The sequence below is a fragment of the Lissotriton vulgaris genome, chromosome 9 (assembly GCF_964263255.1).
Source record: "Lissotriton vulgaris chromosome 9, aLisVul1.2, whole genome shotgun sequence".
In the NCBI taxonomy this organism is placed as follows: Eukaryota; Metazoa; Chordata; class Amphibia; order Caudata; family Salamandridae; genus Lissotriton; species Lissotriton vulgaris.
Window position 1 is genome coordinate 1159475883 of NC_141697.1, and position 1153433 is coordinate 1160629315.

The following is a 1153433-nucleotide window of genomic DNA, read 5'->3' on the forward strand; positions in this document are numbered from 1 at the left end:
TCTACGCCGGAATGAACAAAAACCTCACTCACAAGCTACAGAACATCCAGACGCAAGACTGGTCCTCGACTTGCCAAGACACTGCCACATCTCCCAGTACCTGGGCACACTTCACTGGCTCCCCATCGAAGCTAGAGTCACCTTCAAGATGCTTACCCAAGCCCACAAGGCCCTCCACGGCACATACCAGCATACATGACAGCTGACTCAAATTCCACACACCCAGAGGACCCTACGATCTGCCCAGCTCTCCAATATTGTGGTCGCGCACCAGAAAGACCAGATCGGGAGGCCGCTCCTTCTCCTTCCTCGCGGCCCGAGCCTGGAACGCCCTTCTGCTCCACCTCAGACAGAGAATATTACTCCCCATCTTCGCAAGAAACCTCAAAACCTGGCTCTTTGACAGACCCCTCACTTGATGGACTGGAGCCTGCTAACCCCCCCCCCCCCTCCCACCCCCCTCCAGCGTCTTGAGACCTTTACGGGTAAGAAGTCACGCTTAACAAATGCCCAATTGAATTGATTGAACCATACTGGTCGCAAATTGCGACTTGTAAATAGCAAACCTGGCCCAAGGACTCACAGAATCAGACTATCCCATATACAAATAATATCTTTGTCAGGTCAAATTCATTAGATCCAAGGAGTAGGGAAAAGAGACAGAAAAAAACATAAACACGTGAATTAATGGATGTGATTTGGATTGAACACAGGGAAAAGGAGAAAAGGGAAGAGTGAAATTGAATGATTGCTTTAAAAGATGAGAGGAGTGTGAATAATGATAAGGAGTAGGGAGGTGACTAAGAAAACAAAGTAAGCTAAAGGAGCAGCAAGATAGAGTGCTAAGGAATACTTTAGAGAAAAAAGATGTGGCTACAGTGAGAAATGGAGAAAAAGAAGCAGAGAATAGGAGACAAAATGAAGGAGAATATGTTGAGATGGAGAGAACGGAGTCTGAAGGAGAAAGAGATAGAAACAGAACGGTCAGTGGTGGCTCGCAATTTGGATGAATATTGCGGCAGGCAGACATGTACATACTCCCTTCGGCCCATCCTCTCACAAAGTGCACACATACTCACATGCGCACTTACTCGCACCCACCCATACACTAATCCCTTCATAAGCACATAAACATGCAGATACCCTTTCACAACACACATAGTGTCAGAAGTTGCTAGAGGCTTCTGGAGGGAAGGGGCACATGGAAGACCCCAAAGCCACCTCTCATTAGCAGGAGTATATGAGAATTGCTGACTCCACACCTCTCAATGTCAAGGTGTCATTGACAGACAGTCAGCCCTGGGCATTTTTGGCCTTAAACCTGAAGCGCCCAGGGCTGACTATCGGTGACGCTGCCACTCATCTTTAGTGGGGGAACCTCTCAAGGTTTGTGCTGATGAGGTCACTGCCCTCAGGGCTATGAGGTCTTCACTCTACCAAAGCCAGGCTCAGTCTGCTAGGAGGCTGTGTATTAGCACATGTAAAGTGCCTGACTGCCTGACCCTGACGAGATGAATGCCTGTCAGGTTGACCTTTGACCAGCCAAACAGACACTCATCATACTTTGGAAAAGGATGGGGAACAGAGCCCCGGCGCCAGTAATGCCAGTCCGCCACTTCGAGAGATGTAAAGAATAAATGGCTGTAACGGAATCAGACACAGAGACAGTAGCAATTACAGACAGATTAACTGTGAGACAGATAGACAGGCAGGACAAGCATGCACACGAATTACAAGGTTCAGTGGCAAGTGTAATGCGACATTCATTACCGCTCTTTAGTAGTACGTATTGATGAGATATTACACTGCTCATTAGTGAACACACTGATAGTAAATGTGACAGGCGCAGTGCAGGTGATTTAGTGGCGGTAAGAATTATCAAAGACATGTTATGAAGTTTCAGACACTTGCAGTTATGTGTCTTGGTCACATGTTTAGGTTTCTGCTTGTTTTTTTTATTTTATAGACTTTTATATAGCACAAACTTGACTCAAAGCTATCGGGTATCAGAGCGCTTTACACGAGCACCAGTCATCTTACATAGGGTCACATTCATTTTTTTATTTTTGTTAGGTACGGGGAGATTAAGTGATTTGCCCAGAATCACAGGATGTCGCGTGTACTCGCCGAGACTCGAACCCTGTTCCCCAGATTTGAGGTCGACCGCCCTAGTTAGGCCAACTCCTCTCCTGCCTGTGAGCCCTTATTGAGAGCTCGATGAAATGTATCACGTGATGTGCATTAAAAGTGTTTTCAATTCAAAGGTTTTCAGTGCAATGATCAGGATGTTTCACCAAAGTGGTAAACAAGTAAAGCACATCCGGTATTCACGGTTACTGGCGAATCACTTAATCAGTCCCATTTTTGTCTAGCCTTCAGAAACATAAACATACTACCTTGGTATTTCAAGTGTTTTGAGGTATCTGAGCACACAAATACATATGCACCAAGGTTATTGGCAAAGTCATAAGTACACGAACATACATAAGAACAAAAGTGAAAAAACACTAAAACTGAGTGTGATTAAAAAAAATTGAATTCGATACAGCTAGACCCAAAGCTTCCCCTCTTTTTGATAACCGGCCAACATCTGAAAGGAAAATGAAGAAATTAGAAATCGGGTATTGACTTAAAAATCATTTGAGGAAGAACTTGAAATTAATTTTTGCGTTTGTCTTCTAATTCTTCTGATTTTATCTTGCAAATGCAATTTGCCTTTTCTGTCTGTGCAAAAGGCTGTTTGCTGAAAGATTATTTTACTGAAAGTAAAGGGCAGCTATTTATTTGACTTGTTAAGCATGTACTTGCATAAAACAACATCAGTGTCCTATGCTTACACCAATATGAAGTAAGGCAAGATGCACAATAATAAATGCAACATTTTGCAGAACAGTGAGGCATAAAGCCACTAGCTGCTCCTTCTCTCCATATATCACCCACGCAGCAGCTTGTCCCTAGTTTTGTTAAAGCCGCTGGCATAACAAAAGAATTATGTGCAATAGTCGAATTGTCTCAGCAGAGTGTGTGCGTGTGTGTGTGTGTGTACACACCCATTATTTACAGATCGGGCATTCATGAATTACAATCTATTTCTCTTAGTTCTAGGCAAACCTACTATAATGGGTGGGTAATTAAAAATATATATATATAGAATTTCAGAGTATACATTTGCAAATTCCATCAAAAATCCGTGAAATAGATTTATGCTTAGGACTGAATTAAAAAAGCCCAGGCTCCAAGCAGACAGGGCCTGTGCAGGTAAGAGCGGTGGGACGGGCATGGTGGGGGGAGAAGCCGACATACAATGACGAGAGAAACAGATTAAAAAAAAGATAACCATGGTTTTCATTTCTTTTCCATTTACGATTCCCTCTTCGTCAAATGTCGACTTTCGCCCCACCCCGTCGCACCGCTCTTACCTGCACGGGTCGCACCTGGGTCCAAGAACTTGCTTGCTCAGGCATTTTCAGGGAGTATGTGTGGTTCTGAAACAGTAAAATAAGGTATAGAGAAAAACACAATGAGCTTGAAAACTGCTTGGTACTTCAGCGGATGATTCAGAAAAGGGGTGGTGATGAACAGAGTGTCTGAATTAAGCAGACCACTCTTACCCAGTCCAAAGATCAGGGATTGATCCATCACCGCTTTTTAGCTCACTGCACCATCCCAGCTCAGAACCTGGCTACATGCAAATTAGTCTGTTCCTGTCCCAGTGCATGATGGGAACAGGGCAAACCAAACTACCAAGCCAATTCTTATACTGGGAAGGAAACAAGCTACCGGGGACCGGTTTCTGGCATTTCAGCCGTCGTCGGCCCGGCTTGCTTGAATCCTGATGGTGCAATGAGCAAGGGACTCACATCTGAGTATACCCTTCCACGCTTACTGGTACTTCAGCGGGTCAGCCAGTTCTTGTGGTCTCGCGGGACAGCGTCTTGCCAGGGAGCTGCACAAAGTGTCTGACTCAGAAATCTGCCAATTTTTCTGGTTTGTTGATGGGACGAATTTGTGGGTGCTTTGTAGCCAGTTTTACAAAACTATTGGCAGGAGTCTCCTAATTCACCTTGTGCTAACGAGTTTCGGCCACTAATGATCTCTAGGCCAGTGATTTAGGACTCTAGGCAAACATCTAACAGGTCAAATAGCACAAGTGTTACAGCTCTAGTAGCTGACTAATTTCAGATCTCCATGTCCACTAGCTTCATGGAAAAACACACACTTCGGGCAGTAGGGCTGCTACCGGGGAGTAGTGGTGAGGCGGGTAATGGGGGAGTTGTTAAAAACAAGTAAAAAGAAAAGGGAAAAAAGAAAGAAAAATGCTCTTACCTTCTCGACATCCGGCTCCTCTCCATCATCTTTGTCTACAACGCAGGAACAGGAAGCACCCGGGCTCCCAGACTTCCTTAGCCAATCACAACGCTGTCTTACAGCAGAGTTGTGATTGGTCTGAGCGCCGTGGTTTGGCACTCAGATGGGGACTAGGAACGTTGGCATGTTCCCCACGAGGCTGTGTATTACATAATGGTGAAGACATGCAAAATGTGCATGACTATTTGGCTGACCCAAGATGGCCGGTCAAACCGTCCCGCACACTTTACAGAGTACCCAGCCCCCCTCCCCTTACTCTTTTGCAGTACAGACCCACCCCACCTGCACCTTTACAGCACCAGCCAATAGTGAAAAATAAAAAGATAATAACATTGCTCTTATAATTTTATTTTTCCAGTAGGACGATGCTGCTCCACCTTTGTGGAGGAGCCGCCACTGACGTAGGGGCAGATTTATGTAGAATTCACAGAGTACAGCAAGTCACCTTGCTACGCTGCATGACAGGAACGTGCTGAATTTAACACTCCGGCCTTTTCCCAGCACTCTTGCACAATGCGCTGCCAAGTGCCAATGCAGGCACTCTTAAACTATGGTGGAAGAGTGCCTGCGTTGTAAGCAGGATTGTTTTTGTGCAGGAAAAGGCACCTTCCTGAACAAAAGCAATCCTCTGAGACATTTTCCTCTTTTTATGCTTGGTGTCAAATACAGCACACTTAGAAAAGAGGGAAAAATGAGGAGAAATACAGATATTTCTCCTCGTTACAACCCCCCTTCTGAAGGCTGAGCATTTTGGTGCATTCTCAGGTCTACCTGTAATAGTAAATCTGGGAATGCGTTAAAATCCATGGGTGTTGCATGGGAACACCCACGCAACACGGATAGATCACACCCCTTGGGCAGAGTCACGCATGCAGAAATCTGCGTTGCCTTACTCTGGATTTGTCAAACCACTGTGGGTCCTGCAAGGTGGCCTTGCATGGCTCGATAAATCCCATTGTAGGGTTGCTTCGCCTCACATGCACCCCGTTGCCTGGTGCAAAAACGATGCAAACCGTACATAAATATGGCCCTAAATTTTAGCACAACAGTCATGTCCTCATGAAATCTTCTTAATGTTCTCTTTGTAAGCACCTTTCTATTTTTATGGTTCTTAAAGTACATTAGCTTTAAACTTTGCAGCTGCTTTTCCAAACACCGAGTTAATCACTTTTATTTACACAATCTCTTTCTCTTTACTCAATCAATATTTTTTATCTTGACATCAATTTCCCAGTTCTTGTACAATCTTTTTTCTTTTGCAGGCATTTACTCTGACTAATGGGGTTTTTCTAACCTTTGCTTTTCGCTCACCTTTCCCCATAACACTATGGTTTAATCGTATTGCTGTTTGATTAATATTTACAGATAATACTGTTATTCCCTAGGTGTACAGTGAATTATTTTAACATACCCTAATGTTAATCAAATTCTATTGTCTGGTCTATGCTACTGTACAAGTGTAGATTGAACACTGTAGACACTAGGATTAGGTTTGTGGCCAAGATTCAGACAGGCTGACAACTTCCAGGGCTTCCTCTGCAAAGATTTGCTCTTTTCCTGTACATGCCTCAGAGGTAGCCTATATTGTTCTTCTGTGGGTTTAGCATGAGGACTTTTACTTGGGCTGTTTCCTGTCTAAGGTGGGTAAAAACAAAACATATTGTACTGGGTTGTTTCCCAAAGTGTTAACTAGTGCCTGAGATTATTCTAGCAATTCACCCATCGCTTTATTGTTGTCCTAAATGCAACACCCTTAGTGTGACAGGTATGCCCAAACATAAGTCTTGTGCTCAAAATGCCTTAGGAGTCAATCTGTACCCTTTGAATGAGACCCAAGTAGGTTGAAACCAGTCTAAGGTTGCTTGTGTTACTGTTCAGAAGGGACATGCCTTGCAGTTCAGGCTGTACTGTTCTCATTGGAGCAGGACCAGTGCTGATTTTCAGTTGGCTGGATCATGTTTGAGGTGGTACGGCTGGCTAAAAAAAAGATGGATGGGATTGATAGTGGCTGAGATTGACTTAAACATTCCACCTGCTAATTTTATGTTGTCCTTAGTGCAATACCCTAAGTGCAAGGGGTGCGCCCAGAAGGGGTCCCATGCGCATGGTACTATAGGACTGAAACAGCGCCCAACTGATGAGGACCTAATAGACTGAAACCAGTTGGGGTTTGCTTCTGTTACCGTTACAGAGGGTACCTCGCCTGGCAGTTTGGGCTGGACTATTACTATCAGAGCAAGACCAATGCTGATTTGCAATTGGATGGCTCCAGTCTGAAGAGGCATGATGGTTAAACACATTATGGACTGGGTTATGGCCAAGAGTATTTAAAATTTCCTAAGATTAATTCAAGAAATTCACTTATCACGTTTTTGGGGTTCTTGCTTGGGCTCGGTACCTGACCGAGTTAAATAAACATATAAATAAAATGAGAATTTTTAAGGGCATATAAGGCATTATCCCCCTAAACTTAATATATTTTCATTTCCAAAACAGGTGTCAGAAATTTATAATTTCATTAATACATATTTTAGATGAAATGTCAAGCTTTTTTAAGGTCCTATAGTCATTTGCACACCTACTGGTGCTATAGGTGCGACTTCATGTGTTCCATACTGACTGCTAGGGCACATGGTCTATGAAAAAAAGCTGAACTTACACCAGCACTGCAGGGGATGCTTAAGTCTTTGTCCAGGCCTTTCAATATAGGTGTTTTGCATGTTTGTGTGGGGAAACATGCCACTGGGAATTTCTTAGAGAGGGTGCCTGAACCCAGATATTTGGGGCTCAGCACATTTGGAATTTGGCACAGGAAGGTCATTCCTCGTGGTGCTTTGTGGATGTGGAGCAAAAGTTTCAAGGTTTTTCCTGTATTTGAAAAGGCAACATGAGAGCCAACACCTTGGGGCAGGAGAAGCATGAAACCAGAGATGATGAAGAAATATAATACAAGGAACATTTGATGAGTGAGTGAATAACACTGATGGATTTGTAGAAAAGAGGTATGACGGGGGTGATTCACATGAGAACATCAGAAATGCTAACTGTATTGCACTAGCCTGATGATAAAGCATAATCACAAACAGAAATCAGGCTGAATTTTAAAACTGAAAATGTGGAAAATAAGAGCCTTTAACACATAAAGTATATATAATGGCCCATTTACAAAAGCAAATTTACATGTGTAAATCTACTACTGCACCAAGTAGTAGTTGTGCAATTAAGTGACATTTTAGGAAAATTACATGTAATTATGCAAAATGCAACTCTGCCATTCAGTGTTCTCTTTTAACGTAAACTTCTTCCTAATGTAAATTTTTTAAATTAGCACTCATTACACACAAAACAAATAGTGAGAAAAACACACTTGTGAACAACAGCCAGTTGCATTCAGTTTTTTCCTGTTGTTCCCATGGTACAGTGCTATAATCTTGCAATGCAATGCAGTGTAATTATGCGGTGTTGCATAATGACATAATATCTGGAATTGTGATTTACAAACGTGACACAAGTTTTCCGAAATTGCCTGCATTACACTTGCATAAGTTGAATTTCACTCTGGCGTAGTAGTCATTTTACACTCTTTGCTTTTCCCTATTTAGGAGTGTAAAGTTATTCTTAGATGCAGACTTATATGTCCCCCACCCCTCCTACATGTATGTCTGATTCTACCTGGGTATTCTCTTTAGTTCTAATGGTTCCTGGATCAAGCATAGAGGAAATAACAGGCTAAAGATGATGTGTGCCTGTGAGGGCATTTGTAGGTTTGCCACCAAGTTAGGTTGAAAACCAGTTTGGGAGATGGTCTCAATATATAGAGCCAAATGTGCATCTGTGGCTTCTCATAGGAGCGGGATATGGGGCTTCACAGAATCCTCTACTTCACAAATGCAAGAGAATATATGTTTTTTTCGGCAACTAGTTGCCACCCCCAATCTACATCAACCTGCATAGTACACAGGGAGTTGGGCATGCAATATTTGGAGGATCTATTGGCAATAAAGCCCACCCAGTTATGCATGCTTTGGCACAAAGAAGAGACCAAGATCACAAAAGCAATTATAAGGGAGTCTTTAGGTTTACACAATGCATTGAGAATTCTGTGGCTCAAGTATATCTCCAGCCAGATTGCCCAGTGCAATGGTCCTCCATTATTGAATGAACCTAATAGCATAATGCACTAGAGTAAAATGGAACAAAACCCTTTACTACTTAAAAAGAAGACTGATACTAGATGAACCAAATATAGTACTAAACCCTCAGTTGTTAGATACCTCTCTGTGCCACAAAAGGAGGGCCCCAGATGTTTATCACACTTATATCTAATACCCAGGATTGATTTGTCATTATAAAGCTACGATTGGGTACGTACAGCCAATGCTCTGGCAGCCTTTCCAAAAAGGAAACAAAGGCCTGCAGCAGCTGTCAAATGCCCATGTGATGCTAGTTCCACTCAATCAACAATGCATTTTATCCTAAATTGTTGCCTCTATACTGGAATCAGGAAATTCTATTTAAACCCATTGTTTCTAGCTAATAATATTAGGAATTACAATGATGCATGTTTATTTCTATGTTTTTGGAGGATCCAAACGTATTTTAGTTTTGCCTACTTAATATAGAAAGTTATTTCTATTGGGAAACATCCTAATACTTTGCACTAAGCTCTCTCTTGGCATTTTATCTGATTCGCTAATGGCCAAAAACTTTCAGCTACCTACACTCTGCAATTAGCGCCCCGCTGTGGGGTAGCGGCCCGGCAGTTTAGCCATAATGTTCCATTTTTATGAAAGGTAATAGCATGACTAAGTGGGACCGAAAGATTGCAGTGCTGCAGTGACTGTTTTTTGAAAGTCGCGTTTCAGCAGGTTTATCGCTTTATTTTATATTAACATAGCGGACCCTAATTAGAGGGTTTGGGTTTATAGAGTATAATGGCTAACCAGGGTTCATCATAGCACTGCAATCTCATTAGCTGTTGATAGGTTCTAACCAGACTTATTTTTAATGCATCAAGCTGCACAGGCACTTTGAAACCCTAGAGGTCCAGTCTAAACTTACTAAATCGCATTAGCACTTCACAATGAGCTGGCTGCCCTTACTTCTCGCAAACTTAAATTCACGCTGTTATTTTTTTTTTTGCTACAGCTGACGAGTCTTGGAATATGTCAAGAATCGCGAGATATTCAGTTTTTACTGACAGTAATTTATTATTTTATAGTTTTTTTATATTATAATTAATATTTCGCCATCTATTGACCCTGAGCCTTGAAACATTGTACTGCATTATGACAAATTGTGCACTCAGTGTTAGTGTACTATGTCCGTTACAGCACCAATATGACAAGGTATTTCTTTTTAAGCATTTTGGTAATTGTTAATTGTACTTTTATTTTTTTATTTTAAAACCAAATAAATATTTGAAATCAATCAATCAATCAAGTCTAATGTTACTGAACTCTCAACCCATAGGTAGGTATCTCTTCCACTGTGGGGAAAGTATAGAATATTTTCATAGGTTTGTAAAGTATTAATGTAAAATAAATGTCAATATTTATTTTAAAACTACAAATAATAAAATAAAATATAACAGCAACCTAACAATTACATAAAATGCATTTATTTGTTAAATAATATTTGTTGACGGATCATTATAAAATTCTCACCTACACATTTTTATATATTATGTATTAAAAATAATTAACCGTTACATATGGATTTTTTTTAAACTTTTACTAAAGTTAAAAATTCAGATTTTATTTTAATAATCAAATTTGATTATTATTACATTTTATATTTGGACAAACAGACTGAGATATCCATCCGACATTTATAGTAAGAAAATATTTAGTAGCTATGTATACATGTTTTAACATTGAACAATATATATGTGTATCTGTGTGTATACTTATATATATACATATATATATCAATATATATCAATATATATCAATATATATATATATATATATATATATATATATATATATATATATATATATATATATATATATATATATATATATATATATATATATATATATATTATATCAATATATATATATAGCGGGTCCATGCTGACGCCAGGAGCTGTGGGCATTTGGATACAAGGCGTTCTCTAATGTTAGCACTGCTATCAAGGGTAACTACAATTGTCGAAGCGATTTTGCCATATATGTCCTGACGTGTACCTGTGGCTTGCGGTATGTGGGCAGCACGAAGCTACAGGTACACGTCAGGATACTGCAGCATCTGAGGGCAATAGTAAAAAACGACAGTACTTACCCTGTAGCACGCCATTTTAGATCCACCCACAACAATGACCTGGCGTGCCTTACGTATTTTGTAATTGATGCTGTGGCCCCACTTCGAAGGGGAGGGGATAGAGAAAAAATACTCAGGAGAAGAGAAACTCATTATATAGTCGAACTCGATACCAAATATCTCAATGGGCTCAATACAACTGAAGATCTGCATAATTTCCTATAAACAAGACAGGGCAGTGCCTAATAGCATCTTAATCCGCCATTTCAATTTCCGTTAATAACAAAATGAACTGAATACCTAGGTCCTGAACACGAGGAGTTTCAGTAGGTTAAACACAATAGCTGTAGTGTGACCCGGTGTTTAATCTTGCATCAATTTATGATATGAAGCTGAGTTATTTGTCCCGCAACATAACAGACTTTGTGTACACATGTACGATAATATTACGTTTTTTCCTTCTTTTTTGCTTTGTTTTTCTTTTTATCACGTGTTAATATGTGTATATACACAACATTTAAAATTTTGTTTCATTACTATTATTTTTTGGAATAAGTGCTGATGGGTCTGAATAAATCGATTGAGTGAAATAGTCATATTTCACGGCATATATCAATTGACCGCTGTAGATATTGGTTTAAGGGTATCATGTAGTATAGTCACTTATTTTTATACACACATGTCCGTCCAGGTCCATAGTTTGGAATTGTGATATTGAGTGATCATCATCTCAGCGAGAAATTTATTTACGACATATGGTGCTGACTTTTAGTAATATGATTTAGCTATGTACTAGATGCATGTCCAATGAATTTTGCGATTGTAAGGTAATTTTAGAGTAATTAGATGCACATCTTGTTACAATATTATGCATTCAAGCAGACAGAAAGACTAAACAACAATGACTTGTAATACAAACAAATATATTTTTGTATTATCTTTGTAACATTTTAGAGTTTTGTACATAGAATGTAAATTTCTTGTAACATATTGTATTATAATTATGAACTACTAAGTCAAAACTAATGCATAGGTTGCTACAAGTGCATTTATGCAGTGATAATTACTTTGTCTGTGATTTTCATTGGATCAGTCACACATAAAATAATTTTGTCTTAATAATAGCAATGTGAACTTGTCACATACATTTTAGGTAAAAATTTGGTAACAAATGCGACGACTCAACTGCTGAAACCAATTAAATGTATTTTTTCTATGTTCACGGCGGATCATGTGACTCACTAAAGAGGTGGAACACCCAAGCAAAAAAAAGTATTTAAAATCTGAGCTGATTAGGTGTAAGATGTGTGAACAAGAGCACCTAGTTGCTCAAAACGCGTCGCCCGTGAGAGGTAAAATAAAATCTTACCTTGCCTGATGCCGTGGGGTCTGTCTCTTCATTTTGCTGCAGTGGTGGAGGAAGTGAATATTGCTGTTACATATATATATATATATATATATATATATATATATATATATATATATATATATATATATATATATATATATATATATATATATATATATATTTAGGAGGAGCATGGTGTTTGTATAATGGTGTGCGGCCACAGCGCACTTTGAGCCCCCACCCCAAAAGACGTTCGGCGGGAAAAGTGGCAACTTGTTGGTATTCCTAACGGACTTGGGAACCGCCGAACCGCCGCTCTTCCCAACTACAATTTGTCCAATGGTTGGAAGCGTGACTACACGAGGAAGCGTCGCTTACCTAGGTGACGCCTACAAGTTGAAGCTGGGTTTGTTGCGGCGGGGTGAGGGTGCAGGAGAGTCGCTTTTGCCCACAGTAGGTGTAAGGTGGAGTGGAGAAGAAGCAGACACAGCCCACTGGGGGAGCACAAGCGCTGATTATCAGCTTGACTCGAAGGAGCGGGTCTCTGGACACACCTCCCTCTACCTGCTTGTGACGCTGTGGCCAATCGTAACACGGCATCCATGTACTTAAGGTGGACACTTGTGGATATCCTAATTGCAAAGCGGCAAGCGGCATTTGAAAAAGTCACATTGACGAAACGCGTCATGCCGACGCTTGGATTCACATTAAAGGGATTTTCCTGAAGCACCCGTGTGTGGCTTGTTCTTTTCAGAGGAAGAGAGCATGGTGTTTATATATATATATATATATATATATATATATATATATATATATATATATATATATATATATATATATATATATATATATATATATATATATATATATATATATATATATATATACATATATATATATATATATATATATATATATAATATTTCCAACAAACATCTCCTCAAAAGAAAAGAATGAGGGCCACAGCGGGGAACACAAAGAGGCAACTTTATTGCAAGCTTGGCGAATGCATTTCGGCTTCAGGTAAACCTTTTTCTGCGCCAGATGATTGCAGGAGCAAATGAGCACACTTGTGGTTGGCTGTTATTAAAAGTATCCTGCCTTCAACACATTGGTTGCTAGCCTGCTCCGCCCCTCAGCAAGTGCATAGGTTCAACTGCTGCATGCCATTAGAACGCAGGTGAACTACCATACCCAGAATGCAATATGGTTTCCAGGTAGGTATCGGTTTCGGCGGAGATTTTCCTCGGCAAACAGGGCACCACAGAGTTTGATAAATGCCGCTCTCTGCATGCAAACAAAGCCCCCTCAAGTCCACAACCGCAACAACCACCAATGCCACGTAGTCCAAATAGCGGGGGAAAGTGTGAAAGTTCACCTCGCCCAACGAGGAGCCGTATAGCCCCTACACCACTGCTGTTTTCCTGGCCATGGGGTTGGTCTCAGCGATTCCAGACACCTGGACAGTCTTAATTTTCATGGAAGTGAAAGAACCAGCGGGTCTGAGTCCTCTTGACGTTGCGGAGGCCCCCAAGTGCGCCACTGGAACTCGCGCTAACAATATCCAACAAACATCTCCGCCGAAGAAAAAAATGAGGGCCACAGCAGGGGAACACAAAGAGGCAACTTTATTGCAACCTTGGCGAATGCACTTCTGCTTCAGGTAAGCCTTCTTCAGCACCAGATAATTGCAGGAGCAAATGAGCACACTTGTGGTTGGCTGTTATTAAACGTGTCCTGCCTTCAATACATTGGTTGCTGCCTGCTCCGCCCCTCACCAAGTGCATAGGTGCACCTGCTACATGCCATCATATATATATATATGAGTAGTTCTCAAGTTTAGGTGGAAACCAGCCCTTGTATAGAGCTCCCTCAACACCAGCGACACTCTTGATCTGCTCACTTCAAATGTCTGCTTTTCTACAAAGACTTTAAGCACAGGATTAGCACAGTGCCATCCACGCTGAGATAGAAAGGGAGAAAGTCTTTTGCCATATCCACAGCAAAGTTTTTAAGCATAGGACTAGCACAGTGCTGTCCATGCCGAGCTGCAAAATCACAAAAGACTGTTACCACTCCAGGCACAGTATTACAGCTTCGAATTGGTAAAATACCAACCAAGCCAACCTGAAATGAACAAAGGCAACCCCTGACATAGGTTTTGCTCTCATTAACCATCTTTAGAGAAGCACCCAGAATAAGTCAAAACAATACCCTTTGAGGCATAGAGTGGCGCTTAAATTATGGAAAAAGGAAGCAGAGAACTCTGGGTAGTTCTCAAGTTTAGATGGAAAGCAGCTGCTCTGTAGAGCACCCTCAACACCTACGACACTGTAGAGCTGCTCATCTCAAGTGTCTGCTTTTCTATCAAAGTCTTTAAGAATAGAATTAGCACAGTGCTATCCATGCCAAGCTGTAAAATGACAAAAGCCATTTACCAACCCAGGCACATTATTACATTATTGAATTGGTCAAATACCAACCAAGCCAACCTGAAATGAATAAAAGCATCTTTTCCCCTATAGTCATCTTTATTCTCTCCCCATCGTACATTTTTGTTCATTTGATTTTTTAGTTTTTGCTGTTTGTTAATGTAATTTAAATTCCCCCTCACCGTACACGACAGTTTTTCACACCTCTCAAAAGTCCCCGGAGAGACGCGCAGTGCCTCGTTCTCAGGTGGTTCTGCTGGCAGGAGCACGAGGCAGCATTCACACCTCTACGCTGAACAGTAAGTACAGTCACACCTAAAACTGCATTAGTGTTGGCAAATTCCAGGTTGTTTCCAGGTTACAAAACTCATAAATGGGACATATTAAATTGCACTTTAGACTGATGATTTTACATGAGATCTCAGTTACAAACTACACCCGACAAAGCCCGCGGGCCCTTCCCAGTCCAGGCAGCAGAGTACTTCACAGCTCAGCTCAGCTGTAGAAACGGAAATATAACAGTTATTAAAGTACTTTGGATAGCGCTGAGATCCAGAAGGAAGTTACAGCGCTGTTATGAAAAGTTAGTGTTATTACCCAACTCAATATATCTTACTGTATAACCTTTGAATGATAAAAGGCGGAGTCTGCTTCAACGGGCGTTAGTGTTATCACCCAACTCAATATATGTTACTGTATAACCTTTGAATGATAAAAGGCGGAGTCTGCTTCAACGGGCGTTAGTGTTATCACCCAACTCAATATATCTTACTGTATAACCTTTGAATGATAAAAGGCGGAGTCTGCTTCAACGGGTGTTAGTGTTTTTACCCAACTCAATATATCTTACTGTATAACCTTTGAATGATAAAAGGCGGAGTCTGCTTCAACGGTCGTTAGTGTTATTACCCAACTCAATATTACTTAATGTATAACCTGTGAATGATAAAAGGCGGAGTCTGCTTCAACGGGCATTAATGTTATTACCCAACTCAATATTACCTAATGTATAACCTTGGAATGATAAAAGACGGAGTCTGCTCCAACGGGATTTCAGCTGCATCTCAAGAGAAACGTGTCAGCAGCTGTTGTGCATGACCGTTTTACTTGAACCATCAGGAAATAAAAGTACAAGCAAATAGTTTTTGTAAATGTTTCGTAATTCTTTCTTATTTCTATATTTCGGCACATTTGCCAGTGACTTTTATCAATTTCTTAACTCTTTGCTAAAATACACTCTCTGCTTTAAATGAGTGAGTGTGCAGTCAGTATCCACGAGTCATAGTCCCAGAGCCTCACTATCTGTGTGATCTTGGTCAAATTTTCATCTGAGTAGACCTCATAAAGTCAAATGAGAGTGATTGGAAATAAAAGAAGGTCTGTGTCTTCTATTAAAAAATGGGTTCTTTATTTACTCTGTCAGTCACATAAACTGAGATAAACAAAAAGTGGATGGTGAAAAAGCAGTGACAGGATTCAAAAAGTTCACATCTGAAAAACTGTGAAAGCAAAAAAATACAAGATTGGAGAATGCCTGCTGTGTTACAGTAGACCATGGAACAGATAGGCTAGGTAATTCGCAGACCCACATCTACCATTAATTTCTTTGCATGAATGCCCCTTTAAACGTCTGCATTAAAAAGTGCCATTAGCGTATGAACACATGTGTGTTATTGTATGACATACACACTGGCCTTATGTTGCCCACTAGCCCCCTCGCCCATTAATCACAAATTAGGCGAATCTTCCTCCAGTTCCTCAGATGGCTGGGCCAGCCTGAGCTACAGATGACATTTCGCCCACCACATATTTCATTTTTGACATTTCGTTTTAAGTTTGCCATTATACCTTTGTGCCTAAAGCTTCAGCATGCAAAGAGTGATAGCTTAAAAGTCAGCACTTTCTGACGATGCCACACATGAGATGCCTCTATTTGACAGCTTTTAACTTACTAAACATTTCTGCAAAGTGCCCCCCCACCCTTTCAAGAGGATTCTCTTAGAAACAGGATCAAGCTTGATCATCCCAAGCTCTTCAGCTCAATATCATTTTATGTTAACCAAAAATCTTGGAATGGAATTCAGTTTTGAATAGCGACTGAATAAAACCCTACAGAGAAATCAACATGGAAATCAAACTTCAAAATATCCATGTGCAAATATCCCTTTTTAACACATAATGGAAGAAAGGTGTGACGGTGTGTATTGTGTGCTGTGCCCTGAAAAGAGCTTGTGTGTTCAGTCCTAAAATTATATTATGGAGGTAGCGACTCACTTGAGCACCCCTTGAAAGAGCTTATTGGACTGGGGCGGGAAAGGGCCTGACACCTAGCAGCAGGGAACGCCGCTACAGCTACTTCGAGTGGATTTGGACACCTGAGGCGATGCCGCGAGAGAAGATGTGAGGGAAAACTCTTGAAGAATCAATTGGGGCAGAACAACCTGCAGGGTACCCAATCCCTCCTACCTCAGTGCGATCGACCACTTTCCTAGCTGACCTCATTCATCTGTGAGAGTGAGAGGTAGTGTATTTACTATAATGTCGAACGCTTTTATAGATGTAAAATTACTCCGAATAAAGCTGCCTTGACTTGACTTGAGAGGTGGTCTGCAACTATTGACTGCGTGGTCCTGCAGTCATTAATATAATAGTAGACTGAAACACATCTGAATACACAAAAGCAGTTGACCCAGGGAACTTTCTAGAAGCATTTGACAACAATGTGTAGAAAAGTAGAACAAACCTTCACAATTGTATATGACACATGATTAACCTCATCACTGCGGCGCAAATTCCGCCGCAGTGCTGAAGATTCCAACCGCGGGCGTGGTCATGACGGATCCTGGCAGTCATCAGCACACGCCCACCATGACTCATGATGGCCGGGAGCCGTCATCAGCATCAATGAGGTTAACTTTGTTGATACTGAACAACCAACCACACTCACAGTAAACAGACTCGGGTGACCCGTAGAGATTCCCACATCATATCCTACGGACACTGGTGAAAGATATAGATAATTCGAGTTCACCTTTGAAAGGAGAATCCCGAACAGGATATCTGTGCTTCAAAAACCTCCTTCTCCTCTTCTCCTCCTGAATAGCTTACTGTTGATTACCATTACTCAAGAGATGCATTTTCATTGAGTTAGTTAGGGTTTGCATGTTTACTCTGAAATTACCACTCAAGTATGAGCCATGTAAGCATACTTGTGTTTGCGCTACATAACCTGAGAAAGATGCAAGTACGTGTGCCTTCTATGTCCTATTTATGCGCCTAAACTATTACACATGCAGAGCAGACACAATTACAGAATCATAAAAATAACATATTTTTTACTGAAACTTTACTGGCTCCAAATAGGAGCCACTTTCAATCTGGAATCCCCGGCCTCACAATACACCGCCAATACTTTCATTTTGCTTTGATGCCATAGTGGTCATAACCATCACCCCTCATTCTTGGACCTTTTATAATTCTAAACTCCTGACAGTATGTACGTGTGCTACAGGAGATGGCCAATAGCATTGAAGGTGACTTACTTGGCCCCTCCATTTATTCCCCTTTCCTCTCTCTGCACCCTACACTCTCTATGAAGAGGTACTGCATCATCCTGCCAGATTTCATAACAATCGTATCTCATTCATGCTGTTGAATAGGAGCTACTTTAATCCAAGCTCAAAGACAAGGGGACCGATTCACAGAATGAATTTACTACTTTTGTCTTAAGTTTGTCTTAAGTTTGTCTTAAGACAAACTTAAGACAAAATCCTAACTTCTGTGAATACCAAAAGTAGTAAGTGCATTCTGTGAATACCAAAATAGTAGTAAGTTTAGGATTGAGTCTTAATTTCATTCTGTGAATCGGGCCCAAGGTTATTCTAATACATGACTGAGATGAAGCGGTAGCTGGTTGAACAGATGGGAACTTAACATATTTAAACAACATTTTTCAAATCTTTCTTTAAACCATTTATTAGCAACTTGTAAACAGTTCCTGAGCCCCCAGAAGACCCAGGTTTGTTGATCTCAAGTTGCAGATAGGAGTATGTCTGATTAATCATGTTTATTAACGTAATCAAATGCATCAGCAACTGGGCTTTGAGAGTGAGGCACCCACACAGTGGTTATTGGGTGCCAATCTAGTGAGTTCTGAATGCTTGACAACTGTCTAAGCATCTATAACAATCTGACTGCTATATTATGAGTCATCTGTAAATATTGAAGAAGAAAGTGGTCTAAAAAGAATGACCTCCAATTTGCCATCTTGCCGCTACTGCCATCTTGATGTAATAAAGGACTCAATATGGATGAGCCTCCTCCCGGGATATATTTGATTGTTCTAATTTACCATCCATGAAGGGCTAGATCCGAGAATCTTCTCTCAAAGAACTGAACCGCAGACCACCGAAGCCAAGACATATGGGAGAGGAGTGATTGAATTATTAAAAACATGGGCTATAGCGGGGAGGCTGAGGAATGAAGCAATCCACCCCATCAGGTAAAGAACCAGAAATTCAGTTCTTTTATTGTCCAGAGAAGTTGTTTCATTTGATACTGACAAGGCATAGTCCAGAGAACCAAGGGAGACCTACAGATCTAGCGAAGATTTTATGTATATTCACCAGGCTATGGCTTTCTCTGATATTTCAGTTCAGATTGTCCTTTGTCCCAACAATTGAAAAAAATTTCAAATGCACAGCACAAAGCTCTTCATCAACAATCAAATGAGCCTGAAGCTGGTTCACCAACCCCTTAACCAACACTGGCAGAAATGTGAATGGGTGAAATTCAGAACGCCCCCTCGAAGTCATCCCAGGTATATTAAACAATGGTTTAAAATGTTTAACCTTAAACTCAGTTGTAACTACTTCATCTTATGGAGAGGTTAATGATGCCCCTAAGCAATGAAAAGAAGTTGGTAGCACAGGCATGACTTGTTGAAGAAGGAATACGATCAACCGACGGGTTCAACAGCATATGAAAGAGGAAAAACCTTGAAGGCAAACTATGGTCTGTTCTGTTGGGATGAGGGCTGTAAAAAGGTGTTGGGAAACTGAAGAAAGACTGACCATAAATCAGCTGTTTCTGTGTATCATGCACTGGATTTTACATGTAATCATGAATTTGACTGGCTTCAAAGGCATGTCTCAGTGTTTGAGCAATGTGCCTTTTAAGTTTGATTTTACAAGAAAGGTGGACGACCTTATTTTGGCACACTTTGGAAACAGCTAAGTTCATCATGAGGTCAAACCATATACATGGCAGGTAGACAGTTCTAACCTTGCCATGGCTATGACTGTTATGCAGTATTGTGTGAATAGGAAATAGAGGGAATCCTGGGAGACTCCAAAGGTGATAGGTATCTTTTGAGACCTGGACATACCATGCGAACGAGCTGGTGTCAGTTGGATAGATAATTGGAGAACCAGTGAAGGACACTTACAGTAAATACTATTTGAGACATAAATTTGTGGTTGAGGATGAGATGATCAACAGGAGTGAAAATGGCTGAGGGGTCAAGGAATATCAGAAGGCAGAGAACATCAGTATCAGTGGTTAGGAAGGAGTCTGCCAGGCCCAGCAGTATCAGAAACATGTGGTAATCTTATCTGAGGTGAGAAGGGCACCATGTCTGGTTTGTAACATACCTGTATCTGGGAAACAACCTTTACAACGCAACTTTTACAACGCACTACCATTACAACAAAACTTTTACAACACAACATCCATTACAATGCATGAATTTACAACGCAACGATTACAACGCATGACACTACAACGCACACCACTACAACGCATGCCATTACAATGCAGTCATTATAATGCATACCATTACAACGCATAGCATTACAACACATAGTACCCTTACACTATCCAACACTTACCCTACTGTTGCACCCCCTGGAGTTAGAATAGTAATTTTTACCCCTACACTATCCAATACTTACCTTACATGCAATGTAATGTTATGCGTTGTAATGGTATGTGTTGTAAATGTAGTATGCGTTGTAGTGGAATGCGTTGTAAAGGTAATTTCAAAGAATTCGTTGTAATGGCATGCGTTGTAATGGTATGCGTTGTAATGAATGTTGCGGTGTAAAAAATGCGTTGTAAAGGTAGGCGTTGTAAAAGTATGCGTTGTAACATCATACATCCCTGTATCTGCACTGCAGCATAATCTGAGATAGATGTGGTCACACCAGAGATAGCTGAAGTTGATGATGGTGATTTTGGAGTTATAGCTGATGAAGCAAAGGTGAATGATGGACTGTAGGTAGCGAGGTAGGTTCTTGCGTGAAATGACTTCTTTTCCACACTGATTTCTTGTGCATTTTTACAAAATTATTCAAGTACCTAAAAGGGTTGTGAGATGCACTTATTCATAACAAGCAAGGCCATTCATCATAAATAATAAATTGAAGCAACAGTAAGTGGATGTGAAGTTAGGGAATGGACATTAGCTACAGCATACACTACTCTGATTCACATTACACATTAGACAATGCATTAGCAACAGAGGATGGATTAGCTAGTAAAAGGTGACTCTGCTATTTACATCCTGTTCAATGGTCGAAAAACTTTAAATTGTGCCTATAAAGTGTTGCAAAGGTTGCAATGTTTTGTTAATTTTCTAAAGCCTGCAAAGTTCAGATGTGTGCAATAAAGCACCGATAAGCGTAGGGTTATCCTCGCATTTTTTTCTCGGAAAACTCCTTTTGTGTTATTTTATTTCTGGAATTTCATTTACATTTTGCAACTTTTGAAAGGGGTGTGCAAGCAGCGAGAATGGAATGAGTCGGTAGTCTAGGCTAATAGGAAAAGACATATATTTGGGTAATCATAGCGTCACTATCATAACGCTACAGACCCAAACCTTGTGCTTGAACATTAGACATGGCCTTTACATATTTCTCTCTGGCACTTCCCTAGGGCGGCTTTGCTAAGTCTGACAATGCTGATTTTGGTCTCAGTAGACAGAGTGACGCCAGCACTAATGCACAGGAAGCTTTTATATGCTATGGAAAAGCCAAGCATCCTTCTAACACTTAAGACAAAACACCAGCTGGTGAATATTGATTCCATATATGAAGGTTACTTATGGGGACCTTCTGTAAATGCTTTATTCGCAGCCATTCTTCAGTCTTCTATAGACACCTGGCCTTAAGTACACAAGTCCAGCAGGGCTCCCTCTTGGGAGTCTGGCTTCAGTCAGTGCACTTAGATCTGGACACAATGATGCACGACCAGGCCTGGATAAGGATGCAAGTGCAGACAAGGCTTTTGGGGAGGCCTTTAAAATTGTCCAATAACAAGTGAATCTGATATTTACAGAGATCATCTATTGAAAACTTGACCCCTTAGAAATGGCCACCAAGTACTGGTCCAGGAGCACACTCCCTGCGGTCAGGGGACGCGGGTCCTTTCCAGACCACCCCATGTTAGGTGCGCTCCACACACGTCAATACCAGCATCCAGGATTCTGTGTAAGAATTGCTATTGATGCAAAAACAACTAGCTCTAAATCTTGGCCTTCTCTTGTATCCGTACTGGGTTAACTAAAAAATTAGGGAACACACTTCCTTCTATAATTTACGATTTTAAGCTTAGCAAATTGTTCGCTTTTTTGATATAATAGGAGCTTGACATATATAAGATCCAACGCAAGTCGAGTAAAGGGATGGAACATTTACAAAACGTGCCCCATCCCTACAGGATTTATGACAGAAAATGTGTTTTTATGTAGTTCTTTTAGCACTCAGACACCATAGGCCATGGGATTCCACCAGAGAGGAGACTAAAAATGGAAAAAAACTGGAAAGTAGATACAATCATAAACTTGGCCATAGCGATGAAAAATCAATAAAAGGCAAGCTGACTAATTATGAAGACAACTGACCTCATCAAAAGTCCTATCTTACCTGTTATTGCAAGGGTTAACTCGTTCAGCATAGGTTGAAGCTAGGACATGATCTCTGGCAGTAACGCCGCAAGGATGCCCTGAGCTCTGGTGGAAGCAAAAAATTGGTCCCTTTGGCTGTTGTTGGGGTAGTAAAATACAGCAGTTATCAGGGTTCAGTCGGCCCCTCAGGGCTTTGGGCCCCGGTGCACTGCACCTGCTGCACACATGTTAGTTATGCCCCCTCATCCCTGCCATAATATTTTCTATTCATTTTCAATGTTTATTTTATTAAAATTATTGACGTATTGGTATTTCACTACAACACTCCAGATACTTGGATTTTGCATTTCTGCTAAATTAGAGTAAATGTCTAACTAACTCGGTTTCTGTTTTTGTCAAGTACGTTCTACATATGTGTGTGGGCTATGCAAACAAAGAGAACAGTTAATAGTGCGATGCAACGCAAGGCAGAGCATTCGATTGACCATCCAGCACAAGGGTTTTTTTTGCACTGAAATGTGCACATTTCGCTTTGCACAACTTTGCGTCAAGCAAGTGTTACTGGGTGGATGGGCACAAATACCCACAGGTTTTTATATACATTTCATTGTACGAAGGTAGCCACAGCAGAATGGGTGTAAAAAACGAATGTCTATTTGGAGCAGTTGTAACCAAACTGATATGCGTCCGTTTCTCAAAAAATAATGCATTGCATGCGTGCTGCAAAGCACATCACACAATCCAGTGCATAGGATCTGTCAGAGACTGTCTATGCCAAGTAACTAACATATACCATAAGGGTACACATCCAGTACAAATCCTATCCTAGACAGTGCACCCTCACCTCTTGCATGCGTGCCGCAGAGCACATCACACAATCCAGTGCATAGGATCCGCCAGAGACCATCTACACCAAGTAACGTATACTGGAAGGGTACACATCCAGTACAAATCCTATCCTAGACAGTGCACCCTCACCTCTTGCATGTGTGCCGCAGAGCACATCACACAATCCAGTGCAGAGGATCCGTCAGAGACTGTCTATGCCAAGTAACTAACATATACCATAAGGGTACACATTCAGTACAAATCCTATCCTCGTCAGTGCACCCTCACCTTTTGCATGTGTGCCGCAGAGCACATCCCACAATCCAGTGCATAGGATCCGCCAGTGACCGTTTACGCCACGGAACATATACCGCAAGGGTACACATCCAGTACAAATCCTATCCTAGACAGTGCACCCTCACCTCTTGCATGTGTGCGGCAGAGCACATCACACAATCCAGTGCATAGGATCCGTCAGAGACTGTCTATGCCAAGTAACATATGCTGGAAGGGTACACATCCAGTACAAGTCCTATGCTAAACAGTGCACACTCATGTCTGCTCCATGATGCAACGTAGTGCAGCACACAAGGCAGTATTGTTTGAGTGCCAGTGCCGAGCACTACACCAGTGGCACGTTAAGCTTTGCAGATATGGTGCTGCACTATTCGTTCACCCTTGTGAACTGCTGCATTATCAAAAGAAATGAAGAAATGCATTGCCTTCACTGGCAAAAAATGATCAAGCTGAGCCTAGATTTGTGGCAAAAACAGAGTGGTCTGTTTCCTAATACAAATGAAGAATGAATAATGCAATAATGTTTTTCCTCATTTGATAAATGTGCATTAAGCACGAAAACATGTATGAGCAGACAATGTTTTATATATATTTTTGCAATTCATTGAAAATGTGTTTTCTCCAAGTACTCCTAGTGAAAAAATGTTTATGCAACATAAGTGGACCAAGATGTGCTTTCTCCTTTCCTTTATTCGCAAACAGCTCAATCTCTGCAAAAGGTGTTTTACCCATTTTTGCACCAGTGCCAAATGTATCTAGTCTGCCACAAGTTGTATATATTAGTAGCAAATATCTGAACAAACCAAGCAACGTGCTAGGGCCTTCATCAAGAAGCATTAGATGTTGACATACTTAATTATATTTTAGCCTGATTCGATGCTATCATATTTTATGTGCCCATGTGGCATTTGGAAAAGGCAACATTATGATTCATTTGTGCTCATTTCACCCAAAGGTTTACAATAATAACGCTTGAGGTCACTGATGGTAATGTGCCTGGAGGTCATTGACTGAACTGTATTTCTTGTATCTCATGTAACAAAAGCGTCCTTCAAACTTACCAAAATCGACTTACTCACCCAGTTGTGATGATGCCCATAGCCATATTTATTCTTATTCTAGATAGCTGTTAGGTCCACCTTAATATGAACATTATTGCATACTTATGTCCAAATATCCGATTTTTCTGCAATTTAATATAGCCTTAGAGCCTGCCTTAGCGGGCTCTACCGGCCATTAAAGGCCTGATCCAGCATTTCGGCTCAGACCTTTAACAAGGGAGCATGCTTTTAATGGCCTGTCGAGCTCACTATGGAGGGCTCTAAGGCTATTAGAACATTTCGTCTGTAGAGGGCAGAATGTTCTAATTATTGTTGGATGGAGAAAACCTGTATTACTAGGGAAACAGCGAGGTAGAGACTTCCTGCAGTACATCCTCTTGAGTGGGTGCAAACAGAGCCATCACCTGGCCATAAGGGCTTAACCTTCATGTGCTTTTTCTGTTCACGGACAGGTGCAGATACCCTCAGCGCCGAATCTTCTCCTAACATGTGTTTTGAATGGAAGCAGATACCCTCAGCGCCGAATCTTCTCCTAACATTTGTTATGAATGTAAGCAGATACCAAGTAATCAAAGGAAGAGTGTCCGTAAAGGAAGGATATACAGAAAAGTGGTTGCCGCACGTGAAGTCTGAGGCCAGTTGTAAGTGGTCAGATAGTAAGACCAATTTCATGAAAAAATACACTGCTTTTTCAGGAAACCCTCACTCACCCTAGTGGTGACATGCTTCATCATCGGGTCCACCGGGAGAGATCGAGTACCTCCCCGGTGTGCTGCGACGCCAGGAGACTGCGGAGCAGGTTTTTGTGTGAGGATGAAGTGTGAAAAATAATAGGGTAAAAAATGTCAGGGGTTGTACCAAAAAGATTTTTATTGGTTGGTCAACCTGACATGTTAAAAACTGGTTATGTGTAGGGAAACTAGCCAATTACAATATACTGGTGTTTACCCTGAGAAGAAGGTCAACATGTTTCTGCCCGTTCTATGTGTTATTTTACTGGGCTTTCATCAGGACCGGTAAGCGAGTGTGCCAATGACAGGAGGGGCGCGCTAAGGCCCGCCCTGCCAATGGTCGTGAAAGTTAAAAATAGCACTATGTGTAAAATGGTGAAAAGAAAGAAGAAAAACAAACTCATAAGTTTGGGGTTTTACCTCTTTTGCGAGGAACCTAGGAGTCTGTGAAAAGAAAAGTGACAAACAGACAAACAGATACATAAACACAAAGATATAAAATCAATGGTTTGTACTCACGTACAGTGGCCATAAAGAGTGACTTTGTGGCATGACACGTGCTTGCATACCTATCAAAGGCCGTGGCCGGTATGCATGAGATGCGCAGTTGAGGTAGTGCCATTATCCGTGGTGGAAGGGCCTCAACTAGCGCTGAAGAAATATATTAAGCGCGGTCTGTTGCGTATGCAAGGTATAACAGCAGCAGAGTGAAAGGAGACTTAACGTGTCTAAGTCTATCCGTGAGGTAGGCCAGGTAAGTAACAAGCTACCTATAGTGGGGTGTCAGGGAATAATCCCCGAGGTGAAAATAACGTAAAAGCAGGGTTCCGGTGCAAAGCGCCGTAACACTGCTGGCCGTGGCATGTAACTTGATCAGGCACACAACACTATGAACGTAATAAAGGAAATTATCCTCACTTGTAAAAAGATAGAGCCACGCCCCATAGAACTCAGGAGGGGGGTGGGAGCGACAATGGCACACCCTAATCATGAAGGGAAGAAAAACAAATACACACAGAGGAGGTTTTAGGAACTAGCATGATCCCATTCACACGACTTATCTGATATAAAGATGTCCGATAGTAAGGTTTCTTACGCCCGCAACGCTCAGCACCAGCTCGGCACCTAGCTGCACCCTCGCTGGATCTCGTGGATCCTTAGCGAAGGGCAAGCTCGGCATTAAAGGAGCGGTGGCTGGGCGTGGGCCAATCGGGGACCTGGGATCCAAGCGAGGCTTGGAATCCAAAGCGTGCAGGCCAATCGGGGACCGGGATTGAAAGCGAGGCTTGGCTGGCAACTCGCGTAGTCCCGCGAGAGGTCGGGAACCCGAGATTAGTATAGAATGGCACTGAGGCTTGAAACGCAAGCTTGGATGAAACGCAAGCTTTGTTCAATGGGCTGGGTGGGGCCAGCCCTCGGATATTGACAAAACGTTGTGAAGCAGGGAGCTGGCCTGAGTAAATCACCCAGTAATGTTAAAACTTCACGATACTGGCGTTAATAAAGTATCACAAGTAATGTTTTAGTGATCCACATTGAATAATGATTAACAGAAGTGGGATTTATAGGCAGGAAATGCCTATGTCAGCACTTGTTGGACAGTCAGTGCCACTCTGTTTAGTTCTAATATTTACAGCAGGGAATCGAAGATTGCATGATAACTATGGTGAATTAATGTTTCAGGACACTAGTCCATGGAATTTGATCGTTAAGCCCATCGACATGGGTCCTGAGTCTATAGACCCAGCGCTGTTCTTTTTCAAACAAGATGTTGTCTCTGTTTTTTACACAGTCGACCTGTTCGATCACTGTCCAGGTCATATCATTAGGGGTATGGTTGGCTTGCAGGTAGTGTTCACTGAGTTTGGTAGTGATTTTTTTGCATCGGATGTTGCTACGGTGTTCACCAATGCGTGTTTTTACTTTCCTGGTGGTCATCCCCACGTAGCGTTTGGCGCAGGGGCAGGTGATCAAGTAAATGATGTTTGTCGAATTACAGTTTGTGTGGGATTTTTGCGTCCACACTTTTCCAGGTTCCAAGTTAAGTTGTTTAGAGTGAGTGGTAAGATGGCAGACACTACAGTCTGTACATGGAAAATGGCCCGTAATTGGGGGTAGGTGCCAGGATTTCATTAAAGGCCCGATCCAGCATTCCGCCCTCAGGCCTTTAACAAGGGAGCATGCATTTAATGGCCTGTCAAGCTCACTATGGAGGGCTCTAAGGCTATTAGAACATTTCGTCTGTAGAGGGCAGAATGTTCTAATTATTGTTGGATGGAGAAAACCTGTATTACTAGGGAAACAGCGAGGTAGAGACTTCCTGCAGTACATCCTCTTGAGTGGGTGCAAACAGAGCCATTACCTGGCCTTAACCTTCATGTGCTTTTTCTGTCTGTCCATTCACGGACAGGTGCAGATACCCTCAGTGCCGAATCTTCTCCTAACATGTGTTATGAATGGAAGCAGTTACCCTCAGTGCCGAATCTTCTCCTAACATGTGTTTTGAATGGAAGCAGATACCCTCAGCGCCGAATCTTCTCCTAACATGTGTTATGAATGTAAGCAGATACCCTCAGCGCCGAATCTTCTCCTAACATGTGAATGGAAGCAGATACCCTCAGCGCCGAATCTTCTCCTAACATGTGTTATGAATGGAAGCAGATACCATCAGTGCCGAATCTTCTCCTAACATGTGTTTTGAATGGAAGCAGATACCCTCAGCGCCGAATCTTCTCCTAACATGTTTTATGAATGGAAGCAGATACCCTCAGCGCCGAATCTTCTCCTAACATGTGTTATGAATGGAAGCAGATACCCTCAGTGCCAAATCTTCTCCTAACATGTGTTTTGAATGGAAGCAGATACCCTCAGCGCCGAATCTTCTCCTAACATGTGTTATGAATGGAAGCAGATACCCTCAGCGCCGAATCTTCTCCTAACATGTGTTTTGAATGGAAGCAGATACCCTCAGTGCCGAATCTTCTCCTAACATGTGTTTTGAATGGAAGCAGATATCCTCAGTGCCAAATCTTCTCCTAACATGTGTTATGAATGGAAGCATATAGGCTCAGTGCGGAATCTTCTGCTGACTTGTGTTAGCAATAGAACCATATAACCTCAGCGCTGAATAGAAGCAAATACCCTTAGTTCTGTTTTTTTAAAACCTTTTTTATTGGATTTTGTACAGAGAAAAGACAATACAATACATAAGACATCAACCCCCCCCCTCCTCTGATCGGGCAGATTAAATGTGGAACAGAAAGAAATTCAAAAGCATATATATATATATATATATATATATATATATATATATATATATATATATATATATATAATAAAAGAATAAAGTAAATAGATGAATTAGCACATGATTATTCAAAGACAAATAAACATTGGGTTAGATAGGTGCACATTACAACTAGATGATTGTAGCCAGGTTATTGTTATATAAGTCACTCGGATTCAGACCATTCTATTAAGGGTGACCACATTTTTAACCCTTTTATTCTACGTTTCCTAGCTTTAGTTTTATATATTGCCATTTCTAGATTAAAAATTGCTAACAGTCTTGAAAACCACTATTGGTATGAGGGGGCAATAGGATCTAACCAAGCTGATGCTATACAAATTCTTAATACAGCCATCGAGATAAAAATCAATTCATGACCGATATTCTGATTAGAGCAGTTTGTTAGGCCCAGGACAACTGTTTGATCAGATAGAGTGAGCATGATTTTGAGGATCAATGAAAGGAAATGTTCAATTTTTGTTTTGAGAGGAATTAAAGAGGGACAGGATGAAAAAATGTGTATACAGTCTGCATCTTGTAGGTTACATCGGAAGCAGCATGTGCCTCTCCCATTACCCCATTTGGCGATTCTATCTGGAGTATAGTACATAAAAAAAATTAAAAAAATACCCTCAGTTCTGAATGTTCTGCTGTCTTGTGTTAAGAATAGAAGCAGATACCCTCAGCGCTGAATATTCTGCTGCCTCGTGTTATGAATAGAAACAGATACTCTCAGTGATCTATGTTCTACTGCCTTCTGTTATGATAAGAGCCAGATACACTTTGCCTTGAATGTTCTGCCCTGAATCTTCTCCTAACTTGTTACGAATAGAAGCAGATACCCTCAGTGATCTACGCTTGGCTGCATTGTGCTATAAATGCGCTGAATGCTCTGCTGCCATGTTCTATGGATAGACACAGATACCCTCTGTGCTAAATGTTCAACTCCCATGTATTATGGATAGATACAGGTTCCCTCTGTGCTGTATATTCTGCTACCATGTGTTCTGAATGGAAGCAGATATACCCTGCCCTGGATATTCGGCTACCATGCAATATGGATAGCCACAGCTACCATCTGCGCTGACTATTCTGCAACAGTGTGTAATGAATAGAAGCAGATACCTTCTGTGCTAAATGTGCTGCTGCACGGAATATTGTGCTACCATGTGTTATGGATAGATACATATATTCTCTGTGCTAAATATTTTGCTACCATGAGTTATTATGATTGTTGCAGATATCTTCTGTGCTAAATATTATGCTACCATGTATTATGGATAGATACAGATACCCTCTGTGATGAATGTTCAGCTCCCTTGTATTATGGAAAGAAACAGATATTCTCCGTGCTAAATATTTTGTTACCATGTGTTATGGAAAGATACAGATATCCTCTGTGCTGAACCTTCTGCTACCATGTTTTATGGATAGATACAGACATTCTCCGTGCTAAATATTATGCTACCACGTATTATGGAAAGATACAGATACCCTCTGTGCGGAATGTTCAGCTCCCATGTTTTATGGATAGATACAGATACCCTCTGTGCTGAATGTTCAGCTCCCATGTATTATGGATGGATACAGATACCTTCTGTTGTGAATATTTTGCTACCAGGTGTTATGGATAGTAAGACCTGACATCCTTGGTGTGGTGTTCCCTGAATGTTTGCCTCTCCTGTATTTTTGATGCTGTGCTGGATTTCGTTTTTGCTAGTTTAGAAGCTTTGAGCACTTTGCCACTGCAGATCAGTGCCAAAGTGCAAGGGCTCTGTGTGTAAATTGTGATTTTGATTGTTTTTCCATGATGGGCATATTTGATTTACTGCTAAGTCCTTGGTTAAGTGCACTGTGTGTTCCCAGGGCCTGTAAATCAAATGATGCTAGTGGGCCTGTATCACTGATTGTGCCACCCACCCAAGTAGCCTTTCAAATGTATCTCAGACCTGCCATTGCAGTGTCTGTGCAGGCTGTTCTCAACGGCCAAATTGACCTGGTAAGTGCACCCACTTGAGAGATTAGTCCATGCACACCATGTTTACACTTTTTTAACATGGTTAATATTCTGAGCAATTATGCGTGCTTGCTTGTTGCATGCCTTGTCCCAGTTAGCACCTTTATAAAATTCCAAATCAGACTGGGGCAAATCTTCGCACCAGTCACAAGCTGCACAGCGTGGGTTTGTTGAATGAAAAATATAACTTGATTTTCTTTCATAAAAATCATTTTTATTCATTGCTCTTTAAGCTTTTACAAATCTTAAATGGAGGCTACTTATTTCAGGCTTCAGATGCTGTATACATGCCCATCCATGCTCTATCATGCAGCACAATGGAATTAACAATACAGCCTGGTTAATTGCACAAATATTGACCTGATGCATTTTGGGCTCAAAGCCCTTCTTCAGGGGAAACTGAAATTTATAAGAGGTTCATTAGCATTCTATAAAATCTTAAGGGACAGAATTAAAAAAAAACTTTAAAAAAAGTACATAACCTGAGTATTCAAGCACATACCAAGTATACACCATGAATTACATGCAAACCTAGCCTAAAAACCACTACAATAACCCTGTACCCTGTAACTAACTGTACAAAAAATATATGTGCTATCCCACTGAAAACTCATCATGAACTGTGCCTCATACCCAAATCAAATAAAAATACCAAAGTCATCTTAAACTTAGTTTACAACTTCCTTTGCCTCAAATGTAAAGCCAAAAAGGCTGCTTGGTACACATGCTTGCAGTTCCATAATGGTTCACCCAAGTGAAAACAAATGCGTGTTTTGAACCCTTAAGATTTGTAAAAGCTTGAGGAACAATGAATAAAAATTATTTATTAAAAGGAAAATCAAATTACACTTTTCATTCAATAAACCCACGCTGTGCAACTTGTGGCTGGAGCAAATATTTGCCACAGTCTAATTTGGAAGTGCACCCACTAACCATGCCATTACCATCCCTTTTCTTACATGTGAGTCACCCCTAAGGTAGGTCCATTGTACCCCCATGGGCAGGGTGCAGTGTATGTGAAAGGTAGGACTTGCGCTGGTGCGTTTTATATGGCCTGATAACGAAATACTGCCAATTTAATTTTTCTCTATTGAAAGGCTATCTCTTCCATAGGTTAACATTGGAGTGGCCTTGTAACATATTACAAGTGTAACTTTCAATTGGGACGCGACAGAGATTTGGAGTTTAGGCTGCCTGCACTCAGAATTTTAAAATACATCTTTTAGTGAAGTTGTTCTTTAAATTATATGTTTGAAAATGCCACTTTTAGAAAGTGGACATTTTCTTTTTTAACCATCCTGTGCCTCTTCCTGCCTGTGAAATCAACGTCTGTTTTTTAACTGAGTGGGTCTGTTTTGTGCATTTACGCTAGATTGTCATACAATGGGAGCTGAGTTGTGCCCCGTATATCCAGATGGGTCTTACTGGGCTAGTATGGTGGGAGCAGTTGTCACTGAGCACTTGAATAGGCGGCAGCTGCCTTCACAATGCTGTCTCCACCTCCTGTGACCAAAGATGACAGAACTGGTTCTTGTGTGCAAGAGAGAATTTTCTTTGTGCTGACTTCAAAGAAAAAAGTAGTATAAATATGGAGGCTGAATCTAACTTTCCCTTTGTGAATCTGGCCCATGGTTGACAGGGAGCCGGTAGCAGATTGACCTTTCTAGATTCATTGCGAGAGGTACATGAGGTTCAGAAGCATGCTCTAAATACTGTGTGACCAACTGGTACCTGCGTATAAGCATTATGAAAAGTAGTCCATGTTACTTGTGTCGGCTTCCCTGCACTGCTATTCGATGCAAGCGCCAGCCCCTGCGACAGGTGCAGAACTCAGGGCTGTCTTTGTTCTGAGATGTGTGTTATAAATAGGAGCCGCTGTCCCAGATTCTGAATGCGTACCTCTCTCTGCACCACTGTCTCTTTATCAGCCGCAGACCATGTTGCTGGTGGTGAATGTGCAGCTATCTTGGTGCTGTGGTGTGTTATGAGTTGAAATTGATGTACAGCCTGGCTATAACTAGCCATCATTGTCCCAGTTGCCTCATGTTCAGTTATCTAGCAGTTGCTGTGTCCTATGAGTAAGAGCTTATTTTCTGATGCTAATTTTTCATGTGTATCACACAAACAGGTGGAGCGCGGGGACCCTGCAGCATGGCGCGTTTGATGACAACAACATAAATCACCTCAAGACAGCTTGAACAATAGGAGCTTGATGAGGTACCCATGTAAAACCTGAGAGACAGGTGCAGGCTGCACTTTGCTTTTGGCAGTGCCGGGGCTTGCAGTAGTGAGGATAGAACAGCACAATCTGGGCTAAAAGAAACTGACATACTTTATTTTAGGAGTCCTGGAGGTGGATCATGGGTGGAAGAGAGATCCTTGCTACTCGTAAATGCCCTTTGTGAATACCGAAAGTCGTAAAGTTCAACTTTTCATATTTGCAAAGGGCATTTATGATTAGTAAATGCCCTTTGTAAATACCAAATGTCATAAAGTTAGACTGTCATCTCACTTTACCTTTGTAAATCAGGCCTTAGGTGTCCATGTGTGACAATTTGTACCCTGTTGCAAGCCGCTCTCTTATCGAGAGAGGTGCTATTGCATGGATTAGTAAATTATTGTTTTTTTCATTGATCATTGAGTTTCAGTGATTCTGTTTTGGTGAATTGACCATGTGACCACTGACTACTAAGCTGGCTCGACTGGTGAGATATTTGGAAGTTAAGATGGATTGCAAGGGTGACCAGCTTAGAATATGTTATTAGTCTACACTGTACAAAACAACAAAGAAGGGAAGGTAAAGAAATGAAAACATTTTAAATAGCCAAGTTCATCTCGTCAATAACCAATTAAATTAGTCTCAAGGCTAAAATATAAATGTTATTAATTTACAACTTTTATTAAAAATTAACTGCCTTCTGAGCGGACTCATCATCAATTTCTTGAAATAAAGGACATAACAGAGGTTTCTTGTTAATTCCAATTTCATAAAGTAAAGAGTCTGTTGATAATATCTTGTATGCCTTGATTACATCTCAAGGAATAAGTGCAATGCTCCCACTTAGGGGTATCTCAGCAACAGAGGTAGTTTTAATTTACAAAGACTATTTTAATTTCCCCACACAGTACTTTTTATATACATCTCCGAATATATTGAGGGCACGCAGAACAGCAGGCTCTTATTATTTATGATGTTTAAGTAGAATTTGCTAGGTTACCTAAAATGCTGACTTCAGCTATTTTCTCCAAAGGATCATTTATAATCTTATTTTTATGGCCTGTTTCCTATTTTTCTGTGATCTACATTTAGCGGCACACATTTCTGTCGGTCTTTTATTCCATTTAAGAGATGTGGCTTAAGGGCCAGAGCCACCAATTTTGGAAGGTTCGAGTCATGGCGTCGGCTCAATAGCCTATGATTCTGGATGGGAAAATCACCCAATCTGACTTTAGTAGTGTTATCTAATGCGCATGTAAAGCATTCTAATGGCCTTGGGCTACGTTCACACTATATAAAACTGCAAATAAATAAAATAAACTAGATTTTCACTGTATTGCATGCTTCACCACTTGCTTGTGTCCCTGGTAAATGTTATAGTCCAAGCTCATCTTCAGGAGGAAAGAAGGCTTTACCTGGAGCACCCAAAATACTTCTTGTAAATTTACAGCTGGTTTAGAGTGCTTCTACCTGAGTGCTTCTACCTGACTGCTTAGGACAGATACCTCACGTTTCTAGAATCCTCCAAAGTGATCCATGGTATAGCCTTCAATTTTCTAGATACCGTTTTCTACTTCACGTAAAGCCCTTTAAACAAGTGTAAAGTTTGCATCCTGAAGATACAAAGTTGGAATATTCTAACTGGCAGCAAACTGTGCCCTCGTGTAAATGTTCCTGCTTCTGTTTATGGCATAAGTGCAGCTGCTAAACATCTGCTTCCCTGTGTTTTGCTATGTAGGTACCATCAACACTTTTGGATGTTCCACTCTCTTGATGCTGCTATGTATGAGTATTACTCCTTCGCCCAGGTGCCAGGAGTCAATCTCTTCCATTCACCGTGTGGGTCTTTGGCACACAAGTCATTATTCAGCGTTGCAAATATTCAGCAGTCTTACTGCTACCTGTATGTTGTGAATACATGCCTACGAAGCCAGTATCTCAAGGCTATTGTGCATACTCTTGTTTGTTTCATTGATTGTACATTTACCTCAGTAGTGGGATGTTTGTGAGGCATAAAGGACACCTATAAGCTGAAGGTGCATCTATCTAAGTGGCCTTGTGTCTGAGGTTTGTCATAGGCTGCTGGTAAGCAGGCTAAATATGCAGCTACCAGAGATTTGTTGTGGATCTGATGCACATTAGAGTGCTGTCCCATGCACTGAATGTGCGGTTATCTCTGTGCTGTTCTGTTTGACGTGTGTATTAGACTGCTGTTCTGTAAGCTTCATGGCCATGCATATGTCACGGTGCTGCTGTGCATGTTATGTGTCATAGTGCTGTACTATACATTCAATATACAGTTGTCTCTGTGCCTTTGTGCTTGTGATGTTCAATAGGCTGCTGTTCTGTGTGCTGAATGGACAACTCTAGCAGGGACTTGTAATGTTTAATAGGGCGTTGTTTCTTACACATATGTTACTGCTAGCCTAATTCACTGGATAGCTATCACAGCTCTGTTCTGAATATTTTGAATTATAGATTGCTGGTCTATAATCTGAAAATGCAGTTATCCCCTTGCTGGTGGACAGGTAAAGTTCAGTAGAAGACTGCTTTGTACATTGAATGTGCAAGCATATGCTCTGTGCATTAGAGTATTGGTCCATAAACTGAAGATGCAGGCATTGCAGGGCAGTTGTAATGTCCAGTTGAGCATTGGTCCATATACTGAAGATGCAGGCATTGCAGTGCTGTTGTTATGATCAGTGGAGTATTGGTCCATAAACTGAAGATGCAGGCATTGCAGGGCAGTTGTAATGTCCAGTTGAGCATTGGTCCATAAACTGAAGATGCAGGCATTGCAGAGCAGTTGTAATGTCCAGTTGAGCATTGGTCCATATACTGAAGATGCAGCATTGCAGTGCTGTTGTTATGATCAGTAGAGTATTGGTCCATAAACTGAAGATGCAGCATTGCAGTGCTGTTGGTATGACCAGTAGAGCACTATTGGTCCATAAACCGAAGATTCAGGCATTGCAGTGATGTTATAATGACCAGTGAAGTGGTATGAATCTATGACAAAATATCGACTACAAAAATATCTACCTACAAAAATATCGCAACAAAAATTTCGATTACATTAATATCGAGATCCTATCTCTAACAAGGTAAGTACAAAAATATCGAGAGAAAAAATATCCATGTCAAAAATATCGTTTTAAAAAAAATATTTTTTTAATTAAAAAATATGGAATATTAACAAAATAATACTTACAAATGTAATAAACATAGTTAAAAATACATTATAATATTTAAAATTAGTAAATAATGTTATAAAAACTAATAATAATAAAAATATAATACATAGTATATACTTCATTAATAATACCTCTAATAAATTGTTTTAATAACTTATAAATAAATGAAAATATAATAAATTACAAATACATTTATTTAGATCAAATAATAATATAAATAAAAATTAACAAAAATGTAAAACAAATTAAAAAAATTAAATACATTTTGGATAGGGTACGGGTAAAAATTACTATTCCCACTCCAGAGAGTGCAACAGTAGGGAAAGTGTTGGTTAGCGTAGGGGTAAAAATTACTATTCCAACTCCAGAGAGTGCAACAGTAGGGAAAGTGTTGGATAGCGTAAGGGTAAAAATTACTATTCCCACTCCAGAGAGTGCAACAGTAGGGAAAGTGTTGGATACGTAGGGGTAAAAATTACTATTCCAACTCCAGAGTGTGCAACAGTAGGGAAAGTGTTGGATAGCATAGGGGTAACAGTTACTATTCCCACTCCAGAGAGTGCAACAGTAGAGTAAGTGTTGGATAGCGTAGGGGTAACAATTACTAATTCAACTCAAGAGAGTGCAACAGTAGGGAAAGTGTTGGATAGTGTAGGGATAACAATTACTATTCACACTCCAAAGACTGCAACAGTAGGGAAAGTGTTGGATAGCGTAGGGGTAACAATTACTATTCCCACTCCAGAGAGTGCAACAGAAGGGAAAGTGTTGGATAGCGTAGGGGTAACAATTACTATTCCCACTCCAAAGAGTGCAACAGTAGGGAAAGTGTTGGATAGCGTACGGGTAAAAACTACTATTCCAACTCCAGAGAGTGCTACAGTAGGGAAAGTGTTGGATAGGGTAGGGGTAACAATTACTATTCCCACTCCAGAGAGTGCAACAGTAGGGAAAGTGTTGGATAGCGTAGGGGTAATAATTACTATTCCAACTCCAGAGAGTGCAACAGTAGGGAAAGTGTTGGATAGCGTAGAGGTAACAATTACTATTCCCACTCCAGAGAGTGCAACAGTAGGGAAAGTGTTGGATAGCGTAGGGGTAACAATTACTATTCCCACTCCAGAGAGTGCAACAGTAGGGAAAGTGTTGGATAGCGTAGGGGTAAAAATTACTATTCCAACTCCAGGGAGTGCAACAGTAGGGAAAGTGTTGGATAGAGCAGGGGTAACAATTACTATTCCAACTCCAAAGAGTGTAACAGTATGAAAAGTGTTTTTGATAGCGTAGGGGTAACAATTACTATTCCAACTCCTAAGAGTGCAACAGTAGGGAAAGTGTTGGATAGCGTAGGGGTAACAATTATTATTCTAACTCCAGAAAGTGCAACAGTAGGGAAAGTGTTGGTTCGCGTAGGGGTAAAAATTACTATTCCAACTCCAGAGAGTGCAACAGTAGGGAAAGTGTTGGATAGCATAGGGGTCAAAATAACATACTTATAAATAAACGTATTTTTTTAAATAATAAAAACTTAACTATTAAATAAATATAAACCATTTACAATTACCAATACATAATTATTAAAGACATGACTAGCAAAATATATTTAACTAAAAAAACTTAATAAAAAATACCATTTAATAATATTTATTTACCAATTAAAAATAATTAAGAATTATATATTTAACAAAACAATGAATTAAAAAACTTTTTTACTTAATTACATTTAAACTACTTCCCACCCTATTCCCCTATAAACCCACAACCCGCTAAAGAACATAATTATCAATTAATCAATTAATTAAAATTAATTAACAATTAATTAAAAATAATTACCAATTAATTTAAATTAATTTATAATTCCTACTAATTAATAATTAATTTAACATAATTAAATTACTTCTCACCCTATTCCCCTATAAACCCACAACCCGCTACAGAACATAATTATCAATTAATCAATTAATTTAAATTAATTACCATTTAATTAAAAATAAGTACCAATTAATTAAAATTAATTTATAATTCCTACTAATGAATAATTAATTTAACATAATTAAATTACTTCCCACCCTATTCCCCTATAAGCCCACAACCCGCTACAGAACATAATTATCAATTAATCAATTATTTTTTATTAATTACCAATTAATTATAAATAATTACCAATTAATTAAAATTAATTTATAATTCCTACTAATTAATATTAATTTAACATAATTAAATTACTTCCTACCCTATTCCCCTATAAACCCACAACCCGCTACAGTACTAAAATACAAATTTACATAAAAATACATTAAAAAATAATAAATACATATTAATATACACAAAAATAATTAAAAAATCGATATTAGTAACATCGAAATTATTAACATCTATATTACTAACATCGATATTTAAAACTTCGATATTACTAATATCGATATTAAATCTATCGATATTACTTACCTTCTATATTATGTCCCATCGATATTTAAACTTTGATATTATTGTATATCGATATTTAAATATCGATATTTTGTCTGCATACCAAACTGAATATGCAGGCTTTGCAGTACCATTGATATGACCAGCAGAGTACTATTGCTCCATAAACCGAAGATTCAGGCATTGCAGTGCTGTTGTTATGACCAGTAGAGTATTATTGGTCCATAAACCGAGGATTTTGGCATTTTAGTGCCGCTGTAATGATCAGGAAAGTACTATTGGTGGATACATTCAAGATGCAGGTATTGCAGGGCTGTTGTAATGTCCAGTAGAGTATTGGTCCATAAACTGAAGATACAGACACTACAGGGCTGTTGTAACGTCAAGTAGAGTATTCGGCCATAAACTGGAGATGCAGGCACTGCAGTGCTCTTGTTATGACCAGTGAAGTACTATTGGTCCATAAACCAAAGATTCAGGCATTGCAGTGCTGTTGTTATGACCAGTGAAGTATTGGTGCATAAACTGTAGATTCAGGCATTGGTGTGCGGTTGTAATGACCAGTGAAGTTTTGGTGCATAAACTGGAGATGCAGGCATTGCAGGGCTGCTGTAATGTCCAGTAGAGTATTGGCCCATAAACTAAAGATACAGGCACTGCAGGGCTGTTGTTATGACCAGTGAAGTATTGGTCCATAAACTGGAGGTGCAGGCATTGCAGGGCTGTTGTTATGACCAGTAAAGTACTATTGGTCCTAAACCAAAGATTCCGGCATGGCAGTGCTGTTGTAATGTTCAGTAAAGTACTATTGGTCCTAAACCGAAGATTCAGGCATGGCAGTGCTGTTGTAATGTCCAGTGTACTATTGGTCCACAAACCGAAGATTCAGGCATTGCAGGGCTGCTGTAACGTCCAGTAGAGTATTTGCCCATAAACTAGAGATGCAGGCATTGCAGTGCTGTTGTAATGACCAGTGAAGTACTATTGGTGCACAAAGTGAAGATGCAGGCACTGCAGAGCTATTGTAATGACCAGTAAAGTATGATTGGAGTATAAACTGAAGATACAGGCATTGCAGTGCTGTTGGTATGACCAGTAGAGTATTGGCCCATAAACTGAAGATGCAGGCATTGCAGTGCTGTTGTAATGACCAATAAAGTAGGATAGGTTCATAAACTGAAGATACAGGCATTGCAGTGCTGTTGCAATGACCAGTAAAGTATTGGTCCATAAACTGAAGATGCAGGCATTGTAGTGCTGTTGTAATGACCAGTGAGGTACTATTGATCCATAAACTGAAGATACAGCATTGCAGTGTTGTTATTATGACCAGTAGAGTATTGGTCTATAAACTGGAGATGCAGGCATTGCAGTGCTGTTGGTATGACCAGTAGAGTATTGGCCCATAAACTGAAGATGCAGGCATTGCAGTGCTGTTGTAATGACCAATAAAGTAGGATAGGTTCATAAACTAAAGATGCAGAAATTGCAGGGTTGTTGTAATGACCAGTAAAGTATTGGTCCATAAACTGAAGATGCAGGCATTGTAGTGCTGTTGTAATGACCAGTGAGGTACTATTGATCCATAAACTGAAGATACAGCATTGCAGTGTTGTTATTATGACCAGTAGAGTAATGGCCGATAAACTGAAGATGCAGGCATTGCAGTGCTGTTGTAATGACCATTGAGGTACTATTGGTCCACGAACCGAAGATTCAGGCATTGCAGGGCTGTTGTAATGACTAGTAGAGTATTGACCCATAAACTGAAGATGCAGGCACTGCTTTGCTGTTGTTATGTCCAGTAGAGTACCTTGGGTGCTTAACCTGAAGATGCAGGCATTGCAGGACAATTGTAATGACCAGTGAAGTAGTATTTGTCCATAAACTGAAGATGCAGGCATTGCAGTTCTGTTGTTATCGCTAGTAAAGAATTCGTCCATAAACTGAAGATGCAGGCATTGTAGTGCTGTTGTTATCGCTAGTAAAGAATTCGTCCATAAACTGAAGATGCAGGCATTGTAGTGCTGTTGTTATCGCTAGTAAAGAATTCGTCCATAAACTGAAGATGCAGGCATTGTAGTGCTGTTGTTATCGCTAGTAAAGAATTCGTCCATAAACTGAAGATGCAGGCATTGCAGTGCTGCTGCAATGCCCAGTAGAGTATTGTCTTTAGATAGAAGTGCTGCTGTGCATGTATTGCTTGTCTGAACAGTGTTCCGTGTACTGAATATACAGTGATCTCTTTTACTTGCAGTGTTTACTAGGGCACTCACCCATAAACTGAATGTTCAATCACCTTGGTGCGTCTGTGTATGCACTGTTTAGTGCAGCACTGTTACATCTACTGTGTATGCAGCTATCTCAGTGCTGTTGTACAGATATTCAGAGACATAGTTGTAAGCTTAATAAGTTGTTATCTCACCTTTTTCTCAATGTGTAGGATAACATTGGTGTTCCATGAGTAGAGTGTGCAACTATCGTTTTGCTTTTGTGCTTCTAATGTTTAACAGACTGCTGCTAGGCAGCTCTCGGGTCTGTTGCTCTTCTGATGTGTAACAGACTGCTTCTAGGCATCTCTCTAAGGGATATTGTGCTCCTGTTTATCTCAGCTCTGCTTCTTACCTCTAACCAATGCTAACCCTATGCTATTCTGTATTAAAGTAGTGCTGTCATATCTCTGTTATGAAAGCACTGGAAAGCAGGTTCCTGCTCTGTAAGCTGAATATAGAGGCGAACAACCCACTGAAAGCTCGAGTCAGACGCAACCCTGGAGGCTGGCTCTGGCTCAGCTTGAGGTCCTGTTGGAATCTCAACCCCATATTGAGTCAAGCTTTCATGTTGTTCCTGCCTGCTATCCTCATGCTACCGAGGATGTAGTGTTACGGTCAGAGCTGCCAACTGTGAAACCAGGTTCGAGTCTTGGTGTCTGCTCAGCATCCTGTTATTCCTGGCAAATCACTTCAACTACCCATGGATATAAACAATGCATGTGACCTTGTGTAATGCAACTGGTGCTCATGTGAAGCGCTCGGACTTCGTGCGAGTTTGAACTTTATTTAAAATGTGCAGAAAATAAACTAAGAGGTAAAAACAAAACAATAACATAATGAAAAACAATGAAAATTGGGAAGTTTTTGGCAGTAGGATTTAGTTTGGTGAAAGAGTACTTTGTCAGGATTCTTGCTATCTATGGAAATGCGTGCACTGTCTTATTTATGATCTCGAAATGTTTGATACATACAAGTTGTAATATGTGTTATTTTATCTAATGGGGGAGCTAAAATTAATTTTGTTTAATGTCATGGCCTCAATAATAGGAAGAAAATTCGAGCCATTGAGTCATGGATTAGGACTGAGAATCCCGCTGTTATTATGTTACAGGAGACTCCGCCTCTAAAAAGGAGGATTTTCCGATGTTTAAAGCATGGGCTATGTTCCGGGGTTTTTCATGCGCCATCAGTTCACAACGTGGAGTTGCTCTTTTTTAAAATAATAACTTGGAGGCTGAAATTACTCAGACGGAACAGGATGGCCTGGGTCGTTGGTGTTGGGTCTCATGCAGTTTCAAAAATCGACAAAGGCCCATTACCTTTGTCAGCTTTCACGCTCCTATAGAAGATAATTCTCAGATTTATGACGTTATGTTTCAGTCTTTGTTATTGGTGGGAGGGGATATTCTTATAGGTGGCGATTTTAATATACTTATGAACCCTAACTTAGATTCTAGCTCATCCTCCAAAAGACAGTCTAAGCCTAAATCCCTTAGGACTATGTTAAATAATATGTCAATTCTTGATTTATGTGACCCATGGCGCTTGAAAAATTCATGGAAAACTGATTTTACTTGTTGGTCGGGTAGTTTTAAATCATCCTCCCGTATTGATTTTCTTTTGGTTTCCAGACAGCTAAACTTTTCTTCTCAGAAAATTTGTCATAATGGTTTCTCAGATGATGCAATGGTGGTTAGTAATTTTGCTGTGGGAGACAATACTAGAACTCCTAAACGATGGATCTTCAATAAAGCTTATTTACTGGAGATAAATTGGGTTACTGCTCTTAAATTAGAGATTACAGATTTCATTGCTCGAAACACCGGCACAGCTCCCGTACATATGATTTGGGATTCCCTGAAGGCTTTTATTCGGGGTATAGTCATAAGCAAAGATGCGGCTGAGTGGCTCGTCGTAAAAAATATTAGGAATACGTTGCTACAAAAAATTCAGGACTTAACAACACAACGATACTCCAACCCAACTTGTAATGTTCAGAAACAACTTAGTGAAGCTAAGCGTGAACTTAGTGCCCATTATTTCTCACAGAGCGAAGAGGTTTTTCGTAGACAATCTCAAAAAGTCTATGAAGAAAGTAACTTTACGGGGAAATTCTTAGCCTGGCAGGTGAAAGAACAAGCTGCCACGAATAGGATACATTCTCTAAGAAGTCCAGTTACTTATATTGAGTCATCAGACCAGGCTGAAATAAGTTCAATGATGCTCTCCCACTATCATAAAATCTATAGTACACAGTATTCCATCGACCACCAACATTTGTCTGATTTTCTGGGGAGACATGCAGTTCCCAGCTTATTATTAGAGGATCAACTAATCATCCGAAGCCCATTTTCTAGGGAGGAAGTTAATGTGGTCGTAAATGATCTTCCACTGGGTAAAGCCTGTGGCCCGGATGGCTTTCCTGCAGATTTTTTCAAGTTTTTTTTTAGTTCTTTCTGTGGTCTGTTTTTGTTATTATTAAACTCTATGCTCGATGGCGGGCAAGTTCCCACATCTTTTCATGAAGGCACGGTTGTTAGTTTTTTAAAAAAGGGGAACGATTCTAAGGATCCTAATTCATATAGACTGATCATGTTATTAAATTCGGATTATAAAATCGCCACCAAATTACTGTCACTTCGTTTTAATAATATCACATCGAATTACGTTCATCCCGATCAAAACGGGTTTATTATAGGCTGGCAATTATTCACAAATACAAATTTTTTGATTGAGGTACTAGATTATTTTGAGTCACAGGGGTTTCAGGCTTTGGTTCTATTATTAGATGCAGAAAAAGCTTTTGATTTGGTGGTCTGGGATACACTTTTTATTATTTTGAAATATTTTGGGATCCCACAACAAATCATTAATTTAATACAGAATTTGTACACAGGTGCCACAGTTAATATAATTATTAATAAGCTTTAGCAGGTTCAATTTTAGTTCAGCGGGGAACTAGGCAAGGATGCCCCTTGTCTCCTATCCTTTTTGCCTACTTCATTGAACCTCTTGCTGTTGCTATTCAGAATTGTGTACAGATTGTTCCACCGGTCATTTCTATGGCCAAGATAAAACTTTATGCGGATGACATTATGCTATTAATGAAACCGGATCTTCAATCACAGACACAGGCTCTTCAGATTTTTGAAGAATTCGAGGTTTTAGGGGGCTATCGAATTAACAAAAAAAAGACCGAAATTCTGGTTTGTGGGGGTGCAGACCCAGTATTACATCCAGATCTGAAAGGCTGCATTAATTCTAAACCTAAAAGATACTTGGGGATCTTATTTTCTCCTACAATTCAGGATTTATATACACTCAATTATGTCCCTTTGCTTCGGAAGGTCCGCACTATGTTCGCTCGCTGGGATCCACTACCGTTATCTATTCTCGGTCGAATTGCCCTGATTAAAATGTCAATATTTCCTCTTTTCAACTTTTTATTTACTACTATCCCAGTTTTTTTGCCTGGCTCTTTTTTTGCTAGCGTAGAATCTATGGTTTCCGCATTTGTCTGGGCAAAAAAACCTCCTAGAATCGATATACGCACTTTATATGAAGAAACTGAATATGGAGGCCTCTCATTACCAAATTTAAAATATTACTATAATGCATACTTTGCGCAGTACCTAGACAGATTTAAAAATACAACTCCAGGTGCGGGCTTATTTATAAATTTTTTCTTTGAGTTATATGCTTAGAAATTCAGATTTCATCCCCTCTCCTTGTGCCTAAATCACCCAAATTTGTTTGATACAAGACCCTGAATTGGTTTTTCAACCGACGGGATGCTATGCTTAAGAGATATTCCTTCCCCCTTTTCAATTTAACAACTCCCCTAATTGGTGCTTTTGCTTTCTTGAGTATTAAAATTGAACCTTCAATCATTGAAAACTGGGGGCATGCTGGGTTTAAAACGTTAGCCGATTTTATGGGGAATGGGTCCTGGTTATCTGTTGATGCAATGACACGCTTAATTCCTGGTAACTATTTATTAATAGGGTCCTATATTGCGATCTATAAAACTCTGGCGCAATTAGACCTCAGCCATATTAGTATTCCATCTCGGTTGGCAGAAGATCTCTTTGTAAATGTTTCAATAAAGAAGCCTGGGGAATGGAAACATTGTTTGGCACAGAGTCGGGAGGAAGAGTTGAGCTCTAAAGCTATACGAAAATGGCACACTCAGGAAAATTTAGTGTTATCTATCGATATATGGAAAACTATTAATAAGTTCAACTTTGGTTCATTACGTGGTGCCAACTGGCGTAGAATGCTATTTTTTAGCAAATGGCTTTTGTACCGCACTCCTGCAATTATTGCCAAAATGTACGATAATACGTCTGCCAATTGTTTTAAATGTTTTCAGTGCGACCAAGCTAATTGGTCTCACATTATGGCTTACTGTCCAAAAATTAAGCCTTTTTGGGATGAAATGTTTGATTTTCTAAAAACCTATTACGTGATTCCAATTTCTTGTAACGTAAAATTAATACTGTTTGGTTTTGATCCTGATTGCAAACTTTCAGATTATTTGGCAAAATTGGTTTATATTGCAATGGCCGTTGCTAGATCTCTGTAATGGCAGAATTGGCGGATATCACAGGTTCCGGTGTTTCAGGCGTGGTTTGACAATACGAAAAGGGTCAGGAAATATGAACATATGTACGCAAAACGGGTTAGGGGGATAAAAATGTTTGCAAAGATCTGGGGATTGTATTTGGAGTAACTTCCTTTATATTGTGTTATTTCGGAAAGAATGATAATGTATATTTGTGAGATTTTTACTTTCCGTATCTGATTTAAGAGACTGCAAACAACTTCAATAAAAATCTTTAAAAAAAAAAAACATAATGAAAAACAAATAGATATCCATCCATTTCCTGGCTGACTTGTACAAAGTGAAAACAGAAAACCTGAATAACTCATGGCTTCCTTGCTTAACTTGTGTGATCTTAGGCAAATATTTTGTTCCACCAAAACTCTTTTTCTTCATTATTGTGCATGAAAGCACTTTCAAATACGTGATTTCAGTCTACCAGTTGTACAACATTCTCACTTTTAATAGGTTCTTTCGGTGCTTTTAATGTCAAAGCATCCACATGTTAAAGAAATAAACTTTTTTTTAATTTTGAAGAGACTTTGTCACATAAAGGGTTGTACTTGTACTGTCAAATGGTGTATTTTTCCACAAACTGAACGAGCAGGCGCCCTAATGCTGTTGTGCATGTAATGTTTAGTAGAGTCCTGTTCCATAAGTTGAAGCTCAGTGCTGGTGTACAGGTACTGAAAGATGGACCGCTGTTGTATACTATGTATCTAAGCATTGTTCCTAATGCGTAGACTAGCAGACTGCTGTTCCTTTAGTGGAGTGTGCATCTATACATGTGCTTTTATGTTTGTAATGTTTAATTGTTGCTGGGCTGCACACTCAGATCTGTTGTGTTTCTAATGTATAACATAGTGTTGTTTTTTATTGCTAAAGTAGAAATATTCCTTATATAGTGCATAACTACCACAGCTATGTTCTCAATGCATCAGATAACACATTTCTTCTCCAAAAGCTGAATGTGCATTTATCTCTGAACTGTTGTACAGATAAGGATTAAAAGAGCTCTCCCTCATGTACTTGTAGAGTACCGTTTAATAAACTGAAGGTTCATCCAACTAAGAGATGTTGTGCATGTACTCTTTGGTAGAATACTGTTCCATATATTCAATAATCAGTTATATCTATGTTGTTGTACAGCTAAAAATAAGTAGAACTTTCGAATGTTGAGAGCTCCATTGAAGACAGTGAAGTGACTCTATGCTAATGATGACTAGTACAAGCCTTCACACCAATATTCCGATATTTGTCTTTCTGTTTCTCTTTTTTTAATTTAGAACATTCTACACTTAGTGGCGGAATGTTATAATAGGCTTATAGCCCTCTCGCCTTGAGTTAGTTATACCTGTTGTTAAAGGCCCTCGCCCTTTTTATGAGCCCTCACCTGCGGCTGGGGCTTCTAATTCTGGTTCAGGGACTTAAACAACCAGTACAGCCCTCTGCAGCGGGCTACAAGGCTGTACTAGAGCACTGATCCATAAGCTGAATATGTCATTATCTCAGTGCAGTTGCATTAGTATTGATAGATGGGCTCCTGGTTTTTAGGTAGGCTGTGTGTGTAGGTATCTTACCATTGTGCATAATGTATAAAATAACAGTGTTCTATTCCAAGGTGTGTGTGCACTGTGCAGTTGTCACAGTGGTGCTGTATGTGTAAAGTTTAGTAATATTGTCACATAAGCTGATAAGCCTGTGCTGTTGAGCTTGCATTGTTTAATAGAATGATGTTCCACCTCAGTGCTGTTTATGGCAGACCATGGTCTGCGTGCTGAATAGGCAGTTATTGAACTGTTGACTTGAATGCATTTGATAAGAGGCTGCTGATGAGTGGGATGTGCAGCTACCCCAGATTTAGTGTCTCTATTGCATAAAGCCTCCTATTCCGGGCACAGAATGCGCTCCTATTTGAGTGCTGTCAAGCGTGCAACGTTTTATAGACTCTTGCTCAGTCAGCTGAATGTGCAGCTGTTACAGCGCTGCTGTGTATTGCAACAGCTATCTCTCTGCAGCTGCCCATGAGAGAAATAGATTGTGCAGCTCTTAGTTGTGTGGTCTGTCATATGAACAGCAGCAGCTCTTAGTTGTGTGGTCTGTCATATGAATAGCAGCAGCTCTTTTTGTGTGTTTAAAATGTGTCTTCTTGTTTGACAGTTGGTCAAGTTTAAGAATTGTTGCCCTTGCACTACATGCATAGCTAAGGCTGATGTGTATTATGAACAAGAACTGCTCCCAAATCTTAGATAGGCATTCATTCTTGTGCTTTGGTGTGCTGCATTTGGGCACCTCAGTCCTGGTTGCTGAATTTTCAGCTGCCTCTGTTTGGCTATGAATGTTATGCTGGGAGCTGCTCTTCCGCGTGCCACCTCTGTACAGATGTATTTGGCTTGATGGGTGGTCACTGTCTTGAGTGCTGAGTATGCAGCTCTTTCTTTGCTCTCTTTGCTAGCAAAAGCTGGTGCAGTTGTGCTTCTGTATGCACAGCATTCTCTGTTTAGTTACCTATACTACGACCCAGTGCCTATCTTGCATGCTGAATGTGAAACTCTTACTTTGGTTGTATATGCAGTGACTAACTGCTGTTCCCAGGAGTTGGTTGTGCAGCTTTATTTGTGCAACTGTCTATATTTTGGTTAGATCTTGCTTTTCCTGGACTGAATGTGTAGCTCTTAGTTTTGCTGTGCTTGCCTTGAACAGCATCTTCTGACCCAGGTGCAAGCTATTACACAACACCACTGCCTATTTTATGTAACAATGGGCGTAGTTCGCATAGTAGCGCTACACGTAGCTAAGCGAAGTGCACTTTGCACTACGCAAGCTACTCGTAGCTACGGGAACTACGTAGTGCACTGTGCAAAATGCTGTTCGCACTGATTGCACAGTGTGGTTGTTTTCTGCCGCTCGAGTAAATTTGTACTCGATCGGTAGCTTTCTCAAAGCGGACTGGCAGTTTCTCCTTGCGAGCGGTCGCGAGCATACGTGAACACTCGCAAAAGGAAACCTGATCTCCCCGCATCGCGAACAAGGAAAAAGTCTTGCAAGGTTGTTATTTTGCTTGCTTGCGGTCTCTAACTTGACGATGAGGACCGCAAGCAAGCAAGAAATGCCAGCTACACCACACTATGCGTTTTTGCACTGTGACACGTGCAATTTGCATAGCACGTAGTTACACAAACTACGCAAACTACGCGAGCATAGCATAGTCATATGCACAGGCCTAATTTTAAAGAGACTAAGGATCCGATTCACAAACTTCATTTTGTGGTACGTAAAATAATACTTCAGCAGCACTTCTCACACACTACAATATTCTAATTACAAACGCACTTCTGGAGACATCCATCTCTGCCTCTCCTATCATTCCTAAGGAGAGATCTCCTCCGCAATGGCAGGGAACTGCACCCAGGTAGGTACATGCCTTTAAGGGAAATGTCAGTGGTATAAGGAAGAGTGTCTAGAAAATGGGGAATAGCTAGAACTAAATGGGAGAGGTTTAGGGGAATTTAAGGTGGGAGTTAGGGATGCACCTGTTATACAAGCATACATCCATTTAAGAGTAAGAACATTGATAGTCACAAACTGAATTTTCAAAGTTACTGTAACTCTGAAGGTGTCAAAACAGGTTCAAGTACACTACATCCAAGCTTTGGGGTAAGTCAAGCACGACATATGGCCGCTCACAGTTACTGCTTTAACACGTTCCCATTAGAAAACATTGAGGCAGGAAATAAAATAACACCCTAAAGGAACTTATGTTTAATAGTGTGTATTATTTAATAATTTGAACATTATATATATATATATATATATATATATATATATATATATATATATATATATATATATATATATATATGTATATATATATATATATATATATATATATATGTCCAAATCCTGGTTACACAGTCCTAGCAGGAAAAACCAGAGTCGAAGCCCAATTCATGTTCGAGTGCTCAAAGATTTATTTTGGCATGAAAAAAACAACCCTACGCGTTTCGAGGTACGCCTACCTCTTGCTCACGGGTGCAAGAGGTAGGCGTACCTCGAAACGCGTAGGGTTGTTTTTTTCATGCCAAAATAAATCTTTGAGCACTCGAACATGAATTGGGCTTCGACTCTGGTTTTTCCTGCTAGGACTGTGTAACCAGGATTTGGACGTATTAAGGGTTTGGCGACCCTGTCGAATGCCCGCTGTACAAGCGGCGGGAGAACGCTATCCGTGTACCTTTTATATATATATATATATATATATATATATATATATATATATATATATATATATATATATATGTTGGAATGATTAAGTATAAGACTGTTTTACTGCATGCATTTATTACATATTAAAGATACAAAAGTTAGTGATGGTGGGAATATGTTTTATTATTATATAAATAAATTTACAAATGAAAGGAATGTTTTTAAATGAGTTAGTGATTTAATATAAATATAATTTGCTGAGTTAATATGCTAAATATGTTAAGTGTATTACATTTATATTATGCAATATATATATATATATTTTTAAAAGAAAATCACACTATAAAATTATTTATTTCTGATAACCATCAGGGTCCTGGAGATCTTCACCTAATGTGTGCAAGGTTACTAGCACTAACTTTATACTCATACGACCATTTGTAAGAAGCTCCATGCCCTGATTTGAGTAGATGGAGAAATGTAAGTGCACACCTCAGTGTAAATTTACACAAAAAAATAATTAGTAGCACAAAAGTATAGATTTACAGTTAGGTATAGTAGTATATATAAATGGGAGTAAATATAAATATACAAGTGCATATTTTTCTTTGCAAATAGACTCTAAAATGTGAGCAGATTGGTTTTGCGGCCCTGATCATTTTCAGCAGCTTCTATCCCAGGTACTGAGCATGTAGGTATTGCTTTAAAGGTGCCTTTGTTATAGCTAAGAGTTGTGTTTCCAGGAACTGATTGGCCAGTTGTTATCTCTGTTGTACTGGTCTTGAATAGCAGCAGTTGCTGTCCCCGGTGCTGAATGTGCAGTGGTCTGGGTGCTGTTCTACTCTACTTCCAGAAGTCCTTGTGACAGTCAATGTTGGTGCAGCTATCTCTGTGCTATTGTGCATGGTATCAATGGGATGAGCTGCCTCAATGTTCTGCTGTCTTGGACATGCTTTCTGCAATAAAAAGGCACAATCCTCCCATTTGTTGAACATGCAGACATTTTGTACAATTTCCATGGTGGCTCTATTTAACTCTATTTATTTCTATTAAGCAGCCATATCCAATGTTTGTATTTTGTCTAAATGGACTAAATACAAACAGTGATTTTTCCTACCACAAAGCAGCGTTGACCACCACAAAAAAACCCAATGAGAAATAGCATGCACAAGTGATATAAGTAACATGGTGCTAAATAGCACACTGCTGCAGTATGTAATATGATGTTCAATAGCACTTTGGCCCAAATTAGCACTACCTGGGCAGCTGATATAGTAAGAGCCCTAGTGTTGCTTTGTCAGTATGTTAATGGATTATGGCTGCTGCCAGGATCTTGAAGTTGCAGTCCTCCCAAAGCTCTTGCCTGATGTATGTGAATTAATAGGAAAACGAAAACTGAGAATTCTCATTGAAGGATCCCAAATCATGGAAAAATAATTTTAAGTAAAGACAACCTTAGGGAAATAAAAAAAAGTAAAATGTGTTACCTCTTGTCACATAAGCTGGCTGCGCTGGGCTTTAAATGCCCTGCTATCTCGACCTGCCCGTCCCTCTCACTGCAACAATCCGTTCATCTGTGTTTTGAAATTACAATTTAAGACCACCTCCCCAACAAATTTCTTTCTTTTAAGGCAGCCATTACTCTTGATTCTAGTGCAATAATGAACTACGTCAACTTGTGTCAAGCCCCACTCACTGTGCAGACCATACTTTGAACCTGCTATTTTATAACACTACTCTGTCCACTGTCACAGTGATTTGGGAATTCCATTGGAGAGACCATAGATCGATCTTGTTTGCCTTAAATCTTCCCTCCACTCATCCCGGATCCACTGCTGTTCTCCCACCTCAACTAGGATGGCTCAATCCAATCTCTCAACTAGTCATTTTACATCCCTCCTACCCGGCTGCAATTATTGAAACCTCCTATTAGTGAGGATAGAGATTATTACTTCATTTTGTATCCTTTCAATCTCGTACGTTTAGATAACCTTATTCAATTGAAACCTATTCCCTCATGTAGTGTGATGCCATATGTCAATTGGTTCTCTTCTAAGTTGGCTGAAGGCAAGATGTATCAACACATTAGGGTGCTGGGAAGGATCCCAATACCTAGAGGGTTTTGAGAGGTAAGTATAACCAGAGTATATCCTCCCTAAGTAGTAACAAAATACAAAAAATTCTCCAATTGACCACGAGTGGTCAGTGGTGCTAGTGAACTAGCTGTACCCGAAGTTGGTGACAAACGAAATAGAGAGGAAGGAAAACTCTCTAGTAAAAGGTTGTACCTAACCCAACCCTGAATATGGGGAACAAAACAATTTTTGTTTTAATTACCCTCACACACCCTAGTGGTGTCATGCTTCATCATTGGGTCACCCTGACCCCTACAAGTCAGGGTGGGCTTGGCTGGTAGGGGTCAGGTTGACCCAATGATGAAGCATGACACCACTAGGGTGTGTGAGGGTAATTAAAACTAAAATAGTTTTGTTCCCCATATTTACTCGGTTGAAAGTTGATTTATTTTTTTCATCAGACTGAGCCTTGTCCATATTGTATAGTCTTTTAGGCTATTGATTTATTTAAATTTCGTATCCTTGGTATTTATGTATCCTTCTACTTCTGTCAAGCGCTTTGGCGCCGCTCAGCCGTCCATGTGCTAAAATCAACCTTAAATGTATAATCCAACAGAGCTGAGCAAGAACATCCATCCTGGGTGCTGGATTTGCAATCTCTTAAAGTTAATGGATACCTGTAAAAGCTGGCACTGCCTTACACACCAGAATGCATACTCTAGTCTGGCACATAGGCCTCATCCCCCATACCTAACTTTACAGAATCGAAAATGGGAATGTTTATTTATTTTATTTTTAGAGTTTTCTATAGCGCGAACCAGACCCAGGGTTGGGTAACAGTGCGCTTTACATAACGAGCAAGGTGATAAACAATTTAGTGAAAACACATTGTATAACAAAGAAAAGCAAAAAAGTAACAGCATCAAGTAGAAGGGTTTGTGTGGATCGCCACATTGAGCATTGTTCTGAGCGCTCAAAACACGTTTGCGATCGTATAGGTCTTAGCTTACTTTCATAACTCTAATAGAGGTAGTTAGGATGTTGAATAGCTGGGGTTGTGATTGTTCAGATATAAGGTAGGGATTTGTCCTTAAGAATGATTTTGCCTCCTTTTTGGAGAGAGGCGAAGAGGGGATTTTTCTGCAGCTGTCTCGGCGCTGCTGCTTATAACCATAGAGTTGATGTCCCACTTGCTACATATGTGCCGATCACGATGATATGCATGTCATGACATGTGCCTACATGCTTTTATGTGGATGTGCGGCTATTTTGCGGCTACCTCGAGTGCTGATTTCCCTGCTGCTGAATTGTAGCTGCCAGGATAGTGTGCATATTATGCAACGGAATTGCACCCTCTTTGCTTCATGTCCAGCTGTGTTGCACAGATCACCTTTCCGCATTTGTTAGGGACAAGAGCTACTGTCCATGGTGCTGACGAGCCCATATGTGAATCTGGCATTATCAAGTGAACGAGCTGCTGTTCAGTGCTGAAAGTGCTTTACCTTTACATCCCAGGTCTGAGGCTTCATGGGAGCTGCTGTCCATGGTGCTGAAAAGCATATATGTGATGCTGTTATTATTGAACGAGCTGCTGTTCAGGTGGTAAATGTGCTTTAACTTTGCATTTCAGTTCAGAAACGTAATAGCAGCTGCTGTCCATGGTGCTGAAAAGCCTTTATGGGAAGCTGGTATTATCAAGTGAATGAGCTGCTGTTCTGTTGCTGAAAGTACTTTAACTATGCATCTCCGTTCAGAAGGTTAATGGGAGCTGCTGTCCATGGAGCCCAAAAACCCATATGTGAAGCTGTTATTATTATGTGGATGAGCTGCTGTTCAGGTACTGAAAGTGCTTTAACTCTGCATCTCACTTCTGGGGCTTAATCGGAGCTGCTGTCCATGGTGCTGGAAAGCCAATACGTGAAGCTGTTATTATCAAGCGAGCGAGCTGCTGTTCAGGTGCTGAAAGTGCTTTAACTTTGCAACTCTGTTCAGAGTCTTTATAGGAGCTGCTGTCCATGGTGCTGAAAAGCCCACATCTACAGCTTTTATTATTAGGTGAACGAGCTACTGTTCTGGTGCTTAAACTGCTTTAACTTTGCTTCTCAGTTCAGAAGCTTAATAGGGACCGCTGTCCACGGGGCAGAAAAAGCCCATATGTGCAGCTGTTGTTACCAAGTGACCGAGCTGCTGTTCAGGTGCTGAAAGTGCTTTAACTTTGCATCTCCATTTAGAGGCTTAATAGGAGCTGCTGTCCCATGTTGAAAAATGTCAGCATTGACTCTGCAGCTGTGTATAACAGGCACAGCAGTTACTCTCTTTCTTTCTCTCTCTCGCTGACCCTCCAGCTACACCAGTACTCCCTTGTATGTTGTGATTCAGCGCGCAGTGACCTGTGTGCTGACTGTGCAGCGGGACTGCTGAGCGCAGAGCTTCCGAGAGCTGCTGAACATTTTCTCAGCTTGGTCTAAAAATAGCACAAAAAGAACCTGCTTTGGCAGGGACCAATGTATACACTTTTTTCTATTGTCATCTTTGTGACTGTTAACCAATACATTAAATTAGAACAAACACTGCGTGTCTACATGCACCTTAGATTGTTTTAAAGAACAATAACAGCATTTATCTACAAGTTTGTATCACCCAGGGGGCTCATCATAACACATTTGCGCATTTAACGTTGTTACTGCTTTGAGAGAAGCAAAAATATTGCATATAACTATGTGAGAGTAGTCACTTAACTAACAGCTTATCCGTCTGGAGGAATAGGAGCAGGGTGAGGGAGGTAGAAGGAGGACTTTGTGGGAGGAGAGCTCATTATCCACACTAAAAGGAGAGGGTATTGATGAGCTTTCTACAGGTAAGTTTACATGCAGTCATGGGTCCGTCCTTGCATCAGTCAGTTATTGGCACCTGCTGGGTATACATTACTCAATTCTTGTCTAGCGAAGAGCAGACTTGATGATGAAGCATGCCATTCAGATTGGTAAGGGTCCTGCATCCTATTAGCTGGTGACCTGCATTGACAGCTCACCATATGGTTCCATTCTTCTTGGGTGCACATTATAGTGGTCCCCTTTCTTTTAGGAAAATTATACATTTTGGAATCTAGAGTCTGGTGGAGGAGCAGGGGAAATGGAAAGAGGTGGAAATAAAGAGCTAGCAGAGGATGGGGGAAGTAACTAGCAAGGTTGTCAAAAAGTCACAGGGCAAGTAACATATGTTTACACCTAAGTCTAGTTATAAATGGGTTGTTCAACTCCAAGGTCGGGCTTGCTCCCATAATCTGAAGCTGGGAGGGCAGAAGACAGTGTCAAAGTTAAGATTGCAAGTGCCCCCAATTGATAGGGAGTCTTTGCATTAGTTCTGAGACAGAAAGGTGGGCCTACAAAGCCTCATTGCTAGCTTGCTGTATCAATCAAGGGCTAGTTCAAGCAAAGTGGTGTAAAGGTTGATCGAGCTAAAGTCTAACATATTTCACTAATACTTACACAGTACACATCAATGCCCAGTCAAAGTTACCTCCTGAAAGAGAATAACACCTTCATATGCAAGCCAGAATGAAAGAACAGCAATAAATCAAAATAAAAGTGAAAGATTGGAGTCTCCAACACTACCTGTTAAAGCAATTTAAATATATATATATCGTTGGGGCTACAGCCCTCTTCTTTGCTTCTCGGGTCGTTGCCCTCTATATTTCACAGAAGTCACTTGCATACATGACAAGAGACAGATGTTGTCCAACTCGAGAGTAATCATGGATAGCTCTGTAGTTTTCCTTAGAGCTCAAATATGGTCACATCTGAGTCAGTGCTGAAGGGGTTCTTTGCCAAATAAGATGGGGTGGGAGATTCCACTGGCACAATCATTGGTGTTTTTGTATGCTGCTCTTTGTTGGTTTAAGGTTTGATAAATATCTTGACAAAAACTTGAATAATCTCAATTCCTTAAGGACGTTTTGGATTGGCTTACGGCAGTGATACATTGTGCTGCACAATAGTTGTTGAAATATTACAGAGCCCTGCAAGGTATTGGAAAACTGGCCAAGCACTTAAATAATATGACACAAAACTCAAAACTGTTATGTTTTCTAAGTCCCTGGTTGCACATAGAGTACTCCAAAGTAATCGACATGCGGAAAGCACAGGCTGTCCTAAACTCTGAATCACGAAAGGATGATATCCAAGGAACTGCAGATGATAACCAGAAAGGTACAACATACCTAGTTTCTGGTCGGACTCTCAAGTCAAAATTTGAAATCCTGCAACTAATTTGTCTAAAGTAAAATGTAGTCCTTGAAAAAATGAGGCCTTGAAGTCTCTTTGTTGAGATCTGAGTTGGAAGATCCAAAGGTCTAAATGTTATACAAGGCAGGACAGGAACCTAAAGGTGGCTCCAAGCACTATGACAGTGTTTGTGCAGGATGTAGTAATGCAGTCCACGCTCAACGCCACACAAGGCAGAGAATAGAAGTGACCTGAGAATAGTGGTTGACACAACAGAGGTTTTCAATGGGGCATGGAAGCATATGGATCAGTGCTGCGTCACTACTCTGGAGATTGCTGAACTGCACTTTAATTCAACATTGTCCTCTGTGGCTCTCACGACAGTCAAGGGCTTGAAGGAATGTCGTTGGGGCCTCCGGTGAGTGTCTTCTTGGTGTCAGGGTTTCCCTTGGCCAGCAGGCAGGCAGTCATTGCTCTAGGGTCTGTTGAAAAGTTTGCATTCATACCCGAACAGGGTTTTCAGTGGGATCGAATGATGGACTTTCCTTGCAGGCTGATAGTAGAAAAGTAGCCTTTTCTGTAGTATCACCTACGATTTTGTGCCCTTTTCTGGTCCTTATTTTTGCTGGCATTGAACCGTTGTACACTGGGGCACTGCTATTCACTACCACAAGATGTGTGCTCTGGGCCTAAAATGTAATTGGTAAAATTAGTTTTACCCAATTCATTTGTTTAACCCTCCTATAAGGCTGTAGTTATAGTAACAGTTGAATGGGATGATAAATGTCATATCTGAGCTGCAATGTGTATTTGCACCACCTCCATATATCACAAAAGTCTGTCTGCCAGGGGCACCACTTTGCTCTTCTTGGGCTTCAGTGTAAAGCCCCTGAAGCAACACATGGCAAGGCAAAGTGCCCTTGTCATGTAGGAAGACCTATATTTATATATTAATAAGTCACTTCTTTTTAGACCCAGCGGTTTGGGGCTGAAAAAGACACATCAAAGCCAGTCAGAATCCACCGTTTCAAATAGGATGAGTACGATGCACTTGTCTGATAACCTGTGCTCACCCTCTGGTAGCTTGGCACTGAACAACCAGGCTTATCCTCAGGGCACATGTGTAAAGTATTGACACAACACCCCCGCTTCCAATACACTGCATATGCTACAAAAAGACTCCACACCATATGTATAAAAACCTTTGTATTACACATACCCACTGAAATCAAAACAAAATACACATTGTATATACAGTCAACAGTCATACGCAATTGTCAAACTTCTCTATTGAAACCAAAATGGAACATGCATTGTATATACACTTTATAGTTATATGCAGTTGTTGGACTTTTGCAGAAAAGTCAAACAATCACCAGACTCTGACTACCATTCGGGACCCAGCCCCTTAGTACTTCAACTCCTCCAGCCAATGATACGCATTGCCCTGGCTGGCACCCTGTTGACTAGACAGTCGGAACCATCTAACATAGAAAGAAAGAGTAACTTAGTTTTATCCATCTGTATTAGACCTCAGGCACTCAACGACACCAGCAAAAGTGCAAGTTCACTATCCGCCCGTAGACAGAAGGTTGTGACCCATGAAGCTGGTGTGCTTCCCCGTCGGTTGAAATACTTTGCCGTCAAGCAGAGGTGTGACCTGCAATAGACCCCCAAAAGTCAGCTGCAGATGCCCACAAGGGGCATTGAACCCCTTTGGTCTCATCACACAGTTTTCTAAAACAAAGCACCCTGCGGCGTGGGTCCAGGGAGAGGGTGCAAACGACCTTGGACAGAGGCTGCAATGTCATTTACTTTCGTCCTCCCAATCTGGAGGCCAAAGACAGTCTAAGCTCCCGGCTCAGGTTCCCCAAAGACCTCTCGGACACCATGTGCTCTGGAGCGCAAGCGAGCATAGGTCCCGTCCTCTTGCACAGTGCAATGATCGTGTATGTCAGTATGGTCCTTGTCCCAACCACAAACACTTCCACCTGTCTCTGCAGCATGCAAAGCGCTCCTTACGATCTTGTGGAGACATTGATATCTTTTGTGACCCTGAGATCTTGTGGACAGAAGGTCATCTCACCAGGCCTTGGAGAGTACTTTGAGACCTAGGCCATGATTGTTGGCACTTAGCTGCAGCCCAGGAACGTCGAGGCAAAATCCACCAAGTGATAATCCCTTCTTTGGGCACAACAAGCTCCAATCTACCACAAGTCTGTGGATAGTCAAGTTGCAGTCCCTCCTGCCCTAATGATTCCTTGTGCAAATGTCCCAGTATCAAACCAGCATAGTATAGTTCCAAATCCAAGAGTGTCTCCAATTTCGGAGGCCGAAATACCAGTTGGTATATCCACCATGGCCTTTGAAGCTACGATCAGTTCAAAAGGCCACCTATGACATGAACAGGCCCTCTCTAAACGTTGTACTTTCTGCCATCCTACCCTGGGTGGTCTGAACACAATCTTTAGCGGGGCAATACCCTGCCCTTGGGATGCAGGTGCCAATTCCACCCCCACATAACTGTTCGAAAAAGGCTCCTTTGAGTCAAAGGTATGCAGTTTCCCATGAACCCCTTATTTATGGCCTTCTATCAGGAATGCACAGATGTGGCTCCCCACCCCAGCACCAAGTTGTGTATAAGGAGACAGGCTGCCAGGCACACAGAGCCCCGAGCATCAAAATGCGCATTTTCCCAAAGTGACATTTTCAAAACCGTAATGTCAATACCCCTCCCACTGCTGTAAAGGATTCGCTATTATGAACTCATTAATACTAACCCCGGGAGGAGAACTCTGCTCCACCAGCGGAGTTTAGGGAGTTTTGCCTACTCTGCGCTCCACTGAGAACCCGGAGTTCAGGCAAATTTTCGACTCTGTGGAGGAACGGAGTTAGCCGGCACCTCCACCCTCCAGAATTCTTTTTTTTTTTTTAAAGGCACAAACCTGCTGTGGGGTCTCCGAGCTGCCTCCTCCTCACCATGGTCTCTCTCCCCTCCTCGTTCTCGCCGTACTCGTCCACGCATACCCCTACATTGTACATCTTGCAGACAGGTTCCATTGTACCGGACAAGCCATCTGATGTCATTCATGACTCTTGCAGATAAGGCCTACACCCACCCGCCCAACTTCTTTCCAATACAGCACCCTGTAACCATGGAGAACTCTGATAGGAGACATGCAGAACCTTGGCACGTAGATTTTTAAATGCCAAACCAAGTGACAGTAACCTGTGTACAAAGGCCCCACGAGGGCAAATCTGTGACACAATCAATGAGCTTCCTCTGTGGTGGCACAACCAGCGTAACAGGCTCAATGAGGCGCATTCGAGATGCATGTTCCTGGTGTAGGTCTTGGCCCATGACAAGGGACTTACAGTTAACTCAAATTAGCCAATCATGTGTGCTGCACAATGCAGCACACATGGAAACAGCAAAAACGAGGAGAAATGTAACACTGCTCTTTGCCTTTGCACTCCCGTCCATAATATGGAGTAGGCGCAGTGGCTATCCCTTTAGGATAGTGCCATCACTACATGTGGACCGGCACCATCTACATTACAAATGTAGCCACACAAGCATCTGTGGTCCCTTCTGTAATACCAAGGTGCCCTAGGGTCACCAAAAGTGGGCACAATCACTCATTTTGCACCTGGGGCACATTATATATTATGGGCCCTGCTGTGTTTTTACACATACAAAGCAAACAACTAGATAACCCATGATTATAAAAGACACCACTCCCATTTCAATTATATGAATGATTTACCATTGTGTGCTAGACTGGGCAACATACTGACATGGCCACAGATTGACACCGCTGTTGTTTTCTGTGTTGGCTCACCTCCACTTCTACACCCTTTTCAGCCATAACAATCGATCATGTAAGCTGACGTTTGCAAAGGTCCACTGCTAAGGTCATTACATAGTCTTAGTCATAGGCAGATAACTAATACCTCCTTTACTTTTAGATCCTCAGTCCCAGGAAATTTCAAGCCAATCTCTTAGTTCCCCCCTTCTGAGTTCAACTACTACAATATCCCATGCCAGAAAAAAATCCAGATATCTGTTCAACCTGAAGCCTCTGCAAGTGAGTCTTGTCCTGCATGGAATGTGTGATGGTCTCATTTAGGTACCAGACAGGGTTACCTCAAGTTGGTAATTAAGGACAGTGTCATTGGCTCGAGAAGAGGCCATAAACCATGAACAGAAGGCAGCGATCTTGTTCATGGGATCATGATGAAAATCTAGGCTGCACCTGTCACTCTGCATTGTGCCCAGTATAAACTTGCATGAAAATCCCAGAGCCTGGGCAGGCATGTAAGGTGTGGGCCCATTGACCCACTCTCTATTAAGAAGCCAATATATTTACGGGAGACACACTGAAAGAAGGGGATCTTTCACATACAAAACGGATCAGACATTATTTCTTACACATGACCCATTCCAAAAAAATATAATTTGAATTATAATATTTGACCTTGTGCGGCACTCCACTGCCTCGTGACTAGGTTTCATATATGCAAATACCATATATATATATATATATAATATCTATATCTATATCTAATACCACCTGCACCACTGCCCCAACCATACTACCGTGCATCTGGTCTGATCATGCCCTCCTTCAATTTAACCTTTGCATCTCCCCTGTGACCACTGCCGCACCTGCCGGAGGCGGGTCAGCCAGGAATTGGAACTCAATCCACAAACCAGCTTTTTTAGAGTCATTAGCCAACACCATCCCACCTACTCAAGGCGAGATCAATTCCTCGGTCTCCTCGCTCACCAGCTGGCTCAACACGGCCAGGGATTCTCATGCCCCTCTTAAAAAAATCAAACGGACGAGACTTGCGGACGCCAACCGGTGGTTTTCCACTGACTTAAAAGCAAGGAAATTGGCCTTACGACAACTAGAACGCCATTGGCGCAGGAAGTACGACCCTGACCTAAAAAAGACCTTTATGAAAGCTAGGAAAGAATACATGACGACCATCCTGATGGCGAAAGCGTCCTACTTTTCATCTAAAATTCTGGAATCCACAAATAAGTCTAAAGACATCTTTTCCATCCTCAATGAACTTACAAACCTTGACACAGTCCGACCCAAGATCACCCCCACCCAGTCGTTATGTGACTCACTTAACGTTTACTTCATCAACAAAATACTGGACATCAAAACCAGCATTCCTCGACCAGTGTCCCCCCTCACTTCTGGCATGTCAATCAAGCCGAATCACTACACCTTGAGCAGTTTCCCACCCATCACCCAGGACCAATTTCGGGAACTACTATCTAGAGTAAAATCCGGTGCCCCTTCAGATAGCTGCCCGCCCCACATCCTAAAAGAGTGCTTCCTGACCCACCCAGCCCCTGCCCTCACAATCTTGAACAAATCCTTGACTCTCGGTCTAGTCCCCACAGCTTTTAAAGAAGCTATAGTCATTCCGCTTCTAAAAAAAACGGGAGCAGACCCAGCCTGCAAAGCCAACTTTCGGCCGATCTCACTGCTGCCCTATTTGGCAAAAGTCCTTGAGGCACACGTGGCCAAATGTTTATCTAATTTCCTCGAGGAATCCTCCTGCTTCGACCCCCATCAGGCAGGCTTTTGGCCTGCGCACTCTACCGAAGCAGTAGTCACGACAGTTCTGGACACCCTGTGCGACTGTGCTGACAGACGCTCTCCACAAGCCCTGGTGCTCCTAGACCTCTCGGCCGCTTTTGACACGGTCGACCACAACATCTTGGTCGACCGTGTCGAACAAGCCGGCGTCAGGGATCTAGCAGCCGGCTGGCTGAGATCCTTCTTGACTGACCGCAACCAAACTCTGCGCCTCTGTGACTTAATGGGCACCAAACAGGCCATCACTTGTGGAGTGCCACAGGGCTCCTCCCTGTCTCCTCACCTATTTAATCTGTATATACTCCCTCTGATCCAGACCCTAAGAGACAATCAGGTGAGAGTCTTCAACTATGCAGACGACTTACAGCTGCTGTTCACCATCGATAACACAGAAGACTCCATACGGCACTTCCAGTCCACCATGAGCTTCATCAAAACTTGGATGGACCAGAACCAGCTCAAATTAAATCCGGGTAAAACGGAACTAGTCCTGACCGGCAAAAGCAGCAAGTACTGGGGCCCGCATTACTGGCCTTCTGAATTAGGCCAAGCCCCAACACCTTCCCTGTCAGCCAAAACACTAGGAGTCACTGTGGACCGTGACTTATCTCTCAAAACTCAAGTTGGTCAAGTGGTCTCCAAGTGTTTCTTCCAACTGAAGAAAATCCGGAAGGTACGCCGCCTGCTCACACCCGAGGCACTCACCCAGGTGGTGATTGCTACTGTATTGTCCCATCTGGACTACGCAAACGCCATCTACCTAGGTCTTCCCATCTACCTAGTTAAGCGACTCCAGATGGCACAGAACCATGCCGCAAGGTTAATTCTGAACCAACCTAGGCGCCAGGCAGCCACCCCCCTCCTTAGGAAACTACACTGGCTCCCTGTGGCCCAGCGATGTGCCTTCAAAACGGGCTGTATAATCTTCAAGTCCCTACACTGTAAAAGTCCATCATTCATCAACAACCTGATTTCCAAATACACTCCGTCCCGCAACCTTCGCTCACTCCATCAGAACCTCCTGCAGTCGCCTTCTTTCAACTTAAAGCGTGCAGGAGGTCGCAGGTTTGCCACCCTCGCTCCCTGCTTGTGGAACTCTCTACCGACAGAGACCCGGAATTGTCAAGACCTCCTCTCCTTCCGGAAAGCCTTGAAGACCTGGCTATTCAGACAAGCATTTTCATAATCCTCTTCCCTCTATGTTCATGTTATTGCTGATCACAGCGCCAAGCAACCAATCGGTGATAGTGCGCTCTAGAAATATTTTAATAACATAACATAACATATATATATATATATATATATATATATATATATATATATATATATATATATATATATATATATATATATATATATATTCTGTTTCTCTCTTTCCATCAACCGTCGCTCCTCTTTACACCTCGGGTGCCTCCTTACCACACAGTGGGGTGCGTCAATATTTAGAAACACACGGTCCTGACTCCTCGGACCGCTCCTCAATTAAGGACACTCCAAGCTGTGTCATATAGTTTTTATTGCCATATTTATTTTCAGCGCTGCAAAATCAAGTCAAACATCATTATTGTGGCGGCCATCTTGTAGTGTTGTAGTGTCTAAGTGCTTTCAAAATATTATTAATTTATCTCCATTTATCAATATCACACACTCTTTAGAGACAATGCAAGTATAGATCACATTGATATCATTTTATTCTAATCTCATTATTTTGCCCTGAATGGGCTATTTCTTGTTATCATCACAAGATTATTTGAGTCGCCAATACAGGCCTAACTCTGTGGCCTATTTTCAAATGACCGCTATATCAAGCTTTATAGTTCCCATCCTGCTTAGAATAGGCGGTCTTCCCATTTTTACACAAGCATGATCATTCTGATAATTTAGTTCTCAGGGTGGGGAAGGAAAAGAAAGGAAGGAAAAGAAGGGGGGAGGGAGAGGAAAGGAGGAAAAGGAAAAGGAAAAGAAGGACAGAAATATGGGAGAGGCTTGGAATTGGCTCCCATCCTGCAGAGAAATTTAACTACTTTGATTCAGATTCCATCTATCCTATATGCACCCACATCTCCTCCATATATATATATATATATATATATATATATATATATATATATATATATATATATATATATATATATATATATATATATATATATATATATATATATATATATATATATATATATATATATATATATATATATATATAAAAATATTTGTAGTATTTGCAACAAACAACTCTCCAGCTCGCACCTCAAAGGGTAAGAGAGACACGGACACCAGAAAAAAATAAAAAATAAATAAGTAACTATATGGATGAGTATTAGTGTGTAACAGGATGTATAGGTGTGTGAGTACATGTGATGAGTAAGTACATGCATGAGTGACTATATAGAACTGTTGGTGAATGAGTGGATGTGTATGCAGATGTTGGAATTACCTAATAAGTTGTTGTAATTGGTATTGGTTTCCCCTTTTTTAAGAACATGTTAGTTTGTATTTTTGAATGTGTGTGTCAAAGGTTATTTTATGCTGATAGGAGGTCTGCCACTTTGTCACAAGGATGTTGTCATCAGTGATGTCATTTGAGATGTCATCAGTGATGTCATGAGTGATGTCACTGACCATGTCATGAGATGTAATATGTGACGTCATCAGCAGTGCATTGCACGCGCAAGTTATAGTGAGTCCAACTAACTATAACGTTGGAATTTCAATGGTTTTATGTGAGTAAAATTTCCACCTAACTATAACTGGTGTGAAACCTATGGTTTTTTCAGTGAATTTAATAGGTTTTTTAAATGCTAATTCCTAACTATAACTGGTGTGAAACCTATGGTTTTTTCAGTGAATATATATATATATATATATATATATATATATATATATATATATATATATATATATATATGTATATATATATATATATATATATATATATATATATGTGTGTATATATATATATATATATATATAAAATTTCTATGGCAAAATGAAACCCCTCATTTTGTTCCTTTTCAAATTAAATGTATTAAGTGTTACCACTTTATACTAATCAAGATGACTTCAGGTGTGCCATACTTTTGTCATAAGTAAGACTGTTAGCGTTCTAGTTGTTCTTTAGAACACTCTGGGACATTCTGTCATTGGGCTTTAGTTGGGCTACATCTGGCTGATATTTGGGCTCCCCTTTGGCTCTTTTGTCTCTGGTGGCCATCTTGGGAGACTGCATATCAGAATTGTTTTGATGAAATATAAGAGGATTTGAGAAGTCACTCAAAATGTGCCCTAATTTTTCTTTCTTCAGCACTAATCATAATTTCTATGGCAAAATGAACCCCCTCATTTTGTTCCTTTGCAAATTAAATGTTTTAAGTGTTAACAGTTTATTCCAATCAAGATGACTTCAGGTGTGCCATACTTTTGTCATAAGTAAGACTGTTAGCGCTCTAGTTGTTCTTCAGAACACTCTGGGACATTCTGTCATTCGGCTATAGTTGGGCAACATCTGGCTGATATTTGGGCTACATTTGGTTTTTTTTTGTCTCTGATGGCCATCTTTGGGCTACATTGGGCTACATTAGGCTACATTTGGGCTCTAACATATATATAGCCCAATGTAGCCCAATATATATTTTTTCAAAGTTAATTTTCGTAAAAACCACTGGAGCATATATCTTGAGACATAGCAAAGGCACATCGGGGTACCAGTCCCTACAATTTTGCCAAGTTTGGTGGAAATCCATTCAGCCATTCAGGCTAAAAGTGAGGTCGGCCGCCCTATGGAAATTAACATCGGGAAAACACGTTTTAGGACCCCCTTTTATCTCAGCCCCCGCTTTACAAATCCCCCCAAACTTCCAGGGAAGGACCGGGGCGCCACGAGGCAAATTTGAGGACATTTTCAGGCAGATTCCTCAACCGGCGCCAAAGTTATTCACAATAGAATGCTGAGATTTTGCATTGAAAATAATCCTAACTATAACTACCTACTGGCAATCGCCAGTAGGATATATATATATATATATATATATATATATATATATATATATATATATTACCTACTGGCTATCGCCAGTAGGTATATATAGTTAGAATTTTTTCCCTATGGGACTTTTGAAAATTCTATGTCTAATAACTTTGGCGTTTGTGGACGGAATCGGCTGAAATTTTCAGGAAAATGGCACATTTTGTTTCTGAGCAGCCCCTGAAAATTTGGTGGGGTTTCGTCAAGGGGGGGCTGAGAAAAAAGGGGGGTCCCAAAACGCGTTTTTCCCATTCATTTTTCCATAGGGCGGTTGGACTCACTTTTAGCTCGAACGGCTGAATGGATTTGCACGAAACTTGGCAAAATTGTAGGGACTGTTAGCCCGATGTGCCTTTGCTAGGTCTCAATATATGTGCTCCAGTAGTTTTTGAGAAATTAACGTTCAAACCAAGATATATATCTGTAACAGCGCTCTGGGCAGCGATCCGGTCCGCTTACTTTTCGCTTATCGGAACTTTGCGCGCAGAAAGCTGATTGGCTCTCCGGTGTCTGTCAACATTCTAAACAGTCCGGAGCGGACGCCATCTTGTCTCTCGGTAGGATCGAGAGAGAAGAAGAGGTGGAAAACGAAGGGGGAATTTAATGAAAGGGGGCAAGGTATCCCCCTCTTGACCCCCTAGGAATGTTGTTGGGGTTATTAAAGGGTCCCGTGGGGAAAATAAAAAAAAAATGATTTTTCACGGTAGAAGCGCGGCCGCGAACTGGTAGCGAAACGGGAATTCGCCATTTTGTGCTTCGTAAATTAAATTACTAGTTATAAGTGGGTGCGGGAGACGTATCCTAATCCCCTATGTTTCCTGAGGGTGGGTGAGGAGGCTGATATATGTTGATACATCTCTTCCAGCGGCTGTGCGTGAGCTTTTTTTTTTTTTTTGCTGCGTGACAGTCCGGAGCGGCCGCCATCTTGTCTCTCGGTAGGATCGAGAGAGAAGAAAAGGTGAAAAACTAAGGGGGAATTTAATGAAAGGGGGCAAGGTATCCCCCTCTTGACCCCCTAGGAATGTTGTTGGGGTTATTAAAGGGTCCCGTGGGGAAAATAAAAAAAAAATGATTTTTCACGGTAGAAGCGCTTCACGGGCCGCGAACTGGGCCGCAAACTGGTAGCGAAACGGGAATTCGCCATTTTGTGCTTCGTTAATTAAAGTACTAGGTATAAGGGGGTGCGGGAGACATATCCTAATCCCCTATGTTTCCTGAGGGTGGCTGAGGAGGCTGATATATGTTGATATATCTCTTCCAGCGGCTGCGCCATCTTGCCTTTTTTCGAATGCCACAATTTTGTCGTGCACGGCAGCCATTTTAGATGCCAGGCTGGTCCCAGGCTATCACCTACCCCTGCGGATGTAGTTTATGGCCCCAGCTGTAGAGAATTCAGACATGCCAATCCTCCTGATTCAGGCGTGTGAGTACTGATTTCAGTGCTAGTCTCCCGCCTCCCGATTTCTGCAAGCAAAAACCCGGGGGCATATTACGAACAACTAGCGATAATTTTTGTCTATAACTTGTTTAGAGACAAAAATTATCGCCGCACATCGGCGATTTTTATCGCAGATAAACCTTGCTATTATCGCAGAAAAGTCAGCGATATTCATGTATTATCGACCTAATGCTCTTAGCCATGTTATCCACCTCCCATTGGATAACATGGCTAAGAACTGCTCAGGGCAGGTGTTAGATTTTGGAGATATTCGCGCTTAGCGCGAATATCTCCAAAAGTTGGTAATAGAAGGTAGCGATGTTAGGGACTGTTTCCAGTCGCTAACATCTTGGCACGCCACTTTGCATGTCATTAGTGATAAGTATCACTGACATGCAAAGCCGGGCCCAAGATGGTCGCTATCTCCTTTTAGGTGTCACTAACTGGTGTTAGCGACAGCTTGATAATAGGGAAATAATTTTATCTCCGCTTTCATGGTTTTTAAAGCCAAAAAAGCGGAGATAAACCCCCTTGATAATATGCCCCACGATTCCTTGGGGGTTTCAGCTGACAGGGCTTGGTATTGTGTTACATGGTAATTTTTCCATGAAACGTCAGAGGGTCGATGTAGGGGTTCTAGAAGAGGTGATAAACCATTTAAGCCTCATGAACAAGCGCATGGTCTTTGAAAGATTTGTGAAGTACTCGGGGCGGCGGTGTGTGTGTGCCCTCTTTCAGGAGCGGGCGGGGGGGCACTGCCAGCAACTTGCCAGGTCAGGTAGTGTTCAACACGTGCATCACCCTTTCTCTGCCTGCTATTGCGCTCCATGCTTCGGAAAGGTAAGAAAAAGAACGTGCATTTGAGTTTGAAATGTCCGATCCTGCAGCAGCACACTTCCAAAGCCCACACATGACAATATCCCGATTCAAGGCCCCATTCACCCGTTTTTCAAAAAATAGATAACACTCCAACAAATTAAGGTTATAAAACTTTATTAACTTTTAACGATAATGAACAGAACAAAAACTAAAAACATTTAAACATTTATTAACACAAAAAGCAACAATGGTTAGAAGCTGTCTTTTGTGCGAATAGTCCCAAGGCAGCACAACGTGCAGAGTTCTGGACGGCACCCAGGTGATGTCGCCTGGGTGCCGCACTGGTTTAGGGATCCTACAATGCTGCTCCGAAAATTGGCGTGGGGCGTCCCGGGTGGGGCGGGGGGAGGCCTCGTCAGTAGCGGTCTGTTGTGCGAATAGTCCCAAGGCAGCACAACGTGCAGAGTTCTGGACGGCACCCAGGTGATGTCGCCTGGGTGCCGCACTGGTTTAGGGATCCTACAATGCAGCACAGAAAAACAGCGTGGGGCGTCCCGGGTGGTGCGGGGGGAGGCCTCGTCAGTAGCGGTCTGTGTCCAGTGTCACATGGCTGACACAACATGTACGACAGGCACCCAGGTGATGTCCAGTAAACTGCCGCACTGGTTTTGGTATCCTACAATGCTGCTCCGAAAATTGGCGTGCGGCGGCCCGGGGGGGGGGGGGGGGAGGCGGCGTGAACGGGCCTCCCCAGGTGGCGGCCATCTAGCTGAGTTGCGCTCGCTCTTGCGGCCACAGCGTCTCGCTCACCATGTTGTGGAGTTGCTCCCACTCTTGCAGTGCAGCGATAGGCGGCTGCCACATGGCTGTCAAAATGGCGGACGGCTCTTCGGTTTTGGGCCTGGTCCACTGAAATGGCCCTGGGACACCTTGGAAGTCGGACGCTTGCCTGCTAGGGCTTGGGCTCCATTCTCGAAAAGCGTCCCCTCAGCCGTGAAGATTGTATAAAAGTCTTGGGGGCCCCCGACTCCCGCAGGCTTCCGGTGGGGAGCGGCTGACATGATTGCTCGCGGAATGACCACGACGGAGCCAAGAGATGGTGGTGCTCTCATGCTGACGCCAGCTTCAGTCTGAATGATCCAGAAACAAGGTGGGGCTTTCATCGTTTGGGAAAAAAAAATGTTCTAAACCAATGAAAAGTGTTATTTTTAGGTCATATGACCAAGCCTTCCATCTTTAGGAAACCAAAAGTAAAATGAACCAATGAAAAGTTTTATAAACAAGTCACATGACCTGTTATGCGACATAGGGCTACAAAAAGCGTAGAAAATCCGTTGGCACGTGAGGCGGCGTCAGTAGCGGACCGATGTGCGAATAGGCCGAAGGCAGCACAACGCGCCGAGATCCGGATGGCACCGAGGTGGTGTCCAGCAAATTGCCGCACTGGTGTGGCCATCCTACAATGCTGCGCCGAAAGACGGCGTGTCCAGCTGAATTGCGGTCACTGTTGCGGTACAGTGACTCGAACGCGCCGAGATCCGGATGGCGCCGAGGTGGTGTCCAGCAAATTGCCGTACTGGTGTGGCCATCCTACAATGCTGCGCCGAAAGACGGCGTGTTCAGCTGAGTTCCGGTCACTCTTCCGGCACAGTGACTCGAACGCGCTGAGATCCGGATGGCACCGAGGTGGTGTCCAGCAAGTGGCTGCACTGGTGTGGCCATCCTACAATGCTGCGCCGGAAGTCGGCGTGGGGTGCCCCGTTGGCTTATGAGGTGATGTCAGTAGCGGACCGATGTGCGAATAGGCCGAAGGCAGCACAACGCGCCGAGATCCGGATGGCACCGAGGTGGTGTCCAGCAAATTGCCGCACTGGTGTGGCCATCCTACAATGCTGCGCCGAAAGACGGCGTGTCCAGCTGAATTGCGGTCACTGTTGCGGTACAGTGACTCGAACGCGCCGAGATCCGGATGGCGCCGAGGTGGTGTCCAGCAAATTGCCGTACTGGTGTGGCCATCCTACAATGCTGCGCCGAAAGACGGCGTGTTCAGCTGAGTTCCGGTCACTCTTCCGGCACAGTGACTCGAACGCGCTGAGATCCGGATGGCACCGAGGTGGTGTCCAGCAAGTGGCTGCACTGGTGTGGCCATCCTACAATGCTGCGCCGGAAGTCGGCGTGGGGTGCCCCGTTGGCTTATGAGGTGATGTCAGTAGTGGACTGATGTGTGAATAGGTCGGAACCAGCACAAGGCGCCAAGATCCGAATGGCAAGTCCTGGATGTTGAGTGCCTCAGTTGAGATTTCTGAGCAGTGCTTGTAGAACTGTCTGAAGCTTATTTGCACCTGCTGCAGCTTCACTAGGTCCGGCGGAACTTGTTGCCTTTTCCTTTCTGCTTCTTTTCCTACAATGCGTTTCTTCTGAAGACACGACCAGGTCCCTGAATGTGTGCAGGGGGACGCTATTGAATGAATGAACGCGCCGAGATCTGGATGGCACCGAGGTGGTGTCCAGCAAATTGCCGCACTGGTGTGGCCATCCTACAATGCTGCGCCGAAAGTCGGCGTGGGGTGCCCCGTTGGTTTAAGAGGTGATGTCAGTAGCGGACCGATGTGTGAATAGGTCGGAACCAGCACAAGGCGCCCTGCACTGTTGAGCCTTTTTCAATGTCTGTTTTTTGTTCTTTCCCCTCCATCAAAAACAAAACAAAAATACAAGGCGCCAAGATCCGAATGGCAAGTCCTGGATGTTGAGTGCCTCAGTTGAGAGTTCTGAGCAGTGCTTGTAAGACTGTCTGAAGCTTATTTGCACCTGCTGCAGCTTCACTAGGTCCGGCGGAACTTTTTTCCTTTTCCTTTCTGCTTCTTTTCCTACAATGCGTTTCATCTGAAGACACGACTAGGTCCCTGAATGTGTGCAGGGGGACGCTATTGATTGAATGAAAATGGCGGCTTGACACAAAGCTGACTCAAGCGTTACTGTTGGTGCTATACAGACAAAAATTGGTTTTCAGTTTGTACATTCTTCAGGTTTTTTTTTCCATCCAAGTCTGATTGAGAGTTTGTAGAAAAATGGCTTCAGATTTTCCACATACTACTCTTCAACATTCTTCCTAAATGTAACAATGTGAAACTCACTAGGAGAACGGCTGTTTCTGTTTCCTTTCAAAATGCTGCCACCAATATTTTCTGAATGGAAGACACCATCTTGTAACATAAAGGGCCGAAAGGGGTTCTGGTCTGGCCGATGGTTGGTGGAGACATTTTGACTATATCTTGGACCTGCCCGGCCTCGCCCAAAATGGCGCCGGTATAAATGGGACTCGTAACTCTTTGCCCGCAAATGTATATCTAGAAAATGTTATTGTAAGTGGCCCTGTCGTATTTTAATTACAAAATGTACGTCCACCGATTCCGCAACTGTTAGACACCTTTGTTCTTGTCACCTAATGGCCCGCTCGTTACGTTCTTCTACAGTGTAAATGTCTCCTCATCATATACGATTTGAGTTTGCTCCGTGGCCGGCCCACGTGGTTATAGGCCCGTATTTGTATACTGACATTTTCACAATAAAGGTTTTTAAAACAAAACACGGTAGTAGTATTTTCATTTGTAAAGTTTTTACTTTTAGTGACTGTTTTCGAATCAGTAAAAGGCAAGTGAAATAAAGCAGTCCAATTACATGACGGATAAAAGGTATAATATGTAGGAACGCAGTAAAGATAAATGGTCAAGGGCAGTTGTGTTTTTCATGTCTGCAACATAAAGTGATCGATAAGAATCTGATAATCAGGCGTATCGGCGACTAAGACAGCAGGCCGAATCTCTTTTACTCAACGGCTCCGTCATGGAAGGAAGAAACGCCCTTTTTCTCGAAAAAGGAATATATTTTACTTGCAAGACAGTTGTAAATTTTCCGGGAAAGTAGATTAGCCTGGAATATTATAACATATGTTTGAAAAAAAAATATTGTTCGAAAAAAATAAAAAGCGTAATTTTTAGGTCATATGACCAAGCTTTTCATCATTAAATTAACAAAAGTAAAATGAACCAATGAAAAGTTTTATTAACAAGTCACATGACCTGTTATGCTTACGTTACGCGCTGCGCGCCGCGCCTCGGATCACTTCCGGGTGCGCTAACGCAGCGTGTCATAAAACGCATTACGCGACAACGTAGGTCAAGAATATAGTCTAAATGTCTCCACCAACCAGCGTTCAGAACACAACCCCTTTCAGCAGTCCAAAAAGTTCTGTTAAATGACAACAGAGGGGACAGGCAACAAGAACCATCAGTCAAAGAGGGGAGGGCAAGTTCTTCTCTTCCGGGTCATGTTGGGGCGCTACCGGAACTGATCGAATTGGTAGTCTACAGTGTTTCTGGATGTTTCAGACTAAAGCTGGCGTCAGCATGAGACCACTACCATCTCGTAGCTCCGTCGTGGCCATTCCACGAGCAATCATGGCAGCCGCTCCCCACCAGAAGCCTGCGGGAGTCGGAGGCCCCCATGACTTTTGTAGAATCTTCACGGCTGAAGGGACGCTTTTCGAGAATGGGACCCAAGCCCTAGCAGACAAGCGTCCGAGTTCCAAGGTGTCCCAGGGCCATTTTAGTGGACCAGGCCCAAAACCGAAGAGCCGGCCGCCATTTTGAGAGTCCTGTGGCAGCCGCCTATCGCTGCACCGCAAGAGCGGGCGCATCTCAACTACATGGTGAGCGAGACGCTGTAGTCGCAAGAGCGGGCGGAAAACAGCTGAATGGCGGAAGAGGCACAGTGTAGCAAAAGCGGGCGGAATGGCAACTAAAACGATAAAGGGGCGCCTCACTACAGCTTGTCTTCAGGTCAAACGGATTGTGGGACAAGGTCCAGAATTGAAGAGTCATCAAAAGGCAAAAAGTACCGCCGGACCCCGGGAGCCGGCCGCCTATGTCGGGGGCGATCTCAGGCTACACCAGTGCTATCAGACTTGGGGAGGGTGTCGGAGCCAAGCGTCTTCTCCGAGTCCATGGCCATCACAGCGCCCCTCAGGGGCCTCCGTCAAGCTGTTTAGGAAGGTAACATATGACATTGTTTTCTAATGCAGTCAGGTCCACAAACGACACTCACTTACTTTGAGAATAGTGAAGCTGCAGTAGGTGGAAATAAGCTTCAGACAGTGTTACAAGCGCTGCTCAGAACTCTTAACTATGGCACCCAACATCCAGAACTTATGCTATTTGAGAATGGTAGTGACATCGAAGCATCTCAGGGACCAAAACCATTAACGTACTTTCACGTATGAAAATCTTACTTGGGGAGGGGGCAGGAGCGAAGCGCCCCCTCCCAGTCAGCGCCACCACACCGTATGTTGAAAATCTGAAGCCATCGTTCTACAAAGTCAACCAAACTTGGATTGAAAAATCTAGAAAAATGTACAAACTGAAAACCAGTTTTGGTCTGCATTGCATCAGTAACAACGCTTGAGTCAGCTTTGTGTCAAGCCGCCATTTTGATTCAACAAAGCACAGGCATTGAAAAAGGCTGAAATTTAGAACTCTAAACTATGGCACCCAACATCCAGGAGCTTGCTATCCGGATCTTGGAGCCTTGTGCTGTTTTCGATCTATTCACACATCGGTCCACTACTGACATCATCTTATAAACCAACGTTATGTAAATAGTTTTTTAATAAAATGTTTTACCCTGTTTCTTTGCTGGTGTGTTGTCTATATTTTTAATATTTGCATAGGGTTTGTCATTATTTTGTGCGGGATGGGTGATGGAGCCGAGCTGTCTTGCAGCCCTCATGGTGTGGAGCTCAGTTCATCTCACTATTTTCGTATTTCTCAAGAAGGGTTGTTCCTAATATTTCTATTTTAGCGAGGTCAAAAAGAGATCCAATTAGTGGCCTACTGATTTTGCTCGATTACTTTTATTTTTTTACACGATTTTTCACTATCTGCAAAGACTAAACAGAGTATTGCGACTTTGTGCTTGTTTGTAAATAGAGAATGATCCAAAGAGAACCAATTCTAAAACCGTAAATGCTTGGACAACAATCAATCAAATGGAGAGACAAGGAGGTACGACGGATTACAACGGGGGTAAAGGCCTGCGTTAACTACCCTTCTGTATCTGCAAAGAGAGAGTACTACTAAGGCAAAAGAGGGGAGGGGGGGGGGCAGCGTTCAAAGCACATCAGCGTGCATAAATACGAAAATGTTTTTATCTATCACGTACTTGACATTTTAAAGCTTTTCATATTTGCTATTAAAAAACCAATGAAATTCACAGAAAAAACCATAGGTTATAGTGGATATATAGTTAGGAATTTGCATTTACAAAACCTTGAAAATTCAATGAAAAAACCATAGGTTATAGGCCATATATAGTTAGGAATTAGCATTTACAAAACCTTATTTTACTCGCATAAAACCATTGAAATTCCATATATAGTTAGCTAACTATAAGCGCTAACTATATATCGCGCACCCGCAATCCACTGCTGATGATGTCACATATTACATCATTCATGACATGGTCAGTGACATCACTGATGACATCACTGATGACATCTCAAATGACATCACTGATGACAACTCAAATGATATCAATGATGACATCTCAAATGACATCACTGATGACATCACTGATGACAACTCAAATGACATCACTGATGACATCTCATTTGTCATCACTGATCACATCACTCATGTGATAATACAATGAACCTCTTCAGACTCTAATATAACCTTACATACACTCAGTATAAACAGACACTCACAGACTGTCACTCATCCATGGAGTTACTCACACACCTAGTCAGTCATGCAAAGAATCAATCACACCTCCATTTCCTCAACTATACAGTTATACACATCTTACTTATTCAAACATATAATAACACATATTTACTCTCTTATATAATCCCTGATACAAGCTCACAGTGATCGATACAGCCACTCACACATTCACTGGCTCTTATGTTCAGTTATTTATATATCTCAACTCTCACATGTATTGTGTTTTACATACGTACTTACTTGCACATGTAGCAATGAGAAATCCATTCACTCACCAACACACCCATGCACAGTCAACCGCCCATATAGCTGTTTCCACATGCACTCTTGAACTCATACTCCTAGTGAATCAACTGCTTACACATCTATGCACAGAGTCACGCACCTCCCAGCCACCCACACACACACTCAGCCTCCCATTCAAATACTTGGGCAACCAATCAATAACCCATATGGCCACTCTTATAGCTACTGATCAACACATGCAGCAGCTTACACAACAACAAACATACTGATGCACAAATTAAGACAGTTTAGTCACTAACCCATGCACTCAGTGAGACACATTTAATCACTGTTTCATACAGTCAGTCATGCACCTACTAAATTCTTCATCCAGACATTTATACATCCACTCATTCTTCAATATGTAAGACATATTTTAACTTTACAGAAACATACAGTCACTGGATGTTGTCATCAGTGATGTCATCAGTGATGTCATTTGAGATGTCATCAGTGATGTCATCAGTGATGTCACTGACCATGTCATGAATGATGTAATATGTGACATCATCAGCAGTGGATTGCGGGTGCGCGATATATAGTTAGCGCTTATAGTTAGCTAACTATATATGGAATTTCAATGGTTTTATGCGAGTAAAATAAGGTTTTGTAAATGCTAATTCCTAACTATATATGGCCTATAACCTATGGTTTTTTCATTGAATTTTCAAGGTTTTGTAAATGCAAATTCCTAACTATATATCCACTATAACCTATGGTTTTTTCTGTGATATATATATATATATATATATATATATATATATATATATATATATATATATATATATATATATATATATATATATATATATATACATACATACATATATGATGTGCTCCTATGTATACCATTTGCATACAATTCTTACGTAAACTGCTTATATGCATTTCGAACTTGTTTGAATATAATGTTCCGTGCCACAGATTTTGGCATTGTTCACACTATACAATATGCAAAGAAAAACAAACAAATATAAATGTGCATATGCACAAAAATGCATTGTTTATGGCAACCAGTGACAGGTTCAAACAAGTTGATTTAAAATAGTGAAGTTTCAACTAAATGGTTTGAAAAGTAATGAATGTGCAGACTAACAGTGGATATGGAGACAACACTGACATATGACAAGCAGACAATGTTACTGCTAAGGCTAGGGGAAGGCAGAGGATGAGAAATAGGTTTACTGTTAGGGATACATTACTGTTTAGGGTTAGCACTACCACCACTGCTCGGTTGAGAGATGAGACTAGGACTAAGGTAAATGTTAGGGTTTTCATCAATATTCAAATTGGGAACGCTGTGGGTGAGGGTTAGGATACCTTAATGGTGAGAATCAAGGGAATCAGGGGAAAATAATCAGCACTAAAAATACACTTAGACCAAATGACTCAAACTATTGCCTAATGAAATGGTCAATGTCCTACCATTGGTGTAGAAGTAAATGCTTTTCTCTCAATTTAATTTAAAGGCTTGACAGAGAATCAATGTTTCTATTCTAATGCCTGAAATAAGAGTAATTGATCATGCAATTACAGGCATCCTGCAAGTGAGAGAGGTGTCAATGAGTATTCTACCTTTATTGAGACAGCATCACATCATCCCACAATCAATAGTTACGCAAGAAATGTACGCTTGTGTTATCCATGAATTCTATTACATTTTCAGTCCATACAGCTCTTCCTAGGGTGGAATTTATTTTTTTATAATTAGTTTCGGTTTTTAAGTGTGGTAAATCATTATTATTTGGCCTTCATCAGGACTTTGTTTGTTCTCCCAGTCATTTGATAAACGACTACATCTTAAACACAGCCGTGACGATAATCCCAGAAACGTTTCAGAGAGTGGAGACAGCGCTAGACTAATTTCTACTTTATTTTCTCCATGTCTGTAGAGGATGAGACATAATCTCCAAGGATACCATTATTTTTGATACACCTAATTATTGTACAATAATCTTGCGTCAGTGTAGACGAACGCAAGATCGTTTCCGCAAGAAGCTGCCTTCTTTTGAAGGATTATAGAAAGAAATCTAGACGAAGGTGCTTGCTCAAATACCACTCTTTATCATTGATTATAACAGATACATTTTAGTTTGTGAAAGTCACCGACCATTGGAGGTCTTCAGTTACTGATGAGCAGACACGTAAATGTGAGGCAGCTTAGATCCAGTTTTTTAATGAGGGTTCAATGTGTGGTGGTGGTGCACAAATTGGTCATTAGTCATGTTCAGTTTCCTAGTGTTCACCTGTGGGTGTAGGCAATCCCTCTTAACAAAGATATTAAAAAGCCTTTCTGAGAGCCTTTGTCGTTTTATGTTTCTGAGCCATATTCAGGGACAATACGGGTGAACCCTTTATTGCAATATACTTTCAATGTGATCTTTTTCAGCAATGTGCTGTCGTTTTGCAGTTGACTGCTGTTCTATTCGTGCACCTTTACTATGCACACAACATATAGGCAAGGAAAAGCCGCACTGGAATATATTCAAACAAGAGATTCAAAATGCATAGCAGGGTCAAAATGCAAAGAATGCTAGGAAGCAAACCCAAGCATGATCAATGGGAAAATGTGAATGGGACTGGACCATGGTTATACAGTAAACAAAATGTACAAATGTGAACAAGAGAAGAGAGGCAGACCAAAGTGAGATAAAGAACTGAAAAAAGAACAATCACAAAAGACCACTGAAAAGGGCCATTACTGGGTAGTCTAAGGGAAAAGGCAATGAAATATAACAATAAGACTGAACTCAGAAGACCCTCCAACGGTGAATGGAATGGCAATTGGTGCCCTGAATGTCCTCATACATTGAATTACTTGAGCATATTCATTTGTTTGATGGATCTCTGCTTGAGACGCAAAGTAAATGGTTGACATTGCCTGAGTATGGCTCTATGTCCAGGGTGATGAGTTTGTGGTGGAGGACTGTAGATTCTGCACTCTGCTAGGCGGCTGCTAGTGCTGGAGGTTCTCTTTTGGTTACACATCTGCATTGTCTTCTATACAGGTTAGAGCCAGGAAAAGGCTGGGTAATAGAAGAATATTATGTTATGTTACATTTATGTTACATTATTGGCATTTGAATGGTGCCCATATTGAGTCTAGCATGGCCTCAAAGCGATTTCCGCTCTTCGACCATTTTCGATATGGTTGTCATTGCAAAATGACATTGTATTCAGCTTGTAATGATGTGTTATCGGCATCGTGTTATGCGCATATTGTTCATCAGGTGGCTTTCACTTGTTAAGCTATTGGGGTAGGATACTTGGTGTGTAAAGGTTAGTGCTGAAGTGCCTTGCCACTTCTTCAACGTCAACAGACATGCCAGTCGCCCACAGGATGGAATTGTATGTCTGTGGTGCTAATCTGTGACCAGTGCTGTTGCATTTTATGCTAGCCGGGGTTATTGTCTTCCTGGTGTAAAAATGAAGGTTCTAGACCCCATCTGCAGCAATGCAATCTTTGCCATTTTCCCCTTACCCTCTTAGTTTTCCCTTCAGTTCTGCCTTTGGCAACATTTGGGGGGTTTCTGGTTATATGAGACTCCTGAAACAGTAATCTGACGCTCTTCAAAGACACCACTGATTTGAACACCCTCCATTTGCCTCCCCACTACAGTCCCAAGGGTTAGACCTGTTATCTCCCACCTAACAGGCTCTGGCTGGGGGCACCATTATAGATTGGGGTACCAGAGCTGTTTGCAGTTGAGATGTCTCTTCAGATTCAAGTCTGGTGTCCTGGGAGAAACATGGTCCACTTTTGTTTCTAATTAGTCTTTACTGGAAATATTTGCGAACATTATGTGCACTGATTGTAATAAAATGTTTGACAACATTGCAAGATGTGGATACATGAGATCGTTTGCTAACATTGCAGCTCTTGTTAAGCATACCTTGGCTGATCACACACATTTAAATATTTATGACAATAGAGAAGCTTATTTACAAGCTTCTTGCGCCAATGGTAAAACACTTTTTCCCATGTTAAAAGTGACGCACCGGCAGTGCAAGGGGCCTTGTAAAAAACCCCCAGAGTTTGCAAAATGGAGAATGGATGCTGCCCATAGAAGATAACAAGGACTGCCCATCTGCCGCTCTTCCTTCTTCTCCTGTTTCCTTCTTCACCTGCACCTCCCTAAGGGGAATGCAGATTATATTTGCAGAGTTGGCCCTGGGTGGATGCATATAGTGACCATCACACTGTCTTCTGAGAAGAAGTTATGAGGTCCCTTCTAAATGTAGTGGCAGCTGGCAAATACGGAATGTGGAAGGACAGGCCAATGGGTGAATACATTAAACTAAAATATATAAATATATTATTAAATGCATAAATGAAATAAATAAGTAGGTACGTACCATGCTTTCCAGAAACTCGTCCTTCTCACTCTGGTTACCTATTTCCCCTAATATCACGTCCAGCTGAGCTTAACCAATCCTGGTGCTGCTCCCATGCTGTTAACCAGCATGAGAGCAGTGCCAGAATTGGAGGTAGCTGCCTCTCTTGATGTACCCAACAACACTGTAATCCTATGCTTGCTCCCAACCCAGCGGTCTTGGACCGCTGGGTTGGGAGGCTTATAGTGTACTTGTCAGGCTGGCCATCGCAATGCGGCCAGCCAAAGGGACATGTGCACTATAAACGAATGCGCAGGCGGTCCACCACTTCTGCCACTCAGTGGGCTCTGCCCCATCTTGGCATTTGGTTCAGAATGGGCTGACAAAAAAAAAGGTAATGAATTAACTTCATCACCATTTTATTTTTCGTGTCTGGCCATTTCTGGGGGTAAATAAGCAACGCTAGTCCACTCAGATGGAGGCGCGACCCTTGTCCAAATGCTCCACCAAGAATGGAAATTCTGCCTCTGCCTGGTTGGCTGGATTCACAGACTTTAAGTAAGCAGTGACTCTAATTTGCAGTGGGATACTTCCAACCTTCATACACTGTAAGAATGAGCTGGAGCTCCTCTCCTATCACTGAACGTCTTCCTTCCATATCACTGCGGACTCTGATGCGGATGCACTTCCTTTTCGCATTGAATAAGCCTATACCCTCCTTAAGCTCTGCTGGCCTGCCTTAGACCGAACCTATTGATTCAGAAAAGGGGGTGGTGATGAACAGAGTGTCTGAATTAAGCAGACCACTCTTACCCAGTCCAAAGATCAGGGCTTGATCCATCACCGTTATTTAGCTCACTGCACCATCCCAGCTCAGAACCTGGCTATATGCAAATCAGTCTGTCCCTGGCCCAGTGCAGCATGGGAACAGGGCAGACTAAACTACCAAGCCAATTCTTCACCAGAAAGGAGACAAGCTTCCGGGGACCGGTTTCTGGCATTTCAGCCGTCGTCGGCCCGGCTTGCTTGAATCCTGATGGTGCAGTGAGCAAGGGACTCATGTCTGAGTATACCCTGCCACACCTATAGTGCCGAACCTGGCACTCTTGCGTGGTGACTTTATGTAAGAGGCACACCCACAAACCACTCTTCTCTGTACTTTAACTCCAAAGAAAACCACTTTTGTGGCGAAGAAGAGGGGACCAAGAACAATAATCTAGCCAAATGTACAGGTACTAGAGGGTGCCCTATTCAGTACCCAGAGAATTCTCCTTTCCCCTACCTGAGCAAGGAAAGTGACAAGCGAAATAGACATGGTGGCATTTGGACTATTGGCATTCCCAGGGTGGCCTGGTGAGCGGTGACGAGGCTTTCCCTGTGGTTGACCCTTTGCTCTGGCACGCTCTCCATGGCCATCCGGTCCGTCTGGCCCCCCATACTCTCTGGCAAGGGGGCTCGAGACCTTTAGTACTTCACTTGCTTTTTTCCCTGTATCCCATGCCGCTAAGTGCAGCAGTGTGCCAAAAATGAGCAAACTGGCACAGCCTTGCAGATCTATGAAGCATTTAATTCACCCTAGAGTTTCCTGCGCAACAGGCTCATGTTTTAATCAATCCAAGTACTGCGTCTTTTGCATTTCAGGGTCTTTGCTGCTTGTGCAAGGAGGAAGACAAAAGATATTGTTTAGACAAGTAAACATCACATTGTCATGATGCAGTCTTATTTTTAGCCTTCAGTGCACATAACAATATATACGTGCCTTTATTAAAATGGATGACAGGCGTTTGTTTCCATTCTGTCATTTCTTTTGTACTCTGGGCTGTCATTCTCTTCGTCTCTGCTTTTTTCGAATGTTTATTTATGCTTTGTTGCTTTCCTCTTTTGTTTTATTTTCGACATCGCTGCCTCTCTCTAATTTGATTTTGCGTTGTCAAACAGTTTAGGTCTCTCCATCTCTCTCCCTCTCTCGCCCACTCCCTATATCCCTCTCTCTCCCTCTCTCTCTCCCTCTCTCTCTCTCCCTCTCTCTCCCTATCTCCCTCCCTCTCTCTCCCTCTCTCTCTCCCTCTCTCTCCCTCTCTCTCACTATCTCTCCCTCTCTCTCCCTATTTCTCTCTATCTCTCTACCTCTCTCTCCCTATCTCTCTCCCTCTCTCTCTCTCCCTCTCTCTCCCTATCTCCCTCTCTCTCCCCATCTCTCTCCCTCTCTCTCCCTCTCCCTATCCTCTCCCCCTCTCTCTCTCTATCTCTCTCCTTATCTCTCTCCCTCTCTCTCTCCCTCTCTCTCCCTCTCTCTCCCTCTCTCTCTCCCTCTCTCTCCCTCTCTCTCCCCCTCTCTCTCTCCCTCTCTCTCCCTATCTCCCGCTCTCTCCCTCTCTCTCCCTCTCTCTCTCCCTCTCTCTCCCTATCTCTCTTCCTCTCTCTCCCTCTCTCTCCCTCTCTCTCTATATCTCTCTCCCTCTCTTTCCCTATCTCTCTCCCTCGCTCTCCCTCCCTCTCTCTTCCTCTTTCCCTCTCTCCCTCTCTCTCCCTCTCTCTCCCTATCTCTCCCTCTCTCTCCCTATCTCTCTCCCTCTCTCTCCCTCTCTCTTTCCCTCTCTCCCTCTCTCTCCCTATCTCTCTCCCTCTCTCTCTCGCTCTATCTCTCTCCCTCTCTCTCCCTATCTCTCTCCCTCTCTCTCCCTCTCTCTCTCCCTCTCTCTCCCTATCTCACTCTCTCTCCCTCTCACTCTCTCTCCCTCTCTCTCTCCCTCTCTCTCCCTATCTCTCTCCCTCTCTCTCTCTCCCTATCTATCTCCCTCTCTCTCCCTATCTCTCTCTATCTCTCTCCCTCTCTCTCCCTATCTGTCTCCCTCTCTCTCCCTCTCTCTCTCCATATCTCCCTCTCTCTCCCTCTCTCTCTCTCCCTTTCTCTCGTTATCTCTCTCCCTCTCTCTCCCTCTCTCTCCCTATCTCTCTCCCTCTCTCTCTCTCCCTATCTATCTCCCTCTCTTTCTCTATCTCTCTCTATCTCTCTCCCTATCTCTCTCCTATCTCTCTCCCTATCTCTCTCCCTCGCTCTCCCTCCCTCTCTCCCTCTCTCTACCTATCTCCCTCTCTCTCCCTATCTCTCTCCCTCTCTCTCCCTCTCTCTTTCCCTCTCTCCCTCTCTCTCCCTATCTCTCTCCCTCTCTCTCCCTCTCTCTCTATCTCTCTCCCTCTCTCTCCCTATCTCTCTCCCTCTCTCTCCCTATCTCTCTCCCTCTCTCTCCCTCTCTCTCTCCCTCTCTCTCCCTATCTCACTCTCTCTCCCTCTCCCTCTCTCTCCCTCTCTCTCTCCCTCTCCCTATCTCTCTCCCTCTCTCTCTCTCCCTATCTATCTCCCTCTCTCTCCCTATCTCTCTCTATCTCTCTCCCTCTCTCTCTCTCCCTATCTATCTCCCTCGCTCTCCCTATCTCTCTCTATCTCTCTCCCTCTCTCTCCCTATCTGTCTCCCTGTCTCTCCCTCTCTCTCTCCATATCTCCCTCTCTCTCCCTCTCTCTCTCTCCCTGTCTCTCGTTATCTCTCTCCCTCTCTCTCTCCCTCTCTCTCCCTATCTCTCTCCCTCTCTCTCTCTCCCTATCTATCTCCCTCTCTCTCCCTATCTCTCTCTATCTCTCTCCCTATCTCTCTCCTATCTCTCTCCCTCTCTCCCCCTCTCTCTCTCCCTCCCTATCTCTCTCTATCTCTCTCCCTCGCTCACAAACTCTCTTGTTAGCTGTACAGCTCGCTCATTCTCCCGATTTTTCTCTTCTTCACTCTGATCATTTTGGAAGCTTCTCCCCGCTCTTTGTTCTGTATAATATCTCATTACCCTACTCTCTCTTTTTCTCTCATCATTAGGGATCTCTGTCTCTTTGTTTTTGTGTTGTTACTTTCTACTTCTTTGTTATGTAAATTACCGTAGATTCTGCTATATACTCTCTATGTACTGTCTCTGTTCCCTCAGTGGTGCTGTCTCCGTTTCCTCGCTTTCCTTTACTTTCCTCTGTTTTTTTTAGCAGGATCCTTTTTCAGTCTGTCTGCTCTCTCCCCTTCTCTGTGTGTCTGTCTCTTTTTATCTCCTGCTTTAGTGCTGTTTATTTATACTCTCGGTGTGATGTTACTACTGATTGATTACAACGCCCTTCCTCTCTGTGCTGTCTCCTACAGGCTGTGCAAATAGCTCAATTACCACTTTTTGTGCTTTCTCTTTTACATTATTTGTTCTGTCTCTAGTTTACATTTTTATTTGACCAATTGTTCCTTTTTCTGTGATATTCCTTCTCATTGCCCTTTCTGATTCTGTTCTGCCTCGTATCAACACTTTGTGTGCTGCTCAGCTCCCTTTTGCATGTGATACACCTCTCTGTGGGGCACATTTACAACAGAATGGAGAAGCGTGGCGTTAAGCAAACATTGCTAATGCCACGCTTCTCCATTCTGAAACCGCAGGGATGGGCCGTATTCACAAAAATGCGCCGTGTGCCGTGGTTCCCCAAGCCCTGGCGCTGAGTTCAGCTGCCTAGCGCCAACGCATGCACCCTTGCACCATAGTATAAGGGTGTGTGTTGGGCGAAATGATTGTTTATGTGCAGGAAGGTGTCCCTTCCTGCACATAAACAATCATTCATTGTGTTTTGAAACTTCTACGTGTACTGCTAATGCAGCGCACCTAGAAGTTGCAAAACATAATGTTTTTGATTATTTATGTGCAGGAAGGGACACCTTCCTGCACATAACCACTCCATGGCAATTTACTATTTCTATGTGTGCTGAGCAAGGCAGCTCACATAGGAACAGCAAAATTGAGGAGTAATAAAGCATTTCTCCTTGTTTTGCCTGTTTAAGACCAGGTTTTCCCTGGTCTTAATGTTGGCGCTGCCTCCTATTTACGCTGCCGTTGTAAATAGGGGGCAGCAACACAATCAATGGGTCTTACGGTGGAATGCCCACCGCAACACCCATTGCCCTCCCCTTTCATGCTAAGTACAGTGTGAAACTGTGTCTTATTTACAAGCCCTATCGCCACCCCAGCGTCACTTTTAGTGACGTTGTGTTGGTGAAAGACGCTTGCCTTATTTACGAGGCAGCGTTAAGCCATTTGGGGCCCGATGTAGGTGGCAAATACCGGTCGGAAACGGCCGAAATCGGTATTTGGCACTTTGAGATGTAGGGGGCCAGTATTTACCTATTCGGTATATTTACCGAATCGGTAAATTTACAGAATCTGTAAAATACCGAATCGGTATCTTTATCGATTCGGTATCTTCCAGATGTAGGTGGGACTCTTCTGAGTCCCACAGGCCTTTAAGATTCGGTATTTTAACACCCAATTGGGTGTTAAAATACCGAATCCAGGTGTGCATGCACATGTGTGCATGCACACCTATGCCATGTGACAGACAGACATGCCCTTAAGGCATGTCTGTGTGCCACATGGCAGACAAGCCAGTATTGGGGGTGCTAGAGGGTGTCAAAGTGACACCCCCTGCATCCTTGCAGAAATCGGCAATTACCGAATCGGTAAATACCGATTCGGTAATGCCCATTGATTCCTATGGGCTTCAATGCCCATAGGAATCAATGGGCATTACCGATTCGGTATTTACCGGATCGGTAAATACCGATTCCTTCCGATTCGGTAATATTTAAAATAAAATTACCTACATCTGCCCTTCTCTTTTTTACCACTTCTTAATACCAATTCGGTATGAATCGGTATTTATGAAGTGGTAAAAAAGATTTACCTACATCGGGCCCTTAATGGCTTAACGCTGCCTCGTAAATAAGGCAAGTGTCTTTCACCAACACAATGTCACTAAAAGTGACGCTGTTGTGGCGATAGGGCTCGTTCTAATCTGTGTGCTGCCTCCCATACTCTATGTATCTATTCACTTTTTATGCTGTGTCTCTTTCATTATTGATAAGGTCCCCATCTTTCCCTTTTAGGCTGTTCAAATCTTCTTTCTGTGTGATGTTCCCACTCAATCATTCCGCTTTCTCCCTTCTGGCTGTTGTCTCTAGTCTATCGCTGCTGTTTTCACTCACTCTGTCTCCCCTCTTCCTACTGTGTCTTTCTATCCACTGCTGCTTTCGTTGTCTTAACTTTTAGGCTCCCACTACGAGTGGCTTTTTAATATCGGTTGGCCCTTGAACAGTATTAGGCTCAAGGCGAAACAGAGTGAAGGAATGGGGAATTACAGGGTGAATTGGTCCCAACATTACCAATTCACCTGGTAAATCCCCATTTCTCAGTTGGAATTCGGGGTTTCACTCAAAATACCCACTGGACACGTTCTCAATGTTATGATACCCCAGATAATGTGAAACCAAAGGTCAAGACTGAATGGGGCAGGCATCGCACCAGCCATATTGGAATGTTTTTGCTAATGCTGCAGGAAAATATATTCGAGCATGGCTGCTGCTGATGCATGTGCACAAATGCTGATCATCCGGAAATGATTCTTGGATTGCTTTGAGAAATATTGTACCAGTATGTCCACTGTGTATGTGTGCACAGAAGTGGCACCCATCTTAGAAAGATTATTCTTAAAACAAAAGAAAGAAATGATGCCAAGATGGCGGCTGCTACTGCATATGTATGCACTATGGACCGCCTGTCAAAAAGCAAGCACTAGCAAAACCAATAGGTGTAACACGTGAGCCCTAAAGGCTTTGCTTGACATCATAGCTGATATCTCTATAATGTCCCTTTGTGCCTTCCATATCTTCTGTTTCTGCTGTCTCCCTCTATGCGCTGTCTTCCTCTCACCATTGGTGGTGCCTCTATCTCATCTGTTTGTGCTGGCCACTTCTTTGCATTCATTCTGCAGTCTCCCAATGGAGTATTGTTTCTTTTTCATCACTGCTGCTGGCTCTATCTTACCTCTATTTTCTAACCATTTATTCTCTCTATTATCAGTCTCAATTATCAATGATGCTCCCGCTGTCTCTGTCTTCTCCTTAGCAGCTGTCACTCTCCTTATTTGCGGTGTCTTTCAGCCCATACTATTAGATAAATTTAGATTATTTAACAGGTGTGTTTATTTTGACTGCAAAAATGAGAAACATAGGTAATTTATACAGATGCCTTGTTTACCAAGCATTCTGGTTTGAAAAAGCAGACAGAATAGCATGATTTTCCAACTGAGAGGGAATTTAATGTAAGACATCAGCATGCCCCAGGAGTAATAAAAAAGCTTTTCAGCATATAGTCACAATTCCACACTAATAGCATGGCACTCCCTGAGGCGCGCGTTGCACCTCCCACTCACTGCAATGTTGACAGCTGCATACGCGGCTGATGAGAAGCGGGTGAATGAGACATGGCCTCGCTTCTTGCGCGGTCCTCTCCCACTTCTAGCGGGTAGCTGGTTCGGGTCTCTGTTGTGCCTATAATAGTGAAGAAGGGCTTTGAAGAGCTCATTGGTGCCCTTGTCTGTGTGGATGTCACTGGCAGGGTCTACTGGTATCAGAGCAGTTGAGTGCTGTTGGTTCCCCAGTCCAAAGCAATAGACCAAACACCGGAAATGAGAAGAGACTTCAGAAAAAGTGACTTTTAGCTGGCCAATAGGGATGCAAGTAACATGCCGGTAGACCACTGGTAACGGAACCAAGGATGTATGGAAGTGTTTGCGGAGTCTCAACCTATATTTACTTCTAACAGAGTCCACCTATTTCTTTTTACTAGAATATTTGCACTCATAACAGCCTACAGCAATATTTGTGGAAATAATGCATTGCCTCTGCTTTTCCTAACTGCAGTATTTTCAAGTGCATGTGGAATTACCTAAGAAGTCTGGAAAATTACCATAAATTGCGTGAGAGAGAGTAATTTTTCAATTAGCATTATTTTTTAGCTAGAAAATGGCCCCTTGTGTCCAAAATGGACGCAAAGATGCAAAATAGCGATAAATGCAACAGAACATAAACGGCAAGAGTGAGCACCTGCTCACACTCACTCACTATATGTTCTCTTGAGGCAGAGGGAGGCAGAGCTACCCTCATCTTGTTAGATCTGACTGCAGCTTTTGATACTGTAAATCATGCAGTACTGCTGCGTTGATTGAGGGATGAGGGTATTGAATATGTGGCTCTGACTCTACTTACATCATTTTTAACAACACAAGACCAACTGATCCACTGGAATGGCCTGCAATTGGGAATTTTCCATCTCCCATGTGGAGTCCCATAGGCCTTGTCTCCGACATTATTTAATCTATATGTCAGCCCCCTGGCTCGGGTAATCAAAGAGCATGGCATAATGTTGGTGTTGTATGCTGACAACACTCAAATAGTGGTCTCTGTGACACAAAGTGTGGGGTTAACAGCCAAGAGGTTGTGTAAATGCCTCACAGAATGTAATGACATGGATGAATTCAAACTTTTTAAAGATGAACACAGAAAAAACCGAGGTCCTAGAGTTTGGGCAACTGTCTTCTGTATGAAGCCAAGCCTGGTGGCCTCCTGAAGCAGGCATCTGCCCAGTCCCTGTGCCCAAGGTCAGGAACTTGGGATTTGTGCTTGATAAGGACCTCAAACTTACCTCACAAATAAATCAAGTTTTCTCATCATGTTTTTTCACCTTAAAAATTCTGCGGAAAATTCTGCCCTTCATTCCTCTGTCACTTCGGAAAACAGAGGTCAGAGCTCTGGTTTTGTCCAGAATCGATTATTGTAATGCCCTATATTTAGGAGTTGGCAAGGGACAGACCAAAAAACTTCAATCGCTTCAGAATGCAGTGGCTCGGGTTCTACTTGGCCTACCCAAATATCACCCGACGTCAGCGGTGATTAAGGAGTTACATTGCCTCCCAGTCCATCAGAGAGTGAATTTTAAAGCCCTATGCCTACTGCACAAGGCTATATATGGAGGAGGGGCTGCAGATATTCAAACTTTGTTTTCGGTATACCAGCCCTAACGCTCTCTCAGGTCAGCCAACACAGGATTGGTATGTGTCCGTAGAACAAAAAGAGTTAGATGGAGAGGAACAGGTTTCTCTTACCAAGCATCCATCTTATGGAGCTCCCTCCATGTGACAATCAGGTTAGAATCCAAAAGGGCCGTTTTCAGGAAAATGATAAAGACCTGGATCTTCTCAAGGTCCTTAAATCTGTTGCTGTCTGCACCATATTTAGCCAGGGCCAAGACGCCTTGGCATAAGTGTGCTTTATAAGTACCTCAGTCAGTCAGTCAGGCAGTATTCTACCCCTACTTACTCCCAGCATTTAGAACGTTTTCTTAGCGCATAATGCACTTTCCCATCCAAAATGGATGCGAGGATGTATTTTTGCTTAGAAATAGCTCTAAATGCAGCTGAACATGAATAGCGAGTGTGAGCGGCAGCTCATGCTCTCTAAATGTGCTTGTGTGGTAGGATTGTTTCATCAAAATTACTCTTACCTATGCAAGCAGGAGTAATTGCATTATTATAGGTAAAATGGTAACGTAGAATTACCAAAATTAGTCCATTTACTCTGAAATCATTGAAATTCCGCCCAGGCCTACTATCGTTGTGCACTGACCTTAAAATTATTAATGCCAATTGTTAAAAAAACTAAACCCACTGGTGCTCAAAACTGAGCATTGAGTGGCGTACCCACACAGTTGCAGACTCAAGTACTCAATGCACCTGTGTGGGAGAGAATTTGGTGCTGTTTTTACAAAAAGAAATTGAAATCAAAGATTTAGTACTTTTATTTTTGAGGACATGTGTTGATTTTAGTGACACTACTCCAGCCCATTGATCATGGCAACAATATCAAAATGCATTACATGCAGCAGCTCATCTTGCTCAGGGGAGGGATTAAATTCATGAGCTTCTTCTAGGCTTAAATAAAGCCGCTCTGATAAGCTTATGGCCAACCTAAGTATGTGTCATCCATTTTCTCCTAGGCCCCATCTTTTTTTCCATGACTCTGTAACAAACACTGAATGAAGAATAAATGCTGCAGTGCCAGGCAAGTCTTCTGGAGTAGAAGTGCTTGGAAGGCTCAGGATAAGTTGCCACCCTGACTACTCTTGAGCAAAGATCCATCAACGCGGGTCGAAGAGATGCATGTGATTGGACATTATGGGACTTTTGGTCTAATAGTAGGACCTGTGCGTTTTAGGTAAACGAAGCCTCAGGATGCATGCCACCATGGTCTGAAATGACCAACCTCAACCTTTCACACCCCGATTATAGACGGACCAGATGGGGCCTGGGTGTTTACCCCACCCAGTAAACACTGTCACTGTAGGGTAAAAGATTTACTATTGTGGTAAATACAACTTCTTTTACTCGGAATGTGGGGACAAACAAGAGGAAGTTTGTGATTACCAAACCAAATTATGCATGTTTTGTTATTTTCATTACTCTTTCTCCCAGTAAATGTCCTCAACTTTGACCTTCTGAAAGGTATCTTTGGAAGAATGCTGATGTGCAAAAATAACACACATCTCAAAATACCAATCCCTGAGAAAGGAGGCATCTGAACAAGGTTTCTTTCTAAACTTCTCTCCCTAGTCCCACCACACCTCCTTCTCTTTGTTAGCACCTTGGCAGTGCCTAGAGATGTCTCTACAAATGTGCTCACTCACCTTTTAATAGTTGATGGCTGGTTCACTAAAGCAGATGTTTACAAAGAAGTGCGTCTGTATCTCCCACACGCGTCACCAACCAGGCTTCTGTAGCTAGTACCAAGTCCAATGACACAAAAGCATGTTTCAGCCCGTCTTGGTTTGTCAAAGCATGCTCAAACTTGTAGTTTGACTATTCCATTAATACGCTTGGCACACAAGCACCACTATTCTTAGTTCTGTGGAATGAAAAATAAGCAGTGACTGGTCCCCACTGGCATAGGACCACTTGACAGCTATAAGCTTTAATAAATATGGAAATAATTCTGTTAGGAGCCCAATAAAGACATGAGTGTTTTACTCTACTTTATTAAAGATGTAAATTAAATGTACATCATGATGGACACTATATCTCTTAGCCTTTTTAGCCATGCACGGTATGAAATATGTGCCATATTATGTATTTCATTTTTAATTCTATTATAAAAGGTCTTCATGTAGGGTAACTTTTCGATGCCAAATTTAAATACGTGCAGAGTTCTGTCGCAATAGTGTACCATCCTGTGACTTTGTTGGTTTACGGAGTTTCTGGCTTTTTCTACACCTACTCACTTGCATAGTTTTCCATCATAAGTATCAATTGGTGCTGGAAACTCATGAGCATTGGGTATGCGAGTGTATACCTTGTTTGGCTTTTTCATGGGAGTGCTCTAAAAGCAGTAACTCCCATGTCTTTTGCACCTTAGTGCATAACTTGCTTGGTAGTCATTGCCTAAACATTGTGGATGCATGCTTACAATAAAAATAAAATTAAACAAATCAATGGGTGGTCATATGGCAATGGTATTGTATTTAGAGCCCTGGTACTGAAGTCCTGATGAAAGCCCTGGACCTTTTGACCTTTTTGAGGTAGGGCTGAAACATGTTGGCACTTACAGGCATGGTGTAGGACTATTACCTCTAGAGACACCCCTTATACATTTGTAATCCTACCAGGAATACAGCAAATAAAAGGGATACCTATGGTGTTATGAGGTATTTTAAGTTTAAGACCCCGGCACGAAACATTATCCAAAGTGCTCCCTGGAATATGGTCGCACCCATCCTGGTTTTTAGGGACCAGGAAGACACCCGAGGATGAAGTAGGACACCAACAGGGTGTATGGGTCTGTACCTAACAACACAATGTGATGTCCTGATTATGGGTACAGCTTCAATAGTACCAGGGAAGGCATATCCGATACATCCTACCGCTCATCCCCTCCGGTACTCTGGATTATATTCCTGAGCCTTCTGGTATGTGGCTGCATTGCCTAAACATGGTATATGATTGTTTGCAATAAGAAATAAAAGTAAACATATCAATGGGTGGTCGTACGGCAATCGTTTTATATATAAAGCCCTGGTACTGAAGCCCCACTCATTGTCAAGTAGATGTGCACATGTGATCAGGCGAAATGTCGGTACCTACAGAACAATAGAGGCAATGGCTGAAGTGGGCTCACCCATTGCAGTATACTGTCGTGAATAGGAGCCAATGTGAATGACATTCGAACTGCCCAATGGCAGAAGATGGCTGACTGAAAGCCCTTCTACATGTGAATATATGTATGTATATATTTATAAATGCATTTTTTATGTTTTTTTATTAAAAGAGGCTAGCACACCTCTAAACCTGTTATGCCCTCCTAAAGGCGGTCTTACATGGGTTATTACAAATCAAATCTTCAACCTCCAAACTTTGGCAACACCAACACCCTTGCCTACCAAGGTAATCTGTGAGAATCCATGTAGCAAAATACCTGTCTACAGATTTATTAACTCAGTTTAAAGATAATCCACCCTTAAAGGCCTTCAAGCTGTACATATGATTTTCGGTACAGATAAGCCTGGCCGACTGCCTTTGTCATTATATTTCATAATAAACTGATCCAATCTATGGCATGATACATCATTTTTCACAGTGAACCAATCGGGGCAATAACCGGTAAAACTGGCTTGTCACCATAATCAAATAAGGCTGTTAGATTGAGCATAAACTTCCCACAAGTCAACCATCAGGCATACAATCATAAAATTACAAATCTAAACAAAGTTACAGTTGGCAAAACAATGTCTTGCCTAACCCTGGGTGAAGCACTACGCTACGCTCGCGTAGTTTGCGAAGTTTGCGCAACTTTGCACTACGCGAGCTACACATAGCACAGTGCGAACACGCGTAGTGCAGCGTAGCGTAGTGCAGCTATCATTTTTTGCTTGTTCGCTGTCCTCAATGTCATGTCGCGACGGCGAGCAAGCAAAATCACATCCCAGCGAGATTCTCAATGCGGGGAGGTCAGGTTTCTCATTGCGAGTGCTTGCACATGCTCGCGACCGCTTGCGATGAGAAACTACCAGTTCCCGTTGAGAAAGCTGCCGCTCGAGTAAAAATCTACTCGAGCAGCAGAAAACTCGCACTGTGCAAGATGCCGTTTTCAAGGATTGCACAGTGCCGGATGCTTGTCCGCACTGTGCAATCATTGAAAACGCATCTTCCACAGTGCGAACATGCTACTACGCAGCTCGCGTAGAGCTACGTAAAGTTCGTGTAGTGCAAAGTGCACTTCGCGTAGCTTCGCGTAGCGCTACTTCGCGAGCTATGCCCACCCTTAGTCTTGCCAACAACTAGCCTCCTTGCAAAACAATGTAAAAGACCTTTTAAGAGAACCTAACATAATGTCTCACAGTGCAAATCTTCTACAGCAAGATTTTGTCACAGAGGATAACCAACACCAATACCCTTGACCAAAAACCTTTGACCAAATATGGTAATCTTTTATGTTCTATGAATCAGAATACCTTCCGCTTAAATGTATATTGGCTTTAACATATGCTTTTCACAATAAAAATAAGTCAGGCCTATTCCCTATAACTAAACCTTTCATGATAAACAGATCAGGCCTGTAGCCTTGTTCACTGGCCACTAAATCCAACTGAGCCCTGCTGCACTGAGCATATCTTTCCTCAAGCAAAACAGAAAATACATACACTCTTTTTTGATGGAAGCACACAGCTTCTACTCAACCAAATGCTGCCCTCAAGGATATAAATATGTGGTGTGAAGACAAATCCACTCTCTCCGTAGTGCTTCTAAAAGCTTATTTTCTCTTCATAAGGTAATGGTTGGAGACAGCTGCATTGTCTAGCCAGGCCTGAAAATGCAGTGTGAGGTGCATAGAAATGAAAAGCCAGGAACAGCCATCCACACATTACTTAACTGGATCTTCGGTCAGAAAAAAACAAACCTATTTCCCTCACTCTCACCTTCTTTCACTCTTGGTTTTTAACTATTTCTCTTTCACTTTCCCTCTCTCTCTCCAACACTCTCTCTCACTGTTTGTCTTTCTCTTTCCACCTTTCCCTCTCTCCTTGCCTTCCTTTGTCTCTCATTCTTTCTTCTCACCCTGTTACACTCCCTCAGAACATTCTGCTCTCCTCTCACACTCATTTCTTTCTTTGACTGCCTCACACACTCCTCCTGTTGCATTCTCTTGCTTTGCATCTCTGTCCTGGACCTTTTCTAGGTACCTCCACAATTATTTCTCTCTTTTGACCCATCTCTTGCAGTGCCTTGCTCAAGCTGTCTCCTCTGTTTGCCCTCTCTCATTGAATTTCTGCTACTCACTCTCTTCCTAGCCATTTGACTTTCACACCTCCAGGCTCCCTCCCTCACAAAGTTTCTCACTTTGTCGTCTCCTCTTAATGTGTTGGGACGCTCTCCTGAGCGCACTCTTCTGCTCTCGCGTGCACTCTCTCTTTTGCCCCTTTCCTCTACTCAAGGCCGGACTGAACGTGCCGGGCAACAGGCATTTCCCTGGATGGCTGGAAGGGTGGGGGCCGGTTTTGCAGTGGTGCCGCAATTGCGTCTCCCAGTAACAAAAGCAGCAATCAAGCATTTCCAAACTCCCGGGCCAGACAGTGCTTCCCCAGGGGCTGTTCCCAGAAAATTGCCAGGGCTGCTTTGGGTTCCCAGTCCGTCCCTGCCAACGCTTTCTCTATCTCACTCTATCTGTCTCTCTCTCCCTCTCTCCATTGCTTAGCTTCCAACTCCCCGGTTTTCCCTGTCTGTGACAGAACGGCAGGTGAACTGCAGTCTAACTCATAGCACTGATCCGCACATTGAGGACGGGATGGCAGGTTATACATGGCACACAGTTTCCATTACACATTCAGTGTGTTGGAAGGGAGGCGAGAAGACAGCGTAGGTGACAACCTGAGAGCTGAGAAGCTGAGGCGAGGCAGCGGCAGGGGGTGTTTATAAGCACAGCAGGAGAAGTTTGGGAAACTGCAAGCAGAGAAAAATGAGAGGGAACTGGGGAAAGTTGAGCTGAAGGATTTAATAGAAAGAATTGAGTATTGATGTGAAGCAAAAAGGGCTCCTTAAAGACCTGATATGAGGAAAAGGTTCAAAATATGAGAAAAAAGGTTAGAGGCCTCTGCTAAGAAACAGACTGCAGGATAGTAACTTTGAGAGACAGGGCTGTCGGAAGGGGGGAGAAAATCATGTGGAAAGCAAGGAGGCAAGAGAACAGTCTAACAAAAAAAGACATAGGGTTAAGAGAAATGGCTAGGGTGAGATGCAGCAGTTAAATAGAGAGAAAACAGTTTCAGGCACAATTGTAGGCTGCTGGTGTCCTTATTAGTTGAAGAGCTGAATCAGTTGTATTTTACCACCTTAGGCAGTGATTGCTTTTCATTGGTGTTTTGAAGGAATGTGCTGCTTTGGCTGTAAATGGAGCAGCAGTTGTTGACAGATCTAAAGTAATTGAAAAGCACAACAGAACAGAACACAACAAGGGTTAAAACAGGACACAACAACTGCAGGACAACACAATGTGATAATGCAGAACAAAAACCCAACAAAACACAGAACAATGGCATGAACATAAACTGAAGTGACTTAAATGACCTTGTCTAGCGAAGACTGTCTTGGCTATAGCTCTCCACCCTTAAGTAAGTAGTAAGCATTTTCTGTAATGTACTTTCTCAGCCATAATAATTACGTTGCACAATTGTTATATTGTGTTTAAACCCTCTATAAGATGTGGCACTTGTATGCAAATATTTTAATTAATTTTGCATAATAAATTTAAGTTGACTTGAAAACACAGAACAACATACAGACACCATAACAAAATGCAAAACAGCAAGTCTGCATAAATATTGTTGTCGTCAGTAGATAATTTGTAAAAACATTAATGTTGAGGCTCTCGTCAGGATGCAGCTTGCACCAGCCCATTTCTTACTAACCATGAAAGTGGGAGAGGGTGGGGCATAATGGCCAGAGCTGACAACTTCAGAGCGGGAGAACCAGGTTTGAGGCTCTGCCTCGGCTCAAAATCCTGTTCTGGGCAAATCACTGTATACCACAAATTAATGTTTCCTTACCTGGTGCTCATGAAAAGTGACCCAGTGTTGATGATTAAGTGGGGGAGCTGAGCACCGGAAACTTCTGGCTCAAATTAAGCACTGGTTGTCGCACATTACCACTTCCACAAACTATTTTTCATAATACAGTGCAAGATGCTGTTTGTACCAACCACTACCTTACTTACCACCAAGGGCATGTAAAAGCGAAAGTCAACAATATTTTGTTATTTTGCCTGAAATCTGTAGAGCTTTTAAAGTAAAGTAACTAAACTCAGAGTGAACACTGTGGGGCTAAAGGCTCTAACCAAAAGAAGTGACAAGCAGCCCATTGGAGGAGAATCTGTACTGCTGGGCTGAAGCGTGTTCATGGAAAATGTCCATTAAGAGCATAGGACCTAAACATTAGAACACCCTATGTACTAACCATATTAAAGGTAATTGAAATATATTTGTGTATGGGAAGCTAGTGCTAGGAATGCAAGCTTGGTAAGACTTTGAATTTGTAGAGATGTTTAACGTTTGTGTTCTGAGTGCTTTTGTGGAGGATGATGGTGGGATTCTGGAAGAAAATATATGTCACGCCACAGTAATGACTGTTACAATCAATGACCAGAGATGAAAAGAGCAAAATACCATTCAGATGTCTAAGATGGGTAAAACAAGCCTTCGCCAATGCAGCAAGCTTGACTACCAATTGTATCAAATGGGCCCAGGCCATTCATTATTATAGGGAGAGGTTATCTGTGGATGCAGATTGACTTCCAGAAAGGTGCACTAGGCGGTGAGAGTAGAATCGCATAAATGGCCGAGTTCATTGTAAGGTAAGGTACCTGCCATCCAGCATCACAGAGTACTGAGGAGATGATAGCTTTGGAACTGCGTGATTCTTTCATCAGATTGTGAACCAGATGCCTGTTATCAACATATATGAAGATCCTGATCCAGAGGGAGAAGTGGCACTAAGAGGGCCATGGGATACTTGTATATAAAGCAGTCCAGTATGGGTAAGCGTTTGATAACGCTGGATGGAAATATTTGGGAAAGCAATAATGATCCTCTTTTGCATTGTCCGGAAAAGAATGAGGCTACAAATCTACAGGAGAGTAACTTGGATCCCAGCTTCCACCAGAGGATGGGGGATTGCTGATGTTCAACGCAGAAATAGATACAGAGGAGGCATTAAGTTGAGGCATATTGAAGAGAAAATGAGTTTGGAGAGTGAGATTGAATAGGGGGTTTACGAAGAAAGAGATACAGAGGAGACGGTGAGTTAGGGTACGGAAGAGAAAGGGAGTTTGGAGAGTGAGCCTATGAACAGGATGTTACATAGAAAGAAATACAGTGGAGCCTGTGAGTTGGAATTTGTTGAAGGGAAAGGGAGTTTAGTTAGATTGACGTGACAACGAGTAGAGGGAAAAGGAGAACCGTATTCATGGTTCAAGCAAGATAATATGGTGCTAGGCGTTGGACTACGAGTTAGGGTATATAGCAGAGAAAGAAGGAGTATCTCATTGAGCTGTGGTAAATAGAAAAGGAAGTAAGAGGAGTGAAGCTGGGTTGGGTTAAAGGGGAGGTAGTTAATATCAACTATGTGGTATGTATTAGAGAAATGTAGGAGGTGTGTCTGTCTTCTTATGTATAGAGAGTAGATCAAGAGAGGCAACTGAGGCTGAGTTGGGGTAGAGAGCAGAGAAGGGCAGAGAGTGGCTCTGTGAAAGCACTGAATATGTAGTTGAGAAGACAGAGAGTAAATCACACTGAAACAATGGAAAGGTCTTACCAGAGAGAATCTGATGGCCTAAGGTTGGACAGTGACAATCAAGTGACGTAATCAGAGGGAATGCAATACAGATGGCTAAGGATGGAATCTGAAAGAGGAGGAGACTTGTGGTGGAAAACTAGCAAAAGCAAGGTGAGAACATTCTGCAATTTCCCATAAAAACGTAGACTAGGAGAATTGTGGCTCAGGGATTAGAGGCGGCAGACCCGGAAGCTGAGATCGGCCCTGGACCAGGGTTCAATTCCCCGCCTCGACGGGGGTTGGGCTCAATAATTCCACGGACTCGATAATTCTCGCTCCGGTGCCTACTCGACTCACGGGTTCACACTCTGCGACTCTGGGCAATAGCTTGCTTAATCTCCACAACGGCCCCTCGCGGCGGGATGCCTGGCTTTCACCTTGTGGATACCCTGCCGGGGTTATCTCACAGGGGAATACCAGGACAGGTTCCCTAAGCAAGCGCATAGATGTGGGCGATTTGCGCTATATATGTACATTTACATTTACAATGTGAGACAGCAAGTGTGAAAAATAACTTGATAATTCTTCATCATGAACAGAGTAGATAGGGAGCAAGGGGGCAAAGTTAAGGAGAGTGAAGCAGGCAGTTTTCAAATGAGGAGGCGAGAAACCCCCGCTTGTGGAAAGAGGGCTGCAGTTGTCTGAGCTGCAGCAAATGATGCTCTTGTCTTAAGCACTTCCCGCCCTCGTTATCCTAAAGTACCGCTTGGTCTGCCATCCGACTGATGTGGTATCTTCAGGTTAAAGATCCATACAAAGAGTGTTAACAGGCTTGTTGTATTCCCCACAGAGACATTTACAAATGTTACAGTCTTAAATATCAATTGATTTTGGGGCATCATTTAAGCTTTCATCAATATTAGAGGGATGTAATAACTTGGCCATGGGAAACTTAAGAGGCTGCCTTTTAACTCCGGTAACACAACGACTTAAAAAATACAATATCTTATCGAATCATTTCCTTCCCTAATCCAATAATTTCCATTTCTGCTCACATGTGAAAGCAGTGCATTGGAGAGGGCTGCAAACTAATTGCAAACAGATGCACTGAGGGCTGAACTTTGAAAAAAAAAGCCAAACGCCACAGGAGGGTACCAGCCATGTAGGTGAAATATTATAGTCTGTTAAAAAGGTCATGCCTTATGTTAGCTTTAGCAAACCTTAAATCATTAGATGGATACACAAACTTTGGCCCATTAACCAGTCATATTTGCAGCACTCAAGATGAGATGTAGAATTTTCTATAATGCTAAATTATCACCCCAGCATTTGGGGCATAGTGTTCATTTATATTTTATGCCCTATTACTCTTCTATGAAACCTGTGTCAGGGAACAAAAGTAGCAGCATCACTGGACGACATTGAAAGGAATTGCTCAACACTAACAAAATAAGGGTGGTCAATCTCACTGAGTGTCCTACCTCCCCAAAAGGTCTAAACGTCCAATAAGATTGACAATCCTGCCATCTTACTGTGAACTGTGTCACAGTCACATTCATGATGTCATGAGGCCCCTGCCAACAGTAGCTGGCAGAAATTTCCCTACTTGAGGGTCGCTTCCTTCTGGCAAATCCTAGGATAGAATCTGGTGCCTTTTTATGTTTAAAAAGATTGGGCAATTAAGAGAGTTTTGGTAAACTAGTAAATTTCTTATCCAATTTAAGACAAACTACATGCATCTCAATCAGTTCTGTACTTACTCTTCGCGTCTGATGCTTTTCAGGCAGACAGGACACTGTTGAAGGTGAAGGAAGTGTACTCTTTGTGTACAACTATTAACTGAGCTTCAGGGAGACTTAGGCAAGGAAGTGCCTCCCACACCCGGATATGACCATTAACAGCAAAAAATGTATTTCACCTCAGACCCAAGAACAGAGATTCTAAATTTGGGGAGAAGAAGGAAGAAATGAATGTTTACAGAGACAAGCACCCACAAGGATGATGAAACTCTATCAGAGAATTTGACCATTCAGGGCACACGGTGGTAGATGTGGCACAGGAGAACCCGTATCTCAAACTTTCGATTCCCCATAGGTTTCGGTGAAGAGGGTCCAATATCTAAAGAGGAGTGAGCAGCGTCAGTACATTGTCTATATGAGCAGGCATGCCATGGGAGGGCAGAAACAGGATTAACTATTTTCTTGCGGTTTTTGGGCAAAGGATGAAAACCGATTTGGTAGTTAACATTTGCCCGACACCCGTGGCATCTTAGTCAACACAGGATAAGCAGGACCAGCCTATGTCCCCTGAACCTGGCATGGGAAACACCGTTTGCAGCTTTACCTTAAGAGCTCTCTCTGGATTCGAATGGGCCCAACATAACAGATTCTTTAACAAGCCAACAAACAATACCCTCAAGAAAAAGTTTATGACCCTGTGATTCTCTTGAAAAAACTCATGGCTAACTGTTGGAAAGGTAAATCATTTCATAGATGGGGCCGACACAGAAATAAAGATTCTCTAGAGAAATGCCCCACCAAATTATTGTATTATATCTTCTCAGTTTAAGAGCAGGCATCGCCAGAGAATTATCCAACCAGTCCTTTTGCCCCTTGCACAGGGGAGCCAGTGGAACACCACTGATTACCAGGAGCGGTTTGTGTCGGGGGATGGAGGCAGGGCGGGGTTGGGGTCGGTGTGGGACGACAGAGACAAATCGGGAAAAAAATATAAAGAATTTACGTGCCGCCCTCCAGCATTGCGTTTTGCTCTTCTGTTACTCTTTGCTCCGCTGCAGGCAGGCGCAGGCAGGAGGAGCTTCAGGATTGTCCTGAACGCCGATGAGTTGCGCTCCAAGACAGACTGTGAGCCTGTGCCTGCTCTCAATGCAGCTTGGGTTGGAGAGAGCTTCATTGCGCATGTGGGTTGGAGAGAGCTTCATTGCGCATGTGGGTTGGAGAGAGCTTCACTGCGCATGTGGGTTGGAGAGAGCTTCATTGCGCATGTGGGTTGGCGAGAGCTTCACTGCGCATGTGGGTTGGAGAGAGCTTCACTGCGCATGTGGGTTGGAGAGAGCTTCACTGCGCATGTGGGTTGGAGAGAGCTTCACTGCGCATGTGGGTTGGAGAGAGCTTCACTGCGCATGTGGGTTGGAGAGAGCTTCACTGTGCATGTGGGTGGGAGAGAGCTTCACTGTGCATGTTGGTTTGTCTGGCCTCAGACGGCCTGCCAAACTCACATGCGCAGTGAAGGCATTACCCACCACTCCACCTCCAGCCTGCCACCCCCTGGTCCCATCCCCAAGACTTAGCATAAGAAAAAGAAAACACGTTTTATACCCATTTTACTATCGCTTTATTTTTCACATTTTTGAAAGTGCTGGCAGGGGGTGACAGTCCTCCACCATAGCGGAGGAGCCGCTGCTGCTGATTACCTTAAAAACCTTCCTTCTTCTTCCTTATCTCGATATTGCCTCGGCAACAGGTCATTTGGCCTCAGACTCAGACCCACATAATGCAAGCTTTTCCTTCACCCTCAAGTGCATCCTTTGACTTTCTATCAGCAGAAGGCAGATACAGCACCTTCCAAATTGTGACCAAACTTAAATGAGCTAAAGAGGCAAGGCCAGTCAGTGGAGGATCAGTGTCTCTGGGAAGGTTGGGTGGATGCAAAGAGCTGCAAAAGCAAATGCAGTCAAAACAATCAAGGTGAGTGAAAAAAAAGATTGGACCGGCAAGGTGGAAACAAAGATAAAAAGGTGCTGTAATTTTCAGTGCTGCCATTGACACAAATAGGTGGTGCCTTGTGTACTGGGTTTTAAGGACCCACATCTGCACCAACCCGACAGTGAACTAGTTGAAGCTCCACCGTCAGATACACAGCACTTCCCTGACCTGTAAAGGGGGGGGGAATGAAATACATATGGACATTGGCAGATGCCCCACGAATGCAACTTTTAAATGCAAGCGCCTTGAGACCTAGCGGTGATATCTGCGTTATACAAGATCTTTTCACTTTGACTTTTGACTTTACGTTTCTGATTACAGAAAATTCAGGGTTACTAAGCTGGCATGGAAATCCTCAATTCTGAAACAGAAACTGCTTAAGTAAGTGAAGAGCGTATTGGTTGTAAATTATGGGGGAGAAAGCAGTAGGCCCGGGCGAAAAGTTAATCATCCCCGCATGATGAATATCATTTCTGAATTTGGTAAAATTTTAGGAAATGTTGCATTACACAATTTCAAGGAGTCTTTAAAGACAATTTTAAGGCGTCTTTAAAGACATGTTAAAGACATGTGAGGGAGGGGTGGAGATGTTATGCAATGTCACAAAGTAATTCCATCAGCTTATGTATATTTGTAAATTGGTGCATAGTATTGAGTGGTGTGTGTGTTTAATAAATGTACTCTTACTTTTATAAAGCAAAGTACAGACTGGACAATCAATTATTGAGTGTTATTTTTGTGCACCTGCAAATGGCGATTACTAGCCCACACCACCTCCCTTGAGTAAGCCTCAGACTGCTCTGCAACGCTACCCTCTGAGAGTCAGGCGCTGCCCTAGGGTGTTTGGTTCCCAGTGAAGGATAAATGTGTCTTGTTATTTGTGCCGTCCTCACAGATGCTGCCTCGTTTTCCAACATGCCCACTCAACATCTTCTTTACTACGACTCCCACCCGGACTGTCTCACTGTTTTGCTATTTGTTCTCCTCTCTTTTACTCGCTTTATTGTAATGTGTTGTGCTCTCGCATGTTTTTTTTTAAGTTTGAAGTTTATTAAGGAATGAAAATAGAAAAGCAGTACAGGAAGAAACAATCATAAGTTATAAAAACACAACTTTTCTCTTACATTACAGTGGAATTATTCATGAAAAATAACGTAAAAAGAACAATATGTATTGAAGAGATGCAAGAATATTGAGGAGAAGGGAAAATCATTAAAAGTAAAAATCGTAGAAATAACAATAAGAAAACATAATGTGTATCAATAAATTCATATATATTAAGACAAAACATTCATGGTGGTTTTTGAACTTCGACATTGCGTAATGGAGAAATGGGAGGTGGTCTGGAGATCTGGGATAGATATTCGGTAAGGGGGATCCATAGTAGGTCACGTTGAATTGCTAGGGAAATAGGGGATACAAAATTTGTGTCTAGACGATGGTTAAAACACACTGCGTTCCACCATGCAGTGAAGGAAACATCATTAGCCTGTTTCCAATGTGATGTAATATGATGAAAGGCTATGGCAATCAGGAGGTCCAGTAGTTTGAGTTTGAGGTGAGATCCAGGAAGATCAGGGGAAAGGGAACCTAGAAAAATATGAAGGATGGAAAAGGGATGAGTGATATTGAAAAGTTTTTGGATTTGAGACCAAACTAAATGCCAGAAATGGAGAATGGGAGGGCATTCAAAGAGCATGTGTTTCAAATCAGCTATAGGACAAGAACATGACCAACAGGTGGAAGGAGTGTCTGATGAGAAAGATGATAGAATAAAGGGAGTGTATAATGTACGATTGTAAATAAAAAATAAGGTTTGGGTAGTATTGGCAGCTCTAGACGTTTTGTGAATTTTAGACCAAATCTTATCCCAAAAAATAGGGAGCCAGTTTTGAGACAAGTCTTCTTCCCAAGCCAACTCAACCTTAGATTTAGAGCGTTCAGTCGATGATTGTAGAGTTTTATATAGAAAAGAAGCAGAGGGGGATTGGTCAAGGGCATTAGAGATGGAAAGATGAGGTATAGGAATAGAATTGGTAGAGGGAAGATCGGAGAGATATTGGAGAGGGGAAGGGATCAGCGATAAATATTGTGTACGAGAAGAGGAAGGTAGTGAAAATTGTTCTTGAAGGAGGTGAAAGGGGAGAGGATCAGCATCAGAAAGAAGTTGAGAAACCCATTTTAAACCACGAGAGTGCCAAGATTTCCAATAGAGAGAGCGATTGCGAATTTGAAGATGCTTATTATGCCAAATAGGTTGAGTGTGAATAGAAGAAGTAGAAGGATAAGAAGATAATAAGTAAGGCTGAAGAAGGGAGCGAGTGCGAGAAATTATAGGGGATCGAAGAGAGGAGACATTAGAGGAAAAGGAAAGAACTTCACTGAAGTCATAGGGATGAAGGAAGGATGATTCTAGCATGAGCCAAAGTGGAGGATAATACGGAAGATCTGAAGAGAGCCAGCGTAAAGCTTGTTTTAATGAAAAGGCAGTATGATATGCTTTAAAATTGGGGAATTTGACCCCGCCCATAGATTTGTCTCTCTTCAAAACAGAAAGAGCTATTCGAGATCTTTTTCCTTTCCATAAAAATTTCAGCAAAATAGAATCTATTAACTTGAAGTAATGATTTGGGATATGAATAGGAGTCATAGAAATGGTGTATAGAACCAAAGGCGCTATCATCATTTTTATGGAGTCCAATCGTCCCCACCAAGAAAGAAAGAGAGGATTCCAACGTGTGGTAGAAGTAGTGATCTTAGTAGAGAGAGATTCAAAATTAAATTTGAGGGTATCCGAAAGGCGAGGGGCGAACCAGACACCCAAATATTTAATCTTAGAGGGTTGCCAGGAGAAACCAGAGGTGTCAAATAGATGTTTGTGGCATAATGGGTTCAGGGGGAGTATTTCACATTTGTCCGTATTTAGTTTATATCCAGATACGATAGAGAAAGCAGATACTTGATTAAGGAAGGAAGGTAGAGTTGTTTGAGGGTCGGAGCAGTAAAATAAAATATCATCCGCGTAGACCGATAACTTAATCTGTTGTTGGGGGCCATATTGAAAACCAGAAATGTGTTCATCTCGTCTAATTTTAGTTAAGAAGGGCTCTAAAGCTAGGATAAATAAAAGAGGAGATAGAGGACATCCTTGACGGACTCCTCTTCGAAGAGGAAAATAATCAGAAGTGATACCGTTGGCAAAGATGGAGGCATGGGGACTGGAATAAAGTAAAGAAATGAGAGAAATGAATTTAGGTGGAAAACCAAACCAACGAAGAGCTTGAAACATAAAATCCCACCCTATTCTATCAAAAGCCTTTTCGGCATCGAGAGAAATGGCAGCTAGAGGAGATGGAAGAGAGGACGCTTTACTTAAAATGTTAAAGAATACACGAGAATTATCGGACGACAAGCGACCTTTAACGAATCCGGATTGTTCCGGGCCGATAAGTTCTGGTAGTAGAGGGTCGAGTCTAAGGGCTATAATTTTGGCGAAAATTTTATAATCAGTGTTTACCAGAGAAATTGGGCGATAATTTTTACATAACGTATGATCTTTATCTGGCTTGGGTATGAGACAAATTAACGCTTCCTGAAAAGATCCCTGAGAAGATCCAGATTGGACAAAGGACTGAAATAATAGTAAAAGCTTAGGGAGGAGAAGGGAGGAGAAGTGATTGTAAAACTCAATAGTAAAACCGTCCGGTCCTGGGGCTTTGCCTCTACGGAGGATCGGAACCGCATGTGAAATTTCAGAGGGGGAAATGTCCAAATCCAAGGATTGAAAATCTACATGAGAAGATTGAGGGGAAGGGATATCTTGGAAATATGATAAAAGGTCATCAGGATCAGGGCTAGACTCAGGAGTGTATAAAGTTTGGTAAAATGAGACAAACTGAGCTAATATATCTTTGTCTTTGAACAGAGAAACACCGGCAGAATCTAGCAAGGACTCAATCTTTGTTCTTTCTTTGCGTATTTTTAGGTAGTTAGCTAGAAGTTTGCCCATTTTGTTTTGACCTCCATAATAGCGGGAGTTACATTTAAGAAGAGAGTTGGAAGCTGCGTTAGTAGTAAACCTATTAAATTCAATTTTGGCAGAGATAAGTTCACGAAGTGAAGATTCAGAGGTAGATTTATAATATGTATATTCTAGTTTCTTTATTTTATCCAAAATTTGAGTTGACTTGAGAATCGACTGTTTTTTCTTTTGAGAGACAAAATTAATGATAAATCCTCTAGCAGCTGCTTTGAAAGAGTCCCAAACCGTGACAAAGGAAGACTCAGGGAGGTGATTTAGTGTAAAAAATTCAGAGGCAAACTCTATAAATTTAGTGGTGAAAATGGGGTCCAAAAGTAGAGAGTTATTAAATCTCCAACGTCCCGAATTAGGGGAGAAGGGAATAAGGTCAATATCGACAAAAACGGGGGCATGGTCTGAGATTAGAATGGAACCTATTTCTGAATGGGTGACTAGTTGTGCTAGGGATTTACTGAGAAATAGATAATCTATACGAGATTGAGAATGATGGGAGGGGGAATAAAACGTGTATTCTTTAAGGTCAGGATTACATAATCTCCAAATGTCAACTAGAGCATAATTTTGAATCGAGGTAATAAATTGGGAATGCATCTTGGAAGGGATAAATTTAACTTTGGAATTTCTATCAAGGAAAGGGTCTAGGACTTGGTTGCAATCACCACCAAAAATAACATATTGTTCATTAAGAGTAACTAATTTATCAGAAATAGCAGGCCAAAACAAATTATCAACACCTGTAGGAGCGTAAACATTAAAGATAACAATAGATATTTTATCAATAGGGAGCTTAGTAATAACCCAACGGCCACTATCATCATTTTCTTGAGTTACAACAGAAACATTTAACTTCTTATGACATAAAATAACAGTACCATTTTTCTTACCTAAAGCAGGAGAGTGAAAAACATGTCCTACCCAGCAACGTTTAAGTTTAGTAGCTTCTGCGTCTGAAAGGTGGGATTCTTGTATTAGAGCTACATCGGCCTTGAGCCGAGCCAAGTGGGTGAGGACGCGCTGACGCTTAATGGGGTTATTTAACCCTTTAACATTCCAAGTAACTACTCGGAATTTATAAGATTAGTAAAATGATATGAGGTAAGATATAGTAAGAGATAAGCGAGAATGTGAAGCGAAGTAGAGTAAAAATGCGAAAAACATGAAATATAAGAGAAAAAGAGCAAGAGAGAATATAGATGATAAAGTAAAGGAATAGAAGAGAAAGAATTGAGTAAGGAAAGGGAAGAGAGAAGTGATAGAAAAGATAGAGCGATGAGGACAGAGAGAAGTAACATCGTAACTAACAACGAATAAATCAAGAGAGTTGAGGGATGACGACGCCAGAAGAGGACGACATCAACAACGGAGACTCACATCGTCGAACACCTTAGGAACCAGCGAAGGAACAAATGAATGGAAGCACGGATACACCGGGATGGAGAGACACAAGGTTGGGATCTGTGGAGAGATAAAAATTGGAAAGAACATTAGAAGTACATATGAAGAATAAGAGAAGAAGAGAGTACCAGAGAAATTGAACAACGGGGGTAGGATGTAGAAATATAGGAGGTATTCAGTAAAATACAAACATTAGAAACAAGGGACGACAAGGGACCTTGAGGGAGACAAGTCTAGAGAGCAAGATAAAACAAAGATGGTTAAACAGGTCTTGCAGTGTCCATGTTAACAGTTTCATGACGACGAAGGAATTCTTCCAGGACGAGTGGGTCTTCAAAAGTGGTTGTTCTGTCCTTGTAGGTCACCTTGAAGAGGCATGGATGAAGCAGTCCATAACGAGCGCCAAGATCTCTCAAACGTGGTCTTAAATCAAGGAACTGCTTTCGACGATCAGCTGTGACTTTAGCAACGTCCTGAGAGAGGTATAGCCTGCGACCCTCCCACATAATTTGTTTTTTAGTCTTTGCTGCTGATAATACTTGAAGAAGATCAGTGTATTGGAGGAACAGCATGATGACTCCTCTGGGCTTGGTGGAGACTTTAGGGCCAAGACGGTGCGCACGTTGAATATTAAGAGAGGTGGAAGAAGGAAGATCCAAAATTTTTGGCAAAAATGTTTGGAAGAAAGCTGTCGGATCGGATCCTTCTGTAAGTTCCGGAAGATTATAAAGGCGAAGGTTATTCCTCCTGTTACGATTTTCCAACTCTTCCGACTGTCGCTTCAAAAGAGAAATATCCTTTTCCAAGAGTGTAATTTTTGCACAGGAGGTTTGAAGAGATTCTGTAGATTGTTCCACCAGTAAAACCCTTGATTCCAGAGTAGACCATTTGTCGTGAAGGAATTGTAAAGTTTTAGTCGTTTCAGCCATGAAGGGTTTGAGTGCACGAAGCTCCTCCAGAATAAGATCCATTGACGCAGAATGCGCCGAGGAATCCGGAGATGGAGGGTCTTTTTTCAGACGTTTGATTGAAGCAGGTTGAAGAAGCTTATTAGGTGTAGTCGATTTAGGAATTGCGCCTTGAGCTGTGGTCGGTTTGACAGGAACAGAGTCATCCATGACGTGAGACGTAGAGTCAGAGTCTGAGGAAAGCTGTGGTTTAGCTTTGGGGGCTGTAAGCTTGAGTTGTCGAAGCTTCCCCATAAATAACGGGAAAAAGAAGTGTATTGAGACCACAACTTGTGCAGGAGTGCAGAGAATGAGCACAATGTTCGTCCACAAAATTTATACTGCCTTCTCAAAGAAATCAGGAAGATTGTGTAGGAAGAATATCACCTCATGTCAGGGAGAGAACATATTGAAGCGCTGGCGTAACAGAAGAGTTAATGTAGAGCAGTGTGACAGAATATTGTAGAAAGTATGATAACATACATGAGGAACTAGCGTTCAGTTATGAGATAAGAAAATACCTCATTGCTTCCTGTCACAGAGCCATTAAATACACTTTACAAATGAGGTGGTAAAGTGGTGAAGAAGAGATAGGAAAAGCAAGAGTCCGGTGCTTGTAACAACCGCGTTGCATATGGTGCATTGGAAAAGCGGCGTTTTGAGGAAGGGAACGTTGCGCATCAAGACTGGCGAAAATGGCGGCCGCTGAAGAGCGAAGCGCGTCACAGATGTTATAATCTGACACCGCCGGTTCCGAGGAGAGCAGATTAGTTCCCCCTGCTCACCTCATGTTCCGGCGGCGGATTCCAGCGACAGCGCTCGCATTTGCTTGGGAAAAGCGGAGAAAATCGCCGGTTCCGGTGGACGGCTGACGGAGCTCCGAGATCAGTCCGCCATCTTGTACGGCGTTCAAGCCACGCCCCCTGCTCTCGCATATTTTGCTAGGCAATTGCTGTGAAGCGCTCCAATACCCTCCGGTCAGGCTAGCGCTATACAAAACTTCGTAAATACATAAATAAATAAATGAATAAAATGTTTTGGTAGCACCAGTAGTTTGCATGTACTTCATGAGACATTTTCTGCACGCATGAAAAAAGTTACAGGAGAGACCCGCAAAATACATTTAGCTCTAAATGAGCAATTTTGCAATATTTTATGGAATTTCACGCTAAAGCTGCGGTAATAAATAAAAATGGGTATTTAATACCTTCATCGGAAATGGTCTCATCGGAGCTGTTGTCTGAGCGATTGGCTTTTTTCATATGGGCTTCAGAGTGGATATTAAAGTTCTGGAGACTGAAAATCTTTCTAGTGATCACTCTGATGTAAATTATTGATGTTTCTTGTTCAAGTATGTTTTATTTTAGCTGATACGTAAACGCTGTATTTTTTACATGTCAAATGCCGAACAATTATAAAAGGTTAAATAATCACGAAAAGACTGAAGGACTTTTCATAGAGCAAGGCTCGAACTCACAGGTTGCACGTGCCTCTGCTGCGGATACCAAAGGGCACTCACTCATCAGAGAGGTGCCGCTATAGAGAACAGGAAGGGTGAATGAGTGACATTTCCTGTCAAGTGGACTGTGTTAAATGTCCCACCGCTCATTGCTTGACAGATGAATGCGTCCACAGGGGAAAGTTCATTGTAGACTAAGATAAAGGTGTTAAAGGTGCATTTCAGTTTCACGTCGTGGCGAGATGGTCTGGATTATAAAAGAAAGCATTTTTTGGCGCGTATTCTTCCTGTCATTACACGTGACCCCGCCCCCAATGTTCTGAAATCGGATGTTATGAATGGGTTGAAGGTGCTGACTAGCAAGCCCTCCATGTTGTGAATGAAGTACTTAGCAAAATGGCTACGAATGCACGCGGGGTTAAATTAGTACTAATACTACTTGGTGCCTTTACAACGCGCCCGCTGTGCCACACGTTTCATAGATGCAGTCAGTTTTGCACGCATAGCCATTGCAATTAATGGATAGGAGGCTGGCATGTCCCGAATGTGGTGGGGCAGGTGAATTAAAAAAATAAATAGACATTCCTTCCTTTACAGAGCAACATCCTCCTCCTTCGGTCTTTGATGGAAGACTCCACGCAGGACCCAGCAGCTCTGCTAATCAATCCTGTCACTGCTCTCACCAGCATGAGATCAGCACTAGTATTGGAGAAAGCGGATTCACTCAGCGCTCTCAAGACCACTGGAGTCCTGTACTTTCTCTAACCCAGCTGTCCAAGACAGCTGGGTTCGAGAAATTTGAAATGTGCATGCCTTGCTAGCCGACGCAAGACATCCGGCCAATGGGACATGCAAATTTTAAACTCAACCCCACAACACCCTGCTGCCACTCGGTAGCACTGGCCCCAGCTTGTCCTGACACTTTTTCGGGACGGGTTGGTAATAAATAAACTTTATTACCATTTTATTTTTCAGCTCTGGCCTGGGACTTTTCTTAGTTTGGCGACGCTCCCCCACTCAAACGACGGTACCACCCATGCAGCCTATGTTCTTCTCCCACTGGCATCCGCTTTGTGCCTTTTATTTGAGGCCGGCTTCTGGCAATCCTGTGATCCGCTGAGGTGCTGGTTTCTCCACCCCACTAGAATCATATTTCGGCTTATGCCACTGTGCATGCTGAACACTATCCAAGCTTCATGTGTGTGCCTTTGTTGTCTGAGCCCTGCGATTGTCGTATACAAGCACCACCACTGGTCACTTGTCACTGTTCCAACACTGCATGACTTCCTGACATGCCACCCAATGTGTGACACTCCCGGAATCTACCCAGAGGTCTATCACACACCTAGGTCAGGTTTGACATCCTTGTGTATAACCAAGCCATAAGAGAGTAGACTTTGGATACAGCACATAACTAGTGTTGAGTCACCCAAATCTCAGTAACCCGTAACTTCTAATTAGATAGAATCTCTATAAAATTCAGCCTTTGGTTGAGAACCAGTCCACCTGCCTGGAATGACAAGTATTGACTCCATCTCCTGGTACCACTTTCCTGTGAGATTCTGAATGAAGTGGAGGAAAGTAATGTGCTTGATTTTAGGTCCTAGGATGAAACTAGCAAAATACACTGAGCAGGTATGAAGCTGTTGATTGTGTATGTCAAATAATTGTAGTGATACTTAATTTGAAGGCATTATTACTAAGGGCACACAAACAGTTCAAGGTACTAACACATGTCTACAAAGCCCTCCATGACCAAGGACCAGCATACATGAACGTGAACTTCCACCAGCCAGCCAGAAACTATTGATCTGCCTCAACCCCCCTGGCACAGACACCGCGCATCCACCACAGCCACAGTGAAGGACGCTCCTTCTCCAAACTCACCGCCAAGTCCAGGACTGCCCTCTCCTGCCACCTCTGAACATCATCAACGCTGACAGACATCAGAGAGAGACACCTGGCTCTTCGACTGAGCCCAGCAACTTAGCGCCTGGATATCCTCATGGGTGTTAAGCCACGCTCTACAAGTACAAATTGATTGATTGATTGATTGATTAATTGATAAAGTTATTGCTCTGATTTTGTGATAGACAACACCTTTCTGGGTGAAGCATAAGTCACATTTGACCCCAAAAATGAACATGCGTCTTCTTGCGATAATTAATTGATAGTCAAGATCATCTGTTAAAATGTCCTTGAGATATCAGAATGGGCCACAGAACAGAGGCAAACAATGGGCAAACAGTAACTCTTCCCCCGGCCTCACCCTGCGAATATGAATCACCCCCTTGGAGCCTGTTGCACTGTTTTTTTCAGGCATCTTCAATATGCCAGATTGGCCTTGACCAATCTTGGATGGCCTCAGCGCAATTAGACAGGGTATTTTACTGGTTAGGAAGATGCCACAATCAGTATTTGCTTAGAGAGCTACCGAAACATGTGGGCCCCTCCAACTCATATATTTTTTTCTCTAGAAGCAAACCTTCACGTCTGCCACATTATTTGTCCTGATGAAGGGTAAGAAGCACTCCCTAAGGCCATTCTCAAGTCTTGTGCAAAGGATGCCACATCATGACACTTTGAAACATACTGACTTTTGCAACATCACCCCGCAAGAAATAACAAACAAAGTTTCAGAGAAGATGCATCGTCAACTTTCCAGGGAGCGTGTTGATTCCTGTCTGGGAAGCTGTGCACCTGTCACTGCGGCAGTGACATCTCCGGAGTGAGAGGAGGCCGGTCCCCTCCTGGTGACAGGATGACAGCTGTCGCGCTAGGGGGGAGGCAACAACTGATTTCCCACTCGGAAGATCTTCAGATCGCGGAATCTTTAGTGTCATAACTTAATGAGCGCTGCCTTGAAGTGTCAGCTGTCACATCCTTAGTCCCAGGATGATGGTCCCACTGCCACCCTCCCCACTGACATACACACTCTTCACTCTACTGGCTCGCCTCCTACCACTCAAATACCTCCCGCGCACAGACAAACAGCATCTCTTCAATTTATTTCCAACAACACGCCAGAAAAGTAGGACTGTTCTACGCAGGTCGCTCATTACCCTCAACGGAAAATGAGTCCCCAGCACCGCAGTTTGACACCTGCATATTCTTATCTGAATGTGTCACCTATATTTGTATGTATGTGTATTTTATTTCTATTGTGAAAACCCATCTAAAAGGCAGCGGAGAGCTGTGCATGGTCAAAGGCGACCTTACAGGGCCCGGGACCAGGGTTCGATTCCCGGCGCGGCAGGTTTCTGGACCAGGGTCAGCGGACTCGATAATTCTCTCGCCTCGGTGCCCACTCTGATCAGCGATCACACTCGGCAACTCTAGGCATTAGCTTGCCTCATCTTCACTAACGGCCCCACCAGACCGCCGGGGATGCCTGATCTCACCCTGGAGATACCCATTAAGGGACCATCTCTCAGGGAAGCCAGGAAGGGTTTCCCAGCGGTCGAAGCGCCTTGGGACCCTACGGGTAAGTAGTGCGCTATATAAATGCCAATACATTTACATTTACATTACATACAGTCAATGAGTAATAGGAGAGGAAGCTGAGCTGTGGATGGTTAATGCATATGTATTTAAGACATAAATTAAAAAAAAATATTCAAGGCACCATGAATCCTAGAACAGCAAACCCCGTTTTTCGTTGAACGGAAAAAGACAATAGAAAGTAAGAACAGGGCGGTGAACTGGATGATAGAAATTCATAAGTAATAATTAAGTTGTAGTTAACGGGAGGGGTGCAGTGTTTTAGTGAAGTAAAGCTGTGTTTTTTTAAAGAGTTGCCTACTGGGTGAGGGTAAAGCATCTAATTGTTTTCTAACCTAAAATAATAGAACTCTGCCTAATTAGATGCCAAAAGGGTACCACTGTCTTGAGGGAAGCACAGAGACGTCAGATTGGAGTTTTCAAGAATTATTTTATTCTTGATGAGATCCATGGAGATTCGGAGTTGGATGTCTGCCTGAGTTGGCCTTGAACATGCCCAACCAACAAAAAGGTTGTTTTTGTTCCAACTATGCCATCTGTCCAGTATGGATACCAAGGGAAACCATTTCAGACAGCAGGATCGATTAGCGTAAACTGCTGTTTCTGTTGATGTGATGGACCCAACATTTGTAGTCCTTGAACCTCAGACTCTGCATGTTAAGATTGCCATCGGAGACTGTGCCAAACTCTTCTAAGCTTACAATCATCTGTTTGCAACTTTAATTCACAAATTATTTTTAAGTGATTCACTAGGCATCAAGAAGATCAATAATTATTCATGGCATTGATGAAGAGGTGGAGAAGTGTGGAGAAGTGTGGCTCACTGGTTAGAGCAGGCAGACCCTGAAGCAAAAGTCAGACCCGGGACCAGGGTTCAATTGCCGACGCGGCAGGGTCTTGAGCTCAAATGTCCATGGACTCGACAATTCTCGCTTCGGTGCCTGACCTAATTATGGGTTCACACTCTGCAACTCTGGGCATTAAGCTTGCTTAATCTCCACAACGCCCCCCCCCGTGGTGGGATGCCTGGCTTTCACCTTGGGGATGCCCTGTAGGGGCTATCTCACAGGGAAAAGCCAGGACATGTTCCCAAGGCAAGCGCCGAGATACCTCCCCAGGTGATCGAGCGCTATATAAGAACATACAAAAAAAATGTTTTTCAGAATTGATGGTAATTGGAAAGGATGCTATGTTGGCGTGATTAGGTTCTTAAAGTTTTGCAAAGAACAGCCATTAGAAGATCTAGTCTACTGGTGTGCAACTCTCTGTAAACCGAAGTAATTCTCTGATATTTGCAAAGACCCCTTTAGATCCAGTCCGTCTCACTTTAAACACCTGATCAAACTATAGTTTGCATACCATGCTCATCCAGATTATTATAAAGTGTATGTATTCACAATACCAACAATTTATGGACCACCAACTCATTCTAGTCAGTTTCCAATCAGATTAACAAGACAAACAGGGCACAGACCCCACCTGTGTACCAATACTTGTTTTTCATCTCCAGACTTTGACCCTTGGTAATATGTAGATAAATGTAAGATAAGATAAATGTAGGAAAATAGTAACAAAGTGAGAAAGTAGCTAGAAGGAGACCAAATGAGAGGAGGGCGGTGGAAGAAAGTGGCAGACTTGGTGTTCAATAACTTGGTAAAGGTCCCTCAGGTGGTGGTCTCTGAAGGAAACCTTGGCCTCTGCACTATTTTCTTTTCTTTCTTTTTTACTACTTAAGCACTGGATACTGGACCGGTAGGCTTTCTTCAAACATGGCTTCCCAAAGTAAACCCATTATCATCTGTAGATAGGCAAGAATGTCTCTCAGGACCAATTGCATGATGGTTCAGAACAGTCATGAGAAACCATGATTCATTGGATAAACCTAGGTCCTCCTGCTCTGAATTGTGACACAGAGTACAACTACGGCACTCCAATTTGCCTTTAGGGTTCACTATAGTTGTGCTACACCTCATGGTCCTAATTCTGCATCTCTACCTCTTCTTCTATTACTTCGCCAAGAGCACATGGGAGTGACTGAAGAGCATGTAGGCCACAAATCAAGAGTGCTGATAGATCCTAAAGGCAGGAGACCTCTAAAACTGACCTTTGGAGATGGAAAAGGAATGGAATTGGTAGGCAGAATATCATGAAAGGTTGCAAGCTCAGTTGTGATGATCTGGGTTTATAAAACAGTGGATGGATAGAGCGGGGCGTAAGATAATTGCCTCTTAAATTGATGGTTTCCTAATAATGTTGCAGTTCACTTACTTGATCAACCATATAAGCAAATAGGCTCTGAAATTCTAAAATGTCACATTTAGCCAATGAGAGGTTGGAAGCAACAAGCAGGCATTTGCTCTTCCTGGATAGCCATATTTATTTCCCTATGCACAATTTCCTAAACCATTTTTCATCCTTGCCAAAACTAAAAATCTTAAGAGCCAAATTATTCTTGATAACATGCCTTCTCTCCCAGTCATGAAGCACAATATTAAGCCCTCGAACAGATTAACATATTTCCTCTTTCCTTGTACATATTACTCTTGAGGTTAGTATGTAGGTAGTATGAATATATGTATGTATGCAAAATTCTATAGCATGAACTAGCCAAAAGTCAGTGGAGCACAGTACAGTGTCAGAGACACAAATAAACTCAATGAATGATAAGAGAGGTAGCTGGTCTGTGGACATTTAATGTACTTTGATGTAGTGTTCTTTAACCCCTTGTCTGCTGATGACGGAACCGCTCCGTCATCAGCTGCGGTGGCGCTGTGATGATGAAGGAGTGGTTCCGTCATGGCCCGCTCGGAGCGCCTGTGCGGCGCGAATTCCGCGCCTGCGCGGCGCGAATTCCGCGCCTGCGCTGAGCGTTCCATTGAGCGCGGCGGGCCATGATGGAACCGCTCCGTCATAAGCACAGCGCCACCGACGCTGGTGACGGAGCATTTCCGTCACCAGCATGCGGCCGCGGTGCGGCCGCCCCGCCCCCTTAGCACTGCGGCGGAATAGCCGCCGCAGAGAAGGGGTTAAAGATGTGAATCTGCAGCTCTTTCCAAAACAGGATACAAGTAGTTGTTCCAGATCCTGAGTGATAAAACCTGCTGCATTGTTTTTTCTCATTCTACACTTCTTAGTCTGCAGTCCGATGATGTCCTGGGTGTGGGTATTATGAGAACCACCAGAGATGGTGAACTTGTGTGCAATATAAGTGGGGCTGCTGGTGGAGATGATTTTTACTTAATTGAACTGATTTTTAAGACAATACATGCCAGAAAGCAGAGACACTGCCGTTCCATCTGGTTGGTTTGATGTGATCATATTTCTTCAGACCCTGGAAGAGACATGCTTTGGTATGTAGGAGTCTCTTAAGGAGTGCCAGAGTGGAGTCTAGGAGGCTATGAGGGAGGGCATTATCACCATTCAGATGCAAGTATACCAAGGTTTGATGTCCCAAATATTCCATCTCATTCATGACTAGGGTTGGGCAAACTTGACCCCTTCCACCACAGCGAGTCAAAATGGTGACCCATGGTGCCCATTTTCTGGAGGCAGAAGGACATAGTGGGGTCCAAGACTGGTAAGCCTGCCTCTGCTCAATGGAATACGGAAATGAGCATGAATGATGTTCTGTAATTTGAGTGGCCTGATTGGTCAACTTTTCAGCAAGTCTTATCTTTATGCCTTCTGGTAGGTGCATTCTGTGCAGTGGTGGGCAGTGCAACCCACCACTAATCTATAGTTCTAAACATGTTAATGCAGATATTCTACTCACTCCTTTTTCTTTCGAACCTATGTATTTTCACTACAACATATCAGATTGCTTATTTATCATATATCTTTACTCTTCAGCTAAGTTATTCTTTTCAGTCCTAAACATTGCAGTCAAATTACCTTCCTTAGTCTGGTGGTGTAAAACTAGAAGGTGGGCGAGTCACTGAAAGCTCGAGCCAGACTCGAGCCTGAAGCCTCAGCTCGAGGTCTTGTTGGAACCTCGAGCCCATAACAAGTCGAGCTTTTAAGTGGCTTCTGTTGGCCAGTCCCTGCTCTACCCAGGATGTGGTGTTACGGCCAGAGCTGCTGACTTTAGAACTAGGGAACTAGTTTCAAATTTTGGCACTGGCTCACCAGCCTGTGGTTCTGGGCAACTCACTTAATCCATGGATAAAAAAATAAATGAGTGTACTGTAACTGGTGCAAACCCAAATCAGCTCAAATATTTTTAGGTTGAGTTCAGGCTTTCTGCACAAAGAGATAAAATCAAAGCATTAACTTAAAAAAGGAAAGAGACAGAAATATCTATTTAGTGGTTGATTTGTATATAGTAAAACCAGACAACCTGGATAAATCGCAGCTTCCCCACTTAAATTGTGTGATCTTTTGTAAATATTTTATTTCACTAAAACTCCTTTTACTTATTATCTCATATGAAGGCACTCTCAACTAAGTGAGTTCAGAATACCAGCTGTGCAAAAACCTATTGTGCTTCATGTAACCCCTCCCATGCTCATGACGAGCTCAGCTCAGACGAACAACCGTTACAACGCAACTATTACAACGGACTACTTTTACAACGCAACTACTACAACGCAGGATCCTTTACAACGAATGCCTTTACAATGCATGACATTACATCGCAGATGCTATTACAACGCATGCCATTACAACGTAAGTATATGTAAGTATATCATTTTATTAAAACATTAAAAAATATATATTAATAAATAAATAAATATTAAAAATAAAAATAATTATTAATAAAAAAAGTACTTTAAATAAATTAAATAAATTAATTTAAGTAATTTTAATATTTATTTAAAAAAGTTCTTAAAATAAAAAAATATAAGTAATTTTTACCCATACACTATCCAGCTCTTACCCTACTATTACACCCCCCTGCAGTTAGAATAGTAATTTTTACCCCTACACTATCCAGCACTTACCCTACTATTACACCCCCCTGGAGTTAGAATAGTAATTTTTACCCCCACACTATCCAGCACTTACCCTACAATTACACCCCCCTGGAGTTAGAATAGCAATTTTTACCCCTACACTATCCAGCACTTACCCTACTATTACACCCCCCTGGAGTTAGAATAGACATTTTTGCCCCTACACTATCCAGCACTTACCCTACTATTACACCCCCCTGGAGTTAGAATAGTAATTTTCACCCCTACACTATCCAGCACTTACCCTACATTACACCCCCCTGGAGTTAGAATAGTATTTTTTTCCCCTACATTATCCAGCACTTACCCTACTATTACTCCCCCCTGGAGTTAGAATATTATTATTAAACACCTACACTATTTTAAAAAATATATATATATATTTACAAATACATTAAAAAAAAATAATTAATACAATTAATTTAATATTTATTAATTACATTTTTATTTAAAATTATATACTTACCTATACTTACGTTGTAATGGCATGCGTTGTAATAGCATCTGCGATGTAATGTCATGCGTTGTAAAGGCATTCGTTGTAAAGGATCCTGCGTTGTAAAAATTGCGTTGTAATGGTATGCGTTGTTAAAGTATGCGTGGTAACGTCATACATCCGCTCATGACGAGCTGTGCTCTTCATGGCCGTTAGAACGCTCACACGCGGGTATAATTCCCCTGCTGTGCTGAGCGTTCTAAGGAAAACGGGTGTGGCCGTGACGAGCTCAGCTCGTAATGAGTACACGAGTACGAGCACCGGGGCGCTCGTGCGCCCCCCAGCCCCCGAGCACAGCGGGGGAATAACCCCTGCAGCCAAAGGGTTAATGGACTTTAATGTTGTTCTATAATAATCTGAGCCAAGGGCAGGGTTTACTTGACACCTGGTATGCCTCTTCGTTCACTAATGGTTCATGTGTAAAAGCTATCACTATTAAGTGCTTCTCAGTGCAGGGCTATAATATACAAATGTGAGAGCTGTTAGAGAAATGCACTATTAGGAATTATGAAGACACTATCATATGTTATGTGATTTTTGTTGTATGATTTACATGCCAAACATTTACAGGGCTCGGCTCGCGCACAGGCTCGAAGAGCCGAGCCAGACCCTCGGCTTGGCTATGACTCGGCTCTCCCTGTTAATTTGCTGGCTCGCCCACCTGTAAGTGAAACACGACTCTCGGCTCCCCCTGAGCGGTCACCGTCCATCTGGCGCGCGCACTCCCCTCGCGCAGCTTGGGAGCAGCAGAGAGAGTGAGGTGCCGGCTCGGAGTTCATTTATTTACGCAAGAAAAACATGTGGGAAAACCAGGCGAGAGAAAGGACTAAAAAAAATGAGCATTATTGAGCTGAGAGCGGGAGATGTAAGTGGCTCCAATCATGGAATGTCAACACACTAAGTAGTGTGTGGGGAAACAGAAGTGGCTGCGTCATCTCCGGGTGCAGCACGCGCAGCACAGCTTTATTACCTGCCAGCGGCCCCGAACCTGCTGAAATTGCATTAAAAGGAGTCTTAACATGACGGATCAATTCTCAGCTCGAGGAGGAGCTTTTACAAATCAAATAAATTATGAATTCTCCTAATCAGTCACTTAAGCCATTATTAGTTTTCATTGATTAGCGCTTCCTGCTCGTGTGCTGTATAATGCAAGAGCCGCAGATGCCTCTGATTATACAGTATGTTGAAGGGGATTGGGGGGGGGGGGGGGGGGGGTGCATGAGAAGGAGAGCACGAGAGGCCCTGGGGCAGGAGTGACAGTGGATGGGGAAGAGACTAAGGGAAATTAAAGGGCAAGGGAATGAGTGCACGTGACTGTCAGGTGTGTTCATGGCTGCTAACTTGATGAATATCGTAGCGGTCGGTTTAAGCTAGTCCAGCACTGCATTCTGGGATTTGTAGTTTCAGATTCCCATTATAGGTTTGGAGCTATATATCTCACGTTACGAAGTGCTTTTAGCTAAAAAATCAGGACTGGATGGGGGTGGCAAACTGAACTCGAGGATAACCTTTAGTATGGGTCTGAGATGTATGAGGAAGAACGAAAACAGAAGCAAAGAGCTCGCTTTTTTTCCTGCTACTTAAAACCTTTAAACCTTTTAGGACTGGTAAGTTTCAGAGTTGGCTTTGGGGACATATACAAAGGCGTTGCTTTTTAGTAGGTTCAAACATTAAAACATGTCTTCTAAGCAAATCCTTTTTCTCGTATGTTACCAGCCTCAATTTAGCGGTGTTGGATAAAAGAAAAACAGAAAGATTTTCCAGTTTAATACACAATATCGTGCCACTATATTTTGAAGTGACCTTTTCAGCTTCAATGAAACCGAGCAAAAGTAGCAATTTACTTCTTACTGCAGCCAAATGGACTTTCATTGTGCGACACCTTTTGAATGTTGAAATGACCAAAGACCCTGCAAACTTCCTTCAGTTTCCAACTCACAGGCTTATGTGTGATCTGGATTGTCGTAGCAGCATTCCTTTAGGTAGATTTCCATTCCTGCTTCACTTGATAACCTTTCAAATTTCACTTGGCACCCTTTTCTCTTTCAAAAGCCAAACTTGTTTATTTCAGTAACTGTCTTAGCCCATTTTACTTGTTTTTTCACCAGATTCAGTTGAAACCACTATTCATTTCAATAAATCCCTCCAAATTAAGGGCCTTAAGGGTGACAAAGCAGCGATGCAACACTTCTCAGTGTGAGCTCCTTGCGACACCATAGATGCGCCGTATTTACAGTATGGCTCATCATGTCACTGGAGTTACAGATATCTCAGTATTACTGACGTATGTGTAGGCACAAAAGTGACGCATTACTAAGGTGTGTCTGAAAACAGATGAAACTCCAGCAATATTTTCAGCTTGCGTCACTCTTACGCCTGCAGGCGGAAGGTTATGACACTATGGCGTCCTAGAAATGGCGCCCTAAAATCTTATAGATTTCAATGTGCTACTTCTACGAGGCTTTGGTGAACCCACCCTGCATACATTATACCTGATGCAGGAATCATTTAGCACAGGGGTTTACGAAGTGACGCATCTGCCTAGATGCATCTCTTCGTAAATATGGCTCAACGTGGCGCATTATTTACATCAGCGCAATGTCACAAAAAGTGGTGTCAGTGTGAGGCAAGGCTTCATAAATAAGGCCCTGATTGTGTAGCCATGTCTGTTTCAGTAGATATCTTTTGCTGTTACAATACTTATCCATGCCAGTTCCAGTACATTTATCACTCTATTTCAGTACTCATTTTTAACAGCAATACTTATCTTTCCCGTTTAGAAATATTGACATGTATGTCATTACTATGTATGAGGAGTGGGTGCATGTAACCATGTTGCCCCAGGGTGTCTGCTTTGGATTACTGATGAATGTGTGTTACCTCTGTACGCGCATGTACATTTATTTTGGGTGTAATATGTGTGTGTGTGTATTTGTGTGTGCCTGTAGGCACATGCGTCTGTGTGTACATTGTGATTGTGTGTTTGTGCCTGGAGTGTTGCTCGCTCTTCCCTATCCTTCGTTCATGTGCAGCTCACTGCCTGTTACCCATCCTGGCAGTTATACATTTGCATATCTGAATATCCTAATTTGCATACGGGATGAGTGCATATAAATTCTTCTTACAGCGGAGACGCTTTCTTAACTACGTGTTTTATTGTGAAACGCCTCCTGGGGAGGAGAGATACCAGGAAGCCTGATTTACTGACCCCCACTCTCTGAGCACTCAATCATCCTCTCTAAAAAAGAACTTCAAGTTCAGACAAGGAAATTACATTTATTCCAGAATATTCTGAGAGGGAACCCCGAGAACTAGTTTCAGATGCAAATTTCTGCTTGATTTCCTCTTCCTTCCGAGCTGTCCCCATACAAAACGGAATCACCTCTAGGCGCTTAACCGAATGCAGACATGCGTTCGGAGATTTTAGAAGGCTTTACCTTCACAATGGTGTCAAGTAAACATTTCTGCCTGCTTGCATTATTCCTAATCGACCTTCCATGGCACCCTCAAACTCCCTCAGATGAGTGAGATGGGTATCACACCGCCAACAGGGCTGCCAGTGTTGTGCCAACTGTGATGGTGGTTTGAGGGGGAAACAAAGTGCGGCAAAGCGAAGTACATACCAGCCGAAACGCATTCCTGCGACATGGGACACATGTAGGAGGCATGGTGGGGACGTAGCCATATCTCTTGTTTAAACCTGCACTCTCTGACAACTGTCAGCTTTATCAGCTTCTGGTGCCAAAGGTAAACTATCATCTGGGTGTTGGCAGGAGAACATGAACAAGCATTGGCGAAACTAATAGGTCTCACCTATGTAAGAGCTATTGGCTTCAGCAATGTGTTTTAGCCATGTTTTACACCAGCGTGACTGCTTTTCAGCATTGCTAAACATTAGTGGCAGAAAGTAGAGTGCCATAGAGTAGAGTGTCGTAGAGTAATGCCATAGAGTAGCGTGTCGTAGAGTAGAGTGGAGTGTCGTAGAGTGTCAGAGAGTGGACTAGAGTTTTGTGAAGGACATAGAATGGAGTTCAGAGTCAGAGAGTTGAGTGGCGTAGACTGGAGTGGCACAGAGTAGAGCGGAGTAGATTATGGTAGATTAGAGTGGGGTACAATGGAGTATAGTGTCATAGATGACAGTGGCATAGAGTGTTGTAAAGTGGCATAGCATGGTGCAGAGTAGAGTGGCGTAGAGTGGAGTATCGTAGAGTGGAGTAGATTGAACTGGCAGCGAGTGTCATAGAGTGGAGTAGTGGCATTGAGTGGAGAGCTGTGTCGTGGTGTAGAGCAGAGGGGTACATAGTGGAGTTAAGTGACGTAGAGTGGAGTATAGTGTTGTGGAGTGGGATACCGTGGAATGGCATTTAGTGGAGCGAAGTGTCTTAGAATGGAGTGGCATAGAGTGGAGTTGCATAGAGTGTAGTGGAGTAAAGTGGCATAGAGTGATGTGGTGCGGAGTAGAGTGTAGAGTAGAGGGGCATACAGTGAATTGGCATAAAGTAGATTGGTGTTGAGTGGAGTAGAGTGTCATAGAGTGGAGTGAAGTGCTGTAAAGTGGAGTGGAGGAGATTGAAGTAGAACGTTGTGGAGTGGCATGGAGTGTTGTAGAGGGGGGTGGAGAAGAGTGGAGTAATGTGTTGTAGAGTGGAGAGCCGTAGATTGGAGTAGAGTGTCACATAATGGAGTGTCATAGAGTCAAATGGTTTAGAGTGGTGTAGTTTAGGCTGGAATATAGTGTCATCGAGCAGAGTGTTGTGAAGTGGCATAGAGTGTCGCGAAGTGGAGTGGCATAGAATGGAGTAAAGTATCTTATAGAGAAGGGGAGTAGAGTGGAGTATGCATGCAGTGTTAGTCAATTGCTATTACAGACAACACATTTTCAATTGGAATTAACTTTTCATTTGCACAGACATACAGTAATATTGATAAAACTATACAGCGCACAAAGGACAATGTGTGGGAATCTGCATCACCTAGTGTATTGATTTGTTTTGGTCCTATTAAAATATTTGTTTCCATCTTTATTCAGATTTTTTAAAAATGTGCATTATTTGTGCTTTCCTAATTCTGATATATTTTGTAATATATGTACAGTTCATTTACTGGCATGTCGTTTTTGATATATGCTAGAAAAAAATCCTAAATCCCCTTTACTTTCATCTGCTAGTATCTAGTGAGATTGTCACATAAATCCACTCACTTTGCAGTAAGGGAAAGAACAGTAAACACCAACCTCCCTCCGAAGACAGAGCCTGACATTTGACAATTGTCTTTGAATGCACAGCATATGTGACAAGATTTAAAGGCCAGTTTATTGGCTTCTGAACTCCAGCATGGCTAAGGTGGAAATGCTTCAGCATCCCCCACTGGCCTGAAATTGAGGAATAGGACAATATGTTATTAGTAAAGAGCACTGACCAAAATAAACAAGTTCATAGACAGAATAGTGTTCCTCATATACATGCCAAAGATAAGTAGAATCAGTCAAGCAGAAAGATAGGAGACAGGAAACCTTTTCAAAGAAATACAGCTGTGAACTAATGAGACAACTGAATACACATGAACTCTTGTGGACAGCCTCATGAAAAGAAAAAAGAGTTCCCAGAAGATGAGCACCCATGAAAGAATACAAGGAGCCATTTGGAGAAGTAGTATACAGGCCATGCTCCACAGGAGGGTTAAAGACATGCTGGACAGCCTAAAACAAATAAAACCAACATATAGAAACCAAGTAAATGTGAGTTGCAAAAAACAAAGCCAATAGTGAGCAATGAGCACCCATGCATTCATAGGGAAGCTTTTAGCATGTCTTCAGTATGTCTTTGCAACCAGATAGCTGCACTGTCTGGTAGGCTTAGACCTAAAAAGGAACAGTATTACACAATTTCAATGACAGATTGAGGGTAATATGTGGCCTTCCTGAAAAACAAGCTAAACACAAATAAGGACAACCCAATAATTTTACCAGTGGATTGGGTATGTGCAAGTGAAGCATCTTCTTTTATACTTTACATTTTGAGAAACAGGCTAAAACCTGCTTGAGACTGTATGGCATCAAATGCAAAAGAAGGTAGACCAAGTGCAACAAAATGGTGAAGATTTACCAAGCACTGGAAGAGACCATCAGGATCAAGAGTAATGTGAAGAAGGGATAGTACCCTTTTCCTTATTCTGACATCAATGATATTTACCTGCCCGTGTCCTGTCCTGCATAGCCCTCTGAGGAAGCTTATTGAGAAAACTGTAAATGGAGGACATAATGGCAGGTATGGTGGCTCTCACCGCATAGGGATGCTAATGGGTCCAGACTGACTAGACATTCTGAGCAACCACTTGGGTACTCAAATTGTAGGTGTGGTGGCCTCTCACAATTGCAAGTGTTGGATATAAATTATAAATGGTTATACTCACTCACTAACTTTACCACCTATTGCGTACAAATCGTGATACACCATATCACCTCCACGTGAGATCACCAGTCTTTTTCCCTCTGCAGTAATGATAAAGTCACTCTTCCTGGATCAATCTAGGCCTCGCACAGGGTTATGATCTGAAGTCAGATTGATGAAATCAGGCTGTGGGAATGCATAGCACCCTACTTGTGTTTAGAAGGGGTCTGGAATGGGGAAAACTGGCTTCCCCATTAGCCACAATGGACAGAATCATACCACCCCTTTTTCTCAAAATACTTGTTATCAAATGATTGCTTTATTTGCTTTATTTTTCTGTTTTGGGGCTTTTGTGAAGCATTAAATGCTGCCAAACACTTCACAGGTCTCAGTACCACTCACAGACACGCAGGTGATACTTTCATTTTAATACTGATCTCATATTGCTTCCACAGAACTACGTCTGATATAAGCGTGAACCACGTTCCATCATATGATTTTTGAACAGTTTAAAATTCATATTCAGCTAATAAAATATGCAATGTTCTTCCCATCAGCCTTTATGAACAAGTCAAATAAAGCACCCTGCATGGTTGAAATCCTTCCTACTGTGCTTAGAATGAAATACATTAATTTTAAAAACATGACTTCTAAGTGAATTGTGGGCGAGGCTCACACTGCTGTATCACCATTCAATGTATGGCATGTGCCATCTGTTCCTTTTGGCACCTTGGCAAAAGACTTGCAATGATGAGGCTGACATTTGCAGCTTCAGATACCAGCCCCCCCACAGGAGGGTGTCATCATAATATACTAAATGATCTTCAGGATCAAACTTGATACCGGTGCTGCAGTGGCTTCCGGGTCCTGCCATCTGTTCAAAGATCATGAAGACCGCCCCGGGTGCCTATGGCATGTTAGAAGCAGGGCCGACAAGCTGTGGTTCAAGTGATAATTATTTTTGCCACCCAGTGACACCCACCCTTGAAGTATGGTATTCACAGCTGCCAACTTGCCTCTTCTTCAAAAGTGCCAAGTTTTGTGAACATGCTACTATTGGATGGCGTACCAGTGGCAAACAGTTGCATGCTTTATAGGAGAGATACAGAACTGATACAGAACTCACAGATGGTGCCTTCTTGGGGCATGAGAAACACACAGATGTGGCACCTTTGCCACAGCTAGTGAGTGCAATTCAAAACTTCAAACCTGTTGATCAATCAATCAATCAGGGTTCTTATAAAGTGTGACTACTCACCCGTGAGGGTCTTAAGGCGCAGGGGGAGGGGTGGGGGGGATATGTGGTACCTGTGAGCTCATCTACCCACCTATGCTCAGCTATGCATGGTATTGATGACTGTCTACCTGTGAAAGCTGCTTAGAGAGAGCCTCACCCCCCATAATCTAATTTAAAGCAGAATTTACATTTTTCACTACCACACTGTGTCTTTCTCTGTAGCCACTACTGAGGGTAACATCTCTGATCCTCTTCATTTAGACAGGTTCAATGGTGCCAGTTTAGCACAGGCTTTATCATGGTCCATCAAGGCTGACACCCACTTTGAGGTCAATAAATGATGACAACCTCACCTCAGGGAGACAGATTTGTGGGGCTAGGGAATGCTATCCTTCGTACAAGCTATGTTGTCCCTTATATGGGGCTCAGGGCTGGTAGATGATGCCATCTCAGGGTGGTGAGGTCAGAAATGATTGCCCTTTCTATTCTCCTTGAGTGGGAGTCAGCTTCCAGCAGATTTTGTTCCATACGAGGTAGGTTGTTGACTTCTACAATATGCTATCCCACAATAAGGAGAACCAGTGTTGGTAGATAGAGTCATCCCTCAAGAGGAAGAAAGAAGGAGACAAGTTTGTGCTTCTCCTCAGCTTTATCTCTGATGGAAGTTCTGAGCTTGTGGATGGTGCAACCAGTTGTAAGATCAGCAGTTCCATCTTTAGCATCCTATGCCATCTGTCTTCAGCAAGATTTAAGGAGCCCAATCTAAGCTCTTCCATTTGAGACAGGTGCAAGAGTGCCAATAGGTTCTGCTCCATGCGACAGAGATCCTGCACTGACTAATTCTGTCAATCCTTACCGGTGAGAATTGTAGATAGATTGCCAAGCTTCACATTGCCCTAGTAGTGAGATTCAGAGTTACCAACTTACACCTCTTCAAGCTTGATAAGATTCTTCTGCATTTTGATGAAACTAGAAATTGAAATTGATTTGATTGTCTGCTTTGCTTTTAGTGGGGCAGGACGAAAGTTCAAAGATAATTGAGGTGAGAATCACTCTCAATATGACATATGAAAGATGCACAAATGAGGGTGACTTGCCTCTGAAAATATGGCCTAAAAATGAAGGGGTATATTTACTAGGAAATAGCGCAGCACTGCGAGAACTTCTGCAGCGCCACACTGGGTCATTTTAAAAATGCAGGGATGCGCTGTATGTACAAGAATACGGTGCACACCAGTCTTTTCCCTTGCGCCAAAGAAAGGTGCGTAGCGCCAACACAGACAGTTGTGTGCCATAGTGCAAGGTTGCCTGCATAACAGGGGTCATTAGGTGTCTGCGTTACAGGGATTCCACCAAGTAATGCAGGCTCCCTTGCACCGTGGCGCAAGGATGTCTGTTTTGCAGGGAATGATTGTTTATGTGCAGGAAGGTGTATTTAAGGGTGATTTTCCCTTTCTATGTGTGCTGCATATCTGTGCTGCAGAATACAGCGCACATAGACAAAGCAAAAACGAGGAGAAATGAAAATATTCATCCTTATTGCGTCAATCTATCGCCTGCTTTCAATGGCGTTTGTTTTTGGTGCTGCTTCAGTTTTACAGATCCTTGTAAATCTGGGGTTGCATCAAAAAGCAATGGTAGTTGTGGTGGAACGCCCACAGCAACACCATTTGCACGCCCATTTCACGCAGAAAACTGCGTGAACGGGTACCATATTTCTGCGGCTTTGTAAATATGGTGCAGGGTACTACACCACCTGAAACACAGAAAAAGTGACATTCTAGAGGCACAATCCCCTTGTAAATATGCCCCTAAATTAGTTAATTCATTAGCATTTGTGTCACACTGGTGTAAAGGCTTTGTGGATTAAAATCTGTTTTTTTGACATTGGTTACGAATGTTTGTCATTACTTAACAATCTAGTGGACTTGCTAACCTTCATTCTTTTTTTCACAGACTAGAAATTGGGAAGAACACAAGGAAGTGCGTCCTCTCATATTGGACCAATTGGATTAGGCCTTGTTGGACATAATCCAGTGAAAATGAGGTTGCTATGGAAACTGCTGGTGTTGCAGCTGCTGGTGTTGGGCCTTGCAGGTAAAGTTCTATTTAAAGAAAATCTTTTTAAGAAACATCTTCCTTTTATTTGCATGTTGTATTGAATCTAGTCGAGCACGAGTTTCTTCTAGCCAGGATCATAATTAGAGCTGTGGGTGTCTTGGTCTAGCCCAGAGGCCTCATCTTGAGCATCAGGGGTTCTTCCATAAGATATACATTTTGTTGTGGGAGAGAACTCACAGGAATTAATAAGCCAAAGCATTTGAAGCACTTGATATGAAACAGGAATGGTATTGGGCACCATCCCATTTTAAGAAGGAGGTTTCTGATATAGGACTGACATGATGCTGTTGCTGAAACTGTTTCTCAATTGTGGAGGTCTCTCAGCTCTTGGGGCATGTCACTGGGATACATGTGGTTGGGGAGGATGTCTTCCTAGATAGCAGAGTTCTCATCTTTTTGAGGTTTCCAGGGATGAAAGATGAAGTGCAGAAAGACAAGGCCAAATCTGGTTGGTTGCAAATTATATCGCTGGATTGTCTGACCATGAAGGTGCGCTGGTGATTCTATACTCAGTGTGTCTGCATTATGTTAGAGGATTTTGAAGTTTTGTGAATGCCAATTTCCAGATTGAAAACTTGCCAATTCCAAGTGATATTTCGAGGAGTATTTGCTTTTCCTATTTGTGCTGACATGACCAAGGGAAGAAATTTAAGACATAATCCTAACATAAGTCTGTCTTAAGTCTGTCTTAAGACAAACTTAAGACAAAATCCTAACTTCTGTGAATACCAAAAGTAGTAAGTTTAGGATTTTGTCTTAAGTTAGTTCTGTGAATCGGGCCCTCAGTGTATAAACCAGTGCGGTCTTCATAGCACAACTATGCACTTCTTATCTGTACCGCCTGCCTTCTTTTTAAGGCTCTATAAAGCAACAATACAATTTGTCACGGCTATTAGCATTTTACTGATATAAAAATTGCCTACTTTAGTTGTTTACACTAGAACTTTTTAAAAGTTTTTCTTAGTTTTAGTATTGATTTTCCAAGATTCAATAACAGGAATACACACCAGATACACTATAGGATTGCACAGGTCTGCACTGGAACTTTACATGCCTTTCTTAGCCCAACACTTGGCGTGGGTTATTGCATCACTGTCCATTAACTGTGATGTTAATAACAATGATGTAAGAAAAGAGGTGTGTGTGGTCATACTGACGAGACACATGCAGTGCATTGAAAGTTGTGGGTTTATCTCCTTCACCACCTCCCAAACTACCACACATTTACACTTCAAAAAGTATCAGAATCTTAATAAATATTCGTTGTGTTCCCACAAGATGTGATTTGCCAGTGTCTGCTGTAAAGATGTATTTTCTTCATTAATAGTAATGAAAAAAATGTATATATTTCATGTGCTTTCTTAGTAGGCAAAAATGCTGTGATCTTGAAAAGCGTTCTAGAAAAGATCTGGCTCCTGGACTTGTTTTGTTGTAGCCTGCTAAGCATAGGGACTTGACATGGTAAAGCTGAAACCACATAAAGTCCTGCGGATTAGACATTATTATCTTTAATTTCTACCCTCACCTTGACCATTATCTCTGACTGCACTGCAGTGCTGCTTCATAATCCCCCGGAATGGACACATAAAAACTGCAGAAATCTCTGGATGAAATCCACAAAACACAAGAGTTCGCCCAATATCTTGCTCAGATCAAATGCAAGTTTTATTCAAAACAGATACACTGTATATTGTGAGCCAACGATCCATGTCTTCTGAGGCTCTGTCAAGGTCTGGCAAACGTACAGTGCCTCGCAGGCCTTATATATTTAACTAAAATAGATTTTTTTCTAAGTACCATTATTTCCTTTAATTAATTGCCAGGCTCATTAAGCGAGCTGTAATTAATTAGCAAATTCACAAGTAATTTAATGAATTTTCTTTGTAATTAATAACTACCTTAAAAGTTTACAGATCAGCAAATTGAATTGCAACATAAAACTCCACTTTATGGATCAAAGTTGATGATCACTGTACCTTCCACTGTATGTTGTTTACTCACTAAGAGGCGGCTACAGCAGCTTGTTGGGTGGCTATGGGGGCATGTGCTATCTTAGTGTGAGCAAAGTGATGATTTCTAGTGCATCATCAGAGGGGTGTTGGCTTCCCAATGATTGTGGAGGGGCAGATGGGTGCTCAGTTATTAGTAGGCCTGGGCAGCAAATTCCGCCCCGTTCGCGGAATTTGGGTAATTTGGGTAATTTCGCGTTCCGCGGAGAACGCGAAATTGCTCAAAATTCTGCGTTACGCGACTCCGTGAAATTTTTTGCTTGTTTGCGTTCTCAAATGTGTGTTCGCAAGATATTTCCCCCCGAGCACGCACACAGTGATTGCGAACAGTAAAAAAACATCGCGAACAAGCAATTCTGCGTGTTCGCGGAATTTCTGCGTGTTCGCGGAGATTGTTACCGGTTTGCGGAGATTTGTGTAACGAGATTACGCAAATTCCCCCCAACCCTAGTTATTAGGGACAGATGAGGCTTGTTCACTCCCTGGGGTTAAATTTTGAAACGTTATTCATTGGTGAATGTTGTTGGTTGCTCACTCATTAGGATGGGTATTGATCGATCCCTCGTTACTGATAGGGTTTTTTGCTCATGACTGGTGAGGGGTGCTGATTTCTGAGCTTAATTTGTGCTGGTGTTTGCAAGAGCTTGGCACTGCCACTTAATTGCAAACACCAGCCCTTACTTATGACAGTCTCCCATATCACGGCGCTCTTGCTCTATTTCTGAATTAAGCACATCAGGTTTACAATTAAATACACATTTAAAAGACACTTCTAGAGAGTCAAGGCCATACATACTGATTTTGGGGGGCATGGATTAGTCCAAATTGTGATGAGAGTGAGTTTTAATAAGGAGTGTTTATACAGGCATGTGTCAGTAGTAGCAGTTCCAATTGGTGAGGCAACCTGCCTCCTTAGCAATACCTTTAGACATGGCACTTGATTATTTACAAATTAAGCCCTGTCTGTTCACTCGTTGAATATGGAGGTTGATTGTTTACTTGTTAAGATTTTACAAACATCTTGGAGAGGTTTGGATTACCCCTCACAGGGAGGGGAATTATTTTTGACTCTGTGAAGGAGGACTGTAGGTTGCTCATTTATTGTGTTGTTATGCAGATTTCTAGTTGCGCTATGACTCGGGAGAGTATCCTGGCGCTGAGCAGATGTGTTGCTAAGCACACCACGGGCCTCGTATTGCTACTCAAGAAGGCAAGTCTTCAGACTCTTGCGAAATTCATGAAGTGAAGTGGAGGCACATGTGTAGTGGTAGGTCGTTCCACGCTTTAGGAGCAATATAGGAGAAGCCTCGACCCCCAGACCTGGTTTTCCATATGCGTGGGATTTGTGCAAGTAGGAGTCCAGATGAGCAGAAGTGTCTGGAATGTTTTTGAAAGCAGATGAAATTGGTGGGTATGCTGGGCCACTGTTATGTAGTGCCTTGAAAGTGTAGAGTAGTTTGAATTATGCTTGTTTGGGAATGGGGGCCATTGGAGCTCCTTCAGGTGTGGTGAGAAATGAGTGTGGTATGGGAGGTTGAGATTGATTCTGGCCGCCAAGCTCTGAATGGTCTGCAGCCTTATGGTGAGGTATTTGTTGATCCTGGCATTATGGGTGTTCTCGTAGTCCAGTTTACTTTGGACTAGGGCATGCATGATGGTTTTCCGGGTGCTGATTGAGCACCATTTGAAAAGGTTCCTCAGTATCTTCAGGGTGGGGAAGCGTGAGGGAGGGACTGCATGGCCTTGGGTGGATATGCCGAATTTGCTGTTGATGATAATCCTGAGTTTATTGGCATGGGTGGTGGGGATGGGTGTCTGTCCTAGCTCTGATGGTCACAAAGCAGATATTGATGTGCTCTTCCCAAAGATTGAGATTTTAAACTAGTCAGTGTCCAGCTTTAGACAGTTTGTCTTCATCCAGTGAGCGATTCCAGTCATGTTGAGAAGATATTTTATTTGATTGATTATTTGGGGATGCATATGGGTTGCCATATTTGAATGTTGAATTTGAGCAGGGTCTTGGTTGATCAGTCATTGAGAATTAGAAACAATTCCACAAGCATCAGAGATGGCTGTCAGTTGGACAGTTACTTGAAGCAATTAACAGATCACTTACTAGAGGAAGGATGTTCGTTCCTATCTTTTTGAGGAGCCCTCAATAAAACTGATTAATTGTAAAATGTAAGCACAGACTTTTAATTTCCTGCAAAATCTATTGTGATGCTGACATTTGTTTTAAATTATTGCAGTAGAGAAACAGCTTTACTTCAAAAAATATATTCTGATAGAAAGTTGCACTAATCTAATCATCTCTGGCATTAAATACCATTCAAACTCACGGATAGAGAGTGCATAGTAAATGGAGAATAATACAGAAATAAACAAAGAATCATTTTAATTTGATAACATAATCAATGAACACTTATGAACCAAATCATGCAAATTTATTTTTTCTGCACAAAAAAGGAACATTTAGTTGTGCTCATATAATGATGCATGCACTGCAGTAGATTTGTTTGGTGGGGGGAGAAATTTAGAGTTTATTTATAGTCAGATGGGTGATATCAATGGAGATTCAGAGAGTGAGGTAATCATTTGATTGAAAGATTGCACAGATCACAAGGTATGCAGGTGACCATATTTAGGGGTGGTTCTATAATGATGTTGAATGTGATCATTAGGAATCTGAAATGGCCTGTAGGCACCTTGGATGGTCATAATTAATGTGGAAGATGTTGGAAAGTTGGACACACAGAATGTGGTGAATTAAATGGTATTATGTAAAAATACGGATTGGAAAAAAACTTGTACTACAAAACACAAATACTGAAACACAGGTAAAAAACAATTATTCATGTCTCAATACTTACATAGTCTTATTCATAAAGGTAAATTTCGTTGTAAATCAATAAATATGGCCATGTTTACCTGTTTTATGCTGCTGAAGAATTCACAAAGTGAAGGGTAACATCATTTGTATGCCCAAAGATCTCAGCCACACTTGCAGAGAGCTCCCATAAATCTCTCTCTAGGGTGGGAAAATAGGCATTCTCAGGAGCAGGGAACCTTGGAAATCTGTCACCATGTGCGTTTGTGGGCACTTACAAACTCCTCTCCCTCCCCTTTCTATCCTGGAAATTATAGGAATTTTTGCTCTAGCCTGGGGCTAGTGTAAATCCTGTTCCAGAGCAGAAAAGCGAGTGGATCACACCTTGATTTGGTGGGTGTGTAGAGAAAAGGATTTTTCAAAGGGGAAAAATATTTCTTCATGTACAGAAAAAAATACAAATATGTGTTTGTATAGAGGGTGCTATTCTACCTGTCTCGGCTATGCAGAACTCCTCACAGATGGATTAGTTCCTGATGGAACGACACATGACCTTCTCAAGAACACACATGGAAACCCACACCCCACACAGAGTCCCCTGCAGATTCCTGTGTAATTTGTTTGCTCCTGGATGTGCTAAACTTACAATTGTGAAATGTGCACTCTACAAATGTAGATTTATTACTGTCTTTGTGAAGAATGTGCACAGGTGACAGCAAGAGTTGTCTTGAATAGGGAGATACATGGGTAATGCTTAAGGATACTTTATCTTGACTAAGGTCGTCTGATGAAGGCACTGCCAGAAAGGATGACAGAATAGAATGCAGCCCATCCTATGGGCATCGCAGTTCACATAGAGGCCACCCAGATGTATTTGGGTGGCCTGCCTCTCTCTGATCAGAAGCCACCCAATGGGGAAGGGCACAGTAGAACCAGTCCTTAATTTGAGCTGGTGGTTTCCGGTGTTCCGCTCCTGCACTCAATTGTCAACTCTGCTGCTTGACAGTCTATCAAAAGGTGGCACTGTCTGGCTAATTTAGAGATGACCACACAGCAGTTCATTATTATTTCTATCCACATTAAAAATTACTATTACCAGATTCCCAAGCCTTTCTTAGAGCTTTGTGTTCCTGAAATGGTCTGAATTGTCACTCTTGTAAGAGTGTGACGGTTAGTAGTTGTGTTGTTACTATCATTGGCAGCATGACAGGGGGAATGGGTGCTGCAAGCTTCAGTGCAGGGCCGGACTGGCTACCGGGCATTATGGAATGCTGCTGAGCTGGGGGCTGATTTCATTGATGGGGACCTGCTTATACTGAACAAAATTAGTCTTGCTTTAATTACTTCGAAGTACAACAGGTCTCCATGAACGAAATCAGCCCCCACCGCAGTGCAAGCAGCCCCAGGCTCGGCAGAATTCCAAAACGGCCGGTAGTCAGTCCGGCCCTGCTTCAGTGGCCTCCTGCTGAGAGCCCTGGCACTTATTTTTTTTTAGGTCGAGCATTCGAGACCTCTTCTATATAACTTAGTTTATACTTATTTTATACTTATATATGTATGTACTTTGTGGGCTCTGGAGATCAGCCATAGGACTTGTCTGCTTCTGCTTAGGGACTTCTTTTGGTTCCACTGCCTCTATTTAACAGTCTTGTTAGAAAACGACCAGCAGAGGTCAGTAAAATATGAGAATTGCTTTCCGCTGAGAGACTTTCTTTTTTTTCTTTTTCTGGCAACTGCCTCTATTTAACTTTCTTGATAGAAAACGACCAGAAGAGGTCAGTAAAATACCAGAATCACTTTTGCATTCTCTAGATTCCAGTCCATAGAAATTGTCTACCTTGAGCACCCGTAGACAATAATATTTTTATCAAATCTTGTATTTTCACTGTTATGACCACCAAAGGCCCTGATTTTATATTAAAAACCGAGCTTAGAACTATACCATTTCCCTTTGAAAGGCAATATTTCTCTCTATGTGTTCCCATACCTGGCGTGTCACGCAGTTTGGTGCTTACTTTCCCTCCATGTTAAAGAACAGTAGATTTTTCAGCACCCAGGCTAATGTGCTGCACAGCTAAATACATATAAGGTCCCAAAGGCGAGACTGATTGCATTGCAAATGCTTGTTACTAATTAGGCACTCAGAAGAACGCCATTTTATCTTAGGCAAGCACTGTCCCTGCAGTAGTCCTTCATCTGTTTCTCTTCCCTCTGTGCTAAGTGCCTCGCTGCTGAGCTGTGATCACAAATAGGCAAAGGGCGTATGTGCCTCTGAATGGTGGGCAGGGAGCCAGCTCTACAGACTTCGGCTACAGTGAGAGCGCCAAAGCAGCCTGGAGTCGCGTGACTGAGACCTGCTGCCTCTTACCCGGAGGGGAGACGGCAAAAGCCTGTCTCTTCTCCCCAGAGAATGGTGTGGTTTCTGAGGCGGATGAACCAGGTCAGGGAAGCTATTGATGACAGAACATGGCTTTCAGTAAGTAAGAGAGCAGGGAGGAAAGTGCAGAAGCACCGCGCTCATTCACACGTAAAGACTGGCTCACGCACTTCAAGTGACTGAGGGCTTTTAAAGAGCTGCTGGTTTTCAGTCATATGTAGAAATGTATGTGAAATGTGCTCTGTAGGGCCAGCACCTTATGGAAATATGAAACGCATATTTTAACAGCAAATAAGGTTCGCCAGGCTTTGCCATGCTCCATTCCTAGTAACATACTTACACATTCCTAACATACATCTCCTATATGGTCTTCAGCTGGATCCTTGCTTCCGCCAATGCTGACAGAAAATGAATTATTTATTTAATTTTCCCTCTACATCGTCCCTCGAAATCTCCCCTTACCCGGCCTCACCGCGCCCTCCCCCCGCTGTTACCTCTATGGACCGCGGCTGGCTTCCGGGTTCAAAATTTAAAGATCATTTTTATTTTTACCAATCTTGCTGTTAGATAGTTCAGTGCCTTCTTTGCCCTTTCTGTCTAATCGAATTCTCGAGTATTACTACTAGTCCATTCCCTTCCTCCAGTCTGATATTAAAATATAAATGTAAGTCCACTAACATAGCTCAGCTATATCATCTTGTTGACTTCAAGGTGCTGGCCTCTGCTTCGACGAATCCTCTCCCAAAGATAAATATTGACCTGGCATGCTGTGTGAAATGTCGGGGTTTTGTGACATTTTTTAGATTTCCTTTGCAAAATGTTCAATTACAAAAGCCACAAGTACCTGTATTTCAGCAGGAGGCATGATTCCTTCCACACGAACACTGGGGCTTTTCTTGAGCACACGGCACTCAAGAGTTACTTGTTGTGAGTCTCAATGTATGTTATTGCATCCAAGACCAGGAGGCAGATGTACCTAGTGTATGCTTTGCGATTACCAAATACCACATTTTTGTGACTCGCTATTTGATAATCTCAAATACCAATGCACATATGTGCCTTTGACACCCTTTTGCGATTTCTAGTGGGTCGCAAATAGACCTACCTCATTAACATTCATGAGGTAGGGCCCATTGGAAATCGAACAAATCACAGTGATGATTGTGCCTGTGATTGGTTTTTCTATATAGCTATGTTGCTAAATTTAATGCAGTTTGTTTTCCTTAAAGGAAGACATGATGCCTTTTAAAAGGAAAAATGTTAAGTTTTCTTTTAATTTTTAGATGTCGCAGACCTGTGTTGCAGCGCGCATGCGCTGTTCGCTCTGCGAGGCTTCTTGTAATCGGGATATTTCAGAAGTGGAGTTGAAGGCCCTCCCATCATTCTTATTGGCTGGGGTCATCGTTTATGGTAAACGCGGGCTTCCCATTGAAAATAAGGCTTCTTTATTACTGCCCTGTCTCCTTTTGGCCCCACCCATCCGGACTGGATTGTTTACTTGCGGCGCTTTAGTTAGTCAGGGAACACTATTTTCTTTAATAAATAATGTGGAACAATGGTGGCACTTGAATTTGCAGCGTGCCCGCACAGCACTCGCGGGACAAAGGCGGGTGCTAATTGCATGCGGAGCGAAGCACGCAATGCGCTCTTTTACTTTAATATTAGCCAACATCACTCGCTGGACAATGGAGACAGGGTTGACTTCTGGATGTTGGCCTTCACTGTCGCCATCCGGCAGGCTCTTGCCTTTTTCCTGAATTCAGTGCCATTTCCGTGCACTACTACTTGAAGCCATTAGTAGCCAGCCATCTGCAGCTGTAAGACAGGCAGCAGAGGAGATGTGCTGCCACTGTTAGTAATATCATACCATCAGGCGGAGCCGAGTCCCATGCACGGCCATGACAGAGTTAGTCAGAACTCAGCAGGCTTCGGGACTGTGTAGTGTTTTTCCTATATTTGTACAATTGTTTTGCACATGTACTACAGATATGCCCCTTTGTTTTAACTATATGTATTTCCACTGCTAGTAACACCTGACTTACAGCCTCATTCAGTAGTACAGGAAGTCAGTCACAATTAGTTGGGCTGCATTAACATAAAAGAGAGACTGTATCGCTTGTTCATGCGCGAGCTTCCATTTCTATGGTGAAGAGTGAGCACGTTGACGTGTGTGATGCGCATTTCATTGCCCGCGCAGTATAAGATCTTACTCAGCCAATGAGAAGAGTTGTTTAAAGAAGGTCATCCGTTGTCTTAATCTAGTCTTTGTAAAGCTATCGTTAGAGGCGCATCATTTGAATCGTACTTGTTAGCGCTATAATAAGCGAAAGCAGTAATATAAGTTCGGGACTTGTGGTTGTGTAGAAAACGCGGATAGCTGGCTAACAGATGAGGCAATTTAGGTGCTGTCTGGGCGTCAGAGTGAGTAGGACTTCAATGACGCTAATTCCGGTTGGGGACACCGATACAGAATACCATGCTAGAATCAGTGCTTTCGAGCCAAATCAGGCATGTTATTTGCTAATTTTAACCAGAATATCACCCAGACATTTTGCTTGCTTTTTATTTTTAACTTTATTTGTAATTTTCTCACATGCATAATAAGATTAACTTCAGAGACAGATGTGAATGCTGGAACACAGCATTTTAACAATCTAGGCAGCCGTCCGGCTTGGTTTTCTGTCACTGAAGTAGTTTTACTAAAACTACACGCACAAAGTGCATTGTTTCTTTCTGGCTTTGCCAGTGCTTCATGCTACGGAACAGCAAGGTAAAATGCTTAGAAATCAAAAATATAACTAAAAAACTTTGTAATTTACAGCACCAATAGCTCTAACTTTCACAAAAGCGAGACCTATGCCATTGCAAATGCTTTTTTAATAGTAGACAATGGTCCTTGGAACCACTTTCGGCTCTTAAAAATGATATCACAAACATTCACAAAGAGTAAGGTGTCCCTTGGGACCCCTACACATTTGCGAATGGGTTACCACCTTTGAAGTAGGTTGTAAAATGGGAATGTTTTGTGACCGTATTTTGGTCTCAAAACATTCACACATACCACTGCGATTCGGTATTAGGAAGTGGCCTCTAAACACGTCCCTTCCTAAAACCGAATCGCAAACCCAATTTACGATTCATTAATAAGTTACAGGATCGCAAATTGGGCCTTTGTTCACTAGAAAGGCCTTTTTACGTTTTCAAATGGCCCAATTCTTTGAATTGGGCCATTTGCAAAGAAAAAAATCCTTTGTACATCTGGTCCCAGATGCTTGTGAGTTACCAGTTCAGCAAGATGTCAGAGAACTCGAAAAAAGCTGCTGAGCAAAGAATGAAGCCCCATACCAAATGCTTGCAAGCTGCCAGCACCAACTAACACTGATGACGCAAATCTACACAAGTGCGTAAGTGTAGGAAAAGCAGAAAACTTTGTACGCTACAACTAGAACAATTATCGTCAATCCAGCAAGACTATACTTGCTAGCATCAAAATCTACCTGTCCCATAACAGGATTTTAATGGCCCTCTGCCAGGTTGTTTGGAAACCTCTGTGCTATCTTCAACCTGAGTTCAATGTTTCGGGTGATGTATGGTCAGAAAATGAGCACTGCAGTGAACACACAATCTCCTTTTTATTGCTGGATATATGTCTACTTCTGCACTTTCCCACTGTTGCCCTCCCAAGGAGGTGAACACTGTTAAGCTGCTGTACACTCGCTCATCACATTGGTCAAGAGTTTTATTTGATTCTCTGATTGTTTCGGCCACCTCTATCCGCCGTTTGAATCTTATAGTAGATTCCCATACTTTCTACCTCCTCTGTGTGTCTTCCAGGAGCTCTACAGAAATTCACAATCAACAAACATTTGTAGAGAACAGCCTTTCCCAGCAGTTCGATCCAGGTTGCTATAAAAAGTGGACACCTGGCCGCTCCTCATTTGATAAACCAGTCTCAAGAAGCATCTCCTGTTTGTGGGATCCCCCTGCACACGTTTTCTATTTGTATCTTCCACGTTCTCAGTTTACAAAAGCCTTCGAAGGCATACTATTCCCAGTCGCCCCTGCTCGGTCCAGTCTGCTCCATATGATTTCAAGTAGGATACGTATTTTATCATCAGTTTGTAACATTCTATTTAATTTCCAAACAGAACTACTTATCCTTGGTTTTCGAAAATTTGACTTCTACCAGATTTAAAGTATTTTTCGACTGTGGTGGCATTCACAAAGGATCCCCGAATACTTCTAGAAAACTAAGACTGCTGAACATTACACCCAAGTACTCCAATATGTAAATCTCTTCCCTCACACCCTCATTGGATACAAAGCTGTTTCCTCCCTATTACCAGGACAAAAATCTTGCTTCTTTCAAGAGAGGATTTCCATGTGTTTCTAGTGCAGGAGAGTAGCTGCAAGAGGCCAACCAATTCTTACACATTCATGTGCTTGTGAGTGGTCACTTTCGTTTGCAAACCTGAACTTCAGAGAAATCCACAACTGATAATATATCTAAATTGTGGAAAATACACAATTCTAGCAGATGTAATGCTTCCACAAATGCACTTTGCACATTCTAAACTGAAACAATAAATAGGAAAACTGCTGTCCCTAAATTCAATTGTGTCTTGCAAATTATTTCAATATCTAGTTCAGTGTGAGTTTTTTCGTACCTCCACAAACCTCTTGCTAAAGTCATGAACCTTTTGATTGCCCTACAAATGAGCCAATACAAATTAGACCTTGTTTTGTAAATATGTTAATGAATGACCAAGCAAACTTAATACTGGTCTCCCTGTGGTACTTTCAATGTTGTCCAGCTGTTCACACCTTTCCATTTTCCATGTTTCTCAGCTGCAAAGTAATTGTGATATTTGAGATGTAACAATATAATGAAACCTGAAAGAATGGTGGAGATCTCTTGTAATATTGTGTCAAAAGTAGACAAACATTGGGGCCTATTCACAAAAATAGATTAACATATGAATAGTTGGTACTACAATGAGGTGTAAATCTACACTTTTTTTCCTACTCATCATTTCCGAGTGGAGATTTACACCTAGGTGTAGACTTATGTGTCTCCAACCACTTAAATTAGGAGGCAATCAGACTAAGGAGATTCTTGAGGTGTTTCAAGATTTTTATAGTTCTCTATATACCGCCACTAATCAGTCGTCGTTTGAAGATTGCCAAGAATTTTTAAAAACTATTCCTCTTCAGTCTGTTTCTACGGCGGATGGGGAGAAATTGGGTGGCCTGATTACATCTGATGAAATTATACATGCAATCAAGTCTACTCAGTCTGGTAAAACCCCTGGGCCGGATGGATTTCCCATCATGTTCTATAAAACCTTTCTCCCTTCTATGGTTCCTCGCCTTAAAGCTGTTTTTGATGTGTTTATTTAGGAGAGCGCGGTTTCAGGTACTGCGGCGGATGCTACTATTGTAGTAATTCCAAAAGAAGGAAAAGATGTCTCAGACCTGAAATGTTTTTGCGCTATTTCCCTTCTTAATATGGAGGCTAAAATCTTTGCTACGATTCTTGCTAAAAGGTTAGAATCTTATATTCCGTCTTTGGTACACTCAGCTCAGACGGGGTTTGTGAAGGGTAGACTTGCTAGAGATAATATCCGTACCTTCTGCCATATTCTACAGCTAAATGGTCTACCCTTCCAGCTGCTGCTCTAGCCTTAGATGCAGAGAAGGCTTTTGATAAGGTGTCTTGGCCTTTTCATCATGCAGTTCTTTGTGCACATATTTTTGGTGACTCTTTTGTTAACATGGTTATGTCCTTATACGCCCAACCTAAAGCGAATATCCAAGTCAATGGGACTACCTCTGAGTTTTTCAGTCTTTGTCAAGGTACTCGTCAAGGCTGTCCCTTATCCCCGCTTTTGTTTTTATTAACTATTGATCCCCTTCTTAGGTTAATTGATCTTCATTCAGATATCAAGGGGTTTACTTTTGGTTCGCATTGCATAAAAACATCTGCTTCTGCGGATGATGTTCTTATTTTTTCAGATGATGTGGTATCAGCTATTCCCGCGGTTATAGATATTATTGCTCTTTTTTCTAAGATCTCTGGTAATACTCTTAATAGGGACAAGACTGAGATGTTCCCCCTGAATGCCTATTGTTTCCCAGCGCATATGGGTGACGCTGGTTTTAAGTGGCAATCTAAACATCTTAATACCTAGGGATTTGGTTCTGTGCTACTCTCTATGATACGGTGGCATATAATGAGGCGCAAACTTTACTCAAAGTTCATCAACTATTAGATACTTGGTCCCCTAAAGATATTTCTTGGTGGGGTCGTATCCAAACTCTAAAAATGATGATTACTCCTATCATTAACTTTGTTTCTTCTATGCTTCCGGTGAAATTGTCCTCTTCCTTTTTTCGTGAGATTGATTCCATTACTTCTAAGTTTCTTTGGAGTGACAAAAGGGCTAGAATTGCATATAAGTCCTTGAGAAAACCTTATGAGATGGGTGGTTGTAATTTTCCTGATTGGGAGAGATATCAGGTGGCTTTTTTAGCTTCCCAAGGTGCTTTATGGTTTTCCTCGACTCCTGTTCACACTCCTTCCTGGATATTTATTGAGCAACATCTCTCATTTCCCTTACCAAGTTCTTCCTTTTTAACCACATCCACATTATCTATTCGGTTTTCCCGCTCAATTATCTTGGATACTATTGCAGCAGTTTGGTCTGTGGATAAGAAAATAGCTACCCCAATTCATAAATCGAGGTGGTCTTCTTTGTGGCATAATCCTACATTAAAATTTGTTATTGATCCCACGTTGACCCCCATTGGACTTCCAAAGGAGTATCTTTAGTTCGTCATCTATATGACTCTAATAATGATCCGTTGCCCTTTTTCTCCTTAGCTCAACAGTTCTCGCTCTCCAATTTGGATTTCTATACTTTTCTAAAAAATAAAGTAGCTCTTGCTAAATTACGCCTGGAGCCCAATTCTCCCACTAATATGTTATTTTCCTTGTGCCTTAGATCTGGTCATGTGGCTTCCAAAATCTATAAACTTTTGTCTTCTACTTCTTCTGCCGTACATACTGTTACCCAACAAAAATGGTTACATCATTTTGATAAGGATCTTACTGAGCATATATCTCCGGAAACCTGGCAGTTGATTGGAAAGTCTTCTCTTCATGATAAGATTGCCCCTTCTTTAACGCAATCCAATTTTTTTTCCATTAACCTTCTCCATTGGACTCCTGTGCGTTTGCATTCGCTGAACTTGAAAGATGATGATCTCTGTTGGAGCTGTGGTCTGGCTACTGGTGATTATCCCCATATGTTTTTTACCTGTTCCCTTTTGCAACCCTTCTGGGATCTCATAAATAAACATCTTATATTAATTTTTAATACTGATTTCCAGCTTTCCTTTCCCATGGTGCTGTTGGGCCCATTAGCTTCCCGAGTGCCTTTACCATTGGATACCTTAGACTTGCAATTATTGGATCTTTTATTGACAGTTGCTGTTAAGGTAATTCTTATGGAATGGAAGTCTTTTTCTTCCGTATCATATCATACTTGGTGGGCATGGGTTTCTTTTTTACGAAGTGCACACATTTTAGTTGATGTGGCTCATCTTACCCCTACTATCTCTAGTAATGTGTGGAAAGCTCTGGACACGTATATGGATTTGGCTTCAAAGGGACTGGTTGACCTCTTCTAATTGATTGCTGTTTATTACTTGTATGGTATGTTTTTTGAGGTGCTGCAGTGGATCCTTCCCTTCCTTTTCTTCATGTCCACCTCTTTCCTCCCCCCCTTGTAATTCTTTTATTCTTCTCTTTTTCCTTCTTTTTGCTGTCTTCCTTTCTACTCTCTTTCTTCTATCTTACTTTCCTTTTCTATTTTCTTCCATTCATAATAGTGAATCCATTCACGGATATTTTGGTTCACCGACATATCCCTTATGGGTTTCTTATATTTCACTTAAGTATTATTTCCGGGAATTCTTTGTCATTGGATCAAACATAGTCCTGGACTTATGAATTCCTTTAATTGATTGTATCACTCTACATTGTATTTAACTATTTGTTATACTTTTAAAATTTAATAAAATTATTGAACAAAAAAAATTAGGAGGCAAAACGAACTACAACAGGACTGACATCAGTGGCATAGCAAGGGGTGGCGGGGGCTGTGGTCCGCACTGGGTGGCATGAGTTTTGGGGGTAGCAGCCTCCCCCGCTCTTACCTGCCATTCCCGGGCAGCAATAGATCCCACCCCGGCTCTTCAATCAGCCGTTGAGGGGCGGCAAATAGAAAAAAACCATGCTAGAACCACCCCCACCGTGCTCTTTGAATCATCCACAGCGAGGCAGTAAACACGAGGACCACCAGGGGCGACCAAAATGCACCTGTATACAGTTACTATTAGTAACTATCTTTACACATGTAGGTGGAGATCTCTGCAAACATCTTGGAGAACTTCCTGTGGAAAAATATAGGGAAACTCGTTATAATCTATTACAATTTAGTAAAAAAAAGGCTGAAATATTTTAACGCAAAATATAAATGTAATGAATTGTAAAAAATATTTTGTAATCCAGAGCTAAAAAAATAAATCTTTACATACATTTTCCTCAAGAAATTATATGTACAATAAATAATGTTTTAATTAAATCCTTTCTATATTATAAATAAAGACTTGTCTGGAGTACATTTGCACACCTTTTGACATCTTCATCTTTAAGTTTATAGTAATGTTAAAAGTAGAGCTTGTAAATACTAATAGTCCCACTCATTTGTGTTAACATGCCTCTTCTAAGAGCTCTGCTAACGCTTCCTTAATCACCTCTTATGAAGGAGTAAGTGTTCACCATTTTCCAGCCACCCACCTTGTCCTTCTCACACCTAATAAACCATTTGTCTACATATGCGGAGGTTTTGTAACTGTAACCGAAATCACTGCACAGAATAGATGAATTAATTAATGAATTTAAATTTGTATAGCGCATAACCACCCTGAGGCCTCGCAGCGCTTATGGACCAAAACAGGCAGAGGGACAGAAACGTTAGAGTGATGCCGTGACGAGATGGGTTTTCAAAAGTTTGCGGAAAGCCAGTAGATTAGTTTCCCTCAGCAGAGTTGAAGGGATAGAGTTCCAAAGGTTGGTTGCGTTCAAGGTCCGCCCCATCTGGTTCTTCGTATTTTCTTCGGGGTAGCCAGGAAAGAGAGGCTTGAACGGAGATTCCTGGGGGGGGTGAAAGGGGGTGATGAGGGAGTGAGGGATGACCGGACCGGTCTTCCAAATGGCTCTTTGAGCCAGGCACATGGCTTTGAATTGTATCCCGGCCGAAATTGGGAGCCAATGGAGCCTCCTTAGTGCTGGTTTTGCAGAATGTCTACGTGGAATCTGGCGGAGTTGACGGGCCGCACAGTTCTGGATCATTTGGAGTGAATGGATGGTAGATTGGGGAGCTCCCAAGTACAAAGCATTCCCATAGTCCAGGCGGGAAAGTATAAGGGTGTGTACCATAATTCTTCTCTGAAAGAACAATAGAAATGAGGTGCACTCACTCGATAATCTTGTGTATTTTCTAAGTTATCGGCTATAACCTATATTCTGTTGCGGGTGCTACACCACAGAATTGTGTTGGCTACACAATATTAATACAATATAGAGATGAAGACTCTGGCATGCAAGCAGTGCACCTCTATATTCCATAATTCTTTTCACCAGGAAAGGAAGAAGAGGTAGGATTGTATGCAGCATTCTCAGCAGGCCAAAGCAGGTGGCTGAAAGCTTAGTGGCCTGATGGTTAAAGTTAAGGGAGCTGTCGAGCCACATGCCAAGGCTCTTGATCTGTGTCTTTTGAGCTGGAGCAGGTCCAAGACATACCGGCCACAAAAGGGCAAGGTTGGAAGAGGGGGAGTTGCCCAGGAACATAAGCTCAGAGAGCGTTCGAGCTAGAGGCCTCTGCATAAAGGTTTGTCTTGGAAACTGGCCCCCACTAAAGAAAATTACGTTTTTGTTTTTTTATTGCCGTATGCTCATGCTATCGTAAGTATCCGAAATTTGTTTTTCTAGAAGTTGTTTGAGTAGGTTGTGTTTAAACTATTTCATAGCATTATTTGAAGATTTGTTTGAAATGTTATGCTCCAGGAGCTTCGGGCTGTATCTCGCAAGTGTGGTGTTGTGGTGTCTAGGGTATGGGTAAGTCTTCACTGCTGTTTCTTGTAATCGTTCCTCTGTGGAGATGCAGGGGAGTACTATGTAGTATAGGCAAGTGATTGTATAATGTGGGCAAAAGAATGTGCTAGGGGTCAGGGTGTCCTAGGATCACAAGGGCCTGAGGGTTAGCATAAGAGCAAGCAGTGCTTCGTTTTCTAGACAGTAGATTATGACTAGGAATTCTTATGTGCTATGTATAGGTTATATATGGAGGGTGGAAGGGTTCTGCAGTGTGTAAATAGATGCTTGCCAAGTAGGTGTTTTGTATTCAGTTCAGTAACAGGAGTGGATTGCGAGGTGTAATGGGTTTGATTCTACCTGTGGGGAAAATACTGTTACCCCTTGATCGCCCAATGTTGGTTACTTTCCTAATAATTTAGAGAGGGAGCCATCAATAGAAAGAGGTCTGTCCATGTAGTCCTGCTTTTGTTCAATCTTTCAAAGCAGTAAGATCAGGTAGTATCCTTTAAATTTATGATTGTAGAGGCATCCCCTATTACTGTAGGGAGGGGGCATTCAAAGTGGTCAGCCCCTTTTTAGACCTGTTTTTGTGATTCTGTCTGCTTCCTTTACAAGTGCTCCCAATGATTTACATCAATGTGCGGTTTTTGAAACCAATTAGATGCTGAAGCCATACACTTTTTATTATTCTCCCTCAGATAGCAATAGGACTGATCATGTGATGGCCAATCAGGCTTTTTTTCAGATTGTTGTAGAGATGAATTAACCATATTTACTCAAGAGGTTTTAGTAAGTGATTTTAATTTGCACTGGTGCGAGGTGAAGGATTGCCCTTTCTGCCTTGGGGAGATTTGGATCCAGTGGACAATCCCCATGTGGAACATTCCACGGATGGGGAATACCTTAAGATAATTCTGAATTAATTAATTTTATGTGTAGTACACTTTTAGAAAGAGTCCAGTAGATCACTCCTTTTCACAGCATCCTACTTTTATTGGAAGAGGTCAATCCTCAACAGTTACCTTTATTTGTATCTCCTTCCCCTTTCCTCCCTAATAACTCACTTTACGGTTCTAGAGCTAGGATTCAGTGACCACAATCTCTTAATTTTCTCAACAAGATGGGCTAAGTCCTCACCACGGGTTAGGGTTAACAGCTCAATTGTTCCCCCTCTGGCTGATGAAGTCTTAGCCCCTGCATGCAGGGACGCAGGCTGAAGGTGTTCAAAATAACCATGGGGACCTTCCAAAGGACCTTGATTGCTTCTTGTATTACAGATTTTTAAAAATACCTTCATAAGGGGTCTGGTGATACTGACATTTTAGCTGCCTTTAGAATTATCTGTAGTAAAGTGGGTTCTACCTTAAGTAGCAAAGTCTCACAATCGCCTCCCCCTCACCTAAGATGGTTTGACAGTAGGTGCTCTTGGGCACATAGGGATCTGTAGAAGGCAGGGTCAGATGGTTGGTTGCAATGTGTCAGCAGGCATATCAAAGAGCTTTTAAGGAGAGCAAAAGACTTTTGAAAGAAGCAGAATGGGATCTACTCTTGCCAGCTTTTACATTTCCCAGAGTGCCTCTTTCTGGGAAATTGTTAAATGCACTCTGTTTACACATGATGCTAGGTATAGTGTATGCTCCCATATCTTGCCTGACAGTTAGTTAGATTAAACATTTTAAAGGGGTCTATAATTGGGGCTGCACCCCTGCCCGTAAACTGGTATCAGGATTGCTGGATGCCGCTTCACATATTGTATTCTGTTTAGAGGAAGTGACTGAGGTTGTTGTTTTCCTAGCAACGTACACGGCTCCTGGTCAGGATGGTGACCCATTTTATGGGCCCCACTGTTTACCCAGGTCCTTAATGCTACAGCTAGAAAGTGTCTACCTAGTTCCTGGTAACAGTCCATTTTAGTGGGTAAGGCAGTGCTTAATTTGAGCCAGTGGTTTCCTGTGCTCTGCTCTAGCACTTAATTGTCAACACCAGTGCTTGTGGCAGTCTGTCACAAGGTGGCACTGTCTGAGATGACTACAACAACAGTCAATTATTAATTCAGTATACATTAAAAATAACTATTACTTGCCACCCAAGCCAATCTGATTGCTTTGGAGACCTGGATTAGTCTGAATTGTCACACTTGTAGGAGTGTGATGGTTAGTAGTTGTGTTTTTACTACCATTGGCAGCATGTCAAGGGCAATGCGTGGTGCAAGCTGCAGTGGCCTCCTTATGGGAGCCTTGGCACTTATCTTTTTTCCAACTTAGGCCCTGGATAAAGGTGATCCGCTTTGCTACAGACCTGTTTTGTTAATTGACTCAGTAGTCAAAGTGGTTGGTAGTGTGGTATGCTGGGGAGTCTATATATGGCTTTCATTGACCTCACATCCACATTCGATCAAGTCAGCATGGACAGACATTGTACTTGTTGATATCAATAAGGGTGGATGTTGACATCATCCTTTTATTAAGAGACTTGCATAAGGATATGTCTTCTACAATAAGATAGGGCACGAAAGGTCAATGGAGTGAGAGTTTTGGGGTTGAGAGAGGGGTCAGACAGGATGTATGTATCCTTGCTCCTTTCTGTTCACATTAGATCTCAACCGGTTATTATTGGCCTTACTTCAGGACCTTTAGTTGGTGGTAGGCCCATCCCAGCGTTGCTTTAGGCTGATGAAGTGGTCCTGTTAGTCTACACATTCCTTGGTTTAAAACATCTATTATAATAATTTGCACAATTTATGGCCTCCCTGGATCTATCTATAAATTCTAATACATTTTATAATATGATAGTCGGCTCCAAATCCACAAAATCTTGTTGGCACTATATTTCAGGTTGTGAAATTACAAGGGTGCCTGTGCTCTCCTATTTGGGGATCCAGTTTGACCAGAAAAGTCCTTGGTTACTACTTTAGCTATCAAAAAACTATCAAAGATCAGATCCTTTTCACTAGTTTATGATTTTGCATCTATGCTGGGCACCAAACCACTTCCTACTTTGATTATTATTTATCAGGCCAAATGTATCTCAGCTATTGCTTATGGAAGTGAAATCTGGGGCTACGTAAACAACCACATTCTTCAGACGATGAACAATTCCTGTTTTAGATGTCTCCTCTCTCTCCCGCTGAGTATCTCAGGAAGTAAAGCCCACAAAGAACTTGGAGTGGTTTATATTTCTGATGTATTCGCTCTCCGCCACTTTCTCAGATTGCTCTCTGTCTGGGTAGCGATTGGACCCTCCATTAATAAAGACATTATAAGGGTCTGTTTGAGAATGTATTGTCTCTACCAAACAGTAGAATGAGACTCAATAGAGAGTGCGAGAGGTGGTGAATAACAAAGGGTGAGAGCAAAGAAGGCTGAAACTGGAGTGCTGTGTCACTTGCGGCTGAGGTGTTACATTCCTTGAATTTAGTGTAGCTTAAAGCTGGATTGATGCATTGCTCAAAGGGGTTCCATCTCTTTTGGCTGAGGTCTTACCTCAAAGGAAGCTAGAGAGCTCCATCACTTTGTGTTAGGTGTTTGCCTCATCTAGGGCTGAGGTCATGCATCTTTTAATAGTTGAGTGCTGCAAGTCTTTGAGCTGGAGTGATGCATCGCTTGGAGGTGAAGTGATTCATCGCTTGCATCTAGAGTGATGTGTCATTTGCAGCTAGAGTGTGGCATAGCCTGGAGCTCTAGTAAGGGGTCAATTGGAGATGAAGCAATGCATTACTTGGAGCTGGACTGATGCCTTGCTGGGGTCAGGATTTATGCATCACATGGAGACATAGTGCTAGAGTGACGCCTTGCTTGGAGCTGGAGAGATGCATTGCTTGGAGCAGGAGAGCTGCATTGCTTAGACCTGGAGTCCTGCATCGATTAGGGCCAGAGTGATGCATCACTTGGAGCTGGATTGATGCCTTGCTTACAGCTAGATTGACATCTTGGTTCTTGGGGCTGGAGTGAGGCATCTCTTGGAGGTGAAGTGATTCATCGCTTGCATCTAGAGTGATGTGTCATTTGCAGCTAGAGTGTGGCATAGCCTGGAGCTAGCGTAAGGCGTCTCTTGGAGATGAAGCAATGCATTACTTGGAGCTGGGCTGATGCCTTGCTGGGGCAGGATTTAGGCATCACATGGAGACATTGTGCTTAGTGACGCCCGCTTGGAGCTGGAGAGATGCATTGCTTGGAGCAGGAGAGATGCATTGATTGGAGTTGAAGAGATGCATTGATTGGAGCAGGAGAGATGCATCGCTTGGACCTGGAGTCCTGCATCGGTTAGGGCTGGAGTGATGCATCACTTAGAGCTGGATTGATGCCTTGCTTACAGCTAGATTGATATCTTGGGGCTGGAGTGATGCATCCCTTGGAGCTAGAGTAATGCATCGCGTGGGGGTGGAGTGATGCATCACTTGGAGCTAGATTGACGTCTTTCTTGGAGCTTGAGCGATGCTTGGCTTGCAGCTTGAGTAATGCATGGCTTGGAGTTGGAGTGACGTCTTGTTCAGAGCTGGAGCGTTGCATCGCTTGGAGGAGTGATGAAAAGCTTGGAGCTGAAGTAATGCAATGCTTTGAGCTGGAATGAAGTATCACCATGAGCTGGATTGATGTTTTGCTTGAAGCCGGGGTGATGCATGACTTTGAGCAGGAGTGAAGCCTTGCTTGGAGCTGGAGTCCTGCATAGCTTAGGGTTGGAGTGCTGCATCACTTGAAGCTGGATTGATACCTTGCTTGGAGCTGGAATGATGAATCACTTGGCGCTGGATTGATGCCTTGCTTGGAGCTGGAGGGATGCATGACTTAGAGCAGAAGTGATGCATTACTTGGAGCTGGAGTGACGCCTTGCTTTGAGCTGGAGCGATGCATCGCTGGGAGCTGGAGTGATGCATCGCTCTGATCTGGAGTCCTGCATGGCTTAGGGCTTGAGTGTTGCATCGCTTGGAGCTGTATTGATGTCTTGCTTGGAGCTGGAGTAATGCAACACGGTGAGCTGGAATGATGCATTACTAGGAGTTGGAGTGATGCATCACTATGAGCTGAATTGATGTTTTGCTTGTAGCCAGGGTGTTGCATCACTTAGGGCTGGAGCAATGCATTGCTAGGCGCTGGAGTGACACCTTGCTTAAAGCTTCAGAGATGCATCACTTGGAGCTGGAGTGATGCATCACTTGGATCTGGATTGATGCCTTGCTTGGAGCTGCAGAGATGCATTGCTTAGAGCAGGAGTGATGCATTGCTAGGAGATGGAGTCCTGCATCGCTTAGGGCTGGAGTGTTGCATCACTTGGAGCTGATTGATGCAGTGCTTGGAGCTGCAGAGATGCATCACTTGGAGCAGGAGTGATGCATTATAAGGAGCTGGAGTCCTGCATGGATTAGGGCTTGAGTGTTGCATCACTTGGATCTGGATTGATGCCTCGCTTGGAGCTGCAGAGATGCATTGCTTGGAGCAGGAGTGATGCATTATAAGGAGCTGGAGTCCTGCATCGCTTAGGGCTGGAGTGTTGCATCACTTGGAGGTGATTGATGCATTGCTTGGAGCTGCAGAGATGCATCACTTGGAGCTGGAGTGATGCATCACGTGGAACTGATTGATGCAGTGCTTGGAGCTGCAGAGATGCATTGCTTGGAGCAGGAGTGAAGCATTATAAGGAGCTAAAGTCCTGCATGGCTTAGGGCTTGAGTGTTGCATCACTTGGATCTGGATTGATGCCTCGCTTGGAGCTGCAGAGATGCATTGCTTGGAGCAGGAGTGATGCATTATAAGAAGCTGGAGTCCAGCATGGCTTAGGGCTTGAGTGCTGCATCGCTTGTAGCTGGATTGATGCCTTGCTTGGAGCTGCAGAGATTCATCACTTGGAGCTGAAGTGAGGCCCTATTTGGAGCTGGAGCAGTGCATCGCTTGGAGCTGGGGTGTTGCACTTTTTTATGCAGTTGTGCTGCCATGTTTGGAGCTGAGATTTGTCTCCCTTAGTCAGTGGCGGATTCTATTTAATGGTGGTGGGGAGGCGGGTCGCAGGGGGGAGGTAATGAAAAAATTGTTAAACAATCACTTACCTGTGTGCCGCTGCCTCTCGGGTCCTCTTTGTCCGTTTCCAGGACTCAAGGGCAGGAAGAAGGAACAGGAAGCACCCAGGATTCCGGGCTACATTAAGCCAATCACAATGTTGCAATGCAGAGTTGTGATTGATCTGAGCGCCGTGGTTCAGCACTCAGGTGGGGACATAGAGCCTGGGCATATTTTCCACCCAGGCTGTTATGCAGCCTGGGTGGAGAACATGCAAAGTGTGCATGATGGTTTAACCTGCACGAGACGGCTAACCAAACCATCATGCACACTTAAGAGAGTGCAAACCACTTCTCCTCCAGCTCCTCTGTGGGACCCCAGCCCTGCCCCGCTCCTACCCAGCTGAGCAACAATGAAAACATAACATGATAATAACAATGATTTATTAGCATTTTATTTTTTCCTTTTTGACCTGCTCAGGGGGCGACGCTCCTCCGCCCTAGGGGCAAAGCCGCCCCTCCTCTTAGTGCTGTTGTGATGCATTCCTTGGAGCCCGAGTAATGTATCTCTTCTAGCAGGAGAGATACATCACACATGTAATATGACTTGGAGTTGCAGTGCTGCATGGACTGGAACTGGCTGTTATGTCTCTTAGAGCTTGAGTGATGCATGACTTTGAGTAGGCGCGATGCATAGCTTGTGGCTGGAGTAATGAGCACTTTGACCTGCAGTGGTATGTCCTTTAGAGCCGGAGTGATGGATCTGGTGTAGCTGGGGCTTGGTTTCAACTGAAATTGGAGTTCTGCCTCACTTTCATTTCTGCCTCCCTTTCAGTACTGCCTCAAACTGCTCACTTTCAGTTGTTCAACCTCACTTGCAGTTCTGCCTCAAACTGCTCACTTTCAGTTGTTCAGCCTCACTTGCAGTTCTGCCTCAAACTGCTCACTTTCAGTTCAGCCTCACTTTCAGTTCTGCCTCACTTTCAGTTCAGCCTCACACTTTCAGTTCTGCCTCAAACTGCTCACTTTCAGTTCTGCCTCACTTTCAGTTCAGCCTCACACTTTCAGTTCTGCCTCAAACTGCTCACTTTCAGTTCAGCCTCACTTTCAGTTCAGCCTCACTTGGAGCTTTTGTTCTTTGTACCTCTACAGCGCTGCCTGCTGAGACCTTTGCTCAGTTGTGCAACAGGTGTAACTTCACATTCTCACACTCCCCTGGGTCTCCTTACTGATTATTAAATACGTCTGCCTGGTGGTCATTCATCAGTAAAGCTAACTGACAGATACGGACTTAATTATTTCAAGAAATTCAGCTCTTTAAGCTTCATTGAATAAAAGGCTTTTTAGAAATCTATAATCCGATATGTTTCTTTATTGCCTTTTTAGATGTTTATAAATAGGTTCTTGTACTGCAGGTCAACTATGTAGTGCAGGTTTGGGTGGAGTCCAAACTGACGCAAACAACAAACCACACAAGCGCCTTATCTCACTCTTCCTTTTTAGGTCTGGCTCGACAGTGCAGCCGATACTAGAGACCTATTGTTGACAATTCATTAAAATATGTATGGTGAGTGTTGGCTTCACCTGGGGGAGGCAGGGGAGTACTACCCTCTCACATCATGCTTTTGGCTGTTTGGTGTCTCATTCCTCCTCCAATTGAATGCTTGCATTGCAGCAGGTCAAGGACACATTTACAACTCAAGTGTGCACAGACTTATACATTTACTCAACTCAGAGATGTATCCTATCCAAAGAGAATCCCTATTTGTTTTGTATTTTTCACTGCAGCAGATCTTTTTTAACTTTTAGTCAGGGCTCACAATGCAAGCCAGACCTAGAGGCTTGGTTAATGCTTGTCTCTACCAGTATTGCTCTGTCTCTGTGTCTCTTAAATTGAAATCAGATTCCATTCAGCTTTATTGAAACAGCAAGTTTTGATCGTCTTACAAAAGTTATTACACAATGCATTAAAATATCAAAATAAATGTGCACATGCCTATCATTCGCTTTTTGACAGAGGCCACAATGCAAAATCCTATCAGCAGAGTCTCTCTTCCTTTTATTACCAGAGTATCTCTTCCTTTTATTACCAGAGTCTCTCTTCCATTTATTACCAGAGTATCTCTTCCCAGTAGCGCTGGCAGGGAATGGCGATGGAGGGGTGGGCGAGAGGGGAGTTGGGGGACAAAATAAAAAAATACCACTTACCTGTATCGCTGACTGCGTCTCTCCTCTGTTTCTTGAGTCCTGGGACCAGGAAGAACCCAGGCTCCCCATAGCCAAACACAATGCTGCAATGCAGCATTGTGATTGGTCTGAGCGTCTGTGTAATGTAGCCTGGTGGGGAACATGCAAACTGCACATGGCTGTTTGGCCAGGCCAAGCTGGCCGGCCAAGCAGGCATGGGCACTTGGAGTGTGCAAACTACTCCTCCCCTTGTGTCTCAAGCCCCGCCCGCCCTAACCCAGCCCCAAACCTGGCAAAAATAAAATGATAATAACTATTTTATTATTGGTTTACTTTTCCTGCTCAAAGAGCAGTGGGGCGACGCTCCTCTGCCTTAACGAAGGGCCGCCCCTGTCTCTTTCTTTTATCACCAGTGTCTCTTCCTTTTATGGCCAGTCTCTCTCTTCCTTTTCCCCAGCATGCCTGCCCAGGCCACATTAGAGTGACGGTATTGACAGGGTGCTGTCTCCCCTTCCTTGCTGTGCGGAAGCAGACGTGGTCTGTACGGTGGCTGCCACAGCGCAGTACGATCCAGTGCCAGTGGGTGGGGCTTGAGCCCGATCACATCTGCATGACTCGCTTGCTTTTGAAATTGGGGAGATTTGAACCCATTCTTTTTATGAGCACGGTGCTGACTTCGGAATCTGGCTCTGATAATCTACAGACATTTATAACGCCATACCACTCTCTGTTAGATACAAGGCTACTGGAATTATGTGGCAGTGGAGGACCAAATTATGCAGCATGATTGACTAATTTATGAGGAAAGAAAATGCTAATTGTGCTGCAAGAAAAAGCGAATTAGTGAGCAAATTATGTAACATTTGATAGGGAATAATTATTTAGTTCTTTTGACATTTTAATACACATTAAGCAGAGAGGGATATCAATGCTATTAGCAAAGAAATTATAAAGATTCTTGAGACCACATTCCAAAAGTTATTCAACAACAAACAAACAAACAAAATAGGCTTGGGTGGAAACACAATAATTCTATTTTATGTATTTTCAAAAGTAAAATGGTTGTTAAAAAAATAAAAATCTTTACACCCTACAGAAAATAAGCCCACGTGTACTCATGTCTTTTATTAAAAGGTGAATCTCAAATATTCAGGGCTTCCTCACAATCCTCTAAAACTTGTCTTCAGTATTGGGTTAATAATTTGTTGAAATTATTACGACTCTGTGAGCATTACATTCCATTAAGAAATAATCCTGCAAACGAGTCTTGTACATTCAGATTTTTATATATGTCTCACGAGGAGGTTCATTGGGATTCAGAACATCACACCTTAAAAATAGATTCAATGTGTGTAGAATTCTTCTGAAGACTCTGTGCCCTCGTTAAATAACTGTAATTATGAGAACAGTGCCTGAGATGTAAATATGAATTTGTGCGAATAGCAGAATATTATATTTTCATGATGAGGATAGTATTATTCTTTCCACCCCATTACCAAGTGGACGAAATAGGTACCATTTTAAATGCTATAAACAGTAGTCAGTGTCAGGGAGGTGCTTGGTTAACTTTTACAGTGTTGGGAGCTGTGTTTTGCCTCTGTGCAGTCAATTCAATTCAATTCAATTAACTTTATTGGAGCTTAACCATTAAGATCATAAAAGTGTAGAAGTCATACAAGCAATCGATTAATATATCTAATTTTCATAATATAATAATCAGTAATTACAGATAAGAACAAAGTACAAAAAGTTGAGTTTAGAAATACAGTATTAAAACTGGTAAATTCATTTGAAATATAAAAAATACATACAAGCAAGTACCATCATCAGTTAAGGTGCAAACTATGGGCTAATCGATCTCCGATTTACTAAAGCCAAACATAGATAGGACGCAAGGGAGAAACATACATAAAGATCAGGTAACGTTTGGAGGAAAAACAATGCTGAACAGCAATGGCCAAGTTTATATATTTCTCAAATATTGGGCGGATATACCTTTTACGCTCAGTAATATGAAATTTACGAAAAAATATAAAATTAAGATTGGACTGAGAAGTACCGTCACATGGGCATACTGGCAGTTCACTAATTAAATACACTCCTGAGGGGAAGCCCAAAATACAAGGGATAACATTTAATCTAAAACGTATTAATACATATCGGTGGCGCATGTTGGTCACAGCAACCAAGCATGAATTTGGGCACACAGAAGCAGACAGTAATCCCAGGTATACTACTACCATGGTTTTGTCACAGTTTGATGTCACAAATGGGGGTAGATTTGCCACTTTTAAACTTTCTGAGAGAATTGTACTCTAAACCCTCCGCCAGAGTCCGTTTTGGCACAAAGGGCGAGCTGTCGACGTCATTTAGAGTAGAGCGTGGAGTCAGACAAGGATGTGTCCTGGCACCTTTCTTATTCTCCCTCTACACTAACAACTTGGAGGTTGAGCTTTTGAAGGGTGCCCAGGACCTCCCACAGGCAAAACAACGCCCGATTCCCGCTCTACTCTATGCGGACGATGCCATCCTGCTGGCACGGACTCCTCGCGAACTCCAGAAGGTACTTAGCAGATATTCTTCGTTTACGGGCAGCCTCGATCTCCATATAAATGTGACGAAGACTTTTGTAATGACGGCAGGCACAGGGAGGAAACACCCCAAAGACTTAATCCTTAAAAATCAAAAAATTGAGTTTACATCCGATTATTGTTATCTGGGCATTACGATAGATGATAAATTGTCCTGGAAAGTGGCAGTCGAAGCAAGGAAACATTGCTTTAAGAGAGCTATAGCAGCCCTGGTGTCCTTCTCGCAAAAACTGGGAAAACGACCACCCCTGGAACTACTAGCAATTTATAGAGCCAAATGTCAGTCAACAGCTCTTTATGGGGCTGGCGTATGGGGTCATACAGATGTCTCTGCGCTACAGGTTGCAGAAAATGCTTTTTTGAGGTTCCTCCTGATGGCCCCAAAGTGATCCTCAACGTACGCATGCCATGCTGAACTAGGCGTCCCATACGTTGAAGATCTGGCAAGAATACAACCTCTGCTCTTATGGCGCCGCATCTGGACCTCGGAAAAAAATGCTTTCACTAAGACGATAGTGACAGATGCTATGACATTAGATCACGCTCTAAAAATAAAATGGCTAGCCTACATTAAGAACTTTTTCATCGACCTAGGGTTGGAGAAATACTACTCCACTCCTGAAAAGATCTGTGAAATTTCGAAAAAAGAGCTAAAAGATCTGGCCCTGGGACACTTGGACAACCTAAGGCTTCTCTCTGAAGCAGGCAAACCCTCTGTCCACCATGCCATAATGGTTCAATCCACTTTTTCCATTCAGCCCTATCTAAATCTTGAAATGAGTATGTTTGATCGTTTCCTTCTGACAAGATTCAGATTAAACCTATTTCACAGACTAGTAGCATTCCCAGTAATGAATGCATGGGATCCAACCCTACCCCCCTGTCCTTGTGACGAAAAGTCAGTACAATCCACCCTACATGTAGTCATGTTCTGTAAATTTTATAATGAACACCGTAAATTGTGGTTACTGTCCCTGCTAAAATCTTGGGGTTTTGGACAGTGCCGTCCTGCCATGCTGTGTCTACAGTTCCTAGACAAAGAAATCACCTGCTATCACATTCTTAATTTTTTGAAATGCATACTTAGACACAGGAAAAACCTGTAAAGTAATTTCCATTAATCAGTGTACTCTAAATGAACTGTGAAAATAATTATTGTATGTGAAATTGTACTGTATTGTAAAATTTTATGCTCACAATTTTTAAAGGAAGAAATTATTATGTATTAATATTGCTTTTATGGATTTCTAATTTTTAAATTCCGAATAAAGAAATTTATTATTTAAATGCTATAAACAGTAGTCAGTGTCAGGGAGGTGCTTGGTTAACTTTAACAGTGTTGGGAGCTGTGTTTTGCCTCTGTGCAGTCAATTCAATTCAATTAACTTTATTGGAGCTTAACCATTAAGATCATAAAAGTGTAGAAGTCATACAAGCAATCGATTAATATATCTAATTTTCATAGCATAATAATCAGTAATTACAGATAAGAACAAAGTACAAAAAGTTGAGTTTAGAAATACAGTATTAAAACTGGTAAATTAATTTGAAATATAAAAAATACATACAAGCAAGTACCATAATCAGTTAAGGTGCAAACTATGGGCTAATCGATCTCCGATTTACTAAAGCCAAACATAGATAGGACGCAAGGGAGAAACATACATAAAGATCAGGTAACGTTTGGAGGAAAAACAATGCTGAACAGCAATGGCCAAATTTATATATTTCTCGAATATTGGGCGGATATACCTTTTACGCTCAGTAATATGAAATTTACAAAAAAATATAAAATGAAGATTGGACTGAGAAGTACCGTCACATAGGCATACTGGCAGTTCACTAATTAAATACACTCCTGAGGGGAAGCCCAAAATACAAGGGATAACATTTAATCTAAAATGTATTAATACATATCGGTGGCGCATGTTGGTCACAGCAACCAAGCATGAATTTGGGCACACAGAAGCAGACAGTAATCCCGGGTATACTACTACCATGGTTTTGTCACAGTTTGATGTGTATCTCTTTTTTTCCCTAATCGTTTGGAAGCGAGATTTAATTTCAGCTTTGGGAACTTTCTGGCAATTAAGAGGATCATTGTATAATGCTTCTAGGCCCAGACTTACCAATATTTCTCTTACACAATTGAGCCAAGGGCCTTGTGAGCCTGTTCACAATCAAGACAATCCTTAATGATGTTTTGGGTTAGGCCCACCGTATCCCTTTGCCAGATTGAAAGACATAGTAAAACTGGCGCAAGAGATATAATGTCAGTTATATATGGTAAATTCAATTTGTGATGCATTGTATAGCTTGAACAACTATTAGGTAGAGATAGTAGTTTTTTAAAGAAACCATCTTCTTGTCCTTGTAGGTGATCAGCCTTTGATATTCCCCAAACTCCAGCTCCATATGTTGCGTATAAAATGGCCTTAGCTGAATAAATCTTTTTAATTGGCTCTAATGGCTTACCGCCCAGTTTTTTTTAAAAAGGAGAACATATGCACTTCTCAAGGGCATTGCATCTGTTTAAAATCATATTTGCCCATGTTCCCCTACTGTTAAAAGGTACTCCCGGGTATAAAAAGGACTTTGTAATCTCAACTTTGCATCCTGCAATATAAAATGAGGGTTTTTTCTGGGTTGCTTTCCCACAATCAAAATAAAGGTTTTCGCCTTGTTCACCTTTAGATGCAAGGAGACCACATAAGACACATAGTTATCAATCAGTTTTTGAAGAGCTAAGCCAGTCCTTGCAACTAAGACGGCCTCATCGGCGTAAGGCAATATGTAGACCCATTTTTTATTAATCATGGGCACATCAGCTGCGGGTTGGTCAACTGCTGCTTTAATGCCATTAGTATACAATGAGAACAGGAAGGGGGCTAACACGCACCCATGCCTGACACCTCTAAGTATTGGGAGGGAATGATCTAGAGCATTCGCCCTGGCTACCAAACCTAACCCATGCAGTACATTGGGAACATAATTGACGGATGAAAAACAGTATATTCTCATCAACCCCCATGTTTCTCAAGATAATCCATAGTTTGCTTTGTAGCACAGAATCGAAAGCTGCCGACAGGTCCATAAACCCCATGTAAATGGATATTTCTTTAATTTGGGTGTATTTAGCTGTGATTAAATTCAGGTTTAATGATCAACAAAAAGTGAGCAACCCAAAATACCCTTGAGGGCTTGGGTGATTAGATAAAGGGGTAAAGATGCCTTCAAGGGAATTTGTTTACAAAACAATTAGTAATTCAAGATAATTTTGGAGGATAAATTAATGATCCTTACAAGTAATCAATTCAACAAAATAATTATTTGATTGAATATAAAGCCTCTATTCGGTCAAGACATATAAACAACATATAAACAACAAACAAAAAGGTGTATTATGAAAATAGAATTTTATCAAGAAATCAACAAAATGAATAATTTCATATACAGATGAGAAAAAATACAGAAATGATTAGGACTGTAGGTACACAAAAAAAGTAAATTAATGAGTGACTCAACAGAACCTAAAAGCACCTATCCCAAATCAGAATGAGTGAAACAAGGCAGGGATAAGATGAAGGTCGACGTTTCGGTTTCCTAAATAGCAATTTCAGAAACCATCTTCAGGACTGATGTCAATTATGAACCGTATAGAAGCAATTGTAATCTCGATTGTGGTGCTGCAGGTTTTGAGATGTGGTCACTCAATCACACTACCGTGTATGGTAAGGATACTGGCGCTGCTCCTAATTGTATGTCCGGCCCACTCCTTTGTAAATTATTCAAGGCAGATTGTTGAATTCGTGCCACAAACCGGTAATCTATCAATCAGAAATAAGGCGGATTAATTCCAAAACCGAGTGGTGTATTCTTCGTAAATCGTGGGGTTATGTACGGACATAAGGATGAGTCTAATTAAATCGCATAGTTGAGTAGACTCAGAAAAATCTTCAATTAGGCAGGGGTAACTTCTCTGGTATCACAAAATTGATCGAAGTGCAACGCGGCGTGCAGCAATCTGTTGTTTATATGTCTTGACCGAATAGAGGCTTTATATTCAATCAAATAATTATTTTGTTGAATTGATTACTTGTAAGGATCATTAATTTATCCTCCAAAATTATCTTGAATTACTAATTGTTTTGTAAACAAATTCCCTTGAAGGCATCTTTACCCCTTTATAAATTCAGGTTTAGGCACTGATCTCAGGTGCCTATCCCTTTCTTAAAACATCACTGCACCGGTATTAAAATGTCTTTTTCCGCTGCCCATTCTTCTAATCTGTTTAAAAGCAGACAACCCATTAATATTAAAGTACCATCTAGTAGTGAAATAGATCTATAGTTCTTAGGCAGGGACTTATCCCCTTTCCTATGGATTGGCACAATGGTAGTCGTTTTCCATGATGCCAGAGGGCCCGCTATATTAATTGTGGTAAATACATTTGTTAGAAGCGGGACCCAAAGATCAGGGATATCAAAGAAGAAATCAACAGGGGCCCCGTCCGAGCTTGGGGCTTTAGAGCCAATGCATTGCATCAGGCCACATTTCAGTTCTGCCATAGAGAAAACAATGGGGGCACATACTTCCATGTGCAGTTATTTTACCATCTGATCTGCTGGACTTGAAACTCACTTTTTTGCTGAATTTTGCAAAATATGCAGCAGATAATGGATTACGTGGGAAATGCGCACATTCTTATGTATATGTAAAAATGTGTCATCTGTGTAATCACCTTTTTCCTGCTTCCTGTACATACAGTAGACAGAAGGTAGGGTCAGAGGCATTTTGGTGGGTAATGAAAATAATCTATGTATAGGTTCTAGGTCCCCTTTTCTCTTTTGCTGCAGAGTTTAGCCTCACTGAGTTTACACTTAGTTTGCGTTAATCATTTTGATCGTTTATTTTACTCTCACTGAGTTTGTATCTGGTAGGATTTTTTTGTGTACTCCGTACTGAGGTGATACTGTCTGCTGGACCGGTTTGTCTCTGCAGGGTTCATCCATGATTCACTTTGATACCTTTCACTAGTTACTCTTGAGTGCTGCATATTACACATCAGGGTTGAAAAACAGATACAGTGCCCATCATGTTCCTCACATAGCAGGATCTGGACCTTTGCCTGCTGGAGAGCGAGAAATGGTAAGCAGGAAGTCCTGTCATGGGACTTCCAGTAGGAGGGGAAGGCCTAGACAGCTCAGAGTATTAGAGCGCTTTACAAATCTCATTTGCATTTTATTTCAAGTGCAGCATGTTGCTTAAAGCACCGGAAGAGGGGATGATGATTAGTGTCCTCATGGCCCCACATTGCAGCGGGAAAATTGGTACCCACATTTTTTGTATTCTTTAATACTTTGCAGCTTGGACAGCCACTAACTTAAAACAAATGTGTGAGGTCGAAAAGGTGTAGACATTTACAGTTTTGCAAAACCCTTGTGTTGACATTTGAGGGGACTGAGAAGACATGACCAGAGGAACTGCTCAGAAAGAGCTCTAAAGTAAGCCTGGTTCAGTGTACCTAGCCATGAAAACCCCCACAAATTATACTGTGGACTTTGTAGTTTATCCTAAAGAATTAAAATTAAAGAGGCATAGGCTGCTTCTGTATTGAGAAGACATTTGAGCCAGTTAGTCCCTCCTCGAGCCGCCTTACCCAGTCTGACCCTTCCTCATAGCAGTAGCCGCGTACAATATGGACAGCCCTTTGGACATTTCGTGTCCGGGCACATCCCCTCTACCACTTACCACCCCAATATGATCCTTGCTGCACCCATGACCAACCCATATCAACCCTCCCGCGGATCTACATGCTTCCCCACTCTCCAACGATTTGCAGCTAGTTGTATGTTTTACCGGTCCGTATGCACACATGCATAATGAGTGATTGATTTTTGAATATTTAAGCACAGGTGTCTCACTCCAATGAGACCCTCAAGGACTCTTGACTGCTTCAATCTAGCAGTAGTATTTTATTTATTTTAATAATCTCAGGCTATTTTTTACATTCTGCAAGCAAAATGATGTTTTTAGAATTTCCCTATTTAAATACACCGCCCATGATGAAGGACTTTTGTCAGCAAATAACGATGAAATTAAACTATGGTAAGCATCTCTTTTTTCCAATCATATCTCCTCCATCATCATGAAAAGTCCAAATTGTCCCGAGCATCATCTTCGTGTCACCAACGACCCTAAAGAAGCCTTTAAGATATCTTTCAATTTCTGTCTTTGCTTCTCTTAGTTTTCTTTCTAGTCCTTTACTTTACATAGTATGCTCACTGAAGGACAGCCAGGCCTTCATTTCTTCATCCACTCTTCAAGTCACTTGAATGCCCTTATCATTCATGCTTTTGCAGGCAGAACATTTGTGTTCATTAATAGTATCTTAGTCCTTTTTCACATATTATTTCCCATATATTTTTCTTTTTGTCCAAAAATCTTTTTATTGCACCCTACTTCCCTTCAAAGCAGTGCTGTCAGAATAGTAAGATACAGGGTTGTCTTTACCCTAGGCCCTGCTCATTCTGGAGTCCCACAACTAACTTTCAACATATTTTTAAATAATGAAACAGATGGGTTGGCTTGTTCCTTCTTAATGATCTAATGCATTAACTCCAGTACATGGTCCCAAATACTGTGTTTTCCCTCTCCCCAGAGTATGTCATTTCAATTATCAACTATTTGTGTGTCAGGAAACTAAGACAGCATGTCATTATGTCTTGTGAAAGATTATTCGAAAGCTACCTGTTGCTGATGGTGTCATTGCTGCTTCTTATTAAAATATATAGATTTTACCTGCCTAGTTGCTTTTTTCACATGCTGTGTCAATTAGTTGTCCCTGTGGACGACCAGGAGTCTCACACCCTTCTCTCTGCTGCCGATATCCCCTCCCTTCTTCATTTCTTGATAGTTAAATGTCCCCATTACAAACACAGTGTGCCCCCAGGAGATGTTCTCTCGTTGTGATTTAGAATATCAGCATAATTTTCCACACAAGCATATGGCGGTTATAGCAGGTTTACACGTTGTTTTTAAGGTTTCATGCTGCATCTCATTTATACTTGTTTCTTTTCGCCACCTGCCTCCCCACTCCTAAATACCCCTTCTCATCAGAAGATTTACGTTTATTGAAAAATACAATGAGTATTCAACACTGCTTTTTATGAGATAACTCCACCTTCAGTATTTTACACAAACGTTGAACAAAGCCTATAAGTGGAATAAAACATAGATTCTACTGAAAATAAAAACCACAGCCCTAGGCTCGAATTCTTCTTACTTTTGCCTTTTTATGTATCTGTGTTTGAATCCGTCACTTTTTGCTATTTTTTAGTGTGAAATACATCCTCATTTCCAAAATGGATGCATTTTAAGCTTAAAATGTAGCACCAAAAGGCAGTTTGCATTTTGGGTATTTACACGTAATTTTGCATTTTTCCTTTAAAACAACCTGCCATTGCAGCCTGAATGCAGTATAAAACTGCCATGTCAACTTGGCATTGAAACCCCCTTGCCAAGCCTTAATCTCCCCTTTTATTACATATTACGAATAAGTCACAACTAAGGTAGGCCATAGTTATCCCATAGGGCAGGGTGCTGCATAATTAAAAGGTTGGACATGTATTATTAAGTTTTACACGTCCTGGTCATGAAAAACTCATTTGTTTTTCACTACTGTGAGGCTTACCTTTCAATAGGATACCATTGGGTTACCTTATTACATTTAATAAACTGAAATTTCCAAATGAGAGCTGGTGGTTATGTCATGTTTGGTGTCTATAAAATTGGGATAGTAAATCTTCTTTAATGGTAAAGTCAGACTTGTTATTACAATTATGAAAATACCTCTTTTAGAAAGTTGGAACTTTCATGCCCTTTGCCCATTTTGTGCTCATAGCCTGGCCTGGGTCACATAACAGGGTTTAACTGACAGTTGGACTTTGAAAATTTTCCCACATTTAGTCACACAATGGAGGGATTAGGTGTGCCTAGATGGGTCATCTGCTGGCAGGATGAGGGGCGGAGCTGAGCACTGCCCCACTTAAAACTAAATAACCTGTGCTCTGCCGTCATGCAAGGGCCTAACGACCTTGCATTTTCACTTCAGCAAGCTTGGAGTCAAGGCAGGGGAGGTAGCAAATTCCATTCACTTCAAATCCACTGTCTAGAAGCTTCTCCCACCTTCTAGAACCAGGGCACCACGGTATAAAAGTAGAACCTCTGACACCAACTCTTCATTACACTCCTGAACCTGTGGATACTCTACCAGGAAGAAGGACGGCTGTGACCCTGGACCCTTGGTGTGGCTCACAGTCTCTTTAAATCAAGCTTTTCATTTCTGCGAGCCAACCTGTTTGCACTAGAACCACACTGTTTGCACTGAAAATAAGCGCGAGCTGCCGCCTGGCCATCTCTTCACACAGAAAGCATTGATCGCCCACTGAGGACCACCAACGAGAAGCTCCAGCCCTCCCGTCTGCGATGCTCTACCTTCACTTCGTGCCACACTGACCTCAGCCAGAGATGCTCTCACTGCTCTTCACAACCATTCCAAAGTGAACGGGACACTTGCCACAAACCTTTACAAGGTAGAACTTCAAGCAGACTGATCTGGGACTGTATTCGAACTGCACTGCATCACAGTCGGCTGAAGGTTTGACTTTGACCCGGTCCAGCATGACCAAATATCCCAAGTTGGCACTTTTTGCTTTTTGGCACTATATTCATATCTCTGTTTCAGCTGATTAACACCTTGGCTGCTTGGTGTTTTCCCCTCCTATGCTGAATTATCGTCATTTCCATCATTTCATGACGAGCTCAGCTCGTCATCAGCACAGCTCAACCGTGCATCATGACGAGCTGAGCTCGTCATGAGCATGGAAAGGGTTAAATATTTGTTGTTTTGGTCTATTTTTGTTACCTGGTGTGGGAACATTTTTGTGTAGTGTTTTTACTGTTTTACTATTTAAAGTGTTGAGCAAATACTTTACACATTGCCTTGAAGTTACGTGTGATTGCTCTCTACCAAGCTACCAGCGGATGGAACACAGGTCAATTTGGGGTTTTCTTGTGCCTTACACTAACTAGGATTGTGGTTGCTACTTGATCAAGGCTCACACCCCGGTCAACCAGTAACCCAATTTTCAAATTCTAACACATGCCTCAACACATGTTTAACAGAGTCTTGCTCATATCCTTGGAAGTGTCAAAATTTGGGACTGTGATTTTGTATGCACATATGGTTAACATAAAATAAATGAGTTATTGAGAGCTATAACATGTAAATATTCAATCATTTAAAATAATAACATTTAGAGTGAGGTTTTGTTAATATGTATAGATAATCAATTTATTGAAAATCATATACTAGATTCCGCCTTTGAATTTGAGTGTTTTACGTCAATTATGCACCATGTCTTTAAATTCTAAAGGGTATGTGAGTTGGTGATCAGTCTGCTTGTCTTTTTTTCTTGCTTGCTTGCTAGATTCTGCTTATTTCTTGTGGATGTGATTAGCGAGGTTTTGTTTTTTAGATGGTTTTCTGATGTTGTGCTTGTGCTGTTAGCCATTAGTACGGCAGAGATTTTGCAAAAAAATATCTTATTTAAAGCATTGTTCTTGTGAGTAATTGTTGGAAATTAGGTTATGTTGTTGGCTCATGACAATGGTGCAACAGTTGTGATCAGAAACATGTTGCTCAATGTTGCTCCCCAGTCAGGAAATCTAGATCCAGTAAATCTTTATAGGCAGTTGCATTTCATTTGCCATTTCCCTTTATTGGTCTGCGGAGTTGGGTTGAATCAAAGGATTTGCTATATTTTGATGGCATAAATATTATCCTGCACAGCTTATATAAGTGCAGTAGGATAATATCATTGTGTGTGTCATGCATGCATGTTTGGCCCATAGGGACAGTGCTGTTCAAGGAAATGTCCCACCGATGATGCCGTATTTCTGGGAAAAGATGAATAAGGTTCAATGAATCTTTGCAAACTGCTTTTATTATAGGATGGTTAGATATTAGAGTGTGATGCTTTTGCTCTTGATGGCTCTAGATACATGGATTCTGATGTGTGTAATCCACGTGTTGGGATATATATACATAGCACAATTCAATTTGGAGAGCAGTGCATTGCTGCACATGATGGGGTCTGGGACCTGATACAAGGTCAGAAGCATACTTAAAGTGGAGATTTACACTTTTTGAATTATATAATTAAATAAGGTTTTATATTATTCTCATTTTCATCATTTGGATATTAACGGTGTTGCCTAGAAAGTTGGAATTGGGATCACCATTCAAAGTTAGCAGTACTCCCGCCCTGCTGAACTCTCAGTTACTGTGCCTAACTTGGAGTCAGTAATATAAACAACAGAATGGGCAACCCTGTACTCCACGAAGGAAACCGATGGCCTGATTCACAAAGGGCCTATGCACTCGTGGCTAAGGCTCCGCAGTTGTGTGGAGTCTCTGCACCCTGGGCAGAATCTCTCATTGCAGAGATTTCACCCCATGTGGGGAGACTCCCTCCCCCCTCCGACCGCGGGGCATCGGCCATGAGTGTGTAAGTCCTTTGTGAATCGGACCCTCAGTATTTATAAAATACAACAAACATGACTCCAGTGGGAGCACTTTACAATGCACATATCAGGCGACAGTAAATCAGATTAAGGGTTATGATAAAAAGAAATCATATAAATACATTTTTTACTTCATTAAACAATCTATTATTTGTAGAAACGTCTTAGACAACAAAGTTCATTGACTTTGAGGAAGAAGCCACACACACTTGTATATCAAAATCACAATAAAAAAATGCACTATATATATATATATATATATATATAATATTGTAAAAAAGTGTATTGTAACTAACGATGAAAATCATTGTAAATATGCGTGTATATATATTGACATAAATGCAATGTGTAAGTCCATCATCAGTTTTTACCCAATGTATGTAAGGTTTGAAAAGAACCAATCACTATTGAGCACTGTGCACTTTAAATATGTCGAAAAAACAAGGTTACGCTGTCATGTGATCAAGGCTTTTCAGCCGAAACGTTATGGCGGCAGCTGAATAAATACAAACTAACCAGCATCCTGAGTGTGGTCCGTGTCTGTATCCAGCGCAATCAGGGCAGAGGAGATTGTGGCGGGAGAACGGAGGTTTTCCATTTATACAGCCGTTACGATATCACACGGCTTAACACGGACCCCTTTCGTTAGCCAGCTTGAAAGGAAAAAAAGACTGGCTGGTCGACGCGAAGTGATATCGGATCCGAGGCGTTTCTCGGATTTTGTTGGTGGCTTCCGGTAACGGAGATTAGCGTCGGACCCCCTTGGAGTACGCAGATTGGAGACGTAAGTCCAGTCCTCCCGGAAGCGGCACAGTGAGAAAGTGCGCGACTACAGGAGTAAGGACGGAGGACTACGCGGCAACAAACAATCGAGGTACCGGTGGGAGAAAGGAACGGATGCGCGGGGTTACCTGTGGAGGGAAGTTAAAATAGCCACAGAGTAACGTGACGCCCGCATTATAAATATCAGCGTAATAAAATGTCGGCCGACAGCGTAAGAGAGCGAGAAGCTAGGGCAAGTACAATGTTCTCGGACAAACAAGCGGAGAAACCGGCTAGTGAGACACACGAACAGGCGGCCAGTAGCTCTAAAAATGTATCCCTGACTGACAAGATCAAAATACTTGAAAAGAAATCCCGTCAGGAACAGAGCAAATGGTGGGAGTCGAAATCCCTGCAAAGTTACATTGACGTAAAGAGGATCCCACGTGGCTTACGCATCCTAACGGCTCCCAGTTACGAGAATCCGAACCCGGACCTAATGAAGGAGTGGGCCGAGATAAATCTAGAAGCCTCAAGACAGCAGGTCCTAGTCCTAATAAAATATGCTGATATCGACAGAGCACGACTACTGGAGGAAATATCTAGCATATATGAGGAATTAGAGGGAATGGGTCCGGAAGAGGAAAAAGAAAAACTAATTAAAGAAATGAAAACCAGGTTGAAAAAAGAGGAAGAGAAAATCATAGACCGCAAAACTTACAAGTTTCAAAGAGATCGTAGAGATTACGAACTAGGACAAATTTTCACATTCTCTAAGAGATATGATTCTTTACGCAATGCGTCAGCAGGCAAAAGTCAGGCAATCAAACAACCCAGGGGGTCTCAAGCAAGAACACGAAAAGATCAAACTGACTCAACAATGTCAGATTTCAGCTCGGAAGGTGGGAGCGGATCAGAGTCAGAACAAAGAGAGATAAATGGAGATGTACAACAAAAAAGACCCTCTCCAGGTGAAGAAATTGTTTTTTTATGCCAAAACAGACTGCAATCACTAAGACCTGGGACACGAAAAAATTACAGCGAAGTAGGAAGAACTACATCTCGAGGAAGAGGTGGAGGGCAAGGCAGCGGAGGCAAATCAAATCAAGCCACGTGGAGAGGCCGGGGCAAATGGGACAAGAAACAATAACCCCGCAAAATAATACGGTGATTAACTTAACCAAAATGAATCTGACACAAAAAGAGGAAAAAATCTTACAGCTTGGATTATCGTTCGCCCCCAGATCGAATTTGGATTACGCCAAAACAAGGATAGACATATATAAAGCGGTAAGGAAGTTAAAACTAAAAAAATACCATAAGCAGAGGCAAAAGAAGGGAGAAGCCTGCCAGGATGAGGAACAAGGCACTCTAACACAGGAAATGGAGGACTTATGGTTGAATGAAGGTGAAGAAACGCAACCGCCTCTGCCAGATATCTTTGGTGGCACAAGAAGGAAACAGAAGGAGGGCGAAACTGGGCTAACCAAGTTGAAACCACCATCAACGTTTTGCCCGATACTACCACGAGATGGAATAGATATCTTCCATGAGAATGTGACCAATGATCTCAAAGAATTACAAAAACGCACAAACAAGGAACGCTATAAAAATAATGATCAGACCAAGGAATATGAAAAACTAATAACAAAACTGAGCAAGGACAAAAACATAGTAGTTCGGCCAAGTGACAAGGGTGGCAACGTAGTCTTGCTCACCAAGGAAATGTATGAGAAGGAAGCATTCAAGCAACTGAACAATCGACAACATTATGAGAGAGTAAATATGGCAACAGTCAAAGGCTGGCAGACGGAATATCATGGCTGGTTGTCAAAGTGGAAAAGGAGGAATCTCATATCGGAAGCTGAATACAGGTATCTAAAGGTGGACTATCCGGTGATGCCATGTATTTACTTTATTCCAAAAGTACACAAAGATCGTGAAGAACCCCCGGGGAGACCTATCATCAACGCAATAGGGGGATTGCTTGAAAATACATCGGTGTATATTGATCAATTTCTACAATCCTTTGTCAAAAACTTGGACTCATATATCCGGGACTCAAGTGATTTCCTTGGCAAAATGCGAAATATTGAATGGCAACCTGGAGACTGGCTGTTGGCACTAGATGTAAGTTCTTTATATACAAGTATTAAACATCTAGATTGTATAAATGCGGTCAAATACTATCTATCCAGAAGATCTGCTGACTGTAAAGACCATACTGAAATGTTACTAGTCATGTTGACTTACTGCCTTGAACACAATGTCTTCATATTTAACAATCTTTTGTACCGACAATGTCAGGGGGTGGCAATGGGGGCCAGTTTTTCACCAAGCGTGGCATGTTTACACATGGGGGCTTGGGAAGAACTGGTCCTCAGACCCAACTTTGAAAAAGAAATGAAAGACAACATTGTATCTTGGTATCGTTTTATTGACGATTTGGTTGTAGTGTGGAGAGGGACGCAGGGAGATGCAGAAAGATTCATTGAAAATCTAAACAAAAATGATTTGAACATCAACTTTACCTATACAATGAGCCAGTTTAAGATCCCTTTCTTGGACATAGAAATATACGTCAGTGAGAACAAGCTAGCAAGCAGACTATTCCGCAAAACAACAGCAGGGAATACGATCCTACACGCCAGCAGCACTCACCCAGCTCATCTTATACGGAGTATTCCGTACGGTGAGATGCTGAGGATACGCAGGTTGTGTAGTGAACCCAGTGAGCTGCAAAAAGCACAAGATGAATGTGCCGAGCGGTTCATGGAGCGAGGCTACAGTAAAGGGATCATCAAACAGGCGATTACAAAATCTATGGCCAAAGACCGTAATGATTTGTTAGGTATCAGAGAGACCTCGGCTGAGGAATCAAATGATAAACCCGCATCTAACCCTGATCATAACAAGCAGCCGGAACCCTTCCGCATAATAGTGGGGTATTGTAATCAACATCAGGCAGTACGTAAAATCATCAACAAAAACTGGCCGATTGTCAGCAGTGATCCCTTAATAGGGCAAGATCTCCCTAAAAAAGCCTCCTTAACCTTTAGTAAAGCCCCCAATATGAGACAGAGACTAGTGATAACCTGTCCAGAAATTATTGACAGCAGCTCTTGGTACCAGAACAATCAAGGCTTTTTCAGGTGTAAAACCTGCAAAGCATGTGTTCATGGAGTGAACAAAAAAGTGTATAAAGATGGATTCAGTGATCAAGAGCACCGTATCACCAAAGTCTTGACCTGTAAAACGGACTTTGCCGTTTATGTCCTTGAATGTCCCTGCAAACGGCAATATGTGGGAAGTACAAAACTTCCAGTGCACAAAAGAATATTGCAGCATTTAAGGGCAATAACCACGCAGGATAACACCTATCCCGTGGCGAGGCATTTCAAAAGTCATCACCAGAGCAATAACAAGGACTTACAATACTGGGTGGTGGATGCAGTAAGTATGAGTAGGAGGGGAGGCAATAGGGAAAATAAACTGCGTAAAATGGAAACCAACTATATACTCAAATTTAACAGTAAACAGCCGGTAGGTTTGAACCTGACAGAAGATCTGTATACATGTTTGCACGACTAAGGATAGCTAAGGATGGAAATGCCCAAAGGAGAGAAACAAAATAGAACCAATATAATGAATATGTAAATAGGATGTGTGTATATATATGAATTGGAAAATATAGAGGTTGTATATATATTTTTGAAAACTGTGCTATATATATTTGTAATGAAATGCAGTTGTATATAGATGATTTAAACTTAAGATGTAAATAATGAATTTTATAGAGCTAGTTGGGCAACTATCATAGTTATCATGAAAATCAAATAATGTGTAAAAGGAGTATGAAGTTGGAGGACCATTTTCAAGGATAGAAAATGTAACTAACAACAACCTAAGGTAAATGAAATAGGATATGAAGAGTTATGTAACTGGGAACAATGATGATAAAAAGAATAATCAAAATATACCTGTCGTGTGAAGCAGAATGTAGAAACAAAACACGGGTGTTTAAACAACTAATACCGTGTAAAGTAATTGTCAAAAAACACAAGGTATAGCCCTGGTTTGAATAGTTTTTATATATGGTTTTGCACAGGAGCACTTTTTATGGGGCACGGGTTAAAACACATATAATACACAAAAGGTAAAAAATGAAAAGTAGTTTGTAAGGTATATTGGGATTTAGCCCAGAACTGCATCAAATATGGCAACAACGTAAAAATGTAAAAAATCTACATATATAGTCTTTTTCTATATATACACAAATTCTAAGGAAATAGCGATGAAAATCATTGTAAAAAAGTGCATATTAAGACACAATGCAATCGTGAAAATGTGAAAAAAGTGTGAAAACTTTATAAATATTGGTTTATACATAAACAGGGATTTAACCCGCTATTGTGCAAAAACACTTAGGGATTCATCCCAATATTGTAAAAAAGTGTATTGTAACTAACGATGAAAATCATTGTAAATATGCGTGTATATATATTGACATAAATGCAATGTGTAAGTCCATCATCAGTTTTTACCCAATGTATGTAAGGTTTGAAAAGAACCAATCACTATTGAGCACTGTGCACTTTAAATATGTCGAAAAAACAAGGTTACGCTGTCATGTGATCAAGGCTTTTCAGCCGAAACGTTATGGCGGCAGCTGAATAAATACAAACTAACCAGCATCCTGAGTGTGGTCCGTGTCTGTATCCAGCGCAATCAGGGCAGAGGAGATTGTGGCGGGAGAACGGAGGTTTTCCATATATATATATATATATATATATATATCCAGACTGAGGATATACTGACAGGACTTATGCCATAGTGAAAATAAAAGCAAATGACAATTGCAAAGATTTTGTACCAAACAGTAATGAGAAGTCAAGGTTTCTTTTCTGTCTGTACTATTTTATATGGCTATCTTCAGTATGGATGTGTACTCCTAAGAGTTTGTTCCTTAGAGCTTTTATAATCAAGAGCAAAGGCAGCCTGGCACAGTTTTGTGGATTAGAAATAGCTGATTACAATGTAGTGTCTTTAACCAATCATTAGTCCAGGAATTATAGCATCATACACATTTGGATCTGAACCTCAATACAATGATGTAGTTTATCATGTCAATCACCGGAAAATGAATCCCAAGTAAAAGTGTTCCATATTAGTTTTTCCAGCATTGAGCTTGGATATATTTGTCTCTAAAAGTCACCAAATAAATTGCAACCTAGAGTAGATTTGGCAATTAAATGGCAACTGATCGGACAGAATTTATATATATTTTTCCTTCTGCCATGCTAGCTCTCTTTGGTGTGCCTATATTGATGTCCCCAAACACCCCTTTCATGCTTACTTCTTTCTCGACCTACTTTAGTTCCTCCTGCTTTTACCCTGTTAGAGGTAGCAGATGGCAGAGTCCAGGTGCAGGTGCAAGGTGGTCAGAAACATGTTAGGTCCTTCAGGCATAGGTCAGGAAGCCAGCCAACAAGCCCTTGGAGTCACTCTAGGTTCTGGGTTCAAGAGATGCAGGTACAGATCTTCTCGCCGAGGCAAAGTGTAGTAAGCAGTAGGTCTGCACAGCAAAGCAAGAGCCTAGCAGAGTAGCAGTCCAACAGAATGGCAGTCCCATCAGCAGCGCAGCAGTGGACTGAAGTGGTGCGGTCTGAGGTCCAGTACTTATACCCAGTGCTGTCTTTGAAGCGGGGGAGATTTCAAAGACATGCCTTTGAAATTCACAGATGTCCTCCATTCCTGCCCTGGCTCCAGACTCACAACAGGGTGTATACAGCCAGTGGTGTGTGGACAGGACAGGTGTAACTGAGGCTGTGCCCAGATCTTCCTTCCCATTCTGCCAGAGATGGTCCATTGAGACACACCAAAGCTCCCAATGTCAGTGGCTGTCTAGGAGTAAAACACAAAGGCCAACTGCCAACCTCACTCAGTCATGTGATAATGGACAGGCTACAGGCACCAAATGGCTAAAGCAGAACAATGCCAACTTTCTAAAAGTGCTGTTTTCAGAATTGCTTCATAAGTTTGGATTTTTAAATTGTGATGCCAGAGACACTAGACTTGTAGGGTTTTTCTCTTCCCAGTTGTAAATTACACTTATAAAATATAAAAGGTAATCCCAATGTAATCCTATGAGAGATATAGGCCGTGCAACAGTGAAAATCGAATTTAAGAGTTTTTCACTACCAGGACATGTAAAACTTAAAAGTCCATTTCCTAGTTTTTAAAAACTTTGCACCCTGCCCTCTGGCTGTCCCAGGCCTACCCATTGGGTAACTCATATGTATGATAAAGGAAGGTTTGGGTCTGGCAGCTTATTTATTTTGCCAGGTCAATATGACAGTGTAAACTGTACCCTCATGAGCTGCAATGGCAGACCTGAGACATGGTTAAAGAGCTACTTAAGTGAATGACACAATCACTGTGGAGAAGTGTGGCTCACTGGTTAGAGCGGCAGACTGTGAAGCAGAGATCAGGCCCGGAGCCAGGGTTCAAGTCCCGACGTGGCAGGGTCTTGGGCTCAACGTCCGCGGACTTGATAATTCCCGCCTCGGCGCATGCTCTAATCATGGGTCCCACGCTGCAACTCTGGGCAATAGCTTGCTTAATCTCCACAATGGCCTCAACAACACTGGGATGCCTGGCTTCACCTTCGGGGTGCCCAGGAGGGGCATCTCACAGGGAGAGCCAGGAAGGGTTCCACAGCGTTATACAGCGCCGGGACGCCCCGTTTCTGGGGCAGCTGTGCGCTTTACAAGTATACTACATTTACATTTACATTTACTGCTGCAGGCCAAATAGTAGCATTCATTTATAGGTCCAGGGTTCATAGGTACGAGGGACTTATAAGTAAATTAAATATGCCAATTGGGTATAAGCAAATATTACCATGTTTAGAGGAGAGAGCACGTGCAGTTTAGTACTGGTTAGCAGTGGTAATGTTTTCAGAGTCCTAAGGCCAACAAAGGAAAAGTTGAGGAGGAAGGCAAGAGAGTTTGGGGTGACCTTGCGGAGGGAGCCATTTCCAACAAATACCTCAAAGAATCTGTCTATTATTTCTATCTAACAGAACTTCCTCCCAGCTGGCAGCCCTTCTGTGCCCTCTCAGGATGTATGCCAGTTGTACTTCTCATAGCACCTTTATCTGACCACACAACTATCACATATGTCTCAGAAGTTAATTAAAAGATTTCATATATTTTGTAAAATGTAAATAATGCATTTGCACTGCAGATGCTCCTTTTGTGCGAGTTAGTTTTGTGTAAGGCTGGCTTACAATGCTTCCGCCCATGCTAATGTCTTTCTGTGTGTTAGGAACAATCTGAGTAATTCTACTCGATTGTACCTTCTCTTTGTGACTGAGGATATTGTGCATTTGTTTCAGCCTTGCTACACCCACTGTGCGCCTTTTGAAAGGGGCTTTACAACAATGTTGATGTCCTTGCTTTACCTCTTCTGTTTGTGTTAGGTAATCTTGCCCTAAGATTGTCTGTTCCCGAACTTTCTCCTGCAAATGTGGCTCAAGTGCTGTTTTTGTGTGCTGTCTGTGCTGCTCTTATTCACTGTGCAAAAAGAACAATTGATGGACAGAATGCAGACCAATGTCATACATTCACCCCAGTACAGAGATCTGGACCCAAATCCATTGTTTTTTTGCTCCCCATGCCATTCCAGTTTGAACCCAGCCATATGCAAATCAGTCTTGACCCTGTGCCCAATGGGCACAGTCAAGCCCGAACTGCCAGGCCAGGTCCTCCCTGGACTGGAAACAAGCATCGTAGGACCGGTTTGGGTTTCTAACCCTCTTCAGTCAGGATAGCTTGACTTCCAGTGGCATGGAGAGCAAGGGAACCAGGACTGGGCATACCCGTCCCACTCAGGGCGACAAATGCAAAAAGAACAATTGATGGACAGAATGCAGAACAATGACATACATTCACCCCAGTACAGAGATCTGGGCCAAAATCCATCGTTTTCCTGCTTCCCATGCCATTCCAGTTGGAACCAAGCCATATGTTAATCAGTCTTGACCCTGTGCCTGATGGGAACAGTCCAGCCCGAACTGCCAGGCCAGATCCTCCCTGGACTGGAAACATGCATCCTAGGACCGGTTTCTGTTTTTCAACCCTCATCAGCCAGGATAGCTTGACTTCCAGTAGCATGGCAGAGCACGGGACCGGCGTTTGGGCATACCCGTCCCACTCGGTGTGACAAATGCAAAAAGAACAATTGATGGTCAGAATGCAGATCAAGTTCATACATTCACCCCAATACAGAGATCTTGGCCGAAATCCTTCATTTTTTGCTCCCCATGTCATTCCAGTTTGAACCCAATCATATGCAAATCAGCCTTGACCCTGTGCCCAATGGGAACAGTCCAGCCTGAACTGCCAGGCCAGGTCCTCCCTGGACTTGAAAAAAGCATCCTAGAACCAGTTTCAGGTGTTCAAATCTCATCAGCCAGGATAGCTTGACTTCCAGTGGCATGGAGAGCACGGGACCGAGGTCTGGGCATACCCGTCCCACTCGGGTGACAAATGCAAAAAGACCAATTGATGGACAGAATGCAGAACAATGTCATACATTCACCCCAGTAGAGAGATCTGGGCCCAAATCCATTGTTTTTTTGCTCCCCATTCCATTCCAGTTTGAATCATCCCTATTCAAATCAGTCTTGACCCTGTGCCCAATTGGAACAGTCCAGTCCAAACTGCCAGGTCAGGTCCTCTTTAGACTTAAAACAAGCATCCTAGGACCGGTTTTGGGTTTTCAACCCTCATCAGCCAGGATCACTTGACTTACATTGGCATGGAGAGCGCCAGACCCACGTCTGGGCATACCCGTACCACTCGTGGTGACAAATGCAAAAAGAACAATTGATGGACAGAATGCAGAACAATGTCATACATTCACCCCAGTACAGAGATCTGGGCCCAAATCCATTGTGTTTGTGCTGCCTATTCAATTCCAGTTTGAACCCAGTCACATGCAAATCAGTCTTGACCCTGTGCCCAATGGGAACAATCCAGCCTTAACTGCCAGGCCAGGTCCTCCCTAGACTTGAAACAAGCATCCTAGGACCGGTTTCGGGTTTTCAACCCACATTAGCCAGGATAACTTGACTTCCAGTGGCAAGGAGAGCAGGGGACCCACATCTGGGCATACCCGTCTCACTCGGGGTGACAAATGCAAAAAGAACAATTGATGGAGAGAATGCAGAACAATGTCATACATTCACCCCAGTACAGAGATCTGGGCCATAATCCATTGTTTTCTTGCTTCCCATGCCATTCCAGTTTGAACCCAGCCATATGTTAATCAGTCTTGACCCTGTGACCAATGGGAACAGTCCAGCCCGAACTGCCAGGTCAGGTCCTCCCTGGACTGGAAATAAGCATCTTAGGACTGGTTTCTGGTTTTCAACCCTCATCATCCAGGATAGCTTGACTTCCAGTGGCATGGCAGAGCACGGGACCGACGTTTGGGCATACCCATCCCACTTGTTGTGACAAATGCAAAAAGAACAATTGATGGACATTATGCAGAACAATGTCATACTTTCCTCCCAGTACAGAGATTTGGGCCCAAATACATGTTTTTTTTGCTTCTCATGCCATTCCAGTTTGAACGCATCCTTATGCAAATCAGTCTTGACCCTGTGCCCAATGGGCACAGTCCAGCCCAAACAGCCAGGCCAGGTCCTCCCTGGACTGGAAACAAGCATCCTAGGATTGGTTTGAGTTTTCAACCCTCATCAGCCAGGATAGCTTGACTACCAGTGGCATGGAGAGCACAGGACCCACGGCTGGGTATACCCGTCACACCCGGGGTGACAAATGCAAAAAGAACAATTGATGGACAGAATGTAGAACAAGTTAATACATTCACGCCAATACAGAGATCTAGGCCCAAATCCCGCGTTTCTTTGCTCCCCATGCCATTCCAGTTTGAACCCAGTCATATGCAAATCAGCCTTGACCCTGTGCCCAATGGGAACAGTCCACCTCGAACTGCCAGGCCAGGTCCTCCCTGGACTGGAAACAAGCATCCTAGGACCGTTTTGGGGTTTTCAACCCTCATCAGCCAGGATCGCTTGACTTACATTGGCATGGAAAGCACCTGACCCACGTATGGGCATACCCGTACCACTAGGGGTGACAAATGCAAAAAGAACAATTGATGGACAGAATGCAGAACAATGTCATACATTCACACCAGTACAGATATGTGGGACCAAATCCTTTGTTTTTTTGGTCCCCATGCCATTCCAGTTTGAACTCAGTGATATGTAAATCAGTCTTGACCCTGTTCCCAATGGGAACAGTCCACACTGAACTGCCAGGCCAGGTCCTCCCTGGACTGGAAACAAGCATCCTAGGACCAGTTTCAGGTTTTCAACCCTCATCAGCCAGGATAGCTTGACTTCCAGTGGCATGGAGAGCACAGGACCCACGTCTGGGCATACCCTTCCCGCTCCAGTAACCAAATGCAAAAAGAGCAATTGATGGACAGAATGCAGAATAATGTCATACATTCACCCCAGTACAGAGATCTGGGCCAAAATCCATCGTTTTTTTGCTCCCCATGCCTTACCAGTTTGAACTCAGTGATATGCAAAACAGTCTTGACCCTGTTCCCAATGGGAACAGTTCACACTGAACTGCCAGGCCAGGTCCTCCCTGGACTTGAAACAAGCATCCTAGAACCAGTTTCAGGTGTTCAACCCTCATCAGCCAGGTTAGCTTGGCTTCCAGTGGCTTGGAGAGCACGGGACCCATGTCTGGGCTTACACGTCCCACTCGGGTGACAAATGCAAAAAGAACAATTGATGGACAGAATGCAGGACAATGTCCTACATTCACCTCAGTACAGAGACCTGGGCCCAAATCCATCTTTTGTTTGCGTAGCACTTATTCACTGTGTGACAAAGAACTTTTTGCAGCCTGCTGTGCATCTGTTCACAAATATACTGACTTCAGTTACTTCTGCTGGGACTTATGCAACTGGTGGTTCCCAGTAGACTTTCCTGTATACATTAAGGTGTTGATGTAGATTTTAAAGTTAATATATTTAAGTTTTCATGTATTTAGGACTTTCTGGTACATTTTCAGCAAAGGGGACTGGAAGCATAATTAGCATTTTTGTCCCTTTTATTGCTGCATGGCCACTTTGGTTTTGCAGAAATTGGATTTGACTTTTCAGCTGCCCCTTTTACAATGCTCATTCTGTTGCTACATAATGGGAAATGATCATTCCATCACCTGGAAGGGGGCGTGGCTACAAAGAAAAAAGGAGGTTATTAGCATGTGCACCGTGTTGAAGTTGCAGGGGTAGTGGTAAAAAGGTTGAGGAATGAAGACCATCCAGCAGGTGGCATACAGCTAATGTGTCCCCAGGCGTCTTTTTCAGGGGGGGGACCTTTGTTCCTTTATCGTCTGAGGTAAAATCTCTGACCCCCTCTCCTGAGGAGTGCCAAAGGTGCCAAGGACCCTGATGCAAGCAAGAAAGCAAGAACGGCCAACATCCATTATTAGAGAGCAGTGTCACCCCGACCCCGACTCCCCAGGGTCCTAGTGCCTCTGCATCTGCGGCACTATTGATGGATATGCCATAGCCCCTTTGCAAAGAAGTGACGTCACTGTCCCTGCATACATTCTGAAGACGCAGCAGCAATGCTGTCATTGTCTTTGCAGTAGCACCCTACGCCCCATCCGCTGAATGTGTGACTGTGCCATGGAGTCCTTCTAACGACCCACAAGAGAGACACATGCAGCACATGCACTATTACCCAAAATAATACTTTTTTGCTAATGCTTTTCAGTACCACAGTGTACATGGGTCACACAAGTTCAGCCTGATGATATGCATGTCCCCAAATGAGACCAGGTGCCCCTTCAATAACATGCCCCTTTTCTAGCATTGCACTGAAGTTTGTCACTCTATTCAGCTGAGTGAATATGGTTGCTCTGAGCGTACAACCCCATTTTGAATCATAACATTCACAAGGGAAATGAGAAAATTGAAGGGTTCATCCTATCTAGCTCTGATTTTCATGGATATACTTTGGGATGCATTGTTCCTTGAGGTTTTTCCTGGAGGAACGTGTATGGTGAGTTCACTACAGCTGTGAATTGCCAGCGCCAGTGAAGCACATCTGATATTTTTAAGCATTTATAAAAAAAACAAAAAAAACGCTTGTGATGTTCCTCATTTTATTGCTGCTGCGTTGGTTCTCAAGTCACACGGCATCAATAAAAAGAAAACAGCCTCTGCTTTATGTCCCAATAACCAGTATCTGATCCCTATTAAAATATGCAGGCTTGCTTCTCCCAGTATACCTGTTATTTGTCATTTAGTGCATCATCAAATCCTAAAGTAAAATAAATGTCGTAGAATGTGTCTGGTGTGAAAAATCACAGACGCTGCTGAATTTACATGAGGTGTCTAGAGAAGGGGATTTCACTGCTGAGTAAAAGAAGAGAAAAAAGTTGAGGTGCTTTTGCATTTTAAGACTAAACTCCAGGGATTAAGGTCTTCCATCCCTGGGAAATTCATTGATTCAGGGTTAAACATGCAAATAAATCCAGAATAAACTGTGTACGCTTTGCATTTTTTGTGAACCCCATTAAGGTGGTAATACTGCACAAATCGTACGAGGACACCTATGAAGAGTGCACATTTTAAAAACATTTTCATGAGTCTGGAACTGAATATAAATACCCTTTAAGAATGTGTGCTGTCTTTAAACTAGTGTTCATCATTAGTTCTCTTTTTCAATATTCGTATTACTGAGGCTTATTACTACACCCATTTCTACTGCTAGAAGGTAATCTTCCACTTTTTACAGAATACATTTTGTGCCCATGATCTCTAAGGGGTATATCAGCGACAGACAGCGATAAATATATCAAAGCGCGCTTAGCGCTTTTTTTTTCGCTGTCTATTGCTGGAAAACCAGCGATGTTGTACTCAAAACGGCGATAGCCTTGGTGATATGAACCTGTGGTCGTATCACCATAATCCACCTCCCATGTTAGGTATGCCTTAGTCAGGAATTTTAACAGACGTTAAATTCCTGCGTTAAGGCATAGTTAACTCGATGATTATTATCGCTAAGGCTCTTTGCTGATATCGCAAAGCTGCCTTAGCTATATTTTCCCATTTAGTTTTCCCAGCCACACCTACTTTGCATCTCATTAGCGATGTTTATCGCTGAGATGCATGTTAGCGCCGCCTTGTTGATACAGAAAAGGGGGTGGTGATGAACAGAGTGTCTGAATTAAGCAGACCACTCTTACCCAGTCCAAAGATCAGGGCTTGATCCATCACCGTTTTTTAGCTCACTGCACCATCTCAGCTCAGAACCTGGCTACATGCAAATTAGTCTGTTCCTGTCCCAGTGCATGATGGGAACAGGGCAAACCAAACTACCAAGCCAATTCTTATACTGGGAAGGAAACAAGCTTCCGGGGACCGGTTTCTGGCATTTCATCCGTCTTCGGCCCGGCTTGCTTGAATCCTGATGGTGCAATGAGCAAGGGACTCACATCTGAGTATACCCTTCCACGCTTATGGTGGACAAAATGATTCAGAAAAGGGGGTGGTGATGAACAGAGTGTCTGAATTAAGCAGACCACTCTTACCCAGTCCAAAGATCAGGGCTTGATCCATCACCGTTTTTTAGCTCACTGCACCATCCCAGCTCAGAACCTGGCTACATGCAAATTAGTCTGTTCCTGTCCCAGTGCATGATGGGAACAGGGCAAACCAAACTACCAAGCCAATTCTTATACTGGGAAGGAAACAAGCTTCCGGGGACCGGTTTCTGGCATTTCAGCCGTCTTCGGCCCGGCTTGCTTGAATCCTGATGGTGCAATGAGCAAGGGACTCACATCTAAGTATACCCTTCCACGCTTATGGTGGACAAAATGATTCAGAAAAGGGGGTGGTGGTGAACAGAGTGTCTGAATTAAGCAGACCACTCTTACCCAGTCCAAAGATCAGGGCTTGATGCATCACCGTTTGTTGATAGGGCGTTAGAATTATCGCTGCTTTAGTGGCAAAAAGTGCCACTAAAGCGGTGATAATGCCCTTGATGATATGCCCCATGGTGCGTTTGTACATTTATGTTTCAGTGTCTTTTATTTTTATATTTCATTTTCCATATATTGACCATTTTTGCATTTGGTAAATCGATACCTTCCCTGTTTAGTGTCTTCAAACTCTGAATGAAGCTCATTTTAAAAATCTATTTTTTCTCTTTCTTTTTTTGAGCATCCTTATTGTGTCCTGTCATATACCTTTTCCCTATGATTGCTTTGTTTAAGAATACTACCCTGTTTCAAATGGGTGGTTTTCGATTGCCAAATTGCATTTTAGTCAATTGAATATTCTATTTGTGACTAGTTCTTCAGCCACGCTAAATTTAATTAGCAGTAATCCTAATGTTCTTTGTGATTTTCTAGTTCGTGGAAATCAGTTATTTTTGTTTTTTGTTTGTGATTGTGGTCTTCAATTAGGTGTTTCTAGGGATTTGATATATGGCAACTTCAAACCTGCCTCTATCTTAATCTTTGAGATCGTCTAGGAAATAATTATCTTTAAACTTATTATAGGATTATTTTATGTCTTTCTGCATTTTCATCAAGTAAGTTGAAAGACTGCATGAGGGTAACTCCATAGGATGTCAACAGTAAGCCTGGCGGTGCACTCCACTCCGCTCATGGAGTTTGTGGCGTTTTCTGCACTCCGCGTTACACGGAGCGTGCGGAGCTCAGAAAAAACTCGCTTATGCTCGTCAACATCAAGTTGGCGAGCGAGGAAAATCAACCTCCCGGCGACATTTTCAACACGGGCCATCGGATTTCTCAATGAAAGTGGCCGCATTAACAAACTGTCCGTTCGCGTTGAGAAAGCTGATGCTGGAGTAGAAAATCTACTCAAGCAGCAGAAAGGAAGCAGTGCCCGCTTGTGCTGTGCATGGTGCTGTTCGCAATAATTTCACAGCAAGGACAAACACCCGGTGCTGAAAATGAGAGTGAACAGCATTTTATTACTCTACCGCTTGTGGAGCTCCGCGTAGTGCGCCAGAGTTTTTTTTTTCACTTTGCTGAGTTCCACATAAACGAACTCCGCAAACTCCACCCAGGCTTAGTCAATAGTTTCAAAGTCTAGTTGATGCTGCCTCCTATGGTGTCACCAAGGAGTCAAATAGTGTGTTACATCACTTCTACCACCCTTTAATTATGGTGAAATTATGCCAGTAATCTTGAGTGTGGGCTCTCATTTTCTTTAACTCTCTTTAATCTATATTTTATGCATATCCTGTGGAAATGATGGAACAGTGACTGAGGCACAAACACAAGTAACTTGTAGGTGCCCCCAAAACCTGTTGTGTGAAATGATCCAAGGTAGGGAAACCTCACACCATCATAACAAGGAAGGTGCCATCCATCAAGAGACATCTGGGAGCAGAAATCTTCTTTTAATTTAATTTGTATCTTTCTTACTTAGCTGACAGTTTGTTTGACAACAATACACTGAAATAAATCAAACACAGGCAAGGTTCTCCTGTAGTCTCTATCATATTAATTAAGTTCTGGGATAAGGCAGCGTAAACGACCATTTGTAACGAGCTTGGCATAAGTTGCTAATCAATGGGAAAGCAACTAATTAGGAGTGCAACACTCAGCATATTAAGGAGAAGTTGGTGACTTTCAGCGTAATTAAGCTTTGCGCATGTCATTGAGGATAAGAAAGAAGTTTTACTGCGTGTTAAATGCATCTTAATTCCTCCTGGATCTTTTAGTCGGTCTCCCCTGATATCGCAGACACGGGAAGAAGCTAATGAGGAGCTCCTTCCAGCGGGGTACGGTTCTGAATTATAGGATGAACAGCAAGAAGATGAATAGCAGCCCTGGGCTGAGCAATAACAGCTTGGCCGAGCGCCATGGCGTGGAGAGAAAAGCTGAGAGGGCAGGTTGTTGCTCCAGGCCAAACAGCAGAAGTTTTCCCGCTCTAAAACTGCACTTCAGACCTCCGGCCACTAGGGAGAGTGTTTGATGTATTGCTTCCTCTCACAAGTTGTGCTGAGCCTACCAGTGTTCCAGTGTTTCTCTTTGATTTGGAGAGCATTTAAATATCACAGTAAAAGGTTCAGTAGCCATCAGTATACATCATTCTTACACCCGCACAACAGGCATTGCCACTAACATTCCATATTCTATATAAATCCTGTGGACACAGCTTTGTTATTCTGCAAGATGGAACAAGAAAACAATATGCAGCAGAAAAGTTCATAGTAGAGACAAAACCCAGCTGGAGAGAATCCGCAAAGGAGACACTGGGATCAGAATAAGCAAGAATAAAATATTGGATAAGATGAACAAAGTCACTATCTAACTGGTTGTCAGAATATCAATGTCATGAATATTGACTAACACTACATCATCATCATCAAGATAGGTGTACATAGTTAAGTTAAAATCTTATATGCGTAACTCCACATCTAATTTCCTATATGATGTCATAGATGTAAGTTAGGAATAATGAATCTTTTTACCTATATATATATTTACACTGAAGATATATTAGTAGTCAATACTCTGCACTCAATTTATTCTTGAAGGGAATTATTAAAAACTAGATAATTTGGTAGTACCCCAAGTGACTACTATAAGCCAAGCAAACGTGCTGCAGTTTGTATGAGGCAACTGGAGAAAACGATACTGAAAACAGCGATATTAGATACAAAGTACAAACGAACGAGGCATAGATTGAACATAAAGAGGAATACAGACTGAACAGGAAGAGGAAAACAGACAGATACTGTGTAGGCATGCAGAATACTAAGTTGAACTTGAGGTATGAGAACTGAAAGCATGATTTGAGTGAACTTCTTATTTCATGGTATAGTGCACTTTGGGAAAATGCTATGGCCGGGTAGTCCGTGAACTGTTACGCCTTATTTATGAGCATGGGGCTAAAATCTAATCCCTGTGCAAACACGTTTGCACAGCAATTGGAATTACGAGTTTAGTGATAACTATCACACCCTTGCACTTTTCCTCTTATGAGTTCCAGCAGTGTCAAACCTAGCAAAACTTACATGGGGAAAATGTGCATATAAAGGGCCAACCATTTGTACTCTGGTCTGTTAAATATTGATTGTTATCTTACCAATTTTACAGGAGAGAGCCCACGCACTTTAGCACTGATTAGCAGTGGTAAAGTGGCAACAGTCACAACACCAACAAACACAGGTCTGAATAGTTCCAGGAGGGCAAAATGTTCGGGGATAACCCTAAAAAAAGGGCCAGTTCCAACTCTGATGCTACACGTTATGCCTCATTTTCAAGACACAAGTGCGACCAATGAGGATTTCACTCTGAGGTAGTGGTACTTACTATGTGTAGTGAATACCTCAGGTATTTCGCATAACTTGTACTGATGGCCTTCGTCTCTTGCCCACCATCTGCCAGTCAATCACTCTGGTGCTTGCAAATCTCAAAGGATATAGCATTTTAAATGTCCCTTTATCCTTAACAGTAGTCATTACTATTTAGAATTGTTTTCAATAGCATATTAACCAAACTGTACATTAGCTATCATTCCAAACTAAATTGATGGCCACCATTTTACTTTTTCTCCAGACCTGGTTCACCAAACCTGAATGACGTTGATTCACTTGAATTGTGGCGTTATTAACAATTTACCAAACTATAAAAAAAAATAGTATTAATGTGTGAGGAGGCACGAACTATAAATTTGCAGTTTCAGTTGTGCATGCAAACATTTATTTTTACTACTTGGTAAGGCATATTCAGAGGTCAAAGTGCTCTGAATAACCCACAATTGTATTACAAATCATTCATATTAAGGATAGCTGAGTTCAGAGCATCTTGGTTTGTGGATAGCTGTCGAATTTCTCAAGCCTCTTCTAGTGATTCTAGGGGTCGACGGATCACAGAGTTTGCACTTGTCTGATTTCACATGCTATAAGTCTTGTCTTCAGTCCTACATGAATTCGGAACATTATGTGGCATTGTACTTGCCTTACAAGGCTCAGTGACAGTGACCTCCTCAGACTAACAGAAGTAGAAAGTTAGCTGTCATGTTTTCCCCCTGCCTCTCACACCTGAAATCCGAGTCTTCTTTTCTGAATCCTCTCAAGAAAGGTTGTGCATTTTTTTCCTTTCCTTACATTTTCAGTCTGTTTGCCAGTAAATCGCCTTGTACTGTAATGTGAGCCACTTCCGAAAAGAGCCGGCTATGATCAAACTACAAAGGGATCAAATGAAAGATTGTACAATTAAATATTGATGTAAACAATCCTTTTTTAGTAGTTCCAACAATCTGAGTGTGTTTTAGCCATCAGACAAATGGCATGTTGTACAAAATAAATACCTTGATCTTTCCACAGTCCCCATATGAACCTCCCTACTGGCACATTTCCTCTCACAAAAAAATAATCCCTTTTTAAGAATAGCGGACAGAATGTATATTCTAGTCTGTGAAAGTAATGATGCAGTTATGAGCATTTCAATAACAATATAAACAACATTTTAATTCTTGGCGACCCCAACTCTATTCACCACTGCTAACTTTATCTCCCATGCTGAAATGTCCTCAAAATGTAAATGTGTGTCATTTAAATGTTCTATACTGTGCTGTAGCTTGTCTCTTCTATCAGATGTAATACATCTATAATGCATCTCTTTAAAGTCTGCATTTCAATTTTTTTAAATCCTTAATCTCCCTCTATTGTACATGTAACCTGTTTTATTCGGCTCTTCAGTTCAAGGGCTCCTAAATCACAATAAATACAACTTTCATCTACACCCACTAAAGGAAGAAATTTCTGTTTTTACATCATTCGTTGATAAGAACATTACACATTCTTTCTCAAAGAGCTCCCCCTTTTTTGTACAGCAGGGCTTTTTGCATGAGCGTTTATAGTCTGATTTCCTCTCTTCTTCTGAAAATGTTAATAATTACTGTGAGTCTTTCTGTTTCTCATCACAGTCTGGTGCACATGGATGTAGTCCACCCCTAAAGTCAGACATGTCAATACTAATTAAAAAAATTATTTTATACCAAACTTCACCATCCACACAGATCTACTAAGCTTACCAAGCTGTAATCATAAGATCAAAGGTGCAAGAGCACCCCAGTGCCGGCGGGAGCTTTGCCGAAGGATGAGAATGAAATACAAGGATTGGTCAAGATTGTTGGTAAATAATCGGGCATTACTACTCTTTTTACACAGTTTTTATCATGTAAGGATACACAAATTACCTTTGATTATATATCATAGCATACTAAAGATATTTCTACACAAATAAAATATCAATACATAAGCCAGGATTGTCCCAAAAGTCACAGAGGAAGGCTCATAGCTAGTCTGCACTGAGACACAAAGGTATCAGGTGATCTCCAAGTAGAATTCTTGCAAACATCAACCATGGAGAGCCACCTACACTCATTCCAAGAGTCTCAGACGATGAGGTGGTCAGCCCTGGAGCCCCATGTGAAGATCCATCCTGAGCCAAACCAATGTTTATGGAAATTAACTTTTGTTTAAAACTCGGAGGACTAATGGGATTAGTGGAAGGTCCAATTCCAGAACTATGAGTCTGACTCTAGAATGCTCAAACCTCTACGCGAGTAGAATATTTCATAGCTTGCCCTCCATAGGTAGAAATAGGAATCCCAGAGTGATCCCTCCCTTATTCAGACTACTCTAGAGATCATAGGAGTGGGGTGCTAGGGATGAAGGTGAAAAATGACAGCAAAAGTATGTGGCGGGATTCTGATGATCCCTGGAATACTTGACTGATGCGTTTGAGATTGATTCAATCTAAATTCAAACCATCAGCTTCATTTGCTATCATTGCAAAAAGGGCAGCATAAAAGCTGCAGGAGCAGAGGCGCTTAAGGGGGAGCATGGGGAGCAATGCTATGATGCATCCAAAGGCCCTGGACAACTGATGGTTACAGGACAGTTATCCAACTCATGCTGTTTTCAGAACAAGAGGGGCCTGTACATGAGATCAATTCTTCTCAAATGATTGTGTAAATTCGACCACCACTGAAGCTCCCCACTCAAGGACTCTGGAACTGGGATTTGGGGCTTGTCTTTTAAATGTCAAGAGATAAAGAACCTAAGTCATGCTCGACAAAAGATGTATGCTTACCCAATGCACTAGCAAATAAAGAGTTGGCCATTTTCCCTATTTCAAGAGCTACTGAAGGCTGAGGCAGACTAGCAAGACAAGAGGGGCTGGAGGTGTGTTGGCACTTGACAGACCTTACTGGGACAGGAAAGGTTTCAACGTCTTAAACTGAACTCAAATGAACACTTGGCATTAATACAGCCACAGATCGTGTGGTTTAACTTCCACCTGGGTGCATGCAGATGAGTGTGCATCTTCTAAGTATCCATCCATCGCTGGTATAGATAAAAACACATATAAACATCAGATGTCATTGAAGGGAGAAGTGATATCGCTTGTATATATGATCCACGCTGCAGTTTCAGGAATATATGTGAAGCCCTAGCTAAGGACTGTCAAGTGTCCAGCGAAACGGCAGTGCACTGGAATATAATTTGTCTTCTGGCACATGAATCTTGGAAAGCTTTGCTTGGTGGGCTGAATTTGCATCTAGAAGTATTAAATCTATTAATCGGAAAATGCTCCCGGGTGTTAACATTTGGATAATATATTTTATCTTAAAGATGGTGTGTTTGAGCGGGTTTCCTTCTTCAGGGCTACAACAAGGCAAAAGTTACAAGGGTTTGGGAACAAAAAAGAGAATTTTAAGTGCCCCATTTATCAATTCTTCTAAGACCACTGATTATAAAATCACACAGGAGTATTTTGGTAAAGTCACAAACTGCATGGAACATACCTCATGGGTCACCTCGAACATCCATGTGGATGTATTATGTTTTTTAAAATGGGCACAAAGGCAATGATGGAAGAATCCTGCTTGGATACAGTCATCTAGACACTTCAGTGGATTTAATTTTGCATATTGATGAGTGACTCCATGTGGGGTTGGCAAATATCTCAATGCCTTTGATCCAGGCCTCTTTCTTTCACATGAAGGAATTCTGGTGAATGCTCTAAGACATCACCACAGCATTTCTCTAAATATCACTTTAAGAGGAACAGGAACATCTATCACTCCATCTTAGTAATAAGCAGTAGCAGAAGAAACACTGTGGCAAGGCCTAGGAATAAAGCCTAGAACACCTCCAAGTGGATGCTGGGGGTACTAACTCAGGACATGAAGAGGCTTGCTTCTTCTGAAGCAATATTTATTAGCCCCTCCATGTATGGGCTGAATGGTTCTGACGTGTGAATCTACTTAGAAATCAATGACTTTTAAGATATGTCACCATGCCTTCAAGTGAGCCAGAAGTGTGTTCTGGGCACAGCTAGTTACAGTTAACACTAACATAATAGGAAAGGCTTTAAGGGTGTTAAGTCAAATGTTGGTAGCCAGCTCAATGATAGCACTATAGTTAATGACTGAAAACATTACTTCCAAACCTCAGAGGAAGGGCTGAGTCATGTAAGCTTATTAGGCTTGTTTACTTAATGCAAATAGTATCACCTAATGTATTTTAAATTAGATTTCAAGCTCAATCAGTTATTTCTAAAGATGAATAATTTTCTAAAATAACTGCATCCTCAAAGACAAAGGAGGAAGAATCCAACCTAAGTATTTCTAGAATGTTAGACTGAAACCCTTTTATAGGTTATTTCTTCAGCCAGAACCTGGTACTGATACTTTTCTTGGTACTTCCTATTCTTTTATGATTAACTCATGAATTCTGATAAGCTCAGAGAAGGGAGCAGCTCTGAATCTGATTGCATCTGAGCACACTGTGCACATTTAAATCCTTTTGCTGCATGAAGACAGCTGTGCTGTTTCCTAAAAGCCAAAGCCAAGGCTAATCATTTCCTCCATCCCTTTGTTGGAAATGTATAAATCCCAGGAGTTTCTCCAGTTCATCATCTGTTTCCTGAGTCTCAATAAATACGTTTCAAGTTCCATTTTCATCTTCTTAGGGGAGGTTCCATAGGACATTTATCTCCAGCAGCACATGGAGTTAATTAGAAGTCATATATTTTTGACATACCTATATTGTAATTGGATTTCCTCCTGCTGGCTATGGTACTCTAGACCTGCGTTCAGAAGAGCATGTGCTGTCCATGGAGTTGCTTCTACTTGAGATATCATAGCTGAAAATATGGCGAAGGATTTGAAAAATGGTTTTCATTCACAAGAGAAGAATTCCCCCTCCAATAATGACTGACATACTTTTTCTGTAATCTTGGAAAGAGAGAGTAAAACTATGTCCTCCCAGGAGATATATGATGTACCTGTTGAAGTATGTTTTGTACCTTTCATTGAGTCTTCCGCCCTGTCTATATGATAACTTAGGGACTGCAGCAGAAATTCCAATGCCTGCCTCAAAATGTTGAGCAGATCCAAAAGGTCAACGGAGTAAACAACACTATCCATTCTTATGTAGCATCCTTTCCCTTAGTACATTTGTTCTGTCCTTGATTAGTTTGCTGTCCCCTCTCAGTGTGCAGGTCACCTCACTGTAATCTCTCCCATTTGCTTCACTATCTACACCAGCCAACCATATACGGTTCAATATGGACAGAGGGATCATTCCCGAAGATTTGATGCATATGGTTCTAATTTGTATGGTGCCGATTTTTCTTTGCAAACTTGGACTAATTCCCCACCCGTTGTCCTGTTCAAGCACTATCCTACATCTTAATGGTAAGCAACAAGGTGAGGTGAAGAGGAGATTTAAGAGGCATTTATCAGGGCAGCAACTGAAGGGGCGCACACCAGCACAGGTAGACCGCCAGCATTGCATTGTGTGCTCTCTTGGTTCACAATAGGATTGTCTTCCCTGACCATGCAGGCCAACATGCCAGCTCCTTCTTGGTGACTGGAAACATGGGCAGTTTCTGGAAAGGGGTGAAGGATGACCTAAAACCTGCAAAGGATAAGGATTATTACTAGGCTGACAAAGTGGTAATACCCAAGTCCTGCAATTGATATCCCCATCCTGATGAAGCCGTACAGTGCGTAATTTAAGAATGCCGGCCGGCATCATTTACTAATCAAAAAAGACGGGAAGGCCAGCTGCGTATTGATGGAGCAGGAAGTTGCTACATTACACTAACTAATTAGGAAAACCTGTGATGCACTAATAAGCAAGAAGTGGTAACCATACACAAATGAAACAGCAAGACAGGCAGATTTGTGCTAATGAGGAAGAAAGGTTTGTCGCGTACTGACAGCACGGAACGGTCCAGATATGTACTAAGAGACAAAATGTGGGTGCCACATTTTAATGCCTCAAGAAGAAGCAGCCAGGAACTAATAAATGTCAAAATGTACTGGAAGCACAGGGAAGGCCTGCCAATGCACTGTTAAGATAGGAAGGTGCATCATGTTCTACTAACACAGCATGACCAGCATGCATTAATAATCCAGGGAGAACTGAACACGGATTGCAGACATCACAGGAAAAGAGAGCCAACTACTATTAAGACAGGACGTGTACCACATATACTAATCACACAGAAGCAGAAAAAGAATAATTCAGGAGGAAGTCATCCTTGCATTAACTAGAATTAGATAGTTATGCACTGATTAAACCAGAAGTGGACATCTTGAACTAATAGCACAGGAGGAATAGAATTGCAAAAATAACCGCGAAGTAGACCAACATTTACAAGTTAGTAGGCCTTGAAAAAAAATAATTTTACATTTGCGTAATGTCACGTAATTTTAGGAATTCTGCATTATAATTGTTACGCGAAATTCCAGAAATGACTTTCTTCCTGTCCGTGGAGCACAAAACAATGCGAACAACCAAAATGCAAGCGACTGTTCATGGCGCTCTGTTTATTTATGCTATTTGGATGTGAGGATGTATTTTGTGCTAAAACATAGTGCTAAATTATGACATTAACTTTTAAGTAATCTTGCGTACATTTTGTGGAATGTTGTATTATTATACAGAAGCACATCATATGAATTTCAAAAAACTCTACTAATTGCATAGCACTCCATTTACTGAAACATGAACACACACCATGTGCTGATAACACAGGAAGCGGCATGATGTTATTATTAGCACATGAAGGGGTAACCATGTATCAATAACACAGCACGGCATGGTATGTACCAGGACGTTGACAGACATATAGCAACAACACAGTAAAAAGGAGCAGTTGATTAGCAACAAAGATGGACAATAGATGACAAGAGTTCCTGGGAGTCAAAAATGTCATCTTACCAATATTAAGCACAAGATATTTCAATGTACGCTGGCCAAGGTTTAATCATCCCTGTTGATGCTCCAACTCCATCAACATTAAGGAGGGTCAATTCATGGGAAAGGGAGAATCCAGTGCTCAAACAATCAGCCAAAACCACTAAAGAACAGTATGCACCATGAGGCTTCTTCCAGTTTTCGGTTTGCACGTTTATTTAAATGTCAAGTTAGTCATTAAAGAAAGTAAAAGGTTAGTTAGAATCAGAAACCAATTCACTAATAAATGCAACACTACAATGTGCCTTTAAGAAATTAGGTAGTCAAAGCAACCATGGTAAAAGTCAAATTAATAAAACAAGCCCTAATACAAAAAAAATGAAAGGAATGAATTAACTCCTCCCCAAATAGCACATCTTTTAAAATGTTTAAGACAATGAAATCACACAATTTCATAACATGGCATTATGTAATAAGACAGCACACAAATTTTACTTGCAGTGCAAACCAAACTATTAGCTTTCAGTCCACGCTAAATTACACCTAAATGCACATTCTTTTTCGAAGTCTATTAACTTGCACAAAATAGTTGCACGGAAGAAATAAACAAGAAAAAACACTTAATTCAATGAACTGTTGCAAATGACCACAACGACAGACATAACAATGAAGATGTAGCACATAACCTTGTAATGTTCCAAAACACATCCCTTTGACTGAGGAATCTGGAGAAAAATGTAAGTTTACACATACAAAGAGACCGTTGCTGCAGCTGAATTTCGATGATTTTCTGAAATGCAATGAAAAACAATGCTTATGCTCAACATTTAAAACATGCCCTTTTAAAAATGTGGCCTAGTGCAGTCTAGTTATGCCAAGCTAACCAAACCTAAGTGAAGCTTTTTTTTTCAGAGTATAATTCATTTTCCACATTGCCTTCAATATTTTCATTCCACTTACAGTCTTACGGCCCCAGGAAAAATTATTAATGTATAGGTTTTTTTAATGTTCAGGAAAATTCTTCTAAGTAAGCCTGTTGCAGAATTCAGAAGCTGACGTAGTGAATGAGGCTGCTATCACAACAAGCATTAGCAAAGTCAAAAGATCTCGCCAATGTGAGCGCTATTGGATTTGCCTATGTCTTTTAGCCGAGCTGTAGAACGGCGCATCTGCTGTGCAGCATAGCTAACTGCTAGAAAAGGGTGCTTTTTTATTTTCTTATGATAAGTGGGCAACTCAGACAACAGGAGGGAAAGTAATAGGGAACGGGCAACATGAACAACAGGAGAAAGAGTGAAACAGGCAACAGGATGTAAAAAAAGAGCTATGATGCCCACATCATAGTGCCTTTTTTCTTATAGTATCAATGTGGTGTTAGGGGCGGGAGGTAAGAAGCAACATGGACAAGGGGGGTGGAAGGAGAAGAAGCAATGCCGACAAGGGAAGGTGAGAGGGGGAAGATGCAATACAAACAATGGGGGGGTGGAGGTGGGAAGAAGCAACACAGACAAAGGGGGTGGGAGGTGAAGAAGCAACATGGGCAACTGGGGTGAGAGGAGAAAGAAGCAACATGGTCAATGAAGCAACACATAAAGAAGTACCGGGGGAAGAAGAAAGAAGCAACATAGGGAAAAGTACAAAGAAAATAAATCCTTAATCACAGAGCAAGTAGCAGAAGGGCACTAATCAAGATGAAGCAATCAGTACTTGGTCCATGCTCCACAGGAAAGAAGAGGAAGTGATGTCAGCATTTGTTGACCAATTAGGAGGCAGCCAAAAAGAGTGACAATGAAGTCAACAAATGGTAAGCAATTCGCATGGTCCAAGCCTCTTATTGCATACATCTATCACAAGCAACAGCGCATGCGTGCTATTTTAGGGGAGACCTAAAAAGGTGTGCAAGCATAGAGATAGTGGCAGAGGGGTTGTAAAAATGGGCTTGTGGTGCAAGAGTGGGGTTCAAACATAGGTTTTCATTTACAGGCACAAGTATGAACAAAGCCTGGTAGAAAAAACCTTGGAGTGCTGTTTAAAGGTACATGTTACGGTCCTGCAGCAGGCGCAGATTGCGTCTCTTGGAGACCAATAAATCTAGCAGTAGCCGGCCAATTTGACTTTTAGATTTGGGTTAGAGGCTACTTTCAAAGTCGGCATTTTCGTGTCAGGTTTATGAGTATTTGTTTCACCCACTGAGGTCAGTTCTAGCCATGGTGATGCCTGTTTGCCTTGAGCTCATTGGATGAATATAATATTTTAGACCTTCATGTAAAAGTATAATCTGGAAACAATATTTCACAAAAATAATTTCAGGTTCAAGACTTTCAAATAAAATTACTTACACCTTTTAACTTGTAAAGTTCTGCCTCTATAGGAATAATATTTAACTCTCTATTTAAAAATATGAGGCAATCAGACACATTCATTTAATAGCAGCTTTGTTTCTCTGTGCTACCAGGGTCCACAACAAATATTAAAACAAATGGAAGGAAATCATATTTCTCTCCGGTCTGCTTTAAAAGTAGCATAATGTTGAACCGGAACTGGTCCCATCATGAACCACAAGCATTTGCAATGTAGTGTTCTCACTAAATGCCAGGAGGCTTGTGTAGCACCAGGTCCTAGGTAAAACAAAAAGAGCTTGAGTACATTAACACAATAAGTGGAGGGCAATGGCTGATAGACAGCACTGAGCCTTCAGAAGTCATCAAAAAACAGGATGCAGTTTTAGCAGCAAGACTGGAGGAAAGTATCATGGCAGATGGGATATGTGCAATTTCCATAATATTCCAAGTTTCATAAAGACTGGTAATTCATTAAAATGACTCTTATTGAAGTCATTTAGCAAATGTTCCAGGTGCAGAAGATTCCCATTGCCGACTTATATCCACCATTCTGACAATGTGTTGCATATTGCAAAGATATCAGTGCGGTTTCATTTTACGGCATTTCATTTCCAGCATTTAGCTGTGTTAGCACATCGGCACAGTACCAGGCACATTTTCAGTTGCATTATTCCTTAATCGTAGTTCAGAAATGTTTTGAGACCCTTAACAGGATCCAGCACCATTGTTCACATGGCAGATCCAATCGAACAAATTGCTGCCACGGTCACTAAGAAATGGATCATACGCGTCTAGCATCTTAAGGTTGTGTATTTCAAAAGTTGTATGTTCAAGTGGGTCTATTTCTGACTAAATACATTTCAAAGGACAATTACCCATACTACCATTGCACATCTGCAAGGAGCAAACTGCAAGCATGCTGGTCTTGGTCCATAATTGGAACTTTCCTGCTCAACCTTCGGAATCCCTACCCACAATGAACCTCTTGGTCACTAGCCCTTTCTCACGCGTGCTGCCCTGCACTCTTCTACCCCACCAACCCCCCCTTTCTCCTCAACCTGGCACTTTTGCCCCTGTTATCACCAGTCGCCTCCCCTCTACTCCACTTTCTCACTCTACCTCCTCCGGTATTGCTTCATCCTGGGCCCATCCTCTCCACAGCAAAACTCAGCGACACTACATGCCACTCGCAGTTTAGTGGACAGAGCTTGGTTGCTTCATAAGTAAGTTTGGGATCCTCAAATCCACGTGTACATTCATGAAGCATGTGTCTACTGTCTACTTTATTAAGTGGTCTGTAAACAGAGGCAGAGTTTCCCCACGCAAACATTTGCTGCACTCTGTGGCATTCTTGGTAGAACCGGGCTCTCCAGGTCTACTGAATGATGCTTTCTGTAAGCAGGAAACCCATCTTAACAGATATAAGTATTACTGCACGCACAGTTCTTCATTGCAGGTATACAAACACTGCTGTCCTCTTCATTTTGAGTAATTATCATCCTATTTCCCTGCTTCCTTTGTCACTAAAGGTGTTGGAGAAGGAAATCAACAGACAGCTTTCATTACTTCTAGAAGGTAACCTCTGGCTTGTGGAAGGCCAGGGTAGCTCTTTGGCCTTGGTTTTGTGCGACGTATAAGCTACATTGATACAGTCTCCCAAACTGTTTGTTGCTTTGCTTAGAGCAGTAGTTCTTACCCTATGGCTTCTGTGGGCCCCCGCTTAATCATAACAGGAATCCAGATCCCCCACTGAGTCATTACTTGAAGCGTGGGGGCCCACCACACGTTAAGCAATATCAATGATTTAAACCTCAAAATAATACACAAAAAGACATGCCAAGCATTTATCAAACAAATGCACAAATGATAAAATATTTTATTCAATTCACTAACAAACATAAAAAAAGAAATGTTATGTTAAAGAAGGGCTTTTCTAAATGCAACTGAGGCCACCCATCGTCCATATTATATTCTGTTTGATGCACCTGAACTGCCCCGATGAATCAGTCTGAGGATACTAACTTAATTTTTAGCCTCCGAATTTAAATTCATTCACATTTACAGACCGTTTCAAAAATTTCAGTTTTACTTCTTGCCGCTTTATTTATGCACACTTTAATAATCTGTTAATATTATTTCATGTTGTAAGCAGTGGCTGACCCCAGAGTATGTGTCTTGGAACACTAGTGGTCCCCGGACCATAGGTTCCAACCCGCTAATATAGAGGTTTCCAGGATCTGACTTCAGTCCACGTTTGGGTTGGGTCCTATTTGCCTGAAGTTCTCTAACAGTATCTCTTGATCCACTTTGCTTTGAGTTTAATCCTCTGTCCCATGGCTTTCCTCAAGCATCCTCATTGAGTTCCACCCTTTATTATGTTTACGTGCATCGGTTGACTCTGTTTATACTTATATGCTTATAGATTTCTGTCTGATGCTGATGGTATGCAGATCTTGATGTCTTTTGTTGACCATACATGTGATGCTGTTCATTTTTCAGTGCTTAGATGATCACTGTGCTTGATTGGATGAGCGGTAATTCAATATGGTTAAACACAGACAACAATGACGTTTTTGTGGTCTCTGGATCTAACTCTTGAGAGCTCTTCTAGTCTTCTCATTTGGGTGTTGCTCCTGTTCTTTTTCTGAAGATCTGAAGATCACCTTGGTATTCAGTTAGATCAGGAAGTCTACCTGGCCGTCTAGGTCAATAAACCCTCCTATTCCTCCTGATACAGAAGATTTTGCCACATCTCTCTGCACAAACCCACCACTGCTGGTAATTGACTCTACTCAGTTTCCTTGACTATTGTAATTCTCTGTTCCCGGGGTCTCCTGCATGCCTTCGGGATTGTCTTCAGTAGGTGCAGAACATGGCACCTCACATTATCTTTAATCACCCTTAGTTTTTGTGTGCTTCTTTGTAAACAAATGCTCTGCTTTGGTTGCCAGTTTCCGAATGAAACATCTCTAAGGCCATGAACATTTTTTTTTGGGCCTACAATTGTTTGCTCCTTTGTATATACAGACCAAATTTCATCATTGGTGCCCTGGCGTCAACCTTAAATCGAAAGGAGCACAAATTGTTGCGGACAGGGTTTGCCTTGCTTGTACCTGTGGGAACATCAGGAACGACGAAGCCGGAGTCACGAGTTCCGGAACCCCGCAAGTCGAACAACTACTTGCCTGAACAATGACTTTGCCTTAACCACGTATGTGCATGGTTAAGGCAAAGTCGGTCTAGTTTTCGGGATGGGCGGGGAGAGAGGAGCGTCGGGAAGAGAACCGGTCAGGTAAGAGGGGTTTAGGTAGTTTGAAGGGGTGGGGGTTCAGGGTAGTTTTTAGGGGGGGGATTGGGCTAGTTTTTAGATGTGGGGTCGATCGGGTTAGTTTTTACGGGTGGGGGATTCAGCTAGTTTTTAGGCAGTGGTGGGTTTGGGTAGTTTTTAGGGGTTGGAGGTTTTGGGTTATTTTTACAGGGTTTGGGGTAGTTTTTAAGGGGTTTGGGGGTTTGGAATAGTTTTAAGGAACATGGGGTGTATTAAGGGCTCAGGGGGAGAGGGAGGGGTGGTAAACATAGCCACAGAAAGCTGTTCACCATGCATGCCTTTACCAGAAAAATTTGTGGTAAAGGAATGCGTGGTAAAGCAGTTTGTGGTTAAGATGCAGTCGTTGTAGAGACTGCGTTGTTAAGGTAATCAATGCATAGGAACTCGTTGTTCCGAGATACAACCTTGTACCGGTGACTGGTAGTTTTCAGTGATTACAGCTAAAATGTAAAATTCCTTTCCTGTCTATCAACATTAAATCCACCAATTGCTACTTTTTGGATAGCTTTGAAAGCTGACTTTTCTCCAATTGCGTGTACCTGTTTCTCTCTGGCTTCAAGCTGACCTGAGTCTTAGGTGCCAAGAAATCTTTTAGGTAATAGTGCACTCAAATAATTGTATTTACATTGCATGATGTTTGCAATGGCTCAAACTACTTCCCCTAGTTTTTTTTATGAACTATACTTTTTCTAGCTGCTTGCTTGCAGACTGAAAAACATAAGTTGTGCATCGGACCATTAATATTCTGTCACATACAGAGTTGAGATTAATTTGATTATGAAATTCTAAGCTTTTGTCTGATTGTTGTATTTCTGTTCCAGAGCTGACTCGCTAAACCTTCCACAAGGTTTTGAAAATATTTTTTATATGATTCGTTATGATAGTGGAGTATACAGGGAATGGAATACTGATAAAATATGCCACATTTTAAAAATTTGCTATGAACCACATATATATGAGGGCTCCTGTACATAGGTTCTGCTGTACCACGATTTAACAATAGTTTTCTCACATGGACAGTAATGGCAATCAATGGGCCCGATTTACAGAATGAACTTAAGACTCAATCCTAAACTTACTTCTACTTTTGGCATTCACAGAATGACCTTACTGCTTTTGGTATTCCCAGAAGTTAGGATTTTGTCTTAAGTTTGTCTTAAGACAAACTTAAGACAGACTTAAGTTAGGATTTTGTCTTAAGTCTGTCTTAAGTCTGTCTTAAGTTTGTCTTATGTCTGTCTTAAGTCTGTCTTAAGTCTGTCTTAAGTTTGTCTTAAGACAAACTTAAGACAAAATCCTAAAACTTCTGTGAATACCACAAGTAGTAAGTTCATTCTGTGAATACCAAATAGCAGTAAGTTTAGGAGTGAGTCTTAAGTTCATTCTGTGAATCGGGCCCAATGTGTTTTTCAGTTTTTCCATTGATATAGTGCAGGCAAGTGACATTACCGGTTGTTCTATTTTTTCTTGCCGTAAGATTTGTAAAGCGTTCTGATTCTTTTCCAGGGTCAAGTTTGCGCTATGTAAAACTTTACAAGTAGCGCAGAACGTTTTTCGTGTAAATGAATCAAGTGTTAGTAGTTCTAAGGATGTTCTATGAAATGACATGTGACTGAAAGCAGGATCTTTGCAAAATGGAGGGAAGAACATAAAGGTCACATTTGAAATGCATCACTTCGTAAATTTTTATTAAATATGAACTATTTTTTGGAGAACACAACTTCTCATAGATTTGCCATTTTGCTAGTGTTGTAAATAAGAAACATTGCCATCCCCCATCTAACTCTGGTACTGGATCTGAATAGAGTGAATGCATCTAATGGTACACTTTGCAGTGGTACAGATGTGTCTCTATGTCAGACCAGGTGAGACAGAAACAGGAAAATTTAGCACCGATCTAACAAGACAATACTTTTCATTCCCCATGCAACACACTCACTCAGTTCCCATCTGCTAAACTGCTTTGAACCTGATGGGATGAATTTAATATTCATGGGTTAAACACTGATGTGGGACACCTCCTTTTAGGTCTGTTTCTTGACAGTGCAGATGTCAAATGGGCCTACTGCTTACCATATTCATAGAGTTGGTTTGGGGTCCCCCGCTTTCAGCCTTTGTATTTCTTCGATCAGCATCTTTCAGCAGCAGGCTTGAGACTTTGTCGCTCAGCCCATCTCGTTTCTAATACTATTGTCCGGTCGTAGATTTCCACCTCCACTCAAGTGCTTGCATTGAACTGCGTGAGGGACTTCTTTGCAGGTATTGTGCTGCCTGCTGATCTATGCTACCCCCTCCTATGTGTCTAACCTAACACTGACCTATTGGCTTTGCCAATGCTTGTTTGGTGAGATGTCTCCCTCACACTTTCTGCTGTCTGTACAGTTGTTATAGAGAATTTTATTTGACCAATGCAACCTAATCGCTGCATATTGTATTAACAATACATCTTTCATTTGTTTGTGTCCTTAATGTGGTTAATATTTTAGAATATTCAAGATTGAAGAGATCGACACATAATATAAATAAAATATTTACCCTTGTCCATGCTTTGGTACTAGTGCTATTTTCACTAAGTACCTTGGTTTGCTATTGTATAACTTATAAAATAGAAAAGGGATTAACAATCTGCGCGAATCATTATCTGCATCCGACCATGCGTGGGCTGCGTTGTATTCTTTAATCATAGAAAGGTTTTCGGTGTTTTGTATTTTTTATAGAGGGAAGTCATACTGTCCTCTGTGTTTTCTAGGTATGGTTTGAAAGCGGAGCAATTCGGAATGGTTATCTGTTATTTAAAATATACCGGAAGTGAGTCTTAGGCTCCGCCCCTAGGAGTATTTCTCTCTCAACTCATACTATTAGCGAGCGTCATTTGTTACATTGTGGGTAATGGTATAATTTTAGAAATTTTGCATAACTAACGATTCCTGACATTACGCAAATTTCGCCACGCTATTTCAGATTTTCCGGGGGCCTAATCTAATGGCTGTTGATGAAGTGTTTTAACACTTGTAAATAGCATTGTTTGGCTTGTATGAATCGTATTCCCTTTCTTCGTCTTTGAGATTTTGTCCTGATAGTCTTTTCTTTACTTTTTTTATTTTGTTGATGAGAAAACATCTTATTTACTACGTACAATTATTCTGCATGCCAGTTAATGGAAAGTGTGCATACTCAAACAAGGTGAAATACATCCATAACTTCTGCATATCTTCGACGTGCATTTCTTTCTGTAGCTAATTATGGCACACTAAGTGTCATAATGTGGAAAGTACCGGATATTGTGAGAGGGGACCTAAGCATTAATCTCCTCCTAAGCATCAAGCTTAGTAGATGATTTTGATAACCTTCAAGTCACGGTTCTTCCCTTGGCACGGACCTCAATCTTGCAAGCTCCCCCCCGCCCCCCCTGAACGCCAAATAATGGTTGAAGTATTACGCCCATGGGCTCTCATTCCTTCCTAGAATGAAAGGCAATTAATATAAAGCAAAGTGTGCAAGATTCTGACCAGTAAAGTTATCCCACTGGACTTGGAACGCAAGAAAAGCTTCGAGCAGCGTTTTTTACACTAAGAATTCCCGACACAGAGTTCTGTTTTTGTGAAAACACAAATTGTCTATTTTGGAACAGAGGGAAAACCTTCGATTTTTCATTCTGGATTACTACCCACACAATGTGTTTTTTCACACCATTGGTGTTCTGTGGCCATACAAAATTCCTGATATGGTACAGTTGGCTAACATATCTAAATTAATGAAACATGCTTACAGTGCTTTAGGGTGGTCGGGTGTTTACCATACCACCCCCAGCACACCTAAAGGAAGGTGACCTGTTGCAAACACGCCCCAATCTAAAAGGGCCATAGAAATAAGTGGATACATTTGTCTGGAAAAGCCACCTCCCTTTCCATGCTTCTAAGTAGGTCTCAGATCATGTCATCTTCAGTTTTAGTTGTTTACTTGGGAGACATCTGTAGAAAAGATTAATTTAGGAGTTTCATAAAACAAACTCTTCCTCATTAGTTGGTGGCAATAAAAATTTGCCCATGATGTGCCTTTCATCTTCTAGTCTTGGAGGATTGGGGGAAACTCGCGAGTATGATGGTTGGTGCAGTTTGTTTCCTCATGGATCTCTGGGTATTTGGCTTGTCTGGAAGATGAAGATGAGCATGTGAAAGAGGACGCCCCCAAAATGATAGTGTGATCAGAGGTGTGCATTGTTATAGCTATCCACTGAAAACACTGTCTTGGCAGTTCGGGCTGGACTGTTCCCAGACGCACACGGTTAAGACTGATTTGCATATAGCTGGGTCTGAACTGAGGTGGCGAAGGGAGCTAAAGAAAAATGATGGATTCAACCCAGATCTGTGACTGGGGGTGAGTGTTTGAAAAGTTTCAGCGCTTCGACCATCATCTCCTTGTGTTTGCTTGTTCGCCCTAAGTTGGCAGTATATGCCCAGATGTGGGTCCCTTGCTCACTTTGCCACTGGATTTAAGCTAGCCTGGCTGATGTAGGGTGTTACCCGGAAACCTGTCCCGGAATGCTTGTTTCCGGTTCAGAGAAGACCTAGCTTGGCAGTTTGGGCTGGACTGTTCCCATGAGGCACAGGGTCAAGACTGATTTGCATATAGCTGAGTCTGAACTGAGGTGGCGAAGTGAGCTAAAGAAAGAAGATGGATTCAACCCAGATCTGTGACTGGGGGTGAGTGTTTGAAACGTTTCAGCGCTCCGTCACTCATCTCCTTGTGTTTGCACTGACAACACTGGGCACTCAGTGAGGCCACCTCACAAATACATTTCCTCAGGTAGGGCAGAATTACTCTCAAGGGAGAGTAGCCCGCCCACCTCTTGCTATCCCTGTGCTCATTGGTCCCAGAATATGGTCCGCACATATAGCAGAGAACATTCTGCATGTAGTTACCAATACTTGCAGTTTAGTTTAGAAAGACATCATTGCCTTTGAGAGATGCATGAAATGAACATTCTTTTACCTCCTCAGATGACTGCACCAATGCGAGAGAGCATGGACAGTGTTCTAATGCTGTGTGCGTGTGTATGCTTTCTGTACAATAAGCCCGTATGAGATGTGGAGGTAGGTTCGGTCATTGACAAGATCTTTAGAAACATATGGTATTAAACCACTATGCCCGCCCACCTGACACCGTTTCTCTCTGAGCCTCCACTGCTACTAGTACCTGCTGGAGACCATCAATCTACACGGGATGGTTTGTTCTTTTTGCATGCTGTTCCAGCAAATTGGGATGTAATTAGATTTATACACTGAATAATCTCATTTGCATATCCAATTAATTCTTCTTGTTTTAATTTGCAAGGGTTGAATTCACATTCAGAGTTAGAATAACTCTGAAATGATCAAGGACTTCAATTTTCACTTCTCATTCTTTGCCAGATATGTTCCCTGAAAAAGATATCTTTATCTCTCTTTCCCTGTGTTTCTAACTGTACTTCACTTTATTTCACTTAAACTTTTCAATTTTTTCATCGCTCTTCTGCTACCCCGTCACTGTTAGAAATACCCTCATTCATTTTCTCTCTCTTTGTCTGTAGGAAATCTATTAATATGTCCATATTTTTACATATATTTTTAATGACAAATATTTCTAGTTTATCTGAACCTCTCCATGCTGTGGGTACAGTTATGAACATGCCAGCCCTTTCACTTGTTGATTTAACAATGAATAGGAACCATCCTTTACAAGCCGAAGGGGTGATTGCAGAGCTAATTATATACAAGAAGTCATACAGTTGTAACTGGTACCTTAAGGGCCATGGCTTAGCTGTTTTGCACTGATAGAATATTGTCCAGAGTGACTGATTATAATTGTTAGAATACTTGTGGGGGGGCTGACACCTAAGCATTTGTCCAATCTCTATGGCCATCAGGTCTTTAAAAAGGACAAAACCCAGAGATTATACCTGTTGGAAATTGAGTTACTGGTTGAGGGGGGTGAAACCCTATCCATGCAACAAGCACAATCTCTGTCAGGGCGAAAAACAAGCAAATCTCAAATTAACCTGTCCTTGACCCACTTGGCACAAGAGCAGTCAGACTTAACTTAAAAGCAATGTGTAAAGTTATTATGGAACACTAAAACAGTAATAAGATGAAAACACAACACAAGAAAAATCCCACATCGACTTAGAAAAAAAGAGTAAAATGTTATAAATTATTTGAGACCAAAGTGACAAAAATCAAATCAGTAGAACCGAATATATGCTTTTTCAAAGTTGTAAGTAAAAATAGTGCCTAGAAGCACAAGCGCCAACTGTGGTTTTCTGGTTGCAAGTTCAGGCCAACCGTGACGGAGCGTGGGCCAGCTACAGAGGCCAAGTTAGACCTGCTGAACCAAAGTACCTTGAATCCTGGTTGCAGAGTGTTGTGAGATTCTGTGTCGAGGATGTGTTGTGCAACGGCAGTTCTGAGGAGCTGTGAGGCAAGGTTCTGCATCATGGTTGAGGATGCCATTGATGTGGGGCTTGCGCCGTGAAGCTCTGAGTCAAAGATGCTTCACACACTGGCGGTTCCTAACAAGCTGCCAGGCTACGATGCAGAGTTATGTGTCGTCATGAAGGATGCATTTGACAAGGGGTTGCGAAACAAAGGCCTGCATCAGGGATGCAGCACACCGAGGTAGTTCCAGGGAGACTGGGGCTGCGATGCAAAGTTTTGCATCAGAGATACGTCATGCAGCAGTGGTTCTGAAATGGAGCTGGGGGAAGATTCAACGTGATGCGACGGTTCTGTCAACAGGACCAGAGCTAGGCTGGCAAAGCACTTTCAGGTCCACTTCCAAGGATCCAGGACTGGAGTAGCACCACTTGGGGGACAAGACTCACAGCAAACAGAGTGCAGATGCAGGGTTCAAGGTGTCTGAAGCCTTTTCTGTCCATGAGGTGTCTGATCAGGATGCCAGCCAATTAGCCCTTGGAATCACTCTGGTTGTGCGGGGATGAAGATGCGGGTCCAGCTCTTCCTATTGAGGCAGCAGGGCTGCAGCTTAGCAGAGTAGCAGTCTGTCTGACAAAGCAGCACATCAGTATTCTGAGACATCCACAGATACAGAGGTGTACTGGAGATGTGGGTCGGAGGGTCCAATATTTATACCTGGTGCCCACTTTGAAGTAGGAGAAGGTTCTGTAGGTGTCCACCCCCAGAGGTGGTTGGAATTTCCTGCCTCCCTGCTCTGGCCCCGGTGTGGCTGGGGTCAAAATAGACTAGTGTCAAACCGTTTGTGAGTGTGCTCAAGCAGAGGCTTTGTGATGTGCAAGTGTGGTACTTTCACATCACATCACATCCTCCTCATCAAGTCAGAGATGGCCAACCTATGCTGCTTTGTATCAATGTCTGGGAGTAATATACAAAGACCAACTGTCAGCTATACCTAGTCAGAAGAACCAGGAAAACAGGCTGCAGGCATCAAATAGTTGGACAAGAAAATGCTAACTTTCTAAAAGTGATTTAGAAAAGGGGGTGGTGATGAACAGAGTGTCTGAGTTAAACAGACCACTCTTACCCAGTCCAAAGATCAGGGCTTGATCCATCACCGTTATTTATCTCACTGCCCCATCCCAGCTCAGAACCTGGCTATATGCAAATCAGTCTGTCCCTGGCCCAGTGCATCATGGGAACAGGGCAGACTAAACTACCAAGCCAATTCTTCACCAGAAAGGAGACAAGCTACCGGGGACCGGTTTCTGGCATTTCAGCCTTCTTCGGCCCGGCTTGCTTGAATCCTGATGGAGCAGTGAGAAAGGGACTCATGTCTGAGTATACCCTGCCACACCTATAGTGGCCAAAAACGATTTAGAAAAGGGGGTGGTGATGAACAGAGTGTCTGAGTTAAACAGACCACTCTTACCCAGTCCAAAGATCAGGGCTTGATCCATCACCATTATTTATCTCACTGCCCCATCCCAGCTCAGAACCTGGCTATATGCAAATCAGTCTGTCCCTGGCCCAGTGCATCATGGGAACAGGGCAGACTAAACTACCAAGCCAATTCTTCACCAGAAAGGAGACAAGCTACCGGGGACCGGTTTCTGGCATTTCAGCCTTCTTCGGCCCGGCTTGCTTGAATCCTGATGGAGCAGTGAGAAAGGGACTCATGTCTGAGTATACCCTGCCACACCTATAGTGGCCAAAAACGATTTAGAAAAGGGGGTGGTGATGAACAGAGTGTCTGAGTTAAACAGACCACTCTTACCCAGTCCAAAGATCAGGGCTTGATCCATCACCGTTATTTATCTCACTGCCCCATCCCAGCTCAGAACCTGGCTATATGCAAATCAGTCTGTCCCTGGCCCAGTGCATCATGGGAACAGGGCAGACTAAACTACCAAGCCAATTCTTCACCAGAAAGGAGACAAGCTACCGGGGACCGGTTTCTGGCATTTCAGCCTTCTTCGGCCCGGCTTGCTTGAATCCTGATGGAGCAGTGAGAAAGGGACTCATGTCTGAGTATACCCTGCCACACCTATAGTGGCCAAAAACGATTTAGAAAAGGGGGTGGTGATGAACAGAGTATCTGAGTTAAACAGACCACTCTTACCCAGTCCAAAGATCAGGGCTTGATCCATCACCGTTATTTATCTCACTGCCCCATCCCAGCTCAGAACCTGGCTATATGCAAATCAGTCTGTCCCTGGCCCAGTGCATCATGGGAACAGGGCAGACTAAACTACCAAGCCAATTCTTCACCAGAAAGGAGACAAGCTACCGGGGACCGTTTTCTGGCATTTCAGCCTTCTTCGGCCCGGCTTGCTTGAATCCTGATGGAGCAGTGAGAAAGGGACTCATGTCGGAGTATACCCTGCCACACCTATAGTGGCCAAAAACGATTTAGAAAAGGGGGTGGATCTAGCCCTGATCTCTTGACTGGGTGAGAGCTTTCTGCTTAATTCAGAGACTCTGTCCCCTCACCACCCCTTGTTGTAAATATTTTTGTCCACCCTAAGCGTGGAAGGGTATTCTCAGATGTGAGACCCTTGCTCATTGCACCATCAGGATTCAAGCAAACCGGGCCGAAGACGGCTGTAATGCCAGAAACCGGTCCCCGGGAGCTTGTTTCCTTCCCAGTGTAAGAATTGGCTTTTGTAGTTTGGTTTGCCCTGTTCCCATCATGCACTGGGACAGGAACAGACTAATTTGCATACAGCCAGGTTCTGAAACTGGGATGGTGCAGTGAGCTAAAAAACGGTGTTGGATCTAGCCCTGATCTCTTGACTGGGTGAGAGCTTTCTGCTTAATTCAGAGACTCTGTCCCTCACCACCCCTTGTTGTAAACTTTCTAAAAGTGGCATTTTCAGAATTGTGACTTAAAATGTGACTTTACCACTATTTAAATTACAACTCTTTAGATACCAACTCAAGATTCCTACCTGCTCCCAATTGAAAATTATCACTTATTAAATGTAGTAAGTTAACCTAATGTTATCCTAAGGGAGAGGCAGTCCTTGTGTAGCGAAAAAAGAATTTAAGGGCTTTTCACTACCAGGACCTGTAAAAGTTAAAAGTACATGTCTACATTTTTCAATACACTGCACTCTACCATATGGGTCTACCCTAGGGGTGGTGTATGTGTATTAAAAAGGAAGGTTTAGGCCTGGCCAAAGGTTTATTTTGCCAGGTTGAAATGGCAGTTTAAAACTATACTCAGGTTGCAACACAACTGCTGAGATATATTTAAAGGGCTACCTAAGTGGGATGCACAATCAGTGCTGCAGGCCCACTAGTAGCATTTAATTTGCAGGTCCTGGGTACATTTAGTACAACTTTACTAGGGACTTACCAGTAAATCAAATGTGCCAATTGTATGTATGTCGATTTTGCTATGTTTAGAGGAGAGACCACAAGCGCTTTAGCACTGTATGCGGCAGTAAAGTGTGCAGAAGAATCCTAAAAGCCAACAAAGACAGGTTTAGAAAACAGGAGGGGGAAGACAATACATTTGAGGATGGCCCTGTAGAAAGGCCAAGTCCAACAAGACCATATCGGGGAAAGATGTGAAAAAATATCTATTGAAATGAACAGAGAGAAAATCTTGTAAGAAATAGGGCTGGGATTTCTAAGGTGGAATTTGCTCGAATGTTCAAATTCTATTTTTTATTGGAGCCCAAGGACCACCGGCGTAGCTAGGGGGGGCGAGGGGGGCGGTCCGCTCCAGGCGGCACTATTTTGGGGTGGCCGGGCGGCGCCTCAGCAGTATCAACAGGACACTAAATCATCATTGGCAGCCAAAGTGCGTTGCGCAGCATAACTAAGCCTTGATTGCCCAGTGTGCAGAGCCCGCCCATGACAGACTTGTACAGTGTCCTGTTGTTAGCGCAAGGCACGCACCAACGCAGTTGGTGACGTGTATGAATGCATCCAGTGACCTACCCTCACCTCAGCAGCCCACCACAAGCTGTTGACCCGAACCGACTCTCTCCCAGGTACAAATTCCCGAGGTTATTGTTGTTTCGAAGGTATTGTAGTGTTTATACGGTAAATTTTCAATAACATTTTTATTTTTAAAGAAACAATTTCTAAATGTTTCCATTTTTAAAGTGCATAGATAGAGGCGCATAGATTGTTTCCCCCAAAAAACTTATCAGAATAAAATGAAAAACAGATCGCCTTAATAATAGCTATATGAAGGCACGTTAAAATAGCTGATCGCTGGTTCGAAACATTGGTCATCAAAATTTGAAAAAGAGCACACACATCTTTAGTCTTAATGGTTTTGTATGCGCCTGTAACCATGACCCACACATAATTATTTCTGCTTCACCTAATGTAGTTTAGAGCCGCTTACTTTTAACAACAGCGTCACATAAAGGAACATACACATTTGACGCAGGTATATTTTTCTAGCCAGTAAATATGCTGCACATTTACTAGAGGTTAGCTTCTCGTAATCTTCTACCCCAGCATGAGGCGCTGAGCTCTTCCTGCCCCGGGTGCCCTGCTCGACAAGAGCCTGCTGCGCCAGCCGGAGCGGCGTTTTCACGATCCTAATGATCATTTTAAACTGTTGGTTCTCCCCACCCTTTTCGAGTCTGACTTCCCAGTGCAAAAGGGATGATAAGGAAGTCGAACACACACAAGCCTGGAAGGTGCAGATGAGTTTCACACACGACGAGAGAGTCTGAATAAAGAATACACTGTTGAGTGTCATTTAATGACATGTATTTATTTATTTATTTATTTATTTATGCGTTTTTATATAGCGCGGACTTTACCCGAGGGTGTCAGAGCGCTTCACAATAGGAACAGTAACCTTACATGTGGAAAGAATTACAAGTGGGCATGTTACAAAAGCAAACGTTACGTTACATGAGGAAAAAGGTGACAATTGTGCATGTATCAAAAGCAAACAACTTGTTAGCGCAAGGCACGCACCAACGCACGTGGTGCATTTCCCCAGCACCACCCCCTCACCCCTCCCCCAGGGGCGGCAATCTGAGGTATAGCCCCGGGCACCACAAACTCTAGCTACGCCCGTGCCAAGGACAGAACAATTAAAGGAAGTTACCCAAGCAATGGCCCCACACATATCAATTAGGGTTGTTTACCAGTGATAGCCCAAGTTTCAGGAGGTCCTGAAGCCACCTGCAGGAACAGAATGTAAATATGACTCAGCATAAAATTGATAACTGGTGAATGATTAAGGACAGGACACGTGGTAACCTTGTGATATTAATGTTTGTCTATTGTTGAGTGATGTCACTTGCTCTACTCCAAAGAGTTTTGAAGAAGTAATGTTGACAGTTCTTTTCCTGGTTTTTGTTTGGTCACTGTGAAATGGGCATTTGTGCCCGGAGAGTTTGAATGATCACTAGTTATCGCCTTTTTCCACAAACATTAAAATGTTAAGGTTTAGCTTTGATTGAGACTAGTTTTGTAGCATTACTACCACATGCAGCCTTTTCAGAACTGACATGCATGCTAGAGGGAGCCACAAAACAAAATAGATGGACACTAATAGAACAGCCCAAGGGAGATACTGCATTCCTTCTGTAATGACCTTAATGGAGTATGGGAGTATTTTGTAGGCGTGGGTGAAAAAGTGGAGTATCACTATCTGTTATTCCGTGGAGTTACATGAAAAGTCAGTGAGATTCCACTGAGTTCAGCGAATAGGAAGAAATCAACACGTCGCACTGCTTGTGCTGTTTGTTTCACAGTGAAAAAAATCAGCATGAACAGCAGCATGTAGCTCACCAGAGGGCGCTGCCCCACGAGTTGGTTTTGCTGCCGCTCGTGTAGATTTTTCACTCGAGAGGCAGCTTTTTCACTGCGAAGGGTCTCAATCACCTGAATTGGGAAAATCTCACCCAGTGCCCTCTTAGCACCTGAAAATCATGCTAGGAGATGCCAATCTTCACTCACGCTCACCAACTTACCATTGGTGAGCCATGCACAAGAAAAAAATCTGCCATGGGCAGTTGCCGAAATTTGTCTGGAACTCCATGTTACATGCGTAATGCAGAGTGGCCAAAACTCCCCCACCTCTTCCAGCGGAGTGGAATTTATTGGCCACCCCTAGTATTCTTTACCTGAGTGTGCTGTCACCACCGTACAAGCTCGCTGGCGATAAGCTTAGGAAAAATGCTGTCAACTTTGCTCTTTTACTGGGAAAGCCTTTGTGCAGGGAGAGAAAAGCCTATTTCAAAACCTCTATTGAGGTCCCATCTTTGAGGTACTTTACCTAGATCTTCATTCAAGAAATATTACCCTTTTTGCTATGGATGGGCAATGCAGAATCATGTACTAACTTTGTATTGGGAAATCTCTGTGGAGTGAGTGTCTATAGGCCGCCATGCGTACCACGGTTTATATGCAAAATCAACTTCGTTGAGACACAAAGTATTACACAAAACAGTGTTTGTATGAAGAAAATACCAAAAGAAACACTGAGATTTTTAAACTCTTGGAAGGAAAGTTTCTCACCCAGAGATAAGTTTCAACATAAATGTATTCTATTGTAAACAGATGGATTAGACGCATCATGAGCCAGGTGTCTGTGTTGACACTCTAATTAAAATAAACAAGATAATCAAGACGTAGGATCGGGACTGTCTGTGTCTTCACCGGTCTTTGTACAAAGCCAATAAAGAAAACATTCACAAGACTAGATTTAATGTCAAAACAATAAATAATTATCCAAACCTACGATTATTCCAGAAGGCAAAAAGTAATCAGTTAATAAATCATGAATTATCACAAACAAAACAATCAAAATCAGAATCTGTTAGTGGACTAACATAAGGTCAGTTTCTAAAGAAAGTTAATAGACAGAAGTCATATAGTTCAATAGACAGACTAGCATAGGGTCGGCACAGTTAGAAAGGCAAAGAAAGATTGGCATACATCACCAAAACATCATCATCTATAGGGTTTTAGATAGAAAAGTCACACACGGTTAATGGTGGGAGTTTACAGAATAGGGTTGTACTAGCAACATAACAGTAAAAATCCAGACGTTATTCTCATATACAAGATACACCAAATAAGATGCATTCAGGAGCACATACTTTACTGAAAATTGATGAAGAAGCCGTGCATAGAAAATGCAGGGAATGATGTTAATGAAATACACAACCACAATAGACAGTTCAATTAATGAATGGTCCATAAGAAAGATTTGAAAAAATGACCTTAAAATTTACAAAGACAGAAACATCCTGTAGATGGCTTTCTTGAAAGGAACACACATTAATACATTTAGGCTTTGCTAACTAAATAAGCTGGCCATAGCGGGCACCGGGCAATCCCCCGGTGCGCCTCACGGGTGGGGGCCGGTTTTGGGCCCCTGGGGCCGTTTTTGTTACAGGGCCGTTTTTGCAGCAAAATCGGCCGAAAACCGGCCCGACAAAGTGCTCGGCCGCCCCCCTCCCCGAGTGGGGAGGGGGGGCCGGCCGAGCACTTTGCCAGGGCCGGTTGTGGTTCCCAGGCCGGCCCTACAAATAAGACATGGTGGAAGCTTCTAGTTCACTTATTTTCTTCAATGGGGAAGAACACAGAGAAACAAATGCATGCTGGAAAAGCTTGCTCACATAAACAAGAGTTCACACTTCTTTTGAATTTATGAATAGATGTCAGTTCAAGCTATCTGAGGCCTAGTCATGCTAACTAAACCATGCCTGAATTAGGAATTCCTTTCTAATTAATAAAAACCCTCTAGCATGTGTCTATCCAGAGTGTGAAAGAGGAAGGTTACATTTTGGAGATATTGTTTCTTGTTTATTCAGATTTGCTTTATTTTGCCATGTAGCTGGAGAAATTAAGCAAAGTTAGCAAAGCGAGACAAACCATCTCAATTACTGAGCAGTGTGTATCCCTGGCTTTGTCAGATTGTCCCTCACTCTCTGGTTCGCTCACTGTTTCTTCCTTTCTGTTCCTCGCTTCACCTCTGTTCAACATTCACAACTATTTCCCTTCTCCTATGCCTGTCACCTTTTCTTTGTCTACTCTTGTTCCAGAGAGCCGTCATGCTGTGAATTAGCTCTATTCTCCAAAAAACTCTCCTCTTTTTGTCTCCTCTCTATGTTGTCCTACTACTACACCACAGAGCTAGTTATCAATATTATAAATTAATGTATGAATTTCAAATATTCCCAGAATTTACACCATAGTCTTTAAAGCCTATATTCCCTCTAATTCGAATCTTTCTTGCCAGATCAGGCCCTCATCAGTACCCTACATGTTTTGCCAACAACTGCTTTGTGTGACTACAGTCCTAAAAGAATACAATACCTAGCCCAAACATCAATGGTTCAGCCACATCACACTAATTCTATACTTGCTTTGCCTTGCTCTCAATTAAATCAATGGCTACAATTCACCCTGCGATCCACGATTATGCGTTGTACAACACCAGATAATACCATAACCTCAGTTTTCTCAATTGTTTACATTCTAAACCAACAATCTATGCCTTCACATTATCTCAGCCCGCCTCAAATTCTCTTCTACCTCACCAACGCGCGCCTCATTTTCAACTTTTGTGTTATTCTCAGTGATCCCTAACATTCCCACTAGATCATTTTTGATGCTCTTTATACAATATTTATAATTATTAACATAAGACAAAGAATTAAAATTCAAGAAACAAACTAATAATAATAATTATCGTAGTAGTAGTAATAATAATATTAATAGCCATATAAGAACTTCAAACCAGAAGTGGGTGTATATTTTGGCACTTCAATGACATTTTCATTGAAGTTTTAATATTAGTTATATTTTACTCTGTTGGTAGGAGTTATCCTGGTCGGCTGGGCTGCAGAGTTCATGATTTGTGTGTAGAGCCCTAGTTAGGGATGAGTTAGGGGTCCCCCAGCCTTTGGTAGAAGATTTATATTGCTATATGAACAGTACATAGATATCTACAAACAATTATGAAACCAAATTCCAATGGAGGTTGCCCTACAGCATGTCATTATGAAGAAAGAGTTTGACACTTTCCTCATGTAACTAGGGCATTGCAGATGCAGTAGCTAATCTCCGAGTTTAACAAGGCAGAGGATTCACGTCCCACTTTTTGTGGCTCACGATAAGCGTTACTGTGGCATTGCCTAACCTTGATTTTGTAGGCAACAACAGTACAAACCCTGATCTAGAAGCCACCCTCCTACCCCAGCCCAACTCTATGTTTACCCGACATCCCCCAGCAGCATCCTGAGACTTGGGTAATTTGAAAAACACGACCGTATAGAAGGTGGGGACTTGGCTCCCATTTACAAAACTTTGACACTATAATGTGTCACTCCTAGCTTCTCTGCAAGTCCTTTCTGATATTCTTGGTGTGGTTCCTGAATCTTGTACCTGTGTGTTTATTTGGTCACTACTGTCACTTCAGACATACCCAGTAGAAATCACTGTGTCAGATGAATTTGTTCTATGGACTGAACCTATCCCACTTTCAAAATGTTTATTTTCAGAAGAGGGACATATTAAGCAATAAATAATTAGTCAATAATTGGGTCACAGCACCATGACAATAAGAGAGAGGAGGAGAACTAAATATCCTTGATATGATGGTCCTTCCCTTAATACAGCTAAACTTTTATTAATACCTTCAATATAGCAAAATAGTTGAGACTGCAGGTGTTACTCTCTCCAAGGATGTTGACATATCTGGAATGGAACCTCCTGCCTGATGCCTCTCAATCCAGATTCCACAGCAACCACAGCACCTAGCCAGCCCTCATCATGTCTACAGGTGACATCCAAGCCATACTCGACTAAGGAGAGACTGCGGCTCTGATCCTCCTAGACCTCTTGGCAACCTTTGATATGGCCTCCCACCACGCACTCATCACAAGATTGCCCAACATACGCATCCAAGAAGCCCCTCTCAGATGGATCGACTCTTTCCTCACCAGGGGAAAATGAACAGTCTGCCTTCACCCCTTCACTCCTGAACCCCAGGAAATACTCTGTGGCGTAGCCCAAGGATCCTCACCCTCGTCAACATTCATATGACACCTCTGGTCAGCATCGCAAAAAATCCAGACTCAACATCATATCCTAGGGCAATGACACACAATTAATCCTCTCCCTCTCCGAAGACACCACCAGCACCAAGACCAAATTCCACAACTGCATGACAAACGTTGCCAGCTGGATGAAGAACACCTGCCTGAAGCTCAACTCGGACAAAAATGGTACTGCTTTTGAGAAACAAAAGCTCCCCATGGGACACATCCTGGTAGCCCTCAGAACTCAGATCTACTCCTGCACTCACCGACCAAGCTAGGAGCCTAGACATAATTCCAGACAAGCTAACGATGATGACACAGGTCAATTCCGTCTCCTCCTCCTGCTATTCCTCCTCTGCATCCTTTGAAAGATATTCAAAGGGCTATCCTAAATCTCAAGATGCACCATCATCCAGGGTCTCATCTCCAGATGGCTGGACTGCAACAACGCTTACTATGCAGGCATCACAGCTCACTTCCTCTGTTGACTACAGATCATACAAAATGCTGCATGCAGACTTGTCCTGTATCTCCATAGATGACTCCCTTTTACCCCCTACCTCAAGGAACTCCACAGGCTCCCTTTACAGAAAAGATGCTAGTTCAAGCTCCTGACCAATATATATAAGGCCCTACACAACTGCAAACCTGCCTACTTGAACCACCGCCTGAACTTTCATCAGCTCACCAGACACCTCCGCTCTGTGTCCCTTTCTCTAACACTCACTCCCCAGTATTCAACGTAGCATATGCAGACGGAACTGCTCCTTTTCCTGCCTAGCAGCAAAGACATGGAACAAGCTACCCTCCGGACCTCCTGATCTCTTTCAGAGTTCCAAAAGTCCCAGAAGATCTGGCTATTCTGCTAATCAACTGGATCCTGCCAGCACCTAAATACCCTCACAGGTCACAAGAAGCGCTCTAAGGTCTACTGGTGGTTTGATTGATTGATTGAAATGAGTATGAGTTAACACCAATTTCAGGATCATAAAAATCATTCCTCTGCCCAAGAGTTTATCTTGTGTGTTTCAAGTATCTGTGATGCTTGGTAGGAATCACCTCTTCAGACCAGTCTTATTCTACCTCCTTGTTTAGAAATAAAACTCTTTATGTGGTGTTTCACCCAAAACATGCATGCACTAGTTGCCTTCTTCATGAACCTAAGTATTTAAGCTACTGCTGGCAAGTTGGCCCCATCTGCATATGTGACAGCATTCTGCTGGGGCCTCGTAGGACCGTGAACAAGCTGTACGGAGAGAAAAAATGTGTGGCCTGATTAATCTTTGGCCTGCGAGAAACAATCACATGACTCATCTTCAAGGAATAGCTTTGCCTGCATTAAAAGGGCCTACTTGGTACACAATCCCATTGATGGACCATAGCACAGTAACTACTGCAACAGTTCACCGCATAACAGGAGCGCAGCCTGCTTAGATCTGCTTCCTACACAGTGTTTAATTTGCAAAACAATAAGTGCCATGGCGCTCATCAGGAGGGCAAGGCAGCTTACACCCTCTATTGCACCTGCCAGTGTTGCCAATTCAGCTACTAACGGTCACACTCCAACTAGTGTAACAATTCATACTATACAAGGCCCCCAAAACTATAAGAATGGCATGGATGGCACCCATTCGTGAATAATGATTTATATTCAATTAATAAATATCTGTTGTTGAACACATACCCAAATTTGGCATACAGCACCACCCTGTGCAGACTGTCACAAGCGCAGGTGCTAAGAATTAAGTGCTGGTGCCCAGCACCAGAAACCACTGGCTCAAGATAAGCACTGTTCCTACAGTAATACAGACATACCGGGCAGGTACAAATACTCTGCAGACAAATCCTGCCACTTCCTTTGTTCCAAACCCATGAACATACTCCTTCAAACCCTGTGGCTAGATAGAACTACTGCAAACATGGTAAATGGCTGCTAACACAACCAATCTGTGCCACATTCGACTGTTCTACCCACCCTGAGATTGGATGCAGCAATGTTTATTCAAATTCATTTGCATCTATTAACCTTTCTTCTTTTTAAGTGCTCTGAGGCGGCCACCAGATGTAGTGATCGCTATGCAAAAATAAACCTTGAAAAAATAAATAATGCATTGTAGTATTTACAATAATGTAGACCCTTCCATGGGATGCAATTTGGTTCTCCGAAAATGATGCAAACCAATGACTGTTGGAAAAAAAACAGAGCAAAACCTTTGGTTGGCAACCCAAATCAGCATGCGTAATATTTTATGTTTTAGCCTTCTAAAAGGAATGTGCTTTGTAGCATCCTCAAGCCGTAAATAGCACGAGACATCACTTGTGTATTCAATGCAAATGTATTCTGTCCTGACTTTAAGCACTGTAGCATTAAATTTGAATTAGAAATGCTTTTCAGAAAAAGCAGATAAAGGGAGGAAGCTTTCCAACTGTGCACTTGAAGACTCATTACACAGGAGAGTCTACACTAGGCGAGTAGGACAAATGTATTTCTATATTTTATTGTTTTGTATGCCCTTAGGTTGTGCCTACTGTCACTTTGTAGAGATGACGTCATATGGATGGAGGGGTTGGAAGTAACAGAGGCCTATGGAGTGGTGAGGTGGAGAGGATGGTGGACTGCTTGAGCTGCTAAATGTGTCAATGGAGGCTTGAGATGGAGGGGTTGAATGAATAAGTGTTTCGCTCTATTCGTGGATGGTGGTTTGCGACTGTGAGGTTTGATGAAATGGTGTACTGATGGATAAGGGAGAGATGAGTGGCTCATGGGTGAGTGCATTGACATGTGGTTGGTAGATTGTTTTACCGTGAATTTTCTCAGACCAGACATTGGTTGGTTGGTCAGGAAAAAATGTCTCGACCGAGAATAAGGAGAAAAGACATTGAAAGTCAACAAGGGGAGAGAATCAGTAGTGTAGCGCAGGCCTCTGTGGCTTCTGGGGCCCGCAACCACTGCTTAATGTGAGCCAGTGGATTCCGGTGCTCAGCACTGGCACTTAATTGTCAACACCGGTACTTTTGACAGTCTGCACCATGGTGGCATTCACTGCCTAATTTAGAGATGAGCACAACAACAGATGTTTATTAATTCAAGATAAGTTAAAAATGCTGATTATCAGTGCTCAAACTATTCTTGTAGCGTCGAGGGCCTGGAATAGTCTAAATAGTAACACTTTTAGGAGTTTGATGGTTAATAGTTGTTTTGGTACTGTTACAGGCAGCACTGACCGGAGAAATATGAAGTGCAATCTGCAATGGCCTCTAGGGGAGGGCACAGGCACTAATTCTTTTACAAATTAAGCACTGCCCCCAACCCTTAATGGGACCCCATTCAGCCCAAGGCCAATCAATATCTGTGGGATATGGGAGACTTGGAGGCCTCTCTACATTCTGCAGGAGGAGGGGCATCATTTTGCGTTACACCACTGCAATGAATTACCTTGCATTAAAGAGCATGTCAAGATGGGAGAAAGTAAAGAAGATTTTACCAAGTCAGAGTGACTCAATCAAAAGTATTCACAGTGAGGTAAGTGATGACTGAACAGGGCAGAGACTGTGCCCAGTGCTATAGGCTAGGGTGGTAGGAAGCATAATGTGAACGCCACTACAGTAGACCAATCGGTGAAGAGAGCTAAATGAAAGCCCAGGAAAATGTAACTATAATTTTTTTAGAAATCAAAAAATCTTGCATAACACCAAGCTTAAACGTATTTGCTACCGGCCTTTCGACTTTCTGAATGATTGTTCTGCTTTGTCATGGTGTTTGCAAAATGTTATATTTGCGGAAGTTGCCAGAATCTAAACAATCTGAGAAAAAACATTGGCTAAAATAAAAATATTTTTTGAACTCAAAATGCAAACTTTGCCATAGACGTCCCTGGCATTTAAGGGAACTCCTTTGTTTCTTGCTGTGCTCTTTGAGAAAGGGAAAAATGCCGTCCTTCACAGAGAAGTTAGCCAATGCCTAAAGTGGGCTGACCCATTGCCCCACGCCGAAGTGTGCGGAACAAAATATGAATGAAAAAAAAAGACCGGTTGATGAAGATGGCTGGCTAAACGCCCCTTTAATTGAATATAAATATAGTGTACATATAATTTTAGTGACTATAAAGGACTTGGTTAACACCAGATCTAAAAGTAGGAAACTTGTGACAAATGTGATTAAAAACATAAATATGGGGCACTGGACAAGGTCGTTGAAGCAGGTTGTTAGGGGGCAAAGAAGTGGCTTCCGACCTCCTGGGCCTTCAAGGAACCTAAGCCTGTGTCATTCACTCCCCGTTGGTATGTCAGATCTCGCCCTGGGGTATCCAGCGGCAAACCGACTTGTGCGTGATGTACATCCACCATAGGAGGCAGCGGTTGAGTTTTAACAGTGTTTTTTTCAAATGCTTTAATAACTTCGCTACAGCATGGAGCACAGATTGGCCCTTAATATTTAATCACTCTGCTTTCCCTGGGGCTTCCGTAGACAATTTTGGCTTAAGTGGGGATTGGGGATGGCGTCCGGGTCATCGAGCAATGCCACGGTTCACAGTGATGGTTAGCCCACCCTCCAACTTTCAGGGCTCGGGCGAAGCAAGTCTATTAATAAAAAAATATTGAGGAATCAAAATCAAATCACAAATCTTTCAATAAATTCTAAGAGCCTAATTTTTTTATATTCACAAACTACAGGCCTGATTAACAAATATAAACTTACACTTTTATGCAAGTTTACCATTTATTTGGTCTGCGGAGACAACACACATAAAAATATAGGCCTTTCCTATCTTTATATATATAAAGTTCTCTGTCCCGAATGTGGAGTCTCCACAGTCGTAAAATTACTATTAGTAAAACTAACCGTGTGGTTTGTGAATACCCAAAAATTAGTAAACTTAGACTAAACTGTAACTTTACTATTGTGAATCAGGCCCAAAAAGGACTGCAAACCACAGACTTCGAACCAAGTTAAAGCGAAAAAGGAAAATAGCAATGAAAGATGGTATAATGTAAACTCAGAGCATACTAAGCAGTGCCTAATTTGAGCCTGTGGTTTCCGGTGCTTGTAACGCACTTAGGGCCTCATTATGATGTCGGTCGGAAAGGCTCCGAGCGACATTTGGATTTTCCCAACCCGTATCGTAGCCCATGTTTCCGCCCCACTCAGAAAAATTTCTGGCCAACAGGTTGCAATAGAAGGTAACCTTTCGAGCTTTCCAAATCGGTTCTGACCAGCATTCGGAGACTCTGAGTCAGATGGAGCGGAATCATAAACCTCTACGGACCGCGTTTCCGACCTATGTATTACGATGTCAGATTCGTACAGCCTTTCCAAATCGGTCTGTCCAACGCGGAACGGCTGTCGGAAACTAACTTTGGGAGCCCGTAGCAGGCCCCCCTTGACTAAGAGGCCTCCAGTTTTGGCCCGAGGCGGTAGCCAGGGGGCCCCTCTTTACAACCATGCACAGTGTGGCAGGCACCATGGGGTGACTGCGACAGGGAGCAAGGTTTTCCTCAACCACCCCTTTTTTCAATGGGAGCATGTGTTGTCAGTTGGAACACAGGCTCCCATTGAACTTAATGGGAGTCCTACCGAACTGTGCTTGGAAACATTGTAATTGGTTGGTTGGATTTGCTGAATCTGAGTCAGTTGGAACTGATTCCGACAAGGAGTCAGACGGATTTCTTTCCGACCTACATAGTAACGAGGCCCTTAATTGTCAACACTAGCGCTAGTGACAGTCTGCCATAGGTGGCCCTATATGGCTAATTTACAGATGACCACAACAACAGTTTATTATTAATTTGGTATAAATTACAAATTACTATTACCTTCCACCTAAACAATTCTTAGAGCTCTGGGGCCTGAAATAGTCAGAATTGTCACACGTGTAGGAGTGTGATGGTTAGTAGTTGTGTTGTTACGATAACTGTCAGCATAGCAGGGGCACTGTGTGGTGCCAGCTGCAGTGACCTCCTGTCGAGAGCCCTGGCACTTATTTTGTTTTACAAATTAAGCACTGATGCTAAGCTGTCTTTTAAATTAGAAAATATTTATTGCATTTTTTTACAGTGCTTTTTTAACTCAGTTATTCACTTATTAGAAACTTCTGAAGAATAAAACCTGCAGTTTCTGAGGTCAGGATTCCCGCTGTTAGGGTTAGTTAAACAAACACACACCAAACCGACATTAGTGATATCCTCCACATAATATTTCAAATCATATCACAAATGTCACTGCTGGCATTACTGGAAGCATCACATATTACCTCATCAATGACACAGGCCATCTGTTATGAGACCAGTGCACTGTATATAGCATGAACAGGACTTTGTCATATATCTGTGAGGCGTGCATGAGGGTTTACTTCACAGCATACCCTGTAGCATAGAGTATGGCCTACTGTCTTAGTGGTCCACAAACAACTGTGTGGTACCCTAAAGATGCAAATTTAACACATACATGCTGTGACTAAAAGGAATGGAATGTAAAGGGCAGGAACACAAGACCCATGGATCAACCTACATTAAAAGAATCTCAAAATGACTAACATGGCAACTTCGTTAGAAGCTCTCAAAATGTTCTTTTGGTTAAAGATTTTAGTCATCCAATTTACTGACAACCGAGTTTTAAATTTCAGGTTTTCGAACACAATTGCCAATATTTCTAAAAATGTTAGACCCCCTCTGCAGTTGCAGCTGGCATGGCTCGTGGGTGGAGGGGTGAGCTCAGGAGTGTGTGGATGAGGGGCTGGGTGTCGTGTGGGGGAATCAGAAAAAAAAATCACCTCAAAGCTGTGGCCCGTGTCTACTCTGCTCCTGCTCTCCGACAGGAAGTAGGCAGCCATGCTCCCTCCCCTAAGCCAATCACAATGCTGCAATGCAGTGTTGTGATTGGTCAGAGCGCTGTGCCAGAGGCTGGAAAGGTGAACATGTTCTTCATGCAGGCTGTAATGCAGCCTGCATGGAGAACAAGGAAGTGCGCATGACTGTTTTGGCGGCCCGAGAGGGCTGACCAAACAGTCATTGCGCACTTTAGGAATGGGCAAATCACTCTTTCCCTGCCCTGCTCAGAAAGCAGAGCAGCCCCACCCACCCGCCCACTGCAAAGCAGCAGGAAACATAAAATAGCTTAAGTTATTGTCATTCTATGTTTCTCACTGCTTAAAAGCCACAGCGGAGTAGCCGCCACTCCCCCTCTGTTACTTTTTTAACGCTGGGTGTATAAAGTAAGGAATGGAAGTTGGTCACTGGAGTGAATATGAATTTTTGGGCGAAATTTGTTCTTAACTACTCTGGCAGTCGTTGCATTCTCCCCTCCCAAAAATCCCTAGGGGAATTTGAAGGAGGAATGCACTTTCTGAATTCAAGAAGAAACCAATGTCCCTTCAGTATGGGCAACAAAAACTATGTTTGAATCTTCAAATGATAAAACTTAGCTGGTAATTCCGCTTCTCATGCCTGCATGCCTGCATCGCTCCTCCCTCAACCTCCGCACTACCCTCTGCTATACCCATCCTCCTACAGTGCTATTGTGCTTAGTAGATAGGTTTGCACCTTATATACTCCTATACCTACATGCATACATACCAACATACATACATAACACCTCCTTCGACAATGTCTTCTTAAATGAAACTTATGTGCACGTATTTTTTGGGGTAATAATTTTGTGCAGTGTTATCAAATGGGTGAGGAAACAAAAGACACACAATTGATGGATGGAATGCAGAACAAATCAAAACATTCACCCCCAGTCAAGAGATCTGGGTTAAATCCATCATTCTGTTTCTCACCATGACACCCCAGTTTAGACCTGGCCATATGCAAATCAGTCTTGACCATGTGCCTCATGGGAACAGTCCAACCCGAACTGCTAAGCCAGGTCGTCCCTGGTACGGAAACAAGCATCCTAGGACAGGTTTTGGGGTTTCACCACTCTTCAGCCAGGATAGCTTGAATCCAGTGGTGCAGTAAGCTCGGGACCCAAGTCTGGGCATATCCAGCGCACTTAGGGTGAGGAAGCAAAAGACACACTATTGATGGACGGAATGCTGAACATTGTTCTGCATTCTGTCCATCAATTGTTCTTTTTGCATTTGTCACTCTGAGTGGGACGGGTATGCCTAGACGTGGGTCCAGTGCTCTCCATGCTACTGGAGTCAAGAATTCCTGGCTGATCGGGACTGAAAGCCCGAAACCGGTCCTAGGATGCTTGTTTCCAGTCCAGAGAGGACTAGTCCTGGCAGTTCAGACTGGACTGTTCCTATTGGGCGCAGGGTCAAGACTGATTTGCATATGGCTGGGTCCAAACTGGAATGGCATGGTGAGCAAAAAAACGATGGATTTAGGCCCAGATTTCTGTACTAGGGTGAATGTATGACATTGTTCTGCATTCTGTCCATTAATTGTTCTTTTTGGAATTATCAAATGGGCCAAAATAAATTATACAAAACCTAAATTACTTTTTTTGTACAAAGGTAATTTGTTTAGCAAGACAGAGTTAAGGTTTTCATAAAGATTGAGGTAACTCTACCTGTGAAATGCATTGCTTCACAAGATATATCGGATTGCTTGAATATTTTGCTTGAATATTTTCTGAGATCTGATAGCCGCCTGTATGACAGAGGCATGCAGGTTAAACAATGCATGCCTCTACAGAGCAACCTGAACAATGACGGCGTCTGAACAATGCATTCCTTTACCACGCAATTTTCTGATAAAGGCATGATTGGTAAAGGGATGAGTGGTAAAGATCACACACGGCCTCTCAACCCAGAGCCCTAAAACCCTGGCCACAGCCCTATAAACAACCAGACACTCCCTCTGAGCCCTAAAACCTAAAAAGACCCCAACCCCTCTACCCTGAGCCCTAAAACCCTGTCCCCTGCCTTAAAAACAATGTGACCCCTCCCCGAGCCCTAAAAACTAAACTCCATAAAATCTAAACTACCCTCACCCGCCCGCCCAGAGACCTAAAACCCGGGCCCTGCCCTATAAACAACCCAAACCCCTAAGCCCTAAACACTACTCTATCTCTTACACCTAAAACTACCCAACCACCACTGCCTAACCCTACAACCCGACCCCCTACCCCATAAACAACCACACCTCCCCATAAGCCCTAAAAGCTACCCCACCCCTAAATCTACCCCCAACACTCCAAACCCAGCCCAACCTCTCTTTCCTGTCCATGTTGAGAGTTCTGTCCCGACGCTTTCTGTTCCTGTTCTTGCCCATCCAGACACCTAGAATGAGCACTACCTTAACCACGCATATGCGCGGTTAAGGCTTATGCGTGGTTAAGCCATATGCATGGTTAAGGCGTATGCGTGGTTAAGGCAGGCGAGGTTGCGCCTGCGGGGAACGGCACACATGGCTCTACCAGCGCTATAAAGGCTGTTTCCCCCGATAGTCCAATGAATCAAAATGATTTGGCTCCTGACTAAAAATCACAATATCACAAACGGCATTAGGTCAATTTAAACGTGTCTCGGAATGCTTTAATTAGACCACACACTTATAACATCAAAAATTGCATCATTTATTTCATCACAAATGTCATCAAATATGGCAACAGCAATGGCATCACATGTAGACAAGGCATACTCTCTTTATCCCATTGCCCCAGTTGTTGGCAAGAAAATGCCATGGCCGAAGGCCATGCCCCAGTCTGGATCTTAAGAGGAATTAGGGTGCTGGCTATTTTGGGGAAGAGTGGAAGCAGAAACCAATGGTCATTATAGGACAATGGAGTTCGAGGGACTATATTGGGTATATAAGTACCAGTGCTGCTGTTGATATTTAAAAGTGAAAGGAAGGGCCAAACTGGCCGTAGCGGGTACCGGGAGTTTCCCCAGTGGGCCGCTAGGGTGGGGGCCGGTTTTGGGCCCCTGGGGTACCGTTTATGTTACCGGGGGTCGGAAATATCAGCCCCCTGTAACAAAATTGTCCGAAACCGGCCCTCGTAACCTGCTCGGCTGCACCCCCCTCATCCAAGGGGGTGCCAACCGAGCAGTTTGGCAGGGCCGATTTCGGTTCCCAGTCCGGCCCTAGTGGCAGGATTTAAGTTATCCTACATCAGAGGGAGCAAATGAGCAAAGCAAGCTACCCTATTGACTTTATCACTGTTTGGGTGTGGTTCCCCCACTAGATCTGTACAGAAATGGTGTTTAATGGTGAATTTTAACATGCATTTAGTATAAAGCCATAACCTCTGAGAAATAATCCATCCTTCTTCATGGTGTTCCATCAAAGGGTTACAGTTTACTTGCCTTAAGAAAAAATTGAGAAAACAGACACTATTGTGCACCTTTCAACTCGATTTCCGTAAGAAAAAAATCTAAAATGCAAAATATTAAAAATACAATATTTATACCATTCAGAATATTTTTCTGGAACATATTCCTGGGAAGAGCAAAGAAAAGGGATAAAGGCAGGTTGTTCTTTAAGAAAGAAAATAGACTTAATATTATAATATTAGTCTTCATTTCTGTAAATCCTGCAGTATAACTGTTCACTTGGAAAGCAATCAAAAGAAAATTAGAGTATCCATGTAGAAATAATAACCTATACATACAATCACTTCTTTATGGGGGGGAATCCAGCCTCTTGGACTAATTCCTACACAGCGCAGCCTTTGAGAAGCCATTTCCGCAGTCAAAGTGTAGTGTATGGGAATGAGGACAGTTTCACAAACACTTAGGAACAAACAGGCACATGCATTAAGGTAGGATTTTGCGAGTCCTTAATTGCGATAATTAAGGAATCACAATTAAGGACTCACAAAAGCCTATGCATGTAGGAATCGCTGTAACAATAGTGATTCCTACACACAGCTTATTCCAAAGTCAGCAGCTGTACCACTAGGCCACATCCCCTCCATGCAGAAGCATTACCATTCAGTGCAGATATAAACACACAGGGGCATATTTAAGATAGGGTTGGATCACGTTTGCACCTCACAACGTGGTACATGCATTGTGCAAACCTCTCAGGCAGATTGATGCAGCCACACAAAGCCAGTTTGCGTGGCTCTGAGCGGCTTTATGAATCTGAAGTACCACAATGCAGCGTAAATTGCTGCATTGCGCTACTCTGCCCTAGGTAGGCATTCCATTGGCGTTGCGGTGGGTGTTCCCATACAGCTCCCATGAATTTTGACGCACTCCTAGATTTACAAGAATTTGTAAACTTGAGAAGAGCCAGAATCTTACGCCTTCCCAGGGGAGGCGTAACGAGGAGAAGCTCCTTTATCTCTCCTTGTTACTTCCTCTTTCTATGTGTGCTGCATTCTGCAGCACACATAGAAAGAGGAATATGCCTCAGGGGACTCTGGGCATAGTGGTGCAGAAGGTGCTGCAGTTTCCCTAAAAAAACATTGCAGGACGTCAGGAGGAGAATGAGGCATTTAATTTTGATTTTATCTTGTTGCATTTGCTGTTCCTTCAAACACAAAGGGCGAATGTCAGACAACGCCTTCTGCAATTTGCTGCTTATTCTTTTGACATCATGATTGGTGTTTATTCTTCCTTTCTCATGGTAAGGGACATTTGTAATGTGGAACTGAAAAACGGGGTTTTAGAACCCGGCGGCGCCAGGGGCACGTCTAAAGTCTTGGGTTCACCTGTCTTAGAATACAGAGACACAGGATACTTCTTGGTGGCGTCAAAAATAGAGTTTATTGGCTGCAGCCAGAAACAGAAGTCCACGAAGTACAACACAGGTATATTCGTAGGAGTCTGCTCAAATTCGTAAGGCGTTCATCCTCTTTTATGCCAAAAATCACATTCTGGACAAACACCCACTATTTACAATTTGTCCAATCATAGGTATCATTACAAAAGGTATCGCATGACAACAAACCCACTTTTCAGTTGTCCGGCCCACCATCAATTATACAGGAAAGCCCAACATTCCTTCTTGCACAAGCCGGACAAACCCATAATAAAGGACCACAACCCATATCATAAAGAGGCCATAAAAGAAGAAACAGATAAGAAGCAGGATAAGGGGTGTATGTGTGTGTAATAAACTTTACAATGTCCTGTGCTCTGATCCTCAATCTTGATCAGCTACAGGGCAAGGAACTGGCTTAACAAGTTCAGCTTCAGGCAAGGAGGTCAGTACGCTCAGGTCATCCAGAAGTCAGCTAACGTGTACGTGTACTAAAGACTCGTTCGGCCGCAGTCATCGGCCTATGTGAGGGCAACCACAAAATGGCTGCCATGCACAAAATGGAACCCATGGTTCGGAACGAAATCCCCAAATACATAGTGAATCCATCGATCTAACATGACGAAATCACTCGTACTTGCCGCACTCACTAGTTACGGTTCGCTACTATCAAACTCGTAACAAAACCATAACAGTTATAAAACAGGCTCAGAATTCACGGAACCTCAGCCCCTCCTTTTGCCCTTACATAGGCAATAACCTAAACTCACGTCAATCTGAATCTAGGTCTGTATCAATCTTCATCAGACCATCAAGATGTTGCTGGAGCATTATCCTATTACTCAGTACTTCTCTTGACACAGGATTCCTTACACACATAGTAGCACAAAGGCTACATATGGCATGACCACACTGTATACAGAGACAACACAAGAAAAGAATCGCTAAAGCCATCCCAATGATCATCAGAATCTTCCATCCCCAAGTGGACAACAGTCCCCAAAACCATCCAGTCAACGACCAATCTCCTTCATCCACATGTATAGATTCGGAGATCTTATATAACTTCGAAATGGCTTGGTATACTGTAGGAGCATTGTCTGGTATGAAAACGCAGGAGCTCGATTGGATCAGTTTACATACTCCACCTCGATCTGCAAGTATGACATCTAAAATCATACAATTCTGTAATGTCATAAGGCGATCCGCTTGAAGCTCAGCTGTCAAATTACTAAGGGCACCAGCAGTTTCATTTATGGTGGACTCAACCACTCTCGTCAATTGCCTTATGTTTCTACTATTAGACATAGGTCCCCAAAACGGTAGGAAACCCTTGAGAAAGTCTCCCAATTCTTGTCCCGCGGTATCTTCCTGATCGAAGACACCTCTAACAACTCTCGTTCTGTGGTAATCTACAGCAGCAGTATACGTAGGGGGTAACAAATATGCAACATAACAGGTTCCCGAAAAATCAGGGGGAAACCATGTATATGCTCTGTCATAGCAAACAAAATACGTGCCCTTAGCTGCTAAAAACGGTGGGGAAGTCTGGGACGCAAAAACATAAGTCCGAGTACAAACACTCTTCCCTAACTGAGGTCTCGGATTCTTGCCATTACCTTGCAGACAAAAATGACCACGATGGGGTACAATCCAAATCAGAGATGACTTTTTCCGGCGCTGCTTTTCACTCAGACTAACACTATATCCAGTCACGTTCCATCCAATATAAGCTAATGCCTCATCCTTAGGAATAGTCTCATATGTATCGATATCTCTGATCATATCCGTTATTCCCTTCACTAAGGCACTATTATTCGAGTTATCGTTCATGGAACGCAGGGGATAGACTTCGTGGGCATAAATAAACATCGTCTGATACGCCCATACAGACCCATTGTAACTGAATGGCAGAACCAAATAGGGAATACCTCTATCCGTAGTATGCGGCATAAGACCACACACCCAACAATTAGTGGTGTTCACTACCATCTGGTGTTGATGCAGAAGCTGTACAAAGGAATTATTAATAAACTCTGGGGCATATTATCAAGGGGGTCTATCTCCGCTTTTTTGGGTTTAAAAGCCAAGAAAGCGGAGATAAAATTATCTCCTATTACCTAGCTGTCGCTAACACCAGTTAGCGACAGCTAGTAGGAGATAGCAACCATCTTGGGCCCCACTTTGCATGTCAGTGATATTTATCATTAATGACATGCAAAGTGGGCGTGCCAAGATGTTAGCGACCGGAAACAGTCGCTAACATTGCTATCTCCTATTACCAACTTATGGAGATATTCGCGCTAAGCGCAAATATCTCCAAAAGCTAACACCTGCCATGAGCAGTTCTTAGCCTTGTTATCCAATGGGAGGTGGATAACATGGCTAGGAGCATTAGCTCTGTAATGCATGAATATCGCTGCCTTTTCAGCGATATTCATGCATTGTGGCCGATCTTTATCGCATTTGCGATAAACCTTGGTAATACCAAGGTTTATCTGCGATAAAAATCGCCGCAGCTCAGCGGTAAATTTTTGTCTCTAACCAAGCAATAGCGATAATTATCGCTATTGCTTGGTAATATGCCCCTCTGTCCTTCTAATCAGTTCATGTTCAGGTAAAGTATGAAAAAAATGCTAAGAAGTAGTAATAGGAAAAGACATAGGTTGGGAGGTGGGTGCAGATGTCAATTGGGTAGCAAAAACAATCCAACCCACCAAAGAGACCGTCATGCTAAGAAACACTAAAAGACACGTTATTAAGAAACATTTGCTACGAATCAATTTACACAATTTCATCTTAAAGTTCATTTCTGCAACAACTCTCTCAATCTCAAAAAACTCCATCCTCTAACCGTGCTGTTCGCGGCAGTTGGTTTTCTTCGCTCAGGTGCGCTTCTGTAAGTTCAGGGAACGCCCTAGAACAAACCAGAACTGTCGACCTTGTGTCTACACGGTTTGCCACTCTAAGTCTTGATACCGTGACCCTACAGCTGAACCCAGATGGCGGTTCGAAAAAGAAAAATAGAACAAAACAGCTTCTTGAATGAGAGAATGCAGTTTTCAAAAAGAAAAAGTAATTATTTCTTTATTAGTCCATTGTTTCTTGGTCGCAAATTATAGCGGCCTTTACCAGGCACCGTCTGATCTCGGAACAACAATTCAGGCTCAGTGCTGTCCAATCTCAAAGACGGAGGCACAGCTGCTTGCAAAATATCATCGTCCTCTCGCTCAGACCTTGTCCATACCAAATGTGCGTCGCTAAACGGCACGAATTTCGGCACTCTATCTGTATCCGAATCACCAATACCTTCACGGATCCATTGGTCGTACGGCAGAGGTAAAGGAACCCTCTTACAATGTACTCCGTGGATCCAATTCTTTTTGCCGTGGACTCTCACTGATGTTCACGTTTACAAAACTACTTGGTGTGGTCAAGTCTAACGGGGCTGATCGTTCTTGGTTCGTTGAAAGTTGCGAACTAGAACCCAGTTTCCAGGATTAATAGTATGTCCTGGATCTTCAGATGCTTGTGGGAGGTTATCATGAACCTGTTGATGTAAGACACGCAATTTAGCCATCAGGTCATACAAGTAATCAATCAACACAGGATATTCAATGTCGCTAAACTTTGTTGGTCTCGGCACTCCCCACACATTTGCCGGGCGACCAAATACTATCTCATATGGACTAAGTTCTATTCGAGAATGTACTGTAGTTCTAGTTGACAAAAGTGCCAACGGCAACGCATTGGGCCATTGGAGACCAGAACTCGCCTGAATCTTGGCTAACTTAAGCTTCAGAGTGCAATAATAGCACTCGACTAAACCAGCTGATTGGGGGTGATTTGCAGCATGGAATTTTTGCTTTATGCCCAAACCCTCACACACTCTCTTCATAACCAGGCCCACAAATTCACTTCCATTATCACTCCACACCATCCTTGGCAAACCGAACCTAGGGAAAAATTCCTTGAGCAAGACTTTAGCTGTGGACAAGGCAGTATTATCTTTTAGGGGGTAAGTTTCTACCCATCTTGAAAAGGCACAAACGACCACAAGGACGTATTTCAAATTGTTACATCTCTCCATGTGGATAAGATCCAATTGCAGTACCTCAAACGGATACGTCGGAGGCGCAAAGTGACCAGCTGGAGTTGGGGTTCCCGTGCCAGGATTATACATCAGACAAACCATGCAATTCTTGACCAGATTCTCCGCACACTTAGGAATTCCACCATTCTCCCATACTGAAGCCAACAACTTACAAATCCCTTTCGCACTGATGTAAGCCATTCCATGTGCCATCGTAACAACTGGAAGCACATACGCGACAGGCAACAACCATCGCTGGTGTTCTGACAACTCAATCCAACAACCAGTCGAATCCAACATTCCCTTACTCTCTCTCCACACACTGAACTCTTTCTCAGTAGCTTCAGCCTGAATCGATTTCACACACTCTATTGTGTCTTCACACAATCCTCTATCCGGAACCCATCTCGCTGGACCTGCAACATACATTCGACTCGTCACATCTTTCGCCGTTTCTTTCGTTACTTCATCCGCAAACCCATTACCACGACCAACGTCATCTGTAACCTTTTTATGTGCACTGCATTTCAGGATCGCAACTTGCATCGGCAACGGAAGTGACTCAAGAAGTTCATTCACCAACTGTCCATGCTGGATCTTCGTACCATGGGAAGTAAGGAATCCACGTTCCTTCCACAAACGCCCAAAGCTATGGGCAACACCAAACGCATATTGACTTTCGGTATACACAGTCACTCTCTTTCCTTTCGACAACACACACGCTCTCGTCAGTGCAATCAACTCTGCTGCTTGAGCTGAATTCTGTGGAATACATGAAGCTTCAACAATCGTATGCAAAGTCGTAACCGCATATGCTGCAGTCGTATCGCCATTCGGAAGCTCAAAGCATGAACCATCTACCCATAAGGTACCATCAGAATTCAAAAGAGGAATATATTTCAGATCAATTCTACCCTTCATTTCTTCCTCTGTCCTAAGAAAACAATCATGCTGTTACTGAACATCTGTCTCAACAGAAATCGGCATCAACGTAGCTGGATTCAACGTGTTGCATCACTTTATATGCACATGACTCACCAAAAGCGTCAACTCGTAACCTGACAATCGCGCACTAGTCAAATGCTGAGTCTTTGTTCTGTTTAATAAAGTATCCACTGCATGTGGAACCATCACAATCAACGTATTATCCATCACCAAACCAGCAGACTGTCGAATAGAAACAGCCGCTGCCGCTGTAGCTCTCAAACAACTCGGCAACGCTCTAGCTATCGGATCCAAAGTTGATGAGAAATACGCACATGGACGCTGCTTGTCACCAAACTGTTGCGTCAGAACTGACAATGCACAACCCTCTCTCTCGTGAACATAGAGTGTAAAAGGCTTACTGTAGTCGGGAGTACCCAACACCGGAGCAGAACACAATGCATCACGCAATTCAGAAAAACTCTTCTGACATTCGTCAGACCAAGGAAGAGGATTCGGAGTATCCTTAAGAGTAAGTGCTAACAGAGGTTTTGCAAGTAACGAAAAGTTCGGAATCCATTGTCTACAGTACGAGGTGATACCCAAGAAAGCACGCACTTCTCTCTGTGTGGATGGTACAGTCATTTGCGCAATCGCTTGAATTCGTTCTGGGGTCAACCTTCTTCCCTCCTTCGATAAGAGATGACCTAAGTAGGTCACTTCTTGTCAACAAAACTGCAACTTTGAAGGTGACACTTTATGATGAAGGTCAGACAAATGTCGCAACAAAGAAAGAGTAGCTTCTTTACAAATCTCCTCATCATCAGCAGCAACTAACAGGTCGTCTACATAATGAATAAGAGCAGCACCAGCAGGAAAGACAATCGTATCAAGCTGGGTTTTCAAAGCCTGACTATAAATGGACGGACTTTCACAATAGCCTTGAGGAGAGCGTTCAAACTGGAAGCTTCGGCCTCCTAAAGAGAAGCCAAAAATATCTCTACTCTCTTCGGCAATTGGGATACTGAAGAAAGCATTCTTCAGATCTATAACCGAAAATCAGGCAGCTGAAGCAGGGATCATAGTCAACAACGCAGTAATGTCCGGAACAACAGGAAACTGTGGCACAACAATCTTATTAACCTCTCGGAGGTCGATCACAAACCTATACACAGGCGGCTGAGAAGAGTCAGTACACTTCAAGACATGCAAAACAGGACTGTTACACACATTACCTCTCGTTTCGTCAATCACACCTTTCTCAATCAGATCATAGATGATCGCTAAAAGCGCTCTTTTACCATCGCTAGAAATCCTATATTGGGGAATACGAATACGTGGCAATCTAGCATTCGCTTTAAGCGTCACAACATAGGGTGGAATCTCCAAAAGACCCACATCATTAGGACCAGTAGCCCAAAGAGTATCAGGGAGAGAACACAATTCCAGTGGAAGTCGATCTTTAGACAAATACATCGGAGAGATCACTCTCTTACCCAATGTAAGCTGTACTCCTGAAGGAGAACAATGCAATGTCGCATGTAATCTCTTCAACAAATCCAAACCCAACAGATTCCCACCACAACCTGTCGTTAAAATGAGGGGTGCTACCAATTCACAAGGCCCGATAGAAAGAGACAAAGGACTAGAAACTGGATTACGAACCGGGGCGCCAGAGAATCCTACCGAAACATTCGTTAAGCTAGACAAAGGTGCGCCAGGGAGTTTAGAGTGCATGATAGAACTCTTTGCTGCACCAGTATCCAACAGAAAAGGCTCTACCACACCTGATGTAATCACTTCAACATAAGGTCCATTCTGATCTACTGGAACTGACACTACTCCCTCTCTTTGTCCATGGCTATCCTAGCAATCGTTACAGTCAGCATTCTCACTCTCAACATAGTAATCATCAGCATAGTATTGAGTCGACTGACCAGACGCAACATTCTGCTGATCAAAACAATTCAAAGAATTCTGTGGAGGAAAGGAACATCAATTCTGGGGGAACACACCACGTCCTCTACCTCTAGGTACTTGCTGAACACCTCGACCTCTCACACCAGACACACCATTCGCACGCTGTAGCAAAATTGGACAACTATTCTTGAAGTGGCCTTCTTCCTTACAATACGCATACTGATTAGGGCCTACTGGAACACGCTGCTGAAAAGACTCGGACTTCTGCGATATTCTCTGAAACTGCTGAGGTTGCTGAAACTCATGCTGATTAAAGCGAGGCGGATACGCCTGTTGCAAAAGAACCTTCGTCTTTAAATCTTTAGTTTTTTTCTCTGCTTTATCCTTCTCATCTTTATCTCTATTCTCGTAATATTGTGCAGTAGTCAATATCTGGGCCGAAGAAGAAACAGCCCATGAGCTCTCAGAATCCTTCAACTTATTACACAACTCGGGAAGCAAATTATGAACAAAGTTATCCACAAACAACCATTGGCCACCTTCCGTACTCATATCTTGACCACTGTGATCGATAAACGTCTCTTCAAACCTAGTGAAGAAATCAGACACACTTTCATCTTTCTTCTGCTTACATGCTGCTAACTTATCCCAATTCACTCGCATAGCAGGCATCAAAGTCTTCATAAAAGTAATAATCCTACCAGGGAGTTCCGCAACTAAAGGCTCAGGTTTAGCCCCTCCACCTTGACGACCATCTGCGGCAACAATATTCGCCCATGTATCACCTAACTCTTGCGCATGATTCTCATGACGAATCTTCGCCCACAAAGGTTGAGGGACTACATCCCTCAACAACATGTCTATGTCAGCTAAATTCATTACACATGCATCAACTGTCTGGGACAACTCCTTATAATATCCTGCAGGATTCTTACGGGGGTCAGGTAGAGTCTGCTTAAGAGCCAAAACTTCAGCTCTCTTACAAGTAACATGCACCCAGACACGCTGAAAATGAGCCGGTACACCCTGGATACCCTGATTAAGATTAGCCACAACTTCCTCTTTCCATACCGGAGGAACTTCTCTCATGGGGTACTGCTTCACTTTTCTCCTAACAGAAGGGTCAGGTTCAAACAACGGCTGAGAAGGAAGTCTGCACCTGAACGCAAGAAGCGTCTCTACTGCTTCTTCAACATCAGGACCCACTATCGTACCTTTAGCAAAATCGGACTGAACATTCAATAACTTTGACGGAATAGGTCCCATCTCAGTATCGTCCCACTCTTCACGAAGAAAAGTACACATAACATCAAAAACATACCTTTGCTTTGGCGGTTCCCACTGTAAAAAAACATCCATAACCGCTTGCAGATCATACCTGGAAGCATTCAAAACCCATCTACGAGCAAGGAGATCTAACATTGCTCGCTCCTCGAAACTCTGGAGCTGACTACGCGTTTGTGTCCTCACAGAAATTGGGGTCATATTAAGTGACCGAAAAAGAGGAGACAAAAGGCTAGTGACAGCTTCAACTATTCCCTGTCGAGTAGAAGGAGAAGAAGTCTGCACGGGAACAGGAGACAAAGTATTTTGAGAAAACGAAGACATAGGGTCAGTAGAAAAAGAAGTTAAAGGCAAAGGAGTAGAAGGCAAAGGAGTCTGAGGCAAAGGAGTGAAAGGCAAAGCCGGCGTCCCTAGAGAAGGCTGCGCCGGAGGTGGGAGAACCAACTGTGGAAGAACCGGTGGCTGAACAACAGCAGGAGGCACAACAACTGGAGGTTGCACAACTGGGGGTTGCGGAGGTGCCGTAGCACTCTGCATATAAGGGGGTGGTGAACTCAACAAATGCGACATCAAAGGATCCTTTTCAGAATCCTTTGGCACATTCGAGATAGGAGGTGGCAAAGCCGGATAACACTTATCAATGGCCATGCAACGCTGTCTATCTGGCACCTCAATCTCACGGTCTTCTTCATCTTCTTTAAACTGCCTAGCAGCTTGCATTATCGACATATTCCTATCTTTCCTATCTCTTTTAGCTTGCTTAATTTCTCTCTGTTTGGCTTCCTTACGCCAAAGGCGGAAAGAGTCAAACATAGCCGGCCGGGCTTTCTTCTTAAATAGCTTAACTTCTAAATTATCTAAGATATCTGATTCGAAACTACCATGATGTGGCCATTTCAAGACACCATCTTTCCTAGTATAGCGGATCCATACTTCATTATACGTAAGGGGGCCCACGCCATGTTTAGAATAGACCTCATAAGTCGGAGTTCCAACCGGAGGTATCGGACACGAGTCCTCCAATCGGGAATCCCTGTTACAACTACAACAAAACAAATTTCTAATTTTGCTAAGACAAGGCATCTTCGCTCACTAATCTAGCTTCAAACTTCAAGGGATTATCAAAAACGATAGTCTTGTAAATGTACGAGTCCCTCGGCTTTGGTAATTGCAAGTACCAAATCAAAGACCCAAAGAAACCCAAAACAAAGGACTGGGAGTGACCCACTTATACTTAACTAAGGTATCAGTCACGCCACCAGAAGACCCGTCTACTGTCTCGCCATACAAATCGTCACAAAGGGTCCAAGACAGGGAGACAGTCAGGGCAGCAATCCTTCATAGCCGTCGGAAAGTGGGAAGCCTCGCAGCAAAAACCTTCTGTCCACGTTCGACATACCGGGGTCGATGAAGTGGGGGCCCTCTTCCAGAATTTCCTCACGAAGCTCCTCACGGTCTTCAGCCTTGTACCGGTACCACTGAAGTCGCCCCACATTGGGCGCCAACTGAAGAACCGGGTTTTAGAACCCAGCGGCGCCAGGGGCACGCCCAAAGTCTTCGGGTTCACCTGTCTTAGAATACAGAGACACCGGATACTTCTTGGTGGCGTCAAAGATCGAGTTTATTGGCTGCAGCCAGAAACAGAAGTCCACGAAGCACTACACAGGTATATTCGTAGGAGACTGCTCAAATTCGTAAGGCGAGTCATCCTCTTTTATGCCAAAAATCACATTCTGGACAAACACCCACTATTTACAATTTGTCCAATCATAGGTATCATTACAAAAGGTATCGTATGACGACAAACCCACTTTTCAGTTGTCCGGCCCACCATTAATTATACAGGAAAGCCCAACATTCCTTCTTGCACAAGCCGGACAAACCCATAATAAAGGACCGCAACCCATATCATAAAGAGGCCATAAAAGAAGAAACAGAAACAGATAAGAAGCAGGATAAGGGGTGTATGTGTGTGTAATAAACTTTACAATGTCCTGTGCTCTGATCCTCAATCTTGATCAGCTACCGGGCAAGGAACTGGCTTAACAAGGTCAGCTTCAGGAAACGAGGTCAGTTCACTCAGGTCATCCAGAAGTCAGCTAACGTGTACGTGTACTAAAGACTCATTCGACAGCAGTCATCGGCCTATGTGAGGGCAACCACAAAATGGCTGCCAAGCACAAAATGGAACCCATGGTTCGGAACGAAATCCCCAAATACATAGTGAATCCATCGGTCTAACATGACGAAATCACTCGTACTTGCCGCACTCACTAGTTACGGTTCGCTACTATCAAATTCGTAACGAAACCATAACATTTATAAAACAGGCTCAGAATTCACGGAACCTCAAACCAAGGAGCAAAGTTGCTGGGGCATGGGGAGCATGTAAGGCAATGCTGTAGGATGTCAAATATTTCATTGAAAAACAACATTCACAGGCACTTTTGTGATCAGATTCTGAGTAATGCAAAAACCACAGTTGATGGACAGAATGCAGACCAATGTCATACATTCACCCCAGTACAGAGATCTGGGCCTAAATACATCGTTTTTTTGCACTCCACACCACCCCAGTTCAGACATGGCCATATGCATATCAGTCTGACCCTGTGCCTCATGGGAACAGTCCAGCCCGAACTGCCAAGCCATGCCTTCCCTGGACCGGAAACAAGCTTCCGAGGACCGGTTTCTGGCATTCCAGCCATCTTCAGCCCGGCTTGCTTGAATCCAGTGGTGTGGAGAGCATGGGACTCACGTCTGAGCATACCCATCCCACTCGGGGTGACAAATGCAAAAACCACAGTTGATGGACAGAATGCAGAACAATGTCATACATTCACCCTAGTAGAGAGATCTGGGCCTAAATCCATCGTGTTTTTGCACTCCACACCACCCCAGTTTAGACATGGCCATATGCAAATCAGTCTGACCCTGTGCCTCATGGGAACAGTTCAGCCCGACCTGCCAAGCCATGCCTTCCCTGGACCGGAAACAAGCTTCCGGGGACTGGTTTCTGGCATTCCAGCCGTCTTCAGCCCGGCTTGCTTGAATCCAGTGGTGTGGAGAGCATGGGACTCACGTCTGAGCATACCCATCCCACTCGGGGTGACAAATGCAAAAACCACAGTTGATGGACAGAATGCAGAACAATGTCATACATTCACCCCAGTACAGAGATCTGGGCCTAAATCCATGGTATTTTTGTACTCCACACCACCCCAGTTCAGACATGGTCATATGCATATCAGTCTGACCCTGTGCCTCATGGGAACAGTCCAGCCCGAACTGCCAAGCCATGCCTTCCCTGGACCGGAAACAAGCTTCCGAGGACCGGTTTCTGGCATTCCAGCCGTCTTCAGCCAGGCTTGCTTGAATCCAGTGGTGTGGAGAGCATGGGACTCACGTCTGAGCATACCCATCCCACTCGGGGTGACAAATGCAAAAACCACAGTTGATGGACAGAATGCAGAACAATGTCATACATTCACCCTAGTAGAGAGATCTGGGCCTAAATCCATCGTCTTTTTGCACTCAACACCACCCCAGTTCAGAAATGGCCATGTGCAAATCAGTCTGACCCTGTGCCTCATGGGAACAGTCCAGCCCGAACTGCCAAGCCATGCCTTCCCTGGACCAGAAACAAGCTTCCGAGGACCGGTTTCTGGCATTCCAGCCGTCTTCAGCCCGGCTTGCTTGAATCCAGTGGTGTGGAGAGCATGGGACTCACGTCTGAGCATACCCACCCCACTCGGGGTGACAAATGCAAAAACCACAGTTGATGGACAGAATGCAGAACAATGTCATACATTCACCCCAGTACAGAGATCTGGGCCTAAATCCATCGTATTTTTGCACTCCACACCACCCTAGTTCAGACATGGCCATATGCAAATCAGTCTGACCCTGTGCCTCATGGGAATAGTCCAGCCCGAACTGCCAAGCCATGCCTTCCCTGGACCGGAAACAAGCTTCCGAGGACCGGTTTCTGGCATTCCAGCCGTCTTCAGCCCGGCTCGCTTGAATCCAGTGGTGTGGAGAGCATGGGACTCACGTCTGAGCATACCCACCCCACTCGGGGTGACAAGTGCAAAAACCACAGTTGATGGACAGAATGCAGAACAATGTCATACATTCACCCCAGTACAGAGATCTGGGCCTAAATCCATTGTTTATTTGCACTCCACACCACCCCAGTTCAGACATGGCCATATGCAAATCAGTCTGACCCTGTGCCTCATGGGAACTGTCCAGCCCGAACTGCCAAGCCATGCCTTCCCTGGACTGGAAACAAGCTTCCGAGGACCGGTTTCTGGCATTCCAGCCGTCTTTAGCCCGGCTTGCTTGAATCCAGTGGTGTGGAGAGTATGGGACTCGCGTCTGAGCATACCCATCCCACTCGGGGTGACAAATGCCAAAACCACAGTTGATGGACAGAATGGAGAACAATGTCATACATTCACCCCAGTACAGAGATCTGGGCCTAAATCCATCTTTGTTTGCACTCCACACCACCCCAGTTCAGACATGGCCATATGCAAATCATTCTGACCCTGTGCCTCATGGGAATAGTCCAGCCCAAACTGCCAAGCCATGCCTTCCCTGGACCGGAAACAAGCTTCCGAGGACCGGTTTCTGGCATTCCAGCCGTCTTCAGCCCGGCTTGCTTGAATCCAGTGGTGTGGAGAGCATGGGACTCACGTCTGAGCATACCCATCCCACTCGGGGTGACAAGTGCAAAAACCACAGTTGATGGACAGAATGCAGAACAATGTCATACATTCACCCCAGTACAGAGATCTGGGCCTAAATCCATCGTTTTTTTGCACTCCACACCACCCCAGTTCAGACATGGCCATATGCAAATCAGTTTGACCCTGTGCCTCATGGGAACAGTCCAGCCCGAACTGCCAAGCCATGCCTTCCCTGGACTGGAAACTAGCTTCCGAGGACCGGTTTCTGGCATTCCAGCCGTCTTTAGCCCGGCTTGCTTGAATCCAGTGGTGTGGAGAGCATGGGACTCGCGTCTGAGCATACCCATCCCACTCGGGGTGACAAATGCCAAAACCACAGTTCATGGACAGAATGCAGAACAATGTCATACATTCACCCCAGTACAGAGATCTGGGCCTAAATCCATCGTTTTTTTGCACTCCACACCACCCCAGTTCAGACATGGCCATATGCAAATCATTCTGACCCTGTACCTCATGGGAACAGTCCAGCCCGAACTGCCAAGTCATGCCTTCCCTGGACCGGAAACAAGCTTCCGAGGACCGGTTTCTGGCATTCCAGACATCTTCAGCCCGGCTTGCTTGAATCCAGTGGTGTGGAGAGCATGGGACTCACGTCTGAGCATACCCATCCCACTCGGGTGACAAATGCAAAAACCACAGGTAATGGACAGAATGCAGAACAATGTCATACATTCACCCCAGTACAGAGATCTGGGCCTAAATCCATCGTTTTTTTGCACTCCACACCACCCCAGTTCAGACATGGCCATATGCAAATCAGTCTGACCCTGTGCCTCATGGGAACAGTCCAGCCCGAACTGCCAAGCCATGCCTTCCCTGAACCGGAAACAAGCTTCAGAGGACCGGTGAAGCAGGCAAGTACCAGAGGCTCTATGTTACCTGGATTGAATCTCCGCGCCAGTCAGGTGCCAGCGAGTACCTTGGGCAAGGCTGTATTCTTGAGCACCAACGGCAGGGTGTGATACCTCACTACCCCAAGCTCTATCAGAGGAGCAGTGCAGGACATCTCAATTCAAGGATTAGGCTGGTACACCGTGCTGAGCACCACAGACATTGTAACTCACCAAATAACAGTACGGTCTGGAGATTAACTTTTAAAGGGTAGTACAGGATGCAGCGTATCAATTGAAATCTTGGTCAAGAGAGTAACAGTTTATAGTGGTGCAGTTGGGTATGAAAGCAACATAGACAGCTGATATTTAATGGAAGAAATTACTGGGATCAATTGAGACTCTTTGGTAAGCAAATGCTTTGTGGACTCTGGGCACAGTGGTGCAGAAGGTGCTGCAGTTTCCCTAAAAAACATTGCAGGACGTCAGGAGGAGAATGAGGCATTTAATTCTGATTTTTTCTTGTTGTATTTGCTATTCCTTCAAACACAAAGGTCGAATGTCAGACAACACCTTCTGCAATTTGCTGCTTATTCTTCCTTTCTCATGGTAAGGGACATTTGTAATGTGAACCAAGGAGCAAAGTTGTTGGGGCATGCGGAGCATGTAAGGCAGTGCTGTAGGATGTCAAATATTGCATTGAAAAACAACATTCCCACATTCCCAGGCACTTTTGTGATCAGATTCTGAGTAAGGCAGCGTGCCTGAAGCACGACTTGCAGGGGGAGGAAAGGCAGGTCCTACTTTTTCCCAACAGGTTGAGGAGAAAGAAATGCAGCTGATATGCAAGTATTAACGGACGAGAGGTATTGTTGTCTTTGTAGTTTCCAACCTGTCTGAAAGTGGAGAGAGATGGGAAGCCACACTATTTTGCTCAGGTTGAAGCAGACCAATCCTTATTCCAGTCTCTGCAGAACCTCGTGGTCCAGGGCCGAAGTACAGTCATACATGTGCAGCCATGGCTTGAGAACTCTCAAGGGCGTTGGGCGATTAGGAGCAGAGATGTTTGAAGTGTTGACTTTAGTTTCTACCTATGAAATGATGTTCTACTCCGAGTTGTCTCCTGCAATTACCTTTATTTCCTAATCCTTGTCACCCTTCTTCATACCTTGTGTTTTCAGTCGTTCCATTTTCTATTTTTTCTCTTCATTTTCCTTCTATTAATGTGCACCTTATCGCAAAATTTAGAGTGTTGATTTCAGCTGGTGTAATCTAGTGACAGCCTAGTGTCATACAATATTTTTGCGTTTGTTACTGACTGAAGTTGCTGTAGATGCTGGCTATTGAAAGCATGAATACAACGATTAAACCTTAGCTTTCTACACCCACAATCCCTGAAACTCATTTCAAGTCGTGGACGGTGTGCGTTTAGAAGCGTGCACCGCCCTGGCAACCTTCAGAACAGAACATATCCCGTCGCGGCATCACCTGATACCTCAAAGCCATTGCCATAAACAAACCCTCTCAACCAATTTCCGCGAGTGGAGGTGATCTGACAGCGCGTGGATGCATCCCCTCTCTCCGAGACCGGCAATAAAAATAAATGACATTGTGTAGCAGGCACCTCAAAGAGATCAGAGAGCGGATAACGGCGAGGCGAAGCGGCGGGGTTAATGGTGTTAAAATGGCTGTCCGAGCGCGCGCGGCGCCGCAGGGAGACGTAAGAGGAGGGGGGACGCCGAACGTGCCCTGACAGACGCAGCGACGCTGACCCCGCACGCGCTCAAATACTCCCTCAAATTGAATACGCGAAGCGCGATAATGCAGGCAGTTTGATAAAAAAAAAATAACATTACAGAAATCCATAACGGAGAGCATTTTATTACAGGTTTATTACATCAATCTCGCCGGCTGTAATGGAACTTGTAAATGCGCTCTGATCTTGTCGTCCCCTTGCAGGCTTTATATCCCAGCTGAGGAAAACACAAACCAACTTGTTTCCTTGTCAGGGGGCATTGAGTTTCAGATTAGCGTTTCTTCTCCTCCTGAGGAGGCGGGAGCTGGGTGTTTTCGGGCCGTAGATCTGGGGAAGGCAGAAGAGGCAGTCCCTACTACTTGAAGCTTTGGAAAGCATAATGGAAAGGTCAGAATCCTTCCTCCTTGAGCAGTGTCTTATCACAGACGCAGGCTAAGAGGCCGTCAGCCAGACCGCTGACCCATTGAGGTGCTACATCCCTCTGTACGCTTCTGCAGTCACTCACTTCACCTGCCCACTGGGTACCACTGCACCAATTTAAAAGTGAGACCAGATTCTTGCCTGCAGTGAACACTGGATCAGTGGTTTTCAACAGCGGCTGGCCAGTCACATTGCGCATGCGCGTGGTCGGGCATGAACTGTGAACAGTGCATTTGCTCTGACAGGGCGCAATGTCCTGGTCTTCACTATGCACACACACTTAAGCGTGAAAGGACTGCAGGAACCAAGAAAGGTCCCCAGATGCAGGCTTGCGCATTGGAACTTCTGCTAATGGGTCCTTGGTGTCCCATAAGTCTCCACTGGGCCTGGGGCAATCACAGGAGGCAGTGCAGTGATCATGGCGGGTAGTTTGGAGGTCATTTTAGATGTTGAATGTTCTACTTTCTGCAGATATGTATCAATGTCAGAAGATATCACCTCAGCTCCTTGGGGGGGGTGGGTGGAATAACGTAGAGCTCATGATCAAAAATGTAGCAGAGCATGTTTCACACACGCTTGAGTTCAACATCGGACTAGCTGTTACTTGCTCACGAATAGCCCTTCTTTTGTATTCATTTATCTCAGCAGGAGGTCATTTCCAATCATACAAGCAGCATTTGTCAACTGTTGGTCTACACCTAATCAGATCAAAGGGCATTTGTGCATACTTCTTCCACATTTTCTGGAGAGATATAACTGGGGAGAAAGTTTTGCGTTTAAGGGTGTGGCAGAAAATGGAAGTGGCAGGCAGTCACAACTGCACCTCGGGACAAATTCAATACTACTGACCACATCCCCCACTCCCCCCTTTCCATTATGCAAAATTTCAACTCCAGGGGTGGGCCCCCGGGGCCTCTGATGGGGCTTCACGTTCCCCTCCACATATATATTAATTTTGCCTCCGGGTGGTGGGCTTCCCGGAGTGCTGTATTGTGTTTTTTCAGTATTTTGTTACAATCCTGCTGGACTCCCGCAGTATCGCAGCAATTTTTGCAGGTTTAAAGAACATTTTAGCCCCACAGGGAGTCTCTCTGGGTGCCTCCACGGGGCCCAGGAGGCAGAGTATCCCTTCCCTGCACCCTTATGTTTTTTTTAAACATGTTCAGTGCAGGGGACGAAGTCCCTGAGTCCTGTAATGTCTGTCATCAACATTTTTCTCATCGTCCTGGCAGCCAGTCTGAGCACTCGCTCCCTTGATAGTCTGACTCCTGCAGGAGCGAGTTGGCCCAAAGGAAATAAGGCTCCCTAGGCCAATCAAAATACCCTATTTTTAAAGTAGTGCTCCTGCAAGAGCCTGTAGACCCAACCATCAAGATAAACAATTATTTTTAACCTTAATTTCTCAAACCTACTGAATGGATTAACTCCAAATCACAAAAAGCACAATCTGAGGGCCAAGATATAGCCTGTCTTAAAGAAGTCTATGGGAAATCCACGAGGATTTTGCATTTTGAGACCCCCACTTTTTTCTCAGCCCCCGCTTGATGCATCACCCTGAAGTTTTCCAAGCACAAACTAGTCAAGAAGTAGCACCTTTTTTGGAAAGTTTCATGGAGTTTCGCAAAAGAGTGCCAAAGTTATTAGCAACACCAGAAATATATATATAATTATTTTATATTTATATATATTATTTTTGTATACCTGAAGTATAACATTGTGATTGTCTGTATTTTACTGTAGATGTGCAACATACAGTTGTTATGCTTGTTTGCAAATAAGGCTCCAGCTTGTGCAGAAGAGGGTTGCTCATAAGATGAGATAAGTTCTTAGGCATGTTCGAAATAGACGGCATAGGGGAGTAATCACACTTAATGAACAAAATGGGGGATAAAATATTCATGTACCACTGGCAGTAACATGATGTTATTGTGATCATATTACACTTTACCTAAATTATATCTCTATGTGGTTGCCCCTGCATATGCTGTTGCATAGCGTAAAATGTTCTAACTGCTCCACCATTAAACCATCCAGCTGCAGCAATCTCATAAACACGGTGTGTACCTCTACACCGCGAACGTGACAGGTTTTAATTTAATGCATTAATGAGCACCTCCTGTGCAGCTGATGAAGGCCGAGCGAATCAGAGAGAAATTAAAGCCTGCCCTAAGGGCGACAGCAGGAGGAGTGTGGGAGATGAAGAGAGTCTGAAGGTAGAAAGGGAATGAGGCATCCTATCGTAGCCCATCTCTGCATGCAGCAGTCAGGCCTGGCACCTCTCAGTGCACCCAGTAAGCTGCAATGGCCGCTGCATTTTGATGATTGTCGAAAGCACAAGAGAAAAAAAATATATTTTTTGGGGTGGAGCATTTCCAGGTATACATCGATTCAGAAACATACAACAAATCAGCATTGAAACACCTAATGTATTTGCTATTAGGGTTTTAGTTTGGATCATATTTGGCAATCACCAGCTCACTCTTTGTTGTGTCATGTTTGCTGTGAGGGATGCCTTTTATATTTGAAATATAGTGACACCTAAGCAGGAGCGGCCCATGCAGGTAAGAGCGATGGGGCAGGGTGGTGGGGGAGTCAACAGTTGATGACAAAGTAAACTTAAATTAAAAAAAATTAAAAAACACTTACCTTATGATTGTTGCATCGCCGAGTTGAAACTGCGGCAAGTACAAGGTAAGTGTTGTTTTTTCTTTTCTAATACTTCTTGTCAATTTCTCTGGAGCAGAGTTTGCAAGGATATAATTCTCATGGATGACTGGCATGGATTCTGCTTTTTATCTCACTGTCTGTCATTGCTCCGCTCCTCTTGAGTCCCGCCTATTTCTGACGTCTCCCGGTACCCCACGTTTTATGCATCCCTGAGTATTGTCCTCCATCTCTATAACTGGGAACAAAAACAACTTGTGATCATGACCCTACTTCATCAGAGAGCTGCTCTTGATGCCGTACAGGAGCACACAGATAGTCCCAGTGCAGGGGACCAAGAGGAGGTCTGGAAGAGGCAAAGATGCAAATACAGGTGGAGAGCATGGTTGGCAGATTTAAGGTTTCCTTTGACTTCAGTGTAAGTTGTATGGCAGCTGTGTTGCTGTTTTGATTAGTTTACAAGATGTTAAAGCTGGCTGTGGTATGAAAGGTATGAAAGCACACCGTTCGTACTGGTTGGGATTCACGTTTGTGGTACAAATTGTGGTAAAAAGACAGATAAATATCACTGTTGGTCTACAAGTGTACAGTAATGCATGTGCTAAGGTACATTATGGAGACGAATATCAATGTGGATGTATGATTAATGTATACACCATGCATGACATCATTTATTCTTCTCGTCCTTGGTATGTTGTTGGGTTATAATTGGGAGGCAGCCTGGAAATGGGGATATTGTGTTGTTTTAAAATAACATCTAGTGTTTTTGCCCTCCTTGTTCTCCCAGGCAATTAAGAAAAATCCCTCTATGTGGTGCTTGAAGATTTGTTTTAGTTTTATTTCTGCATCTAAGAGTGCATCATGGTCATAATTTGCCTCTTACATAGGGTTCTCTCGTGCTTATGCAATATGAGTGCCTTCTCAGTTTCATCCTGATAGTGTTACATTACATCTCATCGGATGTATGACGTTACAACGCATACCATTACAACTACCTACCATTACAACGCGACCATTACAACGCATACCATTACAACGCATAGCGCTTAGAGGTGCTGGATCGTGGTAAGTATAATTTACTATCAAAAAATATATTCCCCCTTGACCTCTATAATTTTGACGGTACACAGCCAACACTTTAGTTTTTGTATTTTAATACATAAGGGCAAACATCAAAATTTTTTGGAGCTTTATAATGTTATTATTTTTTTCTTTAGTTGTATTTCTTAGTACAAAAATTTTTCATTTATCAATTTATCACATCAATTTATATATTTTCAAAAAACACATAGTATAAAACACATCATACTACAATACAATCAATAAAAAGTCATTCCATGCAGAGAAAGCAATATACGAAAAACATTCTCACAAATACATGCACCCCATTCTTATCATACATACTGCATTCATTCTTAATTCTGCGTCTGAGGGATCGCAGATGAAAGTGCAAATTAATATGCAAGGTCGACGCGTTTCGGCAGTGTAGAACCGCCTTCCTCAGGACCTGTCTTGCAGAATACTCATGTATTCACAAACAATATTTTATAGCCCCTGCATGGTTGGGTATCTTCAATTTTGGAAATGGATTCCTATCCAGCTTCAAGCAATGACTTCAGGGCTTATTTTTATGTAACTTCCAATATTATCAGGTATTGACTTTTTCTGCTAGTTGTAGATGCAAAGGGTTGTTATGTTCATTTATTTATAAAACCGATGTTTATCTTACATCCAAAACGCCTGAAACTTAGAACATGTAGCGACTCTATCAGTAGTCATAAATGCGAATGATCGTTGTGTTTCTATGTTTTGAGACCGTTGTATATCTTGTTTATAGGTATTATAAATCCCTCCCGCAAAGCGTCTTCTGACGGCGGAAAATAAGCGCGACCTAAGACAACACCGCGCCCTTCGATGTTCAGTCCCAGGGAGATATAAATTTAGATGCTTTTTGTTCCTCTCCCGTCAGGTCAAAAGTCTTCCAAACGAACCCGCACTCGCGCTACTCGGGTCGACTACCCGAGTAGCGCGAGTGCGGGTTCGTTTGGAAGACTTTTGACCTGACGGGAGAGGAACAAAAAGCATCTAAATTTATATCTCCCTGGGACTGAACGTCGAAGGGCACGGTGTTGTCTTAGGTCGCGCTTATTTTCCGCCGTCAGAAGACGCTTTGCGGGAGGGATTTATAATACCTATAAACAAGATATACAACGGTCTCAAAACATAGAAACACAACGATCATTCGCATTTATGACTACTGATAGAGTCGCTACATGTTCTAAGTTTCAGGCGTTTTGGATGTAAGATAAACATCGGTTTTATAAATAAATGAACATAACAACCCTTTGCATCTACAACTAGCAGAAAAAGTCAATACCTGATAATATTGGAAGTTACATAAAAATAAGCCCTGAAGTCATTGCTTGAAGCTGGATAGGAATCCATTTCCAAAATTGAAGATACCCAACCATGCAGGGGCTATAAAATATTGTTTGTGAATACATGAGTATTCTGCAAGACAGGTCCTGAGGAAGGCGGTTCTACACTGCCGAAACGCGTCGACCTTGCGTATTAATTCGCACTTTCATCTGCGATCCCTCAGACGCAGAATTAAGAATGAATGCAGTATGTATGATAAGAATGGGGTGCATGTATTTGTGAGAATGTTTTCCGTATATTGCTTTCTCTGCATGGAATGGCTTTTTATTGATTGTATTGTAGTATGATGTGTTTTATACTATGTGTTTTTTGAAAATATATAAATTGATGTGATAAATTGATAAATGAAAAATTTTTGTACTAAGAAATACAACTAAAGAAAAAAATAATAAAATGATAAAGCTCCAAAAAATTTTGATGTTTGCCCTTATGTATTAAAATACAAAAACTAAAGTGTTGGATGTGTACCGTTAAAATTATAGAGGTCAAGGGGGAATATATTTTTTGATAGTGCTTTGCTTTTCCTCTCTTTCCCTGACCATTGCAGTAACAATAGATGGGGTCCCATTCTCATGTTAAAGTATAATTTACTATTCCAACTCCAGTCCCCGTGGACACTAGGGAAGGTGTTGGATAGTAAATTAAACTTATTCCCTATCCTAGAGCGCCCCCCAGCGCAATGCGTTGTAATGGTATGCGTTGTAAAAGTTGCGTTGTAATAGTAGGTAGTTGTAAAAGTTGCGTTGTAACAGGTGTATACCCATCTCATCACATCATAATATAGCACATCACCGTGGCAGCGATAAGGTGATTCTTATCTGTGGCCTCATCTATAGTGTGGTGTAGACTGGAGTCAAAGTAGGCAAGTTTCTAGCTTACCACAATAGTGAATGAGGTTAGTGGCACTGTGAGCGTTTAAGGGGAAGCCATACAACAGGCCTGGACCAGCTTTGAACGCTTTCGGATTCCAAAGTAAAGTGTAGAATGTTGGACATTTATTGACTTATCAAGGATTTTTGATATCACTTTTTCATGTTATTGATGCTAAAGCCTATCCATGCAAAGCCAAGATAGAGACCTGAGCACTCCACCAATCTCCACAAATGTTAATATTGAGATGTCCAGGGCAGGAGAACCATTTATGCAATCTCTCCCTTAATAAGCCTAGGATCCTACTCCAATGCGGTCCCCTTCCATAACCTCAGTTTCCATTCGAGTCCGCCCTCGGCCGATAGACCGGTGTTGCATCCCTCTCAGTAAGACTTTAGCTACTGTATGAAACTGGTTTCACCACAACAAGAAAACAAGTGTGGATCCCCAAGGATTGGAGAGAAATTCACTCCCCCTGAGGAGCAATTACAGGCTGTTTATCCCTTGCTCTGGGCATCTGTGATGAGGGAACTCAGCAGAAGCTGCAGGCCTCAGAGGCAGGTTTATTTTCAGGGCTGCTAACACGAGGACATTCTTGCATCAGACCTGGGTGTGGCTGATTTTTAACACTTCTCCAAGCTGTAAACAGTTCTAGAACCCAAAATTCACAGGAAGAAATCAGGTGCGGGATTGTGATAGGATGACTGTGAATAAGGTTTAAGACGACGGTATGTTTTCCACTTTATCAGGGATCTTAGCAAATAAGACATGATTAATCATATGTAAAAGTAAAGAATTTTTAGAAAACTAAGGGCTTTGTTTAGAGCAGAGGAGCAACACAGAATGATGCCCCCCATCAGCCAGAATGTGGTGAGGGGCCCAGGAGACTCCATATCTCAAAGCTAGTTATAGGGCCTGGGCTGAATGGGGGCCCTATGAAGCACGGCCACCCCCATTCTGCAGGGACTACAAAGGCCTGTGTAACATCGCTTGTTTAGAGGCAAGCGATAACAGGACAGCCTACAAAATGCAAAAATTGTTGATGATATTGCACAACCAGCTTCCTCCTGCTTCACCTCATTTTCATTTTGGGGTTGGCAAATTTCCAGGTGGTGGGGTAACCGCAGGCACTGCCTCTAGGAAATTCCTCAAAGCAGAGCAACCCTCAGTGGATACACCAATGGGATGCCAGCTCTTCCTACAATATGATTGTAGGCTGTTTTCCTATCCCCCTCTGTCATGTACACTGAAGCTAGAACATTTACTACCAAACCCCCTTCTACTGTCGAGAAAACATGGAAACGAGGCAGAAAGTCAAGAAAGATGCCCCCTGTTTAAATTTGAGAAACGTTTAGCACAAATTTTACATGTACAGGATTTTACCCCGTGTGTTCCTTCTGTGCATTTCAGGATGGTTAATCTGCTGAAATTATTCAGGGAAAGAATGGAGACTCCAATGTTTACTGTAAAGCTCAGAACTCTGACACCCGTGCCGATGGCAGTTTGTGGTGTGATGCAATTTTGCCACACCTGTGATCATGGCCTTAGATTTGCATAATGGCTGTTTGGCACCATAAAACACCACCATGGATTTGATTAGTACCACTTTTCAATTTGGGTAAATGGATTTTGTGCTGCTTAGGTTTTCAGGTGTTTTTGCTGAACTTATTGCTACCATGGATTAAATCCACTGATTTATCCAGCCTTGCATCCTTTGTCCATGGCAAACAATGTATTTTAGTGCACAAGATTGTGTACAGTTGTACGCCCATATTCAGCATTTTTCTATTTCCTCTTTTCCATTTCATGCAAAACACAGCAGAGCTACAAGTTAGTTGTGTCTTTAGCTCCCCATGCAAATGATGCCATAGGCAACTACCTATGTGGCCGATGCCTAGAAACAGCCCATTCCCTATCAACGAGGACGCAGAACAGAAGAACGACGTATCATAGCCAAGGCTTGCACTTTAGCATCCTGTTCTGCTCCTTTGCCCAACTGACTTCAGTAAGCATAGCCCATAGTTGACATGAGAGTTCAGGAAGGCTGCCACATTCATACAAATGTAGCCGCCAATCGAATTACACCGGCCTCAGGATATAAAACTGAGCTGTGGAGTTAGATTTCAGCCCCTGAAGGTGCTAGGCTCTTCCCACTGCTTCCAAAGGCATTGCTCTGAATGGATCTTTAGGTTATTGACAAAATTATTCATCCCATGCAATATCGGAGGTCCAAACTCTTTATCACCCAAAGGAGAAGACTCGGCTGCTCGCTCACACTATGCACAATGGATATTTTGGTTATCCAATTGGAGTCCAATCGTAATGGAGTCCCTAGGACACAAGTTGGAAGTGTGTCATGCCAAGTAACCACTGACTTCCCTGGTATCCAGAACTTACAATGAACAATGAAGCGCCTCTCTCCATTAACATTCCAGGAATGATCCACTGAAGAACAAAGCCTGCCTGAAAAAAACATCTTTTGTGTGACGCTTATAAAGGTCTGAAAATTGTTCCTCAAAACAGGGGCTTTTAGACCTGATCTGATTTCATCAGACTGGTACATAATGTGTAAATTAGATTTCCCATAGTAGTGGCAGAGTTTTGCTTAATTGAGACCCTGTGTAGAGCAAAAAGAACCCTGTTGATTGCACTTTTTCACACTCTGTTTCTTCGGGGCTGATTCACAAAAACTGATAGAAATCTACAAATGGTAAGTTTATTACTATGAACCTAAAATATTTAAGCCCTTATGGTGACGACAGAAAAATCGCAGGGAGCATTTATAGAAAATTGAGCAAATTCTTCACTTTCAGAAGACTCCACCTCTATATGTAATCCTGTGTTGTCAAAAGAGGCGGCAGTCCACTTGAGTATGGGTGACAGATTTGTACTTTAGCTCATGACAGTTGATGTTCTTCGTTTTTACAAAGTGAAAAATATTTTCCCTCTGGAGAAATCCTATAAGATTAATTCCCCTTATGTGAGGAAATATGTCAACATTCTCTATCATTTCAAAAACTTGGAAACACTTTTACTTCAGCTTTGTCTTGAAGTCTATTTATGAGTATTTCAAGGGCGACTACAGCTATTCAGCTTGCATTTGAACATATATAAAGTTGTGCCTTTGTGGAAGTTGTTTGCATTTTCAATGATTGCCCTAGTTTCTGAAAATCCCATTATCTGTCCTTAAAATAAGAACTGCTGAAAACACCTGCATACTTGTAAATTTTCTCTGGTACCAAGACCCACCTGTAGGTGTAAATGTCAACAGGCCATAGTCCATAGAATATGGATCTTGAATTTCCACTTTTGGGTGGCGTTTCTCCACTCCTAATTTGAAGTTAAATGCCCTGTGTAGTTGATCAATATACCCTTATTTCTTTTCAGTTTGGATTCCAGCATTTTTAAACCATCTTGGTGAACGACAGGCACAGCATGAGAATCAAATGCTTTAATGTTTAATCAAGGATCTTAATTCGTACAATCAATTGCTCTGTTGAAGTGGTCATTTTATTATTGGTTGTTATCCCTTATTGATCACAAACAGTATGGCGAGCTTTATAGTTTTGATGGTCTGATCAGTATTCACATCCCTTGACACAGGATCTAACTTTACTCTACTGTTTCTCATTAAAGAGAATTGTGACACAAGTGTTGTAAAAAGTATATTACAATTACAGAGGTGACTGCAAACAAAGCACTCGCAATCTTTGAATGAATGAAGCATTTCTATAGTACACAGTTACTCTCGAGAGTGTCCCGGCGCTTTAAGGTTTGCAAAAGGTAGGTAGACATGAGCTTGGTGCCCCTTAGAGTCTGAATAAGAATGTTTGCAATCTTTCATGAAAGGTAAGCAGTCGGACCCTCTTCGACATGATAACATTGGTTTCTGTACAGTCTGCAAGATGTTTGTGACCCTTATAATTTGTGAATGACCAATTAGGAACAGCACGGTGATAGTTGCAACTATCATGAAAAGCAACATGAACAGACAGGGTTGAGAACTTGTATCCATTGATGATGATTTGTGTGCCAAATGGAGTCTACGATTTTATACTTTGGTTTACTTTTTAATCCGTAGATATTTTAAGGTGTTATTATCGTTATAGCCACCCTGGCTGGAGATTCCATCTTTAATTTAATTGTAATCATATTAACCTTGAAACAACCTCCTTTCTGCTAGACCATGACTGCTTGTCCAGGCGGTCTTAGTAAGTCAAGTAGCATTGGTGCCCAACGTTTCAGCATAAACAAGTACCCAGCATACTGATCCGTAGTGAACTCATGTGGGCTCACAATATGTGATCAATTTTCGACCAGACCAGTAAAAAAAAACACCTGACAAGCCAAAATGCATTTGAATTGAATACACTTTTTTTGTTTACAGAGTATTATATAGCGCGAACTTGACCCGGTATCGGGTATCAGAGGGCTATATATAGCACCAGTTGCGTTACATGAGGACACATTCATTTTTGTTAGGCACAGTGGGCCCGATTCACAGAACTAACTCAAGAAAAAATCCTAAACTTACTACCATTTTGCTATTCCCAGAAGGCACTTCCTCATTTTGGTATTCACAGAAGCCACTTACTCATTTCGGTATTCACAGAAGTTAGGAGTCCTAAATGCCTTCTATGAATACCGAAAGCCTTAAAGTTAAAATTTTTCTCAGTTTAGGAGTAGTAAAGTTAGGACTCCTAAATGCCTTCTGGGAATCGGGCCCTGGTGATGTGATTAACTGATTTGCCCAGAATCCAAGGATGTTCAACTTCATTGCTGAGACTCGAACACAGTTCCCCAGATTCGAGGTCAACCGCCCTAGCCGCTAGGCCAACTCCTCTCCCCTTCTTTTTGCACAGAAATAGCACTGTCATCACCACCATATCTCAATCAGGCAATTTCTTAGCGCAAAGTGCACCACTGCATCCAAACTAGACGTGAGGATCATCCCCCACAACATTACTCTTAATTATGTGAGCAGGAGTAATCACATTATTAACAGTAATTCTGCGTTAAAGAACAACACAGAATTACAAAAATGATTCCGATTATGTCTGCATAATTGAATTTCGCCCAGGTCTACACAAGAGCCTTCAGTGCATCAGTACATGTATAAAATGCTAAAATTAGATGGAACTTTTTGTCACAAACCAGGATTAGTAAACGAATGTATGTATAGGCATTTATATAGCGCACTACTTACCCGTAGGGTCCCAAGGCGCTTCGACCGCTGCGAAACCCTTCCTGGCTTCCCTGAGAGATGGTCCCTTAATGGGTATCTCCAGGGTGAGACCAGGCATCCCCGGCGGTCTGGTGGGGCCGTTAGTGAAGATGAGGCAAGCTAATGCCCAGAGTTGCCGAGTGTGATTGCTGATCAGAGTGGGCACCGAGGCGAGAGAATTATCGAGTCCACTGACCCTGGTCCAGAAACCTGCCGCGCCGGGAATCGAACCCTGGTCCCGGGCCGTCCTCTGCTCTCGGGTCTGCCGCCTCTAACCAGTGAGCCACACTACTTCACGAAACTCTACTAAACGAAAAGGTACAAAGAAGCAGTGTGTCTGAGATGACAATGAGAGGAATAAAGTGTATTGCTAACATGGTTCAGTTTCTTGTAAATGTCACAACTATGAAAGGAAGGAGGACCTGTTGGAATGAAGATACAGGATTTTTAAAGATTCGAAAGCAATTTCATTCAAACTCCTAGCGGCCAAATGAAGGAAAATATAAGGAAGAGGAACAATTTTCTTGTATTTCTTTCTGAGTTTCATACAGAGAGAAAGCATGAAAAGAAAAAATTAAATGGGCCACTAAGCTAAAAAAGTGCCATTTGGGCATACAGTGGGACTTTCAATGTCCTTAAGGTGCGTCATGGAAAAAAATTAATTTTTACTCTAGGTCTCCATTCTTTCTCAGGAACTAAGGCAGATTTGTAGACTACACAATCTTTTATTAGTTCCCTCTTTAAAATGTACATTCTTCTCAGTTTTTTTTTAAACTCTTCCTACCCGGTCCAGCTAGTTAAGCCTGGCTAAGACTTTGTGAGTTAGAGTGTCACAGAGGTCATATGCATCGATTTTCAACACCTCCATAAGTAAAGTGTGTTTTGACTAAAATAAATATGTTGATATGCTTTTTGTTCAGGAGATGGTGACTGATCCCGTGTCCTAAAATGGCTCCCAAATATCTTTGTTGATGTTGAGGGCAGTCAATCAGATCATATCTTTCAATCTGCTGTTCCCGCGATACTTCCAGGTCTCTTGATATCTAAAAAAAAATGTATGCTCAAAACTGGTGAACAAATTTACACCAAACTACAAACAGCAGTCTTTCTGGGAAAGTATCAGGTTTGCTACAAATTTGGTGTACTTCCGCTCAGCTGTTTTGGCTGTAGTGTCTGCATTATGTACTGCAATGGAAAGTGTTTGCACCAGGTCACCATGATGCATGCATTAGTTGGGTTGCCATTATATAAAGTCCCTCCACTACAAGAAACTCTGGGCCAAATTTAGTTCCATTTTGTGCTGATTTCACGTCATAAAAGTGACCAGCAGAAAATGTTTATTTTGAACTTGGTTTGCACTGGAAAATTGCCTGAAAGTTGCACAAAGCTGTGCTTTGCATTATTTTGCATCAGGTGGCATTCCATGGGTGGTGAATGGGCGTATCTTTTGAACCACTCTTGGTTTTCAGCGCAAACAATTATCTACAAACAATTGCACACAGGGTTTTGCACCAAAAATAAAGGGGCATATTATCAAGGGGGTTTATCTCCGCTTTTTTGGCTTTAAAAGCCAAGAAAGCGGAGATAAAATTATCTCCCTATTACCTAGCTGCCGCTAACACCAGTTAGCGACAGCTAGTAGGAGATAGCGACCATCTTGGGCCCCACTTTGCATGTCAGTGATAATTATCGCTAATGACATGCAAAGTGGGCGTGCCAAGATGTTAGCGACTGGAAACAGTCGCTAATATCGCTATCTCCTATTACCAACTTTTGGAGATATTCGCGCTAAGCGCGAATATCTCCAAAAGCTAACACCTGCCCTGAGCAGTTCTTAGCCATGTTATCCAATGGTAGGTGGATAACATGGCTAAGAGCATTAGCTTGCTAGTGCATGAATATCGCTGACTTTTCAGCGATATTCATGCTTTGCAGCGATTTTTACCGCATTTGCGTTAAACCTTGGTAATACCAAGGTTTATTTGCGGTAAAAATCGCTGCAGCGCTGCGGTAAATTTTTGTCTCTAACCAAGCAATAGCGATAATTATCGCTATTGCTTGGTAATATGCCCCAAAGCCTTTTTGAAAGTGGCCATAGCTGCGGGAAATGCTTTTATATCTCCAAACGTTTCCATGTGCACAGACCTGTACAGCACACATCCAAATTGGGCAAAGTTTTAAAGTTTGTCTAGTCATACTATTTTGTACTGGAAAAATACCCTTTCAGTTCAGAACCTTAGCTAGCCATGATGTTGACACCTTTGCAATATGGGCAAAAGTGTGTACATGGCACTAGTCAACCTAATTGTGCGCCAGTGCTAGGGAAAGAGCAGGACAATTACATATCTAGTAGATGTGGAACTGTCCTGCTCTTCTTCTAATGCAGTGCAAAAACTGGGTAAGGTGTGCGGTACTGCACGACATCTTTGTAAATCTGGGCCCTTGCTTACTGTTGCAAATGTTTGGCTGCATATCTGGAGCAACATGCATGGTTTATTGTCATAAATGTAAGACTGCATGAGATTAAAAGAATTGTTTACTACAGTAATGTAGTAGGTGTTGTAAGTAGTGGAGCACTGTGGTCAAGGCATTTTTTACTACGGGCTGCGTTGTTTAATGTGGGGCTGTTGTAGATGCATGCAGAATAAGCAGAATACATTACTGTGTGTATGTGAGCTGTATTCGAGGCATGTGAACATGTATAATGTTGTTATATTAGCCGAGAAACTGATATTTTGAAATGTGTTTACAGTAGATAAAAAAGACCTAGGATCAATACTGTCTTAACACAATGGTTAATTTGTAAAAAAAAAAATAAGTGTGGGGCTCTTGTCAGGAGGTACTTTGCACCAACACCTTTCTCCTAATAGCACTACTGAAACAGAACCAACTACTTACCATGAATGGGGAGAGGATGTAGCATAATGGCCAGAGCTGCCGACTTCGGAGCAAGGGATCCTGGTTTGAGTCTCGGTGTAGGTTTCACATTCTTGGCAAATCACGTAATCTCCTGTGCCTACAAAAAATCTGTGTCCTTAGCCGGTGCTCATGAAAAGCGCTCTAACTGGATTGAGTTAACACTATAAGATTTGATGTTTAAGTGACAGTGCTGAACACCGGAATCCGCTGTCTCAAATTAAGCACTGAAATATGAGAAGTCTTACGGCAGGTAAAAACTATCCCAGAGCACTCTGAGTGCACAAAACGTGTGTAACTGAGTAATAGCTCAAGTAACATGCAAATTCCAATAGTTCTTAGGTGGTTTGTTTATTGGAGTACTTCAGATGAATCCAAACGGTTTCATTATAACATATTAACTTCATTTGTTAATTGGACTTTAGACATGAACAAATCCATTATGGTCCATTACAAATATTCTTCTCATTGTGAATTAAAGCCCCGATGCATTTCGTGCTGTAATAGCACTTCTTCAGGGGGAATATGTATCTACAAGAAAAAATAATAACACTCGATGTAGGTCGCCGATATACAGAAGCACAGAATATATAAAAGGAATACTGAAAAGGTGGGTACGTGATGAGGCTTGAAAAACGGGTGAAAATGGACAAAGGAGCATGTGAGGAAAAAAACACAAATTAAGCACTGTCATCAGCTTCATACTGCATGTGAGAGGTATGTCTTCCTAAATGGGATTGCAAATTATTTTCTTATTAACAATGAGTTCTGATGATAGAATGTGCTTGCAAAAAGAAAGAAATTCACACTTATAGCCTATAAAAATTGATAGTGCATGGAAGCTAGTAATCATTCTATTACACTCGGCACATCTGTGTAAGTAATGTTTATATGTCTCAAATTTTCTCATTACAGTGAAGTTGTGACATCACTACTCAAAATAAAATTTCTACCCTGGCGTGCGCATTTTTTAGAATGTACTTGTAATGCCAAATGTCCTCCTTCTAACAAAGCCAGCAGCATGGGCGAAAGGCAGGGCTCTCAGCAGCAATGCAATGTCTGATGAAACAATAAAGTGGATGACTTGCGTGTCAGTACCTTCCTCTGAAATGGTTTCCCGGACTATTAAGTCATTAGCTGATAAGAAGACATTTTCACTGCTGCAGTTCATTCGTAGAAAGCAGAGATCTATCTGCATGTAACCATACATTCAGAACAACACCCAGTTTTGACACTTGCTTACATCATGCTATATAAGTCAATGTCAGAAGCACATTTCGCTAATTCAGATTTCATATTTATTCTGCATATCTGCAATTATCTCTTTTATAAGAAGCAGCAAATGTCACCTGTAGTGCGGTTAGCACTCTAGTGGACGCACGTAATACGCATCCATGCATCCACAGGCCAGGCGTGGCATGCGGGGGTCAATAAAGGGAAGGCGTGCGCTCGGGCTTCCGACCAGGACCAAGTGTGTGATTTACTGGCTGGCGCTGCGCGTTGCCACCCCTGCGCTAGCGACCAGTCACCCTGGCAAGGCCCACATCCTGGCACACGACATTGGCGACGAGCGGAGGGGGCCCAACCCTCGCCCGTACACCTTTGCCTTAAGCGGAGCGGTCTGCTCGCTCCCTGCGGTGCACACCGCGTGTGGCCCGGCGCCTTCTCCGGCGTTACGGGGCCGTCGTGCTCCTTCCTTCCTGCCTGCCTCTCACCTGCTGGAGGGCGCCAATCACCCCCACTGCCCTGCCCTGGGGAGGAAGCGTGAAGCACCTGCCTTCACCGAAGCACGCCGCATCATCCGGCCTTCCCGGCGACGGGGTGCCGAACACCACGCATCTCGCGTGGTACGCGAGGACACCGCCCCCAGCGTTTTCTCATGCATCTGGACTGGGGAACAGGCAAGAAACTCCAGAAAAAGGCATATAATCTGTCCTGCTGCTCTGCATCTCGTGCTGTGGTCTAATGAGGCCTGGTGTGGCCTGGAGCTGCTGCTACGAGCGCTGACTGCCCATTTGGAGGTCCCTGGTGCTGCCCTGACCGCCCTACATCCACTGACCACGTGGCACGTGCGCCTGGACGACGGACGGAGCAACTTCCCGCCAAGGTACGCACTTTGCCGCAGGCCTGCGCAAAGAATCAGAGTCCTGAATCAGGGTGATTCAGGACTCTGCCCGATTAGACCTCATGCGCCATCACCATGGGGGATGGGGACGCTGGGGCTCCCGTCATCAACATCCCGTTCCAGCACGCTGCCGCTGGGATACTGCCGCCATTCAGTGAGGCGAGTGATCCATCCACTGCCTCGCCCCGATGGAAAATTTGGTTGGAACGACTTGAGAACTACTTTGTGGTCACGAGGGAGACGGATGACGCGGTAAAAAGGTCGCTCCTTCTTCACTACGCCGGGGACGAGGTCTTCAGGCTCTTCAAACACCTCCCCAACCCGACGGGGGTGACCACCTACGCTGCCGCTGTTACTGCCCTAAATAACCATTTTGACCCTCAATTAAATATGGGGTTCGAAGTCTTCAAGTTAGGTCAAGCCCGTCAGCGTGATGGTGAATCCATGGACCAATTCCACACCCGAGTTAGGGAGCTGGCTAGCTCCACGGATGAGGACCAGCCAAAAGCCATACAACGTCAACTGATCCAGGGATGCCGAGACAAAACGTTGAGAGGCCACATTCTGCGGAAGCCGGGAATCTCACTGGAAGACATTCTCATCCTAGCCAGAGCGCATGAGCTCTCAGATGCCAGAGCAACGGCCATGGAGCAGGCCCTACACAAAACTCCCGCCAAAACCGAAACCATCAAAGCGGAACGCGCTGACGAGGTGCGACCACGGACCCGTGGCCAGGCGAAAAAGGGATACCGAAGAGACCCGCCTCAAGGCCGCTGTGGATACTGCGGACATGAACCCCATACAGCCAAAGATTGCCCAGCTCAAGGTCAAACCTGCGGGAATTGTGGAATCCCGAATCATTTTGCGTCAGTCTGTCGCAGAAAGAACCAACCCAGGAATCCTAAGAAATCATGGACACCCACCAAAGCTGTCCGCCAACTATCATTAACAGACCCACCCCCGGAGAGGGCAGATAAGTTTCTACCTTTGACCTATGACGAGTCAGACTCGGAAGATGAGGAAGCATACGTAATCTCCTTTGCCCGGGAGCTGAAACAGAGACGACGACCACAGCCGACATGTGTGGTGCAAATGGGAGAGAATGAGGTAAAAGCCGTCATTGACACTGGCGCCACTGTCAATGTTATGGGGCTGCAACAATTCAACAGATTATGCCCCCGTCCCGAGGTGTTACGCTCCAAGACAAGGATTTTCGCCTATGGAGCGGATACCCCTCTTCCTCTGAAAGGGAAAATCGTAATACCCATCCGGGCTGACGAGGCTGAAGTAACTGCAACGATACACATAATCGACCGAGAAGCCGATACGCTGCTGAGTAGCCACACTGCTGAGGACCTGAAATTGATTGCTTTTGCTAACCGCATCAGAACCCATCAGGTAGATGAGCTGTTGGAGCGCTTCCCTGAATTATTCAAAGGTTTAGGTTGCATCAAGTGCGACCCAATCAAACTCCACATCGACAAATCCGTCACCCCTACAGCCCTACGTCACCGGCGAATACCGTTCCACCTGCGGCCGCTGGTGGAAAAAGAACTCGAAAAACTGGAGAACTTAGGGGTCATTGAAAAGGTAACGGGACCCACCCCCTGGGTTTCCCCTATGGTCATAGTCGAAAAGCCCAAGCAACCTGGCGAGATCCGCCTATGCATCGACATGCGGCTGCCGAACACCGCGATCAGAAGAGAAAGACACTTAACACCCACAATGGACGACATAATAGCCGACGTGAATGGCTCGAGATGGTTCTCGAAAATCGATCTCACTGCGGGCTACCACCAACTGCCCCTCGCAGAGGAAAGTCGCTTTATTACTACATTCAGTACCCGCCTTGGCCTCCGGCGATACAAACGCCTCAACTTCGGAATATCTTCGGCAGCGGAGGTATTCCAGAATACCATCAGAGAGCTGCTGTCAGGATTGCCGGGGGTAATCAATGTAAGCGACGATATCTTAATCCATTCGGCCACCGCATCCGAACACTATAAACATCTGCGGGATGTTTTGAAAAGACTGAGCACACACGGAGCAACTCTCCACAGAGACAAATGCCAATTCTTCCAATCCTCAATTGAGTTCTTTGGTTATGTTTTCAACCAGGAAGGAGTCCAAATAGATCCAAGGAAATCAAAATCTATCAAGGATGCCCCAGCGCCGAAATCTCCAACGGAGGTGAGGAGCTTCCTCGGAATGGCCACGTACTGTGGCCGGTTCATACCAGGCCTAGCAACCCGCAGTGAGCCCCTCCGAGCACTAACGAAAACGGACGCCATATGGACATGGGGCACGAAGGAAAATGAAGCCTTCCAGGGCATAAAGGATGCCCTCCTTGAAAATGCAACGCTATCGTACTTTGACCCTGCCAAGCGAACAGAGGTAATTGTGGACGCCAGTCCGGTGGGCCTAGGAGCAGTTCTGACTCAAGAACATGAACCCGGGAAATGGACTGCCTTGGCATTTGCCAGCAAGGCGCTGACCCCGACTGAAACCAGATATGCACAAATAGAGCGAGAGGCCCTGGCAATCAAGTGGGCCTGCAGCCATTTTCACCTCTACCTGCAAGGACACTCATTTGTGATGGTAACCGATCATCAACCTTTAGTACCGCTCTTCAAGGGCACTGCCCCCCATCCACCGCCACGCATCGAGAGGTGGGTGATTCAGCTGCAAACATACGACATGGAAGTGGTATACAGACCGGGAGCCAAGAACCCGGCTGACTACCTGTCGCGCCACCCTTTACCTCAAGAGCCAGTAGCTGCTGATGAAGACTGCGAAGAATACGCCCAGTGGGTAGCACTCACGTCCTGCCCCCAATGCATGACCATCGAGGAAATCAAGGAGGCGACAGTGGACGACAACCCATACATGAGGTCGCTGCAAGCTGTACAGGAGGGTTCCTGGACTGACTACCTGCACCCTCCCAGTACCTGGACGGCGTCGGATAAGGAGGCCCTCACGAAATTCTGGCATGTTCGCCACGAGCTCAGTGCCACGGAAGAGGGCGTGCTGCTGAGAGGGACATGCCTGGTGATACCAAAGCGCCTTAGACACCGAGCCACCCAACTTGCTCATGGCGGCCACCAGGGTGTCACGAAAATGAAGGCGCGCATGCGTGAAAAGGTGTGGTTCCCTGAACTAGAAACTACGGTGGAAGAATACGTAAAAAATTGCATGTCCTGCCAGTTGACCAGTGATCCAGAAAGACCGGTCCCCATAATTACGGAGGAAGCATGCACGACCCCCTGGTCCAATATCAGCGTGGACTTCGGAAGCTTCCCGGGAGAGGGACACACTCTGGTAGCCATTGACTCGTACTCTAAATACCCTTTGGTTGAAAGAATTCCATCCACGGCGTTCACACACGTGGGGCCGGCGCTACAGAAAATATTCTCCCTGTTTGGATTCCCTGACGAGATTAAAAGTGACAATGGACCACCGTTCCAGGGAGCGGACTTTGCCACGTTTTTGAAAACCAGAGGCATCACCCACCGACGCATCACTCCCCAATGGCCGCAAGCCAACGGGGAGGCAGAAAGGTTTATGCGGACTCTCAACAAAATGTTCAGGATCGCAGTGGTAGAAGAAGCCGACCCGGAACAGAGACTACATGAATTCCTGAGGGAATATCGAGGAACCCCCCACTGCACCACTCAGAAGAGCCCGTGGTCCCTCATGTTTCAGGGCCAACGCAGAGATCTCCTTCCCACCTCCATGGAACCGACATCGGTTATGGACAACATGGGGGAGGTTCAGGAACGTCGACGTCGAAACAATCTGCGAGCAAGCCATCGACGTAGAGCAACACCAAGACAACTACGCACAGGAGATCGGGTAGTCATCAGGAACAGGCGCCCGGGTGGAAAATTCCAGACGTTCTACGAACTAGGCCCGTGGACTGTGACCGCCACAAAAGGAACTATGGTGACTGCCAGTAGAGAGGGGGAGGAAGTATCGAGGAACACCTCGTGGTTCAAAGTGGTCCCCCCTGGACCGAGGGTGGGCACCGACAATACGGACGGAATCAACGAGTCACCCCCAACTGCGACACGAGAGGAAGGAGGCAGTTCAACAACCGACACCCGAGGGCCAGTGACGGAGTCGGGAGGGGGACTCTCAATCATGTCCACACCCATCCGGAATCCACCACGCAGCGGAGAACAAGGGCCGGGCCGTACCCCACGATACAACCTAAGGCCCAATCCCCCTCCAAGTCAGAGACTCAAGGACTACGCCTGTCAGCTGAGACCCTGAAGTCGTCATCCAAGGGACACGCAAGTACAGAGCATCTGATCAGATTTTGTTGTAGTATTATGAACATTCATGTTTTTGAACACTTCTCAAAACTTTATGTAGTTGGATAGAGATGTAGTGCGGTTAGCACTCTAGTGGACGCACGTAATACGCATCCATGCATCCGCAGGCCAAGCGTGGCCTGCGGGGGTCAATAAAGGGAAGGCGTGCGCTCGGGCACGTCACTTCCGACCAGGACCAAGTGTGTGATTTACTGGCCGGCGCTGCGCGTTGCCACCCCTGCGCTAGCGACCAGTCACCCTGGCAAGGCCCACATCCTGGCACACGACATCACCCACAAGCAGGGAGTTGTTTCTTCGTATGTAGAGAACATTTCAACACATGTTCTGTCCATGACCACCGTGGTTTACACAGGAAAGGATTCCAGCCGGGATATAGACATAGGAACTGCAAGCTTTGGACAATCCATAGGGCGTAATGTCAGGGGGAGTCATTTGGGGTAAATACCAGTAATCCCAGGCTGCTCGTGAGTTCTTCGGTTTTTTTAAAGGAACAGCGCGAAGGTGATGAGGGAGGCAGTGTGGGATAATAGGACAGAAGGACACAGCATTCTTCCTTGCATTTTATATATTTTTTTTTATTGGGAGAAGCGGGCAATGAACATAGCCCCTAAAAATATATGCATTCATATGTTTTCCAGAGCTTTTCTTCTTTAGCAGGTACTTTTTTCTATTGATAGAGTGTGGAACTCTGGAAGAGCAGAGTAATGTCCCAAAGGTTCTTGCTTCCTGCCTCTCAATTCGAGAAATGTCCTAATATCATGTGTTTACTAAAAATGAAATGTGACAAGTTGAGGGGTAAACTTATTTTAATAAGAACTCACAAACAAATTTCCGTTCTGCATGCAGCATCCCGAATTTGAGTTTTTCCTATTGGCATTGAAAAGTTGGCGCTGCTTGGCACTGGGTTCATTCTATAGCGAGTACCTAATACAAATAAAGAAATTACTAACCGGCTAGACATTCATTTGTGCAGCAGGTACAGCAAGCCACCAAGCTCCATACTGGGTTGGGAACATATGATCTGTCACTGCAGGTTATACCAAACCTCCTGAGCTATCTCACTGAGATTGAAGTTTGGAGAGTACAGATTTTGTGTCATACTCATCTCACTGACTAGAGTCTGCTTTCCTCGAGCTACCTTAGTACAGCTGATTGGATTTGAAGAGTTTCAAGAATGTTACTTATTTTTCAGACTACAACCCTCCCTCCCTCAAATGGCCCTCCTAGCACTTACAACTTTCTCCTCTTACAACACCTTGGTGGTCCTGTTCCCTCATCTTCTCGGTGCACCATCTTCATTGGTTGGGTACAGTGTGATGATCATCAGGGAATGTCCAATCATAGCAGCCCAGCATCAGTGCCGCCTGGCAGGTCGTCCGACAGCATTTCCACCAGTATCAGGTTCAGTCAAACAGTTCTTTACAGTGGCCGAGCCAGTTGGGGCTCAACCATCATAAACTCAACACCCCCACACTATACATGATGCGAGAGGAACAGAGCAAAGTGAACTGAAGGGGCCCCTATTTGAGCGGATATCTAGTGAGCACCCTTCTACAAATGAGACTGCAAGGTTTCGAAAGATGCGTTGGGGAAAGCCAATGATGTGACTTTTTGTTGTAAGGAACAAGTTATTCCTTAATTCATGTTATAAAGTCATTCCAAGCCACCTCAAAGTTTGGTGACTTTTAATGTGGCTCAGTCTCCACTGATGAGCCTCATGGACTGTGAAACCGTCACATGTGAAGGCAGTTCCACTGCCTTACCATTTAGAGGGCTGCCTGTGACACTGCATTCAGGAAATAGGTGGACTGCGATACTGACAGCATCTTATGTCTAAGTCCAACAGAATCTGCTGACTTTCTGGTCCATCAGAATCTGTCGCCTTTCTGGGCCAACAGCATTTTTCATTCTGGGGCATGCTCAGTGCTTAATTTGTGAAAGGAATAAGTGCCACAGCCCAAAGTATCTCATGTGTGGCCAGTGCAGTTAACACCACCCACAGCCGCAGCAAATGCAAGTGCCAATATTACCTACTACTCATCACACTCCAACCATTGCGTCAATCTGAATTACTCTGTGTCATGTAAAGCTGTAAGAATGGGCTGGACAAGGAGTCGTTATATAAGCTTAAATGTATATTACATTTCAAAACATTACTCGGATGTACTCTGCCAAGAATAGACAGACAGCGCCAACGTGTGGTTGATTGTCAAAAATAAGTGCCAGTGCCGAGCACCGCCAAACACTGGCTCAAATTAAGCACTTTCTGAAGTGTTCTGTAGGGGCTTATCATTGCTTGTGACCAAGTCTTTTTTTAAATATTATTTGCTTTTATGATAACAATGCACTCACATATTTAGTCAGATACACTAACTTTCCAAATCTCAGTCATGATTTAGGAAGATAGATCAAGGTTTCTAATTACATGCATAAACCCAATTCTCAAAACTTGTCATTTTCATTAGAATTTTTTTTTCTTTGAATACTAGCTTTTAATTTTTGTTTATTTTTTGTAAACACGTCTTGTAGTCCTCAAACATTAGCTTGTCCTTTTCATCAAGTTACTCATATGCACTAATGGCAGGTCTGCCTGTGGTTTGCTTGAACTTCCGACCGGGAAAAAAAAACGACCTTCACTAAAGCTATTAGCTTTCCTACGCAAGGGCATATTTTGAGAGGATGTGGCTAACAGCCAGAGCAGCCGACTTTGGAACTAGGGATTCAAGTTCGAGTCTTAGCATCAGCTCGACATCCTGTGATTCTGGGCAAATCACTTAATCTTCCCATGCCTATGGACAGCGCCTGGATACCCTAACAGGTGATTAGCTGCGCTGTACAAATCCGATTATTTATTTATTTATATTATCAATGGGGAAGCAGGTGGCGTGGCCCTGGGGAGCTGTGGTGTGTGGGTGCCTTAGCAACACAATTTCCAGTGGTTTGTTTTAAGTTTCGTAAAGTTGCACCAGACAGCTCAGGCACCTGCAGCATCGATGTATTATTCAGGTTGTGTCATAGCACTGTGATAACGTGTGTAGTGTTCAGTTAGGGTAAGAGCAGTACAGAGGAGGACATGCATTCTTTTGTGTTTTCTGCCTACAAGCCCAGGCTGATTCTATTTTTAGGGTCGCACTCGCCCAGGCCCCGTGTTCACGTTTGGAATCCAAAGCCAAGCGCAGCTTTGTTTCCCTTTGGTTCGCGCGCGGGGAGCGGCCGCAGCGGTTGTTCCTTTTAATTACCCACCGAGCTAAGGAGTCCGGCCCTGACGCATGGCACAGCTGCTGTAATGAGCGCGCGCCCGTCGGAGGGGGGCCGGTGTGGCGGGTGCGCCCGTCTGCTTCCATAATTCTGCAGATATAATGTGCGCTGAAAAGCACCGGAGGATGAATGCGGACCTGCCTGCTCTTTTGTGTTGCTGTTCCAGTGCTTCTCGGCTTCGTGTCAGCCCCTCCTCCCCCTCCCCTCGCGGGGGAGGCCGGGAGACGGGCAAGAGACTGCTGCCTGTGATGTACGCACATTCTTTCAATACTGCTACTGTACCACAGTACTGGGTGTTATGGAGCCATGTTATACATGTGATCACTGGAATTATGTGGCATAATGTACCCACTGAATAGCATATTTTAATTGGTACTGGTTAACCCCTTAAGGAATTCCTACACACTGCAGCACGTCTAGGCCCGGAAGAAATATGAACAGTCACCCCCATCTGGATGGAATTCCATTGGCTCCCCTTGCCAGCCCGCACCATCTTCAAAACAAGCTGCATTATTTACAAAGCCATACCAGCCAGTATCCACACTCATTATCCTTTCCAATGCGTAGAAACGCATCAATTTCCAATCCCCTTCATGCATGGTTTCCATATGTTTTGGAACTGCGTTGCTTCTGTCTCTGTTAACCATCGCTCTCACGTATTCGAGTATTCTTTTTTTCAATTCGCACTTCGTGCTGTCAATATATTTGAAAGAACATGGGCACTCGATCACGTATACAACAAATTGACTCTTGCGAAACATATGGAAACCATGCATGAAGGGGATTTGAAATTGATGCGTTTCTACGCATTGGAAACGATAATCCCACACGTAAGAGGTGGAGATAGAGAACAAACTTTGAGGTGCAGGGAATCACAACAAATATTAAACTTAAGGACTCTGTCCCCGTGGGGTCCGAATCAAAGCGAGGAACTTTATGTTCATCTCTGAGGAGAAGGAGGAATCATTTGTAGGTTGTTTTGCAGTGCTGTTTTGTTACAACTGAGAACATTTAGAGTGGTATCTGTTTTCTTTTATTTTCAATGCTTTTATGCTTTTAAGGATGGAGATATTGATGTGGCTGATATAAACATTTGAGATATAAAACGGCTTATCGGATCCGATAGGTTACTTTATAGGGAAATACATCCGAAATAGAATTCTCGGACTGGTCCCTAGTTCAAAAAATGCCCACTGGAGGACTTTAATCTGTAATAAATCGTTCAGGTTAAATGAATTGGATAGTTCTAACCCAAATGGATTCAACATCATTTGTACAATAAAAAAAGGGGTTTAAAAAGTATTCCGGACATATTTATAGCTGAGTTTAGCCCCCTGGAGGGCCCAATCTAAAAATGTATAAATCCAAGACAGAAGCAAATGTAATTAATTGAATCACATTTGCACAAGAGCCAGGAATATGGCATAATAAGATCGGAGCTCCGATCGAAAAATAGTTAAAAACTGGCATTTTAGTATAAAGAGTGAGAAATATCTCAATTCCGTTATGTAAATACTACTAAGCCCTGCTAAAAAAGAAATGGCACAAGGGGGAACCTAGTATGAAAGATATAAATACAGCCCCACATAAGTATACCTAAATAAAAGGGATAGAACAATAAAGTTTCATGTTGAATAATGAACGAACACAAAAAGAAATGAGTCCGAGTGTAATATTGGTATATATCATTTAAAACTAGAAGTTCTCGGACACAAAGGTGTTGGAACTGTAATGTGTTACAATCAAAGATAATTGCCGCCATAGGTACATCGCCACAATGTAAATATTGAGATACATTTATCAATTGATAACTACATCATCCACAAACCATAGCAATGAAACAGGAAGTGACGTTGGTAGTCACATGTTTGGTGTACTATTTCTTATAGGATGGTTTGAATGTTATGAAATATCTACCGTGAACGAGTTACCTGTATGTAACAAAAAGTGTCAGTATTTTTTTAATGCTGGATACTGCTGGTGAAATTAAAAGAAACGGAGAACATATGAAGATCCTATGAGTGCGTACTGTTTTACGTAAAGGGAGTTGTGTGTATATATATATATATATATATATATATATATATATATATATATATATATATATATATATATATATATTCACTTAAAAAGCCTAAGGCTCAAGTTTAAGCACTCACTTCTATGGGTCCAGGAACTGGAGTTGGCGCCACTTGGCAAATAGGGCACTCGGCAGATGAGCCCGGGTGTTACAGGTGAAGTCTTTGAAGGCCCTAAGACTTCCAACTGGAGGCAAGCTCAACTCAAGCACTTGGCCCTTGGAGAAACTTTAGAAAGTAGGATGTAGACAGCAAAGTTCAGTCCTCTCACTCCCAGGACAGAAGCAGCAGGCTAGCACAGCAAATCAAACAGCAAAGTGGTAGTCCTTCCTGGCAGCACAACAGCTCTTCTGCCAAGCAAAATGTCCTCAGTCCAGAAGTCTTCAAGTATATGGTGTCAGAGGTCAGGTACTTATACCCATTCTAACCTGTGAAGTAGGGAGACTTACAAGAAAGGTCTTTGTAGTGCAAAAGAGCCTTCCTTTGCTGGCCCTGGCTCCAGACACCCTACAGGGAGTGGAGACTTCTTTGTATGAGGGACAGGCACAGTCCTATTCAGGTGCAAGGGTCAGATCCTCCTACCACTTTAGCTCAGGAAGGCTCATCAGCCTGGTGACTGGCCATCAGGATATGCATGACACCCCTCAGCTCCCTTCCCTTCCCTTTGCGTGTGACTGTCTAGAGTGAATTCACAAAGCCCAGCTGTCATCCAACCTAGACGTGTAATTTAGGGGCAGATAGAGGCACAGAATGGTTACGTAAGAAAATGCCAACTCTCTAAAATTGGCATTTTCAGACCTGCAATCCACAAACCACCTTCCCTAATATATGTATTTTTAAATTGTGAGTCCAGAGACACCAATCTCCAATGTTTCATCTGCTCCCAATTGGAAGATAGACTGGTACAATGTTACCAGGCAGCTCCTATGCTAACCTATGGGAGAGATAGACCTAGCTATAGCGACAACTGAATTGAGCAGTTTTTCACTACTAGGCCATGTAACATTCATAAGTACATGTCCTATGTCTTAAATACACTGCAGCGTGCCTTCGGGCCACCTAGGGACTACCATAGGGGTGCCTTACATATAATAAAAGGGAAGGTTTGGGCCTGGCAAGAAAATGCACTTGTCAATCCGAAATGGCAGATTATTTTATATCTGCACACACAGGTGCTGCAGTGGCACATCTGAGATAGGTTTGCAAGGTTATTCATGTGGGTGGCACAATCAGTGCTGCAGGTTCACTAGTAGAATATGAGTTATAGGCCCAGGGCACCCATGGTGCACTGTACTAGGGACTCACTAGCAAATCAAATACACCAATCATTGAGAAACCAATTGCCATCAGGTTTAGACACAGAGCACTTGCACTTTAGCACTGGTCAGCAGTGATAACGTGCCCAGAGTCCTAAATCCAGCAAAAAACAAAGGCCAGAAAAATACAGGAGGTTGGCAAAAGGTTTGAGGAGAACCCTGCAAAAAGGGCTATGTCTAATAGCAGAGTAAAAGGCGTCCACCCTGTGAGAAGAGTGGGTAGGTGCCGTCTACCCACGTGTACCCTCAGCTTGTGCCCCGGGAGATGGTAAGCACTAACCATAGCATAAGAGGCAATGCTAGGCAAGAACCCCAGTACCAAAGGAGATGGTGGCTACCAGTCCAAATAGCAGAGGTTATGGTGGTCACCAACTGAGGGGCCAGAGGTGATAATGGGTCCTAAGCCCAATACTGGTGGTTCTGATGGGCACCAACCAGAGTAGACATAGGCACTATCTCTAGTAGCAGAAGTAATGATGAACATCACCCCCAAACATCTAAGGGGGTGGTGGACACCAACCACAGTGCCAGAAGTGATGGCAGACACCAACCACAGTACCAGAGGTTATGGTGGACACCAATCACAGAACCCGAGGTGATGCTGAACCCCAACCTCAGTACCAGAGGTGATGGTGGGCATCAAACTAGGTACCGAAATTATATGTGGACTGCAATGGAAATAGAACAATTCTCTGGGATCCCATAAATTGAGATTCAAGGGATGACAAAAGAAAGGGGTGGAGTCACGTGGGGCAGCCATGAAGGGTGGATAATGAGAGTAAGCGTATACATGTATTTCTTTAAAAAACGGGGTCCTCAAACAACTGACAATAAGGACAAATGACATAGTAAATCTATTCTGGCCTACAAAACTGTTAGCAAACAGACTGCGTTTTAAAAAATCTAGCTGGATTAAGACACCTGCCACAGTGATCTTTGTGTACCAAGCAGGCTACAGCATGTATAGCAGTAAGATAAGTAAGAAAAGTTCACTGAGGCCAGCACATAGCCCAGATCCAACCTAACCATAGCGTTCAGATCCAGAAACCAAGTAGATCTCCTGCCACTCCAGCACTAATGGCAGAGTGGAGTCATTATTCATAATCACTCTCCATTGTGTGGCTGTTTACATAGGCAATTGTGCTGTGATTCAGTGTAGTGTATGCACAGGCCTTCTCGCTATCAGCGGCATAGCAAAGATGCCAATAGCCCTAATGCAGGCAAGAAAAGTGACCCCTTTCACATCTACACCCCTGCTTTAGTAGTAAAAAAAAACAACTATATTTGGGTGCCAGTGTGTCCATCACACCCCTAGTCCCAGGTGCCACTGCACCCACTGCACTATTGATATGTCTCCCAACCTCTGCTCACCTTGCACTCTGTTGTCTGGCAATAATAGTAGACTGGAGTCCTTGTTGTAATCTGTGGTCATTCGCCTTGAGGTGGGTAGGCTTCCTGTAGCTCTGAATCGATGTGTAGTCTGGCTTCAAGTCACGGCCGGACTGGCCGTAGCGGGCATTGGACGTTTCCACGGTGTGCCGCTAAGGTGGGGGCTAGTTTTGGCCCTCTGCGAAGCTGTTTTTGTTACCGGGGGCCTGTAATATCAGCCCCCTGTCACAAAATCGGCAAAACCTGCTTGAGCAAACAGCTCGGCAGCACCCCCCTCCACCTCCAGGGGATGCAGCCGAGCAGTTTGCCAGGGCAATGTTTGGTGCCCAGTCCTGCCCTGCTTCAAGCACCCACATGTACACCACAAAAGGCTTGGCCATTGGTTCAGTCCTCATTATTCATGCCACAATTAGCCTGTGACCAGCCTAGACCTTGGCCTTACACAGATGCATTTGTTGTGTTTTAAGCCAGTCTTGAACTAAGCTTGCAATGTTTTCATCCCCATCATAGACAAATCACTTTACAGGCACGTGTGACATGTAAATAGCCACACCATAGGCATGCAGCTTTTTTCAGAGACTCCGGACTGTCGGTTCCTTTCCTCTGGAGTGTGGCTTCAAGCGGGGTGTTTGGGGTATTGCACCCTCCTATTAAATGTATTTTATGAAAAATAGGTAAAGGTACTTTCAGTCAGGTATGGTGTGCAGGGCCAGACTGGGAACCCAAACCAGCTCTGGCAAATTTGTCGGAGCAGACCCCGGAGGGGTGGGGGGTTGCAAGTGTGCTTTTACTACTGGGGACGATATTGCAGCACTGCTGAAAAAAAAGCTCCCAGTAACAAAACTGGTCTCCGCCGCTGCAAAACTGGCCCCCATCCTTACAGCCTCCCGGGGAATGCCTGCTATGGACAGTCCAGCCCTGATGGTGCAGTGTCTGTTAGATTTCACTAGGAACCTTTACACTAAGCATGGGCGAATTTTGCGAATCTTGCGTTCGCGAATTTTGCGGATTTGCGAACTGGCAAATCGCAAAATCCGCGAATTCTCGCGATTTTTTTTTTTTGTGTTCGCGCGGGTTTCTGCCAGTTCGCGAGGGTTTTGTACAATTTCGCAAACGCGAACTTACCTGTCGGGTCGCAAGTTTTGCGAACTTGTTGTTTCTACGTGTCCAGCCTGTTTGGGACACTCTTCTTCATCACTGCCACTCTCTGTCACCACTGCCACTCTCTGACTACTCATGCCAACCTCTGGCCCACCCATGCCACCCTCTGTTTCATCACAGCACCCTCTGGTTGTCCAGTCAGTGTACATTATTGTGGCAAAGCAAAGCACACCTTCCCTGCCTCAAGTGACCTGAATTAATTTGGGGCTGATTAATGTGTCACAGAATATTTTTTTAGCTGGCACCTGCTTCCTTAGTGCTTCCTGATTAGTGATCTTTTGCACTTGCTAAGTGCTTTCATTGTTGCAAAATTAGTTACAACACCTGCCCTGCCCCAACTGACAATAATGAATTAGGGGCTGATTAATGGATTTGAACTTCCAGCCTGGCTCCTGCTTGTCTCCCTTAGCTAGCTGTAATTCAGGACCTTTGTGGCATATGTGTAACTATTCTGAGGTTCAGAGCAGGGTCACATAATAGTTGCAAGTAGGCAACTGAACTCTGGAGGGGCCCCTCAGGAAGCACTACAGGAAATGGCTACTAATGATGAGCCTGAACTTTTGAACCTAGTAAGTAGTTTCAGTTTTGCTAAGATCGTATTTCTGCAATTTAGCGCTTATTCGCGGGGCGCGAAGTTGTACTGGGAAGCCGCGAACTCACGCGAACAGTGCGAGCAAGCCATAAAATCCGCTGCTCGCGGATTTGCGGATTTTGCGGGAGATTCGCGAATCTCGCGGATTGCGAATTTTCCGAAAATCCGCAAAATCCGCGAGCGAAACGGATTTTCCGCCCATGCTTACTTTACACACAAACAAAAACGCAAACACACCCTCTATCTCTTTGTTTGCAAAGACAACATTTTTTGGGGTTATTTCACAAAATAATGTGCTTTCTCTCACTTAGTAGTTCCGTAGTTTGAGGGTCTGTGGTTCGGTGCTTCCGAACCCGTTCAACAAAGGTCGTCGGAAATAGACGATTTTGGTGTCAGCGGACCGCAAATCACGAGTGCGGTGTGTACGAGTGTTTTCGTCTTAATCGATCCATGAGAACACTACGTATTCAGGGATTTCGTTTGAACCCTCGGGTTCCATTTTGTGCACGGCAGCTATTTTGTGTGGTTGCCCTCACATAGGCCGATGACTGTGGCCAAACGAGTCCTTGGGACACGTACACCTTAGCTGACTTCTGAATGACCCGGCCGAACTGACTCCCTTACCCGAGGCTGACCTCGCTGAGCCAGTTCCTTGTTAAACAGCTGGTCAGATAAAGATCAAAGAGCAGGACATGCCGAAGTTTATAGTACACTGCACCCAACTTTCTATCTTGCTTCTGCTCCTTCACGACATAATCACTGATTTGGGTTGAGGTTGTAAATGTAAATGTATTTGAGCTTATATAGCGCACAGCTACCCACAAAGGGTTTCCCAGCGCTTGCTTAGGGAACCCGTCCTGGTATTCCCCTGTGAGATAACCCCGGCAGGGTATCCACAAGGTGAAAGCCAGGCATCCCGCCGCGAGGGGCCGTTGTGGAGATTAAGCAAGCTATTGCCCAGAGTCGCAGAGTGTGAACCCAAGAGTCGAGAAGGCACCGGAGCGAGAATTATCGAGTCCGTGGAATATTTGAGCCCAAGCCCCGCCGAGGCGGGGAATTGAACCCTGGTCCAGGGCCGATCTCAGCTTCCGGGTCTGCCGCCTCTAACCCCTGAGCCACACTTCTCCACTAGGTTTTATGATGGGTTTGTCCGGCCTGATTGAACAGGATATTGGAATGTGCTTGGTTATTTCTGGTGGGCTGGGCAACGGAAAATGGGATTGTCGTCATGCGCTACTTTTGAAATGTCACACTGTGATTGGTTAGTTTCTATGTTACCGATGCTACTTTGAAATGTGATGTTTGGCATAAAAGACCATGCTTCGCTCATTGAAATTGTGCAGTCTCTAGCGAACCACCCGTGTTGTGCTTCGTAGACCTCTGTTCCTGGTTGCAGCCAATAAACTTTGGTCTTTGACGTCATCGAGAAGTGTCCCGTGTCTGTTTGCAAACGCAGGGGAATCCGAAGACTTCGAGCATTTTCCCTGGCGCTGCTGGGTTCTAAAACCCGGTTCTTCACCTTTAGCCCCCCTTGTGCATGTTTTATAATGTATTTTAACATTATGTACCAGCGGTATTGTTGGGAAATATGAATTACACCCAGGGCTTTATTTGGGCCAGGTCTTGCCGGTGCTGAGCACCAGCAGTTTTTGAAAGGGGACTTCAAAACGGGTCTCTATTGTGCTCTGTTTGGTTCCCATTGCACAGGCAGTCTGTTTTTTTCCAGACTGCAGTGACTGCAGGCACATCGATGTGCGCATGCACACTTCTCACTAGTGGAGAAGCAGGTGAGCATTCTACGGGAAGGGAAATCCTTTAAAGAGAGTCATTTTCTCTCTGGATTTCCCTTTGGTTTTTGAAACGCTTGAGCAGCAACATCGCTGTGATGTCACCAGGGCTTTAAGTGGAAGCTTTTTCAATATTATATACAACAAGCCATAGTTTTTGCTTATTTATCTTATACAACTAACAACTATTGACAAAGCCAATAGTCCTGGCTTGTTGTATGTGTAAAGTTACTTGATGTATCTGGTTGCAATGACAGAAACAGCAAAATACAAGTCGGGCTGCACACCATGCTAATCACAGATTTTTAGCTTACATGGTTTTAAGCCATGCCCTTAATTACATCACCACGCCCCTTTGAGAGACCCCCTATTTTTTCATCCCACTTAAAGCGCTGATTACACCTCCCCACCTCCCAAATCTTACTGATCAAGCCTTGCCCCTGCGTTTCCTACATTTCCACAGTAGACCCATGGCTTTAAGTGAGCTGGTGCCTCAGTCCTGGTAGTATTTAAAACATTGAACCGGGTCCCTATCAGACCCTGCTCAGCCCATCCTCAACTGTCAACACTCATACACCAGGCACCCAAGCATTCCACTCACACTAACATTCTAACCGGAACACTCACACTGGCTGAGCAGCTAGATGCAGAGGAATAAAGAAACACATGTACAACCTGAGAATACTACACATTACTAGCAAAAAACACTGGTCAGCATCAGAACAAATACCATAGGCCCATCCGGCTCTCACTACCAGTGACGGTCTTTGTCACAATTTCTGCAGTCTCATGAAAAAAAAGGGCTTGAATAAACGCGCAGAACCGCTCCGGTGGGTGTTCTTTCAAATTGCACCGAGCTGCCTTCCCATCTGTACTGTACCTACAACATGCCTTCGAGCCATGGCTGTCAGCCCAGGGAGGGAGTGGGGGGTGGAATCTCAGCGCACACTCTCCCTTCTCATTTCTCCAGCCGGGAATATGTGGTTCCTCATCAGATCTGGCCACCACGGCAGGGCTGCAGCTGTTGCCAGGCTCGCCCCCAGGTAGCCCGGACTCCGCCGGCTCTGAATTATGCATCAGGCTTTGGCTGGGAGGCAGCGCGAGCTGTTCTTTGACAAAACACTCGCTTGCAACTGCTTATCAGAGCTCCGCACAAGCGCCAATTAGCAGCGCAGCGGAGGGCCAAGTCAGAGGGGCGCTAATTGTTCGCTATTGTTGTGGGACGCTGCTCACTCTCCCGTCATCTGCCAGGGCCCTCCGCTGGCCCCGCCCACCTCCGCCTGGCAAGGACAGCTTTAACTCCCAAGTGCCCCTGGTCTTATCTTTCACACCCTGCACAGGTGTTGGAAAGAATACCCCCCCCCCCCTTTGACCTGTGATTGAGGTGCAACAGCATGCCTCATGCTAGCGCACATGTGCCTCATGCTGGCACCCTGGTAAAAGCTGGTTCCCTACTTTCCGCGCAATTTGTAGCAGTCTATCTTACACTGCGTATAATGCAAGTTTGAAATATAAACTTACATAGCCACAATGCTTTCTGTCACAGGCTGGTACCTTGTAGCACTAAAAATACACAAGGCTCTATTCACTACTTCACCAACCAAGATTTATTTCTGTAGCTCTCTGGCTACATCCAAACATCTCCAGTGCATTAACTAATAGAGGTTTCATAATGTACTATAGTGCATTTGCTACTGATTTACTTGATTAAAAAAATATATTTCTCTTTTGATGCATGTAACTAATAGATATGTTATATAGTGTCATGGAGGCATATTTATATCTTGGGATGCCTCGAATGTAGAGATGTCGACAGGCAGAGCAGAGCCGAAGGGAGGGCTTGGCTCTTAGAGCCGGGCCCTGAAAATGTTTGCTATGTAAATCATACAACATCACATAAAATATAATAGTCTCTTCAAGATTAAAAAAAGCGTATTTCTATAACATGTGGAAGCCTTGACTTTAATACATCATATAGTTCTTCGGAATGTATAATCCCTATATGAATACACATCTTAATATCTTTATAATCTGCAACATTTGACTCACCCGTTAACAGATTATAAAGAAAAGGCATCAGAACTCGACTGTTACGAGTTATTACAGTCAAGTTCTGACATCACAATGCCTGCTGCCAGAGCCAGCAGCCAAGGTGAAAGACAGGGAGCTCAGATTACAGAGCAGAATTGATGCAGCTGTTTAAAGCAATAAAAACTGAATCTTGCTTGCTTTTATTTCTTCTGCTCTATTTTTCTGTTTTACCATGACAAGCAGAGAGAACATGTTTATTTTTTGCACTCCTTAGATAGAGCAAAGCAAGAATATTTCTGCATGCTTTTAACCATTCCAAGCTACTGCAGTTTAAAAAAAAAAAACTTGTATTGAACTGTTTCAAGTATCTGTTTGTGAGAAATATCAAACAGGTTTTTGATGTGTTTAATTTTGCACTAGAGGTTTTAGTTGTTTACCTTATGTTTGAAAATGTGCTAGCGCTTTCATATGATAGAGCTACGCCCCAAGGTTTAAGTGGTTTGTGGGAAATGTGATGGTGTGACCATGTGTTATATGGGAGTTCCATAACCTTATAAAGGAACTCGGTCTTCGACCTTGTTCCACTGTATGGGTGTGGCACTCATTGGTGACCCTCAATATCCTAATAATGTACGGTAGGGGATATTTTATCTCCTATAATATAGCAGTGCACTGAGAAGTACTTATTAAATTAAAAGTGATCATCTTTAAGCACATACTTTTAAATATTGTAGTGCTCTCAGTGGGTAGTAAGCAGGTTGAAATAATTACAAGCCCTCTGAGGGCTGCAGGCATGTGCATGAGTCTGGCCGCAAGCAATGTCAGGAGCAGACACAAGCTAGATCCTCCTTCATGCAGCCTCATGCCCGTGGGAGTGGCAAGGGTTGGTGTGGCATTGTGATTCGGGACAGAGGGGTAAGCACCAGTCGGCATGGGCTGAATAATCTAACAGGAGTGTCTATTTGTGCAGTTACTAGCTGCGGAAGGACTCCCGACTCCTGCAGGTGAGGTCTCGGTGGGGAGTCCTCAAACCCAGCAGTAGAGAAAAGGAGAAAGTAGTTGCATCACTAATTGATGTTCATGTGAATAGTAACATAATGATCTTATTACAGTCATGTTCTCATGTCAGAGCACATTTCCAATAATACAGTAAAGGCCAGGACTTCATAGGGAGATGCTGCGCCCACTTTCTATATACCAAAGAAGCATACAGCACATTCAGCTTATATATGATTTGAAGCGATTACAGCCAAAGGTTCCACAAACCAACCTTGAGCAATTCAGCTGATAAGTGCCTATCAGTATGCCCATGGAAGGAAATGCATCTCTGGCAACTGGACCCAGATGTCTGTTGCATCTCCACTTTTGAAGCAGTCAATATCAGATGAGCACCTTGAGACCACTGCCAGCAGCTGCTGTACACAGCCACCATTAGAAGCAGCAAGAATGAAGCTGATTTCAATAAAAGGCTCCTAAAATGCCTGATTTGTTGAGGAAAAGGACCCACTGAACTGAAAAATCCTTTCTTTAGAGACATTGCCTTCTCTCCTTTGGCAACACCGTTCACGTCAAATGTAGGCTTGGGATGACTATGCTTGAGATAGTGTGTCTACAGATGAAGTGGTGAGGGTAGGGGTGGGCGAGGTGATGTTAATAAAGGTAGATTTTCAAAAGGGAAGGGTCTTTAAAGTGTGCTTGCTTCGTCCTTATCCTTGTATCTCTCAATGACTCTCTACCTGTCACTGCTGTAGTCTTTCTTGACTTGGTCGCTGCTTCTGTTGTATTCCCATTTCTATCTCTTGTGAAGTAGCCTGTTCCCACTATTGTCTATTGTGATTAACCTACCGCTGGTTCTGCTTACCCATGCTGCCCTCTGTCCCTGCTTCTGTCTCTGGTGCTCCAGTCTGTCCCTGGTTCTGTCGCACTTTTATGCAGTCAGTCACTCGTTGCCTCTTCTGGACAGCAGACTGTGCTATGTCTACTTCCTTGTGCCGCCTCTTACTTTACGCCTGTCTCTGATGTATCAGGGCACCCTGCCTTCAAAATCCGTACATTCTCTTTGAAGCAGACATTTGATGTAATTTTAAAAGATTAGTTTTACAATTTTATCAGTTAAGACTTGGTGACCTCCTTCTTGAAGACTAATTGCCAGCTCTTTGATGAGGGGTAGTCAGTTAATGGGACTGCTTCTAAGTAGTCAGTGCTCATAAATGCTAAAGTGACTTGTAATTTGTGCACATTTGAAAATGTTAATAAATGATTGAGATAAGGTTGAAATCAATGTTTCCATCTTAGCTGATGAAATGACTCAGAGCAGATGAATAGATGGAAGACAGCATTCCTTCGGGGCTGGATATCCTGTGAAATCTGCCATACTATTAGTAAGAATGGTTCAATGTGAAAATGTGTTTTTGGACTAATATTCCTAAGGCAGGTATGTTACCATTATTTTGTTGCCAATATATCACTTGACATAAATATTGTTCTCTGTATATCTTCTACAAAACAATTCTCAACTGGAGTTATTAATAGACACTCTACACCCAATTGGATGATGTTTTTGTAAACAGTATTTAGGACAGGATATTGATGTCAGGTGATATCACATGAAACCTAAACTTTGTAAGCTATTTGATTCTCATTTAGGAACTCCTGCACAGCGATTACTCAGCTGTTTACCCTGGATGCACCAAGATGTTCTGTTTCAGTCTCTATCCAGTGACCTATAATCATAGGGCCCGATTCACAGAACTAGCTTAAGACAAAATCCTAAACTTACTACTTTTGGCATTCACAGAAGTTAGGATTTTGTCTTAAGTTTGTCCTAAGACAGACTTAAGACAGACTTAAGACAAAATCCTAACTTAAGTCTGTCTTAAGTCTGTCTTAAGACAAACTTAAGACAAAATCCTAACTTCTGTGAATACCAAAAGTAGTAAGTTTAGGATTTTGTCTTAAGTTAGTTCTGTGAATCGGGCCCTACAACTCCAGTGGGCCTGTTGAATTTTGTGAATGCTACTGACTGTTTGATGATCAGTAGATTCATTTCCGTTGCCCTCAAGGCGTGTGAAACGTCTGTGGTGCAATAATGGGTCAACAGGATCGATTGGTAACAAAGAGCCCACAGGATTTAATAGACAAGTGTCATGTCTAGCCATAGTTGCCAACTGTCCCGTTTTTGCAAGGACAGTCCAGCAAGTTGGAGATTGCCCCTGGTAACATTGGTGCAGAAACTGTTCCTCTTTAGTACACACCGGTACGCAAAAAAGAACTTTGTATCTGCAGAATGCCGTGTGCTGCAAAGTGTCCCGGATTTTTTTTCAAATATTGGAACTTTGGTCTAGTCCAGTGGTGGAAGCCTGTCCCTAACAGACATTCCGCACAAGATCTGGTCAAACATCATGAGATGACAGGTCCGCTCCATTTCATATGAATTGGATCTAACAGCACTTCGCCATAATACCCTTACTAAGGCATTAGATGAATCTTACATTATGGGGAAAGCTCAACCATACCTAAGTGAAGCACTAGGGGCACAGGCCAGCAGGAAAATCCTATTCATGAGGCTAACGGCCCTCAGAACTACAGACTTCAATCCAGCATGGGCACCTGCAGATGGTGCACCTCTTGCCGCCTAGACAACTACCAAAAGGAATCCTGGCTCCACTTACTATGCTACTGCCCCAAATTGACCAGTGAGCGACAGAGGATGCTCCGCCCCATCTTAAGAGACCTTGGCATTAGAACATGCAGGGAGGCATCAGACTGGTGCTTCTCAGAAATACAAAACCACCTCCTCACAAGAGGTGCAAAATTCACTCACCATATTAGACTGGACTTAGACGTAAGTGCTTACAATTTTTACCATTAGCACGTGAAACACAGAGGCTGATTAATGGGCAAACAAGGTGCTTCAGTAACATTTATGGGCAAAGAAGAGCCTGCCCGTCATCCCACACACTTTGATTGAAACATTGCAGACATATAATTAAGTACCCGGAGTTGACAGCAAAAGGGATTTGACAATACAAGATTGACTGTCTGAAATAGGGTTTTAAAAACTCGCAGGTCGGCGGGGGAGGGGGTGGTAGGGGCGGGTGGGCAATTGGGGGATGGGCTTCAATTGTAGCTTTTTTACTCTAATGAATTTAAATAATTGATTGGTTAACAATAAATAAATCAAATCAAATCACATCAGTGGTGGAACTCTAGCTCTCCAGCAACCTGTGACTTGAGCAGTAAAACGAGTTAGTTTGTTGCACTAGTGTTCAGCTGACGTCCCTGTTTGTATTGAAGTCCCGAGGTAGAGGCAGACGACACACTGTTTGAACATCTCAAAATAAACTGAACGCTCAAAAACATTTCATGAATTCATTTTAATTTTCACAATATGTAATTATGCCAGTTGCAAGAAAAGGCTTCGGGTACATTACTGATGTGCCTATTGTGAATGTCTCCAAATGGTTACCAAACCTTCACGTTTGTGTACTAAAGTTAATTTTAAGACAGAGGATTTGTGCTGCCCACAGAGCCCAATTTCATCCCCTATGTATTCCTGCTCTTTATGTGCTTCCACATGAGTCTGGAAAGAATCCATAGTCTCCTCCAGAGCAACCCCTAGATGGTATACCTTGGACTCTCCATGTAGGCAGACACTGCTGCAGTGAGTGAGGGAGAGGACATTCCCAGACTTTTTTTTAACCCCTTCCATGCTCATGACAAGGTTAGCTCGTCATGGGCGTTACCTGCGCTGTGCTTATGATGAGCTGACCTTGTCATGAACAATGGGGATCATGCATATCCAGCACAGGAGGGGAAAACCCCCTAGAAGCCAAGGTGTTAAGGAAGGAAAGACTGATCCAGCCGAAATGGCTGGTCATTTGAAATGAAAGGATGAACTGGCCTAGAATATCTCGCCTATTGCTTTGTTTTGGAATCATAAACTGGAGCTGAATTATTTTTCAGAATTGGACCTGCAGGAGCTGTGTGCTATTGCTGTAGCCAGACTGTGGAGCTGTATGCTGCCAATTTCCTCCCGGCTAACACCTAGGGCCCGATTTAGAGTTTAGCAGACAGGTTACTCCGACACAACCATGATGGATAGACTGCACGCCGTATTACAAGTGTACTTGGATGTAATGCACTTGTAATTCGGTGGATTATCCTTCACATTTGTGACGAGTAACCTGTCCGCCAAACTCAAAGTCACGCCCTTAGTCCAAAAGCTCTTCTGAAGCTGCGCTGGTTTGCCCTTTCGCTGCTGCTTCTGTTGACCTGTATGGAAGCCTCCAGCGAGTCAAGGAGATCTGAGACATAGAAAAGCCTACACGCACACTCTAACCCTCAACAAATGGGTAAACACCCTTTACAACAAAACTTTTACAACGCACTACCGTTACAACACGGTCATTACAACGCAAACCATTACAACGCATTGCGCTGGGGGGCGCTCTAGGATAGGGAATAAGTTTAATTTTCTATCCAACACCTTCCCTAGTGTCCACGGGGACTGGAGTTGGAATAGAAAATTAAACTTTTCACTATCCAGCACCTCTAAGCGCTATGCGTTGTAAAGGTATGCAATGTAAAAACCGTGCTGTAAAGGCAGGTGTTGTAATAGCCTGCGTTGTAACGTCATACATCCCAACAAATGAGGTGGACTGGTGAAGGATCAACATCAATGTCAGCAGATGTTTGTGAACATCCACGGAGCCCCCTGAAACCCACCACCAGAAACAGAGGTGTGCACACTGACAGATCAACTGGTTTGACATGAGGGAGAGTGGGGTGACTGCCTGGTGAACATCCCTCACTGCACTTGCTTGTATTATCTGTATTCATTGCATTGGTCTTTTTTTAATATTCTACCTGCAGTAGTCTGGAACTCCTGGATTAACTAGATCTAGACACCACTTGTACTTTGTTCTAAGACCTTTTCTATTCTTGAGCTTGTATCGCCAGGTTCATCTCAATCCACTGCCCTTTCTTTCATAGTTGCCCCTGATACAGCAAGTGTCCTTGTGTTTCCTTTGCTTTGTTTTTTCTTTTTATGTCTTCATGAACCTTAAGGGTCGGAAACCTTAGTCAATTCTGAAGACATAGATTTGGTGGGAAAATTGTAATCTTCAGTTTAGCTACAATATCAGTGAAAAATTATGAGACGATTAGACATTTGCAAACCTTGCGCTTCAGAATCCATACTCCACTGGTTTGGTTCTGTGTCTTTCCTTTCCGGGGCGTCTTCTGATTGTCGCAAACATCAGAGTTCCTCAAATGACATTTAGAGTGTTTAACCAGGAGCTCTGGTTTCATCGCTACAATGGAATTTCAATTTTTAATTTGAGATTTCAGTTTCAGTCTGGACTATCAATTTCATCATAAGATTATGATCAACACTGTAGATTAGGAGTTAGGTTCTATGGTTACTGTTTGCATATGGTACTGTGTTTGTATTGTTTTGTGTATTTCTAAATTTTTTACTGTGTATGCTGTAAATGCAATCAATATATGATGAGATATGAATAAGTTGTTGTGTTATCACAGTATTCTGGTTAAACATTCATTTTTTATTTGCAACTGCCGCATAAGTGATGTACTGTGCAATGCCAAATGTAGGGGATTGTCGTGAAATGTGAGGGGACAATGTTAAATGTCATTTTGAAAAGTTTAGATAGAGCAACATCTACCTACTCAGGGTTTCCCGGCGCTTTGCAACAGATAAGGCTCCTCCAACCCAGATGTCTCAGAACACCCAAGTCTTTAATTGTCTGTGGAAGGTGGTCAATGAAGTTCAAAATCTCAGGTGTTCTGTTAGAGTGTTCAAAAGATTAGGGCAGAGGAACACAAAAGCGCACCCTCCCATGCGAGTCAGTTTGATCTCGGGAACAGTGAACAAGGAGAGGTTGCTGGAGCATAGATAACGAGCCGTCTCATATGGTTTTATCGGGCCAGTGATATGGTGTGGGGGCTACCTTTGCCCTTTCTTTGAAGACCTAGCATAAAGCCTTGAAAGTGATGCATTTCTCTACCCGCAGCCAATGAAGCTCGCTGAGGATAAATGTTGTCGATGTGTGTCTTGGCAGCCTATCAATCAGCCTAGCGACCGCATTCTGCAGCACCTGCATGCGTCGCATAGAAGCTTTGTCCATCCCCAAATAGAAGATGTTGCCATAATCTAATCAGAACAGAATAAGTGCCTCAATGGCAGTTCTTTGTGCATGTATTGGAAGAATCCAAAGAAAAGCATTTCAGTGTTGCGAAACATATTACCGATACCTTTTCCACAGGAGGTTTCATAGAGATTTTATTATCCACTAAAAAGCCAAGATTCTTGACACTAAGGGCAGGGTCAGGAATATCACCCAAAGCAGCTGGCAAATGCTGTGGACCCCAAAGAGATGGGTTCTTTCCAAGCATCAACACCTCTGTTTCCTCTCCATTCAGCTTCAACTCTTTGTTATGTATCCATGAAGCTATTTGAATCAAAAAGTGGTTCAAGAACAAGGTAATGCTAGCCAAAGTTTTTGCCTCCTCCTGCAGTTTGATTTCCTTTGGCCCTCAAAGCCATGTATATAGGAGGTGGGGCCTGACAGTGGGGAAAACAGACAGGGGGTTCATTGACTCTCAGGGGCAGATTTCCTAATTTGCAATGCAATGCAGTGGAGCAACCAAGTCTGCGGCACAGCACTGAGCTGCACAAGCGGGAACCACAGGTAACTATTAAGATTGACCTACTACTGCTGTCTTCCCCCGCACAGATGTCCCTAAAGCCTACCTTGCACTATGCAGAGGTCAGAGTGCACTGCCTACGATAGGATTTGACTTGGAAGCATACCCGCCCAATACAAATTCCTTTGTCTACACAAACACAAAATGATTCCACACATTCGGGCCCTCGTTTACAATCTTTTGACGTAGGACAGCACTGAAGCCTTCCTGCTGCACTGCCCTACATCAAAAGAAAAGGGCAGGAATGAATCGTATCCATCAGCTATGGGCCATTCCTGTCCTTTCCTCCCGCACCGGTGCACAAATGACTGCCACGCGGCAACACAAGCACCTTTGCGCCATGATGCAAGGGTGTCTGTGTTTTAGAGGTGATTGTTTTTGTGCAGGAAGGGATTCTTTCCTGCACAAAAGCAATCAATGGAGGCGATTTCCTCTTTCTATGTGTGCTGCAGAATGAGGCAACGCAGCGACTTGTGCTAAGTTGCCTCAGTTCATATTTACAAGGCCAAGAAAAATTATGCTGGGTAGCTTTGAGTGGCCTGTTAGATATGGCCCTGTAGTGTGCGCCGTCGGATCGTCACAAAAAGTGACATTCCGGCAGTGCAGCGGCATGGTAAATGAGGACCTAGGTGTGTACAGTGAACTTCATCACAGAAGCAATGGGTGATTTTGTGGGAGAATTTAAAACATTTCTCTTTGTTGGTACCTGTTTCACGGAGGTGCTCAATTTTTTATTCAAGTCCCCGATCTGTCTAGAAGGTTGGTAATCAAAACCTATGGGTGACTTCAACAAGGCCATTTATGTGAGACCTACATTTTGGAATCTGAGAAGTCATGAAATATCACAATAATATAATTATTTTACACAAATCTTGTACATAGAAAGTGACAGGCTATTGTGGTAATAATAAGTAAATCATTAGCACAGATGATTGTTAGGAATGTAAACAAAAAAAATCCACATTTTAGAAAGGGCTAATAGAAGCAGATATGGTAAGGAATGTAAACAAAAAAATCTTGTACATAGAAAGTGACAGGCTATTGTGGTAATAATAAGTAAAGCATTAGCACAGGTGATTGTTAGGAATGTAAACAAAAAAAAATCCACATTTTAGAAAGGGCTAATAGAAGCAGATATTGTTAGGAATGTAAACAAAAAAATAAATCTACATTTTAGAAAGGGCTAATAGAAGCAGATATTGATAGGAATGTAAACAAAAAAAATCCAAACTTTAGAAAGGGCTAATAGAAGCAGATATTCTATTGGCTGCCAGTACTTAGAATTGTATCTCAATCTGTGTACCGCTCTTTTAACTCGCTGGAAGAGAACATGGCCCTTGCATTGCCAGTTCTCCTATGTCAATGGCAGAGTCCTTGTCACTCCATCATAGAGTCCCTTGCCATATGATGTTCTTCTTTTGAACTTCTAAAACCTGCAGTTGTACGCACTCTCACGCTAGGTTTAAAACGCGTGACCACACTTTCTCACATTTCCAAGATTCAGTCAAAGGTGTGACCTGAGACTTTTTTCTTATTTCCATGGCTGGGCGTGGGGAATACAGGCATATGAGGAAATGAAAAAATTGCAGAGACTGTAGATGAGAAAAGAAGGTGTGAAAATTAAATACACGAGGCAATGAGAAAAACAAACATATGACTTGTCTATCTCATAGGGGCACAAGGGGCCTATTGATGTCTTTGCTAAGCAAAAAAAATAGTAATAATCATTCAGAGATATGAGGCTTCTAGGCAGACATATCATAAACATTATTAATCACTGAAGCATTTCTTTAATAGTCATTCACAAATATTTATCATTTCAATGGTAAGTAAATGATAACCTTCTCAGTAAATAAAAAAATAATTAATCAGTAAACCTTTCATTGCCTCAAATAATTGATATTAACATAGATCTCTGTAATTTGAAAGCGTATGATAATCAGGCAGAGCTTATAGTTCCCACAAAGAAGGGACCACAGTAACAGAGATTTTAAACACCCTGAATGAAAGATATTTTGTAGCTGCTACATGGTGGTGAGTGAAGGAACACGTGGAGGACATGATCATATATTATGTTTACATTAATATTAACTCCCTTTAACTGTGAAGGAGGATGTAATGCCTATGAAGAAGAAATAACTTGATATTCCCTCAAAGAGATGAGTGGACCCTTTTCAATATTCCATTTAGAAAGATATGAGAGGGGCAAAATCAGTAAACAATGCTTGACAAAATGGCAGAGAGATGTCAATTGTGGGAAAACCCCCTTTGGCTTGTACTAGAGGGGTGAGGACAAAAGATGAGGTGAATGACAGGAAAAAAGGGTGAGATCTCTCGAGAAGGAGCAGGTGACCAGGCAATTAGATAAAGGTGCCAAACTAAATGACCACAATCTTGTTTCAACACTGGGAAGCATAATCCAAGAGAGTTTTGTATTTTCTATGTGGGCTCCTTGTTTATTCTCGAGAGGAGTTTCATCATTGAGTGGCGTTGCGTCATTGCTTGAATAGTTGGTTGCTTTTCATTTTTAATTGGCTAGTATCATCTGACACCTGCTTCACAAAAATGCCGCAGATCCACCCAATTATGTACTCAGGACTACATTTGTAAAGACCGAAATGTGTACCTGTTGGTTCTTTTCTATATAATTGTACCTTCTTTCATGCATGGTGTGAGAAACCTAAAGCAGTGCTTAGTGGCAACATCTGGAAGATTTCTGTCACAGAAAAAGATAAGGTAAAATGGGAATAATGTGGTCATGATTATAGTTTATCTGATTTTGGTGGCAATGTCATCATTCTGCGCGAGCTGCAAAATGATTTCTCCTTCTTGCGGAACCCTCTTTATCCGTGGCTTGATCGCATGCCTAAATTGTGCTGGCATGAACTGGGAATAGATTTGACATGGGAGCATTCAGATGGGAAAGAATAAATATAGCTTGTATTTTAGAGTAAGCGGTAGCAATGAAAAAATACCAATCATTTTAAATATCTGAGTTTGCAGGGGTGTGTGGAAACAGAAAGTATTCCTATATTCCTATAAATTTGGGAAAATTCACTTAGCTTTCTGGAGTCATGATTTTACAAAACCTTGATCACTAGTAACGAAGAACAAAGAACAGTGGAATTATAGATATCAATATCTTGATATGACAATATGAATTCCTCCTCTATTACTGCTTTACCAATAGAAATCAAATCAACCTTAGGTAAAATATAATTACTCAAATGTATCCCCATCAGGTGCCTCATATCACCCCACCTCTTGTGTATAAAGTCCAGAGAATGTGACTTCAAGAGATGTCATACTTTGTTTTCCAAATCACAGATAGGGTATTGAATGGCCTCTTGTTCCTATTTGTATTTGGCTGGGGATGTCTTTAATTCATTCATTTGTAGTACTCCCTGGTCTAGTTGGAATATCATTGGGAGAAGTTCATTCTTCATTGGTGGCCATGCTGAAGTGTTCACCTCTGTATATCTCAGGTCTCAGGATACAAAGGGGTGTTGTCAAATGTTTTGTCTACCCACTTAGATGAAAGTGTAAAGACATAGAATCCTCAAATACCTTCGCCCCTCAGTTTTGACAGAGACACCCCCATTTTAGTTAGTGCCCAGGAGCATGTATATTCACCCATCATCTGAGACGATGCAACCAGAAAATTTGGTAGCACAAAATATTTGCAAGGTTAAATGGTGGTTGATAAAACAGGTGTGTTCATTCAATGGCTCACTAATGTTCATCTAAACTGCTTCTTCCCACAGAGTTTATATCAGCTGTTTCCTCATGTCCTGAAGTATGGAAGGAGTACCAGGCAGCATTAGAGAAGAGACTTTCTTCACTCTCAACTGGGCAAGGGCACTGAAAACCTTTTTTGCTCTTTGTTGATTGTGCTATTGAAGGAAGAAAATAAGAAAAGACCTCAATTTCACCAATAACAACTTCTGGTGCTCACTGACTACTAGGAGATTATAGTCCAGGTTTGCAGTAACTGGACCACTTCATTTGGCAGTATCTCATAGGTGGTCTGTCACTGTCTTGAGTTTGTTTTGCCCCAAGCCAGTGTATATGGTCACAGGAGTACAACTGTTTGGTATAAGGATTCTGGGAAAACTTGAGAGGTGAAATCTTGAGCTATTCTCATCTCAGCAGTAAAATTATTTTGCAGCTTGGATCCTTCAGGAATGAGGAGCTTATGACAAACAATGTCTGAGCACCTCAAAGCAGAGGAAACCTGACCTCATAAAAGGAAGGCAACTGAATGTCACAGCAAGACCCGGTGTGAGTTTACTAAGTCCTAAGCCTCAATGTGAGCCAAGATGGAGGTCAAAGAGGAACCCCAAGTGTCCCCTGACATTCTCAAAGCACAGGTGGGGTGCATGATTCTCACCAGGAGGAAGGGCACATTCTAATGTATTCTGCAGTTCATGTACAGCGCATGGCTACCCGCTGGCCTCCCAGTGCTTGCATGCATTGCTATAGAATCTCTGGTGATAGTCAGAGGCATGAAGAAGTCTATTGTTGAGGCCATGGAGCAGTCACACAAGGCACAGTCACTACTCCTCCCCACTCACAAACACTTAGGAAATCACTATCATCTGTCTGCTCTGATGAATCCATTTCTCTGCCTCAGCTTCTGGTGGGCCTCTCTCACACTAGCATGACAGTGTCTGAGGCAGAGTGGGCACGCTATCCAGATTCTTGTGATTGGTTCCTCCTACTCATGAGGGTTCTCTGGTCCTTACCAGAAACAGTCAGGCAACATTCAGTCCATCACCAGAATGCACCAATCATGTCTAGGTAGATCTTATAAGGTATAGCTCATTGATATATTGGCCCATCTTGTCCAAAATGTATAAACTTCCTTGAGAACTAGACAAGGATCCACTTACAAACAGCTTTTCAAATTATTAGTCCAATGAATACAGAATATTTTAACATTCATATGGAGCTGGACAGTGCTCCAATCAGCTTCTCAATATAATGGTCCTTAAGGTCCAGTATATAGTAGAGTTTAGGGGAGCTGCTCAGAGGTTCACCTCAGTCACCAGAGGCACATGTTTCACTGCTTTTACTGTCAGCTTCTTGGAATAAAAACATCTTTGCCACTTCTCTGCCTTGAGAATCTGCTTGAATCTTCCTTTTACTGAATCATAATGTATATTTTACGTCTCACGACAGACATCTTGAAAACAACTTCATATTTTGACATACAGGATATTTGCATGTCTAATAGGAAGGAAGTCAGTTCCCACAGGAGAACCACAAGATGCACTCATACATTTCTTTCCAAAATCTCAGCCAATGACTGCACAATCTCAGCCTGCACATTTTTGTGAAAGAAAGAGTGGTGGTATGGAGGGCCTACCCAGATTTCAATGTGGTGGCAGAGTTCACCTTGATGGCTACAATAATAAATGCCATAAACTGGATCACATAAACTGCCACCAGGCAGACGGATCTATGACAGAATTTCGACAGACAGAATTTCGACCTACACAAATATCGGCGTAATTATATCGATAGCAAAAATATCGACGCCCTATGTACAACATGGTAAGTACCAAAATATCGAAAAAATAATATCGATGTTAAAAATATCGTTGTCAAATATATCGATTTTTTTAAAATTTTAAATAACATAAAAAATACTGTAAATAATACTTATTAATTACTTAAACATATTTAAATATATGTAATAATGGTAAAAAAATACCCCATTTACCCAAAAACCTAAAACTGACCCTGAACCCTAAAAATACCCCTTTACCCAAAAACTGAAAACTGACCCTGAACCCAAAAAATACCCCTTTACCCAAGAACTGAAAACTGACCCTGAACCCAAAAAATACCCCTTTACCCAAAAACTGAAAACTGACCCTGAACCCTAAAAATACCCCTTTACCCAAAAACTGAAAACTGACCCTGAACCCTAAAAACACCCCTTTACCCAAAAACTGAAAACTGACCCTGAACCCTAAAAATACCCCTTTACCCAAAAACTGAAAACTGACCCTGAACCCAAAAAATACCCCTTTACCCAAGAACTGAAAACTGACCCTGAACCCAAAAAATACCCCTTTACCCAAAAACTGAAAACTGACCCTGAACCCTAAAAATACCCCTTTACCCAAAAACAGAAAACTGACCCTGAACCCTAAAAACACCCCTTTACCCAAAAACTGACCACTGACCCTGAACCCTAAAAATACCCCTTTACCCAAAAACTGAAAACTGACCCTGAACCCTAAAAATACTCCTTTACCCAAAATTATTTAATATTACAATTAAATTACTTCCCACCCTATTCCCCTATAAACCCACAACCCGCTCCAGTAGTAAAACATATAATTTAGTTAAAAATATACATAAATTATCAATTAATTATTATATTAATCAATTAAAATAATTCATTGCCAATTAATATTTAATAGCAAAATAAATTAATCATTAACAAATAATTATTTAATTACAAATAAATTACTTCCCACCCTATTCCCCTATAAACCCACAACCCGCTCCGGTAGTAAAACATATAATTTACTTAAAAATATACATAAATTATCAATTAATTAATCAATTAAAATAATTCATTGCCAATTAATATTTAATTGCAAAATAAATTAATCATTAAAAAATAATTATTTAATTACAAATAAATTACTTCCCACCCTATTCCCCTAAAAACCCACAACCCGCTCCAGTAGTAAAACATATAATTTACTTAAAAATATACATAAATTATCAATTAATTAATCAATTAATCAATTAAAATAATTCATTGCCAATTAATATTTAATTGCAAAATAAATTAATCATTAAAAAATAATTACTCAATTACAAATAAATTACTACCCACCCTATTCCCCTAAAAACCCACAACCCGCTCTGGTAGTAAAACATATTATTTACTTTTATATATTTTTTATTTATAAAAACATATTAAACACATATTATAACAATTAATTTAAATACTTAACTAAAATTTCTAACACATATTAGTAAATCGAAATTACTTACATCGATATATATGCTATCGATATAAGTAATTTCGATATTACTTACCTTAGGGTCGAAATTCTGGCCATCGATATTCTGGACATCGATATTCTGTCCCATCGATATTAGCAACTCGATATAAGTGTAAGTCGAAATTAAAAATTCGATATTTTGACTGTTTGCCCAGGCAGACGGGTATTCCAAAGTCACACCTTCAGGTTGTTCTCACAGAGTAAAAGCAAGGAGTGCTTTTGGAACTCTTCACCGAGGCAGCAGAATCTATGACTGTTCCTTGTAGGTCGCAAAGGCTGAGGCTTGAGTGTCCTCTGGCATCAAAGACCAGCTATTGAAAACAAACTGGAACAATTTCTTGAGGGAAAAGCAAAGCAAATAAATACAAAGTTCGAGGTGCTCAGCCTGGCATCCTCTTCAAATTTCAGTCAATATAAAGATGCTATTGGTATGTAAATAAACCTGTGAATCCATCAACACACATATATCCTTCATAAATTGTCTGTGGTTCATGATCAGAGAGATCCAACATACCCTTCAAGCGTGTGACAATTCCACATTCCTTTCAGTCAAATCTTTCCACTTTTGTTGTCTTCTCTGGGTTGGCACACATGACTCTGGAAGTACCAGTGGAGGAATTTGTATTAATATGGGCCTGATAGTCTGATCTCTAGTGAATGAAGATTAGGGGCCCGGTTTAAAATGTTTTGCGTTGCCCTTGCTTCACACAAGGTGATGACATTGCAATGCAAGTCTTAAGCAAGATTTACTACACCAGGCAAAACCACCTTACATTTGCTCTGCGTGGCATAGTAAATCCGAAGTAAAGGAATGCAGCGCAAGCCACTTCCTTGCAATACACTGCCCGGGGGAGGCATTCCATGGTTGGGGTTTGGGAGTTCTTACTCATCCACACATGGATTTTTCTGCATTCACAGATTTACTACCAGTAGCAAATCTGGGAATGCTTCAAAAATTGTATGCCTTCTCAGGGGAGGTGCAACAAGAAGAAATAACTTTATTTCTTCATGTTTTTAGGTCGAGCAGACCTAAAAAGAATGCAAAGCATGCTTTGTCTGCAAAGACATCTTTTGCTGGCGTGTCTGGGGGAATGTGAGACAGCGATCGCCCACGCGCTTCGCTGTCTCAGATTCCTCCTCGAGGGCGAGCACGTCGCCGTGCACATCCCCTGCCTCGCATTCTCTCTCAATCACACACAGTCACGCATGCGCACACACATTCCCTCGCGCACACACGCACACGTGCACACACTCCCCCCCCCCTCCCCCCCAGGCATACACACAGGCAGGCACGGAGTCCCCTACGGGGGACTCTAACTTCACATCAGCCCTGGGCCCCACTCACCGGCTGCTCTCTTCCGGCGGGGCTCCTCTCGCGCTCTGCTCCTCACGGCGCGTCTCCTCTTCTGGATCGGGGCTCCCTCAGGTCAGAGGAGCCCTGCAACAGGCGCCACACTCCCCCTTCTCCCCGGGCCCCCTACTGGGGACCCGGGCTACCCAGGACCGGCAGGGCGCTCCATGCGCCGGCAGGCCTTCTTCTCCCGGACCTCAGGAGGCGGGACTTCCGGTCGGCTGCGAGCGGATTGGCCGGCTGGCCAAGAGCTTCCAGGTCGCCGCGGGCAGCGCGGCGGCCCGTTTTCAGACAGGCAGGCGGCAAGGCAATCCAAATATCGGCGTGGGCAGCCGAAGTAGAAATAAAACGGCACATAAGCGAGGTGGGCACTCGCAGACTAAATAACAATTTAGTGGGGCAAATCCACGCCGGGTGGGCACCAGCTCCCAGCAATAAAGCGCTCTTAGCGCAAAATACGATTTACAGCGCTACGGGCAGAAAATGAAGTGCTCTTCCAGGGCTGTAAGCACTAAAGCACTCCCAAGGCTAAAAGTGAAATTAAAGCGCTCCCAGCGCTAACCTTCCCTAAGAGGAACATATATAATTCATTTCCATTCTGTCACTCCTTTCTCTAGTCCCTCATTTCACCTCCCATATCACCAAGTGCAACTATTTGTCCTATTCTCTAGCTCTTTGTATTTCTGTCTATACATCTATAACACCATCTTTCCTTTCTTTGTTTCCACCTCTGTCTTCCTTTCTCCATCTCTATACCCTTTCTTTCTGTCTGTAAACACCCCTCATTCTCAATTTTACTCTGTTTAGTTCTTCCTCTCTCTCACTCCCTACTTGTTTTCCTCTCCTTTGTGTCTTATTCTACCCATGTTCTCTTTTCCCTTCTCTTTTCCTTTCTTTCTCTCTCACGCTAGAAATTCCCCTCTCTCCTGTATCTCCCTATGAGCTCTTTCTTCAGTTATTTTGATATTTCTCGTGTCATTATTCCTGCTCTCATTTAGTATCTCTTTGGAGTTTAATTTGTGACTGCAAACCTTCCCCTCCCTCCAGTCGTGTTCTCGCCTGTCCGTCTCACTCACTTCCCTCTACCCCTTGAAATCTTCTGTGCTCTTTACTACACCTAATGTTATATTCTGTTGCAATTCAATAGGTCTCACTTTTGCGAAAGTTTAAGCTATTAGCATTGTAAATGACAATGCCTTTTATTTATGTTTTAAAATCAAAAACATAAATAAAAGGCATTGCCATTTACAATGCCAATAGCTCTAACTTTAATAATGCGAGACCTATTGCATTGCAAATGCTTGTTTTCTCTTTCTAGTGTACTTCAGAATGCAGCACACGTAGAAAGAGAAAACAGCCTCAAAGGACTGTTTTTGTACAGTAAAGTGCTCCTTCCTGCACATGAAAATGACCCTGCCTGCCATGGTGCAAGGGTGCCTGGTTTGGTGCAAGGGTGCCTGGTTTGGTGCAAGGGTGCCTGGTTTGGTGCAAGGGTGCCTGGTTTGATGCAAGGGTGCCTGGTTTGGTGCAAGGGTGCCTGGTTTGGTGCAAGGGTGCCTGGTTTGATGCAAGGGTGTCTGTGCTGGTGCAAGGCTGCATTATGTGCACCAGCATAAACAGAGAGCAGGAATGTCCCATATCTCATAGGTATGGCGCATTCCTGACCTCACCATGTGATGCAGCGAAGCAAGTTATCTAGCTGCATTGCGCTGCTTCACATCTTTCCCATGTGTTTGACTTTCCACTAAAATTAATAATTTATTTTATGCATTGATCATTTCACTGCTTCCATAATCTCTTTCTCCCACTCTATTCCCTCTTCTGCTCCGGTATTCATTAACTGGAGAAGGGAGAGGCGATATTCCCTGCGCAATCCTCCCAGGAGTTGCTGATGTGTCTAGAAGCTCTTACTAGCATGGCCATCACGCCTAGTCTATTTCCACTCAGTGACCTGGAGAGACCTGTGCATGAGTCTGTCAGTTTAGTTTAACCACAACATTTCCTTCTGCAGCTTTTCCTCAATTACCTTCCTTTCCCTCCCAGTGCAAGTAGCTGCATATAAGCCTTGCAGATTTTTTATATCATAGGAAACATGTCTCAATTTATAACCTTTTCTGTCAACTCTACACAAGCATTCTCCATCTAGAATCATGCACTGGTGTTTTGAACGGCGGACATTTTGTGCATTTACTGGTAAAATCTGAGAACAGCATAAAGCAGGCGCTTGGAGTCAGCAGCTGATGCCATTTCTTTAAATTCTGTACAGATGTGCTTTGGAACTAGATTGCATCCCCGTGGTTGAGCTAGCTGTCAGACTATAGATGAGATGCGGGAGAGGGTGCGCTCATGGCTATGACAAGACCACCCGTGACACCTCTACATGGCCTAAACACCTATCCGGAGCTAGATATGGCACAAATGCGCCTCTAACCAGAACATTTATAGAAAAGTAGGGGAGTAAGGCTGGTTCGGCACTCATCAGAGAGTTGATAGAACTGTACCTTTCCTGTATAAGCTGGCTGCTTATAGTGCATTATGGTCAGCCATATATTCTGGTTTAATATATTAAGAGGCATATGTACAAGCCTCTATCGACCGATGGAAAGTCACTTTTTCCGACGTTCCTGTGGCGATAGGACCTCGCCTTATTTTCAAGGCAACGTTAAGCCACTCAACATGGCTTAACTCTGCCTTGGAAATAAGGCCCCCTTTCACGCTATGCTTAGCGTGAAATGGTTGGGCAATGGGTGTTGTGGTGGGCGTTCCACCACAACACCTATTGATTTTGACGCTTCCCCATATTAACAAGGGTGGCGTAAATAGAAGGCAGCGCCAAAATTAACACCAGGGAAAACCTGGTCTTAACTTGGCGAAACGAAGAAAAATGCTTTATTTCTCCTCGTTTTGGCTTTTTCCATGTGTGCTGCCTTGTGCAACACACATGGAAAAAGCAAAATGCCTTGGATTGTTTATGTTCAGGAAGTTGTCCCTTCCTGCACATAAACAATCTTCCCCTACAGGCAGACACTCAAGCACTATGGTGTAAGGGTGCCTGTGTTGGTCCTAGGCTGCTAAGCGTAGCACCACCGCAGGGGGAAATGCAAGGCTGCACCAAATTCTTGTAAATATGGTACAACCTTGTGCTTCTGAAGTGGCGGAGTGAGGCGTTAAGCCATGACAGCTCACTCCGCCAGATCTTTGTACATGTGCCCCTGAATGTACAAGAAGTAGATTCGGGAACTGTTGCGCATTGTAATGCATATGGATGAGACTATAAATAGAACTATCCCTGCGTACGGTTACATGAGAAGGCGAAATGGACCACAGGATTACTTACAGACTATTGCGATATGGGGGGGACTTGTTGGATTGGCAGGATTATGAAAGCTGTTCATGTACCTGGGTGTTTCATCAAAGATGATCGGTTGATACCAGACATGCTTATTACTATATTGCTGAAAAATCTAATGAAGAATTATTTAAAAAGATGTTGTGATTCTGATGTTGTTTTTGGTGAAGAGACTCCAAATTTCACTCCAGGTCATTTTCATGTATACGATGCGAGCAAGAAAGGTTGTCCACAACGCCCCATCACTGTTCAATACTTTTTAAACACTATTTCCAGCCTCACTCACAGGGTTTACAGAAGGTCCCTACTCTTTGCCAAAGTAATCACTGTATAATGACCGTCATTGGAAAACGGCACCGGGAACCTCAAGAGGGAGTACAACGCGAGCAAGGTGTACCCGCCTTTAAGGAAATACTATGTCATAACTCAGACCCCCTCTTTAACACTCGTCGACTCCTCCCGGTAATGACATACACCACTACTGATCAAGATCCTTTAACCACGCAGGCAGCGTGTCACAGATCTCGAACCACCACGAATAATTAACCTAAGCATTGTCCGGAAACTGGCATTTCCAACACTTTTGTCATACTTTCTTCAAGAAGCCCTGAAGATTCGCAGTGAGTTCCCTGCGATGAAACACGTGTTGGCATTATCAAAGGAACAATAAAACATTTACTTAACACCAGGAACAGAACATTTCTTTTTTGAACTCTTGTACCTGAACTTGGATATTTGATTCTCTTAAAGTCACTCCGAAAGTGTGGATGTATACTAACTGATCTTCTCTTTCAACAATATCATTACTTTAATGTTCTAAATTTGTATAGTGCAAGGGCACTGTTGTTCTAAAGTAATCACTGTAGTTTGTCATCTGAAAAAATTTCAAGCTGATGTGGTAACCCATCATATCAGGTAGCTTCAATGAGTGAGCAGTGGCACGGATAATCAGTTCTTCAGAATCAACAAACAAGGTTTTGGGCCTGATTCAGAAGTGGCCTATAACAAGACTACACCGTCAGGAGGCAGCTACATTTGTAATGTGTGCTAGTGAAGGACCAAACAAGATTATAGGTCCATGAAGGCAAAACAAGCAAAGGGATCATGACGAGCATGTTCCATCTAAAGATTGAAGGTGTCTTTTCAACTTCCTTGCGACTGGTCTGTCTTTAAAAAAATTAATCCGTCCCTCTATCAAGAATTCCTGCTGCTATTGCATTACTCTCTTGCTAAGATAGGATATGCTTTATAAATTCCATTTGCTGCTAAATTCAAATAATCTGCTGACGATGAGTTTTGCATTTTACTTAGTAGTTTAACTTGTTGACTTATTGCCCCTAGTACATTTTTTGTCCTTTTTAGGATACATTTTGTCATTCTATTGTCTTATGTTTGTGGAACGATTGTTGCTATATTTACACTTTCATGTATTAATTTGTATGTATTTTATGTGGACCTCATATGAGTTCCAAATCTTCATAAATATTTTAATTGAATTAATTGAATTCCTTCCCTAGTAAATGTATGTCAACTGTGTGCAAATCAGTTCTTGAGCTTCGTTTTTTTTGGATCTATTCTACTTGAATGTATAAACCGGGGAATACGGCTTACCCTGATACAAGACCACCGCTGCGGTAGAATGTGGTAAACATACTATCATTGCTTTACAAAAAAATCAGCTGCTCACCCAAACATGGCAACTGATTGCCTCTGATGTCCAGCGTACACCTACTAAGAGCTACATTCAGTAGCGGGTCCTGGAGGGAGTGCTGCGGGCGGTGGGGTGGGGCGAGAGGAGCAGGGTGGGGGGTAGTAAACTCCGGCATACGGCTGAACGGAGTTAAGTGCATACATAAAACTAATTACATCCGCACGCTGCATCGCCCTTGAGTGCATAGCGTGTGCCTTGTGAAATGCCACCGTGCTAGTCATGCACTCCTCGTGCATTGCTTTGTAGACTATTTAATGGAATTGTCAGGTATGTTTCTGCAGACCCAGGTGTCTGTAAGGTGAATGCACCTGTTTTATTGGAGACATGTCTACCTACTGGCACCAGGTTCAACCAACAAAGCTGCAACTTTCAGGCAGGACATTGGGGCTTCCTTGGTTTTCCAATATCAGATATGGCCAATCAGTCAGTACCTCACCAATGCTGTCAGGGCATATTTTATCCTGGTTCCCAGATCAATGTCTCTCTTACATCTGGTTCATCCTGGGACCTCCCTCCCCCCGGAGCAGCAAGCAGTTTCTTATCACCGGGGAACATCCTTTACGACGCAGATGTTACCCCGTGCTACCATTACGCCGCGTCTCTTACAACGCAAGTCGTAACCACGACTTGCGCTGGAGGGCGCTCAAGGACAAGGAATAGTTAATTTACTATTCCAACACCTTCCCTACTATCCACGGGGACTGGTGTTGGAATAGTAAATTAAACTATTCCTAAATCCGCACCCTACAGCGCAAGTCGTGGTAACGACTTGCGTTGTAAAACACGCGTTGTAACAGTACGCGTGGTAATAGCCCGCGCCGTACCGTCATACATCCCTTATCACCACCTCCTCTTCCACTGTATTTCCTTTGTCGAACGTGTGTGCTGCTGCAAAGTCCCATCCTTCCATTGTATTGTAGAACTGAAAGCAGACATATTTTCATCAAGTACACCTTTCCTCCACTTGCCAGTGTCTGAGAATTGTCTGTCAGTGATGCATCAGAAAAATAAAGAAGAAAACATTGCAATATCTTTTGCAACCTTATTTCATAGAAGGAAGAAAGAATATTACCTTCTGTCCCCAAATGTCACAAATAGATGAAACCAGTTCCAGCCCTTTCTTCTGAGCAGCTGTCGATGCCAGGTCTCCCTAAGGACTCATCCACTCTGACCTTAAAAATATTAATAGTTACTGCATCTCTGAATGGATTCCATTCTGCGGCATGTTTGTGTGACATAGAAATACCCTTTCACAATAAATAAGTTCATGACCATATAGTTCCTCTAGTGATATAGGAATAAACAGCATCTATCCCTTATTAGAACATTAGAATGTTGGGAACTCCATTGAAAACAATGGCATGCTCAGGGCTTCTAATGTAAATGTAAAAATGTAAATGTTGTATACTTGTAAAGCGCACAGCTGCCCGCAACACGGGCGTCCTGGCGCTGTATACCGCTGGGGAACCCGTCCTGGCTTTCCCTGTGAGATGGTCCCTTCTGGCCACCTCCAAGGTGAGACCAGGCATCCCCTGCGTTGAAGGAGCCGTTGTGAAGATTAAGCTAGCTATTGCCCAGAGCTGCAGAGTGGAGCCCAAGGTTAGAGTAGGCGCTGAGGCGAGAATTATCAGGCCCGCGGACATTTTGACCCAAGACCCTGCCGCGTTGGGAATCGAACCCTGGTCCCGGGCTGATCTCAGCTTCCGGGTCTGCCACCTCTAACCATTGAGCCACACTTCTAATGGCTGGAAGAAGCCCAGAGCATCAACATTTCAATGTTTGTACACAACAACAGGGATTTCAACCCCCTCGGGCTCCGTGAGGCCTTTGTTTTACAAATTAAAACATTCCGCCCTCCAGGGGCAGCATGTTCTAATAGCCTTTGAGCCCTCTGTACCAGGCTCTACTGACCATAAAAGGCCTGCTCCCTTGTTAAAGGCCCTTGCCTTCGTCTCGGGCCATTAACACTGGAGCGGGACTTTAATGGCCGGTAGAGCCCACCACGACGGGCTCTAAGGCTATATTGAGACCCTGTATGGTGTAATAGTGGCAAAAAAACACCTCCAGACATTTCTTATCGATCTGATTGAGATTTTCATTATGAGGTAAGACTTTCTTTTATGTAGCATGTAGACTACCCATCTACACTAACATGGTCACTAAAACCCTTTATCACACATAGGCCTTTAGTAATAGTGGTCCTCTCTTAGGTACTGTTGAAAATGGCCCTTTTTGCAGGGTTATCTCCAAACTTTTTGCTTCTCCCTCCTATTTTTTCCTGAACTGTTGGTGTTGTGCTATAGCACTCTGGGCACTTTACTACTGCTGATCAGTGCTAAAGTGCATGTGCTCTCTGTGTAAATTGATATTGAGATTGGTTCTCCCTGATTGGCATATTTGTCTTACCAGTAGGTCCCTAGTACTGTGCACTAAGTGTGCCAGGGCCGGTAAATCAAATTGCAGCACTGATTGTGAGTAGCCCGCAACTGCAGTGCCTGTGCACAGTTTGTTAACTGCCATGATGACTTGGCAAGTGCACCCATTTGCCAGGTCCTACCCTTACCTTTTCTTACACTTAGGGCACCCCCATGGTAGGCCCAAGGTATCCGCCAGGGCAGGGTGCAGTTTATGTGAAAGGTAGAACATGTACTGGTATGTGCAACATGTCCTGATAGTGAAATACTGCCAATTTCGTTTTTCACTATTGAAAGGTTTTAGAAAGTGGCTATTTTCCTGTTCTACTTTCCAGTGTGCTTCTACCTGTTTTTGGATTGACTGTCTGGCTTTGGAGTGACAGTGGTTGGGGAGGTGCAGTGGCTCCTGGAATCTTGATGAGTCAGCACTAGGCTGAATAGGCCTGATCTGCATTTGGAGTGGTGGGAGAAGTAGCACCTGTACCTGAATAGGGCTGTGCCTGCCTTCTACAATGCTGGCTCCCCTCCCCTGCAGTGTGTCTTGGACCAAGTCCCAGACTGACAAAGAATGTTTTTGTGCACTTGCAGAGTGCGCCAGAACTGGTTTGAACTAGGCTCAGAGCCCCTTGCACAAAGAGAACAAAGACATTTTGGCGTATAAGTATTCCTGCAATTCAAAAGGAACCTTTGCCAAGCAGAAGAGCTGGGGAGATTGGGGAGAAGTACTGCCCTTGCTGTGTGTCTGGGATTAGCCTGCAGTTGCTGTTTCTACCAAGGAAAGGAGAAGGACGTTGCTGTGTTCTGTGTCCTCTGCTTCAAGGAGATCTCCAAGGGCCTGAAGTGAGCTGGCCTCCTGTTCAGAAGTCTAAGGAACACAAAGACTTCACCCCTAGTTCTCCTGAACTCCGCTGTTGTGTGCTCTGATCTGCCTTGAGGTGCCTGTGCCAGTTTTGGGGCTTTGGAGGTTGTTGCTGTTGTTTGGGAGCTGGAAGAGAGACGAAACTCAAAGAACTACAGAAACCGACGCATCGCTCTTCTCGAAGCTGTTTTTCCGAGGTATCTTCACGGCGCAAAAATAATTTCCGCGCATTTCTGCACCACTGCAAAAACCGTTGCAGTGCTGTCATTGCTGCAAGAATCGACGCATCGAAGGATTGCGGCAGAGGAGGACCGAAGTAGCACCGCACAATGCCACTTCATCGATTGCCAGCACATCCCAAAGAGCCACACATCGTACCTGTGCAACACGCTTTCCCGACGCATAACCTGCTGACCGGACCCGGCACGAAGAATCGACGCATTACTCCCCATACAGACCGGAATCGACGCAAGTCTTCCTCTGCGTGTAGCGGCACAGTCCCATCGCATCCTCGAAGTCTCAGGAGTGTCGCATCTCTTTTTTTCTGACGCTGCTGCTGTTTGGCTTGGCGAACTTTGACGCAACTACAGGTACTTTGATGAAAAGTCACGCATCCATAGTTCCCTATGGTGCAAGTTCTTGAAACCTTTTCAAAAGTCATATTTTTAACAGTGTATGTTGGATTTTGGTTGTTTTGGTCTTGTTTAGTTTAGATAAAGATATTTTATTTTTCTAAACTGGTGTGGTGTCCTTTTGTGGTGTTTTCACTGTATTACTATGAGTGTTGGTGCAAATACTTTACACATTGCCTTTGGGATAATACTGTCTGCTCGAGCCAAGCTACCAAGCAAATGAGCAGGGGTTATCTAAAGTGTTTATCCCCTTACCCTGACTAGAAGCAAGGGTGCCTATTTGGACAAAGGTACCTACCTTTGCCAACTAGAGACCCCTATTTCTAACAGGTACGATATGATATATAAGGATTTTATGAGGTACCTTATTTAATGGGTGCAATGAATATTTCCTATGGTGTGTTGTTCACCTAAAATAGTGTTTAAAATGCTGATTTTGCTGCATCAAAATCCAAGTGACTCTTATTTTCCGGCACTTATTCACCCTTTAAATTGTGGCAGGATTGAGCTGCTGTAATTTAACGAGGGATGCTGCTTTGTCACAGGGAGAGGTCAACAAAAGTTACCTCACATATGGTAAATTATTGGGTTACTCGTAACAGGGCCCATTGTGTGCTAAATCATGCAGAAAATGAAAAATGTGTCCAAACTAAGACTTAAACAGTGGTAAAATGAACTTTGAACTTGAAGTTTTAATGCACCTGTAATGCAAAATATTACAGGGCTTCTTTTGACAGTTGCAAGATATTGTACATTCTTTTTTCGGTTTTGCCTGCACAACTCTTGCACTGAGCTTGCCAAGTATTTTGTATATATTAAAAAAGAAATCTTAAAAGGGTGTTGCATCCCTCCCTTACTCTTTATTTGCTTGTGGGCTTGTCACTCTGCTTTCGTTGTTTTCTGTTGATTGCAGCATTCTATTTCCTGTTGTGTTTGTCTTTCTGTTTGTGTGTTTTCTTATCAGTAGGGTTTGGAACAAGTACTCCTGTCTTTGAACTTTTCCTCCTCCTTTCATGGCACTACTTTTTTCTTTGTACTCAAGCCTGTTTAATGACTGCATGTTTTTTTACATGCTGAAGAATTTCACCAAGAAATCAGCATTCAAGGATCGGCTCGACAACAACGCCCACAACAGCAAGGAACTTTTCAACATCGTCTGAGAGTTTACCAACCCCACCGCCGGCACCAACGACATCACTCCATCCCAAGACCTCTGCGACTCTCTAGCCTCGTTCTTCCACAACAAAATCGCAGACATACACAACAGCTTTGGAGACCAGCCCACCCCACCTACCGCCGAACAATCAACCCCCTCCAACAACCTTTACGCCTGGAACCCAATCACCACTGAAGACACTATCCGCCTGATGAACACCATTCACTTGGGATCGCCAACCGACCCTTGTCCCCACCACATTTTCAACAAAACAGACTCCATTTTCGCACCCCATCTCTGAGACGTCATCAACTTCTCCCTCAACTCCGCCACCTTCCCGGAAAGCTGGAAACACGCCGAACTCAGCGCCCTCTTGAAGAAACCTACAGCAGACCCCACTGAACTTAAGAACTACCGCCCCATTTTGCTCCTCCCATTCCCTGTCAAAGTCATTGAGAAAGCCGTCAACAGTCAACTCGCCGCCTTCCTCGAATCCAACAAATCCCTCGACCCATCACAGTCCAGCTTCCGAGCCAAACACAGTACCGAGACCGCCCTCATCGCAGCAACAGACGACATCCAAACACTACTGGACAATGGAGAAACAGCTGCCCTCATCCTACTTGACCTCTCTGCTGCCTTCAACACAGTCTGTCATAACACCCTTATACAACGCCTCAGCAACGTCAGAATACAAGGAAAAGCATTGGACTGGATAATCTCGTTCCTCGCCGGAAGATCCCAGAGAGTCCGCCTTCCCCCCTATAGATCAGAAGCTACCGATGTCATCTGCGGCATACCCCAAGGATCTTCACTCAGCCCCCCCTCTTCAACGTATACATGAGTCCCCTTGCATCCATTGCGAGCCAACACAACCTCAACATTATCTCCTACGCAGACGATACCAGCTAATCCTATCCCTCACCAAAGATCCAAACACCGCCAAAACCAACCTACACGAAGGGATGAAAGAAGTAGCCGAGTGGAACATCCCCCTCCGCCTGGGACGACTCATGGTGGCCACTGGCCCTGGGAACCGCACCAAGACCAACGGACCACGCACGCAACCTGGGCTTCATCCTGGACTCCTCCCGCTTGATGAACAGACAAGTCAATACCATCTCATCATCTTGCTTCAACATCCTACGTATGCTCAATAAAATCTTCCGCTGGATCCCTACCAAAACAAGAAAGACGGTCACTAGCCGACTTGACTACGGAAACACCCTTTACGCCGGAACCACAGCCAAACTACAGAAAAAACTACAACGCATCCAAAACGCCTCAGCCAGACTCATCCTAGACATCCCCCGCCAAGCTCACATTTCCGGTCACCTGAAAGACCTCCACTGGCTCCCCGTCGACAAAAGAATGAAGTTCCGTCTCCTCACCCACGCACACAAAGCCCTCTACGACCTTGGACCCGAATACCTCAACATGCGCCTGTCCTTCTACACCCCCACCCGCCAACTTCGATCGTCCAATCAGGCCCTCGCCACAATCCCACGCATCCAGAGATCCACCATGGGAGGAAGATCCTTCTCCTACTTAGCAGCCAAGACCTGGAATTCCCTCCCCACCCTCCTCCGCCTCACACAGAACCACCTCTCCTTCAGAAAACAACTTAAAACTTTGATATTTGATAAGTAAAGCTCCCCCCCCCTCCCTCAAGCGCCTTGAGACCCTCTGGGTGAGTAGTGCGCTATACAAATTTAAACTTGACTTGACTTGACTACACGAGCCAGCTGCATTACACACAGACACATGCATTTTTAGGCACGTAGAGAAGAGATTAAATCATTTGCCCACAGCCACAGGATGTTGCACCTCCCGCCTAGAGTCAAACCAAGTTCCCCAGCATTTAAAGCCTGCTACTCTAACCATTAAGCCACATCATCTCTCCTCCTCATTGCCCCGTTTTGCTCCCTCCTTCTTTGTCTGCACCAATCACAGGATGTTAAGCCTCCTACCGAGACTCAAACCCTGTTCCTCAGCTTCAACCCCATCCACGTCTCCATTACTTTTACGTACCCCCGCTTGTCATTGTTCTTTTAAAACTCCCACTGCCCTCCTCTTGCTCTCCTTCCACTCTTTGTTTTTTAAAAAAAAATCCACTCCTGCCTTCTGTTATTTTTAATCCGCCCCACCACCTCCAACATTGTTTTTGATCCTCTTCCCCGCTGCCTTTGTTTACCACCCTCCACCCCATTTTTGCCTTTTTTTCCCAAAGGATTATACAGCACAAACACATCCCGAAGGTATTTGAGTGCTTTACATGTGCATTCCCAAAGTAATAGTGCTGGCTTCAAAAACAGTGCTCCTATTGGGACCAGGAATTGGACATGCCACTAATCCTGTTTCACGTTAAGTTATAGCACGGTAAAATCACTCACGCTCACCTGGACACTAGTTTAACACACCTAAAAGCTCGCTTCTGTACTGGGATTGTATCCCACTGCACCTGCTAAACCCTTTCTGCCCAACTTTCACTAATCAGAGTATTTATAAAGAATGTCCTAAAGTGGGCCTTTGTTTCTTCCTAGTATTTATGAAGTGGCCGGTTTGCCAGTGCTTCCATACATGAGTCTAAAAGCGTCTTCTTGAGTGTGTGCTGTGTGCACTTTTTTAATTGAAATGAACTTTTCGGCTGAGCTTTTTGTATAGAAAACAGGCAGCAACAAAAAAGACGCATTCTACTTGAACCCAGTGCAGCTGTATGTAACAAGGGTGCCTGAGGGGAGAATTCGCATGGAGGGTTTGACAAAGCGTCAACCGCTAACCATACTGCTGGCCTACAGCACTGCCTTCTCCATTTCCATTCAGCTCAGTAACACACCCAGGATTTCCTGGAATTAGGCCACGGCAGGAACTCTGGCTAAAATCACAGCCATCATCACAGAAACACATTTCCAGGCATGTTCTATGTATTCTCTCGAATTTTTATATAACTAGGTTAGGCAATGTGGTTAAGACCTGCATCATGTTTGCCGAGCATGTGTTGCCTTAAATGGCATGCGCTAGACCTAGCATCCTTGGCGTGGTTTCACCCGTCTTATTTGCCTTTACCTCCTGTATTTTTGATGCTATGCTGGACTTCGCTTTTGCTGGTTTAGGTACTGTGGGCACTTTACCACTGTTGACCGGTGCTAAAGTGCAAGTGCTCCCTGTGTAAATTGTAATTCTGATTGGTTCTCCATGATTGGCATATTTGATTTACTGGTAAGTCTTGAGTAAAGTGCACTGTGTGTCCCCAGGGCCTTTAAATCAAATGCTCCTATTCTTTTCTGATTACCTGGCAGTCTCACCTACTAGCATTTGTAGTTTATTTTAGGGATTCCATTTCTACATCAGAAATGTGGTGTCTAGCTCCACGTTCAGACCAATGTACATATATAAACGTGCTTACTTTTACCTACTGAACTCAGCCAAGACTCTCAAATCTACTTAAACTCCTTAAAATTGAGCTAGCATAGAGCCTACCCTTCTCATTACTATGACAATCAGTCATTTTACAAGAGTCAGAATTTATATTTCCAAATTCTAGCAAACTCCTTTCTTCCCTCACTAGTCACTGTGTCACTCTACATTGCTTTGTTCGGCCTCAAACTTTCTTCTGATAGCCCGTTGCCACCCCAGTCTCTCTCTTCCTCCTCTCTCTCGTGTTCCATTAAGTTATGTTATGGTGTGTTATATTATGTTATGCTATGTTATGTGTATTTATAAAGCACACTATTAATTGCTAAGCATGTGTGAATGCCTAGCCCTGCATATGGTAGGTTGATTAATTGAAAAGCCAGATCTTCAGCTTTTTGCGGAATTCAAGAAGAGAAGAGGAGGCTCTGATGTGGCAAAGAAGGCTGTTCTATGCTTAAGGAGCAATGTAAGAGAACACCCATCCTCTTGAATAAGGGTGAGCGTAAAATCCGTTTTACGGGTGAATTTGTGGATTTTACGCGATTTCGCGATCCGCCAATCTCGCGAAATCGCAGTAAAATCCGCAAATCTGCAAATTCGCGGATCGCGAATTCACGAAATTCGCCCATGCTTACTCTTGATCTTGTTCTGTGTATGTGTTGAATTTGTGCGAGTAGGCGTTCTGCGGAGTGGAAGAATCTGGGATGTTAGTGGAAGGAAATGCGACTGTTCAGGTTCTTAGGGCCTCAGTTCTGTAGAGCCTTGAATGTGTGTGTGAGGAGTTTGAAAATTAGTACATTTATGTATAGAGAACCAATGTAGCACCCTGAGGTGTGGTGTGGTGTAAGTTCTGCATGGGAGGTTGAGGACAAGCCTTGCTGCTGATTTCTGGATGGCTTGTTGTCTTCTGGTGAGTCACTTGGTGATCTTAGTATAGAGCGTGTTCGGCAGTCCAACTTGCTGGTGACAAGAGTGTGAGGGATTGGTTTTCTTGTTTTGCTTTAGGGCCCGTTTGAAGGTCTTCTTTTGCATGTTTAGGGTGTGGGAGTAGAATTCCATGAAGGCATTGCCTTGTGCGGTCATGTCCAATTTGCTGTCCCTAATGATCCCTAGGTTTCCCTTCTCCTACCTTTAGGCTGAGGTCAGCATTCCACAGCTCTCCCTGGTTTTGTACTTTGGTTTTGATGGGAACACATTCTCCACTGAAGGTGGTGTCAGTGGTTTGATGAGTTAGGCTAGGCTTAAGATCAGGATTTCTTTTTTCAGCCTTTAATTTGAGCAACCATTTGTCCCATCCTAACTCTTTTCTTTTGACTTCTTTGAGTATGATTTCAAATCTCTTAGGAAGCCTGATGATAATGAAGTGTAATTTGTTTCCATAAATGTTGTCCATTTACTGCTAGTCACCATGAGTCTTGCTTGCTCTACCTACCTCCTCCTTTCTCCTTTCCTACAGTCATTGCCTTGCCAATGTTAAGCTGAGAAGTTTCTTATCCCATATGCACAGATTTTGGCTGTTCATTTTTAAGAAGACTTCTTCAACACAGCCATGTCCCAGGTTACAATTCAGCAAAATCCTTCAAAAGGGCACCATCTCTGCTAAGGGAGTAGCCAGAAAAATTAAATACCCCCACTTTGAACCAAATCTTTTATGGCACAAAGCAAGTCATTGCAACCCTGCCAAGAAGAGCTTTCTTGTCTCTTCCATCCAAGCATCAATCCATTCTTCTTTTCATCTTTTCATCCACCTGTTGATGTCCACCATTTCTCATTTACTTTCTGTTATCCATTCAATCTTCCATCCAGAATTCAATCTGTCACTATTCCGTCCATCCATATCTAAACCTATCCATCTATCTTCAAACATATCCATCCTTTCACTCAGTCATCCATCCTTTCACTTATCCATCCCTCTTTCATCAATTCATTCATTCACCCATCCTTTCAGGCATCCATCCATCCTTTTGCTCATCCATCCATCCATGTTTTAATTCTTCCATCCATCCATTCACTCAATATATCCATATATAATCCCTTTCACCCATGCATTCATCCACCCTTTCATTTAGCAATCCATCTTTTCACTCATCTATCCTCCCTTCAACCCATACATCCACTCAATCATCAATTTACCCTTTCACTCATCCATCCATCCTTTCACTCATTGTTCCATCAATACAGCCTTTCACTCATTTGCCCATCCACTCACACTTTCACTCAACTATCCACCCACCCTTAAATCCAGCCACCGATCCACCCTTCCTTTCACTCTTCCATCCATTCTTTCACTCATGCATCCTTACATTCAGCCTCATCTATCCATCTGTTCACTCATCAATCAATTGACCCTTCCACTCACTACTTCATCCATCTTTTATCTCATCATCCATTCATCCATCTGTCCATCCATCCTTTCTCACATCCATCCTTACATCCATACTTTCACTCATTCATTCATGCATCTATCGAGCCACCTTTTTATTCACTCATTCATCCACCATTTCCCTCACAGACTCATCCATGCATCCATCCATCCATCCATCCATTCTTTCACTCACTCACCTTCCCATGCTTTCACATTACTTTTGAGCCTTTATCTGCGCAGTTGCACCCACCCTGCTGTAGCTGCTAAAGCAGGGGGAGGGGTTGACTGTGCCCCTATCTCTTCTGTTTGCACATACTGTCCTTAAAACCATTCTAGGAACATTTCCAATAAAAACTAAAGCAGTATTTCTGAGAATACGGCTTATGCTTTTGTTTTGGCTAAAGGCACCTTTTTCTCGTAAATCTTCCAGAACATAATTTTATTTATGTGTAATGATAATGATCTTAATGCCCACACTAATTAATGCATCTTTCACTCCTTCTTTCTTTATGAGCTCAGTTTAGTCCTCAACCATCATGATTCTCAAGGTCAAGTCATGTACTCGACATGATTCATCTATAGGAGTGTTTCTTAACCTTTTAACTGCTGTAGACCTTCACTTAATAATCACTGGAGCCCGGGTACCCCCACTAAATCATTATTGGAATCAGAGGACCTCCACTGAGTCATTACTGGAAGCTGGGGGCCCGAACATAAGCATTTCAGATGATTTAATCTACAAAATAATAAACTAAAAATAAAAAACAAGCATCATTAAATCAATACACATAATATGTAATATTTTATTTGATTCACACATATAAAACAATCAAACTTGTACTTTTAATGGGAAGGCTGAAGATTATCGATTTAATTGAGGACACTCATTGTCCATACTATATTCAATTTGATGCATTTGTATTGTTCCACTGAATCAATCTGAGGATACTAACTTAATTTTTAGCCGCTAATTTCAAATTCCTTCACATTTGTATAAAGTTTTACAATTTTCCATTTTGCTTCTTCATTTATATTCATTTCACTAATCTCTTCATAATATTAAATCTTCTAAGCAGTCAGGGATCCCCTGATTAGGCTAGACCCCCAGGAGTCCCTGGACCACTAGTTAAGACCAACTAGTCTATAGAGTATGATTTAAAACGTGTCATCTGTTTTATATTTAACTTCTTCTTCAGCACTAGTTCCATCATCCTCCTTCATGGGTCTGCACGCCACAACTCATGCATTCGGATCTTGCTGTCTTCTACATTATCTACTGCTTCGCTTAGCGCCGCGAATCGGTTGACAGTTGAAAAGGGAAAGTTAATTTTTGCAGGCTTTCGGATGCACTTGATTTCACAGATTTCCAATTCTCACCTTCTTTTCTATTTCTGTGCTCTGCATGGCGCTCCCGCCTTCCCTACATTCCCACCCTCTAATATTGCTTTCTGCTCTACCAACAAAAAATTGATCTCTCTACTCCTGCTATCCCTGTGCTCTCCATTGATGAGTTCCGCATCCCTTGTTTTTAATCACTCACAGTGTCTGCTCGCACCAGTCTTTTTAATTTTGCATCATTGACTCTAGTTTTTTTAAACTGTGCAGCTGTGAACACTTTTTTAATCACAAACCATCAAAAGAGTGTGTGGTGGAAATTGCAACATTTCAACATTTAAGGTTTAAAATGAATAGGATTTTGCGTTGGAAAGGAAGTATGCACTAAGGGCCAGATGTATCAAAGGGTTTTACCCATTCTGTGTCTATGGGAAAATGTGTTGATACATATGGCCCTAAGATCTGGGTCATATAGGAAATTTCTTAAATTGTGGCAAGTATTTGGTTGGGGTTGTTTCACGTTACGCTGCATAAAGGGATTTAAATCTTTATAAAGGTATGTGTTTGATTAAAACGATCATATTCTGAAGGTATGTTTTGAATTTTTAAAGAGGATGTTAATGCTGAAATTTCGCTTTTTTTCTTTTCTTTGTCTTTGCTTCACTATATGTCAATGGATTTTGTAAACAGATGTAATTTTCCAATTAAAATATAATAAAAAAATAGAGTATGTGGTGGAAAAAATGCATGTGCAATACATTTGTGAATTCATAGGACCTCATGAACGAAGGTGGGTCGAAAGCAGTTATTTTTCGATTACTGATTTTTTTGACCCCCTCCATAATTTTGTGCTGCATCTGATGTACTAATCAGTCACAGCATTATATGCCCAGGTACTGGAAGTCACAGAAGCTCATCGCCATGAATATTTATGTGACGGGAGTTATCTTGCCAGGGAGAGCAGACCTCCACTCACCTTCTCAGGCATCCATCTCTGCATTCCAGTTCACCAAATGCTGACTTTTCAAAAATCCGTTGCTGATCCTTAAAGAGACAGGGGCTGTTTTAAAATAAATGTTGACTTTCCTTGAATGGCATAGTGGGGAGCACACAGCGGTCCCCTAGACAGATGTTGGCTCCTCTCAATGCCAGCAGCCACGATTCACAAAGTTAAAGTTGTCCTTCAGGGATAGCTTCTGCTTTGTGCATGCCAGTTTCCACCCCCTTCCTAGAATTTCTAACAGATAAATGCTGATACATTGCCCGGCAAAACACAATGGTTAGGGGCACTCCCATTACAAGCTTTCTCTCCATTAAGATTGTTTACGGGTCACAAAGTGTACTCTGCAAGTTGGAAAACAAATTCTGGTTGCAATGTGCCTTTGTGTTGCAACCTACCTTTTAGCAATTGCAAAATCTGAGATTCGGGCAGTCATAGGCTTTGCAACAGCAGGAATAATTATGTATTTCATGTCCCTACTCCTGAATCTTTATTGTCAGAGCAACAATCATAATCCTTTCCATAACCTTCTGGTCCTTGCATTGCTAAATGAAGGCATGACTGGGTTCCAATAGTGACTCAGGACCACATTACCTAATCTCCATCTTAAGGATCAGGCAAATAAGCCCTGAGGACACCTACATGCAGCTCTGTGTCTACAGCAAGCCTCCTTGGACCAGAAGGTTCCTTCTGTACAAGTGTCGCCATGGAGTGATGAGCAATATCTTATTCACTCACAGGTGGTGAAATAAAAATCATAGACCCCATTTACCCTCTAGCATCAACCCCAAGTAACCCTGTGGTCAAGTGAAATGAAGTCACGTTCCCAACCCACGCTTTGAATCCTGAGAGATGTCTTAAGATCGGTTGTGGATTAGCCTTTTCTCAGTCCACGTGTACGGAGTTAATGTTGCTCTTCATGAATCTAAGGCTAATACCTTGCGCACGGTGCTTCCATAGGAGGGAAAACTCAAGCAGGTTCATTGCGATGTTCACTTAGGACTAGAACCCGCAGATCCAGGGCGTGTGGGTCTCCTGCAATGAGCAGTTGTATGTTTCCGACTCTATCCCAGATTGGTGTATTCATTGGAAGCCCAGATGTTATGTTATGTTATGTTAATTGGGCTCTTCTATAGCGCAACGGCTACTCCAGTCGGAGTGTCCCGGCGCTTTGGCGAAGAAGTCCTTTAATGGAAAGGAACATAACTGCAAAAAAGGAACAGCAAAATTAACTAGTAAAAAGCCAGGTCTTTAATGCCTTTCTAAAAGACAACAGACTGGGGGCCTGTCTAAGAACAATAGGAAGTTCATTCCAAGCGCGCGGAGCCAGGTAGTGGAAGGAACGCCCTCCTTGTCTGGTTCGCTTGATGGATGGAACGACCATTTTAGACAAGGAGGCAGATCGCAGAGCTCTGCTCGGCTTGTATAAAGCAAGGCGCTTTCTAATATACCTAGGGCCTGAGTCATGAAGAGCCTTATAGGTTAACGTCAGGCTTTTGAAGAGAACCCTCTTGGCTATAGGGAGCCAGTGCAGTTCCTTCAACAAGTTAGAGGCACTAGTTCGTCTGGGGAGTCCATAAATGGCCCTAGCAGCTGAATTTTGGACTACCTGCAGTCTCCTTATCAAATATTTTGGGAGTCCCAGATAGAGGGCATTTGCATAGTCCAAACGCGACCCGACAAGTGCTTGGACTATGACCCTTCGATGGTTCACCGAAATCAAGGGGAGAAATTTCCTGAGCATCCGCAGGATTCCAAAGCATTTCCCCGAAAGACACGCAATTTGAGGCCCAAAGGTTAACTCATTATCAACAATGATACCCAGGTTTTTAGCCTTGGTACTAGCATTGGCAGGAGGAAACAGATCTTGTGGCCACCAACTTTTCCAGTTTGGTTCAGAGACACATCCGAAGAACAGCAGCTCCGATTTATCGGAGTTGCATTTCAAACCGTGTCTTTTGAACCAGTCAAAGACTGCCTCTAAGCAGCCTCTGATACGGATCCCATCAAACACCTCGTTCTTGTTATAAGTAAACAAGAGCTGGGTGTCGTCAGCGTAAGACACGATCTGAGCGCCAAACGACTCCGCAACCTCTGCAAGGGGGGCCATAAAGATGTTAAAAAGCAGGGAGCTAAGAATAGACCCCTGAGGGACCCCCACTTCCAGGGCTGCCATAGCTGCGGAGTGAGGTGGCGCCCAGATCGTTTGTCGACGGCTGGCTAGAAATGATTTAAGCCAGTTCCACACCGTCCCCCTGAGACCACAATTCCAGAGTCGAGTTAGATACCATTCCATATTCATCTGGGGCCAAATACTTCATTGATGGTCTTAAATATCATAGCTAAGGGTGATTCCTGAATTAAGCACATCTTGTTCCTCATTGATCTTAAGTCTCCTGTGGTGTGTGGCTCACTTTTGAGGTAAAATGAGAAGCCAGGATAGAGTTATTTGTGGATTAATTAAGCTATTTTGAATTTAATTCTAGCTGCTGACGGAAGACAGTGCAACATAAGTAAACATGACTATTTGTAAAATTCATGTTCACCCCTCACCATCTCGGTGCTGAACAATTGATGCCTATTGTTACTGAACTCAATGGTGATCATTTTATGAACCTCAGAAAAATGAGAGACTAAATGCACTCGCTGGGATTTGAATCTACGACCATGAGCTCAAGCACAGATTCGTGGAGTGGTTCTGTTAGTTAACTGATCTACCAGACCCAGCAGCTCTCCATCATCACTGGAAGCGTGGAGATAAAGTAGATCCCTATCAATCCTTTATTTGTTTTTGCCCTTTGAGAATGCTTGATACATGCTTGCATCTAGAGTGTCCAAAGATCTCCATATTCATGTGCAATCAAGACTCATTGTGACAGCCACTCTTCACGGCAGACCCCTTGACTGTATTGACCACTGTTCTGACGTGGGCCAAATATGTAGGTCAGCACTGACACCTTCTACTTGTGTTAGCTCACGCACCATATTCAACCATCATATCTGTAATCTTGGTCGGTCTATCGTCTTCATATGTAAAGTACTGCTCCCCTGCAGCACTCAGAACAGTGCCTTTAAACTGCCACCAGGAATATGTTTTCAGCTTTTCCTTTGGACTTGTAACTGATTGTTTGTAACTATACAGGGTGATGCCAGATTTTGTGTAAATATTTCTCATGAACTACAAAAGACGGATGTATGTCGTTACAACGCATACTTTTACAACGCATACCTTTACAACGCATTTTTTACACCGCAACATCCATTACAACGCATTCCATTACAGCTCATGCCATTACGACGAATTCTTTGAAACTACCTTTATAACGCATTCCACTACAATGCATACTACATTTACAACGCATACCATTACAACGCATACCATTACATTGCATGTATGGTAATTATTGGATAGTGTAGGGGTAAAAATTACTATTCTAACTCCAGGGGGTGCAACAGTAGGGTAAGTATTGGATAGTGTAGGGGTAAAAATTACTATTCTAACTCCAGAGGGTGTAACAGTAGGGTAAGTGTTGGATAGTGTAGGTATGCGTTGTAATGGTATGCGTTGTAATGACTGCATTGTAATGACATGCGTTGCAGTGGTATGCGTTGTAGGGACATGCATTGTAATTGTTGCGTTGTAATGGCATGCGTTGTAATGGATGTTGCGTTGTAAAGGTTTTGATGTAAAGGTAGTGCGTTGTAAAAGTTGTGTTGTAAGTGTTGTTTCCCACAAAAGACATATTGTTTAATTTGTGCTACTTGCACCAGACCCCTTTTGCAAAGGCTTTCTTGTACAAAATGTGCTTTTTCAGGGACCTCTCTACCATGGTTTTCTTCCAAACCACTCTTGACTTGCATTAGAACTTCCTTGTGGATAGTGCAAGATTGAAGCAGCAAGCCCGGTGGGCATTGAGTGTATGGGGGACAGCAAGTCCTCTATGAATGGTGTAATGTTTTATGTTTATGTTTTGTTATGGAAAGGTGTATACATTAATGATAAATACCACTGTGGTACCTATGTAGTAACAGGAGTTCAAAGTATTTGGTGGCAAGCCCCAACATTAGGCACATCCTCAGATTTTAATGCACTGCTTCTCTCAAACAATTTTAAAGATGTCAAACAATCCTTTTATCAAACGTTTTGAGGAGGAGGCAGAAAGTGTCCCTGTCTTTAACGACCTCAGCAGTTATGTAAAAGGACTGAATCCTTGCCTTGGAAGAATGTAAACTATATTTGTCTCTAAAGCTGATGCAGACTTTCTGGTTGTCCATGGTGTGCATTGTGCTTGTCCGGCATGCTTCACTCCTCTCCGGAGGCGCCCTTTAGACCGTATAAGTGGTGCACTGCCTATGCCTGGGCATTGCTCTACTTGTGCATGAACCTATCATGTAAGAGTAATATGCCAAGATCCATATTTCTGTGGAAACGGTGATCCTACCTTTGTGGCTAGTAGGGTAATGTGTGTAATTACCTAGAGCTGCTTCTACATTGTCCATTTTACTCTCTGACCATCTCTGCAGGATACACTCATATCTAGGCCTGTTCATAGAAGAGCTGCCATTTTGTTTCTTTCTAACAGGCAGTGTCTCATGCAGTGTATCAATCTTGTGTCTCCACAGATGACAGTGCTTTGCATGGGCCCACGTTCAGCCAAGAGCCCACTGACGTCATCTTCCCATTGGACCCGGAAGAGGAAAAAGTACGGCTGAGCTGTGAGGTGCAGGGAAACCCCAGACCCACCCTGAGGTGAGTAACAGTTACATATACATTTAGTGTTGCTGTAGTTCAGCTTGTGAAGTGAAGCACTGCACAAGACTAAGGGCCCAATTTAGAGTTTGGCAGATGGGTTACTTCTAGGTATGGGCGAATTTTGCGAATCTCGCGTTCGCGAATTTTGCGGATTTGCGAATTCGCAATCCGCAAAATCCGCGAATTCCCGCGAATTTGCAGATTTTTTTTTTTATGTTCGCACGGGTTTCTGCAAGTTCGCGAGGGTTTTGTACAATTTCGCAAATTGCGAAATTGTACAAAACGCGTGCGAACTTGCAGAAACCCGTGTGAACACAATGTGCCCAGTAGGGTATGTGCCTCGTCTTGTGTGAATAAAAGGTCAGAGAAAGATCAGTTCAGCAGATGAAGAGAAAGAAGCTCCTGGTCACAGGAACAGCACTGGTATTGCGCTTGTGAAAGTCAAGGATGCAAAGGCTATCCAGCATCACAGCTGATTTTCCACGGTAGATTTGGGAAGAAGGCACACCTGTCCAGCCTCGACGACGCTCACAATTGTTTTTGGGCTAATGAATGAGTCACTGAATTTGAGCATCAACTAGTTCGAGCGTCCATGTGTGTGTTACTATGCAATCGTCCCGAAGGGCGCAGGGGTCCCTTGAGTGAGCTGTAACTATTTTACAATGGCGCCAGCAAGCTGCCAGCACCGTTGTAAAATAGTTACAAAGTTAGCTTGCACAGGAAGCACTTAGATAAAATAAAGCAGCACCTGCTTCGTTTTATCTAGTGGTTCCTGTGCAAGCTAACTTTGTAACTATTTTACAACGGCGCTGGCAGCTTGCTGGCACCATTGTAAAATAGTTGCATGAGTGGGGGTTCAACTTTTGAACCCGTTACGCTCGCAGATTTTTTTTTGCGGATTTTGCGGGAAATCCGCAAAATTCGCGGATTGCGGATTTCCCAAAAATCTGCAAAATCCGCGAGCGTAACGGATTTCCCGCTCACACTTAGTTACTTCTCCACAAGAATGACAGCTATCTTGTCTGCGAATTACAAGTGCATTATATCCAATAGCACTTGCATTTCGGCGGACCGGATATCCGTCTCGTTTGTCCGACCCTACTATGCAGTGATAATTACAATACAATGTGTGTTCATTGGAGTTTCCATTCATTATTTAATAAATGTGTCTGTGAGTGAGGCAACACCAAAAGAACACCGTTTTTTTAGTTTGCGAACAAAACCTAATAACTACAACTAGGCTAAATTTTTAATAGAACACATTAGCATGCCTTCTTAAGTATTCTTCCTTCAAAAAGAGACTTTCTTTAAATTTTGATTGTTATTAGAACCTGATTCTAATATGACACATCACATGAATTTTATTGCCCTTGGCAAAAAATGATTACATGTAATAATATTATTATTAATAATAATAATAATAATAATAATAATAATAATAACAGTATAAATAATACCCTTCTGCTTTTTATAGTGCAGTTTCAATGGAAAGTAGCCTTGTAGACCAGTAAATGTCTGGCATTGATGTCACTAAGCTCTATAGTCCTCATTTCATCTAACTGAAGAGGGTGAGAGGTTAAGAGAATCCTAAAACTCTACTGGAACAGTGACTACTGGAAAAGGACCAAATACGCCTGGCACTCCTGGGCAATGGAATTAATAGTTTTAGCCTTTCAAGCAATTATATAATGTAATGAGTGAGCTGATTTTGCATCCCAGTCTTGCACAATCGTAAAATTCCTCTGTCTTGCATGAGGAGTTTTTACTGGTGTGCCACAGCGTGTATACTTTATGGAGCATGTCTACATAGTTGATTCAGTATAATGTACAGCTGTTTTAAAAATGAGCGCCTTAATATCATTTTATTATTCCATTTGGTTAAGTGGTATTTGTTTTATAGATTAATGTTGCTTCAACATTAAATTCACATTTTTTAACTCCCAATGCATTTGTTGTTATTCTTTTATGCTTCTTCGGGGTCTACTTATGTTGAATATATTCAGTTTGTTCCTGTAACAACACAAAACAACCACAAACGATGCAGGACATTCTTAGTTCTCAGCCAAGAGGCAGAACCTGCAAGGTTTTACACACAACCAAAGAAATTATAGCATAGCTCACCCGTCCAGGCAGAGTATCGATATCATTTGCCCTCCTTTAAATTGATTTCCTTCCTGGAAGTCCCTTCCTACCATTTACCATCAGAAGCTATTCTACTGTGTTCATTGTAGTTCCAAGTTGAATATGAAAACTAACAAAAGCATTTAATCTCAAGTTTGCCATTTAAGCCCTTGAATGAAGAGTTCCAAGTCTCTGTACTGAAAATTTATTTGACATACAAAACATTTGTTGTAGGTTCTATGCACTACCAACAGCATGACATTCACATAGGCTTGGTCTTAACTTGACCTGGGTCTTAACTACTCCACAGAATGAGCACCCTGCCCTGAGGCATCCTGTTCAGACTACAGTCTCATGGGTGGACAAAGGCCCCTGCTATTCTAACATAAATGTATGTCTTAGTTACGGTATATTAAGAAATTCTCTTTTTCCATTAGGAAAACATATCCTACCCCATTGGTGTTGACTCCCCTTTTCTAAGCCCTTTGATCACAACTTACAAAAATGGGCCTGTAAATATTGCTCTTATTTCCCTACTCTTCTATTACTTTATTGGGCTTTAATAGCTCTTTTAATACTTACACTAATGCATGATTTCTTCTCATCTTTAAGCACTGTCATGAACGATGATATCATTAACTAAATAAATGCAATTCTTTTTTATCAAGTATCAGTATCAAATGGGTGGCTGACTGTTTTACCATATATAGATTTAAAGATGTAATTTGCATGTTTCACACAGTCCTCAATAGTTGTGTTAACCCAATAAGTCTTCTTCCTGCATTAAGTCATTAACTATTTTAGCAGCTTATATGAAATTGAGAACTACGGGCCCGATTCACAGAATGAACTTAAGACTCAATCCTAAACTTACTACTATTTTAGTATTCACAGAAGGCACTTACTCATTTCGGTATTCACAGAAGTTAGGACTCCTAACTTTAAGACTCCTAAATGCCTTCTGTGAATACCGAAAGTCTTAAAATTAGGATTTTTCTCAGTTTAGGAGTCCTAAAGTTAGGAGTCCTAACTTTACTACTACTCAATTGAGAAAAATCCCAATTTTAAGACTTTCGGTATTTACAGAAGGTATTTAGGAGTCCTAAAGTTAGGACTACTAACTTCTGTGAATACCGAAATGCGTAAGTGGCTTCTGTGAATACCGAAATGAGTAAGTGCCTTCTGTGAATACCGAAATGAGTAAGTTCATTCTGTGAATACCAAAATAGTAGTAAGTTTAGGATTGAGTCTTAAGTTCATTCTGTGAATCGGGCCCTACATTTTTGATTTGGCCTTAGGCTTATTTTAGAAGATCTATTCCATAGGAAAAGTGCACTTCTAGTTCCAGTTGAAAGTCTAGTTTTAGGTGTTTAATTAATTAATTAATGCTATCAAATAGATTTATTAAAATGACAACCAACCAAAATAGTTAAGTGGCCAAGATTTCTTTATGTCTTAAAGAATATTTTTTAAATCATTTACATGCTTTAGGAATAACTGGGATTGAATTGAAAGAATGCAGTGTAGCCCGGAGGTCCTGCAAGAACTGTGGCATCAGGTCTTCACTTTGCTCAATATCCGTAGCCGGTTGATCCTCATGAGTCCTTGAGTGCATGGACCCTTCCTTTGGTTGATCTCCTCCAACCCTCTGGCAATGGCACCCAAGCATTTCTGAGAATCAAGAGAGTACAGGATATCTATTCTATCACAATTGTTTCCCAACCACCTGCAAATTTCACGTGACTTTCTCTTCGTGAAAGTATGTCATGATGTTTCTGGTAATGGGCACTGGACTCATTGTCTCTGTTAACTGGGATCAGCCTTTGGACCATTGTCACTGGTCATACATGCAGAATCCGCTATATTATCTTGAATATGTAGATGGGAATACATTCTTCACTCTTTGCAACTCCACAAGCTTCATATAAAAGCTGGAGCTAACTTAAAATACCAATAAAATGCTCAAAAGGTGTTTCGCTAACATGTAATGTGGCTACCTACCTACCAAGCTGCTTCCTTCACCAGCCTCATATCACAGGAGAACAATAGCAAAGCAGGCCGCTCATGTATCTCTCGCCTCAGTAATTTAAATTTCAAGATATAGACGTGGTTGGACAATGAGAGAGAACAGTCATTGATGGTCTCACAATACCCTGTTTAGGTGAATCCGATAGAGCCAAACTAAATATCTGAAAAGTGCCACTATGTTCAATTTTGGAAACTTTCAAGGTGAATGCTTACTTTCTTATGACACGGGTTGAAATGAAAGAATACAATATCCAAATTAACTTACCAAATAAAGTTTTGATGAAAATTGATACATTAAAATTGGAGGAAATAACATTTGAAGTGAACTTTCACTTGACAACAAAAGATCAAAAGATACAACATAAGACCAAAATGTCTTCAACTACAAACAAGCATAGCCTCTCTGGAACAAAAGTTTGAAATGGGAAGCATAGGAAGGTTTAGCACCAAAAAGCATGTTATCAAAGGTTTCTAATAAAGAGCAGCAGCATATCACGAGAGGCCCTTAGCAAGTCAACGAGGCTCCACATGCTGGTGGAGCTGCTGCTAATTTGAGTCCCTTGGTAGATGAACGTTGATCCTTTTGGGTGGTGTTGCAGACCTCTTAATATGTATGCTTGCTCTGGTCTAAGAATGGCAATGCTCTAAACCTTCCTAATTGTTTGCTCTGCCTTAGTGGTACTTCTGTGTACTTTGATGTTGGCCAAGTGGGTGCACACTCAGGGCCAGACTGGAAACCAAAATCAACCCTGAAAAAAATATTCCAAACAGTTACACACTTCAGGAAGTTATGATTCAAAGGAGGCCATGGGGGGGATTCAAAGGAGGCTATGGGGGTTGGGTTAGTTATGGCAGCCGATCCTAATTTAAATGTGAGCCGAGCCCGCTGCCCACATGGAAAATGCCAAAGTAGCAGAATGACCAGTCCAGCCCATGCTGAGTGGACAGCATCTAGGATTTCTCCAGCTGGGGCTGTATTACACAAAGGGTGGACTTTCCCTGTTTGCGCCACAGCCCACCTTTCAAAAGGTGGGCTGGGTGCAAACAGGGAAGGTGTGGCCTATCACGCAGAATGTGCTGCCCCTCAGGTGTGCCACAAACCTGCGCTGTCCTTAGGGGAGCGCACTCAAGTGAAATCAGTGTGTATTTTCAAAACTAGCAGATGCCGGCAGCTCTTAAGTAGGGGGGCACATTTCGAGGTTCGCAACGAGGCAAAGACAGGCCCCCCGAGAATACGCTCCCTTCCCAGCTGATAATCTTCAAACACCTAAGGAAGTGGCATTTCCCTAGCCCCCACCTAACTTACCCATTTCCAATACTCTGACTACAAAACAGATGCTGACATTGTAAAAGTGTTGCATTTGGATTTTTATTATGTACAGTCTGCATATTTGATGCCCAAATTATATTGGAAATATTCACACTCTATGTTAATTTGTTTGTGTCTTTGACCTACATTATATTCCCTGTTGAAATGCAGGAAATGTTAAGTAGGCAGGCAGCCTTTTGGACAAATTACAATGTGAACAGACCATAAATAAATAATATTAAATAACGTTTGGTGCATGCACTGTGTGGCAACATCAGTAGGAGGTGTTTGCTGTCCAGCTAACCGATTTCATGCATCCATACTCCCCAAGGACATGGTGACCTTTGACATTCAGGTGAGCATCATGCTGGCTGAGTATACGTTCATATAGGTGATAAAGGCTCAAGTGTGTAATGTCTGTCTACAGGTTCATGGAGAGAGGGAGAGGCGAGTTAGAGGGAGAGGTGCTGGGGCAGAAGAAGGAAAGGGTCGCATGAGTAAGCCTTTTTGAATAGTAACACTTGCACACCCCACTTGCACAACAAGTCACAACCCCAACATGTGCACAATGCAAACATGAAAGCATGTACACATATAGATTAGGTATGTCAAAAGGCAGGTAGACGGGTCAATATTCCCAGACCGTCAGCTTTTTCAGGGCCTCACACTGTGCTGAAACATTTATTTATAGATTTTAAATCATATCTGCCCTATTTAATATTGACGAGGGAGCTAGCACAGCTAATTCCCTGCTTTCTCGTTCCTTGCAGATCCCACATCTGCTTCACTTTGTTGGCATGGACCCTGAAAAACTTCTGGCATGTCTGATGTAAACTGCTTAGTTTTAAAAGGGATAGACTGTCAACCTACTTGTCTCAAAACCCTTGAAATGGAGTTGTCACTGTCAGAAGATCCATGTGAGGTTTTGGGCCAAAATCATTTTGCTTGGTCAGCTGCATAGCCCAATCTACTTTGCTCAACATTGATTGATTTAGGAGAAAAGCGTATACATGTATGTACAAAACTACTCAATCCGGGATTTAGAAAGATGAATCCATTGAAAGAAGTTTATGATTTTTGTTATTCCAATTTGGTGGATTTCTAGAATTTTGCCAAATTAATTCTGCAAATCAAATAGAAAATGTGTCAAGCTTTAATTGTAATCCAACTCAATGTTATTCACTTCAGAAAGATCAACGTCTGAATGGTGAGTGTCAAGTGTCGCACTAATGACCCAATCGGCATATTTATGAGCCCCTTATGTCGCCATTGCATCACTTGTTGTAATCCAATGGCGGCGCAAACCACCAAATCATATTTATGAGGCCACGCAAAGCCACTTTCAATGGAATACATAAGGTATTATTGTGTATTTGGTGAATGTATTAGTGCCCCTGTGGGGCGAGCTCTTACAAATGTATCTAAAAAATAAAGCTGCAGAGAAAGTAGTATGTTTTGGCCAGGGATATTGTCAATTACAAGTCCTGCATACTCACTGGAGTTTTATAGTGGTGCGGTTTTTCTCTTGGCTTTTTGGGTGTGCCCTGCACCTCCACTCAATTGCATAATAGACTTTTTTATGTATTGTATTGTATTGTATTGTATATTGGATTTATATCGTGCTTATCACCCAGGGGTCTCTAAGCGCTTGCCTTGGGAACCCGTCCTGGCTTTTCCCTGTGAGATAGCCCCTACAGGGCATCCCCAAGGTGAAAGCCAGGCATCCCGCCGCGGGGGGCTGTTGTGGAGATTAAGCAAGCTTAATGCCCAGAGTTGCAGAGTGTGAACTGCACATTTACACGGTCCTGATGAATCGCGGGTGACTAGACCCATAGCGTGAAACATGTCGACCTTCATCACCTTTAGCCTCATCTAGGGTCACCTGACCTAACTTGTTGACTCGTAGTGAGCCTAACCCCTCTTTTTAACTGCAGCCAGGGGACCCCCAGAATAAATTGAATTCCGGTACCCCTTGCTACATTTTAATACCCCACACACCACCACACCTAGCCCGGTCCACACACCCCCACCTCACCATAAGGCAGTTGGAAAAAGATCTCCGCCAAAGAGCCCCTCTTCGAGGTGAGCCCGTCGGGGATTGCACCGCCTCCCCGACGAGGAGCAACTGCCGATGATGAAGCATGACATCCTTCGGGGTGTGTGAGGCCATTATATCCAACAAAATGGATGCCCCAGGATGTTACTCTAACATCTGTGGTCATGCCAGCTAAACACTTCCCCCATTTCCCATAGGAACAGTACAGCGACCTCTTTTGTTTCCTTAACGCATGATTAGGTCAGGCACCGAAGCGAGAATTATCGAGTCCGTGGACATTTGAGCTCAAGACCCTGCCGCGTCTGGAATTGAACCCTGGTCCCGGGTCTGACCTCTGCTTCAGGGTCTGCCTGCTCTAACCAGTGAGCCACACTTCTCCAATGTCTGGAGGACTGGTAGCACCCGGCGAGCAAGCACTGAGAAAAGCACCTGAAAAATAATGCTACAGAAAACATTTGTATGTATTTATTTATGAGTATTATATAGCGCTGGCTAGACCCATAGGTATCAAAACGCTTTACATTAGGTTATACAATGTTACAGAAAATGATAACAAATACACAATACATCAAAAATAAGCAACATATTGAGAGAGGAAAGAAATGTGAGACAGATAGAGCGGAGGGGGGAGGGGAAGTGTGAAGGGGGATGAGGGAAAAGAAGGCAGGAGAAACGAAAGGAAGTCTGCCCAAAGACCGACTGGGTGGGTGACGTCCGAGGAGGGAATCCACAGCCCGTCTCCCCTATAGCTAAACCAGGTAGCTCCATCGGGTAGCAGTCAGATAGCTAGGTTACAACTGACGAGGGAAAATTCACAGAAGAAAGTCCAGTGGATAAACAGGGTGGGATCTATGAGTAAGTAGGGGTGAGGGTAAAGGCCAATAGCTGGAAAGAGGAGAAGAGTAGAGAGGAGGGGGGTAGGGTGAAAGGGGAGAAGGGGAAAAAGTTCGGGAGAGACACAGGAGAGTTTGCCCAAAGACCGGCTGGGTAGGTGATGGTCGAGGAGGGAATCCCTTGCCCATCTCCCCTTTAGCTCGCAAGGTAGCTCCACCGGACATCAGTCAAAATACAGCAGTCAAAGGAAAGTTGTCAGAGTTAAATATCATGGAGGGTGAGCAGGGGTGGCCATCTTGAGGTCAGGCAGGGGGGATGAGTCCTTGATTTCGAATTCAGTCGTTCCCCATTATTCTCTAAAACCGTGACGGAAAGTGGGTGTAAGCTAAGCAGTGGGACGGCAAGGGACAGAGCCAGGGTCCGCCTGTCTTCAGAAGGGGCGCATGGTGACGAGAATATCCGCCCGTGGAAGAGACAGACAACATTAGCAGATCTGCCCCTGCCCACGATCGACTGCAGGTGCCATTATGTGGTCAGGCGTAATTCAAGAGTGGCATTTAATTACAAATACTTTGCCCCAAAGGTCTTAAGGAGGACATGGTCAGGAACCCCAGCCTCCTGAGCTCACCAACTTGACTCCCGGAGCTCCTGGCCTTGTTGCTCTGTGGAGGGTGCGGCTCTCTCCAACTGAGGGCATGTGATGCGGTCCCAGGCCCCTCGCAAAAGAGACGGAAAATTTGCACCTGAGGTCTGCAACCCAGAGGGTCTGCTCATGTGCCCCGCTGCAATGCCGCAGACGGACATTCACAGCATGCTGTAGTATAACTACTCCCCGTCCAAGCTCAAAGAAGTAGGGCTTACCCCCGGTCCCCGCAGTGCATACCAGCCCAATGCCACCTCAGTTCTCGGGAAGATGAGGTGTTTTTTCTTGCTCCTCTGGATGCGGTCTCCGGACAGTTCTCATGTTAATGGCGATTCTCCCCTCTCGGCATAGCCCACAGTAGGTAGGCGGCTCGCCGGCGCCATTTTGAGAGACAGGCCACGGAGTATCCAAACGCCGATTTCGGACTTTTTAGATCATTTCAAGCCTCAGCTTGGGCCTCGGCTGATACCGCCAGCCTTCAGATTCTGGAAACTTTACATAGAGGGGGTCCCGGACATGTTCATGTATCTTTCTGGGCAGTGGCGTGTGGATTCTGCACGGAGCTGCAGTTCTAAGCAGCCATTTCGCAGAGGATCCTCCCCACACCACTATTGATAGATTTATTTTTTAAATCATCCATTATTTCAGATGTTTTTGTCAGCACTCACTCCCTAGTGCTGCTTCCCTGTTTGCCAAATGACTGAATTAATCTGGTGTTAATCTTGGAATGGTATAAACCATACTATAATATTGGTATACCATTCAAAGAACACTGATATATTTCTAATCAGTTTGTGAAGGGTACAGCAACACCTGAGAGTGAGTTCTGACAAATACATTAAAAAAACTGATTCCACTTTTAAAAAACGCTACCTTTTTCTGTATCATTATTATAACGCATCTGTGTCAGGCCCTCGTACTTACTCACTGCTACAGAATTTTTTTGGGTGCCTGAAAAATAAAAAAAGTTAGGACCAATTTCCATTTACAATTACAGTGTAACCCATTTGGTCACACATTAAAAAGGCCAATAAGTTGATTAAGCATAGATTTATTTCAAATTCAGAGCCAAAGTAATATAAATCAATCTCAAAAACATAGTATAGACATACAAAATTACCAACGGAAAACCAAATCTCCACACAAGGTTTATCCTCAATAACAGAAAACAAATAGCAATAGTAAAAAGTTTAAGGAAAACTGCATGATGGTTAGATTGAAAACCTTCTGCCTAAGATGCATGAGGGAATACTTATTTTCCTTAACTAACCCACACTAAGTAATGATGAAAGGAAACCCTACTCAGATCCCAAAAGTTAGAAAGGTGTCAGCATAGCAGAATTCCGTAGAAGTTCTCCAAAGGAAAAATTTGCACAGCATAAAGTCACACTCCAAGAGTAGCGCATAGAGGTCTACACCTCTCTGAACCTGCAAGGAATGTGAGCAAATCTAAAGATCATTGCCTGGTTACACCTACAGAAAGAGCCTTCTAGAATCCCATATCAAAGGTCTCATTAGTGTCCACCTTCAAACGATACTCTTTGGCAGCCACACTCGTAACTCTCTTCTTTGATCCACATATTCGAAACATCCTTGGATTCCATCTCTCCATTCTGCACAGACAGTAGTCCTCCCTTTGCTTGTTAGTCTTATCATCCTCACCAAGAATACTCCCTTTGAACTTCCCTATTTCATTCACACAATGTGCCTTTCTTTGTTCATTATAGTTCATGCATTTGCACCTGCAGAGGAAAGAAAAGCATTGCGCCCAAAGGAAATATTCACGTTGAAGGTTAAAATATTGAGAAATCCAAATGCTTAAGGCCTTTGGACAACTTTAGCATAGCAAGCGGCTCAGCACCCATTGTAACTATGTGATTACAGATACATAGACAATCACATTTATAAATGCAAAAGGCTATTCAAATAAGTACATTTCCCATTATATAATAGATGCAAAATGATATTTAGGTGAGTATATGAATAAATGAGGGATAACCATATTATTCAAACCACACATGTATAGATATATATGAGAACAGCAATTCATTGTTACTTGTAAAGGAAGCGTTAATATGCACACACATATAAATGACGAGGTTTCATGGTAAATGCACTTTCTGTATTAGTTCATGTGCACTACACTTCATTAATCATTTTTAATCACATGTATACATAAAGTCATAAGTAAACATATATGAGGCCTAATAAATCATGAAAGGGGAGAGCCAAAGTTACATTGCTCCAATCCATTTCAAGATTCTTTAGTCTTTGTTTGCTCCTCATTGTACACACAAGCACTGGCAAAGCCAAGCACAAGCTGTACAGATCACAATCCTGCTGGCCTTGTCACTGCTTATTATATCTCTTCAGTAAATACCACTATAAGAATACTCACCCTTTCAGATACAAAATAATGTGCTCAGGAAAATTAGGCCTTGCAGAACCTGCGGTGTGCGACTGCCATCAGGGGAGGACTGGAAAGCCAATGCAGCCCTTGCAATCTGTTCGCCCCTGCCTGGCCCTGGGAGGCTGGAAATGCTTGCTTGCTGCTTCCGTAATGGGGGAAGATATTACTGTACTGCTGCAAAACCGGCCTCCAGTAACAAAACATGGCCCCACTGCTGCAAAACCCTTCCAGCCTCCTGGGAAAATGCCAGATGCACGGTATGGCCAGACCAGCCTTGATTGACATGGTCATTATGGGCCCGATTCACAGAACTAACTTAAGACAAAATCCTAAACTTACTACTTTTGGTATTCACAGAAGTTAGGATTTCGTCTTAAGTTTGTCTTAAGACAGACTTAAGACAGACTTAAGACAGACTTAAGACAAAATCCTAACTTAAGTCTGTCTTAAGTCTGTCTTAAGACAAACTGAAGACAAAATCCTAACTTCTATGAATACCTAAAGTAGTAAGTTTAGGATTTTGTCTTAATTTAGTTCTGTGAATCGGGCCCTGAGTTTCCAAAATGCCCGAGGACTGAAGGTGTTGACACTCATTCTTTAAACCCAATAGTATCACAGGATAGAGACGTGTCCCACCCTAAGCCACTCAACAGCCTCCTAATCACTGGTATGAGGATAGGGATGGTTAAGAAGTGGAAGCTACAGAAAGTAAAGAGGGCCCAATTTTGACATGTTTTTTCCTGCTGATCCTATGCTTCATTATAGGAGTGGCAGGTGTGTGCTAGGGGTACCAAAGGACAAGGCAAGGGTGGCAACTGCAACCCCTCACTATCGCTAATTGATGTCCCTGGGGCCTCTATCCCAGACTTGCTGGCCTACTTAGCATGACCAAGTGTTGACAGTCCTCCCAGCCTTTGTGTTGTAATATGTGATGATTTCTTCCCATCTCTATTGATGCTTCAAAGGTAAGTTATGTTAAAGAGGATGTCTGCTTGAATATATATGCCAAAAATATAATGTGAACAGATTATCGTGTCAAAAATATTGACCACCAAAATATCAAGAACGTAAGCGCAAATAGGTAAGTTTAAATGTCCTATTCTTAGCTCCGCACATCTGCGTACCTTGAAGATATATTTATTGTCAAGGCACACATAAGTGGAGTTAAGTTTAGTTAAACTTTGCATTCCCATAGAAACTTACCTTCATGATATTTTTGCCCTCGACATTCTTGACACAATATTATATATTTTGCCCAAACACCTTCGTAGAGCAAAGGCAACATGATCTGTGAATTATTTGCAAATCTTTTTATTGGAAGACAATCCTTGCTGTCTTTACCACATCTAGGAAGACCGGCCTCAGTGTAACACTCTTCTATTTATATCCGAATATCTGAACCGCTTTGTTTGCCTCAGATGGATCATTTACATTGGCCTGTCAAATTTCCTCCAGGCCCCTCTCAATTAACAGCCTTATCTCTTCCTATGACACATCTCATGAAAATATCTATGTATTATACCTTCCTTTGGATGTACTCCCAGTAAGCTACCATAGTCACAGTTTTATTATGCATGCTCCCCGATGGATGACTCATAAGTTCCTTTAATTGTGTAAGCAAATTTCTCATGCAAAAATCCCCAAAAAAGTATAAATGCACATATTTACCTTTTTCCTCTATTTTCAAAGTTGCAAATCTTTCTTCCCATTGAATAAACTCCTTCTTTCAAGCTCCCACCGAATTTGCTAGCTTCCAATTCCTACCCCGAAAATTGATTAATTTGTGTCTCAGACTCAAATAACTATCTAGGGTGGGAATGGGTTGAGAAAAATATATTCCTTGGTGGGTACACACAAAGGGCCAGATGTAGGTAATTTCCATTTACCGAATGGAAAATACCGACTCACACCGAATCGGTATTCCCCAGTCGGAAAATGGTATGTAGGTAAAAAATCGTTAAAAGTTACCAACTCGGTATGACCCGGTAAGCCACATGGTAAAATACCGATTCGGAAATGTCCGATTCGATAACATCCGAGTCGGTGAAACACAAGCCAACCCATGGCCCACATCGCCCATAGGAATCAATGGGAATCACCGATTCGGAAAAATCCGACTCGGATTAAACCGACTCGGATTTTACCGACTCGGTAAATACCGATTTGGGAGTTTCAAACTGCCATGTGAGCCTGTCAACCAATCAGGGAGAGCCAACACCCACCCCAGCCAAGGCCCTGTGAATCTAACCAATGAGAGAGAGGCACCACACCCCAGTACCTGGGATTGGCCACACCCATGCAGGTGGAAACCAACTGTTCAAACAAATCTGCAGAGGAGAGAGGAGCACAGCATTCACAGGCCAGCAGACTGAGAATGGAGGCACAGGAAGGTCAGAAGGATGCTGTTGAGAGAAAAAGGAAGCAGAAGTTCAGCCAAGAGGAACTGCAGGTGACTGTGGATGAGATTGTCACCCACTACAGCCAAATATTTGGGAGGCAGTCTCTACATGTTGCAGAGACTGTGAAGCGCAACATATGGCTAGCTATCCAGGGCAAGGTGAATGCCATAGGAGTCACCCACCGGGACATTGAGGACATCAAGAAACGGTGGTATGACCTGCGTATAGTCACCAAGAAAAAGATAGCAGGACAGAAGAAGGATGCCGGTCTGACAGGAGGTGGCAGGGCCAAAGCCCCAAAACTCACAGCAATAGAGGAGCAAGTAGCATCCACCATGGAGTCTGAATGCATCCACGGGATTGGAGACCTGGATAGCACCGCCAAATCAGCCAAAAAACAAGGTAAGAGGCATGTACCCACATGCATCCCCACCCATCCCAACCCTGCACACCACTGTGTACACACATGACACAGCAGGAGAGGCCAGAAATACTTGCAGCAATGCATCCTGGTAGACGTAGTCATGTACACACAGTAGCATAGTACAGCACACATGACTCAGCAAGGCATGCCACACACCCCCCCATACAAGCAATGTGGACTGTGCAAAGGTGTGAATTAAATTTAATTAAGAAAAACACACAGACAAACTACAACATTGACACTATGTCAATTTCATTCCACAGGAGAGTCGTCACGCAGTTCTGCACCGCCGAGGGAGGAGAGGGCACCGACATCTAAGAAAGGGGAAAAAGAAAAAAGTAAACAACGTCACAGCGCAGGAGAAGGTGGAGACGACACTACCCAGGACCCCTCAACACCAGACCCACCCACTACACCAATCCCAATGTCCCCTCTGTTGTTTGGGTCTCCAGAGCTCACAAATACGCCCATGCCGGTAGGGGAAAGTAGCCAGGCGGAGCCCCCGCATAGGATCCTGCAGACCTCTGAGTCAGAGGATGAGGAAGATGTCCCCCAGAAGACAACACCAGTGCCTGACAGGCCAAGAACAACTATGGCTGCTGGCTCTGCGCGCACTACTGTCCTTGGCAGGAGGGCACGTGATGGTGGGGAGGGCCAGGATGGTGAGAGCGTGTTCTGTGGGCTGGAGGGCACGATGGTGAAGGTCCAACGGCAGCAAGCTAAATCGCTGCAAGTCATGCAGCGCCAGGTGCGCGGTTTGAGCGCAACAATGTCCAACATGGACAAGGGAATTACACAAATGGCTAGTAGCATGGACCTGATTGCACAGGGGGTCTCAGACATTTCAACCTACATGGGGGTCCTCTCGGACAAGCTTGATAGGGAACATCTTCAGCGTGCAAGGGAACGGCAGTACATGCGCGACCAGACCAAGGCCATGAACAGGTTTGCTGCCAACACAGCCCTCCTCTGCAGACGCTCCATTGCTATGCAGGAGGCTATAGAGCACTGCTGCACTAAGTTAACACGGGGCATGGGCAGAGTTACCTCTGCAATGGAGCAGATGTTGACCTCAAACGTATGTCATGCTGGTGACACGGGTGTGGAGGAGACTGAGGGGTCAACCAGCAGGAGTGGCTCCAGTACACCTGTCCAGGAGGTGCGCAGGAGCGGCAGGCACAGCCATGGGGAGTCAGGCACCATCAGGGAACGTGAAGGACAGGCACCTAAGTCCCGCAATGTGCTGCGAGGGCGCAAGAACTGAACAATGCAGGGAACTGACTCTGATGCACCCAGTGAGAGCAACTGAGTATGTGCATCCAGTGACATTCACATACTGTCTTGTGACCATCAAGGAGTAGTGAGGAATAAACTACTCATGTCTGCAAGTATACCTGTGTGTGTGTCATACTTTACCTAGAAATAGCGTTGTGTAATTTCACTCCGTCTCAATCTGCCATCTACTGCGGCTGGCCCTGTAGCCTGGGGATCAGCATGTTCTTGGTCCTCATCTATGTTCTCACGATGTGTCAACTCCACCTCTGTGCCTTTTTTTGTAGCAAGATTGTGCAATATGGCACAGGTCACTATTATTTTGCAACACAGGAGGGGGGTGTACTGTCGCGCACCTCCACTTTTGTGGAGGCAACGGAACCTGCTCTTCAGGAGTCCAAAGGTTCTCTCCACAACATTGCGGGTGGACCTGTGAGCAACATTGTATCGCCTTTCTGCTCTGTTGGTTGGGTTCAGGTACGGTGTCAGCACAAAGGAACGCAGTGCATATGCACTATCACCTGGGAGAGAAAAATAGGTACATGGGTTTCATACACATTCCACATGGAGCAGTAATACTTTTCAGGGTGTGTGCTACATAATTACCTAGCAGATAACCATCTCCAAAATCACCATTCTGAAGCCGTCTATATATTCCACTGTTCTGAAATATGTAGGAGTCGTGCGTGCTCCCAGGAAATTTAGCTACTATGTCGGTGATGATGTTCCCTGCATTGCATATCACCTGCACGTTGATGGAGTGCGTAGACTTACGGTTTCGGTATATGTGTTCCGTGGCTGCAGGTGGGCATAGGGGAATGTGGGTGCCATCAATGCAGCCTATCACATGTGGGAAGTGAGCCAGTCCATAGAAGTCTGTCTTAGTATTGGCAAGTTCTGCAGGTGTGTCAGGGAACTGTATGTAGTCTCCCATTCTCTGAGTCATGACATCCAGGAAGTTCCGGAAGAATCGGGACAGACAGCTCTGGGATACTCCTCCTACTGCAGCTATCACACTCTGGTAGCTCCCAGAGGCGAGCAGGTGTATGCTGCACAGCACCTGGACATGGGGAGGTATGGCGTGGGCCCTGGGTGTTGGGTGATCCAGGTATGGGTGGAGGTCCCTTATTAAGTCCATGATGGTATTGGGGTGCAGCCTGTACCTCTGGAGTATCTCTGGCTCAGTCAATTGGAACAGAGTGATCCTTTGCCTGTACACCTGCTCCTCCCTTTGCCATACCCTCAGTCCTGCAGCCTGTAGCCTTCGCCTCCTCCCTATCACATAGAGTGCAGCCATCTTGACAGGAGGGTTGCATTTTGGGAGCCTTTTTATAGCATCCACATGGTTACCACCACCTTTCAGTCCATGGTAAAATCCGACTCAGAAATACCGAATTTGGATGATTTCGGTATTTTTTCCCTTTCCTACATCTCGATGGCCATGTTATCCGATTCCTTAGTTTCCGATTCGGTGTATACCGAGTCGGTATACATCCGATCGGTGAATTCCGACTCGTTAAATATCGATTCGGTTATTTCCGAGTCGGATTTTTACCGCTTGAAATTTACCGATTCGGTTTTTTTTGGCCACCTACATCTCATTCTCGCAATACCGCTCGGTAACGGCCGATTTTACCGATTTTGGGCCGTTACCGACCGGTATTGGTCGACCTACATCTGGCCCAAAGTCTCCAGAATATCTCCATCCCGGAACACCTACTCTCTGGCCAGTTGAGTAGATTTACACCCATAAAATATTGCTCCATATTGGTTTAATAGAATACGTTAGCAAAAAGATAAACAAGTACAAATCGAGTTTTTGTATATTTGCATTCAAAGATCAAACCACCAAGAGCCAAGAGGTGTAAATTGAATTTTACATGTTCTTTTTGTCTCGTGATCAATCCTGAATCCTCGAAGATTCTCTCTCCCTCTTCAGGGCACTGTTGCTTCCTATCTGGGTTCCTGCTTTATAGGTGGTGCTACATATATTCATTGTTCACTATCTCTGATTAAAAGATTAAGGGAAATTGAAAGGCTGAGGATCTGAGTGCTCAAGACACAGTGATGGAGGAAGTGGGAGGATGAGTGGCAGAGAGTCAATAGGCGCCTCCCACCCCCGCCCAAGATTTTACCGCTCTGTGGAATGATGGAAGGTTTTGTAAAGCAATAATCAGTTCTGTTTTCTGTACTCTGCAGAATATTGACATGTGAGCCCCAGCACTCCATCACTGAGAGGTAAACTGTAGGGTGGGAGACAACGCGCTCGGTCAAACAGCTAGTCATTACCTGAGATCTGATGTGGTTCGGTGATGTGTGCACACATTTTGAGTGAAGCTGGTGCCATTTTATTGAATGTGAATCTAAAGCACCTATTGCATCCTTCAGCATGAGTGCTTTTTGTTGGCCCATTATGCTGGAACAATGCTAATTTTCAGGATATCCACATGAGATACATTTCCATTAAAATTTTGGTATAATGAATATAAATTTGAACATTGGTCACTGTTTGATGGACATATGCTGGGAAACCTTGGCCCAACACATGAAATTAGAAGATTTGCTTCTACTGTGGCTTGAGTAGGGCACCATGCCAGTAGGGATAAAGCTCTGTAAATGTCAGTGCAAAAGTAACAAACACTATCAAAGAAAATGGATCTGGTTGTTTTCTACGTGAAGGTGTCTCTTCCTTGATTGGGTAGTTTAATTATGTGTCAGTGTGATAAAGTGAATAGTTGAGTGTGGGAATCAGCTAATGGTTGGGTGATTGACTTAGTACATGGATGGGTGAGTGAGCGATGGGCTTATGTTCAGTGATAATTAATGGGTGAGTGGTGAAAGGCTGCAATTCAGCAATGATGTGTCGCTGCAAATCAGTCTTGCATGATAACTAATAAGAAAAATAAAACAAAAGCAGTACACAGAAAATAATGAGCAAATTCAGAGCAAGTGGGCACTGGTTGTAGACAGAAACAGACCCGGAAACCTCAGTAGAATAGACCTGTAAGCGATTCAGTATTGAAAAATACACCGCACTTACTTAGCCATTATACAGACACAAAGAAATAAACAGAACCTACATCTGGCATTTGGCAAAGTGATGAGCAAAACTGCAAATTCTTTCCAGCAGTGTGTGGTAACTTAGGGCATCCAAAAAGCCCTGAGATCTAAAAAAAAAAATCCCACCCAGATATTTACAGGACCAAAAATAGCTATGCTTGGTTCATAGACACTACAAATAATGAACCAGACCTATGCCTTATTAGTGTTGAAGCGATATTAAAAATTGTAGGAAAGTGTCCCTTTAGGACATGGTCACCCACATTTTTTGCCTGGAATTCGATGCAATTTCGACTGGAAGTGCACTGGGCTCCTGCCAGATCTCTTTCCCAAAACTGTACCATTGTTTTCCCAATTTGCAATACCTTTAACACTCCCTATAAGTCCCCAGGAAGTAGTACCCATTATTGAGGGCAAGTAGGTTAAAGAGGGTACCTAAGGGCTGCAGCATGTATTATGCCACCCTGAGGGATCCCTCACCAAAATACATACAGAATCCTACTGTAGACTGCGTGTCTTGGTGCAAACAAACGTGAAAACACGACATGGCACACATCCCTGTATGGCATGCCTGCGATCACTGCATACAGTATAGGTAAATCACCCCTACAGCAGGCCTTACAGCCCTAAGGCAAGATGCAATATACTACATGCGTGGAAATATCTGCACGAGTAGGTATCCCCTTGTTCTGGTCAATTTAATTGCATTCAGTACAAGTGACCAGGGAAGCCATTTTAAATACATGTGATGGGCACCGATGAAAGCGAGTTTCCCAGCTGCATGATGGCTTCACTGAAACCAGAGATGTTTGATATCACACATCTCATATTAATAAGCCCACACTGATTCAAGTGATGGATTTTTTAATACCTGCACCCAGAGGGCACCTTAGAGGTGCCCCCTGAAAACTTACCAACTACTAGTGTGCTCACTGACTGGTCCAGCCTGCCACCATGGACAAGTGTCTGGCTCCCAGACGTGATGGCCTTTACTCTCAGGAGGTCGGGACCAAAGCCTGCTCAGGCAGAGGGTGCCAACACCCCCTTCCACAGGATGGCCTGTGAATTAGCAATCCAAGACAGGGAGCTCCAAAGAGCCGACCGCCTTTGCTATGCAAATCTGGCTACCCTCACAGGAGAGGATGGAGACTACCCAGCCCCTTTGACCAGGGCCCGTTTTGCATCTGGGCAGGTGGGGAAATTTGTAGCCAGGGAAATGTGTTTGCCACAAGGCTAGTTACACCCCTAAGGTTGGCTACCTGATGTGAACACCAAATTTTATAGTCTGCCATCTTTGGGCCATATGTATCAAATGCCAATGCCAAATGGTATGTATTAAGGCAAAATAAGGAATCGCAAAATATGCGATTCCTTATTTTGCGATTGCATTTAAGGAATCGCAATTTTAGCGATTTCTTAAATGCAATGTAAGAAGCTTTAAAAAAATGCAAATTGGCCTTAAGGAATCGCCAATTACCACCAACTTCAAGTTGGTGGTAATTTGCGAATTTCTTGAAAAATTCACAATGTGAAGCACATACATGCCCTTAGGGCATGTATGTGTGCCACATGTGCACCCATGCTAATTTCAGGGGTGCAACAGGGTATCCTTTGGACACCGCTGCACCCTTGAAATTATTCTCAATTTGCGATTCTCAAATTGCGAATCGCAAACTGAGAATAACTTCCCATTCATTTCTATGGGCCTCCTGGCCCATAGAAATGAATGGGAAAGTATTCCTTAATTGCGATTTGCAATTTGCTGATCGCAATTAAGGAATACTAAGAAATCGCTAAAAAATTGCGATTTTGTACATACATCCCTATTTGCGATTCTCAAATAGCGAGTTCTTAAAAATCGCTATTTGAGAATCGCAAATAAGGTTGTTGATACATTTGGCCCTTTGTGATGGCAGAATTAGGCACTTTGGGGCAGGATTATGCCAACTTCCCACTACCCACTGGAAGTGGTCATATAGGGGGCATAGTTGGCTACTGCCCTACCCTTCTGGCACCAATAAATCAGATCTTGCCAACCCTAAAGAAGAAGAAAGACTAAGGATCTGCAAATGCTAGAACTGAGGAAGAAGCAACAGACTTGGCGCCACCCCTGCCGGCATATTCGCTTGTTCCCAACTATTGCGCCAAAGTCGTCTCATCCTGCAAGCTGCTGAGCCTCCAAATACCTGGGAGAACTGCCAGCCCTTCTGCCAAGACTCAAGGCCTCCAGTGGAGCAGTGGAGCTGTTACCCTGAACCCTGCAGGTACCAAAGTCCGAACTGTGAGGACTCCTGCTCTCCAAAGACCCGACACCAGAAAGCACCACTGCACCCAAGCCACCTAGCCCAAGTTGAAGTGGGCCAACGGTGCCCGCATGGTCCCCAGACCCTTCAGACTTTAAACCCACCTTGGGTTTCCCAGCTGTAGATTTCCCAACGCTACCTGCAGCCTCTGTGTGCAGGCCCCTTCTACTGCGACTGACTCCCGTGATGAAAATCCAATGCCTCAAGATACCTCTGCATCTGTCAACCCTGGCCTTAGCAGAAGTGGATTAAAAGTGTCTCCATGTCCCCGACCATTGTGAGGCTTGAGCCCCCCTGTTAGTGGAGACCGACTGGCCCACCAGTCCAAACCTGCAGCCTCCTTTCGACCGGACTGATCCCCTTTGACTAACAGTGGGTACCCAACACTGTATTGCACCACTGCACCCAGCCGCTGTAGTGCCTCTGGAGGTGACCTGCTGGGGCTGCCGTGGACCTTGCCCTGTACTCACCTTAAGTCCTGGGGATGGGCCTTATCGGTCTCTGTAAAGAACTTGCATGCAGTATTGTGTTTTTTGCTCCATGGGATAATATTGCCGCCTATGGAAATTGCACAATATCCATTTTTTAAACCTAAAAGTATTTCCCTCTCAAAACATACTTAACTTATTGTATTGTTTCCGGTGCCTAAATATAAATAAAGATAGGTGGTATTTTTATAAATTGGTGTGGATCTCCCTATTGTATTGAGTGTACCATTCCTTCACTTTGTGTACATTGCAGATGTTGAACACTCCTCTCTGATAAGCCTAAGGCTGCTCGATCCACACTACCCCCTAAAAGAACACATTGGGATCGCTAGAGCAAGCTCTTGTCCACTAGAAAGGGAATACCGGGACAGCTTCCTGCAAACATATACTCAAGATACAGAGTAACCAGCCAATGTCCAACAACGTTTGCATGTTTAGGCATTTAGTTCAATAAAGCATAATTGTCTTGTTTGGTAACCCACCTATTGTTCTAGGCTGCAGAGTGATAACTAGTTAACAAGGTGGTAATACTGCCATCACTGTACTACAGCATAGGCTGCAAAATGACTTCTAGTAACGACGTGTACTGCACCATAGAGGTTCAGTGAATGTTGTCGGGCAGAAATAATTCCAGTAAGGGATTTTTTTACTCCAGTTTTGGGTTCAAGAAGAATACAACCCATTTGTGGCTTTTATAATGCACTTGCTCAATTCAGTAATGTAAGCAGCCTCCAAAGTGCCACCTAATCAATGCTTGTAGTACTGCATCCCTGTCCATCCATGGTGGTTACCAAAAAGAATAGATGCAACTCTTGCTCAGTGAAACACTAAACATATTCGATTATACTTTCTTTTAGGCTGAAGGATTGGGGCAGAAGTGTATCATTTTTTATAATGTTCAACTGAGAGTAGAGTGATTGTATGATTTAGAACTTTCAACTTTTTTGATTCCCTGGTGCGTCGTGCCCAGGATGACGTAGTCACTGGTTGAACTGTGAAAGAAACAGCACGGGAACTCACTAAGGTCATTGTTGCATAGTCAGAGAGGTGTGGGTGGGTCCAGAATGCCAGATATATTGTTCTTAAGACATATCATCCTTGCTAAAATGAAGTAAACAAAAGTGGCTGGAAAGTGCAGAACAGCATACTACACAGAAGTGAGGATCTGTGCTGGATCAAATTGTGGGACAAGCTTGCCTTGAGAAACCCAGCTAGTAACCTTTCTTAGATGCTGTGACTCCCTTCATATTTTTGCTTCTATATTCATTTTTACATGAACCTCCATTTGATCTGGACGCGAACCAATGTTATGTTATGTTATGTTATGTTATTATTATACTTCTATAGCGCACGGCCACTCCACGGAGTATCCCGGCGCTTACACAATACACCTGCTATGACAAAGTGAGATGGTGCAATGCCTTCCAACTTTGAGGTTTGATTTACTAGAGATCCCTTTTTTCTTCCTTATCTCCAAGCAAGTTATCTTTGTTTGCAAAAAAGCAGCTAGTAACAACTCTGTATTACTAACATCTCCATCCTTCAGCAATGATGTCAAGGTTCAAAATGTCCCCAAGTAACTGCCTTTGAAACATACCCTTAACCCCTTCGATGCTTGTGACAAGGTCAACTCGTCATGGGTGTTACCTGTGCTGTGCGTTTGACGAGTTGACCTTGTCACGTAACAATGGATTTTGAAAATTGCAGCACAGCACGGGAAATAGCAGCAGCAATGATGCGGTTAATTAACCGATGACGCTGGTGAGAACTCCACCGGGTATGGGCCTGTGGTAGTCCATCTGTGTAATCTGGTGGTACTGAGAATGTCACGCAGTAGCAGCCTGATATGCCCCTATGCCATTTAGCAATGGTGGGAGACTTCAAACACTATAAATTCATCCAGGGATTTTTGGTATGATGAAAAATATGTGGTCTCAGCTAAGGTTGTGCAAGAGCACTCTAGACTGAGGTTGAAGTAAAAGAAGAAGTAGAGGAACAATTGAGTGGAGTCTGTGTGCCTCTGAGAAAGAATTGATAAGCGGTGGGGTCCTCCTGAAGTATGGATGAAAGTTCTCAGTGAAGAAACTGATCTGACTATGCAGTTAACCTTTACTGGCAAATACTGGTCCTCAATTTCCCAAAAAACTAAGTCACACTATGAAACCTGTGTACACGCGCTTCACCCAATCCACTAAATTCAAACATCACTTCTAAGCAGGGGAAATCCGTGCCATTTGTTTTCTGATATGATATTCTCAGTCGACTTAGTGCTTTGGTATGCACTCATTTTAAGGCAACATCGTACTACCTTTTAGACTGTTGATCGCCAAATTGATGCATCCTTTGCTTTTGGTTTGAGGAACCTATCTGTTCTTTGCTCTTTTAGTATCTTACCCTCTTTGTGTTTTTACTGGGGAGACTTGTAAGGCCCCGCCCTCGCACCCTGACTCAACCACAACGGGGTGTAATTGCTTGCTCCTAACTCCCTTAAAGAAGCGTCAATTCGATCCCAGTTTTCATTGCCACCCAATGCGCGTTCTCAATATGACTCACTTTATCCGAATCTTCTATCTTATCTAGCATCTTTGCCATCCTCTAACACCATTCCTCCCTCCCATCATACTACAGCCTCGATTATAGACTCCTCTCCTTCGGCTTCCTCTCTGTACAATTCACTCCGTTCCTCTACTGACAGATCCAAAACAAAGGTTGAACTAGCTTGGGAACTGGATTTCTCTTCAGATTGGCCAGTTGTTTTGTGGGACAAAATTTGACTCAAACTACACAAGACTTCTAGTGCTGCCAACACAACCCAAAAACTTTATTTTATTTACAACCGCACCCTTTTTACTCCCACTATCTTAATTCTGTCTCCCCTATCTCTCTAGCAATTAAGCTGGATCTCCTCTGGCTTCCTTTAGTGCACTACCTCTCCTCCTCTACCCCTTCCTCCATCACACATGATGTTCACTCTATTGAGGTTCGCAAACCACCTTGAGTTATTTTTTCTCATTTTAACGTCTATATCCATTATTATAAGTTTTTAATGCTTGCTTTGTCACTACTTAAAATATTGTTCATTATTTCAGGTATTGTTTCCATTACAGGTATATGATTATTGATGTATTTGATTATTGATGTATCAGAGTATCTCCCTCCTCCCTTCCCCTATTTCTTGTATAACTTTTTGCTTTTCATACTTTGACTGTTTTTTCACTGCTCACAATTTCTTTGTATTTCTTTATTGTTTAATAAACTTAAACTTAAAAAAAAATTTAAAAAAATAAAATAAAATAAAGAAGCGTCAATAATTTTAGCTATTCGCTAGAGGTCGCCCTCATGGAAACCATCTTTTACCTCTGGTGTGCTAGGAAATATGTCTCCCTCTCACGGAGGCTAAGAAACCCTGCTCCCAACTAGCAAAGACTCTTTCTACTGTTCCCCTTTGCACGTTATTGATCAAGCATTGACTTTATTACCCAAAACAACAATTGCCAGGATCTGCTATGATGTTGGCGTCCATTATATTCTGAGACCATCTTATTCTTGACCTTAGCCATCTTCTCAGACTGCACTTTCCACAACATGGACTTTGGTAATTTGCTAGGCAGCAATGTCTGTTAGCTGGATTTCCCATAATGGGTAAACCTGCCATTCAAGCATATCTTTTTTTCCCCCGACTTTTATATAGGACGAACTTGACCTGAAGGTAACAGAGCGCTTTACATGAGAACCAGTTGCGTTACAGACCAACACATTCATTTTTTAATGCCACAGGGAGATTAAGTGATTTGCCCAGAATCACAGGATGTTGAGTGTCCCTGCCGAGACTCGAACCCGGTTCCCCAGCATCCAGGTCCACCAGTCAAGCCATAAGGCCACATCTTCTACAACTGTATTATCTTGGCTTCCTGGATGCCTTAATTTATTTTTTCTGTTTATTTCTCAATGTGTAAGTCTCTTAGCAGGAGCATCTTGGGATGTGCATTCAATTCAAACAACTCTTGTATTGTTTCCCAGAGGCTTTCACAGCCACATCTGGATTACACTGCACCGCACAGTAGCATCTGCATCAAACATTGAATGAACCATTGATGTAACTCCCGTAACACAAGTCTGTCTGCCATTTATTTGTAGGCTTCATAGCAGGCAATGCAGGCTCTATAGGGCAAAGAGTAGGGGCAAGATAACTGGCGAAACCATGTTGCTGTTGTAGACAAAGCAACATTGTTTTCTCTTTTGTTTCAATGTCAATGTAAACAAATCTGATGCTTTTTAGATCAATATGGCATTGCTCAGCTCATGTGCTCTAGGAAGCTTCTGAGAAAAGTTACCCGTCTCAGTCTTGCCATTGCTTGAAGACAGTCGCTGCAATAGAATCCAGGCCAGTAGCGGCTGCTGTGCGGGCGGAGTGGCGGGCAGGGGGGACCGACGGACAGCAGAGAGGTGGGGGGGGGGCAGAGTAAAACAGACAACAAGGAAACATATCAAAACAAAATAGGAAAAAGAAACGTACATGCCGCTCACACTCTTCTCCATGTCCTTGCTGCAGCACACGCTATCAGGCTCCCTTGCGGCTAATCCTGATGCTGCTCTCATGTTTGAAAGCATTGTCAGGATTGGCCTGAGTGCTGTGAATTTGAACTTCTAGGGAGACTGGGAACCTGTGCTTTGGAGTCTGTGCTTTGCTGTCTCCAACCCAGCAACACAGCTGGTTTTGAGACAGCTCAGTGAGCATGTCGGTTTGGCCGGCCTTAGAATTTCTGCCAAATTGACATGCGCACTGATCACAGTGCAACCACTCCCTGTCACTCCCCTCGTGATGGCCCCACCCCCAAGACTCAGCGAGCCTTCAGAACCTAAAACATAAAATGATAATAAACCTGTTTTGTTATCGTTTTATTTTTCAGGTTTTGAGGCTGGCAAGGGAGGCGACTCTCCTCAGCCATAGCAGAGGAGAAACCACTGATCTTGGCAAAGTATTAACCCTGATGGGGCAATAGAACAACAGCTGGACTCTTTTGATGGATTTTTAAACCATTTCTTTGTTTTCCCATCGCCAACAACAAATTCTGACTAAGCAAGATTGAATGACATCTCAGCATGGTTTCAGAAGACAATTTTGCTATCCACATGATATTTCACCTGCCATGCTAGATGTGCCAGCAACCTCATGTGATCTCACTGGACTTTCAGGGTTGAATACCGCTTGGAATTTATGTAAATTTTAGGTATTCCAATCTTAAACGGGTAAGCCTGCATCCGGGTCAGTATCTTCAGGTTCAATATTGAGCGAACAAATTGGGAAATAGATTTTGTCATTGTACTGCATCTTCGGGAGCTGGTTTTATTACTCATATTTTTCTCTGCTGGCAGTCCCTTTCCCTCTTGTGTTTCCTCTGGTGGTGTTCACTCAAGCTGGTCTGTCTGGCACCCTGCACAGGTTGTACAATTGAGCTGGCAGACATCTTTCTCCTATTGCTTCCCTCCACTCAAGCTCTCTGATGCCACTGAAGATTTGATCTCATTAGTTTTCTTTACCGCATCGACAGAGGATAAAATGATTTTGGACAAGAAACTTTGTTTGTATGGCCTGCACGGTCAGCCCTGCAGTGCACATTAAAGACCAGCAGCCTACTGTCAGATGCCAACTGGCACGTAACTTGCATCACTGAGGCATGGCTTGGAGGTGGCTCAATCAGGTGTCCCAAAATCCATCCCCCACCGGCTTACAAAGTCCTCCTGAAGAACAGAGAGGGTAGGAGAGGTGCTGACCAACCACGGACTGATCTGCATTGCCATCCGTGACACTATTTACTCATCATTCCAACAAATAAAATCCCAAAATCTCAACCTTATCCTCTCTGCCCACTGCCCCATTGCTTGTAACACCGAAGGGTTAACACAGTATAAATATGAACAAACTACAAATTAGATGTAATGCTTTGTTTTGGTTCCCAGTACCCTTGTGCAGTGTCTTGTGGTTTGACGCCATTTTTTTTACCAGTTTTCCTTTATCTGCAAAGTATTCAAGTGTAATTTCTTGACTCTTTCTGTCTTGGCTGTCTTGTATTAATGGAAGCTTTACATTTTGTTCTTAATGACCTTATCACCTTCACAGATCCCTAAAGATGTCCCTTACTTGATTTAATTTTTTTTTCTTTTTTTTTTTATCCTCATTTTGCGATTGTATGTGTAAGGAGTTTTGGGAGTCTGTTGTTCCAACGTTCTATCCCGACACTACCCCAATGGATTTAATTTCTTTACATACTTTGGCCATGTGCAGTCCAAGTGTAGGGAAGCCCAGTGGCATAACACAAAATATGGGGTCTCCCTGCAGAGTGTGGCGACGGCCCCCCTTAGTCTCCCATATCTCACAGATATTCATTGACCTTAGGCTGAAAGTGCCATCCAGAGGAACCAATGGTGCTGCCGCTCAGACTATTGTCTGTTTCCAGTTTGCACAGAACAAGGCTTTCCTAACATATCCACCTTGAAGAATTTAAAAAGTTCCTGTTTGGGTACCACAGCCTCTTCAAATGAGTGCACAGCACATGCTCCCTTGATCACTTGCCATGTTAAATCTTTTCTTCCCACTAATGATTGGTTTGAATAATATTCCCAATTATAAATCACGTTATTTTATGGTTATAGATCCATCTATTCATATTTTATTAAGTAAAATATGGACATTTCAATTTTACTTCGCAAAAGTACATTGTTTAACTTTAACTTTCAGCTTACATTTCTTCGTCAACCAATTGGGGTTTCGGACAGAATATCTTGGGCAGATCATCGTGAGAAAAAATGTAATGACGTAAAGAACAGGGGCAAAAAAATTGTGAAGGAAACTATAGAGAGGTAGATCTAAATGTACTATACTTAACTCCATACATATGTACTTTGAAAACATAGCTTCAAGGTAAGTGGATTTAGAGTTAGGAATCGTAAATCTATATTTATCAATCTACATTTAACTTAGATTTTTGTACTCGATATGTAGTTCACAATATTTTTGTATCACCAAATCTGTCCCTCGATATTCTGATCTATCATCCTTTTATTGGCAGTTCATCAGTTAACATAAGGATTTCTTGCCGGTCGCAGTCTCAATGTTTTCTTTCACTTTCAGAGCACTGCCACTCTAATATATTGTAGAAAAATGTATTTGAAATGTATTTGTCATGCTTTTAAGTTTTTAAGATGTTATTACAGAAAACCATGGAAAAGACGCTACAACAGGGCTTGTTTGCATGAATCTTTCTAACATTTCTGCCTGCTAACACTCCCAAAAAGATATTATTTGTCAGTTTTAACAGGTCCGTGCAGTTTCCCATCTGCATCAGTGTACAGGGCAGAAACAAGTCAAACCATGTTACCCACAGAGCAGAAACGTGACAAAGACTCATGTATACGATGGAAAAGCAATACCTATATCAAACTATTGGCTAATCCTTTTTGGTACACGCCAGAGAAGGGGAACGAGGCGACCAGGAGCACAGAATTCACGTACCTTCCACTCTATTAACCTGGACAGCCCATCGCCCACAGCAAAATATTATTCAAGCATGTTAAAGTTCTTATTGAAAACCAATCATCGTGTCTAATTTTTTCTTAAGTCTTCTGTTAGCCGCCTGGTGTCATATTACAGAAAATGTGCAGCGTGTTAGTGTGTGGCGGAGCGCCGCATAATACAGAAGGCTAACATAGTATTGCTGTTGGGTCCTACATTGCTCTTTAGCCCATGCTTAATTTGTGATGGTGTTTGCTGGTGCTCAGCACAGGCACTTTTTTCTTAGCTCTAGCGGTTTTTATGACAGTTCACTGCATGGTGGCGCTGGCTAGTTTTGACCAGAGCACATCATCAGGGTGTTTAGTAATTTTGATGTACATTAAAAAATAATCACAGAGTGCCAAGGCCATTCTTAACACATTGGGGGACCTCGAAAAGCCAAGATTGTTATATCTATGGCAGTGTGATGGTTGGCAGGTGGTGTTGAGACTGGCATTTGGCAGTGCTTGTACCTAACAGTCTTCTGTTAGCCGCCTGGTGTCATATTACAGAAAATGTGCAGTGTGTTAGTGTGTTTCGGAGCGCCGCATAATACAGAAGGCTAACATTGTATTGCTGTTGGGTCCTACATTGCTCCCCATGCTTAATTTGTGATGGTGTTTGCTGGTGCTCAGCACAGGCACTTTTTTCTTAGCTCTAGTGGTTTTTAAGACAGTTCACTGCAGGGTGGCGCTGGCTAGTTTTGACCAGAGCGCATCATCAGGGTGTTTAGCAATTTAATGTACATTAAAAAATAATCACAGAGTGCCAAGGCCATTCTTAACACATTGGGGGACGTGGAAAAGCCAACATTGTTATATTTATGGCAGTGTGATGGTTGGCAGGTGGTTTTGGGACTTGCATTTGGCAGCGCTTGTGGGGTAGCGGTTGGTGTAAGTAGCAGTGACCTCCTGAAAGATACCTTGGGCATTGGCACATCCTAATTGACAAATTAAGCCCTTGTGCCCTAGGCACTTATTATGATAGGCTGTACCTGTTAAACTGAACATCCTGAGGGTCACTCCATGCCTTGTGAAGGAATGCTGCCCCAGCTTTTGAGGGGGAGTGCGGGGTCACATGACTGCTCTAATATTTGAGGAGGGTCTGAAGCTGCCTGCACCAGCCCGGTGCAAGAGTTTGGATATACCCTTTTGCTCTGTACCCTGACTTTAGAATGAAGACCAACACCCTGAGCCTGTCACCCACGCTCGCCATCTACAGCATATCCACTCAGCCCATTTACGAAAAGTCATGGGGGGAAGAAATGGCGCAGCAGCCAGAGCTGCAGACTCACTAGCCGGGGATCCGGGTTTGAGTCTCGGCGTCAGTGCAAAATCCTTTGATTCTGTGCAAATCAATTAATCTCCCCGTGCCCATGGACAGCGCCTGGATACCCCCATGGGTGATAAGCCATGCTATATAAATGGACAAACTTACTTACTCATGCCAAGCCACTAAAAAGTAGCCTTTGAATAAAGAAGTGGGCCATGCATAGTCTCGCTCCTCCTCTGCCAGACACACATCTAACATACACCCTTAGGACAGAAGCCTGTAAATCATGTGTGCCCATGTTTCCTTTTCTTGAATGATGGTGTCTCCTGCAAGCCTACTTAATTCGGCTATCAATAAACATATAGGGCCTTTTTTACAAGAAAATAACGCAGCGCGGTGCCGCAAGCCATTAGGGTGCGCCGCGCTGTGTGAATTGCAAAGCAAATGGATGCATCATATCTACAACGAGACGACAAATCCCTTTTCCCAACCCTGTGCTGGTGCACAATGGGCTGCCATGCGCCGACGCAGGCACCCTTGCACCATGGTGGAAGGGCGCCTGTGTCTTGGGGATGATTATTTTTCTGCAGGAAGGGACTCCTTCCTGCACAGAAACATCACAAGAGGGGTTTTCCTCTTCCTATGTGTGCTGCAGAATGCAGCATGCATAGAAAGGGGAAAAAACGGGGAGAAATGAAAAAAAATGTCCTCGTTGCGCCTCCCTACGCCTCCCATTGGGAGGCGTAGCAATCTGATGCATTTCCAGATTTACAATTTCTGCTACATCTGGAAAGGGGGCAGAAGCCAGGGGTGCTGCGTGGGAACACCCACAGCAACACCCATGGCACGCCCCTTTCACGCCAAGTGTTGCCTGTAAAGGGGCCATATTTACTAGGACACGAAAAGCCAAGCAGGGTGGCTTTACATGTCCTTGTAAATATGGGCAGCAGGTTGCGCCACCGGCGCATCACAAAAGTGACACATCAGTGGCACAAGGGGCTTGTAACTAAGCCTCATGTCATCTGTCAATAGTGCGAAGAGACCTCATTTGAGCTTTCTACAAACACACATGTGGGGTTAGGTTTATGATATGAAAGCATTGCCCAAGATCACAAGTGGATGCGTTGACAGATTTCACTTTTGTCTATCAGGTGGAAACTCAATGGATTTGAGGTGGATCCAACTGCGGATGGTCGCTATGTACAAGACGATGGAGGTCTGGTCATCATGAACCCCAACAAGACGCAGGACACTGGCACCTATCAGTGCATCGCAAGCAACAGCCTCGGGACCATTGTGAGCCGAGAAGCCAAGCTGCAGTTCGCCTGTGAGTAGTCACTGTGCCTGATGTTTGAAGCATATGTCTGTAAATGTGCTGACAATGGGCTTTGCGGCCGCAGGGGCTGCAGGCCACCAGACTGCAGATTACGTGTCAATGGAATAATTCAGCACCACCTGACCTCAGTGCCAGGTGGAATGAGGTCCTGCCCGTGATGACGTTCATGACGCCTTTTTATAGAGCGCGAGGCAGTGGCAGCGCCGCGAGGTGAGTGCGGCAGGCGCTTGAGTCAGCCAGAGTCAAATGGTCAGAAAGCAGCAATTACAGTTCTCTCCGTCTTAGATGTCATTCCTGTCACCCACTCGAAATGGGAACTGTAACAATATATTAGAAAAAGCATTACTTCTCTCATATGTGACACTGAATGTGATTGGCTGAAAAAATAAGAAGTGCTCAAACTCTTTGGGAGAGCACACATATGTGTAGTGCTCCAGGGACAGGCTCAGGTGCAGTTGGCGTGGTTTTTAAGCGCTATTGGGCTTATTTACAAGGCGATTGCGCCACTGTTGCATCATTTTTAACATGGGAAAAGTGACGCAAAAGTGGCGCATGGGCCTTGTTAATCTGCCCCTCTGTGTCTCAGATGAGAACAAGGGTGTGTGAAATTTCTCTTGAGCTGTGAGTGAACGTTTGTGCTATGGGAGTTGATTCTAATCACTATATCATCTAAAAATGTGAGAAGAAAATGTATTGGGGTCTTCCATTTTTTTAGAGCATTCTGTGTTCTCTTGTGCAGCAGGGCTTGATTTTAAGCTCTTTGAAATCTGAAAGTGTGAGTGTGTGTTAACATTCATTCTGAAGGTCATGTTTGGCGTCTCATGCAAAATGTGTTGATTTTAAGAGATGGGGGATTTGAAATTCTGAGTTGAGGAATAGAATTGTTCAGTTTCTTTCTGAGAGCCATCTGTGGTGTCTTGTGCAATGGGATTTGATTCTAAGAAGTGCTATGAGATCTGAACGTCTGAGATGAGAAAAATGGGCGTTCAATTTCTTCCTTAGGGTCACGAGTGGTTTCTTGTTCAATAACAGTTTAATAATAGAGATATGGGATCTAAAAACTGAGAACAGACCTCTGAGGCCAGATTTACAAAGCTGTCACTCAACATGGTTGCTGCGCTACGTTGCGTCAGAGGGAGAGAGCAAGACAGCTCCATACTAAGATATGGTACTCCTGCTCTCTTCCCTTTGCTGGTGCTCCGGCAGGCTGCCTAGCACCATGCACAATACAAAGATGTCTGTTGTGATTTATTGCCTTTTTTTGTATCAGAAGCGTGACCTTACAGTACAAAATACTATGCTTAGACACACTTTAAAACTTTTTTCACTTTGCAGCACATTTGCAAAGTCAGAGAAGCTTGGCGAAATAAAAAAAAATCTCCTTTTTAACACCTGCCTCAAACAGGCATTATTTGTACTGGAAAGCCCTGTCTGCCAATGTTAGTAGATAAGGCTTTCCATCAAGAAACCTGGGACCCATGTACACCCATGGAACACTCCACTGATGCAAAGTAATGGAATGCAGCGCTTCCAATAGTTTCAGAGGGTAAGTGTGCCAACAAGGGATTTTCTAATGTACACACAGTTTTAGCATTCAAAATGCAAATAATGATGGCAGGCACTATTTAGTCGCTTGCATTATATCATTCAAAAATTCAATTGACTCATTTGTACTTGAACCAATCTGTTACAAACAAATTCTTGCACAGGTGTAAATGTTTAAAAAAAAAAAATGTATAGTGATTTTTTTTTAAAGGGTACAAAGAAGAATATTTAAGTAAAATAATACATAGCAACTGAGGTTTCCAGATATTTTGATGTTACAAGCACCTCTTTGTCACTATTGTGGACACCTCATTCCAAAATAATATATAGAACAAGAAAATGTGACTGATTAAACAGAAAACAGATCCGTGAACAAAACAATTTAACATGAATGTAGGTGTAATTGTCAAAGTTTCGGTCTAAATTGTAGACATCAGCTAGACCATCTTCAGGACGTAAAATTCAAGTGTTGGATGACCCTTAAGGAGTTATATTAACTGATTCAGGTTGTAGTTAAATCCATTAAGATTTACTGGTTAGAGAACGACGAAGGAGCTGTTGATTAGCAACCACTGCTTCAAGAATAGAACATGCAGGCAAGAAGAATTAACGATGAACCTGCTGGTTTCCTTGACTGGCTACGGTATGTCAGAATCTAGCTTGTGTCTAGAAAATGTACGGGCCTGGCTTCAAAGGACGTACCGCTGTGGTATGTCCTTTGAAACATGTTCTTCATCCAACACTTAAATTTCACATCTTGAAGACGGTCTAGCTGATGTCTCCAATTTACACCAAAACATCGACAATTACACCTACTTTCATGTTAAATTGTTTTGTTCATGTAACAGGTTGGTTCAAGTACAAATGAGTCAATTGAATTTTTGAATGATTTAATGCAAGTGACTGAATAGAGCTTGTCAACATTATTTGTATATTGAATGCTAAAACTGATTGTACATTAGAAAATCCCTTGTAGGCACACTTACCTGCTAAACTATTGATCACCCAAGCCTGCAAGGGTATATAGGTTTTCCAACTTTCTCTTATATCCATTAATTTCAGGCAAGTTTAGCACTGGAAAAAACACTTGGTGACGCAAACCCTGTGCAAAATGTTAGTAAATCTGTCCATGGGTGTTCATTTTCTTTCTGAGGAGACATAAGTGAGCTTCTGTGCAAAAGAAGTTGAATCAAAAAGTTCCTGTATTGAAAACTATGCGAAGAGAACACAGGGTGTTACATTTCTTTCTGACAACCAAGCCTGCTGTCTTATGAAATTGGATGTAGTGCTAACGTTTGTGATACTTTAGGTCTAGAAAGGGGAAATGTGCTCAGTTTCTTTCTGAAGGCATCAGTTTGTCTCTATGAAACTGAATGGCCTCATACTCCCAAAAACATCTAAAAAAGTCTTCTGTCCTTATTTTGTGCCTTGGGGCAAGCACAAACAGTACCTGGAGCACTGCCTGAAGCTCTGTGCCTTAAAGCAAGTCTTATTTCTTTGAAAAAAATACTTTCTTCCCACCAAGTGATTCTTTTTAGCTAGTTGGGAAGGTTTTTGGTTTAGGTAGACAGGTCCTTGCACGAAGTTCAAGCTTTTTACATAAAATGGCTGTGTTGCTCTTTTTCTTGTGCCCTGTGCTAGTTTACAACAATGAGCTGTTTAGAGACATGTTACATATTTGCTAATACCGTGCTATTTTGCAGCATTGGTTTGTTGTAGTACTCAGTGTGTTTTACACAAATCAAAAGTCAATGTTTGTATTTTGTCTATTGTGTGTGATTTCCTCCATTTTTTCAGTGTTGGTCTCAGCTGTTAGCAGCAGCAAAAATCAATGTTTATTGCACACAAGTGCAAGTTTTTCTTTTTGATATTGTCAAACAGCATTGTCTGCTGCAAAAAGAAATGGAGCAAAGACAACTTAGCGTATCCTAAGTGGTGGCCAGTTAGCCCCCATACTTTATAGGTCTCTCCTACCAGACAGCATAAGCTGTCTCGTTGCAAAAGATCTATTGTGGGCTACCAAGCTATGGCGGAGGAGCGTCACCCCACTGCTATCTCGGAGTGCGAGAAGCAGAAACATAAAATGGTAATAACTTTGAGTTATTACTATTGTATGTTTGCGTTGCGGGCGGGTGGTTGGGTGGCTGGGGCTGCTCTGCTCTCCGAGCAGGGGAGGAGTGGTGTGTCCACTCCTGAGAGCACAAAGGCTGTTTGGTTGGCCATCTCGGGCCGCCAAACCAGTCATGCACACTTTTCCCTTCTCCATGCCGCCCGCATTGAGAAGATACCCACCCCATAAGCCCCTGGCTGGGCTCCGTCCCGAACAATCACAGCGCTGCTTGCTGCATTGTGATTGGCTTTAGGGAGGGAGCCTGGCTGCCTACTTCCTGTTCCTGTCGGAAGCAGGAGAGCAGGAGCGGAGAAAACGCAGGACCCGGCCTCAAGGTAAGTTTAGATTATTATTATTTTTAATTAAACCCCCCTGCGTGACCTCCCCATGACCCCCCAACCCGCACGACCCCCCCACGAGCCATGATGGGCACGAATGCCACCATTAACCTACAGTGGGTATCAAGCTAATCTCTATTATTTCAGTAAATTGTTATTGTTTTTTTTTTACATACACATACATATAAGACATATAACATCATACACTTTTAATGGATAACTCGTTCCAGGGTTTCTGCCCAGGCTCGTTGGGTCGTGTAGCTCTACTTTACAGATGTATACATGCTAGGCTGATCCCCTTATCCAATTGTCCCTAACCACCATTTTAACTGGCTGACTTGTAGCAGTCCACAGCTCACTTTTAGGGAAGTACCTTTTCTATTTATGCTGCTCATTCTCCTGTTTGCTCTCCTCCCTTGTTTGCTGCTGTCCGCCCTGCAGCTCTGTACAGCTTGACACTCCTTTCTACTTCCCATTGCTTCTACTCCCCCACCTACACTCTGTTTCACCCTCCCAACCTTCTGCCCACTGCCCATAGCTTCCCCCCTCCCACTCCTCTGAAGCAACAAATGCTTCAGTATTTTTATTTTTTATTTCTGCAGGGTCTGGCAGCTACCATTTGCTCCAGGCCGTTCCCCAATGCACCAAGTGCTTTTGGGCTAACAATTGTTATTTAGTTTTTACATTTACCAGTCTACTTCGTGCCCACTACCTTTGATCAGTAGATTTTAAAGAAGAGAAAATGCTGCTGTCTTATTACATTGCCACACACATATGCTATCATGAGAGCATCAGCAAGGTGACATGGGCCGCATTTTCTCTGCGTAATCGCATCCTTTTTTTCTGCTTTTCCCCGATGCTGCACAGCATCGACAAAAGTCCTTGGCACAGCAAATAGGTCACAAGGTGAGACCTATTGGCTTTGCCAGTGCTTGGTGTTAGTTTGCAGCGCATTCAATCAAACGGTACAGTTCCAGGGCTCATTAATTCCCATGGCTTTAAGGGATTTCGCCATGGTAAAGCAACCCCAAATTGTTGACTGAATGAGATACTGTTGAATTCAGTCCTGTGTTTCCCTACCAAACAAAACACACAGCTTCCCAGACTCTTCTGACAGCACCCATGTAACATTTACCATATGCATGCATATATACATACATACAGGAGAAATGACTGAACACTGTCAGTCAGAGACATCCTGAGCAAAGTGGTTTTGGGATATGAGTAACATTTAGAAGAATATCTGGATATTTGAGTTAAGTAAGTAAGATGTTAGATCAAATAATAGGATTTTGTATTTGGAGAAAACAGAGATGTTAAGATAAACCAAAAACAGTTAATCGTTACAGAAGGCCATTAAAAGATAAATAAAAAACCATTTGGGACGCTAATGAGGAACATCTCATGGATTTAATAGACATTTATAGATTTGCAAGCTGTTGGTCATATGGTGCCCAAAAGATCAATATTCCTGCAAATCAATTAGAAATACACTATGAGGAAGAGGAGTGCATCTTTACATTGGATGCGTACACCTTTTGTGACCCATAAATCTTCAGTTTTGTTCAATGAATTACATGGTTTACAGATAGCCTTGGTCACCAATGGTTTGGGCATGTTCACCAAATAATGCACTGCTGATCTATAGGCTGGGGATATAATTGGTTCTAGTCAATTCATTTCAAAAACATAGTTCCTAGCATCTCAAACAAGGTAACCGGAATACCTCTTCCTACTGGAATGATGTTCTAAGCCATTACCTCTAGGTGCACACAGGTATCGGGTTACTTGTAATTAGCGGTTATCTTACGTGGGTAGCTGCCGGGGGGAAAAGGCTATTCTGCACTTACTTCCAGATTTTCCTATCCTACTTATGGATTTAGATTTGAATGAACTTGTGATTGTATTGGAACCAGTCTTCCACAGGTTAGCACCTGTTATATTTAACCTATTTTTATTATGCACGCGTAAACTTCCATACTTCCTGATTGGCGGGTTTCTCGTAAATCTTGACTGTTTTGTCTTCATGATTACAGTACATTGGCTAGTCTTGGCCTAGTCCAAGTGGAAATAGATTACATGCAAATTGAGTGCCATGACCTTGAGGCAGTTTCTAGTCTGAGTTTCTTCTGCAGGAATCTCCTAAAATTAACCCTAAAATTAACTATAGAGCTGGTGAGCTACTTTACTTAGACCTCAGGGTCAAAGGATGGCTCAAATGTTTATATTTGTTATTTTTTAGCATTTTTTAAGGCTAGAAGGTCAATTTGGCTAACAGCTCAAAAACAGGAAGTGATCCGGACCTTTCCAGGCCTCTATAGATGTCCAAAGAGCCTGATCCTTCCCTGTGGATAGCCCATTCCTGAAAGCATCTCCTGTTTGATTCCAGATACTTGAATACTTCCTGTTTCTTGAATATTTTACTTGGTTCCTTGCATTAACTTGTTGTAGGCAAATCCTGCAGTCATGTTTGATATCTGTCTTAACAGAAGTGTTTTGCATTAATATTGTTTCATGGTTGGTTTTCAGGCTCACCTTCTTAGAATGAGTTTTACGCAGGATATGGTACCTCCTTCCGCATAAAATAAATACGGTCTGACAGCTGCTTGTTCCCTGCCTCACCCCTGAAGACATTATCAATTCAGACTTTATTACTACGCTAGCCAAACTAGCAGCTCTCATAGGCTGTCTACTAAACGCCTGATCTTGTTACCCACTTATCATGGCAGGGAGCTGGGAGCTGTGATATTGTTTGTCAGTCTAACCTAATTGGTTCATTTCCCTTCCGCGTGTTCCTCGCCATAGTTCTGTGAGGAGGTTTGCGTGGTTCAACTTCGATGAAAGATGACAACGAAAAACATGGCGCCCGTCTCCTCCTTCGATGCTTACAGATCAATCAATCAGGGGTTTATAAAGCGCGCTACTCACCCGTGAGGGTCTCAAGGCGCTGGAGAACAGATAACATTAATAGCCAATAGACTGGAAATTCAGCTGCTCAACTTTTTTACAATTGCAAGTCTAGAGCCATAAATTTAATGCAGGAACTGAAGCAGCTAATTACCCAATTTTAAATGGCTCCATCTTCAGAATTTTGTTCATTAAAAAGACAGGCAGGTGATTTATTTTTCGCACCTCTGATGTTCTGAAAATACCACCCTATCGGAGACCCCTTTTTGTGTAAACTTGTGTTCTCTTAACTCGTCATATGGAGATTTCTATGAATACTTAAAACACAGAAAGCTTATCCGAAGAAGACCTCCATAAAAATAATCATCAATATTACTGAACTATTTAGATGAAACATTCTTTTCTCAAACTGCAATAATTATAGTATTTGGCAAGGTTCCACATCTAGTACACTCTTGAGAGAGTTGAAGAAATGAAAAGGTTTAGCAAAAAGGTATGCATGTATTCTAAAGTTCAAACCAAGCAGGTGAGCCACTGAGTGCTATACATTAAAATAAGGGGCATAGGACAGATTGGAAGATGGTGTAGCGCGGTAGCATTAGGGGGCGTTGGACCTCCTGAAGGTGTTGGGCCTTCCTTATTACCGGGGCATAAACAGACAACGCTACACCAAGTAATGGTTTAGTGCAAACAACCGCGAGCCTGGCCCAGAAGGTTGCAAGTATATACTAAGGTAAGATAGTGGCCGGATGCCTCTCTACAGATGAGATGATTCAAGATTTTGTACGACAGTGAAGGTGGGCAGAAAGACTATGGGCCCGATTCACAGAATGAACTTAAGACTCAATCCTAAACTTACTACTATTTTGGTATTCACAGAATGCACCTACTACTTTTGGCATTCAGAGAATGTGCTTACTACTTTTGGTATTCACGGAAGTTAGGATTTTGTCTTAAGTTTGTCTTAAGACAAACTTAAGACAAAATCCTAACTTCTGTGAATACCAAAAGTAGTAAGTGCATTCTGTGAATACCAAAATAGTAGTAATTTTAGGATTGAGTCTTAAGTTCATTCTGGGAATGCCAAAAGTAGTAAGTGCATTCTGTGAATACCAAAATAGTAGTAAATTTAGGATTGAGTCTTAAATTCATTCTGTGAATCGGGCACGAAGATTCCTGTTTTCAAGCCAGTTGCCGGAAGACTTGGCTTTGCCTTTAGCAATGGTGGTTGAGGTGCTTCTTGAAGGGGTGGATCTGCGACCTGCAGAAGTGAGGAATCTAACTCAGTGAGTAGTAGGATCTGAATTCGAGTCCCTCGACGTAGGCCTTGCTCATTGGTCACTCAGTTTTGGATTTGTTTGTTTAAAGCTCGGCTTTGTGATTTTGTTGCCATATTTTATTTTCATGCGCTTATTGTCTTCCTGAACCATACTATATCCTGCAGATTATGGGGTATGAATTGCTGTGGGTTTGTCTTTTTGTTTCTGATTTATTGTCATAGATGTTTTTGCTGTATTATCTCTTAATTTTCAATAAAACCCTTAAAAAAAAGCTCGGCTATGTCTTGATCAGTTTCTAGTAAGGGTTCAGCTGACTTTCACTGTCGATCCACTCACCGTTTTGCTAGATTTAGTTTTTAACAGAATGCTGAAAAGCTTTAAAAAAGAGCTGGCTAAAGCTGTCTTATGTGGCAGTGGGAAACCTTTCCTGCTGCTGTAAAAAGCTATGAATACATGGCTGCTGCTTGGTGTCTCTGGTTAGCCCCATCTTGTGCCAACTGCCCTACATATTATATACACTTGGATATCTGCCCCACCCCCCAGCAGGGTGCAACAGTTCCAGCCCAGTCACCCATGTCCAAGCACTGGACTTCATCCCATCCTCAGAATTCTTCTCACCATGACCAATCATAACTAAAGGTCCTTGAGGTTCCACAGCCTTAAGATGTCCAACTCTTCACATCCTGTGACTTAACAACAGCCCAGTTGTGTAAGTCTGTGCACAGGGAATCTTTAACAGTTATTGCAAAACATGACAACTTTCCAGTTGTCAACTCCAGTTAATTTACTTTTATTTTTTTTAACAATGGAACTCAAAACATGCAACAAAAGAAAATCTATAATTTCGTTTGAGTTCATGGAGCTCCCATTGACACCTTGTAAGCACTGGTCTCTTTAAAAAATGGTATGGTCCGAGGTCTAGTATGTTCCAAAAAGATCTGGTGTGCCCTCGTTTCTCCTGGCTACAACATCATTTTCTTGGATGGAATCCAGGGCAGAGGTTCCTAAGGAAGATGGTGAAGACTGGACCCACTACTGTGTGTTTTGATTATTGGCAAACACAAGCTGTGTGATAAAAAATTCAAAGTTAGGAATAGGCAAGGCCTTTTGTTTGACATTTAAAATGAACAATCAACACCAAGTTGCCAGTCGAGCTTAGTTTGTTTTGTACACCCAAAGCTTTCTAAAATTCAGACTCTGGGAGGCAAGACAATCGAGCCAAAATCTGAACCTATTCTGAAGCCAATGTAATACAATAAAGGAAGCGGGGGCAACAGTAAAACCCTTGCTCATGAAGTGATGCGAATTTGGGAGATTAGCAAACATTTACCACTAGAATGAGCAGCTTTGTCATGGGATTTTTTTAAAATCAAAATGGCTTCCAGGCTTTTGACTGTTGGAGCTAAATAAAGATAAAAATAGAGCAGAGCCCAAGGTGTGACTCCATAGTGTGCTAGGACCTAGAGGGATGACCCTAGAGTTGTATTAATTTACCTCCAGCTAGTCACAAACACACAGAAAAACCTTTGTGCAACAGATTGCTCTGCCAGATAGCTCCATTTATTCACACAAAAAAAATCAGTGAGCAGCTACCATTCTCACAGATACACAGTGGACAGGGATTCTTAAAACGTGCTTCGAAATCAATGGGTCCTATATTATCCTTGTGATGTTTACTGTTGCACCATTTGTTTTAGAAGCTCAGGGCCGTACTGACTACTGGGCGTTTTGGAACGCTGCCGAGCTGGGGGCTGATTTCACTGCGGTGGGGGTTGATTTAGTTGATGGAGACACAGGTCCCCATCAACGAAATTAGCCCCCAGCTCAGCAACATTCCAAAACGCCCGGTAGCCAGTCCGGCCCTGTACAAGCTGTATAGCAGTGGTGAGACCTACGCTCTGTGCACAGTGTTATTAGTTTCTGCTAGGTCTGCTTGTGTTTTCAGAGAAATGGGTTGGCAGAGCTTCCTATAGAAGTGCATTCAACTAGGGTTTCATAATGTGAGTCGTTGAGAGGAAGTAAATGTTTATTGTTTCTGATTAATTAAAACCATTAGAAAGGTACTTTGGAAAGATATTTCATCAATTAAAATATTTAAAAGAAGAGTCGTTGAGAGGTGAAGGGAGGTGTTTTAATGTATGGAAGTTGCTAGTGTCAGCCTAAGCTTCAGGACCTCTGTGATGGCATATCATGGAATATTGGGGTGCTTCTGAGTCAGATGTGCATGCACAGCAGTTGGCAGGAGCTGCCTCTCATCAGGATTTGACATGTCACCTCCAGTTTGGCTCTTCAGGTTAGAACATGGTGGTCCTTTGCAGGCTTATCCAGCGAAATGGCACCTGTCCCCGAAATTAAGAAGACCCCTTTCGGCACTAAAGTTCAGCGATGGACCCTGTACTCCCAGGATCATGTTAAAGTGGGTGTGAAGCACCTGCTGGTCCTACTTCTGTCAAGACATCAACTGGTCAGCTGGTCAGACTACATGTCCGGGGAAAAGACTGAACTGATGTTCCTGGGTAAATCTCCTTCACCCAGAGCAGCTTTGGGCTGGCCGACCTGTCTAGGCACTATGCATGTACCAAAAGACCAGATTAAAAGTCTCGGAGTGTGGCTTGATAGCACTCTTTGTTTCAATCATCAAGCTATCAAGCTCTCCGCCACCTGCTTTGGCCTGAAGAAACTGTTGAGAAAAATTCTGCCCCTTCTCCCTTTATTAGGCTCGCAGGATTATGGCGCAGGCTCTCATCTTGTCCCGCCTATACTACGGGAATGCCCTATATCTGGGTGCACCAAAGGCTACTAATAAAAAGCTGCAGGTGACCCAGAACTGCACGGCCCGTCTACTTCTGGAGCTGCCTCGGAGACAGTCTGGGTCAGCTGCCTTGAAGAAGCTTCACGGGCTGCCAATCCAGGCCAGGATCTGATTCAAGGCGATGTGCATAGCCCACAAAGCCATGTGGCTCTCAGGCCCTGCTTTGATTCGCTCCTTACTGACTCCCTACCACCCTCCTAGAAACCTACGCTCTAGTACAGCCTTTCTTGCAATCTCACGGAAAGTACGACCAGCCAGATGGGGAGGTCGCTCTTTCTCCTGGAATGCCGCTTCCTTTTTGGAATTCTCTGCCACCCACTTTTCGCAGACTTCTGAAAACTTTTCTCTTTCACTAACTCACACAGCCTGGTTGTTGTTCCGTTCGCCCAGTCCAAGCGCTACGAGGCCTTAGTGTAGGAGTGCGCTATAAAAAAATCGAATTTCATTTCATTCATTCATTTCATTTCATGTGGAGATAACTGTGAGAGACTGTTTTTCATTTGGGTATTGCAGGTTCATGGAGTACTTTAAGATAAGTTGGAGGCAACTTGATATTCAAGCTATGTCCTATCCATATCAGAGAAAAGGGTGAGGGCAATTAAGGAGGCCAGAGGTAACCCTAGAAGTAGAATTTGAATGTCAAGAATCTCTGTAATCCTAAGAAGTTCTAGATGGATAGTAAATATGGGATACGGGGCTCGGATAACAAGTACTTCACCTGAGTATTGATCAGGATCATCCACCACTTGTGACTTCTCCATCTGTACCCAGGTTGGGTTTATGTTTTGTGGCAGATCTGGATCAGATCAGAGGGAAGCTCCCTGGTCCGATCAGAAGGCTATATACTTTCACCTACTTGTAGAGAAGGTGAAATCTCACAATCAATCGGTTTGGAAGGCACACTATACTGCGCATGGTCCAAACTTGATATTGGAAAATTAAAAACTTGTCTGGAAACCAGTCACTATATCGTCCAGTCCGATAATAGTATCAATGGATCTATACATAATTTCAATAACTGGGTATCCAATGCTCTACATGACGTTTTACCACTAAAAACAGATACAATATATCAGAAAGTCCCATCTGCCCCACAGTACAATCATGAACTGGTACTAGCCAAAAGGAAATGTAAAAGATTAGAACGGATATGGAGAAATACCTTTGCTGAAGAAGGGAAGCTTAGAAATGAAAGGTTAAGGCCTGTAAATCATTGATAAAACACCACTAGATGAAATGATTATCAAAACTGGATTACTGTATTTTATAATCCAACCAAAGAACGTTTTTCTGTTTACAAATCCTTAGTGATAGACAAGGATTATGTGCCTAAAACCCTCCCTACTCAAAAGCTCTGCTTGGAACTGGCTGAGTTTTTCAAGATAAAATCTCCATACATTTATCCTCCTTTATTCCGGTGGCTTGCAGAGCAGAACCTTTTGAAGATGGAGTCATGCCTCCTACATCTTGGTCTGATTTCACACCAATAACGGAGTAGGTTGCCCTCACCAAAATCATGAACATTAATTCTGCCTCACTACTAGACCCCTTCCCTACTAAGATCTTTAAAAACGTGGCTTCTACTTTTACACCAATACTAACAACTACTTGTAATAGTTCATTAGTGAACAGGTATGTCCCCTCATTCTGTAAAAGATAACTTGTCACCTTGCTTTTAAAGAAGGAAACCGTTGATCTTAATTTTCTGGGTAAATTATCACCCTATTTCCTCCTCCCTTTTTTGGCTAACATTTCTGAAAATATGGGTACATTCTCAGCTATCCTATTTTATTGAAGAAAATAATGTACTTAATAAATGAGGTAATTCCTATGCTTATTACTAAGTCAGTGCTCTTATGATCTTGGTAAGTGGGGGCTCTGCTGCTCTCATCCTCCTCGATTTGCCGGCTGCCTTTGACACGGTCTCAGATTATACTCTGTTGGAGACGCAGCTCAATTGGTGTGCAAGGAAATGTCCTAGAATGGTTTGGCTAATTTCTGATGAACAGAACTCAGGCTATCCAGCTGGCTTTGTGTTGTTCCAACTCTAAAGATCTACATTGTGGTGTTCCCAGGGCTCTGATCTTGGCCCCACACTTTTCACCATTTACATAGCTAAACTAGTGGATCCACTTGCCTATTTTGGCTTCCATTTCTATGGATACGTGGATGATACTCAGATTAAAATGCGGACGGAAGGGGATTTTAGCCACCTACAAGAGTAGTATAAAGACTGGTTTATGGAAGTAGGTAGCAGGATGAATGCTAAATGCCTACACCTTTACGCTGATAACACTGAAGATTTGGTGCTTGGCCCTCCTTCTTGTTGATCCCCCAAATTCTGGCCACAACGACTATGTCCTAGCCCAGCATATACTGGCAATAATCTGGGAGTGGTATTTACACAAAATTATAATCTGAACCACAGGTAAGAAAATGTTTGCCCACTGCTTCTTGATCATGAAGGAATAAAGAAATATCTTAACTTTTATCCCTCAAACCTTTAGGCATTTATTGATTCAAACATTGATTAGTAGCAGGTTGGATTACTGCAATGCATTGTACATTAACCTACTTGGCCTATTTGACACACAGATTGCATCGTACCCAGAAGGCTGTGGCCAGACTGCTTCTAGGAATCCGCATATTTGATAATATCGCCATACATTTTAGGAAACTTAACAGGCTTCCCATCCAGAAAAGAGTCTGGTTTAAGGATCTTTGCATGTGTCATAAGGCCTTCTACCCAACGTATTGCACCAACTATATGTCATCCATGCTTAAAAAGCATATCCTTCCCAGATTGCTACCCTTAGCTTCTCTCAATTTGGCAGTTGTGCCTAAGTTTCGTAAGGTAAGACTTTGCATATGTCGCTTTACTGTTGTTACAGCTCAGGAATGGAATAAACTCTACACCGCATTACAGTCCAAGCCAAATCTTTCAATATTACGCAAAGCTTAAAACACGCACAGATTTCAATACCTTGCTACGCATTGATACCTTACACTCAGTCCAAGAGTCCCGCGAGTAATCCCCCAACCTATAAACTAATCACTAAATAAATAATCAAACAAATATGCGGGAAATCCTGGAGGTGGCACAGTAAAATGCCTTTAAGAGTAATGTGTAATATCTTAAGCATGAAACGAGCTCATTAGTAGCATAGGCTGATAAAGTTAATACTTTGTGTGAGATGTAGCCCACTTTTGACCCAATGGCAATATATCCTGCATCTATGAACATCCACTTTCACTATTCTGCAAGAAATTTTTTGCCCAGACCAAGACTACCATGCGCAAAACATATGTTTGAAAGATCACATATGATGCACATAGCTCAACAATTATGGTTAGCAAGAGATTACAGGCCAGATGTAGGTGGCCTATTACCGGTCGGTAACGGCCGAAATCAGCCGTTACCGACCGGTAATAGACTTTTCCTATGTAGGGGGCATATTTACTGATTCGGTAAATAACGAATTGGTATTTACCGATTCGGTATTTCCCGAATCATCATTTACCGGTTCGGTATTTACCAAATCGGTAAATGAAATGTAGGAAGCACTTTGAAGAGTGCTTCTGTGCTTACAGGATTCGTTATTTACCACCAACTATTAGTTGGTGGTAAATAACGAATTACTCTGTAAATGCAAATATGTGCATTTACACCTGTGCCATGTGACAAACATACATGCCCTTAGGGCATGTATGTGTGCCACATGTGCACACAAGCACTATTCAGGGGTGCAACAGGGTGTCAAAGTGACACCCTGCCACCCTTGAAGCTTTCCCTATTTTACCGAATCTGTAATTACCGATTCGGTAATTGACATTCATTCCTATGGGTCTCCAGGCCCATAGGAATGAATGGCAATCACCGAATCGGTAATTACCGATTCGGTAATTACCGAATCTTAACGATTCGGTAATTTTTACCGATTTTTATTTACCTACATAGGATTTACCGATTCTAAAATACAGAATCGGTAAAATTCGGTATTTTAGAATCGGTAAATCCAATTTACCTACATCTAGCCCTACATTTTTTTACAAAATATTGTGACTCCTATACTCGACATTTCATCCGAACTATGACTGACAACTGCGGTGACTTGACAGTGCCTTCTATTGAATTTGCCATCTTCCTCTGTACTTGTTGGCTCACCCCTCACCCAATTGCTCGTCTACGAAGACATCTTGAAGATGGCAATAGCAGGGATTTGAAGGGGAGGTCGCCATTTAGAACCTACCATTGTACACTGATAAGATCCTTTCCGCCTTGGGTATCTGAGTGACTTCATGAACAATCTAGCATCGCTTCTGAGCTGCTAACAAGGCTCATTTGAAAGGATTCTTTAGTGCTCCTGGTTTATATATCCATTCATATTTGCACAATGTGTTCCATTTCTGCAATGAAAGCTACAAAAAAGAATCCAAATACCATTATCCTCTTGAAAGAGTTGAGCCTGGTAAATTCTCAGATGGACAATTGTGGACAACTGCAGAGCTGGGATCCATTTGTGCATGAAAAGACAGGTGCATGCCTGAAAAACATGAGGATGTAATGTCAAGACAATGCGCCTTTCTGAGCAGCAATGGAATCGCTGTCGAGTTCATTATGCTTTGTAGGAGTTCAGATGATAACGACAATGAATATGATGATGATATGCATCATTATGGCTTCTTAACTGCGCTCTGGGTGTAATGGCGGCAAAGTCCACAGCAGCGCGTTCACAACAAGCACCCTGTAATGATATTATGGAACATTCGCTGTCCTGCCAGACAGAATACGCTGCAAAATGAAATGGAGATAATTAAGAAGAATGGGCAGCATCTGGCTTCGTGTACGGTCTTCAAGGAGCTGGTGTTTCTCACAATGATTCGAGGGGCATTACGGGGTCCAAATTTGATGGTTGCATGACTTCTGGTGTGGCTCCCGATAAAGCCGCTGGCAGACCTCCAAAGCAAACCGTTGCATCTCGAGAAGTGGTGGATCCTAAAAGTTATGATCATATTGCTATAGCCTTATAACCCACTGCTGATGGATCTACTGGTTATAAAAAGGCCCTGAACCTGAGTTATAGGCCAGAGTCACATGTGAGGTCCTAGATCGAGGAAGATATCATTTAACAACCTGTATAGCCTGAGGCACAGGGCTTTAATGCTGAGGGTAGAATGTTCAAAATTAAAAAAGAGAGAAGACAAATATGGACATTTTGTAGCAGAATGTTTATACCGGCCGTTTTTGTTTTTTTGCGTATCAGGTATCAGAGCGTTTTACATGAGCACCAGTTTCAGTTTCAAATGCACACATTCATTTTTGTTAGGCACTGGGAGATTAAGTGATTTGCCCAAAATCACAGGATGTTGGGCGTTGTTGTCGAGACTCAAAGCCAGTTCCCTCAGCTTCAAGGTCAACTGCTCTAGCCATAAAGCTACATCCTATCCCCAATAATTAGCATTATTAGACATTATTAGCTTTGTATTGCTTCATTGACTCCAGTGGAGCTCCCAACATTTTGATGTTCTAATTCAGCTTCACTTTCTGTGGCCGATAGAGTGAAAGTTTGTGCGTTCACATGCATCGATGAGGATTATCCAGTGGCGGCTGAGGCAGATATAGAGTGGTGTGGCAGGTGGAGGGGCTGCGGAGTGCAGAAGGGGTATGTAGACACGGGAAAGCATGTGGGAGGTTAATAATAAAAATAATATTAATAAAAGACATACCTGGTATTGCTGGCCACCTTGCTCTCCTCTGCTTGCAGTTCCTGGCATCACTGACTCCCCATCCAGTCCCTGCGCTGCTCTCAAGCATGAAAGTAGCATGGGGATTGGCCAGAGCAGGCTGGATTAATGCTCTCTCAGGGTCAGAGAGTCTATTCTGTTTCTCCATTACAATGCAATACAGCTGGGTTGGAGAAACCTAAGTGTTGCTGTCAGTTTGGTCGGTATAAGACGGCAGGTCAAACTGACATGTGCATTTAGAAGTGCACATACCACTCTTCCTCCCCACTCCCGTGGCCCGCCCCACCCCTCCCTGCAAATGCTGGCTCATCCAGCAGCTGAAAAATAAAATGATAATAAAATATTATTGTGCTTTGCAGCTGCTGGCTCTGAACAAGTGGGGCGCTGCTCCTCTGCCATTGAGGTAAGGAACACATTTAAGTGTATTCCTGTGTCATGGTGTTATTTATTGCTCGTTTGGACCCCTCAGGCACCCAGAGGCCCTAGGGTTTTCTACACCTCTCTGCAAGGGGCCATACACCAAGCACACAGGTATGCATTGCAAGTCAAGATACTCACATTTAAATGCCTCAGTATACATAGACACAGCTTTCCAAATTCCCAAAATATTCTAAGAGACCTCCTGGGAAGGCGTGACTTCTGCAGATGCTCGTGCATAGATTTGAATTAATCTGTGAATGTGTTGCTGTATCTAAGCCTACATTTACCTACTATACACTTACTATACACTTACTCATGTGTAAATGTGCTACTGAAGTGTGATTGCACTTGCGTTTTTTTTTCCTTTGCAGGGAAAATACATTTTCTCCTAAAGGAAACCAAACCTCTATGGTGTAATTCTAGAATAATTTTATCAAAGCAACATATGGCACGTAAAGCGTGTCCTAAATATGGTTCACAGAAAAATTACACCTTATGGGCCTACAATTTTGTAGACAATATTTAGGACATGATATTTATATCAGGCAATATTTTTATGTACCATATTCTGACACATAACCGTCCACACACTGCTTGAAAATGTGGTTGTGTTACTCCCCATTTCAGCTCTCATTTGGAATGTACTCCTGTTCTTGAACTGAGTAAATTCCAGATAGTTTCCAATTTGTGAATGTGTTTACGAAAATGTTGTGAGTACCCACTAATGGTACTCAATATGTCACGTGCTATTTGGGGTTGGACCAAATTGTCACTGAATACTCGCCTCAGAAAGCCCTCTCCCAATCCTGTGGGTGTAATACTTCCTCCGAGTAAATCCATTTGCAAGTGTAAGTTCACCACTCTCTGTCACGTTGGCGTAAAAGTTCCTCTGAATAATTCCATTTACTAGTGTAAATTCACCACTCCCTGTCACATTGGTGTAAAGGTTGCTCTGAGTAAATCCATTTACAAGGGTAGATTCACCACTTACTGCCACATTGGCATACAAGTTCCTCCGAGTATTTTAATTTACAAGTGTAAATTTACCACTCCCTATCACACTGGTGTAAAGGTTCCTCTGAGTCAATCTATTTACAAGTGTAAATTCACCACTCCTTGTCACACTGGTGTAAAGGTTCCTCTTAGTCAATCGATTTACAAGTGTAAATTCACCACTCCTTGTCACACTGGTGTAAAGGTTCCTCTGAGTCAATCGATTTACAAGTGCAAATTCACCACTCCCTGTCAGATTGGTGTAAAGGTTCCTCTGAGTCAATAGTTTTACAAGTGTAAATTCACCACTACCTGTCACATTGGTGTAAAAGTTCCTCTGAGTAAACCGATTTACAAGTGTAAATTCACCACTCCTTGTCGCATTGGTCTAAAGGTTCCTCTGAGTAAATTCACTTACAGGTGTATATTCACCACTCCCTGTCACATTGGTGTAAAGGTTCCTCTGAGTAAATCCACGTACAAGTGTAAATTCACCACTCCCTGTCACACTGGTGTAATGGTTCCTGTGAGTCAATCGTTTTACAAGTGTAAATTCACTTCTCCCTGTCACATTGGTGTAAAGGGTCCTCTGAGTAAATCCACTTACAAGTGTAAATTCACGTCTCCCTGTCACATTGGTGTAAAGGTTCCTCTGAGTAAATCCACTTACAAGTGTAAATTCACAACTCCCTGTCACACTGGTGTAAAGGTTCCTCTGAGTCAATCGATTTACAAGTGTAAATTCACTACTCCCTGTCACATTGGTGTCAAAGTTCCTCTGAGTAAATCCATTTAGAAGGGTAGATTGACCACTTACTGCCACATTGGCATTCAAGTTCCTCCGAGTAATTTCATTTACAAGTGTAAATTCACCACTCCCTATCACACTGGTGTAAAGGTTCCTCTGAGTCAATCGATTTACAAGTGTAAATTCACCACTCCCTGTCACACTGGTGTAAAGGTTCCTCTGAGTCAATCGATTTACAAGTGTAAATTCACTACTCCCTGTCACATTGGTGTCAAAGTTCCTCTGAGTAAATCCATTTAGAAGGGTAGATTGACCACTTACTGCCACATTGGCATTCAAGTTCCTCCGAGTAATTTCATTTACAAGTGTAAATTCACCACTCCCTATCACACTGGTGTAAAGGTTCCTCTGAGTCAATCGATTTACAAGTGTAAATTCACAACTCCCTGTCACACTGGTGTAAAGGTTCATCTGAGTCAATCGATTTACAAGTGTAAATTCACTACTCCCTGTCACATTGGTGTCAAAGTTCCTCTGAGTAAATCCATTTAGAAGGGTAGATTGACCACTTACTGCCACATTGGCATTCAAGTTCCTCCGAGTAATTTCATTTACAAGTGTAAATTCACCACTCCCTATCACACTGGTGTAAAGGTTCCTCTGAGTCAATCGATTTACAAGTGTAAATTCACCACTCCCTGTCACACTGGTGTTAAGGTTCCTCTGAGTCAATCGATTTACAAGTTTAAATTCACCACTACCTGTCACACTGGTGTAAAGCTTCCTCTGAGTCAATCGATTTACAAGTGTAAATTCACTACTCCCTGTCACATTGGTGTCAAAGTTCCTCTGAGTAAATCCATTTAGAAGGGTAGATTGACCACTTACTGCCACATTGGCATTCAAGTTCCTCCGAGTAATTTCATTTACAAGTGTAAATTCACCACTCCCTATCACACTGGTGTAAAGGTTCCTCTCAGTCAATCGATTTACAAGTGTAAATTCACCACTCCCTGTCACACTGGTGTAAAGGTTCCTCTGAGTCAATCGATTTACAAGTTTAAATTCACCACTACCTGTCACACTGGTGTAAAGCTTCCTCTGAGTCAATAGTTTTACAAGTGTAAATTCACCACTCCCTGTCACACTGGTGTAAAGGTTCCTCTGAGTCAATCGATTTACAAGTTTAAATTCACCACTACCGGTCACACTGGTGTAAAGCTTCCTCTGAGTCAATAGTTTTACAAGTGTAAATTCACCACTCCCTGTCACATTGGTGTAAAAGTTCCTCTGAGTAAACCGATTTACAAGTGTAAATTCACCACTCCCTGTTGCATTGGTGTAAAGGTTCCTCTGAGTAAATTCACTTACAAGTGTAAATTCACCACTCCCTGTCACATTGGTGTAAAGGTTCCTCTGAGTAAATGCACTTACAAGTGTAAATTCACCACTCCCTGTCACACTGGTGTAAAGGTTCCTCTGAGTCAATCTATTTACAAGTGTAAATTCACCACTCCCTGTCACATTGGTGTAAAGGTTTCTCTGAGTCAATCGTTTTACAAGTGTAAATTCACCACTCCCCATCACATTGGTGTAAAAGTTCCTCTGTGTAAACCGATTTACAAGTGTAAATTCACCACTCCCTGTCACATTGGTGTAAAAGTTCCTCTGAGTATATCCACTTACAAGTGTAAATTCACCACTCCCTGTCACATTGGTGTAAAAGTTCCTCTGAGTAAACCGATTTACAAGTGTAAATTCACCACTCCCTGTTGCATTGGTGTAAAGGTTCCTCCGAGTAAATTACCTTACAAGTGTAAATTCACCACTCCCTGTCACATTGGTGTAAAGGGTCCTCTGAGTAAATGCACTTACAAGTGTAAATTCACCACTCCCTGTCACACTGGTGTAAAGGTTCCTCTGAGTCAATCGATTTACAAGTGTAAATTCACCACTCCCTGTCACATTGGTGTAAAGGTTCCTCTGAGCCAATCGTTTTACAAGTGTAAATTTACCACTCCCCATCACATTGCTGTAAAATTTCCACTGTGTAAACCGATTTACAAGTGTAAATTCACTTCTCCCTGTCACATTGGTGTAAAGGTTCCTCTTAGTAATCCACTTACAAGTGTAAATTCACTTCACTCTGTCACATTGGCGTAAAGGTTCCTCTGAGTCAATCGATTTACGAGTGTAAATTCACCATTCCCTGTCACATTGGTGTAAAGGTTCCACTGAGTCAATCGTTTTACAAGTGTAAATTCACCACTCCCTGTCACATTGGTGTAAAAGTTCCTCTGAGTATATCCACTTACAAGTGTAAATTCACTTCTCCCTGTCACATTGGTGTAAAGGTTCCTCTGAGTAAATCCATTTACAAGTGTAAACATTTTGTGAATGCAGAACATGCATTTGCTCTTAGGAATCATACCATTTGTGAACTTAGCAGCACAAATAACACAGTGAATGGGGCCCTCTGTTCTATTGCACTGTACAACAGTGCTCCTAGCTCCGCCGTTCCAGTGCACTAGTACAGCACACTTTGTTTAAAGTCGTGCAGCAGGTGTATGCGCTTTGCTATAAGCTTCACATAGCACTAATGCAATTTTTATCTGAATAAGAGTGGAGAAACCACCTAACAAGCACAGGCCTCAGGCAGCCCTTTTGCATCGATGCTAAGCATTATACAGTGACATACACAGCAACAACTAGTGCACACATGACGTAGGCACCAATTGTTCAGCGCAAAATCAACATTTCTCATCAGAGAGCTGGTACATTCAACAATGGTGATGTACCGCCTGACACCAGCGCATTATTGCCTGCACTGCTGCAGTGGACAGTAAAGCTCAGACTGACATTCATTATTGTTAACGTGTGGGTCTTTCACAAGCTATCCCAGTGTGCTGACTGACTGAGTTTACAAGAAGTGGTCTGTGGTGTTAGGCACTGGTTAATTTGTAAAATAATCATTGCAGGGGCCGCAAGCTTTTAAGGGAGATCCGCAGCCGGCACTGCTAAATCTCAGGATTTCCAAACACCAAAGTTGTCTAGTCTGGATTCTACCTCCTGTCCTTTCTTCCCTCATCATATTCTTCATGGCCCTTTATTTTACTCATGCAGGTTCTTTTTAATCTCTCCTTCCTCTCTTTGGGCCATATGTATTAAGCCTTTTTTGATTCGCAAAGGCCAAAGTTCGCCAAATTTCGGCCTTTGCGAATCGCAAAAGGCCAATTAGCATGAATTGAAATGTATCAAACAATCGCATCTTAAGGAATCGCAATTTTGCGATTCCTTAAATGCTATGTATGAAGCATTTTACTGTTGCGAATTCAGCTTAAGGAATCTCAATTTACCACCAACTTCCAGTTGGTGGTAAATTGTGATTTCTGTTCAAAATAAACTAATTTGTATTTTTGATTGTGGCATGTGACGCACATACATGCCCATAGGGCATGTATGTGCGCCATATGCACACACATGTAATTTACAGGGGTGCAGTAGGGTGTCCTTGAGACACCCCTGCACCCTTGCAATAATTCTCAAATTGCGATTAGCAAATTGCGAATTCGCAATTTGAGAATTATTTGGAAATCATTCCTACGGGCCTCCTGGCCCATAGGAATGCATTGGAAATTATTCCTTAATTGCGAATTCGCAAAATGCGAATTCGCAACTAAGGAAGATTAAGGAATCGCTAATTAAAAACGATTTTCTTCATACATACCATTTTGCGATTCCTAAATAGCGATTCCTTAAAAATCGCTATTTAGGAATCGCAAAACAGAACTATGATACATATGGCCCTTTGTCACTGTTTTTCTATCTTTATTTTCCTCTTCCCTTCCTCCTTTTCTGATTGTCTCTCTGTTGCTCTGCATCAAAATCCGATGATGACATATAAGTGCCTGACCACAAAAATGAGTGCCTGTGGGCCACACCTGCAGCCACCTGCTCAAATTAAGTACTGGTGTAAGGCATGAGATGCCTGAACCATGTATGTGTTCTCTTTGGTTTCCATATATACCAACAGCTGCCTCTTGGATATCTCACTTCAGCAGAATATGTCACAAAGCACAGGGATTTGCCAGAGATCACTCAGTATGGAGAGCTAGGAATGCAGTCAGTTGGGTGGTACCAAACTGGACATCATGATGATCTTAGGGCATCCCACCATGCTGATGTAAAATATATATTTAATCTTAATACGGTTAATGCAAGCTGGTACCCTAAATATAAACCTAATATGTTTATAAAAACAATGTCTATTGAGTATGGTACTCAGTGCTTAATTTGAGCCTGTTTTTTTTCCAGTGCTCAGTGCTGGCACTTAATTGTCGAAACAGTTATGCAGTCTGGCACTTGCCAGCGCTGTTTGTGTAATGTTATGTTATGTTATGTTACTATATTTATTAAGCGCAACAGCTGCCCCAGCAAAGGGGCGTCCCGGCGCTGCCAAATCATGAAACAGACGAGGAGGCCATCCAGAGAATTTAAGGAAGGAGACTATGGTGATGGAAATAGAAAGGTTTTAATGGCCTTCTGGAATTGCAGCATATTCTCAATGCCACGGATGTAATCTGGCAAAGAGTAATATGGAGATGAACTCAATAACAGTTATTTATTAGTTCAATATACATTAAAATCGACTAATACATGCTGCCCAATCAATTCTTATAGATGTAGGGGCCTGGAATAGTCTGAATTGTTAAACCTGTAGGAGTGTGATGGTGCATAGTTGTGTTGGTAGGGGCAATGTGTGGTGCACTTTGCAGTGGCCTCCTGACGAGGGCTCTGGCACTTAGGGGCATATTACCAAGCAATAGCGATAATTATCGCTATTGCTTGGTTAGAGACAAAAATTTACCGCTGAGCTGCGGCGATTTTTATCGCAAATAAGCCTTGGTATTACCAAGGTTTATCGCAAATGCGATAAAAATCGGCCGCAATGCATGAATATCGCTGAAAAGTCAGCGATATTCATGCATTACCGAGCTAATGCTCTTAGCCATATTATCCACCTCCCATTGGATAACATGGCTAAGAACTGCTCAGGGCAGGTGTTAGCTTTTGGAGATATTCGCGCTGAGCGCGAATATCTCCAAAAGTTGGTAATAGGAGATAGCGATGTTAGCAACTGTTTCCAGTCGCTAACATCTTGGCACGCCCACTTTGCATGTCATTAGTGATAAATATCACTGACATGCAAAGTGGGGCCCAAGATGGTCGCTATCTCCTACTAGCTGTCGCTAACTGGTGTTAGCGACAGCTAGGCAATAGGGAAATAATTTTATCTCCGCTTTCTTGGCTTTTAAAGCCAAAAAAGCAGAGATAAACCCCCTTGATAATATGCCCCTTATTGTTTTACAAATTAAGCAGTGGTGATATAGATATAAAGTCAGCTCAACTGCAAGCTGCACTCAGCTACATTACACTTTCAGATGAATGGTGGTGCAAACTTCCCTCACACATGGAATGTGTGCAGCTCAATTGCCGTGCAAGGTTGTTTTCACATGGAACTAATGCAGCTCAGCAACCTTCCCTTTGACATGGATTGGCTGCAGTGCACGAGGCTGTGTAAGCTTTTCCCACCCAAAGTAATATTGTAATATTCTGGAGCATGACTGTGCAGGCCTGCTGCAGTCCATGCTGCTGCAATCCATGGTTCGGGTTCACAGGACCACAGCTGGTCTGGTAGTCCACCATCAGGCCCACCTCCAAGGGGCCAGGACTGGGGTGGCATCACTGGGGGCAAGAATCACAGCAGGCAGAGTCCAGGTGCTGGCTTCTAGGTGATTGGATAATTTACTGTCCTTAAGGTGCTGATCAGGAGGCCAACCAACTATCCCTTGGAGTCACTTTTGAAGCAGCAGGGCAGCAGAGTAACAGTTCTTCTACCAGAGCAGCACAGCAGTCCATCTGATTCTTTCAGTGGCGTACTGAAGAGTAGGGTCTGAAGGTCCAATATTTATATTTGGTGCCCAATTTGAAGTAGGCGAAAGTTCTGGAGGTTTCCACCCGCAGGTTGTCTGGAATTCACTGCCTTCCTGCAGTTGCCCCAGCTTGTCCGGGAGCACAAAAAACTAGTGTCATACCCTTTATTAGTGCCCTCAGGCAGAGCCTTTGTGATGTGTAAGTGAGGATGTTGACAGCTCCTCCCCCTCATCAAGTCAGAGATGGACAATCCCGTGAACACCTATTCCCCTTTGTCTCACTGTCTCGGAGCAAATCACAAAGACCAACTACCAGCTACACCTAGTCATGTGACCCAGGAAACAGGCTGCAGGCACCAAAGGGTTAGGAGTAGAAAATGGCAACTTTCTAAAGTTGCATTTTCAAAATTGTGACTTAAAATACGACTTTACCATTTAAGAGGGTTTACAAATACAATTCTTTGGACACCAAACTTGACTTTCCCATCTGCTCCCAATTGAAAGTTATCACTTAATAAATTTAATAAGGTAACACAGTGTTATCCTATAGGAGAGGTAGTCCTCACAGTAGTGAAAAACAACTTTAAGAGTTTTTTGCTACCAGGATATCTAAACCGTAAAAGTACATGTCCAGCTTTTCCAATACACTGCACCCTGGCCTGTGGTCTGTGTAGGTCTTACCTTGGGGTGACTTAGGTGTATTACAAAGGAATGAGTGGGCCTGGCAAAAGGTCGAAATGGCTGATGAAGCTGCACACACAGCCTGCAATGGCGGGCCTGAGAAATGTTTAAAAGGCTACTTAAGAAGCTGGCACAAGTAGTGCTGTGGGCCCAAGTAGCATTTAATTTACACACCCTTAGTACAAGTAGTACCACTTTATAAGGGACTTACCAGTCAATTAAATAGTCCGATTGGGTGTTTTACCATGTTTCAAGGTGTTTAACCATGTTTAAAGGAGAGAACACAAGCACATTAGCACTGGTTAGCAGTGGTAACATGTGCAGGATTAAAGCCAACAAAAAAATGTTTCAGAAAAAGGAGGGTGAAGGTAAAATGTTTGGGATGACCCTGCAGAAAGGGCCAAGTCCACATTATAGTGACACACTGAAGAGTGCATCTCAGCAGCATTGTAAACTTGACTAACACATGGAAGAGTGCAGCTCAGCAGCAGTGTGTGCTTTAGTAACACATGGAAGAGTGCAGCTGCAGTGTCAGCTTCCCTCACACAAGGAATGGCTGCAGTTCTGCACCAATACAAGCACACATGGAACAGGCGTCAGTCATTCAGCAGTGATAGTGTCCCTTATACATGGAAGGGTTATAGTTTTGCAGAAGAACCCACTTCCTTCACATATGCATCAGCATTGTTACCATTGTAGGTCTTGACTAAAAAACAGTTGTCAGTGACCTCATGTTCCAATTAGTATACAGTATAAGCATAGAGTAGAGGAGCTTTTGGTCAGTCGAATAGGTGGCATCACAAGGCATGCTATTACATTGCATGAGGTTGCAACGCAAACGTTTACTCCGACTTTCCGTTGAGGGTCGCTGGAAGTTGGAATAGATTAATTTTCTATTCCAACTCTACTGTGTGCCACATTATCGAAGGTGTTGGAGTTAAATCCAACACCTTCTACCCAGTGCTGCACACCTTTTCAGTTGCAACGACATGCGATGTAACGGCATGCGTTGTAATAGTTTCATTGTAAAGACTCTCCCCCGGTCAGCCCCTTTCAGTCAATGACACAAATGTAGTTTTAAAGATTTGCCATTGGCTGGGTGCACTTTTCTTGAAGGCTACGGCATGTTGTGGAAGGTTAAATGGCAAATGTAGTCCTCATCTTCTTCCCCTCCACTGGCTTTGCTGGCATTTATATGGCCTTCTTCCTGTGTCATCTCCACCCCTCTTGACTTTCTGTATGTACTACATTGGGCCGACCCCCATTCAAGCTGCTGCTAGGGTTGCTCACAGTATTGGATTTGTCAATGTTTCTTGAATTGCAAGGGAAACATTAACAAAGCAAGTAGCTTTTGATAAGACTGTCTTGATGCAGCTAGGCAAAAGGCACCTTGAAAAAATAGAAAATACTATTCCATAATGGACCACTGCCGATATTGACTTTGCCAATGCCTGTGACTTAAATGTACAAGCAAGGGCAAAACTAGTACTATGAGTGAACAAGTCTTGGCAGTGAGGCCTATGTTATGTTATGTTACAGTGGCTTGTATAGCGCACAGCTGCCCCAGCGAAGAGGAGTCCCGGCGCTTTCAGCTACAAGGTGATGGACGCACAGAAATTAAAAACAGAGTGACTTGCAAAATACGTAGAAATACCATAGGTTAGACTAATGGGAAGAGGAAAGTCTTAACCGCTTTCCGGAAGGCGAGTAAGCAGTCCATACCACGAATCTGTTCCGGGAAGGAGTTCCACAGCTTAGCCAATGCAATTGCTTGGACCACACATTGCATTGTGTTTTCATGTTATAAATTACCCCTAGAATGCTTTCATGTGGGATCGTTTACACCTCAAGATGAGACATCCAGTCTGTGATACCGCTCTATGAAAGAAGTTTGCGAGTTTTTCTTTCGGTAAATTGATTCAAAGCAACAGAATCTCTGATCTGGGAGCAGGGGCCGAGCTTCTGCGAGATGCAAATCTATTGACGCTTCTCTCACACACTACACCATCTGGAAGCGAAAAGTCTCACATTTAGCTGGGTGATGTATGATCAGCAAAGTTTTTGTCTTAGCAATTTACACCATATGGATACTGACTTGGAAAAAAAGCAAATTGAAATTATAATGAACTACACTGTGAATAATTGTGTCACATCAGATGTGGGCCCTCCTCAGCCCCTCCTCTGTTACTAGGCCAGGGTCAATTGCACAGTAAAACATTGTTAAACTAAAATAAATGGTGCAATGAGTAGAGCGAGCCTTGAGAGGGCGCCACATCCAGGTTATAGATTACGGTTGCAAGGAGGTAGCTGAGGAACTAAGTGTTTGCTATAATGAAATGCTCAAAGATGATGGGAGGAATGCTTGCAATTTGCTTACCACTGGCAATCGCTCGTTGTAGCATCCCAGCCCATTGCTCTTCAGCTCACCGTGCAACCTCAGTTTGGAGCCAGCCTTATGAATATCAGTCTGCACCCTGCTCCTCATAGGAACAGTCAATCTCAAACTGCCAGGCCAGGTCCTCCTTGAACCAGAATACATGCAACCTAGGACCGGTTTTGCCCTAGTGAAGGGCTGATCAGCCGGGCACATGCTCACTGTGTTAATGGAACCAAGCTGTACCCGTCTGCTATGGAGGCTGTAAAATGGAGGCTTGAGATATGAAATATTTCTATTGAAAAGATTCTTAGATGTTTTCAAATTGCTGAGGTGGATTTTAGTAAAGCAATTAAAGCATACACACAAATTACAATAGAAAATAATTAATATTAGCAGGACGCAATGTACAGCTACCTTCAAAGAGCATGCTTCAAACAAGCTCTTTGTACTAAGTCAGCATTTTCTCTGACTATAGATAGAGATTTACTAACTAAAAATATGTGTAATAGGAGCTTAGTAATTTTGTTTGTTAATTGAGCATTTAATTTTAAGTATGCTTGTTATTGTGAGGATCACCACTTTTGTCTCTGTTCTTTGATGTTGTGCAGTGTTCCTGTAACACTGGTTACTTGCAGTTTCTGAAATCCTCAATTGTGTTGGTTCATTTTCTACTTGCAAGTGGTGGTCATGGAAATACAAGAATACATCAGCAGGACATTATCAGGCTGCAGTGCTGCAGAGTTGCAGATATTCAGTACTAGCACCAAAAGGCCTCAGAAGTTCTTTGTCAGAAAACAGACTGGAAGCCAGTCCAACAGAGATTTAAGTAGCTTGCAAACATATGTGTTTGTAACTATAGTCTAAAAGGCAGCCATTGGCAAGTGTCAGTTACTTTGTTATCCGATACGTTAAAGGCACGCTGGTACAGACGCCTAGCTATCCGCGGTGCATCAGGTGCAGTGGCACTGGGGCAACCAGATTTAAAGGGCCAACTTCACCCCAATTAGTAGCTGTTTCTTACTATTAAACCAGGGGATGAGGGAACATTTCCTTGCTTGCATTGAGACCCATTACGCCCTTGCTGTACCTCTACTTTGTTAACACGGTAACTACATTTCACCACAAATCCTTTATGGGTTCCGGAGTAGCGTGTTCTTACCGAAAAAGCATTTCAACACCTCATCAGGGGTCGAAAGCAATATATAAATGCAAACATTTTCCATCTTCCATCCATCCACTTTCTTTCTTAATCCAAATAACCAACTAACATATCCACCACTAAAATTACTTTCTTATTTCACTATACTAATTCACCACTAATCCTTTATGGATTCCGGAGTAGCGTGCTACTCGCTAAAAAAGCATTTTAACATCTCATCAGGGGTAGCGAGCACTATATAAATGCAAACCTTTACCCTCTTCTAGCCCTCCACTATCCTTCTCAATCCAAATAACTGACTAACAAATCCACCATTCAAATTACTTTCATATTTCACTATAATAATTCATCACTAATCCTTTATGCGTTCTGGAGTAGCGTGCTACTTGCTAAAAAAAGCGCTTTGATGCCTCATCAGGAGTATTAGGCGCTATATAAATGCAATTGTAATACAATACAATACATGCTAACACACTATTTCCAGAATTCTTAAGTTGAACAGTGTCCTGCATAAACAGTTCACCAAGTATTGCTTTTTTCCTTAATTTGTGGGAACTATTCAGAATTTTTACTATAAAAGGGAAAATTTAAAGTAAAGCACATGTAATTAATCCTTGATTGTAAAATCTACTGATATGGACTTAACTAAAAGATGGGTTATCGTTTACAGTTCTCATTGATGTTGTTCAATAAAAGTGTTTTTTGAGAAAGGGTCTTGATTTATAGAACTGCTTCCTGCAACATGTGTGTTAGAGAAATACTTTGTATCAGGCAAGATCAAAAGCTGCACTTGTCCACTGTGGTATACATACTTATAAAAAAAATAAGACACTTTCAGCTTAGTAGCTCCTACTTTCTAACAGCCACAATGGACTCCTATGGGGCAGGGGTGCATTGGACGTCCACACATGAATGTTTGCCCCAAATGGCTAGTGCTTAGGTACAGATTCTGGTATCCTACAGCAAGTGACAGCTTTCCTAGACTTTGATGGGTGGTGCCTACAAGTAATAGCACTCTGACTAATTAAATGGCTGTTCTTCAACCTTTGATTTTCATTATAACTCTGTGTTGCATCAAGGTATACTTTCCATGTATTGCATTAATCACCACTTTGTACAGAGTTCTGTTGCCTGGCATCTATTTCAAAATATTAAATAAATATACCCTTTCACCTACTTTGTTCCAACATTCCTGGATTTTCTGCTAGCAGCAACTTAGTTCTGCAGGTTGCCCTTTTCCAGCAGCGCCCACTTGGGAAGTAGCTCTCAGTAGTGCTGCCAGTGAAGTGCTATGGGGCCAGAGATGGTGGGGGCACATTCTTCCCTGAACCAGCTTTCATTCTGTTTTTATTTGAACGTTTTCATTGTCCGTTGTCTGCATCAGGCCTTTCTCCCTATCTGCTTTCTTCAGAAGGGATGGGGTATTAAAGTGTGGTGACAGAGCCATGCTGTTGTTTATCAAACAAGAGCTGCTTTGCAACTAGATGATAGCGGCAGCAGCTATCCAATTACAAATCTGCTCACAAGTTTGTGATTCCTTTTAAGAGGAAAACTGAGGGGCAGCATAATACAGCTACAAAGCACCAGTTTAAAAAAGGCACTGCAGGTTCAAGGTTTGCTAGAAATTGGGATACTGGTTGACTGGCATGTGAGCCCTAGTCAAGCAACAACCACAGTCCTAATCAGGTCATGGAAAAATCAAACAACAAATTAGCCTGTGTTCACACCCTGGTAGCATGACACAGAGCCGTCAGGCTTAACTCAGAGGCAATGTGTAAGGCATTTGTGAAACACTTTAAACAGTAAAACACTAATAACACCACTTTAAAAAAGTCCCACACCAAGTTAGAAACATAGAGCACAATGTAATAAATACAACTAGACTATAACAACAAAAATCCAATCAGTAGAACCGGAGTCATGAATTTTTAAAGAATATATTGTAAAATAGCCCCTAAAAGCATAAAGTGCGAATTACGGCTATCCAGTCACGCTGCACTGGGTCGAAGTCAACAGGTCAGGTTGAAAACGATGAAGCAAGGGTCAGATACAGTTCCAGATTAGTCCCACTAAAGGTTTACCTTCTCAAGTTTCGTCCCAAGAGTACAGTTCGCATAGAAGAAGGTCGCTGGGAGAAAGAAGAGCGTTGCTGGCTGTGGTCAGCCTGGTGTGAGGAGCAGACTGACTGTCATGAACGGACAGGCTGGTAGCTCAAATTGGGCGCCCTCTGTGGTGATCAATGCTTGTGGGGTGAGCAGATGGACTTGCAGCAGCTCATGCTGAGTTGCCATGTGAGCGGCCCACTTCCTCTGCTAACAGGCCTGTTTGGGGTCATAAAGAGCCAAAAAAGCTAATTTTAGAGCTTGGGAGCCACACCAAGGGCCTGAGACCTGAGAGGCACCTCTTGGGGCCCAGGAGCTCACTGAAGACGGGTCCATGAGCTCAGGGTCCATGTGCTCAGATCAGGAGGCCAGCAGACCAGTCCTTTGAGTCACTCTGGGGTTGTAACTTCAAGATGGAGGTTGCAGGTCCATTTCTTCTTTCCCTGGCAAGAGGGCAGCAGTCACCAGGTCACCTCAATAGGGTAGAAGCTCTTTCAAAGTAGCATTCCAGCAGAGTGGCAGTCCTTGTAGCAGCGCAGCAGTCCTTCTTCCTGGAAGATTATCCACAGGTCCTGAAGTATACTGAAAGTGGTGGTGTCTGGGGTCATTCTTTTATACACTGGTGCCCTAGTTCTGGAAGGTGGGAGAAGCTTCTAGACAGAGGCTTTGAAGTGCATGGAATTCCTTTCCTCCCATGAATTGGCTCCAAGCTGGCTGAAGTAACAATTCAGGGTTATTAAACCCTTTGTGGGGAGACATGACACCGCCTAGTCAGGTGTAAGTGAGGCTGGGCACAACTCCTCCCTCTTATCCTGCCATCGAAGTCTAATGCAATCACATCTAAACTCCCATTGAGTGTGGCTGTCTAGGGGAAGCACACAAAGCCCAGCTGCCTACTACACCCAGTCCTGTGACCAAAGACAAGCTGCAGGCACCAAATGGCTAAGGTAAGAAAATGTCAACTTTCTAAAAGTAGCATTTTTAGAATTGTAATTTAAAACCTGACTTCACCATAAGTTAGGATATTAAATTAGGATTCCAGAGACACCAAATATGAAACAATTATCTCTTTCCATTTGAAATTACGCTTATAAAATGTAATAAGGCAACTCCAATGTTATCCCATGGCAGAGATAGGTGTTGCAGTAATGAAAAACAAATGTAAGATCACTACCAGGGCATGTAAAACTTAAAAGTACATCTCCCACTTTTTAAATACACTGCATCCTCCCCTTCAGGCTGTGTAGGGCCAACCTTATGGGTGACATATATGTATTAAGATGGAAGCTTTGGGCCTGGGTTATTTTGCCAGGTCAACATAGCAGTTTAAAACTGAACGCATGCTCTGCAATGGCAGGCCTGAGCCATGTTTAAAGGGTGGTTTAAGTGGGTAGCACAATTAGTGCTGGAGGCCCACTAGTAGCATTTACAGGCCCTGGGCACATGTAGTGCACTTTACTAGGAACTTAAATTAAATATTCCAATTGGGGATACGCCAGTATTACCATGTTTTAATGAGTGAGCACATGCACGTTAGCACTGGTTAGCAGTAGCAAAGTGCTCAGAGTCCTAAGTCTAACAGAAATAGATCTAGCAAAATGGAGGAGGAGAGGTAAAAAAAGTTTGGGGGTAGACCACACTAAGGCTGACAGGTCTAACAAGATGTGATGGTCCATGCACGTGGGTTAGCCTCTCTGCCTTTCTGCTTTTCTGCTCACCTTCTTCATGAAGTTGACGAGGTCACTTTCTGGTAATCTGCATTAGTCCAAGTCCTAGAGTTTATCTCATTAAGGCACGGTCCTAGCATAGAGAGAGACCAAAGTAAAACATTAAGAAAAAAAAAGAAAATTCCCATTCCCTTTTAATTCATGGGATAACAACTTCTTCTCACGCAGGAATAAAATCGGTTGACCTCCGACGAGCAATTACTGTTTCCCCAAACAATAAACCCAACTCTAAGGCTCTGGGATAAAACAACATTGAGAGGTAGGAGAGAAATACAGCACTGTGGCCAATTACTGTGCCCTGATAAGCCAAAAGTCGCAAATAGAAAATTGATTTTGTTAAAAGATGGTTTCATCAGTACATAAATAGCGAGTGCCCTGCGGACATCTAAACAATGCAAACATATTCAAGTGTGAAATTCTGGGAAGAAATGGTGTGAAAAGGCAAAGAACAGCTGTATCAAGCCAGACCTCAGATATTTTTTCTTTACATAAGAGAGCTCCCTGCTCAACTGCCCATCGGCCTGAGCATATTGCTAATAAAAACAACTCTTTAGGTGACAGAAACTTTAGATCTATGGATTATAAGGGTTCAAAAGGGGCATTCTGTAAAGTCTGAGGACAAGAGCTTAATCCCATAAGGACCCGGATATATACTCAACCAGTCATCTCAGTAAAAACTTTTCATTAGCCTGAAGGCTAAATCACTTATATCCAGAACCTCAGACCCTCCAAAGGACTTAACAGCTGCTTATCGGCTTTTCAAAGCTGATACAGCAAAATTCATAAGAAAGGAATTCCAAAACCTTTATCAGTTCACAGGAATCAACCTGCAAGCCAAAAAATTGGCCCTTAAGCTCTGATAAGGAGTGGGCAATGTATCGCACCTGATCGAATCCTATGGGGTCAGAAATTAACAGGTGCATTCAATTTCACCTGTCCATATTTTTGGGGAATAACATGTGATCTTTATTGCACCAAAATCCACATGCAACAGTACATTCTGGACTCTTCTACCCTTTTAATATCCAGCAGGTTTGAACTATTGAAATGTAACAAAGGAAGAGAATTTATTGCAGCCAGTAATTATCAAGTGAGTTAAATTCCACACTACTTTGAATTTTGACTCACTCAGAATCTGGATCTAAGCCTCAAAGTTTCTCCATGTCTTGACTAAACTTTTAGAATCTATTGTTCTGAGATTGCTGTAAGTATAAAGCAACCTCGGCCTTTGACTTTTAAGGCTACCCTCTCAAGTACCGAGATGAAGATGTCTTGAGTAAGGATGATAGGCAGAGAACAATTTTTGTTTTTTTGAATATGGGAGGAAATTTCCTAGATGGTTTCTACTATTGCTCCTTTAAATTAGAGACACTCTGATGAGATGAGTTGTGACTTCTACTAGTTGATTATTCATTCAAATTTGAAGAGTATTTGGCACACATTATGTGTAACTTTTGTTCCCTTTGAAAAAGAGGATGTAGAGACTAGCCAGTCATCTTGGTGCGAGAAAAGTTAAATGAGGTAAATGTAAAATTCCCACCAAGGGAACGAAAAATGTAGTAAATATCCGTGATGCAAATGACAGGCCTAAAAGCAGAACTGAAAGTAGTAAAGGCCACAGACAGAAATGTCTGGAATAAAGTAGGCTATGCACATAGGTATCCTCTAAGTCAATGGACGGCTCCATGGAGTACTCCATGGAGTAGCTGTGCGCTATAAAAGAGCCAAAATAACATAACATAACATAACATAACAAAGAATGCCAGAAAGCCCCTGGAGAAATTAGAGAAAGTATGGGTGGTATGGTAACCATTTTGAATGTTACATGAGGTATAAATGTGCTGATGCACTTTAAGGTGGATACAGATTGGAAAAGCTTCTGAACCAGAAACAGGACTAAATAAAAGCCCTACCTGACTTCTGCCCTGGCCTCGACCCCCGAGTCAAAAGGGCTGACTTTGACCCTTAGCTTAAGAAGAAAGCCAAATGCTGTTCTGAAACCAAGCCCCCTTGCTTTGAAGAATGGAGGAATAGGAGCTATTAGTTGTCGATATTTTGCTGATTTCCTCATCATCTTCTCAAGTACCCATGAAAGGGAGTTTCAGAGCTAGAGAGGTGCATTACCAATGACTTTGGTGAGTTATCATAGTGTGCATACACAATTGCCTGAGAGCAGCAACTGAGGAACTTGCAGCCGCCCTGGTTGTGTCTAACAAATCAATTGAGGTATCTGAGAAAAATCTCAATTGTTGCTCTATAGCGGACAGTATCGGGGAACTGTCATTTTCTGGCTGTGTGAAGCCTGTTAATGCTTGAAAATCCCTTTACAGGGACTAAACACAGATTGCATTGGTATTAGGGTGAATGGAAATGTTGGAACCCACTTAAGACCTCTTAACTGGCCCTTCTAGCTTCTTATCTACAGGGTCTGAAGGGGAGCATCCTCACAGATGATGGAGTATTGAGAGGACAGGTTGACCATTAGAGTGTACACTTTGCAAATGGGAAGATACTCCTAGCTGAATCCTTGGAAAAAAATATCTACAAGATGTACATCTTGAGAAGTTTGAGTTCACCACCTCCTTCCACCATCTAAATGATACTTTCAGAAAGTATTATGAAGAGGAAACTCTACTGCTTCCATATGCTGATAGTGCTGGAAAAAGTCTTCATCTGCTAAATGTGCTGCAGAACTTCCTCCAGAACAGCACCCTGGTGATTAAGTCTTCTGGCTCCTTTTTAGGGTCATCAACAGGACTATCCGATGGCCCCTTTGGAGACAGACCCTGCATTTGATGTCAAAGCAGCAGCCACAGTAGTATCACTCATTGAATCCAGATTATCAATAGATGACAAATCAGAGAAAATATTGGCAGAAGTCTCCCCATTTCAGCTGCTTGAGGGCATTCCTGCGAGGTCTCATATTGTTCCACTTTACAGAGTCTTTTACCCTCAATTCTGTCCCAAACTCAGAGACACATTAGCATCTACCTCTGGCCAAGCACAGCCGCTCTTACCTTTCCTGTGAATATAATATGAACGCTGATCACTAGCAGATCTATTTCAACCAATATAAATAAATATACAAATACATTGTAATAAATAGACTTACATTTGAGGAGACTTACCTATCCCCACATGGATGAAATAGGAGGTGTTAGATACAGGTAAACCCATGTTAATCTTGTGTCAGCAGAGGAAGCTGTGCCAGAAATCAAACATGAGTTAACATTTCTTTTCTCGTTGTTAATAATTTACGTGAATAGGCAAATCTCTGCCTGAAGGCCGAGGTCAGACCTCAGTTGGTAAGGACTTGGACAAGAAAGACAGATGAGGAGATAATGGACACAAGGGAGAGGTGTGGCGCAGCAGCCAAAGCGGCTGAATCCGGAGTGCGTGCTCACAGTTTAATCCCCGGCGGCAGCTCAGGATCATGTGAATCTGGGCAATAGCTCACTTAATCTCCCCAGATGGCCCCCAGCTCCTTGAAACCTTTAAGGGGGTGATATGTTCGTGCTTTACAAGTAGGAATTATTATTATTACTAATTTTAGTGCAGCATACCACTGGACTCAAGTGAGGCAGTCACAAGAAGGCACTTGCAACATCTCAGGTGGAGGGCTTGAGTCTCTATAAAATTAAATTACAAACATACTCTGGTGAGTAACACACCCTACACATTATGCTGATCGTCAGGACAGCTCTTGTGCCAGGATCTCAGCTCAGGTATTTTCTATGAAGGAGTGAGCTTGAGTCATCCTACTTGACAAAACCAAATGCAATGAAAATGTCGCAAAGAGCAGCTGAAGATGATTTTGACAAATGCAGGGCCTGCCACTCTCTCTCACCAGTTTTCATTAGTCTCAGGTCCTCTGGGATCATAGGAGAACAGCAAAGACCTCAGAGGGTGAATTCATAACAAACAATAAGCAGAAATAAAAAAGGATTGGGTCCACTGTGCACCCCAGCCCAGAACTTGGGCATGAAGTAGAGCAGAGGAAAATGACACTAAGTAAAACAAAGCCAAGAGCAGATAGTAGCTCACTGCCAACCAGACAGAAAATGTGCTCAGCCCCATGTTTTTAATAGTGGTCATTTTCATTCATAACCATGACAAATTCGCAGGTATTTTGGTGTTTATCACATTGTTCACAAGATGGAGCTTCTTTCCTCTTGCCATGCATGCGCTTAGTAGCATGGTAGATGGATCAATCACAATGATCTGTCCTGTTATTTATGCAAATCAGGCGCAGGACATAGACACCAACTGTTGCTGGACAGATGGTGGATTGAAGCCAAGCACTGTCCCTAAATCTCCTGAATTTCACAGAGAGTGCCCCACCATGTATTTATTCCCTCACGCAGATGTTGCTTGTAGGAAATTAGGGTTTTTGGGGGCGCAGGGGGGACACTACCAAAGTAGCAAACACAATTTTTGTCAGGGTGTAAAACAAGAAAACCCCAAATTAAGCCATGCTTAACCCTCTGGAAGCTTGGCATAAAAGTAGTCAGACTTAACTTATAAGAAGTGTGTAAAGTATTTATGCAATTATCAAACAGTAACAAAGTGAAAGTACAACACAAGAAAAATCTCACACTGATTCAGAAAAATAGTGTCAAATTTTATAAATTATTTGACACAAAATAAAAAAAAATTCAGTTAGTCGAACCGGACATTAGCGATTTTAAAAGTTTAGGTAAAATTCGTGTTTAAAAGCAGAAAGCACCGACTGTGATTATCTGGTCACACAATACCGTACAAAGTCATATGTTCAGGCAGACCACGATGGAGCATGGGCCGGATACAGGAGGCAGCTTAGTTCCTTTGAGAAATGTACCTTTAATCTTAGTTGCGGAGACTAGGGTTTCTCTGCACAGTGCTGGTCCCGAGAAGTGATGCAAGGTCAGTTTCGAAGATGCGTCGATGCTGCATCACGAGGTATCCATCACGAGGGAAGACTGTGAGGTCCGCATTGAGAATTTGTTGTGCATAATCAGTTCAGATGAGCTGCGCAGGCTGCAATGTCGGCCTGGGTTGAGGCTTCCTCGCACTGCATCAGTTTTGATGAGGCGCTACGAAGACCTGTGTTTGCGTCACGCTGGGTCAGTTCTGGGGAGACCACCACTGGGCTGTCAGACCACCTTTAGCCTAAATTTCAAGGGTTCAGGAGTGGACTGCAGGGACACAACTTGGGGTGATAGGACTCACCACAGTCAGATTTTAGGTGCAGTGTTCAAGAGGGTTGGAGCCTTTTCTGTCCTTGAAGCTCTGATCAAGAAGCCAACCAACTAGCCATTGAAGTTACTCTGGTGGGCCTGGGCTCAAGATATTGGTACAGCCCTTTACAATCAGGCAGTAGGGCAGCTGAGCAGGCCTTCTTGCAGAAGAGCTGCAGAACAGTCCTTTTTCGGAATCTTCTACAGTTCTAGAAGTAATCTGAAGAGTTGGGTCTGAGGGTTCGTTGAGTCTCCCACAACTGCCTGGGTGTCAGAACCTCCTTACCTGGTCCCCCTGTACCATTTTCTACAAACAATTTTAGGACAGAGAGAAACTGAGCCGTTGAGTTCTATAATGGTGGCAGCAACATTTTCTTCAGAGTTGTAGTCAGCTAATCAGATTGGTTGGTCCTGATGTACTAACAGGAGTAAAATCTCTCTTGTCCAATCAGAAGACCCTATTTTTAAATTTAATTTAATTGTAATATTCGGTGCAGCTGATCTACCACGGAACCAAATGTCCTGATATACCTCATTTTTAATCAACTTCATGCCTACTCCCAGCTCCTACCTAAACAGCTGAACTGATTTATGCCACATTATAAAAAGCGTGCTTTCTGAGTAAAGATCTAACTTTCTGCCAAATTTGGATTTCATGTAATTCTGCTGTTTTTTCTGAATCAGAAACCAGAAATGTCATTGTGTTAAAGGTACTCTGCAGAGTTGGCTGAAAGAGGTCAGGGGTGTGCTAAATTGACCCCCACATCCCAGCTCAAAACCCAGCTGGGGTATTGCTGGGGTATACTCTCAGTCAGGAGCTTTTCATTGCCCCTGTACTTCTTGTTAATATTAATGACTTTTTCTTTAGCTCTGAATACCAAGAGCCGGTCAAGGGTATTGCGGTGTTTGTCATGTGTGTGTTATTATGCTGCTGTTCCATCTTTCCCCTTTACTGCCATTAATGTACTACATTGTCATCCTCTAATGTAATCCTTTGAGTAGTTTTTGTGCTTCAGTGTCTGTGAAGATCAAATTGTCCAGTCCCTACCCTGTGATGCCCAGTTATGGGGAAGAGTAAAGAAGAGGCTCAAAAGGGTGGGTCAGACCAGCCCCATTGCAAGTGTGGGGTTTGTAGCAGAGGGTACAATCAATTATCTCTCCCAATAAAGAAAATCTGCAAGACATACTATTGAGAAGTGAAGACATGCCCCTCTTTGTGACCTCAAATGTCCACATTTGGAGCTCTTGAATGTTCAGATTCATACTTACACTATTACTTGATCTGAACATTTTCAATGTTTGCTTATGCTTTTTCCATTTCTTAGTGTATGATTTGGCGTGTAGGGGGCGGGGTACACGAGATATAGTAGTTGAGAGGTGATCAGTGAGATACAGTGGTAAGAGCGTGATGATCCACTGTTATAACATTTTCCATTATCGAATTGGTTCGTAAGATATTGCTGGCAGTTGGGATCTACCAAAATGTTGTAGGAGTGATCACTGACCCACCACTCACATTTTAGGGTTGCTCAGTGAGCTAAACGTTTGCTGCTGATTAATGTGGAGATCTGGACGTCATCATTTTCAATCACCAAGCCTCCCATCCTTTTAGAGAGTGGGAAATTGAGTGCAACAAATTGGTGAACAGCACATCCTGTTATTTGCAGCACTTACACCCAGCAGAGGTGCTTAGCACTTTATAAAATCAAGTTATTGTTAGTATGGCATTGGATGAACTCTTCGATGATGCAGGCGAAAGACAGCGTAGCGCGGCATATAGCTCCCACTGGCAATATGCAGTTTACTTGTGACCTAGACATCAGCATTGATGCAGTCTTGTCACCTAGGGAGTGATTGTAATCTGACATTCTCTGAGGATCCACAAAGAGGGCACAGACATGCACCTTTGCAGACTTTGCTCCTAAAGTCAGCTTGGGTAAAGTAGTAATTCGATTTCCCAAATCACTACTCTGGAAAATTTTTAAAAAATATCATGCGCCAAGAATGATGGCCTAGCCAATAACAAGAAAACTGCCACCGTTCCAAGGTGCATCTAAATGAAGCCCTCGATAGGAGTGACATAGAGGGAAGTGAGTAGAGATCATGACTAATTCTAACTCTGAGAAATTGGCATTCAAGTGAAGATCTTCCATCCTGTGTGGATAATGCCTCCCCCCTCTGTACCCACTGCCCATGGTGTGTAAGCCTGTGTTTGAAGTGGAGGAGGAGCCTGCCATTGTGATAAGGGCCTAGTCATGTACAGGTGCTCCTTGTAATACATTAATTCCCATGATGGACTTCTAAGCACTTGTACGCGTCTGGAAGCCAGGTTCCTCTTACCACTGGCTGTGCGGGATCCAGACATGGCCTGCAGCTCAGCGCAGTCCCAGCCTACTAGTTGTTAAACAATCAATTCATCCATCCTCAGGCCAGGCTTCTCATGTCCCTCTTCCCCCTTTCATTATTGTAAACAAAATGCCAACTTGTAATCGAGTCCTGTAGGGATTTAGGCAAACACATGTGCATTCTCCTCCGCACTTCATTTCCCATACAAGGCTTCAGCAATCCTGAATATTAATGAGCCTCTCATGATTTGCAACCCCATTGGGAATGGCAGGCCCTCCCAGGTTTGTTGGCCTGCTGGGCTCAGCAGACCACCATGTCTGGGACTGCTTTTAAAAAAAGCTGTTTTTTTAAATGCAGACCATTTTCCTGAAAGGAAAACAGGCTGCATTTTTAAAAAAACTTAAACGTTTTCGTTTAATTTTTTAAGGGCGGGCAGTGGGCCCTGGGACGACTGCATACCCGTTAAAAAATATTTCCCCCTGCGTATGCTAAGGGGAAGGGGTCTCCTGGGGACCCCTTCCCTTTTACGACCCCATTACCACCCTCTTAAAGAGGGTGGTAATTTGCAAGTGTTTTGCGCCCGCAATTGCGGACACAAAACATTCTTACATAGGGTTGTGCTTGCTATTAGGAAGGGAACTCCCCTTCCTAATAGCGAGTCGCAAAACCCCATTTTGCGAGTCGCTAAAAATTGCAATTCGCAAAATAGGGTTTGTCCATTTCCCAAGCTGTTTTTTGCATGCATAAACGGGTTTGCAAATCTGTTTGCACATGCTAAAATAGTCGTACATCTGGCCCATAGTCCCCTTCCTGGAGCACAACAAGTTCCAGGCCACCACGAGTCTGCGGATAGTACTGTTCCAGTGCCTCCTGTCCTAATGATTCCCGGCATTGCACAAGTGTAGTATGGTTGCAAATCCAAAGGCGTCTCTGGCTGCTGAGGCCAGAGTCCCAGTAGTTATACCGACAATGACCTTTGAAAATGCAATCAGTTCAAAGGGCCATCTCTAAATTGTGTGCTGTCTGTCATCCTACCCCAGGAGGTTTTATCACTATCTCTAGTGGGGCCAAGACCCTGCCACTTGGAATGTAGGTGCCAATTCCACCCCCACGTAACCATCGCAGAAAGGCCCCTGAGATTCAGAGGTCCACAGTTTAGCTTGAGCCCCTAGTTTATAGCCTTCAATCAGGAATGCACAGATGTAGCAGCCCCCCTAGCTCCCAGGTGTGAACTGGAGACAGGCTGACAGGCACACAGAGCCAAGCTCATTGAAATGCCCACTTTCCCAAAAGTGACATTTTCTCACACATAATGTCGGATCCTCTCGCACTACAAGAGAAGACTCGCTACTACGGACTCATTGACATCAAGCACGGTACTGCTACTACACTGCCCGTAGAAACTACTGCTCAACCGCCTTTCCCCATATTCCCCCATACTAATCCAATGCGGGAAGCAGGCCCCTTCATACCGAACACACCACCTACTGCCATTCACAACCCTTGCACGTAAAGCACACATTTCCTTCCTCTTCCCAACACTGCATCCTGTCACCAGGGAGAACTCCAATATAGCAAGAGACATGCAGCACCTTGGCACATAGCTTTTTAAATGCCAACCCGGGTAACAGTAACCTGTGCACAAAGGCCCCACCAGGGCAAACTTGTGTCACAATCCTCCATGGATGCACAACCAGTGCTGCAGGTCCACGGAGGAGCATTTGAGATACATGCCATGGGCATATGTCTTACGCCTTGACAAGGGACTTAGAGCTAACTCGAATCAGCCAATCATGTATATGACGAACACAGTGCGTTAGCACTGTATAGCAGCGAAAATTGGGAATGAGAAAAGCAAATAGTTGAGGAAAGCACCAGATGCACAAAGCGAACCAAAAACTCAGCCGTACCATCGGGCAGATTTACAAGCCCCTTGCGCCACTTTTGCATCACTTTTAACATGGGAAAAGGGACGCAAATGTGGCGCAAGGGGCTTGTAAATCTGCCCCCATGTATCTTCCATAAACAGATGTACCACACACCAAACTATGGCCCTATGTATTGCCTAAAATGTTAAACTACCCATGGTTGGGTACTTCAACCTAAGCAGACACAAAATGCATTCTAATAAGTTATACTTAGAAACCTCAATAGGGCTCAATAGAGCCATCAAAAGAGAGGTAAGACACCTGTGCCACACCAAAAGCCTGGGTCTGGTAGTGGCTCAGTGGACTGAGGCACGTTTCGTTCGAAGTATCCAACTTGGATGTATATCGTTACAATGTATACTTTTACAACGCATACCTTTACAATGCATTTTTTACACCGCAACATCCATTACAACGCATTCCATTACAACGCATGTCATTACAACGAATTCTTTGAAACTACCTTTACAACGCATTCCACTACAACGCATACTACATTTACAACGCATACCATTACAACGCATACCATTACATTGCATGTATGATAGGTATTGGATAGTGTAGGGGTGAAAATTACTATTCTAACTCAAGGAGGGTGCAACAGTAGTGGAGGTGTTGGATAGTGTGTAAAAATTACTATTCTAACTTCAGGGGGTGCAACAGTCGGGTAAGTATTGGATAGTGTAGGGGTAAAAATTACTATTATAACTCCAGGGGGTGCAACAGTAGGGTAAGTGTTGGATAGTGTAGGTATGCGTTGTAATGGTATGCGTTGTAATGACTGCGTTGTAATGACATGCGTTGTAGTGGTATGCGTTGTAGTGACATGCGTTGTAATGGTTGCGTTGTAATGGCATGCAGTGTAATGGGTGTTGTGTTGTAAAAGTTTTGTTGTAAAGGTAGTGCGTTGTAAAAGTTGCGTTGTAAGTGTTGTTTCCCATCCAACTTGAACTTCATCAGGGATGTAAATTACATTTGTATTGTATATGTTGTTTACAGTCCTCACAAATTTCAAGTTGGATACTCTGAACAAAACGAGTTGGCTGGATGATTTATGTATATGCGTGGATTTCAAATGAAGAATCATATCTAAATATGAAAGAAGAAAAAATAAAATAAAAAGGAATATTTATAAACACTGTTTGAATGATTATTTGGAGAAGAAGACCTGCCCAGTGCACCATTCCATTTCAAGTATTGTTATCTTTCTGCTGAGCAGCAGTGCCAAACATTGGCGGGCACAGTCATTGTACTGCACGGGACTTTTTGATCTGATGAAACAAGAAGTGAGGTGCAGTACTTATAGTCCGCCGTTGTGGTCTTTAAGTGTATGATTTTGGAACAATATAACACTGCTTTAAGTGGGCGGATATTTTTAATAGAACAGTATTCAGACTCTCCGATTAGATGGCAGTCCATTTACAGTGCTTTAACACCTGGCATACTCATGACGAGGTCAGCTCGTCCTGAGCCATGTTGCTCGTGTGCTCATGACGAGCTGAGCTCTTCATGACCGTTGGAATGCTCGCATGCTGGGCTAATCCCCCTGCTTTGCGAGCGTTCCACACAAACGGGCTGGGGAATACGCCCCGCAGGGAAGGGGTTAAATGGACAGACACTTCTCACAATGATGGATTCAGGTGCTCTCTGTAGTGATGAAATGAAATGGAGAGCTTGTGGTTGGGCGATAGGCCCACCTACTCTACTGCTGTGATGAAAGAAATGATCGGTTCAGCTACAGTCCTGCGATGGTGAAGGGAAACAGAGATCTGGTGCTGGAATAGGCTCATACCTTATCGGTAGTGATGATGTAGAGCAGAGCGGAGACCGAGATCTGGTGAGGGGATAGGCTCATACCTTATCGGTAGTGATGACGTAGAGCAGAGTGGAGACCGAGATCTGGTGAGGGAATAGGCTCATACCTTATCGGTAGTGATGATGTAGAGCAGAGCGGAGACCGAGATCTGGTGAGGGGATAGGCTCATACCTTATCGGTAGTGATGATGTAGAGCAGAGCGGAGACCGAGATCTGGTGAGGGGATAGGCTCATACCTTATCGGTAGTGATGATGTAGAGCAGAGTGGAGACCGAGATCTGGTGAGGGGATAGGCTCAAACCTTGGCTGTAGTGATGATGAAAAGAAGGAGGGAAACAGAGATCTAGTGCATGAATAGTCATACTTTATTTATAATGACGATGAAAGCAGAAGGTAAACAGAGATTTGGTGAGGGATAAGCTTATATCTTAGCTGTAGTGACGATGAAAAGAAGGAGGGAAACAGAGATCTAGTGCAGGAATAGTCATGCCATATCTGTAACGATGGTGCAGGACTAGGCTCATACCTTAATTAAAATGACAATGAAAAGCAGAAGGGGGAGAGGATGTAGCCTTACGGCTAGAGCGGTCAACCTCGCACCTGAGGAACTGGGTTTGAGTCTCGGCGATGACGCTCAACATCCTGTGATTCTGGGCAAATCACTTGATCTCCCCGTGGCTAACAAAAACTGAATGTGTCCTTCTGTAACAAAACTGGTGCTCATGTGAAGCGCTCTGATACCCGATTTCTCAGGTCTAGTTTGCGCTATTTAAAACTCCTAAAAAAAAAAAAAAGAAGAAGGGAAACAGGGACCTGGTGCAGGAATAGTCATATCTTAGCTGTAAATACGATTAAAAGGAGCAGGGAAACAGGGACCTGGTGCTGGAATAGTCATATCTTAGCTGTAAATACGATTAAAAAGAGCAGGGAAACAGGGACCTGGCGCTGGAATAGGCTCATACCTTATCTGTAATGACGATGAAAAGCAGAAAGAAAACAGAGATCTAGGGCCAAGGATGGCTTCAGGTCCTCTTTGTAATGACTAAGGGAAACAGAGATCCTGTTGCAATGATATGCCTAGGGCCCCTTAGCATCTCTTACACTCTTATCATTGAAATTTCCTGTTCTCTCCAATCTCACTCTCGAGGACCCTGCAGCCTATTATTGACAAGTTAGTTCCAATTCATGGCAGATTTCTGTGTCTTCCTGTATATCATTACAGAGCGGCCAGTGTGACCGGATCTGCACTGCAATCTCCCTCTAGAAAGCAATGGGATTGAGTCACTTAAAGACGCTGTCGCTGTCGTGAATTTAAATACGCGCCCAAGAGTCGTGCTCGCGGCTCGCGCCAGGACTCTCTTGACTGCTTTCCCTTTGGCCCATTTTTCTTTCTGTCTTTGTGGTAGTTTTGAAATCAAAGCAGAGGGGGTGATGGATTGAATGGATAATATCCCTCAATAATTCATAGGGTGGTAGCGGGCACGTTTTAGCAGCATCCCTGGCAGCCCTTCTGAGCTGGCTGTACAGACGCGGGCCAGCCAGGCTTCCCGTCTCTCTGATGCGGTAACTGCTGCGATTCCCATTATCTCTCTCCTCCTCGCTCACGCTTCCATGGGGAGCTGAGCTTAATTGCAGAAATAAATTTAGCTTACTGTCACGTTCCCTTTCATAACAGGACATATAAAATAATAGATGGGAAACAATCAGAGGCTGTTGGTTCCAGTGACATCAGAGACGCGGGAGCGCCACACTGGCGCAAGAACCCTGAGGGGGTACTATCCGTAATGAAGCGGTAATCCAACTGAGGGGAGGCCCATGAATCACACAGAGTGACGCGTGAGACCAACTTTCAGACAAGGCTGTATTCCAACTGATGAGACTAGCGTTGTCACAGAATGCAAAGAATGCATGCAACACCGCTTACAGTTAACACTTATGCAAGGCTGTATTCCAACCGAGGAGACTAGAGGTGTCACAGAACCAAAGAACGCAAGCAAGATCTACATGGAGCCAACCTTCATGAGTGAGGATCCAGCGCCACCAGAGAAAGCGAAGAAGGACAGCAAGAATGGCTTACAGCCAACCCTCATACGAGGCTGTATTCCAACTGAGGAGACTAGAGCTGCCACAGAATCAAAGAACACAAGCAAGATCCACATGGAGCCAATCCTTATGACTGAGCAGTCCAGCGCCACCAGAGAAAGCGAAGAAGGACTGCAAGAATGGCTTACAGCCAACCCTCATACGAGGCTGTATTCCAACTGAGGAGACTAGAGCTGTCACAGATCCAAAGAACGCAAGCAAGATCTACATGGAGCCAACCTTCATGAGGGAGGATCCATCGCCACCAGAGAAAGCGAAGAAGGACTGCACGAACGGCTTACAGCCAACCCTCATTGAGTCTATATTCCAACAGAAAAGGGCAAGGCAAAGTAGCTTAAGAGACACAATCATCACAGTAAGATGTATACCTGGAAAACCTTTGTAAACGAGACTGTGTCCAAAATGTGAGTATTGGCAGCAATGCAGAGAGCAAGGCATGATCGCAAGAACTCCGCTGAGCTCAACGGTTTGGTGTTGGGACAGTCTGCCTCTGCCCTTGAGGTGGAGCCCCAAGTCCCACACAAGGATGAATACATGGAAAAAATAGTCTCACTCTCACAGGGATGGTTAGGACCCCTCTCAGGATAAGAGGTCATGAAAGAATGGGACCTTATGTCTTTTTTCTCTCTATTCCTGGGCACCCTAGGCACACCTCTATTAGGTTGCTCCCTGGAGGAACCCTGGCACCTTCTATGCCCCCACCCAGTGGCCAGTCCTGGGAAAAGCATTAATGCACCACCTCTTGAGGGGAGCACATTTGGCATGCCCCTGCGGCGCCTATCCAACAAGATGTCCCACCAGTTCAGAGAAGCAGGCGGAGAAAGTATATTTCAGGCAGGCAAATAGTGCACAAGAGGAAATAATGCTTTGGTCAGTATTCGCACAGAGGGCTCAGCAAGGGCAGCAGGAAGTGAAAAAGAGGATGGATAAGAAGCGCGCAGTGAGCTGCTGACTTGAAACACAAGGGAGACTGTGTTGTGAATGGGATAAAACTATGTGATGAGGTGCATGGAAGTAAACACCGCAGTAAATAAAAGTGTTGATGACTGTGGGAGAAAGAGAAGTACACTGGGGGTGGATAACAACTGAAAATAGTTTCACAGGAGATCAAGGGAGGGGTAGTGAAGCCTCCTTCCTATTGTAGCAGTGGCATGCGCTGTAGATGTACCTAGGCCTCACGCCCGCTCCCTGTAGTAGGGATGGGTAGTGTGTAGTCCCACCACTGATGCTGCATGGCTGTGGACATCCTCCTCCATCTCCAGGTGCTGTAAACCACCAGGCCCATTGAACTGCAGGGATCATTAGGGCAAGGCCACTACTTTGTCGGGTGCAGGGATCAGCGGTGAGGAGACATCCTGGATTGTACATGAAGATGTAGAGGAAACTAGAGGTCAGATAGGTTTACCCTATTTGTGAAGAAGTGATCTTCGGGAAAGTTGCCACTGTGCGGGTTATTGTATGGGGTAAATATTATTTGAAAGGGAAAGTGACATTGAAGTCACATTGAAATCTGATCAGCACTGTTTCAGGGTGCCCAGAAGATACATATTTGAGAAATGGCATTGAGGCAGTGGGCCAGCTTTGACTGTGAGACATGACTGAACTGTGAGGTCCTGGATGGCTGACATCAGGGGGTGTGGGGTGGATGGTCAGATCTGAAGAATGAGTTATACGGCCAATGAAGATGAGTTGGATTTTTTTCTTAGGGATGACAGGTATAGTCAGTTCCCTCAATTGGTTCACTTTTTAGAACAATTCTTTTCAGGTGATGGGGGCTAGTGTGTGGTTTGTGAGCCTGTTTTGTCTCCAACAGAGGCAGCCATTTCTCAAAAAATCTGATTCGGCCCCTGTGTGCGTGGTATGGGTCAATGTGCACAGAGGACATTCATGGGGACCAAAGAAGCGGGAGAGAAAAAAAATACTGTAGTGAGGCTGAGTGACAAGCATAGGTGTGAGGCGGTGAAGGTGTAAACCAGGGAGAATCAGAAGAGAAGGGAGAAAAAACAAGATGGAAGGGTGAAGGAGGGTAGTAGTGAGAAAGAAGCCACACACAGGCAGACGTAAGCAACAAGAGACAAAGAGAATAGAAGGAGGGAGGGAGAGAAAGAGTGACAGCGAGAGAGAGAGAACTAATTGTGTATGAGCCAGATTTCATTCATGCCTCCCATCTCCTCAGAATACTGGGAGTGACATGTCAGCTTCCCAGACTAGTCCAACCTGCTATGACTCTGTTTTATAAATTAAAAAGCGAGTGTGTACTGTCACCCAGAGCCTCTGTTTGTTTGTCAATGTCATACTGTGATGCTGTGCACTTTATTCTACAGTCCACACACGGTTGTTTAAGCAAAGAAGGCTTGGGTCCTTACACTACCTGGACTGGACCACTATAATAATGTATAACATGAAGGGTGTCCAGATAGAGCGTTCATAACAAATTTATGAGTGAACGTGACTTTAGACTTTACATTCCAAAGCCCGAGTGGTTTATTTCACTTTTCTTTGACCATTTTTGAAAACAAGGTTAAACCATTATTAGCTGGACCAGCAAAGTCGGAGCAGAGACCCGCGAACACCACCGTGTTGGACCACTTCCAACAAAAGAAAGAAGATACGTGATAAAGAAGTGTACAAACTGCAGATATTTATTCTCCCTAAATCATTCCGGTACTCCCTAACCGAATAAGTTGCAGGCATAATGCCCTAAAGAAGCACTCGCTGCCGAGAATCAACTTCCTGGTACTTCGACAACGAATTCTCAAGACCAAGTCCAAGTCCTGAGGAGAACCCCCCCCAGCGGGATGGGGTTTGAAACGCGTTGACTTCAGCTTAAGGGATAAGACATGCTGGGTGTGCCATGAGGGAATACTGTAATCTGCCTTTCCCCGCAAGGATAACACCCCTTAAAATCACTATTCCCCAAGCATTATACACGAGCAGGACAGTAGGCAGAAGCCTCTGTCAATTAACTTTTAGTGTCCGCCCGGTGCAGATTTGAAACAAGGACTGGTTACTTGTATTGCTATTACACATCTCAAAAGTTCATTGTTTTGTTTATTGTATCTTACTGTGTTGCATTATAAGTTGTTTGTGTATGACTTTTTTGTAAGTATGAAATTGTCACTCTAAACAAAGTGCTGCCTGACTAGATGACATGAAAAGAATGGATTAATCTTGTTTTCAAAAAATGGTCAAAGAAAAGGGCTTTGAAATGTAAAGTCTAAAGTCACGTTCAATCATTAATTTGTTATGAATGCTCTGTCTGGACACAATACACACACACAATCCACACACAAGCACTTATGGGTTCCTTCAGCTCTTCTATTTTTCTTGTGTTACAAAATATATGCAAACTAGACCCGTGGTCATGTGAACCTTCTTCATGAGCAGCAGAATCACAGGACGTCGAACGGCGTGGCTCCTAGTCCCAGAGTCTTCAGCTCTGCCCGTAACACCACATCCATTCCCAAAACTGCTCTTTCAGATTTCACCATCACTTCATTATTCAACAGACCCAAAGCTGACAAAGATCAGATCAGAAGTAGATCAGCCAGTGTCAGAGCCTTCCCATGGGGGGTGTAGGCTAGCAACACGACATCTGTGCCTGCTTGCTAGCGGTAGAGAGATTCTGTGCTGCTACTGCACCCTGGGAACAGCCGTGGTAAGCATGGGCCGCGGGCCGCTCTGACTGCAGCCGGTAATTGAGTCTCACAGGGAACCGCGCCACTCAGCTCTACGCGCAACCTTCTGAAAGATTGAGTCATAGTTTCGATCCACGTGACAGATCCCCAGGATCCACCTCTCTTTTGGCCTCAGGATTCCAAAGGGTCTACTGGGACCTTTATTTATGGAAGATGGCTCCAAGTCCCCCTGGATGTTGGAAAATATGTGCCCTCTGTCACCAGCCTGCGATATGCTTCAAATGTCGCTCACTTCCAGACACGCTGCAACATTTATTTTTCCACTCAAACTTTATATTCTGACTCACACCAAAATTTGCAGTCATTATATATGACTAAATAAAGCACACTTAATACCTTGGTTGCTGAAGATACTCCCCGGCTGTGCTGGGCCATAGTATTAATGGGTGTGGTCATGACGAGCTCAACTCGTCATGAGCACACGAGCACTGTGCCTCATGACGAGCTGAGCTCGTCATGAGCACCGAAGGGGCTAATACATTTGACTAGTGTGTTTATTAGTCTAAGAATACTAAGGGGCATGTGTACAAGGGGATATCGCCACTAGAACATCCCTTTTTCTGACGTTCTGGTGGTGCTTTGCCCATCTCCACATTTCCAAAGCAGTATTGGGCCACTTTTTGTGGTTTAACACTGTTTTATAACTACAACCCCTTTTCTCACACTACTTAGGGTGAAAGGGGCAGACAATGGGCGTTGCTGTCATCGTTCCACCATAAACCCATTGCTTTTTTGAAGCTGCTCCAGATTTAAAAGGCTGGAGCAGCACCAAAAATGAAGGCCAGGGAATACCTGGTCTTAGAATGGCGATACAAGGAGAAATGATTAATTCCTCCTTGTTTTTTTGCTCTTTCCATGTGTGTTGCATTCTAATGCACAAAATGAAAGAGCAAATCGCCTTTCAAGATTGTTTGTGTGCAGGGAGGTGTCCCTTCCTGCACATAAACAATCGCCCCTGCAGTGCATGCACCCTTGCAACATGGCGCAAGGGTGCCTGCGATGGCACCCCGCAGTTTTTTAGCGCCAGCGCTAGGGGAAATGCAGGGGTGCACCATATTTTTGTGAATACGGTGCATCCTTGTGTTTTGAAAATGGCAGAGCGCAGTGTTGTCAATTTTGGCATAACACAGCGCTCCGGTATTTTCTCATAGATATTCCCTTGAATGTTTTGGAGGACATCTGCTCTGATCCAGTGAGGAGGATAGTATTTTGGGGTCTGTGATCCCATTAGTGAATCAAATGGCTAAAAATGTGGCTAACATTTGCAAAATGGGCAGTTTTGAACTTGTATAGATACGCTGTAGGAGGGTCTTGAAAAGTCTGGGAGACTGCAGGTATTTGTTCTTGCTGGGGCAAAGTTTGTGGTAATGTGAGGGACATCCACAGTGAAAAAAACAGCCCACTAGACTATAAAAGAGGTCCACAAACAGCCAGATGCAACTCAGAGGGGAGCAATGTTCTTGAAGACATCTAGGAATGCGTCAGATTGTGGCCAGCAGCTGGTCACAGACATTGAGCTGTGGACACTCATGTACTCCTCCCTTATGAAGTTGTGCACCTGTCATGGTGTGCCTATTCTCATCCCTGAGGAGCAATGGCGGTGGACGGAGATGTTCTTTTGTGTCATAAATTAAAAAATGCACTCAACTTGAGGGTTGTGCCTGCATGTCTGAAAACAACAGAGAACGTTGTTAAATTCTTAGAAGTGATCTAAACTCACTATGATCACAGTTGTCCTCACTTTACACAAACTGTTGCATCTTAGACCCAATAGCGAAAATATGTCAATTTTCCTTGATACTTATGGCAGCTACAGCCATTGTTCAACCATCTCCTAAATTAATTTCATAGAGGTGTTCTAGAGGACCTAGCAAAGGGCTGCCAAGTAAAATAGTACTTTTCAATTTAGAGGGAACTATTATCAGCCTCTTGTCGGGCTTTTATGACTCCCACACCGCCCGCCTTGAGCTGATGTTGCCGACTCAGTGCTAATATTTTCCTTATTGCTAAATTCTGCGCCTATGATGTGATGAATGGAAATATGTAACACACATGGTTTGAATTACGACTGTGTTACCAGTAGCTACTCATGATGACAAGCTCCAAAGCCTGATTTCGACAAACAGTGGTTTGAAAAGAAAATTGCTTTCCTTTATTTGTCTACATGACAGCAGGCGACATGATAGATTACCCTTGAGTGCTGTCACAACTGATGCAAGGAAGAGCAGGCAAACATGTGGGAGTGTGTCGACACTTTGCTAGGCATATGTTCCTCATGACTGGGGAAACTGCTTGGTATGAGCCTGGCTGTAAAGCAATCTCATTCAGCAACAGAGTCCCGATCCAATCTATGCCTCAAATGTGATGAACATCAGTAGTACTTGATCTTAACCCTGCTTAGTTGCTTGAATTGGCTTCAAGCTAGCCTGGCTGATGAGGAGTGATACCCTGAAACCGGTCCCAGGATGCTTGTTCCGGTCCAGGGAGGACCTGTCTTGGCAGTTTGGGCTGGAGTGTCCCATGAGGAACATGGTCAAGACTGATTAGGCAACTGACTGGGTCCAAATTGGGGAAGTGTTGTTTGCAAAAAAAATGGATTACACCCAGATCTGTGACTAGGGGTGAGTGTTTACATTGTTCAGAATTCCATTCATCATGTGTTCTTTTGGCTCATGTTGCCCTAAGTGGGAAGGGTATATTCAGACGTGGGTCCTGGGCTCACTGCACCACTGGATTCAAGTTAGACTGGCTGATGAGGGGTGATACCCTGAAACCAGCCCCAGGATCCTTGCTTATGGTCCAGGGCAGTTCGGCTGGACTGTTACCATGAGGAGCAGGGTCAATACTGTTTTGCATATGGCTGGGTCCAAACTGAAGTGGTGTGGTTAGCAAAAAAACACAAGGATTAAACCCAGATCAGTGACTGGGAGTGCATGTTTGCATTGTTCAGCATTCAGTCCCTCATCTTTTATTTTTGTTTTTGGCTGCTTGGACTTGCATCTACATTTTTTTCCATGGCTCTAACTCTAAAAGGAAGTGAGACCCATTCCCCTTGAATCACAAATGAGTTTACCAGGTGCGCTCATCTTCATCTCATGAGAAAATAAACACTCAGCTGTCTTTTGTTATTGCCCAGTCTCTGCTCAGGTGGTCTCTCATGTGGTATTTTCCGGAGAGGAGAATGCCACATCTTCTTTCCATGTTTTGCTGGTTCAGTCTAAATTTACATGATTTGTATCCCATTGGAAGCATCACAGTTTGACTTTTTTGCTTCTGTTTAGAGAATACGAGCATGGAACAGGAGCTTTAGGGCAAATTTTGAGCTGCAGTTCTGTTAAAGTTGGTTGCAGGTTGTTTGAAAGAGTGTGGGAGCTTTTCTGGTCTTGTGAAAATCTGGCAAGGACAATGCAGGTACTTGTTTTTTTCAGTATGTTTTGTGGTTCTATACTTATGACAAGCTTTATGAAGTTGTTTGCGATGCCCATCCGGAATTGTGTCTCTAGGTGCTGATTACAATTCGATAATATGTGCTCTTTGTATCACAAGAATGTTTGGTTTAACACTCACATGCCTGTGAGTGTTAAACCAAACATTCTTTCAGTTTTTTATTTGTCCTATGAGGGATATTTTGCTGCTAAACACAATGATATTTGTATAGAATCACTGTGATGCAAAGAGCACATATTATCGAATTGTAAATATACTTTATGTTTGTTTTTGTTGACAGATGAAGGGCATTGCATATGCCCGAAATGCATTGGATATGAAGCTAAATTGATAATGCCTTATGAGTTGAAAGTTTAACGAATCAAATGACTATTCTTGAAAATATCTAAAGAAATAAACATTTGGAAATTTGTTTCAAGAACAACAAACGTGTGTGGGAATCCTCTTGTACACAGGAGGAGAATTTTGTGTTCCCTCAGGAAGGGTTCCAGTGAATCACTGGAATCACGTGAGTGATTGATACATTGGGGCGTCTGAGGGGTTATGACGCCGTTATGACGCCACCTGTGGAGAACCAAAAAAATTAAATGAAAAACGAAGAAACACTAAAGCTGTGCACCCGTTCAAATCATTTGATTTCAGAGTTTTGGGGATCTTCACATACTTTTTGCCAGTCTTGTCTTCCATATGTTTTCGTCATTCTATTGACTTCAGGTTGTAATCATATATTTTATTTGGAGAGAAATACAAATGTCTTTAAAGAAAGTGCATAGATAAGTGCAGATTGTTTATTGCATCGCATCTCTATTTCTGTGCAAAGGCCTGAGGTTCTGTACATGTCACATAGGGGATTATTTAGAGATTGATGGATGCAGAACATTAGATACTCTCTACATAGGGTGGATGGGATTTCAACCAAAGTTTTCCAGCTGTCCTTCATCTGCCAAACTCTAAATAACCAGTATACACTTCATTAGGCACAAATGAAACAAGAGAAAACTGAATACCATGCAGCATTGCAGTTCATGTACGTAGAGATGTCATTAATAGAGAGGTGTAGGCCGTTGATAGTGGGTGGAGCGTCAAGAAGTCCAGCTTCGGCTTTCTCATACAGCGCATTGTTTTCAGCATATAATGCAGACTCATAAATAATCCGTTCTTTCTTGGTCATGGAAATGGCCATCCTGGGTCATTTCTGCCTGGTACAGAGTGCAGTCAAGTGCCAGCACTTTTGCCCCCAAAGCCTCAGGCAGTTTCCATAAAGGAACAGCAAGCTAGAACTTGTATTTTCCAGAGATATTTTATAAACTCTACATTTTGTCTTAATTCTTTAGATCTACTGCGCTGGATAAAGACAATAAGACACTCAGATCTAAGTTGTCTCTCCACAGTGGCAATAAACCTATCAGAACTTAGCTCCTCACTAGTCTTATCCTCTCTGGTCCTCTTAACTTGGCAGCCATTTTTGAGACAATAAACGCACACAGAAGGAATATGGTACTTGTTTTTGCCAGGGTTGATTAATTCTGTGTTCAAATCATGAAGGTCTCTGTCCATTTGAGGAGCCTAGAATAATTGGTTGTTTAAATTACACTAAAGCTTTCCCAACGCGCGTATTACTAATCAGGTCTCCAACTCAATTAAAAGATGTATGGCGTGGTCATATTTTATGGCCACTGTGACAGGAAGGATGCAGTGTCAAATTAACTGATATCATAAACAGACAATAAAATGAAATTGCATGATCAATGAGAGACTGAGGCGTTGCCCCAACCCAGATGGTCTTGGTTGGTATATCCCATTCAATGCAGCTGTTTATATGCGCAAAACCAATGTCCAGTTGTTGGCTGAGTAGTAAAATGCCCCTCTTGTCTGCCTTGCATTTGTCAATCTGTGGTACTAAAGTTTAATGGAGTTTCTGACCAAGCCCCCTAGTGCTCCGCATTAGAGTATTTTCAAAAGCGGTGCTCTCTCTTTCTGTGTGCTATTGTTCAGTCCTGTGCAGAACAATTCACATAGCGCTTCTTACCCTTGACTGAGTTAATAAAACTCTTACAATAGGTTTTTGTAGAAGAATAGGATTTGCAACACAAAAAAACTATGATTCCAGGTTAGCCAATGGTCATACCCCATCTGAGCACAGCTTAGCATTCCGTCTGTAGGGAAGTTACATTGACTTCCTTTTACTTCCCAATCAGGTAAAGGAGACTGTGCCTTCCAGTGGGACCAGAGCCATTTCGGGCCCCTGCATGGTCATAAAAGGAGATGGTCCGTTTTAACTAGGCCTGGGTGGTAAATTCTGTTCAGCTTGCGGAATTTACGGAATTTGGGTAATTTCGCATTCTGCGGAGAACGCGGAATTGCCAAAAATTCCGCGATCCGCAGCTTTGTAGATTTTTTTGCTTGTTTGGCTTTCAAACTGGGTGTTCATGAGATATTTCTCCCCGAGCACGCAAACAGCGTTCGCAAACAGGAAAAAAGCATTGCGAACGGGCAGAACAAGCAATTCCGTGTGTTCGCAGAACTTTTGTGTGCTCGCTGAGAATTTTTACCGTCCGCGGAGCTTTGCGTAGCGCAACTACGCAAATTGCGACCACCCCTAGTTTTAAGCCAGCAAACAGCATCCATCCTTCCGGGAATTCCTTTGTATTCTACTTAGGAGGTAACGTTAAGGACAGTTTGCATTCATTCTTAATCTCTTTCTAACAGGTCAGGAGTGAAGTACACTGGCAAGATCCCAAAGCAGAAGTTTCTGAATCTAGTCCTGTCCTCCCAAACAACTCCAAGCTACTCTAGTGGTTTGTTCATGTTGAGTAGACCCATGGGCATTGATTCACCAAAATGCCAGAGTAGGTGGATGTGACACCGAATAACCTCTGACCTTAATGACATCAAAGGAAGTCATATATTATGACCCTTGACCTTGATTTTTTTCCAGGACGGCATCACATGACTGTAACATCTCGCTCAGGCACTCTTACTCCCCCTTACACTCACTGTTATTCCTTCTCACTCACTCACTTGCATTCACTCTTAATCTCACTCATATTCAATCATACTTATTGACACTCAGGCCAAGGTTTACTAATGCTTTGCACTGTGTTGGCATCATATTTGTGATAGCGCAAAGTGTTTGGGTGGGATTTTCCATTGCACGCGAATCCCAATTTGCATAGGATATTATCCCAAATGAATGCAAAATTGAGCTATGTGCTGCTTTACGTAATTTTGCGTCAAGGGTGTCTTCCATGGGTGTTGCAGGGGCCTATCTATTCAACCACGCATGGAGTGTGATGCAAATCCCTATCTACATTTAATTTGTAAAAAAATAAGTGCTGGGCCCTCGTCAGAAGGCCTTCACCACAATTTGCACCACACATTGCCACTGTCATTACACACAACTAACAATCACACTGCTACAAGTGTGACGATTCAGACTGTTTGAGGCAGCCAAAGCTTTAAGAAGGCTTGGGTGGCAGGTATTAGTTATTTTTTTAATGTATATTGAATTTTAAAAAACTAGTTTTCTCCTCATCTTTAAATTAAACATGGAGCGCCATCATGTGGCAGCGGTTAAAAGTGCAGGTTCCGGCAATTAAGTGCTGGCAATTCAGTGCCGGTCACGAGCACTGGAAACCACCAGCTCAAATCAGGCACTTTTTCAACCAACCATTCCTTTGTGAATTTCTCCTCCAGTTTAGCCTGATATCTTTTAGCATATGCGCTCCTCTAAAGCATGATTTCCTGTTTCTTTCTAAGGTTGGTAGTGCTGTGCGCTTTTTAATACTTGTAGATCGGTTCTATATTTTTGTAATCCTCTTGTCAGGTTCATTACCTGGAAATGAATGCACTGAGTGTACCATTACCTCCCACTACCTTTTGTGGGAGTAGCCATGTTCTTTGTCAATTACCAACACTATAAACAAGAGTGCTCAGAAAACCCAGTTCACCTTTATGAGCACTGACTTGCAGCATGCTTTCGCTGTAAAGTTGGACATTGTTGGTACTAACTGATTTAGTGCCATGGACGCCCTTACAGGATTTACAACTGAGACACTGTGGGCCTCATTTACCAAAAATTGGCGTAGGGCAGCACCACAAGTCTTTTTGCTGCACTGCCCTAAGCCAATTTGAAAGTGCAGGAATGCACCATATTTACGAGATATGGTGCATTCATGTCCTTTCAGCCAGCGCTAGTGCACAATTTGATGCTTAGCGTCAATGCAGGCACCTTTGCACCAAGGTGCAAGGGTGTCTGCGTTGATGGCAGGATTGTTTGTGTGCAGGTAGAGACACCTTCCTGCACAAATACAATTCTGAGAGGCATTTTCCCCGCTCCATGCGTGCTTCAGGTTTAAAGGACTTTGTAAATCTGAGGCAGCGTCAAAATCCATGAGTATTGTGTAGGAAAACACACTGCAAAGCCCATGAAGCACTTCCTTGATGCAGAGTAGGGCAACGCAGCGCTTTGCGCTGCCTTGACTTACTCCATACCTATGAGGCCATGCAAAGCCATGTAGGGTGGCTCTGCCTCGCCTCATAGATATGATTGAGAGGCTTGTGCCAATGGAGCATCAAAAAAAGTGATGCCCCGGTGGGCCAGGTCTCTTGTAAATGAGCCCATAAGTTTCCTAATGGTAATTAAAAAAAATAGTGCACAAGTTCAGAACTCACAATGAAAAGTACTTCTAGAGTTTCATATACATAAAAAGATCGGAGGGGAAGTGATGTTCCAGAAGTAACACAATAAGATATTTTACAAAATGTTGGTAAAATGATGGGATATGCATTGTAAAGCATTGGGTTATTAGTTGGGCAGGTTGTGAGGCCTGTGCAAGTAATAGGTCAAGAATTGTTCCTTTCTGGGAACCGAAGCGCCCCACTCTCACAGGGTTGCAAAGCATAGCAGTCCACTGCCTACTCAAGGGAGGTGGTGTGAGCTAGTAATTGCCATTCGCTGGCATCCAATAATAACCCTGAATAAATTATGGTCCGGCCAGTGCTTTTTCTTCGAAAATGGAAAAATACATTTATTACACCCACACTACTAAATACTACACATTAATGTTCATTTACATACATCAGGAAGATGGAATTACCTTTCGTGACATTCTGAAATTACATATGACCCCTACTGGGTCATGGCCCACAAATCACAGTGTCCGCCCACCTACACCAGGTAGAACATCACAACATGGGGAGGTTCATTTTAAATAAAAATAGGCCACAATAAGGGGGTCACAACATCAAAAAATAATTCAAGCCCATTGGCTTTGTCAATGGGTTACCATATAAAAATATACGGCAAGTCTTCTGGCTTTGTCAAGGTGTTGTCAGATCATTGTATATGTCAAGCCTACTGGCTTTGTCAAGTGGTCACCACATTTTGAGAACCATAATTATGTTACGAAATCCCTACCATATCACTGAAATCAGTAACCATGTTTACATGCAATCATCATTGTCAATAAAGCATTACAATGTTTATCAAAAATCAATGTCAGCAATATATCTTTGTTTTGCTCTCTCCCCTGTGGTGTTCCTCAGGGATCAGTCCAGAGTCCTATCCTTTTAATATATACGTTGCTAACCTGGCCAAACTTATTAGATCTTTTGGTTTTTCAGCAGTTTCCCACGCCGATGATACTCAAATCATGGTCTCGGTGGCCAGCGATCCAGTCGAAACAGACCTTCACTTTCATGATTGCATGTGCTGGGTCGGGTAATGGGTGACCACAATTGCCTAACGCTTAACCCTGGTAAAATAGAGGTCTTGCTTTTTGGCAATAATACCACCTGGTAGCCAGTGGAGCTAGGTACTCCTTCGACCCCCACTCCTAAAGCTAGGAATCTAAGAGTAATATTTGACAGCAAGCTCTCATTTCTGGGCTACATAACCTCAATCACATCCGCATCATTTCACACTATGAAACCCCTTAGGAAAATCTTTCCTTTTATTCCTAAAGATGTGCAGAAATCAGTTACCTTCTCGCTAGTCCTTTCAATAGTAGAATAATGTAATGCCGTCTTTGTCAATTTAGCAAAAAAATATCTATAAACAAAATTCAGATCCTACAAAATGCGGCAGCATGGCTGCTTCTGGCTATTCCCAAATGCAAATCTGTGTCCACAGCACTTTTGCAACTCCACTGGCTTCCTGTCAAAAAATGAATACAATTCAAATATCAATTCAAGTGCTTTGCCTTTAGAGCACTACATAGAAGTGGCCCCGAATTCCTCAGGCAAAATTTTCTGTGGATTATTCCTTCTAGATCTCTTCGTTTTATTCTACCTCCGCGTCCAATATGGTGATGCCCAGATTCAAAAAGGAACAATGGGGTGAAAGGAGCTTCATTGCCACCACCTCTCATCTTTGGAACTCACTTCCTCCTGAACTGGAAAATCCACTGATCTGCTGAGATTCTGGAAAACTTTCAAGACCTGGCTCTTTCAACACTTATCTTCTCTTTCTCTCTCTTCAGAGCATAGCACCTAGACACCTTCGAGTAGTAGAGCGCTTTACATTCATTCATTCATGCATTTTCAAGAAAGCATTGGAAATCAGAATACCATGTGTCACTTTTTTCCCCCCACACTTTTAGGACACATAAAAGGCAGCCAAAGGACCAACTTCAAGAGGCCCCTCTACTCCGAAGCTCCAGCTGAGAGTTTTTAATAAATGTTGGAAAGTCTCCACAGGTCAGGCATTCTGTGACCTCTCTAAAGTTGATCAAAGGGGCTGGGTTCCTGCAGCCTCGAAACTCTTTACCACAAGTGTGGGTGTTGCCCCTCCTTGGGGCACCAAAGAGAACAGAAATAGTCCCTTCACGCTGCGTATGGGGTGCTTCCGCCATCAAATTTGAGTAGCTCCCACTGCTTTGAATTGACGCAGCTGTGTGCTGCATATTTTCTTTTTGTTTTTCATCTTGGTGTCGTGGTGCTAGACAGCTGGAGTCTTGGATACGGCACATAGTCTGGTGTTGGCAGGAATCAAATGTAATGAAATTGCTGGGTAGTCAAGCTTCTTGCGGTCTAGATTTCTCTGCAAGAGACAAATGAAGAGGTTCCTCTGTATGCAACAGATATGGGTGGTGCTCCTTTCTCATGGCTGTAAGATGTTATTCTACATGAATCAGAGGTGGAAGTGGGATCTTTTCAGGGTTATAACAGGTACTCTGCACAAGAAAGAGGTGGTTGTTGGTACCTTCTCAAGGACCAAAGAGATTCCCATCCATGTGCCGCAGGCGGGTGCTGAATGATAACGTTTCAAGTTTAGGAGGTTTCTCTGTCATATGCCAGGGATGGGTGTTTCTAACTTTTAGAGGGTGTATGAAGTGCATCTGCATGTGTCGGAAGTGGATTGCAGGTCATACTCATGGGAACATGAGATTCCTCTACATGCTGCAGCAGTGGGTTATGGTAGCCTTTAACAGGCATACGAGATTCATCTGCATGCCAAGAGTTGGAAGGTGGTACATTCTTAAATACCGAAGGAGGTATCTGCATGTACCACAAGTAGATGGTGGTACATTGTTACAGGCCTAAAGTGACATCTTCATGCCAAGAGTTGGAAAGTTGTACATTCTTACATGCCTAAGGAGTCATCTTCATGCACCACAGGTGGATGGTGGCATATTCGTAGATGCTTAAAGAGATATTTGCATGCCAAAAGTTGGATTGCAGTACATTCTTACATGCCTAAGGAGGTATCTGCATGCACCACAGCTGGGTGGGGGTACATTCTTACATGCCTAAGGAGTCATCTTTATGCACCACAGGTGGATGGTGGCATATTCTTATATGCGTAAAGAGATATTTGCATGCCAAAAGTTGGATGCATAAAGAGACATTTGCATGCCAAGAGTTGAATGGGTAAAGAGATATTTGCATGCCAAGAGTTGGATGCGTAAAGAGATATTTGCATGCCAAGAGTTGGATGCGTAAAGAGATATTTGCATGCCAAGAGTTGGATGCGTAAAGAGACATTTGCATGCCAAGAGTTGGATGTGTAAAGAGACATTTGCATGCCAAGAGTTGGATGCGTAAAGAGATATTTGCATGCCAAGAGTTGGATGTGTAAAGAGACATTTGCTTGCCAAGAGTTGAATGCGTAAAGAGATATTTGCATGCCAAGAGTTGGATGCATAAAGAGACATTTGCATGCCAAGAGTTGAATGCGTAAAGAGATATTTGCATGCCAAGAGTTGGATGTGTAAAGAGACATTTGCATGCCAAGAGTTGGATGCGTAAAGAGACATTTGCATGCCAAGAGTTGGATGCGTAAAGAGATATTTGCATGCCAAGAGTTGGATGCCTAAAGAGACATTTGCAAGCCAAGAGTTGGATGTGTAAAGAGATATTTGCATGCCAAGAGTTAGATGCGTAAAGAGATATTTGCATGCCAAGAGTTGGATGCGTAAAGAGACATTTGCATGCCAAGAGTTGAATGCGTAAAGAGATATTTGCATGCCAAGAGTTGGATGCGTAAAGAGATATTTGCATGCCAAGAGTTGAATGCGTGAAGAGACATTTGCATGCCAAGAGTTGGATGCGTAAAGAGACATTTGCATGCCAAGAGTTGAATGCGTAAAGAGATATTTGCATGCCAAGAGTTGGATGCGTAAAGAGATATTTGCATGCCAAGAGTTGAATGCGTGAAGAGACATTTGCATGCCAAGAGTTGGATGCGTAAAGAGACATTTGCATGCCAAGAGTTGGATGCGTAAAGAGACATTTGCATGCCAAGAGTTGAATGCGTAAAGAGATATTTGCATGCCAAGAGTTGGATGCGTAAAGAGATATTTGCATGCCAAGAGTTGGATGCGTAAAGAGATATTTGCATGCCAAGAGTTGGATGCGTGAAGAGACATTTGCATGCCAAGAGTTGGATGTGTAAAGAGACATTTGCATGCCAAGAGTTGGATGCGTAAAGAGACATTTGCATGCCAAGAGTTGGATGCGTGAAGAGACATTTGCATGCCAAGAGTTGGATGCGTAAAGAGACATTTGCATGCCAAGAGTTGGATAGCGACACATTCTTCCATTCCTGTGCGATATCTGCATGCACCTTAGGTGAATGGTGGTACCCTGCAAGACCTGAGAAGCTGTGCAAGGAGTCTAAACTAAATAAACATTAGGAGTGATATTTACTGATTTTTCATGCAACACAGGGCAGCAGGCAATGTTGCTGCACTGTGCTGCGTCACGTAGAAGGGAGACAGCAGAAATGCGACATATCTACTCAGACATAGCGCACTTCTGCTGTTCCTCAGCACTGGTACACCACATGCTGCCTCGCACCAATGCAGACATTTTCCTCTTTCCAAGTGTGCTACAGAATGCAGTATGCAAAGAAAGAGGCAATATCTAAGAGAAATAAGGAGCCAATCATAGTATTTTGATGCAATCTCAGGTTTACTCACCTTAATAAATCTGGAATTTCATCAAAATCCATGGATGGATGGATGGGAACGCCCACGCTTCACCCATTGAACAAGCTGCGTGCTGCCTTGCTTTACTTTTCGGGAAAGAATCGCCTGCAAAGACCAGCAAATCTGATTTGCGTGGTTGTGTAAATCACAAATACAATTTTGCGTCATGGCGTCATCAAAAAAGGGGTGCATCCACATGGCAAAATGTTAGTAAATCAGGGAGACTAAACAGGTGTCTTAACTGCTTTTACAACAATAGTTACATCGTGTTGGATTATATAATATTGACTCAAGAATTTGCTAACACATAGATAAACCTATTATATATAGGTACATATATGCGGTACGTAAACAAGAGAAGCAAAGCAAGGCGCCTGGCAACAGGAAATGCCGAAAAATGCTATTTACCCTTGGGAGACAAATATATTCGGCAGGACATTCCCCGTGAGAGCCAAGTGCGCTGGAGAGAAATATATCTTAGCAAAGTAATAAAGTGTATGTCAGGCATGGTGGGAGTTTAAATAAACACAATTCATTCCGGAGCTCGGAACAGGGATGGTATTGGTTGGGGGGAGGGGGGCAGAGAGCCCCCGATCTCATTATCCCCCCTGACAATCCCCCTCAATCAGCGGCATTAAACATAATCTTCAGGGGATTATTGCTCTGGTCATCCATGGGGCCTCGGGAGCCCAGGCAGCGACTGCACAATGCAAATATTGCATTTAAAGACGGCCTTTTCAATGTTTTTGTAGCAAGGTTTGCATTAAGTAGGCATTTCACAGGTCTATATGTTTAGGAAGCCTCGAACATTAGCAGGGGGGATAAGCAAAGCAGGGCTTGAGCTCCCACATCAATCAAAGACAGATGGTGAAATACCAGTCCTGGGGTAAATTAATAAAGATGGATTTCCTCCCATTCCCTCATCAGTCTCTGCAGGGATTGGACATCTCTTCGACACCGGCATTATACAGCGAAAGGGAGTCCGTGAAGAAGGAGCTTCCGGCCACAGCCCAGTGCTCGACAAAGCAGCTAACTAAATAAATAAAAACTGAGGGCCTGATTAGAGCTGCTTGTTAAATTCCATCCAATGCGTAAACTCCTATTTCATCATCATCATAAAACTTTATTCGGATCACAAGAATCCATAAAAGCATCCCAACATATCACCTATTAAAATGCCCTTAGAAAACAACATCCAATAAATAATGTACTTCATTAAGATGCATATGCAGACAATATCCGTACCTTCAACAATTACATTTGCACAATACATTTGCCCTCTTGCTTAAAAGAAAACTAATATTTACTCTATTATTTTGCTCTCCTTCTTAAAAGTTAAAACGTATAAGTGGGCTCTCTTAAAAATTCCAATCCTGCTAATAACTTCATCTCAGAGCTCTTGCTTAAAACTATTATGTGCACTTACGCAGCCTGCTACGTCAAACGCGCTTGTATCTCTTTCTAAGTACTAAGCACATCTTAAAGACATTGAGAACTGCCCTGCAAAGGTCTTTGCTTTAAATCCATTGTAAATAGCATAAGCCTTCCACATGGAGTCTAACATTCAATTTCCTTAAAGAAGGTATTAAAAACCTTCACCCAGGAGCCTTATATGAAGAGCAAAACAGGATCAGGTGGCATGTGTTCTGTGTGATTGATTGATAACAAACACACAGAGGTAGATCACGTATCCAATAATTGTGAGTAGAAAAGGCTATCAACAGATGAATCATGCAAAATCTCAAAAAAGAGAAATACCGCCTGTAAACAGGATTTGTTACTCAAGTTAAATAAGGTTCTGTCACATTTGTCGTCACCAACGGGGCATATCTTGTCAGGGTTTACATACTTTGCGCTTTCTTTAACCTACAATAACTTAATAAGTTCATCTTTACTATCTCTTTAGAATTCACAGTAATTATGGATGAACAGCCGCGGCCCGTGGAGGGAGGACTGGTGGGCCAGAAAGGCGAGGCGGGGGAGGGGCAGGGTGGGGGGTGCTAAAAACCGGAATATGGCTAATTGGAGGTAAGTAAACAATTTAATTATTAAAACGAATTTCGTAGAGCGAGCTGCATCGCATTTTGCGATGCACGGCGCACTACGAAATCCGTTTTATTTATTAAATTGTCTACTTACCTCCAATTAGCCTTATTAATTGACCTCGAAGTATATGGGATCATCCAACATTCGAGGTCTATTCTGCACTATATTGGTAATTCCTATTTCAGTCTTTGCACGAGTGATATCTCTTGTTTACACACAGGTTGGAATTATCAGTTGTTAGGTATTTAACCCCTTCGCTGCGGCGGCTATTCCGCCGCAGCGCTAAGGGGGTAGGGCGGCCGCGCGGCGGTCACGTGCTTGTGACAGAACCGCTCCGTCACGGCTCGAGGGTGAGCTGTGCTTGTGACGGAACGGTTCCGTCACGAACGCGCCCGCTCAATGGAACGCGCCGCGCAAGCGCGAAATCAGCGCCGCGCAGGCACGCCGAGCGGGTCGTGACGGAACCGTTCCGTCACAAGCACAGCTCACCCGCGGCTTGTGACGGAACGGTTCCGTCACAAGCATGCAAGGGGTTAAAGCATCCAGTAGTTATCGGATGAGTTAAATGCCTCAACCTTTGTTAATTTCTGGCAGTTATGACCTGCTGAAATTTAACACGCGAAAATCATATCACGTGGATTTTGGTGCACGAAACACACAAAAAAACAAATGATACCTCAACAATTTGTAATAGGTGATATTTATCACACTCAATACATACCGTACTCTGTGGTATCGTTATTTATCATGTGGGATAAATATCACCCGTACTCATGATCAGGCCCTAAGATAATATTATTGTAACAAGATTTCAGCATTTCTGTCGACTTTATGTGAGGTGTCTGACAACATATTTACCACACTCATTTTACACTGGCATTATCATTTGGAGTACAGTAGCATAGCCAGTGTGTCATTGGCCCTTTGCAAGGAAGGAAAGGCCCCATGCCATCTGTTTGGATTATAACATAGAGCAATAATCAGGATTTTGTGGACCCCCAGACCTTGGGACATGGTGCCACTGTTCCTGCTGCACCAATGGAAGCTTTACCCCCAATGGGCTATGCCTTCTAAACCCAGCAAGCGTGGTGTGGATGCAATGCCAAAGTCCCTCCTTTGCAATTACTTAACACAGCCACTGTTTTATTTGTGAGGCTGTTCCCCCTGGGTGCATGGAACACAAAGTCAGGAAATCAGAAAATCATGGGGCTTATGTTTTTTAAAGGGACTTCTACACACACATGCTCTGTAGTGGCAGGCCTGAGCCATGTTTAAAGTGCTACTTCATTGGGGGCACAATCAGAGATGCAGGTCCACTAGTAGCATTTCATTTACCGTCCCTGGCACATATAGTGCACTTTACAAGAGACTTATTAGTAAATTAAATATGCTAATTGTGGATAAGCCAATGTTACCATGTCTAGAGTACACAGTGCATGCACTTTAGTACTGGTTAGCAGTGGTAAAGTGTTCAGAATCCTAAAGCCAACAAAAACAAGGTCAGAAAAAGAGGAGGATGGTAAAACGGTTTGGGGTAACCAGTGTTAATTTGTAAAAAAAAAAAAATAAGTGCTGGGGCTCTTCAGGAGCCAGTTTGCACCAGCCCATTTCTCCTGTAACCAACTACTAGCCATGAAAGTCGGGAGAGGATGTGGCATAATAGCCAGAGCTTCTGACTTTAAAGCTAAGGAACCAGGTTTGAGTCCCAGCATCGGCTCAACATCCTGTGATACTAGGCAAATTACTTAAGATCTCTCATGTCTATCATGAATGAATTTGTCCTTAACTGGTGCTCATGAACTGCGCCAGTGTAGATGATTAAGTGTAGGTGCTGAGCACCAGAAATCACTGGCTCAAATTAAGCACTGGGGGTAACCCTGCAGAAAGGGCTGTTTCCAAAAGCTTCATTTGCATGTACCCCCTTTACCTTGCTATTAATGGAGGGTGCTTATGTGTCATGTGAAGAAAGTAGCAGACATATGTCTTGCAGGTTGCAGACGGTCCCCAAACAAGCACAACCCGCTTATTCCCACAAGGCCTCCTAACAAGGCCGCTCCTACGGATTGCTTTCTGAAGGCTCATGCAGTAAAACAAGCTATTCTTCATATTAAACGGTAATCCGGATGAATGGCTGTTTTGAAAGGTCAGATTATACAATCCGCTCATCCTGAAGCTTGTAAAGTATTTAACGACCCACTGACCCCAAAAGGATTCATTATCGGCAGAGCCGGCTTTCTTGAATTCTGTATTAACAGAGCTTTCCGTCTTCCGCGGCTTTGGCGCAGCTTCGCATTCTAAGCACACGGGGTGGGTTTTGCGAGTGCCCCATGTGGCGAGATCAGAGTGGGACAAAATGTGCAATGAATGGATTTACATGAAGGCTTGGGGCCCCATTAGGACGGTGGGCGGACTTTGCCCGCCCGCCATCCCGACATAAAACGGGACCGCCCGCCAGAAGGGCGGTGGTTCCATGGGGGCCATTAGAATGCCCCCGCCACACTGGCGGGCGCATCCCGCATTCTTTACATTACATGCTAAAAACGCACATTGCGTGCTTCAATGCACAACGTGACAGGCACTGTGCGTGCTTGCCACGTTGTACAGTGAAGTACAGGGGGGTACCATAGGTACCCCCCTTGGGCCGCCCCACCCCCTCGGAGTCCCTGGGGGCCTGCAACGGGCCCCCAAAAGACATTCCCGCATGCCTTGTTCCCGCACACACCCTAATATGGATGGCGGTGTCTAACAGACACCGCCACCATATGAAACCCTTTTCTGCCCGGTCAACTCGTTGACCGGGCGGAAAAGCGGCTGACGGACTTTCCGTCCGCCGCGGTCCCCCCCCGCCATAGTAATATGGCGGGGGGAAATGGGTGGCGGGGGGAAATGGGTGGCGGGCGGGGAAGGATATCGGGCGGATTGCCACCGCCCACATGGCGGTGGCGATCCCCCCGACATCCTAATGGGGCCCCTGGTGTCTACTTTGCTACACTTCCATGAAAGTCTTAAATTATAATAATGCATATGTTCCTATTTAACATTATTGAATTGTATGCACAAGAAACCATTGTTCTTCTGCAGCGTACAATTGTGCCGGTACATTTTTTGAAAAAGGAAATTTGCAGAGAAAAGCGCTGCACAGATTCCTGTTGTGCGGAGGAAGGCTTCGCAAAAGGGAAATTTCCAGCAAATTCATGCATTTTTCAACTTGGCTCGGTTCGATTACAATGAAAATGTATTGAGCTGTGAAAGTTATCTTGCAGTTCACAGTAAATCTTTGCAGTGGCGAAGGAAATACGGGAACCTTTCTGCAGGCTATGCAAAAAGGAAACCCCCAAAACAGCACAAGGGTTGTGGGGGGATTAGGGCGAAAGACTACTCACTCAAACTGAGTCTCAAACTAGACTCTTCGATGCCCCCAAAAACTAAAGGTAATAACCCACTGGAAGTTACATTCTTCTAAAAAGTATTGTTTCACTGCTTACTTCATTCCTGCTCGAATTAGAAAAACATGTTGCACCATGTCAGTTCATTCATAAATAATGCAAAAAAGGTCACTCTAATCAGCATAGTTCATCATTGCACATTCACAAAATAATTGTGGCATATAGAGAACCACGCCCAATACATAGCCCAAAGCACAAATAATTATGTTTAGAATAACCCAATTCAATGCAACTAAAGTTAAAAAAAAGTCCCTGCTCTGAAGCAAAAGTCCCACAGTGAGGGTGGAAACAATTCCAATTTTCTGTTCCTCCTTTAGGGCGCCAACAGTGGACACTTAAAAACATTGACACACATTTTGGTGGGTTGTACCTAATAACTAAACCACCATCACCTGGACCAATTAGCAACTAAATAATACAAAAAAAACATCTTGAATCATACCCGATAATGCAGTGGGGTCTCTGAGAAAAAAACAAAAAGAGATTCAAAGTCAAGAACAGTGGAAAAATGACATCAAAATAAATCAACATGGACAAATGATTTAGCACAAAGAATTGAGTCTGATCATATGCCTTTACTTTATTTTGTGTGTGTATACATGTGCATTTAGTCTCATTATATTCCATTCCATGCCCTCAACATAACAATCTTACCAAAAAAACATATATTTAAAACATATCTTTTGAGATATACACTATACGTAAAGATTTACCTTGTTGGAGTGCAAAAATAAACTAATGTCGATTCACCACAACAGGCCACAAAATGTTTTGATAGTGCACTTTACATATGTTCTTAACTAATAGTTTAGCATAGCAAGTTTGGTCTAAACATGTATCCTTAACATGTATCCTTATTCCCATTCCAAGTTCACACCAGAAGTATTCAGCAGTGAGGTCGTAGGCTGTTGAGCTGCGGCTGGATCCAGAGGGGGGGTTCATCGACAGCAAGTTGCTGAAGTCCCAGCCTTGCTTTGGCAGTGTGATTGTGGGCATAAAGAGCTAGTAAGTGATTGGAGCTTCACATTGGCAGGAAATGCAGGGTGAGTGTTTTGCTGACATCAAGATCCATATCCAGGAGGGGCTAATCAGGAGTCAGATACGAGTCCTGTGTTGGCCTCGGTGAAGTCCGCTCATGTTTGCGAGGAGATCGGAGATGGCGTTTTTGCCAGGAAGAGCCTAGAGCCTCTGCTTTCTCACCCAGAGTCCAGTTCTTGCAGTTTTAGGGTTGGAGGAGTACATTCTAACACATCTTCAGGACCTGAGGGCACCTCTTGGGGGGTTACAAATCATTCCAGCAGAGGCCAGCAGCAGGATTGAGGAAGGTCCAGTTGGTACTGGTCAGGTGCTCAGTTGAAGGGAAAGGCCTCTGGAAGCTTGTTGTCCCATTAGCTCAGACAGGAGGTCAGCCTGAAGACCCATGGAGTCACTAATGTGGTAATGGGTTAAAGGCAGATCCAGTCTTCCTAAAGGCTTCAGACAGAGTAGTCCTTCTCCGTAGTCTCCAGAGGTCCAAGAGTTTTCTGATGAGAGGTTCTGAGGGTGCAACCTTTATACCAACTGCCAGCATGTGGTAAGAGTCCATCACTTTGTCTAACTCTAAACTAGTTCTGGTCAGTTAGTCCCATTTCCCTAAGATTGGCTCCAATTTGTCTAGGTAAAAAAGGGCAGTCAGGCCAACCGTGAGCTGCTTTTGTTAGTAACAGGATAGGCATCTTCAGAAGTCAGGAAGGGGCTGGGTAAAAGCCTCAAGCTCCAGGTTAAAGCTTATTAGGGGTCTAGGTATAACCCCCTGGCCATCTTGCTCAGGAGAGGAGCACCCACACCCAAGGCTCTTTTGTCCCCTACCTAGAAAGAATACACATCAAACCACACACTACATTCTCTAGATCTCCATCGTCCACACTGTGGTTTTCAGAGGTAGTTAGACAGGGAAAAAAACAAGTGTAAAAGACTGGAACACGAGTGGAGAAAGTCATACTTGCCTGACATTGAAAACATCTACAAAGCACATTGAAAGAATGTCACAAATTACTAAACTATAAGAGGAGGGAATCCCTGGCAGACCGTATCACCCGCTCTAAAAACTCCTCAAGGGAAGTCTTTAGGATAGTGAAATCCTTCACAAAACCCACAGCATTAGGACGTGGTTTCATACCTTTGCGTGATCTACGCCCCAGTCTTTTGGATTTTTTCGAAGAGAAGATAATGCAGCTCTACTCCTCTTTTTCCCATATGACAGAGCCAAGAGTAATGGGAGATGCCCAAGACCCCCACAACAACTCACATGTTTTTGCAAAATGTCTTCCAATCTCTGCAAAGGTGTCTCTGGCTGAGCTTCTGAAATGTAAATCAGATTCGCCAAGGGATCCTTGCCCGGCATCAGTTCAGGCTGTTGGCCAAGTGGCTTAATCCAGTCCGTAATCACATTTGGAATGCTTCACTTAGGAGTGGAATCTTCCCAGTCACATGAAAACATGCTTATTTGTTCCCTCTTTTGAAGAAATCCAAGGCCGACCCAGAACTACTAAGCAACCTCAGGCCTAGCACCCTGCTATCGGCACCGGCATAGATGCTAGAGAAGATGGCTCCCCAACAATTATCCAACTATGTGGAAGCCAATGATCTCATACACGACTCTCAATCTGGCTTCGGTGCAGGGTACAGAACGGAAACTGCATTGTTCGAAGTTGCAGACTAAGTTCGGTTGTCAGGGATGGCGGCTCATCAGTCATTCTTGTGTTATTAGACCTTTCAGCGGCATTCGATACTGTATCTCATGCAATCTTGCTGGAAAGTTTTAAACAGATGGGAGTACAGTGGACTGCACTTGAGTGGATTTCTTCTCATTTCAAAGGCGGTGGCCATCAAATCTTTCTCGCCCTTTCATCTAGTCAGAAGCGGAGTACCCCAGGGCTCTGCCTTAAGCCTGCTGTTTTTTAATATTTATCTGGCTCTGCTGGCAGCACTCATTTCTAAGAGAGGGGTCAAGGTGGATTCCTCCTTGGATGACACCCAGCTGGTGTTCTCCTTCAAAGATCACTCTACGGCAGCTTTTAATTCTTTTAAAGACTACCTGAAAGACATTGCAGAATGGATGACTGAAAAGTGATTGAAACTGAATGACGATAATACCGAGGTAAAAATCTTTAATCAAGCATCCCCCCCCCCAGCCTATGGTGGGCTGGGTAGCTTGGCTCCCTACTCGTCCCTAAGGACTCGGTCAAAAACCTTGGAGTCAGATGCAATAAGGATTTGGCACTCTCTGCACAAGTCCGTCAAGTCTCGGCAGCCTGCTTCGGTAAGAGGAGAGCTATGAGGAAATTCTTTGGCTTCCTTCTGGAAGAAAGCCGGAGGATCACAGTTCATGCCCTGGTGACTTACCACCTTGATTATGCCATTGGTTTTACCTGGAAATACCAGGGTTCTTGATCAAAAGGCTGCAGACGGTGCAGAATGCGGGGGCTAGGCTTATTCACAAGGTTCTACTGCACCAGCACATTCCCCCTCACCGTAAACAACTCCATTGGCTCCAGGTAGCCAGAAGGATTGAATTCAAGGCCCTCCCCTTCTTCTTCAATGCTTCTCAGGGTAAGGGCCCTGGCTACCTCATGGAAGCGGCCTAGCCTGTACCGCCAGGAGTGGACATTATCATCTAACGATCCGCGTTACCTAGCTGTCCAAGGTTTCTCAGAAGGAGGGCGAGGGAGTAGGTCTTTTTCGGTTAGGTCAGCCAAACTTTGGAATGCCTTTCCTCACCACTTTCGTATGCTGAATTCAGAGCAGGATTTCAGAAATGAGCTAAACACTTGGGGCCAGATGTAGGAGCCGAAATACCGGTCGGTAACGGCTGATTTCGGCCGTTACCGACCGGTATTTAGTATTTGGCATGGTGGGGCCATATTTTACCGATTCGGTAAATTTACCGAATCTGTAAAATACCGAATCTGTATTTATACCGATTCGGTAATTTTGAGATGTAGGTGGGACTCTTCTGAGTCCCACAGGCCTTACCGAATCGGTATTTTACCACCCAATCCAATTGGGTGGTAAAATACCGATTCCAGGTGTGCATGCACATGTGTGCATGCACACCTATGGCATGTGACAGACAGACATGCCCTCAGGGCATGTCTGTGTGCCAAATGTCACACATGCCTGAATTCGGGGTGCTAGAGGGTGTCAAAGTGACACCCCCTGCACCCTTGCAACATTCGGTATTTACCGAATCGGTAAATACCGATTCAGTAATGCCCATTGCTTCCTATGGGCTTCAATGCCCATAGGAATCAATGGGCATTACCAAATCGGTATTTACCGATTCGGTAAATACCGATTCTTACAGAATCGGTAATTCAATTACCGATTCTATCTACATCTCCCCCCTTCTAATTTACTGATTCATAAATACCGAATCAGTAAAATTCGGTATTTATGAATCGGTAAAATATACTTACCTACATCTGGCCCTTGGCTCTTTAAGCAAGGGAATAGTTGCTTGAGCCTCAAACTCTAGTCTGCTGCGCGAACGCCGGGCCACCTCGTCCGAGGTAGTCGTGCAATTTGTAAATGTTCTTTGATTTGATTTGATTGACCACAGGAGGGCCATTAACAGTCTTGTGACCTTGGATACTGGCAGAAAAGCACATTTGATGTAGGTAGAAAAATGCCAACTTTCTATAAACTGCATTTTTTAAATAGTAATTTAAAATCCTTCATTACCATTAAAAAGGATTTTAAATTATGATTGAAATGTGCGGCTGGACTTAAACTAAAGTTATCACTTATTAAATGTAATAAGGTAACCTACTGTTAGGCTATGGAAGAGCTATTCATTCTGCATTGAAAAAATAACTTTGGGGTTTTTCATTGCCAGGATATATAAAAGTTAAGTACATATGGCCCAACCTTAAATACCATGTACCCTGCCCTTTGAGTTTTTAGTGCTTACTTTGCGGGTGGCTTATAAATATTAAAAAGGAAGGTTTAGGCTTGCAAAAGGTGTGTTTCAGGTTGAAATGGCAGTTTAAAGCCACACTACAGGCTACAGTGGAAGCCCTAAGGCATGATTTACAGTTCTCCTTTAGAAGTTGCTACAATGAATGCTGCATCCCACTTTTACCATTTAACTTACATGCCCTGGGTGCTTGTAGTACTAGGGATTTAAAGATAAATAAATGTACCAATTGGGTGTATACCAAATACTTTACTACTGGTTAGCAGGAGGAAAGCGGGTAGTGTCCTAAAAGCAACAACAACAAAAACAGTTCACCAAAGGAAGTCAAAACTCTGGGGTGACCCTGCAAAAAGGACTAGTCCAAAACTAAATATATAATACAGTGGTCTACTATGTATTTCAAAAAGTGTTCCCTCACAATGAAACAAAACCAAAAAGTTGTTTTTACTCTGTAGGTTGTGCTAGACTTTTCCATGAACATGCTTATATGTGATTAAAATGTTTATTTTTCATCACCAGCTGAGAAAATGCTAGAGAAATAATGCCAAGTTACTTCCTATTTCAGTTTTGAAATCTGATATAATAGTGAGATCAGATTGTGATAACTTTAGTGGAAAATTAATCTTGTAAAAATACACGTTGGCTGCCTGAGGAAAAACTGGCTTAAAACCAGTTCTTCGACTCATCACATCTGAAGAACTAGAATACACACCCTTAACTGCAGAGGTTAACAACTGTGGCCTGCCTCTTACCCTAGGAAGACGATGTGGAATTAGCAGTGATTTGTTATTTAGAGTATTGGCAGGAACATCTCTCTGAGCAAAGAACCACCTTGACACTTTTTCTTTTTCAGGTGAGATGCCAGGGAGTGTTTTCCTATTAATTCCCAGGACCACTCTACACACCCTAGATCCAATCAGAGTGGAAGAGGGATCCAGTTTTGACCCTGTTAGATTGGAGGAGGTCTCATCTAAATGGGGTTATGGCTAGCTAGCTGGAAATAATTTTAACAGTAGCAGAAGGGTTCAGTCACTTTGAAACAGGGTCTCCTGGGAATTTTGGGGTAAGGTGAAGACAAAGTGCTGAAAAGGAGGTGGGCACATGATTAGTAAGTAGCTAGGGTTGGATAGAGATAATTCTCTAATCCCTAGCTAGTTTGGGTACAAGATAAGAATGGCAGCTCACCACACCTCCCCAGAACATTCCGGGACCTAGAAAGGCTACACATGAAGATGTCCCTGCTGGAAGAAAGAGGATCCTGCAGTTCTGCTCAAGTGACTCCATCATGAGGACATAAGACCCAATAGCAGGTCTATGTATGAACAACATCAGGCACATCATGAGGCCAGCTTGCCAATTATGCAACTTCATTATAATGCTCTGGAGACATTCTCAAATAAAAGTATCAAAATACCCTGACTAAACATAGGGCACTGCCCAGCAGGAAACATCTTAATGGTTGTATCTCCATGTGAGCTACTTTTTAATAAGGTTTTATCTCCATACAAGTGGAGTCATCAGGAGGTCATCGTATCACACAAAAGGCTTTCTTGATGGGCTGCATAGTCACACAAGTCACCTCATCACTTTGCTTGCTACCACTCATGTCCCTTTAGCTTACGCTTGGCCACAGCCAACACCGTCTATGTGGCATTCGTAGGCCACTACTCCATTATTGGCCAGGTGACTGCACAGCTTCTTTCCCTGTTTGGAAGTGTGCAAGCACCCACTTCCTCCCTGAAACAGCTTGAAAAAAGTGCACAGACTGAAAGTGCTGTGAGTGGCAGCACCCACTCACAGCCATAAGGGGCAAGCTGAAAGGGCGCACTGAGGCTCAGTCTTGCTGACAGTGTCTGAAAAAGCACAAGGCATTCTTCGCCTGCAGCAAGGCATCTACCACTGCTTAGTGCTCTAGGCAGGATTCAGCCTCCATGACTGAAATCCACTGCACCATTTGTCATTCACCCTGACAAATGCTGCTGATTGGAGAAACAGCAAGCTTGTTCATCTCTTTTCCCACCTTAGGGGCCTATTAGGATGGCGGACGGACCAGCGTCCATCCGCCACCCCCGAGGTGGAGGGGCCGTCCGCAGGGGCAGCGGCGTTCCCTCCATGCGAATTAGGATGTGACAGCCACCCTGGCAGTCACATCCTGTATATTTTACATTGCGGCGGGTGCTGCTTTAAGCAGCACCCGCCACGATGTAAAATATGCATGTGTAGCCTTGGCATGCACAAGTTGGCAGGCACTGCGCGGTGCCTGCCACCCTGTGCATGCCACAGCAGGGGGGTACCATAGGTACCCCCCATGTGCACCCCCCACGTCCCAACACTCTGGGGGCTCGCAACGGGCCCCCAAAAACGAAGGACCACATGCTTTTCCACGGCGTAAAAGCCACCGCGTAAAAGCATGTTTTCTGCCCCATCCTAATATGGCTGGTGGTGTCTGATAGACACGGCCACCATATAAGAGCTTTTCCGCCACGGTCGGAAGGTGACCGCGATGGAAAAGCAGCGGACGGTTTTTCTCGTCCGCCGGTGACCACCCAGCCAATGTGGCGGGGACTCTTTGAAAGCACCGCAGCGGTGAATCCGCTTCCTCCGGGCCGGCGGTGGCTTCCGCTGGCCCGTAGGATGCGGATTCACCGCAATCCTAATCGGCCCCTTAGTTCGGAGGCCCAATGGACAGGCGAGACCTAAGAGATTAGGGGCTAAGTTTACTAACTTTTTGTGCAACTTAGCACAGCAATCAAAGTTGGGGCGCTTTATTGCCTCAAAAAAGATAGAAAAATAGTGCTATAGCTATTAAGATATGGTGCTGCTTTTCTCTACTGTGCTGATCATAAATACTTCCTGCTTGTCTGTATTGTTTGGTTTGACAATCTCCCCCGGCTGATCCCCCCAATGAACCTCTGTTTGTCCCCTCTGGTTGATCAACTTGCATCTATCAATGCCACTTTGTGATCAATATCCATGGTTGCCCACGGGGAACTCTGAGAGGAATGTCCAACATCTTCTTTTAATTGAACTGATTCACTGGGGAGAGACTTAGGCACTTAATACGAGGTGTGCTGGAAAATCTATGTGGTAATATTGCATCCTGATGATGCACTGGGGGAAACTGAGGCATTCAGTACAGTGTATGCTGGAAAATCAGTGCAATATTATTGCATCCTGTATTATCTCGCCAGCACATGCTTTCCTATTCAATATGGAGAATAGTTTAATGAATCATTGTTTGCACATCCATTTCCAATAGTTTTTGTGCCATTCTGGGGTGTTTTCCCCAGACAGATTCTGCCTTTTTTTTTAAAAAGCCATAATGTGTCCACACTCATGAGTTGCCACAGACACAGAAAAGTAAAGACTCACCCAAATTGAAAGCTTGTTGAGCAAGAGAAACACTTGTCAGAAATGTAGTTATTAATTTGGGAGGGGTTAACCTCTACCTAATTAATAAACACAATATGGATTGACCAAAACATAGTTCTTAGATAATCTCAGCTTCTGTTCCCTGTGGCACATCCAGCAGGCAATCCCCATATACTAAAAGTCGTTTTATGAGGGTCAAACTTAAACTTAACAAAAGCACTTTCTTGTTTGAGGATTGTCTCTCCTTATGAGTTAGCACGTGTGGCCATACAACTTCATGGTGATTTATTTTGGGTTCGGATGGATTTATCAGTGTGTGTGGATTGAGCTTTCTGCATTTTGAAGGAATAGTATTTCTTATAGTTGCTTTGAAGGGACACCTTCCTGTACATGAACAAACCATGGCATTTTGCTTTTTCCATGTGTGCTGCACAAGATAGAAAAAAGCAAAAAAAAGCAAACATGAGGAGAAATAATATATTTCTCCTCGTTTCGCCATCATAAGACCAGTTTTCACCTGGTCTTAATGTTGCTGCTGCCTTCCATGTACGCCACCCTTGTGCATAGGGGGCAGCGTTAAAATGAATGGGTGTTGCAGTGGAACACCCGGTATTCACCTGTTACAACGCATTTTTTACAACGCACTACCACTACAACACAGGCATTACAACGCATACCATTACAACGCATAGCGCTGGGGGGCGCTCTAGGATAAGAGGTAAGTTTAATTTACTATCCAACACCTTCCCTAGGGTCCACGGGGACTGGAGTTAGAATAGTAAATTATACTTACCACTATCCAGCACCCCAAAGCGCTATGCGTTGTAGTGGTATGCGTTGTGAATACCGCGTTGTAATGGTATGCGGAGTAAAAGTATGCGTTGTAACGTCATACATCCGGAACACCCACCACAACACCCACTGCCCACCCCTTTCACGCTAACTATAGCTTGAAAGGGGGCCTTATGTACAAGGCAGCGTTAATCCACAGTAAGTGGCTTAACGCTGCCTTGTACATAAGGCAAGGCCCCTATTGCCAGGGGAACGTCACAAAATGTGACGTTCCCATGGCAATAGGAGCTTGTACATATGCCCCATTGTATTTTATAATTTTGTATTGTTAGAAACTAAAGTGGAAACCCCACGGGTTGCAACTGTGGGAATATTGCATCTGTATTCCCCCACTCACAAGCAACGATACCACTGGTATTGGAGTTTCCGGGCTGTGGTATTACCGGGTAGCTACAAAATCCCCCCACACCCCCAAGAAATTCTGAATCACACATGAGAAACAGTATTTCCGCTCTGATTTCAGCATGTGGTTTGCTACTTTTGAACTATATCTCCCCTCATATTTTGCCAGCGTTCAGTAGATGAAATGTACATGGATAAAATTATTTGGCATCCGAAGTTCTTGCATAACTTATAATATGGATTTTTCAGGTAACTCCCACTACCAGCCAAACAAGAAATAAGAATGAATTCATGATTGGGTCCTTACTGCCCGATTATAATTGAGGTGGAAATACCATATTGATATTGCTGAATTTGGGGCAATTACCAGAATGTCCCTGAGAAATGTGAAATAACATGTGGGCGACAGTTTTGCCCGTGACTTCTGCATGTTTTGTTACGTTATGTTATGCTATGCATATCTGTAGTGGTCACTATCACCTGCGAGGGTAGCCCGTTGCTGAGCAGGTGTGATTGTAGCCAAACCTTGGGCCTAGTGGATCTACTCAAAAAGCCAGGTCTCCAGCTTCTTGCAGAATTACAAGAAATGAGGTGGAGTCTCTTATGGTCAGTGGCAGGTCATTTCACGCTTCAAGAACAATGTAGGAGAAGGTTTGATGGTAGATCTTGTTTTCCTAATGCGTGGGACGTGTGCAAGTAGGAGTCCGAATGAGTAGAGTAGTCTGGAAGGTTTGTGAAAGAAGATGCTATTGTTGAGGTATGCTGGGCCAGTGCAGTATAGGGCCTTGAAAGTGTGGGTGAAGAGTATGAATTGTTCTTGTATATGAATGGGTAGCCTGTGAGCTCCTTTAGGTGTGATGTGATTCCCATGTGGGAGGTTGAGAGTGATTCCGGTCAACGAGTGCTGAATGACCTGCAACTTTTGAGGAGTTTTTTTGTTGATCCCGGCATAGAGGGTGTTCCCGTAGTCGAGCTTGCTTGTCGCAAGGACGTCTGACAGTTTTCTAGGTGCTAATTGGGACCTTTGAAAATCCTCCTCAGCATCTTTAGGTTATGCAAGCATGAAGCAGTGACAGCATTGACTTTGACAGTCATGTCAGGTGTGTTGTCAGTGACGATCCCGCGGTTCTCAGCATGGGTGGCAGATGCTGGTCCTAGCTCTGTTGGCAACACTTTGTCCCGTTCCCCATGCATTTAGTATTCAAAATATCCAGGGGTGAAAATATTGGAAATGCTGTGTTCTCACATCACTAATAATTCCATTGGGGTGTTAATTCTCGGGATAGCCAGCTAGGAAATAAGAGTTAACTTGTGATGGGCAACAACTTTCCTAAGTAACCGAAAACTATAGTGAGTACACTGGTTTTGTAAAGGCATTGAAGGACCTTTTGTAATAGGCTGGTGTTTCAAGGGGCAAACCAAAAAAATTGGTATCCAACAACTGCCAAACTTTTGAGTACCATTTTATTTGCCTTGGAGCGTTACAAATTCTGGTGAAGTTAAACTTTTGAGGGCATCTATTACAGTAGGGCACATTAACTGTGATCTGTGTAGGTAACTGCTGTTATTTATCATACTAGGTAAATACAGATTCCTGTGGTGTTGGTATATAATATGTGCAATAAATATCCCACCCTTTACTGAACCAACCTTAATCGGGACATGTTCTTGGGGAAATTCAGTTTGCACAGAGATCGGAATTACCAGTTGTGTGATAATTATCAGAAATGTACGTTTTTCTCATGATAGACAGTGGCAGATCATGCCTGTTAAATTTCTCCAGGATAAAGGCAAGTAAAAAGGTAAAACACACATAATTTGTTGTGTTAAATATTGATTGTACATGTCAAGTTTCATTTTCAAGTTGAAGACTCGGAATAGGAAGTCTTTACCACACAGGGAAATGTGTGATCCATGCCCTGTGTTCCCTGCCCAGGAGTCTGAGGTTCTCTGACTTAAACTATAAACAAAGCCTTTGTGAGTGGCTGATACCATGAACATGTTTAGTGACGGACAGTGACATATTGAAGGAGGGGCCTAGTCGAGCCAGTGGCGTAACGAAACTTGAGGAAGCTCCCATGCAAAGTACATGGAGGCCCCCTGTGCGGACTCACTCGGAAGCTCTCAGGCCAGGGTTCTGTGCTGAGGGGGCCTCCTTGAGCTCAGGCCCCCCCTCGCACTGCGGGGGCTGTGGTGTCCTTTGTTACGCCACGGAGTCGAGGATCCATTTGTAGTATCTCCTGTACAATGGACCCCCCGCGGTGATAAGTATTCATGCTCTGGGAGCACCAGTCTCTGTGTCCAGTGCCAGAGTCAGCATGTCAGCTCCATCCCCCTCACAAGCCATGAGTACCTTCATTGTTATTCACAGCCATCTTCAGCTCTGCAGTTATGCACATTATGTAAAATGTTTGGCTCCTTTTCAGCATGCGAGAGGCACGACCTAACATCATTAACTTTCAGAATAGCTGGAACAAATCTACGGCCTTTTGTCTGTAGCAATAAGAGGGCTTAAAATCCCCACCTGCAGGCAGTTATGGAGTTTAAGCCCATCATTCCGTAGTACTGACCCCCCTCCAATTCGCTTGATACCTGCACCATCTACACCTTTCTTACCTATTCTTCTCTCCCCATCATTATTTTCCTTGGTTCCTCTCTTTACCTCCTTATTATCTTCCTATCTGCTTTATTCTCTTAATTTACTGTCAACCCTAACCTCTTTTCCTTTATTTCACCTTCCATCCCTCCTTTGATTTTTTTATTCCCGTCACCTTTTTATGACACTATCCGTTCCTCTCTCCTCCCTAGTGCTCCTCCTTGAACCATCCCGCCCTTTTTACAGAAGACTCATCATTGATGAAACATATAATTAAGAATACATGTCAGTACCCCTATTTGCAAGCCTAAATCCTTAGTAATAAAACACAATGAGTTGAGCACTTGCTATGTGTTACACAAAGAACCAGTGTAGCAGTGGCGTAACAAAAAGTGAGGGGGCCTCCCTGCACAGTACTTAGAGGGGCCCCCTCCGGGCTCAATCAGGAGCTCTACGGCCAGAGTGCAGTGCCGAGGGGGGCCCTTGGAGCTAGAGGCCCCCCCGCACCGCGGGGGCTGCGGGGGCCTGTGTTACGCCCCTGCAGTGTAGCACATGAGCCATTCCCATTCAGCAAGAGATTGGTACGGTTGTGGTCTGTAGCTGGTGGGGGATTTTAAAGAACATGAGCAGCGGTGGCCCCTCTATTAGGGCAGAGGAGCATCAATCCCGTGCTGGCAGCACTGCAAAAGGTAACAAATAAAATGGTAATAAAATGAATTTATTACCATTTTTCTTCCCTTTCCCTAGCCCGAGCCATGTTTGGGGGCGGGTCCCTGCTGACTGGCTGCAGGGCAGTGATGGTCACTCCACCAGTTTACACTGCACAGGTCACTTTGGCTAGCCGTCTTGTGACGGCCAGCCTGACATGCAAAGTGTAAACCTCTCCACCCACAGTGGTGACTGGTAGGAAATGGTGCTGGGAGGTGTGGGGGTTAGAAAAAAAAAAAAGATTTACCTGCTGCTTGCCAGTCACCAGCCGTCACCTGTCCTCCATCCCACGCAGGAAACAGGAAGCACCTAGGGCCTCAGACTCCCTTAACCAATCACAACGCTGCTGTCACCAGCAGGACAGCAGTGTTGTGATTGGTCTGTGCGCCGTGGTTCGCGCTCAGTTAGAGAGTGGGAGGCTGTGCATGCTTTCCACCCAGACTGGCAATACAGCTAGTGGAGAACATAGTAAGTTCAGTTTTATAATTTAATTTTTCCTTTGCCCTGCTCTTAGAGCAGTAGGGCAAAACTCTTCCGCCTTAGCGGAGGAGCTGCCGCTGTCCACGCAGCTATCTAGGACAGCCAGGTGGAGTGCAAGCAGAGGCCCCCAGTGCCTCAGTGAGCTTGAAACCAGTCTACTGCGCCAATCTGGGTAATTCTTCCATCTCTGCCTGTGCACCATGAGAGTAGCGCCTTGATTGGAAGAAGGGATTTGGAGCCACTGACGAGGGAGAAGCTGCGGGCCGCAAGGACAGAGGCAGGTGATTCTTTTATTTATTTTAAGCTAGTCACCTATGTTCGACCCGCAAGTTTAATTGATCATCAGCCGCTACTGCACATGAGTATATAAGTACAGCATGGTGTGGTAGCACACTGTAATTTACAGACAACTCAATCGCCATTGAAAATAGCTGCCATTTGCGCCAAATAAAGTATCTTGATTTGTTTTGATCTTATTAAATCTTTGTTTCCATCACACTTAACCACTTCAATGCTGCGGACTTTCCCAGGACGTCCCAGGTGACAGTGGGCATGTGCGGAGGACAGCCGGGGGCGTCCAAACCCCGCCCACTGATTAGAATCCCAGCACCACTGCGGAATTTGGACCGCTGTCAAGGTGTTAAGAATTAGGAAAAAAGTGCAACATTTATGCTTTTCTAACTGCTGATATATTTTAAAAGGTGTATGGTTCATTTATAGGAATTTATATTTTGATGTGTATTTAAAAAAAAAACATTTTACAAAATCTGCTTTCACACCCGCAAGACTGACAGTTCATTTTACAAAATCCCTTCACTTTGCAGTCAGTGACAAAGAAGTAAACGCCAATTTCCATGTTGAAAGAATAAGCAAAAATTTGGCAGAAGACATAGCCTGAAGCTTGACTTTTGTCTTTGAAAGCATAGCAAACTTGACAAGAAAAAAACAAAATGTAAAGGTATCCTTATTGCTCATTGGCCGTCTGAACTCCACTATGGTTCAATTGGGGGTGATTCAGCACCCCCCAGACCTAGACTTCCAGCTCCTATGGGGTTAGGCAGTCCCTGAGAGGAACAAGAGCAACCCTGAGTTCTTGCAGGTCACTTTGCATCCCAATACACCTAGGTTGCCAATGCCTCTAGTTGGGAGTGAAGTGGATGAATAGTAGCCCTGCTCCCTGCACTAGGTGTGAATCAAAGAATCAATTCCTGATTTTCCAGGTCCAGAGTTTATCAATATAAAACTGTAATTTCCCCTGCGTTCATAAACAGCTATTTCAGATCGATATATGGCTAATAATCTCCCCAGCCACTGCTGTCCGGTGGGTGGTTCTGTATCCAGCCTTGCTGTGGCCAAGCAGAGTCTAAGAATAGTTATAGCTTATTGGATGTGCAGCTGTGTTTGATTCTATGGCTGATTGCCGATGTATTGCCAATGCTAACTGATGTGCCATGTTACAGAGCTGGTTATTCAATAAAAAGATTTAAAAAATAATTTAAAAAAAGAATAGTCATAGCTATGAATAAGAATATCTGGTGTCCCCATTGGATTTTCAGATCACCTAAAATTAATAGACCCGGTGAAATAGGGATTGGATAGCCTAGCAGGGGTAATATGACCAGGAAAAGGGGCAGTGGTTAGAAGGGCTTCAGGCAGAGTAAGAATATCATACCTGTAGATACACTGGCTGCTCTACCAAACCGGACTATTGCTTGTAGCCTGGGCTATCCTATTTCTGCCCTTCTTTAGAGTTGATATGCCACCCTATGACTGTTTTTTTCCTTTCTATTCACCTATTGTGTTTCTATTGTCAGTGTTTGGATCCAATTTCAGGGTGAGGGTGGGGAAGAAAGGAGGTAGGATAAATGATTAAACATTTTCTCGTAGGTTCTGAAATGTATGTATCCTTGGTTTTGATGAAATAAAAAGGTTTAAATAAAAAATAAAAATAAAAAAACTGTAATTTCACCTAGGACAAAGTACTGCGTAATATAGCAAATACAAATATTCTCTCCCCTGGGTACGCAAGAGGGAATAACCTTACACATATGAAAGACGGTCTCCAACAACATCCGAAGGCCATCTATACCCTGTATCTGCTGCTCCCGAGTTTAAAAAAATCCCAAATTAATAAAGGTTTTTTGGTAAAGCATTTTCAAGTTCTGCACCATTGAGTGCATAGAGTATTCCAGTCTTAAGGAAATTTAACAATGGTTCTCTGAATGTACATTAGAAAAGAGTCCCTACTGAAAGCAAGGAACATGAACACCATAAATGGATTCAGGGCTCTTTGTCGCCCAATATTTCACACTGTTCCTATAGCAGGGTACAGTCCTAATAACAAACCTCTTCTGCTAAAACTTTTTGTATACTCAAAGGAAGAAAACACACAGCTTTTTTTCTCTCTCTTAACAAGCATACAAGGTCCCATCGCTTGCACTGGGTACCTCATAGCTGTGCAGGGCTGCCTCAAGATCCTTCCTTGTGGATCTCCTCTTCACGGGTAGCCCCCTCTCCTTGCAAAATACTGTTAGTTCCCTCATCTTGTAGATGTGCAGGTGCCAGAAGTTGATTTCCATTTTGACAAGGCCCCACAGGTGCAACAACTAACCAGAGTCCCAACCACCAAATTTCGCAAGGGAAACAGGGAAAAATAGTATGTGGTTGCATAATGGTCTGCACTAAACTAGTAGTGTACACTAATCACTGTATGTAAGGCACAAATGCAAGTCTTAATCGTCATCACTGACCACCAATGTTAGAAGCAAGGGTCCCTACTTGGACAAAGGTGGAAACCATTGCCAACGAGAGACCCCCATATCTAACACCTACCGACCGACAAGACTCTGTTGCTATCAAGTACAGGATGAGGGGGGTCATTGAGTTGTTTATGGTTTACCATCTGTAAGCGTAGTGTTATAAGTATGCAGTGGTGGCAGTACCCTTTCTGGTTCTAGGCAGTCTTTAGTGAATTATGACGGAATAACCTCCCATTCACCTTGCGTCATACATGAAAGAAGGAACTTGTTATGGTCCCCATACTATAGAGAAGGACAAAGGAATAATTGAAAATCCTCTTTACCTCAGAATTTCATGGAAGGACTGGCCAGTCTCCTGCTAATGGAAGTAGTAATATATGTCCATTCTCCCTGCTCAAGAGATGGGAGAAGGGGGAACTGCTGAATCTTGCTGCCTCTGAAATCATAAAAGGAGTAACTCACCATGGGGCATATTTACAAGGACGGAGTTAATAATATCGCCGCTTTAGCGGCAGGAAACTGCCGCTAAAGCGGCGATAATGGGCTTGATAATAGGCTCTTCAGAATTCCAATAGAAGCCCAGGTTTACACCAGAACATGGGCTTCTATTGGAATTCTCCGGAATTCTCAAGAGCCTATTATCAACCTATTATCCCTGCTTTAGCGGCAGTTGTCTGCCGCTAAAGGGCGATAATTTTAACGCCGTCCTTGTAAATATCCCCCCATGTTCCATACCCCAGAGATGGAAGGCGCTATTCTCCCTACGCAAGAGATGTGTGATGGAAGAAATGCTTATCTTCCCTGCTCAAGAGGCAGACAGAGGATAAAATGTTAGGTCTTTCTGCACCAGATAGGGAAGGATTAATAAATGTTCTTCCTACCAAATGGCATCTGAAGGAAGAAATGCTCATACATCTTACTCCAGTAATGTAATAAGAAACAACTAGGATTGTGAAAAATGTTTTGTAATGCTGCAAAATTTGCAACATTTTGCACATTTCACAGCTGCAGCATTTTCGCACAATTTTTTCAGCAGGAGACTGCATAGAGCAGGTCTCGTGGATAACAATTTCTCCTCAAGCCTATCAGCTTTCTAGTGGCTCGCATAACTTTGAATGTGAGGTCTGATGTTACATTCAGTTATCATGTAGATGCTGCAAATTTAATTTTGCAACGTTTCATGTAACTTAGCATAATTTTCACAACATTTCACAATTCCCACCTTCCTACAAATAATGTCTATTTTCTCATCAAGGAGACATGCAGAGCAAGAACTATTAAATCACATTTACTTGAATTGAAGCAACCAGCAGTACCTGCCCCTGAGGAGCCCTTCTTATTGATGTTCCATCATTAAACAAGTCCTGTTGGACTATATTTGATTAATGTACAATATCATAAGGATGAACTACAAATCCTCTGGATTATCTTCGAAGTCAACAAATCAACTTCCAGAGTCAAGTGAGTGACAAATGTGTCACCAGCAGCAGGGGTATTGACCTCTGTGCGGAAAAATGAGTGTATCATTCACTGCTCTTGACATGGTGTCAATGTGTGATATTCAGAAGGTCAGAGGAATGTACTGCACGCGCCTTCCTGTCTGCAGGTCAGGTGCATCATGGGAAATGCAAGGGGGCGGGGTCTCCACATTCAGAGCAGGCACTAGGCAGAGGCAGGGTGAGCTTCCTTCACAGACAGAAAGGAGCTGGATGTGGCCCAGCAGGTAAGAGTTACACCAATGTTTCACGTCCAAATGTTATTTATTAACGTCCTCAGCCTCGTCTACCACTAAAGAAGGGTAACAGTGGGCTCCCCAAATATAACACGCATAATATTCAAAATAATTCACAGCCGTAGATAACAAGAACTTCCATGGTGGTATTGTGGTATTAATCTCCTACGCTCTCACAGAGTGAACAGACCACCCACAATGTGTACAGCAGAAGGTCAAGCTTCCCTGTTCTACCGACCACACACACACTGTGTACAGCAGGAGGTCAAGCTTCCCTGTTCTACCGACCACACACACACTGTGTACAGCAGGAGGTTAAGCTTCAATTTTCTACAGACTACACACAGTGTGTACAGCAGCCGGTCAAGCTTCCCTGTTCTACAGACTACACACACACTGTGTACAGCAGGAGGTCAAGATTGCCTTTTCCTCCAACCACACACACACTGTGTACAGCAGGATGTCAAGCTTCCCTTTTCTACAGACTACACATAGTGTGTACAGCAGCCGGTCAAGCTTCCCTGTTCTACAGACCACATACAATGTGTACAGCAGGAGGTCAAGCTTCCCTGTTCTACCGACCACACACACACACTGTGTACAGCAGGATGTCAAGCTTCAATTTTCTACAGACTACACACAGTGTGTACAGCAGCCGGTCAAGCTTCCCTGTTCTACAGACTACACACACACTGTGTACAGCAGGAGGTCAAGATTGCCTTTTCCTCCAACCACACACACACTGTGTACAGCAGGATGTCAAGCTTCCCTTTTCTGACAAACAAACAAGTGTGGAGGGTCGGGGGGAATATTTAACGACCTGTCTGCTCACTCCCCAGTGATCAGAACAATACATAAGAGAGCAGAACAGGTCTAAAAGTGGTGTGTGACCATATCAGTGTCTCAGGGGCAGTAGGCTGCATATGTAAACCAACGTTACCGGAGGTTATGGGAAACACAAGGCTAGTACAAAACCCATCAGACCACCCGTGTGGTGGAGTTTACGTCACGTAGGAATTGCAGATCAATCCATATCAAACCACGGCCATATAGTGCCTGTATAGAGATGGATGTCGGAAAACTAGCAACGTGTTTGCCATATGGTGGACTAGATAATGTGCAGTGCCAAAGAAAAAGTGAAAAGTAAAATTGACTAAACCGACTCTGAGCAGACCTTTTTAAACAGAAGTCGGTGTGTCAAAGGTTAAAAACCGCGCCAGGTAGAACGGCTACCATATGGCGCTGTGTGCAGTACGGTCAACATGTTTCTGCCTACGAGGGGATATTGCCCCGGCATTCTTCAGGACCTAATTTGAATCAGCTACTGCTAACATGACTGTAATTATTGTGTACAGAAATAAGATTACTAGTAGAAAGACACATATCTACCAGGACCTTTGTCGGTTGGATGTCCACTTGAGGGAAAGAAGGATGTCTTCTTCCCAGCATTGTGTGGGTGAAGACCTCACCTCACCCGGCAACCGCTCGGGAGTATGATGCCCCGCTCTGTCCGTCGGTGCCTCAGATTGACGACCAAGCGGAAGTGGAGGCTTCCCTTTTCTACAGACTACACATAGTGTGTACAGCAGCCGGTCAAGCTTCCCTGTTCTACAGACCACATACAATGTGTACAGCAGGAGGTCAAGCTTTCCTGTTCTACAGACCACATACAATGTGTAAACCAGGAGGTCAAGCTTCCCTGTTCTGCAGACCAGACATATAGTGTACGCCAGCAGGTCAAGCTTCCCTGTTCTGCAGACCAGACACAATGTGTACAGCAGGAGGTCAAGATTCCCTTTTCCTCCAAGAACACACACTGTGTAGGGCAGGATGTCAAGCATCCCTGTTCTACCGACCACACACACACTGTGTACAGCAGGAGGTCAAGCTTCCCTCTTCTACAAACCACATACAATGTGTACAGCAGGAGGTCAAGCTTCCCTGTTCTACAGACCACATACAGTGTGTACATCAGGAGGTCAAGCTTCCCTGTTCTACAGACCACATACAATGTGTACAGCAGGAGGTCAAGCGTCCCTGTTCTACAGACCAGACATATAGTCTATAGCAGCAGGTCAAGCGTCCCTGTTCTACAGACCACACACAATGTGTACAGCAGGAGGTCAAGCTTCCCTGGTCCGCAGACCAGACATATAGTGTAGGCCAGCAGGTCAAGCTTCCGTGTTCAACCGACCATACACGCTGTGTACAGCAGGAGGTTAAGCTTCCCTGTTCTACGGACCACACACACTGTATACAGCAGGAGGTCAAGCTTCCCTGTTCTACGGACCACACACACTGTGTACAGCAGGAGGTCAAGCTTCCCTGTTCTACCGACCAGACACAATGTGTACATCAGCAGGTCAAGCTTCCCTGTTCAACCAAACTCACACGATGTGTACAGTAGCAGGTCAAGCTTCCCTGTTCTACCGACCACACACAATGTGTACAGCAGGAGGTCAAGATTCCCTATCCTGCAGACCAGACATATAATGTACTGCAGCAGGTCAAGCTTCCCTGTTTTACGGACCACACACACTGTGTACAGCAGAAGGTCAAGCTTCCCTGTTCTACCGACCAGACACAATGTGTACAGCAGCAGGTCAAGCTTCCCTGTTCAACCGAACTCACACAATGTGTACAGCAGCAGGTCAAGCTTCCCTGTTCTACCGACCACACACAATGTGTACAGCAGCAGGTCAAGCTTCCCTGTTCTACTGACCACATACAGTGTGTACAGCAGGAGGTCAAGCTTCCCTGTTCTACAGACCACATACAATGTGTACAGCAGGAGGTCAAGCTTCCCTGTTCTACAGACCAGACATATAGTCTATAGCAGCAGGTCAAGCTTCCCTGTTCTACAGACCACACACAATGTGTACAGCAGCAGGTCAAGCTTCCCTGTTCTGCAGACCAGACACATGTGTACAGCAGGAGGTCAAGATTCCCTTTTCCTCCAACCACACACACTGTGTAGGGCAGGATGTCAAGCATCCCTGTTTTTCTACCGACCACACACACACTGTGTACAGCAGGAGGTCAAGCTTCCCTCTTCTACAAACCACATACAATGTGTACAGCAGGAGGTCAAGCTTCCCTGTTTTACAGACCACATACAATGTGTACAGCAGGAGGCCAAGCTTCCCTGTTCTACAGACCAGACATATAGTCTATAGCAGCAGGTCAAGCTTCCCTGTTCTACAAACCACACACAATGTGTACAGCAGGAGGTCAAGCTTCCCTGGTCTGCAGACCAGACATATAGTGTACGCCAGCAGGTCAAGCTTCCGTGTTCAATCGACCATACACACTGTGTACAGCAGGAGGTTAAGCTTCCCTGTTCTACGGACCACACACACTGTATACAGCAGGAGGTCAAGCTTCCCTGTTCTACGGACCACACACACTGTGTACAGCAGGAGGTCAAGCTTCCCTGTTCTACCGACCAGACACAATGTGTACAGCAGCAGGTCAAGCTTCCCTGTTCAACCGAACTCACACGATGTGTATAGCAGCAGGTCAAGCTTCCCTGTTCTACCGACCACACACAATGTGTACAGCAGCAGGTCAAGCTTCCCTGTTCTACCGACCACACATAATGTGTACAGCAGGAGGTCAAGATTCCCTATCCTGCAGACCAGACATATAATGTACTGCAGCAGGTCAAGCTTCCCTGTTTTACGGACCACACACACTGTGTACAGCAGAAGGTCAAGCTTCCCTGTTCTACCGACCAGACACAATGTGTACAGCAGCAGGTCAAGCTTCCCTGTTCAACCGAACTCATACGATGTGTACAGCAGCAGGTCAAGCTTCCCTGTTCTACCGACCACACACAATGTGTACAGCAGCAGGTCAAGCTTCCCTGTTCTACCGACCACATAGAATGTGTACAGCAGGAGGTCAAGATTCCCTATCCTGCAGACCAGACAAATAATGTACTGCAGCAGGTCAAGCTTCCCTGTTCAACCGACCACACGCACTGTGTTCAGCAGGAGGTCAAGCTTCCCTGTTCTATGGATCACACACACTGTGTAGAGCAGGATGTCAAGCATCCCTGTTCTACCGACCACACACAAACTGTGTACAGCAGGAGGTCAAGGTTCCCTGTTCTACAAACCACATACAATGTGTACAGCAGGAGGTCAAGCTTCCCTATTCTACAGACCACATACAGTGTGTACAGCAGGAGGTCAAGCTTCCCTGTTCTACAGACCACATACAATGTGTACAGCAGGAGGTCAAGATTCCCTGTTCTACAGACCAGACATATAGTCTATAGCAGCAGGTCAAGCTTCCCTGTTCTACAGACCACACCCAATGTGTACAGCAGGAGGTTAAGCTTCCCTGTTCTACGGACCACACACACTGTATACAGCAGGAGATCAAGCTTCCCTGTTCTACGGACCACACACACTGTGTACAGCAGGAGGTCAAGCTTCCCTGTTCTACGGACCACACACACTGTATACAGCAGGAGGTCAAGCTTCCCTGTTCTACGGACCACACACACTGTGTACAGCAGGAGGTCAAGCTTCCCTGTTTTACCGACCAGACACAATGTGTACAGCAGCAGGTCAAGCTTCCCTGTTCAACCAAACTCACACGATGTGTACAGCAGCAGGTCAAACTTCCCTGTTCGTCTGACCACACACAATGTGTACAGCAGGAGGTTAAGCTTCCCTGTTCTACCGACCACACACACTGTGTACAGCAGAAGGTCAAGCTTCCCTGTTCAACCGACCACACACACTGTGTACAGCAGCAGGTCAAGCTTCCCGGTTCTACAGACCACATACAATGTGTACAGCAGGAGGTCAAGCTTCCCTGGTCTACAGACCAGACATATAGTGTACGCCAGCAGGTCAAGCTTCCCTGTTCTACCAACCACACACAATGTGTACAGCAGCAGACTACGCTTCCCTGTTTTACAGACCAGACATATTGTGTACAGCAGCAGCCCTGATCTACAGACCACACACAATGTGTACAGAAGGAGGTCAAGCTTTCCTGTTCTACCGACCACATACAATGTGTACAGCAGGAGGTCAAGCTTCCCTGTTCTACCGACCACATACAATGTGTACAGCAGGAGGTCAAGCTTCCCTGTTCTACAGACCACACACAATGTGTACAGCAGGAGGTCAAGCTTCCCTGTTCTACAGACCACACACAATGTGTACAGCAGGAGGTCAAGCTTCCCTGTTCTGCAGTCCACTCACATTTTCTACACGAGCAGGTCAAGTTTCCCTGTTCTACATACCAGACACAGAGGGCCTGATTCACAAAGAGCCTCTGCCCTTGGGGTGGAGACCCCGTAGTTGTGGGGGAGTCTCCGCACTCGGTAAAGAATCTCCACAATTAGAATTCTCATTGCGGATATTCCAGCCGAGTGCAGAGACTCCCCCAGGACTGCAGGTCCTCCACCAGAAGTGCGGAGGCCCTTTGTTAATCAGGCACTGTGTGTACAACAGTAGGTCAAGCTTCCCTGTCTAATGACCACACACAGTGTGTACAGCAGGTGGTCAAGATTCCCTCTTCTACAGACCAGACGTAGGGGGATATTTACAAAAAAATGTTGGAGCATGTTGTTAGTCCAAAATTGATAATGACGTGCTCCAACATGTTTTTTACTGGAGGGATGCACAGTATTTACAAAAATATGGCACACACCTGCATTTACCCTAGCACTGGCACTAATGATACTGCCTGGTGCCAGCGCGGGCACCCTTGCGCCATGTTGCAAGTGTGTCTGTGCTGCAGGGTTGCTTGTTTATGTTCCTGCACATAAACAATCTTTACAGGTGATTTTCTGTTTCTACTTGTGTGCTGCAGAATGCAGCACACATGGCAAGAGCAACATACGAGGGGAAATAAAACATTTCTCCCCGCAACACCGGTTTAAGACCATGTATTCCCTGGTTTTATTTTTGGTCCTGTCCAATAACTTGTAAATATGGGGCGGTGTCAAAAAGCAATAGGTGTCGCTATCGGTACTCCTGATTCATTATGCCTTCAAAATGTAAACAGAGAGCCACAGCCCATTATATACCATGAAAATTCAATAAAGTATGTTATAAAAAATATATATTAAAAAGCAATAGGTGTTGCAGCGGAATGCCTACAGCAGCACTCATTGCTCGGTAAGGGACATATTTACAAGGGGGCTTTAAGCCATATTAAGTGCCTTAACACCACCTTGTAAATACTGGGTTGAGAGCAATGCCACCGAAGCATCAGAAAAAAATGCTCCTGTGGCGTTCTGGGCTTGTAAATATGCCCCACCATGTGTACAGCAGCAGAACAAGCTTCCCCGACGAAGAGACATATTTAGCACATATAGCAGCACAGCTCACCTTCTTCACACATGCCAAGCAGGTACAGCTTGGACAGAGATGCACGATGATGAAACATGGGCAGAAGTAGAGGAACCTAATTGTGACCCTCAAGATGTACCGCTGTGGCATCAGCTGCACAGGTCCACCTCACAGAAAGATAGATGCAGCATTGACAGAGAGCAGCACTGAGAGCCTCCCTCAAGGATGCAGAGCAGTTCCAGCTTGGGGGACAGCAGCAGATGTACTCCTCCTCAGGCACAGAACAGGTTCAACACAGAAAGCTTGCCCACCTGTCATGTACTTCCATTTTGGGCTGTATGAAACTACGTAAATTATCTCTCTGAAATTCAGCAAAATTTCTTGAAAATGTTACAAAAGTAATATTTTGCAATGGAACATGCTTTGTCAGAGTCTTTCATAAAAAAAAATAATAATTTAAGTCACCCAAGATACTGCCAAAGGACTGTTGCGAGCAGAAAATGTTTCAGCCCAAACCACTTTTTGTTGGGTGAAAAGTGTATGAAATTATGCAACACAAAAGTTTGAGAAATTTCAGATAGTGCAAAATTTGGCAACTACATGTGTTTCCCTAGCCTAATTCAAATTTTGCCACGAGCTAGTTCTGTTTAGATGACAAGCTGCATCTCAGCTTTCAAATTTAGCTTCACTGACCTCATATGTGCAAAAGGAAGACAAGGCAATCGCAACCATCTGAGGTGGCAAAACTCCTGGGGTGGTAATATAGCCTAATTATGTACTTGCCTATTAACATCATGGCTAATGGAACACAGTATCTGTTCTGCATGCTCACAAGCGACCAATGGTTCATCCCTGAATAGGGTACAACTCATTAGTTCATGCCCTGGTTCTGTCAAGACTGGTTTGTAGAAACTCCTTACTCAATGGGTTTTGACTATCTCACCTAAAAGGTGTTCTACTTGCTGCAGCAAGACAGATAACAGGCAGCCGCTGCTGCACCCACATCACACTGGCCGGATGTATGACGTTAGAGCGCGCGCGTTACCACGACCTACTATTACAACGCAGTCGTAACAATGAAAGTTGTTACCACGCATTGCGCTGGGGGGGCGCAAAATTAAATAATTTAATTTACTATTCCAACACCAGTCCCCGTGGATAGTAGGGAAGGTGTTGGGATAGTAAATTAAATCATTTCCTATCCTTGAGCGCCCCCCCAGCGCAATGCGTGGTAACAACTTTCGTTGTTACGACCGCGTTGTAATGGTAGGTCGTGGTAACGCGCGCGTTGTAAGCGTTGCATACCCACTGGTCATGCAGTTATGAAACAGGGTCCCAGTTGGATGCTGGTGGGTCCTCAAGACTGCTTGCTTGGTCTGCAAAGAAGTCCCTTTAAATACACCCACATATTTGCCTGCAAGTTTATAATTCAAGAGGCAACATGCTAAGGCGGAGGAGCATCGCCCCACTGCTTTTTAGCAGCGAAATAAAGGGGGAAAATTATACTAACTCAACATTATTATCATTTTATTTGTTCCTGCAGTCGTAGCTTTGCAGGGCAGGGTGGGGCTGCTCTGATGGCAGGAGAAGGGGGAGTGGTGAGCACACTTTGTAAGTGCGCATGAATGTTTGGCCAGCAGTCTCGGCCCGGCCAAACATTCATGCGCACTCTGCATGTTCTCCACCCAGGCTGTATTGCAGCCTGGGTGGAGAACATGCCCAGGCTCCCACTGCCTGTCTGAGCGATAACCAATCACAACCCTGCATTGCAGCGTTGTGATTGTCTATGGGGAGCCTGGGTGTGCTTCCTGTTCTGGCCGGAGCGAGAGACTACGGAGAAGAGATGCAGAGAGGAAGCGGCGAGAAGGAACGTTTTTCTTTCTTCTTTTTTTATACCCGCTTTCCCCCCCCATTCACCGCGCCCACCACCCCCGATCCGTGCCTACCACCACTGATTGTATTAGTACCCTAATCCGCCTAGTACATGACTACCATATTTAAACTTGTAGTAACATCATAGTAAACTGAGATGTGAGTCCCAGATTTACTAAGATTTTGCATCGGGGTTGTGTCATTTTTTTTTCGTCGCCCGATGCAATTTTGTGTGACTTAGAGTGGCTTAGTAAAAAATAAAAGTAGTAGCACAACTCACTCCATAGCGCTGCCTTGCGTTACCTTGCATCGGGAAGACATTACACGTATTTCCATAAAAAGCTCTGGCAGGAGCTATGCAGTCTTCCCCCAGCGGGAACAGAGCAAACATCTCATCGCCACATGCACACCCACATTCATGACTGCATGAGTAAGGAAGCACAGAAAGTTGTCTGCATGGGAAGGGAAGTGACAGGAGATGGTTGTTACATCCGAAAGGTTCCAGCCTGGATCCTCCCCGCGTATGATATCATCCTTCATACTAGGAGAGAGCTGTAATTTCCTCCACCACTGAGCTTCCTCTGCAGGCTGCGGTGTCATGCTCTGCAGAATATTAAGTAATACATGCAGGAGAGTAAATGAAGAGTCGATAATTGCATGAGATTTGTCAGTGACGGGCTGGGCGCATCCAGCTCAGCATTGCTTGGGCCGCCACCACGCGCCGGTAACACGATTGAAGCCATGCATTATTCAGTCGACTCCGCACATGAGTTTCCGGCTGGGAGGTGGATTTGTTTAATATGGCAGCAGCACTACCCCCTCTTAAGTCTGCATTTAAAGCAGATTCAGATGTAGGGAGATCTTCAGAGGATGAGCAAAGTCCCCAGCTTCAGTGGTCTAGAAGTAGAACTTCAATCCAATGACAACAGTCCATAAACCCACCCCATCCCACCCAAGCAATGATAGTGTCTGCCCAGTAACAGATCTCTGCCTCCCAGCCCTCATCTACTTCCCTCCTCAAAGCCTTGCTCCTGAAAGCAAATATGCATCATTCAATACCCCAGAAATGTCTCAAGCTCAGTATCTACCTTGGCCATGATCTTGCTGCAACAAGTTAAGAGGAAGGAGCTTTGGAGAGGCAGTGATATGCAGTAATGCGAGTTTGTTGAGCAGAAAGAAACCGTGGAAGAACCTTCGTGCTTGGGATGTGCCAACAATAGCGGTATTCATGGTTAGCGACATTTAGAGAGGCGTGTAGGAAATTGTAGTAATAGGTTGCATATTTGATCATAAAACCCATGGTGTTACTTGAGTTGGGCAAAGATGTGTCGATATGTTTGACCAAACTAGGCTAAAAAAGTGTGTCCTCGTAAATTTGTATAGATAACTTAGATCACTGCGATATTAATTCAGTTAGGCTAACAGAGAGCACTTTCACAACTTCTGGAGGCCAAGTTGCTGACATTTAGATAGGCCGGTTCAGAGGGAAATCGCTTTGTTGATGGTAAAGAATTTATCATAAAACGCAATAACTACCAGGGATTATGCCTAGATTATAAAAACTTGTCATTGTCAAGCCAATGGGTGCCCAAAGAAAGGGATTTGCCATTATTAGTTAATTCAACTTGGAATCTTTGCGATGGAGGAAATTTAGAAGCGGGAGAGTACATAAAATGAACTTAGTAAGCACACAATCTATAGTACTTATTAGCCCTACACTTGGAAGAATAGGGTAAGTAATTATGGACGAAATTCCACCAACCTTGCTGGCTTTTGCTGTTCTTGGCTAAATAGGCTGAGGATAATTGAGGGGTACAATAGTTTCATGAAAATTATGACGGTGGAAATTACTAGGTTTTGAGGCAAAAATAATTTTAGCATTTTAACAAAAAGGTTATCTTATATACACTATTGTATAACATTTGTTTGAGATTTGTTTGAGAAAAAGGTTAGTTTATGTACACTATTGCAAAACATGTGTTTGAGATTTGTTTGAGAAAAAGGTTAGTTAATGTACACTATTGTAAAACATTTGTTTGAGATAGTAAATGATTGTGGGATTAAATGTGATTAAGTATGTATGGAGCATTGATAAATCCTGGGGATCCAATGATAATGTAATGAGAGTGTATGCGATTTCTGAATTCTCTACAATTGTAATGCAGTTTGTAAGTTGTTGTATTCAATATGTATTTTCACATGGCAGGGGGGAAGTACAAGTATGGGAAACTAGAATGCTGTACCCCACAGGTGCATGATGAAATTACTGCTTTCCACCATCAATTCATCTAATCATATGGACAACTACCAAGTGACCGTGTTGAAATACAAACAACCCTTTAATTCTGATGCATAATTGCTTAACCAACCTTGATGAATTATTCTAGCTTTAAAGTGCCAACCCATGTAAACACAAGCATTCAGGAATGCTATTTGCGTGTTGAATGCACAAATGGAATTTATCACAATGAAGCCTGTTCTATTCTCTTTGCCAGTGCTGGGGAGAAAATAGCAAACAAAGGGTTTACTCTCAACATAGAATGGATAAAGGTGATAACAAACATGTGACAAACAGCATGATGTATTTTTCAGCTGTAAAATAGTCCTTCTTCTTTTCCAATGGAGGCACTCCTGGAACACAGAATGATACACTAAATAGCCAATAGCATGAGCTGAAAGAGAAAGTTTCCTATGGGTGTAGCCAAAAGCCATTCTTTATATATTTTAAAGAACTGAACACTATGTCTTGCAGTCAGCTGTGCTGTCAAACCAAACCTAAAAGAGAGGAAGGAAAACATGAATAAGTCTCCTTTTAAAAGAAAAGTGAGTTGAAAGTAGCCAGGCGCATTGCTTTTGTTGAACCCATCTCTTACGTTTCCCTCACCCTGATGACGGCCCATTGGCTAGAGGGATACATGTGAAGCTCTCACCGTGATTTACGTACCACATTGTGAATTGCGAAATGTCACTGAACGTGTGTCTAATCATGATATGCCCAGCCCCATTACAGGAAATCAGGTGTGAAAAAATAATGTCTATGACCACTCTTTAAATGTGATCCACGTGCCCTAAAGCACCCAAGCAGTAATTACTTAAAGTGATACAGATCAAACACCTCAGTGGGAGAAATAAGACAAAAATCTCCCACGAGCTAAGTAAGAGAAATCAACCTATGCTTTAGTGGTAACTGTGGGAAGGACAGAGGAGTGGATGGAAAATGGGGAATTCAATACATACTACAAAAGGTAGTCTTTAGGGCGCACTAAAAAGAGATTAAAGGAGGGCTAAAAAGGTTGTTAGAGAGGTTATGCACCCACCCACAAAAGAATAAGCCCATTTGCATTCACAAACTACATTTCTAAAGTTACTCCAGCCAAAATTACCCAAAGATAGTCATAAATGGTCTCCAGCTGAGATCTGAAGTAAGTCGACCACCACACAAGGCCAACCATAGGTACTGCAACATCCACACATAACAAATAATGCAGGCAAGGTTTTAAAATGATACTCCATAGCAAATAATGTTAAAATATTTGTATTTCTTTTGACTTTTTTAAAAATGTTTATAAATGTAATTTAATGTATAAAGAACATGCATAAGAAAAAAAATGTATTCTCTTAATCTTTAAATTTAAAAATAAATATAACTTTATTGTTTTTAATAATGAAATTAATTTAAATTAACTCAATACTTAACTTTAACACCTTCGGTGCTCATGACGAGACCAGCTCGTCATGAGTCACATTGGAGCTGTGCTCATGACGAGCTGATCTCGTCATAACGGCTGCGCTCCGCCCATGCGCGATTTATTCCCCGCCTGTGCGGGCGAATTAATCAGTGGGCCCAGTCATTATGAGCACAGCTTCACTGTGACTCATGACGAGCTGGTCTCATCACGAGCACTGCGGTGCCGTGCTCACAGCCCGCCACTCCCCCCCCCCCCCCCCCACACCATGGGGGAATTATCCCCTCAGCGAAGGGGTTAAGTAACCTTTAAATAAGTAATACAGAATATACACATTTTACTTTAAGAAGGTATTTGTGAAAAAAAAAACGTTCCTCCTCGCCGCGTCCCTCGTCTGTCATCCATCCATCGTCTCTCCAGGCCAGAATGGAACAGGAAGCCACCGTGGTTCGGCGCTCAGCCAGGGAATGGGAGCCTGGGCATGTACTCCACTCAGGCTATAATGCAGCCTGGGTGGAGAAAAGGTAAAGTGTGCATGACTGTTTGGCCAGACCAAGGCGGCTGGCCGAAAATTCATGCACACTTATAGGCTGCCACCACTCCTCCCCCTGCTCCTCTGTCACCTGAGCAGCCCCAACCCACCCGTAAAGCGGCAGCAGCAGAAACAAAAGTAAAATGATAATAACCTTGAGTTATCATTTTATTTTTCCCTTATTTCACTGCTGCAAAGCAGTGGGCCGACGCCGACCCTCCGGCTTAGCAGAGGAGCCTTCACTGATAGCGATGCCTCCTCCTATTTGCAGTTCATAGTTAGTCACAAAATCTTTGTGTGAGTTGGAAAAACTATTAAAAAGGCCATTGATACATAGTAAAAAGATGTGGTCTCAAACACTGTGGCCCAGATTTACTAATATTTGGCACAACACAGCACAGCAAGACTACTCACTGAGCTGGTTTAAATGGATGGAGCAGGAATATGCACCATCTTTTCTAAAATATGGCACAATGCTGCTCTCTCTCTGCGCCGGAGCACCATGTGGTGCCTAGCGTCAATGAAGGACCCTTGCACCATGGTGCAAGGGTGCCTGAATTACAGGGACATCTTACCAAACAAAAACAAACCTCAGTGGCACTTTCCGCTTTCTATGTGTGCCACATAATGTAGCAAACTTAGAAAGAGGAAATAGTTGGGTGAAATAAACATGACTCCTCTGTTGGGATGGTGCACCATTTTGACACATTCCCAGGTTTACTAGTCTTAGTACATCTGGGACTGCGCCGAAATTCTTGGGTGGATGTGTGGGAACATGCATGCTTCATCCATGGAACCCCTCCCTGCCACATATTAACGCAACGCGGCTGTTTGCCCTGCCTTGCGTTACACTAGATTTACTAAACCACACAAGGTGGCTTTGGGTAGCTCAGTAAATAACACTTAAGCCCTTGTGTTGCCTGGGAAGCCTTGCTTGATGCAATGGGAATGGAAGGGCGCAGTAAACCTGGGCCTGTGTTTTTGTAAACCTTGGGGTTGCAGCCACAAAACGCCTTTCTGCATGAGGCCACAGGCTTCTAACACACAGCAATGTAGCTCTGTCCAGACAAGCAGACAGCACTTCCAAGCTGCTCCTGAGCCATACTCTCAACTATTCTAGAAAAAAAGGAGGAGAAGTTATCATTCATTAGTGCTGCTTGTGCAGTGGCACTGAGGACTGGGGTTGAGAGGCTGATTGCAGCCCAGTTTTGTTGTTCATGTATTAGCCTACTGTGGTGTAAGGAGGTCAATTTCCCTTGCTTGCATTGCAGCTTGTGGCACCATTGCTATGCACTATGCATTGCACTACAAGTCCTAATATGAATGAAACTTTGATATATTTGTGTTTGACCTTACTGAAATTGTGAGTTGCACTGAATGTGGTGAAGTGTTAAAGGTCTTTGTTTTCCCCTGCACAATCACCGTGGCTTTCAATCCTGATAGGCACAGATACAAGGTTCTTACCAGCGTTTTAGCAGATGCAGTAGCTTCCTTTACTGTGATGCTTACAATGTTATGTTCTAAAGGACCACTGTGTCTTCATGAAACAATGTCTTTTTTCGTTTCCAGATCTTGAAAACTTTGTGACCAGGACTCGGAGCAGAGTGTCAGTGCGGGAGGGGCAGGGCATGGTACTACTCTGTGGACCCCCACCTCATTCTGGAGGTGAGTGTTCTTCCTACTTTCCTTCCTGTATACCTGGTGGGGTGCAGAGCAATAATCCTCCTTTACTCATCCCTTCCCACCCCAACCTTTACGTCCCCACATGCAGCCACTTTGTGTTACATTTTCACTTTATTGCAAGGGTTCTATCACGTGACAATAATGTTGCATCCGCTACATCACCTACCCTTACATTGTGAGGATAGTTTATCTTTACTGTTCTCAGCTCCAAGTTTACGTCCCCCACAAGAAAAGCAATTTATACTAACTATGTGATGTGTGGTTGGGTCAGTCTATTGGATATTGTAGGCAATATCACTGCCCTCCATATAGTGGCATTAAAGCTACAAGAGCTCATGACTGTCCAGTTGTGGTCCAGACTTTCAGTGTCAGGGGGCAGCCACATGGCCTCAGGCACCCAATGGGTAGGGTAGTGCCCACCCAGAGTGGTGGACTCTTAGTTTATGGTTTGGTGGCATCACAGCAGGTAATTGTAATTTGTAATTTATATAGCGCATTATCACCAACAGTCTCTAAGCGCTTGCTTTGGGAACCCGCCCTGGTTTTTCCCTGTGAGATAACCCTTACTGAGCACCCCCAAGGTGAAAGCCAGGCATCCCGCCGCGGGGGGCCATAGTGGAGATTAAGCAAGCTATTGCCCGGAGCTGCAGAGTGTGAACCCGTGATTCGAGCAGGCACCGAAGCGAGAATTATCGAGTCCGTGGACATTTTGGGCTCAAGACCCTGCTGCGTCGGGAATTGAACCCTGGTCCCGGGTCTGACTTCTGCTTCATGGTCTGCCTCTTCTAACCACTGAGCCACACTTCTCTACACAATAACTCAGGAACTGTAAGTCATTACATGTTGGTTCCTGGGATTCCACGTTTACTTAGACTGGCCAACACAATAAAAGCTCCATAATATTCCTGGAGTAGAGAATGAAATCAGGAAACACATGCTCTTGGCACGTAAAATGCGCTCTAGCAACCTATCTGCATTAGAAGCCCTGTCGATGGCCAGGACATGGGCTCCAGTGCACACCATCAGACTCGACAGCATGTGAACAGGGGCAGTGGTGGTTCAAGAGCATGTCCATTCCTTCGGTGTCTCCAGGATATTCCCAGCCCCCCAGTATTCAGGTGATGCAGGTACGCTTCGAGCTCCATCCTAGACCTTTGGTCTCTCTATCCTCTTGGACCAGTGTGGGCTGTCTCCTCAAATGTTGCTCCATGCAAGTCTCAGTAAAATGGCTAAGGCTCAGTCAATGTTGTCCATGATAAGGCACTATTTTATTCTCCTTTGTTCTTCTCTACTTCACTGTCAAGGTTATGCCATGGCCATGCCTCACCACGGGCAGTTTGAGCAAATGAGTATGGGATCTTGAGGTTAATCCCCAAAACACATGATCGAAATTCAAGCAAAACTAGAATTATGATCAAGCAATTGTGAACATATTCAGGAAAGCGTCCAATATATTACAAATGGGACTGATGTGTCAAATGTGTTAACTATGATGAGCAAACTTTGGGATGAACGGGTTCATTATTCAACAATTCTGAAAGCATGGTGCTATATTAGTGTTGTGGTTGCGCGATCCATCGATTTTGTATAGCTATTTTAATACAATGATTTTTGGTAAATTTTAATGCAAAACTAGAGGTTTGTAAAATTGAGCTTTGCAAAAGATGTTTTGGCTGGAGCATAAATAAATGTGATTTCTACGAACTGCTGAAATAACCAAGAAAATGTATTATTGAAGAATATTTCTTCATTACTTCATTATTTTACAATAGTATGTTACTATGGTAATGGATGGTGCTTCTACTGTACGTGGTAGTCAGGGCAGAGTACTCTGAACATAAAAATATAGGGCAGGCCAATCTTCTTATGTGTGAAGTCCCTGCCACAAGTATGAAGTCTCCACAGTCATAACATTAATACTAGTAAAATAAACTCGCAGTTTGGGAATACCAAAAAATTATGTAAACTTACACAAACGTGTACGTCTGCCTTTGTGAATCAGGCTCATAAATTGGTGAGGTTATGGCCCAATGAATCTCCCACAAGTAACATTCCTTCATTTGTCTTTGAGAATTAGGAATGCCAGAATGGTTCCAGACTCGGCTTGCTAATACCCTCCCAGGAGCAGCAGAGATTCAGTCCATGGCAGCCATTGTTTAGTGGCAGGCAGGATAACTTGTCTTTAGGGTCAACCCAGGAGCAACAGGAGTCATCCATGGCATGCCCTGGTTACAGACTCTTCAGAGTCCACCTAGCATCTATAACGGAGTAGCCCATCGCCAAGCACTAGTGACAGGCTGCAAGAATGAATCCAGGAATGACAGAGGATCATGGCATAGAAAATACTGGGTACAAGCAGCCATGATGAATGCCATAAAATGTTCACCCAGTAGCAACAAAGAGTCAGCCCCTTCCAAGCAGTGATGGCAACACGCTCTCCCGGGTCCATGCGGGAGCGGCTTGGTAGAGTTAGCTTTGCAAGTATTTTGCACACCTGTGTAATATTGTTCGTAGTAGGGTAATGCAGTAGAGGAATACGATTAGTGGTTTCAGTGAGGTGCTGCTGGGGGTCCTCTTCTTTGCTGGCAGCTGGTATTGCTTCTGAGGACTGATATGATGAAGCTGGTATGGCTGCTATTGTGCTTGCCATGGTGGTGTCTGTGGGGTTTGTTGTGGATACAGCTTCGGTAGTAGGTGCTGTCCCTTTTGTTTTGTCAACTGTGGTTGCTACTGTGGTGCCAGTAGTGGTTGCACCTGTGTTGTATGTAAGTCATTTTTCTTACCTTTAATCCTCGGTATGCATCTAAATCTTACATCTGTTCCATAATCATTCAGCTTTTGCAGATCCAAATGGTTGGTGGGATCTGGCATCATTAGTTAAGAAGAGTCTGGTCTTTACTTCCTTCCTGTATTTCAGATGGTCTCTAATGTTTCTCGTGTAGGTTCATGGAGGTTCATAATTTTGCCACTCGTACACAGACAAGTGGATTCCACCAGTGCTTTTGTTCTTCTGGAAGGGAGTGGGCAGCTGAGGTGTTAGCCTAGAATGGAGTGTTCTTTATTGTGCACAATTATTGCTTAAATAGACATTACAAAATCTTTTATTTGGGCACTACTATTTTTGACAGAATACGAAATTCACATGGATAAATGGAAACATTTAACAAAAAGCACCATGAAACCCCAAGCTCTAATAAAAGTCAGTCTGCCTTACCTTTCCAATCCAATTACTCATCCATTAGGAAGGAAGGCAAGCACACCCATTACCCAGCACTCCCTTCCACTATTCTCTCCCACCAGGGCTTGGACTGGGATAAGGCAGCTGACCTTGTCTGGCTGTGCAGGTGGGGTTTAAGAGCTGTACATGTGAACAAAAAGCATAGCATGGTGCAACGTTGTGATTGACCCTGTGATGTGCATTACAACTAGTTTGGAGTGACCCTAAAGGCACCCTATTGAGCATCCTTCTCTCAGGCCCACTGCTTGGCTGCTGCTGGTGCCTGCTGCCCACTCTCTAAGCCCCTGCATTTATATTCTGAGCAGCTTTGATCTGAAACGGAGAGGTTGCTGCAGATTGTCAGGCCCTTTCAGAGTATGTCATGCAGAACCGAGAAGAGCTACTTAAAAACCTGTAAAAAGAAAGGTGAATAACAAAATGAGATGAATACCGATGCTGCAAAGAGCTTTACATTTTCTGATGCAGCAGGATCAGAGCAAGAAGCGTTGAATTGTTCTAACCCTTGCCGCTTACAGAGAGCCAATCGGCGTCAAATACTCCTGCGCAGACTGGAGAGGTGTATGCATTGCTACTTGCCTGGGCTGCTCTCCTGCAATACAAAATAGCAGATTGTTGGGGTTGGCATGTACTTGGGGTAGGGGTCCAACACAAGCCCCAGGCCTTCAGACGCCACCATACATTCATTTTTAAATGGACTATTGGGTACAAAAAGCTGCACTAAATAATAATCGGAACTTTGAGGTCCGAATATATATATATATATTCACTGAAAAAACCATAGGTTTCACACCAGTTATAGTTAGGAATTAGCATTTAAAAAACGTATTAAATTCACTGAAAAAAACATAGGTTTCACACCAGTTATAGTTACCTGGAAATTTTACTGACATAAAACCATTGAAATTCCCACGTTATAGTTAGTTGGACTCACTATAACTTGCGCTCCTGCAATGCACTGCTGATGACGTCACATATTACATCACTCATGACATGGTCAGTGACATCACTCATGAAATCACTGATGACACCATCCAGTGAATGTTTGTCTTTCTGAAAAATAATTTTTTTTTTATATGTATTTGTAAAGTACGATGCAAGAATAAATGGTTAAATAAGTGTGTAAATGGATGTTTGTTTTTAAAATAATAGATTGGTTAACTGCCTTATTAAGTGTATCTTAGTGAATACATATATTAGCAAGTAACTTTTATATATTGAATTGTATGTATCAGTGTTTCACTTTGTGTATAAGTGGCTGTATGGGTTGGTGACTGACTCACTGTTTGTATGTGTTTTGAAGACAGCATATGTACAGGACTGTATAGATGTAGGAGTGTGTATATGTGTATGTTAGTGAGTAAACGACTGTCTCACTATTGTCTTTTTCAGTAACGACATATGTTTTAATTTAGTATATGTGAGTATTGATTTATAAAACTGAGTATATGTGAGAGTGAGAGATTATAAGAGTTCCTGTTTAAATTAGTATGTGTTTATATAAGTGATTGTTTAAGAGAGTAAGTATGTGTAAGTATTCTTAGAAGTAAAGTGGTAGTGTGTGTATAGCTGTATATGCAAATAAATGAATGTTCATTAGTTTTTTTGCATGTGTGAATATGTGTGTGAGTAACTTTTGGATGGCTGTCAGTGTGTAACAGGATGTATAGGTGTATCACTACATATAATGAGTGAGTATATGTATGAATGACTATATAGAACTGTTTGTGAATGAGTGGATGTCTATATAGATGGAGGATTTACTGAATTGTTTGTTGTAACTGGTATGGGTATCTCCACTATTTTGAAAATGTTAAATTCTATTCTTGAATATGTGTTTCAAGACTTACATTACACTGAAAGGAGGACTCTCACTCTGTCACAAGGATGGTGTCATCAGTGATGTCATGAGTGATGTCACTGACCATGTCATGAGTGATGTAATATGTGACGTCATCAGCAGTGCATTGCAGGTGCGCAAGTTATAGTGAGTCCAACTAACTATAACGTGGGAATTTCAATGGTTTTATGTCAGTAAAATTTCTAGGTAACTATAACTGGTGTGAAACCTATGGTTTTTTCAGTGAATTTAATAGGTTTTTTTAAATGCTAATTGCTAACTATAACTGGTGTGAAACCTATGGTTTTTTCAGTGAATTTCATAGGTTTTTTAAATGCTAATTCCTTTCTATATCGAGATTCTTACCTATGTTTTTTTAACAATTTGCTGTTTTGTGTAAGTATTCATTTTTGAGTTTTTTTTATATCATTTTTTCCTTTTGCGCTCTGGGTGCGCGCTCCGGTAAGCTCTCCGGTAAGCTCTCCGGTAAGCTTTCCGGTAAGCTCACCGGTAAGCTCACCGGAAAGCGCACCCAGAGCGCTACTTTCGTTTGTGAAAATAAATATGAATGAAAGTTAATAATAATGCAAAACATTTCGTACCATACAAATAAAATCAGTTTTTTTAATAAGGAAAATGATTATGCATTTCCGTAAAAGTATGATGACGTCACTTCGGCACGCAACGTAAGCGCCCTCGGAAGCGCCTACGTTCGCGCCGCGTGTGCGCACCCGGAAGCGCTCCGGAGCGCGTAGCGTAAGCGCGTCGGGTCATGTGACCTTAAAATAACACTTTTCGTTGGTTGCTAACAGTTTTTTTTACAAAGAATGAAATCCCCACCCATTTCCTTCACTTCTTCTTTCACTTTTATGACTGCAAGACCTGCCTTTTTGCTCCTGGATATTTCTTGGTTTTATAATGGCTGCCAGACAATCCAGCAGTGAGGATGAACCAGAATTCATCAATGAAGAGCCTCCTCAACGAAAAGTTAAGGAACATTTCATTTGGAAATTTTTTTAAATCCCACCTGGCCAAAACAAGGTGAATGCTCCAAAAGTGGAGTGCAGGATCTGCAAAGAAGAGCTGTCACGGGGTAACCCCTTAAAAAAGTACTCTTTTGGGAACTTCACAATGATCCGGCATGTGGAGAGGAAGCACCCCCAAAATTTTGCCCGGGAAAGTTTCAGGGCTCTGGCACAAGAGGTTCTCAGTGATGGGGCCTCTACATCAACCGGAGGAGCAACTTCTTCTGGGAGGGGGAGATCACAAGAGCTGGTTCCGAACATTCAACCTGCTTTTAACCATGGTGCCCTCAGATGCAAATACTGCAATCAACTGCTTACCTTTGGGGAACAAAGTGTACAGCTCATGGTTCGAGCATTAGAAAACCATCGCTGCCCTTCCCACCCCTCATTTTTTTTGTTTTTTTTGCTCCTGTTGAGCAGTTTCCATTCCCTGTTTTTGTTCCTGTTTAGAAAATAGAAGAAAACAAAAAGTTCTTTTTAGAACTACCTCCAATTCTCATCAAAGAGCTATATTCTTAAAACAATGAAAAAGAGTAAGTGAAATAGAGTGCATTGATAATGGAAAGGAGAATGAGTAAGAAAGAACAGAAAGGTATGAGAGGAGAAAGGAAGTGAAGTAGGGGGACTGAAAGAAGGTGAGTGTTAGGAAAGAAAGTTATGAGAAGAAGAGTGAATATGGGGAATGTTGATATTCAATGAAAATGTTGAAAAGGAACAGGGGTGTGGAAGGATAAGAAAAGATGCATTGCTGGAGTTGAAGGCAGAAGGCCTCATTTATGAAGCCATGCGTCACTTTAACGCCACCAAAGCATCACTTGTTGTGACGCAACAGTCCAATAAAAAATGCACCTTATTTATTCATATTTACAAAGTGGCGTTTCTAGGTAAATACGTCACTTTGTAAACCCCTGTGCCACATTATTCCTACGTCAGGTGTAATGTATGCACAAGGGACGTATTGACGCAAGAAAGGGTCGTAGAGGTGACACAGTGAATAAACTGGAGGCCTCATTTCTGAAAAGTGACGCATCGCTATGTGAAAACAGCGATGCGTCACTTTTCTGTGCGCACTCCTTATGACATTCCAGATGTGTCATATTTAATGTATGACGAATCAACTCACAAGGAGTTACAGATACGTCAGTATTTCTGCCGTATCTGTAAACACAAAATTGACGCATTACTGGAGTGCGACACAAAAGTGACGCAACTCCAGTAATGCGTCCTTTCACATGGGGAAAGCACCATGTGAAATGTCTTGCGTCAGTCTTACACCTGCTGTGAGGCAGGCGCAAGATTTTGACACAACAGCATCCTAAAAGTGACGCAGTGAAATCTCATAGATTTCACTGCGTCGCTATTACGAAGCTTTTTGCGGGGGAACGCCCCCTCTGCATACATTATACCTGACGCAGGTATAATGTGGCGCAGGGTTTAAAAAAGTGACCCATCTACCTAGATGCGTCACTTTTTAAATATAGCGTAACAATGCACATTTTTTTACACCGCTGGTGCGTCACAAAAAGTGACGCACAGGCGGCGCAAAACTGGCGGCGCAAGGCCTTCATAAATATGGTCCTGGATTTTCCCCGTGCTTCGCTCCCCGGTGCGCGTACCGGGCGCTCCCCCCGCGCAAATCGAAAAAAAATAATTTTTTAAAATGCCCCGCGGGACCCTATTTTAGCCCCCACATTAAACCTAGGGGGTCAGGAGGGGGTCTACCCTGCCCCCTTATGGTCAATTCCCCCCTTTGTTTTTGCCACCTCTTGTGTCTCGATTTTACCGAGACACAAGATGGCAGCCGCTCCAGACTGTTTAAAATGTTTACAGACATCCAAGAGCCAATCAGCTTTCTGCGCGCAGGTCGCGTGTCGCGCCCGGTGCGCTCCCCGGTGCACGTACCGGGGCGCGCCTATAGATATATATATTTTTTTGAACCTAAATTACTCAAAATCCACTGGAGCACATATCTTGAGACATAGCAAAGGCACATCGTGCTACTAGTCCCTACAATTTTGCCAAGTTTGGTGTAAATCCATTCAGCCGTTCGAGCTAAAAGTGAAATCGACCGCCCTATGGAAATTAACATGGGGAAAACGCGTTTTGGGACCCCCCTTTTATCTCAGACCCCGCTTGACAAATCCCCCTCAAACTTTCAGGGAAGGACCGGGGCACCGCGAGGCCATTTTGAGGAAATTTTAAGGCAGATTTGTCAACCGAAGCCAAAGTTATTCCAAATAGAATTTTGAGATTTAACATTGAAAAAAATCCTAACTATAACTACCTACTGGCAACCGCCAGTAGGTAATTACCTACTGGCGGTCGCCAGTAGGTATATATAGTTAGGATTTTTTTTAATAGGGATTTCTGAAAATTCTATGTTGAATAACTTTGGCGTTGATGGACGGAATTGGCTGAAATTTTCAGGAAAATGGCACATTTTGTTTCTGAGCGTCCCCTGAAAGTTTGGGTGGTTTCGTCAAGCGGGGGCCGAGAAAAAAAGGGGGTCCCAAAACGTGTTTTTAACATTGAGTTTTCCATAGGGCGGTTGGACTCACTTTTAGCCCGAACGGCTGAATGGATTTCCACCAAACTTGCCAAAATTGTAGGGACTGGTACCCCGATGTGCCTTTGCTGTGTCTCAAGATATATGCTCCAGTGGTTTTTCCGAAAATTTACTTTAAAAAATATATATTGGGCTACATTGGGCTATATATATGTTAGAGCCCAAATGTAGCCCAATGTAGCCCAAAGATGGCCACCAGAGACAAAAAAAAACAAATGTAGCCCAAATATCAGCCAGATGTAGCCCAACTATAGCCCAATGACAGAATGTCCCAAAGTGTCCAAAAGAACAACTAGAGCGCTAACAGTCTTACTTATGACAAAAGTATGGCACACCTGAAGTCATCTTGATTGGAATAAAGTGTTAACACTTAAAACATTTAATTTGCAAAGGAACAAAATGAGGGGGTTCATTTTGCCATAGAAATTGTGATTATTGCTGGAGAAAGAAAAATTAGGGCACATATTGAGTGACTTCTCAAATCCTCTTATATTTCATTAAAGAAATTCTGATATGCAGTCTCCCAAGATGGCCACCAGAGACAAAAGAGCCCAAATGTAGCCCAAATATCAGCCAGATGTAGCCCAACTATAGCCCAATGACAGAATGTCCCAGAGTGTTCTAAAGAACAACTAGAACGCTAACAGTCTTACTTATGACAAAAGTATGGAACACCTGAAGTCATCTTGATTGGAATAAAGTGGTAACACTTAATACATTTAATTTGAAAAGGAACAAAATGAGGGGTTTCATTTAGCCATAGAAATTTATATATGTATATATATATATATATATATATATATATATATATATATATATATATATATATATATATATATATATATATATATATATATATATATATATATATATATATATATATATATATATATTTATATATTACCTACTGGCGGTCGCCAGTAGGTATATATACTTAGGAATTTTTTTAATAGGGATTTCTGAAAATTCTATGTTGAATAACTTTGGCGTTGATGGACGGAAATGGCTGACATTTTCAGGAAAATGGCACATTTTGTTTCTGAGAGTCCCCTGAAAGTTGGGGGGGGGGGGTTCGTCAAGCGGGGGCCGAGAAAAAAGGGGGGTCCCAAAACGTGTTTTTAACATTGAGTTTTCCATAGGGCGGTTGGACTCACTTTTAGCTCGAACGGCTGAATGGATTTCTATGAAACTTGGTAAAATTGTAGAGACTGTTTGCCTGATGTGCCTTTGCTAGGTCTCAAGATATGTGCTCCAGTGGATTTTGAGAAATTAACGTTCAAAACAATATATATATCTGTGACAGCGTCCCGGTTAGCGCCCCAGTTCGCGTACCAGACGCGTAACGGAACTTCGCGAGGAGAAGCGGATTGGCTCTCCGGTGACTGTCAACATTCTAAACAGTCCGGAGCGACCGCCATCTTGTCTCTCGGTAGGATCGAGAGACAAGAGGTGGAAATAAACAAAGGGGGAAATGAATGAAAGGGGGCAAGGTAGACCCCTCCTGACCCCCTAGGATTGATGTGGGGGCTATTAAAGGGCCCCGCGGGGCAAAAAATATTTTTTACATTTTTTTTTCGATTTTTCGCGGTGGAAGCGCTACCCGGTACGCGAACCGGGTAGCTCACCGGAAGCGTAACGGGAGTCCGCCATCTTGTGTTTCGGACGAATTTAGTCACAAGATGGAGGATAAACAATGTTGGGAATGGGTATAAGGGGGCACGGGAGACATATCCTTACCCCCTAGCCTTTTTTTTCAAATTTTTGCACGGTAAGCGCCCGGTCCGCGCACCGGGTAGCGTTCCGGAAAGCGTAACAAGGGGAAAACCAAGGATAACAGTAAAATATTATTGGTGGGTTATCCTGGAGGTGACGCACCTCAGCAACGCTATAATTGATTGGATGCCACCTCTGCATGTGGCGGTGCATAGTATAGTTTCCAAAACTATACTTTTTGTCTGTGCCTCGGGACAGAACTGCATCGCAATGAGGCATGTCACCAGCCGGGCATTGACCTTTTTTTGCCCTCGAGGGTAAGAAAAAAATTGCCATATAAAATGGTCTAAGCGGTGGGATTGCCGGGGCTCTTCACGCAAGAACTGCCTCGGCTCTACCTCCTCTTCCTCTTTTTCTTCCTCTTCCTCTGGGTTTGGAAGGAACTGTGCAGGTGGTCCTTCCTTCCTAGGTGGTTGTGGTGGTGGTGGGGGTCCACCAGCTGCAGCTACTACAGATGCCATGACTGAACAAGCAGAAACAGGTCTTCCTCTCACAAAGATGAAAGTCAGAGTGAGGAAAAAAGGTGGGGGCTTTCATCATTTGGGAAAAAAAATGTTCTAAACCAATGAAAAGTGTTATTTTCAGGTCACATGACCTGTTACGCTTACGTTACGCGTCCCACTCCGCGCCCGGAGCGCTTCCGGGGTGCTGCGCATCGCACCTCGGGACGCGCTCCGGAGCACTTCCGAGTGCGCTAACGCGGCGCGTCATAAGACGCATTACGCGGCAACGCGATACGTCGCGCTTACGCGACACGTCACGATGTTGTTTTCGAATGCGGCAGTTGCGCTAACGGAATGTTTCCCGGTGCGCGGATCGGGTCGCGGCACCAAATTTAGCTAACGGGAAGCTACCCGGTGCACGGACCGGTAGCGAAAAAAAAGAGAGAAAAAAATTTATATACATAAAAAAATTATATTAAATACATAAAAAATATATTTTTCCTTTAAAAGAAGAATACATTTTACAGCTTTTGATATTTGCAATTAAAAAACCATTGAAATTCACTGAAAAAACCATAGGTTATAGACCATATATAGTTAGGAATTAGCATTTACAAAACCTTGAAAATTCACTGAAAAAACCATAGGTTATAGACCATATATAGTTAGGAATTAGCATTTACAAAACCTTATTTTACTCACACAAAACCATTGAAATTCGCATATACAGTTAGTTGCACTGACTATATATCGCGCACCCGCAATCCACTGCTGATGATGTCACATATTACATCATTCATGACATGGTCAGTGACATCACTGATGACATCACTGATGACATCTCAAATTACATCACTGATGACATCACTGATGACAACATCCAGTGACTGTATGTTTCTGTAAAGTTAAAATATGTCTTACATATTGAAGAATGAGTGGATGTATAAGTGTCTGGATGATTGGTCAGCCAGTGACCAATCACCCTGTCACAGAACTCCCTAACAGTGTTACTTATGAGCATTTTTTCTAAAGACCTGCAGACATAAGAGGCCCATAAGTAACTAATTAATGTTCCAATTTGATCCAGCGCACCAGCCCAGTGGCACCCACCCACCCCACTTAGATTGCTAAAGCGGGCTGGGCTCACTACGCCACCACTGAAGCATGATTGTTCACATTCATATTTTTCAAAAACGTGCTTGAAGATGTTTTCATGTAATGCAGCACTTCTGCCTCATCAAAGTGACATCCACAAATCGTTTAGCATCCAAAAAAGCTCATTAGAGTTGCAATAAGAAGCAAAGGTGGGTTTGAAAGTCATTATAAAAAGGTGATGTTGAGAACTAAACATATTGAAACCAAACCCTGTAGCAGAATGTACTCATGGCCTTTGGCAGGCAAATACCTGATTTATTTAATTTAATTTTAATTTAATAAGTTTTCTATAGCGCTGACACCCTTAAACTCACCTTTCCCAGTTCAGCTTCTCTTAACCAGACTCACTTTCACTGATGCTCCCCGGCTATGCTGCTTCTAGGCTAGCACCCGTCAATGTCACACTGCCTTTTATTTAGGCTCAGTCACTGACAAGCCCATTTTAATTGGGTAGTGGCCAAACATTTTTGTTTTAAAAAGGAAAGACCCATTAAAGTCATCACTGTTCATCATAAACAGGTCAGCAGGTACCATCCTAACATTGCTAGTCCTGAAAAATACACTGTTTGGGGGTAAGAGGGCCAGGTGATAACAGTAATCCATTTTGGAAATGTATTCTCTGTAGCTCGCTCTTTTGGGGGTGTTCTTCATACAGGCTATGGCCACCAAGCATGTCTGCCTTTATCGAAATTCCACTAAAAATATGGTCAGGGTGACTCTGTCCCAAGAGCCTCGAGGTGAATGGGAAAATAGACGCGGCACTTTAGATGCTTTAGAAGCCACAAGAACATCTGACCAAAGACAGATTCCTTTTGAAACTCCTCTCATAATATGCATTGTCCATGAACACCCCTGCATCTTCCACTATGAACCTAAATTACTCAAAATCCACTGGAGCACATATGAACCATTCAATTGCGTGTTTCTTAATCCAGCCACACCCCACTCCGTTACCATGCAACACACCAGTTCCAAGGTCTGAAACTTTACCATCCTAACCACAGGACTTGGTCCGGGCACAGTTAGGGAACAGAGCACCTTCGAATACAAGAATATTAAAATCTCATATTGCATACGAAAAGTTAGTATCAGAACTAAAGAAAAAGGTGCGCAAGCTTTGCCCATGTTCAACTACAAATAATGCACATTCTAAAATATTGGCAAAATGGTAAGCAAAATGTAGGTTATAGAGCTTCAAAGTTTTTGACAACCCCGGCTTAATATATTTAGAAACTCCATAATAGGATGAAGACTGGAATACAAGAAAAGCAAGAACAAACAGTGTGTTACTAGAAGTAATGAGAACTTTTATTCCATCGAAATAGCCAAAAGTGTCCATTACCTAGCGCTCCAAGTTAAGTAGGTCGGTAAATTCAAGGGTTAAAATATAAAGAAAAAAACATAAAGTAAAAATATTTTTTACAAATTGGGGGCACTGATTGTATATTTGGCAGCTAGTTTAGAACCACCCTTAATTGTAACTGTTCTCGCTGAACACTACTCAAGAAGGCTCCAGGCGCCTTACTCACACAGAAATTTAGAATCAGATTAGTTGCATATTACTTTCCTCAATAAATATTTATTCAAGACTGAAAAGGTATGTCTTCCACTCTATCCATTCAATTAAAGGCAGTCCGCGTGTACCAAACAAGCCTGTAGCATCACCAACAGCGTACACACCCGCTGATATGAAGAACTTGATGTGGCTCAATGATTAGAGCGGCAGACCCTGATGCAGAGGTCTATCCCAGGACCAGGGTTCAATTCCCCGCCTCAGCGAGTCTTGGGCTCAAAATTCCATGGACCTGATAATTCTCGCCTCGGTGCCTATTCCAATCATGGAGTCCCACTCTGAAACTCTGGGCAATAGCTTGCTTAATCTCCACAACGGCCCCCACAACGCTAAGGATGCCTGGCCTCCACCTTGGGGGTGCCCAGGAGTGGACGCCTCACAGGGAAAGCCAGGATGGGTTCCACAGCGGTATTCGTACAAGCGCCTTGAGACCCTTGTGGGTGAGTAGTGCGCTATACAAATATCAATTTACATTACATTACATTTACAAAGTGATTCACTGGAATAAATTTAGACAAGTGAATCATTGGCTGCCAGAGTACTCCAGGAGATCTTCATAAATGTGGATTGAATTTCATGCTGCTGTTTGTAGCTCCATCATACGCCTCCTTCCAGATGATGTTGTCACAGTTGCACCTCATGGCTCTGTTGGCCAGTCTACTCTATCGATAACAATAAATCTGTTTGTGACCAAAGGGTGGCAGATTAGAATGCCTTTGTGGTGTGCTTAGAATGCCTTTGTGGTGTGCTTGTGTGCTATATACACAATCGCACTTTTCATATCTTTTTTAGTTTCTTTTTTGGTGCTTTCAATTTTTTTTAAAACAGTGGTAAAGATTAAAGATTGCAACGGTAATAGTTGTTAATGCCATGAGAAGTAATGTGAGTATGTGAAATCTTCTAACTAGAAAGTAGCTTCATTTACTTTACCTCTGTATGAAAGTTGATCCAAGCAAGAATGAATGCACATTGGGTGAGAGCTGACAAAATCCCATATCTATTGTCTTAAAACATCTGTTCTGTTCAACACTGAGGATGGGTTACGTGTTGCATTGAAACGCTGCATACATAGTTTGAGATACTTAAATAACTAGGTGTTTAGAGAAACATAAGGCGCCACTACTGAGAGAGAGAGAATTAAGTGAACTGCATTGGGTCTAGTGGACCAGCAGAGACTGATTTTGTCATATATGTGGAGGTCTCAGAAGAATAAAATTTTCCTGGAAAGAACACAGAAGATATTATCCCCTTGAGTTTGTACTACTGAATATCAGCCCTCAGAATACCGTGGTACAATATATTCGCGAGGATTGAATGTCAAAATATAAAATATCGAAAGGAAATCCAATATGGTGAAGCATAGATTTATTTTCCTAACTCTACTTATATAAATATGGACTTACCTGTCAATATTATATTTTCAATATTTTTTCATTTATATTGTGTCCGGTGGATATTCTAGTATCAATATCCAGGTGCACGCCTCCCCTTGATACCATACTCATAAACTTGCATTTAACTTACAATCTTTCAAAATTTACTGCCAATAACAAATCCCTCAAGGGAGGAAAAGAGAAATCCTGAGTGCCACTTACATGATCAGGTATGAAAGTGTGTTTATCTGATTTACTAGATAGGGCAAAACAACAAATTAAGCTCTGGCGTTTCCATTTCATATCTATAGTCAATATTTGAGGGTTCATACCACACACTCACCCACTGAAGAAGTGTTCATGTTCTGTGAAAGTAGGAACTTCAAATAGTTAGATTTTTTTAATTCCTCCATAGATTTAGCAGTTGTCATTGCTAATGGTGACACTTACTCAGCTAACAGACACAAGTTCTGAATTTCTTCTCTTTTTGGGTCTTGCTTACAGATAAATATAGTTGCGTTTTGTCGAAAACCTATTGCTGCCAATATACTTAAGAGTTTGTTCTGTGTCTGTCCGCTTCATTCAATGGCTTCTTTGGTTCTGCTTCTTTTAGCCATTAGCTTGAGACATTGTCAACCACATCTTAGATCATCTCACTGTCTACTAGATGTCTCACCAATGCTATTGGTTATTTAATGTCTTCTTCCACCTTCCATTGAGTTGTGCACAGTGGCGGTTCGTCCATTGGGGGCGTTGGGGCGTTGCCCCACTGCCATGGACGACCGCTGCATAAATACATACCAATTAAATTAGAGTCATGATAATTATTATTGAGCCTTGAGGTCGCCGTCGGTCGGAGTCACTAACTATAGTGACGTCAGCGCGGAAGGGTGTGTGGGGGGCGGGCCTGCGGCTGTGAGTGGCAGGCTGGGCTATCAGATAGCAGTAGAGCAGAGTGGCAGGGAAGGCAGGGGCAGCAGAAGTGTGTGCGCATTTAGGACAAGTCATTTTTTAGACTTGCCCACGCATGCGCACACACGCAGTAGCCCCTTCCCTCCTCCTACTTTTCTTACATTCACACAGGCAGAGACCCGGGGGAGCCGGGTCTCATTATGGGCAGTATTTGCCCTGCTCCATGAACTCCGTGATTGGCCGGCACTGCTTCCCTTGCGTTGCGTAGGGGAGGGAAGCTGGCTGCTGGCTGCTTCCTGCAGGAGGAACAAGCGTCGCGGACCCACCAGAACAGGCCAGAGCGGAGGTGGTATCCTAGATTCCTAGCCCTCAGGCTCAGGTACGTTTACTTTTATAATTTTTAATGCTGGTACATTTGTAATCCGGTCTCGACCCCCCTCCCTCGAGCATTTCGGCCGCCGCTGATGCTAGGCCCTGAGCGAGCCTCCGTACAGCTGTGCACGACTCAGTGATAGCCCGACGGGTTCATGCACCTTTCGTGTTCATGCTTGTGGTCGGTAGCTAGCCTGGGGGCCGTAACGTACAATGCCAGACCTTGGCCTTTCAGCCTCCCAAAGCTGAAGAACCGATTTGCTTAATTAGAACCCTTGCTGACAGGTTAAGCGCCAAGAGGCAAATCAGTTAGTCACGAGTGCTATATAGATTGTTTTGCTTCGATCTGAGCTGATAGATTCCATTCTAATCTGCGCGCGCAGCACTTGAGCTAGGTCGTTTCACCCCCCCCCCCCCCCCCCCCCCCCTGTCTAAAGCTGGGCAGAGTTTACTGTCCTTTGAGGGCGTGCTTCTGGTGGAATCGAAAATATACGACGACTCTCCCTGCTCTCACTCAGAGGCCGTTAGACTGGGCAGGGCCGCGAGGACTTCTGTTCTGACCCAGGAGGTCCCCAGCGTCCAGCCAGGAGCCAGGCCCGTTTACAGACCCACACATAGGGTTGTGTCATGACCCAGAGCACTGCATATTTACTTTTCTCGTCCTGGAGGCCAAGACAGGACCTTGCCAATCAGCCCTTAGCTGCACCGTCTCTGTGCGTGGTTGGGACAGAAAAATAGTGTTTAGATGCTTACTCTGGGCCCCCTGCCCTCCTGCTCGCCCCTGTATCTGTATCAGCACTAGCACGTCTGCACACATCTTTACTTTCCTCAATTTGTGTTTTATGTCATAGCAGGTATGAGTTATGACTCAATATTTATTTATATGCGTGCACAAATTTTTTTTAAATGAACAAAAGCCATCATATGAAATAATCACTGGTCTGCAACGAGATACTTCCATATTATAAATATATTTACATGGACCTATAATAATGTGTTTGCATATAGTGTATCCTACCATACTGTCTCTAAGCACTGTAAACACAAGATATCATTCAGCTTTGATTGAAAAATAAACCCTTCATTCTCAATAACGTGAGTAGCATGGTTCAGTTGCAATAAACCTTTCCGTGACATCAGTTCATGTTACATTACTCACTACCTTTGTTAGTGCCATCCACTCATTTTAATAGACGCCAACATTTTGGAAAAGAGTGAAATTTAGAGACAATAATCAGGGAACACTAGTTGGCGCTGGAATTTGATTAGGACTGGATGGAGTTTTACATGGGTGAAACCTACAATAACGTAATTCTTAACGCACAAATTGAGGAATCACGCACATAAATTGGGAGTGTTTGAATGGATGCATTTTTTCTTACTTGATTCTTCCCGAGCAGGATAAAGTGATGACTGTTTGTCATATGCTGCTGGGTTAGCGCAACACACAACTAACAAAGGAGTATTTTATGCATGCCACGAGATTCTAGGAACATGCGATAATTCCTGGATCTTTTTCATGGGTCATCTGACAAATGTGTTGTGTAGCTGCACTCAATATCTTGGAGTGACTAATGTGACCCGACGCCACCAATAATTTTATGAACATAACTCCCTCTATCCACCCTGGACAAGATAAGCATAATGCTGATAAAACTGCTTTTTTTCAGTGGTAAAAAAGAGTGCCAGTCAGCAACTCTGTAATGCACGTTCAATAACATCTGTCGATAGTAAAAGTATCATAAAAGGTACAAATTAGAGCGTTATATTCACTCGATTTTCACATTTTTCTCGGGGGAGGTTGGGGGGTTGGGCAGGGGGTGTACGGACACGCGCGCCGCGCTCGTGAGCTACAGTGCGGAAATCATTTTCCGCCCCACCAGGTTCAAATGTCACCAGCCGCCACTGGTTGTGCATACTTCAATTCCCCATGACTGTCTCTTCCTGTTGCTGTCCCGCTCTCTCTTATATTTATGGCTGATGTCACATTAAATCCTCTCCAGCACTGCTCCCTCCCCTTACAGGTGCTCTTCCATCCTACCTTTCACACCTCACTGCTATGTTGGTGCTGTGCTGCTCCACCCTTCCCTATTTCCCACATATTCACTCTCTGCTCCCTGACGCTTCAAAACTCTCTATTCACTAATAATGACTTTTTACAAATGCTTGTAATACTGTGGAGCAAGCATTGGCAAAGGGAAGAGCAGCAGGCCCCCATCATAAAATGAAAAATAAACTATGCCCCAAACATTTAAAGATCAGTGTATTGTTGCATTTTATGACATAAACTATTCAAAGATGATTCCTTTGCATGTGCATGCATGCCGACACTTGTGACTATCTGTTATTGGCTTTACTTATATTTATGACAAAAAAATCCAAGATGGCTGCTTATGTGTGTACAAGTATGCACGGACATGATTGGCTGTGGCTAGCCCTCCACTGCACATCGCCCTTCTGATACTTCCCTCTTGCTGCATTTGTAGAAAAGGTTGGATGCCAGTGTAAGGGTTAAGTTATTCTTCCATTGTGCATGGCCCTGCAGGGTTGAATACTGGACCTGGACAAATGCCGGGCCCTGCAGCCAACATTCCATTGCGAATAGTAGTGGTTGGCCGCCGGTGGAGAGGTGGTCACAGGTGCTAGACTTTGGGAAACCTGTGGCCATCCCTCTACTGCGTATGGCCCTCTGACAGAGAGTTGGGCTCAGGGCCTAGCCTCTGGCCAGGCCCTGCACTGAACACTTCGCTATGTATGCCAGCGGAGGGGTGGATCTAGGGCTTGATCAGAGATCAGGCCTTGCAATGACCCCTCCACAGTGCATGGACCTCTTGTGGCCCTCCACTCAATGCTATGTATGCCAGCAGAGGTGTGGATGCGGCACCTGGTCGGAGACCAGTTGCTGGACAAGTCCCCCACCTTGCATGGTCTTCTTGTGGAGGGTTGGACACAGGGTCTCTCATTACCCAGCATATCTACATTGTCACTTTAGCCTTTGTTTTTTTCAGTGATTATGGTTTTGTGATGATATTCTAAGATGAGTTTACGCCCAAGCCTGGGCTGATAGCAAGAGCCTCATAACCTGAACGTGTCACTACTCTACAATCTAAGGGGTGCACTGCCATCGAACCTGTCTCATCAGAATCTGCAACAGCTCTCTAAACAGAGGGCTGCTCATCTCTCTATCCCTGATGGCAGCGCATTTGGAATGCATGACGGAACCAGGGTTCTAATACACTAACTATACTAACTTCAGCTTCCTGGGGCACACACCTTCCCGCTCCCTCCAAAAACCCTGGATGGAAATTAACGCCCCGTACTAAGGCTCCTGCAGACACTTACTCAGTACAGCGCACCCGCTTCCCTGCTTTCCATGGATCAGTCCGCCGTGTACGCAGGTTACTGAAGTCCTCCCGTTTTTTTGGCGCACCCGCCGCTTTGTGCACACGAGAGTCATTGGACTCTCATGAACGCTACTTCCACTTAGGCGACATACACCTCCTCACCTGCATCTTCTCCTCGACGACGTTCAAGACACTGGCAAGAGACTTCTACTCTAACCACTGGTCCCCCTTGATCCCCGGGCCGGGTTGGAATTAACACCGGCCTCGTGAGACAACCCCCTCCTTCTTACAATGCCACACAGCCCTGAAGAGTCACTGGATAATTCCCTGCGGTGAGGAAACAGGTGTTGGCTGGTTGTTTTCATTTGTTGTTGCTCCATTAAATAACTTTGAACGTAACATTGGTGTCGACCACAACAATTTGAACTATACAAGATATTCATACCATTCTTATATCCTCAATACGTGTGCCCAGCACAAGCTCTAAGAGCCAATCCAGTAGCTTCGCTCGGCTCTGTCTGTCCCAGTTAATTTGTTGGCCTGGCCTGTCCAGCTCTACTTATCTGTACTTCAAGGTAAATAGCAAAACACACAAGATGATGGATGGAATGTTGCACAATGGCAAAACAATGACCCCCAGTCACAGATCTGGGTTTAATCCATCGTTATTTTGCTCACCAAGCCACCCCAGCTCAGACATGGCCATATGCAAATCAGCCTTGACCCTGTGCCTCATGGGAACAGACCGAACTGCCAAGCCATGTCTTCCCTGGACCAGAATCAAGCATCCTAGGACCGGTTTCTGGCTATCAGCCGTCTTCAGCCAGGATAGCTTGACTCCAGTGGCGTAGTGAGCAAGGGACCCACATCTGGGCATACCCTTTCCACATAGGGTGAACAGCAAAACACACAAGATGATGGACGGAATGTTGCACAATGGCAAAAAATTCACCCCCAGTCACAGATCAAGGTTCTGCATTCTGTCCATCAACTGTTGTTTTTGCTTTAAGGTAAATGTTTAAAGCTCTAGCCGCGTTCATAAGTTAGGAGCTTTCTGGGCAATGATGCGCATACTCTTGTCTCTGATTCTGAGCTCCTCTGAGGAACCTCTCTTCCCGGAACTAGAAGTGCTCAGCTCGTGTGGAAGGAGGTGCAGTGGACTGCGCGCTCCTATACTGCCGGTCTCTCGTGCCTAGAAGAGGGAATTCGGGAGAGATGCAGCATGTGCGTGCTGTACTCCCACACCCCTCTTCCTAAGCATGCAGCACAGGCATTTGCTAAATGATCTCGTGTCATGTATGACATCTTCAGCCAGTCAGAACCTCTAAATAAGGCACTCTTTGCATTCTGGGATTTGCAGTCTCACGTTTAACACTATAATGCCTCTATTAAAGGTGGGGGATGGAGGCAATGCCATCCTGCCTTTTTATATCTGCCACTGCTGGATAGCGCTTATTGTATTGGTGTTATGGCCAGCTTTCTAACAAACATCCTGAAAGCAAGGAAGAGAATAAATAGTTACATTTCTATATAAATAACTTTGTCTGTACTAATTGCTATAGGGTTACCCTGTTCCTAAATGTATTAATATGTTCAGCTTAACATTGCTTTTATCAAAAGAATTGTGTAATATGTGTATATTTGTATGTTATTGTTTGCTTTTGTGATTTTAATGGCTGAAATCGAATAAAGCATATTCTGATTCTGATTCACCATAATTACTCAAAATTCAAGCATGGACAAGCTTTTGGGTAATACGGAAAGGAGCTTGCTAAGAATTAAACTCATGATATGGGAAAAGATGTGGCAAGCCCAGTAACCCTATAAAAGAGGTAATTATGTATACAGCTTTCCTTCAAGGGAAATTTGAATCCTGTGCACGCCACGCAGTTCACTCACCTAAAGATTCAAACACTGTCACTCACACTCATGCTCACACACTTCACCCACAAGAACGCAATTCCAAATACACATAATCACAGTCAGACTTTCACCAATCTCGCCCTTTTACCCACGAGATGCCGCTGACTCAAACTGAAACACTCGACACAATCAGTCAAGCACTCACACACACACACAGCATGCTCACAGTGATCTTCAAACACATAGACTCCTGCACACCCAATCAGCAGTTCGCACTTCTATGTTACATGTAAAAAAAAGTTGGCAAATCAAAAGATTTCGCTTAGGCTTTGCCAGTGCTTGTTGTTACTTTTAAGCATGGCTGTCATTCTGCCACTGGTTTACGTATCATCGCCCCCTGGCCCCTCGGGCCAAGAGCGTGGTTCTGGGCCCAGTTGCAACATTAATTTTGTGCCTCTATCGATTCTCAGAAGTGGTCTTGGGCAGGGGGTGGGGGGTGAGATGTGGGTGAGGGGGTGTTAGTAGGGAGAACCCTCACAGTATCCTGTTGATGGTCTCAGAAACAATTTGTTTACTAGTTGTATCAAGATAGCTATACATTCAATATGAGGGCTCCGCTATCAATAGTGCAGCTGGTGCAGTGGCACCTGGGACCTGTGGGTGAGGGGCCCCCTTTACCCAGTTCATGACTGTTTTTGCTGGAAAACCAGGGGATGGAGGGGGTCAAATTCTTGGCATACATTAGGACCCATGGTACCCTCGCTACGCAACGGAATCAATCTCTTCTATCCTAGCAACTGAATCAACCTCTTGTGTAATAGTGAATGTCCCTGTACCAAAATGTGGGATGCTTTGTTCCCTTACATTGTCCCATCATCGCTCTTCTGCACCTCAAAGCCCTCCAGAATTACACACCTAGATGCAATTTAAATATTGATGCAGCGACTGGTCGCGCAAGACCTCGGTTTCAGAATATTCGAGCCATCAATGCTAACATAAATCTAGTGATCGTGTTACCCCACACGCGTTGGTAAAATTACTGCAGATTTAGGGGACATATTATCAACAACTAGCGATATTTATCGCTAAGTAGGGTTAGCAGCAATTTTTTTAACGCCGCGCATCACCAGATTTTATCGCTGAGATAACATGCTATTAGCAATGTTTATCTCAAAAGGGATAAAATATCCGGCGATAGCGGCGAAATCCGTGAGTATCGCTGAGAATACAGCGATATTCACGCATTATCGCTAACAGGGTCTTAGCCATAATATCCACCTCCCATTGGATATAATGGCTAAGAACTGGTCTGAGCAGGCGTTAGTTTTTGGAGATATTCGCGCTTAGCGTGAATATTTCCATCGCAACGCCTGTGTTGGTAATAGGCAATAGCGATGTTAGCGACTGCTTTCAGTCGTTAACTGGTTGGGTATGCCCACTTTGCATGTCATTAGCGATACATATCTCTGACATGCAAAGCGGGCCCCAAACCGCTCACTATCGCCTACAAGCTGTCGCTAACTGCTGTTAGCGACAGCTTGCTAATAGGGCGATAGAATTATTGCCGCTTAGTGGCCGAAAACGGCCGCTAAAGCGGCGATAATTTCCTATCGCCCCCTTGATAATATGCCCCTAGGTGTTTCCACGCGACTTCTGCACTTTAAGGCGCTAGGTTAGTCCCTGTTTTTGCTCGTGTTACTACAGCGTATGCTGCCAAGTAGTAGCTCCGCATTTTTAAGTGCCTGTGATGCCACCTTGCTTTTTACTGAAAAACTGCAAAACTGACAAAAATCTGCATATTCCACAGGAACAAAATAGCTTTAATTTAATAAGGCCAAAGAGTTCAGGCATGTCAGACACTGATGAATCTCTCGCGGGCGCCACTATACTCCCTGATCAGGGGCGTAGCTACCAATGGTGCAGCAGGTTCAGTAGCACCGGGGCCCAGAGGCTTTGGTGGCCCATCGAACCCCGTTTCTTGTTGTATTCATTAGCTGTCCAACAGCAAGGGGGCCCATTTGACATACTCGCACCGAGACCCACGGCATCCTTCGGAGATTATAGTAGATGTTTCTGGGAGTGACATACCACGCGCTTAGATGACAGTGATGAATTTCCGCTACATGCTCCTTGCTGGCAGGCGCGCTGCCGCGACAACGACTCCATCCTGTGCGCGAGCGGTGGAGATCAGAGTCCGCTTGTAAAGCTACCCCCGACCTTCTTCCCATCTCGAGCCTTCGATGCTCCACATGTTCTGCAAGGCCCGGATGTTGCCACCCCTAAGACTATTTATATTGCAAAGGCGGACGGCTGGGGCACGTCCCGCTGGTCACCTGGGAGCGCGCGCGGTGACGGGGTGAGGGTCGCGCACCTGGATCTGATATTACCTGTCAGAAAGTGGGTGATTTATCACCCGCCGGATGTTTAATACAGAAAATATTGCGGCATCATGAGAAATACGAGTTTATTAATATGTATGCGCCTCAGAAGACGGCAGGACACAGGTCCCTCTTGGAAAGGGTGACCCGCGTGCTCACCTCGAGGGTGTCCCTGTTTGATAAATGTTATATCTGTCGTTCGTCACCCGGATCAGCAGCGGAAATGGAAGCCATAGAAAATAATGCGTGTTTATCTTGGGAAAGTATACACAAAAAATATGACTTTTAAAATGTTTTTATTCTGCCATTATTTAAATTCTTAGTTGAACCTTGTTGGCCTCTCCAACTAAAAGGATAACATGGCCTTTGATGAATTTTTAGCAACTATAACAGCGTGTTTGCGAGAGGTACAGGTACTCACTTTTTTTTCTTAATCGTTTTCCTTCTTTTCCTGTTCCAGTTTTTTCCTCTACTCATGGGAGGACAAGGGGAGGGGGGACGTCTTATTTTGGTTTCATTGACCCTTGAATGCACAGTGTCTGGATTCCATACTGGTTACCCCAATTTGGCAGCTGTTCAGTTGAATTTTACCAATTCTCCTAGTTTGAAGGTAGTTCACTTTCACAATGCTTCCTCCCTCCCTGCCTGGAAACCCTAGCCAAGAAGACTCCCTTACAGATTGGTTCCCTGGCAAGATATTGTCTGGAGAAAAGTTTCGTTATCCTAGCTGGTGATTTTATTTTACACCCTTGTTTAACCCCTTCCATGCTGATGACGGAACCACTCCGTCATCAGCTACAGTTGAGCTGTGCTGATGACGGAGCGGTTCCGTCATGGCCCGGCCGCCGCGCCTGCGCGGCGCTGATTTCGCGCCTGCGCGGGCGTTCTAATGAGCGGGGCGGGTCATGACGGAACCGCTCCGTCACCAGCACAGCTCAACTGTAGCTGGTGACGGAGCGGTTCTGTCACCAGCATGCGGCGGCCGCGCGGCCGCCCCGCCCCTTTAGCGCTGCGGCGGAATAGCCGCCGCAGCGAAGGGGTTAAATAGGTGCTTTAACCAACTGGGTGACTTGGGCAATCCTTTTGTTGAATTCCTGAACTTTTCATACTCCCGTGGGGGATCATATGAATTCTTTCTTGGTTGAGTATAATTTAGTCTTAACTTTGGCCCCAAATGTTGCTACCTCCCTGGTAGTGTATTTTTCTACTTTTACTGGCCGAGTCGCAAATAGTGGTATCAACTTTTTTTTAAATTTCCCTCCTCTGACTGATGTTTTAGTTAAATTTGAGTTTACTTGGAGTATATTGAGTGATCACAATCCCCTATCAGCTGTTTTCCAGTTGGGTCCCTACTCATAAACGCCCAGCGCATTTAGCATCGTTTAGTGGGAGTCTTAGCTCACAATGTCGCCAAGTGAAATGATGTACTTTGTTCATAGAACCGTTTCCTAGAGATGTATTTAAGCCTTCTCGCACGGAGATTGATTTATGTTTAAATCTGACTTCTGCTGCAAGCGATATTGTAAACTTTTTTAATGTTATTACTCATAACATACGTTCTTTGTTAACCAGCAATAGCAATGCAAAAAGGTCCAGACCCTTCAAATTGTTTGATGCCAAATGTTCCAAGGCCCATCGAGTCTTCTTGGAGGCAGTAAAGACTGTTCCCAGAGATCCTAAATGGGTTTCTATATGTCACACCTCATATAAGAGCACTTTAGATGAGTGCAGGAGGTTGCTGGGACAGGAAGCCGGTGAACAATTGTTGGCTGCCAGCTGCCTGAGAGATAGCACCAAGTTTTGGGAAATCGTCAACTGTCCGATTTTGAGACAATCTGTGGAACCTTCATTAAATTGAACTATTTTGCCCATGGATTGAGTCAAGCATTTTGAATCAATATATGACATGCCCAATTCTTCATCATCTTTCGATGGGTTGACTGATTACTCAAATGTTCCTATTACCTTCGAATTAGATGAGTATTTAATGCTATTCAAGTGTTACTCTCAAACAAGGCCCCTGGTCCCGATGGCGTCTGCTTGACATCTACCAGGATAATCTTCAGTTGGCGGATCCCCTGTTATACCTATATTTAAATTCATTTGTTAAACTTTCTATTCCTGAAGCTTGATTCACCTCTGTGATTGTTCCTGTCTTCAACAAAGATCGTCGCTCAGATCTTAAGGGTTACCGGCCCATTGCTTTGATCAGTTCCTCAGTTAAGATCATCTGTCACATTTTACTGAATAGGCTGATGGACTGGGCCACGGGTCAGAATGATATATCTGATCGAATATGGTTTTCAACCGGGCGTTGGAGCCGTCGATCAGGGTCTTAACCTGCATTTGATTATAGGTAAATCCACAATCTCAAAAAAAGGTGGTCCTACACCTTGAATTCATGGATTTAGGCACAACATTTGATATTGTTAACAGGTATAAATTATGGGCCATCACGTTGGGGATGGAGTCTGACTCACAGTTATGTCACCTTCTTAAATGATTTCAATTTTTAATCTGTCAGCCTCAGTTAGATTTGGTGAAGGGGGAATGCACTGAGCACGTTCACCTTAATCGGGAGGTTCGCCAAGGCCCCGTTTGTATATACATCATATATATCAATGGTTTATAGAAGCCCCTTATCTAAGGTGGCAGGGGCTTGCCTGCAGTTGGTCCTTGCTCGACCCCTGTGCTGCTTTGCATGGACAACAATGTCCTTACCTCGTGACCCGCTATGGACTTAGACCTCTTGCGCAGTAATTTGGAGGAATTTATGGACAGACTTGATTTAAGCACCACCATGCCTACAAACTTAAATGCAAAACATGCAACGCCCTCCTTAGCATCCCCCATACTACAAAAGTATACTGCATGGCACCCAAGACAAACGCATGCTGAGTGCACCTTTCACAGTGCACTCCCAAGCAGCTAAACATAATACAATCTCTCCAGCACTTTCCAACACTCCCAAGCATAATATATTACACTCAATCTGCACCCGCATAGCGGAGCATTCTAGTCTTCCTAGCACCCCCACATATGCTAGCATATCACATGCCGTAAAGCATACCCCACAAACCCAACATGCCAAACTCAAGCACTCAACATCCTAATCAACACATTCCGACACATCTAAGTATGGCGTGCAATGCCCACCAAGTATACTAAACTCTGGCAACTCATTCCACAGCACCAAAGCATGCCACACCATGCTAAGTTTACCTTTATACACCAAACCCGCCACACGTTTCACATCATATCTGCATAGCCAGTCCCATGATAACCAGCCCAACACATCTGTCAATACATGGGCTGCCCTCCTGGGAGGAATCAACCTTCTTTATTCTGATGTGGGAACTGAGAAAGCCTGGGTGGGACATTTCATAACATCTCTTAGGCCTCAATGTCACTTGTCTTCAGAAGATATAAAATATAGGGCCATATTATCAAGAACGGCGATAAGGGGATGTAAATGTAAATTGATACCTGTATAGCGCACTACTCACTCGCAAGGGTCTCAAGGTGCTTGTACGAATACAGCTGTGGAACCCATCCTGGCTTTCCCTGTGAGGCGTCCACTCTTGGGCACCCCAGGGTGGAGGCCAGGCATCCTTAGTGTTGTGGGGGCCGTTGTGGAGATTAAGCAAGCTATTGCCCAGAGTTGCAGAGTGCGACTCCATGATTGGAATAGGCACCGAGGCGAAAATTATCAGGTCCATGGAATTTTGAGCCCAAGACCCGCCGAGGCAGGGAATTGAACCCTGATCCCGGGCCAGACCTCTGCATCAGTGCCTGCCGCTCTAATCATTGAGCCACACTTCTCTCTTGATAAGATGCCCTTGTGAATTCCCATAGAAGCCCAGGTTTGATGTCCTGCAAACCAGAACCTGGCCCATTTTTCTACTCTCCTTCGTGGGAGAGTTCATGGATGGGTTGCGTCACTTCTGAGGCTTACAAACTTTTTGTTCAACTTTTGACACTTGATCTCCCACACATAGATAATTTTCCACAATATCAATGATGTCTGACACCCTCACAATACGAATCCTTCTTGGTGGTATTGTAAAATGTCAGTTGATTTAATGAGCTGGTGACCCATTCCCCCTGTTTACGGCTTAGAACATTTTCCAATAGCCTTGTTTGATAGGCATTATTGCTGTTGCCCCGTCCCTCACTTTCCAAGATCAGATCTGTGCGGCCCGGTGCAGATCAATTATAGATAAGGTGCCCTGTGTGAGACAGAAACCGCACACTGGACGGAGGAAGCAATAAACGTGGATATTTACAGAGTCGTTATCAGGTGAAGGCCTTCACCGCAGTTAATCAGGACTGTCTGTTTGCCCGATTACAGGTTTGTGTTGCACAATCTATGTTTGTAAAATGGCTAAAGGTGCTTTGTAACAGTTTACGTAAATAGTTCTGCTGTTAATGGATAGCTACGTTATTCCTTCTGGGTGAAATGTAAGCATAGCAGTGAGAAAGGAAGCCACATGCACAATTACAGGAGGGTTTTGCTAGGGCCAGCGGTTTGTGGCTGGCTGGGACGCACTGAAGCCAGACAGATACCACCGTCCCAGATAATATGAGTACAATACACTCGTCAGACAACCTGTCCTCACCCTCTGGTAGGTTGACACAGAGCAGCCAGGCTTATCCTGAGGGTCAAAGTGTAAAGTATTGGCACAGCACCACCCTCGCAATACAATGACTCCTCACCTTATGTATAAAACACAGGTCTTCCTATTACACACAAATTGAAATCAAAACAACATACACATTAGATATATGCTTTACAGTTATATCCAATTGTCAAACTCTCCCATTAACAGCAGAACAGAAAGAATATATATGCACCCATCATAGGAATTAATTTGCTCCATTATCCCCTCAGCCTTGAAAGCGACATAAACCCATGTGCATCTTTTCCCCAAAGTATTCTTGATCCAAGCGATCCCTCCCACATCAAAAACAACAAAAACATATTTGCAAGCTGTTCATAGATATTCCACTTTCCCGCTATCACATTTACATAAACCCACAACATTCCCAAATATTGCACACCCTGTAAAGTTGTAATGGTAAAATAAAACAGGTTTTGACTACAACTCATGACCCTGCCTCTAATCCACTCAAACTACACAAGCCAACAATACATGTTGCACCTGCTGGTGACCCTTTGATTATATTGTCGGGTCCACCTAAACGGGAAGGAAACAGTTACTTGGCTTTGTTTATCCAGATTAGGCCATCAAGGCACCTGGTGGCACCTTCATGAGTGTGGGAAATACTAATCCCCATGTAGGCAAAAGACTTTGACACCAAAAGCTGGCACGCTTTCAGGCTGGATAATGGTCCCCCATCCCAGGTAAAGTGTGAGCCGCAGTTGCTCCAGACAGCCAGCTGTGGGTGCCCATAAGGCACAAAGAGACCTCCTCTGATCCAGTCATGATGTTACCAACAACTGAGTACCTTGGGGCTTGATCCGGGAGAAGGGAGCCGGCGACCTCGGACAGAAGCTGTGATTTCATGCACTGTCGTCCTCCCAATCTGGAGGTCGGAGATAGTGTAGGCTTTCAGCTTGCCTCCCGAGGACTTGACAAACATCCCCCAACACCCCTTGGACACCACATGCTAAGAAATGTGAGCTAGCACAGGTTTCCGGTTGCAAGTTGGGGTCCTCATTCTCAGCAAACTTCCCCATCACTCCTCAAACTCCTCATGTTACGGTACCACAGGTGGGCCGCTGATCTTTACGAGCACATTCCACTGCACAATGTGATTACTCTGTTCGTCAGAACGGTCTTTGTTCCAACTGACGATAACTTGCACCCGTTTCTGTCACACCCTGCTCGATCCTTACGATCTTGTGGAAACAAGGAGATCCTTTCAGTTCCCTGGAACTCGTCAACAGGAGGCCAGCCAACCGGCCCTTGGAGAGTGCTCAGGGACCCGGGCTACGACATTTGGCAATAAGCTGCAGGCCAGCAACTTCCAGGCAAAATCCATCAAGTGATAGTCCCCTTCCTGGAGCACAACAAGCCCCAGGCCACCACAAGTCTGCGGATAATCCAGTTTCTGTCCTTCCTTCCCCAATGGTGCCATTCCTAATACTCTTTTCCTGATAATACATTTTAGTCTCCTCACCCACTTTCACAGTCCTCTAACATAGATTTTTGCTTCTACTTCTCATACCTTCTTGACTGTTCTTTTCTCTTAAACACTACTGCCTCAACAACTCAACCTCCTTCACACTTCTCCCTGTCTCACTATCCTGCCACACACCACTCACTCTGTCCCTTTTCTTATCTCAAGCACTCTTGTGGCCTACACGCTCCCTTTTGTCAAACACTTCCATTAAAAAAATATAGGTTCTCTCACATTGTCTCATTCCTCCAACAATTAAACCATAATTTTCTTGAGCGCCCGCTACCTCCTGGTACCCCTAGTTTAATGATTGCCACAAGTCAGTTAGTCAGTTAGTCAGTGCTGTGTCCCAAGTCGACTACAACCTGGAGTCATACAATCTATGGTAGTGAACAGGAGTTGGTGAACAGTCCCAAACATGGGTGCTTGCTTGCAGGTCAAATATTCTTATGGACACTACCCACTAACCCATAAAACAGAACTAACTGTGAGAGAGAGAAACCCCAAATCTGACTGGAAAGCAATAAGCTGAGATATTGACCAAATCTTGATGAGGTGAAACCCTTCACCGCAGTTAATCAAGGCTATCTTTTCGATTTTACATTGCACTGATTTACGTTGTGCAATCTACGTGTGTATAATGGCTGAAGGTGCTTTTGTAACAGTTTACACCATTAGGTTTAGTATTAATGGATCGCTAGGTTTTCCTTCTGATTGAAATCTGTGGGAATGGTCATTGATAGTTCATGCAACACAGCACAGCAAGGCAAGGTGCTGTTTGGTGTTGCGTGGATAGGATAGAGCTAAACAGCATCTTGCTTGAACAAGATGTAGGGCTATTCAGCTCGCTCTATGCGCTGATGAACTTGTGGCTTCCTAGTACTAAAGTAGGCAGGCACACTTAGGCCATGATGCAAGGATGCCTGCGTTATGGGCAGGATTGTTTTGTGCAGGAAGGAATACCTTACTGTACAGAGTCCTTAACCACTTCAAAGCTGCTGCATATTCCCGCTGTGTGCTGCAATTTTCAAAATCCCATTGTTTGTGACAAGGTCAACCCGTCATAAGCACAGCGCAGGTAACACCCATGACGAGTTGACCTTGTCACAAGCATCGAAGCTGTTAAAGGCGAAATCCTCTTTCTATCTGCGCTGCAGAATCCGACCCCTTATCATTTTTTTACATGATGTTTGTTGCATTAATTGCACGCCAAACATTTCCCTGAGTCGGCTCATGTACGGGCTCTTAATGCCAAGCCAGACCCTCGGCTCGGCTCTCGCTGTTAGTCGGTTCACCCATCTTTACTTTCACCCTCCTCCAACTTCCTTGGTCCTCCAATACTCCCTGAAAGCCTAACATACCTCCTCACTAGAAGTTGGGTCTCGCAGACCAGGCGCTGCAGTTTTATTCACTCTGAGGCTTTAACGCGGCGGTGGTGACAGAAAGTATTATAATGAGAACTCCGACGCTTATTTTATGTTCTTTTTTATCATTTCTTTGCAACAAAGTCTGCTATTGAAGCCGGTAATTAATTCATTTTTTGAAGACTGTTTTGTGTACGAGGCTCATTTCCGTGACAGCAGCAGCTCTCCTTCTATAATTAATGTCATTTTAAATTTCCCCTGGCTCTGACTCCACTTCTGGCTAATTTGTGCGCTGCCGTTATCTGAAGACGGTGGCCCAGACAGGTCACAGCATGTGTGAGGCACAAAGAGCAACTCCTGGACTGGGAGGGGGATGGGAACGACGGAACGGGGTAGCAAGGATAGGATAGGATAGGATAGAAAGTTTATAAAGCACTCGATTGCCGCGGCGTCTTGGCGCTAGTGTGTGTGAAACCAAATCCAAACCGTAGCTTATGCCAGCCTAAGTTACGAAAAGCAGCGTCTTCAAATTCTTCCGAAACAGCCTCATATCTGGTTGGTATCTCATATCCAGAGGAAGTCTATTCCACAGGTGTGCTGCCCCATTGGATAGCGTCCGACCTCCACATCTGGCCCGTTTAACCCTGAAAGTCTTAAGAAGCCCTAGATTAGTATATGCGAGATGACGTGAGGGAACATAGGGCGTGAATAATTTAGAGATTTCATCTGCACCCCCTCCATAGAGTGCCTTATAAACCAGGCACAAGGCCTTAAAATCAACGCGCTGATGTCCTGGAAGCCAATGGAATGATTTAATGCCAGCTGAGGCAGTGCCGGCTTTACCTCTGGTGGTGCCCAGTGCAACAATCTTTTTTGGCGCCCCCCCTCCATGGCATCCTCCTCGGATTCCCTCACTACCACCTAGCAAACGTGCCCTTCATCTCTCCATAGCCCTTCTCTCACATACATTTCATTTGTTTCAAGGCACTGGTATAGGCTGGCTTTACTTTACACATAAAATACAGATCTGTTCTTTGCAGCAGGCATATAAACCCTCTGCGTTACTTAATGGCGAGTCAAAACGGTCACTAGCCAAACTCTGATCTCTCTCTCTAGCGGGAACATCAATCTCAAGAGTTATCTTGACATTTTTATTGCTGCCTGAAAGCTGGATGCACAAGGAAGTCTGCAGCAGGTATTGTTCCATCTATGTTATTGCTAAACACAGCGCCCTCTCTGAGGTCAGTGCCCCCTCCAGGTCAGCGCTCACTGTAGCCACACTGGTCGCACCAACCTACAGCCGGCCCTGGACTCAAGGAGGAGCAGTGTGAGAAGAGCAGAGGTGGTAAGTATTTCGGGGAGGTGAGTGATGGGGAGTGACCAGTCCGAGAGGAACTGAGATAGTAAGGGCCTCATTTATGAGCCCTTGCGTCACTTTAACGCCACCGGTGCGTCACTTTTTGTGACGCACCAGTGGCGTAAAAAATGCGCCTTGTTGCGCCATATTTACAAAGTGACGCATCTAGGTAGATGCGTCACTTTGTAAACCCCTGTGCCACATTATACCTGCGCCAGGTATAATGTTTGCAAGGGGGGGGGGGGGTTTGCCGCAAGAAAGGGTCATAGAAGTGAAATCTATAAGATTTCACTCCCCCACTTCTAGGATGCAAATGCGTCAATATCTTACGCCTGCCTCACAGCAGGTGTAAGACTGACGCAGGCCCTTTAACTTTTGTGACACACTCCAGCAATGCGTCACTTTTGCACCATACAGATACGTCAGAAATACTGACGTATCTGTAACTCCTCGCGCATCATTGGTATCGCAAGGAGGGCACACTGAAAAGTGACGCATTGCTGTTTTCATGCAGCGATGCGTCACTTTTCATAAATGAGGCCCTAAGTATTTAGCGGGGAGGAAAGGAGCAGAGTAAGACAGCAAGTATTGAAGAAGGTAGAATGAGAGGGATCCTTATGAAAGGAATGGTGACAGCAGGTATTCAAGAAGGCGGAATGGGAGGGGACCATTGTAATAGAAATTTTGAATGTATATTGAATTAAAAATTAGCTGCTGTTGCGGTTATATCTAAATTAGCCTGACAGCACCACCTTGTGACAGACTGTCACAACCTCTGGTATTGACAATCAAGTGCCAGTGCCTAGCAACGGAAACCACCAGCTCAAATTAAGCATTGGTGGCCGCATATTTTAGGAAGGGCGATGAGACTGCCGTGAATGGATCGGAGCAGAAGGATGATGGAACTGCTGTTAAAACAACCAATTAAGGAGAGAGGAATGGACTGCGGTGAAAGTACTGGACCCTTCACGTGAAATATCGGCTAAGTGGGATAACAAGGAAAAAACAGAGTGTTGAAAAATCCCCAACTTGGAGTATGATAGACCGGAAAATGTATTCCATGACTTCAGTGTGTGATGTCTTTTTTGTTTTTTAAATGGACAAGATCGCGCACCCACTTCCAGTGACATGTTTCATCATCAGGTTCCTTATCGCCCAGATCAAAGCACTGGTGCAAATGTGGGCTCACTTGGGAGCACTATGTCAACTTCTTTTTAAATATTAGGTGACTTACACTGCTGAGGAAGACTTTCCTTCACTGCTGTAATAGGAGGGAATATTCAGCTTTCAAAAAGAAAGGAAGGAGAGGACCAAGGAATCTAAAAAAATTGTGTAGGGGACAACTTGTTTTGTGCACATGGTATCCATCACAAATGTTGCAGAGTATCCTATCCACTGAAACCTCTGCCCCCCCTATATTCTAAATCTGGCAGAGCCTCAGTCTTCTGATGACTGTGCCCCCATTGCCTATGCTGTCAGGCAATTAAAATAGTGGCAGTGGTTGTGCCAGAGAATAAGAATGCTGACTGTGAAAAGTCACTGCAACAACACGCCTATAAATACTGATGCATCCAATTCACACCCACTAGAGCCTGGTCATGTGTGCAGACACACACGCACACTTTCTGTCTATCTTACACACACACACTCCCTGTCTTACACACACATAGACTGACATGCACACACACTGTTTCTGTCTTTCTCCCACACACACACATACTGGCACACACACCCTTTCTGTTTCTCTCACACACTTTCCCTGTCTTACACACACACACACTGACACATGCAACTCTTTCTGCGGCATATTATCAAGACAGGCGATAAAATTATCGCAGCTTTAGGGGCAGAAAACTGCCGATAAAGCGGTGATAATGGGCTTCATAATGTGCTCTATGGAATTCCAATTGAAGCCCATTGTTAGAAGTCCTTCACATCTAACATGGGCTTCAAATGGAATTCCATAGAGCACATTATCAAGCCCATTATCACTGTTTTAGCTGCAGTTTTCTGCCCCTAAAGCTGCGATAATTTTATCGCCTGTCTTGATAATATGCCCCCCCTGTTCCCTATGCACAGACACACACACTTTCTGTCTTTCCCACACACACTAACACACTCCCTATCTTACACACATACGCATTCACACACACACACCATTTCAGTCTCTCTCTCTCACACACACAAGCTCCTTGTTTTACACACACACACCTTTTCTGTCTCTCTCTCACACACACAAACACTCTCTGTCTTATACACACACTGACACACATAACTCGTATTGTCTCTCACACAACACACACACACTCCCCCTCTTACACACCCATGCACCCGCTCTCTCTCACTGACCGAGTTAGATGACATATCTGAGTGATAATAGACTCAGACTACAGCTCAAGACAAAGAGAGACAAAAGCCAGGTACAGCTGGAGGCTAGGAAACAAGATAAGAACAGTTAAGTCGGCAGGATATGAACTTCTAAAAAAAAAAATCAGATGATAAAAAGATGATACACGCAATGAGAGGAAGAACTTCAGAAGACAAGCCATTCCAAGGAACAGCATGGAGAACAGAACTGCTGAGGCCTAAGGCAAGAGGTGGCAAAACAGTCATTAACCCAACACAGTCTACCAAACAGCAGAAGGAGATTCTTGCGGATGTCTTAGAAATGCTGCCTTTGATGAGGTGTTCTTGAAGATAAAAAGAGCAGGTTTTCGAAGTAACTCTTACCTTATTTTACTTTGCGATAGATTTGTTTTTAACAAGAGATCATGCTAAGGTGGTTGAAAAGTCTCTGTCTGAATGTCTGAGCTGCCTGTGTGAAAGCAGTGGAGCAGCATGGATAAAGCAAGTCCTGGAAGGGATGTTTTATGAGATGGCTTGTCAATATGTCAATTATTAAGGAAGTGAGGGGAGGGGTGTTTCAGAACGAGGAGAGCCACAAGGAAGCATTCACTCAAAGAAATACGTAGGTACTCATTTAGAAGCCCATTGCATCGCCGGTACTTCACTTTTAGTTCCGCACAGGCGGCGCAATGGGCTTGCCCATATTTACATGCTACGTGAACTAGACCTGCGTGACTTTCCATGGCCTTGTAAATATGAGCCCCTTTCAAGCATTACTCTGCGTGGAAGGGGCATTCCATCGGTGTTGCTGTAGGTGTCCCCGTGCAACATCCATGGAACCTGACACATTCCCAGATATACAGTGTTTTGCAAAGCTGGGAATGCCTCAGAATCCTACGCCTCACCAGGGGAGGCTTGGGAGTGGCACAAAAAGGAGAAATACTTTAATTTCCCCTCTTTTTTCCTCTTCCTATACATGTTGCAGAATGCAGCACATATATAAAAAGGAAAATGTCATCAATGATTATTTTTGTGCATGAAGGTGTCCCCTCATGCGCCAAAACACTCATCCCTGTAATGCAGTCACCCTCGCAACATGATGCAAGGGTGCCTGCGCTGGGGCATGCCAGCCAATTGTGCGCCAGCGCAGGGGAAGGCACACGGATGCGTCGTATTGTTTTGAATACAACGCATCCCTGTGCTTCTAAAATGATGCAGCTCGGTGCAGCAAAATGGCTTGCGGCTCTGTGCTGCGTCATTTATTTTGTTGTAAAAGAGACCCATAGAGTTTATAGGTGGTTGCCTGATGTTCTTACAGGAAAAAATCTTGCGATGCTACAGGACAAATCCTGGGAATGTCTCCTGCATTCAGGAGGAACAATTCCATGAATAAAGAAACAATCTTCAGAACTTTCCATGAGTAGTTCTGCGGCTAGTACTGGAGCAATTCAACCATTTTACATGAATAAGTCTCGGGGTAATTCTGGAACAACCATGGGTTTCATAAGAAGAGTTCTGTGGATTTTGCAGAGCTTCTCTGATGACGTTGCAGATGCCATGCGGGGATAATACTGCAGGCATATTGTATTGTATTGTATATTGGATTTATATAGCGCTTATCACCCAGGGGTCTCTAAGCGCTTGCCTTGGGAACCCGTCCTGGCTTTTCCCTGTGAGATAGCCCCTACAGGGCATCCCCAAGGTGAAAGCCAGGCATCCTGCCGCGGGGGGCTGTTGTGGAGATTAAGCAATCTTAATGCCCAGAGTTGCAGAGTGTGAACCCATGATTAGGTCGGGCACCGAAGCGAGAATTATTGAGTCCGTGGACATTTGAGCTCAAGACCCTGCCGCGTCGGGAATTGAACCCTGGTCCCGGGTCTGACCTCTGCTTCAGGGTCTGCCTGCTCTAACCAGTGAGCCACACTTCTCCAGGCATATGGCTTTCACGGGAAAAATCCTATGAAAGTCGCAGGGGAATTAACGTTTTATTGGGAGAATTGTAGGGATAGTGAAGGAGAAATTCTATGGATTTACAAAAGCAATCCTCTGTAATTCACAAGAGTGATCAATAAATTAGAGGGCCAATGCTAGGTTTTGTAGAGGAGAAATAATGGGGACATTGTGTGGGATGTCCTTGAGATATTACAGGAAGAATTATCTTGCTGTTACACGTGCAATTCAGGGGTTAACTCAGATACAAATATCTCAAATGTCAAATCTTTTGGATTCTGGGTACATTACATCATTGGTTCTGTACATATTACAGGAGCAATACAGGAATAACAACATAATGCATTTTGTGGCTATTAGAGAACCACTGCTTGTTACAGTACATACACATTACGTGAGATATTACATGAGCCTTTATTCGTTTGGATATTACAGAAACACTGCTTGTTACACCACAGATACATTACGGAGAAATTACATGAGCATTCCATGCCAGAGTATTGACACATTCTTTGGGGTATTACAGAAGCAATGCTTGTTACAGTACAGACACATTACTGGAGTTTTTCCATGAACATTGAATGCCAGAGTGATGAAACACTCCTGGGAATATTACAGAAGCACTGCTTATTACAGTACATACATATTACTGGATATATTACTTAAGCATTCCATGCTAGAGTATTGACACATTCTTGAGGGTATTACAGAAGCAATGCTTGCTTCAGTACATACACATTAAAGAGGACATTTCTTGAACATTCCATGCCAGAGAGATGAAACATTCCTGAGCATGTTACAGAAGCAATGCTTGTTACAGTAAAGACCCATTACTGGAGATATTGCATGAGCATTCCATGCAGAGTAGTGACATAAATTTGGAGGTTGTTACAGAAGCAATGCCTGTAACAGTACAGGCACATTACTGGAGATATTTTATGAACATTCCATGGTAGTGAGATGGAACATTCCTGGGCATATTACAGAAGCACTGCTTATTGGCAGATATTACTTGAGCATTCCATGCTAGGGTATTGACACAATCTTGAGGGTATTACAGAAGCAATGCTTGTTAAAGTACAGACGCACTAATGGAGATATTTCACTGACATTCCATGCCAGAGAGACAAAACATTCCTGGACATATTACAGAAGCACTGTTTGTTACAGTAAAGACTAATTACTGGAGATATTACATGAGCATTCCAAGCCCTAGTATTGATACATTCTTGAGGTTAGTACAGAAGCACTGCTTGTTATAGTAAAGGCCCATTTCTGGACATATGACTTGAACATTCCATGCAAGGGTATTTTCACAGCAAACAAAAGCAGATGATAGATGGAGTGCAAAAACTTTTCAGGCACTCCCGCCCAGTCACAAATCTGGGTTGAATCCATCATTGTTCTTTAGCTTACTTCGCCACCCCAGTTCAGAACCAGCCATATGCAAATCAGTCTTGAGAAAATGCGCATGCGCGGCCGCCCGCGCATGCGCATTAGTAAACAAGACGGAAGACGGAAGATTGCGAGCCCCGGGGACGCGGCGGGCAGCGGCGGGCAAGGTAAGTGCGTTTTAATTATTTGATTCCTTTAATTGAAAGTATTTAGGGAGGGCGGGAGGGAGGCGGGTGGCGGCCAGCTACGCTCCGTCTGCGGAGCGTGCGTGGTGCCGCCTGGCTCCGCCCGCTCCGCAAAATGCGGAGTAGGCGGCACTACGCACACTCCGTGGACGGAGCGTAGCTGGCCGCCCACCCCAGGGTTAGACCTAATCACCCCGCATCTCAAGGGCTAACCTAGGCAAAACACAACACAAGTTGAGATGCGGGAATATTTGCACTGATATTCCATCAAAATTATTACCTTAACTTTATGCTGGAGCATCTGCAAAAGTTAGATTTGGGAAAAAATGGGGAATGCACCAAAACGTTTGAAATACAAAGAGGGGTACGCCAAGGCTGTGTCCTAGCTCCATTTCTCTTCACACTCTATATTATCGATGTGGAGCGCACACTACTGACAGTGTGCAGGGACCTTCCAATGGTAGGGGAAAGGCCAATACCAACCCTGCTATATGCTGATGATGCCGTCCTTATGGCCAGAACATCACAGGCTATGCAGAGGTTGGTTACCTCATTCTGCGATTTCATGACAAGGTTAGATTTGCGTATTAATTGTTCTAAGACCTTCACCATGTCTTGTGGATCGGGATCTAAAAACAGGAGAAGGGCACTTTACATTGGCTCTATCCCTGTTGATGTTACCCCAACATTTTGTTACCTAGGAGTTTTAATTGATTGCAAGGGCCTATGGAATACCACTATTAGTACTAGGAGATTATTGTTCTGCAAATCAATAATGGCCTTAAAGAATTTTAGCCGTAAAATTGTGAAGAGACCAATCAAGGAAATGCTAACCATATATAAAGCTACTTGTGTAGCGATTGTAACATATGGCGCAGGTCTATGGGGACATGCCAATGTGAGCTCACTGCATGTCATTGAAAATCTCTTTATGAAATACCTTCTAGCAGTCCCACAGAGTGTTTCAACATATGTTTGTTATGTAGAATTAGGGGAGCCTTAATGGAAGATACTATAAAAACGGCTCCAATTCTACTATTGCACAGAATATGGACAGTTGACGAATGTAAATTAAACCGCACAATATTGACCAATGCAGTTCGGCTACAGAAGAGTGACAAACGTAGATGGCTGTGTTATGTGAGGAAATTCCTCACTGCATTGGGTATGGGGCATTATTTCACAGAACCATCTTCCTTATATAACATTTCTAGAAAATCTTTAAAAGAAAAGTGTATGACTTATCTGCATGAGAATAGAACTACAATTCAAATGAAGAAAATAACTGTAGTAGCCCACAAACAAATTGTGTTTTCTAGAAATGTACAACCTTACTTGAGCTTACCAATGAGTGACCATGAAAGGTTTTTATTAATCCGTTTTAGATTGAACTTGTTGTTTCGGTTACTTAGTTTCCCAGTAATGAATGATTGGTCAAAAACTTTGATAAAATGTCCCTGTGATGAATTGTCAGTACAAACGGATATACATATACTATTCTTTTGTAAATTTTATTCTGTACCTAGACAAATGTGGGTCATTCCACTTCTGAAGACCATGGGAATTAATTGCTGTCGCCCTGCTTTTTTAGCCATACGGAACCTTGATAGTATTTTAAGTGTCGTATTTATTTCCTCATTCCTTAAAAATGTTTTTAAATCACAAAAATCAACCGTAATCTGAATTGTGTGGAAATAACTTTTGTGTACTGTAATCGATTGTATTGTAAAAATCTTTTTAATCATGATTTTCTTTTATTGTACTTTTATGGTTATTTTGTCTTAATAACCGAATAAAGTTTTGAAATGAAATGATTACCTCAATTAATCATTGATTGCGATACAAATTTCATAAATTTTTATTTTAACATGCTAGGTTGTATTCATCAACTCTTTTGTTCAAAATTATGTTACTGTATGGTGTCGCATAATAAAACATTCAAATCGAAATAAAAATAAACAAAGTATCTACAACAAATCACACACAAATCACTTTAAACTTGACATAAAAAATTCCTCTTCTTTCAATATATATAAAGTGTTGGCTGTGCTCTAAATTTTGCGCACAATCATAGTAACAGATAGTCTCTTGTGTATGTACACATACAGGAAGTATGGTTACTTTCTTCTGTTTTTTAATATTAATGTGTACATGGTGCTCAATACACAGATGTTACACTTCGGGAGACTTTTTAAGAAGGCCCTCGATGCGTTTCGGCCTAGACTTTAGGTCTCTTCAGAACCAATGAAAGGAGGAGCATATAGGGGCAAGAAAAAAAGACCATACAACCCAGCCAGCAGATGGCCGCCAAACCAGAAATCTAAGGACCAATGTGTCCTTTAATGCTGTCTAGATTCCGGGTTGTGCCAAAGTCCAGGAAAACACTATCATACATGCATCGCCGTGCTCCGTGGTAGTATCTCACCAAGCAGGGGCACAGCTCTCTCACCAATACGGCTGGAAAAAGTGGAGCGGCATGTGACTCCGGTCTGAGCTGGGAATGCAGAGAGCTCAAATGGTTTTCAAGGTTTCTGGGTTGTAATGTGGTTGTCCCTTTCCTAGCTAAGACTGGATAGTGTTCCCGCTCACTGAATAGAGGGTCACAGCATGTGGACTCCTGTGCTTCTGATCTCTTTGCAAAATGTAACTTGTCACTTTCCTATGTTTATTTTTGTATTCAGGCTTTTGCCCGAATACTGTTTGCATATCTATATGTCTGGCCTAGGTATCTGTAACAATCAGAAACGTAAATACCCAAATGTAATTCAAAAGGGGCAGAAAATACTCTTTCCTTGTGATTCTTTTATTAGCTTCATTATAAACACACATTTATGTTTCCTTTGCATACCCTATTCTAAATGCTGAATTTCTATTTACAGACTTTAACAGAATCTCAAACATTTTGCATTTCTTGTAAGGTGTAATTTTATAGCCCTGGAATCACTTTTGTTTGTATAAGTTTCACCTAATGTCACATTGAAAGAAATGTGTGGCATAATTTGTGGTTAATCAATAATATGCCCTAGAAATTTCCTTGCTACATAATTTAATCAACCCTGCTGCATAACTTGGTTGCAGCTGCTGCACAATTCCAGTGTCCCTGCATAAAAAGGTCTTAGTGAAATTTGCTAATCGATGAAGAGGGTATAGTGGATCTCTTATACCAACCCAATTTCTAAAGAGTAGTCTCTGGTCCCCTTCCAAAGGGAGGCTTGTGGTGCCTATGAGCAGACAAATAACAGGGCAACAGGTCTGTGATGTCAGTATTTAGACTAGTGCTCTATGCAACCTGGCCCCCCTCATGAGTTATCGGTACCACATGTACAAAAAGAGCACAGCAGGTGAATAAGTGCTCTCTGTTACCATGTTGCATGCTGAGGAGACCAAAACACACATTAATGACTCTTCTGTTGACAGACCCTACTGCCTCTCCGGTAGTGCGCAGATACTGGAGCGCCAAACATGACTTTGGCATGTCTGCCTTGTCTTTTTAGTGAACTGAGTTGCACTCATATTTACCAGTGGAACCTGAACATGTGTGTTGTGGTGGTCTGCAAAGGGCCTCTCAGCAGGCCCAGGTCGAGCAGTCATCTGCGCCACATAGTCTGCGGCAGTTCCTCTGAGACTGTTGTTGAGAGATCCATTCTCTACTACAGTGGCGTAGTCTCAATAGAGCAGCTGTTCTTGGCGCGATGGCTGCTCGGTTGAGTCGCAGGGAGGTGGTGGCCCAATCTGGGGTTGGGTTTAAGCCCAAGCTGGGAGGGCCTCAGTCCACCAGCATCTGCTGCTCATCAAAGCTCTACCCCTGATGCTCTCTTTAAGGTTCTGCAGCTTTGGCCTGCACAGTCAATAATTCTCGCCTCGGTGCCTACTCTAACCAGGGATCACACTCGGCAACTCTGGGCATTAAGCTTGCCTCATCTCTACAACGGCCCCCCACAGACGCCGGGGATGCCTGGTTTCACCTTGGAGATACCCAGAAGGAACAATCTCACAGGGAAAGCCAGGACGGGTTCCCCAGCGGTCTTCAGCGCCAGGACACCCCGAGATGGGGTAACAGTGCGCTTTACAAGTATTATCATTATTATTACAGTGATCCTGTTAGGTTACTTCACCCCAGCTAGGCACAACTAAGTGATATGGCTCGTCCTTTCATTAAAAGCACAAGCCTGGCCAAGCAGTAAATGAGCAGTCAGGGTGGCCTGCTGATCAGATGTCATCACAGCGCTGTGTCTGCTTCATGCTCCCCTTGGTGCCTGGCTAGAAGAGCTGCTTCTGGATCCACTGATTTGTGCCCATCATAGCACTTTTTATGAACCTTCTTTTGTTGGGACTGCTTATACCAACTTTGAAACCAGAGGTCACAGGGGAAGTGCCAGTGGTCTAAAGGGGTAAACTGGAAGTAGCAGTAGCTACTTCTATTAGCCCCTAAATAATGTTGATGGAGACAGAAGGGGAGAGACAGATGAGCAGAGAAAAGCTGTGGATTGGTGGGTGTGTTGAGTACAAACGGAGGGCCTTGTCTAAAAAAAAAATAATGCAGCGCGGCGCTGAATGCCATTTAGCTGTGCTACGCTACATCATTTTCAAAACTCAGGGAAGCATCTTAATAACAATACGACGCCTCCCTGTGATTTCCCCTGCGCTGGCGCACAATTGGCAGCCATGCGCCAGCGCAGGCACCCGTGCATCCTTTTGCAAGGGTACCTGTGCTGCAGGAGGATTGTTTTTGTGCAGGAAGGGACACCTTCCTGCACAAAAACAACCATTAATGGCATTTTCCTCTTTCAAGCACGCATAGAAAGTGGAAAAAACAAGGAAAAATTAAAATGTTTCTCCTCTTTGTGCCATTCCTATGCCTCCACTGGGGAGGCGGAGGAATATGACACATTCCCAGTTTTACAAAATTTTGTAAATCTGTGAATGCGTCAAGTTCCGTGGATGGTGATGGGAAACACTCAGAGCAAAACCCATGGAACGCCCCTTCCACACAGAGTAATGCGTGACAGGGGCCCATATTTACAAGGCCATGAGAAGTCACGCAGGATACGTGCCTTAAAAATATGGGCAAGCCCCTTGCTCCGCTAGTGCATCAAAAAAAGTGACAAATCGGTGGTGTAGTGGGCTTGTAATAAACCCATGAAGGTTTTGGGTCTGGAGAATGAATTCAGCGTCCCCAGCAACAGCAGGTGTCTGCGTCCAGGGGTGGCACAGAGCAGGTGCCCATTCAAGCAGCACCTGGCACTCAGTACCCAGGGGGTTGAGGTGGGAGTACCCCACAGGCTGAACTGGAGATGTAAAATGGCCTACACAGCCTTCAGTCTCTTTTCCTAACCACAGCCCAAGGCAGAGGCTGGTGGAGCTAAAAGGGCCCTTCAAAGATCCAGGCCACCTGGACCTTTCTCAAAGAAAAATTCTGCAGATTTGTTCACATTTTGGAATTATGGAGCAGCTGGGAGCGGGTTTTCGAACAAGCATGTCTCTAAAAATCCCTGTTTTCTTTTGTAAACAGGCAATGTTGCCTCTGCTCATTATTATAATCACCTATAGTTATTCCAAATACTTCTAAAATATCTTTCTAATGGTTTCTTCTTGTATTTCCTGTTTTCAGTTCATGCAGAAAATACAGCAAAAATATGAATTTGCTCATTTTCCAAATTGTTGCATCAGTTTAGTCATGAGAAGAGAGGATATGCAGGGAGAAATACTAGCCAGGTGTCGACCTGAGCAAGAAGTCCTGCTTGGCTGGGGACATAAAGATTCACGTGTCAAGTTTTGGGTGAGATTCTGACTAAGACGTGATTGGCCGCTTTCCCTCTTCATTCAGACCTCCTAACCTGGTGGTCTTCGTAACAGATGCGTGAGCCAGCCTGGGAGAGGTGGGAGTGTTAGGACAGGGCGACTAAATAGGGCGATGAAGGGGGGAAGCGAAAGAAGGAAAGAGAAAAACTACAGGAGGGCAACGCATTGTTTGGGGTACAGAAAAGAAGGATAGAGGGAAATAAAAATGGAGAAAGAGTGTGAAGTGTAAGGAAGAGAAGCAGGAGGGGAGAGAGGTAACAAATGAGAGAAATGCAAAAAGGGACGATTGAAGGAAAGATAAGGCAGAGCGCAAAACTAAATATAAAGAAAAAGAGATTGAATAAGGGCTAAAACAGCGGAGAAATGAGAGGAAGAGAAAGGCAACGAGGAGAAGAGAGAGTAAAGAAGAAAGTTGCGAAGAGTGAAAAAGAGGAGGTAAAGGAAAGAAGTGAAGAGAAACCCGATGAGGGGCAAAAGACTAAAGGAGATAGAAAAAGACATATAGAGAGGGAGCATAAATAACTAAATTGATTCTATAAAACAATGAGAAGCGAGGGTTGAGACAGAATATTCAGATAGAGAAGCAGAACGATAAAATGAAGAAGCTGCCTACTCTACGCATCTACTTTCTGTCTTCATTCTGCTTGCCGTAAACAACCCCCCAACATAAACACTGTCTGCTTCTTTCGAAATTTTGGGTCTACTAATCTGCCTTCTCCACGGGTATTAAGGGTTCTGTACTGTTTTGGTTTTCTTCATACCTCTCCTAGTGCTTTCTTCTGACTCCTGTAAATGTTCTAAGTCCTCCTTCTATCTAGTACCTTTTGGAGTTCCGCAGGGTCCCATCAATAATCTACTTCTTTTCTCTCTATATGCAATTCATTTGGTCTCTTATTTCTGCTCATGGTCTTGATTCACACATCTCTTCTGAAAACCTCTGAATTGTCTCCTTTTCGTCTTCCATCTCTGTTTTTCTTCAGAAATGTGGCTAGTCCTATAAGTGTGCTGCTTGGGCTTGGATCGTTGCTCACTTTCGAAAACTCAGTCCTAACAAGAATGAGATCTTATTTTTTCCTGCTCAGTCCTCCTCCCACAAGCCACCTTTGGACCTTTTCTGCATTCAGCCATGCAATTCTCTTGATTTGCCCACAACCTTTGTTTTCCCTTTTTCCTTTGACTTCAGGTAATGAAGGTAAATTAGTCCAGTAGCCGAGGTGCAGAATAATGATGAAGGTTTATTAATGCAGTTCTTAGATGGTCTGTAGTAGATGGTAAAAGACATTAAGCCATTAAGGGGCATATGTAGTTAATTTTCATTTAGCGATTCTCAAATTGCGATTTTTAGGGAATCGCAATTAGAGAATCGCAAAACGAAATGTAGGTAGGATTAGCAAATTTTATTGCAAATCTCACTTATTCCTTATTTGCGATTCGCAAATTGTGATTCGCAAATAAGGAATACCTTCTCATTCATTCCTATGGGCTAGAAGGCCCATAGGAATGAGTGGAAAGACATTCTCAATTTGCGATTCTCAATTAGAGAATCGCAAATTGAGAATGCAATTTCAGGGTTGTAAGGGTGTCAATGGGACATCCTTTTACACCCCCCCCCCTGAAATTGACATGTGTTCACATGTGGCCCACATACATGTCTAAGGGCATGTATGTGACCCACATGGCACTTTGAAAAATGCCAAAAAGTGAATTTTTCAAAGAAATCGCAAAATACCAACAACCTGAAGTTTGTGGTGTTTTGCAATTCCTTAATCCAAAAGTCGCACAACTTGGGTGCTTCCTACATTGCATTTAAGGAATCGCAATTTGTGATTCCTTAAATGCAATAGCAAAATAAGGAATCGCAAATTTTGTGATTCCTTATTTTGCATTGGGTTTTTGTGAGCTACATAGCACACTGCCCTTATTGCGAATTCTGTGAATTTCAGCATTTGCGAGCGCAATTAGGCTTCCTACATATGGCCCCAAGCTCATAAAGGATTGGGTCCCACCAGGAGCAGCTTCCTTGCTGCTCAGCCCATACTCCCAACTGACACTCCACAACCAGGCATCCCAACATTCCATTACCTCACCATACGCACCAACATTCCACAGCACATCCACACTGGCCGAGCAACAAGGGCAAAGAAGCAGGAAAGATGCATTGCACTGGAAACAAGATCCAACACATCTTCCCCCTTTATATAATAGCAACAAAGTGATAAAACTAGAAGTAAGAATAGCAATAGCATAAGTAACATTGATGTGAACATGCTGCCAACAACCTAATGTAAACTAGACAGCACAAAGCATTTCATGGGAAGGTAATCAATAAATACATAAGATTAAATTAAGATGAAACACTATCATAAGGAAGGAGAAGATAATGAAAAGATAAGTGAATAGTGACATGACACATCTTCCCCTTTTACGGAGCAAAAACAGAAAAAGAAAATGCAAGATACAAACCCTGGTTTCAATAAAAGATACAAATTTTACATATTAAAGCCTGAAGGAGAACAATATATTGCAAGGAAAACACTTAAATGAGGAAGAAAAACTGAGAATAAAGCAAAATTCTCACCATACGTGCAGCAATACAAACACAAGCAGAAAAACGAACACAGGACTAAACGTCCAGAGTACACCAGTACACACCAGTTGGCCAGACAAGCATGTAAATGATAAACAGCGAACGCCAAAATGAAAAGTAAAGAACAACCAGGAAAAACAAAAGGGACTCCCAACAAAAGAAACCAAGCAGGAATCCCCCACACACACAGCAAAAGGAAGGGTGAAATATGCACCCGATAGGAGTACTAACAACAACTGTAAAGCACAAGCTATTCCCAACCAAAGAAACCATAAAGGAAACTCTTACACGCACACATAAAGAGGGGTGAAAAATACACTCGCTAGAAGTACCTACAATAATGATAATTTGAGGAGAAGACCTCGCATGCCAGACTATCCACGCACAATACTTTTGCGCAAAAGTAGAATAGAACCTGACAGAAATAAATAAAAATCACATTAAAAGATCCCAAACACAGGAACTTTGTAAACCAAATACTGTAATGTAAAATATAATGCAAATGTAGGTGACGAATCCACACACATTAAATTGCACCGGGGTGGAAGGTCACATAGCTAGAAAGCTATAAAAACGCATGCCTCAACTAGAGGAAATTTCGTGCAGAAACTTGTAAGTAAAGTACTGTAAAATAAAGAATAATGCAGGGAAAACGCAGATGACGAGTTCACACAAAGCATTGCACAGGTGGAAAGTCACATAGCCAAAGGCATACCTCAATCAGGAAAAATTCCCTTAACTACACTTATAACAAATTACTGTAATGTAAAATATCATGGATTAAAAATGTAGGTGATCTGGAGGGTCACATAACTAAAAGACTATCATAAATCATACCTCAAGCAGAGAAAAATTCCCTTACAGAACTTTGTAAATAAAAGACTGAAAAGTAAATTTCAATTTCAATTTATTTATTTATGATTTTGGAACTCACATGAGATCCACATAAGAGAATAACATAGAAGAAAAATACTGTTTACATACAAATATAAGTAAGGATAAAAGGAGCAATTTCGTGTCCACTAATATATATCCAGAAAGCTTTTTAAAAAGTTAAAAATTTTGTAGCAAAACATTTCATTGGGCGGATTATAAATAGCATCTATTAAAGAGCTAGCTAACAAAATACTTAATTTTAAGCAAATAGGTCTCAACCACTTTCGACGGGATAACAAAAGGGCCGGACATACAAAAAGAACATGAGCAATATCCTGGATCGATTTATTGCACTGATTGCACACTGCTGAAGAACCATACCATCTGGATAATAAATTGTTCAAAGGGAGAAGGTCCTGTCTCAGGAGGAACCAAAACCGCTGTATACCATGAGGAAGGTTCCAGGAAACATAAGGTTGCATGTTTTTAAAATGATAAGAGTCAATAACCGGAGAGACACCTTTCTTCAGAATAAGGGTATCCCTATCCATCCCAAAACTTAAAGTAAATTATCATACAGCAGGTGATGAATCCACGCACAAACATTTGCACAAAAGGTGGAAAAACACATAAAGGCTAAGTAATATAAAAATGAAGAAAGCAGATAGACCAGTCAAACATCAGAAGCAATTCGAAGTGCATAATCAAGAAGAAAAAGGAAAGATCTAAGAAAAATGTTCGGAAAATCATGGCAAAGCTAAACATTAAATATAGGTAAAATACAAGACAGATTTTAAAGTTCTGGTACTTCTCCCAGATGAGCGACTCCTCACCCGAAGTCCCACTGAAGTTTCTTGTACTTTAGAGTATTTCGTAAAGTCAAAACACAGAGAATGCAGTGCCCACAAATCTTGCAGACCGGAACAAAGTCAAAGTACACCAGGAGGATCCAACTTGACTTTTCTTTTTAAAACAAAACAGCAAAGTGTTTCAGATGAAAGCCGAAAACAACTCCAACAACCAGGTGGACAAGGCATTGCAATACCTCAAATAAGATCTTGTGATTTCCAGGTGGTCTACAAAAACCTCACAATGAATTGGTGAAGTCTAACAGGAAAAGCCAAAGTTACCATGCCAACGTTGAAGTTTTAGATTAACTTTATTGCATGATTGGCAGTGAACACTTTTAAGCATAAGATCACCAGTGAGCAGCAGTGAAGCCCCAGAGTGACGTTGGTGCCACCAACCTCAAAATGGCGGCACGTTCATGTCGCTGAGCCTGATGGCTCACAGCACGTCTTAGCATGAAGGCGTACAGAAACAGTAAAGAAGAAGCGTGCAGGAACCATGGAGACGGTGAAGTAGCCAAATTAGCAGGTAAGGCTGCACGTGCTGTGAGTTAGTTCGAGCTACATTTGAAATGTCAGGCAGCAGTTTAACTGCCATGGAGGATATAGTGGCAGTGGTGCATTTAAAAATGGAAAAACACACAGAGGCAAAGCGCAAATGTGGACATTGGGAAAGTACTCACGGCATAGGTACAGAATACCGGCATGAGTCATCACCATTTGAAATAAAAGTACTTGAACACGGGGAATGTTGATCTTGATATCGTCGCCAAATGTAATGAAGGTAAATTAATCGAGTAGCCAAGGTGTAGAATAATGATGAAGGTTTATTAATGCAATTCTTAGATGGTCTGTAGTAGATGGTGCCAGATATTAAGCCATTAAGCTCATAAAAGATTGAGCCCCACCAGGAGCAGCTTCCTTGCTGCTCAGCCCATACTCCCAACTGACCCTCCACAACCAGGCCTCCCAACATTCCATAACCTCAACATGCACACCAACATTCCACAGCACATCCACACTGGCTGAGCAGCAAGGGCAAAGAGGCAGGAAAGATGCATTGCACTGGAAACAAGATACAACACTCCCCCCCCCTTAAATTACTCCTGTTTTTAAATGCAGGCGCTGTCATCTTTCCAATAGCTGAAAAAACAAACCTCTTATTTCTTTTTTTCAACTTGAATTGCTTCTTTGCACGTTGTCTTGTTCCACATCAACTCTTTTCTGCCTGTGGGCTTGCAAAACACCTAAATATTCCACCTCAGTCTTTTAAGAATGCTTGTATGTGCCTTCTATTTTCCGTTCGATCTCGTTCTGCCACCTCTTCTTACTTGCAACAACTATACAGGGTACCTTTTTTTCCTTGAAGTGTGAATGTTGCTTTCTATATATTGTCTTTATATGCTGTCATTTTCTTGCACCTCCTTTTTAACTTCTCTGATTTTACTTTATGTTCCCAATTGTCCTCTTCAGTCTGCCTCCGTATGTTTGCTATCTTCAGCCGACCTGTGTGAGCTTATTCTCACTTTCATTCATTTACGTTTCTGTCTTGTTTGCTGTGGAATCAGCCTCCTTTTGCTGTAAGCTTTGCTAATAGAAAACCTAACTGTTTTAAGTCTTAGCCCTGGCTGTGGCTTGATTGTGTTTTTATTTCTTTATTTTTTATTTTTTGAGGAAGGAACTTTTTTATTTTCATTTTCAGATACTTCAAAACGTTATCAGATGCCAAATTCAGATTGGCATTTATGGAAAATATTTTCAAATTGCCACATTGTAATGGATATGACAGTATTTCATTTATTTCGAGATGTGATAGTCAACAATTATTTAACTATTGCTCCTTTTGTACATCTCTTTGGAAAAATAAATACTAATAAAATAATAAATTACTTTAAACAAAAAAAAACAATAAATACTACTTTCCCAGTCTTCATGTAGACCATTGGCTTTTGGGCCTTTCAGGAACCAACGAGAGTCTACCACCAGCAGCATGAAAGGTCTGTTGTCAAGAGATAGGAAGGTGAGGTAGAGAGAGAGAGAGAGAGAGAGAGAGAGAGAGAGAGAGAAACAAACACAAATTGTATAGAGAAAGTTACACAACTTACAACTTCCAAAAGATCACTTGTTCTCAATGGCTGGTGAGACTTGGAAAATGTATGACAGGTGTTTTCCACTGAAGAGAAGCTGGTACCAGTGAGTGCTAGTAATAGAGGGCTGCACTGATGTGACTGACTCAGCCCCATGTCTACTGGACTGACAGGAAACAGATCTTCAAGAGAATTTTCTACATTCCCTTATGGTCCAGGATACCTGTCTGTTACAGATGGGAGGGAGCTGAGGGCTTGACATCTTCCTAAAGGGACATCCTGAGCATAATTTTCCAAATCACAGATTCACTAGTTGAGAAGGAGAGAAGGCAAAGAGAGAAAGGGATCTCAAGAGACTGAAGGAGAGGAGAGAGAGGTGAAGAAGACTAGAGGGAGAGAGAGATGATGAGAGAGGAGGAGAATCACAAATCATGACCCCCCCCCCCTTTTCCCTGCAGAGCGAAGGACATAGAGCTCTTCACAGCTGAACCTCCCCAGCTGCAGCTTGCAACATCTGCTTTTATCTCGGATGACCTCGTGTGACCCAAAGTTTCAATGGAGTGGCTGCAGGGCTGGTGGGAATAGGGCAGAGCACAGCAGATGTCAGGCATGTTGCTCAAAAATATATCTTTTTGTGCATGCCAGGAAAAAAACAATACTCTACAGATAGCAGAAAAGCGGTGGCCAGCACGGATCGGATGTAGGGGGTCGAGGGCAGGAGGGGGGAGGACGCGGGAGGTAGAGGGGAAGGGCGCGGGGAAGTGGCTATAAAAAAATTACATTAAAAAAACGTACTTTCTTGCTGCTTCTTCTCCGCATCTCTTCTCCGTAGTCCTCCCTCGCTCAGCCTCAACAGCAAGCACTCCCAGACTCCCAGTCAGCCAAACACAATGCTGCCTTAGCAGCTATGTGATTGGTCTTAGCGCCGTGTTTTGGTGCTCAGACACTGACAGGGGGCCTGGGCATGTTCTGCACGTACTCTGTAATGCAGCCTGCATGGAGAAAATGCGAAGTGCGCAGGACTGTTTTGTGCAGCCCAAAAGGGCCGGCCAAGCAGTCATTGTGCACTTTAAGAGCGTGCTACCACTCCTCTCCTGCCCCGTCCCCTCAGGCAAAGCTGTGGGTGGAAGTTGAAGAAAATAAAATGATAATAACACGAGTTAGTATCATTTTATTTTCCCTGTGTTTCACTGCAAAAAAAGCAGTGGGACGACGCACCTCCACCTTTGCTGAGGAACCGCCACTGATCACTTGCCTCTGGAAGGGATGTGTGCAGGTGAGTTCAGCAAGGCATCAGTACGACTATCTAAACTAAAGGACATATCCTCAAAGACACAGGATGCACTGACATCACCGGACCTGTGGTTCAGCAGGCAGAACCAAAGCGGGCACACAAGCCAGAGAGCAGGATGAAGCCAAGAAACCGACAAACGCACAAACATGTCAAGCAGAAACGCGAGCACCGAGGCAGCTGACACAGCCCTTGGGCTAATTAGTGATGTACATGAGCAGGGTGAAAGGTTAAGCAAAGCAGAGATGCAAACATCCCACTCAGAACACCAAGGGAATCACTTATCAGTGGCTGCTGGCATCTACAAGGGAGGGGGGGGGGGGGGGGCAAGCGCGAAAAATAAAATAAAAAGAATCAAAACGTTCCTGATCTCGACCTCCTCCAGTCTTTTTCTCAGCACCGACTCTGGAATCAGCAACTCTCTTGCCCAGTCATGGCGCTGCTTTCATGCAGCTGTCGCAAAACGGCTAGCCAAAAAGACATGCCCACTTTAAACAGTGCAGAGCCAGCCCACCCTACTACCTGCTGAGTGACAGGGTGCTGTACCTCAGCAGCGGCCCCGCCCCATCCTGACACTCTCTTCGGGACGGGGAAGAAACATAAAATGGTAATAAAGGAATCATTTTATTTTTCAGGGGTTTGGAGGGATTTTAAGTCGGAAAAGGCTTCTCTTCTCCAATGGAGGACCGCCCCATCTGTTTATTAACGTAACAAGCAAGTAAGCACCCAGCAATGAAGATTGTTGACAAACTAAGCACTTGTCAGACAAGCCAAATAAAACAGGAAGGCATTGAGGTCAATAGGTCATGACCAGTGTTATTCCACTGCTGATATCCAGATCCTAGGCACCCAGAGAGGACTTGTGCTGACAACCTGTCCAGTTCAACAAGACACTCAGAGACAGCAACATCTTTGTTCAAAACGAGGCTCAGCCCAGGGCTGGACTGGGAACCGAAACCGGCCCTGGCAAAGAGATCGGCCGTTCCCGGCGTGGGGGTGGTGCTAGCGGAAAGCTTTGTGCCGCTTTTGTTGCTGGGGGCCAATATTGCAGATCCTCAGTCACAAAAATGGCCCCCAGGGGTCTAAAACTGGCCCCCACCCTGGCGACCCACTGGGGAAACGTCCCGGTGCCCGCTACGGCCACATGAACTTGAATGGATTCGACCAAAACATTTTCCCCAAAGCCACGCCACTTGGATTCATTCTGAACTCCTACTTCACCCTCAAGGAGTACATAGGCACGAAAACTAGTCTGGATAGTGCCAAAGTCCTGCACCAGTACCTTCCAGCCTCCACACTGCCCCCTCCTTGATCCCCTCCTTGATCTCCCTCCGTAAAGACATCCCACACGTTGCAGCACACCTGATAAAGGTCTGAAGAAGTACAATGGGATCAATCCCATAGCGATGAAACTCCAGTGGCTTCTGTAGGAAGCCCGCAATATCTTCAAACCTAGATGCATCATCTAAAAAGCCTTCACCACCACACCCCAGCCTATCTGGCTGACAAGCTCACCCATTTCCAGTGACACTCACACACGCTGCCAGGATAACACCAGGCTAGAGACAAAGAAGTGTAAAGTGCACAAAAACAAGGCAATAGGCTATATTTTTGGTGGAAGAAGGAATATGGAAAGTCAACCTGTGTATGCATCAGGACCTTCCTAATCCTGCACCAGTTTAGAAAAAACGGAAGACACACCTTCCGTAAAGGACATTACATCATATTGCAATAACAATTTAGGTCCGCTCTCCGAACCCAGCTACCACTTCTGTTGAGCTTTTATGATTTAGAGTGCTGTGCTGACATTCGTCTAGGTACGCACTATGAAAATACCGCGTACATATTGTTTTTTCTGACTAGATACCCACAGCACATTGGGGCAAAGAGGTCTCCTTCCTTAAAGACACACACTCAAGCAAGGATCGTGAAAACACCTGTATGGTTCCCACTGACACCTGGAAAAGGCAGGTACTGGTTAACCTCTTCGGTGCTTATGACGAGATCAGCTCGTCATGAGTCACTGTAGAGCTGTGCTCATGACGAGCTGGTCTCGTCATAACGGCTGCGCTCCGCCCACGCGCAATTGATTCCCCGCCTGTGCGGGCGAATTAATCAGTGGGTGGGGTCGTGACGAGGCCAGCTTGTCATGAGCACAGCTCCACCGTGACTCATGACAAGCTGGTCTCGTCACGAGCACAGCGGCGCCGCGCTCACCCCCCACCCCCACGCACCGCGGGGGAATTATCACCGCTGGGAAGGGGTTAAGAGATGCTTAGAGATTGCTGGTGCTGACAGACTACCTGATGCTATACACTGAGAAAAGGCAGTTGCTGACATGCTGCCCACACCACAGATGCCCTCAAAGGAGGTTACTTCTGACAAGCTATTGACCTCTGATAGACACTAGGAGAAGACTGGTGTTAAGTTGCTGCCCACCACTGAAAAACACTCATAAGAGACAAGTGCTGAGCAGCTGTGCCTCTCCTACAGACACTCATAGAAGACAGGTGCTGAGAAGCTCTACACCTCCGATAGACACTCGTTGTAAAACTGGCACTATGAAGCTGCCCACTTCTGATAGACAATCATAGAAGACTGGTGCTGAGAAGCTGCCCCCCGCCGGGGGGCAGTCTACCGTGCGATTTTTCTTGCTCACCAACGTAATGTTGGTGAGCCGCATGAGAGAAAAAAATCCACCCGCGTCACTTTGCAGAGTTTTCTAGAACTCTGTATACCGCACGGAGCGCGGAGTGGGGTTAACCACAAACTCCGCCGGCGGAGCAGTATTCTTTGCCCACCCCTAGCTGAAAGCAGTGCAAGTTTCTCACAGTTCCTGCCAGTGTATCAAAAAGCTCTTCACAATGCATCAACACCCAATCCTTGGCCTCAATGCAGACAACATGGAGCAATGGGTATGTATTCAAGTTGTAATTGCGATTCTGTGCCAATGTGTGTGAAAGAGGTGCTCAATTGTCAAAATACTGACAAGGCAAGAAAAAAACGAAAATGCTTTGCTTACAGGTGAGTGGGTGCCTCGTGTGTTCGAGGGGTGGTGAAGGAGGTGTGAGGAAGTGCATTCAGGATCGAGTGTAAAGAGTGCACGGGTGGTAAGACTATGAGACACGCACTGTGGGCCACTGATTCCAAAGTAATACTGTGGGGCTTATTTACAAGCCCCTTGCGCCACCCATACGTCACTTTTCCCATGTTAAAAATGACGCAAATGTGGCGCAAGGTGCTTGTAAATCTGCCTGTGTGTTTACTATGTCGTTTCCATGGGAATGCTCTGAGATTGACCCCAGTGCTCCTAAAGTTGTGGCCAAATGTGTCTCACTTTTCCAATACAATGCTGTGTGTTCAGCACGTGGTGTTGTGGCGCTCCTATAGTGATTTGTCATGGGAATACAAGACAATTTGGTGATCCCCTGGGGAGGGGGGACACTCACAGGTGGAGTGTGCGTGTAGATTTTCTTGTATCCAGGGCTCGAGCCGGGGCACCATGCGGGTGGAAGGCATCCCCCCACTTATACCGCGACGGCGCCCCGTTAGTCCTTCGGGCGGTCGGGGGGCCTGAACCGATCGGGGGTGTGCCACACTGCTCCACCCTGACGGGGGCGGGAGTATAACGAAGTTGGTAATGTGCTGCACCGTCAGAGCATCGACTCGCCGTGCAAGATGGCTCCTTAGGCCTGCGGGACAGCGAGGGGCTGCCTACTTTGGTTCGCCCGTAAGATGACCCACCATAAAACGTCATACGTGTGTTGTATGAAATAAACCTGCAGCAGTTCTTTCCCACAAATATGTCTCCAGAGTTTCATTTGGGTGGGAATTGTGTATATGTACAAGTGAGCGGGAGTGAATGGCGGTTTGGGCACTATTTCAATGGCAGCTCGATAACTGGAGCGAATGGAGCCACACATTTACATTTCATACTTTTTCTAGTGTTGTGTGACCAAAAGATTGACTAAAAGATGATACACAGCTCAAAGAATCCCTTGGGAGGTAGTGCATCTAAGGGGTGAGCGAGGGGAGGCAATGAATCTGATGGTGCAAGCCACCTTTCGTGACGTCACTTCCTGTCGTGAAGTCAGAGCCCCCAAACTTCTTTTTTAGGACTTGTGCCCTGCTTTTATCCATGTGCATGTATGTGATTTTTCGAACCACTTGTGAGGCATCGCAGTCAGTGGACTCGGGCCATTGGTCTCCTGCTGACTCAGTGTAATGTTGTTAACACGTTTCCCATGATTATTCATGTCGACGAGCGCAGAGTGGCTTTTCTCAGCCTCATTAATCCCTGACTCCGGGCCCTTTCCCTGTCCCTCCCGGGGTCTCTGTCCTCTAATGATCGCCTGTCGAGTGTTGGGCCCGCCGGCTGCTGCTGAGCTCCTGTCACGGCCACTCTGGGGTGTGGGAAGAGGGGCCCCGAGGCCCGTGGATGCCGCAGCATTTCATCCTCTGCTGCGCACTGTCTGCGCCTCCCCCGGGATCCGTCTGCGGGAAGAGATGGGTTCCTGTCACGCGTCACTCTAGGTGTCACTGGTGAGGAGTGAGCACGAGAGAGCTGGACCGCGAGAATGGAACTGACGTAGTGTGCGCTTCTCCTTTTAACAACTCCACCACTACCCTTGCACCGTTCCTCCCGCACACACACTCGATGGCAGGTGTCTGGCAGTGTTCGACTCCTTTTACTGTCATTGAAAGGAGAGGGGACTGAAGCGAGAGGAGGAGACACACGAGTGCACCCCCTTTTAACCACTGCCTCACTATTTTTCCACCTTTTCTCCTGCACATACACACACTTGATAAAACGTACCTCCATTGATCGACCCCTTTTGCGCATCACTGGTGAGGAGAGGTGCGCAGGTGGGGGTAATAATGAAATGTAAAATGTGAGCGCTCCTCCTTTTTTACAACCACGCATCCCACCCTCCCCCACACACTTTCGGTTCTGTTCATCTGACATGCCACCTAAGCATGAGCGGATTTTGCGGATTGGCAATCCGCGAATTTTGCGGATTTGCGGATTCGCAATCCGCAAAATCCGCGAATTCCCGCGAATTTGCGGATTTTTTTTTTTTTTGTGTTCGCCCGTGTTTCTGCCAGTTCGCGAGGGTTTTTACAATTTCGCAATTTGCGAACTTACCTGTCGGGTCGCAAGTTTTGCGAACTTGTTGTTTCTACGTGTCCAGCCTGTTTGGGACACTCTTCTTCATCACTGCCACTCTCTGTCACCACTGCCACTCTCTGACTACTCATGCCACCCTCTGGCCCACCCATGCCACCCTCTGTTTCATCACTACACCCTCTGGTTGTCCAGTGTACATTATTTTCGGCAAAGCAAAGCACACCTTCCCTGCCTCAAGTGACCTGAATTAATTTGGGGCTGATTAATGTGTCACAGAATATTTTTTTAGCTGGCACCTGCTTCCTTAGTGCGCCCTGATTAGTGATCTTTTGCACTTGCTAAGTGCTTTCATTGTTGCAAAATTAGTTACAACACCTGCCCTGCCCCAACTGACAATAATGAATTAGGGGCTGATTAATGGATTTTAACTTCCAGCCTGGCTCCTGCTTGTCTCCCTTAGCTGTAATTCAGGACCTTTGTGGCATATGTGTAACTATTCTGAGGTTCAGAGCAGGGTCACATAATAGTTTCAACTGGCAACTGAACTCTGGAGGGGCCCCTCAGGAAGCACTGCAGGAAATGGCTACTAATGATGTGCCTGAACTTTTGAACCTGGTAAGTAGTTACTTTCAGTTTTGCCAAGATCGTATTTCTGCAATTTCGCACTTATTCGCGGGGCGCGAACTCACGCTAACAGTGCGAGCAGTGCGAGCAAAATCCGCTGCTCGCGGATTTGCGGATTTTGCGGGAAATTCGCAAATCTCGCGGATTGCGGATTTCCCGAAAATCCGCAAAATCCGCGAGCGGAACGGATTTTCCGCCCACGCCTAATGCCACCCTGGCTGTCCCTTACGAGGAAGGAGAAGAGTGGAGAGATGGAGCGTGAAGATGGAACCGAGGAGGTGGGTGGGTGCTCCTCCCAGGCGCGGACCGCCAATTGGGCTAAAATGTCTACAAACCCTCCCACCCCTCGTTGCATTTTTCAGTCCGGGCTAGAGACAGCCTGCAACTTCTCCTTGAGGGCACGAATTTGACCTCAATTTGACTGCCGTGCAACAAGTGCAAGTAGTGGGAAGATGGTGTGTCCAACAGAGGCACAACAAGGGATGGCCAGGTTGGAGGATTCTGGGAAACAGTTTCTTGTCTCAAAATTCTTGCTGTCACTGGAGACCAGCATTCATGGCCTTCAATACACATCCGTAGCGCCTGGTACCATTTAATTGGTCATTGGAGCACGCAAAATTACTAAAGTAAATAAGCATAACCTATTTCAGGTGACCACCAGGAGAGCGCTCTCCAGCTGAGCAACTGAAGTTGGTGACCTGACCGGAAGGGGCTGGAATCTGACCAGGACGCTACTTCCTTTAAGGAGAGCTGGCTCTGACCAAACCAGAGAAAAACATCTGAAGGGCGGCGCAAGCCTAAAAGTAGCTCCGTTGGGGCAGAGAAACTGAATGAGGAGGTGAGGGGTGGGAGCAGGGAAGGGAAGTGAGTGCATTCGAGATGCCAGGAGTGCCAGGAAGCCCTCAGAGGGTTATATGGCGAATACTGGGCCCTGCGAGGCAGCAGAGAGGGAGCTGGAGGCTTGAGGAAGTGTGGTGGCACAATATGTGTAAGTTGAACCAGATGTCTGTTTTATCCTCCATAGTTCAACTCCCTTCATCGACCTCAGAAAGATGAAATACTTAGCCAGGGCAGCCTTGACAGGATGTAAACACAACCCGCAGGCTAATGCTGATCACCGCAGCTAGCACATCACACAACTGTGTTATCTCAGGAGCTAAACCTGCTTTCCTGCATGGGATTTAAATCACGTGGCATGTTTTTATAGGATATCAGACATTACTGTCTTAAACTTGGCAATAAAATGAGCTCTGTCTGTAATTTTAAATGTGGATTGTTTCAAAATACCAGTGCAAAAAGAACAATTGATGGACAGAATGCAGAAAAATGTCATACATGTACCCCAGTACAAAGGTCTGGACCTAATTCCATCGTTTTTTGCTCACCATGCCATTCCAGTTTGAACCCAGCCATATGCAAATCAGTTTTGACCCCTTGCCTCATGGGAACAGTCCACCCGAACTGCCAGGCCAGGTCCTCCCTGGTCTGGAAACAAGCGTCCTCGGACCGGTTTCGGGGTTTCACCCCCCATCAGCCAGGATAGCTTGACTCCAGTGGCATGGAGAGCACGGGACCCACGTCTGGGCATACCCGTCCCACTTGGGGTGACAAATGCAAAAAGAACAATTGATGGACAGAATTCAGAACAATGTCATACATTCACCCCAGTACAAAATACCAGGGCAGGGGGTGGGTGGAGGTAAAAAGGACAGACAAGAGAACGAGGAATGGTGTGGGCCATGGGCATGGAAGGGTTAGAGGCAGGGACAGGGTGAAGGAAAGGAATGGTTTCAGGGGCATGGGATAGGTGGAGACAAGGCAGGGCAAGGTCAAGGGAAAGTTGGGGGACTGGATAGACGAGGATACATGGACAGGGGGTGCATGGAGAGACCAGCAACTAGTGGAAAAACCAGGGTTAAGAAATGGGGGGATGGCAGGGGCATAGCAACAGGCTCACACAGCCCCCGCAGCCCGGGGGGGCCTAAGCTCCACGGGGCCCCCTCAGTAGAGCACTTCAACCAGAGAGCTCCTGATAGAGTCTGGAGGGGGCCCCCACCGCATACCTTGAAGGGAGACCCCTCAATTAGTGTTACGCCACAGAGGGGTGGATACGCTAAATTTATGGTTGTGAAAACAAAGCCAAAGTATGGGCTGAAGGAAGACGGAAAAGGTGTGAGTCACAACGTATGATGTGTGAAGAGACACAATTTAGTGGGGAAATGGGAGATATTTGGCAGCACCGGTGTCAGGCTCCGAAGGAAAACTGTGGGACCTTCCACTTATTTGTTAATAAATGAATTACACAGTATATATACACCTCGTACTCTAGTCACAGGGCCAAACTGTTACAAGTGGTTTCATAAAGCAGGGAACCTTGCGATAGTTCTTTCAACCAGAGATCAAAAAGTTGACTTGATTCCAGGACCACATGGTCCCATGCTCTATCAGAGATCACATTAAGTGGAACACCATCGCTCCCTAGGTCACCCTTTGCAGGGGCGGCCTTAGGCATGTGCAAGCTGTGCACCTGCACAAGGCCACCAAACCCCATGGGCCACCATGCCAATATATATCCTTAATATAATAATCCTCTGAGGATGGATACATATTTGCGTTGTGGCCCCTGGCAGGGATTTGTTGTTTGGGATTTCTGTTCCACTTCCAAACATCCTGACCCCCCCTCTTCACTGGCACCTGCGCTCTGCCCCACCCGGACCCCCTCTTCCGGGGCCCCTACCTATGCTTCCTGCCCAGGGCCACCATGAGCCTAGAGCCGCCCTGCCTTTGTTTGAACGGCAGAGCATCTGAGCTCCAGAGCATGTAAGGCGACTCTGCCTTCATGTCCAGCCTCCAACTGCTTGTCCCCAGCCCCAGATGTTCTGTTCAGACCAAGATGTGACCATACCACATTCCGCCCCTGCCTCTTGCTTTGCAAGTCACACACCTCTCAACCTTGTCTGCGAAGCGCAGATTGTCAGCCCGAGGCGCCTGCGCTGAGGGTCTGATCCAATCTTGTGCAGCTCACAGACTGATCAGAGCCCCAGCATTAGGGGATTAGGCAGGTGACATTGAAAGGCTGCAACTTTAATGAAGCTGGGGCTTGTTTACTTGACTGCAGCAAACAAGCCAGACTGCGGGAGCTCAGCAGGAATGTGAAGCCACAAGCTGAAGGAAAGCCCTCTGCCTGCACTGTGCATTGTGCATTGTTTGTGACCTTCTGTGCACTACAGAGCCCTGCTGGAGATTCCAGTTCACTAGCTACAAATAGTCTTGGCTGGACCAGGGGGTTTTGGCAATCAATTAACTAATGTAATTTAATGTAAAGCGCATGAATCACCCCACATGGGGTTTCTCCGCACTGTAGACCGCTGGGGAACCCGTCCTGGCTTTCCCTGTGAGATGGTCCCTACTGGGTATCTCCAAGGTGAAGCCAGGCATCCCTGGCGTATGTGGGGGGCCGTTGTGGAGATGAGGCAAGCTAATGCCCAGAGTTGCCGAGTGTGATCCCTGGTTAGAGTACGCACCGAGGCGAGAATTATCGAGTCCGCTGACCCTGGTCCATGACCCTGCCGCGTCGGGAATTGAACCCTGGTCCGGGCCATCCTCTGCTTCCGGGTCTGCCGCCTCTAACCAGTGAGCCACAGCACTCCACATACTTGTCAACCATAGAATAATTATCACTATGCAATGGTACAGGAAGAGGATTGGGCGGGGACATAGAAAGTGGAGCTAAAGATCTTTCTGCTGAAGAAACTGTAACACATTTTCCTCCCCCCAACATGAATAAAGGAAATTCCAGTTTAATCATTTGCATCTTGGAACTAAATGGTGCGTAATTGTGTCTAGACCTATATAACATTGGAATTTCCCTGATTTATTCTGCTGGGCATACATACTCCCATGTCTAGAAACCCATTGGCCAGTCAGATCCTTTTTCAGCTAGGCAGCTGACATTTACAGCAGGAAGATGGTCTGTTGTTGGAATGATTGACTCAGCCATGATTTGCAGTCCTGCTCCTTCACTACTGCTGGCACACAACCCACTGGTACAGAGCAGGAATATCGTCGTAAAAATATCGACTAACCTAAATATCGCTGCAAAAATATCTACAGGAAGAAATATCGATGACAAAAATATCGTCTGACCAGAATATCGACAGACAGGTAAGTAATATCGTTAACATTAATATAGTTGTAATAAATATCGTTTACAAAAACATAGTTTACAATAATATCGTTTTTTAAATAATTATAAGTAATGTAGTGTTTTTAATGAATATTTGTAGTCAAAGTAGTATTTTTAGTAGTTTATTATTATTTAATAATGTATTTTCAGTTAAATTTAGTATTAATAGTTCTGTAGCGGGTTGTGGGTTTATAGGGGAGTAGGGTGGGAAGTAATTTAAATATAATGAAATAATACATTAATTAATGTTTTAAATAAATCAAAATAGTTTAATAAATAATAGTTAATTAATTTCAATTAGTTAATTGAATAATAATTATGTAATTAATTATGTTATTTTTTTAAATTATTTTAGGTGTGTGTACAGGATTTTTTTAGTGAAAATGTTTTTGGGTAAAGGGGTATTTTTAGGGTTCAGGGTCAGTTTTCAGTTTTGGGGTAAAGGGGTATTTTTAGGGTTCAGGGTCAGTTTTCAGTTTTTGGGTAAAGGGGTATTTTTAGGGTTCAGGGTCAGTTTTCAGTTTTTGGTTAAAGGGATATTTTTAGGGTTCAGGGTCAGTTTTCAGTTTTTGGGTAAAGGGGTATTTTTAGGGTTCAGGGTCAGTTTTCAGTTTTTGGGTAAAGGGGTATTTTTAGGGTTCAGGGTCAGTTTTCAGTTTTTGGGTAAAGGGGTATTTTTAGGGTTCAGGGTACGTTTTGGGTTTTTGGGTAAAGGGGTATTTTAATTATATGTATGTATTATTGTTGTTATATAAAGTAATGTGTAAAATCAATTTATATGTCCACATTTATTAAGTTTATAATTAAAAAGTGTAGTAATTTTTTTTGAAATAGTTAAAAAATAAAAGTAATGTAATGTATTTTGTTAATAGTACTTATATTTATTTATTATTTAATGTAATTTTAATTATTTTAAAAAGTCGATATTTTTTACATCTATATTAATTACAACGATATTTTGCAGTCGATATTTATGTACTTACCTGTTTAAGTATAGGGTGTCGATATTTTTGTAAACAATATTTTTACAACGATATTTATGTCAGCTATATTTTTGTAATCGATATTTTAACACCCTACCAACCCACTGACTTGCAGCGGGCTGCTGATGTTAGCCAGTTATTCAATGAGTAGACTGGTGTTCCAATCAAGTGTGGGGAGCCGTATATGTCACATGTTTCCCCATTGGCACTAAGTAAAAAACTGAAAGGCACAGAGAGTGCCAGAAGGCATCAAAGTTTGATGCTGGCCACTGGAGCTTTCACCTCAGTTAGTCCATGTCTGCACCACTTGTACATAGCAGGGATTGACATTTTTTTTTGCGTCTGACCTGAAAGGGTGAGAAGGGTCTCCATAATAATTTTTGTGAGCATATCAGTCCAAAGGCTCTTTTGGATTCACACAACCCTGCACCCTTGAATAAAATTCAAGTAAGCTCGGGTGGCTCTAAACTGTGGCTCATCCTCAGGGCATATTCTAAGGCAAGGTATTAACAGGTGTCACCTTGTTTATGTTTGTGGGATTTATAAAGTGCATGGCTGCCCAAGGGCTTCCCAGCTCTGCGGAGAAGGTGTTGTGCGATGGGTTAAATGGATCGTCTTTGTTTTTTTCTGAAGCTGAGTTCGTCTCTTAGCAGTCTCATTTCCTTGGGCAAGGAGATCCAAAGCTTCGGGACCAGATGCAAAAAAGATCTTCCTCCCCATCTGGACATTCTATCCTTGACCTCTTCATAAGAAGGTCTGAAGAAGATCTAAGAGACCTGTTAGGCACGTATGGGGTAACGAGTGTTCTGAGCAGGGCTGGGCCCTTGTTGTTCTTCGCTTTATGAGCCAGACAAAGGGATTTGAATTTGATCCTGGCTTGGATGGGAATCAATTGGAGCTGTTTCAGGGAGGGTATTCCTTGAAGTATCCTAGCTGCAGCATTTTGGACCATCTGCAGTCTGTTCACCACGTATTTAGGTATAAGGGCAAGGATTTTGAGAAGCATGCAGAGTATCCCAAAGCTGGTAGCTGTCAATTTCCTAGCTTGTAATCAGGAGGATATGTTGCTTCTAAAAGCAAGAAATCTATCATAATTTTCCAAGCGTGAGTTTACAAAAGAACACTTCTAATCCTAGAATGCACTTCACCAAACTTTCCACAGACATCAGTTGTTCAGGGAACTTTACTCCTTCAGAAAAGGTCAGCCTTATACAGACCAAATATAAACCATTTTACTAATGTAGGGTGTGCAGCAAAGGCGCACCGTGGCATTAAGGACAGGAAGAGTGGCTCTTTGTTGCGGGCACCTCTACTGGACCAGAATAGACAGGAATCTGAAAGTAGAAAGGTCTTCTCTGTCAAAAACCAGCATTAGCTAGCTTCAAAAGGAAAAAGTGCAATTTAAGACATGCCTCCTCTGGAACAGTGATTTCACTTGCCAGGACTGTTTTTAGGGCTTTGCCATTGTGAGAAAGTCATCCTCTTTGCCATGATCACCCCGATTTTTTGACTGATACTGGTGGTAATTGACTCTGACTGCACCCTGGGCCAGTGCTCTGAGTAAAAATGTATATGGTAATAAGGGATAATTACAAATGGCACTGACAACCTACCTGCAAGTCCCTAGTATTTGGTAGGGCATGTAGGTCTAGAGGCCCAGCACCTTTGAGGCATTTAAGTGTGCACTGTTGTATTGCCTGCTGTCAATTGAAAAGTTAGCCCTCTTTGCCAGATGCTTATAAATTAAAATTACAGTCAAATTCCACTTTGTTTTTAAAGGTTCTTCCAAAGTATCAAACCACCTTATTTGTTTACATATGTTACCCCTAAGGTATACCCTAGGTGCCCTCAGGGTAGGGTGCTGTGTAAAAATATTCAGGCATTTTAAAAGATGTTTTATATGCCCTGGTGAGGTAAAACAACCAATTTAGTTTCCCCTCATTGTAGCATTTTAGCTGATTGGCCAGCTCTTAACAGGCTTAACCAAACAGTTTTGATGAGGTGATAAGTGGCCGAAGTAGAGACAGAGTTTATCTGGTGGGAGGAACTCTGCAGCTGCGGAGAGCAGAGCAGGATGGGGGCAGGGTAATCACACTGGGCTTTAAAGAGAGCAGGACGGTATGGAATGCCAGCTAGGCCAACCCTCTAACTGGACCCCCAGCCAGAAGGCAGCCCCAGGAATGGAATTTGCAAGAGGTCTAGAAAGGAATTGTTAAGGGGAATTAATCTCACCAGTGGGTTGACTTAGCCGGCTCTTACTGCCAAGGAGAGAAATTCACTGTCTTGTACAGTGTTTTGTGGAACAAGCATATGCCACACTTTGGAGGGAGCTGTCCTGCTTTTTGGTGGCACTGTGTACCCCCTTGGTCAGGAGTGCCCCCTCCTTGTAACCCCACAACATTGGATACATATGTGAGAGCTGCATAGCAATTCAGATTGGCTGCCTGAAACTACAAGGAGAAGAATGACTGCCCTGCATGAACCCTGCCTGCACCCCAAAGGATTTCACTCTGAAGGACTGCTCCTGCGGCACACTTGGAACTACAGCCCTGTGGAATTTTCCTTGCTTCAGGAAGAATTAAGGAGTGGACTCCCTGAAAGAAATGTGTTAACAGAGCTCACTTGCACCATCTCCCACAAAATGTCCTCAGCCTGGAGTGCGTCCTGTAAACTTTTAAGGATTTAGCCTGGTGCATTGTGAGGATTGTAGGCTTATACTTCCAAGAACCATCTCAGAGCTTCTAGACCCTTGGATTTGTATTTTGGACATTTTGAAGCCTCCATAGGATCTTCAGGAAGAAGTTCCAGAAGTTTGGAGAAGTTTAGAGCAACTTGTGTAAAAAGCTCTGTAAGGTGATCATCCCGTCGACAAGAGTCAGGCCACCAACGTCGAACCCCATCTAGATTTCAGGTTCATCCCTCTGAAAACTCTAGAGATCAGGACTTCCAGGATTTCACAGAGGCCTTGGGCTGAGCTAAGCCACCATCACCAATTCAAATTCCGGCCTGATGAGAAGCCTTGCTGGACGAGAGAAAATCCTTCAGAAAAGTTTCTAAGTGTGAAGGTAAAATTTTGAGATGCCTCCCTCAAACTTGGACTTCGTCCCATTCAAGCATGACCAGATATCCAAAGTTGGTGCTAAATACGTTCAAGCACTAGATATTGTCATAAATTATATCTTAGGTTCCCTATATTGGATATTTGTCATTTCTGTGTCATTTTAATCATAAAAGTATTTCCTGTTTTTATAAATTTGTTGTGGATTTTTATTGTGTATTGTGTCTGACTAATTTAATGTATGGGTGTTTTAAAATGCTTCATACACCTGTCTCCTAAGTCAAGCCTGCATGCTTGCAGCCAGCTACTGAGGTTTGAGCTCGGGGCCAATGTATTGAGACTTTGACTGGACCTAATAATGCATTGGTGTCATCTTTGCTAGAGGTAGACGCACACTTACCCCTACCAATAATTCACCTTTCAACAGCCATGACACTGAGCTGAATGCCCTTTCTTAGTGAGGGAGCCACCTAATGACGATGCCACTGTTTTCCTACCTTTCTCATCCTTCTTCTGTCCTCCAGCCAAGCTATTAAAACATCAAAGGATGCAAAGTTCTTTCAGAAAACATTTCAATGGGTAGATTACAAAAATCTGTTTCAGCAAAGATCTCAGGTAGCATCGTCAGCACAATCTCTCATTCTGGTGCCAATATTATTATAGAGTTGCCTCTTAGCTGTTGCCATGGTATTTTACTTTATGTTACGTTATTTTAAGTTATGCTATCTCATTTTTTCTTATCTTATTTTTTCTTATTGTATTTTGTCTTTTATAATTGCTTGCCTGGACCTTTTCTATATTGTCGTGTCTTCTTGACTCCTTTTCTTGTCTTCCAGTCATCTTCTTGCCTTGTCTTCTTATATAATTTTTTTGTCGTTTGTCCTCTTTTATTCTCTTATCGTACCTTCTTATCTTGCATTCTTGTCTTCTCATCTAGTCTTATCTTGTCTTACCTTCTTGTCTAGCTATGCTCTTGTCGGGTCATCTTGTCATCTTCCCTTCTTGTTTTGTCTAGACTTCTGGTCTTGTCATTTCTTTGTCTATTCTTGTTATGCCTTTCCTTCTTGTCATATTGTCGTGTCCTCTTTTCTTGTCTTCTTGTTTAGTCTTGCCTTCTTGCCTTTTCGTCTTATCTTGTGGTCTTATTTCTAGTTGGTTTAGGTTATCTAATCTTGTGTTCGGTTATATTATATTATATTGTGGTTATTATAGGCTATCTTGTATTAGACTAGTTTTTTTTATTTTGGATTGGTTATCTTGTGTTAGCATAGGTTCTCTTAAGTTACTCTAAGTTAGATCATCCTGAGTTGGTTAGGTTATCTTACGTCACCTAAATTTAGGTCTTCTTGTATTAGGTCAGATTCTTGTGTACCTTGTAATTTACGTTCTTGAAATTCAGCACATTTCTTCCATTTGTATGACATGAAAACCAGTTGTCCGTGCTTCTTCTTTGCTATCGTCACAGACATTTGGGGGCAGATTTACATTTCCTGGCGCATCCCTGCAAATCAGCAGGGATGCTCCAGGAAAGCTGCTTGACGCAAGTTTACCCTTGCGCCACCACAGATGCACTGCAGTTACAATGCGGTGCATCATGGTGCAAGGATAAACAGATGCGTGTCGCATCTCCTGGCGTAAGGTTGGGTCAGTGCTAGAGTTGTGTTGCGGGCGCGACGCAATTCTAGCACTGTTCCAACCCTGCCTATGTACAACATGGTGCGTCAAGCCTTACGCCTGCTTCAAGCAGGCGCAAGGTTTTGACGCAGCGACGTCGGAAAAGTTACTAGAGTGAAATCTTGTAGATTTCACTCAAGCACTTTTCCGAGGCGTTCCTGCGACGGAACCCCAACCCCCTGCGCCGGTACGCCCACATGAAACCTGACGCATGTTTCAAGTGGCGCAGGGTTTTACAACCTGACACATCTCCCTAGATGCGTCACGTTGTAAATAGAGCGCAACGTGGCACATGGTGTACGCCAACGCTGCGTCACAAAAGTGACACAACGTCAGCGCAAATTAGGCGCAATGGGCTTGTAAATCTTCCCCTTGGTCTAGATTAATTCAGGTGATTTACACAAAAAGTCTGAGTTTAGTAGAAAAACTTCAGGTTTAAAACTCAAGAGACTTGATTTTAATCGATAAGTGTCGCGTTTTCAGAGACCCTCATCATTCGAATCAGTGTTTTTTTAATACCAGATGCACCAGAGGTCATTACGGTAAATGTAGTTTATTTGCATGAAGCACTTACAACACAAAGGGCTTTAAACAGGGCCCCGAAGGGAACAAATGCAAACGGTGAAAGCGCGTGTGAGCTCCTCTTAGATGGAGAATAAGTAAAGGGTTGTGCTGGTTCCCTCTTTGCTTTTCCGTGAATCAGGTCACTGACCTTGACGTAGGAACGCCGCAAATGGAAACATAAGTGCAGGCTGGAACGCCCCAAGTCTGCGTGCCCTGCAGTTGTTTGTGGAATGCCCGGGTACTCTACTATTGTGCTGCAGTCTGCCCACAGGATTCATATCGCTTGTAATGGCACTGCCTTAGAACTAACATCTGAGAGCAGAAATTATACAGGAGTGAAGCAAAGAGCCCTGCTCTGCTTTTGAGATGCGGGAGAGAATGTGTTTTTGTTGTTAATGTGCTGTGTGTGTGTGGTTGTGTGTACATGTGTGGGTGTGCTTGTGCCTGTGTGAATGCATGTGTATGCATGTGTTTGTGTGTGTGTGCATGTGCTTGTATGTGTGTGTGCATGTGTGTGTGTGTGTGCACGTGAGTGCGTGTGTGTGTATACCCTTTGGTGAAGTCCTAAATCACAAGGCCAAATGCCAATGGGTTTCTAAGCGCCATCAGAACTCGCATGTAGCAATATGGGTACATATTAGTCCAGGACTCGAGTCGGGGGTACACGCAGGTACACGGCGTCCCCCCACTCTTTTCACGGGGTGGACGCCGTCCCCCCTGCTAAGAAGCTGGGCCCCACAGAAATAAGCTGAACGTGTCCCGGTGTAATTTTCAGACACCGAGACACTTACACAACGTGACGTCACTAGGTCATTTGCATATTGTCAGTCCCCCCACTTCTTTTTATAGGACTTGTGCCCTGCATATTACACGTGCTGCAAATTATGGATTATAAATATATTATAGTGAACATAGTAAAAGATATACTGCACTGTACTGTTGAGTTGTCTGCAGTTAAAATAGGAGAACACTGCTCAACTATCTAGTTAAGATGCAGACTGTTTGGAAATAACTCCCCATGACTTGTTAAAAAACATTCTGTTTTTAGAGATTGCTGAAGCTGTGCTTTCATGGTGGTGCAGCCAGCAAAGACCACTGTTTGACATTAGAATTTTTCGTTTTTGTTTAGCTTTTATGAATAGATTGTTGATATAATCACAGACAATGATTAAGGCCAGTGGAATTATGTGATTCTGAGGCCCAGGTGTTTTCTGCATGTTACTTCCGTTGCCACATAATTTACCGCATACATTGCAGATTGCAACAGAAATGTTGTTTCTAGCTCAAATAGAACAAAATAATATTGCCAGATAATGAGTCGGCTAATGCTGCCTAATCTGCCTTATCCTTCCACATAATTAAGATTAACTTCACACATAATTTGACCTCCGTTGACATTTAATTCAAGATATACAGACAAACTGAAAGACAGACAGCTCGATAGACACCTAGATAGACAGATAAATGCTTTTAAGTGCTTCTAATCTTGCAAAACATGGAGATAACAACATTGTGGTGAAGGCAGTATTAGAACCCAGGAGTCTACCTCTCCTGTGTTTCCAGTTTCAGCCACTAGCTCTCGCACAGCCCTGGCTTGTCTTCCGGTGTAGCCAGGTACTTGCTGCCTCTTTACTTAAATGCTCTAACGACTAAGCTGGGGGGGCGGTACGGAAAAAAAAAACATTTACCTGAAAACAGATTGACGCCGCCTTAACTTCATCCTCTTCTTCCTGTCTCCGGTCCAGGCAGCAGGAAGCAGCAGGAATCTCCCGGGCTCCCAGGCTCCCCTGAGCCAATCTCTGCAATGCAGCTTCGTGATTGGTCTGAGCACCGTGATTCGGCATTCAGATGGGGAATGGGAGGCCAGGCATGTTCCTCAACAGGCTGTGCTTTTCACCCTGGTGGGGACAATGCACAGTGTGCATGACTGGCCAGCTCTGGAGGGCCAGCCAAGCAGTTGTGCGCACTTAGGGAGTGCAAACCACTCCTCCCCCTGTTCTGGCCAGCCCCGCCCGAGGGCCACTGACTGCAACAGGAAAACTGAAATATTAATAACAATACATTATTATCATTTTATTTTTCATTTTGAGCAGTGAGGCGACGCTCCCCCGCCTTAGCGGGGGAGCCGCCACTAGCTTTCACTTCCTGCTCCTTCTGCCCTCTCACTGTCTGCTCCTTCACCATAAAGCTCAGTTTGACAAAACCCTTTCCTTGAGTGGGGTGCTTAATAGGTTTAAGGATGGTATCCAGCTCACATCACTCACAGACAGGTGAGGCCAAGCACATGGCATGGCCACCTTCACAGCAAGTACACATGCTTGTCAGTGGCTGGGCATCTCCTCTGGTTAAAACACCTGCTGTGGCATCGGTGTAACATTTCTTCAGCTTGCGTGTTGCCCCAAAGGGCTTTCGTAGCACTAGTAACTGTCGCTAACAATGGAAGCAGCACAGGGGACAGAGATATTTCTCTCTTTTGAAAGTTGCTAGCACTGCCTAGAACGACGACAACAGTGTTCCATTTTATCCTGAAATCCATTTGCTCAGACACAAATTTTCTTTTTGGTGGTAAAATGTTCCATTTTGCACCAAGATTGTTGTTCTGCCCCGTAGAAGACTCTTACAGAACTTTTGGGATACCCAAACATTCCCAAAAATATATTATTATGAAGAATGAAGACCCATGGCTGATATGTGTTTTTTCAGATTGATGCCCAGAAATATAGGTCCTTTTCAGGATGGGAAATTGACCAATAAGTACGATTCAAATAGAACACATTGTCCTGGGAGCCAATGACATGCCCCCAGGAGGTGCATGCCCATCTTTTCACGCGAGACGATGGCAAGCTTTACCAGCATTTTACCAGGAAGTTTGGCATTTACATGCTTTCCTTATTCGTAATATCTGGGGATAATATTGCTTGTTTCTAGATTGAGCACTTAAAAGAAGGAAATGGCCCTTATGTTTAGATGCTGAGAACACTGCTTACGTTGCATTTCTCGCGTGTGATGCTAACCCTAACTGTGGTTCCATCAAGGCTCTTAAGTTTCACCTGGCAGAATCCTGTTGCTTCCCCATCTTCCTCTTGGACAATTTGTCCACGGATCTCATACCACCATTTCTAACTTGGATGGGTTCATGTTCAAGGAATATAAACCCATCTATGTATTTATCGTTGCCCATCAGAGACTTACCGTACATACCATTCTCTGCTTTCTTTAGCTTCTAGATCTTTTGGTTAGTTGACTTCTGTCTGCGCGGTTGAAGCGATTTTGAAATTATCGCCCTACAAGAAACATGGTCTGTGGTTGGTCATCCCATTACCGGCTTCATTGAGTACAGAAAGCCAGCTTCCAAAGAGCAGGAAAATACCAAAAAAAAGGTGGCCTGTCATTGTATATTTCCATAAAACACGGGGAAAAATTGAATTTATCACCACTATGATATTATCAACAATCATTCTCCTAAAACAGGAAGTGTGCACAAAAACAATTTACTTTATGTAGATGAATTATCCCTGTTTAGCTTTGCAAGCGGTGACTGCAACACTTGCTATACGACCTGCACGGCTATACAATTGCCAAAAACCTGGAGGTCAATTTAAGGAAAACCAAAATCGTAACAGTGAGCAGGATGTCCAAACAGGGGGGTCTGTTGGCACTTTAATGGCAAAAGATCATGTAGGAACAGTCATGCAAATACTTGGGGGTCATCCTTGATGCAAGGTGCACCTTTATCCAGCAAATGATGGAAGTTGAAATCAAAGCTCTGGCCCTCCAGACGTCCCTTTCAACAGTGTCAAGTTCACTGTGAGGGGAATGTCTTCTCCCTCTCCTGAACATAATGAGGGCAAAAATGTTTCCATCTTTGTCAGACAATAGTGAAATTCTATTGGGGAGGGACGGTAAACTCTTGAATAAACTTGTCTCCAAAATATACAAGTTTGCTGCTTTACTGGTCGACAAAAGCGGCTACCTTTATTCCACCGTGCACTTTGTATTTATTGGACACGGCCGGGCTACAGTTTTGTCTATAGACGCAAGTTTGGAAGTCCTATAGGATTTACTGTTTTAGCCAACTTTCCAGCCGCGGCCCATGCAGGTAAGAGCGTGAGGCTCTGGGGACGCGTGGGGGGGATTTCGACTGATGCCAACAATGGAAAATTGATTATTTATTTAATTTTCCCTCGTGATCATCTGTTGAATCCCCCCCCCCCCCCCCCCCCCCCCCAACTCGGTCCCACTACTTTTACCTGCACGGGCCACGGCTGGAACATTCGTGCCTACCATATGGACTGGCATCTTGTCAACTGTAAAAAACGTGTACTTCCTCTTGACTTGGTACTTTTTAATATGTGTATTTGTCTGTCAAATTGCAATGGTTTTAATTAACTACAAATTAAAATAAATATGTCCATTAGACCTGCTTGTAACTCAAATGGGCAGTGCTTCTCAGTGCAATGGTAAGACTTAGTGTGGTTCCTGTGGCTCTCTGTAATGCCAGCATCCCCCCACAGTGACTTTGTAAATGACTAAACTGCTCCTCAGTAATTGCATCAGAATCTTTTCTCACTAGTAAGTGCACAAGCCTGGGCTGCCCTTGTAACTTTGAATCTCACTGCTGGCCCTCCCCTGTGTCATACTCTGATTTAGTGTGGCCTCCGAGACTCTGTGGGCCCGATTCACAGAACTAACTTAAGACAAAATCCTAAACTTAATACTTTTGGTATTCACAAAAGTTAGGATTTTATCTTAAGTTTGTCCTAAGACAGACTTATGTTAGGATTTTGTCTTAAGTCTGTCTTAAGACAAACTTAAGACAAAATTCTAACTTCTGTGAATACCAAAAGTAGTAAGTTTAGGATTTTGTCTTAAGTTAGTTCTGTGAATCAGGCCCTGTATCAGGTCAGGGTGCTGCATTTCCACATTGAAAGGTTTGTGATGCTACCAAGTGGCTATTAGTCTCCTGCAGCTCTAGGTACTTTGATCTACAAAAGGATGAAGTGCTTCTCGTTCACGCTGTAATAAACTAGAAGTGCTTATTCGTAATATTGAACCACAGAAGAGGTGCCATCTGCTAGCTCTTTGTTAGGGTTGGACCTCTGCCAGGGTAGCAGTCTGAGTTTCTCTCCACAGATTTACAGGAAGCTACCAGCAGTGCTTAATTTGAGCCAGCGGTTTACAGTGCTGGGCACCGGCACTTAATTGTCAACACCAGGCTCTTGTGACAGTCTGCCATAAGGTGGTGCTGTCTGGCTAATTTAGAGAGGACCATCCCAACAGTTAAATATTAATTCAATACACATGAAAAGTGACTATTACCTGTCTCCCAAGCAATTCTTATAGCTTCAAGGACCTGAAATAGTCAGAATTGTCAACTTGTAGGCATGTGATAGTTAGTAGATGAGTTGTTACTATCATCAGCAGCTTGGCAGGGGCAATGTGTGGTGTATTCTGTAGTGGCCCCCTGGCGAGAGCCACGGCGCTCTTTTGTTTGTTTTACAAATTAAGCACTAGCTACCAGTATCTGCAATGGTGTGGGTGCCTGACGCAGTAGCTAGAGTCTTTAAGGCGAGGCATGGGTGGTTGGAATAGACTTGGCCTAGCCGATGAGGCAGATCAAACTCCCCGATATGGTGCAGCCACTTGGCTGCAACAAAATGACTAGCAGATGGTGCATGCTATCCCCGATGAAGCAAACTTTGGTAAGTGGGCTCCTGTGTGCAGTAGCTTCCCCATGAACACCGCCTCCTGAGAAGCCGCTCTGAGCCCTCCGCCTCAGGCGGCCATTATTGCTTGGAGTTGCCATGGTAACCTTGCCCTGCCTGCAGTGGAAGAGGCCAGGCTTCTGCTCGAGAGAGATAGCGCCAGGGCCCCTATTGAACATCTGTCAAACCTGAATCATTTGGCGGGCGAGCAGAGGAGTTTGCATTGATTATTGGAGGAAATTCACTGAAGATCATATTTTCCAGATTTATTTCACAGCAATAAAAAGCTAATGAAACAGTTAGGAGCCTAATTGACCATCAAGGGTGAGGGGGTGATTGGTGTAGGCGGATGCTGTCGGCCTGTGTAATGCATACTTTGCACTCTGGGCAGTGTGTCCCTGGACTGTTGGTGACAGTCTCCCATTGCAGTGATGAACGATGCTACTCATGTTTGCATTGCTTCCCATAATGTACTGATGAGCTTTTTTGTTGTTAAGCAAAAGCCATTTATAAAGTGCATATTCAATACCAAAAGGCGTGGGTGTGGAAAGTAGATTCAGACAGTGTGGAGCATTCCATGTATTGCATTGTATTGTAATTGCATTTACAAAGCCCTTACTACCCCTCACGAGGTGTTGAAGCGCTTTTGCGGCGAGTAGCATGCTACTCTGGAACCCAAAAGGTCTTACAGGCATATGCATCAAAGTAAATACCGGGAGCAAAGGGGCAGATTCTCAGAATCTGCCCCTTTGTGACCGGTATTTTTGCATTTGGGATGCATCATCCCAAATGCAAAAATCGCAATTTAAGAAATCTCTAAATTGAGATTCCTTAAATTGCAATTGCATTTAAGGAATCCCAAATTGAGATTCCTTAAAAGCAATGCATGAAAGTAAAAAAAATAGCGAATTCTACATCAGGTGAAGTTAACTCAGTGAAAATGCAATACAGACTGCGTGGCATAATAAAAACGTAAATAATGAATTTAAATATTGTGTTGTAATATAGCATTTATATAGCACTTTCCTATCCATTCCTAGCATGCATAGCTGTTGTGGGAAATTGTGCCATCCACGATTACCAAATGCCGAATTTCTGACAGGGTTTTCTCCATCAACGTTACTCCTCTCATGGCGAAGAAAGACACTTTGGTAGAAAAATCTCTGCCTCCCATGTTGGAGAATTCATAATTCTGCAACATTTCGGATAGGGGCATACATCCAACATACTGGCAAGCACTGGCATGGCCTTGATGCAAGGAAGGAAATGGACCCCATGGCTACTGCTTGAACTGCGAAATGCAGCAAGAATCTTGGTTCAGGGGGCGGAGCCGGACCGGCGACCAAGATGGCCGCTCGGGGTCCCGGCTCCGCCGACCTTCTTCCCTCACCGCCCGATCTAGCCGTCTGTCCCGCGCATACACGGAGCTTCTGTAAGTCGGAGGGGGCACAGAGACGCGGCGCCTGACCTTGGGACATTTCCGAGCTCCGGGGACGGAGATATGGTCCCCCGCACGTTGCGGCCTGCCCGATACCTGCAGCCGGGACCTCTCGTCACACTGCTTCCGGACGCCAGTTGAACAACAGCGGCCATAAAGACCCGGAAGACGCCGGCTGACCATCGTGGAAGTCAGCCCGCCCCCCGACAGCTTATTCCCAGCGCGTGATCACTGGAGCCTGATACGAGTGGAATGAACCGTCCCTCTACACCGATCGCCCTCCCCCCCCCCCCCCCCCCCCCCCCCCCGGGCACAGCTCATCGGCAACGGGACACTGGAAACTGCTCTTTGTTTCCTTAGTGGTACTTTGTTGGATCCATGTACAGTTGTCCGAATCCTACGCTCCAGTTCACCGGAGCCGGTGGATGTAAAGCGTTGCTGTGGTACTTTTTGGGTTGAGGGGGCCCGTATGTGCCCTTCAGTGTGAGTGAGGATGGCATTCGCGTAGTGCATTGATGTTGAGGCTCTGGTGGCCTGCGCTCCTCTATCTGGCGGGGGCCGGCGACCTCGATGCTCGTCTGAGCTGCGCTCATGGGGTGAGTCTTATGGAAGTGGCGCCTTGATGGGTCCTAACTGGTCATGGCGGTGGCTGTGTGAATTAAAGACCGGGGAGAAGTGATTGCATACCCCCTGTGTGCTGGAGGGTCACATTCTGGACGTGCTATGGGGATGATCCCGGTTGCCTTTGGACCGGACGACTAACCCGAGGCCGGCATCAGCTCTGGAAGTCACTGTTTTTGGGGCACATGCTACAGTTCCCCGCGAAGGAGCCGCGGCAGGGTGTGGATGTGACTCTACTGTGGCTGAGAGGCGAATGTGCTTATTTAAGAGACTCCCTGGTAGTTCTACGTGGACCGACGCAAGGATAACTGGCTCCGTGTGTGAAGGTGGATTGCTGCTGAGCGAACTGCACCATGGGACATCGTAATAACTCTGGCTTCTCCCGGACTGGCTTGCGTGCTCCATTTGGTACTATGCTAGCCCGACCCTGCATTACATAGACGGTGTAATTTGTGATTTGAGTCTTGTGGGTCTGTGGGAGTCGAGGGCACTCGGGCGCCATTGTTGCTGCATGGGGGGATTTACATCTTAACCGTGTGATTTGAGAAGCTGAGCGGCGACTGATATCCTGGCTATGTGGGTGCTTCCGATGTTATGGTTGTACTTCCGTAGTAGTTGAAACGCTGTGTGGCGGTGGGGGCGGGGTCGGGAACCCGTAATGGGAACCCTCCACATTTCTTCATTCTCCTATCGTGGGGTACTAGTTAACTTCTTTCCTTTCCCATCTTTATTTCTTCTACCTTAGTGTAGATTATTGTCTCTATCTCTTTTCTCTTACTCTCTCTTCTATATTTCGGGTTCATATACTGGGCGGCAGGCACGCTGCTAGGGGGGGTAGGCCGTAGCCATACGCAGGGGTGCAGGGTGGGGGGATGGGGGAGGGGTGTTATTGTTTTTCTTCCTTTCTTTTTCGTTTCTATGGCCTTCTTTATTTTTGTTGCTCTTGGCTTGTCTTCACTTTCCTCTTCTCTTCTCCTTTTCTCGGGATCTGCGTGGAGTTACTTCTCCGCATGTTTTTCTTATTTCAGACAATGAGGGTGGAATTTTTCTAAATGCTTTGCTTACTGCGGTCTGGAACTGTCGCGGTGGGAGAACTGCATTGCTTATTGATTATCCTGGTTATGTAATGGAGCGCAAATATCTTACCTATAGTATACCTGACTGTGAATATCCTGCCTATTGAATATCCCTTGATTTGTTATGTCTTAAGTGTAATGCATCAGATCCTGTTCTTTCTATTTAAAACTAAAAAGGAACCTTCCTTAATCCTGTTACCGCTATGGTAATAACGCTCTCCTGTGTTACAACCGAGTATTTGAGGAGCGGATTCTTGTATTGCTATGGACTACTTGTTTTGTTTTAACCGCTTCTGTCCTGATGGCCGACCGTGGTGGTTTTAAATGCTCTTGATTGTAACTGACTTACGTACCAATAAAGGTTTACCAAAAAAAAAAAAAAGAGTCTTGGTTCAGTAGCCACCCCTAGGCACCGGTACCACTGCAGCTGCTTAGAGTGACCAACCGTCCATCAATTTCACAGCCCGTCCGTTATTTGGATCTCTTGTCGGTTGTCCATGATGATCCCTTTCACAGACGCCTTTAGGCCGTAAGTCTGGACTGGGCCCACATGCGCTGTCCCCCTGCAAGCAGCCTCAGAGTTCTGTAACTCTCTCTACAGGTGCCAGCTTGCATTCCTTCTGTGATCTCCAAGGGCCTGCAGCAGTCCCTCTCGACCTGGCACAGACTGCGATTGGCCCATTATCATTCTGATTGCCGGCCAATAATCACATAAAGAATGATAATGGGCCTCTGTGCAGTGACAGCATTTGCTGGGACTCCTCCTGTCATAGCCTAAGGTATGCCATCCAGCTTTTGTTCAGGAGTTGGTGTCATATAACCAGGGGCCAAGCTCTCAAGCTGGGGGAGGTGAGTGTGTGTGTGTGTGTGGTTGTGTGTGGGTAAGGGTTGCATTATGACACTTCTTACAGGGTCAAAGGCACAGACTACAGATCCCTTGTGTGCAAGCAAATTACGGGCTAAATATTTCAGTTTAGCTCTGGTGATTAATGTATCTGTTTGAGAGGTATGAGTTTTGTTGTGTGTGAGTTTTGACCTATCATAAGGGTGTACAGAAGGATAGTGTACCTCCAGTGAAGCACAATGTGTAACATGCTTAGTGGGTTACTGTTTTTGTCACAGTGACCCTTTCGTTAATTGCAGTTCATAAGATACGATTCTAATATAGCACAGTGAGCTATAAACCAACATCAAACAGCAGCCTTATTGTTTTTCTCTAATCTTTCATTATTCTAAGGTTAATAAATAGGGTTCCTTTGGATAATAATAATTACTTATTAGTAAACACAACCCCAACGTTATGTATGTTGTATTTCTCCAGACTAAGCAGTCTTGACATATAATGCCTACCAGTATAAATGACAGGTGATTTTCATACTTTGTAATCCTCATTGTCTTAAACAGGGCCATTGGAATTATGCATCCAGTGAGGGCCAAATAATCTGGCAGTGTTGAGAAATTTATGCAGCAAGAAAAGACAAATTATTAACCCTGGGCGAAGCACTACGCTACGCTCGCGTAGTTTGCGAAGTTTGAGCAACTTCGCACTAGCGAAGTTTGAGCAACTTCGCACTACGCGAGTTGCACGTAGCACAGTGTGAACATGCGTAGTGCAGCATAGCTTAGTGCAGCGGTAATTTTTTGCTTGTTCGCGGTCCTCAACGTCATGTTCGCGACCGCGAGCAAGCAAAATGACATCCCGGCGAGATTCTCAACGCGGGGAGGTCAGGTTTCTCATTGCTAGTGGTTGCGCATGCTCGCGACCGCTCGCAATGAGAACCTACCAGTTCGCGTTGAGAAAGCTGCCCCTCGAGTAAAAATCTACTCGAGCAGTAGAAAACGACAGCCCGCACTGTGCAAGATGCCATTTTCAATGATTGCACAGTGCCGGATGCTTGTCCGCACTGTGCAATCATTGAAAACGCATCTTGCACAGTGCGAACATGCTACTACGCAGCTCGCGTAGTGCTACGTGAAGTTCGCGTAGTGCGAAGTGCACTTCGCGTAGCTTTGCATAGCTTCGCGTAGCGCTACTACGCCCACCCTTACAAATTATGTGGCGTAATACGGCACATTTTGTAATAGATTTATTTATTTTGTCATTTTTAAATTTTTTAACACTGTCTGGGCATAGGTTGCACCTCATTAGCACCAGTTTAAAACCCAAATATAGCAATAGGCAGCAAAAAGGTGACCAGTCACCATTTGCAAAGGGCATTCCACTGCTCAGAAACATGTGTTGCTGCATTTTAGTAACTTTTGATTCATTTGAGCTCAAATCTGCAGAATCTGCAGCAGATGAAGTATTACGTGGCACATGCAGCATAGTTATAATTATGCAAAATATTGCGATAGTTGAATAATTCCAGTGACCCTGCTCTCAGGTAACATTTCCTATACATTGGCTTACACACTTATACAAACCGTTGTCTTTTTAACATGTGTATGATGTCACACACTTCAACACCCTACTCTACCCTACATAATTGTAATGAGTAGCAGCGTAAAAGAAACTTCACATGAGAGCGGGTCTGTGTAGAGTTGAGGGAACTAAGGTCCTCACACCATCTGGCACAGCACTAGAGCCAGCCCTGTCAGGGTCATAGCTATCATTCCTGCAGCCTGTGTAGTGCCCCAGGCCATGAGGTAAAAGCCCGTCAGCTGATTGTGGGATAGGCTAGTAGGAAGGCAAAGTCTATGAACGGACAAATTAAATTGTATTGTAATATGTGTTTCTGTAAAAGTTTTAGAGAAGGAACAGCACACGGTGAAATGCCTACATAACATGACTGATGTGCTAGCATCCCAGAATCTTCTAGTGCCGCACTGTAACCTGCCAGACACATATTACTGACTGGAACCTTGGATGGATTTCTCCCTCATTGTTTGAAAAATGGCCTTTTCTTAACAGTGATTTTCTGCCTGTATGTGTGTATATGCTGTTTCTGTAGCACAACCCTAGCCAAAAGGCAGACGATCACTGTCCAAGGTCCAAGACAAAAGTTAAGTTTGGACACCTGTGCCAAATCTTTGAGGAATATATTCACTCTTCTTGCACTGTTCACTTTCACTGTTCCAAACTTTTGTCTCTCCCTCTCAGCATATAGCCCTCTCTGCGTTCTAACCATCCTTTCCCTCTCTTTTTCACACTCTCTAATAGTGCTACTGCCTGTGAACTTCAAGTCTATGTTGAGGAGCAGAGCAATGCTTCTGGCACTATTATTCGTGGTACGGGGTGGAATTGTGAAATCTGCCTCTTATGTCGGCTGTCAAATTCTGCTTCGCAGGTTTCAGTTATATAAACAACCCCAGAAGATAAATCAGTGCACTTATATGAAAATATGCACATTTCCGTATCAGCCCCGTGCACATCTACTGCTGGTTAAGCCTCTTAACTAAAATTATTTTTTTTAACCCCCTTACCTATCAACCTACACAGTTATTGCCTGGCAGTCATGGCAAAGTGTTTGTAAAATCACTAAAAAAGCACCCAATTTCCGTTTTTATCCACATTTCAAAATAAATACAGACAAGAAAATAAATGGTTTTCTGTCTTCATTTATCTATAAAAAAATCAGTAAAAACGGAAAACGGGGAGCGTTAGTTTATGCACAACGTCCTCAGATGTGTCCCTAAAAATGACCTTTTGTCCTGAATTTTGGTCCCGAATTTTGACTCTTTGTCCTGAATTTTTACTGTCACTGTCCAGAATTTGCCATGTTGCCAGTTGGTCAACCTACAGCTGCTGCACCAATGGAAGCTCTGCCCTTGCGGGAGGTAAAAAAAATCGCACTGACCCTCCTCCTATCCTGCAGCCATTACAGTGAGTGGAAGGAGGTTTCCTTGACAAGGGTCTGCCTTTCGGCTGGATGGAGAGAGCTCTCGCTTTTAGCCTCATGCTAAGCGTGCGCTTTGTTAATCAGTCCTTTCTAACAGCTTTTCCATAATCGCGGCCTTGGCAGAGTCATCCGTAAGGGCCGCCTGACAGCTCGCCCTTAAAGTACACATTATCTCTTTCGCTCGGCGGGCGCGAGGAGCGGCGCTGTCCGCGGTGCTGCTGGAGAGCGGCGCGGGGAATCCGGGGGCGGCCATCGCGGGAGAGGGACAGAATAATGATTGAGCCACATAGGGGGGCTGAGCGGGGAGACAAGAGCAGTCGAGTCCCCGTAGGAGAGGGTGGGCCTGAGGAAGGGAATGGAGGGGGGGGGGGACACGGCCAGCCAGGTCCCCTCTGGACAGAATAATGATTGAGCCAAATAGGAGGGCTGAGACGGAAGATAAGAGCAGCAAGTCCCCATTGGAGGGGTAGGGCCAGAGGAAGGGGGGGGCACACGGCCAGCCGAGTCTCCACTGGAGAGGGACAGAATAATGACTGAGCCACAGAAGAGAGGGGAGAGTAGGTATCGGGAAGCTGAGACACCACCAGGGGCGGCCTTAGGCATGTGCAAGCTGTACACCTGCACAGGGCCACCATGCCAATATATATACTTAATATAATAATACTCTGAGGATGGATACATATTTGCGTGGCGGCCCCTGGCAGGGATTTGGCGCCCTCCAGCTCTGTTCCACTTCCAAAGGCCCTGACCCCGCTATTCGCCCCGCCCGGACCCCCTCTTCCGGGGCCCCCTACCTACGCTGCCTGCCCAGGGCCGCCATGAGCCTAGAGCCGCCCCTGACACCACCTGGTGAGGGACGGAATAAGGATTGAGTCATAGAGGAGGGCTGAGCAGGGGAGATGAGAACTGCCGAGTTCCCATAAGAGAAGGAGTGCAAGAAGAAGGGAGAGGGGAACAAGGGCAGCGGAGGCCCTCACAGTATGTATGTATGTATGTATTGGCATTTATATAGCGCACTACTTACCCGTAGGGTCCCAAGGCGCTTCGACCGCTGCAAAACCCTTCCTGGCTTCCCTGAGAGATGGTCCCTTAATGGGTATCTCCAGGGTGAGACCAGGCATCCCCGGCGGTCTGGTGGGGCCGTTAGTGAAGATGAGGCAAGCTAATGCCCAGAGTTGCCGAGAAGAGGAACACATATTTGAGCCACAGAGGAGGGCTGAGCGGGGTCAGAAGAGCAGCCGAGTCCCTACAGGAGAGAGAGGGTCAGAAGGAGGTGGGTGAGGGGACAAGTGCTGCCTGGGCCCTGACTGGAGAGTAGCAGAATAATGATTGTGCTACAGAGGAAGAGAGGGAGGGAGGGTCAGAGGAAGGTAGAGGGGCAACAAGGGTAGCCGGGCCCTCACCATAGAGGGATGGAATAATGAGCCACAGAAGAGAAGGGAGAGTTGGTATCGGGAAGCTGGGACACCACCTGTTGAGGGACAGAATAATGATTGAGCCACAGAGGGGGTTGAGCAGAGAGATGAGAGCAGGCGAGAGCCTACTGGAGATGGAGGGCCAGAGGAAGGTGGAGGCAGGGGCGGACTGGGACAGAAAATAGGTCTAGCCACCAACATAAACGTGTTTCCCATTAGCGAATCAGAATGCTAAGAAAGTGGCCTTTGTTTGCAAACTGGGGCAGTTTTGAACATGTAAAGACGTGCTGTATTAGTGTTTTGCGTGGTATGGGAAACTGCATGGAGTTGAGCTTGCGACAGAAAATGTTTGTTTTATGGGAAGGAAAATCAATCATAAAAACTGACCCAGAAGGCCATAAAACATGCCCACAAACAGCCCAAAAAGTCCCACACACTGATCTGTCAAACCAGCCCATCGGGGATCACCTGAGTGCCCTATAGGCCAGTCCAGTCCTGGGCAGACGGGGGACAAGGGCTGCAGAAGCCCTCAGTGGAGTGTGGCAGAACAAAGATTGACACATACCAGGTGAGAGCAGAAGCCGAAGATTCCATTGCAGAGAAGGGCAAAGCGGGTATCTGGGGCAGCCGTGCCCCCACCCCCTGGAGAGGGACCGAATAATGAGTGAGCCACAGACTAAGAAGGAGAGTCGTACTCCTGAGAGCTGATGCGCCTGCTGGAGGGGGGCCTGAATTGTGACTGAGTCACAGGGGAAGGGGCTTCATTGGAGCTGCTTAGACCCACTGATAAGAGAAAGGATAATGGTTGAGCGACAGGTGGGCTATGGGAGCACTAAATGCCTCCATTACTGAGGGGTGGGAGTAGCGCATCAAAGGAGGGGGTCTTTGGGGACAGCCGAGGCCGCCGGCCGAGAGAGGCCAACTCAGTATGGAGTCACAGGAGAGGGGAGAAGAGAGCTGTGGTGACAACCATGAGCCCCACTGGGCAGGGACAACCATGATTGAGCCCCAAAGGAGACCGAGTGCGGGTGTGGGGGAAGCTGAGAACTCCCACGGAGCGACAAAGGAAGGTAGAACGGGCTGTGTGGAGCTGCAGGGGCCCCAGCTGTGAGATGGACAGGAGGAGTTAGTGTGGGGCTATGGGTAGGGTAACCAGGTGTCCCGGATTTGCCAGGGCAGTCCTGGTTATTAGAGGGGTCAATTAAAAACAGCCGCCTTTTAGGTGTTCTAAAGCAATGCTAGTTAGCAAATGATGTAAGTAACCATTTAATCAACAGGCATGATGCGGGTTTTAAAAATAACATTTTCTTTATTTTCTTTGTGCCTCTTTTGTGTTCCTGTGTCGACGGGAGCTGTCCAGCTGCGTCCCATAGAGGTAAGAGCAGTAGGGTGTTGGGGCCGGGTGAGGGGGGATTTCAACATACAATGACCAGGGCAAATTAATTATTTATTTAATTTTCCCTGGTCATCGTCCGTCGAAGTCCCTCCTCACCAGGCCACACCGCCCTATTGCACGGGCAGCAGCTGGAGCTGTCATTCTGCGCCGATCTGTTGATGTAAAATTGTAGTCTTTCTTCTATTTTTGCAAAATTTCCCGGTTTTTGGCTCTCAAGATCTGGGCATCCTAGCTGTGGGTAGCCCAGACCCCACTAGAGGGGGACAAACAAACATCGAGCAGCGGAAAAGAAGGGAGAGGCGCCCAGATCCCCGCTGTAGAGGAGTGCACCTGTGGCACAGCAGGTCTGTTAGGGCTACGGACTTATCAAATCACAGTAGGGCCCTCTCAGAGTATCATCCTCCAAGTCAATACAATGAGTATTATCGAACTGGATAATATGTTCACTTCAAGTTCATTGCATCTTCTAGAGGACATTCAGTGTGTGGTGTAATTGTATTTTTATAGCGCTTGCTGACAAGGCGCTGTAGCAGTATAATCAGCTATTAACATTATATGTGGAGCAATCAAGCCAGAAGGTCGGCGGCGGGCTCTGGATGTGCGGCTCAAGACACATGGGAGGGGGGGGGGGGTGTCCGGGAGGGGGCTCTCACTCTGGGAGTGCGGGTACTTTGCAGCTCCTTTGCCCAGCCTGTCCGCGGAAGAACACGCCCTTCTCTTCAAATACAAGAAGCCGACATGGCTGCTTGAATAATGTCAAGATACTTCCCAAACCTCTGCCGAATTTATCCTAATCTTGGAGCAACAGGCGCCACGTCGCCCTTCTCAGAAACCCCCCTATGCCCTGTCCTGTCAGCGCGCTGGCGTGGTATTCAAATGAGGCGCACAACAGAGATGTCTTGTCGTCCTTCGTCGATGGCTATGAAAAGAGGCAGGTTATGCTGAAGCCTGCACTGCTGAAAAGGAGGGATGGCCACAGCCGGCTGGATGGCTCAGTGAGCTAGTCGCTGATGTGTATGGTCCGCAGGCCATGAGTGTGCATCCATACATATAACATCGACTCAGCCGTCCATCCTTTAGGGGAGTATCAGACAAGATCAATGCCTCAGTAGTTGGGAGGAGAGATGCTGCTGCGACTTCAGAATCCAGACTACTAAACCAAGAGAGGTCTCCGAGGCCTGCCGTTAATCTGCAGTTACAAATGAACGTAGACAGGAGCAGTCTGCCCTTCCAGAGCAATTAGCATCTGCCCCTCATCAAGCGAGACATGCCTGTCTGAGCCACTCCTAGCCTCGCCGAGAGCCCTCCAAGGAGGGGATCTGGGAGCGTGGCAAAGTTTACAAATGTCTAGGACAAGTTGGCAGCAACTTTGGCTTCCACCAGAGGCGTCCTGTTCTTGTGTACTACTGACACAGGGGAGTCTGCATACAAACACCCTTTGCAGGTCTGGACTCTCGTGGGAAGGAAAGCCAGGCAGGACAGTGGCATGTCATCCAAGGGGACTTTAAGGCTCTTCACGCTCTTCCAGGCACTATAGAGGGCTATCAAACTGATTACAAAGTAACACCACGCTCAGGCATCCACAAAGTCAGTAACACCCAGACATCACCAAAAGGCACAACACCTATCTGAGAAAAGAGTATGAAACTGGTCCATTTTCCTTCTTGTAGACATTTAAACACACAGAAAACTTATTGAACATAACACTCGCAATCAAGCAGAGGGGGACCAGACAATAAAACATAACATATCCTCAGAAGATGACGCAACCTCAAGTCTGTAATGAAAACCATGGGGCAGGTTTATGAGAGTCTTGCATTGCATTGGCACCATGCAACTTGCTGCTACATGCGTGACGCAAACCTCTAATTCAGATTTTTGAAGCCACTCAAAGGTACTTTGCGTGGATCTGAGTGGCTTAAAAAGTCTGCAGTAACGCAACACAGCGCAAATCGCTACATTGCCCTGGGAAGGTATTCCTTGGGCATTGTGTGAGTGTTCCCCCCCAACTCCCATGGTTTTTGACTCATTTCCAGATTTACCAATATTTGTAAGCCTGGGAAAGCATCAAAACGTTACACCTTCCCTGGGGAGGCATAACAAGGAGAAATATCTCAATTTCTCCTTGTTTCTTCCTTTTTCTATGTGAGCTGCGTTCCCAGCCCTTCTAGAAAGTGTAATATGCCTCCTAGGATTGCTTTTGTGCAGGAAAGTGTCTTTTCCTGACCAAACAAATCCTGCATGCAATGCAGGTGCCTACATTGGTGCTAGGCTGCCAAAAGAGCACCAGAGCAGGGGAAATGACACAAATGTATCATATTGCCCCAAATATGGCACATTCCTGCCCTTTCCCTGTCTCACACTGAAGAGCTGCACTGCGTCACTTTCTCATAAAAGATTCCCCAAGTGTTTTGTGCTGAGGCATTCCTAGACAACCCACAGTGCCACACGCCAGACTGCATGCTAAACAAGTGCTGGTAGCATAGCATATTAACGCCAGCTTGAATCTCAGTTTTACGTGACCTGACTCAGACTGCTAAACCTAAACGTGCTTTTTTCCAGTATTCAGCCGAAACCTATCCATCAGACTTGGGCTACATTTTCCCCAAAGACGCTATTCTGGGCGTTACAGCTCCTCAAGAAAATGATGAAGAGCACGGGGTCTGCAGGCATCCATGCGTGATGGCCCTGTTTACTCCAAGCTCCTCAGTGAGGCAGGCGGCAGCCTCCTCTTATCACACAGCTGCTGTAGCACCTCCATAGGTTACCTGCAGGCGCGTAACATCCTTCTTCATCCTTTTAACAAATAATCATGCAATGCAACGCAGCAAATCACCTTGTGGCACTACATGATGGGGGAAGGGCAGAAATGTGCCACACTTAACAATATATAGTGCATTCCAGTCAATTCCCAGCACTGGTGCACAATGATGCTTACACTGTTTCGGTCACCTATTTTTTCACCGGTGAATCCTGCTTCAGGATGCCACCTAACTCTAAAATAGTGGTACGTCCCTAGAGTGAGCGTCACATGTGCGTGAACGCAACTCTGTGATTAGGTCCTCTATCTTCGGGATGACAACATATCCATCTCTTTGTATTTAGTAGCTGGTCCCATTCCCTTGGTGAAAGCTTTTGTTGTGTTGTCTTTAGAAGCTTCTTGTAGCTCACCTTCCATAGCTTATGTGGCCATGCTGGACCCAAACTGTACGTACTCGCAGTCGCGGCTCACAGTGGGAGGGCTGCGGGGCAGGGGGGAGGGGCAGGGTGGGAGGGTAGTGGAGTCAGACATACGACGTCCATGAGTTAAGTAAATAAATAAATAAAACTATTTACCTTGCGCGCGCTGCATCGCCAACTCAGCGATGCAGTGCGCGCTAGGTAAATAGTTGTATTTACTTACTTAACTCATGAGTGTTGTATGTTGGACTCCACTACCCCCCCTCCACCCTGTCCCTCTACCACCCGCAGCACTCCCACTGCGAGCCGCCACTGCTTACTCACTCAAATCCACCTCAGTTCTCTGCAGTCTCTGTCATACCATGGCTTTTGTATGAGTATGTAGGTGCCCTCCACCCCTGATGCTCTGATCCAGACGACCCTCCACCCACCATGCCCACACATCCATGTGTTCTGCACCTCCCACACTCGAGCACACATAGAAATTGTCCTGCCTGGCTTGAGTCTCAAAGTGACCTCCATGTCCCATGCATAGGCCCACGTATGTCTCACATCTCCCATGCATGGCAGCGTTCATACCCTTGCCTCCCCCACACATGAACTGGCTGGTACCTTTGACCTCCTATGTTTATCTTTGTATGTGCCCTCCACATCCTATTAATGTGTATGTTCAGACAGCTTGCCTCCCTTAGCATGACTTTTTGGGAGGCCACCGCCTCTTTACTGTGCACTTCCATGGGCCTTCCCCCTCCTAAGCATGGACACAATGCATGTTCCCCACTTCCAGTGCATGGATACCCACCTACACATTATTATGCATATGCCCTACATCTGCAGTGAATGGGCTTGTACATCCTTTTATCTTTGATGTGTGAATTTGTATGCCCTTCACATGTTCTCCACCTACCAAACATGTATGTATCTGCTTTCTACCTCCTGCATTTTGGTCTGCACGTGCACTCTACCTCGCGCACGGATCCCTGTGTAACTGTAGGTGTCTTTTAATTCCCATTTCAGAACCTTCATGTGCTCTTCATCTCCCACACATAGTGTGTGCCTATACTCGACCTCCTTGCTGGATCTCCATGCCCCCTCCACCACCAACCCCTGGCCCTTGGTAATGTCCTCGCCCTCTCCACCACCAACCCCTGGCCCTTGTTAATGCCCTCGCCCTCTCCACCACCAAGCCCTAGCCCTTGTTAATGCCCTCGCCCTCTCCACCACCAAACCCTGGCCCTTGTTAATGCCCTCGCCCTCTCCACTACCAACTCCTGGCCTTTGTTAATGCTCTTGCCCACTCCACCACCAACCCCTGGCCCTTGCTAATGCCCTCGCCCTCTCCACCACTAACCCATGGGTCTTGTTAATGCCCTCTCCCTCTCCATCACCAACCCATGGGCCTTGTTAATAACCTCGCCCTCTCCATCACCAATCCATGGCCCTTGTTAATGTCCTCGCCCTCTCCACCACCAACCCCTGGCCCTTGTTAATGCCCTAGCCCTCTCCACCACCAACCCCTGGCTCTTGTTAATGCCCTAGCCCTCTCCACCACCAACCCCTGGCTCTTGTTAATGCCCTCGCCCTCTCCACCACCGACCCATGGGTCTTGTTAATAACCTCGCCCTCTCCTTCACCAACCCATGGGCCTTGTTAATGCCCTCGCCCTCTCCACCACCAACCCACGGCCCTTGTTAATGCCCTCGCCCTCTCCACCACCAACCCATTGCCCTTGTTAATGCCCTCGCCCTCTCCACTACCAACCCACGGCCCTTGTTAATGCCCTCTTCCTACCACTCAGGCTCGGTACCTGCCTTCCACCGAATTGGAATTTGAATTTCACTTTAAATACCACTTTCTGCCAAGGTTGACACCTTCATAGAGAAGAAACAGCAGGTGTTCCACTTCGGCAGCACAATACCAGTGGGCACTCTGCCTCGATGTAATCCTATGTCCTTTTGTTGGAGTGCAGGTGGTATTTACTGCCGTCAAGCAGTGTTTTAAAGATGAAAAACATTTCCCGAAAAAGAAGCAACTGATTATCTCTTATCTTCCAACCTATTACTTCAGAAAACGAAGCAATTAGATTTTGGCACCAGTACAATTAAAGCTAGCACACATCTCTCCTCAAGGTGGAATAAATGTTCCCTTGGCTTGCAGGTATTTTATGGCCATTCACAAGGCAATTTGCCCACACAAGTTTTACTTGGTTTTCAGATCGTGAATTTGCACTTGAAATACTATATATTAGCAGGGAATATTACACCGGTAAGCCCTCCTAACAGGGAAAGGAGTGCTGTTTTCTCGCTGGGAACACCTGCAAAAGTAGATGAACGCCCACATGCATTCAAAGTTATGGTTATTCACAACCTTTTGTAGACAATGTTCGACCCCAAATATTTTAGTCTTGTCAAGAGCAATTATTGTGAATTTGGTGTCGGAAAATGAAGTGAATACCCCTAAAATTGGCATGGATGTTAAAAGAAAGAGATTCTCCCTGGGAAAAATACCAAAGGAGAAACAAAAAAATGCAGTTAAGCGTTGTATGTACAATAGACATGCATAAATAGAAACGCACAGTCAGTCACGTAAATTTCACAAAAGAGTTTCAATGAAAAATTCCCTGACATGACTTCCGGCAAGACGAAGAGCTCATCCGGGCTGCTGCTTTTAAAGCAAGACGATTGTCATTAGGCCACCCTGCCTTCAGAGCAATGATGTGCTTTGCCTTCCCCGTCAGTCGTAGACTCTATCACTACGTGTCTTCTGCCCCGGTATAATCCTACCATGGGTCACTCTACTGTATCAGGTTGTTAGACATGAGTTTGTGAACCAGACCAGTGGTGGTGCACCCCTCATTGTTTATACTTCATATTCAGTCCTGATGAAGATCCACCGTTAGAGGCTAAGCAGGCACGAAACATGTTGACCATAGCACCACACTAGCCCTATAGGATCATTACATCCACATGGGGCTCACTACTTTTAATTAGGCTAGTTCTCCCTGAGAATTAAACACTTTTATTTAGGACTGCCCTCGATCTATTTTAATACACACACTCACTGCACTAACCAGCCCACACACCCACACTCGCCCAACGGCTTCATCCGAAAAGATCTCCGCCAAAGAGGCCCTTTGCGGGTGCCCATCGGACATTGTAGCGCCGGTACAACGAGGAGCAGGCCCAATGATGAAGCATGACATTGTTCGGGATGTGTGAAGACACACCTTAGAAAAGACCTTCCTGTCCCTTCCTTAGGAACTGCATACCCACCGAGTTGTTCACATGAACATCATTCGCAGGATGCGCATGTCAAAATTGCAGTTTCTCCAGTCTCCATCAGCACATGACTCTGCCCATCCAGGCAATCAGTCCATCCCTGTCAAGACCATAGCATCAGAGGCTGGTTTTCTTGTCTTAAGGATTTTGAGGGCCCTGAGCCAAAAGTATTTCGGGGCCCCTGTTCTGAACGGTTTGAATTTATGATCCAATTTAAGCTCTCTCATGCCCTCTGTGTCCAGGCACAGACACTCTGGTACAAATTCTAAATGTGTTTACATCTAAAATTCACGGACAATGATGAGTGTTTTCAATCTTATAATTCAGCAGCTGCTCACTAATATAATAAAAAAGATTATGTGTTACCCCCTCCCATTTCTCATATGTGAGGTCCAGTTTTGATCTTAAAATAAACCTTTTTTGTGGATGCTGCATGGTTTTGGTGAGCAAACATTTCTCTGCAAAAAGTCTGTAACAGAGTTCCATACACCAACCACAGTAAAAATAAATTAAAGGAAAACGCTATTTAAAGCAATCTATTTAAGACAGCTAATATCATCAGGGCAAGAGACTCTGCAGAGATCAGAGGTGGCCCTATCATGGGGCCCCTTGAAATGCTGGGGCCTTGGACTCCCTTTGCCCATGCCTTAAAACGTCTCTGCTCACATTTCTCGGTTCTGCTAGTCCATGTCGCTTTGCTCCGAGGGCAGGTGCATGTCGGGAGCTGTAGTCCCAACGCCGAGCGTAAACACCTGCTTGTATTATTTTTATAAAATATAAATTTTTCCTTTAATAAAGTGATTACGCCTGCTTAGATCTTGCAACATCTCTCGTTACTAAATTAGTAATGTTAAAAAGGTCATTAGCATTGGACGTACAGTACAACGACTTTTACCCAATTTAGGAGGTGATTTTTAAAAACAGTTCACGTTCCATAAAAACTATAACTTATAAAGTTGCACTTTTTTATTTTTACCTTTTTTATATTTCATGTATGTGTTTTTCATGCTCTATATTTGCTTCTCTTTCTGGTGTGTCTGGAGCAAAAACGGGAAACGTCTCGGTTTTGCTGATATCTTTCCACCTGATCATGTCATGAATAAAGATTTACGTAGAGCTGTGCTTGTTGGGTTGGCAGCATCTGTTTTTTAATCCAGTCCCTGGTGAAGCCGCAGGTGGTGCTGGACGTGGCGCGGGCCTACCTTCTTAAACACGCCTCTTTTTAATTCATTCTGTGTTGTTTAATTACACTTTGGCTACCACTGGCAGCACCACAACCACCTGTGCCACACTAGCAGTCACGGACGAGACAACATGAGTGAGAGAGGAAGGGGGGGTGAAGGGGGTAGCTAAGTGGGGAGGGGGAAAGGGGAGGGCGAGAGGGGAGGGGGGAAAGAGAGAGGGAGGAGAAGGAGAGGGAGAGGAGGTGAGGGGAGGGTGATGAGAGAGGAAGGGAGAGGAGGTGAGGGGAGGGGAGGGAGAAGAGGAGGGAGAGGGTGAGAGAGAGGAAGGGAGAGAGAGGAGGCAGGGAGCGGTGGGGTAGGGGGAAAGGGAGGAGAACGAGGGGAAGGAAGATAAAGGAAGGGAGAGGGGGAGAGCAAGAGGGGGAAGGGGAGGAGAGAGGGGATGGTGAGAGAGGGGAGGGGAAGGGAAAGGGACGAGAAGGGGAGGGGAGGAGGGAAGGGCAGGTCGACAGGCATGGGAGGGAGAAGAGGAGGGCGAGAGAGGAGAGAAGAGGAGAGGAGAGAGAGGGGAAAGGAGAGTGAAGAGGAGGAGGAGGGAGGGAAAAGTGGAGGGTGAGAGAAGAGGGAGAGGGAGAAAGGGAGGGAGAGAGCAGCGAGGAGAGAGAGTGGAAGGGAGGAGGGAAGGGGGAAGGGGAGGTCCAGAGAGAAGAAAGAAGGGGTGGGTGAGAAAGGAGGGGGAAGGGAGGATGAGAAAAGAGGGAGAAGGGGAGGGAGAAGGGAAGGGCGAGAGAGAGGGAGGAAGGGAGAGATGGTCAAGAGACGAGAGGGGGAAGGGAGAAGGGGAGGGCGAGAGAGGAAAGGAGAGAGGAGAGGGGAGGGTGAGAGAGGAAAAGGAGAGAGGGAGGAGAAGGAGGGGGAAGGGGAGAGTGAGAGAGGAGAGGGGGGAGAGAAGAAGGGAGAGAGAGAATGAGGGGGAGGGGAGGTGAAGGCGAGATAGGAAAGGGGCAAGGAAAGGAAGAAGGGGAGGGTGAGAGAGGAGGGGGAAGGGAGGGCGAGAAAGAAGGGAGAAGGGTAGGGTTAAGGGGAGGGTGAGAGGGGAGGGGGAAGAAGGGAGAGGGAGGAGAAGCAGGGGGATGGGGAGGAGGAGATAGGAGAGAGAAAAAGGAGATGGGAAGGGGAGGGGGAAGGCAAGAGAGGAGAGAGGCAATAGAGGGAGAAGGGGAGGACAACAGAGGAGATGGGGGAGAGAGGAAGGGGGAAAAGGAGGGTGAAGGTGAGGGCAAGGGGGAGGGGGGAGAGAGCGGAAGGGAGAGGGATGAGAAGGAGAGGAGAGAGAGGGGAGAGGAGAATGGTAGGGGAAGGGGAAAGGGGAGGACGAGAGGAGAGGAGAGGGGACGGTAAGAGAGGAGAGGGGAGAAAGAAGAAGGGAGAGGGAGAAGAAGGAGAAGGAGGAGGGAGGGGGAAAGGGGAGGTCACCAGAGGTGGGGAGGAGAAGGGGAGGGTGAGAGAGGAGAGGAAAGGGGAGCAGGAAGGGTGGGAGAGGAGAGGGTGAGAGAGGAGAGGGGAGAGAGAAAGGGAGGGCAAGAGAGGCAGGGCCCGACTGGGAACACAAACCAGCCCTGTCAATCCTGCTGAAACGCCCATGGGGGGAATGCTAGCGAGAAGCATCACTACTTCCAATTTAGAAAGTGCTGCCGGTTTTGTTACAGGGGGCCGATATTGCAACACTGCTGACAAACTGGCCCCCAGTAACAAAACCGCCCCCCACTGGTTCAATACTGGCCCCAGTCCTTCCCGACCACCGGGAAAACGCCCAGTGCCTGCTGTGTACTGTCCGACCCAGGAGAGAGGAGAGGGGAGAGAGAGGAAGGGAGAGGGAGGAGAAAGGGGGTGAGGGGATAGGGGAGGGCGAGAGAGGAGATGGGGGAGAAAGGGGTAGGTAGAGTAAGGAGAAGGAGGGGGAGAAGCTGAAGGAGGAGGGGAAGGGGAGGTTTCGAGAGGAGGGGGGTGGAAGAAGGGGAGGGTGAGAGAGGAGATGGGAGAGGGGATAGTGAGAGAGGAGACGGGAGAGGGGAGGGTGAGAGAGGAGATGGGAGAGGGGATAGTGAGAGAGGAGACGGGAGAGGGGAGGGTGAGAGAGGGGAGGTTGAGAGAGGGGAAGGGAGAGGGAGAAGAAGCACTGGGAGGGGGAAGGGGAGGGTCAGAGAGGAGAGGAAGGCAAGAGAGGATGGAGAAGGGGAGGACGGGAGAGGAGAGGGGAGAGAGAGGAAGGCAGAGGGAGGAGAAGGAGAGGGGAGAGAGGAGAGGGGAGAGGGGAGAGGGGAGAGGGGAGAGAGAGGAGAAGGAGAGCAGGAAGTGGAGGGCAAAAGAGGAGGGGGAGGAAGAAGGAAGGGGAGGGTGTGAGAGGAGGGGGAGGGGAGGAGAAGAGGAGGGCGAGAGAGGAGAGAAGAGAGAGAGGAAGGGAGAGGGAAGGGAAAGAGAGGAGAGGAGAAGGGAGGGGAGGGGTAAGGGTAAGATGAGAGAGGAGAGACAAAGGGAGGGAGAAGGGGAGGGGAGGGGAGGGCGAGAGAGGGGACAGGGGTGAGGAAAAGGTAGAGCGAGGGAGAGAGGAGGCAGTGGAAGAGCTAGGGCGATGGAGGAGAAGAGGTAGGGTGTGATAGAGTGGGAGGGGAAGCCGAGGGAGACGGAGAGAGAAGAAAAGCAGAGAGAGTGAGGGGTGGGGGGTGCACTTTTACGTTCTGTACTCGTTGGCATCAGAAGTCTGCCAGATAGGTTCATCTTCCCAGGGCCTGGCACATCACATGCAATAGAAAACCCTTCAGAGATAATGAAGAACACAGTGGAGCAGTTAAATTGGATCTGGGCACAGCTTCCAAGGGGGAGATGCAGGTGTAACAACTCCTCCCAATCTGTAATTCCATTACTTGCGCTGATCTGCTGTAGGTCGAAAGATCACCTTATTTGAACAAATTTATTTAGGCCTATGCTGATGGGGGGGAGGTTTAGGGTGTTACATCCCCGTAATAAATGTATTTTCTGATAAATAGTTGGGTACAGGTGCATTCAGTCGGGTATGGTGAGGTGTCTGTCAGATTTTACCAGGAATATCTATATACACACAGAGAAAAAAGCACACACACACTCCCTCTCTGTTTTGAGAAATCCTAAAAAATGTTGGTTATTTTACAAAATATTGTGTTTTCCCTCAGTCTCTACCCCTCCCAATCTGGATTCCTCTCCCTTTCCACTGCCGTTAGGCCCCACTCTTGCACCATCTTTGTTGCATAATGTATTTTAACATTGTATGTCAGCCTGATTGTTGTAAATCTGAAGCTCACAGCCCCCCAGTCTTACTGGCCAAGCTACGCCCCTGGTCTTTACTGCTATAAGGTAACAGCAGCTTATATACATCAGGACTATTGGCAAACTCCAGTACTTCTAAAACTCTAATAAAAAATATAGGGGCATATTATCAAGGGGGTTTATCTCCGCTTTTTTGGCTTTAAAAGCCAAGAAAGCGGAGATAAAATTATCTCCCTATTACCAAGCTGTTGCTAACACCAGTTAGCGACAGCTAGTAGGAGATAGCGACCATCTTGGGCCCCACTTTGCATGTCAGTGATATTTATCACTAATGAGATGCAAAGTGGGCGTGCCAAGATGTTAGAGACTGAAAACAGTCGCTAACATCGCTATCTCCTATTACCAACTTTTGGAGATATTCGCGCTAAGCGGGAATATCTCCAAAAGCTAACACCTGCCCTGAGCAGTTCTTAGCCATGTTATCCAATGGGAGGTGGATAACATGGCTAAGAGCATTTGCTCGATAATGCATGAATATCGCTGACTTTTCAGCGATATTCATGCATTTCGGCCGTTTTTTATCGCATTTGCGATAAACCTTGTTAATAGCAAGGTTTATCTGCGATAAAAATCGCCGATGTGCGGCGATAATTTTTGTCTCTAAACAAGTTAGAGACAAAAATTATCGCTAGTTGTTGGTAATATGCCCCATATTTAAAATCTTACTTTCACCCTAAGGCGTGACTTTATTAGAAACGTCGCTACAACAACTTAAGCTCTTAGTCCGAGTGGCAAAATTTTAAATAGAATGCTAGCCCGCCTGAAATCTCTCCACTTGCAGTTCTGAGCATCTCATGGCCCACACGTGTCAGGTCTGCAAGTTCTGAACCCCATACTTTGAGGCCTGGGGTCACCAGACCCTTTTCCATCCTGCCAGGTCAGAGGCTGTGGCAAGAAGCCCAGCCCAGCATCCAACCCACCTCTGCAGCTTGACAGGGGGAGCAGACATTTTTCTGCCCATAGAGGCTGAGGTCACAAACCCTACCAATGTGCTACTCTGTCTGCTCTGAGCAGGCGGACACAGTCAGTGTTTTTCTTGTTGGAATCAGGAAGAATTGCATGGAACGTAACCAGTATTAATGGGTCTGGGCTGTTATTCCATATCCCGGGAAGATAAGTTCTAATTGCCAGAATTTGGTGAAGGGATACTGGCTGGATATGGAAATTCTGTACCTCTGGTATCTCTGCACCAAATTCTGGCACATTGATAAAAAATACTGGAGGATCCATATGTACATTAGGTGATGTGATGCGCGGGCCCACGCTTAAATCCTTTCAGAGGCTGCAGGAGGAGTTTGACCTACACAAGTCCCAGTTCCATAAGTGTCTTCAGCTCCGCCATGCCCTGTTCCCCCTGATAAAGCACCTTAAGTCCTTAGCCGAATTCCACCCACTAGAGGGTAGACCGTTAATGGGGGATCTGGGAGGACACAAAATACTCCAAGTTTATCAGACCCTGACTACGCACTCCAAGACGAACATACACTAGACTCGGGCAGCGTGGGAGGCAGATTTACCGGCTCTCACCGATGATGACTGGATTGAGGACCTTGCCAGTCCTAGGTATGCCGCTGTTTCCTCTAGGTACAGGTTGATCCAGTTTCAGTATCTTCACAGAGTATATTACACCCGCCTTTGCCTTTGGAAGATGGGGGCTATTCAGTCCCCTACCTGCCTCCGTTGTAATTGTAATTCTGACAAAGGGTCCTTTCTCCACATGGTCTTGGGCTTTACTGCACTATAACACTTTTGGTCGGGGTGTTGTCCTGTCTGGGTTGGATGTTGTACTGGGACCTCCCGGCGGATCCTCGACTAATCCTTCTTCATGGAACGGAAGACATCAAGGAAACAGATATAAGAGGCACCTTCTATTCCTATGTCTCACCTTAGCCAAGCGTGACATTGCACAGCATTTGAAGTCTTCCTCTCCCCCTGGGGTGGTGGATTGGAAATCAACCCTAGATAAATGTATGTCAGCTGAGGTGGCGGTGTTTCAGGCACAGGGTCGCCTGCAGAAACATGGGAAGATCTGCACCTAGTGGGCTAAATACCGGGGTATTGACCTATATATCCTTTCACAGTCAGAGAATCTAGATCCCATTGAAAGACTAATCATTAATGACTCCCAAATCTAATGTGTTCATTGGCTGTGGCGGTGGACATATTTTTATGATTGTGTATGTATTTATTGTTCCATGTGGTGCATGTGGTGAAGGGTTGGGGGAGGCGGGAGGGGTGGGATGTTGGATCGAATGTTTTTCAGATCCTCTGGTGAGGTCCTCTCAGGTATTTTCTGTACCTACATTTCGTCAATTGTCTGATTCGCCCACCTGGTGTTATAAACTCAATAACATTTGTAAAAAAAAATACTGGAGGATCCAATTGTAGAGTGTCTGGCCATGCATAGTAAGTACATAAAAATATTTGATACAAGGAAGTAATCAATTTTAAAGGAAATCTATCATGCAGATGATTTGCAGTGATATCAGCGCAAATGTGAGTATTCGTGGTCGGTTACGCGGCTGGCTGCCTTTGCATTCACGTTCAAATTTCTAAAAGACACACTACAGTATTGACACCAGTGCCAGAATCATTTGATGGTGATACTCATAATCATAGTAGTCCTACCAGAAATTCCCATTTTATATTTCCTTTCTATGTATAGGAAAAGTTGCCTATTTTGAGATTTCATTTTTTAAATGTCTCTTTTTGTTGAGTTTTAATTCCCAAAAACTCTTTTATTGTGGATGTAATTAATATTTTTAAAATGCTATATTGCTTAAGAACAATTGTGTCTAGAAGTTGCTATTCCCAGAAATACCTATATTTTATAAAACAAAGAGTCCATATTTTACATCAAGTTGTAGATTAGTGACATACATGGTCCAATGCACAGGAGGGCTGCCATCCAAAGAACACAGTAAATTTACAGATGAGGATATTGTTTTAGACAAGCATCTTGTTCCCCTGGAGAGAGCAATCATCAGGCGAGTATTATCATGTAGGGGATGCCCCAAGAAGTATTCAATTCTCATCAAAAAGTCTATACTATGAAACATTGTAATCCCTGGTAGCAGCTCCATTGCCAGAACTGTCTCTATCCACAGCAGCATCTTAATCCCAGCATCATTTCCATTCCCAGAACTGTCTCTATCCAATCAAGAGTCTCTTTTCACAGGATCCTTCTCATCGCAAGAAAGGTTTCTATCCCCAGGAACTTCTTCATCACCCACAATGTCTATTTCCATAGGACTGGCTCACACCCTAGGCACCTCTCCATTCACAGAAGATTATCCATCCACAACAGAGCCTTGATCCTGAATAGAGAATTCACCTTGAAAAACATTTCCATCTGGTACAATGTCTCCATGACCAAGCACATCTGATCAAGCAGCATCGTCAGCCCCAGTGCAACTGTCACCCAAGAGGGCTCTGCAACTACAGGGGGGTTTGTAGCCCCAATAGAGTTTGCTTCCCCGGCGGTAAACAACCTTTACAACGTGGTCAAAACACTGCAGTGTCATCACAATGCAGATTTTAAAACACAAGTAGATATACTATTCCAACACCTTCCCTACTGTATGTAGGCTGGAGTTGGAATAGTAAATTATACTATTCCTAAGTTCAGCACCCTACAGCGCAAGTCGTGGTAACGAATTGCGTTGTAAAAGCTGCGTTGTGATGTACCGCGATCATTTTGATCGCGTGGTAACATCATACATACTTCCCCGGCACTGTGTCCATCCCGAGGAGTGTTCCATCACCAGGATATTCAGTAATGGTCCCTTCTCCCAGATCCTTTCCTTCACAGTAAAGTTTCTATGACAAGAAACGCTTATGTTCACAGGAGCTTATCCGTTTCCGGAAGAGCTTGTATCATCAGGAGAGTGTGCAATCCCACGAAAGGTTCCATCATGACAAACGTTTTGGGCCACTGCTCATAATCCACCTTGAAATGTGCATGCAGCGAAAGGGTTTGGATCCTCTTTTTTGTCCCAAAGTGATATACAACCTCTAGGAGAGTTTGCATCCGGCGAATAATTATCATGTTCAGGAGAGGTCACATCCCTAGTAACATTTGCAGCCAAAGACTAGGGTTCAATCATTTTACAGTTTCTGTGCAAAGAAAAGTTTTGATTTTGAGATTATTTGTGGGAAGCAATGTGAGAGAACCATAACTCTGCCTTTTTCATTGCAGAACTGACATACGCCTGGATTTTTAATGAATACCCACCATTTGTGCAGCAGGACAATCGCCGATTTGTCTCACAAGAAACTGGAAATTTATATATCGCAAAAGTGGAAAGGTCAGATGTGGGCAACTACACCTGTTTGGTGACAAATACTGTAACTGACACCAGAGTCCTGGGTCCCACCACTCCTCTAATACTGAAGCACGATGGTGAGTTCTGGAACCGGAAGTCTTCTGTATGTAATAGTGAGTGAGTGAGTGAGTGAGTGAGTGAGTGAGTGAGTGAGTGAGTGAGTGAGTGAGTGAGTGAGAGTAAAGGAAAACTAAAGAAATCCACGTGGGTGTTATCTTTCACCTCTGAAGGTTCATTCCAAGCACCTGATTAAATAAATGTGGAAATTGCGTCTTCTGAATCCGTTTTTCAGAGCATGAAGAAGGTAGTTTGCGTAAATATGTGATCTAACCGAAACATATTGTCAGGGCGCAGGAGATTAAAATATTGCTTGAGAACAATGACTGGAAGAGAGAGCATCTTGGGCAATAATCAGGATTCAAGGTGTTATCTGTGTTTATATTGATCATCAGCCTAGAAGAGTTTGAGCTACCGGGAGGTTCAACGAGTGGCCCATGGCACAGAGAAGGACCAACCACATCTCTTGACTTTTCCTAAACTTACAGTCAAGTAGAACTTAATGCAGACAGATGAAGAAAGAGCCCAGCAGAAACGTTGCTGCATAAGGAGTTCAGTCTATGGTTTGAGCCTAGCCAGTGGCTGTTGCCGGAGGTCTTGAATATCATTACACAGTGAATTAGTGCTTAGGGTCAGCCCAACTGTGTAGTCAGTGAAGTTTGTGAGTCCACTGTGGTGAAACTACAGTAACACTACAAACATCTCTAATGTTACTTAATCAGAACAGATCTCATTTAACTGGATTTTTGGTGTGGTAGTTACCCAACACTAGTAAATCATAAGTGGGTAAGTAAGTTAGCATTTTCTCTACCATTTTCACTGCAGTGGCACAAGTTTAACACCATTGTGTAGCATACGAGTGATACAATGCAGGGAAGAAAACGCTTATTATGGATGTGGGATCTTTTTATCATGCAGGTAAAAATGTGCAGAATTCCTGAGTAGAGGCCTACCTATAGCTTGTAGAGCTCCCCACTTTTCCTTTGTCTAGAAGCTTGAATACTTTTCTATAGTGAGTGATACCGAGAATTGTAAACCATGAGCATGTTGTACGCGAGTGTGTACCTTTCACAGCTTTTTCGCACATGTACTCCGAGACATTGTTGTGCTGACAACTTGCAAAAGTTTTGTACAAAAGTATACGCCTTGCTTAGCCTTTCCTCCTGTATCACTAAACACAAATCACACTTATGTACAAAATAGTAGCACCCAAACCCCACTCTCAAGGGCCTTCATAACCTTTGTGTATTTTTTTAGATTTTTGCAAGAATAAAATCCCAGCTTCACAAACCCATAAATAAAATACTTTGGAAAAGCAGGACTTGTAGCTGCAGCAACAGCTGCTTACAAGCCTCTGAGCAGTTAATGAGAAAACATGTCTGGCAGTGACAAGAGCTGCAGAAGAAGAAAAAAATTGAAATCCAAATATTACACCCAGCAATAACTGAGCATGAAACAAGATTCGAGAGGGATCATTAGAGACATTATCAATAAACATAGGGAAAATAACTGAAAGTACAACAGAATGTAAACTGAGGTAGAACTATTACAGCACAACTATCAAGAAAGCTAGAAGATAAAAAGGTAAGATAAAACCTAAAGGAATTGCAGAGTAATTATTAAAGACACTGAACACCGCCGAAGTGATAGCCGCCGCCCTTTGTACCATTGACAACCACAGTAAGCCACTCCTATCCCCTTCTTTGTCCTGACACTCCTCTGTATAGTCCCTTCTGTACATATCGTCATTGCATTATATTTGCACCCTGTAACGTACAATCATACATACATAAATACACATAAGCATTAATACACAAGAACATTAAACTGACTTTTAACAAAACAAGAGGCCCTCAGATAAGATATTTCAGACAATCTGACGGGAACAAGAATGGGTTCCAGTGGGTTTTCCCAGCAATCCAACTGTGCAGTCCCCAAAACTTGGAGAGAGGAAACTGAGTTACCAAACATGCAACTGAGATTGCTTGGGGCTAAAAACCAGTGAGGAGCCCCAGAGCCACCTTCATCAGTTTCATGAAAGGCACCATCCCCTCTAAAAAGGCCTCAGAAGCAAACACTTCAATAATGCAGTTTCAATATGGCTCCTCCTTCAGAGTTACTTTGTTCTGGGAACAGACACACAGGTAGGTACCACAAGAACACAGTGCCAAGAGCTTCTGGAACAGAGGTCACACCGCACCATCAATCCCCACCAGATGATTCTCAAAGGTAGTGGAGAGATTCTCAACATTGCTTTATGTATGGCCGCCGTACACCGCGGGAATCTTGGAAGTACAATTCATCTCGAGGCTGGAGCTTCTGGATGCAGAGTTTCAGCATCTGGAAAGTTGATGAGATCATGTACAGCTCCATCGTTATCAATACCTTGGTGCAATATGTTTTGGAAGTTGTATATTTTGTTTGCATGGTCACCGCAGCGGGAAGGTTGGAAGTTTCAGATTGCATTTTTAGGTCTTCCACTAGAACAAAAGCATGCATTGTAGGAGTAAATGACAACTAACATTGATAAGCTACTCAGGAGCAACTCGCTTGACTTTCCCTCAGTGAACAGTGTACAGCATTGAGGAGTGATGTGATCCCAGTAAATAACGCTGGCGAGGCAGCTGCGTGCTGTAGAACGGACTTGGTATAGGCGATCCAACATGGAAGGACAGAAGCCCTGATAGACCCTGTTGCAATAGTGAAGGATTAAATTGGCAACAGTCAACTAATGTGGAAAGGCACCAAATAAGCAGATAATTCTCAGGTTTTACAGATGGAAGAAACCAAGATCACAGACATGGCTAACAGGACTGGAAAAGGGGCTGTGCCCAAGGAGAGACATTAGAGGTTGTTGTCCCCAAGAATTTTAACTAGGTGAAGAAATATACAATTTTTCCAATGTTTCTTAATCTCTTTGTTGCTAGTAGACCAGGAATTAAGATGGTGCTAAAGTGGATAATTGTGTATCCAGTCTTAGGGAAGTGGCTTCAGTTTAAATAAAAAAGCAAGTTAATCTGGATGACCTAATAGCCTCTGCCAAGGGACGAATGCAGAGAATGAGTCTAATGGGTCGTAGAGCTGAACCCTGTGGGACTCAACAATGGATCAATATTGCGAAGCTTGACAAACGAGACAGAAGTGGCCTGGGGAATGTCCAGCGTGATGGAGACAAAAGCTGAAGTTCGAGCCCTAGCGCCTTGAGAGAGTGAAGTCAATCCAAAAATATGCCAGTCCCATGATGCCAACCAGAGCTATCACTGAGTGCACCCCAATGGCCAGTGAGGAGGGAGTAATGAACACACAGAATTCCTTAGCCACTATGGACGCGAGATAGAATGTCATCGAAAAGTGACCAAAGTTACTCCTGTGTTGTTCTTTTGGCTATTTTATATTGAAGAGATGCTTCTAAGTTTCATTGAATGAGAAAGGTCAAGGAAGAATTTCCTAAGCAGGGTAAGATAATAGCAGATATGCGTCTTTTAGGTTTATGGGCAGAGACTTTTCACCACGGAACATGGGTCGACCTCTTCAGTAAGTGAGGGAATGTCCCTGCTCTAATGCGCCCTCTGCATTATCAATTGTTTAAATGTTTTTTTGGTTTTTTTCAAACCCATGACTCTATCTGTGTGCATTTGATTTCACCTGTCACCCTCCCTCTTTTTGAGATTATTTTTTTTGCTTGGGAAGAGTAGAAACATGGCCATGGCTGATGGAGGGAGTCTAGGGATGTGCAAAATTTGGCAATTTGCTTTCATATCATTATGCAAAAGTTTGGGAAAGTTTTTAACTGCGCATAATTATTCAAAATGCAAATCCATTGTTTAGCGCTACATTTCTGTATAAAGTGCGTCCTTGCAACAATTTTTCATCTGAGGAAGCATTTTGCACTAAAACAATAGTGAAGAGAACAGAAACTCAGGAACACAACTGAATAAACCAATATAACAATAACCCTAATACCCAAGTACCAAGAAGTCAGTGCATTAGCTGATGATGCGCTTTACAACTATTGGATGTAGCTTAACGGCTAGAGCGGACAACTTTGAAGCTGGGGAACCAGGGTCGAGTTTGGCGGGCTGCTCAAACATCCTGTGATTCTGGGCAAATCACTTATTCTTACAACAACAGGTGGAACCGTAAGTGGACGATTTTTAACGGGGTCCAGTGTACGTGTCCGAGAGACTAGCAACAAAGCAATGTACAAAGTTCCCCAGGTGGGGTGGTGGAAAGCCAGAGTATGCCGAGTGGAGCGTGGAAAGAGAAGGAAAGAAAAGCCAAAGAAGGAGAATTTCCCTTGTTGGAACTAAAACTCTCACACACCTAGCAATCTAGATGTCATGCTTCATCATATGGGTTATGACAGCTGCTCTGTCCTGATCAGACGGTGGGGGTAGGTGTTAGCGGCGCTGACCGCACGCTATCCGGGTTCCTGACCTATACGTGCAGGTCCCACTGGAGCAGACTGCGGGGCTCCTTAGGATCTCCCTTAGGGTCACCCCAGTTCAGCAGGACCTAGTTGCCTGCCCTTGTACGACCTCAAGGCATAAGGTTGTATGAACACTCATTTTCACTGTGTAGTACGTTTCACATAGGTCCTGACGAATTGCTATCCGGGCAAGAAACATGTTGACCTGATTAGGGGGTTGTAGGTATCTTGCTTTGTACTACCTTAAGCACATATCTTCCCTCCCACCATTTTAACCAAGGGCGTCAGCCACGCCAATAAAACTTATTGTGGACTGACCCACCTTTTTTAATTCACCACTTTCTCACGACTACACCCTTTTTCCTTCCCTCTCACCCGCATGCACCATATGGCTGGAACAAAAGATCTCAGATAAAGAGCCCCATTACGGGTGCCCATCAGACATTGCAGCGCCAGTCTGACGAGGAGCAGAACCCATATGATGAAGCATGACATCTAGCTTGCTAGGTGTGTGAGGGTTTTAGTTCCAACAAGGCAAATTCCCCTTCTTTGGCTTTTCTTTCCTTCTCTATCCACGCTCCACTCGGCATACTCTGGCTTTCCACCACCCCACCTGGGGAACTTTGTACATTGCTTTGTTGCAAATCACTTAATCTCCCCGTATCTAAAAAAAAGAAAAATCAATTAATGTGTCCATCTGTAATGCAACTGGTGCTCATGTAACTCAGGTCGAGTTCGCGCTATATAAAACTGCAAAACAATTAAAAAAAAATAAAAAATTACCCATCATAGCATAATATTTTTTTTACTGCTATGCCAAGGACGAATCAAATCGAACTGCCCTTCTACCCAATAATGCTTTTAAAATAAAAAAAAACATATAGAAAGAAACTGGGCATGCATTCAGTGTAATAAAAAAAAACCTTTCTATTGAATATCAGATTCCAGCTATATATTTTTTTTCTAGTTTACTTTTTTCTGAGGCTGTCAAGCGTCTCAACAGTTCTCAGACTTAAAGAGGTTAACAATGTTTAAAAGCAGCTGAATTTATGTATTCCCAGAGCTCGGCGGTGTTTAAGCGCCTGCTTTTCCTCCCGTGCAAACAAATAAAATTGATGCATTAGCGAGCACTGTGAAGCAGTCTCTGTGCTCGAGGCTGATTGGAGGCCTCTCGCGCGCATCCTGCTCCGTGTCTTTCATGTGTGTCGTGCACACAGTGGGATTCTAGCTGTCGCCTCACGAGCATGACTTGTATTGGGTTGTTTTATGACAATAGAGATGCACTCTGCATGTTCATAGCGGCCCAGCAGGTGGCAGACAGCATCATACAAAAACCTATAACCATAAACAAACACAAGCAAGACTCCAGCTGCAGCACAATAAAATGTTCTCTTAGTGCTGATGCTCAAATAGCTGGTACATTTGCATACATTTTTTTCAAAATTGGATAAGTAGTTTAGTTCAGTTTTTAGGGTTGGATTTTGACAGCACAATTCACAAACAGAACTAGTTAGGGTGATCAGAATGTTAAAGCAAAAAAAACGGGACATTTCACAAAAATAGTAGAAGGACTACATTTTTACTTCAACCAAGCGCACAGAATGACCTCGCTAATCACCATAAAATTAAAGAAAAGGCTGTAAGAGCATACATGAAATGCAATTTTTAAAGCCAGTATCAAGCCTGTTAATTAAATTGCATTATTATAACAGTTACTGACACCCCTGCTCTGGAAAACATAAAAGCGCACTTCCCACCATTTTCACCAGACCCTCCCTAAAACTGGTACAAGACCTAGATTTACCAAAATCTGCCGGGACAGCGGGTGAAAAACTGGAACTGTCCGGCAAATCTGGGACGCCTGGTCACCCTACATAGAGTGGGCTTACGCTCGACCCCTTTCACCGACTGTTTTTTTTTTCAATCATCCTCTTTGAGCATTGGTCAGAGACTTTAGGCCTAATTTAGATTTTGGCAGCCGGCATGTTTCTCCGTTATCGAGACAAAAAAAATGACTATGTCGCCCTGATGGAGGCACCGTTCACCAACTTTAGAAATGACCGCCATGCAGTCGGTCATTTCTAAAGCATTCACAAGAACCACTGTCACAGGCCATTCCTGTCAATGCTTTTTGAAGTTTGGGGCAGAGCTCCGTCAACATGACGGAGCCTTGCACCAAACTGGTTTCATTTTTTTTTTCAAAAACAAAATCACTAAAGCCTGATTTTGTTTTGAAAATGAAAAAAATAAAATGCTCCCCTAGCCATGTGAGTTGTCTCCCAATCAAGCATTTACCAGTTTTCACTGCCCTTACCGCCAGGGTTTTGCCAGCGGTGAAGGGCACTTAAAACTGACCTCAAATTCCGTCCTTCTAAATCAGGTGGGTGGAATTAGAGGTTTGCCTCTGACAGCCTTACTCCACAGGGTCGTCAGAGGAGATTAATAATGGCAGGGGCAGAGTAGTCTGTGCCGCGATTAAACCTATGGTACGAACACATCTAAACCGTGTGGTCAGACCTTTATCTTGGCCGTATGTATACTCCATCGCCATTGTGACAGAGTATGCACACCGCCAAGACATGAAATCAGGCCTCCTGCCTTATTGGCTCAGCCCTGTGGAGTATCACTCTCTCACCTAATTCTCTTTGGGTGTGTGCTTCCACCTCCACTTGAGTGCCACCTGAGGGACTACTTTGCAACTGTAGCTCTCTCCATCCGCTTCCGCTGGCTGCTGGAATGTACTAACATATTTGGACATTAAATACAGACCCTTTAGCTCTGCCATTGCCTGTTTATAGAGTGTTGCAGCATGGACAGGATCAACCCAAACATGGGCACTCATGATATCTTAGTGCTGCTGTTCTTCAGAAAGTTCCCTGAGAGTTGGCTTGGGCATATGAATGCCTTGGATTCATATTCACCCTCTCAATATGACAAATGCCTCCCATAGACATAAAGCAGTGATAATGGGCTTGATAATATGCCCTTTTGAATTCCCATAGAAGCTTATGTACTGGTGTTAACCTGGGCTTCTATGGTAATTCACAAGGGCATATTATCAAGCCCATTATCGCCGCTTTAGCGGCAGTTTCCTGCTGATAAAAGCAGCGATAATGTAGCGCCCTTTCTTGATAATATGGCCCTTGGTTTTGTACGCAACAAACCAACTTAAAATACTAAATACTGAAAAAATACTGTGGTTAAGGTCCACACCGAGATGTAAAAACATGTATGTACGTTCAATAAATATAAAAAGGAAGTGGTTCAGAAAAGAGATGCAAATGTTAGGCAAAAAGGAAAATATATTGAAAACAAGTTGCCAAAAGTTATCTGTTGGAAGACAAAGGAAGTGAAACTCAATCAAAAAGCCCACGTTGTCGCTGGAGGTCCCAGCAATGCCTCAACACCTCAAATGTCCGACTGACAACTGCACACAATCACACTGAAGCCGGTCCTGGGGTCAAGCAAAAGTTGCCATATTTGACTAACACGAGGACTGTATCTGTGCAGAGAGTCACGTGGTTCTAATGATAATGACTCGCACATAGATCCAGAGTCCTTGTCAGCTCTCGTGCCAACCAATGTCTATCAACTAGAATCTGATCTTTCCTTAATTACTTCCAATGCAAGCCAATTAACAGAGACGCAATCACGTGGTGTTAGATATCTTGAATAATAGCTTGTAAAGCATACTCCAATAGAATATACTGTTATTCCAATTAAAACACCGCTGGAAGGAACTATAAGTAGCAAATCAGATATTCAGACAACCAGGTTAACTATACTTGGGGAGAAGGGAGAGTAAAGCCTATATCCATACTAATATAATAAAGAGAGAGCCCAAACCTTTGAGGCGGGTAATCTCAGGAACCACAGCACCAATCACAACACCCAATACAGCGTTGGAAAGGGCAGTTGCAGCAGAAGGACATAGGCTATGTAGACACCCACCATATACATTTAAAAGGTAAAAGAACCGTGCCAGCAAAGTAGTCCCTTGTGAGCGTGTCTGCATTGTGCTGTGGGCGTGTGCTGGGGGCGTGACAAACACTGGGGGCGTGTGGTACGTTCTGCCCTTCATGCCATGTCTCATATTGTGTGCTAATCCCACCCTGCTCCCTTTAAATACCCCTGCACCCCATAATCATAACCCACCCTTACTCCTTAAAATACCCCAACACCCTTAAACACTAACCCATCTTAACCCTATAAATATACCCTGTACCCCAAAGCCCAAACATATCCCTAAACCCTAAACATACCCCTGTACCCTAAAACCCAAACCTAGCCCTGAACCCTATAAATACCCCTGTACCTCAAAACCCAAACCTACCATTGAACCCTAAAAATACCCCCGTACCCCAAAACCCAAACCTAGCCCTGAACCCTAAAAATACCACTGTATCCCAAAACCCAAACCTACCCCTGAACCCTAAAATACCCCATACCCCAAAACCCAAACCTAGCCCTGAACCCTTAATACCCCTGTACCCCAAAACCCAAACCAACCCCTGAACCCTAAAAATACCCCTATACCCCAAAACCCAAACCTAGCCCTGACCCCTAAAAATACCCCCTGTGCCCCAAAACCCATACCTATCCCTAAACCCTAAAACTACCCTTGTACCCCATAACCCAAAACTATATCTGAACCCTTAAAATACCCTAACACCCCAAAACATATACCTCAGTACCCCAAAACATATACCCCTATACCCATACTTACCTTATCCAAACATTTAAAAAAAAACATGTCTTTACCATTCATGCATTTACAACGAATTTTGTTGTAAATGTATGCGTGGTAAAAGCATATAAAATGTAATACCATGCGTTATAATGGCATTGCGGAGTCATGGTACTTTCGTAATGAAAGTATGCGGAGTGATGGTATGAGGAAAGAAAGTTGTGGAATAATGGGTGTTTACTCTCCCCCGGTAAGTACATTGGTGGCACGGCGGCCCACATCTCCAGCAACATACTCATATTTTTTCACCACCCATTTGAAAAATGCACAGGTCTCTCTCATTGATGGCCAGCACCGACATACACTTTTAGACACACCTCCCGCCACAAGTTCTAGAATTGCGAACTATAGAGCTGGGGCGCTACGTTCGAATCTCGGCATCAGCTCAACATCCTGTGATTCCAGGCAAATCGCTTTGTCTCCCCGAGCCTACCGCAAATTAATGTGTTCTTCTGTAATGTAAATTGTGCTCATGCCATGTTGTCGAGTTCATGCTATATAATATTGCAAGGAAAAATAAAGTAGGGAAACTCGAGTTCACACACTACTGAACGCGCACTCTTAAGTGCATCAGCAGTGCACTGTGAATCGGAGCGTTTCACAGGCCTGTCACAGATAAGAAATGCTATCAAAACGAAATCCTACAAAACAATATAATTATATAATTCATACCCGGACAACGTTGGGACGGGCTGCTAGTATATATATATATATATATATATGTGTATATATATATATATATATATATATATATATATTACCTACTGGCGGTCGCCAGTAGGTAGTTATAGTTAGGATTTTTTTCAATGTTAAATCTCAAAATTCTATTTGGAATAACTTTGGCGCCGGTTGACGAATCTGCCTCAAAATTGCCTCAAAAGGGCCTTGCGGCGTTCCGGTCCTTCCCTGAAAGTTTGGAGGGGATTCGTCAAGCGGGGGCCGAGATAAAAGGGGGGTCCCAAAACGCGTTTTCCCCATGTTAATTTCCATAGGGCGGTCAATTTCACTTTTAGCCCGAACGGCTGAATGGATTTCCACCAAACTTGGCAAAATTGTAGGGACTGGTAGCCCGATGTGCCTTTGCTATGTCTCAAGATATGTGCTCCAGTGGATTTTGAGTAATTAAGGTTCCAAAAAATATATATATCTATAGCCGCGCTCCGGTACGTGCACCGGTACGCGCACCGGGCGCGCCACGCGAGGTGTGCACGGAAAGCTGATTGGCTCTCGGGTGTCTGTAAACATTCGAAACAGTCTGGAGCGGCCGCCATCTTGTGTCTCGGTAGGATCGAGACACGAGAGGTGGCTAAAACAAAGAGGGAAATGACCATAAGGGGGCAGAGTAGACCCCCCCTTGACCCCCTAGGTTTGATGTGGGAGCTATAAAAGGGCCCCGCGGGGCATTTAAAATAGTTTTTTTTCCGATTTGCGCGGGGGAAGTGCCTGGTACGCGCACCGGGGAGCGGCCCGGGGAGCGTACTATGAGGGAAAAAGATGACAGAGTTTTAAAAAAAAGAAGCCTTTATTTAGAAATTGGAGGTAGTTCTAAAAAAGAACTTTTTTTTTCTTCTTTTTGTTGTTTTATATTTTTTTGTGTTTTTGAACATTTTTTACTTTTTTTGGCTTTTCAAAACTGTTTTATATTTTTTTTGTATTTTTTTAGGGGAGAAACAAAAAAAGGGAATTGAAACTGGCTCAACTCGAGCAAAAAAACAAAAAAAAACAAAAAATTACTTCTTTTTGGGGCACTTGTGATTATCACCTGCAAGGACGATGAGCTTTACGCTTTTTTCACCATAGGCGATAAGCTTGCCACATGCAGAACAAGTGATTTTAAAATCAGCAAATCTTGGCTGAATACAAGGCATCATCTCTGATGTTTCTGGTCCCGATGAAGTGGGTTGGTTTCTTTGGGAGGTGGTCCTTGACGACTGGGGGAGGTTACTGGCCAGTTCCCTGAGCTCTGCACGAGAGTAGTTGTTTGGGTGCTTTCGGGTCATATGACGAATCATGGTATAGTTACCAAATGAATATTTTTTGTTTGGGTTGCCCCGTGAAAGTTCTTCATTGCAGATTAGGCAAGTTACCTTGGCCGCATTCACTTTTTTCTTGCCCTCTGGGATTGAAAAAAACTCCCATACAATGTGTGGCTTGGGTTTGTATGGGGTATTTTCTTCAGGCAGCCATCTTCTCCTCCCCTCCTCCTCTTCCTCTTCCTCCTCCTCCTCTTCTTGACCACCAATATAATCTGGAGCTGGTCCTGTTGGTGGTGGTGGTGGTGGGGCAGATGCACCAGCTGCTGCTGCTACTGAAGCCATTATTAAGATCAAAAAAGTTCAGAGATGTACAAACAGGTCTTCCTCAGTCAAAGGACAAAGTCAGAATAAGGAAAAAAGGTGGGGTCTTTCATCATTTGGAAAAAAAACTGTCCTGAACCAATGAGAAGTGTTATTTGCAGGTCACAAGACCAGGGGCTTCATCATTATGAAACTAAAACTGTTATGAACCAATGAAAAGTGTTATTTTCAGGTCACATGACCCGACGCGCTTACGCTACGCGCCCCCGGGCGCGCCCGGGGGCGCTCCGGGTCGCGTAGCGTAAGCGCGTCGGATGTTTACGTTGCGCGATCGTATTCGCTCGAGTACTTCCGGGTGCGCTTACGCCGTGCATATCACGCGAACGCGGCTACGCGATACGTCACGATCATGTTTTCGTTCGCGATATTGGCGCTTACGGGACGCTCCCCGGAGCACGCCCGGGGGCGCTTTATAAAAGTACGCTTTTCGGGGCGCTCCCCGGGAAGCGCACCGGGAGCGCTCCAAAGCAAAAAAAAAAAAAAAAATTGGGAAAAATTGTAGGGACTGGTAGCCCTATTCTTAAGTGGTTTTTACGAAAATTAACTTTGAAAAAATATATATTGTGCTACATTGGGCTATATATATGCCAAAATGTAGCCCAAATGTAGCCCAATGTAGCCCAAAGATGGCCACCAGAGTCCAAAAAATCCAAATGTAGCCCAAATATCAGCTAGATGTAGCCCAACTGTAGCCCAATGACGGAATGTACCAGAGTGTTCTAAAGAACAACTAGAGTGCTAACAGTCTTATTTATAAAGTGAGACTTATAGTTAGGAATTAGAATTTAAAAAACGTTTGAAATTCACTGAAAAAAACATAGGTTTCACACCAGTTATAGTTAGGAATTAGCATTTAAAAAACCAATGAAATTCACGGAAAATACCATAGGTTTCACACCAGTTATAGTTAGGAATTAGCATTTAAAAAACCTATTAAATTCACTAAAAAAACCATAGGTTTCACATCAGTTATAGTTAGCTGGAAATTTTACTGACATAAAACCATGGTCAGTGATGTCACTGACCATGTCATGAGTGATGTAATATGTGACGTCATCAGCAGTGCATTGCAGGCGCGCAAGTTATAGTGAGTCCAACTAACTATAACGTGGAATTTCATTGGTTTTATGGCAGTAAAATTTCCAGCTAACTATAACTGATGTGAAACCTATGTTTTTTTTAGTGAACTTAATAGGTTTTTTAAATGCTAATTCCTAACTATAACTGGTGTGAAACCTATGGTTTTTTCAGTGAATATATATATATATATATATATATATATATATATATATATATCCATACTAATATAATAAAGAGAGAGCCCAAACCTTTGAGGCGGGTAATCTCAGGAACCACAGCACCAATCACAACACCCAACACAGCGTTGGAAAGGGCAGTTGCAGCAGAAGGAAATAGGCTATGCAGACGCCCACCATATACATTTAAAAGGTAAAAGAACCGTGCCAGCAAAGTAGTCCCTTGTGGGTGCGTCTGCGTTGTGCTGTGGGCGTGTGCTGGGGGCCTGACAAACACTGGGGGCGTGTGGTACTTTCCGCCCTTCATGCAATGCCTCATATCGTGTGCTGTGGGAGTGTGCTGGGGGCGTGGGCGTGTGCGGCCTGCCTACATTGCCTACCTGGACTTTGAGGTAGCAGCGGACCGAGGGGACCCAAGGAGGAGCTGGTGAATTCTTGTTTGGAGGGGAGTTATGCGATGTTTGATGCTCCGTCCAGAGGAGCATTACAGACGGCCCTGCTGCAGCAAGCGACCTGGAGAATTCACTGGCACATCTTCGCTGGGCTCAGCGATGTTATTACTCTGGGTACCGAGAGCTCCAGTGTCCACCTCCCAGTTCAGGACAGCACGGGTGGAGCAAGGTATTTTATCTCCGACAGGACGCTGTAGCCTACGGCTGTCCCTGCCTACATTGCCTACCTGGACTTTGAGGTAGCAGCGGACTGAGGGACCCAAGGAGGAGCTGGTGAACTCTGGCGGATTTCGGTGCACAGCCTCACTTCCCTCCTGCAACAACTGGACATTGCTCCTGTGAGTCTACGACACATCCCCCACACCGCCGACCCAGATGCACTCACTCTTTGCATTCTGGGAGTTGGAGTCCGTTCATTGCCATGTTGCCACGAATACCAACAGGTGAGCCAACTCAGCTAGGGGGAGGAGCAGCCGGACCTTTTAACTTCAAGAAGGCACAGGAAGGGGTCCATTCAAGTGAAAGCTGTTCACGCGATGCAAGGCGCCGATGAAGGCACAACGCCGAAATGCATACGCCACTACTGCATTGCTCTGTCTGCCTAATAAAGCCGGTTTTTCTTTGGAATCCCCTCAGGCCTCTGCCCTTTCTTGTTTGGAGGGGAGTTATGCGATGTTTTATGCTCCGGCTAGAGGAGCATTACAGACGGCCCGCTGCAGCAAGCGACCTGGAGAATTCACTGGCACATCTTCGCTGGGCTCAGCGATGTTATTACTCGGGGCACCGAGAGCTCCAGTGTCCACCTCCCAGTTCCGGACAGCACGGGTGGAGCGAGGTATTTTACCTCCGACAGAACGCTGTAGCCTATGGCTGTCCCTGCCTACAACTGGACAATGCTCCTGTGAGTCTACCACACATCCCCCACACCTCTGACCCAGATGCACTCACTCTTTGCATTCTGGGAGTTGGAGTCCGTTCATTGCCATGTTGCCACGGTAACCAACAGGTGTGCCAACTCAGCTAGGGGGAGGAGCAGCCGGACTTTTTAACTTCAAGAAGGCACAGGAAGGGGTCCATTCAGGTGAAAGCTGTTCATGCGATGCAAGGCGCTGATGAAGGCACAACGCCGAAATGCATACGCCACTACTGCATTGCTCTGTCTGCCTAATAAAGCCAGTTTTTCTTTGGAATCCCCTCAGGCCTCTGCCCTTTCTTGTTTGGAGGGGAGTTATGCGATGTTTTATGCTCCGACCAGAGGAGCATTACAGACGGCCCGCTGCAGCAAGCGACCTGGAGAATTCACTGGCACATCTTCACTGGGCTCAGCGATGTTATTACTCGGGGCACCGAGAGCTCCAGTGTCCACCTCCCAGTTCAGGACAGCACGGGTGGAGCGAGGTATTTTACCTCCGACAGAACGCTGTAGCCTTCGGCTGTCCCTGCCTACATTGCCTACCTGGACTTTGAGGTAGCAGCGGACCGAGGGGACCCAAGGAGGAGCTGGTGAACTCTGGCGGATTTCGGTGCACAGCCTCACTTCCCTCCTGCAACAACTGGACATTGCTCCTGTGAGTCTACCACACATCCCCCACACCGCCGACCCAGATGCACTCACTCTTTGCATTCTGGGAGTTGGAGTCCGTTCATTGCCATGTTGCCATGGTAACCAACAGGTGCGCCAACTCAGCTAGGGGGAGGAGCAGCCGGACTTTTTAACTTCAAGAAGGCACAGGAAGGGGTCCAATTAAGTGAAAGCTGTTCACGCGATGCAAGGCGCTGATGAAGGCACAACGCCGAAATGCATACGTCACTACTGCATTGCTCTGTCTGCCTAATAAAGCCGGTTTTTCTTTGGAATCCCCTCAGGCCTCTGCCCTTTCTTGTTTGGAGGGGAGTTATGTGAGATATATATATATATATATATATATATATGAGTGATGTCACTGACCATGTCATGAGTGATGTAATATGTGACGTCATCAGCAGTGCATTGCAGGCGCGCAAGTTATAGTGAGTCCAACTAACTATAACGTGGGAATTTCAATGGTGTTATGTCAGAAAAATTCCCAGATAACTATAACTGATGTGAAACCTATGGTTTTTTCAGTGAATTTAATAGGTTTTTTAAATGCTAATTCCTAACTATAACTGGTGAGAAACCTATGGTTTTTTCAGTGAATATATATATATATATATATATATATATATATATATATATATATATATATATCACCTCCACAGTGGTTCCTTCGCGGGAGTTTGCGCAGCGCTCGCGTATGTGCGGTGTCCTGCGGCAGAACCAAGCCGCTATTAATTGCCAAACTTTTCCAACCAGGGAAAACAACGGGTCGCACAGCCAACCTGGATTCAAACAGTGATCCTTTTTATTTCAATTATTTCCAAAGGGCAACAGGCGCAGAGATCTACGCGTTTCGGTGTCACTCCACCTTGCTCACGATCAGGGTGGAGTGACACCGAAACGCGTAGATCTCTGCGCCTGTTGCCCTTTGGAAATAATTGAAATAAAAAGGATCACTGTTTGAATCCAGGTTGGCTGTGCGACCCGTTGTTTTCCCTGGTTGGAAAAGTTTGGCAAAAAATATATATATATATATATATATATATATATATATATATATTCCAACTTTTCGTCCACAGGTCAAAGAACGATGTCCAAGCCTCAGTTGTATGCAATACTGGATTTATTTCACATCCCACTCAGAGAGTGGGATGTGAAATAAATCCAGTATTGCATACAACTGAGGCTTGGACATCGTTCTTTGACCTGTGGACGAAAAGTTGGAGTATTGTGGGATTGGCGATCCCGTCCAAAGCCCGCCGCTGCAAGGGGCCACAACAGCGTAGCGCTAAAACTTGCTTGGAATATATATATATATATATATATATATATATATATATATATCTCCATGGGATTGGTCAATCACATTAAGCAATGACCGACACTAGGTTCTGAACCATGAGTTTGCTTTAAACAAACAATGACAGACAATGTACACTTCTGCAGCAGCTCAACTAACCGCGCTTAGTTTTGACACCAGGGATGAGCTGAGGGTAATTTGCCTACATCCATCTTTGAGCTATAGGCATTTCCCATCATTTCGGAATAGAGACACCTTACTAGGGTTTGAACTCTGGGTAGTTTCCTTTACAGTACAATATCACCCCGCATCACATAAGAGTATTATCAAGAGAGATTTGCAACCTTATGAAAGTATAAAGATCAAGGAGTTGTCATTTTTTTATTTTTTTGTGTTGAAATCTTTTATTAGCATTTTACAAAATACAATATACAATGCAATTGCAGAGTTGTCATTTTACTGGGATTTGAACTCTGAAAAGTTCACTTCACAGCAGAGCATGAGCATTGGGGAATACACTTTACATGACATCAAAAACACCATAATATAAAACATGGGGATTTGAATCACATTATTTTATGAACAGTGTGGAATTCCCAATACATCCGGATAAGGACCATTTGATGTTGTTATAGATAAAACGCGGGAGAATTCCCCTAGCAACAGTTTGGGAACTCGTGATAATTAGCACGACATCACAATATAAATTAACTTATTGTATTGCCTTTATACCATACTGTGAGAATAATCATAGCTATACAATTTAGTAATATCCCTTCAGTTGAGTATAATGAGCCACTGAAACCCCTCATCACATTAGAGAATAAATTATCCAGTTTTTATTATTTTGCTGTTCTATACAGCGTGAACAAGACCCAAATGAGAGATTTGTCGCTTTACATAAGAACAGTTCTAATACATAAGAACAGTTAAGGTACATAAACATTACGTTACATGTACTAAGGACAGGTTTCAGCAGTCATTAAGAATAACAGTGAGTCTAATACATTTTGAGACTATTCAAATATGGGTAGTTGTGAAATCCAGGCATGTTTTATTGATGTTTCCCTTATCATTTGTATATAAACAGGTAGTTCTCACCAGACCACATGAGATGACGGTGCTAGCTATGAGGAGTCCCCAAACACCCTACTTTTAATCATATCCAGCAGGGGATCTGGGCAATCCAATTAGACTGGGTGATGCAGTTTAATGCTGATCTTGTTCCTACAAGTGTATTGGCTGATACAGATTAATGCTGATTTTGTTCCTACAAGTGTATTGGCTGATACAGATTAATGCTGATTTTGTTCCTACAAGTGTATTGGCTGATACAGATTAATGCTGATTTTGTTCCTACAACTGTATGGCTGATATAGATTAATGCTGATTTTGTTCCTACTAGTGTATTGGCTGATACAGATTAATGCTGATTTTGTTCCTACTAGTGTATTTGCTTATACAGATTAATGCTGATTTTGTTCCTACTAGTGTATTGGCTGATACAGATTAATGCTGATTTTGTTCCGACAAGTGTATTGGCTGATACAGATTAATGCTGATTTTGTTCCTACAACTGTATTGGCTGATATAGATTAATGCTGATTTTGTTCTTACTAGTGTACTGGCTGATACAGATTAATGCTGATTTTGTTCCTACTAGTGTATTGGCTGATACAGATTAATCCTGCGTTTGTTCCTACAGTTGTTTTGGTTGATACCGATTAATGCTGTTTTTGATCCCACAGGTGTAATGGGTGAATACGAACCCAAAATCGAGGTTCACTTCAACGAGACGGTCCCTTCTGCGAAAGGAACGACTGTGAAGCTGGAGTGCTTTGCCCTGGGCAAGTAAGTGTGATTGAAAACGGTTCCACCTGTGAGCCCCTCAGCTTGCACGTGTGCCAAAAGATCAAATTCTATTAAAAATAGCTGTCTTCTGCCAAGAGCATTTTGAAGTATTACAGTATAAGTGTTAGGTGGCTGAACAAGCAGACTATTACAGCTAATTCTGCACTCAGAGGCTATTATACTGCTATTGCAACTTGCCACCTTGTCAGTGCACAGGTCTCTGTAGAACAGTACAAAGGTTTACATTCATTAAAGTTCTTCAATGGAAGGTTATTGAAGATAAAAGATTACTGGCTATAAAGCTGGGAATGGCTGAATGTGACATACTCTGACATGACATGTTCTGTGGCCCCTTGGTGGCTACGTTGTTTAAACATATTAAACGAATTGGAAGGAAATAATTTGGTAGTGTCTACACTTCTTCAAATTTTGACCTGTTAAACCAGCTGATGATTTTCAGCCAAATGAGTAATGCATGGCTTGGACTACACCACAGGCGACATGCACTCCCAGCAGGGCAGCGGGGCCAACACAACACACCCAGAACCAAGGGAATATAAATTACATATCTTCTCAAATACTATATCATGTGTTCATAAACACAGCTATTCATGGTAGGAAAATGTAGTCTGTTGGATTGTAATTTCATTTATATATAGCGCTTACTACCCCTGACGAGGCGTCAAAGTGCTTTTCTGCGATTAGCACGCTACTCCCAAACCCATAAAGGATTAGTGAGTTTCTAGGATTAGAAACACCTTCTCTCATGGTTCATTTTGAAATTTCTATTTTCCTTTTATCTGAGAGAAAATTATAAATCATTTTAAAAATATAGCACAAGGGTCGGGCATAATTCACTAAAAACCTATGTGCAAGGAACAGCAACATATTCATACCTGTGAGCACCAATTCATTGTTGTTATTCAAAAAATGTGAATTTTAACTTGTAAATTAATTTTCTCATGCACAATTATTTGTGGTATAGTATTATGCATTAGTAGATCTTATACCACGAGTGGGGAGAAGTAAGTCAAGAGGGGGGATGGCTGGGAAAGTTTGAAAGCACACAAAAAATTCAGAAATTTGAGGGGATTCCCCAACTTCTCCAAGACTCACTGCAACCCTGAAAATGGTCAGTGATTTACTTCTGCCATGGGCAGCAGAAAATCTGTTTCCCTGGTAGTATTGTGAAAAGAACATCCCACATTAGTGGGATTCAGCCGAAAGAGATTCTGGTGGGGAGCATACACCCGGAAATAAGGGTGCAATTGTACTAATAGCATGTTTTGGAATGCATCATTGTACGGTATGTGCAATGAAGAATGCCAAACTCTCTTCCCATTCATGTCACTGGGAATTCACAAAACTATTCTTGAATTAGTCGGGGTCCAGTGACTTGAAAATCTATGCAAATTTGAAAAATTCATAAATCTGCACCCGACGAGGGAATAACATCATGCTTGCAGATTGGTGTAATTTTTTAAGAACCTGCAAACAGCCACTCACAACAACAACATAATCTTTAATGCATAGCATACCATCGATAGGGATGTATGACGGTACAACGCGTACTTTTACAACGCGTACCGTTACCACGCAACTTTTACAACGCAAGTCGTTACAACGACGTGCGTTGGGGGGCGCTGGATAGTACATTTTTTAATTTACTATTCCAACTCCAGTCCTCGTGGATAGTAGGGAAGGAGTTGGATAGTAAATTAAAGTATTTACTATCCTGGAGCGCCCCCCAGCGCAAGTCGTTGTAACGACTTTCGTTGTAATAGTTGCGTGGTAACAGTACCGCGTTGTAAAAGATTTGTTGTAAAGGATGTTCCCCCATCGATAGCCTTAGAGCAAGCCTTTGGAAATTAAATTGATATGCTGAAATACATCTAGCATTTGAAGTACAGAAGGCCATAAACATTACTGTGCATAAATACTCTAGGATAGTTCGTATTTAGAAATATTTTTTCAGACCAAATTAAGGCAAATATGAATTCAGCACTTCTCCCTAAGTGCAAAAACATCATATATTTTGGGCATTTTCATGAATAACGAAAGGGCAAAAAAGCTAAAAAATGTAAGTCTTCATTGAAAATGTTAAATTGTTAGTAAAATGGACAAACATTTAACAGAATGGTCAAAAGTGAGAAAAAGGGTGATGTTTACCCATTCTTGTTTTGGTTAAACCAAATGTCCCAACCCTTGCCAGGATGTAAGGGAAAGCCCAAGAATATATCTTTTCCAGGAACAGGTGAAGTAAGGTCAGTATTGCATGCTGTCTCCTGAGGAAGAGTGTCATGGCCATATTGCTTCTCCAGGGGTTGATGACATCTCTAATAGAAAGATGCATTTGGGGAGTTAGACTAATATATTGACTCTATAAGCTGTAGGGGGTCTCCATCAGCACAAAGAATGCCAGAGGTATGGTAACTCTGTAGCTGCTCATGTTAGCTTCAAGAGTGGAGAAGTTCTGCACTTAGATAAGAATAACCCTCTTTGGACATTTTAGGAGTATTCAATGTTATCAAACTTATAATGGGGCTTCAGAAATACATAGACTTTCAAGAATATACTCTGCAGCAAAGACTTCCCTGATGTATTGTAAAGGCTTATCAGTCAAGGTGTTCCCCAAAACTAACGAAAGCCTTAAGGATAACATTGGGCATTCTTGACTTGAGGGAGTCCCCAGAAACTAGCTCTGTCCAGAGAAGTCCAAATCAAGTTTAATAGTGCATGGAAACATCAGCCGTAGAAGACAATTATGGCAGAAGCCTGTACCCACGAGAGATGGCCCCTTTAATTATTTTCGCTGTGTGCTGCAACAATATGCTTGCGCGTACGCTTTCCTTGACTGTGTGCGCGGGCGAGGGCACTGATGAGTCGCTATGGGAGTTATCATGACCGGCATGCTATCGCTTCCGATGACAGTGAGAATGCTAGAAGGCCACATGAAATGCAGAGGAAGACTATACCATTGTCAATAAATAACAACCAGATGTAATTACAATTATAACAAAAGCTGCTGCTGAATTATTCAAGGGTGTTCAAATTGTACAGAATGGCTCAATGAGTTAAGTGGTTGCTGCTGACATAACTGTTGATAAGCAGGTCACAAGTTCAAATCCAGGCAAGGCTGACTTAGTCTTCTACTTTTACAAAGCAGGTACATTGAATATGAATCAGTAACACTTGTTATTTACAGTGTATAGAAATGGCAGCTGTGGGCTAGAGAGCTTTGCATCAAAAACAAGCATTCATTGTGATGCTGCACTTACATTAAACTACTTGACCTTGGAAAAGGTCAATTCTGTAGAAGAAATGTGGACTGGGCAGTTCGAGTCCCTGCGTCGGCTCAACATTCCGTGATTCTGAGCAAATCACTTACGGCCTGATTCACAAAGAGCCTCCGCACTCATTTATGATGTTTTTCGTTCCTGCAACCATCATGCATGCTATGGCAGTCTAGGGCAGGAAAAAACAACAAAAGCTCTAATAGCTGCTAATACAATAAGGGGCATTGAATATCTGTTTTCAGAAACAATCTCCCATTTTGAAGGTTTGTATATGAAAAGAAAGTCCATGGTATGGAGTACCTGGCAGCCAATGAGCGTAGTCACCAAAAGCACTCTTTCGGTCCTGACCAGAGCGTATTTAGCAATAAACCACAATGAAGCCCACAGAATAGCCTAAATCAGCCGGGCGAATGTTGTGGTGGTGCTTCCACCAGCCCGTCCAGCAAGTGTACAGTAAGCAAAGATCTAAACAAATCCCTTTTGCTATTTGTGAACAGGGAAAGTAATGCCATAGAAAAGAGTGCTAAGTTCTAACACTGTCAATTTTTTCTATCCTTAGCCCAGTTCCTACTATTAGCTGGCGAAGGGCTGATGGGAAACAGATATCGCGAAAGGCCCGCAGACATAGATCGAGTGGTGTCCTGGAGATCCCTAACTTTCAGCAGGAAGACGCCGGGTTGTACGAGTGTGTGGCTGAAAACTCCAGAGGAAAGAACGTAGCCCGGGGTCAGCTGACATTCTATGGTAAGCAGAGAAGATCACAGCCTTCTTGCTGTTGGCACACAAAGACTTGTACTTTGGTGACGGTCTTCTGGGTGTAATTCAGAAATATTTTTAAGTAAATTGAGTGTCATACTCCTGACCTACTTCTGAGCCTCCAGCTATGCGTCACAGCTATTAAGGAAAAAAGCATTGTTAAACAATCACTTTGGGAGGAGCATGCGTTAACTGGTCAAGAAATGTCAGGAAACCAGAAAATAAGTTCTGTAACATTAAAAAATATCTCACAATTCACTCACCGAGAGGAGTTAGTTTGTCCCAACAGTCCTGACATCTTGCACACAATAACACTGTACCAAATAGTACTCAAAAGTTGATCTTTGACCTCAATTTACTGGTGGGGGATGAATAGTCCCTTATCCAGCTGTATGTTTTTCATCAGTCCTTCTATCCTCAATCTTTAATCACAGTCTTTATCACCAACAAACTATCCCCTATCCACCCTAGAAGTTGGTATAGACCTCAATGAGTTACATATCTAACTGTGTAGATTTACCTGTATCATTCTCTCTCTCCCTCCACAATTACTCCCTCTTTGTGTTTCTACCTCTCATTAATTCAGATATTTTTCAATCCGTCTTCTTGTCTGTCTGTGTCCCTCTAGCTCCCCACCTACTTTTCCCCCCTGTGTATGTCCCAGCTCTTTGTATCTTTCTAGTATTTTACTCATCTGGGTGCCTCGACCTCTGTATCCACCTACCTGTTTTTCTGACATGTTTATTTTCTCAATATTCGAGTTTTTCAATTGTATGGCAAATAAAATAGCGTCCACCCCTTTCTCCCCAACTTTGGTACGGGAGCATTGTTGGAAGGCAGATGGCGCTGATCTGTACCATCAATATGAGAGGATTAATTTTGACTCTGTTCCTTGCAGCTCATCCAAACTGGATCCAGAAAATCAATGATGCCCACATAGCTATTGAGGAAAACATTTTCTGGGAATGTAGAGCGAGCGGGCGCCCCAAGCCAGCATACAGCTGGCTAAAGAATGGACGGGAGCTGGTGACCCGGGTAAGTGCCTTTCAGTGATGTGCCCTGGATACTCCTCTTGTACATTGTGTAACCATTTCACATCGTTCCATCCATTAACCTCAAAGGTGTTAAATATGGTAACAGGACACTTGAGTAGGCAAGAAGCACGGAGGGGGCAAAGAACAAGGAAAAAAGGAAGTTGTGTAACTCATGTAAACACCCCCACCGGGTAAAGCCTTATCCCATGAAGAATAAAAACTGCTTAGAGGCAATAAGAGAGCAATACATTGGCAACACATATAGATAAAGGTGAAACACATGCAGATCTAGGGACTGGAAGGACCGGGGAAATGGCACAGGAGGGATGTTAGGGTTATGGCGACAAAATTAAAATCAGCAAAAATCAAAGTGAATAATATGGACAACCTAAGCATTTGTAGAGGACGTGGTATATCTATACCATGGGATATTTACGGTGAGAGTCCAGACGGAGAGTCCCGGGTATGATGCACAAAGTTGGTCCTCAGATAAAAAGAACTGAACACAATTAACTTCTTTTATGAGACAGAAGTAAGTGAAAACTTGTATAATTCCGGAAAAAGATGGAAGAAACTCTGGGAAGTCAGGAAGCTAGAGGCTAGAAGGGTCTGTGATGTTACATTAATCAGACAAATGCTAAAAAAATACTACTAATGTTAGTGTTTCAGTCTACTGACCCATCGAGCCCCTAGAAAACCATGCACTGTTTTGGTACTTTATTGAGTAGCGTTATGGCTGTGTGATATCAAAGTCAGAGGAAGTCTGGTTTGCTTTCAATAGTGGTATTCATAGCATACTCCAGTGTTGTTTTTTTTCCCTGGGTTTATAAAATACACAGTGTGTCTGAACTTCTACATTCTCTTAAACAGGACAGAGTTCAGATCGAGCATGGGGCTCTCACCATCACGTCAGTCAATGTTTCAGACTCCGGCATGTACCAGTGTGTGGCTGAGAACAGGCATGGGACCATATATGCCAGTGCCGAGCTGAGAGTCATTGGTGAGTCTTCCAGGAGACACATGTCCGAGATGTGTGACTTCTGTGTTGTTGCATGAACCCAGAGAGTGACTCATTGGTGAGTCCTTCAGGAGACACGTGTCTGAAATGTAAGACTTCTGTGTTGTTGCATGAACTCAGAGAGTGACTCATTGGTGAGTCCTTCAGGAGACACGTGTCTGAAATGTAAGACTTCTGTGTTGTTGCATGAACCCAGAGAGTGACTCATTGGTAAGTCCTTCAGGAGACACGTGTCTGAAATGTGAGACTTCTGTGTTGTTGCATCACCGCAGAGTGAGAGTCATTGATAAATCCATCAGGAGATATGTGTCCGAGATGTGTGACATTTGGGTTGTTGTATGAACCCAGAGAGTGACTCATCGGTGAGTCCTTCAGGAGACATGTATCTGAAATGTGAGACTTCTGTGGTGTTGCATGAACCCAGAGAGTGACTCATTGGTGAGTCCTTCAGGAGGCACATGTCCGAGATGTGTGACGTTTGTGTGGTTGCATGAACCCAGAGAGTGACTTATTGGTGAGTCCTTCAGGAGACATGTGTCCGAGATGTGTGACTTCTGCATTGTTGCATGAACCCAGAGAGTGACTCATTGGTAAGTCCTTCAGGAGGTACATGTCCGAGATGTGTGACGTTTGTGTGGTTGCATGAACCCAGAGAGTGACTCATTGGTGAGTCCTTCAGGAGACACGTGTCTGAAATGTAAGACTTCTTCGTTGTTGCATGAACCCAGAGAGTGACTCATTGGTGAGTCCTTCAGGAGACACGTGTCTGAAATGTAAGACTTCTGCGTTGTTGAATGAACCCAGAGAGTGACTCATTGGTGAGTCCTTTAGGAGACACGTGTCTGAAATGTAAGACTTCTGTGTTGTTGATTGAACCCAGAGAGTGACTCATTGGTGAGTCCTTCAGGAGACACGTGTCTGAAATGTAAGACTTCTGCGTTGTTGCATGAACCCAGAGAGTGACTCATTGGTGAGTCCTACAGGAGACACGTGTCTGAAATGTAAGACTTCTGCATTGTTGCATGAACCCAGAGAGTGACTCATTGGTGAGTCCTTCAGGAGACACGTGTCTGAAATGTAAGACTTCTTCGTTGTTGTATGAACCCAGAGAGTGACTCATTTGTGAGTCCTTCAGGAGACACGTGTCTGAAATGTAAGACTTCTGCGTTGTTGAATGAACCCAGAGAGTGACTCATTGGTGAGTCCTTTAGGAGACACGTGTCTGAAATGTAAGACTTCTGTGTTGTTGCATGAACCCAGAGAGTGACTCATTGGTGAGTCCTTCAGGAGACACGTGTCTGAAATGTAAGACTTCTGCGTTGTTGCATGAACCCAGAGAGTGACTCATTGGTGAGTCCTACAGGAGACATGTGTCTGAAATGTAAGACTTCTGCGTTGTTGCATGAACCCAGAGAGTGACTCATTGGTGAGTCCTTCAGGAGACACGTGTCTGAAATGTGAGACTTCTGTGTTGTTGCATGAACCCAGAGAGTGACTCATTGGTGAGTCCTTCAGGAGACACGTGTCTGAAATGTAAGACTTCTGCGTTGTTGCATGAACCCAGAGAGTGACTCATTGGTGAGTCCTTCAGGAGACACGTGTCTGAAATGTAAGACTTATGCGTTGTTGCATGAACCCAAAGAGTGACTTATTGGTGAGTCCTTCAGGAGACACGTGTCCGAGACCAAACAGAACTAACTTTTCCAAATAAGGAAAACATATCTATGACATCACGATCATTACCACTAAGGCAGTCCATGGTCAAGGACATGTGTGGAAAGTTTATTTCTTTCAATCTAAGGGAGGGTCTGCCTCGCGGCTTTCAAATCTGCGCTCAGTCCATGTCTTTATCTGAATACTACCTTATACCAATCTGTCTTCTCTAAAAAACGAACTCTCTTCCTATCCCTAAATGGGAATCCCCGCACATTTATTTGTTTGGGTTTCTCCTTGTCTGAAGACCGAACTAAAGGCTTAGCGTGTGTCTCTTTCTAGCTCTAAGCTTAGCAGCCAGCACCCAATAACTGGCTCTGAGCATCCTCAAGCTGACATTGAGGTCTAAGATTGCGAGCTAGCACCCCAGTCACTGGACCTGAGCATCCTCAAACTGACATTGAGGTCTAAGATTGCGAGCTAGCACCCCAGTCACTGGCCCTGAGCATCCTCAAGCTGATAGTGAGATCTAAGCTTGTGAGGTAGCACCCATTCACTTGCCCTGAGCATCCTCAAGCTGCCATTGAGCTGTGAGCTTGCGAGCTAGCCCCCATTCACTGGCCCTGAGCATCCTCAAGCTGCCATTGAGATGTAAGCTTGCGAGCTAGCCCCATTCACTGGCCCTGAGCATCCTCAAGCTGCCATTGAGATGTAAGCTTGCGAGCTAGCCCCATTCACTGGCCCTGAGCATCCTCAAGCTGACATTGAGGTCTAAGCTGGCATGTGAGCACTCAATCACTGGCCCTGGGCATCCTCAAGCTGACATTGAGATCTGAGCTTACGAGCTAGCTCTCAATCACTAGCCCTGAGCATCCTCAAGCTGACATTGAGATATAAGCTTGCCGGCTAGCACTCAGTAACTAGCCCTGAGCAACCTCAAGCTGACATTGAGATCTAAGCTTGCCGGCAAGAACTAGTCACTGGCCCTGAGCATCCTCAAGCTGAACTGAGATCTAAGCTTGCAAGCTAGCACTCAGTCACTGACCCCGAGCATCCTCAAGGTGACATTAAGATCTAAGCTTGTGAGCTAGCACTCAGTACTGACCCTGAGCATCCTTCAAGCTACTATTGAGATCTGAGCTCACTAGCTAGCACTCAGTCGCACCATTATCCACCATACACTAGTCTGAGTTTATGGCGGTGACTTTCGAATCCCTAAATACTAGTTACCCATTCTTTCATTATTTGATTCATATGGCTGAGATACCCGCCACCCCCTCTCAACACAATCCCCAAGAATGGGATACCGGAAACGGTTCTGAACTTTTGGAAGACGGGAGGGAGTGACCCTCCCGGCCGTATTTATTAAAATATGAAACAAAATAAAACATTAAAATAACAGTTTCATATTAATGTACAATTTCATTTCCACATTGCGATGTTTGGCTAACCTTAACATATTCTCTAATACAAAGGTTCTCCTAGCCGAACTAACATCCTACAAAACGTTTAACTTGAAATTGTACATCCTAATGTTTAAGGGCCAACGGCAAGGTCGTAACCGGTGTCAAGATCCCTAAACCAGACATACCCCCCCCACTTGTGAGGGGCGACCGCACAGAGGTGTACCTCAAGTGCATTTACCAATTTCCCTTGACTTGACGGGGGCCCCAATAAACTCGACGCCATTTAAAGGTCGTCCGAGGACTCGTGTGAGGTATCTAGAAGGTAGCGTAGACCCCCTCCCAAACCCCACACAACTTACCACATCTGCCGTCGCAGATGTCCAGGCCCCGGGAAATTCCCCAGGAGGGGGCTGTAGCCCCTCCTACCCAGGAAGGGGCCTTGACCGCCTTTCCTTTCCTTTCGGCGGCCCATCCTTAGAAGGGACCGCCTCCCCGTTGAGGGGCCAATGGCCACCTCCCTCGAGCGCTCCCATCCGTAATGGGTGACGCCCACCCATAGGGATCTTCCAATTACTGCTCACCGATCATGACCTTACCGCCACAGGCCGGATAGTTGACCGGCTATCCGGACCCCCCCACAACACTCCTGCCTAAAGGTCATGTCATAAAGTCTTTAGCCAAGCTATCAGGTCTCCTAAGAGTAATTTGTTCCCCATCCGGGATAAATGAACACCATCCCCCAAATACATACTGTCCCCTTTAATACAACCATGCGAAATAGAATGCAGTGTACTTGAACGGAACAATCTACTCACTTTATTATTAATTTTCCTTACTGAATGATTCAGAGCAGGAACCGAAATAGCCCCCCGCCACACTTTCCGTGGGATCATATGGGACCATGCAATTGTGCACCCTGGAACTCTTCTTGCCAACCAACTTACCGTGGAAAGCATTGCCTCAAGAAGAAGTCGTCTACCAGTGGTCACCAAATCATTGCCCCCAAGATGTACTATGACTACAGACGGCGGTGACCTCGTCCGCCCTAACAGACCCTCAAAAAATGATCGAAACTGGTCAATACAGAGCCCGCCCTTTCCGTAGAAGGACACACTGTACCCGTATTCCCCAGCCACGTGAATCATGTCACCTGCTTTGAATACGTCCCCGGCACGCCTCACGTATGAGTGGCCCACGACCCACACCTCCTTTTTCACAGCCGGTGATGTCTGACCGCTGGCCCCCCGGTGTCGGGTCGACTGCACAGTCCGCCCCGCCTCGTAGGCTTGCGTAACTGAAAACCAAACAAAAACAAGAAGCGTGAGTACATCATTACAGCTTCACAACATGTGCAACCGCACATACCTCTTATAACAGTTTGAGGACCAACGTCCCACACGTTTTACTTGTTCAACATTCAGACCCCTGGCTGTAGCCTCCGTAGCAGCCCCTCCGAAAGGAATGGGTCCCAAACTCGCCGGGGTTCAAGCCCGCGGCCGAAATCGACATAGCAAGCACCCGCTGAAACTGAAACCTCGTCAGTGGGGTGGCGTCAGCGTGTCTCAACAAGGTCCCCCCCCATGATGCCACCCTTTGCGTTAAATATTCCTCTACGCACATCACAGGGCACATGGAAGACCCGGGAATTCTTTGTATGATTATTCCGTCCCCAATCGCACCCTGATCGGTCTTGGACCTGACAAACGAGACAGTCATTGTCTCCCCCTTGACCTGCACGTGCTCTCGGCACAGTCCCCCCATGGTATCCTGCTTGTTCTTTGCCACTAGTTCGCTTACCCGCATAGCCCCATGGAATGCTAGCATAAAAGCGGCTCGGAATAACACTGATTCATACTGGGATGAACACGTTGCAGGAAGTACAGATAACAACAGAGCCAACCTATCCAGACCTATCGGGCGCCTTTCATCTACTCTGCGACCCTCAAGGCGTTGCCACCCACGTAGCGCTTTTTGCACAACAAAAGACGCAATTGGGTCCTGGATCCCATGAGCCCTTGCCATAAAGGAAATGGCGGCCCGATGCCTCTGGGCCGTAGCCACTGATTTGCCTGCCTGATGTAAAGACAGCAGAAACTTTACTACTAGCTCTTCCTGGCCCCAAAGCTCTCCCCTAGCAGTCCCCAAAAAGGCCCAATAGGATCGGAACGCCCCTTCATATGCCTTCCTTGTCCTGGGTGCTAAACTCTCTCCCACGAGGTTCTGTAGTTCGGGGCACCGAGAGACCAAAGAGCTTCGGGAAAGGGTGCCGCCACCGGGTCCGCTGTGGGCAGAAAACCCCAGAAGGCCTGCATACGAAAACGAGAAAGCGCATCAGCCGCTTGATTCATTACCCCCGGTACATGTCTAGCCCTAAATAGCACGTTCAATTGCATACACAATAACACGATTTCTTTGAGCAATCTCAGAATCCATTTGCATCGTGCTGCCTGGCTATTGATACACTCAACCACGGTCATGTTATCAGACCAAAACACCACAGAGTGATCTCTGAATCCCTCAGGCCAAGTTTTCAGGGCCACCAGAATGGGAAAAAGTTCAAGAAAGGCAATGTTACTTGTCAGCCCACACTCATGCCACCATAACGGCCATTTTTGAGCCGACCATTGTGTGCCGAATATGGCACCAAAACCAATGCTCCCAGCCGAATCTGTCCACAGCCCCAGCTCTTCGGAGGACACCGCCGGTTTATTCCAGACAATTCGACCATTGAACTCCGCCAGAAATGCCAACCAAATGCGCATGTCCTGGCGAACCTCTGCCGATAGCCTCGTGCGATGATGACCCTCCTTCAGTCCGACCATGGCTTGAGCGATCGAGCGGGAAAAGGGGCGGGCCATCGGCATTACTCTCAGGGCAAAATTCAGCTGGCCCACCAATTGTTGTAGTTGATGCAATCTGACTTTAGACTCACTAATACATGTTTCCAGGGAAGCCCTGAATCTTAACACCTTTTCTCTTGGTAATCGAAAACAACCTTCCTCTGAATCGAGCTCGATCCCCAGGAACTCGAGGCAAGTTGAGGGACCCACAGTCTTACCTGGTGCCAGTGGCACACCAAAATGCTTCATTAAGACACAAAATTCATTCAAAGCCTGTCCACATTCCGGATCCCCGGCCGCCCCCAGAAACAAAAAGTCATCGAGATAATGCATGACATGTTGAAAACCCGTCCTCTTTGTGAAGACCCATTGCAGAAAACAACTGAACTTTTCAAAATAGGCACAAGATATAGAGCATCCCATCGGCATACATCTATCCATGTAATAGTGACCCTGAAACATGAAACTAAGGAGACGCTGATCGTCTGGGTGTACCGGGAGCAACCGGAACGCTGACTCAATATCTGATTTTGCCATCAGCGCACCGGGCCCTAGGCGATTCAACATGGCGACGGCCTCATCGAAAGATGCGTACCGCACCGAACACACTTCCGGGTCTATCGCATCATTCACGGAAAGACCACGTGGGGCTGATAAATTATGTATCATCGGAACTCACCCGGGTCCTTCTTAGGGACCACCCCCAAAGGGGAACAAACAAAGTTAGCACATGGTGGCTCATCAAATGGACCGGCGACTCGACCTCGAGTAGCCTCCTTCCCAATCTTCTCCTGTACCACGGTCGTATGTTGCAAGACCGACAGTTGGTTTTTGCATTTTGCTACACCCTGAAAATCCCCCACTGGGATGCGGAAACCATATGAAAACCCGTTCCGCAACACCCCAGCGGAAACATGATCCGGGTAATCGCTGAGCCAAGGAATCATTGCCATGGTATCAATCGGAGTAGGTAAAGGCGCCCCTCGGACTATTTCAGACCTGTTTGGCGCCTCCCCTACCGCCGTTATCACCCGTTTTGGCTCTGCACATGGACTCAGGATGGGATGGCTGCCCACACCCTCCACATTCATGTCGAAACTTGCATGACCCCTGGGGCCTCGTACATTTACCCCTGTTAAAGTTCCAACAAATCCCCCTTTTACCTGCGTTGCCGTTCGGCTTCGAGTGGTAGTCATTACCTGTACTTGATCGAAAGGGTGTCCCAGCATACTGGCGGGAGGATTCACCCCCGCTACTCCCTACCAATGGTAACTTCAACATACCAGTACTCTCCATTTTTGACCATGAAACAGAGTCGTAACAATCCCAAGTCAAGTTTTTGTCATGTTCTTTCGCTTTTCTAAAAATATTATCGTAACAGAACCACTGATTGCCCCCATATGATCCATAATATTCCATGATCCGTGACTGATAAATAGGCAATTCGGTCAGCAACTCGGGCCTACGTTCGCCCATGATGGAGGTAAAGATTCCCCATGCCCTGCCCCAAGTGCCAATGTTTTCGTCAACCTTAAAGGCGGCCATCTTTGCGCGCCAAACACTCGGATGCATGAGCTCCTTTTGGCTCTTAACATGCTCCATCTCATAATGGTCGGTAAGCAACGAAAAAATGTTTACATACTCGTCCGCCCACATCTTTTCCTTAATTGCCAGAGGGACATGCTGACCCAACTTTTCCCTTCGTGAAGGTGCAGACTCCTCCCTCGCAATCGGCAATGGCCGCTTACCTGAACCAGAAGCTGCATCCGCCGCTGGACCTGCTCCTGTTGCTTTATCCACTGCCGGAGACAGCGGGGTAACTGGCGATGGTGCCTTCGCCGCCTCCCTAGTTTCACGCAGTTGCTTCATCAACACCCGTGCGTCGTCAGCCGTGGCGCCCTCGCTATCTTTCCCCAACCACGCTGCCAATTGTGCTGCTAACTCAGGCGGCATGTCCTCTCCGGACACGGGAGTGACCACCACGGGAATCGGATTCCCCTCCCTCGGCACCGGAGTTGGCTCCTCGAGTGGGGTATCGGGAACCGGGATGTCCCCCCCTGATGCCCCCCTTCTGGGCCTCTTGCCTTTTCCTCCAGGAGCTGCTCCCGCCAAAGGTCGTTTCGGTCCCCCTTCCCCGTCTTTAGCCGCCATCTGCTTCTTCAGATCAGTTACTTCTTTCATGAGCATACGGAGCATCTGATCGGTAGTAACTCGCTTTCCGACTTTCTTAGGCATTCTCGGACAGAGTATCTGTAAGACAAAAAGAAAGATTACCACGCTCAAAATTGGCTCTTCGTTCCGTCTCGAGCTCACGTGCAGCGAGGAGGTGCAGCTTCAGAGCACAGGAACAAGAGGATGCTTTCTTGGCTTGTTGCTCCTTTTATCCGTCTTCAGGGCGGGCGTAAACCCGCCCCTGCCTGCCCCAAAGGGCGTGGCCGGCCGCGTCAGTGTCTAGGCCAGCCCACTCCAAGGCGGGAAAAAGCGCGCCCCGGCTACGCCGCTTCGGGCATACCAGCCGAGACTCGCCTCCCGCCCAAGATGGCTTCCCGGGGGGATCGTGGTACTCCGCCATACGTTCGGGGGGACCGAATGGTCGCCCCTTTCCATTCTATTCCTGATTCTGCAGAAGTGAATCACGGCTCACAAGCTATCAAGCCTTCAGACTTCGTTGAATTGCCTTTCTCTTGCAGTCCTCTTTTGCCTGATTTGAAACAATAGCTCATTCTTTTAGGACACTGGTGTAGTGGAGAAGTGTATGGCTGCTAAAAATGAGCTACTGAACATGAGCAAGGGTGCCCAAGGTCAGACCCATGGCATACTTTCAAGATTGTATTTTAATTGCTGACCCGGTGTGGCCCAGGATCTACACGCAACCCTCCATGTATTGTGTAACTGTAACATTCTGACACATGAATATAGGGATAAACCTTCTACATGTCTGTCTTCTGCTACTTTTTTAGCCAAAATAGCTGTGGAGTCAAAGTTACCTCCTCTGAAACACCTTTAACTTGCTTCCTCGCTGGGAATCTGCTTTTCAAATTATATAGATGTTGCACCCACCAAATATATTGCCAGTAATCTGAAAGTTGGAAATATCTATCGTTGCCCAAGTCTCAGTAGAACAGGTTGACATTTCCAGCCCCGCCCCCCCCCCCAACTTGGTGCTAGAACATTAATCAAACCTTGATAAATGCATCCTTCATAGCAAAGAAAGAGCACGCGCGGTCGTGCATAGCTAACTATGCTCCCATCCACGCGTTCTTTACTTGCTCCGCCCACCCCTTTGTCTTCAGTGTCCTTCCTCCCAGATGGCAGTCTTATGAATTATCCACACACCGGAGAGGCTCATTGTCAGAACATTATTCCGTGGCTCCAACTTCAGATCTATTTATATTTCGGTTCTTTTCCAGACCATTAGACAGGGATTAGGGGTGTCAACTGTTGTGGACGAAAGTAATGACTCATCAGGATTTGCTAACATGGGGACTCTCCTCTCCCAGAGCGGGCTGTGGGATGCGCGTCACTGAGCGTACCTCTCTGAGCCACATACACACCTTACAGTTTGGCGTATGTGTGAGATGTGTGACTACCTACTCACCAGGAACACACAATGAAACGCATCCACACACAGTTAAAACTTAACTACACTTAGGAATAATCACTTATATCTTACCTTCAGTGCGCCTTTGCATAATTGTGGAATGCATTACACATGTATGCACTAGGTCAGGTGCATAAGCAGATACAGAGCATGAACTTCACACATATTCACATGCCAAACTGCACACAGTGATGTACAGTGCACAACCTTTCCGAACCCTAAATGCGTGTGTCTGTCTGTCTGTGTGTGTCTGTGTCTGTGTGTTCTCTAGGTGGGTCCAAGACATATGGAGTAACAGGACAAGACTCAGAAACAAGAATAAATAAATAAGAAAAAATGTAATCTTGTTGTGACACTAACAACTACACAACTCATTCTTCTGGTTTAATCAACCTCAGCAGGACAACTGGCTAAGGTTGCCTGTCTGCCTAGCCAGTCTCCTTCAAGTTACACTCTGATCAGTTTACAAAGTGTACTAACCCCTTCAGCCATGTTTAAGGCCTGGAACAGCTCATGCCAATCTCGTTTGAAAAGTGGAGAGTGTGTACTCCATGAGGGATTACAAATGTGCTTGTTAGGATTAATATCCGTTCTTTCAAGTCGTCATACAGAGGACAGAACTAATTCAGGTTGCAGTGTAACATCTTTATTATTTTTTAGTGGAACATGGACAGCCGACACGTGTTTCGCCCCCTCTTGGCGAATTGCGCCGGGGCTTTCTCAAGGCTGTAAAGAAAGATGAATGAATTGTTTAGGAGTGTGATGAGATAGCAGTTGACCCCAAGAGAAAGAGAGAAAAAAGAAAGGAATCACCTAAGGTGGAAAGTGATTGGAATATTTTGTGATGTCTCAGCATCAAGGCATTATCTAAAACGTGAAATGACAGTGTATCGTGCCTCAAGTCACGTAGTTATAGATTTCACATGTACTTATAGCGAGTCCAAACAACAAAAAGTGCAAAACATAGAAAGATGAAACAAGTGATTTTAAGAACAGTACAGAAAAGTGCGCTTTAAACAGTGTCTCCGATAGGTCGAATGTTCGATATTCTCTAGCGACCCAGGTAGTGAACAAGGGTACCAAGCCAAGATGATATAATAAGACAAGACAGAAGAGTAAAAGCATAATAGACAATATGTAGTCATCATACCTATTTCCACATATACAGCATATATTATTACTGTTTCCAATTTTGATAATATCCAAGATACAGAAAGTTCAATACTCGAGGAGCAAGAGTTCTTCTGTCAGTTCTAATAGGGAAATTGTATACAAAATGTTTGTGACCAAATGTCATGCCATAGCACAACATACAGTGCATACAGTATTTCACATTGAGATTCATTAGAAAACATGCATATAGTTAAAAAATTGTATATGGTACAGGTTAAACAGGTATATCTATATTGGGTCCTAGATTTTGTTATGCGTTGCTTTATATATCTGGGCCTAAATGCCCATGACAATCTCGTGTTCTCCTTTCCAGCTGTGGGGCCTGACTTTTCGAAAACGTTTGTGAAGCGGCAGACTTTGGTGAAAGTTGGCGGTGCGGTTATTGTGGAATGTAAACCGAAAGCTTCTCCGCGACCTTCTATCACGTGGAAGAAAGGGCGGGACATCCTGAAAGAAAATGAGAGGTGAGTTGCTGAGGCGCTGTCAGTCGATGTCTCTACCTAATGCTGCATTCTAGCTGTGCCTACCTATCACTATGTGTGCCCGACCACTCTTAACACATCACCTGTCACAGAGCTCCACCAGATCCTTGCCTGTCTGTCTATCTGTGTGACCCGTCACTCCCTTCTGTCACTAAGGTCCCACCTCCCTCGCGTGTCACATTACCAAGGCCTCGCTTGTCAATCTTACCGGATCAATGGGCCTTCTTTGTCACTATGTCACCCAAGATGTACCAGCCCTCCTGTTCTTACCTGACACACACAGTTGCTTTGATGGCAATGTTTGCCAATGACTGTCCTGCCACTCTTAGCCCGTCACTAAAGCACAAAGATCCTGCTTGTCACTTAGGAGGATGTAACCATTCTTACCTTATCACACCAGTCGCAATTCATGTTCTTCGCCATCCTGCGTCTCTAAGGGTGACCTTGCACTCCTGTACATTAACCTATATATGTCATGTTGTGTCGCCTAGGACCGCCTTGTCCCTCACACCTTTTACAACAGACCACACCATTTTTTTCTCCATTTCATGTTGAGAGTCATGTAGGGGTGACCTGTTCCTTCTAGTATCTTTCAAAGACCCTCAAAGCACTCCTGCCTGTCAGTCCACCTCACCTAGCAATTACTTAGTGTTCTTAAAACAAACTATCCCTGTCATTATTTATTTATTTTATTTGAAAAGTTTTATATAGCGCTGGCTAGACCCGGAGGTATCAGAGCGCTTTTACATGCGGTAGGACATTGTTTCAGAACATTGTGACATAGTTACATCAGTTTCTGTAGCGTCGCATAACATAGAAAGGGAAATCAGTATAACAGTTACATGAGATTATTAAAGCATTAACCATAACCCTAAACCAATCACGTAATCCTGACTTAATTGCTTCACTAGCCATATCCCTCTACAGTCAGAACAGCTCAACTGTGCCTCATGACGAGCAGAGCTCGTCATGAGCATGGAAGGGGTTAAATCATCTAAAAACATATTTGTCTAATGATTGGTTCGTTGTACTGACCTAAAGATATTGTAGTATCGACTTTACTCTGCAGAGGCTTTTCAGTAAAGGTATTTGTATGGTCTGGTTTCTTTGTAATGACTTTGTCTCACGGACGTTACCAGGTATACATTGCCAATCAATGTATCTCATGTTATCTGCTCTAAAGTGGAACCATCGCGAGTAGAGCAGGCCCTCCACTGGTGTACCACGGTGGGTAAATTGTGAATCTATGACAGAGAGCCACTTTGCACAAAACGTGAATCTATGCTGGAGAGCCATCATGTGCAAAGCGTGAATCTAGGCAAGAGAACCACTCTCTGTAATGGTATCTCCTAGAGAGGAAACCCATCATGTGTAAAGCACGCCCTTGGTAGTGTACCATTGGGGTTAAAGACTACACGTATAACAGGTCAACCTTCCATAAAGAGTGTTTCTATGCTGAAGAACCAGCTTATGTAAAGCACGAATCTGTAACAGAGAACCACTTTCTGTATTGTAATCTGCTATTATGGAGAAACATCATGTGTAAAGCAGGTCGTTGGCTATGTACCACTACATGTAAAGTTTGCTGCGTTGGTGGAGACCCCACTGTGAGTAAATTCAGCTGCTCTAATGAGAACCACCCTACGTAAAGTATATGCCTTGCTGGTGTCCACCCAAGTTTAAACTGTCCTTCTGTGCTGAAGAACCAATGAGTGCCAGTTAGCTCCTCTAATGATGAACCAGCTTGTGTAGAGCAGGTCATGTTTTGTGCACTACTTTGCGTAAAATGTGTATCAATGCTGAAGAAATACTCGGGCCTGATTCACAAAAGTAAACTTACACTTCAGTGTAAGTTTACGATTTTTTGCAATTCACAAAGCAATACTATAAGTAGTATCGTTAGGACTGTCTACCTTTTTACATGTGGAATCTCCGCCATGAGTGCCGAGACTCACAGTCATAAAAATACTACTTGTAAAATTACAAAAAACTGTAAACTTACACTAAAGTATACATTTACCTTTGTAACTCAGGCCCTCTGTGTAAGTGTAGCTATTCTAATGGAGAACATTTTCGTGTAAAGTTGACCCTTGGCTTGTGTACCACTGAATATAAAGTGTGTCTCTGTTCCAAAGTGTTAATGCTTGAGCGCCAATCTGTGTAAAGTTAGTTATCAGTAGAAGAACAGAGGGAGAAGGAGGATAAACAAAACTAGGTCGGCCTCCAAGTAAACCTAGCAAAAAATCAGGAACCCAAAGTACTGGATTCAGAGACCTAGTTTGTATGTTATGGTCACTGCACAAATTATGTCAGTACATACCAGAAGAAGAAAGAAAAATTTCTTTTTAGAGTCCCCTCACTCAGCGGGGTTTCCCCACGGTGACATGCTTCATCATTGGGGCCATCCCAGTTCTCTACGAAAAGGGGCGTGCTGCGACTAGCGGACTACGCAGGAGCACTGATCAAATTAATAGGACCACATATGCGGTCCGGAGAGGAACGAGTAGGTAACACGGTGCGGTTTCGCCGATAAGGAACAATGTTTCCATGAGGTGATCCTGCCCCCACCAGAGACCATGAAGTGCTATTAAGCACCAATACATAAACAACGAGAAAGTACAATCATATGTATAACGCGCATGTTTAAAAGTTAACAGCGTTAGAAGTAGTATGGTAATTTTATTCATCCTATTCATTTGAATATAGGAGTGGTATATACGGGGCTGGTCCCTGTATGGTCCTGACGAAAAGAAATACATTTTTCCTTCCTCTTCTGGTATGTACTGACATAATTTGTGCAGTGATCATAACATACAAACTAGGTCTCTGAATCCAGTAGTTTGGGTTCCTGATTTTTTGCTAAAGTTAGTTATCATCATGGAAACCATTGTGTGTAAAGCAGGCCCTTGGCACACTGTACCACCAAGTGTGTAGGGTGAAAACCTGTGTGTAAAGTTGGCTCTGCTCTAATGGAAAACTTTTGTGTGTAAAGCTGGCACTTGATGGTGTGACACCACGTGTGCAGTGTGCGTCTGTGCTGGAGAAAAACTGTGTGTAAAGTTAGCTGTGCTTTATTGGAGAACTTTTGTGTAGCGGGTCCTTTTGCTGGTGAGTCACTTAGTGTAGGTGTGTTTGCTTTGCGTGTAATGGGCGACAAAATGGTTGACAACCCTGTGAAAAGCGGTTCACTTTTCTTGAGACCCACTGTTCAATGTGCATCAGTGGTGCAGACCCGCCATGTGTAATCTGTGCCTTGTTGCCACTCGTCCATTTTGTGTAAAGTGTTCTTTTTGTTGGGTAGAGAGCTTTGCAAAGAGGGCTCCTGCGCTGGACGACTATTCTGTTTACAGTGGGCAGCTATGCTGGGTGACCAATCTGTTTACACTAAGCAGCTGTGCTGGGTGACCAGCCTGTTTACACTGGGCAGCTGTGCTGGGCGACCATCCTGTTTACACTGGGCAGCTGTGCTGGGCGACCATGCTGTTTACACTGGGCAGCTGTGCTGGGCGACCATCCTGTTTACACTGGGCAGCTGTGCTGGGTGACCATGCTGTTTACACTGGGCAGCTATGCTGGGCGACCATCCTGTTTACACTGGGCTGCTGTGCTGGGTGACCATTCTCTTTACTCTGGGCTGCTGTGCTGGGCGACCATGCTGTTTACCTTGGGCAGCTGTGCTGGGCGACCATCCTGTTTACATTGGGCTGCTGTGTTGGGTGACTATGCTGTTTACACTGGGCAGCTGTGCTGGGTGACCATGCTGTTTACACTGGGCAGCTGTGCTGGGCGACAATCCTGTTTACAGTGGGCAGCTATGCTGGGTGACCATGCTGTTTACACTGGGCAGCTGTGCCGGGTGACCATGCTGTTTACACTAGGCAGCTATGCTGGGTGACCATGCTGTGTAAAGTGTTCTGCTACTGTAGATACCCACCGTGTATAAATATGTTCCTCTGCTAGACGACAACCTTGTGTAAGGTTTCCACTCTTCTGGATAACCACTCAATCTAAAGTGGGTCATTGCGTTAGTAACCACAATGTGTAAAGTGGGCCTATGTTCAGAATACTCACAATGAGTAACAATTAGGAACCTGTGCTCAAAAACTGCAATGTGTGAACTAGGCTTGTGGCCGTAATGACCACAATGTGTAATGTGGGTCCCTGTGCCGAATAAAAACAATGTGTAAAGTGGGTGTCTGGGCAGCATCACCACAATGTGCACTATCGGATTCTGTGGGGAATAACCACAATGTGTAAGTTGGACTTGTGTGTGTAATAACTACAAAGTGTAAAGTTGTACTCTGTGCAGAATACCACAATGTGTAAAGTGGGCTTCTGTGCGTAATACCAACTATGTGTAAAGTGGATGTTTGGCAGCATCACCACAACGTGTACTATCGGATTCTGTGGGGAATAACCACAATGTGTAAATTGGACTTGTCTGTGTAATAACTACAAAGTGTAAAGTTGTACTCTGTGCAGAATAAACAAAATGTGTAAAGTGGGCTTCTGTTCAGGGTATCCACAGTATGGGAAAAGGGGTTGGGAAAATAACCACCCCTGTGCATCACAAACACAGCGTGTAAAATGGGCATCTGTAACAAATACCCACAATAAAGCTTTCTGGGCATCTGTGATAAATAATTGCAGTTTGTACAGTGGATTGCGAGTTTGCAGTAAGATCAAGCCTCAATACTAGACAAACTCGCCCCACTGCTGTTAGATCACTGAAGGAGGGAAAAATAAAATGATAACTCAACGTTATTATCAATTTGTTTTGGTTGCTGCAGGGCTGGGTTAGTGCAGGGCGGGGCTGGTGACTCAGGGAGGAGGAGTGGACTATGCACACTTTGCATATTCCCCACCAGGATGTAACGGACAGCCTGGTAGGGATTATGCACAGGCGGCCTGTCCCGATCTGAGCAACGATCCACGGTGCTCAGACCAATCACAACACTTATGATTGGCTCAAGGGATCCTGTGTGCCCGGGTGCTTCCTGCTTTCTTCTGGAGTCAGAAAGAGCAGAGAAGCGGAGGAGAGATGCCGCCAGTGGAAAAGGTAAGTACGTTTAAAAAATATATATTTTCAACCCCCTCCCACCCGTCGCCCCCACATACCCTGCCACCCACATTCCCTACTAACCGCCACTGAAACTACACACTCCCATTTTTTGGGCCCCAGCATTTTTATTCTAGCACATTAGTAAGAACATTCTTTGTTGAGCCAATATTTGCAAAAGGTCTTCTTGCAGTTCTTAATGCTTCAATTCTCAGCGCTTTAAACGACCACACACTGCAGTACTTTTAATGGGACAGAAACGGCGCTCAAGTACAGTGGGGTGGAGTACCCGCACTTTTATACAGCTGTTCTCAATTTCACTTCCCCATGCCAATGTACTAGACTAGTATCGCCACCACTCTACTTTGAATGACTGTCAATGCAGGGCCGGACTGGGAACCAAAACCGGCCCCGGCAAAGTGCTCGGCTGGCCCCCTGGGGGGGGGGGGGGGGGGGGGGGGGGTTGGGGGTGCGACCGAGCTCATTCCTGGGTCCGGTTTTCGGCCGATTTTGTTGCAGGGCCGATTTTGCAGAAACGGCCCCCAGCGGCCCAAAACCGGCCCCCTCCCGTACGGCGCACCGCGGGGGATTGCCCGGTGCGCGCCAAGGCCAGTCCGGCCCTGGGTCAATGGGGAGGTTTAAAATAGGCCACAATGCTTTCCTAATCTTAAGACACCAGAACAAGTCAAAATCGAGAGCTAGCTTCTACTTCAAGGGGGCATTTGTTCCAGTTATTTGCAGGTTTTAAACATTTCAGTTGAGGCAATGGCCTCCTGGAAATCTATTCACCATTCAACGCCAGAAAACCTACAATAGGGCCTTCCCTGGAATCACCCAATAATTTTGAACTCCCTCCCCACTGAAACCAGACCGAATCCCTCAACAGCATCCTTCAAGAAAGAAGTTACACTACTACTCACAAACAAATGTATTCCTTGGATCCTGGAACCGGTCTCCCAGAGCTTTTCAGGACTCAAGATTACCCCCATCTGTCTAAGCATTGAGCAGAACCCCCTCTCATCTGGGATCAGCCACATCTTATACTGTTTCTCGAATATTTAATATTGATATTATTTTCTCTGTTCAGTAAAATGTGTAAAGCGCTCCGATACCCACAAGGGTCATGTTCGCGCTATATAAAACCTTCAAATAAATAAATATATAGAGGATCGTTATTCCCATAGCAAACAAGAGACACTTGAACTGTTGACAGCATGTCCAGGTGGGGTGTTACTCGCATTGAAGGGCTTCAACTCCTCGCCGGGGGCAGTAAATGCTATGTAATGCAATTGAAATTTAATTAAATCAAGTGTAAAGTGTTTCGCTCACTCTGTACTGCATAAAAGGGCTATTTTGCTGCAAACCCATTGGTAGTATAGTGCTTAAAGACGCCTAATTGTGATGATAGCCCCTGTAGCGGGAGGAATCACTGTGTGTGAGAAGTGGGCCTACGCGCTGGTGAACCATTGTGCATAATGTCAAGATGCTCTTTGCCCTAAATGGCTACATCCCTAAGTAGTCTCTGGTCACATGTAGGCCCATTCAAAATGATTTTTACACCTGTGCAATCTAGCATGAATTTCATATTGGGCTTTGCAGATTTCTCGTCATTTCTGTGTGTCTTACTCTCATACTTTCGTGTTACTATTGCTTAGCAGAAATTGTGTTGAGGGAACTGTGAAACAGGATGTGTACTGCAGCTGTTCGCACCAACTCTACAATATTCACCTCATACCCTTAGAAACCGGATGAAAAACACATTTTAGCTCGTTTCTTGTGAAGATTTTGGGCAATACATTGTGCAGGATTTTAACATCCACGACCACCCAAACGATATTTCATGTGGAATTTGTTTTATGCAATTTCCCCCATGTAGTCAATATATACATGCAAAGTATTGCCGTGCTGCTTTGATAGTGCCAAAAGAAATCTGAACCTCCTTTAAAAGGTCTATGACAAATATCCAGACCTAATTCAATCTCATTTAATGTAACCTGCACGCTCTGTATTGCAAAGAATATATGCCTGTATAACTTGACCTAAATGCATTTAAAGATGCTGACATGGTGCTACACAATTTTGTGCAGTGTCTGCAAGCCCTTTAATGGTAAGCAAATTGTAAGAGCCCACGCAAAATTGAAGTACACAACCTCCTACGGTTGGGTGGATTTTGGTGCGTGGAATCCAGGGGAACAGAATTCCCAATTCCGGCTAGTATCCCCACACCAGGGTTTCCACTCAGAATTGGGAGTTATCACATGGACCTGGGAATACTGGGCTTTTTTTCTATGCAGTTTTCATGATTCCCAGGGGAAAGCTGCTGAATGAAAGTTGTTGTCTGCTCAGAGCAGGAAGAGAGAGGAATTGGAAGGGGTGTCTAGGATGGGGAGTCATGGATTTAGGGGGGGGGGGCATGGTTGAGGCAGTCCATAAGGACTGTTGCCTCCTTCCTTCCATGGTCCTGGAGTTGTGAGGTTGGGCCCAGGCTGTGTTCCTGCCTAAAGCTCCTCCCATGACACTGCAGCAGGTTTACCAGTGCAGATCCGCACCCGGAGAAACCATTACCAGAGCATGACATTTCCGGGTCCTGAGACGTGGGGCTACTTATGAATGCCCAAATCAGTATCCCATGCAGAGTTACCACTCCAGGTGAAATACCACAGCTCGTAATGAGGACCTAAGTATGTTATGTTCGTAGAGGTAAGAGAGATGGAGTCCTGCTGTGAGTTTAGAGGATGGTTCTCCTCTAGAGTTAGGAAATGTAGAAAAGCTGAAGTGGTAAAATTAAGGCAAGCAGATAAAGTGCTGAATAAACTTCTGCTTCCAATGTTTGCTTATGACATCACACAGAAAGCGAATAAAGGTATCACAGATGATACCCAATCCAATGTCCACAGTGGCGTCAGTGGAACTGTGACAGGACAAATGAAATGGGAGGCTCTCGCTTTTCGGTACTGGGCCCCACACTTTGGAGTTCCTTGCCAATAGAAATCAGATTAACACCCGAGTATACCAGTTTTAGAAAAAAATTGAAAACATGGTTATTCACTCTAGCCTACTGATAGAGCCCCGTAGGACAGCTCTCCCACTCCTCACAGCGCCAAGAGACCGTTGGTATACGAGCGCTTAATAAATTCCCTAAACATAAACATGAAATCCATAATGGCATTAATAATAGTTCTGCTGGTTTGTGGAATGCATTTAAGCACCTTTCTAGACAATGGGCCTGAAACACACTGAGTTCTTAACATACACACACAAAACATAGTGAGAAATTGCTGGTGAGGCGTGGCTGTGAAAAATAGGGTACGTTTGCAGATTTTCACCTATTTTAGTAAAAAAAAGTCTGGCAGCCGAATAGTATTAAAAAAATATTTGTATTAAATCATTTTAGGTTGTTAATATGGTGAAACATGGCTCTATTTAAGTGGGCTGGTTGTAAAGATAATATCTGAAAGATGAGGGATATACTGCTGGGGTACCTCGGGCCCGATTCACTGAACTAACTTAAGACTAAATCCTAAACTTACTACTTTTGGTATTCACAGAAGTTAGGATTTTGTCTTAAGTTTGTCTTAAGACAGACTTAAGACAAAATCCTAACTTCTGTGAATACCAAAAGTAGTAAGTTTAGGATTTTGTCTTAAGTTAGTTCTGTGAATCGAGCCCTGTATGTATAAATGTTTTCTATGGGTAGCAAAACAGTGGTGTTACAGAAGCCATGAGTTTAATAGGGTATTTAATTGAAAGAGTACCAGATGACACCGGAACCTTACTTTTGAATATTAACATTACACATATTTACAATGTCAGCCACAGTGAGACAGAGTTCACCCTAAGAACGCTTTTTGCACAAGTGCAAAAGCCAGGATTAGTAAGTGGGTATTCAGCTATGAGAGTCAGAACTGTGGCCACATGTTCACTGCTGAGAGCACAAGTACCTAGAGTACAGAACCCTCTCATCCTTAATATGAGATCAAAACCATTCTCATGAGGTTCAGAAAACTCAGGAAAAAAAGAACTTTCTAGACTTGTTTTCACATGAACTTTACACAGATCAGGGTTTACCACTGACAAAATGCCTCCTCGAAGAAGCTTAGGTTTCCCAATATTCTTTTGTTCATTCTTAGACTCATGTACTTTGGTACTGGCATAACCCTATAAGGTCAGACAATTTTGCACATACTTTCTTCCAGGCTCGTCCATACAACTGCCTCTTTCTGGGCCTTCTACACAGTGTAGCCTGCAGAGTACGCTATAAGTGAGACAACAGGAGTTATGACGCCACCACTAGCTACTTGAGGCTAGAACTATTTAGATCTTAGTTTTTGATCTCGCCCATAAAGCAGTTTAAATACTACCCACTGGGCTCATTCTTTATGCCCCGCGCCACACGCTGAAGTGTCCGGGAGGGAAACCCTTAACTGTACTCCACTGTCACACAATCCTTAGAGGGGGTGACAGTAGGCCTGGGCGAGGTTCGGGAATTCTGCTACGCAAAACTCGACAAAGTGACCAAAAAACTCTTCCGTGCTACGCAGAGTTCCGCAGGCAGCGGAGTGCGTTATGTTGCGCAGTTCGTGCTCACTTCTAGTGCCTGTAAAATCAGCGCGATGTGCAGCGCAAGAGGGCGCTGCTTCTAGCCGCTGCTTGAGTAGATGTTGTATTCGAGTGGCAGCTTCCTCAACGTGAACGAAGATACTCTGATATGATGTGCTGTGATAAAAAAACACTATTACAGTACGAGCCAATTTAAAAATGCAGATGCGTAAAGGAGAGGCACATAAAAGCAGCCAATGAAGAGAAAATAAACATATATCAGTGGACCCAAAGCACACCAGTTGAGTAGCAGGGAGTTTGGTATGATGAGATGTTATTTAATCACAGCTTAGACACCTGAGACCGATTGGTGATTTAATTAATTAAATGAAGTCACAAAGTATTGCAGAGAAAAGAAAAGAGAAACAGCTAACATTGTTACTTAGCAGAGAGACAGCTGAAGCTACCGCTCTGAAGGGCCAGGGATAAAGGGGACATGTGACACGAGAAATTAGTGTCATGTCTTCGCTTTTCCTCTCAAAGCTGACTTCTGTCCTTGAGGTCCTAAGCTTATGTGAAGGGCACAAACCACCAAGAGCAGATTTCAGAGATGCTGAAGACGTAAAACCTAAGAAAGGTCACAAGTTGACTTCGCGAATGATTCCTATGCACATGCAGTGGAGAAAATGCCACTTTAGTCGAAGTGCCTGTCAAAAATTGATCACTCCTACAACCAAGTTACAACATACAAATGTCACAGAGAGTGTTCAAACCCAAAGCATGGACGTCCTTCAGCCAAGGTAAATTAAAAGCTTGTGGGAAAGGACACCTTTCATGAAGCTGGGTTTCGAAGGATCCTCATGCTCTTCAGTTGCAGGGAGGAAAGACACAATTTTCCTGGCCTGTGTTTAAACCTGTTGTGCCCGATTCACAAAGGTTTTGCTGTGACTCACTTTTGTGGTATTCCTGGTATATCACTGAATTCCAGGAGTGAGACAGTAGTTTTCCAGGAGTACGCTTTGAGTAGTCCTTTCTTGCCACTGAATTCCATGAGTACGCTCAAGGAATACTACAGATGTAAGTCAATCTTGCAGAAAGTTCTTTGTGGAAAAAGACTTCGGTCTTTTGAACACTGGAAGACCCATTGTGAGGCCCTCAGACTTACCCACATTTACTCCAAACCCTCTCCGAGCTTCTGATACCCGAGATACTGGTGACCCTAGGGTAAGCGGAGTTAACAGGGATTACGGGGGAACCCTCAAACTCCCCCAAGAAATGAAGAACTATTGGGGGAATATGTAAATTCAGATAGAATGCTCTGATTTATTTCTCAGTTCCCCCCAAACACTTCACCTACAGATTTGGGCTGCCATTTTGGCTGCTGCAAGCAGCTGAAATCTCCAGGTGAAATGTACCAGGTCTGCAGTGCACCTGCAGACCTTGCATTTCCAAAGGACAGGTAACAGGATTTGCACAGCTCCATTAGAACAAATCATAACTTGTAATGGATCCCCTGAGAAGTTGTTTCCACTAAAATGAACTCGTGTATGTCTAGTAGTTAAATTCTAAACTTACTTTGATGGCTGTCACCTACCCACAGTCCATGTAAAATCTGGTACCTGGAGATGAGATTCTGTAGACAGTTAAGGATTTAGCGTACTCTCTCCCTGTAGACCAGGCGTCTTCAAACTGGGGGGGCAGCCCCCTTAGGGGGGCCTCAAGTGATCCCGGAGCGGGGGCAGGAGGCGGGTGGTGCCAGTCTCACCAAAAGACCCATCATGCTGATAACGGCGCTTTGTTTTCAGTTGAAAGAAATGAGCGCAGTAAGCGGCTCTGTAATGAATGGCCATCACTAACATCTTTTGTCATTTATCTCCTAACTGAGAAAAGGTGTCACAAGCGAAGAGACTCCAAATATTCTTCAAAACCCCCACCCCCATTTTTAATAATCGCACTGCGGATACTCTTACATGCTAGTAAGGCCTCTCTGACCAAAATAGGATGTTTGGTAATCATGTATTTGATTGGATTTTTTAAACTGTAACATAGCATGACTATTTGTAAAGTGCATCTATCACGTTTATTGTTACCCAACGGTACTAATTTTATTGACCGCAGATGGATAAAAGGCTGAGGGGACCCACCTGGATTTGAACCTGTAACCATTAGGTCAAACACAGTCCCCTATCGTGGATGCATTAGTCCATTAAGCCACCAGAGCCAGAACGTACGTGCAATGTTTAAAGAAGTCTACATTGCCAGTCTACAGAGAAAATGTTTGGTCACAATTACAAGAGCAAAACTCCGCCCTTTGTATAAATTTCATAGGAAAAATTAAGGCCTTTTGCAGAATCACTGTTTAGCTAGAACAGCAAAGAGAAGGAAGACATGTTCTCGAGGACCTGAACTGTTGTTTCTAAGGAAGGTCCTCCGGCCTCGATGATTCTCACACAAACACAGCAGGGAAGGCCGCTCCACCTCACTAAAGGAGGATTAAATAAAGAGAGATGAAATAATCAGAAAACATTTCCTTGGCACGGCTGCTAAAGCCATGGTTCTCACCTATACCACATACATCTACATAGCCACAACTGTTGATGCAAGAACTGGTATAAGTGGAACTGTATAGACATGCCCCCTCCTCCAGGGAGACTTCCCTAGGCATGTTTTCGGGTTTTTTCGTTTTATACCTGACTCCCCCTTCCCCCCTTACCAGGCCTCGCTCATGCCAGGGCAATGGCTGCAGAGCTTTAAATCATCAGAGCTCCTTGGAGGCTGGGCAAGAAACCCCGCAGCCGAAGTCCAGGAACAGCAGCTGAGAGTTCAAGAAATGTGTGATTGACTTTCAATAAAGCAGAAATTCCCTCCTCTCGGGGGAAAGGGGAGTTAACCGAAGGTCGCAACCAGTTGAAGCACGTCGAGACGTGCACTGTGAACACAAACCTTCCAGAAGGAAAATAAAAATGAAAGAGGTCGAATTCTGAGAAATTGGTAACAAAAGCAAACGGGGAAAATGTAGTGTTATTAATGTAATCTAAATGTGTTAATCCAGCAAGGACAAATCAAATAGGTGTCGCCAATGAAACTGATTAGTTTTGCTTTGCCAATACTTGCTTTTTTTCCTGATGGGCTGCCGCGGATACATCCACATTTGTGGCAGTCATCCTTAAATACATGTTGTTTTGTAAAAAAAAAAAAATATCCACTCAAAGGTAGCCACTGCTGATGTGTACCGCCACGGTGGCCATCTTTAAATGTACTTTCTTAAAGGTCAAAAGTATCCATTCAGAGATGGCGCTGCAGACTGCCTTCTGTCTCAATAAAGCACATCTTCTTGCAGTAGCATGTAGGAACATACACTACAAAAATATATTCTGCAAAAGCGTCAACTTCAAAATACAATTAAAAAAAACAGTCAATGTCTACAAAGATCGATACAATAATTAAGATCTGCACCTAGTTCGAATATCAAGTACTTGCCACAAATACACTAGGACTAAATTTAGAGTAAATAAAAACAGGTTTAATATATAAAGGAAGTGAGGTTGGCTGAATTTAGAAATTAAATACAGTTTGAATTTTTGAGAGGGAGATGTATATGCAAGGTCGAGATTTTGCCCATGTTTTTGCAAAATATAAGAACCATGGGGCATATTATCAAGACAGGCGATAGAATTATCGCCGTTTTAGTGGCAGAAAACTGCAGCTAAAACGGCGATAATGTGCTTGATAAAATGCTCTTTGGAATTCCAATTGAAGCCCATGTTAGATGTCCTTCACATTTAACATGGGCTTCAATTGGAATTCCATGGAGTATATTATCAAGCCCATTATCGCCGTTTTAGCTGCAGTTTTCTGCTGCTAAAACGGCGATAATTTATCACCTGTCTTGATAATATGCCCCCATGAGTTCTTGTGTAATTGATTTTGCTCATGCTCTTGAGCCAAAAGCGCACAGCAGACCCTATTTGCGAAGGTTTTTCTGCCTGTAAACATACATTTATGGCCAAAAATACCTCACTTATGCCTGTCGGGTGCACGCAATCGAATTCCTGCCAGGCCGGTGTAAATACGTTTAGTTCGGCAAAATTCTCGACCATTAAAATTAGATCCCTCTCTTATGGGGTTTTTTTCTGAATCCACCCCATAATATTTAGTGTCTGCATGATCCTTGTCAGGTTCCTTTGCACAGTTACGAAGAGTCTTTGCTCCTCGGTCCCCATGCAGAGCGAAGTGATGATCGTCTCCTGGTTCTTCGTATCCTGGATACGGTTTCCCTACTTATCCCGGAACCTTTTGACTGGTCCCGCTCCTCCCAGGCTCGCCGTGTTTCTTGGGAGGTAGCAGGGCTATTCACACCTGTAATGAGACTGCGGATGGCAAATTCAGCCCTGGGATCAGACTTTGCACCTCTGGCTTGCTTTTTTAAGTGTAGCAGCCTCATAGCCCTAATGAGCAGTCAGCCTCGGGGTATGGCTGCTAGGCGGCCATGCAACACACCTGCGCTGTTAGCCATTCCTCCCCAGGGCCAGCCTTATTAGAGTGATCAGGAAGGCTTCAGGCCCACGAGGCCAGGTGTCATGAACCGACTGTTGGAAAACAAGCGTTGTGCAGGTAACACGCCTCACAACGGCAACAGGCGGTACCACAGTGAGGCTTGGAAACCAAGGGTCTTCAGAGATGCCCAGGAAGCAGCAGTTGTGTCTCCAGTCAGGGGCTCAGCTTTGTCTGCATATATTCCAGGCTGCAAGTGAGGCACTATAGAGGAGATGAGACAGACCCCCAGGAACATGATATAGGAGATGGAGACCCCCATAGAGAGCCTATGCAACGGGTTGGAGATAGCTTATAAAGAATGTATCATAAATTATATACAGGGAGCCAAAGAGGCCACAAAGGGGGCTTAATACGCACTGTATGGAAAGAGTGTTATACAACCTATGAACTATTTACTAGGTTACCTGTGCATAGAGTGAAATAGACTCTGTGCAGGGAGTGGCAGAGACCCTTTATGGAGGCATTATATTACCTTTCCTGGGAGACAGTGAGAGTCTAGGGGGAGCATTAAATTACTAAGCATGGAGTGAGAGGGACCTTTCCACTGTGTGAGAAACAACATACATTGTACCTCAGAGAGGACAGAGAGGGGACCCAGAAGGCCGAGAGAGGCCTTGTTCAGGGTGTGAATTGTGCTATCTACAGGGGTAATTCAGTCCAGATGCAAGTAAGTTTCATGGGAAGAATCGAAAGCAGTTTTTGTGCAGAGAATGCAAGAGGCCCTGTGAAGGGTATACTACTGTATAGGGAATGGCACAGACGACTGACCAGTGTCCTACAAACCACATGGATGGAGTGAGACATACCCTATTAAGAAGGAAGGCTGTATCTTTTGTAAGGATTGTACGGGGCCCTTTGAACCAGGCAGTATAGGCCACACAGACAGCGTCTGTGAGAACCCACGAAGAAGGGAACATATACAAGGAAGGAAAGACTCCCTAAGGAATATGTAATGTATATAATTTATAGAGAGTGACAGGAGAAAGCAATCTAGCCCATTTGTAGACAGGTGTCTATATTATAGACCATGTACATAGGGGTAGGAATAAACCCCATGAAGAAACTAATATGGAACATTGAAAATTAAAGTAACAATTTAAAGGAGGCATTATAGACCCTATGCAAGCAGAGAAGTGACAGGACAACAGACGTATTAAACTACATCACGTGTAGGAAGTAAGATTCACTATAGATGAGATAATATAGACAATATGATGGGAGTGAGAGAGACCCTATAAAGGAGGTGTTATAGACCCTAAAAGAAAGGCCTGCAGACAAGCGATATTAATGTAGACCATATGCTGGGAGCGAAAGAGATCCTATGAAGGAGGTAACAGACAATCGGACGGGTGTGATAGACACGCTATGAAACTAACGTACCATCTGAAACCATATGAAGGTGGAAATACAGACCCTTTGCTGGGCATTATGAGATGAGTAAGAAAGAACAATGGCAGAGGCAAAAACATGTTGTACATGAAGGGAAACAAATGCTGTGTGGAGGGACACAAGTAGACAATGCACTTTGAAATGCCAACTCAATGCGAAATTTGGGATAGAGGTGGATAGAGGCGGTTAGACAGGTTACGCCTAGGTAGGTGGTACAAGATGAGGAGCACGTTATGATAGGGAGTTGTTATGTTATGTTATGAATTTGTTCAAGCGCGAACAGCTGCCCCAGCAACGAGGCATCCCGGCGCTAATAACCATAAAATAACCGCTGAGGGGAATGGGGAGGGAGAAACGAGATGGCCTAGGACAATGGGAACAAATGAGTTTTAATTGCCTTCCGGAAAGCGGACAAGTTATCCAGGGAACGAATGTTCAATGGCAGGGAGTTCCAAAGTTTTGCTCCCAGAACTTTGAAGGAACGGCCACCAATACGGCAGAGCTTCGTTCGAGGAATGGTCACAAGATGTTGACCTAAGGAACGCAAGTTGCGTTGAGGGATGTAAGGTACTAAGAGCGGGCGTAGAAGTTCAGGACATTCTGATTTGAGAATTTTGAAAGCAATAGTGAGGGTCTTAAATTGAATGCGAGATTCAATAGGTAGCCAATGTAATTTTGAATAGTAGCTCTGGCGGAGCACCTACGGTGGAGGCCCACCACGGCTCTCGCCGCTGAATTCTGTATCCGTTGCAGCCGTGCTATCTCTGCTTTATTGGCGCCCAGAAATAGAACACTGGCGTAGTCCAACCGGGAGAGAATGATGGATTGAACAATTAACTGACGCCTTTTGGAATCAAAAAAACCGAGTATCGGGTTGAGGCTCCTCAGCAGGCCCACACAAGTAGCTGCCACTTTCTTTGTGTGGGCCTGAAAACTGAGCGAGGAATCCAGCCAGACGCCCAAGTTTTTCACCAGAGATTTTGGTGATGGGATGGGGCCCAGCATGGAAGGCCACCAGTGATCGGAGTTTTTTCCGAGAAGCAGCACCTCCGTTTTCCCCGCGTTAAGCTGTAGGCAGTTGTCCGTCATCCACTGGGCAACTGGGCCACTGGGCAACTGCAGCCAGGCCATCCCTAAATCTAGTGTGAGCTTTATTGTCAGGCTTCACCATATGACGGCATTATCCAGGTGGATCACATCCGTAAGAATTCCTATTCAAAGTGGGGTAAAGTGTTTGCAGAAGATGTATTTGCTTTCCGTTTGGCAGTGGGTTAAATCCGATCAATTATTTTGAAGATTCTGTAGCCACAGAACAAAATAGGATATGTTATGTTTCTAGTGCACACTATCACTCAAGGGTCCTAGGTGTATAGAATGATGGTGCACAGAGAACTAACTGGAGAAATAAGGAAAAGGCTTGTAGGAAGAGCCAGGTGCTTTAGTCCAATATACATTTAGATGGATATCTGATAATGAAGGTACAATGGCATCGAATTCCAGAGTTTTGGGGAGCAGAATGAAAAACTCCTGCTACCCAACCTTCTCTTCCATACTCTGGGGGTTCTTAAAAGATCTCCCACACAGGAACACAGAAGACTCTTTGGACAATAATTCAAATTGGTTTGCTTCTTTTCTGGTGCTCTGCAACAAACCAGGCAACAGAGTTGTGAACCACCTCCAGATTATAAACTATAGAGAGCAGCAGTTCCAGCTAAATAGCATTTTCATGGCTAAAGCGACAGCCTATTAGGGCATTAACTGCCCTATATCTGCTTTTAGAAGAAGAGGAGAAATTTAGAATTCTCAGTTTGTAGCATCAGACATAGACTGCAGACTGAACTTGTTTTGACAAGGTGAGCTTGGCATCGATTTTCACATCTAAGCTTTACACAGAAGTAGACGCTTTAGGAGTCGTGCCCAACTCGAATGGCCAAAAAGCTTCTTAGCCACATATTAGACTGGCCGTTTATGATCAGAACCTCATTTTTCTCTGAATTAAATTTAAACGTATTGCAGCATAACTAGTTCAAAACAAAGAACATATTCAGCTAGAAATCTGTATTGAAACCTGAGGTAGCATCATTATGCACCTGAAGTAACAACTGGGTGCTGTGAAACACACACATCTCCATCAAGGCACTGGCCAGGAGGTGCATGCACGTGTTTAAAAGATGAGGTGGTGAGGAAGAACCTTGTGGTATTCCAAAACAGAAACTCGCTCTCTGCAAAGAATACAATGTCAGCATCACATCTTGCATTCTATTTGTCAAAAAAGGACCAAAACCATTTCAGCTTGGCGCCCGATGCAGACTGTCTTGATACAGTCTAGAAGGATGTCGTGATCGACCATCTAAAGCCAGTAAATCCAATAGGATCAGAGCACTGAATTTTATTTATTTGTTTTAAAGGTTTTATATAGCGCTGGCTAAACCTGGAGGTATCAGAGCGCTTTACATGAGCATCAGAACATAGTTACAGGTTACATTGTTACAAAGGTTACATAGTTATTAGAGCACGGCAACATAGTTACTTGTAAGGTTGAGATAAACAAATAAGCATAAATTCGTAAGGGGAAAAGCAGGCAAGGGGAAAGATTCAGGGGAGGGGAAGGATCTGGGGAAGAAGAGAGGTAATGAAGGTGGGAAAGAGGAGGGAGGGTGAAGGACACCGCATGGAATGAGGAGGGGAAGGGCGACGGGGACACAAACCGGTAGACGAGTCAAAGCAAGGGTGGTAGGCAAAGAGAGAAAGAGTACTAAATGGGAACAAGTATAATATATGAATTATTATATAGCTTTGGCTAGACCCGAAGGAATCAGAGCGGTTTAGATGAGGAATAATAATGTTGCAATTTACATCAGTTAAAAGTTACATACGTATCAAGAAAGGCATTTAAAGAACATAGGGGACAAGGTGAATGGAGCGATGAAGGGTAAGGGGATAGGGTAAAGGGGTAGGAGGAAGATAGTCCACAACCCATTTCCTCTTTAGCTATATGGTAGCTCCACCGGGCATCGGCCAAATCGCTAGGTCTCCACAGTCTGGGGTAAGTTTCGCAGGTTCCAAGTCATGATGTGTAGGCAGGTTAGGGGATAGGATCAAGGTCTGATCAATGTCCAATTGTTGTCCCAGGGAAGTAAAACAACGTGTAGGGGACCACGATGGAAGCCATCATTTGGGTCAGGCAGGGGACTGTACTGTACACTGGTGGCCATCCTAAGGTCAGGCATCTGGCAGTTAAAGTCAATATCCAGGACAGCGGCCGCCAGAGAATAACAAATTAAGCGTGCACACACCATCACAAGCACAGACATGCACAAGCACACACTAATGTGAGCACCCACTCTCACGTGTGCACAGATGCATACACACAAACACATATACAGAAACATCCAAAAAAACAGAAGCACACATAAAATCCCATGCTCTAATACAAAAACACCCAAGTACATGCACACGCAAACACCATCACATGCGCAGACATGCACATGCCATCTTGTAAGTCAAATCTTAAATAAACCAGTTTAAATGGGGATACCATAAATAGATACAACTGAAAACAAACAAACAAGATCTAGATTGCCCAACTCAAAACAATAAAAATGTTTAATAATATCAAATAATCCTAAAAATGAAGAAGCAAAAGAGGGCTTTCAAAAAATCTTTATTCTAACCGATGTAAGCAAATTCTGACAGTGGGATGTTAGGTTAGAGTTTAATAATTCAAGGAAAACTGATGAAACCCCCCAATTTCTATGTGTAAATGTAAATAATGTTCATGGCCAGAAATTCAGTCCTGTCTCTGAAAAGGACCTGGATCCGACCTTGAAGTTTGGTCAATCAAGCACCTTGGGAGGAATAAAAGTGGTGAGTGCTCCGAGTCCCTGATAGCTGACTTTCTGAAGCACTTTAGCTGACAGAGAACCAAGCTTAGATCTCATAGCAAACACTTGCTGTTGTGTCTAATCCAAAAACAAGTAAGGCATCTGCCCAAAGTAGTCAAGGGTCCACCTGCCCTAAGTTATGAGGTGGAATATCTAATCAGAAATTGAGATCTGCGTTGTATCTTGCTGAAATCCTGAGAATAGCACTTGTCCCATTTGAAAACCAAGGGCTAGATGTATGATGTCTTTTTGAGGTCATGAGCGGGCTGATTCACATTTACAAATGTATTACCACCAACATTGAATTGGCGGTAAAGTGTGAATATTTTGTGACCGCATTTCGGTCGCAAAATATTCATACATACCAATGCGAAATGGTATTTGTAAGGGATACCCTCAACATGCCCCTTCCAAATACCGATTCGCAAACCCAAATTGCGATTAGGTAACAGGTTACGAAATTGCAGTTTGGGGTTTGCACATTTGAAAATGCCTTGCTGCATTTGCAAACAGCTCGAATTTGTGAATCGGGGCATTTTGTGACCTCAAAAAGGCTTCGTACATGTAGCCCTTAGTTCATAGTTTAGCCTTATGTTATATTATTTATCATAATTAAAATAACAGCAATAATAGTATTAATAAATTATGCTTAGAGTCTTGTGTGCACTTCCATTTTGAAACTGCTAAGTGCTGCAAATATCAAGTGTTGCTATTACCCAATTTTATGGATACTCAAGCTCTCAGGACGAGCCCCTCAGACTTAGGTGTGAGGAAACTGGAGGGCTGCAGTCTCTGTATCCCTGAACCCAAATTCAGCCCTTTTGCATCAAGTCCCATTAAATGGGGAATAATACTTGGAGAGTGAATACCAGGTCCAATGTAGCTTGTTTGTGGCCATGTCGGGTAAAACAATGGGCCCCAACTTTCTTCCAATTGCTTCTTGCCAGGTGAAGGTGGTAAAAAGGAACTAAAAAAATCCTAATGGCTAAGTCCCTGCATGAAACAGCAGCTCTGGCCCACTGCCCATTGATTACCACCTGATTGACAATGAGATTGCTGGACACCTTTGAATCCCAGCACTCGCCCGCCATGCTCATTTATGTAGCGAAGATTATCGAATTTTCTTCTCCAGGGTCTGTATCCCACATACCTTAACTATGTTGCACGACAATCTTGTTGTATTATGTATACTCTTGCAATACCTATCCAAATTGTAAAGCACTCTGATACCAAACTAGGTCAAGTTTGCTCTATATAAAACTTTCAAATAAATAAATAAATGGATGCAGGTCTATTTTCATAGCTATGATAGGTGGAAAGCGGGGATGCAGAGTAGATAAGAGGAGGGCTGGGGCGAGCATTGTTGCTCCTTCCATTGTGCACAATGGTCACAAAGTCTCCCGCCTTGACATCTCCCAGCCTAGGATTACAATTTCTGTTATTTTTTGGACCCCGTAATCCCGGGCCCTGAAAAACCAAGCTGCTCAGAATAGCCAGACATGCTGCTTTGAGTTACTTATAAGGAGGGCCTCAGTGGTTCGTTGTAGAGGGGAAAGAAGAGTCTATTGTATAGATCCAACCTAACCTACTTGCACCTTTTCATAATGTAGTCAATAATTTAAGGTCATAATGCCGCCTTCAAAAGAATATTGGAGGGAAAGAAAAGCTATAGTGTGTATGTCTGAACTAGTTGATCAATAATGCCCTCTTCCGCCAGAAACAGACATCTGTGCAAAGAAGGTAATGCGCACAGAGGGCAGGAGCCCCTTGTAGTCCATGCCTGACATTTGCACCCTTTCCTGTCAGAAAAACACTTTCCAGACAAAAGAGGCATTATGATTACTGACCCACCCCTCCGGTTTCCTTTTATATCAATTTAGAGAAGACTTTTCTGGTGTGCCGCTCCTTTGTTTTGTATTGACCCCGATCCTCAATGATGTAGAATTTCCAGGCCCATCTCTGTACTCAATATATTCCAGGTGCATCAGTGATGGAGAGATATTGTCTTATTCCAGAACACAAGAGCTTCTCAAGATGCCTATACCATGGTGGAGTACCTCGTAATATTGTATTGTATTGTATTGTAATGTAATTGCATTTATATAGCGCTTACTACCCCTGACGAGGCGTCAAAGTGCTTTTTCGGTGAGTAGCACGCTACTCTGGGACCCATAAAGGATTAGTGTTGAGTTAGTATAGTGAAATATGAAAGTAATTTAAGTGGTGGATAGGTTAGTCAGGTATTTGGATTCGGAAGGATAGCAGAAGGATAGAAGAGGAAAAAAGGTTTGTATTTATATAGCGCTTGTTACCCCTGATGGTGTGTTGAATCGCTTTTTTTTGGTGAGTAGCACGCTACTTCAGAAACCCTTAAATTATTAGTGGTGAATTAGTATGGTGAAATATGAAAGTAATTTGAATGGTGGATGTTAGTCAGTTATTTGGAGTGAGAAGGATAGTGGAGTGGTAGAAGGGGAAAAACGGTTTGCATTCATATAGCACCTGTTACCCTTGATGGGCATTGAAGCACTTTTCTGGCAAGAAGCAAACTACTCTAGAACCCATAAAGAATTAGTGTTGAAAATTAGTATAGTAAAATATGAAGCAATATGAGTGGTGGATATGTTCTTCTGTTCTTTGGATAGAGAGAGGTAGGGGCCGGATAAAAGAGGGAAAGAGGTTTGTATTTATATAGCGCTTGCTACCCCTGATGAGGTCTTGAAGCAATTTATTTGGCGAGTAGCACGCTACTCTGGAACCCATAAGGATTGGTGTTGAATTAGTATAGTAAAATATGAAAGTAATTTGAGTGGTGGATATGTTAGTCAGTTAATATAAGGAAGATGGAAGACAGAGAGACAGGAGGATGGTTGGATGGATGGATTAGCAGCATTAGTATAACACACATTCTGGTACTGGATGAAGGGATTAGCACCATTAGTATAACACACATTCTGGCACTAGATGGATGAGGGATTAGCATAATTAGTATAACACACATTCTGGCACTGGCTGTATGCATGCATGGATGGATGGATATACCCATTAGTATAACACACATTCTTGCACTGGATAGATGGATGGATTAGCCCATTAGTATAACACACATTCTTGCACTGGATAGATGGATGGATTAGCCCATTAGTATAACACACATTCTGGCACTGGATGTATGGATGGATTAGCACTATTAGTATAACACACATTCTGGCACTGAATGGCTGGATGGCTCGATGGATGGACAGATTAACCCAATAATATAACACATATTCTGGCACTAGATGGATGAGTGATTAGCAACATTAGTATAACACACATTCTTGCACAGGATGAATGGATGGATGAATGGATGGATGGATGGATGGATGGATAGATGGATGGAAGGATAGATGGATTAGCAACATTAGTATAACACACATTCAGACACTAAATGGATGAGGGATTAGCACCATTAGTAAAACGCACATTATTGCACAGGATGGATGGATTAGCACCATTAGTAAAACACACATTCTTGCACAGGATGGATGGATTAGCACCATTAGTAAAACACACATGCTGGCACTGGATGGATGGATGGATTAGCATCATCAGTATAACACACATTCTTGCACTGGATGTATGGATGGATGGATTAGCACCATTAGAATAACACACAATCTGGCACTGGATGGATGGATGGATTAGCACCATAAGTATAACACACATTCTTGCACTGGATGGATGTCTTAGCACTATTAGTATAACACACATTCTTGCACTGGATGTATGGACGGATGGATAAGCACCATTAATAAAACACACATGCTGGCACTGGGTGGATGGATGGATGGATTAGCACCATTAGAATAACACACAATCTGGCACTGGATGGATGGATGGGTTAGCACCATTAGAATAACACACAATCTGGCACTGGATGGATGGATGGATTAGCACCATAAGTATAACACACATTCTTGCACTGGATGGATGTCTTAGCACTATTAGTATAACACACATTCTTGCACTGGATGTATGGACGGATGGATAAGCACCATTAATAAAACACACATGCTGGCACTGGGTGGATGGATGGATGGATTAGCTCTGTTAGTATAACACACATTCTTGCACTGGATGTATGGATGGATGGATTAGCACCATTAGAATAACACACAATCTGGCACTGGATGGATGGATGGATTAGCACCATAAGTATAACACACATTCTTGCACTGGATGGATGTCTTAGCACCATTAGTAAAACACACATTCTTGCACTGGATGGAGGGATGGATTAGCTCTGTTCGTATAACACACATTCTTGCACTGGATGGATGGATTAGCTCTGTTAGTATAACACACATTCTTGCACTGGATATATGGATGGATGGCTGTATTAGCACCATTAGAATAACACACATTCTTGTACTCGATGCATGGATGGATGGATTAGCACCATTAGAATAACACACATTCTGGCACTGGATGGATGTATGGATGGATTAGCACCATAAGTATAACACACATTCTTGCACTGGATGGATGTTTTAGCACTATTAGTATAACACACATTCTTGCACTGGATGGATGTTTTAGCACTATTAGTATAACACACATTCTTGCACTGGATGGATGTCTTAGCACTATTAGTATAACATTCTTGCCCTGGATATATGGATGGATGGCTGTATTAGCACCATTAGAATAACACACATTCTTGTACTGGATGTATGGACGGATGGATTAGCACCATTAGTAAAACACACATGCTGGCACTGGATGGATGGATGGATGGATGGATGGATTAGCTCTGTTAGTATAACACACATGCTGGCACTGGATGGATGGATGGATGGATGGATGGATTAGCTCTGTTAGTATAACACACATTCTTGCACTGGATATATGGATGGATTAGCACCATTAGAATAACACATAATCTGGCACTGGATGGATGGATGGATGGATGGATTAGCTCTGTTAGTATAAGACACATTCTTGCACTGGATGGATGCATGGATGGATTAGCCCATTGGTATAAAACACATTCTGGCACTGCTATGGTCTTGCCATGCTTTCAGCAGCTCAGAAGATTTACCACCATATTTCTGAAGCTTCCACCGCACACCGGATTCTGACTCATATCGCGATTCTATGTGACAGAGACGATTTCGGGGGTTTATAAAGGACTCTATGCAGTGAGTGATTTAACAGAGCATGCGCAGCGAGTTAGGAAGCCTGTGTACAGAACGAGAGGCGATTGGCAGTGAGTGAAAAGCAAACTTGCAGGAAGAGAGAGAGAGAGAGACCCGCGAACAGAGCGAGATAAACACGAAAGGTGTGAAAGGAAAAAGTGAGATGAGGTGAAAGGAGTGCGAAAGGTGAAACTGCGAAAGAAAAATATGGAAGCGAAGCTGGGATGGTTTATCGGCGCAGCTTGGGCCCGTTTAGCTGTGAGAGAAGGCCTTTGGACAGGGTGCCTCGGTGACTGCACAGGGCTGGCTGCAAGGTATGAGATGGGAACATCTGCTCTCCTAATGAGGGGAGCTGCTATATAAAGATTCATGGCCCTCGCACTCTATCAGCGGCCATCTGACCTACATCCTCCGACAGCGCCCGCTCCTGGCGCCGGCTCCCTCTCGGCCCCATTATAGCGCTGCGCTGCTGCCACCGGGTGATGGATACGGCAGAAGCAGAACGTGAAAAATGGACTATCGATCCCGGCCTCTCTCCTGACTGGTGACTTCAGCAACAAAAACAAACTTTTCAGGCCGGCTTTAGGTATAGTTTTTATTTTGTAAAATCCGCGGCTGGCAGGGGTGCGTTTGTAAGTGAAATGACCCCAAATGGGAAAGTGTAAAATACATTCCCAGAAATGCGACACATCTTGTCTGAACAAAGATATGTCGCATTTCTGGGAATGTATTTTATGATCAGGTTGCTCAGGGCCGAGGCGTGCAGATGGCCTCTTCTAAAGAGGACCAGGATTGGATGGTCAGTTGTTTGCTTCACGAGCACTCAGCCCCACAGCCTTAAAATTTGAAGACAAGTTACAGAGAGACTCTTATATCTAGGACAGGATGGCCAATCTCTTCAGACATTCACTTGGATCCGTCACCTAGAGCTGGATAAATAAAAATATAGGGGTGAGTGGGGGGGGGGGGGGAATGGGTGAAGCAGGGTGGGTACCGGGGCATACAGCCTTAAATCCAAGAGAGGACACTTGAGCTCGGTGATGAACCTTAAAGGAAACCCAGCTTCCAAAGCAGCACTCGACCGTGCAAATGGTGGGACCGATGTTTACAAATGCATTTAACATAGCATAACAGCCTGGCTATGGAGACTTCAACTCTAGAAGGGGATACATAAAGGTATTGGTAGGGTCGGTATGGGCTTCGCACATGGATGCATTACACGTCATCTCTCTAGGGTAGGATGACTGAATGGACTGGCAAAGAGATGCATCTCATTTCATCTCTGGAGGGGGATGACAGGGGACTGGAATATGGGTGCATGACATTTCATCTCTAGGCTAGGATGGCTAAGAGAATTGGCACATGGATAGATGTCACTTCACCTCTAGAGTAGGCTCATAATGAGCTTGGCCCATCGGTGCATTATATTTAATCCCTAGAATCGGATTACTGAGGGGACTTGCACATGAATAGATGTCAGTTCACCTCTAGAGTGAGACGAGTACGGCCTTGGCACATGGATGCATTATATTTCATCTCTCTTGAGTAGGATTACTGAGGGGACTGGCACATGGGTGCATGGCATTTGATCTCTAGAGTAGGAAGTATGTGGGAACTGGCCCATGGGTTCATGCCATTTGGTCTCTGGGGTAGGATGACTAGGGAATTAGCACATGGGTGCAAAGTATTTCATCTCTAGAGTATGATTAATGAGGGGACTGGTACATGGATGCATTATATTTCATCTCTCTTGAGTAGGATTACTGAGGGGACTGGCACATGGGTGCATGGCATTTCAGTGGTATAGTAGGATGAGTATACGTCTTGACGCGTGGATGCATGGCATTTGATCTCTAGAGTAGGAAGTATGAGGGAACTGGCACTTGGGTGCATGTTATTAGGTCTACGCGGTAGGTTGACTAGAGAATTAGCAAATGGGTGCATGGCATTTCATCTCTGGAGTAGGATTACTTAGAGGAATGACACATGGGTGCATGGCATTTCATCTCTGGAGTAGGATTACTGAGAGGAATGACACATGGGTGCATGGCATTTCATCTCTGGAGTAGGATTACTGAGAGGAATGACACATGGGTGCATGGCATTTCATCTCTGGAGTAGGATTACTGAGAGGAATGACACATGGGTGCATGGCATTTCATCTCTGGAGTAGGATTACTGAGAGGAATGACACATGGGTGCATGGCATTTCATCTCTGGAGTAGGATTACTGAGAGGAATGACACATGGGTGCATGTCATTTCATCTCCGGAGTAGGATTACTGAGAGGAATGACACATGGGTGCATGTCATTTCATCTCCGGAGTAGGATTACTGAGAGGAATGACACATGGGTGCATGTCATTTCATCTCCGGAGTAGGATTACTGAGAGGAATGACACATGGGTGCATGGCATTTCATCTCCGGAGTAGGATTACTGAGAGGAATGACACATGGGTGCATGGCATTTCATCTCCGGGGTAGGGTTACTGAGAGGAATGACACATGGGTGCATGGCATTTCATCTCTGGAGTAGGATTACTGAGAGGAATGACACATGGGTGCATGTCATTTCATCTCTGGAGTAGGATTACTGAGAGGAATGACACATGGGTGCATGTCATTTCATCTCTGGAGTAGGATTACTGAGAGGAATGACACATGGGTGCATGTCATTTCATCTCCGGAGTAGGATTGTTGAGAGGAATGACACATGGGTGCATGTCATTTCATCTCAGGAGTAGGATTACTGAGAGGAATGACACATGGGTGCATGTCATTTCATCTCCGGAGTAGGATTACTGAGAGGAATGACACATGGGTGCATGGCATTTCATCTCCGGAGTAGGATTACTGAGAGGAATGACACATGGGTGCATGTCATTTCATCTCCGGAGTAGGATTACTGAGAGGAATGACACATGGGTGCATGGCATTTCATCTCCGGAGTAGGATTACTGAGAGGAAAGACACATGGGTGCATGTCATTTCATCTCCGGAGTAGGATTACTGAGAGGAATGACACATGGGTGCATGGCATTATATCTCCGGAGTAGGATTACTGAGAGGAATGACACATGGGTGCATGGCATTTCATCTCCGGAGTAGGATTACTGAGAGGAATGACACATGGGTGCATGGCATTTCATCTCCGGAGTAGGATTACTGAGAGCAATGACACATGGGTGCATGGCATTTCATCTCTGGAGTAGGACTACTGAGAGGAATGACACATGGGTGCATGGCATTTCATCTCTGGAGTAGGATTACTGAGAGGAATGACACATGGGTGCATGTCATTTCATCTCCGGAGTAGGATTACTGAGAGGAATGACACATGGGTGCATGGCATTTCATCTCTGGAGTAGGACTACTGAGAGGAATGACACATGGGTGCATGGCATTTCATCTCTGGAGTAGGATTACTGAGAGGAATGACACATGGGTGCATGTCATTTCATCTCCGGAGTAGGATTACTGAGAGGAATGACACATGGGTGCATGTCTACTGAGAGGAATGACACATGGGTGCATGGCATTTCATCTCTGGAGTAGGACTACTGAGAGGAATGACACATGGGTGCATGGCATTTCATCTCTGGAGTAGGATTACTGAGAGGAATGACACATGGGTGCATGTCATTTCATCTCCGGAGTAGGATTACTGAGAGGAATGACACATGGGTGCATGTCTACTGAGAGGAATGACACATGGGTGCATGGCATTTCATCTCTGGAGTAGGATTACTGAGAGGAATGACACATGGGTGCATGGCATTTCATCTCCGGAGTAGGACTACTGAGAGGAATGACACATGGGTGCATGTCATTTCATCTCTGAAGTAGGATTACTGAGAGGAATGACACATGGGTGCATGTCATTTCATCTCTGGAGTAGGATTACTGAGAGGAATGACACATGGGTGCATGTCATTTCATCTCTGGAGTAGGATTACTGAGAGGAATGACACATGGGTGCATGTCATTTCATCTCTGGAGTAGGATTACTGAGAGGAATGACACATGGGTGCATGGCATTTCATCTCTGGAGTAGGATTACTGAGAGGAATGACACATGGGTGCATGGCATTTCATCTCTGGAGTAGGATTACTGAGAGGAATGACACATGGGTGCATGGCATTTCATCTCTGGAGTAGGATTACTGAGAGGAATGACACATGGGTGCATGTAATTTCATCTCTGAAGTAGGATTACTGAGAGGAATGACACATGGGTGCATGTCATTTCATCTCTGGAGTAGGGTGGTTAGGAAATTGACACATTAAAGCATGGCATTTCATATCTGGAGTTGGATGACAGGGGACTACAACCTGGATGCGTGACATTTCATGTCAAGCACAAAATGTCTAGGAGGAGAATTACATTTTTAAAAGGCACTTTGCACCTGTAACAGGGTAACTAATAGAATTATTATTTAGATACAGAGGAGCTCATGCCCAGGACACAATAACCGAGGTGAGTTTTACCTGGATCCATGGCCCCTGAATATTGAATATGAGAACTAAGGTGGTTATTGCAGATGTCTAAAGCTCTACGCCAAGAATGGGATTCTAGAGAATGGAACAGAGGCAAGGGAGCCTTTCACACAGCACTGGATGAATAAACAGTTTAGCAAAGGGGCAGAAGTCTTCACCTTTAAACCCCGGTGACTAAGAGATCCGGCAAAGGGATACAGATACAAAGCACATGATCTCTAGGACTGAGTAACTCTTGAAACTAGCCAGGATATGCAGGGCATGTCACCCTAGGACACAATAACCAAGAAGATTGGCAGAGGGTCAAAGAGCTCTCTATTTGTTGGACTGGAGGGCTAAGAGACACCAGGTTTTAACTCAATTAAACATTACAAAGTACAGGTGTTAAGAACCACTTGACTACAACTGAAACTTCTGAGAATAGAGTCCCTCATCTCTAAGCCATGATGGCATAGTACAGAAATAGAGAGCATTTGAGATGCTTTAGGGAATACATATTATCAAAGTAATGGGTATTGACATTTTTAAACATTAGCGGTAGGCTAATCAATTAAATTTAACACATTGTTTCTCCATTTATTTTTCGATATGGTAATTTTTGGCGGGTTTTAGTAGTTGGCTTTATAATCTTGGTGATTGGAATAGGAATGTCTTTCTCATCTAATTCGTTTTTTTGGCTTTTGACATCTCCAGTAAAGGACCAAAGTTTCCTCCAGGGCCTCATTACAATGTCTCTTGTAATTCTGAAAGAGCCAATAACAGGAGTAACTGCCCCCCCCCCCCTCCCCTCCCCCCAATAGAATTCCCAGAGCCACAAAAACTGCAATTTCATGCATTTAATGGGTTCTGGTGCAGTACTGATGATATCCCACCATAAGTCCTCATTGATAATGGGATCCTCCGGGTTTCATTCATAATCAGGTACATTTCTGCACCTCCACCTCCTCTTCCCCTCATAGTTATCAATGTCCCTGATATTACCACCTCAGGGGAGTGGTTGTGGTGACATCACAGGTTTTTGCACCTGTCTCACAATGGGGCCTTAGGTGTCTCTTTGTCCATCTTGCAGGTGTGATTTATTTTGACGCTGGAAATTTTAAGGTTATTCACTTTATGAGTGATACAGGCAATTTCAAAGTCATTTCTAGAGTCGCTAGTACAGTTTTCGCATAATGATGATGAATGATGTCTGATCTTCTAGTACTTTTTGCAGACATTTTGAATACAACGTTAAGGATTATTCAGTGTTGTCTATGATATGTGCTTGAACAGAAACGTTCCCATATCCAATAGTTTGTAGGAAGTAAATATCCATATCAAAGATAAGACTACATCCGATATAGTGGCATCCAAAAAACAATGTGACAACTTCGCCATCTTTTTCAATGAAAAAATCGCCAAGATCGATCTCTCTTTCAGCACAAATCCCTCCCCTCCCACTGAGATCAAGACACTGGCACTTAAGGACAGCGCCCCTGGAATCAGCCTAAACACTGGTCCTCCTTCACCCCCATCCAGGAAACAGAGATAGTCAATCTAATCACCAACGCTAAACCCTCATCCCACTCCCTAGATCAGCTTTCCACGAGCCTGGTTAAAGACATGAAACTCATCTTAGCCCAATATGGTGCAAGATCAATATTAGCTCACTGAGCTCGGGAATCATACCAGACTGCCTCAAAGTAGGCCAAGTCACGCCGCTACTAAAAAAAACAGGGCTAGACACTGAGGATATGAACAACTTTAGATCCGTATCGAACCTTCCTCTTTTATCCAAAATAATGGAAAGATGTGTCCTTCCACAACTAACCTAACACCTGGAGAACATCAAGCTCCTAGACCCACACCAATCGGGATTCAGAAAGGGTTGCAGCACCGAAACCGCAATTCTAAATGTCACAGACGAGCTACATAAGTCACTTGACTCAGACCAATGCTGCCTTCTCATTCTCCTAGACTTATCAGCCGCTTTTGATACAGTTGATCACACCCTGCTCCTCAAAGTCCTCCAAGAAATAGCAGGCATTGAAATGACAGTTCTCCACTGGTTCTCTTCCTTTCTCCTCAACCGCTGGCAAAGAATACAAATTAAAAACTTTGAATCCGACCCCCTTCCTGTCAACAGAGGTGTTCCACAAGGGTCAGTACTCTTCCCCCAATTTTTCAACATCTACATGGAACCCCTCACCACACTACTCAGGAATTCTAACATCCCCTTCCACCTCTATGCGGATGATACACAGCTTTATCTGGAAACCACCTCCATTGATGACATACACAGACTAAATGGCACGCTCAAAGAAATCCAACAATGGCTCACAATGAACCACCCAAAACGTAATCAAGAGAAAACAGAAGTACTCCTCATCTCCAACAGAGACAAAAAAAAACAAATCGAAGAATGGCTCAAAGCCATTGACACCCTCAATGGCTCCCTCACGCCAACGGACTCAGTGAAATCTCTAGGTATCACCCTAGACCCTAAACTGGACATGAAAAAACACATCACAAGATCCGCCAAAAGTGCTTTTCTCAATCTGAAACTTCTATTCAAAATAAAACCCTTCCTTCCCACAAAAGATGTTCAACAGGCCACCCAAGGACTGGTGCTCTCCAGAATTGACTATGGATTTGCAGCCCTGACCGGGACAGCAAAATCTCACCTAGGTCCCCTGAAAACTACCTTCAATGCTGCAAGAATGGTCACAGGAACTAAGAAATTCGAGGACATGTCCCCCGCACTAAAGGAACTTAATTGGCTTCCAAGTGAATTGCGAGCCAGCTTCAGAACGGCCTGCCTCACGCATAAAGCCCTTCACACAGGCAAACCAGAATACCTGGCCACCAAGCTCAAAAGGGCTGGCCAGTCCAGAAATCTCAGGAGTTCCAACACGCTACTACTCATCCCACTGAAAACTCGGAAATACAAAACCGCAACTAAATCTTTTGCTGGAAATGCACCAAAGATCTGGACCCCCCCCCCACCCCCCCAACCCCCTCCACATCAGAACAACCACCTCTTTCCGGAAATTCAAGATCCTAATCAAAGCCCTCTTCCTAGAGCGCTTTCGAATGAAACAATAAGAACACAAGATACACCGGAAATAGTTCGACACCTCACCAAAACTGCGTTGTTTTCTAAAACAGTTGTCTCAGAACTAAAAATCGGCAGGATCACCTGTCATACCTCTTCGTGATCGATAGTCACCCCACTCGCTATCAACACGTTAACTCCTTTATGAGACCTCGCAGCTCCGACCCTCTTGTTTGACCACAAGATCTATATTGTATACATGTCTATAACGCTCATAATTGTGTAAGTTGCAGACTCTGTTTATGCCGATAATGCTCATAATTGTACATGTTGTGAAGCGCTCTGATACCCTCGGGTCCAGCTAGCGCTATACAAAACTTCTAAATAATAATAATATTGTGATTCCTACTGTCCTAAAGACGCTGTACTTGGAAGTTTAGGTTCTGAGCTTACTTGATTCTTAAAAGTAGTTTTGGGCAAGCAGCCAAGGCTTAGCCCAGGTGAGGTGCTGTGAAGACTGAAACTATATGCCATGCAAGGTGAGCATTTATCACACAAAATACAAATCAATATCTAGCAAGAGGCATTAATTTGAAAAGGAATAGCTCTTAGGTTGTCCAGTACTTCCCCTCTTAATTCAAACTCTCATAGATTTAATTCCCTATTTTATCATATGGATATGCAAGACAGAAGAGCTATACAAAAGTTCTCTTGAAGCTGAAAGTGCCGGGAAACAACCTTTACAACACAACTTTTACACCGCACTACCATTACAACAAAACTTTTACAACGCAACATCCATTACAACGCATGCATTTACAACGCAACTATTGCAACGCATGACACTACAACGCACACCACTACAACGCATGCCATTACAACGCATACCATTACAACGCATAGCATTACAACACATAGGGCCAGATGTAGGTAAATCATATTTACCGACTCTGAAATACCGAATTTTACCGATTCGGTATTTCAGAGCCGGTAAATATGAAGGGGGAGATGTAGGTATTTCCAGATGTGGAAATACCGAATCGTTAGAATTCGGTATTTACCGATTCGGTAATTACCGAATCGGTATTCCCTATTGATTCCTATGGGCTGTGAAGCCCATAGGAATGAATGGGAAATACCGATTCGGTAATTACCGAATCGGTAAATACCGACTTTTGCAAGGGTGCAGGGGGTGTCACTTTGACACCCTCTGGCACCCCAAAAATAGGCATGTGCGCCATGTGGCACACAGACATGCCCTAAGGGCATGTCTGTCTGTCACATGGCTAGGTGTGCATGCACACAAGTGCATGCACACCTGAATTCGGTATTTTAACACCCAATTGGATTGGGTGTTAAAATACCGAATTTGTAGGGCCTTTGGGACTCAGAAGAGTTCCACCTACATCTGAGATTTACCGAATCGGTAAAAATACCGGTTCGGTATTTTACAGAATCGGTAAATTTACCGATTCGGTAAATTTACCGATTCTGTAAAATAATGCCCCTACATACCATTTCTGAAATACCGGTCGGTAACGGCCGAAAATACCGATTTTCGGCCGTTACCGACCGACCTACATCTGGCCCATAGTACCCTTACACTATCCAACACTTACCCTACTGTTGCACCCCCTGGAGTTAGAATAGTAATTTTTACCCCTACACTATCCAACACTTACCCTACTGTTGCACCCCCTGGAGTTAGAATAGTAATTTTAACCCCTACACTATCCAACACTTACCCTACTGTTGCACCCCCTTGAGTCAGAATAGTAATTTTTACCCCTACACTATCCAATACTCACCTTACATGCAATGTAATGTTATGCGTTGTAATGGTATGCGTTGTAAATGTAGTATGCGTTGTAGTGGAATGCGTTGTAAAGGTAGTTTCAAAGAATTCCTTGTAATGGCATGCATTGCAATGGTATGTGTTGTAATGGATGTTGCGATGTAAAAATTGCGTTGTAAAGGTAGGCGTTGTAAAAGTATGCGTTGTAACTTCATACATCCGAAAGTGCCATTTGGGACTCTATGGCCAGGCAATGATGATTTTAGTCCTTTGCCGCAGCAAACTCTTATCGGACTAACTTATAGTTAGGAGACTCCCTGACCTTTACCAGGGGATAAACTATGTTTTTATCATTCCCAATCCGATTTCTGTGTGGTAGCGAATGTCATGATTGGAATCCTTGTGTTCCGGTTCAGAGAGGCCGCTACTTGGCAGTTCGGGTTTGACTGTTTTTTTGAAGGAGGACAGAGGCTGATTTGCACCGTGGCAGTCCCTCCTGACAGCTTATCTAGCTCTTCTTCCTTGCAGAATGTTCGCAATCCAGAAGTGTTCTGAGTATATGGTGTTGGAGGTCCAGTAGGCAAACTTCAAAGAAAATCCTTGTATTTATTTATTTATTTATTTATTTTATTTATTTAAAGTTTTATATAGCGCGAACAAGACCCGTGGGTATCAGAGCGCTTCACATACAAGTAGTTTAAATATTAACAAGAAGATAACCATTAAGCAAACAAATAGATATGAGGTAGATAGTTATATGGCTATAGTGAGTGCTTAAGTAACTACATTCCACTCAGGTTCGTCGATTATAATACGAGTTAACTTTACAACATGAGGTTATGTCATTTGTCCTTTTTGTCATACCTATGAGGTAGCGGTTATATAGTTTCAGGATGTGAGATAGTTGTATGAATTAGTTTTGACAAGAGGTAGCAATTGGTATACAGTTTAGTTACAAAAGGAAAGTCGACAATATCAGACCATCATTATCTTTCATCTAACTCACGGCAGTCCTTCCCTTTCTGCTAGCATTCGATCTCATAGTGAGACATAACCTTGTCTATATAAGGTATTTACTCATTAAGAAGCTCTTCACTTCTCGCTTAAATTTTGAGGTATTAGGAATCTTCCTAATGCTTGGAGGCAATGAATTCCAGATCCTGGGGGCAGCTCCTGAGAACGCTCTGTCATAAGTTTTTTTCTTTCTGAATATGGCTGGGCGCAGCACCAACTCTTTGGCACTCCAGGCCGGTCTGTTCCTCCTGATAGCTCAATTTTCTTGGATAGGTATCTAGGAGTATTGTAGTGGAGTGCTCTGTGGGTGATACATGCTATCTTTAGTTGAATTCTGGCCTCATAGGGTAGCCAATTCAACGCTTTCAGGTGAGGGGAGATGTGGTCAAACTTCCTAGATCCGGTGAGGAGTCTCGCCGCAGCAGTGAGGCAGGCTTTTAGTGGTGCTGTGGATGTTTTTGGTAGACCTGCTAAGGTGGTGCAACCATATTCAATCCTAGAGATGACTAAAGATTGGATTGCCAGTTTCAGATCTGCTTCAGAGATGAATGGTTTCAATTTTCTTAGGTAGTTCAGGTGGAAGCGGGCGTTTTTTGCCATTGAATTAATATGAGTTTTCATGTCAAGACTCTCGTCTAAAGTGATTCCTAGTGACTTAGCTGAGTTGACTAGAGTTGGGGTGCAGTTGAGCGCAGTCACCAACTTGGTCCTGGCTCCAGACACTCTGCATGGGGGGTGGAATTGGCTTTGTGTGAGGACAGACACAGCCCTATTCAGGTGTCAGTGTCAACTGCTCCCACCACTCGAGCTCGGGAATGCAAATAAGATGGCTAAACAATAAGCATAGATAAATAGAGACGTAAATGTTACAAAAATAAATACCAATAAACCGGAAGCCCTAATCATATTCTAACGTGATGTTTGATACATGCTGTACCTTCTAAATATTTTCATGGCTTGACTCGAGCACAGGTTGTTAGAGCCAGACCCAATCCTTGGCTCAGCTCTCCCTCTAGATTTACTGGTTCCTCCAGCTCTAGAGCCGCAGGAGTCTAGTGCAGTGCTCCAAATCCACTGATACATACCATGACTGTAATCTAGCTGAGTAGACGCCTAGACCCACTGAGGGAACCCCCGGGAAGTGCAAATGCACCTCAGGGTCCAGAGTGTGTACAAAGATGATTTAATTACCTGATTTCGCTGAGGAAGTATTAGTGAGGCCTCTGTGTCCATCAGGGTCGATAGGCCAACGGGACAATCAGGAAGTGCCCGATGGGCTGGTCTGACCAGGTGGGCTTGTTTTAACTGTTTATTTCCCTGATATTACTACTTTTTTTTACACTATCTGTTTCTGTAATGGGGGGCACTTTTATTTTGATATATTTTATGTTTTTTTGTCCCAGTCAGACTCTGGTGTCCAGAATGACTCTGAGAGTGCTGGCAAGGGACTGAACTGACGGTGTAAATAAAAAATACAAATTAAGCATAAGAATACTCTATTCTGAAGTATAAAAAAGCACCATTGAAAGTGTCACTGTATATAAACTCGTTTTCTTGCGCTCCCCTCTTGCTCAGGTTTGCATCCATGGCCTCCCCCTCGCAGCCCCGCCTCCCTCGGCCGCCATGCTTCGCAGATCTGAGCCTCCCCTGCGTATTATTAATTGCGTGGACGATTCTTTAGAAATAAAGCACCTGCGCAATTTCTTTTCTGGCAGACAGGTAGCCAAATCATCAATAACGTGTCAGCATTTCATTACGGTTCGCTCGGGCAAATGAAAAATGACAGAGTGTAAATAGCTTTTGGAAACCTAAACTGAGCGCCGGGCGTTTAGCTCGCTGCTCAAACACCGTTGCAGCGTGAGGGGACGGTGTTTAAATAGCAGAAATAACTGGACCCTCGCGGGACTCGAGCCGGTCGACCGGAGAAGGCCCGGGCACAATCCCCAGCTACCAATTAAAAGAAGCTAAGGGTTTCCACTGAGAGCTCACTGACAGGCCAGCGAGGAAGGCCCTGGATCCGGCAGAGAGCAGAGGAACCGGAAGGGGCGGGGCCAGAGAGTTGAGTGATGTACTGGGAAGCACGAGAGTTTATAAAGACTGAACGAGAGGACACAAATGTAGAAAGCCTGGCAGTGACTGGGCATAGAGTGTGGGGGGCATGTGTCAAAAGACATAGGATGGGGCAGTCGGGCAAGAAATCCCAAGGTGAGGGACCTAGAGAGGCAATGTAGACGTGAAAACATAAAACATCCTGGTAAGTGGCCAGGCCTGACATCATAGGTTTTATTGGAGGGAGGCAAGTCACTGAAAGCTCAAGCCAAATGCCTGCCTCTGGCTCAGCTGGTGGTCCTGTTGGACCCGCTGCACACAAAAGGAACCAATCCTTTGCGTGGCCTTTGTCTGCCAAGCACGCTGTAACATCGGCACCTGCAATTATAGTAAAAGCATTAACCTTTGATATAAAACAAATGAGGAGAGAAAGAAACCAGTCTAGGATCTGAATTGCTCATACTGAATCAAAAAACGTGGGATCTATCTCAGCTTCCCTGCTTGACCAAATTATGTCACCCCTGGAAAATATAATATTTCACACAGCCTATTTTTAATTCGCGAGCACCTTTAAACATGTGACGATCGCTGTACAATAACCTCTTGTGTTTGATTTAATAGACTATGTTACTCTACCTATAATTTGAATGTAGGCCACATAAACTGTGCACGTAGCAACTGGCTTGTATCTTGGTTCACTATTGGCGTTGTCGTGGAGGGGGCAGCAGTAATTTCTAAGTTCATGTTTAAAAGCTATCACTTAAAATGAATCCCTCTCACTGCAGCGATTCAATCTTATGTACTTAGCTGAAACGCGTGATTCAATCTGATGCACTAAGATGAAACGCCTATGCATGTTAAAGAAGTAAACTTTTGAACATTTTGAAGCTCATTTATCATTTGTTTACATGCTGTTTGTTGCATGCGTAACACACCAAATATTTTCATTGGTTTGGCTGGTGCACAGGCTCCATGAGAGAAGCCAGGCCAATGGCCCGTCTCTGGCTCTGCTCTCCCTGGTAATTTGTCAGCTCGCCCAACTCTAGGTTTTATAAGACACAGAGAGGGACAGCCTGGCAGGTCACAGTAAGTCACAGAAATAGGCAGGCTGAGAATGAGGGGCCTCAAAGAGGAATAACACATGGTCTCGTGTTATGTCATGTCATGTTTATGTCAAAAGTTTTTATATAGCGCAACTTATCACCGTAAGGTCTCAAGGCGCTTACAGCACAAAAACGATTGATCACATGTGATGCTAGAAAGTGGGGTAGGAACTATTTGGGAAAAAGCCAGGTTTTTAGGGTTTTGTGGAAAAGTTTATGTTCAGTGATGGTTAGCAGATGGGGAGGCAGCTTGTTCCAAAACAGAGGGGCAAGATAGGAGAAGGAACGCTGACCGTATCTAGAAGTCCGGGCACGCGGTTGAATCAAGAATGATTTGCTGCTAGATCTTAAAGGTCTTTTAGGGACATACCAATGAAGTTTTTTTTTAAGGTATTTGGGCCCATACATATGAACCTACAGAGACAGGCAGACTGGAAACAAGAGATCAGAGAGAGCCAGAACTCGTAAATAAGATCCCCAGGAAGAGACAGCCAAAAGATAAGAGGTCATAATAAAAGTGAATGAGAAGCTATAGAGTGGAGCAGTCAGGGAAAAAGAGGACTCATAGAGGGACAACTTGGGAATGTGGAGGTATCAAACCCCACTAAGAGTGGCAGACTGGGAACGAGGGCTTACATATATGGGCAGCCTCCGAATGAGAAGTCACCAGGAGGGTCAAACATTAGAAGACACAGAAAGGGGCATCGGAAGAGACAGTAATGCACAGCCTAAGCATGTGAAACCTAAGACCATGTGATGGGAGGCAACATGAAGTGATAGTCTGGGCACTGAAAGTCATCAAGAGAAGAACTAGGACGTGTAGATACGAGAGGTCTTGAGAGCAGGGCCGGAGTGGGAATGGACACCGGGCCTGGCAAACTGCTTGGCCGGACACCCTGGGGTGGGGGGTTGCATCTGAGCTGTTTGCAAGGGCCAGTTTCGGCTGATTTTGTTGGATGTATGACGGTACGACGCGTACCATCACAACGCATGCTTTTACAACGCGTCTTTAACAACGCAAGTCGTTACAACGACTTGCGTCTGGGGGCGCTGATAGTGAATAGTATAATTTACTATTCTAACACCAGTCCCCGTGGATACTAGGGAAGGTGTTGGAATAGTAAATATACTATTCTTTATCCTCTAGGCCCCTCCAGCGCAAGTCGTGGTTACGACTTGCTTTGTAACGGACGCAGACTAAAATCCGCGTCGTAAAGGATGTTCCCCGATTTTGTTACAGGGGGCCGATATTACCGACCCCGTAACAAAAATGGCCCCCAAGGGCCCAAAACCGGCCCCCAACCTGGCGGCTCACCAGGGAAACACCCGGCGCCCGCTACGGCTAGTCCGGCCCTGCTTGAGAGTGACAGTAATGAAAGGTTACTGAGAAGAGCATCTAAAAAGATGGGGCAGGCATGAGGATTCAGAGAGGAATACTTCCTGTACACAAGAAGACACAGCAAGGGACAGCCCAGGCATGTGAAACCAAAAGGGGGTGAAACCGTGTGATGGGAGGAAACAGAGTGAAAGACTAGGCACTGGAATTCAAGCAGAGAGACTGCACAGGCAAGAGTGGCCACAGAGAGAGACAGGATGCAAATGAGAGCTAACTGAAAGGGGCAAACAGAGAATTAGAAGCTACAGGGATGGGCAGGTCCAAGACTTTCTCTCTATGTGTCTGCTACTTGAGAAGCAAATATCAGAGACCTAGAGCAAAAGCCTTGGACTGATAAGACAGATAGAGGGAGAACCAAGGAATGAGTCTGCGTAGAAGAGCTGGCTATGGGAAGGCATGCAGAATCAGCCTAGTGATGTAGAGCCCCAGGGAGGTGCAGTATGAGCTTGAGAGTTCAATGCCAGGGTCTGCCTGGGTACGAGAAGAAGACAGGGTGACGGCTAACCGAGATATGAGTAACTAGAAGGAAGTGATGCCCCGTGAAGTGGAGGAGTTTGCAATTGGAACGACATAAGAAATGTCTTTAAACCAAGGGTTTGAACTAGAAAAGCAAGATCCCTCTAGGTGGGATATGATACAATAGCAGACAAAAGATGAAATATAGGAATAAAAGAATCATTGGAAATGGAGTTACCTTTTTGAAAAGAGCAGGACACATGTGGAGGTTTGTCTGGTGCCCAGCAATGATGATGGCGAGGCAGAGGTTCATTGGCCAGTTACAGTAAATGGAGGTCTAAAACAATGCCATGATCATATTTGGATATAATCAGTTCCTTTCTATTGCCTTCAGTTCCCTTGTCTGTTTTTTTATTCTTGAGGAGGGATATCTTTTATTGGGGTAGGCTGCAGTAGCGTCAGAGCGGTTCGGGATTTTAGCACAGAATGAACTGAAGAAAACTTTCTTCATTTTAGAAGCAAGTTGAAGATTTAGTTGTTTCTCACATCTACATCTGTAGGCTGTTGACCCCTATTTGCACCAGTGGTCAATGTGGGTGGCATCTGAAGGTCAAGATGTGCCCGTACTTTTTTAATTTAAGAAGAAAGTTCCCCAACGTTTTGTGAAAAGACAACCACCCCAGGAAAGTTAATTTCAATACTTGAAGTGTAAGGCAGGGAGTCGCCTGTGCGGTGAAATCAAGGGAGGGGCAAACAACTAAACAAACCCTCTTGCCAGGGTGACTACTTGCTTGAAAGAAAAGTAAATGTGCACAACTGGTTAATCTGTAAATGTAAAGGCTGCCTGGAAGCCGGTATTGGCTTTATTTGAAGGAATCACTTGAAGCTTCCTGATGACACAGGTCTATTCCTTTTAAATGGTAGTGCAAGGGAGTTACCAGCTGAACTGTGAAGTATACGCTTATAAAGGACAGTTATAAAAACAATTGCACTACATACAGAGTACACAGTGTACCAATTACTAACATCGGAGTGTTAGACCTGGCATCCTTAGCTTGGTTTTCTTGTAAGCTTTTGCCTTCAGACCTCTTGTTTTTGCGGACTTTGTTTTTGCTGGCCGTAGGACTCTGCACACTTTACCACTGCTAACCAGTGCTAAAGTGCTTGTGTTCTCTCCTCTCAACATGGTAACATTGGCTCATACCCATTTGGAATATTTAACTTACTTGTAAGTCCATAGTAACGTGGCACTACATGTGCCCAGGGCCTGTAAATTAAATGCTACTAGTGGGCCAGCAGCACTGATTGTACTACTCACTTAAGTATCCCTTTAAACATAGCTCAGGCCTGCCATTCCAGATCCTGTGTGTGTAGTTTTAAACTGCTATGTCGACCTGGCAAATTATACCCTTTGCCAGGCCCAAACCTTCTCTTTTTAATACATATTAGTCACCCTTAGTGTAGGCCCCGGACAGACCAGATGACAGGATGCAGTGTAAGTAAAAATGGGGACATGTCCTGGAAGTGAAAAACTCTGCGGTTTCCACTACTGCCAGGCCTACCTCTCCCATAAGATAACATTGGAGTTACCTTATTCAATTTTATAATGTCATTTCCTAACGGGAAGAGGTGACCCTTTCATGCTTGGTGTCTCTGGCATAACAATTTAAAATCCTGACTTATGGTGAATTCAAATTTTTGAATTGCAATTCTGAAAATACAATTTTGAGGAAGTTGGCATTTGGTGCCTGCAGGCTGTGTATGGTCACATGACTGGATGTAGTTGGCAGTAGGGCTTTGTGTATTTCACCTAGACTGCCCCACACAATGAGATCTTAGGTGTGAATAGATGGGCCATCACTGGCAGGATGGGAGGGATGAATTGGGCACAGCCCTACTTACACTTGAATAGGCTGTGTCCTTCCTCCACACAAAAGGCTGCATACCTCCTGTAGCAAGTCTGTAGCCAGGGTCAGAAAGGCAGGGCATTTGAGCACTTCAAAGGCATGCCTCTAGAAGCTGCTTCCTACTTCAAAGGCCCAACTGTGTATAAATACTGGACCTCTGACACCAACTCTTCAGTATACTTCTGGGCCTGTGGATACTCTGCCAGGAAGAAGGACTGCTGTGCTGCTGAAAAGACTACCAATCTGCTGGCCTGTTACTCTGAAGGAGCAGCTGTGCTGCGTTGCTGACGTGGTGCCCACTGCCCTCTTACCTAAAGAGGAAGAACCAGGTCTGCAATCTCATCTTGAACCCAGGACTCATGAGTGACTCCAAGCGTTAATCTGCTGGCCTCCTGACCTAAGCCTCAGGGATCCCCAATATCATGCAGGAGCCCCTAGACCCAGATCCAGTAAGTTCCTGGCCCCCAAGTGATGCTTCTCAGGTCCTGGACCCTTGGTGTGGCTCAAGGATGCTTAAATCAAGCTTTTGGGCTCTACGCGACCCTCAACTGGCCCATTCACACTGAGACAGTGCAGCTCACACCGCAAATCAGCGCAAAGCTCCGTGAGCCTCACTCTTCGCGAAGCTCAAGCAGTGCCTGCTTGCGATGCGCCTGGCTCCTCTTGCAACACTCTCCCCGTTCCTCGCAGACCTCCTCATTACGAACGGGACTCTTGGCATGAACTTTAGAAGATAAACTTCAGCAGGCCTAACATGGTGAATGTATCCGACCTGCCCTCCATGCGGTCAGCCTGAAAGTGTAACTTTGACCCGGACCAGCGCAACCAGATATTCCCGGTTGGCGCAGTATGCTTTTTGGTACCATTTTACACTTTAATTCTTAAAAAATCATAACTCCGCTTCTTCTGGTTGGATTTTCCTTGTTTTGGTCTTGATTACATTCAGCTTAATTTTTCTAACCTGGTGTGGGATCCTTTTTCTGTGGTGTTTTCCATGTATTATAATTTGAAGTGTTGCACAGATACTTTACACGTTGCCTCTAAGTTAAGCCTAACTGCTCTAAGTCAAGCTACCAGAGAGTTGAGCACAGGTTAATTTAGAGTTGGCTTATGCCAAACCCTAACAAGCGCTGTGGTTGTTGATTGACTAAGGCTCATACCCCAGTCAACCAACATCCCAATATCTCACAACAAGGTTTTTTGTCTTAAACATTTGTGCACATTTTGTGTCCACCTATCTTCTACTGTGTATGATGCAAGTTTAAAATAATGACTCACATATTTCACCATACTAATTCAGCACTAATCCTTTATGGTTTTCCGGAGTAACGTGCTTCGACACCCCATCAGGGGTAACAAGCGCTATATGATTTAAAACCTTATTTTCATCTTCTATCCTTCTGCTATCCTTCCGAATACAAATAACTGACTAACCTATCCACCACTTAAAATGTAATTGCATGTTTCACTATACTAATTCAACACTAATCCTCTATGGGTACCGGAGTAGCGTGCTACTCGCCGAAAAAGCGGTTTGACGCCTATATAAATGCAATTACAATTACATATTCAAGTACTTTCCATCACAGACTGGGACGTCGTAGCACAAAAAAATACACAAGTCACTATTCTACGCTGCATACACCAGGATTCAATTCTGTGGTCCTCGGGTACACGCACAGACCTCTGCGGTGCTTTAACTAATGGAGGTGTCATAAAGCACAATAATGCATTTGCCACTAATAACCTTAACTTACATTTATTTTTCATTTAAGCTGTGTGCTATTTTTTTTTTAGTTACCTGAAAGTGAAAAAAATAAAAAGTGACATGATATTTAGTTTTTTAGCCACGCCTTTGACCATGCCACACACTCACTCACTCCACACCATTGAACGCAGCAAAACAGTTCCCATACTTTCTTTACTGCACTTAGACTGCTGATTTGCAACTGAAAGTGTTTATCTCAACTAGGCAAGTGAGTGACATGAAGCCCCATAAGCGTGTGTGAGCTAAAGAGTCAATAAAATTAAAACTAAATATATAATTTTATTTTATAGCCTTAATGCCTATTGAGCTATACTGGTTGTTAAAGGCCCTGACCCTGAGTTAAAGGCCTGAGTCATAGGCTAGAGCATGTAACGAGGGAGAAGTCCTTTTATAACCAGTATAGCTCAAAGGGGAAGGTATAAGGCTATTAGAACATTCCACCCTCTGAAGTTAGAATGTTCATAATTAAAAAGGAAAAACTAGAAAGGAAAACATTGGAATGTTGGAGCAGAAGGCTTAAATCAGCCATTATCAGCCCTGAGCCACTTCATTGTCTTCAATTGAGCTCCCAACATTCCAATGTTCTAATCAAATATAGAACACTACCTGGACAAAGGTGATACATTCGAGTAGGTGTGTTGTACAGGGTTTTGTACAAGGGATATGAACTATAACTGTCAGAGCTGACTCGCAGTGACGGATAAAGGCTCCAGGGGCTTCATCAGTGACATATTTTGACATTTGTTGAATCTTTTTTCAAAGTGAGTACAGGAACTTTAGCAGCCACAGGCTGATTAAACCGCCGAATCTTGAGACTCAAAAGCGTTCCTTCCCAAGAAGCCTGGCTGCTTTATCAAATGTCCCAGAGCTCATCATCATTCAGTCCGAGGCTCGAATCTCTTAAAGTTCAAACCCTTATCACCGTCGTTCCATCGCCTGCTCTCCGCTTATCAGCCTTGCCTTATCGCAGGTGGTCATCTAATGAACGTCGCGCGGCTCAATAGCACAAACGCGCTTCGTCTCATGCTGGCTTTGATTGGCGAATGACCGAGATGTCCCTTCCATGCCTCGCCGTCAAAAGCTTGTAAGCCCCGATATGTGGCAAGACAGAAGCGATGAGAAGAGATATGTCTGCATGGCGATGTGTGCACTGTCTGATCTCTCCATTAGCCCACTGTTTAGCAGTGACCATTGTGATAAAAGCTGTGCCCTTCTGACCCTCAGCGGAAGCACCATGTCTTTGTTCGCTGGCCTCCAAACTTGGAGCAGAACAATCCTGCTTGTGTCACATACGGCTTCCAAATGTAAAAGTTCATTAAGTAGTTGCTGCTGAAGATTTCTTCAGTCCAGGAGGCCGCTTTGGAAGGGCATGCACAATATCATGGGCATCACCTCATCCTACAATGTCCTGGTGGGCATTTGCTTGTTGGAAACCATTAGATTGACAGCCAACGCAATCTTAACCAGCACCAAGTAGCAGAAAAGAGTGAAGAGGATTTTTTACATTTCCGGTAAGGGTTAGGGATAGAGTGAGCATTAGGAAGAGAGTGAAGGACACTCAGGGCTTGAATTTTGACACCAAATGCCGGTGAGTCCCACCGTACTTCATTTATACAACCAGGTGGAAATTTTAGGTCCTTCCCTCTGAGTGGTCCACAAGACGGAGCCAATATTTCTCATGGGGCCTGGCCTACCCCACTTGGACCTTTGGACATTCATCATGGTACGTGACAAGTACAAGTCCAGCAACAAAGGTTAAACCCCTCCAAGGAATGTCATTGTCTCTCCAGACACAATATAGTCTTTTATAGGTCTTTTTTTTGGCTGAAGACAGTGTGTCTCGGTCTTCAGAACCCATACTGCAATTATCCAATCAGAGGGCAGCTGACTCACTCACTATAACCCAAAGCTATGTCTCAGAGAGCTTGCCAGGCACAATCACTCTTATATTTTGCGGCGGTGGAACGGGCTGGGTGGTGCGTACACTATGAGTGCTCGGCTACCTTTGAGGCTATGCTGTACATTCTGGATTTGCCAGAGCACTAACGCAGAGTGTCTACCATGCCACAGTGTTCAATAATCAGATCCATTCCCCCGGCACCGCAGGAGTCTGTGTCACAATCGTGCCTGCGTGGCAGCGAAGCCAAGGCTCTCTTGCTCTTCGCTAGTAGCCAGACTCAGAACAAGCACCCAACGCCGGTCAGGAAGAAGTGAACCAATGTCTCAATGTTATGTAGGCTATCAAGGCATTCTCTGTCTTCCCAAAGGATACATTTGCACTAATCTTCAAGAGATACCAAGAGAAGTTGCCCAGGCTTCACTGTGGTGAATGATGCCCTTGTTACTATGTGATATTAAATGGCATGCAGTAGTGTAGAAAGGATGTCATAGGCCTTGGTGCAAGCAAGAGAAATGCCCCCTTTAACTACTGATGGGTTAGTAAAACAAAGCAATTAATAATAATAATAATAATAATAATCCACATTTGTAAAGCGCACAATCACCCGTAAGGGTCTCTAGGCGCTGGGGGCCGTTGGGAAGATTAAGCAAGCTATTGCCCAGAGTCACATGGTGCTGGGCTAACCTGCCACTGGAGCCGGGGATCGAACCGTGATCCCCAGTTTCCAGAGTCAGTCGCCCTAGCCGCGGCGCCACAATCAGGTTTTCATTGCCCCCTTAGGGCTCTGGGCCCCAGTGCCATTGCACCATCTGCATCAATGGTAGTTATGCCCCCAATATCTTGCTTGGTCTTTATTGCGATATAGTGTACGGGAGTAGTGTAGCTCTGTAGACACCTCCAGTACTGGGGTTGGTTGGTGCTGGCTGTCTTCACTTGCCGTTCTAAGCATTATATAATGTAGACGTAGGTCATGATATTTTACTTGTGTAGTGGGAGGACTCCCAGATCCTTTTCTCAGGGTTCCTGGCATGCACGCTAGGTGATTGCATGTCTCTTTATCTTTTCTGTCCTAAGAGGACTTTGCTCTATATAAATGTCAACTTCAGGAAGCAGCATATTTAATACACCGGTGAGTGGGCAGGTGTGTGTGCACTGTGGTGGCTTGCAACTGGTGCTTTTCTTGATTGGTAGCAAGGCTGGGATACAACATGTTGACTGGGTTATAGGCCCTAAAATGATCTGGTCATATTCCAAACTCTGACGTCAACACGCTTTTAAGGGCATTTATTCTAAAACTGGCTGGAGGACAGTGTATGTGCAATTATTATTTTAGCTCCCACTCCACTTGAGACATATAGGGCGAGGGAGTGTCAGGACAAATACATCACACCTGGAAGGTCAAAAGGAGCCTTTGTTCTTAAAAAAAGCTTTTTCTTACTATATTCACTCATCGTAATCCAAGATTTTACAAATTGCACACTGGGGTGTCCTAACTTCTTTCAATGCATAGTTGGTATGTGTTAATAGATGGTATATGTCTTGGGCATACATGTCAAGAGTACACGGAGACAGTAGGGCACGGATATAGCTCCCCCTTTTTAGCAACTGTAAGTGAAAAGTCTGTTACAAATTTAGCATTTGACCGAACTGGTCCAAACATCCCTCAGGAGAAGACCACTCCACCCGCTGGCCCTGTATTAGGCAAGCACTGGCAAAGCCAGTAGGTCTCCCCTATTAGAACTATTGGCTTTTGGCATTGTTTTGTAGCCATGCTGTACAGCAGCACTGATGCTTTGCAATGTGACTAATTTGGTTTTTTAAGTGCATCAAATGCTAGATGCGTCATAGTCCATTTTATTATTATTTATTATGACTATTTTTAGACATGCTGCACATCAGCCACACTGCTATACAGCATGGCTGCAAATCGCTGCCAAAGTCGGTATTGCCCATGCTGTACAGCATGAGCAAGTTCAATGGCCCAGCCAATAGTCTCTAAGACGAGACATATTACCTTTGTCAATGCTTGTTAGGTTACGTCACAACATCCCTGTGATTCTGAGCAAATCAGTTAATCTCTCCTTCAGTGAAAAAAAATATGACATTTGACAAAAAATTCTGTCACCTAAAGAAAGCAATTGAGCCCATGTCTTAGTGAAACTCAATTTGGAAGAAGACAACATCAGTAGTCACAATAAAAGCAGATAACATTTGCAGTCACAATAAAATCAGATAACATCTGTTGTCACAATAAACATCCATTTCAAAGGACAAAAAGGCTTCTTTAAAGTGTGTGGCACAGTAACACATAGCTACAAATGGCAAGAAGTTCAACACGAACGACAGGGAAAAATAAAAAATAAAAGTAGTGACTTAATCACAGCGCGATCAGGGGAAGGAAAGCAATCAAGTTGAAGCAATCAGTAGTTGGTCCATGCTGCAGCCTAAAGAAAAGGAAGTGAAGGCAGCATGCATTGGCCAATCAGAAGGCAGAAAATAAGAGCGACTATGAAGCCAACAAATGCTATGCAATGGGCGGGCTACAGGTACATTATCTCTTGCAAGGGAGCGACCATGCAGTTCATGCGCTACGTAGGTGAGACCTAAAAAGACTCGGTGCAATTTATGCCAGGTATTATACCGGTCTTTGGGCAGATTCTATTCTGTTATCAGCCAATGGTAGAAGTGGTCAGCGCACAGGGTGGAAGTGGGTGGTATCCATTTTGGAAATAGGCGGTAGTCTCTTGAGAAAAATACTGGACACCTGAATTTAATTGGTTACCAATTAAAAGCTGGAGGCAGGTGTCTAAGAGTTTGAAGTTTTACTGAAAGTAGATTTCGTGGCTGCCATTGGGGTGCAGCCCATCCTGGGACGCAGAACTGCTGCTTTAGTCTATGTGCTTGTTTGAGTACTATTCTTTTTCAGGGATTGTTAGGAAAGGTGACCCTTTGACAGAACCACTCAAAAAGGGTGTGAGTTATGGGATTGTAATGCACAAGTGACCTTTGAGTTGCTTTAAAAAAAATTGTGTTGTTTTCCTGTCAGTTTCATTATTTAAAACCTGTCATGAACTTATGTGGTCATTGTGGATCAGTGGCGGCCGCCACAAACAAAGGGTAGTGGGGCGGGTGGAGGGAACACTGGATGGTGAGTGCGGGAGGGGAAGCACGGGAGGGGGGTCACATGGCAATTGTTAGAAACAATGTATATATATTTTGTTTAAACGTACCTTTAGCAGCCAGCCGCTTCCAGCATCGTGTCGCACCATCTCTCCTCTTCCTGGTCCCAGCAACCTCTGGGACAGACTCCCATCCAATCGCTGTGCTGCATAGCAGCACAGGGATTGGCCTGAGCGGGCTAGAAAGACGCTGCGCTCCGGCCAGGAAGTCTGTGTGGGTTTCTCTGGCCGATGGAGAAACCTAAGTGCACATGTGTGTTTTGGTCTGCCTGAGACGGCCGGACAAACACACACGAGCACTTAGGGAGTGCACGTAGCACTCCTCCTCCCCCTCCCATGCCTCGACTCCACCCCTCCCTATAGCGCTGGCTAAGAGCCGGCAAATGTAAAATAAAATGATGCAAGAACATCGTTTTAATTTTCATTTTCTGGCTCTGAGCGAGGCTGTGGGACGATACTCCTCTGCCATTGCGGAGGAGCCGCTGCTGCTGTGGATGCCTATGGATTATGTGTTATTTTACGCACCTAAGTGAAGAAGGAAGAACATGAGACCATTTTCAAGCACTCGTAAGAATTCTCTAAGTGCTACTGCTCAGTGATTGAAGTTGAGGCTTTCTCTTGCACATTGGTGGTGGAGACTGTCAAGGTCGTTTTGTTAAGTTTATGTTGTGTGTTGTCTTTCAAGTGTTATGTTACTTTTTTGTTACCTTGTATGTTATCTTTTAAACTATCTCATATGTGTTTTTTGTTATGTGTTATGTTTTGTGTAGTGTTGTTTGTTGCTTTAAGTTATGTTTTATGTAAGATTTATATTGTATGCGTTGTGTAGGTTTTATGTTATGTTATGTGGGATGTATATAGTACACGTTCGCCATTTCCAAATGATCCTTATTGCCTTTTGAGGATTAAAAGGTCTAGTGAAGTACTGACCCAAAAAAAAAGTGTTTGTAGGAAGGGCAGTTAGGCTCAGCCCATGTATGTGTGTGTACCAGGGCAGGACTGCCAGTACCAGGCACTGGATGTTTCCCCAGAGGGTTTGAAGGGCGGGGATGATTTTGTTACTTAGGGCTGATTTTGCAGCAGGACTGTAATATCAGCCCACTATAACTAAATCAGCAAGCCGACAAGTCCATTCATTAGTCCTTTCCAGTTACTTTAGTTCCCAGCCTCTCAGTGGCAGCTGTTTACCCATGCACTCTACTGTTGTTTTGAAACCATAATCAAATTTGACACTACTTCCTAGTCTTTTTTTGATAATGATGGGGTGCTGGCTCACAGGGCCACCAATCAAGAGTAGCACATGAAAGCGCTAACAATGATGGCCCTGGAGTAAGTACATAGGCCTCCTGCCTCCGTGCTCCCCGCCCTCTCAGCTTAAGTCCCCACCTCGCGTCTTGCTTGTCACCATGTCATGCAGCCTCCTGAAGTCCATCTCAAAGTGACCTTAATGTGAAGTCACTGATGCGTCACTGATGTGAGCTGCAGACAGCCAGGCCCAGCACAGCCCAGCCGGAAACTAGTCCCCCAGGCAGCGGCATAGGAAGCGGGGTGCGGTGGGTGTGGGCAGCCCCGGGTGTCATCACTGAGGGGAGTGACAAAATGGCAAAAATATGTGTTTTAAAAGAAAAATAAAATGTTAGGGTTCACTACACTTTTTTTGAAAAAATAATATTATTTAAAATGAGTTTAATAACTTAGTCTGACAACACAAAATGCAGCTGAACTCGACGCGGTGGTGGTGACTAGAAATTTTCCACAGCGGGTACCACCTGACCTTGCTACGCTACTGCCAATAGGAGGAACTACATCACCCCTGCTGAGCAGCAGGCAGCTACCTTTGGTAAGTTTCGCGGATGCCGCGCGGCCCGTGCCTGCCTGGGTGCGTTTGACACCTGCCACCAGTCGCAGTTTCCATAAACGGGCAGCTGCTTTTCACGGTTTCCAAGCGCAATATTTAATTGCACAGAGCGCATCTAGTACCTTCTTCTGGAAGGACGTTCACCCTGCATGCTCTTAGACTTCTCCCTTAAATACTTACGCACTCACCAAAGGCCAGTCACCAGTGATTTGTCAACTCACAATACGTAATATTAGTGCAGCAGTCAATGACGGTAGAATCTGTTCCACAGAATTTGCATGCCCTGCTGTAGGTGGCCACTGTACACAGTAGACTTTCACCAATGTTATGCAATAAGAACACAAAAGTGAAAACCATAGGTTGTACTGTACACGGTCCACATTCACAAATGTTATACAATAAGAACACAAAAGTGAAAAACAAAGGTTTTCAGATGTGCTTCGACATTGAACCCTCCTCTCTAAAGCTTGGATCATTTATTATCCCATTCTCTGAAAACGATTTCCTGTTGGAGATGTATTGTATTTTATCTTCTGATACTGCTAATCTTTTTATGGTTCTTGCAACCGAAATAAAGTTATTCTTGGCTTTTGATTGCCTGTTCAACAGGGCCACTTCTTAGGAACTTCAGTGTCTCGTAATGAGCGGAGAGGTCTCTAGTTCCCTGGAACCATTTCTGTCTCACAAGTGCCTGAGCTGTCTTTAAGCCCCCTTTTTGTATTGTGGTGGGTGTCTTTGTGCATTAATAGTGGTGTGATTTCTAACACTGGTGGTGGTGTGTTTGATACTAATAGTAGTGCCTTTTCCTACACTAGCAGTTTGTCTTTTTTCACACTGGCGGTGGGTTCTGTACAGTAGTGAGGGTGCCTTTTTTCACTATATCGTGGTATTTTGAACACTATCAGTGATTTGTTTTCTCACGATAGTGGTGTGTCTTTTAACCTTGGTGATTGTGTGTTTGTACACTAGCTGTGGCGTCTTCTCTCACATTGGTGGTGATGCCTTTTCTTACAGTAGAGGTGTCCCTTTCTCACAGTACAGATTTGTCTGGTCTTACTCTGGTAGTTTCTTTGAATACTACTCATACCATCATTTCTCACAGTAGTGGTAGTGTCTTTCTTCACTAGCAGTGGGTTTTCTTTCATCCTGGTGGCACTGTCTCTTCTCACACTAGTTCTGTGGCTTTTCTTCCCGGACGTTTTGCGAGCCGGAAACTTCGGCTCGATCTGACTGTGGGACACGTGCATCGTACTGGCTCGGTCGGAATTTGCCCCCATTGCAAGGCACGGTTTGCTTACGGACGAAGCGTACGGAGCGGTTCGGACCTGGAAACGATTTGGTCGGCGATTTTGCGTTTCTCGCATCGTACTTGCTCGCTCGTACAGCTGTACGAGTCGGGCGGAGAACACGCGTATGGCTCGTACTTTTTATGGCCGGATCACGTTCAGGGACCTTCCGAGCGAGATCGGAATCAGGCCCTAGTTGTGCGTCTTTTCTCATGCTGGTTGGTGTGTCTTTTCTCACACTGGTGGCAGTGTCTGTACTGCAGAGGTGGTGTCTTTTCTCATTATAGTGGCAGTGTCTTTGCTCACTGGGCTGTTCCTGGACCCTCATGTTTAATTGTCACCTTTTTTCCCAAATTTTCTTGGTGGGAGAAAAATCCCACCTAGCCAATCCTCCTTGCAAAGGTCAGGCTCGCTCTCTATAGACCGTATGGAGGCTGGTCTAATAAAATTTGTCAGGATGATTTGAGCTCCCAGTCCGGCCCTGGGACTGGGAGCTCAAATCAGCCGTTCTCCGCTGTTCTCGCTTAGGGTGTGTTTCTTCCACCCCGTACTCCGGTTTCAGGGCTGCGGCTGCTGCTGTGTTCTTGGTCTGTCTCTCAGCCTGCTCCATATCCCCTGAATACACAACTTTGTTGTGGAAAAGCATTGTGTCTGCGCTGACCCCAAGCCCTTGTTGCTCCTTCTCAGCACCCAAAAACACAAACTGAGTTACTTTGCAGAATTAAACCTTGGCCGGTATTGAAATGACCTTTATCTTGGTTCTTTTGAATACTTGCAGCAGGGTTTCTGAAATGTTTGAGTCTGTACCGAAATATGCGCGCCATTGAAATACAATGCAAGGACGACGGAAATGTTTTAACCCTATCTGAAAAGATCTTAAGATGGGTATATGTTTTGTTCAGGCGGCTTTTAAAACCAAAAGCATTTGGCTGGGTTTGTGCTTCTACTGGCAGACATTTTGTTATTTTTCTTGAGTTGCATATGCGCTTCTACTAGCAGACGTTTGGTTCTTTTTTTGAGTTGTATATGCACTTCTACTGGTGGATATTTAATTATTTTTCTTGAGCTGCACCATTATTAGTGAGATTAGTTTAGATTTAGACCACCGTCTACAGCCATCCGTACCAAGGCTTGTTCTAATGCATAGATGAAAAGAGTGTTACACACACTAGATAATTCAAATGAAAGTAACAAGCCTTTACTGTACACACATAGGGCATGTGCCCTGTAAAAGGGGGGGTGGGGGGTCTGGGTACAAGGGCTTTAAGTGGGGCGGATCTCACCAGTGCTGATCACCGGCAGTTTTTAGGTCAAGCATTCGAGACCTCTTGTATATACTTTAGTATATACTTATTATATACTTATATGTGTATGTACTTTGTGGGCTCTGGAGATAACTGCCTCTATTTAACTGTCTTGATAAAATACCAGAATTGCTTTTTGCTGATGGACTTTCTTTTTTAATTTTTTCTGTCAACTGTCTATATTTAACTTTCTTGATAGGAAACGACCATCAGAGGTCAGTAAAATATCAGAATCACTTTTGTATTCTATAGATTCCAGTCAATAGAAATGGTTTTCCACAAGCATACGTAGACAATATTTTTTTTAAATCCTGTATTTTCAGTGCTATGACCACCGAAGGCCCTGATTTTATATTAAAAATGGAGCTTTGGACTATACCATTTCCCGCTGAAAGGCAATATTTCTCTTCATGTGTTCTCATACCTGGTGTGTCACGCAGTTTGGAGCTAACTTTCACTCCATGCTAAAGAACAGTAGATGTTTCAGCTCCCAGGTTAATGTGCTGCATAGCTAAATACATATAATTGCATTGTAAATGCTTGTTTAGGAGGGGCCCCGAAACGGTTCTCTATTGGGCTCTGTTTTGTGCCCTGACACAGGCGGTCCGATTTTTTCGGACTGCAGTGACAGCAGGCACATAGATGTGCATGTGCTCACACTGCTCACTTCGCACTAGTGAAGAAGTTACAGCATGACGTCATGCCAGGTGTGCCTTGTAGGGGAAGGGAAATCCTTTAATGAAAGTAATTTTCTCTCTGTATTTCCTTTCTCTTTTTGAAACTCAAGAGCAGCAACATTGTTGAGATGTCACCAGGGCTATAAATGGAAGCTTTTTCAATATATATACAAGCCATAGTTGATGCCTATTTATCGATGCAACTAACAAGCATTGACAAAGCCAATAGTCCTGACTTCTTGTAGGTGTAATGTTAATTGTTGTCTGGATGCAATGATAGAAACAGCAAAATACAAGTCAGTCGGCACACTGTGTTGAACACAGACTTTTAGCTTGCGTGTTTTAAGCCACACCCTTTATTACAATTGACCACACGCCTTTGAGAGACCCCCCAGTTTTTTCATCCCACTTAAAGCACTGCTTGGTACACAGCGTGCCCCGCATTTCCACATAGCTTCAAGGTCTGCAATCCAGGGGTGTCAGACTTGTTGAGGGGCTGAGCATAGGACCGAGTTTGTTGTTTCACACACTCTATAGCTTTGGATGGGGAAGAAGGTGAGGCTCAGGGCAGGTGCTGAAAAGGCCATATTCTAAATCCATTGTAATCTATATCATTACAAATTGGCTGAAATTTGGAGCAGGAAAACTTGGTATTAGACCAGGGTTCTCCAAAGTCAGTCCTGGTGGGCCGGATCCATGCCAGATTTTTAGCATATACACATTTAGATAAATGTAGTTAGCTTAAAAATCTGGCATTTATTTATTTATTTATTTATTTATTTTGAAAGTTTATATAGCGCGGACAAGATCCTTGCGGATATCAGAGCGCTTTACAAAGAGAAGTACATGGGGTAGCATAGTCAGATAGATAAATCAATAGGTCACATAGTAAAAAATGGTACAAGTAGGTGGTTACAAAGTCAAACATGGGAGCAATCAGACAGTTAATAAAAATAATCAAGGTTGAGTGAGAGAGTTCGACGGAAGGGTGGAGGACCCGTTGGGCGGGGAGGTGTAGTTGTGTGAGGTGTTGCAGGGGCGACGTGGGGGACGAGGGCATTTGCTGCGTCTAAGAGCGGGGATTGATGCCCGGTTTGGGGCGTGTTGAGTGAGTGAGTCAACCGAGGGGTGTATGGGGTGTATAGCGAGTAGTTCCTTGATGTTGTGTATGTCATCTTTGATCTGAGCGAGGGTGGCCATGATGTTGTCCATCGTGGGGTAGGTGGGGAGAAGGGATGTTTTGGGCGGAAGGGGTGTGGATGTGGTGGGGAGGGGGTTGGTGTTGTGAGTGAGGGCAATGATGGTAGGTGGGTGGGTCAGGGTGTATGCTGGGATACTGATAGTCGAGGTGGGGGTGCCGAAAGGGTAATGGGGGCTGAGAGTAGGAGGGGAAATGGGATGGATCCGGCCCTCCTGGACTGACTTTGGAGAACCCTGTTCATGACAGTAGTCTTACTTTAAATGTCAGCGATTCAAAGTTTTATCCTTAGAATGGGGAATAACCACACTAGTCCAGACATATCAGGTCCTTTTAATGTGTTGTTTTTCACCGGGAATACTGTAGACATTTTATGTCAGCAGGGGGGTCAGTGGGAGGCAACGGGGTGGGTTGGTGGAGGTCGGGTGGAGGGGTACAGGGCCAAAGAGGAGCATTGTCTTCTCGCCGCATTGTCTTCTCGCCTCAGACTACTGCAGAGAGCAGGCTGGGGCCAGGTGGCCCCTGCAGCATCTGAAAGGCCAGTGTCGTAGGGGGCTCGAATTATCGGATCTGGACTTAGGGGACCCAGATATTCTGGGCCTGGAGACACTTGAAATTGTGGGTTACGATACTTCCCAACATTCCTGGTGAAATACTGTAACTTCCTATGAGGTCCTTACTGGTCCACACGTACAGCAGACCCATCAACCATTGTCAAAAGGTGATTGGGCAAGGACACAGCTGTTAATCACATGCCAAGGACCCTTACATGATCATCATTTGTTCTGAGATCAGATTGCTGTAAGGCCAGCCTACAAGCGGTGCAGGCTCCCCGCCTCTTCCCCGCCTCATAGAGCATGGCTGCGTCAATGCTACTGGCTGTCACTGCGGTGCCACAGTGAAAAACCTCCCCCCCCAACGCTCAGTCTTCTTGATGAAGATCTGGGTTAAACTCAGCAGGTGAGCGCTGAGTGTTTCAGCCGGCATGAGGGATGGCACCGCCAGAGCCTGGAGCATGCAGGATGCCCTTGCGTCTGAAGTGTGGAGCCTGCCCATTTGTCAGCCTTTAGAAGGGATTTGTTATGTGCACACTGCAAACCAGAGCACCACCTGAGAAAGAGCTGCATGCCTATGGATGAGGACAGTATGGCTATGAACCCCTTCCTTTAGCAGCTTTAGGAGGGGCTGCCACTGAAGCAGACAGCCTGATAAGCTGGTTCTTCATAACATGTTTGTTTATTTTTTATTTGGTGTTTACTGCCCTCTTTTGCCTTCTGGTATGCAGACAAATGCTCACAAAACATCACAAGGGGATAGCAAGCCATGGCTGTCGGGTTGGGGGACAAGGGCTGCTAAAAAAGTCAAATTCAGTGAAAGAAATTGATAAAGAAAGGATGCAAACAAGGAGAAAGAACAGAGAGAGCAGAACACTGAGTGGAAAGAAGAAAGGCTAGAAAAAATAAAGGAGAATAGAAATAAAGAGGGGTTGATGTCAATGAGGAAGGAGGAAGAGGAGAAGGAAAGCATGAAGTAAGGGTGAACAGAAGAAAAGGAAGGAAGAAAACGTGAAAGGAACAGTGCAACGACGGATGGGTGGCAAGATGGATGAGGATGGATGGAAGGGGGAAAGGATCAATTGTTGGATGAATGAATTTAAGAATAAATGGAACAGTGAAATGAATGGTTTGAATGTTGAAATCTTCAATGTGTGCAAGGACAGAAGGATGGTTGACCGGGTGGAAAGAAGTGGGAAAGGATAAACGGATGGAAGAGTCGAAGGATAGAAGGATGCATGGGTTAATGGAATGGCCAACAACTGGAAGAAATCAAGAAAGAATGGATAGATGATGAAATGATGAAGGGTTGACAGGAGGGTGAATCGGAGAAAAGAAAAAGGGATAGACAGAATGATGTGTGAATGAATGGCTGGAAGAATGGAATGGTAAGCAAAAGGCCAGAAAGGTGAAAGTATGAACAAATGGATGGGAGGATAAGACAAGTGGGGAAATAAGTGCATAGATAGATGCATATAAGGGTCAAGAGGTCTAAATTTGCTTCGCCCACACTGTGCCATTAAAGGATTGGCTCAATGTAGGGTTAACTTAATTTTCTGGCATTAGGAACGTAGAATATCACAGATATCATGTCTATCCAACTACGAGAAATGAAATTGATGTGTGTGTGTGCAGACATATACTTGTGACCTCTCCACTAATATTAGCTTCTGGATACTCAATAACTAGCTGCTAATGGCTTAAATTCTAGCAGTGAGCCAGTGAAGATGTTCTAAGATGGTATGTGGGGTACAGGGTTGTGTTTTACAGCCAGTGAGGTGTCAGTAGGCTGCATTTTGTAATTTCTCATGATTGTTGTTGCTCTACCTGCTCAGGTGCGGTGTTTTAGCATAGTCCGTTTTTAGTTCTGGCTTGACAATCCAGCTATCACCGTGACCTACTGTTATCAGTTCTTTACAATATACATAAAGATGGGATTTCCTTGAATATATATCCAAAGAGGGACTTTGGCTCTCCCCGGATCAGTATTCTTTTATCTCACCTCGTGCTATTTGGCTGCTTGGGTGAATCCGTCTACCTCCTAGAAAGTGCTTCCTATGGAATTCATGAGGGCCTATTTTACAGTTGGATAATTTATTTTTTTGTTTGTCACATACAGTCAGTACTTTATCTCCGCTATGCTCCCTATACAGAAAGCAATTCTTTATTGCCACCTTTTTCCCCCAGCATTAGCAAAACCAGTAGAGTTGGCTTTAATGCACTAACAAGAATTTGTACATGAAATGCATGCAAACAGCATTTGTGAATGCCTGTTTTACATGTGTTACAAGTTAAATTCCGACCTGTGGAAGGTGAATGAAACAGAAGTAGGGGTAACAGAAGACCCCGCCCCCTCCCGCAGACAGTGGGTAAAAGGGCATCAAGTATTGTAAAGCTGCCAAAATCACCCACACCTGGTGAAGTAGGTTAGTATGTCAACACAGCCACGTGCCAAGTCAATACTCCAAACGAGTTGGTATCATTTCAGTGAAACATAGAGAAACAAACAATGTCACCTCCACCAGGTTGCTGACTAAAGGAAAAGCGAGTGGAAGTCGTTGATAAAGGTGGGGTTCATAAGTCTGTGATCTTTATTTTTCAGTTGAAAGTTAATATTTAACTAAAACAAGCAATGGCGTTGCCAATAGGTTTCGCATTTGGAAAGTTGGAGCTATTGGTTTTGTAAATAACATTTTATATTTATATATTGTTATTGACAATGCCAATAACGATATATAAAATGTCATTTACAAAACCAATAGCTCCAACTTTCCAAATGCGAAACCTATTGGCAACGCCAGTGCTTGTTTAGGTTTCAAGTAAGGGTAGCATCAAAGGTAGTAAAGGGTTTTAAGATTATGGAAGGGGTAGTGTAAAGGTGTAGTAAGGAGTTTTTATGGGTCAGGGAAGGGTAATGTGTGTGGTTCATCCAGACAAGGATTGTAATTATTATTTGAGGTGGATGAGATGTAAAGGTTAAAGTACCCCCGGACTACATTAAGAGGGTATTGGAAGCCACTGAGGAGTTCCATAACTATTTAGGGGAACAATGCCAAAGGTTGAGTTCCTTTATAAGGTTATGGAACTCCAAGGTGACTTGCAATATCTTTATCATGTACGCGATGGGTTATTTTATAACATATAATACATGGTCAAACCAGCACCTTTCCCACAAACCACCCAAAACCTTAGTGCAAAACTCTTTCATATGAAAGAGGAAGTATGTTTGCATACATGAAGAATACAAATAAAACTTCTCCTCCAAAATTAAACACATCAAAAACCTGTTGGATATATGTTGCAAACAAGTATTAAAAATAGTTCAATACAGGTCAGTTTTAAAAAAAAGCTGCAGTAGCTCACAATGTGTAGAAATATTCTGAAAGATTCTAGCTTTTCTCTATCTAAGGAGTGCAAAAAGGAAACATATTCTGTTGGCTTGTCGTTGTAAGCTATTAAAATAGAGCAGAAGAAAGAAATGTAATGTTCTGTTGTTGTTGCTTTAAACAGCTGCATCAATTATGCTCCATGACCTGACCTGCCTTTCACTTTATCTGCTTGCTCTGCCAGAAGGCATTGTGATATCAGAACGTGACTGTAATAATTTATAATAGTCGAGTTCTGATGTATTTTCTTTATAATTGGCGACTGAGTGCATCACTAGTCACCAATTATAAAGAAATTAGAAACATGCATTTATATAGGGATTACGAAATCCTATGTATTATATCGTATTATGTCACCTACTACAAATAATGAGCATTAACTGATCATATTTTTTCTACTGCTCATCTGACATGGTTTTTTATCCATTATAATCATTGTAAAGCACTCTAATGCCTTGGGCTCCATCTGCACTAATGAAAAAACTCGCATAAAAACATCAATCTCCCTGTTGTTGGGAGGAGGTTGTGATGGGGGCTTCAGTGTTGGGGAGGGGGTAGTGATAGGTTCATCCTATATGGTACAATTTAATAAGCCCTCCAGTTTGTCCTTCTTTTTAAGCCAAAATCACTTTGAATTCTGGGAATTCTTACTTTGCTTTAGCCATTTGAAATACAGGGCCTAGGAGCCACATCTTGCATTGTACTGTTTGGGAAAAAGGTTCAGGACTGGCTGAATATGATCTTCATGTGATGGGCCCACTTACGGGATGGGGTAGGGATTATCGATCCAATAATAACTGTTTTTTAAGCTTCATACTGCACTTCTGCTACGTCTAAGCACTTTACATGACAGGTATTAATTTACCCACTTGGAGGAATGAAAGACTAAGTTGGCCTTGTCAAGATTTGAAATAGTCATCTGCACATCACTACATATGTGATTAACTCAAAAAGCCAATTTATTCAGAGAAGTAACTTCATCTGGGAGGGAGAGATTAGCCCTGCTGGGGCATCGTACAGAGCGGGAGGCGAAGGTCTGGTCTCTGGGTTTGCCACATGGCTGTTTTCTTACCAGCATGACCAGTATTGTGTATTTCTCTCTTAGCAGTAGTGCTTTAAAAGGGCTGGTACTATCAGGTTCTGAGTACCTACCCTTAGCAGCAGTGCTTTAAATGGGCTGGTACAGTCAGGCTCTGAGTACCTGCCCTTAGCAGTAGTGCTTTAAATGGGCTGGTACTATCAGGTTCGGAGTACCGGCCCTTAGCAGTAGTGCTTTAACAGAGCTGGTACTATCAGGTTCAGAGTACCGGCCCTTAGCAGCGGTGCTTTAACAGAGCTGGTACTTTCAGGTTCTGAGTACCTGCACTTCTTTATTTTGAGAGGGAGAGTACCTGCACTTCTCAGCAGAGGTTCAATACTCTAAGTTGTTGAGAGTCGCCACTTTTCAGAAGGAACTAGGTACTTTCGTATAAGGTACCTGCACTTCTTTTTTTCCGTTAAGGGCACTGCTTATGAGTACATACTACCAAACAGCAAATACAAGAAGAAAACACTTTCATATTTGTTCTAAAGGTGCGTTTGTGAGGCCTAGTTAATAATTAACGACCGAAAAGTCATGTTACAAATGATTTTCAGGCGATTTTCTCTAAAGTCCTATTTAAGTAGAAAGTCCCAGCCTTTGCAGACTCTTAAAATATTAACAGGGTTTTTTCTCTTGGAAAGGTGGCTGCCCTGACTGTCCCTGACATGGCGCACGCCTGACAAGGTCACTTGTTTACCTGCCTCTGGTCCCGTGCCCCGTTTAGTGAAAGAGAGACTTCATTAATCTCCTATTTCCAGCTGTGGTGCGCCTCTGTGCGGATCAGAAATCTCGCGGTGACAGCCGCCGCCGTCCGCCGCTGCGCGCGGCCGATAAGTCCTTGTGCGCACCGGCATAAGGCCTATCTGTGCCAGGCGCTGATGGAAGCCCCGGCTCTTCTTTCTTTTCGCCCTCGCGATAAGTTATCACCTCGTCGCTCGAAGATGGCGTCAAAGATGGGCGCGCGGTAAGCACCGCAGGTTCGGAGGCGCTCACCTCAGCAAGATAATTAAATACATGCTCTGTTCTTATTGGAGACTCTCAGAACTCTTGGAGTCAGCAAGGTGCTCGCATTCAAATAAATCCATTCAGCAATGAGGACAAATTCAAAGTACAGCTCTGCAGCCTACGGACGGGGGAACAAGCATGGCTTTAAGTGGGCCGGGTCTTGCTGTTGCTGAGAACCATCCATCAGGATTCAAGCAAGCCGGGCCGAAGAAGGCTGAAATGCCAGAAACCGGTCCCCGGTAGCTTGTCTCCTTTCTGGTGAAGAATTGGCTTGGTAGTTTAGTCTGCCCTGTTCCCATGATGCACTGGGCCAGGGACAGACTGATTTGCATATAGCCAGGTTCTGAGCTGGGATGGGGCAGTGAGATAAATAACGGTGATGGATCAAGCCCTGATCTTTGGACTGGGTAAGAGTGATCTGTTTAACTCAGACACTCTGTTCATCACCACCCCCTTTTCTAAATCGTTTTTGGCCACTATAGGTGTGGCAGGGTATACTCAGACATGAGTCCCTTTCTCACTGCTCCATCAGGATTCAAGCAAGCCGGGCCGAAGAAGGCTGAAATGCCAGAAACCGGTCCCCGGTAGCTTGTCTCCTTTCTGGTGAAGAATTGGCTTGGTAGTTTAGTCTGCCCTGTTCCCATGATGCACTGGGCCAGGGACAGACTGATTTGCATATAGCCAGGTTCTGAGCTGGGATGGGGCAGTGAGATAAATAACGGTGATGGATCAAGCCCTGATCTTTGGACTGGGTAAGAGTGATCTGTTTAACTCAGACACTCTGTTCATCACCACCCCCTTTTCTAAATCGTTGCTGAGAACCGGCAGTTCAAAAAAGCAGGTGTCGAAACGGGTCCCTTTCGGGCTCTCCATTTCTGCCCTCATCCTCAGGTCGGAAAAGAAAATCTTAACTCTGCAGCAGTACCACTGCTCAAAGACTTTGATGTAACTTCATTGAGACTCATTTGAGTTCTTTCACAGCCTCATCATTTCAGAACTGAAATATTTTCAATGTTATATACAACAAAGCCATAGCCGTTGCTTATTTAATATATGGAACTTACAACCATTGGCAAAGCCAATAGCCCTGGCTTGTTGTAGGTGTACTTTTACTTGTTGTATTATATGTCCGAATGCAATGACAGAAGCAGAAAAATACCAGTGGGGCGGCAAACTATGCCAGATGTGTAGCTTATGTGTTTTTAAGCCACACCCATTTGAGAGACCCCCCAGTTTTATTCATCCCACTTAAAGCCCTGGGGACAAGTAATACCTTTCAGTTTCGCTTGGAGGGTGTTCCCACCATGGGTAATTTCTTCATCCCAAGATACCAAATGCTTCTTGTAGACTTCAGTAATGTCACCTTGCTGGAAACCTTTCTCACGGCTCAAAAACCCTCATTCACCTGCATTGACTCATATAGGATCACTCAACCCAACACCTGACTTCTACCTAGAATTATTAGTTAGGGAGGTATGTAAAGCACTATGGCAAAATGTCACAAAGTGACAAAACTGAGGACCATTTGAAGCGCTCTTTTCACTTGGGCAAGGGGCGCTCATCTCTGTTATCTGGAGACACACTGGAGCAAAGCTCAGTGACAAATGGGCAGAGATACCTCTGTGAACTGGGACCATGTAACCCAGATACATGGGGCACAAAGACGCTTTGTTATACATTAAATCATCTCTTTGGGAGACTGGGACATCAGAGGTGGGCAAGCTACTGTAAGCTCAAGACAGGCTTGTGCCAGATGGCACGCTCTAACTAAAACAAGATGCTCTTGGAAACTCAAGCTCAAAAGTAGCAGTGTTTTCCTGTGGCTTGTGCTTCCACCTACGCTGTATACTCTGTGGCAAAGATTAAAGATAAAGTATTAATCTCTGATGTAAAGCAAGAGAGATTAGCAGATGCCCATCTAGTGGCAGAATTTACAATGTGAAACCAGAACACTTGGGATGAGTCCCGGTTTCCATGCTTGACCAAACTGTGTGATCCTTGGCAAATATTTTATTTCACTGAGCTGCCTATTTCCTCATTGTTACATACAAGAGCACCTTCAGCTGTGTGATTTTAGGATGTAGAGTGTACAAATTCCTCTTGTATTTGATTAAATGGGCTTTAATGTTGCTCCATATATGATACGATTCTAGGCCTCATATAGGGTGCCAGTGAAAACTAACTGGCCACTTAGTTCACTAATGGAATTGTCTGCAGGACCTATAGTTGGGTGGCAGGAATGTTTCTAATTTAATGTTTAAAAACTAACACTTTAATAAAGACCACTCAATGCAGTGATATAGTACAAAGTACTAAATTGAAATGCTGTCGAATGTTAAAGAATTTTTATTTTTTTATTTTGAAGAGACTTTACCAAGTGTTTAAATGAGACAATGATGCATGATTTACATGCAAAATATTGTCATGGCTCGGCTTGTGAAGGGCCGCTAAAGGCTAAACCAGGCCCTTGGCTCTCAAATGTGGCTCGGCTCACCGTATTAATTTGTTGACCCGTCACCGCTTTGTGACAAGGAAGCCAAAGCCATGGCCAGCATCACAGGTCTAGCCTGAAAATATGGCTGTCGCAGAAAGGCAAGAGGAGCAAAGCTCTGCAACACAGATTCAACAGGAGCAACCCTCTCAAGCACAGGCACTCAAACCTGTGAGATAAAAGGACACAAGGAAAGTAAGGTTCAGGGCTGGAAAAGTTGCCTCCCTGTGAAAGAAGTCACATGATTAACGTAAGTGCAACCTACATCTATGTAGCGCAGTGACTCAAGCCAGTGCTTAATTTGTGCAGGTAGTAGGTACCAACACTCTTTTTTGAGGACCAGAACGTATTTTAGTCATTGGATTTTGACCAAGAGGTAGAGAGAAGGCAGAAATAGGAGAAATACAGGACACCACGGCCAAGGGAGATAGAAAGGCTTAAAATGACCATGCAATTGTAAGATAAAGGACTGCATAGTGTGTTGGAAGAAGGAGTCGTGAAATGTAATCAAGACTAGGCAACCTTGGTATTCGGCACAGCAATCGGTAGCCAAGGCAGAAGGCTCCTCAGAACAACTGTGAGCTTGTACACTTTTTTTTTTACAATTTATGCACTGGTCAAGTGACAGTCCACTCCATAGCATATGGAGACACCGCTGTGTAGCACAGGTCTGAATTACAATGAAGTACCACTGCTCAGCTCAGGGATAATCAATTGTTTACCACATTGTGGCAGATTGACTAATGCTACTATTATTAACTCTATTTATCCGCATCGCTGCTGCGGTGATTTTTGCGCTGTGCGGCTTTTTTCGCAAAACCGTTTTACATGACGAGCTCAGCTCGTCATCAGCACACGCCACCCGTGGCTGATGACCAGCAGAGCTCGTCATCAGCATCGAAGGGGTTAAATAACACCTGTTACCCACAGGTTTCTCGCCACTAACACAGCTCTTCAACACAGAAATGCAAGATTTGGCAGGACAAGGTCAGACTGCTCTGCAGCACATTCACGTCCCTCTCTGACACACGTGGTCACAAGAATTGGGGCGTAACACAGGCCCCTGCATAGCAAGTGGGTCCCAATCCCTTTAGGGTGATCAAAGCCCTTTAGGGGGGGCCTACATTCAGCCTATGGCCGATTAATATCTGAGAGATATGGGAGCTGAGGGGAACCTCATCACATTCTGTGGGGGCATCGCTTTGCAGTATGCCGCTGCACAATCCTTTTGTGTGTATCATGTACAGCCCTAAATGGCACATGTATGCACAGACATGGGTCCCATACTCACTATTTCACTGAAACCAAGCTGTACCTGGCTGATGAGCCCATAACTAGGGCAAAACTGGTTCAGGAACGAGTAGTATTCCAGTTCAGGGGGGACCTGGCTTGACAGTCCAGGCTGGACTGTTCCCATGAGGAACAGGGTCGAGACTGATTTGCATATGGCTGGGTCAAAACTGAGGTGGCATGGTGAGCAAAAAAACGATGAATTGGAATGCTACCCCAAGCTATTGCCAGTGGTTAGGTTTATTGCAAGCAGCCTCCCATCATCTTTTGCGTTTTGCAAGCCTTAGGAGCACAGGTGCATAAGGCAGTGAGTCACAGAGACGTGCATAGGGAGACAATGCTGTGCAGAGTAGAGACCCGCCTCTGAACTGCAGGGGCAGAGTGGCGCCCCACCTTAAACCTATTGGTCACATTGATCGTCTGCTAGCTGGGCAGGTTTCAGATCCATTGCTCACATCAAGCAAGCAGCAATTACTTTCTGAGAGGAATGACTCGAGGGGTCAAGTTTGGGGCCTATTTTTCATTTTACACCATTTGGTGTTTGTCAGTCATCGGTTTTCATCCTTTAACCATCGGTTCCGCATGCGTCTGTCTCCTCCATCATAAAGAACTTCCCTCTAGTGCTGTAATCTGCAGGGAACGAATATTACCCGTTTACTTCTCTCTGATATGGCTAGGTGGCTGCTTGGGAGGTAGGACTTAGGTCTTGATACCGAGTTTACTACGTCCCATAGCTTTTTGCTTGCAAGATTTGCTAAGTTAATTAATCGCTCGCGTCTGCTGTGATCTGAGCCCAAGAGACTGAATCCTGACACGACACCCTGGGGCTACCTGAGCAAGGTGGGCAGGGGAGCTGTAAACTGCTACAAGAAGAGTGCCAACACAGATGGTGGGCCTAGGCACTCACTCACCAAGCCGAGGACCCACCACCAGCGGCACTCCCTCATGCTTCTATTTAAAATACCCTTAAACTAACACTTCACCGCGTCCTGGTTTATTAATTAAACAAAATGTGGCAAAAGGAAATGTTTAAAATGCGCTATTTTAAAAACATTATTTTGCATAGAAAATACCACAACATTCTTTATAATTGACATTTTAAATCTGAAATTGCACCGCGCCTCTTCGCATTCCTCTTAAGGATCCAGTAAACTGGTTAGGATTGTAGAGATGCTTGTCGAGTTTTGGAAATTATATCATCCGCTTGTCTCAATATGTATTTTATATTTGCCCCTAATTCTCTAAATAATTAGAACGAGCACCTGGAGTTGATGAAGTTTTCACTACGTATTGAACACAGTAATTTTCCTTGTTGCCTCTATGTACATTAGGATGCTATGTTGCCCATCCTGGGCATGCGTACAAGAGAACCGTAACCCTCTCCCTCCCCCTCACCCCAACACCTTGAGTTCCCGCTGCAGTGGCAGCCTGCCCTCAGGTTTTGCCCCAAGTGTTGTGCATGTAGCAAGAGGGGTGCACTGTTCATAACCCTCCAGCGGCAGCTCTAAGGCTCATGCCTTTGTTTAGCAAACAGTCAATAATGCATGCACGCGCACAGGCCCGGCTGCTGCAGACCCCCAGAGTGACGTCACTCCCTCCATCTTTGTCCCCGCAGGATCACGGTGCTGGAAGACGGGAGCCTGCGGATAGCCAACGTCACCAAGTCCGACGCCGGGCCCTACACCTGCATGGCCAGCAACCACTTCGGCACGGCCGCTAGCACCGGCACCCTGGTGGTGAAAGGTAAGGAGACCGGGGGCAAGGGTGGGGGCTCAGGTGTCGATGCACCAAAGTGAAACCAAGGCCACCACCTGGCTTTACCCACTCTGTGCAGGGAACCGAATGTGCATAAGGCCATATGGCTTCTTTGGGGCTCAATGGGGGTGGGCGGGGAGGTGAGACTGACACCTGTACAGAAAACGGTGTGCCTACGATCACAAGATGTACTAGGCCCAGAGGGAAAGCGATGAGTGTATGACACCTCACACTGTGCAGGGAACCCCTGTGCACTTCGGTAGAAAACCTGTGGGGTCCCTGAAGGAAAGCAATATTTGTTTCAACTTGACCTTACAAGCTTTTTGCAGAAAATCAATTTGCTTAAGATCACACGGTTTCAGTGGACATAACTGGAAGCAGGAGAAACCCGAGGGGCAGGGGGGGAGGGGTGGGGGGGCGGTGACGTCAAGCGAAAAGAAATGACATCAATGATGAAATTCGGGTTGAGTGGAACGCATGTCCTCTTCACTCCCATAAATGATGTTAATTATTTGGATAGCTCTTTATTTACGCACAAACCGCTCCCTCTAGTCTGTCTCAATGGGTGCAGCGGTGAGGCCCTGGACGCTTTATGGACAGGGTAGGCAGTGTTGCACTAGAACATAGCCATAGGCACCAAAATAAAAAGTGGCACAGATTAGTGAATCCAGTAGCTAAAAAGGTGGCTCTTATTTGCAAATCCTGGCAGTTTTGAGCATGTGTTATGTGGCTGTTTTGCAAAGTATAGAAGACTGCATGCATTTGTGCTTGCTGCAGGCAATGTTTGTGGTACTGTCAGGAAATCGACATAAAAACCAGCCTCTCAGACCATAAAACATGTCCTCAAACTGCCAAGACAAGCCGTCTTTTCTGGCACTGCCCTTTAGGCCAGTCTCACGCGGGTTGTAAGATCAGTCACATAGTGGGGCAGCGAGGGCTATATGGCATAAGACCTGCACTTTTCATGGCCCTGTGCTGTGGAAAGTTCATGTTGAGGTATGGAACTACAGCTACCACTAGGCAGCGACTTATAGTGGTACCCAATTCCGTACTTCTGGGAAATTGTTCCTGTTTAGGGTGAAAGTCACAGTTTTTCACCACCTATCCCTGCAGATTTCAGCCAGTTTCAGCTCATGTCACAGTTTTCAGTTAGAGCCCACTGAAAACAGGGAGGCATTTTTTTATGTGTTCAACACAGGACAAGTTAGCAGTTCTTATCAGAAAACAATTTAATTAACTGATATGGTACTGGGTTTAAAAGTTGCATTACACCACTCAAATAACTTTTATATTTCACTATACTAATTCAACACTAATCCTTTATAGGTTCTGGAGTAGTGTGCTACTCGCCGAAAAAGCGATTTGATGCCTCGCCAGAGGTAGTAAGCACTATAAAAATGCAATAACAATACACTACAATACATTTATCTCTTTAGTGCCTAATGTCTGTGTTTCTATGCTGATGAGCGCTGTCATTTCTGTGCCTTTCATTGGTGTAAAATTGTAGTCATTCCTCTATTTTTGCAAATTGTCCCAGTTTTTGTGTTTCAAAATCTGGTCATCCTATACCTCTTTTGGACGAGGTACAACTGTTTCATCAAAATCAGAACGGGCCTTGAATTAAGTTTGTGACCCAGGACCCATAAAAGCTTCTGAAATGCCTGGCATGTGGAGGCTGCAGGTTGTAGACCCCTACCTATTTTGGGTATGGTGTGTCACTTTTAATATGGGAAAAAGTGGCGTACTTGCAGTGCAAGGAGCTTGTATATAAGTCCCTTTGACTGTTGGTTTTGTAGGGCAACAGCTTGTGGGATTTCTTTCACTGACAGACAAATGTGGGTGAGTACCCTGACCACCAAATTTATAGCCCCTCTACTTTGTTTTGAGCTGGGGGAACTGCATGTTTCCCAAAACGGTTACTCAGCTGAGAGCACCCTTTGACGGACAGCCCGACTGACATTGGACCATCAGTCAAAGTGCCTATGACACCCCACCCCTATTTAAAGCACACATCTCAAGGTAATATTTTCCTGTTTGATCACCAAGAAAAGTGTGGTGGTCTAAACAGTAAAGCAAATAAATGACTACGCTGGGATTAAAATCCCAGTGTCTCACTGCCATTGTTTTTTAAAATTACAGTAACAAACTCACACTTTGAGGGTTAGTTTTTGAAAAAAAATAACATTTCACTGTGCAGGTGTATTGAAGATGGAACCAATGAGTCCCTAGATGGTGGGGGTATACCCTACGGCGTAGAATAACCCAACCAAGAGGCTTTAGGGGTATCTACGCTGTCAAGGACGAGGTTATATTTCACTCAACATGCAAAAAATTCAAATACAAGCTAACAGTCAGTGTAGGAACCCTGTCTACAAATCACCACATTAGTTAGGAGACTATAATCTTCACCAGTATAAAAAACAGTTTATTAAAAACAATACAATTTCAGTTTGCATTCATGGGACAATTATACATTCAAATACACATTTTTAAGAAAACCAAAAGTCGAAGCGGCGTTTCGGTGTCTTGTGTTGATGGTAAAACCTTCTTCAGGACGGGGTTTTTAGTTAAAAAAATCTCTCAGAGATTTTGAGTGATTTAGGGCATATGAGGTCTCATGAGGATGCAGTTTTTTCAATCATTAATCTGACTCTCATGGACTCATCTTCATTCGATGTTATTTAGTTAAAATTGTTCCACCTGGATATAAGAATTCATATATATGATCAGTGCTGTATCAGGGGTGACCACCGTATATCATTTCAGCTATACAACATGTAACTTTAGTTGTATAATGTTGGTAAAATTCCAACTTGTCTTATGTAGGTAGAGGCCTTCAAATCTGTTTCATTCCCTTCTACCAGTTCGCTTCCTATTCCTTCCTGGTTTTCAGAATAGCGCTTTTTCGTGCGTATCGGCCTCCCTGTCACCTGCTCCTGATACAGCTTCCCCATCGAATGAAGATGAGTCCATGAGAGTCAGATTAATGATTGAAAAAACTGCATCCTCATGAGACCTCATATGCCCTAAATCCCTCAAAATCTCTGAGAGATTTTTTTAACTAAAAACCCCGTCCTGAAGAAGGTGTTACCATCAACACAAGACACCGAAACGCCGCGTCGACTTTTGGTTTTTTTAAAAATGTGTATTTGAATGTATAATTGTCCCATGAATGCAAACTGAAATTGTATTGTTTTTAATAAACTGTTTTTTTATACTGGTGAAGATTATAGTCTCCTAACTAATGTGGTGATTTGTAGACAGGGTTCCTACACTGACTGTTAGCTTGTATTTGAATTTTTTGCATGTTGAGTGAAATATAATCTCGTCCTTGACAGCGTAGATACCCCTAAAGCCTCTTGGATGGGTTATTCTACGCCGTAGGGTATACCCCCACCATCTAGGGACTCCTTGTGTTTTTTGCATATTTGTTTACCCGGTCCCTCACTGGTCTTTAGGGTACCTCCCTCATTGTGTTGTGAGTTGAAGATGGAACCCACATGGTATAACGGGGAACAGCCTTTACGACGCGGCTGTTAACACCGCGTGACGTTACATCGCTGTTTTTTCAACGCAAGTCATTACCACGACTTGCGCTGGAGGGCGCTGCAGGACAAGGAATTTTTTAATTTACTATCCAACACTTTCCCTATTGTACGTAGGCTGGTGTTGGAATAGTAAATTAAACAATTCCTAAGTCCGCACCCCCTCCAACGCAAGCCGTGGTAACGACTTGCGTTGAAAAAACCGCGTTGTAACGACACGAGGTGTAAAAGCACGCGTTGTAAATCCGTACAACCGGTATAACATCAGTGCCTTCAGAGAAGCTGCTCTGGTGGCAGCTCTACTACAGGCACATACGCGAGCGCGTCTGTGACAGACATCTGTAAACATGGCAGCCTGTCCCCCGAAGGACAGCGGAGTACGTCTCTTTGCTGACCTGGTGGAACGAATGACAGACAACCAAACCCTAAATAAGACGCAAGTTTTGATGAACTTACAAATTGTACCTAAGTCAAGGCAAGATTTCAAGGAACCCATAAGCAGGCAGCCCCAGAGTACAAGGAGAAGCTGAGACATCAACTATTGTGTGCAAGGTGGGTGTTAAAATGGCCCAGTAAGGCAGTTGTTTTCCAGCTCATATAATAAACCAGATGCTCAGTTCTACTGTCTTAGATGAAGTGACTACACACCAGACTGGATCCAATTTCCGACCCACTGTAAATTCTTACACTATACCGGCAAGGCAAAGGCCTCCCCTTTAGAGAGAACTTGCACCCTAGAACGAGAGCCTCTTAGTACCATTAGATACTTGTGAGTTGACCACAGGAAATCCGGAAGTCTAAAACAATTAGGGATGAAATTTAGGACTATTTTTATGAATTTGCACACAATTCTAGTAATATTAACTGATAATATTTATACTAAGTCCTGGAAAGATGACCGACTGATGTAATGTTTATGGATTATGTTTAGGTTTCATTGAGAAAATTATTCTGAGACTTTTTAGAAAGTTTAAGATTATTTGTCTGTAATTTTAATTGGTGTTTTTTTAAGACTGTAGCAATTGTAAGATTTGTGTTAATAGTGCAAATAAAAATTTACCTTACCTTACCTCTTAGTACCATTTTGGTTAGAAATAGCACATTCGTTTCCAGGAGCACAAACTTGAGGTCAGACCAATGGGACTTTGGTTCCAGAAAACACCCAGGATTATTAGTTTACAGCGCAGGAGTACCGACTTCTACGCGTAATCCGGTTTCCATTCACAATTACCACTTTCCTAACTATCAGCAGCAAAGACAAGGAATAGCTGTAAATAACAAAGTTACCCACACTATATTCTCCAACATTAACAGTTTGTTCGCCAGAAGCCTATAAGGTTTGTAAAGTGTCGGAGATAATTAATGTATTGCCTTCCTGTGACAGAGTTGTACAAATGTCTGCTAGTATGATCATTGGACACTGTTATCTCTCTGCCAGTATCCAAATAGCACAGAGCCCAGCACATAGACATTGACAAACGCTCTGCAATGAATGTCCCATTTTCTTTCCTAAGATCTAAGCGACCTATGGCACCAAATAACACATTCTTAGGTTACGAATGCAAAGACTCAGTTTTTTCAATATTATAATGTTTTCCAAACGTGTTCTACAATTTGCATGAGTCTATTAACTCTCAGCTGACACATGTTTCGCAGATGAGGTTCATTACATCAAGGATATTCTTTTCTTTTCGGGCACTGATTCATCGCAAAGATCCCTACTTAAAGATTATTTTCAATCAAAGACTGTTGAATTTATTTATCTACTCTTCCTCATTTAAGAGTTGACTTTCAGTGAGATCTTTCAATATTTTTCCATCTTTATCCTTGAGCTGTCTGCATGTCTGTCTGTTTAGTGAGTTGCTCTCATGTAAACCCTCTGTCTAACTTAACTTCAAACCTACCCTCTCCAGTGAGTCACTTGTGGCCTAATGGTTAAGATGTCAGATAGTGAGTCCGAAGTCCGCCCTCTCCCTAAGCTGCACCTATTCCTATCAAGATGCCTGTTTCAGATGCGCTCTGTGAGCTGCGTTCATGTATCTGAGCTCTACTAGCTTAATTTATTTCTGTCGTCGCCACAAGCTATATCTGTGCCCATTCACTCACGAGCTGCCTTGTTCTCGTCTCCTCCTCGAACTGCCTTTATACCTGTGTACTAAATGAGCAGTGTGTGTGCAAACCTCTCCAGGACCCACCGGTGTGCCTTCATCTCTCCATGAGATGCTTGGGAGACTTTTGTTTTTAAGAGCTACAGTTATGCCTACACATTAGAAGAGCTTATGTTCCCGCATCCACTCCAGGAGCGCTTATCCTCTCCGTGAACTATCTTTGAACCTCCCCTTTCAGTGAACTACATTTAAGGCACTCATTAGTTATTTTCCCATCTTCTTCCTGGTTCCGGGCCAACCAACTCAGAGAGCTTCATTTTCTCATCCTCTCCGCCTTTTACCGTTCTCTCAATGAGCTGCTGTTGTTTCATTTCTCAGTAATCGAGCTGCCTCTGTACCTCTCTCTTAAATGAACATCTTTTCCTGTCCACTCTGCCTTTCTGCACATCTCATGCATGAACTGACTATACACATATATTCTCTACAGGGCACTTGTCAACCCACACAGTCATGAGATACTTTTTCCTGTCCACTCCAGGAGCTGCCTTTCTGCACTTCTCATGCATGAACTGACTGTATGAATGTTTTCTCTACAGGGCACTTTAACACCTATCGAGTAATGGGATACCTTTTCCTGTCCATTCCATGAGCTTCCTTGCATGAACTGACTGTACGAATATATTCTCTACAGGGTACTTGTCTCCTATACAGTCATGGGATACATTTTCCAGTCACCTCTTGAGCTGCCTTGCATGAACTGACTGTGTGAATATATCCTCAACAGGGCACTTGTCACCTATACAGTCAAGGGGTACCTTCCACTCGTTGAGCTGCCTTTCTGCACATCTCATGCATGAGCTGACTGTAAGAAATTATTCTCTACAGGCTACTTGTCACCTATACAGTCTTGGGATACCTATTCCTGTCTACTTCACGGTTCCCTTTCTAGCTCTAGACTACTCGAGCTGCCTTTATTCAAAACCTCCCCACGAGTTTGCACTGACATATGTACAAAGGAAACCATGCATTCTGTGTAATCACAGAGATGCCTTTATTGTTGTAGGCTGGATTAGCCGATTGCCTGCACGTTATGCAGGTAGTGAGCTGCCCCCCCCCCTTATCCAGGTGCTTACCCACTCAAGGGGTTTCAATCTGCCATCCACTCAAAAAGCGATACAAAAGGGGATGGTGAGGGACGGAGCATCTGAACAGATCAAACACTCAGACCCAGTCAACAGATCTGGGTTTAATCCATCACCGTTCTTTAGCCCACTCCGCCACCCCAGTTCAGACATGGCCATATGCAAATCAGTCTGACCCTGTGCCTCATGGGAACAGTCCGGCCCGAACTGCCACGCCATGCCTTCCCTGGACCGGAATCAAGCTTCCTGGGACCGATTTCTGGCATTACAGCCGTCTTCAGCCCGGCTTGCTTGAATCCAGTGGCAAGGTGAGCAAGGGACTCAACGTCTGAGCATACCCTGACAATTTATGGCGAACAAAGCGGTACAAAAGGGGTGGTGATGGACAGAGCATCTGAAACTAATCAAACACTCACACCCAGTCAACAGATCTGGGTTTAATCCATCACCGTTCTTTAGCCCACTCTGGCACCCCAGTTCAGACATGGCTATATGCAAATCAGTCTGACCCTGTGCCTCATGGGAACAGTCCAGCCCGAACTGCCAAGCCATGTCTTCCCTGGACCGGAAACAAGCTTCCTGGGACCGGTTTCTGAACTGGGGTGGTGTGGAGTGCAAAAAAAACGATGGATTTAGGCCCAGATCTCTGTACTGGGGTGAATGTATGACATTGTTCTGCATTCTGTCCATCAACTGTTGTTTTCCATCCACTCAGAAAGGCCTTTTGTCATGAACTGCCTTTATGCTCTTTCCCTCCACTGACTGTCTTTGCGTCTCTGGCTCTACAAACAAGGTGCCTGTGTGTCTTTCCATGCAAAGAGCTGCCAGTAAAAGGCAATCACCATATGCTTTTAAAACATTCTCCTATCAGTTATTTGCTTGGTGTCGTCCTGTATCTTATCTCTGTGAATGTAGTTCTTTTGCTGACATGTTGTTCTTTCGAACGCCCTTATCAATTAAATAAACAGATCATTCACTGAAATTGACAGACACAAAATGTTTTTATTAGGATCTAAATGGCTCCCTTGCTGGGCTATCCTTGGCCTTTCTCTGTCATCCACTTTTTTTACCTCTTCCATTTTTCGTGATGGATTCATATAACACCACCCCTGTGTATACTACCGGCTTTGAATTGACTCCCCTTTCAGGATTTTCCCTGTATCCCGTCGAAATTCTCAATAATTCACTTCCATTCTCAGCACTGAACTCCCCGAAGAGCACTTTCTCTTTAATTCAACCCATAAATACCCTTTTTTTTAACAACACACCTTAAGTGACTCCATGTCCCAGTAACTTACTCATTAAATCACTCCCCTGTTATTTTATCATTAAATCACTCTGATGTTCTGTGCATAAACCATTTCATTTCTTTATATGTCAGCTCTTAAATCACACCCTGTTGTTTCTAAAATGAGAACTTCAGTTTTCCTCGTAGTTTACAAGTCGATCTACTCATTTCTCAGTCATTCAGGGCTTAAATCTCCCCATCTTCATCTCTTTTGGGTAATTAGTTTCATTTTCTATTGTGCAAAACTTATTTTTCGGTAATTAGTCTATTTGATTGCTACTGCTCATACTGAGTGCTTCAAATTTTGTCCATTGCTTAATTGGTAAAGCACTTGTTTTTTTCAACATTTACATCATTCAGTCGTTTGCCTACTGAAAATTGTGACCTCAGTGGCTTATATCCATTGGCGCTGTACAACTCAAATCGTATTTTTGTCAATAATGTTGGTTTTGTTTCACTACCTTTGTCATCATTTCTAGTCCTTAAAATCTTCATTCCTTGGTAACTGATTAACCCCTCAACACTATGGGAAGTTGTGGAGGTTTCTTTGTACAAACTTCCAGCCCCTCTCGGTTGTAACTTGTCCACAGCACAAATAGGCTGCATTCTGTGGAGAGAAGAATGAACATATTGCTTATTATTTAATAACCTAAGCATATTAACTTGTTTATGCATGTTTTAATGCTCAGTGTAATGGTACTAAATGTATCAACTTCTGACAGATGAAAGGTCAGATTGGCTTACCCATTCATGACATGTTTCCTGATAAGCAGTGTTCAGATGTCAAGGGGAATATGTGCCTAAATAGGGTTAACCCTTTCGATGCTCATGACGGAACCGTTCCATCATGACCACACCCATTTACATTAGGGCCCAGCACCGGGGGTAAATCGGCACCGCACGGATGAGGTTAATGAACTATACCAGAAATTCAACCCCTTCAGGCTTTCCGTGGACACACTTTAACAGTCAAAAACAGAAAGAATGTATCCAGGAACAAGTCCTTGGGAGGAGGAAAACAATATGCAGAAATCATAGCATGGGCGTAGATTGCTATGGTTACTCATAATTCCGAGATGCTAATCCCATAATGATGTAGCAATACCACACTTCGGAATATTATTTAATTCGATTGTAGCATTATGTATCGACCATTTTACCAGGCAACACGTAATGATGCCCTTGGTTGGTATCAATTTTGTAATCTTTAGATTATGCACAAATAAATAGAGCTATTTATCTCACCGATGTAGGTTATTGAGGCGTGCTTGTGGCTTGGGAGAAAATGAATCCAGGAGAAAAACAATAGGCAGGTGTAATCCCCCTCTCTTCCATTACATATGCCTAACAATAAAACTAATGGTAAAGCAGCAATCAAGTTTGCAAGAGTCCCAATCTGGGTGCAGGGTGTGGCTGAGAATTTAAGGGGCGAGGTCTTTATAATTGCCATTATCGCTTGCATAAGAAATATACTCAGAAAGGAAACGTAACCTACCCAACGTAAGGTGGGTCTGCAGAGAGGCAATGACCAGTTCTTAACAGAGATTTCTGACCATGGCAACCATCTTGGATAAGGCGACTCTGTTGTCGGGAGGGTGGGTGGCAGTGATGGGCCTAAATTGTCAACCATTTCAGGACCTGGGCTGACAATTTGCACACAAGCTGTGTCCTCTGACAATTTATGTAGGACTTCTGTATGTCGTTCGTAGTCCAGACAGCGCAACAGTGTGCTTAAAGCGTGAGACATGTGCGGACCTGGGCTACCATTTTCACACAAAGTGTGTCCTCAGCAGCCCTTCAAGTAGGGCTTCAGTATTTGAGATTCCTATGTAGGCCTGGGAGAAATTTATATAATTCCCTTTGTGAAAATTTCACAAAATGCCCAGAAATTACTCAAAGTCATGCATTATGATGTGAAGAACTGGCCCGCTGATGCCCGAACACACTGGGTCACCCCCTTTGAAATGGCCCCTGATGCCAATGCTTATTCAGTTTCACCATGGGCCATGCCCGCTGCTGAGGCGCCTCCTCTGGTGCCCTCCTACCCGCTATAAGACCTCCCCGGACACCGACCCATGAGTCTTGCGCTATAACGTACCTTCACCCCACCCACTGTTTGCTGTCTAGCAGGTACCCATACTTGGAAATGACACAGTGGAACAGCACACTCCGTCAGACACTCGGTGCAGACCGCTCAGTTGGGTTACGCTCCTCCTCTTCCAGCGGTGGTCCCTCTGTGGCTCTGCCCCCACTCCGATTCTTCTCTGAGCCCCGCAGAGGACTTACCCTAAGTCTGATGTGTTCATGTTGCCCCATGATAATCATGATACAAATACGTTATGTTGTCACTGTCCTGTCATGTCGTTTTGTACTGGTAAAATACCTCAATAAAAAGAACCTGAAAAAAAATATTCTGAAGAGCTGGTTTCACCATTTTGCACACAGTTGCTGTTTACAAAGAAACTATATAAGAATGGTCGACTTTCAAGAATTCTGGAGACCTTGTATATGAGTATTCACCCTGTCACTTAGGTTTAGCTTCCATTTTCACTTTGGGACACAATGCACACATACCTGTTCATTTAAATTGAAACAATGTATATATCTTTTTGTTTTCTTTGAAATTGATCAAATATGTTATACTGAACCATTTGTGTGGGTGGTTCCATGCCCTCTGATATTAGCCAACCCTCTGCATTGCGATTGTGCAATTTATTGCTTAAATAAGTTATATTATTCCATAGGAACCGCTGTTTTTCCCGTATATAACTATTACCCTCGTTCCTTAAGTGAGTAGGGTTCCCCTGTTCCTTTTTTTGCCTCCAGCTCTGTACAGCATTGACCTTCCAAGCACTATGGCATTTCACAGATGTGGAGGGCAATACGGTGGGAAAAGGGGTGGGAGTAATGGAGTCTGGTGAACTTTAGAACTGGTGTGGTGTAAATAACTGCTGGAGGAGAGGATGTGGCCTAACGGCTAGGGCGATCCAACACTAATCTGGGGAACTGGGTTGGAGTCTCAGCAATGACGCTCAACATCCTGTGATTCTGGGCAAATCACTTAATCTCCCCGTGCCTACAACAATGAATGTGTCCTTGTGTAACATAACTGGCGCTCATGTAAAGCGCTCTGTTACCTTTCGGTCAGGTTTGTGCTATATAAAAGTACGAAAACAAAAAGTGCTCTCGATGCACTGAGTGCCTCGTGCATTCTATTTGGAGGGCGGTCGTGAGGCTTCTCTCCTCGCAACGAGAACATATTGAAGAAACAGCACCAAATTGTGCATTTTGTAGCACCCAAATAAACTGTCAAAAAAACACATACTTTGTGAATTAGTCCTATGTAACAATACTTTCATGGTATGCCACTATGTCACCACCCTTAGGGGTGTTGGAGGCTCACACTTCCCAAGAAATATTTTTAGAAATGCAGCAAAGCAGTGCCTTTTTGGGCATAATTTCTATACAGAAACATAGATATAAACTGATAAGTAGTAGAGGCCTACTGGTGGGGCCAGGTTTGCTGTCCTGGCCCCCATGTTTTGGAACACTCTCCCCCCCCCCCCCCCCCCCCCGACCCCCCCCTCGAAATACGCCTCTGTACCACTCTCCCCAGTTTTAGAAGTTGTCTTAAAACTTGGTTATTTCATCAGGCTTTCTAATTGCGCTCTTGGACGCGGGTTCTAAAACATTACACCGCCAAGAAACCTCCTCGGTGTATGTGCGCTTTACAAATTTATTTTAACATAACATAACATAACAAAAACCTGTGTTTGCATTATTAGAGGGCTACTATTTTTCAAGATGTATACATAACATCTTTGGTCACTTCTCCATTCCATTTCCTTTTCCTTTTCCATTCTGCCCCTTCCAAGTAGATTCTTTGTGATTTGTTAATGATTGTGAATCTACTTGGAAGGGGCCAGGGATACCAGCGTGCCTTGGTTCCACTGCCCTCCAGTGCCTTCTCCTGCCCTGCCACTCTCTGCCCCAGTGAAAATCTAAGATGAAAGGCCGGGGAACCATGAGATGTGAGGGTAGATCCCACCCTCTCTCACTGCCCTCGGCCTAGCCCTGCTTCTGGAACATTGCTGCCTGCCTGAGCAGTCATTTCATCTAAATTGATTAAAATTTGGGGGTTTCTCTGAGATTTGGCGCTGGTTCTGACCACTAATAATGCAGCGCTCCTTCCGAGATGAGGTCAGGAGCTTAATGGTTGAGATTAAGGATCCCCTGGTGTTCCTGCATTCGGCTCAGCCTGAGCCCGCCATAATCCATCTACGCGTGATCCGCCTGCCAACAGACACGGTGCTGTCCCTGCAGGTGAGCGTCCAAGATAGCAGGACAGGGCAGCGGGCAAAGCAGCGGCGGCTCCTTAGCAATGGCGAAGAAACGCCCCCCACCCCACTCTGCCAGCTGCCTCATAACCGCAGAAAAGGAAAAATATAACGATAATTTGAATTTTTATTATCGTTTTCTTTTTTTCTTTTCACCAGCCGAGACTTTGGAGCCGGGGCCAAGGGGATGACAGTCACTGGAGGGGGAGTGGTATGCACTGGTATCAGCACGTTTATGGGTTTGGCCAGCTCTCTCAGGACTCCCAAACTGACATGCGCACTGATGCTGTCTCCAACCCGAGCTGCATTGCCGGGTTGGAGACAGCAGGCACAGGCTCCAAGTCTCACTCAGAGCGCAAATTCAGGGCACTTAGGCCAATCCTAATGCCGCTTTCAAGCATACAAGCAGTGTCAGGATTCTGAGAGCCTGTGCCTGCAGTGGACTGGAGCAGAAGAGCGCGATGCGGCTGGCTGCAAGTGTTATTTTTAAATTTTATTTTTAAAATTTTTATTAGTTGCCCATCGTCCCCCCCGACCACTTCCCCCATCCCGCCACTCTTTTATGACACCAGCCGCTTCTAGAGCAAGGTCACGATGGAACGTGTGCTCTGCTTCCACCGGTCAATGATGTGAATGCTGGCTTTGTGCCCAGTCTGTGCCAGAGATTGACGGGTGAGCTGGCCTGAGGGTAAACCAGAAAATGTCCAGGTAGCCCATACCTCTGTGAAGCTGGTGAGGCAGTAGCTGACATGAGTCGGCCCTACCTTAATCAGACCCCAGCAGAGCTTGACATATGTCACAAGTGAATGGGCATGGAGAATGCAGTGTGACCTGAAAGTCACTTCACAGAGGCAGAGCACTGAGTGAATGGGCATTGATGCAGGCCTTGTCTACAGGTATGAAGCAAACGTTGTCAATTGATTAAGGTAACACTTTTTAGAGGTACAGACTCAGGCTTTGACCAAGCTCTAAGAAGGCATCACGTGTCGAGAAGGCTTGCCCAGGAACACAGAGAGATGCAGTCACTTGTCCCTGAGCAGCTCATGTGCGTGAGGCTAGTGCAGGCCATGTTCAGAAGCTTAAGCAGGCTTTGAGCGAAAGGCTTAAGCAAGCCCTGTCCCTAGACCTGCACCATGTGAGTGGGACTAGAAGGTGCTGCAGACCTCGAGCGCTCGTAGGTGAGCATGCAAACGAGCAGTTTGTGTCTGTGGTGCTGCACTCACAGCCCTGGCTGGGACAAGCCTTACCTGCAGGCCTACAGGAGGCTGTTCACGAACCTGGAACATGCTTTGTCCATGAGACCATCCCTACTCTTTGGCCTTCGGTAAGCTTCGACCAGAGGCTGAAGCAAGCTTTGTCCACCGGCAGAAGCAAGCTTTGTCTGCAGGTCTGAAGCAAGTTTTGTCTGCAGGCCTGAAGCAACCTTTGCCCACAGGTCTGAAGCAGACTTTATCCATAGGCCTGAAGCAAGCATAGTCTGCAGTTGTGAAGGAGCCTTTGTCCACAGGTCTGGAGCAAGCTTTGTCCGCAGTCCTGAAGTAAGCTTTGTCTGCAAGCCTGAAGCAAGTGTTGTATTCAGGAGTGAAGCAAGCTTTGTCCACAGGCCTGAAAGGAGCTTTGTCTGGAGGCCTGAAGTAAGCGTTGTCCACAGGCGTGAAGTAACCTATGTCCACAGGCTAGAAACAAGCGTTGTCCACTAAAGCAAGCTTTGTCCGCAGCTGAAGCAGGCTTTGTCCGCAGCTGAAGCAGGCTTTGTCCGCAGGCCTGTAGCAAGCTTTGTCCTCAGGCATAGAGCAAGCTTTGTCCAGAGGCTTGGAGCAAGCTTTGTATGCACACCAGAAGCAAGCTTTGTCCTCAAGCCTAGAGCAAGCTTTGTCTACTGGCATAAAGCAAGCTTTATCTGCAGGCCTGAAGCAAGCTTTGTCTACTGGCATAAAGCAAGCTTTATCCGCAGGCCTGAAGCAAGCTTTGTCCGCAGGCCTGAAGCAAGCTTTATCCGCAGGCCTGAAGCAAGCTTTATCCGCAGGCCTGAAGCAAGCTTTGTCCGCAGGCCTGAAGCAAGCTTTGTCCGCAGGCTGAAGCAATCTTTGTCCGCAGGCCTGAAGCAAGCTTTGTCCGCAGGCCTGAAGCAAGCTTTGTCCGCAGGCTGAAGCAATCTTTGTCCGCAGGCCTGAAGCAAGCTTTGTCCGCAGGCCTGAAGCAAGCTTTGTCCGCAGGCTGAAGCAATCTTTGTCCGCAGGCCTGAAGCAAGCTTTGTCCGAGGCCTGAAGCAAGCTTTGTCTACTGGCATAAAGCAAGCTTTATCCGCAGGCCTGAAGCAAGCTTTGTCCGCAGGCCTGAAGCAAGCTTTGTCCGCAGGCTGAGGCAATATTTGTCAGCAGGCCTGAAGCATGCTTTGTCCGAGGCCTGAAGCAAGCTTTGTCTACTGGCATAAAGCAAGCTTTATCCGCAGGCCTGAAGCAAGCTTTGTCCGTAGGCCTGAAGTAAGCTTTATCCGCAGGTCTGAAGCAAGCTTTGTACGCAGGCTGAAGCAATATTTGTCCGCAGGCCTGAAGCAAGCTTTGTCCGAGGCCTGAAGCAAGCTTTGTCTACTGGCATAAAGCAAGCTTTATCCGCAGGCCTGAAGCAAGCTTTGTCCGCAGGCCTGAAGCAAGCTTTATCCGCAGGCTGAAGCAATATTTGTCCACAGGCCTGAAGCAAGCTTTGTCCGCAGGCCTGAAGCAATATTTGTCCACAGGCCTGAAGCAAGCTTTGTCCGCAGGCCAGAAGCAAGCTTTATCCGCAGGCCGGAAGCAAGCTTTGTCCGCAGGCCTGAAGCAAGCTTTATCCGCAGGCCTGAAGCAAGCTTTGTCCTCAGGCCTGAAGCAAGCTTTATCCGCAGGCCTGAAGCAAGCTTTGTCCGCAGGCCTGAAGCAAGCTTTGTCCGCAGGCTGAAGCAATATTTGTCCGCAGGCCTGAAGCAAGCTTTGTCCGCAGGCCAGAAGCAAGCTTTGTCCGCAGGCCAGAAGCAAGCTTTGTCCGCAGGCCAGAAGCAAGCTTTGTCCACAGGATGAAGCAAGCTTGAGCCTGAAGACCGAGCAGACCTCTCCCCCAGCTTGGAGCAGGCTTTGCTCATTGAGTGTTGTGAATGACAATGAGGGATGGCTTGAGAGAGCGTGTGTCACAAGTTGGAGGTCTGATAGATGGTTCTCCGAGCAGCCGTATGGATTATCGTCCAGATAACGTCCATCTCCTGTTTATCTGCGTGGGATGGATGGGGAGGCATTGATTCTGCACCCGCGGATCAATCGTGCCCTGGAGGCGGCAGAGGACGGTGATTGGCCAGCGCCAGCGCATTCATATCGGTGGCTAATGATCTTTAGCCATCCGTTATATTGTCTGATAATATATAGAGAAGATTAAACAAGCTGCACGTTTTATTCCAGCCGGAAAACTGCGCCTGCCACGTCCAGCAGTTCTACAGCCTGTCGATATTAACAACCGGGTCAAGTGATCCCTTGACCCGGTTCTTAAAATACACGCACATTTAACAAAGAGATGAGATGTAGTGGCCGTTGGGGAACACAATGTTTTTGTATACTTAGCAGGAAATGTTCAGGCTACATGTACCCACTCTCCAAACAGGAACAGTGCAGGCAACAGCAGTGCAACCTTCCCTCACACACACAACAGGAACAACATAAGCAGCAACAGTGCAAGCTTCCTTCACATGCACAACAGGTACGGCACAGCAACAGCAGTGCAAGCTTCCCTCGCATGCTTAATGAGCAGAGCATGGGCAATCGCGTTGTCAGCTTCCCTTGCGTAAATAAATGTACAGCATGAGCAACAACAGTGAAAGCTTCCTTCATACACAATAGGGACATTATGGGCAACAACAGTGTACTTCCCATCACACGCACAAGTACAGCACGCGCAGCATATGTGCAAGATTTTCTCAAATGCACCTCGGGCCGAACACGGGTAGCAGCAGCAAAAGCTTCCCTCACACATAAAACAGGTACAGTAAGAGTACCAATAGCGAAAACTACCCTCACATAAAGAACAAAGCATGGGCAGCAAAATTACAAGCTTCCCTCACACACACTTCAGATAAGGTAGGTGCAGCAGCGTTGAAAACAATACCCTCCAACACACGCCCTGTATGGCTAACAACAGTGCAAGCTTACCTCTCACACACACTTCAGGTACAGAATGTGCAGCAGAAGTGAAAGCTTCCCCCACAAGCTCAAGTTCTTTATGGCTAACAACAGTGCAAACTTACCTCGCACACAATTCAGGTACAGAATGTGGAGTACAAGTGAAAGCTTCCCTGACAAACACAAGTCCTCTATCGTTAACAACATTGCAAGCGTCCCTCACATACACTTCAGGTTCGGTATGTGCAGCAGCAGTGAAAGCTTCACCCACACACACTAGTCCTGTATGGCTAACAACATTGCAAGCTTCCCTCACACACACTTCAGGTACAGTATGTGTTGCAACAGTGAAATCTTCCCCCACAAACAGAAGTCCTGTATGGCCAACAACAGTGCAAGCTTCCCTCACACACACTTCAGATACGGTATGTGCAACAGCAGTAAAAGCTTCCTCCACAAACAATTAAAAGCCCTGTATTGCAAACAACAGTGCAAGCTTCCCCCACACAAACTTCATGTATGGAATGTGCAGCAGCAGGGAAAGCTCGCCCCACAAACAGAACCCCTGTATGGGTAACAACAGTGCAAGCTTACCTCACACACACTGCCGGTACAGAATGTGCAGCAGCAGTGAAAGCTTTCCCCACAAACACAAGTCCTGTATGGCTAGCAACAGTGCAAGCTTCCCCCACACATTCTTCAGGTATGGTATGTGCAGCAGCAGTGAAAGCTTCACCCACAAACAAAAGTTCTGTGTGGCTAACAACAGTGCCGGCTTCCCTCACACACACTTCAGGTAAGGTATGTGCAGCATCAGGGAAAGCTTCACCCACAAACACAAGGTCTATATGACTAACAACAGTGCAAGCTTCCCTCACACACACTTCAGGTACAGTATGTGCAGCTCAGGGAAAGCTTCCCCCACAAACACAAGGTCTATATGACTAACAACAGTGCAAGCATCCCTCACACACACTTCAGGTATGTTATGTGCAGCAGCAGTCAAATCTTCACCTACAAACACTAGTCATGTTTCCTAATCAAAGTGCAAGCTTACCTCATTCACACTGCAGGTATGAAATATGCAACAGCAGTGAAAGCTTCCCCCACATACACAAGCCCTGTATTACTAGCAACAGCGCAAGCTTCCCTCACACACTTCGGGTACGATTTATGCAGCAGCAGTGAAAGCTTTACCCACAAACACAAGTCCTGTATGGCTAGCAACAGTGTAAGCTTATCCCACACCCACTGCCTGTATGCTATGTGCTGCAGCAGTGAAGGCTGCTTTGTCAAACACAAGTGCTGTATTGCTAGAAACAGTGCAAGCTTCCCTAACATACACTTAAGATATGGAATGTACAGCAGCAGAGGAAGCTTTACCCACAAACACAAGTCCTGCATGGCAAGCAACAGTGCAAGCTGCCCTCACACACACTTCAGGTACGGTATGTGCAGCAGCAGTGAAAGCTTCCCCCACAAACACAAGTCCTGTATGGCCAACAACAGTGCAAGCTGCCCTCACACACACTTCAGGTACGGTATGTGCAGCAGCAGTGAAAGCTTCCCACACAAACACAAGTCCTGTATGGCTAGCAACAGTCCAAGTGTCCATCATATACACAACAGATATTGTATGGACAGCAGCAGTAAAAGCTTCCCCCACAAAGGCAAGTCCTGTATGTCTAACAACAGTGCAAGCTTACCTCACTCACACTTCGGGTACGAAATGTGCACCAGCAGTGAAGGCTTCCCTCACAAACAGAAGTGCTGTATGGCTAGCAACAGTACAAGCTTCCCTCACACACACTTCAAAAACGGAATGTGCAGCAGCAGTGAAAGCTTTACCCACAAACACAAGTTCTGTATGGCTAGCAACAGTGCAAGCTTCCCTCGCATACACAACAGATATGGTATGGGCAGCACCCGAGGAAGCTTCAGCCACATACACAACATGTACATTATGGGCACCTTCAGCGAAATCTTCCCACAATCACAAAAGGCCCAACCTGAGCAGTAGTATGAACCCTCCTCACATACACAACAGTTACAGCATGAACAGCAGCAGCATAATCTTCCCTCAGATGCATAGCAGGTAGAGCATAGAAGGCATGAACAAGCTTCCATCATATACACTGGTACTGCATAGGCAGCATAACCCTGGCTAATGAGGGGTGAAACCCCAAAACCGGCCCCAAGATGTTTGTTTCTGGTCCAGGGAGGACCTGGCCTGGCAGTTCAGGCTGGACTGTTCCCATGAGGAACAGGGTTAAGACTGATTTGCAAATGGCTGGGTCCAAACTGGGGTGGCATAGTGAGCAAAAGAACAATGGATTAAAGCCAGATTCATTGACTGGGGGTGACAAGCAAGAAATAAAGACTCTTTTCAACCAAAAGAGTCAGCGCTCCGTCTATCATCTTTTTGTGTTTGCTCTGTTCACATTAAGTAGCCAAGGGTATGCCCAGATGTCGGCGACTCGCTCAATGTTCTACTGGATTCAAGCTAGCCTGGCTGATTAAGGGTGAAATACTGAAACCAATACCAGGTTGCTTGTTTCCGGTCCAGAGAAGACCTGGTCTGGCAGATCGGGCTTACCTGCTCCCACGAGGAACGGGGTCAAGACTGATTTGCATATGGCTGGGTTCCAACTGGGGTGGCATAGTGAGCAATTGAATAATGGATTAAACCCACATCTCTTGACTGGGGGTGAGTGGTTGAAAGGTTTTAGCACTCCGTCCATCATCTTGTTATTCTTTGTATATATCTTAACACATTACATTGTGCTTCCTTCCTGAATTTCTCACCACCTATGGCTGAAGATAAGCAGTGGATTCAGCAAATAGTCACGATTGTAATGATTGGACCATGAATAGCTGTGTTTGGGTGCTATGGGAATTCTAACATGGTGCCCAAAGCTTTACACTTCCACATGTCTATCTGTCTAGAGGCTTTATCATCAGTCCTTCAGCTACACCCAATTAGCTGTTGTACCCTGGGCCATCAGAAAGGGAGAGGCAGGGAGCATTTTTCCACTGCCGCTCACATTTTTAAGGGCTATGAGCACATACTCCAAATGTATTAATAGTTTTTGAAGCCAGCTTAGTCTGTTTAATGATGAGGCAGCAGGCACGACTGTGCCACTAGAGGGCACCAGATGTTTTAACTTAGGGGTCTATTATGAAGGCGTGCGGATCGCCACCGCCAGCCTGGTGGTGGCGATACACCCGACATCATCCCCCGCACGCCTCCCATTTCCCCCCGCCATATTATGATGGCGGGGGTACAGCGGCATAAAGGAAGACTGTCTGCCACTTTTCCGCCTGGTCGACGAGTCGATCTGGCGGAGAAGTGTTGACTATGGTGGCGGTGTCTGCTAGACACCACCATGCATATTACAATGGCAGCGGGAATCAGCCTTTCTGTGGCGGCAAGGGCATGCAGATCTCTCAGTTTTGGGCCCGTTGCGGGCCCCCTGTACATGGTGAGTACCTATGGTACCCCCCTGCATTTGCATGGATGACGTGGCAGGCACTGCGCGGTACCTGCCAGGTTGTGCATGCAAATGCACAAGTGCTTTTTTTGGATTGCGGTGGGTGTTGCTGACAGCACCGCCTGCCGCAATGCAAAAAATGCGGAATGCGCCCGCCAGTGTGGCGGGCGCATCCTAATCGCAAATGCGGGACCGCCGCACACATAGCGGGCAGTCCCATTTCCCATCGTAATAAACCCCTTGGAGGGTATGTTTAGCTCATAATTAGGTGCTCATGCTATGTGGGGCCTGCATGGATCTTTTGAACTCTGCCCCCCAAATTTTCTGGCACACTTACAAATGTAGGGCCACATGTATCAAGCTTTTTCTTTTTGACACCACCAGAAAAGCATTTGGTTTGTATCAAACCAAAATTGTGAATCGGTAGTGTATTGATTCGGTATTTGAAAGGACGCCCCTTCCAAATACCAAATCGGAATGGTATGTATTAATGTTTTGCAACAGAATTCTGGTTGCAGAACATTAATAATTTAGTGGTCGCAAAAGGCCCAATTCGCAGAATGCAAAAAGGCATTTTTATAAAGTTCTAATTGTGATTCGGAAACTTCTTACCGAATCACAATTTGGGTTTGGGATTCGTTATTTGGAAGGGACTTTTATACAGTGTCCATTCCAAATGCCAATTTGCATTGGTATGTAGGAATGTTTTGCGACCGAAATTGCGACCGAAATGCAGACGCGAAACATTCGCACTTTGCTGCCAACTCAAAGGTAGCGGTAACCCATTCGCAAATGGGAAAGGCCCCCAAAGAGACCCCTTCTGCTTTGAGAATAGTTGAAAAAATATTTTTTAAGAGCAGTGGTCTATGGGAACAGTGAGGGAGCAGCAAGACAAGATGGGCTCATACACAGAATGCTGAAAGTGGCACTGCAAGCTTCTCGACTACAGAGAACAGTGGCAGCAAAGGAAGATGGGCTCGCACACAGCAAGCGGACAGTGTGTACAGCAGCAATGTAAGCTTGTCTAGTGCAGAGAACAGGTGGGGTGTGGGCAGCAGCAATGCAAGATGGGCTTATATATAGAATGCAGGCAGTACGGTCAGCGGAAGTGCAAGCTTCTCGAATACAGAGAACAGTAAAAGTCTGGGCAGCAGCAATTTAACACAGGCTCATACACAATATGCTGACTGCATGGGGAGCGGCAGCGCAAGCTTCCCTAACACACAGTGCTGGCTCAGAGCACACATCAGCCAAGCAAGCTTCTTTCAAATACACAACAAACAGTGAAAGTTTTAGCAGCAGCAGTGCAAGCTTCCCTTTCACATGTGTGTGCACACATACACACACATAACAAAAAGCAGGAGCAGTACAAACATAGCTCATACACACAAAAGAATGAGAATAAGGCCATGCTTGAAACAAGCACTAAACTTTCATTAAGGTTTAGATTTGATTTTCTTTTGAGTTGCCCCATCTTCTGAGATTTGGAAATTTTATAATTTAGCTCTGGTTCAGCCTAGTTTTTGTACTGTTTGTAACGAACACTGTAGGCTAAGCTCCTGTAATACACAGAGTTTCTTAGCTCAGTGGTGTCAGTGCAATGAATTACATTGATGGAAGTGCCATCAATATTGACAAAGGAGCCTTCTAAGACCTCAGAAATTGGATTTCCAAGACAGGGCATTAATGCACAAAGTCAGGCGCGGCCCCTCACAGCTGCCAGGACAGGCTCAGATGATGAAAGGGGGGCATGTATTGCTCCCAGAGCACGCTCAGCTGAAAAAACGAGTGGTTTTTAAGCAAACCTGCCTCTAAAAGGTGTTTTAATGTTCTGTAACGAAGTTTGAGTATCTCAAAAAGAGTTTAACAGAAGTGGATTACCTAATGAATGGGGAATCCGAAATTGTATTTAATTACGTTTGTGGTCCTAAAAGGAGGTAAAAAAAGGGCATTAAAACAAACTAGAACTTTTAAGATCATCTTTCACTAACAATTATTTCTTCTGCATAGAACTCTTTTAAATAGTGAAGCCCACATCTTTATCTATTTTTAAAAACTATTCTTGCCATGAAGAATTCCAGGTGAAAATTTCAAGAGGCCAAGAGACAGCCGAAGCAGATTAAGATGGACACCTTGCAGTAGTGTGCAATCACAAAGAAAGGCATTCATTGGCACCAGCAGGATCCCTGGCGTAGGTGGATGGCGGGGTCTTCACACAAGAGTCTGGAGCCAATCAGGCAGGAGTTAAGTTCTTTATTTCTTGATAGGCCCTTAGGTTACAGCCACAGCCTCATAGATCCTGTTAGGACTTCATCGTCCCTCCAATCGTGGCTGACTGTCAGGCTTCACCCTGCACATGTTGTGACATTTCGTGCATCATCACATTCTTTAAGTTAAAGCAGGATTTTACTGACCTCATGAAAGGAATGCAATCATAGACATGCATATGAATACAATATTAGAACGGGGAAAAAGAACGAGATCAATAAAAATAGGGGGATTTTAAGCAGAAGCTAACTAAAATCACCTATATGTCTGATTGGAATGAACATAAAAGCATTAAGATATGAACCAAATTTAAATAATAGATAAAAGAATATTGCAGCAAAAGTGGAAGTCAGGGAGGTTTGAGTATTTCTTGAGTTGCAGGTCGATGTGCCAAGGATCTTTTGACAGAATCTTCCAAAAACTGAGTAATGGGTGTACAAACTGTTTGCCATTTTAAAACAAGAGACATAGGTTGCATATAGGCAGTATCTAATATGCACTTACAACACATGACGTACCACCATGCTTTAGACGCATTCTAACAACAACACATTTAACTTGTACACCATGTTCATTCAGCCCATGCCTCACACATATGTGTAACAGCATCATCCCCTTTGCTTACACATAGGGTAATCCAGTAAACACAACATGTCTACCCTCCCCAACAGGCCGAAGGATGCACAACAGACTGAAAGATGCAGATCTGTGGAGGGCGGTGTGACACTGTGAATTGTATATAAATAAGATAATGATTATTTGAATAACTTACATATGTGGGTTATAAATTAATCATAAGTAGACTAGATTAAGGCACATGGCCTAATGTATGTCATACTATATTAATCCTTTGTTGAAGAAACACAGAAAGTCAAAAGATGCAGCTTCCCTAAATGATTGTTTTGTGGGGTTGAAGAACTCCTAGTTCTTGTTTTATCTCTTAACCCTCTTCCATGGCTCCTTGCTAAGGCCAAGTCATTTCATTAACTTTTTTAGTTACTTCTTCATACACCTTCCTCTTTCTTACTAGCTGAGGCTATGTCAAAGCAATCCATTCTCTTTATTCACTGGTTCTATTCAATGCTTCATTTGTTAGAGTAAATAAATGCAAGCGCCAAAGGTTTTTCTTAGGAGCTCACGGCATATGCCGCGGTTATTGAATACGAAGGCTCCTTACTCTCGATTGCACCTAATGCCTAGTGGCGGCTTCTCCGCTAAGGTGGAGTAGGGCCGCCCTAAAGCTGTTTGAGTAACGTCACCCCACTGCCATTTCAGCAGTGCATAAAAGAAAAAGAAAAGGATAATAACAGGACTTTGTTATCATTTTATTTTTCTAAGCAGCACTCAGGGTCAGGCGGGGCTGGGCTCTGTGATCCGAGTCGGGAGTAGTTTGCACATCTCTAAGTGCGCATGACGGTTTGGCTGGCTCTTTTGGGCGGGCCAAACCGTCATGCGCACTTAGCATGTTCTCCACGGGGCTGTGTTGCAAGGGCCACTAGAGAACCTGCCCAGTCTCCAAGGCACTGCCTGAACGGCCAAAAAGGCCTCTCAGACCAATCACGACGGCTGCTCATGCAGCGTTGTGATTGGCTGGGAGAATTTGAAAGCCTGGGTTCTTCTGGTGCTTGCAGCATATCTGAAGAGGACGTAGGACAGGCGTGCAGCGACACGGCTGCCCGGCAGAGAAAGTACGTTTATTTTTTTTTTAAATGTCATCCATTCCCCCACCTCACCACCCCGTTCCCAGGCAGCCCCAACTGCAAATGCCTCTTTATTCTACCACCGTACATTTTCTGTCCCTGTATCTCACTCTTGCAGTTTTTTTCATCACTGCTTTCCCCCTTTCACTGTTTTACTCCTTTTATCTTCCTCTTTATTTCTCCTGTTTCTCCCCTTGTCTCTCTGGGTCAAAGTCTGTTGATGAAGAATAAGTCCCAGACCCTAGAAGTAAGTACCAGTGCCCCCTAAAGCAAGCACCAGCACAAATTAAGTACTCCTTCCTTTGTCTCTTTCAACCAATTTCTCTCAATGTCGATATTTTTTCCTGCTGTCCTTGACCCGCATTTCTATACTCACTATACACAATGTATACTCCTATTATGGAAAGCTTTCAGGCACACACCAATAAGCAAAAAACACAATTATCATTTGACATAACTGAGCTAACCTTCACTTATACTGCAAAATCTGTAAAAAACACATTGTGACCTTTTATTTCTCCCACAGAAAGTACTTTGCAAATCCCACAGCATGGCCTTGCCCAGTGACTACTAATGCAAACTGCTAGTTGATTTCTTTGAGTCCCAAAGGCATTTAATTATATGTCACTGCGTACCCAGTCATTTCCAACGCCCGCGACATGGCACCGGTTTCTACTTTTAAATGGAAATTATTAAATTTTTCTATGATTTATTAATTCGAAATGCCAGGATGATCACTTTAAGTGCTGAGCCTTTTAAGTGATGTCACTCCTAAATTGAAATATCAGTTTCAGGCATGTAAGCGAATGACCTCGGAGAAAAACAACAAACATTGGGAAAAGCCAGTGTGTCTCGCTTTTTAGAACAGAGTTGGCTTTGCCATTGCTTGTTTCATGTAGTGATGGGAATGGCTTATAACGATGCTTTATAAATGAAGAGAACAATGATTCAATGGTTACTGATATTGCAGATGCTTTTCAGCCTCTCCCAAAAAAAGTGTGATAATGTATATGCGTGCACCTGTCATCACTCATGCACATGTACTCAATCAATCAATCAATCATAGGCATTTGTAGAGCGCACTACTTACCCGGAGGGTCTCAAGGCGCTAGGGGGGGGGGGGGTGGGGGGGGGGGGAGGGTGCCGCTACTGCTCGAACAGCCAGGTCTTGAGCTTCTTCCTGAAGGCGAGGTGGTCTTGGGTCAGGCGCAGGTTGGTCGGGAGGGAGTTCCATGTCTTGACGGCCAGGTAGGAGAAGGACCTTCCTCCTGTCGTCGCTCTTCGGATGCGGGGGACGGCGGCGAGGGCGTGATTGGCTGATCGGAGGTGTCGTTTGGGAACGTAGAAGTTGATGCGGTTGTTGAGGTAGCTTGGGCCTTGGTCGTGAAGGGCTTTGTGAGCGTGGGTGAGGAGACGGAAGGTGATTCTCTTGTTGACCGGGAGCCAGTGCAGGTCTCTCAGGTGTTCGGAGATGTGGCTGTGTCGTGGGACGTCGAGGATGAGTCTGGCTGAGGCGTTCTGGATCTGCTGGAGTCTCTTCTGGAGCTTGGCGGTGGTTCCGGCGTAGAGGGCGTTGCCGTAGTCCAGTCGGCTGGTGACGAGGGCCTGGGTGACCGTCTTCCTGGTCTCGGTGGGGATCCACCGGAAGATCTTCCGTAGCATGCGCAGGATGTTGAAGCACGACGAGGAGATGGCGTTGACTTGCCTGGTCATGGAGAGGGAGGAGTCCAGGATGAAGCCCAGGTTGCGTGCGTGGTCTGTCGGTTTGGGTGCGGTGCCCAGGTCGGGGGGCCACCAGGAGTCGTCCCAGGCGGAGGGCGAGGATCCCAGGATGAGGACTTCCGTCTTGTCCGAGTTCAGCTTTAGGCGGCTGGTCGACATCCACTCGGCTACCTCTTTCATACCTTCGTGAAGGTTGGCTCTGGCGGCGGCGGGGTCGTTGGTCAGGGAGAGGATCAGCTGGGTGTCGTCGGCGTAGGAGATGATGTTAAGGTTGTGTTGGCGTGCGATGGCAGCGAGGGGGCTCATGTAGACGTTGAAGAGGGTTGGGCTCAGCGAGGAACCTTGGGGTACGCCGCAGATGAGTTCGGTGGACTCTGATTTGTACGGTGGTAGGCGGACTCTCTGTGTCCTACCGTCGAGGAAGGAGACGATCCATTCTAGTGCCTTCTCCTGGATTCCGACGTTGCTGAGGCGCTGCACTAGGGTGCGGTGGCAGACGGTGTCGAAGGCCGCGGAGAGGTCAAGGAGGATGAGGGCCGCTGTTTCTCCGTTGTCCATCAGGGCTCGAATGTCATCGGTGGCAGCGATGAGGGCGGTCTCGGTGCTGTGGTTGGCCCGGAAGCCCGACTGCGAGGGGTCTAGGGATCCATTCGTCTCGAGGAAGGCGGCCAGCTGCTTGTTGACGGTCTTCTCGATTACTTTGGCCGGAAAGGGGAGCAGCGAGATGGGACGGTAATTCTTGAGTTCGGTGGGGTCCGCTGTTGGTTTCTTGAGTAGCGCGCTGAGTTCGGCATGCTTCCAGCTCTCTGGGAAAGTGGCGGTGGTGAAGGAGGTGTTGATGATGTCCCGTAGGTGGGGTGCGATGACATCGTCGGCTTTGTTGAAGATGTGGTGAGGGCAGGGGTCGGTCGGCGATCCGGAGTGGATGGAGTTCATCATGCGGACGGTGTCTTCGGTGCTGATGTGGGTCCAGGCGCGGAGGGTGGTGGTGGGGGGCGTTGGTTCGGTCGTGTTGGTCGTGACGTTCGTCGGTTGGGTGCTGAAGCTGTCGTGAATGTCCGCGATCTTGTTGTGGAAGTAGGAGGCGAGGGAGTTGCAGAGTTCTTGCGATGGGGTGATGTCGTTGTTTCCGGCGTTGGGGTTGGAGAGCTCTTTCACGATGTTGAAGAGTTCCTTGCTGTTGTGTGCGTTGTTGTCCAGCCGGTCCTTGAAGGCAGTTTTCTTGGTGGCGCGGAGCAGCTGGTGGTGTTTCCGGGTGGCAAGCTTGAGGGTGGCCATGTTGTCCGGTGTTGGTTCTCTTCTCGAGGGCTCGGCAGTTCTTCTTGGAGCTCTTGAGTTCGTCGGTGAACCATGGGGCCTTCTTGCTGCCGGGTCGGCTGGGCGGGGTCCTCAGTGGGGCGAGTTCGTCCGCGCAGTTGCTGATCCACTTCGAGAGGTTGATGGCGGCCTGGCTGGGGTTCGCTGAGCTGGCGGGAGGGTGCTGGCTCAGGGAAGCGGCGAGCTGGTCGGCAGTGATCTTGTTCCAGCTTCTTCGGGCAACCTGTTGCTGGTGGTGGTGTGTCGTCGTTCTTCTGAAAGTGAAGTGGACGCAGCTGTGGTCCGTCCAGTGGAGTCCCGTGGCGTGGCTGAAGGCGATGTCTTTGCTGGATGAGAAGACGGGGTCGAGTGTGAAGCTAGGAGGGCCCCAGTGTGATGATGTGTATGGATGCATGCAGCACCACGCATCTGCCATGTCATGATGCGGCCCCCATTTTGGAGCTTATTTACGGGTCTCTTGCTCCGTCCGTACGTCACTTTTTCCCATATTAAAAGTGACGCACCAGTGGCGCAAGTGGCATGTTGTTAATACAGTGGCATAGCTGAAGGGGGCGCCACTGTTTTTGGGGCCGGCGGGAGTCATGTTTGTCTCGACTACCATCATCCCCTGCCCCTGAGAACAAGTTGGCCGTCGGCTGACATCCTCCCCTCCCCCTTCTGAACAAGTCATCTGTCGACCCCCCCCCCACTGCTCCCGATCCCCCCCCCCCACCCCTCTCTTACTTGCTCCAAGAGGCAAAATTAGGGGCTGGGTCAAGTGGCAGTACGTCTAGCTACTCCACTGTGTAAATAAGGCCCTTTGTTTTTTAAGTTTTCTATGTCTAGGGGCACAGGGTGATTGCTCTGGGTGCAAAATTCTTAAGGGCATTCTTAGGAATGCAAAAATTTAAAAGAGTAGTGGAAGGATACTTGCCATGGGTGCTAGCAACCCACGCCGCGCTCCTTTCCCTCGGTGGTAGACGAGTATCATAGAGCTGTACCCAAAAAATAAATTGTGTGCAAAGCCGTATTTACAGAAAAAGTGGCCCATTAGCAAATTGTAGTTGCCGTTACCCAGGGCTTTAAGTGGGATGTAAAAACTGGAGGGTCTCTCAAAGGGGCGTGGTCAATGTAATTAAGGGCATGGCTTAACAACACGTCAGCTAAAAATCTGTGTTTAGCACAGTGTGCCGCCCGACTTGTATTTTGCTGTTCGTGTCATTGCGTTCAGATATCTGATGCAACAAGTCACATCATACCTACAAGTCAAGACTATTGGCTTTGTCAATGGTTGCTAGTTGCATAAGATAAATAAGCAGCAAATATGGTGTGTATATAATATTGAAAGCACTTCCACTTAAAGCCCTGGTGGTGACACCACGACAATGTTGCTGCTCCTTAGATTAAAAAAGAGAAGGGAAATCCAGAGAGAAAATGACTCTCTTTAAAGGATTTCCCTTCCTCTACAAGGCTCACCTGGCGTGACGTCATGCCGTAATTTCTTCACTAATGAGAAGTGAGCAGGCGCACAACAAGTGCCTGCTGTCATTGGAGGTCGAAGAAAAAAAAAACGGAACGCCTGTGCCAGGGCACAAAACAGAGCCCGATAGAGACCTGTTTCGAGGCCCCCTCAAAAAAACTGCCGGTGCTCAGACCCGGTGAGACCCGGACCACTTAAAGCCCTTCCGGTCCCCCATATGTTATTTAAAAGAGTGCTGATTGGGACAGGTTGGGGACGCAGCGAACGACAAGCAGAGCTAAGAGGTATAAAAGAGAATCAGCACAGAGGAGAGCTGGGAGACAGCAAAAACCACAAGATGAAAAAGAAAGAAAAAATTTCTTCATTTCTTTATGGGTGAAACCTGGGTGGAATTCCATTTACGCTGACGTAATCTTTCTTCATTTCTGTAATTTTTAATTACGGTATTTGTGCGAAATGCCCAAAATGATGTCTTTTTACACAACATCGTGTAAATAATGGGTGCCAAACCAGTATTTCTCACAATTTCAAATATTTTAGGAGCATTTTGCGTAATTAACATAACACAAGTGTCATCCAAGTTTACTTTAAAAATCTCACCCAATGAACTCTTGAGAGAGCCATAATGCGCTGTTGGCACTGCACTAAACTCCCCAGGAGTAGCTCATCTTAGACACCTGAAACAGGATTCAAGGCATTGTCTACTCATTAAAATATTGTTATGTTCTGCTATGTTTGGTCCTGTGCCACTTTTGGAGCCCAGCCCCCGCATTTAGAGTTCTGTGATTCTGGTTGATGAAAGGCATTGCCTTTGGTATTGCTGAATAATCATTTATGCTGGTTATGTGCTGGCTGGAGTAGAACTGTCTAATGTATTATTCTGTAAAGGTCCATAGGGGTCATTGTCTGGGTGGACCCTTTCATGGTTCTTTGTGATGCCTTGTGTATTTGTGTGCCAACGTTCCCTGCTGTTTGTTTCTTTCGATTGTTGGAACACAAGAGTCTCATGAACTGTGTCTCTACAAAGAGAGGTGGGGCTGGTTCTTGGGTGAACATCAACCACCAATCTCAGAACCACAAAACCCTTGGTGTTCATTGATCTGTCTTCCTGAAAGTATGAGCATTAGAGTTACATTCATAAGGTGGATTCTGTCCATGTACTTGGCGATCATCATACATATCTGGCCATGGACCTCCTTGGGGGATAGCGAGATGATAAATCCTCTCCTACTTTTCTATTAGTCTCAGCACACTGGACCCGATTCACAGAATGAATTTAAGACTCAATCCTAAACTTACTACCATTTTGGTATTCACAGAATGAACTTACTTCTTTTGGTATTCACAGAAGTTAGGATTTTGTCTTAAGTTTGTCTTAAGACAAACTTAAGACAGACGTAAGGCAGACTTAAGACAGACTTAAGACAGACTTAAGACAGACTTAAGACAAAATCCTAACTTCTGTGAATACCAAAAGTAGTAAGTTCATTCTGTGAATGCCAAAAGTAGTAAGTTCATTCTGTGAATGCCAAAAGTAGTAAGTGCATTCTGTGAATACCAAAATGGTAGTAAGTTTAGGATTGAGTCTTAAGTTCATTCTGTGAATCGGGCCCACTGTTCGGGAGTAGCTGTGAGCCAAGTGATCCATAACAAGTACTTCCATTCACTGACGGAACTCCAAATCCTGGACTTCAACTGTGTCAAATCTGTTAGTTTCTACTTTCCCACTTGGCCTTCACCGACAAATAATACAGCTTAGTAAATATTCCTTTAAATAAGCATTGGCAGTGCCAATAGGTCTGCCTTTAAAAGAATGTTGGATGATAATGTGAAGCATTACAAGTGCATAGCATGGAATGAATATGTATTTGTTTGGAAGCAAGGAACTGTATTATTGGTGTAGGCTGAAAGGTCAGGTGACAGTTGCACTGTCAAGGCAGATCAACAAAGCTCAGGCAGCTGGATAAATAAATAAAATGATTGCAGCTGTGTGAATAGCAAGACCTTTATGGTGGAAGCACACTACTTCTGTCCAATCAAAACATGTTTTCCTGGCTTCCAAAATGTGGACGGAACCAAAGCCCCTCTCCTAATGATACCTGCATAATTGTCTGGCAACGTCTGCGCTGTCAAGTCAGACCATAAAAATATGCAGCTGTACATTTTGTATTGTGCCAAACTGATAGAGATTGAAATAATATTAACAGCATGATCATGCACAGTGCACAATAAATTCAAAGAATTGTATTCCAGTGGCATAATGTGAGCACAGTGCCTTAAATTACATATCTCCCTTTCTTGCTTTCCTTCTGGCGCCCTCCACACAGACTTACTAATCTTATGTATTTATTCACTTCTTGATTGTGCTCTAATCCCTGCCTTTCTTTGATCTCATTATAGAAATGACTAATTATTCTTTCTCTGGCTGGCGCCATATAGAACATAATAACCAATAACCTGTTCCCATTGAGGCATGTTACTATGATAAACACGTTGCTGGCGTTCCAGGAAAACTAATAACTCTACAGTTCATGCGAATAAATGAGCAAAATAAGCTCTATAAATGTTACTGCGTAGACGAAAAAATTTGAATATTGTGTTCTATTCTAATGCAACCTTTATATAGCGCTTGCTTACCCTTCTGTGGGAGCTGAAGCACCTGGCTATATGGGCAGCATGTTATGCCATGTAAGATATGTGGGAGGGTGCTCTCTTTGTTTTTGATGCTATGTGAAAAGTGTTGGTATGTCATGCCTGATGACCACCAAGGTGTGGTTATTGTATTGTCAGTCGACTGTGGCTCTGCACGTCCCTTTATGGTATTTCTCGTGATCAAAGTCCACTTATCTGCTTATTACACTGTGCTGTCCATTCTGATCTATTATGTTAAAGTTAATGGTCCTAGGCATGCATAGGTTGGCAGGCGAAGGTGGAGAGATCTGCTGGGATGGCTTTTTTTTGTGATTATGCCTTCTCTGATTGTCATCGTGAGATGTCAAGAAGTGGCCATAGCAACTCCTCTTGACACCTGCACTCATTTAAAGGTGGTTTATTGTTGCGGGCTGATGCAGTACTTGGTGATGGAGAGGACCTGTAGCAGGTTTGACTTATGTTCATCCAAAAGGGTTGAGGAGTATAAGGGAATTTTTTACATACTGTATGAACTACAATCGGCTGCTTTACGGATGTGTGCTATGGTATTAGTACTAGTGAGGGTGGGTCAAAAGAGTTATTTATAAACTGTCATCACTATATACTACCCTGGATAAACATAGGTCAGCCCTTCTTATCTCTACTGGACATAGAGCTAGCTAACTGGTTGGGCTATTCCACATCTGTGGACTATAGACTGTACATGACGGTGCGGTTATTATTCTGGGTTTTGTCACAGGGTTGAAAGATAACATAGTCGTCTGGAAAAAGCTTTATTTTAATATCTCTTCTGAAGTGTATATGCTTCCTAATGCATCACGCCTTTGGCTGGCAGTGAGTTCCTGAGCTGGGCAGCTTGTACTGCTTACGGATTCCTTATAGTAAGGTGGTATGATAATCCGTGGTGTAAGCCTGTGAGGCAGTGTTCTATTTTGTTCATTGTTCTTGAATTGACCCTGTAGGGATAGTGATTATTTCCCTAGGAGTCCCCTGTGGACAATGTAAAAGGCCTTGAACATTGCTCATCCAGCTACATGTAGCCAGTGAAATTATAGCAGAATTGGAGTTATGTGATGTCTTCAGTGAAAATGGAAAAGGAGTATTGTGGCATCATTTTGGAAGAGTTGTATTTTGTGTATGATGAAACTGGGACCACCAAGATATAAGCTTTTAGCATAATCAAGCTTGGAGATTTAGAGTGTGAGGATAGCTATTAGCTTTTATGGTATTCAAGGTATCGGAAGATGTGATGCAGTGTTTTCATTGTGTAGAAGGTGCCCTTTGTACCAGTTATAGGTCTGTAACTATGATTGTCTGTGTTGGGTAATAAATCCATTAAGCTGGGTAATAAATCCTCCAACCCTCCTCCTCAGAGCGAAGACGAAGACGCAAAGCAAATAAACCACAGCTGCCTCCCAAAACACAGGAAATGTTCTTGCACCTTTGTCCGTTTATTGGCATGCCAAGGCAGAATGCAGACGCAGTGTCACGCCTTGGAACAAGCTTCTTCTGCCCTTTGTGAATAGTCACAGCAGAATATATAGGGCAGAAAGTGCAGTCATCAGTAAACTCATAAGATGTGGCCAAGGCCAAATACGGTTGTACATATACAAATAGAAGTGCCATGCAGGCTCAGAACATAGAGCAATATATGGGCACAAGGGACCAGAAAGCAAGTTTAAGCCAACCTGCAAGATTCAGAGGCTTTCCACAGCTGTTAACTCATGATGTGTCAATGAGGTCAATGTAGGGCTCGGGGTCAAGTTTTAATAGATCTGTAAGGGGAGGTTGTGTTCAGGAGCACGGAGCAAGTAGCTTGGTCAGAGCGGTTAGCTCAGAAGGTCTGAGACAGTGTGGAGGAGAATATGGGATTGAGATATATTTTTCCCCACAGTCTGTCTCAGAGGTAGGAGGCAATCCATTTTAGAACATTTTCACTTATTAAAAGATACTAAAGTCCTTCTAGTAGAGTGTGGTGCTAGACAGTGTCAAGTGTCACAGAAAAGTTCATTAGCAGTTGGGTGGGTGCACCCTTCTTATCCACTGAGAGTTTTAACTCATCCCAAAGGGATATGATGGTTGGCTCTTTTCCTACTCCAGGTGTAGATTGCTGGACTGATATTAAGTCATTTTCACATTTAAACTTGAAAAGTTAAGTAAACACTGCTTTTTCAAATATTTTTTTGGGAATGAAGCATCAGGTATTGGTCTGTAGTTTGCTAGGTCAGCTGGTTCAAGGTTTTTCCATTTCCCTAGGGTAATGTAGGAGGTGTGCAGTTGAAGAGGGAATGAACCTAGTTCCAAGAATTTGCTGAGTAAGCTTCCATCTACCTCCGTTGAAGAAGTTGTGAGAAGGATATTGTTAGAGATTTTTTGAGGCGTTTGGTCTCAAGATGATCCAAATGGTTTGCTTCCAATGATATTGTTCGGGAAATATTTTTTTTAGGAGAGGCTATTACAAGTATTTAAGTATTTAAGATTGCTTTCTTCTCTTTCTATTGTGAGTGAGTCATGTGTCAGGGTGGTTTTATCTGTGTTCTCTGTAAGGTAAATTTCTATTGTTCTAATTTTTCTGATAAGTTCCATTGGGAATTTGTCACAAAAGGCTTGTGATTGTGGTTTTTCAGTGCTTTGGCACTCTATATTGAATAATTCTGCTAGAATCTTGTGGAGTTCATTTGAAGGGGAGTCAGCTTAAATTATGCATGTGGAATAACGTATTTTTGTGGTTTAAATGGCTCTTCAGTATGCTTTTTTATACTGACTTAGTATGATTTTATCTTTTTCATTTCTTGATTTTCTCCACTTGCATCATAGGTTGTTGTGTTGTGTTTTCCGTTGTTTGATGTTATCATGAATCCATGTGGTTTTTTTGTGGTTAAACCTGAATGAGATCTTTATTGGCATCTGGTGCCCAATGCAGTAGGGATCCATTTGTAGAAGGTGTGTAAGTCTTGAGTTTGGCTATTTATCTGGATTCTTTCAAGGTGTGAGCTGAGTTTTTTAAAGTATTGTTTTATAATGTCTGTATGTGCATTTGGTGTTGGTGGTTATTTCTGTCTTTGAAGTGTTGTTGTTGGCAGTTGTGTTGATCTTAATTTGGGGCAGATATGTTATTCAGAGAGTATTCAACAGAGTGTGGTGGACCAGAAACAGTTTATTGGAGGCTTAAGACCTCAACGTTGATTGTGATAGTGACGGTTGTAGATTCCTCTTGTCAAATCATATGTTTGGAGAGGATGTGGTGTACGAGCCAGAGCTACCGACTTTTGAACTGGGGTACCAGATTCGAGTCTCTGCAACAGTTCAACATCCTGTGATTCTTGGAAAATGACTTAATCTCCCCATGCCTGAAAAACTAAAAATTATTGAATGTGCCCTTGTGTAATGTAATTGGTGTTTGTGTAAAGCACTCCAATACCTTTGGGTTGAGTTTGCTCTACATAAAACTGCAACAAAGAAAAATACATTGAGATTTGCTTGAATGTATAGTGTAGGCTTGGGTGTTCCAGATAAGTCTTGATCACTGCATCCAGTAACACATCTTCACATTTTGTATTGCTAGATGTTGGTTTCGATCAGTGTTCTATAATTACCGTCTTTCAGGGCCAAATCCATGCTAAATGTTTTGCATATCCAGATTTAGATAAATGTAGCTATTTTAAAAATCTGGCCTGGATCTGCCCCTCCAAGATCAACATAGGAGAACCCTTGTTTAGATCTAGAGGAAGGAATGAGTGACAGTGGGAGTAGAGTGACACCCTACCAGGATTTGCAAAGATTTACAGTCGTCCCTGGTGATACTTTCGATGTATGTTCATTTAGAGATTTTCTGTGTATGATGTCTAGACCTCCTCTAAATTTGGCAATTAGATTTCTGTTGATGATGCCAAATTCAGGTGGGATGGCTTTGTGGCATCAGGGTGCGGATAATTTGCTGAGCCATATTTTTCAAATGAAGCTGAAGTCTGGTATGGTTTCTGAGGGTGTATCAAACATGTTTTTGTTCATGGATCTTGTATTGAAAAGTATGTATTTTAGATTGTGTGCCTCTTTCCTCTTGATATGATGGTGTGTTGTGGCGGGATGTGGTTTAGTATGGCAAGAGGGGCAAAGACATAAGAGATACTGGTGTGTGTGGGTTGGAGGGGAAGTCGGGTTGTATTCTGAAGCATAGCTGGAGAGTAAGTTATTGGGTTAGAAGGTTTAAAGGGTTAACATATAAACAGGAAACCAGGGCATCTCATTCATACAGGTCAGAAACACAGGGAAGAAGAGTATCTCATTCTCACAGATTGGACACACAGGCAACTAGAACATTTCATTCTTGCAGATCAGACATTTAAAAACGAGAGAATTCAATTTCTAAAGATCATATGCACAGGGAGCCAGATTATCTCACTCTCACAAATCAGACACACAGCTAACTAGAGAATGACATTCTTATCTGTCAGACACACATGTAAAGTGAGTAGCACATTATCACAGTTCTCATACAGGTAACTACAACAACCTGTTGCCACAGATCAGACAGAATTGTAAACAAGGCAAATGCATTCTTACACATCAGATACAGAAAAAAGTGAGAATAGCATTCTTACTGAGCAGAAGCACAGAAAACCACAATATCTCATTCTGACTGATCAGACACACAGGTAACTAGCACTTCATATTCTGGAGAATCGGGCACACCTGTGTAGACTACCTTCTGATTCTCTCAGATCAGATGCTGAAGGAACCAGAGAACCATATAACTACAAACAATCCACTAATAGAACAAGAACATCTCAAGCTCACAGGTCAGAGGCACACAAGCCTGAGGATCTGAATCTCGCAGGACCTCCAACAAGCCACCCAAGCATTGGTCCTCTCCAGAATAGACTACGGGATCGCTACCTTGACGGGGACAGCAAAACCCACCTTGCCCCCTTGAAGACTACTCTCAACGCAGCAGCAAGATTGATCACCGGAACTAAGAAATTTGAGCACATTTCTCAAGCCCTCAGAGAACTCAGATCGCTCCCAGTGGAGTTACGAGAAAGCTTTAGAACAGCCTGCCTCACGCACAAAGCCCTGCATACAGGTAAACCAGAATATCTAGCAGCCAAACTCAAAAGGGCAGGCCAGTCCAGAAACCTCAGGAGTTCCAGCTCTCTACTGCTGATCCCGCCAAAAACTTGCAAGCACAGAACCACAGCCAAATCGTTTGCTGGAAACGCACCTAAAATCTGGAACTCCAACCCACCCCACATCAGAACAATCCCCTCATTTCCAAAATTCAAGAGCCTACTCAAAGCCCTCTTCCTAAACCTCCCTTGAGGGAACTGACTGACCCTGGTTAGTCCCCCAACTGACACTACATCTTTACTAATACTCGAGACTGACAACATGGTCGCAGCTCAAGAAATCCTTCTGTGTATAAACATTTTGATTGCCGATTATGTATGGTTGATTATCAGATCCTACCTTCTGGCACAGTTCAAGAAATCCTTTTGTGTATAAACTTTTTGATTATCAGAATATCAGATCCTACCTTCTGACCCAGTTCAAGAAATCCTTCTGTGTATAAACATTTCGATTATCGATTATGTATGGATGAATATCAAATCCTACCTACCCTCTGCTCGTCTACCCTGTGGCCATATGGCAGTCCCTCGCCTGCCCTAACCCCCATGTTCCCCAACTCTCCTGTATCACATGTCTGTTCATTATTGTATATGCTGTGAAGCGCTCTAATACCCTTTGGTCCAGCTAGCGCTATACAAAACTACTAAAATAAAATAAATCATTAACTTCAAGCAAGTTAATTAGTGATTGACCCCTTTTTAATTATTTAAGAATACTCCTTTAAAAGTGAATTATATCCATTCAAAGTGTATTTACTCCTTGAATAAAAATATTCAGCTGACATACAGCCAACACTTTTCAATATACAGCATCCTCGGACGAGTGTCAGCTGCTGATTCTGTTGTTGGTGCTTCATGGTTTGTGATATACCTGAGGACAACCAGCCTTTGGAATAGGGTACAACCTTCAGCTGACAGAGGTGCTCTTTGGATGATGCATCAGATTAGACATGAAGTTGTCCAATCCTTTGTTGATATTAGGTAGCTACAGAATCTCATTCTCACAGATCAGAGGGACATTCAAACAAAGCAATTCCATTCTTAGAGACAAGACACCAAAATAACAGAGAATCTCATTCTCATGGATTAGACACTGGAGAAACCAAAGCATCCAATTCTCACAGACACCGAATGAAGCTGAGCTCCTCGTTCTCACAGGGTAGGCCCCCATGGACCACTGTATTTCATTCTCACAGATTAGACTCGCTGGTAACCAGACCACCTCACTCTCACACACCAGAGACAGGGATTCAGAACATATCCTCACCGGTCAAACACACAATACTAGATCTCATTCTCACAGAGCAGATACACACACATGGATTTTTTGCGGCTTATCCTAACAGGTAAACAGAATATCTCATTCTCACAGATCAGACACTGTAAAAGCAAAGTATCTCATTCCTGCACATCAGAGACAGAAACTAGAGCACATTCTCACAGATCAGACACACAGAAACTAGGCCTCACTCTCAAAGGTCAGACATACAGGAACCAAAGGAGTTACTTCTCACAAATGAGACATTCTGGTAAGTACAGCATCTCAATCTCACAGATAAGACACACAGAAACTAGATCTCACTCTCAGAGGTCAGACTTACAGAAACCAAAGGAGTTACTTCTCACAAATGAGACATTCTGGTAAGTACAGCATCTCATTTTCACACACCAGACACACAGATAAACAGAACACCTCATTTTCGCACATCAGACACACAGAAACTGGATCTCATTCTCACAGATCAGACACACAGACACAGGATTTGAGTGGCTGATCCTCACAGAGGAAAGAAGCATTGTGGGACTGGAGACACATATGAACCAGGGCATCTAGGTCTCAAAAAACAGACAGAATATTGATTCCTCCCATTCTCACAGAAACACATGGTACCTGGATATCTCATTATTATAGACCAGAAACACAGTGAACATGATTATCTCATTGTCACAGCTCAGACACACAGGGAACTTGAGTAGCTCATTCATGCAGATCATAAACAAAGAGAATCCGAGTATCTCATTCTCACAGACCGAACACACAGTGAACTGCAGTACCTCTTTCTGGCCTTCAGTTAGTTAAATGAGCATTACTGCTATATGTGGGGATTCAGTTTCTTTCGAGGTGATTCAGTCTTCTACCTTCCTGAGGTTGAAATGTGTAATGGGTAGCACCTGGCATTTACAGTTCTTAGAAATGACAGAAGTGTGGTCTGTTGTTACTGAGAAAGAACAATAGCATTTAAGTTTTAGAGAACTGAAACAGGGGTACTAGAGAACCTCATTTTCACAGACCAGACAGACACAGGTAACGAGAGTGAAATGAACAGGGAGCCACAGTAATCCATTTATTTTCAGAGACATACACAGGGAACCAGAGCATCACATTCTCACAGACCAGACACACACATGAAGCAAGAGCGTCACATTCTCACAGACCAGACATACACATAAAACAAGAGCGCCACATTCTCACAGCCCAGACACACACATGAAGCAAGAGCGTCACATTCTCATAGACCAGACACACACATGAAGGAAGAGCGTCACATTCTCACAGACCAGACATACACATAAAACAAGAGCGCCACATTCTCACAGCCCAGACACACACATGAAGCAAGAGCGTCAAATTCTTACAGACCAGACACACACACATGAAACAAGAGCGTCACATTCTCACAGACCAGACACACACATGAAACAAGAGCGTCACATTCTCACAGACCAGACACACACATGAAACAAGTGTCACATTCTCACAGACCAGACACACACATGAAACAAGTGTGTCACATTCTCACAGACCAGACACACACATGAAACAAGAGTGTCACATTCTCACAGACCAGACACACACATGAAGCAAGAGCGTCATATTCTCACAGACCAGACACACACATGAAACAAGAGCGCCACATTCTCACAGACCAAACACACACATGAAGCAAGAGCGTCACATTCTTACAGACCAGACACACACACATGAAACAAGAGCGTCACATTCTCACAGACCAGACACACACATGAAACAAGAGCGTCACATTCCCACAGACCAGACACACACATGAAGCAAGAGCGTCACATTCTCACAGACCAGACACACACATGAAACAAGAGCGTCACATTCCCACAGACCAGACACACACATGAAACAAGAGCGTCACATTCCCACAGACCAGACACACACATGAAACAAGAGCGTCACATTCCCACAGACCAGACACACACATGAAACAAGAGCGTCACATTCTCACAGACCAGACACACACATGAAGCAAGAGCGTCATATTCTCACAGACCAGACACACACATGAAACAAGAGCGCGCCATTCTCGTAAGCCAGAAACACACAGATAATACAACATCTCATTCCAAGAGAATAGGCACAAAGCAAACAGGAATGTCTTGTCCCAGAGAGAACAAACAAACACAGGAAACCGTTGTAAAAGCATGTCTATAAACACTGCATGCAAAAGATTCTCTGCGCAAACGCTTTTTAAAGTGCAATGGGAATTTCAGCTGCAGCCAGTTACATTTTCTTTCAGAGAAAGACTGAAGAGAGTCAAGTGTATTTATTGATCTAAACAAGCATTGGCAAAGCCAATAGGGTACACCTTTCAATACCCGTGCTGAGCTGTTGCATTTGAGAATGTTTGTCTGTAAACATTCGTTAAAAACTATGTTTGTTAAATTCAGAATACAGGAGGAAAAGCTGACATATTTTATGGTATCTCAAAACCATACATTGAATTCAATGTTTGTAATCTTCAAAGATGTCATGAGGTTTTTTTTAAACTTTTCCCTAGGGAAAACTCTGAATAGTATTTAAAAAGGTCTAAAGTTGTCTAGGCCATACTTAAAAAAAGAAATGTGCAGGTTCCAACTTCCTGCCCAAAATAGTGCAAATGTTATGGGATTAGAAATGATGGGCCTCATTTATGAGTTTTTGTTGTATGGCAGCACGCAGGCTTTCCTGCCGCGCCGCCCTATGGCAAAAGAAAAGAGCAGGAATCTATCGGATACGCCCATTCCTGTCCTGTTCCCCTACGCTGGTGCACAATGGGCTGCCGTGTGGTGCAGGGGTGACTGCGTTGCGGGAGAGATTGATTTTGTGCAGGAAGGGAAGCCTCCTGCACAAAAACAATCACAAGAGGCTTTTTCCTCTTTCTATGCAGCACACATAGAAAAAGGATAAACAAGTAGAAATAAAGACATTTCTCCTTGTTGTGCCTCCCTTACGCCTCGTACATTTTTGGCGCTGCCTCAAAGTTACGATTTCTCATAAATCAGGGGCAGTGTCAAAAAGCCATTTAATGCAAAAAACTGCTTTAAAGGGGACAACATTTACGAGGCAGCATTAAGCCAAAAAAAGTGTCTTAGTGCTGCCTGGTAAATATGGAACAGGCTCCTGTGCCACCGAAGTGTCATATAAAGTGACGCACTGGCGGCGCAAGGGGCTTATAAATAATCTTCTATGTTTTTGATGTCCTCCAGAATTTGCCAAAACATTTTTTCAAAAATTTACCACAACAGTTTTTGTTTTAAAAAGAGAAGAAAACGAGAATACATGATCGAAAAAGTGTTTTTTGAGTTTGACGGCGGGTTGAAAGATACCGGTCCGTATTGTGAATCCCAATGGAGTGACTACCTACGAAAAAGAAAAACTATAGGTGCTTCACCTATCATAGTGAGCACTTAAATTCTGAATTTTGATCGGACCACGTATATTGGTACTAAACCATGTTGTTTTTGAGCAATTGCGGACTTTAAAGAAAATTTGGAGACAAATCAAAAGTTGTCTTTGGGATTCATTTCACTTGTGGAATGATACTGCACTGATTTGAAGAAATAGTGGATGATATAATGATCTGGGTACATTCTTGACCATCTTTAGATCAGAGTGTTTTGTCTACTGCCCTGAGGAAGCCCTATTTAGGGCAAAACGTGTTGACTTCACTTTGGCTACATTATTCCATCGCCTTACGTCATGTGTAGTCCAAGTATCCATTAAAGGATCAGATTGAACATCACTGAAGAGTTCGGATTGATTCGCTTGTCTTGCAATTTTGCATTTTGAAACGCTTATGTTGCTTCTCAGTGCTTTTTTGTGTTTATTATATTGGTGTGGTCTGTTGCCAGTGGACCAGGGAGGTGGGCAACTTTGACCAAGTTATAAAATTGTGTTTGTAAATTGTGTATAGCTAGGAAGTGCTGCTTTAATTATCCCTTACTGCCTATTTTCCATCTTTGATGATCCAAAGGCCGATTCACCCCATCAGAGGAGCATGTCGGCCAGTGTATCATCATCCTAAGCGACAGGAGATGGGGTCTTTCTGCCTCTGTTTATCTATCCTGCACTGTGCTGCCCCAGGGGGAGGGTGGATGGCGGTTCAGAAGCGCAAATCCACAAATAAAAAAATTAAAAAAGAATTCTGTTTCCAATCCTCTTATCTCCCCTATCTCAGTCTGGAAGGCAAGACATGTCACCCTTCAGAAGGTTGTTCTGAGCCCCGTGTCAGTCACAGCCTGCCTTGGCTGTCTCCTGTTGTTTGTTTTTGTTCTGCGGTGTGTCAGGAGCCGTGCTCGGGGGGGGGGGGAGGGGCGGCGGGGGTTAGTGGGGGCTGATAGGAAGAGAAAGCTCGGCGTGATGACAGGAACATCAAAAACAGGGGGATTAGCGCTAATCTTAGGAAGATGCCTAAATATTCGCTTCATGCGCCAAGAATCACCTCCGACGCGGGAGCGGTGACAGGTGCTTTTTGGGTGATTTATTAGCAGGCAACGATTACTGTTTCTGAAATTCAGCATGCGCGGATGCCTGCTATGAATACATTTTCAAGCACACCTCGCGATGTCAGTGTAAGAGGTCTCTCTACCCGAGAAATGGAGCGCCTTCTGCCCTCTTCAGCACGGCTTCGAGCAGCTGCAGGCATTCGGCCTTGATACTGGTCTCTGATGTCGTATGCGCCTTGCTTGTCGTAATAATAGCTTGAATATATTTTCTAAATAGCGGTTAGTACCCAATTCACCTGTTGCTAAGCGCTATAAATAATAGATTTTCTTGTTACCCAATTTAATAGTCCTCATTTTCCTCAGCTCTGGAGGATGGAAGTCGGGCCCACCTTTGCAGGGATTCGAGCAGTGATCTCATAAACTGCGCATTTAACTCACTCAAAGCCCCTCCTGCAACTCACCGTGTGGCAGGCTGTCACAAGCACCGGTGTTGACAATTAAGTGCCGGTGCCGAGCACCGGAAACCACCGGCTCAAATTAAGCCATGGGCGACCCTGTACTGAAATGGAATAGTAAAAGGTGCTTAAGGGGATGGTTGTGGTCCCTTGGCAGAGCTGTACGTATCAGTCACAGTATTTTATTTTATTTCAGTAGATTTTGATATAGCGCTTGTAAACCACTGAACAATCGGACCCTGAGACACATGGGGTCAGATTGTCCAGGTGTCCAGGTAGAAAGCTGTGTCTGCTACTAGAGAAATAGTGTGAGTTGCTGCAAGGAAGATTGAGCTGCATTGACACAGTTGCCCCGGTGCAGCAGCAGGCAGCAGGTGGAGGGGGAGAGAAATAGTGTACAAGATGAAACGTGTGCCCTAGTGTGGAATAGTTGCCGAATACGGTTGGTGCAATGGCAGAGTCTTTGGGTGAATCGCAACGTGTGTGTGGGTGTGTGTAGGTAGGTAAGTAGGTAGGTATATACATATTATTATTAATATAGGAGCTTGTAGAGCACACAGCTACCTCCAACTGAAGTGTCCCGGCACTAGCAGCCCATCCATCCTGAGGGGGAGGCCCGGTTTTAGAAAGTCGGCTTTAGGGCAGGCGAAAAGCCATGTTTTCGAAGCTTTCCTAAAAATGGTTTCTGAGTAAATCTTGCAGATCGTCAGGCATAGAATTTCATAAGGTAGCGGTTTTCACAGAGAAAGCAAGGCCACCGATCCTAGCCTTTGCAAAACGGGGAGTCACCAGTAGATTCTGACCATTAGATCTGAGTGCTCTGGATAGATAGATAGATAGATAGATAGATAGATAGATAGATAGATAGATAGATAGATAGATAGATAGATAGATAGATAGAGTGAGTGCAATAGATAGATAGATAGATAGATAGATAGATAGATAGATAGATAGATAGATAGATAGATAGATAGATAGATAGATAGATAGATAGATAGATAGACAGACAGACAGACAGATAGATAGATAGATAGATAGATAGATAGATAGATAGATAGATAGATAGATAGAGTGAGTGCAATAGATAGATAGATAGATAGATAGATAGATAGATAGATAGATAGAGTGAGTGAGTGCAATAGATAGATAGATAGATAGATAGATAGATAGATAGATAGATAGATAGATAGATAGATAGATAGATAGATAGAGTGAGGGAGATAGATAGATAGATAGATAGATAGATAGATAGATAGATAGATAGATAGATAGATAGATAGATAGACAGATAGAGTGAGGGAGATAGATAGATAGATAGATAGATAGATAGATAGATAGATAGATAGATAGATAGATAGATAGATAGATAGATAGATAGATAGATAGAGTGAGTGAGTGCAATAGATAGATAGATAGATAGATAGATAGATAGATAGATAGATAGATAGATAGATAGATAGAGTGAGTGCAATAGATAGATAGATAGATAGATAGATAGAGGGCGATAGATAGATCAGATAGACAGATAGACAGATAGATAGATAGATAGATAGATAGATAGATAGATAGATAGATAGATAGATAGATAGATAGATAGATAGATAGATAGAGGGCGATAGATAGATAGATAGATAGATAGATAGATAGATAGATAGATAGATAGATAGATAGATAGATATTTTTGTCTTGTTTTTTCCTTTCTCTTTCCCTTCTCTTCGTCCTCCCCCTCCTGCTGTTCATCACCCACCCCTCATGCCAACCCCTCGCATTACATCACCCCTCCACCTCCCACATATTCACTAGGTCCTGCGACCCACAGCAATTAGAAGGACCCGTGACGGCCGCACAGGCAGCCGCTGCCAACACCAGCCAGATAAATACCTTCAATCTCTTTGCCGCCTCAGGCCCCCTGCTCGGTGTGAGGCAGCCGGAGCAGGAGACGAGGGACCGTCCTGGGGGCAGCACAGAAATTAATTGCCTGAAAGAAAAGTGAGGACGTAACAAGCTCCGACTTGGCCAAAGCCTTCATTGTTTAAGCCTTACACACAAAAAGGGCACAGGCCTATAGGAAAAATAGATCATTTCCCAATAGGCCAGAGACGGAAATAATGCAGCCCTTGGCCAGTGTCAATTACATGTCAAAAAAGCCTGGCATGTGACAGGCTGTGCTTTGGCCTGTATGACTGTCAAAGGCACCGACACTTCAAGAAATCTCCATACTGGTGAGTCCCCTACGGGCCTCAAAACAGTATCATGTGGTGTAAATCGAGGGAATCTGCTCTCAATGGTGCACAGATCCCCTTCTGAAGACCAATAACACCAGTAACTGGCAGGACTGTTTTAAGGATCCAGCCAGGTCATTCAAGCTAGAATCTACTCCAGGAACCAAAGTAGTTGCGTGTGATGATCCAACGTGGGATCCATTCAGAGACCCAAAGTGGCTGCATCTCACGATCCGATGTGGGATCCACTCAGGAATCCAAAGGGGCTGTATCTGATGATCCAAGGTGACATCCAGTCAGAAGATCAAGCGGTTGCATCTGATGATCTAAAATTAAATCCAATGTGGCCACTTCTAATAACATGATACAGGAACCACTCTTGAAAATCAAAGTGAACGCATATAATGATCCAATGTGGCATCCACTCTTGAACCTCAAGGGATTGCATCTGATGATCTGAAGCGAAATCCATTTGAGGATCCAAATTGGTTACTTTTAGCAATCTGAAATCAGATCCTCCGGGACATTCAAAGAGAGTGCATCCAATGATCCAACATGACATCTGCTCTGGGACCCCAAGTTGTACCCATCACCAATGACCCTTCGCAAGAGATTTTATGTGGGATCCACTCAGGAATTCAAAGTGGTTGCATATGAGTGAATCCACAGCCTCAGAACCAAAGTAGTTGCATATGAGTCATTATCCAGCATGAGATCCAGTATTTGGCAAAACGCGGTCACATCTGATTGGCTGATTTGGCAGCCACCCTGCAAATCAACAGTGATTACCTCTGATGATTCACGTGCGATCCTCTCTTAGAATCCAAATGAGTTGGATTGTGAAGTCCCTCAGAAACTAAAAGTGGTTGCCTCTGATGATCTGATGTGGGATCCACCTTTGGATTCAAAGTGGTCGCACATGTATCCAGTGAAGAATCCTAATTTAAAATGGGGTACACTTACAGTATCGTAAGTCGTTTCATCTAATGATCCAACTCAGAATGCGCTAAGGTATTCAAAGTAGTTGTTCCCATCTCCAATGAAGGATCTGTACAAAAGATTTAAGTTTGGTCCATTGTTGGAATCCAAGGCACTATCAACTCTTGGAAACAAAGTGAGGATGACTGACAGGCATCTCCGTAAGCATGCCTTAGAAGATGAAATACAGGATCTACTGGTGATTTCCTGTTTAAAAATGTAAATAAATGCCAGCATACGTAAAGCGAAAAGCTACCTCAGACGGAGGTGTCCCAGCGCTCGGGGCCGTCGGGAAGATTAAGCAAGCTATTGCCCAGAGTCATATGGTGCTGGGCTAACCTGCCACCAGGGCCGGGGATTGAACCGTGAACCCTGTGGTCTGGAGTCAGGCACCCTGTCCGCTGCGCCACACCTCTTCCACCTTCCAGTAGAATCCACTCAAGGTAGCCACACCAATACATTTTTTGGGTAAGAACTGAACTAATGTAATCCCTGCAATAACAACACCGAGAACTCAACAAAATCAAGATGGACTCTGGACACTTAGATTTGCAGGGATACTATGCAGGAGGAGATTTCATCACCCTTTGTTTTTAGCACAACCTCCAAAAAACAGAGGACCTTCCATCACCCCCAAGACTAACTCAACTCATCAGACCCTTTGGCAGACTTGGACTGGAGGAGCTGAATAAAATAAACAAGTGGACGTGGTCAAGTAGAGCCCATACTTATGTACTGTTACCCAGCACTCTCAAGTATATCCCTCTTGTACCCCTTTCCAGGGGCGGCTGGTGACATTTGAAAGTGGTGGGGCGTAAACTAATTTGCATATTGCACCGCAGCGAGCGAGCACAGCGAGCGAGCGAGCCCGAACCCCCTTGCATCCATCCATACATCATTCATGCATCCACCCATCCATCCATCCACCCACCCACCCACCCATCCATCCATCCACCAATTCTGCATCCATCCTGCATCCATCATTCATTCATGCATCCACCCATCCATCCAGCATCCATCATTCATTCATGCATTCACCCATCCATCCATCCTGCATCCATCATTCATTCATGCATCCACCCATCCATCCATCCACCCATCCATCCTGCATCCATCATTCATTCATGCATCCACCCATCCATCCATCCACCCATCCATCCTGCATCCATCCATCATTCATTCATGCATCCATCCATCCACCCATCCATCCACCCTTCCACCCATCCATCATCCATCCTGCATCCATTCCTGCATCCATTCATGTGTCCACCCATCCATCCATCCTGCATCCATCATTCATTCATGCACCCATCCATCCATCCATCCACCCATCCATCCTGCATCCATCATTCATTCATCCACCCATCCATCCATCCATCCATCCACCCATCCATCATCCATCCATTCCTGCATCCATTCCTGCATCCACCCATCCATCCATCATTCATTCATGCACCCATCCATCCACCCTGCATCCATCCTGCATCCATCATTCATTCATCCACCCATCCTGCATTCACCCTGCATCCATCATTCATTCATTTACCCATCCACCCATCCTGCATCCATCCTGCATCCATCATTCATTCATGCATCCACCCATCCATTCATCCACCCACCATTCATCCATCATCCATCCACCCATCCTGCATCCATCATTCATTCATGCACCCATCCATCCACCCTGCATCCATCCTGCATCCATCATGCATTCATCTACCCATCCACCCATCCTGCATCCATCCTGCATCCATCATTCATTCATGCATCCACCCATCCATTCATCCACCCATCATTCATCCTGCATCCATTCATGCATCCATCCATCATTCATGTATTTTTATGACCCTATAACTTGCACACAGCTTGTCAGTGTTTAATACCAGTCTCGAACCTTGTACTCCAGCACCAATGATACATGATTAATATTAATTGTTTTTAAAGACATGTATTTATTCGACACCAATTTCACACCTTAGTCGGAACATCATTTTTATTTGTTTTTTAAAATATCTATTTATTTAACACCAGTGTAAGTCATGTATACATTTTTATGGTTCGATAAGAGGCTCGAACCTGGTTTCCCATCACCAAAGCCGGCCGTGCTATCCGTCAGGGGTTATGTAACAGGGCTATGTAGTGACCAGCCAATCCTGCGCCAGGATTGGCTGGGGGGGCACCATGACTCCTCGCCCAGTCGCCCTGTGTAACCCCGGGGGCTGCGGCCCGCCCCCTGGTCCTCTCTCTAAGGGGGAATTCACAAGAAAACGATCTGCGCATGCGCGGGCATGTTTGTGCCCAAAAATACACTTGCGCAGCTGCAGCAGCCCGATCCTCCCCCCCCCCCCCCCCCCCCCCCCCCCCCCTTGCGCACTCCGGGAAGGTCGTGTCTCCCGGTTTCCCGGCCGGCAGATAGCGCGATTTTTTTAAATAATTGTGTTTGGCTTCTAGTGACAACGTGGTGGGTCCATGGGGCTTAGTGGGGCTTCGCCCCTACGCCCCAATGGACGCACCGCGCCTGCGGGCCCTTTCTAGGTAAGTGGCACTTAGCCTCGGGCACAGGAACTCTCTGAGATGGAGACTGATTACTGCACTTCTACATCTTTAATCCAAGTTGATATGTTTGTTCTTCTCCAACATGTAGGTTTTGCGGGGCTTTAACAAAGAAACTATCAAGACTTGGGCCCTGGGTAGAAATTGCAGACACACTAATTACAGTTAGTGCAGGGTGTGGTAATTAGCAAGTGTGCAAGTTGCACCCAATTCCAACGCTTACCTCAGGATGGAGAATTATGTACATGCTTTGCATAAGGGAGTGCATGAACCACCATTGTGTGTAGTGCAATGTGCACCCAACTTGGCATCCCCTTTCAAGTGCAAATGGAACATTCCACCCACTGTGTGTTTAACAGCGCAAGAATAAGCAAGGACTTGCTCTTTTCAGTGTGAGTTCATGGGAGGGGAATTGAGCATGGCAGGCTCAATGTCACTGCTGATCAGCTGCATTCAAAGATAGAACTTTCAACCATGAAGTTGAATGAACTGGAAAACTTCGCTTTGACGAAGCTATGCAAATTTTCACAACTTCGCGCATTTTCACTGACACTAAATGAACCTGCCCAGCAGCCTTCACAAGTGGGCTGTTTTCCAGCCACAGGAAGGGCTTTGATGGAAAAACATTCCCAATCCTAAATGAATGGCCAGGCACAGGAGAGAGGTAGGGGTGGGCACTCTGGGGCCATGGGTAGGGTGGATGGCCAGGACCTTGGCAGGGAGTGAGGAGGGAAATGTGGCAGGGAGTTGATCCATAGGGTGATGGGCCGGATGTAGGGGCAATGATGAGGGGCTGTTGCCAAACAGTGAACACAGTGAAGGTCCATCCTCTGTCCCTCGTGTCACATCACAGCACTGGGATCTGTGTCCAGCTGCTGGAAGTCACAAGTCCATATGTTTTAAACTTTGCAAGATTTGCACTATACAATGCTAATACAGTTTTCTTAATTGTGCATTTGTGAGTTAATGGATTTTAACTCTTCACTCTCTTAGAGCTGTTGCAGCTCCTGTTGGACTTGGTTACATGTTTCCCAGTGAGGCTCTGGTCTCGCAAAGCCTTCCTTCCATAGCTTTCCTGTTGTGAAATATCTGTGCTCTGCAAACAGCAGTGTCAGCAGCAGGATAGGTTAGAAACTTCAATCTCCATTGGCCAAACTTCTCTAGGTCATACCTGATCAACACCGGGATTCCTTCCCGGGTGACAGTGTAACATAACGTAATGTTGTGTAGCATACTATAACATGACAACATAACATAAAACAAAATAACATGGGCAGTAGCCTACATTCAAGAAGTGGTTTGCATGGCTACTGGACTTTACAAGGGCAGTTGACTCAGGTAATGTCCCTTTTTGCAAAAATAATCTCGAGTCCAGAGCTAGCAGCAAAAATGGTTGCAGTGTTATGGTTGGGCGCTGATAACACAGAGGCTGTAGAATGGGTCATGTCATCATATGGCGCAATTTCTCTGTCCAGGGAAACGTCATCTACCAGAGCCCTGACAACCACAGCATACCAATCAGGGAAGGTTTTGGTGGGCTATGCCACCACTTTGCCCACAGACGTGTGTCGCGACTGAAGTCAAAGGCTGGCACTCAGAAAAGCAGAGAGCCTTTATGCATTCTTTCTTCTCCCAAGGTCCAGTTCAGGAGATTCCTTCATGTTTCCTGGCACACCTTAACATTTATTTTAAAATTTGCGTTCTGGAGAAAGCACATGTAGGTAACGTAATAATTCTATCGGGCACGCTTTTTAAAATCAGTCACCATTTGGAGGTTTGGCGTGGTTTGATTGAGAACATGATTTAATAGCAGAGGAAGCATCACTTTTTATTTCTTATTTTTACTCAAGTCACAACAAGTTGCACGTAGCATCCGTTACTTTAAAGCTCTTCAGTCACGGCTGTTAATGCGCGGTTCTCATTTTTTTAGTTTCCCCTAAGTAAGGGCAGTTGGCAGCCCGAAATGCATTGGGAATATCATCTTAATTTTTAATAATGAGGAATTTTGCACTTCTCTGTGTCTTTGAGTATATCCTGATTGGCACTCGTTGAACTGTAAAGATGACATTGAAAACTGTTGACTACATGGATTACTATGGATTACTATTGTAATAAAAACGAAAGAAAATCATGGTTGAAACTTTATTGTATGGCACATACGCTTGATGTGCATCCTGGGTTGGGGAACCTGATGAGACTCCGACTGTTGCATTGAATACACACGCGCATGGACGGAGCGCGTTCCAGGGTGGCACGCTTCACATTGCCCTGAGCATCTTTAAACAGGTTGAGAGACATTATAAATTGGTGGCAATTCTACCTAATCTAGCGATGACACCTTAGCAGAGGTGCCAACTCCTGATTCATGGCAACTCCCCACAAATCAGTTGAAGAATTTTCACAATGTATAGTGTACACCCTCACCCACCACTCCCTGTGCGAACATTGCTGCTGATTTACAAATTCCATACAATTATTCCATTATAGAACCATACTGATGCATTTAAATTAGTACATGAGGATTTATGAAGTGCAATTTACTAAAGCCTGGCAGTGCACAGTGCATAATGCTCATCACAGAGGCACACTGAGGCTTCTTCCTTTCATATGCCTACCCCTACTTCTGCACTCACTACTTTATCTGCAACTGCTGACACTATGTACAACCTCTGGGGGAACCTAATCCCTGAGGCAGATGGAGCTGCCCTCATTCTAGTTCAGAGGTCTTCAAACTGTGTGGCGTGCCCCCCTCCCCCCCCCCGGGCGGCATCACTACATTCCCAGGGGTACACAAATGCATCTTCAACTATTTGTAAATGAAGATGGCCTGGATTTTGTTTAATTGGTGCATTTCCAGGCTATCTTCATTTACATAAAGGGTGTGAAGTGCGATCCTAAGTACCATGGGGCAGGATCAATAAGTGGGGTCTCAAGGTCAAAATTGTCGCTAAAAAGAGCAACATTTTTGTATTTATTAACTTTGTTATATTTATTTATTTTATTTTAAAGATTTATAAAGCACACAGCTACCCAACAGGTTTTCCCGGCGCTGAGCAGGATGAGTGAGGTTGCAGCGGGATTGGAGGAGGGGGTGAAACCTGATATAAATGAAGGTCTTTAGCTTTTTACGAAGGCTAAGAGTGACTGACAGATCCTAAGTTCCAGAGGAAGTGAATTCCACAATTTAGGTCCAAGGTAAGAGAACAAGCGACCTCCCATACGGGTCAGCCGCACTCTAGGAACTGAAAAAAGAGAAAGGCTGGCCGATCTCAATTGGCGGGAGGGTAGGTAAGGCTGGACAAGGCTTTGAATGTATGAGGGTGCCAAGCCATGCCGAACTCGAATCATATAACAAAGGGCCTTGAACTCAATACGTTTGTTAACCCTTAGCCAGTGGAGTTGGTGGAGCAGAGGAGAGACAGAGGCGTGATGGGGCAGCCGAAAAAGCAGGCGACCAGCCGCATTTTGAATGAGTTGAAGATGGCAAACAGAAGCCTTGTCCGTACCCAAGTAAAGTAAATTGCCATAGTCAAGTCTAGAAATCACCGATGCCTGCAGTACGGTTCTTTGGGCGGCAGGTGGAATTAACCAAAGGATCTTTTTTAGCCACTTAAGGACTGCAAAGCAAGCTGCGTTGACTCCAGACTCTTGGACTTCAAGAGAAAGCTTGCCATCAATGGTAAAACCCAAGTTCTTAACCTTCGTGACCGGAGCAGGTAAAGGTCCCAAAGAGGCGGACCAATGACTAGCTCCCCAAAGTTCAAGGTTGTTCTCCAGGATGAGAGCCTCGGTCTTAGAGCCGTTCAAGTTTAAAGCATTGCTGGACATCCATAAGGAAATGTTACATAGTCCTAGCTGGAGTATTGAGGGGTCCTGATGTTGAGCAGATGAAAGAGAGAAAACGATCTGAGTATCATCTGCGTAGGAGAAGATGGTCAAACCTGATTTTTCTACGATGTCCGCCAGCGGGCGAACATAAAGGTTAAAAAGCAGAGGACTCAGAAATCGAGCCCTGCGGTGCTCCTGATGTTAAGGCTACTGATTTGGATTTAGTTGTATGTAAAAAGATCTGAAAGGAGCGGTCCTTTAGAAAAGAGGTCAGCCACTGCAAGGCCACACCTTCAATGCCTGCAGCTTTAAGGTGATCCACCAAGATGGAATGGGCGACTGTGTCGAAGGCTGGGCTCAAATGCAACAGGATGAGCACTGCTGTTCCACCCCTGTCAAGCTGCTGACTGAGATCCTCCGTCACCCCAAGCAGAGCTGATTTGGTGCTATGACCAGGATGAAAACCCGACTGCAATGGATGGAATAATTTGTGCAATGTCAAATGTGCAGAGAGTTGAGAATTGATGTGTCTTTCAAGTATTTTGGAAAAGGTTGTAAGAAGAGATATGGTAGTTTGACCAACAGAGGGGGGCCAGGCCGGTCTTTTTCAGTAAAGGGAGCACAAGTGCGGGTTTTCAATTTCGAGGCACCTGTCCATAATTTAAAGAGGAATTGAGGAGGGTGAGAATCACACCAAGGGCAGACTCATCCAAAAGTCTGAGCTTAGATGAAGGGAGCAGATCAAGTGGGGAGCCGGACTTAATAGTTTCCAGTTGAAATTGAAGGGAGGTCAAATCAAGTGGGAGCTGGGCCTCAACATATAGCACATATAAAATAACAGGCACATGTTAAATGAAAAACAAAAGCAAGTTAAACTAATAGGTGGGAAATGTACTATTTTAGGTTGTGAAATCTCATTTTGATAATGTGTTCACAGCAAAACCCCTGTGTGTGACGAGGTGGTCACAGAAAGTAATGATAGTTTCACAGTGGGTTATTTGTGGCTGTTTTTTTTATAGTGCTACAAAATCCCAGCCAGTATGAAAATGTCAGTCATTATATATAAATATAATATACATATATATATATATTGCATTGCACGCTCAAACAGTTCCGGTAAACTTGCCAGTTCCGCTCACGGGTGGGTCGAGGTAGGGCTCCCGGTCACCCTGTAAATTCAATCCAAATTCCCATTGTAAAGAAAGGAACGTACTCGACACTCCAAAATTGCTGGTGCACGTAGAATTTAATGGCAGGAAACAACGCGTTTTACCTTTCGGCTTGATCACAAAATAAGGTTTTTTTCAGTTTGGGTTCACTTTAAGCCCACTTGGGCTAAATTGAAAATAGTGACTAAGAATTAAAATAATTAGCCCACTGGGGCAATATCCACTGATAAGTATGAATTGGAATACTAATAATGTTAAATTCATTAATGAACTGGTAAGAAATCATGTTTTTTATTTTAAGAAGTACGAATACCCGAACACCATTTGTTTTAATGAATTGACAGACAGTCAAAGATGGCTGCTATGTATAAATGAAATACTTGTTTTTGGGACAGGCAGTCCTACCTTTATTGTTATGTTCACTTTAAAGTTTCATTTTACACGAACAAAAAACACGCTTACGAATTTGGGCTCGAGTTGGCTTTCTTTTGAAGGAAATAAGGCCTTGTGAGTGGAATATATATATATATATATATATATATATATATATATATATATATATATATATATATATATATATATATGTGTGTACTAGCAGCCCGTCAGGACGTTGTCTGGGTATGAATTGCTGCCCGCCAATAGTATATTGTTTTGTAGGATTTCGTTTTTTTGATAGCATTTTCTATCTGTGACAGGCCTGTGAAACGCTCCGATTCACAGTGCACTGCTGATGCACTTAAGAGTGCGCGTTCAGTAGTGTGTGAACACGAGTTTTCCTACTTTATTTTTCCTTGCATTATTATATAGCTCGAACTCGACAACATGGCATGAGCACAATTTACATTACAGAAGAACGCATTCATTTGTGGTAGGCACGGGGAGACAAAGCGATTTGCCTGGAATCACTGGATGTTGAGCTGATACCGAGATTCGAATGTAGCTCCCCAGCTCTAAAGTTCGCAATTCTAGAACTTGTGGCGGGAGGTGTGTCTAAAAGTGTACGTCGGTGCTTGCCATCAATGAGAGAGACCTGTGCATTTTTCAAATCGGTGGTGAAAAAAGATGAGAATGTTGCTGGAGATGTGGGCCGCCGTGCCACCAATGTACTTACCGGGGGGAGAGTAAACACCCATTATTCCGCAACTTTCTTTCCACATACCATCACTCCGCATACTTTCATTACGAAAGTACCATGACTCCGCAATGCCATTATAACGCATGGCATTACATTTTATATGCTTTTACCACGCATACATTTACAACGAAATTCGTTGTAAATGCATGAATGGTAAAAGCATGTTTTTTTAAATGTTTGGATAAGGTAAGTATGGGTATAGGGGTATATGTTTTGGGGTACTGAGGTATATGTTTTGGGGTGTTTGGGTATTTTAAGGGTTCAGATATAGTTTTGGGTTATGGGGTACAGGGGTAGTTTTAGGGTTTAGGGATAGGTATGGGTTTTGGGGTACAGGGGTATTTTTAGGGTTCAGGGCTAGGTTTGGGTATTGGGGTATAGGGGTATTTTTAGGGTTCAGGAGTAGGTTTGGGTTTTGGGGTACAGGGGTATTTTAAGGGTTTAGGGCTAGGTTTGGGTTTTGGGGTACAGGGGTATTTTTAGGGTTCAGGGCTAGGTTTGGGTTTGGGGGTACAGGGGTATTTTAGGGTTCAGGGGTAGGTTTGGGTTTTGGGGTACAGGGTTATTTTTATGGTTTAGGGCTAGGTTTGGGGGTACAGGGGTATATTTAGGGTTCAGTGGTAGGTTTGGGTTTTGGGGTACAGGGTATTTTAAGGGATCAGAGCTAGGTTTGGGTTTTGGGGTACAGGGGTATTTTACGGTTCAGGGGTAAGTTTGGGTTTTGGGGTACAGGGGTATTTTTAGGGTTCAGGGCTAGGTTTGGGTTTTGGGGTACAGGGGTATTTGTAGGGGTATGGGGTAGGTTTGAGGTTTGAGGTACAGGGGTATTTATAGGGTTCAGGGCTAAGTTTGAGTTTGGGGGTACAGGGGTATTTTTAGGGTTTAGGGATAGGTTTGAGTTTTGGGGTACAGGGTATATTTATAGGGTTAAGATGGGTTAATGTTTAAGGGTATAGGGGTATTTTAAGGAGTAAGGGTGGGTTATGATTATGGGGTGCAGGGGTATTTAAAGGGAGCAGGGTTGACACCCGGAGCTGGAATGTACAGAACCTGGGAAGAAAAAACAATGAAATATTGGGCACAACGCTCACTTTTTTTTCCGTAATACCGCGCCCCGCACACGCCCACGCCCCCAGCATACGCCCACAGCACACGATATGAGACATGGCATGAAGGGCGGAACGTATTACACGCCCCCAGCATTTGTCACGCCCCCAGCACACGCCCACAGCACAACGCAGACACGCCCACAAGGGACTACTTTGCTGGCATGGTTCTTTTACCTTTGAAATGTATATGGTGGGCGTCTGCATAGCCTATGTCCTTCTGCTGCAACTGCACTTTCCAACGCTGTTTTGGGTGTTGTGATTGGTGCTGTGGTTCCTGAGATTACCCGCCTCAAAGGTTTGGGCTCTCTCTTTATTATATTAGTACTAGCAGCCCGTTCCGACCTTGTCTGGGAATAATCAGGCTTCAGGGCCCCGCTCGCCCCGGCCCCTGCCCGCGCGACATTGTCCGTGGGTCCCCCGGAGTAGCAGCCCGACCCGACCTTGGCTACAGGGCCCCCGCCCGCACCCAACATTGTCTGTGGGTCCCCGGAGCCTTACCTCATCCGCCGCACCTCCCCGCGCTCCTGAGTTCACCGGTCCGCCGCTCCTCGCCGCTCCTCCCCTCTCCTCCCTGCCTGTCCGCCGCTCCTCTCCGCTCCTCCCAGCCTGTCCACCGCTCCTCTCTGCTCCTCCCAGCCTGTCCGCCGTTCCTCACTGCTCCTCCCCGCCTGTCCGCCACTCCTCCCCACGCTCATGTCCGCCGCTCCTCCTCGCGCTCCTGGACGTTGCTCCTCCCCGCGCTCCTGATGTCAGCTCGCACGTCGCGGCCGGCGCTACTTCCATGGGACTACTTTTTTTTTTCTCGTAAATTTTTTAAATAACATATATTTTTTTTATTTATATAGCCTATGTCCATCTGCACACCCTGACAATTTCAACGATGTATCAGGTCTGTGGATTGGCGCTGTGGTTCCTGAGTTAACCCGCCTAAAAGGTTCAAAGTTCTTCCTTTATAATAGTAGTATATATATATATATATAAATAATCAGACTATACCTCAGCACATTTTTATAACTATCCATTGCAAGGATGCACTGCTGAACTCACCTGGTAAAAGTGTCACATTACTGGCTCCCAAGCACTGTTTATATTTGGTGATTAAGTAATTGCACACATTCACCTTTCAGATAGCAGAGATGAGATTTATTTTGTATACAAAGATGCAGAAAGCCTGCTTTGTGTCTCAGGCCTAGAAGTGATGGCCCGGTGGAGTGAGCAGAGGAGCTAGACTGCTTCGTAGAGTTGTAGGTATGATTGGTGCAGCCGGTGCTGTGGTACCAGGTCCCAGTAGTATGAGGGACCAGCTGAACCCCAAGTCTGTTTTACAATTTTTCCTAATTTGCATTAGGGCCCTGTGGCCACTTGCTCTAGAAGTGCTGCTTTGGGCCTCTGAGTAATGGTTCAATGATAGCAAAAGAGACACCTTACTTGGGGCATCAGAGAGATGACAGGGACTGGGATGGGATACAATGCGAGCTCTTGTTTTTAACAAAGGGCAGAGGCGACATCCCACTTGGCGAGGCACTAGCAATCAATGGTGAAGCAGGTACAGCGGCACTGGGATCTAGAGGTCTGAGGGACCCACTGTCTTACAATTATGACTTTCTAAAAAAAGAGGTAACAGGGCTCATTTTCCTTGCTAGCATTAGGGCCAAGAGCACATTTGCTGCAAAAAGGAAGGGCAACAAATAGGATCTCATTGTTTCTGAGAGGGAGGAAAGGTGGCCTCATGGTGAGAGCTGCTTTCTTTGGAACTGGTGAACTTGGTTCAAGTCTCAGCGTTCCCTCAACATCCTTTGATTCTTGGCAAATCACTTAATTTTCCTGAGCCTTATAAAAATTCTCCCCTTGTGGAAAGTAATTAGAGGAGATGTCTTGATACTCGTAGCCATGGTTATCGTTGCTGCAGCAGGCGTGGTTGCACGGTAGGGTGTCAGAGTACTTTACATCTTACACAAAGACACAATAAATCATGCAAGTGTGTAATTCAATATACCATTTTTTTATATAAGACAACAAGTGTTAAAAGTTTCAGGAGTCACATATCATCCATTCTTATAGACATTTTGGACTTCAGTACGAGGTCGGTCGGAAAGCATTCCGACCGACTCCTTGTCGGAATCGTTTCCAACCAACTTGTGTTCAGAGAGTCCGACTGACCGATTATGAAGGCTCCTAACACCGTTCGGAAGCTCTCCCATTGACTTTAATGAGAGCCTGTGTTCCGACCGACAACACAGGCTCCGATTGAAAAAAGGGGTGGTTGCGGAACACAGTGCACCCTGTCACAGGCACCCCATGGTGCCTGCCATACTGTGCATGGTTTAAAAGGGGGGTCCCTTTGGCACCCCCATGGGCCCCAACCAAAGCCCTAAGGATGAAGGGGGACCTTTAGGGGTTCTCAAAGTCCGTATCTGACAGCCTTTTCATGTCAGACAGTCCGACTCAAAAAGGCTGTCTGAATCCAACATAGTAATCGGTAGGTCGGAAACGCTGTCCATTGAGCTGTACGAATTGGCTCAGACCGACTCGGATTCTCTGAATGTAAATGTAAATGTACAGGAATTTATATAGCGCAAATCACCAAGCGGTTTCTAAGCGCTTGCTTAGGGAACCCGTCCTGGTATTCCCCTGTGAGATAACCCCGGCAGGGTATCCGCAAGGTGAAAGCCAGGCATCCCGCCGTGAGGGGCCGTTGTGGAGATTAAGCAAGCTATTGCCCAGTGTCGCAGAGTGTGAACCCGTGAATCGAGTAGGCACCGGAGCGAGAATTGTCGAGTCCATGGACATTTTAGGACTCAAGACCCCGCCGAGCCGGGAATTGAACCCTGGTCGCGGGCTGACCTCTGCTTCCAGGTCTGCCTCCTCTAACCAGTGAGCCACACTTCTCTCTGAATGCCAGTCAGAACCGATTTGTTATGACCGAATGGTTATCTTTCATCATACTCAGTCATTCAGAAATATTTCTGATTCGGTCGTAAGCATGTCTTCTGACACGGGTTAGGAAAATCTGAATGCCATTCGGAGCCTTTCCGACCGACATCGTAATCAGGCCCTATATGTTGATAGTAAATGGTCAGGAGAAACACAAGGTCATGAAATAAAACAAAATGTTGTGATTCGGGTTGTCTGAACTAACAAGACTTTTTTTAATTCTCAAAGGAATCTTTCTTTTCAATCTTGCAAAGACAACCGATCGTGAAAAAAAACAATAAGGATATAAACCCAGGACTTACAGTTTGCAGGCTGTTCTTTGATGACAGTAAATAGATCACTGGACTGCTTTAAAATGATTGCAACGTATGAAATGGAAGTAAAACAAGCATTGGCATAGCCAATAGGTCTCACCTTTTGAACCTTAGAAGTATTTAGTTATGCAGTACAATACCCTTAGTGCAACAACATCAACTGTTGCATGTCTAAACACTTATAAGGTCCCAAAGGCGAGAACTATTGGCTTTCCCAATGCTTGTTTGTTTTGAGAATCTGGTCACCCTATCTTAGAGCCAAGCAAGGCCTCTGGTTCGGCTCTTCCCATGAGTTTTTTCTGGCCTGCAGCGCACACCTCTACCCAAAAGCCTCTCACTGAATGGTGTGAACTCTAGCACTGCCACGCTTGCACTGGAAGGGCACAGGTCTCTCCACTTATCTCTTAAAAACTCCTACAGTACACAGGCAGGGGTCAGCAAAGCTCACACATGCAGAGCAGTGATACCTGGTGAAGGATGGAAGATTGGCATGTGCTTAGCAAGGGAATGGATGGGATGGAAGAGGAGGGCATGCGCTGCAGGACAGCGCAAGTTAATGGAGGCGAGGGACAAGCGGGAAGCGGGGAGTAGAGCAGGAAAAGGTGAGAAGGAATGCACACACACCACCCTACCCTTTACAACCACACCCACTGCTGACTCCGCAGCTGCAGGAGAATCATTAACAGGCACCAGCCTGAGCAGCTGGAATGAATGATGCATCACCACTGCTGGAGGCGTGACAGGGAGCAGAGGCCTGCCTGCTGTCAAGCCATGGCCCTATTGAAAGCAGTGAGCACCAACGAATGCCTTGGCATGCATAGCAGAAGTCAAAAGTGCTTCGGCACTGCACACTACCACCACCACGCCACCAGTGCTGGAGTCCTTGTATCATACCACAGTCCAGCTAAAAGCACCAGTGAAGGTCTTACTGTAAACATCAGGAGTCAATGGTGCTTCAGCACTGCACACCACACACTACCTCCACCACAACACCAGTGCTGGAGGCCTGGCTGAGGGGCCTTTGTCTCATACTAAAAGCACCAGTGAAGGTCTTACTGTAAGCAGCAGGATTCAATGGTGCTTTGGCACTGCACACCACACACTACCACCACCACACCACAAGTGCTGGAGGCCTGGCAGGGAGTAAGGGGTCCTTGTATCATAATAAAAGCACCAATGAATGACTTACCGTGCGTAGCAAGAATCAATGGTGCTTCGGCACGACACACCAAAGAAAGAGAGAGAATGCATGTGTGCGTGAATGCTTGCTTGGGTGCAAGAGAGAGAGGAGAGAGAGAAAGAGCGTGCACATGTGCATGGGTGTGTGTGTGAGAGAGAGAGGGAGAGAGAGCATGCATGTGTGTGTGCATGCGTGTGAGGGTGAGCGCGAGAGCGCGCATGTGTGCATGCATGGGTGTGTGGGAGAGAAAGAGAGAGAGAGTTCATGTGTTCGTGCATGTGTGTGTGTAAGAGAGAGAGAGAATGTGCATGTGTGCATGCCTGTGTGTGTGTGTCTGTGAGAGAGAGAGAGAGAGAGAGTGAGCGTGCATGTGTGGATGCGTGTGTGTGAGAGAGGGGGAGAGAGAAAGAGAGCAGAGAGCCTGCATGATTGCATATGTGTGCGGGGAATGAGATTTTAATATCTTTTATAATCCATTTGATACCTTATCTCATTCGTCAATTTTGGATCGGTTTTTATCTGTCATTGAGTAAAAGACAAACCCCACATAGGTTAGATAAACCTCATAAACTGACGCCACTCTGAAGAACCACTTACAACTGGTAAGGTTTAAAAGTTTTTATATCAAATTTAGAAAAGTTGCAATTACAATCCTCTCGGGATAAATCTCAATCAGTATACAGACTAGAAAGAATATAAGTCCCCTCAAGAACTCAAGAACTTCAATCTTCTAACAAATACCACTAAAGTCAGTTCCGGAATCAACAAATTAAAAGCATAGATGTGCTGTGGTTCCGTTGCGTCATCTACAGAAAGAGAAAAATAATCAAGTTAAATCTGTCCCTACTCTATACTAGATGACATCCCTACTTCGCAAGTTCCTAGTACCCTAAAAAAAAGGTGTCAGCAGTTTGACTCCCTAAGAAGTTCAAACTCTCTTAGCCTCTAAAGGTAACTTATGTCGAGAAGCTCTCTAAGGGTCCTCGGCCTACTGCTCTCTTGTGCTCTGCCTTCTGATCTTCTGCGCTGAGCTCTTGTGCTGTCTTCTCCCCGGGGTGCTGTCCCTAAAATACACAATCACAGTGTGGATGGAACGCCCCTTCGACGCCCACCACGGACTTTCCCCATGATGTCATTTTCTAGCTCTTTCCATGGCTTCGTCTCTTTGCGTCGTCCGTTAAGTTGACCCTTCTTCTTAGACGCCATCTTCATCTTCTTGCTGGTGACTCCATTTGACACTTTCGGAGCAAAAGTTATCACCTTATCAGAACTTTACTTTTTATGGCTATGTACATAACCTTTCTTGGTCCTGTGAATGGTCAATTCAAAACAAGACTCAAATTCCAAGCGTCTCCTCTCACTTTTAGGCAATAAACTCCGTCCGGCATTGTCATCTTAAATCTAACAAGAACTAGACTCTTTGGCTCGCACATTCACATCAAGGCTATTCACGACTCTTGTGAGCCCACTAAATTACATACAGCGGACTACACTCCTGCGAACCCTTGGTCTGTCAGGTTAGGATCACAAATGACCTAAACTCTTCTAACATTCCTACAAGCTTCTTCTACACAGTATAACCTTTAACACACATTTATATATGATCGCATTTAGCTAATCATTGGTTATAAGTGAATACATTTTACATAGAATATAAGTTTCATACTTTAGAACGTAAAGTTATATTCTTCCTTTACATCGTTTATATATTTGCTCTCTACACATTTCTCCATGTTACATTTCTCGCCGTTTCTGCATTTAAAGTTACACACGTATATGAATTCTACTTTGCACGTTCTACTGTTCGTAAACATTTCTATGTTTCTACATTAGCCTACTACGTATACAGGCCTTCTAAATTATAGCATTTTCTAACGTGAATACAAATACATTTCCTATTATTCCTGTTACATCGGTTAACTTTATGCTATAAGTGTCAACTTCACGCTACGATATACGTTTCATTCCTACGTTTATACGATATGCTCCTAAATATGGCTCGGATATATATTTTATTCAAATTGCTCTCTCTCAGTTCCCCCCTTTGATGACTTTTAGGAGTCATCACTAAATGCAATTTGAATAGCACCTTTACACAGAACTAGTTACATCTTTCCCTCTTTTCATCACTTCAAGTGCTCTTAAGCTTTTATACTGTTGATCTTGTATAGCAGCTATTCTCCTTTCTTGTTCTCTCATCGACCTTTGTAACTGGTTCGACCTATACCATTTATATAGTTTCACTAACCCTAATAATGTGATTATACAAATCAATACTATTAATACAGGTTTTAATATATACCATACTATACTTTTACCAAGGTTGGCAAACCAACTCCCAACCCTTCCTACTCCATGACCTACTTTTTCCCAAACATTTATTTTTGTCAAATCTTCGATTTCTTGATGTATCTGTGTAATGTTTCTTATGACCTTCTCAAGTGGTTTTGAATTATCAGGAATATAAGTACAACATTCCTGAACCTTCAAAGATTTGCAAACTCCGCCTTCTTTTGCTAATATTACATCAAGAGCAAGTCGATTCTGAAGAACCATTGCTCTAATCGATTGCATCTCACCTTCTATTAACATTAATGATCTTGCAGTACTTGCAGATAATCTATCTACAACTGTAGCTAGTCTCCTGATCTTAACATCGTTAAGTATTAAACCCAACATAGGAAACATCGCTCCAAATACGTCTCCTACTATTTCAGCATCTCCTACTTCCCTTTTCGTTCTTGTCGAAGCCTTTCCTTCTACGATCGCTAAATCCTTTGCATGATATATTTTGGGGAAGACAATTGCCAAGTAACACGAACCATACCAATTGTCAGGCAGTTTTACATAGGCATTTCTTCCACAAACAAAATACACATTAGGAATAGCTTGCATCCCTTTCATGAAATCTTTCGTATAATACTCTAATCGAAAAGCATGTTCGCAATTTACTTCACCTACAAATACACTCTCATAATATGTCTTGCTTCGAGTTAAACATAACTTTCCCTTCTGCGTTCTATCCAATGCTATTGGACCATTGCTACCTTTCCTTTTATGTGCCTTCTCTTCTTCTGTCCAATCAGTTTTCCACTGTCCTGACATTTTTAGAATCTTCTGCCTTCTGTATCGGTCATCTACCTGTCCTATGAATTTCTTCTCTACCTCTGACACTTTGCAAGTCAGATTATTTCTGCGTGCGTATGATGTATCTAACGTATCCCAAGGAAGAAAGAATTTGGCTAGTCTATCCTCCTTTTTATAATAGTCCCACTTATTCATTTGTTTATAATTCGGGACTTCAGGCAGTACCGAATCATAATTTGAAAAGTAGTACTCAAATCCTTCTCTACCATAAAATATTCTAAGCAGTAAACTACATGTTATCCCATAAGTCAGTGGGAGATGATGATATCTGATGCCTTCATCTACAGAAGCCGGCAATTGCATACAAACGTAGCAATCTTTGGCCTCCATGGCATCGATATATTCGTATAATAGCTTGGCATATGCATTTGTCCTAAAGTTTCCCTGTGACTCGTCTACGTGTAACCTACGAGCTTCATCTGCCAGTAACGCCTTTTCATGAATTACATTGCTCTCCTCCTTTTCCCCAACTAGAGCAGGTTTCAAAGTCGTTACAGGCTTTACATCTGTTATTGTTTTATCAGTTTCATTTCCTACGATATATGATATAGTCACTACTGTAATTATTAGAAAAATTACTACTGCTATAAGTGTACCTACTATACATTTAGCTTTTCGGTTTGGGTTGCCGTTCTCCATGTTGTCAAACAGCGTAATTCCTTCCTCTTGTGAAAAAGTTTTTCTTCTTCAGTTCTTTCTCTTTATTTGCTTTCTCAGTTCGTAAAGTGCTCTTTATCAACAAAGTCTCTTTTTCACAACAATGTCTCTTTATCTTTATCAATGGACAACCCTAACCCTTCTCCGTCCTTCTAAATGTAAACCCTAATTTTATTCTTCTTTCCACTTGGCGCTAGGTTATCTTCTTCTTTATAGCTTTTAACAAAAGTCTTTAAGCATCAACAATTATTCTAGCACCTGCAGCTTTCACAACAAGTTCCAATAATTCAAAATGAACAACTTTTTCTTCTTCTTCTGGAATTTGATGACCAAAAGTCGGAAACTGTAATCGATTTAGCACTAGATCTTTGATCCGACTCAGGTATGGGGGTACGGGAAGTGTGAAAGTCAGTAATCCTTCAGTCTCGAGTCCAGGCGTCAACATCCATATCTCCACTGCCACAAATGGATCGAGGTCGATTACTTTCACTTCTCTCACTCTCCCAGATTTCTGTCCCCAAGACATCTGCTAGATAAGTCCACTCTGGGGTGGCGTACCTTCGGCAGGGTACACGTTCCCTCCTCGATCTTCTTGGACTCTCAGTGCCTGAGTCTGTAGTTTCTTCTTCTTGATCCGATTCTTCAGCGATCGGGACAAGAGTTTTCTCCTGCTGTGCTTTTAAGCTTGGCCTTCCCCTTCTCTCCGGCCAACTAGCTTCGTCACTCCTTGTCCTCCTGCTCCTAGTTCTTGGACTTGTCTCTTGGTCACTCTCAGCTTGTTCAGTATCTGATTCGATCTCCCAATTACTTTCTTCTCCTGAGGCGACTTCGGCCTCACTGGTGTCTTGACCTTCGTCGACCTGTTCCGACACAGATTCAGCCTCTTCGATCACCTCTACAGCTTGACTTTCCTCCTCTATGGCTTCTCCGCTTTCCGCTGGATTCTCATCCGAGAGAGGAGCTGTTTCTTCTAGAGGTGTTGGCACTCTTCGAGTGTGCGAAGCATGTATCCAGTTTGGCAGGCTTCCACACTTCACTGCAGTGTTCGTGACAAGTATGACTTGGAACGGTCCTCTCCAGCGCACGTCTAAGCAGTTCTTCCTGACATGCTTCTTCACCAGGACCCAGTCCCCCGGACACAGGTCATGGCACAAGTCCTGTGCTGATGGAACCTCTGCAGCCTGGACCTGGAGGGACACAGAATTAATGGCATCAGATAGTCCCTTGCAGTAGTCCAAGATCAAATCGTCTGTGATGTTCAGTAACGCTGCAGTCGGAACCGATGGCAATCTCATAGCTCTCCCCATTAGCACTTCATGTGGAGAGAGACCTGTTTTTCTATCTGGTGTGCTACGTATGCTCATAAGAACCACTGGAAGTGTGTCTGGCCAATTCAGGGACGTTGATGAACAAACTTTGGCAAGTCTGGACTTGATCGTGCTGTTGATCTGCTCTACAATCCCTGAAGCTTCTGGTCGATAGCTGCAATGTAGCTTCTGATCGATACTCAAAGCTGAACATACCATCTTCACTATTTCACTGTTGAAATGAGTTCCTCTGTCCGATTCCAAAGAGGATGGCACCCCAAACCTCGGTATCAACTCTCTAAGTAACAGTTTTGCTACTGTAAGTGTATCGCATCTACGTGTAGGGTAAGCTTCAACCCATCTAGAAAATATACAGACAATCACTAAAACGTACCTGAGTTTGTTGCACCTTGGCATTTCAATAAAATCCACCTGCATTCTATTGAAAGGCCCCCCAGACCTTCCTATGTGACTCAAAGTAACTGGTGTTCTCTTTCCCACGTTTAGTTGCTGACAGATTGTACAACGCTGACATACTGCTTCTGCCGCTACTCTAAACTTAGGATTAAACCACGTTTGTCTGAATACTCTCACCATAGCATCTCTACCTATGTGTGCTGCTCCATGCAATTTCCTTGCCATTGGATTAACAAGCTCATTTGGTAACACTGCTCTCCCATCTGCAGATATCCAAAAATTCATTTCGCCTTTAATACATCCGGCTGTTTCCCAGCCTTTTTTCTCATCATCTGGTGCATTTTCCTGTACACCCTTTAGCTCATCCCATGTATCTACAGTGTCTAACAACATTGTCAATTCAGTTCTTTCCTGTATTCCCCCCACTTCTACATTGGTGTGAGAATAACCTTGCTCTGCGCAGTAACGCGCTACCTCATCAGCATAACGGTTGCCTTGTGACACAAAGTCTACATTCTTAGTGTGCGCGGCACACTTGACAACGGCTATGGCTGACGGGCCTTGCAATGCTTCTAACAATAGTCTCACGAATTCTCCATTCCTAATTGGAGAACCCGAGGAGGTCATGTAACCTCTTTGAGACCATAACTGCCCGTAATCATGAACTACCCCGAAACCATACTGGCTATCGGTGTATATGGTGACTCGAAGTTTATTACCTGCTAAACAGGCACGCGTCAAAGCAATAATTTCAGCTACCTGAGCGGAATGTACTCCTTCCAGGCAAACGGCTTCTACAACTCTGGTAATTGTACAAACTGCATAAGCTGCTCTCAGCTGACCGATATCGTCTCTTACGCATGAACCATCAACAAAGAAAATTTCATCGGGGTCAGTCAATGGCTCATCTACGATATCTGGTCTCGGTTTGGTACATAGTTCAGTTACATCAAGGCAGTCGTGATCTGTACAAATTTCATCATCCACTTCATTTGGAAGTGGCATCAAAGTTGCAGGATTCAAGACGGAGCATCTCTTTAGGGTCACATTCTCGGCAGCCAATATGACTTGCTCGTAGTCGTAGCGTGTGAGCCTGCTATTTGTTAGATGCTGAGTCTTAGTCCTGGTCATTAACAATTCCACAGAATGCGGTACATACACCACTAACTGATGTCCCATCACCACGCTCTCAGAACGTTCAATGCTGACACCCGTTGCAGCAACGGATTTGAGACATCCGGGCAACGCTGCGGCTACTGGATCTAATGTAGCCGAAAAATACGCTACTGGCCTACGCGCATCGCCGTGTAACTGGGCCAAAACTGCTAAAGCGCATCCCTCTCTTTCGCAGCAGTAAAGCAAGAATGATTTTGTGTAATCCGGCATTCCTAAAGCCGGGGCACGACATAAGTCCTCCCTCAGCTGCAAAAACGCCATCAAACAATCTTTGTCCCATGGTACCGGATCACTCACTCCCTTGTGCGTCAGTTGTAATAACGGCTTTGCCTTCAGTGAGAAGTTAGCTATCCACTGTCGACAATAACCGACCATGCCTAGAAACATCCTGACTTCTCTTTGTGTTTTAGGCGCGTTCATTTTCATAATCGCCTCTATTCTCTCTGGAGACACCTTCCGTTTTCCCTTTTCAATCCTATGGCCCAAGTATTGCACTTCAGTAAGACAATATTGCAATTTACTTGGAGACACCTTGTGTCCGTTCTCGGCCAAGTGATTTAACAAGGTGATGGTGTCTACTCTGCAAGCTTCTTCAGTTTCTGACGCAACTAGGAGGTCGTCTATGTACTGGACCAGAACCGAGTTCATAGGCAGTACTAGACTTTCAAGATTTTTCTTCAGTAGCTGGTTAAAGATCGATGGGCTTTCTGTATACCCCTGAGGGATACGACACCATGTTAAAACGCGATCTTCCAGCTTAAAAGCGAAAAGATACTGGCTGTCTTCATCTAAAGGAATCGAAAAGAAAGCCTGGCATAGATCTATCACGGTAAACCATTCAGCTTGGAACGGTATCTGAAATAATATCACTGATGGATTCGGTACCACTGGACAACATGAGACAACAATATTATTAATCTTTCGAAGATCCTGCACTATTCTGTATTTTCCACTAGGCTTCTGCAAACCCATAATCGGGGAGTTACATGGACTACCCACGATCTCCTTCAGTATTCCCTGTTTAATCATGGATTCGATCACAGGCTTTATTCCTGCAATCGTCTCTGGCGTCAACTTATATTGTGGTGTTCTTGGATACTCAGCATTGAGTCTTACCAGGATTTTTACTGGTTCTACTCCTTTGATCAGTCCTATTTCTTCTCCAGTAAAATCCCACACCTCAGCTGATACCTTCTCCCTCAAATCCTGTGGAAGTTCCTCCACTGTTAAGGTGGGGTATAGTTCCACGCATTCCTGCGACTTTACAACCTCAAAATCAGTATCCTCATCGTTGGTCTGTACTTCTACTCCTTCAGGTGTGCAATGTATTGTGCAATTCAGTTTACACAATAAATCTCTTCCTAACAAACACACCGGGCTAGAATCACAGATCACAAACTGATGTTCGTCACTGTAATTCCCTATTTTCACTGACACAGGTTCTGTCAGAGGATTCGTCATCCTCTTATTTGCGACTCCTACCACCTGAATCATCTCTCCCGATATTGGCAGACCTGGGACTACCGCCGATCTCAATGTGGATCTAGTGGCCCCCGTATCCACCAAAAAGGTCGTAGGACATCCAGCTACTTCGGCTTCTACGTATGGTCCTCTCTGATCTACCTCCAGGGCTGCTCCTAGAGTACAGTCTTCCTCCCTATTCACTCGTTGCCCTGTAAGAGGATCAACGTAGTAGCATTCTTCTCCTCCTACGAACAATGGCATTTGTCTATAGGTTTTCCCTCCATTTGTAATGCGAGGAGGTTGAGGAAACGGGGCTCGAGGAGTCTGAGTCCCCCCTTTGATAAACTTTCCCTTCGGGACTGTTGCTCCCTTAACCACGTTGTTCTGAACCTCATCCTCCTCCTGTTCTAATTCCCCTATTTCAACGTTGTATGGACACTCGCGTCTCCAATGTCCCACCTCGTTACACTGATGGCACCTCGTTGTCTTTTTCAGTGTCGCAATATCTAATCTCGGTCTCGGTCTTTCTTCCTCATCTCTGCTCTGGTTATTCTGTTTCTTTGCTGGCGTTCCTGTTCCCTGTTGCCGCTGTCCACCCTTTCCAGCTGCTTGCATTTGTACCAGCATCAATTTCTCCTTGAGTTTCTTTGCTTTCGAATCTATCTCATCGCTACAGTACCTTGCATACCTCAGAATCTCATCTAAAGGTTTGTTCTGCCAACAGATCAAATGCTGTTGAATCATCAGGCTTATGTCTGGTCTCAATCCGAGAACAAACTTCGACACAAACTGTCCTATATCTTTAGGATCCATTACGTCCAACCCACTGTATTGTTTGAATGCTTTCAGCAATCTCTCATAGAACTCATGAACTGTCTCTTTGGGCTCTTGAGTTGTTCGATCTATCTTAACCCAGTCTATGTCTTGCACCGGTACTTTCTCCTTTAGCCATGTTATTACTCTCTCGTATTTTTCCATAACTCTATCTGATGGACCATTTGTCTGGGCATCTCTAGGCGGCTCACAAGTGGGCCATTCGATACTAAGTTTGCATGCCGTCCACAAGTCTCCGGGTACGACAATATCAAACAGTGTATTCAAATCGATCCATAATACCTTAGAGATCTTCACGAATCTCTCTACCTGCTTGTACCACTCTACGGGATTCTCTCTAAGTTTAGGGAAGGAATTAGTGAATGCCGCTAAATCCCCCCTACTCCAGGGTACATGGACGTAGTTTCCATTCGCGATTTCTCGCAAAGGGAAAGCTTCCATTCGCATTAGGTCAGTATCCTGGGACTTCACAAGTGCACTCCTTCTGACAGATCCCCTCTTGGACCATTTTTCCTCCCATCTATCCAGATCTCTCCATACTCTAATACACATGATCAGTTCCCTTATGTGTATTCTTAGCCCAATCGTCCTACGCTCATCCAGATCTCGATCCGTGCAATTCAGCCTATGGTTGGCCTGTAAAGCCTTAGTTCGTGACAGATCTATCATGTACTTTTCTGCTAATTCAGATAACTTTTCATGAGCTGCCCTTGCTTTTCGAGTAACATCCTTGGATAAAAACAGTATTTCATCCGGATCGTACAGCTCTAACCTTTCTATTGCCACTGTGCCGTCAATGATTTCATCCAAGTCTGATTTTAAACTCATTACATCTATCCGTCTTGCTTTTATTTCAGCTCTCAGTACGTCAGTCCTAGGTTGTTCTCTTACATCCCTCTCACCTCCACTATGCGCCCTACGCCTAAGCACAGGTGAGTTATGAGGAGTTTTTTTTCTGTCTCTTTGTTCCCATCTCTCTAGATCCCAAGCTTTTCCATCTTCCCTTGGGGTGTGGTGGAACAATGCTCCATCCTTCAACCCTACATTCCGTCTTTTCGGCTCGGTTTCTCCAGATACAAGATAGGATCCTCCATACTGTTCTAAACCACTGTAACTCGCTTGCTGTCTGGTGTCGCTCAACAAACGATAAGGTCCTTCATGGCTCTCCATGCTCCCGCAATCTCTTTCGTGATCACCGGATGTATGGCGAGACGTTTCACGGCTCTCCACATTCCCGTGATTCCAATGTTGCACATTTTCATCCGGGGTATGGTGTGTGCATCTAAAAGTATTTCGGTACTCTTGCGTCCTTCGTTCCCCCTCACTAAAGGTGACGCGAGGCACTTCCCCACACCCTGCACTTCTGTCGTTGCACATTTGCCTATTGCCACTAATAGTAGGACAAGTATCTCCTCTGCATCCTTGACTCCCTCTCTCCCACTCCGGGCTGCTTTCGCCAGCTCCACAATGAGAGAGGACCCTGTTATCCTGATCTCTCCACTCTGCTCCTGTTTCTAAGCTTTTATTCCGAATCTCTTCGGCAGTATCCCATTCTTTCAGGTACTCCCTTAATTCTTTATAGGATTTCGGTTTCGGTCCCCTCAAATCCATTGATCCTCTTTGATCCCCTTGTTCTATTCTGGGACCCGTTGCGGAATCTAATGGGGTACTCCGACTCACTGGTGCTAGTACCTGCCTCTGAGGATTCATCGTGTTGTTCCTATTCTCCATCTCTGCCCTTTCCCTGCCCCATCTTCCCTGTTCCTCCTGCTGGACCCCTTCTGGGTTGTAGATTGACACTATAGGGCCTATGGTAACAGGTACTTGTAGAGCATCTGGCATTTGGTACGACCTTGCATGCTGCGTTTCTGGCACCTTCTGGACCACGAATCTTCCTACTACTCTCTGTTCGGAACTAAATTGAGGTACTTCCTCACCTTTCCTGGTATCCCACTCTGTTACTGGGAGTGGTGTATATTCCCCCCATCTAGCTCCGTCCCCTTGCTGTAGTACGGGACTTGCGATTTCGCTGTTGTACGGAGGTGGTCTATCTGTTAATAGCCTCTCTATCAGATCCTCTTCCGTCTCGCTATCCTCATCTTCCTCTAGAGGTTTCTTTTCTCCCGTGGCCTCTATCATGGTGAACAGTTTGTCTGCTTCTATCTTTTGCACCCTCCACTTTTTAGCTTCATCGTCCCATTTAGCATCCTGCAATGCTTTTACTGATCGTCTCACTCTTTCTTGGCGCCTCTTTAAGCTTTTTTCGTGTGCTGCTCTGAACCATGCACTAAGTGCTTCGAACTGTGTTGGCCTCGGTAGAGGTTTTGTTGCGAGCATTACTGCTTTCAGTTGGTTCAGTACTTCTAACTTAAACGTCCCGTATCTCGGGAACGTCAGTTCCTTATTCCCTTCTGTTAGCTTATTCCACTCAGAGATCCATAGTATTGAGTGTAAGCCCACATTTACTGCCATGTGACAAGCTGGTGTGCCTTCTGGTGGAGCTTCTTCTCCTGCATACAAGTTTCTCTTATCTCTCTTAAAGATCGCCCTTAAACGCTTAAAACACTTCATTTTCAAATCTACTATTTCCCTTATTAATTCTCTTCCTTGTTTACGTCCCGATGGCAACCACCAATCCGTATGCGGCTCTTGCTAATCAGCCTATCCCAGCGCGGTTCTACACTGACCGACCAATCTCAGCGCGGCTTCTACGCCGACGTCACTTATCCCTTCTGCAGCAGTTCCCTTCGTTTCTCAACTCGTCTCGCGGTCTTACATGCGTTTCATTCATACACCGAAAAATGACTACTTCCGTCCAAGCGATCACTTTTCTCTGACTGTACGGCCACAGTCTAACTGTAATTGTCACCTCGACTGGCAAAACGTCTTTCCTCTGACGGTCAGACGCTTGCCTCAACTGATAGGTTACTTACACACAGTAAACGTACGACCAGCGTGCGTTACTCATACACTCACTCAAACGCTCCCCCTATCATCGGTCTTCGGACGATCAATGGTACCTCATGACCCCCTTTAAATGGTAGACAAATTACTCTAGGTGTTCGATACACCCGAACCACTTAAGCCCTCTGGACATAAGATTTTATCCGGTTGCGCGCGCTCACAACCTTCCCTCAATCACACTACAGGCATTCAACTCCGCTTGACATTACAACATAGGTACAACATAAAACACCGCAATCTTACAACGCATGACCCTTATACTCACTCTCGACCGACTCTGCTGCTTTTCTCTCGACGCACCGTCAGCACCTTCTTCGACAGGGATTCTTCTTCTGGTCGTCGATGACTAGGGACCTTGGGGATAATCTAAACCTGACCTAGGTTGTCTTCCTCAAGAAGAAAACCATCTTTCTCTGCTACCAACTGCGGGGAATGAGATTTTAATATCTTTTATAATCCATTTGATACCTTATCTCATTCGTCAATTTTGGATCGGTTTTTATCTGTCATTGAGTAAAAGACAAACCCCACATAGGTTAGATAAACCTCATAAACTGACGCCACTCTGAAGAACCACTTACAACTGGTAAGGTTTAAAAGTTTTTATATAAAATTTAGAAAAGTTGCAATTACAATCCTCTCGGGATAAATCTCAATCAGTATACAGACTAGAAAGAATATAAGTCCCCTCAAGAACTCAAGAACTTCAATCTTCTAACAAATACCACTAAAGTCAGTTCCGGAATCAACAAATTAAAAGCATAGATGTGCTGTGGTTCCGTTGCGTCATCTACAGAAAGAGAAAAATAATCAAGTTAAATCTGTCCCTACTCTATACTAGATGACATCCCTACTTCGCAAGTTCCTAGTACCCTAAAAAAAAGGTGTCAGCAGTTTGACTCCCTAAGAAGTTCAAACTCTCTTAGCCTCTAAAGGTAACTTATGTTGAGAAGCAGTTCCCTCTCTGCCTACCCATCCGCTCTCTAAGGGTCCTCGGCCTACTGCTCTCTCGTGCTCTGCCTTCTGATCTTCTGCGCTGAGCTCTTGTGCTGTCTTCTCCCCGGGGTGCTGTCCCTAAAATACACAATCACAGTGTGGATGGAACGCCCCTTCGACGCCCACCACGGACTTTCCCCATGATGTCATTTTCTAGCTCTTTCCATGGCTTCGTCTCTTTGCGTCGTCCGTTAAGTTGACCCTTCTTCTTAGACGCCATCTTCATCTTCTTGCTGGTGACTCCATTTGACACTTTCGGAGCAAAAGTTATCATCTTATCAGAACTTTACTTTTTATGGCTATGTACGTAACCCTTCTTGGTCCTGTGAATGGTCAATTCAAAACAAGACTCAAATTCCAAGCGTCTCCTCTCACGTTTAGGCAATAAACTCCGTCCGGCATTGTCATCTTAAATCTAACAAGAACTAGACTCTTTGGCTCGCACATTCACATCAAGGCTATTCACGACTCTTGTGAGCCCACTAAATTACATACAGCGGACTACACTCCTGCGAACCCTTGGTCTGTCAGGTTAGGATCACAAATGACCTAAACTCTTCTAACATTCCTACAAGCTTCTTCTACACAGTATAACCTTTAACACACATTTATATATGATCGCATTTAGCTAATCATTGGTTATAAGTGAATACATTTTACATAGAATATAAGTTTCATACTTTAGAACGTAAAGTTATATTCTTCCTTTACATCGTTTATATATTTGCTCTCTACACTTTTCTCCATGTTACATTTCTCGCCGTTTCTGCATTTAAAGTTACACACGTATATGAATTCTACTTTGCACGTTCTACTGTTCGTAAACATTTCTATGTTTCTACATTAGCCTACTACGTATACAGGCCTTCTAAATTATAGCATTTTCTAACGTGAATACAAATACATTTCCTATTATTCCTGTTACATCGGTTAACTTTATGCTATAAGTGTCAACTTCACGCTACGATATACGTTTCATTCCTACGTTTATACGAAATGCTCCTAAATATGGCTCGGATATATATTTTATTCAAATTGCTCTCTCTCATGTGTGTGAGTACGGAAGAGAGTGTGCATGTGTGCATGTGTGTGTGAGAAAGAGAGAGAGTGTGCATGTGTGCATGCCTGTGTGTTTGTGTGAGAGAGAGGGGAGAGGGAGAGAGAGAGAGCGTGCATGTCTGCTTGCCTATGTGTGAGAGAGGGAGAGAGAGAAAGCATGTGTGCCTGCATGTGTGTATGAGAGGGAGAGAGAGAGCTTGTGTGCGTGAAAGAGAGAGAGTTGTAGGGAGTGCAGGTATATCCAATGAATGAGAGGAAAGGCGCCCCGCGCCACTGGTTCTCATGCAATCTTTTCGTGTTTTTAGGTATTTCAAATGCTGTGTTTTTCGGATCTCATTAATGTACACACGATTACTTCTGTCACCTCAGTAACATACTTTAGGATCCATAACACCATTTAACATAGAAAATATTTACCTCTGATGTAAGCTCTTGATTTAGGGAATGTGTGCGCGTAGGTGTATTTATGCGCAAGCACGTGTCCATTGCCTACGCACCACAATGTAAAACTCTAATTAAATTGTTCCATCACAGAATCTATGCCGTCGATAAACTGCCCTGTGTAATTACAACCTTTTCATCTAGAAAATAATAACACATTCAAAACAAGGAGGCACATTGCTGCAATAACTGGATAAGAGACAAGCCGACCTCAGAACTGGGAAAAACTAGTAGTGATAACGAGAGAGTGAGGTCCAGGAAGGGCGAATTCGTACTGAAGAGACGCACATGGAGGGGGCAAATGGTGAAATGGTTCAAGAGAGACGAGAAAGTGCGGAAGACAGCTGGACTGACAGCGCGCGGAGGCGAGGGACAGACACACACACTGAGGGTGATAGAGAAAGGGGGACATTATAAAAAAAGGACGACAAGAGTTACTAGAAGATGCAAGGGGGCGAGAAAGAAAAACATGTGGGAAAAGGTAAAGGAACATAGGGGTGAAAAAACACAACAAATAGAAGCTTTACCTTACTGGACTTTTTATGTTAAAACTGTTATTGAGAAGTGAGATATTTACAAATGATGTATGCAGCGACAAAACAGAGCATGAACAGGCAGAATGCTAGCACTGATAAGGGGAACAAAACAGGAAAAAATTACAGTGAGAAAAAAAGTGCAATAAAGAAGCAAAAAGAAAGGTACAGCGAGAAACAAGCGTGCGCGCCTCGCACTGAAAGTCTAAAATAAAAATAAAGGCATGTTTGGCCCGCTGTAAGGGTGCCCGTGAGCAATGCGCTTAATGAGCCATGACTAGAGAGGAAAGCCAGATGGCGCCCCTGCACATAACTGTGCGCGTAACCGCAAGCTCTAGGCCACAAGCAAAAGTGTGTGGTGAGCTTTTTAAACCCTACTTACTAAAAGTCTCGCCAGAGCACGCATGCGCTGGCTCAGGCGAGATCTAAAAATGATTTGAGCGTCAAAAGCTGTAACCCCCTTTCCCTACCTACATCAAATACAAGTCTGTGGTCTGCATGTTACACAATGTGCTTTGTAGCAAACACATTAACCCTCTATGCTACTTTATGAGTCAAACCTAAGATTGGAGAAAACACAAAACTCTCTCAGAACTGTATTAACCACCAGAGTTATCTTACCACAGTAAACCCCTCAACATTGCTGGACATGCAAAGATTTCCGTAGCAACTGTCTTGACCCGAAATAATTATTTATGTACCCGTAATCACTGCAATACATACTACGTTTGGCTAACCCCGCGACAGAAATGCTAATGTATCTGTTAATTAAAATCAATAAAATACTTTGAAATAAAAAATAAAAAATAAAAATGTTTAAAAATGCAGCTTTTTTGTGAAAAATTAAGTAATCTATAGTAGGTGTACTGCCACAGATGTCCTCTTTGAAATTTCTTTGCAGCATTAAAAAATGTTTTATAATTTGTCAGTTTCTGTTTTTCCGACTCCGGAGCTCGTGACGCTACTCTTTTTCTCTCCCACACATTGACCGCCTATTTAAAAGTTCCCAGTTTTATTTTTTTCCAGTACAGGCACTGTGTGCATCTTGTTGTCTCCCATGTCTCCCCAGTATGTCCTCTCAGGCACTACTGATGCATTTGAAAAGGGTGTGCCCAGTCCTCTTGCGGAGTTTGCGAGCGTGCGCTACAGGTCTAATGTGCCTGCAATGCGGACTCTTGTTTTACCAGCATGCGCCCACACTTTCCGTGAGCTCCTGTTGAAGACTGGAGGAGACGTTTGCTGTTCATACTCCTATAACTACAGAGGAATGGCAGACAGAGAGAAAGCCCCCTTTTCCTTCCCACGATGCATCGCTGCTTCATGCAGAGATGATCATAGTGAAGTCAGGGGAAATAGAATGAGGGACGACAAATAAGTGTGAATGATGTAGGCAGTAACAGGTGATCATTCTGCTGATCCAAGGCTGCCATCTGCAGGCTGGATTGGGAACAGGCATTGTCGAAGCTCAGCCTTCTTGTTCCACGCACCACTCTCATCACTGTCCACGTGTATCCTGCTTTTACACGCACATGGCCCACCCGTGAGCTGGCTCTGGGGAGGGTTATATTCCCACCAGGGATTTCTGTTTGGCAAAACTTCGAAAGCCTCATCCTTTGAAAGTCAATCTGGCTGAGCCAGTCTCTAAGATGCGTTGCCTAACTTGTAGCTGAACTGATTCGAATTTTCTGTTTATCCCTGACCCTAAGTGTATCCATGTTGTCTTGTAAAGCTCTCTGATGCCCCGGGGCTATGTTTGCGCTGCATAACACCACAAAGATAAATATATAGTATATCTATGGTGATTAATCACTTGCTACTGAGATATTTGCTAATTTGCAGAACACGAGTTCGAATCCCAGCATGCTCTCTCACCCTTCCAACCTGACTTACATACGTGGTATTACCGTCAGATTCTAACACTGTAACTGTTATAAATAGTGCTTAGAAACAGCGGTGGTTTGGTATAAGGTGTTGCACAAAAACATTATTTTTGTTATTCATAAACAGAAAATCGCTAAATATTTCAAATGATGGCTCTATTTGACAGTATGCTGCCTGAGCAGGGAAAAGCCTATTAATTCCATGAGATGTGCGTTAAACACAGTACTCTAAAGCAGAGGTACTGTTGACGGAAACGACTGTGCAGGTAACAGACACATAAACATCACCATGTGGGAGGAGGGGGCGGGCGTAGTGCCGAGCTCACCTTGAGACAGTTCTATCCACCCTAAGCCCCTTTGGGAGATAAAAAGGAAAATCCTTTAAGCCTGCTGCGGGTTTCCTGGGGTGGGGGCTGTGCAGGGCCTCCAAACAGGAGCTGAAAACCCACTCTACTAAAGGAGTTTCATAGACCAACTAAAACTAAATTTTTACTGTGTGAAGCGGAGGTGGGCCTTGGAGGGGGCGGGGCCTTGTTTCACGAACTACCCAAGGGGCACTTTTGACCCCTCTCCACCCACAAGCTCCCCTCCTTAAAAAAAAATCTTGCAGCGCCTGGTGCCAAAGTCCTGGGGTGTTTTCACACCCCTTAATGGACATTGGCAGATCAAAGCCAGTAGTTTTCAGCTTCTTTTCACTGCCACCGTGTGATATTGGCTCCTCACCAGGTGATCATGTGTAGAGAGTCGATATTGTGTGTCACACGGTGGAGCCATGCTAGTTGCAGATCTGGTTTCCCGCTCATCTTTTGTGCCACTTTGTGACATTGGCTCTTCGTCAGGACTCCGTGTAAAGGGAGCCAACACCTTGTGTCACACAGTGGCACTGGAGTGAGTTGGCAAGTCCACAGGGACATAACGGGTAAGAGAAAGGGACCCTGCAGGGAATAAAGACGCTGGCACCTCAATCTATAGACTCAATTTAAACAGCGAACCCTGAGGTGTGAAAGAGAGCTATGCAGGCAGCACAGCAACATACACACTGCCCAGTGGCCATCTTAATATAGTTAAAAAGCGCAAACAGATTATAGAGAATTGTGTTGCAAAGTACCAATCAGTCAATCGAGATTTATATAGCGCTGCTAATGCCTCGGTAGGGTATCCTGGCGCTTGCAGATCCCAGTGGGCTTCTTCAAATAGCCTTCGGCATTCTGGAAGAGAGGTGATGGTCCGGAGCTGCGTGGGGAGGCTGTTCCAGGTCTTTGCTGCGATAAAGGAGAAGGAACATCTTCCACTTCTGCTTCGGTGGATGCGGGGAGTGAGGTAACCCTGGACGGAGCAGGCGTAGTACCTCTACGGGAAGTTCCACAGAGTTGGAAAGCAACTCTGTGGAACTTCGCTACGCTTCGACCCCTCCCCCGTCCCAAAATAATTAAAATTATTTAAAAGGCACTTACCTGCATGTGGCTGCCTCCTTCTTTACATCGCCGCTCCCCTGCCTCTTCCTTGCCGTCCTGCTTCACTAATAACCCCTACGTTGTACGTCTTGCACGTATGAATGCGCACTCGCAAGACATACAACGTAGGGGTCATCAGTGAAGGAAGACAGCGAGGAGGAGGCAGGAGAGCGGCGATGTAAAGGAGGAGGCAGCCACGGGGCAAGTAAGTGCCTTTTAATTCGTTTTAATTCATTTAGGAGATTGGAGGGGGCGGCTAACAACGCTCGGCCATGGAATCGTAGTTTTGCTTGAACTCCGCGTTCGCAGCGGAACGTGAAGTAGCCAAAACTACGTAAACTCTGCTGGTGGAGCGTAGTTACCCGCCCGGGGTTAGCTTGTGGGCGAGTGATAGGGAAACAGAGCATAATCTTCTCGGTTGGTGGAAGTTGAGGCGTTGGTTTATGTGGGCGGGTCCTTGGTTGTGCCTGGGTCAGCAGCTTGAATTGACATCTCTTCAGTACTGAGAACCAGCGGAGTCGTCTAAGGTGAGGTATGATGTGGGTTTGTCGTGTGTTCATCGTTTGTTCATATTCACCAGTTTTGCCAAATTACTATTTTCGTTTGCTTATTCTATAATTCTAGTGTGTATTGATGTAAGGACACATTTTTGCGTAGCAGATTTTGCAGAAGACATTGCAGTAACACACCCAATCCTATGACTTGAAACATTGAAACTACAGGTCCCAGGATGCAAGTGATGTTACCTACAACATGGGGCCGCTTGACCCCTATGACTGTGCTCTCTTCTTGGCGATCCTTCAGATTTTATGTTTGAGACCCCCTGTCACAGGCTGGCAGAGTAGCTCAACTTCCTACTGCCCTGCCGCCTTCCGGAACATGCATTGGCGGCGGAGAATGCGGAAATTATTAGAAAGGCTGACCAGGCCTTTCATTCCAAGATTTTCATTATGTTCTATTACCAAGCTTCATAGTTTACAAATAAAAAATAAACTCCTGAAAATAGTAATGACAAGCCCTGTTCTATCTCTTCCTTTCTAAGATCGAACTTCGCTTTAAGCGGAGTCGTGGAAAGGGTGGAAACTCGCCTCAAGTAAAGTTGGCCAAATAGGGTGCATTGAGATTTATTTTATTTAGTTATTTGTTTGTTTGTTTGTTAGTGATGCCTCTGGCAGTGTTTGGGAAGGTGGGAGATTTGCAAAATAAGTTGAAACACTCATAAGGAGAGTATGTTTATATTTCTGGAAACGGGAGGTTAGCAAATTGTGAATTTGTGAATTTTTACTTCCTTTCTTTAGATTATTTCTTCAGTGATTTCAAAAATAGAACTTTGATACCTTAAATTACATTTACAAAGTTTGTCCATGCCTTTAGTGACATTTGCAAAGATTTGCACAATATTTCAAGGAAATTTGTGGAAAGCATGTCCTGCATTTTTTCACACATTTAGTTTTAATTTTTTAATAAGATTAACTGTTCTAAAGTGCCTAGGGAACCTGTCTGTCGATTATTAATTAAAAAAAGAAAAGTTCACAAAAATCCACAGAAACAGAACTGCCCGATTTTAATATTTTTTAGAGCATTTTCAGTTAAGAACTCATAAGTATTTTTTTCTTTGGTCTGCCACTCTTGACCAGGCGCCCCTCCCCCGCAAATAGCAGTGTGGTGCCCTAAGTCACTCCACAGGCAGGACCCCAAGCGGGGAGTCCCTCGTTTGTTTTCACCAGGAAGAGGGTTGCCAGTGATGTCATTTGGGGGCACCCAGAAACATAATGCATCACAAGGCGAGGGATTGGCCTCTTTTTTCTTTCCACTGTTCGTCAGCCAACATACCCCATCAAACACCCACCTTCCCACTCCTGGAGGAATTTGATGACATTTTTTGCAGCAGAAAAAGGGGGCTACCCAAAATTTGGACTGAATTACTGAACTTACACCTTGGAGGGGTGTTGGTTTGTGCAGGCACTGGGCAGGGACCAACCTGCTTGTGGTCTTGGACCTTTCTGCCCTACACCGGGCTGCCTGGAGTTGAATTTTTTTTTGCCTAGTGACAGGTACCCCGACAGGGACGGAGTGATATGCGGTGCCCTGGTGTATGTGGAACTGTGGGTATTGCCCATACTTCCCTTTATGGAGGAGAAGTTGCCACAGAGATATGCTCCTGATGCCCTTGGTTGAGGGCGTGGGCGATGGATTTGGAAAAGGGATCTGCTGGTACTTTTGCATTCTGAAGTGTTGGCAACTGTTTTATTGTTTGTTCAATCTTCGAGCTGTTTGCAGATCTTACATACTGTAATCTCTGAACAATATTGGCATGGACTGGTCTTACAAGTGCATTCTGAAGTGTTGTGCTTAATGGGTGGAGACAACAGTTTTATTGCTTGCAAAATCTCTTAGCTGTTTTGCTGATCTTGTGTCCTGTATTCTCATAACAATAACCGGTTTGACGCTATTGACGGAACCGTTCTTTCACGGCTCGCGGGTGAGCTGTGCTCATGATGGAACAGTTCCGTCACGGCCCGCTCGCCGCGCCTGCGCGGCGCGTTTCATTAAGCGGGCGGGGTGGTGACGGTACCGTTCCGTCACAAGCACAGCTCACCCGCGAGCTGTGACGGAACGGTTCTGTCACCCGCGCAGGTGAGCCGTGCGCCCCCCCCCCCCGCGACCGTTAGCGCTGCTGCGGAATAGCCGCCGCAGCGAAGGTGATAATGTATTTTGCTGATCTTATTTCCAATATACTCATAACAATAATGTATGCTTAACTATGGTTATCATTCCTTACTGATGCGATGAGACTATGTGAAAAAGGCTATGCCCTTCAATAAACCAAACACACCTGGCAGCTGTCTGTAAACTTGGGAGTTGTTTCAGTGGGACAGTGAGTTGCACGTCGGAGCGCACTAATATGTTTTCCCTCGATCCTTCCCCAGTGATTCCATATCCTCTCTGCTTTGCCCCCACAGATGCCACCCAGGTCATTGTGCCCCCGTCCAGCATGGATGTGACGGTGGGTGAAAGCATTGTCCTTCCGTGCCAGGTGTCCCATGACGCGTCCTTGGACGTCACCTTCTCCTGGGTGTTCAATGGTCAGCTGATTGACTTTGAGAAGGATGGAGACCATTATGAGAGGGTCGGCGGAGTGAGTATTATCGAACACGCTTGTCTGGGCTGGATGACTAGGACACGTGGATGCTATGGGTGCCATTAATCGACAATGAAAAGGAGCATACAATTACTTAATCTATATAGCTTGATTCAAAGCAAATAGGACACAAAACAAATAACATCCAGTTATTTTCCTCGGAGTTTTGCACGTGAATTTCAAAATCCACGTTATTGACGTTTTTTTTACATTTGCACATCAGCCCAGCCCACTCTAGCATTCGAGCTGGCATGTCATTTGAAATGTTACTTCAGGGCTGAGAATCTGTGGATCACTTCCCCTCGTAACTCTACCTCACATCTGAGAGGCCAGGCATTCCTTCCCATTCTAACTCTACCTCACATCTCAGAGGCTCGGTATCCCTTCCCATTCTAAATGTGTCTCACATCTGAGAGGCCCTGCACGCCTTCCCATTCTAAATCTACGTCACATCTGAGAGGCCCTGCACTCCTGTACCCCTTCCCATTCTAAATCTACCTCACATCCGAGAGGCCCACACCCCTTCCCATGTGTGCCTATTCGCTTTCAAGCTGCATCTCAGGAGAGTGGCTGTCCATCTTATTGCCATCTCTACCTCCCAGCAAGGCGACAGGCCACTCCTTTCTAAGTGCACCTCCCATGAGGGTGGGTGTCCACCCTCTTTCTATCTCTACTTCACAGGAAGACGGCTGTTCATCCCCTTTCTAACTCCATCACCAGGAGGGAGGCTCCCCATCCCCTTTCTAACTGTATCACCAGGAGGGAGGCTGTCCATCCCCTTTCTCCACCTGAGGGCAACTATCCATCCCCATTTTAACTCTGTCACCAGGGGGGACGCTGTCCATCCCCCATCTAACTCTATCGTCAGGAGCGAGGCTATCCACCCCCTTTCTAACTCCATCACCAGGAGGGAGGCTATCCACCCCCATTATGTCTGTACTTACTCAAAAGGTGGCTCTCCACCCCTATTCTAAATCTACCTCCCAACGAGTGGCGGTCCTTCACCTGCTTCTTGACTCAGCATCCCACTGAGAAGTTACCCGTGTCAAGGATCTGAAGGTAACGCCTACCTCTGTTCTTCCTCTTCCAGCAGGATTCTGCGGGGGATCTGATGATCAGAAGCATCCAGCTGAAGCACGCCGGTAAATACATCTGCCTGGTGCACACAAGCGTGGACAAGCTGTCGGCCGGTGCGGACCTGGTGGTGAGAGGTATCTCAGCCCTTCCTTTCTCCAGTTCTCTGTGACGGTGTCTGCCATTGACATGGGTGTCTTGTTTCAGGTATCATCAGTTGGCAGCATTGGTGAATCTTAGTTCATGGGATGCCTCAAGATGATGTCTTCTTGTCCATTCTGCAATGGTAGAGCTTTTGAGACATTCCCGGGCTGCGAACGGACATTTGCCCACATCGCTCTTGTCTCAGATATTTTGGGTCTACATCGATGGGCCTTAATTGAATTTTACGAAGTGTATCTTTGGGTGATATACTTCACTTAAGGATCTTCGAGACAATGATTGCTGGTTCTTTCTTCTTTGGGTATTGTAACTCCAGGTCTGCATGGATCATAACTCATGCCTATTTAATTTTCATTGGTGGGGCGGGGATCCTTGGTTTTGCAGACTCAGTCAATGCACCACGGGCAGAAGTGGGTTTCATTTTCTGAGAATGCTCAGGGTGGAAAACCAAAACATATCAAATCATTCTCCTTGCCCATTTATGTTGGAACAGTCTGATGTGAGAAAAATCCTGATTGCTAAGCTTCCCGCATGTTTGCAAGGGAAACCGCGACATGTGCAGGACGCAGCTGCCTGCGTGCTAAGACGAGTTTATCGCTTCGATCACACAGAGCACTGTGGTCGCATACTCCTGCTGTGACTTGTTTAGCCCCGAAGGGTCCTGTATCAAGGCATCCCCACACCCAGGTACACCTCGAAGAGCTGCGCTCTGCTGCTTGGGGTCCTGGGAGTTCCCCATCTACCGCCACCATAGGGTCAGGCTGTCGGTCACACATGGCTATCAAGAACTGTTAATGAGACTGAAGGCAAAGAAAGGAATGCCTTTCTAATGCTATAACCGGACTATTCAAGAGTGTGTCTTGGCTCTCTATCTTCCCATTCTTCGATTGATCGAGGCCAAATTCGCGGCCAGTGAATTGGCGTAGGGCAGAGCCGCAAGTCTTTTTTGCTGCACTGCCCTACGCCAATTCAATAGGGCAGGAATGCACCGTATGTACGAGATACAGTGCATTCCCGTGCTTTCAGCAGGTGCACAATTTGGTGGCTAGCACAGACGCAGGCACCCTTGTACCATGGTGCAGGGGGTGTCTGCGTTGTTGGCAAAATTGTTTTTGTGCGGAAAGGGACACCTTCCTGCACAAAAACAATCCATGGAGGCTTTTTCCTCTTTCTACCCATAGAAAAAGGAAAGAAACAAGCAGAAATATAGATATTTGTCTTCATTAAGCTTCCCCTAGGGAGGCCCACAGTTCTTACGCATTCCCGGGTTTACAGATCCTTTTAAGTCTGGGAAATGTGTCAAAACCCATGAGTGTTGCATGGGAAATCCCACTGCAACGTCCATGGAATGCCCCCTGATGCAGTTTAAGGCAACCCAGCGACTTGCGCTGCGTTGCTGTACACAATATCAACAAGGTTAGGAAAAGCCACACAAAATAGCTTTGCGTGGCTCCGTAGATATAGGACTGCACTCTGCGCCGCCGGAGCGTCATCAAAAGTGACGCACCAGTGGTGCAAGGGGCTTGTAAATAAGCCTGTTACTTCTACAATAATGTGCAATTGTAGTTAATAAATTCTGTGTTTTTTTGAGCGGCAGCCAAGCTTGCTGCCTGAGAACAGTGCTGAGGCTGAGAAGATCATTTCTTCAAGCAGATCTGAGGCTTAAGTAGTGTATAGAGAAACTGTGCTTGGTGTTTTTTGAATTCTAATTCCAAAATTAATACAGTAGGTAAAGCTGTGTTAAAACATCTTTCCTAGTTTAAAACATCTGGTAAAGAAGGCACTTAGGTGCTCATTAGGATGGCGGACGGACCTGCGTCCGTCCGCCGCCCCAGAGTAGGAGGGACCGTCTGCAGGGGCAGCGGCAGTCCCTCCGTGCAGATTAGGATGTGACCGCCATCCTGTCAGTCACATCCTCAATATTTAACATTGCGGCGGGTGCTGCTTGAAGCAGCACCCGCCGCAAGGTTAAATATGCATGCATCGCATTTGCATGCACAAAGCGGCAGGCACCGCGCGGTGCCTGCTGCTTCGTGCACGCACATGCAGGGGGGTACCATGTGCACCCCCCACCCCCAGTCACAATGGGGGCCCGCAATGGGCCCCCAAAGACATCTCTGTATGCCTTTCCACGGCGGAGAAGCCGCAGCGGAAAGGCATCAGTTTTCCCCCTTCCTAATATGGCTGGCAGTGTCTGTTAGACACCGCCTCCATTTTGAGCTTTTCCGCCGCGGTCGTAAGGCGACTGCGGCGAGAAAACGGCGGATGGTCTTCCTGACCCCCCAGCCATCCTAATCTAGCGGGGGTCTTTGAAGTGTCCGCAGCGGTTTTTCCGCATCCTCCGGGCCGGCGGACACTTCCGTCGGCCCGGAGGATGCGGAAAAACCGCAATCCTAATGAGGGCCTTAATTAGCATTGGGCAACCAGATTTACACCCTACCTGGAAGAGCGAGGCAGTGACTATTCTGATCATGAAAATACATTTTAACAAGCAGCTCGCTCATTGTGCTTGAGGAGGATGTTTCCACTTTTTACATCAACACGTTTTTAAATATATCAGTGTTATCTTTTCCACTGTGGACACTGAAAGGTGTCTAGAAGACTGACTTTCAATAAAAGTAAGGTCTCGACATTTGCAGAACATTGCAGAATGTTGGCCTGCATGGGTGGTATCCAGTTTTTGTGTAACTGTTATTGTCTGTCCCTCACAGATAGTGAAGACTTGAGACATTTGTTATGTATATGTGTAGTTCAACAAACGCAACATGTGAAAAGGGGGCAAACACAGGCCTTCCTTAGGTGCATTTAGGTTCTGTTTTAGTGGAGACTAAAAGATTTATGATGCCAGATGGTAAAATTCAAGGCTCATTTGAATGTCCTGCTGGTAGTAAAGGTGAAATGCGAGGCAATTTTTTTTTTTTTTGTCTTTTTAGAGTTTTCTATAGCGCAAACTAGACCCGATACATTGGGTAACAGAGCGCTTTACATGAGCACCAGTTTTGTTACAAGAGGACACGTTCGTTTTTGTTAGGCACGGGGAGATTAAGTGATTTGCCCAGAATCACAAGATGTAGAGCGTCATTGCCGAGACTCGAACCCAGGTTGACCGCTCTAGCCGCGGATCGCACTTGCCTAAAGTGTATTCTTTGGTTCGTGAACTTAATAACTGGGTGACCGTGTATGACCAGCTGTCTTTTAGATGGCTTTGTGAGTACAGATTCTTTACTACTAGAGTGAGAGAGTTTTATGATAATTTAATGTTTTGAACTTCTGTAATGTTTTCAATTAACTTTTGTAATAAAGATTCTTGCTGCCCAAAACTTTTTTTGGCTTGGATTTGGCCCCTATGTGCATTACTCCACACCTCTGAGTTCAGATCTGCATGAGCTGCAAAAGGGAGGGTAATCAATAAATATTACCTCGTGACTATTATCGTGTCCCTTAGCCAACAGTGATGCCACTCCATGTAGAATTGATGTGGACAGAACGCTCAGGTTTAATACAAAATGGCGACAAATGGGTAATGAATGAGACACAAATACACAAAATACCAACAATAAATAAATATATCTGAGCAACAAACAATATCACACAGTTCCATAGAAAGATGGACAAAGCACGGCTTATATATAGAAAAGACCTTGTAGTTTTTTATTTCCAGTTTCACAAAAGAATAACAGTGGCCCATGAGGCTTTTCCAAAGCTATTTCTGCATGTGTTCCCGACCCTGCTTATTATTTTTCTTTCTTTTTTTCCTCGTTTCTTTTTCTCTTACTAGCTTTTTTTTCTCTTTTCAGTTTCTCTTCTTTTCCTTATTTTCTTTCATCATTTCTTTTTCCTACCCCATTTCAACATTACTTTCACGTATCCATACCTCCTTTCGTCCCAAAATCCACCTTTCACTCTCTCGTCTTTTGCCCCGTCCCTCTTTTTCGTGTTCTTTTTGTCCTCCTGACATCTTTTGTCTCTTCCCTTTCTTTATATCATCCCTCCTCTTATCTCCCTTATCCTCACGTTTCCTCTCTCTCTCTCTCTCTCTCTCACTCTCTCTCTGTCTTTCACGCTCTACCCTTGTAGTCTCCTCATGTTTCCTACCCTTGCTTCTCCTCCCTACTGCTTGCTGTGTCTCTTCCTCACTTCTCCCTATCTCTCTTTTCTCCATCCTTTGTGTTCATCATTGCCTGCTCTCTGTCCTTTTTTGTCTCCTCTCTTCTTTTATGTCATCTTTTCTCTTTCCCCCTTTCTGTCTTCACCTTCCCACCCTTCATAGGTATTCTCTTTCCACCTCTTCTCATCCCCTTCTTAATGTCTCCCTCGTCTCCATTCTCTGTATTTGCTGCTCCGCTCTTTCCTCCATTCTCTCTTCTCCATTTCCTCTCCCCTTCCACCCTGCCCCCACCCTCCTTCCATGTTTAAATCTAATTGGCCTGGCAGTTGCAAGCGGTATTGGCAGACTGTAATCCCTCTGAAGTTGTTAGGTTCCAGGTTGGCTTGTTTGATGTAGTCATCAGTTTAGCTGCCGTGTCTGACCTGCTGACAAGCGAGAACACATTTTACTGCTGTTTCTGCAATTTCCCCAAGGAAATCCCTCGTTCTTTCTCTCCCTCCCTGAACGCATTTCTCTTCTCCGTTCCTACCCTTTCTTGTACTAAAGCAATTTATTTCAAGCTCTGTTTCTTACTCTCCATCTAACTCACCTGCACTCCTACTCGCTTGTTTTTTCATGCTCACCCTCTCCCCATCCCCCTTTCCCTATCGCACTCTTCCCAGCTCTCTCTCCATCTTCTGCCCTCTCTGCTCCTTTTTAGGTCTCGCCTGTCGATGCGCATGCGCATCGAGCAAGCGAGACTATGGGGGCTTATCCACTCTTTATCCAACTTGTAAGGAATCGGGGCGATTCCTTGCAGTGCCCGTGACTTTTAAGCTCAATGCGCATGCGCATTGAGCTTAAAAGCGCGTGCACATCAGTTCCCTCAGCCGCACTCCAGGCCCCCGCTCCGCCCCCTCCCCTGCCCACCGTGTCGCATTTCTCCACCCCCCTCCCCTTATCTGCCTTCCCTCCGTCTGTTCCCTCTCCCCGCTCCGCCCCCTCGCCTGCCCGCCCAGTCACCCCCGCTCCGCCCCCTCCCCTGCCCGCCCAGTCACTGCAAAGCAGTGTGTGTTTAGAGGTATTGAGCGAGAAGTCATACCAGCCCGGGCTGCTTTCTTGTTTTTCCTCATGTAACGTATTGTTTGCCACCTATTGTATTTTGTTTGCTCTTGACACACAATTTGCTATTAGTGCATGGAAGTGTGCAAGACTTGTTCTCATAAATATAACTAAAACCAATTGAAAACAATACGACTGATCATTTCATTTTAAAGGCAAGTTACAATTTTTGTCCGAACTCGTCCTTTAAACAGGAAGAAATACGTCGTTTACTTTTTACTCATCACTGCTGAAACCGCATCCTGATATCCTTTTTTGTAGTTTCGTACTAAAAATGCAATCATGGTTATTATTAGTCTGTTGTAGTTTCATTCATTAATACCGCTCACCACTGTCAATTTTGGAAGAGCCCTCCCTCACTTACCGGGCGCATGCCCAGATGGTAGGTATTCCCGAGGCAGATCCAGCATCCAAGCGCCCGCAACTGATGCGCCGTGACTCCTTTCATGGTGCCCTGTGTCCCCACAGGCATAAAGACCGGCGTAGGTACCTCCCCGTGAGGCAATCGCAGCTCGCCTGCCCGGGCTTTGGATACCCGGCATTCTGCTAGCACTCGTAGAGGAAGCGGCGCTGCTGTGCTAGTGGAGGCTGCCATGCTGCTACGGATGCGACGTCACCGGAATGCGATGGAAACCACAGAAAACAAGCACTGGCAAACCCATAAGATCGCACCGTTTGGGACCTTTTAGTTTTGCCAATGGTTTTTAGCCATGGTTGTCGTGAGGTCTCGTGACCTATCAATGCGCACCGCTCTTCCGCAGTACTGCAACCTACACCCTTCCTCACCCTCACTCACCCTCAACCCCTCACCCTCACTCACCCTCAACCCCTCACCCTCACTCACCCTCACTCACCCTCACTCACCCTCAACCCCTCACCCTCACCCACCCTCACTCACCCTCACTCACCCTCACTCACCCTCACCCTCACTCACCCTCACCCACCCTCACCCTCACTCACCCTCACTCACTCAACCTCACCCTCACTCACCCTCACCCTCACTCACCCTCACTCACCCTCAACCCCTCACCCTCACTCAACCCCTCACCCTCACTCACCCTCAACCCCTCACCCTCAACCCCTCACTCACCCTCACTCTCACTCATCCTCACTCACCCTCAACCCCTCACCCTCACTCACCCTCACCCTCACCCACCCTCAACCCCTCACCCTAACTCACCCTCACTCACCCTCAACCCCTCACCCTCACTCACCCTCACCCTCACTCACCCTCAACCCCTCACCCTCACTCACCCTCAACCCCTCACCCTCACTCACCCTCACTCACACTCACCCTCACCCTCACTCACCCTCACCCTCACTCACCCTCACCCTCACTCACCCAGTCCAGTTTTACGCCACTATATCCCTTTTATCATTCACAATTCTGACCGTAATCTCTCTATTTTGTGTGGTCAGTTTAGAGTGCCTCAGGAGTTCTGCAGAACACCTGGGTACTCAGGGAAAAAATCTATGTCCCACCTGCTTTCAAGGAATGCCTTCTGAGTCAGTAGACTGGGCTTTCAGGCCTTCTTGCCCAATTGTATGCACCTGCCCACAGCCTTTGCAAGGCCATCAAACTAATGGTATGTACTGTGCTACAAATTCTGGCTCGGGTATCATGGGAGAACGTGTGTTACAGGGAGTTAACTAGTTTAAACACCAAGTGAAGCCCTTCGGATGTGGTCAGCATTTCTTGACTGAACAGCAGTGAATTACACGTTGATGCTACTGTTTCTTCATATAAAAGTCTCCTCCATTCCCATAAAGTGTGCATAGTGGCTGCCATACCTGAATGCTGGGAGAGTCACTTCATCCACAGAGGAGCCCTTTTCTGACGTCCCAATCGTGAGGTCATAACCTTCTTTGTAAGGGCACTCGGAAAACACTGCACCTGCAAGAGGGGAAGAGGCTCTGGCTCACCCTCACTCACCCTCACCCACCCTCACTCACCCTCACTCACCCTCACCCTCACTCACCCTCACTCACCCTCACCATCACTCACCCTCAACCCCTCACCCTCAACCCCTCACCCTCACTCACCCTCAACCCCTCACCCTCACCCTCACTCACCCTCACTCACCCTCAACCCCTCACCCTCAACCCCTCACTCACCCTCACTCACCCTCAACCCCTCAGCCTCACCCTCACTCTCACTCACCCTCACTCACCCTCAACCCCTCAGCCTCACCCTCACTCACCCTCACCCTCACTCACCCTCACCCTCACCCTCACTCACCCTCAACCCTCACCCTCACTCACCCTCACTCACCCTCAACCCCTCACCCTCACTCACCCTCAACCCCTCACCCTCACTCACCCTCAACCCCTCACTCACCCTCAACCCCTCACCCTCGACCCCTCACTCACCCTCAACCCCTCACCCTCACTCACCCTCACTCACCCTCACTCACCCTCACTCACCCTCACTCACCCTCAACCCCTCACCCTCACTCACCCTCAACCCCTCACCCTCAACCCCTCACCCTCACCCTCACTCACCCTCACAACACATATTGTGTTACAATAGGTGTCACATTTGCGAAAGATAAAAATATTGGCATTGTAAATAACAAAGCTATTAATTCGCTATTTCCAAAACAAGCACATAAATAACAAATGTCTCCTTTACAATACCAATAGCTCAAACTTTCCTAATGCGAGACCTATTGCATTGCTGTGCTTCTCTCCCCTGCTGCACTCTCTAGAGATGTGGCCTAACGACCAGAGCTGCCATCTAAGTCACGTAAATACAAAACATGTTGCATTCCAAATGCTATAGGTGTCACATTCGCGAAAGTTATAACTATTGGCATTGTAAATGACAAAGCCATCAATTTAGCAATTTTAAAAACCAACAAATAAATAAAATATGTCATTTACAAGACCAATAACTCCAACTCTTCTAATGCGAGACCTATTGCATTTCCAATGCTTGTTTACTCTGTTGCTTTATTGTACTTACACCCAGGGCCAGCGCAGCTGCTGCCTGTCCGCCGCTCTGCCAAAGAGAAAGGGCAGCAATGCAACATATTTATGTAATACTGTGCATTCCTGTCCTCTCTTCTTGTGCTGGTACCGTTTCGGCAGCCTAGTGCCAAGGTAGGCACCCTTGCACCATGGTGCAGGTGTGTCTCTGTTGCTTGCAGGATTGTTATTGTCTTTTGTGCAGGAAGGGACACCTCGTCGGCACAGGAACAATCCTAAAAGGCATTTTCCTTCATCTATGTGTGCTTGGGAGGTGTACAGATATGGGGTCAGATGTACGACCCTTTTGTGCGACCGCAAACGGGAGATCCTCCCGTTTGCGGCCGCAAGAATGGTAATAGCATTTGCAACTCTCGCTATTAGGCAGCGGTGTCCCTTTCTAATAGTGAGTCAACATGCTCTGTACTAGTGTTTTGCAACCACATTTGCGGCTGCAAAACCTTCGCAGTTTACCCCCTACTTCAAGGACCCCTTCCCCTTTGTGAGTATGTTGGAACATATTTTTTAAGAGCAGGCAGTGGTCCCAGAGACCACTGACTGCCCTTCCAAAAGTGAAACTGAAAAGTTTGATTTTTCTTTTTTAAATGCATCCCGTTTCCTTTAAGAAAAACGGGCTGCATTAAAAAAAAATATGTGCTTTATTTCAAAGCAGTCCCAGACATGGTGGTCTGCTGAGCCCAGCAGGCCACCATCCCTGGGAGGGCCTGCCATTCCCAATGGGCTTGCAAATTGCGAGATGCTCATTAATATTAATGAGCCTCGCAATTTGCGACCCCATTTGGAATCGCAAAGAGGGATAAACACACTGTTGCACATTTTATTTTGCGCCTCACAATTTGCGACTCGCAATGAATCGCAAATTGCGAGGCACAAAACAAAATGGTCGTACAGCTGGCCCTTGGTGCTTCACCCGGTTTACATGATTTTGCAAATCTGGGGCAGCATCAAAATCCATGGGTGTTGTGTTGGAAAACCCACCGCAACGCCCATGGAATGCCTCCCGGGCGCAGAGTAAGGCGACGCAGCAATTTGCTCTGTGCTGCCTTACTCAAGATGTTTGAAGCCACTCAAGGTGCGTGGCTTCATAAATGGGATTGAGAGCCCTGCATCATGCATGTATCACTTTATGAGGTGCAAAAGTGACGCTGGTTTCTCATAAATCACCCCCCTTATTCCTATAGTAAAAGGAGCTCCCAAAAAGCAAAATTTAGGCTCTCATATATGGCATAGGGTAGTGCTGCAAGACACTGTGCTGTGCTGCCCTATGCCAAAGTGAAAGAGCAGAAATGCCCCGTATTTATGAAATCCGTGCATGCATTCTTGTCCTTTCTCACTTCACTGGCATCATTTCGGCAGCCTAGCGCCAATGTAGGCACCCTTGCACCATGGTTGCAAGCTGAATTGTCTTTATGTAGGAAAAGACACCTTCCTACACAAAAACAATCTTAAGAGGCGTTTTCCTCTTTCTATGTGTGCTGCGCAATGCAGCACACATAGAAAGAGGAGAATACGAAAAGAGATTCGGGGCAGAGTGAAGGTCAATGGCTGTTGCATCGCAAAACCCACTGCAACATCCATGGAACACCTCCCGGGCACAGAGTAAGGCGACGCAGCGATTTGCGTTGCATTGGCTCACTAAACATTTTTGAGGCCACTCAAAACCATGTTGAGTGGCTTTCTATAGCTTCATAAATCTGATTGAGATCCCTGCATCACGCATGTGCCATTTTACATAGAGCAAAAGTGACGCAGGAGACTCGTAAATAAGCCCCATAATTTCCTCAGGAGCCCGAAAACAATTGCACTGAACCTGTCACTTTGACACCTTCCCTTTGTATTTCTCTTCCTTCTGCACTGTTCTTCTCCCAGCCTTGTTCTTTGTACCGTGTTGTTTGTTTATCTTTCGTCCACAGTCATGATCTCTCTGTTCTGGTTATCGCCTTATAGTCTGTGTTGTTCTTTCTGATCTTCTACATAATTCTCTTCTTTTCCTTATCTCTTCTGTCTCACAGCATCCCAGGCCCTTGTTTTTGTTCCTAATTCAATCTGATAATGCTGCTTCGGCATGGCATACACGTTTGCAAGAATTCTGAAGCTTGACAGTTTCTTGTCAGAGATTTGGTTGTTTTTTCTCTCTCTCATTGGTGCTTTTTGGCAGCAGCGTTTGGATCTCTGAGGGCCTCTGTGAGCTTTCTGAGGTCAGCACATGTGATATTGAATGAAGGAATGATCCTATTCAGTTATTATGCATCACGGCCCTGAGAAGTGAGGTGGGTGGTTTTTGTGGTGTGGGACGAGGGTCCGTCCCACACAAAGGCCCTTGGACTGCAAACAATTGCCTTCCTTGGAACAGCAGCTTGTCAGTGTTGCATTACGTTGCTGAGATGTGTTGGGGTGTTCAGGTAGATGCATTGAGATTGCCTCCTTTGGAACAGCAGCATGGCAGTGCTGTTTTGTTACTGAGATATTTTGAGGTGCTCAGATGGATGCATTGTGTTTGCCTCCTTTGAAAGAGCAGCACGGCAGAGCTGTATTCTGTTGCTGAGATGTTTTTGCAGTCTTCCAGTGGATGCATTGTGTTGCCTTCTGTGGAACAGCAGCATGCAGTGCTGTATTTTGTTGCTGAGATATTTTGAGGTGCTCAGATAGATGCATTGTGTTTGCCTCCTTTGTGCTGTATTTTGTTGCTGAGATGTTTTGTGGTGTTTGGGAACAGCAGCATGGCAGTGCTGTATTTTGTTGTTAAGATGTTTAGAGGTGTTCAATTGGATGCATTGTGATTGACGCCCTTGTAACAGCAGCATGACAGCTAGTGCTGAATGTTGTTGCTGAGATGTTTTGGGGTGTCCTGGTGGATGCATTGTGTTTGCCTCTTTTGAACAGCAGCATGGCAGTTCTGTATTTTGTTGCTGAGATATTTTCAGATGCTCAGGTGGGTGCATTGTGTTTGCCTTCTTTGAAACAGCAGCACGGCAGAGCTGTATTTTGTTGCTGAGATATTTTGAGGTGCTCAGATGGATGCATTGTGTTTGCCTCCTTTGTGCTGTATTTTGTTGCTGAGATGTTTTGTGGTGTTTGGGAACAGCAGCATGGCAGTGCTGTATTTTGTTGCTGAGATGTTTTGGGGTGTCTGGGTGGATGCATAGTGCTTGCCTCCTTTGGAATAGCAGCAGTTCAGTGCCGTAAGTTTTGACTGAGATGTTTTGGGATGTTCAAGTGTATGCATTGTGTTTGCCTCCTTTGGAACAGCAGCATGGCGGTGCTGTATTTTGTTGCTGAAATGTTTTGGGGTGTCTGGCTGGATGCATTGTGCTTGCGTCCTTTGGAACAGCAGCATGGCAGTGCTGTATTCTGTTGCTGAGATGTTTTGGGATGTCCGGGTGGATGCACTCTGATTGCCTCCTTTGGCATAGCAGCATGCCAGTGAGGAAGTTTATGGCTGAGATGATTTTGGATGTTCAGGTGTACACATTGTGTTTGCCTCCACTGGCACAGCAGCATCGCAGTGCTGTATTTTGTTGATAAGATGTTGTAGCTTCAGGTCGGTGCACAGTGTGCCCACAAGGCAGAAGGACTTGTAAGTGACTTAAGAGAAAATGCGAACTTAGGGCCTCATTAGGATGGCCCATCGGTAAACGGGACCGCCCGCCACAGGGGCGGGGGTCCCGTGGGGGGCATTAGGATGTGCCCGCCACAGTGGCAGGCACATCCTGTATTTTCAGTATTTTGGCGGGCGGAGCTCTCTGCTCCGCCCGCCACAATACAAAAATTGCTTTGCAGCATTTACATAAACAAAGCGGCAGGCACTGCACGGTGCCTGCCGCTTCGTTTATGCAAATGTGGGGGGGGGTTCCACAGGTACCCCCCGTGTGAATGCCCCTACCCACCATTACTCTGGGGGCCCGGAAAGGCTTGCCAAAATGCCTTTCATAATATGGCTTGCGGTGTCTGATAGACACCGTCACCATATTATTCATTTTCCGCCCCAGCCGCAAGGCGACCGGGGCGGAAAAGTGGCGGGCAGTGTCTTGCTCCGCTGCGGTCCCTCCCGCCATTGTAATATGGCGGTGGGGGAATTAAGGGACGGATGTCGGGTGTATTGCCTCCGCCAGGCTGGCGGTGGCCACCGCCAGCCTGGCGGAGGGAATCCGCCCGACATCCTAATGACCCCCTTAATGTAGTCAGATGTTCTCATCGAAGTTTAGCATCAAAGTCCAGTAGCAATATGGTGCTTCTGCAATAGCCATAACTGTTACCTTGTATTTTTTGACAGAATTTATGAGGCCCCTATTCCATAGCGACCCCCTTGAAATGCAGATCTGATCCTCCTCATTCAAAATCTCTGTGTGCCCTGAAAAGTTCAGTAAACTGCTATTGCCTGAGCTGGCGCAGCTTAAACTGGTACCACCCGTCCCAGTGGCAGCTGGTAGGGAGCATTGGCGGGTGGGTTGGGGGGAGGTGGGGAGGTTTGGAAAAAATAAATAAATAAAAAAGCAGATTTACCTGCTGGTCACCAGTCACCAGCCTCCTCCTCTCCTCCGGCGCAGGAAGTACCCAGGCTCCCCTAGCCAATCATGATGCTGCTTTCACCAGCATGTCAGCAGCATCGTGATTAGTTTGAGCACTGTGTTGCGAAGCTCACACTGGGAGTGGGAGGCTGTGCATGTTCTACAGACAGGCTATGCAATACAGTCAGTGGAGAACATGTAAGAATGATAGTATGGCCAGCCGAAGACGGCTGCCATATGCACTTATTGTGCACCTACCGCCCCTCCTCCCTCTGACGTCTCGCAAACCCCGCCCTGACCTGGCTGCAAGCTACATACTAAAAATACAATTATGATAATGTTCTGTTATTATCATTTTAATTTTTCTTTGTACTCCTCTTAGAGCAGTGGGGCGACGCTCCTCCGCCTTAGCAGACGAGCCGCCACTATTCCATCATATCCTCTTCTGCACAATCACTGGTATTGTATTGTATTGTATTGTATATTGGATTTATATAGCGCTTATCACCCAGGGGTCTCTAAGCGCTTGCCTTGGGAACCCGTCCTGGCTTTTTCCTGTGAGATAGCCCCTACAGGGCATCCCCAAGGTGAAAGCCAGGCATCCCGCCGCGGGGGGCCGTTGTGGAGATTAAGCAAGCTTAATGCCCAGAGTTGCAGAGTGTGAACCCATGATTAGGTCAGGCACCGAAGCGAGAATTATCGAGTCCGTGGACATTTGAGCTCAAGATCCTACCGCGTTGGGAATTGAACCCTGGTCCCGGGTCTGACCTCTGCTTCAGGGTCTGCCTGCTCTAACCAGTGAGCCAAAATTCTCTGGTTGAAGGGATGCGCTGCCTCTTCACATTGTTTTCAGACTTTCATCTCCATTCTGTAAGGTTTTGTTTATCTTTCTGTCTTGCCAGCCTCTGCTGTTCCTCCCCTCTCGTTTACTTGCCCCGCCTCCCCCTCCGCTCTCATATACCCGCCCCCCCTCAGGGAGGCCGCAGCCGTGTTATCACACCTCTGCTGGCAGGTGCTGCAGGCACGCGTCAGGACCATAGGTGTCAAAAGCACCACAGCTGTGGAAGTGTGTCCGTGTTCCAAACTGGAAGTGTTTGATGCAGCTGGTGCCCTGCTCTGTCCCAGGCTTGGCCGCCTGTGCCAGCTGCTCGCTGTGTCCATGTCAGAGGCCAAGCACGGCTCTCTGGCCTGACACTCCGGGGAAGAGCCGTTAGGCTCTTCGCTCATCCATTCTTCTGCTAATAAGACAATTCTGCACTCCAAACGCCAACAAATTAGAGGCTAAATATTGGAACTAGGAGTGTTTGAATGAGGTCTGATGCCTCGTTTCACAGAGCATCACGCGTAATGCCTGTGGGGACATTGAACCAGTTCATGGGAGAGCGAAAGGTTCAAAGTCTCCACTAACAGCTAATTAGGGACAATAGAAGTTCTGTTACAGGGCGAGCTGCACCAATTTGCAAGACCTTATTCTATCTTCACGGAAAATAGACGCACAAGGCATGACTTCACAAGAAAATACCGCTTTCCTTTCTCTAGCACGTTACATTTCCAAATGTGTATCTCTCTTTCTTGCCATCTTATTTTTTTTGCCCCCATTTCCCTTCTCTCTCTATGCCTTGCCTTGGTTTGCCTTGCCTTGCCTTGCGTTGCCTTCCCTTCCCTCCCCTCCCCTCCCCTGCCCTTCCCTTCCCTTCCCTTCCCTCTCCTCCCCTCCCCTCCCCTCCCCTACCCTCTCATCCCATTCCCTCTCCTTCCCTTCCCTCCCCTTCCCTTCACTTCACTTCACTTCCCTTCCCTTCGCTCCCTATGCCTTGCCTAGCCTGCCCTTCCCTTCCCTCCCCTTCCCTTCACTTCACTTCCCTTCCCTTCGCTCCCTATGCCTTGCCTAGCCTGCCCTTCCCTTCCCTCCCCTTCACTTCATTTCCCTTCCCTCTCTATGCCTTGCCTTCCCTTCCCTTCCCTCCTATGGCTTGCTTTGTCTAACCTAGTATAACCTAACCTTGCCTTCCCTTCCCGCCCCTTTACCTTGCTTAGTGGAGCCTTGCCGTGCCATGCCTTCCCTTGCCGTGAGTGCCCTTCACTACCTATGCCTTGCCGGCGTAGCCTTGTCTTGTCTTGCCATGCCTTCCCTTGCCGTGAATGCCCTTCCCTTTCTATGCCTTGCCGGCGTAGCCTTGTCTTGTCTTGCCATGCCTTCCCTTCACCCCATCCCTCATTCCATCCCTTGATCAAGGATTACAAATATTTGATTGACATAAGACAAAGTTTCAAGTATCTCCAGGTGCTATTCACCTATAACCCTATGACTGCTGTGAGCTAGAAATGCAGACATATGATGTTAAATGAAAATGAGAAAAAAGATTGTAATTTTCTCATCTCAAGGGCAATATAATTCAAGAAAACATTATTTTTGAGACAAAATGTGTTTTTTAGAACCAATGTGCAATTATTCACTAGCAGAGTGAAGTCTCCTCAATTCAATGTCCGGTAATTGTGTTAAATAATTATAAGGTGGCCTCTTGTTGCCGATATTGACAATTTGAAATGCCAATGGTAATATAGTATGCTCTTAAAATGGGGGGAGTGCAGATCACGTGCTTCCATTTCCCTCCTTCCATTGGTAGCGTTTAGTTGCATCTTCTGACTTGGTGGTAAGAAGTAAACTCCACAGCCGCCTTCTGGTGTCTGAAAAGTGTTATTTCATCTGTGATTGCTGAGTCTAACTGAATCAATGGTGATTCCTTCTCTGCCAATGCTGGTTCCTGATCTGTGAATTCAAAGGCCTGTAAATGCTAATTCCTAGTTGAAGAATAAGAAAAGCGAGACCCTGTCTTTAAAAACTGATGCCTGGTCTGCAAAGGCGTATTCCTAGTCTGCAAAAGCAGATTTCTAGCGCAGCAATCCTCATTTGTTGTATGCACATTTTTCCTGGTCTTTTAGTAATGGTTCTTTATCTATGGGAATACTGATTACTAGTCTGTAAGGAGAAGTGTGGCTCAATGATTAGAGCGGCAGACCCTGATGCAGAGGTCTAGCCCGGGACCAGGGTTCAATTCCCAGCCTCGGCTGGTCTTGGGCTCAAAATTCCACGGACCTGATTATTCTCGCCTCTGTGCCTATTCCAATCATGGAGTCCCACTCTGCAACTCTGGGCAATAGCTTGCTTAATCTCCACAATGGCCGCCACAACACTAAGGATGCCTGGCCTCCACCTTGGGGGTGCCCAGGAGTGGACGCCTCACAGGGAAAGCCAGGATGGGTTCCACAGCGGTATTCGTGCAAGCACCTTGAGACCCTTGCGGGTGAGTAGTGCGCTATACAAGTATCAATTTACATTTTAATGTGTAATTGCCAGCCTTGAAAAAATTACTTCTAATCTGTGAAAACAATAGTAGCCTGTAAAACAGACCCTTGACCTGCTCCCGGTGTCCAGCTGGTGAACGCTGGTTTTGTCCGTATGAATACGTGACTGCTGGCCCCAACTCTTTGGTATTCTTAGGGGTCAATTACGATCTTGGTCAGAAAGCATTCAGACGAATCGGCATCAGAATGCTTTCCAACCGATTCGGATCCGGGGAGTCCGAGCGACCGATTACGATGTATCCGTAATCTTATGGATGCGATTCGGTCGGAATCCCATTGAATTCAATAGGAGCCTGTGTTCCGAACGAATACACAGACTCCCACTGATGAATGGGATGGCTGGGGAAAATCGTGCACCCTGTGGTGGGGACCCCTTGGTGCCTACCAACTATGCATGGTTGGAAAGGGGGGGTCCCTTGGGTATCTCCATGGGCCAGATACAGAAGGCCCTTGTGAAGGTGGGCCTGCTACAGGCCCCAAAGCTAGCTTCCAACAGCCAATCTCCGTTGGAACAACTGATTCAAAAGGGCTGTCCGAATCTGTCATCATAATCGCTCGGTCAGAAAGCTTCTGAGTCATTCAGAAATGCAGGCCATAGAAACACATGTTTCGGCTCCAAACGACTCAGACTTTCCGAATGTTGTTCGGTTCGGATTCAGAACCGATTCGGAAATTTCAAAAATTGTAATTGCTTGTTCGGAATGGTTTCTGAATCAGTCAGAAATTAGCCTTCCGAATCTGATTCGGAAAACCCCTAATCCGATTTGGAGGCCTCCGAGCAGCATCGTAATTGACCCCTTAGTGGCCCTGGTTTCTGATCCTCAAAGTAGATTCCTGTAATGGGAGGGATGATTCCAGCCTAATTGTAAAACCTGAGTATACTGTAGAATCTTCTCCAGCCTACACTACACTGGCTGCACTAGTTCTAAATCCACACACAAGGGAGACGTGGCTTTCACGGTCATTAAAAAGGTTAACAAGGCTAAAGTGGTTTTACACACACACAATGTGAATTTGTAAAGTGCACGTTCACCGAGATGGATATCCTGGCACGGAATAACAGATGCTTATTTTGACCCAACTCAATGATACTCATATTATCGACCTCAGAAGGATAAAAGGTTGAGTGGACCCACCAGGATTTGAACTTGCGAGGCCAACCACAGGCCCCTACAGTGTAGGCATTAATCCTCTACGTCACCAGACATGTTTTTGGCTGAGAGAGACTGAAAACACACACAAGCCATTCTAGCCTTCTAGCCTATATTGGTGCTGTTTTTCTTTAAAATATTTGATTAAATGGAGGGGGGTCTGAGCTTGGCTGGGGAGCACTCTGTTGCTGGTGTATGCAGAGAAACTAGTGCTTTTAGTCATTTTATACTGTCAGTCATTGGCCTGGATCTCTGACTATTATACTACAACAACTAATATCTTATACTAAACCAACTCAATGTAGTTTTTCTCTTACTGGACATTTTCTTATTGAAAAGTTTATTTTAATAAGCTATACAACAACTGGTATAAGTTGAAAGATAAAAATGCAGCTGCATAAGCGCATAGGGCCGACCCAAAAGGGTAAACAATTCTCCCACAGATCATGGAAGTGCTCATTTGCTAGGCAGAGAGCGAGCAGTAGGGTGTTAGAAAGGATTATCAGGGCCCTCAGGAAGTCCGAACCACTCTCCATGGGATGAGATCCTGTCGGCTGCACTAGTCAGTACTGCAAAGAGGACCTCACCTCATCTCCATCCGAGGCTGAAGAAAACACCCACCAAAGGATCCGCTGGTAAGAGTGTGCATGGCATCACAGGGTACTAAAGCAATGGGAATTAAATATGGAGTATCAGAGGTGGTGTATTTCACAGAAGTTATTGCTATTATTTTAATATTACCATTATGATTACTATTATCGGTACAATTACTATCATTATCATTGTGATTTCTAATATAATTACAATTACTATTATTATCATTATGAGTACTATTATCATTATGATTACTGTTATGATGATGATGATTATTATTATTACTATTATGATTATTCTATTAAGCAAAATCCACAATGAAGCATTTTGGTGTTCGGAACAATAGTAAAACCTAAAATAATAAGGAGAAAGAGTGAGCCAGCCACAAGGTCAACGATCAGCAGTGCTCTTGCCTCAAAAGATCAGGGCAAGACTAGAGTTTTGAGTGAAGATAGATTTCACAGCGTAAATTTTAAAATTGAAGCTAGTGTGCAAGTCCTGGTTTAGATCATTAAAGAGCTTTGCAGCTAGCACCGGAAAGGTTCTGCTGCTGCGGCACCACATCTTTTAAAGAACTGTAAGCAATATGCCTGTACCAGCAAAGGCACCTCTTTATTCCAGTAGCCAACCTGCACGCCAGCTTGAGTCTCTCTGGCTTTTTGCATGGTAGCTTTGATCCATAAACCTTCCCATAACGCAGTGACAAAACAAACTAATGATCAGGGTCCATGGACATTGGATGTCCTGCCACCTAGAGAGCACCCTGCTGTAGCAATTCCTTCCACGGGTCCGCTTGCGTATGAAATAGCTTAACAAAGCTAATGTCTGTCATGAATTTGTGAAATACCATTACAGAAACTGGAGATCCTTTTTGTGTTTAAAAAGCTTTATTAAAATTCATATACATAAAGACAATTAGGTACAACACTGGAATATCAACGTTCCATCAACATAAAAGAAGTAAAGTACCCATATGGTATAATTTATATTAACAAACATAAGATAGTAGCAATCCATAATCTAAATCCAAAAACAAAGGGAGAAATATGGACCACATATATCAAATAAGAAACATAGCTTTTATAAAAAGAGAAAGAAAGCAAGAAAGAAAGAAAGAAAGAAAGAAAGAAAGAAAGAAAGAAAGAAAGAAAGAAAAAGTTAGACACAGGGGAAGAAAGACAGAAAGAAGGAAAAGTCAACTGTAGAGGAAAGAAGACAAAACAAGATCATAGAAGAAGGAAGAAACAGAGGAGAAATAAAACTTGAGAAGATATTAAAGTGTAATACAACTAATATACCTAGGTGCTAATGTGTGCATCATAATGGCAGAAGATGCATGTCTAAAATAAGCAAAAATCTAAACAACAATTGATGGAAAATTATACTCATGTGAATCAGAAACTATATAAAGGGATGGCAAATAGTCAGGAAGGTTTGTAATTTTCTTTCTTTATAGTAACACGACTAAATGTAGTTTTACTTTTGAAGACATAAAATGTGACATTTCCCCATATTTCTGCTTTTTATGAGCTGTCACTAGTACAAGAGATGTAACAGTGTCCAACCCACGATTGTAACAAATATCATTCCACCAAGTTTTAAAGGAAAATTTCTAGAAAACATTCCAAGTTACAGTAAATTCTTGCAGTAAGAATTCCACCAATGACTTCTGCTTTGCAGTTCAGACCAAGTTAGAACCAAGCTTCCTAGGAAAATGCTATAAAATGACAAAAGTACTTTAGTTTTCATAATGTAGTTAATGAATCCACAAATGAGCAACCAACATTGTATTTACTTTCATGTGACTTATCCATAGTATCAGCTGGAGGCTGTGAACATGACAAGCAGTCTTACGTAATATTTTGAATTAAAAAACAGTCTAATGTAGATATAATTTTTTTTAAGTTCTACATGCTGTAAAATGATTTTTTAAGTACACATTTTCTCACATTGAAATTGACCATGTAGCATTAAGATCTTGTTCCCATTTTTGTTCTGACATGGATTTTTCACGAGAATAATCTGTCAGTGGCAAGCTTTAGAGAACATGGAAGCTTTCAGAAAATACAATGAAACAGCAGAGATGTTTGATAACATGTTCATTTCCTTTAGATGCATCAAATAAGTTCTGAATGTTTTGTAATACTAGTGCTAATGTGGTATTTTGAGAAATTAAATTAGATACATTACAAGCAACCTTTTGCTATGCAAAATGACAAGAGAGTATTACCCTGATATATTTGGTCAGTCCAGTTTATACCATATCTCTTTCAATCTTTCCAGTATATAACATGTTGGTTATTTGTTACATTCTTATTATATCTTGTTACATTCTTATTATGCCGTTAAGAGGTGTTTAAAAACAAACACTCTTTGGCAGGGAGAGCAAGTGTAATTCGTAGTTGGCAGTACAGAGGACTTCGGTTTATTAAACATCAAGCGATTATTTGTAAGAAAATGGGATCATACAAAATCTTACAATATTCACCCAAACAGGTTGATTTTCTTCAGGATCATCATTGTTCTACTGTAGCCATGCTGGGCAATGTAAAAAGACTAAAATATACATATAAAATCTGGAAATGTAGCTCTAGATTTAAAAAGAATTTTGAAAATTTTGTTTGGGAGCATGTAAATTGCACACAACATTATTGGAGATAGCATTATTTTAACATAGTATCCAATGGAACCCCCACCCCCCCCCATGAAAGTCATTGAGGAGACCATCAAGTAGTTTAAATTCACAATTTAGGTTTAATCTCCTCAAAACTAAAAGTAATGGTGTCTTCATTCTGTAAAACAGGATTCACTAATTTCTTTATATTCAGCAACTTGTGACACACCAAGTCACCAATTATGAAGCAACCAAGTCAGAACTCAACTATTATAAGGTTATTACAGTTGAGTTCTGACCTCACATTGCCTGCTGCAAGCACCAGCAGCCAAGGAGAGAAGTAGGTCAGGTCACGAAGCGTAATTAAAGCAGATGTTTAAAGCAAAAAAAGAGGACATTGCTTTTCGTACTTCTGAACTATTTTAGTAGCTTGTAATGACAAGCAGAGAGAATATGTTTATTTTTTGCACTACTTAGAGAAAAGCGAGAATCTTTATGCATGTTTCTACATGTTCCGTGCTACAGCTGCATTTTGTTCTTTTAAGCAGACTTGTACTCAACTGTTTCAAATATCTGCTTGCAACAAATAATAAACTGGTTATTTGATGTGTTTATTTTTGCACTAGAGGTTTTATTTTTATTCTTCATGTTTGGAAATATGCTTGCTCTTTCATACCAAAGAGCTATGAACCAATGTTTTAAGTGGTTTGTGGAAAAGGTGATGGTGTGACCATGTATTGTATGGGATAAAGTAACCCCTAGCATACATGGTAAGAATATTGCAAGTCAACTCGGAGTTCCATACCCTTAAAAAGGAATTCCTCTGTAACTTACAACATCCTTATAATGTATGGCAGAGGGTACTTTTTCTTACATATTATTCCAAGCCAGCTCATTGCCTTCAAACATATTTTGTAAACAGCATTTGTTGAGGGTGAAATAGTTGATTTATCTATAATAAGTTTCAACCAGTTAATGTTGAAAAGATATCCATCTCCTTGAAGATGGCAGGTAGAGTATAAAGAGTGTCCAAAACACATAGAAGAATGTCACCCACATATGCCAACAGCTTTAGTTATGTTTCACCCATATGGAAATGTTTAATTTCAGCATTTTGCCTCATATGTAGTAAGGTTCCAAAGCCACAACAAATAACGATGTGGAGAAGGGACATCCTTGCCTGTACCCCCATTAAGATAAAAGAAAGGGGGAAAACTCAATTAACAAATACAGAAGCTCTAGGGGAATTATAAAGTACAGAGAGATAATGTAAGCATTTAGGCCCAAACCCCAACTAAGCCATTGTTTTAAAGAGAAATTACCATTCCACTCCACTCCATCTATAGCAATAGCTACATTGGTTGCAGTGCAGAAAACAACCTACTAATTACATTCAGAAACATTTTTGCATTTTTGTATAAAACTCATCCTTTGACAAAAGCAGCTTGTTCCTTGCCAAGTAACTTAGGAAGGAAATGTTCCAATCTAAGGGCAAGAATCTTGAAAAAATCTTACAATCTAAATTTATCATAGAAATGGGTCTTTAATTTTTTACAGAGGGAGGGATCCCTACCAACCCTGGGCAGTAGGCAAATGTTCATCTCTGAAAAAAGTGCCTTTTATAGAGTTTTATAGAGTTCATAAATGTACTAACATTATATAATTGTAAATGTATTGGAGTTAACAGTGAAGAAATACCAGTGGGAAATCATTGGTCCTGTAGATTCACTTTTCTTAAGTTCAGAAATATAGCGTTCTGGAATAGGTTACCTCTGTCGGTTATGGGGAGAGTAGCTTTAGCAAAAATGCTGTTACTACCCAGTTGTCTCTATGTGCTCCAGAACTCCTTTTGCAAAATCCCGAAGTTGACATTTGATAAGCTGAACAGCCTGAATGCTGAACAGCCTCCTGATATCCTTGGTCTGGGCTGGAAAGCGAAGCAAAGCCAAATTGGATATACTAAAACTTTTCATGGATGGAGGTGGCCTAGGGTTGCCGGACCTATGACTATAGTATATGGCGGGCTTGCTACAATATGCTGCTCAGTGGTGCATGGGAGAGCGCACAGTTGAGACGGAATTACTGGGGAGCTGGAATGAGGACATGCAACTCCAGAAATACCTAATGATGGCCCGAGGGTTCCGAAAGCGTGCCCCCATGTAGTCGACCAGATTACTGAGGTCTGGGAGCAAGCAGTGACTTGGGTGGTTAGAAAAGCCCCATATGCTAGCGCACTGCCGCTGCAATGGTTACAGGGTTTTCGGAGGGTACAAGGTGTCATGTATCTCTCAAAATGGTACGAGGGAGGTTGTGTGATGGCCGGAGATCTATACCAGAATGGTACATTCATGACCTTCCAAAATGCGCAGACATGGTTTCAGGTGCCACCAACACATTTTTTACAGTACGCTAAGATATTGCGTACTGTCCGGGAGATGTGGACAACATTTCCTGATGAACCGGTAGAGACCAGTACACTGGTGACTCTGCCAGACCAAGGATCCACTCGAGGGCTTATCTCCCGCATATATAAGGCATTGAAGGTTGATCGGGGTTCGAACTTAGACATGGCTAGGGCATGTTGGGAAGAGGACCTCCCAACCCCTATGACAGATAGCGAGTGGAGGAGAGCGTTAGCACAGGTAGCCGAAGCTACCAGTAATGCACGATCTAAGCTAATCCAATTTTATTACCTTCATCGCACATACCTGACCCCCCAGCTTGATTCATTCCAGGGGTATCTTCCGCATGCCCGTGACGTGGAACAGATCGAGCTACATTTCTACATAGGGTCTGAAGCTGCCCCCATCTGCAGCATTACTGGCACCCAGTGGAGCAGTCTCTTGGCACAGTGGCAGCGGTGCGCATAGATGTCTCCTTAAAGCACTGCCTACAGGGGGTACTTTCGATACCTAAGAAAGGGACAATGATGCACTATAGCTTCACTCTCTTGCGACTGGTCCTGGCAAAACTACGAAAAGCTATTCACTGGGTACAACCAGGTCCACCTGCATGGAAAAAATGGAGGGAAGACTTACGGGAATGGGGAGTAGCCAAGGAGTGTTGTCTTAAGATAGTGCGGACAGATGGCAATCCGGAGAGTGATCTCCTGGAATCGGGCAAATATTAACCACAATGTCCACAACAACGAATGAGAGTGAGACGGACAGCACGCATGACACACAGAGCTCCATACTCGTCACAACAAACCTCAAAGAGTCGCCTTTCCTTACACCTTCTCACAACATGAACACATGATTCACATGCTAGTTATGAGTGCACCACTAGCTTTTCTATGAAGGTTAACCAGGTTGTGCCACCTGTCTGCCGCTGTCACGAGGGTGGTGGAGGGAGGTGGTAGTTGGATTGGGGAGGGGACTTAATTCCCTAGTTGGGATGATCATTAGTGTTATTTATTTACTATGTAGAGTATAGTTCCTACGAACATAAAAATATAAACTGCATTTGCACTGTTATAATAGACAAATAGTACGCTCACGTGACGGTGAGACTGTCTGTGAACAGGATATGATATGTGGGCACCACAGACTTTATACTGCTTATAAGATCCCAAATTGTATGTGTATGTCCTTTGTACCTGATACAGTGGAAGCGGTTTTAATAAAAACACGTTTTTTTTAAAAAAGGTCAGACATATTGTTAATAATTTACTCCATAATATATCTTTTTCAAGGTCTGAAATCTAAAATCCAAATTAGAAAGCTTTTCTAGTATGGAAAAAGTTATACAAATCTTGCTGTGAAGTTTAAATCTCCAAAAGAATAAACATTTTCTTAAGTAATCTGAAAACTAGATTTTTTAGGTGTAGAATTAACTGGGTTCCCATTAGTATCTTTAATAAAAATATAATATGAAATGTCTCTTTTTTATTTTTAAGAAATGTAATAATAATCTCCCTGATATAGCCATCACCGTAAAACTTAGCCTATGCTCTAGAAAAGATTTTTTTGATGACATTCTTTATTGATTTGATTATGTGCTAAATATTTAATCTGTGATAATAAGGAATTTACCTTTCTCTCATTAGACTTCTTATTTAGAGAAACATAATTCATGATAAAATCTTGTAGATTATATAAACGCATCCCAAGTGATCTGAACAGAGTATCAGAAACAGGATTTACAAAAAGAATTCCTCATCGGATTTAGAATTTGAATTAAGAATTTGATCATCACTAAGGAATGCGGGATTAAACCTGCATCTCCTGGTTCAATGGCAAGGTACCTTAATATCATAATCCGAAATAATTGGAACATGGTCAGATATGATATTAGCTGCCAATTCGGAATATGTCAGACCCTAAGTCTTAGCAGTTCCTGCAAATATAAAGTTGAATTTAGTAGTACACCCATGTTCAGGAGTGAAAAACATCTGGATTACATGTTATCCACATTTCAGAAAGAGCTTTCAGTGTGCTAGCTCTAGAAAATAACTTCTGCATGTTATTAGGAATATATCAATAGTTCGACCTCTTATCTAAGAATGGATCGGTGGTTTGATTAAAATCCCCTCACAAAATCAAACAATCATTAGATTGTCCATCCATAGTATTGTTTTCCCAAATGGAGGCATCGACATTTTGTGACCATACACAATAATAGTCATTGGTATCTTTTCTACTATAACATCAAGTATATAAGTCTTTTGAGTGTGGGTTGGCCAGGAGGGCCATAGTCCTGGGGCACCCTTTTGATTATGATCTTCATCAGAACCCCCTTGAATCTCCGAGAGATGCAGGTTCACGTTTCCACATGCAGGTTGGTCTTTGAAAGTTATCTTTGTGGCCCATACAGACTTTCAATATTCTTAACCCAGTACATTCATTATAGAGTATCTCTATGTTCCTGACCTCAAATGACTGAAACCTATGCCCTTTATTTTTTTCTTTCTGTGAGTTGAGCTTCGGACTGTTCTGATTCAGCACTGGAATTTTCTTTCGCTGTTTTTTTAATTCATGAAGTTCATTTGTGCTACAATTATAGACTCCACTCATCACTGTGGGTTGGAGGCAGTTCTAATGTATTCCCAAAGTATAATTGTGCAATTCAATGTGACTCATGAGTTTTGATACTGATGATCCACATTTTTCTGGAGTACAGGGTCATAAAAGTACAAATTCCTTTCACGATTTCTAATGTTTCACCATTTGGGGGTTACCATTGTAAGGTGCATAACTTTTTTTTCTAACTCTACTGTTTAATTAGTGCATGTTTGGAGTAAGCTATTCATCCTATCACTAGATGCTATTTTGACATTGGTATACAGTGCCATCTATGTGTTTGCTTTTTGGCAGGTCCACCTGGTGCCCCGGATGCCCTGACGGTGGAAGAGATCACAGACACCACTGCCCAGCTGTCTTGGATGCCAGGAGTGGACAACCACAGCCCCATCACTGTGTATGTTGTTCAGGCAAGGACTCCATTCTCTGTGGGGTGGCAAGCTGTGAACACAGGTGAGATCTGTAGTGCATACATTAACCCTGCAGTTATGGGAGCAGCTGGTTAAAATGAGTCGAAAGGGCTATATGTGGTATATTGTATTGCAACATTTATATAGCACTTTCTAATCTTATGTGGGTTGCTGAAGCCCTTACATACATGGGTTGATTCCACGCCATGTAGGGTTTGTGGTTGTAAAGCTGTTGTCTTTCATTTGAATCTCAGTGGGAAGTATTTGCCTGTCTTACATGATTACTACGCCTGGGTGGAGTTGACAGAGTTTTGCTCGTATAGAGGTAGCCAGTGGGGTGATTGCAGGACTTGGTCCATGCATGCGTGTATTAGTGAATATTACTTTGCCTCTACATCTACTTTGGATATTGTTTGTGTCTTTCATTTTTTCATTCCCTTATCAGCCTTTATGATTTTGTCAGCATGAGTATGTGCAGTGTACCTTTTCTAGTCACTTGTTTTTCCGTTGACATGCAAATTCTTCTAGATACTCTTTATGTTTGCAATTCCTAACATAAAAATGTTCCGCACAAAAACTACATACTCTGCTTATATACTTCACATCACAACAGGATCCTTTGTTCGGGTAAGGAATACAGAATGAGAGTTCACACAAAGGGGGTAAGCATCTGAAACAAACTGGACAAATATACACACAATTAGACCTACACTGTCATGCTCAGGGACCACAGACACTCAGATTATACATAGGATTATACATAGGTTGTTATACTCACAGACCAGAGACACTCAAATTATGCATAGGGTGTCACACTCACAGACATGCATAATTAGACTTAGGGTCTTGTACTCACACATCAGAGATTCACAATGTTAGACAAAGAATATCATACTAATAGACCCCAGATTCACACAATTGGACATAGGATCTCATACTCAGAGGCCAGAGACACACAGAAACATAGAGCCTCATACTGACAGACCAGAGACACACACACTTAGACATATGGTCTTATACTGTTAGACATAAGGCGCATACAATTAGACATTAAGTCAAATGCTCACACAGAGAGACAAGCACAATTAGACATAAGATCTCATACTCAGTCAATCAATTCACTTTATTCAATACTTATATTTTAAGATCATAAAAGTACAAACGTGCAAAGATAAAAACATCCATCCAAGTACAATTTAAAAAAATCATATAAATATCCATTGAAAACATGCAAAGCATTCCTGATGACTGAACAATCGGTTAAAAGCAATTACTGACAACATAGCATATACTTCATTCTTGGGTATTATACAGTCACCTAGTTTTCCATGATAAGGATAAAAAAGGCGCCACGGTGTAACAGACGAGGGGATCGGTCATTAATTGTAAAACATACATTCCAATATGGCATTGTGTGAAATTAAATTTGCGGATGAGGGGCAATATGATTTTTTTGCGGTGTACCACATAAAATGTACAAAATTAAAAAATATGCAAGTTTGATTGAGCGGAGACACCGTCACAGGGACGGAACTGAAGACCAGGAATAAAAAAGATTCCCGATGGGAAATACAAGGTCTCATACTCACAGAGAGAGATGCACAATTAGACATAAGGTCTCATGCTCAGTGAGAGACATGCACAATTATACATAGGGTCTCGGGCTCACAAACCAAAGACACAGACCCATAGTTGATGGGTTTTACTCACAAACAAGTGGCAGACACATACAACCTCAAACCAGAGATATACACAATTAGACATAGACTGTCCTACTCACAGAACAGAGATGCACACTATTAGACATAGGGTCTCATACTGACAGACTAGCGACCCATGCACAACTAGATATCGGGGTCATACTCACAGAAGAGAGAAACATAGAAGGACACAGAGCCTCAGAAGAAAATAGAAGGAACACACACGCATATAGGCAGATCTAAGTCCTCATACTCACAAAGCATGGGCAGAGGGATTAGTAGTCACCAAGCAGAGATATGTACATACATGGAGATAGATGACAGCATAATCAAAAGTAAAGCCACATTGTTCAACCATGGCTTGTCAGTAAAATTAATAAATATACTGCTTTCTTCTGCTGTCTTTCATTTCTTAGTTCCAGAGATCATTGATGGGCGTTCCTTCACAGCCACAGTGGTGGGGTTAAACCCGTGGGTTGAGTACGAGTTTCGCGTAATCGCCACCAACTTGATAGGAATTGGAGAGCCCAGTAAACCATCTGACAAAAGAAGGACTGAGGAGGCCTGTAAGTATTTTTGGGAAAAGGCAATTACCTGAATGTTTACAAATGGACAGTCACATGACCTAGTTCTTTCCATTTATTCTTCTCTGGGACTGTTCATAAAGGTGGTGTGATAAGGTATTATGGTCCAGAATGGTGGATCGTTGTGATGCCAGCCTCGGCCGAGGGAGCTCTTTCAACCTTTGTTGGACAGCAAAAGATTTCCCCTCTAGATTCCTTTTGGCTGTCAGAGAAATAGGTGCTAATGTGCCATCTACTTCTGCAGGAAGCCAATGGTCTATCTGTGGTACTTTTTCCTATATTAGCCGGTACAAACCCCTGTGAGATCATATTGTCAGCCTCAGGGGCTAGTGGCAGTGACACACTGCTTACGTAGGTGCTGCAGTCTGAATCAGGCATAGGGGTGTTGTTGAGTTTGATACAGCAACATCTGGTTGTTGAAGCCCTTCAGTAGGCCACCAAGTGAGGAAAAACACTTCTGTACTAGTGATTGTGCAACCAACCTTTACTAAATGTCTTCAGTTGTTTATCACAGTTTCTTATGTCCTTCTTTCACCAGTGCCTGAAGTGACACCAGGGAATGTGAGTGGTGGCGGTGGCACGAAATCTGAGCTAGTCATTACCTGGGAGGTAAGTATCCTTGCAGGAGTTTGCACTGTCAGACTGAGTACCTTGAATCTGCTTTGCTTGCTTTACCCCTCAATTTATGGAAGTGGACTTGTTGACTGCAATAGATGTATGTTCATCAGATAAGTTTTTGTCGCTTTGTAAATGAGACATGGAAGGCATGGGTATTAAATAAAGGAGGATTGGGTTCGCTTAGCTCATCAGGGCAACCTCAGCCTCATAATACAAACATTAGATGATGAGCATAAGCAAACATATCCTAGATATGATTCAAACAGAAGTGTTGTGACTTACATTACAGAAAAGGCCCTAGTTTGTTTGCTTAAAATATGTGTCTCTTACATCACAGAAAGGGCCCTGGCTTGTTTATGGTACATTTCAGGGTTTTACTTCAATGACAGAGGTAATGTGATTCACTAATAGGGCATCATAGGAAAATCTGTTGAAACAAACACAGCAGGACTTATCTGATAGACTCAATTGCTTGTGAATGGTCCTTTGCATGTGTGGCATGCATCATCTTTCAGAAATGTCTTGTTGAGAAGAACAGTAAATGTGTGTTTCTCGCCCAAGAAAGGATCTACTTATTAAATACTATTGGTGTATCTTTAATGATAAAGGGAACTTTGCTCATCAGCAGCACAGCAAAGAACTGTCTTCCATCACACACGATTCATTGCCTTTAAACAGACCATTGGAGGTGTGTCTACTAGATAGAGACTTTCCCTGCATGGTGGAAAAACAATAGAGATATATCTCCCGTGATAGAGAGTCCATTGTTGATTAATGGGAGATGGAAGACCTGCCTTCCAGATGGAGTCCAGCTCGTCAATGAAACAATGCTGACATGTCTTCCATAGGAGAGATTCCTTTGTACACAATGGACAATGGTGAATGCCTTCTTAATACTGAAGGTTGCTTCTTAATGAGCTATTGGTGTATATCTATTTAATGCCGTGCATTTATCCTCAATTAAACACTGTAGACCTGCCTTGCAGGACAGAGAATCGATTGCTTATAAATGAGACTTTGAAACTATGCCTCTTGTAAAAAACGATTCTTCACGAAGCATCATTTTGCAGTTTTTCATGACATTGAAAAGGTTACCTTTAATGGGTTGTTGAAGGAGAAACAATTGTATGTAAAGATAAATTGCGGGATGTCCTTGTGTCCTACATAAAACAATATCCACGTCTTTAGGATCAGGCAATGGAAAGATGTCTTGCATGTCAAAAAGATATTGACTCACTAATGGGACGATGTAGGCGCACATCCATTTGAGAAGAAAAGCGTACTTTATGTTTAACCCCTTCCCTGCTGGTGACGGAACCAGTCCGTCACCAGCCGCGGTCGCACTGTGCTGATGACGGAGCGGTTCTGTAACGGCCCGCTCGGCACGCCTGCGCGGCGCGGATTCCGCACCTGCGCTGAGCGTTCCATTGAGCGGGCGGGGCCGTGACGGAACCGCTCCGTCATGAGCACAGCGCGACCGCGGCTGGTGACGGAGCGGTTCCGTCACCAGCATGGGCGCGCCGCGCGGCCCCCCGCCCCCTTAGCGCTGCGGCGGAATAGCCGCTGCATCGAAGGAGTTAATATATAATCTTTGTGTATAGGTCTGTTGCTTGTATTGATTCAAATGAAACAGTTGTACATTATTGTACTTGTCCAAGAAATGTAAAATGTAAACTTATATCAATGTATTTCTAATTATTGCGTCGCAACAACAAAAATTATGTTAAATCATTTGAAACATCCCCTGGCGTGGCTTGTTGACAGAGACCGCGCTTTTATTTTTTATTAATATAAATTCAGTTATATTGACTTTATCCAACTTTATTTGTTATCTCAAACAATTTACTATTAGGTAATTTAGTGGTAGCATGCTCAGCCTTCATATTTTTATCGTATTGCAGTCTTTCTACCGAAAACTTTAACTTTCTGTTGCAGACAGCATTGCCACCAAGATATTAACCTATACTGAGAGTGAGCTTTTGGTCTGCCTTTTGCTAATAACTGGGCGGTTTTCCGGTCTATTTCATTTTCCTGTTCCTGAGTCAATGGTTGTTGTCCTTATTCTTGTGTTTTCCTTACCTCTGGATATAAATATGGATCAGGGCTATGCGCCACCGAAGCGTCAGAAAAAGTGACGTTCCGTTTCCGCCTTGCCCTTGTAAATATGCCTCCCGGTGTCCCACAGTGACCAACACATTACAGTATATTTCTCCTTTTCAACGTATTCCCACTGTGTAAACCAAATTTCTTCTGCATTTGCAGCCTGTACCTGAGGAGCTGCAGAACGGCGGTGGATTCGGCTACGTGGTGGCGTTCCGGCCCTTTGGTACTGTCAGTTGGATGCAGACAGTAGTGGCGTCATCAGATGCCTCGAGATACGTCTTCCGCAATGAGAGCTTACCCCCCTTCTCGCCCTACGAAGTGAAAGTAGGGGTGTACAACAACCGGGGCGAGGGATCCTTCAGCCCCGTCACCGTCGTCTATTCAGCGGAGGAAGGTAAGAAGGTGCTGGGCGGAGTCGTAGGTGACTGCACGTGGACTTCTAAAATGGCGCGTAGTGAGGGTCATCCAGGTCACTGATAACATACTTGTTTAAAGTGTGCTTTTGGCAAAGGCGCTGACTGCGTTCAATTTTGGCACTCAGAGCCATATTTATGTCCCGTTTGCTTTGCTCTTGCACCACGTCATGTGGTGCAAGAGCGACGCAAACCTGACGTCATTTTTTTAAGCCACCCAAAGCCACTTTGCATGGCTTTGAGTGACTCCAAAAATCTGGAATAATACAACACTGCGCAAATTGCTGTGTTGCCTTACCCTACCTTGGGAAGGCATGGTTGTTCTGTTGCAACTCCCATGGCTTTGGATACATCCCCAGATTTACAAGGCCTTGTAAACCTGGGTATGCGCTGAAAAGATACTCATCCCAGGAGCCAGGAGAGACGCAGCCAGGAGAAATATCTTTATGCCTATTTCTGTGTGCTTCATTCTGCACCACACGTAGATAGAGGAATATGCCTCTCGGGATTGTTTCTGTGCAGGAAGGTATGCCTTCCTGCACAAAAAAATCCCACATGCAATGCAGGTACCCATCCACCAGTGTGCAAGGGTGCCTGCATTGGCGCTAGGCTGCCTATTGTGCGCCAGCGCATAGGGAAAAGTCAGGAATGCACTGTATGTCTTGAATATGATGATTTCCTGCCCTTTCCTGTTGATGAAGTGCAGCACGGCATGGGGACCTACTGTGCTGCACTGCGCCACTGCTTCATAAATATGCCCCTCAGTGTCATGCTCTGATGCCTCAACCCTGCCTTCCGGGGCATGGCAGCACAAGCCCTCTATGTCACGGTGTATTGGTCCAAACTATGTTTGCCATGGTCTATTGGCATCAACCCTTACTGGCCATTCACTGTTAGCAAAAATAATGCATGACATTCCCTGTTGGCACAAATCCTGGCATCCATGCACTGCTGGCACACAACACATCCTGACCTCTGCGCAGTGATGGCACAATCTCAATCCCTGACCACCATGCAGTGTTGGCACATGCACTGTCAGCCATGTGCTGTTGGCACAAACCTTGTCTATTAGTCACTGTTAGAACAACCACTGACTTATGTGCACTGCTGACAACATAGTCTGGGATATTATGTCGTCATAAATGCTACCCCCATTGCACTCTTGACATTAAAGCTGCCTGGCACATAGTTGGCACAACCCCTATCTGCCATGAACTGTCAGTGTAAGTGTGCAGTTTAGTTCCAAAATCTGCCTTCCAAGCACTTTTCATACAAACACTTCTTCTCTGCCTTCCATGCCCTTCTTGCCCAAACTGTGCCTTCCACGCGCTGGTGGGGGAGGGCCTTGCTACCACTTTCCGAATGATAAATGGACACGTGAGACTGCAAAGCCAGCCCGGAAATCAGCGTTTACGTGTATTTCCTTTATGGTCCTTCGAAAAACTGTCCTACTCAGTGCTTTTTGAGGGGGAGTCTGAATATGTACTCATTTTTATTTCACAGAATTTTTATTGAGAGAGTTTGGTATTGATATGAGCAGAACAAATAATAGCAGATAAAGTCCATGGTACAAGTACATAATAAACCGAGAGGCGGTGAAGTAACATAATATGGACTAAACATAACATGCGGGGGGAAAAATAAACCAGGTAAATAAAGAAAATGACAATCAAGCATCAAGTCCGTACAACACGAAGGCATATGTCAGCAGGCAGATCGGTCATATAGCACAGCAGGGTGAATCACAACCATCAAATGACATATTGAGAAATTGCTTGCCACAACAATGTTTTAGGTGCCTCACGGAGGTTTGAAGAGATCAAAGTGAGCGTCAAGTGAGACCCATATTCTCCTGTGTTGTGGGCGCCAGGGGTGAGAGGCAAGTGCAATGGTATCGGCACCCCTGAGGTTAGAAACCCAGTTGAGCCAATGGGGGAAGGAGGCTTTGGCTGTATTTTTCCAGTTGGACGTTATGACTTTAACCGCCGCCGTCAGTAAAAGATCAAGTAGGGCTTTGTCATTTTCATTTAAAGTGACAGCTTTGGAAGAACCCATAACTAGAGTAGCAAATTCTCTCGGGAGAGAAACGTGCAGGGCTTTGTTAACAAAGTCAAATATCCTGTCCCAGTATGTGGCAACCCGGGGGCATTTAAATATTAGATGTTCAAGGTCTCCTCCCGCTTCCAAACAGTTCCAGCAGGAGTCATTGTCTTTGATGTTGTGCAGAAAAAGTCTCCTGGGGGTCCAAAAGGCTTTGTGTAGGAGCCAGAATTTAGTTTGGGATAGAGTTGGGCTAATTTTGTGTCTTGTGGTCGATTCCCAAATTCTGGTCCACTCGTTATCAGATGTGGGAGTGGAGGAGTATGATTCCCAATAGGATTGTAATGCAGAGACCAGGTTAGATGTCTGTGGTTTGATCATTTTGTACATTCTGGAAACCTGGTGGCCAAGTCTATTAAGGGTGGATAAAAGGCCAGGGAGTGAGGGGGATGTGTTGCCCAAGTTTGCTTTGGTTAGGGCCACCTTAACTTGTAGAAAATAGTAGAAGTCAATGTTCTCGAGTTGAAATCTATCCTGTAATTCCTTGAATGTGAGTGGTGTTTGGCCCTCGTAGAGGTGGTGAGGGAAGTGTATTCCCTTCCTGATCCAAGAAGGATTATACAGCGGTTTACCTTTGTATGTTATAGTGTTATTCCGCCATAGGGATTCCCACTTTGAATTGCGAAATTGATGGGGTAGAGATTTACTTATATGGAGGAGGGAGTTCTTAGTGTTTTTAAAAATGATGTTAGAGTCGATATCGGGACGCACTTTGATGGTAAGGAGGGAGGAGGGGTCAAGGCCTTGCACTAGGGATTTTTCGATGTGTAACCACACAGGTGTGTAATCAGGCTGTGGAGTGAGCCAGATCGCACCTTGCCTGGCCAGGAAGGCGGTCTGGTAGAGTCTAAAGTCGGCCAGATTGACGCCACCCAAGGATTTATCTAGTCGTAGCTTTTTCATGCTGATCCTGGCTTTTTTCCCCTGCCAGAGGAAGGAGGTGATTACCTTATCCAGTTTTGAGTGGAAATCGTTAGAGAGCGTTAGGGGAAGCATCGAGCTCAGGTAATTGACCAATGGGGAGATCATCATTTTTATCGTCTCTATCCGACCCCTTCATGTAATGAATCGCGGCGACCAACCATCCAAGATTCTTTTAATTTTCGCTAGTGTGGTCGATTCATTGTGCTTGAGTGTACTTAGTATGTTGTCAGTGAATTCTATTCCTAGGTACTTAATGACATCCGGTTGCCAGGCTAGACCTGAATTTCCAAGGACCTCTTTGGTAGTATGTACATTAAGGGGTTTAACTTCGGATTTGTCCTTGTTTAACTTATAGCCGGACAAAGCCGAGTACTTACCGATGGAGGACATAAGCCCCTTAATTGATAGGGTTGGGTGTTCTGTGGCTATTAAGATGTCGTCGGCATATGCCGCTAGTTTTATCTGAGTATTTCCGAATGTGACACCTGCGATGTCCTCATTTTTCTTGATGTCGGTGAGTAGTGGCTCAAGAGCCAGTAGAAATAGAGCCGGTGAAAGTGGGCAACCCTGTCTAGTTCCTTGGAATAGGCGGAACGGGTCAGAGAGTGTTCCATTAATAGATATACGGGCAGAGGGGGCGGAGTATAAGGCCATCACCATTTTAATGAAAGAATTACCCAGATTGAATGCGCTCATACAATGCTGAAGAAATGGCCATGAGACTTTGTCGAATGCTTTCTCAGCATCTAGGGTTATTGCAACCATCGGCGTTTTGCAGTTTTTCGCTTTTTCAAGTATGTGGCATAGGAGTCTGGTGTTGTCGTTCGACATCCTGTGTTTCAAAAATCCTACTTGTGATGGACTTATCAATTTGGGCAGTACGGCGTTTAGTCTAGTTGCTAAGATCTTGGCATAGATCTTACAGTCAATATTTATGAGTGAAATGGGGCGGTAATTTTTTGTCTGGAGGGGATCTTTCCCTTCCTTGGGTATAACAATTATTGTGGCTTCACTCATCGAGGGAGAGATACTCCCACTGGAGGCGGTGGAGTTGAACACGGTTTGGAGTGTCGGGGAGAGTTGGCTGTCAAAGGCTTTGTAGAAAGAGGCAGAAAAGCCATCAGGGCCCGGGGCTTTGTTGCTTTTGAGTGTTTTTATGGCCGTCGAGATTTCTGTGATGCTGATGGGTGACCCTAGATTTAATTCGTCTATCTCTGAGAGTCTGGGGAGGTCTAGGGTCTTTAGGTAATCTATGCATGACTGTGGGTCCAGGGGCTTATCATTCTTGTATAATTCTTCGTAAAATTGCTTAAAGGTATCAAGAATCTTGGACTGGTTGGTGTGCGTGTTATTGGCGGGATCTTTTATAGAGGATATGGTTGTTAATTTCTGCTTGTGTTTAAGGTAGGAGGCCAACAGCTTCCCGGCTCTGTTTCCCTCACACAGCTTCAAGGCTTTGAAGCGGTTGATCCACACGCCTGCTCTCTTGCTCACAATGGAATTATACTCGTATTTCTTTTTTATGAGTTGGTCAAGGGGTTTGGAGTCTTGAGGATTGGTTTTGTGTAAGGATTCTAGTGATCTGATCTCCTGCTCCAGTTGCTCTAGTTCTTTGTTTATCGCTTTGTTGGCTCTGGTTCTTATATTAATAATAACTCCACGGATCGTGGCTTTGAGCGCGTCCCAGAGGATGTTTGGATCTGTGTCAGGGACATTATTTAAGAGTAAGTACTCTTCAATGGCTTTAGTAATCTGTAGTTTGTCGTCCGGGTTGGTTAGTGTTTCATCGTTGAAACGCCATCTTCTGGGCGGTCTGATTGAGCGGGAGCCTGCAAGTTTGGTGTGGATACATGCATGATCGGAGATCAGTTTAGGGGCGATGTCGGTTTCCTCGATTAGGTGTGCAAATGAAGAAGATATTAGGATAAAGTCAATACGCGAGTAGGAGTTGTGGGGAGTGGAGTAAAAGGTGAAGTCTCTCCCATCAGGGTTTTGGAGACGCCATGAGTCTTTAAGGCAGTACCTTTCGCATAGCCGCAGGAGTGCCTCATGTGAGCGTGATGGGTGAAAAGCGCATTTGGACTGCCGGTCTAGTAGGGGGTCTAGAGGAAGATTAAAATCGCCTCCCACAATGAGAAGGTCGTCCTGAGGGATATGCTCCATCGAGCGGGAAACGGAGTCCCAAAACCCGGGGTCGTCTGAGTTAGGGCCGTAAATGTTCACAACGTGAATTGGGTCATCTTCCCTGCGTAGATGGGCCACCAGAACCCTTCCCTCCGTATCATGAGTGTGTGAAACTAGTGTTATGTTCGACTTCTTTGATATCAGGGTAATTAGACCTCCTTTCTTGTGCGGTGCAGGGGATGACAGTATATGGGAAGACCAATGGACGTTTAAGAAACGTGTGTCCTCTTCCGATAGTTTAGTTTCCTGTAGGAGGATAATATCCCCCTTAGTTTTGGCGATGTAGTCGAACACTTTCCTCCTTTTTACAGGGTGGTTAAGACCCTTAACATTTAACGAAACTATGTTGAGGTCATCCGCTAATGACTTAGTGTTAGACATTAGTGGGCAAGGTTATCGCTAAGTGGTGATCTGGTGGGGGGCAGAAGAATGAGACAAACATCCCCGTGGGAGCCTGTGTGCTAATACAATACCAAGTGGACAGAGCTAGCGAAGTGGCTAGGGGTATAACTAGCGTCCTTGTGTTGTAGCTGAATGTGTTGTAGCTGAATGGAACAGACAGAAAAAGGGACAAAAAATAACACAAAAAGATATACAATGCTATAAGGTACCAACAATTATTATCTGCTGAAAACTCTCTCTTTTTCCCAATCCCCATGCAAGCCCTCCCAATCCCCCCTCCCCCCCTCCCCCCCCAATACGTACGTAGGGAGTACGACGACAGTACCTAGCTAGGCAAAACAGGAGTTATTAAACATTAGCAATCGATATTCATTAGTTCCAATGTTAAACTTAAGAGGATTTAGATGTCCAGACTGTGTGGCAGCGGGTAACATTTACTGCAGCAATAATACGTGCGTAATGGTAGTGTTTGTGCGCAATAATATGCTGTGTTAAACCAGGAGTGACTGTCTGCAACGTGCAGACGAAAGCAGTAAGAGGGTTAGAACCAGCTAAACGTTGCGTTAAGAAAACTTGAATCGTTAAATTGGATTGAACTCCCTGTAGTAAGGGCAATATATGTGCACATAAACATATAATAGCAATAATGACAAACTAGTAGCGACTATTTGCGTCGTGCAATAGAGTCTAAGTGTGAGAGTAGAACTTGCCCGACATTATGCAAGCAATCACCAATCCTGTTGCAAACCAAAGGAGATCATAAAACGTCACTTATCGAGTGGGCGGACTAGCAAACAACTAGAGAAGGCAACTATTACCAAACTATTACAAAACTACAAGTACACAATAGTGCGACCTGGAAAGGATAGAGATCCGATAGACCTGTTCTTTGTCATGACAGTCACGTGGTCTTCCTTTTGTTGGAAGGGCCATTCGATTGGTCCATTTCCTGAGGTGGGCCATTTTGCAGGTAGTTTTCCAGATCTTTCGGGACCGTGAAGAATTTTGTGCGGCCGTTTATTGTGATTTTGAACTTGGCTGGCCCTGCAAAGGAGTAGGGTATGTTCTTGGATCTAAGCTTGGCGCGGATTTCCAGAAACCCCTTGCGAACCTCCACAGTGTCCTTGGAGTAGTCCTGTGTAAAGATGATCCTCTGACCTTCCCAAACGATGGAGTGCTGCTTCCTTGCGTATTGTAGGATCAGATCGACATGCTGATAACGGAGTGGTTTGCATATCATTGGTCTGGGGCCCTTCTCGCGGTTAGTAGTGAATGTGGGGATTCTATGCGCACGGTCTAGCTCCAGACCATGCGGGAAAGCAATGCCGGTAATCATGGGGATCCATGCTTCCAGGAAAGTCACGCAAGAGTCTGCATCTTTTTCTGCGTTTTCGGGTATGCCAAAAATTCTAATGTTCCCTCGCCTGTTGCGGTCTTCCAACTCAGCATGTTGGCGTCTGAGGGTGTTAGTGGTGTCTTCAAGGCGCTGTATTCTAGCAGCTGATTGACGTGCGAGGTCCTCCACGTCGCTGATGCGCTGTTCCGCTGTGTTCAGCCCGGATTTTAGGTCATTCATATCAGCTCTGATGGCCGTTAGCTCAAGCTGCATAGCGTCAGTATTCGCCTTAGTGGATTTGGAGATAACAGTGAGGTCTCCTAATTTTTTCAAAATCATTTCCATCGTGGCCGCCATGTCTGGTTTGCCCTTAATGGGAGAGTCAGAAATTTGTGGCTCTGGTTTCACCTTCTTAGAATTTGTCTTTTCCTCTCTGCCTGCCATTCTGGACGTGGGGTGTGAGAAGAGATGTGATTACCAGCTAGCTAGCGACGATGTTGGGATCAGACAGGGAGTTGCCAAACAGGTTAGGGCTGTTGAGACTCTCAAGGTTGGTTCCACGTGGTGATTCTCCCAGAGCCAGGCGAGCCTATTGCAGGCTAGTTTATTGGCGTTGTTAGTGTAGTTGCGCTGTGTTGTCTCCTGATCCAAGGCTTCCTTGTGAGGCTGGTAATATTAGGAGATTAGCTGAGTCAGCTTATAGGGAGAGCAGAGCTAGGTGCCGGTTAGTGAGATGATGGTTAGGGGCACGATGCCAAAGTGCTTTAGAAAAGTGACCTAGAAATGCGACCCCCCAAGGATCGAGGAAAACCACACAGAAAGCAGACAGGAGGTCTTCTGCCTGAAGGTAGAGGAGAACCGCTTCACTTTACAGGCTCCAACATGTTGAATTGCTGGTTTTCGGAGCAGGATATGTACTCATTTTTAACCCAGAAAGCCCATCTCATCTGCTTTCTAATGTGCCAGGTGCAGGCATATATCCCACCAGTTTAAAGTGTGTCCTCTAACTTATACGATTGCATGCTGTTCATTTAAACTATGGTTCTCTATATATGGCAATGGAGAAAAATTACCCTATGGAATTCTGCTCTGCCTGATTCTGATCTTGGGGGCTTTCCTGCACCCAGTATTCCAAGTATTGGGTAACCAGGCCCAATTTTACTGTGCAGTAGTTCAACACTTTAAAATTGCAGCAGCCAAGCCTCTTGCTCAAATTTTGTTTTTCTGATGGGGGGGAGCATTCAATTCTCTCCTTTGTCAGATCTTATATTCCCCTTCCCTCCAGCGGCGGCTCCTCCACAATGGCAGAGTAGCATTGCCCCACTGCCTCGCTCAGAGCCAGTAAATGAAAAATAAAACGATGTTCTAGCATTGTTTTATTTTTCACAAGCCAGCTCTGAGCCCCATGCTGTACGGAGGGCAGGCCGACGCATGGAAGGGGGGGTGTTAAAAGGTAGGGCTGATGTCGACCAAGAACCTTTAAGTATTGCCCGGCGTTAGCCCCCTCTCATACCACTCGAAATGATCAAACAAAGTGCAGGCGCTGGAGACTGGAAGGCAGGAAACAGGAGTTTATTCCGACGGAGCAGAACACATCAAATCAGACAACAGGGTATTTTCTCGAGGTGCTCTAACCGCATCTCTGAGTCCTGGCCTCTTATACACAGGTTTATGATCTTTATTACAATGGTAAGCTCAGTTGTGTATACAGAAGGATTTCTGATACATCCCCTCATGAGGCACACCATTGGCGTTCATAGAAAATGAATCGCAAAATAGGTTGAATAAGTTTCAAAGTCTTTCAACGTTTTATTGATGCTTGGTTCATGCTGATATTTAAATCATATCAGTTACGATGTAAATACATTGGATTGATGTCAAAATTATTCCCAGGTTATTCCCAATGCATTTCGGGCGGGAAAGCCCTTGATCACGGAATCTGAAGAGGAAGGAAAACGGGGCGCGGTAAGTCGCTATGTCAGTGATAACAAAATAAAAGAAGGGGGGGTTGGATTGTTTAACGTGAACTAAGTGACGGGTTGTGCTCCATTATGTTCACGGGTGCATAGGTGTAACGGTTTTTAGCAAGTGAGGGGAGGGTGGTGTGGGATTCTAACGCGTGTATGTAACACAGCGCATATGGTACGTGTCAATTATAAACTTAACATTAAAAAGGTCGGAGATCTATGAACTTACTTGGTGCTACGAGTAGCGTGCCTGGTGATTTACTCCATTCGCGGGTCGGTGACAGAGATGTGATTGAGTTTCTAGTATTCATGCAGTGCTTGACGGGCGCGTTTGCGTGATAATGAAAATAGAAGAGGGATCGGGTATTAGAAGGGTGAGGTGAAAAGACTTAAGACGGCGGCCATTTATAAACGGTGACAAAACTATTGGTGAGGATGGGTAAAGGCATAGCGGAGCAATGTAAACAAAGTAGGCAGTGTAACTGGTTATAATTACTGTTACAGATAACAACTGAATTCGCTGCGATCATTTAAACCAAAGGGTTTGAAGGTTTGTAAACGATATATCCACTCAAGTTCACGTTTCAATAATGTCTTATGAAGGTCAATTCCTTCTTTCTTGGTGACCATTTCCAAGATGACAAATCTCAATTGGGCGATGGTATGCCTGGATTCAAAAAAGTGCATAGCTACACTGGATTTTTCCAATTTGAGCCTTATGTTGGATTTGTGCTCGTTTAAGCGGGTCTTGATCTTTCGTTCGGTTTTTCCAACATAAAGTTTCCCGCAGGGACATTTTAGGGCATATATCAGGTTCATCGAGTCACATGTTCCATCCACTTGAAGTTGAATTTTGTGGCCCTTCATAGGATGTTGTATTGAGTTACCCTTAATGATGTTATGACAATGGTTACAGTTCAGGCACGGTTGAGTCCCTCGGTGTTGGGTGATGGTGTCACTAGGTTTGCTTAGGATTTCTTGTAAGTTTTTGCTTCTCGTGTGAGCAAATATGGGAGGATTTTGGAAAATGCCCTGAAAATCTGGCTCCATCTGTAAAATAGGCCAATGCCTATGAATGATCTTTTTGTAGATGTGGCTGACGGTGGAGTATTTGGACACTACAACCATTCGATCTTCTTTCTCTTTGTGCGTTTTAAGCAGACTGTCTTTTCTAGATATCTGTTGGACTCTGGTTCGTGCTTCTTGTAGTATATCTTCCGGGTACCCTCGATTGCGGAATCTTTCGTGCATTTCATTGATGCGTTGGTCAAGTATGGACTCGTCTGATACTATCCGTTTAACTCGCAGCATCTGCGAGTAAGGTAAATGTTTCTTCAGAGAACCCTGATGAAAACTTGCAAAATGTAGTGTGTTGTTGCGGTCTGTACTTTTTCTGTGTAAATCTGTCACCAGGCCTTGTGGTGAAGTTTTGATATGGACATCCAGGAAGGAAATGCTGGTGTCACTTGTTTCCCAGGTGAGTTTGATACGTGGGTCTTTGGTGTTGATTTCTGATAAGAAATTTTCAAGAGTGTCTTTGGTATCTGACCATAGAAAAAACAGGTCGTCGATGTAACGTACGTACATTTTTGCTTTGTCTTGAAAACGTCGGTCAGGGTATATGTGCTGTTTCTCGAAGTTTTCCATATACACGTTAGCGTATGTGGGGGCAGCACAGTTTCCCATAGCCATGCCTGAGAGTTGCAGGAACCATTGATCCTGTTGTCGAAAGTAGCTGTGATACAGGATAAACATCATGAGTTCCATGATGAATGCCTGTTTCGGTCCGTCAATATCACTCTGCAATAGTATCTGTTCCACGGCTTCGATACCTCCGAGGTGGGGTATTGAGGTATACAAAGAGCTCACATCTGCGGTGCAGAGAACAAGTGGATCATTGGGTGCTAGTTTAAGTTCGGAGAGTTTTAGCAAAAAGTTAGTTGTGTCCTTGATGTAACTTGCTGATTTGGTGACTAGCGGTTGCAAGTACTTGTCAATAAACTTGCCAGGTGTCTCATGTATCGATCCTCTTGTAGACACAATGGGTCTGAAAGGTGGGTCCAGTAGGTTTTTATGAATTTTAGGGCACATGTGGATGGTAGGGCTCTTAGGATGTTCAATCAGTAGATAATTTCTGGTGCGTTCCTGTATGGTACCAGCTTGGTGAGCTTTGTTGACTATGTCTTTTAAGATGTTTTGAAATTCCCGTGTGGGGTTAGTGTTAAGAGCCATATAGGTCTCTCTATCTTCGATGTGTTCTTGCAATTTGTTGGAATACATGCTTGTGTTGAGGATCACCAGGGCGCCTCCCTTGTCCGCTTTAACGCACTTAATGCGTGGATTGTTGGCAAGTGCTTTCAGATTGTCCCGATCCTTTTTGGTAAGATTCTGGGTTTTCTTAGAAGTCTTGTAGTTGATTTTTTGAATGTCATTTCGTACGAGGGTCTCAAATAGATCGATACATTTATGGCTGTTGGGTGCTTGAAATGAACTAGGTGGTCTTAATCCAAAGAGCTCATCTTCTTTGACTGTGGTAGCAGGTGGAAGTATATTGTCAAAAAAGTTACGTAGTCTTAGTTTTCTTGTAAATTTGAAGGTACTAACTTCAAGTTCTAAAAGATTAGTAGGAGTTGTTGGGATGAAGGATGTACCTTTCTCCAATAAGTCCATCTGGTAATCAGATACGTTTATGTCAGATATGTTAATGACTAGACGGTCCTTTTGATTTTTTGATCTTTCTTCGCCACCGTGCTCCGGGTGGCGGGAGGACTTTTTGGTCTGGCTCCTCCTGAGTCGTCGAGTTGGTCCGTGCCAACCTCTAAAAAATGGCTCGATGAAGTTTGATCCTGACTAGTTGCTGATGTGCTGGCTGATTCCGTATTGGTGGATGATCTAGATGTTGGTGGCTGTCTAGAGGTTCTGTCGGATGAATCAGTGTCTGAAGATGATGTGTCCGTTTGTGCTTTTGGTGGACGGTTACGTCGTCGTTGGGCGTATATGTCTGCCCACGAGTATACCTCGTCAAGCTTGTAATCAAGCGTATCCCTACGGAACTTTCTGACTTTTCGATCATTAATTTCCTTTTGATGTTTGTCCAAGATATTTTTGATTTCGTCTAGTGAGGATGTGAGTTCTTCTGGGGTGAGTAGATTTTTCAGTTCACTGTCAATCACTTTAATTTCAATTTCCAAATCTTTTAGAATTCCAGCAAGTTCTTCAACTATCAGTAATTTTAAGTCAAGGCTGCATTTATTTAATATGCCATTCCATTTTTCGATGAAGGTTTTAGAATTTTTGCATAAGGAGGGCTTTAGCGCAATTCTCAGACCGCGTGGGATTCTTAGTGCCCGATGGTATCGCAGTAATGTGCTCGCGTGGAGCTTCTGGTTAATATGGCGTTTAGACAAATACAATAGCTGTTTTATGCATTGCTCCTTGTTCCGGCTAGTGGTGGAGGTATTTGTTTCTTCCTCTATCAGTGAATAGATGCGGTCTCTTTCGGATTCATCATAGGCAAGCGTATGTGCTCGAGCTTCTGTGCTTTTACTTATTTCTTCAAATTGCATTTTGAATGCGTGCTACCTTCCTGTGGCGGAAAAGGAATTGACAGTCTTGTAAAAGGTGGGAGGTGCACAGCTTAGGTACTAATAGATTCCGTTGTGTATATATAGAGTTCAGGGTGCTCTCTAGGGTGGTGCAAACCGTCACTGCACCGGATTAGATAAGCTCAGTTGTGTATACAGAAGGATTTCTGATACATCCCCTCATGAGGCACACCATTGGCGTTCATAGAAAATGAATCGCAAAATAGGTTGAATAAGTTTCAAAGTCTTTCAACGTTTTATTGATGCTTGGTTCATGCTGATATTTAAATCATATCAGTTACGATGTAAATACATTGGATTGATGTCAAAATTATTCCCAGGTTATTCCCAATGCATTTCGGGCGGGAAAGCCCTTGATCACGGAATCTGAAGAGGAAGAAAAACGGGGCGCGGTAAGTCGCTATGTCAGTGATAACAAAATAAAAGAAGGGGGGGTTGGATTGTTTAACGTGAACTAAGTGACGGGTTGTGCTCCATTATGTTCACGGGTGCATAGGTGTAACGGTTTTTAGCAAGTGAGGGGAGGGTGGTGTGGGATTCTAACGCGTGTATGTAACACAGCGCATATGGTACGTGTCAATTATAAACTTAACATTAAAAAGGTCGGAGATCTATGAACTTACTTGGTGCTACGAGTAGCGTGCCTGGTGATTTACTCCATTCGCGGGTCGGTGACAGAGATGTGATTGAGTTTCTAGTATTCATGCAGTGCTTGACGGGCGCGTTTGCGTGATAATGAAAATAGAAGAGGGATCGGGTATTAGAAGGGTGAGGTGAAAAGACTTAAGACGGCGGCCATTTATAAACGGTGACAAAACTATTGGTGAGGATGGGTAAAGGCATAGCGGAGCAATGTAAACAAAGTAGGCAGTGTAACTGGTTATAATTACTGTTACAGATAACAACTGAATTCGCTGCGATCATTTAAACCAAAGGGTTTGAAGGTTTGTAAACGATATATCCACTCAAGTTCACGTTTCAATAATGTCTTATGAAGGTCAATTCCTTCTTTCTTGGTGACCATTTCCAAGATGACAAATCTCAATTGGGCGATGGTATGCCTGGATTCAAAAAAGTGCATAGCTACACTGGATTTTTCCAATTTGAGCCTTATGTTGGATTTGTGCTCGTTTAAGCGGGTCTTGATCTTTCGTTCGGTTTTTCCAACATAAAGTTTCCCGCAGGGACATTTTAGGGCATATATCAGGTTCATCGAGTCACATGTTCCATCCACTTGAAGTTGAATTTTGTGGCCCTTCATAGGATGTTGTATTGAGTTACCCTTAATGATGTTATGACAATGGTTACAGTTCAGGCACGGTTGAGTCCCTCGGTGTTGGGTGATGGTGTCACTAGGCTTGCTTAGGATTTCTTGTAAGTTTTTGCTTCTCGTGTGAGCAAATATGGGAGGATTTTGGAAAATGCCCTGAAAATCTGGCTCCATCTGTAAAATAGGCCAATGCCTATGAATGATCTTTTTGTAGATGTGGCTGACGGTGGAGTATTTGGACACTACAACCATTCGATCTTCTTTCTCTTTGTGCGTTTTAAGCAGACTGTCTTTTCTAGATATCTGTTGGACTCTGGTTCGTGCTTCTTGTAGTATATCTTCCGGGTACCCTCGATTGCGGAATCTTTCGTGCATTTCATTGATGCGTTGGTCAAGTATGGACTCGTCTGATACTATCCGTTTAACTCGCAGCATCTGCGAGTAAGGTAAATGTTTCTTCAGAGAACCCTGATGAAAACTTGCAAAATGTAGTGTGTTGTTGCGGTCTGTACTTTTTCTGTGTAAATCTGTCACCAGGCCTTGTGGTGAAGTTTTGATATGGACATCCAGGAAGGAAATGCTGGTGTCACTTGTTTCCCAGGTGAGTTTGATACGTGGGTCTTTGGTGTTGATTTCTGATAAGAAATTTTCAAGAGTGTCTTTGGTATCTGACCATAGAAAAAACAGGTCGTCGATGTAACGTACGTACATTTTTGCTTTGTCTTGAAAACGTCGGTCAGGGTATATGTGCTGTTTCTCGAAGTTTTCCATATACACGTTAGCGTATGTAGGGGCAGCACAGTTTCCCATAGCCATGCCTGAGAGGAAGATATACTACAAGAAGCACGAACCAGAGTCCAACAGATATCTAGAAAAGACAGTCTGCTTAAAACGCACAAAGAGAAAGAAGATCGAATGGTTGTAGTGTCCAAATACTCCACCGTCAGCCACATCTACAAAAAGATCATTCATAGGCATTGGCCTATTTTACAGATGGAGCCAGATTTTCAGGGCATTTTCCAAAATCCTCCCATATTTGCTCACACGAGAAGCAAAAACTTACAAGAAATCCTAAGCAAACCTAGTGACACCATCACCCAACACCGAGGGACTCAACCGTGCCTGAACTGTAACCATTGTCATAACATCATTAAGGGTAACTCAATACAACATCCTATGAAGGGCCACAAAATTCAACTTCAAGTGGATGGAACATGTGACTCGATGAACCTGATATATGCCCTAAAATGTCCCTGCGGGAAACTTTATGTTGGAAAAACCGAACGAAAGATCAAGACCCGCTTAAACGAGCACAAATCCAACATAAGGCTCAAATTGGAAAAATCCAGTGTAGCTATGCACTTTTTTGAATCCAGGCATACCATCGCCCAATTGAGATTTGTCATCTTGGAAATGGTCACCAAGAAAGAAGGAATTGACCTTCATAAGACATTATTGAAACGTGAACTTGAGTGGATATATCGTTTACAAACCTTCAAACCCTTTGGTTTAAATGATCGCAGCGAATTCAGTTGTTATCTGTAACAGTAATTATAACCAGTTACACTGCCTACTTTGTTTACATTGCTCCGCTATGCCTTTACCCATCCTCACCAATAGTTTTGTCACCGTTTATAAATGGCCGCCGTCTTAAGTCTTTTCACCTCACCCTTCTAATACCCGATCCCTCTTCTATTTTCATTATCACGCAAACGCGCCCGTCAAGCACTGCATGAATACTAGAAACTCAATCACATCTCTGTCACCGACCCGCGAATGGAGTAAATCACCAGGCACGCTACTCGTAGCACCAAGTAAGTTCATAGATCTCCGACCTTTTTAATGTTAAGTTTATAATTGACACGTACCATATGCGCTGTGTTACATACACGCGTTAGAATCCCACACCACCCTCCCCTCACTTGCTAAAAACCGTTACACCTATGCACCCGTGAACATAATGGAGCACAACCCGTCACTTAGTTCACGTTAAACAATCCAACCCCCCCTTCTTTTATTTTGTTATCACTGACATAGCGACTTACCGCGCCCCGTTTTTCTTCCTCTTCAGATTCCGTGATCAAGGGCTTTCCCGCCCGAAATGCATTGGGAATAACCTGGGAATAATTTTGACATCAATCCAATGTATTTACATCGTAACTGATATGATTTAAATATCAGCATGAACCAAGCATCAATAAAACGTTGAAAGACTTTGAAACTTATTCAACCTATTTTGCGATTCATTTTCTATGAACGCCAATGGTGTGCCTCATGAGGGGATGTATCAGAAATCCTTCTGTATACACAACTGAGCTTATCTAATCCGGTGCAGTGACGGTTTGCACCACCCTAGAGAGCACCCTGAACTCTATATATACACAACGGAATCTATTAGTACCTAAGCTGTGCACCTCCCACCTTTTACAAGACTGTCAATTCCTTTTCCGCCACAGGAAGGTAGCACGCATTCAAAATGCAATTTGAAGAAATAAGTAAAAGCACAGAAGCTCGAGCACATACGCTTGCCTATGATGAATCCGAAAGAGACCGCATCTATTCACTGATAGAGGAAGAAACAAATACCTCCACCACTAGCCGGAACAAGGAGCAATGCATAAAACAGCTATTGTATTTGTCTAAACGCCATATTAACCAGAAGCTCCACGCGAGCACATTACTGCGATACCATCGGGCACTAAGAATCCCACGCGGTCTGAGAATTGCGCTAAAGCCCTCCTTATGCAAAAATTCTAAAACCTTCATCGAAAAATGGAATGGCATATTAAATAAATGCAGCCTTGACTTAATATTACTGATAGTTGAAGAACTTGCTGGAATTCTAAAAGATTTGGAAATTGAAATTAAAGTGATTGACAGTGAACTGAAAAATCTACTCACCCCAGAAGAACTCACATCCTCACTAGACGAAATCAAAAATATCTTGGACAAACATCAAAAGGAAATTAATGATCGAAAAGTCAGAAAGTTCCGTAGGGATACGCTTGATTACAAGCTTGACGAGGTATACTCGTGGGCAGACATATACGCCCAACGACGACGTAACCGTCCACCAAAAGCACAAACGGACACATCATCTTCAGACACTGATTCATCCGACAGAACCTCTAGACAGCCACCAACATCTAGATCATCCACCAATACGGAATCAGCCAGCACATCAGCAACTAGTCAGGATCAAACTTCATCGAGCCATTTTTTAGAGGTTGGCACGGACCAACTCGACGACTCAGGAGGAGCCAGACCAAAAAGTCCTCCCGCCACCCGGAGCACGGTGGCGAAGAAAGATCAAAAAATCAAAAGGACCGTCTAGTCATTAACATATCTGACATAAACGTATCTGATTACCAGATGGACTTATTGGAGAAAGGTACATCCTTCATCCCAACAACTCCTACTAATCTTTTAGAACTTGAAGTTAGTACCTTCAAATTTACAAGAAAACTAAGACTACGTAACTTTTTTGACAATATACTTCCACCTGCTACCACAGTCAAAGAAGATGAGCTCTTTGGATTAAGACCACCTAGTTCATTTCAAGCACCCAACAGCCATAAATGTATCGATCTATTTGAGACCCTCGTACGAAATGACATTCAAAAAATCAACTACAAGACTTCTAAGAAAACCCAGAATCTTACCAAAAAGGATCGGGACAATCTGAAAGCACTTGCCAACAATCCACGCATTAAGTGCGTTAAAGCGGACAAGGGAGGCGCCCTGGTGATCCTCAACACAAGCATGTATTCCAACAAATTGCAAGAACACATCGAAGATAGAGAGACCTATATGGCTCTTAACACTAACCCCACACGGGAATTTCAAAACATCTTAAAAGACATAGTCAACAAAGCTCACCAAGCTGGTACCATACAGGAACGCACCAGAAATTATCTACTGATTGAACATCCTAAGAGCCCTACCATCCACATGTGCCCTAAAATTCATAAAAACCTACTGGACCCACCTTTCAGACCCATTGTGTCTACAAGAGGATCGATACATGAGACACCTGGCAAGTTTATTGACAAGTACTTGCAACCGCTAGTCACCAAATCAGCAAGTTACATCAAGGACACAACTAACTTTTTGCTAAAACTCTCCGAACTTAAACTAGCACCCAATGATCCACTTGTTCTCTGCACCGCAGATGTGAGCTCTTTGTATACCTCAATACCCCACCTCGGAGGTATCGAAGCCGTGGAACAGATACTATTGCAGAGTGATATTGACGGACCGAAACAGGCATTCATCATGGAACTCATGATGTTTATCCTGTATCACAGCTACTTTCGACAACAGGATCAATGGTTCCTGCAACTCTCAGGCATGGCTATGGGAAACTGTGCTGCCCCCACATACGCTAACGTGTATATGGAAAACTTCGAGAAACAGCACATATACCCTGACCGACGTTTTCAAGACAAAGCAAAAATTTACGTACGTTACATCGACGACCTGTTTTTTCTATGGTCAGATACCAAAGACACTCTTGAAAATTTCTTATCAGAAATCAACACCAAAGACCCACGTATCAAACTCACCTGGGAAACAAGTGACACCAGCATTTCCTTCCTGGATGTCCATATCAAAACTTCACCACAAGGCCTGGTGACAGATTTACACAGAAAAAGTACAGACCGCAACAACACACTACATTTTGCAAGTTTTCATCAGGGTTCTCTGAAGAAACATTTACCTTACTCGCAGATGCTGCGAGTTAAACGGATAGTATCAGACGAGTCCATACTTGACCAACGCATCAATGAAATGCACGAAAGATTCCGCAATCGAGGGTACCCGGAAGATATACTACAAGAAGCACGAACCAGAGTCCAACAGATATCTAGAAAAGACAGTCTGCTTAAAACGCACAAAGAGAAAGAAGATCGAATGGTTGTAGTGTCCAAATACTCCACCGTCAGCCACATCTACAAAAAGATCATTCATAGGCATTGGCCTATTTTACAGATGGAGCCAGATTTTCAGGGCATTTTCCAAAATCCTCCCATATTTGCTCACACGAGAAGCAAAAACTTACAAGAAATCCTAAGCAAACCTAGTGACACCATCACCCAACACCGAGGGACTCAACCGTGCCTGAACTGTAACCATTGTCATAACATCATTAAGGGTAACTCAATACAACATCCTATGAAGGGCCACAAAATTCAACTTCAAGTGGATGGAACATGTGACTCGATGAACCTGATATATGCCCTAAAATGTCCCTGCGGGAAACTTTATGTTGGAAAAACCGAACGAAAGATCAAGACCCGCTTAAACGAGCACAAATCCAACATAAGGCTCAAATTGGAAAAATCCAGTGTAGCTATGCACTTTTTTGAATCCAGGCATACCATCGCCCAATTGAGATTTGTCATCTTGGAAATGGTCACCAAGAAAGAAGGAATTGACCTTCATAAGACATTATTGAAACGTGAACTTGAGTGGATATATCGTTTACAAACCTTCAAACCCTTTGGTTTAAATGATCGCAGCGAATTCAGTTGTTATCTGTAACAGTAATTATAACCAGTTACACTGCCTACTTTGTTTACATTGCTCCGCTATGCCTTTACCCATCCTCACCAATAGTTTTGTCACCGTTTATAAATGGCCGCCGTCTTAAGTCTTTTCACCTCACCCTTCTAATACCCGATCCCTCTTCTATTTTCATTATCACGCAAACGCGCCCGTCAAGCACTGCATGAATACTAGAAACTCAATCACATCTCTGTCACCGACCCGCGAATGGAGTAAATCACCAGGCACGCTACTCGTAGCACCAAGTAAGTTCATAGATCTCCGACCTTTTTAATGTTAAGTTTATAATTGACACGTACCATATGCGCTGTGTTACATACACGCGTTAGAATCCCACACCACCCTCCCCTCACTTGCTAAAAACCGTTACACCTATGCACCCGTGAACATAATGGAGCACAACCCGTCACTTAGTTCACGTTAAACAATCCAACCCCCCCTTCTTTTATTTTGTTATCACTGACATAGCGACTTACCGCGCCCCGTTTTTCTTCCTCTTCAGATTCCGTGATCAAGGGCTTTCCCGCCCGAAATGCATTGGGAATAACCTGGGAATAATTTTGACATCAATCCAATGTATTTACATCGTAACTGATATGATTTAAATATCAGCATGAACCAAGCATCAATAAAACGTTGAAAGACTTTGAAACTTATTCAACCTATTTTGCGATTCATTTTCTATGAACGCCAACGGTGTGCCTCATGAGGGGATGTATCAGAAATCCTTCTGTATACACAACTGAGCTTATCTAATCCGGTGCAGTGACGGTTTGCACCACCCTAGAGAGCACCCTGAACTCTATATATACACAACGGAATCTATTAGTACCTAAGCTGTGCACCTCCCACCTTTTACAAGACTTTATTACAATGGCACATTCCTGCAAACACTTTGAAGTACGGAAAGACATCCCCGGAATCCCCGCTCCAAACCCGTTCCCACACACAGTTACAGTAGAAGTCCCCACCTCGATCTCAGTAGGTGATGACTATCGCTCAGCTGGACATTCCGCCGGTTCCCGGAATGTGTGTGGTTGATCGGATCTCATGGGGTGGGGGCTTTTGATCAGTTGTAGATCCTTTGAAGAGAGAAGCTTCCTACTGTATGGGGGCAATACATTGCGTCCGCAGGGCCAGGTGGCGGCCTGGGAACGAGCAGGACAATCGGGTACAGAGAAAAGGGGGGTTCATCAAAAGGATGTATGATCATGAAAGGGATGGAGGGAGGTGTTGGCTGGGCACGGTATATGGATCCGAGACAGGGTCGCGCTGAAAGGGAGGTTTATGGCCCAGGCATGTGAGAGCGGGGGCTGTCAGCGTGCAGGGGGGTATGTTTGCGAGGTTTAGAGGGAGAGAGAGACGCGCTGGCTATCGGCAGTGGGCAGAGAGGCCATGGCATTCAAAATGGCTACTACTTACGCGCACATACGAGCCTGAAAAGGGACAAGATGGCGCCGATAATGTTGATGTCGCAAACTAGATTTTAACAGGGGGAGTCCTACGTGCACTCCCTAAGTGCGCATATGTGTTTTGCCGTCCATCTCAGACTGGCCAAACACACATGCGCACTTGCAAAAGAAATGGTGCGCACTTAGCTTTCTCTAGGCCGGCTACATTGAAAAGCCGGGCTGGAGAAACCCCCACTGACTCCCTGTCCTGAGTGGAGCATCTTTTCAGCCCTCTGAGAGTCTGTCCCAGGGGCTGCTGGGACCAGGAAAAAGATAGGAGGCAGGACATAACATGGGAGGTGGCCAGCGGCTTCAGGTAAGTTCTGTTTTTTTGTTAATATATTACTACTAGCACCCCACCGCGTGACTCCACCTGCGCGAACCTCGCACCTGCACACCTCCCCCTGCGTTCCCTCCACCCGCGCACCACCCTTCGTTTGTGGCAGCCAACACTGCTTCCCTTCTCTACTTTCTACATCCCTACGTCCTCCTTCCATCAACCCCACCCCACAGAGAGCCTGCAGCATACATTTACTACCTTTTCAGAGCAGATGGCAAATGTATGTGTTAAACCCCATGGAATTGGAAATTCCATGTGGTTTTACGACCACTAAATCTGGTCCGACACAGTAATTACCCATTCCATGGGGCTTAACTTGTAATTGCACAGTGCTGGGGTGGATTTACCGCACTGTAACACTAAATTTATTGTTCCCCCAGTGCCAGGCAACTTGTAATGAGGACCATGCGCTCACGCTGCACATTTCAGAAAAATGCAAAGCACAAATTTACCATATGACAGCATGCACACTGCCATGCCCTTTGGACAGCTAAAAAACACTACAGCGGGAAGCCACTGCAGATCGCAGGGAGTGGCCTCTGTTCAAGAGAGCAAAGAATACTGCATGGCCATAGGCGACCTCAAGCCAGCTCAAGTGTGGAAGACTGAGAGTCAGTGAATGAATGAATGAATGAATAAATGGCTGAAAAAATCGCCCATGCCTCTCGGACTTTAAGACATTTTTATTTACTGCCATTGGGTTTCAGAAAAAACTTCAAGCTACTGATCTTAATTTATAGGACACTGTAGGCTAAAGGACAACATGCGACTTAGACTGTTTTAAAAGTCCTTGGAACAGCCCTGCTTTTGTTGGCGATTGACAGGAAGGTGTCAAGATTTTTAATCCGATGCACAACAAAGGAAATCCACAGCTACATAGCCCTTAGACATTTGTTTTAAACAGGCACTTCCGGGTCATTAAAGACACAATTGTGTTATGCTGTAAGAATAAAAACATATGCCTGCAGACAGGGTCGGTTCTATGATTCGCGAGACCCTGTGTGAATGTGCGAGGTCCCTCTAATTTACTTAAGTGACCCCTTGCAAGGAAACTATTCAGAGATACAGCAGGAGGCCCATTGTACAGGATTTTAGCGCCCCCACAGTTTTAACTTTCAGCCCACAAGCAAGTCTCACACCTCCAGCCTGATAGGTATAAGAATTGCTTGTGGGCTATGAGTTAACACTGTGGGGGCGCTAAAATACTGTACAATGGGCCTCCCGCAGTGTCTCTGAATGGGTCTCCGTGCAATTGGGACAAGGGGAAGTATCTCCCTCCCCTAGACCTCCAGACACCATCCCTGAGAGGCCCAGGGAGGGGAGGAGACAAGGAAACAACAGGGCACACGATCGGTTCGGGCCCCATGCTGGTGGGCTGAGTGCGAGGCCCTGGGCAGCTACCCACGCTGCCCATGCCTAGCGGCGGCCCTGCCTGCAGATCACTTCTTCAGCGGCAGGTGGCAGTCATCCACTCGTGAAATGAAACTAGGGCACTTACAGCACCTAGAGTTTTGCCTCCACCCGAACCGTGAAAGGTTTGACCCTTAAATAATTGTACACATTTTTTTCTCTTCGAAGAATTTTTAAGCCTCTACATAGCCCTAACCAGAGGACGCTTCTGTTACTCTCATTCAGTCGACTCTCTCGAGGGTTATACTTGCATTGCGCTCCCAATTAGCTGTATTGGTACTCTGATGACTAGAATTAAATAGAAGTAATTAATTACATTATTTAAGGTATCTGGATGTCTGTGCAACCCTTGCTCTCTGATTTTGCCCAGGCCTGCTTTGGGTAAAGGCTGCACTTTGCAGTACTTAATTTGTAAAAAAAACTTAAGGGCCATGCCCCTCATTAGGAGTGCACTTCCATCTACAATGCCCTTTGTCACTGTCAGCGCTGCCAACTGCTGCTACAACACAACTATTAACCATCACACACCTACAGGTGCGACAATTCTAACTATTCCAGGCCCCCAAAGAGATAAGAATGGCTTTGGCAGCACGTATTAATCATTTTAAACACATTTTGAATTCATAAACAACTGTTTTGCTCGTCTCTAAATTAGACAAGCAGTGCCACCATGTGTCAGAATGTTATAAGTGCCGGTGTTGACAATTAAGTGCGGGGCTGAGCACCACACCTCACTAGCTCAATTTAAGCTCTGGCTTACATCAAGGCTGCACAATGCGGTGTGGATGAGATACTGTGGACATCACTGCTCGTACACACAATACTCTCTGCCTCCATTTTCTTCGTCCCTTTGAACCAGGAGTAACTTTCTTTGATTTACCCCACAATGGCTTCCTTACCCTATCAGAAGTCAGTGATGGGTGTCCCAGTAGCAGCTACATAGTGGGGCACAGCATAGAAAAAACCTGTTCATCACCCCAGCACGAATAGTATGCAAGCTCAACCATGGTCCAACAGGCACAAATAATAAGTGCTAGCATAACGAGTAGTGGCAAAGACCATAGGTTTTACCTTTGAAAGCCCAAGAGGAATGTAGTTGGCTTTGCCAATGCTTGTTTGCCTTATCACTTTCTATTCAACGCATCTGTGTATATATCTAAGCAGGCACATGTTGGCCATATTGGAGGGATAAGAAAAGTGTTTGCGCATCACATATGCACATATGCACCTTGGCGCTTCCCACATATACGTCATCATGCCCTGACGTCCTGGCAGATGTTTTGGCTTTTTTTCAGTTTGAACAGGGACAGCGGCTATTAAAGAATAGTAAACTAAAAAAAAAGGGCATGAAGTGGGAAACAGAAGCAAGGAGCCCCCTTTAGCACCGCCCTTTGAAAAAAAGAAAAACATCATGGAAGGGTTTGGGGATGTGCGAGGGGCATCGGAGTGGGGTGGTGATGGTGGTGGGTGGATGCTGGGGGCGCAGAAAAGAGCAAAGAATGAATGGGTATAGGGCTCAGTAGGGCTGTGGGGCAGCCAATGTGGCGGAATGAAGAGAGCCACTGTTTTGGGATATTCACATCACCGAATGCAGTGGACTGATACCTACACTAATTGACTGCCCTCTTAACCAGTGACTACAGCCTGCTGAACTACAGTAACTACAATATTACCAAATGGTGTTGCCTTGGGCAAATATATCTCCTTACATCTCGGTTGTCCTAACTGCAAACAGGGTAGCATACATTTGGAAATAAACGAACTCTAGCATTAAACACTGCCTGAAAAAGACATGACCTCCATCTTTAGTATTTATTAATGTTAGCTTTGACTGAATATTTAAATGAATATTTATGAATCTGAAAAGTCTTGTTGAGACTGTCAGCAGGGCTTTAAGTGGACCGGGTCTCACTGGTGCTGAGCACCGGCAGTTTTTTAAAGGGGGCCTCAAAACGGGTCTCTATCGAGCTCTGTTTTGTCCACTGGTACAGGCGGTCTGTTTTTTCCCTGACTGCAGTGACAGCAGGCACATCATGTGCGCATGGTCACACTGCTCACCTCTTACTAGTGGAGAATTTACGTCATGCCAGGTGATGTTTTAGGGGAGGGAAATCCTATAAAGAGAGTGCTTTTCTCCCTGGATTTCCCTTCTCTTTTTGAAACTCAGGAGCAGCAACATTGTCGTGGTGCCACCAGGGCTTTAACCCCTTCGCTGCGGCGGCTATTCCGCCGCAGCGCTAAGGGGGTGGGGCGGCCGCGCAGCGGTTCCGTGCTTGTGACGGAACCGCTCCGTCACGGCTCGCGGGTGAGCTGTGCTTGTGACGGAACGGTTCCGTCACGAACCCGCCCGCCCATTATTTCGTCAGCGCAGGCGCGGAATTCGCGCCGTGCAGGCGCGGCGAGCGGGCCGTGACGGAACCGTTCCGTCAAGCATGCAAGGGGTTAAGTAGAAGCTTTTTTGCAATATTATATACAAGCCATAGTTGCTGCTTATTTATCTTATGCAACTAACTATCATTGATAAAGCCAATAACCCTGGCTTGTTGTAGGTATGATATTACTTGTTGTAGCACATATCTGGATAAAATGACAGACACAGCAAAATACAAGTCGGGCGGCGCACTATGGTAAGCACAGATTTTTAGCTTGCCTGTTTTTAAACCACGCCCTTAATTACATTGGCCATGCCCCTTTGAAAGACCCCTCTGTTTTTTCATCCCACTTAAAGCCCCGACTGTCAGGTTTTTTTTCCCCCGCTGACATTCCACTATGAATGTGTCTTGGTACATGGCGCTTAATTTACAGCCACGCAGACGCACGCCGTAGATGGAAATTGCAGACTCTGTTACAACTGGCTGTGCTGCTGAGCCCAACATTTAATTTAGCAGTTCTGTGCTTTTACACTGTCTCAAAATGCTCCTAAACAGCCGCAGGGGGAAGACTTGTTTGTGTAGCGATTGTTGGCAGCTAAAGAATGTACGATTATTGGAAACATGCCTGTCAAAGCATTGTTCGATCACTAGATGGCACCATTGCTCTTCATGTGCTCGGAAACTAATTTCTCCACTATCATTAAAATCCACCTTCGGGCTAATCTTCCGATTGACGTCCCCTCTTACACGGCCAAATGTGCCCACCATGCGCCCCCTTCCCCCCACCACCTTGGAGTAGTATAGCCAGCTCATGATTCTTCTCTGCCTCAATGAGCCAACTGGTCGGCGGAAGGATGAATGTGACTGTTATGAAAACGAAGCCCTCCTCCATACAAAGGTTTTTTTGCACGCATGGCAGACTTGCACATACACCTGGTGGCTCCATTTATGACAGCAAGATGTGGACAAAAAGATGAGCTCGCCTTTGTAAATCCAGCACGTCGTTGGATCCGCTGGGGCCCATTGGTAGAGATGTGGCCCCGCGGCCAGGGCGACTGACGCTGTAATCTGGGGATCACGGTTCGAACCCCAGCGCCAGCGGCAGATTAGCCCAGCACCCTGTGACTCTGGGCAATAGCTTTTGCTTAATCTTCCTGACGGCCCCCAGCGCCTGGAGACCCTTACGGGTGATTGTTTGCGCTTTACAAATGATGATTCTTTGTAATCAGTTTTGGGGACCAACACTTATTTTTAATATCACACCTTGACCCAGAACAAGGGTATGAAAGTCAGAGAAAGTGGAAAAACTAATAAAGGAATGACGAAAAAACAACGATAAAGCGAGGCTACAGTGTTGAAAAATACCCAGTTAGAGTTACATACATGGGCGGGAATTGTAGGGCGGTGCATGAAAGAGGTTTGTGGTGGAATCAAGACAAAAGTAAGACCAACAATCCCCTTTGCTGGTCGCAGGCTTCCAAGAAAAACTTCAGCCATTGGCCCTTTTCATTTTACAAATGAAACACTGTGTAAACCCCTTTATTCATGTGTGGTGTTACCCCACGAAGGATTAATATTGCACATCAATAAGCCTTACTCAAAGGGTGGGGAGTGGGTTTGGAGAGTGGACATTCCACTCTGGGGTGCCCCAGGAAAGTTTAGGCCACCTACAAACTGGAGACATTTGGGGTATTCTGTAATCTTTCTTCCGCACATTCCCACCCTACAAATGGTCATTTACACCTGCTAGGGGACATCCCTTTCCAGGGTTGGAAAAAAAGGGAACATTCCCAAAATTTGTGGAATATAGGTGGTGGGGTTTCTTCAGATGAAAAATGGTGTCCAATTGGGCTTTAAAAAAAAAAATACTACTGAACTAAGGCACTAGCATTTCACAATGCACAGTTCAGCACTATGTACTATTGTGCATGCGGAAATGTCTCTGTGAGCAATTGCAAATTCGCAAATGCTTCCCACAAGTAACCCGCAAAACTGTGAGTGTCACATGTTCCAATATATAGCCTGAGAAACCTATGTGAACCATGAAATGAGTAAATCAGCCCAGCGTGCCCATGCGTTAATATGGCACTGATCTTCACCCATGCCAGGGTGTAAACTAGGGGTGGGCAGAATTTGTGTAGTTGCGCTACGCAAAGCTTCGTGAAACTGTAAAACATCTCCGCGAGCACGCAAAGTTCTGCAAACACGTGGAATTGCTTGTTCCGCCAGTTCGCGATGCTTTTTTCCTGTTCGCGAACGCTGTTTGCGTGCTCGGGGGAAATACCTTGCGAACAAGAATTTTGAAAGCGCGAACAAGCAAAAAATTCTGTGAAGCCGCAGATCGCAGAATTTTTGGCAATTCCGCGTTCTACGCGGAACGCGAAATTACACAAATTCTGAAAATTCTGCAAGGAGAATGGAATATACCCCCCACGCCTAGTGTAACGCAGAATGGAATTTACCCCCCAGGCCTAGTGTAACCCCCCCAGCTACAAATGTATTTATTTTGTTGTGAATCAAACTCCTAGCATTGATGGATCTTTATGCACACCCAGATTAATTCATGTCAGTCTGTATAACTGCAGTCTGAAGCACTTATCTTCCTTTGGAGGCCAGAAAATTCCCCACTTCTGGACATGGATGATTGGAAAAGCAGTGTGCGGGACATTTCCTTTTGAATTTTTTCAAACAACAGCGGTCCCATGCATTCACAAATAAAAGAAAAAGTAATAAATATAGAGAGAATCCGTTCTATATTCTGAGTGACATGTCCAGCCGGACAGAGGTCTATAGTTTTACTGAATACACAATTCAAATCCAACAAGATACCTTCTACTGATCACCTGTGTGGTACACAAGCCTGTGCCCAACACTAACAGGTCTTAATACAGAAGGTAAGTTTACAAACAGGGAAAAGCTTTTAAGGCAAACAAACGTTTTCTGTGTCGTAAATGCAGTTATACAGAAAATTCAAATGAACACCATTACATCACATAGCAATCACGTTTTGTATAAGGTGTCACAGAAGTCGACGGCGTTTCGGTCCCCCTGCTAGTTATAGGGACCATCATCAGGACATTGGAATAATGCCTTAACTTTGTTAGCCTCCGACTCATCCGGCAGTATCCTGGCGCCGTTGAAATTGGTTATTAACCGCGACGCGCAGAGCAACCCAATCTGGGTTGCGGTACTCTAATCTGGGTACCTCCTCTTGCCGGCTTAATATGATTGCCCGGGTTATTAGAGGCTAACAAAGTTAAGGCATTATTCCGATGTCCTGATGATGGTCCCTATAACTAGCAGGGGGACCGAAACGCCATCGACTTCTGTGACACCTTATACAAAACGTGATTGCTATGTGATGTAATGGTGTTCATTTGATTTTTCTGTATAACTGCATTTACTACACAGAAAACGTTTGTTTGCCTTAAAAGCTTTTCCCTGTTTGTAAACCTACCTTCTGTATTAAGACCTGTTAGTGTTGGGCACAGGCTTGTGTACCACACAGGTGATCAGTAGAAGGTATCTTGTTGGATTTGAATTGTGTATTCAGTAAAACTATAGACCTCTGTTCGGCTGGACATGTCACTCAGAATATAGAACGGATTCTCTCTATATTTATTACTTTTTCTTTTATTTGTGAATGCATGGGACCGCTGTTGTTTGAAAAAATTCAAGTTCCCCGAGGTCCCTTGTTGACTTAATTGGGGCCCCTTGCTGTTATAAATAGGACATATCCTTTGGTCTCATCCTGGCGCATTGAAACAAAAAATCAGGCCACAGACTGTGTCTTTCAAACTGGTCCATCTGGCAGTACCAGAGTGCCCGACAGGCCAGTCCAACAATGATGGTGAACATAAAAATCCAAATTATGTTCATTCTGAGAGGCAATCTTGAAAATGGAAATTGTAATTAGATGTAGCTGTAAAACAGCCTCGACCATCTTCTTTTCATAATAGGATAGTTGTCTGAGGCAATTACATGCATGTTACACAGTCTATAACTGAATAAATGTAATTTGGGTCCTCTGCATAATGGATGTCTCACGATACATAAGGTTCTGCATAACGTACAGTAGTCTGCTTTCATAGGAACAGGGTATGTGTTGGAGTTTCACTTCTGTTTGTATAAAATGGGGGACGGGGGCATTGCAAATATTTTCCTATAAATTAGTGATTTTATTTGAAAACTGTTCAACCGTTGTGAATGCGGAAAAGTTTTAAAAACAATTTGCATATAAATCTCTGCAGTAACTCACTGCTAGTGAGAGAGTTTTTCAAGAAGAAAAGCTATGGTGGAATACTTTTTCTTTTTAACTACAGGCGACGTTTTACAAAGTTGATAAACTCTGCAATCAAGGTGAAAGTCAAAGTTAGTCAAACTCTCATAAGTTTAGGTGTTGTATATCAATTTTACAAATCAAAGGGTACTCTTCTGGAGGTTGGACATCCGAACAGCTTCCTACATCTGTGTGAGCAGATTAAGCACGCAATTCACCTGTCACTAATGAAAATAATAGTATTAAGACTTCTTTTTATTTAATTTACCCAGCAATGCATGAAGGATAGAAAGCAGAGACAGCTTTGGTGGGATTTCAACCCATTCCCTCCATGCCACCACATTTGTCAGCAGCAAGCGATCAGCCCACTGTGCTAATCTCCAAGCATGCAGGGACCACCTTTGTAAAAAGCTTCCATGAATAATAGTCATCACACTGTTTTGGAAGGCATACTGTCTTGCTGTCTGCATCCTATTTTTTTTCATAAAGTAAGGGAGTCTGAAGCGTTCAACTCTTGACAGAGGAGTTCCAGTGATGTCTCACCAGGGCTGTCTGCTCATGCATCGCCCCAGGGCTGGTGCATGGTTTACCCAAAAGTGATGTGTGTTGAGGGTTTCATGCAATGTCGACTATGAAACCTGAAGCAAAACACCTGGGAACCTATAGGTGCTTAATTTGAGCCAGTGGTTTCCAGGGCTCGGCACCTGCCCTTAGTTGGCAACACCGGCACCTATAACAGTTTGCCACATGGTAGCGTTATTTGTCAAATGTAGAGATGATCACACACCAGTTGTATATATATCCCATATACATTGAAAACAATGAAGACCTGCGGCCTAAGCCATTCTTATAGCTTTGGGGACCTGGGATGGTCTGACTTGTCAGACTTCTTGTAGTGTGATGGCAAGTAGATGTGCTGGCAGCGTCATTGCGTCATATGCAGACGACACCCAGCTCATCCTCTCCCTATCCAACGAGCCCAACACCGCCAGACGCAACTTTCGAGAAGGCATAGAAGCCATTGCCAAATGGTTGAAAAACAGCTGCCTACAACTAAAGACCAACAAAACAGAAGTACTCATCATGGGCCCAAACCCCGACGCCTGGAGCGACACCTGGTGGCCCACCGCCCTCGGAAACCCGCCAACCCCCACAGACCACGCACGCAACCTGGGAATCATCCTGGACTCCGAGCTCAAAATGGACCGCCAGATCAATTCTGTCTCATCTTCCTGCTTCCACACCCTCCGCCTCCTTCGTAAGACCTTCAAATGGATCCCCCTCGAACACCGAAAGACAGTCACTCACGCCCTGGTCACCAGCAGACTCGACTACGGCAACGCACTCTACGCCGGAATAAATAAAAACCTCATCCGCAAGCTACAGAACATCCAGAACGCCGCCGCAAGACTGGTCCTCAACCTGCCAAAACACTGCCACATCTCCCAGCACCTGCGCACTCTCCACTGGCTCCCCGTCGAGGCGAGAATCACCTTTAAGATGCTCACCCACGCACACAAGGCCCTCCATGGCACCGGACCAGCATACCTGAACAGCCGACTCAAATTCCACGCACCCCAAAGGACCCTATGATCAGCCCAGCTTTCCTACGCCGAGGTCCCCCGCACCAGATCGGGAGGCCGCTCCTTCTCCTTCCATGCGGCCAAAGCATGGAACGCCCTTCCGCTCCACCTCAGACAGACAACATCGCTCCCCATCTTCGCAAGAAACCTCAAAACCTGGCTCTTCGACAGACCCCCTCCTTGATGGAATGGAACCTGCATCCCCCCCCACCCCCACACCCACACCCCTAGCACCTTGAGACCCTTACGGGTGAGTAGTCGCGCTTTAACAAACTCCTGATTGAATGATTGTCACTGCTGGCAGGGACAATGGATAGTTTGAGGTGCAATGCCTCCTGCAAAGGGCCACTTATGTTTTTACAAATTAAGCACTGCCTATGTGTATGGTTGGAAATCAGTTTCACTTGTCTGCCAGTTGGATAATAAGTGTCAGCCAGGCAAGTTGTCTACCCAGCTCTTTGCTATGCAGGGCCACATACTGAATGCTAAGGGTCTGTGTGGTCAAAGATCGTGAAGTACCTAGTATGTGACTAAAGTAGCTATAGTACTCCTTAAAAGAAACAGTTTAACGCCTTAGCTGCGGCCGTTATTTCGGCTCAGTGCTGGGCGTTCCAAAGAGTGGGCGGGGCCACGTCGGCCGTTGAACGTTCGCAGCACCAGCCAGGTAGTGCTCCGAACATTCAGCGGCCGACGACAGCATATGAGGTTAAACCAAATTGGTATGTCAAGGTCATTAGAAAATTGAAAAATTGATAGGGCCATTGAGGACAAGGGAGCGGCTCTGGGCAATAACTCAGGTTCAGGGCCTTTAAGGAGCACAATCTTTGGCTTAGGGATCTATGCAGTTAACTTTACCAACCTATTCTCCATTTGTTGGACATCACAAGCATATATACCTTGGGGCAGATGTATCAACAGGAATTTTAGTCGCAAACTCTGCGATTTGCAAAAAAGCAGCGTTTGCGACTAAAAATCAGGAAAACGGGATGTATGAAGGAAATGGCAGTGCAAAATTAAGGAATCGCAAAATTTGCGGTTCCTTAACTTTGCGCAAGCATTTAAGGAATCGCAAAAAGCGATTTCTTAAATGCTATGTAAGAAACATTTAAGTTTTGCGAATTCACCTTAAGAAATCGCAAATTACCACCAACTTCAAGTAGGTGTTAAATTGCGATTTCTTTCACAAATGCACTTTTTGGCATTTGTGAGGGTGCCATGTGGGGCTCATACATGCCCTTAGCGCATGTATGTGCGCCATATGCGCGCACATGTAAATTTCAGGGATGCATGAGGGTGTCCTTATGATTATCTAATTGCGAATCGCAAATTGTGAATAACTTCACATTCATTCCTATGGGCCTCCTGGCCCATAGAAATGAATGGTAAATTGCGATTAGCAATCTGCTAATCCCAATTAAGGAATTTTAAGAAATCGCTAAAAAATTGCTATTTGAGAATCGCAAATAGGTATTTTGATACATCTGCCCTTGTCCTCTAAGCACACCAGCATTCTATGAATATTTCCTTCCATGTAATTTCTTGTTGATATTAAGTTTCCATAATTTAATACTGATTGTTATTAGGAGTGGGCAAAGAATTCTGCTCCGCCGACGGAGTTTGCAGGGTTTTACCCACTCCGTGCAGATTTGTGAAAAACTCTGCGAAGTGACACAGAGCGTAGTTTTTTGTCTCGGCTAGCTCGCCAACATTAAGCTGGCGAGTGCCTGCGAAAAACATTTTCACTCTGGGCCTTCTCAAGGCGAGACTTTTGAAAGCGGGCGGTCGCAGCAGGTGGAAATCTGCCACCCACAACAAGGAAGCTGCCACTCAAGTAGACTGTCTACTTGAGTGGCAGAAAGCAGCGCCCTCTGGTGCGATGCATAGTGTAATTCATGCTGACTTTACAGAGCAAGACAAACTCCCGGCACTAAAAATCAGTGCGCGCAGTGCGACTTAATAGACTCTGCCGCTAGTGGAACTCCACGGAGCGCTGCAGAGTTTTTCCAGCACTTCGCGGAACTCCGTGGAGTTAAACTCTGTGAACTCCGCCCAGGGCTTATTGTCATACAGAGTTTTCAAATAAAACGGGCCAAGAGCTCTTATTGGTTTCAGGCCTATAAGTGGGAAAGAACCCTATTTTAGAGCTTTTTAAAACACTATTATTATAACGCTGACATGTAACAGATATCAGGAAAATGAAAATGACGGACTCTCTTTAGAGAGCACTGGGCATTTCTCCAGTGGGCCAACAGGGTGAAGGCCATTTTTAGACCCCTAGGGGAGGCCGGTTTTGTTACCGGGCCGGTTTTGCAGCATAGCTGCAATATGGCCCAATACAACAAAAGTGAAAAGCAGCTGGCCGAGATCCTTACCAGGGCCGGTTTCGGTTCCCAGTCCGGACCTGGCTGCCTATACAATGATGTAGAAAAGCAAAGCTTGTGCAGGTACTTTGCTATTTGTTCTGAATGTACATGACATGGTGCCATAAGCCACTGCAGTCAACCATGTGCTCATATAGGATTGTACAAATTGATTTCCCGCATGATGTTTTTATTCTTTTAAACATTATAAGATTTTAATTAATCAACAATAAAGTAAACTAAATTAATTAATTAATAAATAATGTATAATACTACTGAATATCAACCCCTAGAATATTGTAGCACAAAAACATAGAGGACAGAATAGCGAAAGGTAAGTGCAAATAGGGAAGTATAGATATGCTGTTCCTAACACTTCATCTAAGTATCTTGAAGATATACGTGCCATGTGGGTACTTGTATGTGGAGTTAGGTAAAGTACTTCCTTACCTATTGATATATTTTTTTCAAAACTTGGCCCTTGATGTTGTGTACCATCGATATTCCGGCTGCACACCCTCATGCAGCATGTCCAGGCTGCATCAATTCTTACATCTTGCACCTTAATATATGCCCCAGCAGGTTATGTCTTAAACTAGAATCATGGGGAAAGGATGGATGGGCAATGGAGCAGAGGAGCAGTTATTCCCCAGGTCAGCGCACTGTAACTCTGGATTCTGTCTTCTCCTCTCTTCCAGAGCCCAGCAGAGCGCCACCCGCAGTCTTTGCCAGGAGTCTGTCGGCATCGGACATGGAGGTCTCCTGGGTCGCTGTGCCGGAGAATCTCAACAAAGGAAGGATCCAGGGATACGAGGTGCGAGGAGCAAGATCCTTGGGTCCACATGGATGGACACATTGTTGGGTTTGGAGCATCATGGGCAAAAGATCAAAGCTGGGCCACAGATCAATGTAAAGCATGGTCCAAGCCATTGTATTACAAACCTTGAGAAATAGTCAAGATACGGTCACTCTTCAGTTCAGCACCTCTGTATAATAGTCCTTCAGTGCAGAGCTCCCTCAGTGCACAGATCTTCTATACCAGCACTTTAGGAGCCTGTATATGGTCACTCTTCAGTTCAGCACCTCTGTATGATAGTCCTTCAGTGCAGAGCTCCCTCAGAGCACAGATCTTCTATCTTTTAGGAGCCTGTATATAGTCACTCTTCAGCTCAGCACCTCTTTATGATAGTCCTTCAGTGCAGAGCTCCCTCAGAGCACAGATCTTCTATCTTTTAGGAGCCTGTATATGGTCACTCTTCAGTTCAGCACCTCTGTATGATAGTCCTTCAGTGCAGAGCTCCCTCAGAGCACAGATCTTCTATCTTTTAGGAGCCTGTATATAGTCACTCTTCAGTTCAGCACCTCTGTATGATAGTCCTTCAGTGCAGAGCTCCCTCAGAGCACAGATCTTGTATCTTTTAGGAGCCTGTATATGGTCACTCTTCAGTTCAGCACCTCTGTATGATAGTCCTTCAGTTCAGAGCTCCCTCAGAGCACAGATCTTCTATCTTTTAGGAGCCTGTATATAGTCACTCTTCAGTTCAGCACCTCTGTATGATAGTCCTTCAGTGCAGAGCTCCCTCAGAGCACAGATCTTCTATCTTTTAGGAGCCTGTATATAGTCACTCTTCAGCTCAGCACCTCTGTATGATAGTCCTTCAGTGCAGAGCTCCCTCAGAGCACAGATCTTCTATCTTTTAGGAGCCTGTATATGGTCACTCTTCAGTTCAGCACCTCTGTATGATAGTCTTTCAGTGCAGAGCTCCCTCAGAGCACAGATCTTCTATCTTTTAGGAGCCTGTATATAGTCACTCTTCAGTTGAGCACCTCTGTATGATAGTCCTTCAGTGCAGAGCTCCCTCAGAGCACAGATCTTCTATCTTTTAGGAGCCTGTATATGGTCACTCTTCAGTTCAGCACCTCTGTATGATAGTCCTTCAGTTCAGAGCTCCCTCAGAGCACAGATCTTCTATCTTTTAGGAGCCTGTATATAGTCACTCTTCAGTTCAGCACCTCTGTATGATAGTCCTTCAGTGCAGAGCTCCCTCAGAGCACAGATCTTCTATCTTTTAGGAGCCTGTATATAGTCACTCTTCAGTTCAGCACCTCTGTACGATAATCCTTCATTGCAGAACTCCTGTACAGCGCTTCCTTAGAGCACAACTCTTGTGTATTAGCCCTTTAGACAGCCTGTATGTGGTCACTCTTCAGCTCAGCACGTCAGTCCTTCAGTATAAAGTCTCCTTTTGACTGACAGTCCTTTAGAACTGACCCCTTATATGACAAACCTTGTGCTGAAGCCCGTATATGGTCACTCTTCAGTACAGCACTTCTGTTCAATAATCCCTCACTATAGAACCTCTGAATAACAGTCCTACAGAGCAGTTCTCAGTGCACGCACCCCTCCTTCCCCTCTAGCACATATGCTTTTCTGAGATGGTGTTTGTTCCCATAGGTTCGGTACTGGAGGCACGACGACAAGGAAGAGAACGCCAGAAAACTGCGAACCATCGGGAACCAGACCTCCATCAAAATCATCAACTTGAAAGGCAGCGAGTCCTATCACATCGCTGTCAAGGCCTTCAACACTGCTGGTACCGGCCCCTCCAGCGCCATCATCAATGTAACGATGCGCAAGCCACGTAAGTAGTGAACAGCTTGGCGATTGCGGTCTGTAATAATCCCTGAAGGGTTTACCTGAGGACCACCAGTCTGCCATTGGTACCCCAATCTCTGAAATGGGACACTGGTTTCTCTCTACTATACACCTTCCACAGATTGATGGTTCCCACACAAGAGCTTAACAGTGTAGATGTAAAACCTTTGCAACACACCATTGCCTACAGGGTAATGCCAATGCTTGTGCAATAGCTGAAATTGCATTTATAGCCATATGTATCTATTTAACATTCCCCTTTCAGGCACACTCCAAGTCAATGGCTAGATAAACATATGCCTACTTTATATGACTCACATTCAGTAGAGTAGTGGGACTATTTAATATATGTAACTAGTGAAGATGGGCATTATCACTCCAATCAGGTCAGCAGTAAATTAACTTCTCCTTAAACAGTCTATTTTAACTTTCTGGGCTTTTCGCTGTTATGCACCATATGGCCCACTGAACAGCACAACTGGCCCTTATGTCATGAGGTGCCATTTCTGTGTCCGTACACGCAGACCGCGTCCAATCATAGGGTCTGTCCAATACGATCTACCAAAGGTAAACAGCCAGCACCGGTTCATGCAGTCTGTTCCCTGTGCTTCCAAGCACAAGCAGTCATAGCCCAATCACAGTCTGTGTCAGGCCATTAAACACTGATACCATATTTGCAAGCCCGCTGAGATCCTAAAATACCTAAAAAGTTTCCTGTCTAACCACTTTATTTCATATATTTTTGGGTTCTGCAAGCTACACAACAACATTTTCTTGTGTAAATGCAATAAGATCTAAGGGCCCGATTCACAGAACTAACTTAAGACAAAATCCTAAACTTACTACTTTTGGTATTCACAGAAGTTAGGATTTTGTCTTAAGTTTGTCTTAAGACAGACTTAAGACAGACTTAAGACAAAATCCTAACTTAAGTCTGTCTTAAGACAGACTTAAGACAGACTTAAGACAAAATCCTAACTTAAGTCTGTCTTAAGGCTGTCTTAAGACTAACTTAAGACAAAATCCTAACTTAAGTCTGTCTTAAGTCTGTCTTAAGACTAACTTAAGACAAAATCCTAACTTCTGTGAATACCAAAAGTAGTAAGTTTAGGATTTTGTCTTAAGTTAGTTCTGTGAATCGAGCCCTAACTGTTTTGCTGCAGTCACACGTCCTTCCTGAATCGAAAGCCCTCCTTGTTTTCTTGGTGTGAAAAGTTTCATTTTAACAACTGAACATATTGTCATGGTCATCTATACATTCCCACTCTCACTGCCTAGTCTGTGGATGGACCCCTGAACTCCACCCTTGGACAAAAATACCTTAGAAAGGGTATTGCCTCTTACCGTAGGAATATTTCAAATGGGAAACAACCTTTACCACTACTCCTTAACAATGAGGGGCCTGAACCACGATGTCTCAACAACGATCCGGTCTAAACCACTAATGCATTTACAACTATCTAGTCTAAACAACGACCTGTCTAAACAACAACCCGTCTAAACAACGACCTGCTTGATGAGATTAGTTGTTTCTTTTGTTATAGTAAGTTAAGTCTGTCTGATTCGTTTTTTCGTAGAGTAGAAAATGTTGTAAAAATAATTGTTTCACATTTCCTACGTTTATTTAGGCAATCGTACTAATGTATGTTGTTTAAATTTACCTGCTGAGGCCAGTAGATGGCACTGTTGGATTGTTTATAACTTCTGTGTATTATACATGTATAAATTTGCCCTTCCTCTCCACAGCACCAAGCCAGCCCCCTGGGAACGTCAGCTGGAACTCCTCGGACTCCAAGATCATCGTGCGGTGGGACCAAGTGAAGGCTTTGGAGAACGAGTCTGAGGTGAAAGGGTACAAGGTAGGCAATGCTACACTTGCATGAGTGGCCTCAAGATTGTCACTCACTAGATGGACATGTGCACTGCACTAAATTCAACCATCTTCCAGCAATAAAAATGTGGTGTTGTTAACTTGAGTTTCAGTTTGCACTATGCCAGATGTTACTGGTTATCAGATTTCAGGCATTCCAATACCAGAGTATGAAACGTTGTGTAGCTTAAAACTCTTGCTAATGTGTGCATAGAGTTGTAAAGGGAGTTTAGGTACTTGAATATGACCATTTACTTAATGTTGGGCATTTTAGTGGCTGGCCTGTGTAGAATAGGTTACCAATCTTACCATGCAGTTTATTTGGAGTTTTTGTGAATTGCTGTACGTACCACATTGCTGAAACTTCTGAACTTTTGGGACTGGGATATATGAGGGCAACCGTGATAAACCAGTCTGTTAGCTCGTGGAAGGTTAGAGCTGCTTTTGAGGGCACGTCTGTATGTATCAAAAATGTGGTGCCAGAGTCTTGCCGAAGAACAACCAATTTGGGAGTTGCCTACACTGATGAAGGCATGTTGTATTTTATGCGAATCTGCTACCTGCCCGGTGTCTTACAGAATCCCTCCAGGATACCCTTCTCATTCATGTGTTCTTTGCAACATCTATTAACACCCCCACTTCCTTTTAGAAAAAAGGTCAAGTGGACCGACAATAATACTTCTTGCTCGGACCGTGTGTGCCTCTCGATAAAGGATAACTTTCTGTGCTTTAATGGAGAAAAGTCAATGTTTCTAGCAGTCAGAGGCATTCTACCTAATCTGCTACCCTTTGAGTGGCCCTCGGCCCTTGGTACTCCACCTTTCAACCTGGCGATCTTTTTTGATACAATGTCAACGGGTTTTATTCTGCAAGAAATCCTCTCTTTTCTATATTCTGACCCCAGCAATGAGCGGTCAAGACCCTCATTCCGAATACCTCAACTACTGTAAGATTGTCTACACTAGCCTCCTTAAAAACTCCCCCCTCAAGGCTCCAAAAAATTCAGACCAGACAGATACATTGTGCCTAAATCCATGTTCGCAGGACCACATAAAGCACCTTCAAAGGACTCTATGCCCTTCAAGAAGGTATCAGTATTAGGCTCATGGTCTTTTTAACTATCAATAAGATGCAGAATCTGTGGACAGCGACTGAAACCAACACCTCACTATTCTGTGGCCAGAGTCCCTTGCTCTATGCCCTGCCATCTTTTCAATAATTACTCATTAAAGGGGATAATAGAAGAATGCAACACACTGAGCTTTCAAGGGATAAGACCCAAGGATGCCCTCAGCCAACATCTTAGTGCTGAATCCAACTAAATGTGATGCACAAAACTCTTGAGAACATAACTGTTTAGATTAGCCTTGAACTGAACTCCACACAGAAGATATGATGACATCTAGATAGTGTTCTCTGGGCACCTACTTTCACATGAACCACTCCTCTTATCATCAAAATGTTTACTTCCTTCTGTTAACCACTCAGAAGTAACACACCACACGTTATAGAAGACTCATTATACATGGGATAACCTACCTTCTGGTGCACATTATAAGGCTATTGCAAGTCACCAGGGAGTTCTGTAACTTAGAGGAATGAGGTCACAGGTAAAAATCCTTTATAAGGACATGGAAGTCTGAGGTGCTTTGTTTCATCAGTCTAATGTAAGGCAGGGTGTATATTAGTTCTTAAATACATGGTCACAAGATCACACAACCCACAAACCTCTTAAAATCGTGTTATCTTGCTCATTCATTTGCTTTCCGACATGAAGACTAAGGACCTGATTCACAGAATGAACGTAAGACTCAATCCTAAACTTACTACTATTTTGGTATTCACAGAATGCACCTACTACTTTTGGCATTCACAGAATGAACTTACTACTTTTGGTATTCACAGAAGTTAGGATTTTGTCTTAAGTTTGTCTTAAGACAAACTTAAGACAGACTTAAGACAGACTTAAGACAAATTTAAGACAAACTTAAGACAAAATCCTAACTTAAGTCTGTCTTAAGTTTGACTTAAGACAAACTTAAGACAAAATCCTAACTTCTGTGAATACCAAAAGTAGTAAGTGCATTCTGGGAATACCAAAATAGTAGTAAGTTTAGGATTGAGTCTTAAATTCATTCTGTGAATGCCAAAAGTAGTAAGTGCATTCTATGAATACAAAAATAGTAGTAAGTTTAGGATTGAGTCTTAAGTTCATTCTGTGAATCGGGCCCTAAAAGTGGAACCCGTAGTATGAAATTAAACACAACAAAAAGCAGTCAGTAAGTTATGCAAAAATATATTAGAATCCTTATAATATAAACCAGATCCAAAAAGGATGTAGGTCAAAATGAGGAGTAACATGCAGATAGAATCATACTTTCCAGTAAAGAAGAAGTGTGAAAAACCTGTTGCCATAAATGTCTGCTCTCTGCTGATCACTCTTTATTTTAGAGAAACAGATTACGAGAACGAAAAGTGTTTAAAATGCAGTTGCAATGATGCTCTGTGACACACCTTTCTCATTGGTTGCTGGATCTGGCAGCAGACATTATAAAATCCCAACTCAACTGTAATAGAGCAATGACACAATTTTCTTAATACAGGTAGCTAGAAATGTCACAACTCCAATGTAATAAGGAAATCGTATACCAGTTTTTATATTGCAATTGCAGGCTTCCAGCCCTAACAAAAGGTAGGGATGAACATTCATAGTTTGCCTTTTCTTCCTCAGGCCTCACTCAGAATAACTAGTGCATTGCACAGGTCTAACTGTAAGTAAAACAGGGGGAACACTGCAGTGGAGCAGGCCTAGTTTGACACAGCACTGGGCTCACAATTTCAAAGATGTATGAGCTTGTCGATTACTCCCTTATGACTTTCACTGATGAACGTATCCCCAACTGCTGTCCCTGTCCTTAGCTCATCCTCCTCTCACTGCCAGTGGCATAGGAAGGGGGGTGCGGTGAGTGCAGGCTGCCCGGGTGTCATCACTGAGGGGGTGACAAAATGGCGCTGAGGGGGTGACAAAATGGCATAAATATGTGTAACTATCTTTTTTTCCTTATTTTAATCATTTCAATGTGGGCAGGGGAGGGGTGACAAGATATGTTCCGCACTGGGTAACACCTGACCTTGCTACGCCACTGCTAACTGCTGTTTGTGTCCTGTCGGCTCTAGGTGTTTTATCGCTGGAGCAGACAGAGTATCACATCTGTCATTGAAACCGACCAGACCTCAGTGGAGCTGTCGCTGCCCTTCGATGAGGATTACATCATCGAGATCAAGCCGGTCAGTGAGGGAGGCGACGGCAGAAGCAGCGAGCAGATACGAATCCCTAAATCATCAAGTGAGATAATTTCTTTATGCAATCCGTGCTCTTATTGACTTTGTTGTGCACATTCTTATATTAAAAGATCCTTACTTTTTATTTGGGCCATGACTTTGAGGACAATGTCATGAGATAATCATGACTTCCTGTATCAATGAATAGCTTTGTAAAATCACTAAGCAACCTATGACCTCACAAGCCCATGTCATTCTTTCAAATCTCATTAGTTCACAGTCCAACCTCATGAAATATTTAAACAACCGTATGATCTCACATGCTAATGAGCAAACTTGTATCATCATCAAGCTACCTCATGACCTCATCTGTGCCAAATACTTTCATTCCATCTCATGATGTCACTACTCTGCCTAATGAAATTCTCAGAAAATCTCATGATCTTACAGTTCAACTGCATGGCATGACAAAATTATCTTGTGATGTTTAACACCAACCTCATTCAATTACAAGAAGCGTCCTGATCCCTTACACTCAAGTTTCCTAAGTCGTGACCTCACACTCCAAGAACTCACTAGAACAACTTCATTTATTTGTTTATTTATTTTATTTGAAAAGTTTTATATAGCGCCGGAGGTATCAGAGCGCTTTACATGAGTTACAGCGAGTTACTGGTTACATAGTTACATCAATTAAGTCCAAGAGTCACAGGGGGAGGAGGAGGAGGAGAGAAAGAAATAGACAATGGGGAAAAACAGGAAAACAATGTCCGATGTCCAGGTGGGTAGGTGACGGCCGACGGGGTGAAACCAGGGCCAGACTCCTCTTTAGCTGCATATGACAGCTCCACCGGGCATCGGTCAAGGTAGCTCGTGCATCGAGGTGAGTACAAACAGTTTTGGTATCTGCCCAGGGGGCGGTGTCAAAGGTCCATCAGAAGTTCAATCAAAGTTCCATCAGGTAAGGGCCATGTTGATTCCGGCTCCGTGGAACCCTGCCACAATTTCCTTTCCTCCAAGGATACCGGTGGGGATGACTCAAGATCGCCAACCCTATATAAAGGATGTGAAGTTGCCTGGATGGCACTATATCGTCGGCCATTTTGTGTGACCCAGCAAAGTGATCTCCACTGGTCTCGGTGGCCGCCTGACGCTCGGGCAAGAATTGGCAGCGAGCTGTACGACCGACCGAGCCAGCACTCCGCTTCAATAGGTGTTCCTGGTAAACCTCAACTCTAGCCTGGAATTTGGGCTCCTCGGTGTAGCTGCTGGTATCAATCTCCTCAGGACCTGGGCTTCCGTTCACCACTGTGCAGGCCACCAGCCACGAGGCCCCCAGCGCAGGGGATGAGGTGAGCTGTAGGTAGTTGATGTTGTAGTGATGTGGTGGAAGCGCTCCCAAACACGTCCCACCAGTGGAAGAGTCATACCATGATACCATCAAGCAACCTCATATTCAACAAGTGCAATCAGATCAAATTTGTGTGGGTTTAACAACAAGTACCCTATCAGCCAACCTTTTAATACAATCAAAAGCCCATTACCTAAAACTGTCAAACTAATAACTGAACAAACGTTTAATTCCCTAGCTAAAATAGAAAACATTCATGACACCAACCAGCCAACTGACAGCAGTACATATCTTGCAACATAATGCCACATTTCTGTAATTCACAAATTTAAATATTCAAAATACAAAACAATGTCAGACCTCTTGATCTTAGCAGACAACCTCATGACAACATCAGACCATCTTGCATTATTAACAAAGAACATAATTAAATAATTGGATAAAGGCATGATATCTTTATCTAGTCACCTGTCAGTGCAATCCATATGTTATCATCAAACAACCTCATGCCCACATGAGCTAAATTATGAAATAAAACTCATACATGTACAAAGTGGCCTAACGGGCTAAGGTGGTCAATCTCAAATCTGGGGAATTGAGTTAGAGTCTCAGCAATGACGCTCAACATACTGTGACTCTGGGAAAATCATTTAATCTCCCCATGCCTAACAAAAATGAATGTGTCCTTGTGTAACATAACTGGTGCTCATGTAAAGCGCTCTGATACCGGATACCTTTGGGTCAAGATCACGCTATATAAAACTCTGAAAATGTTTTTTAAACCTCATACACGTACTGAGCAATTCCATGTACCAATCAACCAAGATGATTACATCAATAATATAATCATTCGAACCCACCATTCGAGAGCATAATATCATAAATCTCATGTCCTCTACAATCAAATCCATGACATTATCATCTGAGCTGGCGACTCAACTGTCCACCTCATGAGACCATAAGACAATTTAATGTCTCAGCTGGCCACCTTCACCATGAGTCTATCAAAAAGGTCTATGGCCTTGCCAGCTAAACAGCAACCTTATACAATCCCACTCCATCATGATTTTACCTGTCAATCTCACAATCTCAAGAGCTAAATTAATGGCGGCTGAAGATACATTTATGACACCAGAAGATCCCACAGTGTAAGTAGCCATCTCCAGACTGTTAACATCATCACAGGACCTCATAAACCCATAAGCAGGTAGCATTGTAAGAAGTTAAGAAACCATCATCTCTTCCTGTGATATCATTTGAGCTCATTGCATGCTCCACTGGATCACGTGTGTGTGTGTTTGTGCATGTTTGTGTGCACCTGCCTGTGAGTGTGCATTTGCACTCTTGTGTGTGACTGTATTTGTGCATTTTCAGCCTGATTCATGTAGCTAAATTGCACTCGCAAAGGGCCAGATTCTCAGAATCTGGCCCTTTGCGAGCGCAATTTTTGCATTTGGTATTCATGATACCAAATGCAAAAATCGCTATTTAAGAATTCGCATATTTGCGTGGAATGGCGTTTAAGGAATCTCTAATAGAGATTCCTTAAATGCTATTCATGACACACAACAAAATAGCGATTGTGGACTTTTGGGGCCGCTATTTACCGACAGGTCAGACCTGTCGGTAAATAGCATAAACTCAGAAAAATGCTTTTAAAAGCATTTTTCAAAGTTGCATGTAGCACACACACATGTCCTTTGGACATGTGTGTGCGCAACACCTGTCCAAAAGTGCATTTTAGGGGTGCTACAGGGCGTCCTTTGGACACCCCTGTCACCCTTAAAATCGCTATCTCAGTTGCGAGTAGCAAATTGCTACTCGCAAATCCCCAATCATTCCAATAGGCCTCTTGGCCCATAGGAATGAATGGGGAGTATTTGCGAGTAGCAAATTGCTACTCGCAAATAAAGAACATGTAGGAATCGCTATTTAAGTAGCAATTCCTACATGAATGCCGTTTTGCGTGTCCTCAATAGCGAATCGCTATGATTCGCTATTAGGGACACGCAAAACGGCCCGTACATGAATCAGGCTGTTTAAGTCTACAGAATCAATTTTAACCAGGTTTCAATGTTTCAACGAGTAAAACTAAGGGGCAGATTTACTAAGGTTTCATGCAACTCAAGGTAGCAAGCAAAGTTGGCATGCTACGTTGCATGAAACGGAGAGAGCAGAAATGCACCTAAGATGCTGCGCACTTCTGCTCCTTCACTGTATGCAGCCTAGCGCCAATGCAGGCACCCATGCACCTAGCTGCAAGGGTGCCTGCGTTCCATGCAGGATTGTTTAATTGTAAGAGTATCTTCCTGCACAAAAACAATTCTTAAAAGTGTTTTTCTTTGTTGTATGTGTGATGCATTTTCCATCACACTTAGAAAAAGGGAATAGCGAGGAGAAATAAAGATATTCCTCCTTGTTCCCCCTGGGTCTGGGAGGTGCACCATTTTGTTTCAATTCCATGTTTACTGACCTGAGTATATCTGCCAATGCGTCAAAATCCATTGGTGGATGCATTGGTTTTCTGAAAGTTATAGAGTGAAGACATCACGGGTGATGTAGACGGAGGTCTCAGTCTTAACTCATTTAGAACACTTGAACCAGCATTTTTTCCCAATCATTAATGTCAAGAATCATTTGCATTGTTTCTTCCTTCCTATGACAGACCTATAATTCCTCCTGTCATTCTGTCACTCTTCACTCTCTGCGAGCTATTATGGAAATCACTTTAACAGCTTAATGTGAGCATCACCCCCATGCCCATCCTTGTGCATAGTGCTTGATAGAGATGACTGTCTGCAACAATAGATATCATATCTTCCTGACAGCTTTATTCATCATTCCATGTCATGGTCTAATGTTCTAGTTGATTGATGGCGATTACACACAATTATATATGTTTATTATTGGCTACAAGACTTCCCCTGCTTTTATTCTACATGTTAGAAGAGTCGCTTCTCTTGCAAGTCTATATACAGCCTTATGAGGCTGCTCTTACAAAGGGGCTTTGTTTTAAGTTGCTTTTGTGGGGCCAGTCCCATTTGTCCAGCACCACTAAAATTATTAAAATCATCAAAACATACTGTGTAACCAAAGGTGAGGGCTTAAGAAATCTCCTCTATGAGGCACCCATAGGCAACCCCAGGCTTCCCTCATCTTAGCTGAATACAATCCATTCCTGCTTTCATTTTAGAGATCATTTATGTATGGACAGGTACCATGCTAGAGAATGGACAAGAATATCCAATGGTGTCCTACTCTGAAGTTTGTGGTTCCATGCTGTTTTAAAAAGGAAATTCCAGGTTCTTTATCAATATAGGTGCCCATCACCACAGGACACACATTCATATGTCTCATAGCAACCTCACTCCAACACATCTTTCCTTACATCTACCCCGCTTTCCTTCCAGCAAGAAAGTGAGGCGCTACATTCACGTGTGTCCATATTCACACATTTTGTGCACCAGACACAATCAGGGAGACACTCACTGGCTTCTGCTCCACCCAATGGTAGCCCTCTAAGACATGATGGCCTCATTTACGAGGCCTCTAGCAGCACGTTTGCGCCTCCGGAGCATCACTTTTTTGATGCTTCTTTGGTGCAAAGTGCCACAGCATATTTACAAGGCCACGCAAAGCCACTTTACATGGCTGTTCATGCCTTTGTAAATATGTGCACCTTTCACGCATAACACTGTGTGAAAGGGGCGTTCCATGGGTGTTGCTGTGGGTGTTCCCATGTAACACTCATGGAATCTGGAGCATTCCTAGATTTATGAGAAATCGTAAACCTGGGAATGCATCAGATTCTAACGCAACGAGGAGAAATAATCTTATTTCTACTAGTTTTTTTTTCCTCTTTCTATGTGTGCGCATTCTGAAAAAGGAGGAAATCGCCTCCATTGATTGCTTTTGTGCAGAAAGATGTCCTTTCCTGCACAAAATCAATCACCCCCGCAACACAGGCACCCTTGCAACATGGCTAAGGGTGCCTGTGTTGGCACTAGGCTGCTTTTTTAGTGCGGGCGCAGGGCTCAGTACAGGAAAGCCTTGTATTCTTGTAAATAAATACTGTGCATTCCTGCACTTTTAGAATGACACAGCACTGCCAAAGTGCTTGCAGCACTGCACTGCGCCATTCTCTTGTAAATGAGGACCAATATTTTTGCCATTACCCTTCAATTGGGCCAATCAAATTAGGTTAAACAAAGCTGTATGAAATAGGACCTGTAAGCCAAGTTCAATGCATTAATCCAGGAAGCCAATGTCAGTGCATCCATGTACTCATTTGCATAGCTCTCATAGGGCAGCAGCTGCAGTGGGGCTGGCCCAGGGATCTGATAGAGCCTCTTCACTCCACTTGCTGGCTGTGTCTTTCTACAAAACCAGGGCATGGGGCCCAATTTACCTTACTTTACTTAGGTCCTATGGCACCCTTGCTACACCTCTGCTCAGGACCTGACAGTACCTGCTCGTTTAACCCCTTGGCTGCGGAGGTAATTCTGCCGCAGCGCTAGGGGGGAGGGGGGCCGCGCGGCGCCACCATGCTCGTGATGGAACCACTCCGTCACGAGCCATGGTGGCGCTGTGCTTGTGACGGAATGGTTCCGTCACGGCCCTGCCCGCCTAATAGAACCTTCAGCGCAGGCGCAGAATCAGCGCCGCGCAGGCGCGGCGGCCGGGCCGTGACGGAACCATTCCGTCACCAGCACAGCACCACCGTGGCTCGTGACGGAATGGTTCCGTCACGAGCATGCAAGGGGTTAAAGCGTCCCTCCCCACCCTTTTACAGTGAGTGCTTTGAAACATCCTTTGGTTGCACTGGCACCTTACAAAAACTATAAACAAAGGGGCAGACTTACAATAAAGTGACGCATCTATAGAGATGCATCACTTTCCTTGCGCCACCCTAACAATTTCTTGCGCCACCATGGATGCGCCGCATTTACAATACGGCACACCATGGAGGAAGGATTGACTGATGCGTCAGAAATTCTGACGAATCTGTTGGGGCAAAAGTCACGCATTTCTGCAGTCTTGTCGCAAGCACAACTCCAGCAATGCATTTTGTGGCCTATTCCCACTACACTGCATCACTCCTTATGCCTGCTTCAAGCAGGTATAAGGTTTTGACGCAGTGGCGTCCTAAAAGTGACGCAGTGAAATCTTGTAGATTTCACGGCGTCCCTTTTACGTGGCTTTCCTGCGTAGGAATGCCCCCCTGCATATATTATACCTGACGCAGGTACAATGTGAAGCAAGGCTTTACAACACGATGCATCTCCCTAGATGCGTCACGTTGTAAATAAGGTGCATTGTTTGCGCCGCCGTTGCGTCACAAAAAGTGACGCAATGGTGGCGCATATAGGCGCAGGGGGCTTGTAAATCTGCCCCAAACTATAAAAAAAATATATAAGTTGCTGACTTGCTCTGTTTCATTATATAAGCACTTGGCACCAAGCACTAAACAACTCTGGATTGTTTAGCACGTTCCATGCAAAGGAGTTAAAGTATGCTATACATTTAAATGCAGTGTTTAAGCAGCCATTCGTCTGTGCCTCGTGCAAGAAGTCCCCTCTGGCTTCCAAGTCCCAGCTGTTATTATAAGCAGCCAGACTGGTGCTGTGGTGACAGGCCTGTATCCGGTTCAATGGTCCCGCCGAGGGCTCAGCTCGTGCATTTCTCATCTAAAATGAACACACGGAGACATTCGCAGATGACATCAACATGACAAGGTGCGAGAAATGCAAAGACGGCGCATAATGAGAAAAGAAATAGCGCGCCCCCGGGGAAGGCACCTGAGTGAGAAATAACGACTGCTCCGCTCTCGCGCCGCGTTGCACGATGGGTGCGTCCTGGAAAAAAAGCAACGAGGTTTAATGAACCGAGCTAATGTGACGCGTGGCAGATCTGAGGCAGTCCCTGTCTGCGCAGCACTCTACAGATGAATAATCTGGCGGGAAATGCGGATACGTTAGGAGTAATATCAGAAACATCACAGCAGAACCGAGAAACCATCGAGGAAATTAAAAAGAAGCTTAAAATAGTCTTGAAAGTGATGCGGGGAAGATGGGAGAAGTGCATGAGAAGTCAGAACATTGGACTCTACGAATATAGGATTTTTATTTTCTTCTTTTATTTATTTATTTATTAACGCTTTTTTTATTGAAAGTAGTACAGTCATTTATATTTATATCATGGCTGGCTTTTTTTCTATTAGCATGCTGGACAGGCTTAGCACTGAAGGACAGGGTCGGATTGGGATCACAATTCGGCCCGGGCACTGACGAAAAAAGTGGCCCACATTCAAGAGGCGTGGCCCATATTTAAGGGGCGTGGCCCACATTCAAGGGGCGTGCCCTTTCATGAAACACAATTTGCACAGACAAGGAATGAAAGTGGGAGAATATTGTTCTTGCACACGACACAGGGCCAAGGTGACAATGGCCTACATGCTCAGCAACTAAAAAAAATAGCAAGGCCCCTTTTTGTCACAAAATTATTCCAGCCCTCCAGCACAGGAGCACCTGAAAAGCAGCAAAGCCCCTGCTATTACTAACCTACTCAGCCCTCCCCAGACCTTCAGCTCAGTAGCACATGAACAGAGGTAAGGCCCCTGCAATTAGTAAATTAATCAACCCTCCAGGCCTTGGGAAAATGTCCTGGCAGGGGAGCAAAAAACACAGCTTTCTGGGTCATCCAATGTAGCCAGGTAGCCAGGGGGGCGGCTGAAGTGAAGCTGGTGCATGGGAAGTGCCTTCCCAGTGTGTTCTGGCAGTTTGAGTATTTACCATTTACTGTAGTATTACCCTTGTACCTGTGGATGGTACCCTTTTGTAACGTACACAAGTCACTTTTCTCTTGTAACACACGGTTTGCTACCTCTCACTTTTGTTTGCTTTAGATACTGGCACAAGTGCCACCATTGCCTACGTAACGTTTGTTCTTGTGCTGGAGTGTCTGCCATTAATTGCAGTATTATACCTCTACTTGTACTTTGTACGCTTTTGTAACCTGCACACATATCTCTTTTTCCTCCTGTCATGTATTGTTTGCTCCTCTTGTATTTTGGTTGCTCACTATTGTCACTTTTGATTCATGTAACTTAACGTTTGCTTTTGTAATTTGTCCACTTATAATTTTCTCCTCATGTATTATTGCTGTTCCTAGTGTGAAGCGCTCTGACACCTTCGGGTAAAGTCCGCGCTATATAAAATCGCATAAATAAATAAATAAAACAAAAAAATTCCAAACATCACCAGGCCCCCACAGCAAGACCCATTCTTCCTCGCCCACTATGCCCTGAATGTGAAGGACTGTGGGCGAGGTGCTAAGACTAACACCGTTTCTGGGCTGCATGGGCGCCAGGGGGCCGAGGTGAAAATGGCTCAAAGGCCTGAGAAACACCTGGCCCCCAGGGAGGCTGATTATTGCAAACAATCACCCCTCCCCAGCCCAGCCTCAGCTTGATTGCAGGGTAGGGGTGAAGGAGAGGCCACAGCTGACAATCGCTGTCTGGCCGCACAGCGAGGCTGCTTTCATGTTCTCAGTCTCTGTCTCCGTGCACTCTGTGGGCCGTTTTTTTTCTCCCCTTTCCTAGTCCACTCTCTGTGGACTGGGACAGGGGAGAAAAAAAACGGCCCACAGAGGGCACTGAGGCACCGGCCCTTCGGCCCATTCCCGAATGCCCGCCTTGCCAATCCGACCCTGCTGAAGGATATCTGGCAGACATGTCCCAGCTCAGTCACCCTGCGCATGAAAGTGCAAAGAGTAGAAATGTGTCTTGTGCACAGTGCAAAGCGTCTGCGCATGAAAGTGCAAAGAGTGTCTTGTGCACAGTGCAAAGCGTCTGTTTGTTAGATTTTTAACTGGATTCACCTGATTTATTTACTAGGCTCTTTTAGAATCAAAACCCTGGAGTACATTTTTTTTTCCAGAAGTACATAATTTCTGCTTTAGCCGTATTCTGGTGCCAGGGTGGGCCTTGCCCTTTGCTCAAATAAAGCATAGGGTGAAATCAAATTTGGCCCAGTCTCCCCAGTTTCCCCACAAACACAGAGCTGCTTTGAGAAACCAAGGGGGTAGATTTACTTAGATTTCACACAACGCGCTGCGTGAAAGGGAGCCATCAGATATTCACCATATTTACATTGATATGGCGCATTTCTGGTGCCTCCTTGCGCTGGTGCACTGTTCTGCCCAGTATGGGCAGGATTGTTTTCGGGCAGCAAGAAACACCTTCCCGCACAAAAAAAATCCTTTTTTTAGCTTTACAGTTCCAAAGATTTTTATTGGCATTTACAATATCACGATTGTTCAAGGATGCATTAACCAACATAGTATAGATAAAGTGGTATAAGACATGCACGAACAACGACCTAAGAGCATGTTATTGATAGTCTATAGAGTCGCCCAAAAATACATACACACATTTTCCTAGTAGTTTCGAGCCTTGGATAGACTCCTTCAATAGAGCTATTCGTAGTTAAATGAGAAAGAAAGTCTGTAGTCATGTACAGGGTGGCTTTTGTGGTGGGGGATATTTACTGTTTAAAAGATTTTTATTACCATTTTAAATATTATAAGTTAATTCAAGTATGCATAACCCAGCATAGTATAGATCAAATGGTACATACAAACAATACTCATAGGCATTTTCCTTTTTCTATGTGTGATGCTGAATGCATCACACATAGGTAAAGTAAGTAACGAGGAGAGAGAAAGAATTTTGTCCCTGTTATTTCTCCCTGTTACAGCTATGTCTGGAAGGCATACCATTTTGATGTATTCCCAGGTCTACAACTCTTTGGAAGTCTGGGAATGCACTAAAGTCAATGGGTGGGTACATTGGAACACCCACACTTCACCCACGGAATGTCTCCCTGCTGCACGGTAAACAAGACAGTGAAGTGCACAGCCTTGCATTACCTTGGATTTACTAAACCACACAGGCCACTCACTCAGAGGAGAGCTTAGGTCTCTGTTGCCTGTACTGTTTAGGTATCCTCAATTCTAAGAGAACAGAAGCTGCACATCCCCCTTCAACATGCATAAACACTCAAATGGATCTGCTGAATGCATATTCATTGGAGTCTGCTAACAGTGAATAAAGAAGAATGTCAGAAACTAAGCTTGTGACAGAAAACCTCTGGTCCATCCCACTGCGTAGCAGAAATTGTCACAGAAGATGGTCCTTTCACGTAACTGTGGTCTTGATGCTCACATACAATGTTGGAATGTTGATATAACATTCTCACTGTGCCACTTGAATGAAGCTACAGCTGGTTAATGAGCCCTTATCAGACGGAAACTGGTCCTAGGTTGCTTGCATTCCAGGTCGGGGAGGAGGACCTGGCTTGGCAGTTCGGGCTGGACTGTTCCAACTGGCGCATGGTCAAGGCTGATTTGCATATGGCTGGGCCCAAACTGAGGTGACATTGTGGGTGAAAAACGATGGATTCAGATGCAGTCTGAGCGATTGCCAGCAGATGAGATACATTCAAGTATTCCTTCCATCACCTTGTTGTTGCTGCAGGCTCACCAGATGGCCATAAATGAAAGGCAACAGAGTCACAAACGCAACGTTTAAGGAAGCTTTACATTTTGGGAGACAAGACGTTCTCAAATGAAATAAGTCCATGTTGGCATAGTTTTCAAATTAGAGTGAATAAATGTCACCGACTGCCCCCAGAGTGCATGCCTCTTGGTTGTGTATCCAAATAACCCAGCTTTGAGATCAGGTAGATGATAGTCAGGGCCACTGAAATTATGCTTGGCAGTTCGGGCTGGACTGTTCCCATGAGGCACAGGGTCAGACTGATTTGCATATAGCCATGTCTGACCTGGGGTGGCAGAGTGGGCTAAAGAACGGTGATGGATTAAACCCAGATCTGTTGACTGGGTGTGAGTGTTTGATTGATTCAGATGCTCCGTCCATCACCACCCCCTTTTTCACCACCCACTTTTGTACCACTGAAATTATGCAGCAGGGGAGGACACAATAATGTGGCAGGTTGACTAAATTATGTGGCAAGAAATGGCAAATTATGCAGCATAATTCAGCACATTTTGAAGCAGTGATATTTCAAGGTTTTGACATTTTTGCACGTTAACAATGTATACGCAAAGTTTTCACCTCATTAATATCAATTTAACACCCATATAAGGCAATCAGACAAAAAGAAGAGTCAACCTTTGCAAAGGGACTTCCGATGCGTGGCAACACGTGTTATTGTTTTTAATACCTTTTCATCTGTTTAAGCTAGAAAGATATTTTTTTGCTTAAATCTGCAAATTATGCAGAACAAGATGGGTTATGCGGCAAATGCCATAAGTCCATACTTATGCAGAAAATGACAAGAATCATATAATTCCAGTGGCCCTAATGGTAGTTTCTGATTTGACTCTAAAAAAGCAGAGTTCAGTCAGTTTCTTCTTTCCTATTTAGGCATACACAGGAGAGGCGTTCTACTCTAGAGTTAAAATACAACATAGGAGTCTCATTCAGCAAAGTTTGTGTGGCTCTTAAACCTGGGAAATTGTGTCATGTTGGAAAAAAATATTCAAAGTGCAAAATGTGGTAATGCACCTTCCATGAATGAGCTGGAACATTTATGGGACTCTTTGGACATTTATGAATTGTATGTATGGTGTATGTATGTATGTGGTATTTATATAGTCAAATTTAGCCTAGCAGAGTGCTGCTTAAGGGAAAAGGCACAAATCGTGATGGCAGCGGAAGCTGGGTCCAGAGAGCAGAGATGGATTGTTGCTTCATCGTGATCTGACATTGGCATGTCGATTGGGCTCTGTCCTAGATTTGCGCAGGTTTGGGGCTGTCCTGAAGCATTTATTGCCATGCACATGCATGTAGATGTTTATGACTACAGAGAATCAGAAATCTACTCACAGTGTAAGTGAACACAAAGGATAAGTAGCATTCCACGTTTTTAATGAGCCCCTTTATGAAAGATGGACTCAGACGCGTTGCTTACTTTAGTAATGAAGCGCAGATGTGTTTCATCTAACTCAGTTTTTAACAAAGTACAGCGGTTTATCTGCTTGAAAGGTGATATCAAGCAGATGTGGCCCATCATTGTGGTCACCATGACTCTTCCTCCCTTCCTTTTGCAAAGCATGATCAGTGTCAGACTGAGCAAAGACGATTCTGACAGACACTCAACATGCCAGGGTCAGGCAGCCAAGTACTTTACATGACCTAATGTGAAGGCTCCTGGCCACCTGAGCCAAACTTTGCCTGGCTGAAGATCTCATAGCTCCTATGGAAGTGATCTCAGCAGCATGGTAAATCCATGTGAGGTCCTCCCCCTCATGATCAGGGGGAGCATCGTCAATTGAGTCAGGCCTTGGCGCCTCAGGTTTAAGCCCTGAAGGGCCCAGGGCTGACGGCAAATCAATACCGCCTCGGAACAGAGTGAAGTGGGCTCCACAACTCTCACTGACCCCACCCCACCCCACGCTGTGAATAGTTAGTGAAGGTTCTCCTTTGATTGGCTGGCCCATGACATGGTCAGGAGGTGGTGGGATGTCCCGTGTGTCACTTCACTACCCAAAGCCTCCAGCAACGTCCGTGGCCTTTGTTCGTATCCCCCAGTCACCCACTGGACCTGCTGCCACTCCCACAGTCTGGTAAATGGTTAATGGATAGTAGATGGAATTGTATATGTATGAATGTATGTGTGTTTGCATGTGATCAGTGAATGGGTGTGTGCGTGTGTATGTAGTTATTAATAGTGGTTGTATGTGTGAACCCTAGTGAATGGATGGGAGGGAGTGAGTGTGCAAGTGGATGGGTGGGTTTGAGCATGTGTGTGGGCACTTGTGAGTGGATGGGTGTGTGCCCACCCTACTATTCATCCATGTATGATATTACAAGCTGCCACTGACGTCAAGGCACTGCACCTCTTCCAAGCTGGAAATCTTCGGCCTGTATTTAGTGATATTTCTGCAAGTAGTCATCTTACACAATGCAATTTAACACTGCAAAAGTAGGTGTTTACAATTTTAAGTACATATATGCTATGTTTTGCATTATTTTGTGAGCACGCACACCAAACATTCAGAAAAAAACATACTTGGCAAGGTACGTTGATGAAAAATCTGTGGTGTTTTTCTTTTATCCCTTGGTCTGCCTATAATGAAACTATGACCTTATCCTCTGGGGACATAAAATAAGGGAGTGAGTGGTACAAGTGTGCCTAAGTTTAAATCTGGTGCATCTCACTGGTCTCTTCCAACAGCATCTCTTAAGTGATGGTGTTGCAGAGTGTGCAGTTAATAAGTGCATTAATATCCTCCTGCGCACCGAAATATACGCAGTTTAATTACGTACACATGAACTACTTAACACCCCGTAGACTCAGAGTCACCTGTGGTGGCGAAGGACGTAGGTACCCGAGGTGTAACTATAGCGACGTTGATTTTGTACACATGACCTGGGCCTGTACCACATTGCTCCAGTTCTGGGACGAAGTATTGGCGGTTGTGCAACACTAGGGCGTACACTTGACTCCACAGTCGAAGTTTGTCTGCTGGGCTTTTTCCCCGACCACACAAACGGAAGGTGGGAAACAGGTTTTCGATCTTGCCTGGTCCTGGCTAAGAGGAGTATAGCAAAAGCCTGGAAGTCATTCGGCGGGCCCGTGATGGGAGCCTGGAAATGAGATGTGACTTAGTGGGTGGGAGCCGAGGGACGAGTCTTGGTTGGAGAAGAGTCAAAGAGGCTCAGACGGCGCCCCATAGCGGGGCATAGGAGGAAGGCCCCCTAGGCCTGGGAACACCCTGAACAAGCTTGTAGTGGCTAGGGGGGGAGTGGACATGGGGACCAGTCAGGCGAGGAGTGCAGTACTTTTGTTGGGGAACCTAGTATGAGTGATGACCCCAGTGGAGTAATTTGAGAGCAAAGAGTATACTGGAGTAGGGAGCTGCAGCATTGGTGCAACTGAACGGGGAATGGGTGATACTCTCCCACATAGTCTCCCTCATGCTGCCCAGGATATGGAGGACATAGCACATTGGCTATTGGCTCAGTAGGGAGAGACCAGGATCCTCTCCCCCCCATATATGCAGAATACCCCAGATTATTTTTTAGATTATTGCACAATTTAGACCCCCCTGCATAAGTTACTTAGTAGTTGTTTTTTGTTGTGCACCAAACAGGTGGCATTTCCCCAAAGGCTCCTTCTCAAGCTGGGTTACATATTCTTGAAAGTCATAAACTACATATGGTTAAGTAGTGTGTTGAACTGACACAACCTTTTTTGGGGGCACAGATTATTGCTATTACACCGTACACGGGTTTACTTGTATAACCTGTTTGGAGTAATACGATCTGGCCTGGATGCGCCTCCTATTAACCCCTCCCCTGCTGATGACGGAACCGCTCCGTCATCAGCTGCGGTGGCGCTGTGCTGATGACGGAGCGGTTCCGTCATGGCCCGCCCGACGCTCCTGCGCGGCGCGAATTCCGCGCCTGCGCTGAGCGTTCTATTGAGCGGGTGGGTCCATGATGGAACCGCTCAGTCATAAACACAGCGCAACCGACGCTGGTGACGGAGCGGTTCCGTCACCAGCATGCGCCCGCCGCATTTCCGCCCGGCCCCCTTAGCACTGCAGCGGAATAGCCGCTGCAGTGAAGGGGTTAATATACTATGCTGTACTCTAAATTGGGTCCTGTGCAATGCTGAAACGTTGTTTGCCTAGCAGCTATTACATCAAATGTCAATAAAAATATGTTTGAAAAAATATGTATATATCAACCTGGACACCCAAGAACAGAGGCCATTTTGTGCCCAATTGAACCCACTGAATCATGTCTTGATGACAACCCAACTTGGCATCAATGTTCATGTTCCTCAATTCATCAACACCATGAAATCATATAGGCACAGTGTGAACTTCCTTAGCACAGCTTTAATACACAAAAAGCCTCTTATGATAGACTTAGAATATCCCACGATGGCTGACATAAGGCAATTTTTTAGATAAAAGTTATGATATTTAACTTTGAATCTCACTTATGGTGCTGGAAACCTTGTATTTAAGCACATTTTGACATTTAGGGTGGGTCGATTGAAAAAGTTTTGTTTTTCATAAGCATTGCTCTCTTTCTGTGGACATCAGTTTCTAGGCGAATAAAAAGAAGTATTGGTGAACGTCCTTTGTCGAACTTTGAATCCCACTATTGTCCACATAGCGAAGCAAATTTCCACTCAATTGATCCTTTCCTTCAGTTATTAAATTCACCTTCTGCCATGTAAATGACACTTCTGTTATTCTTCCTATGCCCTGAATATCTGGCCAGTGATGTCTGGGCATGACAGAGGTTTCAAGAAAAAGCGGTTCTGTCGGGTAGACCTATTATTACTTCAAAGTACAATACTTGAAATACAAAAATTATGCTCTCAACACACACAAGGAGAAAAAACAGAACTAGTATTCTTTAAGTCTGTGCTCAATCTTTATCAGAATTACTTCATTCCGTTATGAGCTATTTTTTTTGTATCAAGTGAAAACGAATCATGTACAAAATACTGTTTAGTGACATTTGGGCATAGTGAAAAAGTGACAAAGTGTGCAATATATACAATATCAACAGGGTATTATATTTAAAATTATTTCTGTAGGAGAGGCCAGAGTTCTATTTGAAACCACTGTGTTACAACTAGCCCTGTTGGTACATTCCGTCCACCCCTGCTCCCTGACCCCTGTTGGGTTCTCCCATCCTGAAGCTCCCTGTAGAATGTTGGGGTGTTCTCTAGTGAGGAGAGTGGATGGTCAATAAACGAGTATTTATCTTACCAGCTGTGTCCTGTTTCCTTCAGAACTTCCAACACTGGCGACGTAACTGCGCAGGGGGCAGTAATGACCATCTCCCCTTTGTGTGCTCTCTCCACATGTTTCATCCTTGTTGTGGAAACCGGGTCATTCTGGACCTAAAGATTACGTTGAGGTTTTGACCCTTCTGTGCCCCCGTTGGTGGTCACGGCGGGTCTTTATCAAGACGGAGAAGCGGGGATTATATGTGCACTGTCCTGTCAGGCATGGGGGTTCTATGCCTGAAGTACAATCGCACAATGGATCAGTATGATTTAGTCTGGTGCAATGTAGCTCAATGGTTTACATGTCGCGGTCAATCTGGTAACAATGAGCGGAACAGAGTCTCGGCCATCGGTTGCAAACGTCAATGAACGTTTGCAACCCGCCGTGACCACCATGTGCGGCACAGAAGGGTCAAAACGGCGATGTAATCTTTAGGTCCAGAATGACCCGGTTTCCACAACAAGGATGAAACTGTGGTTTCAAATAGAACTCTGGCCTCTCCTACAGAAATAATTTTAAATATAATACCCTGTTGATATTGTATATATTGCGCATTTTGTCACTTTTTCACTAGTATAATAGGTCTACCCTACAGAACCGCTTTTTCTTGAAACGTCTATATTACCCAGGTTCTGAGGGACACAGGGTTACCCCATTGTTTGAACTGGGTATGACAGAGTCTATATAGGCTATATCTTGTGCATAGAAACATATATTGATTGCTAAGTATCATTTTCATTTATACCCTTAGCAGAAAATTAGGTGAGCAAAAGCCTGTCAGCCACACTTGGGGCTGAATCTAAGGGCCACCAGTGTTAGATACATGTTGGAGCATCTGAACTGTACAAAGACCCTAAATCACATAACATATACATGAGTGTCCAAAGAGTTGTGGGACCTGTTCTTTAATGTAAAATAGATAGGAGATCTGTTGTGTTATTTTATGCTATGTTATATGGTTTATGTATGTCATTGCAATTAATTTCAATAATTCCCAACCTCAGCTGCATTCTCCAAATCTCACCTGCAAAAGTCCTTTAATGAAAAAGCAGGCCTGTACCGAAACATAGCAGCAAACTCTGACTTCAAAGTCCCTCTAATATTGGTAGTAGCCTGCCTTTATAAATATCAAAAGATGGTAGGTAACTGCTGCAAATGCTTAACCAATCTTAAGTGTCATTGCTACACAAATATATCCAAAGGAATACAAATAAAATTTACGCGTAATGTATATGCGCATGCCACAATTTGACCTCACTTGTTCTTTCACTATTTCAGATGCCTATGCCCGAGGATCCGGAGCCTCCACCTCTAGCGCCTGTACGCTCTCCGCAATCAGCACCATAATGATCTCCCTCACAGCCAGATCCAGTTTATGACAACAGTTATTTTACACAGAAGAAAAATGGGAAAAACTGCAAAAAAATGAGTTACAGACTACACAATCGATATCTAAAGCAACGTTTAGCTAGTTGTTCAGAAGATTCCCAAGTGGTCTCATTGTCCAAGTACATCCTTTGACTCAGTGCTTGAATTGAAAAAAATAAGTGCATATACTTATTTCTTCCATCTGAGAAAGGCAGACAGTGTCCTATTAAAAGTAAAGCAGCCTTGTCGCGAAATGCCGTCTACGACTTTGACCGTACCTGTCCCTTTAAAGCATTGCCGTAACTGAAACCTTGAAAAGGATATCCGGCACTTTTTTCTGCAATTGCATTACACAAGACTTCCTCAATGTACCTAGAGATTTGTTGAACGTTTCCCCTGGAGGCAACTCTACAAATGCACTGATAAAAGAAGACATCCCTTAGACGATGTTACCAAAGCCGTTTACAAAAGTCCTTGTATGCATATTTTTTATTATAGATTTAGTGTTTTATAGAATTTTTTAAAGTTAACATATGATGTAGATATTCTTTTTTTTCTCTGCTGTAAAATGCTGCGTGCAAAAAATTATCATGAAATATATATAAACAGACAGATTCTATATGTGGATATATATATATACAGTTGGAAATGTTTCCAGTAGAGGTTTTATGTTCCAAAGGAACTAGAGAGGACTATGAAATGGTTATTAATGGCTGTGCGGTGTTCTGTATTGCTTGGTTGTGTCAGGAACATGGGTTATTTGTTCCCAGGGATGTCTCTAAGGTAAATCTTCAGGGTCTAAAAATGTATTTGGTCAGCATTTTATTCTACAGGAAAATATTGGAAGGAGATCCCAATACCTTTAACCCACAAGTAAGAGAAATTATAATTGAGCATAAAATGAAGATGGCTTTGATAGACTAAATATTTTCAATAAGTTAAAAAGCATTCCAGTGCTTGGTTTTAAGATTCAGGTTCACGTGAACTAAAAAAATGATGCATTTGTTGTCATCCACTCATTTGTCAAACAAGACAATGAACATCAGAACATAGTAACCACTGATAGCTGCCGTCTGTGCGCACACTTTTGGGAGACACTATTTCTGCCTGTATAGGAGTTGGGTTTATGTCTATACAAATTAAACAACTGGAAGAGTGGGCATGTTGTCAGTTCTACACAAGTCCAGATATTTGTTGAAGAGGTCACTTGTGGTTATTTCATGTCCTTGCACACACCTGCGGTATTTATTGCAACATTTCGAATGGCAATTGTATCAGAGGATTTCATGAAGCCTGAAATGTTCTACTGTCATTGGCAATTGTAATTTATTCCAGGGAAATCAATCTTTGGTCCTCATTGGACGATGAGGGTTTATGAGGATATCGACCGGAGTTACATTTATAAATAATGAATCTAAATGAAAATCACCCCCACAGAAAGTGGCTATCCTAAACCTCTGTGGAGTGCAGCCATCGAGAACATGAGTTGATAAACCCTTGATTTGTTTTATTGGTCATTGTATAAATGGATAACAAGTGTCAACATACAGTTCACAATGCAAGTTTAGTGCATACATGTATTGCACATCTGTATATTTTCAAATTGACAAAGGTGACATCTTGTGATTCCAAACTAATTTCAGTGTAAGGAACTCAATCACAAGTGGCCTAGAAATTTGCAGTCCAACCTTACAGTCTCTGCTTTGTAAAATGCCATCTTCTCGGTTCAACATATCCGGCTTTAAAAATAGCCATCTAGCACATCAAAATGTCTCTCAACTACCTAAGTTACAAACATTCTTCTTTCTGTTTCCTGAAAGTTTCAATTTGTTTGCACAGAGTTAATTTTAGAATGGTCACTCTCTTACAGGGATATGTTTCAGGGGGATGTATGATGGTACAACGCGTACCATTACAACGCGTCCCTTTACGACGCAGTTTTAACAACGCAAGTCGTTACAACGACTTGCGTTGGAGGGGCGCTGATAGTGAATAGTTTAATTTACTATTCCAACACCAGTCCCCGTGGATAGTAGGGAAAGTGTTGGATAGTAAATTAAACTATCCCCTATCCTAGAGCGCCCTCCAGCGAAAGTCGTTGTAACGACTTTCGTTGTTAAAGCTGCGTCGTAACGGTACCGTGTTGTACCAGTTACGTTGTAAAGGATGTTTACCGTTTCAGGGCTGTTAGATAGGTCAAGGCAAGAGATTTTGAAATGCTATCCAGTAGGAGTGATTATCTTGTGATGAGAGTGCAGCTGCAAACAGTTTTTACAGAGTGCAGTTTTCAGTGTGGATAATAATGCTGGCACTTCAGGCCTGATTCTCAAACTCCGGGCCAGATTTCCAAACTGCACTTTGTAGTACATTTTGTAGTACTACGAAAAATAGTATAAAACGCAATTCACAAACTACGTACAGAGTTTTACGACTCCGCACCTCCTATGCTTGTGTGCAGAGTTCTTCACCCCAACTGCGGACTCTCTGGATGCGGAGAACTCTGCACACATAAGCTCTGCAAGTAGCCTATGAATACCGAAAATCAGTAAACTTACTATAAAGTGCAAGTTTTCCTTTGAAAATCTGGCCCTCCATCTCCAACTTAAACCCATTTCTATGGATGCAGTAGAGTCCGAGAGCCAATACTTGAATGGCTGTTACAAAACATGACTGGGGATGAGAAGATCTACCTGCTAAGCAGAGCTCTGCTAATCCAAAGTGCCATGAAGTTCCAGATGAAGTCAGTCAATGCAGCCTTTGAGTTCCAAATTATACCTTCTCTCTGCATTCCTTTTAGAGTTATGACACACCACCATAGCCTATACAATCCCTTAGGCTCCCAGCGATCCTCTCGGATCATGTACCGAAAATAGTCATAAAGGGGCATATTATCAAGGACGGGCGATACATTATCGCCGCTTTTATCGGCAGGAAACTGCTGATAAAGCGGCGATAATGAGCTTGATAATATGCTCAATGGAATTCCAATCGAAGCCCATGCTAGATGTCTTCACATCTAACATGGACTTCGATTGAAATTCCGTAGAACATATTATCAAGCCCATTATCGCCGCTTTATCAGCAGTTTCCTGCCGATAAAAGCGGCGATAATGTATCGCCCGTCTAGGATAATATGGCCCAAAGTGTTGTCAGCTCCTACCTCCAAGTGATGCTCCCTCATAGGGTCCCCGTGCTTCCCAAGCTCCTGCCCTCCCAATCAGGGACTATCTAAAAGGGGAAGAGAACCCTACTCTCCCACCATATTTAAACCATCGTTATCAAAGGTTTTATTCACTAGCATTTATTTTTGCAACTCTAACACATTTCTATAGAAAATTTCTATAGCGACTGAAAATGGGTTCACCTCCTCTGTTGTGTATCTATCACCAGAGGATGCAGCATTGCATTTCACTGCATTTCCATTCATTTCTCCGGACACATACCATTTGATAAGCTAACTGCACATATCTCAAGACCAATTGAAATGATTGTCTTATTTTCTTGTAGTTGAAGGCTATTTTAGACTTGGCAAGACACAAGAGGTTAATTATGGCTGCTGTGGGTTTTAGTACTAAGATCAAAATGTTACAGGAGGGGGTAATAAATGAAAAAGTGTTTGAGAAATAGAAAGTGAGTCCAACAGGAATTAATTCATCGTAGTCGTGGTTAAGAATAAAGTCATTCTGCTCCATGTCCAAAACCACTTGATTTCAGGTATACGCAAAAGAGACTCATGATGTTAAAGGATCGATCTAGAAAGAGAGTTTTCAAAAGGTTGTTAACCAAAAACATGGGTGCTTGCCTTTGTAGTATGGTGGGTAATACATACATGTCAACATGTGGAAACATAGAAGAGGAAGATTTTGAAAAACATTGGGAAATGTATATATCTAATTGACTTAAATTGAAGTTAAGACAATTTTAGATGGTAGTCAGCTAGAGCAAAGACTTTTTATGTCTTAAATAATCTGGAGTCTTCCGCCCCAATCGGGTGTGTTGTAATGCATGGTAGTGCACATTACCATGAAAGACTGTAGTTTGGGCTAGTAATGGTAATGGATCTCTGCAAATGTAAGTTATGGTTGTCACCCACAGAGCAGAACTAGCACTGAATCTCTTGCTCAAGTTGCTTCTAGAATCACAAGTATAAGAATGCAAGGGAAAATCAGGGATGAATGTACCCACCCCTGACATGCAGCAACCTGAGAAGTAGAAGGTGAAAGGGGGAGATCTCAAACTTGATACATCTTAGACTTTGTTATCAGATCCGGAGAGAACTTGGTTATCCTTTGCAAGTTTTACTTCAACTTTCCACTTCTCAAGTTGCTCCATGCCAGGTGAGAGCAGACATATCCTTGATTTTCCTCTACATTCTTATACTTGTGACCTTAAGAGCAATTTGAGCTCCACAAGGTGTTCTACCATTAGGTCTTAGTTGTGATATCAGCCTACACAAATATTCTATCTCCCATATCTTCCTCACCTCTGCATTGCAAGGCAAGTCTAGGGAATTGGATGTGGAGTTAAGAATAGTAACTTCTCACCTTGATGGCATAGTGGTAGATGAGGTTGAAAAATGTGGTATTTTTGGTTGGAGAATATTTTGACTGTGATACTTTGACATGCAACCCTCCACGGACACTACACGGACACTCCACGACTTTCCGGGTGGCCTTAGGTTGGGACTAGGGTGAGACATCATTCTAGACCACACCCAAATGAGCTGTGAGTCAATGATGGAGCAGGCCACACCAATCAATCCCAGAACCAGAATGTATATGTGTAGAACTGAATGAATGATTACTTGTGCATTGTAGGCCATGCAAATTGAAGCACCCTAAAGTGCTTTCTGATTCTGGAAATTGGAAAGTGTATGCTTGCGCATGTGCTTTTTAAAAATAAATTCTGTAAACCAGCGCAGGAAGTTGATGAGTCCACAACAGAGATGTGTGTGAAGCTGAGGACCACAGTTTTGAGAGTCATTGAGTGGCCAAATGCAACACCGGGAGACGTGTGGAATTGTATTATTTTGTAATTCTCTCCTCTCGCCAATCTTTTGCCTGACCCCTGACCCTAAAAAGGCAGACACCGAAAGATGGAGAAGCAACCGGAACAAAGAATATGGGACAGGCACTGCAAACCACACAAAGCTTGGGCCTTCTTATGGACTGAACATGTACATCATGTCTCCTCGAACTCTGCCCTCCAGGCTATGTCTGTCTTTACTTTGGCTTCGAGAAGTGGCTTTTTATTTCTACAAAAAAAAAAGACAGCGTCGAACTAAACGTCAGAAAAATGCACAAACTTCAGGATTCCTGATGTTTACAGAAAGCAGCGCCCACGAAAGTTCATTTAAAAAAAATACGAATGTACCAATATTAACAGAAACGCAAACGTGCCGGGTGCCGGCTTGAAGCTCACGATGTCTTTGCTCTCTGCCCTGTCTTCCTCCCTGCTCTGTAAATGAACTTTCATTATCGGTGACTTAGCTGCTGTAATTTTTTTTAACGGTATTGTAATAAATATCCGTCCTTTGTAAAAAATAAAATATATAAATATATATATAAATATACCATACTTCTTACTTGATCCTTTGGAAATGTAATAGTGTTGATGACTTTTTGTTTGCTGAAAAACGACAATTTTGCACTTCTCATCCATCGAGTAGTAAAATCCAGACAGGTCTTCAGATAGCTGCAACCAATATATATGTGCATTAAATACACTTTCGTGGAGGTCATTTACATATTTGATGGTCATTTTGCAAACCCTACAGGATTTTATTATTCAGTGGGTCAAAGAGTCATGCTGGGAAGACAAACTGCACAGATGTGGAAATCTACTGTTTGACCTGTGTCTTTGACAGAAAAGGGGCTTATAATAATTGTAATGTATGAGTGTGATAAAAACACCCAAAACACGTTACAGATATAATAACCAATTAAGAGAACCAAGAACCCGCAAAAAGAAATGCCAACTTTTTAGGCTGACTGTAAACTCGTGACCCAATTAAAATTTGATTGTGGTAGGACTCGGTGCTTAATTTGTAAAAAGAATAAGTGGCAGTGTTTCGTCAAGAGGCCTCTGGAGCTAACACAACCTATTGTCCCTGCCAGCGCTGCCAATGACAGTACCAATATAACTACTAACCATCACCCCCCTACAAGAGTGACGAGTCAGACTATTCTCGGCCCCCAAAGCTATAAGAATGGCTTGGGCAGCAAGTGTTAGTCTTTTTTTAACTGTATATTGAACGAATAAACAACTGTTGGTGTCCTCATCTCTAAATTAGACAGACAGCGCCACGTGTGGCAGGCTGTCGTAAGTCCCGGTGTTGACAACTAAGGGGCATATTTACAAGCCCCTATCAACACCACAATGTCACTTTTAGTGACGTTGTAGTGGCGATAGGAGCTTTGCCTTATTTACAAGGCACCCCCACCATCACCACCCCCTTTTCTGAACCCCCTTTTCTGAATCGTTATTTACAAGGCAGCATTAACCCCTTCGCTGCGGCGGCAATTCCGCCGCAGCGCTATGGGGGTGGGGTGGATGCGCGGCGCTCCCGTACTCTTGACGGAACCACTCCGTCATGAGCCTCGGGTGCGCTGTGCTGATGACGGAGCGGTTCCGTCACAGCCCCGCCCGCTCAACAGAACGTCCAGCGCAGGCACGCCGAGCGGGCCGTGACGGAACCGCTCCGTCATCAGCACAGCGCGTCCGTGGCTGGTGACGGAGAGGTTCCGTCACCAGCAGGGGAGGGGTTAAACCACTTAACGTGGCTCAGCGCTACATTGTAAATAATGCCCCTTTCATGCTACACTTAGCGTGAAAGGGGCGGGCATTGTGTGTTGTGGTGGACGTTCCACCGCAGCACCCATTGATTTTGACGCTGCCCCCTGTTTACAAGAGCAGCGTAAGTAGGAGGCAGCACCAAAATTAAGACCAGAGAAAACCTGGTCTTAAACAGGTGAAACGAGGAGAAATGCTTTATTTCTCTGCACACATGGAAACAGCAAAAGGCCAATGATTGTTTATGTGCAGGAAGGTGCTCCTTCCAATCATTAAAAAAAATGCCGATTTGCAAGTTACAAAACAGCATTTAGAGATTGTTTATGTGTGGGAAGCGGGGACCTTCCTGCACCTAAACAATCTTCCCCTCAACACAGGCACCCTTGCACTTTGGTGCAAGGGTGCCTGCGTTGGCACTAGGCAGCACAGGGGGACACACAGGACTGCACCATATTTTAGCAAATATGGTACAGCCCTGCGTTTCCAAAGTGACGAAGCGTGTACTTAGCCTCCTTGGCTTAACAACACACTTTGCCACTTTCTTGTGAATATGCCCCTAAGTTCCAGTCCCAGGCACCAGAAGCTACAGGCTCAAATTAAGCACTGGTAGCAGTACATTTTTCAGAGAGGCTGTAATGTCTATCAGCAACATTTTATCAGAGTAGCTTTAATGATTATGCATCAGCAAATGTTTCAGAGTAGCTGTAATTAATATCTATCAGTAATTGTTTTCAGAATAGCTGTAATCATTATGTATCAGCAAAATAATTCATAACAACTAATGACTAAGTATCAGCAAAATTTACACTGAATGAATTTCATTAGAAATAATTTGCTTATTTTTTCATTATTCGTAAACGCAAGTGGATTTAAACGATTCAGTGACACGACCAGCCTGTCTCAAATAAGGAAGCCTTGTGGTCCAGTCTGTTAAAGCTCCAATTACTTTTCTTTTATGTGGATTTCAATCCCTGGGGAAAATGCAGTAGACACTTACAAAAAGTTTCAAATGGGCCTAACTTGAGTATATTTATTTATTTGTCATTGGACTATAGATGACCAGTGGTAAAATAAGGGGAGTGTTATTGGTTGTGTAAAATACCAGCTGATTCTACTGCTCTATTACAGAACTGAAAACAAATGGAGTTTTCTCCATTCCAGATAATTTGGGTCCAAAACCCCATACCGTCTAATTGGATCGAATAGAAAACATTTGCAACTGGCCTACTGGAATTTCAAACAGAAATGCATATTTTTTAATAAAACACATGCTTTATGACAGTAATTTTGAAATTTACCTTTCAGGAAGTCTAATCTTTACCTAGTCTATGGCTCATTAAATAATTGGACCTTAAATCAAGTTCAATGTTTTTAATTTAGTGGGTGCTTATTTCTCAGCAGTAGCTCCTAACATCGTCTATGAAATGCAAGCAAAGCTAATTTATCTTGAATACGCAAATTAACATATCAATCTAGGATTCAAAACAGAGGGCTTCATTTACAATATTTTGACGCAAAGCAGCACAGCAAGCATTCCTGCTGCGCTGCCGTGCATCATCCTTCCTGCATCCTTGCATCATCATCATTCCTACTCCTACCCTGGGAGGAGTAGGAATCTGATGCATTCCCATGTTTACGATTCCTTGTAAATTTGGAAATGCATCAGTTTCCATGGATGTTGTGTAGAAACAGGCACAGCAACACCCAGAGAACGCCCCTTTCATGCAGAGTAATGCATGAAAGGAAGCCATATTTACAAGGCCATGAAAAGTCACTTAGGGTGGTGTAACGACCGGATTTTCGGTCCAGATAGAATCAGCTCACCAAGACACCACTAACCCAGCCGAAACGTAACCACCTCCCTCCTTAGGACCTATTTACAACAGGTATCTGTGTTCCTACCTAAGGATGGGGAATTAGCAATATACAAGCTTAGATCTTCTAAAACACCACACTCATACAATATAGTCTTGCGGCCACATGGGCCCAGACTAATCTACCCTGAGGCAGTTCTGATTACTTACCATTACACACTGACTACAGCCAGTGCTAGCTCAAGCCACAATCTTGTGGGTATAAGCACTGTATCCTCCCAGTGCTCTCACTATTTCATACAGACACAAGCCACAATCTTGTGGGTATACACATTGACTGCAGTCAATGCTCTCATTAACGCCGCTTTCCCTAGGGGCGATCTCACTAGACACCGTTTCCCCCCGGTGCTCTCACTATTACACAAGCCACAATCTTGTGGGTATACACATCGACTACAGTCAATGCTCTCATTAACGCCGCTACACAACGACGATCACTTTCGTATGAATACCTTCAGCTTTCCATGTTGGGGGAATCTCTCGCAATCTACTAGAATTACAATACTACAATATTATGGATCACACAAGAATGGCCAAATTACACTGTGTAAGAGTTATTCCTTATTTCAAGAGCTCCTCTCCCCCTCATTATTCAGTAACCATTTACCTGGACGGGAATTGCATCCGTTCACATAACAGCATCTGACTAGAAGAAAGGCTAACTTTACCATAAGGCAATAACAAGCACACACTAGTTCACTAAGAACTGGGGTATCTTTATTCATTAACAATATCTTTATTCATTAACAATATCAACAATATAATACTGCACTATAACACATAGCCTGAAAAGCAAAAGGAAGGATTAGAATGTGTGTGCACACTAATAAGAAAGGGTCGACGTCACCTTATGAATATGAAGTCTGGACTCAGCAGTCATCTGGGTTCCCTTCTCGTCTGTGCCTTGGCTCGTCTTAGGATCACACCTCTGCAGTCACGGATACACGTCTGCACCGCTATGCTCTATCTCCTCCGTTTCCCTCCAAGTCACTGGAACCTTCCTCTTATTCTCTGTCTCATCAGCTGCTCTCTTGCTGTTCTGCACTACTCCTCTCTCCTCTCAATCACGGACTGTCTTCACTTTTCAGATTCGATCTTATAACTCAGTTTCTACCACTCTGGTATTCATTCTCTCAACTAACTGCTTCACTCTGTATGCTCTGATCTTAATGTCAAAACTCGCCAGCTGCTCCAACTAAGATAACTTCAGACTTTCTAAGAGAGTATTAGCTTCTCGGTCTTTCTCGGACTTCAAGATGGCGACTGTCTGCCTTGAAATAATTAACTGCATTGATGCTAACGACTAGCTGCCGTCTACGAACTGAACTCACGCTGCCTCCTGCTTTTGCTAATATGGAAGCTTGTTCTTTCATGGAAAGTTACGGCCATAACCTGCCGCCCACCAAATTCTTGTACCTCCCCGTACCAAGGACACGTTCTCAGCCGGCCGGCCTGATGTTATGTCTTCGACACAAAGAAAAATACAGTCTTTCGATAAGGGCCAGCCTGAGCCGGTTCTCTCCAAGCGAACAACACCTCATAACTAAAACATTACATTTAACCTAGAAGCATCTCAAGCTGCCGGGGCAGAAAGAAAGATGGAGTCTCTCCCGTTTGAGGCCTACAAGGCCCGAAATAAGCATAACTCCATCAGAAATATACTAGCACTCTTATAAAAGGACGGATTAATACTAACACTAAGGAATCTATCCCTTAACATAGATTTATAAGCCCTAAAAGGAAAGGAAGGGTAGAGGATTGCATCAAACGCCTTGTAAATAGGCCCTGCCTAAGGTTCTAGTCCTCCTATTAGAATGATAGCAGACTAAAGTCACCTTCAATCACCTTCACTCAAGAAAAGGGGCAAAAAGTCGGTCAGAACACTTCACCCTTGACTTTAGGCTACTAATCATTCGCTAAATGGAACTAACATCCGTAGAGGAATAATATGAAACAAAACTAACCGATCTATTTCTAATACCACATCTACAAGTCTGAAATAAGGAAGGAATGCACTGAATAAAACAGCAAATAGCTACTAAAATGCAAATAATAATCAGGATACCCCCTAATATCTGACGTAAAGAATGTAAGTCAGGTAACCAATTAAAGAGCCAGTCAAACCCGCCCTGGTCAATGTGTTTTCTAACTTCTTTGGTCAAGTCATGAAGTTTGTCAATGTGAGCCTGAATGGATCTAGTATGATCTGATAAGTTGAAACAGCAAAGGCCCTCAAAGTCAGAACAGTCATGTCCATGTTTGAGCAAAAGATAGTCGATGGCAGCCCGGTTCTGCAAAATAGCTCTGCGTTCACCCTGGGCGTCCAGTAACATGTCAGATAAAATTGTAGAAGTATGATTGATAGATTTAACCATCCAACAGGCCATCTTCCCAATAGATTTAGCATTGTAAACTGCTAAGGCAGGGACATCTACAATTGAAAAAGCTAAACTAAGGTATTCAGATTCAGAAAATAAATGTAGTGTAGAGTCACAATTGTCATGTAACATTATTGCATCACGAACAACACGGGAATGCATATTAGGATGTGAAGAAAACATCAATAAACTCAGTCTAGTAATAGCACAAGGTCCTCCAGAAATATTTGCAGGAATGTAAGGCCAGGAAGTATTACCACAAGAGAAAAGCCATCCAGAAGGTAACAGCATTGTACGATAATGACATGGGGTAACTACTAGACTTTTGCAGGTCATATTATTTTTAACTGAAGTACATGATTTTGGTGATCTTCGGGAACATAAAGTTCGTTCATGAGCTGTAAATGAAGTAGCACCTTTCAATTTTAGACGCACACATTCAGTTATAGCACTGGGATCACAGGTAAGGAAGACACATAAATCACCCTGTGTGATATTATACGTAATTATTTGGGAATGAATCGGGGGTGTTGGATCTGAAAGCACAGTACATAAAGGGCAATATTCATGAGTTGCGAAATCACCAAAAATAATATTAGGACGGGCATTTGATATATTGAAAATATGGGCCAAAGTCTCCAACGAAGCAGGGACAGCAACCAAACAGGTTGCTAGTATGTTAGTCACCGAACGCATCGGTGTTAAACAGAAATGTGGGGAGTTAGTCACTCTTCGTGCCAGGGTAGTCCAAAAGTTAGATGATGAATCCCACGCAGCAAAGGAACGCGGTACTCGGGTTATCGAATCAACCAAAGTCTGTGGGTTCCCTCCTTTCCAAACGTAGCAGGCCAAAAGGAGTCCAACGCCGGCACATCCTGCAACAGCAGTCCAAAGAGTGATCTGAAAGAAAATCAAATACAGGCATTATTCATTCTCGTAAGTAACATTTGTCAGCTGGGACAGCTTCCCAGCTATCTTTCCCTGGTCTCATAACGAGTACTGTGTTATCATGACCGGTTGCAATAACTTCAGCTTGTTCAGGGGGATTTTTAGGCGATTGCACCCATACTCTCGCTCCTGGATTATCCGTGGAGCCAAAACCTTTTTGTCCTAGTACAGTTAACAAAGTTGGGGCAATGCCTTTCTGAATCTCACCATTAAAAACAGTCATGATTAGCAACTGAGCAATTCGGTCAGTCTTATAAATCGGTAGATCAACTTCACTGCTATTCAGCAGGAGTACCTTAATCTCTCCCTGATAATCACTGTCAATGACACCTCCAAGTACTTGAACGCCTTTAAGGCCAGGCCCGATCTAGGGGCAATCAATCCCAAATTTCCAGTAGGTATGCAGACACCAATGCCAGTTTCAATGATAACTCGATCTCTGCTTTTTACGGTAATGTCATTCATGGCATGCAGGTCTAAGCCTGCGGAACCTGGGGTTGCTCTGCATGGAGCTAGTGCTCCAGGGGAAATTTCCCAATACATTACAGTATTGTCAACTGTGTTCGGTTTTGCATCAACAGCTGGAGGAAATAAACCCATCAATGGAGATTCAGCATTCAAAAAGGGACGATTATTCAAAATCAACAGTGCCTGAAACAAATATTCTCTCCAATTCTTATATTTATTGTCAGTTAATTTGCGCAATTGATGTTTTAGCAAACCATTCATTCTTTCTATAAGGCCTGCTGCCTGTGGATAATATGGTATATGAAACACCCATTCAATGTTGTTCTCCACACAAAATTCCTGCACCAATCTTCCCTTAAAATGGGATGCATTATCAGATTGAATTTGAAAGGGAACACCATAATAGAGCATAATCAATTCCAATGTTTTAATGGTATTCACTTGGGTAGCTCGATTACAGGGAAAGGCCACCAAAAGGCCACTGTATGTATCAACGATGGTGCAAATATATTGGCAATTTTTACTCATAGGGAGTGGACCAATATAATCAATCTGCCAAATTTGAGCGGGTAATTTTCCTCTGTGTAAATGTCCTTTAACAATTTGGGGCACTTTTCGCTGTCTAGAATGTTGACAGATAGGACAATGCAATATTGTATCTTTAATAAAATTTAAAGGAATATAAATTCCTCGATCAGCAGCCCACCTGCTAGTGGCTCTCTCTCCAAAATGTCCTGCTTTCTGGTGGGCCCATTTCGCCAATCCCGCCAAATCAGAATCCTGCATGTCCACCACTGCCTCAGCAATTTTAGATTTCTCATCTGCAATGTTATGAAAGAATTTGTCAAGGGAATCTATTGGTGTATGAGCATCCACATGAAAGATTGTAACAGTACTTTGTGGGAGCATCTCCCAAATTTCTTGCCATAATTCTTTACCCCAAAGTTCTTTAGAATGCAGTTCCCAATTATGAGAATGCCAGGTTGGTTTCCAAACCGCCAGTCCATTAGCAGTGGACCAGGAATCAGTAAAAAGATGACATGTACCAGGTAACTCTTGTTTTAAAACTTGGTAAACAGCATATAATTCAGCAAATTGACTACTCTTTCCTTCACCAGTTGTACTCAGCAATTTTTGTGTGATGGGATTATAGGGCACTGATGTCCAATGCCTCTTCTCTCCTATGTACCTCGCTGAACCATCAGTAAACCACACATGGTTTCTGTCCTCCGCGGACAGATTATCAAATGGCTTACCCCATTTAACAGGGGATTCCTGTACTACAGGTACGGAGCAATCACTCCCAGTCTCAATCGATGGCACCTGCGCCACTTGCTCATGTAATGATGCCACACCTTTCGGTCCCACGCGTGCCCTGTCTTGTATGTACCATTTCCACTTAATCACACTCGCCTCTCGAGCATGTCCGATTCGCTGAGTCTTCGGCGAACTCAAAACCCACTGCATAATAGGAATCTCAGGTCTCAAAACCACATCATGCCCCAAAGTCAATTGCTCAGTATCCACCAGAGCCCAATAACATGCAAGTAATTGTTTCTCAAAAGGTGTATAACGCTCACCAGCATCAGGTATCTTTTTAGTCCAAAAACCTAATGGTACTTTATTTTTGCCTTGTTTTTGCCACAAACTCCAATTTGCATAAAGACCTTGCACGGACACATTCAGATCCACATCACCGTCACGCACGGGCCACAAATCCAAAGCATACTGAATTGCTTCTTTCGCCAAATCAAACGCATCTTGCTGCGGTTTACCCCATTCAAACACATTCTTTTTACGAGTAACTCTGTATAAAGGGGCCAATATCTGACTCAAATGTGTGATGTGTTGACGCCAAAAGCCAAATAAGCCAATAAAGCTTTGAGCTTCTTTTCGGTTTCTCGGAACCGCAAAATCAAGAATTTTCTGTTTTACCTGTGGAATCACTTCTCTATTACCTTTATGTCAATTGATGCCTAAAAATTTCACACTTTGTGATGGACCTTGCAATTTGTCGGGATTGATTTCCCAACCTTTTTCACATAAATGATTAATAACCTGATGTAACTGAGTTTGAACTTGATCTTGTGTCTCACCTTGAATCAAAATGTCGTCAATATAATGACACATCTGAATTTGTGGATTTACGGGTATTTCAGATAAATGCTCTGCCACCAGCCGGTGACAGATCGTAGGACTGTGTACATAGCCTTGGGGAAGGCTTCTAAACGTCATTTGACGTCCATTCCATGTAAAACTGAATTCTTCCTGACACTCAGGGGCAATTGGGATTGAAAAGAAAGCATTAGCAGTATCAATAGACGCATATCATGTTCCTGGATGCTTCTGAATTCTCTCAATTAAAGTAATCATGTCTGGTACTGCAACAGTCAAAGGGGGTGTATGTTTATTCAATTCATGGTAATCAACAATCATACGCCAAGAATTATCACTTTTACGTACAGGCCAAACGGGATTATTCCAAGCAGAAGTAACCGGAGTTATAACTCCTGCATCCACTAAGTCTTGAATTGTAGCACTAATTTCTTCATGGCCACCTGGGATACGATACTGCTTTTGGGAAACAATTTGTGTAGCCTGAGGAATTTTTATAGGGGGCATTCTCAAACGACCAACTCGTACAGGTCTGGATGATATATAATTTTTACTTCCAAATTGATAACAGCCGTCATCTAAATGCAATGTCATTCCTTTCAAAATATCAATTGCAATTATGTATTCCAAGAGTGGCACAACTAAAACAGAATATTCTTTTCGGGGAATTCTACCTATTTTCATTTCAAGTGTAGTTTGCACTGCGGGAGTTTCCTTTCCACCTAAACCAGTAATTGTGATAAACTGACCTTTAAATTTCTTTGATTTTCCATGAATAAGAGTGGCCTCCACTCCTGTATCTACCAATGCTCGGGCCCTTTGGATATTACGATGTTTCCAAAAAATTTCAATATCTACATAGGGTCTATTGTCTCTGTGAGCCCACCTGCATACCGGACCTTGACCTATTTCCTAGTCATTTTTATTGCGTTCTGATAACCAAGACAAATCAGGGTAAATGCTCTCAAATTTTTTGGACGATATAATGTCATGTTCATATCCATCCCCATTACAAAATGGATTCTTGTCATCTGCATGATACTGTGAGTTTCGATCGGAAAATCTGTGTCGATCCTCCCTTCTCCTCATCTCGGGGGACTGATCCCTTTCATCTCTATATCTGCTGTTAACACGGTCATCTCTCCCCCTTTCTCTTTCCCCCTCTCGCCCTCTCTCTTTTTCACGCCGAGGGGACACATCACGTTCATACCGTTGTCCATCACGACGATCAGAATCATCACGACGTCTATCATCTCCACTGTCATCAGAATATTCACGATCACAATCATTCTTCCGCACACGTCGAGCACCCTCCTTCCGATCCATACCACGCTTGCGAAACATGTCCCACAAGCGATTATTAGGTTCACCATCAATGTCTTCACTCTTCACACCATCAGCCAGTAAAGCAAGAAACATATCACGTCTAGAGAACTTATAATTTCCAGCAGTACGACCTTCAGGTCTGGACTGTCTTTCAGGTTTAAGCCATTCACCCAACTCACCAAGCTGACGTACAGATTCAAGCACCATAGACAATGCATTGCCAGTCTGATTAATTAACAAAGTCATCATAACCTGTTTATAAGCAACTGGGGAAGAACGGATGATACGATTCCACACAGAAGATGCCAACAAACCATCCAACAATCTGTCAGATGTACTCAGAAAAATCGCAGTTTTCATCACCTCCTCCTTGAGCCTTTGTGCCGCATCGCGCAACGTATACCATGGCTTGTCATTCAGAGGCCAATCAGATTCAGTAGGGTATTTGTGATTACAACCATCAGTCGCTAACTGAAGCAGACTAATTTGACCAGGAGCATTATAATTCCGAAAATGATCTTGTACAGTGGAATCAGAACTCAAAGAACAAAATTTCAAGGCATCTCCTGCATCTAACATGATGCTCGCAGCACCCAGTTCATAAAGGCGCACCATCCATGTAAGCTAGGCCTCACCGGGCCGTTGCCGAAAACGTTGCAAAATGTCACTAACTACCTGTTGCATAAAATCTTCCAAACTATTCAAAGGAATACCATTCGGATTACCAGGAGCTTGCTGTTATTTTCGACGAAAAACCCGATGCGCAGAAACCTCAGGACAAGCATCAGAAGAGGCTCGATCAACAGATTTAGAGGGACAATCAGAACGAGAAATGTCATCATAACGGAAAGAGCGACCACGGTCGCTGAAATCATCATATTTGTCACAAGAAGCAGATTTACAATCACGTCCGGTGCGAGAAGACTCGCGCTTGCCAGTCTCCTCAGCCGAGGAGCCAGAATCATTCGAGTCCCAGATATTACCATCCCATTCATCAGGATTCCAATCCAGTCCGGCTTTCGCCACGACCAGACGTACTTTTCGGTTAGAAACATGACCGCGACGATTCTTATATTTGTATTTTGCAATTCGAACAGCAGCCCTTTCGGCTATTGTCTGATAAGTCTCAAGTTTGTCGGCAAGCAATTTATTTTGACATCGCAAAAGAGTATGAGCATTCTGCACTTCAACAAACTTTTCTTCCATATCCACATATTGTTTCAGTAATTTCAAAAATTTCTCATGTACAATCCTGTACGCAGATAAAACAATCCAACCTCTGCGTCCTAAGATAGGCAGCTCCTCACCCTTCACTACTGGCGCTTTTTGCAAACAAGCAATCACATTAGCCGGCTCCGCCAGTTCCAAACAAGAATTCCAATTTTCGCTCAAACCAGTAGAATCGGCCCACTCACGGGCCAAAGCCTCGTAAGGCATTGATTCCCAGCTGGGAATTTCAATAGGCAATTTAAAAGTAGATTTCGACCTTCTCAAAAACATTGTAACAAACAAAAAGATATATACAATTATAAACAAATAACATACAAAATGAACTCCGTACGTGTCGAGTGCAAACCAACAAAATAGAAACAATACCGCGCACACAGGCTTCGCAAACGGTTCGTGACGCCAGATGTAACGACCGGATTTTCGGACCAGATAGAATCAGCTCACCAAGACACCACTAACCCAGCCGAAACGTAACCACCTCCCTCCTTAGGACCTATTTACAACAGGTATCTGTGTTCCTACCTAAGGATGGGGAATTAGCAATATACAAGCTTAGATCTTCTAAAACACCACACTCATACAATATAGTCTCGCGGCCACATGGGCCCAGACTAATCTACCCTGAGGCAGTTCTGATTACTTACCATTACACACTGACTACACCCAGTGCTCGCTCAAGCCACAATCTTGTGGGTATAAGCACTGTATCCTCCCAGTGCTCTCACTATTTCATACAGACACAAGCCACAATCTTGTGGGTATACACATTGACCGCAGTCAATGCTCTCATTAACACCGCTTTCCCTAGGGGCGATCTTACTACACACCGTTTCCCCCCGGTGCTCTCACTATTACACAAGCCACAATCTTGTGGGTATACACATCGACTACAGTCAATGCTCTCATTAACGCCGCTACACAACGACGATCACTTTCCTATGAATACCTTCAGCTTTCCATGTTGGGGGAATCTCTCGCAATCTACTAGAATTACAATACTACAATATTATGGATCACACAAGAATGGCCAAATTACACTGTGTAAGAGTTATTCCTTATTTCAAGAGCTCCTCTCCCCCTCATTATTCAGTTACCATTTACCTGGACGGGAATTGCATCCGTTCACATAACAGCATCTGACTAGAAGAAAGGCTAACTTTACCATAAGGCAATAACAAGCACACACTAGTTCACTAAGAACTGGGGTATCTTTATTCATTAACAATATCTTTATTCATTAACAATATCAACAATATAATACTGCATTATAACACATAGCCTGAAAAGCAAAAGGAAGGATTAGAATGTGTGTGCACACTAATAAGAAAGGGTCGACGTCACCTTATGAATATGAAGTCTGGACTCAGCAGTCATGTGGGTTCCCTTCTCGTCTGTGCCTTGGCTCGTCTTAGGATCACACCTCTGCAGTCACGGATACACATCTGCACCGCTATGCTCTGTCTCCTCCGTTTCCCTCTAAGTCACTGGAACCTTCCTCTTATTCTCTGTCTCATCAGCTGCTCTCTTGCTGTTCTGCACTACTCCTCTCTCCTCTTTAATCACGGACTGTCTTCACTTTTCAGCTTCGATCTTATAACTCAGTTTCTACCACTCTGTTATTCATTCTCTCAACTAACTGCTTCACTCTGTATGCTCTGATCTTAATGTCAAAACTCGCCAGCTGCTCCAACTAAGATAACTTCAATCTTTCTAAGAGAGTATTAGCTTCTCGGTCTTTCTCGGACTTCAAGATGGCGACTGTCTGCCTTGAAATAATTAACTGCATTGATGCTAACGACTAGCTGCCGTCTACGAACTGAACTCATGCTGCCTCCTGCTTTTGCTAATATGGAAGCTTGCAGTGCAGAGACGGCTTTTCGTGTCGCACTGACCCCCTTTCTTCATCTCTGGATAAATGTGAGGCACTTTACTTCTCCATACAGTTCGCCCTCACCGCTTCCTTTTCGGGCATTCTCTGTTATCGGCCTCCTGGCCCCAGGGCCTCCTTTTCCCATGACTTACTCGAAATTCTGGAGCCTTTTAATAATAAGCCTAATTTAAACCTTCTTGGCGACTTTAACTTTCATCTGGAAGCGACAGATGATAGAGACACGATGGCGCTGGCTGATGGTCTGACTGCCTGTGGAGTTAGCCGGGCATACGCTAGATGGCATCTTTTCCAACGACACCAGGTTGATGACAGGAACCCCGATTCCTCTATCCTGGTCAGACCATCGGGCAGTTCCTTTCCACTTAAACATCACCTCCCCAGCCCCTAACCAAGCTAATAGAAACGTATGGGAAACTAGATGAAACTATAGAGCGGTCTGTAACAGCTCTCTAGCCCCATTTCTAGCAGAGGTCAATCTCCCCCTACCGTCAGAGCCTAATGCCGCTGCATGTAGTTTGTCCAAAGCTCTCGATAATGCTATGGACACTCTTGCACCGCCCAAAAAACACTTCTCTGCCAGGAAAAGTCCCTCCGCACCGTGGTACTCTGACCGTATGAGACTTCTACGACAGAAGTGTAGACAAAAGGAAATATCCTGGACTGCCAAACCCGACGCCTTCGGGAAAATCCAACATAAACAGGCAATAAAAGAATACAAAAAGGCGATAGCAGGGGAAAAGATGGAAAGATGGGCTACTTCAGCAATATCACCGCCTCGCTTAAATCATCCAGAGAGCTCTTTAAAATTATTAACACCCTGTCAACTCCCAAAACGGCTAACTCTGTTGTTGAGACACAAGAGCTATGTGACAACATTGCGAGTTTTTTCCATACCAAAATTGCTGACATACACAGCTCCCTTGAATCCTTAAATCTGGAGTTGGACACCACTCAGGCATCCTTGCCCCAATCTTCAGCGCCTGCCCTGGCTGAGGTTTTCGAATTAGGCTCCCGCCCCTGCTTGGCAAGTTTCCCTCGGCTGTCATTAGAAGATCTTAATCATCTTCTTGACGCTACTAAGTCCTGTTCGCCCCTGGACCCCTGCCCGTTAAAAACGCTCAAGGCATGTAGACAGGTTGTTCTCCCCCTCTGCTGGAGGTCATGAATATGGCCATCACAGAAGGGATTTTTCCCGGATCCTGGAAAACAGCAGTGGTGAAACCTCTTCTAAAAAAGTCTTCTCTGAACCCGGAAGTCTTAAAAAAAATTCGGCCCATCTCTTTGCTTCCAGCCCCTGCCAAAATACTTGAGGCCTCCCTAAATCGCCATCTGGCCGCTCATCTGGAGAGTGCGAATTTTCTGGACTGCTCCCAACATGGGTTTCGTGCTGCTCACAGCACCGAGTCTGCCCTCACAGTCGTGATCAATAATATCAGATCAGAGGTCGACAGAGGACAGACCACCTTGTTGGTGCTGTTGGATCTAACAACAGCTTTCGACACCCTGTCCCCTTCAATCCTGGTTGACCGGCTAAAGGGGATAGGGATGGAGGGCAGTGCCTTAAATTTGCTTTCCTCCTTCCTCCATCGGAGACGACAGAGAGTAAAACTGGGCAAATTTTTGTCACCATCTCAGGCTGTGCAATGTGGAGTCCCGCAGGGCTCTGCTTTGAGCCCGCTATTGTTTAACATCTAGGTGACCCCACTTGCCGAAATTGTACGATCTTTTGGTTACCAGGTTTTGTCGTATGCCGACGATACCCAGATCATCGTCTCCACTACCGGGGCAATAAAAGACTCCGCCCTCAAATTTTGAACCTGCATGGAGGCAGTTGCGCAATGGATCATTCGCAACTACCTCAAGTTGAACGGAGAACAGACGGAAGTCTTGATCTTTGGAGGGAGCCAAGAGCTGTGGACGGGGGACTGGTGGCCTGCTTCCTTAGGGGACTGCCCCCAGCCGACCTTCTCGGCCAGGAATCTGGGAGTATTTATAGACCCAGCCCTCTCATTTGACCTCCAGATCAACAGAACAGTGTCCACATGCTGTGCTATCATTAGGACGTTAAAAAAGATTGCCCCTTATCTGTCACCTGATGCCCGTAGACAATCAACTTTTGCCCTGGTCGTCTCCAGGCTTGATTATTGTAACGCGTTATACGCGGGCATAAACAAGAAATCACTTCAGCGCCTCCAGGTAGTTCAGAATGCTGCAGCCAGGATGGTCTTAAACCTCCCTAGGCATTCATCGGCAACAAAGGCCAGGAAAGATCTCCACTGGCTGCCGATTCAGGCCAGGATTTCTTTTAAACTTCTCTGTCTGGCTCACAAGGCAGTCTTTGGATCTGGCTCTGAAGGGATTAGGTCCCTAATTAGCCTCTATACCCCAACAGAACACTTCGCTCGTCCTTCAGAAATGTGCTCATTGTCCCTAAATTCAGAAGGGCGAGATGGGGAGGAAGAGCCTTCTCCACCCTGGCACCTAAATTATGGAACTCGCTCCCCCCTGAACTTTCCAGCCAACCATCTCTTGAGATCTTCCGTAAACATCTGAAGACCTGGCTCTTCTCCCAGGTTTACTAAATTCTGTGCTATAAGCTGCCTGTTAATATATCTCTGTATGTTGCCTGCGCCTTGATGCCCTTGGGGTTAAGTCTGCGCATTACAAGTCATCCTTCATTCATTCATTCATTCACTTTGAACCTTGGAAGTACCATGCAGTTTTTAATAAGGTCAACAGTCTCAAGTGCCTTTGGAGTGCCAAGACATAAGCATCTTAGAACCTTAACTTTGCAAATAAAATGAGTACTATGTAGGGTATCCCCATAATGCACACAATGTACAAAACCTAGTGAGGTGTTGGCTCCCAACAGCAGTTTCTCATCTATTGAAGGCTGTTGTTCTGCAGTAAAATGTATTAATCTATTTTTGTCTGTGGCGTTGCAAAGATGTCATGGGCCCTAAAGCAGACAAGGAAAATGCCCTCGACATTTAGTTAGGTAGTAAAAGATATCTATAATTGGGGTGCAGTAGGCCCCTCATATCTTTGGCACCGGTGGCAGCATCGGCTGCATCATCGATAGCTACTCACCAGATATTAGTGATACCCTTACATTTAGGCATATATACATTTACCTGTTTAAAACAAGGTATAAAGCCACAGAGTGGTAATAATCAGAAGCTGGTGCATTTCAAAAACAAATAAATGAATTAGGTAAATGTACCCTTTCTAGATTACCGCTATCACATTACTCTTTCGACTTGTTTCTGCACCAAGAATCCTCTAAATGTGGGCAGCTATGTATCTGTTTTTTTTTTTAATTTTGTATTTATAGTGTATAGCCTACCTAGACTGCAGTAGAGAAATGTACACTTTATCATAGGAATTCAATAAAGATAAAAGATTGTACAGAGCGAGGACACCTCACAGTGATGGTCTTACCTCCCTAAATTCAGATATATCAACCGTACCGAGGTTCATAGGGCAAGCTGATCCTCAAAGCCACAGAAACCAGTGATCAGTTTTAGAGGTCTTTTGGTGATTGTATTTGACTCACCCAACAAGGAAGATATCATGGGATCACGGATTGAATGCCTAGATTTGCTTGAGTCGCTATTTTTATCGCCATTTACCAATTTTGGCATAGATTCCATCTTTTACCATTTTAGCATTTCCTTACATGAGTTTCCCTTTCCCCTATTCTCTCCCAATTGTTCTTAATTTATATGTTGCTCCCTTGATATCTACCAAGCGAATATTTCATGAGTGTTAGCAGCAACAGCTCTGTGCAGAGCAGGATTACACCATCATACCCAAAAGGTAGGAATGGTGGTCATTGTGACCATCTTACGACCATGCAATCAAACAAACAAGTGCACCAACCACTGTCCTCTCGAACTGCTGTGTACTTGCCATGTAGGAACACGATCATACATGACCAAATTTTTCATGTTAAACTGCACGTGCCCCAAGCAAACCCAGTAAACGAGCATCATGTTCATAGTCATTGCTCACTTTTGGGGGTACAATGGTACCTTTTTAATCCAGAAACCTAAGGCGAACAAATGAAGGCCAAGCAGGAATTTAGGGCCATATTATCAAGAAAGGGTGATACATTATCGCCGCTTTTATCATCAGGAAACTGGCGCTAAAGCGGCAATAATGGGCTTGATAATATGCCCTTGTGATTTTCCATAGAAGCCCAGGTTCTAGTGAAAACTACCACATGAGTAAGGTGATCTGAAGCCAACTCACCACTGATGTATCTGCAGACAATCACAAGGGGTAAAATCTAAAGTAGGGTCAATAAAAACAAAAATAGCTGACTTCGAGACAGTAAGAGCTTAAATAAAATATACAAGGACAGATCTGATCTACGCAAATGTCATCTTGGAAGCGATAGAATAGAATGCCACGTGTGAAAGACACTGCATGGATATTTTTCATTTATTTATTGCCAGGGAGTTAAACATAATACATACACATATGAAAATTGGGTTATTAATTATACATACTCACAAAAACGCACATCACATTCCCTGAATTATTTCATGCTTTTAGTTCATTATGTCAAAGTACGAAACCTAACTACAAAAATTTTCGAAAAAGATCATCAAAGCATTTCAAATGTTTTAATGTGCTCCAACCTTGCTGCATATAGGCCTTCTCTTTTTCTGAACTTGGTAAATTTCCTTAACCATTCTGAAAGTTGAGGTATGAGTTGCAATATTCCAGTTCTGTACTTAGTGCATAGACCAGGCGGTATGAAGCACGTTAACAATTTCCATTGAAAAGCGCCTAAAACAGTATGGACTAATACTTAGATTTATCTTGTGAAGAAAAACCTTTGCATAATAAATCAACCCCGTGAGTAAAACTGCACGCTTCTACAAGGTACTCCGTGGTGAAGTGAAACTCATTAATGTTCTTCTGCATTTCAGGTGTTTAAACAGTCTTTTTCATTGTATTCCTATTTTTAGGCTATTTTGCTAAAAAGAACAGTTTTCTTTGCCCCACTGAAATTTGTTTTCCAAGTTCCTAAACTGACGTTTATTTTTAACTACATTATAGGCTAGTTATTTTGAAATGAATGTATACGGGTGCTGCACTCTGTTTGACCTTTTTATATGTTCGCTCGGTATGTGTGCTGCGCTAGATTAGTGCCTGCTCACTGTTATAAGACAAAATGTGTGGCCTGGTCCCGAAAGGTCACCAGGACTCTAACGCGCACTACAATAAATTCAAATTCTCCAATTGTACGTTCAAATACAGTTTTATCATAACATCAAAGAATAAACCATCATAATTTCTCATTACTGGCACATAAATTGAAAGTTATTCACAAAGTAAACAGTTGTATTTCCCTTGTATCATTACATATTCAAATCATAATTCAAGTAAATACGCTAAAAAAAACAATGCATTTCGGGGCTGAGGCCCCTTCGTCGGGGGTCTGTTTAAAGGAAAGAAGAAGGAAACTCAGTTACTAATGGTGCCTTGGAGGCTTATAAAGTTTTTGTAGCTTGTAGTCTTAACGATTCTTACCGCGAGTGTAGGGTAACTCGACAAATCCTATACTAAGTAGTTTATTTCGTGGCAGCGGTAAATCTAGAAGGAAAATATTGTTTAGGTATCTTATTATTTTGTGGAACTATGTATAAGAAAAATTCTAATTTATTTGATTGTTTGAGTTGGTTTACCAGAGCCTTGCTTGCATATTACATATCTGCAAAAGAAATATTTGCAAAAGAAATATTATGTTTGTAGTCACTTACGGGGAATGTCAAAACTAGTTCCTATCAACAACGCGCGGCGTTAATTTAAAATAACGTATTTATTTGCTCACCTGTGAGTCTTCTGTGGGCGCGTAAAAAAATATATATCCTGCGAGAGTCAAAAAAATAAGTTCCAATGAACATTGTTACGTCTATTAAGGAATCTACATTTCGAAGTCTATAGAGTTGTAAATAAGATTTTTACCTGCGAGCCTCCAGGGTAGTTTATCGGTCTCGCTAACTCGTTATACCAGCATAATTTTAAAACGGTAGAACGCACGTTGGTGCTTGCTTAAAGTATTTCAAGCTTACCGGTTATGCAAACCATCTTGCTCGGTACGGCGTCTCCAGTCGGGTGTGTCGACCGGTACTAACCCTATGTGCTATTAGTCCTTTCTTCTTTGTTTACCCACTGCTGCATGACGCGTAGCGATAAACAAAGGACTTATTCCTTATATGTTGTATAGCCGGAACGACCCCCCCTGCGCAGGAACGCCTCCTTCTGGTGCAGGGCTTTACAACGTGATGCATCTTCCAGTTACGTCACGTTGTAAATCTGCCCCTCAGTGTTTATAGTTGGGGGTGAAGAAATGCTTGAAAATGTGCTTTTTTCCTATGAGAAACCCATGAAGGGTCTTATAACTGCCTTTTCTGGGTGATTTGGCTTTATTCGAAATATCATGCAGTTTGGTTTCCCTAAGCGTATCTCGCAAGAGATTATTTTGATAGTCTTTAAGAGAAGAATGAAAATGTTAAAATCTCCAACAATAAGCAACAAAGGCAGAAAATAATACGTTTCATACTAGGCAAAGCTGAACCACCATCAGAAACGAATGAATATAAAGTGCTTAATGCCAAACTTGGCACTTTATAACCAAAACGAATTGGGAGAAAACAATTTCTACTTCCTTAAAACATTTACCATATAACATGCTAGGAGCGCCTATAAAGACAAATTTAACAAGGGTACAGTTGACATTTTAATTAAAGCTACTTGTCCCACGAATGATAATGGAATAGAGCGAAAATGAAGATTTGAATTTTTTTCAGCAAGGGTCATAGTTAAAGTCCTGTTAATCAGCTAAATCCAAAGAGGCATTGGGGCATATGTCAAGCCCCTATCGCCACGGGAACGTCACTTTTTGTGACGTTCCTGTGGTGATAGGGCCCTTGCCTAATGTACAAGGCATCGTTAAGCCACTTAACGTGGCTTAAGGCAGCCGTGTACATAGGGCACCCTTTCACGCTCTGTTTAGCATGAAAGGGGTGTGCAGTGGGTGTTGTGGTGGGCTTTCAATCGCAACACACATTGTATTCGACGCTGTCCCCTATGTACCAGGGTGGCATACATAGGAGGCAGCGCCAAAATGAAGGCCAGGAAAACCCTGGTCTTACCTTGGTGAAACGAGGAGAAAGGCATTATTTCTCCTTGTCTTTGCTTTTTCCATGTGTGCTGCCTTGTGCAGCACACATGGAAAAAGCAAATTGCCATGATTTGTTTATGTACAGGAAGGTTTTCCTTCTTGTACATAAACAAACCTTTTTTTAAAAAAATCTATTTTGTAACTTTCATGTAGCTGCATGAAGCAGCACACATGAACGTTACCAAATGGCATTTTAGGATTGTTTATGTGCAGGAAGGGACACCTTCCTACCCATAACCAATCCTCCCCTGCACACAGACACCCTTGCACTCTGGTGCAAGGGTGTCTGCGTTGACACTAATTTGTTAAACTTAGCACCATCCCAGGGGGAAACGCAATGCTGCACCACATTCTTGTGAATATGGTGTAGCCTTGCATTTTCAAAGTGGCGGAGCGTGTCATTAAGCCCAGAAGGGTAACAACACGCTCCACCACTTCATTGTACATATCCCCCATAAACCCTTAAGTATTGTTTGGGTTTAAGTTTATAGGTACTTCTTATTTCTTCAAGAAGGAATGCTAGGAAGGGGTTAAACATGTACGTATCGGTTTTGAGATGATTCATTTGTATCATTCCAAATCTTAGTAAGTGTTGAAAAATGTTGTGCATTATTAAGATCAACCCTCTCAGGTTTTAAAAATTAGATCACATCATCCAAGTAAAGCTTCAAATTAGCTATATTCTGAAGTGGGGAATTAGAATGTTTATCCTTCCAAATGGCTGCTGCTACAGTTTAAAAGCAAACAAGACAGGAACACAGGGCAGCTGTATCTTATATCCTATATAACCTGTAGGGATCCTACAACCTCTGAGTTGAGTATAATATGTGCTTGGGTTTCTATATACAAATTCGGAATTCCCCTTCAGTGCTGGGAAGGAAAATCACATGGACTTAATTTCGATAATAGGATTTTCAGATCACAAATTCAAATGTTTTTCTGCATTCAAAAGCATGGTTACTGCAGGTGTTTTCCTATGCATACAATATATCTTTAGCTTCAATAAAATAATTAGTATTAGCATTCAATTTAGTATTAAATGCACTCTCCAATTTTATTTATTCAGCCTACCAACAATTTGTGAAATATTATATAGTCTATGTAAGAAATTGGGGTATTAGTTGAGGGGGGTAAGTACACACCTCAAGTAATATTCACAATCCTTGTCATGGTAAAACACTAAAGTCACTAAACCTGAGGGCAAAACTCTGGTAACTATGGAACAAAGCAGAAAGGCTTAAATGAGGCAATGTGCCAAAAGTATTTGTGCAGTACTAAAACAGTAATACGTTCAAAATGCAAAGCAATAACACTCCCAAAACAAAGTAGAAAAATAAATAAAAATTTAATGATCAAAATGACACCAAAATGACACAATCCACTTTGTTTTCAGTACAAATAGCAATTTGAAGCACAAAGTGTCAATGATAGGCAATGGTCACGGTAAAACTGGGCCTATGGGTGAGTTGGCACGTACTGTGTTGAAATGCAGGTAGGATAAAATAACCCGGTTCATCCTCGCCAAAGATTTAACTTTCTGACTTTAATCCCAATCCACCACAGGAATACACTTCTAAAGCCCCCAGGGCCTCAGGGGAGACTCTTTGTGGCTATATGGCTGGCAGGCAGAGGCCAACAGCGGTCCATTCCAGGCCCATTTGCCACTGATCACCTGTGCAGTTCCATGGAAAACATTCTTGTAGCTTGCTGTGTTCCTGTAGTTTTAACAGGTCAGTCTTGTGACCTTGAAGTTAACTTCTTTGTCCTGGATAAAAGAAGGAAAGCAGGTTCAGAATGCTAGGGTCTTCTCAGGTCTCAGACTGCATGTTCAGTTCTCTTCTGATCTTCCTCAAGTCTCGGAGGGTTTAAAGTGGGAGCTCTGATGGCAAGGAATATGTGTAGGGAGTGTACTATGGTAATCAGACATCCATAGTTTCATATGCTTTCCAATTGAACATATTCTGAATCACCTCTAGTATTTCATATTGCTGAAATGGGATCCCTACTTGGAAAGCAATTTCGAAAGAGAGCCTTGGAATTAATATGGATTTATGAAAAGATTCCAAATGTGACATATTAACGTCTGTTGCCTAATATTAATACTCTTGTGGTGGTCTACAATATTCCATTTATGTTTTTGATGTTATGATTTCATTTTTAGTTTTCCCTCATTGACTAAGCTGAGAGATTTTCTGAATATTCACTCTCCTCATAACATTTCTGCATATAGGAATTAATATTTAATTATGTTTCTGTGTACAAATATTCTTTTAGATTTTCCTTTCATTTTTTCTCTTATCATTCCTGTCTCGGGTACTATGCCCAGACACACAAGTGGGGTAGTGTTTTTATCAGGACATGTGGGGGAGTGATGGGCCGTAGTAATTGTGTTGATCCCTGCAGATTCTAGAACTTTAAATCACAGAAATCAAAGGAAAATGTGCAATTTATCTTTGAAGTTTGATATTTGCAGGGCATTGTGGGTAAGAAAACGTAGTGATATCAATGCAAATCACACCATCCTGGATTGCCCGGCAGTCTAGTTTTCAGAAATGTGTAGGTTTGGTAGGTGTGTTCAGTTTCTCCAACTCTAAGAGACCTGCATTGGATACCAATCAGGGCACACATTAAGTTTAAAGCCCTATGCTGGGCTCACAACGACTTACACCAGGTTGGTCCTCTTTTCTTTCAAGAAACATTTAAGTGGCAGTCACCCTCACGCATCCTGCGGTCCAGTACACCTGGATTAATAAGAAGTCCTAGAATCAAAAAAGCATACAGAGGAATAGAAGCTTCTCCCATGTTACATCCAAATGGTGGAACTCCATGCGGACCATCTTCGAACGCAACCTAATCTCCTAATCTTTAGGAATTGCTAAAAACCTGGATTGCGGCCCAGCGGTCTAAATCCCAATCATTTTGCCTTCATGCAATATATTTTATCTGACACTAGCACCAAGACACCATTATGGTGTTTGCACGCTCTAAATACCTATTAACATAACATAACTGCTGGGTTTGTTAAGCACTTAACAGACACTAAGGATTAGCCTATATCGTGAATACGGATTTTGTAAAATTTACATAACACAAGTGGCACGATCAACCGCTGCTTATGTTAGTGGCCATTCTCGTTATTCCCACACATTCAAGGTAAACTTTGCCATGAATGCAATGTAATTGCACGACACAGAATCATTTCAGGAATGTCACATAAATATAATGTGAAATTCCCCAAATGATGCAAATTATGCCTGTGAATTTAACATTTTTCGAAGGCCTAACCATGAATACAGTTATTTGGTCTTTTTGAGCAATGGGTGTAGAATCAGAGGACATTGAATTATTGAATTTGAAGAGGTTGAGATACCAAAAAACATTTGCCCAGCCAATACTGCCCATTTGATGGCAAGGGGATTCCCATTGACTGGAGGGGGTATTAGTCGCTGTGGTCAGAGCAGACCAGGGCGCAGATTTACAAGAAAGTGGCGCATCTGTAGAGATGCGTCACTTTTCCTGCGCCATCATGCAAAACCCTTGCGTCACCATGGATGCGCCGTATTTACAATATGGCGCACCATGGTGCAAGGATTGACAGATGCGTCAGAAATTCTGAGACATCTGTTGACGGAAAAGTCACGCATTGCTGGATTTGTGTCGCAAGCACGATGCAACTCCAGCAATTCGTGTTGCGGCCTGTTCCCAATACACTTTGTCACCCCTTAAGGTTTTGGCGAAGTGGCGTCCGAAAAGTCACGCAGTGAAATCTTGTAGATTTCACTGCGTCACTTTTACGAGGTTTTCCTGCATGGGAACACCTACCCTGCATACATTATACCTGACGCAGGTATAATGTCAAGCAGGGCTTTAAACCATGACGCATCTCCCTAGATACGTAACGTTGTAAATGTGCCTCAACTTTTGCGCCGCTGCTGCGTCACAAAAGTGACGCAACAATGGCGCAAACGTGACGCAAAGGGCTTGTAAATCTGCCCCCAGTTATATACTATTAGGTGTACTCCATAAAGATATTTTAATCCTGGATTGGACTATAGGCTGCTTAGGCAGCAGGGCGATTCACAAAGTAAGTAAAAACAGGCAGTCCAACTCAATATGATCCTTTTAATTATATTGAAGTGCCTTTGACTTATATTAAACACTTAACATTGTTTCTGGAGAAACTTTCACATGTTGTACAGTAGGCATGCTTAGGTCTGCTCGCAATGCTAGGATAGACTCGGCCGTACTAGCTACATATATCCCACATGCATTGCGAGATCATCTTCCCATAGCAGAAACTATGGAAACGCTTACTGAAGTTACAAATATGTATAGACAATTAAGAGTACATATTACAACATTAAGGCACAGACGCAGTAGGGACTCTGTAAACATCTGCACAACCACGGGTATTAATCCAGAGACAATGTATGCCTTAATGGGGTTGTTGTCCAGATAAATGAAATGAAATACAATTTCTGGTAGGTAGAGAAACCTATCAATTAGAAGCAGTGTATCTTCATTCTACTCTGCAGGATACACCCTAGATTTAACGTATGTGCCTTCCATGGCAATGGTACTTAATGTAAAATAGTGTGAATCATGGAGAAGTATGTTTACTACCCTATACATGACTATACATGGCATGCCATCAATTGTGATATTGTCGTAAGCATTGAAACAGCTACCATAAGAACATGGAGCTTAACCTGCAGTAAATTTAGTAATGAAGGTGAGCGATAGATGAAGTAGACAAGTTTGTTCTCTGTATTATTAAAAGCGATGCAGCACTTTTGGCCATTCAACAGAAATTTGCTGCAACCCCAAAATATCAGAAAGAAGTGGAGCTACCAAAAATATTATCTCAAGTTTATGCTTCCGTGGGAGAGATACCTTAGGGTTGAAAGTGAAAAGTCCCCAGTTAACAGCTGGGATAGAGAATTAAAATCTTGCACAAGAAAGGAAGCCAGAACCGCCAAGGTGACAAATGTTAGATCTTCACAATATTGTGTGCCACTAGGATTATTAAGCAGATCGTTAGTGACCTGTATGTATGTGCGAGAGATTTTGAAATGTTGGCTGAAGAAAACATCAATTGAATTGAATTGAATTAAACACTTATATAACTCAAAACTGCCACCCTACGGGTATCCTGGCGCTTGGATTGTTCAATTTACACCGCAAAGCAGAATCAGTTGTCAGTGAGAGGGTCTAAAGATCACCCTTTGGAAATAGCCAGGTTTTCAGGCTCTTGCAAAAGCATGTCAGGGAACTGGCCTGTCTAAGGTCCAGAGGCTACTCATTTCATACATGTGAGGCAGTCACACCAAAGGCTCTGCCCCCCATCCGAGATCTCTTAAATCTGGCAGTTGTTATCAGATTTACATTCGATAAGCGGAGCTGTCTCCCAGGATTATACCAGGAAAACATCTACTGCAGGGGAACAGGACCCTGACAATGTGCTGCCCTGTATACAATGCAGCGAGATTTAAAACAAATTCTCTCCTTGATAGGGCGCCAATGAAGATCTCTCAAGGCCAAGGTCGTAGTGGACCTGCGCTGTCTGTTTAACACCAGCTCTGCTGCCATAGACTGGACTCTCTGTAACCCCTGCACAATGTATTGTGGCGCCCCCAGGTATAGGGAGTTGCAGTAATCCAGCCTACTCAGGATTACACTCCTCACTACGAGAGATCAAGTGTCTTTTGGAAGTAACGGAAGAACCTTCCGTAGCATGCGTAGCAGGGTGAGGCAAACACTGGCCATTTTATTGGCTTGTGAGTCCATTTGAAGATTTTCATCCACCATGACCCCCAGGTTACGCACCACTTTAGCCGGAATTAGGGGTTTGTCCTCGAGGATGACTTTGAACTCCACCGATAGATGACGAGACATTCTAGTGGCAGGACAGTACACCACCTGTTTTCCCCCAATTAAACTGTAGGGAATTTTTCCTAAGCCAACCAGCAGTCTGGCGCTACACTCCTGTAAGGTGTCCATAGATACCGCTTGTTTCCCCTCCATGGAAAACACCAGTTGGGTATCATCTACATTGTTGACCAGGTCTACCCCATAAGATGTAATCATGGGGAATAGAGGGCGCAGGTAGATATTGAAAAGAAATGGGCTAATCGCCGAGCACTGTGGCACCCCATGATGTACTAGGGACATGCCTGAGGTGAACGGCGTCGGAGACACTGCCTCTAATAATCAATGCACCCTAATAGATGTTCGGTCAAGGAACCAATGCCTGAAATGATGGGTCAACCTGGCTGGAAGGTACCTGGTTATGAATTTTAGGTAAAATGTAGACGCATGGTGCAGTAACTGTTGGATTTAATATTTATTTGTATTTTAGGCCCGTGATCAAATGTAATTCCCACCATTGTTGCACTTTTATTTTCCAGCTTAGAAGTGATATCCCTCAAAGATTTGCTGTCCAATCTACAGTAAGCCTGACTTTCATCTAGTTGTTGGTCTGTTTCTTTAATGCAATCTTGAAAATTCATTACTACAGTGTTTCCGCCTTTATCAGCCTTTTGAATGACTATGTCAAATATCTGTTTTAGGGTTTCTAAGGCTCGTCTTTCCTTATATTTGAGATGTGTTTGTGAGATCCTACCACTTGTGCCTCATTTGTCCATTAGTTTCTCTAAATCTCTAATTACAAGTTTGTGAAAAACATCAATAGAATTGTTTGGTGGTAGAAAAGTAATAAAAGTGGATTTCAGTCTTAAACCACTATCTATGCTGAGATTAGATGCAATGTCTAATTCTGCTAATACATCCGAGATGGATGGTGCGGACAAGTCATATTCTTCAATTTTCATCAATAATTGTACGCCCTGTATATCTTTATTAGATCTGTTACATTCTCACAAGTTATTCAACAAATATGAGAATTGTGATGGTTTATGGATGATTTTAAATATATATTTGAATAAATCAATGAGGATCTGGAAAGAATTACCATCATAACTAAGACAAAACCAAGACCTTTTACCAGCTTACCTTGTATCTTCTATCATTTACATACATACATGTATTTCATGCATATAGCTTGACAAGTTAATGATAAAAATTCCTTTAGTGTTTGTTTCTATCGTTTTTGTTGTTCTTCCTACAATTCGTTTGGCATTCTGTGTGTTTGTATTGTTCTCATGCCCTCCAGTCTCAACATCTGTACAAGTGGATTGTAACACCTGTGATGTTGCCAGTTCTTTTGATTCCTGGACGCAGCCCCTGTGGTTACCCCTTCTTTTTTAGGAGCACATGTACCTGCTTTTATACTTCTGAGTGGGTTGAATTGGAGACATGTTTCTTTAAATTCATTTTGGTGTCTATCCAAAATCGTAATGCTTTTCCTAAAAACAATGGAATTACTATATATGTAGGGGGGCTGGTGACCTACAATTTGTCAGAGATTCCCTCACTGTTTCCACTCGTAATACTAGGCATGTCTTACTCTCTAGTGGAGCTTTTCGAAGTAGTGTTTGTAAGTTTCAATCCCTTTGAGGGAATGGTTTTCTTTGTAATTGTAATTGTAACGGTATTTATTGAGCGCGATTGCTGCCCATGGGCGTCCAAGCGCTGAGATGACCAGTAAGTGACGGAAGGGGAACTAGGGTACATAGGATTTGACAAACAGCAATGTTTTTAGGTTTTTACGGAATGAAAGGAGATCTGAGTTGGACCGGAGTGAGAGGGGAAGGTCATTCCAGAGCCTGGCGGTGTTCAGCGAGAACAGTCTTCCCCCGGCCCTGGCTCGCTTTACTCTGGGAACAACGGCAAGGAAGGCCTCCATTGATCGCAGGTTCCTATTGGGATGGTAGGGGGTGACAAGATTACTGTTGATCGCTGGGCTTGTTTTCCAGAAGGTGCGATGCGCCAGGCACAGTGCTTTAAAGGCCACTCTCTGCCTCACTGGCAGCCAGTGGAGACTTTTTAGAGCAGGTTTGGCAGACTGAGTGCGCGGGATTTCCAGCAAAGAACGTGCTGCACAGTTTTGAACAACCTGTAGTTTTCGGAGTGTAAACTCAGGTGCCCCCATGTATAGGGCATTGTTTGAGTCCAGGCGGGACTGGATAAGACCTTGAACCGCTACCTTTTTAGCTTCTAGCGGAAGCAACGGAAGAACCCTCCTCAAGATTCTAAGTAGGCCAAAGCATGTGGCAGATAATTTTGTGGCCTGGGTAGAGAAGGAGAGTTTGTTATCCAGCCACACTCCCAGGCTCTTCACGCTTTCCTTGGGGGTGGGGGGGGGGGACCCAGTGCATTGGGCCACAAGGAGGTGAACAGCACTGGGGAGGATGGGCCTAAGAGCATGAGCTCCGTCTTATCTCCATTTAATTTAAGGGAGGAGTTGGTCATCCAACCCTTGATGTCCTCTAGGCAGTTTAACAGATCGGCTGAGGAATGCCTGCTATTCTCGGTAGCCAGCGAGACCACAAGCTGGGTGTCGTCGGAATATGACACGATTTTAATGCCATGCGGTTCGACGACACTTGCCAGCGGCCTCATGTATACGTTGAACAGTACAGGGCTCAGGGAGGAGCCCTGTGGTACTCCGCAGCTCAGGGGTTTGCTAGTGGATACTGTTACACCGTCGAAGATCTGAAACGACCTCCCAGACAGAAAGGAGTCAAACCACCTTAGAGCATCACCTGAAACTCCGATGTTGTGGAGACGGTCCAGCAAGGTGGAATAGCTGACCGTATCGAAGGCGGCACTTAGATCAAGGAGGATCACTGCCACTGAACCTCCCTGGTCCAGTATCCTTCTAGTTTCTTCGGTGACTGCTAATAAGGCGGTTTCTGTACCGTGCTGTGGTCTAAAGCCTGTCTGGGATGTGTGTAGCAGCGAGTGGTCCTCCAGGAACTGAACCAACTGTGCATTTATGTGCTTCTCTAGCACCTTGCTCGCCCAAGGGAGAAGTGAGATGGGGCGGTAACTGGAAAGGTCGTTTGGGTCTAGGCTGGGTTTCTTTAGCAACGCCCGTACCATGTCCTGCTTCCAGGCTGTAGGGACAGAGCAGGCGGAAATGGACGTATTTAGGAGATCCAGGATTACAGGCAGGGTGGCTTTACTTGCCTGCATCAGGACGTCTGGAGGGGCAGGATCACGGGGGGAACCCGACTTGACCGAGCGGGCCACTTTACTTAAAGTGTCGAGGTCGAGAGGGAGGAAATGCTCGAGCAAAGGCTGGTCTGGACGAGGAGGTGGTCTGAGGAAGAGTGGTTTGATCGCTTCCGGGGGTGTAGCTGCAGGTGGGAAGGTGGAATAAATTTTTAAAACTTTGTCATGAAAGAAATCTGCAAGCTCGTTGCATTGCTCCTGGGTTTTGATAGGGGGGGGAGCCATGTTGGCACTAGAGCATTGTTTTATAATTTGGAAAATTTCCTTAGGTTTTGATTTCGCTCCCAATATTTTCTCAGAAAAATAAGTTGCCTGGGCCGTTCTGATCCCTTCTTTATAGGCTTTGATGGCCTCTTTATAGGAGGTCTTTTTCTCTGGGAGGAAATCTAGACGCCAGGCTCTCTCACGTTGTCTGCAGGTGCATTTAAGCTGTTTTAGAGAGTCAGAAAACCAGGGGGCAGATTTCTGTAGTCTCTTCGAAGAGGATCTGCGAAGCGGGAGAGTCGAGTCTAATGAATGAGTGATCCAGTCTCTGTAGTTGTCGTTTGCCATATTAGGATCTAGGCAGGGTGAAGGGCGGGTGGAGTCCAGTTTATGCAGCCAAGACTCCAACGGGAGTTTTGACCAATTTCTCCTGATGGTAACTTGGGGAGGTGCTTGGGGGGTCTTATGTGTGGCCCAGGTAAAAGGGACCAGAAAGTGGTCTGACCAAGGAAGGGGGACGGGTTGATCGACAGTTAGGTCCAGGCAGTTACTGAATATGGGATCAAGTAAGTTGCCTTTTTCATGGGTCAGCGCAGCCACCAGTTGGGAGAGTTGGAGGGCTTCCAGATCTTCTAGTAGTTCCTGAGCAATGTGGTCTGCAGGGGAATTGAAATGAAGATTCAGGTCCCCTAAAATCGTGTGGTTGGCGGACGAGAGAATTCTTTCCGCAATAATTTCTGGCAGGGACCTGTGGAACATTTTTACAGGCTCAGGGGGGCGATAAATCAGGGTACCTGAGAAGGAACTGTTTGCATTGAATTCTATGCAGAATGCTACACTCTCACAGTCAGGAATAGTGTCTGCTGTGGTACGGCATTGGTACTGGTTCTTCAAAATGATCGCCAGACCTCCGCCTCTCCCCACCGGTCTATCCAATCTAAGGATATGGTAGCCTACGGGTAGTGCTTGGGCCACGTCTGGCTCGGAGTGAGCAGTGAGCCATGTTTTTCTGTCAGGAAAATTGCGTCTGGCTTTTTCTCCTCAAGCAGCATGGCAATCTCAGTGTAGTGTTTTGGTAAGGAGCGGCAGTTTAGTGCATACATATGGAACGCTTGTGCCTCGGCCGACGGAGTTTTGCGAAAGGAGTGCTTGCATCCCAAACATAGGACGGGTAATTCGGTGGGGGCATATATATGGGGGCATTGGAGGGTAGCATTCCTACCTATTTTGCGTAAGGCCGCCGAGCTGTAGGTCCTGCTCTGGGCAGGGAGGGGGCCAGGGTTTGTGGCCCTCGGTCCCGGCTGGTCGCGGACGGGCGCAGACGGGCTTGCCTTAGGCGCGCCTTCGGCGCGCAAACGGCGCTCCCGCTGCGCTCGTCCGCTGCGCTTCCTGTGAATGCACATTTGTAGAACAAGGGGGCGTGGCCTCTAGTGGGCGTGTCCGGCGAGCGCGCCTGCTCTAATGGCAGCCGCTTTGTTATTAGGAATAGCGCGACAGCGTATGCACCGCTGTGTGCTTCAAGGAGTAGTTGGCAGTTTTAAAATTACAGTGCAAATAAACAGTGACACCACACAAAGCTTAAAACTTGGTTTTGCCAATGTTGGTTACAGTACCTCCAGCTCCCGGCTTCCGCCTCAGGACTGGGTCAAATGATCGGTCGTTGCGCTGAGGAGCAGCGTTTAAGTAATCAAGGGGGCGTGGCCTCTAGTGGGCGTGTCCGGCGAGCGCGCCTGCTCTAATGGCGGCCGCTTTGTTATTAAGAATAGCGCGACAGCGTATGCACCGCTGTGTGCTTCAAGGAGTAGTTGGCAGTTTTAAAATTACAGTGCAAATAAACAGTGACACCACACAAAGCTTAAAACTTGGTTTTGCCAATGTTGGTTACAGTACCTCCAGCTCCCGGCTTCCGCCTCAGGACTGGGTCAAATGATCGGTCGTTGCGCTGAGGAGCAGCGTTTAAGTAATCAAGGGGGCGTGGCCTCTAGTGGGCGTGTCCGGCGAGCGCGCCTGCTCTAATGGCGGCCGCTTTGTTATTAGGAATAGCGCGACAGCGTATGCACCGCTGTGTGCTTCAAGGAGTAGTTGGCAGTTTTAAAATTACAGTGCAAATAAACAGTGACACCACACAAAGCTTAAAACTTGGTTTTGCCAATGTTGGTTACAGTACCTCCAGCTCCCGGCTTCCGCCTCAGGACTGGGTCAAATGATCGGTTGTTGCGCTGAGGAGCAGCGTTTAAGTAATCAAGGGGGCGTGGCCTCTAGTGGGCGTGTCCGGCGAGCGCGCCTGCTCTAATGGCGGCCGCTTTGTTATTAGGAATAGCGCGACAGCGTATGCACCGCTGTGTGCTTCAAGGAGTAGTTGGCAGTTTTAAAATTACAGTACAAATAAACAGTGACACCACACAAAGCTTAAAACTTGGTTTTGCCAATGTTGGTTACAGTACCTCCAGCTCCCGGCTTCCGCCTCAGGACTGGGTCAAATGATCGGTCGTTGCGCTGAGGAGCAGCGTTTAAGTAATCAAGGGGGCGTGGCCTCTAGTGGGCGTGTCCGGCGAGCGCGCCTGCTCTAATGGCGGCCGCTTTGTTATTAAGAATAGCGCGACAGCGTATGCACCGCTGTGTGCTTCAAGGAGTAGTTGGCAGTTTTAAAATTACAGTGCAAATAAACAGTGACACCACACAAAGCTTAAAACTTGGTTTTGCCAATGTTGGTTACAGTACCTCCAGCTCCCGGCTTCCGCCTCAGGACTGGGTCAAATGATCGGTCGTTGCGCTGAGGAGCAGCGTTTAAGTAATCAAGGGGGCGTGGCCTCTAGTGGGCGTGTCCGGCGAGCGCGCCTGCTCTAATGGCGGCCGCTTTGTTATTAAGAATAGCGCGACAGCGTATGCACCGCTGTGTGCTTCAAGGAGTAGTTGGCAGTTTTAAAATTACAGTGCAAATAAACAGTGACACCACACAAAGCTTAAAACTTGGTTTTGCCAATGTTGGTTACAGTACCTCCAGCTCCCGGCTTCCGCCTCAGGACTGGGTCAAATGATCGGTCGTTGCGCTGAGGAGCAGCGTTTAAGTAATCAAGGGGGCGTGGCCTCTAGTGGGCGTGTCCGGCGAGCGCGCCTGCTCTAATGGCGGCCGCTTTGTTATTAGGAATAGCGCGACAGCGTATGCACCGCTGTGTGCTTCAAGGAGTGGTTGGCAGTTTTAAAATTACAGTGCAAATAAACAGTGACACCACACAAAGCTTAAAACTTGGTTTTGCCAATGTTGGTTACAGTACCTCCAGCTCCCGGCTTCCGCCTCAGGACTGGGTCAAATGATCGGTCGTTGCGCTGAGGAGCAGCGTTTAAGTAATCAAGGGGGCGTGGCCTCTAGTGGGCGTGTCCGGCGAGCACGCCTGCTCTAATGGCGGCCGCTTTGTTATTAAGAATAGCGCGACAGCGTATGCACCGCTGTGTGCTTCAAGGAGTAGTTGGCAGTTTTAAAATTACAGTGCAAATAAACAGTGACACCACACAAAGCTTAAAACTTGGTTTTGCCAATGTTGGTTACAGTACCTCCCGCTCCCGGCTTCCGCCTCAGGACTGGGTCAAATGATCGGTCGTTGCGCTGAGGAGCAGCGTTTAAGTAATCAAGGGGGCGTGGCCTCTAGTGGGCGTGTCCGGCGAGCGCGCCTGCTCTAATGGCGGCCGCTTTGTTATTAGGAATAGCGCGACAGCGTATGCACCTCTGTGTGCTTCAAGGAGTAGTTGGCAGTTTTAAAATTACAGTGCAAATAAACAGTGACACCACACAAAGCTTAAAACTTGGTTTTGCCAATGTTGGTTACAGTGCCTCCAGCTCCCGGCTTCCGCCTCAGGACTGGGTCAAATGTCAATTGTTAAATCCTCAAACGTAGGTGAAAATTCACCCATTCTTATAGTCATTTGCATCTCTTTTTAGCTTGCACCACTTTTTATCCTCAATGTAAAACTAATGCTTAATTAGACCCACTTCTAGGGGCCGATTCACAGAACTAACTTAAGAGAAAATCCTAAACTTACTACTTTTGATATTCACAGAAGAAATTTTGTAGTAGTAAAGTTAGGATTTTGTCTTACGTTTGACTTAAGACAAACTTAAGACAGACTTAAGACGGACTTAAGACAATTTTAAGACAAAATCCTAATTTAAATCTGTCTTAAGTCTGTCTTATGTTTAGGATTTTGTCGTAAGTTAGTTCTGTGAATCGGACCCCTAGTGTTTTCTCATTTTTTCCTCAAGCAAAGTAAGGGGCATATTACCAAGCAATAGCGATAATTATCGCTATTGCTTGGTTGGAGACAAAAATTTACAGCTGAGCTGCGGCGATTTTTACCGCAAATAAACCTTGGTATTACCAAGGTTTATCGCAAATGCGATAAAAATCGCCGCAATGCATGAATATTGCTGAAAAGTCAGCGATATTCATGCATTACCGAGCTAATGCTCATAGCCATGTTATCCACCTCCCATTGGATAACATGGCTAAGAACTGCTCAGGGCAGGTGTTAGCTTTTGGAGATATTCGCGCTTAGCGCGAATATCTCCAAAAGTTGGTAATAGGAGATAGCGATGTTAGCGACTGTTTCCAGTCGCTAACATCTTGGCACGCCCACTTTGCATGTCAATAGTGATAAATATCACTGACATGCAAAGCGGGGCCCAAGATGGTGGCTATCTCCTACTAGCTGTCGCTAACTGGTGTTAGCGACAGCTAGGTAATAGGGAGATAATTTTATCTCCGCTTTCTTGGCTTTTAAAGCCAAAAAAGCAGAGATAAACCCCCTTGATAATATGCCCCTAAGTTCCTTAATCTCATTTTCTAGTTCACAGGTGTCCAATAAAAGACTATCATGTTTCCTCTGCAACTGGCATCACACCCAAAGAAGAGCTGTTTAGTAATTGTTCCCATTTCATGAGATGGTCTTCTTCTAAATTGTCACAAGGGTGGACTACTCTAAATCCTCTTGGTATTCTTTTGTTTTCAATATATTTTTTTAGAATAGTGGCATCCGACTTGTTTTTGAGCCTTTCCCGCCTAATATATTTTTGCTTAAGTCCCTTTTGTCCTATTGCAGAGTCATTTGTTTGAATGATAGTAGTGTTTCTGGATTGAAATATTTCAAGTAATAATGAATACCTGTCACCATTAAATGTCAGCATGTTGAACTGCCTCATTTGAGGTCAGTCATTTCTCCTCCAAAATGGGCTCTAATTAACATAACCCTACAATTATAAACAACATATGGTATCTGGGTGTTCTTAAGTAGACAGAGTGCATGATGGCTGTGGTGCTCTGCCCAGTGAGTTGGTCACATGCAGTGATCTGGTGGTTGGGGTAGGCATCATGAGGGAAAAGGAGGCTGAAGATGCTGGAGGGGTTTGAGGGTCAAAGTGCTTGTAGATGGTGGCAATCTTGTCATGGAATAAGTGTGCCAAGGTGCCACAGAGATTTGGGAAGGTGTGATGATGTTTTCAGCTGCTGAGGGGTTGGAGAACTCCTTGACGATGTTGAAGAGTTCTTTGGTGTGGTTAAAGCTGGCTCTGAGGTGGTTGGCTAGGGTTTTCTTTTTTTTGTCTCTTTCATGAGTTTGTGGTAGTGGTTGAGCACTACCTTAAGGGTGAAGCGGGAAGTTGGCTCCTTTCTAATGTGCCACTTCCTTTCTAGTCTCTTGCAAATACGTTTGGTGGTTCTGAGTTCAGTCGAGTACCAACTAGTATGTTTGGTGGGTCTCCTGAGTTTGGTGGGCTTGATGGGGCAATTCTGTCAGTGCAATTGTTGATTCAAGTGTTGAAGTTCTTGACAGCCTCTTCGGGGTCAGTGATAATGTTGGGAGGGGAGGTGTTGAGGGTGTCTGTCTATTTGCTATCCGATACCTTGTTCCAGCTCCTTTGTCTAGTGTTGTGTGACTTGCTGAGATGGTGGGGGCTGCTGTGTATTAGGAATTACACACAAAGCTTGCCCAATTCTGGAACCACAGAATAACAGGAAGCAAGACCTTTTAGTTGCGGTTATGGTCTGACACATACAAAGTGGACTTGTAGTTTTGTTTGTTTTATTTTATGGCCCGACATATACGCCTTAAAGTTGTGCAAAACATTAGAAAGTGGACATGTAGTTTTGTTTGTTTTATTTTTTTTATATGCTTAATTACCATTGGTGTATTGGAAGCGAATTGTAAGAATAACTAAAGTCTTGTGTTTAGTGAACAGACTTATTTGCAAGCATGACTAAGGCCTTCAAGTTCTCTCCACGTGTGCTACCACACCCGTTTTCCATGTGAAGCACTCTGTCAGTTGATGATGAGTCATACATCCTGCACAAGTTAACCCCACCTGTCCCAGAGCTATAAAAAGGAACATCTCTCTATTAGAAATGCTTGGACTCGTTGTTCCTTCCGCTTACCTGCATTCCAGCGTGTGAAGGTCTTCTGCTCCTGTCTTCTCCGGCTTCAGTTCCTGACTTCGTCTTACCCTCCTGGATGTCTCGAGTTCCTGCCTTCACTGACTTTGGTTGCCTGGACAACCTTCCGGAGTCCCGCATCATTTCCTGTTTCCCTCGAAAGCTGTTAGGAAAAAGAAAAAGGACAAAGTTAAATGAAGGTATTTCTTTCTGCATTTGCGTCTTCCTGATGCAGTTTCAAGAACAATCAGGTACTTTTTGAACTTCAAATCTTATGCATAAGAGACTTCTGTGAATGAGCATTAATCCACGGACCAGAACTATTCCTTTGGCATGTAACGCTTGTTGTCTTTTAACAATTCTCATTGAATCAGAACATTGGTTAAAGACATTAAGCAATACCATTTAACCCTGTGATAGCTAATACATTTGAACAAACTGGTAAGAGCTAATTTTTCTTTTTTCTTTCTTTAGTGCATGAGTAAATTAAGAAATCTCATTTAAAGAATAATCCCAACAATATTTGGAAAAGCAGGTACAGTCGATAAGGGTCATAGACTAATTTGAGAGGTATACAGAAACCATAGACATTGAATGATTAGTGTGTTGTATAATATGATAGCAAATAGAACTTATAACTAAACAGTTGTATATCATTTGTTGTTTAGATAAACCTACCATACTGCAATTAGTGCCAGACAGTGCTGAAGAAAGAAGAAGCTTGTCAGGTCATCAGAAGTGCGCCAAACCAGAGATTGCTGTGTTTGTTATCTCTCTTTTTTATTTTATCCAATTCTCCTTTCCCCTCGGATTCTTTCTTTGTGCAAAGTGTTTTTAATCGCTTTGGTGGAGTTAAGGTCTTGGGGGATTGGGAGCCAGTATCTCATCTCCCCAAAGGAACAGCCTGGTTTTCAGGTGAGTGGTTTCCTAACACTGTGATGGTAGTGATGGTTATGTGAACAATTTAGTGATTGATCCGTCCAGAAGAGCTGACGGCTGTACCTGACTCTATTGCTGGCTGTGAAAATGAGGTAGACAGTGTGTCTGGCATTGTGACTGTTTTGGTGAGGCCGAGGTTGTTAATGATTTCGATAGGTTGGCTGTTTTGGCACCGTTGGGGTCATCGAGGTGAAAATTAGGGTCTCTGAAGAAGATGAAGTTCTGGTGTTGATGCTCAGTGGGGTATTGAAGTGGGTGATGACATCACAGAAGCTGGGGTGTGGTCCTGGAGGTCTGTAGGTCTGTTTTGAGTTGGAAGTTCAGGAGTTCCGTGATTGGAATGGTGTCATCTGTGGCGGCGATGTAGTGGATGGATTCTTTGTGGATGACTGCTATTCCACCTCCGTGTCTGTTGATGCGGTCCTGGTGTGGTATCTTGTAGCCATTCGGCATCTCCATGGTGATGGTGGGCGCAGATTTCTGGTTAAGCCCGGTCTCGGTGAGGAAGACAATTTTGGGGGTGAGGGAGGTGAAGGTGTCCCAAATCTCACTGGCGTGTTTGTGGAGCGATCTGCCATTGAATAGGAGGAAGTGGAGTTGTCCTGGCCTTGATGTGGTGGGTGTGGTTGTCGTGGGTGCATGTGCAGGTGCTCCAGAGTCACAGGAGAAGAGACAGTGGTGGCAGGAGAATGGCCCTACTGTTGAGCGTGACGAGGCGTGGCTGCAGCTGGTTCAAAGTCCGTGGTACAGGGCCATCAGCTTGGTTCTGGTGTAGCTGTGTGTGGTGGGAGAGCCAGGATTCCTGGTGCTGAGCGAAGTCCAGGCGTGGATGGGCACACACGGGCGCAGACAGGCTTACCTTTGGCATGAAATCAGCACGCTGGCAGCGCGGATACTGTGCAGGCGCGCTATGACCGCCATTAAATAGGTCCTGGAAGGGGAGCGTGGCGCTGGGAGGGTTTTGTGAGAGGCAGGAAGCGGTGACGGAGAAGGGGCGTCAAGGCAGGAAAATTGAGATGGTAGAGAAAAACAATATTAGAGTAGGAAAACGAGTAATTAAGTGGAAAGAAAACTCTGGAAAAACCAATGATTAGATGGGGAAAATGGATAATTAGATGAAGAAAATAAGTAATTAGATGGAGAAAAAGTAGTGATTAGGAGGAGAAAAACTAGGTGATTAGATGGAGAAAAACAAGTGATTAGAAGGACAAAAATGAGTGATGAGACGGAGAAAATCAAGTGATTAGATTGTGAGAAACGAGTGATTAGGAGAAAAAATTGTGTTTAGATGGGGAAAACAGGGATTTACAGGTTCAGTGTGGCGGAACTCGAGCGGGGAGCATAAGCTGTCAGCAACAGTGGGGGAGCTGCTATAATTATAAAGGCATATATATTGCTCATTCACTTTTGGAACTCCAGCATGGTTATTTTAGGGGTGCTGCAGCATCTCCTCCCCACCCCCTACTTCCAGCGCCTATCTGTATGGCTATTTACTGTTTGGTACAGGGCACTCGCCATGCTCTTTAGTTGGATACTGGGACACTGCATCGCATTCCAGGTGACAGACATTTAAGGGCAGATTTACAAGCCCTATGCGCCACTTTTGCGCCGCCGTTGGGTCACTTCTGTGATGCAGCGGTGGTGTAAAACTAGCGCCATGCTGAGGGGGATTTACAACGCAACGCATCTAGGAAGATGCGTCACGTTGTAAAGCCCTGCGCCACATGAAACCTTCGTCAGGTTTCATGTGGGTGTACCGGCACAGGGTGGGCGTTCCTGCAGGAACGCCTCGGAAAAGTGCCTGAGTGAAATCTACTAGCTTTCACTCAGTCACTTTTCCGACCCCGCTGCGTCAAAACCTTGCGCCTGCGTGAAGCAGGCGTAAGGTGTGATGCACCATGTGGAAGATAGGCCGGGTTGGCACAGTGCTAGAGTTGCGTCGCACCCGCGACGCAACTCCAGCACTGCGCCAACCAAACGCCGGCAGATGCGACACGTATCTGCCTATCCTTGCGCCATGGCGCACCGCATTGTAAATGCGGTGCATCTGTGGTGGCGCAGCAATGGCATTGCGTGTCGCACGTTTCTTGGCACATCCCTGCTGATTTGCAGGGATGCACCAGGTAATGCAAATCTGCCCCTTAGTGCTGTCTATCGATGAGCCAGATAGAGAGCCATGATGTCTGGTTGACTCCAAAGGCCTGCAGCACGGCCTGTAAATGAAAGTGTTTTCCTGTGATGCCAGAGCAGAGTCTGAGTGCTGAAACTTTTTGTCCACTTTCGAGGAGAGACATGGCTTCCAGGTCTGTGGGGATATTACTAAGGCAGCCAGCAAGCACACAACATCAGTAGGCACACAATAGTCAGATCCGCCAGAGCAGAGCAAGGGGATGAGAGCTAATAGCAGACTCTCTGGCATTAGTGTTATAGCCAGCACTGTCTTTGGGAGGTACCCCTGGACTACTGAACAGCCTCTACGGGCCACTCTCAGGCACTTTCGACACCGTCAGCATCAGGGACTTGGCTCTCACGAGATGGTCACTGCGTATTCTCTGAGACTCCACAAGCTTTTTAAGGTTGCCTGTCCTTACTGGAAATGAAACTGACCAGTAGGGCTGAGTACCCTGATAGTAAGGAGAGTACCACACAAGAATCAGAGTAAGAGGACAATATTTACTATATGTCACTAGAGGACAAGGGCCAACCTCCATATTTAGATTGCAAAAACACAAGACCCAAATCCTTAAAGAGACAGGGCCTTATCTACAATGATAGCTCCTAGGTGGTATTCACCTGTTACAACGCATTTTTTACAACGCACTACCACTACAACGCAGGCATTACAACGCATACCATTACAACGCATTGCGCTGGGGGGCGCTCTAGGATAAGAGGTAAGTTTAATTTACTATCCAACACCTTCCCTAGGGTCCACGGGGACTGGAGTTAGAATAGTAAATTATACTTACCACTATCCAGCACCCCAAAGCGCTATGCGTTGTAGTGGTATGCGTTGTGAATACCGCGTTGTAATGGTATGCGGAGTAAAAGTATGCGTTGTAACGTCATACATCCCTCCTAGGTAGTTTACCTTCCTATGGCTCATTGGCCTTCATAGAGGAAATGCAATACCTTCAGCATTGCTAGTATCTTACTAAGTACTCTGCAGGGAGCTTTGGCTAAAACTGTGTAGTAGGTGGGCATCGGTATTCATGAGAATTTGAGACCATTATCTGTCTCTGAACCTTATTATTCTGGTTCCCTAGATTTCGCAATGGTTCATTGCCATTTCCCTTTCAGATACATATGACTTTCGTGAATAATAGAGCTTTACCATCATGACATAGGCCCTAATTACGATGCTGGTCAGACATTGTTGCGGTAAAGGGACTGGCCGACAAGTAGTCGGCACTCCTGACCGCCTAATTAGGATCCAACCGCCATGGAGGCGGTCAGAAACATGCCTTTTGGTATTGAGGCTTGTGCTGCAGCCCGGAAAAGGGCAGCAGCACAAGCCCCAAAGCCAAAAGGCATGTTTACAAACATCCCTGCACCCTGTGGCAGGCCTGCCACAAGGGGCATGGATATTTGTGGGGGTACCTGTGGTGCCCCCTGGCCTCTTAGTGGAGGCTCTGGAGGGATAGGGGCCCTGCTAGGGGTACCCAAAGTGCATTTCCAACAGCCTTGCAATGGCGGTCGACCATTGTAATCCATGAACAGGCACCGCCCTCATTGTAGGGATTACATTCCAACCGCAGGGCCCACGGGCTTCTTGAGCCCGTTGGTACCACATCGGTCTGTCCCTCACCCATGCGGTCAGATCGACTGCATTGTAATGCGGCGGTCTGACCGCTGCTTCATATGTCGGGGGACCGACGGCATGTCTGCATCAATATGCCCCTTTCCGCCGAAGTCCTCTGTGGCAAAGGGGCAGCAATGGATGTTGCTGTGGGCGTTCCACCACAACACCCATTGCTTTTTGGCACCGCCCCAGATTTGCAAGGTTGGGGCAGCGCCAAAAACTAAGGCAAGGTAATACCTGGACTTAGAATGGCGATACGAGGGGAAATTAATAATTTCTCCTAATTTTTACTCTTTCTAAGTGTGCTGCATTCTGCAGCACACATAGAAAGAACAAATCACCATCAATCTTTGTTTATGTGCACGAAGGAGTCTCTTCCTGCCCATAAACAATCACACCTGCAGCGCAGGCACCCTTTAAACATGGCAACAGGGTGTCTGCACTGGCGCTAAGCGGCTTTTTTTGTGACAGCGCTAGGGGAAACACAGGGGTGCGCCATATTCTTGTGAATACGGAGCATCCCTGCGTTTGAAAAATGTTGGAGCGCACCGTTGCCAAATTTGGCATAGCACCACGCTCCTACCTTTTTTGGCAAATATGCCCCTAAGTCTCAGTGTGATGTCACTTTATGAAGAACTGTCCCCAGGGTGATGTCACAGTCAGAAGAACAATATCTAGTGTGGTGTCACTGTATGAAGAACAGCTAACAGTATGATGTCTCTGCATAGAAAACAGCACCGTGTGATGTCATCCTGACAACTCCCAATGTGACGTCATTGTGTGGAGAACATCACCTAGTGGGATGGCTCTGTATTAAGAACACCTTCCATTGTGATGTCACGGATTGTACAACAGTCCCCAGTGTGATGTCACTATATGAAGAACAGCCTCTAGTGTGACGCCAGAGGGTGATGTATGAAAACAGCTCTCTTTGTCATGTTACTGTAAGAACAGTCCCAGCGTGATATCTCTGTATAATGGATAGCTCTATGTGTGGTGCCTCTCTATAAAGAGCAGTTCCAGTGTGATGTAACTGTATAATAAAATAGTACCGTGTGACGTCACTGTAAGAATGAGCCCAATATTACGTCACTTCATCGGTATTAAGAACACCTAGGGGCAGATTTACAAGCCCCTTGTGCCACATTTGTGTTATTTTTCGCATGTTAAAAATGATGCAAAAGTGGCGCAGGGGCTTGTAAATCTGCCCCCTAGTGGGGCGACTCCGTATAAAAAAAAGCTTCCAGGACGATGTCATAGTATAAAGTGCAGTTCCCTATGTGATCCTGTCATTTAAGAAAAACAGCTCACACTTCGAACCCAGGGTATAAACAATAGCTCGCAGGGTGACGGAATTGTATGAGTAATACCTCCAGGTGTGACGCCACTGTCTCGATAATTTACCGATTCATCTTTTTGTCCCAGACGATGCGACACTTTTATTTTTCACCACTTGGTGCCGCGACAGCTCCATGGAAATAATTCTTGAATTTAAATGATCGCAGAGTCGGCTGTTTTTAAGACTGCGGAAATAAACTATAACAGCTTATTGCAGATCATCTGTTACTGCTGCATTGTGAAGTTCTACAACAAACGTCACTGCCTGTGCAAGTAATCAGAAGTAGTGATGTCACTGGTTAGTGAATGGAAAGGCTTCTAATATGTGGCTGTGGCAATTTGCTGACGCCTGCTGGTGTTTTATACTAAAAACCCACAACGCTGAGCAGACAACGGTCCAGTCCAGTCGCGCGCCATGCAACCAGGGTGCCCGATGTGGCCCGATTTTCTAAAGAATGAATGCAAGGGGTTTCCCGCATGAACAGAACTGTTTTGTTGCGTATGAGATGCGTCATGATTTTATTTTTCTATTGTTTTATTTATTTACAAAGTTTTATATAGCGCGAACGTGACCCATCAGATCATATAAAACAGGAAGCCACACAAATGAAGATACAAATACAAGTTAAGTCAAAATATGCTTTATTCGAGATTTTACTCATAAAAGCAAGAACAGTCTAAGTTTAAAAATACAATTAAATTGTCAATTAATGATATTAAAAAGCTAAAGCATACTATATACAGTTTACGACTCAATATACAATTCCAATTTTGAACAATTTCATACATCAAAAGTCATCCATTTTAAAAATAGTTAAAAAAGTTAAAAAGCACCCAGGTTTAACAAATTTGTAATAAAAACATAGATAGAGTATACGGGCTGTTTACCCAGACAGAGAATAGTCAAAAGACTAGCAGTCTCCGTCTGTTCGACCATACCCTTCCGAGGTATTTAGAAGTTGTTATTGATATCCATATCTCGCTATTAGTGCATATAATACGCAAGATAGCTGTACTAAATAGTTAGGAAACACCCAAGTCTGACAAATTTGAAATAAAAACATAGATAAAACATACGGACAGTTTACCCAGACAGATACAAATACAGTATACCAACTGCCTGGTAGAGTCAGTAGTCCGGGGTAGACCAATAGCAGGTAGACACACTGGGGGGCAAATTTACAAGCCACTTGCGCCATCCGTACGTCACTTTTCCCATGCTAAAAGTTACGCAAAAGTGGCGCAAGGTGCTTGTAAATTAGCCCCTGAGTGACTTTAAGACGCTCCTGAAGGAATCTGTTAATCAAAAGTATTTTTACTTCTCTTTTGAAGACAGAAGTAGAGGGGTTTGTCCTGGTTTCAGGTGGCAAAGCGTTTCAAATTCTTGGGGCTACACCGGAGAAGGAGCGGTTGTACGTTTTCTTTTTATTGAACTTCTGTGGTTTGAGTTGGTGCTTCTTAAGGACTGTGGGCCATATTATCAAGAAAGGGCGATACATTATCACTGCTTTTATCGGCAGGAAACTGCCGCTAAAGCGGTGATAATGGGCTTGATAATAGGCCCTTGTGAATTCCCATAGAAGCCCAGGTTCTGGCGTTAACCTGGGGTTCTATGGGAATTCACAAGGGTCTATTATCAAGCCCATTATCGCCGCTTTAGCGGCAGTTTCCTGCCGATAAAAGCGGCGATAATGTATCGCCCTGTCTTGATAATATGGCCCTGTGTCCCGCCAGCTAGATAGAGTTTTGGGGCCAGGTAAATAGGGGGTGTTATGATGGAGGACCTTGCAAGCATTCTTCAGCTGGACTCGGGCTTCAAACGGGAGCCATTTTAAATGGTTTAGAGCTGGAGTAATGTGCTCAAACTTCTGGAGCTAGTGATGAGCCTAGCTGCTGAGTTCAAAGTGGCTTTTAGTGAAGCCAGCTTTACTTTGGGTAGGCCTGTGAGAGAAGCACTACTGCATTCTAGTCTGGAGATGGCTAGGGCTTGGACTGCTGATTGTGCGTGTCGTACTCCACTAACCTAGGGGCATATATACATTAATTTGGTCTAGGGCAGCGCCGCAAGCCTTCTAGCTAAGCTGCCCTGGTACACAGACAAAATATCGATTTTTAAATATCGATATACAAAAATATCGAAGTTTAAATATCGATGGGACAAAATATCGAAGGTAAGTAATATCGACAGTCTAAATATCGATATTGATATGATATCAGTAATATCGAAGTTGTAAATATCGATGTCAATAATATCGAAATTAATAACTTTGATGTTACTAATATCAATTTTAAAATAAATTTAGTGTATATTATATTGTATTTATTATGTTTTATTATTTATTTTTAATGTAATTTAATTAAATATTGTCTTTTACTACTGTAGCCGGTTGTGGGTTTATAGGGGAATAGGGTGGGAAGTAATTTAATTATGTCTAATTAATTATTAATTAGTAGGAATTATTAATTAATTAATTGAGAAATAATTTTTAATTATTTTTAATTAATTGATTAATTGATAAATATGTTCTGTAGCGGGTTATGGGTTTAGAGGAATAGGGTGGGAAGTAATTTAATAATAATTAATTAATTGATATATGTTTGTACATATTTTAATTAATAATTAATTGGTAATTAAGTTCTATTAATTAGTTAATTAATTAATATAATTTTTTACATATTTATAATTATTAATTAGTTGGTAATTAACTAATATTAATTATTTAATTACATTAATTATAGTAATTTTTTTATATATAATTTATTGTTATTCTTAATTAATTAATTGGGAAAAATAATATTAATTATTAAATTAAATTAATTACAGCAAATGTGCTAATATATTTACTTTATTGTTATTGTTAATTAATAATTAATTGGTAATTAAATAATATTAATTAATTTTGGGTAAAGGGGTATTTTTAGGGTTCAGGGTCAGTTTTCAGTTCATGGTTAAAGGGGTATTTTTAGGGTTCAGGGTCAGTATTCAGTTTTTGGGTAAAGGGGTATTTTTAGGGTTCAGGGTCAGTTTTCAGTTTTTGGGTAAAGGGGTATTTTTAGGGTTCTGGGTCAGTTTTCAGTTTTTGGGTAAAGGGGTATTTTTAGGGTTCAGGGTCAGTTTTCAGTTCATGGGTAAAGGGGTATTTTTAGGGTTCTGGGTCAGTTTTCAGTTTTTGGGTAAAGGGGTATTTTTAGGGTGCAGGGTCAGTTTTCAGTTCATGGGTAAAGGGGTATTTTTAGGGTTCTGGGTCAGTTTTCAGTTTTTGGGTAAAGGGGTATTTTTAGGGTTCAGGGTCAGTTTTTAGTTTTTGGGTAAAGGGGTATTTTTAGGGTTCTGGGTCAGTTTTGGGTTTTTGGGGTACACGGATATTTTTAGGGTTCAGGGTCAGTTTTGGGTTTTTGGGGTACAGGCGTACAGGGTAAAAACAAAAAAATATTACATTAAATCAAATAAATTAGATGATAAAAATTAAAATGACTTTAAATTATTAAGTGTTTTATTTATTTTAAATGTATATGTATTAGTTTTAATTTTGTTTTAATATTTTTATTTAATAGTTGTAAAATTATATGTATTTTAAAATTATTTTTACATTATTATTAATACATTTAAAAAAACGATATTTTTGATTCCGATATTTTTGTACTACGATATTATTTTTTTGATATTTTTGTACTTACCTTAATGAAGATAGGATTCCGATATTTTTGCTGTCGATATTTTTGCTCCGATATTTTTGCATGTCGATATTCTGTCTGTCGATATTATGTCAGGCATTCAAGCTGCCCTACATCAAAAGCAAAGTGCAGGAATGCACCATATCTACAAGATACAGCGCATTCCTGTCCTTTCTGCCAGGGCCTGCGCACACATTTTAGCCAAGCGCCAATGCAGGCACCATGGTGCAAGGGTGTCTGTGTTGTTGGCATGATTGTTTTTGTGCAGGCAGGGATACCTTCCTGCACAAAAACAAAGGAGGCATTTTCCAAGTTCTATGGGGCATAATTACAAGGATTTAACACTGCCGTAGCATCAATTTTATGACGTTACAGCAGCTTTTTTTAATTGTTATAAATACAGCAGCTTTTTTTAATTGTTATATTTACAAGTTGCCACATAGTCCAGTTAGCGCCATTTTTTCAGCGTTAACGTGATTTTACGGAAAATTACATGCAAAATAGCTTTCCCGCATAAAATCTACCACAAAATACACAACCCGTATATTTACAAGAATTTCCTAGTACGTCGCTAAAAAAGAAAAACTGCCACTAAGTCCCATTAGAGGCAATTTTTTAACATCAGAATTTAACTGGCCTTATTAACGGCAATAATATAGGGGCGTATTCCTGCCTTTTCCCCCTACGTTGATGCACAATGGTTGCCATGCACCAACGTCGTCACCCTTGTGCCATGGTGCAAGGGTGCCAGCGTTGTGGAGCTGATTGATGTTGTCCACGAAGGGACATCTTCCTACACAAAATCAATCAATCCAGGCAATTTCCTCTTTCTATGTGTGCAGCAGAATGCTGCACACATAGAAAAGGAAAAAAAGAGGAGAAATGAAAACATTTATCCTCGTTGTGCCTCCCAAACGCCACCATTGAAGTGGTGTTAGATTCTGACTAATTTCTAGGTTTACAGTTTCTCAGAAATTTGGGAATGCTTCAGATTCTGGGACCTTATATATGAGGCCTTGCGTCACCTTTACGCTGCCGGTGCGTCACTTTTTGTGACGCACCAGCAGTGTAAAAAATGCACCATGTTGCGTCATATTTACAAAGTGACGCATCTAGGTACTTTAGACTTGCCCATGTGTAATGACCCATTGCTGGAGTTGCATCACTTTTGTAACACACTCTTGCAATGAGTCATTTTTTAGCCTACCGATATGTCAGAAATACTGACGTATCTGTAACTCCTTGCGCGATGATGCGTCATACTGTAAATATGACGCATCATTGGTGTTGCAAGGAGGGCGCAATGAAAAGTGATGCATCGCTGTTTTCTTGCAGCAATGCGCCACTTTTCATAAATGAGGCCCCATGGGTTTTGGGTGGGAAAGCCCACAGCAACACCCATGGACGTTCCTTTTACACAGTTTTATGCTTGAAAGGGGCACATATTTACAAGGACATGAAAAGCCATATAAAGTGGCTTTATATGGCCTTATAAATATGCTGTAGCATGTAGCATCACCCTAAAGTCAAAAAAGTTAAATTTCAGCGGTGCCAAAGTGCCACTAGGACCTCATAAATGAGGCCCTTGGATAATAGAAGAACTTCCACAATTCAGCCTGAGCAAGGTCAACAACGCCATGGTTCTCCTGCCATTGCAGCTAGGAACACAAAGGAAATCACAAACACCCCTGTCATGCGCCACTTACCTGAACAACTGCTCCAATCCCTTTGGGTGATGACTGGACCTGATCCCCTCAAAGTGCTGGCCTTGGTAGACCGGAACATCAGCAACAGGAAGCTGGAGACCGGGAACCACAGAAAGCCAGAGATTCTCCGGAGCAGTCTGGTACCGTAAAAGAAGGAAAAACACATAACAAGTAAACCATAAATTAGGTAATCTGCCATCTGAGGAGTCACATCTAGGGGCTGCCCAGGCTCTGCATCAGATGGCCACGTTTCAGTGGATCCATTGTTACTGGGGGAGCGTTCAGGGGAAGTGTTGGGATCCTGTCTCTAAGTGCATTCGCACATCGTTGCCACCACATGCAGTGCCTTCTGCCTCTCTTGTAAAACCTGCTCCAGATTGGGGGTGGCTTGTAGTTGTGGTGGAGGATGCCTGCTCCTCCTACACCTCCCACTATGACTGGCTCCGCAAATGTCAGCTTGTTGCACAGACCCTTTACTCTCTATCCGTAGCACCTGGCGACCAGTAGATTGCAGCCAAGTCCAGACCTGTTCACCGGGGTCAAAGAATAGTGTGTTACCCTCTGAGGGGCCGATTCACAGAACTAACTTAAGACAAAATCCTAAACTTACTACTTTTGGTATTCACAGAAGTTTGGATTTTGTCTTAAGTTTGACTTAAGACAAACTTAAGACAGATTTAAGACAAAATCCTAACTTACGTCTGTCTTAAGTCTGTCTTAAGTTTGTCTTAAGACAAACTTAAGACAAAATCCTAAATTCTGTGAATACCAAAAGTAGTAGGTTTAGGATTTTGTCTTAAGTTAATTCTGTGAATCAGACCTTGAGACCCCTCACAACCTTGCCGGGAAGAGGAGGGAGTATTTGATGCCCAACTCTCAGAGGCGTAAAGTAACTATTAGGGACGAGCCCCTCTGCCTCTGCACCCCCATGGCGTAGTCGGACGAAAAGTACTATGGTGTTGTCCCCTTTCACCTCCCGCAGCTTGCGTACCTCCCTTAGGACTTTGTCACAATCGCTGTAGGATGTGGGAGAGAAAGGGTCTACAACCTGTTCCTGGTGGCGGATGGCTCACAGATACTCAATGGGGCCCACTCCACAACAAAGAATGGGGTGAGTGTACCTGCTGGCATTAGATCACACAACTATGTCTCAGTATATGCCACTGCATCAGCCCCTTCTCCTCCCTCTGACAGACCCACCACCCTCATGTTGTGATGCCATGAGCGGCCCTCCGCATCCTACGCTCTTTTTTCTAGTGGCTTCACAGGTGCCATTAGCTGCTGTACCTCCAACGCTGCAGTCCGGGTTATAGGGTAGTCTTTGGTCAGTTTCTGCTCAATGTTGTGTACCTTGTCAGTCAGCTTGCGATGATCTGTGCCCTCCAGGGTGAAGTCGGCTGTGATTTTGACGATGCGGCCCTCCAGGGAAGTGCGCGTTTGGTAGAGGGAGCTACCTTCTGTGAAGACAGAGTCTAGTTCTGAGTCCAAGGTGTCTGCTGTCACCTGCCCTGGCAGCCAGTTATCCCCAGCTGCTTGGTTCATAGACACGAAAGAGCGGCCTGGTGTTGACACCGCCCCCATATGCAGATGACCCATAGCTAAGCCAGATGCCCAGGCATGATGTATGGCATGTGGTGCACAAGCCTGGGTACAGCAGTCGCTGCTGAGTCTGCTGGGGAACCTCCTGATGCAGGTGATGCAACAGGGCCCTCTTAGGTGCGAAGTCACAGCGCTCCTGTCACACAAGTTTGGCGCAGCTCAGGGGCCTCACCCTCCACAGCGTCCGGGCAGCACCACCTCCTCTGTCCTGTGATGTAGAGAGGTGTTGCCCACCATCGGCAATCTCCTCCATACACCCTGGTGTAGTGATGGTGCGTGTTATGCAATGCAGACCTCATCACGTCAGTGTGCCTCTACCAATCACAGCTTCATGGAGCACTAGGCGGTCTTCTCACACAGGTCAGCAATGTGTCCCCATGCAACCTGCCAGACTTCGCTACTAGGTAAGGGCGATTGCTGACACCTCAATGTATACCACTGTGGCCCACAGGCTCGGTGCTGATGCAGTCCGCCTCCACCATCAGGCCACAGTAACTCCACGTCAAAGCAACGTCAAAACTGCTTAGCTGCAACTCTTGTGAATATACCCTTATGTGTGCTGCAGAATGAAGCACACATGGAAAGAGACAAGGTGTTGGTAAGGCATTCGTTTTTGCGCTGCCCCAGATGTATGCTATGTTGTAAATCTGGTTCAGTGTCTAAAACCATGGGTGTTGCGAGGGAATGCCCACAGCAACACCTATGGAACACCCCTACTACGCAGATTAGGGCATTGCCATATTTACAATGCCATGTAAAACCAAGCATGGTGGCTTTACAGGCCTTGTAAATATAGGCCGACACATTGTGCCTCTTGAGTGTGACAAAAGTGATACTCCGTGGCATAAAAGTGCCACAGGGGCATTGTAAATATGCCCCCCAGTGAAGCACTGGACTCAAGCAGCCCCTTTCAAGGGCACTCATGGTGGAATAAGCCTGTGAGAAGAAGTTTGGCATGATTCCATGAACTTCCATTAAAGTTGTGAGCCACAGACACCAGAAGTAAGTGTGTAGAACAGGCCTAAGGCACGTGCCTGACCGCTTTTATTGGCAGGTTTACCGGCTGGCGACTCCTGCGATGGGTGGGAGTGGAGTGGGTGTTAAGGCAGCCTCAGGGGTGGGACTGCACCACTGAGTATTCAAAAGAACACTACATTCCCCCCAAAATCCAACCAAAAACAAGTCCGACCTGTGGAAACATAAAACAAAAATAAACTGGACGCCACATAGTCCATCAGTCTCTAGAGTCAAACAGCAGGACAGCAGTGAACACATGCACTGATGAAGCTGGCTGTAACAGGACATATGTTCGCATTCATAACCTAACCTGAGTGGGTCATGACACGAACACTAGCTCAGAGATGTAAGGTCCTTCTGGCAACATACCGATGGAATCATGTCTGCAGTCTGGAGATGGTCCACTCTGCTGATACTCAAGGAGATTTCTGGTTGGCATCAATGATATAAAAACATGCTGCATCAGGAGCATTGCCAGAGTCCACTGTAAAGCATCCATCACAAACCATACTTTGATGATGCTGCGTGCCTCCTTGAAGACATTCTGCAACCTGTTGAGGTCTCTGTTGCCAGGTCTTCCTACCTCCTGGAATCTGTCAATGGAGCAGTGTCAAGTACATCTCTCGCGCTTGTGAAGAATCATTGGAGGGGTTGACATGAGACTGCATGAGGACCGTAGGAACCATAGGGGTATATGTGTCCTGGTCAAGACTCGCTCTCACCACCACAAACAGGATGCAGGTAGTCACTGGTTGACTGATTCTTCATAGAGTGTCAGTGGTGCTTCCTGCCTAGAGGTTTAATGATGGTGTTGGACTCCACTCTGATTATTTGATGCTCCGTGCGTGGTAGTGAAGATGCACTAGACAGGGGCTGGCAGGACGGGGGTTGCCAGTCGTGTGGAGCTGCATGCCAGGTGGTGACAACTTACCTTCATGGTCGCAGGCTTTCTTTCATGGGTCATCGATTACTTGGAGTGACGGTGGCTAGGTGCTTACTTTCTTTTTTTGTGGAGGCACCTATATCCTTCAGCCTGGATGCTCTGGGTTGCTGAGCTGCTGGTTACAATATCTGGATGGTTATGCTGGGAAGTGTAGGCCAGAGACTCGGGTTGCACGTGCTTGCAGCTTACTCATGATTCTCCCGCTGTGCTGTAGCCAATGCCCCCCTTGTTTCACTTGGTGGCCTGGTCATGTGTATAGATGTGATCTGCCAATGGTCAGAGGGTTCTCAGGAATGCCTTTGAGACCTGGCCACTCTTGATCATCTCTCCTTCTTGGTCAGTCATCAGGTTTCCCAGTGTGAACCGGCAGGATACACTTACGCTTCCTCCTCTTCATTCTCCTTGGTGCTTCAGCAAGCACCTACCTTCCTGTGATCCAGTTGAAACTTCTCGTTCTTAGAGACTCTTCTATAGGGTGCAGCGGCATGCACCACCTTTGTAACTATGCGTGTGAGACTTCGAGTTGCTTGAGTATCTTCTCCTTTTGGGTGCAGAAGCATGCACCTTCTTTGGGACTGGCCAACAGGGCCTCACAATGGTTGACTTTCTCTATAGTCCAGCCACCAGCCTCGGGTGTTTGGCTCTAGCTTGGTGATGAACAGGACAGTTGCTGATCCAATTCTCCTTCTCTTCTCTAGGGCTTTGTAGTGTCCGGCCAAGCATCGCGTGCCTCATCTTCCCGAGACCTTCATGGAGCGCCAACTCCATGGGTAGAAGTGTGTTTGGCTGGTCTTCTGCCTCGAGGGTCTTCCAGATGCCTGACCCTCTTCTTCTCTGGGTCAGTGTGGTGTCATGCCACTTGTTGCCATTCCCTCTACAGGGACCTTCTTGAAGCTCTTACTCTATGGTGTTCCCTCTTCTGGGACCTCCTTTCATGGGCAGTAGAGAGCTGTGGGTCTGTTCCACTCTCTCTGGGTGGTGCAGGACTTGCGCCTTGAGGCATCAATGCCATCAAGCATGGTTGGTGATATGTGTGGCACAGTTTTCCTTGAGGGTGCGGGATGATGTGGTCCTAGTATATGGACGACAGTTACATCGTTGTGGTCTTCTGTCCACGTTCTGGTCTGGCTCTGCTTTCCTTAGGGCTTTGTCCATCTGGCACTATTGGACAATGTGTTGTCTCTGAGATTCTCAGACTCTTTAGCAAACATTATTTGGTTGCACGCATTGGCCACTGTAGCCCCACAGTACCATAATGTTTCTGCTGGCCCTGCCACAAAAGCCCTGCCATAAGTTTGCCTAAAGCCAATTATCCCATCTTGAAAGTCCCCCACCCAGGGCATAGTCAGGTTTCTCTCTATGTGCTGTCTTGAATGTAACTAGTGCCATCAGAGAAGGGCTGGCTTAGAGTTGTGGCCCATCGTGGCCCAGATTTGCAGGGTCTATTTTTGTCCATCAGCTCTTCTATGGGCCTGGACACAGGCAGGTGGGTCTGGCAGGTGGGACACACGTGTGAGAGTCTCCATTTTTCTCATGCAATGGATGTTGGCTGCAAACAGGGCTGCTATGGGAGGCAATATGTCTCCTTTCATCAGCAGTGCCCACCAGAGAGTGTGCTGTGTTTTCTGTAACCCGCACACCTTCTTTTTTTAAAGTGTGTATGTCTATTCACGGTTCTGTCATGGAGTCTGGATGCACTCTGGTGGCCAGTAGCATGTGGTGCACTGCCCCGCCCCAGCAACGACAAGCAAGGAGGGGAGCTGCTCATACTGCAGCAGGTTTTTGGGTAGGTTCAAGGGATAAATGAGGCTCACTGGCCCATTGCTTCTACTCACCCAAAGGCTTCTGATCAGTTTTCCTTTTGTTTTGCCATTGTGCTATGGATCTCTCAAGATCACCGACATGCCAGCCTCCAGTGTTTGGAGTTTGCGTGCAGGCACTTGACCAGGAGCCCTCTCTTGCTTGGGCACAATAACGAGAGGTTCCAGCCACTCAGCCTCTTCATGATGGCAGCATCGTGGTTGTATGACATTACAACGCGGGCTTTTACCCCGCGTGCCATTACGATGCTGTTTTTACAACGCAAGTTGTTACAACGACTTGCGCTGTAAGCGCTGGATAGTGGAATAGTTTAATTTTCTATTCCAACTCCAGCCCACGTTACAGTAGGGAAGGTTTTGGAATAGAAAATGTAACTATTCCCTTTTCCAACAGCGCCCTCCAGCGCAAGTCATTCAAACGACTTGCGTTGTAAAAGCAGCGTCGTAATGGCAGCGCGTGGTAATGCCCGCGTTTTGATGGTTGCTCACCAGCATTGTCATTGTAGCAGTGTCACTCTACTTGGCAGGTGGCTGCGGGGAGCTTTGCTGGCTCTTTGCACACCAAGTGGATTCCACAGCTGCAGCAGCGCACCTGACCTCCTCACCTTGTGTGGCCTCACCATATATAACGCCCCTCGCGTTTACCTTACAGCCACTGAACTGTTCTCCAGTAGGGTGGAGATGCCTTGCTTCGACTTTGGCCATCCCCAACTGACCATGTGTTGTGGCCTAACAGTCTGCTTACTGCTAGGACATCGTGGGGCACATCCTAACGTGCGGTGCTGGAGCGGGTCAGAGTCATGGGGATGTGTCAGAGGATGGGGGGGCAACCATCCTCGTCAGCGGGCAGGCTCTTCTTTCACTTCATCGCAAGCAACATGCAGCAGCATTTGTACCTCAATTGCAGCACCTGTTAGAGAGCGGGACTGAGGTGCTCCGGGCTCAGTCTATACCTCCCCCACAAGGAAACACTACTCCTGGCATCGCAGCAGGGGGGGTCAGACCCCCTCGTCACCAATGTAAAGTTGTGAGCCCTAGACCTGGATGCTAAATAAATAACTGGCACAGACACTATAAGGAAGTGTGTGTAGAACTGGCCCAGGGCATGTGCTCCTGGCCCCTTTTATTAACAAGGTCACCTGATTGGTGATGCCTGCGATGGATGGGTGTGAGGTGGGTGTTAAGGCAGCCTCAGGGGAGGGGCTGCATCACCGAGTGTCCAGCATAACACTACAGACCATTGACGAAAATGGTAGAGTAGCAGAAGTGATATATGACTTATTATTTTATGTCCCTTTCTCCATTGTTTTCCATGGGAGCGTATTGTAGTACCTATGATTGGCCATGTGTGGTATTTGGCCTACTCTAAAGGTGTTTCAATACTTTTAGGGTGTAGTAATTTTAGAAGTATAGCTTGTGAATAAAAGTGGTCTTACTCTTTTGTGGGCATATGTTTGTATTAGTGGAGAAGTGTGGCTCAATGGTTAGAGCGGCAGACCCTAATGCAGAGGTCTAGCCCAGGACCAGAGTTCAATTCCCAGCCTCAGTGGGTCTTGGGCTCAAAATTCCATGGACCTGATATTTCTCGCCTCGGTGCCTATTAAAATCATAGAGTCCCACTCTGCAACTCTGGCAATAGCTTGCTTAATCTCCACAACGGCCCCCACAACGCTAAGGATGCCTGTACTTCACCCTGGGGGTGCCCAGGAGTGGACGCCTCACAGGGAAAGCCAGGACGGGTTCCACAGCGGTATTCGTACAAGCGCCTTGAGACCCTTGCGGGTGAGTAGTGCGCTATACAAGTATCAATTTACAAGTATCAATTTTATTAGCATGTCTCTCTCCCTAAACCCCTCCTTAAATGTCTCTAAGCCCCTCCCATTTAGTTGTAAGTATTCCCTATTCCGTGCCATTCCTTCTCTTCCTCCCACCTTTACTACAACATGTTTACCCATACTTTGACATCTCACCTTAGAAAAGATAGGAGAGCAGCAGTGGCGTAACACAGGCCCCAGCAGCCCCCATGGTGGGGGGCCCTGAGCTGCAGGGGCCCCCCTCAGCACAGTACTATGGCCTGAGGGCTCCTGATTAATTCCAGAGTGGGGGCCTCCTCTAGTTTTGTTACGCCACTGAGAGGCAGAGGTATCTGGCCATAGGTTTATGAATTGCATTTGGTACTACGTGAGTACTACTACAGCTACTTTAAGTGCCACAAATTGCAGTTTGTGAATCAGGCCAGACTGCTATTTAGTAGCAAAGCCAGAGTATACCTCCTATTTTTCTTATGGAAATATGGATTACATGAGTTTCAAAAGTAATCTAACATTTGGGACCCTTACAGTAATTGAGCTATCCTTGAGGCCCACACACAAGACCCTTTCACTCTGTACATTTTAACATCCAGCTTGTCTGCTTTCTTAACAGAACAAGTAAAGCCATTCTTACATACCATAGGCGGTCCTAAAAGTTCGCCTGAGATTCTGTAATCTCAGGTCCATCTTTTCTTCTGTCCTTCCGAAGTAAGAAAAGCAGACTCAATTATTTTAGGCCCTATATCTTGGAGGCTCAGGTCTCCCTGATGTGAAGCATGATGGCCGCTTTGGGTAGGGTTGTAAACAAATGCTACACTGGTGCTTTCTTCAAGTCCAGGCCTCATGGGATACACAGAGTGGCTAAAGAGTCCTGCATGTCCTGTTCTTTTACCAGTTACCTTCTCTTTGCCAAGAATGTCGGGGCATATTACCAAGCAATAGCGATAATTATCGCTATTGCTTGGTTAGAGACAAAAATTTACTGCTGAGCTGCGGCGCTTTTTACCGCAAATAAAGCTTGGTGAAAAGTCAGTGATATTCATGCATTACCGAGCTAATGCGCTTAGCCATGTTATCCACCTCCCATTGGATAACATGGCTAAGAACTGCTCAGGGCAGGTGTTAGCTTTTGGAGATATTTGCGCTAAGCGCAAATATCTCCAAAAGTTGGTAATAGGAGATAGCGATGTTAGCGACTGTTTTCAGTCGCTAACATCTTGGCACGCCCACTTTGCATGTCATTAGTGATAAATATCACTGACAGGCAAAGTGGGGCCCAAGATAGTCGCTATCTCCTACTAGCTGTCGCTAACTGGTGTTAGCGACAGCTAGGTAATAGGGAGATAATTTTATCTCCGCTTTCTTGGCTTTTAAATCCAAAAATGCGGAGATAAACCCCCTTGATAATATGCCCCACTGACATGCAAAGTTTGGCCCAAGATGGTCGCTATCTCCTACTAGCTGTCGCTAACTGGTGTTAGCGACAGCTAGGTAATAGGGAGATAATTTTATCTCCGCTTTCTTGGTTTTTAAATCCAAAAATGCGGAGATAAACCCCCTTCATAATATGCCCCGTCATTCATATAGTAGGTTAATGCAGACAGATTCACTCACCTTCAAACACACTCAAATGAAATGCTGTCTTATAAGCAATCACAAGAAAGAAACTGCCTGAAAGTCAAGCACAGGTAATGCGAACAGTGTAGTCTTCTGCTGCCAGTCTTACACCAATCACTCTGGAAACTGCTTCATGCACAGAGACTCTAAGAAATTATTCATAAGTAAAGCCCAGATTAATGCTAGAGTGCCAGAGATCTATTCATTAGCATAGGAGAAACAGGGTCATTTGTTTGTCGGGAAAATGAGCAAAGTTAAATTGCTCAGAGGAAGTTGATGCCCTATTTTTTGGATCAAGACTTTCATGCGGAATATTTTTTCTATCTAGTTTCTAAAAATGAATAGGCGAGTTTATGCTTTGTGCCCCTTTCCTCTGCTCTAATGCTTCAGCCACCATGACATATACAAGTCCCTTTGAATAATTAAAAAAAATAATTGTTTATTCAAGTTTTTCATGAACAAAATGCAGAAAACAAAATAGCACCATTGTTACACATTCGTTACAGGGAATACCATTTCTCCATAAGGTGGTGTAGTGGGGGAGAGGCAAGTCTCATAGGGGCATATTATCAAGAACAGAGTTAAAATTATCGCCGCTTTAGCGGCAGGAAACTGTCGCTAAAGCGGCGATAATTGGCTTGATAATATGCTCTATGGAATTCCAATTGAAACACATGTTAAATGTGAAGGACATCTAACATGAGTTTTCTCTAAAGCGGCGATAATTTTATCGCCTGTCTTGATAATAGGCCCTATAGTCCCTTTAAATAAGTTGTGTCCATGTTTTTCAATGTTTTGTTCTAACACCCATATATGATGATTAACCTATTCATGCACATTTGATCCTCCCATTCGCTGATACATGGTTGATCCTCCATGTCCTTTGGAGAAAGGGGTTAAAAATAACCTCAATATCGTCACAGAACTAAACAGTTATTTACAGAAAAGCTTAAAAAATACAAACTAAAATACCCAACACACTATGGGCCCGATTCAAAAAGTAATCTGAGACAAAATCCTAACTTTACGACTTTCAGTATTCACAAAAGGCATTTAGGAGTAGCAAATTTAGGATTGCTGACTTTACTACTCCTAAACGGAGACAAACTCCTAACTTTATGACTTTCGGTATTCACAAAAGGCATTTAGGAGTAGCAAATTTAGGATTGCTGACTTTACTACTCCTAAACGGAGACAAACTCCTAACTTTACGACTTTCGGTATTCACAAAAGGCATTTAGGAGTAGCAAATTTAGGATTGCTGACTTTACTACTCCTAAACGGAGACAAACTCCTAACTTTACGACTTTCGGTATTCGCAAAAGGCATTTAGGAGTAGCAAATTTAGGATTGCTGACTTTACTACTCCTAAACGGAGACAAACTCCTAACTTTATGACTTTCGGTATTCACAAAAGGCATTTAGGAGTAGCAAATTTAGGATTGCTGACTTTACTACTCCTAAACGGAGACAAACTCCTAACTTTACGACTTTCGGTATTCGCAAAAGGCATTTAGGAGTAGCAAATTTAGGATTGCTGACTTTACTACTCCTAAACGGAGACAAACTCCTAACTTTATGACTTTCGGTATTCACAAAAGGCATTTAGGAGTAGCAAATTTAGGATTGCTGACTTTACTACTCCTAAACGGAGACAAACTCCTAACTTTACGACTTTCGGTATTCACAAAAGGCATTTAGGAGTAGCAAATTTAGGATTGCTGACTTTACTACTCCTAAACGGAGACAAACTCCTAACTTTACGACTTTCGGTATTCGCAAAAGGCATTTAGGAGTAGCAAATTTAGGATTGCTGACTTTACTACTCCTAAACGGAGACAAACTCCTAACTTTACGACTTTCGGTATTCACAAAAGGCATTTAGGAGTAGCAAATTTAGGATTGCTGACTTTACTACTCCTAAACGGAGACAAACTCCTAACTTTACGACTTTCGGTATTCACAAAAGGCATTTAGGAGTAGCAAATATAGGATTGCTGACTTTACTACTCCTAAACGGAGACAAACTCCTAACTTTACGACTTTCGGTATTCGCAAAAGGCATTTAGGAGTAGTAAAGTTAGGAATCCTAACTTTACTACTCCTAAATACCTTTTGTGAATACCGAAAGTTGTAAAGTTAGGATTTTGTCTCAGATACTTTTGTGAATCCAACATATAGTTCTCCAACATATATTTTGAAATACATGTTGAAAAAGAAATTTCATAATAATCAATAATACCTCCGTGTATATAATTCCAAAAACAAGTTTACAGCATTTATGCAAAACACATTCCATGTAGGCTCATGCACCAGGAGGTAAATATAACCAGCGATGATTGGGCCATGTCCTTCTTCAGAGAATCCATTGCAGCAGAGAGTGACCCTGATCAACAAGGAGGGGTTGGTAGCATTCTAAAAAAACATACATTTGTCAATGTATTATTCAGTCTGGGCTTAGCGTAAAGACATTTACTGAGATTCACTATTGGATCGTTCATAAACAACAGAATATTGACAGAGATGACTCTGTGGACGTTTCTTTGAAAGTTAGGGTGAATGGCTGTACGCAATTGGAGCTATATGTATCATACTTTCATGCAGCGCAATGCAGCAAGCCACCTTGATGCTCTATGTGAAACGGAAACGCAGGATTGCACTATATTTAACATCATACAGTGCATTGCTATACTACCCTTGCACTGGCGCACTTCTACGTTGTGAGCAGGATTGTTTTTGTGCAGGATCCGACACCTTCCTGCACAAAAACAATCCTTAACCCCTTCTATGCTGATGACGGCCCCCAGCCGTTATGCACTACGGTGCTTGTGTGCTGATGACGGCTGGGGGCCGTCATAAAACCGCCCACTCGTGATTCTGCCACATAGGCGCAGAATCGCGGCTGCATGGAAGGGGTTAAAGGTATTTAGCTCATTCTATGTGTGCTGCATTCTGCAGCACAGATAGAAAGAAAAAAAACTAGGAAAAATAAAGATATTTCTCCTCGGTATGCCTCCTACCCCCACCCCCCCTGGTGAGGTCTAGCATTCTGAAGCATTCCCAGGTCTACCACTAATAGTAAATACAGAATGCGACACAATCCGCGTTACTACAGATTTATTAAGGAGAGTAAGTCTAGACATAAAATGGAACTCAAAAGGTACCATGGGCTTTGCAGCACAGCCTGGGCCACATTTTTGCACGGACCAAATCACCACCGCCCGAAATTGCCCAAAAACCCTGTTTAGAGTTGTGAAAGAATTCTCAGACCCCCAAAAATCATATCAGCACCAGTCCTGGTGGTCAGTGCGACAAATTGGCTGGTTTCTTTGTCAAAAAGGTGATAGATATTCAGGCCTTGCTGAAGATCGGAAAGAAGAATGCTGGGTGGCCAAGCACTACAGTGGGATCTCTTCGGACCAAGGATATGAAGGAATAAGATCAAGAGAAGAGGGACCAATACTGAATTGCTGAGACGGATCTGCCCACATTCTTGGCATTACAGACCTCAATTAGGTCTGGCTCGCCAGGAGATCATCTCCCTATGGCCAAGCCTGAAATTCTGCAAGTTCTAGTAGAACCCCTTAACACCTCCCTCAGGCAAGGGAAGATTCACAGGCATGGAAACATGCCTTGGTTAAGCCCCTTCTGATGAAGGGGAATCCCTGAGCATTGGTCTAATTACAGACCAGTCTCAATGCTTCCTTTTTTGACGAAAGTGTTGGAGAAGCATATCAACAGACAAATCTACAATTTTGCAGAATCTTATGAGTATCTTCATCCCTCTTAGTCAGGCTTCAGGATTGGACACTATACTGAGTCTGCCCTGCTAGAATTCACACATCATCTCAGACAGCTTATATATGAGGGCAAGACAGCCATGCTTTGATACTGTTTCCCATGCCTCTCTTATTGAGAGGATGGGCAAGATTGGCTGATATCTTATTTAGAAGATCAGTCTTTCCATCTGATCTGGGCCACACACAGAATCCTCGGAGCGATATGCACTTGATTCAGGAGTCCCTCAAGGATCTGGCGTTAGTCTTGGACTTTTTAATATCTATGTGTGCCCTCTGGTGGACTTGGTGGAAAGCTGTGGTCTCATGTTATTCTCATATGCCGATGACACACAAATCATCTTTTCCATGTTATCAGCACAAAACCACAACACGGAAGCCTTGAACTCCTGTCTGAGTAAGGTAGGGGAGTGGAAGAATCACTACTCATTAAAAATGAATGGAGCTATGCAGAGGTGTTGGTGTGGAGAAGGATTCCGTCCCTGTGGTGTCCCAATCGTTGGCCAAAAAATCTTAGCCCTGTCCCAGGACCAGCCCGAAGGTTAAGAGCCTGGGTTTATGGCTTGATGAGAAGCTATCAATGAAGTAGCAGGTGATAAAGGTGGCTGCCACATGGTTTGCCATTTTGAAGTGGTTGAGGAAGATCATTTGCCCTTCTCTGCTCAACAGACGGTGGTACAGGCACTGATCCTGTCAAGATTGGAATACGGAAATATGATCTATTTGGGGGTGGGCATGGCCTCCATTAGATGGATGCAGGTGGCCCAAACTTCTGTGGCCAGGATTCCAAAGAGTACCTCGATAGAAGGTCTGTTGAGGGAGTTACATCAGCTTCCAGTTGAGAAGCAAATCCAGTTCAAAACTTTGTATTACACGCACAGAGGAAGAGCAGGGTAGGGCGCACAGTACCTACAGGACTTTGTCAAACCATACCAGCTGTTACAGCCTCTTCACTCCAGTTGTCTGTCCATGTGTGAGATCCCCACAGTTAAATGGTCATGTATTGGAGGGTGTTCATTTGCCTATCAGAACCCTAAGTTATGGAACTCCTTACCGGAACAACTAAGACAATGTCCCACACTATCGATATTCAGAAGACAGCTGAAAACACGGCTGTTCTGAGCTGCTGGCTCTGTTGGTTTCCTGCCTGACATTTAGCACCGGGAAACCCTTTGGGGTAGCAGTGCGCTTTATAAACTCTTAAAATAAATCAAGCTTTGCAAGGCTAGGCCACATCTTCTGAAAGTGAACAAATTATTGTCAGTGTGCGTTCTAATGACTTCTGTTGTAATCACTTGCGCGGAAACAATAAGTACGATGTAAAAAATGCGTGGTAATTGTAGTGTGTTGTAAACACCTTGTGGTAAAGGCTGTTTCCCCCAAAACATTGTGGGAAAAGGTAGCTGGGTAATATGTTGAAAGGTTTCTAGGTCCACGTGGTCCTCTGGTGATGGTTTAAAGTGGGACATATTAATAGCTGGTTTAAGAACTTGGGGGCATATTACCAAGCAATAGCGATAATTATCGCTATTGTTTGGTTAGAGACAAAAATTTACAGCTGAGCTGCGGCGATCTTTATCGCAGATAAACCTTGGTATTACCAAGGTTTATCGCAAATGCGATAAAAATCGCCGCAATGCATGAATATCGCTGAAAAGTCAGCGATATTCATGCATTAGCGAGCTAATGCTCTTAGCCATGTTATCCACCTCCCATTGGATATCATGGCTAAGAACTGCTCAGGGCAAGTGTTAGCTTTTGGAGATATTCGCGCTTAGCGCGAATATCTCCAAAAGTTGGTAATAGGAGATAGCGATGTTAGCGACTGTTTCCAGTCGCTAACATCTTGGCACGCCCACTTTGCATGTCATTAGTGATAAATATCACTGACATGCAAAGCGGGGCCCAAGATGGTCGCTATCTCCTACTAGCTGTCGCTAACTGGTGTTAGCGACAGCTAGGTAGTAGGGAGATAATTTTATCTCCGCTTTATTGGCTTTTAAAGCCAAAAAAGCGGAGATAAACCCCCTTGATAATATGCCCCCTAGACACAATTTTAGAAGAGAGCCATTAATAAATAGACTAATTCTTCTGCGAGAACTGGTGTAATTTATTTGCCTGAGAATGATCATAGGGCTTGATTTAGAATATGGCAGATGAGATACTTTATCACAAACATAAAGGGTGTACTGTCTCCTGTACGACAAGTGCATTGGATATAATGTATTTGTAATACAAAAGTCAGGATAATCGTCATACTTGTGACTGAGTATTCCATCCTCCAAACTCTAAACTGAGCCCATAGTGAGATCCACTGGGCAGCCAGAAAGTTTAAGAGGGTCAACCTTCTCCATGGATAGCAAGTGAAACAAGGAGAGGCAGGACAATGACTCATTATTGGAGAGCAAACATGGAAAATCTGTAAGAGGAATATATATTGGCTCCTGAATGTTAGTACCAGAACATGTTACGTCATCGGCTACACATTTAGAATGGTCATCACAGAACCCAATAGAGTTCAAAACAACACAGGAATAAGAGATTTCTACAATGGCTTTGAAAATAAAAAGATGAGTTTTAGAATAAAGTCTGTGAACATCAGGCTGTTAATAGCTCCAGTGTTCAGATACAATTAACAATGTGGTATGAAAAACCATTCCTTGGTTTACAATCATATGTAACAAATAAGCATTGTAGACTGAAATTGTAAAAAATACGCTACTGTCAGGGTCACTGGATTCATGCAATTGTGTGGCCGCAGCATTTTTCGCATAGTTATAGATTTGCTGAATATCTATAAATAACTATGTATATATATATATATATATATATATATATATATATATATATATATATATATATATATATATATATATATATATATATATATATATATATATATAACTATACGTTATTAGAAGTATATACAAATCAGTTCAATAGGGCAACTAAGTCACTAAGGCAAACAATTTTGGGAAATAAAATAATGTTAAGAATCACAGAAAAATGTTTCTCAATGGCATTTTAAAATATAGAAATAGGGTCTCACTGCAAATTTTATGTTTCAAAATATCATTGACTATTCCAGCGGTGCTAGGGTAAATTATTTCTTATCTATCTAAAGTAGCATCTATCATCCAATTGTTTCAAATATTTTTCTCATCTGCATCCACATTTGACAAGTTAGGTTAAAAGAAGGCAAGGTTGGTCCCTTCTCCATACCAGCTGAAACATTTTTTCAACAGTATTTCAGAACTTAAAAGCCAAAGGTTATAACCTAATCTAAGGGGCATATTAGGATGGTGGGCGGTCCTAAGTCTGCCCGCCATCCACGTGGTGTTGGGACCGCCCGCCAGACAGACGGTCCCGCAACCGTGAATTAGGATGCGACCGCCACACTGGGAGTTGCCTTCCACATTCAACATCCTAATATGGCTGGCGGTACCTGCTAGGTACCGCCACCATATTAGAGACCCTGACCCGCCCGGCAGGCAATCGTAACGATAACCTGCCGGCAGAAAAGCGGCAGATGGACTTTCTGTCTGCTGCGATACCCACCGGCATCGAAAAATGGCAGAGGGTATTTCACGTTACGATGGCGTAACGGTGCCAACGCCGGCTCGGCGGTGGCGATCATTACACCATCGTAATGAGCCCCTCACTTCTGTTTATTCTGGTGCCAGATACAACGTATCAAATTACTTGAACGAATGATTGGTTATTTCATTTCTAACTTTCTAAAGATTTGAAAAAGTGTATCTCTAGTTTCAAATCCATCGCCCAGACTGGTATGAACAATTAAAGGTTTGATATTGCACGCCAGCATTTTAAAAGGTTGTACAGGATATTTGAGTAACTATCAGGGATGTTGGACTGCTTGACAACCAGTGTACTAATCTGATGGCAATCTTTCTGTATCTCCTCCCAAGTAGCATTCCTTGTTTGTTTGTTTCCTTGCATTATTGTTTTATTGCTTTAGTGGGGTGGGAACATATTTATCTCAATATCACATATCTGGCATAAGATTGTAGCTTTACACATAACTAGGAAATACGAAGCATTTAGGGCACTATTTACAAGAAGCTAACGCAGCGCGGTGCTGCAAGTCATTTTGCTCCGCTGAGCTGTGTTATGTTCAAAGCATATTTACAACAATATGTCACATCTCTGTGCGTTTCCCTGTACTGGTGCATAACTGCTACCATGTGTCAGTGCAGGTACCCTTGCACCATGGTGCAAGAATGCCTGCGGCGTGGGGAGATTGTTTTTGTGCAGGCAGGGGCACCTTCCCGCACAAAAATAATCAATTAAGATGATTTCCTCTTCCAATTTGTGCTGTAGAATGCAGCACGCATTGAAAGAGAAAAAATGAAAACATTTCTGCTCGTTGCGCCTTGCTACGCCACCCCTGGGTTGGCATAGCATTCTGACGCATTTCCAGGTTTTCGATTGCTCATAAGTCTGGAAATGCATCAGTGGACATGGGTGTTGCGTGGGAACACCCACAGCAACACCCATGTTACTCCCTTAACGCACAAAGGGGCAGATTTACAAGCCCCTTGTGCCACTTTTGCGTCACTTTTCCCATGTTAAAAGTGCCGCCAAAGTAAATCTGCCCCAAAGTGTTGGGTGATAAGGGGTGATATTTACAAGCACATGTAATGCCATGCAGGGTGACTTTACATGTACTTGTAAATATTACACAGCAGGTTGTGCCGCTGCACAACGGGAAGCATCAGCGGCGCAAGGAGGTAGTAAATAAGCCACTTAGTACTTAACCTGTAAAGACATTTACATATTCTAGATGGTTGTGTAGTTTTAATTACTCACATTGGATTTCTAGCCCCACATAGGTGTTTTTGATAGAAATAAAAACAGTCGAAGCAGAGTCAGCAATATTAACATTTGTGGTTGTCATTCCTCTTTCTTTACAGATGGTTTTTTTCAAGCCATGTTATATAGCTTCTGATCAATTCTATTTCTTCAGAATTTACAAATCGTAGATTTATGGAATTTTATCTTTTGGATTTATTCTCTCACCTCTCTGATTCTTTCTTGCATCTCCTCCTGTTAGCTTTGGCCTGACTGGTTCATTCCCCATTCCTAAACACCTTATTCCTCACTTGCCCACATGTCTCACCCAGTTTTACTTGATTGCAATGAGTGTTAATGCCTCCCCTTAGTTCAACACCATGGACAATGCTCCTTTGTTAGCCGTCAGAAGTGCCGGGGGGTAAGACTACCCACTCTGAGGCAGAACAGGGCATTGGTAAAGGCGCAGGGTCTGTGTTCATCATAAGTCTAGAACTACAGAAACAAGCAGACAAGTGTTGCTTCCTCTTCCAGAGGCGTCACAAGGGGAAGAATCAAAAGAAGACCTGCAACAACATTGACAATCATAAAAAATGTCACTGAAGCATCAATGCAGAGTATAGACAGGCCATATGAAAAGGTGCATCTGCTGCAGAAATCTGTATGTACCCTCTCGTCCCCTTAGGATTCTGGTGTGTGGTGTACCCAACTCAGCTTTTCATCGCCATGAGGTCCATTTCATTGGTACCATTGAGGTGATAATAACAAAATCATCAATTTACTTCTCTACAAAAGTTATAGGAAAATGGCACCAAGCGCTATATAGCACACTGTGATGAAAACAAGATTTAATAGTCCAAGCTAGAGCCCGCAAATTTTATGGGGACATCAGGCATGCCTGACGCCCGACGGCAGAAGCCTCAGGCCTCCACGAATCCAAGAAGTCACTTCTTCAGCATCAGAGCTACTTTGTGGTCTTCAATATCTTCCAAATTATCAGAGTACAGTTCTTCAACGTAACTTATGACTTCAGACTCCAGGCTAGAACACCTTAGCTTCTACAAAAGAAAGAAATAGATGTGTGGTTGTTAGTGAAGTTAACCAAGCCACAATATCATATTACACAAATTAGAGAGCCCGCCTAAGCAGTGAAGGCAGCAGTGTTAGAATCAAGCTTATTGCGGTTTCATACAAAGTGCTACACGTACAAAGTTTACTCATCATTACAATTACAACATAAAATGAATGAAATAACTGGCATTGTTTAACTTTTTGGCAGTGCTCAAAAGACAGGCACAATGTGTTGCTGGAGCTTTAACAAACAATTGCAGGTGCACAATCACAATAGATCTTTCCACTACTCATTGAGCTAATGGCCTTATTTTACAAACTAAACATATTTAACTAAAAAGTGTTAATGTCAAAGCTGAATAACACACGAGTAATAATGCTAAACATTTGCAGTCGGTAATTATACTTAGGCATCATAAGAAAACACAAATTAATTTACATTGGGGCCGATTCACAGAACTAACTTAAGACAAAATCCTAAATTTACTACTTTTGATATTCACAGAAGGCATTTAGTAGTAGTAAAGTTAGGATTTTTTCTTAAGTTTGACTTAAGACAAACTTAAGACAGACGTAAGACAGTCTTAAGACAAACTTAAGACAAACTTAAGACAAAATCCTAACTTTACTACTACTAAATGCCTTCTATGAATACCAAAAGTAGTAAGTTTAGGATTTTGTCTTAAGTTAGTTCTGTGAATCGGGCCCATAATGTATTGATTTAAGTTAGCCTGACTGCTGATGCCATGTTAAATGTTGACTTTACAGGTTAGGGTTAACCCCTTCCATGCTGTCGTCAGCTGTTGGCCGACGCAAGCACTACCTCCCTGGTGCTGCGCACGACCAATGGCCGAAGCAGCCCCGCCCATTCCGTTGAACGCCCGCACTGCGGCAAAATTTTCGCCGCATTAAATGGGTTAAGGGGCCTATTTTCGCATTAAGCTGTTGTTTTTCACAAGATGTTTTTCTCTTTCTACTGCAGATGTTAAAAACTCTCCATAAGACTTGTGTTAGCCAGTGAATAGGCATTTTTTTAATGTATTAGACAACTGATAGTGAGGTTCTCACCAGGAGGAGAGGAGATGGCAAGATCTTGACTCATTAGAAGAGCTGTCTGAACCACATGATTTGATCAAATGTAATGAACCAAGAACACATGTAAAACTAGGGAGTTTACCTGCCCCCAGAGTTCGCTTGGAACTGTTTGGTTGGTGGGAACGGGGAATTTATGATTTGGTGGAATTGTATTCGTTTGTATTCCATTGATTAGTCAGGAAAGAGCCCCCTTCAGAGCCCTTCCCAGAGAGGCCTCCTTCATTCAGAGAGCTTCCCTTTCCCATCCAGAGACTGGGTATGGAGACCTTGCTGCAGAACTCAGAAATCAGATCTTATGGATCCCTGTTGAATTTAAACTGACAATACAATCCAGGTTTTGCAAAATGTAATTGCTTGAGTGCTAAGGGTTCATGCCTATGCATTTTTATTCTCTCATTAGAGGCCTCCATTAGGGTTTCGAAACTGGCACCTTACCTTACCTTTTGAAGAAAATTACCCTTTATGCCTAAAACTTCATTAATTTAGATTAGGGTTTTTCCTTTATGGAACACACTTTAACCTCACACCAAATCTCTTTATCGATTCTTGTGAAGCCCCATTTGGACTTCACTGTTTATGTTGTTTGATGTAAATGACCAATGGTGGGGGTTATTTAATGATTAAACTCAATGATTGAGATACATAAATCTTCACTCCGGCCTTACCTTACTGATTTCAGTAGATGCTGGAAACACCTACAAAAAAATAAGAAAACAGGTTTTCCCATGAAGGTTTAAAAAAAAGATGGCGGAAGTGACAGGGATCAGGACAATATGTTTTGCAAAAATAAGTTGTGTGTCTGACCCATAGAAAACAACCTGATTGAAGAGCATAAGGTATAGAGGTGATACTGTATTTTTTCAAAACTAACATATGGTGTGCATTACTATTAATCAATCAATCAATCCTAAAACTTGTAAAGCGCGCTACATACCCGCGAGGGTCTCAAGGCGCGGAGGGGAGGGGGGGGGGTGCTATTGTTCAAAGAGGCAGGTCTTGAGGAGTCTTCTGAAGGCGAGTAGGTCTTGGGTCTGCCGTATGTGGGTAGGGAGGGTGTTCCAGGTCTTGGTGGCGAGTTAGGAGAAGGATCTGCCACCGGAGGTCGTTCGTTGGATGAGGGGGACAGTTGCGAGGGCGAGGCTGGCGGAGCGGAGCTGGCGGGTGGGCTTGTGGAAGCTGAGTCTGCAGTTCAGATGGGCTGGTCCGGCGTTGTGGAGTGCTTTGTGTGCGTGGGTGAGGAGCTTGAAGGTGATCCTCTTGTCGACGGGGAGCCAGTGTAAGTTTCTAAGGTGGTGGTGATGTGGCTGCGGCGGGGGACGTTGACGATCAGTCGGGCGGAGGCGTTGTGGATGCGTTGTAGTCGTAGGTGTTTGGCTGGAATTCCTGCGTAGAGTGCGTTGCCGTAGTCCAGTCTGCTGCTGGCGAGGGCCAGTGTCACCATTCTTCTTGTTTTGGTCGGGATCCACTTGTAGATCCTGCGGAGCATGCGGAGGGTGTTGTAGCAGGAGGAGGAGACGGCGTTGACCTGTTTAGACATGGAGAGGGAGGAGTCGAGGATGAATCCTAGGTTGCGTGCATGGTCAGTGGGTGTTGGTGCTGTTCCCAATGTGGTCGGCCACCAGAAGTCGTCCCAGGCTGAGGGGGTGGGTCTGAGGATGAGGATCTCCATCTTGTCCGAGTTCAGCTTCAGACGGCTGCTCTTGTGGCAGATTTACCAGCCATGCATCTTTGCAAATAATATGCAGAAATGTTGTTTGAAATTGATTCTAACACAGTGTATTCCCCCAGATTGGACCTGGTGCAAATTACAGTTGAAGCTGGACTGGACTCAAATTGGGTACAATCTGTTTTTGTAAAACTGGGGCAAACACTGATTGCAGCTACCAAGGATTTCAGAATGAAGCCAAATATCTTCCAGTGTGTAAACTACTTTCAATCTTTTGATCAGAAATTTTTATTTTGAGGAGAACCGGAACCTCAGTGTTGATCTATTACAGCAGGAAAGTTGTAAACTAAAATGTACCTTAAAGAGAAATGGGTGACAATGCCTGCACATTGTCGTTCTGAATGCTGCGATAGAGGCCCAAAGTTCCACACAGGTATTTGCCTCATTTTTACTAGTAATTGACAGCAAATACCTGTTTAATCAACATTCAGGGGGCATGAGGTTTACAACTCTTAATGAAAATTCTCTTTATGGTTCAAGGCCTTTGAGCACCCCACCACTGAAAGAGAGGCTATTCGCAGTGCAATGCAAAAACTCCACCTTGACCACCAACCCCTTTTTAGTTCGAGCTTTAACGGCAGCGTGCATGCGCTGACCGCTTTGTGAGGCATGCAGTAGTCCAGTATTGGGAGACCAGCTGCCCTCACTCTCCGCCCATATTTTTCATTGGCTTTGGGCTTTGTCCTTCCTAAATGCTGTTGTGTGATTACATAATAGGCTTGTTAGTCCTGCCTTAGTAGGGTCATGACGTCATTGGTAACCTCCCATGGCTACAGGCTCCTTTACTTTGCTGTTACATAGTGTACTATTTTTGGGTTGAGCCAGCGTGCAGGCGCTGCTCTGGTTTTAGTTTCCTGTTTTCCCCGATCCTTTTGTTTCCGCCCCCTCCCGTTGTCCGTGCCTTCTCCCTCTTCCGCCCATTGGGATGTCCGCAACACCAAAGCAGCCCAGGGGTAGGGGGCAAGCCAGCCACGTCCTTTTCACCATGGCATTTCAAGTAGTTCACCAAACAGGTTCTTAAATTGAGAGGTAAACTTACAAAAAAATGTTGAAGCATGGTGTTACGCCACATTTGGCAGTACCGCACTCCGACATTTTTAAAATACAGGGATTTTACGTATTCACAAAAATAGAGCGCACTCCTGTTTCACCTAGCGCTGGCGCAAAATAAGCTGTCTAGCGCCAGTGCAGGCACCCTGCAGCTATTTCGCAAGGTGAATCTGCTCTATGCTTCGACCCGGCGCTGTTCATGGGGGTAGGTGTAGACGGTAATGACCGCACGCCATTAAGGTACCTTACCAATCTCTGTGCAGTTCCCACGGGAGCAGACTGCGAGGCACCCTAGGACACCCCTTAGGGTCGCTTGATCATAGTAGGACCAATTGGCCTGCCTTTACTGACCCACTGGATGAGGTTGTAATTTCTCCTTTTTTTCACACTGTGTAGTACGTAACACTTAGGTCCTGAAGAATTGCCATGATGGCAAGAAACATGTTGACCTGACCAGAGGGTTGTAGATAATTTACTGTGAGCTTTTCCCAGTTTATATCTCCCCTCCCACCCTTTTAACCAAGGGAGTCTACCACCTTAATAAAGCATATTGTGGATTGACTCACCTTTTTTTTATTTTAAACTCACCTTCACCTCACGACTACACTTCTCTTGCCCTCTCACACGCATGCACCATATGGCTGGAACAAAAGATCTCCAATAAAGAGCCCCTTTACGGGTGCCTGTCAGACATTGCAGCGCCAGTCTGACGAGGAGCAGGACCCATATGATGAAGCATGACACCTAGCTTGCTGGGTGTGTGAGGGTTTTAGTTCCAAAAAGGGAATTCCCCCCCCCCCTTTTTTCCTTTATTCTACGCTGCACATTCACTCTGTCCTATTATTCCTACTGGGGAACTTTGTACTCTCCTTGTGTTGCTTATAAATATGCCCCAGAGTTTTGACCGAAAAGAGGGTGATGTTGTTACGTACAATTGTTTATTGATCCCCCTTACCTTGGCTTCCATGCCTTGCACTTTCGAACACCATGGTTTGGAATTTTTGAAATGGCATGAGGTGAAAAGATGGGTAGGAGCCACGCGCACTCTGCAAACTTGTGCCGTGCTAGTTAGACAATAAATTTGTATTCTCTCATATACCAGCTTCCAGTGATAATTTCATACATTGTCATTAGATAATCTGTATTTGTTTTCTTTCTTCACTGTATTAATAGTTTTTTTTAAAATAATTTCAAAATAAAGATTTGTTTCTTGAAATATCCATTGCTGATTCTAAACATTTAAGATAGCAAGAAATGCGCTATATTTAATCAGTCCACTAGATGGCGCCCTAGGTCGTGAATTCACTATTCAATTCAATATTATACCGGTTCCTGAAATAGAAAAGGGTCATACAATGTTTTTGTCTTATTCAAATAGGTTCACCAAAAACTAAACCTGTTTCATTTGTTACAAATGGGTGTTTAGTTATATAAGAAACTGACGGAGTATATTTACTAAGATTGTACGTTTTGTTTGCGTCACAAAAGTAACAAAAACTGACGCGAAATCTTTTTTTCAACTTACCTTCCAAAGTAAAACTTGTTTTACACTGGGAATTCGCTTGAAAGTAGCATAAAGAAATGCCTAGAGCTGTTTTGCATTACTTAGCCCCAAGGGGGCTTTCCATGGGTGGTGCATGGGCGTTCCCATGTAACTACCAATGGTTTTTGACACAAAACTTTATCTTCTGAAAAAAGTAGACTGGGTTTTACATACAAAATAATGCCCTTTTGAAATAGGCGTTATAAAGGAAAAATGCTTTTATTTCTCCTTATTTATCTGACTTTGTATGTGTGCTGAACACATATAAAGTAGGAAAGTAGGTGAAGTTCATCTAAGCATAGTATTTTGTACTGGAAGGGTACCCTTCCCGGACAATGTATATACTAGACTCACGCAGACACATTTGCATAATGTAGATTGTGCACCAGTACTAGAGAGAGAGGTGGAGAGTGCCATATCTCTGTATCTCAATAGATTTAGCACTGCCCTGCTCTCTCCTAGGGCCATATGTATCAAGCCTTTTGCAATTCGTTAAGGCCGAAATTAGCAGAATTTCGGCCTTAGCGAATCGCAAACGGCCTTTTTACCGATTTTGGAATGTATTAAAAATTAGCAAAATAAGGAATCGCAAAAAATTGCGATTCCTTATTTTGCTTAAGCATTTAAGGAATCGCAATTTTGCGATTCCTTAAATGCTATGTATGAAGCTTTACAAAATTGCGATTTCAGGTTTAGAAATTGCAAATTACCACCAACTTGTAGTTGGTGGTAATTTGCGATTTCTTGTAAATATGAACAATTGTGCATTTGTGAGGGTGGCATATGAAGCACATACATGCCCATTGGGCATGTATGTGCGCCATATGCACACACATGTAATTTACAGGGGTGCAGCAGGGTGTCCTTGAGACACCCCTGCCCCCTTGAAATAATTCTCAAATTGCGATTAGCAAATTGCGAATTTGCAATTTGAGAATTATTTCGCAATCATTCCTATGGGCCTCCTGGCCCATAGGAATGCATTGGAAATTATTCCTTAATTAAGAATTCGCAAAATGCGAATTCGCAAATAAGGAAGATTAAGGAATCGCTAATAATAAGCGAATTTCTTCATACATACCATTTTGCGATTCCTAAATTGCGATTCCTTAAAAATCGCTATTAAGGAATCGCAAAAGGGTTTGTTGATACATATGGCCCTTACTCACAAAATGCAGCCATCCATTTTTGACAAGTGCCCTGCTTTGCGTGAGTATTTAGATTCCTTAGTGCCAGAAACCATATGTTGGAAGCCAATTAGAGGGCGGAAACCCTGGGAATCACTAGGGTCCTGATTTAGAGTTTGACGGGTGGGTTACTCCGGCGCAAATATGACAGATATTCCGTCCGTCGCATTGCAAGTGCCATAGGATATAATAGACTCGTAATACAGCAGACAGGATATCTGTCATGTTTGTGACAAGGTAACCCGGTCCGCCAAACTCTATATCAGGCTCTAAGTCACCGAGTTTGAAACCTTCAATGCCACGCCAGGGGTCGTAAGTGCTATATAAATACAATAAATACATGGCCTTTTTAAATGTACTAAACCTGTTTTACGAAAAGGAGTTACATAATTGCAAAATGGGCTTAGGAAATCATAATAAATCACAATTTGAAAGGGCATGGTTAGAGCGTCCCTTCCAAATTGAGCTTTGCAATGCTGTGTATCAATGGCTGACCCATTTTTCCCCCAATTTCTGTTGCAAACCATTGACAGATGACCAACTCCTCAAATTAGGTGGTAACCCCTTCACAAAGAAGATGGAGTCCTGGTGGGAACTCTTCCAATTTGTGAATGGAATAAAAGTTTGGGAGTGTGCAGTGGTCTAGGGATGACTGACAACTCTTAAACAAACTTTAAAAAATGTTTGGTACTTTAATCACAGAAATGGGGGTCTGCTGACCGTACCAAGCCACCATCTTTGTGATGGCATCCAATTGGGCTTAGAAATTCATAATGAATCACATTTTGGGAAGGAGAGTGTTTAAAGCATCCCTTCCAAACTGAGCTTTACAATGCTATGTCTTAATGGCTGCCTCATTTTCCTCCCAATTTCAGTTGCAGTTGTTGTTGCGGGCTTGGCAGTTCAGACTGGACTGTTCCTATGAGGGAAAGGGGCCAAAACTGATTCGCATTTGGCTGGGTCTACACTGGAGTCTCTTGGTGAGCAAAATAATGATGGTTTTTAGCCAGGTCTCTTGACTGGGGTGAATGTTTAGATTTGTTTTGAATTCCGTCCACCATTTGTGTGTCTTTTGCTTTATCACCCTAAGTTCGCTGGGTATGCCCATATGGGGGTCCCAGGCTCACCTGTGCCACTGGATTCAAGATAGTCTGGCTGATTAGGGGTGAAACCCTGAAACCAATCCTAGGATGCTTGTTTCCGGTCCAGGGAGGACCTTGCTTGGCTGATCGGGCTGGGCTTTTCCCATGAGGGACAGGGTCAAGACTGATTTGCATATGGCTTAGTCTAAACTGGGGTGGCATGGTGAGCAAAATAATGATGGATTTAACCTAGATCTCTTGATTGGGGGTGAATTTTTGATTTGTTCTGCAATCCTTTCATCATTTGTGTGTCTTTTGCTTACTCACAACTCAAGGCAGCAGTCTAACAACTCAGCTAAAAACAGCAAACAACTATGTAAAGAAAACCCTAATTTAAAGCACTGTGCAAGGGTTTGAGGTGGTGTAGGAGGAATACTCTGAATGATGCCACTATCTCCATAGCTGAAGTTTTCCTGCTCTCACCCTCCAATAATACCACCTACTGTACCCCAAAGATAGAGTGAACACATCACCGAGTGTCGGCTCCCAAGAGGCCATGGCGCATTTCACATGACATGGATGTAATACCCTGACACCACCCCTGGACTTGAGGGTGACCTACCTGCTGCAGAAGGAGCCACATTCCCACTAGCTCTTTCCATAGGTATATGAACCCATGGAATGGTGGTTGAGCCCACCAAGTGTCAGTCATCGCTTGTTAAACTAATGCAATTACGAGACGTCTTGAGAGACCAAGTGCTGCAGCAACCTGGATGGAGGAGTTGGAGGAGGGTCTGGATGGATGGGCAAATGGCTTTTTTTTATTCTGGAAAGAGATGTGCTGCAGAGAACTGGAAGGAGGTGCTGCAGACGATACAACATGGACTCTGGTGTGCCTTCAGCCTCAATCTGAGACCCGAACCATCTGCAAATGACTTAGGAGAAATTTGGGAATCAAGCTATCAGACTTGCCGTTAACAGAACAAAGCACATAACGTGTTGAGAGTGGAGAATCTCAGGCACAATCAATCATCCCGCTTGTCTGTGAACCTTCTTCAAGCTCACACCAGTACCTGAAGTCACTGAAAGGAGATGTGCAGTGTTTTAAATAAATAAAAACACTAATTTCTGATAAGGGGGAATGTTCACTCTACATTTAGAAACTCAGGGGTAGATTTACAAGCCCCTTGCAACACTTTTGCAATGCTGTTGAATCACTCTCTGTGATGCAGCGGCGGCATAAACTATGCACCACATTATGGCCCATTTACAACATGATTCATCTAGGCAGATGTGTCACCTTGTAAAGCCCTGCGTCACATTATACCTGCGTCAGGTATAATGTATGCAGGGTGGATGTTCACAAGCAGAAAGCCATGTAGACCTGACCTAGTGAAATTTATAACATGTCATGCCGTCACTCTACACCTTCACTGCGTTATGCAAGACTTTTTAAATGGGACTCACATATCTGTTGTGGGCATTGCTCGAGTTTCGTCACTTTCATGAGCAACTCCAGCAATGAGTCACTTTTGGGCCAACCGATCCGTCAGAATTTCTGTTGCATCTGTTAATTTTGCGCCATGGTGCACCTTATTGTAAATATAGTGCATCTATGATGGCGCAAGGGTTTCGTATAGAGGCACAGAGAAAGTGACATATCTGTCCAAATGTGTCCGTTTCTTGTAAATCTGCCCCTCAGGTTCTAGAAGGAGGGCAATTGACCCTCTTTGCAGATCTTCCTTATGACACACTCTAAGCTGATGGTTCTTAGAATGTTATAATAGCTCAGAAGGTGACTATTAAAGGATATCATCCCTTTGAGGTACATTGAGCATTAGATTGTATGGCGCATGATGTGCCCTATTAATGGAAAGTTCTTTAGATCTTCACTGAAGCAGTCCCAGACTTCACATGCCTTGCTAGTTCCATCTGTTCCTGCACCCGATGCACCTCCTGTTATTGCTTCAGTGTAGCATCCAGTTCGAAAGTAGCCCAATGCAAAGGCAACAGGAAGCACATATTTGTTGCAAAGGGTGAGTCTTAAAGCCGCCAATAGAGATGAGAAGCATCCATTTCAGCATCTCCAATTAACTGACAGGCCAAAGTAAGAGGCTTAGTTATACCCTTCTCCTGACATGGCACCACCTGAGTATCCTAGAGCTTTTTAAGATTTTAGATGAGTTTAGTAAGGCGTCCATTCTTGTCAATGGGACCTAAACATCACAATAACCATGCAACTCTTCCATTTCACTTCATCTCTATGAAATTAAGAAAATTTGTATATGTCCCTGGTCTCACAGCAAAGACAGGGAGTTGCCAGCCTGCCTAAGATTCTCTCCCTAGCCCCAATCTCCTCTGAGACCAGTATAGTTGGGCACACTGTGTGCATGTGTCCATCCATCCCAAAGTGAGCACTGTAGCCCGACTAGCTCTCCTTCTTTCTGTTCCTCTCATGGGCCTGAGCCCCACAGACCTGACTTCTCCCATCATCAGTTGTCTGTACCCACACAGCCTATGTGAGTTACCTGTGCACTCCAACAGGCCTATTTTTGATGGTATATGGGCACTATCGGTTAGAAACAAAGAAGCAACTGTCTTTGAATTTGCAGCTCAATAATGTGTGGCATATAATTTTTCTCTAACCTCCTTCTTCTAGGGGTAGGGAAACCCCACAGATGCTTGGCCTTACTGAGAGGGGGGTGGCAATGGACAATCTTCCAATTTCTGCAGCAGATGTTAAATACAGAGACGAGTACAGGGGTTTTTCCCCCATCATACAAAGTCTAAGGTGGATGGAAGACTTGCTCTGTCTGAAATGGGGAAAAGTCCACACAACTCTAAATCAGACCTTGAGGCCCCCATGAGTTCCTTCAGATATGTGGTGCAACCTCTGCTGATTATAGGGGCAGCTGGACCATGGATGAGGAATAGCAGATCAGCATAAAGGACAACTGAGGGCACAGAGGTGCCATGGCAGCCTAGTAATGCAAACAGGTTCCTCCCTGCGGGCAGAAGAGGACTACTTAATGCATAATATTGGCAAAATAATCTCTGTGATTATCCTCTTCTTGATGGTTATGGAACCCCTAGAAATGCAATCCTAAAACGTATCATGGTGTATTAGTGCGTGTGGATGACAAACGCTGTTCTCAATCCCCAGGGCTCAAGAAATCACTAAGATGTTCTAACCGTCTGCTGCATGTGCACCATCTGGTGGGTGGGAGGAGGGTCTAAATGGGGGTCCTTATGCTGAATTGGCTGGTGTCACTGAGTACAGTTTATGTAGTAGACATTGTGCCATACCCCACTTCTATTTGTTCTCTTCTGCTTATGTGAAGTCCAGCTCTATTACTTGCTCACTCCTGACCCTCTGAAACCATCCAAACAAGGAACAACTCCTTAAATGAATTCACGCATTAGTTTAGGAACCCCTTTACACCTTCCATAGAAACACTTGATCAGATCTTTTCAAACCACTTCTAAACTTTCTATGACTGTGCCAGTCAGTCACCCTTAGAGATGATGACCAATGCTAAACCCAAGTCATTTTTCATCCAGGTAACCTCAAAAATGTGTCATCATGGTTTTATTTACTCACTTTTCATGGCTGTTTATAGGGTCTTTGGGGCCTATTAGGATGACGGGCGGACTTTGTCCGCCGTCATAGCGGGGATTGGGACCGCCCAGGGGGGGTCCCGTGGGGGGGTATTAGGATGTGTCCGCCACAGTGGCGGGCACATCCTGCATTTTTAGCATTGTGGCGGGCGATGCTCTCAGCACCGCCCGCCACAATGCTAAAAATGTATTTCAGCATTTGCATAAAGAAAGCGGCAGGCAACGCGCGGTGCCTGCCGCTTTGTTTATGCAAATGAAGTGGGGTACCACAGGTACCCCCCCGTGTGCAACTCCCACCCCTCCTTCACTCTGGGGACCCGCAGAGGTCCCCCAGAGTTTAGACCGCATGCCTTTCCGTGGCGGAAAGGCATGTCCGTCCGCCGCGTTCCCCCCGCCATTCTAATATGGTGGGGGGAATTCTGGAGAGGATGTCGGGCGGATTGCCCCCGCCAGGCCAGCCTGGCGGGGGCAATCCGCCCGACATCATAATGGGCCCCTTTGTATCCAGATTTTACAGAGTGATGCTTAACTTGGGCATCACTTAAAGGAGTAGAGAGCCATTGTTAGACAACATATTCCTTTTATTTGGTAATGCGCCAATGACAAGGTTATCTAACTAACAAAATCAAGAATCAAAATCACTGATTGGGCAATTGTTCTCAGCAAAAAAGAACTGCTACGAAAGTTCTGTGTTAGTATAAAATCTTTTTTAAAAGCTACACCATGTTTGATGAAGAGGAACAGAGAAGTTCATTTCATTTTGCTCATCCTAACAAACACATATAAGAAAAAACATAATCTAAAAATAGAAATTTGTGTTTCATATGTAAGCATAGCAGTCACTGCGCTCCGAAACTTTAAATAATTATGAAGAAATTTATTTGTAGCTATTTGCAGAAATTAAGCAATTCTTTGTGTATATAAAAATCTGTTTATGACAGTTACACAAACCATGATATAATTGGCTTTCAAGGAAGCACACATTGCATCGATAAGAAATTGTTTCATTTCACGATGGCTGCTCAATAACATTTAAGAAGGAATGCTATGACATGAGAAGCAGCTACTATTGCTCTTGGTAAAAGGTGTCTGACATCTGTCCAACCATGTGAGCCCTGTCCATTGACTGCATCTCAGCTGATGTGAGATAACTCCTACATCACCTAACATTTGATAGCAATTGATAACATATTGCTCTTTCTCACTATGTGCACTTCTATGTGTCACCTACATAAAAACCAGGGTGTGCATCCACTGGACATATGCCAACACACTCATGTCCACTGGTTCCGAGTCACATCTGTAGTGCCTTCCATTAAAACGTCTTGCAGTAACTCAGCAAAACGTATTGCTGTTCAGTTGTGATTGATACTCAGATCATGCATTGATTGCTTTCAACTTGAGTGACACAGGTCTCTTCCATGGAATCCTTTGCACCCCTCCAGGGTGATGCATCACCATCCCATCCCCATGCGTGTTGCTTTTTTTTTTTTTTTTTGCTTGTACTTCCCCAGCACAGAAGGTATAGAGGACGATTGTCCACCTTACCCCAATTTCAGGAAATAAAAACACGTCCTTCAGGGGAACTTCTGGTGATGGGACTGGAGGAAAAAGCTGTGTGAAGACTTGAAATCTAGAAAGAAAACATAGAAACTTTAGATTAGATCTTAAAACCGTGAACGTGCTTTATATTTTTTCACTGCACTTATGAAGCACTGATTCCCAAATGATTGTTTCAGGTCGTAGAGGACTCTTTGGGGCATATTATCAAGGGGGTTTATCTCCGCTTTTTGGCTTTAAAAGCCAAGAAAGCGGAGATAAAATTATCTCCCTATAACCTAGCTGTCACTAACACCAGTTAGCGACAGCTAGTAGGAGATAGCGACCAACTTGGGCCCCACTTGGCATGTCAGTGATATTTATCACTAATGACATGCAAAGTGGGCGTGCCAAGATGTTAGCGACTGAAAACAGTCGCTAGCATCGCTATCTCCTATTACCAACTTTTGGAGATATTCGCGCTAAGCGCGAATATCTCCAAAAGCTAACACCTGCCCCTGAGCAGTTCTTAGCCATGTAGTCCAGAGAGAGCGTTTGTTTTCGAGCCTGTGTGGCTCAGTTTGGCGCAATGTACTGCTAGGGCCAGTGAGAGTCCTGCCGCAGTTTTTATTTTCCAGCTGCCCAGCAATTAGTGGGCAGCTGCCCCATTTAGGACTTTCTGTGATGTCCCCAGCTGCCCAGCACTTTGTGGGCAGCTGCCACGTTTAGTCTTTTGTACTTTGTGACTGGCGCTGCTTGGCAGCGCGTCCTGACATTGAACACAGGGCATCTGATCCCCAACAAGGCCAGTTGGCCTAGGGACTGCCACAGGTGGTGGCTTATGTAAGTTATGCACAATGTGATTCCTATGTTTTTAATAGTGATTGCCTACTGTGCGTTTTTGCGCTATTGTGTTGTTCTGGCACCTCTGAATGTTTTTAGGCATCATGTGTCTTTCTTTCCATGCGCTGCACCTCTGAATGTTTAGTCATCGTGTGTCTTCTTGCGCTGCACCCCTGAATGTATTTCATTGCATCATGTGCTTTATTCTTAACACCTCTGAATGTATGTTATGGCATCATGTGTTTCTCTTTATTACTCCTCTGAATGTGTTTTATGCATCATGGGTAAGGTGTTCTGGTTTATACCCCTAAATGTGTTTATTCTTGGGTGGTTGTCCTTTTTAGTACAGGTGGTCCTAGTAAGGTCCTGGTTCCTGTTACCAGTGGATACTGGTTGTGATCTTTGTGATTACCATTTTATGTTTATTATTTCTTATTCTAGAAGTACTATATCTGATCTGACAGTGGCCCATGTGGCCCTGTCTTGTAAATAATCCCATGTGAATATTACCCGTGCCAGTTGGCACAATGTATATGTGTGATTTTATCTGATGTGTTTTTACAATACAAAAAGTTATTTTTATAATAACCTTGTGTGGAGTCTCTTTTGTGGTGTGCCTAGTATGTTGTTGCTGTTGTGCACTGGCGCAAATGCTTTACACATTGCCTCCGAGTTTAGCCTTACTGCTTGTGCCAAGCTACCAAGGGGGTGAGCAGGGGTTATCTTGGCGTGTGACTTCCTTGCCCTGACTAGAATGGTGGTTTCTGCCTGGCTTTGGCGTCAGCCTTAGCCTACCAAAAATAGCCAGTTCTAACACAAGTGTATTAAGGGGAACTGCTAAAAACGCAGTGAAGACTGATCACTCTACAGCAGTACCAAACTGGATGAATTGACCTAATTGTAGGTATATAAATTGAAGTATGAATGAGAATAAATAAATGTGCTATCTACATAAGATTGGAGCTGTGTTAGCGTGCACAATTAGCGTTTCGACTACAAGTGAATCCCATTAACTCAAGTGAATATTGAAGGCATGGAATATAGATCACTTCTGGTACGGTCCATGCCTGAACATCATCGCTGCGCATCACACTAGAAGCCGCAGCTAGCAGCCTCTTCTTCATGGCATCTATGAAGGTGCCTCTCCATGGATACCAAAGAAGCATGTCTCCATAACCAACTCCCAAAATCTACTCTGACAATGTGGTTTGAATCCCCTCTTGGGTAACTCAAAACACCCATCTAAGACTGGGCATAAGATTAAGCAATCGTATTACGGCCAGCGAAGTCCAATCGACGGATAGTGAAATGTCTACTTCCTAAGTCTAGGAAATTCACCATACCAAGGACTCAGCTCTTTACTTCTTGTTGGATCCATCCTTCCATTACAAGCTCCTATGTGTACTTGGATGGTAACATTATGTGTTGGTGTTGTCTCTCTGTTGACATTTGTTTTATGCTAGCTAAACTCATGCCGAGCACGCAAAACATGACCGCAAGAGTTAGCCTATAGAGGAACATTAAGGAATTGTCCCTTAATGATAGGTTCCATGTTGGTATTATTTTGTGATGGCATAATGATTGGCAAGTGCCCCAATACGGGATTTATTCACCATGAAATAACAAACTCATGCCCTTTATATGAACAGGCTTCAATAATAAAAGCTAATAAAACTGAAAGAACAATAAACATATGCCTGTGAATGTTTGGCAATATCTCTGTGTTATGACTCTTAAATTCCTTACCTCTTGCATACCAAGGCGGATATGAAAGCTAGAACAATCACTGTCAGGGAGAAGGCAATTACCACAATAAACAGTCCATCCTCCTTCAGGTTCCCTGGAAATGTAAGATGCAAATAAACAATTTCAGTATATTTCATCAGTTAATTTATGGAAGCTAATACAATGTGGAGGTCATAAATGGTTCAAAAATTAGAAACTTGTGATTCTAAACTGTGCTTAAAATGTGGAGAATTTGGCTCACTGCACTAAGCAGGAACGTCAAGATTTTTAAGTGGTTTATTTTAGCTATTTGTTGAACTCAGAACACCAGTGCACCAAATCTGCTTCCAAAAACAATTATAAAACAATACATTTCCTGAATACAGTTCATCACACCATTGAACAAACAAATCCAGCAGTAAAATACAGCAAAAAGATTTTTACAGCCAGACCTAAGGAGAGAGGACAAAAAACAAGTTGATAAAGGAAACTATAATGTAGCTTTCGAACAAGAGCTGATAATTTCACACTAGCTTTAGAAAAGGCTTAGGGCCCGATTATGATGTGATTAGGAAGGCCTCCTAACGGCATTTGCTGCATCCAAATCGGATCGGGACCGTGTCTTCCTGACCGACTCGAAAAGGTTTCCTACCAACCGAGTACGTTGCAAGTCAGGCGTTAGGATTATCCCATTTCGAACCCGACGGCATTCAGAATGCCGGAGACGTACAGAACAGAATCATACGTCTCTATGGGCTGCGTTTCCTAACGACCGAGTACGAGGATTGATTCGGACAGCCTTTCCGAATCGTGCCATCCGACTCTAATCAGCAGTCGGGAACAGACTTTGGGGGCCCGTAGCAGGCCCCCCTGCATGCAGAGCCTTCCCAATTGGGACCCAGGGGTTACCAATGGGTCCCCCCTTACAAGCCATGCACAGTGTGGCAGGCACTAGGGGGTGCCCACTACAGGCTGCACAATTTTCCCCAGACACCCCTTTCTTCAATGGGAGCCCATGCATTCGGTTGGAACATAGGCTCCCTTTGAAGTCAATGGGAGTCCGACCGAATCGTATCTGGAAGCATTCGGATGCATCGTACTTGGTCAGTCGGACTCTCCCGATCCGAGTCAGTCGGAAACTATTCCCAAACCTGTTCGGTCGGTAAGATCTCCTAACTGCATTGTAATCAGGCCCCTTCATTTTGAGGTTCTGGCTTCTGCAATTGTGGAATCTCCAATCAAAAGCAAGCACCCCTACTGCACAGTTCTCTGAATACACTTGAATCTTTAACTCGGAAGCTGGGATGTAAGTGACAGTCTGTTCTTAGAGAGTTTAATACTAGGCAAAATGTTGGAGTAAAAACCTGTCAAACTTTGAAGTAGCTGGGACCTTATATAGTCTGATATTGTTTGGTACATGTGTATACTGATTGGTGGTTGTATCCGATGTTTCTATTGGATTAGGGTTGGTGTCCTCATTGGTTTGGTATTTAAGGGTTCTGATTGGTTTCTGGGTCTGTGATTCAATCACTGTAGGGTTGGGACTAGGGCTGGGGTTATGATTTCTATTGGAAGCAGGGACTAGGGCTTCGTGTGTTATTGGTTGTTGGGACTAGGGTGGGACTAGGGCTAGGGTTAGGCCTTTAATTGGAAGTAGCAATTAGGGCTTATGGTGTGATTGGTTGCTGGACTAGGTGTGGGACCAAGAGTAGGGTTAGGCTTTCTATTGGACGTAGGGCCTAGGGCTTCCTGTGCCATTGGTTTCTTGGACTAGGGTTAAGACTACTCTTAAGGCTAGGGAAGAGGTGTGGCGCAGCGGCTAGGGTGCCTGACTCTAGACTACAGGGTTCACGGTGCAATCCCCGGTGCCGGCGGCAGGTTAGCCCAGCACCATGTGACTCTGGGCAATAGCTTGCTTAATCTTCCTGAGGGCCCCCAGTGCCGTGACACCACTTCGGAGGTAGCTGTGCGCTTTACAAATACTGGTATTTCATTTCCTTTTATTGGACATATAGATCAAGGTTTTTTAAACTGATTGGGTGCTTGGACTAGGGCTAAGATTGGCTGTAAGGTCCTCGTCTCCTATTGGTTTTAGATTTTAGGGCTAGTGCTGCAATTGGATAGTGTTAGGGATAGGGTTCCCATTGGCTGAAGGGGTCACCTGACTACCGGGGCTATAAACGGCCATGGCTTAGGGTGTCTCAGCCCGGGCGTCGAGTCTAAAGGTGGAGAGGACAAGGGTGAGTGCCTGTTTGAGCCTGTTCGAGAGTGGTCAGGGCCAGGAATGCTGCCCATTTTCCCATTCATTAATACCCACCCTATGTATTTGTCCCTCCGTATATAAGCATTTATTTTCACAGAAGAAATGTGCCTATCTTTGTGTATTGCTTTGTATAAACATGTACAATAATTATGTTGTTATAAAAACAAAAATACAAGAAAAGAAAATCATCTTTGGTCTACATGTACTTGCTTCTATTGTGCATCTATGTACCTCCATGTACTTGGATCTGTGTGTCTGTTACTTTTCTCGTGAAAAAGCATATCCAATGTACTACCCTATTTCTCATCCTGTACCTCTATCAATATCTTTAATCTGCATATACTTACCTCCTTTATACATCTATACACTTTCAATGTACTTATGGATCTATATATTTATCTCTTACTTCTATTTTAGCATTTCTAGTGCACTACCCTATTTCTCAGCCTATACTTCTCTCAATATACTTTCTAGCCCAACTTTCTGACTCATCTCAGACTTCTTTCTACTACTCTTTACAATTCACTACCCTATCTCTCACCCTATACATCTATCATTATATCCTCTACACCCACTCTCTCATTTATCCCAAACCCCATACCACTACTATGTTCCCCAAAATAACCCTTTCTTGACTCTCTCTCCTACTCTACCCCTCCTTGCATCATCTGACACCTCTTTTACTATACCGATCCCCCAAAACAAACCTTTCTAAACTCTTCCCTCTGATTCTTCCCCTCCAAAACCCCTTTTTACTCATCCAAAAGCCTTCGCCTGCTGCTATGATCTAAAAAAGGAAATCCTTCACTCTTCTATCCCTCCACTATTCTTTTCAATCAAAATAACAGACTGGCGTGTTCACTTCTCTAATTCCACATTTCACTATACTAATTCACCACTAATCTTTATGGGTTCAAGAGTAGCGTGCTACTCGTCAACAAAGCGTTTTTTTCAACACCTCATCAGGGTTACAAGCGCTATATAAATGCAAACCTTTTTTCCCTTCTATCCCTCCCTATCCTTCTCACTCCAAATAACTGACTAATATCCACCACTCAAATTACTTTCATATTTCACTGTATTAATTTTCAACACTAATTCTTTAATGGTTCCGGAGTAGCCTGCTACTCGCCAGAAAAGCGCTTCAACACCCCATCAGGGGTAACATGCGCTATATGAATGCAAACCTTTCTTTCCCTTCTATTCCTCTGCTATCCTTCCGAATCAAAATAACTGATTAACATATCCACCACTTAAAATGTACTTGCATGTTTCACTATACTGATTCAACACTAATCCTCTAAGGGTCCCGGAGTAGCGTGCTACTCGCCGAAAAAGCGCTTTGACTCCTCATCAGGGGTAGTAAGCGCTATACAAATGCAATTACAATACAATACAATACAATACAATCAAAATCTGTTATTCAGCTTCAAGATACCCTTCTGGGTGAAAGTGCGCTTTACAAATACACAATATGTTATATTGTTAATGCCTCCTTTATGTGCAACCCAGACAACAGATGTCATCACAGAAAAACAGGCAGCTTCACCTTGAAATGGAAACCTCGGGCTTCCCTGGACAGACCATCTTCTTGGAAAGAGCATTTTATAGGGCTTTAGGATGCCCCTTTCTTCCAATACATGGTGTTGACATGGAACACAAAGAAGAAACTCAAGTTTGACACTTTTCTTCCAATGTGGGACTCTGCAGCCCAACCACAGAAAAGCGAGCATTATATAGGCCATGAGGACACCCAGCTGTGAAATGAACGCGGGGTCCAGCAACAGCCTGACTTATTGCTTTTTAAGTGCATCGTCTTCTTCTTAACATTCGCTACCTCATGGAAACTCTCTTTGGGATATACCAACTTGTGATTCTCAATGCAGGAGGTAACATCTGTCACTGGTCCGTTGGGAACTATGGATCACTTGTAATTGGCCTTTAGGGGTGTTACCAGCAGGTACTGCCTGGTCAGCAAGGCAAGTATGGACAGCGCCCGTTCTAGTATTGGCAGCCAATGCAGTTGTTTTAAAATTGGGATTATGTGGTCAATTCCACATGATGCACAGCCTCAGAGGAATGAGGGGTGAGGAATTGGCCTAATGGCTAGGGCAGTCGACCTCGAATCTGGGGAACTGGGTTCGAGTCTCGGAAATGACCCTGAACATCCTGTGATTCCAGGCAAATCACTTAATCTACCTGTGCCTAACCAAAACTGAATGTGTGTCCTCATGTAACGTAACTGGTGCTATGTAAAGCACTCTGATAGCCGATTCAGGTCAAGTTCGCGCTATGTAAAACTCTGCAAAAAAAAATGGTATTGGATTTAGGCAATCCCACTACGATGGAGTTTCTAAATCCAATCCACAAAAAAGAGGCCTAAGCCAAAGTATGGAGATCAGGTAGAAGGATCAAAAGTATCAATCCATTGTTAATGAAGATGAAAGTTAGCACAGATGACCCATTGGACATGAGTCTACAAAGTAAAGTGACAAGTGAGATAGAAGCCTAGAATATGAGGAAAAGAGCAACAGGAGAGGTGATATTGATGGCCAGATCATGCATCAAAGAAATCCATACTAATCTGGTTGGCATGGAACAGGAACTAGATCTTGGAGGTATTTAAGTTTGAGTAATGGTCAACATACATTTGTCAATTTCGAAATGGAAATATTTGACTTCATACAGTTAGTTTTATCATGTGTCAATCAGAAAGCCTGATGATTGTGCATGCTGAACACTACCACAAGAATAGCAGTATTGGTAAATCCGAACTGCTATAACATCAGCATGTTATTTCAGAATTAATACTTCAATATTAGATGGTTTTAACACCTTCATCGGGGTGCAGATTCCTGCGCTGTGCTGAACGTTCTAATGAGCCAACGGGCTCATGACGGAACTGTTCCGTCAATAGCATCGAAGGGGTTAACAAACTCCCTTGTTATGTTATGTTATCTTATTTTAACTTAATATCATGCTTAAATTAAACCCTAAGGGTTATCTCGGCACGGGGAAAAGGGCAGAGGACAGGCTGAGGTTGACTAAAATAGGTGGGTTGTTAGCGGCTTCCTGAAAAGAAAATGGTTTAGACAAAGCTGAATAAGCAGACTAATCCAAAGATGAGGAGCAAGGAACGTGAAAGAGCTGTAGACGGCCCGGCCTTCTTAAACCTGGGACTTTAAGCAAAGCTTTGTCACTAGATCTAAGGAGTCTCACTGGGGTATAAGGCAGAACCTTGGCAGCAAAAAAGAGGGCCCTTGGCCGTAAAAGGCACGGTGGGTTTAGCAGCATAATTTACAAATGGTTCTCTTTTTCACTGGAAGCCACTGTAAAGACCGCAGAAGAGGGGCTGAGGATGAACGTGGAGGGGAGTAGCAGACAAGGCGTGTGGCATTATTTTTAACCACCTGGAGTTTGGACAATATATTCTCATTAAAGGATGCCAGAAGGGAGTTGCCATAATCGAGGCGGCTAATTACCAAAGCTTAGACCAAGGTTTTCCTTGAGGAGAGAGGTAATAGGAGGAAAACTCTTCACAACAGGAGCAGCATGTAAAAACAGGACACTCTGGTAGCAGCGATGTGTTCATTCATAGAAAGAGATTGATCTATGCAGCAGTGAGATTTGTTACTGCCAATTTAGGTGAGGGGCTGGGGCCCAGGTCAGATGGCCACCATTCCAGGGCCCAGACAAGTTGGGCTTATCCGAATAACATGATTTCAGTTTTTGTAGGATTGAGTTGCAGCCGGTTATCCAACATCCAGGTGGCTGTGGCCTTCATCCCGGATGAGAACAGGGCTTTAGATTTGGACAAATCAGAGCCAAAAGAGAAAAATAGCTATGTATCATCAGCGTATGAGATAATCTCAAATCCAAAGCCTCTGGCTATCTTAGCAAGAGGAGCCAAGTAAATATTAAAGAGCGTGGGGCTCAAACAGGAGCCCTGAGGGACTCCATAGGTTAATGGCATTGTTCTAGACCAGTAGGGGCCAAGGGGGTTTGGTATCTTTGTGATAGAAAATCCGCTAACTATTTCGGGCCATTCCCTGACTCCCTAGATCATGTAGTCTATTGAGAAGTTAGGAGTGACACACCGAGTCAAATGCCGCGGACAGATCTAATAAAACCAATATTTTTGGAACCTTAGCATCGAGTGAACAATGAATATGGTCAGTGACCACAGGCAAGGCTGTCTCGGTGCTGTGGAGAGGTCTGAAACCAGACTGAGAGTCATCCAATAGTCTGTTAGTCTCCAGGTAGGTGGTTCATTAATAGTTAATATGTTTTTCCATTAGCTCCATTAGCTTGACCAAGGAAGGGAGGAGGGGAATAGGGCGGTAGTTAGCCAAATTACTGGGAACAGAGTTGCTTTCTTTTTAATGGGTCAGATCAAGGCCGCCTTCCAGTCGAAGGGCACTTTCCCAGATGTAATTGATAGATTAATTAGGGAAGAATTTGGGGGTGCTAGTTCGGAAGCAAGAGTCACCTGGACTGTGTGTCGAGAGATGTCTGAAGGAGAGCCAGACTTCAAAGGTTAAAAGTAATTTCTGTGGAGATTGCCACAAAATTACAAAGACTAATGGGAGAAACAGTGCAAGGAGAAGGGACTATAGGGTTCATTGGGACAGTGGGAGGGAGGTTTAAGTAAATCCCCTTAATTTTGCCCTCAAAATGGTCAGCCAAAGAGTCACAGAGCGATTGGGATGGGCATGGATCTGAGATGTAGGCCGCAGGGTTAATGTAGGAATTTAAAATATTGAAAAGAGTTTTTGATGAGTTCCCAACTGCATCAATAGTTTGAGCAATATAAGTTTTGTTTGCTGCCTTGATATTATGATGATAGACTGTTATGGCCAGTTTATAGGTTATCTTGTCCACAGATAGATTAGTCGAGCGCAATCTTCGCTCCAATTTTTTGCAAGAGGCTTTCATAGCCCTTAGAACAGGAGCATACCAAGGCAAGTGAGGTCTATGGGATTTTTTTTTGCTAGGACTGTATGGGGCAATTTTCTCAAAAACTGCGTTCAGTGACATGTTATACTATGAAAATGCTAAATCTACATCTATGGCGTCAGAAAACAAAGGAGGCACCTGTGCCTCGGCCCAAGCCAGGGGGGGTGACTTTTGCCATTGCCTAGATAATTCCTTATGGCATATGGGAGGTTGGCTATTAGTCTGGTGCACAGATAAAGAAAAACCGATCAGAGAGTGATGGGACCAGATTACGGGTTTAGGGGGGTCGATGCTAAACTAGAGGAGTCATTGAATAAGTTGAGTCAAAGGTGTGGACCGCCGAGTGAGTGGGACTTGTTGATGTAGTCCCAAGTCATAGAAAAGTTGATTTGTGTCGAAATGTGTTAAGCCATCACCATAAAAGTTCAAATCACCCAGCAAAAGGAACTGCTGGGAGGAGAGAGCATGTGGGGCTAAGCATTCCAAAAGAGGATGGCAAAACATTTTTGGGGGCCTGGTGGACAAAAACCGAGGCTCCTTCCCATGAAGGATTGAGGGAGAGGTCCAATTTGAAAACACTACATTCTACCCAGTCTTCAGAGATGGAATCAATTTTTGTTGCCTTAATATGTTTGTCAAAAATAAGAGTGATACCCCCTCCAACCTTATTGACCCTGTCTCGAGTCTGAGCATTTTAAAGTTGGCTGGGAGAGCTACAGGGATGGAAGGGGTAGAAGCGGGAGTAGGCCAGGTTTCAGTAAGAAAGCCTATTTCATATGAGGAAGAGGAAAGAAGGTCCCAGAGTTCCACCGCATGTTTTGGCAGGGATCTCATATTGATAAGGAAGCTGTTTAAATATTATGCAGGAGTATAGGAGACATTAGGGCATTTTACATATGCTGATGACTCCCAGATTATCTTCTCTCTTTCCAACTCCGATCCCTGTAGTATATCTCTCCTTCAGCAGGGCCTCAGTGATATTGCGAAATGGATGAATAACAACTACCTCAAGTTGAATGGTGACAAAACCGAGGTCCTGATCCTGGGAAGGAGGAAAGATCTCTGGGGTCCACAACATTGACCAGATGAAATGGGTGCCTTTACGCAACCTGTTAGCCATGTCCGAAATTTGGGCATCATTATTGATGACGCCTTGACAATGCATCATCAAGCAACTAAGGTTTCAGCAGTATGCTTTACCATTCTAAAATGGCTTCGGAAGATCATTTGGATGTTGCCAACCACCACACAAAAAACTGTTGTTCATGCCCTCATCACCTCACGGTTGGACTATGGGAATGTTTTGTACTTGGGTTCAAACAAGGCTGTGATCCGCAGGCTGCAGCTTAATCAGAATTCTGCTGCAAGACTTCTTTGCAGAGCTCCTAGAACCTCTTCCATCTCCGGGTCTCTCCGTGACTTACATTGGCTCAGGGCGGAGAACACTATCAAGTTCAAAGCCCTGAGCTACATGTTTAAGATTAAACACGGTTTGGCCCCTAAATATTTACAATCTCTTGTCTGTCCTTACGTTCCAACTCGTCACCTGAGGTCCGCCACTCTTGGCAGCATCAAGGTACCTAGGTTCAAACTCACCAGGATGGGTGGTAGATCTTTTTCGTATCTCGGCCCGACCCGTTGGAACACTCTTCCCCTGGCTATTCGTCATGAATCTGTTTACACCCATTTTCGCAGAGCTCTTAAAACCTGGCTATTTGACCAGTCATTGATATGCCACTTCTGCTTCGATCTGCACCTAATCCGCTATGGCGCTGGGAAACCCTTTTTGGGTAGCTGTCGCGCCCTATAAATGTAAATAATAAATAAATAAAATTGGGGGAAAATATAGGCAGTGCAGACAGATGAGAGTCTTTTCAGGAATTGTGGTTGGTGAGAGTAGTGAGTCCGGGGAGAGGCAGACTTTGAAATCTGCATTTGATGTACGTAGTGGGACCCATTAAGAGAGGGAAGATGGAGACACAAGCATAGTAATTACGAAACTTCAATTGATCAGAGGAGTAACTAACCGTCTTCAAATAGGGATATCCTGGGGTAAAAGGAGCAGGGGTTCGGGCTCCTGGCGACGGCCTGGCGCAGATGGGCGAGACGGGCTTGCCTTTTGTGCGCCATCTGCGCACCCGCTGCGCGTCGGCATCGGAAAGATATAGCCGGTCATACGTGATAAAAGGAGGAGCAGGGGATGCGAGGCACGAAGAGAGCGAGAACATACTTCCTTCACACAAACAGCAGCTGCCGCGGTGAACCAGGAAGAAAGTGCAATTGAATAGGCTAAAGATTTTGAAAAGGTAGAGTGTTCAATAAAAATTAAAAGCACACAAAGAACACTAAAGCATTTACAACATCAGTAATTAAGAGTAAAGTCACCCAGTATTCAAGTTGTCCCAAGCCTAGGTCAAAGGCCCTTCAGATAGAAAACGTAAAGAAAGAGGAATAGGCTAAGAAGAATTAGACAGGAAGAATCAGGAAATAAGAAATTTAAGAGCACTTTAAGGTTACAATCCAAAAGCAGTGCATGTAAAGAAGAAACAAAAGACAAGGAGATACATACATCATGAAAGAGAACAAGACCATAGCAACTGCTTCCAGTTCCTTCAAGAGGCCAGGTGTGAGATTTGTTGTTTAGTAATAACACAATATTTTTTCCTGACCTGAGACTTACTACCCAGAAAACACAGTAAAATCAAATCCCCCTTGGAAAGTCACTGTATCACATACATATACTCTGCACACTTTTACAAACCACCCTTCAAGCAAATGTCACTCCTGTGCTCATTTAAACAGTACCAGTACCACAACAATATAAAGGAGCACAAAGCTTTTAACCCCTTCGCTGCAGCGCTAAGGGGTGGGGCGGCCGCGCGGCGGTTCCGTGCTTGTGACGGAACCACTCCGTCACGGCTCGCGGGTGAGCTGTGCTTGTGACGGAACGGTTCCGTCACGAACCCGCCCGCCCATTATTTCGTCAGCGCAGGCGCGGAATTCGTGCCGCGCAGGCGCGGCGAGCGGGCCGTGACGGAACTGTTCCGTCACAAGCACAGCTCACCCGAGGCTTGTGACAGAACGGTTCCGTCACAAGCATGCAACGGGTTAATGGCATGTTCACATACACCTATTACATTTGCAGATTGTTACAATATATGTGGCATCAACCATATAGTGATCATATCACCGTCATGCAGGTTAAGAACAATATTGCACAATACAAACACTGTAATTTGGCGCAAAAAATAACTATAAGCAAAATAAAAGAGGGAGAGACAAATAAGACAGCAAATAGCTGTCTATTTCAATAGTACCGATCCATTTATCATTATACATGACGTAACATAAAAATCACCATCTATTGTATCAAGATATTAAACAGATTCAGGGCCAGATGTACGACCTGCAAAATAACACTGTTTGCGATTCCCAATGGGGTCGCAAATTAAGAGGCTCATGAATATTAATGAACCTCTCCCAATTTGCGAGTCCATTGGGAATGGCAGGCCTTCCCAGGGATGGTGGCCTGCTGGGCTCAGCAGACCACCATGTCTGGGACTGGTTCTTAATAAAGCATTTTCTTTAAATGCAGCCCGTTTTCCTTGAAGGAAAACGGGCTGCATTTAAAAAAGAAAAAAAAATATTTCAGTTTCATTTTTGTAAGGGCAGGCAGTGGTCTCTGGGACCTCTGCCTGCTCTTAAAAAATATTTTCCAACATACTCACAAAGGGGAAGGGGTCCTCTGTGGACCCCTTCCCTTTTGTGAATGGTTTACCAGCTACTTGAAGTAGGTGGTAAACTGCGAGTATTTTGCAGCCGCAAATGCGGTCCCAGAAACACTAGTACATTGCATGGTAACTCTCTATTAGGAAGGGACGCCCCTTCCTAATAGCGAGAGACGCAAATGCTATTTTGCGAGTCAGTGCCTAGCAAAATAGCATTTGTACATGCTATTATCTTTTTTTGCTACCGCAAACGGGAAGTTCCCCCATTTGCGACCGCAAAAAATGGTCGTACATCTGGCCCTCAGTGCATCTAATATGACAAAATGTTTTGGTGGACTTCATTGATTATTACCACCTTCTTCAGGACAAAACACATATTCTCCCACACACAGGAAAAGAAAGCATTCCTGGTTCTGCTAGACCTGTCCGCGGCGTTTGACACGGTATCCCATACCATTCTGTTGGACCTCTAGCCGCGGCAGGAATTGTCGGAACCGCACTGAGCTGGATAAAAAGTTTAATTGCAAATAGGAGACAAGTGGTGGTTTTAGGACAGTACAGGTCGGAAGAAAAGTTAGTAGGCTCCGGAATCCCTCAAGGCTCCTGCCTGAGCCCCACACTTTTCAATATATATATGGCCCCACTAATCACCCTCATCTCATCTTTTGGTATAGATACCATTGCATACGCAAATGACACGCAGCTCATTCTGGTGCTGGAGAATGACACCTGTGAAGCCGAAACTAAGCTCCAAAACTGCCTCACCGCCACGTTCAGATGGATGAACCTAAATCATCTCAAGTGCAATACTGGGAAAACTGAAATTCTACCTTTCGGCAAAGGAAATACCTTCAACCCCTCATCGTGGTGGCCTGAGGATGCGATTGCCCCCCCAAGTACTGCCTCCTCAGTCCGTAACCTAGGGATCAAATTTGACCCCTCCCTAAGCTTCAAACAGCAAGCCACAGCCGTAGCAGGGACCTGCTTCGGGATTATTAAAGGGCTCAGGAAATTGTTCGACCTAATTCCCATCTCCGCAAGGAAAACGGTCGCAGTAGCCCTCATCACCTCCCCCATCGACTACTGTAATAGTCTATATGCAGAGAACAACAGAGAAGTCTGCCACAAATTACAAATGGTACAGCATGCCGCAGCCAGACTAGTGTTAGGATGGAAAAAGAGAACCTCAGCTACGGCAGCAATGAACATCCTACACTGGCTGCCAATCTACAAGAGGGTGCTCTTTAAAATCCTACTGATCACTTTCAGGGCTTTCAATGGAAAGGGACCCAACTATATACTGAAAATGTTCAAGCACTACAGCCCCACGCGATGCCTCAGGTCCCAAGGGGCCAATCTTCTCACCATTCCCAAATTCAGACTCAAGACTAAATGAGGAAAATCATTGGCGGTATTAGGCTCCAAGGCCTGGAACCTTCTTCCCTCTCATCTCCGTCAAATCCCTACAGATACAATTTTTAGAAAGGCCCTCAAAACTTGGATTTTCACTCTCTCCGAACAGCAATGTAAAAACCTAATCTAGATACCTCCCCCCTTCCTTTCCAAATCCACTAGGGTTCCTAAATCTCTTCTACAGCGCAAAGATGCTCCATGGAGTGCAACCTGCGCTTTATAAAAACCCCATCACATCACATCACATAGGATAAAATGTATAAAACCAATAGGCATGATTTGAAGTTCCTTAAAATGACCTATACATTAGTATTAGTGTCCTATATGGGCATCGTGTCTTTAAAGTTCAAGGATGTCAGGCACCAGACCATAATCCAAAGAGTCACTCGTTGGATGCCAATACAATTGTTGTGGAGCCACTGTCTGGTTGAAAGACTCAGCTTTTATCCTACCAGACTTCTGTCTCTGAGTTTTACATATAACCCTTGGGACATACTCGAAAGGGAAGAAAATAGGATGTCAAGACAATTCTTGTGGATCCACTCATTGGTTGCTGATAGCCAAGTATATGTCCTATCAGTCTCAGGGTGTATTGTTAGTACAGTGGCTGCATCAAAATGGATTTTAGTGAGGCCACGGATGCTCACAGCCTCAGCAGACATGCATGCTGGTCTAGGTCCATTGTTTCCTGGCCTATAAACATGGGGCTACTCAGAATGGACAAGCACAGTATCCCTACCATGGATACTGTTCCAGGCCTCTAGTAATGGGGGCAATCATGCCATCTCTCTTCACTAAGACAGCATGTTAATGCACTAGAAAACATATGCATACATACATGGAAAATACATGATAAAAGACTAAGGAAGGATGTAGATATTAAAGAGACCACAGGCTGAGGTCTTCATCGTATTGTCAACAGCTTGACAAACATCAGGTAGCAGGGTTATAAAATGGGAAGTCTTTATAGCTGTGGCAAAGAAAAAAAGAGCTGGGGGTGTGGAAACAGATTGTGCCTGAGATATCAAAATGAAAAGAAGGTGAAAACAACCTTCTTCTTCTGAAAAGGAAGTTCTGTTTGTTTCAAAATAGCACATCCTGAACTTGGACACTGAACTAAAGGCTAAGGGGAAGCAGATAGCAGATTCTTTAGCAATGTACAGGCTTGAATCTAACATGAAGAGTGACAGTCAGCTTTTGAAACATTCTTTGATGCCAATCACCAACAAACTTGACACTAAAATATGGTCAATTATGTAAACAACAATCCAATAGCCAGCAGTCCAGAGGTAAAATCATTTTTGTTATTTACTAAGCTATGCAAAGCCAGTTTGCGTGCTTTAGTAAATACAAAGCAACAGAAGGAAGGGCATACTGCTGCCTTGTAGTACCATGCATTGGGAAGGCTTTTCATGGGTGGAACACGGGCGTTCCTAATCCTCCATCTATGGATTTTGGTGCATTTCCAGATTAACAAAGGATTATAAACTAGGGAATACTTCAGAATACTATGCTTCCCCAGTGAGGTGTAACAAAGGGAAATATCCTAAATTCTCCACATTATTTCCGCTTTCCACGTGTGCTGCAGTATGTAGCATTCGTGGAAAGAGGAAAACACCATTCAGGATTGGTTTTTGCATTAAAGTACTCCTTCCTGCACAAAAACAATTTTGCCTGTAAAACAGGCACCCTTACACTATAAGGCAAAGGGTGCCAGCCTTGGTGGTGGGTTGCACTGACTGTGTACAAAAACAAGGAGAGAGCAGAAATGCTCTCTCCCTTTTACATAACGCAGTGAATGAATGAAGTGAGATTTATGCATGCGCAACTTAGCCCGATGGGCGTCAAGGCGCCTAACTCAATATCTAGCTGAATACACCAGGCGACAGGAGCTTACTGATAGGCCTTAATGAAACACCAAGTTTAAAGGGCTTTCCTAAAGAGATCCAATGAGGGCTGTGATTTGATCTCCAGGGGAAGTGTGTTCCATAATTGGGGTGCCAAGATGGAAAAAGCCCTACTACCCCATCTGACCTTCCTAGAACGCGGGACTACCAGTTGGTTCAGCTCTAGAGAGCGTAGACATCTGCTCGGGAAATACCGAGTGAGCAGAGATCCAAGAGCGTCGGCAGGGCAGCAAGTAGTCCTGCTGCGGTGTGTTGCATGAAAGAAAAGCAAATCTGCCCCTCAGTGTTTCAGTGTTGGGCACTCTGCTGGGCCCAGGCCTACCAAGGTAAGGTCACCTCGTTATAGGGAACGCTTGTCCTACATGAGCACATCTGGCCCCATAAGAGTTTAGAATCCTCACTCTTCGATCATGTCTCATGAAACACAGAATTGGATGTCTGACAAGTTCTTGATACTGTATCCTAAGAAGACAACTTATCTGAGTGACAACATATATGACAAAGTGATAGGGAATCGTGACATATACTACATTATTGCCTCAACTGAAACAACTTGACTTTTCAGTAAAAGGGTTTAACGTAGGAGACATTTGTATGCAATCCTTCGTCAGTGCCAGGGTGCGTTAGACCTACATTTCCATAATCAGCAGTGCTTTATTGCTTCTACACCCTCAGGTGAGGATTTACAGCAAATCGACCTAATAATGCCCAATGCCCTCAGAAGGACCATATTCCTGCATATCTAAAGACTCAGACTCTGTGTTCCTCTATTATGATGTTGTTATATAGGGAGAAATGCTTAACTGTGGTGCTTACACATTAATGCTAAGTGTGAATAAAATATTATCTGGCACATGCATCAACAATGCCATTTGCGATTCCTTATTAGCGAAAAATAAGGATTCACTAATAAGGAATAGCAAAAGGCTATGCATGTAGAAATCGCTTAAAAAATAGCAATTTCTAAACATTCCTTAATTGCGATTCGCAAATTGTGAGTCGCAACTAAGGAATACCTCCCCATTCATTCCTTTGGGCCTAGAGGCCCATAGGAATGAATGGGAAGACATTCTCAATTTGCAATTCTCAATTAGAGAATCGCAAACTGATAATGCAATTTGAAGGGTGCCAGTGTGTCAAAAGGACACCCTGTTGCACCCCTGAAATCTGCATATGAGTACATCTTGCACACACACATGCCCCACTTAAGTGCATTTTTCAAAGTTTTTGCAAATTACCATGAAGTTCAACTTCATGGTAATTTGCTCCACCTATTAGCGAAATCTCTAATTTTTTTACTTTAATGCATTGCATTTAAGGAACCTCAATTTGAGATTCCTTAAATGCAATTGCAATATAAGTAATCGCAATTTAGAGATTACTTAAATTGCGATTTTTGCATTTGGGATGATGCATATCAAATGCAAAAATAACGGTTTGTGACCGGTTTTTGCTTTGATGCACGTGGGCCTATATATTTTACTAAAGACATTACACAGCCAGAGCTTCATTGGATGTTATTCCTGTGTTAACCATACTTTATTATCTAAGCCTACCTCCCCGCCCAAGGGTACGCACTGGCTGTTCAAACTCACTGTTCCTGAGACTCAAAGCTTATAAAGAGGTGCTAAATGAGCTTAAAAGGATTTCCCATTCGACTGTGACCTACCTAGGGCCCTGGGAACCAGCCTCTTAAGTCCACTACTGAGACCCAAGTGTTGTTACAGTTGGGATGCAGGTTGGATCGGTTGGGTGACAACGCCTCCCAACTGAGGTCTATAATGTCTTTGGGTCTGCAGAAAGCCTCTTAAGGCATTATTAGGGCCTGGTTTTAACAAAAAAGGCATTACTAGCTTATCTTCTACACCAGCTAACATTAAGACCATCTGTACACACTGACCCTTGAATGTGTAATTTAATTCTAGCTGTAGGTTTCTTTTACTGTCATGCTGAGTTCTCCCTTTTACCACTCTATTTCTAGCACATCACTGTAGCTTGTAGCTGAAGATTAATTTGTACTTTTGAGGGTAAGCTTAACTCAGTTCAGAGATGCAAAGTCTTTACCTTTTCGCTAATTCAACCAGTGTTGTTTTCACCTCTAAGCATATTCCCACTGGACGCAATAATAATCTGCCAAATTTGAACTGAAAACACCCACTTCAAAAATAATTTCTTAGCACATTCATGTTTAGGTCTGGTTTAACAGAGCTGCTGTCTGCAAAGCTTATTGTTACCAGATCTTTAAAATTTACAAAGAACGGGTCTTTTCCCCCAGAGGAGTATATGTCTCGCACCTTATGTCATTGGCTGTTCTATGGATCATTTCACCTATATCAATCATTAAATACTTAGGGGCAGATTTACAAGCCCCTTGCGTCACTTTTGCGTTGCTTTTAACGTGGAAAAGTTATGCAAAAGAGAAGCAAGGGGCTTGTAAATCTGCCCCTTAATCTCATGAATCCATTCAAAACATAACAAGATTGTTTTTATTTTTTTTCGGTGCAGCAAACTTTTTTATGCTTTAATCAAAACTAAATTCGCAAGACAGAAACTTTGGCTTTGCCGTTGCTTATTACTTAGAGCTGGAACAGCCATCCACCTTTTTTTCAAATGTTTTCATAAAAATTTGATCTTTCTTGCGTAAGAAATGGGGTTGTTTTTTAAAGGGGGTGAGGACCCACTTCAAGAAATAAACACAATCCTTATCAGGGTGGACCACAAATTTCAATAACTAAACCTGTGCTTAACACTCTGGTAGCTGGGCACAAAGCAGTCAGTATCAACATAGAGGCAATGTGTAAAGTATTTCTGCAACACTTAAACAGTAATAAAGTGAAAACACAACAAAGGGCAAATCCCAAAACTGTTTAGAAAAATAGAGAATATTTTATGAAATAAAATGACAGCAAAATGATACAAATCCAATCAGTAGAGCCAGAGCTATGAGCTTTTAAATTGTTAGATAAAAATACTACTTGGATCTTTTTTGTAATACGCATGATATGATCAAGGACAAAGGAGAACTGTGAAAATTACAAAGAAACAATGCTGTGCTTAAACTGAGAAATGTTATATGAGTAAAAATGTCAAACATTAGCAAATGCTCTGACAAACTAATCAATTACATAATTGTGGATAAGAAAAGCAGGCTATTCATTTTTTATTCATTTTAAATAATAGAGAAGATTCAAGAGGCTCTGCATCCACCTATAGGCTTTCAATGGAATTGGATATAATTTCCTTTTGATCATCTGAATCTGAGTTTTTGGAAAACAACAGAGAAATTACATTTTAACCTATTAATGCGAACGTTGCTGCGGGTCAGATAAAATCTCGAAGAGTGCTGGATGAGGTCTGTTGGATATAGTTTTGAGACCCCAGGTTTAATCAAATAAGCAAGCTATCAACCTATTTAGAAATGTCCCCATATTTGATATTTAGGAGCCCTTGCGCTGATCTCGACCCCATCCCTTTGGACAGATGGCGATGCACCCACCTGTGAACACCGGCTGGGTCCATTCACTCCAGTGGTTATTGCTCCTGCAGGAATCAGTTCCTCTCGCTCTCACAAACACAGACTGCCTGCTCCTTACATTCTTGAAAATGTTTACTTTGTTCCTCTCTGTAGATGTTACCTACAAAAGGAAACTTTATAAAATATCAGTGCCACACGAAAGAAACAAAAGGATGCAAAGAGAAAAGTTAATGAAAAATAAGTGAAACTGAAAATAAAGATAAGTCAATGATAATGCAAAACAAAGAAAAACAATTGAGACAGTGAAATAAAGGTAAGCAAACAATATCTGAAAGATCAATGGTACAGCAAGACAATGCCAGATGAATAAAGGCAAGTTAATTAGGAAGAGAAAGTCAAGTTACTGACACCACCGACAATAGGATAGTCTAAAACAGAGCCAAAACAACCATAAGTCCTTTACAAATGAAACTTGGCAAATCAAATGAACCAGAATGTACTTTGTAAGAAAGGGCAGTTAAATAAAGCCCAGCCAACAATAAAGTGTCATAAAGGCAAACTAGTGTTGCTAGAAAGGAAAGGTAAGTCAATGCCAAAAGAAAACAAGTATATCTCAGTGGAAGGAAAAGACATGTGGGTGAGATAGTGAACAAAGAACGAAGCAAAACAAGTGTTATCAGTGAAACGTGACAAAATGCCGTAAATAAAGAAAGGCAAGTTAAGGAAAAAACAAATGAAATGCAAATCAATCTTAGAGTAAAACATAAAATAGGGTACATGACCAAATAAAACTAAAGGATAGTAAATGACACTCAGAAATAAAATTAAAAAATAAAATGCTGAATTTGGGAAAGGACAACTAAATGAATTCAATAATTCAATGTCACTGCTAAACAGAAGCAAGAGAATGACACAGCGAAATAAGTGCAAGCTAATGACACAAAAATAGGAAAGGTAAGCCAATGACATAATGAAACAAAAGCCGCTCAATGACTCAAAATAAATGTAAGGAAATGGCATACAAATCAAAAATTGTACGGTCAATTGAACGAAGGGAAGACAGTGATACAGAAAAAGGGTAAGTCAATGGCACAGCATTTAGCAGGGTGAAACACATGCAAGTACATAACACAGCAAAACAAAGTCAAATCATTGACAGCGAAAAAAAGAAAAACAAAGTAAAGTCAGTAAAAAGCGAGAAAAAAACAGGTCAAAGACAATTCAGGAAATGACAGAGAAAAAAGAGGCAAATTAATTTATTTGAGAATGAATTATAGAAAGTCGTGTTAATTGCACACCAAAATAGCAACAAACTACCCATGGTAAAACAAATGATATGCAAGAGCATGCTAATCACACCATATAACAAGGGAACTATACATCAAAAGCATAAAAAACATGCCACCTAAAGATGTGCTACATCTATATGTAGTTCCTAATTGAGTGCAGGATATCGACTACCGCCATATCATTAAGGTAATCATAAAGAGGCTAGTACAAATTTACTATTCATAACTTCAACTTCATGTACCTTGAAGATATATACAATTTCAAGGTGCATGGATACCAAGTTAAGAAGAGTACAACTACAATTACTTAAACATTCTTACCTTGAAGATATTGTGGTAATGACATGCTGCACTCGATATTGTTACAGGATAATATTTTGTCACTCATTATCGTGGCTTAAATCTAATAGATAGCCCTGAAATTATCATATTCTGGGTAACACATACTAATGTCTTTGGCAGGCAAAAGGTCCATTCATGTCTAGGGCTCCCAGTTTTATGGCATTTATGTATTTGTCCATATTATGTTTGGGGCCGTTTTATTGTTATTTACCGATAATTATTACATGTTTTGATAATAAATGGGGTCATTAAATGGTATATTTCCACATGTATTTATTTGTGGGGAAGAACCGAAGGGAAAAAGAAAAGAGGGATATGAGTGGACAGGCCAATATGGGGAACATGAAAATAACATAATGAACACAAGGTAAACATTGCTATGCGGCAATCGTGTTAGGTAACAATGAGAATACAACAAGGTCACTAATAGAACAAGCGCCTTTACTCATGATAAAACCTATAGTAAAGTCAAGGGCACAGAATTGATACTGCAAATCAATGCAAACCAATGAGGCAGCCAATGTATTGCAAATTCTCATAGCAAATCATAATGAATCACTGAGCGAAGGAAACAAATATAAGCCCAACATCATAATGACATTATCTAATGCAATGTAACAACATCAGTTATTAGCATGGAGTCATAGTAATAGTAAGTTTCCAATTGTCCCAAAGAACAGTGTCGAGAAGCCAATGGATCGTCAATAATCACCATAGTCTGTATTCATGGGTGCCAGTTTCTCAAAACCCCCATCATTAATAACTACGCAGCACGCTAAATTGTCATACCGAATGGCTGCCAATCATGAAAGATAGAACTTAGCAACTGTCAGAAATTAAAGGAACATGCAGTGTCTATTCACTAGATTGATTGGAAATCTAAATTAGGGTTATGCAGGGCACCGTCTATGGCAGACCGACTCCTGGTGCAGGGGGCATCAGAACAGAGGTGGGTGTGATGCAGCTTCTAGGTGCAGGATGGGACCTTCAGGTCAACCTAGGCACAGAAGGTTTAGAACACTAAAGGTTTGTATCAGTACCAGGGAACGCTTCAGGCTGAATGGCTTTTTCTGCCTTCAATACAGTTCCTTCACGAGCTATCTCACAATCACCCGTTTTGTTTTTTACCTTAAAGCTTCTATCGAGGTTTTACTACAGTGGGCGCTGGTTATTTTTTTCTCACCCAATTGCCTTGTGGCTCCTGTCCTCCACTAGTCTCTTGTGCTTTGCTTTCACTCTGCTTTTAAAGTACCTCTTACTTGGCTTCATCCTTACCTTTGCTCTGATGGGCATAGGTTTACCATGCACTGCCATGTGTGAGCTGGTGCAGAAGGCAGTTTGCCGCATTGCAAACATGACCAAACTGAGGTTCTGGTGTCAAGGGTAACCCTTAAAAGCTAGATTTAGGGGAATTAGGGGTGTGGGTGCAATTGGACAATGGGCTACTAGCCCCTGCAGCTAATTCGCCCTTGAAGTGATCACATCTGGGGGGTGTCACCTTTTTCTACCCAGAACCCTCTAATCTACCACTTTTAAAATGGCAGAAGCCTTCCTCAGCTGCGCAGACCAGCTAGTCCACCCTAGAGGTGTGACACCTTCTGAATACCTAACTTCCCCACCTACTCAGATGCAAATGTGCCTGGGGAAGGGGGAAGGCTGTTTCTTCCTTTGGGATGCAGCCTGCTTGCATATCAAAGGCGGAGAATGCTTTGAAGCTCACTGTCTTGATGTGCCACTTTACTAGCCATCCTGTCAGGAAGGTGAGGCCTCCTTCCTGCCCAAGCCATTGCTTCTGACTTCTGGGAGAGCTCAGATCTCCTGACAGGGAGCCAGATTCCTGTCTTGGTGGCAGCAGCTGCAGGCTGCTAGCCAGTGCCCAGGAAAGGCTAGGCAACCAGGTGGACAACTTCTAAGGAAGCCTCCTGGGTGCATGCCACATCGCCTTCGACACGAGATTCCTGTCAGGGATAAGGAGGCATGTTGCTTGATACCAAACATGACATATTTTGGCGGTACCATAAAGGAGCTGGCCACCTCAGGTTTTCCTGGGTGCCAGTCCATGTTATCCAAGGGACCATTGACCACTTATAGTTCTAGCACATGAGCTGAAATTCCTTGATCATTGCCAGTAAAGACTTCATGAACATGTTGAAAAGCATGGGTTAGATGACAGAAACCTAATTTAAGATATTATTGCATGTATTACTTAAATAAATTAAAATAAGGTACAAAGGATGCAAGGGATATTTGGGTATTGGGTGGGGAAGTGTAATATTACTTCGGTTTTAACTATTATGGTGTATTTGCTTGCATATTGTTGGAAATTGCCATCTTTTGCATAGTGTACCCAAGATTTGCTGTGCTTGCTGGATTTAAAACTGTGTGCACTTTACCCCTGCCAACTTGAGGTAAAAGTGCCTGTGCTCCTCCTTTCAACATGATGAAATGGGTATATCCCTTGTTGGCATATTTAACTTACCTTACAAGTCCTAGTATAGGTACCAAATGTAACCATTGCCTGTAAGTTAAATGTCATTACTGGATTGCAGAACGTATTGTGCCACCCACTACAGTGCCAGAGTAAAACAGGGCTTTAGGCCTACCATTGTAGCTGGACTAAATCAGCTTTTAAATTGCAAATCAACCAGTCAACCCAACTTCATTTGACATTTCTAAACCTTCTTGTTAAATATTAAATCACTCCTAAGTTGGTCTTACAACACATAAGGGAAGTTGCATAGTATTCTAAAGTAGGACATATAGAAATGTAATGTTCCAAATATGCTTACAGTGACTATGCTCCAAAAAGCTATTTTCACTGTAGCAGGGCTGGCCATTTATATTTATATTTAGTAATGTTATATTTGGCTAGAAAACAGCTAGAAGGTTAATTGAATAACTCTTTGTAATAGTTATTTAAAATCCAATTTAAAGGTGCAGTTTTTTAATAGTTATTAAGGAAAGTGCATTCTTAGAAAGTTATCTTTTCTCTGTCTGAAGCCCCTGGGGGGCTAATTCGTTCTAGGTTCCAGCTGTAGCCCCCGGGTGATCAAACCGCAAAGAGGTGTGAAAACTGATTCAGAGCATGAGCTAAAGGGCTAGATATGGTGACATATTTATGTTCCTCTGGCAGGGTGATCATTTCGGAAGTACCCAAGAACTTAATTATCTTTAAAGGGGGCTCCCATGTCACAGGCAGATGTTATATGATACCGAACAGGCCATTCTTTGTTCCCTCAGCCAGCCAATATAAGCTCCAATGACAGTGAGTGAGATTGCTACCTCAGAACTGGGTGCTTATTTCCTTTGCCTGGGGAGGACACACAGGCCATGCACAAGTGAAGAAACCTTTCCACATCTTGTATTTAGGAAAAGAGGGGTACTGTGGAGTGGTTTGCTTTAGACCTATAGGAAATGCTGCAAAAGTGGGTAAAGTTACGCCAGTGAATTTTCCCCTAACTGGTTAGGCAGGAGCCAAGGGTAAGCCACATCCAGAAACTGGTGACAGGCAGCAATATGTGCCCTCCTCAGAACACTTTCAGGACATGAGGAAGATCAGAAGACAACTGAACCTGCTGTCTGAGACCTGCAAAGTGCCTTGAAGCATTGAACCTGCTCTCACTCTCCTACCCAGGACAAAGAAGTGGAACCAAGGATACTAGGGATGAACTGCTGTTAATGCTACAGGGACACAACAAGATGCCTTTCCTACAGCTGCCCAGTTGACCAGGTCATACTGACCTACCCTGGAATTTGCTAGTGGCCTCTGCTGGAGTGAGTCTTGAACCTGTCGTTCCTGAGGTCATGGAATCCGCGGCTGTATCAAAGTGTACTACTCCTAACATCCTGATAAAACAGGAGACTTAGAAACATTTGACTTCATAGGCCTATGGAGGACCGGGACAAACCTGCCAAGCAGTCCGACGAAGGTGCATTGCAGTTAGGCTGAAGATTCTGGTTTTACCTGCTCTGAGCTTTTCTTACAGCAGCAAATAGGATACAGCTGGACTGCTCGAAAAAGGTATCTGGCTTCGTGGAGTCCTCTTCAGCTACAGCCTGAAGCCTTGCTCTGCTGAAAGAATTTGAGCTTCAAAAACTGAAAAGGTGCAATTGAAGAAACCTTGACCGGGCAAAGGAGGCAAAAGAATCTGGCTGGCGAGGAACTTTCCTTGGGAGTAAAATTACAATTTCCCCTGCTCAGAGCTTTCCCCCCAAAAGTCAATGGCTTCACAAGGTCCTCATCTGGCAGCTATCCCACCTTGTGCAGCCATTCTCGGCCACAGCCTGATGCCTTGCCTCGTTGAAGGGTCTTCGGGGGTCATTTATGTGTAGGTGGATAGTCTGCTGTTTTGCTGTTCTGCCATGGAGACAGAGTAAATTACTCCCTCCCCATGACGGAGGGACCGCCTGCCTAATTTATAAATGATCGCCAAGCTGGCAGTCTTTTATAAAAGCATGGGCAGGCACCGCTGTCATGGAGGTTCCTGTCAATGCATCGTCCTCTGTGCTACAGGACTGCATCAGCAGGACACAGCCCTGTAGCACGTGGTATATATTTTTCTTTACTGAAAGAAAATCCCAAAACAAGATTTTCTTTTTGCAAAGAAAAAATACAATGCTCCCCTCACCATGTGAGTCTTCTGCCATGGTGAGGGGGAACATTATAATGTTTTACTGTACCTTACCACCATTGTTTTCTTGGTAGTGAGAAAGAGTAAAAAATGACTAAATGTCCACCCTTCTAAATTGGGTGGACGACATGTGACCATTTCTCCTACGGCCCTTACTCCCCAAGGCTGTCAGAGACGTTTGGCCACAGCATAAACAATAAACAGAGTAGAATCCACTGTGGTCACATTTAAATCAGGCGGACGACCTTCATGTTGGCAATATGCATACTCCATCGCAGTTGTGACAGAGTATACATACCCCCAACATGTAAATCACCCCCTAAGACTAAAGGAAATAATTCTGACTGGGTTGAACCTGGTTTTTGTAGCTGATCCATGCTCCATTGGAGTCGTCCTCAAATTGAGTCTAAGCCTTGGTCTACCATGACCAGTTGACCACAATCAGCGCTTAAAGATTTTTGGTACAATTTTTACTTTAAACTCGAAAAATTCATAAGTGCAGTTGCCGTTACACTGTCATCTTGGTGTCATTTTATTTATTAAAATGTATTTGTTTTTTAAAATTTGTTTTCGAATGTTGCTTGTATTGCAATTTGACTTAATACTGTTTTGACACTGCATAACTACTTTACACATTTCCTCTAAGTTGAGTCTATCTGCCGTAGCTACTGGAGTGTTGCGCTAAGGTTTGTTTAGTGATTTTAGCGGTTCACCTTCACAAGGAATGTGATTTTTACTTGCTGCGGTTAGTTACCCCTTCAACTAATACTCCCGGGGGCATATCATCAAGGCCCCACGGTAAAATTATCACCACTTTAGCCTCCGTTTTCGGGCGAAAAGCGGCGATAATTTTATCACACTATCAGCAAGGACACGCTAGTGCGTGTTTCTATGCCTCTGTGCCCGTTTCCTTGACGCCCAGCTTTACAACGTTAATGATATGCAAAGTGGGCATAACTGACAGAAGTAACGTGGAAAATGTCGCTAACAGACATTTCTCCAATTACCAATCTGCTTGCTAACCTGTGTAGCGATGATAAAAGTAGCGCTTACCGCACTTATCGCAGGTTTCATTACGCCTGCTGTGAATCTTACTAACTTTGCCACTGGATTCAAGCAATCTGGGCTGAAGACAGCTGAAATGCCAGAAACCGGTCCTCGGAAGCTTGTTTCAGGTCCAGGGAAGGGATGGCTTGGTAGTTCGGGCTGGACTGTTCCCATAAGGCACAGGGGCAGACTGATTTGCATATGACCATGTCTGAACTGGGGTGGCAGAGTGGGCTAAAGAACGGTGATGGATTAAACCCAGATCTGTTGACTGGGTGTGAGTGTTTGATTGGTTCAGATGCTCCGTCCATCACCACACCCTTTTGTACCGCTGAATCTTACTAAGCCATTATAGCCTATGGGTGGTGGATTTTAAGGATGAGACCACCCTGCCCTATCTACAAGGATTTGCCTATCGCTGTGCGATTATCGCTGGATTTCCAGCGATATTCGCACATTTTGCCGCTATCGCTAGATTTTATATTGCATTGGAGATAAGCGTTGATGATAACGAGCTATCTCTGCGATATAATCCAGTGATGATTATACTCACGCTAAGTGCGCTGAGTGATAATTATAGCGGGCCTTGTTGATATGCCCCCAGTTTCTTACAGACAGCAATTGCATGTTGTCATCCAGGTTTCTGCTTTTGAAATTGTGAATCAAAAGCTCACCTGTATACAGCGACAATTGACTTTCTGATTTATGATTTCTACTGGCAAAGAAAATGTTATTGATTCCATCTTCACGAGTGACAGAAAGTCACACCCTTCATAGTTTGGCCCAGTGTCCTTGCACATCAGGATTTGGACCCACTTGATGCATTCCCCTGTGAAGAAAAATGATCTACCAGCAATCCTCAAGCTGAAGCTAATGTTCACCTCTTATTATCAGCAGGTGCTGAATTTGCCACTGAATGCTTTTAATGGTCATGGAAATAGAATGTGTAATGCTCAACTAATGGACGTGACCCCCAAAATGGTACTCCATTCACCAAATTACAGGAGGTTTTGTCAAGATCAAGGAGTGGTACCACAAGACTACAATAGAAGAGAAACAGTGACGAGAGCCCTAATTCTCTCTCACCTTGACTACGCTAATGCCTTGTTCATTGGCATCCCGGCATACCTGACTAACCCCCTTCAGATAATACAAAATGCGGCGGCCAGACTCCTTTTAAACATCTCAAGAGAGACTTGTGTTCGCCACCATCTGCGCAGTATGCAATGGCCATCAAATACACATCAAGCACTAAACGGTCATCGATCCCCTACCAGCGACGTTCGTCATTTGGCAAAAAGCCCGGTAAGAATTCAACAGGGCGTTTTAGAGAAAATCTGTCGTTTAAAGATATAATTACAGATTTATCTTATTGATTTTTCCTTTATTTAACTCTTCCATTTATTAGATAACGCTGGTATTCTAGATTTCTAGAATTATTTAGCAAATAATTACAGTGTGGAGGCGACGCTATTTAAAGCTCTATTACGGGTAAGAAATGCATTTAAGATGATTCATCTCTTTTAAAAGTCTTTGAATTTATCAGACACAGCCACAATTACAGCGTGTCTTGAATAGTGTATTTTATATTACCATTTAGGCAGGTTTTATCTAAGCGAGACAGACTGAAATATCCAACCATTCGTAGCAGAACATAAGAACTGAAGATTCCTCAGAATAGGTTAGTTGCCCCTTTTTTAATTAAAGTAACCGCTTTAGAAAGGAATTCATCCATGATAGTCATGCACACCTGCGATATTAATTGTTCTCTATTTTTGTTAACAACGTTACAGAATCATTTCTGAAAACAGAATCATGAGTTCCGGTTCAGAATATTAGATGGACCCTCTCTAGCGTCAAATTCATTACTTATATGTGAAAATCATTCTTACCTGGGGTAAGTGCAAACCAGATGCGTGATCTTAATCTATGGAAACGTAATAAAATCTGCTAGTGATCAACTTAACGTAAGAATGAGTAGGCTCTCTATATGGATATTCACAAACAGGACAAATATCTACATTACAGATATTACAGTTAGAACAGAGACATCAGTGTGGTCTAATTGATTAAGACTCTAATAATAATAGTGGAGAGTAGAATGGTGTCTTAGTATAGAATACGGAACTATCAGACTTATTCTCTCCTTTTTTCCATCTACATTCGATCCTACATCTGTCTTTCTCTGAATTAAATTCATAGCTCTACTCTTACTATTTATGATTGATGTCAGCATTGAGTATTCCTTATGATTCAGTGTGATATAATGTTTACTGAACATTAGAGAATGAAACACTATGAGACTATGGATTAATATGTCATCAGGCCATCAGACTCGTTCTCGTTTTTCCATCTAAAATTCAATTTTACATCTGTCCTTTTTTGCATTAAATTCATAGCTTTATCCTTATCATTCATGACTGATGCTTTCGTAGAGAATTCCCTTTTTTGACACGTAGGCTGATGCATTTAGTTAGAGACTATCATGTTTTAGAAATGATTCATTGTAATACAATGTTTATTAAATATTGGGGAATGAATTAATGAGATTATGGACCAACAAGTCATCAGGCCACCAAGAGACTGTGGTATTAAATAAAATAGTAGCAGGCTACAAGAGAGGTTATGACATGTGATTTATGCTTCGCAATTTTTCAAATTATCGGTTGTGTTTTGATTAATTTAGGACCTGAGTTTTCTGAACAGTGTTTCCGTGTTTTATTAGTTAGCTTTTATAAGTATGCATATCTATGTTTAAATAATATTGTAATAACTGAGAATGGAAAAATTAAACTATACATCATTTTATTTTCAGAAAGTTGTAAATTGTCTTGAGAAAGGCGCTGGCCGCCGAAACGCGTCGACACACAACTTACTCTTCTATGTCCAAGAATTTTTATGTTATGATTGATGTATATTCAACTTTTATGAAATGTATATTTTTAGCTAATGTTTATGTGATTGTAATAAACTTATGTATCTAATTGGAAACTGTTCACTCTCAGTGTTGGTCCTTTTCCTATTGTGTTTTTAATTTAGAATTACTGCCTAGGTAGTTTTCTCCACTGACAGTATGCACTGGCTTCCAGTTACATACCGTATTTTGTTTAAGACCCTCACTTTTGCCCACAGAGCCATTTACGATCAGGGCCCACTCTACCTGAGGAAACGCTTTTCTCTGTATCTCCTCACCCGTCCCCTCCGATCTGCCACTCAATATTGGCTGATTGTTCCACGTTTTAAACGAATCCGCCTTGGTGGACACTCTATTGCCGTGAAAGCAGCGGTTGCCTGGAACACTTTACCTCTGGTCCTTCGCGCTAATCAGAACTTATCTGTTTAAATAAGCACTCAAGACCCATATCTTTAAAATGATGATTTAAATCTCTCTCTATTATCTGTAGTCTCGGCCTCTCCACATTTCTTTATTCGCACCAGGATACTCCGAAGTAATTGAGCTTGCTACAAAACCACCCATAACATAACATTAGTACTCATATATAGCGCTCATGGCTTCCTACTTTTATTTTCCATTCACTCCAGAACCATGTCTGACCCATATGTGATTTGCCATTTTATGACAATTTGCACCCTTGGTATTTTGTATGTTTATCTGTGGAATTTATTGTTATATAGGATCTAATCATGTAGGCATTTATACATTCTGAATGCTCTAAGTAAAAGGTCTATGACCTCTTTTAGTATTTGGGAGCTCAGCCACCAAATTGCTGTTGCATTGGAGTTAAATGTAAGCTTCGCACCATTGCTGAAACTATTTCTGCTGGAAATGGTTCACCCTGGAGAATGTGCCAATGTGGGTGAGGGAATGTGAGTGATTTCTTGTCAGGGATGGAAAGCCTGAATCTTCCTTGGATAAATGGTTCATGACAGTGAACCATAGTGAAGTGGTTTTAGAACAACCATCAAAGCACTGGGCGATTCAGACCTGGACAGTGGTAAAACTGCTAGTCATCATCACATGCCTCCCCTAAGTCTTCAGAAGAACTACAGGCCTCAGCTGGACTCATTATGAGAATGAAGAAGTATGACTACATAGTCCGAACTAGAAAGATAGACTGAACATAATTAGCTCCACACTCTATCTTTCATTTCCTTGCTATATCACTTGCAGGGCAGTCTCCTAAAGCACACCATCCTACCAGACAAGCAAAATCAGTGGTGCCCAACACCACGCATGCAGCCTGGATATCATCAGCCTCAATATCACTAGCATCAGTAGGAGCTGTCTCAATTTGGGCATCATCTTATCTAAAACAAGTAGGTAAACTTCACTTTATAATTAAGTTGAAATATCTTTCAATCAATCAGGGGGTTTAAAAGCACGCTACTCGCCCGTGAGGGTCTCAAGGCACTGGGGGATGGGGTGCAGGTCTGGTTCAGCCAAAGAGACAGGTCTTGAGGCGCTTCCTGAAGGTGAGCAGAGTAGGGGAGCGTTAGAACTGGGGGTCTCTAGTTGGCAGAGGTAGGTACCACTGTCCAAGTAGGGATCCTTGCTTCTAGTCAGGGCAAGGAGATAACCCTCTGAGATAACCCCTGCTCACCCTCTAGGTAGCTTGGCACGAGCAGTCTAGGCTAACCAGAGGCAATGCGTAAAGTATTTGTATCAACACTCACAGTAACACAGTGAAAACACCACAAACGGATTCCACAACAGTTTAGGAAAATAAAGATATTTATTCTAAACTACACAAGACCAAAACGACGAAAATCCAACATACACAGTTCAAGAATATGGTTTCAAAAGAGTTCTTAAGGTTATAGTCAAAGTTCTTTAAGTTGCGATAGAATAATCCACAGATGCGTGAAATGTGGAAAACAAGCGATGCGTTGCTCCTGAGACCCTGGGGAGGCGATGCGACAGCCCCGCTGCAGCAGCGGGCGTGTTGCGACGAATCCGGTCTATATGGGGAGGAAGGCCACTTGTATGGATTCCGGTGCGTAGGTTCCGTAGGAAGTTTGTTCTCGCAAAGGCACGATGCGACGATCTCGTAGGGGCTGCGACGATCTCCGGGGCGACGATGCGGAGTCCAGCGGGGATCCTCTCTCTCACAGCTCCTCGATGCGATGGTTCTGCGACGATGCTCGCAGCGACGTGATGCGGCCCGCTTAGCAAGGGGTGCAGCGATCTCACCCAGCGACGACAGGCTCTGCGACGACACTCGCAGCGATGTTCGGCTTCCCGCACCGATCCGGTGCGTCCCGCAAGCGAAGGATGCGATGGCTCTTGCAGCGGCATCAGGCGCGGCGACGATCTCAACCTTCGTAGCCACGGGAAACTTCTCGCACTGTCGGGGATGCGCTCCGCACGCGAGCGATGCAACACTTTTCAATTGCAAAAGTCTCTCAAGCTTAGTTTCAAGCTTCCTAGCACAGGTACTACTTTCAGAGGCCCCACAACTGGATCAAGCCCTCTAGGAAGGACAGAACTCTCCCAGCAGAGTTCAGGGAAGCTGGGGGTGAAGTCCTTTTGTTCCTGGTACTTCAGAACAGGGAGCCAGCTCTCCTCAGGCCCTTGGAGATTCCTTCAAGACAGGGGACACAGCACACAGCAAAGTCCTTCCCCTCTCCTTGGCAGCAAAGCAACAGGTCAGTCCAGCAGAGCAACAGCAGGACAGTCTTCCTTCTTCAGATTCAGCTTTCTGCTTGGCAGAGGTTCCTTCTTGATTACAGTATGATCTAATTTTCTGTTGTCAGGGGTCCTGTACTTATACCCCTAAAGTCTTTGTTCTCTTAGTGCATGTGGGCCCTGAGCCCGGTCTGAACCAGTTCTGGGTGGATCCTGAGTACATTGTTTTGCTGGCTTCTTCTTTCCTTTCAGAGTGAGGGGCAAGGTCGTAAGCCGCCCAGCAGGAGGTGGAGCCAGCATTGTGGCAAGCAGGCACAGCCCTATTCAGGCCCAGGTGCTACTTCCTCCCACCACTCAGGTTGCAAATGCAGTCATTCAGCCTAGGACTGACTCAGCCAGCCTCCTGGGGAATCCCCAGCCCCTGTCACTCAGAAACCAGACAGTCAATACACAAACAGGCCAAGGCACACAGAAGGGTCAGACAAGTGAACAGCAACTTTCTAAAAATGCTGTTCTCAAACACAGGATTTAAAAACAACCTTTCCTAAAAGATGTGTTATTAAATTCTGAGTTCAGGGATACTAGATACTTATGTCCTATCTTGTTTCTATGGGAAGAAATGCTGGAAGCCACTTTAGCCAGCATCCCCCATGTTAACCAATGGAGCAAGATAGCCTTACAATAGTGAAAAATGAAAATAGCTGTAATTCACTACCAGAGCATGTCACCTGCACTAGAACATGCTCTACCTTTCACATACACTGCACCCTGCCCAGGGGGGTACCTTGGGCCTTCCATAGGGGTGACTGATGTGCACGAAAAGGGAAGGGTTAGGCCTGGTCAGTGGGTACACTGACCAGAAGGACATGGCAGTTTCTAAACTGCCCATAGGCACTGCAGTGGCAGGCCTGAGACACCATTTTAGAGCTACTCCTGTGGGTGGCACAATCAGTGCTGCAGGCCCACTAGTAGCATTTGTCATCACCAGCCCTGACACACCCTGTGCACTTTACTAGGGACTTCATGGTGACACAAATATGTCAAACATGTATATCCAATCAGAATAGCAATTTGCATAGCGAGCACTTACACTCTGGCACTGATCAGCAATGGCAGAGTGTCCAAACCATCTAAACCAGCAAAAACGAAATCCAGCACAGCATCAAAAATACAGGAGGCAGAGGCAAAAAGATAGGGGGAAACCACGCCAAAGATGCCAGGTCTAACAGAGAGCGTCCGATGTTGACTGGGAACTCGTTCCAGGCTTTGGCCATGATGTACGAGAAGGATCTTCCACCTGCTGTGGTTCTGCAAATGCGAGGGGTTTCTGCAAGGGCGAGTTCGGCGGAGCAGAGGTTCCTTTTGGGTACGTGGAAGGAGACTCTTTCATTGAGGTATTTGGGTACGATGTTGTGGAGGGATTTGTAGTTGTGGGTGAGTAGCTTGAAGGCTACTCTCTTCTTCGTGGGATGCCGAGGACGAGTCTGGCTGCTGTGTTCTCAATGTTCTGGAGTTTGTGTAGCAGGGATTTGTTGTTTACAGTGTAGAGGGTGTTTCCGTAGTCCAGTCTGCTAGTTATGAGTGCCTGGTTGATGGTCTTTCTCGCTTCGAGGGGATTCATTTGAAGGTCTTGAGGAGGATGTAGAGGGTGTTGAAGCAGGTGGAGGCAACAGCGTTGATCTGTCGGGTCATGGTGAGGGAGGAGTCGAGTGTGATAACGAGGTTCCGGGCGTGGTCCGTGGGGTACTTAGGGCAGAGGGCCACCAGGAGTTGTCCCATGCAGAGGGGGATGGTCAGAGGACTAGCACTTATGTCTTCTCCGAGTTAAGTTTCAGAAAGCTGCTGCTCATCCAAACTGCAAACGTCTTTCTTTCCTTCTTGGAAACTGAGTCTGATGGTTTTGTAGTCCATTGTGAGGGAGAGGTTGAGCTGGGTGTCGTCGGCGTAGGATACAATGCCGAGTGCATGTTGTCTGGCGATGGTGGCGAGTGGCCATGTAGATGGTGAAGAGCGTGGGACTGAGCGATGCTCCTTGTGGTACTCTATAGTTGATCTCTGTGGGTTTGGAGACGTAAGGCCTGATCCTTTGGCATCTGCAGGTGAGGAAGGAGTGGAGCCAGTCGAGGATGGTTCCCTGTATTCCGGTGTCATGGAGTCTGGCTGCGAGGGTGCGGTGGGAGACCGTGTCAAAAGCTGCGGAGAGGTCAAGTAGGAAGAGGGCTGCAGTTTAGCCTTGGCCGAGGAACGTGCGGATGTCGTCTGTGGCAGCGAGGAGTGCTGTCTTGGTGCTGTGGTTGCTGCGGAATCCAAATTGGGAGGGGTCGAGGATGGCGTTCTCTTTGATGAAGTTTGTCAGCTGAGCGTTGACGATCTTTTCAGTGACTTTGGCTGCAAAGGGAAGGAGAGTGATGGGTCAGGAAAGTGCCGGATTCGACGGTGGTGTTGATGGAGCGTCGTAGCTGGGGTGCTATGGCGGCAGTGGCTCTGTGGAGGTTGTGCGGAGGGCAAGGGTCCATGGGGGCTTCTGAGTGAGTGCTCTTCATGGTTGTGGTGGTGGGAGGGAGTGACGTCTGTGGCTTCGCTGGGGGTTTGGTGAGTTGCTGGATAATGTTGAAGAGCTCCTTTGAGTCGCTGGAGTTGGTGAGGATTTTGTTCCGGATGAAGGTCTTCTTTGTAGATCTTATGCGTTGGTGGTATTTTGTCATGGCATTTTTTTAGGTGGTCAGGTCTTCCGTGATTTTGCTATTTTTCCATCGTTTTTTGAGATGTCTGCAGGAGCGTCTGGCTTCTTGGAGGTCAGTGGTGAACCAGGTGGCATTCAGGGGGTGTTGCTTTTCGGTGGTGCGGAGGGGTGCAAGCTTGTCTGCGCAGTCTGTGATCCAGCGGTGTAGTTCAGTGGCTGCAGAGTTGGCGTTGGTCGACGAGGGAGGGTCGCAACTGAGTGTGGAGTTGAGGTGCTCCTCTGGGGCATTGCTCCAGTTGCTTTGCAGGGCAAGGGGTAGGTTTGAGAGTGGTGGCGGTGTTGAAGGAGAAGTGTACGCAGTGGTGGTCCATCCAGAGGGACTGTATGGTGTGGCTGAAGCAGATGTTCTTCCCACCTGCGTAGATGGGGTCGAGGGTGTGTCCTTCCTTGTGGGTAGGGGTGGTGACGAGCTGTTTCAGTTCGATGTTTGCGAGGTTGTCCAGGAGGGCGGTGGAGTTGGGGTCGCTGAGGTTTTCAAGGTGAAAATTCAGGTCTACGATGAGTATATTTTTCATGGAGGCGATGCGTGAGGCGCGATGAGGTCTGCAATGGTAGTGGTGAACATAGCACGGGATCCGATGGTCTCTAGGTGAGGGTGTCACAAAGAGTGTTTCTGGATCTGGAAGTGAAGGTGTTCAGTGGTGGTGGAGGAGTCGCTTGTAGCGGAGGTGTAGATTCAGAGTTAGCTCTTGTGTGCGATGGTGAGTCCTCCTCCAGGACGGTTGAGGCGGTCCGTCCTCTGGATCTTATAGTCGTCAGGGATGGCAGTTGCGATGTTTGGGAAGAGGAGGTGTTGGTCCAGGTTTCTGTGAAGAAGGTGACATCTGGCGAGAGGGTATCAAGGAGGTCCCAGATGTCTACGGCATGTCAGTGCAGGGAGCGCATGTTGAGGAGGATGCACTTCAGGACTTCGGTGGTGTTGGCGTCAAGCGTGGGGGCAGCAGTCATGGTGGTGCGGAGGGTGGAAAATGCGGCAGGAGAACTGGCAGTGGGTGTTGTCAGGCATGGAGAGTTGTTGTTCCTTCCGGGGTTGAGTACACAGAGGTCAGCTGAGTCATAGCGGTGGATGGTCGGATAGCCAGGGTCCCTGGTGTTGGTTGTGTTCGGGTCATGGATGGGCACAGATGGGCTTGCTTTTGGCACAATGGCACGCCCGTTGCACTGAGTCATGCAGCATTAAATAGGGAGGGGGAGGGAAGGACAGCTGGGAGACAGGAGATGGATACAGCAGGGGGAGGGGCCGCGGGGGCGGCAGTTGCAGGAAGGGATTGGATCAGCGCAGCAAAACAAACAGAAAATGGGCACAATAACAGAAGAGACACAATAAGAGAAGGGCACAATAACAGAAAGGACACAATAAACAGAAAAGACAGAAGAACGGCACAATAACAGATAAACAGAAAAACAGGCACAAGCACAAGACAGACAGCAGTGGACCAGCAGAAGAGCAAGGCTCTCCCACTGGACCACTAAGGAAGAAGCTCAGGCAGGAGTCTGCTGGTAGAGGAGGTCCTCAAAGACCTACCAGCAACAGGTGAACGGGGTCAGCGGTGGCAGCGCAATGGCGGAGCTGCTGGGGAGAGAGCAGGTCTCTGACCAGAACGTCAGAGGAATTTTTGATGTTTGTTTTAGGAAAAACTCTTGTTCTAGACCAATCAGCCTTTCTCCTTCTCACACTTCCTTCTCTCTACCAAGGTAACTACATGTTCTTCAAGTTAAGGTACCACACTGCAGGAGCTGTACTGGAATTGTTATAAAAACCTATCTCATTACCCACCTATAACTTGTATGATTCTGTAACTACACACTGACTTTTCTATTTTTCCAATTTTATTTAACAATGTGTTCAAGATTTCTACAGTGGGCACAAGGGAACATATGCTGTGGTATTGAAAACACTGTAAGTAATTAAACCAACCAATTTCACACGTAACGCCAATGGTCTTCAATCTATTGGCATGCATGATGAAACAAGAGACAAGTGAAACACCTCACTTTAGATCTTACAAAGAGTACAATGGCCATGGTTACCTCTTCCTTGCCTGTCTTCAAATCGTGCATCTTTACTTCATACATGAAGCAGTTTTTTGGAAAGGAAGCACGTGGGTGTTCCCACTGGATCTCAATGAAATCAATTTTCTGGAATACTGTGACATTCCAAGGAGGTAGTATCTTCTCTGTAACACACAATAGATGTTCAGAGGATGGTTGTCATATGAACAGATAAAAGCAAAGGATGGTGGAAAAAGTCATAAATGCTTACCAAGAATGTCTGTCTCAAATAACTGGTAGAATGACTGAATTTTGGCATGCAAACTGGATCCATTAATGAATATCACTAACTCGCGTCCCCTTCTACTGATTATTTTTGTCTTTGGAAAGTGGCAGCTGGTAGGAATCTTGCTATGCACATCCAAGCCATAATCCCAGCACTCTTCAGTAACCTTCTTATCCCTGAATAAAAAAATGCAAAATCATCAATCAGGGGATCCAGTTAAAAAGTTCAGACCCAGCAGTTTCATACATTGGAGTTGAGTGAGAGAGAGAAAGTTGTTGGATTGTATGAAGCTCCTAGGATAACTTTGTAGTCCTACATTTGCCTTTATTTCACTTTCACAAAAGTGTACTCCGTCATAGGATGTATGTTTGTCTATTACTGTTTAACTACAGACTTAATTCATCATGTGGTTCTATAAACTACCTTGATAATTGTTTTTGTTTAAAAGTGAATTTGTTACAGTAACTACCTGGCACTATCTCTGTCTATTATGGATAACCTGTAAAGAGATGGGTTCTAACCCAAATGTTCTCATTTCAAAGACAGTCTCTGCTACTGTACAAAAGTGTGTAATAATTAAAGATTGCCTTCCATCTGCCTTATAGTGAGTTAGTACCTCTTCCAAAGAGAGGCAAAACAATGAGCAGCAGAAGTCTATGCAATGGAACAAGCTTCCTACATTCAAAGAAATTACAGATTACCCGTTTAATTGCCTTTTTGATCTCCACCAGTCAAGAGGCCTAAGTACCTACCACTATGCGTAACTCAATTATAAAAAGAAACACTGTCTTCTGGTGAGGGACATATTACTAGGAGACATGAAATTGCTTTTTCAAGAGCATAGGTGCTCATCAAGTCAATAACACTTTGAAGGAGCTAACAGTACCTTACAACGAGTGTACCTGCATTACGACAAGCAAGGATGTCATCTGGTATATTAGTATACAACATGAAAAGTGGGAATGCCATTCGACATGAAGTAACGCGCTAGAGTTTGAACACCTTTGATCAGAGGAGAATACTTTTAAATAATTGTGATGGGATCATGAGACTGTCTTCGATTTGTGAAAGAAAAATATCTCCCCAGGCTCAATTGAAGTGAATAACAGGTTTATTTTAAGCAAAATAGGCACAAATAAAGCAATATTACTAACCAGTTAGACAGAGCTCCCCAAGCAACTGTGCATCTTATGCTAGCTCCTCCCCAAATTTCACTAACACTTATACATTTTCTTCACATAAGCAATCATAGAAAGCTGCTTGAAACAGAAACCACAACTTTAGATTTTGGTGTCAGCAGGTGCATGGTTGTCTCATGAGAAGAGTTCAAAAAGACCTTGAAGAAAAGATAGTACAATGAGCATGTCAGACACTGAGCTAGCTAGATTGAGGCGTTCTACTTCGCTGTACAGGGCATGGAAACAAGGACTGTGCAAGTCAGAAGAGATACAACCCAGGCATGTTAGTATAGCATAGACATTTTGAGAAGGTGGCCTGGTATATGCTGTCCACGAATTAAAATGGGCACCCTACACCAGTCCACACGACCCTTATGATGTACGAGGTCAAAGATAACCTTATTGAAAGCTATCCTAGTGGTAGCTATTTAGAGCGGTCTTCCGGCCTAATCTTGAAGGAATGTAAAGCAGCTTGTTTTACCAGAATATCATCTCCTGAATGACTAAACGTAAGGAGAACCAAATATGTATTTATTAATATAACACTCTCTATTAATCTGTACATGAGATTAGAACATCAAGCACATAATACTGAATCAATAGAAAATTTGAACGTAGCACAATACACAGCGGGGTCCAGGGGTAGACCGAACCATACAACACAAAAATGGTATAACAACCAAGACTTGACTAGAAACAGTGCCGTGAGCATGTCGAATCGCTGGGAACCCAAGGAACCACCCAAGGCAGTGACACAGGAAGCCCACGGAGGACTGGTGCAGTGAGGAAACACGACCACATGCTCCGTACAACTCAGTGGGAAAGTCGCGGTTGCAAAGTTACAGTTTAAGAACACTTCTACGAGGACTTCAAGCAAACTCTTTGGAACATAGGAGGTTCTAGAGCCAACCCAACAGTGAGTACAAAAGTACCTATGTTACCTATCCCAGAGGAGCCGGGTGCATAGGTGTCTAGTTGTGTCAGAAACCTTTGTTGTTTTCAATTGAGCGCTTCAAAGAAGTACTGCTGCCAGGAAGGCGAAGAGTGTTCGGGGGAATCCAAGCCTGGATTCTAGGTGAGAGGAACCTGAAAGCAGAGGGAACAGAGTCTGGGTCACTTCAGGTGGCCAGGGGCTCGGCAGTCGAAAGCCCTCCAATGTTGGCTGCTTCAGGTGTGAAGAAGGGTTGCTTGACTCTGCAGCCACGGGGACCAGGAGACGTTGAGGATGACCAGGCTCCAGAGGTGAGCTGTCCCACAAAGATGTCGAGTGCTGAGGGGTTTATGTCCAGCTGGAGCACCAACAAGCCTTGGTAAATGCAACCCATGCAGGCAGAACAAACAGGTTACGGTGTGGACCAGCAAGGTCCAAGGGACTCTCCAACAATAGAGAGTCAGGGCACAACCAGGGAAGCCCAAGAACAAACAAGGTGACCCTCAACAGGACCCACAGGACAATGGACAAGGAGTCGCGAGGAGACCTCAAGTAAGTTTACAAAATACCAACCAATGGAGCATTCGGTGCGAGGAGGCTGGAGTTCTTTGGTGCAAATACTGCTTGGGGTCAGGATTACACAGAGTCCGATGCACAAGCTCAGAAATCGCCAACAAGCATATGCAACCGCAAATGTGCACAGGGCTTCAGGTCATACAGTCCCCATGAGGTATACTGGCCTCAGAATTGCTGAGGGCAAATCGACCTCAGGGACCTTCGGAAACCCACCTCCTGTGTTGCTGAAATCTTTGGAGACCTCAGGAGCTTGGGAGCAGCAAGCCGGTAAGATGTGATTAGGGGCCTGCTAGTGAAGGGCAGTAACTCCTTTACTCCAAGGGAGATTTTTCCGCCGTCCAGCGTCGTTCAGAGAGCCTAAGTACTTAGTTTATTCTTAGTAGAATCTTGTCCAGGTAAAATCTAAAGTCCTGTAGCCAGGTAACCCAATTTATATCCATGGCAAGGGGTTGGATAGATTCTGGGGACCTTACTAGGGGAGGGGCAGGACAGTGGGGTGGCTACACCCATGTCCTTTGTCCAGTTTTGAGCTAGAGGTGCCCAGAACTGGTTTGAGCTAGACTATGCACAGGGACACCAAGTGTGCCCCCAGTGCAGACTTTCTGGTACTCTCAGAGTGCGCCCACCCAGCCCCAATACACTAAATCCTGTCAGGGAGGTGGTTACACCTTCCTTTGACAGAATGCCAATTGTCATGCCTTCCTCTGTTCGAGCTTGGCTCAGCAGCAGGAGAGCAGAATCATGTCTGTGGCTGGCAGCGTCCATTTTGTGCTGCCCAGGTCGAGAAAGCTGGTACCGGGTAGAACAAAGACCCACAGTAGGGGTTCTAGAAGGGTGGAATCATAACTCCCACACCAGTTACTGGTGTTGAAGTATGATTCCAAGGTGTTTGACACCAGACACAAGATGTTTCTAAGCAGCCATTTTAAAGTTAGCATTTGCCACGAGGTTATAATGCATTTCAATCTATATGTCTGGCTGCATCACAGACAACCCTGGAGAATGGTCTCCGAAGGCTGCAGAGGGGCCCTATTCATGCAGGGGCACCCTCTCATGTAAAACCCAGCACCCTGCCTTTAGGATTGATAAGGCCTGCCATAGGGGTGACTGGTTTTTAAGTGTAGTGATATATATAGATGTAGTGAACCTATATCTAAGTAAGTGGTGCAAGCACCAGCTTACACAGGTTGCTGTAGCAGCCCTGATGTGTCATTTTGAATGGCCTCTCATGGGTGACATATTAAATGCTTCAGCCCATGGGAGGCCTCTGGGGTACATATGCTCTGGGTACATGGTGTACCATACACTAGGGACTTATAAGGGTACTCCAGTATCCAGTATGGAGTGTACCTAAAGTACATACATGCAATGTAAGGGAGAAAGTAGTTAGACTGGGGTCCTGGATAGCAGGATCCCAGTCAGACTAGGCCCAAAACAGTGAGACATCAGCAAAAAAGTGGGGGTAACCATAAGAAGCAGATGCTACTGGTGTTGGGCAATAAACATGGCGGCTGAAGAAATGCATTATTAAATAAATGGAAAACAGCAAAAAGAGTTCACACAGTGTTTGGGATAGCATGCTCTGATATTAGATTAGGGACTAACTTAGAGTTTGGTGAAGAGGCTACTCCCTCAGAAATGTGGAGGAATACAATGTCTGCCAATCTGATATGTACCTCAGACTCTCCGTCCTATTTAGGATGGACATTCAAACATTTTTGCTTTCCTGATAGGGAGCTCCAAAAATCCTGCAGATCCAAAACAGAAAAATATACCAATGGTCCACATACCTGAAATAAGGTCCTTGGGTCTCTCACCTTTACTTTCACAAGTCTATTGTGGTTTTAACAATAGGTAAGCACATACTTCTCCAATGCATTTTCACAAGAGCCTCACCTGTAAAACAGAAAGTATTTGGTATCCTTCGGAGCATTCTTTCCAGCGAGCCAGGTACAGTTTAGACATAGTGCACCAGCTAGATCAACATAGGTAACACACGATAGATTGGTGACAGAGGTATCAGAATCACCTAGAGAAACAAGAACAAATAACTAAAATACAAAACAGGAATCAGAAAAAGTACATGGAGCTGTTAGGACACAATTTAAATGTACTTTTCTGTGTGCAGTCCCCCCAGGTGTCAATCACACAGTCGCTATCTGCCATAGCAGCGCTAGCTTGGCCACCATGCGTTACGTGCTCCTGCTGCTTTCGAACTGCTACTTTTTGTAACAGAAGTTGTGATGTCATGGATAGGTAGACCAGGAGCCAGAGATATAGATAAGTAGATTTATTAGTTCATGTAAGATGGTACAGGGTGCCCCACAGGGAGCAGCATCCTGGTGCTCAGCCCCACTCCATCTAACTGATCACTCATTCAAAGAATGCACTCACACCAATCATTCTATGACATCACACTCATGCAGGCTGAGCAGCCAGGACTAGGAAGTATAGGATATAACATATCTCCTTCCTTTAGACACAAAAAAACAACAAGAAGCAAAGTGAAGAAAATAATAACATTTCGTTCCTTGGAAATGAAATCAAATTAGAACATCAAAATCACATTAGACAGGTAAATGCATTCTTAGTTCACAACAAAAATCAAATTGCATTCTAGGATATTAAAGTCAATAAGGTCAAGTAAGATGATAAGAGATAAATGATTCCTCTCTAGTTCACTTAAAAACATATAGCATATATAATTGTATTCTTCAATTAGAATGGTAATGAAACATGAAAAATCATATATAAAAGATTGCACATGTTTCAGGCAGGATGCAATCATAACAGATTTCACATGTTTCAGGGCAAATGCAATCACCACACTACCAAGTACACTCTGAAGAACACCACAACACACCCATATCCCTCTGCAAAGGAACATGAATTTTTTTTTTGCAAATCTTCCAGCATGGATGTAATCAATGCACAATAAATGAGGTGCGAGGGAGAAACGAAAAATGTAATGCACACCGACATTACAGAATTAAATTGCTAGGTCACTGCCAACACAACCCTGACGTGCGAGGCAAAAGACAAAAAATAATGCACACGACATTACAACACCACTCCTGAATACTCTGCCAATGCAACCATGACGTGCGAGGCAAAAGACAAAAAATAATGCACACAACATTACAACACTAATCCTGAGTACTCTGCCAATGCAACCCTGACATGCGAGGCAAAAGACAAAAAAATAATGCACACGACATTACAGCACTAACTCCTGAGTACTCTGCCAATGCAACTCGGACATGCGTGGCAAAAGACAGCCCTCCCTGGCATGCGAGGGAAAAGCAAAAATGTAGTGCACGAATCTTGAGAAGTCTGCCAACGCAACTATGACGTGCGAGGCAAAACACTTTCCCAAAACAAGCTTGACGTGTGAGGGACACTCCCAACACAACCTTGACGTGCGAGTAATACTGCCAACACAACCTTGACGTGCGAGGCAAAGCACATTCCCAACATAACCCTGATGTGTGAGGGACACTCCCAACACAACTCTGACGTGTGAGGGACACTCCCAATGCAACCTTGACGTGCAAACAACACTGCCAACGCAACTTTGACGTGAGAGGCAAAAAAAAAAAATGCATGAGATACATGATTCCCAAAGTAAGGCTAGGCAAAACAGGGAACGCGGCCCTCAAGAATAGCATAGAAAAATACACAGCGTGCTTATCACAATAGCTGCTAAAATAATATTTAAGACATTCACATTAAATTTTGGCTGATGGGAATGACATTACCACAGTACAAAGTGCATTAACAGTACAGGTAAAACACGTAAATATCTTCTTGCTTGTTTATCAGATATTATCAACACAATAAACTAAAACAACACAAAGTAGTCACCGTTGTCATCAAATGGAGTTGCAGTTAACAAGTCTTGAATCAAACCTCTCCGGTGACGCTGCTTCCAACATTTTGCAGTTGTCCCTAAACTCTCTCATCTCCTTGTAAGTTGATACATGCGCAGCTCCAACCTTAAGATGCGTCAAAAGCATGCAGTTCAGTTTCTTAAAAGAGTTGATTTGAACTTGACATAGAGGCTGATAAGCATGTCTTCACGCGTGGTTCTTTTCAACATCGTCGCCATTTTTGTAACGGAAATTATGTTGTCATGGATAGGTAGAGCAGGAGCCAGAGATGTAGATAAGTAGATTTATTAGTTCATGTAAGATGGTACAGGGAGCCCCATCGGGAACAGCATCCTGCTAATCAGCCCCACTCAATCTAACTGATCACTCATTCAAATCACACACCCACACCCAACATTCTATGACATCACACTCATGCAGGCTGAGCAGCCAGGACTAGGAAGTATAGGATATAACACTACTTAACTTATTATAGCCCGGCACCCACGATGATGAGGCAGCAGCGCTAGATTGCGTGACTTTTCATTTTAGTGCGGTGATGGGAACCACCACACTAAAATGTGTTAGTCTGACGCCTGATGCGTGGTACTTGGCAAGGCTGTGTGCGTGTATTTGTGTGTGTATTGGGCAACAAAAATCCATTGATGAATTGCAGGCAGAAAAGGCGGCACACCAACCAAGTATTGCACAAATTTCATTCAATTAATTTCATGGCAAGCAGTCACAAGCCCAAAACAAACAAGGTCCATGTTTGTCTGGAGGGATGTCGTTATTACAACCAAGTTTGCATAATTTGCGCTTACCATTTTTTAGGAAGGTGAATTGAGAGCAAACCATGAGCATGGCCTTAGAGAGACAACCTCAAATCAATAATTTCTTTTAATATCTTTGAAGGTGCCAAACGGTCGGCATTTTGTATATCAGTAAGTTAATGGCATTAAAGTCCCTTGAAATTCTATCCTCTCCCTGGAATGTTCAATTCATGGTGCTTTGTGTCAAACCCAAGTGGCATCTGTGCCCCAATGGACATTAAAGAAATGGCACCAAATCGATAAATGATCAAGTCCTTTCACTTATGTTCCATGGTGCTCTTAGTAAGGCCAAAGCGGGCATCCATATCCCATCAGTGGATGTCATAGAAAATATACCAGTCTTGGTCAAAATGCTTTAAATAAATCTCAGGATATTTGATCAACCATAAAGTGGCACCTACCATGGCGCAAGGGAGACTGCGTTGGCGCTAGGAAGCACACAGTGTGCCAGCACCAGAAGACAGCATGAATGCGCCATATCTTTGTTGATATGACACAATTCTGCTGTTTCCCTTTCAAGCAACACACCACAGCTACTTAGCTTTAGGCCCTGAGCTGTCTGAAAAATTAGTAAATATCCCTCTACATATGTATCGCTTGTTTTGTGAAGCAACATTTCCTGTTACTGTTCTGAACATTTTGCAAACAGGGAACATGGATCTAGGTGACTGATAAGGGTGTACTTGCACCACGTTCAAGCCAGAAACCTCCACAATGTGTAATAGATAAGCATGGGCAAGTTTGCTCGTTATTTATAAGCTGTACGTGTACCCATCACTGTGCAAAACAGTAGCACAAGATTAAAATGCAACTGAAATGTAACAAAGCACCAGTGCTTAATTTGTATAAAATAAGTGCCAGGGCCCGCACCAGGAAGCCACTCCAGCTAGCATCACCCATTACCACTGGTAGCGCTGACAATTACAGTACCAAAACAACTACTAACTGTCACACTTCGACAAGTGTGACAGTTCAGACTGTTGGAGGCACCCACAGCTGTAAGAAAGGCCTGGGAGCAGGTATTAATTGTTTTTAATGTTTATTGAATAAATAAACAACTGTTGTTCTGCTTATCTTTAAATTACACAAACAGCGCCACCATGTGACAGCTGTCATAGAGCACACTTTTTGGTAATTATGTGCTGGTGCCAAGCTTCGGAAACCACCGGTTCAAATTAAGCACTGCAAAACACCCTGCAGCAGGTTTAGTATATTGCAGTAAATGAAAAAGAAAGGGGGTGGAGTGCCAAGTGCTTTTCGCTTAAAAACTAAGGGAATATATTTTTTATGGCTCAAGGGCCACATGTATGAAGTAGGTGCTAAACTGAAATTGTTTTGCGACTGCATTCCGGTCCCAACACAATCGAACATCCCCCTGTGGCTCGCTATTAGATAGAGACGCCCTTGGCATTCCCCTTCCTAATAGTGACTCGCAGCCCTATTTTGTGAGTCGGTAATAAGTTACTGACTCGAAAAATAGAGTTGATACATCCTACAGGCCATTTTGTCATTCGCAAACAGCCCGATTCGCCATTTGCAACAGCTAAGTATGGTCGTACATATAGCCCCAAATCTTTTTTTTATTACCTTTTCAAAACCGGAGCCCAGCAAGCAAGAATTTTCTTTCACAGTGTACCTTACCTGGTTTAAAGGTTTAAACCGAAAACAAAAAACCTACTCCTTCCATTCCCACACATCCATTCCTGAAATAAGTGAGTGGCAGAAAATACATCCACAGAAAAAAAATGCATTGGGTCTTCATGCGCATAACTCTCTGCCCACCACAATCCTCCGCCCAGCAGGTATGGCATCTGTGACAAATCTATCAACATAATACATAATTCTCTATGGTACTTGGGGAGGGGGAGTTCTCGAAATTCTGATGATAAGTAGTTCAGAAAGGAGTTGAAGTTTGTTTCAAAGCTCTCTCAAACTTGTTCTAGTATCTTATTTAGTTTCTTCATTCCCAAGACTTTCTAAAGTTGTGTGTATCCTTGGTTTTTTTATCAGGCTCACCCACCTTTCCCCATGGCAGTCTTCCTAGCTGGAAGCAACGCCAAAAACATGTGTTTCCCTGTAAGGGAGTGTACCCAATAAGTCTGTCTGTTAGGCAAGGTCTAGTAGTGTACATGATAGGACCTGGGGATAGCCGTGTGGAACATTGAGTCAACGCCTTTAAGAATATGTGTCCTGTGCTTGGAGTTTAGGGCATCCCACAAGGTTCATGTAACTGCACCTTTCCACTAGGGGTTTGGGACAATTTGCTACTTACAAGGAAATTCCTGGAAAATTGCACAAAATGTTACTGCCCTAGAATTGTGCAGCGAAAAGAAGCCAAATTACCTGATGTGGCATCATGATGTAATTTCAGGAATTTTGCATAATAAGCATAACGTGGAATGACCAAATTTATGAAAATGATACTGGCATAGGTAAAATTTTGCCTGGGACTGTTTTCGCTCCAGCACTCTCCTGACCATCTTGTCTCCCGTCTATGTAGATTAACTGGTGTGTGGTACTAACATATAATGCCATCTACGTGAAACCTACATTTTCCCTGTTGTTTCAAGTTGCAAACCGTGTCCTCCTATTCCTAGTCCGTGAATGTAGACACATTCTCCTCACATCGCTTCTGTCCCAGTGTTCTGCTAGTTGTGTAAGCGTGTAGTAGTATTTGGTATAGCACTGACTGTGAGAAGTTGGCCTGGCATATGCTGTCCACTATTCTAGTGGGCACCTTGCACCAGACCAGATGACCCTTATTGATGGTAGGTTAAAGGCAACCTTTATAGAAAGCTATCCTAGTGGTAGCTGAGGAGAGCAGCCTTCAGGCTAAGTCTTGGAGGAATGTAAAGTAGCTTGTTTTACCAGTCTATAATCTCGTGAATGACCAAATGAAAGGAGAACCACACCAGGTATATATATATATAAAATATATGCATTTATTCTAAACATATCCCACTAGTCTCTTTATGAGGCTAGAGGCAAAAGTACACACACTTACTTATTAGCACACAGTAAATTAGCACAATATACGTTGAGCCCTATGGGAGTACAAAACCATTTATTAAGAAAGTGGTTTAAGAACCAAGGCTTGACTAGACACACAGCCTAGAGCCTGTAGAAGTGCTGGGGCCACAAGGAGCCATCCAAGGTAGTGACACAGAGGACCCACAGGGGACACGCGCAGTGTGTAAACACAGCCGCGGATCACTGTTGACTTCAATGGGGAAAGTCGCCGTTGGAAATTTAAAGATAACGGACACTTAGAGGAGGGCTTTGAGCAAACCCCTTTAGACTTAGGGGGTTCTAGGGCCAACATGGGAGCACCAGAGTACTCAAATTACCTCACCCAGGTAAGCCGGGTTCATAGGTGTCTTTTGGTGTCGGGAATCGTCGTAGTTCTGCTGCTGTCAAAGTGGAAGATGAGAAGTACCTGAAAGCAGAGTGGATAGAGTCTGGGTCACTTGCCAGTGACCAGGGGCATGATAGTGGAATGCCCACCGATGTCGAGTGATTTCAGGTGAAGAAGGTGAAGCTTGACTCTTCAGCCACGAGGACCAGGAGGCGTCGACGATGACCAGGATCTGGAATCGAGCTGCCCCATAAAGGATGTCGAGTGCTGTGGTGTTGGTGCCCGGATTGGACCCAACAAGCCTTGGCAACAGCAACCCACGCTGGAATCGAAGAAATGCTTTGGTGCAGATCAGCAAGGTCTGAGGGACTCTCCACATGGTGGGGAGTCAGGAAACGTCTGGAGTAACAAGGGAAGCCCAAATCAAATCAGAGTTGCCTTCACCAGGACCCCCCAGTTGAAGGACCAGGGATCGCGAAGGAGCCTCGAGTGGAAATGCAAGACGCGGGCTCACGTTACACTTGTGGACTGTAGACCCACAATCTTCGATGCAGATGGTGCTCGGGGCTTGGGCTACAAGTAACCCAAAGCACAACTTCAAGAAACGTCGAGGAGTCAATGCACTAGCAAATGTGCATGGTGTCCAGGCGTTCTGGTTCCACGTCACTCACGAGGGCTGCTAGTCTCAGCTTTGCTGGGGACTCAGGTTGGCCTCTAAGACCTCTGGAAATCCTCTTCCTGGGCTGCAGGTACTTCAAAGTCCGTCTGGAGCTTCGGAGATGCAGACCGGCAAATGCTTTGTTGGTGCCTGCCAAGCAGGGGAGTCACTCCTTGACCCCAAGGGAGATTCTTCTGTCCTCTAGTCTTTAGTAGAGCATCGAAGTTCCAGGATTCAGTCTCAGAGTTTTGTCCAGGTGTAATCTAAAGTCCTGTTGCCAGGGGTTCCTTACTTATACCCAAGGAAGGGGTTGGACTAACTATAGGGACCCACCTATGGGAGGGTTTTGGAAAAAGGGGTGGCTACACTCATTTACTTTGTCCAATTTCACGCCAGAGCAGGGGCTGGTAGCCCCTGCAGCCAGTTTGAACTGAGCTATGCACAGGGACACCAAATGTGCCCCCAGTGCAGGGTGTCTGGCACTCTCAGAGTACACATACCCAGCCCCAATACACTAAAGCCTGTCTGGGAGGTGGTTACACCTCCCTGTGACTAGAAACCTATTGACCAGGCCTTCCGTGCCGGAGTTTCAGTCAGCAGCAGGACACCAGACTCTTGTCTGTGGCTGCAGCATCTATTTTGTGATGCCAGAGTTCTTCTAAACTGTTACCGGGTAGACCAGTGAGTACATGTCTCTCCCTCTAGAAGGGTGAAATTCTACCCCCGGTGCCAGAACTGGCAAGGGGGGATAGGATTCCAAAGTGGTTGACACTAAATATGACATGTTTTCATGCAGCCATCCCAAAGTTACCATTTACCTCAAGGTTCTAATGCACTTAAGAGTATATGGTCTGGCTGCATCACAGAACAGCCCCAGAGAATTGATTCTGAAGGCTGCAGAGGGGTCCTACTCATGCATGGGCACCCTCTCACACGAAAACAAGCACCCTGCCTTCAGAATTGATAAGGCCTGCCATGGGGTGACTGCTAGGTTTCTTTGTGCAGTGATTTAAGGTAGATATAGGTAATATATATCTTAGTAAGGGGTGCATGCACCACCTTACCCAGGCTGCAGTAGCAGTCCTGTGGTGCCATTTTGGAAGGCTTACCAGGGCTGGCATAATACATGCTTCAGCCCCTAGTAGGTCTCTGGGGTACCTATGCCCTCAGTACCTAGTGTACCATATACTAGGGACTCACAAGGGTACCCCAGTAACCAACTGGAGTATACCTCTATTACATGCAATCAATTTGGAGAGGAAGCAGCTAGGCTGCGGTCCTGGATAGCAGGTCCTCAGACAGACTAAAGTCGAGAAACAGTGAAACACCAGCAAAAAGTAGGGGTAACCATAGTAAGCAGATCCTACCCTCCTACACAACCCCCCCAAACACAGGGACATTAAACTAACCTTGAGCAGTTGAGTCTTCATGTTTTAAGTGGAAATATCTGGAGAGTCCATCTGCATTGGCATGGTTACTCCCAGGTCTATGTTACACTGTATAGTCCATCTCCTGTAGGGAAATGGACCTCAAAAGTTTGGGGTTTTCACCCTTCATCTGTTTTAGCCATAAGAGGGGCTTATGGTCAGTCTGAACAGTGGAGTGAATACCAAACAAGTATGGCCTCATCTTCTTCCTACTCTTCTACACTGTCATTTTTCCATCTGTACTAGTTAATCACGTCTCAAACTGAGTAACGTTGAAGGCAGCAGCGGCTCCACCATTATGGCAGAGGAACGTTGCCCTGCCTGCTCACACACATTAACGAAATGGTAAAAAATAAAATTTTATTAATGTGTCCCAAGCTCACACTGTTAAAGCACAAGGGCATGGAGCAGGGCTGATTTGTGCAATTGCACTATTAATGCTGCCCCCTGCCAGTGTGCATGTGAGATTGGCCGGCTGTCTACAGCTTGCCAATCTCACATGCCTACTTCAAAGCCTGCAATCCCAAGGCTGAAAAACAGCCAAGGGATTGCTGCTGCAGGCCCCCAGCCTCAAAATGAGCGCTGGGCGAGCCTGCTCCAACCAATCTTTGGAGCTGCGTTGCAGCTCCATGATTGGTTGGTTTTGGGTTGTACGAGGGAAGAAGTCCCTCCCTTTCTGCCTGAGGCAGCGCTGTGGCGGAGAGGGCCAGGAGTGGAGGGCCAGGAAAGAGACCTGCGGGCAGCAGATATGGGGAGTGTTTTGGGTATGTCGCCTCACCATTTTGTAATGTTGCCAGCCGCCGCTGGTTGGATGAGGTAGAATGGTATTACCCTGGAACAGAGGAAAAAAGAATATGAGAACCAGAAGCAGTTTAAAAGCCAAGCTGGTTCTGGTGACTGGGGACAAGTATAAAACCAACTGCGGTGCTTTCTGTGTAGGAGACCAGTGGTATGGTGATGTCTGTTGGTGTGCCCTCTATCTCTAGGCCACGTTGCACATTTTGGGAAGCTTTTGCCAGGCTGCTGTTTGTTTACTGGTAGCTGCTGTCCAGTGTAAACTGAATCACCTGATAGTCATTCTGTTCCTCTCAGTAATAGAAATGAAAATTGTTCCTATTATCTAGAGGACTTAGGGGCTAGATGTACGACCCGTTTTTGCATGCACAAACCGGTGTGCGACCTGTTTGCGCATGCAAAAAGTAAAAGGGCCATTTACAAACCCTAGTTAGAGAGTCACAATTTATTTGCAACTCGCTAATTAAGATTTGCGACTCGCAAATAGGAAGGGGCATTCCAAGGGCGTCCCTTCCAGGCAGTGGTCCCATGGGCCACCGCCTGCCCTTAAAAAATGGAACGAAAACGTTTCATTTAAAAAATTAAATGTATCCCATTTTCCTTTAGGGAAAATGGACTGCATTTTTTTTTTAAACTGCTTTATTGAGAAGCAGTCCCAGACATGGAGGTCTGCTGAGCCCAGAAGGCCACCATATCTGGGAGGGCCAGCCCTTCCTTATGGGGTCGCAAATTGCGAGTGCCTCATGAATACTGATGAGGCATGCAATTTGCGACCCTATTGAGAATTGCTAACAGTGTCTCTGACCCTGTTGTACATTGTGATTTGCGATTTGCAAATTGCGACTTGCAATTTGTCGCAATTTGCGACTAGCAAGTCACAATGGTCGTACATCTGTTTCTTAGTCTTCTGCCTTGCTTTTGCTCATTCATGTGGTGATCAATGGTATTAGGTACTCATAAAGTGAAGATTACAGGAGCTGGGACAGCTTGTATGGTTCTGGGGCTCCAGGTCACTTCTCAGTCTGTATCCCTTCATTCTAGCTGCGCTAGTCACTGAAGGAGCCATCATCTCATCTGCTGTGCCTGTTTGAGGTCCCACTCACTTTGTCGGATTGATCAAGCTCCATGGGGCTCAATGCAGGCAGGAGCGGGAGAGCCTGATGGGTTCCAAACAGCACAAGCAATGGCCGACTGCAGCCACTCTGTGTCACTCAATGTCTAGGCGGAAAGTAACACAAGTCCCAGATTGGAAAGTAATTTAAATCTCAGATTGGAGGCGGAAAGGTATGTAAATCCCAGTTTGTAGACGGAAAAGTGATTATTGCTTCATTTGGTAATAATACAGGTACTAATTATGTGAAATATTATCAGACAGTGTTATCATGAGTACAAACAAGCATGTACTCTGGGGTCAGAGGCCATTTTTTTTCAAAGAATTCTGGGAAAGATGCCACTAAGAAATAGCTCTCCCGCCTAGGGAGAGAACACCCCTGCGCACAACTCTGAGGAGACCAAGAGGTCTGATTCAATAAATCCAATGATCAACAATGGTATATGTCACACAAGTGTTATCTTCTTTCCAGATTTATTAGAATATCTTTATCTTGATATCTTCTTAAGAATAATACATCTCAGGCTTTGTATCCAAAACAACGTGCATGATTGTAGGTGTGTTCATTATCACACAACCCAATGCATTTCGGGCGGAGCCCATCGTCAGGGGGATACTCTACAACGAAAACAGAATGACTGTCTGTAATCAATAAGTCAAAACGGAGGTAACAAAAAGAAATGACTGCATGCAGCAGAATGGTGAAGTAACAGGCTGAAAAATGCCGAAAATCGGGCGTGACTATAAACCAAAGTAAATGTGTATGACTTCAAATAGGGTAACGGTGGAAAAACGAAAAGAAAGAAGTATAGTGGATGCAAACATGCAAGTGCCTCCACTACGAGACACGGAAGTGAAAAATAAGGATGCACCGGGTGAAAGTCAGGCGTGTGGCTCCATGCTCGCCAAAGTATGAAAAACAATTGCCAGTTACACCGCGAGTGAGCGCGAAGATAACAATCCCAATAGCATGTACTTACTAGTGTGATAGATGCATGCAGACTCCGAGGAGTTCCGAGAAAGTTTGCAACTCGGCGGGAGAAAGGGAGGTGGTCTAATAGCGGGTCATGAAAAGTGACAAGGGACTGAAAAAAGGAATAGAGAGTCCGGAGGGACAGAGTGCCACTAGAGCAAACTGCTAAAGAACAACACAGACTACAGAGGGACAAGAAACAAGGATGGCAGGGTTGGAGAAAGAGGGGGAACACAGACAGAGAACATGTAGTGAGACACCGGAGGGGCAAAGGCAGATATGAAAGATAACGATCCACCGAGCAGGTCAACCCGCGGAGAGGCAGGTAAGGCACAGGCAGATGACAGGCAAGGGTAAGATGGGCACAGGCAGTGAGCAGACACAGAGCAAGGGGAGAGGTGGCAGACAGGGACAGGAGGGGCACAGAAAGCGTGAAGGGCAGTGGGAGCTACCTTGTAGGCTCTCTGATAGGAGGAAGGCAAGAGTTCAGAGATTATGGGGACTGCGAAGAGCACTGGCAATGTTTAGGGCAAAGAGATGTATTTAAAGGAGACATAGGCATAAAGAGGTGAAGCCGGGGAGGAATGGGAAGAGACCGGGCATAGGTAGGGGGTAAGGGACAGGAGTGGGGAAGGGGAAACGTCGTATGGGCAGAGAGAAAAGTGGCAGGGGAGGTGTGCAGACAGGAGAACAGGTGAGTGAGGGCAAAAAAAGTGTGCAGGGAGGGGTAAGGGAAACATGCATGTCCAGGAGAAGCAGCGCTGTGCAGAAAGTGCAGAGTCTGCATGCCAGGCACAGCCCCAGCTCTACCCCCTCAGTCTCCAGCTCACATTTCATTCTATTTCCTGTCCAAGCAATTCAGTTATAGTCTTGGAATACATTTTAAACGGTTGTGCCAGTTGAGAAGCAGGCATGTGAATGAGCGTGTGCTACAGACAGAGCTTGTGAGGATGAGGAACTCAGTAATCTGACGCAGAAAGATCAGGAACTCGACTGTGGTCTGAACTTCCAGGAATACCGCACTGGCTCCCTCCTGGTTTTTGCAAGAATGAAATGACAAGCAGAACACTGCCCCAGCAACGGCATATCAGTCAGCACAAACATTACCAAATCCAGAGGAGCCCATCCTCCAGGCAACATGCACCCTTTCTGGGATCACACAGGTGTGTCAGAAGAAGAAGGGATGGCGCAAAGCAAATGTGAGGGGATAACAAGAATTACAGCCCTGTTTGCAGAAGCGGAAGTCAGAGCTCAATGCGTCTGAAAACATTGAGCGCTCATGTGGAGTGCTCTTGGACAAAGGAAAAGGTTGTCCCTTTTACAGTTGTTAAAATGGGACAGATGGGAGTCTAGAAGTAATGGGGACCTGGTCCCTGGGAGTGAACGACCAATGAAGAGGAGTTGGCCTAACCGCTAGGGTGGTGGACCTCGAATCTCGGGAACTGGGTTTGAGTATTGGCAATGACGCTGAACATCCTGGGATTCTGGGCAAATCACTTAATCTCCCTGTGCCTAACAAAAAAGAAAAAAAAAATAATGTGTGTTCTCATGTAACATAACTGGGGCTATGTAAAGTGCTCAGATTCCCGATTTGGGTCAAGTTCGCGCTATATAAAACTCTGTAAAAAAAAAAAAATGAAAATGAGGGACAAATAGGAACGATTAACCACTTGGAAGCAAGGATTTTTAAAGGACATTGAAAGAAACAAATGAAAAGCAATGGGCGGGTTGTAAACCCACAAAGTATATATACAACATGTCCCAAAGAGACAGCACAAGCGCTGGCTAGGTTCGACCTAATAATCAAAAATGACGTTATACTATCACAAAATGTGGCTCATTATGCCACATAATTTAGTCAACCCTGTCACACAATTTGGCCCTCAACATTTTAAGTGCCCGACTTACAACACAATATTATCCAGAGGGGTTGGACTCACGCAGAATAAATGGTTGCGGTGGTGGGGTAGGGCTTCATGTCACTACCTGGGAGGGGTTCAATTATTCAGAAAATGCAGACACTGTGTTGAACAATCTTAGTTCTCACCGTGTGGGTGTTAAATGGTAATGAATGCTTTGGCCAGCATTTAATATTGAACCACTTGTTGTGTAGTGGGCCCTAGGCCCACATGACAATGAATGAGGACACCAACTCAGTGTAGGTGGTCACTAGAACTGGCCAGAGCACGTGCACCTGGGCCCTTTTTATTAACAGGCTCACGTCACTCGTGACGCCTGTGATGGATGCGCGTGGGGTGCATGTGTGCCCACTCCCCAAAGGGAGTGGCTGAGAACTCTGTGTCGGCTGAGACACTAGAACGTGTCTCGCAGACACAACACCACTAGCCAATCAGAATATGAATAGCACAGTTTTTTATGTTCCTAACATTAAACTGTAATTTAAAAAAATCATTCTGTTGACATGTGACAATGCTTGTCAGAGGACATTGCTTAGCAAGCATATTAGGAAAAAGCATACAGTTATTGTGGGTTTTCTTAAAATATCCACATAGAGGATTCTGCTAAACCGCAGATGCGCCCATAGATCATGTTCTAATCTAATTAATACATTTTCTATAGTGCTTGGTCACTGAGGTAACTGCACGTCATCCTCGCTAAAACATTCAAAGATGGCGGACAGCCTCTTACCTGGATGAGGTGGGAGCCGGACCTCAGCCCATTGACTTCTCTCCCTGAATGTGCCATTTGTATATAGAACGGTGGAGACACGTGCAGAGAGACCCTCGTTCAGAGCGAACGTTTGCTTGTTCACTTTACGCAGAGTTTCGTACTAATTCAAAGGTAGACAATACATAATTTCAATGTTGGAATCAGTGAGAAACAGTAAAAGGCATCATTTGTACTTTGTACTAAAAAAGCAACATTCTAATGGTTTTCTGGCCACATCCCCCAGTTCCAATAATTGTTCCTTATATGGCTGCGAAAGTGCCCTCTCTCAACAATACAATATATAGACCTGGCATTCCTTTCACATATAAGTTTGACCAGCTATGGTAGGCCAGTTAGTTCACCTGAAGAAATCAGGGCACTCATTTGGTGCCCTGCCAAAATGAGATTTGGAAAACCTAGCACATTGCAGACCTTTTTAAAATCAAAATCAAATAAAAATTAGATGGCTTCAGAGTTTTGGCATGTACATTGAAGTTCTCTATCTTTGATTGATGGAATGCTGTAGACACTTGTAAGGTTCATATAGTTTTTTATATATTTTATAAGTCATTTCTTTATAGGTAACTGCATGATCGTGTATCAGTTTTTAAAATTCTATAATGTATAAATCAAACTAAAATAAACTCAAACTTGATCTTTTGCAAGGTCTGTCTTAATGCTGAAGGCACAGCTCTCTCTTCCCTCTCCGATACGCTCTGAGTGTGCTACTGCAAGCTGTTGGACCTGGCCCTTTTTGGCAGGTTCACCCCGAAACTTTTTGCTTTTTCCTAGCCTGTTTCTGGAACCTGGTGTTGTTGATTTTAGGCCTCTGCGCACTTTTTCACTGTGGTACAGTGTAAAGTGCGTGAGCTCTCTGTGTGTGTGTGGTGAGAGTGACCTGCCCTCCCATAGGAATGAATGGGGAAAATGTATGCCCAGGGTAGTTTCTGATGTGTGGGGAGTGCAGGGTCGAGTTTGATATGTGCGAACTCGTGAGATTGAATGCTGCGCAATGATATATGCAGAATGATTGTGTCTAGTGTAGAAGTGCCACTTCTAGAAGTTGGCATATTTGTGTAATTTGTGCCTGGCGTGTGATTGGCTGGAGCCTGGCTCCAGGAGTGTGCCTGGGCCTGCTTGTGGATTGACTGTCTGGTTTGAGGGTGACAGGGGCTGGGGAGCCCCTAGGAGGTTGTCTGAGTCAGCCAGTGGTTGAATGACTGCATCTGCAACTAGAGTGGTGGGGGGAGATAGCACCTGGGAGTGAATAGGGCTGTGCCTGCCTGCCACAATGGTGGCTCCACCTCCTGCTGGGCGGCTGCCACCTCTGCCCCTCACACTGAAAGGAAGGGAGAAGCCAGGAAGCTCAAGTGCTCCAGCAACACCCAGAACTGGTTCAGACCGGGCTCAGGGCCCACTTGCACAAAAACTTCAAAGACTTTTAGGGGTATAAGAGAAGGACCCCTGACAACAGAAAATGAGATTCTACAATCAAGAGGAACCTCTGCTGGAAGAAGAACTGCTGAAGAACTGAAGGAAGATTGCCTTGCTGTGTGCTCTAAGGGCTGACCTGTTCTGCTGTTCATCTGAAGCTAAGGAGAATAAGGGACTTTGCTGTGTGCTTTGACCCTGCCTGCTTGACCTACAAAGACTTTGCTGTGTGCTGTGTCTCTGAATCTCCAAGGGCCTGAGAAGAGCTGGCCTCCTGTTTTGCAACCCAGGGACAGAAAGGTTGCTAAAGACTAAAAGACTCTGATGTGCCCCCCCCCCCCTGAAGCTGCTGTGTGCCATCAAGATCGTGGGCTGTTTGACAGAGTTTCCGCCATTTGCCCCGTGTAGCGCGCTGGCTGCTCTCTGACCCGAGCGAGAGTGCCACGCTGGTAATTGCCTGCAACCGGCTGCCATGTTGGGGGATCGATGTGCTCATCTGCACGTGTGTGGTGGTAGCCGTGAGACCGTGGGCGTCCCCAGGGCCACATAATCCCCTGCGAGGATTTGTGGCTTCAAGATCGGCCTGTTAACTCTGGGCGTGTTTTAATAATCTGCCCGCATCTCACCGCCGCGGCCCGGGGGCCTGAAACTGATCAGAAGCTACTGTTTGCATCCCCCGAGCCGCGGAGAAAGCACCGGAGGGGCCGCGCATTGATTGGCTGCCACAGAGGGTTTGCCGGTAAGAGTCGCGTTCTGATTGGCTGCTGCTGTGGGCCTGTCCCGGAGAGTCGCGCTCTGGTTGGTCGAGGCGCCCGCAGAAGCTCCAACGTCACTGGGGGCTCGCCGCAAGGGCCGCGCTGGAATTGGCCCATCGCTCGTGACCTGCTCGAGGAGGCCCTACATCGGAGAAGCTGTCCCGTGGGTCCCCGAAGCGCCGAGTGACCTTCTGCCTGCAAGGAGATACTGCGCCCGGCCCGAATCCTGGTGAGTCCAGGCATCAGAGAAGCCTTGACAGTGAAGTCTCAAAGAGGGGTGCCCATTGCCTGGATCCTTGCGTAGCGCAGTGTGGGGCATTTCTAAAGTACGGCAGAAGCGGCAGGAAGCGCTAAGAGCGCGTGAAGCGTCTAAAGGCAGGGCCCCGGGGCACTCCGCTCTTTTCGAGTCCCCAGAGGGGGGACTTCCACAGAAAGGTGCCACAGTTGTCTTTGAGAGCCCACGAGGGGCTCAGGTGCCACAATTAACTTTTAGAGCCCAAGAGGCTCCCAAGCGCATTTCTTTGCTTTGAGCCCAGAGAGGCTCAGGGGCGACCAGTTGTTTAGAGCCTGTGTGGCTCCCACGTGGCCCATCATTATTGATTCCCAGCTGCCCAGCAATTAGTGGGCAGCAGCACCGTTTAGGACCCTGGCTATTGGGACACAGGGCGTCCTAGCCCCAACAAGGCCAGTTGGCCTAGAGACTGCCACAGGTGGTGGCTTATGTAAGTTTTGCGCAATTGTGTGGTTTTATTGCACCTCTGAATGTGTTTTTAGGCATCATGTGTTTTTTGCGCTATTGAGTTGTGGTCTGGCACCTCTGAATGTTTTTATGCATCATGTGTCTTCCTTGGTCTTACACCTCTGAATGTGTTGGTTTATGCATCATGTGTTTTTCCTGTGCTGCACCTCTGAATGTGTTTTGATGCATCATGTACCTTTTTCTTACACCGCTGAATGTATGTTTTATGCATCATGTGTTTTCCTTCCCTACACCTCTGAATGTTGTAATGCATCATGTGTAATGTGTTCTTGCTTATACCCCTAATTGTATTGTGATACTTAGGTGGTTGTTCTTTCCAGTACAGGTGGTCCTAGTGAGTCTGGCACCTCTGATTGTTTTTTATGCATCATGTGTCTTACTTGGTCTTACACCTCTGAATGTGTTGGTTTATGCATCATGTATGTTTCCTGTGCTGCACCTCTGAATTTGTTTTGATGCATCATGTGCCTTGTTCTTACACCGCTGAATGTATGTTTTATGCATCATGTGTTTTCCTTCCCTACACCTCTGAATGTTGTGATGCATCATGTGTAATGCGTTCTTGCATATACCCTTAATTGTATTGTGATACTTAGGTGGTTGTTCTTTCCAGTACAGGTGGTCCTAGTGAGGTCCTGGTTCCCTGCGTGACATTCTCCTAAGGTGGTTAGGGTTGCGTAGGTGGTACTTACCTGTTACCAGTAGTTACTGGTTGTGTGCAATACTTGCTAATTTGTGCTACAGTGATTTTATATCCTATATTCTATTTCTACTAAGTGCTGATTCTGACAGTGGCCCACGTGGCCCTGTCCTGGTGTAAATAATCCCTTGTGAATATTGCCCGTGCCAATTGGCACAATGTATATTGTGTGATTACTATCTGATGTGTTTTGACAATACAGAAGTTATTTTTATATAACCTTGTGTGGAGTTCCTTTTGTGGTGTGTCTAGAATGTTGTTGCTGTTGTGTGCGTGCGCAAATGCTTTACAGATTGCCTCCGGGATAAGGCTGTCTGCTCGTACCAAGCTACCAAGGGGGTGAGCAGGGGTTATCTTGGCGTGTGACTCCCTTGCCCTGACTAGAATGGTGGTTTCTGCCTGGCTTTGGCGTAAGCCTTAGCCATCCAGAAAAAGCCAGTTCTAACACAAGCCATCCCTAAAAAAGTGCCAGAAGAGGTGGGCTCCATCTGTGCCAGGAAGGTACTGTCTTCACTCGTTAGTGTAACAACATTTTATGAAAGTAACTCCCATTTGTGGCATGTTGCACTAGGAGACACTTGGGGCCTTATTTATGAAAAGTGACGCATCGCTGCGTGAAAACCGCGATGCTTCACTTTTCACTGTGCGCTCCTTGCGACACGAATGATGCATCATATTTACAGTATGACGCATCATGGCGCAAGGATTACAGATGAGTCAGTATTTTTGACATATCTGTATGCTGCAAAAGTGACGCATTGCTGCATATGCTGCAAAAGTGACGCAACTCCAGCAAAGTGTCCTTTCACATGGGGCATATCCCATATGAAAGGGCCTGCATCAGTCTTGCGCCTGCTGTGAGGCAGGCGTAAGAAATTGACGCATTTGTGTCCTAGAAGTGGCGCCGTGAAATCTTATAGATTTCACTGTGTCACTTCCATGACCCTTTCTTGTGTCAAAACGCCCCCCTTGCATACATTACACTTGGCGCAGGTATAATGTGGCGCAGGTGTTTACAAAGTGACGCATCTACCTAGATGCGTCACTTTGTAAATATGGGGCAACAAGGCACATTTTTTACGCTGCTGGTGCGTCACTAAAAGTGACACACCGGCGGAGTAAAAGTGATGCACAACCTTATAAATGAGGCCCTTGATTACTTTCAAAACGTTCAAATACAACTCCATCCTAGATTGGGCCCAGCTGCAAGTGGTGCCTGTCTTGTCTCACTCGGAGCAGCAAGACAGCCTACAGGGGTGCTGGAGGGTGAGCAGAGATGCACCTGAACGCACATCCCACCATCTATCACTTTTTTGTATACTACGGAGTGACGATCCAAGTGGGATGCATGTGCCCAGACAAGGGTCCCATGCACGCTGTGCAACTAGAACCAAGCTAAACCTGCCTCATGAGCCCCAATAAGATCGAAGGTGGTTCTGGGGTGCTTGTGCTCTGATTTTGGGAGAACCTGGCCTTGCATTTGAGGCTGAGCTGTTTCCATTGGAGCAGGGTCAAGACTGATTTGCCTATGGCTAGGTCCAACCTGAAGTGGCACAGTGTGCAAAATAACGATGGATTGTGATGCGGCTCTGAGTGACTACCATTGGTTGATATTAATTCAAGCATTCCATCCATCACTTTTTTGTATTGTTCAGGGAAATTACACCACTTATTCTGCCTGAAAGGACAAAGGTTTACAGACCTTATGCAGGCGCAAATGTTCACCTGACAGGCTGTGAGTAACTCCTCTCTCTAATCCAGCACACTCAGTGAGAGTCCTTTCAAAATGAGTGCTAGTGAGCAGCGATGGGCAGGTGTTTCCAGGAAGAAATGCATACTTTGGGGGTGTGGCTTGGAGGCTGATAAAGATGGCTGCATCCTAGGACAGCTCCATGCTGGTGCCAACATGACAGCTCTTTTCTTCAGGATGTATGGGGCTTTGAATTTATCGTTTCTCTAACTCCTTGAAAGTGTTGTGATCTGTGCTGAAAGCATACATTTATTTTGTAGTTTGCCCTTCTGCTCAAAGAATGCGAGGCATCCATGGCATGAGATGAAGCTGAGGTCACAATAGTCACTAATTCATTCATGCTTCTTTTTCAACAGCAGTTATTATAAAAAGAAAGTATTTGGGGTATTGTTCATTCTACAAATGACATCAAATTTGTCAGCCATTTCTGTCAGCCATGATGTGCTTCCTTTTTATCATCAGAGAAGAAACACTTTCTTTGAGTTTTCACTTTTAGAACTTGTGAAAGTACCTATGCATGGTTACAAATAATCTATTATATCATTCATCTAGCAGGAAAGGAAAGTATTTATTTCTTCAGCAGAATATTGGTTAGCTTTCCACGCAGGCAGCTGAAAGTCGGCACACATGACTTTAAATGAACGCTTTTATGTTTTCAGCTTGGATGTATTATTGACTCGTCGTATTTTGAACTATATGCCTACATTATAATATGCAGGTGTTGTCTCTGTTCAATGTTTGCAGACTATTAGGTTTTTAGAAGTATTGTTATGCCAGAGCATTTACTTTAACTCCTGTTTTATTTAAAGGGGCAGGGGGAGAAGAAGAATACATGTATCAGTAGGGATGTGCTTTCATCCCGGAAGCTTTACATTAGTCACCTTTCTGACCACTCTGCATGCAAAATGAAAATTGATTCTCCTCAGGTTGATGGATTAAATCATGGCACCAAAATCAGTTTCACCACCCTCTGGCATGTTTTCAGCATGAAAAGAAAGCACCACAGCTGGTAATTTACCTATGAAAAGGGTTCAAAAAACACCTTCATCTATGAAACCTACTTCTGGATTAACCATGGAAGCCCTATTAGAGGTGATTAGAGCTTAAAGCCCATTCATGGAGGAAATAAACAGAAAAATTCTGATAAAATATGATAAATGGTATATCATGGATAACCACATTTTAGAAATAAAGCAACATATTAGTAATGCAGAGAATGTTGTGCAGAGACTATCTAATCTAGAACCCGAAATCAAAATCCCTAGTAGACAGGCAGAGAATTGGGAGAAAAGAAATAAAAGAAATAACTTTAAAGAGCATGATCTGCCTTATGAGGCGGAGGTTGAAGATGCTATGCCCATTATGAAAAGTGTCTTAGCCAAATTGTTAGGCCTCAAAGATACAAATGACATTAACATCCACATAGCTCATCATCTGGGTAACACATTACATCTGATGAACAGAAAAGAGAAACCAACAGCCACATGCATCAACCTATTTAGGAAGTGCAAACGGTGCGAATCGGTAAAATCGGCCGTTTGCGATTCCTAAATAGGTTTTTGGGATGCATCAAACATTTTTGTCAAAATCGCTATTTTTAGCGAATTCCAAAAATGCGATTGCTTTTAAGGAATCGCAAATTTGCGATTCCTTAAAAGTAATGCATGATTGCTTTTAAAATTGCGAATTCGCAATTAGGGGGTGAAAATTACCACGAGGGTGAACCTCGTGGTAATTTGCGAAAAAGTATTAAAATGTTCAAAATTGCATTTTACACACTGTCATGTTACAGACACACATGTCCTTAGGACATGTGTGTGTGAAACATGCACTTTAAAATAAGTTTCAGGGGTGCAGGGGGGGTCCTTTGGACCCCCACTGCACCCATGGAATGCATTAACATTTTGCGAATCGCTATTTGAAATTCGCAAAATGTCAATGCCTTCCCATTGATTCCTATGGGCCTTTTGGCCCATAGGAATCAATGGGAATAGCGAAATCGCAAATTAGAATTCGCATAATATTTGCGATTAGCTAAAAATTGCGATTTTTACCGAATCGCAAATATTATGCGATTAAAATCATGCATCCCATTTTGCGATTCCTTATTTGCGATTCGCTAAAAATCGCAAATAAGGAATCGCAAAACCATACTATGATGCATGTGGCCGATAGTGTTTTAAGAATGCTCTGTTTAGAGTATACTGTTCTCATGAAGGTGATGATGGCGACAAAGGAGGGGGAACAAATTATCTGTTCAGGAAATAGATTTTAGTTTAAAGCATGTCGAAAAAAGTACAACTGACAGCTATAAGTAATTCTTGGATTTGAGATCAGCATTGAGGCAATGGAGGACACTTTATGGCTGAATTGATCCCTGTTTGATTAGAGAGACTCACATTGGGAAACTATAATGCATGAGGATATTCAGACACTCAGAGAATATAGTATAAAATTTGATAGCGAATATATGCATATTTAGAACTGATGTATTACATATTTGTCATATAAATATGTTTCATTATTTGACTATGCTTATGGATAGATCATAGAATGCTCCTTGAGTTATGTTCTTGTAATATCTAATTGAATATGTTTGATTTTCCTTCATGTTTTTGCGACTTGTTATTTTGGGTAGATGCCCCCCAGTGATGGTCACAAGTCTTTAATTGGCTTTTGTGGATAGGCAGTGGCTGGAGGTGAGGTGTGCTGTTTATTCAAGTGGTTCTCATCTTCCTTTCAAAACTTTTCTATTTAATTGTATATTTTTTTGTCAGAACTTATTGGCTCCTGACTGTCTCTCATTTTATTCTTATCTAGTGCCATTCTCTTTACTTGGGATTTATCCTTTCCTTTTCTCTTTTTTTCTCCAGGTGGTGTTGTAGAAAAAGGTAGAGCCGATGTCGACCAAGAACCTTCAAGTATTGCCCGGCGTTAACCGCCTCTCATACCATTCGAATCTATCAAACAAAGAGGCAGGCACTGGAGACTGGAAGGCAGGAAACAGGAGTTTATTCCGATGGAGCAGAACACATCAAATCAGACAACAGGGTATCTTCTCGAGGTGCTCTAACCGCATCTCTGAGGCCTGGCCTCTTATACACAGGTTTATGGTCTTTATTGCAGTTTATTACATGTGGCACATTCTTGCAATTACTTTGATGTACGGAAAGACATCCTCGGAATCCCCGCTTCATGCCCGTTCCCACACACATTTACAGTAGAAGTCCCCACCCCGGTCTCAACAGGTGATGACTGTCGCGCAGCTGGACATTCCGCCGAGTGTGCGGCTGATCGGATCTCATGGGGTGGGGGCTTTGATCGGTTGTGGATCCTTTGATGAGAGAGGCTACCTACTGTATGGGGGCAATAAACTGCATCCGCAGGGACAGGTGGCGGCTTGGGAATGAGCAGGACAATCGGGCACAGAGGAAAGTGGGGTTTATCAAAGGATACAAGATCATGAAAGGGATGGAGGGAGGTGTTTAGCTGGGAACGGGATGTGGCTCCGAGGCAGGGTTGCGCTGAAGGGGAGGTTTATGGCCCAAGCATGTGAGAGCGGGGGCTGTCAGCGTGTGGGGGGATGCTTGCGAGGTTAGAGGGAGAGAGAGAGACGCGCTGGCTATCGGCAGTGGGCAGAGAAGCCATGGCATTTAAAATGGCTGCTACTTACGCGCACATATGAGCCTGAAAAGGGACAAGATGGCGCTGATAATGTTGATGTCGCAAACTAGATTTTAACAGTGTCATTTTATTTCCTGTGCGTGCTGTGGCTAAACGCATCTATTTGATATAAGGTTTTTACTTTTATTATTTTCCTTGACCGTTGACTTAATGTAATGGTTAGATGCCCATCTTGGAATGGGTAAGGTCTGGGTAACTATCAAGAGACAAATAGTTATTTCTTACTAATCTGAATTTAAGACTAACATTGCACTGCTTCAAGAATCCTATTTGTCGGTAAATAAGATGATGAAATTTAATCAACAGTGGGTGGGTTATGTTTCTAATACAGGAGCTTTTCAGAAGGAAAATTGATCTTCATCTCATGCCATTCTGATGGCAGATACATTCTATTAGTATATACATATAGCCCAATGAATCCTGAGATTTCTTTTTATAATATTACTAGCTTAACCGTCGCACGTTGCTGCAATCTCAGAAGAAAGGACATTTAAGGAAACTTGTTATGATAACATTCAATTTACATTGTGTCATTTTTATTGAAACTTATTCATTTTAATATGGAAAACATTTTAAAGTGTTGTTTTAATTCTGTTTATTTATTCGAGTGCTTGTGGATACACGGTATGTTTTGTTTTTCCGTCTGGTGCATACACGAATAAATCAGAAGGTTTTCTGACGCGTGAGCTGGCCACATACAGTTGTCCATGTGAGAAGCACGGATTCTCCAAATATAGTCCACACACTTGCAGCAATTGTCCTTGTGCTTTGTTGATGGTCATTGCAAAAGCGAGTCGTACCGTAAACTATAAACGTTCAGTATTGGAAAGATTATGAGTGCGCTGGGGGCCGGGGGAACGATATTTAACAATTTGTTTAGTTTTTTTTTTGCCAGAAACTTTTACCAATTTATTTTTTATTTATTTATTTTTGCCAGAAACCTTCGCGGGAGTGTCTTCAACAACTTCCCAAAGTTTCATGGCGATCGGATGAATGGTGTAGTAATGCATAAAGGACAAACAGACATACTTTCGTTTTTATATATATAGAATAATTAATATGATCTTGAATAACCATCTGGACAACAATGTATTAGGAGGGGGTGATTGTACCAAATACTAAACTTATTTCTTGACAGGAAATCCAAATATAAGTATGTTCATAATAAGATGCAAAAACATTTTCAAGAGTTGCTTCACAAAGGGAATTCACTGATACTTGGAGGATACATAATGCAGGTGTTTGTGAATTTTTGTCTATCCCCAAGGTGCATGGATTTAATTCTAGAATTGATTGATTCAAATATGGCTGCCTTCTATGCTCAGAAACTTGAAATATCCTATTATCAGATCATGTACTAGGAATATTTAATTTTGATTTTATCTTTCAAAAAAGAAAAAGCATAAATGGAGGTTCAATACTAGATTGTTGAATGATGTGTAATTTGTATCTAAATTTCAAGCCTTCGCTAAAGAAATATTTTAAACTAAATTGAGTTGTAGATATGTCTGTATACTTCACTTGGGATACCGTTGAGGCTTTTGCTAGGGATTTCAATATAAATTATGTCTCACGTTAAAAGAGATCTCTAATAAGTATTTCAAAGGGAAGTTAAAATTAACTCCTTCATATAAAAACACATTTTACTTCTTTAATAAAACTACTTGAAGAATTGGCAATGGATAAAATGGACTTTGACAAAAAAACATAGGAAATGCATATGCTCTTGTACTAAAAGCTAAAGTCAAATTGTATGATGGGCAAAATGAAATGGGAAAATTATTACCAAATTATTTGAAAACTAAAAAGTAGAGAGTTATAACAATTAGTCCTGAGGTATTTCTACCTAATCTAGATTTATAATCTATTAATGAATTAATAAACTGTTAGAGATAATGTTAATGTTAATTCTCAAGGGGAAATTGCTTTGAATATATATTGTGGTCAATTCAACCATGGGGGTTTATATAGTCAAGAATTCATACCACATCTAGTGCACTCATTACAACACAAACATTATTTTGTCTTTACAAAAGACTGCATCTTAAGCTATATCTATTACAATGTAACAAGTTGCTTAATTAACATTGTTGTCCACACTCAGATTATGTATACATTATTTATAAGTGCCCGTTAGTATATCAGTTTTAGGTCTAAGTTTGAGACTTGGGGGCCCATTAGGATGGCGGGCGGATTTCCTCCGCCAGGGTAGCGGTGGCCACCGCCACCCTGGCGGAGGCAATCCGCCCGCCATCCTTCCCTGCATTCCCCCCCGCCATATTACGATGGCGGAGGGAGCGCAGCGGTCGGAAAGACCGCCCGCCTGTTTTCCGCCCCGGTCGCATAGCGGCCGGGGCGGAAAAGGGAAAACATGGTGGCGGTGTCTATCAGACACCGCCATCCATATTAGAATAGGCATTTCTCAATGCCTTTCCGTGGCGGCAATGCCGCCACGGAAAGGCATGCGGTCTTCACTCTGGGGGGCCCCTATGGGCCCCCAGAGTGACGGGCAAAGGGGGGTGGCACACGGGGGGGTACCTGTGGTACCCCCCTGCATTTACATAATCGCAGCGGCAGGCACCGCGCGGTGCCTGCCGCTTCGAGTATGCAAATGCGTGCATTTGTTTTTCACATTGTGGCGGGCGGTGCAGTGAGCACCGCCCGCCACAATGTTACTTTGAGGAATGCGCCCGCCACAGTGGCGGGCGCATCCTAATGCCAATGTCGGGACCCCCGCCCTTTAGGCGGGCGGTCCCAATCTCCGTTAGGGTGGCGGGCGGAATGTTTCCGCCCGTTATCCTAATGGACCCCTAAATTATTGAAGTTATGAAAACAGATGTTCCTCGTTTGTTACAAAATATTTTCCTGGTTCGTTTGGTCTCATATACTAAGTTAAATCCCATGAACAGCAGAACAGTAGATTTACTCTTACCACTTGCATTCCGACAGATTACAACAAATTGGGAGGAAATTGGAAGCAACTCTTATAAAACCTAGTGGAATTGTTTATGCTATAACCATAGAGTCAGTTTTTCCAACTTTAATTCTCTAGATTCATATATTGGAAGGAGTTTACTGTGGAAATACTTTCCTTCATAGTTATCCCAATCTAGATCAGCAAGGGGTTTAACATCAATAGCTACTGAAGATCTTCTAAAGCTTCATTTAAATAATTTGGTCGGCATCTTTAAAATGTCTCTTAATTATTTGTCTTGCTGTAAATAATCAGTGTCACTATTTTATTAGCATAATGTGTTTTTTGATAGATGTTATATTGCATTATTTACATACTCTGGAACTTTCCATCCAAATTATCTTCAGTATTATAGGTTCAGTGTAACATCCAGATATAGAAATTTAATAATACTTATCTAAGTGCTTAAATGTGGTAATAATGTTCATATATACATTTCCAGTGTGGATAATAATTAAATATTGTGTTTGTTTTGGTGACTTGATATGAAAAGTATATAACATTTAAATAAAGAATTTAAGATAAAAAACAGGATTGGCACTATAATTCACTATATAAGAGAAGAGGCAGAATATGTAAGGGAGCAAGATAAACTGCTTCTCTGCTTTTTTCAGACCAACTAAATGTTTGAAGAAAAAAAAATTCTTGTTGTGTTTGCATATTAAAAATTATAAATTAAATATTACATTACCTTTCTCATAAAAGTTGGCGTATTCTTACATCTATAGCTGCAAGGAAAATGTGCAGTGCAAAACTACACATTATGGTAAAAAACAATGGGACTAATCCACCCTTGACTACCACATCACATATCGGTGCTGTTCCTAGCTGACTTACAAATGAGACACCTATGCCAATGTAAAAAATGAAAATGTATATGCTTTAAACAGAGCACATTTGATTGGGCCTTCAGTAGGATGCAGTTACAGACTAGGTAAAAATACCAGCTGCCTATCACAGAGAATTAGGATGAGCGCACAAAAAAGATGAATTTCTCATAGGAAGAGTCTCAATCAGATGCTTTAACAAGAGTTGTTATCACCATGGCCTTAAAAGTACTGTGTTAATCCCAGTGGCACACCATTAAGGTATTTCCTGTTGTGCCAATACACTCAATGTTATTCTCATTGTGCTATGATTCCTAGGGTGAGCCTAGCGATGCCAGTGAAGGTATCTTGGTTAACACTATAGTACCATGGTTAACGTAGTTAGCACTACCACACTGCCTTTATGTTTGTTCTCAATGTGGAAACTGGATTATGGTGAACCAGGCCCCTAGTGGGGGGTTTCACTAAGACAATAGCAGTGAAGGGTTCTTAGTACCCACACCAGAAATGTCAGTGTAGCTTTCCCACTGGAAGGGTTCTAATTGTGACTGTCATATTATGGTGTTTTCTATGGTCAGTTATATTAGAATGGTGGTCCAAACATCCTAGTGTATTAATACCCGTTATAGCTGAGAAAAAGTGAAGGAAAGTACTCTCTTCCACCCCATCATTTCTCTCATGCAGTTTTCTTGGAAAGCATGAAGTCGACTGATGCATGGTTAGTTTTGACACTATTAGTGACAACTCACATCAGCTTCTGTTGGATGATGTAGGAAGTGCTGTCAGGCAACCTCTCACCCTTTCAGAGCACCACCTGCTTCCACTCACACCTGGCACAGTTAAAAGCCCCTGACTTTTTTATTTTGATTAGTATAGCATTGCAGATTATGTTAGTTTACAGCTTCTGCACACCCATCATTATGCCTAGCTGTCAGGATATGGTAGTGCCCACATAGTTTCCTTATTATGATTAGTTTGACACTGCATGATACGATAGAGTTATGAGCTACGAAGCATGTAAGATTTGTTACAGATCACAGCTGCATCTTGCAATTATGGCAACACAGAAAGCAGAATGTATGTATGCATGTATTAGACAGTATATATTTATACGTATAAATGTATTTATACAGTTAGACCTATTCAGCGAAGTCCATGGTTAGTTCTTCAGAATATGGTAAAGTTCACATCTCCTGTAGCTCCTTCACTGAGGTTACTATGGGACTGCAGGTTATTGTAAAATTCACATCTACCACAACGTCTTCCATGACAGTTAGCAGTTCAAGACCTGGCATTGTCTAAGGCTTATGTATCTTCATTGTTATGCTTTAGTAAAGCTGTGTAGACAACAGAGGAGATTATGAAAAAAACTCACAGCTCTGGCCCTCTCTCGGAAAATCATGCATGTGGAGTAGAGCTACTCTAGTAGCAAAAGAGATCACGCTAGTACTCACAACTCTTCTTTCATTCAGAACACCGTGCAGCTCAGATCTACGCAGCTCCTATCAGACACTTGTGCAACCCAAAGCTCATGATTCTGTTATAAGTAGAGCTGGACTAGTAGCAACAGAGATCATGGCAGGACTCCCTGATCTCCATCTGATTCATAACATCATACAGTTCGAAGCCCATGCAGCTCCTTTATTGCGGTTAGTAGGGCATTGCAGGTTCTGGCAATGTGTATAGTTCCCGCAGTTCAGAGTCAGTTCTATAGCAATGGAATCTAGATGGCCATCTAGTGCATATCTAGTATGAACATGCACATGCTAAGGCCCTCCTTCTGAATCACCTATGAATACCAATTCATGCTCAAATTTCAGCTTGTGCATGAATTCCCACTTATGTACAAATTATGCACCACTTAATATTTACTCCATGGCTCCATGTGGCATGCATGCAAACTGTGCAAAATCTGTGCTTGCATTCCTCAGAAATGGGAGAAAATTATCCCATTTTTCATGTTATCCCCATTCGTAATAAGCACAATTTGGTCATCTGGTAAATACCACACTCTGTTGTATCAGTTTTCACCAAATGGTCAAATTGAAACTACAATTATGCAGAACTGAGCATCAGCCCTTAAGTAGTTAATGCAAACATCAGTGATTTTGCAATATTTATGGTTCATTATGTCCATATTTAATATGTCACCTGCATTGTCTTGGATGGAGTCTTCAGGACCACAGCATACCGTACTTTATCATGGGCATCTAGTTCCATGGACAGATTCTCTTTCCAAGATATTGTGACTTCTCCCAGGGCCGACTCCATGATTTGAAGATCTACAGGAGGAAGGATCTGATCTGATGAAGAAAGACCAGCACTTAACATTTACTTTAAAGATTACACGAAAAAATAATTCTAAGAATGAGCTATTGCAAAGGCTCCCTTTCATAATGAAGAGCAACAAAGCAGACCTGTATTAAAGTCACATTCAGAAACAATTGTCATAAACTAACACTTATCACTGCTTTGTGAAAATCCAGTCATATGCATACCATAAGCTTGTTAAACAAAGCGCAATAGCACAATGTGAATTGTAAACTCACTTGCATTAGCAAGTCACTTGGTTTGGAAACTGTACTAAGTACTATGGGGCCAATTCACAGAACTAACTTAAGACAAAATGCTAAACTTACTACTTTTGGTATTCATAGAAGTTAGGATTTTGTCTTAAGTTTGTCTTAAGACAAAATTAAATTCTACAGATAAAGGCAACTGGATTTATCTATACCTTTAATTTTTCAGATGCATATATCAGCGTTCACTTCCCAGTATTATTGATCCGCTTGCTGACTGTAAGATACTAGCTCATGCATTTCAATGGAAGTACAAGAATGTAGCTAAACAAGCAACAAAAACATAGAAACCAATAAACCCCTGTGGGCTAACCCAAGATCTGATTGACAATATCACAAGCCAATGGCTAAAGGTGTCAAAACAAAAGAAGCTAATGGCTGAAGGAGACTGGCCCAAAGTCCTTTAATGTAATTATATAACACAATATGTTCAGCATGAATTCATCAAGAGCCTTACACAATAACCTTAAGAACAACTGTAAATTAGATAGCGTTTTGATTGGCTCATCACCACTCGCAATATATCCTGGAGATTCCCTACCAATACTGGAGTCAAACCTCACTACAGTATCTGCCTACATTTCACTATTCCTTCAGTCCCAAACAGCTACCTATGAAATCCAAAATACATCAAATAAAGAAGTAGAACTACACCTATCTGCACTGGGAGACCTGCTGTTAGAAAAGACCGCTTTAGAATTATTCACTCCCTTTAACAAAAGGTTGAATATGTACATGGAAATGCTTCTTATCGTTGCGGCTACAACATCCTGAAATAAATGAGACACCAAAAACATTTTTTTCCATGTGCTGTTTATAGGTTTACAGTGCTCCCAGTCAGTCATAATTGTGTCGTTTATGACAATTTTCACTGTTTTGGAATAGCATTGTCATATTTTTGTCTGATATTTTTAATTCAATTTAAATGTAGTAGTTTTCAAGTTATACAAAAAGTCATTCTATGGACAGTACATATTTTTGCATGTTTTATAATCTTCCTATATTTAACTCACAATAACAAATATTTTGAGGCCAGTGCACATTCATTCCTGGAAATGCAACTAACCAGAAGAGGGAGAAGGAAAGAGTAAAAAGAACAAAATAAATGTCAAAACAGCAATTCCTTCTGGAAGGTCTCACCTACCTATTGAAGCACAATGGTACTAATTTAAAATATGAGATCTGTGTGTAAATAGCTTTACCCAGCTCTAAAAAATCAATTCATAATATTTTAAATGGGAATGGTTTGGGATTGAGCTCTTCAACTATATTTAGCCTCTTACACAATATATATTATGCCTCAAATAACTAAAAACTGTAGCACCTTCTAAAACTTGTATGACAAAATCATGACCGGAAAATGTTTTCTCTCACCCATGGTCCATCAAATCACCTTAGAACTCACCACCAAAAAAATGCTTTATAACATGACTATCCCCCTTTCTAAATGTTCCTTTGCGTGCCCTGAAATCCAGACATTCACCATAATGCATTTTAATTTAACAAATGAGTTAGGGCCAGATGTAGGTAAATCCGATTTACCGACTCTTAAATACCGACTCATACCGATTCGGTATTTAAGAGTCGGTAAATTGAAAGGAGGCAGATGTAGGTAAAAAATTACCAAATCTGTAAGAGTCGGTATTTACCGATTCTGTAAATACCGAATCTGTATTTCCGATTGATTCCTATGGGCCTTGAAGCCCATAGGAATCAATGGGAAATACAGATTCGGTATTTACAGAATCGGTAAATACCGAATCCTGCAAGGGTGCAGGGGGTGTCACTTTGACACCCTCTAGCACCCCAATTCCGGACTTGTGTGCCATGTGGCACACAGACATGCCCTAAGGGCATGTCTGTGTGTCACATTGCACAGGTGTGCATGCACAGATGTGCATGCACACCTGAATTCGGTATTTTACCACCCAATAGGATTGGGTGGTAAAATACTGATTTTTAAGGGCCTGTGGCACACTTAGGAGTGCCACCTACATGTGGTTTTTCTGAATCTGTAAACATACCGATTCGGTATTTACAGAATCGGTAAATACCGAATCCTGCAAGGGTGCAGGGGGTGTCACTTTGACACCCTCTAGCACCCCAATTCCGGACTTGTGTGCCCTGTGGCACACAGACATGCCCTAAGGGCATGTCTGTGTGTCACATTGCAAAGGTGTGCATGCACAGATGTGCATGCACACCTGAATTCGGTATTTTACCACCCAATAGGATTGGGTGGTAAAATACCGATTTTTAAGGGCCTGTGGCCCCCTACATCTGGAAACCCTAATACCGGTCGGTAGCGGCCGAATTCGGCATTTACCGACCAGTATTAGGGCTCCTACATCTGGCCCTTAGAGCCTTATCGCCAAACAACTCCAAGAACAGTTCTTCCTGTAACCTTTCACCTAAGTAAAACAATAAAAAGCACATCAGCTAACAAGTTTGTGATTTTCACCCCAAATGTTAAGGGTCTGATTTACAATATCACTCTTATGTACTTTCCCAGGTAGCTATTGAATACGGTGGAGCAGGGCACTAGGCTTCACCTCGGGACCCTCTGCCTACACCTGGTTAATAATCACGTGGGAGTTCCATCTCCCTTTTGAGCAGGAGATCTGGTCTAGAGGCTAAGCTGATGACTTTGGAATCTGGAGACCTAGATTTGAACTGCAACCTTGGTACATGAGGGAGAATCCTCTGGTTGTGAGAAGAAAACTTATTCTCCTCATCCCTGGAAATGTGTAATTGCAAATATGTGCAGTGCAAATCTCCACTTTTCAAATAGCCTCCTTATGTTCAGGGCTCCATTAATGAGCTCGATGTGTGCTATATAACAAATTCAATAAACAGCAAATGTCCCAAAAGGCTAATACAAATTTAAGTTGTTTAGATATCGTGACAAATGTATGTGCAATGCCTTATCCATAGCGTATCTATATTGTGTGTACAGTACCTTAAGCTACCCGAATTCAGAAGCCTGAATTTAAAAGAATAGGGAAGGAGTATTGGTTGGGCATCCTCTCATGTTGCACCTTTTCGAGATCGAACTGTGGTCCCCAAAGGTGGCCGTGTTTCATATGTTTTTACCCTCAAGGATCTCATCTCCTAATTCACGCTTCTTAAATGAGGGGCCAAGTAACCTTGTACTACTTTAATCTGGTTTGTACCAGAATACTTCTAGATATCTGAACTTGTGAGGTTTGATTAGCATGTTGACCACAAGCCTTGACCATACTATTCTTGCTCTCGACCAAACAGTTTTGCTTGTGGGAAAAAGCGCTGTCCTCAAATGATTCACACCAACATCTTTCAAGAATTCACACATGACAACAGACATAAATTGAACTCCATTTTCTGTCACAATGCTCACAGGTATCCCTTCTCTAGCAAATTGTGTGGACACAATACTAATACATTTAGGAAAAACCCATTTGGATGTGTAGTCCACCAACACAATGACAAACCTTTCAGAAGGTCTCAACACATTGAAAGGATCAACAATATCCAAACCCAATTTGCACCAAAGTCTACTAGGCACCTCAACTGGAGACAAAGGAGCATTCCTTGCTAGCAGACTTTTGTAACAATGTGCACGCAAATTGCATTCCTTTACCACTCTGTCCATCCTATGATCCACCCTTGGCCACCAATAAGTTTCTCTGGCTTTGTTCCTTCCCAAATGCCCATCATGAGCCAAATTAATAATCTTGTCACGTAAACGATCTGGTGGCACCATACTCAAACCTCTACATAAGATCTTAACACTCACAGATAATTTGTCCCTATCTGCCAAAATCCTTCTAATTCAACAGGAATCTTACTTCTATCAGGCCATTCCCTTACCACATGCTCTTGTACTGCCAATAAAGTGCCATCACTGTCAATCGCCTCATTCCATTCCACCAACAATAGCGCACTTTCCAGCATCCAAAACACAACATTCTCTACCTGCTCAACCTCCATGTCACTCACAAGCAACTGAGAAAGACAATCGCTGTTTGATTTGAAGATGCAGAAAAGTATTCCACTTCAAAGTTACAATTGCTCACGCCATCAATCCGTCAACAAAAGGCGCAAAGTCACCCTTTCACTACCCTTATAAGAAAACATCCTTACCAAAAGTCGGTGGTCTGTCCTAACCACAAACAGCAAACCCTACAAATATAATTTAAAATGTGCGATGCACCATGTGCATGCCAGGGCTTCCCTCTCAATGACAGAGTAATTCTCCTCATTCTGAAGGCGAATGCCACAGCCTTTTTTCAAAAGGTCAGCAGCTCACCAATGCAGTGCTTGACCAATTGAAATGCCTCCTTACATTCTTTTGTCCACTCAAATCTCTCAAACCTCCTTCAGTAACGTTCTTATTGGCCTGTGCCACACTGGCAATGTGTTGGATGAATTTATTATAATACTCCGGATAGAACATAAAATAAATAAGCTTCATCCTTACTAGAAGGTTCCGGTGCATCCACAATGGATTTGGTCAAATCAGACTTGGGACTAATTACTTCATGTGAAATGGTGTGATCAAGGTCTGTAACAGTGGTTACCCAGAATTTACATTTCTCTCTCTTCACAGATAAACCACAATCATGCAATCTCCTACAAACTTCAAACAAAACCATGTCATGATTATCACTGCTTGAACCATAAAATAAAATGTCATTGTGGAAAATGTTGGCTTGCTGTATCCCTTCTAGCATCTTTAACATGACCAGTGGAAAGCATGCCACAGCCGACGCATGTACAAAAGGCATGCAAAGAAACCTATATGCACCAACAGGTGTGACAGACGAAGTTAAGTGCTTGGATTCTTCACTTAACCACACTTGATGGTTCGCTGCAGAAAAATCATGACACTGCCTCTTTAGGGTTGGGATTTTTAAATGATGCTTGCTACAACACACCAATTGGTCTCTTATAAAGGCAGCTGCTCATTCCCCAAAGTCACATGTTCTTGAAAGGTTCCTCAAACAAGCTACATATTTTCAACCCGCTCAAATTTGCCTTGTTGGCATGCAAAAAAGTATGTCTTTCTAGGCCTACATTTATTTCAGTACAAAAATGCAAAGCTAAAATATTCAAAGACATCTCTAAAATATGTTCTAGTTTTTTATCAGCATTATTAATTCCTTTTTCCTCCAAGCTTTCATAAATATGCCTTCCTTCTACCCCAAGATTATGTAACAATAGCCCTGGTTTCATAGATGCAGAGAATTGTACCCACCAATAGCGACTAAGTATGAATCAAATAGTTTCTTTCGCCTGGGCCAAGGCACTACAGGCTCCCTGCATCAGATACAAATTGTGGTAGTTGGGAGATGCCAGTAACAGCTGTTACTATAGTAACAGTGAAATAGAACCAAATAATAAACCAACAAACTGATCAAAATACCTAGCTGATAACATAAATTAAAATAACAACCAGTCCATATGATCTGCATCTTTGTTAGTTCGCCACACAGTTCACAGCTGCACCCTTATCCTTGGTTAGTATTGCCAACCTGCACAGTTTTTGGCTTGAATAAGCAGGAAAATATAACATCTTTACAGCCCCAGATGGGTTTGCTTCTTAATTTGGTGGTTTTGGCCAGAAGAGAGATCTGCATGAAATGGAATTCCACCAAACGCATGAGGCATGAGGATTATGACCAGAGGCACCAGTGGACAAGAATAGCAAGGAACACGAGAGGGTCATTACCAAGGATACCAGGAGGGCCAAAGCCAGGATGGCCTATACCAGAGTATATTGAATTACGAGCAGGGCCAAGAGGCAAGAGAACAGGCCTGTGTGCCAGGGGACCATACCTTTAGGATCAGGGTGCAGAGTGACAAGTGTAGCAGAAAGACCTGGCAGTAGTAGGCCATAATGTGGATGATCAGGAGGATCAGAGCAGCCAGGCAGGAAGAAGAAGGTGACTGTACATCGTTAGCCAGGAGGATCAGGCCCTAAGGAATCAGACGCAGAAGGAACAAATAAAGAGAACCAGGACCAAGAGGGCCAAGAGAAGTAGGCGCATTGCCAGAGAGACAAAGAAGATAAGGCACATAGCCAGGAGGACAGGGTGATCCGAACCTGAAGGACAAGAGCTAACAGGGCAAGGCCTAAGAGCACCAGGATATCAGAGACCAGGTGGGTAGGGGAGACCATCAGCATCAGAAGCTGGTGTACAAGTAATCAGATGAACTAGGTGAGGACGATCCTGGACCAGTAAGGAAGAGCCCCGGGGGCTAGGGTGGACAGAAAGATCTGGACAAAGAGGACTCAACATCGAAAGGCACAAAAAAGAGGACCAGAAGCAAAAGGTTCACACCGAGGGGGCACAAAACCAGGAACAGAACACCGACTGTTAAGACCATGAATTGGAGGATCAGTGCAAGGCAAACCAGACAGAAAGTGAGGACACCCAGGAAAACAGGACCTGGAGAATCAGAAGCAGTTGCCCACACAACCAGAGCCATCAGGAAAATAGTCGATTGCTCCGGCACCATACTTCCAGGTTCATAAGCAGGGCGTAATCTGCCCTCGAGGGCGAGGCACAGTTGCATCCCAGAGACAGACAAAACCTCTACCCGTCCTCTTCCTCTACCGACTAAGCAGTTTACTCAAGTAAGTGCAGAGCAATTTGATTCACTATTGGCCACCTTCAATGATGTCCTGCATATTGACTGCCCGTCCCTTTTTCCCTTCCTCTTAGATACCTCCCATGGCCATTTTCTGGAGCTTGGTTCCCCTGGCTCCATTGTAAGTCTTAAGGGCATACGAGCTTTGTGATTACTCAGGCAAATAGTAATTAATTACACTTTTATTCTACAAGTAAGTGAGTTCTCAATTTTCAGCAAATACTGAGACCGCTACTGCAATCATTACTCTCAGACCTTCTCACTTGGTTTAAATCCCTTGTCAAGATGGAAAACTGTGACATAACAGCCCATGACGCCGCACTTCCTTCAAGACCCGAGATTAGCCACCCTAGGGTTCAATTAGTAAGTTACCCTTTTGTAGGGTATGCCGATCAACTGCTACCTCTGCATGTTTCACCACAGTCATCATTTTCTGATACCCTTTGTCATTTTGTGCCTAAATTTTGAATCATCAGCCCACAAAGCCACACTGGACTCAAGACTCAGGACACAAGATTCACTTCTTTAGGGTTCAATTAGTAAGTTCCCTCTTAATTCATGGGTACCCTCACTCATACACACTTCTACCATGGCATGATTCATGGTTAAATTTCGCGTTGACCTTGTTGCCGCACCTTCTTTAAGTCAGACATTGATTCCGCCGCCGAGACACCTTTCACTTGGTCTCAAGTGATTCACTCATGTCCAGTTTAATTAGGCACTAAGGGCCTGATTCACAGAATTGACTTAAGACTCAATCCTAAACTTACTACTATTTTGGTATTCACAGAATGCACTTACTACTTTTGGCATTCACAGAATGAACTTACTACTTTTGGTATTCACAGAAGTTAGGATTTTGTCTTAAATTTGTCTTAAGACAAACTTAAGACAGACTTAAGACAAACTTAAGACAGACTTAAGACAGACTTAAGACAAAATCCTAACTTAACTGTCTTTTTTAAGTTTGTCTTAAGACAAACTTAAGACAAAATCCTAACTTCTGTGAATACCAAAAGTAGTAAGTTAATTCTGTAAATACCAAAAGTAGTAAGTGCATTCTGTGAATGCCAAAAGTAGTAAGTGCATTCTGTGAATACCAAAATATTAGTAAGTTTAGGATTGAGTCTTAAGTTTATTCTGTGAATCGGGCCTTTAGTGCCAAATTAAACTGGACATGAGTGAATCACTCGAGCACATAATCATGCCATTGCGAGCCCATCTTTTCCAAATATTTTGCACATTTTTTACATCCTTTTAGTCTCTCATTCAAAATTTGCAGAATTCCTGCTCTGTCCTTTCTAGCATGATTATCATATATAGCTGGTTATCCTATATATCTGTTCTCTCATTGGTCGAGCATGAACATGTTAAACATTAATTATTGTCATTATTTCGGCGCTGTTCATGGATTTTGAACCTTGCTTTGCATTAGTAGATATCAGACTCTCACAATTCTGTCCTGATGAAGATTTCAAATTGTTCAGACTGAAACGCCATCGACCCTTCCACAACTAAACTCCCTAATTTCTTGAACTAATTTTGTAAGGAGTTTTTGCTCTTGTTGTCAATGGGATGTATGCTTTTAAAGTTTTCCTTTTCTCACCTCATCACGTTCCTTTTCACTAAATTGTGAGCACTGGCTCTATAATCCACCAGTAATATTACAGTGAATATTGTCAAATAAATGAACTTTTTTACAATGGTCACATGTGTCCCGTCCTATAGAAGGTTTCTTAAACAATGACTTGTGCCAAAAGGACCTCTGATTTATTGACCTCTTTTCTATGCAAATATGTATCTCTACTTGGATTGAGTGGCCTTGTAGGAACCATTGTTTTTTTAAAAAAACTATCTGAAACCCCAGGTGATGATATGGGTCCAATTGTTATGTAATACACTCTTTGAAAAACAGGCGGCTGCACTTCTGTACTCCCCCCTTATTCCGATAGATTGGTGTTCGTGGTTTAAGTTGTTACAGGAACTGCAGATGGCTGCGACCTTGAAGATGCTGAATGTTACAAACATGGGAGATTTATTCAAGGAGGGCACAGTGAAAAGTTGGGAGTAGATAGTAACTGACATTGAGTATGCAACAAATATGACTCGTTTTCATTTCCACAGGCTCAGACAGGCACTGAGGACCATGCTAGGAGAAGACATGCTAGAGCCCATAGACATGCTTGCAATAACTACTATACTAAAAGAGGGTGAGCCTCACAAACTAATCACCAGGCTCTACTCGGCGGCTCAGGAAGCCTGCAGACCGCTTATGACAAAAGACAAGGAAGACTGGCAAAGAGAGCTAGGCATTGATGACAGAAGCTGGACATACTTCTGCAAAATGATAAAGGCTGTATCACAAAATAGCCGGCACAGGCTAATACAATTTAAATATATGAACAGGTTCTACTACTCTCCGTAGTGGTTACACAGGTATGGGCTCCTGGGTTTGGCAGAGTGCCCTAGTTGTGCGGACCCACTAGCCAATCATATACATGTGGCCTGGCTTAGCCCTGAAGTGTCGCCCTTTTGGGAGACCATTTTTCGAGAACTGGAGCAGATAACAGGGATTATATTAGAGGCAGATCCGTTCATGGCCCTACTGGAATATACTAGAGACATTGAGAAACCACTGAACACAAACTAATAGCTACAGGGCTGTTGTTGACCAGGCATTGTGTAGCAAAGCGTTGGGTCAAGGGCCAGGCCCCCATGACTGAAATGTGGCACAGAGACATGACTAATTGCAATATGTAAATGTAAATGTAAATGTACAGGGATTTATATAGCGCAAATCACCAACTGGTTTCTAAGCGCTTGCTTAGGGAACCCGTCTTGGTATTCCCCTGTGAGATAACCCCGGCAGGGTATCCACAAGGTGAAAGCCAGGCATCCCGCCGCGAGGGGCCGTTGTGGAGATTAAGCAAGCTATTGCCCAGAGTCGCAGAGTGTGAACCCGTGAATCGAGTAGGCACCGGAGCGAGAATTGTCGAGTCCATGGACATTTTTTAGGACTCAAGACCCCGCCGAGCCAGGAATTGAACCCTGGTCCCAGGCTGACCTCTGCTTCCAGGTCTGCCTCCTCTAACCAGTGAGCCACACTTCTCCACCAATGCACAGTCCAAGACATACATTGGCCTGCTCCCCTTATACAGTTGACCTAAAAACATATGGAATAGCTACCACACATACTTAAGAGGGAGAGAGACGCAGGAAGCTGATGCGCAAGGGACGCAGCGTGGGATGTTGCAGACGCAGGGTCAGCAATTGCTCACCGAACATACACAATAGGGCAAAGGTTGAGTCCTTGATATCCCCGACTTAGGCAGGGACATCTGGGACACTGAGGCCCAACTCAGCGCACAGAAACCATAAGTTGATACTGTATACGTGGGTGTAAATATGTTCATGCAGTGCACTAGATCACAAAGTAAACCATGGATTGTGTGTCGCAATGTAAAGAGATGAACATGTAAGATGTAACCTGTGATACTTATCGGACTAGCGTGTTATGTACAGTCAACTGTTCTAATTGTCTTTATTCTTCACCAATAAAACAAACAAATAAAACAAAAGCAGACCCTGGAACAGGGCTACGAGGGTCAGGAGGCCAGAACCAATGGGGACCAGGAAGTGAAGGACTACCTGGAACAGGAGGTCTAGGATCTAGGGTAGCAAGACCATGCTGACGAGGATCAGGCAGACCAGAACAACCCATGCCTTGAGGACCAATGCAGCCAGACCAGGACCACAATAACTATAATGCCCCAAGAAGACCTAATAAGGAAGAGCAATACCAGTGAATGTAATACCAGGTTGGCCAATAGGACAGGGACTAGAATAAGGATGATTCGGATGACCCAAACCAGGAGAACTAGGAGTGCCAGGACTAGGACAACAGAGCAAGATAGAGAAGGACCCAACAGACCAGCGGGATCATTATGCAGTGTTTCGTCAATACCAAGATCAGAGGGGCCAATGAAGGGCCACTACAAGGAAGGGCCAGGAGCACAGCCAAGAACCTTAGGGTCAGGAAGGACTAAAATCAGGTGTACCAGATTTAGCAATCCAGTATCAGGGTAACCAGAGCTAGTCGGACCTGTGATAGGATGTGGACCAAGAGGAACAAATCAACCCAGAGGGTAGATGTGGAACACGAGTGGGATGCACACCAACCGCAGAAAGCGTAGAAGTACCAGAAGGAGAAGGAAAAACACCAGGAGCAGGAGGACACCTATGTGATTCTAGGCCACATGTATTAGGATATCTCTTTTGTAATGGTCCTTAGTCACGCTTCTTGTGCTATCAGCCCATTGAAACCCACACCTTTTTCAGCCCACTTTGAGATCTGGTAAGTATTTGCTAATAATTCAGAGCATGCAAAGTGAATAAAAGCCAGGACTGTTACACTCAGACCTCTGAGTGATAACAGATGCAGCTTCATGCTGGCACTTTAGTCTGAGGGTGGATCATGGAGCAGAGGGACTGAAACTTGGCAGTAGGGCCTAAAGATGCCTGGGTAAAAAGGAGTATAGTCTGCGAAGCATGGCAGAACGAGTTTGAGAAATTCAGAGAGCTGAAGTTAGAAAACCTGGTTACTGCCTAACAAAGGAAGCCGAAGGGCTATGGAGATTAGAAAAGGGGAGCTTAAGATCATAAGAAGACTCAGATAAACAGAATAGGGGCGGGAGAAGCTCCAGATAGGTTGTCTCGGATGTTCCAAACAGGGCTTCTGAGTAACAAAGGGCTTTGATTGCCATCTGTCTTAGCACTGGGAACCAAGGTCAGCAGTAACAGCTTCGGCACCAGACGAGTGGTCGGCGAAAATCTGAGGGCCAAATGAAGGGTTTGGAGATACATATGCAGCAAAAGTGTTGGGAAGACCAGCAAGGAGACGCTAAGATTTACAAAGTTTTTGCATCAAGCTTGTGTTACATTTTTATTGCAAACCCGACGCAAAATCTTTTTGGGGATATACAAACCAATGCAAATTAGTATTTGTGTTGGTTTTTAAGGATAAGTACGTAAAACTCTGCGAAGCATTGCTTTGTGTTTCTTGGCATCATGAGGGCGTTACATGGGTGGTATCTGGACCTTACCACGCAACCACCCACGCTTTGTGATGCAAAACCCTATCAACTAACATTAGTAGACAGGGTTTTGTGTAAAAAAATAACGCTGCTGGAAAGCAGGCGTGAAAAAGAAAAAAATAATTAATTTCTCTTTTTTTCTGACATTGCATGTGTGCTGCACCTACAGCGTACATACAAAGTAAGGAAAGTTCTAAAACTGGAAGGTCACCCTTTCAGTACAAAACCTATGCTAGGCTCATGCACACACCCTTCCACTCTGGCACAAAGGTGTGTGTGCGTATATGTGTGGCGCTCAGCAGCAAAATTCTGTGCTGGCACTAGGGAGAGGAGAGGAGAGGAGAGGAGAGTGCCATCTCTCTAGATATGGTGCTGTTGTGTTCTCTCCCTGTCATGCAACACACCACAGTACCTTTGGGGGCTGCACTGCATTGCATGACACCTTTGTAAATCTGGGACTAAGTGTCAACATTATTAGAGTCGCCTGCATGACATCCAGACCTTTGCGCTGACATTTCATGAGCATGGGTGTGTAGCAAGTGTGTAGTTGGAAGCATCAATGTGTGGTGAAAGTCTGAGTGCTTAGACTAGAGGGATACATTTTAGATGCCACCTGGTTTAGCATGGTATTTAATTGAGAGTAGATGCAGCTTTCCCAGATGGAGGAAGAATATTGATTGTACACCTCTAGCTGGAGGGTGGAGATCCAGACACTAAAGTGATGGAGGATGGAGAAAAGGCTGCTACAGAAATTCAGTGACGTCCTTGCTAGCAAAGGCTACTGATTGTTTATTCCTGAGCGACAACATAGGGTAGATGGTAGGAGTGAGGGGTAGGTCAGAGGTTTCTCTTGTGAACGGTGACACAGTTTCTAAGGACTGCCTGGACTTTTGTCTGTGCCTGATGACTGCTACAGAAAAGCTGATGACAGCCAGGTGCTGAGATCTCACACCTCTTTGAGTCTTTGTTTTGGATACTCCTTCTAGGAGCCTGCACCATTGCTGCGGCTGTTAGAACCATCACCTACAGGCTGAAAATGACACTTGACAGAGAGTCACCCCAAATCATTTCTGAAACCTTAGACAGTCAATCAACATCTCCTCTTAGGAAAATTAGTATAAAAGTGGAATGGTGAAATGATTGCTTCATCGGTCACAAGGATGGAGATAACAAAAAGTCTCTATTTATTCACAGTGAGTGCTTTCACTTGCATACCACCAGCACTGTGATTACAGCCAATCACAGAAGAATGTAAATTGCCTCCTCCCTAATGAATATAAATTAGGCAGGTTTTTCTGCGACTCCTGGTCATTCAGTATTTTGTGAAACGATGAACTCGTACATAGGTTGTTTGAAAAATACTTTGCCATTCACAAAATGTCTGTGTGAAATGTGCAACCTCTTGGTTGGAATAATAATACATTAGGACCATAACTTGTAGAAGGAGATATTAACCGAGTTCCTCCTTGTTTTCTGTCCTACTTGGTGGTCAGTGCCTGTTGAAAAAATCTGCATAAGGGAAAATCACACAAAGTAAAATTAGGTTGGCTTAGACACCAGCAGGAGAAACAGTGATGTTTCTCTGCTAGCTGCATGGCTGCTGGCCAATGAGTCCATACTGTCTACTATTTAGCCACCCACCGTGTGAATAATACACTTTCTCTTCTCTTTGCATTGCTGCTGGACAAGTTATGCACATGGTCTGCTGTTTTGCCTGCATCTGTGTAAAGAGGGAAGTTTCTTTGTTATTTTCTTGACCGCTGGTCAAACAGTACATGATGTCTATTAGTTAGACACAGACTATGGACCCTCTACTACACAACGTGTAGGTCCATAGCTGGGGCTATAGGTCTTATCTGAATGCTACATTTTGCATCCTCTATCGAGCCTGTACCACACACCTTATCCATAGCCTGTGCAATATATCTTATCTGGAACCTACACTTTACACCCTCTATGAAGCCTGTATAACACAACTTATCCATAGGCAGGGCTATACCCCTGACCTGGATCCTAAACTCTACACCCTCTGTGGAGCCTGTACTACACACCCTATCCACAGCTGGGGTTTTACATCTCACATTAATCCTACACTTTACATCATCCATGAAGCCTGCACAACAAAACGTATCCATGGCCAGAAGTTACATCCTGTATGGAGTCTTCACATCGCATCCTATCATTAGCCAGGGTTATACATCTTATCTGGATCCTACACTTTACACCGTCCATGGAGCATGTACTACACACCCTATCCACAGCCAGGGCTCCTCTATGCAGCTTGTACAACACACTCTACCGATAGCAGTGTCTATACATCTCATCTTTTCCCACACTGCACAACTTTGCACCGTTCTGGAGGCCCACTTACACACCTTATTGCAGCCATCACTAGACACCTCTTTTACACACTTTTTATGGGGCCTCCTCGGCACAGTTTCTTTAACAGAGGGAAGCAGAAGGTTATCAATAAAGAAGTTTCTTCCCCTTGACAAAAGCAGAAGTCCTTCAACAGGGTTCAAGACAGGGGAAGTTAGAGAGGTGCCTCTTCAGAGACGGCCCCAGCAGATAAGACCTTTCGGTTATCCTGTGAGATTAGGGTCAGGAGATGTCGAAACAAACGCCCTGCTTGAAAGGTCGCTTCATTGCCTGCTCCGACTTGTGTATTTCGCGTCGGCTGAGTAGTTTTTAATACCTGACAATTCTGAAAGCTCAAACCTATGTATTTGAAAACTCTCATCATAAAATACACGGTAGAGGCGAACACCTGACAGACCTGGCCCCTGGTAGTAGAGTCAGCAAAACTGTCTCGGACAAGAGTGCAGATTTTGCCGTTTTTAGAAGCATGCAGTTAATGAGAGGATATGTCTGGGGTTATGTTTACCCTTTCTTGTATATATATGGAATTCTGATATGTATCTATGATCTTTTAAATGGATTGTATTTTTTTACTTATACCGCTGTATGCGGGAAATGGGAAATGTTTTAAATTCCTTTTTTTACATTGTGCTTTTATGATTTTATGACGTGAAATCGAATAAAGCTGACTTTGACTTTGACTTTGAGAGGATAGAATCAAATATGTTGTTTCCATAGTGGTACCTCACAGGCAACCGCAGTGTGGGTGTCCATCACTCACACCTAGACACATACAAAAGGTGCACAAGGAAGGATGCAGCGTAATCTTTTGCTACATAAAGAAGAGACTCAGCACAGGCAGCAGCAATGTAATCATCTCTCGTGTGCAGAGGAGAGATATACAACAAACAGCAGTGCAAGCTTCCATCACACACAAGCACCTAAACACACCAACACGCTCACGCCAAAATGCCCGCACACGTGCAAACTCAAAAGGTGCAGAACACTGTGTTACAGTGGAAACCTTTATTACATACACAGCATTTTACAGAAAAGGCACAAGTAGTCAAACTTTCACTCCAGTTCATACAGATGTGGTATAATAGAAGCAGCTGATCAAGTTTCCATCACTCACACTAACAAACACGCATACAGACGCACACACACGCGCAAAAGGGGAAGAGCAAAGGACTGCAGCGTAAGCTTTTGTATTATAGTAAGACTAGATAAAGCACATGCTACAGGTGTGCTAGCATCCCTCCTGTGCACGGAAGAGATACGACAAAGACAAAAGATCCAGCTTCCAGCAACAGGTATACAACGTGTAACAGATGACTCCCTGACAGAACCTCAATTTTCAAAGGCATAGAACAATCACAGCACGTGCAACAGCAGAGTTTACCATAGTGAGGCCATCATTTAGAGTTTGATGGATGAGGCACATCTGCCAAAAATAAAGGACAACAACAAAAAGATGCACCGCCTGCCAAACGGGCAGTTCTACTGCCACACTTAGAGGTCACAGGATTTCCATCTGAGGAGCCTCAGCCCACATAGAGGTTTGGAGGTCACAGGATTTCCACCTGAGGAGCCTCAGCCCACGTAGAGGTTTGGAGGTCACAGGATTTCCACCTGATGAGCCTCAGCCCACGTAGAGGTTTGGAGGTCACAGGATTTCCACCTGAGGAGCTTCAGCCCATATAGAGATTTGGTGGTCACAGAATTTCCACCTGAGGAGCCTCAGCCTATGTAGAGGTTTGGAGGTCACAGGATTTCCACCTGAGGAGCCTCAGCCCACGTAGAGGTTTGGAGGTCACAGGATTTCCACCTGATGAGCTTCAGCCCACGTAGAGGTTTGGAGGTCACAGGATTTCCACCTGAGGAGCTTCAGCCCATATAGAGATTTGGTGGTCACAGAATTTCCACCTGAGGAGCCTCAGCCCACGTAGAGGTTTGGCGGTCACAGGATTTCCACCTGAGGATCCTCTGCTCCACATTGACGTTTGGAGGTCACAGGATTTCCACCTGAGGAGCCTCAGCCCACGTAGAGGTTTGGAGGTCACAGGATTTCCACCTGAGGAGCTTCAGCCCATATAGAGATTTGGTGGTCACAGAATTTCCACCCAAGGAGCCTCAGGCCACGTAGAGGTTTGGCGGTCACAGGATTTCCACCTGAGGATCCTCTGCTCCACATTGACGTTTGAAGGTCACAGGATTTCCACCTGAGGAGCCTCAGCCCAAGTTGAGGTTTAGAGGTCACAGGATTTCCACATGAGGAGCCTCAGCCCACGTAGAGGTTTGGAGGTCACAGGATTTCCACCTGAGGAGCCTCAGCTCAAGTTGAGGTTTGGAGGTCACAGGATTTCCACCTGAGGAGCCTCAGCCCTCGTAAATGTTTGGAGGTCACAGGATTTCCATCTGAAGAGCCTCAGCCCACGTAGAGGTTTGGAGGTCACAGGATTTCCACCTGAGGAGCCTCAGCCCAAGTTAAGGTTTGGAGGTCACAGGATTTCCACCTGAGGAGCCTCAGCCCACGTAGATGTTTGGAGGTCACAGGATTTCCATCTGAGGAGCCTCAGTCCACGTAGATGTTTGGAGGTCACAGGATTTCCATCTGAGGAGCCTCAGCCCACGTAGAGGTTTGGAGGTCACAGGATTTCCACCTGAGGAGCCTCAGCCCACGTAGATGTTTGGAGGTCACAGGATTTCCATCTGAGGAGCCTCAGCCCAGCCCACCTAGAGGTTTCGAGGTCACAGGATTTCCACCTGAGGAGCCTCAGCCCATGTAGATGTTTGGTGGTCACAGGATTTCCACCCGAGGAGCCTCAGGCCACGTAGAGGTTTGGAGGTCACAGGATTTCCACCTGAGGATCCTCTGCTCCACGTTGACGTTTGGAGGTCACAGGATTTCCACCTGAGGAGCCTCAGGCCACGTAGAGGTTTGGAGGTCACAGGATTTCCTTCTGAGGAGCCTCAGCCCACATAGAGGTTTAGAGGTCACAGGATTAACACCTGATGAGCCTCAGGCCACGTAGAGGTTTGGAGGTCACAGGATTTCCACCTGAGGAGCCTCAGCCCACGTAGATGTTTGGAGGTCACAGGATTTCCACCTGTGGAGCCTCAGCCCAAGTTGAGGTTTTGAGGTCACAGGATTTCCACCTGAGGAGCCTCAGCTGGCTCCACCAAGGGAAGTCTTGACCTGGCAGCTCAACCCTCACAGGGCCACAGGGTCATAATGACAGTCACACCTTCCAGTTTAGGGTGAGTTAGACAGTAAACATTTCAGCTTTCTGAGCAACTGTGGCAGCTGCACTGAAGTCTCGGATATTCCAACAAGGGAGGCAAATATCTGCAAATCCAGCAGCTGGTACTCCACCTTGATATCTGAAAGCCATAGCCTACGCTGACGGGGTGCCTGGAAGGTGGTCCACCTGGGTGTAAATGACTCTCCCAATGACTTACTGCTAGTTCCTCCCTACTTACTTGATTTGCTTCTTTTCTTGATCTATAAGGCATCCTTTTATTTATTCCTATGACATGCAATTTAGGAGACCAGTTACAAACATATTTTCATTCACTGAAATTGTAAAATAAAATTCATTTATGATCTGATGATTTTGAACCCAGAATCAGGGCCAATCAATTCACATTTTAGGAGATTTCCATACATGGTCTCCACTCCTCCTTATATGTTAACCCCTATTTGTTCTATTTGAACACCAATAATAGGAACATTTGTATTTACGAATACACATGTATGCTCGTCAATCAGTTATCTACTGTGTGCAATAAAAAATACATTTGGACAGAACCACATATTATGACACTGGAGGTCATTTAGTGTTTGAAGCAGCAGGAGATCTATTTCACTACCAAAGAGGCTGTTCTCCCACCTTAGTAGAGGTTCTGCTGGGCAGACACTTTTGACTAGCTGAGCATCCAGCACAGGGCAGCCAATCTGTGAATATTGAAAGAGCCATTCTATTTTGGGTAGCTCTTCTGTTGTACAATCTCCTGCCAAGGAAAAGCATGGTGGTCAATGGCAGGGGAAAACTTCTTGTGTGTGATGGACATTGTTTTTGGTTATCAGAAAAAACACCCTAGGAAGTCTGTTTCAGAAAAACAAACTTCTATACCGAAGAGACAACATGGTGGTCTGCCCGGCATTCAGATTTGTCAAAAGTGCCTTGTCTGTAACAGCAGAGATATTTTCGGCATCAAGGTCCCTGCTGACCTGGTGGAGAGTTACAAGTAAGGTGGCCAGGGGGTCTGGAGGATGAGGTCTCCACTGACCTGGTGAGCCACCCGCCAGGGTCTAAATTATCTTTTTTCTTTTCTTCTGTACCAGTCCTTCCAAGCATACACTTATTCACATAAAATGAATTGGGAATTTGCATCCAAATTGGAATACTGGGACCCCAGAACAGCATGTAAATAAAAAATGAATAGGTGGATATTGTTTGGAGATCTAGGCAAGGCATACTTTACACATCTACATCTTTGCCCTTTCTTGATATAAAACATATTTGTTGAGTGTGGAGATCCAATCACGTTCTGCATAACCTCCAGATCACTGTTTACAAAACATAAACTACTTTGAGAAAAACATTATTCTTGAGTGCGTTAAAAATGTTCAGTTTTGTTCTTCTTCCATGAAGTTGAATTGGAAGCTTACCATCCCCCAGATGTATATCTTAAACTGTATATGCCACCCATGACAGGAACCTAGCACTGTACCCTTATTCTTATAGCATTAGCACCTTTGATGTGTACAGAACATCAGGCACTGAGCACAACTACATAAGGTTTAGGACTAAACTCCCAAGAAATGCTGCTTACAGCTTTGCCCTTCTAGCCAGTATAATACCTTAAACCTATGGGGTGGTTTGAAGGAACAAACCACACAAACAAATGTAGTTGATCATTTTGTGTTCCACTTTAATGACAGTGCTTACTGTGATCACAGCTACCACTGGAAATCCTAGGTTCTTACAGCTTCAGTTGTCTCAGACTTGATACAAATCACCTACTCCTCCGTGCAAAACCCCAAGATTAGGGTGGGCACTCTTGAATGTTGTAAAGGATGGGTTAGACTATGGACCATCACAGAGTTGGAATGTTAGGATAGTATGTTGTGGGATTCTTACTGTGGGCATCCTGTGAGTGTTGTGGTGAATTAAATCATTCAGTCATAGTGGTGCTATTGTATAGGGTTAGTGCAAACAAAAATATGTTATTAACTACAGTTTTCTGTAGATTTGTTATAGGACCAGTGTCCTGTAGGATCTAGGAAAGAAGCCACTTCCGTCCGTTCAATTCCTAGGCTAATTTGTGAGCAGTAAATGTATGATGACAGCTAACCGAGGCAATCATAAGTTTCAAAACTCTTGTTTTTGTTAACATTCACAACATGTGAGCTCACATCCCTTTCTGTTCATGAGAATCAGATGGTACTCCGTTGGGTTCTGCGGTTACAGCTGCATTCGGTAAAGGTCATTGTTTGACCTGCTTCTTCTGTACGGTATACACTGTGAGAAATGTAACTGTGGACATAACACATTCCAACAGATTTCAATGCTTGCCAACATTCAGAATAAAAAAGAACAGTTGATGGACAGAATGCAGAACAATGTGATATATTCACCCCAGTACAGAGATCTGGGCCTAAATCCATCATTGTTTTTGTTTTTTTTGTTTGCTTTTGCTCCCCATGCCATTGTAGTTTGAAACCAGCCATATGCAAATCAGTCTTGACCCTGTGCCCAATGGGAACAGTTCAGCCCGAACTGCCAGGCCAGGTCCTCCCTGGACTGGAATCAAGCATCCTATGACCGGTTTCGGGCTTTCAGCCCTCTTCAGCCAGGATAGCTTTACTTCCAGTGGCATGGAGAGCACAGGACCCACGTGAGGTTCCGTGACAATTGTAAGTGGTGTTTTCGACTCGCACGAATATGGTCGAGTCTAGTATCTATGAACCGCAAATGACGAGTTTAGTAAGTGTGCGCAGTTTCGCTGTGCTAACTTAAACCGTTCGTTTGTTATGTGGGTTTGTCATCTGTACCCACGGGTTCCATCTTAGATACGGCATCCATTTTGTCTCTTGCCCTCAAGTAGCCAGCGAACGGACGCTGTCCGCTTCGCGACCCTGGGACTCCCAAGATATTTGCGGAAGACACATGTTCTTTGAAAGTGTCTTTATGACGAGGGGGTTGCTGCTGTAAGGCAGGTGGCGCCGCTCGAGGCTCATCTTGCCGCACGGGCTTATTGTCTCAGCCGTGCATCTCATTAGGCACGTCCCTTTGATGCCTGTATCTCGTGCTTCCCGACACCTCCCCTTTTACACCCTTTCCGATCTCCCCACTGTCTCCGTCTTCCTCTGCACCTGTCTTCGTTCCTATCTTGATCTACTTTACTGCTGATTGGAATTTGCTAATGGTGGGAAGATGGGTTTTTACAGTTGGGAACCGCCAAATGTTTCCGCACTTATGTTCCGGACCTTGTGTGTTTCAAAGTGACCAAAGCGACCCCTCTGGGAGCTAGATGTGGGAACTGAGTTGTAAACCTTTGTGTTCAATGTTAGCCTATGGGTAAAAACTGTATAAAAGGAGCGATCCACAGAACCAATTTGAAGCAGTCTCCCCAAGTTGCACGTGGTGTACTTGTCGTGACTTCTGTGTTCCCTGCAGTAAATAAACCTTGACTCTTTGACGCCGAAGGAAGTGTCCCGTGTCTCTGTGACTTGTACGCCGGAGCAGGTTACCCACGAAGGTTTCAGGTGTTGTGCCCTGGCACCGCTGGGTCCAAAAGAACCCAGTCCTTCAGTTGGCGCCCAACGTGGGGATGCATCAGTGGTACCGGTCCAAGCCCGACGATCGTGAGGAACTTCGTGTGAAATCTCCGAGGGAAGGTGCACCCCGCTTCATCGATCCTGTTGTCGAAATAAGTGGCCCGAAGACTTTTCCCGCGAAGATTCCCGCCTCCTAACGGCTGCGACGGACTGCTGCCCTGACTGTAGACCTGTTTTGGCGCCTGGCGTAGACCTTGGTATAGCGAGACGATTGACGGGCCTTCCTGAGGACGCCATTGATCTTTGAGTTAAGTATTTGTGGGTCGCTCCCAGAATCCTTGGTTGTAAACACTTTAGCGAGTGTTTTTGTTGCAGACACTTTAGCGAGTGTCTTTGTTGTAAACACTAGTGTTTTTTGTTGTATACGCTGTGTGAGTGTTTTTGTCGGTGACACTTTGCTAGCGTACTTTGTTGTTGTATTTGTTTGACGACTGCAGCCGCCAAAGACCGAGGGTTTTGTTCTTGCTGGGACTTGGTAAATCCCGTAACCCTTGAAGTTTGTGAAACTCGGCTAGTGTGCAAGATGCCTGGTCGCAGTACTTTGTTCAGTTGCTTTAGACCTTGTGGTGCGGATTCCCTGCTGGAGGACTCGTGTCCGATACCTCCGGTTGGAACTCCTACTTATGACTTATATAGCAAACATGGGCTAGGCCCGATTGCTTTTAATGATTATTGGATAAAATATACAAAGAAAGACGGCGATCTTCGTTGGCCACCTCACGGTAGCTTCGAAGCGTCGATCTTAGATAATTTGGAACTAAAGTTGTTCGAACGTAAATCTAGGCCGGCCATGTTTGATGCCTTTCGGTTGTGGCGCAAAGAAGCCCGACAGAAAGAGATCAGACAGAATAAACGTAGTGAGCGAGATAATGTTGCTACCATAGTGAAGAAAGCTGAGCAGTTTCAGCGTGATAAGGAGGATAAGGATAAGGAAGTGTTTGAGAGACTACAGCGTATGACCATAGATAAATGCTATCCTGCTTTGCCTACGGAGTCGGATAAGAAGGAAGAGGCAGTTGAGGATCCTTTAATGTCCTATCTTATGAAGTCGCCACCTCCGTACGTACAGGGTACCGCAGCTCCTGTGGTCCCTGCCGTACCTGTTCTTCCACCTGTTATTCCTCCACCAGTTCCTCAACCTGCACCCGCTCTTCCGACTATTCCTGCTCCTGTGCCTGTTTCTATTCCTACTGCTCCTCCGCTTCCACATACTCCTGTTCCCGCTACTGCTCACGCTACTGCTCCTGTGTTGTTAACCCCTGTTGTTGCTAATGTCTCTACTCCTTCTCTTGTTAGTCCTGTGTCTTATTCCTGTCCCTCTACTCGTAACCGTAATTCTCCCATTGCGACAAACTTCTTTCAGTCGCTCGGGCCTGTTTTTGGGTCTGCTGGTTCCGATGCACCGCAGAGACGTAGTCAGCTTCCTGGTAATAGAGAACGTGTTGCGCTATATAATATGGCGATGGGTTGGATGGACAACCCACTTAGAAATCCACCCCGAGTTGTTCTTGAAACATTTAGTCAATTCAACATACCGACTCAGAGATATGTGTTTGACGAAATGTGTAAACTCCTACATGATCAGATAGCGGCCGTTGCGCCTGACGAGGTGCTGACCGCCCTGTCTAATCTTCGGCTTCAATTCGCAACTGGACTGATAGTCGATACTAATGTCCGACGTGCTATTGAGCAGTTACTGTCTTTACGTCCCGCTCCCATTCCTCACGCACTGTTTGTTGAGGATCTTGAACGCCAACAAGATGAGTCTGGCCAATATCCTATGCGTGAAGTTCCGCCGGTTTGGGTACCCGCTGATAATACTAATGTTAATGCTCCAGTGGCGGCGCATTTCCAGAGAGTGTGGATACACCTCCCATGGAAACGATCGGAAGTGCTTCAGGTGAAACAAACTTTGCCCGATCCTCGTAAAAATCCTGCAGGGTATTATAAGGAATTGTCGCAGCTCGTAGATGCTACGGTAATGAATCTTGCCGATATCGACATGTTGTTTGGTAACGTCGTACCGCAACCGGTATGGGCCAAGATTCGTCACCAAGATCACACAAATGAATTAGGTGGTGATTGGGCTGCCATTACAGCGGCAGACGCTGGACAAGCGGCTGCTACTAAACCCGACCAATTGATTGAACTTCTTCCCCAGCGAATCATTACGTTAATGAAAACGCTTATGCCAGCTATGAGGGTAAATTGGGACAAGTTGTCAGCCTGTAAGCAGAAGAAAGATGAGAGTGTTTCAGACTTCTTTACGAGGTTTGAGGAAACATTCGTTGATCATAGTGGACAGGATATGGGTACTGAGGGTGGACAACGGTTGTTTGTGGATAAATTTGTATCGAACTTATTGCCCGACTTGTGCAAGAAGTTGAAGAATTCAGAAAGTGCGTGGGCCGTTTCTACCTCAGCTCAGATATTGGCCACGGCACAATATTATGAAAATAGAGAAAAAGAGGAAAATGACCGTGCTGATAAAAAGACAAAAGAGCTGAAAACTAAAGTGTTGTTGCAACAAGCATATCCGCCGCGTTCTAATCAGAATGCGCCTCAGCAGAATAGATCACAGTCGCAATCGAATCGATCGCAGTCGCGTAATGAATCCTCTTTCCAGAGATCTTCATTGGGGTACAATCAATGTGCTTATTGTAGACAGGAGGGACACATTAAATTTGATTGTCCTGCTTTAAATGACCGTAATAGTGGTAATTCGTCTAGAGGAAGCCGTGGTGGTTCACAGAATGCATCGCGTGGTAGAGGTCGTGGTGCTCAGAACGACCGCTCTGACAACTCCTCAAATTCTAATAACTGTTTCGATCAACGTGGATCATCGCAAGGACGATCTGCGCAGTACAATGTAGACGATTATTACGTCGATCAGGGAACTGACGACAGTAATTACTAGGACAGCCAAAGACAAGGAGAGGGAGTGGTATCAGTTCCGGTTGATCAGAGAGGGCCTTACGTCGCAGTTGCTACATCGGGCGTCGTTGAGCCTTTTCTGTTGGACACTGGTGCAGCGAAAAGTTCTATCATGCATTCGAAACTCCCTGGCGCACCTTTGTCTGGCTTAACAAATGTATCCGTTGGATTCTCTGGCGCCCCCGTTAGCAATCCAGTTTCGCGCCCTTTGCCCCTTAAAATTGGGCCTTGTGAGCTCGAAGCTCCATTGATTTTGACCACTGGTTGTGGCGAAAATCTTTTGGGTCTGGATTTGCTTAAACGTTTGTATGCAACTTTGCATTGTTCTCCTGCGGGTGTAAAGCTTACGTTCGGAGAGAGAGTAGTCTCTCCCATGTATTTGTCCCTCGATAAGCTTCCACCGGAATTGGATTCTCTTCCTGCGTCTTTGTGGGCGACGGGTCCAAACGATGTGGGCCTCCTTGATATCTCCCCTTATGTTGTTCAGTTGAAATCGAATGTGCGATTGCCACGTATTCCCCAATACCGTATCTCCCTTGATGGTGAACGAGCTTTGTTAGCGATCATCTATGATTTGATCGAGAAAGATGTTATTGAGGAGACTCGGGGAAACGTGTGCAACAGCCCTGTCCTGCCCATTCTTAAACGTACTGATCCTACCAAACCGCCTGTTTATCGTTTTGTTATCGATTTACGGGAGGTAAATAAAATTGTGGTTCCTCAATTCCCTGTTGTGCCTGACATCACGGCGCTACTGACTCTGATTCCAGCTACTGCTTCGTGGTTTTCGGTGATTGATTTGAAAAATGCGTTTTTCAGCATCCCGATTGCCGAAGAGAGCAGGGACCTTTTCGGTTTCTCTCTTGGTGGACGTAGCTTCCGCTTCAAACGCGCTCCTCAGGGCTACTGTGAAAGTCCATCGATTTACAGTCAAGCTTTGAAGGGTCAACTGGATGCGTTTAGGTTGCCGGTTGGTGCAGCTTTAATCCAATATGTCGACGACTTATTGGTGGCTGCTGATACTCAGGACATTTGCAAAATTGCTACGGTATCGTTGCTGCAACATCTCTGTGAGTTAAATCACAAGGTGTCACCTTCTAAACTCCAATATTGTTGTCAAGAAGTAACCTATCTAGGTCACTTATTGTCAAAGGAGGGAAGGAGATTGACCCCAGAGAGAATTGCAGCGATTGCGCGAATGGCTGTACCACAAACCCAAAGAGATGTGCGTGCCTTTCTAGGTATCACGTCGTACTGCAGGCAGTGGATTCCTAATTTTTCATTGCTAGCGAAACCATTGGTGGCTCTTACGTGCAAGGATGTTTCAACTCCTTTACCATGGACGGAAGAATGTCAGAAAAGTTTTTCTGAATTACGTGATTCATTGTGTTCGGCTCCTGTGTTAGGTACCCCTGATTACAGCAAGCCGTTCACGTTATATGTTCACGAGAGGGAAGGTTGTGCGTTGAGTGTCTTAACGCAACCTTTTGGTGGTAAGCAACGTCCATGTGCATATTTTTCCTCGACCTTAGACCCAGTAGCTAGAGCATTGCCGAGTTGTTTGAGAGCAACTGCGGCAGCTGCGGTCTCCATCCGACAATCAGCAGGATTGGTCATGGATAATATGCTTACGGTGATGGTTCCGCATGCAGTCGACACTCTTTTGAATCGAACGAAAACTCAGCACTTGACGAGTGCAAGGTTGTCTGGGTACGAATTGACGCTCTTGGCAAGCCATATTCAGATAAAACGTTGTAATGTCCTAAATCCGGCAACTTTGTTACCAATTAGTGCAGAGTCAGATGAAGTAACAGAACATGACTGTTACTTGCGTACAGAGGAGGAAACAAAAGGTCGAGTGGACCTTAAAAACACCCCATTGGAAGACCCTGACGGCACCCTGTATGTGGATGGGTCATGTTTTAAATTGCCGAATGGTGATGTGACTACTGCCTATGCTGTTGTGACGTTGAATACTGTTGTTGAGACTGCGAGATTGAATCAGAATTCTGCCCAAGCTGCAGAGCTGATTGCTCTTACTAGAGCATGTGTATTAGCAAAAGGGAAACGTGTGAATGTGTACACCGATAGCCAGTATGCTTTCGGTGTAGCGCATAGCTTTGGACGGTTGTGGCGAGAGCGTGGTTTCTTAACGTCACATGGCACGAAAATACAGCATGGCCAGCTTGTGAACGATCTTTTGGATGCATTGATTTTGCCTGCTCAAGTTGCAATTGTTAAGTGTAGTGCGCATCGTAAGGTGACGGATGATGTTGGTCGTGGTAATGCGTTTGCAGATGAGATTGCTAAGGAGACTGCCCGGAACCTTAGCACTCGAATGTATGTGACGAGTTCGGTTAGGTGGCCTACAGAGTCGAGTATGTGTGAGGATACTATAGAGAGTGTGAAAGCGATTCAGAATGAGGCCACTGATACTGAAAAGATGAAGTGGAAAGAAAGTACGGGAAGGTTGGATGCGAATGGTTGCTGGATTGATTTGTCGGATCAGAAAAGATGGATGTTACCGGATGCGTATGTACTAGCCGTTGTGACAATGGCACATGGGTTAGCACATATTAGCGCGAAAGGTATTTGCAAGTTGTTGGCTGATGTATGGAAGAATGATGGTATTACTAAGTGTGCTGAACGTCTGGTGAAGAATTGTATGGTGTGTATAATGTACAATCCTGGCAAAGGAACCCCAACTCCCCCTGGCAGTTTTGCTCCTCCGTCGTATCCCTTTGAGGTGATTCAATTGGACTTCATCCATATGGAGCGATGCAATAACCTGAAATACGTTTTGGTTGTGGTTTGCGCATTCTCCCGATGGATCGAGGCCTATCCCCTCAAAGATAATACTGCTTTGTCTACTGCGAAAATCCTACTGAAGGAATACTTTCCTCGGTATGGAATGCCTAGAGTCGTGTGGTCAGATAACGGAAGTGAGTTTGTTGGAAGCGTGATGAAGAGTGTGTGTAAGGGCCTTGGAATTAATCAAAAATTCCACAGCGCCAATCATCCCCAGTCAGCTGGATTGGTTGAAGGGTACAATGGCACCCTTAAATTAAAATTAGCGAAGATTCAGGCTACGACTGGACTTTCGTGGCCTGACGCTTTGCCTCTAGCACTACTGTCAACTAGGGCGACTGTACACTCCCGAATAGGGCTTAGTCCCTATGAAATAGTGTTCGGCCGTCCTGCAAATGTGTGGGGGGTTCCTAGGCCAGGAATATTCGTTGATCTTGAGTATCCGATGTTGATTGACTACTTACATGACTTGACTGCTAAACTGAGGTTAATTCATCAACAGGTTTACGACGCCTTGCCGACGCAGACGGAGGGTCCAGGCCACCAGCTCCAGCCCGGTGATTGGGTAGTCACCCGTAACTTCTCACGCAAGAAGAATCTGGACCCCCGCTTTGTTGGACCTTACCAGGTGCTCCTGGCCACGAGGACTGCCGTTCGTCTTGAGGGACGGAAGAATTGGGTACATGCTACCCATTGTAAACGAGTCCCTATTCCTTTGCCGGCAGACCCGTGGGTGAGGAAAGGCATTGCGTCAACAGAAGCAGAGACATTGCCGGCGTTTGTACCTTTTAGCGACGCACAGCTTGTTGAAGAACCCTCAGCGCAGCAGACAGCCACTGTTGGAACATTGTCAGCAAAAGACTCAAGACCAGATCAACCAACTGATCAGCAGGACGCTGTCTCCTCAACGGATCCTTTGTTCGACGAGCAGACACGTCCCGGGAAACATCGATATTCTTTGCGTTCTCACACTAAGGACAAATAAAATTTTCTCTTGCTTTGCTGAAATTGATAACTGCAATATCCTCGTTTCCCCTGATCAACTTTGAACAATTCGTATCATTGAAAATTGTTTTGTACACATATTAAGATTTTTCCTTGTATCCTTTTCCTTCCACAGCTGAATTATTGTGCTAAATAAAATACATATTGTGTATTGAGGGCCGTAGGGCCGCGCGCGTACTTCCTTCTGGACAGTAGGTCTTGACGCTAGGTTAAAGACCGTCGGTTCCTAGGAACTCCTGGGGATTGACTATTGCTGCACAGAACGAAGTGCGTCAAGAAACGTTGCGGACGGTCGTAGGGAAATGGCATTTTCGGAGCTGAATGATTTGGAAGGAGCTCAGGCGTACAGAGTCAAACTGCAGAAACTCAGTCGTACTAAATGTTTTGTATTCCAATTGTTCGTATTGTTTTTAACTGCTTCTGCATTCTTGGCGGGTGGGGTGTATTACACTATGTCTCACTTCTTACTTGCTACCCCTACTCCTACTCCTTACCCTAACCTTACTTCTACTACTTCTACTGCTTCTCCCCATTCTTTTCACATATTACCGGAACACGAACAGGCTAGACGTGTAGAATTCCGCAACAATTCCTTTATCCAGCTCCTCCATCAGCATCAGTTAGTGGTTAACACTACTAATTGTTGGGTGTGTGGGCTGATGCCACATACTACGGGTAAGGGTATTCCATATCTGGTGTTACCGTATAGTTCCCAAGGGTCAGCTCGAGCATTTCAAACAATGTTTCGAAGCGCACTGGGTTTCCACCCCACTCCAGAACAACGTTCCCCCATCCCTGGTCCTACCTCGTATCAGTGGGTGCTATCGATGGCAATAGCGGATATGGAAGATGAGATCCATGATGCTTTTCTCATCCCTAAAGAAGAGGTACAAGCCTATAGGGTCCTAAGTAGAGGGGAATATAGTATGTTCACTAATGAAAAGCAGCTTAAAAGCTCGTCTCCAATATGGGTCGTGCCCCACACTGGTAATCTTTGTCTTGTGGGTCGTGGTACGCAAGCCTCACTTGGAGTAAGTGCTTGCACTGAAAGTTACCTTCTGCCAATGTCCCCGACCCCTGTGTTTCTGGCTGCCAAGGGTACGTACTTTATCTGTCATGATCGTGCATACACATGGTTGCCCACAGACTTCATGGGCTCATGTTTCGTTGCAAATCTGTTGCCTCCGACGTTTACTGTAGATGCCGATTATCATAAGACTAGAGTTGTACGAGGCGTAATTAGCGAAGAGGATACTGCCGGTCAAGAGGCAGGAGACTTTTTCAAGGGTTTCCTCCCGTTTTGGGGACCTATGGTTAATAGTAGGAACCTGAGACATTTGACTCGAGTGGTAGAATCGACAGCTAACATTACTGCCAGTGCCCTTGGTAATATCACCTCAGAACTTCAGGCGGAGAGACTTATGACATTACAAAACCGTATGGTTTTAGATGTCGTCTTGGCAGATCGTGGTGGGGTATGTAAAGTGATCCATTCGAGCTGTTGCATTTTCATACCTGATAATGCTCCTACTGTCTATCAAGCCATCTCGAAGTTGCATAAGATCTCCGAATCCATACACGTGGATGTAGGGGATTGGACGTTACTTGGATGGTTCTGGGGCCTGGTATCGACTTGGGGTTGGAAGATTCTGATGATCATCGGGGTTGTGGTAGCGTTCCTGTGCACGTGTTGCCTTTGTGTGCAGTGTGGTCCTGCCTTATGTGGCCTCTGTGCTACAACGTGTATGAGACAACCACCTGTTACCAAGGGGACTCGGTTGGACAGATCTATGCTGCAACGACATCTTGATGGTCTGAAGAATATCGATTATGATTCCGACTAGTGCTTGCCTACATGAGGGCAAAAGGAGCGTCTGAGGTTCCGTGACAATTGTAAGTGGTGTTTTCGACTCGCACGAATATGGTCGAGTCTAGTATCTATGAACCGCAAATGACGAGTTTAGTAAGTGTGCGCAGTTTCGCTGTGCTAACTTAAACCGTTCGTTTGTTATGTGGGTTTGTCATCTGTACCCACGGGTTCCATCTTAGATACGGCATCCATTTTGTCTCTTGCCCTCAAGTAGCCAGCGAACGGACGCTGTCCGCTTCGCGACCCTGGGACTCCCAAGATATTTGCGGAAGACACATGTTCTTTGAAAGTGTCTTTATGACGAGGGGGTTGCTGCTGTAAGGCAGGTGGCGCCGCTCGAGGCTCATCTTGCCGCACGGGCTTATTGTCTCAGCCGTGCATCTCATTAGGCACGTCCCTTTGATGCCTGTATCTCGTGCTTCCCGACACCTCCCCTTTTACACCCTTTCCGATCTCCCCACTGTCTCCGTCTTCCTCTGCACCTGTCTTCGTTCCTATCTTGATCTACTTTACTGCTGATTGGAATTTGCTAATGGTGGGAAGATGGGTTTTTACAGTTGGGAACCGCCAAATGTTTCCGCACTTATGTTCCGGACCTTGTGTGTTTCAAAGTGACCAAAGCGACCCCTCTGGGAGCTAGATGTGGGAACTGAGTTGTAAACCTTTGTGTTCAATGTTAGCCTATGGGTAAAAACTGTATAAAAGGAGCGATCCACAGAACCAATTTGAAGCAGTCTCCCCAAGTTGCACGTGGTGTACTTGTCGTGACTTCTGTGTTCCCTGCAGTAAATAAACCTTGACTCTTTGACGCCGAAGGAAGTGTCCCGTGTCTCTGTGACTTGTACGCCGGAGCAGGTTACCCACGAAGGTTTCAGGTGTTGTGCCCTGGCACCGCTGGGTCCAAAAGAACCCAGTCCTTCACACGTCTGGGCATACCCGTCCCACTCGGGGTGACTAATGAAAAAAGAACAGTTGATGGACAGAATGTAGATCAATGTCGTACATTCACCCCAAGTACAGAGATCTGGGCCTAAATCCATCATTATTTTTGCTCCCCATGCCATTCCAGTTTGAACCCAGCCATATGCAAATCAGTCTTGACCCTGTGCCTAATGGGAACAGTCCAGCTCGAACTTTTGAATCAGGCTGGGCACCAACCTGTGAAAGAAAATTGCCCCACCAGCCAGTTGCATGGTTGGTTCCAGAGCTCGTCTCCTTCTGGTTTAGTGATGTCTCTCTGCATCTGACCAAGAACCTTTCCTTAGTAGTCTCACAAGTCGGGGCCTCTATTGACAGAAGCAGCACAGAACAGTATTGCATCAGTAGCAATGCTGGAGATAAATTGTTAACATGAGTTGTGTGTGACACCTATTGTGCTCCTACAATGCTGCATAAATGCCTATCACTTCTTGTTACCTTGTAATAAAAATATGAAAAGATAAACTACTGCTAGATCTATCTGCGGCCTTCGACATGGTCGACCATGCTACTTTGGTCGACCGTGTCGAAAGCATGGGTATCCTACATAACGCCAAGGAACTTCTTGCTTCTTTTCTGGCGGACAGGTCCCAGGTGGTCACTATTGGATCCTTTCAATCTCCCTCCTTGTCACTGCCATGTGGAGTTCCTCAAGGCTCATCCCTTAGTCCAACACTATTTAACATTTATGTGTCGGACCTTGCCAAAGTCATTCGGGCACATGGGATGAGCCTTACATCCTACGCAGATGACACCCAGCTGGTCCTCGCCGTCAGGAATGATGGGCACAAAATAGCCAACAATTTTAATCAGGGCATGCTGGCAATAGGGAATTGGATGGCCTCCAATTGCCTGAAACTAAACTCCGACAAATCGGAAGTGATCATTTTCGGCAACTTGACCCCGGAATGGTCCTCCCTCTGGTGGCCGCTATCTCTGGGCCATCCTCCGGCTCTGGTTAGCAAAGTGAGGAATCTGGGAGTCATGTTTGACAATGGCCTTAATTTCCTACCTCACGCAAACCAGATCTCCTCTTCGGCCTTCCACAAACTACAGCTCATAAAAAAAATCTTGCCATTTCTACCTGAGAAAGCCGGAAAAACCCTGGTAAGCTCCTTGGTATTTTCCACATTAGACTACTGTAATGCTCTGTTTTTAGGTGCCCAAGAAAGAGTGCTACACAAAATGCAAATTATTCAAAATGCAGCCACCAGACTCCTTGGACGAATCCCCAAACACCAATCTGCGTCAGAAACTATAAGACAGTTGCACTGGCTTCCTGTAAGAAATAGAATCAAGTTCAAGTCACTCTGCATAGTGTATAAGGCTCTACACAATGTCGGACCTGCTTTTTTCACTCAAAATCTCATTCCCTACAGTCCCTCCAGAACACTACGCTCATCCAGTTCACACGAATTGGTGGTACCCCGTACCAAATCTGTCTCATGGGGAGACAGAAGATTCCTTGTAGCCGCACCTAAACTCTGGAACACCTTGCCATACTCAATCAAAACAAGTACCTCACTCTGGTCTTTTCGCAAGCAACTCAAGACCTGGCTTTTTAATCAGTAAATTCTAGCTCGCCTTGTTGGTTAAACACTGCAGAGATTCTTAGCGCCGAGATGCCCAAGGGCCTTCGTTCGCGCTCTATAAAGGTTTTAATAAGTAAATAAATAAACTGAGAAAAGCCTGCAGCCTGTTTTTTTCTCAAACTAGCATTATTTTTAAGGCCTTTTGTCTCCAGATCCTTTGGCTGTAGTACCCATCTAACAGTTCCCAAGGTGTTTCCTGCTAGGTCGTGGTCATGTGAGGAGGTGCGAAAGGTGGAACCAGAGACAGTGCAACACAATTATCAAACTTAATAATACATGACAATACCCTATAAGAGGTAATACGTTAACAATAGTAGTGGCTTGATTTCTCTGTGCCTGCCCCATCCGTGGAAGACGATTTCCCTCCTCTGTCATGGTTGTTCAGGGAAAATTGATAAATGCCCAGATCTGTGCCAGCACATTGGGTTTATCTTCTTCTCTTTGGGGGGTGGGGGGAGGGGGCTGCAGAAGAAATTCTTCAATACTTGTGTTGCATTACAGAATGTCTACTAACAAATGTGGGCACAAAAAATATACCCCAAATAGGGTCATGTTGTCAGCACCCACATACCTATTCTCTCTAACATGCTTTGGGGTGTTAGCCTGAATGTTAGGATCATCATGTTAACTTTTTCGTGAAGCTCTGCCAGACATTCCCTGGCAGTTTTTATAGAGAAAACTCTGTTCCGATGGTGCCCCACAATCATTTGTGGTGGCATTACCTCTGCACACCAGCCCAACAGACAATGGAGGTTTCCACCACTAGGTTCACTGACGTTGTCCGGGAGCAATTAGGCTTCAGGGCCCCCACCCGCCCCGACATTGTCCGTGGGTCCCCCGGAGCCTTCCTCCATATATTGCAGTATTATACCTCTATGTTTACTTTGTACGCTTTTGTAACCTGCACACGTCACTTTTTCCTCCTATACCGCTATGTTTACTTTCTACGCTTTTGTAACCTGCACACGTAACTTTTTCCTCCTGTAATACACCGTTTGGCTCACTTTTGTAATGCTCCGTTTGCTTCCTCTTGCTAACTGCACACGTCACTATTTCCTCCTATACCTCTATGTTTACTTTCTACGCTTTTGTAACCTGCACACGTAACTTTTTCCTCCTGTAATGCACCGTTTGGCTCACTTTTGTAATGCTCCGTTTGCTTCCTCTTGCTCACGATGTACGCTTTTGTAACCTGCACACGTAACTTTTTCCTCCTGTAATGCACCGTTTGGCTCACTTTTGTAATGCTCTGTTTGCTTCCTCTTGCTCACGATTGTCATTTTTGCTTAATTTTTCCGCCGCTCACCTCTCCTAACTAAATAAATAAATAACCTACCTATTCCGCCACTCACCGCTCCTCCCCGCCTGTCCGCCGCTCCTCACACCCTGTCCGCCGCTCCTCACCGCCTGTCCGCCGCTCCTCACCGCCTGTATGCCACTACTCCCCGCGCCATGTCCGCCGGTCCTCCTCGCGCTCCTGGATGCCGCTCCTCACGTCAGCACGCATGTCGCGATCGGCGCTACTTCCATGGGACTACATTTTTTTCGGTACATTTTTTAAATAACGTATATTTATTACGTTTATATAGCCTATGTCCATCTGCACACCCTGACGATTACAACGATGTATCGGGTGTGTGGTTTGGCGCTGTGGCTCCCGAGTTTACCCGCATCAAAGGTTCAAAGTTCTTCCTTTATAATAGTAGCATAGATATATATATATATATATATATATATATATATATATCAGTAACAGGCTCTACTTTAAATCAGAACTCAGATCCTTAATACCCGATTATATATTTACTTGCTACCCAAGGTTGAGGGCGATACATCTTTTCCTTTTTGCCTGATTTAATAAGACATACCTCCCCTTGAGGATGTGATCGCCCCGCGTGTGTTGTGGTTGGTTTCCTGCCCCTCTCTGCTCCCTACATTAGCATATTAGCTTTTGAGCCTTCCTGGTTTATGGTTGTTAGTTGTTCTTTTTTCATTTCTTTTTTCTTTCTTTTCTTTTTTCATGTTACCTCACTTACCCAATGGGTTTTGGTTGGTTTACCACTGAAAGCGTTCAATTATTCAATAAGCTTGCAGAGGGGGCTTGCACGTACTCCTTTTTTATGGTTAATTTGATTACTTTCTGAAGCCACGCATGGTCTTCCTCTTTGAACCGGCTCACAGGAGTCGTCCATAATGTATTATGAAACTGTGTCTTTACTATAGCTACCTAATGTCTGGACTATGCTCCCGTGAAGAAAGCTTGAACGCAGTATGGTCTTTGTTCCTTATGAAATGTTTGCAATCTTTGAATAAAACTCAATCTTTGACCAAAATAGAATACTACAATTAAAAAAAAAAAGATCTGTATCACAACCCTTATGGATATATGTATCCAAACAACTTGGTTTGGGTCAATGAATGCTTGGGGGCAGAGATGCAGGTTGGCAGAAAAGAGGCCCTGAGGAGAAATGGCATGTAACACCGGCTCCACGCGTGGAAGGTGTACAGGCGCACGTCCAATGAGGACAGGACGCCACGATTCTGGTGTCTGAAGCCCAAAAATACTGAATGGAGTGAGTTTTATCCCTTAGTTAGGTTACCACTAGGATTGGCAGAACTCCACGCTCGCATCCAAGAAGTTTAGTAGGTAGGAGCCTCATTGCCCACCACCACCACTTGTAGATAGTATTGTAACACAAGGTCCTGATGAAATGCAATGGATCAGTACTGACCACTATGCATGAAACATGTCGACAACACTATATGAGCTGAGCTGAGCTCCACTGGTCCATCGAGCCAGAGAGCAGCCACTCAGTTTGTTTTTAACAAGGTGGATTACCAGCCTAATAAAGAGTTCATGTGGACTGTCCAATCTTTTTTAAACGTCACTCACTTGCACCACATCTACACTGTTCTTTAGGGCCCTCACACCCACGCACCATACGGCAGGAACAAAAGATCTCTGCTAAAGAGCCCCTTTAAGGGTGCTCATTGGGTATTGCAGCGCCGACCCGATGAGGAGCAAGTCCATATGATGAAGCATGACACCTAGCTTGCTGGGTGTGTGAGGACTCTAGTTCAGACAAGGGGAACTTGCCTCCTTAAATTCCTTCATCACGTTGTCCGCCTTGGGGAACAGCATACCTTTCTTGTTGAGCATGTAACAGTGGGCACCATAAAGGGCCATGCCGGCAGATCCTATCAGACTGAAGGAAAGTGGCAGCCAAGCAAAAGATAAAACAGGACTTCTTTAGCAAACTAAAGAGGTGCCCGCTTAGGGCTACAGAGCGGAAGATGGTGGCAGGTGCTCTGGTCAAGGAACAGAAAGAAATGCTCAACATTTTTAACATCATTTAAAAAAAATCAGACAAGGTGAAGAAATCGATTTCAACAATGGAGACCTGACCAAAGTAAATGGCAAAGAAGATAAAAGAAACAAAAAGAAAGGGGAAATCATCGGAGGATGAGGTGCAGAGTGCAATAAAAAGACAAATGGAAGGGAGAAACCTACAAAAAACGTCACAGATTTTACGGTGTCAAAAGCATAAATTCTGATGGATTATAAAATGGAGGCACTTGCGAGCTCTCAGAAAGCAGCAAATATTCTAGCTTTTGGGTAACACTCTAAGTCAATCACAGAAGCAATGTACACCTTCTTTGCAGAGAATCTGATCCCCTGTCACACAGTGTTGAAGTAAATTTAGTGGGAAAGGCATATCAACTCAACTCTAAAACCAGCTGGCCTCAGCCAACATCAGCTGGAGGCATCATTATTGGGGTGGTGTGTGACCTTTGCATAGGAGACTTGAGTCTGAGGAAGCCTGCTTCGCTGAAAGACTCCCTGCAGGCAGAGGGTAGAAGAGTTGAGCTTTTTCCAGATTATGGTGCCTATGTGCTAGACAAGAGACAAGAGCTACAGGCAATCCATGAACCGCTTCAGAACCTGAGCATTGGGGTGTCAGTATGCAACTGAATTACACTGAAAATATGTATGAGAGAAAATTATTTTATTTTCACACATTCAAAGGTAGTGCAGACTTATTTGAAGGTGTCAAGACATGACCACCACCTGTAACTTAATAGCTTGTGAGGGACTTGATGGATCATTTTTTCGACGGGGGTTAACTGTTCTATGGTCTGCTAGAACTTTATATCAGGAGTGCATGTTAAGAAAAATAAATAGGCGACATTGCATGTTGAGATACATGGCGACTGATTGAGTGTGTCATGAGTGCAACTGTCATTTGTAAAAGTTCAAAGAAAATATTTAAATATAAAAATACCAAAATGGCTGGCTGAATGAATGGGGTAGGGGTGTAATAAAGTGGGAAGGACAAATGGGAATAGAAAAATGAAAAAGCAGTATTAACAAAGAGGAAACTAGCAAAACAGAACATTACACAAGAAGGAAAGGAAAGTACAAAAAAGGGACACTAATAGGACAGAAAAAGGAAAACGTGAAGGGACAAGTTACCTGACCGTATCTTATGCAGAAAATGAAAAGCCAACGAAGGCAGAAAATACATTTGAGAGAGGAAGGTGGGAAGGGGGAGATGAAGAATGCAAATGTAAAAGGAACAATTAAACAGCATATTCAAGATAAAGAGTAAACAAAGAATGAAAAAGTATGACAGAAAGAAGAAAAATGAGAATGTTGAAAATATAGAGGAACAGTACAATATGTTTAAAAAATACAGAGTCAGTTCTGTGTAAAATGAATCATTGCTGCCTTCATTTTAAACTTAACACTAATGGTGCGAAAGGAGAAAGATGTTTGGTAATTGGCCTAACCACTATAATGAGTATTTTCACAGGTTATTCACAAATCGACGGAACACTTTTTAGGTCGAGCATTCAAGACCTCTTGTATATACTTTAGTATATACTTATATGTGTATGTACTTTGTGGGCTCTGGAGATCAGCCCTAGGACTTGTCTGCTTCCGCTTAGGGACCTTTTTTCTGTTCACCTGCCTCTATTTAAGTGCCTTGATTGAAAAAGGCCAGTAGAGGTCAGTAAAATACCAGAATTGTTTTTTGCTTTTTCCACTGCCTCTATTTACCTGTCTTGATAGATAACGACCAGTAGAGGTCACTAAAATACCCGAATTGCTTTCTGCTGAGGGACTTTTTTCTTTTTTAATTTTTCTGGCAACTGCCTCTATATAACTTTCTTGAAAGAAATCGACCAGCAGAGGTCAGTAAAATACCAAAATCACTTTAGCATTCTCTAGATTCCAGTCTATAGAAATTGTCTTCCAAGAGCAACCGTAGACAATAATATTTTTTTCAACTCTTGTAGTTTCAGTGATATGACCACCGAATGCCCTGATTTTATATTAAAAACAGAACTTTGAACTGTACCATTTCCCACTGAAAGGCAATATTTCTCTCCATGTGTTCCAATACTTGGCATGTCAAGCAGTTTGGTGCTTACTTTCCCTCCATGTTAAAGAACAGTAGATGTTTCAGCACCCAGACTAATGTGCTGCATAGCTAAATACATATATGGTCCCAAATGCGAGACTAATTGCATTGCAAATGCTTGTTATAATATGGTGGAAAGTGGCTGATGACTATGCAAACACCACATCTGCCCATTTACAAGTATTTTACCCAGTGCTCAATGTTGACCCTTAATTTGTTAGAGACATATCTATGTTGGCAATGCTAAAAAAAACCTTGCTCTCTGCTGCAAAGAAAACATTTAACTGGTAGATGCTTTTTATTAGAGGCCAGCAACTCACAGAATACAAATTGAAACTGAACCAAAATCATTCTATTTAATCAACACAGAAATGATGGCAACTATTTTACTTTTCTCTGAAAAGCAAAAATAATAGAAAACAATCTTTGTGGCTAGTCGCAGAGCTATTGGCTTTGCCGGTGATATGAGCATCTTTTAACATTGCTTTATAATTCCAAATTGGCCATCGCCTTTTGAAGCTTCACATTGGCCCTCTTGGAACAATTAAGAATGAGAAAGCATGAGAAAGATATTAAAGATTGCCGCTCACATGTGCACATGAAAAAGGCGCCCATTTTTTAACAGAAAAGTAATATAAAGTAATACAAAGCAGTAGGTAGTTATAGTAAGGACTAGTTTCCATTTATTGTTTTGCTAATAACTTTGGCACCAATTGGTGAATCCTCAAGGAATTTCCCATGACAGTTTACCACTCACTTCAGCTGCTGTCTAGAAAATTTGGGGTGAATTTGTCAAGAAGGAGCTCAAAAAAATGGTGGGACCCAAAACATGTTTTCGCCATATATTTCCCATATGGATTTTAGACACGACTACAGTCTGAACCGCTGAACGGAGATGCATCAAATTTGGCAGAAAGTTAGATCCTGGTGAAAAAAGATTTCTTTTCTGAGATATGGTGTAAATCCTTTCAGTAGTTTTAGAGTTATCAAAGAAAAAATGATTTATATATATCTGGCGATGCGAAGGGTCAGCGGATCCAACATATCTCATCATGAAATCTGATTGGCTGCCACCACTTCAACCTGGAAGTGGTGGTAGGCATCTTCGGACTCTAACTCGGCTGAGTTCCACATAAAACATAAAAAACAGACAAGGGGGTAGGGTATAAATACCCTGACCCCCCTGGGTCTGGTGGTGGGGTCCCACTGGGGCACCACGGGAGCTGAAAAACGTTTATTTGGGGATTTTTTCTGTTAATCTGCAGAGGATCTGCTGGAAAATAAAGATAAAAAAGGAGCAGTTTCCTGCATTTGTTTTTATATGCACCCCGTGCAGGCCAGGTAACGGGGGGAAATTAAATGAATATATAATGGGAAGAAGGGCGCACATTGCCCACCTCCTCGGGTCGCATTCGGCTCCTGGGACTCCCTTCTCCCGGAGCCCAGCTGTCAAAATGAAAGGGGGAGTGGGGTTACGCAGGCCCTCCAGGCCGATTTCAGCCCAGAGGACCCATCCACAGGGCCCGGCCTCTTTTAAAAACAGGGAGGAGGGTCGCACGGCATCACTCCCTAGCTGATTTTGGAACCTGGGACCCTTATTCTCGGGGCACAGTCATGCTTCAAATAGTGAGCGCAGACCCTCTCCTAAAGCCCTTAAAGGCCATGGTGGACCCTATCCTCCGGGGTCGGTTCCTGTCGTGTCCTAGGGTGCCCGCCTGTTTTAGCTCTCGCTTGGCAGGAGCAATTTCAAAGCTCCCCCCAAGCAAGAGTAAATACTAAGAACCCGATATTAGACCTTTTGGGACAGTTTACACCATCACAACGGCGACGGACATCCTGTGGGCTATCCTATGGGATTTATATTTCAACGGAAAGTATATCCTCAATTGTTGTGATGGAATAGCCAGTCCTCCAAGATATAATTCAGGCCCTAAGTTTGTATCCAGTGTGAGCGAGCATGAACAGGGTTCCTGCATGCTGGGAGTGGACTTGTGTTCTGTTTCCTTGCCTGCACTGAAGCAGACAGGGAAACAGATGAAAATATTGCTCCTGCACTAACGTGCAGCATTTTGAGCTGGATGGGGCAGTGGGGCATTGGGATCCCTTAGTCTGTTAGCCCGAAACCGGTCCTAGGATGCTTGTTTCTGATCCAGGAAACACATGGCTTGGCAGTTCGGGCTGGACAGTTCACTTAAGGCACAGGGCCAAGACTGAATTGCATATAGCTGTGTCTGAACTGGGGTGGCGAAGAGAGACAAAGAACAATGATGGATTCAACCCAGACTGGGGTGAGTGTCTGAAAAGTTTCAGCGATCTGTCCATCATCTCCTTGTGTTTGCATTGTTCCCCAAGTAGCCCCCAACATTGGTGAAGTGGGTGCCCTGGGTGGGCCTCAGGGTACCCACCCTTAATTGCCTTGGCCCCAGGATACTCAGGGCTGAAATCGGCTTAGGGAGGGGGCAGCATGCCTCCCTCCCTATGTAAAAAAGTAGAGGGCCCCGGGAGAAGGGGTCCCCAGTACCAAACAGACCCAGAGAGGAGAACTGCATTCCTCTTCACCTTTGTAATATGGCTGGGCCCTGGGAGATGGGGTTTCTGGTGCCAGAAATTGGCCCGGGAAGGGAAGCTGTGTGCCACCATCCCCATTTGCAATATTGCTGGGCCCAGGGACATTGGGTTCCCGGGACTCAAATCAGCCTGAGGAAGGGGGATATGTGCCCCCTAACCCATAAAGTCAGTGGTGGACTCCGGGTAATGGAGTTCCCAGGGCCAAAAATGGCCCAGAAACAGATGGGCACGTAATAACTCCCCTTAAAAATTTAGCTGGTGCAGAGGGTTGGGTTCTCGGGCCAAACTCGACCTGGGGAGGGGGTCGGATTGATTGCCTTTGGGGGGTTGGCCACAGGGCCTGGGTGCAGGACAGGCCCTGTGGTCACCCTCCTGCCATGCACAGCCGAACGCCATGTGCAGCGTGGGGTTGGCTGCATACGGGTGTTGTGTACTGCAGCCAGGCCCTGAAGCTAATCCCAGCCAAGCATGGCGGAAGGTCAGGTGTGGCGGCAGTTGGGTTAACATATTGTAATTAAATATTACTTTACGTTAAAAAAACTAGAAATTCACTGAAAAAACAAAGGTTACAGGGACATTATAGTTAGTAAATACCATTAAAAGAACCATAGAAATTTACCAAAAAAACCAAAGGTTATATGGACGTTATAGTTGGGAAATAAAATAAAAAGACGAGAGTTACACAGATGGTATAGTTAGATTAATATTTTACACACGCAAAACCAAAGAAATTCAGTAGTTATAGTTCTACAAATCACAAGAAACTATAAACTCATGCCACGAGGTAACTATAACTCGTGCTCTCGCCATGCACTGCCAATTACCCCACATATTACATCAGTCATGACATCTTCTATGATATAATTGATAATATCAATGCAACATTTGCAATAAAATGAATGAGGAGAAAACTGCATGCCAATGGGGTGAGTTATAGTTACCCTAGGGCACGAACATATATATACATATAGTACACAACAAGTTACTCTACAGCTTCCATGTGGCAAATAGAGAGGCACGCACTGCTGTAAGGTATGGCTTGATATTATTTTATTTTCTCAAGATATGACGCGTTTCGGACTGCACTAGTCCTTACTCACATACATTGGAAGGCAAATCACCATGTTTGAAGTATGTTTTGTTGAACACCACGTGATAGATGGACATAGTGAAAATACTAACAGCTCTTTCAGTAGTTCACATCTCATAGTCTGTTTTCCAACCTGAACATTTCAAAGAATTTTGCACTAACATTATTTTGGCATACCAATGCTAATAAATTACTTAACTAATAATAAATATGCATAAAACAAAAAATTTGCATAATTGTATAAATATTATTTGACACATGAAAAATATATAAAGAGCAAAAAAACATGTAAGAGCTACACACTATATTTTATGTTTGGCAGTCACAGTTGTTAATTACCCTTCCCTCTTTATGGGCCTGAGTGGAAGACGGCAGAGGCAGATTATAAATAGTTATTACCCAGAGGCATTAGCAGTTACTCTTATTTAGTACAAGTCTTTGTATATTGAAATGCAACAGTTTTTAAGATTAGTGATCCTCAGCTTGTTAATAAGCTACATTTTAAATTAAATATTTTCATACAATATAAATCAAACAAAAGTACATAATGATGTGAATGGTACTGTTTCCATCCAAACGTTTGACTGTGTAAATGTAACCCCTAATTTCATTCAGCATACATTTTCTGTGTTGCATTCTTAAATTCATGGAATGCATCTAAAGAATTATTAAGGCTATGTAGTATTGTTTGCCATTTGATGACAATTGCCTACGCCAGTCAGACAATTTTTGTAATGAATGCAACTGTAGATACCTCTCCTTATGGTCACTTATTCATTTGTGCGTTGTCGTTAATTAATTCAGTGTTCCATATGGCGGATACCTTTTAAAAAGAAAAAAACTTACTGGGAGATGCAAGGGATTCCCAGAACGAGATTACCAACAGCAATACAGCCACCATCATTGCATTTATCTGTGGAACATAAAGTCAAGAGGTTTAGTTTCATGTTGAAAGCAGTTGTGCTCAGACCAGAGCGTCCTGATCTCAGATCCAGATATCTTATAAGCAGCACTGTCTAAACCAATGCAAATGACCACAATTTTTATCACATTCCCCAGGAATCCCTTTTCTATTTATTTATTTATTTATTTTATTTATTTATAAAGTTTTATATAGCGCGAACTTGATCCCGAAGGATATCAGAGCGCTTTACAATTTGAGGTAAAGGTACAAACTGAATCCTGGTAAGTACTAACCCAAGAAACACAGGGAATACCAAATATTATAGGCGGTATGGGCCATTATAATGGTATCCCCTAAAGAAACCATACGCAGAATCTTGCAGAATCTCTATCTCTCTCTGTACGATACATCTGAAGTGAAGATTCATGTTTGAGCTAAAACAGAGTATGGTTGTTTAGAACCAGATAAATCGCCAACCACTACTGTGATGTAAATGAAACACAAATACCTGATTCAATTCTTCAGCATTTTGGATACTGAAGCTCTAGTCTTTGGAGATGTCACCATATGGGATGTTTATTAGTGGTTGCCTCTGTTTGTCCCGCCAAACTCCGGTTCACATGAAATCTTGGGGTTCTATTTATCATTAATCTTTCTTTTCGTGAACATATTTCTAAACTAATTTTGTTCACGTATTTTCATGCTTGAAGATGGAAAGTCATGTTATTCATCACAAAAGAGTGCTGCAAGACAATAATTCTAGTCTCTGCTTCATGTAGACTAGATTATTGTAACTCTGTCTTTTTAGGTCCTCTACAAAAATTCATTGCTAAGTTGCAGTTGATTCGAAATGCGACCTGTAGGAAAGTCATCCGTTTTGCCCTGATAAACCCCATTTTATTACTGATGTTGGTGGTTACTGACTCTGAAAATGCCATGCCAGTGGAGAAGTGTGGCTCAATGATTAGAGCGGCAGACCCTGATGCAGAGGTCTAGCCTGGGACCAGGGTTCAATTCCCCGCCTCGGCGGGTCAATTCCCCGCCTCGGCGGGTCTTGGGCTCAAAATTCCACGGCTCAAAATTCCACGGACCTGATAATTCTCGCCTCGGTGCCTATTGCAATCATGGAGTCCCACTCTGCAACTCTGGGCAATAGCTTGCTTAATCTCCACAACGGCCGCCACAATGCTAAGGATACCTGGCCTCCACCTTGGGGGTGCCCAGGAGTGGACGCCTCACAGGGAAAGCCAGGATGGGTTCCACAGCGGTATTCGTACAAGCGCCTTTGGACCCTTGCGGGTGAGTAGTGCGCTATACAAGTATCAATTTACAATGTGCTGTACCGACCAGGCCTAAGACTAGTGCTCTGTCCTGTAAAGGTAAATGGAAAATTGTATAATTCTAATTGGCCGAGACAACCTACCTGTAATTCCAAGTATAGGGTAGAGCATGTAGATTTTGAGACCCCAGTGGACTTGATGCACTTAAGTGTGCACTGCTGTGGTGTCTGGAGTCATTTTAAAGCTAGACCTGCCATGCAGTCTGGTTTTAAAATAAAACTATTTACAAATTTGACTTTGGAATTAAAAGCACTTCCAAAGCCCAAAACTACCTTTTTATACCTTATAAGTCATACCTAAAGTGCCCCATTGGTAGGGTGCATTGTTAAAGAAAGCAGGAACAATATAAAAGATGTTGTATATGCCCTGGTAGGGAAAAACAGCCAAAGTCGTTTTTCCCTATTGCAGTTTCATAGGATACCATGGGCAGGCTTTATTAAACTTAAAGTAGCCATCTTTGCTTGGGAGCTAGCTAGCAATCTCATTGAACGCATCAAAATAATGGTCACAATAAATTGAACAACTTGCCATGGTTAGATTTATTATATCTATTACAGGAAAGTAGCTTTAGAACTTACTATCCTGAGGTTACCTAAAGAAGCCATGTACCAGCCACTTCTGATTGGCTAGCCTTTGAAAGCCTGAGCCAAGCTGCTACATATGTAGGTGTGAAGAGGCTTAGAGATGAAACAATACAGATATGTGGTGGGAGGAGATTTTCTTTCTGGAGAAGCCAGGAAGATGATGGTGATTGGGGAGATACGCTGGACTTCAAAGGCAGGAGAACAGATGTCACAGGGCCTAGGCCAGCCCCCACTTCCTTGACCTCCAGCCAGCAGGGAGCCCCCCTAATTAGATTAGAAGAGCGCGTATGGAAGGGGTTGTAGTGAGATGTTAGCCACAGCTTTGTTTTGGGATACACAAACAAGCACTGATTTTCTCCATTTAGATTTTTGAGTAAACAGTGCATTCTGGGTCAAAAATATACCCCACTTCGCACAAAGAGGGCATAGCAAAGGGAAGTAACTTTACCCCTATTAATTGGGGTGTGCCTCCTCTTGCCAGCCCAGAATGGAGGATAAATGTGGGAGAGCTGCAGGTTCTCCTCAAAACATTGACTGGCACAAAAAAAGAAGGAGAACTGCCATGCTGGACCCTTGGACGGCACCACAGAAGGCTTGCACTCAAAAGGACTGCACATGCTGTACTCTCAAGGCGCCACAAAGAAAGATATGTGTCTGACTCAAAGGAAAAGGAGTGGACTCCCTGAGCAGCAACAAGTACAACAGAGCTGGAAGAAGTCACCTGCATGCCCAAAGAAAGGATCACCCCAGCAGACCTGTTGCAACTGGATTGTTCCTGGACTGTGCAGGTGCATTGTGTGAAATTGAGTCCTAGCCTTAAAGAGACTATCCAGAATCTCTGAACCCTTGGACTGAGGTAGTGGACACTTACTTTCCCAAAGGAACCAAGAAACCTCAAGATCAGAAAAGCTCCAGGAAGAGACCAGCTCGTCGTCAAGGGTCAAGTCACTGATGTGAACTCGCAAATCAGCACAACCATGCTAGTTCGTCTCACTGAAACCTCTGGAGCTCCTCGTCCATTCCTAGGCTCACCAAGGCATTGCGCTGCAGCAGGCTACCGTCTTTTAATCGAACTTCAGATACAAGAAGCCCAACGACAAAAGAATCTCTCCAAGATATATGTAATCCATGTACTCTGAATTCCTCAATCACAATACCATAACCAATATCATAGCATCCCCCTAAATCCACCACAAATACCACTACCATCCACAGACAGAATGCCACCACCAATACAATCACCAGTAGTCACCTTCAATACCACCAACACCAAAATTACCAAAAGAAATAAATGCCACCACCAATTTGTTCCACTACCACCAATAACATATTCAATAGCAAACCCATGACCATTGTCACAAATACCACACCACCACTACAAATAGCACAAAAACCAAGACCAGTACCACAGCAACTATACCACACCACCACCATTACCATTACCAGTATCACAAATACACTGCCATCACCAGTACCACCATTAACACAAATAATAGGAATGTCAATAACACTGCAAATTTCAAAACCACCCCCAATACAACATTTAGTGCTGATATGATGACCACCAGTACAGCCCCCGACACAATACCACCACCAACAACACCACCAATACCATATCATCACCAAAATTGCCATCGATAATACTACCAACCATCTATACCACCACCACTAGCCTCAATACCACCACCAATACAACCCAGCAAGGAAGGTGTTCGACTTTAATTCCAACACCATCCGAACAATGCGTCTTCGAAACAAAGTTGTTGTAACGACTTGCGTGCAGAACACATTTGTTCTGTTGCCGTTGCTTTGAAGGCACAGCTTGATTGGGGCTTCGTTGTAAACAACGTTTCCCCCACCTATACCGTCTTAACCCCTTGGGTGCTCATGACGGATTCACGCTGTCATGAGTCACGGTAGGCGTGTGCGCATGACAGTGTGGAGCCGTCATGCCGCTGCCTCTCCGCCCACGCAGCACTAATTCCCCACCTGTGCAGGCGAATTAATGAGCGGGTGGGGTCATGACCGCACCACATCATCATTAGCACACGCCGCCCGTGACTCATGATGGCGTGGAGCCGTCATGAGCACCGAAGCGCCATGCCCACATCCTAGACCCCCCGCGCCGTGCGGAATTCGCAGTGCAGGAAAGGGGTTAAGAGCACCACCCCTAATACCACCACTGCAAATACTACCAATAGCAACAATACTAAGGCTACAAGACCACCTCTGACACCACAACCATAATAAATACCAGCACAAATAGAAGCACCTCAGACAGTACTGCCAGTACCGCCACCACCAACCAATAGGACCATGAGTTCAACCACTACCAATATCAACAATACCACTCCACCCGCAATGTTACCAACATCAATACCAAAATACCTAAACCCCCATCAATATCATACCAATACCACTCCTACCAATAGTACCACCACCAAAACCTTACCACCAGCATCACTACCACCACCAACACAACCATACATCCGCAAAGCCAACATAACGATCTTCAATGTAGTATCACATGAAAGCATCGTTACTGCATGCCTTTTGTTTAAGTACTCTAACACGAATCCATTTGCTTTGCGAATGTTTGTTAAAAGTAATTCATAAATTGCGCCGCCCCGCGGGTAGAGACAGTCACTGACTCCTTCCCGCCTGACTCTTCCTTTCTGGCCTCACCCGTATTGTGCTCTCCCTACAACTCCCCAATCCTCCCACACACAGGGGCTGATTCACAGAACTAACTTAAGACAAAATCATAAACTTACTACTTTTGGTATTCACAGAAGTTAGGATTTTGTCTTAAGTTTGTCTTATGACAGACTTAAGACAAAATCCTAACTTAAGTCTGTCTTAAGTCTGTCTTAAGCTTGTCTTAAGACAAATTTAAGACAAAATCCTAACTTCTGTGAATACCAAAAGTGGTAAGTTTAGGATTTTGTCTTAAGTTAGTTCTGTGAATCGGGCCCACAATGTATGAGCTCTCGAGCTGCAGGCGTTCAGTTTCCAACATCGTACATAACACCCTCTCTAAGAAGTTATTGTTCACGCATACCAAGAAGATGTGACCCTCACCTAGGAGCTATCTGGAAAAAGAAGCGGTTCCTCCAACATTCCTCAAAGATGACGAGTCCTCCATCAAGATGCGGGTCTCGGGTGCACACCCCGGAAAAAATCATGGGAAGGTGCCCTAGAAGAACAGCTCGGACAACCAGCTGTGCAAAAATGATCCCAGAAGATACGCGCGGTACTCACTGGGGTACAAACGTGAGATCCCCACGTCACAGTGGCATTCCTTAGACTTCCAGGTTTTTCTTTCTCCTCAAAGATGCATCTGCTTCCACTCCGGAAACTTAACCCTGTCTATCGATCTGTAAAGACCAGCACCGTATTACAAGTAAACAACAACCACAAGCACACATCTCCAGTATAGATTTATTACCGGTAAACAGCTTCAAATTGTATAAGTAAGACATTTACTCGTCTCCCTCTGACCCCCTTCCCCTACTGCACCTGCTGAAAGAGCTCCTGAGCCTCACGAGGACACAGCTCACGTGCGGACTGAGCCGGCTGCTTGAGGAAGGCGCATTCTTAAAGCGATCGAAGTATTGCTTCATTGACGAACAGAGAGATTAGGACGGCACGAGGTGAAGCATCCGCTGCATTCAAAGGAGATTACACAACCCCAGATGCAAGCAGGATGATGCGCAGGAAACCACTGACATCAGTGTCTGCAGGGTCCAAGCTTAGTCAGTGACATTCAGGGGGTGCAGGGGAGGAGTCGGGGAGGACGTGGGGTCTGTGAATCTCACAGTTCCCAACTTAAAAAGCATTGGACTACAGGGTGTTGGGTAGGGCAGGACAGGCTACCAGGCGTTTTGGTGTGCTCCTAGCCAGTACAGCCCTGGTATTGGGGTGGGATGAGCAAGGTTTGGGATGGACTTGTTCCATAAGAAACAAGGCCAGAACATATTTGCATTAGGTGGGCCTCTGTCTAGGGTGGCACAGGGGGCAGCTAAGGATGGGTTGGAATGCTATCCGAGCAACAGTGTAGAAGTTAGACAACTTTCAAGCACTCATCACATCACCATTTGGGTGTTTAATTGCCAGTAGCGTGCCCTGGGTCAACTCCTCCATTGGAGCAGAGGAGCGTCACCCCACAAGCCCCAGAGATGAAAAATAAAATGGTAATAAAGTTTATTCATTACCGTTTCATTTTTCAACAACACGTACTGAACTAAGTGTCAGGACGGGGCGGGCCAGCGTTGCAGAGTGGCAGCAGCATGGAGCTATATGCTTTTAAATGCACATTTCTCTTTGGGGAGGCCGGCCAGACATGCACATTTTAAAGTTCTCTAACGTACCTGTCTTAGACAGCTGGGTTAGAGAAAGTGCAGACCTCCAGTGCTCTTAGGAGCGCTGGGAGAGTCTGCTCTATCCAATCCTGGTGCTGCTTTCATAATGTAAAAGCAGCGCCAGAATTGGGTAGTGCAGTTTCCTGCATCTGGAGCTTCCTGGAAGACACCCGAGGGAGAAGGACGTTCGGGAGGCAAAGGTAAGTGAATTGATTTTATTTTTTGTGCCCCCGCCTCACTACACTCGGTAGAAGCTAGCCGCCACTGAGTATGCCTGGAAAACTTAAGACTGCTGCAGTTTTCCAAGCCTACTACTATGAATGTTTCAAAATTCCAAAAGGTGGTAAATTTGTACCCGTTAAACGAGTACTTCTTTGGTTACAGATTCACCAATTTTTGGTAAACCATTCACTATTATAGCCTTATAGCCCGTGGTTGCTGGCTTTTACCGGACATTAAAGGCCCGCTACAGGGTTAAAGGCCCGAGCCCTAGAGGGCAGAATTTTATTATTAGTAAAACAAAGGCTCACAGAGACCAAGGGGCTTGAAATTCTCTCAGGCTCCTTGAGGTCTTTGTTCACAGCAACAGCTGTGAAAGGAAAACATTGGACTGTTGACGCTCCAGGCTACAGCCAGTCATTAGAAGCCTGGAGCACTCCATTGTCTTCAATGGAGCTCTTAATATTCCATAGTTCTAAATATATTTCTGATCCTGATTCAAAAAATGAAACAGTTAAACACTCTTAGTGAATGGAGAGCTACAAGACAAAATGGCACAGGCATAGCATCCACTAATCAGGACCCCCTGATCCCACTACCAAACTAAGAATGCATTTGAGGAGTTTCACACCTGAAACACCCCGCTGAAGCTGCGCCCCTGCCCCTGCCACCTCCGCCTGGTAGTTTTCTCAGGGAACTCATGACTATGGTAACATACAACACATCGGCCTGGAGTCCCTGCCCCGGATCACTTATTTTAAACGTATTTTCACTGCACGCAATTTTCTTCATCTCTTCTACTAGAAGTCTTGATAGTAGAGTTGTCAAATTGGTGCATTTGGGAAGGACTCCATGTTTCTAGCCCTCTTCTTTTGACTGACAACCCAATATACTAAGCTTGAGTCGCAACTAGAGGAGAGTGAGCAGGTAAATTAATAGGGTGAGTTGAGGCAAGCACTAAGGCCCTTATTATGACTTTGCTGGTCCTCCCACGGGCCAGCATGCCAGCGACCCGTGGATGGACCACCAAAGCTATACTCACACCACCCGCTCGATTACGATTGTAATCCTTGGCAGGCGGGCCGTGTCTGTCTAAGGCTCACCAATGAGCTAATATACAGGCACCGCCGTGACACCAAAGCAGCACGTTCCTGCATGGGGCGGCATGGTGCATACCACACCATGCAGGAACCGACAGGGGTGCGCATATGAAGGAGGGAACTACATGTGCCTCCCCCTCCATGCATCCCCAGGCCCTGGAGTAGCAGGGTGTTGCCTCACTGCTATAATTTTCATGGCAGGCTCACCGACATGGAAAATCTGGCGGTGAGGCAATTTGTAATATGCTCGGCAATGCCGAAGCAGCACCACCAGCATATTGTTCTGCCTGACCACTGCACCACCGCGGCGGGATCCAGGATCACCGTCTGAAGCAGTGGCCCCTATATGCGAATGATGATGGATTCTACCCAGATCTGTGACTGGGGGTGAGTGTCTGAAAAGTTTCAGCGATCCGTACATCATCTGCTTGTGTTTGCTTTGTTCTCCCTAAGTTGACAGGGTATGCCCAGATGTGGATCCCTTGCTCATTTTGCCACTGGATTCAAGCTAACATGGCTGATGAGGGCTGTTAGCCCGAAACCGGTCCCAGGATGATTGTTTTCGGTCCAGGGAAGATATACCTTTGCAGTTTGGGCTAGACTGATCCAGAGAGGCACAGGGTCAAGACTGATTTGCATACAGCTGGGTCTGAACTGGGGTGGCAAGGTGAGCTAAGGAACGATGATGGATTCAACCCAGATCTGTGACTGGGGGTGAGTGTCTGAAAATTTTCAGCGCTACGTCCATCATCTCCTTGTGTTTGCTTTGTTTGCCCTAAGTTGGCAGGGTATGCCCAGACGTGGGTCTCTTGCTCACTTTACAACTGGATTAAATCTAGCATGGCTGATGAGGGCTGTTAGCTCGAATCCGGTCCCAGGATGCTTGTTTCCGGTCCAGGGAAGACATGGCTTGGCAGTTTGGGCTGTACTGTTCCCGAGAGGCACAGGGTCAAGGCTGATTTGCATACAGCTGGGTCTGAACTGGGGTGGCAAAGTGAGCTAAGGAACGATGATGGATTCAACGCAGATCTGTGACTGGGGGTGAGTGTCTGAAAAGTGTCAGCGCTACGTCCATCATCTTCTTGTGTTTGCTTTGTATGCCCTAAGTTGGCAGGGTATGTCCAGACGTGGGTCCCTTGCTCACTTTGCAACTGGATTCAAGCTAGCCTGGCTGATGAGAGCTGTTAGCCCGAAGACGGTCCCAGGATGCTTGTTTCCAGTCCAGGGAAGACACGGCTTGGCAGTTCGGGCTTGACTGTTCCAGAGAGGCACACCTTTTCTGTGTGTGTGGTTGCCTAGAGAGAATGCATAACATGTAGCTGTCACCCACCCCAGGCATGTATTGGGGACAGGCTTCAAGGCACACAGAGTAGTAAGAGCAGAGGAATGTCTACTTTCTTAAAGTATTTACAACAAGGGGTGGTGAGAGACAGAGTCTCTGAATTAAGCAGAAAGCTCTCACCCAGTCAAAAGATCAGGGCTAGATCCAACACCGTTTTTTAGCTCACTGCACCATCCCAGTTTCAGAACCTGGCTGTATGCAAATTAGTCTGTTCCTGTCCCAGTGCATGATGGGAACAGGGCAAACCAAACTACAAAAGCCAATTCTTACACTGGGAAGGAAACAAGCTCCCGGGGACCGGGACCGGTTTCTGGCATTACAGCCGTCTTCGGCCCGGTTTGCTTGAATCCTGATGGTGCAATGAGCAAGGGTCTCACATCTGATCTTTGGACTGGGTAAGAGTGGTCTGCTTAATTCAGACACTCTGTTCATCACCACCCCCTTTTCTGAATCGTTTTCGGCCACTACAAGTGTGGCAGGGTATAGTCAGACATGAGTCCCTTTCTCACTGCTCCATCAGGATTCAAGCAAGCCGGGCCGAAGAGGCTGAAATGCCAGAAACCGGTCCCCGGTAGCTTGTCTCCTTTCTGGTGAAGAATTGGCTTGGTAGTTTGGTCTGCCCTGTTCCCATGATGCACTGGGCCAGGGACAGACTAATTTGCATATAGCCAGGTTCTGAGCTGGGATGGGGCAGTGAGATAAATAACGGTGATGGATCAAGCCCTGATCTTTGGACTGGGTAAGAGTGGTCTGCTTAATTCAGACACTCTGTTCATCACCACCCCCTTTTCTGAACCACCCCCTTTTCTGAATACTTTCTTAAAGTGGCCTTTCTAAAATAGTAATGTTCTGTCCAATTTTACCATTAAAGATTATTTATCATTACCATTCCAAAGATATGAAACATGATACAGATAACCCTTTCTAATCAGGAATTACAGCTTAAAATGTGTTTTGGTTTTTTTTTAAATTTGTTTTTATTGTTGCTGTCACATGTTATATAAACACTTTTAATCAGTTATCAGTGCAGCTTCAACATTCAGCTGCATCCAATCATTTGAGCAACTTTTCAAATGTTATCTTTTATCTATGTTGCAACTTACAACCAACGGGTCCTGACACATTTTCGCTGACAAAATTAAATTATTCCAGTTTCATGGGTAAAAACATCTCAAGTCAATATACATAGTTTATAGTTATCAAGTACCTAGCAACATAGCAATCCGTAAGGCTCCTGCATCCCACTGTATCCATGCCCCTCCCCCTGCCATCCCTCCTCCCCCTCATTCAATCTCCTCATCCTCCTCTGCGCTATCAATATCGTCATCCTCAGGCAGTGGCTCACAGATTTCCCCCCTGTATATGTTCCAAGGTGACCATATCTTATTCCATTTACGTGGGTTATGCCTCTGTTGATATACTGCTCTTTCCGTCATCATCAACATATCCATATTTCTGCACCACTGCGCCAGGGTCGGGGTGTTTTGCGCCCCCCAGTTCATTGCTATATCACGTTTTGCCAGCATCATACCAATGATTACCCATCTCTTCCCATGCTGTGTCAGGTCTGTCGGGTCCCACACATTCAGTAGGCAAACCCTAGGGTCAGGTGTAAATGTTGTTTGCAAAGTCTGGCCTACCGTGCGTGCCACTCGCTGCCAGTAGTCTTGCACACTGGTGCAGGTCCACAACGTATGGAATAGTGTACCCTCCTCCCCACAATTTCTCAGACAATATGGGTGATCTGCCCTGTGGATTCTGTGTAGTGCCGTGCGGGTGTAATAGACCCTATGTAATATTTTAAATTGCACCAATCTAAAGCGTGCTGATATACCCGCTTCCCTGGGCGATGCCAATGCCTCATTCCAGTTTGCCTCATCCATGTCCCCAATCTCGTCCTCCCAGTGTTCCTTCAGCTTCACCAGTGGATCCGGTAGGTTGTTAACAGTTTACGGTAGGTGAGTGACGTAGCCCTTGCTTCCATATAGTCGGTAAGCAATCGGTCTTCCAACGGAGCCGATTCCGGGACCATCGTACCTGGCTCTAGTACAGATAGGAGTGCATGTCTAATTTGTACATATCTGTATGTTTCATTTATTCCCATGTCGTACTGTTCCCTCAGGGCCGCGAATGGGATCACACCATCCCTCGTCCACATATCTCCTACTGTGGAGATCCCGATGTCGTCCCACCGGTCAAACCCCTTACTGCGTCGCAGATTACCTAAGACCTTGGCATCCCATAGTGGTGTGAGCTTGGTAATCACCCCCTCCCAGGCTAGGCGTCTTTGAGCTTTATGCCATATAGACACCGTGTGTTTGGTCGGGCCTCTCAATTTTGTCAACAATCCCTTGTTGTACAGCGGGGCCAGCAGGGTGTTCATGCCTAGTTGACTCCTGTCAGCCCGGTATGCCGGGTCATCCTGTGCAACATGGATCCACTGGTTGATCACCTTAAGGTGGGCTGCCCAGTAGTACAAGTCAAGGTTTGGGAGCGCTATCCCCCCGCTATACCAGTCTCTAACCAGTTTCAATTGTGCAACTCTGGCCGGCTTGTTTCCCCACAACAGGCCCGACACTTGTGCTGCCACCTGGCGGAAAAACGATGGTGGAACCGTCGCCGGCGTGTTCTCCAGGACATATAAGAGGCGCGGCTGTGCCATCATTTTGAAGAGTGCCGCCCTTCCCAACAGAGTTAGAGGGAGGGTCTTCCAGTGGCGCACGTCTGCCTTTAGCCTGTCCAGCAGTGGCTGAAGGTTCAGGTCCTGAAAGGTTGTTTGGTCTCGTGTAATACGAATCCCTAGGTACTTGAAGGAGAAGGGCTCCACCAGCAACGGGCATTCAGCATTCAGAGGCGGTGGAGTGCCACTTATCAAGTAGAGGACCGATTTTGACCAGTTAATTTTATACCCCGACGCCGTACCATGTTTCTCACAGAGAGCAAACAGGACCGGCACACCATTCGCGAGGTCCGTTAGGTAGATTAACATGTCGTCGGCGTATAGGGAGATTCTATCCTCCCACTCGCCTCCCCAGTGGATGCCTTTCAGCAGCTGGGTGGTTCTGATAACCGTCGCCAAGGGTTCCAACACTAAGGCGAATAGCAGCGGTGAGAGCGGGCAACCCTGTCTCGTGCCTCTCGCCAGCGGGAGCTCTCTTGAGATGTGGCCGTTGGCCGTCACCCGTGCTACGGGGCTGGTGTATAGTAGCCTGACCCAGGATATGAATTTCGCTCCAATACCCATATGTTCCAGCACCGCGAAGAGATAGCGCCACTCCACCATGTCGAATGCCATTTTGGCATCCAATGACAGTACCGCCGCCTGTTCCTCCAACAGTGGAGCGCGTGCCAGCACGCCGTGTAGCCGTCGAAGGTTCATCGACGTGCTCCGGTGAGGCATAAAGCCCGACTGGTCCGGATGAATTAGATGCGCCAAATGAGGCAGCAGTCTAGTGGCCAATAATTTCGCCAAAATTTTACTTTCGGCGTTAAGGAGAGAGATTGGTCGGTACGACCCACAGTCATCAGGGGGTTTACCGGGCTTTGGAATTGCGATTATAGTGGCCGTGCGTTGGTCGGGCGGCAGTTGCCCCTTTTCCCGGCACTCCTTGTACATTTGGAGTAGAGGCGTAGATAACGTCTCCGCCATGGTCTTGTACCATTCAATCGGCACACCGTTTGGGCCAAGCGCTTTCCCTGGGTGTAACGCCGCAATAGCCACCTGTATCTCCTCGGCTGTCGGGTCCGAGTCCAGCTCGTCTCGATCGTCTTGTGATAGAGTACGCGTGGGCACTCCAGCTAGAGACCCCTCCACCATCTCCCGGGTGACCTCGAATTCAGGGGAGTATACTGATTGGAAATGGTCCGCTAGTATTTCCACTATTTGAGACGGTCTGGTCTGCACCACGCCCTCTGGGTCTTTTAATTGCAGTATGGCTCTCTGCTCTCCCCGTTTCTTTTCCAACCAGGCCAACAGTTTACCCGCCTTGTCGCCTATATCGTACACCCTGTTTGTTGTCGCTGCCATATTCTCCAGCACCCCGCGTCGCACATGGGCCGCGTGACGTTGCTGGCACAGTCGGAGCGCATGTTGTGTGTCCCCGGTCGGGTCCCTCTCGTGATCTCGCGTGGCCCTCTCAAGTTGTTCTTCTAAATCTACCAGTTCCCGACGCCGTGTGTGCCTATGATGTGTTATAGCGGAGATGGCCTGCCCGCGCAGAACCGTTTTGTAGGTTTCCCACAGGGTTGTAGGGGAACCAACTGACCCTGTATTTTCGGTGAAGTAAGTTCTCGTACCCCTTTTCAATGCCTTGGCTACTGTCGGTTCTCGAAGGTATCCTGGGTGGATAGGGTAGATGCGTTTGTGTGTCCGTTCTTGATTGGAAAGAGTCAGTGTTAGCGGGGAATGATCTGAGACCCCTCGTGGACGGATTTGAGCTTCGGTTATTGCGAGGAGGCCCCCCCCCCAGTGTGAGGAGGTAATCAATTCGTGATAGGCTGTCATGAACCGCCGAGTAATATGTGTATTGTCGGTCGTCTGGGTGGGACCGCCTCCATATGTCGATCAACCCCTGCGCTTCCATGAAGTCATGCAATCGGGGGGGCCCCGGTGTTTGTGTGCGCACAGGGAAGCCGTCCATTGAGTTATGTGCCACAGCATTGAAGTCTCCCCCTAAAATAAGATCCCCCTCCGGCAGGTCTAGTAAAAATTTTCCCAATTCTGGGAGGGCCGTGGCGTGCAGTGCCGGCGGAATATACACCGAGACCACGTTTAGCGGTTTTCCCTCCCATTGCCCATGTGTCGCCGCAAAGCGCCCCTGTGTGTCAGTTTTAGTGGATTGGGTTATGAATCTTGATGATCTGTGCATCAGTATTCCTGTGCCACGGGACCCCTTTGTAAATTCAGAGTGAACAATCATACTGTACCCCTTCCTATCTAGGGCCCGTGTCGCTGCGCCAGTGAGATGCGTTTCCTGCAGTAGGACCAGAGCGGGATTCAGTCTCTTTATGCCTTGTAGCACTAGCCCCCTTTTAATTTTGTCTCCCAGCCCCCTTACATTCCAGGACATAAGGTTCAACGGGGATGCCTGCCCTACATTATCGTCCCCTCCCACCATGCTTGGTAAAATGTATTGTGTGGTCAGGATCGTTAGGCGCCAAGCCTCTTATGAAGTTAGCATGAGTGCTATGCCATGGTACCGCTATTCTACGCGCTTGTGTCAGAAGTGTCGTGTCTAAACCCTGAAAACTAACAAAAGACCCAAAACCTGCCCTCCCCCCAACTCCCCCCCTCCCTGCCCCCCTGCTCAACGGACTTATAACTGCCCGCCCCCCCAACTCAGCAGAGTGCCCGCTCCCAACCCAAAGCATAGTACTTGCTCACTGGGGTGAAGGACTCTCCGGAGTCGGCGGCCCCCTCCTTTGGCCGCGGAGGTCCTCAGCCCAGTGTCCAAGGCGGCATTGTCGGACAGCATTACAGTCAAGTCAAGTAGACAATACCCGGGGATCACTGTTCTCTGTCATCGCCCCCTTCCTGAACTTCATTCAGAGGCGAGAGTGGCTCCGCTTCCTCGCCGGCTGATTGTGAGCCCCGCTGAGACCCACCAGTGCGGTTTTTCGTCTGTCTGCCGGAGCGGCGAGGGAGGCCCGCCGTCCGCCACCCCTCCAGCCAGTCCTGTGCTGCTTCCGGGTTGTCGAAAAACCAAGTCTTGTTGTCGGCCACAATCCGGAGTTTGGCCGGAAAAAGCATTGAATAAGGGATCTCTCTGGCTCTCAGTTCTTTCTTTACCTCGAAGAAAGTTCTCCTCCTCCGTGCGACCTCCGCCGTGTAGTCCGGAAAAAAGGCTAGCGTGGAGTTTTGAATCCTGATGGGGGGTGAGGTTCTTGCCGCCTGTAGAATGACATCTCGATCCCTGAAACTAAAGAGCCGTGCTATAATCGGCCTGGGGTTAGCGCCCGCTTGCCGGCGCCCTCCAGGGACTCTGTGTGCCCTCTCTACTGTGAAAAAATTTGAGAGTCCCTTAGGCTGTAGGTGCTGTTTGATCAGATTCTCCACATACAAGTCCATCGTCCTCGTGTCTTCCGATTCCGGCACACCTATTATATGGATGTTATTGCGCCTCGAGCGTCCTTCCTGGTCGTCAAGCTTGTCACGCAGTTCCTTATTTTCTTTCGAGACACGTTCCATACTAATCTGTAGTTCCAACACATCTTCCACCACGGCTTTGGTCACCACTTCCATCTGGTTCACTTTCTCCGTCATCTTGTGGAAATCTGCACGAATTAGTGTAATTTCGGCCGAGATCGACCCCACCGTGGCTTGCACCTGTGTGAGGGCCCGCATGACATCATCCAGGGTCGCTTTCTTGCCCCCTGCCGACTCCCCTGTCTTGCCCATCTGTGACCTCGCGTCCGGCGGGGAGGCATCGGATTTTTCATATGCAAAGCGGTCTAGGCGGGAGTGCGCCGCGTTGTTTTTCGGCCCTTTGCCTGCCATCCTGGATGCGGAGCTGAGTACTCAGACCCCCGGTCTTCAGCCCTCCGTCGGGGCAGCCCCTCCCCTCTCAAGTCTTTGCGACGTACACGGGATCACCGTCCACCCGTAGTCGTGGCCCTCGGTGGTCTGACGTGGTTCCTGAGGCTCGCCTCCGGTCAGTTATAGTGGCTATGTGTGTTCCTCTTTTTGCAGCTATCTGTGAGGCCAGTGGGGTGGGTGATTCCACAGATGACTAATCCCAGCCGTGGGGTGTCAGCGAGTCTCTTGCTATGGGGATGCTTCTGTTTCGCCCCAGCTATGCCGTGTGTGCCGTCCCGCTTTGCTGTCTTGGAGACTTCCACCTCACCCTCGCAGCAGCTGCAGTGTCTATGGGGCCCCTGATGATACCGGCCCGTGTCCGGGAGAAAGGATCAGCGTGGGCGGGTTTGTACCGCACAATATGCTCCTGTGCACTCTCGCGCCACCCTTACTCGCAGTGTGCCTCCGCTCAGCGGGGGGGGGGGCCGGTAGCTAAGCCCCGTCGTACCGGGTGGCGGTATCGCCTGGTGATGGTACCTGTGGTCCGCCGGCGTTGCCTACTCCACTGCGGCGGGCAAGGGACCCCCACCGGGTCTTCAAGATGGCGGGCCCCGCTCTGGATTCAGCCGCGCCGAGCGCCTGTAATCGACTTCTCCGGTCGTCCGGACCGCTCCCTTCCACTCAGCGATGGGGCGCCTGGGGTCCCGCCTGGGGCTCTCGAAGTCCGGTTGTGGGTGCAGGACGCTGGGGAGCCTCCCCCTCCGTGATCGGTGCGGGCGGGCACTTCCGGCCGCACTCTGCCCAGGTCGGCTCACTTCCTGTCGGCGTGCTAGCCCAGGCGATTCCCCGGCTCAGGATTTCTTCAGGGGCCCACACGGGGTCCGTTACTACTGGTCTCCCCGGTCTCGGATTTACTTCCCGCTTGTCCGTACCTATGCCGCCCTGTCCTAGGCATCAGTACCTGCCCGCATGTGACATTTGTGTCTCGGATCAGCGATCGGATGTTGTAGGAGGCCGCTTTAGCCGTGGAGCTCTCCTTCTAAGCAGCCGCCATCATCGGCTGCTAGCCATGCCCCTTTTAAAATGTGTTTTAAGGAATTCCCTATGTTAGCCTTTGGGAGTAGTAGATCTCACAGTAGTGAACAACGATTTTAGCTGTTAGTCACTACCAGGACATGCAATACCTACTATTACATGTCCTACCTCTTACTTACACAGAACCCTGCCCTTAGGGCAACCTAGGACATACCTTATAGGTGACGTATGTGTAATAAAATAGAGGTTTAAGGCTTGGCAAGTAGTTTTAAATGTCAGGTCGAAGTTGCAGTAAACTGCACGCACAGGCCCTGCAATGACAGGCAGAGAGATGTTTGAAAAGCTACTTGTGTGGGTGGCACAATCAGAGCTACAGACCCACTAGTAGCATTTAGGTTACAGGCCCTGGGTGTGGTATAACACTTTACAACAAACTTACAAGTAAACTGAATACGCCAAATGTGTATACACCAATTTTACACGGTGTAGGGGAGAGAGCACATACACCTTCCCACTGGTTAGTATCAATAAAGTACTCAGAGACCTAAAGTCAACAAAAAAAGGTCAGAGAAAGAGGAGGAGGAAGGCAAAACATTTGAGGTGAGCCTTCAGATAAGGCCATTTTCCAACATAATGTAAATCCTAAATGTGGCTTAGATTCTTATTTTTAATTATAGTCTAATAAATCAAACATAGGAGGTGCTAATACAGTGCACATTCTGAACTCATGCATTTAAAAGGCTGCTCATATGTGATAATAAAGAAAAAGGAAGGTCTGTGAAATAAAATATTTGCCTAGGATCACGCAATTTGGGCAAGCAGGGAAGTTGATATCATTCCAGGTTACCTGGCTTCACATTTCAAAATACATCTAATATATGGGTATTTCGGTCTCTTTCTCTCTCTCTCTCTACTGTATGCCACTCTACTGTATGTCACTCTACTCCACCCTACTTCACTCTACACCCCTGTACTATTCTCTGTGCCAATCTACTGTACACCACTGCAGTCTATGCCACTGTACTCTACTCTGCACCACTCTATGTAACTGTACTCTACGCCACTGTACTCTATGCGACTCTACTGTAGACCACTCTACCCTACCTCACTTCACTCTACCCCATGTCACTCTACGCCACTTCTCTCTACGCAACTTTACTATAGACACTCTACTCTACATCACTCTACTCTACACAATTCAATTCTAACCCCACTTCACTCTACACCAGTCAACTCTAAACCCCTCTACCTCACTTTATTCCATTCTACTCTGCACCACTCTACTATATGTCACTGCAGTATATGCCACTGTATTCTACTGTGCTACACTCTACTATATGCCACTGCACTCTACGCCACTGCACTGTATGCAACTGCACTCTACTCTATTACACTTCACTCTATCCCACTTCATTCTACAGCAGTGTACTCTATGCCACTCTACTCTACCCAACTTCACTCTCCTCCACTTCATTCTACCCCACTGTACTCTATCCACTCTACTTTACGCCGCTCTACTCTACTGCATGCCACACTATTCTATGCCACTCTACCCCACTTCACTGTACGCCACTCTAACCCCACTTCACTGTACGCCACTCTACTCAACGGCACTCTACTCTACGCCACTCTACTCTAACCATTCTACTCTACCCTACTTGACTCTACTCCACTTTACTCAGTGCCACTCAACTCTGTGCCACTCTACTCTATTCTGCACAACTTTACTATGCCACTGTACACTACACCACTCCACTGTAACCCACTCCTAGCCACTATACTCTACCCCACTAAATGCCGCTCTACTCTATTCCACTGTACGTCTCGCCACACCACTCTGCGCCATGCCACTCCGCCTTATGCCACGCCATTAGAAATTACTGCAGTAATATTCAAATGTAAATATATATACATATATATACATATATATATATATATATATATATATATATATATATATACATATATACACACATATATATGTATATATATCAGCAAAGATTTACAAATCACAGCGCGCTCTCAGTTTGTAGTTTTCAGTCAGCAGATCTTTATTCCAACGTTACGCCTTTCAAGAGCAAAACTCTCTTGATCACACTATACATATATATATATATTTAAAACATATACCTGAAAGAATTAATGCCAAATAAACAACATTATATGATTAGAAACACATTTTTCAAAAAGAATAAACCATAGGAATTTTATGAAATAAACAAAGGTTGAAGACATGTTATAGTTCGGGAAACCAAATGTATTATCTCTATACAAAATCAAAATATACTACACAAGCATAAGAAATTAAAAAGTTATAGGTATAACTTAAAGTTGTGAATTCTGCCTGAACAAAACTTTCTATGATTCGCACACCTTTGTACAGAATGTTGTAAAAGCGATAGGCGGACTACATCAACTGTACCTCATGCCTTCACCATGCACTGCTCATATACTTTCATATTACATCACTTACAACATGTTAAATCATAGCAATTATACAACACTCATGCCATCTCAAATTACATTATTTGTAAGAACCCTGTTCACGGTAGATGGTCAAATTATAGTTGGGTTAGTCTGCCTAGCGAGTTTAAACACTCTGTACGAAGATGTGCAGATTACAGAAAGTTTTGGTTGTGGCAGACATCATAACTTTAAGTTACAACTATAACTTTTTAATTTCTAATGATTGTGTAGTTTAAGTTGGTTTTGTATAGAAATAATAAATTAAGTTTTCACACTATCTTCAACCTTTTTTTAAATTGAATATACATATATATCTATAAGAAATAATCATTAGTTTATTATACATTTGATAATAAACATTTTTAATGTAAAAATTAAGGTAACTTTAATGTATTATGAAAAATAATTTAACTAATTTAAATTAACAAATTATTCTTTTGGTGGGTATTTTTTTTAGTTAACTCTTCAGAAAAATAGTTGTCATTTCATTTATTATATTTGAAGTAATTACATATTTAAGTAAATATTACATTAATATTTTTTTGCTCTATATTTAAAATAAATATTTTAAATTAATGTGTGTTAAAATGTAACATTTAAATATTTTCACTATTTTTTTTTAGGTTTGAAAAACTTTTACCTACATTTTACCAGAGGAAGCTCCCCTTTGCGAAGGTTAAGCCTTCGCCTACATTTGAAAAGTTACAAGTAGTAAGGTTACACTTGTGAATTATGCTCGGCCCCCTCAATTACGGGGTGTGCACATGCAAGTGAATACTTCTGACTACATTTATACTCAAATAATGACTAGCCAAAAGTAGTACATTTGCTCAAAATTCTAAGAGTAAATTTACTTGTTGTAAATCTACTCCTGTATATTTTCCTTGGTGATCAGTGCCTATACTCTCTTTTGTGTACACCATGAGCATATGCTTTACAGCATCAACAATTCCAAACTTTATTTTATTACTAGTTAACCACTTCTGATTCTCGGTTTTTGTATTGGGTTCTCAATCATTTTTACTAGTATGCCCTCGAGAAATGGTGATTTCTTATGTTACATTTGGGTATGGCCCCGAATGATGCTTCAGCTGTTCATTCATACACAACATTTGCTTGTCCTTATGCAGAACTCTATTCAATTCATAAAAAATCAGAACTTGCAGTCTTGGTCAATTTTCTGTTTCTGTTTACTTATAACAGTTCAGTTAACAGACCATCTCTCTTTTTTAACATCACCCTGCTTTAAGCATCTTGGAGCGCCATTTGTGGATATAATCTTTCATGAAAACTCCTGAGCATACATGCTAGTTCTTTACATTCTTCACCTGAAGTGCATATTCTGCCAGTTCTCAAACACTGACAACATGGAATATTCCATTTCAGGGTTTTGGGATGGTCATCATTTGCATATAATGTGCAGTTAGTTGCTGTTGCCTTTCTGTTTACATTCGGGCATAGAGCTCAAATATTTAAATAGATTGTAACATCCAGAAAGTCAATACTTTTTGCACTTTTATTGCTTGTAGAGTTGATAATGTATTCAATAAGGATTTCAAATAGTTTTTGATCTCTGCCTGTAAAAAATTGAGTTATTGGTTGAGAGGTGTGGAAGGCCCACTCTGGGAACCCCCTCAATCTCTGTCAGGGTGAACCACAAAAATCCCTAATTAACCTGTGCTTAACACTGTGGTAGTTTGGTGCAAAGTCAGTCAGGCTCAAGTTAGAGGCAATGTGGAAAGGATGTATGCAGCACACCAAGAGTACTAAAGTGAAAACACAACATAAAAATCTCAAACTGGGTTTAAAACATAGAGTACATTTGAATAAATAAAATGATACCAGAACTACAATCATCTAATCAATAGAACTGGAGATATTGAATTCCAAAGATTTTAGCAAATATAGCGTCAAGAAGTAGAAACCGCCATTTGCAGTTATCTGGTAACGCAGGTCCAACCGAAAGGCACAAATTCAGGCTGACGGCGATGTCCTGGCATTAAGAGTTCCTTTTGCGTTGGAGGAGGCTGTGAGGAGGAGACTTTTGGTGTGAAAAGCAGTTCGGGCATCATAGACAGTCGTTACTGTAGCACGAACTCCATTCGCCGCTGGAGCTTCACGGTGGTGGATTGCCATGGCTGGTCACTGTTGTTGCAAAGTGTAAGTCTCACATTGCCAGTCATCATGTACAATCGCTGCAGGCTCAAAGTGTAGGGCTCCCTGGAATTTCAGGTTTGCGGTTGTCGCAGGCGACACAGTCTTAGTGCAAATGAATCCATTCATCATCATGAGGAGCACAAACTGCAGTATTTTGACCTTTTTCTTGTGGGGGAGTTCTCACTGATGACAACCAAGGGTCCAGGACCTGGAGGGCACAACTCTGGGGGATCAGGACTCATTCCAGTAGAGGACAGCAGCAGTGTTCAGTTGCAGCTGGTTAGCTGTGCAGTTGCGGGGAGGTCCATGGGAATTGTTGTCACCCAGGGAGCCTGGGATCAAGGCAAGCAGGTCCAGTCTTCCTTCTTCAGATGTAATTCACAAAGGAGCCAAGAGGGAAATAAGGGTACCTACGGGATAGCCCTCCACTCAACAGACGTCAATATCAAAAAAAATCCCTGTACCCTGGACATTAGCATTCATCTAATAGGCATCCAATTTCTATTTTCTGGAAAAGACTATACTATTTAGATCCAGTCTTGCACCCTCTTTATATCTAGTTGGGTATATTCTATCTCTGCCTAGCTGTCCAAATTAAACCATTGTTTGTAGCTAAAAAGGGAGATTCCGAAAGGAATTCAACTCGACAGATCCCCAGATGTCTGCTCAACTGAGACAGTACATCCACCCACACTTGAAAATAAATAGAGTGAAAAATGTGTGGTAAAAAAGAATGACACCTTTACGGGCGAACAACCCTCGGGCACTTGGCAAATGTTACCAGTTTACAGCCCCTTTCTCATCATCGGTTGCCATTCCTTTTCAAAGTAAGATAAAGGAAAAGAGTGTCCAAAACAAAACCATACGTGTAATCACAGCAGGGTACAGCTGCTCCCCAGCCATACTTTAAGAAAAACTCTCTCCTAGGTACACCCTGGGCCAATTTTTTAATGTCTGGGCTCAATTTACATTTTTGATGGGGGGACCATTTACAGGCTCAGATAGCTTGAAACTGATAGAAAATGCATCAGAAACTTTGGGCATGAAAATGCCAACTTTTTAAAAGTGCCATTTTCAAAAGTATAATTTACAACGCAACTTTACCATTAAATAGGATTTGAAGTATTAAAAAGAAAGGTTAATACCAAACAAAAGTTTTATTTAGCCAGGTCAAAAACTACACTACTGGCTGCAGGCCAGGGACATGGTTTTAAAAGCTACTTTAATTGGTGGAGTTTGGTTGCCCACTTGTAGCATTTAAGTTTCAGGCCCTGGGTATATGTACTACCATTTACTAGTGACTTACATGTAAATTAAATGAACTAATCAGGTTTAGGCCAATATTAACAGGCCCAGGCAGCTGGAAACTTTTGGAAAGGCCTTGGAAACTTTGGGCAGGAAAATACTTTATAAAAGTGGCAATTTCAAAAGTATGATCTAAAATCCAACTTTACCATTAAAGAGTATTTAAGATTACAATTCCTTTAGATGTAAACACCATTTCACTATCTGATTCCAATATGATGATAGCACTTATTATTTGAAATAAGGTAAGCCAGTGTTAGACTATGATAGAGTAAGGTCTTACAACAGTAAAAAAAAAAACAACTTTAGGCGTTTTTCACTGACAAGACATGTAAACCTTAAACACACATTTCCTAATTTTTATAAACCATGCACCCTTCCCTATTACACTTTCGTGCCCACTTTAGGGGTGTCTTATAAGTATTAAAAAGGAAGGTTTAGACCAGACAAAAGGTTTATTTTGCCAGGTCGAAATGGCAGTTAAAAGTTACACAACAGCTGAAGTGGCAGACCAGAGACATGTTTTAACAGGCACATTGAGACTTACACATAAATTAAATGTACCAATCAAGCGTAGGCCACTTTTAAAATGTTCTTAAGGAAAAGCACAAGCACTTTACCACTGTGTAGCAAGAAAAAGTTCACAGAGTCCTGCAAGTCAAGAAAAATTAGTTCAGCAAAGGAAGGCAGAAGAAGGCAAAAATCTGTGGTGACCCTGCAGAGGGGGTCAGGTTCAACATCACCCCAAATCAGAAACAGATCACCGATATAACTTGTCCTTAGGGCTGCACAGTCCATAATATCTTGATTTTTTCTTCTGCCCAGGCAACATACTTTCACCACCATCCCATGAAGAGGTTGGCATACGCTGGGGCAAAGGAAGTGCCCATCACAGTTTCTTGCTTCTGCAGGTATACAATACTATTGAGCAATACATTGTGGGTAAGGCAATATTCCAACATTCTCATGGAAGTTCCCCACCTACATGTGAAAAGTTACTAGTAGTAACTTGACTCCTACACCTAGGTGTACATCTACATCCAGGGTAGCTGCATGGTTCTGGAGGACTTATACATAAATGACACCTTCATTACCTTTGAACAGGCATGCAGAGGATTTGACCTGGGGCAGGGGCAATATCTCCAATATGCAAGCCTGGTGGAACTGGCCAGAGTCACATGGCCCACTTATCCAAATATGCCCCTGACCACTGAGACCCTAGATATACTGCTAACATGTGGCAGCGGGCGTAGGCTAGTATCATTATTATATAAGGCTATGAGGGTGGACTCTGGTTCCCTAGCCCTTAAGGCATGGGACGAGGAACCGCGAGCTCAATTGCCTGAAAAAAGCTGGGTGAGGGTATGTCCATTACCGACCAAAGTATCTAGTAATGCTGCATTATAACTTTGTGTAGCGGGTGTACATGTCCCTTGTGAGGCTCCACCGTATAGATGCCAGTCATTTGCATGAGTGTCCTAGATATAATAGTGCCTTAATTGAGGCTAAACCAGAACAGTGCCTCATGGGGCTGGTCCCACAACCCAAGTAACGGAAAATGGCCAATAAGGTATTACAATTATCATTGGTGTTGGCCAAACGGAGGGTGGTTATATTCTGGATGGGTGAACGGGTCCCAACATTTGAAAGCTGGATACCGGGTGTGGGAGAGTGGTCCCTTGCGGCAGATCTACATAATGAAAGTCTGTCAGAAGGATGAGAAGTTAGAGGAGGACATTGCAATCTGGAGAGAGCTATGCAGGGAATGGTTAAAACCAACAGGTAATGGAAGTGAACAGGATAATGGATCTGTCAGCAGTAGCGAAGAGTAAAATTGGTAATTGGGCAACATCCTAGCTATGCATGTTGCTAAGTATACTGCTGTGCCATAAATGTATAAATGAATGCAAAATGTGTACAGAACTCAGATGTATAATGGAAACAAGCTGTATGCTATTATCTTGGTAAACTCTATGTATGACCGTTCAGTTATTGTGTGAAAAATTGATTAAAGTTTTTTTGATTTACACGTGAGTATCTTTACATTTGTAAATTTACCTTTATGAATAGCCACCAAAGAGTGCTACTACCTCCCACGTGTTACACACCAATTACACACTCACAGAGTCAACATGCAGACAGAATGTGTAAGATCTGGAGTTCACATCCAAAGTGGAACTTGACATGAAAGGGGTCAGAAGACTGCACTTCTTCTTGACACAGAGTAAAAGGTCTGTTCACATTAAAGATAAAAAAACTCTGTACTTTGCCACCACTGTTTTATATGACATACCAAGCGCATGGACAGTAGCCCTGTGCACGCTATAAGGGTATGCTTTGGGCCCCTTCTAAGTTTCAGAACAGGTTTAGGATCTCTCATTACCAGGGACAAACCTAGGTCTATGTTGTCGGGGTCAGGATACCAGTTTCGCATACAGTCAGGCAATAGGACACTGGTACATGCCCATTTAATTTGCAGGGGTCAGACCCGTCCTAACAGAGAACATACTCCATGTTATCTGTTATGTATTCTTTATATTTCATGTTTACTTGGGGGCATTTGTCTTGTTAATCCTGTTTTTTACAAGCAGTAAAATGTTTATTGAATAGAGGAAGGTTACATACTGGGCTATTTTGTTATCTAAATTTTTTGTTTCAGAATTATATATGTATATGCATATATGTATATTTATCACACACAAAAACATAGGTTAAAGTAATGTTATACATAGGTGAAATGTGCAGTAACAACATAACATTTTAAACTCTAAAAACCACTGAACTTCACCAATTATATTTATCTCAAGTAACTATAACTCATGCCCTAAGGTAACTATAACTCGCCCCCCTATTTTGTCATCAATGATTTCATTGCAAATGTTGCAGTAATATTATCAGTGATGTCATAAAAGATGTCATGAAGTGACGCGATATGTGGGGTAATAAGCAGTGCATGGTGAGGGGGCTAGTTATAGTTACCTTAGGGCAGGATTTATGGCTACTTGAGGTAAATATAATTTTAACTGGTGAAATTCTGTGTTTTTTTTATAAAAAATTAATATTGAATTAAATAAAGTAATATTTAATTAACATAAGTAAATCTACCCCCCCACCCCCCCACCCCCATTGTGCCCAGCCTTTGAGAGTGCACGGCGAGGTTCGGATGGAGTGCATGGCCTGTGGCCAACCTCCAAGCATGCAGCCAACTCTGGCCATGCACAATGGGGTGTTGGCCAACCCCCCTAATGGCAGCCAAACCCACGCTGCATACAGCCTCAGGCCATGCGCTGGGGGGGGTCGACCGCAAGGCCTGGCCCAGGGGACACCATCCAACAGGGCTTTTTTCTTTTTAAGTGGAGGATGGCCCGTGGCTCCCCTCCCGGAGCCTATTATGACCCTGGGAACCCCATCCCCTAGGGCCATATATACTTTAAATGGGAGAGGGGGCTGAATGGCCACCATCCCCGAGCCTCATTAGGCCCCGGTGACCCCCTCCTCCACGGCCCTATTTATTTTGTACCCTTCCTGAGCTAGTTTCGTGCCCCAGGGACTGCATCACCCAGGGCTCGTATTATTTAAAGCTGGGTGCCCTGGCGCTCACCCAAGGCAGCCACCATTCACTCTCTGGAGGGTGCAGAGGGAGCCCTACAACCCCGCCGGCTCCCTACATGCTGCAGGAGCCAGCATTGTTCCTTCCCGCAGACACCAGCTACTTATGCTGCTCCCTCTGGGCGCGATCATACTATTGATCTGTTTCCTTGGCCACATCGGTCATATATACATATATTATATATGTATGTTGATGTGCAGGGTGAACGCCAGCAAACTTCTGGCCTCTTTTCTGGCCGACAGAACCCAGGTGGTCACTATGGGACCCTTTCACTCGTCCACTATGTCTCTGCCATGTGGAGTACCTCAGGGCTCATCCCTAAGTTCGACACTTTTTAACATCTACGTGTCGGACTTAGCCAATGTCATTCGGGCACATGGGTTGAGCCTTACCTCCTATGCAGATGACACACAGTTGGTCCTAGCCATTAAGAACAACGGCCACAAAATAGCGGAAGATCTTAAATCAGGCATGGTAGCAATTGGAAGTTGGATGGCTTCCAATTGCCTAAAATTAAATTCCGACAAGTCGGAAGTAGTCATCTGACTCCTGAATGGTCATCCAACTGGTAGCCATCTTCATTGGGTTCTCCTCCCGAGACTGTCAGCAAGGTGAGGAATTTGGGTGTCATCTTTGATGACCGCCTCACTTTTCATTCACACACTAACCAGATTACCTCCTCAGCCTTCCACAAACTGAGACTCATAAAAAAGATCCTCCCCTTCCTCCCTGACTCAGCTGGTAAAACCTGGTCACTTCCCTTGTTTTGTCCACATTGGATTATTGCAATGCTTTATTCCTCTAGGCACAAGAAGGAGTTTTAAACAAATTGCAAATAATTCAAAACTCAGCTGCCAGGCTTTTTGGAAAAATTCCCAAATATCAATCTGCCTCGGACACCATCAAAGAGCTACACTGGTTACCCATTAGAAACAAAATAACATGTAAAACCCTCTGTATTGTGTACAAGGCCTTGCATAATCTGGGACCAGCTTATCTTGTCCAAAATCTGATTCCCTATTGTCCGTCCAGAACACTACGTTCTTCTAGTCTAATGGATCTTGTGGTTCCTCGTACCAAAACTGTCTCATGGGGTGACAGAAGATTCCTGGTGTCAGCTCCAAAGTTGTGGAACACACTGCCCCATTCAATAAAAGCCAGTCCTTCTCTCTGGTCCTTTCGTAAGCAACTGAAGACCTGGCTTTTTAATCATTAGACTCCGCTTCCCTCTCTCAGTTTAAATTCTACAGATATCTCAGCGCCGAGACGCCCATGGGCCTTTGTTTGCGCTTTAGAAATGTCACTAATAATAATAATAACTATGTGTAGGGGGGTCATGACTCGTACCTACTTTCCTGTAGCGTCATAAAAATATGGACTTTGACCTTTGTGTTGTAGCAATAATTGTGTTGATGTGCATTTACTAGACCACTTGCAATAAATAATAATTTATTGGGTCTCATTTCACTACCATGTCATAAATATATTGCATTTGGAGGGGGGGGGGGGGGGAGAGAGAGAGAGAGAGAGAGGGAGAGAGAGAGAGAGAGAGAGAGAGAGAGAGAGAGAGACTGTGTCTAACATCTAACTGACAACTTCCTGACATATCCTTCGGCGCCTTTTGGATATCGGCAGAATCCATAATATATGGTGTCCATTCTTGCCATCTAGTGGTGTTCTCTGGTACAACTTTGAAATTTATGTCATAAGCAGAGCCTCTGGAATTATGCCATTGTGCGACTGAGCGATTTTCGCATAATTATAGATTTGACTCATGTGCCACAAAATCAGGCCCGGACTGGCCGTAGAGGGCACCGGGCAATTCCGTTTTTGGGCCCCTGGGGGCCGTTTTTGTTAAAGGGCCATTTTTGCAGCTTAGCTGCAAAATCGGCCCTGTAACAAAATCGGGGGGGATGGGCCGGCCGAGCATTTCGCCAGGGCCGGTTTTGGTTCCCAGTCCGGCCCTACACATAATCCATCATCTGCTGCATAATTTGCATATTTTAGCAAAAAGTAATTTTGTTTCTAGCTTGAACTGTCCAAAAGTTACAAAAGATGTGATGACACGTTTTGCCGTGCAGTGGAAGGCCCTTTGCAAAGCAGGACTAGCCACCTTTCTGTTGCTTATTCCTATATTTGGGTGTTAAACTAGTACTAATGAGATGCAACCAATGCCCAGAGAGTGCTACCAACTTTAACAAGCATTGGAAATGCAATAGGTCTCGCACCATTAGAGTTAGTGCTTTTAGAATTGTTTATGGGTTTTTTTTGTAAATGTTTAGCATTTTTGTTTCCTGTAGCCAATGCTAAAGTATTACAAATAAAAAAAGCCATAAACATTTCTAAAAGCTCTAACTGAAATGGTCTGAGAACTATTGCACTGTGTGAGGGTGAGGGTGAGTGTGAGTGAGGGTGAGTGAGGGTGAGGGTGAGGGTGAGTGTGAGTGAGGGTGAGTGAGGGTGAGGGGTTGAGGGTGAGGGTGAGTGAGGGTGAGTGAGGGTGAGTGAGGGTGAGTGAGGGTGAGTGAGGGGTTGAGAGTGAGGTGTTGAGGGTGAGTGAGGGTGAGGGTGAGTGAGGGTGAGGGTGAGTGAGGTGTTGAGGGTGAGTGAGGGTGAGGGTGAGTGAGGGGTTTTGGGTGAGTGAGGGTGAGGGGGAGTAGTTGAGGCTGAGTGAGGGTGAGTGAGAGTGAGGGTGAGTGAGGGGTTGAGGGTGAGGGGTTGAGGGTGAGTGAGTGAGGGTGAGGGGTTGAGGGTGAGTGAGGGTGAGTGAGGGTGAGGGGTTGAGGGTGAGTGAGGATGAGTGAGAGTGAGGGTGAGTGAGGGGTTGAGGGTGAGGGGTTGAGGGTGAGTGAGGGGTTGAGGGTGAGTGAGGGTGAGTGAGGGTGAGGGTGAGGGATTGAGGGGGAGGGGTGGAGGGGGAGGGGTTGAGGGTGAGTGAGGGTGAGTGAGTGAGAGTGAGGGGTTGAGGGTGAGTGAGTGAGGGTGAGGGGTTGAGGGTGGGTGAGTGAGGGTGAGGGTTTGAGGGTGAGGGGTTGAGGGTGAGTGAGTGAGGGTGAGGGGTGGAGGGTGAGGGGTTGAGGGTGAGTGAGGTTGAGGGTGGTTGAGTGAGGATGAGTGAGAGTGAGGGTGAGTGAGGGGTTGAGGGTGAGGGGTTGAGGGTGAGTGAGTGAGGGTGAGGGGTTGAGGGTGAGTGAGGGTGAGGGTGAGTGAGGGTGAGTGAGGGTGAGTGAGGGTGAGGGGTTGAGGGTGAGTGAGGATGAGTGAGAGTGAGGGTGAGTGAGGGGTTGAGGGTGAGGGGTTGAGGGTGAGTGAGGGTGAGGGTGAGTGAGGGTGAGTGAGGGTGAGTGAGGGTGAGTGAGGGTGAGGGGTTGAGGGTGAGTGAGGATGAGTGAGAGTGAGGGTGAGTGAGGGGTTGAGGGTGAGTGAGGGGGTGAGGGTGAGTGAGGGGTTGAGGGTGAGTGATGGTCAGGGTGAGGGTGGGTGAGGGGTTGAGGGTGAGTGAGGGGTTGACGGTGAGTGAGGGGTTGAGGGTGAGTGAGGGTGAGTGAGGGTGAGGGTGAGGGGTTGAGGGGGAGGGGTCGAGGGGGAGGGGTTGAGGGTGAGTGAGGGTGAGTGAGTGAGGGTGAGGGGTTGAGGGTGAGTGAGTGAGGGTGAGGGGTTGAGGGTGGGTGAGTGAGGGTGAGGGTTTGAGGGTGAGGGGTTGAGGGTGAGTGAGTGAGGGTGAGGGGTTGAGGGTGAGGGGTTGAGGGTGAGTGAGGTTGAGGGTGGTTGAGTGAGGATGAGTGAGAGTGAGGGTGAGTGAGGGGTTGAGGGTGAGGGGTTGAGGGTGAGTGAGTGAGGGTGAGGGGTTGAGGGTGAGTGAGGGTGAGTGAGGGTGAGGGGTTGAGGGTGAGTGAGGATGAGTGAGAGTGAGGGTGAGTGAGGGGTTGAGGGTGAGGGGTTGAGGGTGAGGGGTTGAGGGTGAGGGGTTGAGGGTGAGTGAGGGTGAGGGTGAGTGAGGGTGAGGGGTTGAGGGTGAGTGAGGGTGAGTGAGGGTGAGTGAGGGTGAGTGAGGGTGAGGGGTTGAGGGTGAGTGAGGATGAGTGAGAGTGAGGGTGAGTGAGGGGTTGAGGGTGAGTGAGGGGTTGAGGGTGAGTGATGGTCAGGGTGAGTGAGGGTGAGGGTGGGTGAGGGGTTGAGGGTGAGTGAGGGTGAGTGAGGGTGAGTTTGAGGGGTTGAGGGTGAGTGAGGGTGAGGGGTTGAGGGTGAGGGGTTGAGGGTGAGGGGTTGAGGGTGAGGGGTTGAGGGTGAGGGGTTGAGGGTGAGGGGTTGAGGGTGAGTGAGTGAGGGTGAGTGAGGGTGAGGGGTTGAGGGTGAGGGGTTGAGGGTGAGGGGTTGAGGGTGAGTGAGGGTGAGTGAGGGTGAGGGGTTGAGGGTGAGTGAGGGTGAGTGAGGGTGAGGGGTTGAGGGTGAGTGAGGATGAGTGAGAGTGAGGGTGAGTGATGGTCAGGGTGAGTGAGGGTGAGGGTGGGTGAGGGGTTGAGGGTGAGTGAGGGTGAGTTTGAGGGGTTGAGGGTAAGTGAGGGTGAGGGGTTGAGGGTGAGTGAGGGTGAGGGGTTGAGGGTGAGGGGTTGAGGGTGAGTGAGTGAGGGTGAGGGGTTGAGGGTGAGTGAGGGTGAGGGGTTGAGGGGGAGGGGTTGAGGGTGAGTGAGGGTGAGGGGTTGAGGGTGAGGGTGAGTGGGTTTCTGAGCTGCAAGACGTACCATCAAGCTCAGCAGTAAGACCTTACAGAAAAAAAAGGTTTTCCCTGCCAAATTGCAAACACATGATCGGCCATGCTACAGTATAAAACTGCACTAAATACTTTTAAATATACACATGATTAAACAAAGGTGTGTTCAAAAACATCCTTCAATCACAAACGAGGTAATGGATATAAAGATGTACCTATATTTTATGCTAGAGGGGCGTGATATTTCAATCACCCTCTGAAGTCATAAAAGTTTCAAAGAAATTTGAAAAACATGGAATCCAAATTCAGATTGTTCCTCACGTAGAGAACACAAGGTTGAAATTCCACTTGCGAAATATATAGGACGTGAGCGAGCTGATAATATCTGACAATATAATTTCTCAACCTCTGTAAACAACAGTATACAGGTAGATCTAGAATGAGGCAGCAGAGAGGCCCGCGGCCAGGATGATTAATTATACACTCATGCTCAGCCGTTCCCTTGGTATCCGGTTTTCTGCTTACAGTAGATAACACAGGTGTCATTTCCATGAAATGTTCTCTTATTTACTTCAAGCACAAGAATAAAAAAAAAATCACAACGCGCCTCAAATGAGGCGTCACAGATATGCACACATTAAACAGGTTTGCATCATTCAAAAATCTAACTCTTGCATACAACCCTCTTCAAACCCTAGGGTGGTGAACGAGATCCCCTGCTAACCTAAACCAGTCAGAAATCTGGCTGCTTTTATTTTTGGAAAAATGCTCATTCACTAAAGTGCGAAGAAGGCAGTGGGAAGGGGAAAAGCATCATGGCGGTCGCAGGCTGTAAACATGGGCACGGTGGACACAAAACATTCCAGAGCCTGGCGGGCGCACTCGCTTTTGTAAAATGCTTACCGGATTAGGAGAAAGTTTGGGATAAGCGATGCTGAGGAGGGGCATACCCAATTGCAGTTCACCCACCAAAAGGTGTTTAACTTCAGGCGAGTTCTTCTGAATTGGGTGGAGATGATAATCCAAATTGTTGAATATAGGGAACACGTCAGAACGTGGCAAGATATTTCTGAATGTGCCTGTAGTGGAAGTTCTTTTTCCTCCAAGTCCCAGTCCATGGTGGAATGTGGTTGAAAAAAAGCGAAAGAGAAAGCAGGGTAACCTGACCCAGGAGGGGGGAGGAGGGAGGAGAAATGCGTCTCGGCCGGAGCAGGGGGCGGAGCAGGGAGAGCGGGCTTTAGCACGGCGTCAGTGTTGGCATTGATGGGGGGTAGGGGGGAAGTGGGGATTTAAAAAAAATAAACAAACAAGACGGAGGGAAGAGAGGGGAGGGGGGAGGAGAAATGCGACACGGCGGGAAGGGGAGGGGGCGGAGCGGGTAAAACAAGACTTCAACGAGAGTCGCTATAGTTCTTTCACAGGCCCATCATTTCAGAACTTAAGCATTTTCCGCGTTAAATACAACGAAGCAATAGTGTTTGCATATTTGTCTTATGCAACTAACAACCATTGATTAAGCCAATAGTCCATAGACCTGGCTTGCTGTAGGTGCAATGTTACGTGTTGTATTATACATCTGGATGCAATGACAGGAGCAGCAAAATACCAGTTGGGCGGCGCGCTATGCTGAGCACAGATTTTTCGCTTATGTGCTATTAACCTACACCCTTAATTACATCAGACACGCCCCTTTGAGCCCCCAGTTTATTCATCCCACGTAAAGCCCTGCCGACGGGCCGTATATGAATTCTGTCAGGCCTGTTAAGAGGCGTGGCTCCGGGAGCACAGGTATGTATGTGCCATCAAGTCAACCGTAGCACCCCACAAGCACGGTTGGCAAGGAACGACTGGCTCAAGCAACGCAAAGAAATGACGCCAAAGATTGCTTGAAATGCGCCAGTAATGAGTCGGTCTGCGGGGATCTGCCTGCCCCAGGACACGGTTTTCACACAGCAAACAAAAAAGGAAAACATGGTTTTAGCTTCTCAGAGGAAAGGGCTGTTACGGGATAATTATAGTGAAGACGGGCTCAGCTGCTTCTCACGCGCACTGAAGTGCCGAAGGGTATTATAGGCTCCTTTTTGCCAGTCCAAGACCGAGGGGTGAAAATTGTTCCGGGACTATTAGTGTGAAGGAAGGGAGAGCTGGCAAACGGCGAGTTTCAGGAGCTGTCACAGAGGAGTGCGAGCAGCGTGAATGAGGCAGACAGGCAGGCAGCATTGAGGGCCGGTGACCCAAAACAGGCCCAGGGCAGCGCATGCGCACTGCATGCCATTCACCGGACTACAGAACCGCGCGCCAGTAATGAAAGCACGAGCGTGCCGTCAGTCAGCAGCAGCAGCCTGCATAACACGGCCTCGGCGTGAGGCAGCCTTCACACAGCATACGGTTCACTAAACTGCCGAACTGCATGATAGTTATGCATGCACAGTGCCTGCCAGTCAGCATTCCGCAGAAGAGCCACAGAGTAATGCTGCCTACACACAGCATACTGTTCACTAAACTGCAGAAATGCACGAGTAACTTCTGCAAACTGCCTGCCAGTCACCAGCCTGCAGAACAGCCTCTGGGTAATGCCTCCACAGCATGCTGTTCACTAAACTGCGGGACTGCATGAGAGAAAAGCATACACAATGTATGCCAACCAACCACCAGCCTCCAGAACAGCATTGGGGTAATGCCTACACACAGCACACTCTTCTCTTAAGTGCAGTACTGCATGAGACCAACACCCGCACACTGCGCGGCAGTTACCACAATGCAAAAAATGTGTGAGAGTAATGAAAGCCCATTGCATGAAAGTCATCGCACTACAGAACAGCCTCAAGGTAACGCCGACACACCGTATGCCAGGCACCGGACTGCAGGACCTCGATGCAGTAATGAAAGCACACCGCATGAAAGTCACCACACTACAGAATAGCGTCACGGTCATGTCTGCACACTGCATGGCAGTCACTAGGTTGCAGAACTGTTTCACAGTAATGAAAGCACAGGACATTCCAGTCACCAGACTGTAGTACAGTGTCAGAGTAAAGCCTACACACTGCGTTGCAATGGGAGAAATGCGTCTCGACCGGAGCAGGGGGCGGAGCAGGGAGAGCGGGCTTTAGCACGGCGTCAGTGTTGGCATTGATGGGGGGTAGGGGGGAAGTGGGGATTTAAAAAAAAATAAACAAACAAGACGGAGGGAAGAGAGGGGAGGGGGGAGGAGAAATGCGACACGGCGGGAAGGGGAGGGGGCGGAGCGGGTAAAACAAGACGGACGTGCACGCGCTTTTAAGCTCAATGCGCATGCGCATTGAGCTTAAAAGTCACGGGCACTGCAAGGAATCGCCATGATTCCTTGCAGTGGATAAAGAGTGGATAAGCCCCCATAGTCTCGCTTGCTCGATGCGCATGCGCATCGACAGGCGAGACCTAAAAATGAGCAAATAATACAGCAATACTATTACAAAATGATCCTAATTATGCCACATAATTTGTCTTTCTTTCTGCCTAATTTACTCAACCATGCCACATAATTTGGGCCTCTCCTGACGCATAATTTCATTGGTCTGGGTCATGGGTGACAATCCTGACACATGGTTGCCATCTGGTGCGCACTCCTGACATATATTTGTAATTACTGACTTCTCATGGCATAAATAAGGTGAACAAAAAGACAATCTGCTTATTTACTGAAAATTAAATGCTGTTAAAGGTGGGAAAAGAAGTTTAATTTTTTTTAAAACTGGTAAGTATTTATTGGTGGAAAACGAGTTTGGCAAAATCAGTGTATCTTCAGTGAACTGCAATTTAGGGTTTAGGGAAAAAATGGCTTATCCCACAAAACTGAAACTCTAGTATACAGCTAAATTTGTGTATTTTCTGAATTTTATTTGAAAGCTGATGTTTGGAGATAAGTGGTTTAAATGTTTACTAGACATTAAAAGCTGCTACTTAAAAGCAACATTTGTGTCTCCTTGAACGGCAGACACTGTCTCATACACTTAAAGGGGCATAATATCAACGGCCAGCGATAATTATCGCTGGCCGTCCTTAGCGATAATTTGATTATTGCAGGCCATCTCTGGAATTTATCGCCTTGATAGCGCGTTATTAACAACGCGTTTCTCCAGAGCGATGGAAATTCCAGAGATAGCGAGATTATCGCCGCTTTGCAGGGAACATCTCTGGTTTTCCAGCGATGTTCCCTGCAAAACGGCGATAACCTTGCTGACACGACCCACAGGGTCGTATCAGCATAATCCACCCCAATGTTAGGGATAGGTAAGTCTGCAATTTAGCAGACGTTAGTTTTTGGAGAAAACTGCGGTTTTCTCCAAAAACTAACGTGTGCTAAAATGCTGGGGCAGCCTTGTAAATATCGCAATGTGAACATCAGCGATATTTGCAAAGTTGTCCATCCGGGGTATGCCCAGTGACGCCCACTTTGCGTTATCATTAGAGATGCAAAGGGAGGCGTTGGGAAAAAGGGTGCTAACATGTGATTATGCATGTTAGCACCCTCTTGTAAACAGGGTGATCGTTTTATCTCCGCAAAGCCAAAAACGCGGAGAAAAAGCCCTTTTAAATATGCCCCTAAATTCCTTAATAGAGCCTATTATACGCCGGAGAGGCTGCCTCGATATGGCCTAAGAGATACTGCAGATTGTGAGTGCTGCAGAGCCAGCCCCGCTGAATTCTTGCATATTGCCTGGTCGTGCCCAGCCATTCCAAAGTACTGGGAACTCATTTTTTGCACGTTGAGTAAAATTATTGACCTTACCCTGCCATTGGATCCGCTGTTGGCCCTACTGGGTAACACAAGGCGATTGCAGAAAGGCGCGCGTTGAGTGATAGATATAGGATTATTGCTGGCAAAGCGCAGGATTGCGTTGAGCTGGGCTCAGGGGCCGGCGCCATCTGTTGTAGACTGGTCAAAGGATATGGTTTATTGCAATACACAATCTGAACTGTATAGTGATTTACTACCGCACCAGAACCGCCCTAAAAGTTTTTGGGGTATATATATCAGAGTTAATTAGTTGGGAAGGAGACGGGGGAGACTGAGGGTGATGGCCCTGCTTGACGGCGTTAATTTGGCTGGGTTCTTGCACCACAATTTAGGCTGAAGCACAAACAGTTAACCACTGCATGTTTCGGTCTCAAGGATCTGTTAGTTGTGGGTCAAACGTCGATGGCTGTATGTTTATGCATTTATTAAGCCCCTGGATGCGTTGATGTATCTCCATGTAACAGACTGGGTAGATGCTTAGTAACCAATTCATGACTGTGCATACTGTTAAACACTGATGTACCACTGTTCCTGCTTTTCTCGTTATCAATGCAATTTAAATATCACACTGAAAAGTTATCGACTACACAAGGGAGGTGGTAACTCATTTGCAAAAGGGAGGCTCACTGGTAGGTATGTGGTGCAATGTTCCTTTAAGGAAACTAGGCTGCTCTAAAAGCGATCCAAACATTTCTCATTTGGAAATACAAACTCACAAAGAGTGGCCTGCATGTTATTATTCCTGTATTTGTAGCCAATCACAGGTGGTCGCAAATGGCAACCTGCCTAAGTAATATTCATTAGGTTGGTCACTCTGCGACACATGCATCTGGTAATTGTGTAATGTGGCCTATCACTACAAAGGTCACACCAGGAAATGGCACATTGGTTGCAAAACATTCAGTGCACAATTTGTGATTACTTTTTGCAACAAGTGTGTTACTACATCTGGCCCATAATATACTTTTTAGGGTATTCATATTAGTCAGAGTACTGATTGTACTAACTACAGAGAACAAAATGTTCAATTGAAAATATTGACAGGTAAGTCTAGATTTTCTACACCACATGTTTGTACTTATGAGGTATATACATTTTCAAGGTCCGTATATGTGGAATTAGGAGTAGTAAATCTATAGTTCCTAATAAGCACTTAGCTTTCGATGTTCTGTCTTTCGATATTCTGTCCTCAATATACCTGCATGTCAATATTCTTCATGTCTGTATTTAGTAGTACCATCCTATGTAGCAGTCTGCCACCTAACTAGTGAAGGTTACTGTACAAAGCATTGTAAGTGATTTTGCTCCCAAAAATGTCAGTTCCATTTATACCCTATTTTGTTCATCACGTTGTGTTCAAAGTTGCAGACATCACTGTCTCCTGAGAGAGTTCCTGTTCTCTGAGGCTTGTTCATAGACAGTGAAGATTCCTGACTGCAGCCAGATGCTTCATTAAGTCCTCTTCTTAACACCAATACAATCTGAACAACTTCCATTGCTGGTGATGCCAAAGCAAATGTTCACAGGTAGTGTGGGATTCCTCAGGAACAGCAAGTAGTATGACTCAAACCCAGGGGTGTCATTTCTGGTTCCAGGTGTAAGAATTCATGAAGGTGACTATATACTGGCTCCACAGTGGTTTCTGTGGGACTTCAGGCTGCCAGCATGTGCAGCATTCACTTGAAAGGTTCCAGTGGCACATTACCAAGAGGATGAAAAGAGTTATCCTGCTTTTCCTAACCCTCCTAAGTGCAGCATTTCATTGATCGCCTACCTTCCAAAAGCGAAAAGTCTTGCCTTAGGTGACAAAATACTTTCTCAAAGCACTTTCGTACAAAAATCCTTCTCACCCTGGTAAAGTTAAGCATGAGCAAAGTAGATGAAGTAACCCTCGATGATACAGGCCAGGCCCTGTGGCCCAGTACTATGAAGATGCTGCATTTACACTGCCTCTTTAGCTGTTGGCTTTGCAGTGTACAGAGGTCTTACTATTCTTGTCCCCATCTAGGGTCAGATGAGGCCAGTAGGAACTTTTTTGGGATGAGGATGAAGACTTAGTCGTAACACAGATCACCAAGTCTATCATTTTGTGAATGTAATACCAACCAAATATTGGTAGTGTTGGGACAGAACCAGCAATAAGTAAGTGTGGAATGTCGGTTGAGTGTTTCTGAGTAGAGGATTCCTCTTTAACATTACCAGTTTAGCTCAGTGAATGATGTGAGTGTCTGGGAGAGCACAACTGAACAATGTAACTAGTTGATCTATCTTCTTGGCATTTTGAACTACAACTTCCGGGTTACATCAGCCTTACTGCGGTGATGCTCTCACAGTAAAGTCAAGAAAGTGACATTAAGTTCAAATGGAAGATATTGCCCTAAGTGGCACACAAGGTGTAAGGACAGCAAATAAGGGAGCACAAACGTCCCTTCTCAGGAAAACACACTTTCCAAAAACCCAACAGAATTATTCACAAGTTTTAGAATAAACTAAATAATAAACAAAAGAAGTTTCATTATATCAAGTATTCATTTTTTAAAAGGAGCCCTGTGATAACTATTATTGATTCCTTTAAGTAGACGGAAAATAAAAGCAGCTCAATTTCAGCTTGAACGTGTCATAAATGTTAATCATTAAATCCATCATTTAAAGTTTAAAAAGCATATAAATCCCTTCATACTATGACTATGTAGACGACACCTTACACTCCTTTGAGATGGAAATACATATTTTGACTCTTATCATTGGCCACATCTGTTAAAGCCAATAAGAGGCCTAGAGAACGGTTGACACAAGGATCTCAAAGATAATACATTACATTAATTTTAGAAAGGTATACAGATTTAAACTCTTGTCAACTCAACAGGTCAGTTAGTCTACTTTCTCTTTTCATGCACTTACTCACTTATCTTCTAGGCAGTTAAAATAAGTTATGTTTAGAACAACCAGCTATTTAAATGCACTACTAAGTAAAACATTGCTAATCATTTTATATAATACTAATGAGATGACGAAAAGATGTCAATGATATTAGATGAAGCTCATCTACTGTTGTTACTTTATGTTGGATGCCTCAAGTATCCCAAGCTCCGCATCTTCTAATTTCACAGGCAAACTATCAGATTCTTTTAGCAATTTCTTTAAGCATTACGAGAGTAATTTACTAATTTCAAAAAATTTGAAAACTAGAAATTAGTTTTGCAATTTAACATTAAATTCAAAATTAGGAAATCAAAACTCTGTGATACTAATTTATTAATAATTCTTAACAGAAACTAAGGGTATGATAGCCCACGCTGCTGCATGCATCTAGAATGCTGTGGGAAATAGAGCTGCATTTATGCTGGCTGTCACTAGATTAATACCACCTAAAGTAGTCAGCATTCTCTGGTCATCTCTTTGACTACACTCTTTAGTGTGAAAGGTATACAGTCCTATTTAGAAAACATAGTAAGAATGTAATTTCTTTCCTGTGTATTCCTACTTTATAATTGGTTTAATAATAGCTCTCCATTAATAAACTGACAATCTATGCTAGAAAGACAATAAGTTACAGCAAAAAAGTTCTGTTCCTATGATTAAAAAGAAGAGGTTTCAATTCTCACATTGATTTCATTTTTGCTATTTGAAAAACTGACAATTTATGAATTTTATTTTTGCTCTCAAATGCTTAACAAACTCTATGACTAGTATAGGTTGTCAATATATAATTTGTGAGCCATTCCCCAACCTTTTGACATTAAGAACCACAGAGTGGCTCGTGTCACTCAGTACACTGCCCTGATTTCCTCGCACTGTATTTGAGAAACTGAAATCAAGTCCAAGTTAGATATGTAGCTGTAGGTGGATGGAATGAAGTCTGAAACCCAGGACAACACAGGCCGGAGCAGGTTAACCCAGAAATGTGGTCTCTGCGCTTCTCTAGATCTGCACGGGCCCTTGGTTCTGGCAGCAAACAGGTTAACCTAAGTTGGATCAAGTTCACTGGGATGTGGCACTGGAATCATTGTTGGTCTTCCATGGCTGTAAAGAATGTGAAAGCCATAGGAACAATAAGCTGTTCTCTTGTATCCAAAAGGTGCCTTTACCTTCTGGTAGGGGTACAGCAGATAGCTCCTTTTTCTGTTTTTCGTGGGTACCCCTTCATTAATGTGGGGAGCAGTGTGCAGATTTTGAAAAATCGAAGGACGAAACAAAGGCAACATTTGCAAAAACCCTCAGAAGTTACATTACTCTTCCTACGTATTTTAATCGTGGTTACGTTTTGAGCGACTTCGCCTCTAGATGAACTTATATAATGTGTGCAGAGTCAATGTGACTGACATATTTGACAAACAAATGGCACAACTGGTATCTGCCTCCCTGGAAGCAACAGCACCTCAGTCCTGTAACAATGGCCATTGTAACAAATGCAGTGGCCTGTGCCTGTGCTCAGGAAGCTCCTGCATTAATGTTCTGTGGGAGTGAGAGGATCTAAAGAAGTCTGTATTCACCACATTTGAAAAAAGGGGAAATGAGTTAGGATTGGGGGAATCCCGCAGTTTAACAAAATTAATGATGAACTTGATCAATCTTATATCAGGATAAATGCCATGAACTCACAGTACCAGGGCCAATTAGAGGACTAACAAGAAACTAGAAACATAAAAAAACAACTGGCCTTATTTCCTAGCTGTAGTAAATTGGGCACTGGTGGAGGAAGGTAAAACCCTACTCAAGTAGCAACCACAGTCTCTGTCGGGGTGAAACACAAACATCTCCCACATTAATCTGTGCTTAACCCTCTGGAAGATTGGCTCAAAAGCAGTCAGGCTTAACTGAGAGGTAACATGTAAAGTATTTATGCAGCAACTTCTCAGTCATAAAGTGGAAACACAACACAAAGAAAATCCCACTCCAATACAGAAAAATAAAGTAAATGTAATAAATTATTTGATAACAAAAACAAGAAAAATCCAATCAGTAAAACCGGAGATATGCAATTTGTATCCTTTAAATGAAAATAGTGCCTAGAAGCACAAAGCTCCAACTATGGTCATCTGGTCGTCTCAGACTGGGACAAAGTCACAACTTCAGGCCAACCATGATGCAGTGCAGGCTGGATACAAGGACAAAGTTAGGCTCACTGAACAAAGCACCTTAGATCCTGGCCTGCGGAGCATTGTGAGATAATGCATCAAGCAGCACTAAATCCAAGGAAGCTGCGGGGCTATGAAGTGGAGTCCTACATCATCGTTGAGGATGCTGTTTACGAAGGGCTTGCAATGCGAACTCCTGTGTCGAGGATGAGTCACGTAGCTGCCGTTCTGAAGAAGCTGAGGGGCTGTGGTGCGAATTCCTTGGTCATCTTCGAGGAAGACCTGCGTGTAGGATGCAACACGCAGCGGCGGTTCAGAGGTTGCCAACTGCGATTAAAGGTCTTGCGTCAGGGATGTGTTGTGCAATGGCAGTGGAAGCGTGTATCGTTCTGCGTCGGTTCTGCTCACAGGAACACAGCTGGGCTGGCAGACCATCGTCAGGCCCACTTCCAATTGTTCAGGGCTGAGGTAGCACCACTTGGGTGTAGTACTCACAGCAGGCAAAGTCCAGTTGCTGCGTTCATGGTGGTTAAGAGCCTTTTCTGTCCCGGATGTTCTGATCATGAGGCCAGCAAACTAGCCCTTTGAGTCATCTGTTGGTCCTTGGTTCAAGATGCAGGTCCAGTCCTTCTCACTCAGGCAGCATACTGAAGAGTTGGGTATGATCGACCAATATATATACCTGGTACCCACTTTGATGTAGGAGAAGTTTCTAGAGCCTTCCACCCCAGAGGTGCTTGGAATATCTTCATTGATGTGAAGTCCCACTTTCATTGTCTTGAGCCTGCCTAGGCCATTAAATAACAACAGAAACTGGCTCACAATTTCAGATTTAGGGGGTCATTATGATTGCGGTTTTTCCGCATCCTCGGGGCCGGCGGAAGCCACCGCCGGCCCCGAGGATGCGGAAAAACCACAGCGGACTGACCAAAGACCCACCGCCACATTAGGATGGCTGGTGGGTCCTGGTTTCTGTCCGCAGCTTTTCCACCGCGGTCGGATTACAACCGCGGCGGAAAAGCTCTAATATGGTGACGGTGTCTCTCAGACACCGTCCGCCATATTAGGATGGGCTATTAATTATGCTTTTCCGCGGCGGGTTTTCCGCTACGGAAATTCCGTCGGGACACCTTGGATTACAAACTAGGAGAGGTGTATACGTGGGCGGACGTCTACGCCCAACGGCGCAGGAACAAACCCTTCAACCCCAACACCGATACTTCTTCATCAGGGAGTGACAGTACCAACCGTCCACCCAAGAGAACTCCGACAGGAGCACCGACATCCATCCCTCCACCCAGTGCAACACCTTCGACACATAACATCGATTTAACCACCACCGAGCCTTTTTTAGAGGGAGGCCCAGACAAAATCGCAGACCCAGACGGGGCAAAAGGGCAGGAAAAAGACAACGCAGACACCCAACAACCCTTGAAGGTCAAACAGAAGACCAGGAAGAATCGCTAGTAATTAACATTTCAAATGTTCATCTTACTGATCATGAAACGAGAATTCTCCAAAAAGGCATGTCATTCGTTCCCACCAGCGATACCAACCTACTTGAAATAGACGTGAGCACGTTCAAACTCACAAGAAAATTAAGACTAAGGCACTTCTTTGAAAACATTTTAGACCCTCCTATAGACCCAAAACCTGACCAGCTAATGGGTTTACGACCTTCCAGCACTTTTGTGCCTCCTGTAAGTCACAAAAGTATAGATACTTTTGAAACCCTCGGGAAACAGGATATCTCTAAAATCAATTTCCGTAAGAGGACTCGCAAGAACATGACAAACAAAGACATGGACACCTTAAAGAACATCGCCAGGAATCCTGCCATCAAATGCCTGAAAGCCAACAAGGGGGGTGCCCTTGTCATCCTCAACACGGATTTGTACAATCAGAGAACGACAGAACATGTCACGGACCCAAACGTTTACCTCCCACTTGATGGTAACCCCACCAACGAGTACAAAACAGAACTACTCACCATCATTGACAAAGCTGCAGCAGATGGAGTCATTGATGACAGAACAAGAAAATACCTGTCCACAGAACATCCCAGGAGCCCATCTATCACCATGCTGCCCAAAATACATAAGAATTTGATGGATCCCCCATTCCGCCCAATTGTCTCCACCAGAGGCTCCATCCATGAGCCTACTGGGAAATTCATAGACCGATATCTGCAACCCACGGTTTCAGGTATACCAAGCTATATCAAAGACACCACGGAGTTCCTGAACAAACTGTCTACCATACAAGTTCTTGAAAACGAGAAATTAATCTTATGCACAGCCGACGTAAGGAGTTTATACACCTCGATTCCTCATGAAGGAGGTATAAACGCTGTGGAACATGCCTTACTGCAATCTGAAATCAGCGATTCTTTGAAACCTTTCATTCTTGAACTCATGGTATATACTCTATACCATAGTTATTTCAAACACGAAGAGAAATGGTACCTACAAATGTCCGGCATGGCTATGGGCAATTGTGCGGCTCCCACGTACGCCAATCTGTACATGGGCAATTTTGAACTTAACCACATTTATAAGAACAGGAATTGGATGGACAACCTCAAACTATATGTTCGTTACATCGACGATCTGTTCTTCATTTGGAAGGACACCGAAGAGAATTTAGAACTTGCCCTAACAGATCTCAATTCCAAAGACGACCGTATAGACTTCACTTGGAATATCAACCATCAGGAGATAGCGTCCTTGATGTCCTCATTAAGATATCCTCTCATGGAATCCAGACAGACTTATTTCGCAAAACCACGGACCGCAATAATGCCCTACTTTACAGCAGCTTCCACCAGAATTCATTAAAAAGACACTTGCCTTACAGCCAAATGCTAAGAGTAACCCGCATTGTCTCTGACCCAGACACCAGAACTAATCAAATCTCATCCATGGCAACAAGATTCCGCAACAGAGGTTACCCAGACGATATTCTCAAGGAGGCCATTGACCGAACCTCTGCAACCTCACGGATAGAAGCTCTACGGAGCACACCTAAAACAGACAACCAGAGAATGGTACTCGTCTCAAGATACTCTACCTCAAGCAAGAACTACAAAAAAATTATACTGAAACACTGGCGTATCCTATCATCTGAACCGGATTTCGGGGACCTTTTTAAGGAACCCCCCATCTTTGCCTACACCCGACCAATGAACCTCAAAGAAATTCTGTCTAAGAGCACAATCCAATCCAGTTCAACCCTCCACACTGGCACACGTCCTTGCCATCATTGCAGCAACTGCAATAATACCATTAAAGATAACACCCTCAACCACCCCATGAGAGGGTTCAACATCAAACTAAACGTGGACGCTACATGCGACTCCTCTAACTTAATCTATCTCCTCAAGTGCCCGTGTGGCAAAACCTACGTGGGCAAGACCAGCAGAAAAATTAAGACTCGGTTGAACGAACATAAGTCCAACATACGGACTAAAAACACCAAATCTAATGTTGCTATCCATTTCAACGAGGCCAACCATAGCGTGGCCCAACTTAAGTATATGGTACTTGAAATTGTCCCTAAAACTGAAGGGAGAGACAACAATAAGACTCTTCTGCAAAGAGAAACAGCATGGATATACAGATTGCAATCGCAGAAACCATTCGGTCTCAATGACCGCACTGAACTGAGCTGTTACTTATGATGCCTACAGCGGGCGTTTATTGATGCATTCCAATTCTGTTTTGCTGATTGTTACTTTTTTCATTTTTGTTCTTTCACTTTCTTGACATTCTACCTCTTTCACTTCGCCTTCTTCCCCTCTTCAAGATGGCCGCGCTAGTTTCCTTTTTCCCAGCAGTCCCTCTTCTATTATCACCACTTTTTCCCAAACTCCGCATTCTTTCCGCGGAGTTTCTCACACACGGAACACGACTCGTACACTCCTGCCCGACCGTCAGATCAAGTAAGGCTTCATTTAACCGCACCACCCGCACTGGATTCCTTTCACTTTTCCGCGCCTTTAACTTATGCCAGATCACCATTTGTTTCTTTTAGGATCCACTTGAACACCGAAGATGTTCACGTAAGCCTCGTATTTCTCCGAGCAGTTTGTATTACCTTTCACTTTTGTACTTGTTTCACCTTTCTCCGCAACTTGGGCACACCGCCTTTTCACTTTCCTCTAACCTCCGGGCACATCACCTCGCATTTCTATCTTCAACTCCGACCACTCCGTTATTCCCCACTTCACCGATCCGTACACACGTCCTTTTCGAACCGACCACATCCCGATTCACCTTTCAAATCCCGGTGTAACTTTCCTCGCTTCTCACTATTCTTATCCTTCTCTAGGGATGCATGAGATTCACTCACCCAGACACCAGCGTAACCTCTATTACTTTGCTGTGCACAGCCATTTGTACTGATTCGCATTTTTTGTATATTCTTTGTTGCAGTCCTCCTTGAAAAAGGACTTTCCGTCCGAAATGCATTGGAGCTATCTCAATCTTTGATGTTGCTAAAATCAATTGTCTGACGACGCATCAGTTTCAGTTTCAGTTTCAGTTTATAAACTTTATTCGATTGTTTAAAAAAAAACATCATAAAAGTATACAGATTAAAACATTGCATATGCGTGAATATATTAAAAAAATGCAACCCCGGGGTGAGGGGAACTACAAAGAAAATTGATGAGGGGAAAAATTTGGCATATAGTGTGGGGATTACTGTACATGAATTTATGGGAAAACCATACTAAGTCTTGCTCTAATAGATTTCAAAATAAAAGTAGCAGTAAAAAAACATAAATCTGGGCTCGCGAGTGAGAATAAAAGCCTCATGGCATTTCCTGTTGTATACATGGAATATTTCAAGAACATAGGTTTAAGATAGCAAATACGCTGAGCTTTATACAAAGGACAGAGTAGTAAAAAGTGCGGTGTGCTTTGTTTAGTAGAACCGTCACATGGACAAGGGGTAGCCGGGTGACATTTCATTGTGGGGAAAGCAACCAGGTTATGTGCTATACCTAGTCTCAGTCTTGAAAGTACAAATTGATGTGACTGTCTATGGATAACATTAAGGTACATGGGTATACCACATCTATCTTCTTTCATTGAATAATGAAAAATATGGGTAGAGTATTCTCTGGTAGCATTTTTTCGCTGATCAAATTTGACCCTCAGATATTCGTTTTTGACTTCCTGTTTGCTCAGAGAATTCAAACAAATAGGGTCATTGCATATATCCATATCAAACAGATCCTTAACAGTTGAAATCACATATTTTAACCAAGGAATATTTGAAACTTTTTCCAAAAGTAAGCAGTCCTTAATAATGTCTTTGGTAAAAGCAGTTTCCGTCTTGGTAAAAATGGATTTCCATACCAGCAATGGCCTTAGTCCTGTTAGATCAGATAGGTAGTCCAAGTCTAGTTCCAAATGTGTTAGAACAGTGGATGCCGAAGGTGGAAGGCAGAGCACCCGTTTGAGGAACTTGTTTTCCATAATTTGCAGGGCCCTTACGTTGCAATGTCCCCACACCCCAGAACGATATAATGCTATTAATGTACATCTGTGCTTGTATATATTCAGCATATCTACAATACGGCGGCTTCCTACTTTAGAGGCAAAGCAGAAGACGCCTAGGGATGCTTTCCCCATTCTAGCTTTAACATTTGTCTCCTCTGGAGCCCACGAACCTCTGTTATTAAAAGTAACACCCAAATAACAGAAATTGGTAACAGTCTCGATATGATTTTCCTTAAAACAAAAGGGTTTAAGAAGTTTCAGCTTTTTACCACACACCATAACAAAGGTTTTAGAATTATTGATTTTAAGTTTCCTTCTCTGTATAAAATCATAAAACCCATCCATCAATTTTTGAAGGCCTATAGGAGTCCTGGAAAGTAAAACAGTATCATCGGCATAAAGTAATACCGGTATGGGAATGCCTCCTACTTGAGGGGCATCAGCTTGGAGTTGCTTTAGATCTTGCTCAACCGAATTAATAAAGAGCGAGAAAAGCAACGGGGCCAAAACACATCCCTGTCGGATGCCAGATCTTACCTTGATCTTACGTGTACACTCCCCCGCTGGGCCATAACGGATTTGGGCCGATAAATTAGAGTAAAGTGTGGCTAAAAGTGAATAATGTCAGGGGGGGCTCCCATACCCGATAAAGTTGACCATAACAAAGCATGGTCAACCAGATCGAAGGCGCTAGAAAGATCCGCAAAGCACAGAAATAGTGATCCCGGTTTGGCCTTGGTATATTTACCAATTAAAAGGTTCAGATTAATACATTGTTCAATAGTACCAAGGCCCTTTCTAAAGCCGTATTGGGATGGGGCAAGAATATGATTGTCTATGGCCCAGTCTTCCAATCGAGCTAACAAGACCCTGCTCAAGATTTTTAATGAGGAATCCAAAAGGGAGATAGGGCGGTAGTTCTTAGCCTCTCCTCTATCCCCCTTCTTGTAGATTGGAATTATAATGGTCGGATTCACCCCAGGTAGAGGGAGCCCTATTATCCATAGCAGCATTAAATGCTATGGTTAATAATGGGCTCCAGAGGGCCGGATCGTGTTTATAAAGATCGATTGGCACCCCATCTGGGCCCGGTGCCTTTCCCCCTTTACTATTCATTATTGCCATATCCACCTCGTGGATCGTGATTCTCGGGGTTTCAACTGGGGTGATAAGATTATTATAAAAATTATCATTAGGTTCTCCAGTTGGATCAAAAATCCCTGTGAAGTGTAACACCCAACCATCTTCGCTTACTTGGGCGGTAAGAACTGGAAATTCCTCCTTTTGGAGGAATGGGCTGTTGATGGTACTCCAAAACAGCTTGCTGTCCGGAGGGCTGCAGCTTTATTCAGATCTTCCCAGGCTAGTTCTCTTAGTTCTTGTTTCCTGAGTTTCAGTTCATTTTTGTAATTAGCCCTCAGGGATATAACTGCTTCCCTATCTCTGGGATTAGTGGAGAGGGCAAGCTTAAGGGCCTTTAATGCCTTAGTGCACGCCTGGTTGAACCAACCCTGTGTTTCCCGTTTGTTTGGCGCCTTCTTGGTGGTGAGGGTTTGCTTGATTATGGCACCCAATTTCTCAAAGTTATTTACGGAATGTTCTGGTGGGGCTTCAGTTTCAAGGCAGCAAAGTATCGTAGTTAGGCCAGCTTTCACAACACTACGGTGTAAATTCTCTGACTTTTCCCCGCACCACTTAATGCGTATCCCATTTGGCCTGCATGGGGTAATGTCATCAATAACCCTACCGGAAAATACCTTCCTAGAGATCTCGCAGAATATGGTCATAGTTAGTGCATTGTGGTCACTCAGACCGAGGTCCAGGATCTGCGGGACCGAACAATGCGGGACTATCCGATTGGAGATGAGCAGAAAATCAATAATAGAAACAGTATTTCTCCCAGTAAAGGTAGGGGCCAAATTACCCTCGTTGTCAGGGGCATGTTGGTGAATGGACACATCATACTTTAGCATCAAGTTGTTAAGGGAAGTACCATAGGGAGAGTGTAGAAAATGTAATAAATACTCCCCATTGTCCCCATCATATCCACATGCAGTTGTATAGGAGAGAGGGCAAGTTTTGATGTTAAAGTCTCCCCCCCAAACAATGTCATAGGATATGGCCGATTTACAAAGAATTGAGTCCATAACAGTTTCTAGCTCATCCACAACAGTGGTACTGGAAGGGTGAAGGACTGGGTTCTTTGGACCCAGCGGTGCCAGGGCACAACACCTGAAACCTTCGTGGGTAACCTGCTCCGGCGTACAAGTCACAGAGACACGGGACACTTCCTTCGGCGTCAAAGAGTCAAAGTTTATTTACTGCAGGGAACACAGAAGTCACAGGAAGTACATCGAGTGTAGTTCGGGGAGACTGCTTCAAATTGTATTTGTGGATCGCTCCTTTTATACAGTTTTTTACCCATAGGCTAACATTGAACACAAAGGTTTACAACTCAGTTCCCACATCTAGCTCCCAGAGGGGTCGCTTTGGTCGCTTTGAAACATACAAGGTCCGGAACATAAGTGCGGAAACATTTGGCGGTTCCCAACTGTAAAAACCCATCTTCCCACCATTAGCAAATTCCAATCAGCAGTAAAGTAGATCGAAACAGGAACGAAGACAGGTGCAGAGGAAGACGGAGACAGTGGGGAGATCGGAAAGGGTGTAAAAGGGGAGGTGCCGGGAAGCACGAGATACAGGCATCAAAGGGACGTGCCTAATGAGATGCACGGCTGAGACAATAAGTCCGTGAGGCAAGATGAGCCTCGAGCGGCGCCACCTGCCTTACAGTAGCAACCCCCTCGTCATAAAGACACTTTCAAAGGACATGTGTCTTCCGCAAGTATCTTGGGAGTCCCAGGGTCGCGAAGCGGACAGCGTCCGTTCGCTGACTACTTGAGGGCAAGAGACAAAATGGATGCCGTATCTAAGATGGAACCCGTGGGTACAGATGAGAAACCCACATAACAGACGAACGGTTTAAGTTAGCACAGCGAAACTGCGCACACTTACTAAACTCGTCATTTGCGGTTCATAGATACTAGACTCGACCATATTCGTGCGAGTCAAAAAAACACCACTTACAATTGTCACGGAACCTCAGACGCTCCTTTTGCCCTCATGTAGGCAAGCACTAGTCGGAATCATATTCGATATTCATCAGACCATCAAGATGTCGTTGTAGCATAGATCTGTCCGAGCGAGTCCCCTTGGTAGCAGGTGGTTGTCTCATACACGTTGTAGCACAGAGGCCACATAAGGCAGGACCACACTGCACACAAAGGCAACACGTGAACAGGAACACTACCACAACCCCGATGATCGTCAGAATCTTCCAACCCCAAGTCGACACCAGGCCCCAAAACCAACCAAGTAGCGTCCAATCCCCTACATCCACGTGTATGGATTCGGAGATCTTGTGCAACTTCGAGATGGCTTGATAGACAGTAGGAGCATTATCTGGAATGAAAATGCAACAGCTCGAATGGATCACTTTACATACCCCACCGCGATCTGCTAAGACAACATCTAAAACCATACGGTTTTGTAATGTCATAAGTCTCTCCGCCTGAAGTTCTGTGGTGATATTACCAAGGGCACTGGCAGTAACATTAGCTGTCAATTCTACCACTCGAGTCAAATGTCTCAGGTTCCTACTATTAACCATAGGTCCCCAAAACGGGAGGAAACCCTTGAAAAAGTCTCCTGCCTCTTGACCGGCAGTATCCTCTTCGCTAATTACGCCTCGTACAACTCTAGTCTTATGGTAATCGGGATCTACAGTGAACGTCGGAGGCAACAGATTTGCAACAAAACATGAGCCCATGAAGTCTGAGGGCAACCATGTATATGCACGATCATGACAGATGAAGTACGTACCCTTGGCAGCCAGAAACACAGGGATCGGGGACATTGGCAGAACGTAACTCTCAGTGCAAGCACTTACTCCAAGTGAGGCTTGCGAACCACGACCCACGAGACAAAGATTACCAGTGTGGGGTACGACCCATATTGGTGGCGAGTTTTTAAGCTGCCTTTCATTAGTGAACATACTATATTCCCCTCGATTCGGTGCTCTATAGGCTTGTACCTCTGCCTTAGGGATGAGAAAAGCATCATAGATCTCATCTTCCAAATCCTGTATGGCCATCGATAGCACCCACTGATACGAGGTAGGACCAGCGTTGGGGGAACGTTGTTCTGGAGTGGGGTGGAAACCTAGTGCGCTTCGAAGCATTGTTTGGTATGCTCGAGCTGACCCTTGGGAACTATACGGTAACACCAGATATGGAATTCCCTTACCCGTAGTATGTGGCATCAACCCACACACCCAACAATTAGTAGTGTTAACCACTAACTGATGCTGATGGAGGAGCTGGATAAAGGAATTGTTGCGGAATTCTACACGTCTAGCCTGTTCGTGTTCCGGTAAAATATGAAAGGAATGGGGAGAAGCAGTAGTAGCAGTAAGAGTAACGTTAGGGTAAGAAGTAGGAGTAGGGGTAGGAAGTAAAAAGTAAGACATAGCATAATACACCCCACCCGCCAAGAATGCAGAAGCAGTTAAAAACAGTACAAACAATTGGAATACAACACATTTAGTACGACTAAGTTTCTGCAGTTTAACTCTATACGCCTGAGCTCCTTCCAAATCGTTCAGCTTCGAAAATGCCATTTCCCTACGACCGTCCGCAACGTTTCTTGACGCACTTCGTTCTGTGCAGCAATAGTCAATCCCCAGGAGTTCCTAGGAACCGACGGCCTTTAACCTAGCGTCAAGACCTACTGTCCAGAAGGAAGTACGCGCGCGGCCCTACGGCCCTCAATACACAATATGTATTTTATTTAGCACAAAAATCAGCTGTGGAAGGAAAAAGATACAAAAATCTTAATACACGTACAAACAATTTTCAATCATACGAAATGTTCAAAGTTGATCAGGGGAAACGAGGATATTGCAGTTATCAGTTTTTAGCAAAGCAAGAAAACAATTTTATTTGTCCTTAGTATGAGAACGCAAAGAATATCGATGTTTCCCGGGACGTGTCTGCTCGTCAAATAAAGGATCCGTCGAAGAGACAGCGTCCTGCTGATCAGTTTGTTGATTTGGTCTGGAGTCTTTTGCTGACAATGTTCCAACAGTGGCTTTCTGCTGCGCTGAGTGTTCACCAACAAGCTGTGCGTCGCTAAAAGGTACAAACGCCGGCAATGTCTCTGCTTCTGTCGACGCAATGCCTTTCCTCACCCACGGGTCTGCCAGCAAAGGAATAGGGACTCGTTTACAATGGGTAGCATGTACCCAATTCTTCCGCCCCTCAAGACGAACGGCAGTCCTCGTGGCCAGGAGCACCTGGTGAGGTCCAACAAAACGGGGGTCCAGATTCTTCTTGCGCGAAAAATTACGGGTGACAACCCAATCACCGGGCTGGAGCTGGTGGCCTGGACCCTCCGTCTGCGTCGGCAAGGCGTCGTAAACCTGTTGATGAATTAACCTCAGTTTAGCAGTCAAGTCATGTAAGTAGTCAATCAACATCGGATACTCAAGATCAACGAATATACCTGGCCTAGGAACCCCCCACACATTCGCAGGACGGCCGAACACTATTTCATAGGGACTAAGCCCTATTCGGGAGTGTACAGTCGCCCTAGTTGACAGTAATGCTAGAGGCAAAGCATCAGGCCACGAAAGTCCAGTCGTAGCTTGAATCTTCGCTAATTTTAGTTTAAGGGTGCCATTGTACCCTTCAACCAATCCAGCTGACTGGGGATGATTGGTGCTATGGAATTTTTGATTAATTCCAAGGCCCTTACACACACTCTTCATCACACTTCCAACGAACTCACTTCCGTTATCTGACCACACGACTCTAGGCATTCCGTACCGAGGAAAGTATTCCTTCAGTAGGATTTTCGCAGTAGACAAAGCAGTATTGTCTTTGAGGGGATAGGCCTCGATCCATCGGGAGAATGCGCAAACCACAACCAAAACGTATTTCAGGTTATTGCATCGCTCCATATGGATGAAGTCCAATTGGATCACCTCAAAGGGATACAAAGGAGGAGCAAAACTGCCAGGGGGAGTTGGGGTTCCTTTTCCAGGATTGTACATTATACACACCATACAATTCTTCACCAGACGTTCAGCACACTTCGTAATACCATCATTCTTCCACACATCAGCCAACAACTTGCAAATACCTTTCGCGCTAATATGTGCTAACCCATGTGCCATTGTCACAACGGCTAGTACATACGCATCCGGTAACATCCATCTTTTCTGATCCGACAAATCAATCCAGCAACCATTCGCATCCAACCTTCCCGTACTTTCTTTCCACTTCATCTTTTCAGTGTCGGTGGCCTCATTCTGAATTGCTTTCACACTCTCTATAGTATTCTCACACATACTTGATTCTGTAGGCCACCTAACCGAACTCGTCACATACATTCGAGTGCTAATGTTCCGGGCAGTCTCCTTAGCAATCTCATCTGCAAACGCGTTACCACGACCAACATCATCCGTCACCTTACGGTGCGCACTACACTTAACAATCGCAACTTGAGCAGGCAAAGTCAATGCATCCAAAAGATCGTTCACGAGCTGGCCATGCTGTATTTTCGTGCCATGCGACGTGAAGAAACCACGCTCTCGCCACAACCGTCCAAAGCTATGCGCTACACCGAAAGCATACTGGCTATCGGTGTACACATTCACACGTTTATCTTTTGCTAATACACATGCTCTAGTAAGAGCAATCAGCTCTGCAGCTTGGGCAGAATTCTGATTCAATCTCGCAGTCTCAACAACAGTATTCAATGTTACAACAGCATAAGCAGTAGTCACATCACCATTCGGCAATTTGAAACATGACCCATCCACATACAGGGTGCCGTCAGGGTCTTCCAATGGGGTGTTTTTAAGGTCCACTCGACCTTTCGTTTCCTCCTCTGTCCGCAAGTAACAGTCATGTTCTGTTACTGCATCTGACTCTGCACTAATTGGTAACAAAGTTGCCGGATTTAGGACATTACAACGTTTTATCTGAATATGGCTTGCCAAGAGCGTCAATTCGTACCCAGATAACCTCGCACTCGTCAAGTGCTGAGTTTTCGTTCGATTCAAAAGAGTATCGACTGCATGCGGAACCATCACCGTAAGCATATTATCCATGACCAATCCTGCTGATTGTCGGATGGAGACCGCAGCTGCCGCAGTTGCTCTCAAACAACTCGGCAATGCTCTAGCTACTGGGTCTAAGGTCGAGGAAAAATATGCACATGGACGTTGCTTACCACCAAAAGGTTGCGTTAAGACACTCAACGCACAACCTTCCCTCTCGTGAACGTATAACGTGAACGGCTTGCTGTAATCAGGGGTACCTAACACAGGAGCCGAACACAATGAATCACGTAATTCAGAAAAACTTTTCTGACATTCTTCCGTCCATGGTAAAGGAGTTGGAACATCCTTGCACGTAAGAGCCACCAATGGTTTCGCTAGCAATGAAAAATTTGGAATCCACTGCCTGCAGTACGACGTGATACCTAGAAAAGCACGCACATCTCTTTGGGTTGTTGGCACAGCCATTCGTGCAATCGCTGCAATTCTCTCTGGGGTCAATCTCCTTCCCTCCTTTGACAATAAGTGACCTAGGTAGGTTACTTCTTGACAACAATATTGGAGTTTAGAAGGTGACACCTTGTGATGTAACTCACAGAGATGTTGCAGCAACGATACCGTAGCAATTTTGCAAATGTCCTGAGTATCGGCAGCCACCAATAAGTCGTCGACGTATTGGATTAAAGCCGCACCAACCGGCAACCTAAACGCATCTAGTTGACCCTTCAAAGCTTGACTGTAAATCGATGGACTTTCACAGTAGCCCTGAGGAGCGCGTTTGAACCGGAAGCTACGTCCACCAAGAGAGAAACCGAAAAGGTCCCTGCTCTCTTCGGCAATCGGGATGCTGAAAAACGCATTTTTCAAATCAATCACCGAAAACCATGAAGCAGTAGCTGGAATCAGAGTCAGTAGCGCCGTAATGTCAGGCACAACAGGGAATTGAGGAACCACAATTTTATTCACCTCCCGTAAATCGATAACAAAACGATAAACAGGCGGTTTGGTAGGATCAGTACGTTTAAGAATGGGCAGTACAGGGCTGTTGCACACGTTTCCCCGAGTCTCCTCAATAACATCTTTCTCGATCAAATCATAGATGATCGCTAACAGAGCTCGTTCACCATCAAGGGAGATACGGTACTGGGGAATACGTGGCAATCGCACATTCGATTTCAACTGAACAACATAAGGGGAGATATCAAGTAGGCCCACATCGTTTGGACCCGTCGCCCACAAAGACGCAGGAAGAGAATCCAATTCCGGTGGAAGCTTATCGAGGGACAAATACATGGGAGAGACTACTTTCTCTCCGAACGTAAGCTTTACACCCGCAGGAGAACAATACAAAGTTGCATACAAACGTTTAAGCAAATCCAGACCCAAAAGATTTTCACCACAACCAGTGGTTAAAATCAACGGAGCTTCGAGCTCACGAGGCCCAATTTTAAGGGGCAAAGGGCGCGAAACTGGATTGCTAACGGGGGCGCCAGAGAATCCAACGGAAACATTTGTTAAGCCAGACAAAGGTGCGCCAGGGAGTTTCGAATGCATGATAGAACTTTTCGCTGCACCAGTGTCCAACAGAAAAGGCTCAACGACGCCCGATGTAGCAACTGCGACATAAGGCCCTCTCTGATCAACCGGAACTGATACCACTCCCTCTCCTTGTCTGTGGCTGTCCTAGTAATTACTGTCGTCAGTTCCCTGATCGACGTAATAATCGTCTACATTGTACTGCGCAGATCGTCCTTGCGATGATCCACGTTGATCGAAACAATTATTAGAGTTTGATGAGTTGTCAGAGCGGTCGTTCTGAGCACCACGACCTCTACCACGTGATGCATTCTGTGAACCACCACGGCCTCCTCTAGACGAATTACCACTATTACGATCATTTAAAGCAGGACAATCAAATTTAATGTGTCCCTCCTGTCTACAATAAGCACATTGATTGTACCCTAATGAAGATCTGTTGAAAGAGGAATCATTACGCGATTGCGATCGATGCGATTGCGACTGTGATCTATTCTGCTGAGACGCATTCTGATTAGAACGCGGCGGATATGCTTGTTGTAACAACACTTTAGTTTTCAGCTCTTTTGTCTTTTTATCAGCGCGGTCAGTTTCCTCTTTCTCTCTATTTTCGTAATATTGTGCCGTAGCCAGAATCTGAGCCGAGGTAGAAACGGCCCATGCACTTTCTGAATTCTTCAATTTATTGCACAAGTCGGGCAATAAGTTCGATACAAATTTATCCACAAACAACCTCTGTCCACCCTCAGTACCCATATCCTGTCCACTATGATCAACGAATGTTTCCTCAAACCTCGTAAAGAAGTCTGAAACACTCTCATCTTTCTTTTGCTTACAGGCTGACAACTTATCCCAATTTACCTTCATAGCTGGCATGAGCGTTTTCATTAACGTAATGATTCGCTGGGGAAGAAGTTCAATCAATTGATCGGGTTTAGTAGCAGCCACTTGTCCAGCGTCTGCCGCTGTAATAGCATTCCAATCACCACCTAATTCATTTGCGTGATCTTGGTGACGAATCTTGGCCCATACCGGTTGCGGTACGACATTGCCAAACAACATGTCGATATCGGCAAGATTCATTATCGTAGCGTCTACGAGCTGCGATAATTCTTTGTAATACCCCGCAGGATTTTTGCGAGGATCAGGCAAAGTTTGTTTCACCTGAAGCACTTCCGATCGTTTCCATGGGAGATGTATCCACACTCTCTGGAAATGCGCCGCTATTGGGTTATTAACATCGGTATTATCAGCAGGTACCCAAACTGGCGGAACTTCACGCATAGGATATTGACCAGACTCAGCTTGTTGGCGTTCAAGATCCTCTACAAACAGTGCGTGAGGAATAGGAGCTAGGCGGAAAGACAGCAACTGCTCAATAGCACGTCGGACATTAGTATCGACTATCAGTCCAGTTGCGAACTGAAGCCGAAGATTGGACAGGGCGGTCAGCACCTCGTCAGGCGCAACTGCCGCTATCTGATCACGTAAAAGTTTACACATTTCGTCAAACACATATCTCTGAGTCGGTATGTTGAATTGACTAAACGTTTCAAGAACAACACGGGGTGGATTTCTCTGCGGATTGTCGATCCAACTCATCGCCATATTGTATAGCGCAGCGCGTTCCCTATTACCAGGAAGCTGACTACGCCTCTGCGGTGGGCCATCAGAACCAGCGGACCCAAAAACAGGTCCGAGCGACTGAAAGAAGCTAGCCGCAATGGGGGAATTACGGTTACGAGTAGAGGGACAAGAGTAAGACACAGGACTAACAAGAGAAGGAGTAGAGACATTGGCAACGACAGGGGTTAACAACACAGGAGCAGTAGTGTGAGCAGTAGCGGGAACAGGAGTATGTGGAAGCGGAGGAGCAGTAGGAATAGAAATAGGCAAAGGAGCAGGAACAGTCGGAAGAGCAGGTGCAGGTTGAGGAACTGGTGGAGGAATAACAGGTGGAAGAACAGGTACGGCAGGGACCACAGGAGCTGCGGTACCCTGTACGTACGGAGGTGGTGACTTCATAAGATAGGACATTAAAGGATCCTCAACTGCCTCTTCCTTCTTATCCGACTCCGTAGGCAAAGCAGGATAGCATTTATCTATGGTCATACGTTGCAGCCTCTCAAACACTTCCTTGTCCTTATCCTCCTTATCACGCTGAAACTGCTCAGCTTTCTTTACAATAGTAGCAACATTATCTCGCTCACTACGTTTATTCTGTCTGATCTCTTTCTGTCGGGCTTCTTTGCGCCACAATCGAAAGGCATCAAACATGGCCGGCCTAGATTTACGTTCGAACAACTTAATTTCCAAATTATCTAAGATCGACGCTTCGAAGCTACCATGAGGTGGCCAACGAAGATCGCCGTCTTTCTTTGTATATTTTATCCAATAGTCATTAAAAGCAATCGGGCCTAGCCCATGTTTGCTATATAAGTCATAAGTAGGAGTTCCTACCGGAGGTATCGGACACGAGTCCTCCAGCAGGGAATCCGCACCACAAGGTCTAAAGCAACTGAACAAAGTACTGCGACCAGGCATCTTGCACACTAGCCGAGTTTCACAAACTTCAAGGGTTACGGGATTTCGGGATTTACCAAGTCCCAGCAAAGAACTAAACCCTCGGTCTTTGGCGGCTGCAGTCGTCAAACAAATACAACAACAAAGTTACGCTAGCAAAGTGTCACCGACAAAAACACTCACACAGCGTGTACAACAAAGACACCCGCTAAAGTGTCTACAACAAAAACACTCGCTAAAGTGTTTACAACAAAGACACTCGCTAAAGTGTCTACAACCAAGAACTCTGGGAGCGACCCACAAATACTTAACTCAAAGATCAATGGCGTCCTCAGGAAGGCCCGTCAATCGTCTCGCTATACCAAGGTCTACGCCAGGCGCCAAAACAGGTCTACAGTCAGGGCAGCAGTCCGTCGCAGCCGTTAGGAGGCGGGAATCTTCGCGGGAAAAGTCTTCGGGCCACTTATTTCGACAACTGGATCGATGAAGCGGGGTGCACCTTCCCTCGGAGATTTCACACGAAGTTCCTCACGATCGTCGGGCTTGGACCGGTACCACTGATGAAGCCCCACGTTGGGCGCCAACTGAAGGACTGGGTTCTTTGGACCCAGCGGTGCCAGGGCACAACACCTGAAACCTTCGTGGGTAACCTGCTCCGGCGTACAAGTCACAGAGACACGGGACACTTCCTTCGGCGTCAAAGAGTCAAAGTTTATTTACTGCAGGGAACACAGAAGTCACAGGAAGTACATCGAGTGTAGTTCGGGGAGACTGCTTCAAATTGTATTTGTGGATCGCTCCTTTTATACAGTTTTTTACCCATAGGCTAACATTGAACACAAAGGTTTACAACTCAGTTCCCACATCTAGCTCCCAGAGGGGTCGCTTTGGTCGCTTTGAAACATACAAGGTCCGGAACATAAGTGCGGAAACATTTGGCGGTTCCCAACTGTAAAAACCCATCTTCCCACCATTAGCAAATTCCAATCAGCAGTAAAGTAGATCGAAACAGGAACGAAGACAGGTGCAGAGGAAGACGGAGACAGTGGGGAGATCGGAAAGGGTGTAAAAGGGGAGGTGCCGGGAAGCACGAGATACAGGCATCAAAGGGACGTGCCTAATGAGATGCACGGCTGAGACAATAAGTCCGTGAGGCAAGATGAGCCTCGAGCGGCGCCACCTGCCTTACAGTAGCAACCCCCTCGTCATAAAGACACTTTCAAAGGACATGTGTCTTCCGCAAGTATCTTGGGAGTCCCAGGGTCGCGAAGCGGACAGCGTCCGTTCGCTGACTACTTGAGGGCAAGAGACAAAATGGATGCCGTATCTAAGATGGAACCCGTGGGTACAGATGAGAAACCCACATAACAGACGAACGGTTTAAGTTAGCACAGCGAAACTGCGCACACTTACTAAACTCGTCATTTGCGGTTCATAGATACTAGACTCGACCATATTCGTGCGAGTCAAAAAAACACCACTTACAATTGTCACGGAACCTCAAGGGTCAAAGATGTTATTGTAGTGGTTAATCAATAGAATGTTTCTATCCCTACTAACCATTATTTCCAGTATTTGCGAATGGGACCCCACTAAATGACTTTCCCTTACATGTATAGGGAGATGTACAGATAATAAAATCAGTAATCCACCTTTAGCCCTCCCCATAACAGACTCTACAGCATTACAATTGTATGAAACAAAACCATCATAATGAATATCTTCCACTGACCACGTTTCTTGCAGGCACAGAATGTCAAAATCCCTAATGTGCTCCCTCCAGCCCAGGGCTGAAACTTTTTGCCGCCACCCTGCAATATTCCAACTCGCCATTGAATATCCCTTTAGCCCAGGAGCCTGTACTGTATCGGTGGGGATAGATGGGATGGGAAAAGTAGTATGGGCCACATCGGAGGGAATCTGTACCAAATCAGTGGAGATGCCTGGGATGGGGAGGGTGGCATGACCCACATTGGTGGGAGCCTGAACCAGATCAGTGGGGGTAGCTATGATGGAAGGAGTTACCTAACCCACATAGGTAGGAGCCATCACATGAACTACAGACAGAGGTGCCTTCGGGGCAATCGGTGGAATAGATGTCAGGTTGGGGTCCGTTTCCAAGCATTGGGTTGGTGGTTTAACAGTAGGTAAACTTCACTGTTAGCTGGGGCAGGAATCAGCTCCGTGGAGGAGGAGACGGGGTGTAGTCAATCAACTCCCTCCAAGCCTTCTAGGCAACCAAAGCGGTTAAAGTCCGTAAAGGGGTGAAATTGGGGCGCATATTGGGGTTGTCTAGATGGTCTGGTATCGTAAGGTCGTTGCCTGCCCCTACGTTCCACAGCAGTCCAGTCCCCTCTTCTCAAATGATGGTGAATGTCAGTTGGTGGAAAGAAATAGGAAACTGGAAGGGTATGGATGGTGGAATCGAAAGATCTGTTGAAGCCTGCACATATATGGGATACTGTACGGGGGTCTCTGAAGCTAACGGTTATGCAGTCACCATTGATATTTTTTGGGGTCTTACCTATCCAGGGAACCCTCCTGACCATAATAATTTCGTTATGTAAGTGGGTCGGGAGGGGTCTATTCCAATTAAGCCATTTGATTATCTTGCTTTTCAGGGAACTGAAAGTTTCTGTCTCCCCTTTTTCTAGTGGTGGTACTCCAGCTAGGATGACTGTAAACCGGTTAGCCTCTGGTGGAAGATCAGGCCGTCTAGGTCTAGGGGTATTGTGTACCTTAACCGGGGATCCCTGGTTTGCCTCATCCATGTGAACTGGTGGATTAGATTGACTGGGTTGATGACTCGCCACATGCTCGGCAGTTGAGTTGCTGGGCATGGAGGGGGTTGGTAGACAGTTATTTAGTGAAGGGATGATAGGTTGGTTCGGATTTGGAGGTACAGGGATCAGGGGAGTTGGAATAATAGGAGGGATGATTTGGCATTGGGGATTGCTAAGAGTAGCTAGAATAGAGGCAGTGGTTTTCTCTACGTTGGATATTCTGGAATTTAACCTATCCAATTTGGCCTCTAATGGGGATATAATTGATTTAAGTAAAGCCACGGCCCACTCCATAGACACTTCTCTACCCGGGGGGGTGACATTATGGGGATTAGTAGTCTGGGGTGGCTCACCCCGCACTTTGGCTGATTTTACAGACCTTCCCGTTTTAGTTTCTTTTTTATTATACACTCTATTCCGTTTCCTAATTGCGCCTTCTCTCTCCCCTTGACTCTTGTTTTGAATAATGCTCACTTCAGGGTGGGATGAAAGAGAGACATTATTGCTTTCGGGGACACAATTAATGTCCGCCACAGTGTCAATTGTGGTAGCCAAGGTAGCCAAGGAGCCAGGGTCTTCTCTGGGCGGGGATGTTACCCCCATAATAGCAGACTGTTCGCTATTTCTATTAGGCGTTTTAGCGTTGGCAAGGGGTCCTATGGATGAACGTTTGAGAGAGGTGAGTTCGGTTGACAGACGTTTTTCCAAGATGACTATCTCCTTGTCTATAATGTTGTTGGCCCTTATGAGGAATTTCTCCATACCTCCTGCGGTTGAGAGACTTCCAGTTAACGAAGATTTAATCCTGTTATCTCTACCGGCCATTGCCTCTGGAAGAAAGAAGAGGCTTACACAGGTTAGGGGGGTGGCCCGGTCCGGTCACTCCAGGTCACGAACGGCCACAAACGGTCCCGCCCTTGTCCCGGGCTTCTCCCGGCGCCCTCCCGCGCGCTCCCGTGCAGCGGGAATGATGCTTCTCTTTTATTGCTAAATGATTGGTCACTGGGGGGGCGGGGCCGGCAGGGAGAGCAGCCCAGGTGGACACGGGCGCGCGGGGACTCCTGGTGCTTGGAGTCCGCCGCTCCAAGCTCGCAGCCCTGCCGGTCGGTGAAGGACAAGCCCCTCGCAGTGGACAACTGGCCGCTGTTGACCGCGAAGCGGGTCCGGCGAGGCGGGGCGGCAACAGCAGGCTCTCTCTGCACCCTCCTGAATGCTCTGGTCCGCTGGTCCCCTGGTCCGTTGGGGTGAGGCAGGTAATGCAGGACAATCCACAGGTTGGAGGGCAGAACGCCACTTTAGCCTTCCGGGGTGGGGGCGGGCCGGCAGGGAGAGCAGCCCAGGTGGACACGGGCGCGCGGGGACTCCTGGTGCTTGGAGTCCGCCGCTCCAAGCTCGCAGCCCTGCCGGTCGGTGAAGGACAAGCCTCTCGCAGTGGACAACTGGCCGCTGTTGACCGCGAAGCGGGACCCGCGAAGCGGGTCCGGCGAGGCGGGGCGGCAACAGCAGGCTCTCTCTGCACCCTCCTGAATGCTCTGGTCCGCTGGTCCCCTGGTCGGTTGGGGTGAGGCAGGTAATGCAGGACAATCCACAGGTTGGAGGGCAGAACGCCGCTTTAGCCTTCCGGGGTGGGGGCGGGGCCGGCAGGGAGAGCAGCCCAGGTGGACACGGGCGCGCGGGGACTCCTGGTGCTTGGAGTCCGCCGCTCCAAGCTCGCAGCCCTGCCGGTCGGTGAAGGACAAGCCCCTCGCAGTGGACAACTGGCCGCTGTTGACCGCGAAGCGGGTCCGGCGAGGCGGCAACAGCAGGCTCTCTCTGCACCCTCCTGAATGCTCTGGTCCGCTGGTCCCCATGTCCGTTGGGGTGAGGCAGGTAATGCAGGACAATCCACAGGTTGGAGGGCAGAACGCCACTTTAGCCTTCCGGGGTGGGGGCGGGCCGGCAGGGAGAGCAGCCCAGGTGGACACGGGCGCGCGGGGACTCCTGGTGCTTGGAGTCCGCCGCTCCAAGCTCGCAGCCCTGCCGGTCGGTGAAGGACAAGCCCCTCGCAGTGGACAACTGGCCGCTGTTGACCGCGAAGCAGGACCCGCGAAGCGGGTCCGGCGAGGCGGGCGGCAACAGCAGGCTCTCTCTGCACCCTCCTGAATGCTCTGGTCCGCTGGTCCCCTGGTCCGTTGGGGTGAGGCAGGTAATGCAGGACAATCCACAGGTTGGAGGGCAGAACGCCGCTTTAGCCTTCCGGGGTGGGGGCGGGGCCGGCAGGGAGAGCAGCCCAGGTGGACACGGGCGCGCAGGGACTCCTGGTGGTTGGAGTCCGCCGCTCCAAGCTCGCAGCCCTGCCGGTCGGTGAAGGACAAGCCCCTCGCAGTGGACAACTGGCCGCTGTTGACCGCGAAGCGGGTCCGGCGAGGCGGGGCGGCAACAGCAGGCTCTCTCTGCACCCTCCTGAATGCTCTGGTCCGCTGGTCCCCTGGTCCGTTGGGGTGAGGCAGGTAATGCAGGACAATCCACAGGTTGGAGGGCAGAACGCCGCTTTAGCCTTCCGGGGTGGGGGCGAGGCCGGCAGGGAGAGCAGCCCAGGTGGACACGGGCGCGCGGGGACTCCTGGTGCTTGGAGTCCGCCGCTCCAAGCTCGCAGCCCTGCCGGTCGGTGAAGGACAAGCCCCTCGCAGTGGACAACTGGCCGCTGTTGACCGCGAAGCGGGACCCGCGTAGCGGGTCCGGCGAGGCGGGGCGGCAACAGCAGGCTCTCTCTGCACCCTCCTGAATGCTCTGGTCCGCTGGTCCCCTGGTCCGTTGGGGTGAGGCAGGTAATGCAGGACAATCCTGACGACGCATATGAAAGAAATATGAAGTACATTTCTATAGAAAACGTTAAATAAATCTTGAAACTCCAAATTCATTTGAACTTTAATTGAACTATATCTGGAATTTGCTGTGTTCCACACACAGCACCACACAAGTGTGCCCATCGCAGGGATGCGCCTACACCCCAGTAGCGCACTCAACCCCTCAAGAACTCTTCTGGGACATTCTGGCATCCATTTTCTCTTCTCGCTATGACATAGTTGATTTCTCTTTCGCTTTGCAATTCTTTATGAAGTAGTTTTCTTTACCACAACCTTTGGACATTTGTCCTATGGCTGGATATTTGCCTTCATGGGGAAATGAAAATCTGCATCGGAAACAACTTTTTCTTCTTTGTAGACGTCAACTTGCATGAATTTAACTTGTACTTGTGCTGGCTATTCATGCCATGCTGATTAATTTTCCGCTGTTCCAGCTTCCATATCAGCGTCTTGTCGATCTTCTCTTTCCTCAGCTCTAGCAACCATTACTACTTTCTTTGAGCTGAGCATCTCTCTCAACGTACGTCTTCTGAAAGAGTCTAAATGACAGCCATCAATGACTCGGAGACAAATGGCTTCATCATTAAATTCACTAAACTTGCAGCGCTTGATAAGCACATCAAGTCTTTCAAGAAACTCAGCCATTGTTTAACCAGCTTGCTGTTGTGCCTGGTTGAAAATGTTCCTTCCGTAGTCGACATTCGAAATCGGGTTGAACTTGGCTTCTAACGCTTCCTTGATTTGATGGAATGATACTGCAATCAGCTTATGATATTTTCAATCCAGCACCAGCAAGATTCTGAAAGTCCTTAATTATTTTCTCATCGTCAGCTTCTTCCAGTGTGTCTGTGAAATCATTGAATGTCTCCATGCAGTCCACATGAAAGCCAATATTCTGCTTATTGGCTGTGTCTAATGGCTGTGGTGGTTTCAGAAATGCAGCTGCAGTGTACCTAACACTCCCTTCTGCACCACTGAAAAATTTCACTATTCCGAAGGCCTTTTGGAGCACTGGATGCCACTTGCCACTGTGCATGCATCGGCTGTTCAACTAGGCCTGGTCATCACACCGGATTTGTGGTTGTGAGACACTTCCTTCGCTCTTGCTGGTAAGTACGTTTGCACTTTCGTACCTGGTTGTGGCTGCCTTTAGCGTTTCACTTTGTAGCGATGATGGCTTTGTGTTGTGATGTGGTGCAATATCTCTTCTTTTGGCCTTACCAGGGGTTTTCTGGCAGGCTATTTGAATGTGCTCAACCACAGGGACTTCAACTTCTTCAAGGGCGGTATATAGAATCGTGGGGATTTGACTCCCCCCACGTCAATATCAAACTGCTTCTCATCGACTTGGGAGCAAGTGGCATGCACAAGCAGTTTGCAGTATTGTTGTAAACTCTCAGAGAAGTCAGTCTTATTTCTTTGGGGCAGAGATCCCCTACTCTTCACCAGTTGTAGCCTCCTCCCCAGCCTAGGGAGCATGCAAAGGAATATGCCACACATGTTAGCTCTGGATTGTATGTCTTTATTCCACAGCATGCAATCACAAACTGTTGTTTCATTATGTCATACCCGTTAACAACCACACCTTCACATCTCCCAGCATTTTACATCATTCTTTGTTGAGTCTGTCCAGAACTGCAAGGTTCCTAGTGCACATAGTCTCACAACACTACATTGGCCCTCTTAATTATTTTAATTAGAGCGCCAACACAATCTTGCAGCCAGCAGTCAATATCCAACATCTTCATGCCCTTGTTGCACACTGATACACGTCTCTCTCTCTAATCGTAGTCTGGGCCTGATTGTTTTCATCTACCCCAGATGTTCATTCCCCTGCATTCCCTAGACTTAGGACTTCAAGCCCACAACAATTTGAGGTGTATCACATTGGGCAGGGCAAAAACCAAAATACGATGGGTCCCCTTCAGGAGTGACAAGGGTACAGGCTTCCACAAAACCAACCACCACAGATGTTTGATATGCCAGCAGATACCGAGACCGTGTCCCGCCAGACACATTACCCAAATACCATGGGCATCCACAAAAATGTTTCCAGGGGGGGTTAACCTGGCAAATGAAAGGGCATGGCTAATGTTAATCAATAGGGGCGAGGCTAAAATGGCAGACAATCAGGATCGGGTAATGCTGAGAAAAAAAGTGGGGAATTCTGCATTTGAAACTGGACAACAATTAGGTCACACTTATGAACCCTAATATTACCCCCCTGGCCCCTTAACACTCATACATTCCCTGATCCCTAAAATTAGCCCCCTGGCACCCCAAAACCCATAACCCATACCCGCCCTGACCCCTAAAAGTGTCCCCCTGGCACCCCAAAACCCATACCCACCCTGAACCCTAAAATGTCCCCACTGGCATCCCAAAAGCTGAACGCTACGGGCAGATTTACAAGCCAACTGGCATGGGTGCAAATTCAGGACAGTGAGTGTAAAAATTCAGGACAGCGGGTCAAAATTCGGGACAAAAATTCAGGACAGCGGGTCAAAATTCAGAACAAAATGTAAGGTTTACAGACATATACTATTGTGCAACCTTCTCTGATGTAAGTAAGTAAATAGACAACCACTAAAGTACAAGTGAAAATAAGTTTATATTAGGTTGAGACAATTGTGCACTTTATGGTTTGTCAGTATATGCGCAGCTTTAAGCAAATGTGCAGGTCTTTTTGGGGTAACAAAACTGACCCCACCTTTCCAGCTCCCAGAGAAAACACCTGATGCTCGGTCCGGCCAGTCTGGCCTTGATACCACCCTCCAATGGCGCCCCTCATCTTCACATAGACCCTCTCTCATTTGTATTTAATTTCTTCTATAGTGCTACTCATCCCAAGTATGTGGGGCAGAGTTTTGGAGTGTGTTACAACACACACATATTATAAAAGAGACAATCACTCAAATAAATGGGAAAGTTAATGTATAGGAAATGTTGCTTATGATAATGGGGCTTACAATGTGTAATCATACTTTCATTCATCATGGGGGGTTGACTGTTCAGTTTGCAGTTCTATTACCTATAAAAATGACACTGTATCTTGTAATATCCTTGCATTCTAACTGCTGTCAATAAACAAATTTAAACTATACTTTCATTCATCATTCAGTCTTTCACCATTCATTCTGTCCTTCCATCTGTGTGCCCAACAATGTCCATATTCATCCATTTACAAATTATCTGTCACGTTTCCTTCCATCCATCATTTCACTTATCTATCCCTCAATCCACCCTTTTAACATCCATCATCCATCCATCTACCCTTTCACCCTATCCATCCATACACTCATCCATCCACTCTTCCACCCATCCATCCATTAACTCATCCATCCAGCCATTCACCCGTTCAGACATCCATTTACCCATCCCCCTTCCTCTTTCAATTTCCCTTTCACTTGGCCATCCATCCTTCCTTCCACCCACCCACCCATCCATCTACTCATCCACGCATGAATCCATCCATTGAACCTATCATTCATCCATCCTTTTACTCATCCATCCACCTTTTCACTCCTTCACTCATTGATCCATCCTTTTGTCCATCTACCTGTCCTTTCACTCACTCATCCAGCCTTACGTCCACCCTTTCACTCATCCGTCCATCCATTCACCCTTTCACTTATCAATTAATCAATCCACCCTTTCACTTATCTATTCATCAATCTATCAATCATTTCACTCATCCATCCATACATTCACTCGCCCGTCATCCACCCTTTCACTCATCCATCATTTCACTCATCTATCCAGCCATCCATCCACCCATCCCTTCACTTACTTACTCACTCACCTTTTCACATTAATTATGAGACCTATCAAGAACTCCACCCTTGCTGTAGTTCCTAAAGCAAGGGGTGGGGTGGAGCAGGGTTCACTATGCTCCTGCACATAGGCAATCTGAAAAAGTGGAAGGCATGAGTCATGCATGATGCACAGTGCCTTGACGTGGGGTGACTGACATGGTGTTGTTTCCAGAGCATTAAGTGGGATGAAAAAACTAGGGGGGTCTCTCCAAAAGGGTGTTTGATGTAATAAAATGCGTGGCTTAAAACACATAAGCTCAAAATCTGTGCTTAATATAATGTGCCACCCGACTGGTATTTTTATTGCTTCTGTCATTGCATCCAGATATATAATACAACATGTAACGTAACACTTGGAACAAGTAACGTTACACCGACAACAAGCCAGAACTATTGGCTTTGTCTATGGTTGTTAGTTACATAAAATAAAAAAGCAGCAACCATGGCTGCTATACTATAACTATAATCCTTTCCTTTCAACTTCTTTCACCACCTTCCTTTGGCTAACTGGATTCTCACCTAGCAGCAGCATGGGCGTTTTTGCACTTCAATGTGACAGAATACCCTGCCCTGCACTAAGGCTGTAGGAGGCCACCACATGCTGTGCCAGCCCAGACTGATCCATTGTCATTCTGTATGTGGCAATCAGCCCAACACAGAATGATAATGGGCGGGTGGGGCTGCTCTTGTGCACAGGGGAGTGTGAGGTGGCCCCATCAGGCAGCTGAGGCATTTTGCAGGGAACAGCTCTGTTCCCTGCAATGCCTAACATTAGGGCGGACGATGTCCTGCCTGAGGATGAGCCCCGGCGTCAGGCCTTCCTCCGGTATGCATTTGTGCACATGGCTGTGTGCAGGGGGGGCAAGGAGAGGCGCTCCAGGGGGGGGGCAAGCGCCCCTCCTTGCCCCCCCTGCGGACGCCCATGCCAAATACCTTTCACTGCAAAGCAGTACTGTTTACTTGAAATGTTTAAATCTGAGTTTGTAGATATGTGCTATAAATCTATATCATACATGCCAACACGCCAGATTCAGGCTGGAGACTCACCATTTTTAAATTAAAAAATGAGCTTTATTTTAACAGTCTCCTAACTAAAATTGTATGTATTTCAGTGTTAGTCAAATGGGGAAAATAAAGTCCCACAACTTGCTCTCTCTTTACTTTCAAAATGTTGGTATTGTGAGAACCGAATCCCAACATTTTACTGCACCCCACTATTTTGATCACCCCAAAAAATGACCTTCGCAGCTCAGCTTCGGCACCCTTCATCTAGCAATGTCACCACCCTCTTCGACATAATACCCACAAAATCAACTTAGCAGAGTAATAAGGTAGAGGAAATCTTTCATTAGGTTCCACAGCAACAGTGCAGTCTGAAGATGTACAACAAAATATGCGGAAGTGTAATTCAGACAGTTATATTAGGACCACAAAGAAAGTTTCATTCACTGTGTACCATACTCAGTGCACAGCTACTGTTTTGTTATAAAATCAAGAAAAATTATTTCGTTTTTTTAAAAAGAAAGTTTCATTCACAATACATGCTCTCTAAGGAAAATAACTAATTATGTCACAGCATCATGTGAAGAGAAAAGATATGCAGGGGCTATTGATGGGGAGGGAGGGGTAATGAGCAGGAGCTAGATGAACAGAACAACAAACAACATCTATTTTAACCCTTTCGATGCTCATGACGGAACGGTTCCGTCATGAGCATCGGTTGAGCTGTGCTCATGACGGAACCGTTCAGTCATGACCACGCCCGTTTTCGTTAGGGCTCAGCACCCGGCGGTAAATCGTACCCGCATAAAATTAAATATATTAATTAAAAAAATCAATAGCACACTTATAAAAAGCTTCCACTGTGTATGCTATATATTCGTACCCGCATAAAATTAAATATATTAATTAAAAAAATCAATAGCACACTTATAAAAAGCTTCCACTGTGTATGCTATATATTCATATAAAGATATAGGTAACTTCACACAAAGTCAGAATTAAACATTTAAGCAAACGTTTGTGCATGTCATTTCGAGATGGCCCCAACACTTAAACATCTGTGGCATAATGTTTCCCACTTAAAAATCCCTTCTACAGACAATCCTGTACGATGTACCCCTATGACTCCTGCGCCTCCCTAAAACTACAGGCTATAGACCAGAGTTCTTCAAACTAAGGACTGGGGTGAACTCTACCCCTTCGGCATCAGCTCCCTGGTTCTTGCGTAGATTTTCGCGTGTTTCTGTCTATATAGAGCTGCTTCAATATCAAAGCAGGATCCCTCATCCTCGGCGCTCATCAAGTGACTTGGCAGGTCTGTAAATCTGCTTTGTAAATGTGCTTTGTAGAGCAGCATGTCGCCACAAGATGGCCCATTCAGCGTTGTCAGTTAGCGTTCTAGATCTTTAGTTGGACATCGTGCTGGTCCGTCGCCGCTGTGTGCGCACGCCACTCCGGAAGTGGCGTGTGGTCTATGAGTACAGTGAAAGGTCGCAGGGGGAAGCGCTATTGAGAAAAGCCGGTGCGGTCTGAATGAACGACAAGATAGGGAGGGTTTGGGGATGGGCGGAGTTGTGGAAAACCGCTTTGAGACTCATCAGTTTAGATTTTTTGTTACATATATACAATGTCTTTTATTATTATATTTTTGACTGGTTCGTGTTTCACTAGACCGTTTGCCTGACCATTACCAGTACATCATTTTAGATAATACCTGTGGAGTTGAGCACAATTATCAACTCGTTGGCCGTATTTTCATGTCTGAGGAAAGTAATTGTTCATTTAACCTCTTGTAGATGCTCCGGCGGTTCTTGAGCGTTCCGCGTAGCCTCTATGCCGCCCGTGTGTGTTTGTTAAGCCGAAGTCTCTACACAATGCAGCTCCAGTCGGAAGACTTCAGGGCTCTGTTCACCGAAGGGTTAAACACTTTGGCAGGTGAGAGATGGTGATTGTGTGTGGGATAAATGACATTCTTAGCTATCCTCCCATTACCAGTTTGGTCGCAGCTTGTAAGAGGTGTGTCTTAAGTGTCAGTACCAACCCAGTTTTCCTATTTGGCTCCTTTAACTTTTCCAGATCTCTTTGTAAAAGAGAGGCATGAGTTGCGATTTGCTGGAGGTGCTGTGCGGGATCTACTCAACGGAATGAAGCCTCAAGATATTGACTTTGCTACAACAGCCACCCCAGATCAGATGAAAGAGATCTTTCAGAATGCAGGAATCCGCCTGATCAACAACAAGGGGGAGAAGCATGGAACCATCACTGCACGTGTGAGTCTTATGTTTTGTGTGCTCACATCATGAATCCAGTCGTGTAAGGTGTGATACCGGGAAGCTGGATAGCAGATGCCCATACTATGGCATTATACAGAACCCCCAGGATATTGCGGCATGGATTAGCAAAGTTAGCGGCACAAATATGGAAATTTAGCGGCATTTTTGCTGCACTTTATTTTACTCCTAATCATTCATTTTGAGCCTGAAATCAATGGAAACTGTTTTAAAGTGTCTGCAGTTCTCCAGAAGCACAGCTCCAGTCCTTACCTCGTGGGAGGAGCTGTATTTCTCCCTGTGATGTTCTAGTGTTCCTGTATGCACCCTTACCCATGCAAATAAAAGAGGTACTGTATGAGCACCAGCAGTGCACGCTTACTGCACACACAAGAATTAGTACCACACCGACATCAGCAGTGCAAGCTTCCCTTAGACAAGCACATGCACCCACAAACACAAAGTGTTGTCAATGTGTGTTGGTGAGTTTTCATCATTCGTGGGTGCTGTATGTGTTGGTCTCTGTGACACCATGGAAGCCAGTACGTTCTACTCTGTCTGTACATGTATCTGTCCTTCTAAATGCATGTCCTCTACAGAAGTCAAACCTATTGAATTTGACATTTCTTGTTAAGGAATGGCAGTACCTGTTCTTAAGGACATCCAGTGATTTCTAAACAGACCTACTGGGTCCTCAGAGGTGCATGCGCGCCCCTCTGCCATTTCCGTCAAGGGAAGACTGACATGTGACCTATTTCTGTGTGAGCTGTCTGCCTACCAGTATTGTTCCTGAGACGGTACTGATATTTCCCAAGTTCTACTGGATTATCATATGTAACCACAGCAGGTGCCTGATTCTACCCCAGCCCTACTGATCTTTCACAAACACACCTGATTTGACCAAATCTGTCAGCACTTTGTCATTCACAAAGTAAAGTTTGCATGCAACTGACTGTACCCCAGCCCTACATCTGCAACCTCTGTCCTACTCACCTAGCTAGTGACTGGCCCTTCTTCACACCCATCTGCTTCGAGACTTAACATGTAACTGACTCTCCCACATATCTGCCAGCCTTTCAAACACATGCCTGAGATGTAATAGTCTGCCTCGTTGATACTGCCCTTTAGGATGTAAGTGTGATGTGCTCTTCCTCAGTCCTACTTTCTGTTCAGTGGTGCATCTGACTGCCAAAGTTTCAGTGGCCATTACAAGGTCTGCCTGATGTTTCCAGCTCTGCTTCAGCTATGCTTGCCTTTCAGAGGGGCATTGGCATCTGGTTGAGATTATTACCCATGCGAAACCAGCTTGACAGATGCGCCTCTCCAGCTGTACTGTCCTTTCAGATGTGCCCTTCAGACTCTAAATGCAATCAGAATCTACTCCATACAGAACAGTTTATGCATGCATAAATGTGACGAAAATGTGCATTGGTCATGTAACGTTTTATGTTTCTCTACCAGGAAAATAGTTTCGAAATGGAGAAACCACCTCTTCCTGTAAGGTATGGCGGTGCTCTCCTCTGTACAACTCTGGTAACAAATTAACACCTGCACCAGCGCAGGGCTCACATGGTGTTTTGCCTGCCCTTGGGTGCCAGACGGAGGACTCTGGTATGCCTTAACCTACTGCTCTGAAACCAGCCTGTTTATAGATTCAATCAACACAGTGGAAGAAACAACCTAGGCGGAAGTTTTTAGATTGCCTACACAATGGTCACAGGACAAAAATTAGAAAAAGACAGTTTCCAAATAAGAAAGTTTAAACTTTTTTTGTAAAAAATATACTGAATAAATTTATTATAAAGAAAAACAGTAAAAAGTGCATATATCACAAGACAAAATGAGAATACATTTCAAACTCATAAATCACATTAAAAAACACATTTAAAAAGGGAGGTGGTGTGTCAAGTTGTGTGTCGACGCGTTTCGGCGGCCAGCGCCTTTCTCAAGACAGGGAACAACTATCTAAAAATAAAAACATATTTTAGTACAATATTAAAAACATTTGTTACTACATTTAACAATATTTAACATATCTGTTGTTAAAACCGGGGAAACTGAACAAAAACCAATTTTATCCTGTTCTACAAGGCAATATGAAGGCTCAGGGAATAAGAGCAGGAATCAAAAGTCACCTCTACTGTCGCTCAATGATATAAACAGCCAGTGTTACATGATGGTAAAAATATGTTCTGAAATTTACAGTTCCATTGACAAATTCAGGTCCAGATGCATCACACTTGAGAGCTGAAGTATTGAAGTACATAAGGCCTATTTAAAACAGATCGATCATTTCATATTCCTGACAAAAGCATGGGGTATAGAGAATGTCCCTTTGTTGCCAATCAGAAGGGCAAAAATCTAAAAATGATGCATCATTTTTAGATTTTATAAGTTCGCAGTCATTAGGTATAAAGCAGAAGGTATATTTAAAACCTGCCGAACTGTATACAATATCATGTGTCGAGTCCATAATGCATATAGACTACAGGATCCACAAATTATGCCCTTCTGATTGGCAACAACCAGAACCAGAACCAGGGGCAAAGCGCGAAATCCTGGAGGGTCTGATTATAGCCATGATTTTTTTTTGGTTTTCCCGTCCTTTAGATGTGCGAGTTCAAGAATGCGAGGAAAGCCCTGATTTGCACCATGAAAGCAGACCAGGGCCCTCTTTGTGTTCTGATTTAGCCAGGAAGTGAAGAGTGAAGGCTATAGGAACTCATTTTGAAGATGTGTGTTATTTCTGCTAGTGTGCATCATTATATGAGACATTATTCTCAGAAGTTTGCTTTATATGCCGAACAAGCTTTAAAAAATGGTTAGAATGCATCTTATTTGTTTAAACTAACAAATATACTTTTTAGGATATAGGAGCTTGCTTGTTTCATTTAACCCACTGAGAGGTGATTCGTGTCCGTTCTTGAAGGTCCAGGATATTCCAAATGAAGTTCAGACAACTTTGACTTGCACCTGGAAGGACAGTGGCATCCTGTCTCTGCTCGACATTGACTGCATTAGGCTTTCTTCTTTAGACTGTATTTGTGAAGGAGTCACGTTAATTTGTCTCCTCAGAGAGATGTTGGATCTCTTTTTATAAGAGAATAGCAGAGGTTAGCTACAGGACTTTTCCCCATGGTAGTTGAAGTTCTTTTTAGAAACAAACGCCTTTGTGGTTCTGCCTCGCCTTTAAGATATTTAGTTATTGAAATTGGTCATCTAAGACTGTGGTATTGTCTGAGTTTTTTTTAGATGGGTTTCATAACTGCAATATGATTTTGCCTTTGTTTTTCCTCAAACTGTTCATTTCAATGCATTTGAGATTGGATTTGTATCTTTACTGTTAATGTAGTGGTTGATGTTCCTTGTTAACTCCATCGCAAGCCCTTTTGAAACTGAGAATCTCTTTGTTGTACACAAGGACATATTAGGATAAAATATAAATCTACAGTCCGTTCCAAGTACACAGTACTTCCTCCCCTTCTCACCGTAGTCTGCTGCATATGATATAACTTTTGTAGCTATCTGGGATTGCCACAGCAGATTTAGCATTGTGTGATATGTGATTTTTGACTTTCCCTCTCTTCCAGATCCTACCTGAACATTCCAAATATTTTATGCTACAGGAAGGTTGGAGCTTTAAAACTTAATCTCATGTCGGCATTAATATTTTAAGTAACTTCATATCCATTTCTTCTTCTGACATGGAGCCTTGGAGTTAGTCACACAGATGAACACTTTCTCAATTGTTTGCCAATCTGCCCCATTTTCATGTTCCAGTCTGCTCCACTATCATGTTCCCCCTTTCTCTCACTGTTCACCCTTCAATTACCTCCTTTCACATTCGTCTCCTTTCATATTCTGTTACAAACATGTGTCCTAGTCAACACTATTGCATTACCACCCTGTATTATCCTGCCTAATGCCAGACCAGAAACTGCTAATCAGAGTAGCTATAACTAAAACCTCTGGAATTAATTTGTGTCCATTATTCACCAGCAAACTGCAGAAACTGGCCCCATTTCTCCCTCCTCAATCTACCTGGAATACAGCCATTGCATTACAGGTCTACTGTGCACTCGTGCACAGAGTGCCTTGGATGTGTACCTGGTGTACAACTGGCTGTACCCACAAGTTTAATACTTTTCCCCCTTGTGGTATACAATCAAAAAGCCAGAGTGTAGCTTTTAGTCAGAATTCAAGCACAACAGTCAGCCTTGCATTTGTTCTATTTTATTTTAACAGGCTTCCAAAGCAGAGAGTCAAATCAAATCAGTTTGAACTGATGAGTATCTTTAATATGGCTTTCTGTAAGTCGAACGAATAGAAAGCCACAATTGCTAAGCGACAACCGACTGTCAGGGCAAGGCTGCTCTATTTTTAAATTATGTCCTGGACTGCACTGCAGAATTGTTTCTAAACAATTGTCTTGAGTTTGAGCCTGTTGTACTGCTAGATTCCCCTCGCTCGTCAAGCTGCGGTTACCTGGACATTGCTCATGTCCTGGTCCAAGACTATTTCTTTTTCATAGTAGGCTGCATAATTTCCTTTACTTTCAGTGCATGCCACAGCAGTAGGACTTCCTCCTGAGGGCTAATTTAATTCCCAGACGGAATGGTACAGCTCAGGTGTGGGTTTTTCCCCTCAGAGCAAATGTTTTGAAGAAGACCATATGAACATAAATAACTGGTCGTGAGAGTCCAGTTCTTCTTTAGTTTCATGGTGCATTGGCAGGAAACCGTGTCCAGTCAAATGATGTGCCATATTCAAAATCTGTTACTCTTTCAAACCTGAGAAAAAAGCACATCTGCTAAGGGGGAAGAGGCATAGCCAGTTATTGCAAAAGGAGATACGTATTGGCAAAGCCAACAGGTCTGAGTTTAATGTGCTAAGGGGTTCCGCATTTGCAGATGTGAGACACATTGGAGGGAGAAGGCAGACTTAAGAACTCGTTGAAAGTATTCCCTCATGCAGTTCAGTGCAAACACTGGAGTGGAGATGGAAGTGTACATCCAAACTGCTAGTAGAAATAAGTGAGATGAAATATTCCAGTTGGCTGATCCATGGCGTGATTTAAAGTCTCAAATGTGTGTCTGAAAGAGGCTTGACGAAGATAGCCAGTGACTGAAAGTGGCGGACCGAATTCCTAATCAATTAATATTGTAAGCAATAGGCCTCTTAGTTAGCTGGTCTTTTTTAAACCTAGACCTAAAAACACTGGCATTCCATTGGTATGCAAGAGAAGTGGGGTATCGTGCTTCTGTTGAGATTTGTTTGTGGAGTACTGATGAGACTAAAGTAAATGGAATTTCAAAAATAGTTAAATTTATTTCTGAGCTGCTCAAAGGCTTAAAAAGTAGATTCTTGTCACAAGTATACTTTGCTGGTTTAATTGCACACTCTAATCTAAAAGACCCCATAGTTTGCGTGTTTTAGAGGCTTTCACAAGAGAGTTAGAATGACTCATTTCTTCCCCCTCTTTTAGTTTGTTTTTACTTTTACAGGCCATAACTGTGTTTTTACTTTTACAGGCCATAACTGTGCTATGTTACACAAACATGTACATTTTAAAATCAAGCATATATACAGTTGCTCACTGTGTAAGTGATACAAAAGGGGATAATGGACGGAGCGTTTGATTTGCTCAAACGCTCCGTCCATCATCCCCTTTTGTATCACTGTGTAAGTGGGCATGATAACCACTTGCTAGAGAAGATTCTGTTTATCTGTAGCTGAATATGGATTCCATAGACCCAACTGAACAGGCTATTAGCGAAACGACCTGCATAGTGTCATGGCAACATGAATTGGGACTACCATCCTGTGCTACATTTGCTGTGGCTTCTAGGAGGATAACCTGCATATATTGTATGAATGCTACATATATGCCACTCTTCATAGCTCCACAAATACATGTAGGTGAATGAAATGAAATAAAATGAAAAGTAGATTTATAACAGCGCGATTCCTGCCCGGAGGCGTCCAATCGCTAGGAACCAGAAAAAGAGATAACGAGCCGAGATAGGAGGCTACATTTTACTAAGGGGAATTAAACAGGTATGTTTTTAATTGTTTACGAAAAGAAGAGAGGTTGGGGTTGGATCTTAGGTGAAAAGGGAGGGAGTTCCAGATCTTGGCGGCATTGTAGGCAAACGTCCTTCCACCAGACCGTGTCTTTTTAATTCTCGGGGCTGTAGCCATGAAAGCCTGGCTAGATCGAAGATCTCTGCTTGGTCGATACTGATTTACTAGACCGCGAATAATCAAAGGCCCTGGTGGAAGTAAATGTACCCAAGTTGCTTGACTCAATGGACTTTACAGAAAAATGGTTATTAAATTACTGTAGAAAGAATGTAGGGAAATAGTCCTTTGTGCCTCACTGCAATCTTGTCTGCATTAATCATCACTCTCCCTGAGCTCACAAATGGTGCAGTTGCCATTGTTTGGTTTAAGTGGTGATGCACTCTGTGTACTACATTGCCGGCAGAGTCTTGTGTTTTGCTGGTGAAATGTATTTAAAAAAAGAAAAAAACTACCACCCTCGAAGGGTCTTACTATTGTCAATCCCTGAGATGAAAATGACATTCCAAGTCAGTAGATGAAACTGTCCTCCCAACTGTGAGGGAAACGATTGTTGAGCCAATGCTTTCAAATGATTCAAAGCAAGTTTTGGCACATAAGGCGTAATCACTATTTGCTTCAGTCCGCTTTTACCCCTCCTCCCTTTCTTCTTTTTTTTCACAATGGTTTTAAACCAAAGGTTCGGAATAGGAGTGAGGAAAGGAAGTAAGAGCCTTAAATTCATGGTGATCTTGCTACTTCCAGTATGTATGTTCTTTCCTAACCTCTTCAGCCTACCTACTGATCAAAGCATCGCATTAGTAGACCTCTTAATGAAAATATTAGCAACAGTCTACGCTTGTGAGTGTTTAGTGTGGTACTGTCGCATACAGGGCAGAAGGTGCAACTTGGCTGTCGATGCAGCAGCTTTTGTAAGCGGTTCCCAGTTATGTCAATAGGTGACAAATATCCCTGTTCATTTTTCCCATTTGCAGATTCAGGAACAAAATTTTGAAATTACAACATTAAGAATTGATGTAACCACAGATGGGAGGCATGCGGAAGTGGAATTTACAACTGACTGGCAGAAGGATGCAGAGCGCCGTGATCTCACTATCAACTCCATGTTCCTGGGTAATGTGTATGTGGAATCTTATGCATTAGATTACTGTTAATGTTCGAATGAAGGTTGATGATTGGATGTTGGGAAGACTGGTACAGCAAGCTATCATTCTGCTGTGCATTATCAAAGATTGAGATACATTACCTATTCATGATTTGTGACCGCAGTTCTCCACAAACATTAAATGTGATGGGCTCTCTGCAATTTAGTGATCACGTTTGGAAACCATCCCTATTATACCTTCCCCCACCACTTTTTATTTCTTATTAAAAAAAAATTTCAATATAGTAAAGGTGTCCATCCATGCTGCTTCCCCCTGAAATCGGATGCAAGCCTCCATGCCCCTGTTTGTGGTCGCTATCTTAAGACACTTTTTCCCTGTCTTGGTGATGCGTATGTTTTATTATGTAGTTTTACGTGCTGTGGAACTTTACGCTTTGGTTCACTCCTTCACTGTGGAGGTTAGGTGGGCGAATCACATGTGAATTCAGAATAGCTTTGTACTGCAAAACTTGTTACAAGTAAGTAACTTGTTTTCCTTTTGTAGGGTGAATCCCTTCTGAATTGATACGGTGTATATTAGTTATGTAGCTTTATTCATTGTTTGCAGGTGGTTGAAAAATTGTGTTCAGGAGTCTGTTCATTAACAGTATGGCTGGGTCAAATCGTTGCTTCTCACAGCAGAAGCAATTGAGAAGTGTGTTTTGAAAACTGCAAGAGCAGATCTCTAGTCTGTGCTAGTGAAAAGATGGTGAGGGTCATGGCAGGCCCGTAGCTATATGGGAGCCCATGGAAAATATAGGGGGTCTCGATACCACAAACAGAATGATGACGATAGGGCCAGATAATTCCAGCAACATTTCTCTAACTCATGGGTGGTACTGTGTTTGTATCGCCAGCTGGTTTATGTACTTCCACCATCTCAGTGGATGGCCACATGCAATCTGCTAAAACTCCTGTAGATATGGTTTAGATCACAGCAGTGCCCCAGCAGTTTCTGGATGGAGTGTTAAGAAACCACTTCAAGAATGAGAACAGTTCCATCTCTTTGGCTGCAACCCAGTTTCTACTTCAGAAGAAGGCTGTAAATAATCACAGGGAGGGCACAGAGTTAAATTCTAGAAGCTTGGGGGCAGGGGGTGGGGGGGGGGGGGGAGGAATCCATAGTACTTAAGACTTCTTCCAAGAAACTATTGTAAAGAGAAAAAGATCAGTCTTTCCCAGACTCGGCCGGAAAAACTGGAAGCTGATATGGTCTGCTTGACTTAGTGATCCGGTGGATCAGCAGAGAGGCTCTTCTCAAAGAGTTTGACTGGGGCCAACTAGAACAACTCTTAAATACCTTAAATCTGGGTTGATCTGCACACATCAAGAGTCCGATGTGTGCCCACTTCATAAGCACTTCAGAGATACCACAGAAAAGACCTATTCAAGAGCAGTGAGGAGGCTAGACGAAGGTACTAGAAACTGGGCTTCAGGTCATAAACACAACAACTTAAGTTCAACTTAGACTACAAGAGTCCAATCAAGATCAGCTTCAGAGGCGCCTTGAGGGCTCTCCACAGAGTGGTGATACCAAATAAGACTTGGTTTGCTTTTTTTTCTTCAGGCTTAATTTCATGGGTTGTTTTTTATGGGTTTTGGGATTGAGGGTAACTTTAGTCTACTTGTATTTGTAGAAGTACACTTCTCATTTCAATACTCAAATTAAGCCTGAATAAGACATGACTAACACGAGTTTACTCATTCAGTGGTTCCTGGGGACAACTGAAAGGACGATACCTACTTACAGGGGAAATGGGAGATCACAGATAAGGATTTTTCGATATATAGACTGCCCTGATGTTGCTTAGGTTATATACCCTGTTCTATGAATATGAGGGAGTTTAATCCTCAGCAGAGAAACATCCACTAGATTGTCATTATCGTCTAGACCGGCAACCTGAGGGGGAGTTCCTAGACTGTGGTGAACGCACCTGAGTACATTGTAGTTATCTACATACACTTCGGAAATACTGTTTGAAATAGTCCTAAACAGGAAAGGTTGAAGAATCTGACTATATTGGGGTTTAGGCCCATGAAAGGTGTCTATAGATGTCTGCAGACTTGTCTAATACACTCCTGTGTGTGTGTATATATATATATATATATATATATATATATATATATCTCCAACCGAACCAGGAGTGAGTCCATCGTCTGGCTACTGAACTTTGAAGTGGTTTCCTGGTCATGTTTTACCACCAGCATGCTGCAAATAAAGAAAGTGTTTTATCAACTTCTTTTGTGGCCTTTTCCGAAAGGGTTCCTGGTATGGTTGGATATGGTATGTGAAAACGGCGGGTTGGAACTTACCAATGAGATGATATTCAAAAGTGGCGTCTCCGACTGATGTTTGCAAGAAGCCAATGGGCGAGAGAAAGGGACACATGGTGAGTGAACAAAAGATTGCCAGAGTTACCCACAAGTACAGGACATCTTCACACAGCATTGTGGGACTGGTAGTCCCCAGTATTGAAGCGGCGTGGAGTGATGTCAGGAGCAGGTGTGCCTCATTCCAAAAGGAAGGCGGGGCTGCACCGCATAACATCGTGAGTGAGGAAGCGCTGATGAAAACTGCTGACTGTGGGCACTGATGAAAGCGAGAAGCTGAAACCGGTCTGCCGAACACAAAGAAATAAAGCAGTTTTGAACACCAGTGAAAACCTTGTTTGTGTCCTTCGTTTCTTCTGCAAGTTTGGAGAAGTGTTTGAATTTATATATATATATATATATTTTTTTTAGAGGTTCTTGTATCCATCCAAACTCCATTGTAAAAGGGGGGTCAGGGGGCTTGCCATTCCAATCCAGAAAGGGCTGCCTCTCCGAGTGACACAGACCCGCAAAGCATGGTTTTCATAAAGCTGCTATACAGCAGCAAGCGATGTTTCAAGGTTTCATCTATGTGCTAGTTTGTGATAAAAGTGAATTGTAATCGATTAATAAAATCCTCATTCCAGTACCCCCCAGGCCAAAGTGCTCATTGTAGGAGATTGAGATGTAGTACTTGACAAGCTGCTGGACAATTCTGAACACTTTACAGCACTCCACACCGGAGAGAGATCGATACGTACAGCGTTTTCTTATGATAGACCATTTCCTACTAAACCCTTAGCGATTAACAATCTGCAGAAAGGGATTATACCTTTACGTCCTTCATGCATGGCACACAATTCAACATCGATTGCTTTTTGTTAACGCCTTTTTTGTTGCAAAGAGTAACCAACACAGGAATTATACAGGAGGCAGAGGCAAAAAGACAGGGGAAACCATACCAAGGATGGCAGGTCTAACAGGTGACCTATGTCCGGAGGGGTTGCTGACACACAGATGCGCTGCAAGATGGTCAAAGCCATGGGACCTGGGATGTGGCAGGGATGGTATTTTGGTGGGCTGCCGTGGAAGCCCCCTAAAGGCTAAGGCAGATGCCAGGAGCCTAGATAGAGGAAGGGTGCAGCAGACCAAGCTCCAGGAATTAAAGTAAAATTTAAAGGCCAGGAATCTTGAAGAAAATTCTTCTGGTGGCTAGAACTAACCACCAGGAGCAAAGTGAAACGCCCCCTGTGCAAATTGGCCCTATGGGAGGGGGTTGACCATACAGCCACAGATGTTTTGGCCCCCCTGGGTGACCGAGCAAAAAAATGAAGCGCATAGTTCTGCACTGGATTTCTCAAGAGTACCCCTGGGGTTGGTGCAAGCTCCTCCATTATGATTATGAGAAGGAGCCTCTACTTTAAATAAGATTCCTTACTAACGAGACCTTCTCTCCCAGGGCCTTACGCAAGGTAAAACTATCCTGTGGGCCCCCGTCTTTCCGGTAAGTCTTCCACGTAGCATTCCCCAGGAATAGCCCAAATACAATGTGGAGACCTCGTCACCTCCTGTCACAGGTGGATAGAGTTCGCAGAGTTGCACTATGCGGGATTCCACGAAGTGGCATAAAAACTCAGTGGAATTCTGCGGTGTTCTTCTGCACCCGAATTATGGGATTTCTACATGTAATTTCTGAAAAGGTGCAGTCATTAAACACCGTCCCTAGCCCCTCGGTCCTTACCTTGTAACAAATCCGTATCCACTGTGCTCATCAGGCACATCCACATCCAGACAGACCCACCAGGCAGTGACTGGATGTGTGAGGACTGGCCTGTGCCTCTTGTGTGACCTCTGCGCATGTGCAAGACACAGCGACCTGACACACTACATGATGTAGTGTCTCAGGTCACTGTCTCGCACATGCACAGGTTAATGTTTAATGACTGCTCTTTTCTGAAATTACAAAATAAGTCCCATATTAGTCACTGCGCTGTTTCACCTTTTTTATCACACTAAGGGTTCCTTTAACACGTTACTTCTATGTCTGCTAGCACACTTGCAGCAGCATACATAACCATCCATGTCTTTATTTGAAAGAGGGGGAACATTTAGGTCTTTCTTTAAAGGCAATCCCACAATTACAGACGCACCAGTAAAGAATCCAACATACTGAACAAATTATCGGTCACTTTATAATCCACCACCCAGTTCAGATTCCCGAGGTGGCTTGATCACCACTTCTGCCTCTGAAGGTGCCACTTAAAGAATAGCTCCTCATTTGAGTGTCTCTTCACTATTTACCATCTAGTTGGTCCCAATATTTTTAGGTCTTGCCTGGGGAAAGCAGCGCATGCGCTGCTCTTGCCATGGAGAGGACCTTTTGTAATCGATTCAGCCAATGCTGAATGCACGCGCCTCCAAATGGACAAAGCTGGCTTCTCTCGCCATTCGCAAAGCTAAATATGCAGCCCGACGCCATCTTTGTGCACACGCGCACAATTGTTTTTTGTCCCTACACGCGCATGGCGGCGTGCTTTCCCAGATAGGCTGAAGGGCCCGGCGGCAGTGCTCAGGAATCCGCCACGGAGCGTGCAGCCACCGCTCGACCCCAGGAGCTGGCGTGAGGCTTCCAGTGAGCAGTGCTTGTCATGTTGAATGAACGACATCAGCGTCTCTCCCACTGTTGCCTCTTGTACAGTTCTTTTATGTCTTACTAACCCCTCCCCCACAAGGGCTACTCATTGCATGGAGACAAACCGAATGTATGGGTCCAGCTCGCCTGAACGCCCCACTGCCTGCTGGTAACGATCCCTGATAAAGATTTTGTGCCATGGAATGGTAATGGTTTTCGTTATACTGTACAGGCGGTTTAAAACTTCTTTCGTTAGGTACTCTCTGGGCAAACCTTCTTAAGGAGGCGGAAAATTTATTTTCAACGTACACAAATGCTGGGAAATAGTGTGCCGAAAGCTAAAAACAAATGGTGGCCAACTTCGAAGATATTAAATCCGTTGTTAGTATGCTGAATTAACTAAAAAAATAACTCCCTTTTCATGATGCAACTAGTTCTGAATAGTTTTTTTCCATCTGAACGGGTCTCATCTACATTTCTTGTACATCTTGTGTATTACTGGGCAGGATGACAGTCTGCTTTTATGTGTCTGTACACTGTGCATGTGTTATTGTCCATGTTACCCTGTACAGTGTTTGTCTAGCTAAGTATTCTCTGCTGTGTCTGTTCATCTTCAGCCTAACGACCAGTGTGTGTTAGTGTTTCTGTATAGCTTTAGGATGCCTCAATAGAGCTGCCCCTGTGCCTCTGAGCCGCGTGTGTACCTACACTAAGCAACTAAGTGTGTATGTTCCAGTGTCTCTACGCAGCTTGCATCCGTCTGGCGGTTTGCTTCTCTTTGTCTGTCCGATGGATGCATTTCTGTTTCAGTGTCTCTGTACAGTGAATCTGTTTGCATTCTCATCTCTGCAGCATGTTTTTATGGCTGTCTAATTAACTTTGTACTGTTGTTTTCATGGCTATGCCTGTTCTTACACCCTCTACCATATGTTGACGTCTGACTTGTCCAACTGCAGTGTAATCAGAGGCCGCCCTGCTTGTCCTTGTTTTTGTGCCTTTGTTATCAGGGGTGTAGCGGGATGCAGGGGGTAAATGGCACTGGGAACCAGGGAACCGAGTTGCCCACAGCACCCTACTTACGGTTGTCCTTTACAACCTTACCAGGGGTAGGGTAGTTCATGTTCATAGATTTCATTAGAACCCCATCCGTGTCCTTGCAAGCCACTGTCTTTAGGGAGTCTCTTATGATATCTCTGTGTTTCAGCCCAAAGTGTCCCCTTGACAGTCCTGAGTTCCTGCTAGGCTAGTGTCTCTGAAGGGACGGTACAGCTGAGAGCCAAGAAAACAGCAAGTCTTGTGCCTCTGAAACGCCAGTAGAGACAAGGCAGAGCACTTTAGAAGCTATGCCAGTTTACAGGGCTGAGGACGGTTCCGTCATGTATCAGTTACCATGACTCAAGGGCTTCCAGGCTGGGGCAATATATCAGATCCCAGATCTCTGTAGTCACTCATATGTCAGACTCGCCTTGCATTTAATTATTATGCATTTTTAGCTGCGCTGTCTAGTGTGCTAAAGACAACTTGGGGTCATTTAGAAAGATGACCTTGGAATGCATTCCCCAGTTGCTTACCATTGGCTTTGTGGTTTGTAACTCACATTTCCTGGCTTTCTATTTGGCTGCTTTATTTGCCTTAGGCTGTCCAGCTTGAGTTTGTCCTCCCATCGCCAAACCTTGTTTACTGTATTCTTCCACGAACACGCTGCCTGTGACCAGGCCTGTAAATCTTATTCTTATCTTGTCACATTTGCTGAGTATTCAAACACAGACGTCAAATGTCAGGCTCTCTCTTCTGAGGGAGCTTGGAGTTATTTTTTGTTTTTTTTCCAGGTAGTTTTTTTTTTTTTGTAAATTTAAAAGAAAACCTAAAATAAACATGCAACAGAGAAATACCAAATATATAAAGTACACGAACCAAAGAAAAAGAATGAGTACAGTGGGTAGTATGTTCCTAGGATCTGCAAAGCCGGGTATAATGAGCCGCAATGTTTTTGTATAGTCTGTAAGGTTGAGTAGAGAAAATATCGTAGTGGTCTTAGTCTGTGTGGCTCAGTTAAATAAAAGAAGGTGGTTACTGAATAGGATAAATTGCCCAGGAACAGTAATTAGATGGACGGATCAGAGTTTAAGTACGACTGCTGGGTAATAGTTTAAACAAGTATTAAAAATGCGTTGCTATACAATATCATTAGCAAAGGAAATGGCTTTAACTTAATCAAAGGCGAGACCTATTACATTTTCAATGCTTAAGTATCGTTAAGGATGTCCTCATTGCAAACAAAGGGATACCAGTCCTCCAACACGAGAACAAGGAGTGCCTTCCTTATCTTTAGTTTCTAGGGGTGGGCGGCAGGGTCAGACTCTGCTATGCAGCGGAATCTTTTTTTTTTTTTTTTTTTTCTTCCGAACTCTGCTCTCCCAGCATAGCACGGAGTTGGCAAACCCTGCTGGCAGAGCGTGTGGTTGGGGGGGATTGGGGGGAGCATTAGCCCATTGCTAGCGGGGGCTCCGGCCTCCAAATGTAATTCATGGTGGTCTAGTGGGCTCTCTGCCCAGTTTGTTGGGGGGGGGGGGAGAGATTGGGAGAAAACTCTCCGATTTCTGTGGATTATTTTGGGGGGGTGGGCCGACCCATTTATGAATCTATATAAAATCAGAGACTGCGTTTTTTTGGGTTTTTTTGGCATGGATGGGGGCTGGACTTGTAGCCTAGGTGTGCTGCACCCACCCATTTACTCATCCTATTAAAAAAAAAAAAAATCCTGGTGTCTAGTGCACTTTTTGCCGCCGGAGAGGGCAGAAAGACTTTTGGGGATTTGGGGGGAGCATTAGGCCACTGTAAATGGTTGCTTCCCTCCGCCTGCCTTTTGATAACATTTGGGTTCGCTAGGGGTGTAACATGCTGTCTGAGTGTCTGCATAGATGTCTATCTGCTCATTTGTTCATATTGGCTAATTTAATGCATAGTATTTAGTAGTGTGTACACGATATAGTACATTTAATTTTTGTAAGAAAAAGAACAGACTGAAGAATGATTTGAGAATTTGTTGCATGCCACCAGACTGGTGTACTAGCTCTCACTACCTCCCCAGAGTGGGCCTTGGACTGCTCTTTCCAGTAAAAGGAAGGTTGCAGACGTATTACTGTTGTTGTGTTTGCAGGTGCCATAGTGTTGTTTGTGGGGTGCGCATATCCTGGGGTCCTACACATTCTTTAACTTGGGGAAAAGTTATTTTAGTTGCCCATTGGATGGTATGTCAATACCCACACTATGGTGTCTTTTTTTTATTTTTTTATTTTTTTTATTTATCTTATTTTTAATGTAAAATTGATTGAAGTTGAACTTCACTAATTTTACGCCAGGTTACTGTTGTTGGGTTATAGCTGATGGTTCAGAGTCCTCCTCCTGGTCCCCCTCTTCTCGGAAGCATCACTCTCATTCATTCTTTGCACCCGTTTAGCCAAGTCAGTGGTAGTTCTGAATGTGGGTTTTCTGGCCTTATCCTTCGTGCATAATGATTTATTCATATTAATCTCGGTCAGTAAAACATTCTGTTGATGAAGACCACAAGTGTCCTTGTCTATATCTGTACTGCATGTCCTCTTCCCTGCTCCTGTGGCCCATTCTGAAGCCAGTCTATATCCTATGTTGCCTTCATGAAGCTACGTGCAGTGGGTCAAGGACTATGTAAACCTGGTTGTTGGGCTTGCTTCTGTCAGGGTAGCATTCCAACTCCCTTATGTGTTTGTGGCTCTAGATTCTTAGTCCTGCTTCTTGTTAATTAAAATTTCTTAAGTATACAGTGATCTTGGGAAAGTTCTGCACAAACTAACGTTCTCGAAGGTCTTCTGGGGATACTCATTCAGACTTAGTTATTTCCAGGTGTATTTCCTCTGATCCTCTAGAATCTCATGAGTTTAATGACTGTTTTGTGGCTCTCTGAAATTGTTTGCATCAGAGATTTGTTTGAAGCCACGGCCCTTACCACTCACTTATTCATCTTCCTGTGCACTCCTTTTTTGCATAAAAGAATTAGAAAGACCAGGCATGTTAAACTAAGGTACCTCAACAAGGTTTTCTTCCTTCTGATCAGACACACTCTGTCTTTGATGTTGGGTAGTCCTTACCTAGAAACCATAGAATTATCTTTTTGCTTTCCTCCCCACAATCGAGAATGTTTGTTGTTAAATATAGCATTGTGAAGTCTGGACCAGCTGGTAACACTGGGAACGAGGCTTACATCATTCTGCTTGCAGTATCCTTGGAGCAATATTTTGTACATCGCAGATGTGGTCATTTGACTCTATTTACTAAATTACAGATTCATTTAGTTGGAACTGCTTACATCTATTTTAAACTGCTGCAATCTAAAGCACTAATTTAAAGTAAAAGGTTTTGAAGTGTTCTGTCCAATATTCCTATTTATCTTCGCAGGATTTGATGGAACTCTTTATGATTTCTTCAGTGGGTACGAAGATTTGAAAAACAAGCATGTTCGGTTTGTGGGAAATGCAGAGCAGAGGATCCAAGAAGATTATTTGCGGATCCTAAGATACTTTAGGTGAGATCAAACTACATGCAAAACCTTTTAAATAACCTTCTTAGTAAAGAGAAATACTCCGCCTCTAAAATGATCTGACCAAGATTGCTGGTGTCTGTCCTCAAAATAACTCTCTCCATGTTGAATCTGGGACTCTAAAGTCATAGTGAATCCTAACTCAGATTGGCCATTATGACCCTTCCCTTTAAGAGAAACCTTCTGTTTATTACTGACCCCAAGTAATTTGCTTTTGGTTTCTGGTGCTTAGTTTCAAAATATTTGCCTATAACTTCTGCCACGTAGGCTTTATACCCAATAAAGAAATCTAACACCAACTCAAAGCAAACCTTTGTAGTTGTCAACGGATGTGTAGTGTGTTACATATAAGATATAGATTTTCTTTACAGGGCTCATCTGTTAATGGTGTGGTCAGCTGCATCTAGTGTACTATATGGTAATGTTTGGCCACTCCTGTTCTAGGCAATCTGGAGCCTGCTTTGCTGCATAACTCGAGTTTGTCCAACAAGGAGGTAGGCCAAAAGAGAGAGAAGGGAGGGATTGGAATGAGGAATTAAAAGGGAGGAATAGAAGAGAGTCTGAAAGAAGGGGCAGCTGGCCAGAGCTTTTAAATAGTAATGCCAGTTTTCCTGGTCATTTCAAGCAGTGGACACTTTTCAAGCGCTCTGAATGGCAAGCAGTCTTCGCTTACTCTTGGATGATGGTGCTCTGGTGCAATTAGTTACTGGAGTGGGGCACAAGAGAAACAATCGGTAAGTGTTATACATTTTTGTAAACCTTCATTATTTTTATTCACAGTTAAAGTTTCAGTAGCAATGTTTCACTTAGCCACACATTGTTATGTTTAGCACACTTGCATGCAGAAAGTCTATCCCAGGCAGATTAACACTAACTAAGCCAGATAGTTCTACCCTACGTCATGTAGGTGCAGAGCCTTGTATACAGCGGGGTCATCGCGCCCTGAGGCGCTAGAAAAACGCTGCTCCCTCGGCAGAGCGGGTGTTCTGTTCTTCAAGAGGAGACTTCATCGCTGCTGGTCGCCCTGACTCGACCTCTCTCCCTGCTTTGCTGTGCCCGGTCTCCCTCCCGCCGCCGCTGTTGTTACCTTAGCGGCCGCCGAGCGGAGGGAGACTACAACTCCCAGCCTGCCCAGCGACCCGGATCCACTCCAGCGGGGTCATCGCGCCCTGAGGCGCTAGAAAAACGCTGCTCCCTCGGCAGAGCGGGTGTTCTGTTCTTCAAGAGGAGACTTCATCGCTGCTGGTCGCCCTGACTCGACCTCTCTCCCTGCTTTGCTGTGCCCGGTCTCCCTCCCGCCGCCGCTGTTGTTACCTTAGCGGCCGCCGAGCGGAGGGAGACTACAACTCCCAGCCTGCCCAGCGACCAGGATCCACTCCAGCGGGGTCATCGCGCCCTGAGGCGCTAGAAAAACGCTGCTCCCTCGGCAGAGCGGGTGTTCTGTTCTTCAAGAGGAGACTTCATCGCTGCTGGTCGCCCTGACTCGACCTCTCTCCCTGCTTTGCTGTGCCCGGTCTCCCTCCCGCCGCCGCTGTTGTTACCTTAGCGGCCGCCGAGCGGAGGGAGACTACAACTCCCAGCCTGCCCAGCGACCAGGATCCACTCCAGCGGGGTCATCGCGCCCTGAGGCGCTAGAAAAACGCTGCTCCCTCGGCAGAGCGGGTGTTCTGTTCTTCAAGAGGAGACTTCATCGCTGCTGGTCGCCCTGACTCGACCTCTCTCCCTGCTTTGCTGTGCCCGGTCTCCCTCCCGCCGCCGCTGTTGTTACCTTAGCGGCCGCCGAGCGGAGGGAGACTACAACTCCCAGCCTGCCCAGCGACCCGGATCCACTCCAGCGGGGTCATCGCGCCCTGAGGCGCTAGAAAAACGCTGCTCCCTCGGCAGAGCGGGTGTTCTGTTCTTCAAGAGGAGACTTCATCGCTGCTGGTCGCCCTGACTCGACCTCTCTCCCTGCTTTGCTGTGCCCGGTCTCCCTCCCGCCGCCGCTGTTGTTACCTTAGCGGCCGCCGAGCGGAGGGAGACTACAACTCCCAGCCTGCCCAGCGACCCGGATCCACTCCAGCGGGGTCATCGCGCCCTGAGGCGCTAGAAAAACGCTGCTCCCTCCGCATCGCGGGACGCGAGCGGGACGCCCGGACGAAGCCCGGACAAAGGGCGGGCCGTCTGAGGCCGTCTGAGGCTGGACAAGGTTGGGTTGGGCCCGTTACTCTGCTAGAAAACCTGATTCAAGGAGGTGAGCCTGTGTTATAGCTGGGGGTTATTTATTGAATTATTGACTCTTGGAGCACCTGTTTACCCCGTACTTTTGAAAAGCATTGTCTGTTAGTGAAATATGCCCGGCAAAAAGTTATCCCCTGCAAAAAACACTATGGACAACTATATCTTTCAGGTAGTTGCCAAAATCAATAGTGACAGGAGAACTTCGCTTGGCCGGAGTTCACCGTCTGCCCTGAGTTCACCAACTTCGCCGGCTTCAGCCTGTGCCGAGTCCACGGAGCAACCTACCTCCTACTGTCCACCTGTAAATGAATCTGACCAAGCTGATATCGCTGTAATGAACCGGTCGGCTCTGATTGAGTTAGACAGCGAGAGTGAGATGGACACTGATCAACAATTACCCGAGGACAAAGCCCCCACTCCGGTGCCTGCTCCACGATCCACCAGAGGGGCTAAAAAGCCACAGCCACAGCCGAAACGATTTGGGCTCAGATCAAGCCGCAAAAAGATTGCATCGCCCCCTAGCAAATCCGCAAGGGAAAAAGAAGTCACTCTGGATGACGTTTCTATGTCTCTTACTAGTGGTCAATTTAAGAACTTACTGAGTATGATAGACACTAAGATAAAGGACATTGTTAATCCGCTGTTAGGCAGAATTGATAAACTCACTAAGGAAGTGAATCGCCTTGGGGGTTTACTGAATCAAACCTTATCTGAAGTAGGCAAACTACCAGAAGCTGTTTCTAGCAGGGTGGAGTCCAGTAAGGCCTCTTCTTCTTTGGTGGGTGGTGGGGCTTCCTCACTACCAGCTCCTTCGGTGGCTCCCTTGATATCCATTATAGATAGTGCAGAGAACAAAAACGTTCCTTCAGATACATCCTCCGCCCCAGAATCTGTGAATGGCTCGGTAGAGTTGATAGTTGAGGCCTCTCCATTGGTCTTGGTTTTAGCCAATGTTCCTCTTTTGCAGCCTGGTCAGGAAGAATCTACCTCATCCCTATTGTCTAAAGCACTTTATTGGCTAACAAATAACATGGTAATAACTCCTAGGGGTAGGCACCAATTGGCTGACGAAATAGTAAAGGCTAGAAGGATGAGGTGGATAGGTAATAGTACAAAGAAATTTCTGGGTGACTGCGTCATCCTACATTTTTCTGACCCAGAGGTTTTGGCCAATATTCTACCCAACCTTCTACCTCCGCAGCGGAGATCGACTGAAATCATTCCACTCACTTTAGACTTTTTCTATCAGTGTAGTGGGAGGGTCTCTAATAAAACAATGCTAAAAACTAAGTGGAACGTTGTCCCAACAAAAGGGCGGAGGGAAGTGAAGCAACCAGAGAGGGGTTTAAATCTAGAGAATAGATTTTCAGCCCTTTCCAATCTTGATGACTGTGATTGACTCTATAAATCTAAGTCAAGTACCACTAGCTAATGGGGCTCAAAATTCGGATAGCTTATCTACCCAGAATGTTAATTGCCTTACTAATGATTTGTTGAATAACTTGGTTGTCCAACCAGAGGGTGAGGCTTGTGTACTAAACTCTTTTCCTGAATTACGCCAGGGTCGCTTGTCTGGAGTTGCTAACCTACTCTGCTGGAATATAGCTGGTCTGACATCCAAGCTCGATTGTGGGGACTGGCTTGGCTTTGTTACCCAATTTGATATTTGTATATTCCAGGAGACTTGGGCTTGCGATCCTGTCTTTGTATTAAGCTATTTGAATTTTTATGTGGCAGCTGTCAAGGGTCCGAAAGGTAGACCTATGGGGGGGCTTACTATCTGGATTCGACAAGCACTAAATTTCTCAGTTAAAAATATAGCTACTGGACACAATGATATCCAGCTTATTAGGATTTCTAATGACAGAACAGGGTCACTTGATATTTACAATATTTATATTAGGAGTTCCAAAGGTCGATCTGAAACATTATTAACCTTGGCCGACCTCATCGAGGAGCACTCCATTAAAAATAACATCGTTATAGCAGGAGACCTTAATAGGACGTTTGAGCCATTGGTTGTGGGAGATGCTTTCACTGGTGCTGATGAGGATTCCTTCTGGGGCATCCCTGAACTACAACTGAAACCAGTCTCCCGTTGGACAGAGGACATTATAGCTATTAATGCACTGTGTCTTGAAAAAGGTTTGAGAGCTATGAACGGGAGAACAGCTGGGGACAGAATTGGTTCACCAACTTTCGACAATGGGAGGCACAAAAGTCGAATTGACTATGTGATCTGCAGTTTGCATCTGTGGCCTGCCCTTTGTGATATGGAAGTCATCATAAGATCTGAGAGTGACCATAACCCCCTAAGTGTGACTCACAAATGGTGGCCTGCTGAATCAAACTTTAGCTGCATGAATGAATTCGTCCCTCCGCCCATTATCCCCGAGAACAATATGCGTAGGCTACGTTGGGACACTGTAGCGAGAAATCAGCAGGCTATTGATATTATTAACAGTGAAACTGATCAAGCCATTCTAGCTATGGAACTGGCTAATGCCTCTCCTAAGGATCTGGGTGAAGTGGTCAAAATACATGATACCCTTTTTGGTAAGATCAAGGCGCACTTTCTAAGACCTGATAAACATAAGGGGGTTATTACCAGAAAAGATGCTAGATGGTATAACTCTGATTGTAGGAAGGCAAGACTCGACCTTGGCCGGGCAATCAAGAAGCGAGACTGTGTGTCTGTTTCTCTAGCCAGGAAAGAATATAAAGTATGCATTGTTAAAGCTAAGAAGGATTGGGACGAGCAACACTGGTGCAAACTGAAAATGGCCAGTGACAGGAAGGATTCCAGAGTATTCTGGAATATTGTAAAATGGGGTTCTGAGAGAGCTGAAGAGTCACCAAGTAATAACGTCTCACAGGAGGCATGGGTTAAATTCTTTAGTATGCAATACACTCTTAATACCCGGGTCTCAGTTGACGTCAGTACGGCTATGAAGTTTTTTGAAGATGACAATTTTAACTACAAAGAGATTATGTCTGCAATCTGTGCAGTAAAACGCGGGCGAGCTCCAGGACAAGATGGAGTACCCGCTGATATATTCCTAAATGATAGTGAACACTGGTGCAAATATATACATTTGCTTATAAACTCAATTGCCCAAGGAGCAGATGTCCCTGATTCATGGAGGGGTGCAGTTATTATCCCCGTGTATAAGAAGGGGGACCGAGCTCAGCCCTGTAACTATAGGCCTATTAGCCTTATTGACACTGTGCAAAAAATCGTGGGTCGCGTGGTGGTCAATAGGCTTCTCGACTGGGCTGAGGATTTTAATATTCTATCTCCATTCCAAGCAGGTTTTAGAAGGGCAACAAGCACGATCGATCAAGTGTTCCGCTTCCAATTATTACAGTGGAAAACCGTGGTTCTGGGGGGGTGTAGCCTGTACGCGGCATTTGTCGACTTGCGGGCTGCATTCGACCTGGTCCCACGTGCAAAACTGTGGCAGGTCTTGCATAGCTTGGGGGTTTCCGATGAGTTACTAACCCTGATATTGCGCCTCCACGAGTCTAACTATGCAAAAATTCAGTGGGGCGGTCACGGGATGGTCACTCCTGATTTCCGTGTTGAAAAAGGGGTCAGACAAGGGTGCTCAATGGCTCCTACACTATTTACATTGTTCATAAACGGGGTAGTCTCTCGATTGGTAACTGCGAATGTTGATGCTCCTTCTCTTGCAGGACTAAAAATCCCCATATTAATGTTTGCGGATGACACGCTAATTTTATCAAAAACCCCTAGTGGACTACAGCGTGCTCTGACAATTTTTGAGAACTTTTGTGGGGAACATGAACTGGAGGTGAATACTACGAAAACTAAACTAATGAGCTTCAAGCCGCAGCGTAGCTTTAAGTCCAAAATTATGATGAGTGGTGGGCCTTTAGAGTTAGTTAAATCATTCACATACCTAGGTATCCAAATAACTGATGACCACAGGTGGAGCCAGCATATAAATATTGCTATTTTGCGACACAAACAAATAGCTGGCACAATTAATTCTGAACACAGGAAATCGCTAACCAAACCTGTTAAACCAGCCCTATTGGTATATGAAGCAAAGGCTATTGGGTCTGCACTTTACGGCGCTGAAATGTGGGGCTTTGAAAATCTTACATCTCTACAAGCCTCTGAAAATAAATTTTTAAGAACTCTTACCGGTACACCTAAAAGTACTCCGTTGTTGCCTCTCCGATACGATCTAGGAAGGAAACAAATCAAGGACTTGGCCAGATTACGCCCGATCTTGTATTGGCGCAGACTCTGGACCACTCCTGAGCTCTCACATTATGCCGCGGGTTTTGTGGATGTGATCAAGGCTGATGGCTTTCACAAGATAAGCTGGCTTAAATCATTGAAATCTATATTGTTTGAGCTAGGGCTGAGTTCTTTATGGCAGGACCCTGCTGGGACATCTTTCCCTTCTAAGCGTGTCTTAAAAGATATTTTTTGGGAATGGATTGCTACTAAAACTTTAAATGTTGCAAGCTCTGGGTCCATGTCTTCGCATTTTCTTGAGGCCAAAATGTATCCAGTCTTGGAACCATATTGGGATATCATCTCCAAACCAGGTGATAGGAAGCTCTTATTCCAACTGAGAGCTGGTGCACTTCCTATAAAAATATTGACAGCTAAATGGGGTTCAGGTGGAAATAGCACCTGCCCAGCTTGTGGGTTGGGGGATGAGTCTCTGGGTCACTTTCTGTTTTCATGCGGATCATATGCTATTCTAAGACGAGTATGGTTAGCTCCAATGTGCAGGAACCTTGGGACATCAAGTAGTTCTGTAGCTATGCGAATTATTTGTACGACTCAAGTTTCTTGGATCCTGATAGCTACAGCAAAATATCTGGGTTGGGCATGGATGCTACGGCAGAGACTGCTAGTTAAATAACTATTCTCTGCCCGATAATTTAGACAGAGACTGCTAGTTAAATAACTATTCTCTGTGTGACAAATTAGCCCTCATGAATTTGATATCACTGCTTTTTATCTATCATGGACCATGTATCAAGATAGAGACTGCTAGTTAATCAACTATTCTCTGTCTTGATAATTGTTTTTTTGCATTTGTATAATTGCTTTTAGACTCCAGCGTTTCTCATCTTGGAAAGTATTTTTATCAAATGTTTTAACTCTTCTTTTAACTGAATGAATTTTTATATGTAATCTATAGTGTTGCGTCATTGTGCTGGATTGTAAATTTAATTTGTTTTTAAATTCTTGTGTATAATATGCTTTTATGAGTAACAACTCGAATAAAGCACTTTTTTTGACTTTGATTTGTTCCTTCTGCGTCTGATTCCTTTGGGCCTGATCCTCCTGGCTAACGATGTACAGTCCCCTTCTTCTTCCTGCCTGGCTGCTCTGATCCTCCTGATCATCCACATTATGGCCTACTACTGCCAGGTCTTTCTGCTACACTTGTCACTCTGCACCCTGATCCTAAAGGTATGGCCCCCTGGCACACAGGCCTGTTCTCTTGCCTCTTGGCCCTGCTCGTAATTCAATATACTCTGGTATAGGCCATCCTGGCTTTGGCCCTCCTGGTATCCTTGGTAATGACCCTCTCGTGTTCCTTGCTATTCTTGTCCACTGGTGCCCCTGGTCATAATCCTCATGCCTCATGCGTTTGGTGGAATATATTTAAACCACACTCACCATGCGAGGGCGGGATCAACAAAGGCAAACTTTTGTTCTGAATGACACGGCCACTGAGCTCTGTGTGTCCGTGCAACAAAGCCGTTACACTTTCCAGGTGCCATTTTGGATCGGGAAACCTGTCTGCTTTTAGACTCCAGCGTTTCTCATCTTGAAAAGTATTTTTATCAAATGTTTTAATTCTTCTTTTAACCGAATGAATTTTTTTATATGTAACTTATAGTGTTGCGTCAATGTGCTGGATTGTAAATTTAATTTGTTTTTAAAATTCTTGTGTATAATATGCTTTTATGAGTAACAACTCGAATAAAGCACTTTGACTTAAAAAAGTATAAGAGTTCAGGAAATTCTGTTCAGGTGTTATAAAAATGTCAACTCTCACTCAGCCAGGCACATGCCTGCTTGTTAGTGCTGGCTGAGGGTGTATGCCAAAGACGCAATGGGTTGAAGCTGCCGAAAGGTAGCTTCCAGCATCTATTGGCAGTGGACCCATTGTCATGTGAGGAAGAATAACTTGAACTTGTGTGTGGGTACAGTCCTCCGCTGTGAGGCACACAGTAGTTCTTGCACACAGATGTTTCTACCCAACAACTATCTATCAGCTGCATCAACTGTTAGTTATGCAGAAGTTTGGACATGGTGAAAGTAGCTTTCCATGTTGAAATGTGTACCACATTAGGTGCGCCACATCTCCAGCAGACTTGAGTACTCGTGAGCAACTCACTTAAAAATCATGTACTGCACCTGCCTGGGTACGTGGCTATTGAGTCTCCTCTGCAGAAAACTTTCAGTAGCCTCAGAAATGTCCAAATAGGAACATAGCAGCACAGTGTTACTGTCTCAGGCACTTGCCTTTCCTCAATCAGATATGCCATTGACCTAGTCACCAGGAGATTTTGTCACATGATGCAGCAAACCTCTAAGAAAGCCCATTCAAATTCCAAGCGAAAGCCTTGGTTTCTGCTCTAGGATGCAATCAAAATATTGTATGGAAATGGAGCATCCCAACAACTTCATGTTCTCACCTTTCATGATTATTAGCCATCTCCAAGGTTTGACCTCCATCATTCCAGGCACCTTGTTTGGAAGGTGTGATCTGTCCCACAGAGGCAATATAACCAGACCAGTATTCCATTACCTATGAAGAACCATACTGGATGATTCTGGGCACTGCAGTAAAACAATCAGATCTGCAATAACACATGGATCATCTGAGGGATCCTCCAACTATTTTTTTAAATCTAATCCACTTTGGTGATCCTGGCATCATATCTCCACATTTTGTTCCATCGAAGGGGACAGGTGTTGCAAGCAGGGTACAATAGAGTCTGATCAGTTGCTTACCCTTCAGTCTGTGTTTTTGGGGTTTTTTTTTGTGTGCACGCACATGAGAAGCATAGAAATTTTGCCCTCTCATCCTGACTCAAATGTTCAAAGATGATGACCTTCTCAATAGTTGATTCACCTCCATGCAAACTGTGAATGTGGAAGGAGCCTAAGGAATGCCCTACAGGGGTGAAGGTAGAAACACATTCCTCTGGTTACTACTCCCAGTATGTGTCTAAAATGGTTGCCCACATTACTTGGTGATTGGGACGCTACTGGTTGAGTCACATTAGAGCACAAGGCATGTTGACCAAGCTGTCTTCTATGTAAAGATGATCCCCTTTGCAGGGCCAAAGAGAGCGGAGGCAGGAAGTCCAAACCGATCACAGGCCTATAAACTGATTCTTCTGTTCCTTTTGCTGGCTGATGCACACAAAAGGGGGCTAAGAGGAGGTTTAAGGTCCAACGTGGGTGAACTCCCCACTTGTAATACCAATCACAAAAAGAGCCCACGGGTCCAGAACATCTGTCTGAGGGGCATGTGGAATGTGACAACCAGGCTAGGGGAGGGAGGGAGGGGGGTTCCCTTTTAAGGGCGGTTCCCCTCACACAGGAAAGGTGTCATGCTTCATCATAGGTAGGCTTTCCTGTTTTCAGTTTCTAATTTTGGTAAATTCTGGTGGTGTTTTGTCGGTGTTTTCCAGTGATTTCAATACCTATAAAAAACTGCTTTTCAGTGGTTACTCATTTTCGCGCCATAAAAAACAATGGAAAGGGTGTTTTACCAGTGTTTATGGAACGCTTCGCTTTTATTATTGCTGGCTTTCTTCATTGATGCATGGTATATGACAGTGTACGTACAGTGTATATGAGGGCCAAATACATGTTTACAAGTCAAATTTATTATAGTACACCATACAATATTTCTTCAGTGATTCTTTGGTCATTTGCGCTCTCTCTTTCCTTCCCATGTACACTTTTATTTGTGAAAAGGCCCTCTCGATATTGGCCCTTGTGACTGGCAATGCCAAAAACAGCCAGTACACAATTTGCCAACTCTGGCCACCAACATAGCTTTCCATGTCAGTACTGGTGCACCTCAAGGTTGACATTCTCTTGGCCAGGTTCTGCAACATATGCGTTGAACTGGGTGCATATGGACTCAGAGGTATTAAAGCAGCCAAAAATGAAGCTGTACTTTTCAAAGTTCAGAGAAAATTCCCCTTCACGTTTTCTTTTGAAGCATTTCATTGTCTCAGCAAGTGACATCTGGCCTAGGCCGTCACTATTAGGTGGTTCTTTCAATTTCAAGTGGGTCTTGGTGACAAAATGTTCAGCAATTCGGCTTGCAGTCTTCCCAGTTACTATTGGGATATCTTTTTTGCCCACGCACTTCTTCAACCATGAAATCTTTGTTTTACAGCACATAATCTTCTGCCGTCTTTATTTTGCGAGGCATGTTCTGCGCAAACTAGATCAAAAAAAAAAAACGGTTGCGTACTATTGAGAAAATAATGATGCCACTAAACAGGCTGCCAACCAATTGGTGAAATTGAAGAACACATATTTGCGGCATAGCATAAGAATCCATTTTATGCTTTTTTTTTTTATTGGTTCTGGATGTATCTTGTAATGTGTTCTTAAATTTAATGTTTTTGGGTACTGCTAGAACGTATTGCATGTTTCTCTGGACAGTAGCTTCATGCTTGTGCCAAAGATACCAGGATTTCAGTAGAGTTTTCTCAGTGAAGTAAAATCCCGCCTCTGTCACTCAGTGGTAGCTTGTGATGTTTGAAAGTAATGGGGTGTAACATTCATCTTCGACTTTCAATGAATGCGCAAAGTGAGTGATGCCAACTGACCGAAGGGATTTTGAAGATGAAGTGTATTGTCTCCACATTCACTAGGCATACAAATGTATGCAGACGGGCTTTACGTTATTATCTTTAACTCACAACATAATTCAGAAGTGGTGGAGACTTACTGTTTGTTTGTTTTCATTTTACTTTATTGCTACAGCACTAACAAGATTTTTTCAGATTTGCGCTTTTTGTTTGTCAGACAATGATGATGGAGTTCAACTGAGTACCCAGATCATAGTGATTAGTGGTAGCGTTTATGTCATGAAATCATTGTGTGTGCGCTACGATGAAGCAATTGTTTTAAAAGCCTCGTGGGAGCAGTTCACACTGAAATACACCAAATGCTGCTTTAATTACAAAAAAAGCTGTGCCTTTCAATTTATACGCGCACAGGTTAGTGCCATCTATAACCAAAAAAAATCACCATTTCTTTTGAGATGGGCAGAGGCGCAACTAGAGCCAAATTTCGAGGAGGTTGTGGGCTAATAAAAATTTCGGGGGGCGGGGGGGGGGGGGGGGGGGGGGGTTGTGTTGGGGCTTGGTAATTCTTCCAGCAATCTGCAGAGTGAAGATGCAGGGTCAGAAGAGGTTGCAATGCAACTGGTGCTCATGTAAAGCGCGCTGATATCTCCGGCTCTTGTTGGCGCTATATAAAACACCCCCTAAAAATGTAATAATAATACATGCCAGATTTTCATGATAGCCATGTAGCAAAAATTCACACACCAATTATAACTGGAACTCCTTAACATGGTCAGTACAGTACAGAAAATCTGGCACTGATTTGTTACTCCTGGGCCTGCCTTGGGTTAGAAGAACTTGCTGAGGCTCTCCCGTCATTTAACCATGAAAAACCAAGAAGCTACCATAGGATGGCCCGCAGGCCCTTGAGCCCCATACAGTGCCTGCTAGAGGGGTTCCCTGACATACTGGGGTGCCAGAAATCATCACTGCGGCCCAGAGCAACCCATGTCAGCACTCCTGCTAACAAGAGGTGACCAGATCCATGAGCATCCTCCAATCCCCGCCTACACAGAATATCCAGCAGTTTTCCAAAGCGTAGAAATTAATTAAATGTATTTCTTAATGTTTGATTTAATTTTAAGCACTTCCTGGCTCTGTAAGGCCATCTGTTTTACTTCCAGTGTTTTTGTGCATTTTATTTTCCAAAGCCAAACAGGACAATCTGAGTGAATTGACCCATACATCCACGAAAGGCTGTAGACAGACAGATCGAGTGCACCAAGAAACTCGTACTCTTAAACAAGATACTTCAGCTCAGACAGAGGCGCAACTAGTGCTAGTCTTTTAAAGACCTGGGAAGTATTCTGGTGCGGCTGCAGTAAGATGGATGCCAGACCACAACAGCTCCTCTTCCCCCACATGAGCCAGGCAGGGGGCCTGGTGTTGCGCTACACCCTAGGGGTGTCCAATGTCAGAAGAGGTTGTAACGCAACTGGTGCTCATATAAAGCGCTCTGATACATTTGGTTCACTTTTTTGGGGCGACTCCGGCAATCTCAAATATTCCCGATTTTGAATGAATGAAATAGCTGGATAGTGTTTTTTTTGTGTTTCAAATTAAAGAATTCATTGAATTCAGTGAAAACACGGCATTCAGTGATACCTCAATGTAAAATGACCGCAGAAGAAAGAAAACCACAGGTGCCGAATCAATTAACAGGCCTAAACCAAGAAGTCAACCCGGTGATGAGCTGCCTGGAAAAGACTCTTCATCTTTGAGGGTACGGGCCATTATTTAAATGGGAGCAAAGTAATAATTTAAAGATTTGCCTGTCCCAGGGCAGCTTTCTTAGTCCAAATCCATCTACCTCTTCATTCAGAAAAGCAATTACTGCGGGATTACGTGTTTTTAAAACCACAACCATCAGTAAATCTAAACCATAAATCTCAAAGCGGCGCATTCTCCTCTGGGAGGTTTTATCGAATAATAGGGCAAACAGTGCAGTGTTTAGAGAGGGGCCGAGAGAGCCCAGCCTGTGTTTAGCCAGGTAGTTTGCATGACAACCTCACCTGTGGGTGGTGAGGGATTAACCGGAGTGTGAATGGTCAAGGGACCCCGGCACTCATCCGCCTACCTTGCCTCTCATGCTGGGAGTAGAAATGAGGAACTGCGTGTTTTAATCAGGAATGCAAATGCTAATGAAAGGATTCCGAGGAGCAACCAGCTCACAGCGGCAATGCTTTCACGAAGAATGTACCTCTGCGGCATCCGTCCCTGCAGCCTGTTTGGCTGCTTCGCTATCAGAGAGATTCATTTTTTATTATTATTATTGCCCCATAGGGTGGAGCAGGGCTGCAGCACACCAGGCTCTGATTCCGGGGGACAAAAGGGGCCCGTGAGGGGCCCACGCTTAAGGAATCAGGCCGCCTGTCACCACTGAGTCGTATGTGCCCCCGCACAGGCAGCGCAGCGAGTTGTGTTCTGGCTGCATGGTGTGTACATTAGTTCGCCTCACCCTTGCACCGAGGGGAGCTGGGGGCTCGGCGTGCAGCTCGTGTGTGCCCCACTCCATTGTTCCTCTGGGTGCAGCAGTTATTGCCCGCACCCCACACTTCTCGGGCATAAAACCCCCCGACCCTTCTCGCCAGAGACGCACCTGGTATGCCCCTGGTCCTATGCTGCTAACACTGTGTGGCGCAGCTGTCATGGCCCTTTTAAGTGTCGCTGCTGCCGCCGCCCGCAAGACTTCCCTGACAACCATGACATCGCCCAGATTTGTTTAACAGACATGATCCCCTGCGCTACAGTTACTTGACACCGTGACCGCCTCGCCCAGGGGTGGAACCCACATTCTGAGTGTTTACATTGTCGTTCCTGGGGTTCACGCTTCCTGGCGTGGGACATTCTTGACACCCCCTCACGGGTATCTCCTGTGCTGCCCGCTCTCGTGGCACGGACGGTCGTGTCCCTTCCTCCTCAGACCATGCATATTCTGCCACTTGGTGTCACACATACTGCCACTTGTCACATTTTGCCACTCGTCCTGTGTTTGGCCTGACGCCTGCCCTGCCCTGCTCGAGCTCACGGGTCTCCCCCTTTACACCTGCCCCAGCTCCGAAGGGCCTGTCAGTTCATGCGCTGCGCTTTCTGTTTACCACTTGTCTGTATTCCCACTAAGAGCGTAATCACTTGCCAGACAAAATGCGTGTCACCCATTCGCCCCCCCGAGATTTGTCTTAATGCGCCTTTTAGATAAAGGGCAGTCGCTGCACGCCCATTAGGACAAAGAAAGGATCTTTAAAGCTCATATTCTAAGGATTTGGCTCCATAAAGTGGCCAAATGGTGCAACAATGGGGCAACAACTATGCAAATCAGTGACACTCGGTTTAAACCGAGTCAGCTGATTTTGATCCTGTAGTGTACAATCGGGCAGATTCGGGTTTAACCGAATTCTAGACAGCCTAATCATAGGGGTACCTCCTCTCGTTGAGAGCCAAGTCTCAACGCAGGCTACAACCCCCTTGCGAGGGAGGAGCACACGGATATTTTATGGAAGATTGGGTTACTCTAAAACCCTATGTGAGCGTGGTGTAGTGGAAGTCGTGCAGTGCTGAAGGGGAATGGTGAGTTAAAACTGGCTACAAGGTTAGCTATGGCAAGCTTTATTCAGCTACCTCAGGCCAGAATTAAAACAAGAAAACTAGTAATGCAACTGCCAACATTAGAGATAGTCACTTTAGACAATGATCAACATGTATCTGTCTGGGGACTTTAAGAGTGTCTTGGCCTTCATTAGGGTCAAGTGAAAAGCTACTGCAAAAGGTGAGTAAAAAAAACGAAACACTTGTGAAAGTAACAAATAGCGGTGTGTAATACTGAACCAGTGGTCCTGTAGTTGAGTGAGTACTCCGCTGGAACCTGTGGTGTGACCAAGAAACCTCATTTTGCGACATTTACATTGTGATTAGAAAAAACACAAATCTCATGGCTGCACCACATCATCTCAGACTGACAAACAATACATTAATGGATGTACTCCGATCAGTCAATAATATATGGTAAGTGAAACAAAGGAGGGATGTACAACTCGCCTACAAATGTTAGGAAATCAGCTGCATCTGTCCTTGGCAATGTGCCAAAGGTACATACGCCAATCAGCCCTGATAAATAAGGGTGGAGGGGGTAGAAAGGAGAAAGGGAATGGAGCAGAGTTCAAAACTATATTGAACGAATGAGCCAGACCATGAGCAACTAATCATGAGTGCTAGTAAGTGAGTGAGCTAGTGTGTAATGGTGTCAGGGGATGCGGGCCCAGCATGAGGTTAAAAACATGATGGATGGTCAATCGGTCATAGCAGGATATGAAGTGGCTGCCCGTGTATGTCAGATTAGGCAGGGATAAGGTCACACTTAGTTGTGGGGGCCCAATTAAACACCCCTAGGAGCCGGAATCATGGCAGAATAGAGTTGAAACTCAAGCTGGCCAAAGTGCCAGCAGTATGCCGTCTAAAGTCCGGAAAAATGTGGCGTACAGGAAAACATCGGGAACGAAGGTCCTGGGTGGGGAGAACGGACCATAAAGGCAGCCGTCCCGAGGCCTTACGAAGAGCCCAAGTTGGCATGTAGCTAACTATAAAAATGCCGGGCAGACAGACGAAAAACCCAGGGAGCGAAGTACGCGGGTGGGAGGGAAGAATCTGAAGCAACGGACCTCATTGGGTATTGTCCTTGGGGCCTCAATAAAAAGGGATCCGGCTGCAATAAAATACCGGACAATAAATGAGAAGAGCCCGGTCGGGACGAGGCTCTGACTGGGAACCATGGAGAACCGGGCAGGAGTGGCGACAGGGGGCCGCTGCAAGGAGCGGGACATGACAGAGCACACAGGTGTGTGTGGGAAGCTGTACCCGCTACGCCGTACATGCTCCTGAAATAGCTGTGAAAGATTAAATGTGCCTGCTGTATGGCGCCACACGAATCCAGGAAAGGTCGCTCCTTCCTGTCAGTTGGACATACGCCCACTACATCCACGCCGCATTGAACGGTAAGCGCCTTCCCTTCCTTTTCCTTTCCTGGATATATGTTGCGCCATACAGCGGGCACATTTAAACTTTCCCAGCTATTTAAGAAGCATGCACGGCATCACTGGTACTGCTTCCCGCACACACCATTCCCTCTCATGCCCCGCTCCCTCAGCGGCCCCCTGTTGCCTGCCACTCCTGCCCGGTCAGACCACAGCTCTCCATGGTTCCCAGTCGAAGCCTTGTCCCGACCGGGCTCTTCTCATTTATTGTCCGGTATTTTGAGTCGTTGAGACCACGGTTGCATTGAGAAGAGCGTGCAGTTGCTCTCGGCTGTACTCTCAGGACACTGAATCCTGCAACAGACTCAATGACTGAGTTGGTTACCCTTTTCTTCTGTGGTGACGATCAGAGACTGTGCCCACAGACCTGGTGAGGTCTTTGCTGTTCCTGAGACCTCTAGAACAGGGGGCAAGCTCAGTTCAAGCTCTTGGAGATCTTCTCTTCAAGCTGGGGGGCAAAGAAGGCAGCAAAGTCCTTTCCTCCTTTCCTTGGCAGCAAGTAGCCACTGCAGGCGAACCCCAGACAGAAAACAGCACAGGGGTAGTATTCCTCCTCTGCTTCTCCTGCTCTTCTCCTTCGCAAAGGTTCCTCTTGATTTCCCAGAAGTGATCTAAAAGTCTGGGGTCTCTGCCCCTTTTTTTATACCCAAAAATCCTTTGTTCTCTTAAGACAGAGTGTCTGTACCCAGCCAAAACCAGTTCTGTCCTCACTGGTGCAGCATTTTTGAAGCAGACCAGCCCCATTCAGGTGGAAAGGAAATCTCCTCCCCCTACTCTAAAATGCAGCCCATGTTTATTCAGCCTAGCCCGGACTCATTAGACTTCTGGAGCCACTGCCCCTCTCCAGCCCCGGTTACCCAAAAGCCAGACATGCAATACACAAACCTAGCAGAGGCACACTGGATAGTTAAGCAAGAAAATACCTACTTTCTAAATGTGGTATTTCAAACACAATGTAGAAATCACCCTCACTAAAATATGCTTTATATCGTTCTGAGTTCAGGCATACTAAACTTTATTTTTCTACGTTGTTCCCAGGGCCAGTTATGTTTACAAGATGTTCAAAACAAACTCACAATTCTGTCCTATGGTGACAGGTAGCCAAAATTGGCAGTATTTTTACTATTAGGACATGCCTCACACATCAGGGTATGTCCTACCTTTCGCATACAATGAACCCTACCCACAGGGGTACCTTGGGCCTACCTTAGGAGTGACTAATATGTGAAAAAGGAAAGGTTTAGGGACTGGAAAGTGTGCACTTGCCAAGTCAATATGGCAGTCCCAGACTGTAATGGCAGGCCAGAGTTACATTTTACAGGCTGCTTCTGTGGGTGGCACAATCCGTGCTGCACCCCACTAGCAGTATTTGATTTACAGGCCCTGGGCACACACAGTGCACTATAGTAGGGTCTGACAAGTAAATCAAATATGCCAATCATGGAATCACTAATCCATAACAACATTTACAAAGGGAGCACTTGCACCTTTGCATTGAACAGCAGTTGCAAAGTGCCCAAAGCATCTAGACCAGCAAACAGCAAAACGGAGTCCAGCACACAGCAAAAACACAGGAGGCAAAGGCAAAAAATGCACTGGAGACCCACGCCAATGGTGCCATGTCTAACTGCCTTGTTTTACTATATGGTCATGACTTGCAATATCCTCATAATTTACTGCAAGGGGTACTGGATTTCATGTGTAAATCTATATCACTAAGCGTAACCTGATCCTCCTATATTGCCATCTGTGCGTTCTGGAGACATTAAAAAAAAAACACTCCATTCGGCTTCATGGTTTATAAATGTCACCACAACCTCTGGATGACTATAGGACTGTACTAAGTATATGTAGAGTATATCACATAGATATATTGGAATCTGAATGGTTTGCATGTTGTGACCCAGTTTTCAGAGCTACCATCAGTGAAGCCTTACTGTAGTTAATTGAAAACTAAATTGAGGGAATTACTTGGGTTACGATATTGTATGCAGCAAAAGCTGCAATGAGAGAGGAACTTGAAACCCAGAAGACTACCTTTGTAAGACTCTTGGAAGCTAAATGTCTCAACCTAAAATCCAAGAGTACTTGGTTTGAGTCTGATCATAAGATTAACGGCTCTAGCTGGATAAACGAGGAACTACACTAGGGCGAACTAGAAGCTTTATTAGCAATAAACTGTTTATAAATATAGTTATTTGTATGCAGCCTATTATTACGAGATAGGAAATCAGGTAGACAATGCTGACATGAAAAATTAGTCAGCTACGAGAAGGAACGAATATAAGTGCAGTTCAAAAGCAACAATTAAGTTATTCAAACATCAGACCAGTGAGTTGTGAATGATGATGTTATGCATTTATTCTCACAAATTTAACATATGAAACACAATGACTCCTCATTGCAATATGAATATCTAGGAGTACAGTTCCCTGCGATTACCATTGAACTGCTGGAGGAACCTCGGACTCAGACGGCGAGGTACGAAAGATATTTTCAGACTATGCACCTGTTACATTGGAGTCTTGAGGGAACTGTAAAAGAGAGAGGGAGCAGAGAAACTGATAGTTGAAGAACTATTCTCTGAGGTAGAGACAACATGCCGTAAAGGGAAGATGTCCCCTTTGGACCTCTTCCCCTTGTTGAATCGAGAAAAAAAAATGTTGGTTTATTTAAATAAGATCAAACATGGTGGTCTTCTGACCCCAGCAGGTCACAGTTCCTGTGATGGCACCTGCCAGTAGTATTTAGAATTTTGTGTCCTGTCTACCAAATAAGAAGAGGTAGGTTGGATTGTGACCCACTGCCATTCAGAATTTTGTAAACTAATCTATTAATGCATAGGTAGGGTAAGAAAATATTTTCCATTCACAAAAAGTCGGTGTGCAATTTTTACGAATTGAAATTTTTCACATCAAGGCCTAACCTTTGAAAATCTCCAACATTCCTATGCAAATTAAGGTTCCAATGTGTGCATTTCTTTTGGATTTGAAATGAATGCACAAATTATTAAATACTTTTTGTATTTTTGCTTGCTTGTATCTGTATTATTTCGAAGTTCAAATTGTAGAAATTGTTTAAAGTTGATCCCTAACTTCCAGTAATGATTCAGTTGAGGTTCACGTACATCAAAAGGTTAAGAGCCACTGCTCTAAGGCATAATACATTACTGGTTATGAGCTTGTTTACTTTACACCCCTCATCCACAATTGTTTTATAGTTGGAGTTGAGGCAGAATTTAGCATGTATGTGCGCCCTCTCCTCTTTGGCGCTATAAGAACTCTGAGCGGTCTTCGAAAGCCATGCAGCACGTACTGTAACTCGCTTCTTGTATTGCAGGTTTTATGGTAGGATAGCAGAACATCCAGGTGATCACGATCCTGTGACTTTGGAAGCAATTCAAAAGAATGCAAAGGGCCTGGCTGCAATATCAGGAGAGCGGATCTGGGTGGAACTAAAAAAGATTTTGGTTGGCCGGCATCAAAATCACTTGATCCACATGATGTACAACCTGGGAATCGCTCCATACATGGGTATGTTGTCAGTCCCAATATTGTGTTTACAGTATAGCTCATATTTATAACAGTTTTAATATCCCAGTCCTGGTATGGAAATGTAATACAATAGGATAGAAGTGTTTGAGGGATATTGGTAGACTTTTTACATGGCTACTTGTATAGCCAAGTTTCTTTTGGTGTGGTAATGTCTGGTACACTGGTGGGTTCTGTAGATCGGTCATATTTTAGTTATGTGGATACTACTGTTGGGCTCTGAATTCTTAGTTGCTTTATACTTAAACCTCATAGTCGGGTGTTTGTGAGCAGGTCTTTGCATAGGTAAGCATTTCTGCATTATTGGTGGGTCAAACATTTAGCCTTTGTACAAAGGTGTTTCATTTAAAGTTGGGCTCTTATGGATTCTTGAATGAATGTTTGTGCAGTTGCCTACTGTATAGATTCAAAGTCTTGGTCTTTGTGTTTAGTGTTTATCATTGGTATGGTCTCCCTCCTTGCGATCATTGCCTGAAGGCAGTAACGTGTAAATTGTGGTGCAGTGCACAGCTAGTTTATGCATCACTTCAAGCCTTCAGGAAAGCTTGTGATAGTCTCGAAGAATATACAGAGGAGGCAATATTTGAGGGCTACTTTTACTCTTCTCGCTTCTGCACCAGTGCTCTGTTTTTCACATCCACTTTTCTGTTTATTTATATTAGGTTTTGTTCACTTTATTATTTGTACACATCGCATTTGATCATTTATTAGACTATATTTACGTTCAGGTGGGTAACTTAACAATAACACTCAATGTTGTGACCACAGGATTAAATCTGTAAATAATTATCTTGGTATAGTCTTTCTCTCTGCTTTCTTTGTAGCGCGAGTATTTGTATAATTTCTTGTCTCCCCATAGGGTTGCCTGCGAATAACTTAGAAGAGTTTGACAAGGTCAGCAAGAATTTGTCGACCCTGGACCCAAAGCCCATGACTGTGCTGGCCTCCCTCCTCAAGCTCCAAGATGACGTTCTTAAACTTGATTTGAGGCTGAAAATTTCTAAAGAAGAGAAGAACCTTGGGCTCTTCCTTGTGAAGTATCGGAAAGATCTCATCAAGGGCAGAGATGACTCTGTGCCTCTCAAGCCATACCAGGATTTCATCACTGATGTAAGTGTGTAGCTGTAGGGAAATTCGAGTGATAGTAATTATATATGCTGTGATTGAGTTCACAGAAGACCCAAACAATTTGACCAACAAAGGTGAACAAGCCTTTTCCAGAAATCCCTTCCTCGTTCTAGGTTGTTTGCCATAGACAGCAAGGTTTTTTGGAATAAATACATGTGGTGTTTGTGTAAGAGCAAGCCAATACAATCTAATTGACACATATTCACACAGTTTCCTTATGTGGAAACCTTCCCATGCTTCAGACTGGCTTCAAGTGTTCTAGCAATGTTGAGCCCCATGCACTAGATGGCTTTATGCGAAGCCAAACTCGCAATAGTGATACTCCTATCGAAGCACTGATTGGTAAAATTTTTTGACTTCCACCTAATCAGAGTTTTCGAATACCTTTCTTGTAACGCCATCAGTTACCCAGAATTCAAGAAAGTAAGGCTTTAGGGGTTTTCCATAATCTGGACTGGGTTTCTTGCGGAAAAAAGGTGGTTTTGGAAAAAAAAAATGTGCAAGAGTTAGGAGTCCCTTGTGCTTCCAAAACTCTGCCAGAATTAAAGTGTCTCCGATCCTGTTAAGGACTGGTACCCTGGTCGGCAAGGCCATCGTTTACATGAAGGCCAGAGCCTAGTGACAGGTTTTCACCTCCAGTGGAGCGGACTTAGAGATGCTCGTTTCCGAGCTCACTTATGTTCAAGGCAGCACTGAATTAAAGAAGTTAATTTGCGATCGGGAAAGTTGTGGTATGACCAGGCCAAGCAGTGTTACTTTATTTTAGGAATAAAGGTTAGATTGCTGATAAGCTGGAGGTTTTGGATTGAGTAGGGGGTTCATTGCACTGGCTTCCCTGTCTCTTAAGTATATGCATTCATTGCTATCTTTTCTCCATTTCTTTCTTTCTCCATGTATTCAGTCCCGGGAACCTGATGCGCACAGCAAGGTCTGCGAGCTCTTAAAATACCAAGGTCAACCAGAGCTGCTGAAAGAGATGAAACATTGGTCAATCCCCCGCTTCCCGATCACCGGTCATGACTTGCGCCGAATGGGCATCTCCTCAGGGAAGGAGATTGGAACGGTTCTACAAGAGCTGCGAGATCAGTGGAAAAAAAGTGGATACCAGATGGAAAAAGAGGAACTTTTAAGTAATGTTAAGAAAAATACTGGTTGAAAAGCATCACGAGAAAACATTCAAAACGTTTGCAACCTGTTGTGCTCTTTAAGTTAATACTGACTGTAAAGGAGGGGAGAGAAAACGTCTGAAAACTAAATATTCAAAGCTTTATGGAATGCCCGAAAACCATCTGCAATTAGGGAATATTGTCCGAGTTCTTCTGTGCCAGTATGTAAATCCAGATTCAAATAGGCTGTCAGAACTTAGTTCAAGTGTGGAAACAGCAGCTGTGCTCTTTGGAAGAATTTGATGCACTGAAAAGGAGTACATGGGCGCTTACTATTGGCCTATAGCTGTTTGGGGTCCTTGATGGAATGGCAGATGTTGATGCAGGTGCTCCTTCCTGTCGAAGAAAAGTGAATACTCGAACAGATGGGCACTTGTATAATTGGTCTGTTTTTCAGGATTGGAGTTCTAAAAGACATAGAGGCTCAGGTTACGTGGCAAAAAATTTTAGCACTATAGAAAAGCTGTTTTTATTTCCTCGTTTTTGGAATTCAAAATGTTACAGGGTGTGGCTAACTGTATGTGGCAGAAGACCTTTCTTCACGTCAGCTTTGTTCAAGTAACCCATAAATATGGCTTCATGATGCCATAGCTTCATTATTGCATGAACATGCACTTCACCCTAGGTCTGTTCTTCCTGGGCATGCCATTCATGAGGCGTAAGAATTGCATATACCTGATGTTCTGAGCTGTTGCATATCACATGTAGTTTGAGAGCTAGAAGTAGGACATGTACTCCGAATAGTTGAGATGCCATTGAAACCAGTTGTCTACAGCTGGGGAACAAGTTAGTGTTATTTCTGGTTCCAGGGTGTTTAGGCACCCTGAAGTTCCAGGGCTGTTTGGTATCACCTGTTGGTCCCTGCAAAATGGTGGTCTACTGCAACCTAGTAGAAAATCCCGTTCTCAAGCTTCACTGTGCTTTGCATAGGGCTCCTCTCTTGCAGAACTGTAAAACGTTTTTAACCCTCACCTTCTGCTCTTTGCTTTGGGGCTCTGTACCATATTTCCCTTGTGTACTAATCTGTTTTGTTATGATTTATTTGCGGACTCGTTGAGCAGTGTGAGATTCCAGCATTTAGCCAAGTACATGCATACATCTGTTCTCGGCCTATAAGACCTCTGATAATCGGTTTCCTTATTGAGGAATGTAGCTTTGAAAAGCCCATTACAAATCTTGTTTATTAATTTGTGTTTAATTTGTAGGTCTTGTCAAGCAAATATGCTATTATTTCAGCTTCTGATATTTCCCAATTCTTATACATTGTGGATTTAGCAGCATATAGACCACTTGAGAGCAGATAATGTTATGCTCTTGCAACCTCATTTTGAACATATTAAAAAACTATTTAACAGTCCTCTCACCAGAAAACTGTGATCATTGGATTAAATACAAAGAAACTACATTTTTATTCTAGTGAATTCCCTCTTCTGAGCTTTCCTAAGATAGTCAATCCCCGATCTCTCCTTCTGAAGTCATATCTTTTTGGGGATATCATTAAAAAGTTCCTTGGAGAAATGTGTTAACATTGTAATGACTTTTCATACTTATGCATGCTCACCCCTACCATTTCTGTGTTGAAATCGCGTTTGTTACCAAAGCTGATGTTTTCTGTCTGAATACTAAGAAATCGTTCACAAAGCTCTTGTTGTAGCTTCACATATGCCCCTTTTGAAGTGCGAAACGTACAATAGTTTGAAATGTACTGGATGAGCAAATGGTTGTCCTTTTCATTTGCTTTTTCCGCTGGTTCTCGCAGAAATCTACATTTAGTGATGACTCTTCCTATTGCTGACTCAAATTTGCCTCTTTCAGATTAAGTTCTGGGTCTTCCAGGAGTGGCTGTATGTATCTTAAACTAAATATCATTCTCTACTGGTTTTGCAGTTATATAGGGTTTATGATCTCACGGATTGCACTATTTTGTACCTGAAATACTCCATCTGATTTTGAATCAAGCTTGCTCTGCAGCCACAAAAGAAGCAAAGGTGCCTTGATTTACTATTCCACAACTGCCACATCTTTGAAAATGGCCCACTATGAGGACATCAATTACTTCTTTCAATGGATATTGGCCCTTCTTCCTCCCCCAAATGAGATGTTGTCCTTCAGGGTTAGTAGAACACAGAAATATTAACTCACTTGAGAGTATCCTGCTTGGATGTTCTAATGAGTAGAATATCCAAGCGGTATACTAGCAGTTGTTCCTGCAGCGTCCGTAAATGATGGATTAGCCACAGGTTGGTTTAATATGTTGCATTTGTTAGTTTGTATTGTCAAAGATCTTTAAAAACACAGTAATGCTAACAATTTGGTTAACGAGCTTGGCATACATCTGTGATCTCCACATTGTGCATCTAAAAATGTTACAGGTGTGCCAAGGTGAGGGTGCCCTGCTGACCCTGTATCAATAAATCAAGATCAACATTGAAACAAGATATACATCTACCTCATATGTTTAGCAATATGTGACTGGAGATCGCATATGGGTATTGTACTTAAAATCTTATCAAAATCCCACATGCACACTGAATTATTGGTGTGATGTAGCAGGAATAATCCCCACCCCTCACCCATTTCAATCTACAGACCATTTTGGATTGTGCTATTCTTGGGCAAATTACCCATTCCTCACATAGACATTACCTGTTAAGGTTACTTTAAGGAGTCATTTCAAGCAAAACTAGGTTGTCAATAGAAAGTAGCTGGTATTACATCAGTATTGACTTTGTTTTGTTCAAAGCAAGAACACTAGAATAACAGTGATTTGGCCCTGGTACAGAGAGTGGAGATTTCTAGCGAGAGTAGGGACATTAAATTCTGCACATCCATTACTACCAAAAAAGAATTTGCTTTCTTGAGTTTTAAAAAATTATTTTAGTTCTAAACTCCCATTTGTATAGGTAGCAATTAACAACTAACAAAAAAATCCTATGTCCTTCATCTACCATCACATTATATGGTTTCCTAATTGCAGTACCACAATACGTTGCGTGTGCTGTGATTGTCTGACATGCCATACACGCTGTCTCATATTGAGATATTGTATTCTTGTTCTTTGTAACCACTGAAATTTCAAAAATTGCTGAAATAAAATCTTCAATTGAACCGGTTTGTGAACTTTTGTTCCACACACACATCCATTTGAAACATCAGTATCCCCATCCGGAGCAGTTCAATCTACATATTGTTTAATAGTATAGCTGGTAGACTGAAAAATCGTTCACTTTGTGATAAAAAACTTAAAGTTGACAGTCATTCATCTTTGTAATTGTAATCATATAAGAGCAAGACCCAAGTATATCTTGCCTATGATGTCATATAGTCTAAATGAAATCCAAGATGGCTGACATATCAAGAATTTTAAATCTTCCAATATGCATAAAATTTGGCACAAAAGTTCATGTCCGTGTGTGCACACTTTGGATTTAGATTGTGACATCAAGAATATAAAACGAAGATGGCCACCAATAGGATGCCAGGAATAAGTAACATACAAACACACTGCAGCGAAAGTAAACTTACAATTAGCTTCATTTGAATCCTTTCAACACATACTATGAACATCATGTTAATAATGTTTTCATTATAATTAAATAATACAAACCCATATTAAATCCTGATATTTCTATACGATGATGCAAGTGTGTATACCTTCTTAATCCTAATAACCGTTTCCACTGCAAAACCAAAGGTCTGTGCATGAAAAGCTCGCCTGTGAGCATTTGCATTGATTTCGGCACAATGTTTTACACCAACAAATAAGTGCTTTGCCTGCCTTGCCAATGTGGTACCCTCAATTTGCTTCCACCCCCAATCATTTAAATTTGGCAATTCTTTCAGGGGCTCTAAAGTCTGAGCACAAACATGGCCCCCTTTGTACGCAGATTGTTTAACATGTTGAAGCAGAGCCGTCTTGTGTAGGTAGATTTTTTCAGTTGTTCGGTTGCCACTTGCAAACATGATTGATTGGTGAGCACCGTTTATTTCATGCATTAATGCAGCGAATCTCTCACTATTTCCGAAGTGAACAGAATCAACAGAGCTTGGTTGATCTGACAGAAATTCAAATTTGGGAGTAGCAAAAGATGGTGCCATCCAGGTGTCATAAATTGCTTTCTTCACTCTCCCATGAGAAGGCAAAGTGGTGTTGCAACCTGTAACAGCAAGGAAAAAGGGCAGAGATTCACAAATATAAACGCCTAAGTTTGCTGTAATATTGTGAGCTAGTATGTAGTGGAACATCATTTTTCCTTTACTAAATGCTAACCATAATTCTTGACATCCAGTGTTTTTAAAATTAGCAATTGTAAGAACGACTACATAACTATCTACTGTACGAATCATTATTTTGACCTTCAGCTGCTGCATGGAAAGAATGAAGCCTAACTTTGTCCGCTTCCTCGTGCTTGCAAAGCGATATTTCAAAATTTGTAATTGGTGTGGAACTTTCAACTTTATCCTGACATGTGAAATTACATGCTTCTTTTTTATGTTAATGAGTTGTATCCGCCTACTCAGTAAACCAAACAAATGTATCTTTTTTGTCTCATCTAAGGAAACGATACCAGTTTTTAGGTACAGGAGTTTTAGATTCAACTCGCTTGCAAATACCCTCCCCTCTTTTTTAGGTCTTGCCTGACCCAGCTCTTGCGCTGCTCTGGCGGGACTTTAAGTAAGGGTTTCAAAAAATACTACCGCCGGACTACAGCTTGCAGTGCAGGTGCGCGGGTGCGCGCTTATGAGCAGAGGCGCCATGTAGCATTCCTCATGTTTGTTAAGTGCATCTCTCGCCGCGCGCTTGAGCGCGATCACTTTTGCTTCCGCGCACGCATCACTCCCTTTATACTCTCCCTTGGTTTTAGGTCTCGCCTGAGACAATGCACTTGTGCATTGCTGGCGAGATTATAGTAAGGGGAAAAGAAAAGTCCACCAAAGAGCTTTAAAAATGCGGTTTATGGCCAGTGCATGTGAGGCATCTGGACTGCTTTCGCCAGCGCGCGCTCGGCCTCACTTCCTGCTCCTCCTCTTACTTTCGTTATCGCTCACACCCCATATGCTCGTTCCCTCCCACCCTTCCTTTGATGCCAGAGGGCTTTGGATTGCGGGTTATGGCCAGTGCATGTGCCTCACCATTTGCTCCCCTGCCACCGCATCAGACTTCTAAGGCTGCCGCTCCCCCGCCACCCCCCCATCAGACTTGAAAGGAATGCATTCCCCGCTATCTTGTTCTTTTAGCCCTACACTCGCCATGCATTAGCTAAAGCTCACCAGTGGGCCTTTTGCCCCTAACTAAAAGCTCCTCTCCTCGTGTCTTTCTCGCTCTCGCACCCACGCTCTTTGTTACTCCTTGCTCTCTTTATCTCCATTCCTCCCCTGTAGTTCTCATTCTCGCGCTCGCCCTCACTCTCCCCGTAACATCCCTCTCGCTAACCTACTTCCCTTTAAATGCTGAATATTGAAAAATATAAGCAGTCGCCAGGTGTTTTTAACTCAATCTTTTTCACTTTCTATGTGCGCACCACTTGTTATTTTTTTTCTCCTCCTACCCCTCTCTACGTCTTTCTCGCTCTGGCACCCACGATATTTCTGACACTTCTTGCTCTTCCTCCAACTCCACTCTCCAACTCCACCCTCCAACTCCACCCTCCAACTCCACCCTCCAACTCCACCCTCCAACTCCACCCTCCAACTCCACCCTCCAACTTCAACTCCACCCTCCAACTTCAACTCCACCCTCCAACTTCAACTCCACCCTCCAACTTCAACTCCACCCTCCAACTTCAACTCCACACTCCAACTCCACCTCCGCACTCCAACTACACCCTCCATCACTCAGTAACACCACCGCGTCACTCTGGGACACCACCGCGTCACTCTGGGACACCACCGCGTCACTCTGGGACACCACCGCGTCACTCTGGGACACCACCGCGTCACTCTGGGACACCACCGCGTCACTCTGGGACAACACCGCGTCACTCTGGGACAACACCGCGTCACTCTGGGACATCACCGCGTCACTCTGGGACATCAACGCGTCACTCTGGGACATCACCGCGTCACTCTGGGACACCACCGCGTCACTCTGGGACACCACTGCGTCACTCGGGGACACCACTGCGTCACTCGGGGACACCACTGCGTCACTCTGGGACACCACTGCGTCACTCGGGGACACCACTGCGTCACTCTGGGACACCACTGCGTCACTCTGGGACACCACTGCGTCACTCTGGGACACCACTGCGTCACTCTGGGACACCACTGCGTCACTCTGGGACACCACTGCGTCACTCTGGGACACCACTGCGTCACTCTGGGACACCACTGCGTCACTCTGGGACACCACCGCGTCACTCAGGGACACCACCCTCCAACTCCACCCTCCAACTTCAACTCCACCCTCCAACTTCAACTCCACCCTCCAACTTCAACTCCACCCTCCATCACTCAGTAACACCGCTGCGTCACTCGGGGACACCACTGCGTCACTCGGGGACACCACTGCGTCACTCGGGAACAAACATTCGGGGACACCACCGCGCGTCTCTCGGGGACACCACCGCGCGTCTCTCGGGGACACCACCGCGCGTCTCTCGGGGACACCACCGCGCGTCTCTCGGGGACACCACCGCGCGTCTCTCCTATCCTTGCTTGCTACCAACAAGCAGTGCCATAACCAATAGGACTCGCATTAGGAAAGTGTAAGCTATTGGCTTTGTGAATAACAATGCTATTAATTTATATATTTTCAAAGCCAACATTTATTTAAAAAATTTGTCATTTACAATACAAGTAGGTCACACTTCCTAATGCGAGACCTATTGCATTGTAAATTCTTGTTTTATTTCCCACTCCCAGGCTTGTTATATGTAGAATGAGCGCTTCTGCTAAGTGATCTTGTTTTGTTGTTGTGTTAATGGTTTGCTGCGCCCGTTTGACTTACAACGTGCTTTCTCTTTCCACAAACTCGATGTTTGTGTTCCTTTATTCTGTGATACCAGGAACCAGGGAGAACAGATCTGGAAACTGACCCAGCAATTGGCGGCAGTCATCCTGTTGTTCAGGCGTCCGTGTGGGTGAGCGGTTAACTCCATCCACTGACCCATCTCGCTCTGAGGCTACCAAGAGGTCAGGAAGAGGCTCGGTCCCCTCCTCCATCCCAACATCAGTTGCCAAGAGCATGCCCACTTCGGACCTCTCCAAGTGGGGCTTAAGGCGGTTAACATGTAGGACCCTCAAAGGGTTCCTCGGAGTCTGCAAGTCCACCAAGTAGGTGACCGGACTCTTGCGCTCCACAACCTCAAATGGACCTGTCCACTTATCCTGAAGTGCACAAGGCTCCACTGGGGCCAAGACGCACACCTTTTGTCCAGGCTGAAGCTCCAGCAGAGTGGCATTCTGGTCGTACCCCCGCTTCATCTCCTCCTGGCTGGCTTCCAGATTTGCCTCAGCAAGTTGCCTGAATCGCCTGGTCTGGTTTCTGAAGGCCAGCATGTAACTGTATACATTCTGGGGAGGTTTTCTGGGAGATTGCTCCCAGCCTTCCTTTACCAGACTCAGAGGTCCTCTCACGGGGTGACCGTACAGAAGCTCCAAGGGGCTGAACCCTAGAGACTTCTGGGGTACCTCGCAGTATGCGAAGAGACGGCAAGAGGACGTCCCACTTACGCCTCATAGGTTCTTCCAGACCCATAATCATGCCTTTCAGGGTTCGGTTGAATCTCTCAACCAACCCATTTCCTTGGGGATGGTAAGGGTGGTGAACTTGTAGGTTTCACCACACTCTTGCCAAAGGGATTTCATATACTTCGAAATGAAATTGGTGCCCCTGTCAGACACCACCTCTAGAGGGAATCCTACTCGGGAGAAAATTCCCATCAGTGCTCGTCTCACCACGGGGGCCGTCACTGTTCTCAGAGGGATGGCTTCAGGGTACCGGGTGGCATGGTCCACCAAGCCAGGATGAACCTGTTGCCCATGGCTGTCTCGGGGTCCAGAGGCCCAACAATGTCAATTTCCACTCGCTAGAATGGGGTACTGACTACGGGGAAGGGCTGGAGCGGAGCCTTCTGCTTCCTCCCTCTCTTCCCACTTGCCTGGCAAGTTTGACATGATCTACAGTGAGCATCAGAGTTTCTTGTCCATCCCCAATTGTCCTGCTAAGGGTACATCGTGAGCCAGCCCCAGTAGAAAGGCTCTGAACCTTTTGGGTACCACCAGCGTACGGGCTGACCCCGGTTCAGCAACCTTAGGCTCTGATTACAGGAGGTCGTTCTCCCAGTAAACTAAGTGTATCCCGGACTGAATACCATTGGCCTGGTCTGCAGCCTGCTGCCGCATACCAATGAGCGAAGGGCACTCTTTCTGCTCCCGGCAGAATTCCTCCCTGGAGGGGCCTCCTTGCTGCCAATGGGTCAGCTCAGGCAGGTCCCCCAGTTCGGCGATCTGTTCCCCGGTAGGCTCCAGGGCATCCCCCTCAAGGTCTGCTCCTTCCTGGGCCATGGGATCTTCAGGGCAGGTCTCCCGTGCCTCCTGCACCTTTCCTCTAAGGCCGGTTCCTGGGCCTCTCCCTCAGGCTCCAGGACCTCTTGAACCCCCCCTGGCTGCCATTGACCGGGTGGTCACACACGCCCAATCGGGTAGACCCACCATCCGCAGATGAGTTGTCTTCTCCACCTTTTCCCAAGGGGAGTTCTCCAAATCGTTCCCTAGCAAACAGTCTACAGGCATGGCGTTTCTCACAGGGACCTGCAGAGTACCAGAGACCCCCCCCCCACTCAAAAGGAACCTGAGCCATTGGACAGGCACTCTCCGAGTTGTCAGCGTTGACAACCCTACAGTAGGCATGGGGTACAACCTGCTCTTGAGGCACCAGGTGCTGCCGGACTGCAGTCACACTGGCTCCTGTATCTCTAAGAGCCTCAACATTCTTTCCATTGATGGTCACTACTTGCCCATATTTTTTAGTCTTAGAGGGTAAGTAGTTCTCAGGGACCATCTCGCTGTCTCCGAGTGAGACTAGGGTCATCTGAACGGGATGCCCACCACCTTGGACTGCTACCCCCTCCCCAAAATTAACACTAGCCAGTTGCCGGGGTGGAGCACCAGTGGGTGTGGGTTTTCCAAATAGGCGACACTTAGGATCAGTGACAATGTGACCCTTGTCACCACACCTGTAACAGGTGATGGGTCCTCTTTGAACAGGTTTACCTGTCGGGGCCCCGTTCTGCTTCGGGGGTGGGGGAGGCTGAGAACCCTTCTGCTGGTTCCCTTGGGGATTACTTTGGGGGCCTTTTTTGAACCCTTTCGGTTTTCCCTTGTCCCCCCCCCCCCCACTCTTCTGCAGGGGGCCCTGTCCACCTTTGGCGGAGTCTCCCACTGGACCCTTATGGACCCTGGTGCTGAGCCAGCGGTCCCCCTCCTCAGCAAGCTTCCTCGGATTGGACAGGTTGCTATCAATCAGGTGCTGGCGTAGCTCAGGAAAACAATTACTGGACAAATGCTCCCATGCCATTAAATTGAGAAGCCCCTGAAAATCATTCACCTTGCTACCCTTTACCCAACCATCCAGTGCTCTGCAGAAAAAGGTCACATACTCCACATACGTACCCCCAGGAATCTTAGTACACACCCTGAACCTCTGTCGGTACATCTCAGGAGTTAACCCACACCTGGTCATTAAGGCCTCTTTCATGTGGGTGTAGGAATTGTATACTTCAGAGGGCAAATCTAACAGGGTGTCCGTCCCTCGCTAAGGAACTTCCCTGACAACCCCGCTCCCCAATCTCTTTCAGGGACCCGGTGGGAGGACATGGCTACCTTGTATGCCCTGAACCACTGTCCTATGTCCTATGTCATCCCCCTTGAAGTACTCCTTCACTGCATCTTTCGGCATGTACACCCTGCACCGGCACTGGCGTTGCGCTGCCACCAGGAGCTGTGTCCCAACTTTTTGCTTTCAGCTCCAACTCTTTGATTCTCATATCGTGATCCAACTGGAGTTTCTCTTCCTCCATTGCCAATCTTTGCTTTTCCATTTCCATCTGTCCATTCAATCTTGCCATCTCTACTTCATGAGCTCTGGTTGCCGCCCTGTCTGCCAGCTCCTTTGACGACATGACTCCGTGCACCTCGACAAGGCTATCTGGTGGATCCACCACCAGCTGATTCTCTGGTTCTCACGAGTCTTTCCAGGCTCTCAGTGCCTTGATGAGTTGGGCTTTACTTTTGCACCATGTTTGGGCGACTTGGAACTTCAGGCAGAAACCTTTTAGCTGCTCCACTTTGTAGCTTTCAAGCCTTCCCCAATCGGCATCATCCAGTCCAGAGATGACACAGGCTGCTCTCACGGGAAGTGAACCAGGCCACGATACGAGATCTCTCGACAAGAATTAAAAGACAATAAATCTGTGGCTTCGTTATAGGTCTGCTCTCACTACGTGGTGATCAATGATTCACTGTACATAAATCATAAATGCAAATTCGAAATCCTCACCGCTGCCTCCATTGTTAGACTCGGGGGGGGGGGGGGGGTGGGGGGGGGGGGGGGTCTCTGGTTGGCACAGGTATGCACTTGTGACAAACAACGACCCTCTCCTCTAGTCCGGGTAAGGGAACTACTCCTAAAAAAATAACCCTTGCTCCCCTCAAGGTAGTATGGCGCGAGCAGACAAGGCTAATCTTCAGGGCGGTAGTTAAGCATTTATGATCACACACAGTAAATACAATGACCCACCACAAATGGACACCAGTTTGTATCAAAAATACGTAGACTTTATATAAAAATACTTAGTTGCAGAATTATCACAAGACCATGTATAATGTTTAGCGATTTAGGCCACCAGATTTAAATAGGCAATAGTTCTTAGTGTTCTTTTCAGCAATGTACGCTGTGGGTCGATGCGCGCTTCGCGCTGGTGAAGCGACCCGTTGGTGAATGGTGGACGACAGGGAAAACAAACATTGCGGACCCTGGATCCGATGTGAACTCTGGATCGATTGTTTCAGGCGCGGCCTTAGGTGAGGGGGCACTCGGGACGAGGCCGTCGGTTCTCCGGGGATTTATCCGGCTCGAAGCCCCATCGAGGTGCGAGGTGGATGAGCGGGATGGTGGAGGGTTGCGGCGATCCGGGGTCTGGAGCAACTCACGGGGCGAGGCGCCGTTTAGGCCTGTGGGACGTACTTCTTGGTATGCCGGGTCGTACCTGTGGACCTGTGTGGGTCGTCGCGTTCTCGGGTAGACAGGTGCAGCACCGGGCCTCCGGTACCAACGTATGTGAGGCCTTCTTGAGGTGCGGCACGGGCCTTAGTATGCAGGAGGGCAAAGCGAGACAGTCTGGTACGTGTCGACGTACGGACCGTCCGAGGCTATCAGATGCACTCTGTGCAGATTCCGGCAGGAGAAGATGAGGCGCACAACGCGCTCCGTAGCAGGCGAGGTGTCAGGAGAGCGGGCGGCCTGGCACTGATGCGGAGAGCGACTCAATCTTGAGCGGGGCTTTCTGCGGCGGGGTGACCAGGCTCCGAGCTGTCTCGACCTTAGGAGGCCAAAAGGCACCCGAGTCACAACTCCGGCGAGGGAAGAGAACTTAAGGGCCCAGCAGCAGACAGGCACAGGCAGAATTGAACTCACTGGTCCTGGGGTTCAGTTCAGGGGGCAAGCTCGGGATCAAGCCCTTGGAGATCACTTCAGGCACAAGTCTTCAAAGTCCTCTCTGGTCTTTTCCTCTCCGTTCTCGGCACCACTGCAGGCCAGTCCCCAAGGTCAGGGACAGGTTTTCTTCCTTCAGCTTCCCTTGGTCCTTCTAGTCAGGCAGAGGTTCGTCGTGGTCAAAACAGGATCTGATTTGGTAGGAGCGGAGCTCCTCTTTTTATACACAGTTTCTTTTGTCTTTCCCGGCCTGGGGGGCCTTTGCATAGTCCATCTCAGCTCTTGAGTACTTTGTTTTGCGAAGTCTGGTTTTTCCTTTCAGTGAGCAGGGCAGGCTCCGCAGACGCTCCGCAGGAGGTGGAGCCAGCATTGTGAAGACAGGTACAGTCCAGGAGTACTCTGTTGACTGTCTTCCCCTCTCTTCTTACAAGGTGTAGGGCAGAGTCGTCAGCTGCTCCCCAGGGGGCGGAGCCGGCATTGAGGTGGCAGAGCACAGGCCTATTCAGAGTCAAGGGGCACTCAGCCCCCGCCCCGCCCCCCCATCCTGGTGTAATCTTTCTATTCACCACCTGTCTACCCCCTGCCCTGTCACTCACACAACCCAGACAGCAAGTACACATAAGAGCAGAGGTGAGCCGAAATGGTTAGGCAAGCAAATGCTAACTTTCTAAAAGTAGCATTTGCAAACACAGGATATTAAAATAAACTTTACTAATAGAAGTATTTTATTATTCTGAGTTCAGGCATACTAAACTTGACTTCCTACTATGTTCCCTGAGTCTACTGGGATTATAGAGTGTAATACTCCAGCAGCCCATTCTGGCCTACGAGAACAGGTAGCCTTGCAATAGTGAAAAACGAGAATGGCTGTAATTCACTATTAGGACATGCCACGCTCATCAGGGCTTGTCCTACCATATGCTTACAATGCGCCCTGCCCGTGGGCCTACTAAAGGGGTGACTGATATGAAGGGAAGGGAAGGGTTAGAGGCTGGTAAGTGTGGGCACGTACCCAGCCAGCATGACAGTACCAGCCTGCACTCAGGTTCTGCAATGGCAGACCTTAGACACATTTTACAAGGCGGCTTCTGTTGGTGGCGCAGCCCGCGCTGCTGGCCCACGAGCCGTATCGGTATTTACAAGCCTTGGCACTCCTGGTACACTTTACTTGGGACTGACAGTAAATCCAAATGCCGGAAGGGAAGGGAAGGGGGAATTCCCTCTTGGGAACTAGAACCCTCACACACCGAGCAGACTGAGAAGCACCTTAGGGATTTTCTTAGGGTAAGCATTCCTGGTCTGTCTTTCTTCAACCAGACTCCACCTGAGTCTTTTTAATGTTCTCTACTAGAATGTGTATATTGTTTTATGTAGAAGCATGCACCTAAATTACATAGGAGTGTTATGCTGATTCTCCTCCTGTTACATTTCCTCCCATTTAGGTTGCTTTACTTAAGGCAGGACCCAACAGGCCTGTCCCACTACAGACCTTAAGACCCAAGGTTGTATGAAGTTTTTAATTTCACTGTGTAGTACGAGCACCAAGGTCCTGAGGAATTGCTAGTTTAGCATGAAACATGTCGACCTAAACTGAGGGTTGCATATATCTTTGCCACATATAAACGTAGCATCTATCTCCCCTCCCACAATTTTAACCAAGGGAGTTAGCCACGTTAATAAAGTCCCTTGTGGACTAACCCACCTTTTTTTAATCAATCACCACTTATTCACGACTACACATTCACCTACCCTCTCACACGCATGCACCATATGGCTGGAACAAAAGATCTCTGCTAAAGAGCCCCTTCGCGGGTGCCCGTCGGACATTGCAGCGCCAGTCCGACGAGGAGCAGGACCCATATGATGAAGCATGACACCTAGCTTGCTGGGTGTGTGAGGGTTCTAGTTCCCAAGAGGGAATTCCCCCTTCCCTTCCCTCTTGGCTTTTTGCTTCTACTCCACACCACACACTCGCCTTCCATTCTATCCAGTCCTCCTGGGGAACTGTGTGTACCTTTTTTGTTGCTAGTGAATTGGACACACACACACTGGACCCCGCTAAATATTGTCCACCGAAGGTTCCACTCCTTGTTAAATAGTAAATCCAAATGGCCAATCATGGAAATCAATTACACGTATACACTTTACATAGGGAGCACTTGCACTGCGGCACGGATTGGCCGTGGCGCAGTGCCCTGAGCAGCGAATACCAGCAAAACATCTGAGGCACATCAGCAAAAAGTGGATGGGAGACTCACGCCAAAGTGCCATGTCTAAAACCTGGAGTAGGTTTTGGACCCTTTGGGACCCTCAAAGGAACTTCAGGAAGAAGTTCCCTGAAGTTTGGGGATGTTTGGAGCAACTTTGGAAAAAAACTCCATAAGTTGACCGACACGACCTGGCCAGCTAAGTCGGCAACCCTCAACCGCGAGCTGGCAGCTGTCTAGGTTTGTCTGCTGAAAAGCTCTGGGGGTCCCACTTCCAGAGTTTGACCAGGAGTTCATTGAAACCCAAACTGGCGAACCCCCACCGAATCCGGCCTGGTGAAGAGCATCGAGAGACCCTGCAAGAAAAAGCTCCATAAACTTTTCTAAGTCCAAACGTAGAGGAGGTGACTAGGACCAACTGCGAGAGTCCAGCCGCCCACCTTCAACCGCGAGCTGGCCTATATCTTTGGCTCGTCCCACTAGAAGGCTCCAGAGGTCTGACTTTCATAAGTTTAACCGGCAGCTCATTGCAAGGCAAGCTGGCGAACCCTCACTGAATCCAGACTGGCTGAGAGCTTCAAGGGACCCAGGGAAGAAAAGCTCCAGAAAAGTTTTTGAGTCAGAAGGTAAAAACTTTGATCGAGACATACCGTGAGGGGTAGCCGTGCAGGGCTCCATCTTGTTCGGCCTTAAACTTTGACTTTGTCACGGTTTAGTGCGACCAGATGTTCCAATAGGCGCTGTAAGTTTCTATGTGCTATATAGTCCTAAATCTTTAAAATTCCTATCTCGGTTTCCCTACATTGGAGTTTTTTCGTTTTGGTGTCATTGTAAGGTTAGAAATATTTCCTATTTTTATAAGTTGGTGGTGGATTTTTAACATGTGTTGTGTCTTAATTATTTACTGAATTGGTGTTTTTAAATGCTTTACAAACCTGTCTCTGAAGTTCATCCTGCCTGCTCGCAGTCAAGCTACTAAGGGTTGAGTAAGGGAATAATTGTCCAAGACCTATTCTTAGCCTTATATTGTGTTAGTGGTCTTATTGCCAGTGGTAGATGCTTATATGCCACTACCAATATCCCACTTTCAAACATTGATACATGTTAATAAGTATGAATGTTTACATTGAGTTTATAACCGATTTGAATGTTGAAGTTTTCGTCATGATTTTGGTTTTAAATTTATGACGTCAGTCTAGAACCAAAATTGGCATGGCAAAGTGGGCTCTGGCCCAGGGCCCCAGCTTTTCCGGGCCCCAGCTTTTCCGGGCCCCCTGACAGTGCTAGCTCTGTTCTGCAGAGAGTTGTGCCCTGATGACATTGAACGATTGGTAAACACATTGTTTTAAATATTGTTTTGGTTATGTTTATTTTGAATGTGGGTGATGTGAGGAGTGTCTATTGCAAACATTTGCTTAGAAATGTGTTTGTTTCATGCATTATCCATAAAAAAGATTATTTTAGATCCAAACAGGACCTCACATATGAGACATGGAATGGTGTCACAGAGATTGTTTGCAGTAATATTAGTGAGCTGCTGCTGTCTTTCAATATTGAAAACGCACATCACTATCCCTGACTATTAAATGTAAACATATTTAGAATTTGATGTGTGTGCCTGTGCACTGTCAGTGACCTGGCCAAAGATGGCATGAAAAGCCACATTTGGATCATAAATTCAAAACTGTTCCAAACAGGGGCGCCCAAGATACGTTTGGCCCAGGACCCCCAAAATCCTTAAGCTGTCCCTGGGCTGACATATACACATCGTTTGTGCAAAATGTGTCGCATATCAAAAGATTTTAAAGGTTTCTAGGATATTTGTTGGCCATCATGGATTTCGATTAAACTATATGACGTCATAGGCAAGATCCACTTGAGGTATTGCTCTTATATGATTACTATTACAAAGACCAATGTCTGTACCAACTTTCAGCTTTCTATCACAAGGTGAACAATTTAACAGCCATAGTATAACAGATATTAAAAAAATAAGGTCTTAAGACTTGGCACATCTACACACGAGTATATTTCTGGTGTTCATGGTCTTACCTCCTGCTCCCCATAACATGATTGTCTTCCCACTTCAGTCATCCCAGATGTTAGACTTGGCATTTTTGGCGTGGTTGCCCCTGGCTTTTTTGCCCCCCCCCCCCGTATTTTTGATGCTGTGCTGGATTTCGTTTTTGCTGGCTTAGATGCTTTGGGCACTTTGCCACTGCTGATCAGTGTCTAAGTGCAAGTGCTCCCTGTGTAAATTGTTATTACAATTGGTTCTTCCTGATTGGCTTATTTGATTAACTGGTGAGTCCCTAGGTAGGTGCACTGAGTGTGCCAGGGCCTGCAAATCAAATGCTACCACTGGGCCTGCAGCACTGATTGTGCCACCCACATGAGTAGCCCTGAAAAGGTATCTCAGACCTGCCACTGGTGTGCCTGCACACAGTTTTAAATTGCCATGTTGACCTGGCAAGGGCACCCACTTGCCAGGCCCTAACCTTTCCTTTTCTTACATGCAAGACACCCCTATGGTAGGCCCAAGGTACCCCCATGGGAAGGGTGCGGTGTATATAAAAGGTAGGACGTGTACTGATTTGTGTGACTTGTCCTGATAGTGGAATACTGCCTATTTCGTTTTTCACTATTGAAAGGCTATCTGCCCCATTGGATAGAATGGGAAATGATTTGTGACTTCTTACAAGTATAACTTCCCATTGGGGCAGGATAGAGAAATAAAGTATAGGCTCTCTGAACTCAGAATTTAATAACACATATTTGAGTAAAGGTGGTTTTGAAATTGTTTGTTGGAAAATGACACTTTTAGAAAGTGGGCATTTTCTTGTTTAACCATTCTGTGTGCCTCTCCCTGTTTGTGGAGTGACTGTCTGGTTTTGTAGTGGCAAGGGCTGGGGATGTGTATTTACTGTAGACAGCCACTGGGGGGTTGAGGTTTGCCTGGTCCTTCCTGGACGACTCAGAGCGGAGCTGAATGGGGCTTGGCTGCATTTAGTGTAGTGGGAGGAGTTTTCCTTCCACCTGAATAGGGCCTGTCTCCCTTGCACTATGCTGACTCCACCCTCTGTGGTCATACTGCACCAGTGAGGACAGAACAGGTTTGAACTGAGCTCAGATACCCTTGCACAAAGAGAACAAAGACAAAATGCGGTATAAGTCGTAGACCTTAAAACCCAGAACTTTAGATCACTTCTGGACTCAAGAGGAACCTTTTCCAAGGAGAAGAGCTGTGAGGAGGAATACTGCCCCTTTGCTGTGTAGGGTTGGCTTGCAGTTGTTGTTTCTGCCAAGGAAAGGACAAAGACTGGAACTTTGCTGTAAACCTGCTTAAAGAAGAATCTCCAATGGCCTGCGTTTGCTGGCCTCTTATTCTGAAGTCTCAAGGACATAAAGACTTTACATCCAGTCCCCCTGAACCCTGCTGCTGAGAGTTATGAGAAAATCAATGCAGCTCTCTTCTTGCGGCTGATTTTCCAGACGCAGCACTGCCGTACGAGAAGAATCTCCACACATCGCTGCGCGGCTGCTGAGGCAATGCAGCACCTGTCGTGGCTGCACGAAACAATGCTTCATGGGATCACGGCTGAAGAAACCGACACAACGCCACTTTTCAACGATGCATTGATCACCAATGCATCCCAGATTTCCACTCATTGCACCCGTGCGGCAAGTTTTCCCGACGCATGATCCGTGGACCAGAACCGTCTTGGAGTCGATGCAGTACTTCCCCCTACAGTACAGATTTGACGCAGCACCTGTCGTGGCTGCACGAAACAATGCTTCATGGGATCACGGCTGAAGAAACCTACATAACGCCACTTTTCAACGATGCATTGATCACCAATGCATCCCGGATTTCCACTCATTGCACCTGTGCGGTAAGTTTTCCCGACGCATGATCCGTGGACCAGAACCGTCTTGGAGTCGATGCAGTACTTCCCCCTACAGTACAGATTTGACACATCACTTCTCCTTCTGATGTGTGCAGCAGAACTGTTGCAACGCCTCCCCAAGGACTCAATTCAAATAGGTCTTTATTTCGACAACACGTCATAAAAGACGAACATTAAAAAAAAGAAAAGAAACAACAACAATACCGTGATGATACAATATGCAAAATTGATTCATGTACAGTGGTACGAAAAAGAAAGGATATTCACATTGATCCTACTAATTGGTCCTGTCTTCTGATTGTTCCATACCTATCAGTTATAATTACTTTAAGATCATAAATATTTTAAAAACAAATTATACAAGTTAAAAAACGCTATTTACAGTACCTTAGTGGCAATAAAGGATCGTGGATAAAAACATTTAATCTATTTGGGCATTAACTGATTTTAGTTTTTTCCTTCGGATTGCCCACATCTAGTTCAAGAATTTAGCCACAGCAATTATTAAAATTTCAAAACAATCCATTGAAAATCCTTAGTGCCTCTGTTCCCTTTTTAATGCCCTTCTGCAAACATATTGGCCTTAGCCACCTATAACGTGGAGATTTGTACTCAGGGCATATAGAAAAGATGTGGGCTAAGCTTTCCGGTTGGGTAATGCAAAAAGGACACGATACACCACTACCAATTGACCATTTACTGGTAAAGGAGTTAATTGGGAGAGTACCCACCCTATACTGGTGGAACAGTTTCCTATCCTATCCTCAGAGATTGTGATAAAATCCCAGTAAGGTTCATAGGCCGGTAAATGCTTGAGCTCCAAAAGGTCACTAAGTATTGAAGGAACAGTACATCTTTGAAAGTCTCGTGATGACACCATAAACCAATAAAGCTCTTTTAATGACTTGCGTGAGGGGAAAGCATTTTGTGTGGGTTTATCCCATAGTTCTCCCAGGCCCATGGCATTATAAGTCACTTTGACTTCTCTGAACCAGGTTATTCTGCTTGCTGTATCCATATCCCTGGCTTCAAGGAGTGCCTGGGCATACTGGGAGAGTTCCGGGGTGACTCAGATCCTCCGCCAGTATGCAACCGGTCTAAATCGTGCTACGTCCTCAATTCTCTGAGATCCCAAGTCTAAATAGACAGCTAGGAGCGGCGTAGATGGAGGGAGCCGCACTAGTCCTCTCATGAACTTATTTTGGGGAAATTGCCAAAGCTGAAATATTACATGGCCCCCATAGTTCAGCCCCATACAGTACAGAAGCCCGTATTTTAGTATCATACATTTTTAGGGCTGGCGCTATAGGTTGAGTGGCCTAGGAGCGCAGTTCTCTTAGGAGTACTCCTGCCAACTGGGCGTGTCTAGCGACTAAATGGCTAATGTGGTGTTTCCATTCGAGCCATGAACCCAATGTGATTCCAAGATAGGTAAAAAATTGGGTCTGCTCGAGCAATTCCCCATTCATTATTGCTCTTCCTTTCACAAACTTGTGCCTTTGCATGACCATAAATTTTGTTTTTGACACATTAATAGTGAGGCCATAATCAATGCAGAAAGTTTCAAAGTGCCCAATTGCGCCCAATTGCTCTCTGGAGCCCTTGTTGAGTCTTAGTGATTAGAAGGGTGTCGTCTGCAAACATTAATAGTGGTATCGACAGACCACTAAGCTTCGGAGCATCCGTGGGAAAATCTTTGTAGTAGTCGATAACCGTGTTAATGTACAAAGAAAACAAGGTTGGGGCCAAGACACACCCTTGTCTTACACCTCTCAAGGTTGGAAACCTATCTGTGACCTGGCCTTGTTCACCCCACCGGACCTGAGCAAAGTTATTATCATGAAGTTTAATTAAAAAAGCAAGCAGTTCCAGTGGCATGCCTTGTTCCTGGAAGACTCTCCACATCTTCATAGGCGGTACTAAATCAAAGGCCGATTTTAAGTCGACAAATGCCGTGTATAATGTGCCACCTCCAAGAACTACCCACCTCCAATAGATAACAACAAATCTAAAAACCTGATCCACAGTGCTCGTGTGTGCACGGAACCCAGCTTGTAGAGGTGGCAAAGCCTCAACGTCATCTATCCAGTTCTGGATCCTAGACAACAAGAGCCTGGCAACCACCTTCGGGATACAATCTATCAGGCTGATTGGCCTATAGTTTGCGGGATCAGAGCGATCCCCTTTCTTTAAAATGGGGATTATTTCGGATCTGGAATTGGGGAGCCTTTAGCGATGGCATTTGCAAGGGACAGAATTTAGGGAATGTTCAACTTATTTTAAACTAAATTGTAGTGGCGTGAAAGGTACGTCAATGGGGGAGATGTTAAAGCTAGTCCCCATATCAGAAACCGGGCATGCAAACTGCATCTTAAAATGCGACACCCACAGATCTGGGGAGAGGTGGTTTTGCGGATGGACCCTGGGGCACCCTTTGCCCCATTTAACCAGGTCCCAAAAACCTGCCATATTTCTAGTTTTGCTGGTATCGTATAACTCTTGCCAGTATTGTTCGTCCCAGGATTGTTTTGCTTCCCGCTGGGCAAGTTTGTACTTACGCCTTGCATCTTGTATTAGGTCCCTATTTTTCGATCTTACAGCCACAGCAAGTGATTTATATGCATCCCTACAGCTTTTGCCATACCAGAAATCTGCCTGCTTTTGCCATACCAGAAATCTGCCTGCTTTTTATTGCTTTGTTTGGGTCCAGTAACCACCTTAATAAAAAAGTTTTTAAGACTATTAAAAAGAGTTGAATGGATTGGAACAACCTTAGACATAAGATCCTGATCAGATGTGCATCCCTGAAGCTCAATGGATGCCTTTACAGCTAGTTCACCCATTGCAGTAATGTGTTCCTGTTTCAGGAGACATTCTGTCCATTTCACCCTCCGAGTATCATTTGTGGGAACTATATCAATAGTTGTTAAACTATGGTCAGCCTGCTTGCCTCTGTGCAAGTCCAATTTTAGGCTCAGAGGTTTATGGTCACTCTCCACTCTTTTTACAATGTGCATATCTTGGATTGATGCCCAAAACTCTAGGTTGACAAGTATATAGTCTATTCGGCTACTACGCACCCCATTATCGAATGTTGGTTCTCCCTCTTTGTCCGCTCTAGTCCTGCCATTTACGGCCCTTAGTCCCTGCTCTAGGCATAGGGCTTTGAGCTGAAGTGCAGCCTGAGTCCATCGTTTGATGGGAGGGATAGTCAGTTGCGGAATATGCCAAGTGAGGTCTTCCTCCATTGCTAAATCAATATAATTTTGGTCTAGGGGCTCAAAACAACAATTGAAATCTCCCGAAATCAACAAGTTTGCATGCCATTGTAGTTTTCAAGATGTGAACCCAGCTTAGAAACTATCTCTGAGGGTTTGCCTTCTGGTTTACCTCTTGCATAGACATTAAAAATGTACAGGTCTCTACAATTAGGGCACTGTAACCTAATGATGAGGAAGTCATTACAGCCAGAGTCTAACTAGGTAGCTCTGTACCTGTCATTCTGTTTGACCTAGGTTGTCAAGCCCCCCAAGGGCCTGCCTCTTGTAGTTTGGATTGCAGGGATAAAACAATTTAAAAAAAACCTGCCTAAACTGGGGCACCATCTGCCATGTTTCCTAGAGTAATATGACTGTATATGTGTCTATAAATGCAAACCAGTCTAAGGACATTAGTTTACTCTTAAGTCCTGCAATATTCCAGGAAACCAGTAATTGTGCCGTTGTGATGTTACAAGTGCACTCAATAGCCTGCAGCTGACTACCTGAGGGGGTATTACCAGGCATCGCTTTTATCCCTGTTAGAACAACAGGTACAGTGCACCGGACAGTAGAGCATGATTCTAGCCTGTAGTTCACATCGGGATTGGTTCCCTTTTGTTATCAGTTTGGTCCATAGTAGGGAGAGAAATGTTAACATCTCCCTTATTACTTCCCCTGTATCCATTGATTTGGTTTGCTCTCAATCAAGCACTCCCTTAGTGGCCACTGATGTATCAATATATTTAGATACATGGCGCTCGCTAGGTGGCCCTTTAATAAGTCAGTCCACCCCTTCTAGGCCAGATAACATAGAAGATCGATTAGAAGTTGGGGTGTTAAAACTGGGGCCTACTGCGTTACTTAGAAATGGGTTTCTGGGTCTTTGTGGGTTGGTCAGCAGAGATTGGGGGTAGAAATAGCTTAAATCGCCGGTAGATATCCCCCCCACCACTTTCCAGATACCAATCTCCGATGTGTGCAATTACTCTACGGTCCCTGAAATTAATAATAATAACATCACCCTGTGTATCTTTTGGTCTATGCCCCACCCAGCCCAATCTTCTTACGTGCAAGATTTCGCCATCTATATTGGGCGGTAGAGGCCTGTTGTTTCGAAGCCAGTGGATTACTTTATTTTTAAGTTCTGGGTAGCCTTCTTTTTTCCTGGCTGCCAGTTCTGGGACCCCAGCGAGAACGATGACTAATGGTGCCACTTCAGGTGGCAGGTCTATTTGTTGCAAAGTTCCTCTTACATTCTTAGCTAAGGGATGGGCCCTAACAGTCTTTCCAGGTTTGTCATCCGGTTTGCCTGCTAATCCTCCCTCTCTTCCTTCCCTAGCACGTGTGTGTGCACTATCTAATTCCATAGGGGCCAGATTGTTCATGTGCGAATGGGATGTAGTGTCCTCGTTATTTGCTAGATTAATTGTTTTCCCCCCTGTCTGTAGCACGCATGGAGTCTGATTCGGATTCGGTTTGTGGGCTGCCAGATCCCTGAATAGTTTAGTGTTTGATGATATTGCTTCCGCTAGACACCCCAGTTGTTCAGTCATTATTTTTACTCTCTCCACTAAAGGGAGTATGAGGGATTTAACTAAATGTTCAATGTTTCCCATTAAATCTTATCGAGAGTTAGGAGAGGGGGGTAGGTAATGAGGCGATGTTTTCTTATCTTCTTTTCTTGGGCCCTTCGAGGGGCTTAAGACCGTTTTGGCAGTTTTAGCACGCCTGCCCTTGTGACAGTTCCCCTGCGCTTCCTTTTATTTACCTGCCTTGGCCCCAATGAGTTATTATCTACCTTCATCTTCGGGATAGGCTTGGGATGATTGCCCGCCCATAGAACTAATTATTATTGGGGGTTCTATGTTGGAATCATCTATGTCAGACTCCCTACTTGTATCGAATGATATGCTTAGGTCTTGTAATTGTAAGGGAATACCAATATCACCATTTGAGTCCCTTTCCTTGCCTGGTTTTGATGGGGTGGTAGCTAGCTGAATAGGACCCAGAGACGGGCGTTTATTGTACAAAGGTTCAGAGGCTCAGTGATGGCTATTTCGCGTTCCAGTACATTATCGGCCTTAGTTATAAACTGATCTAATGTCCCTCGAACAGACCCTCCCACCAGGGATTTCCTACTTGTGCTTGGGAGTAGATTCATCTTTCTATGTGATGTTTTACCAGTCTTAGGTCAGGTGCAAAGATAGTATCGATTTCCGGGAGTATTATATTACTTAGACTGGAACACAGACAACTATAACAGATCATAACAATACAAAGTTGTCACTGATGAAAAGTTAGTGTCTTACTTAATGTGTCCCACGAGTCCGATGTCGGATGTCGGGGGGGGGCCCGGCCAAGCCTCTTTGGCCCCTGACGGCCCGCCCTTTGCCCAGGCTTAGCCCGGCGTGTCCCGCGCGCGTTCCCGCAGTGCTTCGGGGGGTGCGCCCAATTTAAAGCGCCTCCGGTCGTGGGAGATGACGTGTGCGGCTTCTGCCGCTCGGCACCCTGGGAGGCGTTGTCCTCCTCTCGGCGGCCGCGGTAGTTGGAAATACGGCGGCGGGAGGGCTGGAAATCAGGAACTCAAGTAGGCGACCAGCGTCTGTTGTTGGAGCCAGGTTGGACACAAAATGCCAGAGTGCAATGCAGGAACACCCACTCCACCGGAGTGCGCACAATTTAAAGCGCCTCCGGTGTACCGATTTCTGCAAAAAGTACAGGGCAGGGCATTGTAGTAGTAGCTGTAGCACTACATCTCCCAGAACGCCCTGGGCTCTAGCAGTCCGGAACAGGCAATTAGGAACTGGTATATAAGCACCTCCCAGGAAGTGCTAGGTGCTTGTCAATCTTACCCGATTCCTTGCCTGAGCCTGTTCTTTGTATCGTCACCGGCGCTGCTGTGTTCCGCGGACGCTTTCTTTCCCGCTTCCTGGAGTACGCCGCTACTGGGTTCCGCGGACGGTTTCTTTCCTGGAGGTAGGAACTAGACGATAGCACGGCCGTGCTGTCCAAACTGCTTCTTTAGTTTGTATTCCTTACTTTTACGCTTCTAGTACTCAAAAGCGTACATTACCTGAAAACAACTCCCGCTTTGCAATAAAACAGTGCCTGCCATGTGGGGATTACATTACGATCTCAGGACGCCTTGCAAACGCCTATAGACCTTGCTTTCCTTAGGGCACTGTGATGTAACAGCCATAGGATCATTAGGGGTATTCATCACTTCGGACATTATTCCCGCCGAAGTGTTTCCTGACTTTCGCATTGTGGGGCATCTAGTGAGTATTCCCCGAGTTAGGAAATCAAAAGGGGGGGAGGAAGAGGTGGTGCTGTGTGGCACCGAGGTGGGCACGTCCTCCTCTTGCGAAAGTAACTGTAATCAGAAAGGTCCACCTCAAAGAGGGTTAGTGTGTATCCTGTTGACTTTGGAGTACACACACTTTGTTAAAATACCCCTCACACACCAAAAGGGCCCTTGGTGTCATGCTTCATCATAGTGGTCTTCCCGCCCGGCTGCCGGACGGGGCAGTGCCGCGACAAGCGACTACGCTGGAGCACCTTTTTAATTGTGGGTGCTATGTGAATGAATTTGAGTGAGTGTCAGTGGGGTCAGGGGTGATAAAAAAGTGATGTTAAAAAATACCTGGCCTAGTGATAGAAAAAACTATTTAATAAGCACTGGCTGGTATTGTTAAAAAAAAGTGGTATCGGAAAGAGTAAGCGGGTTAATGGGCTTACTTTCCTGTGCGGGTCAACATGTTTCGGGGCGCCATGCCCCTTCGTCAGGACCGGGGTAAGAGATCCCCCTGTCACTCACTAATGTATCGCCACAATAGGGTGTATGTACAAAAAGGTGTAGAAAGGATCAATGTGTATGGATATACAATTTATATTTTAATACACATCCCTTGCTAAATACTAAGATACTGATATAGTATGCTTATTAGGGTGAGGAACAGTGCCTCATGAGCCAACACTAGACCGAAGGGTATTTGAGGGTCCAATCAACCCCCTGTCTCGTTGTGCTTCCTCCTCCGTCCGTGGCACGGGTGAGTGATTCTTTCTCGGCAAGTGGCCAGCTTAGGTCAAAATTTTAAATAACACAATATAATTGCCAGATTTTGCGTCCTCTTGTTTGTAGGCCAGTCTATGGATGGTGTGTTCTGTCACTACACTTGAGTTAGCACTTTATGTTTCAAGGAATAAGTAAGTGCTTTTCTATGTATTTAAAGAACAGTGAACTGGTATTCCCCGAGATATCCCAGTAAGATTGGTTTCTGTTTGATTCAATTGTAGTCCTCTGAAACATTTTGCTACTTTTTTTTTTTTTTTTTTGGAAGACCTTTATTGACAAGAAGGTACACATACAATCAGGAGCGCAGCCCGAAGGCTCGGAAATACAATACAGGTCAATAAGGCAAGTCCATCAGGATCAGAGACAGGAGCATTGTGGTCTAATTTTAAATTTAAAGTCTGAAGGATAGTTGGCATCAGGATATCAAAAACAAACCATCGGTTCCGTTTACATGCAAACAGGATTAAACAGTATGCAATGCAGAATGTCGCCAGAACCACTTCTCGCCACAGTTAGAAATCGTCATGGAAAGGGCACAGAGCAGGAAGCAAAGTGAACCACAATTAATACTCAAAACACAATGGTCCACCTTCAAGTGGCTACAAATATACCCAGTCCGCAATGTTACACAGTGGACACCCTTCCAGATTACGCGAAACCCAATCCCACTAAAGAAGAATATATAAAAGAAAAAGACAAGAAAGAAGAAAAGTAGGGCCATAGAGACAAAGAAACACAAAAAACACGTTGCACCCCAACCCCCCACCCTGCATGCAGCGGAAGGCCACGGCCCACCCCCCCCCATAGGCATGCTTGGTACCCCAGAAAACCCACAAGAGGGAATATAGAAGAAAGAACCAACCAAGAAATGGGCCATAGAACAAAAGAAGAAAATAACCCACAGGTCCCCAGCCCCCCACCCTGCACGTCTAACGAGGCTATGGCCCACCCCCGACTAGCGTGCCCGTCGCCCCAGAAAGGTCCCAAAGAAGGGGAAGAAAACGGGGGGGGGAAAAACACGAAAAGTAAACCCCCACCCCCCCCCCACCCACACAAAATAGCTCAGGGTCGATCATAATTAAGCCAGCTCGTTAACAGGCAGTAGCGGCGTCGCTACATAAAACAATAATCAAGGTCATCACACTAGGCGTCCGGGGATCAGTCCTGGTTACACCGAAGGAGGGGTCACCCCTGACCCATTTTGACCCTGCCATCTAAGCGCGGTAGCTGAAAGGTAGTAGTGCAGTACATCAAAAAATCAGGGTGGCAAGGCAAGCAAGGCAGGACCAGCAGCACGAGTGATCTCTTCATCCAGAGGCTAGGAAACCAATCCGTCCAAGCGTGTAGGAACATCAGCAAAGTACCAGGCCATCTCACCAAGTCACAACACAATAAGGGAAAATCGAATTTGATGGTCACAGGAGCAGGTCCGTGAACGCGATCTACCTGCGGCACAGCTTCAAGTCCCAAAGTCACACTCACGCAGTCAGGCTGCCCGAAGCCACCACCATCACTGGCCCGGGTCTCCCACAGGGCCACCCGTGAAGGCATAGTCGCTGCACCCACCTCC

The 1153433-nt window shown here is 44.1% G+C and overlaps 3 protein-coding genes across 5 annotated transcripts; 2 read left to right on the forward strand and 1 right to left on the reverse strand.

Moving 5' to 3' along the window:
- The first annotated feature begins 126881 nt into the window (after window positions 1-126881).
- Window positions 126882-824666, forward strand: LOC147692947 (contactin-4-like). Of its 2 annotated transcripts, none has more exons than XM_086939200.1 (22): window positions 126882-127014; window positions 313811-313937; window positions 345263-345438; window positions 445576-445671; window positions 544684-544887; window positions 562736-562838; window positions 566694-566878; window positions 567789-567925; window positions 568795-568924; window positions 579929-580079; window positions 646550-646677; window positions 727886-728061; window positions 729155-729275; window positions 755046-755204; window positions 757278-757427; window positions 757984-758054; window positions 760326-760560; window positions 794429-794544; window positions 796186-796372; window positions 798133-798245; window positions 801434-801602; window positions 819009-824666. In XM_086939200.1, the coding sequence occupies exons 1-22, from the start codon at window positions 126960-126962 to the stop codon at window positions 819107-819109; spliced, it is 3090 nt and encodes a 1029-aa protein (XP_086795326.1). In that variant the 5' UTR covers window positions 126882-126959; the 3' UTR covers window positions 819110-824666. The 2 variants fall into 2 exon arrangements, with proteins under 2 accessions (XP_086795326.1, XP_086795327.1); XM_086939201.1 differs by having other exon boundaries at window positions 729158-729275.
- Window positions 824667-889943: 65277 nt separating this feature from the next.
- IL5RA (interleukin 5 receptor subunit alpha) lies at window positions 889944-1018031 on the reverse strand. Of its 2 annotated transcripts, XM_086936858.1 has the most exons (11): window positions 1017975-1018031; window positions 975499-975650; window positions 960446-960587; window positions 946672-946804; window positions 942076-942266; window positions 941844-941989; window positions 924195-924333; window positions 906453-906546; window positions 903873-903957; window positions 892784-892813; window positions 889944-891010 (listed from the first exon to the last, which is right to left on the reverse strand). In XM_086936858.1, exons 1-11 carry the CDS (start codon window positions 1018027-1018029, stop codon window positions 890897-890899), a joined length of 1281 nt encoding a protein of 426 aa, XP_086792984.1. In that variant the 5' UTR covers window positions 1018030-1018031; the 3' UTR covers window positions 889944-890896. The 2 variants fall into 2 exon arrangements, with proteins under 2 accessions (XP_086792984.1, XP_086792985.1); XM_086936859.1 differs by lacking the exon at window positions 892784-892813 and having other exon boundaries at window positions 890047-891010.
- A 69160-nt stretch (window positions 1018032-1087191) lies between these two features.
- TRNT1 (tRNA nucleotidyl transferase 1) lies at window positions 1087192-1129862 on the forward strand. The gene is made up of 8 exons (XM_086939202.1): window positions 1087192-1087291; window positions 1087566-1087704; window positions 1087846-1088039; window positions 1095095-1095233; window positions 1104641-1104767; window positions 1124252-1124445; window positions 1125323-1125573; window positions 1126493-1129862. Exons 2-8 carry the CDS (start codon window positions 1087566-1087568, stop codon window positions 1126745-1126747), a joined length of 1299 nt encoding a protein of 432 aa, XP_086795328.1. The 5' UTR covers window positions 1087192-1087291; the 3' UTR covers window positions 1126748-1129862.
- Window positions 1129863-1153433: the final 23571 nt, after the last annotated feature.

What these genes read in the sequence shown, in the direction of transcription:
- TRNT1 (XM_086939202.1), top strand. Translation starts at nt 1,087,566, where the DNA reads ATGCTCCGGCGGTTCTTGAGCGTTCCGCGTAGCCTCTATGCCGCCCGT. An exon ending in ATGGAACCATCACTGCACGT is followed by an intron (nt 1,088,040 to 1,095,094) that starts GTGAGTCTTATG and finishes TCCCATTTGCAG; the next exon opens with ATTCAGGAACAAAATTTTGA. An exon ending in CGGATCCTAAGATACTTTAG is followed by an intron (nt 1,104,768 to 1,124,251) that starts GTGAGATCAAAC and finishes CTTGTATTGCAG; the next exon opens with GTTTTATGGTAGGATAGCAG.
- IL5RA (XM_086936858.1), bottom strand. Translation starts at nt 1,018,029, where the DNA reads ATGGTGGCTGTATTGCTGTTGGTAATCTCGTTCTGGGAATCCCTTGCA. An exon ending in CTCCATCCAAGACAATGCAG is followed by an intron (nt 960,588 to 975,498) that starts GTGACATATTAA and finishes CCTTTGAATTAG; the next exon opens with TACGAAACTCTGCGTAAAGT. An exon ending in CATCTACTGAAATCAGTAAG is followed by an intron (nt 891,011 to 892,783) that starts GTAAGGCCGGAG and finishes TTTCTTTTGTAG; the next exon opens with AAGCTAAGGTGTTCTAGCCT.
- LOC147692947 (XM_086939200.1), top strand. Translation starts at nt 126,960, where the DNA reads ATGAGGTTGCTATGGAAACTGCTGGTGTTGCAGCTGCTGGTGTTGGGC. An exon ending in GGGTCAGCTGACATTCTATG is followed by an intron (nt 566,879 to 567,788) that starts GTAAGCAGAGAA and finishes TGTTCCTTGCAG; the next exon opens with CTCATCCAAACTGGATCCAG. An exon ending in AGCTAGTCATTACCTGGGAG is followed by an intron (nt 758,055 to 760,325) that starts GTAAGTATCCTT and finishes CTGCATTTGCAG; the next exon opens with CCTGTACCTGAGGAGCTGCA.